The sequence below is a fragment of the Triturus cristatus genome, chromosome 8, assembly GCF_964204655.1.
Source record: "Triturus cristatus chromosome 8, aTriCri1.1, whole genome shotgun sequence".
Lineage (NCBI taxonomy): Eukaryota > Metazoa > Chordata > Amphibia > Caudata > Salamandridae > Triturus > Triturus cristatus.
In genome coordinates, this window is record NC_140591.1 from 1,493,399,708 (window position 1) to 1,494,553,140 (window position 1,153,433).

Sequence of the window (1,153,433 nt, forward strand, 5' to 3'; positions counted from 1 at the left end):
CTAAACTGCTAGAACACACCTGCACTGCCCTAAACCCTGAAACACCACCCCCTGCAAGACCCCCTACACTGTCTGAACACCACTGCACTGCCCTAAGCCTTGAAACTACCCCCAGCAATACCCCCTACACTGCCCGAACAACACTGCACTGCCCTAAACCCTTAAACACCACCCCCAGCAAGACACCCTACACTGCCCGAACACCACTGCCCTAAATCCTGAAACACCACCCCAAGCAAGACCCCCAACATGACTCGAACACCACTGCACTGCCCTAAACCCTGAAACACCAGCCCCAGCACGTCCGCCTACACTGCTCGAACACCACTGCACTGCCCTAATCCCTGAAACACCAGCCCCAGCATGACCCCTACACTGCCCGAACACCAGTGCACTGCCCTAAACCGTTAACCACAATCTCCACGACGAACCCCTACACTGCCCGAACACTGCTGCACTGCCCTAAAACCCCAGCCCCAGCACAAACCCCTACACTGCCCGAACACAACTGCACCGCCATAAACCCTGAAACACCACCCTCAGCATGACACCCCACACTGCCCAAACACCACTGCACTGCCCTAAACCCTGAAAAACCACACCCAGCATGACCCCCTACACTGCCCGAACATGACTGCATAGCCCTAAACTCTTAAAAACCAGCCCCAGCAAGACCCCCTATACTGCCCGAACACAACTGCCCTAAATCCTGAAACACCACCCCAAGCAAGACCCCCAACACTACCCGAACACCACTGCACTGCCCTAAACACTGAAGCACCATCCCCCAGCATGACCCCCTAAACTGCCCGAACGCCACTGCACTGCCCTAAACCCTGAAACACCAACCCCCTGAAAGACGTCCTACACTGTCCGAACATCACCGCACTGCCTTAAACCTTGAAACACTACCCCCAGCAAGGCCCCATACACTAACCGAACACCACTGCCCTAAACCCTGAAACACCACCCCCAGCAAGACCCCCTACTCTGCCCGAACACCACTGCCCTAAATCCTGAAACACCACCCCAAGCAAGACCCCCAAAACTACTCGAACACCACTGCACTGTCCTAAACCCTGAAACACCAGCCCCAGCATGAACCCCTACACTGCCCGAACACCACTGCACAGCCATAAACCCTGAAACACCACCCCCAGCATGACACCCCACTCTGCCCAAACACCACTGCACTGCCCTAAACCCTTGAACACCACCCCCAGCAAGACCCCCTACACTGCCTGAACACCGCTGCCCTAAACCCTGAAACACCAGCCCCAGCACGACCCCCTACACTGCCCGAACACCAATGCACTTCCCTAAACCTTGAAACACCAGCACCGCACGACCCCCTACACTGCCCGAACACCACTGCATTGCCCTAACCCTGAAACACCAGCCCCCGCACGACCCCCTACACTACCAGAACACCACTGCCATAAACCCTGAAACACCACCCCTAGCAAGACACCCTACACTGCCCGAACAAAACTGCACTGCCCTAAACCCTGAAACACCACCCCCAATCAAGACCCCCTACACTGCCTGAACACCACTGCCCTAAACCCTGAAACACCACCCCCAGCAAGACTCCCAACACTGCCCGAACACCACTGCACTGCCCAAGACCCTGAAACACCACCCCCAGCAAGACCGCCTACACTAGCCGAACACCACTGCAGTATCCTAAACCCTAAACCACCACCCCCAGCATGACCCCCTACACTGTTGAAACCTACTGCACTACCCTAAATCCTAAAACACCAGCCCCAGCACAACCCCCTAGACTGCCCGAACATCATTGTACTGCCCTAAACCCTAAAACACCGGCACCAGCACAACCCCATACATTGTCCAAACACCACTGCACTGCCCTAAACCCTGAAATACCAGCCCCAGCACGACCCCTCACACTGCCCGAACACCACTGCCCTAAACCCTGAAACACAACCCCAAGGAAGACCCCCTACAGTGCCTGAATAGCACTGCCATAAACTCTGAAACACCACCCCCTGCAAGACCCACTACACTGCCCGAAAACCACTGCACCACTGCCCTAATCCCTGAAACACTATCCCCAGCAAGACCCCCTATAGTGCCTGAACACCAATGCCCTAAACCCTGAAAAATCCCCCCTGCAAGACACCCTACACTGCCCAAACACCACTGCACTGCCCTAAACCCTGAAACACCACCCCCTACATGAACCCCTACACTGCCCAAACACACTGCACTGCCATAAACCCGGAAACACCAACCCAGCACGACCCCCTACACTGCCCGAACACCACTACCCTGCCCTAAATCCTGAAACACCATCCCCAGCACGACCCTCTACACTGCCCGAACACCACTGCACTGCCCTAAACCCTGCAACATCATCCCCAGCACGACCCCCTACAATGCAAGAACATCACTGCACTGCCCTAACCCTTAAAACACCTCCCCCAGCATGACCTCCTACACTTCCCGAACACCACTGCACTGCCCTAAACCCTAAAACACCACCCCCAGCAAGACCCCCTACAATGCCCGAACACCACTTCACTAACCTAAACCCTAAAACACCACGCCCAGCACGACCCCCTACACTTCCTGAACACCACTGCCCTGCCCTAAATCCTGAAACACCATCCCCAGCACGACCCCCTATACTGCCCTAACACCACTGCTCTGCCCTAAACCCTGCAACACCAGCCCCAACACGACCCCTACACTGCCTGAACACCACTGCTCTTCCCTAAACCCTGAAACACCAGCACGACCCCCAACACTGCCCCAACACCCCTGCTCAGCCCTAAATAATGAAACACCAAACCTAGCACGACCCCCTACACTGCCCGAACACCACTGCACTGCCCTAACCCTGAAACACCAGCCCCCGCACGACCCCCTACAGTGCCAGAACACCACTGCACTGCTCTGAACCCTGAAACACCAGCCCCAGCACGACCCCTAGACTGCCCGAACACCACTGAACTGCCCTAAACCCTGAAACAACAGCCCCAGCATGACCACCTACACTGCCCAAACACCACTGCCCTAAACCCTGAAACACAACACCAGGAATACCCCCAGAGTGCCTGAATAGCACTGCCATAAACCCTGAAACACCACCCTCTGCTAGACCCCCTACACTGCCCGAACACCACTGCCCTAATCCCTGAAACACCATCCCCAGCAAGACCCCCTATACCGTCTGAACACCACTGCCCTAAACCCTAAAACACCACCCTCTGCATGAGCCCCTACACTGCCAGAATACCACTGCACAGCCCTAAACCCTGAAACACCACCGACTGCACTACCCTCTACACTGCCCTAACACACTGCACTGCCCTTAACCCTGAAACACTACCCCCAGCACGACCCCCTACACTGCCAGGACACCACTGCACTGCCTTAAACCCTGAACCACCACTTCCAGGGCGAGCACCTATACTGCCCAAACTGCACTGCACTGCCCTAAACCCTGAAACACCACCCCCAGCATGACCCCCTACACTGCCCGAACACCGCTGCATTGACCTAAACCCTGAAACACCAGCCCCCGCTTGCCCCCCTACACTAGTAGAACACCATTACTCTGCTCTAAACCCTGAAACACCAGCCCCAGCATGACTCCCTACACTGCTCGAACACCAATGCACTGCCCTAATCCTTGAAACACCAGCACTGCACGACCCCCTACAATGCACGAACACCACTGCATTGACCTAAACCCTGAAACACCAGCCCCCGCATGCCCCCCTACACTAGCAGAACACCATTACTCTGCTCTAAACCCTGAAACACCAGCCCCAGCATGACTCCCTACACTGCTCGAACACCAATACACTGCCCTAATCCTTGAAACACCAGCACTGCACGACCCCCTACACTGACCGAACACCACTGCATTGCTCTAACCCTGAAACCCCAGCCCCTGCACGACCCCTACACTGCGAGAACACCACTGCACTGCCATGAACCCTGAAATACCAGCCCCAGCATAACCCCTAGACTGCCCAAACACCACTGAACTGCCCTAAACCCTGAAACAACACCCCCAGCATGACCACCTACACTGCCCGAACACCAATGCCCTAAACCCTGAAACACCACCCCTGCAAGACCCCCTACACTGCTCAAACACACTGCACTGCCCTAAACCCTAAAACACCCCCCCAGCACGACCCCCTACAATGCATGAACACCACTGCACTGCCCTAACCCCTAAAACACTACAACCAGCACGACCTCCTACACTGCCTGAACACCACTGCATTGCCCTAAACCCTAAAACACCACCCCCAGCAAGACCCCCTACAATGACCGAACACCAATTCACTACCCTAAACCCTAAAACACCACGCCCAGCACGACCCCCTAAACTGCCTGAACACCCCTGCACTGCCCTACACCCTAAACCACCACTTCCAGAGCGACCCCCTATACTGCCCAAACTGCACTGCACTGCCCTAAACCCTGAAACACCATCCCCAGCATGACCCCCTACACTGCTCGAACACCAATGCACTGCCCTAAACCTTGAAACACCAGCACCGCACGTCCCCCTACACTGCCCGAACACCACTGCATTGCTCTAGCCCTGAAACACCAGCCCCTGCACGACCCCCTACACTGCCAGAACACCACTGCACTGCCCTGAACCCTGAAACACCAGCCCCAGCACGACCCCTAGACTGCCCGAACACCACTGAACTGCCCTAAACCCTGACACACCATCCCCAGCAAGACCCCCTATACTGCCCGAAAACCAATGCCCTAAACCCTGAAACACTACCCCTGCAAGACCCCCTACACTGCTCAAAGACACTGCACTGCCATAAACCCTGAAACACCACCCACAGCACGACCCCCTACACTGCCCGAACACCACTGGACTGCCCTAAACCCTAAAACACCACCCCCAGCATGACCCCCTACAATGCATGAACACCACTGCACTGCCCTAACCCCTAAAACACCACGACCTCCTACACTGCCTGAACACCACTGCACTGCCCAAAACCCTAAAACTCCTCCCCCAGCAAGACCCCCTACAATGCCCGAACACCAATTGACTACCCTAAACCCTAAAACACCACACCCAGCACGACCCCCTACACTGCCTGAACACCACTGCCCTGTCCTAAATCATGAAACACCATCCCCAGCATGACCCCCTACACTGCCCGAACACCACTGCATTGACCTAAACCCTGACACACCAGCCCCAGCATGCCCCCTTACACTGCCCGAACACCACTGCTCTGCCCTAAACCCTGAAACACCAGCCCCAGCATGACACCCTACACTGCCCGAACACCACTGCACTGCCCTGAACCCTGAAACACCAGCCCCAGCACGACCCCTAGACTGCCCGAACACCACTGAACTGCCATAAACCCTGAAACAACACCCCCAGCATGACCACCTACACCGCTCGACCACCACTGCCCTAAACCCTGGAACACAACCCCCAGGAAGAACCCTACAATGCCTGAATAGCACTGCCATAACCCTGAAACACCACCCACTGCAAGACCCCCTAGACTGCCCGAACACTACTGCACAACTGCCCTAATCCCTGAAACACCATCCCCAGCAAGACCCCCTATACTGCCCGAACACCAATGCCCTAAACCCTGAAACACCACCCCTGCAAGACCCCCTACACTGCCCGAACACCACTGCACTGCCCTAAACCCTGAAACACCACCCCCTACACAAACCCCTACACTGCCCAAACACACTGCACTGCCATAAACCCTGAAACACCACCCCCAGCACGACCCCCTACCTACACTGCCTGAACACCACTGCACTGCCCTAAACCCTAAGGGCCCGATTCACAGAACTAACTTAAGACAAAATCCTAAACTTACTACTTTTGGTATTCACAGAATAGGATTTTGTCTTGTTTGTCTTAAGACAGACTTAAGACAGACTTAAGACAGACTTAAGTTAGGATTTTGTCTTAAGTCTGTCTTAAGTCTGTCTTAAGTCTGTCTTAAGTCTGTCTTAAGTCTGTCTTAAGTTTGTCTTAAAACAAACTTAGTTCTGTGAATCGGTCCCTAAAACACCACCCCCAGCACGACCCCCTACAATGCACGAACACCACTGCACTGCCCTAACCATTAAAACACCACCCCCAGCACGACCTCCTACACTGCCCGAACACCACTGCACTGCCCTAAACCCTAAAACACCACCCCCAGCAAGACCGCCTATAATGCCCGAACACCACTTCACTACCCTAAACCCTAAAACACCACACCCAGCATGACCCCCTACACTGCCTGAACACCAATGCCCTGCCCTAAATCCTGAAACACCATCGCCAGCATGACCCCCTACACTGCCCGAACACCACTGCACTGCCCTAAACCCTAATACACCAGCCCCAGCATGACCCTATACACTACCCAAACACTACTGCACTGCCATTAACCCTAAAACACCAGCCCCAGCACGACCCCTCAAACTGTCCATAAACACTGCACTGCCCTTAAACCTGAAACACCACCCCCAGCAAGACCGCCTACACTGCCCAAACAGCAGTGTACTGCCCTAAACCCGAAAACACCAGCCCCTGCACAAATCCTCACACTGCCCTAACACCACTGCACTGCCCTAAATCCTGAAACACCACCCCCAGCAAGAGTGTCTACACTGCCCGAACATCACTGCCCTAAACCCTGAAACACCATCCCCAGCAAGACCCACTACACTCCCCGAACACCCCTCCACTACCCTGAACCCTGAAACACCACCCTCAGCACAACCCCTACAGTGCCCGAGCACCACTGCTCTGCCCTAATTCCTAAACCACCACCCCCAGCACATTCCCCTACACTTCCCGAACACCACTGCTCTGCCCAAAAAAACTGAAACACCAGCAAAACGCCCTACACTACCCAAACACCACTGCTCTACTCTAAACCCTGAAACATGACCCCCAGCATGACTCCCTACACTACACGAGCACCACTGCCCTGCACTAAACCCTGAAACACCAGCCTCAGCATGACCCCCTATACTGCCCGAACACCTCTGCACTGCCCAAAACCCTGAAACACCAGCCCCAGCATGACCAACTACACTGCCTGAACACCACTGCACTGTCCTAAACCCTGAAAAACCAACCCCAGCACAACCCCCTACACTGCCCGAACACCACTGCACTGCCCTAAACCCTGAACCACAACCCCCAGGATGAACCCCTACACTGCCCGAACACCACTGCACTGCCCTAAACCCTGAAACAGCAACCCCAGCATGAACCACTATGCTGCCCGAACACCACTGCACTGCCCTAAACCCTGAACCACAACCCCCAAGACAACCCCCTACACTGCCTGAACACCACTGCACTGTGCTAAACCCAAAAATACCACCCCCAGCATGACCCCCTGCAATGCCAAACACCACTGCACTGAAATAAACCCTAAAACACCACCCTCAGCATCACCCCTCACGCGGCCCAAACACCACTGCACTGCCCTAAACCCTGAAACACCACCCCCCTGCACGACCCCCTACAATGCCTGAAGAACCACTGCACTGCAGTAAACCCTAAAACACCACCCCCAGCATGACCCCCTATACTGCTGAACACCACTGCACTGCCCTAAACCCTGAAACACCACCCCCAGCACGACCCCCTACAATGCCTGAAGAACCACTGCACTGCAGTAAACCCTAAAACACCACCCCCAGCATGACCCCTCACACTGCTCGAACACTACTGCACTGCCCTAAACCCGAAACATCAGCCCCAGCACGACTCTCACACTGCCCGAACACCACTGAACTGCCCTAAACCCTGAAACAGCAACCCCAGCATGAACCACTATGCTGCCTGAAAAACACTGCACTGCCCTAAACCCTGAACCACAACCCCCAAGACGACCCCCTACACTGCCTGAACACCACTGAACTGCCCTAAACCCTGAAACAGCAACCCCAGCATGAACCACTATGCTGCCCGAACACCACTGCACTGCCCTAAACCCTGAACCACAACCCCCAAGACGACCCCCTACACTGCCTGAACACCACTGCACTGTGCTAAACCCAAAAATACCACCCCCAGCATGACCCGCTGCAATGCCAAACACCACTGCACTGAAATAAACCCTAAAACACCACCCTCAGCATCACCCCTCACGCGGCCCAAACACCACTGCACTGCCCTAAACCCTGAAACACCACCCCCCTGCACGACCCCCTACACTGCCCCAATACCACTGCTCAGCCCTAAACCCTGAAACACTACCCCCAGCAATACCGCCTTCACTGCCCGAACACCACTGCCCTAAACCCTGAAACACAACCTCCAGTAAGACCCCCTACAAATCCCGAACACACAGGCACTGTCCTAAACCCTGAAACACTACCCCCAGCAAGACCACCGTCACTGCCCGAACACCATTCCCCTAAACCCTAAAACACCACCCCAGCACAACAACACCCTACACTGCCCGAACACAACTGCACTGCCCTAATCCCTGAAACACCAGCCCCAGCACGACCTCCAACACTGCCCGAACTCCACTATACTGCCCTATATCCTGAAACACCATCCCCAGCACGAACCCCCACACTGTCCAAAAACACCACTGCGCTGCCCTAAACCCTGAAACACCACCCCCAGCATGACCCCTACACTGCCCAAACACTACTGCACTGCGCTAAACTCTAAAGTACCACCCCCAGCACGACCGCCTACAATGCCCGAACACCACTTCACTGCAATAAACCCTAAAACATCACCCCCTGCGCAACCCCCTACACTGCCCGAATACCACTGCTCTGCCCTAAACCCTGATACACCACCCCTAGCAAGACCGCCTACACAGCCCGAACACCATTGCCCTAAAACCTGAAACACGACCCCCAGCAAGACCCCCTACACTGCCCGAACACCCCTGCACTGCCCTAAACCCTGAAACACCACCCCCAGCACGACACCCCACACTGCCCGACAACACTGCACTGCCCTAAACACTAAACACCAGCCCCAGCATGACCCCTCACACTGTCCTAACACCCCTGCACTACCCTAAACCGTGAAACAGCACCACCAGCACAAACCCCTTCATTGCCCGAACACCACTGCACTGCACTAAACCCTGAAACACCACCCCTCTGCGTGACCCCCTACACTGCCCGAATACCGCTGCTCTGCCCTAAACCCTGATACACCACCCCTAGCAAGACCGCCTACACAGCCCGAACACCATTGCCCTAAAGCCTGAAACACTACCCCCAGCACGACCCCTCACACTGCCCAAATACCACTGCTCTGCCCTAAACCCTGAAACACCACCTCTAGCAAGACCCCCTACACTGCCCGAACACCCCTACACTGCCCTAAACCCTGAAACACCACATCCAGCACGACCCCTCACACTGCCCGAACGCCACTGCACTGCCCTAAACCCTGAAACACCACCCCCAGCACGACCCCCTACACTGCCCGAACACCACTGCACTGCCCTAAACTCTGAAACACCAGCCCCAGCACGACCCCCTACAATGCCTGAAGAACCACTGCACTGCAGTAAACCCTAAAACACCACCCCCAGCATGACCCCTCACACTGCTCGAACACCACTGCACTGCCCTAAACCCGAAACATCAGCCCCAGCACGACTCTCACACTGCCCGAACACCACTGAACTGCCCTAAACCCTGAAACAGCAACCCCAGCATGAACCACTATGCTGCCCGAACAACACTGCACTGCCCTAAACCCTGAACCACAACCCCCAAGACGACACCCTACACTGCCTGAACACCACTGAACTGCCCTAAACCCTGAAACAGCAACCCCAGCATGAACCACTATGCTGCCCGAACACCACTGCACTGCCCTAAACCCTGAACCACAACCCCCAAGACGACCCCTACACTGCCTGAACACCACTGCACTGTGCTAAACCCAAAAATACCACCCCCAGTATGACCCCCTACAATGCCAAACAACACTGCACTGAAATAAACCCTTAAACACCACCCCCAGCATCACCCCTCACGCGGCCCAAACACCACTGCACTGCCCTAAACCCTGAAACACTACCCCCCTGCACGACCCATACACTACCCCAATACCACTGCTCTTCCCTAAACCCTGAAACACTACCCCCAGCAAGACCGCCTTCACTGCCTGAACACCACTGCCCTAAACCCTGAAACACAACCCCCAGTAAGACTCCCTACAAATCCCGAACACACAGGCACTGTCCTAAACCCTGAAACACTACCCCCAGCAAGACCACCTTCACTGCCCGAACACCATTCCCCTAAACCCTAAAACACCACCCCAGCACAACAACACCCTATACTGCCCGAACACAACTACACTGCCCTAATCCCTGAAACACCAGCCTCAGCACGACCTCCAACACTGCCCGAACTCCACTATACTGCCCTATATCCTGAAACACCATCCCCAGCACGAACCCCCACACTGCCCAAAAACACCACTGCGCTGCCCTAAACCCTGAAACACCACCCCCAGCATGACCCCTACACTGCCCTAACACTACTGCACTGCGCTAAACACTAAAGTACCACCCCCTGCGTGACCCCCTACACTGCCCGAATACCACTGCTCTGCCCTAAACCCTGATACACCACCCCTAGCAAGACTGCCTACACAGCCCAAACACCATTGCCCTAAAACCTGAAACACGACCCCCAGCAAGACCCCCTACACTGCCCGAACACCCCTGCACTGCCCTAAACCCTGAAACACCACCCCCAGCACGACCCCCCACACTGCCCGAACAACACTGCACTGCCCTAAACCCTAAACACCAGCCCCAGCATGACCCCTCACACTGTCCTAACACCCCTGCACTACCCTAAACCGTGAAACAGCACCCCCAGCAGAAACCCCTTCATTGCCCGAACACTACTGCACTGCACTAAACCCTGAAACACCACCCCTCTGCACGACCCCCTACACTGCCCGAATACCACTGCTCTGCCCTAAACCCTGATACACCACCCCTAGCAAGACCGCCTACACAGCCCGAACACCTTTGCCCTAAAGCCTGAAACACGACCCCCAGCAAGACTCTCTACACTGCCCGAACACCCCTGCACTGCCCTAAACCCTGAAACACCACCCCCAGCACGACCCCTCACACTGCCCGAACACCACTGCACTGCCCAAACCCTGAAACCCCACCCCCTGCATGACCCTCTACACTGCCCAAAAACACCGTTGCGCTGCCCTAAACCCTGAAACACCACCCCCAGCACGACCCCCTACACTGCCCGAACACCACTGCACTGTGCTAAACCCTAAAGTACCACCCCCAGCACGACCGCCTACAATGCCCGAACACCACTTCACTTCAATAAACCCTAAAACATCACCTCCAGCAGGACCCCTCACACTGCCTGAACACCACTGCACTGCCCTAAACCCTAAGCACCAGCCCCAGCTTTACCCCTCACACTGTCCAAACACCCCTGCACTGCCCTAAACCCTGAAACAGCACCCCCAGCACGAACCCCTTCACTGCCCGAATACCACTGTAGTGCCCTAAAGCCTGAAACACCACCCCAGCAAGACACCCTACACTGCCCGAACACCACTGCCCTGAACCGAGAGTAGCATAGTCTTACGCCCAGGGTTGATATTAAGTTGGATGATGTTATCAGTGATGGCATTTGAGATGTCATCAGTGATGCCCTAAACCCTGAAACACCACCCCCAGCATGACCCTCTACACTGCCCGAACTCCACTGCACTGCCCTAAACCTTGAAACACCGCCCCAGCATGACTCCCCATACTGCCCGAATACCACTGCACTGCCCTAAACCCTAAAAAACCAACCCCAGCACGATGCCCTACACGGCACGAACACCACTGCACTAAACCCTGAAACAACACAACCTGCACGACCCCCTACACTGCCCGAACACCGCTGCACTGCCCTAAACCCTGAAACAGCACCCCAGCACAAACCCCTACACTGCCCGAACACCACTGCACTGCCCTAAACCCTGAAACACAACTGCCAGGAAGACCCCCAACACTGCCCAAACACCACTGCACTGCCCTAAACCCTGAAACACCACCCCCAGCAAGACCCCCCACACTGCCCGAACACCACTGCACTGCTCTAAACCCTGAAAACCCACCCCCTGCATGACCCTCTACACTGCTCAAAAACACCACTGCGCTGCCCTAATCCCTGAAACACCACCCCCAGCATGACCCCCTACACTGCACTAAACACCACTGCACTGCGCTGAACCCTAAAGTCCCTCCCCCAGCACGACCACCTACAATGCCCGAACACCACTTCACTGTAATAAACCCTAAAACATCACCCCCAGCAGGACCCCTCACACTGCCTGAACACCTCTACACTGCCCTAAACTCTAAACACCAGCCCCAGCATGACCCCTCACACTGTCCAAACACCCCTGCACTGCCCTAAACTGTGAAACAGCACCCCCAGCACGAACCCCTTCACTGCCCGAACACCACTGCATTGCACTAAACCCTGAAACACCACCCCCCTGCACGACCCCCTACACTGCCCGAATACCGCTGCTCTGCCCTAAACCCTGACACACCACCCCCAGCAAGACCGCCTACACAGCCTGAACACCATTGCCCTAAAACCTGAAACACGACCCCCAGCACGACCCCTCACACTGCCCAAATACCACTGCTCTGCCCTAAACCCTGAAACACCACCTCTAGCAAGACCCCCTACACTGCCCGAACACCCCTACACTGCCCTAAACCCTGAAACACCACATCCAGCACGACCCCTCACACTGCCCGAACGCCACTGCACTGCCCTAAACCCTGAAATCCCACCCCCTGCATGACCCTCTACACTGTCCAACAACACCACTGCGCTGCCCTTAACCCTGAAACACCACCCCCAGCACGACCCCCTACACTGACCGAACACCACTGCACTGCGCTAAACCCTAAAGTACCACCCCCAGCACGACCGCCTACAATGCCTGAACACCACTTCACTGCAATAAACCCTAAAACATCACCCCCAGCAGGACCCCTAACACTGACCGAACATCACTGCACTGCCCTAAACCCTAAACACTAGCCCCAGCATGACCCCTCACACTGTCCAAACACCCCTGCCCTAAAGCCTGAAACAGCACCCCAGCACGATCCCCTTCACTGCCCGAATACCACTGTAGTGCACTGAACCCTGAAACACCACCCCAGCAAGACACCCTACACTGCCCGAACACCACTGCCCTGAACCGAGAGTAGCGTAGTCTTACGCCCAGGGTTAATATTAAGTTGGATGATGTCATCAGTGATGGCATTTGAGATGTCATCAGTGATGCCCTAAACCCTGAAACACCACCCCCAGCATGACCCTCTACACTGCCCGAACTCCACTGCACTGCCCTAAACCTTGAAACTCCCCCCCAGCATGACTCCCCATACTGCCCGAATACCACTGCACTGCCCTAAACCCTAAAAAACCAACCCCAGCACGATGCCCTACACTGCACGAACACCACTGCACTAAACCCTGAAACAACACAACCTGCACGACCCCCTACACTGCCCGAACACCACTGCACTGCGCTAAACCCCAAAACACCACCCCCAGCACGACCCCCTACAATGCCCGAACACCACTGCACTGCAATAAACCCTAAAACACCACCCCCAGCATGACCACTCACACTGCCCGAACACCACTGCACTGCCCTAAACCCTGAAACAGCACCCCAGCATGAACCCCTACACTGCCCGAACACCACTGCACTGCCCTAAACCCTGAAACAAAACTGCCAGGAAGCCCCTCAACACTGCCCAAACACCACTGCACTGCCCTAAACCCTGAAACTCCAGTCCCAGAACGACCCCCTACACTGCCTGAACACCACTGCACTGCGCTAACCCGTAAAACACCATCCCCATCATGACCCCAAGAAAGCCCGAACACCACTGCACTGCTATAAACCCTAAAACACCACCCCCAGCATGACCCCTCACACTGCCCGAACACCACTTCTCTGCCCTAATCCCTAAACCACCACCCCCAGCACATCCCCCTACACTTCCCGAACACCACTGCTCTGCCCAAAAAAACTGAAACACCAGCACAACACCCTACACTACCCGAACACCGCTGCTCTTCTCTAGACACTGAAACACCACCCCCAGCATGACTCCCTACACTGCACGAGCACCACTGCCCTGCCTTAAACCCTGAAACACCAGCCCCAGCACGACCAACTACACCGCCTGAACAACACTGCACTGTCCTAAACCCTGAAAAACCAGCCCCAGCACAACCCCCTACACTGCCCGAACACCACTGCACTGCCCTAAACCCTGAACCACAACCCCCGGGATGAACCCCTACACTGCCCGAACACCACTGCACTGCCCTAAACCCTGAAACACCAGCCCTAGCATGAACCCCTACACTGCTGAACACCACTGCACTGCCCTAAACCCAGAAACACCACCCCCAGCACGACTCCCTACAATGCCTGAAGAACCACTGCACTGCAATTAACCCTAAAATACCACCCCCAGCATGACCCCTCACACTGCCCGAACACCACTGCACTGCCCTAAACCCTAAACATCAGCCCCTGCACGACTCTCAAACTGCTCGAACACCACTGAACTGCCCTAAACCCTGAAACAGCACCCCATGCATGAACCACTATGCTGCCCAAACACCACTGCACTGCCCTAAACCCAGAACCACAACCCCCAAGACCACCCCCTACACTGCCCAAACACCAATGCACTGCCCTAAACCCTGAAACACCAGCCCCAGCTTGACACCCTACACTGCCTGAACACCACTACACTGTGCTAAATCCAAAAATACCACCCCCAGCATGACCCCCTACAATGCCAAACACCACTGCACTGAAATAAACCCTAAAACACCACCCCCAGCATCACCCCTCACGCGGCCCAAACACCACTGCACTGCCCTAAACCCTGAAACACCACCCCCCTGCACGACCCCCTACACTGCCGCAATACCACTGATCTGTCCTAAACCCTGAAACACTACCCCCAGAAAGACCGCCTTCACTGCCCGAACACCACTGCCCTAAACCCTGAAACACAACCCCCAGTAAGACCCCCTACACTTCCCGAACACACCTGCACTGTTCTAAGCCATGAAATACCACCCCCAGTAAAACCCACTAAACTGCCGGAACACCACTCCCCTAAACCCTAAAACACCACCCCAGCACAACACCCTACACTGCCCGAACACAACTGCACTGCCCTAATCCCTGAAACACCAGCCCCAGCACGACCTCCAACACTGCCCGAACTCCACTATACTGCCCTATATCCTGAAACAACATCCCCAGCACGAAACCCCACACTGCCCGAACACCACTGCACTGCCCTAAACCCTGAAACCCCACCCCCTGCATGACCCCCTACACTGCCCAAAAACACCATTGCGCTGCCCTAAACCCTGAAACACCACCCCCAGCATGAGCCCTACACTGCCCGAACACCACTGCACTGCTCTAAACACTAAAGTACCACCCCCAGCACGACCGCCTGCAATGCCCGAACACCACTTCAATGCAATAAACCCTAAAACATCACCCCCAGCAGGACCCCTCACACTGCCCGAACAACACTGCACTGCCCTAAACCCTAAATCCCAGCCCCAGCATGACCCTTCACACTGTCCAAACACCCCTGCACTACCCTAAACCCTGAAACAGCACCCCCAGCACAAACCCCTTCACTGCCCAAACACCACTGCACTGCACTAAACACTGAAACACTACCCCCTGTGCGACCCCCTACACTGCCCGAATACCACTGCTCGGCCCTAAACCCTGAGACACCACCCCCAGCAACACCGCCTACACTGCCCGAACACCATTGCCCTAAAGACGACCCCCAGCAAGACCCCCTACACTGCCCGAACACCCCTGCACTGCCTTAAACCCTGAAACACCACACCCAGCACGACCCCCCACACTGCCCGAACACCACTGCACTGCTCTAAACCCTGAAAACCCACCCCCTGCATGACCCTCTACACTGCCCAAAAACACCACTGCGCTGCCCTAATCCCTGAAACACCACCCCCAGCATGACCCCCTACACTGCATTAAACACCACTGCACTGCGCTGAACCCTAAAGTCCCTCCCCCAGCACGACCACCTACAATGCCCGAACACCACTTCACTGTAATAAACCCTAATACATCACCCCCAGCAGGACCCCTCACACTGCCTGAACACCTCTGCACTGCCCTAAACTCTAAACACCAGCCCCAGCATGACCCCTCACACTGTCCAAACACCCCTGCACTGCCCTAAACCGTGAAACAGCACCCCCAGCATGAACCCCTTCACTGCCCGAACACCACTGCACTGCACTAAACCCTGAAACACCACCCCCCTGCACGACCCCCTACACTGCCTGAATACCGCTGCTCTGCCCTAAACCCTGAAACACCACCCCCAGCAAGACCCCCTACACTGCCCGAACACCCCTGCACTGCCCTAAACCCTGTAACACCACCCCCAGCATGACCCCTACACTGCCCGAACACCACTGCACTACGCTAAACCCTAAAACACCACCCCCAGGTCAACCCTCTACATTGCCCGAACACCACTACACTACTATAAAACGTGAAACACTATCCCCGGCATGACCCCTCACACTGCCTGAAAACCACTGCACTGCCCTAAACCCTAACACCAGCCTCAGCATGACCCCTCACACTGGCCGAACACCACTGCACTGCCCTAAGCCCTGAAACAGCACCCCAGCACGAACCCCTACACTGCCCGAACACCACTGCACTGCCCTAAACCCTGAAACACCACCCCCCTGCATGACCCCCTATACTGCCCGAATACCACTGCTCTGCCCTAAACCCTGAAACACCACCCCCAGCAAGATCGCCTACACTGCCCGAACAACACTGCAGTACACTAAACCCAGAAACACCAGCCCCAGAACACCCCCTACACTGCCCGAACACCACTGCACTGCTCTAAACCCTGAAACCCCAGCCCCAGCACGACCCCCTAAACTGCCTGAACACCACTGCACTGCCCTAAACCCTGAAATACCAGCCCCAGCACGACCCCCAATACTGCCCGAACACCACTGCACTGCCCTATACCCTGAAATACCAGCCCCAGCACGACCCCCCACACTGCCCGAACACCACTGCGCTGACTAAAACTCTGAAACACCAGCCCCAGCATGTCCCTCCACACTGCCCGAACACCACTGCACTGCCCTAAACCGTGAAACTCCACCCCCAGCACGACCCCCATGCTGCCTGAATACCACTGCACTGCCCTAAACCCTAAAACACCAGCACGATGCCCTACACTGCCCGAACACCACTGCACAGCCCTAATCCTGAAACACCAACTCCAGCAATTCTCCCTACACTGCCCGATCACCACTCCGCTAAATCCAGAAACTCCAAAACCTGCATGACCCCCTACACTGCCCAAACAACATTGCACTCCCCTAAACCCTAAAACACCACCCACAGCAAGACCTGCTACACTGCCCGAATACCACTGCACTGCCATAAACCCTGAAACACCACCACCAGCAAGTAGTCTTACGCCCTGGATTAATATTAAGTTGGATGATGTCATCAGTGATGGCATTTGAGATGTCATCAGTGATGCCCTAAACCCTGAAACACCACCCCCAGCATGAACCTCTACACTGCCCGAACACCACTGCACTGCCCTAAACCTTGAAACACCCCCCCAGCACGACTCCCCATACTGCTCGAATACCACTGCACTGACCTAAACACCAAAAAAACCAGCCCCAGCACGATGCCCTACACTGCACGAACACCACCCCCCTGCACGACCCCTACACTGCCCCAATACCACTGCTCTGCCCTAAACCCTGAAACACTACCCCCAGCAAGACCGCCTTCACTGCCCGAACACCACTGCCCTAAACCCTGAAACACAACCCCCAGTAAGACCCCCTACACTTCCCAAACATACCTGCACTGTATTAAGCCATGAAACACCACCCCCAGTAAAACCCACTAAACTGCCGGAACACCGCTCCCCTAAACCCTAAAACACCACCCCAGCACAACACCCTACACTGCCCGAACACAACTGCACTGACCTAATCCCTGAAACACCAGCCCCAGCACGACCTCCAACACTGCCCGAACTCCACTATACTGCCCTATATCCTGAAAAACCATCCCCAGCACGAACCCCCACACTGTCTGAACACCACTGCACTGCCCTAAACCCTGAAACCCCACCCCCTGCATGACCCCTACACTGCCCGAACACCACTGCACTGCGCTAAACCCTAAAGTACCACCCCCAGCACGACCGCCTGCAATGCCCGAACACCACTTCACTGCAATAAACCCTAAAACATCACCCCCCAGCAGGACCCCTCACACTGCCCGAACAACACTGCACTGCCCTAAACCCTAAACACCAGCCCCAGCATGACCCTTCACACTGTCCAAACACCCCTGCACTACCCTAAACCCTGAAACAGCACCCCAGCACAAACCCCTTCACTGCCCGAACACCACTGCACTGCACTAAACCCTGAAACACCACCCCCCTGCGCAACCACCTACACTGCCCGAATACGACTGCACTGTGCTAAACCCTAAAGTACCACCCCCAGCACGACCACCTGCAATACCCGAACACCACTTCACTGCAATAAACCATAAAACCACACCCCCAGCAGGACCCCTCACACTGCTCGAACACCACTGCACTGCGCTAAACCCTAAATTACCACCCCCAGCACGACCACCTGCAATGCCCGAACACCCCTTCACTGCAATAAACCCTAAAACATCACCCCCAGCAGGACCCCTCACACTGCCCAAACACCCCTGCACTGCCCTAAACCCTGAAACAGCACCCCCAGCACGAACCCCATCACTGCCCGAACACCACTGCACTGCACTAAACCCTGAAACACCACCCCCCTGCACGTCCCCCTACACTGCCCGAATACCACTGCTCTGCCCTAAACCTTGAAACACCACCCCCAGCAAGACCGCCTACACAGCCCAAACACAATTGCCATAAACCCCGAAACACGACCCCAGCAAGACCCCTACACTGCCCTAACACCCCTGCACTACCCTAAACACTGAAACACCAGCCCCAGCACGACCCCTACACTGCCCGAACAACACTGCACTACGCTAAACCCTAAAACACCACCCCCAGGACGACCTCCTACAATGCCCGAACACCACTGCACTTCTATAAACTGTAAAACACTATCCCCAGCATGACCCCTCACACTGCCTGAAAACCACTGCACTGCCTTAAACCCTAACACCAGCCCCAGTACGATCCCTCACACTGGCCGAACACCACTGCACTCCCCTAAGCCCTGAAACAGCACCCCCAGCACGAACCCCAACACTGCCCGAACACCACTGCACTGCAGTAAACCCTGAAACACCACCCCCCTGCATGACCCCCTATACTGCCCGAATACCACTGCTCTGCCCTAAACCCTGAAACACCACCCCCAGCAAGACCGCCTACACTGCCCGAACCCCACTGCCCTAAACCCTGAAACACGACCCCAGCACGCCCCACTACACTGCCTGAACACCACTGCAGTACACTAAACCCTGAAACACAAGCCCCAGAACACCCCCTACACTGCCCGAACACCACTGCACTGCTCTAAACCCTGAAACACCAGCCCCAGCACGACCCCCTATACTGCATGAACACCACTGCACTGCCCTAAACCCTGAAACACCAGCCCTAGCATGACCCCCAATACTGCCCGAACACCACTGCACTGCCCTATACCCTGAAATACCAGTCCCTGCACGACCCCCCACACTGCCAGAACACCACTGCGCTGACTGAAACCCTGAAACACCAGCCCCAGCATGTCCCCCACACTGCCCGAACACCACTGCCTTAAACCGTGAAACTCCACCCCCAGCACGACCCCCCATACTGCCTGAATACGACTGCACTGCTGTAAACCCTAAAACACCAGCACCAGCACGATGCCCAACACTGCCCGAACACCACTGCACTGCCCTAAACCCTGAACCACAACCCCCAAGATGACCCCCTACACTGCCCGAACACCAATGCACTGCCCTAAACCCTGAAACACCAGCCCCAGCATGACACCTTACACTGCCTGAACACCACTGCGCTACGCTAAACCCAACAATACCACCCCCAGCATGACCCCCTACAATGCCAAACACCACTGCACTGAAATAAACCTTAAAACACCACCCCCAGCATCACCCCTCATGTGGCCCAAACACCACTGCACTGCCCAAACCCTGAAACACCACCCCCCTGCATGGCCCCCTACACTGCCCCAATACCACTGCTCTGCCCTAAACCCAGAAACACTACCCCCAGCAAGACCGCCTTCACTGCCCGATAACCACTGTCCTAAACCCTGAAACACAACCCCCAGTAAGACCCCCCACACTTCCCGAACACACCTGCACTGTCCTAAGCCATGAAACACCACCCCCAGTAAAACCCACTAAACTGCCGGAACACCACTCCCCTAAACCTAAAACACCACCTCAGCACAACACCCTACACTGCCCGAATACAACTGCACTGACCCAATCCCTGAAACACCAGCTCCAGCACGACCTCCAACAATGCCCGAACTCCACTATTCTGCCCTATATCCTGAAACACCATCCCCAGCACGAACCCCCACACTGCCCGAACACCACTGCACTGCCCTAAACCCTGAAACCCCACCCCCTGCATGACCCCCTACACTGCCCAAAAACACCACTGCGCTGCCCTAAACCCTGAAACACCACCCCCAGCATGACCCCTACACTGCCCGAACACCACTGCACTGCGCTAAACCCTAAAGTACCACCCCCAGCACGACCGCCTGCAATGCCCGAACACCACTTCACTGCAATAAACCCTAAAACATCACACCCAGCAGGACCCCTCACACTGCCCGAACAACACTGCACTGCCCTAAACCCTAAACACCAGCCCCAGCATGACCCTACACACTGTCCAAACACCCCTGCACTACCCTAAACCCTGAAACAGCACCCCAGCACAAACCCCTTCACTGCCCGAACACCACTGCACTGCACTAAACCCTGAAACACCACCACCCTGCGCAACCCCCTACACTGCCCGAATACCACTGCTCTGCCCTAAACCCTGAAACACCACCCCCAGCAAGACCGCCTACACTGCCCGAACACCATTGCCCTAAAACCTGAAACTCGACCCCCAGCAAGACCCCCTACACTGCCCGAACACCCCTGCACTGCCCTAAACCCTGAAACACCACCCCCAGCACAACTCCCCACACTGCCCGAACACCACTGCACTGCCCTAAACCCCACTCCCTGTATGACCCTTTACACTGCCCAAAAACAACACTGCGCTGCCATAATCCCTGAAACACCACCCCCAGCAAGACCCCCTACACTGCCTGAACACCACTGCACTGCGCTAAACCCTAAAGTACCACCCCCTGCACCACCGCCTACAATGCCCGAACACCACTTCACTGCAATAAACCCTAAAACATCAACCCCAGCAGGACCCCTCACACTGCCCGAACACCTCTGCACTGCCCTAAACTCTAAATACCAGCCCCAGCATGACACCTCACACTGTCCAAACGCCCCTGCACTGCCCTAAACCCTGAAACAGCACCCCCAGCACGAACCCCTTCACTGCCCGAACACCACTGCACTGCACTAAATCCTGAAACACCACCCCCCTGCACGACCCCTACACTGCCCGAATACCACTGCTCTGCCCTAAACCCTGAAACACCACCCCCAGCAAGACCGCCTGAACACCATTGCCCTAAAACCTGAAACACGACCCCCAGCACAACCCCTACACTGCCCGAACACCACTGCACTACGCTAAACCCCAAAATACCACCCCCAGGACGACCCCCTACAATGCCCGAACACCACTGCACTACTATAAAACGTAAAACACTATCCCCAGCATGAATCCTCTCACTGTCTGAAAACCACTGCACTGCCCTAAACCCTAACACCAGCCGCACCATGACCCCTCACACTGGCCGAACACCACTGCACTGCCCTAAGCCCTGAAACAGAAACCCCAGCACGAGCCCTACACTGCCCGAACACCACTGCACCACCCTAAACCCTGAAACACCACCCCCTGCATGACCCCCTATACTGCCCGAATACCAACCACTGCTCTGCCCTAAACCATGAAACACCACCCCCAGCAAGACCACCTACACTGCCCGAACACCACTGCCCTAAACCCTGAAACACGACCACCAGCACACCCCACTACACTGCCCGAACACCACTGCAGTACACTAAACCCTTAAACACCAGCCCCAGAACACCCCCTATATTGCCCGAACACCACTGCACTGCTCTAAACCCTGAAACACCAGCTCCAGCACGACCTCCTACACTGCCTGAACACCCCTGCACTGCCCTAAACCCTGAAACACCAGCCCCAGCACGACCCCCAATACTGCCGAACACCACTGCACTGCCCTATACCCTGAAATACCAGCCCCAGCACGACCCCCCACACTGCCCGAACACCACTGCGCTGACTGAAACCCTGAAACACCAGCCCCAGCATGTCCCCCCGCACTGCCCGAACACCACTGCACTGCCCTGAACTGTGAAAATCCACCCCTAGTATGACCACCATACTGCCTGATTACCACTGCACTACCCTAAACCCTAAAACACCAGCACCAGCACGATGCCCTACACTGCCCGATCACCCCTGCACAGCTCTAATCCTGAAACACCAACCCCAGCAATTCCCCCTACACTGCCCGATCACCACTCCGCTAAACCCAGAATCTCCACAACCTGCATGACCCCCTACACTGCCCAAACAACATTGCACTGCCCTGAACCCTAAAACACCACCCACAGCAAGACCTGCTACACTGCCCGAATACCATTGCACTGCCAAATACCCTAAAACACCACCACCAGCAAGACCCCCTAAAATGCCCGAACACCACTGCACTACCCTAAACCCTAAAACACCAGCACCAGCACGACCACCTACATTGCCCGAACACTACTGTAGTGCCCTGAACCCTGAAACACCACCCCAGCAAGACATCCTACACTGCCTGAACACCACTGCCCTGAACCGAGAGTAGCGTAGTCTTATGCCCAGGGTAAATATTAAGTTGGATGATGTCATCAGTGATGGCATTTGAGATGTCATCAGTGATGCCCTAAACCCTGATACACCACCCCCAGCATGAACCTCTAAACTGCCCGAACACCACTGCACTGCCCTAAACCTTGAAACACCCCCCCAGCATGACTCCCCATACTGCCCGAATACCACTGCACTGACCTAAACCCTAAAAACCAGCCCCAGCACGATGCCCTACACTGCACGAACACCACTGCACTAAACCCTGAAACAACACAACCTGCACGACCCCCTACACTGCCCGAACACCACTGCACTGCCCTAAACCCTAAAACACCACCCCAGCACGACCCCCTACAATGCCCGAACACTACTGCACTGCAATAAACCCTAAAACACACCCACCAGCATGACCACTCACACTGCCCGAACACCACTGCACTGCCCTAAACCCTGAAACAGCACCCCAGCACAAACCCCTTCACTGCCCGAACACCACTGCACTGCACTAAACCCTGAAACACCACCCCCCTGCGCTACCCCCTACACTGCCCGAATACCACTGCTCGGCCCTAAACCCTGAAACACCACCCCCAGCAAGACCGCATACACAGCCCGAACAACATTGCCCTAAAACCTGAAACACGACCCCCAGCAACACCCCCTACACTGCCCAAACACCCCTGCACTGCCCTAAACCCTGAAACACCACCCCCAGCACGACCCCTACACTGCCCGAACACCACTGCACTATGCTAAACCCTAAAACACCACTCCCAGGACGACCCCCTACAATGCCCGAACACCACTGCACTACTATAAACCGTAAAACACTATCCCCAGCATGACCCCTCACACTGCCTGAAAACCACTGCACTGCCCTAAACCCTAACACCAGCCCCAGCACAACCCCTCACACTGGCCGATCACCACTGCACTCCCTTAAGCCCTGAAACAGCACCCCCAGCACAAACCCCTACACTGCCAGAACACCACTGCACTGCCCTAAACCCTGAAACACCACCCCCCTGCATGACCCCCTATACTGACCTGGTACACTGCCCGAATACCACTGCACTGCCCTAAACCCTAAAACACCACCACCAGCAAGACCCCCTAAAATGCCCAAACACCACTTCACTACCGTAAACCCTAAAACACCACCCCCAGCACGACCCTCTACACTGGCCGAACACCACTGCTCTACCCTAAACCCTAAAACACCAGCCCCAGCATGACCACCTACATTGCCTGAACACCACTGTAGTGCCCTAAACCCTGAAACACCACCCCAGCAAGACACCCTACACTGGCCGAACCCCACTGCTCTGAACCGAGAGTAGCGTAGTCTTTTGCCCAGGGTTAATATTAAGTTGGATGATGTCATCAGTGATGGCATTTGAGATGTCATCAGTGATGTCACTTACCATGTCATGAATGATGTAATATGTGACTTCATCAGCAGTTCATTGCGAGGGTGCGAGTTATAGTTATCTCAACTAACTATAACACCGGAATTTCTATGTTTTTGCATAAGTGAAATGTCCAACTAACTATATAGTTCCTGAAACCTATGTTTTTTTTCAGTTAATTTCTATGGTTTTTTAAATGCTACATTCTAACTATAACGTGCCTGAAAGCTATGTTTTTCTCAGTGAATATTTATTTTTATATATATATACATATATATATATATATTTTTTTTTTACTAAAAAAACAGGTTTCATGGACGTTATAGCTAGAAATTTATAATAAGTGATGTCATTTGAGATGTCACCAGTGATGTAATCAGTGTTGTCACTGACCATGTCATGAGTGATGTAATATGTGACATCATCAGCAATGCATTGGGGGGCACCAGTTATAGTTAGCTCAGCTAACTATAACAGCTGAATTTCTCTGGTTTTGTATGAGTGAAATATCAGCCTAACTATAAAGTCCCTGAAACCTGTGTTTTTTTCAGTGAATTTCTTAGGTTTTATAAATGCTAATTACTAAATATAATGATCCGGAAACCTCTGTTTTTTTCAGTGAATTTCAAGAGTTTTCAAAATGCTAATTTTTAACTATGTCTACATAGGTAGGACATTTTCAGAAAGAGGAAGTAATTAAGTGCAGAAAGAAGCAAGAGAGGTGCAGAAAGAACCAACAGAGGTGCAGAAAGAGGCCTACTTTGACTGTCCCTTACAACAGAGTCATACAAAGTAGCCTAATCACTAATCCTTCTAATTCTTCACCCAAGTCTGACCAAGTTGGTGAAGGTATGCATGTGTGTCTCTGCTTTTACCTAGTGACATCTTACATTCAAATAACCATCAAATACTTGAAAACTTGTTTTTCAAACAGCATACTCTGTAAATATATGTACAAACAGGTGTATATATTTATTTCTGTTCATTATACAGGGCAGATGCGTATTCAATAATATATTTGAGGGGCTCTATAACACCTATATACATAAGACATGTCTGCCTGTGCAACTGAATGACAGAGCAGAACTGAGAACATTTCACCTCCCAATGAGAAGCCACCGACTTTTTAAGCTACCATCTTCAGATGCATAACACATGTGAGAATACATATACAATTAGACATATACCTCAGTCACAAGAGCATGCAGACTTTTAAACTTGACAGCATGCACTTCCCATTTGAGTACAGAAAGAGGCAAGAGAAGTACAGAAAGAAGCAAGAGAAGTACAGGAAAGAAGCATGAGAGGTGCAGAAAGAGTAACAAATGTGCGGAAAGAGGCAAGAGAAATGCAAAAGAGGCAAGAGGTGTGCAGAAAGAGGCAAGAGTAGAGAAGAAATAGGGACGATGAGTGGAAACAGAGGCAACAGGGGTGCAGAAAGAAGCAAGAGATGTGCAGAAAGAAGCAAGAGAAGTGCAGAAATAAGCAACAGAGGTACAGAAAGAAGCAACAGAGGTGCAGAAGGAGGCAAGAGAACTACAGAAAGAGGCAAGAGAGTTGCAGAAACAGGCAAAAGATGTGCAGAAAGAGGGAACATGAGTGCACAGAGATGCAAGAGAGGTGCAGAAAGAGTTAAGAGGGGTGAAGAAAGAGGCAAGAGGGGTATAGAAATTTGCAAGAGAGGTGCAGAAAGAAGCAAGAGCAGTGCAGATAAAAACAACAGAGTTGCAGAAAGAGGCAAGAGGGGTGCAGCAAGAGGCAAGAGAAATGCAGAAATAAGCAAAAGAGGTGCAGAAAGAGGCACGAGAACTGCAGAAAGAGGCAAGAAATGTGCAGAAATAGGCAAGAGAGGTGTACAAAGAAGGAAGAAGGGTGCAGAAAGAGGCAAGTGGGGTGGAGAAAGAAGCAAGTGAGTCACAGAAAGAAGCACAATAAGTACATAAATAAGCAATAAAGATGCAGAAAGAGGCAAGAGATTGCAGGCAGGAGAGGTGCAGAAAGAAGGAACAGGGATGCAAGAGGCAAGAGAGGTTCAGAAAGAGGGGAAAAGGGTACAGAAAGAGAAAAGAGGGGTGCAGAAAGAAACAAGTGAGGTGCAGAAAGAGGCAACATAGGTGCAGAAAGAGGCAAGAGAGCTACAGAAACAGGCACGAGAAGTACAGAAAGAGGCATAAGAAGTGCTGAAGGAAGTAACAGAGGTGTAGAAAGAAGCAAGATAAGTAATGAAAGAGACAAGAGAGTTGCATAAAAAAACAAGAGAGGTACAGAAAAAAGCCGGAGAAGTGCAGAAAGAGGCAAGTGAGATGCAGAAAGAGTCAAGAGAAGTGCAGAAACAGACAAGAGAGGTGCAAAAAGGGGCAAGTGTGGTACAGAAACAGGCAAGAGGGGTGCCGAAAGAAGCAAGAAAAATGCAGAAAGAAGCAACAGAAGTGAAGAAGGAGACAAGAGAACCACATAAAGAGGCAAGAGAGCTGCAGAAAGAAGAAAGAGGAGTGCAGAAAGAGGCAAGAGGGAAACAGAAAAAAAAACAAGGTAGGTGCTGAAAAAAGCAAGAGAAGTGCAGAAAGAACCAACCGAGGTGCAGAAAGAGGCAAGAGCGGTGTAAAAAGAAGAAAGATAAGTCCAGAAAGAAGCAACAGAGGTGCACAAAGAGGCAAGAGAAGTGCAGAAAGAGGCAAGAAAGTTGCAGAAACAGGCAAAATAGGTTCAGAAAGAGAGAACAGGGGTGCAGACCGAGGCTATAAAGGTGCAGCAAGAAGCAATAGAGGTGCAGAAAGAAGCAATCGAGGTGCAGAAAGAAGCAAGAGAAGTATAGAAAGAAGCAACAGAGGTGTAGAAAGAGGCAAGATAGGTACAGAAAGAAGGAAGTGGGTGCAGAAAGAAGCAATAGAGGTGCAGAAAGAAGCAAATGAGGTGCAGAAATAGTCAAGAGGGGTGCAGAAAAATGCAAGAGAAGTGCTGAAAGAAGCAAGAGAGGTATAGAAGGAGGCAAGAGAACTGCAGAAAGAGGCAAGAGAGGTGCAGAAAGAGGCAAGAGAGGTGCAGAAAGAGCAAGGGAGGTGCACAAAGAAGTAAGAGTGGTGCAGAAATAAGCAGAGAAGAGCAGAAAGCAGCAACATAGGTGCAGAACGGGGCATGAGGGGTGCAGAAAGAGGCAAGAGCTGTGCAGAAAGAAGCAACAGAGGTGCAGAATGAGGCAAGAGAAGTACTGAAAGAAGCAACAGAGGTATAGAAAGAAACAATAGAGGTGATGCAAGAGACAATAGAGTTGCAGAAAGAAACAAGAGAGGTGCAGAAAAATGCAAGAGAAATGCTGAAAGAAGCAAGAGAGGTGTAGAAGGAGGCAAGAGAACTGCAGAAAGAGGCAAGAGAGGTGCAGAAAGAGCAAGAGAGGTGCACAAAGAAGTAAGAGTGGTGCAGAAATAAGCAGAGAAGAGCAGAAAGCAGCAACATAGGTGCAGAACGGGGCATGAGGGGTGCAGAAAGAGGCAAGAGCTGTGCAGAAAGAAGCAACAGAGGTGCAGAATGAGGCAAGAGAAGTACTGAAAGAAGCAACAGAGGTATAGAAAGAAACAATAGAGGTGATGCAAGAGACAATAGAGTTGCAGAAAGAAACAAGAGAGGTGCAGAAAAATGCAAGAGAAATGCTGAAAGAAGCAAGAGAGGTGTAGAAGGAGGCAAGAGAACTGCAGAAAGAGGCAAGAGAGGTGCAGAAAGAGCAAGAGAGGTGCACAAAGAAGTAAGAGTGGTGCAGAAATAAGCAGAGAAGAGCAGAAAGCAGCAACATAGGTGCAGAACGGGGCATGAGGGGTGCAGAAAGAGGCAAGAGCTGTGCAGAAAGAAGCAACAGAGGTGCAGAATGAGGCAAGAGAAGTACTGAAAGAAGCAACAGAGGTATAGAAAGAAACAATAGAGGTGATGCAAGAGACAATAGAGTTGCAGAAAGAAACAAGAGAGGTGCAGAAAAATGCAAGAGAAATGCTGAAAGAAGCAAGAGAGGTGTAGAAGGAGGCAAGAGAACTGCAGAAAGAGGCAAGAGAGGTGCAGAAAGAGCAAGAGAGGTGCACAAAGAAGTAAGAGTGGTGCAGAAATAAGCAGAGAAGAGCAGAAAGCAGCAACATAGGTGCAGAACGGGGCATGAGGGGTGCAGAAAGAGGCAAGAGCTGTGCAGAAAGAAGCAACAGAGGTACAGAATGAGGCAAGAGAAGTGCAGAAAGAGGGAAGAGGGGTACAGAAAGAGGCAAGAGAAGTACTGAAAGAAGCAACAGAGGTATAGAAAGAAACAATAGAGGTGATGAAAGAGACAATAGAGAGTTGCAGAAAGAAACAAGAGAGGTGCAAAAAAAGCAAGAGAAGAGCAGAAAGAAGCAAGTGAGGGACATACAGAGAGAGTAGATGTGCAGAAAGAGGCAAGAGAGTTGTAGAAATAGGCGAGGGAGTGCAGAAAGAGGAAAGAACGGTACAGAAAGAGGCAAGAGAAGTGCTGAAAGAACCAACAGAGGTGCAGAAAGATGTTAAGAGGGGTACAAAAAGTGGCAACAGAAGTGAAGAAAGAAGCGATAGAGGTGCAGAAAGAGGCAAGAGAACTGCAGAAAGAAGCCAGAGAAGTGCAGAAACGAGCAACAGAGGTGCAGAAAGAGGCAAAAGTGGTGCAGAATGAAGCAAGAGGGGTGCAGAAATAAGCAAGGGAAATGTAGAAAGAAGCAAATGAGGTGTAGAAAGAGGCAAAAGAGGTGCAGAAAGAGGCAAGAGAGGTGCACAAAGAGGCAAGAGGGTGCAGAAAGGGGTAGGAGAAGTACAGAAAGAAGCAACGGAGGTACAGAAAGAGGCAAGGGTTGTGCAGAAGAAAAAAGCAAGAGGGGTGCAGTAAAAAGCAAGCGATGTGCAGAAAGAAGGGAGGTGCAGAAAGCGGTAGAGATGAGCAGAAAGATGCAAGAGTACTGCAGAAAAAAAGAAGAAAGGTGCACCAAGAAGCAAGAGAAATGCAAAAAGAGGAAAGTGAGGTGCAGAAAGAAGCAAGAGTTGTTTGCACACTATTAGTACCAATTTAACAGCCACATTTAGCAATATGTAACAGGTGACCATTCGAGGTTTGCAAAGGGACTTCTACCATGCTGTAACACTTGTTGTTGCATTTTTGGTAGCGTTTGAGCCGTTTGAGCTAGAAACAAGTTTTTTTTGGTTCAAATCTGCAGATTAAGCAGCAGATGATGGATTATGTGGCAAATGCGGAAAATGTCTGAATATGCGAAAATCGGTGCAGCCGAACAGTCGCATAATTCCAGTGGCCCTGCTCATACCTCCGACTAGGTCCGGAAGTGCTCCTCAGTGTTTTTTTCTTTTTTTGTCTCATTAAGTTTATCATTTAGCTTCTATGGAAATGAGGAAGACTAAATCTGAGGTTACCACTCCACAACACTGACTACCATACCACATAATTACTCTCCATAAAACATAATCCCACTCTACATAATTCCTATACACTAAATACCACATACATTCCATCCACATAATTTCACTGCACTACATATCACATAATTACACTACACATATTGTACATTCACTCCACTCCCAAACACTTTATTAAAAATCTTTTACATTTGCAACGTTAATAGCCCTACGTTTCGCAAATGCGAGGCCCATTACAATGCAAATACTAGTAGTCATGTTTGCAGAGAGGTGGAGAAAGGGGGCTGGGCCTCTGACCAGCTCTCATGAATTCTGCTGCATAGGGGACTTGCATGAGGAACCAGGAGGGCTTCTTGGCCCCAAAGTCCCTCAGGAGTAAATTGGACATCATCCCCCAACCACTAGTTTGCCAGGAGGCGTGTTTGCAGAGTGGTGGAGAAAGGGGGCATGGCCTCCAAAGACGTCTTAGCAATCCCACTGTGTGGGACTTACTAGAGGTAAAAAGAGGGGTAGTTGGCCCCGAAGGACATCCTTGGGGGCCAACTACCCCTCCTATTACCTCCAGTAAGCCCCACACAGCAGGATTGGTAAGTTCTCATAGCAGGCCACGCCCCCTTTGCCCACCACTCTGCAAACACGCTCCCTAGCATGCTCTTGGATAGGGATTAAAGTCCCCTTCACTGCTGGGGGCCCTTAGTGGCCAACTAGTCTACCTGTTTCCTCCAGTAAGCTCCACACAGTGGGATTGCTGAGAGGCAGACACAGGCCACACACCCTTTCTCCATCACACTGCAAATGCACCTCTTGGTGCGATCTTAGTTGGGGGATAAAGTCCCCTTGCCTCCTGAGGGTTCCTTGGGGCCAACAAGCCCTCCTTTTACCTCCAGTAAGCCCCACATGGCTGAATTGCTGAGAGTGGTCAGGTGCCATGCCCCCTGGTACACCACTCTGCAAACATGCCTCCTGGCGCACTGCTCCTTGGGGGATGAAGTCCAGTTTAGTCCTGAGGCCCTCAGGGCAAAAGAGAACCTCATCACCCCATCAGCAGTGTGCCAAGAGGTACGTTTGCAGAGTGGTATAAAAAGGGGCATGGCCTTGGACCACCTCTCAGAAATCCCACTGTGTGAGGCTCACTAGAGGTACCTAATGGGCTAGTTGACCCCTAAGGCAAACTGCAATGTCCCGGGGGTAGGCACCCGGGTTCTTAATGTAGCTGGCCCTGGGGGGTGGTGGTTCTGAGGGCCAAGGAGGGCTTCAGGAGGTGGCCTCCCTGTCCCCCTCCCAACAGCAATAAAGCCCTGGGGAGGTGGTGGTTCCCAGGGCTTGGGGAAGCCTAGGAGGACCCCACCCATAATAACTCAATACCACAGGGAGGTGGCAGTCACTCAGACAGTGTGGGGGGACAGAAGTCCCCCCACATCTTTTTTGTCCCCCCACATATTAAAAAAGCCTCAGGGAGGTGGCAGTCCCCAGGGCTGCGGGAGCCCTTGCGGGCCCCGCATAACAATTAACCCTTGCCCCCGGGACCTGGCCCACTCAGGGGCTTAAAAGAAACAAAGTGCGGGAGACAGCTTTTAAAATAATGCTTTTTTAGGCCCTCGGCGTCCATGTCGGACACCTTGAGCAGGCCTAGGGGGTCAGGGTGTTTCTACCCTCACCCCTTTCTTCTTTTTTCACCTTCTTTCTTGTGACTTGGTTCAACTGAGTCACTAGATGGCTGCCAACACTTCCTGGGTTAAAGTGTTGGCAGCCAAGCTGAAGTCAGCTCATTATTGGGATGGTTTGCATATCCACTGCGGTCACCAGATACTAATATATATATAATAAGAATGAGTTTTTTAAGTACAGCCTGAACTGCTGAACAGAGGTACACAATTTGAAGCTCAGAGTGCACTCTGAGCCAAGAGCTACATCTCTGCCAAATTTGGTGTAATTCCATTCAGCAGTTCGGGCTGTAGCTGCGACAAATGTTTCCTATGAAAATAAACATGGAGAAAACACGTTTTGGGACCCCCTTTTTTCTCAAACCCCTGCTTTATGAATCACCCCGAAACTTTAGAGACAGGAGCTGACCAGACCGCCCCATTAGTTTTGAGAATTTTGCGAATCTTCGTCAACCAGTGCCAAAGATATTAGCGAAAGAAAAAACGCTATTTATATATATGTATATATATATTATCTACTGGCGGTCGCCAGGAGATAGTTATAGTTAGGACCGTGTGTCCGTAGGAAATCTGCAACATTCTATTTGGAATAACTTTGGCGCCGATTGATGAATCCTCGTGAATTTTTCAAAATAGGTGGGGCGCTCTGCTCCGCTCCTACCCTGAAAGTCTCGGGGGGATTCGTCAAGCGGGGGCTGAGAAAAAAGGGGGGTCCCAAAACACGTTTTCCCATGCAATTTTCCATAGGGACCTTTAGTCAAAGGTACAGCCCAAACGGCTGAACAGAATTACTTGAAATTTGGCAGAGAGGTAGTCCTCAGGTCAGGGATGTGCCTTTTGCATATCTGGAGTCAATCTGTTCATTAGTTCCTGAGAAAATTGCAGTTAAAAGTACATATATATCTATAAGCGCGCACCGTATATATATATATGGTTTAGACCGATTTGAATGTTTACTAAGATCTAACAACCAATCAGAATCGCGCTCGCGCACAGCAGCGTGCGCGTACGGTAAGTTTTACTGTGCGCGCACGGTGCGCGCCTATAGATATATATATGCTTTAAATGCTATTTTCTCAGGAAATACTGAACAGATTTACACCAGACCTGCAAAAGGCACATCCCTGACCTGAGGACTACCTCTCTCCAAATTTCAAGTAATTCTGTTCAGTGGTTCAGGCTGTAGCTTGGACTAAAAGTCCTATGGAAAAATGCATGGGGAAAACGTGTTTTGGGACCCCCCCTTTTTCTCAGCCCCCGCTTGACGAATCCCCCCGAGACTTTCAGGGAAGGAGCGGAGCGCCCCACCTATTTTGAAAATTTCGCGACCGCCAGTAGATAATATATATATGGCCAAAGCCCCGCCAATAGGAACAACTGATGGGGGCTAAAAGCGAATCAACACTCAGCTCATTGCTTAATGATGTGACCGCACGGAAGAAGGCATACCGCCGAAACGCGTCTGCGAAATTGAAATCATTAAAATTATCCCGTGAGTGCTCCACAGTGTCCCGTGGTTGTTACTTACAGATACGGGTTCCACCCCCGTTCATGGAGCACCCGTCGAAGTGTTCGGCAGCCTTGGTGGGATTGTGTTGAGGAATCTTATGTTTGGCTTGCCTGAACCGCCGAAGTTGAACTACGCTGGCCATGAAGGTCATGGATTATTCAAATCTAGGATGCCCAGTCAATGTACGGACACCCGCGAGTTCTGCGGCTGACGAGGGATATGCGCTGAGTGTTTGACTTCCAAAGGTACAATCGGCAAAAAAAGATGGGGAAAATCCCGGAACATTGCTGAAATCTCTGCCGCTTGTCCATTGGCCAAAGCCCCGCCAATAGGAACAACTGATGGGGGCTAAAAGCGAATCAACACTCAGCTCATTGCTTAATGATGTGACCGCACGGAAGAAGGCATACCGCCGAAACGCGTCTGCGAAATTGAAATCATTAAAATTATCCCATGAGTGCTCTACAGTGTCCCCTGGTTGTTACTTACAGATACGGGTTCCACTCCCGTTCATGGAGCACCCGTCGAAGTGTTCGGCAGCCTTGGTGGGATTGTGTTGAGGAATCTTATGTTTGGCTTGCCTGAACCGCCGAAGTTGAACTACGCTGGCCATGAAGGCCATGGATTATTCAAATCTAGGATGCCCAGTCAATGTACGGACACCCGCGAGTTCTGCGGCTGACGAGGGATATGCGCTGAGTGTTTGACTTCCAAAGGTACAATCGGCAAAAAAAGATGGTGAAAATCCCGGAACATTGCTGAAATCTCTGCCGCTTGTCCATTGGCCAAAGCCCCGCCAATAGGAACAACTGATGGGGGCTAAAAGCGAATCAACACTCAGCTCATTGCTTAATGATGTGACCGCACGGAAGAAGGCATACCGCCGAAACGCGTCTGCGAAATTGAAATCATTAAAATTATCCCGTGAGTGCTCCACAGTGTCCCCTGGTTGTTACTTACAGATACGGGTTCCACCCCCGTTCATGGAGCACCCGTCGAAGTGTTCGGCAGCCTTGGTGGGATTGTGTTGAGGAATCTTATGTTTGGCTTGCCTGAACCGCCGAAGTTGAACTACGCTGGCCATGAAGGCCATGGATTATTCAAATCTAGGATGCCCAGTCAATGTACGGACACCCGCGAGTTCTGCGGCTGACGAGGGATATGCGCTGAGTGTTTGACTTCCAAAGGTACAATCGGCAAAAAAAGATGGTGAAAATCCCGGAACATTGCTGAAATCTCTGCCGCTTGTCCATTGGCCAAAGCCCCACCAATAGGAACAACTGATGGGGGCTAAAAGGGAATCAACACTCAGCTCATTGCTTAATGATGTGACCGCACGGAAGAAGGCATACCGCCGAAACGCGTGTGCGAAATTGAAATCATTAAAATTATCATGTGAGTGCTCCACAGTGTCCCCTGGTTGTTACTTACAGATACGGGTTCCACCCCCGTTCATGGAGCACCCGTCGAAGTGTTCGGCAGCCTTGGTGGGATTGTGTTGAGGAATCTTATGTTTGGCTTGCCTGAACCGCCGAAGTTGAACTACGCTGGCCATGAAGGCCATGGATTATTCAAATCTAGGATGCCCAGTCAATGTACGGACACCCGCGAGTTCTGCGGCTGACGAGGGATATGCGCTGAGTGTTTGACTTCCAAAGGTACAATCGGCAAAAAAAGATGGTGAAAATCCCGGAACATTGCTGAAATCTCTGCCGCTTGTCCATTGGCCAAAGCCCCGCCAATAGGAACAACTGATGGGGGCTAAAAGGGAATCAACACTCAGCTCATTGCTTAATGATGTGACCGCACGGAAGAAGGCATACCGCCGAAACGCGTCTGCGAAATTGAAATCATTAAAATTATCCCTTGAGTGCTCCACAGTGTCCCCTGGTTGTTACTTACAGATACGGGTTCCACCCCCGTTCATGGAGCACCCATCGAAGTGTTCGGCAGCCTTGGTGGGATTGTGTTGAGGAATCTTATGTTTGGCTTGCCTGAACCGCCGAAGTTGAACTACGCTGGCCATGAAGGCCATGGATTATTCAAATCTAGGATGCCCAGTCAATGTACGGACACCCCCGAGTTCTGCGGCTGACGAGGGATATGCGCTGAGTGTTTGACTTCCAAAGGTACAATCGGCAAAAAAATATGGTGAAAATCCCGGAACATTGCTGAAATCTCTGCCGCTTGTCCATTGGCCAAAGCCCCGCCAATAGGAACAACTGATGGGGGCTAAAAGTGAATCAACACTCAGCTCATTGCTTAATGATGTGACCGCACGGAAGAAGGCATACCGCCGAAACGCGTCTGCGAAATTGAAATCATTAAAATTATCCCGTGAGTGCTCCACAGTGTCCCCTGGTTGTTACTTACAGATACGGGTTCCACCCCCGTTCATGGAGCACCCGTCGAAGTGTTCGGCAGCCTTGGTGGGATTGTGTTGAGGAATATATATATATATATTCACAGAAAAAACCATAGGTTTCAGGCACGTTATAGTTAGGAATTAGCATTTAAAAAACCTCAGAAATTCACTGAAAAAACCATAGGTTTCAGGGGTGTTATAGTTAGCTGGACTTTTCACTTGTACAAAACCATTGAAATTCCCCCGTTATAGTTAGTTCAGCTAACTATAACTCGGGCGCCCGCAATGCACTGCTGATGACGTCACATATTACATCACTCATGACATGGTCAGTGACATCACTCATGACATCACTGATGACATCTCAAATGACATCACTGATGACATCACTCATGACATCATCCAGTGAATGTGTGTTTTTCTGAAAATTAAATGTTTTATATATGTATATCTCAAGGTCGATGGAAGAATAAATGGGTATATAAGTGTCTAAATGGATGATTTGTTTTTGAAAAATTGATTGTGTAACTGACTGATTAAGTGTATCATAGTGAATACATGGCTTAGTGAGTAATGTTTAAATATGTAAATATCTGTATCAGTCTCTCACTTTGTGTATAAGTGGCTGCATGGGTTGGTGAGTAGCTACATGGGTGTCTATATAGGTTATTAGTTGGTTTTTTGAGTATCAGTCTGAGTGTCTGCATGGTTCGGTGGGGGGTATTACGTAGTGCATAGGTGCATGAATGAGTGACTCACTGTTTGTATGTGTTGAACACAGCATGTGTGCAGGACTGTATGGGTGGATGAGTGTGTGTATGGGTGTGTTAGTGAGTGAATGACTGTCTCAATAGTGTCTTTATGAGTAACTACATATGTTTTAAACTAGTATATGTGACTATTGGTGTATATATGTGAGTATATGTGAGAGTGAGAGATTGAAAGAGTTCCTGTATGAATAAGTATGTGTTTCTATAAGTGATTGTTTAAAAGACTAAGTATGTGTAAGTTTCCGTAGAAGTAAGTATGGTGGTGTGTGTATAACTGTATATGCAAGTAAATGTATGTTTGATTCTTTATTAGCATGAGTGACTATGTGTGTGAGTAACTCTATGGATGAGTGGCATTGTGTAACAGGATGTATAGGTGTATGAGTACATATGATGAGTGAGTACATGTATGAGTGACTGTATAGGACTGTTGGTGAATGAGTGGATGTGTATGTGGATCTTAGAATTACTGAAGAGGTTGTTGTAACTGGTATTGGTATGTCCATTGTTTTGAAAATTTTAGTCTCTATTTTTGAATGTGTGTATCAAAGGTTATATTAGGGTGAGAGGAGGTCTGCCACTCTATCACAAGGATGATGTCATCAGTGATGTCATCAGTGATGTCATTTGAGATGTCATCAGTGATGTCATGAGTGATGTCACTGACCATGTCATGAGTGATGTAATATGTGACGTCATCAGCAGTGCATTGCGGGCGCCCGAGTTATAGTTAGCTGAACTAACTATAACGGGGGAATTTCAATGGTTTTGTACAAGTGAAAAGTCCAGCTAACTATAACACCCCTGAAACCTATGGTTTTTTCAGTGAATTTCTGAGGTTTTTTAAATGCTAATTCCTAACTATAACGTGCCTGAAACCTATGGTTTTTTCTGTGAATTTCAAAGGTTTTTTAAATGCTAATTTCTAACTATGCCTACAGAGATAGGACATGTGAAGAAAGAAGAAAAAATGCACAGAAAGAAACAAAAGAAGTGCAGAAAGAAGCAACAGAAGTCCTCAAATACGAAGATAAGTGCAGGAAGAAGGATAACGTGCAGAAAGAACAAAAAGAAGAGCAGAAAGAAGCCTTGTTGCAAAATCATCCTGTACCCTCAACTTTTTCAGACGGATACTGGTGGTAACTGAGCCTGACTAACCAGTCCTAGAGCCAGTGCTATGTTAAAAGACACTTAGAATACAGTGAAAACACCTACATACACTAGGGAACATTATGCGTTGGGGTCCCCCTGTGATTAGCATGACCTCCTCTGTAAGCCCCTAGTATATAAGAGGGCATGGGGATTAAAACTACCTCTTAAAACAGGCCACAGGGCGTTTTTGCACACGTTAACTCAGGCCCCGTCCCCTCCCTTCACCACTGTGTAAACACGCCCTGTGTCCATTTTTAGTTGGGAGATTAAGTTCATTTGAATCCTGAGGGTCCCTGGGGTCCAACTAGCCCACTAGGTACCTCCAGTAAGTGCCACAGAGCTGCGTTGCAGAGAGGTGTAAAAAGTGGCACGGCCTGGACCACCTCTCTGCAATGCAGCTCAGTGGCGCTTACTGGAAGCACTTGGTGGGCTAGTTAGCCCCCAGGGGCCCTCAGTATTGAAGGGAAAATATATCCCCAATTTAAAACGTGCCATAGTGCGTGTTTGCACACGTCACCTCAGGCCCCGTCCCCTCCCTTCACCACTGTGTAAACGCGCCCTGTGGCTGTTCTAAGTTGAGAGATTAAGTCCCCTTGAATCCTAAGGGTCCCTAGGGTCAAACTAGACCACTAGGTACCTCCAGTAAGCGCCACAGAGCTGCGTTGCAGAGAGGTGTAAAAAGGGGCTTGGCCTCAGAACACCTGGCTGCAGCGCAGCTCCCTGGCGCATACTGGAGATACCTGTTGGGGGCGCGTTTGCAGAGTGCTGCACGGAGGGTGCATGGCCTCCTGCACGATGCCAGTCTTTTATTTATTTTAGTTTTTTAAGAAGGGGGGCTGTTTGGTTCCCCTTCTTATTCTAATTTATTGGCCCTGATGACCCCATCCCCCAGGGCCAGTCTCCTAATTATATTTTTTTGACCCCAATCCCCAGGGCCGGCCACTGTTTTTTATTATTTTTAAAAAATATATATTTATAGACACACCTAGGACATGCTGGACAAACCGTACGTACCTATCACCATGACGATTTGCGTGATATTCATTAAAAGGCGACTATGCATGCAATGAATCCACGTGGAATGTATTTACACCACTAGTGAAGCTCTGACATGTCTGATGCCCTACCGTGCCTAATCCCGGTAGACACCCTTGTCGTTTATTTATACAAACTTGGGTAGCTATTGACGGGCACATTTAATACACATGCACACCAAGCCATTCAAAGGGGATTCGACAAAAATTCGACCAAAACTATGCAAGAAACCCCCCTCACGGTTAATAAAACACACATCCACTGCCGGATGTGTAATACTTTTTATTTTACTCTCTGGAAAGGGGACGAACATCACTTGAGAGTCACAGCGCGCTCCTGACAGAGCCCAATGCTGTGTTACACCCACCATTGCCTGCCGTGTGCCACACACCTCTGTGTTGTATTCCACTAGCTAGTGCATATGCTATGACACTCTCTAGCCCATGTGCACTGTAACACCACCCCGTGAATATGTCATGCCACACTTGTCTTCGCACGGGTTATATTGCCCCATCTAACGTGCCTTTCTCGATGCCTATGTTATAACGCACAGTGCTATGCCATACATATTACAATCTGGGATCCATATCTTTGTCACAGTGCATATGCAACCTTACACTCCCCAGCACATATTTTATATTACAACTTTAGAGACTAGTTAGGTTACACAACACTGCCCTGTGCATATTACACTCCAAGGCGCATATCGCATAGCACGCGCTAGTGCCTGTGCTATCTCGCGCTCTCCAATGAATCTGTCATTGCGCACAATGTATTGCATATTATATTTCACGCCCGGTTCATCTTATATCACACTTTTTGGTGCATAGTTTATACCATACACTATATCTAGTTTTCATTTTCAATCGTGCTCTCAGGACTATGTTCTATATAACACTGTGTTCACCTACCCTTTTCACGGGCATTACATTTTGCGATAGGGGGTGGAGGGTCAGGGGGTGTTTCTGCCAAGTAAGCCCGGAGTCACAGTCACAAACGTCGTCTTCTTCCTGAATAAAAGTGAGATTATGCTGCATACTTGTTCATATTTTAAGTAGTTCGCACAGACACAATGTTTTAAAAACAATAAAGTTCCTAATACCCGCCTTCTCTGAACAGTTAGCTTGCTGCCCCATCCCCTTCCTCCCTATCCTCTGTTGTGTGAATCCATGGACTAGCCTCCTCCCTCCTGCCATGCATGGTCTGATGTGCTGCCACTGCCCTCAGTATGATGCACCAGTCCACTCCTCCTGCCCTCCATTGCCCAATTCTATGCCCCATCATTGACCTCCTGCTTAAACTCTGTGCTTAGCTTGCTGCCCCTATTCTCCTTCCCCCTGCCCTCCGATGTCTTTGTGCATGCCCCTGCTCCATCCTTTTTGCCCACCATGTCCCATGGACCTGCCACTCCTATCTACTCTGAGTGTTCTGTTGAGCTGCCACTCCCCTCCCACCTGCCTAGCATTGTCAGATGACTGTAACCTGTCCCTGTCACCTCCACCCTGCCTGTCCACATGCCATGCCCCTATCCTCTTCCTCCTGTCCTACATGGTCCATTGTACTGCCACACCCTTCTGCCCTCCCTGGTCTGTTGTGCTGCAGCTGCTCCTCCTGCCTGCCCCGTGTGGTCTGTTGTGAGGTCCCTTCCCCTGAACTTTCTTGTCTGTGCACAGGTCCTGACCCTCCCTTCTATCCTCCATCGTCCTTTGTGCATGCCCCTCCACCCTCCTTCTTGCCCATCATAGCCATTGTGCTGTCACTAACCCTCCCACTTGCCATGCATGGTCTTCTGTGCTGCCATGGCCCCTCCCACCTTCCCTGTGTGGTCAGTTAGCTGCCCCTGACCCCCTCCCACCTTCCCTCCATGGTCTGTGTGTATGCCATCACAGTCTCACTGTTGCTCTTCATGGTGTGTCTTGCTTCTAGTGCCCCTCCTGCCTGACCTCCATGGCTATCTTGCTGCTCCTGCCCTGCCCCCTTGCCCCCAGCCCTACTCCCTCCCTCCTGGCTTGTCTGTTCCATTGTAATGCCCCTGATCCGTCCCTCCTGCCCTTTATGGTCTGTTATGCTGCAGCTTTCTCTCCTGTCTGTCCATTATGGTCAGCTAGCTACCATTGCCTCTTGCCCCTCTGTTCTCTGTTGTCCATGTGCATGGTCCTGTCCCCTCCCTCTTGCTTTCTATGGATTGTTGTGCTGCACTCCCGTGTGGTGTATTGTGCTGCTGCAAACCCTGATGCCTGCCCTGCAGGGTCAGTTTGGTGCACCTCTCCATGTCCCTCCTGTCCTCTGTTATCCAAGTCCATGTCCCTATCCCATTTCCTTCCATGATCCAATGTACCATACTTGCGAACATTTTGAACTTGGTAAGAGGGAGATTTTGAAAAAAAACTGGGGTATTGATTTTCCCCTTTGAGTTACATTGAAAAAGAGGATATTGTAGACAGGAGACAGATCAAATAAAGCCCATTTGAGCTTAAAAACATTGGACGTTTCCTGGCTGAATCGGGTCTGTTGGCATGTATGGTTGTACTACCATTGCCTCTTCCTTCTGCCCACAATGGTCTATTACATTGCCACAGGCTTGAAGGAGGGTAGATTTTGTATCACAGGGGGCCCCTGGCCCGTTCTGTCCCCATCTGAAGTATGAGACCCTTGTCCTTGCCCTGCCAGCTGCATTTGTAGGCCGTATTAAATTGACCAGCGGGTCCTGTGTTGCTATATAATTATCCTGAGACATCCTTACCACTCAGCCAGTATAAAACCCCTGTGTAGGCCCTTCTGTTCAATATGTAGGCCTCTTTGTTAAATTGACCATAGCTCTGCAATTTTAGTGTATAGCAGTCTGAAGGCAGGTCTGCGAGGCCTTCTGCTCCAAACCAGTAGCCCCCACCCTACCCGAGTGCTCCGTGCTCGGTATCAAAGTTCAACATCCCCCTGAAGCTGTCGACATACAGTAGGCTGCATCCTGGACTGGTACTTGCTTCCTGGGCAGGTTTCCCGCTTTTAAGGAAGTGGCAACCGCAGAGCGTCAAGTTAGGAGAACTGAGGAGATTTTATACATGAATATATTGAATTCCCGTACAATACCCATTATTTTCTGCTTGCTCTATGGAACTTACGATAAGCGATTGGCCTGAGAGACTGACCTTTTCACCCAGTCCATTGTCAGCATTAAGTGGGTAAATGACGAAATGTCTGGTAAAATCTGCAGACGAAGCTTTTGGGTAGCATACGTAGGTAGATGTAGCGTGCAAAGGAGCCCACAAAATGATATAAAAAGGGAGCACCCACAGATATCGACGGACTACCTCGCCGTCTGTATGTAGGTTAACAGGCAGTGCAGGTTTTCCCCAAGAGCTGGGAGCTCTTGTCTTCCTTTGCTTAAAATGTCTTGCTCTGCTTTGCTTGAAGTATCTTATTCTATTTTACCTATATGAAATGTCATGTTATGTTTAACCATTGTTCTCTTTACTTTTGCATTTAAAAGATTTTGTATTGTAATTGCAGGAATGCTTGCTCTAAGAGTAAACGTGAGTGTTCCTAGGTAACATTTTCCTTGGTGTAACTTGTTTCTCATGATGCATTTATAGATGTGTTTTCTCTCTCTCTCTGTCAGTACATTAATTGAGATACAGAGAATATCATGACAGCTGTATGATTATCTGGATTCTGTATTTTGTACTTTATGTCTCTATTCTGCGGTTTCTTTGAAGTTGCATCTTCTCATTAAACTGCCATTGTATTCTGCCTCCAATTCCATGTCTCATATGTCTGTTTTCTTCATTTTTGGAGCAAGCGTTCCTAGGCACCCCGGCTCAAATTAAGGTGCCCCTTTTGTTCCTGACTCACTCTCCTGCTCAGTTCTGTGGTGGCTCCCGGGGATCTGGGGACCGCCCCTAGCTTCCTTGACCCGTAATATATCTTGCCTCCAACAGCCTCTCTTGCAAGTCCTGTATTGTTGGTTTGTTGCCCCTGCCCCCCTTTCCACTGCCCCCCATAGTCTGTTGTGCTTCCACGGCCCTTCCTGCCTGCTCAGTGTGGTTAAATTGTTGCCTTTGCACCCTCCTACCTGCCTTCAATTTTCAGAGTCCGTGCCCCTGTCCTCTGCCTCTCAACAGTATCCTAATGAACAACTAGATTGCTAACATTCTATATTTATTACAAAAGTGTGGAACGCCTGACATCATCTTGATGTAATCAAAACTGTAATACCTAGAGCATTTCCTTTAGAAATTACATATATGAGAGGGTCTTATTGGCAGCAAAATTATGGTTAGTGCTCTAAAAGGGTAAAATAAGGACATATTTTCTGAGTTTTCAAATAGCGACAAAGCACTTTTAAATTATTTGTTATCTTTATGTTTTTTTATCCAGTTGACCACTTGATTAAATGTTGCACTTAGGGGAGATGATGTGGTGTTACTTCCAGAACTGCAGACTTTGCAACTGGGGAACCAGGTTGAAGTTTCTGCTTCAGCTCGACATTCTGTGATTCTGGTCAAATCACTTAGTCTCCCCATGTCTACAACCAAAATGAATGTGTTCTTGTGTGATGTAACCAATGCTCATGTAAAGCACTCCAATACCTGACAAGTCTGCACTATATAACACTGCAAAAACACAAAATAATAAGTGTTTTGCACACTTCTGTCATTGGGCTATATTTGGGCTACATCTGGGTGATTTTGGGCTACATTTGGGCTCTTTTGTCTCCGGTGGCCATCTTGGGAGATTTATTTGTTATGAAGTTTCCTAATTTCCTCATGTACTGCAGTCTCCTCAGTAGGAAATGCTTTCAGTTTTTTACTTTGATTCCATCATGAAGGTATTCAGATATGTCACACATTTGCCATAAATTCTGAATGTTAGCACTCTAGTTGCTCATTAGATCATTGTAGTAAAACTACTGCACCATGGAAGTCTGCTCCTGGTATTAAAAGTGCATGTTTCAGTCTGCATGTCAGAATTTTTTTAATGAAATAGAAGAGGATTTGAGAAGTCACTCAAAATGTGCCCTCATTTTCTTTCTTCAGCATTAATCATAATTTCTATGGCAAAATGAACCTCCTCATTGTGTTCCTTTTTAAATTAAATGTTTTAAGTGTTACCAGTTTATTCCAATCAAGATGGCTTCAGGTGTGCCATACTTTTGTCATAATGAAGACAGTAAGCGCTCTAGTTGTTTTTAAGAACATTCTGGGACATTCTGTCATTGGGCTATACTTGGGCTACATCTGGGTGATATTTGGGCTACATTTGGGCTCTTTTGTCTCTGGTGGCCATCTTGGGAGACTTATTTGTTATGAAGTTTCCTAATTTCCTCATTTACTGCAGTCTCCTCAGTAGGAAATACTTTCAGTTTTATACTTTGATTCCATCAAGAAGGCATTCAGATGTGTCACACATTTGCCATAAATTCAGAATGTTAGCACTCTTTTTGCTCATTAGATCACTGTAGTAAAGCTACTGCTCACCAGGGAAAACTGCTGCTGGTATTGAAAGTGCATGTTTCAGTCTGCATGTCAGAATTTTTTAATGAAATAGAAGAGGATTTGAGAAGTCACTCAAAATGTGCCCTAATTTTTCTTTCTGCAGCACTAATCATACTTTTTATTGAAAAATGAACCCCCTCATTGTGTTCCTTTTTAAATTAAATGTTTTAAGAGTTACCACTTTAATCCAAGCAAGATGGCTTCAGGTGTGCCATACGTTTATCATAAGTAGGACTGTTAGCGCTCTAGTAGTTCTTTGGAACACTCTGGGAAGCTGCAGTAGAACACAAAGGAATCAACTGACAGTCTCTGCCCTTGTTGGATGTACATGTTTTACTGAGAATGTCAGACTTCATTCTCACATGACTGAGAAAGATAATGTGAATTTACAGAAAATAAGCTCTCAGTTTAGCCTATAGATCACCTTCCAAACCTCTGTGGTAAAAGCATGAGAAAATATTTTTCTCTCAATCATGATATCCCAGCAGAAGGCTTTTTCACATGGTGAAATCACCTTAGAACATACCACAATTCCTAAAATGAGTATGGTACCATCAACAAATGATTTATAATGTAACTAAAGTCTTAAAACCTTCTATTAACTGCAATGCTTTTTAATGAGGTGCTATCATGTATATTGGTCCCAAGATGGCTGCCAACACTTCTTGGATGAAGTGCTGACAGCCAATCAGATCTCAGGATGAGATGTGTGGTTAGGCTCCGCCCACATATATATATGCTTTTAAATGCTATTTTCTCAGGATCTACTGAACAGATTTACACCAAACCTACAAAAGGCACTTCCTTGACCTGAGGACTACCTCTCTGCCAAATTTCAAGTAATTCTGTTCAGCCGTTCGGGCTGTAGCTGTGTCTAAAGGTCCTATGGAAAAATGCATGGGAAAAACGCGTTTTGGGACCCCCCTTTTATCTCAGCCCCCGCTTGACGAATCCCCCCGAGACTTTCAGGGTAGGAGCGGAGCGTAGCGCCCCACCTATTTTGAAAAATTCGCGAGGATTCGTCAACCGGCGCCAAAGTTATTCAAAATAGAATGTTGCGGATTTCCTATGGAAACGTGGTCCTAACTATAACTATCTACTGGCGACCGCCAGTAGATAATAGATATATATATATATATATATCTATATATATATATATATATTTAAATTCACTGAAAGAACCATAGGTTTCAGACATGTTATAGTTAGGAAATAGCATTTAAAACACCTTAGAAATTCACTGAAAAAAACCATAGGTTTTAGGGGTGTTATAGTTAGCTGGACATTTCACTCATACAAAACCATTGAAATTCCTCCATTATAGTTAGTTCAGCTAACTATAACTAGCGCGCTCACAATCCACTGCTGATGACATCACATATTCCATCTTCTAGATGATGTCATCAGTGATGTCATTTTAGATGTCATCAGTGATGTCATCAGTGATGTCACTGACCATGTCATGAATGATTTAATATGTGACAGGTGGTAGAATGAAATCTATCTAAAATGGTGGACAACATGCTGTTTTTAAGAAAGTAGAGATTTTATTAGCTGTTTAAGAACACTCTACATTCAAATATAGGGTGCATTTTACTTTGTTTAGAAAGTATGTTTCTCATTGGTTATTAAGAAATGTTTGAAAGGTACAGCAGAAAGGATAAGGGCATGCTTTGCAAAGCCAGCCACAACTGATGTTGTCATTTGCAACATTGTGTTGTGAACTTGTGACCTGGCTGCTAAGTTGAATGTTGCATGACCTGTTGCTATGGAAACTGACATTAAGGATAAGGGGTGATGTCAGTTGAAAAGTATTATTCTCTATGACCAATGGAAATTCATTTTACAATTTGAAAAACCCTGGGAAGCAATGTACTTTGTGGGTTATGTGTATATGTATAAAAAATTAGAGGGAAAGTTTGTCATTACTGGTTTTACATTGGAGAGTGTGTTCATCTACATTCTCTGTGAGTAAAAGAAAACCCTGACTGAGTGTGGGAGATTTTTCACTCAACAGATTTATTTAAAAGGTGAGTTATGTTTTTAAGAGATTTATGTAATATAGATTTGACATTTTTATGAAGCTCTGCTGGTTAAATTAATTTATTAAATGTACAGATATATATTGGGATAATTTCTATTGTATTTGAACTTTGTTTAAAAAATAGTATGTGCACTAATATATATATTATTATGTGTGTTGAAAGGTATAGTTGAATGATGCTTCTTATTTATTATTAATTGGTTAAATGTGCACGAAGAATGTGTATTTTCATATAAGGTGCAGTTTATTAGGCGTGCATATTTCTTCTTAGTAAAAAGGTATAGTTTAATAAAATAGCATTATTATAGATAGTTTGGTAAAAATGAGTTACAGCTGTTGCAAGAGGATCATATAAGGTGTTAACGATTACAATTCTGTTATTAGTTTGTACAGTGTGGTTTTTGAAATCCTCATAAAAAAGTGTTGTTGATTACTTTTCTTAATTAAGTCTGTTGAGAGGGTCAGTTTGATGATGTTGCATATTTCTAGATTTAATTGGCAATATGTAGTTCAAAGGAAAACCACTACACTTTACCCTTTCTGGCATGTATTAGTTGTCTCTTTAAGTAGATAGTATGTCATGAGTCATGTATTTCTTTAGATTGTATTTATATAGTTGTATCTATATTTACTGAATTAATGAGAGATTACAGGAATGAAAAGGTAGTGAATATGTGATTTTATAAGTTCATGAGAAGTATTGTTATGGTTCTATAATGTCTAACTTCGTAGTTAGTATGCAGGTAAAAGTGTACAATGTATACAGTCCCATAACCCCCTGCAGCCTACTGATTTAATCCTTAAAAAATCCAAGTAGTAGCCTTGATGCAGTTCAGTAATCACAGTGTCAGTCTCTGTCCACTCTTGCTATCATCTTGACAGAAGCATATCCTTATCTAATCTCTGTGCCAAAACACAAGCACTTATAAACTCACCCTGCTGTCAACTACCAGCACTCTACCTACCCAGTCACTGTCCATGCACTTGTACAATGACTCAGGCATGAAGAGATACCGTGCTACAGTCAAATGTGCACAATCTATGCAGGCCCCTAACCCCCTGTAGACTGCTGATTCACTCTTTTAATAATCTAGGTAGTACTCATGCAGGTCCCCAACCACACTGTCACTCTCTATCCACTCTTGCAATCATTCTGACAGAACCATGTTCTTATCTAATCTCTCTGCCGAAACACAAGCCCTTATAAACTCACCCTGCTGTCAACTTCCATCACTCTCCCTACCCAGTCACTGTCCATGCACTTGTACAATGACTCAGGCATTAACACACAAAGTGCTACAGTCAAATGGTACACAATCTATGCAATCCCCTAACCCTCAGCAGACTACTGATTCACTCCTGCAATAATCCAGATAGTACTCATGCAATGCCCCAATCACACTGTCACTCTCTGTCCACTCTTACAATGATCCTGACAGAAACATGCCCTTTTCTAATCACTGTGCTCAAACACAAGCACTTATGAACTTGCCTTACTGTCATGTATCATCACTCTAACTATCCAATCACTGTCCATGCACTTGTACAATGCCTTAGGCATTAAAAGACGCAGTGCTATAGTCACATGTGCACAATCTATGCGGTCCCCTAACCCCATACAGACCACTGATCCACTTCTGCAATAATCCAGATAGTACTCATGCAGTGCCCCAATCACACTGTCAATCTCTGTCCGCTCTTGCAATCATCCTGACAGAACCATGTCCTTTTCTAATCTCTGTGCTGAAACACAAGCACTTATAAACTCACCCTGCTTACAACTACCAGCACTCTACCTACCCAGTCACTGTCCATGTACTTGTACAATGAATCAGGCGTTAAAAGACACACTGGTACAGTCAAATGTGCACAATCTATGCGTTTCACTAACCTTGTGCAGGCTACTGATTCAGTCCTGCAATAATCCAGATAGTACTCATGCAGTGCCCCATTCACACTGTCACTCTCTGTCCACTATTGCAATCATCCTGACAGAACCATGTCTTTATCTAATCTCTGTGCCAAAATACAAGCACTTATAAACTCACCCTGCTGTCAACTACCAGTACTCTATTTACCCAGTCACTGTCCATGTACTTTTTTTTACAAAAGGACGGTGCACTCAAGGAAAAGTCTTTTCAAATATCCCAAAGGATGTTCCTTTATTCTTATTCAAATCCCAGAAAGGTCAAACTCAGCCAACGCGTTTCGTACTTTACGAACTTCGTCAGGGCTGTAAGATAATGCAAATAAAAACATACATATATATAAAAACACATCTTATACCACATGAAAAAACACATCTTATAGACATAAGAAACACAACAACCTACATTACTAATAACACATATAAATCATGACAATACCGTGTTTTACATATAAATGATCACACAGCAAAAAGTACAAACACAAAAAATCTCACATATAGATACATTACATACAAATTTTTTATATACAAAGAAAAGACATATTAATCAAGTATACGCACAAAACAAAGAATTAAAACTTTCACAAGAAACATATACATCCTGCCTCAACATATATGTTGTCTAATGTTCCAGGAGGGGAATTCCATTTAGAGTATATACATATGGAAACCCAACACATAAGTGAGTCCATAGGTATATGTTAGGGAGATGGGTCTGTATGTCTAATAAATCACGATGGTTTGTATGGCCACTACCATATTAATTGAAAAATCTATAGTTTATATACCAATTCTTACCATAGATTTTTTAGGAAACGGACTCCACAAACTTCACCAGTGTTGCCTTCCAAGAGGTACAAACGTTCATGCAAAAAAGGTATATAACCTAGTGAGGATTAATTTTTAAAAGATTATTAAAGCCTCTTATTGGCACGGGAGACCGAGATCAGATGAGAAGATACAAATTTCAAGGCTTTCCATACGAAAGCTACAACCGTCTTACCTTTCCAAGTTGCTGAAAGGTATGCGTGTAAGTACGATCGTGAGTGCGTCACCAGTATTGTAAATAACAATCGGATTCTTATTTCCGTCAACCCGTATCATAGGCAAAGTTAAATCAACATTGTTGTTGTATATTTATGCCAAATGTGTTGGCTCCGTATTTCTAAAAGGAACCAAACAAAATAGAAAATTATATAATTATCCATTCTTGGTTTTGCTTTATATCACAGACTCCAAATCCTAATCACATCTCCCAGTATTAACCTTATACGAATAAAAGCGGCAGTCTATATCTCCCATTACAACTTGCGTCCATGGACTAAAAACATATAGCTCCTATGTCTGTTGGGCACCATAAAAATCGAAATCAAAATTCCAAAACACATCTCACAACAATAGTAGACAGCAAGTTATGAGCCACAGATCTCTCTATGGTTCATTGCGTAATCGTGCTTGCGGTGACCGAGCCGTCACCTAGTTTCCACCATCCACAATCACACAACAGACAAACACGATGTCTTCGTGTACCAAAAAGTGGCGATTCATGTTCGCCTAAGATTGTTTATACTATAAACGTTATATTGATGCAAAGCCCACAACGATACTGTTACCAGCCACGCCACATCCCACCATGTGACATGGAAAAGTTAACTTAGATTAATATCCGAGGACTCGAAAATATCAAACCAATTCATCACTCTGAGTCCACTACATACCCCACTACATACATCTCATCTCACCTTTGCAGAGCGCGCTTCTTCTGGTTACCGGCGAAACCAAGTCCCATAGGTCGGGTGTCTTATATAGGCTCCTCCCTCATACCCCGTAATGAAACCCGGAAGTATAGAGTGGCTATCAGGGAAATTAGCACATCGTTTCCACCCTATGGGCGCCATATTAGAGTGGTATATGAACATAGTGTTCTCCAAGAGATTTAAAAGGGCCAAATAAATACACAAAACGGTACAGAAATAACCGCAAGGTCCGTTCGTATACATATTTATATATATTGTTTACCGAGATATAGATCTATCGGCAATAAGATGTAATAGTATTGGTATGTTCCAGCAATATTTATTCACCATTTCGGCGCCATATTGGAATGATACACGAGAGTGGCGATATGAAGAGATATCGGAAGACCAGACATGTCTTGAACTTAATTTGAACTGAACGCGCGCTCCGTTCATGTATAATATTAACAGACGGAAGATTCTAACGGTAAAAGTGTATGCTCATATGGCATTGGTGGGAAACCACGTTAAAAAAGAGATCAAACCAGGGGAGTCCCCGAATAGAAAAAGCGACATTACTACATGGTTTGTGTAACCAAAGGAAGTATTATTACGGTGGCAGTAACCAAGAGAGCATGGTATGTCGGCCAGGGCTGATGAAAGGTAGCCTATAGCTCTTCCACGATCTCTATAATGGAGCATCATATAACAGTCAATAGTATCTGTATGTCTCGGTACCCAGTATGTTTCTATGTTTAAAAGTACAGTTAGATCCATAGGGAGTGATTGTATATGTGATGTAATAGCTGTCCACTATGAATTCAGATTCAGATGGGATAAAAGAAATCGACTGCCCAAATGAACAAAAAATATCTATCAACATTACTACAACGCCCAGCAGGGTTCTGTATGTTGAATTTTAAGTATCCATAAAATTAAAGAAGTAAGTGAGCACTAATCACAACGGCAAGGGAAGAATCAAAACAGACATAAAAAACAGACACAAACAGGCCAAGCATCAGCCTAAAATTGTATACCAATACCACTAAGTATTTAGAAATAATTCATATTTGAAGAAAAGGGCGGCGGGGGGGGGGAAATAAGGAGACATTAAATAAACAGGGAGCAAATCGATCTAATAGTACCCCCGAATGTCTCATATTCACCCGCCTACATCATAATGTGATATCCAAAACCCTAGGTCATAAGGATCGCACAACCCTAACAATATGGGTAGTTGTCAGTAAGAATGTTAAAAACCTACGGTTAGTGGAACAGCCAACTAGCTCATAAACAAACCTAGTATATAGGAAGTCAAAACACCCCAATATCTTCACCTATAGGAAATAGTGCATTTCCCCATCCGTGTTATGTCCCAGACTGGTTGCTCTCAAGCGGCAAATCCATTTGGATTCATTTTGTCTCAGCAACAGATCCCTGTTGCCGCCTCTCTTGGGTTTGGGAACATCTTCAATGGCGTGAAACCAAAAACTCAAATCCTCCGGATGTTCCATGGCATAGTGGTTGGTAATCGGGTATCTAGTATCATTGGTTTTTATAGCCCTCCTATGTTCTTGAATTCTCAGTTTAAGACTCCGGATGGTACTCCCGACATAAATTATACCACATTTACAACCCAAGACATACACCACATAAGTTGTGTTACAGTTTATGAAGTTTTCAATCACAAACTGTCTTGAGCTGTTATAGCAGAAAACCGAAGTTTTGTTCTTACCCAACGGACAGATATTACATGTTCCGCAGGTAAAAAAACCTTTGGGTTTGTCTGGTAACCAAGTTTGTGTTCTTTGGGGAGTGGTTATGTAGCTCGGGCACAATGTTCTTTTTAAAGAAATACCCTTTCTGTACGTGATGGATGGTTGGTTATTAATCACATCTCTTAAACCAGGAACTTGCATCAAGAGGTGCCAATGTTTTCTGAAGATATTGAAAATGGTGTTGCTGTGAGAAGTATACTGAGTTATAAATCTGGCTTTGGTGTCGGTAACAGGCCTTTTTGGTTTATCCTGTAGTGTCATGTTCCTACTCATCTTATTGACCCTGAGTTCTGCTTTATCCAGGGTAGCCTGATCATATCCTCTCTTAAGGAATCTGTTCTTAGTGTCAGTGATGTGTGTGTGGAACATATCTTCCTCGCTACAATTTCGTCTGACCCTCACCATTTCACCGAAGGGGATGTTTTTCTTTACAGAGTGGGGATGTGCACTGGTCGCGTGTAACACCGCGTTACACGCGGTTTCCTTCCTGTACAGATTACTATGTATTTGTCCTTGCCTAATATAGAATTGAATATCAAGGAAATTGATGTGTTCTTTATGATGCATCATAGTAAACTTGACATTGTACACGTTGGTATTCAGAAAGGATACATATTGATCAAGTTGGTCGACAGATCCAGACCAAAGGCAGATCACGTCATCGATGTACCTCCCCCAGTACACGATGTAGTTGGTCCAGGGGGAGGCATCTCTGTTCCAGGCATGCTCCCTCTCAAACCAACCCATAAATAGGCAGGCGTACGAGGGAGCAAACCTGGAACCCATTGCAGTACCGTGTATCTGTTGGAACCATTCACCATCAAACAGGAAAAAATTATTGTCCAGGATGATGTTAATCATAGCGATAATCATCTCATTGTAGTCAAAAAATCTCGCATCCTCTCTATCCAGAAAGGATTGGACTGCCTTAATACCAAAGGTCTTATTGATACAGGTATAAAGGCTCTCTACATCTAGAGTAACAAACATCAGGTCTTCAGACCAGTCAAAATCTTTAAATTTCATTAGGATATCTTTGCTGTCCCTTACATATGAAGGTAGATTGGGGACATATTTCTGGAGCTTCAGGTCTACAAATTCTGACATTTTTTCCGTCGGTGAACCCACCCCGGAAATAATTGGTCTACCTGGAGGAAAGTTCCCACCCTTATGCACCTTTGGCAATATATAAATGCAAGGAAAATTAGGACAGTTCACCCACATAAATCGGCACTCATCTTCACTGAGAAGGCCAGATTCTCTCCATTCAAGTAATTTGGCATTAATCTTCATTGTACTACTAGGAATGGGATTTTCATTGATCCTTAGATAGTGTGCCTCATTATTCAGTTGTCTAGATACCTCCTGCATGTAGTCTTCACGGTTCATTACAACGATGTTCCCACCTTTATCGGCCTCCCTTATAACGATATTTGTATCTTTATTCAACCTCATCAAAGCTGACCTCTCAGACACTGTGATATTGTTGGTTGTTTTGGGAGTAAATCTTTGGGGAGTTTCAATGTTATAAAACTCCTCTGTGACCCTATCATGAAAATCATCGATGTTGTGATGATAGGAGTGTGTAGGTATAAACTTTGACTTGGGGCGTAATCCACTATCAATGCTTGCACTGTGGTTGATGTCAAGGTCTTCAAGGACAGTGGTCATATTAACCTCATCATCTGGGTTTAGAGAAAGGAGACAGTGTATGTCACGAACCTCTCGTATAGTGTGTGTACCACTATTTTGACAACCCTTCTCACCCCCAGGTTCACGAGGTCTAGTTGCAAAGAAATCCTTTAGTTTTAATGTCCTAGTGAATTTAAAAAGGTCAATGTGTAGATTTGCAAAATCACCACCTTGTGTGGGGCAGAAATTAAGACCCTTACTCAATAGATTTATTTTGTCATTATCCAAAATTTTATTTGAAAGATTTATGATTTTCAAATCAGTATTCACACTCTGACTGGTCATCGGGTATTCTATTCTTCCAAGCCCACCCATAGCTACTTCTTCACTTTGGGCACTGCACCTGACTTGTTCGGCAAGGAACCCTTTTTGATTATTCTTTGATCGCCTCCCTCCCCGCCTCTTTTTGTTTGATCTCTTTTTTGTTGGAGGCGGTTGCTTATCCTGAGGTTGGCTAGCTCTTTTTGAAAAGACGAGGTCCCCTCTTCTAAAGGGACATCAGGTAATACATTGCTTGATGTGGAACTACCCAAGGAGGAAAAAGATAGGTTGCTGTTAGAACCTGTTTCCTCACTTATGTCTCTATCATCTCTTGTTCTTTTCTTGGTCACATCCTCAGTTCCCTGTAGCCCATCAAACTTCTTGGCAAAGGTGTATATTCTGCCATTTTGGTAGTCCCTATCATCCCTTCTTATTTTACTCAATTTTTTGTTTTTCAAATACAATTGATGATCATCCATCACTTGTTTTAATATCAGGTAATTCTTCTCAATCAAATCCTTTTCATTCATACCATTGATTTCCTTTTCCAAGGTCTCAATCTCTATCTGTAGTTTCTCCCCCTTCTCTGCAGCATGTCTAACCAATATTTTCATCATCGTTGTTGATGCGCCCTCCAAATTACATTCCCATTCCTTAAGCAGATCCCCACTCAGATCTTCAAAAGTCGGGAAGATTAAGATACGGAGTCCCCTCGGAATTTTACCATTCTTTATGTACTGTTCCAAGGTGACTCCGTCCCACCACCTGCTTAACTCTTGTTTCCGCAATTTTTCTAGTTTGATAAACAAAGCTTTAAGGCTCGTAGTAGCTATATTAGTTACAGTTGTTGTGTTTTTAGAGACACTGGTCCCAAAGAGATCCATAGCCAATTCCTCACGTCCATGTACTTGTACAATGACTCAGGCATTAACACACACAGTGCTACAGTCACATGTGCACAATCTATACAGGCCCCTAACCCCCTGCAGACTACTGATTCACTCCTGTAATAATCTAGGCTTTACTCATGCAGTGCCCCAATCACACTGTCACTCTCTGTCCACTCTTACAATCATCCTGACAGAACCATGTCCTTAAATATTCTCTGTGCCGAAACACAAGCACTTATAAACGCACCCTGCTGTCAACTACCAGCACTCTATCTACCCAGTCACTGTCCATGCACTTGTACAATGACTCAGGCGTTAAAAGACTCACTGGTACAGTCAAATGTGCATAATCTATGCATTTCACTAAACTTGTGCAGGCTACTGATTCAGTCCTGCAAAAATACTGATAGTAACCATGTAGTTTACCAATCACACTGTCACTCTCTGTCCACTCTTGCAATTATCCTGACAGAACCATGTCCTTATCTAATCTCTGTGCTGAAACACAAGCACTTATAAATTCACCCTGCTGTCAACTACCAGCACTCTACCTACACAGTTACTGTCCATGCACTTGTATAATGACTCAGGCATTAACACACGCAGTGCTACAGTCAAATGTGAACAATCTAAGCAGACCCTAACCTTCTGCAGACTACTGATTCACTCCTGCAATAATCCAGATAGTTCTCATGCAGTGCCACAATCACACTGCCAGTCTCTGTTCACACTTGCAATCATCCTGACAGAACCATGTCCTTACCTAATCTCTGTGCCAAAACACAAGCACTTATACACTCGCCCTGCTGTCTTGTACCAGCACTCTAACTATCCAGTCACTGTCCATGCACTTGTACTATGCCTCAGACATTAAGAGACACACTGGTACAGTCAAATGGGCACAATCTCTGTGCTTCCTTAACCTACTGCAGGTTACTGATTCAGTCCTTCAAAAATACTGGTAGTAGCCATGTACTTCAGCAATCAAACTGTCACTCTGTCCACTCTTGCTATTATCCTGAAAGAACCATGTTGTTATCTAATCACTCTGTTGAAACACAAGCACTTATAAATTCATCATTCTCTTTTGTTGCACTACCCTAATGATCCAATCAGTACCCATGTACTTATGCAATGACCTAGTACTAATATATCTAATATTACAATCATCTAACCACTATTGATGCAGTCCTCTAAACAGATAAACACTACTTACTTAGTTCTATGATTATTCAGTTAGTATCTGTGTCTTGCAGTAAATGGATTGTGATTTTAAAACAAAGTGTTTAAATGGTTTTTATATTCAACGTGTTTCTTTTGTAATACAATAGTATATTTTAGAAAAAAATAGAATAATGTCATATATATATTTTTTTTTACAGTTATTGTTCATCATTAAACATTTTTTTACCATGACTAGAATAACAAAAAAGAAGAAGCAACAACAAAAGGAGTATTATTTGAAGAAAACAGAACAGCAAAAATTAGATGAACTACAACATGTGGGAAAAAAGAAAAAGTCTTCTGGTAAGAGAACATAATAATTTATTAAAAAACTTTCAAAGGCTAAAAACAGTGTGCACAATGTGGAACGTACAAAGAATGCCCCAACAACAAAGAACAATAAAAAGAAAAAAGGAGAAGTGAATGGAAAAATGCATTCTGAGGAATCACTGTATGGTAAAAGGATAAAGAATCAGTTTGAAGAAATTAGAAAGAGAATGTTTTACAATAAAGTTGTTTTTAATTTGTTGAAAAATGTGACGAAATATAAAAAAAGATCAGTATTTTATAAAAAGAAGAAACAGATTGAAACTATTGTTGAGAAGGCTTTTGAATTAAAAAGGAAATTATTCATTTTAGTTTTAAACAGAATTTGATCACTAAATAAGCCGATACATTTTATGAAAGCCAAAAGTAAAAAGAAGAGAGTAATTAACAAAAAAACTTTTGTGATATTTTTTTGGGTGAATGGAAACACAGTTCAAGTTCAGATCCTTTTTTTAATGAATAGAGTTATTTCTAAACCAATATATTATTGGTTGCAGTTGATACCAGTGGCCTGCTTATGAGGTTAGAAATGGTTGTCCAATTGAAAAAGAGAAGATGGTTCCCAGAAATGTAGAAGAAGTGATAGCTGATGAAGTTCTAGGGAGACATACTAAAGCCCCAGTTTATACTTGGAATTGTAGTAGTATTTGCAGTATACGACAGGAATCTATTGATATTTTATGGAGTTTCTTACGAGAATATAGTAAAAAAAAGTGTTAAAAAAAAGATTAAGATGTTGCAAGGACTAAATACTTGCAGAGTGAGAAAAAGTACTAGTTTGCAAGGTCATTCTCTGGCTTGTCTTTCTAGAAAAGTATGTGAAAGTGTTTTTTATCCGTTTATAATGTTAGCAGTACATCATTCTCAAATGCGGAAGTTAGTCAGAAGATTGTATTACGCAAAAAGTCCAGCAATAATTTAAATGAGTTAAATAGTGCTCTTTTGCCTAGGTCAGTATCAGATGTAAAAAAGGTTTGTGATGAAATAGAGTTTTGTTAAGAAGAGAGTGGACCAAGTGAGACATTGATAGAAGTAGGTGTTGAAGAAAATGTGGAAAATAGTAGTACAGAGAAGTTTGAAGAACAAATTACAAAGTCTATGGTAATTTCGTGTGAAAGGCCAAGTTATTCTTGTATTTGTTGTCGACGAACTCAGTATAAAAATCAAACTAGGACTGTTGATCTATATTTAAAAAGTGAAAGAGAAAATAAAGATAAGTGGAAGGAATTTGCAACTTATTTGTTGATAGAGGATTGCTTTGATTTGGGTACTGATCAGCGTATTTGTAAATATTGTTATAGCAAATTAGACAATAATAAAATGCCTGCTAGAGCTGTCCATAATAATCTAGAGTTGGTAACTATTCTTCCAGAACTGATAGATTTAAACACATATGGGCCCGATTCACAGAACTAACTTAAGACAAAATCCTAAACTTTCTACCATTTTGGTATTCACAGAAGGCACTTACTCATTTCGGTATTCACAGAAGGCACTTACTCATTTCGGTATTCACAGAAGTTAGGAGTCCTAACTTTAGGACTCCTAAATGCCTTCTGTGAATACCGAAAGTCTTAAAATTAGGATTTTTCTCAGTTTAGTAGTAGTATAGTTAGGACTCCTAACTTTAGGACTCCTAAATGCCTTCTGTGAATACCGAAAGTCTTAAAATAAGGATTTTTCTCAATTTAGTAGTAGTAAAGTTAAGACTCCTAACTTTAGGACTCCTAAATGCCTTCTGTGAATACCGAAAGCCTTAAAATTAGGATTTTTCTCAATTTAGTAGTAGTTAGGACTCCTAACTTTAGGACTCCTAAATGCCTTCTGTGAATACCGAAAGCCTTAAAATTAGGATTTGTCTTAGTTTAGTAGTAGTCAAGTTAGGAGTCCTAACTTCAGGACTCCTAAACTGTGAAAAATCCTAATTTTAAGACTTTCGGTATTCACAGAAGGCATTTAGGAGTCCTAAAGTTAGGACTCCTAACTTCTGTGAATACCGAAATGAGTAAGTGTCTTCTGTGAATACCAAAATGAGTAAGTGCCTTCTGTGAATACGAAAATGGTAGTAAGTTTAGGATTTTGTCTTAAGTTAGTTCTGTGAATCGGGCCCAGCTGAGTCTATTCTGATTCAATGGGTCACCCATTTCAGGCTATTATTTGTATGGAGCCTAAAACAGGTAAATTGCCTCCTACCGATTTACAGAGAGGATTAAAAGGTAGAGTTGAATATTTACCTCTAGATTTAAAGAAAAATATTGAAACTATTGGTGTAGAAAATGTAGAAAGTGAACCACTAGCTATTCTAGTTAATGGTGTTCCTACTAAGAGTAAAAAATCTGGCAGGAATTAGTGGATTTCAGGAAAGTGCAAAAGGCAACATTATATCTTACAAACAACAATGATTACTACAAAAATGTGTATGTGGAAGAAGAAGAAATATGTTTAGGAGATGATAGTGAAATGTCAAGTGGTCAAATTGAGAAAGTGGACATGTCCAAAAGTGAAAAAATGTATGAACATTATAGTGTACATCCACTTCATTCAAAAGAAGTGATGGGGAATACTATTGAATTATTCCAAATGAAGAAAGCGATGGGGACTCCCATGAGTGTTTGGGAAAAAAATTTGGAAGCTCGTTGTTTTCCACAGCTGTTCCCAACTGGAAAATGTGGACGATATGACGAACGATCTGTACAGATTCCTGCATCAGAATATCTGACAACAAGATTGTATACAGAAGATGCAAGATTTCGACAATGTATCCCATATATATTTAATCTTTTGTTTGAGAGTGACTTGTCTAGACTTTCATATACAGTCAACCACATAATAAAAACAGGAGTACATCTTCAAAATGTTTCTGCAAAGGAATTTATGGATAAAGTACATCAGAGAGACATTCATTTAGAATCTCAACTGATTAATTTGATGGCATGTGAGCGCGGTACTAATGAGTATTGGTATCATCTTAACTTAAATGCATGCTAAGGAACTTAGGAACTCCTACGTGGTTTGTTACCCTAAGCTGTGCTGAATACGCTTGGGATGATATACTTGAATATCTTCGAGAGGCAAATTCAAATATTAAAAATATTGAACACAGGACACCTGGAGATTTGTGTTCTTTGGATCCTGTAAATGTATGCAGATATTTCAATCATAGATTTGAAGCTATGGAGTCCTTTATCTACAATAAAAAGAAGCCTCCTCTTTGAGAAGTTATTGATTTATTTTGGAGAAGGGAGTATCAAGCTAGTGGTTCTCCTCATATACATATGCTTTTATGGATCAATGATGCACCCACATTTGGAACTGATTCCGATTACACTGTTTTATCTTTTATTGAAGATTATGTAACATGTGCTATACCAAAAAGAACAGAAGAAAACACCTTAAGGCAACAAGTGTTACGATTCCAAAGTCATCGATGTGACAAATATTGTTGACGGAAATACAAATTGTAGGAAAAGTTTTATACCAAATGTCGTTTGGATTTCCACGTCCAGAAATATCCAAAGGAAGAGTAAACAGTTTCATGTCAGCAGTGAGACATACCATCACTAGAAAATCACCCAAAAAAACTTACAATTTGAAAAGAAGTGAAGAATCAAAGTATATCAATGATTATAATCCAGTTATTCTGTCAATGTGGAATGCTAATATGGATATCCATTATGTTGCAGATAATTCCATTGCTGTTGCTCGGTATGTAACATCATTCACAACAAAATCAGAAAAGTCAGAGTTGAAAGAAATGTGGGAAGAAATTTCTCACGAGAGGAGTCTTAGTAAGAAATTGAACAGTTTTAGTTTTATCCCATCGGGAGATTGGAGCATATGAACGCTCGGATCGGTTGTCATCTGCAAGTTTATATTCAAAGTCAAGAGCAATCATTTGGGTGAGTCTAGGTCTTGCTGCAACGTGAAATCGAGTGCTGAAATCTATACAAGAAATCAAATATTTAACAGTAAATGAACCGGAAAGTACAGATATTATCAAAACAAACATGTTGGATACATACTATTCAAATAGAAGTCGTCATCATGGAAATATATGTCTCTATGAAGTGCTGCAACTTTACAGTTTTAAGAGAAATACTACAGAAAACATGAATGAAGGAAAATATGCAGTGATTGTTTTAGAAGGATGTTTTGTGAAACACAGTAAAGGAAATATGATTAATCATAGGAAACTGAGTTGTGACACTCCAGATAGAAGAGAATTTTACTATTTAGCTCTTCTGCAATTGTTCAAGCCTTGGTGAATGGAATTGGAATTACTTGTAGATTTTCAGTGCTATGAAGATTCTTTCAATGCATGTAAAGATAGCATTGAATGCACAGTTTTTGCAAATTATCTGTTAAAGGAAGAAGCTGATCAAGAAGCTACTATTGCAGCTGAGATTGCTAGAGACAGGTCTCAAGACAGTCAAAGTTCTGCTTCACTGAGTCAAGATCCACTAGGACAACCAATTCTTGAAAATGAAGAAGCAATCGCCATGAGTGAAGTGGAAACAGCAATAGATCAAGCTCAAGAAGATATTATGGACTTAGGAAACTTGGAAGAACAATTAAATATTGAACAGAAAGAAATATATCTGCATGTGAGACAACAGATAGACCATGGTTTTCTTCATGAAAATAAAGAATTCACTTGAACATCATTTCAACCTATCCGGATGTATGTCAGTGGTCAAGCTGGTACAGGCAAAAGTTTCTTAATTAAAGTTTTGACCAGATATCTACAACTGACTCACATTTGTCTTGTGCTGTACCTGCTCCAACTGGGTTGGCAGCAAACAACATTAAAGGAATTACCAAACATTGTTTTCTAATGCTACCTATAGGGCATGAAAATAAATTGGAATATCACAAGCTATCTGGAGAAGCTTGTTATGAAGTTTCAAGAGTGCGTAAGAAAATGAAACTTCTGATGATTGATGAGCATTGTCTCAAAATTAATGCTTGCCTTTGTGCATTTAAGAAAGCAGCACATTTTTAAAACAGAATACAATGTCTTATTTGGAGGAAAACATGTGATAGTGTTTGGTGATCTACTGCAACTTACTCCTGTAAAAGGGCAACCAGTATTTAAAACGCTTGTGCATGAAGACACCAGAAAGTCTTTGGGAAGTGTTGGAAATGTTAACATTTGGTCATATTTTGAATACAAAGAACTCATTAAAAATATGCGACAGGCAAGTGATGAAGATTCTGGAACCATTCTTCAAGATATAAGAATTGGAGTATTGACAGAACATGGCAAACAAGCTTTGCTAAATTGGCTACTTACAAACTTGTTTCCAAATGAAAATATAGTTCCTGCAAAAATATACAAAAAAATTGCAGAAAATAAATCTATAATCTGCTTAATGCCAACACTGAGAGAGTATTCTACATTCAATGAAGAACTTTTAAAGCTTGAAAATGAACAAATAATGAAAATGGAAGCCATTGATAAAATAAAGCATGAAGGAATTACTATTATTTTTACGGAAAAATGAAAAACAAAATTGGATTCTTTGGAAAAATCTATATCTAAAACTTCTTGTTTAGAAAAAAATTTATATGTATGTGTAAACTGTTGGGTTATTTTGCAGCGTAATTTGGATGTGGAAAAGTAAATGGAGCAATGGGAAAAGTTGTTGATTTTGTTAATTATCAAAAAAGAGATGGAATTGAATGTTTGAAAATCAAATTTGATCAAATTGAAGAAGTAAAACAAATTGCTTGTTGTTCTGTTCATTTTTTGCTTGTTAAAGATTTGCATGTTCGTAGAAAACAGTTTCCTGTTTCTGTGGCATATGCGCTGACTATTCACAAATCTCAAGGTTTAAGTGTAGACAGTGCTTTGGTAAACATTGGAAGTACAGTATTTAAAGAGGGTATGGCATATGTTGCTTTGTCCCGAGTCAGAACTTTATCTGGATTGCATTTGATTGAATTTGATGAGAGAAAGATTAGTGCAGATGTAAATTGTGGAAGAGTGTATATTCGGGTAAGAACACTGTATGCTCCCAATTTAGGTGAATATCCTGTATATGAAAAGCGTGTAGTAAGTCGAAAAAGAAGATATGAGAATATCTGTAGTGAAGTTAAAGAGAAGAAAAAAATTCAAGACAATGTTGAGATTCCAAGCAAAAAGAAAAAGTACACTATTGAAGAGATTAGCAGATATCGTTTAGAAAATAGTTCAGGTATCAACTGCTATGCTAATGTATTTGTAAGGTATTTTTTTCGAGAAAATCTGCAATAGCAAATTATGGAGAATCATGAAAAAAGGTTTTGTTCCTTGTTGTATTCTATTTTTGAAAAACTTAAGAACTGCTAAGTAAAATCCAAAGTGTTTCTGATATTCGGAATCTTCTGGATATATGTTCTGGTTCTACGCAATTTACACATATTTGTGCAACAAGATGCTCAGGAATTTCTAATGCATATGCTTGCAGTACTGGAAGATGAAGGAAGAGAAATAGAAAATCTGTTTGGACTTCGTTATAAATGGGAACATGAATGTGAAAATTGTAGATTAATTTCTACCACTAACATAGACAATGAAAGATTCATATATTTAACAATACCAGACTGTAAAACAGTGTTTTTCAAAAAATTTGTTAAATCAACAAATCAAAACATGGTGTGTAGCCAAAGCAAAACAGAAATGTTATCAACATTACTTATACAAAGATATGGACAATATAACATTTTAATGATACAACGTTGTACAGCTGATGGAAGAAAATTGGAAACTTTAATTAAAATTTTTGTAGCAAGTCAACTATCAATATCAGGAAGAATTTTTGTAGCAAGAGCAATTATTTTCCACGATTGTCCTTCTACAACATCTGGTTATTACACTGTCTATTTAAAATGTAATAAAGGATGGACATATTGTAATGATACTCATTTGGTTTTTAGATATCATTTTCCTAACTAACTATCAAATTCATACTTAACATTTTTAAAGCCAAAGTTTCTAGAACATAATTCGGCCTATTGGGAGTATGTCAATATGGATTAATACCAATACTTTGGACAATTTCAGTATGAATGAATTCAGGAACATCATTTGGCCGACAGGAAAGATATTAATATGAATTAAGCAGTTTTTCTAAGATATTCTGACAGCACATATTTTAAAGAACACCATTTAGAGTATATGGAAATTATAAAGAATTGTTGATTGAATTATTGTTTCTCTTCTATGATATTGTACTGACAAAATTCTCTTAGAAAGAAGTATTTTATATATGTGAGATTTGTATTATATTCTATGTTATTGAGGATGTTATGCTTATGCAATGTGCAAAGATAGTTGACTATGTTGAAAATATTTTTGACACAGATTTGTTTTTTAAACAATCTTATTGATTGTTTTTATTTTTTGCCCGCTGTTATGTGATGAGTAACATTGAAATCACTACTTATAGTGAAATTCAATATATTCTGAGAACAGCAAAAAAGGCAAACCAAATAATTTATATAATGGTAAAATTATGTTGTGTTGTAAAAAATATTATATTTTAACTGTATTTTTTCTTCTCTTTTACAGTTCCTAATTCCAAAGTTGAAAAGTTTTTAAACATTAAATTTAACAAACAACTGCAAAAAAAGTTAAAATATTTTGATATCTACTACTGTAAAGGTAACGTTAAGTAATCCAAAGACTATCTATCCACTACTACATTCATCCAGGCTTTATTCATACACACCTTTAAACACCTACTCACTGCTTATTAATGTCTAAAATACCTCAGGTACTAACCATACAGTCCAGCAATCACTATGTTACTGGTAATGCAGTTTTGCAGTCATTTACTACTAGCATGTACTAATTCAATACCACTGTCAATACCCAAGCAGTTATGCATTTCCTCAGGTGATCTCCTTGCAATACTCTAATCATTCAGCAGAACTATGTCCTTATCTAATCACTATACCAAAACACAAGCACTTATAAACTCACCCTGCTGTCAACTACCAGCACTCTAACTATGTAGTCTAGGTATCCTCCTGTCTATCCAATGCAGTTCTCCAATCACTTATCCACCACTATCTACTTATCCTATTACTCTGCCAATACCAGCACTATCTTCTTATCCTATCACTCCGCCAATACCTAAGCACTCATACATTGACCATGTACTCTATTTGGAGCACTGTAATCATTCCAATTACTAGTGATGTACTTATGGAGTGGTCTAGCCAGTAACACAGGTACACCTACAAGTTTCTCTTCACAATGCATGCAGACCTCTAACCAGATACATACTATATACCCAAGTAGTATCCATGCAGCCTTGGAATCCTCCTGTCAGTCCCATGCACTTCTCCAACCACCCATCCGGTATTATCTACTTATCCTATCACTCCGCCAATACCTAAACACTTATAAATTCACCAGGGACTCTGTTTACAGCACTGTAATCATACTAGTTACTAGTCATGTATTTATAGAATGGCCTAGCCAGTAACACAAGTACACCTACAAATTCTGTGCACTATGCATGCAGACCTTTAACCACATACATACTATTGGAAACACTCTTGTGAATACAAAGGTACTACCCATGCAGCCTAGGATTCCTCCTGTCACTCCCATGCACTTCCTCAATCACCCATCCAGCACTATCTTCTTATCCTATCACTCCACCAATACCTAAGCACTCATAAAACCATGTACTCTGTTTGCAGCACAGTAATCATTCCAATTACTAGTGATCTACTTATGGAGTGGCCTAGCCACTAACACAGGCACACCTACAATGTTTTGTGCACAATGCATGCAGACCTCTAACCAGATACATACTATTGGTACACTCCACTAAATACCCAAGTAGTACCCATGCAGCCTAGGAATCCTCCTGTCAGTCTCATGCACTTCTCCAATCACCCATCCAGTACTATCTACTTATCCTATCACTCCTCCAATACCTAAACACTTATAAATTCACCAGGGACTCTCTTTGCAGCACTGTAATCATTTCAATTACTAGTGATGTACTTATGGAGCGGCCTAGCCACTAACACAAGTAAACCTACAATATTCTCTGCACACTGCATGCAGACCTCTAACCACGTACATACTATTAGAACACTCTTCTAAATACGAGCATGCAGCGTGGGATAGGAGGTGAAGTTTCAGCTTCCTCACATCCGGTAGTAGAGCATGTATTGTTAATCTGAATGTAGCGCTGTTTTATGCCAATACTGTTTTTATTGTTACTTTTTTAAACTTTGCAAACAATTTTAAGTCCGAACTGCACTGTGTCAATGACCCGCAGTCCCTGTCTGTAAGAGCGGGGTCGCCTTGGTCTGCTGGGTCAGCGGTATAGTCTTTTTGTTCTGGGCTATAAAAATCATGCTGGCGCAGCAGGCGTGCCACCGGCGTGCCGAAGGCATGCCAAAGGCAAGCCCGTCTGGGTCCGGAGCGTGCCCAGCACGAGGGACCCTGCCCGTGTTGGGTCTCAGATAGCCAATTACTGGCGATGAGGCACGGTGAGTGTTCCTCTCCAGACATCCATAACATGAGGGGGGATGGCATAGAATTTAAGTGTGCCAGCTGTGAGTTCTGTTATACTATGGTACCTTACACCCACCACCTGAGTTGAGAGAACATTATTAGAAGCTGGGACTTTATGCAGGGGGGATGAGAGGCCATGCAGACATAATGGGTACAGATAACTCCAGTGCTGATCTCAGCCAGCCTAATGGTAGGGGGGGACACTGTGTGAGCGGACAATGCATTGTCTACTGCTCAATATGTGATCTTTGAGCAAACACAAGTATCAGTTGGAATGCCTGTTGCAGGATTATACTCCTGACCTAATATTCCTAACTGAGACCTGGACTAACCAATCATCTGCACCTGACTGGAATATTGCACTTCCATCTGGATATTCAGTTTCTAGATAGGACAGGACAGGGAATATAGGGCGGTAAGCAATCATTCATCGCAACCATCTAAAGGTGCATGTAGAGGCCATAACACAGCTACCTGCGGAGGCAATGAGTTTTGTGTTGAAAATTAACAATAGTTTCACCCTCCATGCTATACTTTTATATCGGCCACCTGGCCCCAGAGCACCATTCACTCTAGCTTTACAAACACTGCTGGAATCCTGTGTAGATTCTAAAACACTCATCATTTTGGGTGAATTTAATTTCCAGCCAGAACTCAATAATAACTCTGAAACCAACACACTACTGGATACTCTAGCTGGCTATGGCCTGTTCCAATTAGTGTGTGGCCCTACTCATTCTGCGGGCCATACACTTGATGGTGTCTTTACGAATAATTCTGATGTTATGGTGGCTAAAACCACTGCCCTTCCCTGGACTGACCATATGGTGATACATGTTAATATCAATGTCATTAAAAAAACTGATTTTACTATTAATAAACTAGCCAGTCTAAAAAACAGAGCCTGGAAGGAAGTCCAAGGGGCGCAATTTGGGCAGGCTCTAAACTGCCATCCTCCCACTCCAATCCTTGATAACAACTAGGCCTGGGCTAAATTTCCGTTCCGCTCACGGAAATTGCGATAATTTGACATTTTCGCGTTCCGCGGAGAGCACGAAAATGTCAAAATTTCTGCATTCCGCAGCTTAGCGATAATTTTTTCTTGCTCGCGCTGTAAAATAATACATTCTCGCGCGCACGCGATCGCCTTACCTGAATCCCCGCGTTCGCCAACAAGTTTTCCCAATCCGGTCACGTTCTCCACGAGATGTTGGATTGTTGGTAGCCATTTGCGCTGTCTCGCGACAGTTCGCGCCCGCAGTAACGTCATGCGTCGCGCGATCACGTCTTTCTTCTCGCGATCATGCACCGCGAGAAGAGTGAAAACAAGATGGCCGTGCCCGCGAGCAACCGTATGGGTAAGTTGGCGAGCCGCGACCACGCAGAAAATACCACAAACAGGCGGGAAAAAAACTTCCGTATCTTCGCGATATTTCCGCGTGTTTGCGGAGATTTGTAACATTTTCGCGATAATTTGCGAAAGTCGCTTTCGCAAATTCCACCCACCCCTAATAACAACGAGGCGGCCATTCAGTTTGATAACTGGATTGCCGCAGTGGTTGATCAGGTGGTACCTGAAATAATCATCAAAGTTAAGAGAGCCCAGGCGATGTCTCCTTGGTACAGCCCAGAGCTCAAAATTCTTATAGCATTCTGCCGAAGGGCTGAGCGCGTGTGGAGGGTGGATTACAGCACAGATCATAAAGCTGCATACAACATGGCTTTCCAATCTTATGAAGAATCCATTATAACAGCTAGAAATATATACTATACTACTAGAATTGAGTCAGCTAAGAACTCCCCTAAGGAACTTTTCAAAACTGTCCGTGTGCTATCTCAAGCCCAACAGGTCAGTCTATTTAAACCTGACCAAGATTTTTGCAAAAAAATGGCAAATTTCTTTCAGGCCAAGGTGCATTTCATCTATGATGATCTTCATAATACATTGCAGCCTATAGGAATTGACTCGAATTCAGCATTGGAGGAAATAACACCCCACTGCCAACTAGTAAGCTTTAACCGGCTCACATTAGTAGAAGTCAATAAAAAGTTACTTGCTACTAAATCAGGATCCCCACAAGACCCGTGTCCACCTGAAATCCTGCATTTGGCCTCTGAGCTGATTAGTACATACTTAACCCCTCTTCTAAACCAAGTGCTTGACTCTGGGATTTTTCCATCGGTCTGGAAAACAGCCTGCATAAGACCAATCTTGAAAAAACCTACTCTTGATCCTATGGAGGTGAAGAACTATCGATCCATCTCCTGTCTGCCAGTTGTAGCTAAAATCCTTGGAAGGGCAGTTAATCAGGAGCTTATGCAATATCTAGATAAAAATTACCTACTTGATTCTAGCCAGCATGGCTTCCGGTCATGTAATTCGACGAGACTGCCCTTGTTATGGCAACGGAGGAAATTCGCAGACAGGTGGATGGAGGGGGCAGAGCCATCCTCATCCTTCTAGACCTCTCGTGGCATTTGACACCGTGAATCACACAGTGCTAGTAAGCCATCTGAGGGCAGTGGGGATTGGGGAAATGGCTCTGTCCCTTCTTTCCTCATTCTTGGCCTCATGGCAGCAGAGTATACACTGGGACAATTTGCAGTCTGAACCATTTTGCACTCTGTGTGGAGTGCCCCAGGGTTCCGCATTGTCACCCACTCTGTTCAATGTGTATGTTGCTCCAATTGCTGCACCTATCAGGGAGTATGGTTTTGTGTTGGTTTCTTCTGCAGATGATTCACAAATTGTCATCTCCGTATCTAAACAGTGAGACCACTGCTGTCAGCTTTCATGCCTGCATGACTCATATCATGAGATGGATGATCTGTAACTACCTCAAGATTAATACCGACAAGACCAAGGTGATGGAATTCGGTAACGGGCCATCACTATGGAATTCCTATTGGTGGCTGGCAGAGGCTGGTCAATGTCCTGTTCCGTCTAATAAAGTCAAGAACCTTAGGGTTATTTTCGATAAACAGCTTAAATTCTCTGGCCAGATTGATAGCGTAACTTCTTCCTGCTTCTACATACTGAAGCTTCTTAAGAAGATATTCCCTTTAATTTCCCAGGATTTGAGGAAAGCAGTGGTCATGACCCTTGTTCTCTCGAGGTTCGACTACTGTAATACGCTTTACATAGGCATAGATAAAGCCCAGCGGTTAAAGCTACAGTCGATACAAAATGCTGCGGCTCGGCTACTCTTAAATATTCCTAAAGGTCATTCACCTTCAGCAGCCAGTAGATCACTGCACTTGCTCCCCATTCAGCAAAGGACTGAGTTTAAAACCTTATGCTTCATTCATAAGACACTATACGGTGGTGGGGCTGGTGATTTTCATAATCTTTTCTCCTGGTATTGGCCCTCTAGAAACGTTAGGTCCATCGATGCAGGTTTTATTTGTATTCCTATGATCCCTAGGGCCAGATGGGGAGGCAGGAGGCAGGCACACTGTGCAGCTAAACTATGGAACCAACTGCCTATGTCAATCATATTAATGTCCAACAGGCTTCTTTTCAGGAAAGCATTAAAAACACGATTGTTTCTATCTTCTTAGAATCAGTTACACTGCTACCATCTCTATCTCACTTTTAGTGCCAAGATGCCTAGGCAATCAAGCGCTCTATTAAACCATATCCTATCCTATCCTATCCTACTACTCATGCAGTCTAGGATTCTTCCTGTAGCTCCCATGCACTTACTCAATCACCCATCCAGCACTATCTTCTTATCCTATTACTCCGCCTATACCTAAGCACTTATAAATTCAGCATGCACTCTCTTTGCAGCACTGTAATCATTCCAATTACTAGTGATATACTTATGGAGTGGCCTAGCCACTAACACAAGTACACCTACAATATTCTCTTCACAATGCATGCAGAGCTCTAACCACATGCATACTATTAGAACACTCTTCTAAATACTAAGGTACTACCCATGAAGTCTAGGATTCCTCCTGTCACTCCCATGCACTTCCTCAATCACCCATCCAGCACTATCTACTTATCCTATCATTCCGCCAATACCTAAGCACTTATAAATTTACCAGGCGCTCTCTTTGCAGCACTGTAATCATTCCAATTACTAGTTATGTACTTATGGAGTTGCCTAGCCACTAACACAAGTCCAGCTACAATATTCTCTGTCACTCCCATGTACTTCCTCAATCACTCATTCACACTTTCCTAAGCACCTCCAATCTAATATCCTCCTCGTACATTAGAAATACTCTTGTGTAATAATGCAAGCACTAGTGATGCATTCATATAATCACCATTTACTACTAACGCATTCTTTCACTCAATCATACTCTACAGATATACTCAAGCAAACTTTCAAACATTATCATACAATTCTTCTTCTTTTTTTATCCAGATAAGGTAATTATGAGAAGAACTTTTTTTCTTCTTTTTTCTTTTATTTTTGTGTGTGTTTTTGGAACAATTTTTAAATTTTGGGGTGTTTTTATAAAAAGTAAACTATCAACTTTTGGAATTAATTATCATTCCAACAAGGAAAAAAAAATGACATTGGTGATTTCTCTGTGCAGCACATACAGCATCCACAGACTGTTCTCCATAACAGATCACCTTCTTGCTCTTAATGCAGTGCTGCTCCAAGAAAGCAAATTCAGGCCTAATATTGAGAGGAGCCATGGATGACGATGCTCCTGAGGTGCTTGCAACACCTGGTGGTGGATTTTCTGCTGCACGTTGCATTTCTTCCCGTACAAGATTGCAGGGATGAATAGTGCGAAGATGTTTGTACATACTAGCTGTACCGTACCCACGCCCCCCAGAGCGTGGGTACGGTCCGTACACGCGTACCCCTACATCACCACTGCAATGGTGGTACGGACCGTACCCACGCCCCCCAGAGCGTGGGTACGGTCCGTACACGCATACCCCTACATCACCACTACAATGGTGGTTCGGAACGTACCCATGCACCTCAGAACGTGGGTACGGGCCGTACCACCATTGTAGAGGTGACATAGGGGTATGCGTGTACGGACCGTACCCACGCTCTGGGGGGCGTGGGTACGGTCCGTACCACCATTGCAGTGGTGATGTAGGGGTACGCGTGTACGGACCGTACCCACGCTCTGGGGGGCGTGGGTACGGTACAGCTAGTATGTACAAACATCTTCGCACTATTCATACACACCCTATGAATGCAGGGGTACGGGCCGTACCACCCGTACCCCTACAAGGCGTACACACGCCAGCTGTAAATTGGAGGTGGTGTATGCCCAGGACAGCAGTGTACCACAGCAAGGAGGCAAGTGGGTGGGTGGGTGGGTGGGTGCAGAGGAATACCAGCAGTGGACACAGACATGGGGGTGGGTGCCTATCACTCCCAGCAGTGGACACAGACATGGGGGTGGGTGCAGAGGAATACCAGCAGTGGACACAGACATGGGGGTGGTTGCCTATCACTCCCAGCAGTGGACACAGACATGTGAGGGGTGGGTGCCTCTCACTCCCAGCAGTGGACACAGACATGTGAGGGGTGGGTGCCTATCACTCCCAGCAGTGGACACAGACATGTGAGGGGTGGGTGCCTATCACTCCCAGCAGTGGACACAGACATGTGAGGGGTGGGTGCCTATCACTCCCAGCAGTGGACACAGACGTGGGGGTGGGTGCCTATCACTCCCAGCAGTGGACACAGACATGGGGGTGGGTGCAGAGGAATACCAGCAGTGGACACAGACATGGGGGTGGGTGCCTATCACTCCCAGCAGTGGACACAGACATGGGGGTGGGTGCAGAGGAATACCAGCAGTGGACACAGACATGGGGGTGGGTGCCTATCACTCCCAGCAGTGGACACAGACATGTGAGGGGTGGGTGCCTATCACTCCCAGCAGTGGACACAGACATGTGAGGGGTGGGTGCCTATCCCTCCCAGCAGTGGACACAGACATGTGAGGGGTGGGTGCCTATCACTCGCAGCAGTAGACACAGATATGTGAGGGGTGGGTACCTATCACTCCCAGCAGTGGACACAGGCATGGGTTTGGGTGCCTATCACTCCCAGCAGTGGACACAGACATGTGAGGGGTGGGTGCAGAGGAATACCAGCAGTGGACACAGACATGGGAGTGGGTGCCTATCACTCCCAGCAGTGGCCACAGACATGGGGGTGGGTGCAGAGGAATACCAGCAGTGGACACAGACATGGGGGTGGGTGCCTATCACTCCCAGCAGTGGACACAGACATGTGAGGGGTGGGTGCCTATCACTCCAAGCAGTGGACACAGACATGGGGGTGGGTGCCTATCACTCCCAGCAGTGGACACAGACATGTGAGGGGTGGGTGCCTATCACTCCCAGCAATGGACACAGACATGTGAGGGGTGGGTGCCTATCACTCCCAGCAGTGAAAACAGACATGGGGGTGGGTGCCTATCACTCCCAGCAGTGGACACAGACATGGCGGTGGGTGCAGAGGAATACCAGCAGTGGACACAGACATGGGGGTGGGTGCCTATCACTCCCAGCAGTAACCACAGACATGGGGTGGGTGCAGAGGAATACCAGCAGTGGACACAGACATGGGGGTGGGTGCCTATCACTCCCAGCAGTGGACACAGACATGTGAGGGGTGGGTGCCTATCACTCCCAGCACTGGACACAGACATGGGGGTGGGTGCAGAGGAATACCAGCAGTGGACACAGACATGGGGGTGGGTGCCTGTCACTCCCAGCAGTGGACACAGACATGTGAGGGGTGGGTGCCTATCACTCCCAGCAGTGGACACAGACATGGGGGTAGGTGCCTATCACTCCCAGCAGTGGACACAGACATGTGAGGGGTGGGTGCCTATCACTCCCAGCAGTGGACACAGACATGTGAGGGGTGGGTGCCTATCTCTCCCAGTAGTGGACACAGACATGGGGGTGGGTGCCTATCACTCCCAGCAGTGGACACAGACATGTGAGGGGTGGGTGCCTATCACTCCCAGCAGTGGACACAGACATGGGGGTGGGTGCAGAGGAATACTAGCAGTGGACACAGACATGGGGGTGTGTACATCCTGATCAGATGATCCCAACTCCATGGGTGTATGTACGCATCCCGATATTTGGACTATGTTGATAGTGCCATAACAACACATCACTGACAGCAGTGTCCCACTCCCATGAGGATGGATGTCTTTCCCCACTGCATGACACACCACATGGCGGATGCAGCACAATACACACACAGAGATCATGCCACAAGACTGTATGGTCATGTCAATGCCTACTAAACTAAAAGAGACAAAGGGAACACACACTGTCACGCACATCCCAGGACTGATAGGAATGTACAGGTGCTGGGACAGCCACCAAGATGTTGTCTGTCATGGAAGGAATAGGGTGGAGTTCCCACAGATACAATGCCCACAATTGTGAGTCAGGTGTTCAAATACCCTGCAGAACAAGTACCATATGTGTGCTAGGCTGGGATTACACACATGCATTGTGCGGTAAAGAGACAATTTCTCCATGAAGGCATGGCAAAATACTCTATACACAAGTACAGTGAGTACCAAGGATGGCACAGACGATGCAGCCGGAGACATTGCTGAGCAGGCATGGCCAGAGTTGAAGGGATCCATCACCAACAAAGGAAATGTAGACACAGGGCAACAGAACAATTGTGCAACCCTCTGCAGGGGAGATGTCAGGTGCCACAGAGGAAGGAACACTCCTAGGGACAATGTCTCCAAACACAAAGAGCAGACACGACCAAAGATTCTTTGCAGAGACCTTGTGAGGGCACGCAGATACCAGGTTCCACCCCATGAGATGCAGACTACAACATTTCCATGAAACATAACACATTCCCGCAACCCAAACTCCTGGAGCATCAGCATCAACATCAATACATGAAATGCAAGACTTTTCAAAACGGAAGAGAAAATGCTTTATTCAGCATAAAAAAATAAGATGTAGTAAAGAACACTATGTACAAAGGCCAATGGCCAGTCCAGATATGAAGTCCTTGGGGGGGACACATGGCCACGCGTCTCCCCTAGCTTGCCTGCACATCAGAATCCTCTGGTTTGTCGACTGGGGGGGGGGCATCATGTATTGAAGGACCAGGCACCGCAGGGACAGGAGGGGGAAGGGTAGGTGTGGCGGGTGCAGGAACGGACTGCTCCACCACAGGGGGTGGGGCAGCGCCAAAGGTGGAGGCGAGCTTGGCGCTGCACACTTCTGCCAGATCTTCAAGTGTCTCCCCTGCACCCAGAGAAACAACAGGCCCCAAGGAGGGGGGGTTGGAGGGATGGGCTGCAGCTCTACTGGGGGAGGTGGTGGACAGGCTACGGGACTTAACTCCCCTACCCGTGGAGTGCCTTGACCGTTTGCGCCCAGGTGAACTAGTGGGGCTGAGGCCCAGCCCAGCGAAGTAGGCCTCCTTCTCTGATTCTGGGGCAGGGGAGACCAGGGGAGTGACATCGGAGGGACTGGGGAGTGAGTCATATGGACGAGGACTGTGGCTGCGTGCCTGCCTTTGTGCCCCAGATTTGCAATTATCAGGAAGCTAAAAATATTTTTACAATTGTTAACATCTGTGGGACCCATGTCAATGTACATCACAACATTTATTTGTCATTATGGTTATACAGTTAAAAAATGATGTTCATGTACGCCATGATACATGTACGCATTACAAGAATATTGATAATTACAACGTCAATGAACACCATGTTACATGTACATGTAAAGATGAAAATATTGGTCAAAGCAATATCATTGACCGCAATGTTATTGGCACATGTAAAATTTAAATATGAACTCATATCACTGCTGTCAAATCCACCCGAGCTGACACCACATCAACTCTCAATCAGAGATACATGGTCAGACAGGCCCTGTGACCCAAACTCAAGGCTACCAATTGACAGAATACATAAGGGGTCACACTTAACTTGTACACAAAAACAAAGCCAGAGAAAATCCTGATCAAGTTCACAGATAGTCAGCTGCACCACAAAGGATTCAGGGAGATTGTCAACAATAAAATTTGTTTGGTCGAAGGGGTGCACGTTTCCAAAATACCACAGAGTGAGATGTCACATGTAGCTAGGAACTCTCAGCCAATCAGAGCACACCATGCACACTTCTCATAGTGATCACGCGCTCGCCCTGCAGGACATCTGGGCACATACATCCTGGCCCAAACCATGTCCATGCAAAAATCGAGAACCATCTGTGTTATCTGATAGCAGAATGTATGATTCCATGACCAAACCCAGATGAATGTGCTTTACAAGAATGTTTTAAACAATTTATTGTACCTTGAAAACTGTATAAAATGACGGCCAACACTTCTGTACATAGAGAAAGTCTTCAAACACGACTCTAATGCTGCCTCATGGCACTCCTTTTAATTAAACCAACTTGCTCCTGTTTTGCCAGACACTTTTTGTGTTTTCATTTTTTAAGGTAAATTCACTTATGAGCAGCACGACGATTACCTTTTGAGTCCCAGAGAACAGAGGTTAATGCCTCAGTTATGTTGGATTATGCCAATGCACTTTATCTTGGCCTCCAAGACTAGCTTTGGAAAAGCTTACCTTTGGTTCAGAATACAGCTGCATGCCTATGATTTAAGCCACCTCACTGTGTCTCTATAGCTCCTGATTTAGAAGAGCTGCATTGGCTGCTGGAAGGGAAGAGTATTTTGTTTAAAGCTGTGCTACTATTCCATCTGTCTTTTTATGAGTCTGGCCCCGGTACCTAGCAGAGAGCTTTCAACCTTACTGCCCGGGAAGATATCTTTGCTCCACCAAGGCTCTTCTTGTGGCAGTTCTATGCTTTAAACACTTAAGGTGAGGTGGTTCCCCCTTTTCTTCTCTGGCCTCTAAAGTTTGGACCTGACTTCCTATCAAGGTCTGTGGCATCCAGAATGATGCAAAGTTGTAGAAAGCCTTGAAAATAGTTTTGCTTACCCTACATTATTTTGACTGTCGGTACTACCCTTTCTGGTTCGTGCCAGGATACACATTCAGCAGGTGTGCGCTACGTAATCTCATTTATTTATTTATTCATTCATAAGTCTCAAAAGACATTTGAAAGATTCAGACATGCTGTTAATGTTTTATATCAAATCACGCCTAGTAGATGGAACCATACCCAACAGCTGAGCCAGAGGAAGTCTCACAAGAATTCTATATTCAGTGCATTTCTCAAACTGACCTACACCTGATGCACACAAGGACAACGGTATGACAATCGGTGTTCCTATGATACAGTGTGATGGGAGATTGTATCCATGGTACAGAGAAGAGTTCCCTAGATACAGAGCAATGTAGGCTCCAAAGAAAAGAAAACAATTTGATTCAATTTGAACAATTAAAACAATTTGATAGTTCATCAAGGATGCTTCTTGTGGCTTATTTCTTCATGTGCTGACATTATAACAAATTTAAACAAAGAACAAGAGCAACCCATATGTCCCTGTAAATTGGGTATAGCTAGTCAGCCAAAATACAATGTTCACAAGGAACTCATTTGATCAATAATGTAATGAATAAGGTAAAGTGTGTTCCTTCCTTTTTATTTTATAAATGAATATCTTAGTTTGGAATGGAGAGTTATGTTATTCTCACTCTGCTACTATATTAGATCAATAGAAATCAAAACAAGTTTTAAAATTGACTCCCACATACAAATGAATTTATCTTAGATAAATAAATTCATTTTTATTCGATATTTATTTATAAAAAAATGAAGTGACACAGTAACTAATTCATTACATTTATTGATCAAATGCGTTCCTTGTGAACATTTACTTTTGGCTGACATTATAATAAGACACCTTCATTTATGTAAATATGTGGAGAAAGCTTACGTGTTTTAGGCAATGTTAGCTTAGCCTAAAAAGATAACAGTGTCTTGAAACCTGTTTTATTTTGAAAATAGGTGATAAAAACTTTGGGATGTGACCACTAATTGGGAGATGACTTTGTTCTCCCAGAAGGTTATCTGGGAAAAAATGCATATCGTTAAATACTTTTGGGAGATTTTGTTGCCAGAGATTATGGCCAGTGACCATTCCAGATTGACGATCCTGGTTCGCTCTTAACGAGAGAACTAACTGCAGAAGACGGAAGCTGTAATAGGACCCCTGTCATTCAACGAAGCACAAGTATTTTCTTCCGTGGCAGAACTCTGATGACAAGCAGCCAGTCATTCTGTCTAAAAGGTATGCACTGTGATCCATCTCAGAAACTCGGCAGGCAGGGATGCTATTTAATGTTTTAACTAACATAGGGGCATATCAGCAACAACCGGCGATAATTATCGCTAAGCGCACTTAGCGCTAGGATAAATATCGCCGGCTAGCGTGGATTTTTATCGCTGAGATAGCATGCTATTATCAACGATTATCTCAAAAGTGATAAAAATCCTGTTGCTAACTGCCTAACGTGAGATTATCGCTGGAAACCCAGCGATAATCTCACGCAATGTGGCGTTAGCTTGATGATAGGGACTCACAAACTGAGCCATGATATCCTCCTTTCATAGGATATCATGGCTAAGTCAGTCCTGAAGCAGGCGTAAATAAAGTAGCGATAACAGGGGTTATAGCTACTTTTCTTGCCGATATGCTTCATAGCGTGGGGCTTGATGATAGGAGAAATGTCGCTTAGCTACATTTCTCCTGTCATGTCAGGTCACGAACGCCCACTTTGCATCTCATTAGAGATGCAAAGCTGGGCGTTAGGAATTCCTATGCTAACGCAAGTTTTCACATGTTAGTGTGAGCTTGCTAATTAGGCGATAAAATAATCGCCGCTTTTCGGCTGAAAACGGCCGCAAAAGCGGCGATAATTCTATCGCCTCGCCTTGCTGATATTCTCCTAAATTAGTGTAGCACCTAGAAATAGCAGTAAGTGATGGGTTATAGCCTATTCAATAAATAGTCATACTGTTCTCACTGAGAGTTGCAATCTGAACTGCTGTTGTATTTTCTCTGTGTGTGGTTTCTGTTCATATTTTATGTACAAGATAAAGAATAATAAAAAAAAAGTTAAAAACTATGGGGCCTATTTATAAGCACCTAGCATCACCGAAGCATCGCATTTTTTGACGCTACAGTGACACTCTGTGATAGCCCATTTTTATAAGGACACGCTGAGCCACATAGCAAGGCTTTTTGACACTGTTTCAGATTTGCACGGATCTGTAAATCTGAGGCAGCGCCAAAAAAAAACATCTTTCAAAAGGAGACATTAGAGTGATGCAACAAGGAGAAATACTTTTATTTCTCCATGTTTTTTGCTCTTTCTATATGTGCCTATTATTATTATCATATTATTAATTAAATATGGGAGCCGTTACCATCTTACCATCTGCCCCAGAGTGACAAATTAAGTGAAGACCACCTAAAACAGTCACTGTTCGACTTTGTTATCAAAGGCTGCAGTTTGTCCTCTACCATGTACTACTGACCTCTATTCATGAGTATTCCCAAGTATTTCAAATTAGAATTATTCCACATGAAATTTCAACTGTTGGTCATATGTCTGGATCAATATTTCATTATGAGGAGAGCTTCACTCTTGCCCCGATTTATCTTGTATCCAGAAATGTTATGTATGTAGATTTTTATGGTGCAGCTTGTCATACGTAAGGGTATTGAATCCCCGAGGCAGGAGCGGAGGGCTGGAGGTGCTTCTAGTTGAACATCCAGGTCTTTAGCTTCTAGTGGAATTCGAGGAGTAGAGTGGTTGTCCTAATATGTAGAGGGAGTTATTTCCAACTTTGGGCTGCAATGAAGGGGAAAGTGCAACCACCTGTCTTTTTTTGTGGAAGCGGGGATTCATGCAATTCAGAGAGAAGAGGAGCATATGTGTCTGGACGGTTGGTAGAGTTTTAGTCAGTCTTTGAGGTAGGCTGGTCCTTCATTGTGCAGGGCTTTATTGATGTGGATGAGAAGCTTGAATTTTCAGAATTTCTGGATGGGTATTCAATACAGTGCAGCAAGATAGGGCATGATGTGTGTGCTTCTGGGGATGTGTAGAATGAGTCCAGCTGCGGATTTCTGGATTGTTTGGACTCTGTGAGTGAGTTGGCTGGAGATGCCAACATATTGTGCACTGCCGTAGTCAATGCTGCTGGCAATGAGGGCCTGGGTGAATGTGCGTCAAGTGTGCTTGAGGAGCCATTTGAAGATTTTGTGAAGCATTCTGAGGGTGTGGTAGCAGGATAAGTTGAGGATGTTGACTTTTTGATCGTTGAGAGCATGTTGTTAAGGATGATGCTGAGGTTTCTCTCATGGTCTGTTGGGGTGGGTGTAGGACACATGTCAGCCACCAGGAGGAGTCCCAGGGGGACTTCCTACTTTTGAAGATCAGGACCTCTGTTTTATCCGTGTTGACTTTAAGGCAGTTCTCTTGCATCCAGTTTGCTACATCAGACATGCAAGTGGTGAATTTGTTCCTGGTGGTTTTGTTCATGTCGGTGAGGGAGAGGAGGAGCTGAGTGTCATTGGCACAGGTGACAATGTTTCTGTCATGGGTTATTATGATGCAGGCGAGAGGTGCCATGTAAACTTTGAACTGGGTCTGGCTGAGAGGGGAGACCTGGGGGACTCCACAGATAAGCTTATTTAGTTTGGAGGTGAAAGTGCAGAGTCTGAGCCGCTGTTTCCTATTGGTGAGGAGACAGAAATCCAACTTAGGGCAAGTCCTTCGACTCTTGATTCCTGAAATCTGGAAATGAGGGTGCGGTGGGAGACAGTGGTGAATGCTGCTGAGTGGTTGAGCAGGATGGCTGCAATGAGTTCTCTTACATTCATGATTAAGCAAATGCCCGTTTCTGCTATGAGGGTGGTATCCTTGCTGTGGAATTCTGATTGGGTAAAGTCCAAGAGGTGGTGCTCTTGAAAGTGGGCGTAGAGCTGCTTGTTGATCTCTTGACACAGGAATTTGGATGGTAAGGGTAAGTTTGTGATAGGTCTGTAGTTGCTTATGTCTTTAGTATTGTCCAAGGATTTCTTCAACAGAGCGATGATGTCCGCATGTTTCCATCTGTCTGGAAAGTGCCTGCTGAGCTTGGAGGAGTTGAGGATGGTGGTGAGGTTAGTGCTGAAAATTGTGCTTCCCAGGTTGTACACATAGTGAAGGCAGATGTTTGAGGGGGACTCTGAGTGGATGGTCTGCATGATTCTAGTGATGTCCTCTGAGATGAGTGAGCTCCAGTTTGTCAGAAGGTGGGTGCTCCAGGTGGCGGTGGGAGGTTGTGTGGTGATGTCCTCAATGGTGGGTTTGGGTGTGAAGTTGGAGTAGATCTTCAGGAATTTGTTGTGAAAGAAGTCCAAAAGGTTGTCACCGAAGATCTGCGAGGGGTTGATGGTGTTAGTGGCAGGTGTCTGGTTGGTGAATTCCTTGACTATGTTGAAGATTTATTTGTCTGTGTTGGTGCAGAATTTGAGTCTTGTCACAAGAGCCACTGTCCTGGCTTCTTTGATCTGTACATGGTATCTTGTGAAGGCAGATTTGTAGGTGTCTCTGGAAGTGTTGTCTCAACTTGTCTTCCATCTTCTTTCTAGCTGCTTCCAGTTTCGCTTGGTTGCTCTGAGATCCTCGGTGTATCAGCATGCTTGAGCGCAAGTTCTTGTGTGTCTGATTTGTTTAGCGGGGGCCAGGTTGTTGCGCAGTCTGAGATCCAGTTGTCGAAGGTGGGTAGGTCTTTCTTTAGGTCGTCTGTGAGGGTTGGTTGGTTGAATCTAAGGGCATGGATCGAGTGTCATTCTACTATGGTATTTCAGTTGTGGCTGAGTTTGATAGTTGATTTGGGTATGTTGGGATGGGCGCGCTTATGTAGAAGTGTTTGATTGAATGTTATGTCCATGTGCGCGGGGAGATGTAGCCAAAGGTGATATTGTTGCTGGACATGAAGATCGGGTCAAGTGTGTGTCCTGCAGAGTGAGGCAGGACTTGTACAAGCTACCTGAGGTCAATGCTGCTTAGGATTTCTAGTAGGTCAGTAGCGTTCCCGTCTGTGGGCTCATTGAGATGAATGTTGAGGTCACCGAGTAGGAGGACGTTGTTGGATCTGATGGTGATGGGAGTGATGAAGTTTAGGGGAGGGTGCATGTGATGTCATGGAGTGCCTGATCTACATTTGGAAGTGGTTCAGGTGATGGTATCTTTGTGGATGATTGTGAGGCATTCTCCCAGTTTGTGGGGTCTGTCAGGATGGATGATCTGTAACCCAGAGTGGATGGATATGGTGATAACAGGGTGGAAGACGGGCAAAGCCAGGTCTCGATGAGGAAGATGATGTCCGGGGAGCGGGTGTCTATGAGGTCCCATACCTCAGTGGAGTGTTTGTAGAGGGATTTGGTGTTAGCATGGGGGATGCTGCAGGAGAAGCAGCAGTGAGAGAAAGGACCTACCATGTGATGCGGCGCAGGGTCAGTGATGTTGGTGATGTTCGGTTTTGAATGTTAGCAGCCTGGCGGAGCTTTAGCAGTAGTGGTCAGACAGACCACAGTGCATGGAGCTGGGTGTGGCCCATAGGCTGACAGATGCTGATGGGCTTGACTTTGGCACATCAGTGGTACGGTCATGCAAAGGTCGCCTTCAAGTAGGTCCTAGCATTAGAGGAGCACAGTGGATGGGGCTAGGGAGGGGCGGGAGAGCAATGGGAGAAGGCATCAGGAAAAGGCATGTGGGAGCAGCCATGTAGGGAAGCAGGTAAGGAGAGGGGGAGGAGGGAGGTGAGATTAGCCCAGAAGGGGAAGGAAGGGGAAACACAAAGACTGGGTAGAGCAAAATTGTCAAAACGAGCAAAAAAGGAAGAGGACGAACGAGAACAAAAGACAAAAGGCAAAACAGGCACAGAGGCAGAACGAGTAAAAAGCCAGAGGCAAAATGAGTACAAAAGACAAAACAGGCACAGAGGCAAAATGAGGCAAATTCGGATAGCATAGAGGGCAATCATGACAATGGGCACGGAAGGTCAAGCACAAGGACACAGACAGGTACAATGGAAGAGCACAGAGAGGCGGGGACTCAGGCAAGATGACCGGATCCAGAAGGGCCTTAGCTTGGTAGGAAGACCAGCCCAAGATAAGTGGGAGCTTGCACCTAAGCACCTGCTCAATGGGGTTGGGCATTGGCCAATATTAAGTAGGTCCTTGGTGGGGAGAATAGCGGGGCAGGCTAGGTAGGGATAGGAAATACAGAAAATATTTTGTTTAGGGAGATGAGATTAGGTAGTGAGATATTGGGGTCACTGATTGTTAGTAAAAAGTATTTTTCATAGAGCATAATTTTGGTATGCCACATTGCTGTCTCTATGTCCTGGATTTGGATGTTTTCCCTGAAGGTGGCCATAACAGCTGCAGAGTCAGGAGGAACAGAAGTGGGGACAGAGGATAGCCCTGCATCATTCCACTGTAGATGGTAAAGGACTGTAAGGCATGGTCACTGCAGGTTATTAGCAATGTGTGATTTTGGTAGTGCACTTTACAAGGTGAGTAATATGTATCCCCTTTCAACCCCATCAAATGCCTTTTCAGCACCTAGTGCAATATTTTTTCATCAAAATCTGTTTCCAGCTGCCACAACATGCTGGTGAGTGTTCTTGAATTGTTTCTTGATTATCTTCCTGATACAAAACCCATCTGTGGTTAATGGTCAACACATAAGATGACCCTCTTCAGTCGGGTAGCTATCACCTTGGCCAGTGTCTTAATATCCATGTTTATAAGTGAAATTGGATGATAACTGTCACATTATGTAGGCCCTTGTTTGCTTTTAAGAGTAGGCTTATTATTGTCTTATCGTATTCGGTGCATATCCATCCAGTCTGCTCACCTTACTTGAAGATACTGTAGAGATCATCAGTTGCTTACCAAGACCTGGAACACCCTCCCCACCAACCTATGGCAGACCCAAGACCTACTGGCCTTCAGAAGACTCCTCAAGACCTGGCTCTTCAATCAGTAGCAGCACCCCCCAGCGCCTTGAGACCCTCACGGGTATGTAGTGCACTTTACAAGTGTCTTGATTGATTGATTGATTGATTATTCTATTTGTAGAATGTGGTGATGTAATAGTCATCCTCTGGCACTTTATTATAAGGCATTTTAGAGATGCGTCCAAAGTCTCTTCCTTCATTATCAGTCACTCTAGTAACTGTCTACCTCCTCAGAGAGAGTGGGGAGTTGAACTGTTTCTAAAAATTTTAATTAACCCTGGGTATGCTTGGATGTCTCTGCAGTATAAAGTGCACTTAGGAATTGTGCAAAGGTCTGCACAATTTCCACAGGGTGAGTCACCAATTGATAATTGGTCTCTCTGATTCTTTACATTCAGATTAGGGGAGAGTACATCTCATTGGCTAAATTGTTCAGATGGTATTCCTCCCACCTTCTCCCGTTGTTTGTAGTGCCACTGTTTGAGGGAAATGTGAATTTAAGTTTTTAGAGTTGTCGAAATGTCAGTGAAGTCAGGTAATTATTTCATTGTTTGGACAGTTAAGCAATGTCTGTTTCAAACTGTCTTTGTTGTTAAGGAGTTCTTCTTATTTTTCAGACAGTGGGATGCCCCATTATTTATCCACTTATGGCCGCCTTTCCCAAGGCCCTTAGTAACTGGGGAGATAAGACATTATCCATCAAGTATTGAGATCTGTGAGGATCTGTTTGTCTGCTGATTGTTTGTAATGTGCCATGATCAGTCTCCAGCATTTTATGGCTGGGGGGCTGTGGCCAAGCTCCAGCTCCAGGAGTACTAGGTCATGGTAATATATTTCCTCCTCTGATATTTTGTAATTACTCATCATCTCCAACATCTGGTGATTCAATATAAAGAAGTTGATTCTGGAATATGTCTCATGCACGCATGAAAGGAAAGATGATTTCCTCTCTTTCAGGTGCAAAGGGCACCTGGGTCTGGCAGACCATTATCAGTAAGGACATTGTTAATAATTGTGTGGTCTTTGGCATTGTTTCTCATATGGTCTGGACCAGTTCATGTTTGGGTAAAGGGCCAAGTTCCGGTTACTTTTCACCAGTACCTTTCAATGCCACTATTCCATCTAGAGTCTGAAGAGGGTGGAAAAGAGTGGAAAAGCCCTGCCCTCATTGAGTGAGCAGACAGTTCCCACCACTTTTGTGGTGCCCATTATTTTGACCTTGCAAAAAAATTAGGTCTTTCATGTCAACCAAAGTTTTCTGAACTGTATACGGTAGGTTTTTTTTTAATAGAATTGTTACTCAACATTTTATGATGGAGGGTCATCACAGGATTTGTGTAACTGACTGCCCTGATGGCTCTAACAGCTGCTACTGATAACTCTCACTAGTCAATCTTTTTTTAGCTTTTCTGATTCTGTTTTGAATGATGCATTTCTTGCAGTAGCACAATATCTGGGGGTTTTGTGGATATGTATGTTAGTACCTTTTTCCATTTGATGTAATAGTTCATGCAATTTACATTTAGCAATATTTATGGAGGTTCTATAGATGATAGTGTGTCGCCAGGTATACAAACTGCTGGTCCTTGGGATTAAGTTTCCAGCATGTGTGGAAGATACTTGGTGGAAGGCTGATCTCTCTATTTGAAGTCAATCGTTTTTTTAGCGGCAAGTTCCACCCGCTTCCATTAGTCTTTTAATAACACACTCAAAAACAATCATTACAAATACACAGAGATGTCCGTTGTTAATATTGGTTATGTATTTCAGCAGAAATAGGGATCCCCAGTTTACTTTAGGTTTCATCAAGCTTCATATTACATTTTTTTATTTTTTCCATTCTTTTTTAATGAAAAAAGTTGGCTGCTGTTGCTATAGAAGTAAACTACAAAAATGCAGTTAGACTTCATCTCAGAAATCATGGAGTCGCTGATAGCAGGGTATTGTCACATTTGTAAAATACACACATGTTGGATATGCCTTTGAGGCTTTTTATTCATGAGTGGAGTTTGATCCTACCGATGGTGCAACAGGGCACTTTAACACATATAAAGCTGCAAACGTATCTCCAAAATAAAGCTTATTATCATTACCTTGATGTTCCTTTGACCTACCTTGAACATCAAAATTGATTTGGTGGGTTTTTAGCACACATACCAAAATGTCAGACTGGGTTCCCTCAGTAAACAAGGGGCCAGCTGGCTGGTATTGGCTGGGCATACGTCTTATTCAGATACTGAAAATGAAGTACTTAATGATGTAGTAAGGGTGCCAAATTATACATTAATGTCTATGAGTGACTTATACAGTATGTGTTACAGTTAACACAATGCACAGAAGCTCCCATAGGATCTGCAGGCCAGCAGTAGTTGCCATCAAAGACAATCAGTCCACAGAAACAAAGACTATCATGGGCAAAGTGCCTGTAAAACATGGCAAACTTGGCTGTTGGATTACTTGCAATGCCAACCAGTTGGGGCGGTCTCTTCTCATACCATACCCCAAAACAAGCACAGGATTCCAACCTTGTGTCTTCCCAACGGGATGGGGCCATCCATGGATGAGAGCAATACTTACAGAAGTATATTTGGGTGTATTTACACCACTAAGTAAGTAAGTAAGTAGGGGCTTCATATAGCGCTGGATTGCTGTGGTGTCTTGGTGCTGGAGAAAGAGGAGAGGAGGAACCCAAAGAGGTAAAGTGCACTGCTAAACTGGAAAATCCTTGTTTTTGGTAGGCCAAGGAATTTAGACCACATCGTTTGTGATCTAATCTCCAAAGGCAGCTTATTCCAGAGTGTGGGACCCAGGTAGGAGAGGCATCTAGCCTTCCTCCATTTCGGAACTTTCACCTAAGCATAGTACACCCTCGTTAGTGGTTCTTTCAGATGTATTAAGACAATTACAAAATGAGCACGGAGCTGCACAATCTCCGGACCTAGGTATGAAATGAATGGGGAATTTTTAAACAAATTTCCTCTATAGTTTTGAGCAACATCCACTGAAACCTATAAGCTTTACTGGTGTCATATAATTCACCTTGCCCTAGTGGGTAGGCCAATAGGGCAGGGTCCAGCCATAATTCAATCAAAATGTGGTCAGACACACTAGCCAGGATGAATGAGGTCAAAATAAGCCTCTGATTTGAGGTGTAGAGATTAGGAAATTATCATTCTACATATCCCACGGACATAAGAAGTACAAGTGTAGTCATCTCCGTTGGATTCAACAGTTGTCAGGGATCAATCATTGCATGGTTCGTTAAAACATCACCCATTATATATATTTCTTTCAGGTGTCTTACATTTTTAACTTCCAATCCCCACTCAAACATACCATTGTATTCTCCAAAGGATGTAAGATACATCTTTTGGGGAACACACTCAAGAATAAGTCTGTTCTATCCCTGACCGGTGATAGTTGAAATTTGTAACTAAAGTTTCACAAAAACAAAACTCTCTGTTGTAATTGAGTTCTTCCATTCGGTATACCAGGATTTTTTGCTTTTTGGATTGTCCAGTTGTGGACTTTTTATTTTATTATTTTTATTTATTTTAATAGTTTTACATAGTGCTTGCAAGACCCAAGGAGTATGAGAGCGCTTTACAGCAATGTTATGACAAATGTCAGTCAATCAGAGTATAATAAGAATACAGTTTTGGGAGTCTAGACTAGTCATTCTCATTCAGTAGTAATCTATAATGATTGTGGAGTTGAGCGTCAAGTCATTGTGTAGACCTTACCGAAGAGGTACATGTAACTAGGTGGAATTTCCATGGTGTGATTGGTTTGTTACTTCTCGGAGGGATAGAGGTGCCGGTTAAGAAGAAATTCTTTTTGTTGTCTCTCGAAGGTTGTGAAGCAGGGGTTAGTTCTGATATGTACTGGGAGAGAGCTCTATATTTTGGGGTGTTGCCTGAAAAAGAGTCAGAGAGGGTTTTTTGTTTATGCCTTTTGGGAGGATGAGAGGAAGCGAGTTGGAGCTTCTTAGGTTTCTCGATTGGCCTGCTTATGTGATTTTGGCTGCAAGGTTTCTGGCTTACCAGTGTGTAGGGCTTTGTAGGTGAGACAGGTAGTTTTGAAGCAGCAGAGTGCTTTGATTGGTATCTACTTTATATTTTGCAGTGGCAGGGAGATTTGACAATGTTTCTTTGCTCCGGTGACTATTGTTGCTGCTGCATTTAGGGTGCCACTAATGAAGGCTATGTGTGCTTTAGCTGCTCCTGTCAGTGTAAAAAGAACAATTGATGGACAGAATGTAGAACAATGTCTTACATTCACCCCAGTACAGAGATCTGGGTCCAAATCTATTGTTTTCTTTGCACCCCATGTCATTCCAGTTTGAACCCAGCCATATGCAAACAGTCTTGACCCTGTGCCCAATAGGAACTGCATTATATCCATCATCTGTGTGTCTTTTGCTTTCGTGCATTAACTGCACCGGGTATGCCAAGATGTTGGTCCCTGGCTCACGGTTTCACTAGATTCAAGCTAGCCTGGCTGATGAGGGATGATGCCCTGAAACTGGTCCCAGGATGCTTGTATCCAGTCCAGTGAGGACCTGGCTTGGCAGTTTAGTCTGGACAGCTCCCATGAGGCACAGGGTCAAGACTGATTTGCATAAGGCTGGGTCTAAACTGGGGTGGCATTGTGAGCAAAAAAGCAATGGATTTAACCCAGATCTATTGACTGGGTTTGAATGTTTGATTTGCTCTGCGTTCTGTCCATCATCTGTGTGTATTTTGCTCCTGTCAGGGTGGCATTTCCATAGTCTGGTCTGGACAGGACCAGTGCTTGCATTGCAGTTTTTAAGTCATTCGAATGGAGAAAGGGCTTGATTTACTTAAGGAGTAGGAAGCTATAAAACACATCCTTTGTAAACCAACTGCATGTGTTTACTGCCAGTGTCTGCCTTTTAAGCTACAGCCACTATGATGCAGCAAAGGTAGAGGACACTAGGCTGGTTACAAGTTAATACATGTGCACATGGATGTGCACACATGTACCCACTGAGGATGGTAGATTACTGTTGGGTGCAGGTGGTAATTGTGCACAGGTAGCCTGGGGCGGGGGGCTCTGCAGGATTAGATTTTGACTTGGGGTAGGCTTATTAATGTGATTTACTATGATTTACTGTTTTGTCTGTAGTGCCACTTTATTATACACATAGGGACAAAACTGCCTTTGTGCAAAGTTTCACTTCTCTTTGGCCTACAGAGATGAGTGAAATATCGAACTGGTGTATAACCTGTGTGAGAAAATCAATTCTGCAAGTTTATAAAAGATATCTTTACAATTTATGGGTAATCTAGACTTGTTATATTTCCCTGGTGCAGCTCAGCATCAGATTCCAGGCCTGTTGCCAACTTGCTGCGCCAGGTTGATTAGATTTCTCTCCAGCAGCCTCCTCACACTAAGGGAGCAATTAACTTTCAACTGGGTTAAGCAATTAGCTTCATCCAGCTCTTCTGGAGGGAGGGGGTGTGGCTGAATAATCTTCATCAATCAATTAACCGTCATACCGTAACAGAGGTGGGCCTGCCCAAGCCCACTGATCAAAGGAGGGAGCCCAGACCTCTGGAGCCAACACAGGAATAGGTTTCCCTTTGAAGAATTTGTGAGAGAGGCCCTAGAAGTGATATCAGTGAGGGTACAGCTAAATCATCGAGAGGATAAGTGACTACTGACTCCTGGGTAATGATATTTTGAACCGTCCCAGTATGCTGTGTAGGAGGGTTGGGATGGGGCGTACAGGTAACTTGGCACCTTAGGATTGGTCAGAGGTGCTTGGCATCTAGAACCTTCCTCTCCCTTTAAAAACCCTTGCATAAGTGGTAAACTCTCTCTTGATTTGTGATTTCTCTGCAGTTTGCTGCTGGACGATTGGGCTGCCTGGACAACTGGAATGAACAACCCCCTAATGCCCACAAAGATCTAATTCCCATTTGATACCAGGACCAGTGGGTGTCCCCAAGGGCCAGTAAGACTGGCATCGATTCCTTACACTCTTGAGGACCATTTGGGTGAAGCCCTGGACTACTGCACCCAGAAAAAGAGACCATGAGGCAGGCTGGCACAGTGAGCCAGGAGAACCAGGTCTCTGATGATTACACTGCTCTGGAGGTCAGGAGGTCTGTAGCTGCCCCAGTTGGCTAGAGTTCTCCACCAGGAGTAAAATGAGCCTAAGATTGTCAAAATCAGCCCAACAGGGACAGAGTTTTGGCATTCTACAGTTTGTTGACTTTTGACCTTTTATTTGACCAAGCATGTGGGGCTCTGCCACTGTCCCTTACCTTACCCCTGGGGTGGGCCAGGTCACGAGGGTTGACAGAAAATTTCGTTTTTTTATTTTTACTCAGGGAAGGGGAGTCCATGGGACCCCCTCCCTTCTCTCTCTAATAGCCTGGGAACCCCATTTCCTGGGCCATTTTATATTAAAACCCAGAGCCAGGACACAATCCCCAGCCCTCAAAACAGAGGAGAATGCACGAGTACCATCGGGCCCCCTCTCCCTGTGCCTGTCTCCTGGGTGAGAGAGGCAGTCACCTCAGAAGGTTGTACCCTACCCACTTACACTGTAGGTTCCTGAGCTGTACTGAGAGGTTCAGGCCATGCAGGAGCCGGTGGGGAATTAAGTGGTGGGGTCTCTCAGCTGACCAAAAGAAGAGGAGGCGTGGGGGTGCCAAGGTGGGACTGGGCACCCCCAAAAAAAGCCAAAAAAGCTAAAAGGAAGTGTACGCTGCATGGGGAAAGTGATGCACTGGCTCTCCCCAGCACAGTGGGAGAGTGGCCAATTAAGTATTCACTGCTCCCAGAGGAGCACCCTATGATTCCCTGTGGGGCTCTAGACATTTACATGTGATTCTCCCCTTGTGGTGGCCCCAGGTTGGCAGGGGCACCACCAACGCCACAAAGGAAGCATAGGGAGAATGCAGGAGCACTGCTGTTCCCACCTTCAGAATTTTTACAAAGTACTGACACCATGTCCATGGGGTCAAGAAATCCATGACTGTTAGGGATTCAAGGGAAGCCACCATTGTTGCAGCCAGGGAATCGTGCTGGCATGTCATTCACAACAAACATGAGACAGAGGGCTGAATACTGGTGAGTCATCAGCAGTTGCCGATCCATCGACAACAAAAGTGAGTCATCCTCAGCTGCCCAGCCATGCACAACAAAAAGTGAGTCATCCTCAGCTGCTGAGTCATCCACAACAACAACATTCGCAGAATCGTCCCATTTGCGAACACAAAAAAGACTTTTCACATGTATTAAACCCTATTTTGCAATTTGATAACCTGTTACCGAATCGCAAAATGGATTTGCAATTTGGTATTTAAAAGGGACCTCTCTGCACTTAAAAAATGAAAAGAAAACTTTTCATCCTCTTTTAAACGCAAACTGTTTTCCTTTAAGGAATACGAGCTGCTTTTAAAAAAAAGATTGCTTTATTCAAAAGCAGTTACGGACATGGTGGTCTGCTGACCCCAGCATGCCACCACTCACATAATTTCAGCCATTCGTAGGGGTTCGCAAATTACGATCTAAGTCATTAATATTAATGAGGTAGGCTGATTTGCAAACTACTAGGAACCGGTTTATGAAACTCATGGAGTTTCATGCATTGGAAATAGCGATTACCTAATTGTGATTCTTAGAAAATCGCAATTAGGTAATCACAATTTCCTAATTTGATACACATGGCCCTCAGGGACATATTTATGAGATTTGTCACCTAGTGCAGTGCTGCATTGTGTGACGGGGAAAGAGCAGGAATGTGCTGTGTTTTAAAAATATGGTACATTGCTGAATTTTCTCCTCCGTTGTTGCCTTTTTAGCTGCCTAGTGCCAATGCAGGCACCTTTGCACCATGGTGCAAGGGTGCCTGTGTTGCATGCAGGATTGTTTTTGTGCAGGAAGGGGCACTTTTCTGCACAGAAAACAATCCTGAGAGGTCAAATCCTCTATCTATGTCTATCACACATAGGAAAAGAAAGAGTAGGTAACAAGGAGAAATAATCTCTCCTGGAAAGGCATATCTCTTTCGCACATTCCTAAGTTTATCAATTTCTGGTAAACCGGGAAATGCATCAAAAACCATATTGGGTGTTATTATTGTGTGCCAGCAAACAGTGATTACTAACCCACACAACCTCTCCTGAGTAGGCCATGGACGGCTCTGCTTCTATACCTTGAGAAAGTCCACTGCTACAATGGGGTGCTTGTTTCCCAATGAGAGGAAATTGTGGACCTATTACTTGTGCAGGCAATACAACTGATACCTCAATTCCCTACACTCTCCAATATGCTGTAACAGGTATATAGATCTCTCATAGATAGGTATTTACAGTGCAATATCACAACACCTTTTTTCCAATGGTTAAATGAAGCTACTGGTTGTGACTGGTGTAATATGACCTACACACAAAAATCATGTTATCCACCAAATTCCATCTCAATTTTTCCTAAAATTCCGGGGATAAATGCATTCATGTATTAAGGCTATTTTTGGAACCTTGGAAAGGGAGGGACGTCTTTCTCATTAAATAGTTTGAATGGCCTTTAAGGAAAGAACATTACATCTTTTCAGACTGAAGTGGGGTGAAGGCGAATTATCCCACAATCCATACACTGCCCTACCACCAATCTGTATTTTCAGATATAGTAATGTATTCAACACTGAATTAGCCGCTCTCTGCAGCATTTTGCAGCTCGAATCTTCAATGTTTAAGTTATTCCAAATTAGTCCAGTTAGACATGACCACGGATGTATACATGTGTTGCAGGACTCTGTTACATTTTCAGCTGTTCCACTTATATTTGGGGGCTGTCACTTATTTTTCTGTATTAGACATTTACTGTAAACAAAAGATAGGAAAACATACAATACTGAATGAGGGAAAAATAGAAAGTTGGAAAAACCATCATAGAGACACCGACCAGAAACGTGCAAGAGTGAGATAAATGGGAGGGGAATGTCAGACAGTGGAATAAATATGCACAGGTTCGATTTAATACTATACGGCCTTGGAATTTGGCATACCAACATTTAATTGCACCAGCCAAAGGCTTTTGAGAAGATTTTTGGGCATCTCCACTTATGCTTTCATAAATTTGCCACTGACTGATGATTACGATTTGCAAGGGGTACCCTTTCATGAGGGCATCAAATCAGAATATTTTTTTGATTGGTGCTTATGGGCTTAGTCCCCTACTGCCCATAAAGTAAATACTCAATGACAAATTTCTATGACTTCAACCACTCTTTCATAGGCTGTGTGTACAGGTTTGTTTCTAGGCTCCAATCCTATAATGCAGTGTTTTTCCAATGTGCTTGCAGATTGATTGTGTGATTTATTGTTTGTGAAATAAGGCAGCATCAGAGCATCAGATTCTGAAATGTTAAATATTTGCATCACATAGATATAGTAGTAAGAAAAACTACATACATGCTCCTCCACTATAACATATGAAGGATTGGTGATGAGACAAAATATTGAGTTGTAAATATCGACTTCCACAAATATCGAGTCAAAAATATTGTGACAAGGAAATATCGTCAGCAAGAATATCATTGTCAAGAATATCTATTTTAAGGTAACTAATATCGATTTTAAAAATATCAAGGTTATTAATAACTATTGCAATAATATTGGTTGTTTATAATATTTTTAATTATTGGCATTGATTTTTGTGTATATTTAAAATGTATATGATGTCATTTTTTGTTTAATTATTGTTTATGTTTTTAATGTATTTGTAAAATTGTTAGTGGTTATTAAAGTAATTTGAAGTATTTATTTTTTATTTTTAGCACCGTAGCAGGTTGTGGGTTTATAGAGAGGGATGCAATTTAATTATGATAAATAAATGAGTATTTTTTATTAATATGAATTATTTAATGTATAATTCATTATGTGAATAGTGTAATTTTTTTTTAAAATGTCATGTGTGGGTTGTGGGGTTTATGGGGGCATAGCGTGGGAAGTAATTACATTTTAATTAATTAAAAATTATTTGTTAAATAATAATTATCTAATTGATAATTAATTATGTTGATAGTGTTAATCATTTTATTCTACTTAAATTGTTTATCTGGGTTGTGGGGTTTATAGGGGTACAGGTTGGGAAGTAATTTAATTTTAATTCAATGATAAATAATTGATAATAGTTATTTAATTGATAATTATTTATTTTATTATGTAAGTATTTGTATTAATAGTGTAAATAATTAACTTTTTAACCCCTTCTCTGCTAGGCGTTTCCCCCCCCCCCCCCATGCTAAGCCTTTTTTTGGCTATTTGGGGTAGTGCGCGCTTAGGCCCCTGTATTTTTTTGACCACATAAGGTATCCACGCCAGATTAGCGTCCTTTTCTTCCAACATCATGGGGATTCTAAAGGTACCCAGGGTTTGTAGATTTCCCTGGAGGGGTCCAAGAAATTAGCCAATATACAGCAACATTTTGCTTTTTTGGGGAAAAATGGGGAAAACGAGCTGCAAATAAAAGCGTCTGGGTTTTTCCCTACAAATGTTATCAAAAAAGGGTTTATGGACCTGAAATTTCCATTTTCTTAGCTTTTAGGGAATGACAGACTTTTGTCTGAAAACCAAAAATGTTCACAGAGTTTTGGCATGTTTCTGGGACTTAGCCTATTTTCGTTATTTTTTGTGCATTCAACCTCCTTCCAGTTAATGGTATAAATGGGTGTGAAAGTCTTAATGGATCCTGGGAAGCTATACATTTTGAAAAAGTAGACACAATTCTGAATTGAGCAAGGGGTCATTTGTGTAGATCCATCAAGATTTCCTTATAGAAACTAACAGTTAAATAAATCAGAGATTGAAAATTAGTTGGAGAAAAAAGCCTTTTGTGCCAACGTTTTCACCTGTAACTTCTTCTAATTATGACAGATTTTTTAAAGCAATATACCGTTACAGCCGCTGGACCTTCCTGATTGTGGGGATATATAGGACTTGTAGGTTCACCAAGAACCCGACGAATCCAGAGTCAAAAACTGAGCAGCAATTTGCAATGTTTTTTTATTATGTTCCGGGTATATAGCAATTATTGTGGAAAAATGTATACATGGAAAAATCAGTATGAAAGACACCTATGTATTTCTGAAATTATAGAGTTTAGAAACAGTACATATTTGCACATTTTTGAACCTGGGAATACTCATACTAGCATGAGAATTATCGGTCAATTTCAAAATGACTTCTTTTTTACACAATGTCTTCCATTTGGAAGGCAGAAATGCATCAAAAATCAATAGGTAATAACAGTTGCTTTACAAATCTGAATTACCCGAAGTCTCCTGACAAAAATGATACCTCACTTGTGTGGGTAGGCAAAGTGCCCACGACAGGAAATGGCTTAAAACCCAACGTGAACACACCACATTTTCACAATGAAAATATACCCTTTTTTGCAAAGTGTCTAGTTGTAGTTTTTTAACACTAGTTCTGCCGGCACCTAGGGAAACCTAGGAAACCTATACATTTTTGAAAACTAGACACGGGGGGGAATACAGGATGGGGTGACTTGACTTCCTTCCACCAGGTTCTGCTACCCAGAATCCCTTGCAAACCTAAAAAATGTAAAAAAAAAAAAAAGCATTTTCCCCAGATTTCTCTGGTGGAAAGTTCTGGAATCTGCGGGGATCCACAAATTTCCACCCACCCCGCATTGCCAAAACTCTTCAGAGGAAAATGGTACCTCACTTGTGTGGGTCGGCCTAGTGCCCGCGACAGGAAACAGTGCAAAACGCAATGTGGTGACACCTCAATTTCGCAGTGCAAAATTACCCTTTTTTGGCAAAGTGCCTAGCTGTAGTTTTTTAACCCTAGCTCTGCCGGCACCTAGGGAAACCTAGCAAACCTATACATTTTTTAAAACTAGACAGCCAGGGGAATCCAGGATGGGGAGACTTGACTGCCTCCCACCAGGTTATGTTTCCCAGAATCCCTTGCAAACCTAAAAAATTGTCAAAGAAAACACATTTCCCCCACATTTCTGTGGTGGAAAGTTCTGGAATCTGCGTGGATCCACAAATTTCCACCCACCCCGCATTCCACAAAGTCTTATGAGAAAAATGGTACCTCACTTATGAGGGTCACCCTAGTGCCTGAAACGGCGCAAAACGCAACATGCTCACACCTCAATTTCGCAGTGAAAAATGACCCTTTTTTGGCAAAGTGCCTAGCTGTAGTTTTTTAACCCTAGCTCTGCCGGCACCTAGGGAAACCTATCAAACCTATACATTTTTGAAAACTAGACACCCAGGGGAATCCAGGATGGGGTGACTTGACTGCCTCCCACCAGGTTCTGTTACCCAGAATCCCTTGCAAACCGAAAAAAAAATACATTTTCCTCACATTTCTGTTGTGAAAAGTTCTGGAATCTGCATGGATCCACAAATTTCCATCCACCCTGCGTTCCCCAAAGTTTTCCGAGAAAAATGGTACCTCACTTGTGTCGGTCGGCCTAGTGCCAGCGACAGGAAACGGCACAAAACGCAACGTGGTAACACCTCAATCTTGCAGTGAAAAATTATACTTTTTTGGCAAAGTGCCTAGCTGTAGTTTTTTAACCCTAGCTCTGTCGACACCTAGGGAAACCTACTAAACCTATACATTTTTTAAAACTATATATCCAGCGAAATCCAGGTTGGGGTGACTTGACTGCCTCCCACCAGGTTCTGTTACCCAGAATCCCTTGCAAATCTTAAAAATTGTCCAAAAAACCACATTTTCCACACATTTCTGTGTTGGAAAGTTCTGGAATCTGTGTGGATCCACAAATTTCCACCACCCCACGTTCCCGAAAGTCTTACGAGAAAAATGGTACCTCACTTGTGTGGGTCGGCCTAGTGCCTGCGACAGGAAACGGTGCAAAATGCAACATGGTAACACCTCAATTTCGCAGTGAAAAATGATCCTTTTTTAGCAAAGTGCCTAGCTGTAGTTTTTTAACCCTACGCTCTGCCAGCACCTGGGGAAACCTAGCAAACCTATACATTTTTTAAAACTAGATATCCAGTGGAATCCAGGTCGGGGTGACTTGACTGCCTCCCACCAGGTTTTGTTACCCAAAATCCCTTGCAAACCTAAACATTTTTAAAAAAAAACACATTTTTCCCACATTTCTGTGGTGGAAAGTTCTGGAATCTCTGTGGATCAACAAATTTCCACCCATCCCGCGTTCCCCAAAGTCTTACGAGAAAAATGGTACCTCACTTGTGTGGGTCGGCCTAGTGCCCACGACAGGAAACTGCGCAAAACGCAATGTGGTCACACCTCAATTTCGCAGTGCAAAATTACCCTTTTTTGGCAAAGTGCCTAGCTGTAGTTTTTGAACCCTAGCTCTGCCGGCACCTAGGGAAACCTAGCAAACCTATACATTTTTGCAAACTAGACAGCCAGGGGAATCCAGGATGGGGGGACTTGACTGCCTCCCACCAGGTTATGTTACCCAGAATCCCTTGCAAACCTAAAAAATTGTCAAAGAAAACACATTTCCCCCACATTTCTGTGGTGGAAAGTTCTGGAAGCTGCGTGGATCCACAAATTTCCACCCACCCCGCGTTCCACAAAGCCTTACGAGAAAAATGGTGCCTCACTTGTGAGGGTCACCCTAGTGCCTGCAACAGGAAACGGCGCAAAACGCAACATGGTCACACCTCAATTTCGCAGTGAAAAATGACCCTTTTTTGGCAAAGTGCCTAGCTGTAGTTTTTGTACCCTAGCTCTGGTGGCACCAAGGGAAACCCGCCCCAGAAGCCCCACCTCCGGGCCGGACGCTCCGCCTCCAGGCCGGAAGCTCCGCCTCCGGGCCAGAATTTCCGGCCAGAGTGCGGACGTAAAGTTAGTAGTCATAAATCCATTCTGTGAATACCAAAAGTAGTAAGTGCATTCTGTGAATACCAAAAGTAGTAAGTGCATTCTGTGAATACCAAAAGTAGTAAGTTTAGGATTTTGTCTTAAGTTAATTCTGTGAATCGGGCCCACACTTTTTGGCAATGTGCCTTGGCTGTAGTTTTTGAATGCTAGCTCTTCCGGCATCTAGGGAAACCTAGCAAACCTATACATTTTTAAAAACTAGACACCCAGGGAAATCCAGCATGGGGTGACTTGACTGCCTTCCACCAGGTTCTGTTACACAGAATCCCTTGCAAACCTAAAAAGTTGTCAAAAAATACACATTTTCCTCACATTTCTGTGGTGGAAAGTTCTGGAATCTGCATGGACCCACAAATTTCCACACACCCCGTGTTCCCCAAAGTCTTCCGAGAAAAATGGTACCACACTTGTGTGGGTCGGCCTAGTGCCTGCGACAGGAAACGGTGCAAAACGCAACGTGGTAACACCTCAGTCTCGCAGTGAAAAATGATCCTTTTTTGGCAGTAGTGTCTAGCTGTAGTTTTTTAATCCTAGCTCTGTCGGCACCTAGGGAAACCTACTAAACCTATACATTTTTTAAAACTATATATCCAGCGGAATCGAGGTTGGGGTGACTTGACTGCCTCCCACCAGGTTCTGTTATCCAGATAGCCTTGCAAATTTTAAAAATTGTCCAAAAAAACAAATTTTCCCCACATTTCTGTGGTGGAAAGTACTGAAATCCGTGTGGATCCACAAATTTCCACCACCCCGCGTTCCCGAGAGTCTTACGAGAAAAATGGTACCTCACTTGTGTGGGTGGGCCTAGTGCCCGCGACAGGAAACGGCGCAAAACGCATCGTGTCACACCTCAATTTCGCAGTGAAAAATGACACTTTTTTGGCAAAGTGCCTAGCTGTAGTTTTTGAACCCTTGCTCTGGTGGCACCTAGGGAAAGCTAGCAAACCTATACATTTTTGAAAACTAGACACCCAGGGGAATCCAGGATGGGGTGACTTGACTGCCTCCCATCAGGGTCTGTTACCCAGAATCCCTTGCAAACCTAAAATGCTGTAAAAAAAAAAAACATTTTCCTCACATTTCTGTTGTGAAAAGTTCTGGAATCTGCATGGACCCACAAATTTCCACACACCCCGCGTTCCCCAAAGTCTTCCGAGAAAAATGGTACCTCACTTGTGTGGATCGGCCTAGTGCCTGCCACAGGAAACGGCGCAAAACGCAACATGGTAACACCTCAATTTTGCAGTGAAAAAGGATCCTTTTTTGGCAAAGTGCCTAGCTGTAGTTTTTTAACCCTAGCTCTGCCAGTACCTAGGGAAACCTACCAAACCTATACATTTTTAAAACCTAGATATCCAGCGGAATTCAGGTTGGGGTGACTTGACTTCCTTCCACCAGGTTCTGTTACCCAGAATCCCTTGCAAACATAAAAAGTTGTCAAAAAATAAACATTTTCCTCACATTTCTGTGGTGGAAAGTTCTGGAATCTGCATGGACCCACAAATTTCCACCCACCCCGTATTCCCCAAAGTCTTCCGAGAAAAACGGTACCTCACTTGTGTGGGTCGGCCTAGTGCCTGCGACAAGAAACGGCGCAAAACGCAACGTGGTAACACCTCAATCTCGCAGTGAAAAATGATCCTTTTTTGGCAAAGTGCCTAGCTGTAGTTTTTTAACCCTAGCTCTCTCAGCGCCTAGGGAAACCTACCAAACCTATACATTTTTAAAAACTAGATATCCAGCGGATTTCAGTTTGGGGTGACCTGACTGCCTCCCACCAGGTTTTGTTACCCCGAATCCCTTGCAAAACTAAAAAATTGTCCAAAAAAACACATTTTCCCCACATTTCTGTGGTGGAAAGTTCTGGAATCTGTGTGGATCCACAAATTTCCACCCACCCCGCATTCCCCAAAGTCTTACGAGAAAAATGGTACCTCACTTGTGTGGGTCGGCCTAGTGCCCGCGACAGGAAATGGCGCAAAACACTACATGGTCACACCTCAATTTCATAGTGAAAAATGACACTTTTTGGCAAAGTGCCTGGCTGTAGATTTTGAACGCTAGCTCTGCCGGCACCTCGGGAAACCTAGCAAACCTATACATTTTTGAAAACTAGACACCCAGGGAAATCCAGGATGGGGTGACTTGACTGCCTCCCACCAGGTTCTGTTACCCAGAATCCCTCGCAAACCTAACCATTTTTAAAAAAAAACACATTTTTCCCATTATTCTGTGGTGGAAAGTTCTGGAATCTGCATGGATCAACAAATTTCCACCCACCCCGCGTTCCCCAAAGTCTTACGAGAAAAATGATATCTCACTTGTGTGGATCGGCCTAGTGCCCGCAACAGGAAATGGCGCAAATCGCAACACGGTCACACCTCAATTTCGCAGTTAAAAATGACCTTTTTTTGGCAAAGTACCTAGCTGTAGTTTTTGAACCCTAGCTCTGGTGGCACATAGGGAAACCTAACAAACCTATATATTTTTTTAAACTAGACACGCAGGGAAATCCAGCATGGGGTGACATGACAGCCTTCCACCAGGTTCTGTTACCCAGAATCCCTTGCAAACCTAAAAAGTTGTAAATAAAAAACACATTTTCCTAACATTTCTGTGGTGGAAAGTTCTGGAATCTGCATGGATCCACAAATGTCCATGCACCCCGCATTCCCCAAAGTCTTCCAAAAAAAAATGGTACCTCACTTGTGTGGGTCGGCCTAGTGCCCGTGACAGGAAACGGCGCAAAACGCAACGTGGTCACACCTCAATTTCGCAGTGAAAAATGACCCTTTTTTGGCAAAGTGCCTAGCTGTAGTATTTGAACACTAGCTCTGCCGGGACATAGGGAAACCTACCAAACCCACACATTTCTGAAAACTAGACACCCGGGGGCTTCCAGGGAGGTATGGCTTGCATGGATCCCCCAACTTTTCCTTACCCAGAATTCCCTGCAAACCTCAGTTTTAGCTGAATAAATCACTTCTTTCACACATTTTTGTGTGGGAAAGTGTGGCATCACCGGGCTCACACAAATTTCCTACCACTCAGCGTTCCCCCAGGTCTCCCAAAAAAAATGATGGGTCAAGTGCCTGCGACAGGCAAGGGCCCAAAACCTATTGAGGCGACATCAAAATTACCTATCACAAAACAACCTGGTTTTGCAAGGGGGGTCCCATGAGTTTTTGGCCCCGGGCTAGGCGACCATCTAGGGAAACCTACCAAACCCACACATTTCTGAAAACTAGACACACGGGGGAGTCCAGCGAGGTATGGGTTGCATGGGTCCCCTAAAGTTTTCCTACCCAGAATCCCCTGCAAACCTCAAATTTAGCTGAAAAAAACACTTTTTCTCTAATTTCTGCGTGGGAAAGTTCTAAAATCTACATGGATCCACAAATTTCCTCCCACCCAGCTTTCCCCCAGGTCTCCCAATAAAAATGATACCACACTTGTGTGGGTGGGTCAAGTACCCGCGACAGGCAAGGGCCCAAAACCTATTGAGGCAACACCAAAATTACCTATCACAAAACAACCTGGTTTTGCAAGGGGGTCACCTGGGTTTTTGTCGGCGGCCATCTTGGGAAATTACCAAACCCAAATATTTCTAAAAACTAGACACCCATGGGAGTCCAGCGATGTATGGCTTGCGAGGCTCCCCCAACGTTTTCCTACCCAGAATCCCCTGCAAACCTCAAATTTAGCTGAAAAAGTCACTTTTTCCAAACATTTTTTCGTGGAATCACAGTGCCGGCACAATTGTCCTACCACCCAGCATTCCCTTTGTTCTCCCGAGTAAAATGATACCACACTTCTGTGGGTGGGCCAAAGTCCTGTGACTAGGAAGAGCCCAAAACATAGAGATTTAGAGTATAGCACCGAGAATTCTAAGCGCTATATTTTATTTAAAATAAGTTTTTAGCCAGTTGTGCTTTGGACACCCACACAAGTGAAGTATAATTTTACTCGGGAGAACAAGGGGAATGCTGGGTGGTAGGACATTTGTGCCAGCATGGTGATTACACGCAAAAATATGTGGAAAATATGTTTCTTTCAGCTAAATTTGAGGTTTGCAGGAGATTCTGGGTAGGAAAATGTTGGGGGACCCACGCAAGGCATACCTCATTGGACTCCCCTGGGTGCCTGCTTTTCAGAAATGTGTAGGTTTGGAAGTTTCCCAAGATGGCCGCCGAGCCCGGGGCCACAAACCAAGGCGACTCCCTGTGCAAAACCAGGTTGTTGTGATAGGTTATTTTGATGTCCCCTCAATAGGATTTGGGCCCTTGCCTGTCGTGGACACTACGCGCTACCCACACAAGTGAGGCACAATTTTTCTCGGAAGGCTTTGGGGAACGTGGTTTGGCTGGAATTTTGTAGATCCACACAGATTCCCGAACTTTTCACCACAGAAATGTGGGGAAAATGTGTTTTTTTTGGACAAATGTATAGGTATGCAAGGGATTTAGGGTAACAGAACCTGGTGAGAGCCAGTCAAGTCACCCCATCCTGAATTCCCCTGGGTGTTTAGTTTCTAAAAAGGTATAGGTTTGCTAGATTTCCTTATGTGCCAGCTGCTCAAGGGCCCAAAATCCACAGGTAGGCATATTGCTAAAAAAGATCCATGCCTAGTAGGCTTTCTGCCTCCCTGGGGGGAAGGATATCGGGGGTGGGGTTGCCCCGATATGCCCCCAAGGGGGGCATAAACACTGTGGCTATTGTTTTGGTGAGTGGGGGCATTGGTATGTCCATTCTGGGCAGCCCACACCCCATGCATAAAAGAAGCCAGCGTAATCATTGGCATCTAGTGGGCTTTTTGCCCTCCCCGGGGGGGGGGGGCAGATTGAGGGCTACTGCACCCATCTTCCCCCCAGGGGGGTAGAAAGGCTGTAATTTTTGCGGGTGGGGGATGGGGGCATGCCCTATTGCAATTAAAATTTGCCCAAAAAAAACCCCGGCGTCTACTGGCCTTTTTGCCCCCCAGGGGGCAGAAAGGCTGTCTTTTTTGTGAGGGGGTGGGTTGAGATAGCCCCCTGAGCACATAGAAAGACGGGAGAGGTATCATTGGAAATGGGAGAATCTGCTTGGGGATCGCCCCAGGAGGGCAAATATCAAATATATTTCATTTTTATTAAATTCATATTGGTATTTAATATATTTTATTTTTAATATTTTCATTTGTATATATTGAAAAATCGATATTTAATATAGCTATATTATTGTAAACAATATTTCTTTAAATATTTTTGTACTTACCTTTTTAAGTGTAGGTAGTCGATATTTTTGTAGCCAATATTTTTGTCTCAATATTTTTGTAGGTCAATGTTTTTTAGTCGATATTTTGTCACTGGACCATGAAGGATTGTCTCAAAATATCACTGGAAAAATGTCATCCACATTGAAACATGATCCACACTAACAGACATGCTGCACTGTGAATAATCAACAGATTCCTCAGAGAAGATTTAAATCAGAATGATAATATTTGTAATTTATGAATGGGGGAGTAGGGTTTGGGTGTGGGAGCATGGCCATTTATTAGAATTTGAAGAGAAAATACTACTTTCTATCACTCAGGACTTTGAAGCCTGTCTGGCACAGTAATCCATTATTCACATAAAAGTGGTCTGAAGGAGGAGGTGTTGTTAGCATTTCTGTTGTGCTTCCAAACAAACAATACAAAGCACTGTTGATGGAGCACACTGATCTGTCAGGTGACTCTGCTAGGAGTGTGAGAAGCCAATTTCTTTATAATTATATAAGCTCTGCTAGTAAACAATCACTTTGAGTTTGAGCTGAGTATTGCAGCAACAGGATCAACCATCTCTCGCATCATGAAACTATTTGTTGTGCTCGTTTTTATGGTGCTTACCTGCAGCCTTGGTGAGTTGTGTTACCTTCTATACATGGGGTTGATCATCAGAGACCTTTTCATAGAGTTTGAAAGGAAGTTTATATTCATTTTCAGGTCTGGAAAATGGAGATCTGCAGGCTCAGTGCACATAAATATACAAAAGCAATGTCGAATTTGTTCTGGGTTCTGACTTTGTACATTTACCTAAAAATGCATCTTCAGCAAACATCTTTGGTACAGTAAGCTATAAAATTAAGCTGAACAATGACAGCCCTTTACCTCCACATTAAAGCACATTCTTCTGAATTGTGCCAATCCACTAAGCTATATCTTAAGTAAAAAAAAAAAAAACAATAAAAAATCATATTGTAATCTTTTGGGGAAAGCTACTTAAAAAGGCAAATAGCAGCTGGAAAATGAATTCTTTGAGCAAGTAAATATTTACTAATATCCAGGGCTTTGCCTTGTAGATATAAATCTTTGAATTCCACTTTTGCTTACTAGTCCAACAAATTGTCAGGTCTGACCCTTTCTCTAGTGCTATAGATAATGGCAGGTACATGTTCTATCGCTTTGACATATGGTGTGGCAGATTTTCATGGGAAATTTGGAAGTTGGATTGACTTTGCACAGATTGTTATTACTACTGCTAGACTGCACACCACAGGCGCAGGTGAGTCTGGAGTTTAATTTGTGGAGGCAACTTTACATTTTGCAGGCAGCATGTGTGACATATTGTACATCCTTAACATTAATTTTGCAGGGAATATTAAGGAAAATGTTGGTGAAGGTAAAGAACTCATGGAGTATATATCTAGATAATGTTGTAAAAACATTACAGTTTGAGGAGATCTGGGAAAATATTGCCTGTACTCCAAATAAAATATTGAGCAATGAAGCAGGACTAGCTGATATCGTATCATGAAGATCAGGTAAATTGTGAAGAAAAAATCATGCATGGATGGTTTTAAATGTATCCAAATATGACAGAAATCATCAATTTCTCAATCCTCCCTATACCTTAACACAAAAGGGAATAATACCAAATTTAGATTCCCTTCACGTATTTATTATATTGAACATTTGAAGGAAGGCTCTGACCACCTTTTCCCATATGTTTCTAGGCTGCTGAGTTTCTATTGTCGATAATTTATATATGTGAATTGCTGGGAACAGAAATAAGACTCTTGTCAAGAAAAAGGCTTCTGCAGCTGAATGCTCTGAGAGACATAGACACGGGGGTGAATGAGTTACTGGATCAGACCCCCAACTTACTGACAGATTTCTAATATTCTTAACAATTGCTTGTGCCAAATTCAGACAGCCTCTATCAGCATCCCTCCAATAAAGAAGAGTAGGACATGCGTGGTTAAACTATTTTAAGAGGCACACAAACAAAATCCTTTCTCCCAATTATTTTCTTATGGTGTTCATCTGCAATGTTTCTAATCAATTGTAATGATTTTAATTGATTGTATAATAAACACTTACTTTAATTGATCCATATATTCTTGAGTGTAAGAAAACAGGCCTTTTTTCAGTTTCCCCCCACTTTTTGCCCCCAGTTGGACTACTAGATGCTGGTTTTTGACTCTGGCACTGCACTGGAGCCTGTTAACCAGGCCCCGGTGCCAGTGTTCTTTTCCCAGAACTGATATATGTGAATTGGCAATCTGAATTGACAAGGACTTTACCCCCCTCATAAGCCCCTAGTGTATGGTAGTAGTGGTACACAGGGCAAGGGCAGTAACGGGGTCCCCAGTGCTTGCAGTACAGTTTGAGCCAACCCGAGAGACCCAGATAAACTACTGAGAGCAGGCCTGCCATTGCTGACTGCAGTACCTGTGTAAACCGCTGCATTTCGACTTTGTCATCACCATGTGTTGCAAAGTAAATGCACTGCTTTTAATAAATGTCAGTTGCCCCTAAAGAAGTCCTCCTGAGCCCAGGAGGCAGTATACTAAGGGTATAGGCTTGTAAGTGCAAGTTTATATGTCTCTCTTATGGAATTTACCATTTAAGTACACTATAAGTGATAGGAGGTTTATAGGTGAACATGGGCTTACGCGGCATCCCTGGGGCGATTAGCTCCATATGGTACCACCTAAATATGTTGAGTTTGGTATCTAACAATGTGCCTTCTCACTCCTGACACAAATCTCATGCCAGGAGCAATGTGGCATGTAGGCAGGTGGCTACTTTACATGTGGCCCACCTGTTAGCCTCAGCTTTCCAACGCTCTGGCTGCAGCCCGCGCTTGCTCCCACCAAGCCAGGATTCTGACCTCCTGCCAAGCAGTGTGAACAACTCCAGGAGTCAGGAAGAAAAGCATGGGCAGTAAGGAGGTCACACCTCCCCCCTCCCAGTCAGGCTAGTGAAGTGGCACATCAAGGCAGTGAGCTTCAAATGCTGCACTGCCTCTGATATACATCCAGGCTGTCCCCCAGAGAAGTAAACAGCCCACCATCGCCCCAGGCATACCTTCTCCAGGACATGTGGGACATCAACTATGCAGGAGGTCTACACTCCCAGAAGGGTAGCCACACCTCCAGGGTGGGTTTCCTAGTCTGTACAGCTAAGAAAGACTGCCATTTTTAAAAGTGGTAGAAATAGTGGCCTATGGGTAGAAAAAGTGATATACAACCCCAGATGGTGTCACCTCAAGGGCATATTAGCTGCAGGGACTAGCAGCCCATGGGTTACTTGATCCCACTCCCATAACTCTCCTAAATCTAAGATTTAAGGGACACAACTGAGACCAGACCCTCAGTTCTTATCCAACTTGAATCAAAGAGGAGACCTGAGAAGACAACAACAGGATTATGCACACACCAACAGAGGGAGACTCTGTACCTATTGCAACACTCTTGGAACTTCTCTAGCGAGGCTCGTCCTAGCCTAAAGGTTGGCTCCTGAAGATAGAGGGACCCCTGTTAGTGCCAGAAGCAACAAAAGACTCCCTAGGACTAGTGGGACTAGTCCCCTGCACACTGCATGCAAATCAATGTTCAGAATCCAAAGGATCGTTGGCCATCGGGCCCTCCGAGGAATCAATCCAAAACAGATGGTCTAATGCATTCTGGTAACTGTAGTTTTGCCTACCATAACATTTCAGGCTGCTATCGTGTTCCCCCAGACCTCTGGTTGTCGAAAAAGCTCCTTGCTGAACTTACCACTCCCAAGACTTATTGGTCGCAAGTCCGGCAACTGAAACCCTTCCCTCGATGTTAAAGCTAGAGGACACTCTGTAAGACTTTCATCTGACATCAGCAGCGATGTACTTGTTGACATTTTTCACCCTGTTCTCCCACAGCACTGTGTAAGTGGTAAAAGGAGCTCCCCCGTGGCTCCCATTCATAACCAGGGACAGCTAGGACTTCTCTTCACCCGGGCTCCATTGGCCAGGTAAAAATGTGTACTGACTGTTGTGTCTTGGTCCTGGGATCTGCATCACCTTTACCCTGCAAGAGTTCCACGCAACCAGACCTGCAAGTGACCGTTTGTCACTAGTGGTTTTTACCTTTGAGGGCATTTGAATATTTTTACTGTATTAGTTTGCACTGATTGTAAACTGCTTCTAAAAGTCCTAACTACAGTTATATATAGCTGATCAAATTTGCTTCTGTGTCTAAATTAAGAAAAAATATGCTTTTTTTAAATTGGTGTCATATTTCTTTTTAGTCATGTCAATTACTTATCGTCTATGTTGGTATCCTGCAGTGCTTAAACATGTTCCTCTTGTAAAGCCTGCCTGCTCTTTACCACACCAACAGACTGAGCTAAAGATTTATTACTGTGAATATGCAGACCATCTTTGGGGTTTGTGATAGTATTGCAGGGTGAAACCTAACCAGCATCACCCCATAATATTCCAACTTCTTACATTGGTGTTAAAGCAGTGGGATCCTGAACATGCATTTTGCAGTTCCACTTGTTCATAAGTGAGTTTTGCACGAGAAATCCACAAAACTGACTTTAGACTCTAAAATTCATATTTCAGAATGTTTTCTGATTTGTTAACGTTGGAATTCTAAGGCCCTGTGTTGACCCCAATTCCAATAAGTACATTTAAAAAGCTTAGGTGTGTTAGACAAAGGTTTAAACGTTTTTCAAAATGTTTTAACGGACCCAACTTCCAAGTAAAAAGTTAGTCACAAAGGGAGCTGGTCAGGATCTTGACTTTTCAGTCATCCCAGCCCTGAGGATCAGTGATCTGAGTGCTCTGTGCAAAACATGGAGCATTAGTCATAGGGTTACAGCAAAACATGAGCAACTTGAAAACCCCCTAAGCTCCTATCCGCAAAAAAGATTAGAGAGGGAGGGCCCTCCTCACACCCTGAAGAGGGGGAGAAGGATGCCCTAGACTATATTGAGGAGGATAGGGATGAAGGTGAGAAACAGGGCTCTCCACCCTTTCCCAGACCTCTTTCACCAGTGAAAAGTGACAGGAGTCACTCTAGGAGGCCCCCACATTGGTACAGTGGCAGGAACCCTTGAAGACTCAAGTATTGTTTTTAAATGACATGGTGCACCAAACCACTAGTTCTGGCCTGGCTACAGCCAAAAATGTAAATATTCCATCCATTCCTTCATTGGCTGAGTATGAAAATTGGCATGAACACACCAATCTTACGATCGATGTCCTGCAAGCCCTGTTTTGAAATGGCACTTTAAATATCTCTGACGTTGACTCCTCAGGATGGTTGTTGTGGCAAACCAGCTCTAATGCTTGTCAACTGTTTTTTCATAATGCAACAAAAGGTTTCACTCAAACTAAACTTGATCCACGTTTCCCGCATTCTCATTTGGTCACCACTGTCGTCAGTGAAACAATCCCTGTCTCTCTTGTCAAGCGATATCAATTTGGCTGATTTTATCTTGGGTCCTAAATCCCCACAATCAAAAGGGTTTATCAATGCGGCTTATAATGAATTATGGAAACATTCGCAGATAGAGGCAGCGTTCCGTCTGCGCCAAATTGACTAAGCAAATTTGGAAAAAGTTCTTGCAGTTGTCGACAATAGCATAAATACATTCTCTTCCCGCATTTACACATTAGATAATATTGTTTCATCTGTTATTGATATTGTTCAAAGTGATGTATCTGTGTGTTATACCATGGTCAGAATCAATTGTGATCTGTGATGCAATTTGGATGGATGTTGCAAATTCTCAAAATGGAAAAAGTACCATGGGATTATTTGAACGCTTCAGCACTATTTATGCCATTCACCTTAACTGATAAGCAATACTTCATGTCAATGAAAGACGCTATGTACACGCTATTACACATTGAACAAGTAGAACATTTACCATTTTCTGCGGTAGAGACTGATTCGTCTGTATGGTTAATTCATGGCGTTATTTCTCTGCCACCCGTGCTATTTCAGTTTAAATCTTGCATGAAACATTTCCCTATAGGCCGCTTTGAATGTCTAGGGAGTCCAATTATTCTTGAATTGTGGTCCTTGCCTTTTGCCTACAGATGTCAATGGAAGGATAAGGACGTATTCCTCAAAGGGCAGAAGTGCGATTCCACAGTTGGTCATTCCTTAGTTTACAAACAAGTTAAGTTGCATGGCGCTTGGAACTTGTCCGCTCCTAATCTGGCTTGTTTTTTGAAAGGTATGCCTGTCCCAGCAATAATTCCCTCACTCACATTGCTTTCGAATGGCATTCATCTTATTTTAAATACCCATGACTGTTGTGGCTTACGGGCAGGCATCCCGTATGTAGTAACAGTTTCACAGTGTGTTACTTTCTGTAGCAATGTGCTTTTTCCACCCCAGCATGGAATTGTAGATAGGTCTCTTTGGCCTTCCATTCCGACTTTGAAAACAGATTTCAATAAACTTAGAAGACTCAAAGCACTATTGTTTCAATAGGAAGTGGCTCTCACTTCAGCTCGAGAGACCTTCGAATTGCAGGTGGCGAGAATGTCAAGTGAGATTCAGTCACTCCTGAATACGAATCTCCCACTCCATTTTGGCGAACTGATACAACGAATATTGAATGCGTCTGACACAGAAGGCCTTGCTCAGTTTTTTTAAACTTGTGGGATCGGGCCGTGTAACCCTTTTTCAGACAGTTTTTGGAGTAATACTAGCCTTTATCCATTCTATTTTTTCCAGCGCCTTCGGAGGGTTACCCCTAATACTAGCGCTGGCAGCTGATGTGCTGATACTTCTGCTCCTATGACACAATGGCTGTCCATCTTGTGGTACTGCACAGACCCTGCCAATTGCAACTGTACCATGACCAGGTGCAACAACGTTTTGGATGATTGCCATTAGCGACGCTTGGCATAAGTTGTGGACTAACTTTTTGCTTTGCCTACTTCACTTGCGTGCAACCTGTGTTCTACTGCCAGCAGTGCCCTTTCTATTGTGCCTTCAATTTATGCCTCTCCAATACATTATACGCTGACCTGGATTTTGATCTGTTGGTGGGTCCATTATTGGCCCATGACCAGGGACTTTATCGACATCGCTAAGTTAGCATGAGCTCTGCTGCCATGAAGCTGCTTTTGCGCATGTTACTACATGACATTATTTTGCAAGACTCTGTTTATGCCTTTCACATAAGAACCAACTGCATTATGCATTCACTGCCTTTTCCTGGAGTTTAGTCTGAACACTGTGGGCAAGGTCGATAAACACCACCCCTTATTATTCTGTTCTGGTTAGTCCCTAGCACCTAGACAAAACATGCTAACACAGCTGCGGCTGCAGGAAACTTGTGCTTTGATATTATGGGGATGCATGTTTGGTTAACACACACTTGGAGATGGACCTTTCCAGGGAGAAGAGCCATGCAGTTCCTATGATATAGATATACCATCTAGGCACTAAGGTGTGGGGTCTGCTGACAAAGCCCAGAGATCTTCTATCATATAACAATACTGCTTCTTTCCATGGGGCGGGTGGTTAGGTCTTGTAGTCCCTTATCCACTGTCTTTATAAGATGACATGTCCCTTTATAATGTATGGACTTGCAATAATGCTATCTGTTTTCGGTTTATGCGTTTTGCTGCGGGTAGTGGCTGGTATACTGCGAGGATTCGGTGGTTGACGGTGTCAAACGCCGCTGACAAGTCTAACAGTATCAAGACTGCTGACTTTACCTCGTCAGTTCACCGGCTCAACTCTTCTGTTGGTATATTTAGTGCAGACTCCATGCCATGGGATGGTCGAAAACCTTCTGTTGTGGTTCAAGTAGGTGGTTGGATTCTAAAACAATTGCCAGTATTTTATTAGTGTGCCTTTCTACAATCTTAACCAAGTAAGAGAGCTGCGAGAAAGGTAAAAAGTTACTAGGATCTTGTGTGTTAGCTTGGGGTTTCCTCATTACATTGGGCAATATTAAATCTTCTACTCACATGAATACCTCTTGAGAAATATTTATGTACAATGCTTCCTCGACCATGCTAATGAGCAGTTCCTGAGACAAATTAATCTTTATTCCCTCAAATATACTGAACATATCCTTCATAGATTTTAAGTAGGAAAACTTTTTTTACTAATGGTCTGCAGAACCAATCTCAAAATGTTGAAAGAGGTTCTAAGGCAAACTCAATGCCTGAAATATTTGCATCCCTTTCTGTACTTTGAGGAGTATATAGAAATATGGTATACTATACATGGTTGTTTTTTAGCAGAAAGGGATAGTAACTCCTCCAAACTAGACTGAAGAGGGAATGACCAACCGAGACCCAGAACAAAATGGAGGGTTTATAAGAGAGCAACTCATCAGTATCAGCCAACTATTCACAAATCGAAATTACAAGTTCATGTGGTATTGTGCAAGCTGTAGGCTTGGAATGTTATGAGGTCACTGGAACTACGTGTTCTATCTCTCAGTTGCTCCAGTACCCCTTTCATTGAAGGATGTACTCTCACTTTATTAAACCACCACCGACTCCATTAAACCTGAATGGTGTCATATTTACATAACTTGCGACGATTTGGAATTTGACTGTCCGGCAGATCTTCATTGGATTTTCATGTATCCATCACGCAGACAATTAATCAGAATAAGGGTCTGAAGGGGCCAGAGAGCAGTCTACAACATTCAGAAGTGCCAAGTGTCGTTTTCACTTATAAGTGAACACACAAGGAGAGGTCTCTTTTCTTGCTATTTTCTGTCTGAGTTATTCAACTGACAACGGAAAGGTTTTGCACTATCTTTTGTCGCACTGGTTGCCTAGAAACAATTCAAACCTACTGTTTCTCTTGAATTACAAAACTTTACACAGATTGTCTATCGAGGAATGTCTTGAAGAAAATGGAAAAGCTTACAATAACTTTAATTACTAAATGATTTGATCATCGCAACTGTTGCTCGGCTACCGCTTCTTTGAAAAATGAATTACTTTGCGCTGTCTGTTCACTAGCTGTTTTTGGCACTACAATGCACAGTGGTTCCTAGCTCGAGTGTAGTTAAGCTCTCGCCACAACAAAGGACACAGCTTCCAGCTTGAGCGCAGTGAAGCTTCTGGCTCAACAAAGGCTGATATATCTTCCGAGAACTCACGTTGCATCAAACTTTAAGTTCAAGCGTACCTTACGTTGCGAGAAATATCTGCATCCTGCTGAGTACCCCGGAGTTTCTGTTCCTCATCCGGTTCCACTCTTCTTTATTTCATGATTGGGTAGCATTTCACTACACTGCTTCATTGTTGAATTATACCTGTGCAAATCTATACATCAGCGATTTGCACGCTTGCTTTCAAGATACATCCTGGTGACCTGAACACATTGTGCAAGTTTATCAGCACTTTGTTCACTTTGAACAAATCCATATATATCTTGCTATTCTAGATACTTTGCGTAAGTTATCAGCGATTTGCACGCTTTGAGCAGATCCATATTTCAGTGGTTTGCACTCTTTACAACCCTCTATGAACAATGGAGATTAACCAAGGATTATCGTTCAGCGACGACCTAGTCTCAGAAATACTGAGAATGCCCTCTCTGCTAAACACAGATGGGGGAGCCTCTTCCAGCAACTAAGGTAGCGACTGGAATACCATAACAACAATGAAGAGACAACTTATGAAAATTATAATGCATGGAGCTATTATGACTGAGTACCTTCGGGCTACTATAGCTCCCAACGGCCTCATTGTCTCCAATACACCGAGAATATTTCTGGATGATAAACAATGTAAAGAGGAATGATCCCTGGTTGCTTGAAAGTGCACCAGGGACCTCTGGGTGCTAATCATAAAAACGGCAAAATGCTTAGCAGACAACCTCATAATGAAAATCACAATAGCAGAAGGAGCATTAAAAGATAGTACCACCATTGCAGCCGTAAAATCCAAACTGGCCAAAATCAACATCAAAATTGCAGACAACAAAGATTTCCTGATGAGACGAAAGTTCGCAAAACTACAAAAGGATATTTCACGATTCAGCAAGGAGAAGATCTGTCCCTACCCGAAGGATGACAACACTCCAGGAACGGAAGACAACTCCTCAGATGATGATGATGCCCAACGTAGAAGGAATTACTCCTCTAGCAGTAACTCCAGTACTGACAGCCGAGGTAGCCAATGATCCCATCCGCATACTCAAACAAATATGGCATATGGATACGGCCCTCCACCCTACCAAGGCCCCCCAATGTGGCAATATTCCAACTTCAAACCAGGCCAACAATTTCCATTTGCCCCCTTTCAACTACCTTTTTTAGGCAGAGGCTAGGGCAGACGGAGAAGCAGAAAAAGAAGAGGCCCCAACAACCTGCAGAAACATGTACATTGGCAGGACCATGCACACCAACCACCCATGGAATTGAGGAGCCACCAACAGAAGAAAAACTGATAGTTAATTTATCAAAAAGACAGCTCACTGATGTAGAAAAATCAGTCCTGAAACATCGTCTTGGCTTTGTGCCCACCCCTTCCATTGACAATTTTTGCACTAACTGTGAACTCCAGAACTTCTTCAGGAAGGTCCGCCTCAAAGCCTACTTCGCCAATCAAACTGAGTCACAGCCTACTGACTCAGGTTTGCGAAAACCCTCTATGTTCACCCCAAACTCAAGCATGGTACCCCCTGAGGTGCTTACATTTGAAAAGGCAGTCTTAAAAGAGGTCGCAGGGACACGCACCGTAAGAGCATTTCGCAGCACTTCCAGTTTGGAAAACTGAGGCCATAAAAAACCTGGCTGACGACACCACCTTAACCATCACCTATAAAGGCGGGGCCATTGTCATAATGTCAACCGACGACTACAGGACAGAATACCTACTCCAACTACATGACAACAGACATTACACGCCCCTTTTGGAGGATCCCACTGCACGCTACCTGTTACGAATCAAATTCTTGATATTATCTGCCCTTAACCAATGATGGAGTTCCAAAAATGAGTCTGAATTTCTTATCAACGATAACCCACGACTACCCTACTTTTACACACTGCCTAAATTTCACAAGGGGATTATTCCTCGACCTGGAAGACCTATTGTGTCACTCTCCAAATGTTGCGACCATTTCACCAACCCTTGATAAAAACCAAACATACCTTTCTACAGGATACCAGGGATGTCCTGAGACTGATTGAGACTAACAACTTAGAGGGCCCTCCACCAGACGTACTAATCACCCTCGACGTCGATGCCCTTTATACCACTATCCCCAAAGTGGCCACCCTTGAGGCTGTGGAGGAAATTCCGAGAAACTCCACCGGGACTTCCAATACTCATCATGGAATGTGCCTACATTGCCCTGACTGCAAATTTTTTCCAGTATGAAGATTGCATCTACCACCAAATACAGGGGACCTCAATGGGTAGTACCTTCGCCCCTAGTCTGGCATGCCTATACATGTCGGACTTTGAGGAAAAACATGTACTCACCAATACCAATCCCTTTACCAACAACATCACAAAATGGTGCAGTTACATCAACGACATATTGGTATTCTGGAAGGGTGAGTCCAACCTGATCCCCGCTTTCCTTACTTGGGATAACAGTCTCCATACCTTCCTCAGGTTCATTGCCAATACATCTGACACCGAAATCCCTTTCTTGGACTTAATTATCATACAGAGGGACAGCAAGTTAGATACTGTTGCCTTAAAAAAACCAACCGACAGCCATTGCCCTCTACTATATAGTAGCTTCCACCCGAAAGCTCTAAGGGAGAACCTGCCATATGGACAGTTCTTGTGCATACGATGTAACTGCAGCAATTTGGAGGATTTTAAATTGCAGTTATCTGAACTAACCTCCCATCTGGCCAACTGCCAATATCTATTGAACAAGATAAAACAAGCTCAAAAGCGAGCTTGTAACACTAACAGAGATACACTACTGGAGAGACAACCCAAAGATAAGTCTGACCAAATGACTTGCGTCACAACTTTCACCTCTGAATTCAACAGGATTAGACGAGCAGTTATTAAACATTAGAATATCCTCCAAGGAGGTGGTAACACTCTCAGCAAACCAAGATTTGCTTTCAAATGTACTGCTAATTTAAAAGATCTGTTGGTCAATGCCTGACCAAAGACGAAAAGCACTTCACCACCCCAGAATACCCTGTGGAACCTTGAACCTGTCAAAGGCCATTTCCCTTGCAGTCAGTGTGTAGTATGCCCCCTGACTTAGGCAACCAAGACCATTAGACTCACCAACACCTGGCAATGGCATCAAACCAACACACAAACTACAACACCCGCAATTGCATCTACCTCATCCCCTGCCCCTGTCAACTGCAATACATAGGCATGACCACGCACCCTGTGAAAACCAGAATGACAAAGCATAGAAGTAACATCAGGTGCAAAAAAAAACAACTCCAAAATGTGCCCCCACGTCTTGGAAAATAACCACACTCAGAATGACTTCCAATGGACTATCCTGGAAGCTTTTCCAGCCAACCTTTAAAGATGCCCTCTTCAGAAAAGAACAGAGCTGGGTCTTCAGACTCTCATCCCACGGTGCTTAAATGACAACATCCCCTGGGCAGAACTCAACCACCCTTAAAACATCTTTTTGATTTCGGGCAATCATCTTATCCAATCCAGGAAAACCCTTAGTTCAGTCAGCTACGGATGCCCCAGGGCATCTCCACTGTCACTTCATTACATCAGACAGTAACTCCATACCCTCACCACCTGGTTTCGGTCCGGGGCACGACTCCTGGGGCATGACAACCTTCTTTTTCAAGACCCATTTCCACAGACATTGATCATTACCCAATAGTACACACCACACCGGTAATTTTTCTGCCACCTGAATCTGAGCAGTGTTACCTATGAGTCACCTTGGTCACCTCCAACCATCCTTTAATTTGTGACAGCTCCAAAACATCTTCTCATATCACCCACAATGCTTCACATTCCAAAAAACTGTCACTCTCCTAATCATTAAACTTCATCCCCAAGATGGCCGCCGCAGTCAGTGTTCTAGAGGTTTATGCTGCAACATGCCGCAAGGACGTTACTTAGTCTCCGGATCCACCAGCATTCAGTATGGGGCCCGAAGTAAGGGTACGATCAAAGCTATTTGATCTGCAGTCCTCCCGTAAGTGTGGAACCATGCCACACTGCTGCATTTCCCAGAGAAACCCCCTTCAAAAAATCTGGTAAGTTAAATGCAGCTTAAATATCTATGGGCTAACCTGTATTGCAGATCAGAGCGTCACTCTGCCACCCCCGTTGGCCATCAACCAGAATCGGTTGGGGTGAGTTTGCCTCAGTCATGACGGTGTTTCAACATCACCGGCGCACACCCGCACTGGTCCCGATACTGCTAATCTTCACGCCATTTTAAGCACTTACCTCAATTCGAGATGGCGCATAACCTTTTTAACTCATTCATGTAGCCCTCATGGTTATTGCAACTGCCATTATGTCAGCACGTATGACTGTTGGTCCATTAACATGCTAATTAGCCGCAGCATACCTAGTTTACCAAGTAACCGTGAACATCGCTCTTATGCAGTACCTGAGTCTCGATCATGCACACGAGCCTCAACTCCATGTCCAGAGGCACCTTTAAGCACGAATAAAGAACCTTAACTTCTGGCAACCTGGTCTTTACTAACTACCGGTAGGCATTGTGAGGAACCACATTAACCTGCTACCTCAAGCCTTTCTTTATGCTTGCACATGAATGATACTAATCTGCCAGCCTTATGTACCTAGGCACCATGTTTTTTAACAATAGAGCCTTCACGTTAATTGACACTGCTCAAGTACACTCAAACTCAGGTTAAATCCCCCCGTACTTGTAGTCAGTCTCACTGGTCATACTGCACCTACTGCTGATTACAGCCCTACGCAATTGCTTTGTCTAATTAGACTATGTTGCTTTTCTTGTTGTTTTTATCCCCTCCCCTTGTTTCCCCCTTCCTTTAAGTCTTCCACCTCGGGACTCGGTTACCATTGGCATTACCCGCATCTGGTTAGCAATAGGCCAAATGGCAAACTAGTAATGCTATAGTGCAAAGAGTACCCTTTTCTATTCACTTTGGTCCTGATGAAGTGCCAATTGACCCGTTAGGGGCTGCAAGGCACAAAACATGTTGACCTTAGACACGATACTGGCCCTTTAGGACCATAATTTTCCAGTCAGGGCTGACATTTTTTAGTTAGACTAGGGCCCTGTGACAATAAACTCATTAAGGGCCCCATTAGGATGGCGGTCAGAGTTCAGTCTGCCCGCCACCCTAGCGGTGTTGGGACCAGCCACCAGGGGTGCAGCGGTCCCACACCGGCAATTAGGATGCCACCCTGGCGATCGCAATCCACATCTTTAACATTGAGGGGGGTGCTGCTGTAAGCAGCAGCCACCGCAATGCCAAAGAGGCACTTTGTGTATTGCCATACACAGTGTGGCAGGTACCGCGTGGTGCCTGCCACCTTGAGCATGGCAATGTAGGGGGTACAATAGGTACCCCCCAAGTGCAGCCCCCCACTCCCTGTGGGTCCACAACGGGCCCCCAAAGCAGTTCCAGCCAGCTGCACCGCCACCATATTAGTGCCCCATTCCGCCCGGCCAGCAATCGTAACTATCGCCAACCGGCGGAAAAGCAGCGGACGCACTTTGCATCCGCTGCAAAACCACCTGACATTGTCATATGGCGGGGTTTCACTCGTTACGATGTCGTGATGGTCGCCACCGCCGGCTCTGCGATGGCGAAAGTCAGGACATCTTAATGAGCCCCTCAGTTAGGATTTCCTAGACCTATTTTACCCTTCACTCCCACTGCACTATCCAGACCACACATCCGCACTCATCCACCAGCTTCATCAACCAAAAGAACTCCGCTAAAGAGCTGCTTCGCTGGTGCCTGTCGGCCATTGCAGCGCCGGCCCAAAGAGGAGCTAGCCCGATGATGATTCATGACATCCTTCGTGGTGTCTGAGGGCACCATTGGAAAAGACCTCCCAGTCCTTAGGAACTGCACGCCTCTGTGAATAACCTAAGTGGAGGAGGCCATCCTCTTTTTGTATCTGATTAGTTTGGGAAACAATAATTTGTTCACTATCCTGAACTAAATGCATTTTTTGAGACTCCTTCAGAGGAAAAACACCTGAGGCCTATCTGCCTCAGTATTCCTAATGCCCTGACTCCACATTGAATAACAGTTCTGAAAGGTCTGGTGTTTATTGTTTATTGTTCATATCATTCTCACTTCATTTAAATAATTTCAACCTAAAATGCAGTATGCACTTTGATGAGTAAATGCTTGAATGTTGCTATTTGACTGTTAATCAAAGATTTATATTCTCTGAACTGTATCTCCAAATACAAGCTACTGCTGACATTTTATGTGCCTTTAATTTGCTCCACAATGAATTTTTTCTAGGTTATTGGGTCTCAACCTAAATGCAGCTTTTACACAAAGATGTTGCTGTTGGTTGCAAAGACCCACCATTAAATATACACAGAGTGTGCTTTGTGTTAGTCCCTTGCTCACGAGAGGATGCCCTTCTTTTCTAATGATTTTTCTGCTCCTTATTCGCTGGATTTTCTCCCTATTTTTGTACTTGTACTGCTCTTGGGCTACTTCTTCCTTATAGTGTGATTGGTTGTCTTGTATCCCCCCACTATTGACCTCCAAGGAATTCCTTTTTTTCTTTGCTTGTAGAACTTCACATGAGTTTATCACTTTTCTATCTCTTTTCCAAACTCCCACAGTCTTTATTTACTAACTGATTTTTGTATTTGAGCAAGAACCCATCAGCTACACACTGCTAATGGACTGCTCACTTTTAAGCCCCCTCTCTCTGAATCATTATCCACTGAAAGAAAATCACTTCCATGATGGCCACTGTGCATGAGAATGCATATGTGTTAGCCAACTGTGATTATTTTCTTTTATTCATTTTTATTTAATTTACCATTGCAAGATGGCATCTATCCATCTCATAATGGTAAAAGAACAAGCCTTGAGCAAGCTAATAAGTTTCAGCGGGGAGACCTATTTGCTTTACTGATGCATGTGTCATTTTCCCATTTCTTCACTCCATCTCTAGCCTACCTCCCTACCCTTGTTCCACTAGAGCATATAAATCAGTGCAGGCAGGGAACTAATGTGTGGACTTCCTTTTGCTGGAGGTCTCAAAACCACCTGTCCTTTCCCTTTCAACCCATCCTTCTAGGGCAATTAGGTAAAGATTGAAACATTACGGTTGTCTTCTTGTGGCATCGTCCCTGTTTGGGACTGTTAGGGCCTGAAAGGGGCGTTGGACCAGACCCTTTGTCTTTCACCCTCATTAAATCGTCCATGATCTCTCCCCATTTGATTCCTGGCAAACACCATTAGTGACTACTTTGGTAGTTTGCCAGTGCATCTGATAGTTACTGTTCTGTTGCTCCTCTGTCACTTCTGGCTAGAATCCACATAACACTAATAGGTGGTTTAACAATGCTTTAAATAATTAGGTCTCGCTGAGTCAGCGCGCATGCGCTGCTCGGAGAGACTTTAGTAAGGGCTTTAAAAAATGCTACCGCCGGCTACAGCTTGCAGTGCATGTGCGTGAGCGCACGCTTCAGCAGAGGCGCCATATGGCGTGATTACTGCTGGGCGCGCACCACTCGCGCACATGCACTGCAAGCTGTGGCCAGCGGTAGCATTTTTAGCTTGCTAATCGCGGCACTGGTGCTATACTTTTAACATTAAAAGTAAAGCGCCTGTGCCGTGATTATAGCAAAAGTAAAGAAATAGAAACAAACATATATTTCTTAACTTTTGCTATAATCGCGGCACCCGCGCTTTACTTTTAATGTTAACAGTAAAGCACCGGTGCCGCGATTAGAAAGAAAACAAGCATTGGCATAGTCAATAGGTCTCGCCTTTGGGACCTTATAAGTGTTTAGCCATGCAACAGTTGCATAACTAAATACTTATAAGGTCCCAAAAGCGAGACCTATTGGCTGTGCCAATGCTTGTTTTTTTTGGTGTTGTTGCTCCAATGCTCCAGGGCTGATTTTATATAATGCTCTTTGTAGGGTTAACTATACTTCCACTCGGTTGCACTTCTGTTTAATTTCCGCCAGTCCTAGACAGACTTCCATATAATATTATTTCTTGATGGTGTAAAAGTGACTTTAATGAGTTGCTTTTCTGTTGCTCCTGGAGAGACTCCAGATAAAACTCCCTAATGTTTTAACAGTGCCTCCAATGTGTTGCTCTTCTCTAGCTCCTGTGTAGCTGTGGGTAGTACTCTATATAACGATAATCTTTGCTGGTTTAAAAGTGCCTTCAAAGGTTTAACTCTTTGATGCTACTTCGTGACCCCATAAACCTCGATGGAACCAACCACTCCCAAAAGAAGTTAAATACCTGCATATATGGTTGCATTTATTATCTCTGTTTGTGCTTAAGGGGAGCAAAACATTTTTCACATAAGTCACACCACAAAGAACCAGGGCACCCATAACCCTGATAAATGTTAGATAACATTTTAAATTTGTGAGGGGTCTTAAGCGTTAAATATAGAAGACAAAAAAAAACTGAAAAATCAGAAAAGCACTTTAGGCCTTACTATAGGTATGGAAATAACTATATAAATGTCAGTACCATACAATACAATACAACACAGAAAGGTATGTAACACAACGTTTTACGTGATTGAAAAGACAGAAAGTGACATTAGTCAAATGATAAGAGCAAAAAATGTTAAATTAATAAAATGTCAAGCTAAAATATATTCTTATCTTGCAACACCGAATGGAAACTACATGGAGGTGCCTAGACTAAACACTAGACTTATATTAGCCCACTGAACTGGAGAAGCAATGAGATATATTCTAAGTAGCTTGTCTCTTTAAAGGGCTGCCCTTGTAATGAGTTGCAACATCATCAGCTCCCGGAAGCTGAACAACAGTAAAACTTTAAACGGCTGCTTGCTTGGTGTTGGGTTTTCTTAAACATCTGTTGGTGAGGAAGGGTTTGCTGACACTACATTGGCTCCCAGTGAGGAAGTGGCTGATTTTTAAGCCCTGTGTTAGGTTTTTAAGGCCCTCAATAGCAGGGCCCTTGCTGTGCGAGAAGTGCTTTCAACTGATACCTTCCAAACAGACAGTTGAGATCAGCTGCTCAGAGGAAAGTGACTGTTCCCAGGTTCTGGAAGGCAAGATGGGGTGAGCGTGCCTAATCTGTGGCAGAGGCCAGGCTCTGAAACACTCCCCCTCTGCATATTTTGAGCCTTAATTCTTATTCCGTGATCCACAGGCAAGTAAATACTTGGCCCTTTTTGCAACCATAATTGCTGCTGCTGGTCTCCCCTGTTTGCCCTTGCTGGTTATATCGCTTTGATGCCTTATTGGTTTTATGCCCTTTAAAAATTAAAATGTGAAATTCTAATTCAAACCATTCTCCCAATGAGTTTCACTAGTAATGAGTGGGACGTCACATCTCAAGACATACCTTCATTTTCTGAATACACTTCCAGGAAGACAAATTGGTTATCGGCCTACACATTATTTGTTGTATCAGTGGTCAATGATGGAGTATGGCGCAAGTGGTAAGTTTTTTAGGGCAGGATAGTCTTTTATGACATATTTTCAATTATCTGCTAAAATCCTAGCATAAGAAAAACTACGGAAACAGCGTTTGCATGGCATTCGCTACAATGCATGAGATTACAACGAGGTCCTTACAACGACCGTGTTGTTACAACGCAAGCCATTACATCGCAAGTAATTTCTATGACTTGCTGTAGCGGGCGCGCTAAACTAAGGAATAGTATAATTTACTATTCCAACACCTTCCCTACTGTTGCACACCGTAGAGTTGAGGAATAGTAAATTATACTGTTCCTAAGTCCAGCGCGCCTCCTACAGCAAGTTGTAGAAACAACTTGCGTTGTAATGGTTTACATTGTAAGAACATGGTCATTGTAATGACCGCATTGCAATCACATGCATTGTAGTGCATGCGATGTAACATCGCATATTCAAATAAACTAAAGCTGAAATTTGCACTCCCCTTTAAATATTGTCGCTCCTTGTGTAAGTTGTTTGGACATTTGGCAGTCTGTAGAGCCTTTAATACACGAATCCTTTGTTTCGCTAATCATTACCAAACTCTCTTCTGTAAACTCTATTCATAGGTTTTTCAATAAAAGTACAACAGTGGGTAGTTTTACATTAACTTTTGACGTTATGTATAAAGAAGCTATCAGTTAGACAGGAGATGCAAGAGATGTGATTACTATTGCTGATCAATTTATCAATAATGAGCAAATATATTAACTGCAATATTTCTTACCTTCTTTGTGTCTATTTCTATTTTATTTTTTTGTAGACTTTGTTGACTCCCGTCCACAGGTAAAAAGAAGTGACAAATGTACTGCTCATATATGCTGTTACTTTATGAAGTGGTCTCTGACTTGTTTTGTTGCATGTGAATTCCAATACCAGTGCTTTGGATGAACTAACTGTTATTTTAGAAGAGACAGACTCAGAAATGTCTGCACCAAGGCACCTGTCTCTAACATTAAATCAAATTCATTTAACAGATCTAAAATGTTATATTGATATTTCAGTGAACAGGAAGGAAGGCACATGAAGCAGAGGAACTAAATGGAGAGGGACGTTAAATTACAAAAAATCAACAAATCATTTGTATAATCAAACTGAGGGCCTCATTTACAAAAACTGACACAGCACTCCACGCAATCCATTTTACTGCACCGAGCTGCGCATTTTAAATTACAGGGATGCATCGTATTAACAAAAATGTCCGTGTGCTTTTCCCTGTGGTAGTGCACAGTTGGCTGCCATTCGCCAGAGCAGGCAACCTTGCGTCATGTTGCAAGGGTGCTGCATTGTGGTGATGACTGCTTTTGTGCAGAAAGGGACACCTTACTGCACAAAAAACAATAATTGGTTACATTTTCCTCTTTCACAGCATGGAAAGAAAGAAGAAAAATGAGGAAAGATCAACAATTTAAAATGAATACAAAATTGATGCATTATTATAAATATAACAAACTATAAACATAAAATATTTTTACAATAGTGAAAAAATATTTTAAAAATATATACAAATTATAACAAACAAATTAATTTGGAGGTGATCTAATTAAGGTGATCAGGTTGTTGATAGTAAATAGGTTATATCTAAAACATATCGATTTTAAAAAATTTATGCCGAGCTTTTACCAGGACTTTGTTGGGGCAGATATATAATACATGGGCTATATCTTGAACTCCTCCTCTACAGAGCTCGCATAATCCTGTCTTTTCAATTGTATCGCTCCAATATTTTGTGTAGACATTTATTGGTAAGATCCTTAAATAAAGCATAATGATACAGTCTTGGATGATGTGTTGTAGGCTGTATCTCAAATATTCTAGAGTAACTGTGAAAGATCTATAGTGCGCTAACTGGGAACATTGTGCACTGGCTAGGCCTAAACTTAGTCGCGGAGTCATGTTTTTAAAAAATAACTGCAAATGTGCAGGTGACAAAAACTGCAAGTGTTATAGAGCATTGAAAAAGCTCTAAACCTGTTGTGAGATTTTCTTGTTTTACCTTGAAAGTTTTGTGCTTTAAGAGGGCTCTCAAAGAGCTTTCTTCTGCATGCAATAGGTTATATGCCCATCTAATTGGTTGGTCAAGAGTCTTGAGTAGGCACTAGTTATCAAGAGTTCTAGACATAGTGCTTGAACTGGAGTAGCTTGAATCATTGCATTTATTTTGCAGAGTCATTTCCCTTCATTCATGTTCAAGATATGCCATTTGTTTATGTTCTAGTGCATATGACATGGTGGGGGGAATTTTAGCATGATGATTTTGGGATTGAAGTTATTTATTTTTAAAAAGCTGTGTGGTACATTGCTTTGGAATTAGGAAAACAAGAGAGGCAAGTAAACATCCCTGCTTCAGGCTTTTCAAAGTGGGTATCTTATGGATCAGTCCCTAGACCCCTCATCTGAACTCTACACCAAGTTGATGAAAATAGGGTGACAATTCGCCATTAGAGAGCTTCCGGAATCCCCATTTTCATTCATTTCTACCACACAACCAGATACATACACTCAGTCATGCAGATGCACAAATGGACACAGACATACATAACCTCAGACACATGCAATTACACTCCCACACACTATCACACTTGTCCTATCCCGAAAATACAACCACACACTTTCAGACACACATACACAGGCATGGACATGGTTGCATGTCTATAAACATTTATTTGCATTCATACACATACATACAAACAAATATTCACTACCACAAACAACATACTTAATTATTTTCTTTTACCAAAATATTGTGGTTCTAAAAAGGAAAGCTTTGTGTGGTGCAAACGTGACACAAGTCCCTGGTAAATTTGCCCACTGCGCGACTACGCAAATTCCGCCTATTCTGTAGCACACAATGAAAGAGAAAAAAGCCTCTTAGGATTCTTTTTGTGCAGGAAGATGTCCCTTCCTGCACAAAAACAATACTAACTACAACACAAGCATCCTTGCACCATGGCACAAGGTTGTCTGTGATGGTGCAAGGTTGCCTAAATAAAGCTAGTCAATGGAAAGACAGGGATGTGTTGTTTGGCCATAAATATGACACATCCCTGCTGTTTCCCTTTGGCATGGGGCAGCAAGGTGACTTTCTGCACTGCATTAGAATTTCGTAAATATGCCCCTAAGTACTTATTGTAAAATACATTAAGTAAAAAAAAAAAGTTTAAGAATACATTTAAGCAAATTGAATTCTAGAAAGTGAATGCAAAACCTACCACATGCATGACAGAGAGTTTGTAACACACAGGGGACTGCACACAGGGACTGCCCATCGGGCAGACTCTATGGCCAAACCCAGGTTGCATATAGTGAAGGTTGTGTGCAGCATGGGATTGGCATTACATACGGAAATAAAAGTAATGTAAAAAAAAGGCTACAAAATCTTAGAAAATAGCAATGGTTAAAGTGACGTTATAGTTAGGTATGGTAATAATATTTGACTTTGCATTAAAAAAAACTGAGAAATTCAGTGAAAAAAACCCAAAGGTTAAAGGGGCGTTATAGTTAGGAGTACATGTAAATTAGCTTTATATTTTAAGCTTATTTTAGAAACCAATGACATTCACTGAAAAACCTAAAGGTTAAAGAAACGTTATAGTTATCTGCACATGTAAAGTATAGTTAAACATTAAGGGGTCGATTCTGATGTTGTTTGTAAGGGCTACGCATCTGATTCATGTATGTCAAATCCAATCTGGAGCACTTGTTTCGGACCGATTTATACGCACTTCCCAATGACCGAGTACAATGCCTGGAAAACCATTTGGGCTGTCCAAATCGATTCTGAAAGGCATTTGTATAGGTCAAGCCTTTCAGATCCGATTCATATAGCTCAATGGGTTTGTTTCCGAGCGAGCGAGTATGGTAACCGATTTGGACAGCCGTTCCGAATCGTTTCTCCAGAACTAATCTTCTCCCCTTTTCACATGGGCCTCCAAATCAGGCCCATGGGGTACCCAAGGAACCCCCCTTTCAAGCCATGCACAGTGTGGCAGGCACCACAGGGTGCCTGTCACAGGGTGCAAGGATTTCCCCAACCTCCCCATTCTTCAATGGGAGCCTTTGTTCTCGTTCTGAACACAGGCTCCCATTGAGTTCCAAGGGAATCTGACAGAACCGAGTCTGTCACTATACGGACACACCGAAATCGGTCGCTCGGACTCATGGAGCATGATTTGTTTGTAAATCTCTCCAGATCTGAGTCATTTGGAGGGCATTACTAACAACATTGGAATTGGGCCCTTAATGTTGAAAAACCCAAAGAAATTCATTGAAAAATCCTAAAGTTAAAGAGACAATTAAGTGTCACATTTCTCCGAAATAATTATGTTGTAAACATGAAAAAATCTGAAATTTACCATTTATAGTTCTCTGTGATAACTATAAATTGTTCTCCCACCATGCACTGCCATAAAAAAATAGTGTTCAGTAAAAAGACCAAAAAAAGAAAATCGGGGTGAGAGAAAAGAAAAGGGCCGAAAAAAGGGCACATTTCCAGTGTTTGAGTGGGGTGTCCATCTAAAGTACAGGACATGAGGAGCCTCTCACTTTTAGGAGCCCTCAAGGTTCAAGATGAGGAGATCATTGGAGGGATTAGTAGGTACTGGGAGAGGAGAGACAACCCTGTGTTTGTATGGAGCATCCAGAATGCTTATTTGAGAAACCACTGGATAGAGTACGAACCATTGTGTGGAGGGATCTTTTAAACAGAATGTTCATATGGAGCACTCAATCCTGGGTGTCGAAGAACACTTCACTCTGGACATGAATAGACCACAGGATGAAGTGATAAGCCAAAACCCAATTGATATATATCTATTGATTAGGAGAAAGGCGTTTTTATGGTTTAGTGGTTGGTGAGCATATTGGGTGGCTAGGGTATGTTTAGGGTCAAGGATAGGTGGGACTTGTTGGGTGACAAGGGTTTATTTTAGGGTTTAGGGTAGGTAAGAGTATTTGGGTGGCAAGGATAGTCTTAGGGTTTAGGGAGGGTAGGTGGATTTAGGTTGCAAGGTATTTTTAAGGCTTAGGGTAAGTAAAGGTATTTGAGTGACAAGGGGATTTCTAGCATTTAGAGTGGGTAGCATGTTTGGGTAGTTAGGGTATTTTTAGGGTGGGTAAGGATATTTTGCATGGCAAAAACATTTAAAGTATTTATGGTGGGTAAGGGTGTTTGAGTGCCAAGGTTATTTTTTGGGTTTAGGGAGGGTGTGGGTATATGGGTGGCAAGAGTTTGTTTGGGGTTTAGGGTGCATGAGAGTATTTGAGTAGCAAAGGTATCCTTAGGGTTCTATGGTGAGGGTTTAGGGTGAGTAGGGTTAAGGGTTGAAGACGATAAGGTAATATATACATATATATATATGGAAAGAAGATTTCCCGATTTCACCAGCTCCACTCCTCTCGGGTTTGGTGCGAGTTCTGTGTATCGGGTCCCGGTATTAAATATTCAGAAAATCCACAGTAATTACACATAAAGGAAAACCTCGCACTCCAGGGTTCGTGTTTCAAAGTGATTTAGTTAATGGTGACGTGTTTCGAGCAGACGCTCTTCTTCACAACGAAATCCCAAAGTATCAGAGCCACAGCGGCCCAACACGAGTGCACAGACTCCAGTAACAAAGGTATAAATGGGTTCTTTATTCAAACATCAAGGTCCAAATGACGCATTTCAGCTGCCAGACTGCGGCCTTGATCACATGGCACGCTGATAACAAGTGGGTGACATATATATTGGTGCAGTAGTATTTTCACTATGTTCATACAATGAATGGGTATTTTGCATAATTTTGCCAACATTACATTATGCCCTGCTTTACTGCTTTACTGCATGCAGTAAGTCAAATGAATATGACTCAACTTACTCTACAGACATGATAGACAGACTCAATAACATCCATATCAGCCAATATTGCAAGAAGAAGGATAATAAAATAAACTAGATAGTGATTTATCAACCTCCTAAAAAGTGAGAGATACAAATATGCAAATCGGTATAGTAATGGCAATATCCAGTAAAAAGAAAGGCCACAGTGGTGAATAAAGGAAAACCATACTAAATACACCGGGCCCCAATAGACCATAGAGGGTAGAAAGACTGCAGTCCAAACCCCGTGGGATGCTGAGGTGGAAGGCACTAATGGCTATTGTGACTGTGACTCTTTGGTCTATGCCGAATTGCAAGGTCATGATGAGCTGGGATAGAACTCATGGAGAGCTGCGGACGGGGGAGTCAAGAAGCATCTGAGGGTAAGTTAAATAGATCAATGGCACAAATGCATGGGGATAAAATCCGCTGGCAGCCAAAGAAACAGAGTTCTTTGATATTTGTCAAGCCTGCGTGTGAAAAATTGGAAAAAGTGCTGTGGTGGGATAGCAAACAATACTGCTGAGTTAAAGTGCACTTATTTAAAAATGTGAAAGTTGCGGGAAGTGAAATAGAGAAAGTGATGCAATGTGTAAATATTGTTAAAATAGATCAGTATCCAGAATGCCATAATAAAGATGACTCCACTGAAGTACATTAAGTGTGCAGAATCATAAAAGTGAATACTGTATTAAGAACTACCAAACCAGTTTGGCGAAATGTGGCCAGACGAAAGATTGAAAAGACCAAGAAGAGTAGCACTTAGTCACACCTCTCGCCGGAAGGTGGAGAGTGTTCACGTGGGATTGAACTGCAGTGGTCACATGAAGTGTATCAGAAGCCAAGTGGTACCACTGGGCCTATACATACGCATAGAGAACAGCTTAGTTGTGAGATAACCCAATGCATAGAGAATCACAAGTGGTGTGATAGATACCACATGACGTACTCTGACCCTAGTGCGGGCACTAGGCCTACTCAGAGAATATACAGACTAAGTTACACAAATGCAGCATCTGAACGTATTGGGTCAAGGCCGGTCAATCTATTGACATAAACTACAATGTGACATAATTAAATGTAGTAGGAACAACGCAATTAGATGTACTGAGGTTACTAATGTTAAAATGAGACAGAAAATTGTGTAAATCATCACATGTATTGAGGTCAGCAGGTGCCTTGGTGTTGAATTCTAGGATATATCTGGTTTCAATTTGGCAGAGTAGTTTCTCACGGTTACCATCCCGTCTTAAGGTGAGTATGCAATCAATAACACAGTATTGGAGGTGGTCAAGGTTGCTATTGTGCACCTCCTTTAAAGGCCTAGCTAGTGGGTAGGCAGGATCATTGTTAACAACAGCCCTTGGATGTTGAAGGATGCAGAAATGTACTTCCAACTTAGTGCTGCCAATGTAACGTAAGCAACATTTGCATTCGAGTACGTAGACTGCATATTTGGTTGTCCTTGTGAGTCTGTGTTTGATAGTCAGTGGTTCTCTTCTGAAGGTGGAATCTAACTGAGTAATGCGTATTCCAAATATGCACGCCCTGTAGCTGTTGCATTTGAAGAAACCCTTTACATCAGACAGCCAATTGGATTTTGTGATGACTTCAGGGCTATTCCTCACCAAGGCGTCTTGAATGGAGAAAGCACACCTATAAGTGATGTCAGGATGTTGAGCAACCAGAGGGCCCAGCGTTGGGTCACATTTAATAATCCTCCAATGCTTGTTAATCATGGATTGAATGGGACGTTCCTCTGTGTTGTATGTGATTATGAGCCTAGTACTGACTGTGCTGGACTGCCTGTCTCATCACTTGAATCAGGGTTAATATCAAGTGTGTTCCTCCCTGTGAGGAATTCTTCACTGGGTATGGAGTTAGCCCTGTTGGTGGCTGTCATGAGATTATGTTTGGAGTACCCACATGCCCTGAATCTGTGATAAGCCTCATTCTGACAGACTGCTAAATCCTCAGCAGAGCTGCATATTCTGTGTAGACGAAGCATTTCACCATAAGGAATGCTCGCAATCAGATGTCTAGGATGAAAGTTGGATACATGCAAGGTAGAGTTGCCTGCAGTGGGTTTCCTGTGTAGCTTAGAGTGTAGTGTGCCATTAGAGATTTATTGCATAATGTCAAGGAACTCAACAGAGATGTTACTTATGTTGGCATTGAACTCTAGATTAAGATTGTTGGCATTAATCTCAGTGATGAAGGCCCTGGCACTATCCGCATCCCTCTCCAGATTAGAAAAACATCGTTGATGTATCTGAGCCAAGTGACAAAGTTGTTGTTCCCTAAATCAGAGTGACCATCCATGAGAGCCCGCTCCTCCAACCAACCCACATGAAAACATGCGTAGTGGGTGAAAAGCAGGCCCATATATATATATATGTATATATATATATATTCAATGAAAAAACCAAAGGTTTCACACATGTTATAGTTAGCTGGACATTTCACTCGTAAAAAACCAATGAAATTCCCCCGTTATAGTTAGTTCAGCTAACTATAACTCGCGCGCCCGCAATGCACTGCTGATGACGTCACATATTACATCACTCATGACATGGTCAGTGACATCACTCATGACATCACTGATGACATCTCAAATGACATCACTGATGACATCACTGATGACATCATCCAGAGAATGTGTGTTTTTCTGAAAATTACATATGTTTTATATATGTATATCTCAAGTTCGATGGAAGAATAAATGGGTATATAAGTGTCTAAATGGATGAATTGTTTTTGAAAAATTGATTCTATAACTGACGGATTAAGTGTATCTTAGTGAATACATGGCTTAGTGAGTAATGTTTAAATATGTAAATATCTGTATCAGTCTCTCACTTTGTGTATAAGTGGCTGCATGGGTTGGTGAGTAGCTACATGAGTGTCTATATAGGTTATTAGTTGGTTTTTTGAGTATCAGTGTCTGATGTCTGTATGGTTCGGTGGGGGGTATTACGTAGTGCATAGGTGCATGAATGAATGACTCACTCTTTGTATGTGTTGAAGACAGCATGTGTGCAGGACTGTATGGGTGGATGAGTGTGTGTATGGGTGTGTTAGTGAGTGAATGACTGTCTCAATAGTGTCTCTATGAGTAACTACATATGTTTTAAACTAGTATATGTCACTATTGGTGTATATAAGCGAGTATATGTGAGAGTAAGAGATTGGAAGAGTTCCTGTATGAATAAGTATGTGTTTCTATAAGTGATTGTTTAAAAGACTAAGTATGTGTAAGTTTCTGTAGAAGTAAGTGTGGCGGTGTGTGTATAACTGTATATGCAAGTAAATATATGTTTGATTCTTTATTAGCATGAGTGACTATGTGTGTGAGTACCTCTATGGATGAGTGGCATTGTGTAACAGGATGTATACGTGTATGAGTACATATGATGAGTGAGTACATGTATGAGTGACTGTATAGGACTGTTGGTGAATGAGTGGATGTGTATTTGGATCTTAGAATTACTGTATAGGTTGTTGTAACTGGTATTGGTATGTCCATTGTTTTTAAAATTTTAATTTCTATTTTTGAATGTGTGTATCAAAGGTTATATTAGGGGAAGAGGAGGTCTGCCACTCTATCACAAGGATGATGTCATCAGTGATGTCATCAGTGATGTCATTTGAGATGTCATCAGTGATGTAATGAGTGATGTCACTGACCATGTCATGAGTGATGTAATATGTGACGTCATCAGCAGTGCATTGCGGGCGCGCGAGTTATAGTTAGCTGAACTAACTATAACGGGGGAATTTCATTGTTTTTTTACGAGTGAAATGTCCAGCTAACTATAACATGTGTGAAACCTTTGGTTTTTTCATTGAATTTCTAAGGTTTTTTAAATGCTAATTCCTAACTATAACGTGTGTGAAACCCATGGTTTTTTCAGTGAATTTGCAAGGTTTTTTAAATGCTAATTCCTAACTATAACGTGTGTGAAACCCATGGTTTTTTTCAGTGAATTTGCAAGGTTTTTTAAATGCTATTTTTTTTTTTTTCTTCTATTTTTTTAAACATATTTTTATTTTAATTTTCTATCCTTTTATAAAGACTATGGTTACATTTTTAAAATTCTTTAATATGTTTTTTTTAATATATTTTTTAAATTAAACATGTAAAATTTATTTGCAGTACATTTTTTCCTTTTTTTAATTTTTTTTTTAGTACGCGTACCGTAAGCTTACGGTAAGCGTACGGTTTACGCAACGTCCGCAATTTATCTACGCTGTTTGCGTATATTTACGCAATTTGCGTAGCCGCGCGTACTCTGCGTGGGACGTGTACGCGTGTACGCTACACGCGCACGTTACGCGGAAGTGTCGGGGAGTGACTGTTAAGCGCATGCGCGCAAGCGCGTGTCTTTTTAACGCGCATGCGTACTTTTGCCGTAAGCGTACCGTAAGCGTACCGTAAGCATACGGTAGGTCATGTGAACATGAAACACAACTTTTGATTGGTTGAAACTACTTTCAGTTCTAGAACTCTCCTACACCACACCCATTCCCCTCATTTCTGCTTGTGATCCCTTAGGAGAAGGAGCTGGGTTGTCTTTGTGATACGATGGCAGAACAGCAGAGCCCTTCTGAGAGTGAGGCTAGCACTAGCAGCACTACCTTGAGGCAGAGAGCGAGGAAACAAAAGACCTCTTATGTATGGGATTATTTTACTTTTCCTGAAGGCCAGCAAAAGGTAAATGCACCCTTAGTAACTTGTAAGCTGTGTAAGCGTGTACTTTCAAGAGGTGTAAGCGTGTACTTTCAAGAGGTAATCCTGACAGGAAGTATTCCTTTGGGAATCATACCATGATGAGGCACCTCAAGGATGTACACAGAAGGACACATGCTCGACTTACTGGAGGTAACCCTTCAGTAAGTCAACCAAGCACATCCACAGCAGCTCAGCCTGGACCATCATCTGCAGTGCCGAGTCCTTCTTCTGCAGGTCAGGTGAGCCCTTCATCTGTGGGGGGAGCATCTCCTTTTTCTGGCCCTCTGGAAATTAACCCTCGGTTTGCGAGGGTTGAAGTACGGTGCGCCCATTGTCATGATCTAATTACTTATAGGGAGACCAGTGTTTCCCTGGTGAACAGTAAAATAGATCAGCACACTTGTCGTACCGTCTAATATTCCCAATCTTTCTTTCCTCTGTCCCTGGATGAACACAACGGCTCTTTTAAGAGCCAACCTTATCTTTCATCTTTTTTTTATATATGTTTTTAAAAACTTTTTTTATTTTTTTTTTTACCGTACGCGTACGGTGCGCGTAATTTTTTTTTTTTTTTTTAAAAACACTAAAAATCAATTTTCACATTACAAGGTCCTTGAGAGACTACAATTATTATTATTGACTTACCATACCCACTCAAAAAAATATTTATTCATTTGTTTTTTAAAAAAATTGCTTTAAAAATGGTTCTAGTTTTCGAAAATTTTCTATATCAATCTGAAAAAAAAGAAAAAAGTATTAATATTTTTAAAACATTTTAGAATAGAGTACACATATTTACATATTTATCAAAATATATTTTTGCCTTATTTTTGCTGTTGTCAGAATATATTGCATTTCACTATAAATTGTGAAAGCAATTGCATTCATCATTTAACAGCGGGCAAAAAAAAAATAACAATCTCAAAGATTGTATTAAAAAAGCCCAGAATCTCTTTTTACTTAAACTTAACATTATAGAAATGCATAATATTCTAAAAAAATATCATCTAATATCAATACTTATTTCTTTAAAATACCGTCTGATATTTTTGTTTCAGAAGTATAATCACAATATTATATCTCAAATAACTCCACAATACATCTGGTTCCATTTTCTTTAGGCCAAATAGTAATTTTAAAATTCTTTTTTGATTAAATTTCCAATGGTAATCCAATAAAATTCTAAAGTTTAATTTGTACAGATCTCACCGATTCTCTGTAACATATTGGTTCCCGAAAGATTTATTAATAATTTATTAAGTCCACAATAGAATTGGTTACCTTTCCACATGGCCAAATAGTAATTTAAAAAATCTTTTTTGTAAAAATTTCCAATGGCACTCCAATAACATTCCAAAATTTAAATTGTGCAGATGTTACCGATTTTCTCTAAATTTTTGGTTTTCAAAAGTTTCATTAAAAATTAAAAAAGTCCACATTACAATTGGTTATCTTTCCATTAGGCCAAATGATAATTTAAAAAATCTTTATTTTTGAAAATTCCAATGGTAATCCAATAAAATGGTAAAAATTTTTGTCCAGATCTTGCCAAGTCTCTCTAAAATTTAGGTTTCAGGAAGATTAGATAGGAATTTGCTAAATCAAAAGGCAAACGTTGCTTAAAAACCAATTGGGAATCATTACACAGTGTCCAGCCTTTTTCACATTTAAGATAAACTGTGTAATGTCCAGAAGTAACAGTAGGTCCTTCATGGAAAATTATTGCAACAGTTACAAAAGTTTTTCCTGAAATTGATAATTGCTGTCCTGTAAACTTCTTTATTAAAGTATCCAATTTTGAACCATCAGCTCTACATCGTTGCATCATTAAAATTACATACTGTCCGTATTCCTTTAAAATTAACGTTGAAAACATGTCAGATTGACACTCACCGCATTGCATGCTATGATTAGCATCTTTAACTAATTTAGCAAAAGTGACTGTTTTACTCTCTGGCAATGTCAAAAAAATAAACCTTTCATTATCAACATTAGAGCCACATATATTATAACAGTTTTCACAACTATGTTCCCATTTATAAGAGAGACCAAATAAATTATCAATTGCAACTTCTTCTTCTTCCAGAACCTGAAGAAAAAACATCAAAAATTCGTGTGCATCTTGCTGTTCATTTTGAGAAAACTGTGTTCGTCCTGAACATACATCTAAAAGTTTTCTAATTTCAGTAGCACTTTCTATTTGAGTTTTATCATTACTCAGCTTTTGAAAAAGGAGACTCAGCTCAGAACAGAATCTTTTTCCCTGATTTACTATTATCTGCTCTTGCAAACTTTCTAGATAAAATGCAACATTCAGCACTACATTAGCGTAGCAGTTGACACCAGAGCTATTTTCAAAATGACATCCTACAACCTGTTCTTCTTTTTCCTTACTCTTTTTGCTTGCAATTACATCACTCCTCTTTTTTTTCCTCCTCTCTACATCTTCATTACAGATATTCTCATTTCTCCTTTTACGAGAAACTACACGTTTCTCCAACACAGAATACTGACCTAAATGAGGAGCATAGCTTCTTCTTAATCTATTATACTCCTTTACACAATTTGTATCAGCACTAACTTTTGAGTCATCAAAGTCTATCATGAATAAACCTGATAATGTTTTCACTCGTGACAAAGCAACATATGCCATACCTTCTTTGAACACAGTTGAACCAATGTTCACAAATGCACAATCTACAGTCAATCCTTGAGACTTGTGAATAGTTACAGCATATGCTAGCGAAAACGGAAACTGCTTCCTACGTACATATAAGTCTTTCACAAGCATGAAACGAACTGTACAACGACAAATGTCTTTAACTTCTTCTATCTGATCAAATTTTATTTTTAAACATTCAATTCCATCTTTTTTTCTGATAATTAATAAAACCCACAACTCTTCCCATAGCTCCATTAACTAAACCTTTTTCAACATCCAAATTTCTCCTTAAAAATACTCTACAGTTCATGCAAACATATAGATTTTTTTCTAATCCAGCTGTTTTGGAAATGTTCTTCTCTAGTGAATCTAATTTATTTTTCAGTGTGCCTGTTACTGTGACAGTAATTCTTCCATCCTCAATTTTGTCCACTGCTTCCAATTTCCTGATCTCTTCCTTTTCCAATTTCAAAAGCTCCTCATTGAATATTGAGCATTCACGTAGAGTTGGCATTAAGCAGATGACACTTTTGTTTTCTGCAATGTTCTTGTATATCTTCTCTGCAACTATTTCTTCCTTTGGAAATAAATTATGTAGCAACCGACTCTGTAATGCTTTTTTGCCAACTTCTGTGAGTAGTCCAATTCTGATATCTTTCAGAATACTTCCATATTCTTCATCGCTTGCTTGCCTCATATTAGTAGTAAGTTCCTTGTACTCAAAGAAGGACCAAATATTTGTATTTCCGATGCTTCCCAATGACTTCTTCGTGTCTTCATGTGTGACAGTATGAAACACTGGTTGTCCTTTAACTGGAGTAAGTTGCAAAAGATCTCCAAAAACTATGACGTGTTTTCCACCAAATAACATGTCATAGTCTGTCTTCAAAATTTGCTGCATTCTTAAATGCACAAAGGCAAGCATTAAGTTTGAAACCATGCTCACCTCATCAATAATGAGAACTTGCATCTTCTTCAATACTCTTGAAACTTCCAAGGATGCTTCTCCAGTTAGCTTGTTGTATTGTATTTTGTTCTCATGCTCCACTGGTAACATTAGCAAACGATGTAAAGTGATTCCTTTTATGTTATATGCTGCTAACCCAGTTGGAGCAGTAACCACACAAGACAAAGTAGAATCCGTTTTTTGCTGTAGGTAGCTTCTGATGACTTTAATTAGGAAACTTTTTCCAGTTCCAGCTTGTCCGCTTACATACATCCTGATTGGATAAAATGATGTGCATGAGCACTCTTTTTTTCATGTAGAAATCCGTGATCAATTTTTTTTCTGATCTCTTCATAAATTTGTTGCTGCTCTTCATTCAGTTGTCTTTCCAAATTTTGTAAGTCTATAAATTCTTCTTGAGCTTGATTCATAGCCGTTTCCACTTCATTCATGGCTATTGATGCTTCATTTTCAACGATTGGTTGTCCTAGGGGATCTTGACTGAGTGTTTCTGAACTTTGGCTGTCCTGAGAACTGTCTCTAGCTATTTCTGCTGCAATTGTAGTATCCTGCTCAATTTCTTCATTTAACATTTGCTGTCTTTGCAAGCATTAAAAGAATCTTCATAGCTTTGAAATTCTCCCAGTAGTTCATCCTCTGTACGCCATGGTTTAAACAACTGTAAAAGAGCCAAGTAGTAAAATTCCTTCTTGTCAGTAGTGTCGCAACTCAGCTTCCTGTGATTTATCAAACTTCCTTTTGTTTGCTTCACCAAACATCCTTCCTCACCAATGACTTTATATTTTCCATTGTTGATGTCTTCTGCGGCTTTCCGTGAATAAATGTAGTTCTGCAGCACTTCATAGAGACACATGTTCTCCAGATGTTGACTTCTCTTGGGATAATATGTGTCCAACATGTTTGATTTCAAAATATCTGTACTTTCTGGGTCATTCTTGGCCAAATATTCAATTTCTCCAACAGATTTTAGTACCCGATTTCTCATTGCTGCAAGGCCTAAACTTGCCCAAATTATTCTTCTTGATTTCGAGTAGAGACTTGCAGAAGATAACCTATCTGAACATTCGTAGGATCCAATTTCTCGATGCGATAACATCTTCAAACTGAAACTGTACAGCTTCTTACTGACAGTCTTCTCGTGAGAAATCTCTTCCCACATTTCCTTCAATTCTGTTTTTTCTGATTTCGTAATGTAAGACGTTACATATCGAGCAACAGCAATGGAATTGTCAGCTACATACTGTATATCCATGTTAGCGTTCCACATGGATAAAATGACTAGGTTGTAGTCATTTATATTTTTTGATTCTTCTTTTCTTTTTAGGTTGTAGGTATTCTTAGGTGATTTTCTTGTGATAGTATGTCTCACAGCTGACATAAAACTGTTTACTCTTCCATTTGAAAGAACAGGTCTAGGAAATCCAAATCGACATTTAGTGTAGTATTTATCTTTGCTCTTGTATTTCCGTCGACAGTATTTTCCACACCGATGACTTTGGAAACGTAAAACTTGCTCCTTAAACTTTTTCTCTTCTGTGCTTTTTGGTATAGCACATGTTGCATATACTTCAATGTAAGATAACACTGCTTCATCAGTATCTGTTCCAAACTTTGGGGCATCCTTGATCCACAACAGCATATGAATATGAGGAGCACCTCTTGCCTGGTACTCTTTTCTCCAAAAGAAATCTACTACTTCTCCAAGAGGTGGATTTTTTTTATTGCAGATGAAGGACATCATAGCCTCAAATCTATGATTGAAATATCTGCAAACATTAACCGGATCCAATGAGCACAGTTCTCCTGCTGTCTTGTATTCGATGTTTTTAATGTTTGAATTTGCCTCTCGTAGAAAATCCAGTAAATCATCCCAAGCGTACTCAGCACAGCTTAGGGTAACGAACCATGTTGGTGTTCCTAAATTCCGTAACATGCATTTTAATTCACCATGGCGTCGGTACCAATATTCATTTGTCCCACGCTGACAAGCCATCAAATTGATCAGTTGTGTTTCCAAATGATCATCTCGGTGCTGCACTTTCTCCATAAAATCCTTAGCAGACACATTTTGTAAATGTACTCCACTTTTTAAAATGTGATTTACTGCATAAGACAGTGCAGACAAATCGCTTTCAAATAAAAGATGGAACAAATAAGGAATACTTTGTCGAAATCTGGGATCTTCAGCATATAGTCTTGTAGTCCGATACTCAGAAGCTGGAATCTGTTCCGGACGTTCATCGTATCGTCCTCCTTTTCCTTTAGGAAACAGCTGGGGAAAACATCGAGCTTCCAAGCTCTCCTCCCATACACTCACGGGAGTTCCTTTTGCTTTCTTCATCTGAAAGAGATCAATATTGTCTCCCATAACTTCTTTTGAATGAAGAGGATGTATGCTAAAATGTTCATAAATTTCTTCGTCCTTTGACTTGTCCACTTTTTCAATTTGTCCAGTTGGTGTTTCTGTGTCTTCTTGTAAATCTTCTTCTTCTTCTTCTTCTATATAAATTGATTCATACCATTTGTTATTCCTTTTCAAATACAAATTTGCTCTTTGTACTTTCCGCACATCTACCAGCTCCTGCCAAATCTTCTTATTCTTTGTAGGTACACCATTAACCAGAATAATTAATGGTTCAGTTTCCAAAGTATCCGCATCAATAGTTTCCATATTTTTTTTCAAATCCAAGGGCAAATACACCACTCTACCTTTTAAACCTCTCAGTAAATCTGAAGGAGGTAATTTACCAGTTTTGGGCTCCATACGTACTATGGCCTGGAACGGATGAACACATTGAATGAGTATAGACTCATATGTATTTAATTCAGAAAGTTCAGCAGGAATAGCATCCAATTCTAAATTATTATGTACAGCTCTGGTCGGCATTCTATTTTCCTCTAACTTGTTGTAACAGTATTTACAAATACGCTGATCTTCACCCAATTCAAAACAATTTTCAAGAAATATATATGTGGCAAAATCCTTCCACTTATAAGTATCTTCATTTTCACTCTTTCTGTAGAGATCAACATTCCTAGTTTATTTTCTATAATGAGTTCTGCGGCAACAAATACAAGTAAAATTTGGTCTTTCATTAGAGATTATTGCAAATTTTGTTATGTGATCATTAAATGTGTTACTTACAGAGGGTTCTACATTCTCTTCCACTTCTTCCTCATTTACTGTGTCCTTCTCTGCACTGTTTTGTTCAGGACCAAAGTAACAAAACTGAATTTCATCAACAACCTTCTCTACATCTGATACCGTTCCTCGGAACAGAGCCCTATTCAATTCATTTAACTTTATTGCTGGACTTTTGGCAAAATACAACCGTCTCACAAACTTTCTCATTTCAGTATGATGAACAGCCAGCATCCTAAAATGATGGAAAACACTATTACACACTTTTCTAGATAGACAAGCCAGAGAATGACCCTGCAAACCAGTATTCTCTCTCACTCTGCATGGATCCAGACTTTGAAGCACCTTAATCTTCTGTTTTATACTTTTTTTACTATATTCTCTTAGAAACTCACGAAATTTGTCAATAGATTCCTGACGCACAGTGCAAATACTACTACAATTCCAAGTGTACACTGGGGCTTTAGGACGTCTCCCCATAGCCTCATCCGCCATCACTTGTACCTCATCTCTTGGAACCATTATCTCCTTCTCCATTATGCAACCATTTTTCACTTCGTAAGCACGACCTCTGGTGTCAACTGCATGCAGCAAACTATTCCTTTGAAAATAGCTCTCTTCATTAAAAAAAAGGTTCACTACTTGAACTATGCATCCACTTTCCTAAAAACACTTTACAAAAGTTTGTTCTGTTTACTACTCTTTTCCTTTTGCTATGTGATTTCAGTACATTAACCATTTTGTCTAATGTACGCATCCTATTCAAAATTAAAATGAATAGTTTCCTTTTTAATTCTAATGCCTTTGCTGCAATGGCTTCAATTTCTTTTTTTCTTTTATAAAACTTAGTCTTTTGCTTATATTTCTTCACATCCTTTATCAAATTGGACATAACTCTTCTCTGAAACATTTTTCTACGTATCTCTTTAAATGCTGTTTTTCTATTTATGTAAATCTTTTCAGTTGCAGAAGGTATATTTGCATTAACTAAATTCTCAATTTTTTCCTGTCCTTTTCTTTTCAAAACATTCTTTCCAGTACAGACATTTTGTACATTTTTCCTTCTTTTGAATATATTTTTTAGAAATAGTTTTTTCTGCTTACCAGAAGATTTTTTCTTTTTCCCAACATGAGCATCTTCTACTAACTTTGGTCCTCCAGTTGTCTTCAAATATAGGTTGTTTTTGTGGGTTTTTTTAACTCTGGATTTTGTAGGCATCTTAAATTTTGTTCACTGCTCTTCAGCAATACCTGAAAAAAACTAAAAAAAAAATCCTTTATTTTATTTAAATATATTACTACATTTCTTTTCACAATAGTCACAAAACGTAATTTCTTTGCCAATTTGAAAACACACTTATTACTCTTTTTTTTGGCAAGTGATAATCACTTTTACAGACTGACACATTATAAATCCACTTTTCAGATTTTTTTAAAAGCACATGTCCAAACTGCTTTTTCAGACCACCACCATGTGTATCCTGGGTGACTGCCTACACTCCAGCAAGGGCAACCAGCCTTAGTGATGCTGAATGTATTTGCATTACAGACTGAAACCTCAAACCCCACTCGCTTGTAAATACTGTGCATGATTCTACATGGAAAGGAGCTGGGTGTGTGCTAAGAGTCTGCTTCTGCACCAAAAAATGGCTCCCCCTTTCCATCTAATGCAACTGTGAAATCACCAGAGCAATACGCAATAAATCTCTGCCTGTAATTCCTATTTGCACACAGAGTCATGTTTTCACATTAGTCACAAAACGAAATTTCTTTGCCAATTTGAAAGCACACTTACTGCTCTTTTTTTTTGGCAAGTGATAATCACTTTTACAGACTGACACATTATGAATCCACTTTTCAGATTTTTTAAAAAGCCCATGTCCAGACTGCTTTTTCAGACCACCACCATGTGTATCCTGGGTGACTGCCTACACTCCAGCAAGGGCAACCAGCCTTAGTGATGCTGAATGTATTTGCATTACAGACTGAAACCTCAAACCCCACTCACTTGTAAATACTGTGCATGATTCTACATGGAAAGCAGCTGGGTGTGTGCTAAGAGTCTGCTTCTGCACCAAAAAATCGCTCCCCCTTTTTCCTACTAATGCAACTGTGAAATCACCAGAGCAAAACGCAATAAATCTCTGGCTGTAATTCCTATTTGCACACAGAGTCATGTTTTCACATTAGTCACAAAACGAAATTTCTTTGCCAATTTGAAAGCACACTTACTGCTCTTTTTTTTTGGCAAGTGATAATCACTTTTACAGACTGACACATTATGAATCCACTTTTCAAATTTTTTAAAAAGCCCATGTCCAGACTGCTTTTTCAGACCACCACCATGTGTATCCTGGGTGACTGCCTACACTCCAGCAAGGGCAACCAGCCTTAGTGATGCTGAATGTATTTGCATTACAGACTGAAACCTCAAACCCCACTCGCTTGTAAATACTGTGCATGATTCTACATGGAAAGCAGCTGGGTGTGTGCTAAGAGTCTGCTTCTGCACCAAAAAATCGCTCCCCCTTTTTCCTACTAATGCAACTGTGAAATCACCAGAGCAAAACGCAATAAATCTCTGGCTGTAATTCCTATTTGCACACAGAGTCATGTTTTCACATTAGTCACAAAACGTAATTTCTTTGCCAATTTGAAAGCACACTTACTGCTCTTTTTTTTTGGCAAGTGATAATCACTTTTACAGACTGACACATTATGAATCCACTTTTCAGATTTTTTAAAAAGCCCATGTCCAGACTGCTTTTTCAGACCACCACCATGTGTATCCTGGGTGACTGCCTACACTCCAGCAAGGGCAACCAGCCTTAGTGATGCTGAATGTATTTGCATTACAGACTGAAACCTCAAACCCCACTCGCTTGTAAATACTGTGCATGATTATACATGGAAAGGAGCTGGGTGTGTGCTAAGAGTCTGCTTCTGCACCAAAAAATCGCTCCCCCTTTTTCCTACTAATGCAACTGTGAAATCACCAGAGCAAAACGCAATAAATCTCTGCCTGTAATTCCTATTTGCACACAGAGTCATGTTTTCACATTAGTCACAAAACGAAATTTCTTTGCCAATTTGAAAGCACACTTACTGCTCTTTTTTTTTGACAAGTGATAATCACTTTTACAGACTGACACATTATGAATCCACTTTTCAGATTTTTTAAAAATCCCATGTCCAGACTGCTTTTTCAGACCACCACCATGTGTATCCTGGGTGACTGCCTACACTCCAGCAAGGGCAACCAGCCTTAGTGATGCTGAATGTATTTGCATTACAGACTGAAACCTCAAACCCCACTCGCTTGTAAATACTGTGCATGATTATACATGGAAAGGAGCTGGGTGTGTGCTAAGAGTCTGCTTCTGCACCAAAAAATCGCTCCCCCTTTTTCCTACTAATGCAACTGTGAAATCACCAGAGCAAAACGCAATAAATCTCTGCCTGTAATTCCTATTTGCACACAGAGTCATGTTTTCACATTAGTCACAAAACGAAATTTCTTTGCCAATTTGAAAGCACACTTACTGCTCTTTTTTTTTGACAAGTGATAATCACTTTTACAGACTGACACATTATGAATCCACTTTTCAGATTTTTTAAAAAGCCCATGTCCAGACTGCTTTTTCAGACCACCACCATGTGTATCCTGGGTGACTGCCTACACTCCAGCAAGGGCAACCAGCCTTAGTGATGCTGAATGTATTTGCATTACAGACTGAAACCTTAAACCCCACTCGCTTGTAAATACTGTGCATGATTATACATGGAAAGGAGCTGGGTGTGTGCTAAGAGTCTGCTTCTGCACCAAAAAATCGCTCCCCCTTTTTCCTACTAATGCAACTGTGAAATCACCAGAGCAAAACGCAATAAATCTCTGGCTGTAATTCCTATTTGCACACAGAGTCATGTTTTCACATTAGTCACAAAACGAAATTTCTTTGCCAATTTGAAAGCACACTTACTGCTCTTTTTTTTTGACAAGTGATAATCACTTTTACAGACTGACAAATTATGAATCCACTTTTCAGATTTTTTTAAAAGCCCATGTTCAGACTGCTTTTTCAGACCACCACCATGTGTATCCTGGGTGACTGCCTACACTCCAGCAAGGGCAACCAGCCTTAGTGATGCTGAATGTATTTGCATTACAGACTGAAACCTCAAACCCCACTCGCTTGTAAATACTGTGCATGATTATACATGGAAAGGAGCTGGGTGTGTGCTAAGAGTCTGCTTCTGAACCAAAAAATCGCTCCCCCTTTTTCCTACTAATGCAAATATAAAATTACCAGAGTTGTACACAATAAATCTCTGCCTATATTTCCCAACATGTGTAACCTGGGTGACTGCCTACATTCCACCAAGGGCAACCAGCCTTAGTAATGCTGAATGTATTTGCATTACTGAGTCCAACCTCAAACCCTTAAACTATTCTTTTTTTATACCAATACACCTTAATTTATCGTGAAAACATAGTCCATATTATTTTACATGTTCCTCACATTTAAATTTCTCCCAAAACAGAAAATAATAAACACAACTTCAACAAAAAGAATTACATTTCTATTATTCATTTCTTAATTTACCATATACATCTCCTCTCAAACTCTAAACTCACCTTTAAAATTAGTTAGTTGTGAAAGAAATGTGGCACTCAAACAGCAGATTATCAGAGCCAGGATCTCTGTTCTCTACACCTCTCTCCTCTCAGCAGAACCAGATAATGGCAAAGTGTCCCTCTATTTTTCCACACATATACATGTAAGTTTCAAATCTCAGTGCTTCCCCCTTTTTTTCAAATGTAATCACACATTTCTATTGGTTGAAAACCAACCCTTTTCCAAAAGTACCCTTCCCCCAACTTGACTTCTGCCTAGTACCCTTCCCCCAACTTGACTTCTGCCTGCTACCATAGCAACAGCTCATGGAACACGGCTGTGTGGAGTTAGGTCAGAAGTTCGCCAAACAATGTTTCAATTCCACAGAGCAAGAGTGCTTGACTTTTCAAACCTTACAGCAAATCCATAGTACTGTTCTTTGGGAACACATTTTTCTGTACCAATACAAAACATGCTTCTATAAATTTACACATACAGCCTAGTTTTTAGTGTAGAATGGTATGAAACAGCCAATCAGTTCTTTTTTTTTATAAAAAAATATGTATGCCTCCATTTCCAAACTGTCTTTCATTTCTTTTTACCATTCTACTGAATTACACCTCCTGAGTGCATCCAGATCTCCTTGGAAGATGTTCACAGTGTGGATTGTAGGGCACAGCTATGTCTTCTGGAGTGAAAAGTTTGCAGAGAAAACAGGTATGGTGAGAGACCTTGCTTTGCCAAATGTAGACATTAAATGGATTGGTCAGAGAGGGTTAAAGTGGCACCAATTGATGCCATTGGTGAAATCCTTCATGCAAATCCAACACCCTGACCTCATAATAGTGCACTGTGGTGGCAATGACCTAGGCACTTTGACTGGGGTAGGTCTGGAAATGCTTATGAAGGACACCTTTGCACAACTGTTTTCACTTTTCCCTAAAACTGCCTTTGTGTTTTCCAACATATGCCAAAGGCAAAAATGGAACTGGTCCAATCATTTCTGTCCGCAGATTGACAAAGCAAGAAAGCACGTCAACAAATCTGTTTCTGCTTTCCTCCGTGACTATGGTATGGGTTCCATTTACCACAACAACTTGCGTTACGACATGCAAGACATTTAGAGAGGAGATGGTGTGCACTTCAATGATGAAGGGAACAGAGTCTTCCTCTTGAACCTTAGACTCTGCATCGGTACTTACTTGTAGGTACCACTAAAAAATAACTTTATAAACACAACGGCTCTTTTTAGAGCCCCCTAATAATTAAACACTTAAATCTGAATTTCATTTCTTTTTTTTTTTTTTTTGTTACCGTACGCTTACCGTACGCGTACCCCGTGATTTTTTTTAAAATCAATAAATGTTTTCTTTGTACTTTTCTGTCCTTCTTTGACCCCCTCACAAATGTAAGGGGGTCTGTAACTCTCCTCCTTGCCCCCTTTTCTTGTTATCACTCTTTTTTTTCTGAGTGAAACACACGAAATGGCGGCCGCCGCTTCCTGGTTTCGGCCGTTTCGAATGTTTACTAAGATCTAAGAGCCAATCAGAATCGCGCTCGCGCACGCCACCGTACGCGTTCGGTAAGCTTACGGTAAGCGTACCGTAAGCTGGCTCAGATATATATATTGATTTAAAGGCTATTTTCTCAGAATCTATTGAACAGATTTACACCAAACCTACAAAAGGCACTTCCTTGACCTGAGGACTACCTCTCTGCCAAATTTCTAGTAATTCTGTTCAGCCGTTCGGGCTGTAGCCCTGTCTAAAGGTCCTATGGAAAAATGCATGGGGAAAACGCGTTTTGGGACCCCCCTTTTATCTCAGCCCCCGCTTGACGAATCCCCCCGAGACTTTCAGGGTAGGAGCGGAGCGTAGTGCCCCACCTATTTTGAGAAATTCGTGAGGATTCGTCGACCGGCGCCAAAGTTATTCAAAATAGAATGTTGCGGATTTCCTATGGAAACAGGGTCCTAACTATAACTACCTACTGGCGACCGCCAGTAGGTAATATATATATATATATATATATATATATATATATATATATATATATATATATATATATATATATATATATATATATATATATTACCTACTGGCGGTCGCCAGTAGGTAGATATAGTTAGGACCTATTTTCCATAGGAAATCGGCAACATTCTATTTGGAATAACTTTGGCGCCGGTTGCCGAATCTTCGCAAAATTTTCAAAACTTTTTAGCCAGCGCCAGTCTGCTCCTATCCTTAAAGTTTTACGGTGATTCGTAAAGCGGGGGCTGAGAAAAAAGTGGGGTCCCAAAACGCATTTTCCCCATGCAATATCCCATAGGACCTTTAGCCGCAACTGCTGAACGGAATTACACCAAATTTGGCAAAGAGGTAGTCCTTAGTTCAGACTCGTGCCTTTTGCTTAAACGGTGTAAATCCGTTCAGTAGTTCCTGAGAAAATGATATTTAAAAGTGCAAATATATCTATGGCCTCGGAGGATCCGCGCACCCTATGCGCACCCAGCGTGCACCCTGCCGTGCATGAGCTGTATTCTAATTGGCTGTCAAAACTCCAAATCAGGAAGTGTTGGCAGCCATCTTGTGCCTCGGTAGAACCGAGGCACAAGAAACCTAAGAAACAAAGCAAAAAACACGAAAAGGGGACAGGGTAGAAACACCCTGACCCCCTAGGCCTGGGCCAAAAAATGCATTTTTTAAAGAAATAAATCGGCGAGATTCGCTCACCTAGTGCGAATTTTGGCAGAAATTGGTAATTTGCCGCCGGGGGGGCAAATCCCGGGGGCATGTTTTAAAAAAAGTGTGGGGGGTCCCAATCCCCCCCACACTGCCCCGGGGACCGCCACCCCCGGGGCTTCTTAATATTGAGTGGGGGGGCTCTCAGGCCCCCCCAGCCCCAGGGACTGTCACCCACTGGGGATAGAAAAAATTGGATGTGGGGGTCTCTGAACCCCCCCTGCCCCAGGGACCGTCACCCCCCCGGGCTTCTAACAGATGTGGAAGGGGGGCCACACAGCCCCCCTCCTGGAGCCTTGTTGTGGCCCTGGGGACTGCCACCACCCAGGGCCGACTCCTGCCCACCCCCGGGGCACTGCCTCGCGGCTCCCACCCTGTCATTGCAAACTGCTTTGCTTCATTGAAGCGAGAGCAGGGAAACCTGCTCTCGCTTCAATACAACCAAAGCAGATTGCTTTTCCACATGGGGAGCAGCATGTTAACTGCTCCCCATGTGGAAAAGCAATGCCGGCTCCCGCAGGACACCGGGAGCCGGCTGGGACCGTGGGGGGATTGGGGACCACCCCACGGCCCGCAATGAAGAGGGCCAGCCCCAGGGGATTGGGTCCCCGGGGCTAGTAGTAGCCCGGGAGGGGGGCCACGCGGCCTCCCTCCTAAAAACATTAAAAAAAAAGGCACACAAAAAACACGGCCCGGGGGATGGGGTCCCCGGGCCATAAGTGGCCACAGGAGTGGGGCAAGGCAGCCCCCCTCCGAAATAAAAATTGTAAAATATAAAGGCCATGCTCCGGGGGATGGGGTCCCTGGGCCAAATTTTGGCCTCGGGAGAGGGGCACGTGGCCCCCTTCCTGATTAAAAAAAAAAAAAAAAATTGGGGTCAGGCCCTGGGGGATGGGGTCCCCAGGGCCAATAAATTAGAAAAAGAAGGAGGGCTACACAGCCCCCCTTCTAAAAAAATAAATAAAAAATAGACGGGATCGGGCCGGAGGCCACGTACCCTCCTTACACCACTCTGCAAATGCGCCACCTGGCACGTTTGCAGAGGGGGAACTAATTCCCCATGAATACTGGGGTCCCTGGAGGCCGACTAGCCCACCAGGAACCGCCAGTATGCACCAGGGGGCTGTGTTGCAGGGAGGTGTAATGAAGCCATGCCCCTTTTTACAGAGTGTTGTAAAAAGGGGCGTGGCCTCTGAACACCTCTCTGCAACGCAGCTCCCTGGTGCATACTGGAGGTAACTGGTGGGTTAGTTGGCCCCCAGGGGACCGCAGGATTGTAGAGGAATTAATTCCCCAACTTAAAACGCGCCACAGGGTGTGTTTGCACCCGTCACCTCAGGCTCCGCCACCTACCTTCACCATTGTACAAATATTCCTCTAAAATCAACCGAACTACGAATTCCAATTTACTCACCTGTTATCAGGAGAGAACCCAGGGCTGCATCTTTTAGCCCAGCACTGACCCTGGAAAGTAATTCTAAGCATACTTACCAGTAACTTGTATTTCCTTCCATAGGAATCCATTGTGTGGTTTTCAGCAGAAAAGTTTCTAAGTGTCCATTTTTGAAACGTACAAATATTCCTCTAAAATCAGTCGAACTTCGAATTCTGATTTACTCACCTGTTATCAGGAGAGAACCCAGTGCTGCATCTTTTAGTCCAGCACTGAAACTGAAAAGTAATTCTAAGGGTACTTACCAGTAACTTGTATTTCCTTCTGTAGGAATCCATTTTGTGGTTTTCACCAGAAAAGTTTCTAAGTGTCGATTTTTGAAACGTAAAAATATTCCTCTAAAATCAGCCGAACTACGAATTCCGATTTACTCACCTGTTATAAGGAGAGAACCCAGGGGTGCATCTTTTATCTCAGCACTGACCCTGAAAAGTAATTCTAAGCGTACTTACCAGTAACTGGTATTTCCTTCCATAGGAATCCATTGAGTGGTTTTCAGCAGAAAAGATTCTAAGTGTCTATTTTCACACTAAAAATATTCCTAAAAAATTGTCTGTATGACTTAAACTCATTCTTTTAACTGTTTACAGGAGATTCACCAGAGCTGGATCCAGGATCCACCACTGAGTAAGAAAAAGTAACGATAACACTACTTACCTGCTAAGTGAATTTTCTGCCATAGGATAACATTGGTGAATCTATGTGAAAACATTTCTAAGTGTCAACTTTTAAAATACAATAATATTCCTTAAAAATCACTACTGTAAAGAAAACGCTTTTACTCAACTGTTTACAGGAGATGTCCAAGGACTGAATCTAGGATCCAGTCCTGTGGTTAGAAAAGTAATCAATAAAGTAACTAATTGCATTTGACTAGAAATTCACATTGAGCTCAATGTTGCATTGTGTTTGAAATTGTGTTGCCCATTGCAACAACTGTAACTACTGTACTTAAAAGTCTATTGCCTATTTGCAAAGTATTTAACCCCTTGAGTGCCCATGACGAGCTGGTCTCGTCATGGGCCGCGGTTGCGCTGTGCCCATGACTAGACCAGCTCGTCATAAACCCCGCCCGCTAATGAAACGCCCGGCACAGGGCGGGGAAAGGGGCGGGCACTCAAGGGGTTAAACTAAAGTATTTCATTCTGAGAAAGTATATTTTGCATTATAATATATAATGTAATTATAATGTAATTAAAAAAACATATCTAAAAATAAATAGTTTGAAAAATGTAGTAAATCAGTATCAAAAAAATCAGTATAACAATTAAAATATTAAAAATTGTCATTTACAAAACCTTTGAAATTCACTTAAAAAAACATAGGTTTCAGGCCTGATATAGTTAGGAATTAGCATTTAAAAAAACTTTGAAATTCACTGAAAAAACCATAGGTTTCAGGCATGATCTCGTTAGGAATTAGCATTTAAAAAACCTTAGAAATTCACTGAAAAAACAAGTGTGATTAATTTTTTATTAGGAAAACTATATTCTTTTCTTTATATTACACAATAGTCGCGCACCCTTCGCGCATCCTGCATGATGGCTACGCGCATTACGGTAGCCATTTTGAAAATTCGCACCGGGGTCGCGACTTTGCCGGAATTTGTTAATTATAAATAAAACTTTTCGTTTGCGTGTTTGTCTAAAATTAATTATAAATTATTTTTAAAGTATTCTTTGTAATATAATTTTGACGAAAGTAAAAATACGAAAAATCATGCAGTAGGCACGTACTGTGCGCAAACTCTTCACACACGTGTTTCCGAGGTCACGCTGCGATCGTGCCAACATTGCGACAAAGTCGCGAATTCGGCGTAATTTTAAAGGTGAAAAAATTACTAAAGAAAGTTAGAATATGATATTATACTGAACAGTTTTGCTAATATACTTATTCAAGGTTTATAGAAATTTCTGCGCACACTGTACACAACGTCATGTCAGCAAGAGAAGAAAGGAATCTGATTGTTTTAAATCAATTCAATTATGAGAGACGGAGAATCTATCCTTCTGATATTTCCCTTATTCTTTGAATTACATAGAGAGACCTGTTTGTTTATTCTCTGTATAATAATAGTTTTTCTGTGTGTTTCTTTATTTTGAATGCACTATGGCTTAACATTTTGTAGAAGTGGACACACTTGCAGTGCTGGAGGAGGAACAGAGACTGCAGCAGAACAGGAAGAGAAGAAAGAGTATTGTTTGGGCGTTTTTTAGTGTTCCAGAGGTACAGAAGAAAGTCAATGCTACTAAAGTAACATGCATAATTTGCCAAGGAGTGCTATAAAGAGGGTCTAATAAAAAGTACTCTTGAGGAACAAGTAGCATGAAGAAACACATGGAAACCATCCATCCAGTGCACCTCGCAAGAGAGGAAATGAGGAGAAAGTTGGATGATGATAGTCAACAGGACCCCAGTACACCCTCAACTTCTGCGACTCCACATGCAGCAAGGCCTCAGGACCCCAGTACACCTTCAACTTCTACGACTCCACCCGCAGCAAGGCCTCATAATATGCCAGAGGTTTTAAGTGCATCTGTCAGCTGTGTTATGTGCGCCACTGAGCTCTGCTTTGGTGAACAATGTATAGACGTGATCTTTGCTGATCTGAAAGCGCACAAATGTTAATTTTTTTTTATAACGCGCTTTTTTTCTTCAAGAAACCATTTTTTGTTGATCGTTTTTCAGAGTTGTTTTTAAAATAAAAAACTCACAAAAAAGGTTAAAAAGGTTAGAAAAATACAAAACAAAATTTAATTTGTTTGAAAAAAACAAAAAGCGGTTCTTACGGAACCACATCTACTGGTTAAAAAAAGAAAAATTATCAGAGTAATTGAATGAGAGTATGGACTGCATGGATAGTGCACATGTTATTGTAGCAGTGCATGTGTTAGGGCGTGAGGCATTGTATGAGTACATGGGTAGTGACTGAAAGATTAGAATACTGCAAGGAGAGTGTACGGTGAATTTGCAAGTGCTTGGGTTTTGGCAGAGTGATTGGATAGGTATAGGGTACACTACTGGCTGGGTGACTGAAGGTGTACATGGGGAGTGAAAGTGTGTTTGCTGGACTGCATGGGTAGTACCTGTGTAAATGAAGGTGTAAATGAGTAGCGTGTAGATGGTTAGAGGTCTGCATGGACAGTGCACATGTTATTGTAGCAGTGCATGTGTTAGGGCGTGAGGCATTGCATGAGTACATGGGTAGTGACTGGATGATTGGAGTACTGTAAGTAGAGTGTAGCATGTCTTAATGCCTGAGTAGTTGAGAGCAGGGAGAGTTATACATGCTTGTGTTTTGACACAGAGATTAGATAAGGAAATGGTTCTTTCAGGATGATTGCAGGAGTGGACAGAGAGTGACAGTCTGATTGGGGCACTGCATGAATACTACCTGGGTTATTGGTAGAGTGAATCAGCCATACTTTTGTCATAATGAAGACAGTAAGCGCTCTAGTTGTTTTTAAGAACACTCTGGGACATTCTGTCATTGGGCTATACTTGGGCTACATCTGTGTGATATTTGGGCTACATTTGGGCTCTTTTGTCTCTGGTGGCCATCTTGGGAGACTTATTTGTTATGATGTTTCCTAATTTCCTCATTTACTACAGTCTCCTCAGTAGGAAATACTTTCAGTTTTTTACTTTGATTCCATCAAAAAGGCGTTCAGATGTGTCACAAATTTGCCATAAATTCAGAATGTTAGCACTCTAGTTGCTCATTAGATCACTGTAGTAAAGCTACTGCTCACCAGGGAAGTCGGCTGCTGGTATTCAAAGTGCAGGTTTCAGTCTGCATGTCAGAATTTTTTAATGAAATAGAAGAGGATTTGAGAAGTCAAAATGTGCCCTAATTTTTCTTTCTGGAGCACTAATCATAATTTCTATGGCAAAATGAACCTCCTCATTTTGTTCCTTTGCAAATTAAATGTTTTAAGTGTTACCACTTTATTCCAATCAAGATGGCTTCAGGTGTGACATACTTTTGTCATAAGTAAGACTGTTAGCGCTCTAGTTGTTCTTTAGAATACTCTGGGACATTCTGTCATTGGGCTATACTTGGGCTACATGTGGGTGATATTTGTGCTACATTTGGGCTCTTTTGTCTCTGGTGGCCATCTTGGGAGACTTCTTTGTTATGAAGTTTCCTAATTTCCTCATTTACTACAGTCTCCTCAGTAGGAAAGACTTTCAGTTTTTTACTTTGATTCCATCAAGAAGGCATTCAGATGTGTCACACATTGCCATGAATTCTGAATGTTAGCACTCTAGTTGCTTATTAGATCACTGTAGTAAAGCTACTGCTCACCAGGGAAGTCTGATGCTGGTATTGAAAGTGCATGTTTCAGTCTGCATGTCAGAATTTTTTTATGAAATAGAAGAGGATTTGAGAAGTCACTCAAAATGTGCCCTAATTTTTTTTTCAGCACTTATAATTTCAACGGCAAAATGAACCCCCTCATTGTGTTCCTTTTAAATAGAACTACTCACTCTCTACTACTCACTCGCTATTACTCTCTACTACTCACTCTCTACTACTCACTCTCTACTACTCACTCTCTACTACTCTACTACTCTCTACTACTACTCTCTACTACTCACTCTCTACAAATCACTCTCTACTACTCTCTACTACTCACTCTACTACTCTCAACTACTCTCTACTACTCTACTACTCACTCTCTACTACTCTCTACTACTCTCTCTCTACTACTCCCTCTCTACTATTCACTCTACTACTCTCTACTACTCACTCTCTACTACTCTCTTTCTACTACTCACTCCCTACTAATAGCTCTCTACTACTCACTCTCTACTACTCTCTACTACTCACTCTCCACTACTCACTCTCTACTACTCGCTCTCTACTACTCTCTACTACTTACTCCACTAATCACTCTCTACCACTCTACTTCTCTCTACTACTTTCTCTACTACTCACTCCCTACTACTCTCTCTACTACTCACTCTCTACCACTCACTCTCTACTACTCTAGTACTCACTCTCTACTACTCTCTCTCTACTTCTCACTCTCTACTACTCACTCCCTACTACTCTCTACTACTCACTCTCCACTACTCACTCTCTACTACTCGCTCTCTACTACTCTCGACTACTCACTCTACTACTCACTCTCTTCCACTCTACTTCTCTCTACTACTCACTCTCTACTACTCTCTCTACTACTCACTCTCTACTACTCACTCTCTACTACACACTCTTTAGTACTTGCTCTCTACTACGCACTCTCTACTATTCTCTACCACTCACTCTACTACTCACTCTCTACTACTCCCTACTACACACTCTATTACTCACTCTCTACTACTCTCTACTACTCTCTCTCTGCTACTCACTCTCTACTACTCTCTAGTATTCACTCTCTACTACTCCACAACTCTCTACTACTCACTCTCTAATTCTCACTCTCTACTACTCTACTACTCTCTACTACTGTCTCTCTACTACTCACTCTCTACTACTCACTCTCTACTACTCTCTACTACTCACTCTCTACTACTCTCTACTACTCACTCTCTACTACTTTCTCTCTACTACTCTCTACTACTCACTTACTACACACTCTCTACTACTCTCTTCTACTTTCTCTCTGCTACTTACTATCTACTACTCTCCACTACTCTCTACTACTCACTCTCTACTACTCACTCTCTTCTACTCTCTACTACTCACTCTCTACTACTCTCTACTACTCACTCTACTACTCACTCTCTACTTCTCTCTACTACTCTCTACTACTCACTCGCTACTACTCTCAACTACTCACTCTCTATAACTCACTCTACTACTCTCTACTGCTCACTCTCTGCTACTCTCTCTACTACTCACTCTCTACTCTCTACTCTCTATTACTCATCCTCTACTCTCTATCTCTCTACCTCTCTCTACCGCTCTCTACCTTTCTACCTCTACATCTCTACCTCCACCTCTCTACCTCTACACCTCTACACCTCTACCTCTCTACCTCTCTCTACACGCACACATATGCACATATATAAATGCATATATATAAATATCCATGTATATATATGTATGTGTATATATATACATACATAAATATATAAACATATATATAATCTACAAACCTATATAAGTACATAAGTACAAATATAAATGAATGCATACATATACATATACATACATGCATGCATATGGATGTTATGTACATAAAGTTTGAAAAACACTCATAAAAGCCAAGATAAAAAGCCACCTAATTACAAACAGAATTGCTTTAACTTAAACGAGGGTGAGACCTATTGCATTTTCAATGCTTGTTTACTTTGGTTCCATCAAGAAGGCATTCAGATGTGTCACACATTTGCCATAAATTCTGAATGTTGGCACTCTAGTTGCTCATTAGATCACTGTAGTAAAGCTACTGCTCAGCAGGGAAGTCTGCTGCTGGTATTCAAAGTGCATGTTTCAGTCTGCATGTCAGAATTTTTTAATGAAAGAGAAGTGGATTTGAGAAGTCAAAATGTGGCCTAATTTTTCTTTCTGCAGCACTAATCATACTTTCTATGGCAAAATGAACCCCCTCATTTTGTTCCTTTTTAAATTAAATGTTTTAAGATTTACCACTTTATTCCAATCAAGATGGCTTCAGTTGTGCCATATGTTTATCATAATTAGGTCTGTTAGCGCTCTAGTTGTTCTTTAGAACACTCTGGGAAGCTGCAGTAGAACATAAAGGAATCAACTGACAGTCTCTGCCCTTGTTGGATGTACATGTTTTACTGAGAATGTCAGACTTCATTCTTACATGACTGAGAAAGATAATGTGAATTTACAGAAAATATGCTCTCAGTTTAGCTCATAGATCGCCTTCCAAACCTCTGTGGGAAAAGCATGAGAAAAATAGTTTTTTTTATTTTTTTTTTTTATCAGTTTTCTCTCAAACATGATTTATGATATCCCAGCAGAAGGCTTTTTCACACGGTAAAATCACCTTAGACACACCACAATTCCTAAAATGAGTATGGTACCATCAACCAATGATTTATAATGTAACTAAAGTCTTAAAACCTTCTCTTAACTGCAATGCTTTTTAATGAGGTGCTATCATGTATATTGGTCCCAAGATGGCTGCCAAAACTTCTTGAATGAAAAGCTGACAGCCAATCAGATCTCATGATGCGAAGTGTGGTTAGGCTCCGCCCAGATATATCTATGATTTTACTTTTGATTTTCTCTGCAACTACTGAACGGATTTACACCATTTAACCAAAAGGTATGAGTGTGAACGAATGGCTGCCTCCTTGACAAATTTCGTGTAATTCTGTTCAGCAGTTCGAGCTGCAGCTGCAATTAACGGTTCCTATGCAAAATTGCATGGGCAAAACTAGGCCTGGAAGGTAAATTCTGTTTCGCTCGTGGAATTTGCAGAATTTGGGTAATTTCGCGTTCCGCGGAGAACGCGGAATTGCCAAAAATTCTGCATTCCGTGGCTTCGCGGAATTGTTTGCTTGTTCGCGTTCTCAAAATGCATGTTCGCGAGATATTTCCCTGCAAGCACGCAAACAGCGTTCATGAACAGGAAAAAAGCATCGCGTGTTCGAGGAGAATTTTTACCGTTTCTCGGAGCTTTGCGTTGTGCGACTACACAAATTCCGTCCACCCCTAGGGAAAACAAATTTTGGGACCCCCCTTTGTTCTCGGCCCCTGCTTGATGAAACACCCCGAGACTTTCAGGATAGGAGCGCATAGGAGCAGACTGGAGCGCCCCACCAGTTTTGAAAATTTCATGAATATTTGTCAACTGGCGCCAGAGTTATTCCAAACAGAATGCTGTGAAATTCCTATCTGTAATAGGTCCTAACTATAACTACCTACTGGCGACCGCCAGTAGGTAATAAATTCAAATATATATATATATATATATATATATATTATCTACTGGCGGTCGCCAGTAGATAGTTATAGTTAGGACCGTGTTTCCATAGGAAATCTGAAAATTCTATTTTGAATAACTTTGGCGCCGGTTGACGAATCTTCGCGAAATTTTCAAAACTAATGGTGCGCTCCACTCAGCTTCTACCCTGAAAGACTCGGGGTGATTCAACAAGCGGGGGCCGAGAAAAAAGGGGGGTCCCACAACGCGTTTTCCCCATGCATTTTCCCATAGGACCTTTAGTCGAAGGTACAGCCCGAACGGCTGAACAGAATTACTTGAAATTTGGCACAGAGGTAGTCCTTAGGTCAAAGAAGTTCCTTTTGCATATCTGGTGTCAATCTGTTCAGTATTTCCTGAGAAAATTGCATTTTAAAAGTACATAAATATCTATATGCGCGCACGGTGCGAGCAAAATTCTGATTGGTTGTTAGATGTCAGTAAACATTCGAATCGGTCGAAATCAGGAAGTGTCGGCCGCCATTTTGTCTGTCGCACTCAAAAGGAAAGGTGGAGAACGTAAAAAGGGGGCAGGGTAGGGAGTTCCTGACCTCCTACCCTTTGTCAGGGGGTCACAGAAGGACCCCGAAGAGTAAAAAAAAACTTTTTTTTTTTTTAAATCGCGGGGTGCGCGCATGGTGAAAAACTCTTAAAACAAACAACGAATCGTTTAAACTGTTTAAGGGGGCAGGGTAGAGAGTGCCTGACCCCCTAGCCATTGTCAGGGGGTCCCTGAAGGACCCCGAAGGGTGAAAAAAACATTTTATTTTTTTTCAAGAAATCGCTGGGTGCGTGCACCGTGCACGCATGGTGCGTGCACGGCAGAAAAAAATCTTTAACAAATAGAATTAAAAAATAAGTATAAGTGTTTGGTGGCTCTAAAAAGAGCCGTTGAGTTTATTGAGTGTTTTTTGGTACCTACAAGTAAGTACCAATGCAGAGTCTAAAGTTCAAGAGGAAGACTCTGTTCCCTTCATCATTAAAATGTACACCATCTCCTCTATAAATGTCTTGAATGTTGTAACGCAAGTTGTTGTGGAATATAGAACCCATATCATAGTCTCTGAGGAAAGCAGAAACAGACTTATTGACGTGCTTCCTTGCTTTGTCAATCTCTGGACAATGTTGGTTGGACCAGTTCCACTTTTGCCTTTGGCATATATTAGAATATACAAAAGTAGTTTGTGGAAAAAGTGACATCAATTGCACAATGTTGTCCTTAATAAGCATTTCCATACCTACCCCAGTTAAAGTGCCTAGGTCATTTCCACCACAGTGCACAATTATAAGGTTAGGCTGTGGGAGATGTAGAAAGGAATTCACCAAAGGCATTAATTGGTGCCACTTTAACCCTCTCTGACCAATCCATTTAATGTCTACATTTGGCAAAGCAAGGTCTTTGACAATACCTCTTTTTTCTGCATACTTTTCACTCCAGAAGACATAGCTATGACCTACAATCCACACTGTGAACATCTTCCAAGGAGATCTGGATGCACTCAGAAGGTGTCTTTCAGTAGAATGGCAATATGAAAAGAAAGGTAGTTGTAAAATGGAGGCTTACATACTTTTTTTTTTTAAATAAAAAGAACTCATTGGCTGTTTCAAACCATGCTACACTAAAAACTAGGTTGTATGTTTACATTTTTAAAAGCATGTTTTGTATTGGTTCAGAAAAATGTGTTCCCAGAGAACATCAGTTTGGATTTGCTGTTAGGTTTGAAAAGTCAAGCACCCTTGCTCTTTGGATTAGAAACATTGTGTGCTGAACTTCTGACCTCTCTGCTCACACCAGTGTTCCATGACCTGTTGCTATGCTAGCAGGTAAAAGTCATGTTGGGGGTAGGGATCATTTGGAAAGGGTTGAAATTTGCAACCAATAGAAATGTGTGTTTCCATTTGAAAAAAATGTGCGAAGCAATGTGATTTGAAGTTAACATGTATATGTGTGAAAAAAGAGAGGGAAACTTTGCCATTTACTGGTTCTGGTGAGAGGAGTACAGCTCAGAGATTAAGGCTCTGATTATCTGCTGTGTGTAATCTGCTGTATGAGTGCCACATTTCTTTCTCAACTAACTACTTTTAAAGGTGAGCTATGAATTTGAGAGGGGATGTATGTAGTCCATTTTTATATAAATAATAAACATTTGTTTCTTCTTTTAAAGTTGTGTTTTACATTTTATGTTTTGGGAGATATTTAACTGCCTTGAACTTGTAAGATATTATGGAGTATGTCTTCACCATAAGTTAAGGTGTACTGGTATCACCCAGGAATACTGTTTTGTGCCTAGAATCACACCATGAGTCTGTGTGCACACATGAATTGTTGTCAGAGATGTAATTTGTGTTGCTGTTGATCTGTAAGAGTTGCACTCGCAGGAAAGGGGCAGCTTGTTTTCTTGAACTGTGATGGTTAGCATTCAGCAGAAATCACTATCTCACAAATGAGAGGCAAATGCTAACACATTTGAAAACAACATGGTTGATTTTCTTTCCACTCCTGCAATGGGTGAGGTAATTCCTACATGTTCAAAACTCTATGTAACCCTCACCACACATGTACTCTTACATACGTCTCGGCAGTGTTCATGCAGTTGTGCAAGTGTCCATGCAGATCTCTCTTGCACCTGACAATACACAGTCTCCAGAAACACACTCTAGCACACAGGCAAATGCTTCTCTTGCACTCCCATTCTTACTATTCAGCACTGTGTGGTATTTCAGATAGCAGTGTGTAACGCTAACACATTCAACGCCACCAAGGCTCATTTCCTTTGCTCTAGTCTAATCATTCACCAAGGTAACGCATGCTCATGGTCTCAAGTAGCTCTTATGACATGTGCCCTTTTCTGCCTGTGTAAACTATAAGGAAAATGTGTCAGGCTGTTACAGTAATTATCACTTACTGTACCACAGTAGTAAATGTGCTTTGAAATTGCCAATCAAATATCGTTTTGTGCCTAGAATCACACCATGAGTCTGTGTGCACACAGGAACTGTTGTCAGAGATTTAATTTGTGTTGCTCTTGTTCTGTAAGACTTGCACTTGTAGGAAAGGGGCAGCTGGTTTTCTTTAACTGTGATGGTGAGCATTCAGTACAAATCACTATCTCACAAATGAGAGGCAAATGCTAACACATTTGAAATCAACATGTTAAATTTCCATTCCACTTTTAAAGTTGTGTTTTACATTTTATGTTTTGGAAGATATTTAACTGCCTTGAACTTGTAAGATATTATGGAGTATGTCTTCACCATAAGTTAAGGTATACTGGTATCACCCAAGAATACTGTTTTGTGCCTAGAATCACACCATGAATCTGTGTGCACACAGGAATTGTTGTCAGAGATATAATGTGTGTTGCTGTTGATCTGTAAGACTTGCTCTCGCAGGAAAGGGGCAGCTTGTTTTCTTGAATTGTGATGGTTAGCATTCAGCAGAAATCACTATCTCACAAATGAGAGGCAAATGCTAACACATTTGAAATCAACATTGTAGATTTTCCTTCCATTCCTGCAATGGGTGAGGTAATTCATACATGTTCAAAACTCCAATTAACCCTTACCACACATGTACTCTTACATACGTCTCTGCAGTGTTCATGCAGTTGTGCAAGTGTCCATGCAAATCTCTCTTGCACCTGACAATACACAGCCTCCAGAAACATACTCTTAGCACACAGGCAGCTGCTACTCCTGCACTCCCATGCTAACTATTCAGCACTGTGTGGTATTTCAGATAGCAGTGTGGAACGCTAACACATTCAACGTCACCAAGGCTCATTTCCTTTGCTCTAGCCTAATCACTCACCCAGGTTCCACATGCTCATGGTCTCAAGTAGCTGTTAGGACATGTGCTCTTTTCTGCCTCTCTAAACTATAAGGTAAATGTGTCAGGCTGTTACAGTAATTATCACTTGCTCTACCACAGTAGTAAATGTGCTTTGAAATTGCCAACCAAATATTGTTTTCTGCCTAGAATCACACCATGAGTCTGTGTGCACACAGGAATTGATGTCAGAGATTTAATTCTTGTTGATGTTGTTCTGTAAGACTTGCACTTGTAGGAAAGGGGCAGCTTGTTTTCTTTAACTGTGATGGTTACCCTTCTGCAGAAATCACTATCTCACAAATGAGAGGCAAATGCTAACACATTTGAAATCAACATGGTAGATTTTCCTTCCACTTTTAAAGTTGTGTTTTACATTTTATGTTTTGGAAGATATTTAACTGCCTTGAAATTGTAAGATATTATGGAGTATGTCTTCACCATAAGTTAAGGTGTACTGGTATCACCCAGGAATACTGTTTTGTGCCTAGAATCACACCATGAGTCTGTGTGCACAAAGGAATTGTTGTCAGAGATTTAATTTGTGTTGCTGTTGATCTGTAAGACTTTCACTAGCAGGAAAGGGGCAGCTTGTTTCCTTGAACTGTGATGGTTAGCATTCAGCAGAAATCACTATCTCACAAATGAGAGGCAAATGCTAAAATATTTGAAATCAACATGGTTGATTTTCCTTCCACTCCTGCAATGGGTGAGGTAATTCCTACATGTTCAAAACTCCAATTAACCCTTACCACACATGTACTCTTACATACGTCTCTGCAGTGTTCATGCAGTTGTGCAAGTGTCCATGCAGATCTCTCTTGCATCTGACAATACACAGTCTCCAGAAACACACTCTTAGCACACAGGCAAATGCTTCTCTTGCACTCCCATGCTTACTATTCAGCACTGTGTGGTATTTCAGATAGCAGTGTGTAACGCTTACACATTCAACGTCACCAAGGCTCATTTCCTTTGCTCTAGTCTAATCACTCACCCAGGTAACACATGCTCATGGTCTCATGTAGCTGTTAGGACACATGCTCTTTACTGCCTGTGTAAAATATAAGGAAAATGTGTCAGGCTGTTACAGTGATTATCACTTACTGTACCACAGTAGTAAATGTGCTTTGAAATTGCCGATCAAATATCGATTTGTGCCTAGAATCACACCACACGTTGTACTCACCACACGTTGTACTCCTGAGGCGGAAGCCGGGAGGTATTTCTTTTAATCTCGCTTATATTTAAAATTGATTTGCTGACTGATTTTGTTGTCCTGCTCACCCTCTCTCCCAGTTACACTTACTTCATCAGCTCCACCGCCACTACCAGTGTCCGGATCCATACTCGTGTGGAGGACTTGGTTGCTGGTAGCGGGCCGACATCTTGGGTGGGGGCAGTGGTCAGCGCTCTAGGCGCCGCTAGGACGGTGACTTTAAAACCGGATGCCAGCGCTACCGCGCCGCACACGTTGTACTCCTGAGGCGGAAGCCGGGAGGTATTTCTTTTAATCTCGCTTATTTTTAAAATTGATTTGCTGACTGATTTTGTTGTCCTGCTCACCCTCTCTCCCAGTTACACTTACTTCATCCGCTCCGCCGCCACTACCAGTGTCCGGATCCATACTCGTGTGGAGGACTTGGTTGCTGGTAGCGGGCCGACATCTTGGGTGGGGGCAGTGGTCAGCGCTCTAGGCACCGCTAGGACGGTGACATTAAAACTGGATGCCACCGCTACTGCGCCGCACACGTTGTACTCCTGAGGCGGAAGCCGGGAGGTATTTCTTTTAATCTCGCTTATTTTTAAAATTGATTTGCTGACTGATTTTTTTGTCCTGCTCACCCTCTCTCCCAGTTACACTTACTTCATCAGCTCCGCCGCCACTACCAGTGTCCGGATCCATACTCGTGTGGAGGACTTGGTTGCTGGTAGTGGGCCGACATCTTGGGTGGGGGCAGTGGTCAGCGCTCTAGGCGCCGCTAGGACGGTGACTTTAAAACCGGATGCCAGCGCTACTGCGCAGCGGACGCGCCGACAGCACGCCGGAGGCGCGCTAAAGGCAAGCCCGTCTGCGCCCGTCCGCGGCTGGCCGGGGCCCGGGGCCCTCCACTCTGCCCATCTCCTTTCCAATTCACCTAGCGATCTACGCGCTCTCCGCGCTAACTGGCCCATCATCCTCCGCTTGAGAAATAAGCTTTCCTCATGTGGGATTCTTCTTACCTGGCATATCCTCCCTGAACTCGCTTGTCCTCTGTTTAGAGAGCGTTCCTCTGCCTCTCTCGCAGTAACTTCTAACTCCTCTTCTCTGTCAACTAAATTTGGCTTGAAGTGTTATTACATCAACACACGCTCACTACCCAAACATCAACTAGAAATGTTCAATCTTCTTGACTCTTACCAACCCGACATACTTTTTCTCTCTGAAACTTGGCTCACTGCTGACTCCCTACCTGACATCTTAGCCGCTATTCCTACAGGGTATTACATACTTCAGGCCAACAGACTCTCTGGGAAGCCTGGTGGGGGTGTGGCTGCCATCATTCATCAAAATTTACTATTCACCGCACTAACGGCCTCTAACATCCCCTCGGTTGAGAGTCTTATTCTCAAGCTGGAGTCCCCTTCTTCCTCTCTTATCTGTGCCCTCTTTTACCGGCCTCCCCAATCCATGCCTTCTTTTCCTCAGCTGGCCGGGGATCTGATATCCCAATTAGTTATTAACAACGCAAAACTAATTATAATAGGTGACTTTAACTATTGGCCCGCTGATTCCAAAGAATGCCCTAACTCCCGGGAATTCACGGAGCTTCTCTCTGGTCTTAACTGCACCCAGCATGTTCATACCGCCACCCATTCTAAGGGCCATATTCTGGACCAGAGTTGGACGACCAATCTGACCATTTCCTCCCTTTCCATATCTCCATGTCCCTGGTCGGATCACTATAGTATCCAATTCTCCCTGGATTTGTCTCTCGCTGTTAAACCTCTGACATTGGGTGGCCTCCAGGCCAGAAACTGGAACCGAGCGAACAAAGATGAGTTTCGCTCCTTACTTTCTACTTCCATCCCCATAGAAGCTGACTGCCTTAACAACCAAGCAGATGCCATTAAACACTGGCTCATCTCTGCTAGCAATATTGTTGCTCCCTACAAACTCTCTACCCTCAGACGACCTCACAACGCCCAGCGTTGGTTCTCCTATGATTTAAAACGAATGAAACTTTCCCTTAGACAAGCAGAACGTAGCTGGAGACGAAACTACTCCCACGAAAAGAAAGCCATATTCATGGGACTTTTACATGATTACAAAAAATCCATAATCGCGGCCAAATCCACGTATTTTTCTTCAAAAATCATGAATTCCACAACCAAAACCAAAGATATTTTTGCCATCGTGAATGAATTATCTCTACCTGATAGAGTAACAGTCAAACCCCTTCCCACTCAACAGTTATGTGATGCCCTCAATGAGCATTTTGTGCAGAAAATCGCCACCATCAAACGCAGTATCCCTCCGCCAACTACTTCTTTAGTCTCGGGGACCTCGCCTAAGAACACGCAAGTGCTGGATCAGATACCTCCGATCTCAAAGAGGATTTTCTTACACTCATAAAAAAGGTCGGCTCTGGTTCCCCTACGGATCCCTGTCCTCCCCCTTTCCTCCAAGAAGCATTTTCCTCCTGTCCCGACCCCCCTCTTACTCTCCTTAATAAATCTATACAATTAGGCTTAGTTCCGGAATCCTTTAAAGTTGCAGAGGTAGTTCCCATTTTAAAAAAGCCCAATGCTGACCCTTCTAACCTCATTAACTATCGTCCTATCTCCTTTCTTCCCTACCTCAGTAAGGTCCTTGAAGCCCATGTCACGCATTGCCTCAGCTCCTTCATTGAACTTTCGTCCTTTCTTGATCCCCAACAGGCTGGCTTTAGACCTGCCCACTCCACCGAGCTGGTCTTACTCGCAGCCATGAATGAGTTCAGAAAGATGGCCAATAACAACTCTCCTCAGGCCCTTGTCCTCTTGGATCTTTCTGCCGCGTTTGACACGGTCAATCTTAAACTCTTGATCGACCGTGTCAGGGAGGCTGGTATTCATGGCACTGCTTTAAAGTGGATCTCTTCCTTTCTTGATAACCGGTCGCAGGCAGTCCGTCTGGACACTTTCTCTGCTAGGAGGACTATCGTGACCTGCTGTGTACCTCAGGGGTCCTCTCTTTCCCCTCTTTTATTCAACCTGTACATGCTCCCTCTGATCCATTCCCTCCGTAATTTTGAGGTCACCTGCTTTAACTATGCGGATGACCTCCAATTAGTCTTTAAAATTGACTCTTCTCCTACTTCTGTGGCAAGTTTTCAGGCTACCTTATGTTTCATCAGCGATTGGATGAACGCCAGCCAACTCAAACTCAACCCTGATAAGACAGAGTTGGTCTTGAGTGGCTCCTCCAACCCATGGAATAACAACTTCTGGCCTCCAACATTAGGTAACCCCCCTCTACCCACTGAATCTGTGAAAAGCCTCAGCGTAATAGTCAGTAATGATCTGACTATGAAATACCAAATCAGCGCTGTGACATCCTCCTGCTTCTTCCATCTACGCAGAATCCGCAAGATTTCAAGATTTCTAACCACCGAGGCTCTCACTGTGGTTCTCATGGCTTTAGTCATCTCACGTATTGACTACGCCAACTCACTATATACTGGTATCCCAGCGTACCAACTTCACCGTCTCCAAATAGTTCAGAATCAGGCCGCCCGTCTCATTTTTCAGCAACCACGCAATCAACATGTTCGTCCCCTGTTGAAAAGCCTCCACTGGCTCCCAGTGGCCAAGCGCTGTATTTTCAAATTGGGCTGCACCATTTTCAAAGCCCTAGCCGGTCTCGGCCCGGCTTTCATCTCCTCTTCGGTCCTTCGTTACACTCCTTCCCGTGATCTTCGCTCTTCCCACTCTAACTTTCTTGTCGTTCCTCCTTACAAGCGGAAAAAACACGGTGGTCTAAGCTTCTCATTTCTTGCTTCCCAGATATGGAATTCCTTTCCTTTGGAACTCAGACTTGAAACTTCTCTTCCTCGCTTCAGAACTCTTCTCAAAACCCTTCTTTTCACTCAGGCCTACCAATAACACCTGGTCTAGTACACTGTTGTCCCCTTTCCTATAGCGCCATGAAACCGTTTGGTGTACGTGCGCTTTATAAAAAAATTTAACATAACATAACATGAGTCTGTGTGCACACAGGAATTGTTGTCAGAGATTTAATTCTTGTTGCTGTTTTTTTCTCTAAGACTTGCACTTGTAGGAAAGGGGCAGCTTGTTTTCTTTAACTGTGATGGTTAGCATTCAGCAGAAATCACTATCTTACAAATGAGAGGCAAATGCTAACACATTTGAAATCAACATGGTAGATTTTCCTTCCACTTTTAAAGTTGTGTTTTACATTTTATGTTTTGGAAGATATTTAACTGCCTTGAACTTGTAAGATATTATGGAGTATGTCTTCACCATAAGTTAAGGTGTACTGGTATCATCCAGGAATACTGTTTTGTGCCTAGAATCACACCATGAGTCTGTGTGCACACAGGAATTGTTGTCAGAGATTTAATTTGTGTTGCTGTTGATCTGTAAGACGTGCACTCACAGGAAAGGGGCAGCTTGTTTTCTTGAACTGTGATGGTTAGCATTCAGCAGAAATCACTATCTCACAAATGAGAGGCAAATGCTAACACATTTGAAATCAATATGGTTGATTTTCCTTCCACTCCTGCAATGGGTGAGGTAATTCCTACATGTTCAAAACTCAAATTAACCCTTACCACACATGTACTCTTACATACGTCTCTGCAGTTTATGCAGTTGTGCAAGTGTCCATGCAGATCTCTCTTGCACCTGACAATACACAGTCTCCAGAAAGACACTCTTAGCACACAGGCAAATGCTTCTCTTGCAGTCCCATGCTTACTATTCAGCACTGTATGATATTTCAGATAGCAGTGTGTAACAGTAACACATTCAACGTCACCAAGGCTCATTTCCTTTGCTCTAGTCTAATCACTCACCCAGGTAACACATGCTCATGGTCTCAAGTAGCTGTTAGGACATGTGCTCTTTTCTGCCTCTCTAAACTATAAGGAAAATGTGTCAGGCTGTTACAGTAATTATCACTTACTGTACCACAGTAGTAAATGTGTTTCGAAATTGCCAATCAAATATTGTTTTCTGCCTAGAATCACACCATGAGTCTGTGTGCACACAGGAATTGATGTCAGAGATTTAATTTGTGTTGCTGTTGTTCTGTAAGACTTGCAGTCGTAGGAAAGGGACAGCTCAAATGATAGGATTTGAAAAGCTCAAAAAAAATTGTTAAATATTTAAATTACATAAAGGTATTTTTTTTTTAGTTTTTTTCAGGTATTGCTGAACAACACTGAAATAAATTAAAGGTGCCTATAAAATCAAGAAAGAGAAAAGAACAGCAACAACATCTATATTTGAAGACAACTGGACAAAAAAAATTAGTTGAAGAACCTCATGTTGGAAAAAAGAAAAAGTCTTCTGGTAAGCAGACCTAGGATTTTTTAAAAAATATCCTCAAACAAAGAATTTTTTTTAAAATATATCCACTGCAAATAGTGTTTCAAGTACAAAACAACAACAGAATCGCCAGAAAATACTAAATGCTAATGTAGAATCAGAAGTAAGAAAGAATGACTTAAAACAAAAAATAGATTTTAAAGACATTCGTAGAAAAATGTTTCAGAGAAGAGTGATGTTAAATTTGCTAAAGGATGTGAAAAATATAAGAAGAAAGCCAAATTTTTAAAGAAAAAAAAACATATTGAATCAATTGTTGTAAAGGCTTTGGAATTAAAAAGAAAACTATTCATTTTAATTTTGAACAGGATGCGTACATTAGATAAATTAGTCAATGCAATGAAGTCAAAAAGGAAAAGAGTAGTGAAAAAAAAAACTTTTGCAAAGTGTTCTTAGGAGAATGGAAGCATAGTTCAAGTACTGAACCATTTTTTAATGAAGAGAGTTATCTTCAAAGTAATAGTTTGCTGCATGCAGTTGACACCAATGGTCGAGCATATGAAGTGAAAGATGGTTGTGTAATGGAAAAGGAGAAAATGGTTCCAAGAAATGAGGAAGAAGTGTTAGCTGATGAGGTTATGGGGAGACGTCCTAAAGCCCCAGTGTACACTTGGAATTGTAGTAGTATTTGTACTGTACGACAGGAATCTATTGATAAATTATGTGACTTTCTAAGAGAATATAGTAAAAAAAGTGTTAAACAGAAGATTAAGATGCTTCAAAGACTAGATCCATGCAGAGTGAGAAAGAATACTGGTTTGCAAGGACATTCTCTGGCTTGTATTTCTAGGAAAGTTTGTCAAAGTGTTTTTCACCATTTTAGGATGCTGGCAGTACATCATACTGAAATGAGAAAGTTTGTGAGAAGATTGTATTTGGCTAAAAGTCCAGCATTAAATGAGTTGAATACTTCTTTGATCCATGGATCTGCATCAGATGTACAGAAGGTTACTGAGGATATTCAGTTTTGTTACTTTGGTCCAGAACAAGAAAGTGCAGGAATTGACACAGTTATTGAGGAACATGTGGAAAAGAATGTAGAACTCACTGTTAGTAAAAATTTTGAAGATCAAATGACAAAATTTACTATCATCTCTAATGAAAGACCAAATATTACTTGTATTTGTTGCCGGAGAAGCCATTATAAAACTCAAACAAGGAATTTTGATCTCTATAAAAAAAGTGAAAAAGAAGATAATCATGTGTGGAAGGATTTTGCTACATATTTATTTCTGGAAAATTGTTTTGATTTGGGTGAAGATCAGCGTATTTGTAAATACTGTTATAACAAGTTAGAAGAAAACAAAATGCCAGCAGAGCTGTACATAATAATTTAGAATTGCTTGATATTCCTACAGAACTTTCTGATTTAAATATGCATGAGTCTATACTCATTCAATGTGTCCATCCATTTCAGACTATAGTTCGTATGGAGCCCAAAACTGGGAAATGACCTCCTTCAGATTTACAAAGAGGTTTAAAATGAAGAGTTGTCTATTTGCCATTGGATTTGAACAAAAATATTGAAACAATTGATGCAGATAGTTTGGAAACTGAACCATTAGTTATTCTGGTTAATGGTGTACCTACAAAGAATAAGAAAATTTGGCAGAAGCTGGTAGATGTACGAAAAGTACAAAGAGCAAATTTATATTTGAAAAGAAATAATAAATGGTATGAATCAATTTATATGAATGAAGATGAAGAAGTTTTACTAGAAGACACAGAAATACCAACTGGGCAAATTGAAAAAGTGGATAAGTCAAAAGAAGAAGAAATGTATGAACATTTCAGCATACATCCTCTTCATTCTAAAGAAGTTATGGGAAACGCTATTGATCTGTTTCAGATGGTAAAAGCAAAAGGAACTCCCGTGAGTGTATGGGAGGAGAGCTTGAAAGCTCGTTGTTTTCCCCAGCTGTTTCCTACAGGAAAAGGTGGACGATATGATGAACGTCCAGTACAGATTCCTGCATCTGAGTATCGGACTACAAGATTATATGCAGAAGATCCTAGATTTTGTCAAAGTATTCCTTATTTGTTCCATTTTTTATTTGAAAGTGACTTGTCTGCACTATCTTATGCAGTAAATCACATTTTAAAAACTGGAGTACATCTACATAATGTGTCTGCAAAGGATTTTATGAACAAAGTGCAACAGCAAGATGATCATTTGGAATCTCAATTGATTAATCTAATGGCTTGTCAGCGTGTGACTAATGAATATTGGTACCGACGCCATGGAGAATTAAAATGTATGTTACGGAATTTAGGAACTCCTACATGGTTCCTTACCCTAAGCTGTGCTGAGTACGCTTGGGATGATTTACTGGATTTTCTTCGAGAGGCAAATTCAAATATTGAAAACATCCAATACAAGACAGCAGGATAATTGTGCTCATTGGATCCTGTTAATGTTGCAGATATTTCAATCATCGATGTGAGGCTATGATGTTTTTCATCTGCAATAAAAAAAATACACCTCTTGGAGAAGTTGTGGATTTCTTTTGGAGAAAAGAGTACCAAGCAAGAGGTGCTCCTCATATTCATAGGCTGTTGTGGATCAAGGATGCCCCAAAATTTGGAACAGATCCTGATGATGCAGTTTTGTCCTTCATTGAAGAATATGCAACATGTGCTATACCTAAAAGCAGAGAAGAAAAAAACTTAAAAGAGCAAGTTTTACGTTTCCAAAGTAATCGGTGTGGAAAGTACTGTCGACGAAAGTACAAGAGTAAAGATAAATTCTACACAAAATGTCGATTTGGATTTCCATGACCTGTTCTTTCAAAAGGAAGAGTAAACAGTTTTATGTCAGCTGTGCGACATACTATTACAAGAAAATTGCCGAAAAATACCTATAACCTAAGAAGAAAAGAAGAGTCAAAATACATAAATGACTACAACCCAGTCATTTTATCCATGTGGAATGCTAACATGGATATTCAATATGTCGCAGACAATTCTATTGCTGTTGCTCGGTATGTCACATCTTACATCACTAAATCTGAGAAAACAGAATTGAAAGAAATGTGGGAAGAGATTTCTCACATGAAGACTGTCAGTAAAAAGCTATACAGTTTCAGTTTAAAGATGTTATCGCATCGAGAAATTGGGTCCTACGAATGCTCAGATAGGTTATCATCTGCAAGTCTGTACTCCAAATCCAGAAGAATAATTTGGGTAAGCTTAGGCCTTGCAGGAATGCGAAATCGGGTACTGAAATCTATTCAAGAAATTGAATATTTAGCAGAGAACGAACCTGAAATTACAGACATTTTAAGAACAAACATGTTGGACACATATTACCCACAAAGAACTTGTGTCTCTATGAAGTGCTTCAGAACTACATTTTTAAACGGAATGCCACAGAAGACATCAACAATGAAAATTTAAAGTCATTGGTGAGGAAGGATGTTTGGTAACACAAACAAAAGGAAGTTTGATTAATCACAGGAAGCTGAGTTGCGACACTACTGAGAAAAAGGAATTTTACTACTTAGCACTTTTACAGTTGTTTAGACCATGGCGTTCAGAGGATGAATTACTTGGAGATTTTCAGAGCTATGAAGATTCCTTTAATGCATGCAATGATAGCATAGAATGCACTACTTTCACAACTATGAAAGAAATTGAACAAGAAGCAACTATTGCAGCTGAAGTAGCGAGAGACAGTTCTCAAAACAGTCAAAGTTCTGGGACGTTCAGTCAAGACCCTCTAGGACAACCAATCGTACAAAATGAAGCTGCAATAGCCATGACTGAAGTGGAAACAGCTAGGAATCAAGCTCAGGAAGATTTAAAGAACTTACCAAAATTGGAACAACAACTGAATGATGAACAACAACATATTTATGAGGAAGTCAGAAAACAAATTAATCACAGATTACTACATGAAAATAAAGAGTGCTCATATACATCGTTTAAACCAACCATAATGTATGTGAGTGGACAAGCTGGAACTGGAAAAAGTTTCTTAATTAAAGTAATTAGAAGCTACCTACAGAAAAAAACTGATTCAACTTTGTCTTGTGTTGTTACTGCTCCAACTGGGTTAGCAGCGTATAACATAAAAGGAATTACCTTACATCGTTTGCTAATGTTACCAGTAGAGCATGAAAACAAAATACAATACCACAAGCTAACAGGAGAAGCATGTTTTGAAGTTTCAAGAGTGTTGAAGAAGATGAAGGTTCTCATTATTGATGAGGTAAGCATGGTATCAAACTTAATGCTTGCCTTTGTGCATTTAAGAATGCAGCAAATTCTAAAGACAGACTATGACGTGTTATTTGGAGGAAAACACGTCATAGTTTTTGGGGATCTTTTGCAGCTCACTCCAGTTAAAGGACAACCAGTATTTCATACTCTTACACATGAAGACACGAAAAAGTCGTTAGGAAGTATAGGTAATGTGAATGTTTGGACATACTTTGAGTATAAAGAACTCATTAACAATATGAGGCAAGCAAATGATGAGGATTATGCAAGTATTCTCAAAGATATCAGAATTGGACTACTCACAGAACATGGCAGAAAAGCTTTACAGAGTCGATTGCTATGTAATCTGTTTCCAACAGAACAAATAATTCCAGAGAAAATATACAAGAAAATTGCTGAAAAAATACTGTAATCTGCTTAATGCCAACACTACATGAATGCTCTATATTCAATCAAGAACTTTTGAAATTGGAAAATAAAGAGATTATAAAACTGGAAGCTGTGGATAAAATACAGCATGAAGGGATAACTATTATATTGACAAGCAAATTGACAACTAAATTGGATTCTCTAGAGAAAAATATATCAAAAACAGCTGGTTTAGAAAAAAATCTTTATGTCTGTCTGAACTGTCGAGTAATTTTAAGACGTAACTTGGATGTAGAAAAAGGTTTAGTGAATGGAGCTATGGGTAAAGTTGTGGGTTTGTTTAATTACCAGAAAAAAAGATGGAATTGAATTTTTAAAAATAAAATTTGATCAGATTGAAGAGGTTAAAGACATTCGCTTGTGAAAGACTTATATGTACGTAGGAAGCAGTTTCTGTTTTCTCTAGCATATGCTGTAAATATTCACAAATCTCAAGGATTAACTGTAGATAGTGCTTTTGTAAACATTGGACCTAGTGTGTTTAAAGAAGGTATGGCATATGTTGCTTTGTCACGAGTGAAAAAAATATCTGGTTTATTCATAATAGACTATGATGACTCAAAAGTTAGTGCTGATGCAAACTGTGTGAAGGAGTATAATAGATTAAGAAGAAGCTATGCTCCTCATTTAGGTCAGTATCCTGTGTTTGAAAAATGTGTTGTTTGTCAGAAAAGGAGAATTGAGAATATCTGTAATGAGGATGTACAGAAGAGAAAACAAAAAGAGAGTGATGTGATTGCAAGCAAAAAGAAAAAGCACAATGTTGAAGAGGTTGTTGGTTGTCATTTTGAAAATAGCTCTGGTGTCAACTGCTATGCTAATGTAATGCTGAATGTTGTATTTTATCTTGAAAGTTTGCAAGAGCAGATAATACTAAATCATGAAAAAAGATTCTGTTCTCTGCTGAGTTTCCTTTATGAGAAGCTGAGTAATGATAAAACTAAAATAGAAAGTGCTTCTGATGTTAGAAATCTTTTAGATGTATGTTCTGGATGTACACAGTTTACACAAAATGTCCAGAAAGATGCACAGGAATTCTTAATGTATATGTTTATGGTACTGGAAGATGAAGGGGTAGAAATAGAAAATATATTTGGTCTCTCTTATAAATGGGAACATTGTTGTGAAAACACATGCAGCACTAATGTTGATTCTGAAAGGTTCATACATTTAACATTACCAGAGAGTAAATCAGTGACTTTTAGTAAATTAGTTAAAGATGCAGATCACAACATGGAATGTTCTCAATGTAAATCAGAAATGTTGTCAACGTTATTGTTAAAGAAATATGGACAGTATGTCATTTTAATGATACAACATTGTAGAGCTGATGGAACAAAATTGGACACTTTAATAAAGAAGTTTGTAGGAAATCAATTATCAATATCAGGAAAAACTTTTGTTGCAGTTGCAATAATATTCCATGATGGACCTTGTATAACTTCTGGTCATTACACAGTTTATCTAAAATGTGAAAAAGGCTGGACACTGTGTAATGATTCTCAATTGATTTTCAAGCAACGTTTGCCTGCAGAATTACCAAATTGTTACTTAATTTTTCTGAAACCAAAATTTTAGATACAAATTGCAGCATCTGAATAAACCATTATTTCAGTTTTAGAGGATTAACATTGGATATTTCACTTAAAAAGGATATTAAAATTACCATTTGGCCTCATGGAAAGGTAAAAGTTTATATTGTGGACATCTTTGACAGATATTATTTTGGTGTATGTGCTTAAGCAAGAAGATTTACAGACGTTATTTATTGCAAAATGTTATTGTTCTTAGAAGATATTTTTAATATATATGTTACATTTCTACCAAGGTCTGTTTTAGTGAGGATACATTCAGGGCTTTTTTAAACAATCTTTCAGAATGTTTTTTTTTTGCCCGCTGTTAAATGATGAATACAATTGATATCACTATTTACAGTGAAATTCAATACATTCTGAAAACAGCAAAAAAAGGGCAAAAAATTACTTCATTAAATATGAAAATACATGTACTGTTTTCTAAAATGTATTGTTGAATATTAATAATTTTTTTTTTTTTTCAGAACCCGAAAGAGAATTTAGAAAATTGAATCCATTTTTCTTGCAATTAAAAAAACCCATTTATTTCTAATTAAGTTATTTTGTTGGACAGGTAAGTTTAAAATATCTGTATTTCTCACCCCTTCACTTTCATGCTCCCTTTTCTTCACTTCTCCTCACTCTGTTTTTCTCATTCCCCTTCCTTCTCTCTTCTTCCTTTACTGCTCTTTCATAACTCCCTCACTCCTTCTCTACTACTCCCCTAGGTTTACTGCCTCCATCACTATTTTTTCAACCATGTTTCTCTCCCTATCTTCATATGTCTCAGTCATTCTAACTGCCTTACTACTTCTCAGTTCCTTGCTCTCTCTCTCTGGTTATGTCTCTCTCTCTTTGTCTGTCTTATCCTTAATTTCCTTAACATCTCTGGGGCAGATTTACAAGCCCCATGCGCCACCACTACGTCACTTTTTATGACGTACCGGTGGCACAAGGGGCTCCTCTATATTTACAAGGAGAGGAAAAGCCACCCTGTGTGACTTTTTCTCTGCTTGTAAATACAGCCACTTCACATGCAGCAATGTGCGTTGAAGGGGCTTTTCATGGGTGTTGTTGTATGTGTTCCCACGCAACACTCATAGAACTACACACATCTCTAGATTTACGAGAAATCGTAACTCTGGAGTTGCATGTAAATGCTCCTCCACCCTAGAGGTGGCGTAGCAAGGCACAACAAGGAGAAATGTTTTCATTTCTCCTCATTTTTTCCTCTTTCAGTGCATGCTGCATGCTACAGCACGCATTGAAAGAGGAAAAAGCCTCCCCAACACGCAGGCATCCTTGCACCATGGTGCAAGGGAGCCTGCGCCGGTGCATGGCTGCAGTTTGTCTGCCAGCGCAGGGGAAACATAGATATGCAACATATTCTTGTAATTATGTCACATCTCTGTGCTTCGAAACTAATGCAGCACGGCACAGCAAAATTACTTGCTGCACCGTGCTGCGTTAGTTTGTTATAATTCTGCTCATCTGTTTCTACCACCCCTCCTCTCTCCATCACTCATTTTCCATCTATGTTAATTTTGTAACCTTCTCCGTCATTCTTCTTCCCTCACCTCCCCTAACTGTCACTATCCTTTACTCATAGTCACTCCTATTCTCCTACTTCACTTCCTCCTGTCTGTATTTCACACCCCTTCGCCTTTTTGGATTCTTTCCTTCAATCTCCCTCACTCTGCTTTGCTCATTGAAATCCTGACTCTCTTTCTCTCACTCCAGTTTCCTAAATCCCTCCATCCCCTCACTCTCCATCTCTCAGTTTCCCTTACCCCCTTTTCTAATCCTCATACCCATAAAAATGTAAGTGTTTAGATGTTGGTTGGCTCTAAAACGAGCCATTATGTGAATAGAGTGTTTTTGGGTATCTATAAGTAAGTACCGATGCAGAGTCTAAAGTTCAAGAGGAAGAATCTGTTCCCTTCATCTGTGAAATGTACACCGACTCCTCTATAAATGCCTTGCCACTCCCCTCACTATTTCTTCTTATTTCCTGGGACAAGGAGCTGAACAGGTATGAATTTTACTTGAAAATGGCAGAACAGCAGTCTACTTCAGGGAGTGAGGAGGAGACCTGGATGCACTCAAAAGCATTGGTTCATAGAAGTTTCTCTTCCAGAATCTTCTGTTCCCTTCATCTGTGAAATGTATACCGTCTCCTCTATAAATGCCTTGCCACTCCCCTCACAATTTCTTCTTATTTCCTGGGACAAGGAGCTGAACAGGTATGAATTTTACTTGAAAATGGCAGAACAGCAGACTACTTCAGGGAGTGAGGAGGATACGTGGATGCACTGAGAAGGTGTGTTTCAGTAGAATGTCAATATGAAATGAAAGATAGTTGTAAAATGGAGGCTTACATACTTTTTTTTTAAAATAAAATGAACTCATTGGCTGTTTCAGAGCATTCAACACTAAAAACTAGGCTGTATGTTTACATTTTTAAAAGCATGTTTTGTATTGGTTCAGAAAAATGTGTTCCCAGAGAACATTAGTTTGGATTTGCTGTTAGGTTTGAAAAGTCAAGCAATCTTGCTCTTTGGATTAGAAACATTGGGGCGGATTTACAAGCCCCTTGAGCCACTTTTGCGTCACTTTTTCCATGTTAAAAGTGACTCAAAAGAGGCGCAAGGGGCTTGTAAATCTGCCCCATTGTGTGCTGAAGTTCTGACCTCTCTGCTCACACCAGTTTTCCATGACCTGTTGCTATGCTAGCAGGCAGAAGTCATATTGGGGGTAGTAATCATTTGGAAAGGGATGAAATTTGCAACCAATAGAAATGTGTGTTTCCATTTAAAAGAAAAGTGGAGAACGTGAAAAGGGGGCAGGGTAGAGAGTTCCGGACCCCCTAGCCGTTGTCAGGGGGTCCCTGAAGGATCCCAAAGGGTGAAAAAAACGTTTTATTTTTTTTCAAAAAATTGCTGTGTGCGCGCACTGTGCGCGCACGGCGGCAAAAAAATTCGTAAAATAGACTTAAAACTCAAGTTTAAGTGTTTAAATATCAGGTGGCTCTAAAAAGAGCCCTTGTGTTAATGAAGTGACAGAGGAACAAAAAGACAAAAAAAAACTATGGCGAGGAGCAAGTGTGCTGCTCTATCTTCCTCTCTATCAGGTTAATGCTGGTGTCACCCTAAGAGAGGAGAGCATTGTACCTATTGCACCATATGTGCACCTTCAAAAAAAGAGGGTGCACATCCAAAGGACCAGAAGTAGGTGAAGCTGCCGCCGCAGATGAAGTGCTCGGCAGAGCTGCCAATGATGTGCTCGGCTGAGCTGCTGCGGATGTGCTCGGCTGAGCTGCTGGAGGGTTTGCTCTAGCAGCTCGAGCAAAAGCCACAGGATGGACTCCTTCTACGTTCCTTATCGTAGTGTAAATACTAAAAGAATATTTCTTATTAAGATTTCCTCTAGAAAAGGTCGTACCACAAATAGTGCAGGTGACTTTTGGCGCATTCACCTCCTTCTGCCCCTCAGGAAAAGTAAAAAATTGCCATATAAAAGAGTCCTTCTGTTTCCTCTGCCTCTGAGACACAAGAGTCTCCTGCTCACTCCCAGAAGATGGGTGCTGCTCTGCCATTCTCTCCAGAAAAGCTGCTCAGCTCCTTCTCCCAGGGAATCAGAAGAAAGAATGAGGGGAGTGGGTGTGGTGTTGGAAGATTCTGGAACTGAAACTACTATGAACCAATGAAAAGTGGTGTTTCTTCATCACATGACTCGCCGTGTGTGCACGGTGCACGCGCGCATGCGTGCATGGAGCACGCTCGCATGCGCGTACGGAGCACGCGCGTACGGAGCATGCGCGCATGCGCGTTCGGAGCACACGCGCATGCGCATAAGGAGTACCCGCGCGCGGAGCACGCACGACATACGCATGCGCACGTGGAGCACGTACACATGCGCACACGGAGCACGTACGCATACGCACACCGTATAAAAAAAAATAATAAAGTGTTTAGAAGTTTGTAGAAGATATTAACTATGCTGTTCAACTTTATCCAAATTAAAAAAAAAAAAAACAGCTGAGCCATTCCATATTACAGGATACAGCCAATCTATAACTATATACATAGGTAGCTTATTGTAAAATAAATATTTACAAAATATAATACATTCGTAAATTAGCATTTAAAAAACCTGTGAAATTTACTGAAAAACCATAGGTTTCACACACGTTATAGTTAGGAATTAGCATTTAAAAAACCTTGCAAATTCACTGAAAAAACCATAGGTTTCACACATGTTATAGTTAGGAATTAGCATTTAAAAAACCTTGCAAATTCACTGAAAAAACCATAGGTTTCACACATGTTATAGTTAGCTGGACATTTCACTCGTTCAAAACTATTGAAATTCCCCCGTTATAGTTAGTTCAGCTAACTATAACTCGCGCGCCCGCAATCCACTGCTGATGACGTCACATATTACATCACTCATGACATGGTCAGTGACATCACTGATGACATCACTGATGACATCTCAAATGACATCACTGATGACATCAATGATGACATCATCCTTGTGTAAGAGTGGCAGACCTCCTCTTATCCTAATATAAACTTTGATAAACACATTGAAAAATACAAACTAAAAGTTTTGAAAAATATAGAGATACCAATACCAGTTAGAACAACCTATTCAGTAATTCCAAAATCTACATACGCATCCACTCATTCATCAACACTTCTATATAGTCACTCATACATGCACTCAGTCATCATATCTACTCATACACCTATACATCCTGTTACACACCTACACTCATACATAGAGTTACTCACACACATACTCACACATGTAAATAAACATCCATTAACTTGCATATATAGCTATACATACACCACTACACTTACTTCTAAAGAAACGTACACATACTTACTCTAAAAAAATCACTTATAGAAACACATACTTATTTATACAGGAACTCTTCCAATCTATCACTCTCATATATCCTCACTTATATACATCAATACTCACATATACTAGTTTAAAACATATGGACTTACTCATAAAGACACTATTGAGACAGTCATTCACTCTCTTACTCACCCATCCACACACTCATCCACCCATACTGTCCTGCTCACATACTGTTTTCAAAACAAATACAAACAGTGAGTCACTCATTCATGCATCTATACGCTAAGTAATATCCCCCACTGAACCATACAGACACTCATACTGAAACTCTAAAAATGAACTAATAACCCGTATACACACTCATGTAGCTACTCACCAACCCATGCAGCCACTTATACACAAAGTGAGAGACTAAGCCATGTATTCACTAAGATACACTTAATCAGTCATTTATACAATCAATTTTTCAAAAACAAATCATCCATTTAGACATTTATATACACATTTATTCTTCCATCGACCTTGACATATACATATATAAAAAATATGTAATTTTCAGAAAAACACACATTCACTGGATGATGTCATCAGTGATGTCATCAGTGATGTCATTTGAGATGTCATCAGTGATGTCATGAGTGATGTCACTGACCATGTCATGAGTGATGTAATATGTGCCGTCATCAGCAGTGGATTGCGGGAGCGCAAGTTATAGTTAGCTGAACTAACTATAACGGGGGAATTTCAATGGTTTTGTACGAGTGAAATGTCCAGCTAACTGTAACATGTGTGAAACCTATGGTTTTTTCAGTGAATTTCCAAGGTTTTTTAAACGCTAATTCCTAACTATAACATGTGTGAAACCTATGGTTTTTTCAGTGAATATACATTCCTCCAGAATGCTACGGTGAGTTTATGGCAAAGTTCCGACTCGCAGCCTCTTCAAATGAAAGACGGTGCAGCTCTCCACGGCAGGGCTGCCGTGTCATTAATTTTGTTTTCCAAAATGCCCAAAAGCAATTGAGAGCGCACTCAAAATGGAGGAAACCGAAGGTTTATTCTTGGAAAGAAACGAGCAGCAGCATTCATCATTAATGTTCCTTCCGACGCGTTTCGAGGCTTCTGCCTCTTAGTCATGGATGATTGTGTAGTGCGCACAGCAGATAGCTCTGAAACGCGTCGGAAGGAACATTAATGATGAATGCTGCTGCTCGTTTCTTTCCAAGAATAAACCTTCGGTTTCCTCCATTATGAGTGCGCTCTCAATTGCTTTTGGGCATTTTGGAAAACAAAATTAATGACACGGCAGCCCTGCCGTGGAGAGCTGCACCGTCTTTCATTTGAAGAGGCTGCGAGTCGGAACTTTGCCATGACTCACCGTAGCATTCTGGAGGAGGATAAAAACGAAACTTGCCTCAGCTTCAGAGCCCACTGAAGGGCATAATTTGATTAAAGAAATGTGCTCGCAGCGGAGCCCACTGGAGGGTGTTACATTACTCTGACATGAACTATGTGTTCCAGCATGCATTGGGGAGGTAAAGAAAATCTATGCACGAAGCAAAACCCACTGAGGGTATTTAAGGAGCCATGCTGTGAATGATCAGAGCCATCTGCTGTGCGCACTACACAATCATCCATGACTAAGAGGCAGGAGCCTTGAAACGCGTCGGAAGGAACATTAATGATGAATGCTGCTGCTCGTTTCTTTCCAAGAATAAACCTTCAGTTTCCTCCATTTTGAGTGCGCTCTCAATTGCTTTTGGGCATTTTGGAAAACAAAAAAAAAATATATATATATATATATATATATATATATATATATATATATATATATATATATATATATATATATATATATATATTTACTGAAAAAAACATAGGTTTCAGGCACATTATAGTTAAAAATTAGCATTTAAAAAACCATTGAAATTCACAGAAAAAAACAATAGGTTTCAGGCACATTATAGTTGTAAATTAGCAATTAAAAAACCTTAGAAATTCACTGAAAATACCATAGGTTTCAGGGACGTTATATTTAGTTGGACATTTCACTTGTACAAAACCATAGAAATTCCCCCGTTATAGTTAGTTCAGCTACCTATAACTCGTGTGCCCGCAATGCACTGCTGATTACATCATTCATGACATGGTCAGTGACATCACTGATGACATCACTGATGACATCTCAACTGACATCACTGATGATATAATCCAGTGACTGTGCGTTTCTGTAAAGTTTATATATGTTTTATATATATTCCAAGGTGTACTGAAGCATAAGTGGGTGTATAAGTGTCTGGATGAAGGATTTAGTATGTGCGTGACTGACTTTATAAGTGAGTGATTAAATGTGTCTTACCTAATGTATGGGTTAGTGAATAAACTGTCTGTATGTGTGTATCAGTATGTCTGTTGTTGTGTAAGCTGCTGCATGTGTTGGTCAGTAGCTACATGAATGTTTATATGGGTTATTGATTGGTTGACTGAGTATTTGTATGGGAGACTGAGTGTGTGTGTGGGTGGGTGGGAGGTATGTGGCTCTGTGCATAGATGTGTGAGTGGCTGATTCACTGGGTGTATGGGTTCAAGAGTGAATGTGAAAACAGCTGTATGGGCGGGTAAGTGTGTGTATGGGTGTGTTGGTGAGAGATTGGATGTCTCAGTGGTACATGTCCAAGTAACTACATATGCAAAAGGCAGTGTATGTGAGAGTTGGAGTATATAAATGACTATACTTGAGAGTGGCTGTATGGATGAGTGTGTACTTGTATCAGTGATTGTATAAGAGAGTAAGTATGTGTTAGTATATGTTTGCATAAGTGAGTTGCTGTGTGTATAACTGTATAGGTGAGGAAATGGGAATGTGATTGATTCTTTCCATGACTGACTAGGTGTATGAGTAACTTCATGGATAAGTGGCGGTGTGTGAGTGTCTGTATAGGTGTATGAGTGCATATAATAGTGTTGTATTAATGACTGACTGTATGTATGAGTGATTGTAAGGGTGAATGAGTGGATGTGTGTTCAGACCAAGGAATCAGTAAGTGCGTATGTAGTAACTGGTATTGGTGTGTCGATGGTTTAAAAAATGGTAGCCTGTATTTTACAGTGGGTGTATCAAAGGTTATTTTAGAGTGTGAGGAGGTGCATCAGATTTTCATGTGGGTGATGTCATCAGTGATGTCATCAGTGATGTCCCTGACCATGTTATGAATGATGTAATATGTGACGTCATCAGCAGTGCATTGCGGGGGCGCGAGTTATAGTTAGCTGAACTAACTATGAAGTGGGAATTTCTATGGTTTTGTACGAGTGAAGTGTTCAACTAACTATAATGTCCCTGAGACCTATGATTTTTTCAGTGAATTTCTAAGATTTTTTAAATGCTAATTTCTAACTATAACGTGCCTGAAAACCTATCATTTTTTCAGTGAATTTCAATAGTTTTTCAAATGCTAATTTCTAACTATAACGTGCCTGAAACCTATGTTTTGTTTTCAGTGAATTTCAATGTTTTTTTAAATACTAATTTCTAACTTTGCCTACAAAGGTAGGACATGTGAAGAAAGAGGAAGAAAAGTGCATAACGAATCAAGACAAATACAGAAAGAGGAAACAGAAGTCCAGAAAGACAAAGAAAAGTGCAGGAAGAAGCAAGAGATGTGCAGAAAGAACCAACAGGGGAGTAGAAAGTCCTCCTGTTCCCTCAACTTTTTACTGATGGGTACTGGTGGTAAGTGACTGACTAACCAGGACCGAAGCCAGTGCTATGCTAAAAGACACTTAGTATACAGTGAAAACACCTACATACACTAGGGAACCCTATGCGTTGAGGTACCCCTGTGATTAGCATGACCTCCTTGTATATCCTATGAGTTAGTGCCTGGGTCATTGCATGAGTACATGGGTACTGAGTGGATGATTAGAGTACTGCAAGGAGAGTGCATGGTGACTTTATAAGTGATTGGGTTTTGGCAGAGTGATTGGATAAGTACGTGGGGCCATATTCACAAAACTAACTTAAGACAAAATCCTGAACTTAATACCATTTTGGTATTCACTGAAGGCACTTACTCATTTTGGTATTTACAGAAGTTAGGAGTCCTAACTATAAGACTCCTAAATGCCTTCTGTGAATACCGAAATTCTTAAAGTTAGGATTTTTCTCAGTTTAGGAGTAGCAAAGTTAGTACTCCTAACTTTAGGACTCCTAAATGCCTTCTGTGAATACCAAAAGTCTTATAGTTAGGATTTTTCTCAGTTTAGGAGTAGTAAATTTAGGACTTCTAACTTTAGGACTCCTAAACTGAAAAAAATCCTCACTTCAAGACTTTCGGTACTCACAGAAGGCATTTAGAATAACCCCTGTTATTAGCATGACCTCCTCTGTAAGCCCCTAGTATATAATAGGGCAGGGGTATTAAAACTACCTCTTAAAACGTGCCACCGGGCGCGTTTGCACACTGGTGAAGGGAGGAGGGGGCTGAGCTGGCGTGTTCAAACACGCCCTATGGCCCTTTTAATTATGGGGCTAAAGTCCCATTGAATCCTGAGTGACACTTGGGTACAACTAGCCCATCAGGTATCTCTAGGTAGCACCACAGAGCTGCCTTGCAGAGAAAATGGGCACGGCCTGGACCACCTCTCTGCAACGTAGCACAGTGGTGCTTACTGGAAGCACCTGGTGGACTAGTTGGCCCCCATGGGCCCTCAGGATTGAAGGGGAATTATTTCTCCAACTTAAAATGCGCCACCGGGCGTGTTTGCACACGTCACCTCAGGCCCCATCCCCTCCCTTCACCAGTGTGTAAACCCACCCTGTGGCCATTGTAAGTTGAGAGATTAAGTCCCCTTGAATCCTAAGGGTCCCTAGGATCAAACTACCCCACTAGGTACCTCCAGTAAGTGCAACAGAGCTGTGTTCCAGAGAGGTGTAAAAAGGGGCGAAGCCTCTGAACACCTGTCTGCAATGCAGCTCCCTGGCGCATACTGAAGACACCTGTTGGGCTAGTTGGCCCTCAGGGACCCTCAGTATTAAAAAAGAGTTAATCCCCCAACTTAACACGCGCCACGGGGCGCGTTTGCACAGTGGTGAAGGAAGGAGGCGTGGCCTGAAGTGACATGTCTGCAAACACACCCTGTGGCACGGTTTAAATTGGTGATTTAATTCCTCCTCAAACCTTGAGGATCCCTAGGGCCAACCAGCTCACCAGGTACCTCCTGTATGCGCCAGAGAGGTGTTCAGAAGCCACACCCCTTTTTACAAAACTCTGCAAAGCAGCTCCGTGGCGCTTACTGGAGGTACCTGTAGGGCTAGTTGGACCCAGGGACCCTCCGGATTGAAGAGGAATTAATTCCTGAACTTAAAACACGCCACAGGGCGTGTTTGCACACATATCACCTCAGGCCCCGCCCCCTCCCTTCACCACTGTGCATACGCACCCCGTGGCACGTTTTAAGTTGGGGGATTAACGCCCATGAATCCTGAGGGTCCCTGGGGTGCAACTACCCCACCAGCTACCTCCATTAAGCTCCACAGAGCTGCATTGCAGAGAGGTGTAAAAAGTGGCGTGGCCTCAGAACACCTCTCTGCAACGCAGCCCTCTGGCGCAAACTGGAGGTTCCTAGTGTGCTAGTTGGCTGCCAGGGACCCCCAGTATTCAAGGGGAATTCGTTCCCCATCCGCAAACAGGGAGTGGCCTCCGGCGCGATGCCGGTATTTTTTGTAATTTTTTTTTTAAAGGTGGACTGCGTAGCCCCCCTTCTTTTTCTTATTTTTTGGCCCTGGGGACCCCATTCTCCAGGGCCTGCCCCCTAATTTTTTTTTTTTAATTAAAATTTGGGATTGGGGCCGCGTGGCGCCGCCTCCTGACGTCTTAATCAGCCCCAGTCCCTGGGGCATGTGGGGGGCTTGAGCCCCCCACACAGGGTATTTCTTACTTTTTTTTTTTTTTTAACTAACTAAACCCCGGGGTGGCGGTCCCCGGGGCTTGGGGGGGCTGTGAGCCCCCCCACATATTTCCATGAAGCCCCATGTGATGGCGGTCCCCAGGGGTGGGGGGCCCCCTTTGGGCCCCCCAGCCCAATAGTACCATAGCCCCCGGGATTTGCCCCCCCGGGGGCAAATTAGCAACGAAGCGCTGGAGCCCAAGCCTCATTTTTTTTTATCGGCAGCATCCGAGCACCCATCACGGTTTTCGCCGATTTAAAAAAATAATAATTGGTGGGCCCTAAGGGTCCTTGTGGGACCCCCTAAGCAGGCCTAGGGGGTCAGGGTGTTTCTACCCTTCCCCCTTTTTGCGTTCTGCGTGTTTTTTCTTCTATTTTCTTGTGCCTCAGTTCTACCGAGGCACAATATGGCTGCCAACACTTCCTGGTTTGGAGTGTTGACAGCCAATTAGCATACAGCTCGTGCTCGGCAGGGTGCGCGGATTCACTGCGCCCATAAATATATCTATGATTTTACTTTTGATTTTCTCAGGAACTACTGAACGGATTTACACCAATTAAGCAAAAGGCACAAGTGTGAACCAAGGGCTACCTTTTTGCCAAATTTGGTGTAATTCCGTTCAGCAGTTCAGGCTGTAGCTGCGACTAACGGTCCCTATGGAAAATTTCACCCCCCTTTTTTCTCAGCCCCCATTTGACGAATCACCCCGAGACTTTCAGGATAGAGGCGGACCAGAGCGGGCCACGAGTTTTGAGAAGATTCATCAACCGGCGTCAAAGTTATTCCAAATAGAATGTTGCGGATTTCCTGTGGATAATAGGTCCTAACCATAACTACCTACTGGCAGTCGCCAGAATATATATATATATATATATATTCACTGAAAAAAAACATAGGTTTCAGGCACATTATAGTTAGAAATTAGCATTTAAAAAAATATTGAAATTCACTGAAAAAAACAGAGGTTTCAGGCACGTTATAGTTAGAAATTAGTATTTAAAAAACCTTAGAAATTCACTGAAAGAAACAGAGGTTTCAGGGACATTATTGTTAATTAAACATTTCACTCGTACAAAACCAGTGAAATTCGGCTGTTATAGTTAGTTCAGTTAACGATAACTCACACCCCTGCAATGCACTGCTGATGACGTAACATTAAATCATTCATGACATGTGACATCACTGATGACATCTCAAATGACAAATTTTAGTGAATTTCAAAGCTTTTTTAAATGCTAATTTTTTAAGTATGCCTGCAGAGGTAGGACAAGTGAAGAAAGAGGATCAAAGGCACAGAAAGAAGCAAGACAAATGCAGAAAGAGGCAACAGAAATACTAAGAAAAGTGCAAGAAGAAGCAAGAGATGTGTAGAAAGAATCAACAGAGGAACAAAGTGTCCTCCTGTGCACCCAACTTTTTGCTGACGGGTACTGGTGCTTACTGACTCTGACTAACCAGGCCTAGAGCCAGTGCTATGCTAAAAGACACCTAGAATACAGTAAAAACACCTACATACACTAGGAAACACTATGCATTGGGGTTCCCCTGTGATTAGCATGGCCTCCTCTGTAAGGCCCTAGTACATAATAGGGCAAGGGGATTAAAACTACCTCTAAGTCAGAGGTACAAAAAGATGCTTCTTTAAGTAGTAGTCACGTTTGCAGAGTGGTGGCGAAAGGGTGCTTGTCCTCTGACCAGAGTTTAAGGAACAAGGAGACCCTAGGAGTCAGAAGGGACCGAGGGTAGATACATTTTTGTAAGGAACAGTGGTCCCATTCAAGTAGAGTAAAATAACATGCCACAATTAGTACAATGAAAAATTGGGTTTTATGTTTGAAGACAGTGCAGAAATTACTAGTCAATTACAGTAAATAGTAAGGGAGAAAAATATACAACAGTGAGTGAGTTGGTGGCAGGGTAAGAGGAAATCAGCCGATTTCCGGTACCCAGGCAAGTGATTTAAAAGGTGACTTTTTTGTGCACGAAGGTAAGTGTTAACAAAAAGTCAGTAAGGCATTTCATACTTCGACATTTCAATTTGCGATACAATGGAGTTTAGAAATGGTTGTCGACGACGTTTCGATCCCTGTGCGAATGATGGGATCTCTTCAGGACAGGAGAATGACAAAATTTGCCTGGGGGTAGCCTAGTAGGGAGGGGGAGAAGAATAAAGGGTTGCAGAATTAGGAGAGAGGGTTAAAATGAAATAAAACAAGGGCGCAAGTAGGGTAGGTTGGAGAAGGGTGGAAGAGAAAAGGAGCGAATAGTGAATCTGAAATAATTGAAACAACCGAGGAGAGAGGTGTACCCCAGAGGTAGTGAATAACGAAAAAATTGACAGAGGGGAAAATAAGAATGAACTTACAGTGTCAAGAGTGGGGAAGGAATAATAGCCACACAGGGTGGGGAGGTCTGAGGCGCAAAACCGTCTCAAAACGTCCGGACAGGACGGTGACGTTGATAACAGGGACTCGTTCTGTGATGAGAGATCCGAGGAGGCGGGAAATTAACCCTGCGGGGAAACGGAGGGTAAATTGAGAGGTAAGAAAGATGCGCGAGCGTGAAGGGCATGAGGCAGGGAGTCCTGCAAGGGCTTACCAGTATGCTCGAGGTGAGCCAATTAATTCGTATGAGGGCCCGTCAGATACGGGTGATGGCGAGTTCCCAGACACGGACAATGTAATTGTTAAGGTCGAAGTTCCGAGGGAGCCGGCTCGTCCGTGGTCGTGGCGTATGATAACGCGAATAACCTGCGGGGAGGAGGGAGGGGTAATGAACAGGGTAGAGGGGGTGGGTGGCTGCAGGACACAGTAAAAGAAGAGCGGCGAGTACTCAGCAAGGGAGCATGCGATGATCCATGTAGAGAGTAGTGAAGGCTCGTGGTGTGCGAGGGGAGGGCCTAACTAGGACAGAGGTAGAAATAGAGACGCCCAGTGGTAGAGAGAGAAGAGGGACAGTCAGACCAGGCCATAGCGGCGGCCATGATGGAATGGTGGTTATTGCCCATAGTAATGTGTGTTAAAAAGAAGAATGGGACACAGGAGAGGAAAAGGAAGGAGAAGGGAGGGATAAGAAGCCGGAATAGTGGCGGCTCGGGATAAGGGTCAGGGCCCAATGTAGGAGAGGGGAGGGGGAAGTGAAGAGGATCAGAAAGGGGAAATAGTTAGTATAAAAAATAAATAAACAATACATTTTTATTTGTGTCTGTGCGAACTACTTAAAATATGAACAAGTATGCAGCATAATCTCACTTTTATTCAGGAAGAAGAGGACGTTTGTGACTGTGACTCCGGGCTCACTTGGCAGAAACACCCCCTGACCCTCCACCCCCTATCGCAAAATGTAATGCCCGTGAAAAGGGTAGGTGAACACAGTGTTATATAGAACATAGTCCTGAGAGCACGATTGAAAATGAAAACTAGATATAGTGTATGGTATAAACTATGCACCAAAAAGTGTGATATAAGATGAAGCGGGCGTTAAATATAATATGCAATACATTGTGCGCAATGACAGATTCATTGGAGAGCGCGAGATAGCACAGGCACTAGCGCGTGCTATGCGATATGCGCCTTGGAGTGTAATATGCACAGGGCAGTGTTGTGTAACCTAACTAGTCTCTAAAGTTGTAATATAAAATATGTGCTGGGGAGTGTAACGTTGCATATGCACTGTGACAAAGATATGGATCCCAGATTGTAATATGTATGGCATAGCACTGTGCGTTATAACATAGGCATTGAGGAAGGCACGTTAGATGGGGCAATATAACCTGTGCGAAGACAAGTGTGGCATGACATATTCACGGGGTGGTGTTACAGTGCACATGGGCTAACGAGTGTCATAGCATATGCACTAGCTAGTGGAATACAACACAGAGGTGTGTGGCACTCAGCAGGCAATGGTGGGTGTAACACAGCATTGGGCTCTGCCAAGAGCGCGCTGTGACTCTCAAGTGATGTTCGTCCCCTTTCCAGAGAGTAAAATAAAAAGTATTACACATCTGGCAGTGGATGTGTGTTTTACTAACCATGAGGGGGGTTTCTTGCATAGTTTTTGTCGAATTTTTGTCGAATCCCCTTTGAATGGCTTGGTGTGCATGTGTATTAAATGTGCCCGTCAATAGCTACCCATGTTTGTATAAATAAACGACAAGGGTGTCTACCGGGATTAGGCACGGTAGAGCATCAGACATGTCAGAGCTTCACTAGTGGTGTAAATACATTCCACGTGGATTCATTGTATGCATAGTCGCCTTTTAATGAATATCACGCAAATCGTCATGGTGATAGGTACGTACAGTTTGTCCAGCATGTCCTAGGTGTGTTTATAAATATATATTTTTTTAAAATAATAAAAAACAGTGGCCGGCCCTGGGGATTGGGGTCCAAAAAATATAATTAGGAGACAGGCCCTGGGGGATGGGGTCATCAGGGCCAATAAATTAGAATAAGAAGGGGAACCACACAGCCCCCCTTCTTAAAAAATTAAAATAAATAAAAGACTGGCATCGTGCCGGAGGCCACGCCCCTCCTTGCAGCACTCTGCAAACGCGCCCCCTGGCGAGTTGTAAGTTGGGGAATTAATTCCTCTTCAATACTGAGGGTCCCTGAGAGCCAACTAGCCCAACAGGCATCTCCAGTATGCACCAGGGAGCTGCGCTGCAGACAGGTGTTCTGAGGCCAAGCCCATTTTTACACCTCTCTGCAACGCAGCTCTATGGCGCTTACTGGAGGTACCTAGTGGTCTAGTTTGCCTCTAGGGACCCTTAGGATTCAAGGAGACTTAATCTCTCAACTTAGAACAGCCACAGGGCGCGTTTACACAGTGGTGAAGGAAGGTAACGGGGCCTGAGGTGACGTGTGCAAACATGCACTATGGCACGTTTTAAATTGGGGATATAATTTTCCTTCAATACTGAGGGCCCCTGGTTGCTAACTAGTCCACCAAGTGCTTCCAGTAAGCGCCACTGAGCTGCATTGCAGAGAGGTGGTCCAGGCCGTGCCACTTTTTACACCTCTCTGCAACGCAGCTCTGTGGCACTTACTGGAGGTACCTAGTGGGCTAGTTGGACCCTAGGGACCCTCAGGATTCAAATGAACTTAATCTCCCAACCATAAACGGACACAGGGCGTGTTTACACACTGGTGAAGGGAGGGGACGGGGCCTGAGTTAACGTGTGCAAAAAAGCCCTGTGGCCTGTTTTAAGAGGTAGTTTTAATCCCCCTGCCCTATTATATACTAGGGGCTTACAGAGGAGGTCATGCTAATCACAGGGGGACCCCAACGCATAATGTTCCCTAGTGTATGTAGGTGTTTTCACTGTATTCTAAGTGTCTTTTAACATAGCACTGGCTCTAGGACCGGTTAGTCAGACTCAGTTACCACCAGTATCCGTCTGAAAAAGTTGAGGGTACAGGATGATTTTGCAACAAGGCTTCTTTCTGCTCTTCTTTTTGTTCTTTCTGCACGTTATCCTTCTTCCTGCACTTTTCTTCGTCTTTAAGGACTTCTGTTGCTTCTTTCTGCACTTCTTTTTTTTCTTTCTGTGCATTTTTTATTCTTTCTTCACATGTCCTATCTCTGTAGGCATAGTTAGAAATTAGCATTTAAAAAAACCTTTGAAATTCACAGAAAAATACATAGGTTTCAGGCACGTTATAGTTAGGAATTAGCATTTAAAAAACCTCAGAAATTCACTTAAAAAACCATAGGTTTCAGGGGTGTTATAGTTAGCTGGACTTTTCACTTGTACAAAACCATTGAAATTCCCCCGTTATAGTTAGTTCTGCTAACTATAACTCGCTCGCCCGCAATGCACTGCTGATGACGTCACATATTACATCACTCATGACATGGTCAGTGACATCACTCATGACATCACTGATGACATCTCAAATGACATCACTGATGACATCACTGATGACATCATCCTTGTGATAGAGTGGCAGACCTCCTCTCACCCTAATATAACCTTTGATACACACATTCAAAAATAGAGACTAAACTTTTCAAAACAATGGACATACCAATACCAGTTACAACAACCTCTTCAGTAATTCTAAGATCCACATACACATCCACTCATTCACCAACAGTCCTATACAGTCACTCATACATGTATTCACTCATCATATGTACTCATACACCTATACATCCTGTTACACAATGCCACTCATCCATAGAGTTACTCACACACATAGTCACTCATGCTAATAAAGGATCAAACATACATTTATTTGCATATACAGTTATACACACACCACCACACTTACTTCTACGGAAACTTACACATACTTAGTCTTTTAAACAATCACTTATAGAAACACATACTTATTCATACAGGAACTCTTTCAATCTCTCACTCTCACATATACTCACTTATATACACCGATAGTCACATATACTAGTTTAAAACATATGTAGTTACTCATAAAGACACTATTGAGACAGTCATTCACTCACTAACACACCCATACACACACTCATCCACCCATACAGTCCTGCACACATGCTGTCTTCAACACATACAAAGAGTGAGTCACTCATTCATGCACTCAGACTGATACTCAAAAAACCAACTAATAACCTATATAGACACCCATGTAGCTACTCACCAACCCATGCAGCCACTTATACACAAAGTGAGAGACTGATACAGATATTTACATATTTAAACATTACTCACTAAGCCATGTATTCACTATGATACACTTAATCAGTCAGTTACACAATCAATTTTTCAAAAACAAATCATCCATTTAGACACTTATATACACAATTATTATTCCATCGACCTTGAGATATACATATATAAAACATATTTAATTTTCAGAAAAACACACATTCACTGGATGATGTCATCAGTGATGTCATTTGAGATGTCATCAGTGATGTCATGAGTGATGTCACTGACCATGTCATGAGTGATGTAATATGTGATGTCATCAGCAGTGCATTGCGGGCGCGCGAGTTATAGTTAGCTGAACTAACTATAACCGGGGAATTTCAATGGTTTTGTACAAGTGAAAAGTCCAGCTAGCTATAACACCCCTGAAACCTATGTTTTTTTCAGTGAATATATATATATATATATATATATATATATATATATATATATATATATATATATATATATTATCTACTGGCGGTCGCCAGTAGATAGTTATAGTTAGCACCGAGTTCCCATAGGAAATCTGAAAATTCTATTTTGAATAACTTTGGCGCCGGTTGACTTATCTTCGTGAAATTTTCAAAACTAATGGGGCGCTCCGCTCAGCTCCTACCCTGAAAGTCTCGGGGTGATTCATCAAGCGGGGGCTGAGAAAAAAGGGGGGTCCCAAAATGCGTTTTCCCCATGCATTTTCCCATAGGACCTTTAGTCGAAGGTACAGCCCGAAGTGCTGAACGGAATTACACCAAATTTGGCAAAGAGGTAGTCCTCAGTTCAGACTTGTGCCTTTTGCTTAAATGGTGTAAATTCGTTCAGTAGTTCATGAGAAAATCAAAAGTAAAATCATATATGTATCTGGGCGGAGCCTAACCACACATCTCATCGTGAGATCTGATTGGCTGTCAGCACTTCATCCAAGAAGTGTTGGCAGCCATCTTGGGACCAATATACATGATAGCACCTCATTAAAAAGCATTGCAGTTAATAGAAGGTTTTAAGACTTTAGTTACATTATAAATCATTTGTTGATGGTACCATACTCATTTTAGGAATTGTGGTGTGTTCTAAGGTGATTTTACCTTGTGAAAAAGCCTTCTGCTGTGATATCATGAATCATGTTTGAGAGAAAACTATTTTCTCATTATTTTCCCACAGAGGTTTGGAAGGTGATCTATAAGCTAAACTGAGAGCATATTTTCTGTAAATTCACATTATCTCTCTCAGTCATGTGAGAATGAAGTCTGACATTCTCATTAAAACATGTACATCCAACAAGGGCAGAGACTGTCAGTTGATTCCTTTGTGTTCTACTGCAGCTTCCCAGAGTGTTCTAAAGAACAACTAGAGCGCTAACAGTCCTACTTATGACTAGGGGTGGGCGGAATTTGCGAAATTAACTTTCGCAAACTATCGCGAAAATGCTGAAAATCTCCGCAAACACGCCGAAAATATCGCGAAGACGCAGAAGTTTTTTTCCCGCTTGTTTGCAGTAATTTTTGTGTGATCGCGGGTCGCCAACTTACCCCTGCGGTTGCTCACAGGCGCGGCCATCTTGTTTTCACTTGGCCCGCCCTCTCGCGATGCTTACTTCCTGTTCCGGGTCGCGCAATAAATGTTCGCGCCCGTTCGCGGTCGATATTTCCTGTTCGCGACCGCTTTTACTTGATCGCGTTGCTTTTTGCTTGATCGGGTGAAAATATTGCGCAAACTTGCGCACATGGTCGCAATGGGTGCGGCCATCTTGTTTTTCACTCTATTGCATGGTTCTGGGGCCTGATTTTGAATACTCCCAAACTCTTATCAATCCTTTGTTTATAGGACCTTTTTTTGGATTTTTATTACTTATTATTTCTCTAACTATTTTCCTGCCTCTATATTTTTGGTTTTTGTCTACTTTTTTTTTGTTTTTAGCTACTTTTTCTCTTTCTTTTGCCTGCTATTTATTTCCTTTACTCCTTTATTTATTTTACCTTTTCTTTCCCGCCCCGTCCCCAGAACCATGTCCAAGGGTAGGGCTGTTCGCCGGCGCAGCCAGAGCTGCGACCGCCTTCCTTGCGGAAGGCGGCGCCCACAAGGGGTGCAGGCACGGGCCTTATTTGGGGAGGTGGAGTTGGCTGCACTAATTTTCTTTGTGCAGCGCCACCTCCCCTCAACCCTGGCAGCAGGTGGCAGGCCTGGGTCCGGGTACGGCCTCTGGGAGCGTCGGCAGCGGTGGGGGAAGGTACGCCGGGCAGTGTCACGCTTCTCTGGTGTTCGGCGCACCCAGGCGCAGCTGACGCACTGGTGGTCCGACATCTTGGACCGTGAGCAGGACCTGCTGGACCTGCTGGGAGTGGAGGTTGTGGGGCTTGGTGAGTACCTATTTAATTATTACTACTTTGTGTCTGTTCTTCTGCTCTGTGTTATATATTGCGAATATCTTTTTTTTCTTCCAACCAGCTAGAATGTTGCTGCTTACATTCCAGGTTAATTACGTTTAAAAGTCTGTGATTTTTTTGACACAGGTGCTCTTCTGCGCTAATCTTACTTGTTTGCAGCTTTGCGTTTGCGCTTGCTTAGCGTGATTCTTTACGAGTTTATTTTAGAGAAATTAAGTTACCTAATGCTACAGTGACTCTAGTCCTCTCCTTACTTTGTCCTGTCACTAATAGATAGGGGCGGATTGATACTTCGGTTTAGGTACTTTGTATGAGCTTCTAATTTGTTAGTGGTATGCGTGATGCCCCCTCACTCAGTTACGTGACGTGCTGGTAGTACGGCTGTCTTTATTAGAACCTTCTCTAGTTTGTTCAATGAGTGGTGGTAGGCTTAGCAGTTACTTAGCACTAGCAGATCAGCATCAATCAATCAAACCCAAATTTGGTGTATACAAAACATGTAGTCATGTTCATGTGTCCTCCATGATTTGACCATATGCATTGTTGAGGAATACAGTGGAAATGTAAATGTAAAAAAAAAATGCATACTTAATGTACAATTGGCATGCCTGGAATAGGTGGGCTAGGTTGGGTGGTACATTGTACTTAGGCTTAGTTGTAACTTGGTATTCTGGAATCAGAATGGAAGACTGGATTACTGTTGATAAATAGTAACTTAAGTAGTCGAACTGTGAATCCCCCGATATTACTTGTTGACCAGATTAGATCGGTCAATTTAGTTATTGCAATTGTTGTTTACATAAGTGTTTTTTGAGCGTTGTTGAAAAATATTGTATTTGTTTGACACCATCCATCAATGTTTGTCTCTTTCTGATATCTTTCCTGTTCATCAGCACCCAGGGGCAGACCGACAGGGACTGGGCAGTCGGCGGGACACACAGAAGAACACCACCAGGAGGACACTGCTGAGGGCTCCTCTGCTGGCCCCAGTAAGTCTTCTTGTTTTTAATAATATTTCTTATTCCATAACTTGTACTGCCCCATATTTTTCCCGAACTATTGTTTGTTTCCAAATGCTATTTTTTTACCACCAATTATCCTTCGATCTGTACGGTTTCAAAAATCGTATCCCTGCCTCCGCTATGATGACTCTGAGTACTACTACATACTATCAGTCTGTCTGTACTGTAGTAGCTAGTCTTGCACAGTTGGCCAGTGCCACTGTTTGTGAAAGGTTGTAATATAAAACTCATATTCACCAGTAGCTCGAGCCATTGAGTCCAATCCGTTGGGTCGTTGTCTTGTACTACTTTTACTCTTATAGATCTTGAGGCTTTGAAAATTCACAGCAACAGCCCTTCCAGATTTATTCCTATTTTGATATGATACCCTATAGAACATACTACTGTTGTAGGGATCTTGCACATACACAGACATTTGCTCCAGAAAATAGGATGTTGGTGATGGTAGGTTGGACCTTCCTTGCACACCTCAATCAGAAATTCCGCACCCACCACAATTCCACTGCTTGACTATAGTACTGTCTTGTCATAACTATTAGGTCTTGGAACCCTCCCCCCAAGATACCCAACAAGTAGACAACCCAGAACATAACACACCTGTTAGAAATGGGATTTCTGGTTGGCTAGGGCTTGCGCCGAAGCCAGGCAGAAACCACCACTCTAGTCAGGGCTGGGGAGTTACACGCCAAAGATAACCCCTGCTCACCCCCTTGGTAGCTTGGCACGAGCAGTCAGGCTTATCCCGGAGGCAATGTGTAAAGCGTTTGCGCGCGCACCCAGCAACAACACCCAAGGCCCACCACAAAAGAAACTCCACACAAGGTATTATATAAAAATTGCCTTTGTATTATACCAAAACACATTAGATAATATTCACACAATTTACACTGTGCCAACTGGCACTGGGCAGAATTTTACAAGGGACTATTTACACGGGACAGGGCCACATGGGCCACTGTCATAATTAGCACAAATCACCAAGTGTATATGTAGAACATAACACAAATTAGCACTGTAGAACACAACCAGTAACTACTGGCGCAATAATGACCTCAGCGTCATCACACTAGCATCAGGTATAAAACCTATCCTGCATCCATCACAGGGGCATAAACACATTTATGCAATTTCTCATCAGTCTAACACATTAGACCTACCCACCTAAGTATAACTACTCTAGGGGCGTACATAACACAGGGAAGTACATTCTCCCTACCATCAACCTAAAAAGGTAAAACAACCTCCTAGGCAGAAAAGACCACATTTAGAGGTATAAGACACAGGGTGCGCAAAACATGCTATATACAGTACATTTCCTAGCACCAAAAGCATGAACACAGGGTGCGCAAAACATACTACACTGTACATTTCCTAGCACCAAAATCACATTAGAGTTCAGGTTGCGCCAGAACCTAAACGTAGCAGCTGCCCACTACTTGCTGGGCAGCTGGGGACAAGCACAGGGCCTAAACGCTGCAGCTGGCACTAAGTGCTGCGCAGCTGGGGAAGGCACATAGTAGGCAGGGGCTCTCACTAGCCCCTGAAACAATATCCAGAACGTTGGAGCCACCTAGGCTCGAAAATGACATGTCCCCATGGAGCGCACGGGGTCCTGAAATAATGGTGCGCCAATATAGAAAAGGGGCTTGCCCCAAAGTACTGTGGAGCGCACTGGCGCTCTCTGGGAAAACAATGCTGGGTTGGAGCCTCTCTGGCTCAAGACAATTCTGCCCCCGCATCGCTGGAGCCACCCGGGGCTCTAAAAATACAATACGGACCATGCCCGCCTCGTTGGAGCCTCGTGGCTCAAAACATCAATCGTTGGAGCGGCCCACTGCCATGCGGGGCCGCTCTGACCCTGCCTCCCCCATCCGGACTCACTCAGATCACTCACCGGCTGGGGGGGGCAGCTTCTTCTTCTCCGGTCTGCGGCGATCTCTGGCTCCGCCCGGTCCCTCTTCTGGGACCGGGACTTTCCTCCTCGGCGGCCGCTACCTCGGGGCTCTCCCTCGCTCAGGGAAGCCCCGCATCTCACCCCGGTACAGGAAAACTTTCTCGCGGGGCTTCCCTTCCGTCCTTGAAGCCCCGACCATGACGTCACAGCCCTGCCTGTCTTCCGGGTCGTGCTGGGCAGCGACCCGGAAGAGACTCGATGTGCAGCTCGGCCGCGGCGGTGATCCCTCCAAGGCGGAGAACGCGGGGTGGGCACCCGCTGTTAAATACCATCACAGTGCGGACCCGTAGATCCGCCCAAACATCAGAACAAAGCGGGGTAGGCTCCCGCCATCACAGGCAATACAATGCGGGGTGGGCACCCGCCACGTGAACAACAGAAGCGGGGTGGCACCCGCAAATCAAAGACATAAGCGGGGTGGGCACCCGAATTAATATAAACATAAGCGGGGTGGCACCCGCAATTAAGGCATCACGATGGGGATTCCCTCACCCAGGGTGGCAGCACAGCGCTGCGCAGCCCCCAGGCTCTCCTCCTTTGGGGGAAAGTAAGTTAAAGCGCTTCTAGTGCGCAGAAACGGCTGCATGAAGTCTCTGTAAAGTCCTCGAGGCACAAAGAAATGGAGCAAAAAGCTCCCAGCAAAGAGGTCTGTAGAAAGGAAGGGGCAATGGCAAAAAGAATGGTCCAAGAAGTCCTCCAGCGTCCAGGGCATCCAGGGGCTGGGCAGGGCCCAGGGAGGCAAGCCTTCCCCTGGGCCCCAGCAGCAGCACGCCCCTGGTAGATTCGAGTCAGAGCAAGAACATTTTTTAAGGGGACACAGCCCCTTTTTATACACAGGCTCCTTTGTTTCCAAAGGTGCAGGGGAGGGGCGAACCAGATACAACTGGTTCTTGAGCACTTTGTTTTGCTGAGCCCCTCTCCCTATTCACAGGACAGGCCAGGGTCATCAGTCGCACCACAGGGGGCGGAGCCAGCATTGTGTGGGGAAAGCCCAGCCCTATTCAGGACCCAGGTGTACTCCTCCCACCCATCTAGCTGCTGATCTCCCTATTCACCACTGGGTGACTCCTCCTGACTCTGGGGATTCCCTAGCCCGTAACCTGACCTCAACCAGCCAATCACCAGACAAGGCACTCATTTCACACTGCACACAGAAGTGCCCACTTCTAGAAGTGGCACTTCCACACTAGATACATGCACGCCGCACACATCATCGCGCAGCATTTTATCACACAAGTCCGTACATACCAAACTCGCACCTGCACTCCCCACGCATCAGGAACTAACATGGTCACTCAGATCCCCCATGCATTCCTATGGGAGGGCAGGTCAGTTTCACCAAACCATACATAGAGCGCACGCGCTTTCCACTGGGACACAGTGTGAAAGCGCCTAGAGGCCTAAATCCACTAATACACCATAGGGAAAAAGCTAATATACTGCAAAAAGTTCTGGGGGTGAACTTGCCAGAAGGGCCAAGTCCAACAACACCCAACCTCTCAGTCGTGGAAGCAATTCACATGCACACCCTTACTTTAATTTGCTCACTCGTGTAAGTTAGTCCACACCAAATACCACCAAGTCTATGTAAGTTCAAAATGTTTATTTCAATTTGAGAAGGTCTGTACACTGTTTTCTTATAAATGCATCACCAACCGGAAAATCAATAACATTAAAACAATATACATTGTTACACTTATACAGTTGGGAATTAAATCATGATAACTGAACAGTGGTGGAAGGCAGCACCACCATCCCATAGAAATTTAGTTTATTTAAATTCATAAATGAAGATGTGAGTGAAGGGACCCCTCACCTTAGAAGAACCTAGTACTGGTAGTTGTTGCATCATTCAGAAGCTCTGGTTCGTAGAAGGGAATCTCGCGTCTGTAATGCGAAAAATGAAATGGTGTGCGTTAGTATATTGCAACCTTCAAGCATTTCTCAGCCGTGCCAAAACGTGTAGCATTTATGGATAAGCAATATGGACTAACAGTAACAGTAGTACACCAGTACTTCCTAAAAAAGTGGCTTGTTAATGTTTGTTGACCGCTTGTACGCAGCGCGTAGACTAGACAGTAGCAGTGTGAGGCAGGTCATGTGGGCTTAAAGGTGTCTTATACAAGAAGCTGCAAGGTAACGTCACATGTGCAAAAATAAAAGACACAAAGGTAAAATGGTAGCATGGCTAGGGCTAATTAAGCAAAGGCTTCAATGATCATATATAACTATTAGTGTCTACTCTACTACTACCTGGTTTGTACTAGTGATGTATGTTAGTATTAACTCATTTTTCAACCTTGCTACTGATCAATAGGGGGGAGGTGTATATGACGCCTAATAAATGTGTAATGTTTTCTAGGCGCACTACCGACCACCATTGCCGGGGCCAGCGAACAAGGCGACTCGGAGGGCGAGGATGCGGCAGTTGCTGCCGATACCGACGATGGAGCGATAGGGGGAGTGGCAGCACCAGTGGCAGGTGGTGGTAAGTTAGATTCATAATCCTTAACTATTGTTGAACTTGACAGTACACTCACTGCAAAGGTGTACTGTATGTATATGTATACTGTACAGTTGTGACTTAGGGCCCTATTAGGATGGTGGACGTATTGCCCCCGCCGGGCTGGCTGGAATTCACTGCCGACACCACAGGGGCAAACCTCCCGCCATCCCTGTAGAAAATATTCAGACCCCCCACATGTCGACCAGGCGGAAAAGGGTTCAATATGGCGGTGGTGTCTCTCTGAACACACCGCCAGCCATATAATCTGCATTTTGGAATGCCTTTGCGTGGCGGCATTGCCGTCCTCCACGGAAAGGCATGCAGACATTGCAGAGTATGCTTGGGGGCCCCCATGGAGGGTACCTACCTATGCTATGGTACCCCCCCGCCTTTCAAAGCAAAACGTGACAGGCTCCGTGCGGGGCCCGTCATGTTGTGCTTGGAAAAGCAGCACAACATTTTAGCATTGCTTTCAGCAAAGCCAACCAGAATGTAAAAAAAAAAACAGGATGCGCCCGCCACTGTGCCGGGCGCATAATCCTAATTAATTGTCCCCACGGGACCCCCACCCTTTTTAGCATGAGGATGGCGGGCGGACAAAGTCCGCCCGTTATCCGATGTCATAAGTAAGTATGAGTTGTTGGGGACGTTTGAAGAGTGAACTAGAAGACTAGAATTCCCTTTAATTGGCATAGGACTAGGAGCCGGAGTATTGAGTAACCAATGGCCTCATCTATCTGATTTCAACTCCGCTTTGAAAGTTTTATGGAGAAGAGCACCTGGTGCACTGTTCAACTAAAAAGTGAAAGACGGGTGGAAGGAAGAAGGACGGGCGACATTTAAAATGTTATGTACTACTGTGCTTTATTTTATAGTGCTACTCTACGATGCCACTATGTGTATAAATAATTACCTTGTCCTACTGTTTTTCTAAGAGTATATTTTACAATTGTCTTTTTTTTTTCTTTTTGATACACAGCTACTCCGAAACTCAACCGGAAGGAGTTGGCCGCCAAGGCACGGTGCCGGAAGCTGGAGGCAATCCAGCGGGAATACCGGCGGCTGGTGGTCCTAGCCGAGGAGGAGGAGGAGACTGCGGCAGCAATTGTTCAAGCCTCCTCCAGTGCCCCGGGCCCCAGCCACCGCCCTCCAGCGGTACGGCGCCACCGTCTGGTTGCTGCCCGCTGCCACCGTGCCATCTCCGGTGCCCCCCCACTGTGGCTGCAACTGCCGCGGCCTTAGACGCTGCGTCGCCCGTTTAGAGGATGAGATGCGCCAGATGCGTGTCCTCCTTCAGTCCCGCCCCACCACTTAGTCCCTGTCATCCTGTTCTGCCCCTTTTTTAATTCTTGTTTGGGTGGATGGGTGGGAACTTGTTTGGGTGTTACGGACTTCTATGGACATTGGTTGGGGTTAGGGAGGGGGGTGGGTCAGCTTTTGTGGGCTTAGTTTATTTTTGTTAGGGTAAATTAAATATATTTTTCTATGTTACATGCAATGTTGTTAATGTTTTGTAGGTGGGGTAACTGTTTTACATCACACTGTTTCTTTGCTGGTGCATGGCCGCCCATAGCCTGTGTTTGATTTCAATAATTGGCTGACTGTATAAGACACAAACAGATAGATGCGACACACCTCACTCATTGACTGGTCCTTCTAGTATTTTCAGTCTGTCCTGTAGTCTATGCATTCTTTGTTGTGGTGTGTGAAAATGAAATCATTGACAACATGTCCATTATTAATTCTGCCTCCCCCAAACTTCTCTCTTACCAGTGCTTGATGTTTATGGCACAGCACTGGCTGCATGGTGAAGATGGTTTCCTTTTTCATACATGCCATGATTGGGGTGGTGGTGGTGCTGGTAGCAGCATAGTAGTAGTAGTAGACACCGGCAGGGCTGCAGCATTTGCAAAAAAAGAGAAGGAGACAGTCAATCGCCTTTGAGAGACTGTTAGGAGTAGTTGAATGAAGTACAGTACAGAACTTACCGAGCAACAATAATATGCTCAAATATTTGACAAAAAAACAGAATGGTGGTTAGGAGGATAACCTACTAGACAGAGTTACAAACTATAGTTGTGTCGAGTCACTTGACTAGGCCTACAGCCTAACAGTTAGTGCTGTATATGAGGAATGAAAAGAAACAAATCCAATCAATGGCGGCAATTCATGCTGAGGTATATGTTCCTTTGTTAAAAAAAATAACCTCTGAAATATCCTACTCATGGGTGGCCAAGCAGAAGAAGATCATCGCTCTGCCTTGAAATTGAAGTAGTGTTGCTTTCACCATATCCGCCCCAGCAAGTGTGTGATTAAGTATTGGTGTACATTTAATTTAGTTACACCTCGACAATAAGTCACACAGCCCGGGGGAAGAGGGTTAGGGTTTGTTGAATGGATGGGAAGGGGGTTTTTGGGAAAGGTTTGACATAGAAAAACAGTATGCATAGATAGACAAACAAACGACAATCATTGAAGACTACCATATCCATATGTTAAGGGAGAAAAAGGCAATGCATGCATGATGATGAAAGACCCGTATTACATACACTTCTAGTTCTTGTTCTGTTGTGCCGGCCTTAATACTTTAACAGATAGAAAATAGAAATTTTAAATATTGGTAGGGAAGAATCGTAATTACACAGAGCAAACCTAATGATGATTGATAATAACAACTCCAAGAACACACTGTTGTAGAGATTGTATACAAGATATTAATCAAATTATTTAAAAGAAGATAAAAGTGGATACTGTTATTGTCTTATCCTGGTCAAAAATGTGGACTGGATTTTTGCATCTCGGAATTTCCTCTTGCTTCTCTCGTCCATCAATCTTGGGTGTGTCGCCTCGCCACTCGCCACTGCCCGGCTGGAAAAAAAAAGGTGATTGATTGGTAAGGTAATTAATATGCATTGTAATGTTTTACAAAGTTTCAGGCAAGGCCTGGCCTGTAATTGTAGATTGAAAACCAAAGGGGATATTGAGAAAGAAAGTTAAAACAAATGCACAAGTGATGGTGTAGTGCAACAAGAACACTTTCCGAGGTGGCATCTATGCATGATCTCTACTCTAGTCTGTTTCCAGCATTGACCTTCAACAGTAACAGGAGAGAGCAGGCCCACAGTGCTTAGCATTTAGCACATCCTACGTTAACACTTAAAATTCTTTATTTTCTCTCAAAGAGTTGGACAAACGCAAAGCACATTATCCATTCCAAACATAGCATTTTACAGTTTAAGTTAGTAAAATCAATGCACTGCAGTCATCCCACCGCTACACTCTATTCAACTTCTACACAGACATTTGGGTCTGCTGTGGTTGTTGTTGTTGACGTGTTTACCTTTTGGCTTTTCCGTTTATGCCACTCATGAAACGTCCTCCTGAGTCCTGACTTAATCATCATCATCTCTGATACTTTTACTGACTGACTGTGAAGATCGGCCTGCAGTATAAGTAAAATTTTTATGACACAACAAGAGTAGAAATATAAATATTACTGACTTGAGTCATTCTTTATTGTGTACAGAAAGATAGATTACTAGTACACTTTGACATCACTTTGTGCACAACAAACAAACAACGCAAACACAAAGACCAATAGCTTAGAGTCAGGTGTCCAATGCATGCCATTAATTGTCATCATCACCTGTTCCTTCTCGTCTTAAGTTAACGGGCCGTCTATTTCGCCATCATCATGATGGACGGTGCTGTTGTGTCAATCATACTCATTGCGCAGATTGAGTGAGTCCCCTTCCTGTATTGAATTAAAAGCAATGTGTCACCAGGCTGCAGGAGAAGTACCAATTTCTTATTTGCAAGAAGGGGGAAATTAGTGTGTTCTGTAGAAAGTTGATTAGTGGCAGTGCACAATTACATAAATTCATGCACAACAAACACAACAAAATCTAAATCATTCAGTCTGCGACTCTGCGTCCAATGCATGGCATCAATCATTACCTGTTCCTTCTCATCTTAAGTTAACGGGACGTCTATTTCGCCATCATCATGATGGACGGTGCTGTTGTGTCAATCATACTCATTGCGCAGATTGAGTGAGTCCCCTTCCTGTATTGAATTAAAAGCAATGGGTCACCAAGCTGCAGGAGAAGTACCAATTTCTTATTTGCAAGAAGGGGGAAATTAGTGTGTTCTGTAGAAAATTGATTAGTGGCAGTGCACAATTACATAAATTCATGCACAACAAACACAACAAAATCTAAATCATACAGTCTGCGACTCTGCGTCCAATGCATGGCATCAATCATTACCTGTTCCATCTTATTTTCAGTTAATGGCCAGTCTCTCTCGGCTCTGAAAGGAGGATAGCTATAGTAGTCATCTGATTCATGGTCCTCTTCTTTTGGAAGGACTAGGAAAGTTTGAATTTGTTGTTACCATCATCCAATCATCATTCATGAGGGAAATGGAATTGAGCAGGAGATTCAGTATGATGGAGCGGAGGAGCTGGATTCGGAGGACTGTACTGTCAAATAGCAGACACCTGAAACTTGTATATTAAATTAGAAGAGTAGAAGACGGTGGTAATGGATTTGTAGTGATTCACAAGTTTATAACCGGAACAACAGACACATAAACAAAGGGGGAAAAAAGGGAGGAAGACAGTAAGTGCGAGTCTAATTGTCAGGGAAGTATAGCTCATCCTCAAACTCTGGGGGTTCAGCCAGTAGTAGGTAATCATCTGACACAATACTTCCGTCACCTGAGCCACTGTCCTCATCTTCCTCCGTTGATTCATGTATTGTCTAATTCGGTGGTTTGAAGTGCTGATTCATTTTGATCATTGCTAACCTCTCCACGTTTTTTGGAGATAGACTGGTCCTTCTCAATGTTACAATGGAACCAGCAGCACTGAAAACACGTTCGGAAGAGACACTTGCGACAGGGCAAGTCAGATAGCTTATCGCCAGCCTGCTGAGCTGTGGCCATTCAGACCTTTTCCTATACCAATACTGCAATGTGTTTTGATCAGCGTACACCTCTGTTGGGTCGTCCAGATAGGCCTGGACCATCCGCTCAATGTTCAGGGTTGCTGCTGGTAAGCTCTTGTGCTGTTTTTTCTGTGCATCAGCACTGTGCTTACAAAGGCCCATCTTTACATACCAATCCTGTAATGATAATGATTGTACTCGGCCTAATGATCCAGTTATTGTTTCTGTAGTCGATAGTGATGGTGAGTGTTGTGATTGTGAGCCAACCGCACTGCCCTCAGCCGACGAAGTTGCACTTGATTCTGCATGGCCTGCTTCAGTATCAGTACTTCTTGTGGGTTGATCTTGCGGGCTTTTAATTAGCAGCCATTCGTTTTCCAACTTACTGGCTGCTTCAGCTATACAACTTTTGTAGCGGGCAACATAATTGTCGGAAAAAGCAAGGAATGTCTTCAGTAGTCCCAATGTTGCACGTGGATCCAGAATTGTGGCACAAATGTAATGTTCTTGTGACAAAATTTTATTTTGTAACCTTACATTTTCAGTTAAGCGCCGGGATAAGCTCTCCACCAAGTCATGGGCTTGCCTTCTGTCCTCTACACCTTTGTATGATTCAGACACATTATTCAGCTCATACTCAAGCATTTGCAATAATGGGATAGCTTGGCCCATTGTACAGTCCTCCTTGCTGACTTCACGTATGAAGACCTCAAAAGGAGAAAGCATCTCAGTCAGGCATTTAATTAGGCTCCATTGCTCCATGTCAAGGATCATGCCTTTAACAGTAGCACTAGCATCCCCTCTTCTTTTCCAGACATATTCATGGAGTGACATGTGCTGTTCGTAAGGACGATCAAGCATGTAATACGTTGAGTTCCAACGTGTTGCCACCTCCTGGATGAGTGCCTTGACTGGCATCCTAAGTTCACGTTGGATGATCCTCAGCTGCTTCCGAACTTTAAAAGAATGGCTGAAATGAGTGCATATTCTTCGGCAGATGGCCAGTAAATTGCTGACTATGGGTTCTTTTTTCAGAAAGTCTTGAACTATAATGTTTATGCAGTGCACCAAACACGGAACCCTGAAATAGGAACCAAGTACATTACTGCCCTTGTCTGTAGCAACAAAACCAATATGAAGCCCTCTGGGCCGCAGCCATTCCAAAACCTTGGTGTGAAACTCGTGTAAAATGTTTTGAGCCGTATGAGATTTCTCCATGGCGAACATGGCTACAGTTGCACGTTTCCGAGTAGCTTCAAAAATCGCAGCTGTGTCAACAACACCTCGTGCAGATAGTTTATCTTTAACCCCCACAAAAGAGATCCAGTGTGCAGTGATGCACATGTAATCTGTGGCTTGGCAACTGCTCCACATGTCTGTTGTCAGGTGGATATTGTGCACAGCACTCTTCTGCAAAGCGTGTCCAACCAATTCCAGCACATCATGATGTAGTGCCGGAACAGCAATTCTTGCGAAATAGGACCGGCTGGGAACTTTCCATTTCGGGCAGATGGCAGACACAAATTCAAGGAAACCCACCCCTTCCACAAATGAAAAAGGAAGAAGGTCCAGCACTAACATTTTAGCCAGCTTCGCATTGTACAATCGTGCCGTTGGGTGGTTGCGTTGGAACTGCCCCTCCAACCTAAACATGCTCTCAATGGTAGGCTGGCTTACGTTCCTTAGTGGTGCTGTTTTCATTAACCCACTACGGCTCAACGACACAGATTGTCTCATTGAGGTACTCGCCGGTCGCCTTGGTGTCTCACCCAGACTCTGAGTATGGCTCTTACTGCGGTGCCACTCTGATGTTACTGAGGAGGATGTGGGCGTTACTGCACTACTGGGGACAGGGCTAGAAATGCCTCCCTCTTCTTCACCTGCCACCACAATTATATCGCTCTCTGATTCATCCCGACCAACTTCAATGGGTTGAGTTTTTCTACTTTCTTTTAACTTAAGTAGGTGATCCTCCCAGACGATAGTGTGGTGTATTTTTAGATGACTTGCTTGTCCTCCGGTACCATAGTTTGTACCAAGCTTACCACGCCGAACACCTTGCCGACAAATTGAGCATATAGCAACGTTCTCCTCCTTGGCGCTAATAGAAAAGAAGTCCCAAACTGGGGAGGAGAACTTTCTGGCACTTCTGGATGTGCCACTTTCAACACCAGATGAACTAGAGGGGGTGTTTGAAAATGTGTGCCCCTGTGCACCTACACTGTGACTTTTACTACCACTACCTACTGAGATGGTTGAGCTGGATGTAGGTCCTTGCCGTGCCTTGGAAAATATGGCAGCTGGAGGTAGTGGTGGTGTAACCTGTGTTGGTGAGATCCGTGCTACATCCCGCTCAGTAGCAGCCTTTCTGGATAGGGTGAGAATGTTGGTCTCCAATCCCTTTGGGGCGGGAGTAATGTACGTGATGACTGGCTCGTCTTCATCAACATCATCACCCCCCTCTTCTACATCTACCTCCATAACTCTAAGTTTTTCTGGGACCTTCCCTTTCAGAAGCATTGTCTTGTGGCGTATATCACTCTCAGACCGAGCTGGTGGGACCCAAGTGTCATCACGATCATCAGAAGCGGGGCTTGAAGAAGAAGATGATGGACTAAGCCTCCTTTTCCTTGCTGGTGGTCTGGAAGACAATAGATCTTCTGAAACAGTGGTTTGACTTTGCTGCACTTTGTCTGCAGGAAGCTCGATTTCCTGAAATGCCCCTACGTCAGGAGCAACAACTACTATGGTGGGCTGTTGCGGCAGCTGCTGCTGTTCTTGTTGCGGCAGCTGCTGCTGTTCTTGTTGCGGCGGCTGCTGCTGTTCTTGTTGCGGCGGCTGCTGCTGTTCTTGTTGCGGCGGCTGCACACTGATCTGCGGAGTTTGCGCCTGTGTTGAACTTGATTGTGTACTACTTTGCGGTAATGCCATTTCTTCAACATCGCTGCTCGTTAGTAGACTGGCTACCTCTGCGACACTAAAGCCCTTGGGCCTAGGTTGGTGGGGTTGGACCGCTGTGCTGCTCCCAGCTTGGTTCCCGGACAACGCTTTGGTGCCAAAAAAAAAATTGGCCGGCACACCACCAGTCGTGGTTAATGGCACTTCCTTTTTCTGTTCCTTCTTCTCACCGGCAACTTTCTTGGTACTGGACCTGGTACCTTTCTTTGGGGCCATCTTCTTCAGATGTCAGGCAGGATGCAGATGCACAACAAGTTCTGGTCACACGTGGACGTGATGCGCAGCAGGACTTCTGTCTGGCTGGCAGTACAACGGGTAGCCGGGTGATGCTGATGACACCTCCTACTCTGTCTTTTGTGCACCTAAAAGCAAATAAGACAGGAGAAGAACATCAGTGAAATGTTGCATTTGTTGTTGTGGTTCAGTTACTTAGTACTGTACTAGTGCAAACAAAAGATAGTCTAGCCATTTATGACTTTTTTTTTTAACTAGAGCTATGTTATACTACTGTGTACAGCCACACACTACACTCTCAGGAAGGATAGGAAAGTTAATATTAACCACCAAAATAAAAATTTAATGAAAGTGGGGTGGACCATTAAATTATTTGAGCATCTCAGCATCCATGGAGCTGCTGCTGGCAAAGGGGGTGGATGGATGGAAGCAGTAAGCCAAATAGCCAATAGGAAAACCATGCAGGCCTATGGCAAAAGCAGGACACTAATAACTCAAGTCAAAACACCAAAAAAGGCCACCACCCACATGGACACTCACAAATCACAAACAAGCCGGGGGCCTGGGAAACACCAGGAGCTGACAAAAGGCCTATAAAAGCCAGGTAAAGGATGCATGCTAAAGCACACTGCTCTGCCTTTTTAATGCAACAAAATAGAAATACGAACATTCACAGGCCCCAAAAAGGTCTGCAGGGTGCATGCATTGCAAACCAACACACCAGACACATACAACAAAAGCATGTCTTTAAGACAACCAACATCACAAAGGCCACCCCCAAAAACACACTTCCCCAACTCAATCCAATGCCATCCATGCCCTAAATGATGTCTAAATTCAACAGATCACATAGAAAACACTTGATTAATAAAGCTGTGGCTACCTGCTCTGATCCTAGTGGATGAAAAAGCAGGCCTGTTGGCAGACAAGGCCAGGCAAGCTTGCAGGCCTAGGCTTCAAAATGGCCACCAGCCACATGGCCAGACCCAACAACATCACAAAGGCCATCCCAAAAAACACACTTCCCCAACTCAATCCAATGCCATCCATGCCCTAAATGATGTCTAAATTCAACAGATCACACAGAAAACACTTGAATAATAAAGCTGTGGCTACCTGCTCTGATCCTAGTGGATGAAAAAGCAGGCCTGTTGGCAGACAAGGCCAGGCAAGCTTGCAGGCCTAGGCTTCAAAATAGCCACCAGCCACATGGCCAGGCCCAACAACATCACAAAGGCCACCCCCAAAAAACACACTTCCCCAACTCAATCCAATGCCATCCATGCCCTAAATGATGTCTAAATTCATCAGACCACACAAAAAACACTTGATTAATAAAACTGTGGCTACCTGCTCTGATCCTAGTGGATGAAAAAGCAGGCCTGTTGGCAGACAAGGCCAGGCAAGCTTGCAGGCCTAGGCTTCAAAATGGCCACCAGCCACATGGCCAGGCCCAGCAACATCACAAAGGCCACCCCAAAAAAACACACTTCCCCAACTCAATCCAATGCCATCCATGCCCTAAATGATGTCTAAATTCAACAGATCACACAGAAAACACTTGATTAATAAAGCTGTGGCTACCTGCTCTGATCCTAGTGGATGAAAAAGCAGGCCTGTTGGCAGACAAGGCCAGGCAAGCTTACAGGCCTAGGCTTCAAAATGGCCACCAGCCACATGGCCAGGCCCAACAACATCACAAAGGCCACCCCAAAAAACACACTTCCCCAACTCAATCCAATGCCATCCATGCCCTAAATGATGTCTAAATTCAGCAGATCACACAGAAAACACTTGATTAATAAAGCTGTGGCTACCTGCTCTGATCCTAGTGGATGAAAAAGCAGGCCTGTTGGCAGACAAGGCCAGGCAAGCTTGCAGGCCTAGGCTTCAAAATGGCCACCAGCCACATGGCCAGGCCCAACAACATCACAAAGGCCACCCCAAAAAACACACTTCCCCAACTCAATCCAATGCCATCCATGCCCTAAATGATGTCTAAATTCAACAGATCACACAGAAAACACTTGATTAATAAAGCTGTGGCTACCTGCTCTGATCCTAGTGGATGAAAAAGCAGGCCTGTTGGCAGACAAGGCCAGGCAAGCTTGCCGGCCTAGGCTTCAAAATGGCCACCAGCCACATGGCCAGGCCCAACAACATCACAAATGCCACCCCCAACAACACACTTCCCCAACTCAATCCAATGCCATCCATGCCCTAAATGATGTCTAAATTCAACAGATCACATAGAAAACACTTGATTAATAAAGCTGTGGCTACCTGCTCTGATCCTAGTGGATGAAAAAGCAGGCCTGTTGGCAGACAAGGCCAGGCAAGCTTGCAGGCCTAGACTTCAAAATGGCCACCAGCCACATGGCCAGGCCCAACAACATCACAAAGGCCACCCCAAAAAACACACTTCCCCAACTCAATCCAATGCCATCCATGCCCTAAATGATGTCTAAATTCAACAGACCACACAGAAAACACAAGATTAATAAAGCTGTGGCTACCTGCTCTGATCCTAGTGGATGAAAAAGCAGGCCTGTTGGCAGACAAGGCCAGGCAAGCTTGCAGCCCTAGGCTTCAAAATGGCCACCAGCCACATGGCCAGGCCCAACAACATCACAAAGGCCACCCCAAAAAACACACTTCCCCAACTCAATCCAATGCCATCCATGCCCTAAATGATGTCTAAATTCAACAGATCACTCAGAAAACACTTGATTATTAAAGCTGTGGCTACCTGCTCTGATCCTAGTGGATGAAAAAGCAGGCCTGTTGGCAGACAAGGCCAGGCAAGCTTGCAGGCCTAGGCTTCAAAATGGCCACAAGCCACATGGCCAGGCCCAACAACATCACAAAGGCCACCCCCAAAAAGCACACTTCCCCAACTCAATCCAATGACATCCATGCCCTAAATGTGCTTGAAAATGAAATACATTCAAAAAACAACAAAAGGAGCAGTTGATTCATCATGCACACACACACCCATGAGACCATGCCCATGGCTAGCGCGGGCCTACTACTACTACTACCCACAAAATTAACAAAAAAAAAAAAAGGAATGATGATAATTAATTATCAAAAATAAATTGTAGTTACAACAACTGCAATGCCCACAATCAAACAAACACAACAACCACTTACTTGTAAAATATCGTATTCCAAAAATCCTCAAATCCAATTGCAATGATGTAGCAGACAAAAAGAGTGATCTTTTCAGCTCCAAATCCAAAGGCAGAATGAGCAGGAGAGGGACAAAGCACTGGGAGGAGCCTGCTGGACAGGAACAGGAAGTTGGAGATTCTGTGTCACTTCCTCCCTCTCTCCACCTTTTAAAAAAAGGACTCCTTGCACAAAAAAGGACAGCCAAATGTCAATGTAAGGAGTTGTTTTCATCCAAAATCAGCATTTGCAGAAGGTTTCATGCTGCTAGAGCTGATATTCCTCTCCAAAATGAAAATTTTACATGTTGAGTTCTCGAGCTTCACATTACTCCGCCGGCGTGTCGAAAATGACATGATCGCGTTCTCTTTGTCCCTGTCGCGTTGGATATGACGTGTTCGGGGTCTCTTTCTCCTGTTCGCGTTCGATTAGACGTGCCCGCGTCCTCACCCTCTGGCTCGCGATGTAGAATGACGTGTTCGAGATCTCAATCTTCCCATACTCGCGCGGTGCATGATCGCGAGAAGAAAGACGTGATTGCGCGACAAATGACGTGATCGCGCGACAAATGACGTTAATGCGGCCACGAACTGTCGCGAGACAGCGCAAAATGGCTACCAACAATCCAACATCTCGTGGAGAACGCGACCGGGTCGGGAAAACTTGTCGGCGAACGCGGGGATTCAGGTAAGGCGATCGCGCGAACGCGAGAATGTATTTTTTTACAGTGCGAGCAAGAAACAAATTATCACTAAGCTGCGGAATGTGGAAATTTTGACATTTTCGCGCTTTCCGCGGAATGGGAAAATGCCAAAATATCGCAATTTCCGCGAACGGAACGGAATTTTGGCCCAGGCCTACTTATGACAAACGTATGGTTGGAATAAAGTGGTAACTCTTAAAACATTTCATTTAAAAAGGAACAAAATGATGGGGTTCATTTTGCAATAGAAAGTATGATCAGTGCTGCAGAAAGAAAAATTAGGGCACATTTTGAGTGACTTCTCAAGTCCTCTTCTATTTCATAAAAAAAATCTGACGTGCAGACTGAAACATGCACTTTCAATACCAGCAGCAGACTTCCCTGGTGAGCAGTAGCTTTACTACAGTGATCTAATAAGCAACTAAAGTGCTGCTAACATTCTGAATTTATGGCAAATGTGTGACACATCTGAATGCCTTCTTGATGGAATCAAAGTAAAAAACTGAAAGTATTTCCTACTGAGGAGACTGTAGTAAATGAGGGAAATTAGGAAACATCATAACAAATAAGTCTCCCAAAATGGCCACCAGAGACAAAAGAGCCCAAATGTAGCCCAAATATCACCCAGATGTAGCCCACGTATAGCCCAATGCCAGAATGTCCCAGATTGTTCTAACGAACAACTAGAGCGCTAACAGTCTTACTTATGACAAAAGTATGGCACAGCTGAAGCCATCTTGATTGGAATAAAGTGGTAACACTTAAAACATTTAATTTACAAAGGAACAAAATGAGGGGGTTCATTTTGCCATAGAAATTATGATTAGTTCTGCAGAAAGAAAAATTAGGGCACATTTTGACTTCTCAAATCATCTTCTATTTAATAAAAAAATTCTGACATGCAGACTGAAACATGCACTTTGAATACCAGCAGCAGACTTCCCTGGTGAGCAGTAGCTTTACTACAGTGATCTAATGAGCAACTAGAGTGCTAACATTCTGAATTTATGGCAAATGTGTGACACATCTGAATGCCTTCTTGATGGAATCAAAGTAAAAAACTGAAAGCATTTCCTACTGAGGAGACTGCAGTAAATGAGGAAATTAGGAAACTTCATTACAAATAAATCTCCCAAGATGGCCACCAGAGACAAAAGAGCCCAAATGTAGCCCAAATATCACCCAGATGTAGCCCAAGTATAGCCCAATGACAGAAGTGTGCAAAACACTTATTTTTTGTGTATTTGCAGTTTTATATAGTGCAGACTAGTCGGGTATTGGAGTGCTTTACATGAGCATCGGTTACATCACACAAGATCAAATTCATTTTGGTTGTAGCCATGGGGAGATTACGTGATTTGACCAGAATCACAGAATGTTGAGATGAAGCAGAAACTCCAATCTGGTTCCCCAGTTGCAAAGTCTGCAGCTCTGGAAGTAACACCACATCCTCTCCCCTAGGTGCAACATTTAATCAAGTGGTCAACTGGATAAAAAAAAACATAAAGATTACAAATAATTTAAAAGTTCTTTGTCGCTATTTGAAAACTCAGAAAATATGTCCTCATTTTAGTTTTTTAGAGCACTAACCATAATTTTCATGCAAATAAGACCCTCTCATATATGTCATTTCTAAAGGAAATACTCTAGGTATTACAGTTTTGATTACATCAAGATGACGTCAGGCGTTCCACACTTTTGTAATCAATATAGAATGTTAGCAATCTAGTTGTTCATTGGGATACTGTTGAGAGGCAGAGGCCAGGGGCACGGACTCTGAAAATTGAAGGCAGGTAGGAGAGTGCAGATGCAACAATTTGACCACACTGGGCAGGCAGGAAGGGCAGCACAACAGACTATGGAGGGCAGTGGAAATGGGGGCAGGGGCAACAAACCAACAATACAGGACTGGCAAGAGAGGCTGTGGCAATATAATAGTCCATTGTGGGCAGAAGGAAGAGGCAGTGGCAGTACAACCATACAAGCCAACAGACCCGTTTCAACCAGGAAACGTCCAATGTTTTTAAGCTCAAATGGGATTTATTTGATCTGTCTACTGTCTACAATCTCCTCTTTTTCAATGTAACTCAAAGGGGAAAATCAATACCCCAGTTTTTTTTCAACATCTCACTCTTACCATGTTCAAAATGTTCGCAAGTATGGTACATTGGATCATGGTAGGCAGGAGGAATTGGGGTAGGGACATGGACAGGGATAACAGAGGACAGGAGGGACATGGAGAGGTGCACCAAACTGACCCTACATGGCAGGCATCAGGGTATGCAGCAGCACAATACACCACACAGCGCATGCGGGACGGGAGTGCAGCACAACAATCCATAGAAAGTAATAGGGAGGGGACAGGACCATGCACATGGACAACAGAGAACAGTGGGGAAAGAGGCAATGATAGCTAGCTGACCATAATGGACAGACAGGAGAGAAAGCTGCAGCATAACAGACCATAAAGGGCAGGAGGGACGGATCAGGGGAATTACAATGGAACAGACAAGCCAGGAGGGAGGGAATAGGGGTCTGCACATGGAAACAGAGGGCTGGGGGCAAGGTGGCAGGGCAGGAGCAGCAAGATGACCATGGAGGTCAGGCAGGATGGGCACTAGAAACAAGACACACCATGGAGAGCAACAGTGAGACTATGATGGCATACACACAGACCATGGAGGGAAGGTGGGAAGGGGTCAGGGGCAGCTAGCTGACCACACAGGGAAGGTGGGAGGGGCCATGGTAGCACAGAAGACCATGCATGGCAAGTGGGAGGGTTAGTGGCAGCACAATGGCTATGATGGGCAAGAAGGAGGGTGCAGGGGCATGCACAAAGGACCATGGAGGATAGAAGGGAGGGTCATGACGTGGGCACAGACAAGAGAGTTCAGGGGAAGGGGCCTCACAACAGACCACGCGGGGCAGGCAGGAGGAGCAGTTGCAGCACAACAGACCCGGGAGGGCAGAAGGGTGTGGCAGTAAAATGGACCATGGAGGACAGGAGGAAAGGGATAGAGGCATGGCATGTGGACAGGCAGGGTGGAGGTGGCAGGGACAGGTTACAGTCATCTGACAATGCTAGGCAGGTGGGAGGGGAGTGGCAGCTCAACAGAACACTCAGAGTAGATAGGAGTGGCAGGTCCATGGAACATGGTGGGCAAAAAAGATGGAGCAGGGGCATGCACAAAGACATCGGAGGGCAGGGGGAAGGAGAATAGGCGCAGCAATCTAAGCACAGAGGCTAAGCAGGAGGTCAATGATGGGCCATAGAATTGGGCAATGGAGGACAGGAGGAGTGGACTGGTACATCATGCTAAATGGAGGGCAGTGGCAGCACATCAAACCATGCATGGCAGGAGGGAGGAGGCTAGTCCATGGATTCAGACAACAGAGGATAGGGAGGAGGTGGATGGGGCAGCAAGCTAACTGTTCAGAGAAGGTGGGTATTAGGAACTTTATTGTTTTTATGTGTGTCTTTGCGAACTACTTAAAATATGAACAAGTATGCAGCATAATCTCACTTTTATTCAGGAAGAAGAGGACGTTTGTGACTGTGACTCCGGGCTCACTTGGCAGAAACACCCCCTGACCCTCCACCCCCATCGCAAAATGTAATGCCCGTGAAAAGGGTAGGTGGATGCAGTGTTATATAGAACATATTCCTGAGAGCACGATTGAAAATGAAAATTAGATATGGTATATGGTATAAACTATGCACCAAAATGTGTGATATAAGATGAACCAGGGCATGAAATATTATGCAATACATTGTGCGCAATGACAGATTCATTGGAGAGCGCGAGATAGCACAGGCACTAGCTCGTGCTATGCGATATGCGCCTTGGAGTGTAATATGCACAGGGCAGTGTTGTGTAACCTAACTAGTCTCTAAAGTTGTAATAATATGTATGGCATAGCGCTGTGCATTATAACATAGGCATCGAGGAAGGCACGTTAGATGGGGCAATATAACCCGTGCGAAGGCAAGTGTGGCATGACATATTAACGGGGTGGTGTTACAGTGCACATGGGCTAGAGACTGTCATAGCATACGCACTAGCTGGTGGAATACAACACAGAGGTGTGAGGAACTCGGCGGGCACTGGTGAGTGTAACACAGCATTGGGCTCAGCCAGGAGCACGCTGTGACTCTCAAGTAAGATTTGTCTCCTTTCCAGAGAGTAAAATAAAAAGTATTAAACATCCGGCAGTGGATGTGTGTTTTATTAACCGTGAGGGGGTTTCTTGAATAGTTTGGTCGAATTTTTGTCGAGTCCCCTTTGAATGGCTTGGTGTGCGTGTATATTAAATGTGCTCGTCAATAGCTACCCATGTTTGTATAAATAAACGACAAGGGTTTCTACTTGGAGAGTACCCACCGGCGGGGGCGCCGGGATTAGGCACGGTAGGGCGTCAGACACGTCAGAGCTTCACTAGCGGTGTAAATACATTCCATGTGGAATCATTCTATGCATAGTCGCCTTTTAATGAATATCACACAAATCGTCATGGTGATAGGTACATATGGTTTGTCCAGCATGTCCCAGGTGTTTCTCTAAATATATATTTTTTTAAAATAATAAAAAATAAAGGCCGGCCCCGGGGGATGGGGTCCCCGGGGCCATAAGTGGCCTGAGGAGGGGGGAAACGCAGCCCCCTCCTAAAGAATTAAAAAACAAAAAAAGGCCATGACCCGAGGGTTGGGATCCCCGGGAACGATTAAGGCCTTGGGAGGGCCAAATGTATTTTTTTCGACAAAAAAAAATAGGGTGCAGGCCCTGGGGAATGGGGTCCGCAGGGCCAGTAAATTAGAAAAAGAAGGGGGGCCACACAGCCCTCCTTCTTAAAAAAAATAAATAAATAAAAGACCGGCATCGCGCCGGAGGCCATGCCCCCTCCTTGCAGCACTCTGCAAACGCACCCCCTGGCCAGTTGTAAGTTGGGGAATTAATTCCCCTTCAATACTGAGGGTCCCTGAGGGCCAACTAGCCCAACAGGTATCTCCAGTATGCGCCAGGGAGCTGCGTTGCAGACAGGTGTTCTGAGGCCACACCCCTTTTTACACCTCTATGCAACACAGCTCTGTGGTGCTTACTGGAGGTACCTAGAGGGCTAGTTTGACCCTAGGGACCCTTAGGATTCAAGGGGACTTAATCTCTCAACTTAGAACGGCCACAGGGCGCGTTTACACAGTGGTGAAGGGAGGGGACTGGGCCTGAGGTGACGTGTGCAAACATGCCCTGTGGCACGTTTTAAGTTGGGGAAATAATTCCCTTTCAATCCTGAGGGACCCTGGGGGCCGACTAGCCCACCAAGTGCTTCCAGGAAGTGCCACTGCTCTGCGTTGCAGAGAGGTGGTGCAGGCCGTGCCCCTTTTTACACCTCTCTGCAATGGCGCTTACTGGACGTACCTAGTGGGCTATTTTGCCCCTAGGGATCCTCAGGATTCAAGGGGACTTAATCTCCCAACTTAAAAAACGGCCACAGGGCGTGTTTACACAGTGGTGAACGGAGGGTACGGGGCCTGAGTTAAGATGTGCAAACAAGCCCTGTGGCACGTTTTAAGTTGGGGAATAATTCCCCTTCAATCCTGAGGGACCCTGGGGGCCAACTAGCCCACCAGGTGCTTCCAGTAAGCGCCACTGCGCTGCGTTGCAGAGAGGTGGTCTAGGCTGAGCCCCTTTTTACATCTCTCTGCAACGCAGCTCTGTGGCACTTACTGGAGGTACCTAGTGGTCTAGTTGGACCCTAGGGACCCTCAGGATTCAAGGGGACTTAATCTCCCAACTTAAAATGGCCACAGGGCGTGTTTACACAGTGAGGAAGTGAGGGGACAGGGCCTGAGGTGATGTGTGCAAACACGTCCTGTGGCGCGCTTTGAGAGGTAGTTTTAATCCCCTGCCCTATTATGTACTAGGGGCTTACAGAGGAGGTCATGCTGATCACAGGGGGATCCCAACTCATAGGGTCCATAGTGTATGTAGGCGTTTTCACTGTATTCTGAGTGTCTTTTAACATAGCACTGGCTCTAGGACTGGTTAGTCAGACTCAGTTACCACCAGTATCCTTCTGAAAAAGTTGAGGGTACAGGATGATTTTGCAACAAGGCTTCTTTCTGCTCTTCTGTTTGTTCTTTCTGCACGTTATCCTTCTTCCTGCACTTTTCTTCGTCTTTGAGGACTTCTGTTGCTTCTTTCTGCATTTCTTTTTTTTCTTTCTGTGCGTTTTTTCTTCTTTCTTCACATGTCCTATCTCTGTAGGCATAGTTAGAAATTAGCATTTAAAAAACCTTTGAAATTCACTGAAAAAAACATAGGTTTCTGGTACGTTATAGTTAGGAATTAGCATTTAAAAAACCTTAGAAATTCACTGAAAAAAACATAGGTTTCAGGGGCGTTATAGTTAGCTGGACTTTTCACTCATACAAAACCATTGAAATTTCCCCGTTATAGTTAGTTCAGCTAACTATAACTCGCGCGCCCGCAATGCACTGCTGATGACGTCACATATTACATCACTCATGACATGGTCAGTGACATCACTCATGACATCACTGATGACATCTCAAATGACATCATTGATGACATCATCCTTGAGATAGCGTGGCAGACCTCCTGTCCCCCTAATATAACCTATGATACACACATTCAAAAATAGAAACTAAAAGTTTCAAAACAATGGACATACCAATATCAGTTACAACAACCTATTGAGTAATTCTACGATCCACATACACATCCACTCATTCACCAACAGTCCTATACAGTCACTCATACATGTACTCACTCATCATATGTACTCATACACCTATACATCCTGTTACACAACACCACTCATCCATAGAGTTACTCACACACATAGTCACTCATGCTAATAAAGAATCAAACATCCATTTACTTGCATATACAGTTATAGACACACCACCACACTTACTTCTACAGAAACTTACACAAACTTAGGGCCATATGTAGGTAACATACCATTTACCGATTCATAAATACCGAATTTTACCGATTCGGTATTTATGAATCGATAAATAGTATGTAGGTAAATAATCGGTAATTATTACCGATTCGGTAAATATCGGTATTTATGAATCGGTATTTACCGAATCGGTAATAATGCATCCCTTCCCATTCATGAATGGGAAGCCAGTTACTATTACCGATTCGGTAAATACTGAATCGGTAATAGGGGAGGCATTATCATGGGTGGCAGGGTGTCACATTGACACCCTGTTGCACCCCTGATTCGTGCATGTGTGCACATGTGGCGCACATACATGCCCTAAGGGCATGTATGTCTGCCACATGGCACTTTACAAATAGCACAAAATGCTTTTTGAAAGGTATTCGTCATTTACCATCAACTTGTAGTTGGTGGTAAATACCGAATCCAGACACCAATAATGCACTAACTTGAGTGCCCCCTACATAGCATTTCTGGATTCGGTAATTTACCGAATCGGTATTTTACCGATTTCTTAAAATTCCGATTTGGTAAATACCGAAACCAGAAATCAGCCACCTACATCTCAAGTGCCGGTCGGTAACGGGATATTTACCGATTTTCGGCCGTTACCGACCGGTATTGAGGTACCTACATATGGCCCTTGGTCTTTTAAACAATCACTTATAGAAACACATACTTATTCATTCAGGAACTCTTTCAATCTCTCACTCTCACATATACTCACTTATATACACCAATAGTCACATATACTAGTTTAAAACATATGTAGTTACTCATAAAGACACTATTGAGACAGTCATTCACTCACTAACACACCCATTTACACACTCATCCACCCATACAGTCTTCAACACATACAAACAGTGAGTCACTCATTCATGCACCTATGCACTACGTAATACCCCCCACCGAACCATACAGACACTCAGACACTCATACTGATACTCAAAAAACCAACTAATAACCTATATAGACACTCATGTAGCCAACCCATGAAGCCACTTATACACAAAGTGAGAGATTGATACAGGTATTTACATATGTAAACATTACTCACTAAGCCATGTATTCCCTAAGATACACTTAATCAGTCAGTTATCCCCTTCGCTGCGGCGCGAATTCCGCCGCAGCGCTGGGGGGGTTTGGGGTGAGCGCGGTGCCGCCATGCTCATGACGGAACCACGCCGTCATGAGTCACGGGCGAGCTGTGCTCATGACGGCGTAGTTCCGTCATGACTCCACCCACTTGCGCTGATCTACCGCACAGGCGGGGAAACAGCGCCGCGTGGGCGGAGCGGCCGCCAACGGCCGCAGCATGACGGAACCACTCCGTCATGAGCACACGGCGCCCGTGGCTCATGACGGAGTGATTCCGTCATGAGCATGCAAGGGGTTATACAATCAATTTTTCAAATACAAGTCATCCATTTAGACACTTATATACCCATTTATTCTTCCATTGACCTTGAGATATACATATATAAAACATATGTAATTTTCAGAAAAACACACATTCACTGGATGATGTCATCAGTGATGTCATTTGAGATGTCATCAGTGATGTCATGAGTGATGTCACTGACCATGTCATGAGTGATGTAATATGTGACGTCATCAGCAGTGCATTGCGGGCGCGCAAGTTATAGTTAGCTGAACTAACTATAACGGGGGAATTTCAATGGTTTTGTACGAGTGAAAAGTCCAGCTAACTATAACGCCCCTGAAACCTATGGTTTTTCAGTGAATTTCTAAGGTTTTTTAAATGCTAATTCCTAACTATAACGTACCTGAAACCTATGTTTTTTTCAGTGAATATATATATATATATATATATATATATATATATATATATATATATTATCTACTGGCGGTCGCCAGTAGATAGTTATAGTTAGGACTACGTTTCCATAGGAAATCCGCAACATTCTATTTTGAATAACTTTGGCGCCGGTCGACGAATCCTCGCGAAATTTTCAAAATAGGTGGGGCGTTGAGCTCCGCTCCTACCCTGAAAGTCTCGGGGGGATTCGTCAAGCGGGGGCTGAGATAAAAGGGGGGTCCCAAAACGCGTTTTTCCCATGCATTTTTCCATAGGACCTTTAGACAGAGCTACAGCCCGAACGGCTGAACAGAATTTAATGAAATTTGGCAGAGAGGTAGTCCTCAGGTCAAGGAAGTGCCTTTTGTAGGTTCGGTGTAAATCTGTTCAGTAGATTCTGAGAAAATAGCCTTTAAATCAACATATATATCTGAGCCAGCTTACGGTGCGCTTACGGTGCGCTTACCGTACGCGTACGGTCGCGTGCGCGAGCGCGATTCTGATTGGCCCTTAGATCTTAGTAAACATTCGAATCGGTCAAAACCAGGAAGCGGCGGCCGCCATTTTCTCTCTCGCACTCTGACAGGGGGTTGAAAAACAAAGTGCAAAAACATGTAAAGGGGCTGTTTAGACAGCTCCCAAGCACCTAGCCATGTTGAGGGAATCCCCAATGATCCCCCAAGTGAAAAAACGCGTACGGTAATAAATATTTAAAAAAAATATCCACATTCTCCCCACCCCGTGTGCAAAAGGTGCCCGAAGGGCCCCATTTGTGCATGGCTTATTTGAGATAAACCAAACATATATTTTACCTGTCACAACGATGCTCATCATATGTCCTCCATGTGCGCACGGTGCGCGAAGCGCATCGTGCGTTCATGGCCCATCTAGCGTAACGTGGGCACACGGTGCGCGCACGGAACGAACTGCGTTAAGTGGGCGCACACGCCACAAATGGCGTAAAGTAACTTAGCATTTAAAAAACCGTACAAATTCACTGAAAAAACCATAGGTTTCACACACGTTATAGTTAGGAATTAGCATTTAAAAAACCTTGCAAATTCACTGAAAAAACCATAGGTTTCACACATGTTATTGTTAGCTGGACCTTTTACTGATAAAAAACCAATGAAATTCCCCCGTTATAGTTACTGTAGGCAACTATAACTCACGCGACCGTAATCCTCTGCTGATGACATATGTGTCTTTATGAAAAAAAAATATTTGTAATATATGTATAGCTAAAATTTAATGGAAGAAGACATGGGCAAATAAGTGTCTAAATACAGTATTAGCATCAGCAGAGGATTGCGGTCGCGTGAGTTATAGTTGCCTACAGTAACTATAACGGGGGAATTTCATTGGTTTTTTATCAGTAAAATGTCCAGCTAACTATAACATGTGTGAAACCTATGGTTTTTTCAGTGAATATATATATATATATATATATATTCACTTAAAAAACCATAGGTTTCACACATGTTATAGTTAGCTGGGCATTTCCCTCGTAAAAAACCAGTGAAATTCCCCCGTTATAGTTAGTGCAGGCAACTATAACTCACGCGACCGCAATCCGCTGCTGATGACGTCAGATATTACATCACTGTATTTAGACACTTATTTACCCATGTCTTCTTCCATTCATCTTTAGCTATACATATATTAAATTTTTTTTTATCTTCAGAAAGACACATATGTCATCAGTGATGTAATATCTGACGTCATCAGCAGCGGATTGCGGTCGCGTGAGTTATAGTTGCCTGCACTAACTATAACGGGGGAATTTCAATGGTTTTTTACGAGCGAAATGCCCAGCTAACTATAACATGTGTGAAACCTATGGTTTTTTAAGTGAATCTGCAAGGTTTTTTAAATGCTAATTCCTAACTATAACGTGTGTGAAACCTATGGTTTTTTAAGTGAATTTGTACGTTTTTTTAAATGCTAAGTTATGTATTTATTAATATATTTTTTTAAACAAAACTTTTTCACGGAGCGCACGGTGCGCTTCGCGCACCGTGCGCGCCCACTTTACGCAGTTCGTGCCGTGCGCGCACGGTGTGCCTCGCGCACCTTGCGCGCACAGTGGGCACGCGGTGCGCTTTGCGCACCGCGCGCCCACTTTACGCAGTTCGTGCCGTGCGCAAACGGAGCGCTTCGCCCCCAAGGGCCCAATAAATTTTTTTTTATTCGAAAAATCGCGGAGTGCGCGCACGCTGCGCGACGTTCGCTTAATTTTTTCCGTTTGGGTGGTGCGCGCAGGGTGCGCGCACTCGGCGATTTTTCAAAAAAAAAAATATATATGTTTTGGCCCTTGGGGGTCCTTCTGGGACCCCCTGACCACGGCTAGGGGGTCAGGAACTGTCTACCCTGCCCCCTTTTCACGTTCTCCACATTTGTTTTTCACCCCCTCAGAGTGCGAGAGGCAAAATGGCAGCCGACACTTCCTGGTTTCGACCAATTCGAATGTTTACTAAGATCTAACAACCAATCAGAATTGCGCTCGCACACGGCAAGGTGCGCGCACCCAGCGCGCACGCTGCGCACGTACAGATATATATATTGATTTAAATGCTATTTTCTCTGGAAATACTGAACAGATTTACACCAAACCTGCAAAAGGCACCTCATGGACCTTATGGCTACCTCTCTGCCAAAATTCACGTAATTCTGTTCAGCCGTTCGGGCTATAGCTGCGACTAAAGTCCCTATGGAAAAATCCATGGGGAAAACGTGTTTTGGGACCCCCCTTTTTCTCGGCCCCCACTTGACGAATCACCCCGAGACTTTCAGGGTAGGAGCGGAGCGGAGCGCCCCATTAGTTTTAAAAATTTCGCGAGGATTCGTCAATCGGCCCCAAAGTTATTCAAAATAGAATTTTGAGATTTCCCATGGAAACTCGGTCCTAACTATAACTATCTACTGGCGACCGCCAGTAGATAATATGTATATATATATATATATATATATATATATATATATATATATATATATATATATATATATATATATATATATATATATATATATTTGTATTTATATAGAGAGGGGCCCCGTGGCCCCCCTCCTCACACCAATTATGGCCCCTAGGACCCCATCCCCCAGGGTCGGCTTTTTTTTTATTAGAAGGGAGGGTGCCGCATGGCCCCCCTCCCAGGTCACTTTTGGCCCTGGGGATCCCATCACCCAGGGCCTGGCCAGGAGCCATGGGGGGAGCCACACGGCTCCTGCCCTGCCATAGCAAACAGCAATGTACCGGGGGTGGGCACCCTGGGACATTGCAGGCACCGGCCCTGGGGGGTAGCGGTCCCCAGGGCCATCAAGGGATCCAGGAGGAGGGCCGTGCGGCCCCCCTCCCAATGTTTGCAAAGCACCGGGGAGGTGGTGGTCCCCTGGGCCAGAGGTCCGTAACAAACCCCCAAATTTGAATATTTGGCGCACTGGGAGGTGGTGGTCCCCGGGGCATGTGGGGGGGCTTGAGGCCCCCCACATTTATTTATTTTTGAAAAGCAGTGGTGGTGGTCCCCAGGGGCTTGGGGGGCTGCGAGGCCCCCCTACACTTTTTGCACAATGCCCCGGGGAGGTGGTGGTCCCCAGAGCTGCGGGAGCCCCAGCGGGCCCCACCACATAATTAAATATGCCCCTGGGACCTGGCCCACTCAGGGGCTTAAATACTTCGAAGAGTGGGAGCCCCCATATTTTCTCAGCTGTATTTGCGATGCCAGTGCGAATTCAGCTGATTTTTTTTTAATGAGTTTTTGTTTGGCCCTGGGGGTCCTTGTGGGACCCCCTGAGCAAGCCTGGGAGGTCAGGGTGTTTGTAACCTATCCCCTTTTCATGTTTTTCATCTGTAGACTCTCTGCATTTATTTAACTAGGTCCAGCCCATATGGGCGTTTTCTTTGCCCCAGTGGGAGTATGCCGATAGGCATTCTGGTATTTGCAGTCTCTACACCCTTATTTCTCCACAGTGGGTGTTGCCCCGTGCCACCTTATTAAAAGCAAATAAAATCCTCTGTGGGTTAAGTGGAAAATTCAGTCTACTGCATCAATTCACTCAATTTTATGTTTGTTTCCGTCCTGTTCAATCGCGCCAGTTTCCACTTGACATTGCAGGTCCGCACATGTGCGGCGGTTAGTCCTCGTGGCGTAGGCATCGCCACTCAAAATCCGTCAAAAACAGTTGCCCATTGTGGGGACTCCTTCCCGGAACCTCTTAAGGTGAGTACTGTAGCCCTTTTGAAGATCCCACTCTCAAAATGCAGGCTTAACGAGTTTCAAAAAACTCCTTGCTCACAAGCCAGTGCAAATTATGCCAAAAAAAAAAGTAGAGAACTCTGGGTAGTTCTCAAGTTTAGGTGAAAAGACGCTCCTGTATAGAGCACTCACAACAACAGCGACACTCTAGATTTGCTCACCTCAAATTTCTGATTTTCTATCAAAGTCTTTAAGGATAGGATTAGCACAGTGCCATCCATGCCGAGATAGAAAAGGACAACGTCTTTTGCCATTTCTACAGCAAAGTCTTTAGGCATAGGACTAGCACAGTGCTGCTGTCCTTGCCAAGCTGCAAAATGACAAAAGCCATTTACCACTCCAGGCATAGTATTACAGCTTTGAATTGGTAAAACACCAACCAAGTCAACCTGAAATGAGTAAAAGCAATCCCTGACACAGTGGTTCACTCTAATTAGAGCTCTTCAGAGAGGTATAGCTTTGTCCAGACACAAGGGAGCACCCAGTATAAGTAAAAAACATAACCTTTCAGGCATAGAGTGACGAATAAATTATGCACAAAAAAAGCAGAGAACTCTGGCTAGTTCTCAAGTTTAGGTGGAAAGCAGCTCCTGTATAGAGCATTCTCAACACCAGCAACACTCTAGATCTGCTCACCTCAAATGTCTGCTTTTCTATCAGTCTTTAAGCATAGGATTAGCACAGTGCCATCCACACCGAGATAGAAAAGGACACAGTCTTTTGCCATTTCTACAGCAAAGTCTTTAAGTATAGGACTAGCACAGTGCTGTTGCCGAGCTGTAAAATGACAAAAGCCATTTACCAACCTAGGTTATATATATTGGGTGGCTCTAAAAAGAGCCCTTGTGTTTATTGGGAGACATTTGTAGCTACATGTAAGTGCCAATGCAGAGTTTTAACTTGTTGAGAAGGACTCTGTTTCCCTTATCTGTGAAATGTACACCAACAGTCCTGTAGATGCCATCCATATTAAAACACAGATTGTTATTGTATATGGACCCAATACTATGGTCGCTGAGATAAGCAGAAACAGCTTTATTGACATTTTTTCTAGCTTTCTCAATCTGTGGACAAAATTGATTGGACCTGTTCCATTTCTGTCTTTGGGATATGTTAGAGTACACAAAGGCAGTTTGGGGAAAATGCAACATCAATTCTGCAAAGGTGTCCTTCATTGGCATTTCCAGAGCTAACCCAGTCAATGTGCCAAGGTCATTACCACCACAGTGCACAATCATGAGGTCAGGTGGTTGGAGATGGAAAAAGGATTTAACCAATGGCATCAATTGGTGCCACTTTAATCATCTCTGTCCAATCCATTTAATGTCTACATTTTGCAAAGCTAGGTCTTTGTCAATACCTCTGCTTTCAGCATACCTTTTGCACCAGAAAATATAGCTGTGTCCAATTTTCCACACAGAAAGCATCTTGAAGGGATTTCTGTAGGTAATCAGAAAATGTCTGCAGCTGAGGTAGGCAGGTGGAAGAATAAAATCTATCTAAAATGGTGGAGAAGAAAGAAGAAAGTAGAGATTTGATTGGCTGTCTAAGAACACTCTACATTCAAAAATAGGGTGCATTTCACTTTGTTTAGAAATCATGTTTCTTATTGGTTATTAACAAATGTTGGAAAAGTACAGCAGAGAGGATAAGGGCAAGCATTGCAAAGCCAACCACACTTGCTGTTGTCATTTGTATCATTGTTTGGTGAACTTGTGACCTGGCAGCTAAGTTGAATGGTGCATGACCTGCTGCTATGGAAACTGACCTTAAGGACAAGGGGTGGAGATGTCAGTTGAAAAGTATTATTCTCTGTGACCAATGGAAAATCGTTTTTCAATTTGAAAAACACTGGGAAGCAATGCCATTTGTTGTTTATGTCAATATGTATGGAAAAATAGAGTGGAAATTTGCCAATACTGGTTCTCCCTTGCAGAGTCTGTTGAGCTACATTCTCTGTGTGAAAAAGAATGTCCTGAGTGAGTGTGTGAGATTTTTCAGTCAACAGATTTATTTAAAGGTGAGTTACATATTTTTTAGGTTAATTTAAAAAAGATTTGACATTTTTAAATCCACAGATGTGTATTGCGATTATTTTTATTGCATTTGAAGTTTGCTTAAAAAGCAGTATATACAGTAATATATTTATTTGTGTTAGAAGATATAGTTGAATGAAGGCGTTAATTTACTATTAATTGGTTAAAAATGTACTAAGAAGGTGTATTTTCTAAAAAATTCATATAAGGTGTTTATTAGCAATGATTATTTCTTCTGTGTAAAAAGGTATAGTTTAAAAATATTGCATTATTATAGATAGTGTGGTAAAATGAGGTACAATTGTGCTGTTTGTAAGATGATCATGTAAGGTATTAATAATTATGAATCTGTTATTAGTTGGTACAGATCTTCAGTTTTAAAAATCCTTATTAATAAAAAAGTGTTCTGTACTACTGTTCTTCATTAAGTCTGTTGAGAGATATAGTTTGATGAAGTTGCATATTTGTAGATGTAAAGGACGATATGTAGCTGCAAAGAAAGTCAGTACATTTTATTCTTTCAGGTATGTAGTAGTTAGTATGTCATGAGTCAGGTTTTTGTTTCCATTATATTTATATGTGTATGAATTAATGATAGGTATCTAATATATTAGAGGACTGCAAAGGTGGTGAAAATGTGATTTTATAAGTGTATGGGAAGTGATTTTGTGGTTCTATAATGTGTAATTTCGTAGTTAGTATATAAGTACATGTGCACAATCTATGCGGTGCTTCAACCCTCTGCAGACTACTGATTTACTTCTGCAAAAATTCATACAGTAGCCATGCAGATAAGCAATCACACTGTGATTCCCTGTCCAATCCTCCTATCATCCTGACAGCACCATGTATGTATCTACTCTATGTGCTGAAAGCACTTAAAACTCACCCTTCTGTAAACTACCAACACTTTTACTATCTAGTTACTGTGCCTACACCTATAGAATGCTTCAGGCATTACGACACAGTGTACAGTGAAATATGCTCATGTATGCAGGCTCGTAACCTGCAGCAGACTACTGATTTACCCTTGCAATAAGCCAGGTAGTATTCATGCTGTGTCCCAATCAGACTGTCACTGTCTGCCTACTCCTGCAATCATCTTGACAGAAGCATGTCCTTATCTAATTCCTGTACCAACACACAAGCACTTAAAAACTCACCCTCCTGTCAAATACCAGCACTCTTAATATCTAGTCACTGGGCATACACCTATAGAATGCCTCAGGCATTAAGACACAAAGTGCTACTGTAAAATGTGCGCGATGTATGCAGGCCTGTAACCTCCAGCAGACTACTGATTCACCCTTGCAATAAGCCTGGTAGTATTCATGTAGTGCCCCAATCAGCCTATCAGTCTCTGTCCACTCCTGCAATTATCCTGACAGAAGCATGTCCTTATCTAATCGCTGTGCCAACACACAAGCACTTACAAACTCTCCCTTCTGTCAACTACCACCACTTTAACTATCCTCTCTGTATTCATGCACTTGTATAATGACTCAGGCATTAAGACAAGCAGTAGTACAGTGAAACAGCACTCTCACTATCTAGTCACTGTGCATACACCTATAGAATGCCTCAGGCATTAAGACACACAGTGCTACTGTGAAATGTGCGCAATGTATGCAGGCCTGTAAACCCCAGCAGACTACTGATTCACTCTTGCAATACGCCTGGTAGTATTCATGTAGTGCCCCAATCAGCCTATCAGTCTCTGTCCACTCCTGCAATTATCCTGACAGAAGCATGTCCTTATCTAATCACTGTGCCAACACACAAGCACTTATAAACTCTCCCTGCTGTCAACTACCACCACTTTAACTATCCTCTCCGTATTGATGCACTTGTAGAATGACTCAGGCATTAAGACAATCAGTGGTACAGTGAAATGTGCACAATCTATGCAGGCCTCTAACCCCCAGCAGACAACTGATTCACCCTTGGAATAAGCCAGGTAGTATTCGTGCGGTGCCCCAATCAGTCTCTTTCAAATCCTGAAATCATCCTGACAGAAGCAGGATGATTTATGTAGTGCCCCAATCAGACTGTCAGTCTCTATCCCCTCCTGCAATCATACTGATAGAACCCTGTCCTTATATAATCTCTGTGCCAACACACAAGCACTTATAAACTTTCTCTGCAGTCTACTACCAGCAGTGTAAGTATGCAGTCACTATACATGCACTTGTAGAATGACTCAGGTATTAAGACACACAGTGTACAATCAAATGTGCTCAATCTATGCAGGCCTCTAACCCCTAGCAGAGTACTGATTCACCCTTGCCATAAGGCAGGTAGAATTCATTTGTTGCCCCAATCAGACTGTCAGTCTCTGTCTACTCCTGCAATCATACTGTCAGAAGGATGTCCTTATCTATTCTCTGTGCCAACACACAAGCACTTATAAAGTCTCTCTGCAGTGAAGTACCGGCAGTGTAAGTATCCAGTCACTATCCATGCACGTGTACAGTGATTCAAGCATTAATACAAGCAGTGCTACAGTTTAATGTGCACAATGTATAGAGGCCCTTAACCTCCAGCACAGTACCAATTCATCCTTGCAATAAGCCAGGTAGTATTCATGCAGTGCCACAATCAGCCTATCACTCTCTGTCCATTCCTGCAATCATCCTAACAGAATCATATCTTTCTCTAATCTCTGTGCCAACACACAAGCACTTATAGTTATAAACTTACCCTACTCTTAACTAACAGCACTCTAACTATACAGTCTAGGTATCCTCATGTCTATTCCATATACTTCTCCATCACTTATCAACTACTATACTTATCCTTTTACTCTGCCAATACCAGCAATATCTTCTTATCCTATCACTCCGCCAATACCATGTATTCTACTTGCAGCACTTGCAGCACTATAATCATTCCAATTGCTAGTAATGTATCTATAGAGTGGCTTAGCTACTAATACAAGTACACCTCATTTTTTCATCTTTGAATGCATGCTGCATTCCACAGCACACATTGAAGGACGAAAATGACTTTAGTGATTATTTTTGTGCAGGAAGGTGTCCCTTCCTGCTCAAAAACAATCTGCCCCACGACACAGACTTCCTTGCACCTTATCTAATCTTTGTGCCAAAACACAAGCACTTATACACTCACCCTCCTGTCAACTACCAGCACTCTCACTATACAGTCACAGTCCATACACCTGTACAATGCCTCAGGCATTAAGACACTCAGCCCTACAGTTAAATGTACAAAATATATGCAGTCCCCTAACCCCATGCAGACTACTTATTCACTCTTGCAAAAATTCAGGTAGTACCCATGCAGATCAGCAATCACAGTGTCACTGTCTGTCCACTCCTGCAATCATCCTGACAAAACCATGATCTAATCTCTGTGCCATAACACAAACACTTATAGTTTTTCCTCTGCTTGTAAATACGGCCCCCTCACACACAGCACTTTGTGTGGAAGGCGCGTTCCATGGGTGTTGCTGTGTATGTTCCCACACAACACCCATGGAACAAGACACATCTCAAGATTTACAAGAAATTGTAAAGCTGGAGATGCGTGTGAATGCTGCACCACCCTAGACATGGCATAGCAAGGCGCAACAAGGAGAAATGTTTTCATTTCTCCTCATTATATCCTCCTTCAATGCTTGCTGCATTCCACAGCACACATTGAAGGAGGAAAATGCCTTTAGTGATTGTTTTTGTACAGGAAGGTGTCCCTTCCTGCGCAAAAACAATCTCCCCACAAGGCAGGCATCCATGGTGCAAAGGTGCCTGCACCAGCACATGGCTACAGTTTGTGCGCTAATGCAGAGGGAAGCACAGAGATGCAACATATTCATATAAATATGTTGCATCCTTGTGCTTCGGAGGTGCCGCAGCGCGGTGCAGCCAAAGGGCTTGCGGTGCCACGCTGCAGCACTTCCTCATAGATCTGCCCCTATAAATTAACCATATACTACTAATGCATTCTTTCAGTCAATCATTCTCTACACATATATTCACTGAAACTTTCATACATTACCATGCAATAATAGTTATTTTTTTAACCAGATAAGGTAGTTCTAATAAGAAGTTTTTTTTTCTTCTTTTTTTGTTTTATATTTTTCTGGATTTTTTCAATGATTTTGTATTTTTTTGGTGTTTTTCTCAAAACTGAAGAAAATTAACATTGGTGGTTGCGTTGAGCAGCACAAATAGCATCCACTGACTGCTCGCCATAGCAAACTAGTTTTTTGCACTTGATGCAGCGCTGTTCTAAAAAGGCAAATTCAGACCTTATATCCATTAGAGCTTGAGATGTTGATGCTCCTGAAGTACTTGCTCCAGCTGCTGGTGGATTTAATGCAGCTCTCCTCATCTCTTCATGAGCAAAATTCAGAGGATGGATTGTCCGGAGGTGCTTGTACATGCTGGCAGTGCTGTATGAGTACTTTATTTCACTGCCTCTTGACAGCACTCTTTCGCAAATTTTACATGTCACCTTTGTGGCATTTACTTTTTTCTGTCCAGGTGGAAAGGTGAAGAACTTCCACACTACAGATTCTGGTCTCTGTTTTCTGGGTGCCTCCTGCAAGAATTCTTCATCCGAATATTCTTCCACTTCCTGGGGTTCTCCAGAAGCCATTTTTCTTCACAGTTGAAAGAAAAACACAAAAAAAACAAAGAGGTTGATGTTGGTGAAGAGATGCTTCTCTGAAGATGGTCCAAGAACAATGATGAAAATGGGTGGGGTTCTTCAATAGTTACAGTGGGACATTTTATAAACCAATCAAATCTTTTTTTGGGAGGTCACATGGAATCCGCGCACCCTGCTCTTATGAAGCACACACCCGATGCAACTTCTCGAAAATATATTTAAAAGTGATATAATTTTATTATAAGTAGAAATATATTATGTTTATGAATGCCTTAGATAATCTCTAGCCCTAATATGTATATTAAAGACACATACATATCATTTTAGAACATAAAAAACTTCACGGGAGTCGCGCACCCAGCGTGCCCCACATATGACATCATGTGGGGCCCGCCACTGCGCAAGCTTCGCATACTGTAATGCGCATGTGTCGCGAATTAGCGGGAGCAGGAGTCGCGCATCAGTCGCATACCTATTGTGCACAACATGTAATATTATACGTATATCACGTCACTGGAAAACACGCACCCGTCGCACACCATAGGCGGATCCTTCACAATTTTTCCAATATGGCGGCTGTAATACGCACACCCGTCGTGTTAGGTACGCTTAGGGTGCGCGACACCAAAATTTCTTTTCTTTGTTTTAAAAAAAATATAAATATATTGAAATAAAATAATAAAAAACAATAATTACAGTATGTTTCAGTTTTAATTTTTATTTATATTTTAAAACTATTTTCAAAAAAGTATATAATATTGTTTAATAAATAACATATGTACAAATTAACAGTTTACAAATATCTTCAAATTCTGTACAAAAAACATAGGTAAAACTACTTTTATAATTAAAAGTTAGCATTTAAAAAACCTTTGAAATTCACTGAAACAACCATAGGTTTCAGAAACGTTATAGTTAGATATTAGGATTTAAAAAACCTTAGAAATTCACTGAAAATACCATAGGTTTCAGACACATTATAGTTAGGAATTAGCATTTAAAACACCTTAGAAATTCACTGAAAAAACCTTAGGTTTCAGTAACGTTATAGTTAGCTGGACATTTCACTCGTACAAAACCATAGAAATTCCTCCGTTATAGTTAGTTCTTCTAACTATAACTTGCGCGCCCGCAATGCAATGCTGATGATGTCACATATTACATAATTCATTACATGGTCAGTGACATCACTGATGACATCACTGATGACATCTCAAATGACATGAACTACTGAACTAGACACAAGACCTAGAGCCTGTAGAATCGATGGGACCCCAAGAAACCACCCAAGGTAGTGACAGAGGGGACCCACGGGGACCGTGCTCAGTGTGAAAACACAACCGCGGGTTCCCGTTAGCCTCTATGGGCAATGTCGTGGTTGCAAATTTAAAGATTAGGGACACTTAGAAATGAGTCAGGACCAAACCCTTTTGGACTTAGGAAGATCTAGGGCTAGCACCCACAGGAGCACCGGAGTACTTGTGTTACCTCACCCAGGGAAGCCGGGTACATAGGGTCTTTTGGTGTTGGGTCGCGCTGTCGATTTCAATGGAAGCTGGCGAAGAATTGCTGCTGCCATTAAGAGGAGAAGTGTCCGAAGCGATCCAAGCCTGGATCTAGGATGGAAGGAACCTGAAAGCAGAGGGGACAGAGTCTGGGTCACTTGACAGTGACTGAGGACACAATAAACAAATGCCCACAGATGTTGGGTGCTTCAGGTGAGTTGACAGGTGTCTTGACTTTTCACCCACGAGGTCCAGGAGGTGCCGATGACAACCAGGTGCTGAAAAAGATCACGGTGTCCAGGGGTCATGGTTCCATGTCACCCACAATAGCCACGGGCCTCAGCTTTGCTGTGGGCTCAGGGTAGCCTCGGGGAAGTCTGAAAATCCACCTCTGGTGATGCAAAGACTTAGGCGTCCAGCACAAGCTTCAGTGATGCAGACCGGTCAGTTGCTTCTTTGGTGCCTGCCAAGCAGGGGAGTCACTCCTTGACTCCAAGGGAGATGTCTTCAGTCTTCTAAGCAAAGTAGAATGTCAAAGGTCCAAGATATATGTTGCAGAGTTTTGTCCAGGGTATTCTAAAGTCGCAAGGACTGGGTTCCTATACTTATACAAAGTTTGGGGATTGGACATACTTTAGGGACCCACCTATGGGAGGGTTTGGAAAGAGGGGTGGTTACACCCATTTCCTTTGTCCAGTGTCATGCCAGAGCAGGGGCAGGTAGCCCCTGCAACTGGTTTGAACTGGACTATGCGTAGGGACACCAAGTGTGCCCCCAGTGCACGACTGCAAAGCTCCAGAGAGTGCTCCCGCCCAGCCCCAATACACATCTGTCTGTCTGGGGAGGTGGTTACACCTCCCTGGGACAGGAAACCTATTGTCCAGGCCTCCCCTGCCAGAGTTTCAGTGAGCAGCAGGAGGCCAGACCCGTGTATGTGGCAGAGGCATCCATTTTGTGAGGTCAGGGCTGTAAAAAGACCCACCGGGTTAGACCAGAGTGAACATGTCTCTACCTCTAGAAGGGTGGAATGCTATCCCCGCTGCCAGAACTGGTGGGGGGTAGTATTCCATAGCATTTGACACCAAACACGACATGTTTCCGTGCAGCCATACTAAAGTTAGCATTTACCGCGAGGTTATAATGCACTTAAGAGTATATGGTCAGGCTGCACCACAAACAGCATCAGAGGAGGTACTCCGAACGCTGCAGAGGGGCTCTGCTCATGCAGGGGCACCCTCTCACATAAAATCCAAGCAGTCTGTCTTCAGGATTGTTAAGGCCTGCCATAGGAGTGACTTATAGGTTTTATATGTGTGTGCAATGGTAGTGATAAAGGTAGCCTATACCACTGTAAGGGGTGCAAGCACCACCTTACCCAGGCTGCAGTAGCAGACCTGTGGTGCCATTTTTGAGTGCTTCCCAGGGGTGGCATAATACATGCTTCATCCTCTGGTAGGCCTCTGAAGTACCTATGCCCTAGGTACATAGTATACCATATACTAGGGGCTTATAAGGCACTCCATATTCCAATTAGAAATGTACCTAATGTACATGGAAACCATTTTAGAGAGGAAGCAGCTAGGCTGGGGTCCTGATTAGCAGGGCCACAGCCAGACTAAGGTCGAAAAACAGTTAAAAACCAGCAAAAAGTGGGGGTACCCATGAGAAGCAGATTCTACTCCCCTACACATGGAATTACAATTGATATTGTCTACAAATGTCTTCGCCTGTACCTGTGTTCCCTTCCAAAATATGAATACGTCATCAATGTATCTCCACATTTGCACAACATGATTGTCCCAATCGGTCCTGTGTTGGACTAGTTGGACATGCTCCTCCCACCAGCCTACGTGGGGACAGGCATAGCTGCGGGAGAAGCATGTCCCCATAGCCACAACCTGCAACTGTTGAAATATCTTACCATCATATACAAACACATTGTTACAAAGACATCATTGAATCATCTTTAACAACATGATATTGTAATGCTACATGGACATGGGTCTCTTTTTCAAATAAAAGTCCACCGCATTAAATCCGTCCTCGTGTTGAATGCCAGTGTATAGGTTGGTTATATCAAGGTTTAAAAATAAATAATCCTCGGACCATGGTTGTGCATTTAATTTGGAAAGGAAGTCATTGGAGTCACGGATTTAAGTCGGGAGTATGATGACATGTTCTTGTAAATAATAATCAACATAACTGAAAGTGCATTCAAAGATACTGTTTTTAGAGGAAATAATAGGTCTTACTGTAATGGGGCTGATTCCTTTGTGTACTTTTGGGATGAAATAAATAGTTGGCATCACAGGAAAATCATTATTTAGATAACTAAATTCATCCTTTGATATTAATCCTTCCCTTTTTCAGACTGTAAGTTCATCTGTATAATTTTTACTTATTCTCTTGACCTCTACCGCTGTGATTTTTTTGTAACAGTCTTGGTTGTCCAGGTGCCGGTAAGCCTCTGCTTTGTAATCCTCTTTGTCCCACAGAACAATATTTCTGCCTTTGTCGGATTTGTTAATTACCACAGTAGAGTTGTTCTTTAGTTTAGCCATTAATTGAAAATACTGAGTGGTGTGATGGTTCGGAGTCCTGATATTGGATTTGGATTTGCGATAGAGATTTTTCAATTCCTCAGTTACTCTCTTGGGGAAAATGTTGACCGCATTGCGAGGCATAACTGGCACAAACGTAGAAGTTGCTTTGAATGGACTATGCCCTGGTGCCGAAATCTTGATTCTCTCATCTTGTGCCATACTTTGAGTACTGTTGCCTGTTCTATTGCTATCAAATGCCTCCTCTTGTAATGCGTGTAATGTTTTTAACAAAGGGATTTCACAGGCTGTAAGCCCTACATTGGGCACTTGTATGGTGTAGTCTTTAGCTTTAGTTCCGTGATTCTTGATGGTAAAGAACTTCATTAGTTTCAACTTGTGAATACATTTGTAGACATCTATTCAGGTTTCTACATAGTTAAAATTGGTCTCTGGGCAGTAGCTTAGACCTAATGCTAATAGTTGTTTCTCAGCTTCATTCAGTTGGATATTGGTAAGGTTGATTATAGTTTTATCAATGGGCGTTAGCGTGCCTGCCAGGTTTTCTTCTGCTGCCCCCTTCCTCTGGAGCTTGAGACAATTGTGCCTTTCACGCCTTCGGATGTTCCTTTTTTGTTTGACGGCACGTTTGTATTCCTCGGTCCGTAATAACTGCTTGCTTTGTTCCCGGATAAAATCCATCTCCTCCGCATACGATAAAGGGCCCATCTCAGATCTGAAATTTGATGCTGCTTCCTCACTGCGTTCTGATTCTGTATCGCTGGGAATTGTGCTGGCATCGGATTAGCCTTAGCGTTTGATGGGACTGCTGCACTACGCGCATTTTACTTCATTAAAGTCCTTGCTTGGAATTCCGGAGTGTGCTGTGCTTTTTCCTGAATTGGAGGAGGCGTTGGACTTACGTATTGTCAGCAGCAGGTCGCTGACTAACAGCACACCCTCTCGGTCTGGTGCACCGTGTTAAGACCAGCAACTCTTTTGGATTTATTGCACGAACTGCAAAAACACGGAGCCCCCCGAGTACTTTGGACTGCCTACATGGTGTGATATACTGCATTTGGGGAGAGAGGAGGAGATATTTTCGCCTGAGTAAGGAGTCGGATGTAAGGCTTTTTGTCATCCTGCAGGGCTCTTGATCTGGAGTGTGGCCCTGATCCAGTATTTTGGGACATCACTTGATGATGGAGGGATTCTGTTACTGAACGAACACCCCTCAGGACTGCATTTACCAGCATGCTTCAGCCAAGCAGGCTGAAAGCGCGAGTTACCCATTGGAGGAGAAGATAATGACATCACACAGGGGAGCGGTTTTCAACTCACCTGCACCTCGTTGACCATCACAGAGAGCGCGAAGACCCAGGAACAGGCACTGATGAGAGCCATTGGAGGCTTGAAACGCGTCTGCCTTAGCGTTTGATGGGACTGCTACACTACGCGCATTTTACTTCATTAAAATCTTTGCTTCGAATTCCGGAGTGTGATGTGCTTTTTCCTGATTTGGAGGAGGCGTTGGACTTACGTATTGTCAGCAGCAGGTCGCTGACTAACAGCACACCCTCTCGGTCTGGTGCACTGTGTTAAGACCAGCAACTCTTTTGGATTTATTGCACGAACTGCAAAAACACGGAGCCCCCCCGAGCAGTTTGGACTGCCTACATGGTGTGATATACTGCATTTGGGGAGAGAGGAGGAGATATTTTCGCCTGAGTAAGGAGTCGGATGTAAGGCTTTTTGTCATCCTGCAGGGCTCTTGATCTGGAGTGTGGCCCTGATCCAGTATTTTGGAACATCACTTGATGGTGGAGTGATTCTGTTACTGAACGAACACCCCTCAGGACTGCATATACCAGCATGCTTCAGCCAGGCAGGCTGAAAGCGCGAGTTACCCATTGGAGGAGAAGATAATGATATCACATAGGGGAGCGGTTTTCAACTCACCTGCACCTCGTTGACCATCACAGAGAGCGCGAAGACCCAGAAACAGGCACTGATGAGAGCCATTGGAGGCTTGAAACGTGTCTGCCTTAGCGTTTGATGAGACTGCTGCACTACGCGCATTTTACTTCATTAAAGTCCTTGCTTCGAATTCCGGAGTGTGCTGTGCTTTTTCCTGAATTGGAGGAGGCGTTGGACTTATGTATTGTCAGCAGCAGGTCGCTGACTAACAGCACAACCTCTCGGTCTGGTGCACCGTGTTAAGACCAGCAACTCTTTTGGATTTATTGCACGAACTGCAAAAACACGGAGCCCCCCCGAGCAGTTTGGACTGCCTACATGGTGTGATATACTGCATTTGGGGAGAGAGGAGGAGATATTTTCGCCTGAGTAAGGAGTCGGATGTAAGGCTTTTTGTCATCCTGCAGGGCTCTTGATCTGGAGTGTGGCCCTAATCCAGTATTTTGGGACATCACTTGATGGTGGAGTGATTCTGTTACTGAACGAACACCCCTCAGGACTGCATTTACCAGCATGCTTCAGCCAGGCAGGCTGAAAGCGCGAGTTACCCATTGGAGGAGAAGATAATGACATCACATAGGGGAGCGGTTTTCAACTCACCTGCACCTCGTTGACCATCACAGAGAGCGCGAAGATCCAGGAACAGGCACTGATGAGAGCCATTGGAGGCTTGAAACGCGTCTGCCTTAGCGTTTGATGGGACTGCTGCACTACGCGCATTTTACTTCATTAAAGTCCTTGCTTGGAATTCCGGAGTGTGCTGTGCTTTTTCCTGAATTGGAGGAGGCGTTGGACTTATGTATTGTCAGCAGCAGGTCGCTGACTAACAGCACACCCTCTCGGTCTGGTGCACCGTGTTAAGACCAGCAACTCTTTTGGATTTATTGCACCAACTGCAAAAACACGGAGCCCCCCCGAGCAGTTTGGACTGCCTACATGGTGTGATATACTGCATTTGGGGAGAGAGGAGGAGATATTTTCGCCTGAGTAAGGAGTTGGATGTAAGGCGTTTTGTCATCCTGCAGGGCTCTTGATCTGGAGTGTGGCCCTGATCTAGTATTTTGGGACATCACTTGATGGTGGAGTGATTCTGTTACTGAACGAACTCCCCTCAGGACTGCATTTACCAGCATGCTTCAGCCAGGCAGGCTGAAAGCGCGAGTTTCCCATTGGAGGAGAAGATAATGACATCACATAGGGGAGCGGTTTTCAACTCACCTGCACCTCGTTGACCATCACAGAGAGCGCGAAGACCCAGGAACAGGCACTGATGAGAGCCATTGGAGGCTTGAAACGCGTCTGCCTTAGCATTTGATGGGACTGCTACACTACGCGCATTTTACTTCATTAAAGTCCTTGCTTCGAATTCCGGAGTGTGCTCTGCTTTTTCCTGAATTGGAGGAGGCGTTGGACTTATGCATTGTCAGCAGCAGGTCGCTGACTAACAGCACACCCTCTCGGTCTGGTGCACCATGTTAAGACCAGCAACTCTTTTGGATTTATTGCACGAACTGCAAAAACACGGAGCCCCCCCAGCAGTTTGGACTACCTACATGGTGTGATATACTGCATTTGGGGAGAGAGGAGGAGATATTTTCTCCTGAGTAAGGAGTCGGATGTAAGGCTTTTTGTCATCCTGCAGGGCTCTTGATCTGGAGTGTGGCCCTGATCCAGTATTTTGGGACATCACTTGATGGTGGAGTGATTCTGTTACTGAACGAACACCCCTCAGGACTGCATTTACCAGCATGCTTCAGCCAGGCAGGCTGAAAGCGCGAGTTACCCATTGGAGGAGAAGATAATGACATCACATAGGGGAGCGGTTTTCAACTCACCTGCACCTCGTTGACCATCACAGAGAGCGCGAAGACCCAGAAACAGGCACTGATGAGAGCCATTGGAGGCTTGAAACGTGTCTGCCTTAGCGTTTGATGGGACTGCTGCACTACGCGCATTTTACTTCATTAAAGTCCTTGCTTCGAATTCCGGAGTGTGCTGTGCTTTTTCCTGAATTGGAGGAGGCGTTGGACTTATGTATTGTCAGCAGCAGGTCGCTGACTAACAGCACACCCTCTCGGTCTGGTGCACCGTGTTAAGACCAGCAACTCTTTTGGATTTATTGCACGAACTGCAAAAACACGGAGCCCCCCCGAGCAGTTTGGACTGCCTACATGGTGTGATATACTGCATTTGGGGAGAGAGGAGGAGATATTTTCGCCTGAGTAAGGAGTCGGATGTAAGGCTTTTTGTCATCCTGCAGGGCTCTTGATCTGGAGTGTGGCCCTAATCCAGTATTTTGGGACATCACTTGATGGTGGAGTGATTCTGTTACTGAACGAACACCCCTCAGGACTGCATTTACCAGCATGCTTCAGCCAGGCAGGCTGAAAGCGCGAGTTACCCATTGGAGGAGAAGATAATGACATCACATAGGGGAGCGGTTTTCAACTCACCTGCACATCGTTGACCATCACAGAGAGCGTGAAGACCCAGGAACAGGCACTGATGAGAGCCATTGGAGGCTTGAAACGCGTCTGCCTTAGCGTTTGATGGGACTGCTGCACTACGCGCATTTTACTTCATTAAAGTCCTTGCTTGGAATTCCGGAGTGTGCTGTGCTTTTTCCTGAATTGGAGGAGGCGTTGGACTTATGTATTGTCAGCAGCAGGTCGCTGACTAACAGCACACCCTCTCGGTCTGGTGCACCGTGTTAAGACCAGCAACTCTTTTGGATTTATTGCACCAACTGCAAAAACACGGAGCCCCCCCGAGCAGTTTGGACTGCCTACATGGTGTGATATACTGCATTTGGGGAGAGAGGAGGAGATATTTTCGCCTGAGTAAGGAGTCGGATGTAAGGCTTTTTGTCATCCTGCAGGGCTCTTGATCTGGAGTGTGGCCCTGATCCAGTATTTTGGGACATCACTTGATGGTGGAGTGATTCTGTTACTGAACGAACACCCCTCAGGACTGCATTTACCAGCATGCTTCAGCCAGGCAGGCTGAAAGCGCGAGTTACCCATTGGAGGAGAAGATAATGACATCACATAGGGGAGCGGTTTTCAACTCACCTGCACATCGTTGACCATCACAGAGAGCGCGAAGACCCAGGAACAGGCACTGATGAGAGCCATTGGAGGCTTGAAACGCGTCTGCCTTAGCGTTTGATGGGACTGCTGCACTACGCGCATTTTACTTCATTAAAGTCCTTGCTTGGAATTCCGGAGTGTGCTGTGCTTTTTCCTGAATTGGAGGAGGCGTTGGACTTACGTATTGTCAGCAGCAGGTCGCTGACTAACAGCACACCCACTCGGTCTGGTGCACCGTGTTAAGACCAGCAACTCTTTTGGATTTATTGCACCAACTGCAAAAACACGGAGCCCCCCCGAGCAGTTTGGACTGCCTACATGGTGTGATATACTGCATTTGGGGAGAGAGGAGGAGATATTTTCGCCTGAGTAAGGAGTCGGATGTAAGGCTTTTTGTCATCCTGCAGGGCTCTTGATCTGGAGTGTGGCCCTGATCCAGTATTTTGGGACATCACTTGATGGTGGAGTGATTCTGTTACTGAACGAACACCCCTCAGAACTGCATTTACCAGCATGCTTCAGCCAGGCAGGCTGAAAGCGCGAGTTACCCATTGGAGGAGAAGATAATGACATCACATAGGGGAGCGGTTTTCAACTCACCTGCACCTCGTTGACCATCACAGAGAGCGCGAAGACCCAGGAACAGGCACTGATGAGAGCCATTGGATGCTTGAAACGTGTCTGCCTTAGCGTTTGATGGGACTGCTACACTACGCGCATTTTACTTCATTAAAATCCTTGCTTCGAATTCCGGAGTGTGCTGTGCTTTTTCCTGATTTGGAGGAGGCGTTGGACTTACGTATTGTCAGCAGCAGGTCGCTGACTAACAGCACACCCACTCGGTCTGGTGCACCGTGTTAAGACCAGCGACTCTTTTGGATTTATTGCACGAACTGCAAAAACACGGAGCCCCCCCAAGCAGTTTGGACTGCCTACATGGTGTGATATACTGCATTTGGGGAGAGAGGAGGAGATATTTTCGCCTGAATAAGGAGTCGGATGTAAGGCTTTTTGTCATACTGCAGGGCTCTTGATCTGGAGTGTGGCCCTGATCCAGTATTTTGGGACATCACTTGATGGTGGAGTGATTCTGTTACTGAACGAACACCCCTCAGGACTGCATTTACCAGCATGCTTCAGCCAGGCAGGCTGAAAGCGCGAGTTACCCATTGGAGGAGAAGATAATGACATCACATAGGGGAGCGGTTTTCAACTCACCTGCACATCGTTGACCATCACAGAGAGCGCGAAGACCCAGGAACAGGCACTGATGAGAGCCATTGGATGCTTGAAACGTGTCTGCCTTAGCGTTTGATGGGACTGCTACACTACGCGCATTTTACTTCATTAAAATCCTTGCTTCGAATTCCGGAGTGTGCTGTGCTTTTTCCTGATTTGGAGGAGGCGTTGGACTTACGTATTGTCAGCAGCAGGTCGCTGACTAACAGCACACCCACTCGGTCTGGTGCACCGTGTTAAGACCAGCAACTCTTTTGGATTTATTGCACGAACTGCAAAAACACGGAGCCCCCCCGAGCAGTTTGGACTGCCTACATGGTGTGATATACTGCATTTGGGGAGAGAGGAGGAGATATTTTCGCCTGAGTAAGGAGTCGGATGTAAGGCTTTTTGTCATCCTGCAGGGCTCTTGATCTGGAGTGTGGCCCTGATCCAGTATTTTGGGACATCACTTGATGGTGGAGTGATTCTGTTACTGAACGAACACCCCTCAGGACTGCATTTACCAGCATGCTTCAGCCAGGCAGGCTGAAAGCGCGAGTTACCCATTGGAGGAGAAGATAATGACATCACATAGGGGAGCGGTTTTCAACTCACCTGCACATCGTTGACCATCACAGAGAGCGTGAAGACCCAGGAACAGGCACTGATGAGAGCCATTGGAGGCTTGAAACGCGTCTGCCTTAGCGTTTGATGGGACTGCTGCACTACGCGCATTTTACTTCATTAAAGTCCTTGCTTGGAATTCCGGAGTGTGCTGTGCTTTTTCCTGAATTGGAGGAGGCGTTGGACTTACGTATTGTCAGCAGCAGGTCGCTGACTAACAGCACACCCACTCGGTCTGGTGCACCGTGTTAAGACCAGCAACTCTTTTGGATTTATTGCACCAACTGCAAAAACACGGAGCCCCCCCGAGCAGTTTGGACTGCCTACATGGTGTGATATACTGCATTTGGGGAGAGAGGAGGAGATATTTTCGCCTGAGTAAGGAGTCGGATGTAAGGCTTTTTGTCATCCTGCAGGGCTTTTGATCTGGAGTGTGGCCCTGATCCAGTATTTTGGGACATCACTTGATGGTGGAGTGATTCTGTTACTGAACGAACACCCCTCAGGACTGCATTTACCAGCATGCTTCAGCCAGGCAGGCTGAAAGCGCGAGTTACCCATTGGAGGAGAAGATAATGACATCACATAGGGGAGCGGTTTTCAACTCACCTGCACCTCGTTGACCATCACAGAGAGCGCGAAGACCCAGGAACAGGCACTGATGAGAGCCATTGGATGCTTGAAACGTGTCTGCCTTAGCGTTTGATGGGACTGCTACACTACGCGCATTTTACTTCATTAAAATCCTTGCTTCGAATTCCGGAGTGTGCTGTGCTTTTTCCTGATTTGGAGGAGGCGTTGGACTTACGTATTGTCAGCAGCAGGTCGCTGACTAACAGCACACCCACTCGGTCTGGTGCACCGTGTTAAGACCAGCAACTCTTTTGGATTTATTGCACGAACTGCAAAAACACGGAGCCCCCCCAAGCAGTTTGGACTGCCTACATGGTGTGATATACTGCATTTGGGGAGAGAGGAGGAGATATTTTCGCCTGAATAAGGAGTCGGATGTAAGGCTTTTTGTCATACTGCAGGGCTCTTGATCTGGAGTGTGGCCCTGATCCAGTATTTTGGGACATCACTTGATGGTGGAGTGATTCTGTTACTGAACGAACACCCCTCAGGACTGCATTTACCAGCATGCTTCAGCCAGGCAGGCTGAAAGCGCGAGTTACCCATTGGAGGAGAAGATAATGACATCACATAGGGGAGCGGTTTTCAACTCACCTGCACCTCGTTGACCATCACAGAGAGCGCGAAGACCCAGAAACAGGCACTGATGAGAGCCATTGGAGGCTTGAAACGTGTCTGCCTTAGCGTTTGATGGGACTGCTGCACTACGCGCATTTTACTTCATTAAAGTCTTGCTTCGAATTCCGGAGTGTGCTGTGCTTTTTCCTGAATTGGAGGAGGCGTTGGACTTATGTATTGTCAGCAGCAGGTCGCTGACTAACAGCACACCCTCTCGGTCTGGTGCACCGTGTTAAGACCAGCAACTCTTTTGGATTTATTGCACGAACTGCAAAAACACGGAGCCCCCCCGAGCAGTTTGGACTGCCTACATGGTGTGATATACTGCATTTGGGGAGAGAGGAGGAGATATTTTCGCCTGAGTAAGGAGTCGGATGTAAGGCTTTTTGTCATCCTGCAGGGCTCTTGATCTGGAGTGTGGCCCTAATCCAGTATTTTGGGACATCACTTGATGGTGGAGTGATTCTGTTACTGAACGAACACCCCTCAGGACTGCATTTACCAGCATGCTTCAGCCAGGCAGGCTGAAAGCGCGAGTTACCCATTGGAGGAGAAGATAATGACATCACATAGGGGAGCGGTTTTCAACTCACCTGCACATCGTTGACCATCACAGAGAGAGCGAAGACCCAGGAACAGGCACTGATGAGAGCCATTGGAGGCTTGAAACGCGTCTGCCTTAGCGTTTGATGGGACTGCTGCACTACGCGCATTTTACTTCATTAAAGTCCTTGCTTGGAATTCCGGAGTGTGCTGTGCTTTTTCCTGAATTGGAGGAGGCGTTGGACTTATGTATTGTCAGCAGCAGGTCGCTGACTAACAGCACACCCTCTCGGTCTGGTGCACCGTGTTAAGACCAGCAACTCTTTTGGATTTATTGCACCAACTGCAAAAACACGGAGCCCCCCCGAGCAGTTTGGACTGCCTACATGGTGTGATATACTGCATTTGGGGAGAGAGGAGGAGATATTTTCGCCTGAGTAAGGAGTCGGATGTAAGGCTTTTTGTCATCCTGCAGGGCTCTTGATCTGGAGTGTGGCCCTGATCCAGTATTTTGGGACATCACTTGATGGTGGAGTGATTCTGTTACTGAACGAACACCCCTCAGGACTGCATTTACCAGCATGCTTCAGCCAGGCAGGCTGAAAGCGCGAGTTACCCATTGGAGGAGAAGATAATGACATCACATAGGGGAGCGGTTTTCAACTCACCTGCACCTCGTTGACCATCACAGAGAGCGCGAAGACCCAGGAACAGGCACTGATGAGAGCCATTGGATGCTTGAAACGCGTCTGCCTTAGCGTTTGATGGGACTGCTACACTACGCGCATTTTACTTCATTAAAATCCTTGCTTCGAATTCCGGAGTGTGCTGTGCTTTTTCCTGATTTGGAGGAGGCGTTGGACTTACGTATTGTCAGCAGCAGGTCGCTGACTAACAGCACACCCACTCGGTCTGGTGCACCGTGTTAAGACCAGCAACTCTTTTGGATTTATTGCACGAACTGCAAAAACACGGAGCCCCCCCAAGCAGTTTGGACTGCCTACATGGTGTGATATACTGCATTTGGGGAGAGAGGAGGAGATATTTTCGCCTGAATAAGGAGTCGGATGTAAGGCTTTTTGTCATACTGCAGGGCTCTTGATCTGGAGTGTGGCCCTGATCCAGTATTTTGGGACATCACTTGATGGTGGAGTGATTCTGTTACTGAACGAACACCCCTCAGGACTGCATTTACCAGCATGCTTCAGCCAGGCAGGCTGAAAGCGCGAGTTACCCATTGGAGGAGAAGATAATGACATCACATAGGGGAGCGGTTTTCAACTCACCTGCACCTCGTTGACCATCACAGAGAGCGCGAAGACCCAGGAACAGGCACTGATGAGAGCCATTGGAGGCTTGAAACGCGTCTGCCTTAGCGTTTGATGGGACTGCTGCACTACGCGCATTTTACTTCATTAAAGTCCTTGATTGGAATTCCGGAGTGTGCTGTGCTTTTTCCTGAATTGGAGGAGGCGTTGGACTTATGTATTGTCAGCAGCAGGTCGCTGACTAACAGCACACCCTCTCGGTCTGGTGCACCGTGTTAAGACCAGCAACTCTTTTGGATTTATTGCACCAACTGCAAAAACACGGAGCCCCCCCGAACAGTTTGGACTGCCTACATGGTGTGATATACTGCATTTGGGGAGAGAGGAGGAGATATTTTCGCCTGAGTAAGGAGTCGGATGTAAGGCGTTTTGTCATCCTGCAGGGCTCTTGATCTGGAGTGTGGCCCTGATCCAGTATTTTGGGACATCACTTGATGGTGGAGTGATTCTGTTACTGAACGAACACCCCTCAGGACTGCATTTACCAGCATGCTTCAGCCAGGCAGGCTGAAAGCGCGAGTTTCCCATTGGAGGAGAAGATAATGACATCACATAGGGGAGCGGTTTTCAACTCACCTGCACCTCGTTGACCATCACAGAGAGCGCGAAGACCCAGGAACAGGCACTGATGAGAGCCATTGGAGGCTTGAAACGCGTCTGCCTTTACATTTGATGGGACTGCTACACTACGCGCATTTTACTTCATTAAAGTCCTTGCTTCGAATTCCGGAGTGTGCTGTGCTTTTTCCTGAATTGGAGGAGGCGTTGGACTTATGTATTGTCAGCAGCAGGTCGCTGACTAACAGCACACCCTCTCGGTCTGGTGCACCATGTTAAGGCCAGCAACTCTTTTGGATTTATTGCACGAACTGCAAAAACACGGAGCCCCCCCCCGAGCAGTTTGGACTGCCTACATGGTGTGATATACTGCATTTGGGGAGAGAGGAGGAGATGTTTTCGCCTGAGTAAGGAGTCGGATGTAAGGCGTTTTGTCATCCTGCAGGGCTCTTGATCTGGAGTGTGGCCCTGATCCAGTATTTTGGGACATCACTTGATGGTGGAGTGATTCTGTTACTGAACGAACACCCCTCAGGACTGCATTTACCAGCATGCTTCAGCCAGGCAGGCTGAAAGCGCGAGTTTCCCATTGGAGGAGAAGATAATGACATCACATAGGGGAGCGGTTTTCAACTCACCTGCACCTCGTTGACCATCACAGAGAGCGCGAAGACCCAGGAACAGGCACTGATGAGAGCCATTGGAGGCTTGAAACGCGTCTGCCTTAGCATTTGATGGGACTGCTACACTACGCGCATTTTACTTCATTAAAGTCCTTGCTTCGAATTCCGGAGTGTGCTGTGCTTTTTCCTGAATTGGAGGAGGCGTTGGACTTATGTATTGTCAGCAGCAGGTCGCTGACTAACAGCACACCCTCTCGGTCTGGTGCACCATGTTAAGGCCAGCAACTCTTTTGGATTTATTGCACGAACTGCAAAAACACGGAGCCCCCCCCGAGCAGTTTGGACTGCCTACATGGTGTGATATACTGCATTTGGGGAGAGAGGAGGAGATATTTTCGCCTGAGTAAGGAGTCGGATGTAAGGCTTTTTGTCATCCTGCAGGGCTCTTGATCTGGAGTGTGGCCCTGATCCAGTATTTTGGGACATCACTTGATGGTGGAGTGATTCTGTTACTGAACGAACACCCCTCAGGACTGCATTTACCAGTATGCTTCAGCCAGGCAGGCTGAAAGCGCGAGTTACCCATTGGAGAGGAGAAGATAATGACATCACATAGGGGAGCGGTTTTCAACTCACCTGCACCTCGTTGACCATCACAGAGAGCGCGAAGACCCAGGAACAGGCACTGATGAGAGCCATTGGAGGCTTGAAACGCGTCTGCCTTAGCGTTTGATGGGACTGCTGCACTACGCGCATTTTACTTCATTAAAGTCCTTGCTTCGAATTCCGGAGTGTGCTGTGCTTTTTCCTGAATTAGAGGAGGCGTTGGACTTATGTATTGTCAGCAGCAGGTCGCTGACTAACAGCACACCCTCTCGGTCTGGTGCACCGTGTTAAGACCAGCAACTCTTTTGGATTTATTGCACCAACTGCAAAAACACGGAGCCCCCCCGAGCAGTTTGGACTGCCTACATGGTGTGATATACTGCATTTGGGGAGAGAGGAGGAGATATTTTCGCCTGAGTAAGGAGTCGGATGTAAGGCGTTTTGTCATCCTGCAGGGCTCTTGATCTGGAGTGTGGCCCTGATCCAGTATTTTGGGACATCACTTGATGGTGGAGTGATTCTGTTACTGAACAAACACCCCTCAGGACTGCATTTACCAGCATGCTTCAGCCAGGCAGGCTGAAAGCGCGAGTTTCCCATTGGAGGAGAAGATAATGACATCACATAGGGGAGCGGTTTTCAACTCACCTGCACCTCGTTGACCATCACAGAGAGCGCGAAGACCCAGGAACAGGCACTGATGAGAGCCATTGGAGGCTTGAAATGCGTCTGCCTTAGCATTTGATGGGACTGCTACACTACGCGCATTTCACTTCATTAAAGTCCTTGCTTCGAATTCCGGAGTGTGCTGTGCTTTTTCCTGAATTGGAGGAGGCGTTGGACTTATGTATTGTCAGCAGCAGGTCGCTGACTAACAGCACACCCTCTCGGTCTGGTGCACCATGTTAAGGCCAGCAACTCTTTTGGATTTATTGCACGAACTGCAAAAACACGGAGCCCCCCCCGAGCAGTTTGGACTGCCTACATGGTGTGATATACTGCATTTGGGGAGAGAGGAAGAGATATTTTCGCCTGAGTAAGGAGTCGGATGTAAGGCTTTTTGTCATCCTGCAGGGCTCTTGATCTGGAGTGTGGCCCTGATCCAGTATTTTGGGACATCACTTGATGGTGGAGTGATTCTGTTACTGAACGAACACCCCTCAGGACTGCATTTACCAGCATGCTTCAGCCAGGCAGGCTGAAAGCGCGAGTTACCCATTGGAGAGGAGAAGATAATGACATCACATAGGGGAGCGGTTTTCAACTCACCTGCACCTCGTTGACCATCACAGAGAGCGCGAAGACCCAGGAACAGGCACTGATGAGAGCCATTGGAGGCTTGAAACGCGTCTGCCTTAGCGTTTGATGGGACTGCTGCACTACGCGCATTTTACTTCATTAAAGTCCTTGCTTCGAATTCCGGAGTGTGCTGTGCTTTTTCCTGAATTAGAGGAGGCGTTGGACTTATGTATTGTCAGCAGCAGGTCGCTGACTAACAGCACACCCTCTCGGTCTGGTGCACCGTGTTAAGACCAGCAACTCTTTTGGATTTATTGCACCAACTGCAAAAACACGGAGCCCCCCCGAGCAGTTTGGACTGCCTACATGGTGTGATATACTGCATTTGGGGAGAGAGGAGGAGATATTTTCGCCTGAGTAAGGAGTCGGATGTAAGGCTTTTTGTCATCCTGCAGGGCTCTTGATCATGAGTGTGGCCCTGATCCAGTATTTTGGGACATCACTTGATGGTGGAGTGATTCTGTTACTGAACGAACACCCCTCAGGACTGCATTTACCAGCATGCTTCAGCCAGGCAGGCTGAAAGCGCGAGTTACCCATTGGAGGAGAAGATAATGACATCACATAGGGGAGCGGTTTTCAACTCACCTGCACCTCGTTGACCATCACAGAGAGCGCGAAGACCCAGAAACAGGCACTGATGAGAGCCATTGGAGGCTTGAAACGTGTCTGCCTTAGCGTTTGATGGGACTGCTGCACTACGCGCATTTTACTTCATTAAAGTCCTTGCTTCGAATTCCGGAGTGTGCTGTGCTTTTTCCTGAATTGGAGGAGGCGTTGGACTTATGTATTGTCTGCAGCATGTCGCTGACTAACAGCACACCCTCTCGGTCTGGTGCACCGTGCTAAGACCAGCAACTCTTTTGGATTTATTGCACGAACTGCAAAAACACGGAGCCCCCCCGAGCAGTTTGGACTGCCTATATGGTGTGATATACTGCATTTGGGGAGAGAGGAGGAGATATTTTTGCCTGAGTAAGGAGTCGGATGTAAGGCTTTTTGTCATCCTGCAGGGCTCTTGATCTGGAGTGTGGCCCTAATCCAGTATTTTGGGACATCACTTGATGGTGGAGTGATTCTGTTACTGAACGAACACCCCTCAGGACTGCATTTACCAGCATGCTTCAGCCAGGCAGGCTGAAAGCGCGAGTTACCCATTGGAGGAGAAGATAATGACATCACATAGGGGAGCGGTTTTCAACTCACCTGCACCTCGTTGACCATCACAGAGAGCGCGAAGACCCAGGAACAGGCACTGATGAGAGCCATTGGAGGCTTGAAACGCGTCTGCCTTAGCGTTTGATGGGACTGCTGCACTACGCGCATTTTACTTCATTAAAGTCCTTGCTTGGAATTCCGGAGTGTGCTGTGCTTTTTCCTGAATTGGAGGAGGCGTTGGACTTATGTATTGTCAGCAGCAGGTCGCTGACTAACAGCACACCCTCTCGGTCTGGTGCACCGTGTTAAGACCAGCAACTCTTTTGGATTTATTGCACCAACTGCAAAAACACGGAGCCCCCCCGAGCAGTTTGGACTGCCTACATGGTGTGATATACTGCATTTGGGGAGAGAGGAGGAGATATTTTCGCCTGAGTAAGGAGTCGGATGTAAGGCGTTTTGTCATCCTGCAGGGCTCTTGATCTGGAGTGTGGCCCTGATCCAGTATTTTGGGACATCACTTGATGGTGGAGTGATTCTGTTACTGAACGAACACCCCTCAGGACTGCATTTACCAGCATGCTTCAGCCAGGCAGGCTGAAAGCGCGAGTTTCCCATTGGAGGAGAAGATAATGACATCACATAGGGGAGCGGTTTTCAACTCACCTGCACCTCGTTGACCATCACAGAGAGCGCGAAGACCCAGGAACAGGCACTGATGAGAGCCATTGGAGGCTTGAAACGCGTCTGCCTTAGCATTTGATGGGACTGCTACACTACGCGCATTTTACTTCATTAAAGTCCTTGCTTCGAATTCCGGAGTGTGCTGTGCTTTTTCCTGAATTGGAGGAGGCGTTGGACTTATGTATTGTCAGCAGCAGGTCGCTGACTAACAGCACACCCTCTCGGTCTGGTGCACCGTGTTAAGACCAGCAACTCTTTTGGATTTATTGCACCAACTGCAAAAACACGGAGCCCCCCCGAGCAGTTTGGACTGCCTACATGGTGTGATATACTGCATTTGGGGAGAGAGGAGGAGATATTTTCGCCTGAGTAAGGAGTCGGATGTAAGGCTTTTTGTCATCCTGCAGGGCTCTTGATCATGAGTGTGGCCCTGATCCAGTATTTTGGGACATCACTTGATGGTGGAGTGATTCTGTTACTGAACGAACACCCCTCAGGACTGCATTTACCAGCATGCTTCAGCCAGGCAGGCTGAAAGCGCGAGTTACCCATTGGAGGAGAAGATAATGACATCACATAGGGGAGCGGTTTTCAACTCACCTGCACCTCGTTGACCATCACAGAGAGCGCGAAGACCCAGAAACAGGCACTGATGAGAGCCATTGGAGGCTTGAAACGTGTCTGCCTTAGCGTTTGATGGGACTGCTGCACTACGCGCATTTTACTTCATTAAAGTCCTTGCTTCGAATTCCGGAGTGTGCTGTGCTTTTTCCTGAATTGGAGGAGGCGTTGGACTTATGTATTGTCTGCAGCATGTCGCTGACTAACAGCACACCCTCTCGGTCTGGTGCACCGTGCTAAGACCAGCAACTCTTTTGGATTTATTGCACGAACTGCAAAAACACGGAGCCCCCCCGAGCAGTTTGGACTGCCTACATGGTGTGATATACTGCATTTGGGGAGAGAGGAGGAGATATTTTTGCCTGAGTAAGGAGTCGGATGTAAGGCTTTTTGTCATCCTGCAGGGCTCTTGATCTGGAGTGTGGCCCTAATCCAGTATTTTGGGACATCACTTGATGGTGGAGTGATTCTGTTACTGAACGAACACCCCTCAGGACTGCATTTACCAGCATGCTTCAGCCAGGCAGGCTGAAAGCGCGAGTTACCCATTGGAGGAGAAGATAATGACATCACATAGGGGAGCGGTTTTCAACTCACCTGCACCTCGTTGACCATCACAGAGAGCGCGAAGACCCAGGAACAGGCACTGATGAGAGCCATTGGAGGCTTGAAACGCGTCTGCCTTAGCGTTTGATGGGACTGCTGCACTACGCGCATTTTACTTCATTAAAGTCCTTGCTTGGAATTCCGGAGTGTGCTGTGCTTTTTCCTGAATTGGAGGAGGCGTTGGACTTATGTATTGTCAGCAGCAGGTCGCTGACTAACAGCACACCCTCTCGGTCTGGTGCACCGTGTTAAGACCAGCAACTCTTTTGGATTTATTGCACCAACTGCAAAAACACGGAGCCCCCCCGAGCAGTTTGGACTGCCTACATGGTGTGATATACTGCATTTGGGGAGAGAGGAGGAGATATTTTCGCCTGAGTAAGGAGTCGGATGTAAGGCGTTTTGTCATCCTGCAGGGCTCTTGATCTGGAGTGTGGCCCTGATCCAGTATTTTGGGACATCACTTGATGGTGGAGTGATTCTGTTACTGAACGAACACCCCTCAGGACTGCATTTACCAGCATGCTTCAGCCAGGCAGGCTGAAAGCGCGAGTTTCCCATTGGAGGAGAAGATAATGACATCACATAGGGGAGCGGTTTTCAACTCACCTGCACCTCGTTGACCATCACAGAGAGCGCGAAGACCCAGGAACAGGCACTGATGAGAGCCATTGGAGGCTTGAAACGCGTCTGCCTTAGCATTTGATGGGACTGCTACACTACGCGCATTTTACTTCATTAAAGTCCTTGCTTCGAATTCCGGAGTGTGCTGTGCTTTTTCCTGAATTGGAGGAGGCGTTGGACTTATGTATTGTCAGCAGCAGGTCGCTGACTAACAGCACACCCTCTCGGTCTGGTGCACCATGTTAAGGCCAGCAACTCTTTTGGATTTATTGAACGAACTGCAAAAACACGGAGCCCCCCCGAGCAGTTTGGACTGCCTACATGGTGTGATATACTGCATTTGGGGAGAGAGGAGGAGATATTTTCGCCTGAGTAAGGAGTCGGATGTAAGGCTTTTTGTCATCCTGCAGGGCTCTTGATCTGGAGTGTGGCCCTGATCCAGTATTTTGGGACATCACTTGATGGTGGAGTGATTCTGTTACTGAACGAACACCCCTCAGGACTGCATTTACCAGCATGCTTCAGCCAGGCAGGCTGAAAGCGCGAGTTACCCATTGGAGGAGAAGATAATGACATCACATAGGGGAGCGGTTTTCAACTCACCTGCACCTCGTTGACCATCACAGAGAGCGCGAAGACCCAGGAACAGGCACTGATGAGAGCCATTGGAGGCTTGAAATGCGTCTGCCTTAGCGTTTGATGGGACTGCTACACTACGCGCATTTTACTTCATTAAAATGCTTGCTTCGAATTCCGGAGTGTGCTGTGCTTTTTCCTGATTTGGAGGAGGCGTTGGACTTACGTATTGTCAGCAGCAGGTCGCTGACTAACAGCACACCCTCTCGGTCTGGTGCACCGTGTTAAGACAAGCAACTCTTTTGGATTTATTGCACGAACTGCAAAAACACGGAGCCCCCCGAGCAGTTTGGACTGCCTACATGGTGTGATATACTGCATTTGGGGAGAGAGGAGGAGATATTTTCGCCTGAGTAAGGAGTCGGATGTAAGGCTTTTTGTCATCCTGCAGGGCTCTTGATCTGGAGTGTGGCCCTGATCCAGTATTTTGGGACATCACTTGATGGTGGAGTGATTCTGTTACTGAACGAACACCCCTCAGGACTGCATTTACCAGCATGCTTCAGCCAGGCAGGCTGAAAGCGCGAGTTACCCATTGGAGGAGAAGATAATGACATCACATAGGGGAGCGGTTTTCAACTCACCTGCACCTCGTTGACCATCACAGAGAGCGCGAAGACCCAGAAACAGGCACTGATGAGAGCCATTGGAGGCTTGAAACGTGTCTGCCTTAGCGTTTGATGGGACTGCTGCACTACGCGCATTTTACTTCATTAAAGTCCTTGCTTCGAATTCCGGAGTGTGCTGTGCTTTTTCCTGAATTGGAGGAGGCGTTGGACTTATGTATTGTCAGCAGCAGGTCGCTGACTAACAGCACACCCTCTCGGTCTGGTGCACCGTGTTGAGACCAGCAACACTTTTGGATTTATTGCACGAACTGCAAAAACACGTAGCCCCCCCTAGCAGTTTGGACTGCCTACATGGTGTGATATACTGCATTTGGGGAGAGAGGAGGAGATATTTTCGCCTGAGTAAGGAGTCGGATGTAAGGCTTTTTGTCATCCTGCAGGGCTCTTGATCTGGAGTGTGGCCCTAATCCAGTATTTTGGGACATCACTTGATGGTGGAGTGATTCTGTTACTGAACGAACACCCCTCAGGACTGCATTTACCAGCATGCTTCAGCCAGGCAGGCTGAAAGCGCGAGTTACCCATTGGAGGAGAAGATAATGACATCACATAGGGGAGCGGTTTTCAACTCACCTGCACCTCGTTGACCATCACAGAGAGCGCGAAGACCCAGGAACAGGCACTGATGAGAGCCATTGGAGGCTTGAAACGCGTCTGCCTTAGCGTTTGATGGGACTGCTGCACTACGCGCATTTTACTTCATTAAAGTCCTTGCTTGGAATTCCGGAGTGTGCTGTGCTTTTTCCTGATTTGGAGGAGGCGTTGGACTTACGTATTGTCAGCAGCAGGTCGCTGACTAACAGCACACCCTCTCGGTCTGGTGCACCGTGTTAAGACAAGCAACTCTTTTGGATTTATTGCACGAACTGCAAAAACACGGAGCCCCCCGAGCAGTTTGGACTGCCTACATGGTGTGATATACTGCATTTGGGGAGAGAGGAGGAGATATTTTCGCCTGAGTAAGGAGTCGGATGTAAGGCTTTTTGTCATCCTGCAGGGCTCTTGATCTGGAGTGTGGCCCTGATCCAGTATTTTGGGACATCACTTGATGGTGGAGTGATTCTGTTACTGAACGAACACCCCTCAGGACTGCATTTACCAGCATGCTTCAGCCAGGCAGGCTGAAAGCGCGAGTTACCCATTGGAGGAGAAGATAATGACATCACATAGGGGAGCGGTTTTCAACTCACCTGCACCTCGTTGACCATCACAGAGAGCGCGAAGACCCAGAAACAGGCACTGATGAGAGCCATTGGAGGCTTGAAACGTGTCTGCCTTAGCGTTTGATGGGACTGCTGCACTACGCGCATTTTACTTCATTAAAGTCCTTGCTTCGAATTCCGGAGTGTGCTGTGCTTTTTCCTGAATTGGAGGAGGCGTTGGACTTATGTATTGTCAGCAGCAGGTCGCTGACTAACAGCACACCCTCTCGGTCTGGTGCACCGTGTTGAGACCAGCAACACTTTTGGATTTATTGCACGAACTGCAAAAACACGTAGCCCCCCCTAGCAGTTTGGACTGCCTACATGGTGTGATATACTGCATTTGGGGAGAGAGGAGGAGATATTTTCGCCTGAGTAAGGAGTCGGATGTAAGGCTTTTTGTCATCCTGCAGGGCTCTTGATCTGGAGTGTGGCCCTAATCCAGTATTTTGGGACATCACTTGATGGTGGAGTGATTCTGTTACTGAACGAACACCCCTCAGGACTGCATTTACCAGCATGCTTCAGCCAGGCAGGCTGAAAGCGCGAGTTTCCCATTGGAGGAGAAGATAATGACATCACATAGGGGAGCGGTTTTCAACTCACCTGCACCTCGTTGACCATCACAGAGAGCGCGAAGACCCAGGAACAGGCACTGATGAGAGCCATTGGAGGCTTGAAACGCGTCTGCCTTAGCGTTTGATGGGACTGCTGCACTACGCGCATTTTACTTCATTAAAGTCCTTGCTTGGAATTCCGGAGTGTGCTGTGCTTTTTCCTGAATTGGAGGAGGCGTTGGACTTATGTATTGTCAGCAGCAGGTCGCTGACTAACAGCACACCCTCTCGGTCTGGTGCACCGTGTTAAGACCAGCAACTCTTTTGGACTTATTGCACCAACTGCAAAAACACGGAGCCCCCCCGAGCAGTTTGGACTGCCTACATGGTGTGATATACTGCATTTGGGGAGAGAGGAGGAGATATTTTCGCCTGAGTAAGGAGTCGGATGTAAGGCGTTTTGTCATCCTGCAGGGCTCTTGATCTGGAGTGTGGCCCTGATCTAGTATTTTGGGACATCACTTGATGGTGGAGTGATTCTGTTACTGAACGAACACCCCTCAGGACTGCATTTACCAGCATGCTTCAGCCAGGCAGGCTGAAAGCGCGAGTTTCCCATTGGAGGAGAAGATAATGACATCACATAGGGGAGCGGTTTTCAACTCACCTGCACCTCGTTGACCATCACAGAGAGCGCGAAGACCCAGGAACAGGCACTGATGAGAGCCATTGGAGGCTTGAAATGCGTCTGCCTTAGCGTTTGATGGGACTGCTACACTACGCGCATTTTACTTCATTAAAATGCTTGCTTCGAATTCCGGAGTGTGCTGTGCTTTTTCCTGATTTGGAGGAGGCGTTGGACTTACGTATTGTCAGCAGCAGGTCGCTGACTAACAGCACACCCTCTCGGTCTGGTGCACCGTGTTAAGACAAGCAACTCTTTTGGATTTATTGCACGAACTGCAAAAACACGGAGCCCCCCGAGCAGTTTGGACTGCCTACATGGTGTGATATACTGCATTTGGGGAGAGAGGAGGAGATATTTTCGCCTGAGTAAGGAGTCGGATGTAAGGCTTTTTGTCATCCTGCAGGGCTCTTGATCTGGAGTGTGGCCCTGATCCAGTATTTTGGGACATCACTTGATGGTGGAGTGATTCTGTTACTGAACGAACACCCCTCAGGACTGCATTTACCAGCATGCTTCAGCCAGGCAGGCTGAAAGCGCGAGTTACCCATTGGAGGAGAAGATAATGACATCACATAGGGGAGCGGTTTTCAACTCACCTGCACCTCGTTGACCATCACAGAGAGCGCGAAGACCCAGAAACAGGCACTGATGAGAGCCATTGGAGGCTTGAAACGTGTCTGCCTTAGCGTTTGATGGGACTGCTGCACTACGCGCATTTTACTTCATTAAAGTCCTTGCTTCGAATTCCGGAGTGTGCTGTGCTTTTTCCTGAATTGGAGGAGGCGTTGGACTTATGTATTGTCAGCAGCAGGTCGCTGACTAACAGCACACCCTCTCGGTATGGTGCACCGTGTTGAGACCAGCAACACTTTTGGATTTATTGCACGAACTGCAAAAACACGTAGCCCCCCCTAGCAGTTTGGACTGCCTACATGGTGTGATATACTGCATTTGGGGAGAGAGGAGGAGATATTTTCGCCTGAGTAAGGAGTCGGATGTAAGGCTTTTTGTCATCCTGCAGGGCTCTTGATCTGGAGTGTGGCCCTAATCCAGTATTTTGGGACATCACTTGATGGTGGAGTGATTCTGTTACTGAACGAACACCCCTCAGGACTGCATTTACCAGCATGCTTCAGCCAGGCAGGCTGAAAGCGCGAGTTACCCATTGGAGGAGAAGATAATGACATCACATAGGGGAGCGGTTTTCAACTCACCTGCACCTCGTTGACCATCACAGAGAGCGCGAAGACCCAGGAACAGGCACTGATGAGAGCCATTGGAGGCTTGAAACGTGTCTGCCTTAGCATTTGATGGGACTGCTGCACTACGCGCATTTTACTTCATTAAAGTCCTTGCTTCGAATTCCGGAGTGTGCTGTGCTTTTTCCTGAATTGGAGGAGGCGTTGGACTTATGTATTGTCTGCAGCATGTCGCTGACTAACAGCACACCCTCTCGGTCTGGTGCACCGTGCTAAGACCAGCAACTCTTTTGGATTTATTGCACGAACTGCAAAAACACGGAGCCCCCCCGAGCAGTTTGGACTGCCTATATGGTGTGATATACTGCATTTGGGGAGAGAGGAGGAGATATTTTTGCCTGAGTAAGGAGTCGGATGTAAGGCTTTTTGTCATCCTGCAGGGCTCTTGATCTGGAGTGTGGCCCTAATCCAGTATTTTGGGACATCACTTGATGGTGGAGTGATTCTGTTACTGAACGAACACCCCTCAGGACTGCATTTACCAGCATGCTTCAGCCAGGCAGGCTGAAAGCGCGAGTTACCCATTGGAGGAGAAGATAATGACATCACATAGGGGAGCGGTTTTCAACTCACCTGCACCTCGTTGACCATCACAGAGAGCGCGAAGACCCAGGAACAGGCACTGATGAGAGCCATTGGAGGCTTGAAACGCGTCTGCCTTAGCGTTTGATGGGACTGCTGCACTACGCGCATTTTACTTCATTAAAGTCCTTGCTTGGAATTCCGGAGTGTGCTGTGCTTTTTCCTGAATTGGAGGAGGCGTTGGACTTATGTATTGTCAGCAGCAGGTCGCTGACTAACAGCACACCCTCTCGGTCTGGTGCACCGTGTTAAGACCAGCAACTCTTTTGGATTTATTGCACCAACTGCAAAAACACGGAGCCCCCCCGAGCAGTTTGGACTGCCTACATGGTGTGATATACTGCATTTGGGGAGAGAGGAGGAGATATTTTCGCCTGAGTAAGGAGTCGGATGTAAGGCGTTTTGTCATCCTGCAGGGCTCTTGATCTGGAGTGTGGCCCTGATCCAGTATTTTGGGACATCACTTGATGGTGGAGTGATTCTGTTACTGAACGAACACCCCTCAGGACTGCATTTACCAGCATGCTTCAGCCAGGCAGGCTGAAAGCGCGAGTTTCCCATTGGAGGAGAAGATAATGACATCACATAGGGGTGCGGTTTTCAACTCACCTGCACCTCGTTGACCATCACAGAGAGCGCGAAGACCCAGGAACAGGCACTGATGAGAGCCATTGGAGGCTTGAAACGCGTCTGCCTTAGCATTTGATGGGACTGCTACACTACGCGCATTTTACTTCATTAAAGTCCTTGCTTCGAATTCCGGAGTGTGCTGTGCTTTTTCCTGAATTGGAGGAGGCGTTGGACTTATGTATTGTCAGCAGCAGGTCGCTGACTAACAGCACACCCTCTCGGTCTGGTGCACCGTGTTAAGACCAGCAACTCTTTTGGATTTATTGCACCAACTGCAAAAACACGGAGCCCCCCCGAGCAGTTTGGACTGCCTACATGGTGTGATATACTGCATTTGGGGAGAGAGGAGGAGATATTTTCGCCTGAGTAAGGAGTCGGATGTAAGGCTTTTTGTCATCCTGCAGGGCTCTTGATCATGAGTGTGGCCCTGATCCAGTATTTTGGGACATCACTTGATGGTGGAGTGATTCTGTTACTGAACGAACACCCCTCAGGACTGCATTTACCAGCATGCTTCAGCCAGGCAGGCTGAAAGCGCGAGTTACCCATTGGAGGAGAAGATAATGACATCACATAGGGGAGCGGTTTTCAACTCACCTGCACCTCGTTGACCATCACAGAGAGCGCGAAGACCCAGAAACAGGCACTGATGAGAGCCATTGGAGGCTTGAAACGTGTCTGCCTTAGCGTTTGATGGGACTGCTGCACTACGCGCATTTTACTTCATTAAAGTCCTTGCTTCGAATTCCGGAGTGTGCTGTGCTTTTTCCTGAATTGGAGGAGGCGTTGGACTTATGTATTGTCTGCAGCATGTCGCTGACTAACAGCACACCCTCTCGGTCTGGTGCACCGTGCTAAGACCAGCAACTCTTTTGGATTTATTGCACGAACTGCAAAAACACGGAGCCCCCCCGAGCAGTTTGGACTGCCTACATGGTGTGATATACTGCATTTGGGGAGAGAGGAGGAGATATTTTTGCCTGAGTAAGGAGTCGGATGTAAGGCTTTTTGTCATCCTGCAGGGCTCTTGATCTGGAGTGTGGCCCTAATCCAGTATTTTGGGACATCACTTGATGGTGGAGTGATTCTGTTACTGAACGAACACCCCTCAGGACTGCATTTACCAGCATGCTTCAGCCAGGCAGGCTGAAAGCGCGAGTTACCCATTGGAGGAGAAGATAATGACATCACATAGGGGAGCGGTTTTCAACTCACCTGCACCTCGTTGACCATCACAGAGAGCGCGAAGACCCAGGAACAGGCACTGATGAGAGCCATTGGAGGCTTGAAACGCGTCTGCCTTAGCGTTTGATGGGACTGCTGCACTACGCGCATTTTACTTCATTAAAGTCCTTGCTTGGAATTCCGGAGTGTGCTGTGCTTTTTCCTGAATTGGAGGAGGCGTTGGACTTATGTATTGTCAGCAGCAGGTCGCTGACTAACAGCACACCCTCTCGGTCTGGTGCACCGTGTTAAGACCAGCAACTCTTTTGGATTTATTGCACCAACTGCAAAAACACGGAGCCCCCCCGAGCAGTTTGGACTGCCTACATGGTGTGATATACTGCATTTGGGGAGAGAGGAGGAGATATTTTCGCCTGAGTAAGGAGTCGGATGTAAGGCGTTTTGTCATCCTGCAGGGCTCTTGATCTGGAGTGTGGCCCTGATCCAGTATTTTGGGACATCACTTGATGGTGGAGTGATTCTGTTACTGAACGAACACCCCTCAGGACTGCATTTACCAGCATGCTTCAGCCAGGCAGGCTGAAAGCGCGAGTTTCCCATTGGAGGAGAAGATAATGACATCACATAGGGGAGCGGTTTTCAACTCACCTGCACCTCGTTGACCATCACAGAGAGCGCGAAGACCCAGGAACAGGCACTGATGAGAGCCATTGGAGGCTTGAAACGCGTCTGCCTTAGCATTTGATGGGACTGCTACACTACGCGCATTTTACTTCATTAAAGTCCTTGCTTCGAATTCCGGAGTGTGCTGTGCTTTTTCCTGAATTGGAGGAGGCGTTGGACTTATGTATTGTCAGCAGCAGGTCGCTGACTAACAGCACACCCTCTCGGTCTGGTGCACCATGTTAAGGCCAGCAACTCTTTTGGATTTATTGAACGAACTGCAAAAACACGGAGCCCCCCCGAGCAGTTTGGACTGCCTACATGGTGTGATATACTGCATTTGGGGAGAGAGGAGGAGATATTTTCGCCTGAGTAAGGAGTCGGATGTAAGGCTTTTTGTCATCCTGCAGGGCTCTTGATCTGGAGTGTGGCCCTGATCCAGTATTTTGGGACATCACTTGATGGTGGAGTGATTCTGTTACTGAACGAACACCCCTCAGGACTGCATTTACCAGCATGCTTCAGCCAGGCAGGCTGAAAGCGCGAGTTACCCATTGGAGGAGAAGATAATGACATCACATAGGGGAGCGGTTTTCAACTCACCTGCACCTCGTTGACCATCACAGAGAGCGCGAAGACCCAGGAACAGGCACTGATGAGAGCCATTGGAGGCTTGAAATGCGTCTGCCTTAGCGTTTGATGGGACTGCTACACTACGCGCATTTTACTTCATTAAAATGCTTGCTTCGAATTCCGGAGTGTGCTGTGCTTTTTCCTGATTTGGAGGAGGCGTTGGACTTACGTATTGTCAGCAGCAGGTCGCTGACTAACAGCACACCCTCTCGGTCTGGTGCACCGTGTTAAGACAAGCAACTCTTTTGGATTTATTGCACGAACTGCAAAAACACGGAGCCCCCCGAGCAGTTTGGACTGCCTACATGGTGTGATATACTGCATTTGGGGAGAGAGGAGGAGATATTTTCGCCTGAGTAAGGAGTCGGATGTAAGGCTTTTTGTCATCCTGCAGGGCTCTTGATCTGGAGTGTGGCCCTGATCCAGTATTTTGGGACATCACTTGATGGTGGAGTGATTCTGTTACTGAACGAACACCCCTCAGGACTGCATTTACCAGCATGCTTCAGCCAGGCAGGCTGAAAGCGCGAGTTACCCATTGGAGGAGAAGATAATGACATCACATAGGGGAGCGGTTTTCAACTCACCTGCACCTCGTTGACCATCACAGAGAGCGCGAAGACCCAGAAACAGGCACTGATGAGAGCCATTGGAGGCTTGAAACGTGTCTGCCTTAGCGTTTGATGGGACTGCTGCACTACGCGCATTTTACTTCATTAAAGTCCTTGCTTCGAATTCCGGAGTGTGCTGTGCTTTTTCCTGAATTGGAGGAGGCGTTGGACTTATGTATTGTCAGCAGCAGGTCGCTGACTAACAGCACACCCTCTCGGTCTGGTGCACCGTGTTGAGACCAGCAACACTTTTGGATTTATTGCACGAACTGCAAAAACACGTAGCCCCCCCTAGCAGTTTGGACTGCCTACATGGTGTGATATACTGCATTTGGGGAGAGAGGAGGAGATATTTTCGCCTGAGTAAGGAGTCGGATGTAAGGCTTTTTGTCATCCTGCAGGGCTCTTGATCTGGAGTGTGGCCCTAATCCAGTATTTTGGGACATCACTTGATGGTGGAGTGATTCTGTTACTGAACGAACACCCCTCAGGACTGCATTTACCAGCATGCTTCAGCCAGGCAGGCTGAAAGCGCGAGTTACCCATTGGAGGAGAAGATAATGACATCACATAGGGGAGCGGTTTTCAACTCACCTGCACCTCGTTGACCATCACAGAGAGCGCGAAGACCCAGGAACAGGCACTGATGAGAGCCATTGGAGGCTTGAAACGCGTCTGCCTTAGCGTTTGATGGGACTGCTGCACTACGCGCATTTTACTTCATTAAAGTCCTTGCTTGGAATTCCGGAGTGTGCTGTGCTTTTTCCTGATTTGGAGGAGGCGTTGGACTTACGTATTGTCAGCAGCAGGTCGCTGACTAACAGCACACCCTCTCGGTCTGGTGCACCGTGTTAAGACAAGCAACTCTTTTGGATTTATTGCACGAACTGCAAAAACACGGAGCCCCCCGAGCAGTTTGGACTGCCTACATGGTGTGATATACTGCATTTGGGGAGAGAGGAGGAGATATTTTCGCCTGAGTAAGGAGTCGGATGTAAGGCTTTTTGTCATCCTGCAGGGCTCTTGATCTGGAGTGTGGCCCTGATCCAGTATTTTGGGACATCACTTGATGGTGGAGTGATTCTGTTACTGAACGAACACCCCTCAGGACTGCATTTACCAGCATGCTTCAGCCAGGCAGGCTGAAAGCGCGAGTTACCCATTGGAGGAGAAGATAATGACATCACATAGGGGAGCGGTTTTCAACTCACCTGCACCTCGTTGACCATCACAGAGAGCGCGAAGACCCAGAAACAGGCACTGATGAGAGCCATTGGAGGCTTGAAACGTGTCTGCCTTAGCATTTGATGGGACTGCTGCACTACGCGCATTTTACTTCATTGAAGTCCTTGCTTCGAATTCCGGAGTGTGCTGTGCTTTTTCCTGAATTGGAGGAGGCGTTGGACTTATGTATTGTCAGCAGCAGGTCGCTGACTAACAGCACACCCTCTCGGTCTGGTGCACCGTGTTGAGACCAGCAACACTTTTGGATTTATTGCACGAACTGCAAAAACACGTAGCCCCCCCTAGCAGTTTGGACTGCCTACATGGTGTGATATACTGCATTTGGGGAGAGAGGAGGAGATATTTTCGCCTGAGTAAGGAGTCGGATGTAAGGCTTTTTGTCATCCTGCAGGGCTCTTGATCTGGAGTGTGGCCCTAATCCAGTATTTTGGGACATCACTTGATGGTGGAGTGATTCTGTTACTGAACGAACACCCCTCAGGACTGCATTTACCAGCATGCTTCAGCCAGGCAGGCTGAAAGCGCGAGTTTCCCATTGGAGGAGAAGATAATGACATCACATAGGGGAGCGGTTTTCAACTCACCTGCACCTCGTTGACCATCACAGAGAGCGCGAAGACCCAGGAACAGGCACTGATGAGAGCCATTGGAGGCTTGAAACGCGTCTGCCTTAGCGTTTGATGGGACTGCTGCACTACGCGCATTTTACTTCATTAAAGTCCTTGCTTGGAATTCCGGAGTGTGCTGTGCTTTTTCCTGAATTGGAGGAGGCGTTGGACTTATGTATTGTCAGCAGCAGGTCGCTGACTAACAGCACACCCTCTCGGTCTGGTGCACCGTGTTAAGACCAGCAACTCTTTTGGATTTATTGCACCAACTGCAAAAACACGGAGCCCCCCCGAGCAGTTTGGACTGCCTACATGGTGTGATATACTGCATTTGGGGAGAGAGGAGGAGATATTTTCGCCTGAGTAAGGAGTCGGATGTAAGGCGTTTTGTCATCCTGCAGGGCTCTTGATCTGGAGTGTGGCCCTGATCTAGTATTTTGGGACATCACTTGATGGTGGAGTGATTCTGTTACTGAACGAACACCCCTCAGGACTGCATTTACCAGCATGCTTCAGCCAGGCAGGCTGAAAGCGCGAGTTTCCCATTGGAGGAGAAGATAATGACATCACATAGGGGAGCGGTTTTCAACTCACCTGCACCTCGCTGACCATCACAGAGAGCGCGAAGACCCAGGAACAGGCACTGATGAGAGCCATTGGAGGCTTGAAACGCGTCTGCCTTAGCATTTGATGGGACTCCTACACTACGCGCATTTTACTTCATTAAAGTCCTTGCTTCGAATTCCGGAGTGTGCTGTGCTTTTTCCTGAATTAGAGGAGGCGTTGGACTTATGTATTGTCAGCAGCAGGTCGCTGACTAACAGCACACCCTCTCGGTCTGGTGCACCGTGTTAAGACCAGCAACTCTTTTGGATTTTTTGCACGAACTGCAAAAACACGGAGCCCCCCCGAGCAGTTTGGACTGCCTACATGGTGTGATATACTGCATTTGGGGAGAGAGGAGGAGATATTTTTGCCTGAGTAAGGAGTCGGATGTAAGTCTTTTTGTCATCCTGCAGGGCTCTTGGTCTGGAGTGTGGCCCTGATCCAGTATTTTGGGACATCACTTGATGGTGGAGTGATTCTGTTACTGAACGAACACCCCTCAGGACTGCATTTACCAGCATGCTTCAGCCAGGCAGGCTGAAAGCGCGAGTTACCCATTGGAGGAGAAGATAATGACATCACATAGGGGAGCGGTTTTCAACTCACCTCGTTGACCATCACAGAGAGCGCGAAGACCCAGGAACAGGCACTGATGAGAGCCATTGGAGGCTTGAAACGCGTCTGCCTTAGCGTTTGATGGGACTGCTGCACTACGCGCATTTTACTTCATTAAAATCCTTGCTTTGAATTCCGGAGTGTGCTGTGCTTTTTCCTGAATTGGAGGAGGCGTTGGACTTATGTATTGTCAGCAGCAGGTCGCTGACTAACAGCACACCCTCTCGGTCTGGTGCACCGTGTTAAGACCAGCAACTCTTTTGGATTTATTGCACAAACTGCAAAAACACGGAGCCCCCCCGAGCAGTTTGGACTGCCTACATTGTGTGATATACTGCATTTGGGGAGAGAGGAGGAGATATTTTCACCTGAGTAAGGAGTCGGATGTAAGGCTTTTTGTCATCCTGCAAGGCTCTTGATCTGGAGTGTGGCCCTGATCCAGTATTTTGGGACATCACTTGATGGTGGAGTGATTCTGTTACTGAACGAACACCCCTCAGGACTGCATTTACCAGCATGCTTCAGCCAGGCAGGCTGAAAGCGCGAGTTACCCATTGGAGGAGAAGATGATGACATCACATAGGGGAGCGGTTTTCCACTCACCTGCACCTCGTTGACCATCACAGAGAGCGCGAAGACCCAGGAACAGGCACTGATGAGAGCCATTGGAGGCTTGAAACGCGTCTGCCTTAGCGTTTGATGGGACTGCTGCACTACGCGCATTTTACTTCATTAAAGTCCTTGCTTCGAATTCCGGAGTGTGCTTTGCTTTTCCTGAATTGGAGGAGGCGTTGGACTTATGTATTGTCAGCAGCAGGTCGCTGACTAACAGCACACCCTCTCGGTCTGGTGCACCATGTTAAGGCCAGCAACTCTTTTGGATTTATTGCACAAACTGCAAAAACACGGAGCCCCCCCCCCGAGCAGTTTGGACTGCCTACATGGTGTGATATACTGCATTTGGGGAGAGAGGAGGAGATATTTTCGCCTGAGTAAGGAGTCGGATGTAAGGCTTTTTGTCATCCTGCAGGGCTCTTGATCTGGAGTGTGGCCCTGATCCAGTATTTTGGGACATCACTTGATGGTGGAGTGATTCTGTTACTGAACGAACACCCCTCAGGACTGCATTTACCAGCATGCTTCAGCCAGGCAGGCTGAAAGCGCGAGTTACCCATTGGAGAGGAGAAGATAATGACATCACATAGGGGAGCGGTTTTCAACTCACCTGCACCTCGTTGACCATCACAGAGAGCGCGAAGACCCAGGAACAGGCACTGATGAGAGCCATTGGAGGCTTGAAACGCGTCTGCCTTAGCGTTTGATGGGACTGCTGCACTACGCGCATTTTACTTCATTAAAGTCCTTGCTTCGAATTCCGGAGTGTGCTGTGCTTTTTCCTGAATTAGAGGAGGCGTTGGACTTATGTATTGTCAGCAGCAGGTCGCTGACTAACAGCACACCCTCTTGGTCTGGTGCACCGTGTTAAGACCAGCAACTCTTTTGGATTTATTGCACGAACTGCAAAAACACGGAGCCCCCCCGAGCAGTTTGGACTGCCTACATGGTGTGATATACTGCATTTGGGGAGAGAGGAGGAGATATTTTCGCCTGAGTAAGGAGTCGGATGTAAGGCTTTTTGTCATCCTGCAGGGCTCTTGATCTGGAGTGTGGCCCTGATCCAGTATTTTGGGACATCACTTGATGGTCGAGTGATTCTGTTACTGAACGAACACCCCTCAGGACGGTCCCTACCAGCATGCTTCAGCCAGGCAGGCTGAAAGCGCGAGTTACCCATTGGAGGAGAAGATAATGACATCACATAGGGGAGCGGTTTTCAACTCACCTGCACCTCGTTGACCAACACAGAGAGCGCGAAGACCCAGGAACAGGCACTGATGAGAGCCATTGGAGGCTTGAAACGCGTTTGCCTTAGCGTTTGATGGGACTGCTGCACTACGCGCATTTTACTTCATTAAAGTCCTTGCTTCGAATTCCGGAGTGTGCTGTGCTTTTTCCTGAATTGGAGGAGGCGTTGGACTGATATATATATATATATATATATATATATATATATATATGTATTACCTACTATCAGTAGGTAGTTATAGTTAGGACCTAGTTTTTATAGGACAAGCGTTTTTTTACTTCCCTGTAACTTTGGCGACGGTTGACAAATCTTTGCGAAATTTTCAAAACTAGTGGCCTGCTCCAGTCAGCTCCTGTCTTGAAAGCTTCGGGGTGATTTGACAAGAGGTAGCCGAGAAAAGAGGGTGGTCCCAAAACGCGTTTTCCCTATGTTAATTTACAGAGGAAACTTTAGACAAAGCTACAGCCCGAACTGCAAATTTGACAAAAAGGTAGGGCTTGGTTCAGAAAGAGCCCTTTATTTAAAATGTTGTAAATCCGTTCAGTAGTTCCTGAGAAATTAGAAAAAGAAAAAGTTTTGATATCTGGGCGGAGCCTAACCACACAGCTCCTTCAAACCAGGAAGTGTTGGCAGCCTTCTTGTGCTTCGGAGGAGGGAGAAAATAAAAGGTAAAAGAAATATAAAAAAAGAAGAAAAGGTGGCAGGGTAAAAACACCCTGACCCCCCAGGCCTGCTCAGGGGGGCCCTAAAATATCATTTTGAAAAAAAAATAATTCGTGCTGGAGGCCAAAAATGAAAAAAAACGAAGCACGGTCTCCCGCAATTCGTTTTTAAAGCCCCCGGATGGGCCAAGTCCCGGGGGAAATGCAGCCCTTTGGACTGCCACCTCCCTGGGGCTATGTAAATTATATGTGGGAGGGCACGTGGCTCTCCGGCAGCCCCAGGGACCGCCACCTCCTCTGGGCTTGTTTCATAATCTGTAGGGGGCCTCCAAGGCCCCCCCAAGCCCCGGGGACTGCCACCCCTGGGGATTTCCAAATATGCACATGGGCACATGACTTTCCCATTGCCCCGGGGACCGCCACCTCCCCAGGGCTTGTATTTTTTTTTTATTAGAGTGGGTCCTCACGGACCCCCCAAGCCCTGGGGACTGCCACCTCCCCGGGCTTTCTTACATTATTTGTGGGGGGTTCCTGTGGGCCCCCCTAAGCCCTGGGGACCACCACCTCCCGGGGCTATGTAAATAAAGGGAGGGGCACATGCGGCCGCCCTCCTGGAGCCCTTCATGGCCCTGGAGACTGCCACGCCAGGGCTGGCTCCTGCAGTGTCCCGGGGGGCTTACCCAGGGACACTGCTGTTTGCTATGGCAGGGCAGGGCTCCTGCCCTCTTATAGCCAACGCTGCTTTGCTTCATTGAAGCATGAGCAGGGAAACCTGCTCTCGCTTCAATGAAGCAAACAGGATGGCTTTTCCACAAGGAGAGCTGCATGTCAGCAGCTCCGCTTGTGGAAAAGCAATGCCAGCTCCCGCAGGAGGCGGGGAGCTGGCAGGGACCGTGGGAGCTCCCCCCACGGTTCCCAATGAAGAAGCCAGGCCCCGGGGGATGAGGTTCCTGGGCCAGAAGTGGCCTGGGAAGGGGGCCATGTGGCCACCCTCCACAATAAATTATTAATACTTTTTTAAACAAGGCACTGCCCTGTGGGATGGGGTCCCCGGGGCTTATAGAGGCCTCAGGAGGGGGGCCACACAACCCCCTCCCAAAAAAATGGTAAAATAAAAAAATATGTGGCCATGCCCTGGGGGGTGGGGTCCCCGGGGCAGAAATTGGCCTTGGGTGGGGGAGCCACACGGCCCCCTTCCTCTTTATTTTTTTAACAATAGGGGTCAGGCCCTGGGGGATGGGGTTCCCAGGGTCTCAAAGGTGGGAAAAGAAGGGGGGCCACACAGCCCGATATTGCGCCGGAGGCTCTGCCCCTCCCCTACAGCACTCTGCAAACGTGCCCTCTGGCGCATTGTAAATTGGGGAATTAATTCCCCTTGAATACTGAGGGTCCCTGTGGGCCAACTAGCCTACCACGTACCTCCAGTATGTGCCAGGGAGCTGCGTTGCAGAGAGGTGGTCCAAGGCCATGCCCCCTTTTTACACTACTCTGCAACACAGCTCTGTGGTGCTTACTAGAGGTTGCTGGTGGGCTAGTTGGCCCCCAGGGACCCTCAGCACTCAAGGGGACTTAATCCCCCATTTTATAACACACCAGGGGGCACGTTTGCACAGTGGTGCAGGTAGGTGGCAGGGCCTGATGTGACAAGTGTGCAAACACACCCTGAGGCACGTTTTAAGTTGGGGGATTAAGACCCCTTGAACCCTGAGCATCCCTGGGGGCCAACTAGACCACCAGGTACTTCCAGTAAGCACCACAGAGTTGCGTTGAAGAGAGGTGTAAAAAGGGACATGACCTCAGACCACCTCTCTGCAATGCAGCTCATTGGCGCTTACAAGAGGTACATGGTGGGCTGGTTGGCCCCCAGGGACCCTCAGGATTCAAGGGGACTTAATCCCCCAACTTAAAATGCACCACAGGGTGCGTTTGCCCACTTATCACATCAGGTTCCACCCCCTCCCTGCACAACAGTGCAAACGCGCCCCCCTGGCGGGTTTTAAGTTGGGGGATTAATTCCCCTTCAATCCTGAGGGTCCCTGGGGCCAACAAGCCCACCAGGTACCTCCACTAAGCACCACTGAGATGTGTTCCAGAGAATTGGTCCGAGGCCATGCCCCTTTTTACACCTCTCTCAACCTCTCTGCAATGCAGCTCTGTGGCGCTTACTGGAGGTACCTGGTGGGCTAGTTGAACCCCAGGGACCTCAGGATTCAAGGGGACTTAATCCCCCAACTTAAAATGCACCACAGGGTGCGTTTGCACACTTCTCACATCAGGCCCGCCCATCCCTTCACCACTGTGCAAACTGGCCCTCTGGTGCATTGTAAGTCGGGGGATTAAGTCCCCTTGAATCCTGAGGGTCCCTGGGGTCCAACTAGCTCACCAGGTACCTCCAGTAAGAGCCACAGAGCTGCTTTGCAGAGAGGTGTAAAAAGGGGGCGTCGCTTCAGACCACCTCTCTGCAACGCAGCTGTCTGGTGCTTACTTGAGGTACCTTGTGGGCTAGTTGACACCCAGGGACCCTCAGTATTCAAGGGGACTTAATCCCCCAACTTAGAACGTGCCAGGGGGCGTGTTTGCAGAGTGGTGGAGAAAGGGGGCGTGGCCTTTGTCTACCTCTCAGCAATCCCACTGTGTGGGGCTTACTGAAGGTAAGAGGTAGGCTAGTTGGTTCCTAAAGGACCCCCAGCAGCGAAGGGGACTTCAATCTCCATCCAAGAGTGCGCCAGGGAGCGCATTTGTAGAGTGCTGGGCAAAGAGGGCGTGGCCTGATCTTCGAGCTTAGCAATGCTCCTGTGTGGGACTTACTGGAGGCAATAGGAGGGGTAGTTGGCCAAATACCCCTCTTGTTACTTCCAGTAAGTCCCTCACAGTGGGATTGCTAAGACGTCTTCAGAGGCCATGCCCCGCTTTCTCCACCATTCTGCAAACGCACCTCCTGGCAGACTACGGAATGGGGGATGAAGTCCAATTTACTCCTGAAGGACTTTGGGGGCTAAAAAGAGCTACTCGGTCCTCCAGTAAGCCCTATGCACCGGAATTCCTGTGCGCTGGTCGGAGGCCCAGCACTCTTTCTCCACTGCGACTACTAGTTAAAGAAGTGTTTGCAATGTAATAGATTTTGCATTTGCAAGCATTAGAGCTATTGGCGTTGTAAATGCAAAAGTTTTTTGCTAATGTTTTTTGGAGTGGAGTGGATGTACGTTGTGTGGAGTGGAATAATGTGGTATGTTGTGCAGTGAAATTATGTGGATAGAAAGTATGTGGTATTTAGTGTATAGGAATTATGTAGAGTGGTATTATGTGGTATGGAGAGTAATTATGTGGTATGGTAGTCTGTGTTGTGGAGTGGTCACCTCAGGTTTAGTCTTCCTCATTTCCATAGAAGCTCAACTATGAACTCAGTGAGACAAAAAAAGATGGAATCACTGAGGAGCACTTGTGGACCTAGTCAGAGGTATGAGCAGGACCACTGGAATTATGTGACTGTTTGGCTGCACCGGCTTTCGCACAATTATACATTTTCTGCATTAGCCACATAATTCATCATCTGCACCCTAATCTGCAGATTTGAACAAAAAAAGCCTTATTTCTGGCTGAAACGGGTCAAACGTTACCAAAAATGTAGCAACAAGTGTTACAGCATGGTGGAAGGCCCTTTGCAAACCGAGAATTGTCACGTGTTACTTACTGCTAAATGGGGGTGTTAAATTGGTACTAATGGTGTGCAAGCCACTCTTGCTTCCCTCTGCACCTCTCTTGCCTCTTACTGCGTTTCTGTTGCTTCTTTCTGCACGTGTCTTTCTTTTTCTGCACTTCTCTTGACCTCATTCTGCAAATCTCATGTACTTTCTGCACCTCTGTTCCCTCTTTCTGCACATCAGTTGCCTCTTTTGGCACCTCATTTGCTTCTGTCTGCACCCCTGTTGTCTCTTTCTGCACTCATATTTCCTCTCTCTGTACCTTTCCAGCCTGTTTTTGCATCTCACTTGCTTCTTTCTGCACTTATCTTGCTTCTTTCTACACCTCTATTGCTTCTTTCAGCAATTCTCTTGCCGCTTTTTGCACTTCGCTTGCCTATTTCTGCACTTCTCTTGCCTCTTTCTACACCCCTGTTGCGTCATTCTGCACTTTCCATGCTTCTTTCTGCACCTGTCTTGCTTCTTTCTGCACCCCTGTTATGTCTTTATGAAGCTCTTTTGCATCTTTCTGCACTTTTCTTGCAATTTTCTGCACCTCTCTTCCCTCTGTCTGCACGTCTGTTGCCTCTTTCTGCATCTCATTTGCATCTTTTTGCAACCCTGTTGCCTCTCTCTATGCACACATATTCCCTTCCTGTACCCTTCCTGCCTGTTTTTGCATCTCACTTACCTCTTTCTGTACTTTTCATGCTACTTTCTACACCTCTGTTGCTTCTTTCAGCAATTTGCTTGCCTCTTTGTGCGCTTCCCTTGTCTGTTTCTGCACTCCTCTTGCCTCTTTCTGCACCCCTGTTGCTTCATTCTGCACTTTCCATGCGTCTTTCTGCACTTGTCTTGCTTATTTCTGTACCTCTTTTGTCTCTTTATGAAGCTCTTTTGCATCTTTCTGCACTTTTCTTGCCTTTTTCTGCACCTCTCTTCCCTCTTTCTGCATATCTGTTGCCTCTTTCTGCACCTCATGTGATTCTTTCTGCACCCCTGATGTCTCTTTCTGCACTCCTCTTCCCTCTTTGTGTACCTTTCCTGACTGTTTTTGCATGTCACTTACCTCTTTCTGCACTTTTCTTGCTTCTTTCTACACTTCTCTTGCCTATTTCTGCACCCCTGTTGCTTCATTCTGCACTTTCCATGCGTCTTTCTGCACCTGTCTTGCTTCTTTCTGCACCCCTGTTGTCCCTTTATGTACCTCTTTTGCATCTTTCTGCACTTTTCTTGCCTTTTTCAACACCTCTCTTCTATCTTTCTGCACCTCTGTTGCCTCTTTCTGCACCACATGTGCTTCTTTTTGCACATCTGTGGTCTCTTTCTGCACTTGTCTTCCCTCTTTCTGTACCTTTCCTGCCTGTTTTTTCATCTCACTTGCCTCTTTCTTCACTTTTCTTGCTTCTTTCTATACCTCTGTTCCTTCTTTCAGCAATTCTCTTACCTCTTTATGCACTTCTCTTTCCTGTTTCTGCACCTCTGTTGGCTCTTTCTGCACCTCACCGTCTTCTTTCTACACTTCTCATGCCTCTTTCTACACCCCTGTTGCTTCATTCTGCACTTGCCATGCTTCTTTCTGCAACTGTCTTGCTTCTTTCTGCACTCCTGTTGTCTCTTTATTTACTTCTTTTCCCTCTTTCTGCACTTTTCTTGCCTTTTTCTACTCCTCCCTTCCTCTTTCTACACGTCTGTTGCCTCTTTTTCTGCACCTCATTTGCTTCCTTCTGCAGCCCTGTTGTCTCTTTATGCACTTGTTTTTTCCTATTTCTGTACCTTTCCTGCCTGTTTTTGCATCTCACTTGCTTCTTTCTGCCATTTTCTTGTTTCTTTCTGCGCCTCTGTTGCCTCTTTCTGCAGTTCTCTTGTCTCCTTGTCCACTTGTCTTGCCTCTTTCCACACCCCTATTGCTTCACTCTGCACTTTCCATGCTTCTTTATGCACCTGTCTCGCTTCTTACTGCACCCCTGTTGTCTCTTTATGTTCCTCTATTTCCTATTTTTGCACTTTTCTTGCCTTTTTCAACACCTCCCTTCCCTTTTTCTGCATATTTGTTGCCTCTTTCAGCACCTCAATTGCTTCTTTTTGACCCCCTGTTGTCTCTTTCTGCACTCGTCTTCCCTCTTTCTGTACCTTTCCTTCCTGTTTTTGCATCTCACTTGCCTCTTTCTGCACTTTTCTTACTTCTTTATATACCTCGGTTGGTTCTTTCAGCAATTTTCTTGCCTCTTTCTGCACTTCTCTTGCCTGTTTCTGCACCTCTCTTGCCTCTTTTTGCACCTCTGTTTGCTCTTTTTACAACTCACTTGCTCCTTTCTACACTTCTCTTGCCTCTTACTGCACCCCTGTTGCACCAAACCCTTACGATGAAGGACCACATCACAACCACCATTAGATCCTGTTACTACAGTTTACTTCTTCTACGCAAGATACTCCCCTACTTGCCATTGAAACATCGAAGATCCGTGGTCCAGGCGATGGTGTTGAGTCATCTTGACTAAGGAAACGCACTTTTAGCGGAAGTGGGCGAGACACTGCTAGCCAAGCTGCAAGTGATCCAAAACACTGCGGCAAGGATGATATTAAACTGCCCTCCTGGCTCCCCTTCACTCCCTGTATTGAGAGAGATTCACTGGTTGCCAGTGAAAAAGGATCATTTTTCAAGATCTGTTGCCTTACCTTTAATGCGTTGAATGGTAAGGGTCCTCTCTACTTACAAAAGAAAGTTGCAAAACAGATTTCGGGTTGTAATCTCAGATCCAACTCACTAGCTCTACTAAAGGTCCCCCGTATACGACTCAGCCGTACAGGGGTAGAGCCTTTTCGTATATTGCCCCTAGGTACTGGAATCAGCTCCCAATGGCCCTACGTAAATGCACTTCCTACCTGTTTTTTAGGAAACAGTTAAAAACGTTTTTGTTCTAACTCATACCCATTAATCGATACCGACTTCTTTGTCTCTCTTTTCGCTAGGTAAGCGCCGAGATGCCCCCGGGTGAGTCGTGCGCTATAGAAGTGCAGCTAACAATGAAGCAACAGGGGTGCAGAAAGAGGCAAGAGAAGTGTAGAAAGGAGCAAGTGAGGTGCAGAAGAGCCAATAGAGGTGCAAAAAGAGGCAAGAGAGGTGCACAAAGAGGCAAGAGAATTGATGAAAGAAGCAACATAGGTGTGGAAAGAAGCAAGAAAAGTGCAGAAAGAGGCAAGTGAGATGCAAGACAGGTGCAGAATTAAGAATGGAAAGTGCAGAATGAAGCACGTCTGTTGCCTCTTTCTGCACCTCATTTGCTTCTTTCTGCACCCCTGTTGTCTCTTTATGCACTTGTCTTCCCTCTTTCGGTACCTTTCCTGCCTGTTTTTGCATCTCACTTGCCTCTTTCTGCACTTTTCTTGCTTCTTTATATACCTCTGTTGGTTCTTTCAGGAATTTTCGTGCCTCTTTCTGCACTTCTCTTGCCTGTTTCTGCACCTCTCTTGCCTCTTTTTGCACCTCTGTTTGCTCTTTTTACAACTCACTTGCTCCTTTCTACACTTCTCTTGCCTCTTACTGCACCCCTGTTGCTTCATTCTGCACTTTCCATTCTTAATTCTGCACCTGTCTTGCTTCTTTCTGCACCCCTGTTGTCTCTTTATGTACCTCTGTTGCCTCTTTCTGCACTTTTCTTTCATTTTTCTGCATCTCTCTTCCGTCTTTCTGCATGCCTGTTGGCTCTTTCTGCACCTCATATGTTTCTTTCTGTACCTCTGTTGTCTCTTTATGTACCTCTTTTGCCTCTTATTGCACTTTTCTTGGCTTTTTCTGCACCCCTCTTTCCTCTTTCTGCATTTCTGCTTCCTCTTTCTACCCGTCATTTGCTTATTTACGTACCCCTGATGTCTCTTTATGCACTCGTCTTCCCTCTTTCTGTACATTTCCCAACTGTTTTTGCATCTCACTTGCCTTTTGCTGCACTTTTCTCGCTTTTTCTGTACAGCTCTGTCGCTTCTTTCAGCAATTCTCTTGCCTCTTTTTGCACATCTCTTGCCTGCTTATGCACTTCTCTTGCATCTTTCTGCAACCTTGTTGCTTCATTCTGTACTTTCCATGCTTCTTTCTGCACCTGTCTTGCTTCTTTCTGCACCCCTGTTGTCTCTTTATGTACCTCTTGTGCCTCTTTCTGCACTTTTCTTGGCTTTTTCTGCACCTCTCTTTCCGCATTCTGCACGTCTGTTGCCTCTTTCTACACCTCATTTGCATCTTTCTGCTCTCATATTGTCTCTTTCTGCACTCGTCTTCCCTCTTTCTGTACATTTCCTGCCTGTTTTTGCATCTCACTGGCCTCTTTCTGCACTTTTCTTGCTTCTTTCTACAGCTCTTTTGCTTCTTTTAGCAATTCTCTTGCCTCTTTATTCACTTTTCTTGTCTGTTTATGCACCTCTCTTGCCTATTTTTGCACCTCTGTTGGCTCTTTCTGCACCTCACTTGCTCCTTTCTACACTTCTCTTGCCTCTTTCTGCACCCTTGTTTCTTCATTCTGCACTTTTCATGCTTCTTTCTGCACCTGTCTTGCTTCTTTCTGAACCCTTTTGTCTCTTTATGTACCTCTTTTGCCTCTTTCTGCACCTTTCATGCCTTTTTCTGCAATTCTCTTCCCTATCTCTGCACGTCTGTAGCCTCTTTCCGCACCTCATTTGCTTCTTTCTGCACCCTGTTGTCTTTTTATGCACTTGTCTTTCCTCTTTCTGTACCTTTCCTGCCTGTTTTTGCATCTCACTTGGCTCTTTCTCCACTTTTCTTACTTCTTTCCTCACCCCTGTTGCTTCTTTCCACTATTCTCTTGCCTGTTTGTGCACTTCTGTTGACTCTTTCTACACCACACTTGCTCCTTTCTACATTACTCTTGTCTCTTTCTACACCCCTGTTGTTTCATTCTGCACTTTCCGTGCTTCTTTCTGCACCTGTCTTTGTTTCTTTCTGCACCCTTGTTGTCTCTTTATGTACCTCTCTTGCCTCTTTCTGCAATTTTCTTGCCTTTTTCTGCATCTCTCTTCCGTCTTTCTGCATGCCTGTTGGCTCTTTCTGCACCTCATATGTTTCTTTCTGTACCTCTGTTGTCTCTTTATGTACCTCTTTTGCCTCTTATTGCACTTTTCTTGGCTTTTTCTGCACCCCTCTTTCCTCTTTCTGCATTTCTGCTTCCTCTTTCTACCCGTCATTTGCTTATTTACGTACCCCTGATGTCTCTTTATGCACTCGTCTTCCCTCTTTCTGTACATTTCCCAACTGTTTTTGCATCTCACTTGCCTTTTGCTGCACTTTTCTCGCTTTTTCTGTACAGCTCTGTCGCTTCTTTCAGCAATTCTCTTGCCTCTTTTTGCACATCTCTTGCCTGCTTATGCACTTCTCTTGCATCTTTCTGCAACCTTGTTGCTTCATTCTGTACTTTCCATGCTTCTTTCTGCACCTGTCTTGCTTCTTTCTGCACCCCTGTTGTCTCTTTATGTACCTCTTGTGCCTCTTTCTGCACTTTTCTTGGCTTTTTCTGCACCTCTCTTTCCGCATTCTGCACGTCTGTTGCCTCTTTCTACACCTCATTTGCATCTTTCTGCTCTCATATTGTCTCTTTCTGCACTCGTCTTCCCTCTTTCTGTACATTTCCTGCCTGTTTTTGCATCTCACTGGCCTCTTTCTGCACTTTTCTTGCTTCTTTCTACAGCTCTTTTGCTTCTTTTAGCAATTCTCTTGCCTCTTTATTCACTTTTCTTGTCTGTTTATGCACCTCTCTTGCCTATTTTTGCACCTCTGTTGGCTCTTTCTGCACCTCACTTGCTCCTTTCTACACTTCTCTTGCCTCTTTCTGCACCCTTGTTTCTTCATTCTGCACTTTTCATGCTTCTTTCTGCACCTGTCTTGCTTCTTTCTGAACCCTTTTGTCTCTTTATGTACCTCTTTTGCCTCTTTCTGCACCTTTCATGCCTTTTTCTGCAATTCTCTTCCCTATCTCTGCACGTCTGTAGCCTCTTTCCGCACCTCATTTGCTTCTTTCTGCACCCTGTTGTCTTTTTATGCACTTGTCTTTCCTCTTTCTGTACCTTTCCTGCCTGTTTTTGCATCTAACTTGGCTCTTTCTCCACTTTTCTTACTTCTTTCCTCACCCCTGTTGCTTCTTTCCACTATTCTCTTGCCTGTTTGTGCACTTCTGTTGACTCTTTCTACACCACACTTGCTCCTTTCTACATTACTCTTGTCTCTTTCTACACCCCTGTTGTTTCATTCTGCACTTTCCGTGCTTCTTTCTGCACCTGTCTTTGTTTCTTTCTGCACCCTTGTTGTCTCTTTATGTACCTCTCTTGCCTCTTTCTGCAATTTTCTTGCCTTTTTCTGCAGTTCTACCCTCTTTCTGCACGTCTGTTGTGCCTCTTTCTGCACTTCATTTGCTTCTTTCTGCACCCCTGTTGTCTCTTCATGCACTTGTCTTCCCTCTTTCTGTACCTATCCTGCCTGTTTTTGCATCTCACTTGCCTCTTTCTGCACTTTTCTTGCTTCTTTCTACAGCTCTTTTGCTTCTTTTAGCAATTCTCTTGCCTCTTTATTCACTTTTCTTGTCTGTTTATGCACCTCTCTTGCCTATTTTTGCACCTCTGTTGGCTCTTTCTGCACCTCACTTGCTCCTTTCTACACTTCTCTTGCCTCTTTCTGCACCCTTGTTTCTTCATTCTGCACTTTTCATGCTTCTTTCTGCACCTGTCTTGCTTCTTTCTGAACCCTTTTGTCTCTTTATGTACCTCTTTTGCCTCTTTCTGCACCTTTCATGCCTTTTTCTGCAATTCTCTTCCCTATCTCTGCACGTCTGTAGCCTCTTTCCGCACCTCATTTGCTTCTTTCTGCACCCTGTTGTCTTTTTATGCACTTGTCTTTCCTCTTTCTGTACCTTTCCTGCCTGTTTTTGCATCTCACTTGGCTCTTTCTCCACTTTTCTTACTTCTTTCCTCACCCCTGTTGCTTCTTTCCACTATTCTCTTGCCTGTTTGTGCACTTCTGTTGACTCTTTCTACACCACACTTGCTCCTTTCTACATTACTCTTGTCTCTTTCTACACCCCTGTTGTTTCATTCTGCACTTTCCGTGCTTCTTTCTGCACCTGTCTTTGTTTCTTTCTGCACCCTTGTTGTCTCTTTATGTACCTCTCTTGCCTCTTTCTGCAATTTTCTTGCCTTTTTCTGCAGTTCTACCCTCTTTCTGCACGTCTGTTGCCTCTTTCTGCACTTCATTTGCTTCTTTCTGCACCCCTGTTGTCTCTTCATGCACTTGTCTTCCCTCTTTCTGTACCTATCCTGCCTGTTTTTGCATCTCACTTGCCTCTTTCTGCACTTTTCTTGCTTCTTTATATACCTCTGTTGGTTCTTTCAGCAATTCTCTTGTCTCTTTGTGCACTTCTTCTGCCTGTTTTTGCACTTATCTTGCCTCTTTCTGTACCCATGTTGCTTCATTCTGCACTTTCCATGCTTATTCCTGCACCCCTGTTGTCTCCTTATGTACCTCTTTTGCCTCGTTCTGTACTTTTCTTGACATTTTCTGCACCTCTCTTCCCTCTTTCTGCATGTCTGTTGCCTCTTTCTGCACCTCATTTGTCTCTTTCTGCACTCATCTACCATCTTTCTGTACCTTTCCTGCCTGTTTTTGCATATCACTTGCTACGTTCTGCACTTTTCTTGCCTCTTTGTACACCTCTGTTGCTTCTTTCATCAATTATCTGTTGGCTCTTTCTGCACCTCACTTTCTCCTGTCTGCACCTGTCTTGCATCTTTCTGCACCCCTGTTGTCTCTTTATGTAACTCTTTCTGCACTTTTCTTGGCTTTTTCTGCACTTCTCTTCCTTCTTTCTGCACCCCTCCTGCCTTTTTCTGTCACTCTCTTGCCTCTTTCTGCACCCATCCTACCTTTTTCTACACCCCTCGTGCCTCTCTCTCTACCCCTCTTCCCTCCTTCCGCACCTCTGTTGCTTCTATCTGCACCTTACCTGCCTCTTTCTGTACTTCTCTTGCTACTGTCTACACCTCTGTTGCTTCTTTCAGCAATTCTCTTGCCGCGTTCTGCACTTCTCTTCCTTCTTTTTGCAGCCCTCCTACCTCTTTCTGTACCTCTCTTGCCTCTTTGTGCATATCTCCTACCCCTTTCTGCACCCCTTTTGCCTCTTCTTACACCTCTGTGGCTCTTTCTGCACTGCTCTTGCTTCTTTCTGCAACTCACTTGCTTCTTTCTGCACTTCACTTGCTTTTTTCTGCACCTCTCTTGCCTCTTTTGGCACCCATGTTGCTTCTCTCTGTACTTCTCTTGCCTCCTTCTGCACTACTTAGTTAGAGGTAGTTTTAATCCCCCTGCCCTATTATGTACTAGGGCCATACAGGGGAGGTCATGCCAATCACAGGGGTACCCCAGCCCATAGTGTACCCTTGTGTATGTAGGTGTTTTCACTGTATTCTTAGTGTCTTTCACCATAGTACTGCCTCCGAGCCTGGTTAGTCAGAGTCAGTTACCCCCAGTACCCGTCAGTAAAATGTTGGGGCACAGGATGACTTTGCAACAGACTTTTTCTGCTCGTCCATTGGTTCTTTGCGCACATCTCTTGCTTCTTTCTGCACCTTTCCTGGACTTTCTGGACTTCTGTTGCCTCTTTCTGCACTTCTCTTCTGTGCCATTATTCCTCTTTCTAAACAAGTCCTTCCTTTGTGAGCATAGTTAGAAATTAGCATTTAAAAAACTTTTGAAATTCACTGAAAAATCCACAGGTTTCAGGGACGTTATAGTGAGAAATTAGCATTTAAAAAACCTTAGAAATTCACTGAAAAAACCACAGGTTTCAGGGATGTTATAATTAGCTGGACATTTCACTCATACAAAACCATTGAAATTCCCCCGCTATAGTTAGTTCAGCTAACTATAACTTGCGCCCCGGCAATGCACTGTTGATAACGTCACATATTACATCATTCATGACATGGTCAGTAACATCACAGATGACATCACTGATGACATCTCAAATTACATCACTGATGACATCACTGATGACATCATCCACGTGATAATGTGATTCACCTCCTCATACCCTGATATAACCTTTGATACACCCACTCTAAAATACAGACTACCATTTTCGAAACCATAGACACACCAATACCAGTTACTACATACCCACTCACTAATTCCTAAGTCTACACAAACATCCACTCATTCACCCATACAGTCACTCACACATGCAGTCAACCATCAATACGGCACTATCATATGCACTCACATATCTATACAGACACTCACACATCACCACTCATCCATAGAGTTACTCACACACCTAGTCAGTCATGCAAATAATCAATCACACTCCCATTTACTCACCTATACAGTTATACACACACCACCTCACATATTCAAACATATACTAAAACATACTTACACTCTTATACAATAACTAATACAAGCACACACTCATCCATCCAGCAACTCTCACTATCACTCACTCTCACATATAGTCATTTATATACTCCAACACTTACATATACTGCCTTTCACATATGCAGTTACTCACACATGTATCACTGAGGCATCCATTCACTCACCAAACACCCATGCACACACTCACCCACCCATACAGCCCTTCACAGATGTACTCTTGAACCCACATACCCAGTGAATCACCCAATCACACATCTCTGCACAGTCACACACCCCCACCCACCCACACAGACACTCAGGCATCCATACAGATACTCAGCCAACCAAGAAATAACCCATATAGACCCTAATTTAGCTACTCACCAACCCATGGAACCGCTTATACACCAACTGACAAACTAAACTGTGTGAATGTCTGTATCAGTCACTAACCCATGCATTCAGTAAGACACATTTAGTCACTCACTTATACAGTCAGTCGCACACCTACTAAATCATCCATTCAGACAATTATACACCCACTCATTCTTCAATACACCTTGGCCTATATATATATATCAATCAGTCATTTGTAAAGCACACTACATACCCGCGAGGGTCTCAAGGCACTAAGGGGGGCGCTACTGATCGAACAGCCAGGTCTTGAGTATTCTCCTGAAGGTCAACTGGTCTTGGGTCTGTCGTAGGCTCAGTGGGAGGGTATTCCATGTTTTGGCAGCGAGGTGGGAGAAGGATCTCCCATCGGTGGTAGCTCTTCAGATGCGCAGGACGGTGGCCAGTGAGAGGTCGGCGGAGCTTAGCTGGCGGTTGGGAATGTAGAAGGAGAGACATCTGTTGAGGTATGCAGGGCCGGTTTTGTGGAGTGCCTTGTGTGCGTGGATGAGGAGCTTGAAGGATATCCTCTTGTTGATGGGGAGCCAGTGCAGGTTTCGCAGGAGGGAGGTGATGTGGCTGTGGCATGGTACGTCGAGGATCAGTCTCGCCGAGGCGTTTTGGATGCGTTGTTGTTGTTTGATGAGCTTGGTCGGGGCTCCCGCATAGGGGGTGTTTTTGTAGTCGAGTCTGCTGCTGACGAGGGCCTGGGTGACTATCTTTCTTGTATCTGCTGGGATCCATTTATATATCTTGCGGAGCATGCGGAGGGTATTGTAGCAGGAGGAGGAGACGGCGTTGAGTTGCTTGGTCTGAGTCTAGGATGATTCTCAGGTTGCGTGCATGGTCTGTGGGTGTCAGGGCTGTGTACCCAGTGCCGTCGGCCACTAGGAGTCGTCCCAGGCTGAAGAGTTGAAGCCGAGGATGAGGACCTCCGTCTTGTCTGAGTTCAGCTTCAGGCATCTGATCTTCATCCAGTTGGCGACGGCCTTCATTCCTTCGTGGAGGTTGGCTTTGGCGGTGAAGGGGTCCTTGGTGAGGGAGAGGATCAGTTGAGTGTCGTCGGTGTAGGAGATTATGTTGAGGTTGTGCTGTCGGGCAATGTGTGCAAGTGGGGTCATGTAGATGTTGAACAGTGTCAGGCTGAGGGAGGATCCCCGGGGTACGCCACAGATGATCTTGGAGGCTTCAGATCGGAAAGGGGGGGGCGGACGCTATGGGTTCTGCCTGAAAGGAAGGATGTGATCCATTCCAGGGCCTTGTCTTGGATCCCTGTGGCGTGGAGGCATGCGCGTAGTGTGCGGTGGCAGACAGTGTTGAAGGCGGCAGAGAGGTCTAGGAGGATGAGTGCCGCGGTCTCACTGTTGTCCAGCAGGGTCCTGATGTCGTTGGTGGCGGCGATGAGGGTGGTCTCAGTGCTGTGGTTGCTGCGGAACCCTGACTGGGAAGGGTCCAGGATTCTGTTTTCTTCGAGGTATCGGGTTAGCTGTCTGTTGAGGATCTTCTCGATGACCTTGGCTGGGAACAGGAGCATACAGATGGGCCGGAAGTTCTTGAGGTCTCTTGGGTGTGCCTTGGGTTTTTTGAGTAGAGCATTGATCTCGGCGTTTTTCCAGCTCTCTGGGAAGGTTGATGACTTTGCGCAGGTGGGGTGCGATGGAGCTACTTGCCTTGTTGAAGACGTGGTGCGGGAATGGGTCTGACGGAGAGCCGGAGTGGATTGTGCTCATGGTGTTGATGGTGTCATCGATGCTCACGTTGGCCCTGGCTAGCAGGGGTCGTAGTCGATGATGTGAGGAGAGTCTGTTGTGTTGCTGTCTGTTGGGGCTGTCTGGGTGTTGAAGCTGTCGTGGATGTCTGCTATCTTGCGGTGGAAGAAAGTGGCGATGGAGTCGCACAGGGCTTGCGACGGCGGGATGTCGTTGGTGTTGGAGCTGGGGGTGGGAGAGTTCCTTCATGATTTTGAAGAGCTCCTTGCTGTCGTGTGCATTGTTGTCGAGGTGGTCTTTGAAGGAGGTCCTCTTGGCAGCCTTGATGAGGTGGTGGTGGTTGCGGATGACGTCCTTGTGTGCTGTGAGGCTGTCCAGGGTCTGTTCACTGTGCCGTTTCTTCTATGGGTTTCAGCAAGCTTGCTTGGAGGCTAGGAGTTCTGGGGTGACCAGCTGGCCCTCTTGCTGGTGTCTCTGTAGTGGGGTCCTCGATCCAGCGTCTGAGGCTGTGGGCAGCATCTTTGGTGTTGGAGGGTACGGTGGGTGGGCTGAGAGCGAGGTTAGCATGGAGTTTGTCTTCATTGATTTTGCTCCAGCAGCGGCGGGGGATCTGTTGGGTGCAGTGGTGTGTGGTGGGTTTCTGGAAGGTGAAGTGAATGCAGCGGTGGTAAGTCCAGAGGAGTTCGGTGGTGTGATTGAAGGAGACGTGCGGGCTCGAGGAGAAGTATTACCTACTAGCGGTCGCTAGTAGGTAGTTATAGTTAGGACCTATTATCACCAGGAAATCCGCAAACTTCTATTTAGAATAGAAGGGGGATGGGAGCACACTGCTATCTCCCAGCACAGTTCGCCCCTTTGCATCCTGGTGCATGCAGTTCAATTTGAATGCTTACTTGAAATTTTGCAGAGTGTTTCACCAAAGTTGGTGCAGGTTAGTGCTGTTAATCTCTAGACACATGTGTTTCTGGATTTCATCCTTCTTCAGTAGAGATAAAACGAAATTAATCTGGGGTTTGCTGAGAAAGCTGCCACAATTCTCTCAGGTCTCTGTACCTCTCCCTGGCGCACAGGTGCATCCCATGAGCTCGACAGCTCAGTGGCTCAAGGGAGCCTTTTGAAACAGAAGGGGGATGGGAGCACACTGCTACCTCCCAGCACAGTTCGCCCCTTTGCATCTTGGTACATGCAGTTCAATTTGAATGCTTACTTGAAATTTTGCAGAGTGTTTCACCAAAGTTGGTGCAGGTTAGTGCTGTTAATGTCTAGACACATGTGTTTCTGGATTTCATCCTTCTTCAGTAGAGATAAAACGAAATTCATCTGGGGTTTGCTGAGAAAGCTTCCACAATTCTCTCAGGTCTCTGTACCTCTCCCTGGCGCACAGGTGCATCCCATGAGCTCGTCAGCTCAGTGGCTCAAGGGAGCCTTTTGAAACAGAAGGGGGATGGGAGCACACTGCTACCTCCCAGCACAGTTCGCCCCTTTGCATCTTGGTACATGCAGTTCAATTTGAATGCTTACTTGAAATTTTGCAGAGTGTTTCACCAAAGTTGGTGCAGGTTAGTGCTGTTAATTTCAAGACACATGTGTTTCTGGATTTCATCCTTCTTCAGTAGAGATAAAACTAAATTCATCTGGGGTTTGCTGAGAAAGCTGCCACAATTCTCTCAGGTCTCTGTACCTCTCCCTGGCGCACAGGTGCATCCCATGAGCTCGTCAGCTCAGTGGCTCAAGGGAGCCTTTTAAAACAGAAGGGGGATGGGAGCACACTGCTACCTCCCAGCACAGTTTTCCCCTTTGCATCCTGGTACATGCAGTTCAATTTGAATGCTTACTTGAAATTTTGCAGAGTGTTTCACCAAAGTTGGTGCAGGTTAGTGCTGTTAATCTCTAGACACATGTGTTTCTGGATTTCATTCTTCTTCAGTAGAGATAAAACGAAATTCATCTGGGGTTTGCTGAGAAAGCTGCCACAATTCTCTCAGGTCTCTGTACCTCTCCCTGGCGCACAGGTGCATCCCATGAGCACGTCAGCTCAGTGGCTCAAGGGAGCCTTTTGAAACAGAAGGGTATGGGAGCACAATGCTACCTCCCAGCACAGTTCGCCCCTTTGCATTCTGGTACATGTAGTTCAATTTGAATGCTTACTTGAAATTTTGCAGAGTGTTTCACCAAAGTTGGTGCAGGTTAGTGCTGTTAATGTCTAGACACATGTGTTTCTGGATTTCATCCTTCTTCAGTAGAGATAAAACGAAATTCATCTGGGGTTTGCTGAGAAAGCTGCCACAATTCTCTCAGGTCTCTGTACCTCTCCCTGGCGCACAGGTGCATCCCATGAGCTCGTCAGCTCAGTGGCTCAAGGGAGCCTTTTGAAACAGAAGGGGGATGGGAGCACACTGCTACCTCCCAGCACAGTTCGCCCCTTTGCATCCTGGTACATGCAGTTCAATTTGAATGCTTACTTGAAATTTTGCAGAGTGTTTCACCAAAGTTGGTGCAGGTTAGTGCTGTTAATCTCTAGACACATGTCTTTCTGGATTTCATCCTTCTTCAGTAGAGATAAAACGAAATTCATCTGGGGATTGCTGAGAAAGCTGCCACAATTCTCTCAGGTCTCTGTACCTCTCCCTGGCGCACAGGTGCATCCCATGAGCTCGTCAGCTCAGTGGCTCAAGGGAGCCTTTTGAAACAGAAGGGGGATGGGAGCACACTGCTACCTCCCAGCACAGTTCGCCCCTTTGCATCCTGGTACATGCAGTTCAATTTGAATGCTTACTTGAAATTTTGCAGAGTGTTTCACCAAAGTTGGTGCAGGTTAGTGCTGTTAATCTCTAGACACATGTGTTTCTGGATTTCATCCTTCTCCAGAAGATATAAAACGAAATTCATCTGGGGTTTGCTGAGAAAGCTGCCACAATTCTCTCAGGTCTCTGTACCTCTCCCTGGCGCACAGGTACATCCCATGAGCTCGTCAGCTCAGTGGCTCAAGGGAGCCTTTTGAAACAGAATACCTTTGGCGCCGGTTGACGAATCTTCGCAAAATTTTCAAAACTGGTGGGTCCGCTCCTATCCTGAAAGTCTCGGGGTGATTCGTCAAGCGGGGGCCGAGAAAAAAGGGGGGTCCCAAAATGCGTTTTCACCATGCAATTTCCAATAGGAACCTTTAATTGTAGCTACAGCCCGAACTGCAGAACGGAATTACACCAAATTTGGCAAAGAGGTAGCTCTTGGTTCAAATGGTGTAAATCCATTAAGTAGTTCCTGAGAAATTCAAAAGAAAAAACAAAGATATATCTAGGGCCGCTTATCCTCCCGTGCACGAGCTTTCTGCTAATTGACTGTCAACACTTCAAACCAGGTAGTGTTGGCAGCAATCTTGTGCCTCGGTAACCGAGGCACAAGAAAGCAGTGAAGAAAATGCAAAAAATGCAAAAAGGGGGCATGGCAAAAACACCCTGACCCCCTAGGCCTGCTCAGGGGGTCCCACAAGGACCCACAAGGCCTAAAAAATTATTCTTATTTTTTTAAAATCGTGGGATGCGCTTAGGATCCACGCATCCTGCTGCGGAAAAAAAAACAAAGCGCGGACTCCCGCGCTTCATTTTAATTAGCCCCTGGGGGGCCAAGACCCGGGGGCAATATGCATAGAGTAATGGGGGCCCAGAGGGGCCCCCCAGCCCTGGGAACCGCCACCCCCGGGGCTATTCTGATTTATGGGGGGCTCTAAACCCCCCAGCCCTGGGGACCGCCACCCCCGGGGCTTTGATATGTATGGGTGAGGGGGCTCAAAGCCCCCCCCAAGTTCCTGGGGACTGCCACCACCCGGGGCTTTGTGTGAATATATGAAGGGGGCTCACTGCCCCTCCGCAGCCCCAGGGACCACCAACCCCAGGTCTTCTTTTAAATAAAATAATCCTGTGTGGTAGGGCTTGAGCCTCCCCACATGCCCCCGGGACCACCACCTCCTTGGGGCACTAAATATTTAACATAGGGTGTCCGTCATTACAGACCCCCAAGCCCCGGGGACACTGGTAGTTTGCTATGGCCTTGCAGCTTCCGCCCTGTCATTGCAATCTGCTTTGCTTCATTGAAGCAAGAGCAGGGAAACCTGCTCTCGCTTCAGATGAAGCAAAGCAGATTGCTTTTCTACATGGAGAGCAGCATGTTAGCTGCTCCCCATGCGGAAAAGCAATGCCGGCTCCCGCAGGAGGCAGGGAGCCGGCTGGGACCGTGGGGGGATTGGGGACCCCCCACGGTCCCCAACGAGGTGGCCAGGTCCCGGGGGATGGGGTCCCCGGGGCCAGAAGTGGCCTGGGAGGGGGGCCATGAAGCTCCCCTCCCCCAAAAAGTAAAAAAAAATACGAGGCAGAGCCTCGAGGGATGGGGTCCCCAGGCCTAAAAGAAGCCTCAGGAGGGGGGCCATGCAGCTCCCCTCCTTGGTAAAAATTAAAAACTTAAAGTGGCCATGCCCCGGGGAAAGGGGTTCCCGGGGCCGAAAATGGCCTTGGGAGGGTGGCCCACGCAACCCCCTTCCTGATTTAAAAAAATAATAATAATTAGGAGGCAGGCCCCGGGGGAATGGGGTCCCCGGGGCCATAAAAGGCCAGAGGAGGGGGGCCGCGCAGCCCCCTCCAAAAATTAACATAAAAAGAGGCCATGCCCTGGGGTATGGGGTCCCGGGGCAATTATGACCTAGGGAGGCCCTCTTCCCAAATTTGATATTATAAAAAAAGGGGGTCAGGCCCTGGGGGATGGGGCCTCCAGGGCCTGTAAAAAAGGAAAGGAAGGGGGCCACACAGTCCCCCTTCTTAAAAAATAATAATAAAAAAAAGACTGGCATCGCGCTGGAGGCCACGCCCCCTCATTGCACCACTCTGCAAACGCGCCCCCTGGTGCGTTTGCAGATGGGGAACAAATTCGCCTTGAATACTGGGGTCCTTGGGGGCCAACTAGCCCACAAGGAACCTCCAGTATGCGCCAGGGGCCTGCTTTGCAGAGAGTTGTTCTGAAGCCATGCCCCTTTTTACACATATCTGCAACGCAGCTCTGTGGCACTTAATGGAGGTAGCTGGTGGGCTAGTTGCGCCCCAGAGACCCTCAGGATTCAAGGGGAGTTAATCTCCCAACTTAAAACTCAGTCAGCAAATGGTCTCACACACTCAAGAACTGAACTCTAGGCCAATTGTTTTGTATCAAAAGATATAGTTGTTTTATTTTAGAACCAACATGGTATCAACATATAGTTTCTCAGGATGAGTTACTTTAGTTAAATACTTTTCAAATAGGCAATAGACTTTTTTGAATGCAATAGTTACAGTTTTTTGCAATAGGCAACACAATTTAAACACAATGCAATATTGAGCTCAATGGGAATTTTTGGTTAAATGCAATTAGTTACTTTGTAGATTACTTTTCTAACCACAGGACTGGATCCTAGATTCAGTCCCGGGACATGAGCTGTAAACAGTTAAGTAAAAGTGTTTTGGTTACAGTAGTGATTTTTAAGGAATATTATTGTATTTTAAAAGCTGACAGAAACTTTTTCAGTTGGAATTACCAATGTTATCCTATGGAAGGAAATTCAATTTGCAGGTAAAGTATGTTCACGTTACTTTTGTAATCCAGTGCTGGACTCCTAGGTTCAGCCCTGGGAACTCTATCCATGCTAGGCAATGATATCCTATGGAAGGAATTTCAAGTTACTGGTAATTACGTTAGAATTACTTTTCTAGATCAGTACTGGGCTCAAAGATGCAGCACTGAGGTCTCTCCTGATAACAGGGGAGTAAATCGGAATTCGTAGTTCGGCTGACTTTAGAGGAATATTTGAAAGTTCCAAAACTCCACACTTGGAAGAATTTCCAAGTGAAACCAGTCAATATTAGCCTATAGAAGGAAATTCAAGTTACTGGTAAGTATGGTTAGAATTACTTCTCAGGATCAGTACTGGGCTCAAAGATGCAGCACTGAGGTCTCTCCTGATAACAGGTGAGTAAATTAGAATACGGAGTTTGGCTGATTTTAGAGGAATATTTGTAAGTTTCAAAAGTCAACACTTAGAAACTTTTTCAGCAAAAAGCAGGCAATGATATCCTATGGAAGGAAATTCAAGTTACTGGTAAGTACGGTTAAAATTACTTTTCAGGATCAGTACTGGGCTCAAAGATGCAGCACTGAGGTCTCACCTGATAACAGGTGAGTAAAACAGGATTCTTAGTTCGGCTGATTTTAGAGGAATATTTGTAAGTTTCAAAACTCCATGTGAAACCAGTCAATGTTAGCCTATGGAAGAAAAGTGAGTTATCAGCTTTTACGTAACTACTCGACTGGCAGAGTTAAGGTTCTGGGCATAGACTCAGGGGTCTCCCAGAGTCAGGTAGGTACAGTTGGTACACCCTCAGCAGCACAGGGGCAGCCGGGTGCAGAGGTAGTTAGGCCCAATGTTATCCAATGAGAGACAGGGGGCCTTCGGTTGGTGGCTGCTGGCTAGCAGGCCACACGGCTGTGAGAGCTGGGCTCTTGGTCACTTGCTCAGGGCAAATGGGTAAGTAGGATAGGACAAAGGTTGCACTGCCAGGGGCACTAGGGCGACTGGGTGCAGGGTGCTTTTGAGCCGTCGGGCGTTCAATGTTATTCAATGGAGATCTTTAAAAGGGAACAAAGGCTGCAGGGTCGGGACGGTGGATCTTCTGGAGCGACGAACACTTCGAGTGGTAGGTTGGGATCTTGGAGGGTAGGTAGGCACCCTGGAGTTGGGCACAGGAGGCCGGGGGGTGCCGGGTGCAGGGTTGTCTTTGGATGTTGGGAAATCTTACCCTCTGCTGGTCGCGGGTAGAGGGGTCCCTGGTTCTGAGTCTGCAGGCATTGTGTGGGTCATCAAGGAGGGTCCTTGGGCACTGGATTCCAGGTCAGAATCGCTGGGGGGACGTCCTCAGGGTCTTTGTCCACTCAGGCACAGGCCGGGCTCGGCGGGTGCAGAGTGGGCTGGAGTCGCAGTTCCTGGCTGGCACCAGGGGTGTTGCTGTTTGAGCATAGCCACTGCTCGTGGGAGTCCCAGTCTCAAAGAGGGTCAAGGCAGTCAGGTCCTCCGGGGTTCTTGAGGTTGCTGTCCGCAGGAGACGCCGGGATTTAGCAGGAGCAGGTTCAAGGATCAACAGGCCTGTAGGGCTGGGGCCAAGTCAGTTTGTGTCGTCCTCTTGTTAGCAGCTGTACGGCAGGTCTTCTTTCTTGTTTTGAAATTGGGATCTGAGGAAGGAAGGTTCAGGGTGCCCCTAAATACTCAATTTAGGGGCGTAACAAGTAGGGGCAGGGCAGGGACCAATAGGTCCCTGTCCTGGGGTGAGTGCACCCCCTATCCTGCTCCTCTCCTGTGGGAGGGGGGCAGGAGCCTATCTCTCATTGGGCAGGGCTCCCCATCCTCAAGATGGCAGGGGCCTGGAGTTATGCTTCACCTCACCTCTCACACCTGAGGGGTAAAGTTGGCACAGGCTGGCACACCTCCTTTCCTCACGTAGCTTTTCCCGCCAGTCTTCCTGCCAGAGTGGGGGTCAGAACTGGTGGGGGCCAGTTGCTAAGGACAACAAGTGGTCTGGAGAAGCTCACAAAGGCGGTATGCCTTTGAAGCTTCCCTCTGCTCATCCTGGGGAGGAGACTTAGCACCTCGCCAAGGATGTGCATTGTTGCAGGCCTGGGAGAGCGGGGGGCTCCCACCCAGGGGTCCAGCAACATGCCTGCTGTGTGGCAGCCTAGGCAGCCTCTCAGACAAGACGTGGATTGTAGGTTAGGTTTCAGGGGGGCATCTCTAAGATGCCCTCTGTAGTGCATGTTACATTAAATCCCACACTGGCATCAGTGTGGATTTAATGTGGTAAGAAGTTTGATATCAAACTTGTCAGTCTTCAGTGTAGCCATTATGTTGCTGTGGAGTTCGTAATGACAATCTCCCAGCACCATATACTCTTAATGGCATCACTGCACTTACAGTGCCCAGGAATGGCCCTGGGTACTGTAGGGGCACAGGGCTCATGCACCTGTGCCCACACCACTGGCATAGGGCACCCAGCTAGAGGGGTGATTGATTTATGCCAGGGCAGTGGGTTTGTGGGCATGACACACAGGGATGTGTGCCATGTCGACTCTTTATTTCGTTCTGCACCAGGACACTCAGTCTGCAAAGGCAGTGTGTGGGTGTCAGGGTGCAGGGCCCCTAAGGGTGGCACAATAAGTGCTGCAGCCCTTAGGGGTCTTCTCTGGTAACAATGCCCTGGGTACCTAGGGTACCATTTACCAGAGGCTCACATGTGGCCAGAGATGCCAAGTGCGTTTCAGCTTCAATACAGTTTTAGGGAAGGAACACAGGCACTGGGCACCTGATTGGTAGGAGCCAAGGGCACACTCAGTCAAAGCACATCAGCAATTCAGCAAAAAGTTGGGGCATACCTTGCAAGAAAGATGGCACTTTCTCACGGATGGGGCCTAAGGTGACGTGTGCAAACACGCCCTGTGGCGGGTTTAAGATGGGGAAATAGTTCCCCTTCAATCCTGAGGGACCCTGGGGGCTAACTAGTCCACCAGGTGCTTCCAGTAAGCGCCACTGCACTATATTTCAGAGAGGTGGCCCAGGCCGTGCCCCTTTTTACACCTCTCTGCAACGCTGCTCTGTGGCGGTTACTGGAGGTACCTAGTGGGCTACTTGGACTCTAGGGACACTCAGGATTCAAGGGGACTTAATCTTCCAAATTAAAATGGACACAGAGCGCGTTTACAGTGGTGAAGGGAGCAGGGACATTTTAAGGATTTTGGGGGCCCTGGGCCATACATATTTTGGGGGCCCCTGTTCACAATAACTTTGAATTCACTGTCCATTTTACGTTCATTCACACCCTTGCTATGTCACGCAATATTTAATGATACTTTCAAAATGTATGAAACAGTAAAAGAAAGAAGAAAAATGAGCTGTAATTACTTACAGTACAATTTATAGTGATTATGTTACTTGAATCCACATCCGAAGACAAATGAAGATCAGTGGGGCCGTCTGGTTGTGCTAGACCACTCTCTCAGTCACTCTAAGTATCACATGTAACATTATTGAAGTAGGCCAGAGTGATGTTGTCCCATTTTCTAGCAAAATTCTGTATCCACCTGTCTAGATTCAATCAATGTCTTGTTCCATGATATTATTTTTCATTCATTTCAGCCTGAGGTATATAACTTTCTATGCATTTACTATTTTCAGTGCTGTTCTTCTTACCTTCTTTCTATTGTTAACATTGGTTCTTTCTTTCCTCAGACATGCTCAGAACATCACCTTTAACATTTTACTGGTGAAATTCAAATTGTTTAAGGCCTTAACAATGTTGATTCTGGGACGAACTTTATTGCATGGGCTGACAGCAAACAGTAATAAATACAGAAAAGCAGTGGTGTTCAACCTTCTTCAACATGTTCTGTGCAATAGGTGTTTGTTTGGATGATATCATATACATCATGGTTCATAGGTTAAACAGAACATGATTGAGCAATTATCCTTGTTGGACCTCATCTTGTATCTCTGCAAATCTTGTTACCTACACCTGACCTGTGCAGTGATTGTGTTAAGGAGTTCTATTTTAATTTTGAGGAATTGAACATAAATGCTGCTGGGTTTGGAAGTTTTGTTGAAGGCAATGTTTGCTGCCTGTATCAAAGGCTTGAATTAAGTTTCAATGATAAGTAGAAAGTTATAGACCATAGAAAGTTATAGGCTTTTGTGAACTGCTGACAATACTTTTATGATGCTCAGATGGACCCTATTTATGATTTACCATTTTCCTGGTCTACTCAGTCTTGGAGATGCCTGCAAGGCATCCATGCTGTTTTCCTGAATGGTCAGGCCCTCTTTGATTGTTTCATAGTTGGAGAAGGACGAAATAGGCAAGATTGAGTACAAGAACGCTATGCTGTTGGCTTGAATTTTGACAATGCTGTTTGTCACATAGAATACGGTTTTGGCATTTTCTTGTGAACATTATTCAAAGTAATTTTGTTCTTGGGTCTTCTCCCCATTTGTCAGTTTTTCTTGTCATATAATGTCAAATGCTATAAGTGCACAATGTGCTGTGATTCCAGAGCATCTAGGGGTATTTTAAGTGCAGTTTAGGTTGTAGAAGTCAAACATCTTAATGCAGATGATTTTTAGAAAAAGGAAAGTAAATGTGTTTCTATGAATATTTACTTAGATTCAATGAATACCAAAAATGTAATTATGTGTTTCTGCAAAATAAAGCTTCTAAGTCAAACCTTGGAGCATCTCTGTACAATATTAGGCACCTGTAAGACACTACTTAAAGTATGCATCTCTTTCTGGATTTGCTAGCAGCAAACTCATTAACCAGATCAGCAAATTCTATTTCTTGGAGCATTTCTGACTCAATACTCAGCAGAGCCAGAGAATTGAGTATGGCTTGTAGCATTCGATTACGTAGCTCATTTTTTATGAGCTTCAACTTTGAAAAGGACCTTTCACCAGTACAGTTTGTGACCATCATCGACAATAATATTCGCAGTGCAATTTCAATGTTAGGGAAAGTGTTCTCTAGTTTATCAGTTTTTATTTTCCTGTAAAGACAAGTCATTGAAATTGTTTCATTTTTGTGTACAGGATAATGTTTGAACTGCTGGCATTCCTTGATGAGATCAGATTTGTTCAGGTCTTTATAGTACAAAGAGGCAAGTTTTTCACACCACCCTTCGATTTCTTTGGTGTTTATGTTTTTTAATTCTGTAAAGAAGCCAAACCGAATATTTAGGTCTCTATATGCTTCGCTTCGCCATGTTAAACCATCAATCAGAGCATCCATGATCGGTAAGTATGCTTCTACTTTAAATTTGTACCGCCCTTCAAGTACGGTGTCACTAGAGGGTCCTTCAAACCGAGTTTGTCTACTGCTTCGTTGTTTTGTACGCTTTCCAAAATCTCTGTAATGAGTATCTGGAGCTTTTGCCTTTGCCCTGCATTCATAGTCATCAAATTGGTCTCTCAACTCTTGGACATAAGACTTCAAAGATTGGATAATGTTGATTGCAACAGATAGGTTAACATCTTCTTTTTGTACAGTCTTGCTTGTTTCGTTGAAACGCATCAATATGTCATTCCAGAGAATGGTGAAGAAAATGGTTTCCAGCTTGTCCATTTTTTTAAGGAGACTAAGGTGCCGATTACGATCTGGTAGAAAAGATCCCCGTGCGACTCGTATCCGGTCTTTTTTCCGTACGAATCGTACAAGTTCCGTACGAACTGGCAATCACGATTCGCATGGTAAAAAGTCCATACGAAACGCATTCGGAATCATTCCCCACACGTCCTCGGGTCGGAAAATGTGTCCGACACGTCCTCGGACGATTTACCGTACAAACGTGAAAAGTCAAGTCCGACCGAGGAATCACGATCCCACCCGTGCGTCCGAACTCACAACCGTATGGTAAAAACACCGTCCGCACCGAACTCCCATTGCAACCATGGAGATATGTGCCCGCATACGTGCCAAACACTCCCCCCAGCATCCATACGTTCGAGTCGTACTCCCCGTTAATGTACACCCCCCCCTGTATGTACACCCGTGTACGTCTCGAACCCCCACCCGTGTATGTATACCCCAGTACGATCGATTCGTACCCCCACCCCTGTACGTGTCATACCCCCGTGTACCTACACCCCAGTACGTTCGAGTCATACCCCCACCCCTGTACGTGTCGTACCACCGTCTAAGTACGCCCCAGTACGTTCGAGTCGTATCCCCACCCCTGTACGTGTCGTACCACCGTCTAAGTACACCCCAGTACGTTCAAGTCGAACCCCCACCCCTGTACGTGCCGTACCACCGTGTACCTACACCCCAGTACGTTCGAGTCGAACCCCCACCCCTGTACGTGTCGTACCACCGTGTACCTACACCCCAGTATGTTCGAGTCGAACCCCCACCCCTGTACGTGTCGTACCACCGTGTACCTACACCCCAGTGCGTTCGAGTCGAACCCCCACCCCTGTACGTGTCGTACCACCGTGTACCTACACCCCAGTACGTTCGAGTCGAACCCCCACCCCTGTACGTGTCGTACCACCGTGTACCTACACCCCAGTACGTTGGAGTCGAACCCCCACCCCTGTACGTGTCGTACCACCGTGTACCTACACCCCAGTACGTTCGATTCGAACCCCCACCCCTGTACGTGTCGTACCACCGTGTACCTACACCCCAGTACGTTCGAGTCGAACCCCCACCCCTGTACGTGTCGTACCACCGTGTACCTACACCCCAGTACGTTCGAGTCGTACCCCCACCCCTGTACGTGTCGTACCACCGTGTACCTACACCCCAGTACGTTCGAGTCGACCCCCACCCCTGTACGTGTCGTACCACCGTGTACCTACACCCCAGTACGTTCGAGTCGTACCCCCACCCCTGTACATGTCGTACCACCGTGTACCCACACCCCAGTACGTTTGAGTCGAACCCCCACCCCTGTACGTGTCGTACTACCGTCTAAGTACACCCCAGTACGTTCGAGTCGAACCCCCACCCCTGTACGTGTCGTACCACCATCTAAGTACACCCCAGTACGTTCGAGTCATACCCCCACCCCTGTACGTGTCGTACCACCGTCTAAGTACACCCCAGTACGTTCTAGTCGAACCCCCACCCCTGTACGTGTCGTACCACCGTGTACCTACACCCCAGTACGTTCGAGTCGAACCCCCACCCCTGTACGTGTCGTACCACCGTGTACCTACACCCCAGTACGTTCGAGTCGAACCCCCACCCCTGTACGTGTCGTACCACCGTGTACCTACACCCCAGTACGTTCGAGTCGAACCCCCATCCCTGTACGTGTCGTACCACCGTGTACCTCCACCCCAGTACGTTGGAGTCGAACCCCCACCCCTGTACGTGTCGTACCACCGTGTACCTACACCCCAGTACGTTGGAGTCGAACCCCCACCCCTGTACGTGTCGTACCACCGTGTACCTACACCCCAGTACGTTCGAGTCGTACCCCCACCCCTGTACGTGTCGTACCACCGTGTACCCACACCCCAGTACGTTTGAGTTGAACCCCCACCCCTGCACGTGTCGTACCACCGTCTAAGTACACCCCAGTACGTTCGAGTCGAACCCCCACCCCTGTACGTGTCGTACCACCGTCTAAGTACACCCCAGTACGTTCGAGTCGAACCCCCATCCCTGTACGTGTCGTACCACCGTGTACCTACACCCCAGTACGTTCGAGTCGAACCCCCACCCCTGTACGTGTCGTACCACCGTGTACCCACACCCCAGTACGTTCGAGTCGAACCCCCACCCCTGTACGTGTCGTACCACCGTGTACCTACACCCCAGTACGTTCGAGTCGAACCCCCACCACAACCTCCTAAGTACGGAGCGCACCCCATGCCCCCACATCACAACCGCATGTACAAGTCGTGCTAAGCCACACACAAGGACAGCACCGTACAACCAAATGGCCCATCTACACACCGTACACACGCTCAAAACGCACGTACACAACCAGGACAAAACAAAACAACACAAGAATACACTATTCGAATGGCACAAAGCCACTAAACATGGCCAACAAACACTAAAAAAAACACATACACTGACCTGCAACTGCCAAAAACAAACAGAGGCCCAATACACCACCACTCCTTATAACACACCCACCCAAACTTCAAACACAGCCACACCCACCAATGGACCAATAAAAAGGGCCCACACACAAACCATGAGCCTTTGCAACAGACTCACTGCTGCCAGACACCACAGACAACTTACAGCACCTTACTACAAGCTTCACCACACCTTACACTTGCACATCTCCACACAACCACCTTCACAAACACCCCCTCATCACATTCACACACACACACACACCTGCACAACCACACCCACACACCCACAACCATCCACACACACCCCCCACCATCCACACCCACACCCCTCACCATGCCCACTACCAAGAATCCAAAGTTCAGTAACCGAGAGTTGGAGGTTCTTGTTGATGAAATCCTCCGAGTCGAGCCACAGCTCTTTGGAACATTGGTCAGAAACACCAGCATGGTAGCAAAAACAGCCATGTGGCAGACCATCATCGATGCTGTGAATGCTGTTGGGGACACCAGAAGGACCAGGCAGGAATGCCAAAACAGGTGGTACGATCTGCGGAGGAGGGTCCGAGCCAAGAGGCAGGAGGAACACGACCAGGCCAACGCCACCGGAGGAGGGTCCTCCCGCAGACCCGTACACTACCAGCCCTGGGAGGAGAGGGTGATGGCCATACTGCCGGTGGAGGCAGTCGAAGGATTAGAAGGACTCCGAGACCCGGGTGAGTACACAAACAACGCACCTCACATGGGGGGAACGGCATCCACAACCAAAATCAATAACAGGCACGCAACCACCCCAAGCCATCGCATGACTCAACCACACTCCATGAACACGCACATGCCACTGCTGCCACCATGCCCCATGCACCCAGCAGGACAATGTCAAGTCACAGGCCACAGAAGACACCAACACATGACACGGTAACCCGGATGGCGGGAGGCTGGGCCCCAAAAATAACATAGTGCAACTCCGAAGCAGACAACAATGCCCTCCGCCCATATGGCCCAGGTCACAGCCAGACAAACAGTGTGTCCCAACACAGGAATGACTTGCCAGCAAATGGCGGACGCCTTGCATCAACACATGGGGGTGAAGGCACTGTTTTGCACATGACAGCAGCTAATGAACAGCCAACATTGTGAAAGAGTGGCAGCACACACCACCACAGCAGCAGCGCAGAGACAGACACTACACCCAATGGGTGCCTGGAGATCAGAAACAAACTCACTTCAACAAGCCAAGGGCCATTCAAAGATCTGCTAACAGTGTGTGCCCAGGAAGCTGGCCTGAGGTGACAGAGGGTGACACACAGAGGGAGTGAAAGGGGGACAAAGAAGGAGGGAGAGGGGGACAGAGAGGGAGGGAGACACAGGAAGACGGACAGAGGGAGGAGGGTGACACACGGAGGGAGGGAGAGGGGGACAGAGAGGGAGGGAGACGGACAGAGGGAGGAGGCTGACACACGGAGGGAGGGAGAGGGGGACAGAGAGGGAGGGAGAGGGGGACAGAGAGGGAGGGAGAGGGGGACAGAGAGGGAGGGAGACACAGGGACACGGACAGAGGGAGGAGGGTGACACACGGAGGGAGGGAGAGGGGGACAGAGAGGGAGAGAGAGGGGGACAGAGAGGGAGGGAGAGGGGGACAGAGAGGGTGGGAGACGGACAGAGGGAGGAGGCTGACACACGGAGGGAGGGAGAGGGGGACAGAGAGGGAGGGAGAGGGGGACAGAGAGGGAGGGAGAGGGGGACAGAGAGGGAGGGAGACACAGGGACACGGACAGAGGGAGGAGGGTGACACACGGAGGGAGGGAGAGGGGGACAGAGAGGGAGGGAGACGGACAGAGGGAGGAGGCTGACACACGGAGGGAGGGAGAGGGGGACAGAGAGGGAGGGAGAGGGGGACAGAGAGGGAGGGAGAGGGGGACAGAGAGGGAGGGAGACACAGGGACACGGACAGAGGGAGGAGGGTGACACACGGAGGGAGGGAGAGGGGGACAGAGAGGGAGGGAGACGGACAGAGGGAGGAGGCTGACACACGGAGGGAGGGAGAGGGGGACAGAGAGGGAGCGAGACACAGGGAGAGCAAATCAGCCGTGTGGCGTGTGCGAATGTCTGCTCGTCAGCAGGTAGACTGCGTGCATGTAGACAAGGGTGGCCAGTCCCAGAACCCCCCTCTTCCCCATGGCAAAACACAGGGCCATGTCACAACCTGTTCACGAGCACAACAACAGCTACCTGGATCATATAAGTGTGTGGATCCACTCCATGTGCACATGTACAGTGCTACACGGAAGGCGCCAATGCATGGCTCGCCACACCTGCCCACTCCACTGCTGACTGCAGTCACACTTGACGCAGCAAGTAAGACTGTGCCACACATAGTTAAAGGGGCCAAAGTGGTGCCCAAGGGACACACCCATGAACAAGTGCACTGTGAGTGGAATGCAAGACAGATCCTAATTCCAAGAGGAAAAGTGCCAACTTTGAAACTGAAGAAACATGGATGTTGCATGGACCAAAATTAACATTGTCTCTCTCACACACAGGTCAACGTCGTGGTTCACCCCCCAACACTGGGGGGGACGGCTCACAGGACCCGGATCTGCAGGAGCCCGATCCCACCGGCAGCGACCACTCTCACCACTCTGTGTACGACCCCGACCGACCTGGCCCCTCTGGTGTCCAACCACCTGCAGCACCTGCGTCAGGTACAACTGTGCCAACCACCACCCCCACTCCTGCCACATCCCAGGAGACACCCAGGATCCCTGCCCCACCACCACAATGCAGCCAGGCTGGCCAGGAGGGACACGGTGTCCCGGGCACCCAGGAGGAGGCAGGCGACAACGCCAATGCCACCCCTCAGGGGTCCCGGAGACCCGATGTACCCACAAGGGCAGGCCAGGTGCAAGTGGGCAGGGGTGGTGGGAGTGGAGGACGGCGGAGGCGCGAGCCTGACCAGTTGGTACACCCCAGTACGTTCGAGTCGAACCCCCATCCCTGTACGTGTCGTACCACCGTGTAAATCACATAGTGCAACTCCGAAGCAGACAACAATGCCCTCCGCCCATATGGCCCAGGTCACAGCCAGACAAACAGTGTGTCCCAACACAGGAATGACTTGCCAGCAAATGGCGGACGCCTTGCATCAACACATGGGGGTGAAGGCACTGTTTTGCACATGACAGCAGCTAATGAACAGCCAACATGGATGTTGCATGGACCAAAATTAACATTGTCTCTCTCACACACAGGTCAACGTCGTGGTTCACCCCCCAACACTGGGGGGGACGACTCACAGGACCCGGATCTGCAGGAGCCCGATCCCACCGGCAGCGACCACTCTGTGGACGACCCCGACCGACCTGGCCCCTCTGGTGTCCAACCACCTGCAGCACCTGCGTCAGGTACAACTGTGCCAACCACCACCCCCACTCCTGCCACATCCCAGGAGACACCCAGGATCCCTGCCCCACCACCACAATGCAGCCAGGCTGGCCAGGAGGGACACGGTGTCCCGGGCACCCAGGAGGAGGCAGGCGACAACGCCAATGCCACCCCTCAGGGGTCCCGGAGACCCGATGTACCCACAAGGGCAGGCCAGGTGCAAGTGGGCAGGGGTGGTGGGAGTGGAGGACGGCGGAGGCGCGAGCCTGACCAGTTGGCTGGGGAACCGGTATTTTCCCATGTCCGTAACATCCTGGACACATACCGGCAGGACACCACGGGCCTGGCCCAGGTTGTGTCCGTCCTCGAGGGGATCAAGACCCAGCAGGCCCAGCAACATGCGGAGCTACATGCCTGTCTACTGCAACACCAACGGAGGATGGAGGACAGACAGGCTGAGCAAGTGACGGCGTTCCAGGGGATTCACGATACACTCCGTCGGATGGCCGACAACATGGCCGACCCTCCCTGTGCCAGAAGGCGGAGAACATCACCACCCACAGGGAGGGATCAGGAGGAGGAGGAGGAAACATCCGATGGAGCATCCCAGACGTCGTCACGGCCTGCTGCTGAGGGTCCCCGCAGGAGGCCGGGTCGTCCACGTAAAGGACCGTGAGGGTCGGCGCTACATCACCATGTCCCAGGACACCTGGCCTGGCACCTGGCCCACTGGAGCAACAGCATCACAGCATCAAGAGACATTCTCTGCCACATGGCCCTGCTGGCCACTGGCTGACCAATGTTGACAAAGACTGTGGCATGGACTCTGAGGATTTCAAATGGCAAGGACACCAACTCCCCTACTGAACTTTGGATTCCAAACTCCCGGAAAGCCCCTCAATTTGTCCCTCCCCCCCCCAATAATAAATCACACTATGAAGAGTAGATGCCTGCTGGTTGCATTATTACCTAACATGTGTCTTGTAAAGTCTAAACATGCCTGAGTCATCTTTTGTCTTCAACCATCCACACCCTGGGGCCTGAGTCTAGGACACATTGGTCACAGTGTATTAGGCAAGACAGACATGGAGCACCATACACACCCGTGATGGGCCAAACCAGCTGAGGGGGTGGCCGAACAACCGTGCTGACAGACACATTGAGTACAGCAACAGTCATGCGCAGAGGTCAGGGATCCAGTCCAGTGTCCTGGGGGGCACCCAGGTATGTGTAGACAGGTGGCAGAACCATGTCCTGCAAGCTTGAGTCCGGTGGATGCAGAGAATGGGGTCCTGGACAACGTTGGATGCATGGGGATGGCACATGTCACAATACCCACACAGTCATGGACATCATGCCCAATAAACAGTCTCAGCCCACACACACAGCTTGCATCTTGCTACTAGACACATTGACACATAGCCACAATCAGGGAATACCATGCCAGACATGCTGGATGCACCGTGGCAACACACCAGCATTGACTGAGAAGAGGCACCTTGGAGGCATAGGGACACCTTGTTAGACGGCGACCTCAGAGGAGCCGGAAAGGGGGTCCTGACTACCCTGAGACCCACCCTCGAAGTATCGTAGCCGGGCACTGGCGGGAGACTCCTCAGGGGGAGGAATCTCGTATCTAGGATCGTACCCCTGGCACCACACGACACAGAGACACCACACCGTGCGTTCTTAGGAATCAATCTTTATCAATCAGATTAGCACTGCAAATATGTACAAGGAGAGCGCGGGCTCAATGAGTCTCGGAAGGGATAGGGGGTAGCGGGACAGTCTCTGGCAAAGGTTCAAGGCAGGGGCGTACCCGGCGCACAGCTCACAATCCTCGAGCTGGGGGATACGCTTGTTGTAGTTGGGGTCCGGCGGGACCGTGAGAGTCTGTGGGAGCCGCGAGTCACTCAGCAGGGATCTGGGACAAGTTCGGAGGTCTTACGATCTTCAGGGAGCCGCGAGTCACTCAGCAGGGCTCAGGTACAAGTTCGGAGGTCTTACGATCTTCAGGGAGCCGCGAGTCACTCAGCAGGCTCAGGTACAAGTTCGGAGGTCTTCAATCTTCAGGGAGCCGCGAGTCACTCAGCAGGCTCAGGTACAAGTTCGGAGGTCTTACGATCTTCAGGGAGCCGCGAGTCACTCAGCAGGGCTCAGGTGGTTCCAAGGTCTAGGAGCCGCGACCACGTCAGCAGGGCTCTCGTTGTTCCAGCGTCGAATCTGCCGGACAGTCCCAGAGCACCCCTTGTTATAGGTCGACCCCTCTTTGATGTCCGGAGTCTGTGCAGGCAGGTGTCTTGTCACCTGGGGGTCGCTTGTCGGGGTTTCCTGCCATTGTCTTTTGATCTTTTCAGGGCCGGGTCGGGAGGAGTCCCAGACACCCAGCAGGCGTGGAGCCAGCCCTCAGGGAGGCCGGAGGGCCGATCAAAACCCATCGTCCCAGGGGAGTTCAGAGGTGCGATAGAAACTGCTACTCCCTCTCTCATCCCCTGGAAGCGTGATGTCCTCCAGCCGGAGTGGCGCCTCTTAGGCCCGGGTCGCGCTGGGGCCGGGCGGCCATCTTGGTGCATGAAGTGGGCACGCGGGCCCGGTGTGGCCGAAAGGAGAGAGGCCATGGACGAGGATGTCCGGGTCGGGTGCGTGTGTTCTGGTGGGAAGGATCGGCTAGGCCGTGTGCTTGGGGCTGCAGGTTCCAGGTTAGGGGGTGCGGGGACAAGTAGAGCCATGCTACGAGGCCGGGTCCAACACGCGTCCCCCCCAGCTGAAAGCCGGAGAGAACTGCCCATCATCGTGGGGGGTTCTCTTCGCTGAGGCGGAAGAACCGGGAGAGGCCGTCAGCGTTGGCGTGGTCCGTACCAGGGCGATGTTCTACGGTGAAATCCATCCCCTGGAGGGAGATTGACCACCGCAGTAGCTTGGGGTTTTCTCCTCGCATCTGCATGAGCCATCGCAAGGGCCGATGGTCGGTTTGGACTTTGAAATGGGTGCCGAACAGGTAGGGGCGCAGCTTCTTGAGTGCCCAGACCACGGCAAAGGCTTCGCGCTCAATGGTGCTCCACCTCTGTTCTCTGGGCAACAGCCGCCGGCTGAGGAAGGCGATGGGCTGGTCGAGGTCTTGGTCATTCATCTGGGACAGGACGGCCCCAATGCCATGCTCGGAGGCATCGGTTTGGACTACAAACTCCTTGGAGTAGTCGGGAGCCTGGAGGACGGGGGCAGTACACATGGCCTCCTTTAGGGCATCGAACGCCTCCTGGCAGGCAGTCGTCCACTGCACCTTCTTTGGCTGTTTTTTGGACGTGAGTTCTGTGAGGGGGCCGACAAGGCTGCCATACCCCCGGATGAATCTTGGGTAGTAGCCAGTGAGGCCCAGAAAGGCTCGGACCTCCGTTTGGGTGGTGGGTGGTTCCCAGGCTAAGATGGCGTCGATCTTTGGCTGTAGGGGGGCGACCTGGCCGCTCCCGACCTGGTGCCCCAGGTAGACTACTGATCCTTGCCCAATCTGGCACTTGCTGGCTTTGACCGTGAGGCCTGCCTGGCGCAGGGCGGTTAGCACCCTCCGGAGGTGCTGGAGGTGCTCACTCCATTCGGAACTGAAAACGGCGATGTCGTCTAGATAGGCCGCGCTGAACTGTTCCAGCCCGGCCAGGACTCTATTCACCAGTCGCTGGAAGGTGGCCGGGGCATTTTTCATTCCGAAGGGCATTACGCGGAAGCGGTAGTGCCCATCTGGGGTGGAGAAGGCGGACCGCTCCTTGGCTCCCTCGGTGAGCGCAATCTGCCAGTATCCGCAGGTGAGGTCGAATGTGCTGAGGAACCGGGCTGCCCCGAGTCGGTCAATGAGCTCGTCGGCTCGTGGAATGGGGTGGGCATCGGCTCGGGTGACGTCATTGAGCCCCCGGTAGTCCACGCAGAATCGGAGCTCGGGGGCGACACCGGGGTCGCTGCCTTCGGGACTAGGACCACGGGGCTGGCCCAGGGACTATCAGATGGCTCGATCACCCCCAGAGTCAACATCTTCGAGACTTCAGATTGAATGCAGGACCGGAACCGGTCAGGGACTCGGTATGCTCGGTGTCTCACCGGCGGGCTGTCCCCGGTGTCCACGTCATGGACACACCAGTCGGTGACTCGGGGGATCAGGGAGAAGAGGTCGGAAAATTGTCCTAGGAGCTGGCGGCAGTCCTCTTGTTGCTGGGCAGTGAGGGCTGGGGAGAGGTTCACTCCTTCCACGGAGCCATCCTGCTCCTTGACACACAGGAGGTCCGGGAGGGGATCGGACTCATCTTCGGCCCCGTCATCGGTGGCCAGCAGGAGCCTCGGTTCTGTCCGCACGAAGTGAGGCTTGAGGCGGTTCACGTGAAGGACCCGAAGGGGATCCCGAGGCGACTGGACGTCCACCAAGTATGTGACTTGACTCTTCCGCTCAATCACTTTGTAGGGCCCGGTCCACCTGTCCTGGAGGGCGCCAGGCTTCACGGGGGCCATGACCCATACCTGCTGGCCCGGCTGGAACTCGACCAGAGTGGCATTCTGGTCGTACCAGCGCTTCATCTCTTCTTGGCTTGCCTCCAGGTTGGCCTCGGCCAGTTCTCGGAACTTCCTGGTCTGGTTCCGGAGGGTCAGAACGTATTGGAACACATCTCGTGGGGTGGTCTGGGGTGCCGCCTCCCACCCTTCCTTAACCAAACTGAGGGGACCTCGGACGGGGTGTCCATAGAGTAACTCAAACGGGCTGAACCCTAGGGACTTCTGGGGGACTTCCCGGTAAGCGAACAAGAGGCAGGGGAGCAGGACGTCCCACTTACGCCGGAGGGGCTCTTCTAGGCCGGTGATCATCCCTTTCAGAGTCCTGTTAAACCTCTCTACTAGGCCGTTCCCTTGGGGATGGTACGGGGTGGTGAACTTATAGGACACTCCCCATTGTTGCCACAGGGACGTCATGTATTTCGAGATAAAATTAGTGCCGCGATCGCTCACGACCTCGCGGGGAAAACCCACCCGGGAAAAGATCCCCATCAGGGCCCGGCCCACCACGGGGGCCGTGACGGTGCGTAGGGGGATAGCCTCAGGGTATCGGGTGGCGTGATCCACTAGGACCAGGATGAAACGGTGACCTTGGGAGGTGGGGGGATCCAGGGGCCCCACGATGTCGACCCCGACTCGTTCGAATGGGGTACTGACGACCGGGAAGGGTTGGAGGGGAGCCTTGCGTTTCCCCCCACTCTTCCCACTAGCTTGGCACGTGGGACAGGACTTGCAGTGGGCTTCTACAGCTGCTCTCATTCTAGGCCAGTAAAAGTGGGTCACGAGACGGCTGTAGGTCTTGTCCTGACTCAGGTGGCCGGCGAGGGGGACGTCGTGGGCTAAGCCCAGGAGGAAGTCTCGGAAGCGTAGGGGTACCACCAGCACCCGGCCGGATCCCAGCTCCACCGACTTCTGCTCACTGTACAAAATGTTATTCTCACAAATAAACTCGGTGCGTTCCGGTTTGGTTGCCTGCGGCTTGGCCCTCGGCCTGGCGCCGCAGTCCGACCAGGGAAGGACAGGTGGCTTGCTCCCGGCAAAATTCCTCGGGAGGGCCCGCCCTCGTGGCGCCATTGGGCCAATTCGGGTAGATCGCCTAACTTGGGGACCGGGGCGGTGTCGGCCGGTGAGGGTTCGTCGCTGGCGACTGACCCTCCCGATGGGGGGACGGAAGGACCCTCGGCGGGGACTGTTCTGACTTCTTCGGTCGGGGCGTCTTCGACTTCTCCCAGGGGGGTGAGTCGGGCTGACATAGATCGGGTGGTGGCGCACACCCACTCGGGGAGTCCCATCATTCCTAGGTGGGCCTTGCGCTCGACGTGCTTCCAGGGAGAACTCTCCAGGTCGTTCCCTAAGAGGCAGTCGACCGGCTGGGAGGTTCTTACGGCAACCCTTAGTTTACCTATCACCCCTCCCCACTCAAACGGCACCAGGGCTACCTGACACATACTCTCTCTATTATCTGCGGAAATTACCGGGCAAAAGACGTTAGGGAGGATCTGCTCCTCGGGGACTAAGTGCCTGAGGACACCGGTGATGCTGGCCCCGGTGTCCCGCAGGGCCTCTATTTGGTGGCCATTGATCTTGACGAGCTGCCCGTATTTCTTCGTGTTGGAGGGTAGGAGGCTACCGGGGACCATCTCTCTATCTCCCAGGGATACTAGTGCCATAGCTGCGGGTTCCCACTCCCCGGTTTCCTCAACCTCCTCCCCCAGGGCTATGTTAGCTATCTGTCTCGCAGGGGTTGCCGCAGGGGGGACTTGGGTGGCCATGGGGCACTCCGGGTCATTGGCGTAGTGCCCGGGCTTCTGGCAACGGAAACAAGTGACGGTTACCCGGTGTCCCCGTCTCCCGGGGGGTCCGGATACTGGTGGGGGGGGCGCTGGGAAAGGTGGAGTTTGGGTCTTTGGGGGGCTAGGCTGGGACTCTCTCTGCCCTCCCTGGTTCCCTCCCCCTCTCTGGCGGGGTGGTCCCTGACTGGCTCGGGGGTATTCTCCTACCATGCCCCGGGGGACCCGGGTGTTGGTCCAGCGGTCTGCTTCCACAGCCAGCTTCCTAGGATCGGTGAGTTTGCTGTCGAGCAGATGCTGGCGTAGTTCCACAAAGCAGTTCGCAGCCAGGTGTTCCCACAACATGAGGTCGGTGAGTTCCTCAAGGGTGGTGACTTTGCTGCCCTTGATCCACCCATCGAAGGCCCGACTGAAAAAGTTTACATACTCCACCCAGGTGGTGCCCGGGATCTTCCTGCAGTCCCGGAATCGCTGACGGTACATCTCGGGGGTGAGGCCGTACCTTGTGAGTAGAGCCTCTTTCATGTGGCTGTAGGAGGTCTGCAGGGAGATGGGTAGGTCGAGCAGGGTGTCTCTTCCTTCGCTCAGAAACCGTCCCCACAATCCTGCCCCCCAGTCCTTCTGCGGGACCCGATGGGAGGTCATGGCGACCTCGTAGGCCCTGAACCATTGTTGAATGTCATCGTTTTTATAATATTCTTTGACCACGTCCTTGGGGATGTGGACCTTCTGCTTCGCTGGGGAGGCCGCCTCTCAGTTTCCCGGGGGCCTCCCTTCCTCGTTTCTGGCCTTGAGCTCAATTTCCTTCAAGCTGCGTTCGTGCTCTAGTTGGAGCTTCCTTCCTTCGTGCTCCCGTTGGAGCTTCTTCTCTTCTAGTTCGCCTTGTACGCGCATTTGCTCTACTGCTAGCTTTTTTTCCGCTAACTTCAATTCGCCTTCGATTTTGAGTTTGGCTAACTCGAGTTCGTGATTGCGACTTCTCTCTCTGTCCGCGAGTTCTTCCGGGGATAGGCCCCCGTCTGGTACGATGCCTCGCACCTGATTGCTGCTGCTTTCGCCTTGGGGGGGTTCAGCTTCGTCGGGGCGCTCCCCCGTGCCTTCTGGGCGGGAGGCCCCGGCATCCACCCAAGCTTTCAGTGCTTTCTGCAAATCTTCTTTGGTGTTGAGACCGGTGGTAGGGATTTTAAGTTCTTTGCAGAATTGCTTTAGTTCTTTGTGCGTGTATTCTTCTAGTTGTTCCACCTGGAACACCCTGTTGGCGTTGGTTTCTGCGGGGCTCATGGCGCTTCCTTCTGCCATCTTTGTCGGTAGTGCGTCCGTCGTTCACGGTACGATCTCTAGGTTATGGGCCCGAATCCCGTCGCTGCCACCAATGTTAGACGGCGACCTCAGAGGAGCCGGAAAGGGGGTCCTGACTACCCTGAGACCCACCCTCGAAGTATCGTAGCCGGGCACTGGCGGGAGACTCCTCAGGGGGAGGAATCTCGTATCTAGGATCGTACCCCTGGCACCACACGACACAGAGACACCACACCGTGCGTTCTTAGGAATCAATCTTTATCAATCAGATTAGCACTGCAAATATGTACAAGGAGAGAGCGGGCTCAATGAGTCTCGGAAGGGATAGGGGGTAGCGGGACAGTCTCTGGCAAAGGTTCAAGGCAGGGGCGTACCCGGCGCACAGCTCACAATCCTCGAGCTGGGGGATACGCTTGTTGTAGTTGGGGTCCGGCGGGACCGTGAGAGTCTGTGGGAGCCGCAAGTCACTCAGCAGGGCTCTGGGACAAGTTTGGAGGTCTTACGATCTTCAGGGAGCCGCGAGTCACTCAGCAGGGCTCAGGTACAAGTTCGGAGGTCTTACGATCTTCAGGGAGCCGCGAGTCACTCAGCAGGCTCAGGTACAAGTTCGGAGGTCTTACGATCTTCAGGGAGCCGCGAGTCACTCAGCAGGCTCAGGTACAAGTTCGGAGGTCTTACGATCTTCAGGGAGCCGCGAGTCACTCAGCAGGGCTCAGGTGGTTCCAAGGTCTAGGAGCCGCGACCACGTCAGCAGGGCTCTCATTGTTCCAGCGTCGAATCTGCCGGACAGTCCCAGAGCACCCCTTGTTATAGGTCGACCCCTCTTTGATGTCCGGAGTCTGTGCAGTCAGGTGTCTTGTCACCTGGGGGTCGCTTGTCGGGGTTTCCTGCCATTGTCTTTTGATCTTTTCAGGGCCGGGTCGGGAGGAGTCCCAGACACCCAGCAGGCGTGGAGCCAGCCCTCAGGGAGGCCGGAGGGCCGATCGAAACCCATCGTCCCAGGGGAGTTCAGAGGTGCGATAGAAAATGCTCCTCCCTCTCTCATCCCCTGGAAGCGTGATGTCCTCCAGCCGGAGTGGCGCCTCTTAGGCCCGGGTCGCGCTGGGGCCGGGCGGCCATCTTGGTGCATGAAGTGGGCACGCGGGCCCGGTGTGGCCGAAAGGAGAGAGGCCATGGACGAGGATGTCCGGGTCGGGTGCGTGTGTTCTGGTGGGAAGGATCGGCTAGGACGTGTGCTTGGGGCTGCAGGTACCAGGTTAGGGGGTGCGGGGACAAGTAGAGCCATGCTACGAGGCCGGGTCCAACACACCTTTATTAGTCATGTTTTCGGGATTGCAGAGGCAACTTGAAGTACACATGAACACATCATGTGGAGTAACATGTGGGTCCAACACTGGCACCCCCCTTCTGCAGCACAAATGCGTGTTCGCCATGGAACTGGCACACAAGCGTCGGCTAACAGCTAAACACCCACAGCTGCTCACGGAGAGCCTGCCATACACCATAGATCCGCTGATGTGGAAGTCCCACACCATGTCAAGCCAATGCTAACCGTATGTGTCTGAGGGCAGTGTCACACACATTGATGCCATCATCACAATCCCCTATCCCATCACTGATGACTGTCAACCAGGCAGACCATCTATTCAGGTGTACACAGCTGCATGTCGTGTCCCATGGTAATGCTACATGGCTGCAGAGGAACCAAACATTGACAGGGGCAGTGTGTATACATCGTGAACACCTGCCACACCCAATACACCCCAGATGCATCCCTTACCCTATGGAGACTTCCAAACGTGTCTGTGCCTGTAACGCTGAGTCAGCCCACGATGACGTGTCCATGAGGAATAGCAGTGCCACAACAATGCAACCAGCAGACGTCATGTGCAAGTATATTGGGTAGGTAAAGCTTTATTCGATAAAAAATATCATAAAAGCACAACATACAGAAGAATAAAAAAGATCAAGTTAGATAATAAAAGAAACAATCGTCATAAATATATCTAAAAAGACTGTAAGAGTGGATAAAAGCAATATGTGCAAAGTACAAAACGCTTCAGGACCCAAAATTCATTATAGCAGATAGATGGTGGGTAAAAGAACTGATCATGTGGGAAATTTAATACATTTATCGTGCCAGATTTTTCTTCCGCAGAATCCAAGCAGCACCCAGATACTTAGCAATACCACAAACAATGGTAAGGGACAAAGTATCTGTTTGTAGGATGCGTAACACAATACGGTAGTCACGACTACCGAGTAATCTACAAATCGGTCTCAGCCACTTGGCTCTTGCTCTTCTATATTGGAAACAGGCAAATAAAAAGTGGGGAATAGACTCCTTAGGTGCTGTACAGCTGGGGCAGCCAACAGAAATAGGAGGGAATCCCTTCCATCCAGCGGTAACACAGTTAAGAGGAAGGGACCCCAATCTGAAGCGTACATACAGTGATCTGTCTAGGGGAGTCTGAATAAAATCAAGATAGGGTTCGAGTTTGATGAGGGATTTGTGTTCAAAGAAGGCTTCGCTCAGTTTCCCCATCTTTACATTGGTGAGCTCTCTTGTGTTTACCCAACTCCAGTAAGCCTTCTTGAGGTCCTGTTTCGAAGGGGGTGTCTGTGATTCCCAGCAGTCTTCGTAGCCAATGGACCTCAGCGTTTGTTTGACATAGGAGATCCATTTTAACCTCTTCCCAGTATCTGCTGATATGAGTTCACTTAAGCCTGCAGCATAGTTGGCAAGTTCTGGTGTCCGTCGCAGTCTTGCCCAATAAAGTAGGGGTCGGAGGCGTGCAATATCCTGGATAGAGTGTCTGCCTAGGTCATAAAACAAGGGTTTCAGAGGAGATGAAGTGGGAACAAAAATGAGGTTCCTCATGAATTTGTTCTCGGACAAGACCAGGTCATGGATGTTTTCATAGCCCCAGATTTCTGCCCCATACAAGGAGCTAGATAATGCCTGTTCTTCATATACCACAAGGGCCGGTGCCACTGGACGACTGGTAGAGAGATGTTGTTCTCTAATAATGGCACCAGACACCCTCTTGTGGCATAGAAGCATCTTGGTCAGGTGCGAGCTCCACTTCATCCCCTTTGCAATGCGTATGCCTAAATAGTCAAAGGAATCCACGATGTCTAACGGTGTACCATCCAGACTAAAGGCATATCTGAAGCGTCGCGGAGGATTGATAACCATTAGTTTGGTTTTCTCTGTGTTTATGATGAGGCCATGGGATTTGCAAAATAAATCAAACCTATTTAGAATTTTCTGGAGGCCAGCCGGGGATTTGGAAATCAGGAGAGTGTCGTCGGCGAACAGGAGGCTAGGGACTTTTTCGCCCGCCAGGACTGGAGCGTCTGCTGGGACCTCCCTAAGGAGATCCACCACCCCGTTGATGTAAAGAGAAAACAGGGTGGGAGCTAAGACACAGCCCTGGCGTACCCCCCTGTTCACCGCGACACTTCCTGTAAGCTGGCCCTGGTCACCCCATCTAATGTTAGCATGATTATTCTCGTGGAGAAGCTTTAAAAAGGCAAGAATCTCTTGGGGGACACCTAAATGAGCTAAAACCTGCCACAGCCTATGATGGGGTATTAAGTCAAAAGCAGACTTTAGGTCTATAAAAGCTAAATATAAAGTGCCTTTGCCTAAAACTACCACTTTCCAGTGTATCATAAAAAATCTAAAAACTTGATCCATAGTGCCTACCTTTTGTCTAAAACCTGCTTGAAAGTGTGATAAAACATTCCCATTCTCAATCCAACACCTCAGCCTCATAAGGAGAACCTTGCCAACCACTTTCTGTATCACATCGATTAGACTAATAGGTCTGTAGTTGGCAGGGTCCTCCCTATTGCCCTTTTTGTAAATTGGAACCACTACTGCAGCTTTCCAAGACTCAGGTACTGTAGAGCCCTTGGCTATAGCGTTCATTACAACAGCGATAAAAGAAGCCCACGGGATTGGATCATGTAATAGAAGGTCACCAGGTAGGCCGTCAGGGCCTGCCGCCTTGCCCGGCGCAATGCTTTTAATAGCAAGGATCACTTCTTGGGTCCCAAAATTGGTCTCAACAGGGAAATTAGTGGCAAGGGGCAAGTCGTCCTCCACAGGAACCACATGGGCTGTCTCACCCGCATATATAGCAGAGAAATGGTTGAACCATTGCAGCTCCGCTATATGATTGGGGATACTAGTCGTTTTGGCCCGTTTGCCTCGATTTAATAGGTCCCAGAAAACCGTTGAATTTCGGTTTAATGCTGCCTCTTTGAGTTCCTGCCAGTGCGTTTCCTCCCAATTCCGTTTGGCGACTGTCAAAGATCTCGAGTAGTCTCGCCTCGCCTTCCTAATTAAGTTTCTATCTTGCTTTCTTAGGGCTTTTGACAGGGTCTCTCTATCCCTTCTGCAATCCTTAGAGTACCAAGGATTGGCACTAAACGTTGGGTCCACCTTACGGCGGGAATTCTCCCCCGGAATGAAGAATTCCCCTATCTTATTGATAGTCTCATGGTAAAGGGAGGATATGAGTTGGGGATCATTCGTTTCCTTGCTAGCATCACAAAGCTCAATATGTTTCCTAGCTAATATATCTTTAATGGATGCGAGCTTCCCCTCGTGTTGCGATATCCCATGCCATTTAAGGCGTCTGTTACATCCTGCCAATGATATTTCCTTGGTTACCATCAAAGGGAGTTGATTGTTCACATGGTGCGAGGTCACCCAAACATCTTTAAGTTGTAAACACAGTGGATTATGGTCGCTATCTATGGTATTTTTAACAACCATATCCAGAATGTTTCCCCAAAAACAGATGTCAACAAGGATATAGTCTATTCGAGATGGAGTAGATAGTCTATTAAAAGTGAAAGCACCGCCCTTGTCAGATATAGATCTGCCATTCACTGCTCGTAGATTAAACTCTTGCGTAAGGGCATTCAATTGAATAGCCCTTTGAGACCATTTCTTGATTGGGCTAAGCTCTAAGGGCGGGATTCCCCACTTACGGTCAGATTCACTGGACCCCAATAAATCTTCCGAGGCTAGGGGTTCGAAGGTACAATTGAAGTCGCCACAAACAATGGTACTAGAGTTAGGATCAATATGAGTTAGTTCATGGTCCAGGGCAGAGATTGTCTGGGATGTCTGTCCTCCTACAGTACCTCTAGCATAGATATTAAAAACTTCTAAAGTAGGACCGCCATGTGGACCATTTATAGTCAAGTGTAGTAAATCTGGGGAAACATTATTATGGGTCTGTACCGACCAATTGTGCTTAATATTTACCCACACAAGTAGTCCCCCCGATGGGCGGCCTTTCCCTGAGTTTATAGCCGATAAAAAATATGTAGTATACCCTGATTTATGTAAAGGGATTGTGCTCCAAGTTTCCTGGAATGCACAGACGTCAAAGGTGCTTATGAAATCGTGCCAATCGGGGATCAGGAGTTTTTTGGCAAGCCCTGCGATGTTCCATGAGACAAAGTTAAGAGATGGTTTAGAATTAGAGAGCTGTAGTTGCCTGATTGTGGGGGGACAGCTCACAAAACGGGTGCAGTAGTGTGTATATCAGCGGTAGTACCTGGGGAAGAGAGACACACAAGAAGTCAGCCACAAAAAGCACAGCCACTTGCATGTGCATGTACTCGACACATGTATGGATGACAACATGCTAGGTCACAATTATGACTGGGGAAATACAACCATCACTGCCACCATCACACCAGTGACACACCCACACACACCTCTGACTCACGTGCCATACATGCAGGTGGACACACACATCACAACACATGCCACACGTGGAGCAATGTGTGCACACTCAGACACTGGTACTCACCACTAAGCAAAGAAGTCGCGTATGAGCCGAGTCCGGATGTCCTCCTGCGGCTCCACATCCTCCACATCACTAGCCCCATTGCCAAGCCCTTCGTCCTCCACGGGTGGATGGTCCTCGTCATGTTGATTCAGGATGAGTGGCACAGCTCTTTCAACTGCCATGTTGTGCAGCATGCAGCAGACCATGAAGATCTTGCAGACCTTCGACGGGGCATATGGGAGTGCGCCGCCGGTCTTGTGTAGGCACCTGAATCGGCTCTTCAGCAGGCCAAATGTCCTCTCGATCACTCGCCTTGTCTGGCCATGGGCGGTGTTGTAGCGGAGCTGGGCCGGCGTGATGGGGTTGCGGAGAGGTGTGAGCAGCCAAGGCATGTTGGGATAGCCAGCGTCCCCTACATGGGAAGCACATGGACATCGTTAGAAGTGGTGAAGCGGTCGTGCTGGTAGGTCATGCAAAATACAGGACAGACAGACTGTACCCACCAACAACACATGCCCGTTCGTTGCGCAGCTGCATCATCATTTCAGGCATCCTGCTACGCCTCATGATGTAGGCATCGTGTGCTGATCCTGGAAAACGAGCACAGACATGTGAAATCACCATGTTGGCCTGACACACCACAAGGGCATTAATGGAGTGGTAGTGCTTTTGATTGCGGTACGCCACCTCCCGTGCGTGTGGTGGTACCAAAGCTACATGTGTCCCATCTATGGACCCAATGACATGGGGCATCCCTCCCAGGGCATAGAATCCACGCTTGACCGCAGTCATCTGTTCAGGGGTTGGGAACTTGATGAAGTCATCCAGGTGAATCAACATGGCCTCTAAGAAATCATGCAGCACATGGCAGAACATGCTCTGGGACATGCCACCAACATGAGCTATGGTATTTTGAAAGGTACCCGTGGCAAGAAAATGTAGGGCAGCCATTACCTTCAGCTGGGGTGTCAGTGCCGTAGGATACCTGTGCTGCGGTTGCAGGTGTGGTGCCAGTCTCGACGTCAACTCCAGAATCAACGGTTGGGTGAAGCGGTAGAGCCGGATGCTGTCATTCTCCTGCATGGCAGCCAAGTCCGGAATTGGTCGGGCAAGAGGCGGCGCTCTGCAGTAATTTGGAAATGACAAGGAAGAGTGAGTGCACTACGACAACAAATCATATGTACTGAGCACATGCTAATCTGTCAATACACATATGCTACATAGGGAGTCAGGTATGTGCTACATGCCCAGGACACGTATGGATGCAAGGTGACACTCCTACCAAGACCCAGCTACACACGGAGATTGAGAACCTCCCCATGCCACGCCATGGGAATAGCTGTGTCCCAGTGCAAGTGAACAGCCAGACGCAAGACAGGAGTGACATACGCCCACACATCAGCAGCAGTAGGATGCCGATTGCAGAGACTGGTAGCGGAACACTGGAGCCACAGGTCACATGACATTACACTAGGACAGCCCACACACCTTGCCATGAAGGTGCACATGTCATGACTCACCACACATTCCTTGTGAGGATGCTGACATGTCCTTGTCACGCTACTCCGTGTCCCATGCATACATGTGCACCTCACATCCGATACCACATGTGGCATGGTGTGCGGAACAGTGTGCCATGTCAATCTACACACAGACACATGTTGGTTGCTGCAACAGCTGCTGCTTTTGAGGGTGCTCCAACATCAACCTGATGGGAAGCCCCCACACATACCTGACATAGTCACATTGTGCACCGTGGGTAGTGACAAGGCAGGTGTGGTAACCCCTGTACCGGGCATCAGGGGACACTTCCGTGTGTTGGTGTCCGTGCCATGCCAGTGACGCTCACCCCAAGGGTGCTGTACGACATGCACACATGTCAAAGGAGTCTAGGGCATGCCTGGCACACATTGCACCGTCACACAGTACACCTGTACACATCTCATCATACATCTGGTGCATTCTCCACTCAGGAGTAATGTGCCACATCACAGCCTGTCACACCTGTGCCCCACACATGTAGTACTGCCCAGACAATGCCTTGATGTCCATCCATGGACAGGTATGTCTGCCCTATTCCTACCTGTGTGCCGCCTATCACCACTGTGATGTGTGAAAACCGCCGTACTGCTGCTAAGAGGGCCTGTGTACGTTCCCAAATCACTATGGGAGTGCTGCCGTATGTGTACCCATCGTGATGGCGAGCGTACAGGCATTTGTACGGTCCGTACCACTACGAGTACGCATACGCGACGACACCCATAGTGATAGGGCCGTACGCACGCATTTACGCTCACTATCACTTTGGGTGTCCACGCGTATGCGTACTCGTTGTGGTACGGGCCGTACACACGAATGTACGCTCACTATCACTAGGGGTGTCCTCGCGTATGCGTACTCGTTGTGGTACGGCCGTACACACGCATGTACGCTCACTATCACTTTGGGTGTCCACGCGTATGCGTACTCGTTGTGGTACGGGCCGTACACACGCATGTACGCTCACTATCACTTTGGGTGTCCACGCGTATGCGTACTCGTTGTGGTACGGGCCGTACACACGCATGTACGCTCACTATCACTACGAGTACGCATACGCGAGGACACCCCTAGTGATAGTGAGCGTACATGCGTGTGTACGGCCCGTACCACAACGAGTACGCATACGCGTGGACACCCAAAGTGATAGTGAGCGTACATGCGTGCGTACGGCCCTATCACTATGGGTGTCCTCGCGTATGCGTACTCGTAGTTGTACGGGCCGTACACACGCATGTACGCTCACTATCACTACGTGTACGCATACGCGAGGACACCCCTAGTGATATTGAACGTAGGCACGCGTGTACGGGCCGTTGCAATGCATTTGGGGTGCCCTAGGGCCCCGAAACGCACCGTACCTGTGTGTGAAGCTCCAAATTACATAGGGGACACATGAGGGACAAGTATGAAGGCCTACATGCATGCTGGTTGTCATGGAGACCAAGTTCAAATTTCGAATTTGTTCTGGAAGGTGCACAGCAGAAGTCAGTTGGAATTCTTCTACTTTGTTGCAATGTGTTTGTGGGGCTGACATCATGCAGGAGAATGAAACCGATAGAGAACCCACAGACTGCTAAGTTTGAAGGGATTGGAGGAAACATAGGATGCAAATGTGAGTGACCAATCACTTTGTACTCCTGTGCATGAGATGGGCCAGCAAGGCAGATATAAGGCAGCCAGGTCCCATGAGGGAGCACTTGCCTGCACATCTCTGTATTCCACGACCCAGCTGCTGCTACTGATTCCCTGGAACCATGTCAAGGGCTGTGGAGAGGTCACAGCCATTCACCCTGGAGGAGAACATGGCTTTGGTGGATGTGATACTCCCACGGTACCCCATGCTGTATGGGCGACCAGGTTATCAGGTGAGTTCAGTGTCCACTGGCACAGACTGTGTCCCTTTTTAGTGACTGTGACTTCTGCCATTGTGTCCAGGTGTGACACACATGCTTTGTACTGTAGGGGGGGTCCCAGGGGTGGGAATGCCTGAGGTCTCCCAGCAGTGCCCTGAGACAGGAGGGGTGGGTACCTATCACTCCCAGCAGTGCCCTGAGACAGGTGGGGTGGGTGTGATGCACAGTGTGAGCCTGGATCATTGATTGTGTAGTTGCCCGCATTCCACCTGTTCCTTTCAATGGCACGTACTGCTTTTGGCCTTCCCCCAGAGGATCATGTCCCTATGACAAAGGTGCAATGCGTTGGATGCATACTAGGCCTTGTTGTAAACAGCAAATGTGTTCTAATCTGTGTCCCTGTGACATGTGCCAGGTGTATTGATGTAGTGTCACTTGTCCATCCTCACAGGTAGACGCCTCTGCCAAGGAGCAGATATGGCTGGACGCCGTCAGCGCCGTGAGGAGTGCAGAAGGTCGGAGGCGGCGCATGTCCCAGGTGAGGAAACGCTGGCAGGATATCCGGTGCTGGACGCGGAGGATCGCACGGGTCCTGCTGGGGGACTCACCTGAGAGCCACAAGAACTGCGGGCGCCGCCGTCTCTCCCACATCCAGAAACGTGTGCTGGCGGTGGTCTTTCCTGACTTGGACAGGCGTCTACAGGAGATGCAGCAGCCGGAAGGGGGTAGGTACATGTGTGTGTTTGTTGTGTTTCACCAGCATTTGTAAGTGCAATGTTCCATGGATACACTCCCAGGGTTTATGGTGCTGTGCTGATCCTATCCCCCACAGACTTGCTGTGCTCTCCTGCCTCCCTTCCCCTCCTTGCAATGTGTTCCCTGGTCTGTGTGTAGTCGCTCCATCACAAGGTCATGTAGCCTGACACCTTCTACAAGTGTAAAATGCCTGCAGCATGATGTGTGGGGGTGGTGTGTAACAGGATTTGGGACCTTACCTGTGCCCTGTACAGTTCTGGACTTGTGGGTTCCATGTCAGTTGGCACTAATGCTGAGTCCAGACATGGGAGTTAGTCTCTCAAGTGTGAGGCCTTACAGTACGCATGTCCTATGTGGTGGCCTGTGACATGATGTGCATGAGTGTGCGTTACGCATAGTGCAGGGATGTTAGCGTGTGTTGCAGTCATTCCCATTCAGGAGCATGGAGTTGTGTGGCCACTACTGTCCCCAGGGGCATTTTTTCCTAGGTATCATGTGTGTAATCCGAATATGTTGACAATCTCTGTGTCTACAGCATAGGTTGTGCTCTGTGCCATTGTCCCCTGGCACCATGTATATTGACGTGCGATGTATTACAAGTGTCCACTGTACAGCCTGACCGGATTTTCCCAGTACATACTCACGGTGGCCATTGCCTGTGTGTCTTGTAGCAATCATCAGATGATGCCCATTTGTACATGATTCTTTGGACAGGCGCACCTTGGGTATTTGGTGTGCAACCTTGATTAGTTGCATCCCATGTGTAGTTCACCCAGACTAAGAGATGTACGTGCTTCATGTGTCTCCATAGATTTGTCTCATGTAGGGGGTGGGTGGTGCGGGCATGGCCTACATGTCAAGACCTGTCATCTCCTTGCTAGGACTGGCCAGTGTGTGATGTTTGTCTGGACATACACTCAAGGTGCAGTGTGCCAGTCAGGGTGGGCATGTTATCAGTATTACCTATGCTGCATGTGCCTCTAGTTCCTGGATGTGGTCCCTGCTCATCCCTATTGCCTGCCACGCTGTGTGGTGCTGATGCAGTGCTGGATTGTCCCCAGGGCCTTGCTCCTCAGTCAAAATTCCATATCATCTCATTTGCTAGTGTGTCATGCTCTCCATAGGTATTCCATGGCATGGTGGGTAGAGGAACTGTGTCGTGCATGCCCTTGTCTTGTAGATGTAACTCTTCCTTTGTTTCAGGCTATGCACTGTAACCTACGTAGATTTGACTCATGTGACATATGTATACAGGTGTATGATTACTTTCTGTCTCTTCACCCTGCCCACAGCATCGTCGGGGGACACGGAGGGAGACATGGACACAGACGGAGCGGAGCACCAGTGCCAGCGGTGACATCGGGGATGGCACTTCGAGTGGGACTGAGGCGGTGCAGAGTGAACCCGGGGACCTGTCGACTGGCACAACAGAGTATGAAGCCGACGGGTCCGAGGAGGATCACTCCGAGTGGGCGGTGGCTGCACCACCATCTGACAGCAGCCCTACATCTGGCACCGCCCCCTCCATTGGCATCAGCCGCCTCCCACGTGCTCGTGTCCCTTCCCAGCGTGCCCGGTCCCCACATGTCTCCTTCCTGCCAGGCACCGCACCCCCTGCCCCTGTCTCCACTGCTGCCGCCAATGCTGAATCTGTGGACATCCAGCGGCAGTTGCAGATTGGTCAGACTGCGATCCTTAATGTCCTCCATGGCCACAGCCAGGTCCTCAACAATATGGAGGCATACTTGGAGGGCATTCATTCATCGCAGGCTGACCAACGCAACTTGCTGAGGTCCATAGACTCCACACTGACTGCAGCAGTGGGACTCCTGCAGTGCTACGTCGCACCCCCTACCCCTGCTCCTTCCACAATTCCCACTCCCATGCCTGTCCCACATACACCCAGACGTAAGCATGCACCCACCACAACAGACACAGGCACCACACCAGCAGGGAAGGTCCGCCGCACACCTCCTGACACGCACACACAGGGTGCAGTAGGCACACCCACTGGGTCGGGGGGCAAACGTGTGACACGCAGCCAGAGTGGGAGTCCGCATTCCACCCAATCCACTCCCTCCAAATCCCCTCCCCTCAGCTCTCCTGGCCACATCTCCCCCAAAGACTCCTTCATGGCCGCTCTGTCCCTGAGCCCCACAGTGACGCCACCACGCAAGCGGTCAAGGAAGTCCTCGGTCAGGGTGCTTGATTCCCCCCCCCTGTCCACATCCTCCCCCAGTGGCGCTGCGACCCATCCCTCTGACCCCCCCCCTCCTTGGGGCCTGTGGTTCCTTCGGGTGCAGGGGAGTCCCTGGAGGACCTTGCCAAGGTGTGCAGTGAGATCCTAGAATCCACCTTTGGCCCTGCCCCACCCCCTGTGGTGGAGTCCTCCATCCCTGCACCCAATTCGCCTACCCTTTGCCCTCCTGTCCCTGCGGTGCCTGTTCCTTCCCCCCCACATGATGCCCTCACCCCTGTGGAAGACGACGACTCGTAACTGTGCAGGCAAGCTAGGGGACACGCATCCCACTGTGTCCCCCATCCAGCTCGGACTCCTGGACTGCCCTATGGCCTTTGTTATGATGGGACTTACGTCATACTAGTTTTTTGCTCATGCTGAATAAAGCTATTTTTTTCCCTTGGAACACTCCTGCATTGCTGGCATTGCTGTTGGTGGGGCTGCTACATGGTTGTGGGGGTTGGTCATGTGTTGGGTGTGTGGGAAATGTAGTGGTGTGCTGCTCATAGGGGGGACCCTGGGATCAGTGTGCCTCACACGGTGTTAGCGACCTTTCTCCATTCATGTAAGCAGTTGATGCATGTTGCAATTGTCCCAAGGTGTTTTCCTTCCTCTGTGTACTCTGACTTCTTCCCTGCAGGGTGTTCCCAATATTTAGTGCAGAGCTGTGAGTACATTAACTGGGTGTGTGACGGACTCCTTCACCTTTGCACATGCATGCTGAGCGATGTCTCCAGCTGCATCATTCGTGGCATCCTTGGTAGTCATTGTACTTGTGTATGTGGACTATTGACATGACTTCATGTGTAAATGTTTTCTTTTTGGCCCTATGCATGCGTATACTTCCATCCTCGCACACATGTGGTACATGTACTGCAGGGTCTTTGTGCACCTGACTGACATTTGTGGGCATGGTATCTGTGACTACTCCACCCTTTGCGTTCCATGGGCACTGCTGGGAGTGATGGGCCCCCACCCCTCTTGTCTCAGGGCACTGCTGGGAGGTCTCTGCACACACCCCTCCTGTGTCTGGGCACTGCTGGGAGTGATAGACACCCACCCCTCCTGTGTCTGGGCACTGCTGGGAGTGATAGGCACCCACCCCTCCTGTCTTAGGGCACTGCTGGGAGTGATAGGCACCCACCCCTCCTGTCTTAGGGCACTGCTAGGAGGACTCTGCACACACCCCTCCTGTCTCAGGGCACTGCTGGGAGGTCTCTGCACACACCCCTCCTGTGTCTGGGCACTGCTGGGAGTGATAGGCACCCACCCCTCCTGTCTCAGGGCACTGCTGGGAGGACTCTGCACACACCCCTCCTGTCTCAGGGCACTGCTGGGAGGTCTCTGCACACACCCCTCCTGTGTCTGGGCACTGCTGGGAGTGATAGGCACCCACCCCTCCTGTCTTAGGGCAATGCTGGGAGGACTCTGCACACACCCCTACTGTGTCTGGGCACTGCTGGGAGGACTCTGCACCCACCCCTCCTGTGTCTGGGCACTGCTGGGAGTGATAGGCACCCACCCCTCCTGTCTTAGGGCACTGCTGGGAGGACTCTGCACACACCCCTCCTGTCTCAGGGCACTGCTGGGAGGACTCTGCACCCACCCCTCCTGCATCTGAGCACTGCTGGGAGGACTCTGCACACACCCCTCCTGTCTCAGGGCACTGCTGGGAGGTCTCTGCACACACCCCTCCTGTGTCTGGGCACTGCTGGGAGTGATAGGCACCCACCCCTCCTGTCTTAGGGCACTGCTGGGAGGACTCTGCACACACCCCTCCTGTCTTAGGGCACTGCTGGGAGGACTCTGCACACACCCCTCCTGTGTCTGGGCACTGCTGGGAGTGATAGGCACCCACCCCTCCTGTCTTAGGGCACTGCTGGGAGGACTCTGCACACACCCCTCCTGTCTTAGGGCACTGCTGGGAGGACTCTGCACACACCCCTCCTGTCTCAGGACACTGCTGGGAGGTCTCTGCAAACACCCCTCCTGTGTCTGGGCTCTGCTGGGAGGACTCTGCACCCACCCCTCCTGTCTCAGGGCACTGCTGGGAGGACTCTGCACACACCCCTCCTGTCTCAGGGCACTGCTGGGAGGACTCTGCACCCACCTCTCCAATTTCACAATATGTACGCTCATGACATACACGGATGTGGATACGCTCCATGCATTCGAGGTGGTGGTACGTGTCTTACTTACACTGTTGGGGTGGGGCTACGCTCCATACGTACGCGGGTGGGTACGGGTCGTACTTACACTGTTGGGGTGGGGGTACGCTCCATGCATTCGAGGTGAGGGTATGTGTCTTACTTACACTGTTGGGGTGGGGCTACGCTCCATGCATTCGAGGTGGTGGTACGTGTCTTACTTACACTGTTGGGGTGGGGCTACGCTCCATACGTACGCGGGTGGGTAGGGGTCGTACTTACACTGTTGGGGTGGGGGTACGCTCCATACGTACGCAGGTGTGGGTACGGGTCGTACTTACACTGTTGGGGTGGGGGTACGCTCCATACGTACGCGGGTGTGGGTACGGGTCGTACTTACACTGTTGGGGTGGGGGTACGCTCCATATGTACGCGGGTGGGTACGGGTCGTACTTACACTGTTGTGGTGGGGGTGCGCTCCATACGTACGCGGGTGGGTACGTGTCTTACTTACACTGTTGGGGTGGGGGTATGCTCCATACGTACGCGGGTGGGTACGGGTCGTACTTACACTGTTGGGGTGGGGGTACGCTCCATACGTATGCGGGTGGGTATGGGTCGTACTTACACTGTTGGGGTGGGGGTACGCTCCATACGTACGCGGGTGGGTACGGGTCGTACTTACAATGTTGTGGTGGGGGTACGCTCCATGCATACGGGGTGGGGGTAGGGTCCGTACATATCCGTCCCCACGCTGTGTGATGCTTGTGCGGGCCGTACCCAGGCCTTTGCCACGTGGGTACGAGCCGTCCCGCCATTGTTGGGGTGACGTGGGTGTGGGCGTGGTTCGACTCGTACCCACGCTCTTCAGGCGTGGGTACGGGACGTACCTGTCTGGTTGTGTTGCCTGTTTGCGTCGTGACGGACTTCCGTTGTGGCGGTCGCTGGATTATCTGGACACGCCCCCACCCCCTCGTAGTGACCAGGGCCTGGGAGTCAGGTATGTCCAGGGCATGTGTGCTGTGTGACTTTGGTGGGGGGTTTGTGGCCTGCCCTGGTCCTGCCAGCCCCCCCCACCCCACTTTCCCCCCTCCCTTAGTTGTTCTGACCTTCTGCGGCGTCTGCGTCCAAACCTGTAGAGGAGGTCGATTGCTATGAGGGCCGGGATGACTCGTAGGTTCGGGTCCATGTCTGTCCGTCGCGTACTGGTCCTCCTTGTTCGCGTCGTCCTGTCTGTCCGTCGCGTACTGGTCCTCCTTGTTCGCGTCGTCCTGTCGCATACTGGTCCTCCTTGTTCGTGTCGTCCTGTCTGTCCGTCGCGTACTGGTAGTCCTTGTTCGCGTCGTCCTGATTTCCCGGCAGTTTTTGGCAGCCGGAAAATATTCACCGTGCGGGATGACGTCGGTGCGAATCGTAATTCCTGGTTCGTGAATGGTAGGCTGCGTGCGTCCCGACGTCAGGTCGGCGCTTTCCCGGTTCGCATTTGTATGTTTATTTTGTTCGGTCGGGGTTTTTTACGATTCGTACGGAATTGGTGTTTCCGTGCGAATCGTAATTCCATGTTGGTAGATTTTGACGACCGGGTACGCGTCGGACGGAGAATTTGCTCCGTCCGACGGTTCGTACCCGGTTTTTACTGGATCGTAATTGGCACCATAGTGCATCATGCATTGTATCTTTTGACTGAATGTGATCATTTGTCAGTGAATCAAGAGCAGCTTTAATTCTTTCATAGCCACCACACAATGCATTGAGGGCATCTGCATGAGCTGACCATCGAGTATCAGACAAGCGTTTTACAACCTTGTGATCTGGGCCTACAGAATGAAGTAGCACATCCCAACGATGAGTAAAAGCAGCAAAAAAAGTGTACAAATTTTGAACAAAGTCAAAAAAAGAAACAACCTGCATGCTGCACTCAGCCGCTTTTATACCCACCAGGTTCAAAGAATGGCCAGCACAAGGAACATAAACAGCAAATTCGTTGATCTCTTTCAATTTTGCCTGTAAGCCCGAATACTGACCAGACATATTGGATGCATTATCATATGACTGACCACGGCAATCTGATAATGGAATACCGGCCCGCTCTAGGAATTTCACTATAACATCGGCAAGATACTCTGCCCCATGACCATGAATGGAGATAAATTCCAAAAAACGCTCCTTTGGTACGTGACCCTTTACATACCTCACTGTGAATGTCAACTGATCGATGTGACACACATCTGGTGTGGAGTCTACACTGAGAGAATAATATTTTGCTTCCTTTATGTCTGATATTATTGCAGAGAAAACTTTCTTGCTCATTAATGTGATAAATTCTTCACAAATTGTTGCTGATAGGTATGAGGGATTGCCCTTTCCAGCATTTCCATATTTCCTGATGTGTTCTTCAAGAAACGGGTCAAATTGGCTTAGAAGTTCTAAAATCCCCAAATAATTTCCATTGTGCAGTGATCCTATCATCTGGATTTCTCCACTGAATGAAATACCTCTTGCTGCTAAAAATTTAATAACAGCTACAATTCTTTTCAGCACACCCTGCCAGTATATTTGTTCATGTTTTATCTGTTCCTCTAATTCAGAATCAATTTTACCAGTTTCTTTTTGACGGGTGGTGTATATTAACATGCATTTTTGATGCTCAGGGCAAGCTTCATGTTGAGAAATACAACGGGCTGCATGCTTCCAGTCATTAAAACCAGATCTACTGAAGGCAGAATCTGTGCTAGAAAACAAACGACAAGCAAAACAGTACACTGTTCCTTGTGAAGGAGAATATAACAGCCATGTACGACTTACAAATTCCCCATTTTGCAGTTGCTGCTTGAAAGCAGCATCGGATAAACTCCGCTTGTGTTTCTTTTCTCCAATTTGATAAACACGAGCAGAACTGGAAAAATCACTATTTCGATTTTGACAGGTTGAAGGCCCTCTTTGAACCCAATATGATCGTGTTTCGTTTGTGATAGGATTCCATAAGGCAGGATCTGTTGCGTAGCTCACTGCTGTTGGTTGTGGAATTTGTGAACATTGGCTGTCATCTGTTATACTCTGAGAAGCATTTCCGGCAATAGTTTGTAAATCTATAATGTTAGAGGAAGTGGAAGCAGATACATCCTCAGTATATTCTCTTACTGGCTCATTAGCAACAAGATCATCTCCTTCATACTGTGACTGCGCCGCATTATCAGTACAACATTTTGATTGTACCGGAAAAAATGAAGTTACTTTTTGAAGCTTTGCAAGCTTCTGTTTTACTTCAGATTTTTGTTTCCTTTTCGTAGCTCCACTCACATATGAACGCCTCATTTTGTGCAGTGAGCAACTTATCAGATTATATAAAGATTCAATAACGTATGTGCTCACGAGCTGAGGAAGTAAGAAAACGGTACATTATTGTTTATTTATATCGGTAACCATTTGTTCAACACACTATTGCAGACTATGATGTGGGGCATACAAATATGTTCAGGAAATCCAGAAGCATGATCAAACATTCTGGACCTACTAGGCCAAGGTATAAAATATGTACATTTCAAATTTACCATCCCTATCAGCAAGGTGGTGGGAGGTTGGGGCACACAGTAACTAGCATTCAGTTACACGTGTAATTGCATGAACAATACTGAACAATACTCACATTTCTTTTACTTAGGGAGCAATTGAAAGGTATCACTTTCCTTTGTGGGACTTAATTTGTTTTTGGGCAACTTTAATTTTTCACATGAAGACAGGGCAGGTTTATGATTCATTTAAAATTATATTTGCATACATATTAGTATGGATACATTTATTTTGGACACATCATCCAAATATTCACAACGAGTCAATTTCTAATAGGGGTGGAATTTCCAAATTAGCTATGTATTGAAACATAAAAGAAAAGAAAACTTAAATACAGGCAACTCAACTAGCTAATAAATTACGCAAAGTATGTCCTTTGGATTTCTAATTTAATGGTAAATAGTGTCTATCAATATTTCAATTATGTGCTTAGGAGGAATAAATTAGTACATTATTTGGGATCAATAATATGATTAGTACACCAGGGGCATCATTTTGGAGTCACCAGGGGACCAAGGAGCTACATTTCAAGTGGACTTGACACCTGCATCACTCTAGTTATACCTACAACAATCCAAGTCACATCTCCTGATCTGTCGTTATGCTCATAGTACTGTCCAGATGTACCTTTATGTGTATTTTCTGAGAGTTACATATATGCTTCTGTGTGTTCAGATGCCTGTATCTGTGTTGTCGACTGTTTATGGGTGACTGTGTGCGGGGAGTTTCCTGCAGACCTATTCTTTCTATGTGTTTGGAGTCTCTGTCTTTTTTCACCTGTGTGCATGGGTGCCAGTACGTGTGATGGTCTTTATTTATGAGTAATTGTAAGTCTGTGTGTATGTGTGACTGTGTATTTTGCTTTGTGTGCATGGGCAACCAGTTTGTGTGCATGGGTGGCTGTATGCGATGAATCCATGGAATTGTGTGCCTAAATGTAAGACGGCTTGTATTCATTGGCATTTGTATGTATATTGGGTTCTGTGCAGGAGGGCATTTGTGTCTCTTAGTCTATTTGCATTGGAAGCTGTTTGCCTTTACGTATGTGTGCATTGGGGCCTCTATGTTGATTGGTATGTCAACCAGTGTGCATGGCTGGCCATATGTGTTTTAGTCTGTGTAAATGACAGCTGCATGTCTGTTTGTTTATATGAAAGGGTGCCTGTATGAAGATATGCATGTATTTCTTCCTGTAGATGTGTTGCTCTGTGTGTGCATCAATGCCTATAGGTGGGACATCTCTCTGCCCATCAGTCCCCATGCCACTCTTCCCAGTGCCTTGAGACCCTCACGGGTGCCGAGGAGCAATCCTATTATCTCAGGAACTGCCTATTGCTAAAGAACAAAGAACAACCATGAAGGGTCTGACTTTATATTGATGGACAAAACTTGAAACTTTGAAAGTCTAACCTAAACCTGCAATTTCACAGACTCAACTGACAATATACATGAGTACACAAGCTATAAAACATTATCCTGCCAACTCCAAGAGAAATAAATGCAAATTATCTGCATGCCACACACTTGTGACTGTCAAACGTTGTGCATGATAATAACGTCAACTAAGGAAACAATTTCAATTTCTACCATCATGTCTTTATGAGTAAGTAGGACAAAAACAGGCAAGCAAGAGGCTGAAGATAAAAACTGCTTGGATGTTTCAGAACATTGATGTAATTGTTTCTCAGTTTGAAGTTATCATTTCTATTGTAAGCAATGCTAATTACAAGATTTAAGGCCAACGCATTACAAGCAAGTGCAATCAACACCATAAATAGCACAGAATGTAGAATAAAAACAAACCATATCAGCAAGTACCTAATTACATAATCTAAACAAACTGTAGTTGGTAAAGCAAAGGAAAAAGTGCAATTACTTTCAAAGTGCATAATAAAGCAATCACATTCCAGCAATATACAAAAAAATCAAGCATGTTTTGTAAAACAATCCCCCTTTCTTCTTGCATCAAGGTGACCCAGGGTCTTCCCTTGTCTGTATCTCCAGCGTTTTCCCATGTTATGTCAATCCATGAATCCTAGTGCAGGTGTCTCCCAGTGTCTGTTTATGTCTTCCAGTGTCTTCCCTTGTCTACATCTCCTAGTCTTCGTGTCTCCCAGTGTCTCTTCGAGCCTCCCAGTGTCTGTGTCTTCCAGACTCCAGTGCTTGTGTCTCCCAGTGTTTTCCCAGGTTTGTGTCTATCCAGGAATCCCAGTGTAGGTGTCTCCCAGACTAGTGGCTGTGTATTGCAGTAATCATGTCTCTAAGGGTCTTCCTCTTTCTATGTCTTCCAGTGTGTGTCTTTCAGTGTCTTCCTTTGTCTGTGTCTCTCAGTGTTCGTGTGTCCCAGTGTCTTCCTCTCTCTGTAAATCCCAGTCTTTGTGTCTCCCAGTGTCTCTCAGTATATGTGTCTTTCAGTGTTTGTGTCTCCCAGGGTCTTCCCTTCTCTGTGTCTCCCAGTGTTTTCCCATGTTTGTATCTATCCATGAATCCTAGTCTAGGTATCTCCCTGTGTCTTTCAGTATTCATGTCTCTTTCTCTTAGTGTCTTACCTTGTCTGTGTTTCCTAGTGCCTGTATCTCCCAGTCCCTCAGTGTTCATGTCTCCAAATGTCTTCCTTTGTCTGTGTCTCTCAGTGTTCATGTCTCCCAGTGTCTGTTTGTGACTCTCAGTCTCTGTGTCGCTCAGTGTTCTTGTCTCCCAGGGTCACATGTCTGTGTCGCCCAGTGTTTTCCCATGTTTGTGTCAATCCATGAATCCTAATGTAGGTGTCTTCCAGTGTCTGTTTGTGTGTCACAGTGTCTATGTCTTCCAGTGTTTGTGTCTCCTAAGGGTGGGCGTAGTTCACGAAGTAGTACTTCGCGAAGCTACGCAAAGTGAAGTACGCACTACGCGAGCTACGCGTAGCACTTCGCGAACTGCGTAGTAACATGTTCGCACTGTGCAAGATGTTGTTTTCAATGATTGCACAGTGTGGACAAGCAACCGGCACTGTGCAATCATTGAAAATGGCATCTTGCACAGTGCGAGCTGTAGTTTTCTGCTGCTCGAGTAGATTTTTACTCGAGCGGCAGTTTTCTCAACGCGAACTGGTAGTTTCTCATCGCGAGTGGTCGCGAGCATACGCGACCCCTCGCAATGAGAAACCTGACCTCCTCGCGTTGGGAATCTCGCCGAGAGGTTTATTTTCCATGCTCGCGATCGCCAACTTGATGTTGCTGATCGCGAACAAGGAAAAAGTCTCGCCGGGATGTCATTTTGCTTGCTCGCGGTCGCCAACTTGACGTTGAGGACCGCGAGCAAGCAAAAAATGACCGCAGCACTACGCAACACTACTCTACGCGTGTTCGCACTGTGCTACGTGCAGTTCGCGTAGTGCGAAGTAGCGCGAACTTCGCAAACTACGCGAGCGTAGCGTAGTGCTTCGCCCAGGCCTAGTGTCTCCCAATGTCTTCCAGTGTTTGTTTCTCCCAGTGTCTTCCTTTCTACGTGTCTCCCAGTGTCTGTGTCTCTCAGTTTGCGGGTCGCCCAAGGTCTTCCCTTGTCTGTATCTCCCAGTGTTTTCCCATGTTTGTGTCTCTCAGTGTTCGTGTATCCCAGTGTCTTCCATTGTCTGTGTTTTCCAGTGTTTGTGTCTCTCAGTGTCCGTGACTCCCAGTGTTTTCCTGTGTTTGTGTCTTTTAGTATTTGTGTTTACCAGTGTCTGTGTCTCTCAGTGTTCGTGTCTCCCAGGGTCTCCCCTTCTCTGTGTTTCCCAGTGTTTGTGTCCCCCAGTGTCTTCCCTTATCTGTGTCTCTCAGTGTTCATGTCTACCAGGGTCTTCCCTTGTAAGTGTCTTTAACCCCTTCCATGCGGCGCGAATTCCGCCGCGGTGCTGACCGTTTCTTGCGCGGGCGGGCTCATGACGGAACGGTTCCGTCATGAGCACAGCTCAACCGACGCTCATGACGGAACCGTTCCGTCATGAGCATGGAAGGGGTTAAGTGTTCGTGCCTCTCAGGGTCTTCCCTTGTCTGTGTCTCCCAGTGTTTTCCCATGTTTGTGTCTATCCATGAATCCTAGGGTAGGTGTCTCCCAGTATTTTCTCATGTTTTTGTCTATCCATGAATCCTAGTGCAGGTGTCTCTTAGTGTTTGTGTCTCCCAGTGTCTCCCAGTGTATGGGTCTTCCAGTGGTTGTGTCGCCCTAGGTCTTCCCCTGTCTGTGTCTCCAGTGTTTTCCCATGTTTGTGTCTATCCATGAATCCTAGTGCAGGCGTCTCACAGTGTCTGTTTGTGTCTCCCAGGGTCTTCCTTTCTCTGTGGCTCCCAGTGTCTGTTTGTGTCTCCCAGCGGCTGTGTATTCCAGTGTCTGTCTACCTCTGTCTTCCAGTGGTTGTGTCTCCCTAGGTCTTCCCTTGTGTGTGTCTCCCAGTATTTCCCTGTGTTTGTGTCTATCCAGGAATCCTAGTGCAGGTGTTTTACAGTGTCTGTTTGTGACTTCCAGGGTCTTCCCTTCTCTGTGTCTCCCAGTGTCTGTTTGTGTCTCCCAGAGTCTTCCCTTATCCATGTATCTCAATGTTTGTGTCTCTCAGGGTCATCCCTTGTCTGTCTCCCAGTGTTTGTGTCTCCCAGTATTTTCACATGTTAGTGTCTATCCATGAATCCTAGTATAGGTGTCTCCCAGTATCTTCCCCCAAACAGAATTCACAAATATTCGCTGGGAGTGCAGGGGCATAGCTTTCATCGGGCACAGCAGGTGCAGTGACACTGGGGCCCAAAGGTCTGAAGGGCCCACTGAGCCTGGATTGTCTACAACGAAGGGTGAAGGTCATGACCTCTAGGGGATATTGGCACTTCTCTTGATAGATACTGTTACAGGAAGGTATGTTTTTGAGTATTTGGATCCAAAGTCCCCTCTCCTCTCTCACTATTGCCTGATTTTCGACAGGAGTATTCTGAAAAGATGTGTGACGCTGCAGGTAGTTCAATCCAATTAGCAAACAGCGCGGGTAGTTTTGTGTTTCCTGTCACACACCTGGGCATTCCTCTCCCTACATGCAAAGTGTTGTCTTGCACTGATTGACGGTGTCTCAGATGAAGCGGGCGGCTTGGCAGTCATGACATTATATTTCTAAGAGGTGTCTGTCCCTATGTGAAGCCATGCCAAGTGTTTCCCATGTTATCTAGAGAGGTACTGGAGTGAGGACAGACAGTTACGAGCATTCACCCATTGTCGCACCAAAGAGTCCAAGGGACCTCTGAACTTTGTGTCTGCAGCTACTCCCGCCCCCCCACCCCGATGCCCCCCATGCAGAAGATAGCCTGGAAGAGCCTTGTAACTAGGAATGCAAATTTAATTATTGCCTCACTCGCCGTCTCCATAGCTGCCAAGGTTTCAGATTGCTATGTGTGACATTTTCATAATATCAGTGCAATTATGAGTGACATTTCAATGACCATGAGTGACACTTTCTTGTAATCAAAATCAAGCAATGACTACTAGGGAAACTCATCAATATCACAAATTACACCCCTATGAGCAACAAACTCGAAGAAGATCTTAAAACTGGTGCAAAGTGCCATAAATCGAATGGCACTTAAGTGTGAATGTGCGAGGTGCTCTGCTTCTAAACGCCTCGGATCACACTGCCCCATAGGACCTTCAGCCATCCATGGGTTCTGGGCACTCCGTTTGCCCTAGAATGACTCGCTCCATAGCTGCCAAGTTTTTAGTTTGCTTATGGGAGGCATTTTCATGATTTCAGTATACTTAGGAGTTACATTCTACAGCCAAATCATTAACACTTTAAGTGACCCTTATCTACTACTGTGCACATTACAATCAATGACTTGCATAATTAAAGTTCTTTCTGAGTCGCAGAAGCAGGGGATGTCATAGCACTATAAATACACAAGTCACTATGCCCTGCTGCGCCAACCAGGATTCAATTGTTTCTCTCTCCTTAAACACAGACAGACATCTGCAGGAAGACTAATCAAGTGAGGTTTCACAATGTAAAAGTTATTTCTCACTGATTACTTGAACTTGCATTCATCTTTCATTTAAGGAGCATGCTTTAGATTTAAAGGTGAAAGACCAATGAACATACATACAGAATAATGTCTTTTTTACCCACGTCTTTGCCCCACGCGCCAACACTGCCCCCATTGCTGCTTGGCTCACCTGTGCCAACCAGAAATGACTGACAGGGAAGACTGAGGCTGGGCCAGTAGATAATCACGTGCTGCAGTGCACTGAGATGCATAGTTTCTGTGTGCTGCCCTTGAGTGAGAAATTACACCCATCTAAGCAACGAGAAACTCCAAGAACATTTTTTAAACTACAGCAAAGCACCAGAAATGCAGAGGCACTGTGGGACCCGACTGTACCAAACAGGAGGTGGGAGGCCATACTGTTTGCAAATGACCTCATCTTCTAAAACGCCCCAGCCCCCACAAAAAACAGGGTAGATCTCCCAGGGGTGGACTTAAGCAGAACCACGTGCCTCATCCTCTCTCTGCAGGAACTGATCAAGCTGTACTGAGAAGCCCAGAGCGAACTGTCACAAACAGTGCACCCCCCACCCGTACCATGTTACACTCAAACACCAACTTCTAGCACAAATGTCACCTCATTAGGCAGGTTTTGCGTACTGTGTATATGTTAGTACAGAAGAGACAGCCTGGCCTTTCCTGTACCTCTGCAGAGTTACCCCTACAGAGAAAACAGAGTGCAGTCGTAAGGAGCCAAAGTAAAATACAGCTATTGAAATGTATGTTTCCAAAACATTAGGACCGAAAGCTATAGCTTTGAAAGAAAGGCTTTTAAATATTTATTTTTACCGAAAATATCACTTTTTTTGAACAAATAGTTCAAAACAACGTATATTCTAAATATATGTTTTGTCGAATGGTCGGTTGCATTTACTTTGTTTATCCTGGAAACGTGTCATTTTCTTTTTATTCTGATTCAGTTAGAAATTGTAATAGTTTTGTTGTTTACAGGAAAGTTGAGAACAGAGAAAGTGAAATAAGGAGTTATATTTTTAATGGGGTTAAGCATAAATGCCTGTGTGTAGCTGTAAAGCATTAACGGAAAACATTCAGACTGGTCGCTACTCGCTGGAGTCGCATTTCCTAATTACATGATGAAGGCGAAGCATGTAAAACATGAAAAGAGACCCCAGTCCAGACACCGACCTGCATACAGCTGATCGCGCTGCCACTAAAAAACGAATTTGTGGATTTGGACTCACCTGACTCCGAGACCGAGTAACACTTTCACTTACTTGTGAGGCTTGCACTGCAGTTCAGTTTGTGGGCCAGCCGCCCGCCTTTCTTCACAGACTCTTGGCCGCTGTAACACTAGTCTCTCCCTCGGGCCTCGGCAAACGTGCATGGTGCGTCACCAATCATCCCCGGCATCAGACTTGCTCAGTGCCCCCGGCCCGCCGGACCTGCAGTTACACTGCGCATGATTTCAGAGTGCTCTGTCCTACCCTGAGACTGAATACTAGGAAGCTGCACGCTGCGCAGCATTTAATTTATTTGATTAAACTGATCGGGGCGGGCGGCATAATGTTTAAACTATGTCTAAACTATGTCTACATACAATGATTACTGGTGGTAATCTAAACGTTCACGTTGCTGTTTTATTTAACAATTGCTGTTTGAGTGCTGCTGGCAAACCAATGCAGCGACTACTGTGTGCTGAGGGGGCCCCTCGACTCGAGCTTGGGGGCCCCCCCGCAACGCGGGGGCTGCGGGGCCTTTGTTACGCCCCTGGCCTAAAGAGGTTTGGAGAGTGTCTCCGTCTCTAAACTAGGTCACCGTCTGAGGGGGAACAGCAAAATTAAACAGACAGCACCACACTGCCCCTGCACTCACCTTTGCTTTGGGGGGGCTTCGCCCTGACTAAGCAGAGAATAATGACTTCTTATTGTGCACAGTGCACTCACTCTGCCTGCAGCAGCAGCCACCTGTCCTCCTCTTCGGTGACGATGTCACTTGAAGAGTTCTGGTCTGGTGCACGGGGCCTCACAAGGAAACACGTGACGCAGCAAAGAAATATCTTTTTCCCTGCAGTTACTTTTCGTAATGAAACAAAAAATGGCACGTGTGATTGAGCTGGGCATGCGCAGAATGAATTCAGAAGTTTAGTGCGCATGCTATGCCCATCTCAACCACAAAATGACAACATTTCAGCCAGAGATGATTTTTTTACCTGGAGGGAGTGGGGCCGAAGCAGGCAAGGACTGCTGAACTGGACAGGTTCTTTAAAAAAAAAAACAGTCTAGGTAAATCACAAAATGCATTGTGCTTTGATTAGTAGCTGGGAGTGGGACTTTGCAAGGGGGCCCCTTGTGAGGTGGGGGCCCTGGGCCCAAGCCCACTTTGCCCCTGCCTTAAAACGTCTCTGGAAGGGAGGGGATGGGGCCTGAGGTGACGTGTACAAACACACCCTGAGGCGGCTTTTAAGAATGTGAAATAATTCCCCTTCAATTCTGAGGGACCCTGGGGGCCAACTAGTCCACCATGTGCTTCCAGCAAGCGTACTGCACGGAGTTGCACAGAGGTGGTCCAGGCCGTGCCCGTTTTTACACGTCTCTGCAATGCAGCTCTGTGGCGCTTACTGGAGGTACCTAGTGGGCTACTTGGACCCTAGGGACCCTCAAGATTCAAGGGGACTTAATCATCCAAATTAAAATGGCCACAGGGTGCGTTTACACAGTGGTGAAGGGAGGGGATGGGGCCAGAGGTGACGAGTGCAAACATGCCCTGTGGCGCGTTTTAAGATGGGAAAATAATTTGCCTTCAATCCTGAGGGCCCCTGGGGGCCAACTAGTCCACCAGGTGCTTCCAGGAGTTACAACAGAAAGGTGGTCCAGGCCGTGCCACTTTTTATACCTCTCTGCAACGCAGCTCTGTGGTGCTAACTGGAGATACCTGGTGAGGTAGTTGGACCCAAGGGACACTCAGGATTCAAGGGGACTTTATCCCCCAAATTAAAACGACCACAGGGTGTGTTTGCACACGTCAGCTCAGCCCCCCCCTACCTTCACCATTGTGCAAACGCACCCTGTGGCACGTTTTAAGAGGTAGTTTTAATCCCCCTGCCCTATTATGTACAAGGGGCTTACAGAGGAGGTCATTCTAATCACAGGGGTACCCCAACGCATAGTGTTCCCTAGTGTATGTAGGTGTTTTAACTGTATTCTAAGTGTCTTTTAGCATAGGGCTGGCTCTAGGACTGGCTAGTTAGAGTCAGTTACCACCAGTACCCATCTGAAACAATTGTAAAAACTGGCCCAAAACCCAAACACTAAATTCACCCAGGTACTCTCCTTGCAGTACTCTAATCATTCAGTCCCTACTCAAGTACTCATGCACTGAGCCAGGCCTTAGCACATGGACTGCTTCAAACACCTATCCACTATGCATGCAGTCCTCTAACCACCTACACACTTGTCTTTCACACCTTCAATTCCCCAGTCAGTATCCATACACTTCCAGCAAACACCCTGTCACTCTCCTTGCACTCCTCTAGTGACCCATTCAGCACCATCTACTAATCCTTTCACTGCACCAAAACACAAACACTTATGAATTCACCCAGGCACTGTCCTTGCAGTACTCTAATCATTCAGTCAGTACCCAAGCACTCATGCACTGAGCCAGGCCTTAGCACATGGACTGCTTCAAATGCCTATCCACTATGCATGCAGTCCTCTAACCTTCTACATACTTGTCTTTCACACCTTCAATTTCCCAGTCAGTATCAATACACTTCCAGCAAACACCCTGTCACTCCCCTTGCACTCCTCTAGTGACCCATTCAGCACCATGTACTAATCCATTCACTGTGCCAAAAACCAAACACTTATAAATTCACCCAGGCACTCTCTTTGCAGTACTCTAATCATTCAGTCAGTACCCAAGTACTCATCCAGCGAGCCAGACCTTAGCACCTGGACTGCTTCAAATGCCTATCCACTATGCATGCAGTCCCCTAACTAACCAACACACTTATAGTTCTGCACTTATACATTCAACAACAACAAAATATTTCAGTTTCAATATTTTATTTTAAAAACATTTTTATTTCCATTTACAGTTAAAAACTGCAGAAAATCAGTATAAAAAAATACATATAACTATTATTACATTTAAAAATGATCATTTAAAAAACCTTTGAAATTCACTGAAAAAACCATAGGTTTCAGACATGATATAGTTAGGAATTAGCATTTAAAAAAACCTTAGAAATTCACTGAAAGACCATAGTTTTCAGGGCTGTTATAGTTAGCTGGACATTTCACTCATACAAAACCATTGAAATTCCTCCGTTATAGTTAGTTCTGCTAACTATAACTCGCGCGCCCGTAATCCACTGCTGATGATATATTATAATTCTGATAGAAAAGGTTATAAAGTGCGTGTACATCCAATTTATCATTCTTAGGCTATCTGTAATTTAGCTATAAATTTGATAAAAGATTTCTTACTAACATAATATTGTGTACAGATCACTCTGTTACATAATATGTCAGTATCGATTTAGCCAAAAAGAGGATTATCATGTTTGAAAGATGTTTATAAGCAAGTGTATAGGTCTTCTGATATATTCAAGCCATTGGGCTGCTTGGTGTCAAGGTCGATGATATAACGTGTTTAAAGTCTCAGGGCACTCTCCCTATTGCCGCCCCGTCTACTCGGTGGCACAGTGTCAATAACAAAATATTTAAATTCTTTGTTCTTAGAGAGGTGACTATCTTTAAAGTGGTGAGCCACTGGATATGTATTGTCCTGGTTGCTGATTGCCCTGAGATGTTGTAGTATACGTTTGTGGGATGCAAGCTTTGTGCTGCCCACGTATAACAGGTTACAAGGACAAGTAAGTACATATACTGTGTGGTCAGTTTTACATGTTAGTAACTTGTTGATGGCATGCTTTCTGTCACTGAATGGGGATTTGTACTCAGTCATATTTATTCCGTGTTGACATGCCTTGCATGTTTTGCAACGGAAAAAACATTTGCATATTTGGAGCCAGTTAGTCGAGTCAATAATTTCTGGATTGGTTGTTACTAATTGGTCTCTCATAGATGGACCCCGTCTATATGTCACAGACACCCTGGTTGGTAAATCAGGCCCAATGATAGGATCACTCAAAACCAATGGCCAATTTTTATGTAAAATTGATTTGATTTGGTTGTGTTGGTTACTACACTGTAATATGAGCCTCAAATTCTTTTGTTTTGTTTCCTCATTGTTAGGGCCTTTTACAATTGTTCTTACTGTCATGTCTTCCTTCTTGTCCTGTAATAGCTCAACTCTAGTTTTGACCATAGATTTGGTAATGGCTGATTGAATAATCTTTGGTGAGTAGCCTCTGGCTAAAAATGTTAGTTTACACTGATGTTGGGCAAGTTTGAGATCATTGTCATTGCTGTGTAATCGCCTCATCCGTAGCATTTCGCCATAGGGAATACTTTTGACGAGATGCTGCGGATGTGCACTGCCCACATGTAAAGTTGAATTGCCTGATGTTGGTTTTCTAAACAATTTAGTTTCAATGTTGTCATCAACAATATATACCTGTGTGTTCAGGAATGTAACAGAGTTATCACTTATGGTTGCAGTGAAATTTAAATTAATCTCATTGATGTTGATGTCTGTTACAAACCGAAGGGCTGAATCTTTAGTGCCATCCCATATGACAAACAAGTCATCTATATACCGTAGCCACGATATCGCCTTGTTTTTATTCTGCAGTAGCATTTTGAGGACCAGCTCCTCCCACCTCCCCATGTGTAGGCAGGTATAACTAGGTGAGAAGCTGGCCCCCACTGCTACTCCTCTAGTTTGCTGGTATAGAATATTGTTGAACATAAACACATTATTGATAAGGCAAAATAGAATCATGTCTAAGAGCATTCTCTTATGTTCCTCACAGTGGTCATTTTCTTTGTTTAGATAATGTTCAATCGCTGCAATACCATCTTCATGTCTAATACTTGTGTATAGCGATGATACATCTAAAGCCATCATTGTATATGTCTTTTTCCATTTGATTTCTCGCAATTTGTTAAGAAAGTCACTAGTATCACGTACGTAGGAAGGTAATGATTTTACATGTGGCTAGAGAAATTAATCCACGTACTGTGAGATGTGTTCAAGAAGGCTATTGCGGGCCGATATGATTGGTCGCCCTGGGGGTTTGGGTGGATCCTTATGTGTCTTTGGTATAAAATAAATTTTTGGAATAACTGGATATTCATTTTAAAAAAAATGTGTATTCCTGTGTGGTAACAGGGTCCTTCTTTTGCCATGCATGTTGCATATGTTGGTATTGTGCATAGATAGTGTTTAACCCCTTCGACGCGCTTGACGGAACGGTTCCGTCATGCACGTCGGTTGGGCTGTGCTTATGACGGAACCGTTCCGTCATGGCCCCGCCCGCGCACGGAATCTTCAGCGTGGCGCGGAAATCCGCGCCGCGCTGAAGGGGTTAAATGTGTGCTACTCATTCTCACATAGCAGTCCCTGTCATTTAGTTGTGCATATGCCTCCTTGTTGTATTCAACTTGACTCCAAATCACAATGTTGCCTCCCTTATCGTAATTTCGTATGACAATGGCTTTATTTTCTTTCAGTTTGACCATGAGCTCATTGTATTTGCGATCTTGCCAACGATATTTATTACTTTGGCCTTGTATCTTGAAATTCAGTTTTTTGATTTGTTCAGTTACCAGTTCATGAAACACATCAATAGAGTCCCTTAGGGTTACCAGATTAAAGGTAGACTTGAGTTTGAAATTGGGCCTGTGCTTATCTGCACTTCCTTGAGATGAAATTGTATTGGTTGCCCCAGTTTCCATCTGTGTACCTGACACTTCAGATATACTTTGTGGCAGCAGCCAAAGTTCTTGTAATGTCTCCATAAGTGGTACATCCATTTGTGTAAGGTTACCAGTTTTGTCTCCCGTAATTACCATGATCCTTACTTTTTTTTAGCAAGTTTATTAAATTTCAGTAACTTGAGTTTCCTCACTGTTTTGTAAATATCCATCTTCGTATTTGCTTAGTTGAAATTCATCCTGGGACAGACTGATAATCCTAGACCTAAAATACGTTTTTCTTCATCTCTTAGTCTTACGTAGGCCTGGGCGAAAGTTTTGTTCCGTTCGCGGAAATTGCGATAATTTGACATTTTCGCGTTCCGCGGAGAGCGCGAAAATGTAAACATTTCCGCTTTCCGCAGCTTGGCGATAATTTATTTCTTGCTCGCGCTGTAAAATAATACATTCTTGCGCGCGCGCGATCACCTTACCTGAATCCCTGCGTTCGCCGACAAGTTTTCTTGATCCGGTCGCGTTCTCCATGAGATGTTGGATTATTTTTAGCCATTTGCGCTGTCTCGCGACAGTTCGCGCCCGCAGTGACGTCATGCGTCGCGTGATCACGTCTTTCTTCTCGCGATCATGCACCGTGAGACAACTCAAAACAAGATGGCCGCGCCCGTGAGCAACCACATGGGTAAGTTGGCGACCCGCAACCATGCAGAAAATCTCGCGAACATGCGGGAAAAAAAATTCTGCATCTTCGCGATATTTCCGCTTGTTTGCGAACATTTTAAACATTTTCGCGATAATTTACGAAAGTGGATTTCGCAAATTCCGCCCACCCCTAGTCTTACGTTGGCCAAATTCATTATAGTTTTGTCATTTTCTTCCATATTGGTATTGGTTATCTGTTCTACCAATGCCCCCCTCTTTGTTTCTTTGTTCTTGATCTGTCTTCTGTTCGCTTGTCTCCTTTGTCGCCTCCTGTAGTTTTTAGGTTTCCTTCGTTGTTCCTTGGCTTTCTGGGGCGTAGTGTCTGTCTCCGATCGTAATATAAAAAAGACAATTCCTGGACCAAAGTGTTTGTTTTAATCTGTGTTGTTCCAGTTGCGCCATAAGTTTCATTGTCAGAGCTGCTTTCTGCAGTGGAGCTGAGGTCAGCTAACATTGAGTTAGATCCTGGGGTGCCCCTTTGCGTCACACCTATCTTTGGTGGTATTGTCTGTTTATCTTTTGATTATCGCATAGCTTCATATTTTTTTGCAAATGTAAAAATATGCCTGCGTTCTTAGCCTATTTTATCTCGACTGAATTTGTATTTCTTCCGCTCCTTTATCACTTCTTCCTCTTTCAAGAGTCGTGTCATCATTTCTTTGCGTAGTTTAGTCTGTTCTTCAATCATACCCATTTCCTCTATTTCCTCATTTAGTTTGTTAATCTCCTCTAATAGCGTAGCTCTGTCTATGTCAGAGTATTTGATTAAAATTAATACCAGACCATTATATATATATTCCTTTCCGCATGGTCCCATTTTTCTGGCTGCTAGGCGCTTCTTTGGTGGTGCGTGTCGAGTACGGCAGGACAAAGCCATTACATATATCACCACACTTTCCCTTTGAAGAAGTATTTGCTCACCGCAATCGCTGCTACTTAATAACAAACAATAATTCTTCTCATTCCTCCAAAGATAGTTCATGGGTGTTTATTTTCACAAATACTGCCAACACAATATCCCAACGGATTTCAGTCTCAGCCGAGACCTTGCTCACGGGGAACAATCATCAAACACAGAACGCCATTTCAATTCTGCATATTTAAACAATTCCAACACAACGTCCTGTTGTATTCATCTCTTGTCATTCATCTATTGCATTCTGGTATTGGAAGTTTTGTTTATCCTTTATGCTATATGTTTTTTTTTAAATCACAAAATGGCAACAAACCTGTGTATTAGCACTCTAATTATTTTGTTTTCTCTTACGCACAGCACAATTGCATTTTTAATTTATTTCTTATTGTATTTCTATTTTTGTTATATTTACAAAAAATTATAAAATAGAGAAGAAAGGATTAATGTGAGTAAATAAAACTTGTACGTGGATTCCTCTTTTAGCCTATTTAGGATTGACATAATTTTATTCTGTCAGTCCCGGGACGCGATCCTTGTTTGTCTGCTATACATGTATGTTGCCTTTGCATGCTGCGCTATTCTCTTATGTTAATTTCACTCTCAGTGTTTTGCTACTTTATCGGATATTTTCTAATTAATTTCCGGACGATTGCCACTCGATTTATAATGTATTTAAGATTGTTTGCTTCTCCACCGGTACGTGTGACCAGGTTTAAAGACTAAAGAGCAGTCATGAGGTGAAGCCTATCTGATTATCCTTGTGTGGTTTAATTTAAATGGTTTCGCGTTCCCATGCTCTATAGTTGTTAAGTTATTTATGCCCTCTAGTGGGCAAATATACTCAATGTGAGCTTTAGAAATTCTCACACTATGTTCCCATATTTCCTCCACTACATCCTTTCTTTTGTTTCTACCTTTTTGGCAGTATTTTGAATTCTTTTTTCTTCTCATTTAAATTCAATCCTATACCATAATTTTGTATTATATATCAATCCTCCAATCATTGTTGCCAAAGATACACAGAGGGTTTCATTACAAAATATATACAGGTTAAAAACAAAAAAAGGGAGGTCAATGTTCCAGTCAATGTTATCATCTCATACATTTGTGATGATACATAATCTCACATTTTAATGCTTCATTCTTCTTTTGGATGGATTTATTCCAAACATCTTCTGACCTAACGTGTTCTAGTATCCTTTTCTTCAGCTCACATATGATGCTACCCACATATTTGAGTGGGCAGGGGCACTCCACAATATAAATCACAAAGTGACTCTTGCAAGAAATCCTCTGTTTGATCATCCAAGTTTTTTTATTTACCATCTCAATTTATTTAGTCTTTTTGGCTATAGTGCACACTTTGCAACTCATGCATTTATAGAATCCCATGCCATGTAGCCACATTGTCTGTTTTGTTTCTGAAATGACTGTGTACCAACACATCTTTTAAATGTGTTGCTCTGCAGAATGTCATACTGGGATTATCTCCCACTATTTTTGCAGCTGTAGGATCCAGAGTTAAGATGTTTCAATTTTTTCGAAGTATGTTTCTGATTTTTTGATTTTCTGTGGAGTATGTTGTTATCAGCCTTATTTCCTGTTGGGCTAAATCTATGTTAGGAAGTTTTAATTTTTTAGTGATCAATTCTGACCGCTCCAATTCTGTAGTTTTTTGCTGACATGCAGCAACCAATTATTTGTTGTAATTGCGTCTTTTGAATCTGTCAGATATTAATCTGCTGTCTTTTTGCCATTCTGATTTCTGTGAGCATATCCTTCTTGCTCTCAAGAATTCGCCATATGGGATATTATTGATAAGACTCCTTTGGTGGTAGCTCTCTGTGTGAAGGACAGCATTAGTGGCAGTTGCCTTTTGATGTAATGTTGTATGAACCTGGTACACAGTCATTTCAGAAACAAAACACAACAGACAACGTGGCTACATAGCATGGGATTCCATAAATGCATGAGTTCCAAAGTGTGCACTTTAGCCAAAAACACTAAAGAAATTGAGATGGCAAATAAAAAAAACTTGGAAGATCATACAGAGGATTTCTTGCAAGAGTCAATTTGTGATTTATATTGTGGTGTGTTCCTGCCCGTTCAAATATGTGGGTAGCACCATATGTGAGCTGGAGAAAAGGATACTAGAACACGTTAGGGCAACAGTGAACACTGACATAAGCAATGCCATATCAAAGCATATGGAAAAAGAACACGGTGGGAACTGGAAATTACTAACTTTTTATGCCGTGGAACAGGTGAAGCTACATTTACAAGGTGGAGATAGAGAAAAAATTCTGTGGCAAAAGGAATCCAGACACATACTCAACTTTCCTGCATCTCCTCATTCATCTGAGGATGATTTTGTGCAAGAGCCACCACCCAAACCATGTTATTCATCTGTGGTGTGGAAATTTTTTACCTTTCCTGAGGGGCAGACTAAGACCAATGCCACCTTGGTGACATGCAAGATCTGCAAAAGAGTGCTGTCTCGAGGGGATCCTAACAAGAAATACTCTTGCGGGACAGCTAGTATGATGAAGCACCTGAGGACCCTTCATCCAGTTAATCTTTCAAGAGAGGAATGCCGTAGGATGAGAATTGCTCCTGCTCCTTCGACGCATCGCAGCCGAGCACTTCAAGAGTGCATCCATCAGGACAAAATTTGGACATCTGTCCACAATTTCAATTTTTGAAAGTGCTCTGCACTAAATGCAACGCGACTTTATGCTACGGAGAGCAGTCTAACGATCTGATCTGCCGTAGACAAGATAGTCACCGTTGCTGTTTTTTTTTTTTTTTGCCCTGAATTTCATTGTTTTTTTCCTCCTGTTCTGTTTTTTCCTTTTTTTTTTGCATAAAAACCAAAACAATATAAAAATTGTTCAGAAAACCCCCCAAAAAATATAAAAGAAGAAAGAAGAAAAAAAAAGTTCATTTTAAGAACTATCTTTCCTGGTTTAAAAAAAGAGCTATATTTGTTTGTTTGTGTGTGAAAGTTTAGATGAATGTATGTGTAGTACGTAATTGACTGAATGAATGCATTAGTAGCGTATGGTGAATGTATAAGTGCAGAACTATGAGGAAGTGCTGCAGCATCACACAGTAACCTCTTTAACTGCAGTGTGCTGTAGTACTTCCGAAGCACAGGGATGCAACATATGTACATAAATATGTTGCAAATCTATGCTTCTCTCTGCACGGCTTCTTAAACTGCAGCCATGTGGTGACACAGGCACCCTTGCACCATAGTGCAAGGATATCTGTGTCATGTGCTGTTTGTTTTTGTTCAGGAAGACACACCTTCCTGCACAAAAACAATCAGTAAAGGCATTTTTCTCATTCAATGTGTGCTAAGCATTGTAGCATGCATTGAAGATATAAAAATGTGGAGAAATGAAAACAAGTCTCCATAACGTTGACTGTCTTGAGAACTTTCTCTAGCAATCTCAGCTGCAATTGTAGCTTCTTGATCCATTTCATAATTCAACATTTTCACATAATTTGCAAAAGCACTGCATTTTATGCTATCTTTACAACCATTAAATGAATCTTCATAGCTCTGAAAATCTCCAAGTAATTCCAGTTCTGAACACCATGGTTTGAACATTTGCAAAAGGGCTAAATAGTAAACTTCCCATTTATCAACAGTGTCGCTTAAATTTCCTTTCCTCTGTTTCACCAGACATCCTTCAGAACCAATAACTGCATACTTTCCATCATTGATGTTCTCTGTAGTATTCCGTTTAAAAGTGTAGTTTTGCAGCACTTCATAGAGACACATGCTCTCAAGATGATGACTTCTGTTCGGGTAATAGGTGTCCAACATATTTGTTTTCAAAATATCTGTACTTTCTGGTTCTTTTTCTGCTAAATATTCAAGTTCTTGAACAGATTTCAGTACCCGATTTCCCATTCCTGCAGGACCTAGACTCACCCAAATGATTCTTCTACTTTTTTAATATAGGCTTGCAGATGATAACCGATATGAACATTCATATGCTCCAATTTCACGATGCGATAACATCTTCAAACTGAAACTGTATAATTTCTTACTTAGGGTCTTCTTGTGAGAAATCTCTTCCCACATTTCTTTCAATTCCATCTTTTCTGATTTAGTAATGTAGGACGTTACATACCGAGCGACAGTAATGGATTTGTCCGCAACATACTGAATATCCATGTTAGCATTCCACATGGATAAAATAACTGGATTGTAGTCATTTAAGTATTAAGATTCTTCACTTCTTTTTAAGTTGTAGGTATTTTACGGAGACTTTCTTGTGATAGTATGTCGCACAGCTGACATAAAACTGTTCACTCTTCCTTTGGATAATACAGGACGTGGAAATCCAAAACGACATTTGGTATAGAACTTATCATTTGACTTTCGTCGACAGTATTTTCCACATCGATGACTTTGGAATCGTAAGACTTGTTGTTTTAAGTTTTTATGTTCTTTGCTATTAGGTACAGCACATGTGGCATAATCTTCAATGAAAGACAAAACAGTTTCATCTGAATCTGTTCCAAATTTGGGGGTGTCCTTGATCCATAACAACATATGTATATGAGGAGCACCTCTTGCTTGATACTCCTTTCTCCAAAAGAAATCCAAAACTTCTCCAAGAGAAGGATTCTTTTTATTGCAGATGAAAGACATCATAGCTTCAAATCTATGATTGAAATATCGGCATACATTAACAGGATCCAATGAGCACAATTCTCCAGGTGTCTTGTATTCAATATTTTTTATATTGCAATTTGCCTCTTGAAGAAATTCAAGTAAATCATCCCAAGCATACTCAGCACAGCTTAGTGTAACAAACCATGTAGGAGTTCCCAAGTTCCGTAGCATGCATTTCAGTTCTCCATGTCGACGGTACCAATATTCATTAGTCCCACGCTGACATGCCATCAGATTAATCAACTGAGATTCTAAATGATCATCTCTCTGATGCACTTTATCTATAAAATCCTTTGCAGTAACATTTTGAAGATGCATTCCAGTTTTTAAAATGTGATTGACTGCATATGAAAGTACAGACAAGTCACTTTCAAACAGAAGATGAAACATATAAGGGATATATTGTCGAAATCTTGGATCTTTTGCATATAATCTTGTTGTCCGATATTCAGATGCAGGAATCTGCACAGGACGTTCATCATATCGTCCACCTTTTCCTGTTGGAAACAACTGCGTTAAACAACGAGCTTCCAAACTCTCTTCCCATACACTCATGGGACTTCCTGTTGCTTTTTTCATTTGGAACAACTCAATCGTATTCCCCATCACCTCTTTAGAATGAAGTGGATGTACACTGTAATGTTCATAGATTTCTTCACATCTGGACATGTCCACTTTTTCAATTTGTCCACTTAATGTTTCAGTATCTTCTGCTAAATCTATTTCTTCTTCTCCTACAAACACATTTTTATAGTACTCATTATTTTTTAGCAGCTACAATGATGCCTTTTGCACTTTCCTAACATCCACTAACTCTTGCCAGATTTTCTTATTCTTAGTAGGAACACCATTAACTAGAATGACTAGTGGCTCATTTTCTGCATGGTCTACACCAATAATGTCAATATTTTTCCTTAAGTCTAATGGTAAATACACAACTCTTCCTTTTAATCCTCTTTGCAACCCTGATGGAGGTAATTTACCTGTTTTAGGCTCCATACAAACAATAGCCTGAAACGGGTGAACACATTGAATGAGAATAGACTCATACGTATTTAAATCAATCAGCTCTGGAGTAATAGCAACCAACTCTAGATTATTATGAACTGCTCTAGCAGGCATTTTATTGTCATCTAATTTGTTATAACAATATTTGCAAATACGCTGCTCAGATCCCAAATCAAAACAATCCTCTACCAACAAATAAGTTGCAAATTCCATCCACTTATCATTATCTTCTATTTCACTTTTTAAATACAGATTGACACCCCTAGTCTGATTTTTATAGTGAGTTCGCCAACAACAAATACAAGAAACATTTGGTCTTTCACCTGAAATTACCTTAAACTTTGTGATTTCATCCTCAATTTTTTTTTAAATAACAGGTTCTACATTGTTTTCAACATTTTCTTCTACTAATGTCACAGTTTCTCCACTCTCTTGCTGAGGACCAAAGAACCAAAACTCAATATCCTCACAAACCTTCTTCACATCTGATACTGAGCCATGTAAAAGAGCACTGTTCAGCTCATTTAACTTTAGTGCTGGACTTTTTGCATAATACAATCTTCTCACTAACTTCCGCATTTGAGTATGATGTACTGCCAGCGTCCTGAAATGGTGAAAACACTTTCACAAACTTTCCTAGAAAGACAAGCCAGAGAATGACCTTGCAAACCAGTATTTTTTCTCACTCTGCAAGGGTCTAGTCCTTGCAACACCTTCATCTTTTGTTTAACACTTTTTTTAGTATATGCTCATAAAAAACTACATAATTTATCAATAGATTCCTGTCGTACAATACAAATACTACTGCAATCCCATGTATACACTGGGTGTTTAGGACGTCTCCCTAGAACTTCATCAGTTATCACTTCTTCTGCATTTCTTTCAACCATTTTCTCTTTCTCAATTGGACATCCATCTCTAACTTCGTAACCTCTACCAGTGGTGTCAACTGCAAACACACATTTTTTGCTCTGTAAATAAGTCTCTTCATTAAAGAAAGGCTCTGAACTAGAACTGTGTTTCCATTCTCCCCAAAAAATCAAAAACATTTTTTCTATGAATTACTCTTTTCCTCCTACATTTGGCCTTCATTAAATTAATTGGTTTATCTAGTGATCAAATTCTGTTTAATACTAAAATGAATAGTTTCCTTTTTACTTCAAAAGCCTTTTCAACAATGTTTTCAATATGCTTCTTCTTTTTATAAAACAGAGCTCTCTTTTTATGTTTCTTCACATCTTTTAGCAAATTATGTACTACTCTCTTGTAAAATATTTTTTTTCGTAATTCCTTATACTGATTTTGCCTTCTTTTAGCACACTTTGTCTCCTTTGACTGAATATTTGTTTTTTTGCTTTTCCTCTTATTTTGAATTTTTTTTCTAGTTGAAACATTCATAGTGGATTCAGCGTTCTGTACATTCTCTTTCCTCCTACAAACATTTTTAATAAATTGCTTTGTGATCTTACCAGAAGATTTCTTCTTTTTAGCCACATTATCTTGTACATTCAATACTTGTGGTTGACTTTTCTTCAAGTAATTATCCTGTCTCTGTTCTTTTCTTTTTTCTTTTTTTTTCAGGCATGAGTTCTCTATTTTAACATTGAAAAACAGTATCTGTAAAAAAGAATCACAAATAAAAGTATATTAATAACTTTCAAATTCATACTGATCTATTACTGTAAAAACACATTTTATATAAAAAACTGACTAAGAAACTATAGCCATGAAGCACAAGTGTGGCGATGGTTAAAACACTACAAGCATAGTGCATACTACTTTGAAACGGTTTATGCCCTAAAACCTACCTCACTAAAAGAGCACATGCTAACTCACTAAATGAGTAAAATACTATTAGGAAAGAAACTGGGTGTGTAACAGGGTGTTTCCTAGAAGTGTATCAATACTGACATGATTATTGATGGTGTGAAAAACAAGTGTGAAGGTGATTAGAGACCTACATGCATACTGGACACATGTTTCAATCCATTCATACATTAAGGCCTGTCTCACTCCAATACTATTTGGATACTGATTAAATGATTAGAGTACTGCAAGAAGAATGCCTGGGTGAGATTATAAGTGTTCGGGTTTTGGGACAGTGAATGGATTACTCCATGGTGCTGAATGGGTCACTAGAAAACTCCAAGAGGAGAGAGAGAGTATTTGCTAGAAATGTGTGAATACTGACTAGGGAATTGAAGGTGTAAAACACAAGTGTGTGGGTGGTTAGAAGACTGCATACATAGTGGATAGGCATTTGAAGCAATTTGTGTACTAAAGCCTGGCTCACTGCATGAGTACTTGGGTACTGACTGAAAGATTAGAGTACTGCAAAGAGAGTGCCTGGGTGAATTTTTAAGTGTTTGGTTTTTAGCGCACTGAACAGATTAGTACATGCCGCTGAATGGGTCACTGGAGGAGTACAAGGAGAGTGACAGAGTGTTTGCTGCACTATATATATACTGAGTGGGGAATTAAAGATGTGAAATACAAGTGTGTACATGGTTAGAAGACTACATGCATACTGGATAGACGTTTGAAGCAATTCATGTGCTAAGGGCTGGCTCACTGCATGAGTACTTGGATACTGACTGAATGATTAAAGCACTGCAAGGAGACGACCTGGGTGAATTTATAAGTGGTTGCCTTTCAGTGCAGTGAATGGATTAGTACATGGTGCTGAATGGGTCACTGGAGTAGTATAAGGAGAATGAGAGAGTATTTGCAGGAACTGTATGAATACTATCTGGGATATTGAAGGTGTGAAAGACAAGTATATAGGTGGCTAGAGACCTACATCCATAATGGATAGACGTTTGAAACAGTCCATAGAGTAACACTTGGATCACTGCAAAGCAACCTGACTACTGACTGAATCATTAGAGCACTACAAATGAGTCAGTGGAGGTGTGCAATTAAAGTGACAGAGTGTTTATTGGAGTTTATAGATACTGACAGAGAAATTGAAGGTCTGAAAGGCAATTGTGTTGGTAGTTACAGGCCTCCATGCATACTGGAAACATGTTTGAATCAATCCATGTGCTAAGGCCTGCCTCACTCCATTAGTACTTAGGTACTGACTGAATGATTAGACTATTGCAAGAAGCGTTCCTGGATGAATTTACAAGTGTTTCAGTTTTGGCGCAGTGAATGCTTTACTACATGGTGCTGAATAAGTCACTGGAACACTGCAAAGGGAGTGACAGGATGTTTGCTGAAAGTACATGGATACTCACTGGGGAATTGAAGCTATTAAAGACAAGTGTATAGAGTGTTACAAGACTGCATTCATACTGCATAGACATTTGTAGCCCTCTATGTGTTAATGCATGGTTCACTACATGAGTACCTGTAAACTGACTGAATCATTAGACTACTGCTAGGAGAGGGCCTGGGTAAAACTTTTAAGTTTTTCAGATTTGGCGCAGTAAAAAGATTAGTACATGGTACTGCATCAGTCACTGGATGAGTGCAAGATGAGTGACAGGATGTTTATTGAAGTATATAGATACTGACTAGTTAATTAAAGAAGTGAAAGACAAGTGTGTAGGTGACTAGAGGCCAGTATGCATACTGCATAGGGGTTTCAAGCAGTCCATGTTGTAAGGCCTGGCTCGCTGCATGAGTACGTGGATACTGACTGAATGATAAGAGTACTACAAAGAGAGTGCCTGAGTAAATTTATAAGTGTTTGCATTTTGGCAAAGTGAATGGTTTAGTATATGCTACTGAATGGGTCACTAGAGAAGTACATGGTGAGTGACAGAGTGTTTGCTTGAAGTATATGAATACTGACTGTGGAATTAAAGGTGTGAAAGAGAACTGTGTAGATGGTTAGAGGACTGCATGCATAGTAGATAAGCATTTGAATCAATACATGTGCTAAGGCCTGCCTCACTCAGTTACTACTTGAATATTAACTGAATGTTTACAGTATTGCAAGGACACTTCCTGGGTGATTACATAAGCAATGACTGCCTTCTAATTCTAACAAAACTTGAGAACAGGAACGTTTTTAAGCAGTTATGCATATTCAAACATATGAAGTACGCAAATGATTCTCTCACAGTGGTTCCCAAATGCACACAGACTCACAGTGTGATTCTAGACGAGCAACACTATCCCTAGGAAATTACCAAAACTAATTCACTACTCAGGAAGTCGTAAGGGGACTGCACACAATCTACATATTTAAGTACTGCACTTTAGTGTCAAAGCCTGACTCATTTTATCAATGCATAAGCAAAGACTGGCTTCTAATGCTACTAAAACTTGACAACATGACAGGTTTTAAAACAGTTATCTGTCAGCAAATACACGATGTTACCAAATCCTTCTCTCACAATTCTTACAAGCAACTCTATCCCTAGGAGTTTACCAAAACCCATTCACTACTATGGAAGAGGTAAGGGGACTGCACACAATCTACATATTTCAAGACTCCACTTTAGTGTCAGTGCCTGACTCATTTAATCAAAGCATAAGCAAAGACTGGCTTCTAATGCTACTAAAACTTGACAACAATGCAGGTTTTAAAACAGTTATCTGTCAGCAAATACACGATGTTACCAAATCAACGTCTCACAATCCTTACCCAAATGCACACAGACTCACAGTGTGATTTTAGACAAGCAACATTATTCCTAAGAGTTTACCAAAACACATTCACTACTGTGCAAGGGGTAAGGGGTCTACACACAATCTACATATTTAAGTACTGCACTTTAGTGTCAAACCTAACTCATTTTATCAAAGCATAAGCAAAGACTGGCTTCTAATGCTACTAAAACTTGACAACATGACAGGTTTTAAAACAGTTATCTGTCAGGAAATACATGATTTTCCCAAATGCTTCTCTCACAGTAGTTCCCAAATGCACAAAGACTCACAGTGTGATTCTATACAAACAACACTATCCCTAGGAGTTTACCAAAACTCATTCACTACTATGGAAGAGGTAAGGGGACTGCACACAATCTACATATTTCAAGATTCCACTTTAGTGTCACTGCCTGACTCATTTAATCAAAGCATAAGCAAAGACTGGCTTTTAATGCTACTAAAACTTGACAACAATACAGGTTTTAAAACAGTTATCTGTCAGCAAATACATGATGTTACCAAATCCTTGTCTCACAATCCTTACCCAAATGCACACAGACTCACAATGTGATTTTAGACAAGCAACACTATCCTAGTAGTTTACCAAAACTCATTCACTAGTCTGGAAGGGGTAAGGGTACTGCACACAATCTACATATTTAAGTACTGCACTTTAGTGTCAACGCCTGATTCATTTTATCAATGCATAAGCAAAGACTGGCTTCTAATGCTACTAAAACTTGACAACATGACAGGTTTCAAAAGAGTTATCAGTCAGCAAAGACATGATGTTACCAAATGCTTCTCTCACAATGGTTCCCAAATGCACACAGACTCACTGTGTGATTCTAGACAAACAACAGTGTCCCTTCCACTATACCAAAACACATTTCTTCATCTAGGAGTACTACATTTTAGTGTAGAAACATGACTCATTTTGCAAATTCATAAAGAATCACTAATTTCTAATTGTACCAACATATAAAAACAGCACAGTTATCTGTCTGCAAACACATGAAAAACACAAATGCTTATAACAGAATGGTTTCTACATGCACACACACTGTCCATAAGATTGTAGACAAAAAAAGGACTCCCTACACTTTAGCAGGAGAAATACATTAGTCTGATTAAAATCAAAATAGTCTACATACATCCCCTCACAATTAAATAACTCACCTTTCAAATTGTTTTGTAGATTAAGAAGTATACCAGTCACACACCAGATATCAGTCACACACCAGATTTTCTTATACAGAATCTCTGCACTGTGCACCTGTCAGCAAAACCAAAGAATGTCAAAGTTTCCCTCTCATTTTCCATACATATACATGTAAACATCAAATCACATTCCTTCCCACATAAATTCAAAAGCAAACACACATTTATATTGGTTAAACATTTCAACCCTTTCCAAATGGCATACATTTGAACCCTACCCCCATTCTGCCTTCTGCCTGTTACCATAGCAACAGGTCATTGAACACTGAACTGAACACACAGGTCACAAGTTCAGCACACAATGTTGCTAATCAAAACAGCAAGTGTGCTTGACTTGTCAACATATCAGCTTATCATATATAATGTTCCTTTCATGCACTTTTTCTTAACAAATAAGAATCATGCGTTTAAAAAACAGAAACATGCACCCTACCTTTCATTGTAGAAGGTTGTCAAACAACCAATGATTTATTGTCTTTTTTCAAAACTGCATCTTAGCCACCATTTTAGAAAAATCCCACTTTTCAAACTGCCATTTCATTTACAGAGACCATCTGAGTGCATCCAGACCTCCCTTCAAGATGCTTAGAGTGTGGATTGTGGGACACAGCTATATTTTCTGGAGCCAAAGGTATGCAGAAAACAAAGGTATTCACAAAGACCTAGGTTTGCCAAATGTAGACATTAAATGGATTGGACAGAGAGGGTTAAAGTGGCACCAATTGATGCCATTGGTAAAAACCTTTATGCATATCCAACACCCTGACCTCATAATAGTGCACTGTGGTGGCAATGACCTAGGCACTTTGACTGGGGTAGGTCTGGAAATGCTTATGAAGGACACCTTTGCAGAAATGTTTTCACTTTTTCCCAAAACTGCCTATGTGTATTCTAACATATGCCAAAGGCAGAAGTGGAACTGGTCCAATCTTTTTTGTCCACAGATTGAGAAAGGTAGGAAACATGTGAATAAATCTGTTTCTGCTTTTCTCCGAGACTATAGAATGGGGTCCATTTACAATAACAATCTGCGCTTTCATATGCAATAGATGTATAGGAGACATGGAGTACACTTTGCTGATCAAGTAAACAGAGTCTTCCTCAACAACTTTAGACTCGGTATAGGTACTTACTTATAAGTACCAAAAACTCTCAATGAACACAATGGCTCTTTTTAGAGCCACTCAAGAACAAAACCCTTAAGCTTGATGTTTATCTCCCAAAATTTTCAGTTTTTTTCCCTTGGATCTGCGCACCCAACGCGATAGGAACCGCGCACCCAACGCGAGAGGAACCGTGCACCCAACGCGTTAGGATGCGCGACTCCTAATTTTACCGTAAAAAACAAAAATAGCCCCTATCACTAGTTTTTATTATCCCCGGGGACCCCATCCTCGGGGGTTTTAAAAAAATGTTGGAGACCGTGGGGAGGAGCCCCAACGCCCCCACGGTCCCAGCTAGCTCCCCGCGTCCTTCGGGAGCCGGCATTGCTTTTCCACATGGGGAGCTGCTGACATTCAGCTCCCCGTGTGGAAAAGCAATATCGTTTGGATTTTGAAAGAGAGAGCAGGACCTGCTCTCTCTTTCAAAATCCTAACGAAGTTTGCTATGGGAGGGCGGGAGACTCCCACCCTCTCATAGCAAACAACAGTGTCCTGGGAGTGGGCACCCCAGTGACACTGTAGGAGCCGGCCCTAGGGGGTGGCGGTCCCCAGGGCCCTCGAGGGCTCCAGGAGGGGGGCCTCGCAGCCCCCCTCTTCTTTAAACATTTTGCTGCTGGGATTTGGCCGACCTGGGGGCTAATAATGAACGAAGCGTGGAAGCCCGCGCTTCGGTTTTTTTAAATTTTTTCGTCCGGATACGCGCATTCTGCGCGCATTTTGCCAATTTTTTTTAAAAAGGGGGCCTCAGCGGGTCCTTCTGGGACCCCCTGAGCAACACTAGAGGGTGAGAGTATTTCTACCCTGCCCCCTTTATATGTTTTAACAACTTATTCCCCTTACTTCTTCAGCCTCGCTTCTACCGAGGCACAAAATGGCTACCAACAGTTCCTGGTTTCGAATGTAGACAGACACTTGACAGCCAATTAGCATTCAGCGCATGATCGGGAGGGTGCGCACACGGTTCGGGGAGGGTGCCCTTAGGGTGCGGGGAGGGTGCGCGGATCCTCCGAGGCCATAGATATATATGTACTTTTAAGTCTAATTTTCTCAGGAACTACTGAACGGATTTACAACATTTTACGCAAAAGGCATGAGTCTGAACTGAGGACTACCTCTTTGCCAAATTTGGTGTAATTCCGTTCAGCAGTTCGGGCTGTAGTTGCGTCAACAGATCCTCTGGGAAAATATATGGTGAAAATGTGTTTTGGGACCCCCTTTTTTCTCGGCCCCTGCTTAACGAATCACCGTGAAATTTTCAGGATAGGAGCGGACCAGAGCTGGCCAAAAGTTTGGAAAATTTTGCGAAGATTCATCAACAGGCGCCAACGTTATTCCAAACAGAATGTTGTGGATTCCCTATGGAAAATAGGTCCTAACTATAACTACCTCCTGGTGACCGCCAGTAGGTAATATATATATATATATATATATATATATATATATATATATATATATATATATATATATATATATATATATATATATATATATATATATATATATATATAAACATATTTAAACTTTACAGAAAAACACAGTCACTGGATGATGTCATTGATGTCATCAATGATGTCATCAGTGTTGTCATTTGAGATGTCATCAGTGATGTCACTGACCATGTCATGAATGATGTAATATGTGATGTCATCAGCAGTGCACTGCGGGGGTGCGAGTTATAGTTAGCTGAACTAACTATAATGGCCGAATTTTTCTAGTTTTGTATGTCCCTGAAACCTGTGGCTTGTTTTGTGAATTTCTAAGGTTTTTTTAAATGCTAATTCCTAACTATAACATCCCTGAAACCTATGGCTTTTTCAGTGAATATATATATAAATATATATATTCACTGAAAAAACCATAGGTTTCAGGGGTGTTATAGTTAGCTGGAATTTTCACTTGTACAAAACCATTGAAATTCCCCCGTTATAGTTAGTTCAGCTAACTATAACTCGCCCGCCCGCAATGCACTGCTGATGACGTCACATATTACATCACTCATGACATGGTCAGTGACATCACTGATGACATCTCAAATGACATCACTGATGACATCATCCTTGTGATTGGCTGACAGACCTCCTCTCCCCCTAATATAACCTTTGATACACACATTCAAAAATAGAAACTAACATTTTTAAAACAATGGACATACCAATACCAGTTACAACAACCTATTCAGTAATTCTAAGATCCACATACACATCCACTCATTCACCAACAGTCCTATACAGTCACTCATACATGTACTCACTCATCATATGTACTCATACACCTATACATCCTGTTACACAACACCACTCATCCATAGAGTTACTCACACACATAGTCACTCATGCTAAAAAGAATCAAACATCCATTTACTTGCATATACAGTTATACACACACCACCACACTTACTTCTACAGAAACTTACACATACTTAGTCTTTTAAACAATCACTTATAGAAACACATACTTATTCACACAGGAACTCTTCCAATCTCTCACTCTCACATATACTCACTTATATACACCAATAGTCACATATACTAGTTTAAAACATATATAGTTACTCATAAAGACACTATTGAGACAGTCATTCACTCACTAACACACCCATGCACACACTCATCCACCCATACAGTCCTGCACACATGCTGTCTTCAATACATACAAACAGTGAGTAACTCATTCATGCACCTATGCACTACCTAATACCCCCCCACTGAACCATACAGACACTCAGACACTCATACTGATACTTGAAAAACCAACTAATAACCTATATAGACCTCATGTAGCTACTCACCAACCCATGCAGTCACTTATACACAAAGTGAGAGACTGATACAGATATTTACATATTTAAACATTACTCACTAAGCCATGTACTCACTAAGATACACTTAATCAGTCAGTTATACAATCAATTTTTCAAAAACAAATCATCCATTTAGACACTTATATACCCATTTATTCTTCCATCGACCTTGAGATATACATATATAAAACATATGTAATTTTCAGAAAAAACACACATTCACTGGATGATGTCATGAGTGATGTTATTTGAGATGTCATCAGTGATGTCATGAGTGATGTCACTGACCATGTCATGAGAGATGTAATATGTGACGTCATCAGCAGTGCATTGCGGGTGCGCGAGTTATAGTTAGCTGAACTAACTGTAACGGGGGAATTTCAATGGTTTTGTACGAGTGAACAGTCCAGCTAACTATAACGCCCCTGAAACCTATGTTTTTTTCATTGAATATAAATATATATATATATATATATATATATATACATATATATATATATATATATATATATATGTATACATATATATATGTAAAGACACATATACCTATTACCTTCTGGCACTCGCCAGTAGGCCAGTAGGTAATTATCGTTAGGATCATGTTTCCACACAAACGTTTACTAAATATATGCACCAGTGATTATTGTTGCGCATGGAATGTTTTGGGGTGATCCATCAACCAGGAACTGAGAAAATAGGGGGTCAAAAAGAGAGTTTTTCCAATGTTAACTTCCATAGGGAATTTTGAGCATGACTACAACTAGAACCACTGGACAGAATAAGCTAGCTCTTCATCCGCAAAGATTGTTGTTTGGTGTAAATATGTTCAGTAGTTTGGGTGATATTAAAGAAAATCCAAATGTGTATATCTAGAGATGCAAAGGCTTTGTGAACACTTCAGATCTCATGCTGAGATATGATTGGATGCCAACACTTTAAGCAGACGTCTTGGGACTTGGCTTCTGCTGAGCCTCACAAAAAACATTTAAAAAAGAGAATGGGGGAGGGTAGGAATACCATGAAATATTTTTTTTGAATTATTTTTACAGCGACAGGGTTGTAAATCTGTGATAAAATAAAAAAAATCAAGCATGGTCTCCCGTGCTTGTTTTTAATATGATCCCCATTGGACCAGGGCCGGGGACATAATATACAAATAGGAAGGGATGCACAGGCCCTTCCTCTTAGGGCTTATGGAAGCCCTGTGGCAAATCTGTATAAATGAAAGCAGAGCGCACATGTGGCCCCCACACAGCCCTGTGTACCACCATCTCACCATGGCAAATTACAAAATACATTTTGCAAGGAGGCAATTGTGACTCATCTGCATTTTGGGGGGCGCCACCTCCCCAGGGCACTTACACATATGTATGTGGGGTGCCTGCTGGGCTTCACCGTGTCCCAAGCACTGCCACCTCACTGGAGTAAATTGTTATAAAATAATGTGGGGGCCTGCAGGGACCCCACGCAGTCCTGGGGACTGCCATCTCTTTCAGTCTGAAGTCTGTCAATACAGGGGTTCCATCACAGACCCCAAGCTCCAGGGAACACCACCTCCCGGTGTAAAATACTACAATGGATGGTGGGGCTATGAGGCCCCCCCTCATAGAGACATGGATGGACCTGGGGACTGCCAGCCCCTCAGTGTCCCCAATGCATTGCCCAGGGTGATCTGGGTGGGGCCAGAGCACCTAAGACGAAATGGGGATCCTGGGGTCAAAATCGGCCAAGGGAGGAGGGGCACGTTCCCCCACTCTCATTTAAAAAATATTTATTTGGTCCTGGATAGGTGGCCCACCTCACTTTTTTAACTATGTTGCCCATGGGACTGGAGGGTCCGCTTGGCTTCCCCTAATATTTATTTAATCTAGCACCGGGGAGGTGGAGGTCCCAGGGGTACAGGGGGAATCCATGAAGCCCCCCATATATTTTGTTTACTGTTGTCCCAGGGAAGTGGTGGTTCCCAGGACCTCTGGGGGTCTGTGTGGCTCCCCTGTAACTTTTTTAATTATGTTACCCCAGGGAGGTGGTTGTCCAAAGAATGGGTTCTACCTGGCCACCCTCCATTTAAAAAACAAAAGCACTGGGGAGGTGGTGGTTCCTGGGGCAAAAACTGGCAAATGTGGGTTGCATGCACTCCCCTCCCTATCATTTCAAAATAAATAAGCCTTCAGGACCTGGCCCACCCAAGGGCTGAGTTTTAAAGAAGCGCGTGAAACTGTGCTTCCGTTTTTTTACTGTTTGCTGGGAATTTACAATTTATTTTTAGTAAATGGCAAAAAAAAATGTTAAATGCTATTTTGCTCTGGCAAGATCCTTACAGGTTTCCAGCAGGTCCCTACGGGACTTCAGCACCAGGGCTAGGCAGTCAGGAGATTTCTACCCTGGCCCCTTTTCCTTTTCCTTTTTTTTGGGGACTCGGCAGAAGCTGTACATTGCTCAGGGTTTGATACTTATAGTGGGTTGGTTGCAGGGCCTGGCTGCAGGTCAGTTCCTGAGACCAACAGCATGGTCGAAGGTCATGCATGGCAGCAGTTGTATTTATGTAAAGTAATATAAATTACTTACTGTGAAGAAAAACATAGAAATTCACTGAAAAAAACAAAGGTTACAGGGATGTTATAGTTAGGAAATAGAATTAAAAAACAGAAGTTTACTTAAAAAGACATAGGTTACAGGGTTGTTAAGGTTTGGTTCTGAATTTACTCACAAAAGCATAGAAATTGAGCAGCTATAGTTATGGTTAGCTGAAGTAACTATAACTTGTGCCCTAAGGTAACTATAATGTGCACCCTCACCATGCACTGCTAATCATACCATGTATTATATCAATGACGACATCTTCTAAGACATCCTGGATAATATCACTTGAACATTTGCTGTAAAACTATTATTGATAAGAACACTGTGCATGGCCGGGGGTGTGTTATAGTCATCAGGGAGGTCACTGACCATGTCATGCATGATGTAATTTGTGAGCACAAGGCTTAAGCTATAGTTAGCTCAGGTAACTATAAATGCTGAATTTCTATTGTTTTGTATGAGTGAAATCTAATCCAAACTATAACATCCCTGTAACCTTTGTTTTTTCTGTGAAATTCTAGTTTTTTAAAAATGTATTTCCTAACTATAACGTCCCAGTAACCTTTTTATTTTCAGTGAATTTCTAAAGCTTTGCAAATTCCATTTCTCGAGCGTTAGGTCCCGCAAATGTTTAGTTTTTTAATTTTGATAGTTAATTTGTAAGATTTTTTTAATAATAAAGAAATGTATTTTGATTTTTGATTTATTATTTTTTTAGCTGCATGCTTTTTGTTTATAAATGTACTTTATATACATTCAAATACATTAAAATCACATGTGTACTTAATGTGAAAAATGTGAAGTGTTTTTTAATGTAATTAAACAAATGTTATTTATTTTTTATTATTTTGGGTACCGTGGTACCTTTGCAAGTCTGTAAAGCTAGATGGAACTACTATTCTATGTTTCTGAATCGCAATCATGTGATCAGAATGAATCCACGAGTCCGAATCCACGGATTCATTGAAATTTGGATAAATTATTTCAAATATGTACAACCTTCCACATGAGTTTACCCCTTCATTTTCTTATAATGACATCAGTGTGAACTCATTACAGGTATATATAAACTCCCTTATATCTGTTTTCAACACATTTTTCCATTTTACACGTTTGTTATCTGCATCAACATCTTGACACAGACCACTCTGCTGTTTGGCGCTATACAAGGCAGATCACTCACTCACTGGACATCAAGATGTTTGAAGATTGCCAGTTTTATTTATTTTTCTTACACACTACATCTGTCACCCTGGTGTGTTTAGGTGCTTTGTGTGCTATGTGTGTGTCTGTCATGTTTTGCCACACACTGGTGTTTGCATGGTGTATAAAGGTCTCCCATGGTGGCAGGGCTGTTATCATCCTGGCCGTTTTGCTGTAATGCTGGTGTCCCAAAACAGTAGAGCAAGGAGAGCACGTGGTGATTGACTAAATCTCAGCTGAGGAACAGGAGATCATGAACCTCACTGTGTGATCCTGGACAACTCACATTACCTCCACAAACTTGATTCCTTCATTCACCAAAACTAGAGTTTACAAACAGGTGTTGCTCAAGTGAGGAGGGCTAAAAAAATCCATATAAACATTTAAAAGAGGGGCACGCCCCTCTCCATTCCATGAATCCAGCTGAACATACGTCCAGGTATGAGAGTGTGTTGTGGGGTGAGCCACTGCTGCTACAATTGCCTAATGAATTGTCCAATGATAGAATCCAGCCTTTCATCCTTCTTGAGATGACAATAGCCTAAATTATCCACAGTGTGGTATGTGTACTATACAAAATGTTGCTTACATTAATTTGGTCTATCTTTAAAGCACCCCTTCTTCCCACTTCAAAATATTCATAAAACAGAAAAGATAAATCACTGAGGCAACATCTGTATCGCTGTCCAAGTAGTTGGTCAAATAGGCAGAACTCTACGTTCTAATACCCATTTCCCTATTTCCAATGTGTGATTGTGGGTAAATCACATTCTTTTCTTTGCCTCAGGTTCCTTATCCTCACGAAAATGACTAAAAACAAGCCGACATGTTAAGCAATTTATAAAAAGTGAACTGTAAATGAAAAAGATCTACAGAAAAATCCAAAGGTGCTGAATAACCTAGTCCAAGGGGAAAGCTGTGCAGAGGAACAGATGGCTCATGGGTGCAAAGTAGTGTGGCGTTCTGGAACACTGAGATCTCTCAGTGGGTAAATGCGCAAGCAGCAGAGGTTTGAGTGCAGCATGCATGGCACTGGCCTAAATGATTGCAAAGACACTCTTTTAGGTTCATTGATCCTAGTTAATGGGATGAGTTAACCTCTCATTGAATTGATGCACCTGCTGCAGGAGTTTTAAGCTAAACTGCAGTTCAAGGGTTTCCAGCACTGTCAGAACAGCCTAGACTGCTAGTTTCCCAAATCAGCACTGTAACTTATCGGGTATGTCCTGCAAGTCACAGGTTTCTGTCTTAGCAAAGTCGCTAAGCGGGTGAATGCACAAACTGATCCGGTACTCTGAAGACTATCACAATGAAAATTCCATTATTTACCTCAGTGGGTAGCTCACCATTCAGCAGCCGTAGATCAGCCGCAATCCCAAACCTTATACCAGTAAAATAGATCAGTTGATTAGTGCACATGCTGCGTATATCTGTACAAAACCTGCAGGACACAGCCTCAGTTATCTGGGCAGATGACTCAGCCTTAAACTCTTTCGAGTTTTATGGAGTAGCATTCAACTGAATAAAAATCCTATAATCTCACGTACATTAACTAGAGCACGTAGTGACAGTTCGATGAGGGTTCATGTTTCACTGATGATTGATGCAAGAATGTCTGGAATTTCTTTTCTACTCTGCAATCCCTTACTCTTGCATGTCTTAATATAGAAACAGATCCTGCTGGAATATGACAGGCTTTCACATCATGTGTTTTGGGAGAATCTGAGATTTAAATCCCATGCCTTGAGGAGGTAGAAGGGGGAGAGCAAGTATCTTTTGGAGGCAATGGTGAGGGGTTCATACAATTATAAAATTACCAATAGCATTGTGTAAAATTCATAGTTTTAAAGAAATTGCCCTGAATCCCCATGAAACGCTAAAGACCCCCACCCCATCAGCTGCCCCCATCCACAGATAGCACGGAGACCAGCAGTTGCTCGAATATTGGCAGGGACCCAGTTAATGCATATTTTTTTCTGGTTTAAAAGAACAAATACTTAAAGATTTTGCACGCTCCACCTGTTTTCTCATCTGCCATTTTCCAGGAGGGCAAGCTAACAAAAATGTATTTCTTTCAGGTTTAAGGAGGAAGAAAGAGGGGGGCTGGGAGGTAATTAATTGTTTTCTGTGAGAACACTATTTTTAGCTTATATTATGAATGGCTGAGGAGATGTCTCCTACGGAAGTCTTTAACCAGCAATACTCCGCCCTGTGGCTCTGTGGCCTGATCTGCAGGTCCATGACCAATAAGTGGCTCATCATGTTGTTGAGCAGATTGCTGTGAGAACACATTATTAATATATGACATGACATACCCGGTGGATAAAATTAAACAAGCGGGGTAGACCACAATTTTTGTGTTTTGCTGCAAATTTGCAGATCCACCCATGATTTCACAGTAAAATTGAAAAAAACAATGGGGTACTTTTACAAGGCCCTTAGTGGCACATTTGCACTGCCAGAAAGTCACATTTTTGATGCTCCTGTGGCGCAATGTGCCGTAGCATATTAAGGCTTTTCATGGCCTAGTAAATATGTGCCCCTTTCAAGCAGAGCACTGCGTGAAAGGGGCATTCCATGGGTGTTGCTGTGGATGTTCACACACAACACCAATAGAATCTGAAGCATTCCCAGATTTCTGAAGGGAATTGTAAACCTGGAAATGCATCAGATTTTAACACAACCCCAGTGGTTGCTTTGGGAAGGTGAAACAAGGCAAAATATCATTATTTCCCATTGATTTTACCTCTTTTCATGTGTGCTGCATTATTGCGCACATATAGAAAGAGGAAAACACCTCTAATGATTATTTTTTGCACAAACCAATCACCCCTAAAATGCAGACACCCTTACACCATGGTGCAAGGGTACCTGCGTTGACACTTGGCAGCCATTTGTGCATCCACACAGGGAAAAAGGCCAGGAACGTGAGCTATCTCATAGATATAACACAACCCTACCCTTTTCTTTTGACGCAGGGCAGCATAGCAAGATTCCTTAATGCGCTGTCTTGCACCAAAACCCACACGTTTGTTAAGAAAAAGTATGCAGCTTCTTTCCTTTTCTGCTGCAAGGTTTATCATAATGACCACCTCTTGCTATTCTAGGCAGAAAAGGATGATTACACAGAAACACCACACACATATTCGGTGGCCATTTGTGTATGCATGTATGTATTTTCATTCTCTAATACTATAAAGCAAGACCTTTCAGTTTTGTTGATGCTTGTTTAATAATGGAAATAGATCATAACGTTGTATAATTGCATCAGTATATGTTCAAGGAAAGTCTAAGTGAAGATGTTAGATGTGATTCATCTGCAGCTTGTTCATTCATTTAACATTGTCCTCAGCACTTTCTGCATTTGGTGTATTCAAAGTCCACCGCAGACTCAGAAGTAAAGCAAGTTTCCCACCCTATATGTGATGCTTTCCACCAGCCCCGTGAGAATTCACTAGTATTTTCCGGCATCTTAGATGTCCATAGATACTATGGAGTTATGTTTGTTAAAATAATATTTCCACATTGGTCCATATTTTTTGTGCTTTGACCTCTAATGCATTTTACAATATAATGTTCATTATTTGCATTCATTTTCCATAATGCTAAAATCATTCCCACTTTAATTACTATTGCAACTCTTTCCTGTACTTCACCAAATTTTTAGCCCTGTATTCTGATTGTGCTTTTCTTAATGTACCATGATTTGGATACGTATTTTGGTCATTATTGTCAATATTACTTCAGCTCACCCTGTCAGTAAATTAGCATTGTTTTTTGGAAGAATCACACTGATTGCTTACATCTATTTAGGGTGAAGTTGAATCCTTTTTAAGAAAGTGTGCTTTATGGGAATTGATTTTGAGAATATTCCAAGGGCCCAGGACTGGGTTGGCACCACTTGGCAGGGCAATAAGTGCAGCAAGCAAAGTCCAGGTGCTGTAGCAGGATGAGTTCAAGTCTTTGAAGTCCATGAGACTTTGAACAAGAGGCAAGCCAGCAAGCCCTTGGAGTCACTCTGGGTTCAAGTGATGCAGGTTCAGTCCTTCTTCCGCAGCCAGGAGAACAGCAGGCCGCAAGACAGCTTAGCAATTCAGACACACAGCGAGGCAAGAGTCCAGTAAAGAAGCAGTCCAGCTGATTGGCTGTCCCCTTCCAGTAGCACAGCAGTTCTTCTTCTTGACAGAGTGATCACAGGTCCAGAAGGGTACTGATGTCATGGTGTCAGAGGTCCAGTACTTATACCCGTTTGTGTTTTTGAAGTGGGGGAGAATTTAACCCCTTCGATGCTCATGACTGAATGGTTCCGTCATGAGCATCGGTGCCCCTGTGCTCATGACGGAACCATTCCGTCATGAGGCCAGGGGCATGAAATCCCTCTGCTGCAGACAGCAGAGGGATTTATATTTAATCCCTTTGACCTTGGGAGCTGGGTAAGAGCTTCCCCAGCTCCTGAGGCCCCCTCCCTGGTTTCTGTGCAATGAAGATCAGCGCGCACGTCGCGCTGTCTTCATTGCACAGAAACCGAAACTGAAATCAGCCTTTAGGCTCATTTCAGTTTCACTTTGCATGTGCTCAGGGGGCTATCTCAGCCCCCCAGGCACGTAGAAAGATGGGAGAGGTATCATTGGAAAGGGGATAATCTCCCCTTTCCAATGGTACCCCTCCCCAGTGGATCCATGCTTGGGGATCGCCCCAGGAGGGGGGAGAGGCCCCTTAGGCAAGGGCTTTTGCTCCCCCCAAATATTTTTAGTGTCATTTAGTCTTTTTGCCCCCCCTGGGGGGCAGATGGGGGCAGTAGCCCTCAATCTGCCCCCCGGGGGGCACAAAAGCCCACTAGACACCGGGGATATTTACTTTGCGCACAAAATTTATTAGGGTGGGGGCTGCCCATGAAGGGCATGTCCATGCCCCCACCCCACATAATGTACAGCCTTTCTGCCCCCCCTGGGGGGCAATTGGGGGGGGCAGAAAGCCCACTATACGCCAGGGATTAATTTTTTTCTTACAATTTGTGGTGGGGGCTGCCCAATATGGGCATGCCCATGCCCCCACCAACCCTCCGCAAAAATGACAGCCTTTCTGCCCCCCTGGGGGGCAGATGGGGGCATTAGCCCCAAATCTGCCCCCCGGGGGGGGGGCAAAAAGCCCAGTAGACACCAGGGATTTTTTAGGCAAATTTTAATTAGGGTGGGGGCATTGGCATGCCCGTTTTGGGCAGACCCCACCCTAATTAAAATGTGCCCAAAAAAATCCCTGGCTTCTAGTGGACTTTCTGCCCCCCTGGGGGGGCAGATAGGGGCAGTAGCCCTCAATCTGCCCCCCTTGGGGGGCAAAAAGCCCACTGGACGCCAACGATTACGTGGGCTTTTTTAATGTGTGGGGGTGGGGGCTGCCCAGAATGGGCATACCAATGCACCCACCCCCAAAAAAATAGCCACAGTGTTTCTGCCCCCCTTGGGGTGTCTAGTTTTCAGAAATGTATGGGTTTGGTAGGTTTCCCTAGATGGCCGCCGAGCACCGGGCCAAAAACCCAAGTGACCCCCCTTGCAAAACCAGGTGGTTTTGCGACAGGCCATTTTGATGTCGCCTCACTACGTTTTGGGCCCTTGCCTGTCGCGGGTACTTGGGCCTCCCACACAACTGAGGCCCCATTTTTACCGGGAGACCTGGGGGAACGCTGGGTGGTGGTAAATTTGTGTGAGCCCGGTGATGCCACAACTTTCCCACACCAAAATGTGTGAAAAAAGTGATTTTTTTAAGTTAAAATTGAGGTTTGCAGGGGATTCTGGGTAAGGAAACGTTGGGGGATCCATGCAAGCCATACCTCCCTGGAAGCCGCCGGATGTCTAGTTTTCAGAAATGTGTGGGTTTGGTAGGTTTCCCTATGTGCCGGCAGAACTAGGGTTAAAAAACTACAGCTAGGTCATTTTTCACTGCAAAATTGAGGTGTGACCACGTTGCGTTTTGCGCCGTTTCCTGTCACGGGCACTAGGCCGACCCGCACAAGTGAGGTACCATTTTTCTCATAGGACTTTGGTTAACGCGGGGTGGGTGGAAATTTGTGGATCCACGCAGATTCCAGAACTTTCCATCATAGAAATGTGAGGAAAATGTGTTTTTTTGACAATTTTTTAGGTTTGCAAGGGATTCTGGGTAACAGACCCTGGTGGGAGGATCTCAAGTCACCCCATCCTGGATTCCCCTGGGTGTCTAGTTTTCAAAAATATATAGGTTTGCTAGGTTTCCCTAGGTGCCGGCAGAGCTAGGGTTAAAAAACTAAAGCTAGGCACTTTGCAAAAAAGGGGTCATTTTTCACTGCAAAATTGAGGTGTGACCACGTTGCGTTTTGCGCCATTTCCTGTCGCGGGCAGTATACCAACCTGCACGAGTGAGGTACCATTTTTCTCGTAAGACTTTGGGGAACACGGGGTGGGTGGAAATTTATGGATCCACGCAGATTCCAGAACTTTCCACCACAGAAATGTGGTGAAAATTTGTTTTTTTTGTCAATTTTTTAGGTTTGCAAGGGATTCTGGGTAACGGATCATGGTGGGAGGCAGTCAAATCACCCCATCCTGGATTCCCCTGGGTGTTTAGTTTTCAAAAATGTATAGGTTTGCTAGGTTTCCCTGGGTGCCGGCAGAGCTAGGGTTCAAAAACTACAGCTAGACTCTTCGCAAAAAATGTGTACATTTTCATTGTGAAAATGTGGTGTGTTCACGTTTTGAGCCACTTCCTGTCATGGGCACTATGCCTACCCACAGAAGTGAGATACCATTTTTATCGGGAGACTTAGGGTAGTTCAGATTTGTAAAGCAACTGTTATTACCTATTGATTTTTGATGCATTTCTCCCTTCCAAATGAAAGACATTGTGTAAAAAAAAAAGTCATTTTGAAAAATGACCAATAATTCTCATGCTAGTATGAGTATTCCCAATTTCGAAAATGTGCAAATATGCACTGTTTCTAAACTCTGTAATTTGTTCCCATTTCAGAAATACATATGTGTCTTTCATACCGAATTTTCCATGTATACATTTTCCCACAATAATTGCTATATACCCGGAACATAATAAAAAACCATTACAAAATGCTGCTCAGTTTTTTACTCCGGGTTCGTTGGGCTCTTAGTGAACCTACAAGTCCTATATATCCCCACAACCAGGAACGTCCAGCGGATGTAACGGTACATTGCTTTCAAAGAGGTGTCATAATTAGAAGAAGTTACAGGTGAAAACGTTGACACAAAAGGCTGCTTTTTTCAACTAATTTTCAATTTTTCCTATATTTAACTGGTAGTTTCTATAAAGAAACCTTGATGGATCTACACAAAGGACCCCTTGCTGAATTCATAATTTTGTCTACTTTTCAAAAATTTATAGCTTTCTAGGATCCATTATTGCTTTTGTACCCATTTCTACCATTAACTGGAAGGAGGTTGAAAGCACAAAAAATAGCAAAAATAGGGTATGTCACAGAAAAATGCCAAAACTGTGTAAAAAATGTTAGTTTTCTGACAAAATTCTGTCATTCACTAAAAGCTGGAGAAATGGTGATTTCAGCCCCACAAACCCTTTTTTGATACCATTTGCAGAGAAAAACCCAGACACTTTCATTTGCAGCCCGTTTTTCCCATTTTTCACAAAAAAAAAGACATTTTGCTGTATTTTGACTAATTTCTGGGAACCCTCTAGGAGAATCCACATTCCCTGGATACCTTTAGAATCCCCATGATGTTGGAAGAAAAGGACGCAAATTTGGCAGGGATACCTAATGTGGTCAAAAAATTTACAGGGGCCTTAGCACGCACTACCCCAAATAGCCCAAAAAAGGCTTAGCAATGGAGGGGAAAAGGCCTAGCAGCGAAGGGGTTAAAGAAAACTTTGAATTTCAAAAGGGTCCTACCTTCCTGCTCTGGCTCGGGACTCACTACAGGGGTGTATGCAGCCCTTTGTGGGGGGACAGGACACATACTATTCAGGTGTGTCAGCCCCTCCCTCCCATCCTGCCAGGGAAGGCCCATCAGGATGTTGATGGCCCATTGGTCATGCCAAAACTCCTCTTGGTCTGTGGCTTTCTGTAGGAACTGTACAAAGTTCAGCTGTCACCCTCTCCAAATGTGTATTTAGTAGGGGTGGGCGGAATTTGCGAAATTCGCTTTCGCAAACTATCGCGAAATGTTGAAAATCTCCACAAACACGCCGGAAATATCGCGAAGAAGCGGAAGTTTTTTTCCCGCCTGTTCGCGGTATTTGGGCATTGGGTTTTTGCTTTTTGGACTTGTATTTTCTGGACTTTCCTACGGACATTGGTTGGGGTTAGGGAGGGGGGTGGGTGAGCTTTTGTGGGTTTTTAGTTTATTTTTGTTAGGGTCAATTAAATATATTTTTCGACATTACATGCAATGTTGTTAATGTTTTGTAGGTGTTTGACATCACACTGTTTCCTTGCTGGTGCAGGGCCGCCCATAGCCATTGTTTGATTTAAATAATTGGCTGACTGTGTAAGACACAAACAGATAGATGCAACGCCCCTCACTGATTGACTTGTCCTATTAGCACTTTCAGTCTCTCCTCTAGTCTATGCATTCTTTATCTGGACTCAAAGGGGTGTGTGAAATTTAATTCATTGGAAACATGTCCATTATTAATTCTGCCTCCCCCAAACTTCTCTTACCTGTGCCTCCTCCAGTGCCACGGGCCCCAGCCACCGCCAACCAGCGGTATGGTGCCACCGTCTGGCGGCTGCCCTCTGCCACCGCAATGCCATCTTTGGTGCCCCCCCACTGTGGCTAAAACTGCCACGCCCTCAGACGCTGCGTCGCCCATCTAGAGGAGCAGATGCGTGTCCTCCTTCAATCCCGCCCCACACCTTAGTCCCTGTCTTCTGCCCCTTTTTTAATTCTTGTTTGGGTGGGTGGGAACTGGTTTGGGCATTGGGTTTTTGCTTTTTGGACTAGTATTTTCTGGACTTTCCTACGGACATTGGTTGGGGTTAGGGAGGGGGGTGGGTGAGCTTTTGTGGGTTTTTAGTTTATTTTTGTTAGGGTCAATTAAATATATTTTTCTACATTACATGCAATGTCGTTAATGTTTTGTAGGTGGGGTTACTGTTTGACATCACACTGTTTCCTTGCTGGTGCAGGGCCGCCCATAGCCATTGTTTGATTTAAATAATTGGCTGACTGTGTAAGACATAAACAGATAGATGCAACGCCCCTCACTGATTGACTTGTCCTACTAGTACTTTCAGTCTCTCCTCTAGTCTATGCATTCTTTATCTGGACTCATAGGGGTGTGTGAAATTGAATTAATTGGAAACATGTCCATTATTAATTCTGCCTCCCCCAAACTTCTCTTACCTGTGCTTGATGTTTAACTTAGGCACAGCAATGGCTGCATGGTGAAGATGGTTTCCTTTTTCTAACATGCCATGATTGGGGTGGTGGTGGTAGTATAGTAGTAGTAGTAGACACTGGCAGGGCAGCAGCATTTGCAAAAAAAGAAAATGAGACAGTCAATCGCCTTTGAGAGACTGTTCAAGGAGTAGTAGAATAAAGTACAGTACAGAACTTACCGAGCAACAATAATATGCTAACATATTTTACAACAAAACATAATGGTGGTTGGGATAGCGTACTAGACAGAGTTACAAACTTTAGTTGTGTCGAGTCACTTGACTAGGCCTACAGCCTAACAGTTAGTGCTGTGTATGAGGAATGACAACAAACAAATCCAATCAATGCCAGCAATTAATGCTGAGGTATGTGTTCCTTTGTTAAATAAAATCACCTCTAAAATATACTGCTCATGGATGGGCAAGCAGAAGAAGATCATCGCTCTGCCTTGAAATTGAAGTACTGTTGCTTTCGCCACAGCCGCCCCAGCAAGCGTGTGATTAAGTATTGGTGTACATTTAATTTAGTCACACCTCGACAATAGCCCGAGGGAAGAGGGTTAGGGCTTGTTGAATGGATGGGAAGGGGGTTTGGGGAAAGGTTTGACATTGAAAAACAGTATGCATGGACAAACAAATGAAGACTACCATATCCATATGTTAAGGGAGAAAAAGGAAATGCATGCATGATGATGAGAGACCCGGATTTCATACACTTCTTGTTCTGTTGTTCCGGCGTTAATACTTTTACAGATAGCAAATAGAAATTTTAAATATTGGTAGGGAAGAATCGTAAACAGAGAGCAAACCTAATGATGATAATAACAACAACAAGAACACACTGTTGTAAAGATTGTAGACAAAAAAATGATTCAAATTATTTAAAAGAAGATGAAAGTTGATACTGTTACTGTGTTATTCTGGTCAAAAATGTGGACTGGATTTGCATCTCGGCATACCTGTTGGTCCTCTCGTCCATCAATCTTGGGTGTCGCCACTTGCCACTGCCCGGCTGGAATTTTTTTTTTGATTTATTGGTAAGGTAAGTGTGCATTGTAATGTTTTCCCAAGTATAGGGCAAGGCCCGGCATGTAATTGTAGATAGAAAAAATACTGAGAAACAAAGTTGAAACAAATGCACAAGTTAGGGGGTAGTGCAACAAGAACACTTTCCGAGGTGGCATGTATGCATCATCTCTACTCTAGTCTGTTTCCAGAATTGACCTTCAACAATAACAGGAGAGAGCAGGCCCACAGTGACAGGCCTGACAGCACGTTGCTTAGCAGTAGCGCATCCTATGTTTAGACTTTAGAGTACTTTTTTTTTTAAAACAGTTGGACAAAGGCAAAGCTCATTATCCATTCCAAACATAGCATTTTACAGTTTAAGTTAGTAAATCAATGCACCGCAGTCATCCCACCGTTACACTCGACTCCACTTCTACACAGACATTTGGGTCTGCTGTGGTTGTTGTTGATGTGTTTACCTTTAGGCTTTTAAGTTTTATGCCACTCATAAAACGTCCTCCTGACTTGTTATTATTCCATCAATCATCATCTCCGATACTTGTACTGACTGACTGTGAAGATCGGCCTGCAGTAGAAGTAAAATTGTTATTACACAACAAGAGTAGAAATATTATTGACTTGAGTCACTCTTTAATGTGTACAGAAAGATAGATTACTAGTACACGTTGACTTCACTTCGTGCACAACAAACAAACAACGAAAACACAAACACAAATTACTCAGAGTCAGGTGTCCAATGCATGCCATTAATTGTCATTACCTGTTCCTTCTCATCTTAAGTTAACGGGCCGTCTATTTCGCCATCATCATCATGGACGGTGCTGTTATCAATCATACTCAGTGCGCAGATTGAGTCCCCTTCCTGTAATGAATTAAAAGCAATGTATCAAGCTACAGGAGAAGTACAAATTTCTTATTTGCAAGAAGGGGAAAATTCACCTTGAGTTAAGTTTAGTGTGTACTGTAGAAAGATGATTAGTGCACAATGACATAACTTCATGCACAACAAGCACAACAAAATCGCTCAGTCTGCGACTCTGCGTCCAATGCATGGCATCAATCATTACCTGTTCCATCTCATTTTCAGTTAATGGGCAGTCTCTCTCGGCTCTGAAAGGAGGATAGCTATAGTAGTCATCTGATTCATGCTCCACTTCTTTTTGCGCAACTTGGAAACTTTTAATTTTTTCTTCTATTTACCATCATCCAATCATCATTCATGAGGGCAATGGATTTGGGCGGGAGATTCAGTATGATGGAGCGGAGGAGCTGGATTCGGAGGAATGTACTGTCAAATTGCAGACACCTGAAACTTGTATATTAAATAAGAAGAGTAGAAGATGGTGGTAATAGATTTGTTGTGATTCACAAGTTTGTAACCGGAACGACAGACACACAAATTAAGGGGGAAAAAAGGGAGGAAGACAGTAAGTGCAAGCCTAATTGTCAGGGAAGTATAGCTCATCCTCAAACTCTGGGGGTTCAGTCAGTAGTAGGTAATCATGTGACACACTACTTCCGTCACCTGAGCCGCTGTCCTCATCTTCCTCCATTGCTTCATGTATTGTGTTATTCGGTGGTATGAAGTGCTGATTCATTTTGATCATTGTTAACCTCTCCACGTTTTTGGCCGAGAGACTGGTCCTTCTCAATGTTACAATGGAACCAGCAGCACTGAAAACACGTTCGGAAGAGACACTTGCGACAGGGCAAGCCAGATAGCTTATTGCCAGCCTGCTGAGCAGTGGCCATTCAGACCTTTTCCTATACCAATACTGCAATGGGTTTTGATCAATGTACACCTCTGTTGGGTCGTCCAGATAGGCCTGGACCATCCGCTCAATGTTCAGAGGTGCTGCTGGTAAGCTTTCGGGCTCTTTTCTCTGTGCATCAGCACTGTGCTTATTAATGCCTAACTGTACATACCAATCGTCTAACGATTCTACTGGGCCTAATGATCCAGTTATTGTTGCTGTTGTCGATAGTGATGGTCAGTGTTGTGATCCAAACGCCCTGCCCTCAGCCGACGAAGTTGCACTTTATCCTGCATGCCCTGCTGCAGTACTTCTTGTGGGTTGATCTTGCTTGATTTTAATTAGCATCCGTTCGTTTTTCAACTTACTGGCTGCCTCAGCATACAGGTTTTGTAGCGGGCAACATCAATCTCTGAAAAAGCAAAGAATGTCTTCAGTCAAAATTTTGCATGTGGATCTAGAATTGTGGCACAAATGTAATGTTCTTGTGACAAAAATTTATTTTCTATCCTTGTATTTTCAGCTAGGCGATGGGCTAAGCTCTCCACCAAGTCATAGGCTTCCCTTTTGTCCTCTACACCTTTGTATGATTCAGACACCTTCTTCAGCTGATGCTCTAGCATTTGCAATAATGGGATAGCTTGGCCCATTGTACAGTCCTCCTTGCTGACTTCATGTGTGAAGACCTCAAAAGGACGAAGCATCTCAGTCAGGCATTTAATTAGGCTCCATTGAACCATCTCAAGGTTCATGCCTTTAACAGTAGCATCCCCTCTTTTCCAGACATATTCATGGAGTGACCTGTACTGCTCATACAGACAATCAAGCATGTAATACGTTGAGTTCCAATGTGTTGCCACCTCCTGGATGAGTGCCTTGACTGGCATCCTATTTTCACGTTGGATGTTCCTTAGCTGTTTCCGAGCTTTAAAAGAATGGCTGAAATGAGTGCATATTCTTCGGCAGATGGCCAGTAAGTTGCTGACTATGGGTTCTTTTTTCAGAAAGTCTTGAACTATAATGTTTATGCAGTGCGCCAAACACGGAACCCTGAAATCGGAACCACGTTCCATGGCCTTAAGTACATTACTGCCATTGTCTGTGGCAACAAAACCAATACTAAGCCCTCTTGGGCGCAGCCATTCCAAAACCTTGCTGCGAAACTCTAGCAAAATGTTTACAACCGTATGAGATTTCGCCATGGTGAACATGGCTACAGTTGCATGTTTCCGAGTACCTTTAAAAATCGCAGCTGTGTCAACAGCACCTCGTGTAGATAGCTTATCTCTAACCCCCACAAAAGAGACCCAGTGTGCAGTGATGCACATGTAATCTGTGGCTTGGCAACTGGTCCACATGTCTGTTGTCAGGTGGATATTGTGAACAGCACTCTGCTGCAAAGCTTGTCCAACCAATTCCAGCACATCATGATGTAGTGCCGGAACAGCAATTATTGCGAAATAGGACCGGCTGGGAACCTTCCATTTAGGGCAGATGGCTGACACAAATTCAAGGAAACCCACCCCTTCCACAAATAAAAAAGGAAGAAGATCCAGCGCTAACATTTTAGCCAGCTTCGCATTGTACAACCGTGCCGTTGGGTGGTTGCGTTGGAACTGCCCCTCCAACCTAAGCATGCTCTCAATGGTAGGCTGGATTACTTTCCTTTGTGGTGCTGTTTTCATTAACCCACTTAGGCCCAAAGACACAGTTTGTCTCATTGCGGTACTCGGACGCCTTGGTGTCTCAGCCTGACTCTGAGTATGGCTCTTACTACGGTGCCACTCAGATCTTACTGAGGAGGATGTGGGCGGTACGACTGCACTACTGTGGACATGGCTAGAAATGCCTCCCTCTTCTTCACCTTCCACCGCAATAATATCGCTCCCTGATTCTTCCTGACCAACTTCAATGGGTTAAGTTTTTCTACTTTCTTTTAACTGAAGTAGGTGATTCTCCCACACGATAGTGTGATGTATTCTGAAATGACTTGCTTGGCCTCCGGTACCATAGTTTGTACCAAGCTTACCCCGCCGAACACCTTGTCGACAGATTGAGCATATAGCAATGTTCTCCTCCTTGGTGCTAACAGAAAAGAAGTCCAAAACTGGGGAGGAGAACTTTCTGGCACTGCTGGATGTGCCACTTTCAATACCAGATGAACTGGAGGGTGTGCTTGGAATGTGACCCTGTGCACCTAGACTGTGACTTTTGCTACCACTACCTACTGAGATGGTTGAGCTGGATGTAGGTCCCTGCCGGGCCTTGGAAAATATGGCAGCTGGAGGTAGTGGTGGTGTAACCTGTGTTGGTGATATCCATGCTACATCCTGCTCAGTAGCAGCCTTTCTGGATAGGGTGAGAATGTTGGTCTCCAATCCCTTTGGGGCGGGAGTGATGTGCATGATGACTGGCTCGTCTTCATCAACATCACCCCCCTCTTCTACATCTACCTCCATAACTCTAAGTTTTTCTGGGACCTCCTTTTCAGAAGCATTGTCTTGTGGCGTATATCATTCTCAGACTGAGCTGGTGGATGCCAAGTGGCATCACGATCATCAGAAGCGGGGCTTGAAGAAGAAGATGATGGACTAAGCCTCCTTTTCCTTGCTGGTGGTCTGGAAGACAATAGATCTTCTGAAACAGTGGTTTGACTTTGCTCCACTTTGTCTGCAGGAAGCTCGATTTCCTGAAATGCCCCTACGCCAGGAGCTACAACTACTATGGTGGACTGTTGTTGCGGCTGCTGCTGTTCTTGTTGCGGCTGCTGCTGTTCTTGTGGTGGCTGCTGCTGTTCTTGTTGCGGCCGCTGCTCTTCTTGTTGCGGCTGCTGCTGTTCTTGTTGCGGCTGCTGCTGTTCTTGTTGTGGCTGCACACTTATCTGCTGAGTTTGCGCCTGCGTTGATTGTGTACTACTTTGCGATAATGACATTTTAACATCGCTGCTCGTTAGTAGACTAGCTACCTCTGCGACACTAAAGCCCTTGGGCCTAGGTTGGTGGGGTTGGACCGCTGGTGCTGAGGTGCTGCTCCCAGCTTGGTTCCCGGACAACGCTGCTGCAGGCGTAACTTTTTTGGTGCCAAAAAAAACATTGGCCGGCACACCACCAGTCGTGGTTAATGGCACTTCCTTTTTCTGTTCCTTCTTCTCACCGGCAACTTTCTTGGTACTGGACCTGGTACCTTTCTTTGGGGCCATCTTCTTCAGATGTCAGGCAGGATGCAGATGCACAACACGTTCTGGTCACACGTGGATGTGATGTGCAGCAGGACATCTGTCTGGCTGGCACTACAACGGGTAGCCGGGTGATGCTGATGACACCTCCTCCTCTGGCTTTTTGTGCACCTAAAAGCAAATAAGCCAGGAGAAGAACATCAGTGAAATGTTGCATTTGTTGTTGTGGTTCAGTTACTTAGTACTGTACTAGTGCAAACAAAAGATATAGTCTAGCCATTTAGGATAAGGTCTATGTTATACTACTGTGTACAGTCACACACTACACTCTCAGGAAGGATAGGAAAGTTAATAAGAACCACCAAAATAAAAATGTAATGGAAGTGGGGTGGACACTATTTGCCATTAAATTATTTGTGCATCTCGGCATCCATGGAGCTGCTGCTGGCAAAGGGGGTGGATGGATGGAAGCAGTAAGCCAACAGGAAAACTGTGCAGGCCTATATGGCAAAAGCAGGACAGTAATAACTCCCAACACAAAATAGGCCACCAGTCACATGGACACTCACAAATCACAAACAAGCAGGGGGCCTGGGAAACACCAGGAGCTGACAAAAGGCCTATAAAAGCCAGGTAAAGGATGCATGTGAAAGCACACTGCTCTGCCTTTTTAAATGCAACAAAATGCCAATACGAACATTCACAGGCCCCAAAAAGGTCTGCAGGGTGCATGCATTGCACACCAACACACACCAGACACACACAACAAAAGCACGTCTTTAAGACAACCAACATCAGAAAGCCCACCCCAAAAAAACACACTTCCCCAATTCAATCCAATGCCATCTATGCCCTAAATGATGTCTAAATTAAACAGACCACACAAAACAAAACACTTGATTAATAAAGCTGTGGCTACCTGCTCTGATCCTACTGGATGAAAGCAGGCCCGTTGGCAGACAAGGCCAGGCAAACTTGCAGGCCTAGGCTTCAAAATGGCCACCAGCCACATGGCCAGGTCCAACATCAGAAAGCCCACCCCAAAAAAACACACTTCCCCAACTCAATCCAATGCCATCCATGCCCTAAATGATGTCTAAGTTCAAAAGACCACACAGAAAACACTTGATTAATAGAGCTGTGGCTACCTGCTCTGATCCTACTGGATGAAAGCAGGCCTGTTGGCAGACAAGGCCAGGCAAGCTTGCAGGACTAGGCTTCAAAATGGCCACCAGCCACATGGCCAGGCCCAACAACATCCGAAAGCCCACCACAAAAAAACACACTTCCTCAACTCAATCCAATGACATCCATGCCCTAAATGATGTCTAAATTCAACAGACCACACAAAACAAAACACTTGATAAATAAAGGTGTGACTACCTGCTCTCTGATCCTACTGGATGAAAGCAGGCCTGTTGGCAGACAAGGCCAGGCAAATTTGCAGGCCGAGGCTTCAAAATGGCCACCAGACACATGGCCAGGACCCCACCATAGAGAAAAAACAGTATGGAGGAACCAATAAAGCGAAGGTATTTGCAGAAGGACACTTTTAATTATCCTTTCATGTGTATATAAATTCACATCTCATTTTTTTCATTTTTTGCTGAGCGTATGCACCAAACATATATTTACACAACACAACCTATGTACATAAAATGAAAATACGCTACTGTCCAACAACAGATTTTTTGTTAAGGGTTCCACCTTTCAATAGTGTGGACATCCAGAGGGTATATACATTGCATAGGAAAAAACATATCTTCCACAAATTCAAAAGCAATGCCAAGTTCAAAAGTTTCAGAAATTAGTGGCGATAGCACGATCCGGGACGCCAAAGCATTGTTAGAGTCAATAGAAAAAACACTTATTGATTTTAAAAATCACACTATCAGTGCGAAAACCTCAAAAGTCACTAGAGACATCAAGGGGTTTGACAATCTAACAGTCTACCCGTACCTTAAGGAAGACTTCTACAAAAATAATAACCCTAGTACGTTGAATCTTCAATACAGAACGCGATCACGCACCAAATTCATCACATTCTCAGATTTTTCATCTGATTCAGACCAGGGGTCAGGTCCTTATTTTCCACCATACCCCCATTATCCCCAATACTATCAATATCCTCGTGCCCCCCCTCCTTTTTTAGTCAGAGGCAGGGGAAGAGGATTCAGAGGCAACTGGCGAGGCCAGCAGGGATGGCAACCTCCTGTTCCCCAACAAACTCAAGAACAAAATTACTTCCGTACCAGACAACGAGCATACCGGAGATAGATCCTCTGATACCTGCAATGTCATTGACACCCCATGAGGAGATACCAATTTATAATTTGTCTAAACATCCGTTAACTGCAATTGAATCTCAAGTGTTAAATAAAGGGTTGTCATTTGTTCCACATGTCATACAGAACCCAATAGACACTAAAAAAGAGGTTCTACAATTCCTACGGAAGGTTAGACTGCGAGTCTTCTTTTCAGAATACAATGAGACATCAGACAACAACATTAGTGGATTAAAAAACAAATCCACTTTCTGTCCAGAAAGTGCAGCAATGCCTGATGTCATTCTTCTCTTTGAAAATCAGATACTGAGGGAGGTAGACAATCTGCACTCAAAAAAGATTTTCAATAAACCTAATTTCTCGAGAGATGAACAAAAGGCTCTTCAAAACTTAGCAAGTAACCCATTAGTGATAGTGAAACCCGCCGATAAAGGTGGAGGGATCGTGCTATGGGATGTAGAGGAATACGATGAGGAAATCAGTCACACTATCGACCCCTTGAATGTAATCCTACAGCTCGTTTGAAAGCTGAAATTCTACATCTGACCAATAAAGCCTTGGAAAGTGGCTTTCTGTGTAAGAAAGAATTTGATTTTCTAAACATCACTACGCAGAAAGTTCCCACTTTGTATGTCCTGCCTAAAATCCACAAAAATGCCACTAAACCACCAGGGAGGCAAATCATCTCAGCCTGTGGTTCTATTCTAGAGCCCTTGGCAAAATATGTGGATTGCTTTCTGAAACCGTTTGTTCCTGACACTAAAGCGTACATCCGAGACACCATGGACTTCATTTCCAAAGTTGAGGGATCGATGTTCGATGATAACCAAAATATTTTGGTTACGTTTGACATCGAAAGCCTCTATACAAATATTCCTCAAGATGAGGCACTCTTGATTATGACATTGGTACTAAACAAAAGACCTAGACCACATCAGGTTCCAACCGAGTTTTTGATCTCTCTGGCTAAAATATGCTTAAAAAATAATTTCTTTAATTTTAAAAATGACCTGTTCCTCCAAGTAAAAGGCGTAGCCATGGGTTGCAGCTTTGCACCGGAAATAGCCAATTTGGTCATGGATCAATTCGAGACCTTATTAATGTTCAATGAGACTGGCCCATTCTCTGCTCATATTGCGAGATGGGTCAGATTCATTAACGACATTTTTTTGATATGGAATGGCAATAAAGAAGATCTTGATGCCTTCCATATCTGGCTTAATACACGCACACAAGATTTGAAATTTACAAAAAATGCAAGCAAAATCCAAATCAATTTCCTTGATGTCTGGGTTAAAAATAACGAAGGGCTACTAGAAGTTAGTCTATTCACAAAACCTACGGATAGAAATACTCTTCTAGCATATAGTTCAGGTCACCCACGACATCTCAAGGACAATCTGCCCTTTGGGCAATTCCTTAGAATACGCCGGAATTGTTCGAATAAAAATGACTACTTTGACAATGCAGCTACCTTGCGGACAAAGCTATGCAATAGAGGGTATCCAAATAAACTGGTCAGGAATGCACTCAAATGTGCATGGTTTACACCTCGGGAAACTTTGTTAACACCAAGGAACAAGGAAAAGAAGGATCAGCTTACTTGTGTGTTAACTTACAATCCCAAAGCAAACAAAGTGAGGCAGATCATCCAAAGAAATTGGCGGTTGATCGATCAGTTGGGGTTGGCTTCACCGCGTTTTTCCTTCCATAAAGGAAAAAACTTGAGAGAACATCTGGTTAAGGCCTCTAGATCAGCAGCACCTAAAAATGATGTAAGAACCATGATGGGCCTGTCACCAGTACAGGGACATTTTAGATGTCAGAATTGTGTGGTATGTGCCCAAACAAGTAACTCCAAATTCACAACTATTGGTGATCAAAAACATATTCAATTAGGTTTTTCGAATTGTAATTCGAAAAATGTAATATACTCAATTGAATGTCCGTGTAAAAAAACATACATTGGTCAAACTACCCAAGCTGTGAAACTCCGTATTCAGCAACATAAATCACGGATTCGGTGTAAAACCCTAGGTGCGCCATTGGTCCAACACTTTGTCGAAAATGGTCATAATGAGGACGGATTGAAATGGACTGTCCTGACAGTTATGCGTCCTATGAACAGAATTATCTTGCAAAGTACCCTGAATCGTCAAGAGGCGAGGTTCATTGAAAAATATCGGACAGCAATAGATGGCCTAAACGATAAAGACGAAATTTGGGCATTGATACAATAAGAGTTTCATTAACAAATTAAGACCCTGAATGCAGGATTCGATAAATGCCTTGATTTATTTTTTGTCATAAGAGTGCTCTACAGGTACAGTCACAGTGTATGTATATATGTATATATGTGTATATAAAAATATATTTTTAGAATGTGAGCCTTGAAGTTTACAGGTCCCTTTACTATGTCTGTTTCCACATTGAAACTCTTTATGTTTTTCTTTTTTCCCCTTCACGTTGGTTAACCATGCGTTTTCTTCTTGAATTCTCACTACAAGATATAGTGATATGTAATTTTGCCCGTTTATTAGTTATTTTAGTAAGTTTGGCACATTAGATTTAATTTGGAAAAGCACCATTAGTATTAGATACATTGCGGATTCCACTTTGGAGACATGAGAGGAGCACGTTAATACTTCGTTCTCTTCAAAGCTCCCTTCCAATATGGCCGATTCGTTGCCTCGTATTATCTGGAGGTTTTTAGTCCTCCGTCTCTGTCCACACCAGGAAATTAGACCCTGACAGCCCTTCCCCGCATCTTCACTCGCGCTGTGTGTAACTTCACACGGATGCACGCGATGTATTGCCTCGGGAGATGGTAGAATAAATAGGTAAGCTTATTTCACCATGAGACGCTTTCTTTAAAGAATTGCTTGTAGTAAGTAGTCCCCCTGGACTCTTATATCGTCTCCGCTTGTTAATTTCCTTTGTAACAGATAGTTACTACGTTGGACGGCTCCCTGCATAATTCAGAACTCGGACAGGGGGCTCCATTGCCATCTAAGTAAGGTATTCAGAAACAAATTAAAGGCACTGTTTGAGTTACGGGAGAAATGGGATTAGCCATTGTTCTATTGTTTCCACATAATTGGCGGTTGGACTATTGGCTCTACAGAATTGGCAGAGAATGGGTTGGATTCCCTTTACCCTCTCCCCCCAAGTATACTTAATTCGATGAGCGGATTGTTCGATTTAAGGTCAGTCCATTTGACTGGTCTTTCCCTATGAGAGGTCACCCCCATAGAGAGGCTCCCCCATATTCCAATTTTTCCCTGAGCAAGTGTATTTGGAGTATTTAAATGTACATCAGTTCGGTGGAGGTATCTAAAATCACCCTCTCCAATGATGGCGACAGTAGCCTTGGGACCTTCAATCACACTTATACATTTAATAAGCTGCAGGTAGTACTGTATTAGCAAAGATATTCCTTGTCACGATTATTGGTGTTCTCTTTTCTTCTACATCTGTGGTGGGAGTCTGCATTTCACGTTGGAGGTGAAGGACCTGTATAGTGTAAGGCGGGCGTAGAGGTTTTTTGTAATGTATATGTCATTTGAGTGTGCTTCTTTTTAGGTACACTGCCGCTGCTTTCCTTGTCCTGAAGAGGTCAAAAGGATTTTTTTGGCTGAAACGCGACCGCGTCGACAGTTTGGTTTCATAGAGGGCCCCTAAAAAATTGGAATGTGTTGGGACTTTTTGAACTTGGCATTGCTTTTGAATTTGTGGAAGATATGTTTTTTTCCTATGCAATGTATATACCCTCTGGATGTCCACACTATTGAAAGGTGGAACCCTTAACAAAAAATCTGTTGTTGGACAGTAGCGTATTTTCATTTTATGTACATAGGTTGTGTTGTGTAAATATATGTTTGGTGCATACGCTCAGCAAAAAATGAAAAAAATGAGATGTGAATTTATATACACATGAAAGGATAATTAAAAGTGTCCTTCTGCAAATAACTTCGCTGTATTGGTTCCTCCATACTGTTTTTTCTCTATTGTGTTTTCCTTACCCAGGTATGGGAGGGTGATTGATGGGTATACCCTCAATTTTTGGAAACATGGCCAGGACCAACAACATCAGAAAGCCCACCCCAAAAAAACACACTTCCCCAACTCAATCCAATGCTATCAATGCCCTAAATGATGTCTAAATTCAACAGACCACACAAAATAAAACACTTGATCAATATAGATGTGGCTACCTGCTTTGATCCTACTGGATGAAAGCAGGCCTGTTGGCAGACAAGGCCAGGCAAACTTGCAGGCCTAGGCTTCAAAATGGCCACCAGCCACATGGCCAGGCCCAACAATATCAGAAAGCCCACCCCAAAAAAACACTTCCCCAACTCAATCCAATGCCATCTATGCCCTAAATGATGTCTAAATTCAACAGACCACACAAAACAAAACACTTGATAAATAAAGCTGTGGCTACCGGCTCTGATCCTACTGGATGAAAGCAGGCCTGTTGGCAGACAAGGCCAGGCAAACTTGCAGGCCTAGGCTTAAAAATGGCCACCAGCCACATGGCCAGGCCCAACAACATCAGAAAGCCCACCCCAAAAAAACACATTTCCCAACTAATTCCAATGCCATCCAGGCCCTAAATGATACTTGAAAATGAAATACATTCAAAAAACACCAAAGGAACAGTTGCTTCATCATGCACACACCCATGAGGCCATGACTAGCTCGGGCTTACTACTGACTACTACTACCCACAACATTTTTAAAAAAAGGAATGATGATAGTTACCAAAAATAAATTGTAGTTACAACTGCAATACCCCCAATCAAACAGACACAACAACCACTTACTTGTAAAATATCCAATTAAAAAATCCTCAAATCCAATTGCAATGATGCAGCAGACAAAAAGAGTGATCTTTCCAGCTCCAAATCCAAAGGCAGAATGAGCAGGAGATGGAAAAAGCACTAGGAGGAGCCTGCTGGACAGGAACAGGAAGTTGGAGATTCTGTGGCACTTCCTCCCTCTCCCCACCTTTTTAAAAAAGGACTCCTTGCACAAAAAAGGAAAGCCAAATGTCAATCTGAGGAGTTGTTTTCATCCAAAATCATCATTTGCAGAAGGTTTCATGCTGCTAGAGCGGATATTCTTCTCCAAATTGAAAATTTTACATGTTCGAGTTCTCATTACTTCCGCCGGATGTCGATGGCCTGTCCAAAATGACTTGATCGCGTTCTCTCACTCCCTGTCGCGTTGGATATGACGTGTTTGGGGTCTCTTTCTCCTTTTCGCGTTCGATTAGACGTGCCTGCGTCCTCGCGCTCTCGCTCGCAGTGGAGAATGACGTGTTCGAGATCTCAATCTTCTCATACTCTCGCGGTGCAAGATCGCGAGAAGAAAGACTTGATCGCGCTACAAATTACGTGATCGCGTGACAAATGACATTAATGCGGGCGCAAACTGTCGCGAGACAGCGCAAAATGGCTACCAGTACCAACAATCCAACATCTCGTGGAGAACGCGACCGGGTCGGGAAAACTTGTCGGCGAAAGCGGGGATTCAGGTAAGGCGATCGCGCGCACGCGAGAATGTATTTTTTTACAGCGCGAGCAAGAAAAAAATTACTGGTAAGATGCGGGTTGCGAAAGTTTTGATATTTTCGCGCTTTCCGCGGAACGCGAAAATGCCAAATTATCGCAATTTCCGCAAGCGGAACGGAATTTTGGCCCAGGCCTAGTATTTAGAGATAAGCAGCAGGCACCAAATGGCAAGTGTAAATAAATGCAAACTTTTTAACAGTGGCATTTGCCAAACTGTAACATAAAATCCAACTTCACCATAAGTTGTGATATGAAATTGCTCAGTGTTCAGTTACACTAATCTTGAAAAGTCTATCTGTTCACAATTGGGAATTACACTTAAAATATGTAATAAGAAGTCCCCAATGTTATCCTGTGGGATATGTAGACCTCGCAGTAGTCAAAAATTAATTTAGGAGTTTTTCAATACCAAGACATGTAAAACTTAAAAGTATGTAATTCCTTTTAAATACATTGCACTCTGACTTGTGGGACATACAGGGCCTAACTTAGGAGTGACTTAAATGTATAAAAAGGGAAGGTTTATGCCTGGCAAGACGTTTACCATGTGTGGCTGGTCCAAGTACCCATGATAGAAATGGATCAAACCAGGAAAATGACAGCCATTCACAGAAATAAGTCAAAAACTATTGTTTGAAAGCAAAACAAAATTTCAAATTCACCAGTCATAGTTTACTGTGCTAACTATAACTTGCTCTCCCACTATGCACTGTGTATGACCACACATACTACATCACTCATAACATGTCAAATTACATCATTGATTACATCACTGATGAGATCTCAAATGTCACCGTTTATGTGATGTGCATCAAAATTAAAAAAGTGTTTCAGTCTCATCTCTAGTTTCACCTACCTGATGGGAATCAATTGTGCTGTTGTTTTAAAATTATTTGAAAATGTTATTGCCTTAAATGTAAACATTTTCTGCAAAATGTATGCATGTTTTCTTTTTATTTCTGTGGCGCATGAAATAATATTCCGAAAAAACATAGCAGCTTGCCTAGGCCAGACCCTATTGGCTTTGAAATTGTTTGTGCAACCCAGCCATACCAATTTAAATACACAGAACATGCTATGTAAAATGTTATGCTCACCTATATATTATTCCTTCAGGCCGGTGAAGGTCACCATTATACATAGCATAACAGATAATGAGTTGTAACTGTAGCAGTGTTCCTCGCTCCCACTAACCCCTTCCCCCATTCCCAACTGTGCTAGTATTATGAAATAAAAGGTAGAGATACTCTGTGCAGATTTATGCATATTTGTGGTGTTGAAGTGATGTGTGAAGGCACTCAGGGAGTCGCGAGGTGGTGTCTGATAGCAAGTCAGGGCACATGTTTAAGAATAGGTTGCAGGGCTCTAAGATACTTGGGCTCATCAGTCAAAATTCATATGATAAAAGCTGTATGAATGGATGCCAAGTGGTATCATAGGAGTTGAGATCATTGTCTATAGTGAGAGTCATTTTTTCCATAGTGTAGGAATCCTACAGACACCGACTGCACTCTAAAAGTGGGCGGGTTGTTACCCTGTCCCAGAGCACCAAAATAAACAGTGCTGCTGCCACCATTGCCAGAGTCAGGTGTTTGCCTTTGATGGATGCCTGTGACCTTGTAGACGTGAATGTATTGCCCAGTAGGACCACTCCAGCATCTCTCTGTATCTTTAAGTCTCCATAAAGCTCTGATAGTATGTCTTCTCAATATCCCTCCAGCTTAGGACAGTAATGCAAGAGATGCCAAAAGAGGTGTAATAGGGACCTCCTAGGTCCACATCCCCTCTAACAGAGTGTCCTTTAACCAGCACCCTACATGGATGAATGCCATGGAGGTTCCCTCTTTCATTGCTGGGTCAATGATGTACCTGTATGTAGGCAAACATCTCCTATTGTGGAAGACCAAATGTTTGTCGAAAAGATTCAAACAGGAGAAACTGTGTGCTTTTAAAAAGCGAGCCTACTATCAGACACCCCATTTCCTTCCACAATTGTTTTCTTTGGTGGATTCAGGTGAACTATCAAGCTCCTTGCCCTCGGATTAGGGTAAATTAGAGAACCTTAAACAATTTCAATAAAGAGGGGAACGAGACAAGAGTGTCCTGTATCTCATCTCTTGCTTGCCCTCACCCTGTAATGGTTCACAAACACTGTTTGACATAATAAAGACATTGAAGGGGTTACTATAGGGAAAGGCATGTATGAACTTATCATGCACGCAGATGATATGCTTTTATCTTCAAAACTGGAACGCTCGCTACTCCGATACTTCAAAAACTGCAGGCAATCCAAAGGGTCTTTGAATATCAAATTAACATAGGTAAGTCAGAGTCCCTGCTAAACCCAACCCCACAACAGCTATAACACTAACAGCCCTGCCCAACACAGTCAAGAAACTCTAGCAAGAGATTAACTCCTATGTGTTGCATGGGAAAACCCCCCACATTGCGGCAAAAATACTTTATAGGCTCCCGTAGCTTGCAGGACTGGTGGTCCCGCATATAAATTCCTACAACCAAGCAGCACAGTTCCATTTTCTGAAAGAATGGAGAAGAAGGAAACCTCAAAACAATGGTGTTTTATTTCAATCAATAGCTGGAACTCCATGCGTTGCATAGGAGGAGACCTTTAGGAATCGATTCACTTTTTGGGCCAAAAAACGTGCACACTTTGCATTGCTTTCAATGCAGGAGCGAGCTTTGAAACCATCTGTTTCTAATTAACTTGCAAACAGATGGTGCCCCTTGCTCGCTTCTGCAAGGGAAACAGGCACAGGCCCCCTGCTCTCTCCCCTCCTCCTGCTGCCTCCTCCTCTCCTTGTCAAACTTGTTTCCCAGGTAGTGTACACAAAACACGACAAAAACCGTTTTCCGGAAAATAAGTACACTTTTTTTCCTATTTATATACTTCAGGGTATTGTTACACAAACATTATGCAATTTTGGCACGAACATCAGCCGCCATCATTGATTGCAGGCCTCCAAATTGGGTAAGAGGCAGGCAAGCCAATGAAATACAAGTACCCATGGAAACACCCCCTCGTTAACCAGGCGCAGGCCCCCTCCTCTCTCCCCTCCCCCTGCTGCCTCCTCCTCTCCTTGTCAAACTTGTTTCTGAGGTAGTGTACACAAAACACGACACAAACCGTGTTCCGGGAAAGAAGGAAACTTTTTTTTTCCTGTTTATATACTTCAGGGTATTGTTACACAAACATTACGAAAATTTGGCACAAACATAATCCGCCGTCATTCATCGCAGGTCTGCGGGCTTCCTAATTACGTAAGACACAGGCAAGCTATTGAAATACAAGTACCCATGGAAACATCCTCTCGTTAATTCGGAACATTTACTCGCACAGACATTCTGCAAATATTGTTTACTTTCTTTCACCTTTACCTGTCCCACGAGACTGCCACTCTTATTCCTGCAGAATTATTAACACGTTGTCAAACCCCTCACCCCTAGGAAGATCAAACACTAAACATTACTGGTTAAAAAATAGGGGCCTTTTCCATCATCCTCACACCAAGAACCCCCAACAGGATAAAAATCTGTCAGTGATAATTGGACATGTTTGAAAGAAGTCTGACTTTGGCAGGCATTAATTAGTATGAGGTTAGTTGGGAATCAAATATTTGCATACTCGGAGCATCAGCTGGTACCTTGAGAGATTGTGTGCAGAGAAAAAAACTTCTCTTTACCCAGTCCAGCTTTTCTAATACTCCCCAACGATTGGCATTCTAGAATGTTGCTTTGCTGATGGCTGCCTGGTTTTTAGACTCATGGTCCCCTGATGGCTTATTTGAGGCTGCTGGGAACAGCACTGTGCATGGATTGCCTTGACAAATGTGCCTCTTTAGCTGCACGATACAGTGGGATTTTTCCATTTGTCAACATTCCGTATTTATTTATTTCAATGTTTTATAGAAGTACCTAAAAGGCCAAATCGGGCACATGAGCGTTTTACACAGGTCTGTGCCAGAAAAAGCTTACCTGCTTCCTCGCTGAGTCACCTGGTGTGTTTTGCATTAGATGGTTATATACTGTTTCGGGCACCACTGACCCTTGTCCTGAGGCAATAACACCGGAGTAATGTAATCAAAGCCACGAGAGATGAGAATTTCCCTTCCTGTGCATGTAACAGCACCCACAAAGCTGCCAGGGTCAACTCTTTCACCACATTCCCTTAAATGGGCCATTCAGTGAATGATGTCACAATAGATCTAAAAACCCTAACAGACCACATCAAACAAAACAAGCATTGGCATAGCCAATAGATCTCGCCTTTGGGATCTTATATGTGTTTAGCCATGCAACAGTTGATGTTGTTGCACCAAGGATATTGTGCTGCATAACTAAATACCTATAAGGTCCCAAAAGCAAGAACTATTGGCTATGCCAATGCTTGTTAACCTGTGTTATGGGAGTGAGGCATACAGGCTCACTCATTTTAAAATTCTGCTGCTGTGTGGATGACTCACCCATCGGTTTGGTGTGTAGTGCTACACAGTGCATGAGTTGTGTTGCTGCACTGGGTGTACGTATGCTTGGGAATTGCACAATACAAGGACAACTCAGTTCAGTTCAGTGTGTGTAGGAAGAGTGCATGTGCTGTATGTATATGTGGCCGCAAGTGGTACAGTACATGAAGGATGTAGTGCTGTGCAGTGTGTGCATGTTAGATGCATATACTGGATGTATGTGTGCCTATGAGTAGTACAGAATGTGAAGGATAATGGAGTACTGTGTAGTACATGCATGTTGAATGCATGTGCTGGGTGTATGTGTACCTGTAAGTGGACCATGAGCAAAGGATAAATTGCTAGGCAGGTCGTGTATAGTAATTGTGTACTTATGAGGGGCACAATACATAAAGGAAACAGTACTGAGCAGTGCATGCACATTACATGTATGTGTTGTTCAGTACAGGAAGGATAGAGTGCTGTGCAGTGCATATATGATGTATACCTACACTCAGTATGTGTGTATGTGCATGGTACAAAACACGGAAGGCCCTTGAGTTCCATTTTGGGAGAGCTAAGCCTGCATGGTGAAACATAAGGAGCGGGAGTAGAGCAATGCCCCCAGACAGATGTGTTTATTGCTGCTTTCTAGTAAGATGGGCATTTCATACAATGAAGAGGGGGTAGCTCCATTTTTCAAACCTGGAGTGGGATCGTTTTGGGTTGTGTTTTCACTGTGTTACTGTTTAAAGTGTTGCACAAATACTTTGCACATTGCTTTTAAGTTAAGCCTGACTGCTCTGTGTCAAGCTACCAGGGAGTTTAGCGCAGGTTAATTTGGGGTTTGCTTAAGCCTTTCCCTGGCTAGTATTGTGGCTGCTGCTTGGCCAGGGCTCACACTCCATTCAATAAGTAACTCAATTTGGAACAACCTCATGGTGATGAAAGGCTACTGCCTTCATCAGGGGTTAAGCAGCATGAGTGCAGTGGGGACAGCACACCATGTATTATTCAATAAGAGTGACAGGTCATTTTAAACCTATATCACAGGGATGGGGACTACCGGCTCACTCACGTTAAAGTCCAGCTGCTGTGTGCTTGACTCATCCCTTTGCCTACACTGGTTTGATGTGTAGTGCTGTGCAGCACATGATTGGTGTCTCTGTGCTGGGTGTATGTATGCCTTGGAAGGATACAATACAAGGACAATGATGTGCTGTGCAGTGTGTGCAGGTTGAGTGCATATGCTGGGTGTATGTGTGCCTGCAAGTGGTACACAACATGAAGGATGTAGCCTTGTCTAGTGCATGATGTTAGATATATGTACTGGATGAATGTGTGCCTATGAGTGGTACCATACACAAAGGATAAAGCACTAGGCAGTGTGTGCATGGTAAATTTAGGCACTGGGTATAAATGTGCCTATGAAGGGTACAATACATAAAGGAAAACAGTGCTAAGCAGTGCATGCATGTTAAATGTTTGTGTGCCTATGAGCACTACAGTGCAGGGACGATACTGTGCTGTGCAGTGTATGTATGCTGAATACGTGAACTAGGCATATGTGTGCCTGTGAATGGTACAATACATGAAGGACCCTGGGTTCCATTCTGGGAGACTCATGTCTGCAAGGAAATAAGAGAAGAGGCAGTAGAGCAATTGCCCCAGACAGATTTGTGTATTGCTGCATTTCTGTAAGATTGTTGTGACAAACACTGTACACTTCATAGAGTGCTTTTTGATTCTGTGAGTGATCATAAGGAAGGAGCCAGGACACATATCAGGAGGTAGATGAGGTTAACAAGAGAATCATGAAGAGATCTGCTGGGGCCCAGGGCTAACGTTTTGAATCACATATCACTGTGGCCGACATTCAGGTATAAACTCTAATCACTCCTATGGCCTGTGTTGTGGGGTATTAGCTTTGGTGTTGCTCCTCCTGTGACAGACTGTTTTTCAGAGGAAGAAAGAGCAGAGGTGTGGGCACCGCAAAAGAAGCAGACCCGATCGAGTCAATGCTGGAGGTGGGCGGAACTCACAGAATTTCACTCTGCAGAATTCAGTGGAGTTATCTAAAACTGTAGCATTCCGCAGAGATACGTGAGTGGCGGACTTCACTATGCCACACTGCTTTCACAGATTTTTTGCACTGGGAGCTGGTCCTGTACCGTAAAATCATTATGAGTAGGACCACATAGCGTGTCAGAGGGCGCTGATTCTTTCTGCCACTCAAGTAGATTTTCTATTCAAGCTGCAGCTTTCTCGACGTGAGCATCAGCTTTCTCAACATAAGTGGGTGCGACCTCATGTGATCACCTGCATGGAGAAATCTCACCGGGAGGTGGCCTAGCTCTCAATTTTCATGCTTGCACTTGCCAACTTACCGTAAGTGAGCCACGTTTGAGAAAAAACTCCACCACGCTCCAAGCGGAGCGTGAAGTTGGCGAAAATCCATGGACTCCGCTAGACAATTGGACAATTGGAGATTACCTCTACACCCCTAGTCATTGCCTGTGTGCAGGATGAATTTGGTGACTCCCGTGTACCAGAGGAGAGCTGCTGTGAATTAAGCCATGCATAGTACAGTGATGATCGGCCGGGAACCTGTCAACTGTGAGGATACAGTAACCCCATATGCCAAAGGGGGTATGCAGGAACATCAACAAGTATGACCTGATCTGCAACCTTCCACCAGAAAAGTGAGACACAATTACAAAGGATAAAGACTTGCAACAGGATCATCAGAGCAAACCCTCACTGGGAGATGAATCAGTTTGTTACCCTATAGTAGGACTCACAAAGAACCTCTGGTTATTTCGGGAGCTCGACTGTATGTGAGGAACTCTGTACCCTGTGAGTGCAGCCCACCTGGTATGCATGCAGCGAACTCACCTGAACTCACCTGCTGCCTTTCAAATCGACCTTGGATTGAATGCGCTCAAGAACTCCAGATGCTTCACACTTGCTGGTGCAGGTAAGCTTGATTTTAAATAAATGTCCTTTAATCAATAATTCACTGTTGCAACTATCAGTCTCTTAAATGCCTTACTGATGCTCAACAAAGCCTCGTTTCATCCACAAATATTTTAAACAATACACCTATTCCATAATTGTTCAAGCCTTTTCATGACCATTGAACACCTCCCTTTATCTCTGAACTGCGCATTCTTCCCATCAATCAGACATTAATAGAGTGCAACAAATCACCTCTGAGGGTCTCGGGTCTCGGGTCTCAAGGCCAATGGCTTACAAAACTGTCCCTACCCCGCCACTAACTAAATTGTAAGTCTATCTCACAATGGTTAGATTTTTTTGTTTATTATAAAATGCACTAATCCCTACAAGCAGAGCAGCATTATAAAAACGTGTCAATGAACATTCGTACACCAAACTTTTTGTCTAGAAAAAAGTATGCAGCATCTTTCCTTTCATACTGTGAGATGTATCATAATCTCCCACTACTGATATGCCAGACAAAAAAGGCTGATTAGTCAGAGACATCACACACATACTCTGTGGGCATCTGTGTGTGCCTTTATTTTCATGGGCGGGAACTTTAAAGCCAGATCTTTTGGTTTTGTCACTGCTTGTTAAATAGTTTAACCAGAACATAGCATTGTACAATGCCATCATAATCAGATGAAGGTATTCCTGAGTAAAGAAGTTAGATGCCACAGAGCGGGTCACACCCTAGACCCCATCTTCGCAGGAGGAGCAAACATCCGCTTAAGCCACACCACCCAGCCCCTCTGGACGGACCACCACTTTGTCCATTTCATCTTCAACACCACCACCGCAAACAAGCGCACCCTACCCTGCCACATTGGAACTGGAGAAAGGTCATTGAGGACGTCCTCAACACCACCCTCCTTTATAACCCACCCAGCACCACAGCCGACACCAACTCCACAGCCAGGGAATTTTACCACTGGGTCTCTTGCTGCGCCGACAAGCTTCCACCCCTCCGCCACCTCGCCAAACAACGACCTCGGACGCCGCCTGGTCACCACAGAACTTCAAGAAGCCAGACGCACCTACATACGCCTAAAGAAAACCTGGCGAAAATAGAAAACCACAGAACATGTACAGGAGCTCCCTGAAGGAATACCACCAGCGCATACGAGACACCAAACGGACCTTCATAAGAGACAAAGTCCAGAACAACGTGACCAACGCCAAAAAGCTGTTCAATGTTATACAGCAGTTTGCGAGACTCTCCTGCGAAGCCGCAGACATCACACCTTCCCAGGAACTCTGCGACAAGCTCAGATCCTACTTCCATCTGAAGATCAAGGTCCTCTATGACAACTTCAGCGAACCAGCGTCAGACACCACCAGCCCGCCCACCTCCGCCGCCAAGCCTACCATCACCTCCTTGGGATCCCGCTACCGCTGAACTCATCACCGCAACCATGATTAAAAGACACTCAGGAGCCCCAATGGACCTCTGCCCACCACACAAATTCCACAGGGCCGCCGCCGTCATCGCCCCCAACCTAGGACATACCATCAACATCTCCCTCAGATCTGGCATCTGCCCAGATGACTGGAAACGGACAGAGGTGAAACCCTTCCTCAAGAAACCAACGGCTGACCCAACAGACCTGAAAAACTCCTGGCCCATCTCTCTCCTCCCCTTTGCAGCCAAGGTCACCAAGATACTCATAAACACCCAGCTGACCACCTTCATTGAAGAGAATTCTAACCTAGATGCCTCTCAGTCTGGATTCCGCAGCAACCACAACACTGAGACCGCCCTCCTTGCCACCACGGACGACATCCACATGCTACTAGTCCAGGGACTCACGGCGGCATTCATCCTTTTAGACATCTCTGCAGCCTTCAACACCGTCTCACATCGCACGCTCGCAGCCAGACTGCATGACGCAAGGATACAAAGAGTCGCCCTCAACTGGATCCAATCCTTCCTCTCTGGCCGAACGTAGAGGATTCGACTCCCTCCTTCCTCTCCAAAACCACGGAAATCAACTGCAGAGTACACCAGGGATCATCACTCAGCCCCACGCTCTTCAACATCTTCATGGCCCCCCTCACCACCATTGTCAGACAGCACGGGCTCAGCATAATTTCCTACGCTGACGACACCCAGCTCATCCTCTCGAACAAGAAGAATCCCGAAGACACCAGACTCTGCTTCCAGGAAGGAAAGGAATGAAGAATGTGGCAGCCTGGATGAAAGACAGCTGCCTGAAGTTCAACTAAGAGAAGACCGAGATCCTCATCCTCGGACCCTGCACTTCCGCCTGGAACAACACCTGGTGGCCTTCCGCCCTCGGAAGCCCACCCACCCCTACAGACCACGCTTGGAACCATGGTATCATCCTTGACTCCTCCCTCTCCATGAACTGCCAGATCAACACCGTCACCTCCACAAGGTTCAACTGCCTACGCATCCTCCGGAAGACCTTCAAATGGATCCCCCCCGACTGCAGAAGAACCATCACCCACGCACTCATAACCAGCAAACTGGACTATGGCAACACCCTCTACGCCGGAATCAACAGAACCCTTCTGCACAAACTCCAAACCATCCAGAATGCCATAGCCAGACTCGTCCTCGGAACACCGCGTCACAAGCACATGACACAACACCTACGAGGCCTCCACTGTGCCCCGTCAAGAAGAGGGTCACCAACTCCTCACCTACAAATCCCTCAACAACTCAGACCTAAATACCTCAACGAGAGAGTATCCTTCCATGTACCCAAGAGGATCCTCCACGCCGCCGATCTTGCCCTGGCAGAGGTCCCCCGCATCCGCAGGAACAGAACCGGCGGGAGAGCTTTCTCCTACATCGCAGCCAAGGCCTGAAACGAGCTCCATGTGAACATTAGACGCTCCTCGACCCTGCACACATTCAGGAAGGACCTCAAGACCTGGCTCTTCGACTGACCCAGAGCCGTCTCCCCCCGCATCTTGAGACCCTCACGGGTGAGTAGCGAGCTATATAAACCCCTGATTGATTGATTGATTGAGATGTGATTTACCTGCTGCTCATTCATTCACTTAAATTGTCTCTAGCACTTTCTGCATTTAGTGTATTCACAGTCCACCTCAGAATCAGTAGCAAATCAGGTTTCACACACTATGTACAAAGGAATGACACAGTGCAGCGCTGCATGCAAATTGGCAGCGCAGTGCTGCATCATTTAAAAAATGCAGAGATGCGCTGTATTCAAAATATTACGATGCACCCCTGTATTTTCCCTTGCAACGGCACTAAAAATCAATGCAGACATTATGCCATGGTGCCTGTGTTGCAGGGGTGATTGTTTATATGGCACCTTCCTGCACATAATGATTCATTAAAGGCGATTTGCTCCTTTTATATGTGCTGTGAAAAGCAGCATACATAGAAATAGCAAAATAAGTGGAAAAATAAAAGTATTTCTTCTTGTTGTGCCACTCTAACGCCTGCTTTTCAATAGCTTTAGTTTTTGGCACTCTCCCAGATTTAAAGTTAATTGTAAATTTGGAGCAATATCAAAAAGCAATGGCTTTTGAGGTCGAATGCCCAGAGCAACACTTATTGCACGCCCCTTTCACGCAAAGGGAAGTGTGAAAAGGGGCCATATTTACAAGGCCAATAACAGTCGCTCAGGATGGCTTTGCTTGGCCTTGTAAATATGGGCCAGCACACAGCGCCACCAGAGCATCAGAAAAAGTGACACTCCAGTAGAGCTAGGGGCTCATATATGTTCCATATGGCGCATTCTTGCATTTTGTAAATACAGCATGGCACTGCTAAATTGCTTGCAGCCCTGAGTCATTTCTTTGTAAATATACCAATATGTATGATGCTTACCACCATTCAAGTGAGAGTTCACTAGTATTTTACTGCATCTCAGATGTCCACAGAGACCATGGAGTTCTGTTTGTTGAAATAGCATTTCCACTAGGTCGCTAATAGCAACTGTACCTCTATTACCTTTACATATAAATATATAAATTTAATTATTTGCATTCATTTTCCAAATTCTAAAACCATTCACCCTTGAATTACCATTGCAACCCTTGTTTCACCACATCTGTTTTTGTTTTTATATGATCAGGATTAAAGACCAGTATTCCGATGGCGGTTTTTAAAGTGTAGCATTATTTGGAAATATATTTCAATCATGATTGCCTATATCTCTTCAGTATACCGATACTGAATTACCATTTTTTTAAGGATCACACTGCTTGTTCATATCTATTTAAGTTAATTCTCACAATTGCACATTTTATGATTGTAAGTTGAAGTGGAATCCTTTTCAATAAAATGTGTTTTGGATGGCAATTCCTTATGAAAATATGGTTTACTTAATAACTCCATGTTCTTATATCTGTTTCAGGGCACAAGCGAGGTAAGAGAAACTGTTATTATCTTACCTTGCTGATGTATATGCCAATTTCACATGTGCATTATTTTTCTCCCATTAACCCCTTCAGGGGGAATTCCGCCGCGGCGCTGGGGGGGGGGGGGTTTGGGGGCAGCGTGGTGGCGCGGTGCTCGTGACGGAACTGCTCCGTCACGAGCTACGGTTGAGCTGTGCTCATGACGAAGTGGTTCCGTCATGTCTCCGCCCACTGCGCTAATCGCCCGCACAGACGGGGAATTAGCGCCGCGTGGGCGGAGCGGCCGCCAACGGCCGTAGCATGACGGAACCACTCCGTCATGAGCACAGCGCAACCGTGGCTCATGACGGAGTAGTTCCGTCATGAGCGGGGAAGGGGTTAAGTAGAGTACTTAATTTTGCATTCTATCTAAGATCCTAATAAGTGTTTCTGTGTTCAGCTGACATAAATCTGACTCAATGACTTCCAAAATGAGGTGCTGGTAATTATGTTGTAGAGGCCAAAATGCTAGGATTCTCTCACTCATCGAACATTTCACCCAAAAGGTGGAAAAAGAGTTTCCAGATAGAAAAACAGGACCTCAGATTCAGGAGTAAAGGAAGTTTTTCACCCTATGTGTGATGGTTACCACCATCTCAGTGAGAGTTCACTTGTATTTTACTTCATCACAGGTGTCCACAGAGACCATGGAGTTCTGTTTGTTTAAATAATATTTCCAGATCCAGGTCAATAATAGTAAATCTATCTCCAATGCATTTATTTATAAAATATAAAGTTAATTATTTGCATTCATTGTCGATAATGCTCAAACCATTCACCCTTTACTTACCATTATAACCCTTTGTTGAACTTCAACCCATTTTTTAATATATGACCAGAATTCAGCCATGTATTCTGATTGTGCTTTTTAAAATGTGCTATGATTTGGAAATATATTTCGGTCATTATTGTCTATAACTCTGCAGCTCACCCTGTCAGTGAATTAACATTTTTTGTCTGAAGGATCCTACTAATTCTTCACAAATATTTAAGTCAAAGCTGAATCATTTTCAATAAAGTGTGATTTCTTTGGCAATTGCTTTTAAGAATTTTGTTTAGTTAATCATTAAGACTCAATTCTTATCTCTCCTTAAGGAGCCCACTGAGGTAAAAGGAGATGCAAATAATCTTAACTTGCTGATTTATATGCCAAATTCACATGCACATTAATTTTTGCCCAACATTTTTTTTAACTGTATCTAGCATTCTATGTAAGATTCGAGTTTGTGTTTGAGGGTTATGCTGACAGAAATCTGACTCAATGCCTTACAAAATGATGTACTGGTAATTATGATCTGGAGCAGTAGTTAGCGAGCCCTAATTAGGGGATCTGTGATTGTTTTACAAAAGTATATTAAAATGAATCCATCTAAATTCATAAAGTATATAAAAATAAATAAGCAACATTGAAAATTTGAAATCCATTTCTATATTTGACGGTGAATTAAAAAAAATCTCTATTTGAACGTTTGTTGCATGTATACATGTTTATTTTTATTTTTTTATGCTATGATTTGAGGTTCAAAACTGTTATTAATTAGGCAGGGGATTTCAGGCTTTCAATAATGACTCAGTTGGGTCCCCGGATTCCAGTAATGATTCAGCGGGGTCCACACAAGTCAAAAGTTAAGAACTGCTGCCCTAGAGGCCAGATTTATCAAACTTTCACACAGTTCAATGCAGCAAGACACCTTTTGTGAAAGGGAATTGGCAGGAATGCGCCTTATTTGCCATTATACGGTGCATTCATGTCAGTTTGTTGCACTGACACACCTTTTTATGGCTAGTACCAATGCAAGCACCATTACGTCATATTGTAAGGGTGCCTGTGTTCCAAACAGGATAGTTTTTGTGTAGGAAGGTACACTTTCCTGCCCTATACAGTCCTCAGAGACATTTTAATTTTTCAAAGTGTGATCAGAATGTAGCACACTTAGAAACAGGAAACAACAAGGAGAAATAAAAATATTGCTAACTTCTTGCGTCTCTGGTAGGGAGGCATACAATTGTGACACATTCCCTATGCTACCAATTTTGAACATCTGAGAATATGTCATAATCCAGGGGTGGATGCATGGAAACATAAACAGTCCACCCATGGAACACCTCCATGCAGTAGAGCAAGGCAGTGATTTTCGCTGTCTTTCATAATTCTAGATTAATCAAGCCACTCAGGGTCAATCAATGTGGCCTTGCGTGGCTTGATACATTTCATTGAGGTTGAGCATTGCCCTTGTGTCCCGTTGCATGGCACAAGGAAGACTCAAAACCTTCATAAATTTGCCCCTAAGATTATCTCATGGTGAGACCATTTCACAGAAAATGTGGAAAAGGAGTTTCCAATGACTCCCCCTACTTTCTAGCAAAACATACAGGGCTAACATTAACCCCTTCTGTGCCACGCCCTTTCCCCCTCCTGTGCCGGGCGTTTTATTAGTGGGTGGGGTTCATGACGAGATAGTCTCGTCATGTGCACAGCGCGACCGTGCTCCATGACGAGACTATCTCGTCATGGGCACTGAAGAGGTTAAGGTTTACCCACCACATTAAATTAGACCATAGATTGACAACATTGGAGACTCCTACTTTGTCTCCACTGTGGTCAAACCCCTCTGATGGATTTGGCATACTGTTTCTTCCTATTCCAGGTGAGTGCTGTGCATTTGTTGGACAACATAAACTTTGGGATGCTGCCAGACTGATTCTGTGCATGCCCTCAGGATATGTCTTTCCAAGGTTGTTCCTAGCTCACAGTGCCACAGCCAGTTCGCCTAGACTTTGAAGGGTAACCAGCGATCTGGGCCAACTTAGAACATGACAACCGTGACTTACCAAGGAAATCATGGCAACAGATCTAAAATCACTTATGCGTTCTCAGGCAGATGTACCAAAACTACACAAAAGGGGCATTTTAAATATTTATTGAACCTTTGCTATTCTTGTACAGAATATATGTGCTGAAATATTTATTAGAAGGAAGCAAACCTATGAAATTAACAAGATACAAACACTGAACTGTATGAACCGTTCTGGCATTGTGCTGAAGCAGTGCAGATGTTCACTTGTCATGATCCCGATGAGAATTATGATTATCGAGAAAGAAAAAACGTCCTTCTTTTGTAATGCTCTAGACAACGCAAAAAACAGGCCCAAAGCACTCTTCAATCTCATTAGGCAACACACTTCCAAGCTCCCTTCATCATCAGTTCAGGCCTCCAAAGACCTGTGTGATAACTTTGCCAATTTCTTTAACGATAAAATCACCAAGATTGAACTCTCCCTGGATGATCACTGCAGTCTCCCCTACAGTAATGAGCCCCCAAGGACAGAAGATATCGCACCCTAACACCCCCAAACTACTGGAAATCTTTCAATCCCATCTCTGAAGCAGAGGTCATCAAAATTATTTCCAGCTCCAAAACCTCATCAAACATCTTGGATCCCATACCTACCCAACTGGCCATAATGCTCAAACTCACCATAGCCCTGCTCTGGACCAGCTCCTTGAGAACTGGAGTCATGCCTGATTGTCTCAAAATCGGGCAAGTCACGCCTTTACTAAAAAATACGGACTCTGACACAAATGATCTGAATAACTTCAGACCCGTCTCCAACCTCCCTCTCCTAGCTAAAATCCTGGAAAGATGTGTTCTCCTCTAACTTACTCAACATTTGGACAGCACCAACCTTCTAGACCCTCACCAGTCGGGTTTCAGAAAAGGCTGCAGCACAGAGACGGCGATCCTAAATGTCATAGACGATATACACAAGTCACTCGATATGGACCAATGCAGCCTACTCATACTCCTGTACCTATCAGCAGCCTTCAATGTGGTTGACTTCAAACTACTCATTAAGGTACTTCAAGAAAGGGTAGGAGCGGAAGAGGTGGTCTTACAAATGTTCACCTCTTTTCTACAGAACGGCACCCAAAGAATAAAAATCAAAAACTTCTCTTCTGACCTACTCCCCGTTAACAGGGGTGTCCCTCAAGGATCAGTTCTCTCCCCGCAACTTTTCAACATCTGTATGGAAGCCCTCACGACCATACTTAAAAAATCCAACATTCCTTTCCACCTCTATGTGGACGATACCCAGATCTATCTCAAAACCTCCTCCATTGATGACATCCAGAGACTGAACAACACTCTAAGAGAAGTCCAACACTGGCTATCACTCAACCACCTGAAACTTAACCAGGACAAGACGGAAATCCTCCTCATTTCCAACAAGGTGGAAAAACCACAAATCACACAATGCCTAAAAGCTATAGATGCTCTCAACTACAATCTCCCGCTGGACGAGTCCATAAAATCGCTGGGAATCACGAAGGACCCAAAATTAGACATGGTCAAACACATCAAGAACACCACAAAGAGCACCTCCCTCAACCTTGAACTACTCAACAAAATAAAACCCTTCATCCCTACTAACGACCTCAAAGAAGCCACTCAATCCCTGGTGTTGTCCAGACTGAACTACCGGAATGCAACCCTCACAGGATCAGCAAAATCTCACCTAGCTTCCCTCAGATTAACTCTGAACGCAGCAGCTAGAATGGTCACCGCAGTAAAGAAATATGACCACATCTGGCCTGCACTCAAAGAGCTAAAATGGCTCCCAATCGAAATGCGTGCCAACTTCAGAACTGCCTACCTCACTCACTAAGCTCTGCACACAGGGAAACCCACCTACCTGGCCTCCAAACTTAAGAAGGCCGATCAGACAAGGAGCCTCAGGAGTACGAACACTCTTCTCCTCATCCCTCCGAAAACTTGCAAATAAAAAACTGCATCTCGATCCTTCTCAGGAAACGCGCCCAAAATCTGGAACTCCATCCCAGTACACATCAGGACTACCCCCTCATTTTTAAAATTCAAAAGGCAGCTCAAAGACCTATTCCTTAACCAATCTCCCCCAAATGGATAGCTACTGCCCAACCGCAGAAACTTGCCCACAGCAGCTCACAGACACGCTGACTTTAAGACTTCTACCTCAGCCTCCTCCCGACTCCCTCCACTATTTCCCCCTCCTTGAACTAGTCTCGCCATAAGGCTATGTGCTCATTACAATGATATTATGTGATGCGCCATGAATCATTGTGTATACCACTGTTATAATGTGTGATTTACTCGATACTAATGCTGTAAAGCACTCCGATATCTTCGGGTCTGGCCAGCGCTATATAAAACTCTTAAATAAATGAATAAAAAACACGAGGGTTGTAGCCCTGCTGCGTGGATGTACTTTGGATGGCAGTAGAGGGTGCCTGGAATAGACTGTGGGAGTGTGTTTCTGTATTTGGTGTACTCAGAGTCCACATCAGTATCAGTGGAAAAGCATGTTTCCAACCCCATGTATAATGCTGGATAGATTGATCCAGTACTTATTTCCGGATTAACTGAGCTGTGTCTCTTTTGAAATCGTATTTTACCTAACTTTGTTTTAACTGCTATTTGCACATGTTTTGCCAATTTACACCTACCTGAGCCTTGATAACGCTTGTCCCCGCTCGCTCCCCATTCCAACACAGTTTTCCGTTTGATTGGAGGGAGCATAGGCGGACCGTAGGCGGAGCCTACAACTAGATTCCGGGTCTCCCACTTCATAAGCCGCATGGCAGCATGTACTGGAAGCGGCTAGACAGATTGATCAGTACTTATTTCCGTATTAATTGAGCAGTGTCTCTTTTAAAATTTTATTTTACCTAACTTTGTTTTAACTGCTATTTGCACATGTTTTGCCAATTTGCACCTACCTGGAGCCTTCATTACCCATGTCCCCGCTCGTTCCACGTTCCACCATGGTTTTCTGTTTGATTGGAGGGAGCATAGGCGGGCCGTAGGCGGAGCCCAGAACTAGCTTCCGGGTCTCCCACTTCATAAGCCGCATGGTAGCACAGACTCGCAGAGGCTAGACAGATTGATCGGTACTTATTTCTGTATTAATTGAGCAGTGTCCCTTTTAAAATTGTATTTTACCTAACTTTGTTTTAACTGCTATTTGCACATGTTTTGCCAATTTGCACCTACCTGGAGCCTGAATAACGCTTGTCCCCGCTCGTTCCCCGTTCCACCACGGTTTTCCTTTTGACTGGAGGCAGTATAGGCGGGCCGGAGGTGGAGCCCAGAATGAGTTTCCGGGTCTCCCACCTCATAAGCTACATGGTAGAGCGGACACACAGCGGACGTGCTCAGCAGGTGCGCCACTGGTGCGCTGAAGGCACGCCTAAGGCAAGCCCGTCTGCGTGCGTCCGTGCCCAGCTGGTACCAGGGGCCAGAACCCATGCCTCTTCATACATCGGTAGAACTGCCTACTCACGCCAACAATTTTTAAGGCTACAGAAACCTAATAAGGAGATCTGTCACCATACGATGTCCCCACTTAGCGAGGAGCCCGGGTGCACTCAGGTCCAACACCACCACACATCTAAAATGTTCCTCCTCAACTGCAGATCCCTACCAAAACACTCCCTGGAGACTAAAATGCTCCTGGAAGATGAGGATCCCGACGCACTATTTTTGACGGACACTTGGTGACATGATGAATCTGAACCAATCTGGTTCAAACTCTGCCCAAAGGCTTCACTATTCAGCGGAATGACCACGATAAGAAGAAAGGCGGAGGCTTTGCCATAATAAATAAAGACTTGATGCAGGGTTGAATCTAATATCATTATGGACTGCGAAAGTCTTGCTTTTAACATCTCACTATCTACCAATCACTCCTTTGCTGGAGTTCTCATCTACTGCAGCCCAGGAGGGTGCGGTTAATTTCTTAAATCCCTTCCTGAGGTGGCAGCTACTTTAGTGGGCAGGTCCCCCAATATCATACTCATGAGCGATTTCAACCTACATTTTGATGATCTCAGCTGGGCGGATGCATCGAAGCTCACGCAGGACCTTCTAGCTATTCAATTTACCCAAAAAGTCACAGGTCCCACACACAAGAAAGGCCATACACTAGACCCTATCTTTAGTAACAACACCGAACTGTTGGGCGGCGATCCTGTTTGCATTCCCTGGTCGAATCATTTCCTGATCCCCTTCTACATAAGCCCTTTATTGCCACCCCGGGGCATCAAAGCCACTAACAGGAAAGTACGCCCTTGGGCTAAACTTCCAGTAGAATCCTTGATCGTAGCTCTTGGCAACCTCAATCCTAAAGCCAACTTAAATCTCACCCCTGCTTCAGAGAATTGTACTCGCTGGATTGAGGCCTCATTTGATACGGTCGCCCCAGTTAAATTCTGGCATAAAACTAGAGAGAAAAAGACACCATGGTACTCCCCCAAGCTGAGAGCACTTAAACAGACATGCAAAAGGCTGGAGAGGGAATGGATTAAGACAATCTTGACCTGAGCAAACTAAAATAAAGAGAATCCATAAAACGCTACCAAAAGGAAATAAAAGTAGCGCAGGCCAGCTACTACGAAGGTATCATTACCCCAGCCGCTAACACTCCCAGGGAAATGTTTTTCACCGCGAAGGACCTCTTAGAGCTTCCAAATCTGATCTAGTCCCCAGAACGTCGTGACGCACCGGCAGATTTCTTGCAGGGAAAAAATTGAAAGCTTTATACTGCATTCCCTAGCTCTCCCCGCCCTAGTGACCTTCTTTCAATGTACAAGCCCACATTCCATCCAGAATACGTGCTTAAGGAATTCCCATTTCTGAATCTGAATATTTTGTCAGAGATTTTCTCCCAAATAAAATCAGGATCCCTTCTAGATCCAGCCCCCCACACATCCTACATGAAGCAGAAAATGTGATCCTCCCTACCATTTTTGAAATTGTAAATCTGTCCATTTCCATGGGATCAGTCCCCTGTCCATGGAAGCACGCCGTGGTCAGGGCCTTACTGAAAAAACCCAACCTAGACCCACATATTTTAGGTAATTATCACCCAATCTCGCTGCTGCCGGCGATCGTAAAAATCCTAGAAAAACATGTGAACGCTACTCTCTCTGACTTCCTAGAAACCCATGACCTCCTGCATTCCAGCCAGAACGGGTTCCGTCATAAAGACGGACCGAAACGGCTCTCCTTGCTGTGGTCGAATACTCTAAGCGAATCCTGGATCAAGGACGAGCAGTTGCCATTATCCTCCTTGACTTAAGCTCAGCCTTTGACACAGTCAACTTTACCATCTTAGCAGAGAGACTGAGGAGGCTAGGGATCGAAGGTGAGGCGATCACCTGGATACAATCATACCTGGACAACAAAATCTTTCAGGTCTTTTCAGGGGACTCAACGTCTAGGAGACTAGCGCTCAGCTGTGGAGTCCTGCAGGGTTCCTCGTTGAGCCCCACATTATTTAATGTGTATATGAGGCCACTCGCTGATATCATCCTGCCTCAGGGGATCCAAATTGTCACCTATGCGGATGACACGCAGCAGGTCATTACTCCCAATGGTCCCCGTAACTTCCCCTCCAACTTCGAATCATGTCTAGAGAAAGTGGCCTCTTGGATGGAGCACTCCTGTCTCAAACTTAACGGAGGAAAAACAGAACTCATGCTCCTAGGGAACCACTCCAGCAAGGATCTTAAACAGATGTGGCCCAAGTTCTCTCAAGTTTGACCACCAAGCAGTGAGGGTGACTGGGGCCTGCTTCGACACACTCAGACTACTTTGAAAAGTCCTCCATCTCCTTCCAATGGCAGCAAAAAGAATCATGATTCAGGCCTTGGTCCTATCGCGACTGAACTATGGCAATTCCATCTACTTAGGGCCTCCCAAAGCAACATTAAGGAAGCTCCAAGTTGCTCAGAATTGTGTCGCTAGGATGCTGATCGGGATTCCAAATACCCCGTCAGCCAAGCCAGCCCTAAAGACCCTACACTAGCTGCCAATCCCCGACAGAGTAAACTTTAAGGCTCTTTGCATTGCACATGAGATCATGTGGGGAACTGGCCCAGCCACCAACAGATTCCTCATCACCCCCTATCGCCCTAAGAAGGACCTGCAATCGGCTAATCTCAACCTTGCAGTTGTCTCCAAAATCAGGAGGATAAAATGTGGAGGAAGATCCATTTCCTATAATGTGGCAAAACTCTGGAACACACTATCCCCACACCTTCGCGTCGAACCCCATATCTTGCCATTTCACAAACTTCTTACAAACCTGGTTATTTCAACAATCAGCCCAATAACTCCACCCGTTTCTATGTTCAGTCGCTAGCGCTGGGATGCCCGAGGGTAGCTCTGCGCTCTACAAATGCTGATTAATTATAATAATGCTTACCACCAGGGCTCTCCAACTGCTGCTGGTCCAGAGGCCTTGAAGCGCTGAAGAAAGAGGCCCGATTCGGGTCACTCGGGTCACCCACGACCTTCTCTCTGCCTTCTACAAAATGAAGAGTCCGTCAGACAGTAGAGAATACAAACCAATATTATTTTATTCAAAGTTCGCTCAGAGCGGAGCCCTGTCTGCCCAGTCATTAAGAGTGCTGCAGAGAGAGTCTGACTTCAACAAGTATAACGATACATTATATACATTTCAGAATCAATGAAAACACGCCCACCATGGAATTTTCCAGAAAACCGCAGCTGGACAGTAAATGACAAAGGAGTAAGTTTCAGTTCTGAAGCCGAGCACACATTATCTATCAGTCAAGGCCATCGTGCCTGTGCCTGCCACTAGACAAGCAGGAGAGGAAAGGAAAGGTATGCCCTAATAAGATCAAGGCATTCATTAGTGTGGCAGAACTCAGCACCGAAAAAACATAACCTAGAGAAGGCTGTTTCTTGGAAATGGCAGAGAATTCGTTTTGATCATAGATACAAAATGGAGCCTGTACACAAAATGGCGCCGCAAATGCTAACTTATGTAAAAACAATATGAAAGCATAATTTTTATTCTAACAGATCCTCCTTTTACCATGAGCTAAGCAATTCTATGTAATTACAAAAGATATATCATTCAATAAATCATGATAAATTGATTTAGGAGCATTCCATATCTTCAGCTTCAGGGAGAGATCAGTAAGAAGGGAAGGATTTTCAAAAATACCCTTGTCTATCTGCTTAAGATCATTCACTGCTTTTTGGATCATAATTGTTGCATTGGTATCATGGATCTATGTTCTCTTAGAGGCGAGAAGGGTGGTGCAATAAGAGCAACATAAGGGGAGACACTGCACCAGAATGCAGCAAGCAATCAGAATTACAATAAAATAGATCACCCTTTCAAGGATCCAACCCCGTCCACCAAAGAGGGACCAACTCCAATTTCCGCTCTCCATTCCTTTAACATTTTCCAAGATGTCTAAAATATGTTGTGTAATATTCTTTTCCATATTAATGATGCCGACTACACACTTGTCTCCCACTACCAAGCACATACCACATCTCTTAGCTACAGCATATCTGGTTTCCTCGGAATATATCTGCATGCTTTCTAATTGGGTGGTGATGTCACGCAGAGCTGCCACTGTGGAATTATATAGTATCTGCAGCTTACATCCAAAATATCCTGTAACCCTTTCACCCCTGGCCATAGCGGTGTCACCAAAGGTAATAATGGAGGAACGAATATACCCAAAGGGAATACCATTGCTATAGTTATTAACCTCAAGGTCTGTTACCACATCGCTAAATTCCTTGGTCAGTGTTCTTTTAACCCATCTTATATTTGGCTTACTATACTTACGGGGCACACCAAGAGGAAGCACCATTCCTAAAGCAACATCCTGTGTACCATTATAGACATTTGTTTGAGTACCATTGGACAGGAAATAAAACCCTGGGTGTGCATAAAGTGGACCTTGATATTCTACAGGAGCATATCTGGTGTTCATTCTCACTGTACTCTGATCCTTCTTTTTAACTAAAGACATTGTATCCATAAACTTGTAACAGATTCAGTAAGGTACAAGCTGTACCTTCATCAAAGAATTTCTAATGTGTATCTAGAAATACGTTGCTCTGGACTGGCCTTTTTCTATAAATTTGAGAGACAATCTTGTGTTTAGTACATGATGGTGAATTCTGATCACATTTCAAAACCCAAGACACCCCACCTAAAATCAACAACAGCAGCAACACAACAACAGCACGGAGCACCTTTTGCTTAGTAGACCAACATTTTCATACATAAACAGGGGGAATTACTGGCTGCTCTTTATCGGCAACCATTCTGCCAAAGGGGTGCATGGCGAATGATAAATCAAGGGGGTAAATTGCCAGCAAGAGAAGTGTTCAAGGTCCCAGCGTCCGTCAGAGCCTCAATGGTACAAGCTTCTATTTTTCGTCAAACGTTGGCGCTCTTGAGCACCGGCTCTGGAGCTTGCTCTGTCCTAAACTCTTGATGTATCCCACACCAATCAGGATAATGTACACCCAAGGGAGTACGTTTGTTCTATCCTGTCCAATGTTCAAACAGTGCGCAAATCTCACATCACCCTATATTAACTCGGTTGGTATTAAAGCAATGTACAACCTAACTTGCACAGTCCATCCCTGTCCAATCTGACTTCTCCTTTTGTGTAATATTCCACAGCCGAGGTTACAGATTGTACCTGGTGACTTCAGGCACAAAGGGATCAGGAAAAAGGGGGTCCTGAATAGCTCTTATCTCTGGTGGGACAGCTTCGTTCAGGATGTCATCATTCTCCTTGTCAGTTTGCGTCCATGTGAGGATAGAGTCGCTGAATGGAACAAAACAAGGAATCTGCTCAAACTCCTGGTCAACTACCCCCTCCTTTACCCACTGATCATAGGGTAACGGCAGGGGAAGCCTCCTACAATGAGAAGCATGAATCCAGTTCTTACGGTCAGAAACTTTAACGGCGGTGCAGGTTGCCAACAAGACCTGAAGTGGCACCTTCAAACACAGCTCCAAACTCTTCGTCCCCTGAAAACTTTGGACTAAGATATATTCACAGGGTTGGATATTGTGTCCGGGCCCCTCTGGCATAGCTGGTATGGTCTTCCCTGCAATCTCATCACCCTAAGAAGGGAGGGGCAGTAACGTGGCTGGGTTCAGAGTGGCACATCTTTTAATCGTAATGTGTTTTGCAAACAACGTCAATTCATAACTTGTCAGACGTGCACTGCTGAGGTGTTGTGTCTTGGTCTTATTCAAAAGTGTATCCACAGCTCGGGGTACCATAACTGTGAGGTCAGTATCAACTTTGAGTCCAGCCGATTGTCTTATTGAGACGGCCACAGCCGATATCGCTCTTAGACAGCTCGGGAGGGCTTGTGAGACAGGGTCAAGTACAGCAGAGAAATAAGCACACAGCCATTACTTATCTCCAAACGTTTGTGTTAAAACAGAAAATGTACAACCAGCTATCTCATGGATGTACAACACAAACGGTTCAGTGTAGTCTGGGATGCCAAGTACTGAAGCCGAACAAAGAGCAGTTTTCAATTCCTCAAAAGACTGCTGACATTCATGCATCCAAGGCAGGGGCTCATGTACGTTTTTTAATAATAGAGCAAGCAGGGGTTTGATTATTAGCAAGTAGCTAGGTTTCCACTGCCGTCATTAAGAAGTGATACCTATAATGTCACGCACATCCTTCTGGTTTTGTGGAACGAGCATTTTAACAATGGTACTGATGCGCTCCGGGGTCAAACTCCTACCCTCCTTCGACAGTAGGTAGTGTAGGTAGGTGACCTCCTGTCGACAATATTGGAATTTAGAAAGAGACACCTTATGGACATGTTGGGCCAAATGCAACAACAATTTAACCGTACTGTTTTTGCAATCTTGTTCTGTGTCAGAAGCGATGAGCAAGTCATCAACATACTGCACCAATACAGTACCTGCAGGAAGCGAAAGGGAATCCAATTGGCTCTTTAATGTTTAACTATAAATACTCAGACTTTCTGCATAGCCCTGAGGAGCTCGACAGAATCGAAAACTTCTACCAGCTGGGGTAAAACCAAGCAAGTACCTGCTATCTGGATGAACAGGAATACTGAAGAATGTGTTTTTCAAATCAATGACAGGAACCACTGGAAACTGAGGGACCACTATTTTATTAACTTCACGCAAATCAATCACAACGCGATAAACATCTTCATGGTCATTAGAAGAACCTGAGGGCGCCCTTTTAAGAATCAGAAGAATAGGGCTATTACAAATATTAGCAGTTCTCTCCTCAACCACTCCCTTCCTAATCAAATCCTGTAAAATCTGCGGTAAAGCTCGCTCTCCTGCCTGCGGTATTTTGTACTGAGTGATAAAAGGCAAAATAGCACCATCCGTAAACTGTATCGAAATCGACGATATCTGCAACAATCCCACGTCTGTGTTACCTGTCGCACACAGAAAGGGTGGCACATCTTTAAATTCAACAGAAAGGGGTGCATCTTTGGACACGTACTGCTTAGCATGTGCTACATCTGGACCCATTGTCATATAGACACCTGCCGGAGAACAATACATTGTGGCATGCAATATTTCAACAAATCCAAACCCATCAAATTCTCACCACCATTAGATGTCAGCAAAAATGGCGAATCCTCAGTGAAAGGACTAAAAGACAATGCAAGAGTTTTTGAACTGGGAGTTACAACCGGTACACAAGAGAATCCAACCAACACATTATGGCCAGACAGAGCTGCCCAGGGACCATATTTTGAGAAACAGAACTCTTTGTAGCACCTGTGTCCACAAAAAAACTCCCTAGTTGAACCTTGCAATTCTGCTGTTACATGAGGACCATGCTGGTCTCCAGGTATCGGAAATGGTCTCTCACTCTGCCCCTGGCTGTCCTAGCTATACGAAATTCCTGTCACTTCATCCACATCATAATCATCATGATAGTACTGTCCATCTTGAGCGTCATCAAAATAATTACTATCACAATGACCCTGTGAGGCTGCAGCACTCTGTGTCCTATCAGCCCCACCAGCTCCATGGCCCTGACCACGGGAACCTCATCCTCTAGGGCCTGCCACCTTCTGCAAAAGCACAGGACACTCGCTATGCCAATGTCCCTCCTCCTTACAATACACACACTGATGTGGACCCAAGGGTGTAGTTGTTGGCTGCCTACTAGTGCATGGAAGCAGTCGAGCAGCACCACCGTGTCCTCTCCCATTCCCTCTGAAAGCCTGCTGCAACAACACCTTTGTCTTTAAATCCTTATGCCTCTTCTTTGGCCTCTCCTTTTCCTCATTATCCCAATGCTCATAATATTGTGCCATATTCAAAATAACAGAGGGAGAGGAGGTGGACCCGGTACTCTCAGAAGCTTGAAATCGAGTTGCAATTTCAGGAAGCAAGTTGGAAACAAATCTGTTAACAAACAACCGAACACCTCCCTCAATAGACAAATCCTGTCCACTACAATCTAAAAATCTACCTTCAAATCGAGTTAAAATATCGGACACACTCTTCTCTTTCTTCTGTCGACAAGCTGACAATTTATCCCAGTTCACTTTTCTCAGTGGAATAAAAGAATGCATGCATGTAATGATGCGGACTGGCAACACAAGCATCTCTGCCCAAGGCTTTTGACCTGGCTTTCTTTCCTGGTCCCATGCCTTAATTTTATCCCAAGTACCACCCAGCTCTGGAACATGATCTTGAGTATGGACCTGCCTCCAAATATTAACCGGAACAAGAAGACCAAAAAACATTCCAATATCAGCAAGAGCAATTACCGTCGAAGAAGCAGCTTCAGTCTACTCTTTATAATAAGCAGTAGGATTTTTTCTACGGTCAGGCAAATGAGTTTTAAGAGATAAAACCTCACTACTTTTCCACAGAGTATAAACTCATTGTTCTTGAAATCGGGCAGCCACTGCCACTCGAGTAACACTCTCTCATCAGAAACTGGGATACCGGCTTGGGGCTTTTCTCATGCAGTCTCGCCCTGTAGGCTATGGTTGTCATAACATCAGCAAAAACTTGTTCTGGCCCCAATTTTTTAATATACACTCGGTCTCTAATATCTTATAAAATCTGTGGCACCTCAACTCCAAAGTACTGCTGCCAAAGGCCAATCAACGTAGCTGACATATGTTTAAGGGCATGCTGCTGTATAAAAGGCTCAAAATTTCTCATAGTCGCCCAGACATCCTCCACATTATAAACAGGATTACGGGCCCACTGCACAGCCTGATTGGCTATTACCTGTTTCTCTTCATCTTCCACATCAGACCTCACTAACAGTCCCATTCATTCCCTAAACTTTGTCCAATCCCTAACCTCAAATCCACACATTGTCGCCCCACTACTTACTAATGTTGGAGGATGGAAAACCACAGTGGGAGAGGCAACAGTAGTAACAGGCATTATTGTTGCTGGTGGTTGTGTCTCAGGGGAAAGAGTTGGCAAAAGGGATGCTGAAACAATAGGTGCAACAGGAGTACTTACACTCACAGTTGCCACAGACAGCAAAGAAACAGAAGAAAGAGGAGGAGCCAAAGCCACAGCCATTGACATAACAACAGTGGACACAGTGACAGCGACAGTAGATGCAACTGTGAAAGGCAGCTGTGAGGGCAACAGATCAGTAGGATATGTTCACTGCGGGGCATATGGAGGCGGGGGTGGAACATCCAACAATTCTTCCACAAAAGTATCATCTTCCTCCTGATCAACATATGATTTGTCAATATGTAATCAAAACCTTCTATTTTCATATCCTTTTTCCTGCTTTTTCCAGTCATATGCTACAGCCTTCTGAGTCAACGCATGTATTCTCCCTTTCTGGGCCTCTTTCTCTGCTTTCATTTGTCTCTGCTTAGCTGCCTTTTGTTACATTCTGAGGGAATCAAACATAGACTTCCTACTTCTTTTCTTAAACAACTGTTCTTGTATATACTCAATCTTTTGTTCATCGAAAGTGCCCATCAACGGCCACTGCAATTTGGCATTGTTCCTCGTATATTTGTGCCATAATGTACTAAGCATTATAGGCCAAGACCATGCTTCACATACATATCAAAATTCTGAGTGCCTTCTGGAGGCGCCTGCTGACTTTCTTCCAATCGAGCATCAGTAGAGCGACAACGACAGCACAAGGCAAACAATTTTCTTAAACTAGGCATTCTCAAAAGAAAACAAATTCACTATTCTATGTCTAGCAAAATAATTGCAATTGATTTTGTCCCCAAAACTGTCCTTAGACCTTACCAAATACAAACCAAAAAGGTACTATATCCACAAAGAACCAAAAAAACTCACCAGACATATGCAGGTCAAAACAAATCTATTTTCCACTGCTGACACTTCAGACCAAACAGTCAGGATTTTGCCATTCAGGACTCTAGTCAGGATGACCACTGGGCGAGGCACCGGCTGGGCAGTAGAAGGGGCAGCTGCGAGTATCAGAAACTCCTCGTGTAGAGATCCCTGATTGGTCCGTCCGACCCAACGATAGCCTCAATCTCCCTCCCGTCCGTGGAAGGGCCACTAAGCCAAAGGTGTCCCTATTCGGGCCTCAACTGAAGGAAGTGGCCTGATTCGGGTCACTCACGACCACCTCGCTGCCTTTTATGAAATGAAGAGTCGGTCAGACAGTAGAGAATACAAACCAATATTAGTTTATTCAAAGTTCGTTCAGAGCGGAGCCCTGTTTTCCCAGTCCCTAAGAGTTCTGCAGAGAAAGTCTGACTTCAGCAAGTATAACGATACATTATGTACATTTCAGAATCAATGTAAACACACCCACCATGGAATTTTCCAGAATACTGCAGTTGGACAGTAAATTACAAAGGAGTACGTTTTGGATCTGAAGCCGGGCACACATTATCTATCAGTCAAGGCCATCCTGCCTGTGCCTGCCACTAGACACGTGGGAGTGGCCTTACATCTAAAGGAAAGGTATGACCTAATAAGAACAAGGTATTCATTAGTGTGGCAGAACTCATCTCCGAAAAAACACAACCTAGAGAAGGCCATTTCTCAGAAATGGCAGAGAATTAGTTTTGATCATGTTACAAAATGGTGCCCGTACACAAAATGGTGCCACAATTGCTAACTTATGTAAAAATAACACAAAAGCATAATTTTTACTTTTACAGTGCCGATGCGTGCTATAGCTCCTCCCCCCAACCTGGCCCTGCTTTCTGACATCAGGATGGAGTTAGCTGACTCCTTAGAATACCTGTCTGCTATCAGCTCCCATCAGGGAAATCCACTTACTACCAACAGTGAACGGCAGGACCGACACTCCCACAGTCCATTCCAGGCCACCTCTGCTGCTCTCCAAAGTACATCCACACAGCAGGGCTTCAACCCTCATCGGGATCATGACAAGTGGACATTTAGGCCCACATTGAGCAGCACCTTACACTCCGACAACCTCCCCAAAAACTGCTGGTCCCCAAGTCTTTAAAGCGCCGGAGTGCACTGTAAACCTTCCCACGCCTGACCATGTTTTATGACACTGAAAGAGTTGTCTCCTGAGATTTCCACTCATTTCCAGCACCCGCATAGAACCTCATCTACCGTAGACTGTAACTGCCAGGCCAACACGTCTACAGCCCACTAAGGACACCCGGCATTGCCCTGCAAGACGCACGCACGCAGAGGGACTACGCCCATAGACACCACTGACTACTAGAAGTGAGCCACCTGTGGCAGTTTTAGATGGGGCCCTGGGGATTTGACTTCACCCTCCCACTGAGCTGCCCTGCTATCAGGACCTTGCTACAAATCAGATATCTCAGCATTATGTCACAGAAAGAGCACTTCCCCCACCATTTGCATGGTCACTGTCTGGGCCCTGGCCTAAAGCTGTGCCCTCGCCCCTTTCAGGGACTGTGAGATTTTGGGCACGCTCTCTAATATTCAGTTCCACTGCCCGGGGTTGACACTCAGTCCAGTCCATTGCTGCTCTCCTCATATCTTGAAGGCCATCACACTAGAGAACATGGTCATGGTATGATTTAATTCTAGTGGTGGACACCTTGCTTCCAGAGCTGGAGCAAGTCACCCTCTCCTCTAATGGCAGCCTGACATGGAGTTGCACTGGCTACTTCCTTCTTGGCATGGACAGGCCTCACTGTTTTCTTATTATCTGTACAGTTGTTTTCTTCTGTCTCTGTTCATACTGCTGAGCCTGGCACCTGCCATGATATCTTTGTATAAATCCTCTCACAGAGGTAGATGGGGGCAAGACAATGGCCTCTGTATCAACACCACCAAATACACCCCTAGATGCCATCATCAAGGAACGTGCAGCCGTAGGATTCCGTCCTGCCATGGACTTGAAAATAAAGGATCTCATATCAGGCGCCAAGACCATAAAGGTTGACATAGGTCCCTTCCAGGTCTGAGAGCGAACAGTAGTACTATGGCTAGGCATCGTGGGAGGGCGATTGGGGCACCTGGAATCACTGGAATTGGGCATCCAGTTCCTCAACCGTAAATTGACTGATCTCAAATACTGGTTCTGTCGCAACAACATCTGTTTTTCACGTACCTGAGACTCTAGAAAGTGATGATGCTAAGATGATCCTCTTAAACCTTATGCCCCACATCACTTTCCTGTCTTTCATACCACCACTGGAGATCGAGAGGACACGTATGATACGGTCTTACTGATTTTGCTCCTTTGCTGTATACTCCAACAGACCTTGTCCTCTGATCATCTGCTTTCTACGAAAAGCCCTTATTTGCCTTATCTCATGGAAGCATGCAAACATGGCCCCTAAGAAGTTGATGGCTAGAAGATGCATATTAAGGCAGGCTTTTCAACAAAGACCAAGCCAAGAAGAAGGTGTTTGTTGCCTTAAATCTGCAGCTAAAAAAATGACACATTAAATATGGCCTTCTTGAACTGACCAAAAAGTGGATCACTATGGGTAGTTTATTTGCTGGCCATGCCCTAATTATAATAATTCTTCATAGTGGCAATGCTATTATGGCTGGCCACCCTGATCACCTCTGATTCTATTCAAAGCTATCCTCTATTCCACTATGCCTTTTGCAGACATAATGAGGAAATTCAGTCACATATTATCAGTTCTGAAAGACGTTTAATGGCTCCCAATCGAGGATCGGACTAAATTTAAAATCAATGGCCTTTAATCAATACTTCACTGTTGCAGCTAGCAGTCTCTTAAATGCTTTAATGATTGCTCAACAAAGCCACGTTTTATGCACAAAATTTTTAAACAATACACCTATTCCATAATTATTTAAACTTGTTCATGACCATTGAACATCTCCCATCATCTCTGAACTGAACATTCTTTCCATCAATCAGACATTTAGAGAGGGCAACAAATCACTTCTGAGGGTCTCGGGTCGTCCATGGCCTCCAAAACTGCCCCTACCCGGCCACTAGCTGAATTGAAAGTTTATCTCACAATTATTAGATTTGTTTGTTTATTGTAAAATGCACAAATCCCTACAAGTAGAACACATTTAAAAACAATGTTAATAAATATTTGTACACCAAATATTTTGTTAAGAGAAAAATACTCAACATCTTTCCTTTCATGCTGTAAGGTGTAACATAATCTTCCACTTCCATTAGGCGAGACAAAAAAGGCTCATTAATCAGAGACATAACACAAACAATCTGTGGGCATTTATGTGTGCCTTCATTTTCATGGATGAGCACTTTAAAGCCAGACCTTTTAGTTTTGTGACTGCTTGTTTAATAATGTAACCAGATCATAGCATTGTACAATCCCAACATAGGTTGATCAAGGTATTCCTGAATAAAGATGTTAGATGTGATTTATATGCTGCTCATTCATTCATTTAACATTTCCTTTACCACTTTCCGCATTTGGTGTATTCAGAGTCCACCTCAGAATCAGTAGTAAAGCTGGCTTCCCACACTATTTACAAAGGAATGACGCAGTGCAGCGCTGCAAGGAATTTAGCTTCAAAGCGCTGCATCATTTTAAAAAATACAGGGATGCGCCATATTCACAAGAATAGAGCACACCCCTGTGTCATCCCTTGCACCATCACAAAAAAATTGCGCAGACACCCTCACCTCAAGGTGCCTGCTTTGCAGGGGTGATTGTTTATGTTCAGGAAGACACACCTTCCTGCACATAATGAATTATTAAAGGTGGTTTGCTCCTTTTATGTGTGCTGTGGAATGGAGCATACACATAAAGAGCAAAAAAAGTGAAGAAATAAAAGTATTTCTCCTCGTTGTGCCACTCTAATGCCTGCTTTTCAATGGCTTTATTTTTTGGCAGTGTCTCAGGTTTACACGTCCTTGCAAATCTGGGGCAATGTCAAAAAACAAAGGATTTTGCAATAAAATGCCCACAGCAACACCTATTGCACGCTCCTTTCACGCAAAGTGAAGTGCGAAAAGGGGCCGTATTTACAAGGCCATTAATAGCGGGTCAGGGTGGCTTTGCGTGTCCTTGTAAATATGGGCCAGCACACAGCACCACCGGAGCATCACAAAAGTGACACTCCAGTAGAGCTAGGGGCTTATATATATGTCCCATGTGGCGCATCCCTGTGTTGTATAAATGACACAGCACGGCACTGCTAAATTGCTTGCAGTGTTGTGTCATTTCTTTGTAAATATACCCCTATGTGTGATGCTAACCACCATCCCATCCATTTACTGCATCTCAAATGTCCACAGAGACCATGGAATTCTGTTTGTTGAAATTGCATTTTCACATAGGTTGATAATAGCAACTGTACCTCTATTAAATTTACATATAAAAATATGAATTTAAATATTTGCATTAATGTTCCAAATGCTAACCCTTGAATTACCATTGCAAACCTTGTTTGTATTTCACCACATTTGTTTTTGTCTTTATATGATCAGAATTAAAGGCCAGTATTTAAAGTGTACCATGATTTGGAAATATATTTCAATCTTTATTGTCTACATCTCAGTACACCCTGTCACTGAATTACCAATTTTTTAAGGATCACATTGCTTCTTCACATCTATTTAAATGTATTCCGACAATTGCACATTTTATGATTCTAAGGTGAAGTGGAATCCTTTAGCCTTAATAGACTATCCTGCAGTAGGGCGAGTGACAGAATCTGTTCCACCAACGACTGAAACTCTAACTGTAGCTGTGGGTGAGGGAAATGCTATTTGGAGCATCCAACCAGTCCCAGGTGGCCCAAAACTTCTATCCTGGAATATTGCAGGCCTTGTGTCCAAACTAGATAAACCAGATTGGGGGGATTATATCGATTCACACTAAATCTGTTTATTCCAGGAGACATGGGCCGTAAATCCCCAATATAGGGTAGGGTTTGTGGCGTATTGTGAGGCAGCCGCAAAGGGACCAAAAGGGAGACCATCGGGGGGACTATGTATATGGGTAGCTTCCCATCTAGGCAATCAGATCAAACATGTGGATACCTACTCTCCCAATATAACATGCATAATTTTGTCACATTGCAAATTACCTCATTTAATGATTATAAATGTCTACTCCCACCCTGTGAATTACGGTGGGACTTCACGTACCCCAGATCTCCTCTCTAATCTCTTGAATTCATTAGAAGGAACCACAAACTTTTTAATTGGCGAAGATTTTAACTGCCATTTTAAACCCCTCGAGGACAATATCCAATCTATAACTAGCGAGGAAGACGACACCTGGTCGATACCGGCTCCTAGCATGTATTCGACAAAGCGTTGGACCCCTCTGGCTCTCCAGTTGACTTCTCTAACCCTGACTTTTTCATTAAGGCCTGTAATGGACGGTTTCCGGGAGATAATCCCGGCCGACCAACTTTCAAGAGGCCAGATCGGGTAATAGTGATTGATTATATCTTGATCAGCGTAGAACTCTGACATAGTGTGCTGAATTTTAATATTAAAATACGCAATGAGAGTGACCATGACCCCCTTGTTCTAACATTAAAATTTCAGATGAGGTTCCATGATCAAAATCCCGAAATGTTTAACTCAAATAAATTTGCGGTGGTTAATGGAGGGAGGCGAATCAGATGGACAAAAATTATCCACTCGAGGAATGCACTGCCCAAATTGTACGCAACTATTATACCCCTTCTAGATCAGGCCAGCCTTGAAGCGCAACATTTTCCTATTCCAAATAGTGCCAGCAATGCCGGGAGAATCCATCAAGAGATGGTACAGGCTCTCTCTGGTTTTTTTTCTAGTAATGTTTTTATTAATAATAAACCTAAACTTCTAAGGGATAGAGAATCATGGTTTAATAAGAGTTGTAGAGAGGCAAAACAACTTTTGTTGAACTCTCTAAAAGAGGCCGATAGCAAGAATATTCGGGATGCCAGGTTTAAAAAAAAAAAAATTACAGCAGGTGCAAAGGCAGAGTGGGAAACCGAGAGATGGTCAAACATTAAGATGGCTTTGGAGCTAAAAGACAGTAGAAGTTTTTGGAATTTGGTCCATCATGGCCAAGCCGAAGGTAGGACTGTCATTGATCCTAACATCGATGAGGATATATGGCACCAGCACTTTAAGGAACTTTACTCCAGTCCCCTTAACGATGTAAGTGCGGTGAAGCTGTTACCCTGCCCTTCCACTCCTGTGATATTCCCCTATGCACTACGAGCGAGGTTACCGCTGCCCTCGCGAAACTCCAGCCAAATAAAGCCCCCGGACTGGATAGAATTCCCGGGGAGTTATATAAAAGTGAACAAGTAGTTTGGGCCCCATATTTATTAGCACTATTTAATGCAATTTTGTATGGCCTACCTGCACCAGCAACATGGGCTGGCGCTGAGATTGTTCCAATTTTTAAAAAGGGCTCGCCGATCGAACCAGCGAACTATAGGCCTATCAGCCTTATAGATGTGTCCCAAAAAATCTTTGGGAGGGTTTTGCTGGTGAGATTGCAGGATTGGATTGAAGGTTCGGATGTCCTGACCCCGCTGCAAGCAGGCTTTAGAGCCAAGATCTCAACAATTGACCAGTTATTTAGACTGCAGCTAATATACTGGAAACATGTGGTCTTGGAAAAAGGGAGTCTATACCATACCTTGTGGACTTAAAATCTGTGTTTGACCTGGTTGACTGTGACCAGCTTTTGAAGATCCTGCTGGACATGGGAGTTCCACCCTACTTATGTCTCCAATTCAAACGCCTCCACGAGGGCACATATGCCAGAGTTAGATTTGGCAAGAATGGTCAACTGACAGCCCCCTTCCCTGTTGGTAAGGGGGTGAGGCAAGGCTGCGTTCTTGCTCCTACTCTTTTCTCCCTCTTCCTAAACAGCCTAGTTAATGACCTCTTGGCCGCAAAGGATCTGGATTCGCCCAAATTGTCGTCCCGCAAGTTTCCTGCACTAATGTTTGCGGACAATACCCTGCTCCTCTCGAAGTCCCCGATGGGGATGCTACGACTATTAAATGAATTTAGCGAGTTCTGCAAAAAAAGGAATCTTGTGGTTAATATAAACAAAGCTAAATATATGGCTTTTAATTCAGCTCATACTAACTTCCCTGTTCCCAATTTTAATAATATACCGCTAGAGCGGGTTCAGACCTTTGAATACCTGGGTGTCTCCCAAAACGACAAAATAGGTTGGGGTACCCAAATCGACAGGGCGAACCTGAAACTAACCCAAGCAATAGGTGGTATATTGAAAGTTCAGAATAGTTGTACCCAAAAGATCATAAGTCCCCCGCTTGAAATATATAGAGTGCAAGCTCGGTCGGCTTCATTTTATGGGGCAGAACTCTGGGAACATTGCCCAAAGCATGCATTGACCCTAACTGAAAATAAGTTCATTAGGCAAATGATGGCGCTTCCAGTAAGTACCCCGCTAGTTCCTTTGAGAATGCACTTGGGTATCCGCGCAGTGGTGGATCTGATTTCGAGTCGCCCATTGCTTTACTGGCGTCGACTATGGAGCACGCCTGAGTTGAGACACTACAGGGAGGAACTCAAAGTGGTAATGCTTATACTGGGCACTGTTAGAGGTATACCCTGGTTGTCTTTTGTGAGGGACTCTTTGCGTGACATGGGAAGGGGGCATCTATGGGATGCACCGGAAGAATCGTGTCTAACTACTTCCAAAAACTGTTTGGCAAGATCATTTGAAGAGTACCAGCTGAATAAACTAATTGGGGCTACCAGAGCAAATAGTCTAACCTATGCCTTCCTGGATCCGAAGTTAGATTACCAGTTTGAGCAGGTGTTAGACATAATACAGCCAGTGTTAGCCAAGAAGTTGCTCCTCCAATTTAGGTATGGAACCCTTCCACTTCTGGTAAAAACAAATAAGTGGGTAGGGGACCTGCCTAGTCTTTGTCCTGGATGTCGCAGGGAGGAGGAATCAGAGATTCATGTATTATTTTTTTGTCCGGCATACAAACAGTCTAGGTCTAAATGGATCCTACAACTCTGCAAACATTTGGAAATAAGGGAATTTCGCCAATTTTATAGAATTCTCAAATATGGTATTCATCCACTTTTTGTTGTTGCAATTTCGAAATTCTTTTTGGCCATGTAGATTAAAAGAAAGTATCTGTTAAAAGTACAAAATAGTTAACATCGATATTTTATTTTGCCGCAATTATAGAGCGCAATGCTACTGTTGTAACTATTACACGTGAAATAGATCAAGCTCTTCCCACTGGCCACACTGGCAATCGAAGATGCTTCCAACGAGGAATGGCTTAACGATATTTTGAAGTTTTTATATTAATTTATAGTATTAAATTCCTATTTGTAACTATTAGTAACAACGATAAAGTACCTTTTATTCTGCTCTCCTGAAGCCCTGGCATCTATAACTATGTATATATCACCTTTTTTATTTGATCGGAGTATGTTTTTTTAATGCTGTAAAAACATTTTCTGTACTTTTATGGCTGGAATAGCCGCAATAAAATAATATTGAATTGAATTGAATCCTTTTCAATAAAATGTGCTTTGTATGGCAATTCCTTATGAGAATATGGATTAGTTAATATTCAACACCACATACTTATCTCTCTTTCAGGGTACAACTGAGGTAAGATAAGCTGTTAATATCTTACCTTGTTGACGTAAATGCCAATTTCATATGACCACTAATTTTCTTCCATCAAGTAGAGTACTGTCACTTGTGTTCTATCTAGGACCCTAATAAGGGTATCTGTGTTCTGCTGACATAAATCTGACTCAATGTCTTCCAAAATGAGGTACTGATAATTATGTTGTAGAGTCCAAAATTCTGTCACTGATGGAACATTTCACCCAAAAGGTGGAAAAAGAGTTTCTAGATAGAAAAATAGGGTAGACCTACGTCTGAGTAAAGTCCACCTCAGATTCAGAAGTAAAGCAAGTTTTCCACCCTATGTATGATGCTTACCACCATCCCGGTTACAGTTCACTTGTGTTTTAGTGCATCTCAGGTGTCCATAGAGACTATGGAGTTCCGTTCATTGAAATAATATTTCCAGATAGGTCGATAATAGCAAATCTATCTCTAATGCATTTAATTACAAAATATAAAGTTAATTATTTGCATTCATTTTCCATAATGCTAAAACCATTCACCCTTTACAACCCTTTTTCGAACTTCACCACATTTCTTAATATATGACCAGAATTCAGCCCAGTATTCTGATTGTGCTTTTTTAAATATGCTATGATTTGGAAATATATTTCGGTCATTATTGTCTATATCTCTGCAGCTCACTCTGTCAGTGAATTAGCATTTTTTGTCTGAAGGGTCACACTGATTTTTCACATATATTTAAGGTAAAGCTGAATCCTTTTCAATAAATTGTCCTTTATATGGCAATTGCTTTTGAGAATATTGTTTAGTTAATCTTTAACTTTCCATTCTTATCTCTCCTTCAGGATCCCACTGAAGTAAAAGAAGTAGTAAATAATCTTACCTTGCTGATTTATATGCCGAATTCACATGCACATTGATTTTTGCCCAAAGAATTGTGAACTGTATTTAGCATTCTATTTAAGATACTAGTATGTGCTTGAGGGTTATGCTGACAGAAATCGGACACAATGACTTCCAAAATGATGTACTGGTAATTATGCTCTGGAGCAGTAGTTAGTGTGGCCTAATCAGGGGATCTGTGATTGTTTTACAAAACTGTATTAAAATGAATCAATTTAAGTTCAAAAAGTATATAAAAATAAATAAGTAACATTGAAAATTCGAAATACATTTCTATATTTGATAGTGAATAAAAATATCTATATTTGAGCGTTTGTTGCATGTATGCTTGTTTTTGTATTTTTATGCTATGTTTTGAGGTAAAAAAACAAATATTGCTTAGGCAGGGGATTTCAGGCTTCCAATAATGACTCAGTTTGGGTATCCAGATTCCTTTAATGATTCAGTGGGGTCCACACAAGTCAAAAGTTAAGAACTGCTGCTCTAGAGGCCAGATTTATCAAACTTTCACACACTTCAATGTAGCAAGAAAACTTGTGTGAAAGGGAAGGGAAGGAATATGCCATATTTACCATTATACGGTGAATTCCTGTCATTTCGTATTACTGGCACACTTTCTTATGGCTGGTGCCAATGCACGCACCATTGCATCATGTTGGAAGTGTGTCTGTGTTCCAGACAGGATAGGGTTTGTGCAGGAAGAGACACTTTCTGGCCCTAAACAATCTTCAGAGGCATTTTAATCTTTCAAAGTGTGATTCAGTATGCAGCACACTAAGAAACAGCAAGGAGAAATAAAAATATTGCTTCTGGTTGCGTCTCTGGTAGGGAGGCATACAATTGTGACACATTCCCAGGTCTACCAATGTTGAACATCTGGGTATATGTCAGAATCCAGTGGTGGATGCAGGGACACATTCACGGTCCACCCCTGACACGCCTCCGTGCTGTAGAGTAAGGCAGTGCTTTGTGCTGCCATGCATAACTCTAGATTAATCAAGCCACTCAGGGCCACTCAATGTGGCCTTGCATGGCTTGAAAAATCTCATTTAGGTTGAGCATTGTCCCTGTGTCCCATTGCATGGCGCAAGGGCGACGCAGAATCTTGATAAATTTGCACTTAAGATTATCTCACTGTGAGACCATTTCACCCAAAATGTGGAAAAGGAGTTTCCAATGTCCCACCCTACTGTTTAGCAAAACATACAGGGCTAACATAAAGGTTTGCCCACCACAATAAATCAGACCATAGTTTGACAACAGTGGAGACTACTTTGTCTCCACCATGGGCAAACCCCTCCTATGAAGTTGTTGTACTTTTTCTCACTTTCCAGGTGAGAGCTGTGCATTTGTTGGACAACATACATTTTGGGATGGGGCCAGATTGATTCTGTGCATGCCCTCAAGATATGTCATTCTAAGGGCCTTCCTAGCTCACAGTGCCACAACCAGTTCCCCTAGACCTAGAAGGGTAACAAGCAATCTGGGCAACCTTAGAACATGACAACCCTGACCTTCCAAGTAAAATGTGGCAACAGATCTAAAATCTTTTAGCCTAGTCACTTGTGCGTTCTCAGGCATATATACAAGAAATACACAAAAGGGCGTTTTCAATATTTATTGAACCATTGATATTCTTGTATAGAATATATGTACTGCAATAGTTATTAGACCGAAGTAGACAAATGAAATTAGGAAGATGAGAACACTAAACAGTATTTAACAGTTCTGCTATATTGCTGAAGCAGTGCATATGTGTGCGTATAAGTACTGGGTATAACATACTCCTATTCTGCGCTCCCTATTCTAGTTGCCTAGGGCGGGTGTTTTTGCCAAAAATCCCTGAGCTGGATGATCTATCTCCCATTACCTGAATGTGAGTGAGTGCAGGTCCACTATTAGCCACGAGTTAGACATCCCTCTTTGCAGGGAGAAAACAGGAATCAAATGTGCTGAGGCTCCGAAGTTTAGCAACCTCGCAGAATGACAGCAGAGTGCTCCTCTAATTAGATCTTGGAAACACGTGTATTTATAACCATGTTCTCATGCTCATGTTTCATCCCTCAACAGCCCCCACAGAGCAAATTGGTATTTTCAAACATATTGAGAATGTGGGCTTGACCCTTTGCCTTGGGGCAGACCTTGCTCTAACAAAGAAAAGGTTCTTTAGTGTTCAGTGGGAATTTTTGTTTGGGAATCACAGGTATTTCACAAGTCCTAGCAGGAATCCATTTAGGAGCGACACAACTGAAAAGGGGTGACTCTTGTTTTTCAAGAAGTGTTGGGGTTGGAGAAATACCACCGGATGTTTGGTGCACTGCTTACCTGCTGCAGGTGGCTAGGTTGTCCAGTGGGTTAATGAAGTCCGCACTGTATACAATGTGTTTTTCGTCAGCCTCTCGTATTTAATTAGATGTGGGAAGCCTTCAAGGCAAGCATCTGGCATTCCACCAAGCAACCCATGGGGTTCAAGATAGTCAAGTCCTCCATATGGAGTTAATTTCAGGGGATATAAATACTCATCATATACTCCAGGGGACTTAACATTCCTTAGGCACACTTTCTCAATACTCACATTGGCCTTCATAACATAAAGTAAAATACTGGTGTGTTTGATACAGGAAATGGTTTAAAAAAACGGGTTAAAGAAAGCTGCAAACAAGTCAATTTTATTTGGAAAAGGCTATTTTTATAAAAGAAAATGAATTCACTTTTCATTTTTGCTGTCTCAATGTGAGATTCACAGTCTTATGTAAGGTGCATGTTTTATTATATTAATATTATGACATACAGTGGTTAACAGCCACCAACCTTGCTGCATACTAGAGTTCATTTGCTGAAGCAGTTGGGATAATCCTAGACTCAAACATAAATTGGAAAGAGTAATTAAGGGGCTAAAGGATGCACTACCATGAAATTAAGTTAGGACATTATTATTTAAAGAAGTTATTGAGAAAAGCTATTCACTGTACATCCAGTACATCAGGAATAAAACCAGTCTCAAAAAAACGTTGGCAGCATCAAACAAGAGCATGATACAAATTATTGATCTGCTCATGAGGTGGTATGAAGGAAGCAGGAAACAAATTAATATGATTAAAGAAGCATTGGCAAATCCTATAGGTCTCTCCTACACAAGAGCTATTGGCCTTGGCAATGTGTTTTTGCCATGTTGTACACCAGTGTAGCAGCTGTTCAGCATGGCTAATTGTTAGTTGTGGTGAGTGTCCTAGAGTGGATTGGGGGGGAGTAGAGTGTCGTAGACTAGATTTTCTGGATGAGCTGGACTGGGGCGAAGTGACGTGGGTTTAGTTGGATTGGATTAGGGTGGGGTGGATTGGAGTGGTGTATATTGGATTTGGCTGGGTTGAGCTAGATTGGATTGGTGTGCGGTGGATTAGAGTGGGGTGAGGTGGATTGGATTGGTCAGGACTGGAGTGAGGTGGTATGGAGTGGGGTGGAAAGAAGTGAAGTGGAAAAGAGTGGGGTGGAATGTAGTGGGGTGTTATTGAGTGGGGGTGAATTGGATTGGCGTGGGGTGGGGTAGGCAGATTGACATGTGGTTGGATAGATTGGAGTGGAGTAGATTGCATTGCAGGGGGTAGATTAGATTGGAGTGGGGCAGATTGTTGTGGGGCAGATTGTTTTGGATTGGAATGTGGTGGATTGTGGTGGATTGGATTGGAGTTGGGTAGATGGGGAGGCAGTGGGATGGTTTGGATTAGGGTGAGGTGGATTGGATTTGAGTGGGGTAGATTGGATTGGGCTGGATTAGGGTGGATTGGAGTTGGGTGGATTTGAGTGGGTGGACTAGGATGAGGAGGATTGGATTAGAGTGGGGTGATTTGGAGTAGGGCAAATTAGAGTGGGGCAGATTGGAGTGGGGATGGTTGTTTGGACTGGATTGGGGCAGACTGGAGTATGTCAGATTGTTTTGGATTGGAGTGGGGAAAATTGAAGTGGAATGGATTGGAGTGGGGCAGATTGTTTTGGATTGGAGTGGGGCAGATTGGCGGGGCGTATTGGAGTGGGCAGATTGTTTTGGATTGGATTGGGGAAGATTGGAGTGGAGCCGATTGTTTTGGATTGGAGTGGGACAGATTGGAATGGGGCAGATTCGAATGGGGCATACTATTTTGGTTTGGAGTGGGGCAAATTGGAGTGGGGCAGACTTGAGTGGGGCAGATTGGTTTGTATTGGAGTGGGATGGATTGGAGTGGGGCATATTGTTTTGGATTAGAGTGGAGCAGAATGGAGTGGGACAGACTGGAAAGGGGTAGATTGTTCTGAATTTGAGAAGGGGTGGATTGTAGTGGTGCAGATTTGAGTGGGGCAGATTGGATTCGGACAGATTGTTTTGGATTGGAGTGGGGTAGATTAAAGTGAGGCAAATTGTTTTGGATTATAGTGGGACAGATTGGAGTGGGGTAGCTTGTTTTGGAATGAGATTATTTTGGATTGGAGTTGGGAGGTTTAGAGTGGGATAGATTGGAGTGGGGAAGAATGGAGTGGTGCAGATTTTGTTGGTTTGAAGTGGTTCCCATTGGAGTGCGGCAGATTGTTTTAGGTTGGAGTGGGGAAGATGGTTTTAGACTGGAGTAGGACAGATTGTTTTGGTTTGGAGTCGGACAGAATTCAGTGGGGTAGATTGTTTTGTATTGGAGTGGGGAAGAATTTTTGGATTGGAGTAGGACAGATTTGAGTGGGATGGATTGGATGGATTGGAATGTGGTTAATTTGAGTGGATTGGATTGGGGTTAGTGGTTTGGATTGAAATGGGATGGATTGGAGTGGTCTGTGGTGGATTGGATTAGTGTGGTGGATTGGTGTGGGGTGAGGTGGGATGGATTAGAGTGGTATGGCTTGGGGTTTACTTCACAATTATGTGTTAAAGCATCATTTCAGAAACCATACATAAGAAAGAAACAATGTCGCTTTGCAAGAACATAATTCTCATCTTTTGATAACAGAGCCCATGAGCAAAAAGAAAAGAAAACATGAATGTAAAGTGAAAGAAAAAAGACTTTGCAAAATAGAAGAAAGGTAACTTAGAAAAAAAAACTTTGCAGTTTTGTTTGTCCTGCTGGGCACATTTATGCCAGTCACATGCCTTTTGTTTGCAGGGCACTAGTAGTAAGAACAAAAAAGTACCTCAATGACATCTGGAGCAGTGGACGGGCACTGATTAAGTTAATTTAAGCAGTGCTTGACTCCTGCTCCATAGAGAAAAGCGGAAATTATGTTAGGCCTGCCTTGCCGAATTACAAGGCTGTAAAGGAGAGTGCCACGCAAGCCAACAAATGGTAAGCAACAGTCGGGCTCCAAGCCCTTTTTGTTCACAACAGTGTCTCGCAAGTGACATGCAAGCATTAGTCTTTGAGGCCCAACCCTAAAATCAGGTCTAGAATGTTAGTGCAGTCACTGAAAAGGAAAGTTGCAGATATTTTCTCTGCAAATGCCTTTTGCCAATTGCCTGCCAACGCATGCTTCAAGGCACATGAGCACTAATCTCCTACAATCTTGCAATTGGTTGTTTGATAAAGAAGATCCATTCCTAGATGGGCGCCAATATTCATGTGCTCATTGTGACACCACTGTGTACATGCATCCTAAAATGAATTGAATGTTCTTCAATTGCGGGTGGCTGTTTTAGAATGAGAGATTAAAATGTTAATAAAGAGAAAAATAAATGCCCTCAAAGTGCAAAAATGTGAGAAAACAGTGCAGCAGTATTTTCTAGCTTCAGGGCCTGTAAAAAATAAAATGAAATATCAGGACTTGGGTGTTGGAAAGTGCCCATTAGTAGTGATAAGTAGTGACTTGCCACAATTAATAATAACAACAGTGGTCCTTAAACGCAACATATGAGTAAATAGGACAATTATAGACTTGAATCAGTACTATAATGCGAGTGTCCAGACAGACAATCAATTTAATAAATCAAAAATGTCAAAGAACAAAAATACAAACGTAGCAATTACGTGGGACATAATCCTGCATCCTACATGAACATATGACAAATACATTTAGAACAAAAACATATCAGGCAAGACGGGGCAGCTTGTGGAATATTTATCCCAATTTCTAACAAGCTTAGAGAAACAGTAACTGCACTTTTTTTATCATGTGCGATTAACGTGCAAACTGTTTACATTAGTCGACAACGTTTCGATCCTTTAAAAACAATAATAGGATCATCATCAGGACAGTTAAGGTCAAGCCTGAATCAATGAAAAAAGCCTGTGGAAAATGAGGAAAAGGGAAGGAGATTAGGGAACGTCTAATACAAAGCCATAAAACATTGTGCCAGCCGTGGGGCAGTCAAGGTGTGAAGCAGACGCAACATGCACGTGGTTGAGTTCACTCCGACCATGAAATGGCGAAAGGTTAGACTTAGGAAGGTGATGCACGGTGACAATTAATGAAGTGCCTATATAAAGGATAAAGGATAGAATCACCGGAATGCTTGCAGCAAAAGATATACAACAAGCACGTGGTACGTCTGCCAAGAAGGTACGAGTAGCTGATGGACAGAGGGCTTGGTTGTGAGCGAGTGAACACCGCCAAGCAGGAAACAGAGAACTACAGGCAGTGTGGACTGCGCAAGGGTACGATGGGTGATATCGTGCGTGTGGTACTTCTGCCAAGAAGGTACGAGTGGCTGATTGCCTGAGGGCTTGGTTATGAGTGTGAGAGTTACGCCAAGCGGGGCAAGGAGAACTTCAGGCAGTGTTGGATGCACTAGAGTACAAGAGAGAGATTAATGGTGTGAAGGCTGCGCAAATATGGGTTTTCCGGTGGTCTGAAGATAAGTCCAAGGCAGAAGGCGTAGAACGTAGCGAGCTAGTGATAGGGGTGAACAATAGTGGAATAAGGGTAAGGTTCACCTGGATAGTGCTTCTGGGAAAAGGATAGCCGTACGGGGACTCAGGAGGGGCCGGAGCCGCAGTAATGATGGTTTTAAGGGAATGGAGAGCCATGCGTTAGGTACCGTGATGGCTGGTCCAATATTGTGTTAAAAGGTGATTAGCTATGCAAAAGTCCACACCTGTGGATAAGGTGGTGAAGATATTCAGGCGTTTTTCAGCACGACGTGATAGTATAATCAATAAATTAGCATGTGGCGATGCACTGCAAGGTAAGGAAGGAAAAAAAGGTTTAGGACCCATATCATAAGGAGTAGCAGGGGGTCAGGTGACTGAACGGGACAGCGCAATTACCAGAATGATGTGAGATCCGATGCGCAATAGCTGGGAACCAGCCGACCAATAAGGTTGCATGTATTTATAGTGAACAGTGACTCAGCGAGTTGGTGGCCATGTTGGGTGAGGTTTTATGCAGAAAATAGAGGACAGACTTTCTACGGCAGAGATAAGACTAGAGAGACGATCGGTTGCATGGTTTGATAGAGGGTTAGTTAACCCAACTCAATGGTACTAATAAAATACTGCTGATAATCATAATAAAGGGAGCAAAATCTGCGTGGAGTGAATCGAGCCCTCGCTGCATTTGAGACGCTCAGGGCTGAGCCATAATAACGCGTGGGGTGTTAGTTGGAAGTGTTTTAGGGCAGATTCAATTGGAAGTATGAATTATTGAGCAGAGAACAGGGAAAGCCATAGATTTAAAGTGTTTAAAAAGCAATTTATGCCACTAGAAAAACCGCATTTGACAAGTGAATGTGCAGTAATGGCATGCAAGTGACATAGTGAGTGAACTATTAAAATCATAAACATGTTAATGAGATTGTATTAATGTGGCACGCTGGCAGAAAACCATTTTCAGAGTTAGAACCATACTATGGGTCCAAGGAGAGGTCTAGAGCAGGGTGGTCCAATATTCATTCCGGTTCAGTCCATTCCTGATGCTGTTCATGCGGCTGATCAGTCTAATCTCCTCTTTATTCAGGAGTTGCGCAATGTCTCCACATCTTGGAGGTTGTTTCACAACGTTAATGACTGTCCATTTGATGTCATCCTCATTATGGCCGGCCTCAGTGAAGTGATCCACTAAAGGCGCGTTGGGAGTACTGCTCCTATCAATAATGTTTCTATCAATGTCTAGCTTTCTTTTATCCCAATGCCTATCTTCAAGAAATCTTTCTGAATAATTGTCTGTAACAACATATCAATTTGAAAGCACTGTGTATGGAAGCAAAGCCACCACTAAATGTATGCATGTTTTTATTTTTCTCACCTCAATGTCTATTTTATCTCTATTTTATCTCTCTGAATATTTGTTTGTATAAGAATCTATTTATGTGCCCCCCTAAAAGAAATTTCTCAATAAAAATATTTAAATTTAAATAAAGGCTACTATAGAGAATGGAAGTACACCCAAGTGTCCCATGAACAGACCAGGTAAGCTCTGAATGGAGATAACTTTGACAACTCCTGAGCGTCCTACCAAAGTGACCAAGCTTCACATAGAAGAAAATCTGACACAGACAGAGCACTCAAAGGAAAGCACAAAGAAAATATGATGCAGACAGACCACTTTTAGGAAAGCACAAAGGAAATAGAAGGCATGCAGCATAGCAATTCAGTACTAGCTCAGACTGAAATATTTACATGAATTAACAAAGGAAATACTCTTAACAATAATGAAGAGATTGCGGGTCATCCTCAAATATATAAATCTTCTCTCTGGAAGTCAACAACTTGTGTAACTTCTGTAGTGACTGGAGATCAACCTCCCATGGAGTGTCCCACTAATGAGGAGGCAGAGAAAGTAGCAAGTTTGTGAATGCCCTAAGAGAAACAGGAAACACTACAGGGAGGAAAATGGGACCTAATAAAAACCTCCACAAAGCAAAGTGATATTTCAAAGAGGGCCAGGCCAGGTGCAGCCATGTGACTTATTAAAAAACAGCAAATCAATCAATCAATAATTATTTGTAGAGCGTGGGCTTGTCACCCCAGAGGGTATCCAGGCGCTTGCAGTAGGTCTGCTTCGAAGGTCTCATTCAAAGAGCCAGGTCTTGAGCCCCTTTGTGAAATTGGTCAGCGGGGGGAGGTGCGCAGATGGAGAGGGAGGGTGTTCCAGTCTTTGGTAACAAGAAAAGGAGATGGAGCGTCCTCCGGTACGCCAGCAGAGTATACAAAGGATCTGCATGAGGATCGGGTGTGCGGAGCAGAGGTTCCTGGGGAGACAGTGGAAGTGCAGACAGCGGTTTAAATAGGTGGGTCCTAGGTCATGAAGGGGTTTGAAGGCATGAGAAGGCATGAGAAATGCACACATCTCCCCAGTCTTAAAATCCCTAAACTGGTTCCATAAGAAGCAAGAATACAGCTAAAGATTGCCTGCCTATCTCACAAAGCCCTCCACTTCAAAACCCCCAACTATCTAGCGCAACAACTAGAACTATCCAGATGGCTTTGACCGTCTAGGAGTGCTAACTCTCTCCTCCTGAAACCTCAGATCTTTTGTAAAAAGAGAACATGCCAACGAGCTTTCTCCGGCTTTGCACCGAAAGTCGGGAATTCTCTTCCACCGGAAATTTTTATAATCTCCTCCAAGGTTGATTTCAAATTGAAAGTAAAAAGTAGGGTGCGCAATCATCTGCTCTAATGCATTGAACTTACTACTTTAAACCCAGAGCTTAATGCTAATCATGTATTTTTTTTTCTTTTCTCGTTGAATCATTTGCTCCCCTCCTATGTCGCTATGTATCAGTTACTAGCCCACTCTTTGCTGACCCCAAGGATTTGTAACTGGCCTTGTTATGTGAGCCCTATTTGATTCACTGTCTGTTTTATATTCCCATTTGACTCATGTACTGAACTGTTACCTTCCTTTCCCTCAAATTGTAAAGCGCTCTGATATCCCTCGGGATCAAGTTTGCGCTATATAAAACTTTATTAATAATTAAATAAATAAATGAGTCAGGAGCTTGAAATGGCATTGCTTCTGGACTGGGAGCCAGTGGAGTTCTTTCAGGTTCTGGCTGCTGTGGGTTTTCTTGGGTAGATTGAGGATCAGTCTGGCGGCTGCGTTCTGGATTGTCTGGAGTCTTTGCATGAGTCTGATGGTGGTACCTGCATGGACTGTGTTGCTGTAGTCCAGTCGGCTGGTGATGAAGGCATCCATATCTGTCTTTCTGGTGGTGATGGGGAGACACTAGAAGATTTTGCAGAGCGTGTGGAAGCATGCTGAGGAGACACCACTGATCTGACATTTCATGGAGTGTTCGCTGTCTAAGATGATGCCGAGGTTTCAGGCATGAACTTTCGGTGTAGGGGTGTGTCCGAGTTCCAATGGCCACAAGAGTTGTTCCAAAGGGTGATGTGTTTGCCGAAAATGAGAACTTCTGTTTTGTCCGTGTTGAGTTTTAGGCAGCTGTCCTTCATCAATGCTGATATGTTCTTCATGCATTTGTGGAAGTTAGACTTTGTAGAGGCGGGGTCGGCAGAGAGTGATAAGACGAGCTGTGTGTTGTTGATGCAGTAAATGATGTTGTACGGTCTGTGAGTGATGTCATGTAGCCATTGAAGAGTGTTGGGCTGAGGGATGAACCTTTGGGAATGCCTTAGAAGCTGAGCTTGGCTTCTGATGTGAAGGGGGGAAACTGACTTTCTGGGTGTGACCTGTGAGAAAGGATGCCATCCATCTGAGCTTGTCGTCTGTTATACCAATCTGGTTTAGGCGTTAAATAAGTGTGTGATAGGAGACCATGTTGAAGGTGGCACAGAGGTCAAGCAGGATCAGGGCGGCTGATTTTCCTCTGTCAGGTAAGGTGCAGATGTTGTCTGTTGCAGCAATCAGAGCTGACTCAGTACTGTGGTTGATTCTGAATACTGATTGGGAGGGGTCTAGTAGGCTGCTTCTCTCCAGGTGTTTGGGGAGCTGGAGGTTGATGGCCTACTCTAGGACTTTGGTGGCAAATGGGAGCGGGGAGATGGGACAGTAGTTTTCGAGATCATTGGGGTCTGCTGAGGTTTTCTTGAGGAGGGGTCTGACCTCAGTGTGTTTCGATGGTTAGAGAGGCATTGATGATGGTGGTGAGTTGACAGCTGATTTAATCTTTTTTGAGGTTGAAGAGTAGGTGGGGGTAGGGGTTGGTGGGTGCTCCAGAGTGAATGGAATACATAAGGGTGCTTGTGATTGGTGCATTGTGTTTCCTTACAGTGAGTAGGTGGTCAGCGATGTGTGTTGATTGGAGGCAGAAGAGGTTGGAAGGTTGGGGGTCGAAGTTCTTGAAAATGGTTGCTATTTTGTTGTGGAAGTGGTGGGTGACGGAGTTGCAGAGTTCCTGTAATGAGATCAAGTTTTCCATGTGTTGATGATGAAGTTTGTCAACTTGTTTTGTACCCCGACTGTCGATCTCAAGGAAAGCATGGTATATTAAATAGAGGCAATTTATTACAACTATTTTCTGCATTGCCTGACCAGGAGAAAATCACTACCCCAGATATTCTCACAGAGTTATTTATCAGTGGGAAGACAGAAGATATCAATGAAAGCTAGAGTCTGGTTTTGTCTACTGAGATAAAGGCAAAAATTTTATCTTACAAAGCTGCCCTTGAAGCATGGGGCATCCTGATCAGGACACCTCTGGTTATCCGATACCCAGAAGTGTTCTCTTGTTGGTCAAGAAAGAGAGAACGTCTGGGAAAATGGACTACAGAAACAGCCCAGATCACTAAAAAATTTAGAGCTTTCCTTCAGGATACAAAAGGCCCAGAATTACTTGGTAATCCCTTTTGAGGAATAACGATTTTGAGATGTGTGGGTAATCCAAAGTATACCTCTAACAATAATCCTATGTAATGTCCCTAACACAGAAATCTGTGCTGGACTATTCCCATGAGCAATGTTCCCTCTAATTCTTTTCCTCTATGTGCAGCAGTGTAGGGTCTCTGTGCGCTGCAGCCGTGGCTATGTGCGCCAGGAACCACACTGCGGGTGTGTGCAGCGCCAAATATCACTACAAACATTTGCTTAAAACCCTAGCAGCCCAGCTCTGTTAAGAAGAGACATTTTATTCCTCTGATGTAACATTTCCTATACATTGATTTACACACTATGATTCAGTGTCTCTATGTAATGTGTATGCGATGTAAAGTGCTTAACACCTTACACTGGTATGAGTGGCGCTATTAAACAAAATAAATATGAAAGAGAGAGGGGTTTTGGAGACTTGAAGGTCACTGTTAAAGGTTGGTAATGAGTGTATCCGTGGCTGAAGTGGTAATTGGGGCACCAACAAACATTGTTACAGCAGGCGCCACCAGCACTAAAGCCGGCTCTGTTCAAATGGCACTAATAATTACAGTGAAATTATGAAAACATCCCACATTTCAATTTGAAACCTTGGCAGGTTAATAGGGTTAATAGGGTTGGGCTGCGGGGTGATTGTGTGCATTTGTTAAGGTTTTCGGGTTAATTGCAGCTCATGATGGGTGCTGCGATTAACAAGAAAACTTTAACAAATGCACAGGGACATCTTGAGGATTTTGAGTGCCAGGGCCAAACTTTATTTCCGGCGCCCCTGATTAGAACAGCTTTGGATTTATGATCCAATCTCAGCTTTTTCATGTCCTTTTTGGCCAGGTCACTGACACTGCAGAGGCACACTGGTCCAAATTCTAAATGTGCTTCCATGTAATATTCAGGGATAGGGGTATGTGTTTTCAAAATTGTAATATAGCCTGAAGGAAAAGGAGAGGAGACTAGTGAGAAATAGGATTTAGTGGCTGTATGAGAGTAGGATCTGCTTCACATGGGTACCCCCACATTTTGCTGATGTCTCACTGTTTTTCAACCTTAGTCTGGCTGTGGCCCTGCTAATCAGGACCCCAGCCTAGCTACTTCCTCTCTAAAATGGTTTCCATGTACATTAGGAGCATCTCTAATTGGATTCTGTTGTGCCATTATAAGTCCCTAGTATATGGTATACTATGTACTCAGGGCATAGGTACTCCAGAGGCCTACCAGGGGCTGTAGTATGTATTATGCCACCCCTGGGAAGCCCTCAAAAATGATACCACACGTCTGCTACTGCAGCCTGGGTAAGGTGGTGCATGCACCCCTTACTGTGGTATAGGCTACCTATATCACTGCTAATGCACACACACATATACACCTATAAGTCACTCCTATGGCAGGCCTTATCTATCCTGAAGGCAGAGTGCATGGTTCTTATGTGAGAGGGTGCCCCTGCATGAGCAGAGCCCATCTGCAGCATTCGGAGTCAATCCTCTGATGCTGTTTGTGGTGCAACCTGACCATATCTACTTAAGTGCATTATAACCCCGCGGTAAATGCTAACTTTGGACTAGGTGCACGGAAACATGTTGTGCCAGTTCTGGCAGCAGGGGTAGCATTCCACCCTTCTAGAGGGAGAGACATGTACACACTGGTCTAACTGGTAAAGACTTTCTAAAGCCCTGGCATCACAAAATGGATGCCACTGCCACAGACACGGGTCTGGCCTCCTGCTGCTGAACGAAACTCCGGCAGGGGAGGCCTGGACAATAGGTTTCGTGTCAAAGAGAGGTGTAACAAACTCCCCAGACAGGCAAATGTGTATTGGGGCTGGGCGGGAGCACTCTCTGGTGCTTTGAAGTCCTGCACTGAGCGCGCATTTGGTTTCCCTGTGCATAGTCCAGTTCAAACCGGTTGCAGGGGCTACCCCCTGCTCTGGCGTGAAACTGGGCAAAAGAACTGGGTGTAGCCACCCCTCTTTCCAAACCCTCCAATAGGTGGGTCCCTAGAGTATGTCCAACCCTCAAACTTAGTATAAGTATAGGAACCCAGCCCTTGAGACTTTAGATTACCCTGCACGAAACTCTGTAACATATATCCTGGACCTTCGATGTTCTATCCTGACTAGAAGACTGAAGAAATCTTCCTTGGGGTCAAGGAGTGACTCCCCTGCTTGGCAGGCACCAAAAAAGCAACTGTCCGGTCTGCATCGCTGAAATTCCCACTGGACGCCGAAGTCTTTGCATCACCAGAGGTGGATTTCCAGACTTCCCCGAGGCTACCCTGAGTCCACAGCAAAGCTGAGGCCCGTGGCTATCATGGGTGACGTGGAACCGTGAACTCTGAACACTGAAAACTTTTGCAGGAAGTTCATCTTCCTGGTCCCCATTGAAATTGTGCTTTGGGCTCTGAGTAGCCCCCACCACGAGCACCGACAGCCCCAAAGATCATTGGCCTCTTCTCCACGAGTGACCCGTGGGCCAGCTCCAAGTACGTCCGCTCGAGGCTCCTTCGCGATTTCTAGTCCATTAGCTATTGGGTCTCCACGAAGGCAACTCCTTTTCTGCTTGGGCTTTCCTGGTTGCTCCAGACATGCCCTGACTTAGTCTCGCTGAGTGAGTCCCCCAAACCTTGCTGGTCTGCACCGACGTCTTTCTTCTATTTCCACTTGACTTGCCGTTGCCAAGGCTTGTTGGGCCCAATCTGGTCGCCGACACCGCATCACTCGACAGACATTGTGGAACAGCTTGAATCCAGCTCCTGGTCATCGTCGACGCCTCCTGGACCTCGTGGCTGAAGAGTCAAGACACCCATCAACTCACCTGAAGCACCTGACATATGTGAGCATTCAAGTATTGTGCCCCTGGTCACTGGCTAGTGACCCAGGCTCTGTCCCCTCTGCTTTCAGGTTCCTTCCATCTCCGATCCAGGCTTGGATCTCTCCGGACACTTCTCCACTTCGAGCAGCAGCACTTCTTTGTCAGCTCCCATTGAAAACGACGCAGCGACCCGACACCATTTGACACCTATGCACCCGGCTTCCCTGGGTGAGGTACTCCGTCTTTTTGTCCCACCTTTATGTCCTCATGTTCACGCCCTCGGCCTAATACTTGCGGTTACGCGCAGCAGCAGCATATGTTTCCAATTATCGTGCCCAGACGCGGGCACGATAATTGGAAACATATGTTGCTGCCAGCAACCGTGCGCTCACACCAGCCGCTCCCGCATCTCGTTTCGTTCCTCTGAAGAATGTCTCTGGGAAAGGCAATGACCCCCTCTTCTTCCGCCATTCAGATTGGCCGGTAAGGTCTCCTCTGTACTTCTGTTCTTTCCACCGTCTCCACACACGGGGTACGGGACAGACTTATCAAACGGGCAACGGACTACTCTTCACATCTGATGGCATACAGTGGTCTGGATCATCCTCCGCCATATTGGAGTGGCGTTTGTTTAATGTAAGGCAGTCGGGTGTTCTAGTTAAAAGAGTATGTGTAGTAAAAATGTGTAAGTAGATGTTTTTGTATGTATGCATGTTTATAAATTAGTAGTAAAATGCGTTTCGACAAATATTTGCTTAAAAGTAAAAAGTAGGCTTTACTATTCGCTAGCGCAAGTAAGCTATAACCCTGACTGTCTCATACTTTTGTGTATTAAGATTATAAAGAAAGATGCTGTTTTTCCCGCAGAATTTCTGCCGGTCTCGTGAAATGGCTATGGCCGCTGTGCTCTCACAATGGTGACCGGTCCTCCGTGGGTTCTTTCTATTTCTGCTTTTGTTAATGTTTGACATGTTGCAGATTGCAGAACTCTGCTTTGCGGATTTGAGTCATTGTCTTGCTGCAGTCACCGTTCAAAAAATAAATGGCCCCAGAGTGCATCAGAATTGATAAACCTGGCTGTGCCGGTTTTTTTTTTACATGTTCCAAAAGGGGAACGTGTGACTTGGCGTCAGAGAGGAAAGGCTGGTGCTGACAGAGATGGCCCTGCTCATACTGAACACATCACCTGCAGCAAAAGTCACTGTTTGTAAGAGGGAGAGGTATAATTGAGCATGATATGAATGGTACTTCCTATGATACTTCTCCCCCCAGCTCGCACGCCATGCTTCTGGTACCCTCTGCCTGCCCGGCTCTATGCCATAGCACCCTGCTTGCGTCCTATCTCTACTCTTTTCCCCACTCTCACCCCATGCTTCCAGTGCCCTCCAACTGTCCGGCTCTATGCCACAGCACCCTGCTTGCTCCCTGTCTCTACTCTCTGTCCTCTGCCCCTGCTCTCACCCTGTGCTTATGATGCCCTCTGCCTGTCGCCTGGCTGGCTCTATGCCACAGCACCCTGCTCCCTATCTCTATTCTCTGCTCCCCCATCCCCCACTCTCACCAACTGTTTCCAGTACCTTCTACCACAACCAGGTTAATACCAATTTAACTCTTAGCCCACCCTCCTTTGCTACCTAAAGGCTTCCTTTTTAGACCTACCCACAACCTTTTCAATGCAAACACTTCTGGTTTCTAAGCTCTACGTTAGAACCCAGCACTCTGATTGGCCAAAGTCCCAGAATTATGACATATCCCTTGGTAATGCGCGTTCAGTGATCACAGTGTATTTTTGAAATTAGGGGGCTCAGAAGTTAGCTATAAAGCAGGCAGAGACTCTTAAAAAGAGGCCCGAAGGGCGGCCTGCCTTCATCCCCCAGTAACTATTATAAATGCGGTTGTCCTCCCAGCTGAGCGCGCCTTCTGATCTTGTGCAAATCATACCGTCTGCAAGCAGAGCAAAGTCTGGACAGGGCTTTGTGAGCTGGGTCTGGGAACTTCTAGGGAATTACTAACAAGCATTGGCATAGCCAATAGGTCTCACCTTTGGGACCTTAAAAGTATTTAGTTATGCTGCATAATATCCTTGGTGCAACCACATCAACTGTTGCATGGCTAAACACTTATACGGTCCCAAAGGCAAGACCTATTGGCGATGCCAATGCTTGTTAGCTTATGTTTCTTAAGCCAGGGCCTTAATTACACTGGCCAAGCCCCTTTGCGAGACCACCCCGTTTTTTCATCCCACTTAAAGCCCTGGATATGATGTTACTTGTTGTATCATATATCTGGATGCAATGACAGAAACAGGAAAATACAAGTAGGGTGGCACACTATGCCAAGCATAGAAAAGTGTAAATCACCCCACAGCAGCGCTATTCAGTAGAGTAATTCAGCAAGTCTACAAACACGATGTGTGCTTTGCACGCCATGTTTGTAGAGTTGATGCATTTCTTTTATTTATTTATTTAAAAAATTTGTATAGCGCGAACAAGACCCCGAAGGGTATCAGAGAGCTTCACATAAAGTAAGGGAAGAACAAAGTAAAGGAGACATTGCAGAGTTGTTGTGAAGAGCATCTACATTTTTTAAATGAGTGTAGACAGGTTAGGGACATTTTTAACTGATTATTCTACGCTTTCACGCAGTGTTAATCTCTCCATCGATGCTGGCTAGTTTCTTGTCTATAAACAGAAGCACGCTGCTATTATAAAACATTTCTTTCATTTTAGCTTCTCCTTAATCCCCGATGCATCCCAACAGCTCATCTATAATCACATTGTAATGTGTCTCAACACCAGTTTGCTTCTTGATCCTCTTCAATCTGGCTTCCTTCCCCTTCATCTCATAGGAACAGTTCTAACATAGCCTTGTAGCATTGCTGAGAAATCTGAAGGCATTCTCACTTTATTAGACCTTTCAAAAATGTTGACAGCCCCCAGACCTATTCCCCACTACCCCTCATCATCTCCTCCCGATTCTTTAGCCCAACATTTCTGTACAAGAACAAGAAGTGCATATGAGGTTGCATAAAAAGATATTCAGTAATTTCTTAACAGAGCTAGGCTGCGGGGTGATTGTGGGGCTTTGTTAAAGATTTCAAGTTATTCACAGTGCCTGTCTGGAGCTGTAATTAACCTGAAAACTTTAACAAAGTCACACAATCACCCCGCAGCCCAGCTCTGTTAAGAAGAGAAATTTAGCAAGTCTACAAACACGACATGTGCTTTTCACGCCCTGTTTGTAGACTTGCTGAATTTCTTTTCATAATAGAGTGCAGCTGCAGGGTGATGGGCAGATTGTGTGCTTTTGTTAAAGTATTCATGTTAATTGCAGCTCCTGACTGCGCTGCAATTAACATGAATACTTTAACAAAAGCACATAGTATGGACTATAGCTGGGCTCTACATCAAAGAAACACCCGGTTTTCGCGCCGCTCGCTTTTTAAAAGCAGTGGCACAAATGTTCTTGTTTGATGTGCTGTGTTCCACACACAGCACTGCGCGCTTCATGTAACAGAGGTGTGCGCGCACCCAGGCGCGCACGTTATTAGGAACAGTGCCCATGAGGCACAATGTCAACACTGATTTGCATGTGTCTGGGTCTAAACTTGGGTGGCGTGATGAGCAAAAGAACGATGGATTAAACCCATATCTTTGTGACTGGGGAGAATGTTTGCATTGTTCAGCAATCCGCCCTTCATTTGTTCCTTTCACTTTTGTCACCCTAAGTGGGAAGGGTATGCCCTGACGTGGGTCATGGATCACTGCATCACTGGACTCAAGCTAGACTGGCTGATGAGGGGTGATGCCCCAAAACTGTTTTTTTTCGGTCCAGGGAGGATCTGGCTTAGCAGTTCCAGCCAGACTATTCCCATAAGGCACAGGGTCAAAACTGATTTGCATATGGCTGGGTCAAACTGGCGAGACATGGTGAGAAAAAGAACGATGGATGAAACCCAGATTTTTGTGACTGTGGAGAATGTTTGCATTGTTCAGCATTCTGTTCAACATTTGTTGCTTTTGCTGTTGTTGCCCGAAGTGGGAAGGGTATGCCCAGGCGTGGGTCCCCTGCTCACTGCGCAACTGGATTCAAGCTAGCCTGGCTGATGAGGGATGAGGCACCAAAACTGGTCCCATGATGCTTGTTTCCAGTCCAGGGAGGACCTGGCTTGGAAGTTTGGGCTACACTGTTCCCATGAGGCACAGGGTCAAGACTGATTTGCATATGGCTAGGTCCAAACTGGGTTAGCTTGGTGAGTAAAAGAACAATGGATTAAACCCAGATCTTTGTGACTGGGGGAGAATGTTTGCATTGTTCAGCATTCCGTCCATCAGTTGTTCCTTTTGCTGGATTATGAGAGGCTTGAATAATTATCTTAAAACATCTGACCTTTTAAAGGAACTGCAACCAAACAAAGACCTGGCAGCGATCATCATGCCCATGGCAAAATCATAATGAATATTACACTCCAGAAGTGCCTTCAGAAAAAAGAGGGCCCCCTTACGGAGTAGCGGCAATATATATACACAAGAACTTAGAGCAGGAGCCACAGTATTACACAGAGGAGAGGATGATCTTGTTATCATCAAACTACATTTGCAGACACTGATCTCCAATTGCCAGTAATAACAATCATTGGAAATGTTTATATAACCACCGCTCTAGCAAAGAATAAAGCACATCAAAAATCTCTTGTTAAAGTTTTACTAAGGATGTATCTGCTCTGTCCTGATGTGCTATGGCTCCCAACAGAGGATTTCAACTCAATCATCAATGTGGCAACAAGTTCAGGATTCTGAGAGAGCGATTCCACCCATAGTCAAGAACAAAACCAGAGAAGTTAGGCAAGCACACTGAACAGCTTAGGCCTCTGAGCTCTGAATGGCAGATTTCCAACTGACCATCCTGCTTCATTCACCTGCATCTCGTGTACAAAAAGATCAACATTGGATTACATTTGGGTTATAGTGGCTTACTTTAAGAGAATAACAAAATTCCATGTTGGTTATGTTGCTCTGAGTTTAATTAAACAACAGATAGTGTTTGAGGAAAGTCTCTCGGTGTACAAAGTTTTGGCAGGTTTTCTACAGCTGTTTATATTGGGGTCTACCAAATAATATGGCAGACACCTTTCTTCTACTTTCCCTTCTGTCAGTGCAGGGGCGGCACCCTGCTGTTTGACAGCAGCCTAATGGCTCAGGACTTCTTTGTGGTGAGGTGAAGCCTCACCAGTGCCAACTTTGTGTTTCTCCCTTACTGCAACAGAAGACACATGGCTCACTAGACCTCTCTTTAAGAGAAGCTTACATTTCCTCTTGCTTTACCCTTTCTTTTGGGACCCCTGTCTCCTAACTGGGGGGACTGGTTCCCCAGGAACGTTGGGTTGGGGGTGCGCCCTGGGCGACCAACCCACTTGGGTTCAAACCAACCTCTGGGAGGTCAGTGCTCAGGAGAAAATCTAAGGAGAGGTCTGCAATGACTACCACCTTATACCAGCTAAGGGTATCCTCCCATTCTAGGGGCACTATGGCTACAGGTTTGGTGCTGACCTGACCTGGGGCTACCCTTAGTCTCTCCTTTCACATACATCTCTTAGGACACCAACCTGTCACTCACTATAGTGTGTCAGGCACATGTGTCTCACAGGCCAATGGCAGGGATCCAATTAATCTGAATGGAGTCAAAGTGCCTAATCCCAACCTCAGGGATCACAAGTTTATCATCTGTAACTGTTTCCCAGCACAATGCTGTGAGGATTTCCTCACCTGAGGAGTCCTGTTCTATGGCTACAAAGGACAACTCAGTGCTAGCCAACAAGGGGGATCTCCACTGAAGTTACCTGACTGCTGACAGTCAAAAGACACCCTGCTGTCCAAGTACTTCTTCAGCCCTGGGATTCCCTGCCTCTCTGTCTCAGAGTTGGGGTGGGATGTACTTACCTCCGTTCTAGGGTTCTGGGTTCTGGGAAATGAGGGCTTGTCTGTGGTGGGCTTACCACCTCCCTTCTTGTTTTTTTGGGCCTAACCCCCCCTCCTTCTTGGAGTCTCCCCCCAGGTACTGCTTGGTTACACTGTTTCTCACACACTCATCATATGTCTCCCATAGTTCCCTGGGATTAGACAGCTTTGAGTCCACTAGATACTGGTGTAACTTTTCTTGTTCACAATGAGTCAGGATGTGCTCCTTATGAATTAAGTTATAGAGCCTCTCATACTTACTCACTTTGTTACCTTTCGTCCAGCCCTCTAGTGCCTTCATTAAAATATCCACAAAGTCCACCCATGACTGTGCATTTACCTTCTGGGTGTCCCTGAACTTTACAGTGTACTGTTCTGGGGTCAGACCAAACATATATAAGCATTCCCTTATGTGGGTATGTTGTTTTCAGGTGTAAAATATTAGTTATTGACTAACACACAAATGGTTTGTTAATGTAATGGTTGACCAGGGGCAAGGTACAATGTCAATTGTGTTATGAGTTAGGAGTACGTTATGCTAGCCAGTACTTCCTGCAGGGGGTATGACATCCTCAACTATCATCCATGTCAAGTCATTGTCTAGCTGTTTAAACTGCAAAAAGTGCTCTATCAAGGGGGCCTTTTGTATTCAACAGACGATTTTTCCCTCATGTTGACTAATTCTCAGCTTCGCCTTCTGTGCAGTTTGCCTAACTATGAGTAATTCAACTCAGTCAATCGATGGCACAAATTACATCCTTTCATTTCATTTATTCCACTTGTAACGCGCTCGGCTACTCAAGAGTGTCCCGGCGCGAACCGGAAGGGGGGAGAGAGACAGTCAGGCAAAAAGGAATGTTTTAAGCTTTTTCTTAAAAACTGCGAGATCCTGAGTAAGGCGAAGATCAAGAGGGAGGGCATTCCAGGCCCTGCTGGCTCTGACCACCAAAGAGCCACCCCCAATCCTCTGAAGTTTATAGCGAGGGACCAAAGCCAGACAGAGAGCCGACGAGCGCAATACCCTTGCAGGGGCATAAAAGGCGAAACGCCTTTGAAGGTAGAGCGGGCCCTGACCATGAAGAGCACGATGGGCCAGGACCAGAGATTTAAATTTGATCCTGGCCGCAATAGGTAACCAGTGTAGAGAGTACAAGTGAGCAGTGACGCTCGACCTAGATGAAATACCTAAGACTAGCCTGACCGGCGTGTTCTGGACCACCTGCAGTTTCTTAATCATATAACCAGGTGACCCAGCAAACAAGGAATTGGCATTGTCTAGCCGAGAAAAAATCAGCGCACAGGTCACTGTTACTCTGGCTGCATGCGGGATAAGCGGGAAAAAGTTCCTAAGGGTTTTAATAAGTCCAAAGCAACAGCCGTTTTCTTGATATGAGTAGAAAACGAGAGATTCTCCTCAAACCATACAGCCAAGTTCTTGGTGGGCTGTCCTTCCGAGAGGGAAGGAGGAAGCTCCTGAGGGCATAGCTGTTGACGAAAGTCAGTTGGAAAAGCGCCAAAGAGCAAGATCTCAGATTCCTGCTCATTACACTTGAGCTGAGCATCAGCCAGCCAAGCGAAGATGGAGCGTAGGCACTGTTGGGCGGCCAGGACAGAACTAGAGGCCTTATCCCACGTAAAGAGTAGCTGTGTGTCGTTGGCATAAGCCAGAACCTTGGCACCAAGATCTTCTGCTAGATGAATCAAAGGTGTGATATTAATATTAAAAAGCAAAGGGCTAAGGGCAGAGCCCTGCGGGACTCCCGTAGTGACCAAATGAGGGGAGGAATGAAAAGGAGGGAGCCAGATCTGTTCAGCCCTTTCCTCAAGAAAAGACCTAAGCCAGCCCCACACGGCCCCAGAAACACCAATCTCAGTGAGACGGGTCATCAAAAGGTCGTGTGGGACCATATAGAAGGCCGCCAAGAGGTCCAGTAGGATCAAGGCTGCTCTGCCCCCAGCATCCAAACATGTTCGTACAGCCTCAGCCACCTCAACTAAAACCGTCTCGGTGCAGTGGCCTGTCCGGAATCCCGATTGCGCTTGATGTAAAATACCCTCCGTCTCCACGAAAACCGACAGCTATTTATGCACCACCTTCTCACAGACCTTAGCAATAGCTGGCAGGAGGGAGATGGGGCGATAATTGGCCGGATTGAGCGGGTCCAAGGAAGGTTTCTTCAGCAAAGGAAGAATCTTAGCCTGCTTGCAGACCTGAGGAACCGCCATAGACTCTAGGGAGAGGTTAATAATCAGGTTAACCTCCAGGTAGATACTATCAGCTGCCTCTGCTAACAGTCTGGCCGGGCATGCATCAGCTGGGGATCCCGATTTAAGCCCTTTATGAATTTTCAGAGTTTCCAAAGGGGGGACAGGGGTGAAAGTAGACAATGAGGTGGAAGGAGTGACGAGGTCATTCCGTGCGCCAGCCCGCGCACTACTGTCAGGGGAAAAGGACGCCTGAATGGCCAAGATTTTATCTCTAAAAAACCCAGACAGGGTGTTGCACCAGTCAAAGGAAGAGGGTGTAGCACTTTTCTGGGCCAGTGGAGAGGTAAAGCTCTGGACTATGGCAAAGATTTCTTTGGAATTATTCCTAGCCGCATCAATGCGGGCCGCATTGAACTGGCTTTTACCCGCAAAAATGGCATCATAATAAGATCTTTGCAAAGCTCGAAGTCTTGTTTTTGCCACAGTGCAGTAATTGCTCTTCCGCTACGCCCGCTCCAAAATTTTGCATTCATGTTTAAAAGCTTTAAGAGCCGAAGTAAACCAAGGTTTAGAAGGGGATGCTCTGGCCGGTCTGATGGGTCGACGGGAGGTGATTGAGTTCACTGCTTTGGACATCCAATCCGTAAGTCCAGACATATACTCCTCCAAACCCCCGGACATTACCGGCCTGGTAGAATCTAAGGCCTGAACAAGATCCTGGGGGTCATTGAAGCAGATACAATTTGTGAGGGGTTTATAAGGTTTGTGTACTACCGAAACATCTTAGTTTTACTTGTTTTCGCACAACGTCCAATGCTAAGGTCAAACGTGGTTTTATGGGCTTAAACCACTTGATCTTCAATATTCTGATTTCTTTTAAAGCAATGAGGTTTTTTTCAAATTGTACATTAATTAGTACTAGTTACAAAAAGTATTCTTTAGATGAAATCTTTCAAAGGACTGAAAGCAGTGTCATGAATATTATGGGTTAATAATTTCTCTCTTAGACAAAACCAGGCATGCACATGTGCTCACCTACCAGCCAGGAAGGATAACTTCTCATGTTCAATCTTTGGCAGAGGGCTTCTGATTCCAAAAATAGTGACATTTTGTATTCACAATAATCATTTACGAGCAAGAATTGCCTAAAAAGAGGTTATTGCAAAGAGTATTAAAATGGTGGATGTCCTGTAGAAAGATGTTGGTTTTTTTTGTAGGTTTTTAAAACAGAGTAGAATGAGTGTTATCCACATCATGTTTAATTTCCTGGTCATGTTAGACTTGGTGACTTTCCGAGGCTTGGATCAAGACATTCTATGCAGTAGTCCATTGGTTTTGGCCTCTGCAAAGGTTCACCATAGCAGTAATGTTGTTTGACTGTATTAGAGAGTGTAAGATTAAAGATGCAAGATTTATGCATTGTCCATTCTTATTGTTTAGCCATTGTGCTAAGGTTCATTCTCACTACCTTTATTTTTCTCTTAGACATGGCACACATACTTATGTTTCTTTTTTGTCTTGCATGTTTTGCACTCTGATTCCGGAGGAGTCCCACCCACTTCTTCCATGGTTTACTGTTGTTCGAATAAAGTTACATTTCCATTTATTTGTGTTGTGTTAATAAAAGTTATTTTTTTACCAATAATTAACTGAGTGTATGGGTCTTCTTTTTCGGACAACACTTGTCTGTAGCTTATTGTGAATATCAGCGGTTGATGGTAGGTTATAAGGGAAATTTTGTTTAATCTTCCGGTGCACCTACCAAATCTAAACCAACAGACTATTACACAAATTAAGCCTGGGTAATTGTACAACGGCAAGAGTTATATGAGTATCAATTTATAACACCATGAGTACTGTCTGTGTGATTTCAGAACCAATAAGGCACTGCCTAGCGCCACCGAGGCTTCAAGGATTGGCGAGGCACACCCTGCATATTTAAATAAAGCCCTGGAGGTTGCCGATACCCGGTCTTGAGTTGGCCTTGAAGCCCCCGAACAGTTCGTAAACAATACCCGGGGAGGTGTCGATCCCCTAGTCTGGGAAACAACTCCATGCCTAATTTACATGTGAGATTAAGATCCCCAGTGCTGCAGAGACCGCGCTATATAATAATAGGATTGGCCCCAGAACATTACCCACCAGTGGGCTCATTTAAATGAATGGGTGAGACCCCGCTTCATTTTTCTTTCACCATTTTTACCATCCAGTTCTGTTTTTTGGAACGATACAATGTTTTCCTCCTCTTGCTTCAACGAGGCAAACAAGAATTTCCCTTCACAGGGTGCAAACAATGAACCCGCCCTGTAATAGCAAACATAAATGTCATGCGCTTGCACACCCCGGGACATTGTATGACCTGCGCCTGGGATTCAGCGCTCCATGGGACCATGATGCTTTGTTTAATGCATAACTACAGAATTAGTATAAACACATACTAACACTACTTGCACATGTCTGGTACAGCAGCCAGAGTGTAGTAAAGAGGGAGAGGAAGCCCAAAATCAAAAAAAATAAATCCTACCAGAGGTAGGATCACATAGTTCCATTAGTCGACGACCCTGGGATGAGTAGAAACAGATTCACCAAGAAAACGGGTCTGCAGCACAACGCAAGCAAGAGCAAAATCTTGGTGAGTGTTGCTTTCTTTTCACCTTCTCCCGCTCGTCGCCAAATTTATTTAGTGAACAGGAAAACAGCAGTGGATCCGATAAGTAGATTTATTGCAGGAAAAGTAGACAGTTTAAACAGCCACCAACAGCACCAGACACCAAGGCATCTGTCTTCTCCAGCACCGTGTACAAACTCCCCAAGATTCCCCTCATGGCAGCCCTACATTCTAACATTACATACTTACATTATAGTATCATTACATACTAACATTGTACTACGACTTACGTTGAAATAGTACACAAAGCACATCGCTTTACAGCAATGAGCATACAGTTTAAACCCGAGTCTTCAGACCAGTAAGGGTGAGTATTTCGCTTCCCACTCCCTGTATAGTATAAATGCATACTAACACTACTTACAGTTATACTACAGTGGCCAGTATGATACAGCGCCCAAAGCCCATCACTTTACAACAATCAGCTCGGTTTGATCCCCGAGTTTTCACACCAGTAGGCGTAGTACTTCTCTTCCCACTTCTGGTATAGTATAAACGTACAGTAGAGCTCAGTAGTTCGCTTCCCACTCCCTGTATGGTATAAACACCTACTAACACTACTTCCACAGGTATCCTACAAACACCACAGCACATCACTTTACAGCAATGACCTCCTGCTTTAGGCTCTAGGTTTAATACACAAATGTAGCAGCGTCTCATCTCTGCACCATGTCACTCTGAGCAATACTGCACTTTCAGACCGGTAGGTGTGACAACTTCGCTTCGCACTCCCCCACAGAGGCTACAGTGCTCCTATCCTCCTGTTTCCTACTCTTTTCGCCCTTTTTCCCCCTTACTCGCTTCAATGGAATCACAAAATGGCGGCCAACACTTGCTAGTTGCAACCGCTTGCAGCGCTCACAACCAATAAGCAGCAAGATCGTGTTCGTAATGCCTCAGCCAATCAGATGGCAGAATTACCAAATATCGATATCTGTAAATTTTGAATTCCTACAAAACTACTGAACGGATTTACACCAAATAGACAAAAGTGTGCTTTCCAGACCAAGACCCTTCTCCCTGCAAAATTTGGGGCAATTCCGTTTACCCGTTCGATCTGTAGCCTTGTCTAAAGTTTCCTATGGAAATTAACACGGAGAAAACACATTTTGGGACCCACTTTTTTCTTGGCCCCCCCTTGACGAATCATCCCTAAACTTCCCACATAGGAGCTGATATTCTCATCCCAGAACAAACAGAGAACACAGCGGGTCTGCGGCGATCACTTTATTTGTTCTTACGGCATGACGCGTTTTGGCTGGATTGCCTTTCTTGAATGCCGATTGCTCCGGTGCCAGCACTGCGATTTGTTAATGAACCTTCTGCTTCACTCCCATTGGATAAAACCTTATAGATGTTACACTGTGACTACATGTTCCAGAGTTACCTTTACTTGAAACGCTGATGCTTGTTTTTTCGCCACCAAAGTCAATCACAAAAACATTTAAAATTGTCCCCGCAGACACCTACTTCCTCCGCAATTTCCAATAACTTGTAGAAATGAAGGCGCAGTTTAATTAAATGGCGTCGTTCCATGTAGTCATTGCCTGAGCTTGTCAGCAAATTCCATCATTGCTTGGATTTGCGGTGGTCCAGGGTCTTCCAATATCTCAGAATTATCCAGACAGCCCTTTTGCCACTGTTACTCCTGGACACTGAGGGACGGGTTTCCCAGCATGCCTGTGGCTGCTCGGAAATATCACACCAGATTCATTCTCATCCTAGAACAAACCGGGAACACAGCGGGTCTGCGGAGAACACTTTACTTGTTCCTATGGCATGACACGTTTCGGCTGGACTGCCTTTTTTAATGCAGATTGCTCCGGTGCTCACACTGCGAGTTGGTAATGAGCCTGCAGCATCACTTTCATTGGATGAAACCTTATAGATTTCACACTGCGACTACATGTCCCAGAGTTCCCCTCACTGGAAACGCTGATGCTTGGTTTTTTTTCACCCAAGTCAATCACAAAAACATTTAAAATTGTCCCCGCAGGCACCTACATCCTCCGAAATTTCGAACAGCTTGTAAAAATGAAGGTGCAGTTTAAGTAAACAGTGTCTTTCCAAGTTGTTATGGCCTTACTTCGTCAGAAAATTCCATTATTGCTCGGATTTGTGTCAGTCCAGGTCCTTCCAATATCTCAGGTTTATCCAGACACCCCTTATGCCACTGTTACTCCTGGACACCAAGGGACGGGTTCCACAGCATGCCGGTGGCTGCATGCAAATATCACACCAGATTCATTCTCGTCCCAGAACAAACAGCGAACACAGCGGGTCTGCGGAGATCACTTTATTTGTTCTTATGGCATGCTGTGTTTCAACTGGACTGCCTTTTTTTAATGCCGATTGCTCCGGTGCTCGCACAGCACGTTGTTAATGAGCCTGCTGCTTCACTCCCATTGGATGAAACCTTATATAATTCACAATGTGACTACATGTCCCAGAATTCCCCTCATTGGAAACGCTGATTATTGTCAATCACAAAAACATTTAAAATTGTACCCACAGGCACCTACATCCTCCGCAATTTCCGATAGCTTGTAGAAATGAAGGTGCAGTTTAAGTAAACAGCGTCTTTCCATGTAGTCATGGCCTGACTTTGTCAGCAAATTCCATCATTGCTCGGATTTGCGGTGGTCCAGGGTCTTCCAATATCTCAGAATTATCCAGACACCACTTGTGCCACTGTTACTCCTGGACACCGAGGGAAAGGTTCCCCAGCATGCCTGTGGCTGCATGCGAATATCACACCAGATTCATTCTTGTCCCAGAACAAACAGGGAACACAGCGGGTCTGCGGAGATCACTTTATTTGTTCTCACGGCATGACGCGTTTCGGCTAGGCTGCCTTTTTCGAATGCCGATTGCTCCGGTGCCGCACCGCGATTTGTTAATGAGCCTGCTGCTTCACTCCCATTAGATGAAACCCTATTGATTTTACACTGCGACTACATGTCCCAGAATTCCCCTCACTGGAAACGCTGATGGTTGTTTTTTCGCCACCAAAGTCAATCACAAAAACATTTAAATTTGTTCCTTCAGGCACCTACATCCTCCGCAATTTCTGATAGCTTGTAGAAATGAATATATATAGGTTAAATGAAGCGATATATATATATATATATATATATATATATATGTATATTACCTACTGGCGGTCGCCAGTAGGTAGTTATAGTTAGGACCACGTTTCCATAGGAAATCCGCAACATTCTATTTTGAATAACTTTGGCGCCGGTCGATGAATCCTCGCGAATTTTTCAAAATAGGTGGGGCGCTACGCTCCGCTCCTACCCTGAAAGTCTCGGGGGGATTCGTCAAGCAGGGGCTGAGATAAAAGGGGGGTCCCAAAACGCGTTTTTCCCATGCATTTTTCCATAGGACCTTTAGACAGGGCTACAGCCCGAACGGCTGAACAGAATTACTAGAAATTTGGCAGAGAGGTAGTCCTCACGTCAAGGAAGTGCCTTTTGTAGGTTTGGTGTAAATCTGTTCAGTAGATTCTGAGAAAATAGCCTTTAAATCAATATATATATCTGCGCCAGCTTACGGAGCGCTTACGGTCCGCTTACCGTACGCGTACGGTGGCGTGCGCGAGCGCGATTCTGATTGGCTCTTAGATCTTAGTAAACATTCGAATCGGCCGAAACCAGGAAGCGGCGGCCGCCATTTTCTCTCTCGCACTGAGAGTGATTTTTAAAATATAAAGCCCAAAAACATGTAAAGGGGCTGTTTAGACAGCTCCCACACACATAGCCATGTTGAGGGAGTCCCCAAAGATCCCCCAAGGCTAAAAACCGAATTTTTATATTTTCAGTAATTTCGCCGATTACGCTTACCGTACGCGGACGGTAATAAATTAATTTTAAAAAAAAAGTATCCAAACTCTCTCTACCCCGTGTGCAATTGGTGCCCGAAGTGCACCAATTGTGCATGGCTTATTAGAGATTGAGATAAACTAAAATATTTTTTAAAAAAATAATAAAAAAAAAAGTATCCACACTCTCTCCACCCCATGTGCAAATGGTGCCCGAAGGGCACCATTTGTGCATAGCTTATAAAACATACGAAAAATTAAAATATTACCTTTCAAAACGAAGTGCATCATATGTCCTCCATGTGCGCACGGTGCGCGAAGCGCATCGTGCGTACATGGCCCATCTAGCGTAACCTGCACTAACTGCGCAAAGTGGGCGCGCGGTGCGCGAAGCGCAACGCGTGCTCATTGTGCGCGCACGGTGCGCAAAGCGCACCGTGCGCGCACGGAACGAACTGCGTTAAGTGGGCGCGCACGCCACGAATGGCGTAAAGTAACTTAGCATTTAAAAAAACGTACAAATTCACTGAAAAAACCATAGGTTTCACAGACATTATAGTTAGGAATTAGCATTTAAAAAACCTTGCAAATTCACTGAAAAAACCATAGGTTTCACACATGTTATAGTTAGCGGAAATTTTACTGATAAAAAACCAATGAAATTCCCCCGTTATAGTTAGTGCAGGCAACTATAACTCACGCGACCGCAATCTTCTGCTGATGACATATGTGTCTTTATGAAAAAAAAATATTTGTAATATATGTATAGCTAAAAATGTATGGAAGAAGACATGGGCAAATAATTGTCTAAATACAGTATTAGCATCAGCAGAGGATTGCGGTCGCGTGAGTTATAGTTGCCTGCACTAACTATAACGGAGGAATTTCATTGTTTTTTTATCAGTAAAATTTCCGCTAACTATAACATGTGTGAAACCTATGGTTTTTTCAGTGAATTTATATATATATATATATTATCTACTGGTGGTCGCCAGTAGATAGTTATAGTTACAACCTAGTTTCCATAGGAAATCTGAAAATTCTATTTTGAATAACTTTGGCGCCGGTTGACGAATCCTCGCTAAATATTCAAAACTAATGGGGCGCTCTGTTCAGCTCCTACCCTGAAAGTCTCGGGGTGATTCGGCAAGTGGGGGCCGAGAAAAAGGGGGGGTCCCAAAACGCGTTTTCCCCATGCATTTTTTCATAGGACCTTTAGTCGAAGGTACAGCCCGAACGGCTGAACAGAATTACGTGAAATTTGGCAAAGAGGTAGCCATAAGGTCAAGGAAGTGCCTTTTGAAGCTCTCGTGTGAATCTGTTCAGCATTTCCTGAGAAAATAGCACTTAAAACCATATCAATATCTATACGTGCGCACCGTGCGCGCACTGTGCGCGAACCCTGCCGTGCGCGAGCGCAATTCTGATTGGTTGTTAGATGTCGGTAAACATTCGAATCGGTCGAAACCAGGAAGTGTCGGCCGCCATTTTGTCTCTCGCAGTCTGAGGGGGTGAAAAACAAAGGTGGAGAATGTGAAAAGGGGGCAGGGTGAACGGTTCCTGACCCCCTAGCCTTTGTCAGAAGGACCCCCAAGGGCCAAAAAAAGATTTTTTTTTTTTAGAAAAATCGCGGAGTGCACGCACTGTGTGCGCACGCTGAAAAACACATGTAAAACATTTTTTTTTAATTTTTAACGGAAAAAACCCGCGAGGTTCGCGCACCGTGCGCGCACGCTAAAAATCCCATAAAAAAAATACATACATAAATTAGCATTTAAAAAACCTTTGAAATTCACTGAAAAAACCATAGGTTTCACACACGTTATAGTTACAAATTAGCATTTAAAGAACCTTGCAAATTCACTTAAAAAACCATAGGTTTCACACATGTTATAGTTAGCTGGACATTTCACTCGTAAAAAACCAATGAAATTCCCCCGTTATAGTTAGTGCAGGCAACTATAACTCACCCGACCGCAATCCTCTGCTGATGACGTCAGATATTACATCACTGATGACATATGTGTATTTCTGAAAAATAAATATTTGTAATATATGTATAGCTAAAGATTAATGGAAGAAGACATGGGTAAATAAGTGTCTAAATACAGTGATGTACTATCTGACGTCATCAGCAGAGGATTGCGGTCGCGTGAGTTATAGTTGCCTGCACTAACTATAACGGGGGAATTTCATTGGTTTTTTACGAGTGAAATGTCCAGCTAACTATAAAATGTGTGAAACCTATGGTTTTTTAAGTGAATATATATATACATATATATATATATATATATTATCTACTGGCGGTCGCCAGTAGATAGTTTGCAACATTCTATTGGGAATATCTTTTGCGCTGATTGACGAATCTTCGCGAAATTCTCCAAACTTTTGGTCAGCTCCGCTCCGCTCCTACCCTGAAAGTGTCGTGGTGATTCCTCAAGTGGGGGCTGAGAAAAAAGGGGGGTCCCAAAACGCGTTTTCCCCATGCAATTTCACATAGGGTCTGTTGTCGCAGCTACAGCCCAAACCGCTGAACGGAATGACACCAAATTTGGCAAAGAGGTAGTCCTCAGTTCGGACTCGTTCCTTTTGCATATTTGGTGTGAATCTGTTCAGTAGTTCCTGAGAAAATTAGGGTAAAAAAGATGGTGATATCTATGGGCGGGGTGGATCCGCGGACCCTACCTGCACCGTAAGCGCACCCTCCTCAAGTCAAAACCAGCGCGCACCCTACTGATCAGCGCGCTGAATGCTAATTGGCTGTCGAGTGTCTCTCTACATTCGAAGCCAGGAACTGTTGGCGGCCATTTTCTGCCTCTGTAGAAGTGAGGCTGAAGAAGGAAGGGGAATAAGTGTGTAAAAAATATAAAGGGGGCAGAGTGGATATACTCTGACCCGCTAGAGGTGCTTAGGGGTCCCAGAAGGACCCTCTGGGGCCCCCCTTTTTTTTTTTTAAACGGCGAAAAGCACGCACGGTGCGCGCATCCTAACGCTTTGGGTGCACGGATTCTCACGCGTTGGGTGCGCGGATCCACAGAATTTTTTTTTTGAAAAAAGACAATAAATCATTGGTTGTATGACTACTTTCTACACTGAAAGGTAGGGTGTATATTTCTGTTTTTTAAAGGTATGATTCTTATTGGTTGCCAAAACAGATTGTAAGGAACATTATATATGAAAAGCTGATATGTTGAAAAGTCAAGCACACTTCCTGTCTTGTTTAGCAACATTGTGTGCTCAGTGCAGTGTTCCATGACCTGTTTCTATGGTAATAGGCAGAAGGCAGATTGGGGGAAGGGTTGAAATTTATTTCAGTTGTAAAGGGTTCAAATGTTTAACAAATAGAAATGTGTGTTTGCTTTTGAGTTTATGTGTGAAGGATTGTGATTTGATGTTTACATGTATATGTGTGGAAAATGAAAGGGATACTTTTCCATTCTTTGTTTGTGCTGAGAGGTGCACAGTGCAGAGATTCTGTAAAAGAAAATATGGTGAGTGAGTGATATACTTCTTAATCTCCAAAATAACTTGAAAGATTAGTTATTTAATTGTGAGGGGATGTTTGTAGACTATTTTGATTTTAATCAGAGTAATGTATTTCTCCTTCTAAAGTGTAGGGAGTACTTTTTTTCTCTACAATCTTATTGACAGTGTGTGTGCATGTAGAAACCATTCTGTGATAAGCATTTGTGTTTTTCATGTGTTTGCAGACAGATAACTGTGCTGATTTTATATTTTGGTAGAATTAGAAACCAGTCATTGTTTATGAATTTGTGAAATGAGTTATGTTTTTGCACTAGAATGTAGTACTCCTTTTAGATGAAGAAATGTGTTTTGGTATAGTGCAAGGGATAGTGTTGTTTGTCTGGAATCACACAGTGAGTCTGTGTGCATTTGGGAGTCACTGTGAGAGAAGCATTTGGTAACATTGTGTATTTGCTGACAGATAACTGTTTTAAAACCGGTCATGTTGTCAAGTTTTAGTAGCATTAGAAGCCAGTCATTGCCTATGCGTTGATTAAATGAGTCAGGCAGTGACACTAAAGTGCTGTTATGAAATATGTAGATTGTGTGCAGTTCCCTTACCACTTCCACTGTAGTGAATGAGTTTTGGTAAGCTGCTAGGGATAGTGTTGTTTGTCTAGAATCACACTGCGAGTCTGTGTGCATTTGGGAAACACTGTGAGAGAAGTGTTTGGTAACATTGTGTATTTGCTGGCGGATAACTGTTTTAAAACATGTCATGTTGTCAAGTTTTAGTAGCATTAGAAGATAGTTATGGCTTATGCTTTCATTAAATGAGTCAGTCATTGACAGTAAATTGCAGTCGTGAAATATGTAGATTGTGTGCAGTTCCCTTACCACTTGCACTGTAGTGAATACGTTTTGATAAACTCCTAGGGATAGTGGTGCTTGTCTAGAATCACACTGTGAGTTAGTGTGCATTTGGGTAAGGATTGTGAGAGAAGCATTTGGTAACATCGTGTATTTGCTGACAGATAACTGTTTTGAAACCGGTCATGTTGTCAAGTTTTAGTTGCATTAGAAGCCAGTCTTTGCTTATGGTTTGATTAAATGAGTCAGGCTTTGACACAAAAGTGCAGTCAGGTAAAGTTGTTGTTGTCTAGAATCACACTGTGTGTCTATGTGCATTTGGGAAGCACTGTGAGAGAAGCATTTGGTAACATTGTGTATTTTTTAGCAGATAACTCTTTTAAAATCTGTCATGCTGTCAAGTTTTAGTAGCATTAGAAGCTAGTCTTTGCTTATGCATTGATAAAATGAGTCAGGGTTTGACACTAAGGTGTAGTACCATGTACTATTCTGTTCACTGTGGCAGAACTGAAAATGTAAAAGTGTTACCTAAGCACTGCCCTAGAAGTAGTCTGATTCTTTAGTTAGTTTCTAAGTACCAAATAGATTGCTTCAAATGTCTATGGAGTATGCATGTAGTGTTCTAACAAAGTATACCCTTGTCTTTTACATCTTCAACTCCCTAGTCAGTATCCATATACTTCCAGGAAACACACTGTCACTTCCTTTGCAGTCCTCTAGAGACCCATTCAACAGCATGTACTAATTCATTCACTGTGCCAAAACCCAAACACTTAGAAGTTCACCAAGACACTCTCTTTCCAGTACTGTAATGATTCAGTTACTGCCTAAGTATTCATGCACTGAGCCAGGTCTTAGCACATGGAGTTCTTCAAACCCCTATCCACTATTCATGCAGTCCTCTAACCACCTACACACTTGTCTTTCACACCTTCAATTCCCCAGTCAGCATCCATTCACTTCCAGCAAACACCCTGTCACTCCCGTTGCACTCTTCTAGTGATCCATTCAGCATCATGTACTAATCCATTCACTGCGCCAAACCCTAATAAATTCACCTAGGCACTCTCCTTGCAGTACTCTAATCATTCAGTCAGTACCAAATACTCATCGAGTGATCCAGGCCTTATTATATGGACTGCTTCAAACCCCTATCCACTATGCATGCAGTCCTCTAACCACCTACACAATTGTCTTTCACACCTTCAATTGCCTAGTCAGTATCCATACACTTCCAGGAAAAACCCTGTCACTCCCTTTGCAGTCTTCTAGTGACCTATTCAGCATCATGTACTAATCCATTCACTGTGCCAAAACCCAAACACTCATAAATTCACCAAGACACTCTCTTTGCAGTACTCTAATCATTCAGTCAGTGCTTAAGTATTTATGCACTGAGCTAGGCCTTGGCACATGGACTGCTTCAAACCCCTATCCACTATGTATGCAGTCTTCTAACCACCTAGACACTTGTCTTTCACACTTTCAATTTCCAAGTCAGTATGCATACAGTCCACCAAATATCGTGTCACTGCCTTTGCACTCATCTAGTGACCCATTTAGTACCAAGTAGTGATCCATTTCCTGTGTGAAAAGCCTAGCACTTATAAATTCATCTAGGCACTCTCTTTGCAGTACTCTAATCATTCAGTCAGTGCCTAAGTAGTCATGCAGTGAGCCAGGTCTTAGCACATGGACTGCTTTAAATGCCTATGCAGTATGGATGCAGTCTTCTAATCACCTACACAATTGTGTTTCACACCTTCAATTTCCTAGTTAGTATTCATACTCTTCTATGAAACACCCTGTCACTCACCCAGTGTGTCTCCTTATAGTACTGTAATCATTTAGTCAGTTAGCATGTAGTCTTTTAGGGCCTCATGTAGGAAGCCAAATACCGGTCGGTAATGGCCGAAATTCGGTAAATATATGGGGGGCTGATTTCTGGATTCGGTATTTACCGAACCGGAAATTAAGAAATCAGTAAAATACCGATTCGGTAAATACCGAATCCAGAAATCAGATGTAGGAAGCACTCTAAAGAGTGAAAATTAGTATTAGAAATTCGTTATTTACCACCAAATACAGGTTGGTGATAAATAACGAATACCTTGCAAAAAGCAATATTTTGCAGATTTAAGAGTGCCATGAGTCAGACATACATGCCCTTAGGGCATGTATGTGCGCCACATGTGCACACATGCAAGATTCAGGGGTGCAACAGGGTGTCAATGTGACACCCTGCCACCCTTGAATATGCTCCCCCCATTACCGAATCGGTATTTACCGAATCGGTAATGAGGCATACCTTCCCATTGATTCCTATGGGCCTCCAGGCCCATAGGAATCAATGGGATGGTATGCCTCATTACCGAATCGGTAAATACGATTCATAATTACCGATTTTTTCCGATTCGGTAAACTTTACCGAATCATTACCTACATCACGTTTACCGATTCATAAATACCGAATCGGTAAAATTCGGTATTTATGAATCGGTAAATGTGAGGCTACCTACATATGGCCCTTAGTGAGGTAGACTTTAGGGCATGAACTGTTCCAAAGTAGCATGCATTATGCATGTAGTGTTTTAACCATTGTCATACTTGTGGTTCAGGGACATAGTTTCGTAGTCAGTATTTATATAAAATGTGTTTGTACAGTAATGGAATAGTATAATTTTGAAAGTTATTAATATACATTTATTTGTGATTCTTTTTTACAGATACAGAATAGGAGTGTTTCTCATCTGATTGCACTCTTTTCGTGCATGATTGTTCGGATGAAGAGTCCTTGGTTGTTTCATCATACTTGCAGTGCCGTACGAGTATATTTTGTTAGGATCCCGTCTTGACAGAACTCTTTTGCAAATCTTGCACGTGATCAAGGTGGCATTGGTCTTTGTTTGCCCCATTGGGAAAAAAAAAATAATCCTCACCACTGATGAAAAACGTTGTGGGCGTGGAAAAAATTCCTCACATTCGGTAAAGATTTTAAAGCGGCAACATTTACAGTTTTTGTAAGTTAAACTTATAAAATTTTGTTAGCTGTATGCATTTTATATATCTGTGATTTGTTTCTTGTGGTATTTTGTTGAGAATAGCATGTTTTTTTTTAACAATCTTTCTAATTTTCCAGGTCTGTCGTCGACATCCATGGTCCCCACAGGAATGTTCTGCCTTGTTGTTTTGTGTTATTGTTGTCACATGTTGTTTATTAGTTTATCGTTTATATACTTGTTATTATAAAAAACTAAAGTTTGAATAAAAAATTAATAACGTTTTTGGTTGTTCTCTTAACTGCTGTGTGACTCTTTCTTGTTCTTATTCCTGTTATTTGATGGAGTCCACCATGGTGTTACATTTTGGGGCACTTATCGCTGGAATACTGGTGATATCTGCAGTTTGCACCAATTTCTGAATAGTGTGTTAGATTTATCTCAACTTTACTTCCGTTAAAGTGCTGATAATGAAATTGAGACTAGCCGTTCCCGTGCAAAAAGACACGAGGTGCACCTTTCCGATTTATTTTAAATACTAAAATCCTGTATTGAATTGCACTGAGGTATTGGCTAGGGGTGGGCGCAATTTGCGAAAGCGACTTTCGCAAATTATCACGAAAGTGTTAAAAATCTCCGCAAACAAGCGGAAATATCGCGAAGATGCGGAAGTTTTTTTCCGGCATGTTCGCGAGATTTTCTGCATGGTTGCGGGTCGCCAACTTACCCATGTGGTTGCTTGCGGGCGCGGCCATCTTGTTTTCAGTTGTCTCGCGGTGCATGATCGCGAGAAAAAAGACGTGATCGCGCGACGCATGACGTCACTGCGGACGCGAACTGTCACGAGACAGCGCAAATGGCTAAAACAATACAACATCTCATGGAGAACGCGACCGGATCGGGAAAACTTTTTGGCGAACGCGGGGATTCAGATAAGGCGATCGCGCGCGCGCGAGAATGTATTATTTTACAGCGCGAGCAAGAACCAAATTATCGCAAAGCTGCGGAATGCGGAAATTTTGACATTTCCGCGCTCTCCGCGGAACGCGGAAATGCCAAATTATCGCAAATTCCGCGAACGGAACGGAAATTTTGCCCAGGCCTAGTATTGGCTGCACTTACAGTGTACACACAAAATCTATTAAGAAATCTCATTTTATTTATATTGATTGGTAATAGTGCATCAGGTGCTGGATCTTGACGAGATACACTGCTCAGTTCGTATATTGTTCAGCACATGAAAAAAATCACATCACAACTTTCACACTAATTGCAATGTGAAACAAATTCCGGCAATAAGACACGTTAGCACCAGGGATTTTACACCTGCTTTCTGCTGGTGTTAAGTAGGACAACTACCTGCACCATGAAAGGGAACACAGCCAAGAGCCACACCAGAACACCCACAGGTAACATAGAGTCAATGAGCATGATACAGGGATACCCATGAGGGCCAGAAGACTCATCTCAACATTTCCAGGACCGCCAATGCCCCCCAAACCCACATCTTAGTAAGTGTGTCTCTGTGGTCATTGTCTTAGCATGATAGGCACGAGCCCTGGAACATCACAGTGTGCTGTCACCTCAGCGTTGGCAGTGAGCCTGAATGTGTAGCTATGCACACATCCTCCTGCATGCACAACTGGCGTGTGGTGGTCTGGGGTTCACAGGTCAGTGCAGGGGTGTGCCTATCCGGCAAGGGGAACGGGGTGTCTTGGACATGTCCGTGTACAGGAAGTGCGGTAAGTGTGTCTCTGTGTTCTGGTGTGGCCTGCTTCAAGAGCCGCAGCAGTTGATGTTGTAAAGTGGCATACACCACCTCCAAACAGCACTGTGATGTTGTAGTTGGAATGTAGCAGGATATGCACAAATAGGCATTACAATGGTGTGCCGTACGAGTGCACGAGATACAACAGCGCACCGTACAAAAGTGTGTGGTCTCGTGGGAGGGAGGAGCAGCCGTTTGGCAACATAACACACAGTGAACTCGACCATGTGCAACATGCTGAGCATCTCATCCATGATGAAAATGGTTGCAGACATCTCACAACACCAATGACTAGCCTTTGTACACATCCTGTATGAATGCAGCGTGGTTTTCACTTCTATGCTTGTTCAGTGGTATGATGTAAATAGAACCTCATCATGCAGACCACTTTGCGTTGAAAGGGTATTCTTTAAGTGTTGTTGTGCATGATTGCACTTAATACTCATAGAATAAGACACATGTCTAGATTTATCATAAATCATAAATCTCGATATGTGTGTGAATGGTGCGCCATTCTAAAATTGGTGTAGGAAAGCACAAGAAGGAGAATTGTTTTCATTTCTACACATTTTTATATCTTCAATGCATGCTGAAATGTTCAGCATACATTGAAGGTGAAAAATGTATTTTCTCTTTGTTTTTGTGGAGGAAGGTGTGTCTTCCTGCAGAAAAACAAAGAGTACATGATACAGATATCCTTGCACTATGGTGCAAGGGTGCCTGTGTCACCACATGGCTGCAGTTTAAGCAGCCGTGCAGAGAGAAGCATAGATTTGCAACATATTTATGTACATATGTTGCATCCCTGTGCTTCGGAAGTACTACAGCACACTACAATTAAAGAGGTTACTGTGTGATGCTGCAACACTTCATTATAGTTCTGCACTTATACATTCACCATACGCTACTAATGCATTCATTCAGTCAATTACATACTACACATACATTCATCTAAACTTTCACACACTAAAGAAATTTAGCTCTTTTTTTAAACCAGGAAAGTTAGTTCTTAAAAGACATTTTTTTTTTCTTCTTTCTTCTTTTATTATTTTTTTGGGGTTTTGTGAACAATCTTTTTTTTGTTTGTTTTTCTGAAAAAAAAAAAAAAACAGGAGAAACCAAACAATAAACTTCAGGAAACAGTAAAAAAAAAAAAAAACCTATCAAATATGACTTTCCTGCCGGCGGCAGATGAGGTCGATTGACTGCTCGCCATAGCACAAAGTCTTATTGAAGTTAGTGCAGAGTACTTTTAAAAATTTAAATTGAGGACGGATGTCCAAGGTTTGGTCGGATGGATGCACTCTTGACGTGCTCGGCTGCGATGAGGTGCATGGCGCAGGAGCAGGAGTGTCTCTCATCGTCGGCACTCTTCTTTTGCAAAATTGTTTGGATGAAGGGTCCTCATGTGCTTCATCATACTTGCCGTGCCGCAAGAGTATTTCTTGGTAGGATCCCCTCTCGATAAGACTCTTTTGCAAATCTTACATGTGACCAAGGTGGCATTGGTCTTATTCTGTCCATTGGGAAAAGTAAAAAACTTCCACACCACTGAAGCAAAATGTTTTTTGCGTGGTTCCTCCGGCAAAAATTCATCCTCAGAGGTTTGAGGTGATGCAGGTGATGCCTGCTGCCCTGAAGCCATTTTTGGTTGCAAAAAGTTAGAACTAAGTGTATACTTAGTCTAAAAAAATCTTCTTCTCTCCAAAGAGATGGTTCTCCAAAGAAGCTCAAAGAAGAATGATTGAAATGGGTGGGGTCTTTCAGTAGTTAGAACAGGAAGTGTAATGAACCAATCAAATCTCTTATTTTTCAGGTCACATGGGATCCGCGCACCCCGCGCACCCTGCGCATACGCAGCACGCACCCAGCGCGCATCCGCGAAATTCAATTTTAAAACATTATAGCATTAGATGTAAAAATGTATTCGTTTGAAGACTAGTTTACAGTTTGTCTTTAATTAATATGCACATAAAATACATATATATATATTTTTTAAATGTTAAATATTTCGCGGGATTCGCGCACCTACCGTGTCATGGACGCATATGACGCATCGCGGAAGCGCGTAAACGTCACGTTACGTACATCGAACGTATCGCGTATAGGCTGGGAGTCGCGTATCGGTCTCCTAGCGATCGCGCACTGAACACGTACCCAACGCATACCATGCGCGGATGCTATCGCGTATGGATCGTGAACGGTGCGCTTAGGGTGCGCGGATCCAAAAACATTGAAAAAAACATATATATCTAAAATAAAGTTTTGCACATATAGTTAAAAAAATATTTTGAAAAATATAAAAAAATATGTTTGAAAAACCCATTAAGTTCAAATAATATTTTTTAATTTTTAAAAGGATTAATTGGAAAAATATGTTTAAAAAATGGTGATAAAAAGTAGTTTTAAAAAAAATAAATAATGAAATTGACACACTGAATTTAAAAAATATAGAAAACCAATCAAAATCATTAAAAATGATATCTTTAGAGATACGTTATAGATAGGAATTAGCATTTAAAAAACCTTTGAAATTCACTGAAAAAACAATAGGTTTCAGGGGCGTTACAGTTAGGAATTGGCATTTAAAAAAACCTTTGAAATTCATTAAAAAAACATAGGTTTCATGCATGTTATAGTTAGGAATTGGCATTTAAAAAACCTTAGAAATTCACTGAAAAAACCATAGGTTTCAGGGGCGTTATAGTTAGCTGGACATTTCCCTCGTACAAAACCCTAGAAATTCCCCTGTTATAGTTAGTTCAGCTAACTATAACTCGCGGCCCCGCAATGCACTGCTGATGACGTCACATATTACATCACTCATGACATGGTCAGTGACATCACTGATGACATCACTGATGACGTCATTATTGTGATAAATTAGACGGCCATTTTGAAAACCATAGATACTCCAATACCAATAACTATATACCCACTCATTGACTCTTAGATCTACATGCACCTCCACTCACTCACCTGTACAGTCACTCATACTTACAGTCACTCTGTACAAGACTATCATATGCATTTATACACATATATAGACACTCACACACTACCAATCATCCATTGAGGTACTGACACACCTAGTCAGTTGTGCAAATAATTAAACACCGTCCAATTGACTCACCTATACAGTTAAACACACTCAAGTTCACTTACGAATAAAAATACTAACAATTTTTGACACTCTTATTCAATTTCTAGTACAAGCACACACTCATCCATACAGCCAGTCCCGCAATCACACAGTCTCACATATAGATAGTTATATACTCTTATACACATATACACTGTGTTTCATATATGTAGTTACTGTCACATGTACAACTGAGATATACATTCAATCACTAACACACCCTTACATACACTCACCCAACCATACAGTCCATCACAGTTGCACTCTTAAAACCATGCACCCATAGAATCACCCACTCACACATCTATGCACAGAGTCACACACATCCCACCCACACATACACTCAGACACCCATACAGATACTCAGACAACCAATCAATAACCCATATAGACACTCGTATAGCTATTCACAAAACCATGCAGCCACTTATACACCAACACACAGACACATACAGACATTCACACAGTTTAGTCACTAGTCTGCAGTAAGACACATTTAATGACTCACTTATAGAGTCAGTTACGCACCTAGAAAATCATCCATTCACACACTTGTACACCCACTTATTCTTCAACAGGCCTTTCCCTATATATATTAAACATATTAAAACTGTTCAGAAACACATGCTCAATGGATGATGTCATCAGTGATGTCATTTGAGATGTCATCAGTGATGTCACTGACCATGTCATGAGTGATGTAATATGTGACGTCATCAGCAGTGCATTGCGGGGCCGCGAGTTATAGTTAGCTGAACTAACTATAACAGGGGAATTTCTAGGGTTTTGTATGAGGGAAATGTCCAGAAAACTATAACGCCCCTGAAACCTATGGTTTTTTCAGTGAATTTCTAATGTGTTTTTTGTGTAACCAACTTTTTATTGATTGGTAGGGAGGGACAGTCAGGCAAATTACACAGCTGTACGCCTACAACCACTGAGGCCGGCAGCAAGAACCATAGCTGTATAGTACAAATACAAGAGGACAAAGCGGAGCTCCTGCACCGCGTATCATAGGGCCAGCAATATACGCTCCCTGTTAACCCCATATCCCTCTCAGAGTCCGGGGCTTCAGATAGGACACAGCTGCTCGATGCTATCTTGACAGTGGTATCCCGTTCCACCTCCCCAAACCCTAAAAAGAAACAAACCAATAACTGGGGGCAGGAAGGGCGGGGGGGGATGCCGGGGGAAGGAAGAATGGATCTGGCCAGTGGGCAGGGACTACAGGACCTCTCTACCCATATTCCGTTTCCCTCACCCAATCAATTTGTGCTGTCCCCTGGGGGCCCCTAGTACAGGTATAATGATGCGCGGGGCCGTAGCGGAGGGGTAGGACCATAGCGCTCACCTCCAGAGCCTGTGACCCCTTGTTGGGGAGGGCAATTGCTCTGTGGACCCCAAGTGTGCCCCCGGATTAGGCAGGCAGAGTTCATCATCAAACAGTTTAAGGGCCCTTAGTCGCGGCGGCTGCAGCCTAGCATGTTCTATCCTCCCTAGGTGATCTACCAGGGGCTTCCAAAGAGTCCTAAACTTAGTGTCTCTAAATTGAAGGCGTGCCGTGAGCAGCTCCATCGCCACCACCTGCCACAACCGGGCGAACCACACATTGACAGAAGGTGTTTCTGCCTTTTTCCAATATATCGCTACTGTTTGCCAAGCTGCGCCCAGCATGTGGAGGCTCAAGTGCCAGTCACGGCCCGTCATGGCTCGCCTAGACGTAGGTCGGAGGCCCAACACAACAGTGAGAGGGTCCTCCGGCAGGGGGTATCCCAGCACCCGTGTAATGTGGCTAAGGACTTCCTTCCAATATGTAGTCAAAAGTGGACACGTCCACCAAATGTGGATAAAGTCCCCCAGCTCTTGGGTACAGCGCCAACAGAGCGGGGAGACACTGGGGAACATCTTCTGAAGTCGCGCAGGGGTGTAGTACCACTGGGTCATCACCTTGTAGGCCGATTCCTGTTGGGGGATGCTACGGAACGTTCTGGGGATATCTCGCCAAAGCCTTGTCCACTGTGTAGGAGTGACCCCTGAGCCGGAGAGATTCTGCCACCACAACTGGTATGGGTGAGGGCCGAGATGCTGTGCGTGCTGGAGCACTTTGTATATGCGGGAGATTAACCCCTTGTAGGTGCCAAACGTGCGCGCTAAGTGCTCGAACGGAGTGGGCGGTCGTGTGGCTGCCCTCGTCAAGGCGGATCCCTGCACCCAATGTCGAAGTTGTATGTATTGGAATTTGTCCTTGTCCGCTAGTCCAAATTCCCGTTGGCATTGGGCAAATGTTTCGAACTCCCCCCCTGTAAACAGATCTCGGATTGTCCTGCAACCGTATTCGGTCCAGTTCTCGAAGTAGGGCGGACGGCATGCCGGCGGAAACTGTGGGTTGCGTGCAATAGGGGTGTCAGGGGAGGGAAAAGTAGTGAGTCCCCTACGGACCGCCACCCTGTCCCATATCTCCAGAACCGTCTTAGTGGGGATCGCCATGTACGCACTGCGGTGACGCGCCGCTCGAGGCAGCCAAGCGTGATCCCAAATCGGGCGACATGTAACTGCCCTGTCCATGTGGAACCAAACTTTCTCGCTTTCCCACGCTCCCCATTCAAGAATGAAGCGGAGGTGCGACGCCCAATAGTACTCCAGGAGGTTGGGGCAGGCAAGACCCCCCCTATCCCGGGGGAGCTTCAAAATTTTATTAGAAAATCTTGGCTTCTTACCCCCCCAAATAAATGAAACCAGGTCACGCTGCAGCCTCTGAATTTGGTGTTCCGGGATGGGCGTCGGCAAAGTTTGAAAAAGGTAGAGGATCTTTGGCAATATGGACATCTTGTTTGCGTTGAGGCGGTCGAGCCAGGAAAGCGGTAAGGCCTTCCAAGAGCGCAAGTCGTCTGAGACAGAGCGTTTGCACTCCTGCCAGTTTGCCTGCGTCCAGGTGGCCAAGTCCGGGGTCAGGTTGAGGCCGAGATATTTTACTGACCCGCTAGCCCATTGGTATGGGGCACAGGCCCGCAGCGCCGCGATCTCCTCCTCCGGAATCGTGAGATTAAGTGCCCAGGATTTAGAATGATTAATTTTAAGCCCGGATGCACGCTCATAAGTTTGAAGCAGCGAGTGCGCCGCCGGGAGTGAGCGTAAGGGGTCGGATAACGTGAGGAGGAGGTCGTCAGCGAAGAGCGCGATCTTGTGGTCACGGCCCCGCAAGGAGATGCCCGTGATGGCCGGGGACTGGCGAATTAGGATAGCGAGCGGCTCCACCACTAGGGCAAACAGAAGGGGCGACAAGGGGCACCCCTGTCGGGAGCCCCTGCAGATAGGGAAAGGCTGCGTTAGTTGACCGTTCACTCGCACTCTAGCTGCAGGAGAGAGGTAGGGGGCCATGATGCACGCCTCCATTTTAGGTCCGAGCCCTATCTTCTGTAGAACTGCGCGGAGGAACGCCCAGTCCACCCGATCAAACGCTTTTTCAGCGTCGAGCGACAGGAGGCAGGCCGGAATTCCCCAATGTCTGGCCTTCCCCACGATGTGGGCTATGCGACGTACGTTGTCTGCACCCTGACGTTGGTGGATAAACCCCACCTGGTCCGGTTCAATAAGGGTGGGCAAATGAACGCAGAGCCGTTTGGCCAGTACTTTAGTATACAGCTTAAGATCAGTATTTAGCAGGGCTATGGGCCGGTAAGAGGAGCAAAGAGTGTGGTCTTTCCCTGGCTTCAGGATAAGGGCTATCTCTGCCATCGCCATATCCGGAGACGGCCCCCCAGCCTCCGCAAAGGAGTTAAAGAGACGCAGGAGGTACGGTTGCAACTGCGGCAGGAAGGCTCGAAAGAACGCCACCGGGAGCCCGTCCGGCCCGGGCGTTTTGCCTAACGGGAGGTCTCTCAGTGCGCCCACTATTTCCTCCGGAGTGATAGACTCCTCCAGAAGCTCAGAGTGGTGTTTACTCAATGGCTCCCAGTCACACTCGCTCAAGGCCGCCGAAATCAGTGCGGGCTCCGGGGGCTCTCCCGCATACAGGGAAGAGTAATAGTCATGAAACGCCTGGAGCTTGGTAGCTTCGGTAGTCACCCAGGTTCCCCCAGCCCCCTTCAGCTTCGAAATATGGGCCTTGGCTGCCCGCGTGTGCAGGCGCCGCGCTAGGACAGCACCCACTTTGTCACCTCCATCATAAAATCGCTGTCGAAGAGCAAGAAGCGCCCGTTCCGCCTTGTTCGTCCTATGTACGCGGAGCTGTCCTCGGAGGACCGCCAGTCGCCTCCGATGTGCCGCCAGAGGTCTGTCCTGGTCCATCTTTTCCAACGTCTTAATTTCGCGTTCAAGCTTTATTTCGTATAGTCGGGCCTCCCGCGCACGAGCGGCGGCTATAGCAGTGAGAGTTCCCCGTATCGAGGCCTTGAAGGCATCCCATACCAGGGGGAGGGGGGTTTCCGGTATATCATTGTTATCGAAATACTCCTGAATGGCCTCCCGTATTTCTTCCCTTACGACCGGGTCCCGCAAGACGTGGTCTGGGAACCGCCAGCGACGCGTACAGGGTGAGCGCGTCAAGCGCTCATGGAGCAGTAGTTCCACGTGAGCATGGTCCGAGACCGAGATACTCGAGTGGGACGCCGATATCGTGTCCCTAAGCAGAGGATGGGAGACAAAGAGCATGTCGATGCGTGAGTAGGAGCGGTGTGCATGGGAGTAATACGTGTAATCCGTCAGCCCCGGGGAGTGGTAACGCCAGATATCTACCAGGTTTAAGGCGAAGAGGGATTTTGTCACTGCTGCGGACATAGCCCCCACCCCATGGAAGGCTCCTCCACAGCGATCGAGTGCCGCGTCCCACACCAGGTTGAAGTCACCGCCCACAATGAGGTCCGATCTCACCCCTGTGGGAAGCCCGCCCGACAAAAAATGGCCACCCCTGCTGTCTTGGTGAGTGCTGTAGACCAAAACCTATGGGGGAAACGCGGGTGGGCCATTCGAGCAACATCAGCCTTAAGGAGGTGTGTCTCCTGCAGGAAAATTATGTCCGGGCTGTGCAAGAGCAAATATCTCCAAATCTGGTGCCGTTTGCTAGGCGAGTTAAGCCCCTTCACATTCAGGGAGACAACCTTCCAGGAAGGTACAGTGGACATGGTTATTGATCAGCCAGCGCAAGCACGATCGCCGAAATCCCCCAGGCCCCCAGGAACCCCCCCCACCTGAAGGGTAGGAGAAGGGGGGGTAGGGAGGAAAGGTGAAGGGTAAGGTCGGGGGAAAGAACAGAAACAGCATAACAGCAATACAGCCAACATGGCCAACGAGGCCTATTCCAGTCAAGGGAGTTGCCAGGCACAGAGGCACAGGCTATCCCGGAGATGTCACTCTCCCAAGAATAGGAGCGGGGGTCCGTCGGCACCATCACTGTACATCAAGGACACCAGGGGTAACTCCGGGCCACCGCCCCTTAGGTGAAGTCGCCGTGTCAGAAAGAGGCAGGCATCACGCCTACCCCACCTGGGGTGGACATGTCGTTGAAGTGGGGGTCAAAGCAGATAACGGACTGGGCGAACAGGCAGCGAGCCCCCCCGTCTCGGGGGCCCGCCGTAAGAGCAGTCTCAGAGACATACAGAATCATTTGGGGGCAGACTCCTGCGATCCCACTGGCGATGAGCCCCCCTCCAGGGATCGAATGTGCTGTATGATGTCCTGCTTGTCCCGCGATGATCTACTAGCCGCAGGAGAAAGAGATTTCCCTGGGCGGCGCACCGTGGACCAGTTGGGCTTGAGCGGGACACGCGGCCCCACAGTGCGGCGTGAGGGGCTGACCGGCGGGGTGTCCGGGATCTGGAGCAACTGTGCCGCTTCTCGGTAGGATCGCAATACCCGGCGTCTGGACTCCCATTGGAATATGAGGGCGAAGGGGTGGCCCCACTGGTAGCGGATGTTAAGGTCCCTCAGCTTCTCGGTGATCGGTCTGAAGTCTCTCCTACGGCGGAGGGTTGTGGGGGCCAAATCTTGGAATAATTGGATTGAGGCACCGTTGTACCTGATGTCGGGTTTGTCCCGGGTCGCCTTCAGGATGGCCTCCTTTTCGACGAAGAAGTGGACCCGCGTCAGGATATCGGGTATTAGGCAAGGCCTCCCAGGCGGCCCAGAGACCCTATGCGCCCGATCCAGGGTCGGCGGCGAGGCGTCATTGTCCCCCCGAAGTTCATGGAGGAGGTCCGCCACGAAGGCCATGATATCATTACCCTCCGCTCCGATCGGGACGCCTCGTATGCGTATGTTGTTGCGCTTCCCCCTGTTTTCCAAATCCTCCTGTCGGATCTGGAGTTCCACATGCTGCTCCTCCAGGGTCGCAATCCGCTGCCACAGGCGCTCTTGATCCTCTGTGCGAGCGTCGAGGGTCTTTTCCATATCATCCACCCTGTCCCCAAGCTCACCCACATCTCTTCGGAGCTCCTTCAAACACGCCTGGACCTCCGAGCGCAGCGAGCCGATCTCAGACTTGAGGTCCTGCATGAAGAGTGCCATGAAGGACTGCGTCACCGGCTCAGCCGAGGCCCCGGCCCCCGTCGACGAGGGGCCCACCGGCGCCGCACCAGGCTTGGTCCAAAGGTCCTTCACCGTTGCGTCCTTGGGGGCCGCCGGCGGCTCTCTCCCCGGCTTAGTGCGTGTCATTCTGCGGCTCCACACCTCCTCGACAGGGGAACCGCCACCACAGCCCGTCCAGTCTGCTCAGGGCCCGGTCACTCCACCACAGCCACCGTACAGGCCAGCCAACCCCCAATGGCTCTGAGGGGAATCGGCTTGCGGTCCAACGTCCACCCTCTGCTCCGGGTCCGGTGACCAGCGGCCTAGATTGTAGCGCCGCAGTGCGTAGGCCCCAGGGCGGGCGGCACAGGAGACACCGGGGTCCGCACCCGCAGGGGCCGCCTCAGAAGCGTGGGCGTCGCCAGTCACTGCGCCAGAAGGCTCCGTCTCCGCCAGCCGCTGGCATAGAATCCCCGATGCCGTGGAACCCGCTGACCTCTCCGCAGCGTCCTCGCCGCGTCCTGGGGGCGTCCCAGTGTTCTTCAGCCGGAGGACAAGATCCCCACTGCCCACGCGGCGGAAAGCCCAGCGGCAAGCAGACCCCGTCCACCAGGGGCCCCGTTGGCTCCACACAGTCCAGTCCCTCTCCCCTCGGAGTCCTGCTGTGCCAGGTAAGGTTGGGGCGCGCAGGTGGGGAGGCGGGCCAATCGTCTGGGTGGCGGTCTCGGTCCGGGCCTGGGCAAGAGCGCTGCAACAACCCCAGCAAACAACGCGAGGTGTCTCAATTGAAGGGCCCAGTCCAGACGCTCCGCTCCCAGCCCCACCGCAGCTCTTTAGTCCTCACAGGAGACAACGCACCTCAGCAGGCAGCGCCCCCAAAGTCACCAGGGCAGGCCCCACCACAGTGGCAGTCACGGTTGTCCCCACCTCTGCTGACCTTCCGCCCCCTCAGTAAACCGCGGAAGGGTGATCTCGGGACGCAGGAATCCATCGTCCTCCTCACCTCAGTTTTGCAGCTCGCCCTGCAACTCTGGAGGCACCAGCTCCTGGCAGCCCAGGCCGCCTCCCCCACCGCTCAGCAGGCCCGGGGTCTCAAAATGGCAGGCTCGTTCTCATCAGTCAGGCCGTCCCACCAGCACTGCAGCCCCCGTTGGACTCCAAGGGCGCCTCACCGTCGCTTCTCGGCTCCCGCGTCGTCACCCAGGGCTTCAGGGCTTCTCCGCCAGCTGGTTCCGACACTCGGCCGCTCTGCTCCACTCTCCCCGGGCACTCAAAATGGCGGGCGCTCCCGCTGCAGCCGGGACCTCTCCGCGGCCACGGCCACGATCGCCGTCGGAACGCAGCCCGGGGCTCCTCGAGTCAACCGGAGGCAGCCCGCACCCCTCTGTCGCCTTCTCGCCCCCTCTGGAGGCGTCGCCCCTGTCGTTGAGATCCTTTCTGGTGCGATTTCTTTCGGCGGCGGCCCGGAGCCCCGGCAGCGCACGTCTCACGCCATTGCCAGCCTGGCCACGCCCCTCTAATGTGTTTTAAATATCAATTCCTAACTATAACATGCATGAAACCTATGGTTTTTTCAGTGAATATATATATATATATATATATATATATATATATATTCACTTAAAAAAAACATAGGTTTGACACATGTTATAGTTAGGTGGATATTTCACTCGTAAAAAAACAATGAAATTCCCCCGTTAGAGTTAGTTCAGATAACTATAACTCACGCGCCCGCAATCCACTGCTCATGACGTCACATATTACATCACTCATGACGTGGTCAGTGGCATCACTCATGACATCACTGATGACATCATCCTTGTGATAGAGTGGCGGTCGCGCGAGTTATAGTTATCACACTCCCATCTACTCACCTATACACCTTGGCATATATATATATTAGCCTGAAAGGGTATTTCTTTGACTTATACTGGGTGCTCCCTTGTGTCTGGACAAAGCTATACCTCTCTGAAGAGCTCTAATTAGAGCGAAACACTGTGTCAGGGGTTGCTTTTACTCATTTCAGGTTGGCTTGATTGGTATTTTACCAATTCAAAGCTGTAATACTGTGCCTGGAGTGGTAATTGGCTTTTGTCATTTTACAGCTCGGCAAGGACAGCACTGTGCTAGTCCTATGCTTAAAGACTTTGCTGTACAAATGGCAAAAGACTTTGTCCTTTTCTATCTCGGCGTGGATGGCACTGTGCTAATCCTATGCTTAAAGATTTTGATAGAAAAACAGACATTTGAGGTGAGCAGATCTAGAGTGTCGCTGGTGTTGAGAGTGCTCCATACAGGAGCTGCTTTCCACCTAAACTTGAGAACTACCCAGAGTTCTCTGCTTCTTTTTTGCATAATTTATTCGTCACTCTATGCCTGAAAGGGTATTTCTTTGACTTATACTGGGTGCTCCCTTGTGTCTGGACAAAGCTATACCTCTCTGAAGAGCTCTAATTAGAGCGAAACACTGTGTCAGGGGTTGCTTTTACTCATTTCAGGTTGGCTTGATTGGTATTTTACCAACTCAAAGCTGTAATACTGTGCCTGGAGTGGTAATTGGCTTTTGTCATTTTACAGCTCGGCAAGGACAGCACTGTGCTAGTCCTATGCTTAAAGACTTTGCTGTACAAATGGCAAAAGACTTTGTCCTTTTCTATCTCGGCGTGGATGGCACTGTGCTAATCCTATGCTTAAAGATTTTGATAGAAAAACAGACATTTGAGGTGAGCAGATCTAGAGTGTCGCTGGTGTTGAGAGTGCTCCATACAGGAGCTGCTTTCCACCTAAACTTGAGAACTACCCAGAGTTCTTTGCTTCTTTTTTGCATAATTTATTCGTCACTCTATGCCTGAAAGGGTATTTCTTTGACTTATACTAGGTGCTCCCTTGTGTCTGGACAAAGCTATACCTCTCTGAAGAGCTCTAATTAGAGCGAAACACTGTGTCAGGGGTTGCTTTTACTCATTTCAGGTTGGCTTGATTGGTATTTTACCAACTCAAAGCTGTAATACTGTGCCTGGAGTGGTAATTGGCTTTTGTCATTTTACAGCTCGGCAAGGACAGCACTGTGCTAGTCCTATGCTTAAAGACTTTGCTGTACAAATGGCAAAAGACTTTGTCCTTTTCTATCTCGCGTGGATGGCACTGTGCTAATCCTATGCTTAAAGATTTTGATAGAAAAACAGACATTTGAGGCGAGCAGATCTAGAGTGTCGCTGGTGTTGAGAGTGCTCCATACAGGAGCTGCTTTCCTCCTAAACTTGAGAACTACCCAGAGTTCTCTGCTTCTTTTTTGCATAATTTATTCGTCACTCTATGCCTGAAAGGGTATTTCTTTGACTGAGGATTTTCACCGTTCCGACCTATGAGGATCCAGACACTGACATGCTAGAGGAATGGACCAACAATTCGGCGGAATGTTCAATGACCATGATGCGCATATTAGTCAAATATGCTCTAAAGGATCGTGCTAAATTGCTATCGGAAATTGAGAAATTACTCACTGAAATCAGTAAAATCATGACCAAAGAAGCGCTAGACGACCACATGGAAAACTTACACAAAAAGATGGACAAATTAGAAGAAGAAATAACAGCTAAAAAACAGCGCAAATTTCTTCGGGACGACAAGGATTACCAGGCTGGAAGAACACTAACCTTCCAGAGGAAATACAACCATCTTTTTGAAAAGAAGACAGGCATGATGATAGTTCCTCCTAGGCCTGCAGGTACAACGGAGGAATTGGTGGAAAGTGATGTTTCTGATGGCAATGTCTCTGATGTATCCGCTTCTGGCATGAATCAAGAAGCCAACAATGACACACAGAGAAAAGGCAGCAATTTTTTATTACAGTTCCAGTTGTTAAATCAAAACAGGACGGAACATCAACAGGACAGTGGGTTGCAGAGGGGACGAGGACGAGGACGAGGAAACAGAGGAAGAACAAGAGGAACCAACTGGCAAAGAAGAGGAGGAAACAACGCAGAAAGAAGCCCGATGGGAATGGAAACAAGGGGCAAGAAACAGCAACAAATATGACAGTTGTGAACCTATCTCAGCGGTCTCTTTCCTGTGAGGAAATTGAGACTTTGTCACTTGGACTCACCTTCTGCCCCACTTCAAATATGAACTACACTCAGACTCGTATTGATCTATTCCTGTTTTCAAGAAAACTTAAACTCAAGAAATGGTTTAACACAAAACCCCAACAACAAGAAACTGTAAGTGTTAATAAAAAGAGAGAGCAATTTGAATGTTTTGGATGTTGAACTTATGCATGCATTATATGACATGACAGAGAACGTTGATGTTGGTCAGTCCATACCTGAATGGGACACATGGGGCGAGAATTTGGATAACAATCCGGGGAGTAAATTTAAACCCAAATCTGTATTTCTCCCTAATGCACAATGTGAAGCAATTGACATCTTTGAAAAGGGTGTGTTGTATGACCTACAGAAAATGAGATATAACAAGATATCTGGGAGACGGAAAAATCTGTCAGCTAGACAAATCACATCCATCGATGAGCTGAAAGCGGATCACAATATTGTGATCCGCCAATCAGATAAGGGTGGCAACGTGGTTGTCTTGGACAAGCACAAATATCTATCTGAAGGATTGAGACAGTTGGAGGATGTTAACTGTTATTGCAAAGCAGATATGGCTGAGGTACTCAAATCTAAGATCACATATAGAGAGATCCTGGTGGGATGGAAAGACGGGGGTTTGTTAGAACAGGAAGAATTCAGTTACCTGTATTGTGCACATCCTAGAATACCTATCTTGTATCTACTGCCAAAGATACACAAGGATTTGCAAAATCCTCCGGGTCGACCCATACTGTCTTCCATTGGGTCACTGTATGAGAATACCTCTAGGTTTATCGACTACTTCTTGAGGTCATATGTGGTTGCCCTACCCTCATATCTCAGGGATGCAACACATTTTCTAACCATCATTGAGGGCATACATTGGGAGGCAGAGTACACTCTGGTTTCTTTGGATGTTAGCAGCTTATACACTAGCATCCAACATGAACAAGGCTTATTGGCTATCCAACACTTCTTTAAAACCAGATCCATCTCTCTATTACATCACTCTCAGATGTTATTGGAAATGATTGAGATTTGTATCAAAAATAATTTTTTCATTTTCAATGATGTTATCTACAAGCAGTCACAGGGCACAGCGATGGGAACCTGCTTCGCCCCCAGCTATGCGAATTTGTTCATGGGCTGGTGGGAGGAGCAGGTGGTCGCCAATATGCTGGAATTTAACAACGTTGCCCTGTGGCTGCGTTACATTGACGACATTTTTTTCATCTGGTGTGGTGATGAAGATTCTGCTCGAATCTTTATTGACAAATTAAATCAGAACACTTGCAATCTACAGTTCACTGAAAACATCAGTAAAAACTCAATGGAATTTCTGGATGTCCGCCTGGAAGTCACTAACAATCAGTTGACTTCAAGATTATTCCGCAAGGATACGGCGGGTAACAGCATCTTAAATGCCAAGAGCAGCCATCCAGGCAATTTGATACGGAGCATCCCCTATGGGGAACTGCTCCGGGCTAAAAGAAATTGTAGTACGAAAGTGGCATATGAGAAAGAGAGGGACATTATGTGCCAGAGATTCAGGGAAAGAGGCTACAGTGCCAGAACTGTGAAAGATGCAATTTCTAGGGTAGAAACGAAAACACGTGATGAACTTATTTATCCCAAACAGAAAGAAACCAAAGAAGATAAAATTAGATTTATCACCACTTTCTCAGGCCAAGCTGCTGAAATACGCAGAGTTTTTAACAAACATTGGCATGTGCTACTCACGGATGAACATCTTAAACAAGATCTGAGTAGCAATCCACAGATCACATTCAGAAAGAGTCGTTGTCTGGCGGATGAATTAAGTTGCAGTTACATCACAAGCAATGAAAATGATCCCAGGAACAGGGAAGGGGGTTTCAAATGTTGTCAGAAATGCAAAGCGTGCAAAAACAGCACCGATTGTGCCAAGTTACAGATACCTAATTCTAAAAGAGAATTTATTATAAAAAAGAAACTCACATGCAATTCCAACCACTGCGTGTATGTGTTGATCTGCCCATGTGCCAAATGGTACATTGGCAGTACCAAACATGCAGCAAAGAAACGTGTGTTAGAGCACTTACGGGCTATACGAAATAACAACCGAGCATATCCGATAGCCAGACACTTTTTTGATCAACATTTCCAAGATGAGACCAGGTTACGCATGGTTGTTATTGATTCTGTGGATCTGGGTATGAGAGGCGGTAACCGAGAACTACTGTTGAGGAAATTAGAATCCCGTTATATTGTGGATTTTGAAAGTCTCGCTCCTAAAGGATTAAATATGAGCGAAGAATTATCTGTTCATCTGCATGAATAAGCATCAATGAAAGTTTATCCTAAGCTGTTGTAGACTCATTTTAATATTTTATATTCATATCTGTTTATTTTTCAGACGGTGTGTCAGGAACATTGAGGAAGGTGGTCAGATTTATTGTAATGTTGATATGCACTTAGTCGTACTTTTATTAGTCGCTATCAGGGACCTTATCATTTTGTATTCTTGGCGGACTACTCTTTGCCTTAACCCCACTTGGGGAAGAACAATGTATATAATTATATTGCATCCACACAGTGAGGTATGTGTACCATCTTATATTCATTGGCATAAAGATTGCATAGTTGGCTTGATCTCTATACCTTTTAAGATGACTTTCAGTCCTGCCCACTTGGGCGATTGGACGCTAATGATAATGTATTGTCACTGGACACAGTCTCAACATAGCCATTTACTATTTGGGGAGTGTTGTTTGCTTGGTGTACGACCTGATTGGGTACATTCAGCAACCCGTTCATTTACTTCTACTGATTGGCTGACTTTATTGGTTCCGCCCACTTGGGCGCTTGGTACGCGAGTGACATTGTTATTCACGCAATAGAATGTACCGGTTTGGGGGTTGTACATCATAATAGCATGCCCAAATCGCAGTAATATGGTATTGGTAGATATAACAATATCATTGTGGATATTCAATTACACATTATGTAACGAGTTTCAATTGCGTTATCATCACGCAATTACATCTATTTGAGTTATGTAATGTTTGCCTTTGTATTATTATCAAATACAATGAAGATTTTATTGGTGTTCATATGCACTTATCTGTATTTTGCAAATAATTATGTTAACAGTTATATGTATACAATGTATTATACACCGTTACAAGATGGCCGCCCAATTCACATCTTTTCTGATACCACGTGTAAACCCGTCATTCAATGAACCTGTGTATTTAAACATGGTGGTTGGTTTGCATTTTCGAGCGTGAACAAGCCGTATTGGTGAAACGCGTCGTTCTTGCACTTGGATATTAAATATTTGCATACAGCATCGGAGTCCGAGTCTATTTTCGTGATGACGAGAGTGGTGGTTCTCATATATATATATATATATATATATATATATATATATATATATATATATATATATATATATATATATATATATATATATATATATATATATATATGTATATATATATATTACCTACTGGCAGTCACCAGTAGGTAGTTATACTTAGGACCTATTTTCCATAGGAATTCTGCAACATTCTATTTGGAATAACGTTGGCGCCGATTGATGAATCTTCACGAAATTTTCCAAACTTTTGGCCAGCTCCGGTCCGCTCCTATACTGACAATTTCACTGTTGACGCAGCTACAGCCCGAACTGCTGAACGGAATTACACCAAATTTGGCAGAGGTAGTCCTCAGTTCAGACTCATGCCTTTTGCTTAAATGGTGTAAATACATTCAGTAGTTCTTGAGAAAATTAGAGTTAAAAAGATAGATATATCTGGGTGGAGCCTAACCACACATCTCATCGTGAAATCTGATTGGCTGTCAGTACTTCATCCAAGAAGTGTTGGCAGCCATCTTGGGACCAATATACATGATAGCACCTCATTAAAAAGCATTGCAGTTAATAGAAGGTTTTAAGACTTTAGTTACATTATAAATCATTTGTTGATGGTACCATACTCATTTTAGGAATTGTGGTGTGTTCTAAGGTGATTTTACCATGTGAAAAGGTCTTCTGCTGTGATATCTAGAATCATGTTTGAGAGAAAACTATTTTCTCATGCTTTTCCCACAGAGGTTTGGAAGGTGATCTATAAGCTAAACTGAGAGCATATTTTCTGTAAATTCACATTATCTTTCTCAGTCATGTGAGAATGTAGTCTGACATTCTCAGTAAAACATGCACATACAACAAGGGCAGAGACTGTCAGTTGATTCCTTTGTGTTCTACTGCAGCTTTCCAGAGTGTTCTAAAGAACAACTAGAGCGCTAACAGTCCTAATTATGACAAACGTATTGCACACCTGAAGCCATCTTGATTGGAATAAAGTGGTAACTCTTAAAATATTTAATTTAAAAAGGAACAACATGAGGGGGTTCATTTTGCCATAGAAAGTATGATTAGTGCTGCAGAAAGAAAAATGAGGGCACATTTTGAGTGACTTCTCAAATCCTCTTCTATTTCATTAAAACATTCTGACATGCAGACTGAAACATGCACTTTCAATACCAGCAGCAGACTTCCCTGGTGAGCAGTAGCTTTACTACAGTGATCTAATATGCAACTAGAGTGCTAACATTCAGAATGTATGGCAAATGTGTGACACATCTGAATGCCTTCTTGATGGAACCAAAGTAAAAAACTGAAAGTATTTCCTACTGAGGAGACTGCAGTAAATGAGGAAATTAGGAAACTTCATTACAAATAAATCTCCCAAGATGGCCACCAGAGACAAAAGAGCCCAAATGGAGCACAAATATCACCCAGATGTAGCCCAAGTAAAACCCAATGACAGAATGTCCCAGAGTGTTCTAACGAACAACTAGAGCGCTAACAGTCTTACTTATGACAAAAGTATAGCACACCTGAAGCCATCTTGATTGGAATAAAGTGGTAACACTTAAAACATTTAATTTACAAAGGAACAAAATGAGGGGGTTCATTTTGCCGTAGAAAATATGATTAGTGCTGCAGAAAGAAAAATTAGGGCACATTTTGACTTCTCAAATACTCTTCTATTTCATCAAAAAATTCTGACATGCAGACTGAAACATGCCCTTTGAATACCAGTAGTAGACTTCCGTGGTGAGCAGTAGCTTTACTACAGTGATCTAATGAGCAACTAGAGTGCTAACATTCAGAATTTATAGCAAATGTGTGACATATCTGAATACCTTCTTAATGGAATCAAATGAAAAAAACTGAAAGCATTTCCTACTGAGGAGACTGCAGTAAATGAGGAAATTAGGAAACTTCATTACAAATAAATCTCCCAAGATGGCCACCAGAGACAAAATATCCCAAATGGAGCACAGATATCACCCAGATGTAGCCCACATGTAGCCCAATGACAGAAGTGTGCAAAACACTTGTTTTTTGTGTATTTGCAGTTTTATATAGTGCAGACTTGTCAGGTATTGGAGTGCTTTACATGAGCATTGGTTACATCACACAAGATCAAATTCATTTTGGTTGTAGACATGGGGAGATTAAGTGATTTGACCAGAATCACAGAATGTTGAGCTGAAGCAGAAACTCCAACCTGGTTCCCCAGTTGCAAAGTCTGCAGCTCTGGAAGTAACACCAAATCCTCTCCCATAAGTGCAACATTTAATCAAGTGGTCAACTGGATAAAAAAACATAAAGATTGCAAATAATGTTAAAGTTCTTTGTCGCTATTTGAAAACACAGAACATATGTCGTCATTTTAGTTCTTTAGAGCACGAACCAAAATTTTGATGCAAATAAGACCCTCTCATATATGTAATTTCTAAAGGAAATGGTCTAGGTATTACAGTTTTGATTACATCAAGACGACATCAGTAGTTCCACACTTTTGTAATAAATATAGAATGTTGGCAATCTAGTTGTTCATTGGGATACTGTTGAGAGTCAGAGGCCAGGGGCACGGACTCTGAAAATTGAAGGCAGGTAGGAGAGTGCAGAGGCAACAATTTGACCACACTGGGCAGGCAGGAAGGGCAGTGGCAGCACAACAGACTATGAAGGGCAGTGGAAAGGGGGGCGGGGGCAACAAACCAACAATACAGGGCTGGCAAGAGAGGCTGTGGCAATATAATAGACCATTGTGGGGAGAAGGAAGAGGCAGTGGTAGTACAACCATACATGCCAACAGACCCGTTTCAGCCAGGAAAAGTCCACTGTTTTTAAGCTCAAATGGGCTTTATTTGACCTGTCTCCTGTCTACAATCTCCTCTTTTTCAATGTAACTCAAAGGGGAAAATCAATATCCCAGTTTTTTTTCAAAATCTCCCTCTTACCAAGTTCAAAATGTTCACAAGTATGGTACATTGGATCATGGTAGGCAGGAGGAATTGGGGTAGGGACATGGACTCGAATAACAGAGGACAGGAGGGACATGGAGAGGTGCACCAAACTGACCCTACAGGTCAGGCATCAGGGTTTGCAGCAGCACAATACACCACACAGGGCATGCGGGACGGGAGTGCAGCACAACAATCCATAGAAAGCAATAGGGAGGGGGCAGGACCAAGCACATGTACAACAGAGAACAGAGGGGAAAGAGGCAATGGGAGCTAGCTGACCATAAAGGACAGACAGGAGAGAAAGCTGCAGCATAACAGACCATAAAGGGCAGGAGGGACGGATCAGGGGCATTACAATGGAACAGGCAAGCCAAAAGGGAGGGAATAGGGTTCTGCACATGGAAACAGAGGGCTGGGGGCAAGGGGGCAGGGCAGGAGCAGCAAGATGACCATGGAGGTCAGGCAGTATGGGCACTAGAAACAAGACACACCATGGAGAGCAACAGTGAGACTATGATGGCATACACACAGACCATGGAGGGAAGGTGGGAGGGGTCAGGGGCAGCTAGCTGACCACACAGGGAAGGTGGGAGGGGCCATGGCAGCACAGAAGACCATGCATGGCAAGCGGGAGGGTTAGTGGCAGCACAATGGCTATGATGGGCAAGAAGGAGGGTGCAGGGGCATGCACAAAGGACCATGGAGGATAGAAGGGAGGGTCAGGACCTGGGCACAGACAAGAGAGTTCAGGGGAAGGGGCCTCACAACAGACCACGTGGAGCAGGCAGGAGGAGCAGTTGTAGCACAACAGACCAGGGAGGGCAGAAGGGTGTGGCAGTAAAATAGACCATGGAGGACAGGAGGAAGGGGATAGGGACATGGCATGTGGATAGGCAGGGTGGAAGTGGCAGGGACAGGTTACAGTCATCTGACAATGCTAGGCAGGTGGGAGGGGAGTGGCAGCTTAACAGAACACTCAGAGTAGATAGGAGTGGCAGGCCCATGGAACATGGTGGGCAAAAAGGATGGAGCAGGGGCATGCACAAACACATCGGAGGGCAGGGGGAAGGAGAATAGGGGCAGCAAGCTAAGCACAGAGGCTAAGCAGGTGGTCAATAATGGGCCATAGAATTGGACAATGGAGGGCAGAATGAGTGGACTGGTACATCGTCCTAAATGGAGGGCAGTGGCAGCACATCAGACCATGCATGGCAGGAGGGAGGAGGCTAGTCCATGGATTCAGACAACAGAGGATAGGGAGGAGCTGGATGGGGCAGCACGCTAACTGTTCAGAGAAGGTGGGTATTAGGAACTTTATTGTTTTTAAAATGTGTGTCTGTGTGAACTACTTAAAATATGAACAAGTATGCAACATAATCTCACTTTTATTCAGGAAGAAGAGGACATTTGTGACTGTGACTCCGGGCTCACTTGGCAGAAACACCCCCTGACCCTCCACCCCCATCGCAAAATGTACTGCCCGTGAAAAGGGTAGGTGTACGCAGTGTTATATAGAACATAGTCCTGAGAGCACGATTGAAAATGAAAACTAGATATAGTATATGGTATAAACTATGCACCAAAAAGTGTTATATAAGATGAACCGGGGCGTGAAATATAATATGCAATACATTGTGCGCAATGACAGATTCATTGGAGAGCGCGAGCTAGCACAAACACTAGCGCATGCTATGCGATATGCGCCTTGGAGTGTAATATGCCCAGGGCAGTGTTGTGTAACCTAACTAGTCTCTAAAGCTGTAATATAAAATATGTGCTGGGGAGTGTAACGTTCCATATGCACTGTGACGAAGATATGGATCCCAGATTGTAATATGAATGGCATAGCGCTGTGCGTTATAACATAGGCATCGAGGAAGGCACGTTAGATGGGGCAATATAACCTGTGCGAAGGCAAGTGTGGCATGACATATTCACGGGGAGGTGTTACAGTGCACATGGGCTATAAAGTGTCATAGCATATGCACTAGCTGGTGGAATACAACACAGAGGTGTGTGGCACTCGATGGGCACTGGTGGGTGTAACACAGCATTGGGCTCAGCCAGGAGCATGCTGTGACTCTCAAGTGAGGTTCGTCTCCTTTCCAGAGAGTATAATAAAAAGTATTACACATCCGGCGGTGGATGTGTGTTTTATTAACAGTGAGAGGGGTTTCTTGCATAGTTTGGTCGAATTTTTGTTGAATCCCCTTTAAATGGCTTCGTGTGCGTGTGTATTAAATATGCCGTCAATAGCTACCTATGTTTGTATAAATAAACGACAAGGGTGTCTACTTGGAGAGTACCCACTGGCGGGGGCGCCGGGATTAGGCACGGTAGGGCGTCAGACACGTCAGAGCTTCACTAGCGGTGTAAATACATTCCACGTGGATTCATTGTATGCATAGTCGCCTTTTAATGAATATCACGCAATTCGTCATGGTGATAAGTACATACGGTTTGTCCAGCATGTCCTAGGTGTTTCTATCAATATATTTTTTTTTTCAAAACAAAGGCATGCCCCGGGGGATGGGGTCCCCGGGGCTATAAGTGGCCTGAGGAGGGGGGCAATGCAGCTCCCCTCCTAAAGAATAAAAAAAAAAAGCCCATGACCCGGGGGTTGGGGTACCCGGGTCCGACTACTTAAAAAAATAAAAAAAATAAAAGACCGGCATCGCGCCGGAGGCCATGCCCCCTCCTTGCAGCACTCTGCAATTGCGCCCCTTGGCCAGTTGTAAGTTGGGGAATTAATTCCCATTCAATACTGAGGGTCCCTGAGGGCCAACTAGCCCAACAGGTATCTCCAGTATGTGCCAGGGAGCTGCGTTGCAGACAGGTGCTCTGAGGCCACGCCCCTTTTTACACCTCTATGCAACGCAGCTCTGTGGCGCTTACTGGAGGTACCTAGTAGGCTAGTTTCACCCTATGGACCCTTAGGATTCAAGGGGACTTAATCTCTCAACTTAGAACGGCCACAGGGCGCGTTTACACAGTGGTGAAGCGAGGGTCGGGGCCTGAGGTGACGTGTGCAAACACGCCCTGTGGATTGTTTTAAGTTGGGGAAATAATTCCCCTTCAATCCTGAGGGACCCTTGAGACCAACTAGCCCACCAGGTGCTTCCAGTAAGTGCCACTGTGCTGCGTTGCAGAGAGGTGGTCTAGGCCGTGCCCCTTTTTGCACCTCGTTGCAACGCAGCTCTGTGGCACTTACTGGAGGTACCTAGTGGTCTAGTTGGACCCTAGTTTTATTAACAGTGAGAGGGGTTTCTTGCATAGCATTGTCTTTGAGGACGTCTGTTGCTTCTTTCTGCATTTCTTTTTTCTTCTATCTTCACATGTCCTATCTCTGTAGGCATAGTTAGAAATTAGCATTTAAAAAACCTTTGAAATTCTCTGAAAAAACCATAGGTTTCAGGCACTTTATAGTTAGGAATTAGCATTTAAAAACCTTACAAATTCACTGAAAAAAACATAGGTTTCAGGAGCGTTATAGTTAGCTGGACTTTTCACTTGTACAAAAACATTGAAATTGCCCCGTTATAGTTAGCTCAGCTAACTATAACTCGCACGCCCGCAATGCACTGCTGATGACGTCACATATTACATCACTCATGACATGGTCAGTGACATCACTCATGACATCACTGATGACATCTCAAATGACATCAATGATGACATTAAAAAATAAATATTTGTAATATATGTATAGCTAAAGATTAATGGAAGAATAAATGGGTAAATAAGTGTCTAAATACAGTGATGTAATATCTGACGTCATCAGCAGTGGATTGCGGTCGCGTGAGTTATAGTTGCCTGACCTAACTATAACGGGGGAATTTCATTGTTTTTTTTCGAGTGAAATGTCCAGCTAACTATAACATTTGTGAAACCTATGTTTTTTTAAGTGAATATATATATATATATATATATATTCACTGAAAAAAAACATAGGTTTCAGGCACTTTATAGTTAGGAATTAGCATTTAAAAACCTTACAAATTCACTGAAAAAAACATAGGTTTCAGGAGCGTTATAGTTAGCTGGACTTTTCACTTGTACAAAAACATTGAAATTGCCCCGTTATAGTTAGTTCAGCTAACTATAACTCGCACGCCCGCAATGCACTGCTGATGACGTCACATATTACATCACTCATGACATGGTCAGTGACATCACTCATGACATCACTGATGACATCTGAAATGACATCACTGATGACATTAAAAAATAAATATTTGTAATATATGTATAGCTAAAGATTAATGGAAGAATAAATGGGTAAATAAGTGTCTAAATACAGTGATGTAATATCTGACGTCATCAGCAGTGGATTGCGGTCGCGTGAGTTATAGTTGCCTGACCTAACTATAACGGGGGAATTTCATTGTTTTTTTTCGAGTGAAATGTCCAGCTAACTATAACATTTGTGAAACCTATGTTTTTTTAAGTGAATATATATATATATATATATATTCACTGAAAAAAACATAGGTTTCAGAGACGTTATAGTTAGAAATTAGCATTTAAAAAACCTTAGAAATTCACAGAAAAAAACCATAGGTTTCAGGGGTGTTATAGTTAGCTGCCCATTTCACTCGTACAAAACCATAGAAATTCCTCCGTTACAGTTAGTTCTGCTAACTATAACTCACGTGCCCGCAATGCACTGCTGATGATGTCACATATTGCATCATTCATGACATGGTCAGTGACATCACTGATGACATCACTGAAGACATCTCAAATGACATCAATGATGACATCACTGATGACATCATCCACTGAATGTGGTTTATTTTGAAATTTAAATATGTATTATATATATACCAATCTGTATTGAAGATTGAGTGGATATATAACTGTCTGGATGGAGGATTTAGTAGCTGTCTGACTGTCTTTTTAAGTGAGTAATTAAAAGTGTCTCACTTAATACATGGATTAGTAACTAAACTATGTGAATGTGTGCAGCACTGTCTCTGTTGTTGTATAACATGCTGCCTCAGTTGGTCACTAACTACATGAGTGTGTATATTAGTTATTGATTAGTTGGGTGAGTATTTGTATGGGACACTGAGTTTGTGTGTGGTTGGATGGGGTGTGTGTAACTCTATGCATAGATGTGTGAATGGTTGATTGACTAGGTGTATGGGTTTAAGAGTGCATGTGGAAACAGTTGTTTGGGTGACTGAGTGTATTTATTTGTGTGTTGGTGAGCAAATATATGTTTAGTTGTACATCTTCAACAAAGTAAAAAAATAAAAGGCATTGTATGTGAGAGTTGGTGTATATAAATAAGTTTGTGTAAGAGTCAGTGATTGTGAGAGTAAATATATGAATGAGTGTATAATTGTAATGGTGCTTTTTTAACATATTAACAATGAGTTAATATGTGTTTGAATAAATGAGGTGTTGTTGGATAATTGTGTAAGTGAGTAAATTTAAGTGCGATACATTTTTTTCATGAGTGAGTAGGATGACTGCATAACCGACTAAAATGACTGCTGATGTGTCAATGTCTATATATGTGTATACGTGCATTTGATAGTGTTCTATTAATTAATGACTGCATGTATAGATGATTCTGTTGTTGAATGGGTAGTTGTGTGTGTAGACTTATGAATCAGTGAGTGGGTATGTAGTAACTGGTATTGGTGTGTCAATGGTTTCAAATATGGTACTCTGTATTTTACAGTGAGTGATGAAAGGTTATACTAGTGTATGATGTGGTGTATCGGATTGTCAAGTGGATGATGTCATCAGTGATGTCATTTGAGATGTCATCAGTGATGTCATCAGTGATGTCACTGACCATGTCATGAATGATGCAATATGTGACATCATCAACAGTGCATTGCGGGCGCGTGAGTTATAGTTAGCAGAACTAACTATAATGGAGGAATTTCTATGGTTTTTTAAGAGTGAAATGGGCAGCTAACTATAACACCCCTGAAACCTTTGGTTTTTTCTGTGAATTTCTAAGGTTTTTTAAATGCTAATTTCTAACTATAACGTCTCTGAAACCTGTTTTTTTTCAGTGAATTTCAAAGTTTTTTTAAATGCTAACTTTTAAGTGTGATAGTAGTTATATCTATTTTTTGTACAGATTTTCTACAGTTTTTTAACTGTTTATTTATAAATATTTTATTCATTAAATATCATTATATATTTTTCTGAAAATTGCAAAAAAACACTTTTTAATTAAAACTGAAATATTGATTAATTTTCTTGTTTTAATTTTTTATTTTGATATATTTATATCATTTTCTTTAAAAATAAATAAAAAAAAATTCGCAGTCGCGCATTCAAAGTGTACACATTACGGTGGGTGCGCGCATTCTAGCCGCCATTTTAGAAAAGTCATGAAGGATCCGTGTATGGTGTGCGACGGCTGCGTGTTTTTCAGTTACATCATATACATTTAATATCACGTGATATGCGCGATTGGTATGCGACCAGTCTGCGACTCCTGCTCCTGCGCATTCGCGACACATGCACATTACGGTACGAGATGTTTGCACGCTTGCGGGTCCCGCGTGACATCATATACGTGCTGGGGCACGCTGGGTGCGCGACTCCCGCAAAAAAAATGTATGTTCCAAAATTATATGTATGTGTCTTTAATATACATATTAAGGCAAGAGATTATGTAAGATATTCATCAAAATATTATATTTGTACTTATAAGAAACTTATATTATTTTTAAATATATTTTCGCGAAGTCGGGTGCGTGCATCGTGAGTGCAGAAAACCAGGTCAGCAGAGCTGCTGTAGAGCCAGAGAAACCAGGTCTGCAGAGCTGCTTTAGAGGGAGAGAACCAGGTCAGCAGAGCTGCTTTAGAGCCAGAGAACCAGGCCAGCAGAGCTGCTTTAGAGCCAGAGAACCAGGTTAGCAGAGCTGCTTTAGAGCCAGAGAACCAGGTCAGCAGAGCTACTCTAGAACCAGAGAACCAAATCAGCAGAGCTGCTTTAGAGCCATAGAACCAGGTCAGCAGAGCTGCTTTAGAGCCAGAGAACTAGGTCAGTAGAGCTGGTCTAGAGCCTAAGAACCAGGTCAACAGAGCTGCTCTAGAGCCAGAGAAACCAGGTCAGTAGAGCTGCTTTAGAGGGAGAGAACCAGGTCAGCAGAGCTTCTTTACAGCCAGTGAACCATGTCAGCAGAACTGCTTCAGAGCCATAGAACTGGGTCAGCAGAGCTGCTCTAGCTGACACTGACTGACTGACACTGACTGACTGACACTGACTCATTGACACTGACTGACACTGATTGACACTGACTGACACTGACTGACTGACACTGATTGACTGACACTGACTGACTGACACTGATTGACTGACACTGACTGACACTGATTGACTGACACTGACAGACTGACTGACACTGACTGACTGACATTGACTGACATTGACTGACACTGACTGACTACTCTCTACTACTCTACTACTCTCTCTCTACTACTCACTCTCTACTACTCACTCTCTACTACTCTCTACTACTCACTCTCTACTACTCTACTACTCTCTACTACTCACTCTCTACTACTCACTCTCAACTACTCACTCTCTACTACTCTACTACTCACTCTCTACTACTCACTCGCTACTACTCTCTACTACTCTCTGTCTACTACTCACTCTCTACTACTCACGCTCTACTATTCTCTACTACTCACTCTCTACTACTCTCTACTATTCACTCTCTACTACTCACTCGCTACTACTCTCTACTACTCACTCTCTACTACACTCTCTACTACTCTCTCTCTACTACTCATTCTCTACTATTCACTCTCTACTACTCACTCTCTACTACTCTCTACTACTCACTCTACAACTCTCTGCTGCTCTCTAGCACTCACTCTCTACTACTCTACTACTCTCTCTCTACTACTCACTCTCTACTACTCGCTCTCTACTACTCTCTACTACTCTCTACTACTCCTCACTCTACTACTCTCTACTACTCCTCACTCTACTACTCTCTACTGCTCACTCTCTACTACTCTCTCTCTACTACTCACTCTCTACTATTCACTCTCTACTACTCACTCTCTACTACTCACTCTCTACTACTCACTCTCTACTAATCTACTACTCTCTACTACTCGCTCTACTACTCACTCTCTACTATTCTCTACTACTCACTTTACTACTCTCTCCTACTCTCTACCACTCACTCTCTACTACTCTACTACTCACTCTCTACTACTCTCTCTCTACTACTCACTCTCTACTACTCACTCTACTACTCTATACTACTCACTCTGTACTACTCTCTACTACTCACTCTGTACTACTCACTTTCTACTACTCACTCTCTACTACTCTCTACTGCTCACTCTCCACTACTGATTCTCTACTAGTCACTCTCAACTACTCTCTACTACTCACTCTACTACTCACTCTCTACTACTCTGCTACTCTCTCTACTTCTCACTCTCTACTACTCTCTCTACTACTCACTCTCTACTACTCACTCTCTACTACACACTCTCTACTACTTGCTCTCTGCTTCTCGCTCTCTACTACTCTCTAGTACTCACTCTGCTACTCACTCTCTACTACTCTCTACTACTCAGTCTCTACTACTCACTCTCTACTACTCTCTACTACTCACTCTCTACTACTCTCTACTACTTTCTACTACTCACTCTACTACTAACTCTCTACTACTCTCAACTACTCACTCTCTAATACTCACTCTCTACTAATCACTCTCTACTACTCACTCTACTACTCTCTACTACTCACTCTCGGATACTTTCTCTACTACTCTCTACTACACTCTATTACTCTCTACTACTCACTCTCTGATACTTTCTCTACTACTCTCTACTACTCACTCTCTACTCTCTATTACTCGCTCTCTACTCTCTACCTCTCTACCTCTCTCTCCACTACTATCTACCTTTCTATCTCTACCTCTCTACCTCTTCACCTCTACCTATACACCTCTACCTCTCTACCTCTCTGTACATGCAGAGATATGCACATATATATATGCATATATATGCATATGCATTTATATATATGTATGTGTATATATATACATATATAAACATATAAATATAATCTGCATATCTATATAAATATAAATTCATGCAAACATATACATATACATATATGCATACGTATGCATGGTATGTATATGAAAGTTTGAAAAACTCTAATACAAGCAAAGCTAAAAAGCCACCTAATTACAAACAGTATTGCTTTAACTTAAACGAGGGCGAGACCTATTGCATTTCCAATGCTTGTTTACTTTGATTCCATCAAGAAGGCATTCAGATGTGTCACACATTTTCCATAAATTCTGAATGGTAGCACTCTAGTTGCTCATTAGATCACTGTAGTAAAGCTACTGCTCACCAGGGAAGTCTGCTGCTGGTATTGAAAGTGCATGTTTCAGTCTGCATGGCAGACTTTTGTAATGAAATAGAAGAGGATTTGAGAAGTCACTCAAAATGTGCCCTAATTTTTCTTTCTTCCTCACTAATCATAATTTCTATGGCAAAATGAACCTCCTCATTGTATTCCTTTTAAATTAAACTATTCACTCTCTACTACTCACTCGCTACTACTTTCTACTACTCACTCTCTACTACTCACTTTCTACTACTCTCTAGTACTCTACTACTCTCTACTACTACTCTCTACTACTCACTCTCTACTACTCACTCTCTACTACTCTCTACTACTCTCTACCACTCACTCTCTACTACTCTACTACTCACTCTCTACTACTCTCTACTACTCTCTCTCTACTACTCCCTCTCTACTACTCACACTACTACTCTCTACTACTCACTCTCTACTACTCACTCTCTACTGCTCTACCTCTCTCTACTACTCTCTACTACTCACTCTCTACTACTCACTCTCAACTACTCACTCTACTACTCTCTCTACTACTCACTCTCTACTACTCTCCACTACTCACTCTTCCACTCTCTACCACTCACTCTCTACTACTCTCTCTCTCTACTACTCACTCTTTACTACTCACTCTACTACTCTCTACTACTCTCTCTGCTACTCACTCTCTACTACTTTCTGTGAGAAGTTGGCCTGATGTATGATGTCACTAGTTCTAGTGTACACCTTATATCAGTCAAACAACCCTTATGGTGATTGGTTGTAAAGTCAACCTTATAGACCAGCTATCCTAGTGGTAGCATGGACAAGAGCAGTCTTAGGCTAAACTCTGAATGGCATGTGAAGCCAGCTGTGATACCATATATAATTACTTGAATACCAAATGAAAGGACACCACAACAGATATGTATATAAAATAAAGTGTATTTATTCTAGTCAAACCCTCAGCACTCTTTATGAGATTCGAGGTAAGTACAGCATAGTCTTATTTAAGCATACATTAAGTCACACAGGTAAGTAATACAGTTAGGCCCTAGGGGCCACGCAAACCATATACTAAAGAAGTGGTATAAGGACCACTGTCATGGAAATAGAATAGGCCTAGGCCTAGGGAATCGCTGGGGCTACACTACACTACCAACAGTTAGGAAGTGAGAGGCCCACGGGATTCAGGTGCAGAGTGGAAACAATCATGCGTAATGCGTATAATCGATAGAAATAGTACAGTTCTGAAATAAGCAGTGTTAGGACACTTCTGGAGTAGCTAGAAAGTCGAGACTCGGAAACTAGACCCTAGGATAGTCACTACCCTTGTGAGCACTGAAGTACCCAAGTTACCTAGCCCACAGGCTGCGGGTGCATAGGTGTGAACTTCCGTCGGGTTTCGTCGTGGACTTCTATGGATGCCTGAAGGAAAGTTGCTGACAGGCAGTCAGTGCAGAGTGTCCGGTGGATCCCAAGGCCGGGATCAAGAAGGAAGGGTACCTGCAAGCAGAAGGGACAGAGACAAGGTCACTAGCCAGTGACCACGTGGAACCAGGAGGGAACCAGGCGATGTCGTGAAGATTGCAGGTGAAGGGTGAAGCTTGTCGCAGCAGCCACGGGTACCAGGAGACGTCGAGGACGACCACGACCAGGAGGCGAGCTGTCCCACGAAGGCTCTTGCTGTCGGCAGCATCAAAGTTGAACTAGGACTCACCAAGCCTTGGCAAGCGGAACCCATGAAGAATGGAGGACTTGCTTCTGGTGCAGACCAGGAAGGTCTGGGGTGCTTCTCTTTTGCAGAGGAGCGGGAGCCAGTCTGGAGGAGCCAAACCAGCAGTAAAGATTTGAAGGTGTGTCGTCACAAAGGCCGCTAGCCAACGGGCAAGCAACCGGACAGACGCGGCAAGCAGGAAAATGCAGAAGGGCCCCACGCAGGACTCGTGGAGTGTGGGGGGCTGATCTTTGGTGCAGATGGTGCTTGGGGTTGGGGCTTCTTAATCCCCGGTGCACAACTTTGAGGGTACCTCAGAAGCTGCGCTGGAAGATACTCGCCACTTTTCCCAGGTAGCCGGTCGCACGTCTCTCGTCACCTCCACGGATCTCAGCTCAGCTGTGGATGTGGATCAGGGTCGGAGAAGTCTGGAAGTCAAGGCTCTGGTCGGGCTCTGCAGTCGGTCCCTCGTAGAACTTCAGCAAAGCAAAGGGTAGTCTCTTGATGGTGCCTGTTTGCACAGGGTAGCCACTCCTTGGCCACAAGGGAGATTCTTCAGTCTTCTTCTTTGGTCGAATGTCGAAGGTCCAGAGTTTCTGTTCAAGTTGCAGGTTCAGGATAATCTAATCTCCTGGGGCCCAGCTACCACTCTTATACTAATCTGGGGGGCTGGGTTGCCTGCTAGGTCACGCCTTATGGGTGGGACCTGGGAGGGGGGTGGTTACACCCCCTTCCCTTTGTCCAGTTTCGCGCCAGGACTGGGGCTGGTGTGCCCCAGCACCGGTTTGAACTGGACTATGCATGGGACACCTTGTGTGCCCCAGGCAGTGTCTCGTTTCATTCATCCCTCCCTGCCCCAATACACTAAGGCCTGTCTGGGGTGGTGCTCGCACCTCCCAAGGCAGGAAACCTATTGTCCAAGCCTCTCTTGCCGGGATCACTCCCAGCAGCCGGAGGTCAGACTTGTGTCGTGGCAGCAGCATCCATTTTGTGATGCTGGGGCTCTGGTTAACTTTAACCGGGTAAGTAGATTTCAACATGTCTTCTCCCTCTAGAAGGGAGGGATAATATCCTCATCCCCAGAAATGGGATGGGGGTATTATTCCAAAGTGTTAGACACCTTACACGACATGTTTTGATAAAGCCAAACCATAGTTACCATAACCGTTTAAGATTATAAGGCACTTTAAGAGTATATGGTAGGCTATATCATAGAACAGCTATAAGGACATGGTTCCGAAAGCTGCAGACAGGCTGAGCTCATGCTAGAGCACCATCTCACATGTTACCAAGCACTCTGCCTCCAGGATTGTTAAGGCCTGCCATAGGAGTGGCTGATAGGTACACATGTGTCTATATATAAGATAGGTATAGGAATACTACACCTAAGCAAGGAGTGATTACACAACCTTGCCCCAGCTGAGTGATCAGCCAGTTGTGTCATAATGGAAGGCCAGGCCAGGGGTGGCATAATACATGCTTCAGCCCCTGGTAGGCCTAGGATACACATATGCCCTGGGTACCTAATGTACACTGTACAGGGGCCAATATGGTGATCCTATCCAAATGGGTTATGCCCCTAAAGTACATAGTATCAATTTAGAGAGGGAACAGCAGGGCTGTGGGTCTGATTAGCAGGCCCACAGCCACATCTAAGTCGAAAACCAGTAAAGCAAAAGCAAAAAGTGGGGGTGAACATAGAAAGCAGACCCTACTCTCCTACACAACCCCCCACCCCAAACTTAGGGACATTAAACTAACCTTGACCAGTTGAGTCTTCATGTTCTAAGTGGAAATATCTGGAGAGTCCATCTGCATTGGCATGGTCAGTCCCAGGTCTATGTTCCACTGTGAAGTCCATCCCCTGTAGGGAAATGGACCACCTAAGAAGTTTGGGATTTTCACCCTTCATCTGATTTAGCCACAAGAGGGGCTTATGGTCTGTCTGAATCTTGAAGTGAGTGCCAAACAAGTATGGCCTCAGCTTCTTCAGGGCCCAAACCACAGCAAAGGCCTCCCTCTCAATAGCTGACCAATGTTTCTCTCTAGGGGTCAGCCTTCTACTTATAAAAGCAATGGGCTGGTCTTGACCATCTATATTAAGTTGTGAAAGAACAGCTCCCACACCTAACCCAGAAGCATCTGTCTGGACAATGAACTCTTTGGAGTAGTCTGGACTTTTCAGAATAGGTGCACTGCACATGGCCTGCTTCAGGTCATCAAATGCTTTTTGACAGCTTACTGTCCACTGAACTTTCTTTGGCATTTTCTTGGAGGTCAAGTCATTAAGTGGTGTCACAATGGACCCATAGTTCTTAACAAACTTTCTGTAGTACCCAGTCAGGCCCAAGAAAGCTCTGACCTGAGTCTGGGTAGTTGGAGGAGTCCAGTCCTTTATGGTCTGGATCTTGCTCTCCAGTGGTGGAACCTGACCCCCACCAACTAGGTGGCCCAGGTATACAACCTTGCTCTGCCCTATCTGGCACTTAGTGGCCTTGATAGTGAGGCCTGCCTTTTGCAGGGCCTCTAAAACATTCCTCAGGTGGACCAGGTGATCCTCCCAGGTGGAGCTAAAGACAGCAATATCATCAAGATAAGCTGCACAGTAATCATCGAACCCAGTAAGGACTTTATTCACCAACCTTTGGAAAGTGGCAGGTGCATTCTTCAAACCAAAGGGCATTACCACAAATTGATAATGTCCTCCTGGGGTCGAGAAAGCAGTGTTGGCCTTTGCATTCTCAGCTAGTCTGATTTGCCAGTAGCCTGCTGTCAGGTCAAATGTGCTCAAAAACTTAGCAGCTGCCAGTCTGTCAATGAGCTCATCTGCCCTAGGTATTGGGTGGGCATCTGTCCTAGTGACAGCATTGAGACCTCTGTAATCCATGCAAAACCTCATCTCTCTCTTACCATCTTGGGTGTGAGGTTTTGGCACAAGAACTACAGGACTAGCCCAAGGGCTCTCTGAAGGTTCAATGACTCCCAGCTCCAACATCTTTTGTACCTTAACTTTTATGCAGTCCCTGACATGGTCAGGTTGCCTGTAGATTTTACTCTTCACAGGCAGACTGTCACCAGTGTCCACCTCATGGGTGCACCAGTTTGTCTGACTTGGGGTCAGAGAGAACATATGTCTGTAGGATTGCAGAACTTGCCTGCAGTCCTGTTGCTGATGGACAGTGAGGCTGTCAGAGAAGACCACACCATCAACTGAGCCATCATCAGGGTTCTGAGTCAACAGGTTTGGGAGAGGGTCACTCTCTTCCTCCTGCCTCTCATCTGTAGCCATGAGTAAGCCCATGTCTGCCCTGTCAACATATGCCTTCAGTCTGATGACATGAAGCACCCTGTGGGGGCTTCTGGGAGTCCCAAGGTCCACCAAGTAGGTGACTTCTCCCTTTTTCTCAACAATAGTGTGGGGTCCAGACCATTTGTCTTGGAGTGCTGCTGGGGCCACTGGCTCCAACACCCACACTTTCTGCCCTGGCTGGTAAACAGTCAGTACAGCCTTTTGGTCATGCCAAGCTTTTTGGAGTTCTTGGCTTGCCTCAAGGTTTTTAGAAGCCTTCTTCATATACTCTGCCATCCTGGAGCGGAGACCAAGTACATAATCCACTATATCAAGTTTGGGTTTTCTGAGAGGTCTCTCCCATCCTTCCCTTACTAAACATAGGGGTCCTCTTACAGGATGCCAAAACAAAAGCTCAAAAGGGCTGTAGCCAACCCCCTTTTGTGGGACGTCTCTGTAAGCAAACACAAGGCAGGGTAAAAGGATGTCCCATCTTCGCCTAAGCTTGTCTGGTAACCCTTTTATCATTCCCTTTAGGGTCTTGTTGAATCTCTCAACAAGCCCATTGCACTGTGGGTGATAGGGTGTGGTGAACTTGCAGTTCACACCACTCTCCTTCCACATTGCAGTCAAATATCCTGACATGAAGTTGGCACCTCTGTCAGAAATGACCTCCTTTGGAAAGCCCACTCTGGAGAATACTCCAAGCAGGGCCCTTGCCACAACAGGAGCTGTTGTGGACCTCAGGGGAATAGCTTCTGGATACCTGGTGGCATGGTCCACTATCACCAGTATGAATCTGTGCCCAGATGCTGTTTGTGGGTCCATTTGTCCTACAATATCTATGCCCACTCTTTCAAAGGGAACCCCCACCACTGGTAGTGGTATGAGGGGGGCCTTTGTGGTGCCACCTGATTTGCCACTGGCTTGGCAGGTGACACAGGAGCGACAACACTCCTTGGTATCTTCTGACATATGGGGCCAGTGAAAGTGAGGGACAAGCCTGTCCCAAGTCTTGTTCTAGCCTAAGTGTCCTGCAAGGGGAATATCATGGGCCAAGGTAAGAAGGAAGCCTCTGAACTTCAGTGGTATGACGAACCTCCTGGATGCACCAGGCTTGGGGTCTCTAGCCTCTGAATACAGCAGCCGTTCATCCCAATACACTCTATGGGTACCTTGAGCATTCCCTGCAGCCTCAGCAGCAGCCTGCTGTCTGAGGGGTTCAAGAGAGGGGCAGTCTAATTGTGCCTGCCTCAGATCTGCCCTTGAAGGTCCCCCCGTCCCAAGAAACTCAACCTGATCAGGTTCAAGTTCTTCTAGGACAGTTCCTTCAGGGCTCTCAGAATCATCCTCCTGTGAGGGCTGATCCAGTGCCTGAGGCAGGGGGGAGGCACAGCCTTTACCCTACTGCTCTTTCTCTTGGTTTGTGACTGGTCCATAGTTTCAGGATCCAGCACTTGTTCAGTGGTGCACTTTTTGGCCTGTGACCTGGTCATAGCAAGGACATGTGCATCTATACCTAGCATTTCTGCATGGGTCCTATACTCCACTTCAGACCAAACTGAAGTTTCAAGATCATTGCCCAGTAAACACTCTACAGGAAGGTCTGAACTAACAACAACTTTCTTGAGGCCAGTTACCCCTCCCCAGGAGAAGTTAACAATAGCCACACTATGGGAGGTAGTGGCATTGCTAGCGTTGGTCACTAGGTAGTTCTCACCTAGTATGATCTGTCCAGGGTCCACAAAGGCAGGTGTCACCATTGTGACACTAGCCCCAGTGTCCCTGTAGGCCTGAGCCATTCTTTGGTTGATAAAAGGAGTCTGTCTGTACTTGCCCAGGTTACTGGGGCCTACAGTAGAGAACAAAGCTAAGTCCCCATCACAGATCAGAACAGCCTGAGTGGGTATTCTGACTAGGCCAGAATCCTCCTCAGTTCCCAGGGTTAACCCTACTACACCCTTTTGCTGAGAACCACCACTTACAGCTGAACTAGGGGGTACAGTTGCCTTAGGGGCAATGGTGGTTGGGGGCTTATCCTTTTTGGTGCACTCACTAAACCAATGTGAGTTGGACTTACAATAGTTGCACCATGGTTTCTTTTGGCCATCTTTCTTTTTATCCTTTTTGGGACCACCCTCCCCCTGAGCCTTTTGGAGGCCTGGTGAAGACTTCTGGTCTTTTTGTTTCTGATTATTACCCTTCTGGTCTGCCTTTTTCTGATCACCTCCCTGGTTCTGATTTTACTGCTTAACTCTAGTCCTGACCCATCTATCTGCCTTCTTTCCCAATTCTTGGGGAGAAGTCAGATCAGAATCAATCAGGTGTTGATGCAGTAGCTGGTTTTGACAGTTGTTAAGGATGTGTTCTCTCATGATCAAATTATACAATCCTGTATAGTCCTTAACCTTACTTCCCACTAGCCAGCCTTCCAGAGCCTTAGTGGCACAATCTACAAAGTCAGTCCAGTCCTGAGTCTTCTGGGTATCCCTGAACAACAACCTGTATTGTTCAGTGGTTAGGCCAAACCCATCAATTAGAGCACTCTTCAGGACAGTGTAATTGTCTGCATCCTCATCGCTAACTGTGAGGAGCTTGTCTCTACCTTTCTCAGAGAAGGAGAGCCACAAGATAGCTGCCCACTGAATTTGGGGTACCTGCTGTACTTTACAAGCTCTCTCCAAAGCAGTTATCCATTTGTGGATGTCATCCCCACACTTGTAGGGAGGGGCAATCTTGCTCAGGTTTCTATTATCATAGTGCCTGTCTCTATCCTTAGGGATATTGCTGCCACCAGTGGGTTCTAACCCACTTAACTTTTGTTCTCTAGCCAGAGCAAGCTTCTCCTTGGCAAGGGCAAGTTCTTCCCTCTCAATCCTCAGATTAGCTTCCCTCATTCTGGCTTCATGCTCTTTTCTCTGGGGGGAAGTCATTACCCTGTGAGAAGAGGCATTAGAGATGCTAGAGACATGGGAGTGGATGGATTCCCTCGAAGGGGATCTGTCTCTCCTGCTTCTATGGTTAAGCCCACTTGGGGGTCTGTATGGGGGAACCCCATGCAAACTCCCATGTAAGCTTAGGTTAGCCTGGCTAAATCTTCCTACTTGGCCCTGGCTGTCTACCTCTTCATCTGAAGTCCCATCTGACTCATCTGTAGTGGGTAGACCCTCCCTTGTACCTAGGGTACCAGCCTGTGAGGCCCTAAGAGCATCATATTCCTCTAGGATCTGCACTAGCTGAAGGAGGGTAGGGTTTGCACCCTGTTTTAACTTTCTGGAGGTACACAATTGTCTCATCTCCTGAAAAATTAGGGTATCATATCTAGAGGGGATCTTTCTCAGATCTGCCCCTCCTGAGAGAGAATCTCCTTGATCTCCTCCCAGTGACATGATCTAGTGAGGGTGTGGTGTGTGCACCTACCTACACTAGTTGTTTCTACTAAACCTCTCTAGTAGTTGTAGTCAGGGTGTGTTAATCCCTTCAACCTACAACAACTGAGTCCAGTAGGACTTAAGTATTATAATCTATGTTATATGTACCTAAACAATATCTGTGTGATCTTTCAATTTAGTATCTCAAGATTACAATGGTATTACAACAGCAAGCTCAGATCCCAACCGCTGCTCACCAATGTGAGAAGTTGGCCTGATGTATGATGTCACAAGTTCTAGTGTACACCTTATATCAGTCCAAACAACCCTTATGGTGATTGGTTGTAAAGTCAACCTTATAGACCAGCTATCCTAGTGGTAGCATGGACAAGAGCAGTCTTAGGCTAAACTCTGAATGGCATGTGAAGCCAGCTGTGATACCATATATAATCCCTTGAATACCAAATGAAAGGACACCACAACAGATATATATATAAAATAAAGTGTATTTATTCTAGTCAAACCCTCAGCACTCTTTATGAGATTCGAGTGAGTACAACACAGTCTTATTTAAGCATACATTAAGTCACACAGGTAAGTAATACAGTTAGGCCCTAGGGGCCACGCTAACCATATACGAAAGAAGTGGTATAAGGACCAGTGTCACGGAAATAGAATAGGCCTAGGCCTAGGGAATCAGTCAGTCAAAATTACTTTATTTGGTTTCATAACAAAAACCATAAAAGCATATAAATATAAAAACATACAATATAAATAACATTTAACAATAAACACTACAGATGAGTTAAAAAGGCATACAAGGTACTTGGTTTCAATTCATGAATTACCCGGATAATTATTATGTCCAAGAAATTTTTTTCCTTAGTCTCATTGAGATTGCTAAAAATTTGGCAATATTAAAAATCTCCCACGTAGATCCCAGTAATTGTAAATATAAAAGGGCAGGTTTAACTTGCCTAAAACCTTTCTCCTTAATAAGGGGGATGATATGTTTTTTGCGAATGGGAGACAGGTGTTTACAAAAGAAGATAAAGTGCACTGTATCTTTGAGGGAAAATCCGTCACAAGAACAGATTCCCAAGTCCTTCTCACTAGACCACCCTGGGGAATCGGTGAGCAAAAGATGAAATTTGTTCAGTCTAAACTTGGTCAGTAAAAAACGATGGTTCATGTTATTAACAATGAACAAGTAGGGTTGAATACTGTTGGAAGTAATTACTATCTGATGAGCCCTGACTGAAGGTTTAAGTAGCTCCTTATCTTCTCTTTCTAAAGTTATCCGCTGTTTGTATTCAGCTTTCACCCATTTTAGGTCCCCCTTAGTTAAGTTGCCAGGTACATCAAATAAATCTGGACGACCTAATTCTCTGGATAAGTTCTTGATATAATTTATCCAAGGAATGGAGCTGCCATACTCAAGAGATAAACAATCCTTTAAAATCGCATGATTTAATTCCAAATCAGGGTTTAACCAAATTCTGATCCATTTTAACAATGGAGCTAGAGCAATACGGTCCACTAAATAATCTATCCCGCATTCCTGATGAACAATAAAAGCAGGGGTTGACTGAGGTAAACATAAGATGGATTTTAGAAATTTGTCTTTAACTATTTGAAGAATTTTTACATCTTTGATTCCCCATAAATCGGCCCCATACATTGCTATAGAAAGACATTTAGCAACATAAATTTTCAAAATGGCCTGTATAGGCTTCACCCCCAATTTGCGGGCAAAGTCTAATACAGCTAAGGTGGACCTAACAAAAACATTATGCTTAGCTGCCAATTGCGGAGACCAATTGAGCTTATCATCAAAGATAACCCCCAAATAGGGAAATCTACTAACGCGGGATAGAACATGCCCTTCGCAATACAAGGTCTTAACTTTTTTTGCTTTACACCCCATAATCATGACATGTGATTTGGAAAAATTCACACTGAGATCGAGTGCTTTCATAAAATTTGCAAATGAGTCCAGCAAACGTTGCAAACCCACAGGTGTACGTGCTAACAAGGCGGCATCATCGGCATATAATAATGCCGGAATAGAAAATTTGCCAGCTCTTGGAATATCCTTGCACGACTTGGTCAAAAGAGCACCTAAATCATTAATGTATAAAGTAAAAAGCAAGGGGGCTAAAATACAGCCCTGTCTAACACCATTCGTGATTCCAATCCTACCGGTACAGTTACCCAGGCGGTCGTATCTGACGGTAGCGGTGAGGTCCCTATGTAAATCAGCCAGGAAAAATACAATATTTTCATCAATGCCGCATTTAAGGAGCAAATCCCACAGCTTTGACCGATTCACTCTGTCGAATGCCGAGGACAGGTCCATAAAGGCAAGATATAGTTTCCCTTTTTTGGCAATGGTGTATTTGCCTATTAATAAATATAGGTTCAGACTTTGGTCTATAGTACCTCGGCCTGCTCTGAACCCATATTGTAAGCAAGAAAGGGTCTCGTTCTCCTCCAACCACGCTGTTAATTTCCCGAAAACTACACGCCCTAGGACTTTGACTGCAGAATCAATAAGGGAGATAGGGCGGTAACAGCTGGGGTCCCCCCTGCAACCTTTTTTAAAAATGGGTATAATCACGGATTCGGGATGCCTGAAACACAAATCCTATTAAAAACATTCATTAAAACCACAGACCAAGTCTCAAGGTCAGATTTATAAAAGTCAACCGGAACACCATCCGGGCCCGGGGCTTTGTTACTTGTCATCTTTTCAATGGCCTCGACTACCTTGGTCTTAGTAACCGATAAAGTATATTGATTTACAAAGGGGGGCGACGGGGTCAACGCCCCGTTTTTATCCCTTTCATAGACTGAGTTAAAATGGGTACACCACAAGTCTTCTCCTATGCCACAATCTAATTGGCCATTACAAACATCGCAAAAATAGGGTTTATTCACCACAGACCAGAATTTTGCACTATTTCTGAGAACATCCACGGAGGCTAGTTCCTCCCATGCATCCTCTCTAATCTTTCGCTTTCTAGTTTTCAGGGCTTTGTCATATTCTTTCCTAAGCATAGCAATAATCGGCCTATTAATAAGTTTACAACGTAGAGCAGCCTTCAGCCTTCTATTTGCCAAAGAGCAGTTTCTATCAAACCAACCTAAGTCAATATTGTCATTACCCTTGGCTGGGCAACTAAGGTCTGCAGAAATTTGGGAACAAATTGCCGAATAAGCCTCTAGCACTTCCTTATTATCGGCATCCAAATTCAAACAAGTATTTATCTCGGGACCCACCTTCCTTTTTAGATTAGAATGAAAGTCCTCCGGAATTATTTTATTCCATCTAATCCTGCGATTCTGATCAGAGGGGCGGATATTAGATTTATCCGTCCTGCCCAGAGTTTTAGTAGGGATGATAAGAGTTTCCGAAATGCTAAGGACCACAGGGTTATGGTCACTGAAATGTGACCAAATCGCCTTGTAACCGTGGATCAGATTACCAAGTGCAAAGCTAATAAAGATGTAATCAATGACAGAATGTTTGCCATTCCCTTTAAAAGTGGGAATTTCCTCCGACGTCAAATAAGGAAGTATAAGGCCAAAATCTGCTAAGATTGACTCAAGACAGTCTCCCTGAGCAGAATGCTCAAAATGAGCATCACCTTGTGCAGATGAACCTAGAGGATCAAAAGACAGACAATTGTCAGGACAGCCGTGGATATTAAAGTCACCCAAAATTATAATAAAACAGTCATTTTGGATAGCGTCTTTGTAGGCCGCCAAAAAGCGTGTTAAAGCTAAGAGATGATCAATTGTGGTGACTCTTTCAAAAGAATTATAAAAATTTACGATTAAAAGAACGCCTCCTTCTAACAGGGAAATTTGTACAGCCAAACTGTTCCGTGAACCAGTGTCTATTTGGATCTGATGGCCCGATATACTAGCGGAGATTAAGGTAGCCAGCCCACCCTTTGCCCTCCCCGCATTTGAAGGTACGGCTGGAACAAAAAAGCTCCTGTAGCCATCAACGAACAGGGTATTCTCTGTGTCCCAGGTTTCTTGTAAACTAATGATATGTCCTGAACTTATAAGTGAACGCCAAGCTGGGTCATCAATTTTATTTTTCAGCCCAGCTATATTCCAGCTGACCAATCTAAATAGATTGCCCAATAAACCAAAAGTAGATGCGGCATGACTGTCATACAATGGCTGCAATATGTTCTCATCACAGCCAGTTACCCCGATATCTAGAGTATTACGCTCTGTCAATGTCCCTAGTCATTCATTATCATCTAGGTTTGAAAGAGCATCAAATCTATTAGAAATAGGGACAGCATAGTTGTTTAAGCTAATACCCCTAAAGGGGTCACACAATGACGGCCCAACTTGAGATGGAGGATAAAAGAAGCCCAAGGGAAGAACATTAACAAAATCCGTCTGGATTCTCACTGTCCCCGCCTGTTTCAGTATATCCTCAACCAACCTTGGAGATCTAAAACTTACAACAATGCAATCACCTGTCAGACTCTTGTTTGTACTGCCCACCCACGGGACCCTTCTAATCATCATAAAGTTGTTGGCAAGATGTTGTCCCAAGACAGTTTTTCTGGATAAGAAGTGGATGGCCTTGTTTTTCAGGGAGGTCCAGTGTTCTCTTTTATCCCCTTCCAGTTTTGGGACATTGGCTAAAATAATGGTGTATGGACAGGCCTCAACAGGTAAGTGCAGGGAGTCCCTCTTGTCATAATTAGCTAAAAAGCCGGGCCTCCCTTCAATATTCTGAGAGCCCGAAACCACCGCTTGAGTTGTACTCGTAGGATTTAAAGCTATGGGTGGTGGGTTTACACCAGAGGCCAAGGTAGAACCATGATGTACTGGTTGTTGGGGTACAGTGATTATGGTATCCAGCAGATTGTTAACCGAGGCAGTGACTGAACTGAAAGAGTTAATTGCTCGGGTACTGGGACCAGGGATAGGAACCTTAGGAGTAAGGTGTGACTCAATTATATCCAGCCGCTCCTCAATGCGCCTCAGGGTAACCAATAGCGGAGCAGTAAATGATTTAAGGTGCTCATCAAGAATGTTTATGAGCTCTGACATAGATTTTTCGCTATTTCTATCGGTAGAACTACCAGATGCTAATTTAGTGCCAGCATTCCCTGCCACTGCCAAAATCTCACTAGCTGAATGTGGGGCCTCAGTAGTGGTTTTGTTCAATCCAGGAGCGGGATTACTAGCTTTAGGTAGTTTTGCCGGTTTTCTACTACCCTGAGGGTTGTCCTTCGCCTTCCTTTTCCCCGTGGCAATTTTACCACCACCGCCAATCACATTAGACCGAATCCTTAATTGTCTGGTGCGAACTACAGGTGAGGGTTGTACAGAACTCTCTATGGTTGAGGGGGGTGACATAATTATAGGACTAACATTAATACAAGAGCCATTCATATTCTCAAGCAAATGCACATCATCCAAAGGAATGTTATCTGATGAACAGACCACAGCGGGTGATAAAGGAACAGATAATCTAATGGGGTCCAAAGATAGTCTTCGTTCGACCGAAGCGATCTCTTTCACAATGGCAGATTCTGCCTGTTTTAAATAACTGTCCAAAGTCCCCATACCCGCAACCCTGGTGCATGCTTTAGAAGACCCTTTCGACATGCTTCCACCGAGCAGTACAGAGCACAATCCAACCAACTAGTAATCACCTGTGCAGTCCCAGTGAAGTATGAACACTCCAACAGTCACTTTACAGGGGGCTGTCCCAACCCAACCTCTATCGGCCTCTGAGGGCCTAAGAGGGCCCGCCCTTTGCCCGGGCTTAGCCCGGCGACCGCCCGCGCGCGTCCCGCGACGCGGGAGATCAGCGTCCTTTTAAGCGCCTCCGAGCGCGCAGGTAGCGTCACGGGTCGCTAGGGCAGCTGGGAGCTGTAGTACGCTCCGCTTTCCAGGCCGCGAAATGGCGTTGCGGCGATGTCAGCGTGGCAGCCCAGGAAAGGAACAGCAGGATTCAGACGAGGTGAGGAGAGCACGGACAGCGACCTCCGACCAGCAGCAGGTCAGACACAATCAGCAGGGCTCCAAAATTCAAACATCGCTGGGGCTACACTACACTACCAACAGTTAGGAAGTGGGAGGCCCACGGGATTCAGGTGCAGAGTGGAAACACTCACGCGTAATGCGTATAATCGATAGAAATAGTACAGTTCTGAAATAAGCAGTTTTAGGACACTTCTGGAGTAGCTAGAAAGTCGAGACTCGGAAACTAGACCCTAGGATAGTCACTACCCTTGTGAGCACCGAAGTACCCAAGTTACCTAGCCCACAGGCTGCGGGTGCATAGGTGTGAACTTGCGTTGGGTTTCGTCATGGACTTCTATGGATGCCTGAAGGAAAGTTGCTGACAGGCAGTCAGTGCAGAATGTCCGGTGGATCCCAAGGCCGGGATCAAGCAGGAAGGGTACCTGCAAGCAGAAGGGACAGACTCAAGGTCACTAGCCAGTGACCACGTGGAACCAGGAGGGAACCAGGCGATGTCGTGAAGATTGCAGGTGAAGGGTGAATCTTGTTGCAGCAGCCACGGGTACCAGGAGATGTCGAGGATGACCAGGACCAGGAGGCGAGCTGTCCCATGAAGGCTCTTGCTGTCGGCGGCGTTGAAGTTGAACTAGGACTCACCAAGCCTTGGCAAGAGGAACTCACGAAGAATGGAGGAATTGGTTCTGGTGCAGACCAGGAAGGTCTGGGGTGTTTCTCTTTTGCAGAGGAGCGGGAGCCAGTCTGGAGGAGCCAAACCAGCAGTGAAGATTTGAAGGTGTGTCGTCACAAAGGCCGCTAGCCAACGGGCAAGCAACCCGACAGACGCGGCAAGCAGGAAAATGCAGAAGGGCCCCACGCAGGACTCGTGGAGTGTGGGGGGCTGATCTTTGGTGCAGATGGTGCTTGGGGTTGGGGCTTCTCAATCCCCGGTGCACAACTTCGAGGGTACCTCAGAAGCTGCGCTGGAAGATACTCGCCAATTTTCCCAGGTAGCCGGTCCCACGTCTCTCGTCACCTCCACGGATCTCAGCTCGGCTGTGGATGTGGACCAGGGTCGGAGAAGTCTGGAAGTCAAGGCTCTGGTCGGGCTCTGCAGTCGGTCCCTCGTAGAACTTCAGCAAAGCAAAGAGTAGTCTCTTGATGGTGCCTGTTTGCACAGGGTAGCCACTCCTTGGCCACAAGGGAGATTCTTCAGTCTTCTTCTTTCGTCGAATGTCGAAGGTCCAGAGTTTTTGTTCAAGTTGCAGGTTCAGGATAGTCTAATCTCCTGGGGCCCAGCTACCACTCTTATACTAATCTGGGGGGCTGGGTTGCCTGCTAGGTCACGCCTTATGGGTGGGACCTGGGAGAGGGGTGGTTACACCCCCTTCCCTTTGTCCAGTTTCGCACCAGGACTGGGGCTGGTGTGCCCCAGCACCGGTTTGAACTGGACTATGCATCGGACACCTTGTGTGCCCCAGGCAGTGTCTCGTTTCATTCATCCCTCCCTGCCCCAATACACTAAGGCCTGTCTGGGGTGGTGCTCGCACCTTCCAAGGCAGGAAACCTACTGTCCAAGCCTCCCTTGCCGGGATCACTCCCAGTAGCAGGAGGTCAGACTTGTGTCGTGACAGCAGCATCCATTTTGTGATGCTGGGGCTCTGGTTAACTTTAACCGGGTAAGTAGATTTCAACATGTCTTCTCCCTCTAGAAGGGAGGAATAATATCCTCATCCCCAGAAATGGGGTGGGGGTATTATTCCAAAGTGTTAAACACCTTACACGACATGTTTTGATAAAGCCAAACCATAGTTACCATAACCGTTTAAGATTATAAGGCACTTTAAGAGTATATGGTAGGCTATATCATAGAACAGCTATAAGGACATGGTTTCGAAAGCTGCAGACAGGCTCAGCTCATGCTAGAGCACCATCTCACATGTTACCAAGCACTCTGCCTCCAGGATTGTTAAGGCCTGCCATGGGAGTGACTGATAGGTACACATGTGTCTATATATAAGATAGGTATAGGAATACTACACCTAAGCAAGGAGTGATTACACAACCTTGCCCCAGCTGAGTGATCAGCCAGTTGTGTCATAATGGAAGGCCAGGCCAGGGGTGGCATAATACATGCTGCAGCCCCTGGTAGGCCTAGGATACACCTATGCCCTGGGTACCTAAGGTACACTGTACAGGGGCCAAAAAGGTGATCCTATCCAAATGGGTTATGCACCTAAAGTACATAGTATCAATTTAGAGAGGGAACAGCAGGGCTGTTGGTCTGATTAGCAGGCCCACAGCCACATCTAAGTCGAAAAACAGTAAAGCAAAAGCAAAAAGTGGGGGTGAACATAGAAAGCAGACCCTACTCTCCTACACTCTCTACTACTCACTCTCTACTGCTCACTCTCTACTAATCTACTACTCTCTACTACTCTCTCTACTACTCACTCTCTACTACTCACTCTCTACTACTCTCTACTACTCTCTCTCTACTACACACTCTCTACTACTTGCTCTCTACTACTCACTCTACTACTCATTCTACTACTCACTCTCTACTACTCCCTACTACTCACTCTAATACTCACTCTCTACTACTCTCTACTACTCACTCTCTACTACTCCACTACTCTCTACTAATCACTCTCTACTACTCACTCTGTACTACTTTCTACTACTCACTCTCTACTACTCTCTACTACTCACTCTCTACTACTCTCTCTACTACTCATTCTCTACTACTCACTCTCTACTACTCACTCTCTACTACTCTCTCTCTTCTACTCTCTACTACTCTATACTACTCACTCTCTACTACTCTCTATTACTCACTCTCTACTACTCTCCCTACTACTCTCTACTACTCACTCTACTACCCATTCTCTACTACACATTCTCTACTACTCTCTCTCTGCTACTCAGTCTCCACTACTCACTCTCTACTACTCTCTACTACTCACTCTCTAATACTCACTCTCTACTACTCTCTACTACTCACTCTCTACTACTCTCTACTACTCTCTACTTCTCACTCTCTACTACTCTCTACTACTCACTCTCTACTACTCACTCTACTACTCTCTCCTACTCACTCTCTGCTACTCTCTCTACTACTCTCTACTACTCTCTCTCTACTCTCTATTACTCATCCTCTACTCTCTACCTCTCTACCTTTCTCTACCTCTCTCTCTACTACTCTCTACCTCTCTACCTCTACCTCTCTACCTCTACCTCTCTACCTCTACGTCTCTACCTCTACACCTCTACCTCTCTATCTCTCTCTACCTCTCTCTACACGCACACATATGCACATATATGCATATGCATTTATATATGTATGTGTATATATATATATATACATACATATATAAACATATATATAATCTGCATATCTATATAAATACAAATATAAATGCATGCATACATATACATATATATGCATGTTATGTACATGAAATTTTGAAAAACACTAATAAAAGCAAAGCTAAAAAGCCACCTAATTACAAACAGAATTGCTTTAACTTAAACGAGGGCGAGACCTATTGCATTTTCAATGCTTGTTTACTTTGGTTCCATCAAGAAGGCATTCAGATGTGACACATTTGCCATACATTCTGAATGGTAGCACTCTAGTTCCTCATTAGATCACTGTAGCAAAGCTACTGCTCACCAGGGAAGTCTGCTGCTGGTATTCAAAGTGCATGTTTCAGTCTGCATGTCAGAACTTTTTAATGAAATAGAAGAGGATTTGAGAAGTCAAAATGTGCCCTAAGTTTTCTTTCTGCAGCACTAATCATAATTTCTATGGCAAAATGAACCCCCTCATTTTGTTCCTTTGTAAATTAAATGTTTTAAATGTTACCACTTTATTCCAATCAAGATGGCTTCAGGTGTGCCATACCTTTGTCATAAGTAAGACTGTTAGCGCTCTAGTTGTTCTTTAAAACATTCTGGGATTTCTGTCATTGGGCTATACTTGGGCTACATCTCGGTGATATTTGTGCTACATTTGGGCTCTTTTGTCTCTGGTGGCCATCTTGGGAGACTTGTTATGAAGTTTCCTAATTTCCTCATTTACTGCAGTCTCCTCAGTAGGCATACTGTCAGTTTTTTACTTTGATTCAATGAAGAAGGCATTCAGAAGTGTCACATATTTGCCATAAATTCAGAATGTTAGCACTCTAGTTGCTCATTAGATCACTGTAGTAAAGCTACTGCTCACCAGGGAAGTCTGCTGCTGGTATTGAAAGTGCATGTTTCAGTCTGCATGTCAGAATTCTTTAATGAAATAGAAGAGGATTTGAGAAGTGCTTCAAAATGTGCCCTCATTTTTCTTTCTGCAGCACTAATCATACATTCTATGGCAAAATGAACCCTCTCATTTTGTTCCTTTTTAAATTAAATGTTTTAAATGTTACCACTTTATTCCAATCAAGATGGCTTCAGGTGTGCCATACCTTTGTCATAAGTAAGACTGTTAGCGCTCTAGCTGTTTTTTGGAACACTCTGGGAAGCTGCAGTAGAACACAAAGGAATCAACTGACAGTCTCTGCCCTTGTTGGATGTACATATTTTACTGAGAATGTCAGACTTCATTCTCACATGACTGAGAAAGATAATGTGAATTTACAGAAAATATGCTCTCAGTTTAGCTTATAGACCACCTTCCAAACCTCTGTGGGAAAAGCATGTGAAAATAGTTTTCTCTCAAAGATGATTCATGATATCCCAGCAGAAGGCTTTTTCACATGGTAAAATCACCTTAGAACATACCACAATTCCTAAAATGAGTATGGTACCATCAACAAATGATTTATAATGTAACTAAAGTCTTAAAACCTTCTATTAACTGCAATGCTTTTTAATGAGGTGCTATCATGTATATTGGTCCCAAGATGGCTGCCAACATTTCTTGGATGAAGTGCTGACAGCCAATCAGATCTCACAATGAGATGTGTGCTTAGGCTCCACCCAGATATGTATATGATTTTACTTTTGATTTTCTCAGGAACTACTGAACGGATTTACACCATATATGCAAAAGGCACATGCTTGACCTGAGGACTACCTCTTTGCCAAATTTCAAGTAATTCTGTTCAGCCGTTCGGGCTGTACCTTCGACTAAAGGTCCTATGGGAAAATGCATGGGGAAAACGCGTTTTGGGACCCCCCTTTTTTCTCAGCCCCCGCTTGACGAATCACCCCGAGACTTTCAGGGTAGGAGCTGAGCGGAGCGCCCCATTAGTTTTAAAAATTTCACGAACATAAGTCAACCGGCGCCAAAGTTATTCAAAATAGAATTTTCAGATTTCCTATGGGAACTCGGTCCTAACTATAACTATCTACTGGCGACCGCCAGTAGATAATATATATATATATATATATATATATATATATATATATATATATATATATATAAACATATTTAAACTTTACAGAAACACATAGTCACTGGATGACGTCATCAGTGATGTCATTTGAGATGTCATCATGGACATCCTCAGTGATGTCACTGACCATGTCATGAATGATGTAATATGTGACGTCATCAGCAGTGCATTGCAAGGGCGCGAGTTATAGTTAGCTGGGCTAACTATAACAGCCGAATTTCTCTAGTTCTGTACAAGTGAAATGTCCGGCTAACTGTACTTTCCCTGAAATCTGTGTTTTTTTTAATGGATATATATGTATATATTCACTGAAAAAACCATAGGTTTCAGAGACGTTATAGTTTGAAATTAGCATTTAAAAAAACCTTAGAAATTCAAAGAAAAAAACATAGGTTTCAGGGGTGTTATAGTTAGCTGGCCATTTCACTCGTACAAAACCATAGAAATTCCTCCGTTATAGTGAGTTCTGCTAACTATAACTTTTGCGCCCGCAATGTACTGCTGATGATGTCACATATTGCATCATTCATGACATGGTCAGTGACATCACTGATGACATCATTGATGACATCTCAAATGACATCACTGATAACATCACTGATGGCGTTTCCGCACTGATGACGGCAAGAGCCAGAAAGGCGTCTGCGGATGTTTTATAGCCGACACATACCCCGTGAGTGCACCGGACCTTGGGAGTACCATGAACACCTTGTTTTTGCTGTGTAATCAGTGGTTTCCACCACCACTTCCCGGTTGCACCCGCCATGAGTTCGGCTGGCCCCAGGTGGAATACTGTGTTTTGGATTCAATTTGGGCTGCTGAACCGCCGCTTATGGACTCTGTTGACCTATTCAGGTTGTGGCTTATACAAAGCTGGAGTGCTTCACCATATGTGGGACACTCAGAGAGTTTTCGTTCTAACAGCGGCAGGCGAGGGGATGTTTTTGTTGACGGCTTTTCCGCACTGATGACGGCAAGAGCCAGAAACGCGTCTGCAGATGTTTTATAGCCGACACATACCCCGTGAGTGCACCGGACCTTGGGAGTACCATGAACTCCTTGTTTTTGCTGTGTAATCAGTGGTTTCCACCACCACTTCCCGGTTGCACCCGCCGCGAGTTCGGCTGGCCCCAGGTGGAATACTGTGTTTTGGATATATATATATATAGAGAGAGAGAGAGAGATATAAAACATATTTAAACTTAACAGAAACACATAGTCACTGGATGACGTCATCAGTGATGTCATTTGAGATGTCATCATGGACATCATCAGTGATGTCACTGACCATGTCATGAATGATGTAATATGTGACGTCATCAGCAGTGCATTGCAAGGGCGCGAGTTATAGTTAGCTGGACTAACTATAACAGCCGAATTTCTCTAGTTCTGTACAAGTGAAATGTCCGACTAACTGTACTTTCCCTGAAATCTGTGGTTTTTTAAATGTATATATATATATATATATTCACTGAAAAAACCATAGGTTTCAGAGACGTTATAGTTAGAAATTAGCATTTAAAAAAACCTTAGAAATTCACAGAAAAAAACATAGGTTTCAGGGGTGTTATAGTTAGCTGGCCATTTCACTCGTACAAAACCATAGAAATTCCTTTGTTATAGTTAGTTCTGCTAACTATAACTTGTGCGCCCGCAATGTACTGCTGATGATGTCACATATTGCATCATTCATGACATGGTCAGTGACATCACTGATGACATCATTGATGACATCTCAAATGACATCACTGATAACATCACTGATGACATCATCCAGTGAATGTGGTTTAGTTTGAAATTTAAATATGTATTATATATATATATATATACCAATCTGTATTGAAGATTGAGTGGATATATAACTGTCAGGATGGAGGATTTAGTAGCTGTCTGACTGTCTATTTAAGTGAGTAATTAAAAGTGTCTCACTTAATACATGGATTAGTAACTAAACTATGTGAATATGTGCATCACTGTCTATGTTGTTGTATAACATGCTGCATCAGTTGGTCACTAACTACATGAGTGTGTATATTAGTTATTGATTAGTTGGGTGAGTATTTGTATGGGACACTGAATTTGTGTGTGGTTGGATGGGGTGTGTGTAACTCTATGCATAGATGTGTGAATGGTTGATTGCCTAGGTGTATGGGTTTAAGAGTGCATGTGGAAACAGTTGTTTGGGTGACTGAGTGCATTTATTTGTGTGTTGGTGAATGAACATATGCTTTAGTTGTACATCTTCAACAATGTAAAAAAATAAAAGGCATTGCATGTGAGAGTTGGTGTATATAAATAAGTATGTGTAAGAGTCAGTGATTGTGAGAGTAACTATATGAATGAGTGTATAATTGTAATGGTGATTTCTTAACATATTAACTATGAGTTACTATGTGTTTGAATAAATGAGGTGTTGTTGGATAATTGTGTAAGTGAGTAAATGTAAGTGTGATTAATTTTTTTCATGAGTGAGTAGAATGACTGCATCACTGACTAAGATGACTGCTGATGTGTCAATGTCTATATATGTGTATAAGTGCATTTGACAGTGTTCTATTAATTAGTGACTGCATGTATAAATGATTATGTTGTTGAATGGGTAGTGGTGTGTGTAGATTTAGGAATTAGTGAGTGGGTATGTAGTAACTGGTATTGGTGTGTCAATGGTTTCAAATATGGTACTCCGTATTTTACAGTGAGTGATGAAAGGTTATACTGGTGTATGATGAGGTGTATCAGATTGTCACGTGGATGATGTCATCAGTGATGTCACCAGTGATGTCATTTGAGATGTCATCAGTGATGTCATCAGTGATGTCACTCCCATGTCATGAATGATGCAATATGTGACATCATCAGCAGTGCATAGCATGTGTGCGAGTTATCGTTAGCAGAACTAACTATAACGGAGGAATTTCTATAGTTTTGTATGAGTGAAATGGCCAGCTAACTATAACACCCCTGAAACCTATGTTTTTTTCTGTGAATTTCTAAGGTTTTTTAAATGCTAATTGCTAACTATAACGTCTCTGAAACCTATGGTTTTTTCAGTGAATTTCAAAGCTTTTTTAAATGCTAATTTCTAAGTGTGATAGTAGTTATACTTATTTTTTGTACTGATTTTCTACAGTTTTTAACTGTTTATTTATAAATATTTTATTCATTAAATAACATTATATATTTTTCTGAAAATTGCACAAAAAAGATAATTCAAACTGAAATATTGATTACATTTTTCGTTTTCATTTTTTATTTTAATATATTTATATTATTTTCTTTCTTTTTTTTTTTAAATTTCGGAGTCGGGCACTCAAAGCGCACACATCACAGTGAGTGCGTGGATTCTAGCCACCATTTTAGAAAAGTCGTGAAGGATCCGCGTACGGTGTGCGACGGCTGCGTGTTTTTCAGTTACATAATATGCATTTATTATTACGTGATGTGCGCGATTGGTATACGACCAGTCCGCGACTCCTGCTAACACGCATTTGTGACACATGCGCATTACGGTATGAGATGCTTGTGCGGTTGCGGGTCCCGCGTGATGTCATATACGTGTTGGGGCGCGCTGGGTGCGTGACTCCCGCCAAAAAAATGTATGTTCCAAAATGATATGTATGTGTCTTTAATATAATATTAGGGCAAGAGATTATCTAAGATATTCATAAAAATGATATATTTGTACTTATAATAAACTTATATTATTTTAAAATATATTTTCGCGAAGTCGGGTGCATGCATCGTGAGTGCAGAAAACCAGGTCACCAGAGCTGCTGTAGAGCCAGAGAAACCAGATCAGCAGAGCCGTTGTAGAGCCAGAGAACCAGGTCAGCAGAGCTGCTCTAGAGTCTAAGAAGCAGGTCAGCAGAGCTGCTCTAGAACCAGAGACCCAGGTCAGCAGAGCTGCTCTACAGCCAGAGACCCAGGTCAGCAGAGCTGCTCTAGAGGCAGAGAACCAGGTCAGCAGAGCTGCTTTAGAGGCTGAGACCCAGGTCAGCAGAGGTGCTCTCTAGGCCGAGAACCAGGTCAGCAGAGCTGCTGTAGAGCCAGAGACCAAGGTCAGCAGAGCTGCTCTAGAGGCCGAGAACCAGGTTAGCAGAGCTGCTGTAGAGCCAGAGAAACCAGGTCAGCAGAACTGCTTTAGAGCAGAGAACCAGGTCAGTATAGTTTCTTTAGAGGGAGAGATCCAGGTCAGCAGGCTCGCTCTAGAGGGAGAGAACCAGTTCAGCAGAGCTGCTCTAGAGCCAGAGAACCATGTCAGCAGAACTGCTTTAGAGTGATAGAACCGGGTCAGCAGAGCTGCTTTAGAGCCAGAGAACCAGGTCAACAGAGCTGTTGTAGAGCCAGAGAACCAGATCAGCAGAACTGCTCTGTAGCCTAAGAACTAGGTCAGTATAGCTGCTCTAGAGCCAGAGAACCAGGTCAGCAGACCTGCTGTAGAGCCAGAAAAATGAAGTCATCAGAGCTGCTTTAGAGGGAGAAAACCAGGTCAGCAGAGCTGCTTTAGAGCCAGAGAACCAAGTCAGCAGAGCTGCTCTAGCTGACACTGACTGACTGACACTGACTGAATGACACTGGCTGACTGACACTGACTGACACTGATTGACTGACACTGACACTGACTGACACTGATTGACAGACACTGTCTGACTGACAATGACTGACACTGATTGACTGACACTAACTGACTGACACTGACTGACTTACTGACACTGACTGACACTGATTGACTGACACTGACTGACACTGATTGACTGACACTGACTGACTGACACTGACTGACTGACTGACACTGACTGACACTGATTGACTGACACTGACTGACTGACACTGACTGACACTGATTGACTGACACTGAATGACACTGATTGACTGACACTGACTGACTTACACTGACACTGACTGACACTGACTGACTGACTGACACTCTCTGACTGACTATTCTCTACTACTCTACTACTCACTCTCTACTACTCTCTCTCTACTACTGACTCTCTACTACTCTCTTCTACTCACTCTCTACTACTCACTCTCTACTACTCTCTACTACTCACTCTATACTACTCAATCTCTACTACTCTCTACTACTCTCTACTAATCTCTACTCTTCACGCTCTACTACTCACTCTCTACTACTCTGTCTCTACTACTCGCTCTATACTACTCACTACTACTCTCTACTACTCACTATCTAGTACTCTCTACTACTCTCTACTACTCACTCTCTACTACTCACTCTATACTACTCTCTACTACTCACTCTACTACTCTCTACTACTCTCTACCACTCACTCTCTACTACTCTACTACTCACTCTCTACTGCTCTCTACTACTCTCTCTACTACTCACTCTCTGCTACTCTCTCTACTACTCTCTACTACTCACTCTACTACTCTCTACTACTCACTCTCTACTACTCTCTCTACTACTCACTCTCTACTACTCACTCTCTTCTACTCACTCTCTACTACTCTACTTCTCACTCTCTACTACTCTCTCTCTATTACTCACCCTCTACTACTCACTCTACTACTCTCTACTACTCACTCTCTACTACTCTATCTATTCTACTCACTCTCAACTACTCATTCTCTCACTCTCTACTACTCACACTCTATTACTCACTCTCTACTACTCCCTACTGCTCACTCTCCACTACTCACTCTCTACTACTCGCTCTCAAATACTCACTACTACTCACTCTACTACTCACTCCCTACTACTTTACTACTCTCTCTACTTCTCACCCTCTACTACTCTCTCTACTACTCACTCTCTACTACTCTCTACTACTCACTCTCTACTACACACTCTCTACTACTTGCTCTATACTACTCACTCTCTACTACTCTCTACTACTCACTCTCTACTACTCACTACTCTCTACTACTCACTCTCTACTACTCCACTACTCTCTACTACTCAATCTCTACTACTCTCTACTACACTCTCTCTGCCACTCACTCTCTAGTACTCTCTAATACTCATTCTCTACTACTCACTCCCTACTACTCTCTACTACTCACTCTCTACTATTCTCTACTGCTCTCTACTACTCACTCTCTACTGCTCAATCTACTACTCTCTATTACTCACTCTCTGCTACTCTCTCTACTACTCTCTACTACTCTCTACAACTCACTCTCTACTCTCTATTACTCACGCTCTACTCACTACCTCTCTACCTCTCTCTACCTCTCTCTCTACTACTCTCTACCTCTACCTCTCTACCTCTACACCTCTACCTATACACCTCTACCTTTCTACCTCTCTCTGCATGCACACATATGCACATATATATATGCATATATATGCATATGCATTTATATATATGTATGTGTATATATATATATACAACAAACAAATGATGGACGGAATGCTGACAATGCATACATTCTCCCCCAGTCAAGAGATCTGGGTTAAATCCATCGTTCTTTTGCCCACTACACCACCCCAGTTTAGACATGGCCATATGCAAATCAGTCTTGACCCTGTGCCTCATGGGAACAGTCCAGCCCGAACTGCCAAGCTATGTCTTCCCTGGACCGGAATCAAGCATCCTAGGACCGGTTTCTGGCTATCAGCCGTCATCAGCCAGGATAGCTTGACTCCAGTGGCGTAGTGAGCACGGGTCCCACGTCTGGGAATACCCATCCCACTTAGGGCGAAAAGCGTTACAACAAACAAATGATGGACGGAATGCTGACAATGCATACATTCTCCCCCAGTCAAGAGATCTGGGTTAAATCCATCGTTCTTTTGCCCACTACACCACCCCAGTTTAGACATGGCCATATGCAAATCAGTCTTGACCCTGTGCCTCATGGGAACAGTCCAGCCCGAACTGCCAAGCTATGTCTTCCCTGGACCGGAATCAAGCATCCTAGGACCGGTTTCTGGCTATCAGCCGTCATCAGCCAGGATAGCTTGACTCCAGTGGCGTAGTGAGCACGGGTCCCACGTCTGGGAATACCCATCCCACTAAGGGCGAAAAGCGTTACAACAAACAAATGATGGACGGAATGCTGACAATGCATACATTCTCCCCCAGTCAAGAGATCTGGGTTAAATCCATCGTTCTTTTGCCCACTACACCACCCCAGTTTAGACATGGCCATATGCAAATCAGTCTTGACCCTGTGCCTCATGGGAACAGTCCAGCCCGAACTGCCAAGCTATGTCTTCCCTGGACCGGAATCAAGCATCCTAGGACCGGTTTCTGGCTATCAGCCGTCATCAGCCAGGATAGCTTGACTCCAGTGGCGTAGTGAGCACGGGTCCCACGTCTGGGAATACCCATCCCACTCCATGCCACTGGAATCAGGCTATCCTGGCTGACGAGGGCTGAAAGCCCGAAACCGGTCCTAGGATGCTTGTTTCCAGTCCAGGGAGGACCTGGCTTGGCAGTTCGGGCTGGACTGTTCCCATGGGGCACAGGGTCAAGACTGATTTGCATATGGCTGGGTTCAAACTGGAATGGCATGGTGAGCAAAAAAACGATGGATTTAGGCCCAGATCTCTGTACTGGGGTGAATGTATGACATTGTTCTGCATTCTGTCCATCAATTGTAGTTTTTGCATTTGTCACCCCGAGTGGGAAGGGTATGCTCAGACGTGAGTCCCTTGCTCTCCATGCCACTGGAATCAGGCTATCCTGGCTGACGAGGGCTGAAAGCCCGAAACCGGTCCTAGGATGCTTGTTTCCAGTCCAGGGAGGACCTGGCTTGGCAGTTCGGGCTGGACTGTTCCCATGGGGCACAGGGTCAAGACTGATTTGCATATGGCTGGGTTCAAACTGGAATGGCATGGTGAGCAAAAAAACGATGGATTTAGGCCCAGATCTCTGTACTGGGGTGAATGTATGACATTGTTCTGCATTCTGTCCATCAATTGTAGTTTTTGCATTTGTCACCCCGAGTGGGAAGGGTATGCTCAGACGTGAGTCCCTTGCTCTCCATGCCACTGGAATCAGGCTATCCTGGCTGACGAGGGCTGAAAGCCCGAAACCGGTCCTAGGATGCTTGTTTCCAGTCCAGGGAGGACCTGGCTTGGCAGTTCGGGCTGGACTGTTCCCATGGGGCACAGGGTCAAGACTGATTTGCATATGGCTGGGTTCAAACTGGAATGGCATGGTGAGCAAAAAAACGATGGATTTAGGCCCAGATCTCTGTACTGGGGTGAATGTATGACATTGTTCTGCATTCTGTCCATCAATTGTAGTTTTTGCATTTGTCACCCCGAGTGGGAAGGGTATGCTCAGACGTGAGTCCCTTGCTCTCCATGCCACTGGAATCAGGCTATCCTGGCTGACGAGGGCTGAAAGCCCGAAACCGGTCCTAGGATGCTTGTTACCGGTCCTAGGATGCTTGTTTCCAGTCCAGGGAGGACCTGGCTTGGCAGTTCGGGCTGGACTGTTCCCATGGGGCACAGGGTCAAGACTGATTTGCATATGGCTGGGTTCAAACTGGAATGGCATGGTGAGCAAAAAAACGATGGATTTAGGCCCAGATCTCTGTACTGGGGTGAATGTATGACATTGTTCTGCATTCTGTCCATCAATTGTAGTTTTTGCATTTGTCACCCCGAGTGGGAAGGGTATGCTCAGACGTGAGTCCCTTGCTCTCCATGCCACTGGAATCAGGCTATCCTGGCTGACGAGGGCTGAAAGCCCGAAACCGGTCCTAGGATGCTTGTTTCCAGTCCAGGGAGGACCTGGCTTGGCAGTTCGGGCTGGACTGTTCCCATGGGGCACAGGGTCAAGACTGATTTGCATATGGCTGGGTTCAAACTGGAATGGCATGGTGAGCAAAAAAACGATGGATTTAGGCCCAGATCTCTGTACTGGGGTGAATGTATGACATTGTTCTGCATTCTGTCCATCAATTGTAGTTTTTGCATTTGTCACCCCGAGTGGGAAGGGTATGCTCAGACGTGAGTCCCTTGCTCTCCATGCCACTGGAATCAGGCTATCCTGGCTGACGAGGGCTGAAAGCCCGAAACCGGTCCTAGGATGCTTGTTTCCAGTCCAGGGAGGACCTGGCTTGGCAGTTCGGGCTGGACTGTTCCCATGGGGCACAGGGTCAAGACTGATTTGCATATGGCTGGGTTCAAACTGGAATGGCATGGTGAGCAAAAAACCGATGGATTTAGGCCCAGATCTCTGTACTGGGGTGAATGTATGACATTGTTCTGCATTCTGTCCATCAATTGTAGTTTTTGCATTTGTCACCCCGAGTGGGAAGGGTATGCTCAGACGTGAGTCCCTTGCTCTCCATGCCACTGGAATCAGGCTATCCTGGCTGACGAGGGCTGAAAGCCCGAAACCGGTCCTAGGATGCTTGTTTCCAGTCCAGGGAGGACCTGGCTTGGCAGTTCGGGCTGGACTGTTCCCATGGGGCACAGGGTCAAGACTGATTTGCATATGGCTGGGTTCAAACTGGAATGGCATGGTGAGCAAAAAAACGATGGATTTAGGCCCAGATCTCTGTACTGGGGTGAATGTATGACATTGTTCTGCATTCTGTCCATCAATTGTAGTTTTTGCATTTGTCACCCCCGAGTGGGAAGGGTATGCTTAGACGTGAGTCCCTTGCTCTCCATGCCACTGGAATCAGGCTATCCTGGCTGACGAGGGCTGAAAGCCCGAAACCGGTCCTAGGATGCTTGTTTCCAGTCCAGGGAGGACCTGGCTTGGCAGTTCGGGCTGGACTGTTCCCATGGGGCACAGGGTCAAGACTGATTTGCATATGGCTGGGTTCAAACTGGAATGGCATGGTGAGCAAAAAAACGATGGATTTAGGCCCAGATCTCTGTACTGGGGTGAATGTATGACATTGTTCTGCATTCTGTCCATCAATTGTAGGCCTGGGCGAAGCACTACGCTACGCTCGCGTAGTTTGCGAAGTTCGCGCTACTTCGCGCTACGCGAACTGCACGTAGCACAGTGCGAACACGCGTAGCGTAGTGTTGCGTAGTGCTGCGGTCATTTTTTGCTTGCTCGCGGTCCTCAACGTCAAGTTGGCGACCGCGAGCAAGCAAAATGACATCCTGGCGAGACTTTTTCCTTGTTCGCGATCGCGAGCATGGAAAATAAACCTCCCGGCGAGATTCCCAACGCGAGATGGTCAGGTTTCTCATTGCGAGGGGTCGCGTATGCTCGCGACCGCTCGCGATGAGAAACTACCAGTTCGCGTTGAGAAAGCTGCAGCTCGAGTAAAAATCTACTCGAGCAGCAGAAAACTACAGCTCGCACTGTGCAAGATGCCATTTTCAATGATTGCACAGTGCCGGTTGCTTGTCCGCACTGTGCAATCATTGAAAACAACATCTTGCACAGTGCGAACATGTTACTTCGCAGTTCGCGAAGTGCTACGCGTAGCTCGCGTAGTGCGAACTTCACTTTGCGTAGCTTCGCGAAGTGCTACTTCGCGAACTACGCCCACCCTTAATCAATTGTAGTTTTTGCATTTGTCACCCCGAGTGGGAAGGGTATGCTCAGACGTGAGTCCCTTGCTCTCCATGCCACTGGAATCAGGCTATCCTGGCTGACGAGGGCTGAAAGCCCGAAACCGGTCCTAGGATGCTTGTTTCCAGTCCAGGGAGGACCTGGCTTGGCAGTTCGGGCTGGACTGTTCCCATGGGGCACAGGGTCAAGACTGATTTGCATATGGCTGGGTTCAAACTGGAATGGCATGGTGAGCAAAAAAACGATGGATTTAGGCCCAGATCTCTGTACTGGGGTGAATGTATGACATTGTTCTGCATTCTGTCCATCAATTGTAGTTTTTGCATTTGTCACCCCGAGTGGGAAGGGTATGCTCAGACGTGAGTCCCTTGCTCTCCATGCCACTGGAATCAGGCTATCCTGGCTGACGAGGGCTGAAAGCCCGAAACCGGTCCTAGGATGCTTGTTTCCAGTCCAGGGAGGACCTGGCTTGGCAGTTCGGGCTGGACTGTTCCCATGGGGCACAGGGTCAAGACTGATTTGCATATGGCTGGGTTCAAACTGGAATGGCATGGTGAGCAAAAAAACGATGGATTTAGGCCCAGATCTCTGTACTGGGGTGAATGTATGACATTGTTCTGCATTCTGTCCATCAATTGTAGTTTTTGCATTTGTCACCCCGAGTGGGAAGGGTATGCTCAGACGTGAGTCCCTTGCTCTCCATGCCACTGGAATCAGGCTATCCTGGCTGACGAGGGCTGAAAGCCCGAAACCGGTCCTAGGATGCTTGTTTCCAGTCCAGGGAGGACCTGGCTTGGCAGTTCGGGCTGGACTGTTCCCATGGGGCACAGGGTCAAGACTGATTTGCATATGGCTGGGTTCAAACTGGAATGGCATGGTGAGCAAAAAAACGATGGATTTAGGCCCAGATCTCTGTACTGGGGTGAATGTATGACATTGTTCTGCATTCTGTCCATCAATTGTAGTTTTTGCATTTGTCACCCCGAGTGGGAAGGGTATGCTCAGACGTGAGTCCCTTGCTCTCCATGCCACTGGAATCAGGCTATCCTGGCTGACGAGGGCTGAAAGCCCGAAACCGGTCCTAGGATGCTTGTTTCCAGTCCAGGGAGGACCTGGCTTGGCAGTTCGGGCTGGACTGTTCCCATGGGGCACAGGGTCAAGACTGATTTGCATATGGCTGGGTTCAAACTGGAATGGCATGGTGAGCAAAAAAACGATGGATTTAGGCCCAGATCTCTGTACTGGGGTGAATGTATGACATTGTTCTGCATTCTGTCCATCAATTGTAGTTTTTGCATTTGTCACCCCGAGTGGGAAGGGTATGCTCAGACGTGAGTCCCTTGCTCTCCATGCCACTGGAATCAGGCTATCCTGGCTGACGAGGGCTGAAAGCCCGAAACCGGTCCTAGGATGCTTGTTTCCAGTCCAGGGAGGACCTGGCTTGGCAGTTCGGGCTGGACTGTTCCCATGGGGCACAGGGTCAAGACTGATTTGCATATGGCTGGGTTCAAACTGGAATGGCATGGTGAGCAAAAAAACGATGGATTTAGGCCCAGATCTCTGTACTGGGGTGAATGTATGACATTGTTCTGCATTCTGTCCATCAATTGTAGTTTTTGCATTTGTCACCCCGAGTGGGAAGGGTATGCTCAGACGTGAGTCCCTTGCTCTCCATGCCACTGGAATCAGGCTATCCTGGCTGACGAGGGCTGAAAGCCCGAAACCGGTCCTAGGATGCTTGTTTCCAGTCCAGGGAGGACCTGGCTTGGCAGTTCGGGCTGGACTGTTCCCATGGGGCACAGGGTCAAGACTGATTTGCATATGGCTGGGTTCAAACTGGAATGGCATGGTGAGCAAAAAAACGATGGATTTAGGCCCAGATCTCTGTACTGGGGTGAATGTATGACATTGTTCTGCATTCTGTCCATCAATTGTAGTTTTTGCATTTGTCACCCCGAGTGGGAAGGGTATGCTCAGACGTGAGTCCCTTGCTCTCCATGCCACTGGAATCAGGCTATCCTGGCTGACGAGGGCTGAAAGCCCGAAACCGGTCCTAGGATGCTTGTTTCCAGTCCAGGGAGGACCTGGCTTGGCAGTTCGGGCTGGACTGTTCCCATGGGGCACAGGGTCAAGACTGATTTGCATATGGCTGGGTTCAAACTGGAATGGCATGGTGAGCAAAAAAACGATGGATTTAGGCCCAGATCTCTGTACTGGGGTGAATGTATGACATTGTTCTGAATTCTGTCCATCAATTGTAGTTTTTGCATTTGTCACCCCGAGTGGGAAGGGTATGCTCAGACGTGAGTCCCTTGCTCTCCATGCCACTGGAATCAGGCTATCCTGGCTGACGAGGGCTGAAAGCCCGAAACCGGTCCTAGGATGCTTGTTTCCAGTCCAGGGAGGACCTGGCTTGGCAAGTCGGGCTGGACTGTTCCCATGGGGCACAGGGTCAAGACTGATTTGCATATGGCTGGGTTCAAACTGGAATGGCATGGTGAGCAAAAAAACGATGGATTTAGGCCCAGATCTCTGTACTGGGGTGAATGTATGACATTGTTCTGCATTCTGTCCATCAATTGTAGTTTTTGCATTTGTCACCCCGAGTGGGAAGGGTATGCTCAGACGTGAGTCCCTTGCTCTCCATGCCACTGGAATCAGGCTATCCTGGCTGACGAGGGCTGAAAGCCCGAAACCGGTCCTAGGATGCTTGTTTCCAGTCCAGGGAGGACCTGGCTTGGCAGTTCGGGCTGGACTGTTCCCATGGGGCACAGGGTCAAGACTGATTTGCATATGGCTGGGTTCAAACTGGAATGGCATGGTGAGCAAAAAAACGATGGATTTAGGCCCAGATCTCTGTACTGGGGTGAATGTATGACATTGTTCTGCATTCTGTCCATCAATTGTAGTTTTTGCATTTGTCACCCCGAGTGGGAAGGGTATGCTCAGACGTGAGTCCCTTGCTCTCCATGCCACTGGAATCAGGCTATCCTGGCTGACGAGGGCTGAAAGCCCGAAACCGGTCCTAGGATGCTTGTTTCCAGTCCAGGGAGGACCTGGCTTGGCAGTTCGGGCTGGACTGTTCCCATGGGGCACAGGGTCAAGACTGATTTGCATATGGCTGGGTTCAAACTGGAATGGCATGGTGAGCAAAAAAACGATGGATTTAGGCCCAGATCTCTGTACTGGGTTGAATGTATGACATTGTTCTGCATTCTGTCCATCAATTGTAGTTTTTGCATTTGTCACCCCGAGTGGGAAGGGTATGCTCAGACGTGAGTCCCTTGCTCTCCATGCCACTGGAATCAGGCTATCCTGGCTGACGAGGGCTGAAAGCCCGAAACCGGTCCTAGGATGCTTGTTTCCAGTCCAGGGAGGACCTGGCTTGGCAGTTCGGGCTGGACTGTTCCCATGGGGCACAGGGTCAAGACTGATTTGCATATGGCTGGGTTCAAACTGGAATGGCATGGTGAGCAAAAAAACGATGGATTTAGGCCCAGATCTCTGTACTGGGGTGAATGTATGACATTGTTCTGCATTCTGTCCATCAATTGTAGTTTTTGCATTTGTCACCCCGAGTGGGAAGGGTATGCTCAGACGTGAGTCCCTTGCTCTCCATGCCACTGGAATCAGGCTATCCTGGCTGACGAGGGCTGAAAGCCCGAAACCGGTCCTAGGATGCTTGTTTCCAGTCCAGGGAGGACCTGGCTTGGCAGTTCGGGCTGGACTGTTCCCATGGGGCACAGGGTCAAGACTGATTTGCATATGGCTGGGTTCAAACTGGAATGGCATGGTGAGCAAAAAAACGATGGATTTAGGCCCAGATCTCTGTACTGGGGTGAATGTATGACATTGTTCTGCATTCTGTCCATCAATTGTAGTTTTTGCATTTTTTTTATATATATATACATACATATATAAACATATATATAATCTGCATATCTATATAAATACAAATATAAATGTATGCATACAGATATCTATATACATATATTCATACATGTATGTACATGAAAGTTTGAAAAACACTAATACAAGCAAATCTAAAAAGCCACCTAATTACAAACAGAATTGCTTTAACTTAATCATGGGCGATACCTATTGCATTTTCAATGCTTGTTTACTTTGGTTCCATCAAGAAGGCATTCAGATGTGTCACACAAATTTCCATAAATTCTGAATGTTAGCACTCTAGTTGCTCATTAGATCACTGTAGTAAAGCTACTGCTCACCAGGGAAGTCTGCTGCTGGTATTCAAAGTGCATGTTTCAGTCTGCATGTCAGAATTTTTTAATGAAATAGAAGAGGATTTGAGAAGTGTTCCCTTATTTTTCTTTCTGCGGCACTAATCATACTTTCTATGGCAAAATGAACCCCCTCATTTTGTTCCTTTTTAAATGAAATGTTTTAAGAGTTACTACTTTATTCCAAGCAAGATGGCTTCAGGTGTGCCATACGTTTGTCATAATTAGGACTGTTAGTGCTCTAGTTGTTCTTTAGAACACTCTGGGAAGATGCAGTAGAACACAAAGGAATCAACTGACAGTCTCTGCCCTTGTTGGATGTGCATATTTTACTGAGAATGTCAGACTTCATTCTCACATGACTGAGAAAGATAATGTAAATGTACAGAAAGTATGCTCTCACTTTATCTTATAGATCACCTTCCAAACCTCTGTGGGAAAAGCATGAGAAAATAGTTTTCTCTCAAACATGATTCATGATATCCCAGCAGAAGGCTTTTTCACATGGTAAAATCACCTTAGAACACACCACAATTCCTAAAATGAGTATGGTACCATCAACAAATGATTTATAATGTAACTAAAGTCTTAAAACCTTCTATTAACTGCAATGCTTTTTAATGAGGTGCTATCATGTATATTGGTCCCAAGATGGCTGCCAACACTTCTTGGATGAAGTGCTGACAGCCCATCAGGTCTCACGATGAGATGTGTGGTTAGGCTCTGCCCAAATATATATGTGATTTTGATTTTCCCAGGAACTACTGAACGGAGTTACACCATTTAAGCAAAAGGTACAACTCTGAAACAAGGTCTACCTTTCTGCCTAATTTGGTGTAATTCCGTTCAGCAGTTCGGGCTGTAGCTGTGACTAAAGGTCCCTATGGTAAAATGGATGGGGAAAACACATTTTGGGACCCCCTTTTTTCTTGGCCCCCGCTTCATGAATCACCCCAAAACTTTCAGGATCGGAGCGGACCGGAGCAGGCCACGAGTTTTGATTTGTCAACCGGCGCCAAAGTTATTCCAGATAGAATTTTGCCGATTTCCTATGGATAATAGGTCCTAACTATAACTACCTACTGGCAACCGCTCACTATAACTTGGCGCCCACAATACACTGCTGATGATGTCACATATTACGTTGTTCATGACATGGTCAGTGGCATCACTGATGACATCACTGATGGCATCACTGATGACATCATTCAGTGAATGTGGTTTTGTTTGTAATTTAAAAATGCATTATACATATACCAATCTGTATTGAAGATTGAGAATATATATAACTGTCTGGATGGAGGATTTAGTAGCTGTCTGACTGTCTTTTTAAGTGAGTAATTAAAAGTGTTTCTCTAAATACATGGGTTAGTAACTAAAGTATGTGAATATGTGCATCACTGTCTCTGTTGTTGTATAACCTGCTGTATCATTTGGTCACTAACTACATTAGTTATTGATTAGTTGGCTGAGTATTTGTATGGGAGACTGAGCGTGTATGTGGTTGGGTGGGTGGTGTGTAACTGTATGCCTAGATGTGTGAGTGGTTGATTAACTAGGTGTATGGGTTTAAGAGTGCATGTGGAAACAGTTGTTTGGGTGACTGAGTGTGTTTATTTGTGTGTTGGTGACAGAATATATGTCTCAGTGGTACCTCTACAACAAAGTACAAAAATAAAATAAAAATAAAATAAAGGCATTCTATGTCAGAGTTGGTGTATATAAATACATAAACGTAAGAGTCAGTGATTGTGAGAGTAACTGCATGGATGAGTGTATAAGTGTAATAGTGATTTTTTAACATAGTAACTGGGAGTTAGTATGTGTATGAATAAATGAGGTGTTGTGTGTATAACTGTGTAAATGTAGGCATGATTGATTTTTTTTTCATGAGTGAGTAGGATGACTGCATAATTGACTAGGATGATTGCTGATGTGTCAATGTCTATATCGGTGTATAAGTGCCTTTGATAGTGTTCTATTGATAAGTGATTGCATATATAAGTGATTTTGTGGTTAAATGGGTAGTTGTGTGTTTAGACTTAGAAATTATTGAGTGGGTATGTAGTAAGTAGTATTGGTGTGTCAATGGTTTAAATAGGGTACTCTATATTTTACAGTGAGTGATGAAAGGTTATAGTAGTGTGTGATGAGGTGTATCAGATTTTCATGCAGATGATGTCATCAGTGATGTCATCATTGATGTCATTTGAGATGTCATCAGTGATGTCATCTGTGATGTCACTGAACATGTCATGAATTATGTAATATGATGTACTATGTGACATCATCAGCAGTGCATTGCAGGTGCGCTAGTTATAGTTAGCAGAACTAACTATAACGGAGGAATTTCTATGGTTTTGTACGAGTGAAATGTCCAGCTAACCATAACGTTCCTGAAACCTATGGTTTTTTTCAGTGAATTTCTAAGGTTTTTTAAATGCTAATTCCTAACTATAACGTATCTGAAACCTATGTTTTTTTCAGTGAATTTCTACGTTTTTTTAAATGCTAATTCCTAACTATAACGTCACTGAAACCTATGGTTTTTTTCAGTGAATTTCAAAGGTTTTTTAAATGCTAATTTTTAATTATAAAAGTAGTTTTACCTATGTTTTTTGTACAGAATTTGAAGATTTGTTTAAACTGTTAATTTGTAAATATATTATTTATTATACAATATTATATACTTTTCTGAAAATTGTTTAAAAAAATTATTTAAAAAAAATGTTAAACTGAAATATACTGTAATTTTTATTTTTTTATTTTTTCATTTAAATATATATATATATATTGTTTTCTTTTTTTTATAAAAACGATACCTAACGCGATGGGTGTGCATATTACAGCCGCGATATTGGAAAAGTTGTGAAGGATCCACGTATGGTGTGTGACGGGTGCGTGTTTTCCAGTGAGGTGATATACGTATAATATTACGTGTTGTGCGCGATAGGTATGCGACTGATGCGCGACTCCTGCTCACGCTAATTCGCTACACATGCACATTACGGTACGCTATGCTTGCGTGGTGGCGGACATCATATGTGGTGCGCGCTGGGTGCGCGACTCCCGTGAAATTTGTTATGTTCTAAAATGATATGTATGTGTCTTTAATATACATATTAGGGCTAGAGATTATCTAAGATATTCATAAAAATAATATATTTCTACTTATAATAAAGCTATATCACTTAAATATATTTTCGCAAACTCGCGTCGGTGCATGCTTCGTAAGCACAGGGTGCGCGGATCCCATGTGACCTCCAAAAAAAAGATTTGATTTGTTTATAAAATTTCCCACTGTAACTATTGAAGGACCCCACCCATTTTCATCATTCTTCTTGGACCATCTTCAGAGAAGCATCTTTTCACCAACTTCAACCTCTTTGTTTTTTGTGGATGTTTTTCTTTCAACTATGAAGAAAAATGGCATCTGGAGAACACCAGGAAGTGGAAGAATCTTCGGATGAAGAATTCTTGCAAGAGGCACCCAGAAAACAGAGACCAGAATCTGTAGTTTGGAAGTTCTTCACCTTTCCACCTGGACAGAAAAAAGTAAATGCCACAAAGGTGACATGTAAAATTTGTGAAAGAGTGTTGTCAAGAGGCAGTGAAAAAATTTACTCATGCGGCACTGCCAGCATCTACAAGCACCTCCAGACAATCCATCCTCTGAATCTTGCTCCGGAGGAGATGAGGAGAGCTGCATTAAATCCACCAGCAGCTGGAGCAAGTACTTCAGGAGCATCAACATCTCAAGCTCCAATGGATATAAGGTCTGAATTTGCCTTTTTAGAACAGCGCTGCATCAAGTGCAAAAAACTAGTTTGCTATGGAGAGCAGTCGGTGGATGCTATTTGTGCCGCTCAACGCAACCACCAATGTTGATTATTATTTTTTTTTTTTTTGGAATAATCTTTAATTCCAAAAGTTACCTGTTTATTTTTTTTTTTGTTTTATTGTTCAGTTTTGAGAAAAACACCAAAAAAATAAAAAATCGTTGAAAAAAATACAAAAAATATATATAACAAAAAAAGAAGAAAAAAAAGTTCTTATCAGAACTACATTATCTGGTTAAAAAAAAAACTAATTTTGCATGGTAATGTATGAAAGTTTGATTGAATATATGTGTAGAGCATGATTGACTGAAAGAATGCATTAGTAGTGTATGGTTAATTTATAGGGGCAGATCTATGAGGAAGTGCTGCAGCATGGCACCGCAAACCCTTTGGCTGCACCATGCTACGGCACTTCCAAAGCACAGAGATGCAACATATGTATATGAATATGTTGCATCTCTGTGCTTCCCTCTGCATTAGCGCACAAACTGTAGCCATGTGCTGGCACAGGCACCCTTGCACCATGGTGCAAAGATGCCTGCGTAGTGGGGAGATTGTTTTTGTGCAGGAAGGGACACCTTCCGGTACAAAAACAATCACTAAATGCATTTTCCTCCTTCAATGCGTGCTGTGGAATGCAGCAATCATTGAAGAAGGATAAAATGAGGAGAAATGAAAAGATTTCTCCTCGTTGCGCCTTGCTACGCCACGTCTAGGGTGGTGCAGCATTCACACGCATCTCCAGATTCACGATTTCTTGTAAATCTTGAGATGTGTCTTGTTCCAGGGGTGTTGTGTGGGAACATACACAGCAGCGCCCATGGAACGCCCCTTCAACACAAAGTGCTGCGTGTGAAGGGGCTGTATTTACAAGGAGAGGAAAAGCTATAAGTATTTGTGTTATGGCACAGAGATTAGATAAGATCATGGTTTTGTCAGGATGATTGCAGGAGTGGACAGACAGTGACACTGTGATTGCTGATCTGCATGGGTGGATCTTTGCAAGAGTGAATAAATAGTCTGCATGGGGTAGGGGACTGCATATATTTTGTACATTTAACTGTAGCGCTGCGTGTCTTAATGCCTGAGGCATTGTACAGGTGTATGGACTGTGACTGGATAGTGAGAGTGCTGGTAGTTGACAGGAGGGTGAGTTTATAAGTGCTTGTGTTTTGGCACAGAGATTAGATAAGGTGCAAGGATGTCTGTGTCGTGGGGAGATTGTTTTTGTGCAGGAAAGGACACCTTCCTGCACAATCACTAAAGGCAATTTTTTTCCTTCAATGTGTGCTGTGGAATGCAGCATCCATTGAAAGACGAAAACACGAGGTGTAGGTATTAGTAGCTAAGCCACTCTATAAATACATTACTAGTAATTGGAATGATTACAGTGCTGCAAGTAGAATACATGGTCAATTTATGAGTACTGAGGTATTGGCGGAGTGATAGGATAAGAAGATACTGCTGGTATTGGCAGAGTAAAAGGATACGTATAGTGGTTGATAAGTGATGGAGAAGTTTATGGAATAGACATGAGGATACCTAGACTGTATAGTTAGAGTGCTGTTAGTTAACAGTAGGGTAAGTGTATAAGTGCGTGTGTTTTGGCACAGAGATTAGAGAAAGATATGATTCTGTTAGGATGATTGCAGGAGTGGACAGAGAGTGATAGGCTGATTGTGGCACTGCATGAATACTACCTGGCTTATTGCAAGGATGAATTTGTACTGTGCTGGAGGTTAAGGGCCTCTATACATTGAGCACATTAGACTGTAGTAATGCTTGTCTTAATGCTTACATCGCTGTACAAGTGCATGGATAGTGACTGGATACTTACACTGCTGGTACTTCACTGCAGAGAGACTTTATAAGTGCTTGGGTGTTGGCACAGAGATTAGATAAGGACTTCCTTCTGACAGTATGCTTGCAGAAGTGGACAGAGACTGACAGTCTGATTGGGGCACCAAATGAATTCATTCAGGAAGCTACTCAAGACCTGGCTTTTCAAGCAGTAGCAGCACCCCTCCTCCCCAGCGCCTTGAGACCCTAACGGGTGAGTAGCGCGCTCTATAAATCTCAATGATTGATTGATTGATTGACAGTCTGATTGGGGCACTAAATATATACTACCTGCCTTATACAAGGATGAATCATTACTCTGCAAGGGGTTAGAGGCGCACATTTGATTGTTCACTGCTTGTCATTCTACAAGTGCATGTATAGTGACTGCATACTTACACTGCTGGTAGTTGACTGCAGAGAAAGTGTATAAGTGCTTGTGTGTTGGCACAGAGATTAGATAAGGACAGGGTTCTGTCAGTATGATTGTAGGAGTGGATAGAGACTGACAGTCTGATTGGAGTACTACTTGAATACTAACTGGCTTATTCTAAGGGTGAATCAGTACTCTGCTGGGGGTTAGGAGCCTGCATACATTGCGCACATTTCACTGTAGCATTATGTATCTTAATGTGTGATGCATTCTACAGGTGTATGGACACTGCCTACTTAGTGAGGGTGCTGGTAGTTGGCAGGAGGGTGAGTTTTTAAGTGCTTGTGTGTTTGTAGAACAATTAGATAAAGACATGCTTCTGTCAGGATAATTTCAGGATTTGAAAGAGACTGATAGGCTGATTGGGGCACTGCATGAATACTACCTGCATTATTGCAAGGGTGAATCAGTACTCTTCTGGGAGTTACGGGCCTACATAGATTGTGCACATTTGACTGAAGCACCACTTGTCTTAATGCCAGAGTCATTCTATAAGTGCATGAATACTGAGGGAATAGTTAGAGTGGTGGTAGTTGACAGCAGGGAGACTTTATAAGTGCTTGTGTGTTGCCACAGAAATTAGATAAGTACATACTTGTATTAGGATGTTTGGAGGAGTGGACAGAGAATGACAGGTTGATTTGGGCACTACATGAATACTATCTGGCTTATTGAAAGAGTGATTCAGTAGTCTGCTGGAGGTTACGAGCCTGCATAGATTGCGCACATTTGACTGTAGCACTGCTTGTCTTAATACCTGAGTCGCTGTACAAGTGCATGGAGAGTGACTGAATACTTACACTGCTGGTAGTTGACTGCAGGGAGAGTTTATAATTGCATCTGTGTTGGCACAGAGATTCAATAAGGAGATGCTTTTGTCAGGAGGATTGCAGCAGTGAACAGAGAGTGACAGTCTGATTAGGGCACCAAATGAATACTACCTGCCTTATTGCAAGGGTGAATCACTACTGTGCTGGGTGTTAGGGATCTGCATACATTGCGCACATTTGACTGAAGCACTTCATGTCTTAATAACTCAGTCATTGTGTAAATTTAGAATTAGGATCTGTAAAAGAGAAGAAAAAATACAGTTATAAAATATAATGTTATAATTTTTACAGCAAAATATAATTTTACCATTATATAAATTATTTAGTTTTCCTTTTTTGCTGTTGTCAAAATATATTGAATTTCACTATTAATAGTGATTTCAATGTTACTCATCACATAACAGCGTGCAAAAAAAACAACAATCAATAAGATTGTTTAAAAAAAAAACAAATCTGTGTCAAAAATATTTTAATACCATCCTCAATAATATAGTATATAATGCAACTCTCTTATATGTAAAATGCTTCTTTCTAAGAGAATTTTGTCAATATAATCTCAAAGAAGATAAACAATAATTTAATCAACAATTCTTTATAATTTTCATATACTCTAAATGATGTCATTTAAAATATTTGCTGACAGATTATCTCTGAAAAACTGCTTAATATATAGTAATATCTTTCCTGTAGGCCAAATGATATTCCTGAAATCCTTCATACTGAAATTGTCCAAAGTATTGGTATTAATACATATTAACATATTCCCAATAGGCCGAATTATGTTCTTAGAACTTTGGCTTTAAAAATATTAGGTATGAAATTGGTAATTCCTTAGGCAAACAATATTTAAAAACCAAATGAGCATAATTGCAATATGTCTATCCTTTATTGCATTTTAAATAGACTATGTAATGTCCAGATGTTGTAGAAGGTCCATCGTGGAAAATAATTGCTACTGCTACAAAAGTTCTTCCTGATATTGATAGTTGACTTGCTACAATTTTTTTTATTAAAGTTTCCAATTTTCTTCCATCAGCTGTACAACGTTGTATCATTAAAATTATATATTCTCCAAATCTTTCTATAAATAATGTTGATAACATTTCTGATTTGCATTGGCTACACTCCATGTTTTGATTTGTTGCTTCAACTAATTGGTTGAAAGACACTGTTTTACAGTCTGGTATTGTCAAATATATGAATCTCTCAGTGTCTATGTTACTGGTAGAAGTAAATCAACAATTTTCACATTCATGTTGCCATTTATAACGAAGTCCAAATAGATTTTCAATTTCTATTCCTTCATCTTCCAATACTGCAAGCATATACATTATAAATTCCTGAGCATCTTGTTGGACATTCTGTAAAAATTGTGTAGAACCACTACATATATCAGAAGATTCCGAATATCAGAAACACTTTGGATTTTACTTTTATCAGTTTTCAATTTTTCAAATATAGAATGCAACAAAGAACAACACCGTTTTTCTCGATGCTCCATATTTTGCTGTTGCAGATATTCTAAAGAAAATACAACATTTGCCACTACATTTGCATAGCAGTTGATACCTGAACTATTTTGTAATTGATATCCAACAATCTCTTCAATTGTCTCCTTGTGCTTTTTGCTTGGAATCTCAACATTATCTTGATTTTTTTTCTTCTCTTTAACTTCACTACAAATATTCTCATATCTCCATTTTCGACCAACTACATGCTTTTCATATACAGGATATTCCCCTAAATTGGGAGCATATAGTCTTCTTAACCGATTATACTCGCTTACACAATTTGAATCTGCACTAATCTTTCTCTCATCAAAATCTATCAAATACAATCCAGATAAAGTTCTGACTCGGGACAAAGCAACATATGCCATACCCTCTTTAAATACGGTACTCCTAATGTTTACCAAAGCACTGTCTACACTTAAACCTTGAGATTTATGAATAGTTGCTGCATATGCCAAAGAAAGAGGAAAGAGTTTCCTACGAACATACAAATCTTTAACTAGCAAAAAACGAGCCAAACTACGACTAATTTGCTTTACTTCTTCAATCTGATCAAATTTGATTTTCAAAGATTCAATCCCATCTCTTTTTTGATAATTGACAAATTCAACCACTTTTCCCATTGCTCCATTTACTAAACCTTTTTCCACATTCAAATGACGCCGTAAAATGACCCGACAGTTTACACAAACATATAATTTTTTTCCTAAACCAGCAGTTTTAGATATCGATTTTTCCAAATTATCCAATTTTGTTTGTTGCTTTTTTTGTTAAAATTATAGTAACTCCTTCATGCTCTATTTTATCATACACTTCCATTTTTAATATTGGTTCATTTTCAAGCTCTAAAAGTTCTCCATTGAATGTAGAAAACTCTTGCAGTGTTGGCATTAGGCAGATTACAGATTTTATTTCTGCAATTTTCTTTTATATTTTTCAGGAACTATGGGGCGGATTTACAAGGACTGGCGCATCCCTGCTGTTGAGCAGGGATGTGCCAGGTGATATGTGTCACGCAAGTTTACCTTTGCGCCACCACAGATGCGCCGCATTTCGAATGCGGCGCATCGTGGCGCAAGGATAAACAGATGCGTGATGCATCTGATGGCGTAAGGGTGGCGCATTGCTGGAGTCATGTCGCAAGAGCGATGCAACTCCAGCAATGCTCAGGGGCTGCCCATATCTAACATGCTGCGTCACGCCTTATGCCTGCTTCAAGCAGGCGCAGGGTTTTGACGCAGCGGCATCAGAAAAGTGACTCCGTGAAATCTTGTAGATTTCACTGCATCACTTTTCCGAGGCTTTATCCGAAGGAACGCCCACCCTGCATACATTAAACCTGACGCAGGTATAATGTGGCACAGGGCTTTACAATGTGACGCATCTCCCTAGATGGGTCACATTGTAAATAAGGTGCAACATGGTGCATGGTTTACACCGCAGCTGCGTCACAGAAGTGACACAATGGCGGCATAAATGTGTCGCTTGTAAATCTGCCCCTATATCTTCATTTGCAAACAAGGTAGTAAGTAGCCGACTTTCCAAAGCTTGTTTGCCATGTTCTGTCAATACTCCAATTCTTATATCTGGAAGAATAGTTCCATAATCCATATCATTTGCCTGTCGCATATTTTTAATAATTTCTTTGTATTCAAAATATGACCAAATGTTAACGTTTCCAATGCTTCCCAAAGACTTTCTTTTGTCTTCATGCAGAAGTGCCCTAAATACTGGTTGTCCTTTTACAGGAGTAAGTTGAAGTAGATCACCAAAAGCTATGACATGTTTTCCTCCAAATAACACATCATATTCTGTTTTTAATATTTGCTGCATTCTTAAATGCACAACAGCAGGAATTAAGTTTGAGACCGTGCTCACCTTATCAATAATTAGAAGTTTCATTTTCTTAAGCACTCTTGAAACTTAATAACAGGCTTCTCCAGATAGCTTGTGATATTCCAATTTATTTTCATGCTCTACAGGTAGCATTAGTAAACGATGCAATGTAATTCCTTTAATGTTGTGTGCTGCCAACCCAGTTGGAGCAGTTACAACACAAGACAAATCTAAGTCCTTTGTTTTCTGTAGATAACCGGTCAAAACTTTAATTTTAAACTTTTTCCTGTACCAGCTTGACCACTGACATACATTCGGATAGGTTGAAATGATGTGCATGTGCATTCTTTCTTTTCATGAAGAAAACCATGGTCAATCTGCTGTTTCACTTGCTGGTATATTTATTTCTGTTCAATATTTAGTTTTTCTTCCAAGATTCCCAAGTCCATCATATCTTCTTGATGCATTGTTGTTTCCACTTCACTCATGGCGATGGCTGCTTAATTTTCAAGAATTGGTTCTCCTAGAGGATCCTGACTCAGTGGAGCAGAACTTTGACTATCGTGAGAACTGTCTCTTGCAATCTCACCTGCAATAGTAACTTCTTGATCGTTTTCTTCATTCAACATTTTGAGATAATTTGTAAAAATGTTGCATTCAATGCTATTTTTACATGCATTGAAAGAATCTTCATAGCACTCAAAATCTCCAAGTAATTCCAGTTCCGTACGCCAGGGTTTGAAGCGTTGTAAAAGTGCTAAATAGTAATATTCTCTTTTATCAGGAGTATCACAGCTCAGTTTTCTATGATTAATGAGATTTCCTTTAGTCTGTTTCACCAACCATCCTTCTAAACCAATCACTGCATATTTTCCTTCATTTATATTCTCTGTAGTATTTCTCTTAAAACTGTAATATTGCAGTACTTCGTAGAGACATATGTTCTCAAGATGAGGACTTCTATTTGGATAGTATGTATCCAACATGTTTGTTTAGACTATATCTGTGTTTTCGGTTCATTTAATGCTAATTATTCAATTTCCTGTATAGCTTTAAGTACTCGATTTCGCGTTGCAGCAAGACCTAGACTGACCCAAATATTTCCTCTTGACTTTGGATATAAACTTGCAAACGATAACCGATCTGAACATTCGTACGATCCAATTTCTCGATGTGACAGCATCTTCAAACTAAAGCTGTATAATTTCTTACTGAGAGTCTTCGCGTGGGAAATTTCTTCCCACATGTTTTTTTAACTCCGTCTTTTCTGATGTTGTTATGTATGATGTGACATACCGAGCCACAGCAATGGAATTATCCACACCATACTGGATATCCATATTAGCATTCCACATTGACAGAATAACTGGAGTATAATCATTTATATACTTCAATTCTTCACTTCTTCTCAAATTATTTTTTAGAGATTTTCTAGTGATGGTATGTTTCACCGCTGACATGAAACTGTTCACTCTTCCTTTGGATATTACTGGATGTGGAAATCCAAAACAACATTTGGTATAAAACTTTTCCTTCGACTTGTATTGTCGTCAACAGTATTTCCCACATCGATGACTTTGGAATCGTAACACTTGTTTCCTTAAGGTATTTTCTTCTGTTCTTTTAGGTATAGCACATGTAACATAATCTTCAATAAAAGATAAAACAGTGTCATCCGAATCAGTTCCAAATTGGGTGCATCCTTGATCCATAGAATCATATGTATATGAGGAGCACCTCTAGCTTGATACTCCTTTCTCCAAAAGAAATCAATAACTTCTCCAAGAGGAGGATTCTTTTGTTGTAGAAAAAAGACATCATAGCTTTAAACCTATGATTGAAATATCTGCATACATTTGAAGGATCCAAAGAACACAATTCTCCAGGAGTCTTAAATTCAATGTTTTTGTTTGAATTTGCTTCTCGAAGAAATTGAAGTAAATCATCCCATGAGTATTCAGCACAGCTTAGTGTAACAAACCACGTTGGAGTTCCTAAATTCCTTAGCATGCATTTAAGTTCTCAATGATGACAATACCAATACTCATTAGTATCGCGCTGACATGCCATTAAATTTGTCAGTTGATATTCCAAATGATCATCTCTCTGATGTACTTTTTCCATAAATTCCTTTGCAGAAACATTTCGAAGATGTACTCCTGTTTTTAATATATGGTTGACTGCATATGAAAGTCCAGACAAGTCACTCTCAAACAAAAGATGAAATATATATGGGATACATTGTCGAAATCTAGGATCTTCTGCATACAATCTTGTTGTCCGATATTCTGATCTGTATTGATCGTTCGTCATATCGTCCACCTTTTCCAGTGGGAACAGCTGGGGAAAACAACGACCTTCCAAACTCTTTTCCCAAACACCCAAGGGATTCCCCTTCACTTTCTTCATTTGGAATAATTCAATATTATTCCCCAACCCTTCTTTAGAATGTAAAGGATGTACACTATAATGTTCATACATTTCTTCACGTTTGGATGTGTCCACTTCCTCAATTTGACCACTTGATATTTCACTATCATCCCCTAAAAGTATTTCTTCTTCTTCCACAGATACATTTTTGTATTATTCATTATTATTTATAAGATACAATGTTGCCTTTTGCACTTTCCTGCCATCCACTAATTGCTGGCATATTTCCTTACTCTTAGGTGTCAATTCCGATCCGTTAAAAATATTCCCCGTACGAATCGTATCCGTATTTTTTTACGTACGAATCGTACAAGTCCCGTACAAACGGGCAAGTACGATTCGTATGTGAAAAACTACATACGAATCGCATTGGGAAAATTCCCCGACACGTCCTCGGATCGGAAAAAGTCCCTGACACGTCCCCGTACATTTTTATGTACAATTCATAAAAATGAAGTCCGAGCGCGCAAGTACGATCCGTCCCGTCCGTCCGATTGTACAACCGTATGGAAAAAACACCGTACGGCGCGAACGCTATTGCACTCGTGTACACGTCTAAACATGTGCCTGCATACGAGTCGCACAGCCCCCCCAGCCCCCCGTATGTACGCGTCGTACCCACAGCCCCCGTATGTACGCACTGTACCCCCAGCCCCCGTATGTACATGCCGTACCCCCAGCGTACCCCCAGCCCCCCGTATGTACGGCACGTACATACGGGGGGCTGGGGGTACGGTGCATACATATGGGGGGCTGGGGGTACGATGCGTACATACGGGGGGCTGGGGGTACGACACGTACATATGGGGGCTGGGGGTACGCTGGGGGTACGGCGCGTACATATTGGGGGCTGGGGGTACGGCGCGTACATACGGGGGCTGGGGGTACGGCACGTACATACGGGGTGCTGGGGGTATGCTGGGGGTACGGCGCGTACATACGGAGGGCTGGGGGTATGGCGCGTACATACGGGGGGCTGGGGGTATGGTGTGTACATACGGGGGGTGTTCGGCGTGTACCGGGCCCCCTTTTCCTCGTGCATCGCGGCGTACTTAGCTTTTTAGGCACTTTTTGGCTCCCGTAGAAATATTGCCGTCCGGAGTGTTGTGGTTACGAATCGTACTTGCTGTTCCGTAAAAATCTGCCTGACTCCGTGCGGACGTCGCGTACGTGCTGTCCTGGATGGACTTGTATGTATATTTTAGCCGCACGTTTTTTTTTTACGATTCGTACGGAAAAGGTATTTCTGTACGAATCGTACTTGCATGTTTGTAAGGTGTTTTTCCCGGGTACGAGTCGTACGGAGAAAACGCTCCGTCCGACGATTCGTACCCGGGTTTTACAGGATCGGAATCGACACCCAAGTAGGAACACCATTCACAAGAATAATTAAGGGTTCACTTTCTTCTTCATCTACACCAATAGTGTCAATATTTTTCATTAAATCTAGAGGTAAACATATAACTCTTCCTTTAAATCCTCTCTGTAAATCTGTGGGAGGCAATTTACCTGTTTTAGGCTCCATATGAACAATAGCCTGAAACGGGTGCACAGATTGAATTAGAATACACTCATACGTGTTTAAATCCATCAGTTCTTGAGGAATAGGTACCAATCCAGATCATTATGAACAGCTCTTCCTGGCATTTTATTATCCTCTAATTTATTATAACAATATATACAAATACGTTGATTAGTACCCAAATCAAAGCAATCCTCTACTAACAAATAAGTTGCAAATTCCTTCCACTTATCATTATTTTCTTTTTCACTTTTTAAATACAGATCATTATTCCTAGTCTGATTCTTATAGTGAGTTCGTAGACAGCAAATACAAGTATAATTTGGCCTTTCACATGAATGTACCTTAAACGTTGTCATTTCTTCTTCAGATTTCTCTGTACTAATCTTTTCCACGTTTTCTTCAATGTCTACTTCTATCAATGTCTCACTTTGTCTACTCTCTTCTTCAGGACCAAAGTAACAAAACTCTATTTCATCACAAACTTTTTTTACATCAGATCCTGACCCATGCACAAGCGCACTGTTTAATTCATTTAAAAATATTGCTGGACTTTTTGCGTAATACAATCTTCTGGCTAACTTCCGCATTTGAGAATGATGTACTGTAACATTCTAAAATGATGAAAAACACTTTGACATACTTTTCTAGAAAGACAAGCTAGAGAATGACCTTGCATACCAGTATTTTTTCTCACTCTAGGATCTAGTCCTTGCAACATCTTAATCTTTTGTTTAAGACTTTTTTAAGTATACTCTCGTAAGAAATTCCCAAAAATATAAATAGATTCCTGATGTATACTGCATATACTACTACAATTCAAGTATACATTGGGGCTTTAGCACGTCTCCCTAGAACTTCATCAGCTACCACTTCTTCTACATTTCTAGGAACCATTTTTCTTTTTCAATTGGACAACCATTTTTAACCTCATAAGTATGACCAGTGGCATCAACTGCATGCATTAAACTATTGGTTTGAAAATAGCTCTCTTCATTAAAAAAAGGCTTTGAACTTGAACTGTGTTTCCATTCAGCCCAAAAAACATCAGTTAGTTCTGTTAATTACTCTCTTCCTTTTACTTTTGACCTTCATAAAACGTATTGGCTTATCTAATGATCAAATTCTGTTTAATACTAAAATGAATAATATCGTTTTTAATTCAAATGCCTTTTCAACAATAGTTTCAAATCAGTTTTTACTTTTTATAAAATGTGTTTTTTCTTTTATATTTCTTTACATCTTTCAACAAATTAAAGACAACTCTACTATAAAACATTCTTTTCATTATTTCAGTAAATTGATTCTTTCTCCTTTTACCATATATTTTTTCTTGAAAACTTAATTTACCATTCATTTCTCCTTTTTTCTTGTTATTGTTCTTTCTTCTTGAGGCGTTGTTTCTACTCTTCACATTATGCACACAGTTTCCTGCCTTGAACGTTTTTTAATAAATTCTTTGGTTCCCTTACCAGAAGACTTTTTTTCCACATGTTGTAGTTCCTCAAATTTTTTCTGTTGGGTTCCCTTCAAATAATATTCCTTTCTTCTTTTGTGTTATTCTAGTCCTAGTCATTTTTGTAAAATTGAAGATGAGCAATATCTTTTTTTTGTAAATTGTATAATTTTATTAAAACAAAATAATAAAATATACTATTGTATTACTAAACAAAGTCATTGTATCTAAACATCCTTGTTTTCTTTTAAAATCACTATCCATTTATTGCAAGACACAGGTACTAACTGGGTAATTGCAGAACTGAATAACTAGTATTTACGTGTTTAGAGGAGTGGGTCAATACTGTATAGATGATTGTAACACTACATGTATTAGTTTCTGGGTTATTACATGAGTACATATGTACTGACTGGATCATGTGAGTTCTGCAATGAAAGAGAATGGTGAATTTTTAAAGCTTTGTGTTTCTGCACAGTAATTAGTTAAGGACATGATTCTGTGTGGATGATTGCAGGAGTGGACAGAGAGTGACAGTCTGATTGGGGCACTGCATGAATACTACCTGGCTTATTCCAAGGGTGAATCAGTAGTCTGCTGGTGGTTAGAGGCCTACATAGATTGCACACATTTGACTGTAGCACTGCTTGTCTTAATGCCTGAGTCGCTCTACAAGTGCATGGATAGTGACTGAAAAGTTACACTGCTTGTCATTGACTGCAGGGAGAGTTTATATGTGCTTGTATGTTGGCACATACATTAGATAAGGATATGATTCTGTAAGCATGATTGCAGGAGTGGACAAAGAGTGACAGCCTGATTGGGGCACTACATAATACTACCTGGCTTATTACAAGGGTGAATCTGTAGTCTGCAGGGGGTAAAGAGCCTGCATACATTGCACCCATTTCACTGTAGCACGATGTGTCTTAATGCCTGAGGCATTCTATAGGTATATGGACAGTGACTAGATAGTGTGAGTGCTGGTAGTTGTCAGGAGGGTGAGTTTTTAAGTGCTTGTGTGTTGGCACAGCGATTAGATAAGGACATGCTTCTGTCAGGATAATTGCAGGAGTGGACAGAGACTGATAGGCTGGTTGGGGCACTACATAAATACTACCTGGCTTATTGCAAGGGTGAATCAGTAGTCTGCTGGGCTTTACAGGCCTGCATACATTGCACACATTTCACAGTAGCACTATGTGTCTTAATGCCTTAGATATTCTATAGGTGTATGCACAGTGACTAGAGTGCTGGTAGTTGACAGGAGGGTGAGTTTTTAAGTTCTTGTGTTTCAGCACAGAGAGTAGATACAGACATGGTGCTGTCAGGATGATAGGAGGATTGGACAGGGAATGACAGTGTGATTGCTTATCCGTATGGCTACTGTATGGATTTTTGCAGGAGTAAATCAGTAGTCTGCAGGGGGTTAAAGCACCGAATAGATTGTGCACATTTACTTATGTACTAACTACGAAATTACACATTATAGAAGCACAAAATCACTTCTCATACACTTATAAAATTAAATTTTCACCACCCTTGCAGTCCTCTAATATATTAGATACCTATCATTAATTCATACAAATATAATATAATATAAACAAAAACCTGACTCATGACTAAGCCTGGGCAAAGCACTACGCTACACTCGTGTAGTTTGCGAAGTTTGCGCTACTTCGCACGCCGCAAATTGCACGTAGCACAGTGCGAACACACGTAGCGTAGTGTTGTGTAGTGCAGCGGTCATTTTTTGCTTGCTCGTGGTCCTCAATGTCAAGTTGGCGGCCGCGAGCAAGCAAAATGACATCCCGGCGAGACTTTTTCCTCGTTCGCGATTGCCACCTTGATGTTGCTGATCGCGAGCGTGGAAAACAAACCTCCCAGCGAGATTCTCAACGTGAGGAGGTCAGGTTTTTCATTGCGAGTGGTCACGTATGCTCGCGACCGCTCGCGATGTGAAACTACCAGTCCGCGTTGAGAAAGCTGCCGCTCGAGTAAAAATCTACTCGAGCGGCAGAAAACTACAGCTGGCACTGTGCAAGATGCAGTTTTCAATGATTGCACAGTGCCGGTTGTTTGTCCGCACTGTGCAATCATTGAAAACGACATCTTGCACAGTGCGAACAGGGTACTACGCAGTTCACGAAGTGCTACTCGTAGCTCGCGTAGTGCGAAGTGCACTTTGCGTAGCTTCGCGTAGTGCTACTTCGCGAACTACGCCCAGGGATACTCATGACATACTAACTTCTACATACCAGAAAGAATAAAATGTACTGACTTCCTTTGCAGCTTCATTTGGTCCTTTAAATCTACAAATATGCAACTTCATCAAACTATACCTCTCAACAGACTTAATGAAGAACAGTAGTAAAGAACACTTTTTTTTATAAGGATTTTTAAAACTGCAGAAACTGTACCAATTAATAAAAGATACATAATTCATAATTATTAATACCTGTGATCATCTTGCAAACAGCACAATTGTACCTCATTTTACCACACTATCTATAATAATGCAATATTTTTAAACTATAACTTTTGCACAGAAGAAATAATCATGCCTAATAAACTACACCTAATATGAATTTTTTAGAAAATACTCCTTCTTAGTAAATATTTAAACAATTAATAGTAAATAAAGGCCTTCATTCAACTATATCTTCTAACACACTTAAATAAATATATCACTGTACATACTGCTTTTCAAGCAAACTTCAAATACAATAAACATAAACCCAATATATATCTGTGGATTTTATAATATATTTCAAACAACACAGTTTTCATAAAATGTCAAATCTTTTTTAAATTAACCTCAAAAATATGTAACTCACCTTTAAATAAATCTGTTGAATGAAAAATCTCACACACTCACTCAGGATGTTCTTTTTCACACAGAGAATGTAGATGAACACACTCTGCAAGGGTGAATCAGTGTTGGCAAATGTTCCCTCTATTTTCCATACATATAGACATAAACAACAAATGACAATGCTTCCCAGTGTTTTTCAAATTGAAAAACGATTTTCCATTGGTCACAGAGAATAATACTTTTCAACTGACATCTTCACCCCTTGTCCTTTAGGTCAGTTTCCATAGCAACAGGTCAAGCAACATTCAACTTAGCTGCCAGGTCACAAGTTCACCACACAATGTTACAAATGACAACAGCAGGTGTGGTTGGCTTTGTAATGCTTGCCCTTATCCTCTCTGCTGTACTTTTCCAACATTTGTTAATAACCAATAGGAAACATGCTTTCTAAACCAAGTGAAATGCACCCTATTTTTGAATGTAGAGTGTTGTTAAACAGCCAATCAAATCTCAACTTTCTTAAAAACAGCATCTTCTCCACCATTTTAGAATTTATTCTTCCACCTGCCTACCTCAGCTGCAGACATTTTCTGATTACCTACAGAAATCCTTTCAAGATGCTTTATGTGTGGATTATTGGACACAGCTATATTTTCTGGTGCAAAAGGTATGCTGAAAGCAGAGGTATTGACAAAGACCTAGCTTTGCAAAATGTAGACAATAAATGGATTGGACAGAGAGGATTAAAGTGGCACAAATTGATGACATTGGTTAAATCCTTTTTGCATCTCCAACCACCTGACCTCATGATTGTGCACTGTGGTGGCAATGACCTAGGCACATTTACTGGGTTAGCTCTGGAAATGCTAATGAATTACAACTTTGCAGAATTGATGTTGCATTTTTCCCAAACTGACTTTGTGTACTCTAACATATGCCAAAGACAGAAATGGAACAGGTCCAATCAATGTTGTCAGCAGATTGAGAAAGCTAGAAAAAATGTCAATAAAGCTGTTTCTGCTCATCTCAACAACAATCTGTGTGTTAATATGGATGGCATCTACAGGACTGATGATGTACATTTCACAGATAAGGGAAACAGAGTCCTTCTCAACAACTTAAGACTCTGCATTGGCACTTACATTTAGCTACAAAAATCTCCCAATAAACACAATGGCTCTTTTTAGAACCACCCAATATCCTAACATATAAACAAGGTTTTTAAAAACAAATTAAATATTTTTGCTTGCAGTCGCGCACCCAGCGCGAATTGGAGTCGCGTACGAGGGGTACACTAGGGGGCCCTGCTGAGCGCCACTCTAGATCGGCGACTCCTTATTTTTCTGTAAAAAAAAAACTGGCTCCTACTATTATGTTCTATTCGCCCTGGGGACCCCATCCCCAGGGGCCAATCTCAGACGTTGGGGACCATGGGGGGAGCCCCAATGCCCCCACAGTCTCACTGGCTCGCCGTGACCTTCGGGAGCCAGCATAGCTTTTTGCGCTGGGAGTCGCGTACCCCTCACGTGCACACTAGGGGCTGCGCTGAGCGCCGTGCTAGGTACGCAACTCCTTATTTTTCCGTAAAATAAAACCGGCTCCTACTATTACTTTCTATTCGTCCCAGAGACCCCATCCCTGGGGCCTATATCATATGTTGGGGACCGTGGGGAGAGCCCCAATGTCTCCACGGTCCCGCCGGCTCCCCACGACCCCTGTGTGCACACTAGATATGTGACTCCTTATTTTTCCGTTAAAATTAAAAATCCTGGCTCCTACCATTAATTACTATTCGCCCCAGGGACACCATCTCCCGGGGCCTATCTCATACGTTGGGGACCGTGGGGGGAGCCCCAATGCCCCCACGGTTTCGCTGGCTCCCCGCGACCTTTGGGAGCTGGCACAGCTTTTTGCGCTAGGAGTTGTGTACCCCGCGCGTGCACACTAGGGGCGCGCTGAGCACCGCACTAGGTATGCGACTTCTTATTTTTCCGAAAAAAAACAACAGCTCCTAACATTAATTACTATTCGCCCCGGGGACCCCATCCCCCGGGGCCCATATGATACGTTGGGGACCGTGGGGAGGAGCCCCAATGCCCCCACGGTCCCACCGGCTCCTCGCATCCTGCGGGAGCCGGCATTGCTTTTCCACATGGGGAGCTGCTAACATGCAGCTCCCCATGAGGAAAAGCAATCTGCTTTGCTTCATTGAAGCCATTGCACGTTTCCCTGCTCTCGCTTCAATAAAGCAAAGCAGTTTGCAATGACAGGGTGGGAGCCGTGAGGTTCCTACCCTGTCATTGCAAACAGCAGTGTCTCGGGGGTGGGCCCTCCTCCCATCAATTGCAATGCCCCAGGGAGGTGGTGGTCCCCGGGGCCGGGGGTCCATTACGGAACCCCGCATTTAAATCTTAGTGCCCCGGGGAGGTGGGCGTCCCCGGGACGTCTGGGGGGACTCGACCACCCCACACAGGTCTTTTTTTTGTACAAAAAGCCCCTGGGGTGGTGGTCCCCGGGGCTGCAGGGTTCCCCCCGGGCCCCGGCAAATTTTTTTTTGCAAGGCCCCCGGGACTTGGCCCACCGGGGGCTAATTATTAACGAAGTGCAGGAGCCCGCGCTTTATTTTATTACATTTTTCGTCCGGAACCGCGGATCCTCCGCGCATCCAGCGATTTAAAAAAAAAAGAAGAAATTTGGGGGGGCCCTGGGAGTTCTTGTGGGACCCCTGAACAGGCCTAGGAGGTCAGGATGTTTCTATCCTGCCCCCCTTTTCCTGTTTTGCGCATTTGTTTTTCTGTCTTCTTGTGCCTCGGTTCTACCGAGGTACAAGATGGCTGCCAACACTTCCTAGTTTGGAGTGTTGACAGCCAATTAGCATGAAGCTTGTGATCGGGTGGGTGCACAGATCCTTCGCGGCCATAGATATCACTATCTTTATTTCTTAATTTTTTCAAAAACGGATTTACACCATTTACCTTTTTGCCAAATTTGGTGTAATTCCGTTCAGCAGTTCGGGCTGTAGCCTGTTCCAAAATTTCATATAGTAAATAACATGAAGAAAACGCGTTTCAGGATATGAGCTGACTGGAGCGCCCCACCAGTTTTTAACCTCTTCTGTGCCCATGACGAGATAGTCTCGACATGGAGCACGGTCGCGCTGTGCCCATGACGAGACTATCTCGTCATGAACCCCACCCACTAATGAAACGCTCGGCACAGGAGGGGGAAAGGGCGTGGCACAGAAGGGGTTAACATTTCACAAAGATTCTTCATCCGGCGCCAAAGTTATTAGGAAAAGAATGTTACGATTTTCCTATGGCAACTAGGTCTTGACTGTAACTACCTACTGGCGACTGCCGGTAGGTAATATAAATATATAATATATATGTGTATATATATATATATATATATATATATATATATATATATATATAAAAATATATATATGTATATATATATCAGGCTCACGCTTGTACCAACAGGCAGGAGGAACTCGAGCATGGTCACGGGCCTCAAGCTGCAACCCAATCTTTGATCTAGAAGCTGCCTGCTTGCCAAATCCTTAAGCAGTCCCAGTCACCACTGCCTAACGCGTTTCAAATCATCTTCATCAGAGGCTTGGGCGAAAGAGAAAACACGCATACGCCAGACCTGCGGTATTTACACTTTATTAATAGCGCGCCGTAAATCAGCTGCTCATATGAGTCTGCGCATTGCTTTGTGGTACCTGCAGTCCGGAGGGATATAGATATCCCCTTTTCCATTATGCATGTAAAATATTCTGCTGGCAATTTAGGCCCCCCATGGGCCCCAGCAAACAGGTAGGTTCTGTATTCAGTGTCCATAAACCCACATGCTGTGGCATGCCGGATGCACCCCCGTGGCCCCCAGGTTCTCGGGGTGGTTCTCTCCCAGCTTCTAGATCGAAGATTGGGCTGCAGCTTGAGGCCCGTGACCATGCTCGAGTTCCTCCTGCCTGTTGGTACCGTTATTAATTTTACGCTTCAACAAATGGTTCAATTCAAATAAGCATTTTTGCCTATATTCAATGTAAAGATGAATCTGTGTTCTATGTCCATGAACATATCAATTGTTTTTTTATGCACTGGCACTGTAAATAACTGTGTAAGAATCTGAGCATTGTCATGTTTTCAAGGCCGCTTGGACGGCCGAAACGCATAATGGCAGGCGAGGACGAATAAATTACTCACCAAACGCTAAAGAGGTCTACGTTTGTTCTTTCTATGAGAAATTGTGGACGAAGTGCTTGGATATTGTGCCGGTTATTGACTGCCTCCGGCTCGTGGACCCCCTCCCGAGGAGAAGGCTCCGTGGCTGACAGTCGTTTGCTCCAAGAGGATTCCTACCTCCAGTGATGCGGGCTCGTGTTGCGCTTTGGCAGGGACCCCCGGGGCACTGCTTCAAGGTTCGAAAACGAAACGAACGGAGCCCCCCGATTTGGTGTGACACAGAGGTATTGGAACAAACCGCAGGAACATTTTTGTAAGCAGTACGAGGCTGCAGTAAGCATCACAGCCTGAGGCCGCCGATAATTCCGTTGGAAGTAAACTTCGCTCGGCTGAGTGGGAACTAGACGGATACACAACGGAGATACCGGGCTGTTGGAGCTTATTGCCAAAGAACCTCAAGGTACGCAATCTAACACCACACGGGTCAGGTGGTACTTGTCTCTCTTCACAGCCCAGGACTTTATTCTATGTCAGGAGGGCTTAGACAGAGGGATTGTAAAGTTTTTTTTAAATAGTCAGGATGTCTGCCTACATGCTCAGAAATCGAGAAGTTGCCGCAGAGGAGATATTCTCAGATGCCATTGGGGACAATGCAAGTGCTAACAACGGGAGAAATGAGGAGCTAAATGGTAATGCCAGTGTTAATGGACTAAAGGAAAACTTTAAACTGCTGGAGAAATTAAAACACCAGGAGCAATCTAAATGGTGGGAGGCACGTTCGCTCAAAATATATCTAGATGTAGGGAGAATACCAAGAGGACTTCGCATCATGATTGCTCCAAGTTGTGAGGCGCCAAACCCATTAATGATGGCTGAATGGGGGGAATGCAACCTCGAATCATCGCGGCGCCTGGTAGAAATTTTGGTAAAATACGCCGAGATTGATAGAGGGGATATACAAAAAAGAATTGAAACCCTCAAGGATGATATTAAACAGCAAGAAGGTGATTCCCGTTCAGGACACAAAATGAGGGAAGACATGAATACCAGACTGGCAAAAGAGGAAGAAAAAATTAAAACGCGCAAAACATGCAAGTTTAAAAGAGATTGTGACGATTCTGCCAATGGCCAAATCTTTATGTTCGCGCGGCGCTACGATTCACTCAGGGCAGCAACAGCTAACGAGCGCAAACAAAATGATGATCCAACAAAGAAAGGGCAACAAAGTACTGAAGTATCTTCAATGTCTGATTTAAGCTCAGTCCTGGAAAGTGTATCGGACAATGAAAGTGTAAGGAGAAATGTCCAGCACACAGGAATCAAGTTCACTTTGGGGGAAGAGTTGGACATTTTAAAACAGAGCAGGTGAGACACATTGTGACCACGCAACAAGGGGCCAGCTGCAAAACAAAATCAAAAAGGCGAAGAGAGCGACGCCAGGCCAGCCGCAAACGGAGAGTTCAAGAAACGTGGCCGCGGCAAGGGCAGGCGACAGTAGGGGACTCGAATAATTGCAATAACAGCTCCGATAGACTAACCAACATGCATGATGCCAATACTATCATCAACTTGGCTAATGTCAACCCATCAGCAGCTGAAGTCCAGATCCTATCCTTAGGTATGTCTCACTGCTTGGAATCGAATTTTCAATACACCAAAACCCAAGTAGATATCTATCAGTATGTTCGAAAACTCAAGCTCCTTAAATTCCATCAGATGAGATCTATAACGGATCAGACCAAAATGAACATGCAAACCACAGTGGTTGACAACTACTCTGGCCTCACTGTTTCTGATTTAGGTATATATCAGGACTTGTGTGAGTTGGAGGAGGGAGAACAAGTTAACAGCCACAACTTGTCCCCTCTTGGAGCATGTGCCAGACCAACCACACCATTCAAAAAGAAATCCAAATTTGTACCTATTATGGCTAGGGATGGTTTGGGTGCTTTCAGTAAGCATGTTGTGGGCCAAATTAAAAAATTAAACTATGCTATCAACAGATCAAGCAAAACATATACCAATAAAGAAAGAAAGTATAACCAATTGATTTCTAAATTGCAAAAAGAGAATGTGGTTATAAGGAACTCTGACAAGGGCGGTAATATCGTCCTTTGGCCAATGGATGAATACATGAAAGAAGCACACACCCAACTCAATGACTGACAATGTAACAAAAAAAGCACTCCGCTCAAATACAAGAATATACAGGAACTGCTATTTAAACATCTTTTGGCATGGAAGAGTCGAGGGCTCCTCAGCGGGGATGAATACAAATTTATCAAAAAAGAACATCCTTCGGTTCCTGTTATTTACTTCATACCTAAGGTACATAAAAATATCAACAGACCCCCAGGCAGACCTACCATTGCGGCCTGTGATGGGCCACTGGAAAATCTTTCTAGGTATATTGATTATTTTTTACAGCCTTACATGAAGAATCTCAAGTCATATGTCCAAGACACATGAGACTTTTTGAACAAAATAAAAAATTTGAATTGGAGCTCAGATTGTCTTTTGATAACATTGGATGTTTGCTCATTGTATACTTGTATTCGTAACAAAGATGGATTAAGAGCGGTCGAATATTTTTTATGTACTAGACCCATTATATATGCTCAACATACCAAAATTTTACTAGACATGCTATTATTCTATCTGGAAAATAATATTTTCCTCTTTAATGGCCAAATGTACCAACAAGTTCAGGGAGTAGATATGGGGGCCAGTTTTTCTCCCAGCTGTGCCTGTATTTTGATGGGCTGGTGGGAGGAACTGGTCCTCATGCACCAATATGAAGAATCTTATAACAGCAATGTGATCTGTTGTTTACGTTTTATTGATGATCTGTTCATTGTGTGGAAAGGAAGTGAAGATAGTGCCATAAAATTCATTGAAGAGATTAATCAGAATGATATCAATTTAAAGTTCACCTCCACCATCAGTAAACATACAGTGACTTTTCTTGATGTGCAGGTTTCAGTAGAAAATGACATTTTAACTACAACTCTTTTTAGAAAGTCTACTGCTGGAAATACTGTTTTACATGCATCCAGCGCCCATCCTCCCCATTAAATTAAAAGCATACCATACGGGGAGATGCTCCGCATCCGAAGAATTTGCAGCAATAATGATGATGCAGAAGTAAAACAGGCAGAAAGCCGTGCTAGATTTTTAGCTAGAGGGTACAAAACAGAGATTGTAGATGCGTCCATTAGAAGGTCACGTACAAAAGCAAGAGAAGATCTTTTAACATACAAGGCTAATACATTACAACGAGATGCTACTGAAACTGAACAACCTGTGAGACTTATTTTATCATATTCTAGGCATGAAAAGCAAATAAGGAGTATAGTAAGGCATTTTATTCAGGATGAACCAGTAATAGGGAATCAGATGCTTACTAATCCCTCCATTACGTTCAGAAAAACTAGGAGCATGGGAAACAAGCTAGTAAAGATATGTGGTTTACAGCAAGAAAAGGTTTTTTCAAATGCTCTACTTGCAAGGCCTGCCAATTCGGCATCAATGTCAAAACATACACATCAGCTTTCTCGACCAAGGTTAGAGAAATTCAACAACATCTTACATGTAAAACAGAGTTTTCAGTGTATGTTCTTGAATGCAGCTGTCACTTAAAGTATATTGGGAGTACTAAATTGGCTGCCCACAACAGAATAATACAATACATACGGGCTATAACCAATAAAGATCAAAATTACCCAGTTGCTAGACATTTTCAAGCAACCCATGACAGCAATCCCAGGCACCTTAAATATTATGTAATTGAGGCGATCCCGGTTACAAAAAGAGGAGGTGATAGGGAAGTAAAGTTAAGATGGCTTGAAACTAACTATATATTGGAGTTTGACTCCAAATACCCTGGCGGTCTTAACACAACTGAAGATCTTCATACATTTTTATAATTATGATTATACTGTCTCCTCCAGGACCTTATTACATCAGTCACTTTTAATACTCTGTTGATTAATGAACTTTAACATCATGACTTACTATGCCTTTTTAAACAGCTAGCTGCCTTTTAGAATGTTCATGGATCTTATAAATATGTATTCTTGCTCTGTTTTTAAGGCCTGATTTTGGACATATGGTTTTTTAATTGTGTGTCTTTATCATTGTACTGATGGAATGGAGTTTTAGGATATTTATATATAGCGGCTGTATAAATAGTCTTGTGTATATATATTGTCAGCTCAATTAATTAAATATTCTCTTCTGGTTTCTTAGATTCCTCTTTTAGCATTAGCTCTCTTAGTACTTGTCAGCAATTTTGCAAAGGCCCGTTCATTGTTTGCACTAAAATGGTCCTCAATTGACCTTTAGGCACATTTGTACTTTTATGCATTCAAGCATGTTAACAGTATACATTGTAGCATATGGTCACTATAGGCTAACAGTATCAGGAGAGAAGAATAAATTATTTTTACGCTGGGAAAATGGTATTATCTCACCCATGCGTTATAGGCAGCATACCAGTACTAGATTAGGATTATTTATAATCCATGTGGTTTGCATTCCTCCTGATATTAGAGAATAAACAAAAGTATAAGAAGGGTGGAGGGTGAAAAATTAGGAAAAAAACACCAAATTAGATATAAAGGGCAATTCAAATTCATCCCCATCCCAGTGACATAATGCACATTAATATTAGGATGCAATAATATTAATCTTTGTATTTATTGTGTTTCTTTTAAGGTAGTGGGCATTATTTATATTATAGCACTGGTTTATATATTTATCTATGTTGTCATGGGCTAGATATTAGGCAGTTGCTCAGTCACTCAAGCATTATGCTTGTATACTTTTTTTGTTTTGAACATTTTGTGGTAACATCTTAAAATTAAAAGACGCCACAGCAATATTAGAAGTCAGGTATTTTACCGTTATTAATTTTACGCTTCAACAAATGGTTCAATTCAAAAAAGCATTTTTGCCTATATTCAATGTAAAGATGAATCTGTTTTCTATGTCCATGAACATATCAATTGTCTTTTAATGCACTGGCACTTTAAATAACTGTGTAAGAATCTGAGAATTGTCATGTGATCAAGGCCTCTTGGACGGCCGAAACGCGTAATGGCAGGCGAGGATGAATAAATTACTCACCAAACGCTAAAGAGGTCTACGTTCGTTCTTTCTCTGAGAAACTGTGGACGAAGTGCTTGGATATATATATATATATATATATATTCACAGAAAAAACAATGGGTTTCAGGGGTGGTATAGTTAGTTGGACATTTCATTCGTACAAAACCATAGAAATTCCCCTGTTAAAGTTAGTTCAGCTGACTATAACTCGCGCGCTCGAAATACACTGCTGATGACGTCACATATGACATCACTGATGACATCACTGATGACATCATCCAGTAAATGTGGGTTTTTCTGAAAATTAAATATGTTTTATATATGTATATCTCAAGGTCAATGGAAGAATAAATGGGTATATATGTGTCTAAATGGATGATTTTTTTTGTAAAATTGATTGTATAACTGACTGATTAAGTGTATCTTAGTGAATACATGGGTTAGTGAGTAAGATTTAAAAATGTAAATATCTGACAGCATCGCAATTTTCTCCAGACTCCTCCTCCTCCCGGCAGGGTGCATGGTTTAGCATTTGCGCATTCTTGAGGAAGGTCTCCATAAGTTTATCAAATCCTTCCAAGTGCACCGCATTATGCTTAATGGCCCTTTTATTCCCCATTTGGGAGATACTGGGACCCGCCACCACCAGATCTGGGTCACTGAACACCCCAGGGATGCTTTATGCCAGCTTATCAATCTGATCCCTAAGAGGAGCCAGCGCCCTAGAAATAGCCAGATAGAGGGATTGGTCCACTGCTGGAGGGAGAAGTTGGAGTGCCACTCCTCCTCCACTTCCTGGTAGGAGGAGTAAAAATGGTCTTCTGGAGAATACATGATAGCAGAGGGTGTGAGCACAGAACAAATGCCCTTAAATTCCTTAAGGCAGCCCCCTCGCCGGTGCTCCAACAGCTGGGCTTTCCCCGAAGCTGTTATAAGAATAGACTGAGGTGCAATACCAATTACCACCACCAGGTGGCACGGGTCACTAACGTGGCCATGTGGGGAAATTCCCACGTAGTGGTGTCAAAATTAGGTGAGGGTTGGTCGGGAATAAAGTGGACACTAAAGGAGTGACCAGATTCCCAAACGCACGTAAAGACCGGCAGGAGTGCTCGACGGAGCTGCCTTGCTCGGATCAGACGTGCCTGACAGGATCTCACCGCGCGCAGAGCACACAGCGGGAGAAACTGCGAGGGGCAAGAGCCTGCTGCGCAGGGAATTTGTAACAATACCAAGGCAATAATGCTAATAAAGTGCACAAGAAACCGCTATACAAACAACAACAATGTCAGATTAAGCCAATAATGTAAGGAATGCACTTAACTGACGAGCAGTGAAGAAAGAGGAAGCGGAAGGGACGTCATAATATTATATACGATGGACTGTGATATGATTGGACTATAGTTGCCTTGGAGACTACCACCCTAATGGTTCATGAGTTGTGTAGTCTTTTGATTGAACTGCTATGCAAATATAGTGAGGAAAGATATGCATAATCCTCGCCTCCGTCCTGCCATAGAATTCATTAAACTTTATTCGATCTGATTTAGAAACATAGATCATAAAAGTGTGGATAAAAACAGTAAATCCTCTTTCCTAATACAATACAGTGAGAATGAATTACAACCAGTAGGTAAAAACGGGCGTTACAAAGCCCGGTTCAGAGCCACTTCAGGTTAACAGAATCGTAAGGTTCAATGTTTTGCAAGATCAATCTCATGTACTTTGTGCAAAATACGCAATAAGTGGTCCAAGTAAGATTTAACGCTCTAATACCTGACTGGTCTGCACTATATAAAACTGCAGAAAAACTAAAAATAAAAAGTGTGTTGCACACTTATGTCATTGGACTATATGTGGGCTACATCTGGGTGATATGTGTGCTACATTTGGGCTTTTTCCCTCTGGTGGCCATCTTGGGAGACTTATTTGTTATGAAGTTTCCTAATTTCCTCATTTACTGCAGTCTCCTCAGTAGGAAATGCTTTCAGTTTTTTACGTTGATTCCAGCAAGAAGGCATTCAGATGTGTCACACATTTGCCATAAATTCAGAATGTTAGCACTCTAGCTGTTCATTAGATCACCGTAGTAAAGCTACTGCTCACCAGGGAGTTAACTGGAAGTCTACTGCTGGTATTGAAAGTGATTGTTTCAGTCTGCATGTCAGAATTTTCTAATGAAATAGCAGAGGATTTGAGATCTCACTTAAAACATGCCCTACATTTTCTTTCTGCAGCACTAACCATAATTTCTATGGCAAAATGAACTCCCTCATTGTGTTCCTTTTTAAATTAAATATTTTAAGTGTTACCAGTCTATTCCAATCAAGATGGCTTCAGGTGTGCCATAATTCTGTCATAAGTAAGACTGTTAGCTCTCTAGTTGTTCTTTAGAACACTCTGGGGAACTGCAGTAAAACACAAAGGCATCAACTGACAGGCTGCTCCTGTTGAAATATAACAGGAAGATATTTGAGATCTCACTTAAAACATGTCTTAATTGTTCTTTCTACAACACTAACCATAATTTCTATGACAAAATGAACCCCCTCATTTTGTTCCTTTTTAAATTAAATGTTTTAAGAGTTACCATTTTATTCCAATCAAGATTGCTTCAGGTGTGCCATCATTTTGTCATAAGTAAGACTGTTAGCGCTCTAGTTGTTATTTAGAACACTCTGGGAAGCTGCAGTAGAACACAAAGGCATCAACTGACAGGCTGCTTCTGTTGAAATATAACAGAAAGATATTTGAGATCTCACTTAAAACATGTCCTAATTTTTCTTTCTACAGCACTAACCATAATTTCTATGACAAAATGGACCCCATCATTTTGTTCCTTTTTACATTAAATGTTTTAAGCGTTACCAGTTTATTCCAATCAAGATGGCTTCAGGTGTGCCATACTTTTGTCATAAGTAAGGCTGTTAGCGCTCTAGTTGTTCTTTAGAACAGTCTGGGAAGCTGCAGTAGAAAACAAAGGAAGCAACTGACAGTCTCTGCCCTTGTTGGATGTACATGATTTACTGAGAATGACACACTTCATTCTCACATGAATGAGAAAGATAATGTGAATTTACAGAAAATATGCTCTCATTTTAACTTCAGTTTTCTCTCAAACATGATTCATGATATCCCAGCAGAAGGTTTATCACAGGGTAAAATCACCTTAGAATACACAACAATTCCTGAAATTAGTATGGTACCATCACCAAATGAATTCTAATGTAACTAAAGTCTGTTATCACCCTTTATAGTTCTCCTTTTGGTAACCCTCAAAATCTTCAATTCACTGCAATGCATTTCAATGGGTTACTATCATGTATATTGGTCTCAAGATGGCTGCCAGCAATTCCAGGATGAAGTGCTGACAGCCAATCAGATCTCACGATGAGATGTGTTGTTAGGCTCTGCCCAGATATTGAAACTTTTTCTTTTTCTAATTTCTCATGAAGTTCTGAACGGATTTACACCATTTAGCAAAAGAAGATCTTTCTGAACCAAGGGCTACCTTTTCACCAAATTTGGTGTAATTCCGTTCAGAAGTTCGGGCTGTAGACGTGTCTAAAGTTTCCTATGGGAATTAACATGGAGAAAACATGTTTTAAGACCCCCCCTTTTTTCTCAGCCCCGTGTGCTGAATCACCCCAAAACTTTTAAGATAGGAGCTGACCGGAGCACCCCACAAGTTTTGAAAATTTCGTGAAGATTCGTCAACCGATGACAAAGTTATAGGGAAAAGAATGTTACTATTTTCCTATGAATAATAGGTCCTAACTATAGCTACCTGCTGGCGACCACCAGCAGGTAACATATATATATATATGTATATATATATATATATATATATATATCAACGCTCCAAATTGCCCTCTGGACAAGGACGCACTCGAGCCTCAGTGCTTAGCTCAAAGCCTTTGATTAGGTATGGGTGCCGCCAACAAGCAGAATCCGTTAACAGCCATCCCGCCGTCAATGCCTGACGCGTTTCAAAGTCTCTTGACTTCTTCCTCAGAGGCTCCGGCGATAAGGTAAGCGCACCCTGGTCACGCTTTCTCTTTAAATGTCCTTTGATTGCACGCCCATCATGGACTGCTCGATTGAGACTATGCATGGATTATGGGAGTTGTAGTGCAAGGAGTTCTCAAATCCATAGATGGATGCGCTATGATCTGCTGGAAGTTTCAAGCCCTCAGATGGGCCTCTGCTGGTAGGCACGCCCTCAATCCTTCACTGTGGCTCCACGTAAAGGGATAGGTAAATACCGACCCCCGTGGCCCCCTATCACCGGGGTGGTGCATCCTTAGCGGCTGGGCTGCCGCTCATCTATCAACGCTCCAAATTGCCCTCCGGACAAGGACGCACTCGAGCCTCAGTGCTTAGCTCAAAGCCTTTTATTAGGTATGGGCGCCGCCAACAAGCAGAATCCATTAACAGCCATCCCGCCGTCAATGCCTGACGCGTTTCAAAGTCTCTTGACTTCTTCCTCAGAGGCTCCGGCGATAAGGTAAGCGCACCCTGGTCACGCCTTCTCTTTAAATGTCCTTTGATTGCACGCCCATCATGGACTGCTCGATTGAGACTATGCATGGATTATGGGAGTTGTAGTGCCAGGAGTTCTCAAATCCATAGATGGATGCGCTATAATCTGCTGGAAGTTTCAAGCCCTCAGATGGGCCTCCGCTGGTAGGCACGCCCTCAATCCTTCACTGTGGCTCCACGTAAACAGATAGGTAAATACCGACCCCCGTGGCCCCCTATTACTGGGGTGGTGCACCCTTAGCGGCTGGGCTGCCGCTCAACTATCAACGCTCCAAATTGCCCTCCGGACAAGGACGCACTCGAGCCTCAGTGCTTAGCTCAAAGCCTTTTATTAGGTATGGGCGCCGCCAACAAGCAGAATCCGTTAACAGCCATCCCGCCGTCAATGCCTGACGCGTTTCAAAGTCTCTAGACTTCTTTATCAGAGGCTCCGGCGATAAGGTAAGTGCACCCTGGTCATGCCTTCTCTTTAAATGTCCTTTGATTGCACGCCCATCATGGACTGCTCGATTGAGACTATGCATGGATTATGGGAGTTGTAGTGCCAGGAGTTCTCAAATCCATAGATGGATGCGCTATGATCTGCTGGAAGTTTCAAGCCCTCAGATGGGCCTCCGCTGGTAGGCAAGCCCTCAATCCTTCACTGTGGCTCCACGTAAAGGGATAGGTAAATACCGACCCCCGTGGCCCCCTATTACCGGGGTGGTGCATCCTTAGCGGCTGGGCTGCCGCTCAACTATCAACGCTCCAAATTGCCCTCCGGACAAGGACGCACTCGAGCCTCAGTGCTTAGCTCAAAGCCTTTTATTAGGTATGGGCGCCGCCAACAAGCAGAATCCGTTAACAGCCATCCCGCCTTCAATGCCTGACGCGTTTCAAAGTCTCTTGACTTCTTCCTCAGAGGCTCCGGCGATAGGGTAAGCGCGCCCTGGTCACGCCTTCTCTATAAATTTCCTTTGATTGCACGCCCATCATGTACTGCTCGATTGAGACTATGCATGGATTATGGGAGTTGTAGTGCCAGGAGTTCTCAAATCCATAGATGGATGCGCTATGATCTGCTGGAAATTTCAAGCCCTCAGATGGGCCTCCGCTGGTAGGCACGCCCTCAATCCTTCACTGTGGCTCCACGTAAAGGGATAGGTAAATACCGACCCCCGTGGCCCCCTATTACCGGGGTGGTGCATCCTTAGCGGCTGGGCTGCCGCTCAACTATCAACGCTCCAAATTGCCCTCCGGACAAGGACGCACTCGAGCCTCAGTGCTTAGCTCAAAGCCTTTTATTAGGTATGGGCGCCGCCAACAAGCAGAATCCGTTAACAGCCATCCCGCCATCAATGCCTGACGCGTTTCAAAGTCTCTTGACTTCTTCCTCAGAGGCTCCGGCGATAAGGTAAGCGCACCCTGGTCACGCCTTCTCTTTAAATGTCCTTTGATTGCACGCCCATCATGGACTGCTCGATTGAGACTATGCATGGATTATGGGAGTTGTAGTGCCAGGAGTTCTCAAATCCATAGATGGATGCGCTATGATCTGCTGGAAATTTCAAGCCCTCAGATGGGCCTCCGCTGGTAGGCACGCCCTCAATCCTTCACTGTGGCTCCACGTAAAGGGATAGGTAAATACCGACCCCCGTGGCCCCCTATTACCGGGGTGGTGCATCCTTAGCGGCTGGGCTGCCGCTCAACTATCAACGCTCCAAATTGCCCTCCGGACAAGGACGCACTCGAGCCTCAGTGCTTAGCTCAAAGCCTTTTATTAGGTATGGGCGCCGCCAACAAGCAGAATCCGTTAACAGCCATCCCGCCGTCAATGCCTGACGCGTTTCAAAGTCACTTGACTTCTTCCTCAGAGGCTCCGGCGATAAGGTAAGTGCACCCTGGTCACGCCTTCTCTTTAAATGTCCTTTGATTGCACGCCCATCATGGACTGCTCGATTGAGACTATGCATGGATTATGGGAGTTGTAGTGCCAGGAGTTCTCAAATCCATAGATGGATGCGCTATGATCTGCTGGAAGTTTCAAGCCCTCAGATGGGCCTCCGCTGGTAGGCACGCCCTCAATCCTTCACTGTGGCTCCACGTAAAGGGATAGGTAAATACCGACCCCCGTGGCCCCCTATTACCGGGGTGGTGCATCCTTAGCGGCTGGGCTGCCGCTCAACTATCAACGCTCCAAATTGCCCTCCGGACAAGTACGCACTCGAGCCTCAGTGCTTAGCTCAAAGCCTTTTATTAGGTATGGGCGCCGCCAACAAGCAGAATCCGTTAACAGCCATCCCGCCGTCAATGCCTGATGCGTTTCAAAGTCTCTTGACTTCTTCCTCAGAGGCTCCGGCGATAAGGTAAGCGCACCCTGGTCACGCCTTCTCTTTAAATGTCCTTTGATTGCACGCCCATCATGGACTGTTCGATTGAGACTATGCATGGATTATGGGAGTTGTAGTGCCAGGAGTTCTCAAATCCATAGATGGATGCGCTATGATCTGCTGGAAGTTTCAAGCCCTCAGATGGGCCTCCGCTGGTAGGCGCGCCCTCAATCCTTCACTGTGGCTCCACGTAAAGGGATAGGTAAATACCGACCCCCGTGGCCCCCTATTACCGGGGTGGTGGAAACTGCTGCAGATCGGCGCATATAAAATCTCCCTGCTTCCACGGACAGAGTAAATCCACAGTCGCACACACATACACTCATCATACGCTAGGGCCCATCACACAGAAATTCACACGATTACTCTATCCACACTGAATATAAGAGAGAAAACCTAAACCAATCTGCATCTACAATGAGGTCAATGCGACCATAATGACATTGTCCTGAGTCATAATTGAAAACATAGGAAATACATTTGGAAACTCAATAAATGACAAAGAAATAACCACCCGACACTGGAATTCAAACAAATGCCTATTTATCTAAATTAGTTCAAATTGTAAGTCAATCAATAGCCAGATCATTATTCTCATAGTTACCTATTCTAGCTAAAAAAGGTCAGGACAGGTCTCTCAGTAAAGTCTCTCGAGCTGCCGTCCTCAGCATAGGTTCAGGAAGAAGTCCAAAACGCGATGACCACAAGGAACGCAATGAGCGCGAAGAACAGCAAATGAACACGGACCCTCTCAAGTCTAACATATTTATAGCAAAAATAACAAAAATAAAAGTTACAAACAAACTTTGAATATCCGTTGAGCCACTGAGCAGAGCGAGCAGGAAAGGATGTTGCAATATTTAGAAAACCTCCGCTCAGGAAAAATCACAAAAATAAAAACACGGAAGAAGGAAACTCGAGTTTGCAAATGTTACTTTCATAAATGCTCTTCCTTGGTATCATAGCAGAGCCACTGCAGACTGATCATTGTTCATTGTGGCTTTATCCTTCTCCAAGGACAATTGGAATCATGCCCAGAGCTGCTGTCCTCACGGAAACTTTTATTCAGGCAGAGGCTGTGGTCAGGTGACTTTCAACCATGTTCAGCAAGGCCTCTCGTCAAAAATTCAATCACTCGAGTGCAGGCTGTAAATGGCAGCCATCTTGTTTTAGGCCAAAACGGACCATCTTAATTAAAAGAAACACAAAACAACGTTACCACATCATAATGATTGTACAGTGTTAATCCCTACTAATACCCTTATGTGTATGTAATTATCTAGCCTTCTGCAACGCAATAAAGCTTTAGCACATGTTATTTTAAAAGCATAAACACAAAACAAATAGCACTTTTACGACACTCATTTAATAAAATTGCACATTAGTATTAAGCAACATGTATGCATCCCACGTGTAGTTGTTCCTTCTCATTAGTAATGTTGGTTAGTCAAAACTTTTAACAAAACTAATAATTAGTAATTATAAATCAGTAATTTTAATCGTAACATATAAACAAAACTGGAGCTTAAAACTCGATAAATTTTCAACAGAAAACTCTGCTCCAGCAGTGCATCCTTAGCAGCTGGGCTGCCGCTCAACTATCAACGCTCCAAATTGCCCTCCGGACAAGGACGCACTCGAGCCTCAGTGCTTAGCTCAAAGCAGTCCATGATGGGCGTGCAATCAAAGGACATTTAAAGAGAAGGCGTGACCAGGGTGCGCTTACCTTATCGCCGGAGCCTCTGAGGAAGAAGTCAAGAGACTTTGAAACGCGTCAGGCATTGACGGCGGGATGGCTGTTAACGGATTCTGCTTGTTAGCGGCGCCCATACCTAATAAAAGGCTTTGAGCTAAGCACTGAGGCTCGAGTGCGTCCTTGTCCGGAGGGCAATTTGCAGCGTTGATATATATTTATATATGTGATTAAAGAAGATTATCGGAAACTGGATTCGTGTGGCTCCTTTCTTGCATCAGAGAAGGATTTGCGAGTTGTTTTGGAAATATATATATATATATATATATATATATATATATATATATATATCATCTACTGGCGGTCGCCAGTAGATAGTTATAGTAAGGACCTATTTTCCATGGAAATCCGCAACATTCTATTTGGAATAACGTTGGCGCCGGTTGACGAATCCTCGCAAAATTCTCCAAACTTTTGGCCAGCTCCGCTCCGCTCCTACCCTGAAAGTTTTGCGGTGATCCGTCAAGCAGCGGCCTAGAAAAAAGGGGTGTCCCAAAACGCGTTTTCCCCATGCAATTTCCCATAGGATCTGTTGTCGCAGCTACAGCCTGAACCGCTGAACAGAATGACACCAAATTTGGCAAAGAGGTAGTCCTCAGTTCGGACTCGTGCCTTTTGCATATATGGTGTGAATCTGTTTAGTAGTTCCTGAGAAAATTAGGGTAAAATAGTTAGTGATATCTATGGCCGGGGAGGATCCGCGGACCGTACCCGCACCGGAAGCGCACCCTCCCCGAACCGAGCGCGCACCTTCCCGATCGCGCATTGAATGCTAATTGGCTGTTGAGTGTCTCTCTACATTCGAAACCAGGAACCGTTGGCGGCCATTTTCTGCCTCGGTAGAAGTGAGGCTGAAGATGCAAGGGGAATAAGTGTGTAAAACATATAAAGGGGACAGAGTGGAAATACTCTGACCCTCTGGAGGTGCTTAGGGGGTCCCAGAAGTACCCCCTGGGACCCCCCTTTTTTAAAAAAAAAAACGGCAAAATGCGCGCACGGTGCGCGCATCCTATCGCGTTGGATGCACGGATTCTCTCGTGGTGGGTTCGCGTATCCAAGGGGAAAAAAATGAAATTGTTGGGAGATAAAGATTAAGCTTAAGTGTTTTGTTCTTGAGTGGCTCTAAAATGAGCCGTAGTGTTCATTGGGATTTTTTGGTACTTATAAGTAAGTACCTATACAGAGTCTAGAGTTGTTGAGCAAGACTCTGTTTCCTTCATCAGTAAAGTGTACTCCATCTCTCTATACATCTCTTGCATATGAAAGCGCAGATTGTTATTGTAAATGGACCCCATTCTGTAGTCTCGGAGAAAAGCAGAAACAGATTTATTCACATGTTTCCTAGCTTTCTCAATCTGTGGAGAAAAATGATCGGACCAGTTCCTTTTCTGCCTTTGGCATATGTTAGAGTACACAAAGGCAGTTTTAGGGAAAACTGAAATCAGTTGTGCAAATGTGTCCTTCATAAGCATTTCCAGACCTACCCCAGTCAAAGTGCCTAGGTCATTGCCACCACAGTGCACTATTATGAGGTCAGGGTGATGGATTTGCATAAAGGATTTGACCAATGGCATCAATTGGTGCCACTTTAACCCTCTCTGTCCAATCCATTTAATGTCTACATTTGGCAAACCTAGGTCTTTGTGAATGCCTTTGTTTTCTGCATACCTTTGGCTCCAGAAAATGTAGCTGTGTCCCACAATCCACACTGTAAGCATCTTGTAAGGAGGTCTGGATGCACTCAGATGGTCTCTGTAAATGAAATGGTAGTTTGGATAGTAAGATGTTTCTAAAATGGTGGCTAAGATGTAATTTTGAAAAAAGACAAGAAATCATTGGTTGTTTAACAACCTTCTACACTGAAAGGTAGGGTGCATGTTTCTGTTTTTTAAACGCATGATTCTTATTGGTTAACAAAAAGTGCGTGATAAGCTGATATGTTGAGAAGTCAAGCACACTTGCTGTTTTGATTAGCAACATTGTGTGTGCTGAACTTGTGACCTGTGTGCTCAGTACAGTGTTCCATGACCTGTTTCTATGGTAACGGGCAGAAGGCAGATTGGGGGAAGGGTTGAAGTTTATGTCATTTGGAAAGGGTTGAAATGTTTAACCAATAGAAATGTGGGTTTGCTTTTGAATTTATGTGGGAAGGAATGTGATTTGATGTTTACATGTATATGTGTGGAAAATGAGAGGGAAACTTTACCATTCTTTGGTTCTGGTGACAGGTGCACAGTGCAGAGATTCTGTATAAGAAAATCTGGTGTGTGACTGATATCTGGTGTGTGACTGATATACTTCTTAATCTACAAAACATCTTGAAAGGTGAGTTATTTAATTGTGAGGGGATATATGTAGACTATTTTTATTTTAATCAGACTAATGTATTTCCTCTGCTAAAGTGTAGGGAGTACTTTTTTTTCTCTACAATCTTATTGACAGTGTGTGTGCATGTAGAAACCATTTTGTGATAAGGATTAGTTTTGTTCATGTGTTTGTAGACAGATAACTATAGAGTTTGTATATTTTGGTAGAATTAGAAACCAGTCATTGTTTATGAATTTGTGAAATGAGTTATGTTTCTGCAGTAAAATGTAGTACTCCTTGTAGATGAAGAAATGTGTTTTGGAATAGTGCAAGGGATAGTGGTTGTTGTCTAGAATCACACTGTGAGTCTGTTTGCATTTGGGAACCAATGTGAGAGAAGCATATGGAAACATTGTTTATTTGCTGACAGATAACTATTTTAAATCCTGTCATGTTGTCAAGTTTTAGTAGCATTAGAAACCAGTCATTGCTTATGCGTTGATTAAATGAGTCAGGCATTGACACTAAAGTGTAGTCGTGAAATATGTAGATTGTGTGCAGTTCCCTTACCACTTGCACTGTAGTGAATGAGTTTTGGTAAACTCCTAGGGATAGTGGTGCTTGTGTAGAATCACACTGTGAGTCTGTGTGCATTTGGAAACCACTGTGAGAGAAGCGTTTGGTAACATCGTGTATTTGCTGATAGATAACTGTTTTAAAACATGTTATGTTGTCAAGTTTTAGTAGCATTAGAAGACAGTTATGGCCTATGCTTTCATTAAATGAGTTAGGTATTGACAGTAAAGTGTAGTCGTGAAATATGTAGATTGTGTGCAGTTCCCTTATCACTTCCAGTGTAGTGAATGAGTTTTGGTAAACTCCTAGGGATAGTGGTGCTTGTCTAGAATCACACTGTGAGTGTGTGTGCATTTGGGAACCACTGTGAGAGAAGCGTTTGGTAACATTGTGTATTTGCTGACAGATAACTGTTTTAAAACATGTCATGTTGTCAAGTTTTAGCAGCATTAGAAGCCAGTCTTTGATTATGCGTTGATTAAATTAGTCAGGCATTGACATTAAAGTGCAGTCGTGAAATGTGTAGATTGTGTGCAGTTCCTTTACCACTTCCACTGTAGTGAATGAGTTTTGGTAAAGTCCTAGGGATAGTGGTGCTTGTCTAGAATCACACTGTGAGTCTGTTTGGATTTGGGAATCACTTTGAGAGAAGCGTTTGGTAACATCGTGTATTTGCTGACAGATAACTGTTTTAAAACCTGTCATGTTGTCAAGTTTTAGTAGCATTAGAAGCCTGTCTTTGCTTATGTGTTGATTAAATGAGTCAGGCATTGACACTAAAGTGCAGTCGTGAAATATGTAGATTGTGTGCAGTTCCCTTACCTCTTCCACTGTAGTGAATGAGTTTTGGTAAACTCCTAGGGATAGTGGTGCTTGTCTAGAATCACACTTTGAGCCTGTGAACATTTAGGAACCACTGTGAGAGAAGCGTTTGGTAACATCGTGTATTTACTGACAGATAACTGTTTTAAAACATGTCATGTTCTCAAGTTTTAGTAGCATTAGAAGACAGTTATGGCTTATGCTTTCATTAAATGAGTTTGGTATTGACAGTAAAGTGTAGTCGTGAAATATGTAGATTGTGTGCAGTTCCCTTACCACTTCCAGTGTAGTGAATGAGATTTGGTAAACTCCTAGGGATAGTGGTGCTTGTCTAGAATCACACTGTGAGTCTGTGTACATTTGGGAACCACTGTGAGAGAAGCATTTGGTAACATTGTGTATTTGCTGACAGATAACTGTTTTAAAACATGTCATGTTCTCAAGTTTTAGTAGCATTAGAAGCCAGTCTTTGCTTATGTGTTGATTAAATGAGTCAGGCATTGACACTAAAGTGTAGTCGTGAAATATGTAGATTGTGTGTAGTTCCCTTACCACTTCCAGTGTAGTGAATGAGTTTTGGTAAACTCCTAGGGATAGTGGTGCTTGTCTAGAATCACACTGTGAGTCTATGTGCATTTGGGAACCCCTGTGAGAGAAGCGTTTGGTAACATCGTGTATTTGCTGACAGATAACTGTTTTAAAACCTGTCATATTGTCAACTTTTAGTAGCATTAGAAGCCATTCTTTGCGTATGTGTTGATTAAATGAGTCAGGCATTGACACTAAAGTGCAGTCGTGAAATATGTAGATTGTGTGCAGTTCCCTTACCTCTTCCACTGTAGTGAATGAGTTTTTTAAATTCCTAGGGATAGTGGTACTTGTCTAGAATCACACTGTGAGTCTGTGTACATTTGGGAACCACTGTGAGAGAAGCGTTTGGTAACATTGTGTATTTGCTGACAGATAACTGTTATAAAACCTGTCATGTTGTCAAGTTTTAGTACCATTAGAAGCCAGTGTTTGCTTATGCATTGATAAAATGAGTCATGATTTGACACTAAAGTGCAGTACCATGTAGTATTGTCTTCACTGCACCAGAGCTGAAAATTTAAAAATTTTACCCAGGCACTGTCCTAGAAGTAGTCTGATGATTTAGTCAGTTTCTAAGTACTTATGTTGTGAACCATTCATTACCAAATAGACTGCTTCAAATGTCTATCCAGAATGCATGTAGTTCTCTAACCACCTACACAGTTGTTTTCACACCTTCAATTCCCTAGTCAGTATCCATACACTTCTAGGAAACACCCTGTCAGTCCCTTTGCAGTCTTCTAGTGACCCATTCAGCACCATGTAGTAATCCATTCACTGTGCCAAAACCCAAACACTTATACATTCACTAAGACACTCTCTTTACAGTACTCTAATGATTCAGTCACTGTCTAAGTATTCATGCACTGAGCCAGCCCTTAGCACATGGACTGCTTCAAACCCCTATGCACTATGCATGCAGTTTTCTAACCACTTACAGACTAGTCTTTTACACTTTCAATTTCCTAGTCAGTATCCATATAGTCCAGCAAACATCCTGTCACTCCCTTTGCACTCTTCTAGTGACCCATTCAGTACCAAGTACTAATCCATTCCCTGTGCGAAAAGCGTACCACTTATAAATTCACCCAGGCACTCTCCTTGCTGTAGTCTAATCATTCAGTCAGTACCCAAGTACTCATGCAGTGAGCCGGGCCTTAGCACATGGACTGCTTTAAATGCTTATCCAGTATGCATTCAGTTCTCTAATCAGCTACACAGTTGTCTTTCGCACCTTCAATTCCCCAGTTAGTATTCATATACTTCTAGCAAACACCCTGGTACTCATCCAGTGTGTCTCCTTTTAGTAGTGTAATCGTTCAGTCACTTAGCATGTAGTCTTTTAGTGAGGTAAGCTTTAGGGAATGAACTGCTTCAAAGTAGTATGCACTATGTATGTAGTGTTTTAATCATCGTCACACTTGTGGTTCAGGGCTATAGTTTCATAGTCTGTTTTTATATAAAATGTGTTTGTACAGTAATGCAATACTGTAAATTTGAAAGTTATTAATATGTTTTTATTTGTGATTCTTTTTTGCAGATACTGTTTTTCAACGTTAAAATCGAGAAATTATGCCAGAAAAAAAAGAAAAAGAAAAGAACAGAGACAGGAGGATTATTTGAAGAAACATCAACCACAAGTATTGAATGAACAAGATAATGTGGCTAAAAGGAAAAAAAATTCTGGTAAGATCACGAAGCAATTTATTAAAAGTGTTTGTAGGAGTAAACAGAATGTAGAGAATGCTGCAACTTCAGAAAAAATTTTAAGTAAAAAAAAAAATCAAAATAAGAGTAAAAGTAGAAAAGCAAATGTTTAGTCAAAGGAGATAAAGTATGGTAAAAGAAGACAAAATCAGTATAAGGAATTATGCAAAAAAATATTTTACAAGAGAGTAGCGCATAATTTGCTGAAAGATGTGAAGAAATGTAAAAAGAGAGCTTTATTTTATAAAAAGAAGAAGCATATTGAAAGCATTGTGGAAAAGGCTTTTGAAGTAAAAAGGAAACTGTTTATTACAATATATGTAATGAAGGCCAAAAGTAGGAGGAAAAGAGTTATTAATAAAAAAAATAACGTTGTGATGTTTTTTGGGGGGAATGGAAACACAGTTCTAGTTCAGAGCCTTTTTTTAATGAAGAGAGTTGTTCACTAAGTGAAAAATTATTGTACGCAGTTGACACCAGTGGTAGAGGTTATGAGGTTAGTGATGGTTGTCCAATGGAGAAAGAGAAAATGGTTGAAAGAAATGCAGAAGAAGTGATAGCTGATGAAGTTTTAGGGAGACGTGCTAAAAACCCTGTCGACACTTGGGATTGCAGTAGTGTTTGTAGTGTACGACAGGAATCTATTGAAAAATTATGTCGTTTTTTACGAGTCTATACTAAAAAAAGTTTAAAACAAAAGATTAAGCTGTTGCAAGGACTAGACCCTTGCAGAGTGAGAAAACATACTGGTTTGCAAGGTCATTCTCTGGCTTGTCTTTCTAGGAAAGTTTGTGAAAGTGTTTTTCACCATTTCAGAATGCTGGCAGTACATCATACTCAAATGCGGAAGTTAGTGAGAAGGATGTATTATGCAAAAAGTCCAGCACTAAAGTTAAGTGAGTTGAACAGTGCTCTTTTGAGTGGGTCAGTTTCAGATGTGAAACAAGTCTTTGAGGATATTGAGTTTTGTTACTTTGGGCCTCAGCAGAGAAGAGAAAACTTAAAACTTAAAACAACAAGTCTTACGATTACAAAGCCAAAGGTGTAGAAAATGCTGTCGACGAAAGTACAAGTCAAAGGATAAGTTCTATACCAAATGTCGTTTTGGATTTCCACGCCCTGTATTAGCCAAAGGAAGAGTGAACAGTTTTATATCAGCTGTACAACATACCATCACAAGAAAGTCTCCGAAAAACACCTACAACTTAAGAAGAAGCGAAGAATCAAAATACATAAATGACTACAATCCAGTTATTTTATCCATGTGGAACGCTAACATGGATATTCAGTATGTTGCGGACAATTCCATTGCTGTTGCTAGATATATAAGATCTTACATTACTAAATCAGAAAAGACTGAATTGAAAGAAATGTGGAAAGAGATTTCTCACGAGAAGACTCTAAGTAAGAAATTATACAGTTTCAGTTTGAAGATGTTATTGCATCGTGAAATTGGAGCATATGAATGTTCAGATCGGTTATCATCTGCAGGTGTGTATTCCAAAAGTAGAAGAATCATTTGGGTGAGTCTAGGTCTTGCAGGAATGCAAAATCGGGTACTGAAATATGTTCAAGAAATTGAATAATTAGCAGAAAATGACCCTGAAAGTACAGATATTTTGAAAACCAATATGTTGGACACATACTATCCAAAGAGAAGTCATCATCTTGAGAGCATGTGTCTCTATGAAGTGGTGCAAAACTACAGAGAACATCAACGATGGAAAATATGGAGTGTTTGGTTCTGAAGGATGTCTGGTGAAACAAAGGAATAGAAATTTAATTAATCACAGAAAACTGAGTTGCGACACTGCTGACAAAAGGGAATTTTACTATTTAGCCCTTTTGCAAATGTTCAAACCGTGCCGATCTGAACTGGAATTACTTGGAGATTTTCCCAGCTATGAAGATTCATTTAATGCTTGTAAAGATAGCATACAATGCAGTGCTTTCGCAAATTATGGGAAAATGTTGAATGATGAAATTGACCAAGAAGCTCCAATTGCAGCTGAGATTGCTAGAGACAGTTCTCCAGACAGTCAAAGTTCTGCTGCAATGAGTCAAGATCCACTGGACAACCAATTGTTGAAAATGAAGCAGCTATTGCAATGAATGAGGTGGAAACAGCAATGTATCAAGCACAAGAAGATGCAATACAGTTAGGAAACTTGGAAAAGCAACTAAATGTTGAAGAGAAACAAATATATCAGCAAGTGAAAGAGCAGATTGACCATGGATTACTTCATGAAAAGAAAGACTGCTCATGTACATCATTTCAACCTATCCGAATGTATGTGAGTGGTCAAGGAAAGAGTTTCTTAATTAAAGTAATTACAAGTTATCTGCAGAAAACAACTGAGTCACATTTGTCTTGTGTTGTCACTGCTCCAACTGGGTTGGCAGCACATAACATTAAGGGAATTACTTTACATCGTTTACTAATGCTGCCAGTAGAGCTTGAGAACAAATTGGAATACCACAAGCTATCTGGAGAAGCTTGTTGTGAAGTTTCAAGAGTGCTGAAGAAAATGAAACTTCTTATTATTGATGAGGTGAGCATGGTTTCAAACTTGATGCTTGCCTTTGTGCATTTAGGAATGCAGCAAATTCTTAAAACAGAGTATGACGTGTTATTTGGAGGAAAACACGTCATCGTTTTTGGACATCTACTGCAACTGACACCGGTAAAAGGACAACCGGTATTTAAAACACTTGCCCATGAAGATACCAGAAAGTCTCTTGGTAGTATTGGTAATGTAAACATTTGGAGTAATTTTGAATACAAAGAACTGACAACAAATATGTGACAGGCAAATGATGCTGAATATGGAAGTATTCTTCAAGATATAAGAATTGAAATTCTTTCAAAAAAAGGGAAAGAAGCTTTGGAGAGTCGATTACTTTGCAATGTCTTTCCAAATGAAAATGCAGTTGCTGCAAAAGTGTACGTGGAAATTGCTAAAAATAAGACAGTGATTTGCTTAATGCCGACACTGCGTGAGTGTTCAATATTCAACGAAGAATTATTAAAATTGGAAAATGAAGAAATTGTTAAAATAAAAGCCATCGATAAAATACTGCATGAAGGAATCACTATTCTTTTGACGGGTAAGTTGAGATCAAAACTAGATTGTTTAGAAAAAAAAATATCTAAAACTGCTGGTTTGGAAAAGACAATGTATGTGTGTGTAAACTGTCGGGTAATTTTAAGGCGTAATTTGGATGTAGAGAAAGGTTTAGTTAATGGTGCTATCGGTAAAGTGGTGGATTTTGTGAATTATCAGAAAAAAGAAGGAATTGAAGTTTTAAAAATTAAATTTGATCAGATTGATGAAGTTAAAGAAATTGGTCATTGTTCAGTTTGTTTTTTGCTTGCTAAAGATGTATATGTCCGTAGGAAACAATTTCCATTTTCTCTGGCATATGCAGTGACTATTCATAAATCTCAAAGATTAAGTGTAGACAGTGCATTGGTGAACATTGGATCTACTGTATTTAAAGAGGGTATGGCATATGTTGCTTTGTCGCGAGTCAGAACATTATCTGGTTTGTTTTTGATTGATTTTGATGAGACAAAGGTTACTGCAGACGCAAACTGTGCAAAAGAGTATAATAGGTTAAGAAGGGTGTATGCTCCAAATTTAGGTCAATATCCTGTATTTAAAAAGCGTGTGGTTTGTCGAAAAAGAAGGTTAGAGAATATCTGTACTGAAGATGTCAAGAAGGGAAAAGAACAAGATAATGTTGCGATTGCAGGTAAAAAGAAATTGGACACTGTTGAAGAGATTGTTGGTTATCAGTTTGAAAATAGTTCTGGTGTCAACTGCTATGCTAATGTAGTGGTCAATGTTGTTTTATATCTGGAAGATTTGCAAGCACAAATTATGCAGAATCGGGAAAATTGATTTTGTTCTCTGTTGCATTCTGTTTGTGAAATAGATAGAAGTAAAATACAATCTGTTTCAGAAGTTTGTAATCTTTTGGATGTGTGTTCTGGTTCTACCCAATTTAAAAAAAATATCCAATAAGATGCTCAGGAATTTTTAATGTATATGCTTATAATTTTTGAAAATGAAGGTGTAGAAATAGAAAATATTTTTGGCCTTTCTTACAAATGGGAACATTATTGTGAAAATTGCATGTATACATATAGCACCAATGTAGACACAGAGAGATTTCTGTATTTAACATTACCAGACTGTAAATCAGTGTCTTTCAATAAATTAGTGAAAGGTGCAATTCAAAACATGGAGTGTGGCCAATGTAAATCAGAAATGTTATCCACATTATTCTTAACAAAATATGGAAAATACATAATTTTAATGATGCAACGTTGTACAGCTGATGGAAGAAAATTGGATACTTTAATAAAGCAGTTTGTAGCAACACAAGTATCAATATCAGGAAGGACTTTTGTAGCAATTGCAATAATTTTCCATGATGGTCCTTCCACCACATCTGGACATTACACTGCCTATCTAAAATGTGACAAAGGTGTAGCTGTTTTTTCTTTGGTGGGACCGTTGAGCTGCATCCTGCGTCGGTCTGCTGATCCTGACTACAAGCCCCAGGATACCCAGGGGCAGGACGCATCATCTCCACGCGCCAGGAGGCGCTTAAAGCCCCTCTGGGGCCGAGTCCCTGGCGTTGCTGTTTTTTCTTTGGTGGGACCGTTGAGCTGCATCCTGCGCCGGTCTGCAGATCCTGACTACAAGCCCCAGGATACCCAGGGGCAGGATGCATCATCTCCACGCACCAGGAGACGCTTAAAGCCCATCTGGGGCCGAGTCCCTGGTGTTGCTGTGTTTTTTCTTTGGTGGGACCGTTGAGCTGCATCCTGCGCCAGTCTGCTGATCCTGACTACAAGCCCCAGGATACCCAGGGGCAGGACGCATCATCTCCACGCGCCAGGAGGCGCTTAAAGCCCGTCTGGGGCCGAGTCCCTGGTGTTGCTGTGTTTTTTCTTTGGTGGGACCGTTGAGCTGCATCCTGCGCCGGTCTGCTGATCCTGACTACAAGCCCCAGGATACCCAGGGGCAGGACGCATCATCTCCACGTTCCAGGAGGCGCTTAAAGCCCGTCTGGGGCCGAGTCCCTGGTGTTGCTGTTTTTTCTTTGGTGGGACCGTTGAGCTGCATCCTGCGCTGGTCTGCTGATCCTGACTACAAGCCCCAGGATACCCAGGGGCAGGACGCATCATCTCCACGTGCCAGGAGGTGCTTAAAGCCCGTCTGGGGCCGAGTCCCTGGTGTTGCAGTTTTTTCTTTGGTGGGACCGTTGAGCTGCATCCTTCGCCGGTCTGCTGATCCTGACTGCAAGCCCCAGGATACCCAGGGGCAGGACGCATCATCTCCACGCGCCAGGAGGCGCTTAAAGCCCGTCTGGTCCCTCGTCCCGCGAGGTCGCGTGCGAGACACGCTGGGCTAAGCCCGGGCAAACGGCGGGCCATCTGTGGCCATCAGGGGCCAGAAGAGGCCAGGCTGGGCCAGCCCTTTGACATTTCCAGCAGGACTCAGTACTTAAATTATTGCTAAGTAATCTGCAAGGTATTGACTGACTCGACTAGTTGTCTAGTGTTCATAATTTGCTGACTATAGTGTGGCAGGATTCTTTCCTTAACAATAGTAACCTTCTTCCTGCTACATGGCCAAATGTATTGTTAATTCTAAAGGGGGAGGGTGGGGCAGGGGGTGTAGGGACATTCGATGCTTTTCTTAAATGGGCAGCAACAGTTGTGGCCAAGGAGATAGAACTAGTAGAAAGGAGGTTATCACTTGATCCACTTGGCCACAACCCAAATCAGATACCAACTATAGAATTAATAGGAGGTATCCAGATTCCCCGCGAACCCCCACAAGTCCCAATTACACCCTCTAGTGATGTCGTGACATCTGTGTTACATATAACAAACATTTCCTGTCCACTTATATCCAGTCCCCCGCTTCACCTCCCAATACACGCACTAGGCAGTCACGGGCTGTAGTCGACATTAGAGCTAAAGATCTGCTGGGGAAGCGGAAGGCGAATAGTGCTTCAAAGGGAAGTAGGCAAAATGCGAAACAAGCTAGGAAAAAAAATTCTACACTTGAGCTGGGTAGTCAAACAGAAAGTTTAATGAATCAGGAAAACCACCCCAAGACTCAAGGAGGGGGTAATTTAATTACACCTGTAACAAATAATTCTACGGAGGGTAATAAATTGTCAGAATTCATAGGGAATATGGAGGAGCGCCTAAAGGCACTTATCAACCCAGTGATGGACAAACTCGACTCAATCGATTGTAGACTAAAAGTCCTAGAAATACACGTATTAAGCCAACAGGGGCCCATGATTGGGACTAAACTGACAGAAGCATGCTCCGCCAGTGCCCCCACGCCCATACCTACAGCCTCTAGCTCAGCCACTAGTTCGAGTGAACCCATAGAACCTATAGTCGCTCAGGCGACACAACCACCAGACATCCCAATTTCAGTTAGTGGAGTAAAGCTTGGTTGTGGGGGTCCTAGGGGTAGTTCACATCATATAGATTACATTCCCCTGAAAGAAACAATTCTCCATCTCCCCCCAGAGGCGTGCCTGTATTCCATCATTTTGGCAAATGTCCCCAAAACTTTTGATGGCAAAGAGGAACATTGGTCTACACTTAAAAATAAAGTACTCCATTTTTTGAACAACAGAACAGTGTTAGGTGAACATCTTTTTAACAACTTTAAGATGGTAAGAAGGGTGGACTGGGTGGGAGGGAGATTGTGTTGTTGTGAGTTTTGGTTCCCCCTAATTGTTAGATCATATTCTGAGGCAGGCAGGATCATTAAGTATACATCAAGATCGAATCAACATACTACCATTGGGGTATTTTTACCCACCTAGTAATACTGCCACCATTAGCAGGAGAGACCATGTCATTCGGGTTGACCCTTATATTAGTTTTACACCAGTGAGTAATAGATTTGAGGTTCTTAGCTCACTGGACACTAATGACTGACTCTTACACGGACAAGATCAGGACCTACGAGGAATCAACAGAGTTAACCCCCATAGAGTGAGTCTAGCTTCTGGAACAGGTCCACATGAAACAATTCCCCCTGCATTGACAGATATAGCTCTGATAACTGGACTAACCAATATCAATAGTCCAATGCAAGAGGTTTTCCAATTAGGGGGAAAAGTAAGTGGAGGCCCACAGGATGTTGAATTAAATGGGACCCAAAATAGGGATGTTGATTCTGCTTTCTCATTATTGGTCCCCTGGAATGTGGCAGGGTTTAGAAATAAGGCAGCGTCACCAGACTGGTTAAACTTTCTTGATAGCAAGGACCTAATACTATTCCAGGAAACCTGGTTGAATGCATTAGAATTTAGAGTAGACCAGGATACCTTATTTTTAATGTTCCTGCTATTCCTAGCCTCCGTGGTAGAGCAAAGGGGGGACTCTTAACATGGGTCAGACAAGATAGCAGGTATAATGTTAATCAATTGGATTCAAAAAGCAGCGACATATTATTCATTCAAGTTCAGTGTCCTGGATCGAAGAACCTTTTCGTTTTTTAATGTTTATGCAAGAGGGATGCTGGGCGGCAAGTCTTCAAGCACTGTTGAAGAATTAAATGTACTCCTCGAGATATATTGCAAAAAAGGTAATATTATAGTTGTGGGCGATTTCAATTGCTGTTTCGAACCTCTAGACAGTAATGATGTTGATCTTACCCTAGAAGAAGATCGTAGATGGAATATTCCCCACCTGACACTTCTGCCTATTAAAAAATGGACAGAGGCCACACTCCAGTTAAAGGTCCTAAGTGTCGGACAGGGGTTACTAGCAATCAATGGTAGATCTGCATCTGATAAACATGAGGCTTTTACGTTTAATAATGGTCTATGAAAAAGCCGCATTGACTACATACTTACCAATAAAGAGAACTGGCCCAGTATCAAGGACATGATGGTAGTGGAAAGGGTTGAAAGTGACCATGACCCCTTACTTCTATCATTTAAGTTATTTAAATCTCACTGTCAGGAGGATTCTCCTGTAAAGGCTGACATTGTCCTATCAAATGATACAAGACGTATTAAATGGGCAAACTGTTTAAGGAATGAGAGTCAGGTAATAACCATGAGGGATTTGACAATCACGGCTACAATTGCCCTACAAAATTGTATTACTCAAGAGGAGGTTATTGAAAATGTAAACCCGATTCGTACAATTTTTTTTAATCAACTTAGGGTCTTTTTTATGAAAAAGGCTTATACTAAACCTAAAAGGCCACTTAGAAAGGAGGATCAATGGTACAGGAAGTCGTGTAGGGCTGCGTACCGGCCTTGATTGAGGCAGTGAAAACTAAAGATAGAGATTGTGTTAAGAGTGCCCGTGTTGCTTACAAAATAGCCCAATACGATGCTAAACATGCTTGGGACAAGGATTATTGGAGAGACCTTCACTCTGCTTGAGGAAATATGAATTTTATGATCGGTTATGTCCCCTATCTTAGACCCCAACGGCTCCATGTATATGCTACAAGTACATGTATGTTCCCTCCAGTTCCAGTTATGAAGACGCAAATACATGTGCGTCCACCGTTAACATGTCCTCTTTCAGACCCGCCATGAATGGGCCGGATATTCCGCTCCTAAGTATGAAAGGCCACCGACTTTATGTGGTTCACTTACTCCATTTTACAGTTCAGGCGAGTAGGCCCTGAATTCTGCCTTCAAGCCTTTTTCTGCCTTCTACCTTTGACAGCTCCAGTCTGAGCTCGCATCTGTATTCATGAACTTTGTCCTACTCCTTGCGCGGCTAACGGTGCCTGACTCGGCCTGTTTGCCTGCCAAAAACTGTATTTCACCTTCAAGATTATCTGCTCCGCTCCTCATCCAATGCATTCCTGTCTAGTAGTTTAGGTAAACATTCTTCCAGCTACCGAGCGAAGGGCCCGGCCTTGCTGTCTTCGTGCAAGTAATTCATAGCCCCTGTTACCATGGAAGATTCCTGCCCCCTCGCATCTCACGTAGACACTTAGACGCTTGTACACGCACTAACAGTCAGTATAGAATAGATTCTGCCCGAGAGACCTTTTCTTTTGGATAACACAGTTCTTTAAACATAAGATATTAGATATGATTTAGGATTTAGGTTGACTTGACCCCCCAGACTTCTGTCTCCACATGTAGAGCTAAATGTCAAGTCCCCTTCACCCTCTAGTTGCACGTCAATCACACGTCATGCGGCTGCGCGCGCATCTCTGCCAAGTATTTCTGCTGACATTGCAGGATTCTCTTATGGATCCACCCACTTGTGACATCATGTATAAATGATGTTTCTAGTTTACGCTTGTATGTCCGCCTTTTTCCATTACGTATGTATCTTTTTATCTGTCTTATCAACTGTTACGCCTCCTGAATCTGTCTCACTGTAATGCATTTCTTATAAAAATGATTACCTGTCAATAATGTATTGCCTTCCCTTCCTGAACCCTCAAGGTGATGGAATATGATGCCTACAGTTCGAACTGTAATTCCTTTGTAGAGGAATAAAGCCCTTTCAGAACCTCTAATACCACGGATTCTGCCTCTTATTTTACTGAGTTATTCTTACTAGATTTTACCGCATCAAAAATAGTATAGGTAATTAAATATTTACCACATAAATTGGCGCCCGAACAGGGACACTTTTTCATCTCACGTGCCGGAGGTGCGTTGCAGACCCGGTCTCCTGCCACAGCTGGACGGACAACTACGCGTACCCGCAGGATTTCCTGTATCTCCCTCCGGCCAAGCGGGGGTGACTGAGGCTGCGATCAACACCCAGACGAGGCGGTGAGAAGTGCGAAGTATCCCGACCAGAGCCTAGCTGAGAGAGCAAGATCCGAGGTATACAGAGGCCCACCAGGTTCCGAAGTTCCAAGTCGAGTCGAGTCCAGTCTGGTCCAGTCCAGTTCAGTTCCGAGGCCTTCCGTTCCGTGCTACCCGGTGAGTACCGTTGCTGGGGAGGCATTTAAACGTGCACATAGTCTGTGCCGGTCAAGACGGGTTTGGGTACACAAATCCGGTCTGCACTGTTTCAGCAGTGTATCTGTACTGTTTAGCAGTATATCTAGTATGTCTTGCATATAATTCAGTATCATCTAGTGTTAAGTATTATGCCAGTAACTAGTTTTCTATTAGTTATCATTGTTCGTTAAATGTTAAATGTTAAATGTTTTATAACGTTCTACATATTGTGGGGTGAATGATTGTTCATTATTGTGGTTATTGTATTAAGTGTGTTCAAGATTAAGTAACCAGATCTAAAAATGCCGCTCTTTTCGAAATTAAGACAGATCAAAACTAGAAAAAGGGTACTCGAAGAAGCTGTTCCCATTCCACCTAGGGACACTCCAGGGTACTTCATGTATCATAAACATGGCCTAGACGCCGTATTATTTCTTGATTTATGGGTGGACTACACCAAGGATTTACCAGAAAGTCAGAAGTGGCCCGCAGCTGGGACCTGGGATGCAGATTGCATCATGAGAGTAGAAGAAGAATTATGGAAAAAGAAAGCTAGACAGTCACAGAAAGATGCCATCGAATTATGGCGTAAAGAATCATATAGACGTACAGAAAAAGCACTCAGACAGGAAGAGAAAAGTAAAGAGAATTCAAATAAAGCTCGAGAAAATATATTAATTGAGGAAGGTACCAGAGTAAAAGCAGAACAAGTAGACAGACAAAGAAGCACCCTTAGGAATGGTATGTATCCTCTACTGGCCGAAGGGTTACCTAAGGCTACCCCGGAAATACCGAAAGACTTGCCACCTCCATTGCTCCGGATAAACGCACATCCTAAAGTACATCCCAAAACAGCAAAAGATGTTTTCCTTTCTTCCTATTTAGACGACGTAGCTCCCGAGTATGCTAATACCATACCACACACACCGCTTGACGATGGTGTTCAACGCCAAGATCATCCGTCTGTATCCCCGCAACAACAAACTCCTACGCACATTCCCACAGGTCCGTCCGTTTCAACCGCTTTTCCCGCATCTACAATTTCTATTTTACGTCCAACAAATCCTTTCGTGCCCAGCACCTCAGGCGGTGCTACAGGAGGTACGACAGACATTTTTGCCACGCCACCGCGAGGAAATAAATTGACCCTTAGAGAGTTAGCACTCCAACGTACACCCCAACTAGCAACTTCCGACATGTTTAAAGAACATCTTGTGGATTGTAGATATGATCCAGTGCCAGGTAAGCAGGACAGACTGCTACTGTCATCACTACGTATACGACGAGCTACGTTGTATTTAATGATGATACCGGGAATGGTTGAACACCTAGACAATATATATCTCTTTGTCCAATCAGGACGAGGCCCTGAAAGTATTAACGAAGCTATGGAATACCAGAAAGTGGATGTACAAAGACAACTACTACGATTTTTCATAAACTGCGTGATCAGGAACCAGGACAGGCCTGGGGCAGATCATGATACCATGCAAAAACTTGCCAAATGGGGTCAGAATATATCGGAAGAGAAACATGATAGACAGGCGTGTATAGTCGCCATGTACCGAAAGATCCGCAAGGAAGTAGAACGAATACATAAAGAAAGACGAGAAGCAGACAGAATTGAATCAGAGGGAGAGGAGGAGCAAGAATCAGAAATAGCCGCAGGACAATTAGAAACGATTGCTTACGTAGGTAGAGGAAGACCTCATAATAATACCAGATGCTTTAATGACCCGATACGTCCGATACGTCCAGAAAGTAACAGAAATTTCCAAACCCCTATATTAAATATAAGGTCTCCTGAACACTTATTCCAAGCCGCTGATAAATTACTCCGAGACCGAAGGGGGTATCATATGCTCGATTCTATGGATGAACAAGAATTAGCCAGGTCAGCAGTACTATGGGCTGACAGTCCCGGAAAATATAGTGATGATGCACTAGCACACACGTTTTTGAACCTTACCCCAGACGAACAGCGTTTAGCTGGCATATACATGATTCAACAACTCCTTATATTATACAAAAGCCAACACTCCGATCCTGGTCCCCTACCTGACATATTGACAGAATTACTCACGAATAAATGGAGAGGTTCAGGTACTGATTTAATTAAAGAAATTCTAGAATTACGAAACCAGTATATTGTTTTCGTATGCCTAGAACATGTCTCAGTTCCCATCAAGGAAAGAACAACATATTACATGGACAGACAGAATCCCTTACGTGAAGTACACCCTATTAGAATTGATGACGATAATTTCAAACGCGTGTTTGTATACACGCCCATAACTAAAATCGAATTGTTAGAAATGAAGAAAGTATTACCTAGCCATGACAAAGACCCAGCGGGTTTCCACCGTGAGATCAAAGACATGTTACTCATGGGAGAGTATACCTACCCTGACATTATGAAAATATTAAAAGTACTAATGCCTGCTGGTATTTACGAAAAACTCAAAGAAAAAGATTGGGAGGTGGGAGACCAAAAGATAGATTGGACAGCATTAGAAACAGAAGAAAAATCCCGAGCTCCAGGTTCAGGGCTTGGGGAAAAGACTACAGCACTACCAGGATTACTAGTGCAGGTACTGCCACGTTTATTAACAACGAAAAAGGAGGACTGGGGTGCAATCTCAGCCTGTAAACAAAAGCAAGATGAAGACACTAGTGATTTCTATTCCCGATTTGAAAAATGTTTTGGTATAAATAGTGGCATAAAAGCAAGTAGCGAGTCATATCCACATCTGTTTGTGACAAAATTAGTTGAAAATTCTCTGCCCCAAGTCAAGAATAGAGTATTGAAATTCGAGAGTACCTGGCAAGGTAACACCCCGTCACAGATGTTACAAATGTTACAATATCACCACAATAGAATTAGAGAGGAACAAGAACATGAACACAGACGTATGAAAGACACGAAAATGAAAATGCTTGTGGCTCAGTCAGTTCCAGCTGATGGTCATAAAAAGGGTGATTCCGCAGGTCCTGTGAAAGGGACATGCAACTATTGTAAACAGTCAGGTCATTATATACACGATTGTGCAGTTCTGAAACATAATATCGCCACGGGTAAAACCCAGGAGAGACCACGTCCACCTAGACAGGATCAGAACCAAACGCAACTCCCTCAGCATGCACAATCTAGGCCAGCTCCGCAACAGGCAGCTCCACAACAGACCGTAGCAACATCACAGCAGCAGCCTATTGCTGCCGCACAAGCAACAACGCAACAGATGTACCAGTATGCACAAGCAGATTATCCCGATTATCAACGATACACATGAAATAGCCTAGAGAGGGAAATTGGCTTACCCCTTATAGAGGTTCCTGTAGACCAAGAGGGACCTTATGTACATAGTGAACTATTAGGGGAAGACAGAAAGTTTTTACGCGATACAGGGGCAAGCAGAACAACTATACGACGAAGTGAAGTTCCAGGGGCACCCCTCTCAGGCTCACAGAATATTTCCCTTGTATTCTCAGGAAAGCCTATCATTAATGAAGTATCGCAACCCCTTCCACTTACGGTTGGTCCATTGACACGAACTACAGATCTATTGCTTACTAAATCATGTCCAGAAAACCTGTTAGGTATAAAAACTTTGAAAGCTCTAGGAGCTATAATATGTTGTTCTCCGGAAGGAGTAAGATTATTTTTACGTGACTTCAAAGGTCACTACGTGTCCAGAGACATAGATCACCGGCTGCAGAATTTACCTACACATTTATGGGCACAAGGCCCCACTGATGTTGGTTGCATGAACATTACACCATATCGAGTCACACTCAAAACAGGAGTGGTACTACCACGAATGCGACAATACAAGTTACCACCAGATGCTGTAGTGGCTTTACTGCAAATCATTGACGAGCTCATTGCACAAGGAGTGGTTGTGGAAACCGACTCAAATGTATGTAATTCCCCGATAATTCCGATTCTTAAAAGAACGGATCCAAAATCTCCGCCAGTATATCGATTAGTTATTGATCTGCGCGAATTAAATAAATGCATTGTACCACAATACCCTGTGGTCCCAGATATCTCTTCATTGCTAACAGCTATTGATTCAGGAGCAACATTCTTTACTGTAATTGACCTCAAGAATGCTTTCTTTAGCGTCCCAATCGATCCGGAAAGCCAATACTTGTTCGGATTCAGTTTAAATGGACGAAGTTTTAAATTTACACGCGCACCTCAAGGATTCACAGAAAGCCCCAGCATCTATAGCCAAGCACTAAAACGAGAACTTGACAGTATCCACATGCCAGTTAACACTGCCTTGCTTCAATATGTCGATGATCTGCTGATCACCGCTCGAAGCGAGCCTGAATGTGAAAAAGCATCACTGACGGTTTTACAGTTTCTGGCCGAAAAGGGGCACAAGGTGTCCCCTTCTAAGCTGCAATTTTGTGTCCAGCAAGTTGTTTATCTTGGGCACTTGCTGTCCAAGGAGGGAAGACAGCTTACACCCGACCGCATCCAGTTAATTGCTAACATGCCACCACCCAAGACACAAAAGGAGGTGCAGGCTTTTATAGGCCTCACTTCATACTGTAGGCAGTGGATCCCTCAATATGCATATCTCGCAAAACCACTCATTCAGTTGACAACACAGGAGGCAGCCACATCGACTGTCCTCCCTTGGACTCAAGAACATACACATGCCTTTGAAAGCTTAAAGAAAGCTTTATGTCAAGCACCGGTTTTAGCAACACCATGTTACAGTAAACATTTTACACTCTTTGTTACAGAACGCGAAGGTACTGCCTTGTCAGTACTCACTCAGGAACAAGCAGGATCACACAAACCATGTGCTTATTTTTCTAGTACATTAGATCCCGTAGCTCAAGCTCTTCCTGCGTGCCTGAAATCAGTGGCAGCAACAGCTTTAGCGATCAGACAAAGCGATACCATAGTATTAGGACATCAATTGACAGTACAAGTACCACATGCAGTGGAGGTTCTTCTGAACCGAACGCAAACACAACACTTGACTATAGCAAAACTTACTGGTTACGAATTGACATTGTTCCAGCCACACATAGAGATCAGACGTTGTAATACATTAAATCCTGCCACACTTTTGCCAGTAAACGGAACAGATCCATTAGCACATGATTGTATTGAAGTCATTACTATCACGACGAAACCCACACAAGACTTAACAGACGTCCCATTGTCAGATCCAGACCTGACGTTGTATGTAGATGGTTCATGCATGAGAACAAGTACAGGAGAGTTAGTGGCCGCGTATGCAGTCACAACAGACACTGAAGTCATCGAAACAAATTGTATTAACACTTTGTCAGCTCAAGCAGCAGAGCTCATCGCTCTGACACAAGCCTGTATTCCAGCCACAAATAAGAAAGTCAACATATACACAGATTCATGTTATGCATTCGGAGTCGTCCATGACTTCGGCGTGCTGTGGCGAGAGAGAGGTTATTTAACTTCTCACGGTGCCCACATCCAGCATGGACCCCTTATTCAAGCTTTATTAGATGCAATTCATCTACCCACTGCAATATCGATTATGAAATGCAAAGCCCATACGAAAGTTACCGATATCATTTCTCAAGGTAATGATCTAGCTGACAGAACAGCTAAACAGACTGCTCAGAATCAGACTCATACAACTGACACGACAAAGACAATAGTTCCGATAGTAACACATTGCATGACAGTTAAGGATCCCGCACTTGATGTAATTGATATACAGACACATGCTACATCAGAAGAAATAAAGAAATGGACTGAATTAGGAGGGATCCAAACGGATCAAGGATGGATGACGAAGGAAAAATCTATATGGTTTCTTCCCGACTCCATGGTTCAAGTCATCATTAACACAATACATAGTCCAGCGCATCTAGGAGAGAAAGCTATGCTAGATAGCATTCAACACATTTGGTTCAACAAACACTTGCGAGCAGCAGCTAAACAAAAAGTTCGTACCTGTATGATATGTTGTCAGTTTAATCCAGGTAAAAGCATTCCCGTAGAACAGGGTGGATTTCAACCTCCTGACCACCCTTTTGAAGTCCTCCAGATGGATTATATCCAGATGGAACGATGTCGAGGATTCAAATATGTTCTCGTAGTTGTCTGTGCTCTTTCTCGTTGGACAGAAGCCTACCCGGTTTCAGATTACACGGCCCCGACTACTGCCAAACAGTTAGTTCGAGAATTTTTCCCACGGTACGGTTTACCACGTGTTGTCTACTCAGATAACGGCCAGCCATTCTCATCCGAATTAATGAAACACGTTTCACTTTTGTTAGGTTACCAATGGAAATTCCACTGTGTCCGACATCCCGAGGCAGCAGGTCTCGTGGAACGCCATAATCAAACTCTGAAAATTAGATTGTCCAAAATATGTAGAGAAAAAGGTGTCGATTGGATAGTAGCCTTACCAGTTGCACTCTTTTACATGAGAATGGTAGCACATTCTCGAACAGGGCTATCCCCGTATGAGGTGATCTTCGGTAGACCACCAAATATGTGGGGGACGCCTATACCTCGTAAAATAACTGATGTTGACTGTAATATGCTGACAGATTACCTGGCTTCCTTGATGTCTGCACTACAATCTTGTCGTTCACAGGTAGCTGCAGCTTTTCCAGATAACACTGAGGTGAAGCCCCATGACGTGGTTCCAGGTGACCTGGTTCTTGTAAGGAACTTTGACAGAAGGAGCCAGCTGGAGCCTAGGTGGCAGTCGCCTAAACTCGTTTTGCTAACAACAAGGACAGCCGTGAAGATCGAGGGACGTAAAGGGTGGTTGCACTCGAGTCATATCAAGAAATTTTATGGACTACCGCCCGATGTGAACACTCAGCCCTGCATTCCTTCACAGATTGACTCAAAGCTCCCCTTGGTTGAACCAAGGGAAAACGAACTCTATAAACTGAAACTAAGGTCTAGCAAGTCAGAAAATTTGATTGTTTAAGTCCTCTCCAAGGTGAATCGGTTGAATTTGTCTCTGACATGTATCCTCTAGACCGAGATAGAGAAAGAAATAGACAGATACAGTGGAAAAAACATGCGTACTGTAAATCTCTTCGTAGTCACTGCACAGTAACATTATTAATTTTGTTTTTTCTAAGTCTTCTGATCATCATAACCAGTGTATTGTTACATATGTATTACCCTATTTCTAAACGTGCTTACAATGTTACTGCTGAACATTCTTTTAGTGAATTACCCCCGCATGAGTTGTCCTATAGATTTGCGCTGCGCAACAACACTTACATTAGTATGTTACATCATTCCCATCAGACCAGCAATGCTACCAATTGTTGGATATGTGGCCGACTCCCTCCCTATCAGAACTATAAGGGAGTTCTGCCTCTCTTTCCATATCCGTTCACACACAATGGCTCCTGTGGAGCATGGTTTAGTTTGATTAATTCCTTAGATTCAAATTCAGTAGTTTATCAAGACAACTGGGTATGGGGAAACTTGAACTTAGTTTTGCTTAAAGTCTGCTACCCTAACAAGGAGGGACTTCCCAAAAGAACAGGAACTGATCTAGAAAATGAAGTATATGGATTAGGTAATTTTACACTTAACCTCATGATTCTGAATGTTGAATCCGAAGCAACACCAATCTTGCCCGCTATGTCAGTATTTCCAGTTAAAGGCGAATTATGTGTAAGAAAGAATGGTTCAATACATATGGGCCATAGTAAATGTACCGCTGTAATAGAATTCAGTGATCAAGGCAAGTCTACATTTAGAGCTTCCCGTCATTCCTACTTCGTGTGTGGTCAGACTGCATATATACGTTTACCTCTAGATTGGGATGGTACCTGTTACATCGCATTCCTTCTGCCACCAGTTTTTCTAGCCCCTCCTGATTATCACAGAAATACCCATTTAGTACACAATAGACAACGGAGAGATCTCCCAATTGTCGATTACACTGAAACGGCATGGGAAAAATATACAGACTTCAATAAAGGTTTCTTTCCCTATATAGGTACAGTCACTAATAGTAAGCTGATACGTAGATTAACTAGAACCCTTGAAGCAGTAGTAAATGAAACTACTTCCGCCTTAGGCAACTTAACAGAGGAGCAGTCTGCGATGCGGATTGTTGTTCTTCAAAATCGTCTTGTCCTTGACGTCATCCTGGCCTATAGGGGCGGAGCTTGTAGGGTCATCGGATCAAGTTGCTGTGTTTTCATACCAGAAAACGCGCCGTCAGTATATAGAGCCATAACTCGCCTTCATAAAATTGTAAGCCAGATACACCAGAGTTCAGGCACCTGGACTTGGTCCGGTTGGTTCTGGAGCGTGTTGTCAGCCTGGGGATGGAGGATCCTATCCTTTCTAGGTATTGGTTTTGTCATAATATTCAGTTGCTGCTTATGTCTACAATGTGGGCCAGCGATTTGTGGTCTGTGTGCCACATCGTGCATTCCACATCCAAGTTTTCGTTCAAGATCCCGGAAGAAGAAAGAAGAACAAATGATGCTATATGAACAGATTGATGGATTGATGAAGATCGATATCTCCTGAGGGTCCGTAGGGGACAAGGAGGGAATGAGGAAATATGAATTTTATGATCGGTTATGTCCCCTATTTTAGACCCCAACGGCTCCATGTATATGCTACAAGTACATGTATGTTCCCTCCAGTTCCAGTTATGAAGACGCAAATACATGTGCGTCCACCGTTAACATGTCCTCTTTCAGACCCGCCATGAATGGGCCGGATATTCCGCTCCTAAGTATGAAAGGCCACCGACTTTATGTGGTTCACTTACTCCATTTTACAGTTCAGGCGAGTAGGCCCTGAATTCTGCCATCAAGCCTTTTTCTGCCTTCTACCTTTGACAGCTCCAGTCTGAGCTCGCATCTGTATTCATGAACTTTGTCCTACTCCTTGCGCGGCTAACGGTGCCTGACTCGGCCTGTTTGACTGCCAAAAACTGTATTTCACCTTCAAGATTATCTGCTCCGCTCCTCATCCAATGCATTCCTGTCTAGTAGTTTAGGTAAACATTCTTCCAGCTACCGAGCGAAGGGCCCGGCCTTGCTGTCTTCGTGCAAGTAATTCATAGCCCCTGTTACCATGGAAGATTCCTGCCCCCTCGCATCTCACGTAGACACTTAGACGCTTGTACACGCACTAACAGTCAGTATAGAATAGATTCTGCCCGAGAGACCTTTTCTTTTGGATAACACAGTTCTTTAAACATAAGATATTAGATATGATTTAGGATTTAGGTTGACTTGACCCCCCAGACTTCTGTCTCCACATGTAGAGCTAAATGTCAAGTCCCCTTCACCCTCTAGTTGCACGTCAATCACACGTCATGCGGCTGCGCGCGCATCTCTGCCAAGTATTTCTGCTGACATTGCAGGATTCTCTTATGGATCCACCCACTTGTGACATCATGTATAAATGACGTTTCTAGTTTACGCTTGTATGTCCGCCTTTTTCCATTACGTATGTATCTTTTTATCTGTCTTATCAACTGTTACGCCTCCTGCATCTGTCTCACTGTAATGCATTTCTTATAAAAATGATTACCTGTCAATAATGTATTGCCTTCCCTTCCTGAACCCTCGAGGTGATGGAATATGATGCCTACAGTTCGAACTGTAATTCCTTTGTAGAGGAATAAAGCCCTTTCAGAACCTCTAATACCACGGATTCTACCTCTTATTTTACTGAGTTATTCTTACTAGATTTTACCGCATCAAAAATAGTATAGGTAATTAAATATTTACCACATGCTAGAAAAGAACGAACAATGTGCACCTTTTGGGATATGGTTAAGTGGGGCAGGGTGATACAAAGGGAAGAACTAATAAACTATGTCTCGCCTAACCTCTGGGTTTCGCATTACGCGTCCCAATTTGCAAACGGTTGGCGAGATTAGTAAAGATCCCACCCCCTTTAATAAGGATATAATCCCCTTAAGCTTCGAGATAATCGAGGTGATAAAGGCACTGAATACCATCCCCAGGGGTAGAGCACCAGGACTGGACTCTGTCCCAGCTGAATTGTTTATGCACGATAAGGAGCTTTGGGCACCATACATTCAATGTCTGCTAACGGTATCGCCAATGGATCACCCATACTGAATACCTGGAAGGGTGCTCAGATCATACCGATCTATAAAAAGGGGGAGCGCTCAGATCCAGGAAACTATAGTCCCATAAGTTTGATAGACTGCATACAGAAGGTGGTCGCAAGGCTTGTCCTGCAGAGAATCATAGGGTGGATTGAGGAGGAGGAAGTATTGTCTCCACTTCAGGCAGGATTCCGCAGTCACACAAGCACTATAGATCAAGTGTTTAGGTTTCTTTTAATCTATTGGCGGGTGGTTTTGTTGGTGGAGGGTATGTTATTTGCTGCTTTCGTTGACTTCAAATCAGCGTTTGATTTGGTCCTACAAGCAAAAATGTGGGCAGTTTTCGAAGATCAAGGCATGCCACCTGACATCTTGACCTTTTTAATGAAGCTCCACGAGGACAACTTTGCCCAAGTTAGATGGAACCAATTAGGCAGGGTAGCAGATAAGTTTCCCATCGCTAGGGGAGTACGCCAAGGGTGCGTATAAGCCCGACCCTTTTCTCATTATACATCAACAGGGTGATCAACTACTTCGAGCAACATCCCACCGATGCTCCCAAGCTGAATGGTAAGTTGATCCCACTGTTGATGTTTGCAGATGACACTCTATTAATCTCAAAGACACAACAGGGTTTACAAAAAGCCATTGATGTATTTGAGGTTTTCTGCAAAGACCATGGGCTTATAGTAAATGTAAATAAGACCAAGTTCATGGTCCTTCACAAGTCTAAACATATAAGAGGAAATGTGCAAATGAACGGGGTCAAATTAGAACAGACTAAGGTTTTTTCGTTCCTGGGTATAACCCTTGCATCAAAGTTAGATTGGAAACCGCACACTACCCAGCTGGTTACAAAGCACGCACAGCTAATTGTAGCACTAATAAAAGAGCTTCACAAATCATATACCAGGCCAATAATACCAGCACTCAAAATTTACGATGCAAAGATAGGAGCAGCAATTCTTTACTGGGGGGAATTGTGGGGATTTAGCAACCTCACCCTGCTGACTAGGGCCCAAAATAAGTTTTTACGAGTAATCACAGGTCTTCCTGTATCAACCCCGCTGATCCCCCTTTTCTATGACCTAGGTGTCCAACGTCTGGAGGATATGGCCCGATACAGACCAGTGGCATACTGGAGGAGACTGTGGGTTACCCCAGATATCTCACAGTATGCTCGGGCATTTATGGATGTCAGAGTAGTAGATAAGGCGCAAAAAATTCCTTGGATGCGGGAGGTTAAGGTAATTTACTCCGCCATGGGCCTAGCCAGTCTATGGGAAGACCCGACAGCACATACCTTCCCCCCTAGGAAAACCTTAAAAGATCTATACTGGAGTATGGTCTCAGTGAAAAGATTTGGTTCATGTATTGGTCTGTCATTAAATGCGGATTTTCTGGAACTTAAAGACTCGCCTGTGTTTGAAAGCTATTGGGACTGTATTAATGTTGTGGAGGGCAGAAAGAGATACCATCAATTTAGGGTGGGCACACTACCTATTAATTCCTTTGTTGCTAAATGGAGAGAAGGCCTTGACCCTAGTTGTCCTTTCTGTCCTACACAACGGGAAAGTATTGGGCATATTTTATTTTATTTGTCCAGAGTATAAAGATCCTAGGCGGTCCTGGCTTAAACCTATTTGTTTACAGCTGGGCCTTCGGGCAGGTGGTGAGGCTTTACGGTTTCTTAAAACTAACACCTCCCAACCTGTGACTAAATTCCTTCACTGGATGTGGATAATCCGTGCACGTAAATCACGCTTTTTGTGAATATTTCAGATTCCATTTGTATAGCCCCTTTTTATATCATAAGCCTTTTAAACATTTTAAACGTTTTACTTATAATGAGATGTGTACTTATAATTGAAGTTAATAAGCATGTTACACTCCATGATGGATTCAAATTGTTTTTTTTTTCTTTTACAATGTTATGAAACCTTTTACATTATATCCCTCCTGTAAGAACCCCTTTTTCTCTTTTAAAATTGTCAAATATTTTAATGATGTCTTTTATGATTGAACATCGAAATAAAGACTTTGAATTGACAAAGGCTGGACACTTTGTAATGATGCCCAGTTGGTTTTCAAACAACGTTTGCTAGGCAATTACAAAATTGCTACCTAATATTTTTAAAGCCAACATTTTAGGAAGATAATTCACTCTCTGAGGAATTTATTATTATAATTTAATAGGACTACCATTGGACAATTTACATAAAGAAGAAGTGCAAAAATACCATTTGGCCTCAAGGAAAGGTATAATTTTGAATTATAGACTTTTTGGTGGTAATTTATTAGGTGATTATTTTAATGCGGCAACATTTACAGTTTTTATAAGTTAAAGTTATAAAATGTTGTAATCTGTAAGCATTTCATATAAGTAATATTTTGTATTTTCTGGTATTTTACTGAGAATAGTATGTTGGTTTTTTTTAACAATCTTTCTGATTGTTTTTTTTTTGCCCGCTGTTAAGTGATGAGTACCATTGAAATCACTATTTCTAGTGAAATTCAATATATTCTGAGAACAGCAAAAAGGCAAACAAATTACTTTGTGGAAATTATGTTTTGTTGTAAAAAATGTATTATTATATGTTATATATATTTTTTTCTTTCACAGATCAAAATTTCAAAATAAGCAATTGTTAACAATTTATATTTGAATGAAAAATAGCAAAAAATGAATACCATTTTTTATTCCTATTACTGTGAAGGTAAGTTTAACTAAGTCTCAATATGTAGAATGAAGAGGCCTGCAAGAAGCTACAAAGTTGAAACACGTTTCTAAAAACACTCAGTTTATGTAGTTTTGAAATCTGACCTAATCAGATATCATGTGACCTGCAAAAAAAGAGATTTGAAGGGTTCATAATATTTCAGGTTTTTAGCTGTTGAAGGACCGCAATCATTTCAATCATTCTTCTTTGAACATCTTTGCAGACAAAACTTTTATCATTCGCAAGGAAATTTAAAAACGGAAATATATCACTTTTTGGAACATAGTTATTGTGCAAGATACTCTTTTATATTTACAAAGAGAGGAAAAGGCACTCTGGTCACTTTTTATACTCCATGTAAATACAACCTCGTCATTTAGACCACTTTGTGTTGAAAGGGTGTTCTATAAGTGTTGTTGTGCATGATTGTACTTAATACTCATAGAACAAGACACATGTCTAGATTTATCAGAAATCATAAATCTCGATATGTGTGTGAATGGTGCACCATTCTACAATTGGTGTAGGAAAGCACAACAAAGAGAATTGTTTTAATTTCTCCACATTTTTATGTCTTCAATGAATGCTGAAATGTTCAGCATACATTGAAGGAGAAAAATGCATTTTCTCATTGTTTTTGTACAGGAAGGTGTGTCTTCCTGTAGAAAAACAAACAGCACATGACACAGATATCCTTGCACTATGGTGCAAGGGTGCCTGTGTCACCACATGGCTGCAGTTTAAGCAGCCGTGCAGACAGAAGCATAGATTTGAAGCATATTTATGTACATATGTTGCATTCCTGTGCTTCGGAAGTACTAAAGCACGCTGCAGTTAAAGAGGTTACTGTGTGATGCTGCAGCACTTCCTTATAGTTCTGCACTTATACATTCACCATACGCTACTAATGCATTCATTCAGTCAATTACATACTACACATACATTCATCTAAACTTTCACACATTAACAAAGAAATGTAGCTTTTTTTTAAACCAGGAAAGTTAGTTCTTACAAGAACTTTGTTTTGTCTTCTTTCTTCTTTTATATTTTTTCTTTGGTTTTTCGAACAATTTTGTTATTTTTTGGTTTTTTCTGAAAAAACAACAACAAAAAAACAGAAGAAACCAAAGAATGACCTTCAGGGAACAATAAAAAAAATAAAAAAAACCTAGCAAATATGACTTTCTTGGCGGCCGCAGATCAGCTCGATCGACTGCTCAGCATAGCATAGCACAAAGTCTTATTGCACTTAGTGCAGAGCACTTTTAAAAATTGAAATTGAGGATGGATGTCCAAGGTTTGGTCTGATGGATGCACTCCTGATGTGCTCGGCTGCGATGAGGTGGATGGCGCAGGAGCAGGAGCGTTTCTCATCCATTGGCACTCTTCTTTTGCAAGATTGTTTGGATGAAGGGTCCTCATGTGCTTCATCATACTTGCAGTGCCGCAAGAGTATTTCTTGTTAAGATCCCCTCTCGATAGGACTCTTTTGCAAATCTTGCATGTGACCAAGGTGGCATTGGTTTTATTCTGCCCGTCGGGAAAAGTAAAAAATTTCCATACCACTGAAGAGAAACGTTCTTTGAGTGGTAACTCCGGCAAAAATTCATCCTCAGAAGTATGAGGTGATGCAGTTGATGCCTGCTGCCCTGAAGCCATTTCTGGTTGAAAAAAGTTAGAGCTAAGTGTAAACTTAGTGTACAAAATCTCTCCAAAGAGGTGGTTCTCCAAAGAAGCTCAAAGAAGAATGATTGAAATGGGTGGGGTATTTCAGTAGTTAGAACAGGAAGTGTAATGAACCAATCCAATCTGTTTTGCAGGTCACATGGGATCCGCGCACCGTGCGCTTACACAGCACGCACCCAGCACGCATCCGCGAAATTGAATTAAAAAGAAATATAGGATTAGATGTAAATATATATTACTTTTAAGACTAGTTTAAAGTTTGTCTTCAATTAATATTCACATGAAATACATAAATATGCTTTTTTAAATGTTAAATACCCACCGCATCATAGACGCAGATGACGCATCGCGGAAGCGCGTAAACGTCGCGTTACGGTTGAACGTGTCGCATATAGGCTGGGAGTCGCGTACCGGTCGCATTGAAATCGCGCACTAAACACGTACCCAACTCATAGCATGCGCAGATGCTAACGCGGAAGGATCGAGAACGGTGTGCTTAGGGTGCGTGGATCCAAAAACATGGAAAAAAATATATATAAAATAAAGTTTTGCACATATAGTTAAAAAAATATTTTGAAAAATATAAAAAAATATGTTTGAAAAACCCTTTAAGTTCAAATAATATTTTTTAATTTTTAAAAGAATTAATTGAAAAAATACATTTAAAAAAGATGATAAAAAAGTATTTAAAAAAAATGTAATTAATGAAATGACACACTGAATTTGAAAAATATAGAAATCCAATCAAAATCATTAAACATGATATCTTCAGAGATAAGTTATAGATAGGAATTAACATTTAAAAAACCTTTGAAATCAACTGAAAAACCATAGGTTTCAGGCCTGATATAGCTAGGAATTAGCATTTAAAAAACCTTTGAAATTCACTGAAAAAACCATAGGTTTCATGCACGTTATAGTTAGGAATTGGCAGTTAAAAAACCTTTGAAATTCACTGAAAAAACCATAGGTTTCAGGCACGCTATATTTAGGAATTGGCATTTAAAAAACCATAGAAATTCACTGAAAAAACCATAGGTTTCAGGGGTGTTATAGTTAGCTGGACATTTCCCTCGTACAAAACGCTAGAAATTCCCCTGTTATAGTTAGTTCAGCTAACTATAACTCGTAGCCCCGCAATGCACTGCTGATGACGTCACATATTACATCACTCATGACATGGTCAGTGACATCACTGATGACATCATTAGTCATCAATGACATCACTGATGACATCACTGATGACGTCATCCATGTGATAAATTAGTGCATCTTCTCACACCCTAATATAACCTTTGACACACCGACTCAAAATTTCAGACGGCCATTTTGACAACCATAGATACTCCAATACCAATAACTACTCACCCACTCATTGACTTTTAGGTCTACATACATCTCCACTCACTCACCTGTACAGTCACTCGTACTTACATTCACTCTGTGCATTTATACACCTATATAGACACTCACACACCGCCAGTCATCCATTGAGGTACTGACACATCTAGTCAGTCATGCATATAATTAATCACTTTAAAATGTACTCACCTATACAGTTAAAAACACTCAAGTTCCCTTACTCATAAAAATACTAACAAAGTCTGTGTCTTCCTGCAGAAAAACAAACAGCACATGACACAGATATCCTTGCACTATGGCACATACAGCCGCTCCCAAAATCAAACACTCTAACAGATAGATAGTTATATACTCTTACACACATATACAGTGCGTTTCACATATGTAGTTACTGACACATGTACAACTGAGATATACATTCAATCACTAACACACCCATAAATACACTCACCCAACCATACAGTCCATCACAGTTGCACTCTTAAAAACATGCACCCACTGAATCACCCACTCACACATCTAGTCACAGAGTCACACACACCCTACCCACACAAACACTCAGACACCCATACAGATACTCAGACAACCAATCAATAACCCATATAGACACTCATATAGCTATTCACAAAACCATGCAGCCACTTATACACCAAAACACAGACACATACAGACATTCACCCAGTTTAGTCACTAGTCTGCAGTAAGATACATTTAATGACTCACTTATAGACTCAATTACGCACCTAGAAAATCATCTAGTCACACACTTGTACACCCACTTATTTTTCAACAGGCCTTTCCCTATATATATTAAACATAATAAAACTGTTCAGAAACACATACTCAATGGATGATGTCATCACTGATGTCATCAGTAATGTCAATTGAGATTTCATCAGTGATGTCATCAGTGATGTCACTGACCATGTCATGAGTGATGTAATATGTGACGTCATCAGTAGTGCATTGCGGGGGCGCGAGTTATAGTTAGCTGAACTAACTATAACAGGGGAATTTCTAGGGTTTTGTACGAGGGAAATGTCCAGCTAACTATAGCACCCCTGAAACCTATGTTTTTTTCAGTGAATTTCTAAGGTTTTTTAAATGCCAATTCCTAACTATAACGTGCCTGAAACCTATGAGGCTTGTTTGCGCAGTGGCGGGCAGTCACCTCTGGGCAGTAGGAGTGGATCGGGTACAGCGGCCTGGGTACGCAGCAGAGGGCAGATACCTCTGGGCAGTGGGAGTGGATGGGGTACAGCAGCCTGGGTGCACAGAGGCAGGCAGGCACCTCTGGGCATCAGGAGTCGATGGTGTGCAACAGCCTGAGTGTGCAGGCCGGACAGACACCTCTGGGCGACGGGAGTCGATGGGGTACAGCAGCCTGAGCGTGCAGGGGCAAAACAGAGAATTACGCAAGTGCAGTAGTATGTACTCTGCCATCACTGTTTCTATACTATGTTTCAGATGACTAAACTTGAGGGCTGCATTATATCTCAGCACGTGGTTGGAAACACAGAAAGGTGAGCTGTGAAGATTTTCTCCACAGTGTCAACACTTACTCTCCCTCTCCATCTCTTCCTTTCTGTCACTCACACTCTTTCGCTCTGTTATTCTCTATCTCTTCTTTTCCCTCTCTCACACTTTCTCTGTCTCTTCCTCTCTCTGTCATTCTTTCTTTCTGTCGCTTCCTCTCTCTCACTCTTTCTCTCTCTATCTCTCTCTCTCTCTCTCACACTGTTTCTCTCTTTCTCTATTCCTTGTATCTCACTGTTTCTCTTTTTTTCTCTCACTTTCTCTCTTTCTCTCTCTCTTCCTCTCTCTCACTCTTTCTCTCTCTCTCTCCTTTGTTGGACGCATGACGCACCATCTTATCTTTCTTTTTGTCTTGCAGGCTGTGATTCACAAATTGTCGAGGGATGACATGCCATACCTGTACCTACTTTTATTTTGTTCTTTTGTTTAAATAAAATGTTTTATATGTAAATCCATACATGACTAAGATTCTTATTTGTCCAACCTCACAAACATCTTCTCATTAATAATTGTATGACATTATCCAATTTTTTATGTTCCAGATTCTCTAATGTGACTGCCACATTTGTTTGTGGGGGTGAGGGGGTATGGGGGACAAGGAGCTGCTGCTGGGGAGTGTCGGAGCAGTGTTGGGTGTCCGACCTGCATGATCATTGGTTCCATTGCATCTGTTCTCAGAGACTTGCGAGCCGGCGGGCTGGCTCGTAGATGAAGAGCTGTGAGCCGACTGGCTGGCTTGTAGAGGGAGAGCCGTGGCCCATCAGTTCGCAGAGGGAGAGCAGCGGGCTAGCTCGCAGAGGAACAGCTGCAGGTCCACAGGTATAGGGAAAGGTGTAGGCCGTCGGCTTCCAAAGGGATAGCTAAGGAACAGTGATGTGGGAGAGGGAGCATGAAGGGGGTATCTCGCAGAGAGACCTGCGATATATTTCCAGTCTTGGCTTCACAGATACAACTGCAGGCCCGAGAAGTCGCACCCGAAGAGCTGCGAGCCGACCGGTGGTTCGCAGAGGGAGACTTGTGGGCCCAAGAAGGTTATTAGGGGTATGCTGGTGATGTGGGAAGAGGGTGCGTTACCTGCTGATGTGGGGAGAGGCAGCGTGAAAGGAGTATCTTGCACAGACAGAGCTTCGGTATGTTTTCAGAGTTGCATCTGACAGATGCGAGCTAACCGACTGAATCACAAAATGGCTTTTCAATGCTCATATAGTGTGACTTATCAACAGTTTGCACCCAGGCTCGCAGAGGGACAGCTGCGGCCCGTGGGCTCGACTCGCAGAGGAACAACTTCGGGCCATCCACTCTCAAAGGAACAGCAGCGTACTAGCTCACAGAGGTAGAGGCACAGCAGCGTCCTAGCTCGCAAAGGTAGAGAGCTGCGAGCCGACGGACTGGCTTCTAAAGGCATAGCTGCGAAGTGGTGATGTGGGGAGAGGGAGCGTGAAACGGGAATCTCGCACAGACAGAGCTCCGTTATATTTTCAGTAATGCCTCCCAGAGGTAGAACTACGGAGAGATACCAGCTGACGGACTGAATCACAAAATGGCTGCCAACACTTCCTACACTTCCTAGTCTCAACAGTTCGCATCCAATGAGCCGCAAGCTCATGCTCGTAATGCCTCAACCAATCAAATGTCAAAATTCTCAAATATCGATATCTGTACAATATGATATTTCTCAAAAACTACTGAACGGATTTACCCCATTTAAACAAAAGTGTGCTTTCTGAATCACAACCTTTCTCCCTGCCAAAATGTGGCACGCCCGCTCGCAAAGAGGCATAGCAGCATACTAGCTCGCAAAGGAAGAGAGCTGTGAGTCGACGGACCGGACTGACATCTAAAGGCATAGCTGCAAGCTGGTGATGTGGGCGGAGGGAGCGTGAAAGGGGTATGTCGCACAGACAGAGCTCTGGTATATTAAATTGCCCCCGGCACCTTTTTTTATATTTTCACTCGATGCGAGGCACAAGATGGCTGCTAACAGTTCCTGGTTTGAAGTGTTAGCAGCCAACCAGAGGACATTTCCTGGTTTGAAGAGTTAGCAGCCAATCAGAGGCAAGCTCGTGCTCGGGAGTTAGGCTCCACCCAGATATATTTTTTTCCTTTAATATATCAAAAACTGCTGAACGGATTTACAACATTTCAACAAAAGCGTTCCTTCTGGACCAAGACCTTTCTTCCTCCCAAATTTGGCATAATTCCGTTCAGCAGTTTAACCTGTAGCCTTGTCTAAGGTTTCCTATTGAAAATGCATCGAGACAACACATTTTAAAACCCCCCTTTCTTCTCAGCCCCCCTTGACCAATCACCCCCAAACTTTCAAGATAGTAGCTGATCAAAAAAGAGAAACTTGTTGGAAAATTCGTCAAAATGCTTTTCCTATGGAAACGTGGTCCTAACTATAACTATCTACTGATAATATATATATATATATATATATATATATATATATATATATATATATATATATATATGTATATATATATATATATATATATATATATATATATATATCTGCTCTGAAAGATAATACTACACTTGCTTTGTAAGCAAAAACATATTTGCGCGATGAGGTCTTCAACTCCCTTACATGGCATAAGGATTCTTCAAGAATGAACTGCTGAGGGAATATACTCCATTCTATTTCTGTCCGAATTGCCAATTGAAATATCCTCACACCAACTAGCATTCCGTTTGCAATTTATGCCGGATTATCAAGAGGAAAACTGTAGGCCTGCAGATCTTTGGCTCAAAAGTGCTCAGATTTGGACAGAAAACTCCACCAAAACCAATCCTTGATGTTATGCAGTAAAGACTTGAACCAAAACAAACATCACTTCAGATTGAACCCAGAACCAAAAAGATAATTCTTCAACCATTAAAGCCTCAATCCTCTAAAAGACAATTTAGTTTTGAAGATGCTATACACATTCCTACAAAACCTTCTAAGAAGAAGAAAAAGGACATTGCTACTAGCCCTTTGAATGTTCCCATTCCTACCTGACCAAACCCACCAATACCACCACCCACCACCTGATTCACTACAACATTCTGAGGGTGGCCACATGTCACCTCATTCACCTATAATTAATGAGGATGATATCATACGAGAGGACACACATCATGGGATGCTTAGGACATATAAACACAAGGGGATACATTTCCAGACCTTTATCCAACACATCCATCACAACCAGATGATGCCTCTGCCGATAAGGATTGAAGAGCTAGAGCTGCAGCTCATTTTAATGTGCCTTTACATAAAAACCCCATGGAAGATGACTTCATTTTTTAAGCATTATCCACTGTTCAAAGAGGGTCACAATATTTACCATTCCTTAAAGGAATGTTACATCATATAGACAACATTTTTAAAGACTGTCAAGACATGAATGATTACACCAAGAGTGGACAAAAAGTACAAGTCTGCACCAAAATACCCTATATACATCAGGGGACAATTACCACCAGACTCACTAGCAATGACTAATGCTCGCAAAAGAGCAAACTCTCCCAGATAAAGAATTAAACCTCATTGATGCATCTGCAAAAAGAATAGCAGCACAATCTGCTAATCAATGGTGTGTTGCCATCATCCAAGCTCTTTAAGCTAGATATGACAAGGCCCATTGTGATGAGATGGAGGAGCTTACCCAGTATCTCCCAGAACAATATAAAAAGAGGGGTTTGGAAATTGTTTATGAGGTAAAACTCATCACTAACAATTAAATTAAATGAGCATTAGACTCTGTGGATAATGCAGCCAGAGGTATAAATACTAGTGTTCTTTTACGTAGACATGCTTGGCTGAGTGTCTCAGGTTTCAAACCTGAAGTGCAACAAACCATTCTCAATATACCCTTTGACAAGAGCACCTCTTTGGTCTTCAGTTGGATTCAATGCCTGAGAAATTGAAAAAGGACACCGAGGATGCCAAATCAGTGGGGGCTTTACAAACTTCCAGATATAGGGGATCCTTTCACATGCTCAATTACAAACCGGGTGGTAAATCTGTCATTACATCGCAAACCATTACAACGCGGTAGTTTACATCGCGTTCGTTAAATGCAAGTCGTTACAATGACTTGCGCTGGAGGGGTGCTTGACTTAGGAAACTGCAATGACAGCAATGTAAAGGCATTGCGATACAATGCCTGCATTGTAATGGATGTTTCCCCCTCAGGCTCTGCCTATAAAACTCAAGCTTAATCCTCCAACTGTAAAACCTTTTATAGAGGATCTTATAGGGGAAATATCTTTAAAGGTTGTGGTCGCAGAAATAATACCCAAACCGCAAATGCAAACACCAAGCACTGACTTTCTTACCATTCCCCCTGACTATTTCAGACCTGTCAGGGTATGTCTTCAAAACTTTTTACCAACATGGACAAATATTAGCTCAGACCAATGGGTGTTGGAAATGATCAAATATGTATGCACAATCGGGTGATGATTTCCCGGGTCCCTTGGTTTACGCTCTATTCATGAGTGTGTTTGCATTATCTTCTATCTATACCAGTAGTGCTCCAAAGGAAGGAAGAATCACCCAACCTCCTTAGTTGAGACCAATTTGATCTTTTAAATTAGTACAATTCGAGTCCCGAGCACACACTTCATTCAATTATATACAAAAGTTCTTAACAACATATGTGGAATTCTTTGTCTTTTGTTATTTATTTTCTTTCTTTAATGCCCAGGGAACACACATTTCAATGCATAGGGTGTTCCCCATGACTTCTTCAGGGCTAGAATACTATAAGGTTTGCGTTGGGTTGTAGTGTGTGGCAAACACACCACATACCATACATTTGTGATACTAGTGGAAACCAGAAAAGGTTATCCCAAGTGTAAGAGTGTATTACCAAGTTAGACCATCATTAATTATTCTATAACATACTAACAGTTCTATTTAAGTGCTAGTCATCACCGTTGATATTGCCTATAACCCTATTCAAGACTGTGCAGGAGGAGGTCTTACATTGTCTAGAGGGCTTTACCAAGTATGGCAAGAACTATGTTTTGGTCAGCTTGGGGATTTTTATAACCAAAAGACATTAATTACTTGAGAAACGATGAGATTGGAATCTTGCACATTGACTACCGCCCTCTCTTTGAGTTTTCTTCAGTTAGTTAATTTTCTCCAAAACAATTATACTATGAGGGTGAGGCTGCACCTCAATTCACTATGCAGATGGCAAATAAAATGGTGGGGATAGGGCTGCGATATCGGCTATCACACCAAAAGGCCCATACAGAAGAGATTTTGACAAAAGAGCTCCAGAAAATGTGTGTGGAGAAGGGTTGCAAGTTTAATGCGAAAGAATGGCAGCAGCTCAGTGAGTTATCGAATAAAGCACTCAGAGGCGCTAATTTTAAGAAAATTAACTTCTTATCTAGATGGTTAGCATATTATACCCCCCTGAGATAGCATAAGATGTATTCAACAAATCCGAACCAATGTTTTAGATGCAATAAACAGGGTGATGGAGGATGGGTGCACATATTTTACCGATGTAACAACTTACAGCAATTTTGGGAAGATATTTTTACCAGGATTTCTCTATTCATGTCTTTGACAATTGATCCATCATCTATGTTGGTTTTATTTGGTTCATCTGGGGTGGTGAAATGGTTAACAAAATAGTAGTAGTATTTTGAACTAATTTCCATAGAGGTCGCTAGGTCACTTATCCTGCAAAATTGGAGAACCGATGAGCAACCTATTATTGATCACTGGATTAATAAAATGGGCAGGACTTTCAGATTTGAGGATGCCGATGCAAAACTTGTAGGGGCTACTGTAAGATTCAGAGCTATCTGGCAGAATTTCTGTACCTATTTAATAGCTGCTGTTAGCCATATTTGCACTCTGAATAGATCTTGATATTGATTTGCAAAATTTGATGTAGGTATTGTTCATATAATTTAAAAATAGCCACTGCTTCAGCACAATGCACTTTGAATAGTTTATGATTTTCTTTTTTTTTTGCTAGGATATTCGCACAATGCACTTCCAATAGGTTGTGATTTATATGCCAGGTTGTTGTAGCCATCTCATAGCTGTTAGCTTATCATAGTATTCAATTAAAATATTTTGCTGCTAGTCTTATATGCACTTTAAATAGATTGTACGGCAGTTTGTTGTATCTATTGTAGAACGTGGTTGTCGATTATACAGTAACAATCAGTAGCAGACATATGTATTCGTGGGGAATTACTGGGAGTAAGTTAGAGCATCAACCATAGTTTAATACAGGTTACTGAGAAATATGTTATATATTCTCCACATTATTTTTTATTGAGTGCTTTATAGTTGCTAATAATCAAGATCTCTTAATGTATCTCCATGTAATCTAGTGCTGCTAACTATTGGATAACTGCTATTTCCGCCTCTTCTTATTTATTATGTGATGCCATGTATTATATCTGCTTGTTTTAGTTTTTTTTCTCCTGTTCTAATAAAAGAACACTTGATATTGAGCATACATAAGTTTATGTCAATTTACTTCCAGTGTTGGTAATACACAAACATGGTCAAGTGGGACGTGGTGCAATTCATTGTCTACATTACTGATATCAGTTGTCACATAAAAGACACCTACTAGTGGGCCTTCATGCCATGACCCCAAAATTGTCCTCTGGTCAAAAAGTATGCTTCCCAATCATAACCCAATATCTGGCATGGCACATACCTGTCTTCCTCTTTAATGTCATGTTATCAATTTGTATGGTAATCAATGATTTAAAAAAGAGTATCTCATCACCAATAGATTCAAATGTATATATTATATATCCATATAGATGTCCTAACTTAATGCCGGTTATACTTCCATCCCGGCATTGCTGTATATAAATATCATTCACGCGTTAATTTCTATATTCCGACTTTGTAACTCCAAATATCTTCCCTCAATTAATGTTCACCATCATTATTTCCAAAGTAATTAGTTTCTTCTTTCGGCTGTATTGTATGCTCCCATAATCTTGAATCACATATGCTAAAACATCAGAACTTGTTTTCCATTTCGTATTCCAATCTTTACCAATAAAGTGCATTATCTATCCTTTGACCTCCAAACTTATCGTACCTGTTGATCGGACCCCTAGTCCGTGTCCTCCCAGTGTTTGTATCTCCCGCTGTACTTGCGTGGTTATGCCGGAAGTGATACTTAACCATGGGATAAATGGAAGCTACTGCGTTGAGATGCACACCAACTGGACCAGGTATGGGTGCCATCTTGGGTGTGTTTATACGTGTACGGACTCAGCATCTTATCTAAAGAGTATCTACCCCAGCCAGTGTATGCACCATATCTAAGAATGCCCACAGTCAACCCAGTTTGGGCAACAATCACATGTGACTCCATTGAATTCCATAAGTTCAACACTGGCCACCTGTTACTGTTAGCATAACGTGTAAAACAGACCAATAAACCATCTTGCAGTTTTTGTATTTGTCTATTAATCCACCATTTACATCAATCGTAAGAATAATTTTGTCCCTATATTTTATGTTATGTAGAAAACAGGTAGCTATGGTATATTAAAATTCATATACCGTAGCATTTAAAGTGTAATATGAATCGTATATGAATCACATACTTTACCCCACTCTGATCCTCATGACCATACCATTGCTCTAGAATTGCATTACGTCCCAGTCTAAAAATTGTCCATAATCTATTGCATACCAATATGATATAATTCTTAATTCCAGCTTATGGTCACTTAAGACAGAATTTTTTTGATTACAAATTGTATCCCTATTTGTTCAATATACATTTAATTGTTTACAAACAGGACCAGAGCAAATTCCTCATTGTCAATGTTTTCTTATGTAATCTCCAAGAAAATATTGCAATTCATGGTCCGTATTTAGACCATGTTCAACTGTTCCGAGACGCATTATCCAAGTTTCTTCCTTCCATCTTAGAGTCAGTCCTCCGGGGTCTAGCTCAGTATGATCCATGCCAAAAAATACAAACTTTTTATGTGGTCCCTGTGCCTGCACTCTATAATATGTGTCACCATTGAGTATCTCAAATCCTGATATTTTACTGCCCTGATGTGTTTATTTATGCACTCTTTGAGTTTCCTTATGGTGCTGCCCACATAGATTTGTTTGCACATACATTCCAAAATGTAAACTACATAGTTCGTACATGTATATACTGCAATATCACCGCAACATTTCCAATAATATTATTGATTAGAAAAGCGTGCATAGCAGGAGCACAAGTTACCTTTTCTTCAGAAAACTCCAACTATAATTGCTCAATTTCTATGGTTTCGTGTGTGTAAAACCTAACTATAATGTCTCTGTAACATTTGTGTTTTTCAGTGAAAAAAAGAAATATACATATATATATATATATATATATATTACCACAGGACACACACGCCTCTCCGCAGCGTGAAACAGCCCACACCAACCATGCTTGTTGCAGTCATTTATTTGAGGCAGAAAAGGCATAACGCGTTTCAACTCCAATGAGTCTTAATCATATGCAGGCATTCGAACGGTGGGATCGTCAGCTTTAAAAAGACGTAACTATAAACATTGAAAAGGGACTAATGCCCACAATTTGAATTTAAAGTGGCAGTTGGCATTCAAAATAAAACAGGTTTCTGTAGCTCAGAGATGAACAAAGTACACAGTTTTCATTATTCAGTTCAGGTTGAAAGCCTCGAAAATAAAGTATTCTTCAATCCATGTCTTTCATCTTTGCTTCATTCATTTTGCTTCTCCATTCTTTTATTTTGTAGTCACTCCTCCTACATCATCCATAATGCACTTTTTCTGCCGCTTTTCACCCACTCTGTAATTCAATGTTGGTTTTGGCAAAATTTAAACTCGTTTTCTCCGTGTACTCAATATATCTATCATGCCTTTATTGGAATAGTTCCATTTTATGGCCATATCACAGGGTCACAATGTCAAAACGAGTCAAATCTGCTACCACCGATTTAAATCCAGTTCGATACTTGCCTTAAAAAACACGCGCTTAATAGGACAAAGTGCAAAGGGAACTCCCTGATGCAAACCCAAGCTGCTACAGTGTTCATCTTCCCAAGTAGAAGCGGGCCTCACACGCGGCCCTTCCATCCATCTTTGGTCAATGCTCAGTATTACAGCCGGCGGGCTCTCCTATTTTGGATCCAATCCATCAACAAAAGATTCTGACAAAAGGAGAGCCTCATCCTCTCGGGTTGGGGCCTGTTAACAGGTGTGTCAGACATGTTACAATTGGATGTATGACGTTACAACGCACACTTTTACAACGCATGCACTTACAATGCATTTTTTACAACGCATAATCCATTACAACGCATGACATTACAACGCATGACACTACAACGCATTTTTAAAAAATACCTTTACAACGCATTGCCATTACAACGCATACTACCTTTACAACGCATACCATTACAACGCATTATATTAAATTACATTTAAGGTAAGTATTAGATAGTATAGGGGTAAAAATTACTATTCTAACTCCAAGGGGTGCAACAGTAGGGTAAGTGTTGGATAGTATAGGGGTAAAAATTACTATTCTAACTCCAGGGGGTGCAACAGTAGGGTAAGTGTTGGATAGTATAGGGGTAAAAATTACTATTCTAACTCCAGGGGGTGCAACAGTAGGGTAAGTGTTGGATAGTATAGGGGTAAAAATTACTATTCTAACTCCAGGGGGTGCATCAGTAGGGTAAGTGTTGGATAGTATAGGGGTAAAAATTACTATTCTAACTCCAGGGGGTGCACCAGTAGGGTAAGTGTTGGATAGTATAGGGGTAAAAATTACTATTCTAACTCCAGGGGGTGCATCAGTAGGGTAAGTGTTGGATAGTATAGGGGTAAAAATTACTATTCTAACTCCAGGGGGTGCAACAGTAGGGTAAGTGTTGGATAGTATAGGGGTAAAAATTACTATTCTAACTCCAGGGGGTGCATCAGTAGGGTAAGTGTTGGATAGTATAGGGGTAAAAATTACTATTCTAACTCCAGGGGGTGCATCAGTAGGGTAAGTGTTGGATAGTATAGGGGTAAAAATTACTATTCTAACTCCAGGGGGTGCATCAGTAGGGTAAGTGTTGGATAGTATAGGGGTAAAAATTACTATTCTAACTCCAGGGGGTGCATCAGTAGGGTAAGTGTTGGATAGTATAGGGGTAAAAATTACTATTCTAACTCCAGGGGGTGCAACAGTAGGGTAAGTGTTGGATAGTGTAGTGTAATATTATGCGTTGTAATGGTATGCGTTGTAATGGTAGTATGCGTTGTAATGGAATGCGTTGTAAAGGTAGTTTTTAAAAATGCGTTGTAGTGTCATGCGTTGTAATGTCATGCGTTGTAATGGATTATGCGTTGTAAAAAATGCGTTGTAAAGGTAGTGCGTTGTAAAAGTTGCGTTGTAAAGGTTGTTCCCCGTTACAATTACCACAGGACACACGCGCCTCTCCGCAGCGTGAAACAGCCCACACCAACCGTGCTTGTTGCAGTCATTCATTTAAGGCAGAAAAGGCATAACGCGTTTCAACTCCAATGAGTCTTAATCATATGCAGGCATTCGAACGGTGGGATCGTCAGCTTTAAAAAGACGTAACTATAAACATTGAAAAGGGACTAATGCCCACAATTTGAATTTAAAGTGGCAGTTGGCATTCAAAATAAAACAGGTTTCTGTAGCTCAGAGATGGACAAAGTACACAGTTTTCATTATTCAGTTCAGGTTGAAAGCCCCGAAAATAAAGTATTCTTCAATCCATGTCTTTCATCTCTGCTTCATTCATTTTGCTTCTCCATTCTTTTATTTTGTAGTCACTCCTCCTACATCATCCATAATGCACTTTTTCTGCCACTTTTCACCCACTCTGTAATTCAATGTTGGTTTTGGCAAAATTTAAACTCGTTTTCTCCGTGTACTCAATATATCTATCATGCCTTTATTGGAATAGTTCCATTTTATGGCCATATCACAGGGTCACAATGTCAAAACGAGTCAAATCTGCTACCACCGATTTAAATCCAGTTCGATACTTGCCTTAAAAAACAGATGCTTAATAGCACGAAGTGCAAAGGGAACTCCCTGATGCAAACCCAAGCTGCTACAGTGTTCATCTTCCCAAGTAGAAGCGGGCCTCACACGCGGCCCTTCCATCCATCTTTGGTCAATGCTCAGTATTACAGCCGGCGGGCTCTCCTATTTTGGATCCAATCCATCAACAAAAGATTCTGACAAAAGGAGAGCCTCATCCTCTCGGGTCGGGGCCTGTTAACAGGTGTGTCAGACACCTTACAATTACCACAGGACACATGCGCCTCTCTGCAGCGTGAAACAGCCCACACCAACCGTGCTTGTTGCAGTCATTTATTTGAGGCAGAAAAGGCATAACGCGTTTCAACTCCAATGAGTCTTAATCATATGCAGGCATTCGAACGGTGGGATTGTCAGCTTTAAAAAGACGTAACTATAAACATTGAAAAGGGACTAATGCCTATATAATATATAATTTAGTGTTACATATACATTTAATAAAAAATATTTGTTCAGAGACATGTATAGACAGAAACATATAGGCATATATATGAATATGCGTTCTCAGCAAATATCGTAGTCGAGAAGCCAACAACTATGACCTAGACAGACCACACCCTCGTCACTTTACGTATACCCATCCTGCACCATCACAGACCTACCACCACTGGAACTGTCCACCAGAGCCGGCTGGTACTCGAAAGAACTGGTGAAAAATCACATCACGCAACTGGAGTCCACATGAAGATCAAGCCAAGACACCACAGATAGATACATCTTCAAATCTGCCCTAAGCCGCTACCACTAGCTGATAAAGAACACTATGTTGTGTAGTTCCTATAAATCTATATAGGATCTGCGTGTTTAGACAACATAAACTAAGGAATTGGTGTCCAGACTGATTCCAGACTCCCCTGGAGGACATGTTAGTCTGTAGACCAGCTAGCTCACAGTGCCACTGTAAGACCCCAACCTTACCAAGGAGCGAATAGTTTCTGACAACTATCGAACATGACTACCCTGACCCCTCAGGGATTGTGGAAACAGTACAGAACGTTTCGTTCAATCATTTGGGCGTACTTTTGTCTCAGAGAGATGCACAGAATAAACGATGGGGACATTTTCAATAAGGATTTATTGAACCTGCATCATTCTAGTATAAAATACTAAAAAAAGCTAAAATTCTACCATGGTGCTAAAACAATGAATATATGCAGGCATATAGATACATGAACGTAATAATGCGTACTCCTACGTTGCAAACCCTAGCTAAATGTACCAAAGTGTACCTAGCATGTATGCAGGTGTAAAGCCAAGAATCCCCTTAGGATAAAGCCATCAGCATTACCTGATGTGGTAGAGCGAAGGACCCTGTCTTGTTCTCAAGAAGGACACCCCGCAGGTATGTCAGGCCACTGAGTGCTGGAGTGTCTGCGTGCAGGAACCTCAGAGTCTCGCATCAGCATGGATGTCTTTTTCGCCTCTGGTTTGTCCAGAGAAGATGTAGTGCTTGTATACCCAAAAGGTACCCTCAGGGGTTCTCCCTAGAAGTGTACCAAGGGAATATTGGGCAAGGATGATGGTAAAGGTGACCCTTATACAGAGTTATTATGCAGAAGATGGTAATCCTGCAGTGATGCTGAGAATCCTCATGCATAATATATGAGGCTTTTTTCGAGGAAAACCACAACAAAGTCATGTACCACCTAACTAGGTAAAAGATCAGCGTCAGACCCGTATGTAGAACAATGGTAGGGCAGATATAGGTAAAAGGTTGTGTAGGGTACATTGGGGTTCATAACAACTAAGCACACAGCTTTTGCAGATTGCATTGCTGACAGCACTTACAGAAGCAGGGACATCTTCACCATCATCAAATATGTTACCATGCCTCCTTCCACCTCCAGCAACATCAGCTCGTCACAAGAGATTGGCAGCAAGCTCTTGGAATTCTTCTGTATCAAACTCATCTCCATATACAGCAACTTTGATCCTCAAAAAGCCCTCCTAACAACCAGTGAAGCACTAACACCAAACCTCAATGCCTCGATTGATTCAACAACATTCCCAGACATTAGAAACATGTCACTATCATGCCCTTGCTCAAGAAACCCACCCATTGACACTGCCTGCTTTGCAACTACAGCTCCTCGATGCCATGCAGTCTGGATTCAGGCCCAACCACAGTACAGAAACAGCACTCATTGCTGCCACAGGCAACATCCACATGATCCTTGACAGAGGAGACATGGCAGCCCTCATTCGTCTGGACCTACCTGCAGCATGTGACACAGTCGCACATCACATACTCATCAGGCACCTGAACAAGTATGGCATCCTAGGGTTGGCTCTCTGTTGGATCCGCTCCTTCTTAATGAATAGAACAAATGCTGTCACGCAAACACCTTACTCATCGGAAGCCTTCAAACTCACAGTACATTGCTCAGCTCCAAACTCTTCAACACAAACATGGTCCATCTGGGCAATGTCATCCGCACACACAACATCAACATCCTTTCCTAAGCAGATGACACACAATTCATACTCTCCCTCTCTCAAAAGACCCCAACACAAGAAACAAGTTCACTGCCTACATGACCAAAGTTGCTAACTGAATGAATGCCAACTGTCTTAAGCTTAGCCCTGACTAGACAGAAGTAGTGACGTTCAGCAAGAACACCTTACCATGGGACTTCAACTGTTGGCTGGCCAAACTGAGACCCACACCCAAACCCAGAACTCATTCCAGGAACTGCAAAATAATAATTGACATCAGACTGGACATGACTGCACAAGCCAATGCCATCATTGCATCCTCCTTCCACACCCTGAAGATGCTGATAAAGATCTTCACATGGCTCTCAAGCAACATTAGAAAAACTGTGAATCACACCCTAGTCACCAGCAAGTTGGACTATGAAAACACCTTCTACGATTGGATCACCAAGCAACTGACTAGAAGAGCACAGACGTTCCAGAACACGGCAACCAGACCCTTCCTCAACCTCCCATACAGAACTCACATTGCGCCACACCTCGGGGAACTACCCTGGCTTTGAAACACACATGCACTCAATTCAAACTCCTCACTCACACATTCAAGGCACTACACAACTCAGGCCCCAACTATCGGAACAGTCACATCTTCCCCCAACAATCAAACCATTGCTGCTCCACAGGATTGCTACTCACCAATATCCCACTCATACACAGACCCAGATCAGGAGGATGCGTATTCTCCTACATCGCTCATAAAGAATAGAATAACCTCACACTCCACATTAGAGCTTCTTCCTCCCTTCTTGAACTCCACAAGAAGCTGAAGCACCGCACCTGCTCAGAATCAGTGTACCCTCACAGGTGGTAGTGCATGTTTATAAATATAGATAACATAACAATATATTAAAAACAGTGCAATCATAAAACAATGTATAGACAATATATCTCCAAATATGTGCATATCCATCATAATGTTTGAATGCCTAGACATATGTGTGAGTGTGTGTGTGTATAGAGTTGTAAGTATATATATGCATAGAATATTTACATACACAGAAGGTATGGAATTTACAAATAGTGCATTTTCCACAGAAACTGAAATCTGCAGACTCATGTTAAATAAATATATATAAATATTATTAGCTTTTTGAAAGAGTGATTGAGCAAGATCTTATACAGTCTTCTCACTAATTCCTAATGTGGACGAGCAACCTTCAGCTTTATACTGGAGTCCTTCCCAGCATACTCTTTCAAGCTGCATGTATAACCAGCGGAAATCCTGCACAATATGTACAGCTTGATGTCAGAGAGCTTGGTATGTACTACTTAAACAGTTGCCAACAACTGTTTAGGGTCAGCAATGTGTGAAACACTATGGGGCATATTTACAAAAATTGCTGCTAAGCAGTTTTCACACTGTTTAGGGGAAATTCTTTTACTGCTGCTGATCACCAAATGCTAACACTATGTTTGTGACGTATTTACAATACGTCACAATGTAGCATTAGGATCAGCTTGTGGGCCTGAAAAATGACACTAACTCTAGCATCAAGGTGATAAAAATGTTTTATGTTAGCATGTAAAAAGTTTGGGCCGGCCAAATACCGGTAAAAACGCTAATCAGCCCAGCATCACTTTTCCGCGTCTAGCAGCAAAAAGAGCTTACAAATACGCCGCTAAGGAAAAAATAAAACATAATTCCTGAATGCAGAATGGAGCAGCCAGGACCAAGTTCAGCACAGATTCAGTCAAGAGGAGAATGAGATCCTGATTGCGGAGGTGACGGAGCATCAACACTAGCCCTTCCTAACCTCCTAGGTGGCATTGGGAACCAAAAACGCTATATGGCAAATCATTGTCAACAAATTGAACTCCATTGCAGAAGTCAAGAGGAAAGTGATGAACTGCAAGAAGTATTGGCATTATGCCAAGTGCACAAATAAGCAGAAACTGGTGAGCAATCGACAACCAGCATTGCAGACCGGAGGTGGCAGTCCAGTGCAGTTTGTTTTAATTTGTGTGCCGCAAATGGTTAAGAGTAGAATTTCCATTGACAACTTATGTACTTTGTGAGTTTTTTTATTTCGGTTTGTATTTGTGCCATTTTTTTAGCTGTTCCATGTCTGGCAACAATCTATGGCTATGGAATATGATATATGTTGTGTATATGGCTTTCATTGGTCAGATGTTTTCCATATGTTGTATGTGTGACTACATATGTGGCCCATTCCAGTAAGGTGTCTACCACTGTCATGGGGTTGCGACACACATATGTGTCACCAAGCATGTTATACTTGTGTCAAGGCACAAATGACATTGGGACATCACTTTTGTGTATGTTCTTGTGGTGTTACCTTTATTTATGCCACCTTGTTCATAATTTCCTTACTACAGCAGTCCGCTACAGCAAAGGGCTGGGCAATCGGTGTCGGGTTGGACTTTCCACCACAACATCCATAGCTTTTGATGACATATCACAGATTCACATATCAGGGGCTGTGTCAAATTGTACAGCTCTGAAAATGCCACATTAGACATGCAACACTAGGAAACGTTGTTAGTTCTTGAGCATGCTGCAGCACACATGGATGAGGCAAATATCCTTTCTAGATAATTTTTGTGCTGTAAGGTGTCCCTTCATGCACAGAATAAATAACTATGCAGTGCAGTCACTCTTGCTACAAGGCACAAGTGTGCTGACACTGCCGAGATTTGTTGGCACCATCCCAAGGCCTCGCACAGGAATGCACCATAAATATGATATGTATGTCTCATCCCTGTGTGTTGAGACAAGTCAAAATGCCATGCTACTAATGTTTGCACCACACCAGCCTCAGATATTTCATCATATATTACCCCTAACATTTCTGATTGGGAATGTGGTGTTTCAATATGTGAGTCATGGACATGAAAGTGGATGTGTGTGACCCTGTGAGATGTTTTACAACACATGGTGGTGCACGGTGTCCACTATAGGGACACTATACAGAAGTTAGTAAATTTGTGAGGTACACAGACCACTGAACAAGACTCCTGCATGCACTGCAATGCACGACAACTTGGGGCCAGTGTAGGCCACAGCTTTGACAGTATTTGATATCCATTCATTGTGTTTCTGCATTGGCAATAGCAGTGCAGAATTCCTCTAGGACATTCACAATATGTCCTTGGAGACGCCATTGTTAACTGTTAGGCTTATGTTGCCACCCAGGACACTGGGGATGCACCTGGAAAAGGATGCCTGTGATGCTCCTGCCACTCTGACTGCGGTTGGTTGAAAAATTGCTGATGCCAGCATGTGGAGGACAGCGAGTAGTTTGGTCTGTGGAGGGATGTTGCTGCAGCTCTGGGATGTGGGCTACAGGCCTGGCACTATCTGGTTCAGGAGGCAGACAATGGATTCCTTCTTAAGCATGTAATGGGCTATGAGCTCCTCTTGCCAGAAGTGAAGGAGGGTGATCCTCTAGCAGTAGATCTGCTCCCTTCGACAACACTGCTGTGGTTGTGGTGGTGGTTGTCATTACCCTGCTTTACCCTGTTCTTGCACAGTGCGCACACTCACATTTGTCTAACCTAAAGTGTAAATAGAGCTAGTATTATGGAACTGTTGGTAGTTTAATTGTCCCAATGTATCATGTGGGCTATGATCTGAGTAATCCCTGGTGGCAGTGGTTGTTCCATCATTTACATGTTTGTGCACTCTGGATATGTCCAACAATGATTGTATACACAACGAACATTAGTTACGCAAAAAGACATTAAGCATGTTGCATTCACAACCATGACACGTGTCAACACAATCATAGACATGTACAGATAGCCTATTTGATTGTGACACATTGTCAGCACACCTCCACGTTCAGCAGCTCGACAGCTAGGCTACAAAAGATGCTCAAAGTATCTGCATGCACTTGCCCTTGTCAACGCCACCTTACCTGAGTGCCTCCTTTCTTCATTGACGAATATACGGGCTGGGCATCTCTGCTCCCCCAACGGTTTCTGGTTGTGCAACCCTCCTTCTTCCATGGTTACCAATGGCTCCGGGGAGTTTATGGCTTTCCACGGTTCCCTGTCTCCAGCTTTCTGTTGCTGATGGTCCAGTGGCGCAATCTGCCATGGCATACTTACAAGGCCACATAAAGCCACTTTATGTGGCTTTTAATGGCCTTGTAACTATGTGCCTCTTTTACGCAGAACACTGCATGAAAGGGGCATTCCATGGGTGTTCCCATGTAACACCCTTGGAATCTGAAGAATTCCCAGATTTACGAGAAATCGCAAACCTGAGAATGCATCAGAATCTAATGCCCCCGCCCCAGGGGAGGCATTAGGGAAGTGCATTTCTGCCCTTTTCTTTTTATGCAGGGTAGAGCAGCAAGATTCCTTGCACCAATAGCTCATGAATGAGGCCCCTATTATACAAGTGTGTTAGCATCATTTTTAAGATGAGGTAATTCCTAGTGGTAGGAAACTGACACTAATGTGACTTAGTGGCAGCTTTTCTTTTTTAACGATGTACAAGGAAATTCTTGTCAATATAGCATTGTGTGCTTTGTGGATTCTTTACATGGGAACGCCTAGCCAGCATTCTCATTTTTGGTAAGTCATGCAAAACCGAATTGGTGCTGTGACAAGATGCCGCTAAATCTGTAAAACTGTTGCTAACTGGGCTTTGCTGCAACTTGTAAATATGGCGATAAAAAAGCCACCGTAGCATCAAAAAATTGAATAAAATGCTTGTAAATATGACCCTATATTCTTTCCTGGAATATAAATCTCGGGGACTTTGGCAGACTATTTTTGCATGGCAGTCTAAATTTAGAACAACCAGTCATAGTCTGTATGGCCCAAGGTAATTTTGAAGAGTTTTTGATCTCTGCTCTCAACAGATGGAAATCTGGGTGTTGTCCAAAGTGCATGAGTAGTCCAACTAGACTGTGATGTTGATGTGTGCAATTTTAATATGAGCAGTGTAAAGCCCAAATATGTTTCAACTCCCCAAGTGAAATGTGAGTTCACAGATGATTCCTGGAATGAGGCCCCGAGTACGTCCATTCTCCATCAGAAATGTTTAGGCATGCAAATTTGTTCGGGGCACAATTTCCTCAAAGATCACATCATACACAAAAACCTGGAATCATTCAATGGGGAACAAGTGGTGCTAAAAGCACATATTGCCACACTAGTTCCAGACACTGATGGGAACTACTTTATGTGAATATGTGTCCATTGTGAGAAGCCAGAATGCCATCATCCACAGTAAAGTTAGCCTATGGCTGAATGGGCTGGCCCGTTGCTCCATGCTGTGTGCTGTAGTGGGCCACAAACAGTAGACTAATAGATGAAGAGGGCTGGCTGAAAGGCTCTGTAATTCCTACAGAATGGCATTACTTACAGTGAAGGAAATGGCTGTGGTAGGCTGATTGAATTCGTCCTCAGCGATCAGCAGGAATCCGTGGCAGAGTGGCCTCATTAGAAAGTAGAGGTTCCCTCCTTTCAAATGATGCCCTTCATATAACTCCTGCTACCTCGGAGGTAATAGAAAACACCCGGGCAGGAGCGATCATAAACAAAATTACCACCTCAATTTTCCCTTTGTTGAAGAGCATTGAAGCCTTCAGGGTGACAACAACCCACCTGCCCCAACACCTGTACAGGGAAAAAGTCATTTTTGAACATATGCCCATGTGGGCTTGACCCTTTGCCTGGGGGCTGACCCTGCTATAACAAAAAAGCGTCCCTAGTGTTTAATGGGGATTCTTGTTCAGGGACAATAGTTTGGCCACATTTGCTAGCATGAATCCATTTAGGAGAGGCACCACCGAAAGGAGGAGACGTTCATCTTTCTAGAAGTGCCTTTCCCATGTATGTAGGTGCTGTAGTGGTTAGAGAAATATCTCTGGATGTTCGCCGCACTGCTAACCTCCTGCTTGTTAAACAGGTTGTCCGGTCGGTTAATGAAGTCAGCAGAGTGTATGGCATGCTCTGCGTCAGCCACTCATATTTAATTAGATATGGGAAGCATTCAAGGCAAACATCACACATTCCAGCAAACAACCCATGGAGTTCAAGATATTCACCTCCTCCATATCATAAAGTTAATGCTGAGGATCTAAACATCTCATCCTCCACTCCAGAGGAGTTAACATTCCTAAGGCGCACTTTATCAACGATGCACAATGGCCTTCATAACATAAAATAAAATGTTGTTCGTTAATCAAGGAAATGTTTTTAGAAAAAGGCGAAAGAAGGCTGCAAAAATAGCACATTTGGTTTGTAAAAGGTTATTTTTATAAAAGAAAAGGAATTTGTTTTTAATATTGGCTCCTTCAATATGAGATTCACAGTAATAAGTAAGGAGCATGTTGTTTTATTACATTTACATTGTGACATATACTGGTTAACAGTCACCAAACGGGGTACATACTAGAGTCGGGTTGCTAAAGCCATTGCTGAAAACCCAGGTCCAAACAGAAATTGAAAAGAGTAATTGAGTGGACTCAAGGTACACCACTATGAAATTAGGTTAAGAAAATGTTACTTAAAGAAGTTCTTGAGAAAAGATATTCACTACATATCTAGTATATCAAGAATAAAATCAGTCCCAAAAATACTCTGGAGGTAACAAAAATGCTACATTATGCTAGCCAGTACCACCTGCAGGGGTATGACATCCCCAAATATCATCCATGGCAAGTTATTGTCTAGCTGTTTCAACTGCAAAAAGTGTTTGCCTTCTCTGTAGTGTGCCCAACAAAGAGTAACTCAACTCAGTCAATCAATGGCACAAATTACATTTATGCTGTTACAATTAGTGCAGGCTTATAAGGTGTTGTGTAATACTGAAACATCTTAGTGTTACCTATGTGTGCACATACAACCCAGTTGGCACATGTGAAATCACTTGCAACTCCTGGGAGGTCCAATGCTGCTGTCAAATAACTAGGCATGGTTGTATGGGCTTAGACTATTTTATTTTCAATATGCTGATTTCTTTTAAAAGGAATTAGTTTATTTTTTTCAAATTGCACATTAAATTGTTACAATTACATAAAAGTATTCTTTTGATGACATTTTTCAAGGAGTTAAAAGTAATGTCATGAATCTTATGGTTTAATAATTTCTCTCTTAGATAAAACCAAGCATGTTTCTTTGTTCACTTAACTAGCCAGCAAGAATAGCCTCTCTTGGTCAATCTTTGGCAGAGAGCCTCTGATTCCAAAAAATGTGAACTTTGATATTCACAATTATCTTGTAAGAGCAAGATTTGCCTTAAAAGGAGTCTATTGCAAATGATATGAAGATGGTGGATTTCATGCTTTAGAAGGAAATTGCTTTTTGCAGGTTTTCAAAATACGTAGAATGAGTATTATCCACATCATGTTTAATTTCCTGGTAAAGTTAGACTTGGTAACTTTTTAGGGCTTAGATCAAGACATTCTAAGCAGCAGTCCATTGTTATTATTGGCCTCTGCAAAGGTTCAACATAAGAGTAATGTACTCAGACTGTATTAGAGAATGTAAGATTAAAGATGCAAGATTTACGGATTGTACATTTTTATTTTTAAGCTATTGTGCTTAGAAGTGCAGCACTTCATCAGTGCCTTCCCAAATACTAATATGTACATTTGCTATAGTTTTATACTAGCATTGCAAGGTTTAGTGGTTTTACACAAGTTACTCAAAATGCTCTGAGCGCCTTGTATGGGAAAACCCAGTAGTGCCATTCAGCACGTGGCATCACGCCGTCAATATTTCATTACATATTTGTCTGAAGCAACAGCCGTCTTAGGTGGTTTTAACTGATGCCGAGCTAGAGCGAGCATGCATTGGTATTTGGAATTTGAATAGGCTTCAAGTGAAAAAGAGCTTCTGCAATTACGCATGTTAAGGAGACCTGATATTTGCCTGAGGTATGGGCTGCCTGAAGTAGTGCATTAGATATTTAGTTACTTTTTAGCAGTAGAGACATAGTGTCATTTTGAAATAAGTAGTGTTTCAGCCGATCAATTGCAGTATGGGATAAGGGCCATTTCTCAATCTTGTACACCCAGAGACAGTGCTCTGTTCACACAACTTGCTGTCTGTCGCTTGTTGTGACACTAGGTACTGCTACAAGGATTTGCAATATTCTATTTAATTAGACAATCACAAAACATATTAATATTTCAGAAGTACACATCCGACACTTAGGTCAAGTTTCTAAAAGTCCACTCTTTTCCGTACCTGGGCATAGTTTCTACTGACCATATGTTGTACAGCAATTAATCACTCTACGACTTAGCAATCAATATTATATCCATAGTTTCAAGGAACATATTAAAAGAGGACTGCATAAGGTTTGCATCAGGCATTTGTGGAAGTCAATCCATTTCTTTTAAATTCTATGTACTTCCATGTTTTAGTTTTGTTAGCTAAAAGACTTCTAGAAAAAAGAACTATAAGGTAAGGTGTACTTCAAGAAAAAATAACTTGCTTTTTGTTACACCTGTCAGCCTTAGAGTGGTCTTCCCCAACTTTTTTGCCACTCATGGTCACCCTTTTTGCTGCACTTATTTTTGTTTGCTTTAGGACTATGTGCACTTTACCACTGCCCCCCAGTGGTAAACAGCTTGTGCTCACTCTCCTAAACCATACTTACATTGGCTCATACCCAATTCCATATTTAATTTACTTAGACGTTTTTTGTATACCATATTCCCAGGGCCTGTAAATTAATTTTTACCAGTGGGATTGCAGAATGTATTGTGTCACCCACTTAAACAGCACTTTACAACATATGCCAGGTCTGATGCCTGAATGCAGTCTCAACCTGCAATGTCAACTTGGCATTAAGGCCCCTTTATTAATATATGAATCACCCCAATAGGCATGGTGCTGTGTAATTGAAAGGTGTGACATGTACTAATAAATTTTACGTGTCCTGGAAGTGAAAAATCCCAAATTTGTTTTTCACTACTGTGAGGCCTACCCCTCCCATAGGTTAACATTGGAGATTCATTATTGCATTTCATAAGCAGTAATTTCCAAATGGGAGCAGGTAGCTATGCCATATTTGGAGCCTTTGGAATTGTGGTGAAATGCCAGCTGCTGTGACCTGCTGTGCACTCTGCAAAACCTGTGCCTGAAGGGAATGCTTTGCTGCCTGGTGCCTGCCTTGAACCCTCAGAGACCTGCCCTGCTGTTGAGCACTTCACCTTCACCTGAACCCAGGGCTACCAGAGTAACTCCAAGGGATAGTTTGCTGGTCTCCTGTTTAGAACCACAGGAACTCAAAAGGTACCCACCATCTTGACACCGCACCTGGACCCAGCCTGAGTGAGCTCTGAACCTCCTAGAGGTGTCCCACTGGCCCTGGACCCTTGGTAGTGGTGTTAAAGGTGCCTAGATTACCAAATCCCAAAACTGACGAAAGATACATTTTGATCGGAAACCCTGAGAGCCAGGAGCAGACCATCTTCTCCTGCTACATTATTATTAGCAGCAAATCCTTTTTGGCGGTCCTTCGACAAAGGGTATCCAGCCTTGTGGAACTGTCTTTGCTATAGCCCACTGCCTCTTTCAACTGGAGATGTTTGACTTCCATTTAAGAGATTAGGACCAAAAGCAGAAATCTTCACAGTGGGTTTGACCCAAGGTTATCTGACGATGACGCTCCCTCCTCGGAAATCTCCTGCAGCCTTGCTCTGCTCAACATTCCCTTCTCAGGCACTTTTTCTCAGAATTTCTTCTACGTCCGAAGGCAAGCACTGACTGGGCCCATCCATTGTGTGTATCTGAACCGTGCTCCATCGCAGTCTGTCATATTTTTTTACTTTGACCTGATTTCGCACTACTAGATATTCAAGGTTGGTGCTTTGACATTTTACGTGGTAGTTTTTACAAAAACAAATTAAAATTCATAAAACCATTTAAATTTATTGAATTTTTGTTTGTTTTGGTGTCAAATAATTGATTAACATTTACTTTGTGTTTCTAAATTTATTTGGGATTTTTCTTGTATTATGTTTTTGCTTTAAAACTATTTATGTGCTGCATAAATGCCTTACACATAGCCTCTAAGTTAAGCTTGACTGTTTTTTGTGCCTAGTTATTTAAGGCTAAGCACTGGTAAATTTAGTGACTCTTTGTGGTCCATCCTGCAAGTGATTGTGGCTGTTGCTTGACCAGAGCTCACACCCCAGTCAACCAACGACCCGATTTCTCATACCTTCCTATTTAAATCTGGGGGCTTTAAAACCTGGGAAAGATCAAGGGAATAAATAATCAAATCAAAGCTAGCCATCAGACAGTTATAAATATGCCTATGTCTTAAGTGAAGCACCAGGGTCATGAGTTACACAATACTGTGGGAATGTAAGTACAGCACCATGCAGTATCACCACTTCATTAATATGCAATTAACATTTAAAGTCCAGGGAATGGGGATCAACTGGTTGGAGATGGTTTTACTAGACTTTAATGCTCATATTTAACACGAGACAAAACTGTGGTGGGTTTATATGCTGACAATGTATTACTAAATGTTATTAAGTAACCTTAGACCTCACTTTCTTCTCTTTATTTAAGATTGCTGGAGTGGTAAGAAAATATTTTTTTATTTACTGTCTTTGCTTTACATTATAGCATTGGTGGCTGACATTAGCGGCCTATTGGCCGTTTGCCAGTGCCATAGAAAATCATCTGGTAGCATTGTCTGCCATAGAACTGTAATCTGAATACTATTAGGACTCCAAGGGTCCTCTTAGAAATGAGTAATTCCATATTTCCATGTGTTTACACTAATCGAGATTGTGCCTGCTTTGAGCAAATAAAATCTCCATAAAGAAAGAAGTAGTTTCTCATTAAATCCATGGACCTTGCCATTTCTATGGCACCAGTAACAGGAATTACTAGCTACATCAGCATTAAAGAGCAACTCACAATGAGGCTCCTAAAATGACCTTCTCAAAATGCATTTTAACATGTTTGGTTTGAGTTAGTATTTGTGTTTGAATTCGTGGATCCACCTGCAGCTTGGAGGGGTATCTGCCTGAAGAACTGAATGCAACTTGTGAAACACAATCACATCTAATGCACTGCTCTCTGGAAATGAATAGGAGAGACCGTGATACATTGGACCAGTGATGTCCAGCACTGACAGCCCCTCCAAGTGCCATTATTCTCTGGTTGAACTAACATATTTAGTGCCTGTTCCCTGCATCACCACATTCAAATGTAATGTCAAGTCAATAGTCCCTTACCTCTCTGCAACTCCATTCATCGCTGATGGAATTTGAGACATCCGAAGCAGATGTCTATGCCTCAGGCCATGAAAAGCTGGAATCAGAGAGAGTTTTCTTTCCAGGAAGTCATGTGACAGGATCTTCACCATGATTATTACAATAATTGACATTAAGGAAGTTCCATTATAACTGCATGATTATTATAACAAAAGGGCATAGACAGAGGTGCATTTGAGATACCACCTAAATTATGATGCTGACTTTGAAAGGTTTGAAATGTGATACTTGCCTCAATTGTAGTGAGTTTACAAAGAAATAAATCAGGCTTCTCCTATGGGGTTATCTCCCCCTGAAAACATTTTTTAAGGTTAGTGGGCAAATAGTGCATTTTAAACCACAATCTTTGCAAAGAATTGCTAAAAAGCGAAAGGCTCTGAAAGGGCACGTATTACATTTTTAAATCCTCTCCTGATGTGCCAAGATATCTAAACCTAACACTCTGCAGGAGTTGACCGCATTTTCCCAAAGTGCACTATGGATGTCACTACATTTGAAAATCTAGCATCATTGTGCCAGGGCTAGCATTTTCCTATAGAAGCCCCCAATATTCCAGTGCCAGAATGTTTCAATTTATGCCAATCATATACCACAAACGATCATCCCACAGCCGGCCATGGGCTTGGCCTGTCTCATTACATGGCCAAAAAGAACAGCCTCCTTGTATATGGGCCCTCTGTTGTGCAGGAGAGCTGAATAGCAGCAAGCAAGTAGTCACAGGTTTCCTTTTGACGGATTGTTGCCTGAAGAGGCTGGCATCATATTGCTTGTGAATCATCAAAGGGGTCATGTCTGTAGCTGGATGACTGTGTTTATTTACAAGCAACTTTATAGACATATGTTGCCTGCTACCCGTGACACTGGCAAGGCCCATCCTGACCAGTGCAACCGTGTAATTCTAAGGTCTCCTGTCGAAGTTCCCTGAGCAAGTCTAGACAAGGTGAGCTAAGCTCTCTAAGTGCAGCACTGTAGTCTCTGTCCTCAATAAGCAGAGGCTGCCACTATTAAACTTGGCCTCATGTAAGATAAAAAAAATAGTGGTCACTTTAGCTGATGCTGATTCAAACACTGCCTATGCCAAAATGAATATATATGCTGAGTGTGAAACATTGAGAGTTGATTTTCAATGTGCATACAGAGCATACATTTTAATTTAGATTCAGTCAGATCAGTGTTGACTAGACACAAGTCAAGATTGGCACTTCCAGGATGAAGAGTGGCTTGGAATGGGTAAATGTGCTTGTGTATCCTGTGACAGTGGCACTTAAGTGACCAAGTGCTAGCAGGAGGGGTCTGATGAAGCAAAGCACAGTGTGTTTATGGCAAAATGCAGCAATGTGCATGAGACAACCAAAGTGCTGTTTGGTGATGCACTTGCAAGGCTAGCCATATGATATACAGTCTGGCATGTGACAGCTTCTTGCAGCACTTAAGTGTAGTTAATTGACAGCCACTTGAAGCACTGCTTAGCAGAATGTGTTTTGTTGGTTTATCCTTGCTGTATCCTTAAACATTGTACAGTTGAGGTACAGTTTTAGCTCTTAGATCTCCTTGCAACAGGAGCCATAAAGAGTACAATACAATTTGTCGGCAATCATGAAATGTCACACATAAACAAACTGGCAGCCAGGCACTGGCTCTGCATAGCTGTTGATTGAGAAGACCTTTACTCTTGAGTATCATCATCACAATGGACTTCATAACATAATGCACCTGAGAGGACTGGTGATAATAAGCAACTTCAATCCCACCCCCTATATGTTTACATTCTGTGTAAATGGGCGGTTGGCATGGTACCTGGCAGGAATTGCAGGGAGTGGGGTGGGGAGGCTCAGAGCAATATATTAGTATCCACCTATTGTGTAATATGCCTGAAGTGATCCCAGCTCTGTAACTATTTTAGTCTGAGCTCTAAAAACTGAAATTGAAGAAATAGTATGTTTCCAATAAGTGTGTAGGTAAATGGGAGCATGGGCCAGTGGGTGGCAGGGGTTGGAGAAAGGGATGTGGGGAGGTTGTCGGAGGACAGCTCTGAACAATATATTTGTGCCCTACTCTATACAGGGTAGAGCTGGAACATAAACTATATGTACGCTTTGACTCTCTCAATCATATTTTTGGATAAGTGTTGTTTTTTTTTTAACCAAAAAAATATTCAAACAGGAGTAAAACCACCAGGCCTACCACCCAAGCTTTGGTTAGTTTATTCCTAACAAAGCTAGAACTTGAGAAATTGTATATTCCGTGTCTGAAATGGCAAGGTCATTTCTATTGGATCTAAAACAGAACTTACCTGTTTGATATTCAGCAAATTCCATTATAATAATCGAAGGACTTTTTATTTTAGCAAGTCATTTTGCTGCGCTGCCGAACGCCAATTCCAAATGGTAGGAATGCACTGCATTTACAAGATACCGTGCATTCCTTTCTACCGGTCCACAATTTGCTTCCAAGCACCAACACAGGTGTCTTTGTTGTTGGCTTTTGCCACTTTTCGTGGCTTCGTAAATATGATGGTCTAATTTGTGCCTTCGAGCGTCACAAAAGTGAAGTTCCAGAGGAGCAAATTTGGTGCAAGGGGATTGCACATAATCCCCTATATTTTTTTTCTCTTAGGACTGGAAGAAGTTTTGTTTTGTAGGCAGCCAATCAGAATCAATGTGGGTAGCCCACACATCTCTGGGCTGCTGTTTTACAATCCAAGGAAGGGGAGGGGGAGCCCAAATCAGCTGCATTGTCTATATGGATATGAAATCTCTTCATGTCCCTATATCATCTGTGCAACACATTTCTAAAGAGCTCTGTCTGCTATCATTTGCTGGCAGATGTGCAATGTGTTTCTCTGTGCTTTTATGACCCATTGTATGACAGCCGATGCATTGGTTGCCCAAAGTACCTCTGCCCATTTACCTCCATCAATGATAGTACCGTGTTCTCCCTGCTATCAGGATAATCACAGGGACTTACACTTTTATCTGTCACCTTATCCCTTTCGTTATTGCTCTGTCTTCTGCTTATGGTCTGATAGTGCCAAGATGCTCCTTGGAGTGGACGTAGCGCTTTATAAATAAATTCCTTTATTCATTCATTCATGCAAACAAAATTCTTCAATGTAGCGACTAAAAATCAGGAATTTTGTGACTCAGTTGCTCACTTCTTTCAAGAGAAGGTCATTATTATTCATAATCAGTTAGCTACCTTTTCTAATGTTCCCATAGATACAATGCAATGCCCCAATCTGGAGCTGGAAAGCATGTTTCAGATTCTGTACCTGACCCATTGTACTTTCTTATGGTCAAACAGATCTTCCTGCCTCTGAAGTATCAACAAGAAGCGTATGCCTGATTCACATAGATGTAATGTTATGTTATGTGATCGTATTTGTAGAGCACATGGCTGCCCCATCGACGGGGCGTCCCAGCGCTAGATCCGCAGGTACAAACCGAGGAGCGGGGGCAAGACAGAAGAATAATCAGGGGAAGAGCCAAGTCTTAACTGCCCTCCTGAAATCCTCATGGTCCGTAGATTCCTGATAGTGCTAGGAACAGCATTTGAGAGAGAGAAAGCTAAAACGTGGAACGACCGGCCTCCCGCCCGGGTTCTTGTAACAGGGGGTGTACATAGCAGATGTTGGTTTGAGGAGTGGAGGGCGTGTTCCGGTACATAGGGGACAAGAAGATTGGCTAGAATGAAAGGGGCTTGGGCTTAAAAAATTCTGTGAGCGATGCACAGAGACTTGAATAGAATTCTCTTTTCTATTGGAAGCCAGCGTAGCGTATGTATGTATTTGGAAGTAGGGCAAGATTTAGGGAGGGCGACAATTGTACGGGCGGCGGAGTTTTGCACCCTCTGCAGACGATTAATGATAGGTGTATGACCAGATGTGACTTCCTCATTTAGTGCTCCCTGGCTTAAACATTAACCTCTGGAGTATGGTAGGAATTACTCCTTGTGTACTCCTGTCTTATTGCTGAAATTCAGAAGGACTTTAAGCATAAGTCGAAGCAAAGTGTTTGTGAATATTGCCATATGTATTGTAGGTTCTTGCTGTGACAACAGAAGTATAAACAGATTCCAGCGACCATTAATGCACACAGCCTTTGCCCCTTAAGCCTGCTGGGTGGAAAGCTTAGTATAAGCCATATTTTTGTGACCTTTGGTCAAATGTTAAAACTACCACCCATGTTATAAATGTATGTCTTATTTCCCTGTACTTTCTCAGCTTCATCAGATTCTTTGTTGACATAACCAGACTATAACCCTGTACTCTAAATGCAGTCTCTCTAATTGAGTATAAAGTGGATTTTTTTACCTGTGTATCTCTACTTGCTTCTTCCGAATTTGCATTTCTGATTTTTTGCTGCTGAATCACATAGGCTGCTCATATGTTTGGGAAAAATGTTGTTTTGTTGTGTAATGGTTTTAGATGGTGACAATGTATAATTAAGTGTTAGTAACTAATTCTATACATCCTTTTCTGCTCTTCAAGTGGCTCAATCTGGTAAGAACATATTATTATTACATACTCTCTTCGCTTATACATTGTTGCATTGGTGGTTGACTTTAGTGGCCCATTGCCTTTGTCCTGTGAAATCATCCGGCAACTCCCTCTGCCACAAAGTCATAAGCTGATTATGATGGGGACCCTAAGGGTCCTCTTAGAAAACAGGAATTACATGAGCCAGGGATTCCTAAGATCCACTCATTTTCTCTACTCAAGACCTCGTCTGCTTGGAGCACATCCAACGTCCAGAAGAAGCAACTAGGTCCGCAATAAATCTATGGACCTTGTCATTTTTATGACACATGTAGCACGATTTTCTAATTTCAAAGGGCAAATCGTAATGAGTCTCTTAACATGGCCATTTCAAAATGCATTTTTCATATGTTTGCTTTGAATTTACATTTTAGTTTTTCTTGAAATATTGCTTCCAAGCAGGCCTCTTTGGTGGTCATTTTCATTGTCAGTATTATTTGTGCAAACATTAACACATATAGCGTTTGTACTTAGTGTTTGTGGACTTTGCGCCTGTGTTTCACAGGTTTTAGCCTAATTTTATTGATTTGCACCATCAGTAAACAATGTGCTGTAATGGAAATACCTATGAAACAGGTGGCCAGGGATGTTCAGCACTGGCTGTGTAAATATCTGATGGAGAACCACTTTACATGTCAATACCATCACCACAGTGAACTCCAAAACCCAATGCACTTGGGAGGACAGGTGATAATGTGCCAGCTGTGCTTCCACCTCTGTAAATGTTGGAGTCTGGGCTCTGAAAACTGAAGGTGAAGAGACAGTAGGTTTCCAATATAGAGTGCAGGTAAATGGGAGCAGTGGGCCTGTGTGTGTCAGGGTTTGGAGCAAGTGGGTGGGGTAGAAAGGTTGTCTGAGGGCAGATCACAGAAATATATTTGTATTCAATATGGGAACTGCTCAACACAACAATTAAATACAGTGCTTAATTTGAAAAACAATAAGTGCCAGGTCCCTAATCAGTGGGCCACTGCAGCTTGCAACACTTATTGCCCCTGCCTACACTGCCAGTGACAATTCTAACACAACTTACTAAAGATTTTCACACCTACACGTGTGGCAATTCAGACTATTCCGTGTCCCCAATGCTATAAGAATGGATTGGGCAGCAGGTATTAGTCATTTTTACTGTATATTGAGTGAATAAACAACTGTTGTTGTCCTCATCTCTAATTTTTGCTATAGAGCTCCACCATATGGCAGACTGCCAAAAGTCCCAGTTTGGACAATTAGGTAGCAGTGCCGAGCACTGGAAACCACCGGCTCAAATTTAGCACAGATTAAACGGGGTGAAGACGGAATACAATCTATATAATTTTTTGACTATAGTAGTCATATTTTTTAGACAAGTGTTTGATTTTTCGGGCCATCAAAATATTCAAGCAGCAGTTAAACCACTGAGCATACCAGTCAATCTGTGGATAGTTTATTCCTAATAAAACTAGAACTTAATCAATTTATGAAATGGAAACGTTATTTCCATTGGAGCTAAAACAGTATTGGCCCGTTTGATATCCTGCAAATTCCAATCTGGAATTGTTATTTTTATTTTATGCCTGGGTGCAGTTTATGTTTGTGGGAAGCCAATTAGAATCAATGTGGGTAACTGCACCTCTGTGGACTGGCGTTTTGAAGTACAGGGAAGTGATGGGCAGGCCAAACCGACTGTTTTCTTTGTATGGATAAGAAATCTCTCCATGTCCTTAGATCATCTGCAGAGCACATTTTTTAAAGCAATTAAGATCTGCAAGCATAAAAAAATGAGTAGCTTTTATTAATTATTCTGAGGAAATATGGCACCCAGAAGTACATGTAATTTTAAAGGTTAATGTTAGAATCCTATTTTGAAATTCTGGGAACACTTACATTAAATGTCATGTTGTATATTAACTTTAGTGGGTAGCCATTTTAAACTGAATGTTTTATTGTCTACCCAGCACATATTTTGTAACTTGTAATTTCATCATGCAAATGTTTCACACTTTAGTGATGAAAGATTCTGTGAGACAACCTGTATTTAAAGGAGTGTGAGGCTTTCACGGGTTACAAAATAATAAACACAATACACATTTTTCACGTTGGCAGGTTGCAACTTGCCACAAGTCTAATTGCTGTTTTGAATCTCCGCTCACAGATTTTTTGCAAAAGACATTTTTATTGTATTTATTGGTCGTCCAGAATCACAATACAATTATGGCAGTAGGTATACTTCACAGGAGAATATGGCAAAAATGCCAATACATTCCGTTTAAAAGTGGAAAACATTCACAGCATAAACTTTGTATTTATGATACATATTACTATGTCCGGACATAACATCAGCTACTCATGGATATAAATCACAACACACAACTCTTAAAAAGCCCCACTCCTCCCCCCCAGGCTCGTCTAGAGTAAAATCCCCCACACACCATGTGCCGTATGTTGGGCTACATCTTCCTGTTGTTGCAGGTCTACTACATTCTCGGATTGTATTCCCAAGCGATACCAGCACCTCAGACTCAGAATTGTCAGCCTGCGTTCCCTACACCTCCTGTGAGGTAAGGACCCCTCTAGCGGGGTGTAGGAGAGTAGGATCTGCACTTATGTTGCCTCCACTTTTTTTTTCTGATGTTAACACTGGTTTCTGGCTATAGTCTAGCTGGGTCCCTGCTAATCAGGGCCCCTGTCTCTCTGTTCTCTCTAAACAATGTGGAGTGCATATTAGATGCACTAGTGATTGGATACTGTGGTACCTTATGAGCACCTAGTATATGGTACCTTAGGTACCAAGGGCATAGGTACTTCACAGGCCTACCAGGGGCTGAAGCATGTATTATGCCACCCCTGGGAAGCAGACTAGATCTGACACCACAGGCCTGCTACTGCAGCCTGGGTGAGGTAGTGTTAGCACTCCTCACTGAGATATAGGTTCCCTATATCTCACCATACACACACATATAAACCTATCAGTCACCCCTAAGGCAGGCCCTATCAATCCTGAGGGCAGGGTGCTTGGTTTACAATGTGAGGGGGTGCCTCTGCATGAGCAGGGCCCCTCTGCAGCTGGCAGCGTCTATTCTCTGTGGCTGTTTGTGGATGCGGTTAAACCATATACTCTTAAGTGCATTATAACCCACCGGTAAATGCTAACTTTGGAATGACTGCATCAAAACATGTTGTGTTTGGTGTCAAACAACTTGGAATCATACCCCCACACCAGTAACTGGTGTGGGAGTATGATCCCACCCTTCTAGAGGGGAAGACATGTACCTACTGTGGAAACACGGTAGAATTCTGAAAGAGCCCTGGCATCACAAAATGGATGCCACCAGCACATACACTGGGCTGCCCTCCTGCTGCTGACCGAAACTCGCAGGGGAGGAGGCCCAACAATAGGCATCCTGTCACAGGGAGGTGTAACCACCTTCCAGACAGGATTTAGTGTATTGGAGCTGGGTGGGTGCACTCCTAGAGTGCTTTGAAGTCCTGCACTGGGAGAGCAGTAGGCTCCTCTGTGCATATGCCAGCTCAAACCGGTTCAGGGGCTACCTGCCCTTACTCTGGTGTGAAACTGGACAAAGGGAAGTCGGTGTAGCCACCCACTCCCCTGACCCTCCCATAGGAGGGGTCATAGAGATAGTCCCTCCCGTTCCTTTAGTATAAGATAGGGAAACCTTGCCATTGCAAATTAGATAACCCTGGATGATGCTCTACAAGAAGAATCCTTGCCCTTCGACATTCCACTACCTTTGGAAGACTGAAGAATCTCCCTTTGAGTCAAGGAGTGACTCACCTGCTTGGCAGGCACCAAATACTTGAATCAACGGTCGCAAACTTTCCCACTCCCGCTGGAGTCCAGTCCCTGCAGCCCCAAAAGTGGATTTCCTGACTTCTCGACGGCCATCGTAAGTCCCCAGCAAAGCTGAGGAGAGTGGACCCCATGAGTGACGAGGAACAGCAATACCCGGGTACCGTGCACTATTGTTGAGTGCAACACCCTGACAATGGTCTATGAACTTGTGCATTGGACCCCGTGTGGCCCAAGCCTCCAGCAGGATTTCCTCCAAAAATCAGAGGCCTACCTCATCCCGAGTGACCGCGGTCTCCTGTGAAGTGAATCCTCACAAGGCATCTTTGCGATCCCTTGCCCATTGGCTTGTGGGTCCTCTGAAGACTTTCTCATCAAACCAAAGGATTCCTCTGGTTGCTCCAGGTCTGCCCTCACTTACCCTTGCAGGGTGAGTCCCTCAGATCTTGCTGGTCTGCATCGCTGACTTTCTTCACTTTCCACGAGACTTGCTGTTGCCAAGGCTTGTTGACACCAATCTGGTTGCCAACACCTCAGTAAGCTGCAGACCTTGTGGGACACTCTGAATCCAGCTCCTGGTCATCATCGATGCCTCCTGGACCTCGTGGCTGAAGTGTCAAAACACCCTTGATCACCTGAAATCACCCGACGACTGTGGGCATCCATCTTCCTGGCCCCGGGTCACTGGCAAGTGACTTTGAACACTGTCTCCTCTGCTTTCAGGTCTTCTTTTTTCTGAATCCCGCCTTGGATTCCACCGGACACTTCTCCAGTCTTCACAAGCAGCAAATCTTCTTCAGCTTCCATTGAAAACGAAGACACGACCCAACACCAAAAGACACCTATGCACCCGACTTCCCTGGGTGAGGTAACTCGTGCACTCTGGTGCGCCTGTGTATGTTGGTCCTCGAATTACTTACCTTGTAAGTGGCTTGCTTGTAGACTCTCCCGAAGTACCCTAAAACTTTAAAAATCCAACCGCGACTTGCTCCATTGAAATCAATAGGGAACCCGCGGCTGTGTTCTCACACTGCACGCATCTCCCGTGGGTCCTTTACTTACCTGCCTTGGGTGGATTAGTGAAGCCCCAGCGATTCTACAGGCCCTAGGCCTCGTCCCCTTGCAAGTCGACATTCCTAAACCTCTTTTTTAGTAAATGGTCTGGTACGCCCCTAGGGCCCCAGCCATATTTGTGCTTAACTTATTGTGAAACGTTGATATTTGCATATGTTCTTGACTTCTAATCTCATAAAAAGATTAGTAGTGTGTGTCTAGTAATAAATACATATATATTTTATATATATACCTGTGTGGTGTCCTTTCATTTGGTAATTCAAGAGATTATAAGGTAAAACAAGCTGCTCTGAGACTTAGCCTGAAGGCTGCTCGCCACAGCTACCACTAGGATAGCTTTCTTTAAAAGGTTGTCTTAAACCTACCTACCATAAGAGTCGAATTGGACTGGTGCAAGGTGGCCACTTTAACTAGTGACCAGCATACGCCAGGCCAACTTCTCACATGGGGACTTATTTAATCATGGCATACCAGGACCTCGCATCATCTTCCAATTTGTCATCCTTCCTAACTCATTTCATGCAGATTAGCTCAGCCATCGCCGATTCCCATAAGTCTTTGGCCCGACTCTCCACCGTGGGGGGCGTCAAGCTCATCCACCTAATTGTTATTCGCCGTTTAACCAGTACCAGCCTCAGCTGGAGAAATTTCCTTGTAAGTTTTTTCCCCTTAGGGCTAGGAAGGAGCCCCAGCAGTAACTCCTTGATCAAGTGGGGCAGCGTCCATCCAGTAACCCTGTGTAGGTGTTCTAACAACGAACCTCAGAAGGACACCAATTCTGGACAGTCCCAAGTCATATGCAGGGAGTGGGCATCTGCGTAACTACATTTGGGGCACTGGGCAGAGTATATTTTGTGCAGTACTCAGGGAGTCAAGTAGGTTTGATGAACAATGTTAAATTGAGTGAGCTTAAATCTGATGTTGGAGCTAATTTTCTTAACCCCCTCATGTACCCTCTTCCACTCAGAGTCTGTGAAAGGTTCATCCACTATCGCATCCCATTTAGCTTGTACTAGGAGGGGTTCAACAGCGATGTCCTCCCTGAGTGCCCTGTAAACATGGGAAGCTAGTCTACGTCTCCCAACCAAGGTCAAGATAGCCTGTAGGGTAGCTGATATGGGTGACTCCTGTCGCAAGTGACCGCCAAAATGTTTACGTACTGAAGGTACTGCCCCCTGCCCAACTCAAACTTTCACTCTGCCTCCTCCCTGGTAAGGAACTGCTGGGCAGAGTACAGGTCCCCCATCATGCGGCAGCCTCCCTCCGTCCACTTAGTGATGGACATGTTATAACGTATACGTTTGAATGGGATCACTGCCCATTGCTGGACATCCAAGGCATAAGGCGCCCATTTCACCCCAGTTTTAATTGCAGCTTTCCAGGTTGTGGCCACATGCCGAACAATGTACGGGAGACATTGTGGCACCCTGGACCCCAGCATGAGGAGGTCCTAGAGAGGAGTCCCCCGGTGAGTACCTTCCAGTAACTGCTTCTCCCAATTGTTGTGTTCATTCAGCCAGTGCACTGCGTGCTGGAGTTGTGTCGCCATATAGTAAAGGCCCAGCCGAGGGACCTTGAACCCCCCTTGTTCCCATGTCCACTGTAATCTATCTCAATTTACCCTTTTCCTTTTGGAACCCCATAACGGTTCCAGCAGGAGACGGTCCAACTGCCGTAAATACACCTGTGGTATACGGTAGAGGGAGTTCTGCATGACATACAGACAGCGCGGAAGGATCACCATTTTTATCAAGGTGACCCGACCCATGAAAGATAACGGTCGATCTAGACAGAATGCGATCGATTTGTAGATGCCCTCCACACACCTCCCCATATTTTGCTCCAAATAGGCTGCCTGTGTATGCACCAAACTGATCCCTAGATATCGTGTTTCATCTCTGACCCAGCGCATTCCCACTGGGGATAACACTAAGGGTGGGCGTAGTGGGCGTAGTGGGGCTACGTGAAGCAGCACGTAGTGTGCCCAAATCTACGCACACTACGTGCTTCACGTAGCCCCACTACGCGCCACCCGCCTCCCGCCCGCCCTCCTTTTAAATCAAACCCCCGGATTTACAATAAATACTAAATTAAAGAAACTTACCTGAAACGCGGCGTCTCCGGGGCTCCCTCTTCCATTTCAAACTTCTTCTGACAAATGCGCATGCGCGGAAGCCCGCGCATGCGCATTTCTTGCGAGAAATGCGCATGCGCGGGCGTCCGCGCATGCGCATTAGTCAGAAGAAGTTTGAAATGGAAGAGGGAGCCCCGGAGACGCCGCGTTTCAGGTAAGTTTCTTTAATTTAGTATTTATTGTAAATCCGGGGGTTTGATTTAAAAGGAGGGCGGGCGGGAGGCGGGTGGCAGCGGCAGGCAGCTACGCTTCGCCCTGGGTGTGCGTAGCGCTTGCCTGCTTCGCCTACTTCGAAAACTGCGAAGCATGCAGCGCTACGTGCACTACGTGGGCGAAGCGTAGTGTCTCGCCCAGGCTTAGATAACACACCTTCTTCCCTGTCCACCAGTGTTCCAATGGGAAAGAGCTTAGACTTTCCCAGATTAAGGCACAGTCCTGATATTTCCCAAATTCGGCCAGCTTCCTAAGGAGCACAGGTATTGCCTCTTCAGGATACCGAAGATACACCAACGTGTTATCTGCATACATCAATCAATTAATCAGTACATTTGTAGAGCACACAACTCACCCGTGAAGGTCTCAAGGCGCTCGGGGGGGTGCTGCTACTGATCCAACAGCCAGGTCTTGAGGAGTCTCCTGAAGGCTAGTAGGTCTTGGGTCTGTCGTTGGCGGATGGGGAGGGTGTTCCAGGTCTTTGCGGCGAGGTGAGAGAATAATCTGCCACCAGCGGTCGCTTGACGGATGCGGGGGACGGTGGCAAGGGTGAGGTCAGAGGAGTGAAGCTGACGGTTCGGGGTGTAGAAGGTGAGTCGTTCATTGAGGTACGCTGGTCCGGTGTTGTGAAGAGCTTTGTGAGCATGGGTGAGGAGCTTGAAGGTGATCCTCTTGTTGATGGGGAGCCAGTGTAGGTCTTTCAAATGGGCTGTGATGTAGCTGTGGCGGGGAATGGCAAGGTTGAGGCGTGCTGAGGCGTTCTGTATGCGTTGTAGTCATTTCTGGAGTTTGGCTGATGTTCCTGCGTAGAGAGCGTTGCCTTAGAGCAGTCTGCTGCTGCTTCTGGTACCGGTGGAGATTCATCTGTAGATCTTGCGGAGCATGCAGAGGGTGTTGAAGGAGGAGGTGGAGATGGCGTTCACTTGCTGGGTCATTGACAGTGCGGAGTCCAGGATGACTCCATGGTTGCGTGCATGGTTAGTAGGTGTCAGAGCAGTTCCCAGTGCGGTCGGTCACCATGAGCTGTCCCAGGCGGAGCGAGTGGAACCGATGATGAGGACCTCCGTCTTGTCCAAGTTCAGTTTCAGGTGGCTGGTCATCATTCATTCGGTGATGGCCTTCATTCCTTTGTGGAGGTTGGATTTGTAAGTGGTGGGGGCCTTGGTGAGGGAGAGGATCACCTGGGTGTTGTCGGCGTATGAGACGATGTTTAGGTGGTACGATCTGGTGATGTTGGAGAGCAGTGCCATGTAGATTTTGAAGAGTGTCGTGCTCAGGGGTACGCCGCAGATGATCTTTGTTTCTTTAGAGCGGAAAGGGGGGAGGCAGACACTCTGGGTTCTGCTGGTGAGGAAGGAGGTGGTCCAGTCCAATGCTCTGTCATGGATCCCTGCATTGTGGAGGCGTGTGAGGAGGGTGTGGTGGCAGACAGTGTCGAAGGCGGCCGAGAGATCCAGGAGGCAGAGGGCCGCGGTTACTCCGTTGTCCATTATCACCCTGATGTCGTCGGTTGCGGCGATGAGGGCTGTTTTGGTGCTGTGGTTGCTGCAGAATCCGGATTGGGACGGGTCCAGGATGTTGTTGTCTTCGAGGAAGGAGGTCAGTTGCTTGTTGATGATCTTCTCGATGACTTTCGCCGGGAACGGTAGGAGGGAGATGGGCTGGAAGTTCATGAGGTCCTTGGGGTCAGCTTTGGGTTTCTTGAGTAGGGCGTTGATTTCGGCATACTTCCAGCTCTCCGGGAAGGTGGCGGTCTGGAAAGAAGGAGCTTTTGATGATCTTGCAGAGATGGGGTACGATGGTGGAGCTTGCTTTGTTGAAGATGTGGTGCGGGCAGGGGTCAGATGGTGAACCGGAGTGGATGGTGTTCATGATTTTGATGGTGTCTTCATCATAGACATGGGTCCAGGACAGCAGGGGGTCGATGTTGATGATGCTGGGGAGCAGTGAGTCTGAGGTGTCTGTGTCTGTCGGGGGGGCCTGGTTGCTGAAGCTGTCGTGGATGTCTGCAATCTTGCGTTGGAAGAAGGTGGCTAGGGACTCGCAGAGGTCTTGTGATGGCGGGATGTCATTGGAGTTTGAGCTCGGGTTGGGGTTGGAGAGCTCCTTCACGATGTTGAAGAGATCTTTGCTGTTGCATGCGTTGTTGTCAAGGTGCTCTTTGAAGGAGGTCCTTTTGGCGGTTCAGATGAGTTGGTGGTGTCTGCGGATAGCACTCTTGCAGGGTGTGTTGCTGTCTGGTGTTAGTTCATGGTGCCACTTCATCTCGAGCCTACGGCAGTCCTGCTTGGATGCCTGGAGGTCGGCGATGAACCAGATGACTTTTCTGTCTGTGCGTCTGTTCGAGGGTTTCTTGATCGGGGTGAGAGTGTTGGTGCAGTCCTAGATCCATTGCCTGAGGTTGAGGGAGGTGGAGTCGGTGTCAGTAGGGTCTGTTGGTGGGTTTCAGGCAAGGGTGGTGACTAGCTGGTCTTCGGTGACTTTGCTCCAGCTGCACTGGGGGGCTCGTTGTCTGCGGTGGTGCGTGGTGGGTTTCTTGAAGGTGAAGTGGACGCAGCGGTGGTCTGTCCAGTGGAGTTCGGTGGTGTGGCTGAAGGTGACGTGGTTGCTGGCTGAGAAGCTGGGGTCGAGCGTCTGTCTGGCGGAGTGGGTGGGGGTCGTGACTAGCTGTTTGAGTCTGAGGTTGGCAAGGTTGGCAAGCAGGGTGGTGGAGTTGCTGGCATTGGTGTTCTCGAGGTGGAAGTTCAGGTCTCTGAGGAGGATGTAGTCCGTGGACACGAGGGCGTGCATGCTGACGAGGTTGGCGATGGAGTCACTGAACTCCAGCCAGGGGCCGGGTGGTCTGTAGATGAGGGTGCCTCTGAGGGTGGTGTTGGGGTCGGTGTGGATCTGGAAGTGCAGATGTTTGGCAGTGATAAGCGTGTCGTCAGTGCTAGTCAAGATTCTGAGGGTGTTTCTGTGGACGATGGCGATTCCTCCTCCTGTGCCATTGGTGTGGTCCCTGCGGGTGATCTTGTAGCCGTCAGGGATAGCTATGGCGATGTTGGGTGCCGAGGAGGGGTTCATCCATGTCTCTGTCAGGAAGGCAACGTCAGGGGCGGTGGAGTCGAGTAGGTCCCAGAGTTCGATGGCATGTTTGCGGGCAGAACGGGTGTTGAGAAGAAGGCATCAGAGGCTGTTGCGACCTACCCTGGTGGGCGTGGTTGTGGTTTGGAGGCTGGTGTAGTGGCATTTCCGGCAGGAGAAGGGTCCATGGGTCTGCTTTGTGTTGGCCCGGATGCAGGTGTGGGATCAGCTGGTGTTTAGTGCATGGTGGGTGCTGGTGTCATAGCAGCATCGGGTGTCGTGGCATACACGGGGGGTCTGGTGCTGGGCGTGATCCAGGCACGGACAGGCGCAGACGGACTTGCCTTAGGTGCGCCTGCTGCACGTGGCTGTGCAGCGGCCGCACAGCGGCTGCTATAAGAAGTGGAGGTGGGAGGGAGGAGCAGCTGGGAGGCAGGACCTGGACGAATGAGTGAGTGGGGGGGGCAGGGCCGCAGGAGACGCAGCGGCAGAAAACAGGAGATCAGAGCTGGTGGGGGTAAACAAGGCACGACAATCAAGGAAATACAGGGAAAGAAAACAAAAACAGAATACAAGCAAGAACTAACTGAAGACAAAGGGAAAGAGTGCAGAGTTAAAGATTGCAAACAGGAAACAGGGGCAGAGCGAATAACCTGATACCTACAGTCCACGACTGGGCCACCAGGGATGAGGCGCAGGTGGTAGCCTGCAGGTGGAGGAGGGCCTCAAACTCACGGTAGCAGCAGGGAGCGTGACAAGGGCACACAGGTGGTGCTGTGTGCGCCACATGGGTACCGGTTCCCAACAGTATTCCCCATCGTGCCATCTTGTTTCTCAGATTGATAGCCAGGTGCTCCATCACAAGGGCGAACAATATTGTCAATAAGGGGCAGACCTATCGGGTACCCCTCTGGAGCTTGAAACTATCTGACACCTGATTTCTAAGGCACACCTGGGCCATCGGCCCAGTGGAGAGCAGTTTTAACCATCTTAAACATTTATCCCCTAACCCCATTCCACTAAGCACCCTCTACATGTAGCCCCATTCAACAGAATCAAAGGTATGCCGGATATCTAGGAGACACAGAGCCAAACTCTCTTCCCATAGGCATGGGGCGTGCCAAATTTGAGTGAGTCTATGCAGATTATGTGTGGTGTTGCGTCCGGGAATAAACCCTGCTTGGTCCGAGTGGACCAATCAGGTCACGCATGGCAGAAGACGTGCCGCCAGCATGCCAGTTAGTAATTTCTCGTCAATGTTCAGGACGGAAATTGACCTATGAGAGCCCGGGTAAAGGGGAGTCCTATCCGGTTTTATGATCATGGACACCAGTGCTTCCATCATGGTATTAGGAAGTGCCCCCGGGCCAAGGATTCATTAAACACCTCCAAGAGGTGGTCGACCAGCTGCAGAGCAAATGTTTTATAAAACTCCGCTGGGAGTACTTCGTTCCCGGGGCACTTCTCTGATTTCAGCACCTTTATCGATGCCAATACCTCCTTCCTGGTAAGTGGCGCCCCAAGTGCCCTGGCTTTGTCCTCTCCCATAGTGGGAAGCTTTATCCCATCAAGGAAGCTCTGTAGAGCGAGTGGCCTAACCTGGGCGGTAATCAAGCATGTTTGTCGCAAGTGAGTCGCAAATTCTTTCAGAATTGGGTCTTGTGTGTGCACCACATTCCCCCCACTGTTGCGAAGTTGTAGAATAGGTGTGTGGTCTATCTCCGTCCTGATTAATCTAGCTAAGAGCGCACCTAATCTGTCCCCCTCAATATGCAACCTCTGTCTATAAGTGGTATACCTGTGTTTCTCCAATCGGACCAAGCCTCTATCAACTCCCCTCGGACCCCTGTCCTTTTGGCATTGTTGGCCGGTGACCTATGAAGAGTGTCATACAGGTCCTTTAGCCGTTTTTCTAAAGTGTCTATGTCGGCACTGAGCTGGTGTTGGACGCTATACTTGGTTCTGATGCAAACCACCCTAATGACAACCATCATGGTCTCCCGCTCTGTGTACCTATTGGCTGTTGACACCAGTTCTCCCCAAAGTAATGTCTTAAAGCCTCCCCTACTGTCTGTGCATATGAGGGATCTGTGAGGGCCTCTGCCCGAAGATGCCATATTGGAATGTCCGGTCGACCCTGCCCACTGGTCAGGGTCAGTAACAGAGGTGCATGGTGAGATAATTAACGGGGTACGTATGAAATGCCCTGTGTTGCGGCAGAGAGGCCTGCTGAAACGCAGCAGTGGTCAATTCAGGAAAACATATTGGCAGCAGGAGTGAAACAGGAAAGCTCTCTTTTTGAGGGATTGCGTGTCCTCCACTCGTTCCAGAGCTGCATGCTCTGCAGGATAGCAGCAAGGGATCTAGACATGCGGGGTTTGGTATGCTCTCTAGGGGGTTCTCTATTTAGTTCTGCATCAAAGATACAGTTAACATTTCCGAAGAGGAAAAGCTCTGTGTCGCTGCCTTCAGGACTGCTGGGAGAAAATTGGAGCAGTCAGAGTTAGGAGCATAGACATTCACAATACATATTTCCTTACCTTCCCACCTCCCCAAAAATATGATGTATCGCCCCTCGGGGTCCAGGACGTGGTGGAGGTGTTGAAATGGGACCCCCGGTGCCACCCACACCAGCGCCCCCACGCAAAACCAGAATACGAGCTAGCATATATCTGTCCCCGCCATCTTTTGCTGAAGCTCGATATTGTGTTCCACCATATGTGCGTTTCTTGGAGCCCCGCAAAAGCTATTCTGTACATTTTTAGGAAGGTTTGTATTCTGAGACGTTTATTAATGCCAACCATACCCCGAACATTCCAATTAGGAACCTTCAACATTTGTACTGTCAGGGTGGAGTGGTATTAAGTGTCCAGAAACGTATCCCATCTCCCCCAATGAGTCTGATCTGTCGACCCGGAAGACGGCGTGTGTTAGTGTAATCCTGTGCGACCCCCAAATTTCCCCAACAAATTAACAAACTCTCAAAAGGTAAACAATGCCAACCCCCTCCCCCCAATGGGCAGCAGTCTGAATTTCAAAGTACATCTTGTGAGCCATATAAGAAACAGTATACTCCGCCGCATACCTCCCCTCCTCTACCTGAGTTCTCTTAAAGCACTGCGCAAGTCTCCCAGGGCCGCGGTCCGGTCGGGTTATACCGAAAGCCCAAATGGCACAGTCTATTGGGCACTGTGCAAGAGAACTGGGTACGCCAGGGCACAAGATCTCTCCCAAGCTTCCCTGGTGGACCTGGACTCTGGTGGGGGCATCACCACTCCAGCAGCTGCCCATGCCCGTAATATGGGTATCAAACTGCATGGCCCCTGCCCCATACATGCTGAGTGAGTATAAGGACCGAAAAAAGAAACCAAGGTTCATACATATATCCTCAAATTACATGTCTCCTAGGAACCCAGCATCAAATCTATGAAACAGTCTCTCATGAACCCCCTTATTGGACATACACATAACAGACTTATCTGTACAGAGCTTATTCTTGGCCGCTGCCAGGTTCTCCAGCTCCAGCTTCAATGTCGGTGTTGGTTCCATCGAGTCTGGCACAATCTCAGAGTCTGAAGCCTGCATCATGCCATCATGTAGGACAGTGATGTGGCCTGAGCTCATCGTCCACTTGTGTTGTGCCTGTCACATAGATTGTCTGCGGCCCCTCAGGGATGATGTCGCTGAAGCTGTCCCGATGGAGGCCGCAGAAGGCACCAGATGTCTCTCCACCAGGACCCTGGTGTTTAGCCAGTCCCCTGCCTCCTCCGCTGAGAAAAAGAACAAAGCATGGACTTCACTCTCCACCCCTGTTTTAGCAGGGAACATAAGGCTGTATGTTAGGTTTAGGTCTCACAGCCTCCGTTTGACTGCAACAATAGTCTGAGTGTAGTCGGGATACACCGATATGGAATGCCCCTCAAAGAAGAAACGCCATCTGCTTTGAGAGAGCTGAAGGAGATGGTCCCGGTCCCTCAAGTTGAATACGTTTTCAATGGTAGCTCAGGGAGGTGCTTCGGGTCTGGGGGGGCCACCAGGGCTCTATGTGCTTGTTCGATACTGAAAGATTTTGACAACTGTTTGGAATCCATTCCTCACACGATCCAGTCCTCGAGGAACAGATCCACTGAGGGGCCCTCTGCTTTCTCAGGGAAACCAACAAACCTCAGGTTCCCTCTCCTAGACCTCCCTTCAGAGTCTTCTGCCCGGTCATCCAGCTTTATCACTTGTCGCTTTAGCTCCACCACTGTGGCCCTAAGGTTTTTTACCTCCTCCTTTAAGACATATGTGTCTTTCTCTGTCGGAAACTTTGCGGAGATCACACCTCAATAAAATAACATCTTTGGCCATGGCATCTATCTTCCAGACCATGTCGTCTTTGGTCAACTGAATGGCTTGGATAACATCCAACAATGTGGGTGGGTCCTCGACAGCTCCCTCTGTTGTCCCCTTTCCCTGCATGGGGTCCTCTTCTCTAGCATCTGGGCTGTGAAATATAGACTGTGCATAGTTTGAAATTTTATTGGATTGTGCCTTCGTCACTTTGTCTTTCCCCCATGATGACCAATGTGCGGTGTCAGTCGGTGTCCTGTGGGCCCTCCTCCTTCTGAGGAACCCCCCGGGGTCCCTTATCCGGTACCTTCAACCCCACCAATGCTCGGCGCTGCCGTGCACCAACCACGCTGTCTTCCCCTCAGGTTGTCTGGGGCATCCCGCCTACATGATGTCCGAAAGGGCACCGGTACCCCAGGACTCCCCAGCAAAGCGCACCCAGGCACCTCCTCTCAGCGGCCCACCACAGCACCAGCTCCACTCCCCTCCACTGGTGTCCCACTTGGTGGCTCCCATGCATAGAAATCCCATATTGTGGTTCCTATCTTTGGCCACCAGCCGCTCACCGCTCCCTCAACCCCCTGGATGTAGGCGCTTCTCACACTAGGGTCCTCCCTTTCCTCCATTCAGGCAGGTCAGGCCGATCTTTTTTTATCCTCCCGGGCCGGGCGTCTGGGGAGGGATCTCCTTCAAAATCCCCAGCTCTCCGAACCTCCACAGATCTCTGGCCCTAGTTCACCTCCCAGTTCTCAATGACTCACAGGTCCTCCAAATCACCACCACCGGCCGGGCGGGGGTTAGTTTCATCTCAGCAGGTCTGCAGCAGACCGCTCCGAAAGCTCGTCAGTTCCCCTGCTTTTTCAGTCATTTTTTTATTTTTAGTAGAACCCCGGTGTTGCCCTATGCAACAGGCACTCCCTGATGGTCGAGGGAGGGTGCCAAACATCCCCGCAACACCTCAGGGCACCTCCGGTTCTGGGGTTGACTTCCTCGCGTGGACAGGGCTGTCTGCTCCAGCCTGACAGTTGCTCTCACCTTTGAGGGCCTCTCCGTGCCGCGCTTTGCCGCTCCTCACATGACGGTCCCCACCCTCCCTCCGGCCACTGTTCGGCTCAGTTCAGATCTCCGCTGGGACCGCAGAGTTTGTGCACCATCCCAGCGGGGTCCGATGGGTCCAGTGCCCAGTAACGTAGCTCAGCTGCAGCATCGATCCCAAAATGGCGTCAGACCCTCGCCAAGGTCGGAGTTCAATGTCCACGCTCTCAGGGGTCCTGGGCTGACAGAGTCGCTCGAGCAGCCTCAGGAAGTCTCACAATGCCCAGTAGACCAGCCTCCACTTCATCATGGGCCAGGATAATGCAGGATGAATATTTATTCAGGTCGCAGCACGGAGGTCTTTCAGAGCACACCTACGCGGACATGATTACAAGCCACACCCCAATCTCCACTCACAGCTTAACGCAAACTTAAGATGTTGCATGGGACAAAACCCTTATTAGCTCTGCCTGCTCTCATTTGCTGGCAGATGTGCCATGTGTTTCTCAGTGCTTTTAAGACTCATCTTATGATAACACTTAATACTTTTCCCCAACAAGTGCCTGCTAACTGTCCTCCCAGGCATCTTCTCTTGTGACCTTTTTACTCAGGAAATCTCCTGCAGGTCGGCTTTGCAAGGTCCATGTGACAGGGATAACACAACTGCTATCTCTGAATATCTTTTGACTGGTGATGCATACACAGCTCACACTTTATGGTGGGATGTGTTAAATACAGCACTGTACTATTATCTTCAACAAACGGTACATTTTAGGTAATGTTCAGTGGCAATGTTTCTTCTATCTGAATGTATAAATCATTTACATACTTTCCAAATTAGTTCATGATATCTCACTTAAAACAAGTCAGTTTTAATGACCCTTATGAAAGCTGATTTAAGTTTCATTCAAAGACTATTCCTGACTTACTACTGACATTTTGGAATACTCCAAACGTACCTCACAACAAAATGTTTGTAAATTGGATATTATGTGTAATACCTTCCGGAGGAAACATTGCAGAACCAGATTCCAAAGACAATTAATACCCAGTCTTGAAACTTTAATACAGCTTTGTCAGAAATTGGATCTCCAGTTGGCAGAGTTATGCACTATATCCAAGTAGAGACCACAACTCTAGTCAGGGTAGTCAGGGTAAGTCAGATGCACACCCTAAATTAGCCTGTGCTCATCCTCTGGTAGCTTGGCACTTAGCAGGCAGGCTTAACCTAGGAGGCAATGTATAAAGTATTTGTGCAACACTTATTGCAGTGAAACAGTGACAAAACTACAATAAAATATTCCACACCTAGTTAGAAAAATAGAACTTAATTTACTGAAGGTTCTGGCGCTGCTAAGTTCGATAAAGTCGGGTGCAGTCTCTGATCCTTGTCCTCCGTATATTATGCACTTGGTGGCAGATAGGATAACACCTACCCTCACGTCCCTGATCAACCAGGTACTAGCTGCAGGGCCCTACCCAACCACCTGGAAAATGGTGAGTGTCAAGCCCCTTCTTAAAAAATCCTCCCTGGAACCATCAGAGTTTAAAAACTATCGTCCTATTTCTGGCCTACCTCTGATGAAAAAGGTCATTGAGAAGGCTATAAATCGGAGTTTGAATGATTACCTGGATAAGAATGCCCTGCTGGATAGGTCTCAGCACGGCGTTCGGCCTAAACATTCCACGAAATCGGCCCTTATAACAGCAGCTGAGGGTATTCGAGCAGCAGTTGATGGAGGAGGGAGGGTGATTCTCATCCTCCTGGATCTATCTGCTGCTTTTGATACTGTAAATCATGCGGTATTGCTACAGCGGCTACGGGATGTTGGGATTGCAGAACGAGCATTGGCTTTATTATCCTCATTCTTGGATAATCGAAGTCAAAGCCTAAATTTGGCGGGCTTACACTCGGCTACATTTGCCTTGCCCTGTGGTGTCCCTCAAGGCTCTGCTCTTTCCCCAACTCTTTTTAGTATCTATGTCAGGCCTTTGGCTAGATTGGTCAGGAAACATGGTTTTATATTAGTATACTATGCTGACGACTCACAATTGGTGATATCAGTTGCGGATAATCCTAACCTAATAGCTGCCAAATTTCATGCCTGCCTCACGGATGTGATGAATGGATGCGTGCGAGTTTTTTAAAAATCAACACCGAAAAAAACGAAGTCATGGAATTTGGCAGAGGCCCTTCAGCTTGAAATACCGTATGGTGGCCACCTGAGGCAGGGTAATGTCCCATTCCGGTCTATAAGGTGAGGAACCTGGGGGTTATCTTTGATGACAAGCTGAATATGTCAGCCCAGGTCAACAGCTTAACCTCCTCCTGTTTCCTTTTGCTAAAAACACTGTGAAAAATCTTCCCATACATCCCCCGGACGTTACAGAAAATGGTGATGGCCATTTATTTATTTCCAGACTGGACTATTGCAATGACATGTTTTTGGGTATTGACAAATTCCAGATGGGTAAGATTCAGTCCTTACAGAACGCTGCGGTCCGTGTTATTCTGAACCTACCTAGGGGCCACCCCACCTCCAGGGGTAGAAAATCGCTACATTGGCTCCCGGTTCAGCGGAGGATCGAGTTCAAGGCGCTCTGTCTGGTTCACCGGGCCCGCTTTGGTGGGGGTGCGAATGATGGTACAGACAGGTTTAAGCACTATATCCCTCCCCGTGCGCTGCGGTCGGCTAATCTTGGCCTCATCTGCACCTCTAGATTCAGATTAGCTAGATGGGGCGGGCGCTCTTTTTCCACTTGTGCAGCTAGGTTATGGAATCAGCTACCAGTGGAGATGCAACTTCAACCGAGCCATGTACTTTTTATAAAGACTTTGAAGTATCTTCTATTTCAGTTTCACCAGTAATCCACTGGCCTACCAGTAACCTGCTGCTGATTATGCACACTCTAGCACCAAGGCGCCGTTTTTGGCATTCGAGCGCTTTATAAGCTTTTTTAATACTTATACTTCTACTGAACAAAACAAGACCAAGATCTAATAAATAGAACCAAATTCATGAAATTCTCTTGAAAACCAGTGCTGTAAAGTCAATAGAGCTAAGGGGTTACTTGAGGTCAAAGTTGATCAGGTTGAATCTGAATAGTCAAGCCGACCGTATTGGAGCGAGGGATGGATACAGAATTTACACAGGCCCCACTGAAACAGTACCTTCTCAGGCTGCGAGGTACGAAGGAGACGATGCGTCTGCACTGAACCGCGCAATTGGGTCCCTGTGTGGACATCGAGCTTCAGCGATGAAGGTAATGCATTGGCGTCGAGACGTGCTGAAGGTCCCATGTCATTGTCGAGCCTCAGCGATGTAGGTGCTGTGTCGACGTCTATGACAAATATGTTGGTTCCGATCTGTGCAAAGCCGGGATTGTGTGGATTTTCATCAGAACAGCACATAAACCCACTTCTGAGGCCCTGGACAGGAGGGGACCCCACAGGCAAGGGTAGGGCTCACAGATGACAGAGTCCAGGGACTGGATGGAGTGTTGCAGGCAGTCTTTGATATCCCTTAGCCTCCAGAGCAGGATGCAATCAGTTGAGCCCTTGAATCACTCTGGGTTCAAGTGGTGAAAGTCCAGTCATTGTCATCCAGGCAAATAGAGCAGTGGACAGGGCAGCACAGCAGAAAAGCAGTTCCTTCAGGGCAGCAGTCCACAAAGTAGCAGTCCTTCAGCAGCAGAGCAGTTCTTTATCCTGGTCCCAAAGTGTACTAAAACGGTGGTGTCTGTGGTGCAGTATTTATAATTTGGTGCTCTGGTTCTAGAAGGTGGGAGAGGCCTCTGGAAGCCTCCTTTAAAGTACACACAGGTTCACTCTTTCCAGCCCAGGCTCTTGACACACTAAAGTGGGGTATGCAGCTCTTTGTGTGGGGAAAGGCACAGCCCTATTCAGGTTGAAGTGTCAGCTCTTCCCACCCATCTATCTCAGGAATACTCATCAGCCTGGTTTACAAGAGGTGATTGGACCTAAATCTATTATCACCCATGAGAGAGGCAGAACACTCAGAAAACACTTGTGTCACAGGTTCATACCACAAACAGTAAGCACTACATGGTTGCCGTCTCCGCCAAATGTTTTTTTTAAATGTGGATTATGCAATGTCTGTAGTTTTGGAATGAACAAAACCGCAAATTTCAAATACAACACAGAGAAACGGTGTACTGTGCGCAGCTTTAGAAACTGCAACACGAAGTTTGCAATTTATTGTATCAAATGCATCTGTGGTAAAATCTACATAGGCAGCACAGTAAAGCCATTAAAAGAGAGAATCCAAGAGCTTATGGGGGCTATCCGCAATAACAATGAACAATATCTTCTGGCCATACATTTCAATACAACACACAAATCAAACGAGCTGTTGAAGTTGGGTTTCCATGGTATTGATGTAATGCACCCTGGGATGAGCGGTGGGAACAGACTAAATAAAGTTTGAAAAACAGAAAGCAAATGGATAATTAAACTTAGAGCTGTAGAAAATTGGATCAACATTGACAAAGAGATGTTTGAGTTTCTTTCCCCAAATGTCCATAACAGCCTTGGAATCACTGTATCATGTAATGTTAAACATTCCCTATACTTTCTGAACACATCAAATTGGAAACTAATGATCATCTATTTTCCATTTTTCTGCACAAATTAACTCTCATACTAATCAATGCTCATGATATAATCAACAAAACCATCCCTATACATCATATTTGATGCATTGATAAAGCATGGCAAATACAGAATCTTTTATATATGTCTGTCCCCTCTTGTATATTAACAGTTCAATGCCCTCGATAATTTCACCACTGCTCTGTTACCATTGACTTCAAATGAGGGACATAAATGGATGTGAACAGTGAAATATGGCCATCATAGCAATGCTGGCTATGCCCTACTTTTTATCTTTGGTTTGGTGTCTGTAAACAACTCCAAATTTGGTTGAATTTGTGACCTATTATGAATAACTGAGTAAAAGAGCTGATTCCATGCACCAGTATTATCGCACATTGATTGCGAGTAATACTAGAATGTTTGTTTATCTTATATATCTACATTGTTGTTTGCCTTGTTACTCTTAGGCGCCTAAGAGTATTAACTATTCTGGCACAATAATCAAAGCAATTTAAATACATAAAAAGAACCGCAAGACTGCCAGGATTTTCGGAAATCTGCAGTAAATTATTTTATATAAAAATAAAAGTGTATACCTAGAAACCAGAACAACGTGTTCACTACATTAAGCTATACGCAGCAGTGCATTTTTTGAGAGTCCATTTTTGACCTTGTTGAAAGCTGCAAATCCTGTTCATATTGGAGTGGCGGTGAACGTGAACACACATGCGGTGATTTGAAGCTTCCGGCGAGAATGTGTCCATAACTACGGTGAGTTTTACTCTGAATCTCTAGCTCACCTATATTTGCCTCTCTTGTCTCGCTGTAAATGAGGTTTTATTGGATTTTAATTTAAAAAACTTATGGATAAACTATGTTCCAATATGTCTGTTCCCTTCCTGATACTTAGTGTACTTATCATGGTGCAACCGTTTCCCTGATGAGAAGACACGCAAAAAGGATATTATATTACCTGAACCATAGGAATTTTATATCGACTACTATTGTTCTGGAAACTAATGGCTCCAGAGACCGAAAGAGCCGCTTGCTAGCGGTAAGCTGTGCTTGTGTAAATATGGGAAGCTGTGGTAATTCACTCTTTCTCTAACGAAACATGAGAGCAGAGCTGTTGTCTTCACAAATAAAGAGGCACACTTATCTTTCTTTACTCCCACTTATGTTGCGGTACCTTATATAGAAACAACAAAGGCAGACAGGATCACTCCTCGTCAGAATCTTAACTATCAACGAGTCGAGATAAACTTTATGGAAAGAACTGCCCTTTAAAAACTCAAATGAAGGTGAGACACTTTCTTGTGTGTCAGACACCTTCATGACAACACTATTTCTTTTTAATGTATGGGTAAAATGCCATAGTTTGGTTACACAACATTTCCCTTCTCACGATTCGTATGCCTAATTGCATGGAGGACATACATGACTACCATGTTTCATTTTATATATGGGTTGTCACATGCATCAATGTTTTATAGGGCATTATACACAATTAGAGGTGTTCTTTCTACAGCACTTTTCTTTTCTTTTAACTATATCAAAATCTAGTTGATTCTGTGCACCGGTTCCTCTTTTTCATGAGTGAGGCACAGTTTTTAATGATAAAGAAACAAGAAGAATTTGTGTTTTTCTCTGTTTTAAAATTGTGTGTTTACTACAAATTGTTTGTATATATAATTTTGCAGCCTTTAGAAAGTCCAGGAGGACGAAACGCGCATTGGCTGCTGTGTCTGTTTTTCTGAATAGAATAAAACGGAGTGACTAGATTTATCAACCATTGTTGACTATTGTTTGGAAACCAGTTAATGCTGTCTCCAGATTCAATGCTTTTTCCTGCAAGCACTGTTTATTGAGGATAAGAGTAACATTGGCTTGGTGGGCTCTGGTGCATTTGTTGATATTATGCTCTGAGGACCTAGTATGTGAAAACCCGGTAGTGCCACTGAGCACATGGCATTAGGTCCTCTTTATTCCCTTACTGATTTGTCAGAAGCAACAGCCCTCTCATGTGGTCTGAACTGATGCAGAGCTAGAGCAAGCATGCATTGTTATTTGGAATTTGAATAGACTTACAGTGAAAGAGAGCTTCTGCAGGGACCCTTGCCAAGGAGACCTGATATTTGCCTGAGGTGTGGGCTGCCTGAAGTAGTGCATTAGATATTTAATCAATTTTTAGCCTTTGAGACATGATGTCATTTTGAAATACATAGTGTTCGAGTCGATCAGTTGCCGCATTTTTCAACGGAGAGTGTGGGATAAGGGCCATGAGAACAGAAATATTGGCAACAAACTGCTCTGAGGAGACATGCTTCTCCTGCTACATTCTTTTCAGAAGTCCTCCAACAAAGGGTATCCGGCCTCGTGGAACTTTCTTCGCTACCGCCCATTATCTCTCCCCACTGGAGATCTTTGACTTCCATTTCAGAGACTACGACCAAAGATAGAAATCTTCGCCGTGGGTTTGACCCAAGGCTATCCGACGGCGATGCTCCCTCCTCGGAAATCTCATGCAGCCTTTCCCAACTGAACTTTACCTTCTCAGCCAATTTTCTGAGAATTTCTTCTAAGTCCGAAGGTAAGCGCTGACCGGGCCCAATCCAAACCGCGCTCCATCTTGGTCAGTCATATTTTTTTACGTTGACCCGGTCTCATGCTACTAGATCTCCACGGTTGGTGCTTTGAAAATTTCAATGGTAGTTTTCAATGAAACGTTAAAAATTGGGGCAAGATGGTGACAGAGTAACCGGTCGTAGGTGGCTCCCCAAGGTGACAGCAGTACTCATGCCGACAGCTATGGATAACTGAACATGGAGGTCACCCCAGCGACAATGACAATCAGAGACACAAATTGAACTATTAAAGCAAGAGCCTTGCCAACATTCGTACCGGTGATAGAGAGCGACTCGCTTCGAGGCTGGGTTACTGCGCTGGTAGCACTGGTAGAGCAGTTGATCCACGGCTGCCGAGGATTTGAGATGGAGTTGGTCTGTGTTTCGGTGCGACCCAGCCCCCCCCAGGAATCTCCACAACTGATAGCGCTGGAATCAGAGACAGTCCCCAGCACAATTAAGAGCAGGAGACTGAGGAATCGACCGGAGGCGGCCACGGATGAGAAGGGGAGGGGCGTAGGTGCACAACTCCAGCCCCAGCCACCACGCACTGCCGTCTCTGTGATTGACATGCTGAGGGAAGCTGGAAGCAGCTCCAGTGAGCAACGAAAGGAATCAACGCAGACTGGGTCAGAGACTGAAAGGGAAGGTGGGCAGCAACAGAACTGGAATCCGTCCAGTAAGATAATAGCGGAGCAAGAAGAGCTGGGGTGGCTGGAAGAGATATTAAATCAGAAGCCTGAAATCATCATACAGGAAAAATGTGCGGTTGGATCAGATGGACTAGCAGCAAATGGGGGAGAAGGTCAAAATCAGGCTGAGGAACTCGCAGCAACTAATACTGAAATAATGGGAGAGGCAGACAGGGGAGGGAGAAAGACGGTGATACCTGAGGATAATGAGTGCGATGAAGTTAGCCTTTCTGCATGCCACCAAGGGGGGGCAAATGAATCCAAGGAGCAGGGAAAAAGAGATGCAAGAAAAGATACTATAGGTTAGAAAAGAGTGAACACAGGGGTAAAGAAAGGCCCACCCAACGGTCATGGTTTGAACCCCCCGTCCCAGAAGTAGCAGGAAGATTAAAACCTGGAAACCCCTTGAGACTGTAGAACCCCACAGGATCCAAGGGAAAGGGAAAGGGAAATAGACTCTTAGACAAATGACTATTTCTCACTGTCCGATGTTACATGGTCAGAGGAGGAGTCAGATATCGGATCTAAAAGTGGCTTCAGCGAGGCGGAAAGTGTAGCTGGAAGTGGTACCGGTAGTGGATTGGGTGGTAAGGGTACTGATAACTTCTCTACAACACGAAAAGCACACCATAAAGCAGCCAGAACCGGTAACCAGAAACAGAAGGATCTGAGGTGGAAGTACTCAGCGGGGGATCTACTGGTTGGGGGTAATAATATAACTCCTACAGAGATGACACCGGTTGTGATACCCCCTACACCCCACCCCACTGGACTCTATTCTGCAGTGTGTAGTGGCCCACCGGGAAGAAGCACGTCTTGAGAGCAAGCGGGCACAGAATACCAATCATAAACTTCAAGGGGCAGTTAGGAAAGTTGCCAAAACTTGCGGAACCATATGTGATCAAATGACAGAGCTTGAATTAAGAACAGCCTCATTGGAGATGGATGTTGCTGGTTCAAAGGGACAAGTGGAAGCTCATGAATCACAACTAGTGGATATCCAATGGAAACTGGAAGAGAGTGAAAATTGACAGAGGAGCAACAGCCTTTGTTTTCTGGGTATTCCGGAGGGGAAGGAGGGGTCGGACGCACGAGAATATATGGTACAACTATTTCAGAACTCTTTCCTGGATCTGGAAGGCTGGAACTGGTCACAGGAAGTCCAGAGGGTGCACTGAGTTCTGTTCACCCTCAGGTAGCCAATCCGCCCAGACGCTAAACCACAAGCGCTCCTGGTCTACTTTGGGAACTATCTGCTGAGACAAAGTGTGTTTGAAAAAGCTAGACCAGTGGTGCAGCGATCGCTGGATGGTTTCTCATTTTTTTCCAGGCCAGACTTTTGCCATGTCATCGTGGAGCGCCACTGGTGTTTGCACCAGTTAATTCACCCCTTTCAGGAAAAAGGGGCGCAGGCATTTCTGCTAAATCCAGCCCATCTGAAAATAATATGGAGAGACCAGACGAGATTTTTTACGTCAGAGATCAAGGCAAAGGAGTATCTGAACGCAGGGGGGAAATAACTTTAAAACTTTAAAAGTAACCACGAACTGGCTATAAAATCAAAATAGGGTGGGAAGATCAGAGGGCTAAAGGCTTAGTGGATGGGATTAAGGGAAAAGCTGGGTTTTACAGTCCAAGGAAGGGGAGGGGGTGCCAAAATCCGCTGCATTCTCTATATGGATAAGAAATCTCTTCATGTCCCTATATCATCTGTGCAACACAGTTCTAAAGAGCTCTGTCTGCTATCATTTGCTGGCAGATGTGCAATTTGTTTCTCTGTGCTTTTATGACCCATTGTATGACAGCCGATGCATTGGTTTTCCAAAGTACCTCTGCCCATTTACCTCCCAAGCACCCTCTCATTTTGCCTTTTCAGGTTGTGCGTAAGCGTACAACCTCATGTATACTTTATCATACTTCTTTGTGGGCTCAAAGCCATGCCCCTGCTATTCATTTTTTTTGTTTGAGTTTCCTTTAGAAATCCTTGCTTGCTAGTGGTTAGTCTTGCCTCTTTGTCCCTCCTTTTTCTCCTTGTTCCTCCCAGGCAGCAGGGACTGTATCAGTATGCTTGGTTATGTTCATCTTTGAGTGGGGGGACTATTTTATAACTTTTTTTCCTGGCCTGCCCGTGTTAAACTGTGGGTGCTTCAGGCACGTGACTGCTTGCATTTTAGCGCAGCATTCATCCCTCCCACCTCATCCCAAGCTGGAAATGACCAGCTGTTATGCTCCAATCCGAGTTGCGACAAGGATGTTCTGCTAATTGTTTAGGCTGTGCTGTCGCCGAGGAATATGGTTAATGAGAGTCCGAGGCAGGAATCTTCTAAAGGTGTAGGCAGCCTGCAACTGTTTACATTAATATTTTCCAAGCACTGCTGGACATTTTTGGGACATTTTTGCTCCTCTATAAGCACCAGCCCCTAGAGGCAGGCATTTCAGGCTCGCAGTTAAATCCCAGCAGCCTGCGCTTCCACCTCCCCAGTTTTGCGTCCCGCCCAGCTCTCATCCTCTTCCTTGGAGAGGCTCTGCTTGGCTCAGAACTGAGCTCCCACTCATTCTAAACATATACATAGTTCTGAGAAGCACTCCCAGCCCTGGTATGGGGAGTCACTAAAACAATTGAGACAGGAATGTCGCAAACTGGAGCGAAAAGGGCAAAAGAATATTGAGGATAACGTAAAGAAGGAGTATAAAATTAAATTAGCAGAAAACAAACAGCTTATTCTGAATACCAAATCAGGTTACTACTGTGAACAAATTAGAGTGGCCTGTGATGCAAACAAAATGCTTTTTGATGTTATAAACAACCTCACCGCACCCGTTAGCATCAATGTAGCGACTAAAAATCAGGAATTTTGTGACTCAGTTGCTCACTTCTTTTAAGAGAATGTCATTATTATTCATAGTCAGTTAGCTACCTTTTCTAATGTAATGTCCCCATAGATACAATGCAATGCCCCAATCTGGAGCTGGAAAGCACAATGTTTAATAGCTTTAATCCACCTGCTGCAGTACAGATAAGGAAATTGATTCCCATTATTAAATCAGGTTCCCCTAATGATCCATGCCCACCCAAGATATTTCATATGGCACCAGAACCCCTCGCACATCGACCGGCCGATATTATGGCAGCCATGTGCAAGCAGGGAATTTTCCTTAATGGCTGGAAATTAGCCTCAGTGCTTCTGCTTTTAAAGAAGACTAATCTCGACACAAAAGAGTTGGGTAACGATAGAACCATTTCTAGGCTACCCTTCCAGGCTAAACTGGCAGTCAAAGTCCCCAATCAACAATTAATGGACTACATTGATAGTAACCGCTTATTGGATGATACCCAGTTTGGTTTTTCAGAGAAAACATAGTACTGAATCTGCATTGGTAACGGCAACAGAAGAAATAAGAGCTACTCTTGATCTTGGAGGAAATGCAGCTCTGGTATTATTGGACCTCTCAGCATCGTTTTACACATAGTAAACCACTGGGTGCTGGTTGGTTGACCATCTGCGGAGCATGGGAATAGGGGTACATCACTGAGCTTTTTTAAAGTCGTTTTTGACAAACAGGCAGCAAAATATCTCGGTGGGGAATTTTACTTCTCAATCTGCCCTGAGGGGTATCGCAAGGCTAATCCCCACGTTGTTTAGTTTGTATGTCACTCCACTAGTTAAGCTTATTAAGTCATTTTCCTTTTCCATGGAATCCTATGCAGATCACACGCAGATTATAGCATCTCTTGCTAAAAACGCAATTGACTCCGGGGACTCTTTTAGGGTCTGTATGCAGGAAGTAAATAAATGGATGAATAATAACTCATTGATGTTGAATTCCTCCAAAACTGAGCTTATTCTATTTGGAAATAACCCTTCTTTTTGGTCACAGTCTTGGTGGCCATTAGAACTAGGAGCACATTCTATCCCGGTCCCAAAGGTTAAAAACCTGGGGATCCAAATAAATAAAGATCTGAAGTTTCAGCAGCAAATTTCTAAAGTCATCACAGCCTCCTACTACTCGCTGAGACTTATAAAACAAATTGAGAAATATCTGCCCTTTGAACTCCTAAAAACGGTGGTAATTTAATTAGTTGTGACAAGTATAGACTTTTCTAATCGCCTTTACCTTAACATCTCAGTCAGACTCCAAAAGAGGGGGGCAGGGGAGTTTCTTTAGATCAACTGCTTTGCCATGGACTGTAAGCGTAAGTCGAAGCAAAGTGTTTGTGAATCGGGCCATATGTATTGTAGGTTGTTGCTGTAACAACAGAAGTGTAAACAGATTCCAGCGACCATTAATGCACACAGCCTTTACACTTTAATCCTGATGGGTGGAAGGCTCTGTATAAGGCATATTTTTTGTGACCTTTGGTCAAATAGTAAAACTACCACCCTTGTTGTAAATGTATGTCTTATTTCCCTGTACTTTCTCAGCTTCATCAGATTCTTTGTTGCCATAACCAAACTATAACCCTGTACTCTAAATGCAGTCTCTCTAATTGAGTATAACGTGGATTTTTTTACCTGCGTATCTCTACTTGCTTCTTCCGAATTTGCATTTCTTATTTTTTTGCTGCTGAATCACATAGGCTGCTCATTTGTATGGGAAAAATGTTGTTTTGTTGTGTGGTGGTGTTATATGGTGACAACGTATAATTAAGTGTTACTAACTAATTCTATACAACCTTTTCTGCTTTTCAAGTATCTCAATCCGGTAGGAACATATTTTTATTACATACTCTCTTTGCTTACACATTGTTGCATTGGTGGTTGACTTTAGTGGCCCATTGCCTTTGTCCTGTGAAATCATCCGGCAACTCCCTCTGCCAAAAAGTCATAAGCTGATTAAGATGGGGACCCTAAGGGTCCTCTTAGAAAACAGGAAATACATGAGCCAGGGATTCCTAAGATCCACTCATTTTCTATACTCTAGAGCTTGTCTGCTTGGAGCACATCAAATTTCCAGAAGAAGCAACTAGGTCCGCAATAAATCTATGGACCTTGTCATTTTTATGGCACATGTAGAACGATTTTCTAATTTCAAAGGGTAAATTGTAATGAGTCTCTTAGCATGGCCATTTGTAAATGCATTTTTCATATGTTTGCTTTGAATTAACATTTTAGTTTTTCATGAAATATTGCTTCCAAGCAGGCCTCTTTGGTGGTCATTTTCATTGTCAGTATTATTAGTGCAAACATTAACACATATAGCGTTTGTACTTAGTGTGTGTGGACTTTGCGCCTGTGTTTCACAGGTTTTAGCCTAATTTTATTTAATTTGCCCAATCAGTAAACAATATGCTGTAATGGAAATACCTATGAACCATGTGGCCAGGCATGTTCAGCAGTGGCTGTGTAAATACCTGATGGAGAACCACTTTACATGTCAATACCATCACCACAGTGAACTCCAAAACCCAATGCACTTAGGAGGACAGGTGATAATGTGCCAGCAGTGCTTCCACCTCGGTAAATGTTGGAGTCTGGGCTCTGAAAACTGAAGGTGAAGAGACAGTAGGTTTCCAATATAGAGTGCAGGTAAATGGGAGCAGTGGCCCTGTGTGTGACAGGGTTTGGAGTAAGTGGGTGGGGTAGAAAGGTTGTCTGAGGGAAGATCAGAGAAATATATTTGTATTCAATATGGGTACTGTTCCACGCAACAATTAAATACAGTGCTTAATTTGTAAAACAATAAGTGCCATGTGCCTAATCAGTTGGCAACTGCAGCTTGCAGCACTTAATGCCCCTGCCTGCACTGCCAGTGACAATTCTAACACAACTTACTAAAGATTTTCACAATTCAGACTATTCCATGTCCCCAATGCTATAAGAATGGATTGGGCAGCAGGTATTAGTCATTTTTACTGTATATTGAGCGAATAAACAACTGTTGTTGCCCTCATCTCTAATTTTTGCTATAGAGCTCCACCAGATGGCAGACTACCAAAAGTCCCAGTTTGGACAATTAGGTAGCAGTGCCGAGCACTGGAAACCACCGGCTCAAATTTAGCAGAGATTAAACGGGGTGAAGACGGAATACAATCTATATCGTTTTTGAGTATAGCAGTCATATTTTTAGACAACTGTTTGATTTTTTGGGCCATCAAAATATTCAAGCAGCAGTTAAACCACTGAGCATACCAGCCAATCTGTGGATAGTTTATTCCTAATAAAACTAGAACTTAATCAATATATGAAATGGAAACGTTATTTCCATTGGAGCTAGAACAGTGTTGGCCCGTTTGATATCCTGCAAATTCCATTCTGGAATTGTTATTTTTATTTTATGCCTGGGTGCAGTTTATGTTTGTGGGAAGCCAATTAGAATCAATGTGGGTAGCTGCACCTCTGTCGACTGGCGTTTTGAAGTACAGGGAAGTGATGGGCAGCCCAAACCGGCTGTTTTCTTTATATGGATAAAAAATCTCTCCATGTCCCTGGATCATCTGCAGAGCACATTTTTTTAAAGCAATTAAGATCTGCAAGCAAAAAAAAATGAGTAGCTTTTACTAATTATTTTGATGAAATATGGCACCCAGAAGAACATGTATTTTTAAAGGTTAATGTTAGAATCCTATTTTGATATTCTGGGAACACTTACATTAAATATCATGTTGTAAAATAACTTTAGTAGGTAGCCATTTTAAAACTGAATGTTTTATTGTCTACCCAGCGCATATTTTGTAACTTTTAATTTCATCTTGCAAATGTTTCACACTTTAGTGATGAAAGATGCTGTGAGACAACCTGTATTTAAAGAATTGTGAGGCTTTCACTGGTTACAAAATAATAAACACAATACACATTTTTCATGTTGGCAGGTTGCAACTTGCTGCAAGTCTAATTGCTGTTTTGCCTGAATCTCCACTCACAGATTTTTTGTAAAATACATTTTTATTGTATTTATTGGTCATCCAGAATCACAATAAAATTATGGCAGTAGTATACTTCACAGGAGAATTTGGCAAAAATACTAATACATTCCGTTTAAAGGTGGAAAACATTCATAGCATAAACTTTGTATTTATGATACATATTACCATGTCCGGACAGAACATCAGCTACTCATGGATATAAATCACAACACAAAACTCTTAAAAAGCCCCACTCCTCTTCCCCAGGGTCGTCTAGAGGAAAATCCCCCCCACACCATGTGCCGTATGTTGGGCTACATCTTCCTGTTGTTGCAGGTCTACTACATTCTTGGACTGTATATTCCCAAGCGATACCAGCACCTCAGACTCAGTATTGTCAGCCTGCGTCCCCTCCACCTCCTGTGAGGTGAGGACCCCTCTAGTGGGGACTTATGTAATCATGGCATACCAGGACCTCGTATCATCTTCCAATTTGTCATCCTTCCTAACTCATTTCATGTGGATTAGCTCCGCCGTCGCCGATTCCCATAAGTCTTTGGCCTGACTCTCCACCGTGGAGGTGTCAAGCTCATCCACCTAATTCCTATTCTCCGTTTAACCAGTACCAACCTCAGCTGGAGAAATTTCCTTGTAAGTTTTTTCCCTTTAGGGCTAGGAAGGAGCCACAGCAGTATCTCCTTGATCAAGTGGGGCAGCGTCCATCCAGTAACCCTGTGTAGGTGTTCTAACAACGAACCCCAGAAGGACACCAATTCTGGACAGTCCCAAGTCATATGCAGGAAGTGGGCATCTGCGTAACCACATTTGGGGCACTGGGCAGGGTATATTTTGTGCAGTACTCGGGGAGTCAGGTAGGTTTGATGAACAATGTTAAATTGAGTGAGCTTAAATCTTATGTTGGAGCTAATTTTCTTAACCTCCTCATGTACCCTCTTCCACTCAGAGTCTGTTATTGCATCCCATTTAGCGTGTACTAAGAGGGGTTCAACAGTGATGTCCTCTCTGAGTGCCCTGTAAACATGGGACACTAGTCTACGTCTCCCAACCAAGGTCGAGATAGCCTGTAGGTAAGCTGATATGGGTGGCTCCTGCTGCAAGCGACCGCCAACATTTTTGCTTACTGAAGGTACTGCCCCCTGCCCAACTCAAACGTTGACTCCGCCTCTTCCCTGGTAAGGAACTGCTGGGCAGAGTACAGGTCCCCCATCACGCGACAGCCCCCCTCCGTCCACTTAGTGATGGACATGTTTTAACGTATACGTTTGAATGGGATCACTGCCCATAGCTGGACATCCAAGGCATAAGGTGCCCGTTTCACCACAGTTTTAATTGCAGCTTTCCAGGTTGCGGCCACATGCCGAACAATGTACGGGAGATGTTGTGGCACCCTGGATCCCAGCATGAGGAGGTCCTAGAGAGGAGTCCCCCGGTGAGTACCTTCCAGTAACTACTTCTCCCAATTGTTGTGATCATCCAGCCAGTGCACTGCGTGCTGGAGTTGTGTCGCCATACAGTAAAGGCCCAGCCAAGGGACCTTGAACCCCCTTGTTCCCTTGTCCACTGTAATCTATCTCATTTTACTCTTTTCATTTTGGAACCCCATAACAGTTCCAGCAGGAGACAGTCCAGCTGCCGGAAATGCACCTGTGGTATACGTTAGAGGGAGTTCTGCATCACATACAGACAGCGCAGAAGGATCACCATTTTCATCAAGGCGACCCACCCATGAAAGATAACGGTAGATCTAGACAGAATGTGATTGATTTGTGGATGCCCTCCACACACCTCCCCATATTTTGCTCCAAATAGGCTGCCTGTGTAAACACCAACCTGATCCCTAGATATCGTGTTTCACCTCTGACACAGCGCATTCCCACTGGGGGAAACATGCCTTCCTCCTTGTTCACCAGGGTTCCCATGGGAAAGAGCTTAGACTTTCCCAGATTAAGGCACAGTCCTGATATTTCCCCAAATTCGGCCAGCTCCCTAAGGAGCACAGGTATTGCCTCTTCAGTGTACTGAACATACGCCAACGTGTTATCTGCATACATCAATCAATCAATCAGTACATTTGTAGAGCACACAACTCACCCGTGAAGGTCTCAAGGCGCTGGGAGGGTGCTGCTACTGCTCGAACAGCCGGGTCTTGAGGAGTCTCCTGAAGTCCAGCAGGTCCTGGGTCTGTCGTAGGCTGATGGGGAGGGTGTTCCAGGTCTTTGCGGCGAGGTGAGAGAATGATATGCCACCAGTGGTTGCTTGACAGATGCAGGGGACGGTGGCAAGGGTGAGGTCAGCGGAGTGAAGCTGACGGTTCGGGGTGTAGAAGGTGAGTCGTTGAGTCGCTGGTCCAGTTTTGTGAAGAGCTTTGAGCATGGGTGAGGAGCTTGAAGGTGATTCTCTTGTTGACGGGGAGCCAGTGTAGGTCTTTCAAGTGGGATGTGATGTGGCTGTGGTGGGGGATGTTGAGGATGAGTTTGGCTGATGTTCCTGCGTAGAGAGCGTTGCTGTAGTGCAGTCTGCTGCTGACGAGGGCCTGGGTGACCATCCTTCTGGTACCGTGGGAATTCATCTGTAGATCTTGCGGAGCATGCAGAGGGTGTTGAAGGAGGAGGAGGAGATGGCGTTCACTTGCTGGGTCATTGACAGTGCGGAGTCCAGGATGACTCTCAGGTTGCGTGCTTGGTTAGTGGGTGTCAGTGCAGTTCCCAGTGCGGTCGGTCACCATGAGTCGTCCCAGGCAGAGGGAGTGGAACCGATGTTGAGGACCTCCGTCTTGTCCGAGTTCAGTTTCAGGTGGCTTGTCGTCATTCATTCGGTGATGGCTTTCATTCCTTCATGGAGGTTGGATTTGGCGGTGGTGGGGGCCTTGGTGAGGGAGAGGATCAGCTGGGTGTCGTCGGCATATGAGACGATGTTGAGGTGGTACGATCTGGTGATGTCGGCGAGCGGTGCCATGTAGATGTTGAAGAGAGTAGGGCTGAGGGACGATCCTTGGGGTACGCCGCAGATGATCTTTGTTTCTTTAGAGCAGAAAGGGGGAGGCAGACACTCTGGGATCTGCCGGTGAGGAAGGAGGTGGTCCAGTCCAATGCTCTGTCAAGGATCCCTGCATTGTGGAGGCATGTGCGGAGGGTGTGGTGGCAGACAGTGTCGAAGGAGGCCGAGAGATCCAGGAGGAAGAGGGCCGCGGTTTCTCCGTTGTCCATCATTGCCCTGATGTCGTTGGCTGCGGTGATGAGGGCTGTTTCAGTGCTGTGGTTGCTGCATAATCTGGATTGGGATGGGTCCAGAATGTTGTTGTCTTTGAGGAAGGAGGTCAGTTGCTTGTTGACGATCTTCTCTATGACTTTCGCTGGGAACGGTAGGAGGGAGAAGGGCCGGACGTTCATGAGGTCCTTGGGGTCAGCTTTGGGTTTCTTGAGTAGGGCGTTGATTTTGGCATGCTTCCAGCTCTCCGGGAAGGTGGCGGTCTGGAAAGAAGGAGCTTTTGATGATGTTGCAGAGATGGGGTGCGATGGTGGGGCTTGCTTTGTTGAAGATGTGGTGCGGGCAGGGGTCGGATGGTGAACCAGAGTGGATGGTGTTCATGATTGTTATGGTGTCTTCATCGTTGACATGGGTCCAGGACAGCAGGGGATCGATGTTGATGAGGCTGGGGGGCAGTGAGTCTGAGGTGTCTGTTTCTGTCGGGGGGGCCTGGTTGCTGAAGCTGTTGTGGATGTCTGCAATCTTGCGGTGGAAAAAGGTGGCTTGGGAGTCACAGAGGTCTTGTGATGGCGGGATGTCATTGGAGTTTGAGCTCGGGTTGGGGTTGGAGAGCTCCTTCACGATGTTGAAGAGATCTTTGCTGTTGCATGCGTTGTTGTGAAGTTGCTCTTTGAAGGAGGTCCTTTTGGCGGTTCAGATGAGTTGGTGGTGTCTGCGGATAGCACTCTTGCAGGGTGTGTTGCTGTCTGGTGTTAGTTCATGGTGCCACTTCATCTCGAGCCTACGGCAGTCCTGCTTGGATGCCTGGAGGTCGGCGGTGAACCAGATGACTTTTCTGTCTGTGCGTCTGTTCGAGGGTTTCTTGATCGGGGTGAGAGTGTTGGCGCAGTCCTCGATCCATTGCCTGAGGTTGAGGGTGGTGGAGTTGTGTCGGTAGGGTCCGTTGGTGGGTTTCAGGCGAGGATGGTGGCTAGCAGGTCTTCGGTGACTTTGCTCCAGCTGCGATGGGGGGCTCGTTGTCTGCGGAGGTGCGTGGTGGGTTTCTTGAAGGTTAAGTGGATGCAGCGGTGGTCGTTCCAGTGGAGTTCGGTGGTGTGGCTGAAAGTGACGTGGTTGCTGGCTGAGAAGATGAGGCCGAGCGTCTGTCCAGTGGAGTGGGTGGGGGTCGTGACTAGCTGTTTGAGTCTGAGGTTGGCAAGGTTGTCAAGCAGGGTGGTGGAGTTGCTGTCGTTGGTGTTCTTGAGGTGGAAGTTCAGGTCTCCGAGGAGGATGTAGTCCATGGACGCAAGGGCGTGCGTGCTAACCAGGTCGGCGAGGGAGTCCCTGAACTCCAGCCAGGGGCCGGGTGGTCTGTAGATGAGGGTTCCTCTAAGGGTGGTGTTGGGGTCGATGTGGATCTGGAAGTGCAGATGTTTGGCAGTGATAAGCATGTCATCAGTGCTAGTCAAAATTCTGAGGGTGTTTCTGTGGACGATGGCGATTCCTCCTCCTGTGCCGTTGGTGCAGTCCCTGTGGGTGATCTTGTAGCCATCACTGATCGCTATGGCAAAGTTGGATCCCGAGGAGGGGTTCATCCAGGTCTCTGTCAGGAAGGCGTCGTCAGGGGAGGTGAAGTCGAGTAGGTCCCAGAGTTAGATGGCATGTTTGCGGGTGTTGAGAAGAAGGCATTGGAGGCTGTTGCAACCTACCCTGGTGGGCGTGGTGGTGGTTTGTAGGCAGGTGTAGTGGCGGTTTGGAGGCAGGTGTAGTGGCAGTTCTGGCAGGAGAAGGGTCCATGAGCCCGCTTCGTGTTGGACCGGATGCAGATATGGGATCAGCTGGCGTTGAGTGGGTGGAGGGTGCTAGTGTCATAGCAGCATCGGGTGTCGTGGCATACGCGGGTGGCAGGGGGTCTGGCGCTGGGTGTGGTCCAGGCGCAGACAGGCACAGACGGGCTTACCTTAGGTATGCCTGGTGCACGTGGCTGCACAGCGGCCGCACAGCTGCCGCTATAAGAAGTGGAGGTGGGAGGGAGGAGCAGCTGGGAGGCAGGACCTGGACGAATGGGTGAGCGGGGGAGCAGGGCTGCAGGGGATGCAGTGGCAGAAAACAGGAGATCAGAGTGGGTGGGGGTAAACAAGGCACGACAATCAAGGAAATACAGGGAAAGAAAACAGAATACAAGCAAAACCTAACTGAAGACAAAGGGACAGAGTGCAGAGTTAAAGATTGCAAACAGGAAACAGGGGCAGCGCGAATATCCTGATACCTACAGCCCACCACTGGGCCACCAGGGATGAGGCGCAGGTGGTAGCCTGCATGTGGAGGAGGGCCTCGAATGCACGGTAGCAGCAGTGAGCGGGACAAGGGCACACAGGTGGTGCTGTGCGGCATGGGGAGCGACCTGCTTGAGAACAGGGTCAAGGGTCGCCACATGGGTAACGGTTCCAACGGTATTCCCCATCGTGCCATCTTGTTTCTCAGATTGATCGCCAGGGGCTCCATCGCAAGGGCGAACAATATTGGCAATAAGGGGCAGACCTATTGGGTACCCCTCTGGAGCTTGAAACTATCTGACAACTGATTACGAAGGCGCACCTGGGCCATCGGCCCAGTGGAGAGCAGTTTTAACCACCTTAAACATTTATCCCCTAACCCCATTCCACTAAGCACCCTCCACATGTAGCCCCATTCAACAGAATCAAAGGTATGCTGGATATTTAGGAGACAGTGAGCCCAACTCTCTTCCCATAGGCATGGGGCATGCCAAATATGTGCAAGTCTATGCAGATTATGTGTGGTGTTGCGAAAATGGGCCTATAAGAGCCCGAATAAAGGGGAGTCCTATCCGGTTTTAGGATCATGGACACCAGTGCTTCCATCATGGTATTAGGAATTCCCCCCGGGCCAAGGCATCATTAAACACCTCCAAGAGGTGGTCAACAAGCTGCAGAGCAAATGTTTTATAAAACTCTGCTGGGAGTCCGTCGTTCCCGGGTCACTTCTCTGATTTCAGCGCCTTCATCGATGTCAGTACCTCCTCCCTGGTGAGTGGCGCCCCAAGTGCTGGCTTTGTCCTCTCCCGGAGTGGGAAGCTTTATCCCATCAAGGAAGCTCTGCAGTGCGAGCGGCCTAACCTGGGCGGTAATCAAGCATGTTTGTCGCAAGTGAGTCGCAAATTCTTTCAGAATTGGGTCTTGTGTGTGCACCACATTCCCCCCACTGTTGCGAAGTTATAGAATAGGTGTGTGGTCTATCTCCGTCCTGATTAGTCTAGCTAAGAGCGCACCTAATCTGTCCCCCTCAATATGCAATCTCTGTCTATAAGTGGTATACCTGTATTTCTCCAATCGGACCAAGCCTCTATCAACTCCCCTCGGACCTCTGTCCTTTCGTTATTGTTGGCCGGTGACCTATGAAGAGTGCCATACAGGTCCTTTTGCTATTTTTCTAAAGTGTCTATGTCGGCACTGAACTGGTGTTGGACCCTATACTTGGTTCTGATGCAAACCACCCTAATGACAACCATCATGGTCTCCCACTCTGTGTACCTTTGGCTGTTGACACCAGTTCTCCCCAAAGTAATGGCTTAAAGCCTCCCCTACTGTCTGTGCATATGAGGGACCCATAAGGGCCTCCGCCCGAAGACACTATAGTGGAAAGTTCGGTCAACCCAGCCCACTGGTCAGGGTCAGTAACAGAGGTGCATGGTCAGATAAATAACGGGGTAAGTAGAAAATGCCGTCTGTTGCGGCGGAGAGGCCTGCTGAAAAACAGCAGTGGTCAATTCGGGAAAACGTATTGGCAGCAGGAGTGCAACAGGAAAGCTCTCTTTTTGAGGGATTATGTACCCTCCACTCGTCCCGGAGCTGCATGCCCTGCAGGATGGCAGCAAGGGATCTAGACATACAGGTTTGGTATGCTCTCTAGGGGGTTCTCTATTTAGTTCTGCATCAAAGATACAGTTAACATTTCCAAAGAGGAGAAGCTCTACGTCCATATACTGTGTCGCTGCCTTCAGGACTGCTGGGAAAATTTTGGGGCTGTCAGAGTTAGGAGCATAGACATTCACAATACATATTACCTTACCTTCCTACCTCCCCAAAAATATGATGTATCGCCCCTCGGGGTCCAGGACGTGGTGGAGGTGTTGAAATGGGACCCCCGGTACCTCCCAACACCAGCGCTCCCATGCAAAACCACAATACAAGCTAGCATATATCTGTCCCCACCATCTTTTGCTTAAGCTCGATATTGTGTTCCCCCATATGTGCGTTTCTTGTAGCCCTGCAATAGGTATTGTGTACCTTTTTAGGAAGGCGTCTATTCTGAGACGTTTATCAAGGCCAGCAATACCCCGAACATTTCAATTAAGAACCTTGAACATTTGTACTGTCATGGTGGTGTGGTATTAAGTGTCCAGAAACGTATCCCATCTCCCCCAAAGAGTCTGTCGACCCGGTAGACGGCGTTTGTTAGTGTTATCCTGTGTGACCCCCAAATTTCCCCAACAAACCGACAAACTCTCAAAAGTTAAACAATGCCAACTCCCTCCCCCCATTGGGCAGCAGTCTGAATTCCAAAGTACATCTTGTGAGCCATATAAAAAACAGTATACTCCGCCGCATACCTCCCCTCCTCTACCTGAGATCTCTTAAACCACTGCGCAAGCGTGCCAGGGCCGCGGCCCGGTCGGGTTATACCGAAAGCCCAAATGGCACAGTCTATTGGGCACTGTGCTAGAGAACTGGCTACGCCAGGGCGCATGATCTCTCCCAAGCTTCCCTGGTGGGCCTGGACTCTGGTGGGGGCGTCACCACTCCAGCAGCTGCCCATGCCCGTAATATGGGTAACAAACTGCATGGCCCTGACCCATACATGCTGAGTGAGTATAAGGACCGAAAAAAGAAACCAAGGGTCATACATATATCCTCAAATTACATGTCTCCTAGGAACCCAGCATTAAATCTATGAAACAGTCTCTCATGAACCCCCTTATGCGACATACACATAACAGACTTATCTGTACAGAGCTTATTCTTGGCCACTGCCAGGTTCTCCAGCTTCAGCTTCAATGTCGGTGTTGGTTCCATCGAGTCCGGCACGATCTCAGAGTCTGAAGCCTGCAGCATGCCATCCTGTAGGACAGTGATGCGGCCTGAGCTCATCGTCCACTTGTGTAGTGCCTGTCACATAGATTGTCTGCGGCCCCTCAGGGATGATGTAGCTGAAGCTGTCCCGATGTAGGCCGTAGAAGGTACCAGACGTCTCTCCACCAGGGCCCTGGTGTTTAGCCAGTCCCCTGCCTCCTCCGCTTAGAAAATAAACAAAGCATGGCCTTCACTCTCCACCCCTGTTTTAGCAGGGAACATAAGGCTGTATTTTAGGTTTAGGTCTCACAGCCTTCCTTTGACTGCAACAATGGTCTGAGTGTATTCGGGATACACATATATGGAGTGCCCCTCAAAGAAGAAATGCCATCTGCTTTGAGAGAGCTGAAGGAGATGGTCCTGGTCCCTCAAGTTGAATACATTTTCAATGATAGCTCAGGGAGGTGCTTCGGGTCTGGGGGGGCCACCAGGGCTCTACGTGCTCGTTCGATACTGAAAAATGTTGACAACTGTTTAGGAGCCATTTCTCACACGATCCAGTCCTCGAGGAACAGGTCCACTGAGGGGCCCTCTGCTTTCTCGGGGAAACCAACAAACCTCAGGTTCCCTCTCCTAGACCTCCCTTCAGAGTCCTCTGCCCGGTCATCCAGCTTTATCACTTGTTGCTTCAGTTCCACCACTGTGGCCGTAAGGTTGTTTTCCTCCTCCTTTAAGACATCTGTGTCTTTCTCTGTGACAGTCACTCTGTCGGAAACTTTGCGGAGATCACACCTCAGTAAATTAACATCCATGGCCATGACATCTACCTTCCAGACCATGTCGTCTCTGGTCAACTGAATGGCTTGGATAACATCCAACAATGTGGGTGGGTCCTCGGCAGCTTCCTCTGTTATCCCCTTTCTCTTCATGGGGTCCTCTTCTCTAGTATCTGGGCTGTGAAATATAGGCTGTGCATAGTTTGAAATTTTATTGGATTGTGCCTTTGACACTTTGTCTTTTCCCATGATGACCAATGTGTCGGTGTCCTGTGGGCCCTTCTCCTTCTGAGGAACCCCCCGGGGTCCCTTATCTGGAACCTTCAACCCCGCCGATGCTCGCCGCTGCCGTGCGCCAACCACGCCATCTTCCCCTCAGGTTGTCAGGGGCATCCTGCCTACAGGATGTCCGAAAGGGCACCGGTACGCCAGGACCCCCCAGCGAAGCGCACCCAGGCACCTCCTCTCAGCGGCCCACCACAGCACCAGCTCCACTCCCCTCCACTGGTGTCCCACTTTGTGGCTCCCATGCATAGAAATCCCCTATTGTGGTTCCTATCTTTGGCCACCAGCCACTCACCCCTCCCTCAATCCCCTGGATGTAGGTGCTTCTCACACCAGGGTCCTCCCTTTCCTCCATTCAGGCAGGTCAAGCCAATCTTTTTTTATCCTCCTGGGCCAGGTGTCCGGGGAGGGATCTCCTTCCAAATCCCCAGCTCTCCAAACATCCACAGATCTCTGGCCCTTGTTCACCCCCCGGTCCTCAATGACTCACAGGTCCTCCAGCCGGGCTGGTGTTAGTTTCACCTCAGCAGGTCTGCAGGTGGCCGCTCAGGGAGGTCGTCAGTTCCCCTGCTTTTTCTGTCTTTTTTTTTGTTTTTAGTAGAGCCCCGGTGTTGCACTGTGCAAAAGGCACTCCCTGATGGTCGGGGGAGGGGGCCTCCAGTGCCGAACATCCCCACAACACCTAAGGGCACCTCCGGTTCTGGGGTTGACTTCCTCGCATGGACAGGCCTGTCCGCTCCCACCCTGATAGTTGCTCTCACCTTTGAGGGCCGCTCCGCGCCGCAGGACGAACGCTTTGCAGCTCCTCACATGAAGGTCCCCACCACCCTCCATCCACTGTTCGGCTCAGTTCAGATCTCCACTGGGACCGCAGAGTGTGTGCACCCTCCCAGTGGGGTCCGACGGGTCCAGTGCCGAGTAACGTAGCTCAACTGCAGCTTCGATCCCAAAATGGCGTCGGCCCCTCGCCAAGGTCGGAGTTCCGTGTCCACGCTCTCGGGGGTCCCGGGCCGACAGAGTTGCTCGAGCGGCCTCAGGAAGTCTTGCGATGCCCAGTAGACCAGTCTTCACTTCCTCATGGGCCAGGATAATGCAGGATTATTATTTATTCAGGTCGCAGCACGGAGGTCTTTCAGAGCACATCTACGCGGACATGATTACAAGCCACACCCCCATCTCCACTCACAGCTTAACGCATACCTAAGATGTTGCATGGGACAAAACCCTTATTAGCTCTGCCTGCTCTCATTTGCTGGCAGATGTGCCATGTGTTTCTCATTGCTTTTAAGACTCATCTTATGATAACTCTTACTACTTTTCCCCAACAAGTGCCTGCTAACTATCTTCCCAGGCATCTTCTCTTCTGACCTTTTAACTTAGGAAATCTCCTGCCGGTCCGGTTTGCAAGGTCCATGTTACTGGGATAACACAACTGCTATCTCTGAATATCTTTTGGCTGGTGATGCATACACAGCTCACACTTTGTGGTGGGATGTGTTAAATACAGCACTGTACTATTAGTTTCAACAAAGGGTACATTTTAGGTAATGTTGAGTGGCAATGTTTCTTCTATCTGAATGTATAAATCATTTACATGCTTGTCAAAATAATTCAGGATATCTCACTTAAAACAGGTCAGTTTTAATGACCCTTATGAAAGCTGATTTAAGTTTCATTCAAAGACTATTCCTGACTTTCTACTGACATTTTGGAATACTTCAAACGTACCTCACAACAAAATGTTTGTAAATTGGATCTTATGTGTAATAACTTCCGAAGGAAACATTGCAGAAACAGATTCCAAAGACAATTAATGCACCCAGTCTTGAAACTTTAATACAGCTTTGTTAGAAATGGGGTCTCCCGTTCGCAGAGTTATGCACCATGTCCAAGTAGAGACCCCAACTCTAGTCAGGGTAGTCAGGGTAAGTCAGATACACACCCTAAATTAGCCTGTGCTCATCCTCTGGTAACTTGGCACTTAGCAGGCAGGCTTAACCTAGGAGGCAATGTGGAAAGTATTTGTGCAACACTTATTGCAGTAAAACAGTGACACAACTACAATAAAATATTCCACACCTAGTTAGAAAAATAGAACTTAGTTTACTGAACAAAACCAGACCAAGATCTAATAAATAGAACCGGATTCATGAATTTCTCTTGAAAACCAGTGCTGTAAAGTCAATAGAGCTAAGGCGGTTAATTGAGGTCATGGTTGACCAGGTTGAATCTGAATAGTCAAGCCAACCGTATAGGAGCGAGGGTTGGATACAGAAGTCACACAGCCCCAACTGGAACAGTACCTTCTCAGAGAAGAATCTTCGATGTCGAGGAGAGGATGCGAGGTATGAAGGAGGCGATGCGTCTGCACTGAACCGCGCAATTGGGTCCCTGTGTGGACATCGAGCTTCAGCGATGAAGGTAATGCATTGGCGTCGAGCCATGCTGGAGGTCCCATGTCATTGTCGAGCCTCAGCGATGTAGGTGCTATGACAAATATGTTGGTTCCGATCTCTGCAAAGCCGGGATTGTGTGGATTTTCAGCAGAACAGCACAGAAACCCACTTCTGAGGCACTGGACAGGATGGGACACCACAGGCAAGGGTAGGGCTCACAGATGACAGAGTACAGGGACTGGATGGAGTGTTGCAGGCAGTCTTTGATATCCCTTAGCCTCCAGAGCAGGATGCAATCAGTTGAGCCCTTGAGTCACTTTGGGTTCAAGTGCTGAAAGTCCAGTCATTGTCCTCCAGGCAAATAGAGCAGCGGACAGGGCAGGACAGCAGAAAAGCAGTTCCTTCAGGGCAGCAGTCCCACAAAGTAGCAGTCCTTCAGCAGCAGAGCAGTTCTTTATCCTGGTCCCAAAGTGAACTAAAATGGTGGTGTCTGAGGTGCAGTATTTATAATTTGGTGCCCTGGTTCTAGAAGGTGGGAGAGGCCTCTGGAAGGCTCCTTTAAAGTACACACAGGTTCTCCCTTTCCAGCCAAGGCATCTGACACAGTACAGTGGGGTATACAGCTCTTTGGGAGGGGAAAGGCACAGCCCTATTCAGGTTGAAGTGTCAGCTCCTCCCACCCATCTCAGAAAGACTCATCAGCCTGGTCTACAAGAGGTGATTGTACCTAAACCGATTATCACCCATGAGAGAGGCAGAACACTCGGACAACACTAGTGTCCCAGCTTCATACCACAAACAATAAGCACTAAATGGTTGCCGTCTCCGCCAAATGTTTTTTTTTAAATGTGGATTGTGCATTGTCTGTAGTTTTGCAATGAACAAAACCACAACATTCAAATACAACACAGAGATACTGTTTGCGGTGCGCAGCTTTATAAACTGCAACACAAAGTTTGCAATTTATTGTATCAAATGCATCTGTGGTAAAATCTACATAGACAGCACAGTAAGACCATTAAAAGAGAGAATCCAAGAGCTTATGGGGGCCATCCGCAATAACAATGATCAATATCCCTTGGCCATACATTTCAATACAACACACAAATCAAACAAGCTGTTGAAGTTGGGTTTCCATGGTATTGATGTCATTCACTCTGGGATGAGGGGTGGGAACAGACTAAATAAACTTCGAAAAACAGAAAGCAAATGGATAATTAAACTTAGAGCTGTAGAAAATGGGATCAACATTGACAAAGAGATGTTTGAGTTTCTTTGACCAAATGTCCATAACAGCCTTGGAATCACTGTATCATGTAATGTTACACATTCCCTATACTTTCTGAACACATCAAATTGGAAACTAATGATCACCTATTTTCCAATATCTGCACAAATTAACTCTCATACTAATCAATGCTCGTGATATAATCAACTAAACCTTCCCTATACATCATATTTGATGCATTGATAAAGCGTGGCAAATACAAAATCTTTTATGTGTCTGTACCGTCTTGTATATTAACAGTTCAATGACATCGATAATTTCACCACTGCTCTGTTACCATTGACTTCAAATGAGGGACATAAATGGATGTGAACAGTGAAATATGGCCATCATAGCAATACTGGCTATGCCCTACTTTTTATCTTTGGTTTGGTGTCTGTAAACAACTCAAAATTTGGTTGATTTTGTGACCTATTATGAATAACTGAGTAAAAGAGCTGTTTCATGCACAAGTATTATCGCACATTAATTGCGAGTAATACTAGAATGTTTTTTTTATCTTATATAGCTACATTGTTGTTTGCCTTGTTACTCTTAGGCGCCTAAGAGTATTAATTATTCTGGCACAATAATCAAAGCAATTTAAATATATACAAGAACCGAAAGACTACCAGGATTTTGGGAAATCTGCAGTAAATCATTTTATATAAAAATAAAAGTGTATACCTAGAAACCAGAACAACATGGTCGCTACATTAAGCTATACGCAGCAGTGCATTTTTTGAGAGTCCATTTTTGACCTTGTTGAAAGCTGCAAATCCTGTTCATATTGGAGTGGCGGTGAACGTGAACACACATGCGGTGATTTGAAGCTTCCGGTGAGAATGTGAATGTGTCCATAACTACGGTGAGTTTTACTCTGAATCTCTAGCTCACCTATATTTGCCTCTCTTTTCTCGCTGTAAATGAGGTTTTATCGGATTTTAATTTAAAAAACTTACGGATAAACTATGTTCCAATATGTCTGTTTCCTTCCTGATACTTAGTGTACTTATCATGGTGCAACCGTTTCCCTGACGGGAAGACACGCGAAAAGGATATTACCTGATCCATAGGAATTTTATATCGACTACTATTGTTCTGGAAACTAATGGCTCCAGAGACCAAAAGAGCCGCTTGCTAGCGGTAAGCTGCGCTTGTGTAAATATGGGAAGCTGTGGTAATTCACTCTTTCTCTAACGAAACCTGAGAGCAGAGCTGTGGTCTTCACAAATAAAGAGGCACACTTTTCTTTCTTTTCTCCCACTTATGTTGCGGTACCTTATATAGAAACAACAAAGGCAGACAGGATCACTCCTCGTCAGAATCTTAACTATCAACGAGTCGAGATAAACTTTATGGAAAGAACTGCCCTTTAATAACTCAAATGAAGGTGAGACACTTTCTTGTGTGTCAGACACCTTTATGACAACACTATTTCTTTTTAATGGATGGGTAAAATGCCATAGTTTGGTTACACAACATTTCCCTTCTCACTATTCGTATGTCTAATTGCATGGAGGACATACATGACTCCCATGTTTCATTTTATTTATGGGTTGTCACATGCATCGATGTTTTATAGGGCATTATACACAATTAGAGGTGTTCTTTCTACAGCACTTTTCTTTTCTTTTAACTATATCAAAATCTAGTTGATTCTGTGCACCAGTTCCTCTTTTTCATGAGTGAGGCACAGTTTTTAATGATAAAGAAAGAAGAAAAATGTGTGTTTTTCTCTGTATTAAAATTGTGTGTTTACTACAAATTGTTTGTATATATAATTTTGCAGCCTTGAGAAAGTCCAGGAGGACAAAACGAGTGTTGGCTGCTGTCTTCTGTTTTTCTGAATGGAATAAAACGGAGTGACTAGATATATCAACCATTGTTGACTATTGTTTGGAAACCTGTTAATGCTGTCTCCAGATTCAATGCTTTTTCCTGCAAGCACTGTTTATTGAGGATAAGACTAACATTGGCTTGGTGCGCTCTGATGCATTTGTTAGATATTATGCTCTGAGGACCTAGTATGTGAAAACCCGGTAGTGCCACTGAGCACATGGCATCAGGTCCTCTTTATTCCCTTACTGATTTGTCAGAAGCAACAGCCCTCTCATGTGGTCTTAACTGATGCAGAGCTAGAGCAAGCATGCATTGTTATTTGGAATTTGAATAGACTTACAGTGAAAGAGAGCTTCTGCAGGGAACCTTGCAAAGGAGACCTGATAATTGCCTGAGATGTGGGCTGCCTGAAGTAGTGCATTAGATATTTAATCACTTTTTAGCCTTTGAGACATGATGTCAATTTGAAATACGTAGTGTTCGAGTCGATCAGTTGTCGCATTTTTCAACAGTGAGTGTGGTATAAGGGCCATTTCTGAATCGTGTACACCCAGAGACAGTGCTGTGTTTGCACTACTTGCTGTCTGTCATTTGTTGTGACACTAGGTATTGCTACAAGCATTTTCAAAATTCTCTTTAGTTAGACAATCCTGAAGGGAATGCTTTGCTGCTTGGAGCCAGCCTTGAATCCTCAGAGGCCATCCGTGCTGTTGAGATCTTCACCTGAACACAGGACTATTACAGTGGCTCCAAGTGCTAGTTTGTTGTCCTCCTGTTCAGAGCCAGAGGGACACAAAATGCACTCACCATCTTGGACCCTCACCAGGACTCAGCGTGAGTGAGTTCTGAACCTCCAAGAACTGTCCCAACAGCCCTGGACCCTTGGTTGTGGTGCTAAAGGTTTACAACAAACAAATGATGGACGGAATGCTGACAATGCATACATTCTCCCCCAGTCAAGAGATCTGGGTTAAATCCATCGTTCTTTTGCCCACTACACCACCCCAGTTTAGACATGGCCATATGCAAATCAGTCTTGACCCTGTGCCTCATGGGAACAGTCCAGCCCGAACTGCCAAGCCATGTCTTCCCTGGACCGGAATCAAGCATCCTAGGACCGGTTTCTGGCTATCAGCCATCATCAGCCAGGATAGCTTGACTCCAGTGGCGTAGTGAGCACGGGTCCCACGTCTGGGAATACCCATCCCATTCAGGGCGAAAAGCGTTACAACAAACAAATGATGGACGGAATGCTGACAATGCATACATTCTCCCCCAGTCAAGAGATCTGGGTTAAATCCATCGTTCTTTTGCCCACTACACCACCCCAGTTTAGACATGGCCATATGCAAATCAGTCTTGACCCTGTGCCTCATGGGAACAGTCCAGCCCGAACTGCCAAGTCATGTCTTCCCTGGACCGGAATCAAGCATCCTAGGACCGGTTTCTGGCTATCAGCCATCATCAGCCAGGATAGCTTGACTCCAGTGGCGTAGTGAGCACGGGTCCCACGTCTGAGAATACCCAGGGAAGACGTTTGTTTGTTGTAACGCTTTTCGCCCTAAGTGGGATGGGTATTCCCAGACGTGGGACCCGTGCTCACTACGCCACTGGAGTCAAGCTATCCTGGCTGATGACGGCTGATAGCCAGAAACCGGTCCTAGGATGCTTGATTCCGGTCCAGGGAAGACATGGCTTGGCAGTTCGGGCTGGACTGTTCCCATGAGGCACAGGGTCAAGACTGATTTTCATATTGCCATGTCTAAACTGGGGTGGTGTAGTGGGCAAAAGAACGATGGATTTAACCCAGATCTCTTGACTGGGGGAGAATGTCTGCATTGTCAGCATTCCGTCCATCATTTGTTTGTTGTAACGCTTTTCGCCCTAAGTGGGATGGGTATTCCCAGACGTGGGACCCGTGCTCACTACGCCACTGGAGTCAAGCTATCCTGGCTGATGACGGCTGATAGCCAGAAACCGATCCTAGGATGCTTGATTCCGGTCCAGGGAAGACATGGCTTGGCAGTTCGGGCTGGACTGTTCCCATGAGGCACAGGGTCAAGACTGATTTGCATATTGCCATGTCTAAACTGGGGTGGTGTAGTGGGCAAAAGAACGATGGATTTAACCCAGATCTCTTGACTGGGGGAGAATGTCTGCATTGTCAGCATTCCGTCCATCATTTGTTTGTTGTAACGCTTTTCGCCCTAAGTGGGATGGGTATTCCCAGACGTGGGACCCGTGCTCACTACGCCACTGGAGTCAAGCTATCCTGGCTGATGACTGCTGATAGCCAGAAACCGGTCCTAGGATGCTTGATTCCGGTCCAGGGAAGACATGGCTTAGCAGTTCGGGCTGGACTGTTCCCATGAGGCACAGGGTCAAGACTGATTTGCATATTGCCATGTCTAAACTGGGGTGGTGTAGTGGGCAAAAGAACGATGGATTTAACCCAGGTCTCTTGACTGGGGGAGAATGTCTGCATTGTCAGCATTCCGTCCATCATTTGTTTGTTGTGGTGCTAAAGGTGCCAGATGGACAAATCCCAAAAGTGAGAACAGAAATATTGGCAAAAAACTGCTCTGAGGAGACATGCTTCTCCTGCTACATTCTTCTCTGCAGAAGCACATCCTTTTCAGAAGTCCTCCAGCAAAAGGTATCCGGCCTCGTGGAACTTTCTTCGCTACCGCCCACTATCTCTTCCCACTGGAGATTTTTGACTTCCGTTTCAGAAACTACGATCAAAGATAGAAATCTTCACCGTGGGTTTGACCCAAGGCTATCCGACGGCGATGCTCCCTCCTCGGAAATCTCCTGCAGCCTTTTCCAACTGAACTTTACCTTCTCAGCCACTTTTCTGAGAATTTCTTCTAAGTCCGAAGGTAAGCGCTGACCGGGCCCCATCCACTTTGTGTATCCAAACGACGCTCCATCTTGGTCAGTCATATTTGTTGACGTTGACCCGGTCTTATGCTACTAGATGTCCACGGTTGGTGCTTTGAAACTTTCAATGGTAGTTTTCAATGAAAACTTTAAAAATTGGGGCAAGATGGCGACCGAGACCGGTCGTAGGTGGCTCCCCAAGGTGACAGCAGTACTCATGCCGACAGCTGTGGATAACTGAATATGGAGGTTACCCCAGCAACAGTGACAATCAGAGACACCAATTGCGCTATTAACGCTCAAGCCTCGCCAACATTCGTACCGGTGTTAGAGAGCGACTCGCTTCGAGGCTGGGTTACGGCATTGGTAGCACTGGCAGAGCAGTTGATTCACGGCTGCCGAGCATTTGAGAGGGAGTTGGTCTGTGTCTCGGCGTCCGGATCGGTCGATATGCATCCCAAGATCAGCACGGAAAGCAGAGGTGGAGCCCAGCCCCCCCAAGGAATCTCCACAACCGATAGCGCTATAATCAGAGACAGTCCCCAGCACAATTCAGAGCAGGAGACAGAGGAATCGACCGGAGGCTGCCACGGATTGGAAGGGGAGGGGCGCGGGTACACAACTCCAGCCCCAGCAACCTCGCACCGCAGTCTCTGTCATTGACATGCTGAGGGGAGCTGGAAGCAGCTCCAGTGAGCAACCAAAGGAATCAACGCAGACTGGGTCAGAGACTGAAAGGGAAGGTGGGCAGGTGGGCAGCAACAGAACCAGAACCAGAATCAGTCCAGTAAGATAATAGCGGGGCAATAAGAGCTGAGGGGGCTGGAAGAGATATTAAATCAGAAGCCTGAAATCATCATACAGGAAAAATGTGCAGTTGGATTAGATGGACTAGCAGCAAACGGGGGAGAAGGTCAAAAGCAGGCTGAGGAACTGGCAGCAACTAATACTGAAATAATGGGAGAGGCAGACAGGGAAGGGAGAAAGACGGATACCTGAGGATAATGAGTGGTATGAAGTTAGCCTTTCTGCATGCCACCAAGGGGGGGCAAATGAATCCAAGGAGCAGGGAAAAAGAGATGCAAAACAAGATACTATGGATAAGAAAGGACATGAACAGAGGTGGAAAGAAAGGCCCACCCAACGGTCATGGTTTGAACCCCCCTGTCCCAGAAGTAGCAGGAACATTGAAACCTGGAAACCCCTTGAGACTATTTAGAACCCCACAGGATCCAAGGGAAAGGGAAATAGACTCTGAGGCAAATGACTATTTCTCACTGTCCGATGTTACATGGTCAGAGGAGGAGACAGATATCTGATCTAAAAGTGGCTCCAGCGAGGCGGAAAGTGTACCTGGAAGTGGTACTGGTAGTGGATTGGGTGGTAAGGGTACTGATAACTTCTCTACAACAAGAAAAGCACACGATAAAGCAGCCAGACTTGGTAACCAGAAACAGAAGGATCTGAGGTGGAATTACTCGGCGGGGGATCTACTGGTTGGGGGTAATAATATAACTCATACAGAGATGACACCGGTTGTGATACCCCCTACACCCCCCACACTGGACTCTATTCTGCAGTGTGTAGTGGACCACCGGGAAGAAGCACGTCGTGAGAGCAAGTGGGCACAGAATGCCAATCATAAACTTCAAGGGGCAGTGAGGAAAGTTGCCAAAACTTGCAACACCATATGTGATCGAATGACAGAGCTTGAATTAAGAACTGCGTCATTGGAGATGGATGTTGCTGGTTCAAAGCGACAAGTGGAAGCTCATGAATCACAACTAGTGGATATCCAATGGAAGCTGGAAGAGAGTGAAAATCGGCAGAGGCGCAACAACCTTTGTTTTCTGGGTATTCCCGAGGGGACGGAGGGATCGGATGCACGAGAATATATGGTACAACTATTGCAGAACTCTTTCCCGGATCTGGAAGGCTGGAACTGGTCACAGGAAGTCCAGAGGGTGCACTGAGTTCCGTTCACCCTCAGGCAGCCAATCCGCCCGGATGCTAAACCACGAGCACTCCTGGTCTACTTTGGGAACTATCTGCTGAGACAAAGCGTGTTTGAAGAAGCTAGACCAGAGGCACAGCGATCGACGGATGGTTTCTCATTTTTTTCCAGGCAAGACTTTTGCCACATCACCGTGGAGCGCCACTGGCGTCTGCGCCAGTTAATTCACCCCTTTCAGGAAAAAAGGGCGCAGGCATTTCTGCTAAATCCAGCCCATCTGAAAATAATATGGAGGGACCAGATGAGATTTTTTACGTCAGAGATCAAGGCAAAGGAGTATCTGAACACAGGGGGGAAATAACTTTGAAACTTTAAAAATAACCACAAACTGGCTATAAAATCAAAATAGGGTGGGAAGATCAGAGGGCTAAAGGATTAGTGGATAGGATTAAGGGAAAAGCTGGGTTTCACCAGGGTGTTTATTTAATTGCTTCAATCTCCCCATGACAATGGTATAGTAGACTCAAGAATCTGAGGTTATCTGAGTCTGGAGATGTTTAGCTCTCCTTGTCTGCTTTTCAGTCTCTTTTTTCTGTCTGGTGTATGTTTTTTTTGCTTTTTTCTTCTTCTTCAAAAAAAGGTGTGGAAATGAAGGAAAAAATATAATAAAATAGGAGAGTTCTATAGCGACGCTAATATTTATATTTGTCACCTTGGGAGGAAGTCACCGTTCATCAACCACAGACCGACACATGTCTGTCGCTTCTCAGAGATGGGAGGGGAGAAATGGGTGTGGGGGTAGGGAGTGAAGGGGTGAAGGCGGAGGGGAGGGAGGAATTGGGCGAGAGGAAAAAAGAAAAAACTCAGGGAAGCATATTTGTGTTGGAACATTACGCGGTTAATGGATGTTAATCTGAACCTCGGGTGCAATATAGCTCTAGGGATAGAGGTGTAAGAGATATGGAGGCGGTGGCAGTACCTCCTATTATACAGGAGCTAGAAGTGAATCTAACCATAAATGAAGTAATAGAGGCACTTCAGGCAATGGCTTCTGGTAAAGCGGCTGGCCTGGACGGAATCCCCATGGAGATTTATAAAGCTTTACAAATAGAAATAGCTCTTTTGTTACTTGATCTGATTTTCGCAGTGCAACAAAATGGGGTCCCACCACCATCTTGGCAGGAGACTAATATAGTCGTCTTCCTGAAAAAGGGAAAGGATATTTGCACAATTCATATGGGGGTACAAGAAGATTATGTGGTCGATGAAATTCATGACTCTACCCCAGGACAGAGGCGGGTTGGCAGTCCCTAATTTGTTACATTATTAGTGGGCAAGGATGCTGCAGCAGATGTCTCTTTTGTTTAAATCTCCAATAGGGGCAGAATCTCCCATGGAGATCAGGATAGGACCAACCCTCCTTCCATATATGAACTAGCTTTAGGCAAGGCAGCGCTGGGGATATTACTAAGGCAGCTGGAAGGGAGCTAGTACAAGAAAACACAATTCAAGTATATAAGAGCAGCTTGGAACGTTTGGCGTAAGGTCAGTAAGTTTTGATAAAATTCCAAAGATCCAGAGACATCTACTTCTTTGGCGTCTTCGATATTTCCTGATACTATAGGGCAAAGCTGGGAGAGGGCCGGAATTAACAACATAGGAGATATTACAAATTTGAATGGTATTATACCATTTGATGAACTCCGGTTTCGATATGGGATATACTCTAGGTCAATCTTTAAATATATTCAAGTCAGGGAAATGATCAAGCCCATGGTATCACAGATTACAGGTACTGCTCATATGCCGATATTAGATTGTTTAGTATATGAGCAGCCACCCATAAAGGATTTATATTCAATTCTGCAGAGGTCTAGCAGTGACGACTAGAAAGTGTTTGGGCAGACAAACTTTTAAACCAGGTTGTCGATTTATTCATATCCCTAGAACTGTCAAAAAAACATCTTTCTATCAGCCAATCTTAAATGGTATTTAGATTGTATTTTACACCAGCAAAATTGTTTGCTTGGGGGAAAAGAGAAAACCACTTTTGTCCCAGGTGCGGTAAAGGTGACACAGTTCATATGTTTTTTGGCTGTGATAAATTGGATGTAATAAAACAAGGGATTAAAACCTTTATGTATCAAAACACCGGACAGTTGATCCAATTAACTGCTACATTGATGTTATTTCGCTGTGACGAGACTCTACAGCTGGAACAAACCCAAGTATACTTCTGCTTCATGATAACAGTGGTAACTCACATAATGATCGCCTCACAATGGAAGGATGTGAATCCTCCCACCTACCAGGCTTGGTACGCTAGATTATTTCATGTATATAACTTAGAGGTGGCATTATTCAAATGTAAAGGCCGAAGAGCGAAGACAAGGGGACTCCAGATTTGGGAACCCCTTATGGAGCAATAGGGGAAAAGAGGAATTATGTTGTATTGTGCCTGTCTCTATGGATAAGAAAGGACATGAACAGAGGTGGAAAGAAAGGCCCACCCAACGGTCATGGCCTGTCTGTTTTTGCTCTTATGTTCTGAGTAGGACCTATTTGTTCTTTGTTTACATCCTTAAGTCAGTGCTATGTCATATTTTGTTCTTTGTTTTGTACTAAATGAATTAATGCATACCTGAGAAATAAATAAACAAAAAAAAGTTAACTTTAAAAATGTGTAACTCAGATTAGACTTATAGAATTGTTGTTGTTTTGGAGTCAAATACATTATTAACATTCACCCTGTTTTTCTATCTTGGTTTGGGATTTTTCTTGTGTTGTGTGTTTGCTTTAAAACTGTTTATGTGCTACATAGATACCTTACACATTGCCTCTAAGTTAAGCCTGACTGCTTTTTGTGCCAAGTTATCTAGAGTTAAGCACTGGGTAATTTAGTGCCTCTTTGTGGTTCATCCTGCAAGTGATTGTGGCTGTTGATTGACCAGAGCTCACACCCCAGTCAACTAACAATGCAATTTCTCACACCTTCCTGTTTTAATCCTGACACATTAGGATCAGAGAAGGATCGAGGGAACAGATAAGCAAATCAAAGCTAGCCATCAGACAGTTATAAACATGCCTATGTCTGAAGTGAAGCACAAGGGTCTTGAGTTACACAGTACTGTATGAGTGCAAGTCCAATGCCCTGCAGTTTTAGCCCTTCATTAATATGCAATTAAAATGGGGATCAACTGGGTGGATCCGTTTTTTTTATGGTTTTAATGCTCATATTTAACACGTTGTGTGAGACAAAACTGTCCTGGGTTTATATGCTGACAATGTATTACTAAGTGTTATTAACTGACCTTAGACCTCACTTTCTTCTCTTTAATTAAGGACGTCAAACTGGTAAGAACAGTTTTTTTTACTTACTCTATTTAATTTACAATATAGGATTGGTGGTTGATGTTAGCAGCCCATTACCAGTTTGCTGGTGCCATGGAAAATCATCTGGTAATGTTGTCTGCCACAGAGGTATAGGATGATTACTATTGGGACACCAAGGGTCCTCTTAGAAAGGAGTAATTCCATGTTTCCATTTGTTTTCACTATTAGAGATGTTGCTTGCTTTGAGCAAATAAAATATCCATAAAGAATCCACTAGGTTCACTGGAAAACCATTTACCTTGCCATTTCTGTGACACCAGTAACAGGAATTTCTAGCTAAATCAGCATTCAAGGGCAACTCACAATGAGGCTCCTAAAATGTCCATTTCAAAATGCATTTTAACATGTTTGGTTTGAGTTGGCATTTGTGTTCGAATAAGTCCCAGTACATGTGCTGAACACAATGAGAAAAATAGGCGCTAGTGTAAAAGTTACAAATAACCTGTGTGTCTTATCTGAATTCGCGCAGGAGTGTAAATGACCCTGATCGTGTTTTGTTCCTTGTGGCTGATGAATTATGGGATCCGCCTCCAGCTTGAGGTGGCACTTGACATTAGAAACCAAATGCAGACTGTTAAACACCCTCAGACCTTTTGCACTGGTCTCTGGAGATTAATGGGAATGGCCATGAAGCATGACCCCAGTGATGTCCAGCACTGGTTCTGCTAATACTTGATGGAGGACAACTTTACATGTGAGTTCCATCACCACAATGAACTGCAAAACCCAATGTACGTGGTTAAAAGTTGTTATTTGGAATTTGAGTAAACTTACAGGCAAAGAGCACTTCTGCAGTGACCCTTGTTAAAGAGCCCTGATATATTCCTTAGATGTGGGCTGCCTGACGGAGTGCAGTAGATATTTAACCAAGTTTTAGCCTTCAAGATATAATGCCATTTTGAACTTAGTGTCAGTTGATCAGTTGCTGCATTTTTCTACTGTGAGCACGGGATAAGGGCCATTTCTCAATCTTGCACACCCTAAGGCAGTGATGTGTTTGCACAATGTAATTTGTTGTGACACCAGGTACTAGTACAAGCATAAGCAATATGCAATTTAGTTAGAAAATCATAAAATATATAAATATTTCAGCAGATTACCTCTGACATTTGGGTCAAGATTTTTAAAGTCCGCTCTTCCCCTACATGGGCATAGTTTCTACCAATCACACGTTCTACAGCAATCAATTTGCTTCTACTTGTCAATCAATATTCTATCCATAGTTTCAAGGAACATATTAAAAGAAGACTGCATAAAATTGGGATCATGAATTTGTGGAAATCATACCATTTCTTCTAGATTCTACATACTTCCATGTTTTAGTTTTGTGAACTTAAATACTTCCAGAACAAAGGAAGTAAATGTAAGGTGTGTTTCAGGAAAAATAACGTGCTCTGTTTTAGATCTGTGAGCCTTAGGGTAGTCTTAACCCAACCTTTTTGCCTCACCTTCACCCTTTATACTGCTCTTATTTTCGTTGTCCTTAGGACTCTGTGCACTTTACTACTAATTCCAAGTGGTAAAGAGCTTGTGCTCTCTCTCCAAAACCTTAGGTACATTGGCCTATTCCCAACTGCATACTTACTTTACTTAGACGTCCCTTGTAAAGTGGTATACCATATACCCAGGGCCTGGAAACTAAATTCTACCAGTGTGTTTACAGAACTTATTGTGTCACCCACTTAAGTAGCACCTTACATGTCCCAGGTCTGCCGTTGCAGCCTGAATGCAGTTCTAAACTGCCATGTTGACTTGGCATTAAATCCCATTGCCAAGTCTTATTCACCCTTTTATTATATAAAAGGCAGCCCTAAGGTAGGACCTAGGTAGCCCATAGAGCAGGGGGCTGTGGATTTGAAAGGTTTGAAATGAACCAGTGATGTCATGAGTGATGTCAGTGACCATGTCATGAGTGATGTAATATGTGACGTCATCAGTAGTGCATTGCGGGCGCGCGAGTTATAGTTAGCTGAACTAACTATAACGGGGACATTTCATTGGTTTTTTATGAGTGAAATGTCCAGCTAACTATAACATGTGTGAAACCTTTGGTTTTTTCATTGAATTTCTAAGGTTTTTTAAATGCTAATTCCTAACTATAACGTGTGTGAAACCCATGGTTTTTTCAGTGAATTTGCAAGGTTTTTTAAATGCTAATTCCTAACTATAACGTGTGTGAAACCCATGGTTTTTTCAGTGAATTTGCAACGTTTTTTAAATGCAAATTTTTTTTTTCTTTTTTTTTTTACATATTTTATTTTAATTTTCTATCCTTTTTTAAAGACTATGGTTAAATTTTAAAAATTCTACAATATGTTTTTTTTTACCATTTTTATAAAATAAACAGGTAAGATTTATTAGTATAACATATTTTTTTTTTTTTTCCTTATTTTTTATTTATTTTTTTTTTTTTAACGTGCGCGTACGGTAAGCGCACGTCTTGCTTTCATTACGTTAGATTTCTACGCTGTTTGCGTTCATTTACGCAATTTTCGTAGACGCACGTCACGCGCGCACAGCGCGTAACGCGTACGCTGCACGCGCACGTTACGCGGAAGTGAAGGGGCGTGCCTGTTTTGCGCATGCGCGCGTGCGCGTGTCTTTTTTACGCACATGCGTACTTTTGCCGTAAGCGCACCGTAAGCGCTCCGTAAGCGTAACGTACGCGCACGGTAGGTCATGTGATAAAGAAACAAGACTTTTGATTGGTTTTTACTACTTTCAGTTCTAGAACTCTCCTACACCACACCCATTCCCCTCATTTCTGCTTGTGATCCCTTAGGAGAAGGAGCTGGGTTGTCTTTGTGATACGATGGCAGAACAGCAGAGCTCTTCTGAGAGTGAGGCTAGCAGCACTACCTTGAGGCAGAGAAGGAGGAAACAAAAGACCTCTTTCATATGGGAGTATTTTACTTTTCCAGAGAACAAGAAAAAGGTAAATGCACCCTTAGTGACTTGTAAGCTGTGCAAGCGTGTACTTTCAAGAGGGAATCCCAACAAGAAGTATTCCTTCGGGAATCACACCATGTTGAGACACCTTAAAGATGTACACGGAAGGACACATGCTCGACATACTGAAGGTAACCCTTCAGTAAGTCAACCAAGCACATCCACAGCAGCTCAGCCTGGTCCATCATCTGCAGGGCCGAGTCCATCTTCGGCAGGTCAGGTGAGCCCTTCATCTGTGGGGGAGCATCTCCTTTTTCTCGTCCTCTGGAAATCAACCCTCGGTTTCTGAGGGTTGAAATATGGTGCGCCACTTGTCATGATCTAATTTGTCATAGGGAGACCAGTATTTCCCTAGTGAACAATAAAATAGATCAGCACATTTGTCATACCGACTAATATTCCCATTCTTTCTTTCCTCTGTCCCTGCATGAACACAACAGCTCTTTTAAGAGCCAACCTTACCTTTTAACTTTTTTTTATATATTTTTAAAAACTTTTTTAAATTTTTTTTTTACCGTACGCGTACGGTACGCGTAATTTTTTTTTTTTTTTTTTAAAAACACTAAAAATCAATTATCACATTACAAGGTCCTTGAGAGACTACAATGAAAAACTGAAAATGTGATTGTGGAGAAGTGGAAAAAAGGGACCATGACATTTTTGACTTACCATACCCACTCAAAAAAATATTTATTAATTTAAATTTAATTTTATTTGCTTTAAAAATGGTTCTAGTTTTCGAAAATTTTCTATCTCAATCTGAAAAAAAAAAAAAAGTATTAATATTTAATAAAACATTTTATAATACAGTACACATATTTACATATTTTTCCCCAAAAAATGTTGCCTTTTTTTGCTGTTTTCAGAATATATTGCATTTCACTATAAATTGTGAAAGCAATTGCATTCATCATTTAACAGCGGGCAAAAAAAAAATTAACAATCTCAAAGATTGTTTTAAAAAAGCCCACAATCTCTTTTTGCATAAACATAACTTTATAGAAATGCATAATATTCTTAAAAAATATCATCTAATATCAATACTTATTTCTTTAAAATACCGTCTGATATTTTTGTTTCAGAAGTATAATCAGAAAAATATATCTCAAATAACTCCACAATACATCTGGTTCCATTTCCTTTAGGCCAAATAGTAATTTTAAAATTCTTTTTTGATTACATTTCCAATGGTAATCCAATAAAAATCTAAAGTTTAAATTGTACAGATCTCACCGATTGTCTGTAACATTTTGGTTTCCAAAAGATTAATTAATAATTAAATAAGTCCACAATAGAATTGTTTACCTTTCCGCATGGCCAAATAGTAATTTTAAAAATCTTTTTGGAATAAATTTCCAATGGCAATCCAATAACATTCCAAAATTTAAATTGTGCAGATGTTACCGATTTTGTCTAAATTTTTGGTTTTCCAAAGTTTCATTAAAAATTGAAAAAATCCACATTACAATTGGTTACCTTTCCATTAGGCCAAATGATAATTTGTAAAATCATTTTTTTTTAAAATTCCAATGGTAATCCAATAAAATGGTAAAATTGTTTTGTACAGATGTTGCCAAATCTCTCTAAAATTTAGGTTTCAGGAAGATTAGATAGGAATTTGCTAAATCAAAAGGCAAACGTTGCTTAAAAATCAATTGGGAATCATTACACAGTGTCCAGCCTTTTTCACATTTAAGATAAACTGTGTAATGTCCAGAAGTTACAGTAGGTCCTTCATGGAAAATTATTGCAACTGTTACAAAAGTTTTTCCTGAAATTGATAATTGCTGTCCTGTAAACTTCTTTATTAAAGTATCTAATTTTGAACCATCAGCTTTACAGCGTTGCATCATTAAAATTACATATTGTCCGTATTCCTTTAAAATTAACGTTGAAAACATGTCAGATTGACACTCACTGCATTCCATGCTATGATTAGCATCTTTAACTAATTTAGCAAAAGTGACTGTTTTACTTTCTGGCGATGTTAAATAAATAAACCTTTCAGAATCAACATTAGAGCCACATATATTATAACAGTTTTCACAACTATGTTCCCATTTATAAGTGAGACCAAATAAATTTTCAATGGGAACCCCTTCTTCTTCCAGTACCTGAAGAAAAAACATCAAGAATTCCTGTGCGTCTTGCTGTACATTTTGAGAAAACTGTGTTCGTCCTGAACATACATCTAAAAGTTTTCTAATTTCAGTAGCACTTTCTATTTGAGTTTTATCATTACTCAGCTTTTGAAAAAGGAGACTCAACTCAGAACAGAATCTTTTTCCCTGATTTACTATTATCTGCTCTTGCACACTTTCCAGATAAAATGCAACATTCAGCACTACATTAGCGTAGCAGTTGACACCAGAGCTATTTTCAAAATGACATCCTACAACCTGTTCTTCATTTTCCTTTTTCTTTTTGCTTGCAATTACATCACTCCTCTTTTTTTTCCTCCTCTCTACATCTTCATTACAGATATTCTCATTTCTCCTTTTACGAGAAACTACACGTTTCTCCAACACAGGATACTGACCTAAATGAGGAGCATAGCTTCTTCTTAATCTATTATACTCCTTTACACAATTTGTATCAGCACTAACTTTTGAGTCATCAAAGTCTATCATGAATAAACCTGATAATGTTTTCACTCGTGACAAAGCAACATATGCCATACCTTCTTTGAACACAGTTGAACCAATGTTCACAAATGCACAATCTACAGTCAATCCTTGAGACTTGTGAATAGTTACAGCATATGCTAGAGAAAACGGAAACTGCTTCCTACGTACATATAAGTCTTTCACAAGCATGAAACGAACTGAACAACGACAAATGTCTTTAACTTCTTCTATCTGATCAAATTTTATTTTTAAACATTCAATTCCATCTTTTTTCTGATAATTAATAAAACCCACAACTCTTCCCATAGCTCCATTAACTAAACCTTTTTCAACATCCAAATTTCTCCTTAAAAATACTCTACAGTTCATGCAAACATATAGATTTTTTTCTAATCCAGCTGTTTTGTAAATGTTCTTCTCTAGTGAATCCAATTTATTTTTCAGTGTGCCTGTTAATGTGATAGTAATTCTTCCATCCTCAATTTTGTCCACTGCTTCCAATTTCCTGATATCTTCCTTTTCCAATTTCAAAAGCTCCTCATTGAATATTGAGCATTCACGTAGAGTTGGCATTAAGCAAATGACACTTTTCTTTTCTGCAATGTTCTTGTATATCTTCTCTGCAACTATTTCTTCCTTTGGAAATAAATTATGTAGCAACCGACTCTGTAATGCTTTTGTGCCAGCTTCAGTGAGTAGTCCAATTCTGATATCTTTCAGAATACTTCCATATTCTTAATCGTTTGCTTGCCTCATATTAGTAGTAAGTTCCTTGTACTCAAAGAAGGACCAAATATTTGCATTACCAATGCTTCCCAATGACTTCTTTGTGTCTTCATGTGTCACAGTATTAAACACTGGTTGTCCTTTAACTGGAGTAAGCTGTAGAAGATCCCCAAAAACTATGACATGTTTTCCACCAAATAACACGTCATAGTCTGTCCTTAGAATTTGCTGCATTCTTAAATGCACAAAGGCAAGCATTAAGTTTGATACCATGCTCACCTCATCAATAATGAGAACTTGCATCTTCTTCAATACTCTTGAAACTTCCAAGCATGCTTCTCCAGTTAGCTTATTGTATTGTATTTTGTTCTCATGCTCCACTGGTATCATTAGCAAACGATGTAAGGTGATTCCTTTTATGTTATAGGCTGCTAACCCAGTTGGAGCAGTAACCACACAAGACAAAGTAGAATCCGTTTTTTGCTGTAGGTAGCTTCTGATGACTTTTATTAAGAAACGTTTTCCAGTTCCAGCTTGTCCACTTACATACATCCTGATTGGTTGAAATGATGTGCATGAGCACTCTTTTTTTTCATGTAGAAATCCGTGATCAATTTTGTTTCTGATCTCTTCATAAATTTGTTGCTGCTCTTCGTTCAGTTGTCTTTCCAAATTTTGTAAGTCTATAAATTTTTCTTGAGCTTGATTCATAGCCATTTCCACTTCATTCATGGCTATTGATGCTTCATCTTCAACGATTGGTTGTCCTAGGGGATCTTGACTGAGTGTTCCTGAACTTTGGCTGTCCTGAGAACTGTCTCTAGCTACTTCTGCTGCAATTGTAGTTTCCTGTTCAATTTCTTCATTTAACATTTTCAGATAAGTTGAGAATGTACTGCATTGTATGCTGTCTTTGCAAGCATTAAAAGAATCTTCATAGCTTTGAAATTCTCCCAGTAGTTCATCCTCTGTACGCCATGGTTTAAACAGCTGTAAAAGAGCCAAGTAGTAAAATTCCTTTTTGTCAGTACTGTCGCAACTCAGCTTCCTGTGATTTATCAAACTTCCTTTTGTTTGCTTCACCAAACATCCTTCCTCACCAATGACTTTATATTTTCCATTGTTGATGTCTTCTGCGGCTTTCCGTGAATAAATGTAGTTCTGCAGCACTTCATAGAGACACATGTTCTCCAGATGATGACTTCTCTTGGGATAATATGTGTCCAACATGTTTGATTTCAAAATATCTGTACTTTCTGGGTCATTCTCGGCCAAATATTCAATTTCTCCAACAGATTTCAGTACCCGATTTCTCATTGCTGCAAGGCCTAAACTTGCCCAAATTATTCTTCTTGATTTCGAGTAGAGACTTGCAGAAGATAACCTATCTGAACATTCGTAGGATCCAATTTCTCGATGCGATAACATCTTTAAACTGAAACTGTACAGCTTCTTACTGACAGTCTTCTCGTGAGAAATCTCTTCCCACATTTCCATCAATTCTGTTTTTTCTGATTTCGTAATGTAAGACGTTACATATCGAGCAACAGCAATGGAATTGTCAGCTACATACTGTATATCCATGTTAGCATTCCACATGGATAAAATGACTGGGTTGTAGTCATTTCTATTTTTTGATTCTTCTTTTCTTTTAAGGTTGTAGGTATTCTTAGGTGATTTTCTTGTGATAGTATGTCTCACAGATGACATAAAACTGTTTACTCTTCCATTTGAAAGAACAGGTCTAGGAAATCCAAATCGACATTTAGTGTAGTATTTATCTTTGCTCTTGTATTTCCGTCGACAGTATTTTCCACACCGATGACTTTGGAAACGTAAAACTTGCTCCTTTAACTTTTTCTCTTCTGTGCTTTTTGGTATAGCACATGTTGCATATTCTTCAATGTAAGATAACACTGCTTCATCAGTATCTGTTCCAAACTTTGGGGCATCCTTGATCCACAACAGCATATGAATATGAGGAGCACCTCTTTCCTGGTACTCTTTTCTCCAAAAGAAATCCACTACTTCTCCTAGAGGTGGATTTTTTTTATTGCAGATGAAGGACATCATAGCCTCAAATCTATGATTGAAATATCTGCAAACATTAACCGGATCCAATGAGCACAGTTCTCCTGCTGTCTTGTATTCGATGTTTTTAATGTTTGAATTTGCCTCTCGTAGAAAATCCAGTAAATCATCCCAAGCGTACTCAGCACAGCTTAGGGTAAGGAACCATGTTGGTGTTCCTAAATTCCGTAACATGCATTTTAATTCACCATGGCGTCGGTACCAATATTCATTTGTCCCACGCTGACAAGTCATCAGATTGATCAGTTGTGTTTCCAAATGATCATCTCGGTGCTGCACTTTCTCCATAAAATCCTTAGCAGACACATTTTGTAAATGTACTCCACTTTTTAAAATGTGATTTACTGCATAAGACAGTGCAGACAATTCGCTTTCAAATAAAAGATGGAACAAATAAGGAATACTTTGACGAAATCTGGGATCTTCAGCATATAGTCTTGTAGTCCGATACTCAGAAGCTGGAATCTGTTCTGGACGTTCATCGTATCGTCCTCCTTTTCCTTTAGGAAACAGCTGGGGAAAACATCGAGCTTCCAAGCTCTCCTCCCATACACTCACGGGATTTCCTTTTGCTTTCTTCATCTGAAACAGATCAATATTGTCTCCCATAACTTCTTTTGAATGAAGAGGATGTATGCTAAAATGTTCATAAATTTCTTCTTCCTTTGACTTTTTGTCCAGTTGGTGTTTCTGTGTCTTCTTGTAAATCTTCTTCTTCTTCTTCTTCTTCTATATAAATTGATTCATACCATTTGTTATTCCTTTTCAAATACAAATTTGCTCTTTGTACTTTCCGTACATCTACCAGCTCCTGCCAAATCTTCTTATTCTTTGTAGGTACACCATTAACCAGAATAATTAATGGTTCAGTTTCCAAAGTATCCGCATCAATAGTTTCCATATTTTTTTTCAAATCCAAGGGCAAATACACCACTCTACCTTTTAAACCTCTCAGTAAATCTGAAGGAGGTAATTTACCAGTTTTGGGCTCCATACGTACTATGGTCTGGAACGGATGAACACATTGAATGAGTATAGACTCATATGTATTTAATTCAGAAAGTTCAGCAGGAATAGCATCCAATTCTAAATTATTATGTACAGCTCTGGTCGGCATTCTATTTTCCTCTAACTTGTTGTAACAGTATTTACAAATACGCTGATCTTCACCCAATTCAAAACAATTTTCAAGAAATATATATGTGGCAAAATCCTTCCACTTATAATTATCTTCATTTTCACTCTTTCTGTAGAGATCAACATTCCTAGTTTGTTTTCTATAATGAGTTCTGCGGCAACAAATACAAGTAATATTTGGTCTTTCATTAGAGATTATTGCAAATTTTGTTATGTGATCATTAAATGTCTTACTTACAGAGGTTTCTACATTCTCTTCCACTTCTTCCTCATTTACTGTGTCCTTTTCTGCACTGTTTTCTTCAGGACCAAAGTAACAAAACTGAATTTCATCAACAACCTTCTCTACATCTGATACCGATCCACGGAACAGAGTCCTATTCAATTCATCTAACTTTATTGCTGGACTTTTAGCAAAATACAACCGTCTCACAAACTTTCTCATTTCAGTATGATGAACAGCCAGCATCCTAAAATGATGGAAAACACTATTACACACTTTTCTAGATAGACAAGCCAGAGAATGACCCTGCAAACCAGTATTCTCTCTCACTCTGCATGAATCTAGACTTTGAAGCACCTTAATCTTCTGTTTTACACTTTTTTTTACTATATTCTCCTAGAAACTCACGAAATTTATCAATAGATTCCTGACGCACAGTGCAAATACTACTACAATTCCAAGTGTACACTGGGGCTTTAGGACGTCTCCCCATAGCCTCATCCGCCATCACTTGTACCTCATCTTTTTGAACCATTATCTCCTTCTCCATTATGCAACCATTTTTCACTTTGTAAGCACGACCTCAGGTGTCAACTGCATGCAGCAAACTATTACTTTGAAAATAGCTCTCTTCATTAAAAAAAGGTTCACTACTTGAACTATGCATCCATTTTCCTAAAAACACTTTACAAAAGTTTGTTCTGTTCACTACTCTTTTCCTTTTGCTTTGTGATTTCAGTACATTAACCATTTTATCTAATGTACGCATCCTATTCAAAATTAAAATGAATAGTTTCCTTTTTAATTCTAATGCCTTTGCTGCAATGGCTTCAATTTCTTTTTTTCTCTTGTAAAATTTTGCCTTTTGCTTATATTTCTTCACATCCTTTATCAAATTGGACATAACTCTTCTCTGAAACATTTTTCTACGTATCTCTTTAAACGCTGTTTTTCTGTTTAAGTTAATCTTTATAGTTACAGAAGGTATATTTGCATTAACTAAATTCTCAATTTTTTCCTGTCCTTTTCTATTGAAAACATTCTTTCCAGTACAGACATTTTGTACATTTTTCCTTTTTTTGAATATGTTCTTTAAAAAATCATTTGTTTGCTTACCAGAAGATTTTTTCTTTTTCTCAACATGAGCATCTCCAACTAACTTAGGTCCTCCAGTTGTCTTCAAATATAGGTTTTTTTATGGTCTTTCTTTAGTCTGGATTTTGTAGGCATCTTAAATTTTGTTCACTGCTCTTCAGCAATACCTGAAAAAAACAAAAAAAAAATTCCTTTATTTTATTTAAATATATTACTACATTTTTTATGTTCTTTAGAAATCTTAAAATACTATAAACCCCTTTCCTATAAATGAAAATCACAATAACACCTTCACAAATTAAATATCTAAAAATAATTCCTGTGTGCACACAAAGTCATGCTTTGAAATTAGACAGAAAACGAAATTTCTTTGCCAATTGCAAAGCATACTTTCTACTACTTTTTAGGCAAGTGAAAAGTACTCTTACAGACTGACACATTTTTAATCCACTTTTCAGATTCTTAAAAAAGCACATGTCCAAACTGCTTTTTCAGACCAGCACCATCTGTAACCTGGGTGACTGACTACACTCCAGCAAGGGCAACCAGCCTTAGTGATGCTGAATGTATTTGCATTACTGACTGAAACCTCAAACCCCACTCGGTTGTGAATACTGTGCATGATTCCACAGGATAAGCAGCTGGGTGTGTGCTAAGAGTCTGTTTCTGCACAAAAAAATGGCTCCCCCTTTCCATCTAATGCAACTGTGAAATCACCAGAGCAATACGCAATAAATCTCTGCCTGTAATTCCTCTTTGCACACAGAGTCATGTTTTCATATTAGTCACAAAACAAAATTTCTTTGCCAATTTGAAAGCACACTTACTACTCTTTTTCTTGGCAAGTGATAAACACTTTTACAGACTGACAGATGTTGAATCCACTTTTCAGATTCTTAAAAAAGCACATGTCCAAACTGCTTTTTCAGACCAGCACCATGTGTAACCTGGGTGACTGACTACACTCCAGCAAGGGCAACCAGCCTTAGTGATGCTGAATGTATTTGCATTACTGACTGAAACCTCAAACCCCACTCGGTTGTGAATACTGTGCATGATTCCACAGGATAAGCAGCTGGGTGTGTGCTAAGAGTCTGTTTCTGCACAAAAAAATGGCTCCCCCTTTCCATCTAATGCAACTGTGAAATCACCAGAGCAATACGCAATAAATCTCTGCCTGTAATTCCTCTTTGCACACAGAGTCATGTTTTCATATTAGTCACAAAACGAAATTCCTTTGCCAATTTGAAAGCACACTTACTACTCTTTTTTTTGGCAAGTGATAAACACTTTTACAGACTGACACATTTTGAATCCACTTTTTAGATTCTTAAAAAAGCACATGTCCAAACTGCTTTTTCAGACCAGCACCATGTGTAACCTGGGTGACTGACTACACTCCAGCAAGGGCAACCAGCCTTAGTGATGCTGAATGTATTTGCATTACTGACTGAAACCTCAAACCCCACTCGGTTGTGAATACTGTGCATGATTCCACAAGATAAGCAGCTGGGTGTGTGCTAAGAGTCTGCTTCTGCACAAAATAATGTCTCCCCCTTTCCATCTAATGCAACTGTGAAATCACCAGAGCAATACACAATAAATCTCTGCCTGTAATTCCTCTTTGCACACAGAGTCATGTTTTCACATTAGTCACAGAACGAAATTTCTTTGCCAATTTGAAAGCACACTTACTAGTCTTTTTTTTGGCAAGTGATAAACACTTTTACAGACTGACACATTTTGAATCCACTTTTTAGATTCTTAAAAAAGCACATGTCCAAACTGCTTTTTCAGACCAGCACCATGTGTAACCTGGGTGACTGACTACACTCCAGCAAGGGCAACCAGCCCTAGTGATGCTGAATGTATTTGCATTACTGACTGAAACCTCAAACCCCACTCGGTTGTGAATACTGTGCATGATTCCACAGGATAAGCAGCTGGGTGTGTGCTAAGAGTCTGCTTCTGCACAAAAAAATGGCTCCCCCTTTCCATCTAATGCAACTGTGAAATCACCAGAGCAATACGCAATAAATCTCTGCCTGTAATTCCTCTTTGCACACAGAGTAATGTTTTCATATTAGTCACAAAACGAAATTTCTTTGCCAATTTGAAAGCACACTTACTACTCTTTTTTTTGGCAAGTGATAAACACTTTTACAGACTGACACATTTTGAATCCACTTTTTAGATTCTTAAAAAAGCACATGTCCAAACTGCTTTTTCAGACCAGCACCATGTGTAACCTGGGTGACTGACTACACTCCAGCAAGGGCAACCAGCCCTAGTGATGCTGAATGTATTTGCATTACTGACTGAAACCTCAAACCCCACTCGGTTGTGAATACTGTGCATGATTCCACAGGATAAGCAGCTGGGTGTGTGCTAAGAGTCTGCTTCTGCACAAAAAAATGGCTCCCCCTTTCCATCTAATGCAACTGTGAAATCACCAGAGCAATACACAATAAATCTCTGCTTGTAATTCCTCTTTGCACACAGAGTCATGTTTTCATATTAGTCACAAAACGAAATTTCTTTGCCAATTTGAAAGCACACTTACTACTCTTTTTGTTGGCAAGTGATAAACACTTTTACAGACTGACACATTTTGAATCCACTTTTTAGATTCTTAAAAAAGCACATGTCCAAACTGCTTTTTCACACCAGCACCATGTGTAACCTGGGTGACTGACTACACTCCAGCAAGGGCAACCAGCCTTAGTGATGCTGAATGTATTTGCATTACTGACTGAAACCTCAAACCCCACTCGGTTGTGAATACTGTGCATGATTCCACAGGATAAGCAGCTGGGTGTGTGCTAAGAGTCTGCTTCTGCACAAAAAAATGGCTCCCCCTTTCCATCTAATGCAACTGTGAAATCACCAGAGCAATACGCAATAAATCTCTGCCTGTAATTCCTCTTTGCACACAGAGTCATGTTTTCACATTAGTCACAGAACGAAATTTCTTTGCCAATTTGAAAGCACACTTACTTTTCTCTTTTTTGGCAAGTGATAAACACTTTTACAGACTGACACATCTTGAATCCACTTTTCAGATTCTGAAAACAGCACATGTCCAAACTGCTTTTTCAAACCAGCACCATTTGTAACCTGGGTGACTGCCTACACTCCAGCAAGGGCAACCAGCCTTACTGATGCTGTATGTATTTGCATTACTGAGTGCAACCTCAAACCCTTAAAGTATTCCTTATTTTTACCAGTACACCTTAATTTATCGTGAAAACATAGTCCATATTATTTTACATGTTCCTCACATTTAAATTTCTCCCAAAACAGAAAATGATAAACACAACTTCAACAAAAGGAATTCCATTTCTATTATTCATTTCTTAATTTACCATATACATCCCCTCTCAAACTCTAAACTCACTTTTAAAATTAGTTAGCTGTGAAAGAAATGTGGCACTCAAACAGCAGATTATCAGAGCCAGGATCTCTGTTCTTTACACCTCTCTCCTCTCAGCAGAACCAGATAATGGCAAACTTTCCCTCTCTTTTTCCACACATATACATGTTAATTTCAAATCTCAGTGCTTCCCCCTTTTTTTCAAATGTAATCACACATTTCTATTGGTTGAAAACCAACCCTTTTCCAAAAGTACCCTTCCCCCAACTTGACTTCTGCCTAGTACCCTTCCCCCAACTTGACTTCTGCCTGCTACCATAGCAACAGCTCATGGAACACTGCTGTGTGGAGTTAGGTCAGAAGTTCACCAAACAATGTTTCAATTCCACAGAGTAAGAGTGCTTGACTTTTCAAACCTAACAGCAAATCCATAGTACTGTTCTTTGGTAACACATTTTTCTGTACCAATACAAAACATGCTTCTATTAATTTACACATACAGCCTAGTTTTTATTCTAGAATGGTATGAAACAGCCAATCAGTTCTTTTTTTTATAAAAAAAATATGTATGCCTCCATTTTCAAACTGTATTTCATTTCTTTTTACCATTCTACTGAATTACACCTCCTGAGTGCATCCAGTTCTCCTTTGAAGATGTTCACAGTGTGGATTGTAGGGCACAGCTATGTCTTCTGGAGTGAAAAGTATGCAGAGAAAACAGATATGGTGAGAGACCTTGCTTTGCCAAATGTAGACATTAAATGGATTGGTCAGAGAGGGTTAAAGTGGCACCAATTGATGCCATTGGTGAAATCCTTCATGCAAATCCAACACCCTGACCTCATAATAGTGCACTGTGGTGGCAATGACCTAGGCACTTTGACTGGGGTAGGTCTGGAAATGCTTATGAAGGACACCTTTGCACAACTGTTTTCACTTTTCCCTAAAACTGCCTTTGTGTTTTCTAACATATGCCAAAGGCAAAAATGGAACTGGTCCAATCATTTCTGTCCGCAGATTGACAAAGCAAGAAAGCACGTCAACAAATCTGTTTCTGCTTTCCTCCGTGACTATGGTATGGGTTCCATTTACCACAACAACTTGCGTTACGACATGCAAGACATTTATAGAGGAGATGGTGTGCACTTCAATGATGAAGGGAACAGAGTCTTCCTCTTGAACCTTAGACTCTGCATCGGTACTTACTTGTAGGTACCACTAAAAAATCACTTCATAAACACAACGGCTCTTTTTAGAGCCCCCTAATATCTAAACTCTTAAATCTGCATTTCATTTCTTTTATTTTATTTTTTTTCTACCGTACGCGTACGTTGAGCTTACCGTACGCGTACCCCGCGATTTTTTTTAAAATCAATAAATGTTTTCTTTGTACTTTTCTGTCCTTCTTTGACCCCCTTACAAATGTTAGGGGGTCTGTAACTCTCTCCCTTGCCCCCTTTTCAAGATATCACTCTTTTTTTTCTGAGTGAAACACATGAAATGGCGGCCGCCGCTTCCTGGTTTCGACCGATTCGAATGTTTACTAAGATCTAACAGCCAATCAGAATCGCGCTCGCGCACGCCACCGTACGCGTACGGTAAGCGCACCGTAAGCGCACCGTAAGCTGGCTCAGATATATATATTGATTTAAAGGCTATTTTCTCAGAATCTACTGAACAGATTTACACCAAACCTACAAAAGGCACTTCCTTGACCTGAGGACTACCTCTCTGCCAAATTTCAAGTAATTCTGTTCAGCCGTTCGGGCTGTAGCTGTGTCTAAAGGTCCCATGGAAAAATGCATGGGAAAAACGTGTTTTGGGACCCCCCTTTTATCTCAGCCCCCGCTTGACGAATCCCCCCGAGACTTTCAGGGTAGGAGCGGATCGTAGCGCCCCACCTATTTTGCAAGGATTCGTCAACCGATGCCAAAGTTATTCAAAATAGAATGTTGCGGATTTCCTATGGAAACGTGGTCCTAACTATAACTACCTACTGGCGTCCGCCAGTAGGTAATATATATATATATATATATATATATATATATATATATATATATATATATATATATATATATATATATATATATATATATATATATATATATATATATATATATATTCACTGAAAAAAACATAGGTTTCACACACGTTATAGTTAGGAATTAGCATTTAAAAAACCTTGCAAATTCACTTAAAAAACCATAGGTTTCACACATGTTATAGTTAGCTGGATATTTCACTCGTGAAAAACCATTGAAATTCCCCTGTTATAGTTAGTGCAGGCAACTATAACTCACGCGACCGCAATCCTCTGCTGATGACGTCAGATATTACATCACTGTATTTAGACACTTATTTACCCATGTCTTCTTCCATTAATTTTTAGCTATACATATATTACAAATATTTATTTTTCATAAAGACACATATGTCATCAGTGATGTAATATCTGACGTCATCAGCAGAGGATTGCAGTCGCGTGAGTCCAGCTAACTATAACATGTGTGAAACCTATGGTTTTTTAAGTGAATTTGCAAGGTTTTTTAAATGCTAATTCCTAACTATAACGTGTGTGAAACCTATGGTTTTTTCAGTGAATTTGTAGGGTTTTTTAAATGCTAAGTTCTGTATTTATTATTTTTTTTTTTAAGGTTTTTAACCGTGCGCGTACCGTACGCGCACGCCCACGTTACGCAGTTCGCGGAATTTTTCCGTTTCTACCATACGCGCACGCTAAGCACACTCCGCGATTTTTCAAAAAAAAATTTAAATACATTTTGGCCCTTGAGGGTCCTTCTGGGACACCCTGACAAAGGCTAGGGGGTCAGGAACTGTCCACCCTGCCCCCTTTTCACGTTCTTCACCTTTGTTTTTCACCCCCTCAGACTGCGAGAGACAAAATGGCGGCTGACACTTCCTGGTTTCGACCGATTCGAATGTTTACTAAGATCTAACAACCAATCAGAATTTCAAGTAATTCTTTTCAGCCGTTCGGGCTGTAGCTTGGACTAAAGGTCCTATGGAAAAATTCATGGGGAAAACGCGTTTTGGGACCCCCCTTTTTCTCAGCCCCCGCTTGACGAATCCCCCCGAGACTTTCAGGGAAGGAGCGGAGCGCCCCACCTATTTTGAAAATTTCGGCGCCAAAGTTATTCCAAATAGAATGTTGCGGATTTCCTATGGAAACACAGTCCTGACTATAACTATCTACTGGCGACCGCCAGTAGATAATATATATATATATTTATTCACTGAAAAAACCATAGGTTTCACACATGTTATAGTTAGCTGGACATTTCACTCATACAAAACCATTGAAATTCCCCCGTTATAGTTAGTTCAGCTAACTATAACTCGCGCGCCCGCAATCCACTGCTGATGATGTAACATATTAAATCACTCATGACATGGTCAGTGACATCACTCATGACATCCTGATGACATCACTGATGACATCATCCTTGTATAAGAGTGGCAGACCTCCTCTTATCCTAATATAAACTTTGAAACACACATTGAAAAATACAAACTAAAGTGTTGAAAACTACAGAGATACCAATACCAGTTAGAACAACCTATTCAGTAATTCCAAAATCTACATACGCATCCACTCATTCATCAATACTTCTATATAGTCACTCTTACATGTACTCAGTCATCATATCTGCTCATACACCTATACATCCTGTTACACACCTACACTCATACATAGAGTTACTCACACACATACTCACACATGGAAATAAACATCCATTTACTTGCATATACAGCTATACACACACCACTACACTTACTTCTAAAGAAACGTACACATACTTACTCTCTTAAACAATCACTTATAGAAACACATACTTATTTATACAGGAACTCTTCCAATCTCTCACTCTCATATATCCTCACTTATATACATCAATACTCACATATACTAGTTTAAAACATATGGACATACTCATAAAGACACTATTGAGACAGTCATGCATTCTCTTACTCATCCATACACACACTCATCCACCCATACTGTCCTGCTCACATACTGTCTTCAAAACACATACAAACAGTGAGTCACTCATTCATGCATCTATATGCTAAGTAGTATCCCCCACTGAACCATATAGACACTCATACTGATACTCTAAAAACAAACTAATAACCCATATACACACTCATGTAGCTACTCAACAACCCATGCAGCCACTTATACACAAAGTGAGACACTGATACAGATATTTAAATATTTAAACATTACTCACTAATACTTGTATTCACTAAGATACTGTTAATAAGTCAGTTATACAATTAATTTTACAAAAAAAAACACCCATTTAGACACTTATTTACCCATTTATTCTTCCATTAACTTTTAGATATACATATATAAAAAATATTTATTTTTCAGAAAGACACATTCACTGGATGATGTCATCAGTGATGTCATCAGTGATGTCATGAGTGATGTCACTGACCATGTCATGAGTGATGTAATATGTGACGTCATCAGCAGTGGATTGAGGGCGCGCAAGTTATAGTTAGCTGAACTAACTATAACGGGGGAATTTCAATGGTTTTGTATGAGTGAAATGTCCAGCTAACTATAACATGTGTGAAACCTATGGTTTTTTCAGTGAATTTGCAAGGTTTTTTAAATGCTAATTCCTAACTATAACGTGTGTGAAACCTATGGTTTTTTCAGTGAATTTCAAAGGTTTTTTAAATGCTAATTCCTAACTATAACATGTGTGAAACCTATGTTTTTTTTACTGAATTTGCAAGTTTTTTTAAATGCTAATTTATGTATGTATTATTATATTTTTTATATATTTATTTTACAATAAACTACCTATGTATATAGTTATAGATTGACTGTATCCTGTAATATGGAATGGCTCAGCTCTTTTTTTTTTTATTTGGATAAAGTTGAACAGCTTAGTTAATATCTTCTATAAACTTATAAACAGTTAAAAAAAATGTTTTAGGGTTTTTGACGGTGCGTGCACCCGCATATTTTTTTTTTTTTTTAAAACCATTTTTTTTGCTCTTGTGGGTCCTTTTGAGACCCTGTGACAAGGCCTAGGGCGTTAGTAAGTGTCTTCCGTTACTTGTTTTCACGTTCTTAACTTTTCTCTTTGGCTATCTTCTGACGCGGGGGTGCGCGCACCGTGCATGCTCCGTGTGCGCATGCGTGCGTGCTCCGTGTGTGCATGCGTGCGTGCTCCATGTGCGCATGCGTGCGTGCACCGTGTGTGCTCCGTGTGCGCATGTGTGCGTGCTCCGTATACGCATGCGTGCGTGCTTTGTGCGTGCACGGCAAATTAATGTGATTATGAAACAACACTTTTCATTGGTTCAAAGTAGTTTCTGTTTCATAATCTTCAAACACCACACCCATTCCCCTCACTAGTTATTCTTATTTCCTGGGAGAAGGAGCTGAACAGCTTTTCCAGTACTTGAAAATGGCAGAACAGCAGTCTTCTTCTGGGAGTGAGGAGGAGACCTTTGTGGTACCAAGGCAAAGCAAACAAAAGGACTCTTTCATATGGAAATTCTTAACTTTTCCAGAGGGCCAAAAGAAGGTGAATGCCCCAAAAGTCACATGCACTATTTGTGGAACTGTCTTATCTAGAGGAGATCCCACAAAAAAATACTCCTTTAGTATTTATTCTATGTTGAGGCACTTCAAAACAGTGCATCCTGTAGCTTATGCTCGTGAGTCTACAAGAGCCACAAGAGACAACCCTCCACCTGCTCAGCCGAGCAAATCATCTGCGGCCGCAGATACACCTTGTTCAAGACCACTGGACATCCGCCCACTGTTCCAGAAGGTGCATATACATTGCAATGTGTGCAATGCTGTTCTTTGTTATGGGGAGAGCAGCATTAACTTGATAGAGAACAAAATACATCAGCACACATGCTCCACCCCATCATTTTTTAAATTAATTGTTTTTGTTCCTGTTGAACAGTTTTTCATTACCTGTTTTTTTTGGTGCTATAAAAAAAATCAAAAAAAGTACAAAATTGTTAAAAAACAAAAAAATTACAAATCAAAAAAGACAAAAAAAACAGTTCTTTTCAGAGCTCACTTCACTTCTCCAAGAAGAGCTATATTCGTAATATACTGTGTTGTTATTTTATTGAATTAATGTGTAGTGTATACATGAATAATTGAAATGATTGAAATGACTGAGTGAAGAGGAGGAAAGACTGACAGAATGAGTGAGAAAAAGAAAGTATGATCAGTCATGAAAGGGAAGTGAAAGACTGACTGCAACAAAAGGACTAAGGGTAGAGGATACAGGTAAGAAGAGTGAATGAGTAAGGGAATGGCAGTGAGTAATGGAGAGTGAGGGAGGGGAGTGAGAAAAGGGGAGTAAGGGACGGAAATAGGAAAAGGGAGTAACAGATGAAGCAGATGAAGTACAGCAGGGTAAAGGGATTGAAAGTAAGAGAAGTAGAGTGATGGTGAGATAACGGGTATGAGGATTAGAAAAGGGGGTAAGGGAAAGTGAGAGATGGGGAGTGAGGGGATGGAGGGATTTAGGAAACTGGAGTGAGAGAAAGGGAGTCAGGATTTCAATGAGCAAAGCAGAGTGAGGGAGAGTGAAGGAAATAATGTGAAAAGGTGAAGGGGTGTGAGATACAGACAGGAGGAAGTGAAGTAGGAGAATAGGAGTGACTATGAGTAAAGGATAGTGACAGTTAGGGAAGGTGAGGGAAGGAGAATGACGGAGAAGGATAAAAAATTAACATAGATGGAAAATGAGTGATGGAGAGAGGAGGAGTGGTAGAAACAGAGGGGCTGATTTATAACAAACTAACGCAGCACGGTGCAGCAAGTAATTTTGCTGTGCCATGCTGCGTTAGTTTCGAAGCACAGAGATGCGACATATTTACAAGAATATGTTGCATCTCTGTGCTTCCCCTGCGATGGCACACAAACTGCAGCCATGCGCCGGCGCAGGCTCCCTTGTACCATGGTGCAAGGATGCCTGCGTGGTGGGGAGATTGTTGAAACAATCACAAGAGGCTTTTTCCTCTTTCAATGCGGGCTGTAGCATGCAGCACGCACTGAAAGAGGAAAAGACGAGGAGAAATGAAAACATTTCTCCTCGTTGTGCCTCACTACGCCAACTCTAGGGTGGCGTAGCATTCACACGCATCTCCAGAGTTAAGATTTCTCGTAAATCTGGAGATGTGTCTAGTTCTATGGGTATTGCGTGGGAACACCCACAACAACACCCATGGAATGCCCCTTCAACGCACAGTGCTGCGTGTGAAGTGGCTGTATTTACGAGGAGAGGAAAAGTCACGCAGGGTGGCTTTTCCTCTCCTTGTAAATATGGAGGAGCCCCCTGCGCCACCAGTACGTCATGAAAAGTGATGTAGTGGTGGCGCAGGGGGCTTGTAAATCTGCCCCAGAGATGTTAAGGAAATTAAGGGTAAGACAGACAAAGGGAGAGAGACAGAAACAGAGACAGAGAGCAAGGAACTCAGAAGGAGTAAGGCAGTTAGAATGACTGAGACATATGGAGACAGGGAGAGAAACATGGTTGAAAAAATAGTGATGAAGGCAGTAAACCTAGGGGAGTAGTAGAGAAGGAGTGAGGGAGTTATGAAAGAGCAGTAAAGAAAGAAGAGAGAGGGAAGGGGAATGAGAAAAGCAGAGTGAGGAGAATTGAAGAAAAGGGAGCATGGAAGTGAAGGGGTGAGAAATACAGATATTTTAAACTTACTTGACCAACAAAATAACTTAATTAGAAATAAATGGTTGTTTTTAATTGCAAGAAAAAAGGATTCAATTTCCTAAATTTTCTTTCTAGATCTGAAAAAAAAGAAAAAAAGTAGTAATATTTAACAATACATTTTAGAAAACAGTACACATATTTTCATATTTAACAAAGTCATTTTTTGCCCTTTTTTTTGCTGTTTTCAGAATATATTGAATTTCACTGAAAATAGTGATATCAATTGTATTCATCACTTAACAGCGGGCAAAAAAATAAACAATCTGATTGTTTAAAAAAACCCTAAATCTATCCTCAGTAAAACATACCTTGATAGAAATGTAACATATATATTAAAAATATATTCTAAGAACAATAACTATTTGCAATAAATAACGTCTGTAAATCTTGTTGCTTAAGCACATACACCAACATAATATCTGTCAAAGAAGTCCACAATAGAAACATTTACCTTTCCATGAGGCCAAATGGTAATTTTTAATCCTTTTTAGGTGAAATATCCAATGGTAATCCTATAAAATCGAAATAATGGTTTCTTCAGATGCTGCAATTTGTATCTAAAATTTTGGTTTTAGAAAAATTAAGTAGCAATTTGGTAACTCTGCAGGCAAACGTTGCTTGAAAATCAATTGAGAATCATTACACAGTGTCCAGCTTTTTTCACATTTTAGATAAACTGTGTAATGCCCAGAAGTTATAGAAGGTCCATCATAGGAAAATTATTGCAACTGCAACAAATGTCTTTCCTGATATTGATAAATGATTTCCTACAAACTTCTTTATTAAAGTGTCCAATTTTGTTCCATCAGCTCTACAACGTTGTATCATTAAAATTATATACTGTCCATATTTCTTTAAAAATAACGTTGACAAAATTTCTGATTTATATTGAGAACATTCCATGTTGTGATTTGCATCTTTAACTAATTTACTAAAACTCACTGATTTACTCTCTGGTAATGTTAAATGTATGAACCTTTCAGAATCAACATTAGTGCTGCATGTGTTCATACAGTTTTCACAACAATGTTCCCATTTATAAGAGAGACCAAACATATTTACTATTTCTACCCCTTCGTCTTCCAGTACCATAAGCATATACATTAAGAATTCCTGTGCATCTTGCTGGACATTTTGTGTGAACTGTGACCATCCAGAACATACATCTAAAAGATTTCTAACATCAGAAGCACTTTCTATTTTAGTTTTATCATTACTCAACTTCTCTTAAAGGAAACTCAGCAGAGAACAAAATCTTTTTTCATGATTTAGTATTATCTGCTCTTGCAAACTTTCAAGATAAAATACAACATTCAGCACTACATTAGCGTAGCAGTTGACACCAGAGCTATTTTCAAAATGACAACCAACAACCTCTTCAACATTGTCCTTTTTCTTTTTGCTTGCAATCACATCACTCTCTTTTTGTTTTCTCTTCTGTACATGCTCATTACAGATATTCTCAATTCTCCTTTTCCGACAAACAACACGTTTTTCAAACACAGGATACTGACCTAAATGAGGAGCATAGCTTCTTCTTAATCTATTATACTCCTTTACACAATTTGCATCAGCACTAACTTTTGAGTCATCAAAGTCTATCATGAATAAACCAGATAATATTTTCACTAGTGACAAAGCAACATATGCCATACCTTCTTTAAACACACTAGATCCAATGTTTACAAAAGCACTATCTACAGTTAATCCTTGAGATTTGTGAATAGTTACAGCATATGCTAGAGAAAACGGAAACTGCTTCCTACGTACAAATACGTTTTTCACAAGCAAAAAACTAACTGAACAACGACTAATGTCCTTAACCTCTTCAATCTGATCAAATTTTATTTTAAAAAATTCAATTCCATCTTTTTTCTGGTAATTAACAAAACCCATAACTTTACCCATAGCTCCATTCACTAAACCTTTTTCTACATTCAAATTACGTCTTAAAATTACTCGACAGTTCATACATACATAAAGATTCTTTTCTAAACCAGCTGTTTTCGATATGTTTTTCTCTAGAGAATCCAATTTAGTTTTCAATTTGCCTGTCAATATAATAGTTATTCTTTCATGCTGTATTTTATCCACGGCTTCCATTTTTATAATCTCTTCATTTTCAAATTTCAAAAGTTCTTCATTGAATATAGAGCATTCATGTAGTGTTGGCATTAAGCAGATTACAGTATTTTTTTCTGCAATTTTCTTGTATATTTTCTCTGGAACTATTTGTTCGGTTGGAAACAAATTACATAGCAATCAACTCTGTAAAGCTTTTCTGCCATGTTCTGTGAGTAGTCCAATTCTGATATCTTTGAGAATACTTGCATAATCATCATCATTTGCTTGCCGCATATTGGTAATGAGTTCTTTGTACTCAAAGTATGACCAAATATTCACATTACCTATACTTCCTAACGACTTTTTCGTGTCTTCATGCGTAAGAGAATTAAAAACTGGTTGTCCTTTAACTGCAGTGAGCTGCAGTAGAACCCCAAAAACTATAACATGTTTTCCTCCAAATAACACGTCATAGTCTGTCTTTAGAATTTGCTGCATTCTTAAATGCACAAAGGCAAGCATTAAGTTTGAAACCATGCTTACCTCATCAATATTGAGAACTTTCATTTTCTTCAACACTCTTGAAACTTCAAAACATGCTTCTCCTGTTAGCTTGTGGTATTGTATTTTGTTCTCATGATCTACTGGTAACATTAGCAAACGATGTAAGGTAATTCCTTTTATGTTATATGCTGCTAACCCAGTTGAAGCAGTAACAACACAAGACAAAGTTGAATCAAATTTTTTCTGTAAGTAGCTTCTAATTACTTTAATTAAGAAACGTTTTCCAGTTCCAGCTTGTCCATTCTGATTGGTTATAATGATGTGCAGGAGCACTCTTCATTTTCAAGTAGTAATCCATGATTGATTTGTTTTGTGACTTCTTCATAAATTTGTTGTTGTTCATCATTCAGTTGTTGTTCCAAATTTGGTAAGTTTATTAAATCCTCCTGAGCTTGATTCATAGCTGTTTCCACTTCAGTCATGGCTATTGCAGCTTCATTTTCTATGATTGGTTGTCCTAGAGGATCTTGACTGAGCGTACCAGAACTTTGACTGTCTTGAGAACTGTCTCTAGCTACTTCAGCTGCATTTGTAGCTTCTTGTTCAATTTCTTCATTTAACATTTGTACATAATTTGTGAAAGTACTGCATTCTATGCTATCTTTACATGCATTAAAGGAATCTTCAAAGCTCTGAAAATATCCAAGTAATTCATCCTCTGAACCCCATGGTTTAAACAGCTGTAAAAGTGCTAGGTAGTAACATTCCTTTTTGTCAGTAGTGTCGCAACTCAGCTTCCTGTGATTAATCAAACTTCCTTTTGTTTGTATCACCAAACATCCTTCCTCACCAATAACTTTATATTTTCCATTGTTGATGTCTTCTGTGGCATTACGTTTAAAAATGTAGTTCTGCAGCACTTCATACAGACACATGTTCTCAAGATGATGACTTCTGTTTGGGTAATATGTGTCCAACATGTTTGTTTTCTAAATGTCTGTACTTTCTGGTTCGTTCTCTGCTAAATATTCAATTTCTCGAATATATTTCAGTACCCGATTTTGCATTCCTGCAAGGCCTAAACTTACCCAAATTATTCTTCTGGATTTTGAGTACAGACTTGCAGATGATAACCTATCTGAGCATTCGTATGACCCAATTTCTTGATGTGATAAACTGAAACTGTATAGCTTTTTACTGACAGTCTTCTCGTGAGAAATCTCTTCCCACATTTCTTTCAATTCCGTTTTCTTAGATTTAGTGATGTAAGATGTGACATACCGAGCAACAGCAATAGAATTGTCAGCTACATACTGAATATCCATGTTAGCATTCCACATGGATAAAATTACTGGGTTGTAGTCATTTATATATTTTGACTCTTCTTTTCTTCTTAGGTTGTAGGTATTTTTCGGAGATTTTCTTGTAATGGTATGTCGCACAGCTGACATAAAACTGTTTACTCTTCTTTTTGAAAGAACAGGTCGTGGAAATCCAAATCGACATTTTGTGTAGAATTTATCTTTACTCTTTTACTTTCGTCGACAGTATTTTCCACACCGATGACTTTGGAAACGTAAAACTTGCTCTTTTAAGTTTTTTTCTTCTGTGCTTTTAGGTATAGCACATGTTGCATATTCTTCAATGAAAAATAAAACTGCATCATCAGAATCTGTTCCAAATTTTGGGGCATCCTTGATCCACAACAGCATATGAATATGAGGAGCACCTCTTGCTTGGTACTCTTTTCTCCAAAACAAATCCACAACTTCTCCAAGAGGTGGATTTTTTTTATTGCAGATAAAGGACATCATAGCCTCAAATCTATGATTGAAATATCTGCAAACATTAACCGGATCCAATGAGCACAATTCTCCTGCTGTCTTGTATTGGATGTTTTCAATATTTGAATTTGCCTCTCGAAGAAAATCCAGTAAATCATCCCAAGCGTACTCAGCACAGCTTAGGGTAAGGAACCATGTAGGAGTTCCTAAATTCTGTAACATACATTTCAATTCTCTATGGCGTCGGTACCAATATTCATTAGTCTCACGCTGACAAGCCATCAGATTAATCAATTGAGATTCCAAATGATCATCTCGCTGTTGCACTTTGTTGATAAAATCCATTGCAGACACATTATGTAGATGTACTCCAGTTTTTAAAAGGTGATTTACTGCATAAGATAGTGCAAACAAGTCACTTTCAAATAAAAGATGGAACAAATAAGGAATACTTTGACGAAATCTTGGATCTTCTGCATATAATCTTGTAGTCCGATACTCAGAATCTGTACTGGACATTCATCATATCGTCCACCTTTTACTGTAGGAAACAGCTGGGGAAAACAACGAGCTTCCAAGCTCTCCTCCCATACACTCACGGGAGTTCCTTTTGCTATATTCATCTGAAACAGATCAATAGTGTTTCCCATAACTTCTTTAGAAGGAAGAGGATGTATGCTGAAATGTTCATAAATTTCTTCTTCTTTTGACTTATCCACTTTTTCAATTTTCCCAGTTGGTATTCCTGTGTCTGCTAGTAAACCTTCTTCATCTTCATCCATATAAATTGATTCATAGTATTTATTATTTCTTTTCAAATGTAAATTTGCTCTTTGTACTTTTCGTACATCTACTAGCTCCTGCCAAATGTTCTTATTCTTTGTAGGTACACCATTAACCAGAATAACTAATGGTTCAGTTTCCAAACTATCTGCATCAATTGTTTCAATATTTTTTCAAATCTAATGGCAAATAGACAACTCTTCCTTTTAAACCTCTTTGTAAATCTGAAGGAGGTAATTTACCTGTTTTGGGCTCCATACGAACTATAGTCTGAAACGGATGGACACATTGAATGAGTATAGACTCATACGTATTTAAATCACAAAGTTCTGGAGGAATATCAACCAATTCTAAATTATTATGTATAGCTCTAGCTGGCATTTTATTTTCTTCTAACGTGTTATAACAGTATTTACAAATACGCTAATCTTCACCCAAATCAAAACAATTTTCCAGAAATAAATATGTAGCAAAATCCTTCCACTCATAATTATTTTCTTGTTCACTTTTTTTATAGAGATCAACATTCCTTGTTTGAGTTTTATAATGGCTTCTCCGGCAACAAATACAATTAATATTTGGTCTTTCATTTGAGATGATAGTAAATTTTGTCATTTGATCTTCAAATATTTTACGAATAGTGAGTTCTACATTCTCTTCCACATTTTCCTCAATAACTGTGTCAATTATTGCACTTTCTTGTTCTGGACCAAAGTAACAAAACTGAATATCATCAGTAACCTTCTCTACATCTGATACGGATCCACGGAACAGAGTACTATTCAACTCATTTAACTTTAGTGCTGGACTTTTAGCAAAATACAATCTTCTCACAAACTTTCTCATTTCAGTATGATGTACTGCCAGCATCCTAAAATGCTGAAAAACACTTTGACAAACTTTCCTAGAAAGACAAGCCAGAGAATGTCCTTGCAAACCTGTATTCTTTCTCACTCTGCATGGATCTAGTCTTTGAAGCACCTTAATCTTCTGTTCAACACTTTTTTTAGTACATTCTCTTAGAAAGTCACGTAATTTATCAATAGATTCTTGTCGTACAGTACACATACTACTACAATTCCAAGTGTACACTGGGGCTTTAGGACGTTTCCCCATAACTTCATCAGCTAACACTTCTTCCTCATTTCTTGGAACCATTTTCTCCTTTTCCATTACACAACCATCTTTAACTTCATAAGCTCGACCACTGGTGTCAACTGCATGCAGCAAACTATTACTTTGAAGATAACTCTCTTCTTTAAAAAATGGTTCACTACTTGAACTATGCTTCCATTCTCCTAAGAACACTTTACAAAAGTTATTTTTTTTCACTACTCTTTTCCTTTTGCTTTTTGACTTCATTACATTGACTATTTTATCTAATGTACGGATCCTGTTCAAAATTAAAATGACTAGTTTTCTTTTTAATTTCAAAGCCTTTGCAACAATTGATTCAATATGTTTCTTTTTCTCATAAAATTTTGCTTTCTTCCTATATTTTTTCACATCCTTTAGCAAATTGAACATCACTCTTCTCTGAAACATTTTTCTACGAATGTTTTGAAATTCTGTTTTTCTTTTTTAAGTCATTCTTTCTTGCTTCTGATTGTACATTAGCATTTAGTATTTTCTTTCTATTGTGTTGTTGTTTTCTACTTGAAACACTATTTGCAGTGGATACATTTTTTACATTTTTTCTATGTTTGAGGATATTTTTTTTAAAATCCTTAGTCTGCTTACCAGAAGACTTTTTCTTTTTTCAAACATGAGGTTCTTCAACTAATTTTTGTTGTCCAGTTGTCTTCAAATATAGATGTTTTTGCTGTTCTTTTCTCTTTCTCGATTTTATAGGCATGTTTAATTTATTTCAGTGTTGTTCAGCAATACCTAAAGGAAACTAAAAAAAAAATACCTTTATGTAATTTAAATATATTACTATATTTTTTTTGAGCTTTTCAAATCCTATCATATGAGCTGGCCCTTTCCTACGAGTGCAAGTCTTACAAAACAAGAGCAACACGAATTAAATCTCTGACAACAATTCCTGTGTGCAGACAGACTCAGGGTGTGATTCTAGGCAGAAAACAATATTTGATTGGCAATTTCAAAGCACATTTACTACTGTAGTAGAGCAAGTGATAATTACTGTAACAGCCTGACACATTTTCCTTATAGTTTAGAGAGGCAGAAAAGAGCACATGTCCTAACAGCTACTTGAGACCATGAGCATGTGGAACCTAGGTGAGTGATTAGACTAGAGCAAAGGAAATGAGCCTTGGTGACGTTGAATGTGTTAGCGTTACACACTGTTATCTGAAATACCACACAGTGCTGAATAGTAAGCATGGGAGTGCAGGAGAAGCAGCTGCCTGTGTGCTAAGAGTGTGTTTCTGGAGACTGTGTAATGTCAGGTGCAAAAGAGATCTGCATGGATGCTTGCACAACTGCATGAAGACTGCAGAGATGTATGTAAGATTACATGTGGTAAGGGTTAATTGGAGTTTTGAACATGTAGGAACTACCTCACCCATTGCAGGAGTGGAAGGAAAATCTACCCTGTTGTTTTCAAATGTGTTTGCATTTGCCTCTCATTTGTGAGATAGTGATTTTTGCAGAATGCTAACCATCACAGTTCAAGAAAAGAAGCTGCCCCTTTCCTACGAGTGCACGTCTTACAGAACAAGAGCAACACAAATTAAATCTCTGACAACAATTCCTTTGTGCACACAGACTCATGATGTGATTCTAGGCACAAAACAGTATTCCTGGTTGATACCAGTACACCTTAACTTATGTGAAGACATACTCCATAATATCTTACAAGTTCAAGGCAGTTAAATATCTTCCAAAACATAAAATGTAAAACACAACGTTAAAAGAAGAAACAAATTTCTATTATTTATATCAAAATGCACCACATACATCCCCTCTCAAATTCATAACTCACCTTTAAAAGTAGTTAGTTGAGAAAGAAATGTGCCACTCACACAGCAGATTATCAGAGCCAGAATCTCTGAGCTGTACTCCTGTCACCAGAACCAGTAAATGGCAAACTTTCCCTCTCTTTTTTCACACATATACATGTTAACTTCAAATCACATTGCTTCCCACATTTTTTTAAATGGAAACACACATTTCTATTGGTTGCAACTTTCAAGCCGTTCCAAATGATTCCTACCCCCAACATGACTTCTCCCTGCTAGCATAGCAACAGATCATGGAAAACTGGTGTGAGCAGAGAGGTCAGAAGTTCAGCACACAATGTTTCTAATCCAAAGAGCAAGAGTGCTTGACTTTTCAAACCTAACAGCATATCCAAAGTAATGTTCTGTGGGAACACATGTTTCTGAACCAATACAAAACATGCTTTTAAAAATGTAAACATACAGCCTAGTTTTTAGTGTTGAATGGTCTGAAACAGCCAATGAGTTATTTTTATGAAAAAAAGTATGTAAGCCTCCATTTTACAACTATCTTTCTTTTCATATTGCCATTCTACTGAAAGACACCTTCTGAGTGCATCCAGGTCTCCTCCTCACTCCCTGAAGTAGACTGCTGTTCTGCCATTTTCAAGTAAAATTGATAGCTGTTCAGCTCCTTGTCCCAGGAAATAAGAAGAAATAGTGAGGGGAGTGGGTGTGGTGTTTGAAGATTCTGGAACAGAAACTACTATGAACCAATGAAAAGTGTTGTTATATAATCACATGACTTTTTAGAGCCAACCAACATCTAAACACTTGAACACAACGGCTCTTTTTAGAGCCAACCAACATCTAAACACTTAAACTTGATTTTTATTTCTATTTTTTCGACGAATTTTCACCCTTCGGAATCCTTCAGGGACCCCCTGACAAAGGCTAGGGGGTCAGGAACTCTCTACCCCGCCCCCTTTTCACGTTCTCCTCCTTTCTTTTTCACTGTCACACACAAAATGGCATCCCACACTTCCTGATTTCGACCGATTCGAATGTTGACTGACATCTTACCACCAATCAGAATTAAGCTTGCGGACATTTAGTGCGCGCACCGTGCGCGCATATCTATATAATTATGTACTTTTAACTGCAATTTTCTGAGGAACTACTGAACAGATTGACACCATATATGCAAAAGGCACATGCCTGACCTGAGGACTACCTCTTTGCCAAATTTCAAGTAATTCTGTTCAGCCGTTCGGGCTGTACCTTCGACTAAAGGTCCTATGGGAAAATGCATGGGGAACACGCATTTTGGGACCCCCCTTTTTTCTCAGCCCCCGCTTCACTAATCACCCCGAGACTTTCAGGGTAGGAGCTGAGCGGAGCGCCCCATTAGTTTTGAAAATTTCACAAAGATAAGTCAACCGGCGCCAAAGTTATTCAAAATCGAATTTTCAGATTTCCTATGGGAACTCGGTCCTAACTATAACTATCTACTGGCGACCGCCAGTAGATAATATATATATATATGATTACCAAGAAGTGCCCTAGAGCATCGAGGGGTCACTCAACAGCATTCCAACATCACAATGCAGCCTGCTTGTCTGCTCCAAATGCATGATCTCATGCCGACGCGTTTCAGGGCCAGAAAGCCCCTTCTTCATGGGCTGCTACAAACAACACACTGAAGCTCGCAAAAAGATTTCCGGCCTCATTTATTTCCATGAATGCTCTTTGGCAGGTGTATGCTAAGTGCAATGCCATTTAATGCCTTATGGGACATTGAGTCCCGATTACAAGCGTAAGTAGTCTCTTTTAGTAAGTTCAATGTTCGTTTGTTTTTAAAGCAATGTAGTCCTTCAGTAGGTACCAGAGCTTCCAGGCAGGCAAATTAAGCATATTCAATGCTGTGTCCTTCCGACGTTGAACATTTCAACATCACGGCCTCTGCCAGCTGGAATAACACTCCTCTCCCAGCTGACGATGATGCTCCCCTCCGTGGCCGGGCCGCCGCGTGTATATTTGATCACCAAGAAGTGCCCTAGAGCATCGAGGGGTCACTCAACAGCATTCCAACATCACAATGCAGTCTGCTTGTCTGCTCCAAATGCATTATCTCATGCCGACGCGTTTCAGGGCCAGAAAGTCTGTTCTTCATGGGCTGCTACCAACAACACACTGAAGCTCGCAAAAAGATTTCCGGCCTATTTATTTCCATGAATGCTCTTTGGCAGGTGTATGCTAAGTGCAGTGCCATTTAATGCCTTATGGGACATTGAGTCCCGATTACAAGCGTAAGTAGTCTCTTTTAGTAAGTTCAATGTTTGTTTGTTTTTAAAGCAATGTATTCCTTCAGTAGGTATCAGAGCTTCCAGGCAGGCAAATTAAGCATATTCAATACTGTGTCCTTCCGACGTCGAACAATTCAACATCACGGCCTCTGCCAGCTGGAATAACACTCCTCTCCCAGCTGACGATGGTGCTCCCCTCCGCGGCCGGGCCGCCGCGTGTATATTTGATCACCAAGAAGTGCCCTAGAGCATCGCCACCTTTAGGGCTGGTGGCGCCTGGTGTGACAAACATTTATGGTGCCCCCATAGCATCCTCCTCAGATTCCCCCACTATCACCCAGCAAAAGAGCCCCTCATCTCTCCATGGCCCCTCTCTCGCATACATTTAATTTCTTTTAAAGCACTGGTAAAGGCTTGCTTTACTAATCCACGTAGCTATCCACACAAAAAACACATTTGTTCTTTGCAGCAGGCATATCAACCCTCTGCGCTACTTTATGTCAAGTCAAAACTATCACTAGACAAAACTCCAAACTCTCTCTGTAGCATGAACATTGATCACAAGAGCTAACTCAACATTTGTATTGCTGCCTGAAAGCTGGACGCACAAGCAACTCTGCAGTATGTGCTTACAGCGTGAGTTATTGATAAAGACGGCAACACCCCTGAGGTCAGTGCCCCCCTCCAGGTCAGCACCCAGTGAAGCCGCAGCATTTGCACCACCCTAAAGCAGGCGCTGCCGATAGTGGTACATATTGGGGTACTTGGTCCTGTGTAGGTAGATGTTGACATAGGACACATGCATTCCACTAACACATGCATATGCTCATGGTTAAACACGGATATGGATGTTGGCATACATTACATGCCTGATGAACCATGGACGGTGCCTGTAGACTCCCTCACATCCCCCACAGAAAACCTCTCTTACCCACATGGATGCTACACTGCATTTGGGCCAGTAATGCATTGCTCTGTACCCTTCCACCATTAAACAGAAGCCATAGTGGCTTTGTGTGTGAAAGGGCCAGGCCCATTAGTTCTAGTTCCTTTCTAGACACATACTCTGGTGGTTCTTTGTCACAGCATGAAAGTGTAAAGTGGAGGGAAATAGTTAATTCACAACCAATTGGCCATTAACACTCTAGAGAATAGTAACTCACGAACAACTAAATGAAGATAGTTAATTTGTTACAAAGCTAGGAAGAACTGAATGTAAAGACACCACTGCACGAGGGTGTAGAAATGCAAAGGAATTAGTATGAAGTTAAATCTACACATCCAATTCAGACAGTGCAGCATGAACAAAACTATCAATTCAAGAAGTAGTATACAGAGTATCAGGAAACATAAGTCAAAGTTGCCCTGAATCAAGAGTTGATGAGTATAAAGCATTAATCTATTCCTACTCTATCGCTAAAATGACTTTCCCACATAGCATTTTTAAGTGGAAAGATAATAAGGTGTCAGTGCGTGGTGTCTTCCTAAGAAGTCGCTGTAACATCAGATGGATCAAGTAGGATAAAGCCACTGTCTCAAAAGAAAGGGCTTGTTCTGAGATTCTCTCTCTCTGAAGGCAAAGAAGAAGTGGGCTACTTTCCCGAATTCATAACAACAATTATTTTCAGGTAGTTTTCCCATAATGCACAGTGCACATCTTGGTTCACAATAGACACAGTCATAGGAAACCATCCACGATGTTCTTCTCCTTCGATCTTTGCAACATTCTTCCTTGGTTCCCAGGCCTTCGCCCATGTGAAACTGTCTCGGCCTCTATAACCTTTGAGCCATGAAACTGTAACTTCTTCTCTCTTTTCCCAGCTCCTAAACAAAGACATTGCTTTTCCCTAATGAAATAACTTTAAAACCTGTAATGCAAATGTGTGAAAGTACAGATTCCTCCATGCACATAAAATTCAGACTGTTAATTCTAATGCAAGAGTTTTCAGGGACTTGCATACCAAGCCTATGATTTCTTTAGCCAACATAAGAACATACTACTTTAAACATTACAGATTGAAATAGCTCTATTGCATAGAAATGAATACATCTACCAAATTTAGAATATGAATGGTGTGAGTTGCACAATACAGGTTCCTCATGTTAATAAGTTGTGCCAATTACATTCATTCCCCTATGTTGATTTTCCATGTTACTTGGCAATGGCCAAAAATACACTCACGTTTCTACATTAGTACATTTTACAAGTGTAACAATTCACAATTTCTAACATAGAATTATAAGTGGGCACTCTACAAGTGATTATAATGCACCCCTACAATTTAAATGAGATTCCCGCTGCAACATGTGTCTTGACATGGTTATCTGGTGTGTTTGCCTGACACATGTACCATGATATATTGTGCATGTATGAGCCACACCCCTCTTAGTTGCTATCTGTGTCAACAGCCACTCTCATGGGTATTACGTTATCCATTTCTATCTGTTAGTGGGTGTGTTAGGTATTAGTGTTTAGCTTACCTACAAGTAGACCATTCCCATAGTGTCCATTCTGGAATCAGTCATTGATGATACAGTGCCTGAATATGTAAGCATCATGCAACTGTCAGAGTATTTGGCTAGCGTGTTGGTGAAGAGACCCACATGGTCCACAATGGACTTGACATTAATGAGGCGTGTGTGCTTCCGGTTCCTGTAGAGATGTGGTGGCAGCAGGATGTACCAGTTGCACATATGTGCAGTCCATGGCACCCAGTGATGGAATGAAATACTGCTTGGTCTCCACCTGCAATTCCTGGGTGTTGGGGGAAGAGAAGGTAGCAGGGTGTCAGCCAGATGATGGCATCCAGGATGGAGGGAAGGAGTAGAAAGATGGCTGGGAGACTCCAGCCCCTCTGATAGCTATTATGTAGAAGGCCCCCAATGCCAGCATATGTAGTACGGCCATGAACTTCACCTGTGGAGGGATGTTGGTAGCCCTGTCAACCATTGGCTGTAGACTTGGGACAATCAGGTGTAGGAAATCCATAATGGACTGCTTCCGCAGCCAGTAAAGAGTGATTACCTCGCCTCCCTGAGTCCTATCAGAGTGGTCCTCTAGGGGATAAATGCACTCCCTTCTACTTCAGTGCCCTGGTGGTGGTGTGGGGGGGTGGGTTGGGGTTAGGTAGATGTTGGTGGTCATCTCTGTGTGACTCCCAGCTGCAAAAAATCTGCCTCCATGGAGTAGTTCTGGCTGCAAAACTGTCCTAGTAAACTTCTCTTTAAATAGCAAAGTTGACATGTAATATCCATGCGCCACGTTTACGCTGGAACTTACCACAAAATGCCTAGCTTGCATACATTAATACATGTGTGACACAGGCAATTCCGACCCAGGCTAATTTTTTTGCACAAGTCCATAAATTGATGCATCCTTAAAGATGCGTCACCTTGTAAAAACGGAGCAGTGATTCCGCTGCCAATGTGTCTAAAAATTTAACGCATTGGTGCTGCAAGCTCCTAGTAAATAAGCCCCACAATATTTACTCAACTGCTGGCTGAATAGTCAAGATTCTGCACTGTTCAGCTGGCAGTCAAGCAAATAGCAGAAAAACATCACTATTTACCTGGCCGGTAGCTATAAACAGTAGAACTTCTGCACCGTTTGGGCTGGCCGCAGTACAAATAGCAGATAAACATCACTATTTAAGCAGTCACTGTCTAAATAGCAGAGATCCTGCACTGTTTGGCCAGCAGTTTTTGGAAACCTTCTCCCCACTGAGGCTGCAAACAACCTCTCCCAAGGGGACGACCCCTTCCCCTACACAAGTTAGTTACTACCCCAAATCGGGGGTCGTTGGCTCATCAATGGTTTGTGATGGCATTTGCAGTCACAAACTATCAATACATTTCTTTCTGAATTGGAAAGTTTAGGGAGGAGTCCCCTTTCATTAACCCTCCTATTTGCAATTCAGAAACCATAAGAAAAGTCCTTTTACTAGTCTAAATACATTTCCTACTCATAAAAAGGGTTTTGTACTTTTCTGGTCACACACCTTGTGATTTTGTGACATGAGGCTCTTGGTGCTAAAACTGACTTATATGAAGGCTCCAAATTTTAAGTCTAAAGATCCCAAATGATTGCAATTTATTTTGGCAGACATGGCACAGAATACCACTCCATTACACCATTGCAAGACTTAGCAACATGGTAGGCCCTTTATGGAGTTGTCTTGTGTTCCACAAATGCTCTTACTCCTTTATATTTACCTGCAGATGTGAATAACGATAAAGATGATTAGAACTTTTGCAAGACTATTCTTCTAAAGCTATATACTCAATCTTACTCACAAATCCATGGGAATGTACAAGGGCCAGATATAGGATTACAAAAAGGCTCCATGTTATGGGTACACCTCTTTTTCTGCATCAAATCAGAGCATTCTGAAATTATTAATTCTGGTTCAGTTCAATTGAACAAATCAAATTAAAACACCTGAAAATAATGATTTGCAATAGCAAAAAATAGAAATGCTAATACTGTACCCCAATAACATAGAGTCACCTGATATTTCGGATGACTTCCAACATGGAAACAATTGCATAGGGGCCCTTATGAAGTGACCAACACAGTATAATTGAGAGGCTTCTTTCCAATTTCATGACAGAAGTAGGAAATATCATGGGCCTGATTTAGAGTTTCAAGGAAGGAATTAACTCCACCAGGATGGTAGAGGACAATACATCCAACATCCTGAAGGACATCCGCACACCAAATTTAGAGTTGTCTGCTGGCCCTGCGGACATTGCACTACATTGTCAAGAACTGCTGTCATCACGGTTCCTATATATGCATGAAAAATTTGAAGGAAAGTACAGTCAGAGATGGTGGCCAACTAGCATACTTTTAAAGAAATATTTGTTTTTCAAAAACAAAGTTCCAAAGCAGGAATTTGTTTTAGAAAACAAAAAACATCCAGGTTTTACTCTAAATAGGGTGGATAGCATAATGTCCTACCTTTGACGCCCCATACATTATTAGGCCATCAGAGGATGTATTCTGTGGAGAAGCCATAAGCAAAGGAATGGGACTATCATTTATTGAACGTAATGTCATTGAAATATGAATGAATTGTCCTAGTAAATCAGGGAAAGACATATGCATCAATGACACAAAAGAAAATAAACTCACAGAGATTTTTATTCATTGATGTTATTACAAATATTGTAGAAAATAAGACACTGAATAAACAGACATTTTGTTACCTCCATGCTAGTGAACTACTGATCCATGATTTCACAGTTCCAGTTTAATACTTCCAGACAAGGAATGTGGATCCACTATGGATGCTTCTGTACTGATATGAGGTGATCTCTTTCAAATACAATTTTCTGGCTGTCGCTCAGACACATCCTTTGTGCTAGTTGATGGCTCTCACAAAAGTAGCATTAGTGTTGGCTCCAAGAGGAAGTATCCAAAACAAGGACACAATGAAGCATGAGATTTCAGCACCTGGCTGTCATCAGCCTTTCTGATTGGTCATCAGGCACAGACAAAAAGGCAGCTTTGCTTAGAAATGTTAACAACTTTAACAAGAGAAATCCATCTACCCTATGTCCTCACTCAGAAAGAACTAATATCAGCCCATTGCTAAAAGGGACCTCACAGAATGTATTTAGGGTAGCCTTTTCACCATTCGCTCTCATTCAGTTATGGGTCTCCACAGGAATGCAGTCAATACACTCCCACAATAGAGGGAAGCTGTACTCTACATCACTTATTTATTTACTTAAAGGTTTTCTATAGCGCCGGCTAGACCCAGGGGTATCAGAGTGCTCTACAAGAATGTGAGGAGGTACAGTATTAAAAAAAACATTTGAGCAAAATAGGAGCCAATATAACAAAGAAAGCAGATAAAATACGAAGGCTATTTACAGAACACTATATTAAGCTAACGTGGGTAGTGAGAACTTACGTTAGGGAGGGTGGGTGGGGGTGAGAGAGAAAAGAAAAAGGGAGGGGAAGAAGAGAAAAAGGAGGGGAAGATGTGAGTAGGAGTTAGGGGAGTAACAGGAGTAGTAAATCAGTGGGAGGTTGTGTGTAGGGCTAGGAGTCATAAGTAGATAAAGAGAGCAGGAGGGGAGGGGAGGGGTAGAAGAGTAGTGTAAGGGAGGGGGGGATTGGTAGGAGAAGGTGGAGGGGAAAGAATTGGAGGGCACTAAAGGGGGCCATGACTTGGTCGCAGCGCCTGAGATCAGTGTCAGAGGTAGGAACTAAGGACGCCAGTATTTGTTGAGGAGGAACAATTTGAGTTATTTTTTGAAGTTGAAGTAGGAGTGTTTACAGCGTAGGTCTTTAGGCAGGGAGTTCCAGATGGAGGGAGCGATACCAGAGAAGGAGCGAACTTGAGTGCCTTTCTTCTTAAACAGGGAGGGATAAGAGTGAGAGCATTTGTGTTCCTCGTCAGTCGTGCACAGCCTGCTCTGTAGAGTTTCTCTAGGAGGTAACTTGGGGTGTTTTGGTGAAGGGCTTTGTGCGTGATACATGCGATCTTATAGGTAGATCTGCCTTCGATGGGTAACCATTTGAGGGTTTTCAGGGTGGGGGAGATGTGATCGAAACTTTTGTAGTCGGAGATAAGTCTAGCTGCTAGGATGAGCACAGATTTGAGTGGTGCGAGGTGGACTTTAGGTGTTCCAGCGAGGATAGCGTTGCCATAGTCTATTCTCGACAGGACCAGCAATTGAACAACAGTTTTAAAGTCATCAGCCAGGATGAAGTGCTTAATTTTCTTGAGATGAGGGAGAGTGAAGAGTGCTCCTTTGGCTGCATTTTTTATGTGGGGGTGAGGGTAAGGGTATTGTCAATGGTGAGGCCTAGAGACTTAACTGAATTAGAAGTGGTGAGAGAGCAGTTGAGCGCATTCAGGTCAGAGACCCATTCTTGTATGGGAAGTGGGTTGTTTTTAGGCGCGAAGAGAATGATTCATGCAAAATGCATCCCACTGGTCCATGCACTAAAATTTTCATCACACAAGGAGTCTTACTACTGTGCAAATAGGGACAGATTTAGTAAGGGCCTGTAATGCCCTTGTATCAACAACTTGACTGAAGCTAATACAATCTTTAAATGGGATTTACTAAGACAGGCAATACCACCTTGTGTAGCTCTGCATGACTTAGTTACTCCAGGGTTACACAAGGCAGCAAAAATCACTGCTTTGTGTTAAGCTATGTTGTGAAAGCACATGGGTGGAGTATGGGTGTACCCATACATCCACAGATGGTTTCTGAAGCAGTCACAGATTTACTAAGGTGAGTAAACTTGGAATTACATTAAAATGGTGAATCTTCACAAGTGAGGCATAACTAAGAGAAATATCAGTATGGCTTCTGTTTAATTCCTCTTTCTATGCATGCTGCATCCTACAATACACGTGGAAAGAGCAAAATGCCTCAAAGGATTGTTCTTGAGCAGGAAGGTGCCCTTCCTGACACAACAACAATCCTGCTCATAATGCAGGCACCCTTGCACCATGACGCACGGGTGTCTAGGCAGTGCACAGTGTGACTGCACAGGGAGAGGGCATAAATGTGTCAATTAATCAATCAATCAATTCAACTTTATTCCGTTAAAAACACAACCATAAAAGCAATCTAACAAATTACATGCCGAGCAAATACAACAGTTTGTGAAGTCATTGGAAAGAGACAATCGAATCCAAAATCAATAAAATACAGGAAATAAATAAATAGAAGGGGATGAGAAACAATAATACTTATAGTAGCAGCATGTAGTATTTGTAAGTTAATCCTGTCCGTAGCGAACTCCGTACCACCCGTATCCCGGGTTAACCTGTGCCCGGGATACGAGCCGTACAGCCCCCACCCCTCCGCCCCGCGTATGTCCGCCCGTATGTCAGCACCGTACCCCCCTATGTCAGCACCTACCCCCCCATTCTCCACACCGTACCCCAGCCCCGTACTTTGATGCACCGTACCCCTGCACCGTACCCCAGGCCCGTACTTGTACGCACCGTACCCCAGCACCCTACTTATACGCACCGTCACTTGGACGCACCGTACCCCAGCACCGTCCCCCAGCCCCGTACTTGTATGCACTGTCCCCCAGCTCCTTACTTGGCCGCACCGTACCCCAGCATCGTTCCCCAGCCCCGTACTTGTACGCACCATCCCCCAGCCCCTTACTTATACGCACCGTACCCCAGCACCGTACCCCAGCCCCGTACTTGTACGCACCGTACCCCAGCCCCGTCCCCCAGCATCGCGTATGTACAGATCTTACAAAAACATAGCGTATGCGAGCACGGTACAACAACATCGCATATGTACGCACCTTACATACGCGAAAATGACTCGTACTGAACCAGGACACTGTAAAACAGCACAAGGAGGGTCAATTTGACTCGCACAACACCACAAAACACGTCTACAGTAGAAAAAACATAAAAATTACTGACCTGGCACATCCAAACAGGCAAACAGAGGCCCAAACTCACAACCACCTCTTATAACACACCCACCAACATTTCAAACTCAGACACACCCACAAATGGACCAATAAAAGGGCCCACACACAATAACCATGAGCCTTTGCGACAGACTCACTACAGACATAGCACACCACAACAACTGCACCCATACACCTTTACATATACACCTTCACACAAACTCCTTAACACATACTCCCTCTTCACATTCACACACACACCTTCACGTTCACACACACACTCACATTCACACACACCCCCCCACAACCAGCCACACCCTCACCCCACACCATGCCCACAGACAAGAATCCAAAGTTCACAAGGGAGGAGCTGGATATCCTTGTCAACGAAGTCATCAGAGTCGAGCCACAGCTCTTTGGAACATTGGTCAGACAGACCTGCATAGCAGAAAAATCAAGCCTGTGGCAGAGGATTGTCGATAGGGTGAATGCTGTTGCACCCATCAGAAGGACCAGGAACGAATGCCAAGCCAGGTGGTACGATCTGCGGAGGGCAGTCAAGAGGAAGATTAATGAAGCCTACGCCCAGAGTAACATCACGGGAGGTGGGCTGCCCCGCAGACCGGTACATTACCATCCCTGGGAGGAGAAGGTGATGGCCCTGCTCCCGCCGGTGGGAGTACATGGACTACAAGGACTTTCAGAGCCTGCTGAGTACACAAACAACTAGGGAACATGGGGGGATTGCCAGCCACCCCCAAATACACAAACTGCACGCAACTACCCCCAAGCCCTCACCGGACACAACCACACTCAAAAACAACGCTCATGCCACTAACATGTGTATGCCACATTCACAAAGCAAGGCCATGCCATGTCCCATGCTACATGAACCACCAACACAACAATGGATGTCCGCTATGTTGGGAGGGTGGGCCTCTGAAAACGCATTCTTCAACTCACAATCACACACCATTGCCAAGCCGAGGGCGGAAGGAGGGGTCAAAGAGACCCTTGATGCCTTCATCACAAGAGCCGAATCGCTCCTAGTACATGAGATACAACTGGCTGAGCATAGACTCTCCCTGGACTCCCAATTGGCAAAGAAACGATCTTCTTTGGGTAATATAGCCTCCTGCCTTACACCTGGCAGACGGGAAGACCCAATTGAACCCTCACCGGCCTGCCATATTCAAGCAGACACCATAGATACACTGCTAAATAGTGATCCTAGCCCGCAGGCGGATACTACGAGTGTAAGCCTGACAGGATCATCTAATGGTAACCAATGTGCCGTTTTGAGGTCTTCTGACACGGAGGGCATCCGGACTATTACACAACAAAGAGCTGCACAGGGAGAAGTCATAAGGGAGGGGCCTAGTAATCAGCTAGTAACAGGAGAATCTAGTTCCATGCAGAGTTCGGGTGGAGAGGTAATAACACGCTCTAAAAGACAACAAGCTTTATCGGGGCCTTCAGTGATGGGTGGTTCACAGTGTCCCACCCGAGCCAGCAAACCTAGTCGGAAGGGGACGATCATGCCCACTAAAGGCACTAGTAAGAACCCTGAGAATATAGCTTGTCCCAATTGTTGCCATGATAAAGGGTTGAATGGGACTAAAGAAATTATAGCAGCATTAGAAAATAAAATGGAACAACTTATCCATCAATTGTTGGGGCCAGTAATGGCGAAAATTTCTAACTTGGAGGGGCTTATAAGTAGCCTTGTGACCATAAACAGGGCACAACTCATTAAAGATCCATCCCAGGTGAGAGAGGAGGGCCCCATAGTGATTGACTGTAGTAACTCGGTAATAAATAACACAGAGTTAGAACAAAGCGAGCGTAGAGACATTCCCCCGAAAAAAGACAAACCTAGTGATAAGGACCCGAGTAGGGAGCAACTGGACTACCCAGTCACCCGACATATGGCCAGAGACCCCTTCACAGCACAAAGGGAGCGCAAGAGGTCCTCTAGGACAGACCGTATGGATTGTATCCAGGGCACCCCAGGACTTCAGACACTAGACCTACCCCCGGCCTCTTGTCCCTATTCGGTAGTGCTGGTAGGGGTACCAGGTGTTAATAAGGACACTGAGGAATCGGCCAGTACTTTGATCAATAAGGCTGCGCACTGGATTAATAATAACATACCAGTAAAGAGATTCCAGCACGAGCAAATACTTATGGCCAGGAGGGTAGCCTGGATTGGGGCCGGAGAGAAAACATTTGCAGGAGATTGCATTATTGTAAATTTTAGGCACCCGGGGTTAGTTAAAGAACTCCTAGACAATCGTCATGGGGAGAGTGAAAGAGGGTCATGCATAAGGATGCTTCCCCTTTATTACTTTTACAGGGACAGTACCCTAGACCCTGGGCAGACTTTGCAATGGCCAAGAATAGTCAAGAAAAGCAGAACTGATAATATGTGCTTGGCCCCAAATAGATTTGCAACCCTCTATAATTACTCCGCCCTGGATGAACAGGATTGACTGGGGAGTCTAGTGAGGAGGGAAGGTGAGAGATCAAGTGATACCCAAGGGAACCAGGGAACTGTACGTAACATAGGAGAAAATGCTCAGCACCCAAAAACTGGCACACCTAAAGGGCAAGCGAGTGTGGTGGAAGATATACCCCTAAAGGAAATTTGCCCGGAGATAAATACTTTACGAAGGAGGACTAGGGGAGGAAGCAGCGTCCGGGACCAGACAGGCTCAGAGTTGAGGCTGTTATCCTGGAACACCGCGGGACTTGCAACCAAAGTCATCAACCCTGAATGGCAAGTTTTTATCAAAGAGTATAAAATTATTTGCCTACAGGAAACGTGGGAAATAGATTGTAGTGGGCTGTCTCTGGAGGGATATAAGTTGTTTTTTGTACCTGCCCGTAAATCATCTATGGGGCGAGCAAAAGGTGGCCTCATTACGTATGCGGCACTGATGCTGCCAGGCAGTTGGCAAGACCTGGGGTGGGACTCCGACTGTCTCCAGAGCATAAGATACATTGCAAAGGGCCTTAAGGTAATTTTTATAAATTTTTATAATGTAGGACAATCGATGTCAAATTTGGTGGAGCTAGAAGATAGATTAACTGAGTTAAGTGACACAGGGGATTCAAGTACACAGCTAATCCTGAGGATTTTAATACCCACCCGTGCCCCTATCTAAAGTGGGAAGGAGGTAAATGGGACACCTGTCCCTCGATAAAAGGATGGCATACAGAGCACTCCAGAGAGGAAATGGCTTTAGGCACAATTTTGGGTAAATCGGCCTTATCACACACAATGGATCTAGTCGCGGATGGATCACCAAACGTAATGACCCCCTCATACAAGGGACGGGGCTGCGATTCCATTATCGACTACATCTTTGTTTCTAATGCCCTAATTGGTAGGGTCAACCATTTTGCGATAGTCCCTAGTGCATTCAGTGACCATAATCCCTTAGAATTATCAATAGGAATTTTAGACCTGTGTACTAAAGCAGGTAAAAGGATCACTGGGGGACAATACAACGCAATGGACCAGGGCCGGAGAATCAAATGGAGTAAGATTGATGGGTTAGCACTACATAGAGCGCTCCTTGCAGAAAATGATAGTCACACGTGGAAATGCTTGGATAGCACCATAGAGGGGAGCAACCTGATTACAGCCTTTGAGGGAACTGCCAAACACATTGACAGCCTCTTAAGGCGTAAGCTGAAAAAGCAGACCGATCTCTGCCAGAGATGGTTTGACAAGGAATGCTCTAAGGCACTTAGAAATCTGAAGCAGGCACTTAAATTAGCCCCAAGGGATAGAGGTGTGATTATGGAATGCAGGAAACAATATAAAAAGGCCATTAGCAGGCGGAAATATTGTCTTCAATCCCAGGCATGGGAGTCATTAAAAGAAGCAGCGGAGCGCCGAGACATGACAAGTTGCTGGAAAGTAATAAATGATCCATGCTTCCAAGCTCCGAATAAGCCGCAAGTGGCATCTCACATCCTCCCAGAAGCTTGGGTAGCGCACTTTACTAACCTATATAACCGGGGCAATTATGAGATGCAGCAAACTCAAATTAGAGAATCATTCGAGGGTGAGTGTACCCCATTCACGGTCGCAGAAGTTAAAACAGGAATAGATGGCCTGGTAGTAAGAAAAGCACCGGGACCGGATGGGATCCCCCCAGATCTATTTAAAAGCCAAGTGGATCTCTGGGCCCCAATATTGGCTAGGGTACTAAATGCAGCCAGAGAGGAGGGCATGCCGAGATCATGGTCTACTGCCGTTATCGTCCCAATATTTAAAAAGGGAAATAGAAATGACCCACAATGCTATCGCCCAATATCCCTTATAGATGTCACGGCGAAAGTAATGGGGAGAATCATTTTAAATCGTCTCTTGGATTGGGCCGAAGAACAAAACATTATCACTGACGTGCAGTATGGATTCTGAATAGGGCGCTCGACCACAGACCAATGCCTCAATCTTTATCTCCTGGTGGCTAAATATACTCTGGCCAGGGAAGGTACTGTGTATCTAGCATTTATGGATCTCTCAGCGGCTTTCGACTGTGTCAACAGAAGAAAGCTGTGGGAGATGCTGGCAGAGATGGGCGTTGAATTAGGACTGATACAACTCTTGCAGACACTTCACCTCGACACCACGGCACAGGTGAGATTCACCGACGACGGTGACCTCACAGACGATTTCCCATGCCGTGGAGGGGTGCGGCAAGGCTGCATTCTAGCGCCATTCCTGTTCACTCTCTATATAAACGGGCTAGATAAGGCGTTGGGAGTACTGGAGGCAGACTGCCCCTGCATAGGGAAGAGAAGAATACCAGTCCTCCTCTATGCAGATGATGCAGTCCTCCTGGCTTGTACAGGAAGGAGCCTGCAGGCACTTATTAATGGATTTGTTGGGTTCATGGCGGACTTAGACCTAGTGCCCAACTTATCCAAATCATATATTATGGAAGTGGGCAAAAAGCCAACCAAGAATTATAGTTTCTCTATAGGATCCCACATGCTGGAAAAAGTAAAAACTTTTAATTATTTGGGGACTGTTTTTGACCAAGATCTCAATTTTAAGCCCTTAGTAAACCTCAAATGTAGCCAACATCCTAGTGCTGCAGGGTCCCTCATGAATTACGCGACAAGATTGGGTCGCTGGTCTCCGCATGAAATCGCACAACTATATAGTTCGGTATGTTGCTCTAAGACACTATACGGGAGCGAAGTCTGGGGTTTCTCAGATATGGGGAGCATTCAACGGGAAGAGGATAAATTCTTTAAAATGCTTTTGCAAGTGCCAACATGCATCTCCTCGTTTATTGCACATGAGGAGTTGGGTATAGATTATCTTTCCGATAAAGCTGCCTCTAACCCAATCCTTTGTTGGATAAAAATTTGGACCAACCCCGAGGCAAGTTTGAGTAGATTGATCTTAGAGGACTGCTTGAAAGGGGACAAATGGTCTCGAATATTATGGCTAAAATATGTAAGGGATGTATTAACTAGTCTGGGCCATGAAATTTTTTTTAATGAACCAAGCACGTTGGCCAGAAGAGACAAGGGCATCATAAAGAAAGATTGCAGCCAGTATTGGGTCAAGATAAGAGAGGCAACAGAAGGGACTAAAAGCACAGTAAGGTCATACCAGCTTATTAAAGTCAACCCGGGCATGGAATACTACCTTGCTAACATGTATAACAGACATGATAGATTCCTTATGTCCAGATTTAGATTGGATTTGTTGCATCATATCCTGTCTGTTCCAGCTGGTTTTGTACATGACGTGAGTTTAAAGGGATGATGCGGCTGCGATCTCAGATCTCGGCAAGACACCCTCCATTTTGTTTTAATTTGTCCCGTCTTTTCTTATCCACGCTCACTGTTTCTAAAAACAATCCTCAAACGTGCTAATATAGGACAGGCTAAAGTGGCACTTTTATTCCTTAAGCTCGCATCTGACCCTTTTACATTATTCAGCATGGTGCATTTTTTGCGTCTGGCAGTTAAACTGAGAAAGACAAGGTTAGAGGATTAATTAGGCTCCTTAATTACAAGTAGAAGAAATGAAAGAACCGAAAACCAGAAATACATGGAGCACTACTGTCTAGGTTTTTTACTTAATTGTAGACATCGATGATTAGTTTTTAAAATGTTTGTATTATTATGAATTTGAACTATTTATTAATGTATGAAATACTCTGTATTACCTGAAGGCCCAATTGTATAATATGTATCTTTTACGGCTATTTTTTAATACCCGAATAAAGATTATTTGAATTTGAATTTGACTTATAGTAGCAGCATGTAGTATTTGTAAGTTAATCCAAGAATAGACACAAGTGTAGCAAAATGAAAATCATCATGTAAGTATGTACCATATTTTAGCTTTATCTAATAAAACCATGCGATAATATTTATCTTCCTTGTTTTATAATGTGATTATACAGAAGGAAGCACAGCATAATTATGTCTCAATTCCCAGATCTCATAATATTACAAGCGACTTTTAGACGAATATAGTACTCTACCACAGACTAGAAAATAAAGTGCATAAAGAATAACAGCTTAATGGTAATATAGTTTCTATACTAGAGTAAACGATAAGGTGCATATGAAATAGCAGTATGTGGTAAAATCGATCCTCAAATGGCAATAAACATTCAGTATTACGATCGTCCATTATATGTGTATGACCTATGTAATTTCATATTGTAGGGCCTCAAGGTACAAATTTTCTTTCTTTCTTTTGATTGATAATTGTACGTTCAAGGCCACAGAATAGCATACACCCTCATTCACTATAAAAGAGGGGACGTAAAACACTTTTTCTTATATCCTTATAAAAGTAGCAAAAGAGAATAAAATGTAGAGTTGACTGTTTTGACTTTCCATCACACGGGCAGAGTGGTAGTTTTGGTTTCAATTTGCCCCTGTCAGGGAAAGCTAATAAAAAGTGGAGAGTGCCCAGTCTTAGACTTGTAAGACAGAATCTGTGACGCACGTTTGGTACCCAGTACAGGTATTGTTGTATACCTATCTCTTGTTATCCCTCACTGTATTCCTTGATTGTCAATTTTAGGTTCTCCCTAGATTTCTTCATAAGTTCCCTAGCCCCGACAAGCCCCATTTTCAGTTCCTTTATGCTATAATATAAGATTTGTACAGGGTCATTGATATCAAGTTCCTTGTCAACCTATTTTATAAGCTTGGTAATATATGCCAGCCACAGGATTTTGTGACTATATTCAAGACCCAGGCAATCAATTATGATATCCTGGGTAAATACGGTTCCGGTTTTGCTCCATATCCCATGCCAGGCAATTAATGGGGATATGCTGATGTGATCATCGATCTAGGGAACTGCAAGATCGTTTTGTGCTATATAGGAGGGAGTGGAATTAGGGACTGGCAGTATTCTCCTTAAAAATATATTTTTCTGGGCTTGGAGTGGGACACAATTATCCATTCCCCATAGGGCTGCACCAGAGCAAGCCCCCGTAATACATTTACTCTTATAAAGGGTCAATATCTCTCTTACTGGTTTGTTCCCTATCGTAGAGGAGAATCTAAAAATGGCCTCTGTTGATCGTAACAATTTCAATTGACGTGATTCAATCTGTGGCCCCCAGTGGACATTAAGCTGCCTATTCCGATCCGTTAAATTTTTTTCCCGTACGACTCGTATCCGTATTTTTTTACGTACGAATCGTACAAGGACCGTCCATCCGGTGAAGTACGATTCGTACGTGAAAAATACATACGAATCGTATCGGAAAAAGTACCCAACAGGTCCCCGGAGATTTTTACGTACAATTCGTAAAACGGAAGTCCGAGCGCACAAGTACGATCCGTACCGCCATTCCCAATGCACAAACATATGTAAAAAGTCCTGTCCGTAGCGAACTCCTTACCACCCGTACATTACCATCCCTGGGAGGAGAAGGTGATGGCCCTGCTCCCGCCGTTGGGAGTACATGGACAACAAGGACTTCCAGTGCCTGGTGAGTACACAAACAACTTAGGGAACATGGGGGGATTGCCAGCCACCCCCAAATACACAAACTGCACGCAACTACCCCCAAGCCCTCACCGGACACAACCACACTCAAAAACAACGCTCATGCCACTAACATGTGTATGCCACATTCACAAAGCAAGGCCATGCCATGTCCCATGCTACACGAACCACCAACACAACAATGGATGTCCGCTATGCTGGGAGGGTGGGCCTCTGAAAACGCATTCTTCAACTCACAATCACACACCATTGGCCTCATCCCATATGGCACAGGTACATACCCATGCACCATGTTCAATGTACAGGGACTGCCAAAGTACTGACAAGATAGATGACACTTGGCCCTGCTGTAGGCAGCACAAGGCCCTCGTCTGTCCACTACAAACTCAAGCACCAACACAACACGCTCAGATATCAAGGACAGGAACTCACACTCACTGTCATTGCAGCATGCTCCATGTGGGGACAGCTACATCACCTGGGAGCCCACTGCCAAATCACACTACACCCACCAGCAGGCCCTGTCACACACACCCCTCACACAACCACACACCCCCGGGACAGGTAAAGTATTGACACATTCTCACAATGGACATGTCTCACAAAAAGACCAATACATCGCCCCAGAAGCACCCAAGACTAAAGCCAACAGGTCAAAGAGTCAGGAGCACATATCAATCTTGCACCCGCAACATACCCATCCACAAGTGAACATGCAGGAGAATGCTAGGAACATACAACTACCTGGAGGAACTGTGACAACTTGAATATGTATGAAATAAAGATGTTGCATGATACAGCATTAACATTGTCTTTCTCTCACACACAGGGCACCCTGATGGATCTCCCCCCAACAATGGGGGGGAAGAATCACAGTCCCAGGCTCGGGAGGAACCGGATCCCACCGGCAGTGATGCCTCTCAAGACTCCGCGGATAACCCCGATCAACCTGGCCCCTCTGGTGTCCAACCCCTTGCAGCACCTGCTTCAGGACCATCTCTGCCAACCACCACCCCCATTCCTGCCACATCCCAGTAGACACCCAGGAGCCCTGCCCGCACTGAACAACTGAGCCAGTCTGACCTGGAGGGACCAGGTTCGCCGGGCACCCAGGAGGAGGCAGAAAACACCGCAACTGCCATCCCTCAGGGGTCCCGATGACCCGATGTGCCCACAACGACAGGCCAGGCTCGTGTGGGTAGGGGTGGTGGGAGTGGAGGCAGGAGGAGGCAAGAACCTGATCAGTCAGCTGAAGGGACCGGTATGTCACACGTATGCACCATCATCGAGGCAGGGTCCTCAGCCAGGTAGCGGAGACCCTCACAGATATCAAAAATCAGCAGGCCGAGCAACACGCCAGTCAACAAGAACACCAAGGACGGATGGAGGCAAGACTGGCTGAGCTCCTGGCGGTGCAAACGGACATGAGCCGTTCACTCCGTCGGATCGCCAACAACATGGGCAACCCTCCCTGTGCCACCAGGCGAAGAACAACACCAGCCACAGGGAGGGAAGAGGAGGAGGATTCGTCCGACGGAGCGTCCCAAGCATCGCCAAGGCCTGCATCTGAGTGTCCCACGAGGAAGGTGGGTCGTCCATGGAAAAGACCCTGAGTGGCAGCAGGCCATCCACATCTCCCAGGTCACCTGGCATGGCACCTGGCCTTCATGTGCAAACGCATCACCTCATTCACTGACATTCTCTGCCACATGGACTTGCTGGTCAGAGTCTGACCAATGATGCCAAAGACTGTGGTCTGGACTATGATGACTTCAAATGGCAATGATACCATCTCCCCCTGTGAACTTTGGATTCTATTATCCCTGTACAGCACCTATTTCTTTCAACAAATCACACCCCAGACCTACAATAAAAGACATTCATTTGAATTTGATGTTGCTGTCATTTTGCATGAGTTCACAACATACGTGTGGGGAAATGTAAAACTACGCCTGAGTGTTGAACTAACGCCAGGTATACATACCCTTGGATCGTAGGCTGGTACAGGACACACATGGGTCTTAATGTATCATCCAATACAGACATGGAGCTCAACACTCAAACGTGATGTCCTCAATCTGAGGGTGGGGTTGCAATCTTGTGCAGACAGAAAAATGTAGAAGAGTATCATGAAGGCGTAGAGGACATGGGTCATGTGCAGGGGCCCGGGGAGGGAGTCCCTGGTCTGTTTGGGCTGGTGGGAGAACTATCGGCTACATGCTGTAGTCCTGTGGATGTGAAGAATGGGGGACAGGGCAAGTTTGGATGCAGGGTGTTGGACAATGGGGTCTTGGATGACAGACGTCCAAGGTTGGTTTGGGGTCCTGGGTTGGGGCCTGCCTCCTGAGTGTGGGTGAGGAGTCTGAAGGTCATCCTGCAGCAGACATTGAGCCATTGCAGCTATCTCAGGTGTACGGTGAAGTGTTTGGGGTGCGCGATGTCGAAGATGAGCTGTACAGATGCATCCGGGATGTGGACAAGTCAGCCAGGATTTTTGCTGTTCTTTCCCTGTAGAGGGTGGTGCTGTAGTTGACCCGGCTGGTGTTGGGGAGCTTGGGGATGGTCTGTCTTGCCTTGGAGTGGATCTATCTGTGGATCATGTGCATCATGCGGAGGGTGTTGCGGCATGAGGTACAGATGCTGTTCATTTGCATGGCAATTGTGAGCAACCAGTCCATGATGAACACCAACTTGTGTGCGTTGCCAATGGGTGCTGGTGCAGTGCCCCGGTAATTGGTACACAAGGAGTTGACACAGCTGTAAGGGGACAATCCTCAGATGAATACCAAATTCTTGCTCAAGTCCATCCTCAGGTGGCTGATGTTTAGCCATTTTGTAACACACCTCATGTCTCCTTTAAGTTAGGAACTGGAAACGGCATGTTCTTTTGTGAGTGTGATGAGCAGCTGGCTGTCAATGGCATACGAGATGATGATGAGGTTGTGTGCGCATGTGATGGAGGAGAGGGGGATCATGGACACATTGAAGATTGACATGCTGAGAGATGACCCCTGGGGCATGGGCCAGATGACCACAGTGTACTACATGCCAAAGGCTCCAGGCGGACTCCCCAGGACTTGCTTGTGAGCTAAGACTTGATTTTATTATGGTCCAGACTCTCGATACCAGTATTGGAGATGTGTGAGCTGACAGTGTGGTAGCACAATGTGTATAATGCTGTTCAGAGTTCCAGGGGGGTGGCCTCACCATTGTTGAGCGGTGCAAACTTGGTGGTGGTGGTGGCCATGCTGTCGGTTACAGTGGTGTGATTACTATGGAAGATGTTCTTGTGCAGGTTTCTGGGAGCTCTTAGTCTTTTCCTCAGTTTGTCTGTTGCTCATTGACTGTCTTCTTGACGACATTTCCTGGGTAGGGAAGCATGGTGATGTTCCTTGAGAGCCTGCAGGTCTGCCGTACATTGTCTAAGAAGGGCCTGGGTCACTGCATGCCTCCATCTACCATGGAATGTGCCTAACTCAAATGATACATACATGATGTGCTGGACGGGGGCTACAAGGATGGGGAATGATGTGTAACAGATGTTGTGTTGGAAGTGGCCTGATGGAGATCCCCAGTGGATGTTGCACATGAGCCGGGTCTTTTATTTCCTGCAGATGGAAGTCCAGAACATGAGGGGCTTTGTTCACACGGATAATAGTGCTGTCTGCCTCTGCGTGCCAAGCCTTGCATGTGTGTCCAGGAGCCTGCAGTGCTAGAAAGTTGCAAGGGATTGCCTCTGCCTTGCAAGGGGGGGCAGTCTTGTGGATTGGTAGCTAATGTCAGTGCACTCACAATGCTGATGAGCTACTTGATGTCCTGTATTTTGGTGCCTCAGCCCTATCAGAAGGATCTCTAATTGTCCTTGATGCTGATATGGTGATGTCTGTGTATACTGTTTTACAGGCTTTGAAGGCAAACAATGGTTCATTGTGTCGCAAACTTGGCACAAGTGTCCGGCCACACCTGTATGAGTTCAGTAGGTATGCCTTGTCACAGGTGGATTAACTGTTGTTGTGCTTCACAAGAAAGTCCGTCAATGTGGCAACATTTGTGGATCATTTGCTGATCCAGTGTGTGAGGTTGCAGGGTGTGGCGGTGGTCTTGGTTCCACTGTCCCACACGGCTTGTCTGGGGTGACTTCCATCAAGCATCTTCGGGGGATTGGTAGTGGGGTGTGTGTTAGTGTGTTGCCTGTCCGAGACGTGGATGTAAATGTTGATGGACCAATGATGGATGGTGGTGTTGCTCTCCACCAGCCAGAACTCACTGGCACACATCCACATGTAGCCTGTGGAGGTGAGGGCATGCGTGAAGATGGACGTGTTGATGGCTTTGCTAAATTGGGGATGTCGGCCTGGAGAGCTGTCATTGGGTGTTACCCTGAGGGTTTCCAGGGGGTTGGTGCCTAGCCAGATATCTAACTTTGAGGGTGGACTTGTGAATAAATTAAAAGTCATCCTATGGGATTCTGGTGGATGTCCCTGTGGGTGTTCTTGTATCCATCTGAGATGGCAATGAAGAAGATGTGTGCTTTGGGTGCATTTATCAATCTCACTGCAATGATGGTGATGTGTGGCCCTGTTGTGTTGAGGAGGTAACAGACTCAAATGGAGTTCTGTTGGACGGAGACGCTGTGGAGTAGGATGGACATGACCTGTTGGTGTGACAGGGCCTGGAAGGCGGGGCATCGTTGTGTAGGCAGCTGGAGTCGCACATCTCGCATGCAAAGGGTTTGTGTGTGCGCTTATGGGATGCCTGGGAGCATGCTGCATAATTTGGTGTGTACATTGCTTGGAGGATGTCTGCAACATGAGCCTCTTGTGTGATGTGGGTCAGGCAAGGACAAGAGGGCAGTTCACAGTGCACGTTGCATGTGCTGATGGTCATGCATTTGGCACAGCGTTGGTGCAACAGTGGCAAAGACAAGCTGATGACAGAATGATGAATGGTTGGAGGGAGGAAGTGAGCAGCATCTTGTAGGCGTGTGGCTTTCAGAAACATGGAATTGGGTGGGCCCCTGCGGCAGGGTCCACAGCAGCAGGCGGCAGGCTCTTGAAAATTAGCCTAAACTATCGCACAAAGCCAAGGATGCCATAAAGTGTCAGGTAACTCATGTGTCACTCAGAGAAAATGGAGGAACAATCATCAAAGATGACTGACACAGAATCTGTGAACAGAAGGATGAGCAGCGCACAGGAGACACATCCTCAGCATGCGTTGACAGCCCGTTGGGGGGAGCAACCTGCACAAATACATACACTACCATGGACTTCATGCACAATAGAGAGTAGTAGCCATTAAGAACTGCATGCACGTTGCCAAAGTACACATACACTCATATGCACAATCTGTGACAACTATGCCATAGATGACGCCTGCAAAGTGGCAAGAGGCGTGCAGTGACAGAGATGAGGTACTTTTGAGGCTGCGGAACATCTTTATTACACAAACTCAGCACCAAGGAAAATGTATCCATATGAACAGACTCACATGTCACTTGAATTAACATGTGGGCCATACGCTGGACACCCCCTTCACAACACGGAAGTTAGAAATCCAAATGAACTAACACACAAGTTAAGGGGATGAGACAAACACCTCCTGCTGCACACAGAGCAGCTGCAATTCACCATTGAACCTGTAATGAGGATGTCCAACACTATGTCCACCCGTATGTCTCTGAGGGAAGTGTCACCCACACTGATGCCTTAATCCGAATCCAAAAACGTATACAGGTGACTGTCACAAAGGGTGACTATCAATTCATGGGAGTGATGATACATGTAAAGTTCCCCATGGTGAGTACAAATGTATGCATGGTAACACAACATGCACAGAAGCAGTCACCACACACTCCAAACCCGTACCACCACCAAACAGCCTTGCAGCAAACCTTACCCAAAGTGACATTTCCACATGTCCGTGCATGGAACGCTGATTCAGCACACGTTGCAATACTCATGAGGGATAGTAGGTGGCCAACACTGACACGCGCAGACAACAGGTGCAACAACCTGGGAATGACAGACAGACAAGAAGTCAGCACTAATATTTGCCTCTGCACACATGGTCAGTCACTGAACATAAACAATGGTGTAGCCTTGCAAATTAGTAAGAAAGTCTCTCAGGAAAACGGTGTGGCATTAGATCATCACTCGAGTGACACATCAAAACACACATCTAAGTCACTTTGCCATAACTCAGCTGCACACAAACATTGCAACACATGCCACCCAAGCCTACAAGCGTGCACACTCAGACCCAGTGACTCACCATTATGAGAAGAAGTTGCGTATGAGCTGACTCCGGATATCCTCCTCCTCCTCCTCCTCTTCACTTGCCTCGTCGCCAAGCTCTTCATCCTCCACGGGTGGATGTTCCTGCTCATCCGGATCCAGGATGAGTGGCACTGCCTTCTCCACTGCCATGTTGTGCAGCATGCAGCACACAAGGAAGATTTTGCAGACCTTCTCCGGTGCATATGCGAGGGAGCCACCGGTTCTGTGAAGGCACCGGAATCGGCTCTTCAGGAGGCCAAACGTCCCCTCAATCACTCGCCTGTTCTGCCCGTGTGCATTGTTGTAGCGGTGATCTGCAGCTGATCTTGGGTTGCGGAGAGGTGTCATCAGCCATGGCATGTTGGGATATCCAGAGTCCCCTACATGGAAACATCATGGAAATAAGTGGAACAGGAGATGCCGTAAGATACCACAATACACAGGACAAACAGAGTATACCCACCAACAATACATGCTTGTACGTTGCGCAGCTGCAGCATCATTTGTGGCACCCTGCTACGCCTCATGATGTAGGCATTGTGTGCTGACCCTGGAAAATGTGCACAGACATGTGAAATCAGCATGTTAGCAAGACACACCACAAGGGCATTCATGGTGTGGTAATGTTTATGGTTGCGATAGGCTGCTTCCTGTGCCTGTGGTGGTACCAAAGACACATGTGTGCCATCTATGGACCCAATTACATGGGGCATCCCTCCCAGGGCATAGAATTCAGCTTTGACATCTCTCAACTGCCCAGGAGTAGGAAATTTGATGAATTCATTAAGGTGCGACAACATGGCTGCCAAAACATCACGCAGGACAGGGCTGAACATTGTCTGGGACATCCCCCAACATCAGCTATGGTAAATTGAAATGTACCTGTGGCAAAAAAATTTAAGGATGCCATCACCTTCATCTTGGGGGTCAGCGCAGTAGGATACCTGTGTTGCGGTTGGAGGTGTGGTGCCAGCTTGGCGGTCAAGTCCACAATCAACTGTTGTGTGAATCGGTACCGACGAATGCAGTCAAGTTCACTCATGGTAGCCAAGTCTGGCATTGGTCGGGGGACAGGCGGTGCCCTGCAGAAAATAGGATTGAATAACGAAGATTGAGAGCCTACAAACAGCTCCTAAACATCATGTAACTATGGAGTCTGGTGTGTGCAATACATTCAGGACACATATGGCAGATTGCTGGCACTCCTACGAAAAGCCAGGTACACCTGTTGATCGTCATGTGTACCTGAAATGCCATGAAACGAGCTGGGGGCCAGTCGGAGTGAACAGCCAGAAACATCACAGGAGTGACATCCATCCGACGAGCTGCAGTTACATCAGGGCATCTCATACAGACAGCTGATGGCAAGCGAGACGCCCAGGATACATGGAATGTCAAATGTACAGCTCACACACATTGCGATGAAGGGGTACACGTGTAAACAGAATACACAGACATTGAGACTACGGCGAAATGTCTTCCTGTGAAAATATGATGGCCGATGCACACATAGCCTGCCTCTGTGGAAGTATATGTGGGCATGGTGTGTGTAGATGTGTGCCAGGACCATCTCCACACAGACACATGCAGTAACTGCAGATGTAGTCGACGGAACACAAACAGCAAGCTCATGTGAACACAGGACACGCACAGGACATAGTTACATAGGGGCACGCTGGTCGTAACATGTCACTTGATAGAGTGTCCATGTCCCTGGTATCAGGGGACAGCTGAGGGTGGTGGTGACTGTGCCATACCAGTGAGGCTGTGCTTCACGCGTCTGTACTACAGGCCCACATGTGCAAAGTGAGAAGGGAAAGTGTGCCACATAGTGCCCCATCACACATGACATGTGAACACACCTCATCACACATCAATAGTGAACATAAATAAGGAGACTTGTGCATCATTTCCGCATGACACACCTAGGACCTGCACAGGTAATTCTGTAATGAGAATGAGTTGATGTTCAGCCTTGTGGGAGTCTGCGACATCCATTCCTGGCATGTGCACCTCTATCACCAGTGTAAACGTATGAAACGCACCGTACACACGCACTCTCCAAACATGTGTACGGTCCGTACCACTATAGTGTTGTTGGCGTAGGAGTACGCCTGGTAGGGACCGTACACACGCTCTCCGAGTGCGTGTATGGCCCGTATCACTATAGTGTTGTTGGTGAAAGAGCACACCTGGTACAGACCGTACACACGCACTCTCCGAGTGTGTGTACGGTCCGTACCACTATAGTGTTGTTGGCGTAGGAGTACGCCTGGTAGGGACCATACACATGCTCTCCGAGCGCGTGTACGGCCCAAATCACTATAGTGTTCTTGGCATAGGAGTACGCCTGGTACGGACCGTACACACGCACTCTCCGAGTGTGTGTACGATCCGTATCACTATAGTGTTGTTGGCGTAGGAGTACGCCTGGTACGCACAGTACACACGCACTCTCCGAGTGTGTGTATGGTCCGTACCACTATAGTGTTGTTGGTGTAGGAGTACGCCTGGTAGGGACCGTACACACGCTCTCCGAGCGTGTGTACAGTCCGTACCACAATTGTAGAGGTGCCGTACGTGTACGCGTGAAACGCACCGTACATGTGTGTGTATTTTCAAAAATCATATTGTAAAAGTCTTAGGCCCAAAATGCATGCTTGGTTTTGATGGATACTGAGCTTTCAGTTGCAATGTGGCCTTCAGGTGGGCAGGAAGAGTCAGTTGGGCAAAAATTACAATGTTGCAAAGTGGTGGTTGCCTTGCAATGATGCTCAAAATTTGAATCATGCAGATTCGTGTCATCGGTGTAGGTTTAAAGGGATTGGTGTAAACGTAGGATGCTAAGGAGTCTGACCAATCACCATGTATTCCTGTAAGTGAAAGCCCCTGATCAAGACAGATATAAGGCAGCCAGCATCCCTGAGAGGGCACTTGCCTGTGCAACTTTCCTGTCGACCACATCGCTGCAGCCTCGGAATCCTCTGTCACCATGTCACAGTCTGTGGAGAGGGCACAGCCATTCACCCTGGAGGAGAACGAGGCACTGCTGGATGTGGTCCTCCCACAGTACCCCAGCCTGTATGGGAGATCAGGGGAACAGGTGAATACTGACTCCACTACCTTTGACTGTGCACCTTTTTTGTTACTTACACTTATGGCATTGTGTCCAAGAGGGACAGACAGGCAATGTTGTTTAGAGTGTGTCCCGTGGGGGAGGGTTATGTCCCTCATGCAGAGCATGATGTAGTTCCTGTGTGCACTCCTGCCTTGCATTGTGCTTACTGTGACATTCACTGCATAGTGCATGACACATTCAGCATGGCAACTCCTTTGTAGTTTTTAGAAATACAGTCCTGAGGTGATTGTGTGGTCCCCCCGGTGTGACAGGTGACTGTACCCACAGATGTGTATGAGTTGAGTGGACCTGTGGTGAGAATGTCCAAGTGATGTGTATGCCCCCATGGACATAGATGTGTGTGAATGTTCTCTGTCATGTGGGTGAGTGTGTATGTGTAGTGTTGCACCACAGCTGCATGGAGGAGGCAAGAGCTCTACCCATCTGATGTGAGAAGTATGCTGCGTGTCTGATTTGCTTAGCTAGCACGACACCTGTGACACCCCACAGGCAAGTGGCACATGTGCAGAGTGAGGGTTGTATCCGCTGTTGTGAAGGGCAGGTGATTGCTCAGTGCCTGTGTGAGTCTGTGTACTCTGCTGGGGTTGCATCAGTGGACTACGGCATGTGTCTGCTTGGAGGTGCTGTCCATCAGCCAGCTGTTGCATGTGAAGCACAGTGTGTGCCATGATTAGGGAGTGTGTTGCACCCCTTCTGCCACCTTTGTACTTTCAATTCCATGTAGTGCATTGGGGCTTCCACAGAGGACAATGTGTATTTGAGATTACAGCAATTCCTTGGCAGCATCCTCTGCCCTGTTCAACATAGCAAAGATGTGAAAATGTGTGCCTATGGGACATGGAGCTGGTGTAGTGATGTTGTCTCACTTCTGACATCCTCACAGGTAACTGCCTACGAGAAGGGACAGATCTGGAAACGGATCGTCAGGGCCGTGAGATCGGCGGGGGATCGCAGTCGGCGCCTAGCCCAAGTGAGGAAAGGATGGCAAGACATCCGGTGCTGGACCCGGCGGATTGCCCGGGTCCAGCTGTGGCTATCACCACCTCGCCCCCACGGAGGGCGCCGACGCCTGACCCCCCACATGACGCGTGTCCTGGTGGTGTTCTTCCCAGACCTGGATAGGCAGTTACATGAGAGACTGCAGCAAGGAGGGGATAGGTACATGGCTGTTTGTTGTGTTGTGGGTCAGCAGCTTTTGGAAGTGCTTTGTACCATGGATACACTGCCGTAGTTAATATGTGCATTGCATTTACAGTTCCCCAATGTCAACTGGTGCTCAGATTCATCCCTTCCCCTCCTTCGCATGTGTCCCTTGTCTGTGTGTAATCAGATTGGCACATGGTCATCTAGGCTGCCAGTAAATCCATAGCACATTGCTTTCTGCATCATGTGGGTGGGTGGTGTGTGACATGTGTTGGTACCTTGCCTGTGCCCTGACCTGTTCACTATGTTGGGGGTCCATATTAGTTTTCACTGATGATGAGTCTCAACATAGGAGTGTGAGGTTTCAACCGAACACCCTTGCAGCATGCATGACCAATGTTTTGGGCTCAGACATGATGTGCAGGGGGAGGTATGCTTAGTGCCATGGCGGTTGCTCAGGTTACATTTAGCTAATACCATGCCCACGAATCTGTGTGCCCACCACAGTCCCCTGAGACACCCTGGCCTCACAATCATGTGGGTCACCTGACAGTTTGCCCATTCTATGTCTGTTCAGCATAGTTCTTCCTCTGTGGCATAGTTCCCTGGGCTCATTTGTAATTATCCAATGTGTGATACATGTGTCCCCTGTACAGGGAGACACCATTTGTCGTGTCCATACTCACACTGTGCATTGCCTGTGTTGCTATTCACAAGAATCTGTTGCTGGTTGTATGTCACAAAAATGTAATGCCAGCCTCAGGAGGTGATGTGTACATTTGGGAATTGTTGCTGCACGTTTTAGTTATCCCTGGTTAAGAGGTGTCACTTCTTGATCTGTCTCAATCACATTGTCTCAGGTATGGTGGGTTTGTGTGGTACAGGCCTACATGGACTACCCTGATTTCTCATTACCAGGTCTGACCTGTGTGCGCGAATTGGCACGTAGGACGCCCGCGGACGCCCGCGCCTGCGCATTTCTTGCGAGAAATGCGCATGCGTGGGCGTCCGCGCATGCGCATTTGTGAAAAGAAGTTGTGAACAAGGAAGAGGGAGCCCCAGAGACGCCGCGCTGCAGGTAAGTCATTCTATTTAATGTTTTTATCATACTTTATATTATTTTAAAAGGATGGCGGGTGGGAGGCGGTCGATGCGTAGTGGGGCTAGGCGGAGCGCCCGAGTGTGCATAGATTTGGACTGCTCCACGTAGCCCCACTACGCCCACTACACCCAGGCCTGCAAATTAGTTGGATTGGTTGATGGTGATCTAGAACCAGCTAAAACACATCAGAATCTTTCTCTAAATGTAACACCACAAACTCATGTTTTCTCGTTAATCAATAATTGTTTATCTAAATTTTCATAATGATTAATATTTGCATTTGTCTCGTCAAAGTTTAGAAGTTTTAAACAATTTAAGTAAATCACAGAACATTATATTTACCTAATCTGGCTATCTGGGGCTTCTCTATTTCATTGGCTCTGCATAACCGAGTTCTGTCATCAATCGCCCAAATATAGCAGACCAAAGCTCAGAGTCCAACGTTCTCTGCTCGGCACATTACAGTCACAAAATTCGACAAAGGACCAGAGACGTGCAAGCATCCATCATTGCCTCAACAAAATAATTATGTCTTTAATCTGAGCTGTTCGTCCTGCAGTGTTCAGATTTTCAATATCTTTTTCAGAAAAATCCACTCATTATGGTTTTTGTAAGGCTTTTACTCTCTCTTTGCCACTTCTTCTAGTCTCTCATGTAGATTCTTTGCTCTCCAAGATATACTTTTGCATAGAAATAATAATTCTTCATCCCGATAGGCGTTTAACTTCTCTGTGGGGATAGTCCCTACTATTAATTCTTCCAAAACCATCTTTAGCTTGGCCACATCTATAGATTGGGATTCTCTGTCTTTTCTCTGTAAAGTCCTCAACCATTCACTTAATTCTTCTGAAGTAGGCCCTACTGATTTTTCCTCATTACCTTGTTCTGAATCTTTTGGTGTTCCTGATACATATTCGGTAGTCATTATTAGCCTTTCCACTAAATTTTGATTTACTGTCGAGTTTTTAAGCGTACTTTGTTCTGATGTACTTGCTGTTTGTTTCCATGGGTTCTCGTCTGAATTCTTTCTTGGTCTCTCAGTCTGTTTATTGCTGTTATAAGGAACCGTCAAACAATGCTCTCTATCCTTCTGTTTATCAAAAATAGGCATTACAGTTCCTATAGTTACAGAATCAGTTACAGCTTCTAATTTTTTAGTTAATTCCCTAATCTTTTCAGTTAACTCCAAAGTGGTTTTCGCTAATTCTGCTGAATTTTCATTACTCATTTTACCATCCTGTCTTTTCTCTATCTCTCTGAAGGAATTATCTATTCCTATTTCTTGTGGTACTGATTTATCTTTTATGTTTCGCAGAGTCTCTCTCATTGGGGCACTTGGTGTCAGTATGTCAGAATCTGATTGATACGGGGGTGGGTTTTTATAAAACATGTCATCAAGAACATCATCCTCCGATTCATGCACTTCATACCCTCCTGACTCTGTATTATTTATTTTTTCCATACATTTTCTACTACTAACTTCTTTAGCATGTCTCACAGGAAATAAACCATCAGCCATATTTGCACTTCGCCATCTCCTCATTCTGTCATCATGATTCTCCTGTCCATATGATCTACAAAACATGTACCTATTCCTTCCGCCACTCCTCTGTCTTTCTCTGTCATGCATCTTGTCTTCCCATTCTGTCAATGCTTCAAACTGTGTTGGTCTAGGTCTCGGTTCTAGATTCATCATTCTCTCTCTCAAATTTCTCAAAACCGCTAAATAAAATGAATCGTGTTCTGGAAATGCCAAAACTCCATCACCTTTTGTATACTTCACCCAATTGTCTAACCAAATAAAAGTATGGTATCTGTATTTCGCAACCATAAAGAATGCGGGCGATTTTGGTGGGGGAAGCAATTGTCCCTCTCTAGTCACAATCGGTTTGTCCTATTTAAATAACCTCTTGATTTTTCCAAACCAGGACTTTTTCTCTTTTTCGGGTGGACCGTAATACATCATTTTGTCTTCCGTGTATTGCTAGATTTTCCCTACGAATATTCTGTTGTTTTAACAAATCGTAGCGCGACTCACACTAACGCACCAATCCAGAGAGTCTATGTCACTTCTGTATTTTCTCCAATCCCAGCGCGACTCACACTAACGCACCAATCCGGAGCATCGACGTCATCCTGTAATTTTTTCACTCCTACCACGTCGTACACTAACGCACTAATCAGGAGCGCCTACGTATCTTACTGTTAGCCAATCCCAGCGCGGTCTTTCTGACGTCAGCTTTTCTCGCTACGCGGCTCCTACTACTACTCCTGCTCCTGCTGACCCCTCCTTTACAAAATGTATGGGTAAACTTCCTTACGTTCTTCTGACTTACAAATCTGTTAGTAACGACATGAAAACTCCACCATTGTCTGTTTCGCTAACCAAGAATAGTTAATGACCTTCCTCACAAGGATTCCGTCTTTCCCGAGAGCAGCACTTACCTCTGCAATATTATGAAATCGTTACTTCCGTTGATAAAGTAGCACATCCCTCTACCTTACCCTTCTAGCAAGCATTAGCTAACTGTTTCTCTAGAATTAAGACACCTAGTTGGAGACGCTTTGCTCCTGAGAAATAAAACCAGAGTTTCGCAATTAACCGAATGCTATTTCATCCACACACTTTCATACGGAAAATGTTGTTCATTCACACAGAATTCTGTCTTTCCCGATAACAGCGTATAGTCTGTCATACTATAGAATTATGACACTGATTAACAAAGTAGCACTTCCCTCTACTTTATCCTTCTAGCAAGCTTAGGAAACACCTATTACCTTTCCAGTGATAAGCATAATCAGAGTGCCTTTTGGACTCCTGGTACCTAAGACCAAAATTCCACAGGTGTCCTTCGCTACCATACATTACTTTCATACAGAAAATGTCCCTAATGGCAACACACGACGATGTTACCGAATCAAACCCAGACAATGCGCCGTGCAACTCCAATCGTTACACGTTTTCCCCGTGTACCTACAGGGTAACAACAATTCGGTCTTCCCCGAAAGCAGGGCTTACCTCTGCTCTACTATGGAACCGTTACAAACTTCCGACTTCTTACATCCCACAAGCCGTAAAGCAACATAGAACTCGACGCGACTCAACATAGAGTGCTAATACATAAATCAATACTTTCCCACAATCAACAATCAATAAGTAATTTACAAGCAATAATCACCAAACCAAAACAATAAAACCATCCTCTTGCTACCAGAAAAACTGATCCAGCGCAAAACGGGGTAAGGGAGCAACCTGTATCAATATCCTACTCGCATCACAGACCCGTTGTCATGCACACTCATTCATACACACATTCATTGGTGGGGCCCATAACACCAACTTACATACGTCACCATTCTCGAGTTTACACACACAGGAGGGATGAATAATTTAAGCGCTGGACATGTGGGGGGAACACCTTATAACCTATAGGGAGAGAAAATCTTTTTACAAAATATACATTAATCTTTGTCGCCTATAGATCCCTATTCTTAAACATCAAGGCACTCCTTCCACTTGGTTGACGGACAAATTAGTTGGATTGGTTGATGGTGATCTAGAACCAGCTAAAACACATCTTAAGAATCAAAATCTTTCTCTAAATGAAACCCCACAAACTCATGTTTTATCGTTAATCAATAATTGTTTATCTAAATTTTCATATTGATTTTATATTTGCATTTGTCTCGTCAAAGTTTAGAAGTTTTATATCAATTTAAGTAAATCCCAGAACATTATATTTGGGACTTCTCTATTTCATTGGCTCTGCATAATCGAGTTCTGTCATCAATCGCCCAAATATAGCAGACCAAAGCTCAGCGTCCAAAGTTCTCTGCTCAGCACCTTACAGTCCCAAAGTTCGGCAAAGGACCAGAGACGTGCAAGCATCTATCATTGCCTGTGGAGTTGGTAGTAATCTGCAGTCATCAGACGATCAGGCAGCATCCAGACCCTCAAAGGTTTAGGGGTGATGAATCATCATGAAGAAGAAGAACGATTGGCTGGTTGAGATCGTCCGACTTATTATACCAAATTCTCAGTACAGTTTGAGGGGTGAGGTCATTGGTTAACGAAGAGTTGGCTTGTTCCGGTTTACTTCCGGTTCCGGTTGATTGTTCTTCTGTATTGGCAAACGTCCCGTTTCGTAGCCTTGTTCGGGGACACGCTGTGCAAAGGTCGCTACGAGATTTAGGAGATTTGTCGCACATGCGTAGCTCATTCCGCACCTCATGAGACAGTGGCCACTTCGATGTGTGGTGACAGTGATACCAAAGGGGATGATGGACGGAGCGTTAGAGCAAAACAAACACTCACCTCCAGTCAACTGATCGGTTTTGGGTTCATAACCCTCGTCAGCCAGTCTATCTGGAATCCAGTGGCAAAGTGAGCAAGGGACCCAAGTCTGGGCATACCCTGCCAACTAAGGGCGAACAAAGCGATACCAAAGGGGATGATGGACGGAACGTTAGAGCAAATCAAACACTCACCCCCAGTCAACTGATCTGGGTTTAATCCATCATCATTCTTTAGCTCACTCCACCACCCCAGTTCAGACATGGCCATATGCAAATCAGCCTGACCCTGTGCCTCATGGGAACAGTCCAGCCCGAACTGCCAAGCCATGTCTTCCCTGGACCGGAAACAAGCATCCTGGGACCGGTTTCGGGTTCATAACCCTCGTCAGCCAGGCTATCTTGAATCCAGTGGCAAAGTGAGCAAGGGACCCACGTCTGGGCATACCCTGCCAACTAAGGCGTGGTGACAGTGGCCATATTTGATTTAGACCCAAATGCCAACTTAAGCGAAACAAACACAAAAGAGTAATTAATACATAGAAACAGTGAATGTAATGTTAACCCCTTGCTACTCCCTCTATGTGCTTGTATTTATCTAGCATTTAGCGACATTTAAAGGAATTATATTAACCTTTTTCGATCCTCCTAGATGGTGCAACATCACAAAGCAACATATATCATGCAGTATTCTATTACCACATATACTATTACTAATAATCATACAGATTTTAGTTATAAAGGTTATTAAGCCATGCAAAATGCAAATCCCACGTGTAGTTCCAAATTAATAATATTGATTAATACGCATGCAAAATTCATTTAATAATATTATAGTTAATAGATTATATAATTAGTATTTTCATGCAAGAATAGAGGAGGTATACAAAATGTTGTGCTACCTGCTCCATCAATCTCATGCATGGATGTTGGTGCAGGAATATACAAGTCTTACGGTACAACCGTATTTAGAAATACCATGGTCAGTACAAACCAAGAATATATTTATGAAGGCAAGATTCGGTAACTTACCATGCTTAAAACATGCAATGCCTAGGCTGAGACCAGCTGTGCCGACTCCCTGCAGACTATGCAAGCTATGGGATAAAAGTATTATTCATTTGGTTTGTATATGTGCAGTAATGATGGCGGGAAGGAAATGATATCTGAAAAACTGCTTCATTGACAGAGGTGTTTGTACATGTAGGAACGCTATGGTAGTTTGTTTTAGACTAACGGATGTTAAAATGAATGCCAATTTTTGAAAATGTTTGATATTTGCAAAAAAGAAACTGGATGCTTGTGAGCTGAGCCTAGTAAATCTGGAAGTTCAAAATAATTAGGGATACAATTTTGTACCATATTAATGAATTTGCACATAAGCAATGAAATAATTGTCTCTATCCATATTAAGCCTTGGAAAAATGATGGACTGATGTAATGTTTCTAAATTATATTCCGGGACCTTGTGAGAAAATTACTTTGAGACTATTAGGAATTTTAGAATTATTTGTTTGTTAAATCGTAACTGGTGTGTTTTTTTAAAGATTGTTCCAATTGTAAGATTTTTATCAATCATGCAATAAAATGTATCATTATCAATAGGCAAGTACATAAGCGCCACTCTGGCTTTCCTAAACTTCATGGACTTTAAAAGGGGACGAAGAAACTGCCATCTTGGGTAGCTAAAATATTTACATAAAAGGACAAAATGTAACGTGTCCTATTGAGACCTAGAGTCGAGCCACTGGGTCCTCTAACATTTGGGGGATCAAAACCAGATGGGGATGCCAAGAGATGGTGAAGCAGAATGAACCTAAAATGGGTGACTAAAAATCGGTTGCGCTTGTAAGGGTGGGGAGATAGCTTTCCCTGCCCTGAACTGACTTTAACAAGGCGTGCATCTTCATTGTTGGTTTCAGAAGCTCAGTGTTTTCATGGTGGGCAGAGGCATGTTTAAAGAACAATTATTTTACCGTATTAAGATCCTGAGGCTTTACTGAATCTCATTAAAGAAAAATATCAGGCTAACTAGAGCAAAAAGAGACTCCTTGACGTGCCGTAACGAGAGGCTTTTAAAAGCATGCTCTAGTGACAGACAGTCTGATATGATCAGGTGATTTAAATCCTTATCCTCCCTGGACCATAACTTTACCCACTACAGCAGAGGCTTGACTACCGCCTGTCAGCTAAGAGGTTGACACCAAGCTCTTTGTGTACTGCAAAAGAGGGAATGCTTTGAGGAACCGTCAGAATCCATCACAAAACCTATTTTTGGCCACCTGTAGATTATGTTTTGACGAATACCCACAAACTTCATTACCATATACAACCTTTAACTTTTGTTTTTTTTATACATTTCTGACGTTTTGGCACAGCTACTGGTGAGCTACTGGCTATGTCAAAGGGTCAAATTCTTAGAAAAGCAAAATATACAGGACAGGTGTATTGGCTTTATCAGGGGGTCAGCACAACAACATACATAAAGCAGACCTATTGCCTTTGTCAAAAAAAAAACACTTTAGTTCATCAATAACCATAATCCAATGTGTTCTTTATAAATATACACATGGTAGTGCTTAATAATAACTGTAACAAAAATATTTTAAATAAAGCATTTTCAACCAAACAAATCATTAACATGTGTTTGGGTGTTTCTTTAACACTTTCAAGGGCATAAAATGAGGCCTTAGGGCCAACCATAAAGGGTCCCGCTCTCCAGCTGAAAAGCATACATTTCCAGCTCAGAGTGCTTTAATAAAATATGGAAGCTGTCCTGGGATCATGGATTCAATGACCCAAAAGACCTACTGTTAATTTGCTAATGATAGTAGGGGGGCTGCTGCATTCTATGCATATATATATATCTTTTTTTTCATTGAAAAAACATAGGTTTCAGGCACGTTATAGTTAGGAATTAGCATTTAAAAAACCTTAAACATTCACTGAAAAAACCATAGGTTTCAGGGGTGTTATTGTTAGCTGGACTTTTCACTCGTACAAAACCATTGAAATTCCCGCGGTATAGTTAGTTCAGCTAACTATAACTCGTGCGCCCTCAATGCACTGCTGATGATGTCACATATTACATCACTCATGACGTGGTCAGTGACATCACTCATGACATCACTGATGACATCTCAAATGACATCACTGATGACATCACTGATGACATCATCCAGTGAATGTGTGTTTTTCTGAAAATTACATATGTTTTATATATGTATATCTCAAGGTCGATGGAAGAATAAATGGGTATATAAGTGTCTAAATGGATGATTTGTTTTTGAAAAATTGATTGTATAACTGGATGATTAAGTGTATCTTAGTGAATACATGGCTTAGTGAGTAATGTTTAAATATGTAAATATCTGTATCAGTCTCTCACTTTGTGTATAAGTGGCTGCATGGGTTGTTGAGTAGCTACATGAGTGTCTATATAGGTTGTTAGTTGGTTTTTGGAGTATCAGTATGAGTGTCTGAGTGTCTGTATGGTTCGGTGGGGGTATTACGTAGTGCATAGGTGCATGAATGAGTGACTCACTGTTTGTATGTGTTGAAGACAGCATGTGTGTAGGACTGTATGGGTGGATGAGTGTGTGCATGGGTGTGTTAGTGAGTGAATGACTGTCTCAATAGTGTCTTTATGAGTAACTACATATGTTTTAAACAAGTATATGTGACTAGTGGTGTATATAAGTGAGTATATGTGAGAGTGAGAGATTGGAAGAGTTCCTGTATGAATAAGTATGTGTTTCTATAAGTGATTGTTTAAAAGACTAAGTGTGTGTAAGTTTCTGTAGAAGTAAGTGTGGTGATGTGTGTATAACTGTATATGCAAGCAAATGGATGTTTGATTCTTTATTAGCATGAGTGACTATGTGTGTGAGTAACTCTATGGATGAGTGGCATTGTGTAACAGGATGTATAGGTGTATGAGTACATATGATGAGTGAGTACATGTATGAGTGACTGTATAGGACTGTTGGTGAATGAGTGGATGTGTATGTGGATCTTAGAATTACTGAATAGGTTGTTGTAACTGGTATTGGTATGTCCATTGTTTTGAACATTTTAGTTTCTATTTTTGAATGTGTGTATCAAAGGTTTTATTAGGGGAGAGGAGATCTGCCACTCTATCACAAGGATGATGTCATCAGTGATGTCATCAGCGATGTCATTTGAGATGTCATCAGTGATGTCATGAGTGATGTCACTGACCATGTCATGAGTGATGTAATATGTGACGTCATCAGCAGTGCATTGAGGACGCGCAAGTTATAGTTAGCTGAACTAACTATAACGCGGGAATTTCAATGGTTTTGTACGAGTGAAAAGTCCAGCTAACTATAACACACCTGAAACCTATGGTTTTTTCAGTGAATTTTTAAGGTTTTTTAAATGCTAACTCCTAACTATAACGAGCCTGAAACCTATAGTTTTTTCAGTGAATTTCAAAGGTTTTTTAAATGCTAATTTCTAACTATGCCTACAGAGATAGGACATGTGAAGAAAGAAGAAAAAACGCACAGAAAGAAAAAAAAGAAATGCAGAAAGAAGCAACAGAAGTCCTCAAAGACGAGGAAAAGTGCAGGAAGAAGGATAACACGCAGAAAGAACAAACAGAAGAGCAGAAAGAAGCCTTGTTGCAAAATCATCCTGTACCCTCAACTTTTTCAGACGGATACTGGTGGTAACTGAGTCTGACAAACCAGACCTAGAGCCAGTGCTATGTCAAAAGACACTCAGAATAGAGTGAAAACACCTACATACACTAGGGAACACTATGCGTTGGGGTCCTCCTGTGATTAGCATGACCTCCCTGTAAGCCCCTAGTACATAATAGGGCAGGGGATTAAAACTACCTCTTAAAACGCGCCACAGGGCGTGTTTGCACACGTCACCTCAGGCCCCGTCCCCTCCCTTCACCACTGTGTAAACGCGCCCTGTGGCCGTTCTAAGTTGAGAGATTAAGTCCCTTTGAATCCTAAGGGTCCATAGGGTCAAACTAGCACACTAGGTAACTCCAGTAAGTGCCACAGAGCTGTGTGGCATAGAGGTGTAAAAAGGGGCGTGGCCTCAGAACACTTCTCTGCAACGCAGCTCCCTGGCGCATACTGGAGATACCTGTTGAGCTAGTTGGCCCTCAGGGACCCTCAGTATTGAAGGGGAATTAATTCCCCAACTTACAATTAGCCAGGGGGCGCGTTTGCAGAGTGCTGCAAGGAGGGGGCATGGCCTCCAACACGACACGATGCCGGTCTTTTATTTATTTTATTTTTTTAAGAAGGAGGGCTGTGTGGCCCCCTTTCTTTTTCTAATTTATTGGCCCTGGGGACCCCATCCCCCAGGGCCTGCACCCTAATTTTTTTTGTTGTAAAAATAAATTTGGAAGGGAGCCGCTTGACCAATGTTCCCTCTAATTTATTTCCTCTGTGTGTGGCAATGTAACATCTCTGTGTACTGCAGCCAAGGCTATGTGCACCAAGAAACTGACCATGCATACTAGAGTTACCTGGATTTCCACTTTAGGCCAAACAGGCATATACTCACATGTTTCTTTATTTGCATTTGTTACGCTAAACAGGTTTATAAACCTGCATTGTGTGTTAGTCCTTCTGTGGTGCAGCTTTTCCCTGGCATGAATGCTACATGAGAGGTAGAGCTATGCAAGACTGAAAATTCTTTGGGAGGGATGAGCCAGATCCTTTAGAATATCCCAAATAAAATGATACAGCAAGTGGCATGCAAAAAATATGACAAAGACTCTTTCCAATTATAAAGAGGTCATTTGGTTAAGAGTTGAATTTGAATGTATTCATATTACAATAGATGATAGCAAAGCAAAATGAGGATGACAAACTTTGACATCATAGGAATTGCGCAGCAGACTGCCACAACCCTAAAACCTGACACCTAACTGTTTTATTGCACTGAATATGCAGCATCAGATTGTAACCATAACAGCCATTCTTTAATATCACATCAGGTTCCGTATACCATAATGATGGGATTTTTCAGTTACTACATCAGGCATAACACAACAATGGGACCTAAGACTGAAACAAGTCAGACTATTGGCTTTGCTAATGTTTTTTAGCTGGATCAAACAAATGAGTAGCAATGATTTTATTAAGATAATGTGAACTGAAAATATCTGCCCTCCACGCATATATTTTTTGTCCCCACAGCTTTCTGAAATCTTCAGTATGCATATATCACACGTCATCTCTTCTTGTGCACCATTTTTTCACTCTCTCCTGAACATACTTCATTTCACTTCCTCTACTTCAACACCTCACACACACACCTCACACACACATCACACACCCACTCACCTGCTGCAAGTGCTGCATTTTGCTTCTCTTTGGTGAGGTCTTAGTTGGAAAGTTGTGTATCTCTTGCACCCATTTTTTCACGGTTAGGAATACCATGTATGTTATCTTAATACATTTCTTAAAGCACACGTATACCCAGGGGTGTCTTGGCATTGACTCAGCATAACAAACACGTAGTGAGAAGGATACTCAATACTAGTTGTTAAACAGCCAGGTTTACAGCACTTTTCTGAAGGTTACTAAGGAGGGAGCAGCTCTGAAGTTAAAAGGTAATGCATTCCAGCGGTTAGGGGTTTATAGGGCAAAGTAACTACCACCCCAATTAAGTCTTATGAATATGGTGCTGGTGACCTTCAGAGAGTGTTTGGATCACAGGTCCCTACTGGGTTCATACCACGCTAGGGATTATTTAAGATGATCAGGGCTGTAGTTGTGGAGAGCTTTGCAGGTAAGATGGAATGCTTTAAATGTAATTTGATTGCTTAAATATAACCAGTGGAGTCCTTTAATGGCTTGGGAGACTGACTGGAATTTCAGAAGGCCAATGAGGAGTCTAACAGCCGTATTCTGTACAGTTAATTCAGATGTTGCTTTTGGAGATTTAGGTACAGTCCATTGGAGTAATCCAGTTTTGTAAGAATTATCAAGGTGATTACTGTTTTCCTTGAGTTGGAGGGAATAAGGGGACTGATTTTCCTGGAGATTCTGAAGGTGTTGAAGCTTGAGGAAATGACTGAATTGATGTGTTCACTAAAATGTAACTTATTAAGATTCTAAGATTTTATGCTTTTTGGGCTGGGGATGGGGTTGTTCCTAGTTCTGTGGGCCAGCAAGTGGGATTCCAGAATTGTGGATCATTACCAAAGAGGATGACCTTAGTTTTGTCTGAGTTCAATTTAAGGCAATGTTTGCCCATCCAATTGGTGATAGCTCTCATGCAGTTGTGAAGTTGGAGGTTAGTGTGGTTAAGGTTGTTGGGGGCAGACAATACAAGTTGTGTGTCATCAGTGTAAGACATGGGTGAGAAGCAAAAGAAGCTGATAAGGGATGTTAATTCAGTTACGTAGATGTTAAAAAGTAAAGGGCTGAGTGAGGACCTTTGAGAGACCCCACAAGGAAGAGAGAATGGTCTGGATGTGACATTGTCCAACATCACTGAATATTCTCTGCCCGTCAGGAAGGACCATAGCAAGGCAAGAGCTTTGTTATTGATGCCAAGGTGTTTAAGGCGAAGGATCAAAGTGGAATGATCCGCTGTATCGAAGGCCCCCGCTAAGTAAAGAAGAATGAGGACTGCCTACCTCCCTCATCCAAGATGGTTCTTAACTCATCTGTGGTTTTGATTAATGCGGTCTCTGTGCTGTACTTTTTGAAGAGGCAGGACACATAAGGAGATTGAAAGATGGTTTAATGAGATGACAGAAACGACCCCTGGAAACACCAGCCACCTTCTTCTGCAACTGCTCTCCCTCTCTGCCCTCCACATTCCAATAGCAGGCTCAGAGACAACAGGTTGCTAGGGAGCAGCCAGTGTTCCAATGCATCTTATAAAATGTACAAGTACAATACTTTAATTAGATTGGAGAATATACCACATCTCCCTTTCCAAGAACATTTCAACAGAAAAAAAAACATATAATTAGGAACATACATAGTCATCATATTTTGTTGGCATAACGCGTATGCGTCCAGAACCAATTCTAACACTGGACGCAGGTACATCCTTTGGATCAGACATAGGCTTGCGTACGCCAGGGTCATGCTGGACATTGGATGATGCAGCAACTTCAGTGTCAGGGCATGGCAACACTTTTCTCGTGTTCCACCAATTACCGTCTGATAACTTTAAACTGTTTCCCTTAACTAGTACTAGCTTCTTGGGAAAGGACCATTTTGAACAACCCTTCCTAGATTTGTCACCCACATATACTCTTACAAACATTCCCTGCGTTTGTGTTTTACAATATTCTTGTTATGTCTATGACAATAAGCTTTTTGGTATTTGATTACCCTATGTTGTACTTTTTTTAAAATCAGTTTCATGTTTACCAGCTTTATTCATCCAAGCTGGTACAGCTACAGAACATGGTATTCTACCCTTGAGTAAGGAAAAAGGTGTCTCTTTGTTTACAGAATGAGGGGTAGTGCGATACGACCACAACATGTCCTTTACGTGTTGCTTCCAACACCCACCACTCATACAGGCTAGTTGAATGCACTCCACCAACACCCTGTTGAAGCGCTCCACAAGACCGTTGCCCCTAGGATGATAAACAGGTGTTGTTATATGTTTGATGCCCCACCTGACAAGAAATTTCTCGAAATCCTCTGAGATAAATTGAGGACCATTATCTGTAACTATCTCAGCAGGACAACCTTCCCTTCTGAATATGTCCTCACAAAACGAAATAATGCTATTAGACTTAACTTCTCTTACAAAGGCAACCTCTGGCCACTTAAAAAAATAATCCACCATCACTATGGCAAATCTTTCAGTCACATTTAAAACATCAAAAGGTCCATAGATGTCAATGGCCAACCTGTCCAAAGGACCTTTGGGTATAGATGATGGGACAATGGTGGTTTCCTGAGATGAATGGGTCTTGTCACTGCATGCACATGCTATACAGTCACAAATATATCGTTCGATTTGTATGTCCATCCCGGGCCACCAAAAATCCTCCCTAACTCTCCTTTTCATGGCGGACATTCCACCATGTCCTTCATGCATGGTGTTTAATAATTTTTCTCTTAATGTCACAGGTACCACCAACCTACTCCCTCTCCTAAGTAACTCATCTACAACATTTAATTCAGGCCAAATTAACCTGAATGGCTCCAATTCTTCATGCAATCTCCATCCCTGTTCTCGATTTAAAACACTCTTGATTTTGGTCAACACATTATCTTTATCAAGAGCCTCCTTCAATCAATGAATCAATCAATCACGGCATTTCTAAAGCACGCTACTCACCCGGGAGGGTCTCAAGGCGCTGGGGGGGGAATGTTACTGCTCGAACAGCCAGGTCTTGAGCTGTTTCCTGAAGGAGAGATGGTCCTGGGTTCGCCGAAGGTGGGTGGGGAGGGAGTTCCAGGTCTTCTTCACTGATGGAACTGCAAACATCTTTTACCTCTGCTACCATCCATTCATCATCTTCTTCGTCTTGTATATTATCTAATGGTAACCTTGATACACAATCCGCATATATGTTTTTAGCACCTGGAATATATTTGATCTCAAATGTATATTCCTGAAGATGATATAACCACTTAGCAATTCTAGATGTAGCTTTGCCCGCCCCCTTGGTGGAAAAAAGGTCCACTAAAGGTTTGTGGTCTGTGTGTAACTGAAATTTGGTTTCCCACACAAAAGTACGAAAGTATTGTATTCCACACCAGCACGCCAAAGCTTCCTTTTCAATGGTGGAGTATGTATGTTCTGCACCCTTTAAAGTACGGGAAGCGCAGGCCACTACTCTTTTGTTTCCTTTGTGCACTTGAATAAGCACAGCACCTAGACCATGATTGCTGGCATCAGTGGAAATTATGGTTTTATCATCTGGATCAAAAGGTTTTAAGGTGACAGCTTTGGAAATATCTGTTTTAATTTCTTCAAAATTTCGTTGACTTGCTTCAGACCATTCGAATTTGGCATTTTTTTCATCAATTTTCTTAATTCATGGACTTTTTCGGAGAAATGGTGTACGAATTTTGAGTAAAATTCAGCTAGACCTAAAAACGACCTGAGTTGGTCTTTGTCACTAGGAGCAGGTGCTCTCTCTATAGCTTCAACTAAGCTCCGTTTAGGTTTAACTCCATTGCATGTCAATGTGTGGCCCAAATACTCAACCTCGCTTACACCAAACTTACATTTTTCTACAGCAATGGTGAGCCCAGCCATCGAGAGTTTCTTGAGTACCTGTTCTAAAATGTTATCATGATTGATCTTATCGCACCCCCATACTAATACGTCATCTTGAAACACTAAAACATTCTTTAGGACTGCTAAAATAGATTGCATCACTCTTTGAAATACGGCCGAAGCCGATGCCAATACAAATGGCACGCGAATGAATTGAAAAGCACCCTCTGGTGTGATGAACGAAGTGACATGTCTTGAATCTTCATGTAATAACACTTGATGGTATGCAGTGGATAAATCTAACGTGCTGAAGTGTGTACCTCCTTTTACTCTTGTTAACATTTCATTAATATGAGGAAGAGGTTGACGATCTATCCAGATATTGTTATTCAAGTCTCTCAAATCAATGCACATTCTGATATTTCCGTTGGGTTTTCTGGCCAAAACTATGGGGCTTAACCATTCAGATGCCTCTATGGCTCAATTACTCCCTCGTTAATAGATCCAATAGATGATTAGATTGGATAAATTGCATCAGTTGAGTATCTATAATATGTTTATTAGCTTTGCTGGAAAGGGCAATCTGAAAATAGGACGGTAGCTGACTGGATTTTCTGGGTCCAGATTGGGCTTCTTAAGAAGTGGAAATGTAGAGGCCTTCTTCCACATGGTGGGAAAAATCCCTGTAGCAAACATCCCATTGAAGATGTTGATCAGGTAGGGAGCTATAGGCACAGGGATCTGTTTGAGGATGGAGGGGGGGCACGGGTCGTAGGGGGAACCGGATTTTATAGATTGGATGATCTTGAAAACTTTTGGAGGGGTAGTGGGGTGAATTCACTAAGATTGACTAGAGTGCTGCTACCCTAGTCATAGTGAGCTGTCGAAGAGTTCTTACTGGAGTCAGCAGGGCTTGATGAAATTAACAGATTATATATTTGACCTACTTTGTTGCAGACATGCTGGGCTATCTTTTAACACTCTGTGATTTGTACGTAGGCCAAAATTGGAGGTGAATGTAGTCTGAAAGGTTTTAGGACTCACTGACAGGTACTGTGAGAATTTGGCACTGCATTCTGCCTTAAGTACAAAGCTCTCAATCATGTACCATCATAATCACACACCCATTGTTTTTACTTAATAAGACACAGGGCTGCAACTCAGTCCACAGTATGTCATATAGTGCATACGAAACTGCAAATACACATTAGTAAAACCTCATCCTCTCAGGTAATGCACAATGAAATGATGCATGAAGCATTCATGCATCTCAGCATAATTTGGGAAAAAAGGACTGGTAATGGAGTGACTGTTGATGTAGGAATGTGTGTGGTGTACATTTGCGAAACATGTGTATTTATTATTGTCTGTACTGTACAGTGATTATTATTACTTCTACATTTATAAAAGCAAACTCTGTTTGTAAATTAAACTAACGGAAAGCTTTATTTCAGGTTGAAGGGAAGACTGCCTGAACCAAGAAGAGGTAGGGAAATGTTTCACACCTGCTCAGACAGGGGTGCTGCAGTTACACATAATGTTATTGTTATCTGTGCGTGGTCCTGAGGAAATCCACGTTCCTGTAAAAAATGCAGTCCTCCATCTTTGCTAGCAATGGCACATATCTAAGGTTTATGCATATTTTGGAAAGACCAGGTAATTGCCAGTAGCATATAAATTATGCCATGGCCTCTGGTGCAAGCAATAAAATGGCTCTTCTGACTGTTGTTGGGATAGGAAAATACAGAAATGTACATGATTTTATGGTCCCTGGTGCCACTACAACTGCTGCACCAATGGTAGCTACTTCCCTGGTACTAACATCAGTGCATGCGCACTACATGGAAACAGTGAGCTGGGGCCTCTAAAAAGAAAATTATACAATTTGTGCCGACATGTAGCTTCCATTGGTTCAGCAGGTGCAATGGCACTGGGGGCCAAGGTTATAGGGCCCACTGAATGCTGACTATTGCTGTATTTCATAGTTCAAATACCCATTTAGTGGCTGATTTGTACAAAGTGAAACTAGAAAAACGATTGATCCCGGCTTTCTCACATAACCACATTGTGTGACCTTAGGCAAATAGTTTATTTCAGCAATATGCCATTTTCTTCATTATCGTATATGAAAGCACCTTTAAATAGGTGAGTTCAGTATAAGAGGCATACAAACATATTGTTTTGATTTACTAGACTATAATGTCGCTTTCTATACAAGAATGTGGGCCACATACAAGGTGCACATAACAACTTACTTTCTTCAGTTCACAAACCACATTAGTATGGGGTAAGGGAAAGAATGGTTCTATTTTTAAAAACTTACTTTTAATCAGTGTTGTGCACTGATATAATATGACATGTTAATGACAACGTTCAGCGTGTGAAAGAAAGGTGGATTTTGGTATTTTGGAGAGGCTTTATCTTATTTTAGGTGATATTTGCTGCAAGATTAATGGCAAACATTTCAGGGCTCAGCTTGTAAAAGGGGCCTCTGCACTGATGCACTAAGAACTATCAGGCTGATCTTTATACACAAGCATCAGCTGTCCCTTCCTAAACACGAACAATGCACAGAGCACTTTAAACTTAACATTACTTTCAGGCAGTCGAATAATGCCAATTGATGCACGGCAGTAAAAAACATACATTAATCAGAGATGCCATTGCTGCCTGTATATGCCTGAAACCACCGCCAATTTGAGCAAAACTTATTAAACAAATGGCATGTGCGCAGCTTGAGACCAGCCCTTAATGTCCTGCAGAGTAATTCTTAACACCCCATCAACCCCTGCCCTCCTCCCATCTTCCTCACACCTCTCGCTGGCACATTGAAACTATCCCTGCCCCCACAACAAACATCAAAGTTTCTTTCAGCCCACGGCGAAGTCCCACTCAATCGATTACGGTCAGCCCTGCTTGTGACCCTCTGCAGCCATTCACCCCTCCCCGCACGGCCTCTTCCACAGTGAACTGCTTATCACTTCTCCACACGATATTGCCTCCGCTTCTCCCTGTGCTTTTCCATCGCGGAAGAGACCATTTTTTAATGCAGCTCACGTTATTTAAAGCAGCTGCAAAAGGTCCTGTGTGTAAATCGTGAAGTGTGCGCGCTTCACACTACAGACTGCGCGCTCGGGTAAGTTAGAATGCGCGCCAGTGCACAAGCGCACCTTGCAGGGAACACTGCGTGTGACCCCCCTCTCAAGTCCTTAATCGGCCCCGGGGACCCCAACCCCCGGGTGATGGCCTTTTTTTTGTATTCTTTAGGAGGGGGCTGCGTTACCCCCCTCCTCAGGCCACTTATGGCCCCAGGGACCCCGTCCCCCGGGGCCGACCTTTGTTTTTTAATATTTAAAAAAAATATATATTTATAGAAACACCTAGGATATGCTGGACAAACTGTATGTACCTATCACCATGACGATTTGCGTGATATTCATTAAAAGGCGACTATGCATACAATGAATCCACGTGGAATGTATTTACACCGCTAGTGAAGCTCTGACGTGTCTGACGCCCTACCGTGCCTAATCCCGGCTCCCCCGCTGGTGGTTACTCTCCAAGTAGACACCCTTGTCGTTTATTTATACAAACATGGGTAGCTATTGACGGGCACATTTAATACACACGCACACCAAGCCATTCAAAGGGGATTCAACAAAAATTAGACCAAACTATGCAAGAAACCCCCCTCACAGGGAATAAAACACACATCCACCGCCGGATGTGTAATACTTTTTATTTTACTCTCTAGAAAGGAGACGAACCTCACTTGAGAGTTACAGCGTGCTCCTGGTTGAGCCCAATGCAGTGTTACACCCACCAGTGCCCGCCGAGTGCCAGACACCTCTGTGTTGTATTCCACCAGCCAGTGCGTATGCTATGACACTCTCTAGCCCATGTGCACTGTAACACCACCCCGTGAATCTGTAATGCCACACTTGCCTTCGCGTGGGTTATATTGCCCCATCTAACGTGCCTTCCTCGATGGCTCCTGGTTGAGCCCAATGCAGTGTTACACCCACCAGTGCCCGCCGAGTGCCAGACACCTCTGTGTTGTTTTCCACCAGCTAGTGCGTATGCTATGACACTCTCTAGCCCATGTGCACTGTAACACCACCCCGTGAATATGTAATGCCACACTTGCCTTCGCGTGGGTTATATTGCCCCATCTAACGTGCCTTCCTCGATGCCTATGTTATAACGCACAGCGCTATGCCATACATATTACAATCTGGGATCCATATCTTGGTCACAGTGCATATGCAACGTTACACTCCCCAGCACATATTTTATATTACAACTTTAGAGACTAGATAGGTTACACAACACTGCCCTGTGCATATTACATTTCAAGGCGCATATCGCATAGCACGCGCTAGTGCCTGTGCTATCTCACGCTCTCCAATGAATCTGTCATTGCGCACAATGTATTGCATATTATATTTCACGCCCCGGTTCATCTTATATCACACTTTTTGGTGCATAGTTTATACCATACACTATATCTAGTTTTCATTTTCAATCGTGCTCTCAGGACTATGTCCTATATAACAATGCGTCCACCTACCCTTTTCACGGGCATTACATTTTGCCATGGGGGTAGAGGGTCAGGGGGTGTTTCTGTCAAGGGAGCCCGGAGTCACAGTCACAAACGTCCTCTTCTTCCTGAATAAAAGTGAGATTATGCTGCATACTTGTCATATTTTAAGTAGTTCGCACAGACACACATTTTAAAAACAATGAAGTTCCTAATACTCACCATCTCGGAACAGTTAGCTTTCTGCCCCATCCACCTCCTCCCTATCCTCTGTTGTCTGAATCCTTGGACTAGCCTCCTCCCTCCTGCCATGCATGGTCTGATGCGCTGCCACTGCCCTCCATTTAGCATGATGTACCAGTCCACTCTTCCTGCCCTCCATTGCCCAATTCTATGGCCCATCATTGACCTCCTGCTTAGCCCCTGTGCTTAGCTTGCTGCCCCTATTCTCCTTCTCCCTGCTCTGCGATGTCTTTGTGCATGCCCCTGCTCCATCCTTTTTGCCCACCATGTTCCATGGACCTGCCACTCCTATCTACTCTGAGTGTTCTGTTGAGCTGCCACTCCCCTCCCACCTGCCTAGCATTGTCAGATGACTGTAACCTGTCCCTGCCACCTCCACCCTGCCTGTCCACATGCCATGCCCCTATCCCCTTCCTCCTGTCCTCCATGGTCCATTTTACTGCCACACCCTTCTACCATCCCTGGTCTGTTGTGCTGCAACTGCTCCTCCTGCCTGCCCCGCGCGGTCTGTTGTGAGGCCCCTTCCCCTAAACTCTCTTGTCTGTGCCCAGGTCCTGACCCTCCCTTCTATCCTCCATGGTCCTTTGTGCATGCCCCTGCACCCTCCTTCTTGCCCATCATAGCCATTGTGCTGCCACTAACCCTCCCGCTTGCCATGCATGGTCTTCTGTGCTGCCATGGCCCCTCCCACCTTCCCTGTGTGGTCAGCTTGCTGCCCCTGACCCCCTCCCACCTTCCCTCCATGGTCTGTGTGTATGCCAACATAATCTCACTGTTGCTCTCTATGGTGTGTCTTGTTTCAAGTGCCCATCCTGCCTGACCTCCATGGTCATCTTGCTGCTCCTGCCCTGCCCCCTTGCCCCCAGCCCTCTGTTTCCATGTGCAAACCCCTATTCCCTCCCTCCTGACTTGTCTGTTCCATTGTAATGCCCCTGATCCGTCCCTCCTGCCCTTTATGGTCTGTTATTCTGCAGCTTTCTTTCCAGTCTGTCCATTATGGTCAGCTAGCTACCATTGCCTATTTCCCCTCTGTTCTCTGTTGTCCACGTGAATGGTCCTGTCCCCTCCCTATTGCTTTCTATGGATTGTTGTGCTGCACTCCCGTCCCACATGCCCTTTGTGGTGTATTGTGCTGCTGCAAACCCTGATGCCTGCCCTGTAGGGTCAGTTTGGTGCACCTCTCCATGTCCCTCCTGTCCTCTGTTAGCCGAGTCCATGTCCCTACCCCAATTCCTCCTGCCTACCATGATCCAATGTACCATACTTGCGAACATTTTAAACTTGGTAAGAGGGAGATTTTGAAAAAAAACTGGGGTATTGATTTTCCCCTTTGAGTTACATTGAAAAAGAGGAGATTGTAGAAAGAAGACAGATCAAATAAAGCCCATTTGAGCTTAAAAACATTGGACGTTTCCTGGCTGAAACGGGTCTGTTGGCATGTATGGTTGTACTACCACTGCCTCTTCCTTCTGACCACAATGGTCTATTATATTGCCACAGCCTCTCTTGCCAGTCCTGTATTGTTGGTTTGTTGCCCCTGCCCCCCTTTCCACTGCCCTCCATAGTCTGTTGTGCTGCCAATACCCTTCCTGCCTGCCCAGTGTGGTCAAATTGTTGCCTCTGCACTCTCCTACCTGCCTTCAATTTTCAGAGTCCGTGCCCGTGGCCTCTGCCTCTCAACAGTATCCTAATGAACAACTAGATTGCTAACATTCTATATTTATTACAAAAATGTGGAACGCCTGATGTCATCTTGATGTAATCAAAACTGTAAAACCTAGAGCATTTCCTTTAGAAATTACATATATGAGAGGGTCTTCTTTGCATCAAAATTATGGTTAGTGTTCTAAAAAACTAAAATGAGGACATGTTTTCTGAGTTTTCAAATAGCGACAAAGAACTTTTAAATTATTTGTAATCTTTATGTTTTTTTATCCAGTTGACCACTTGATTAAATGTTGCACTTAGGGGAGAGGATGTGGTGTTACTTCCAGAGCTGCAGACTTTGCAACTGGGGAACTAGGTTGGAGTTTCTGCTTCAGCTCAACATTCTGTGATTCTGGACAAATCACTTAATCTCCCCATGTCTACAACCAAAATGAATTTGATCTTATGTGATGTAACCAATGCTCATGTAAAGCACTCCAATACCTGACAAGTCTGCACTATATAAAACTGCAAATACACTAAAAATGAGTGTTTTGCACACTTCTGTCATTGGGCTACATGTGGGCTACATCTGGGTGATATGTGTGCTGCATTTGGGCTCTTTTGTCTCTGGTGGCCATATTGGGAGATTTATTTGTTATGAAGTTTCCTAATTTCCTCATTTACTGCAGTCTCCTCATTAGGAAATGCTTTCAGTTTTTTACTTTGATTCCATCAAGAAGGTATTCAGATATGTCACACATTTGCCATAAATTCTGAATGATAGCACTCTAGTTGCTCATTAGATCACTGTAGTAAAGCTACTGCTCACCAGGTAAGTCTGCAGCTGGTATTTAAAGTGTATGTTTCAGTCTGCATGTCAGAATTTTTTAATGAAATAGAAGAGGATTTGAGAAGTCAAAATGTGCCCTTATTTTTCTGTCTGCAGCACTAATCATAATTTCTATGGAAAAATGAACCCCCTAATTTTTTTCCTTTGTAAATTAAAAATTAAATGTTTTTAGTGTTACCACTTTATTCCAATCAAGATGGCTTCAGGTGTGCCATACTTTTGTCATAAGTAAGACTGTTAGCGCTCTAGTTGTTCGTTAGAACACTCTGGGACATTCTGTCATTGGGCTATACTTGGGCTACATCTGGGTGATATTTGGGCTACATTTGGGCTCTTTTGTCTCTGGTGGCCATCTTGGGAGATTTATTTGTTATGAAGTTTCCTAATTTCCTCATTTACTGCAGTCTCCTCAGTAGGAAATCCTTTCAGTTTTGTACTTTGGTTCCATCAAGAAGACATTCAGATGTGTCACACATTTGCCATAAATTCTGAATGTTAGCACTCTAGTTGCTCATTAGATCACTGTAGTAAAGCTACTGCTCACCAGGGAAGTCTGCTGCTGGTATTCAAAGTGCATGTTTCAGTCTGTATGTCAGAATTTTGTTTATGAAATAGAAGAGGATTTGAGAAGTCAAAATGTGCTCTTATTTTTCTTTCTGCAGCACTAATCATAATTTCTATGGAAAAATGAACCCCCTCATTTTCATCCTTTGTAAATTAAATGTTTTAAGTGTCACCACTGTATTCCAATCAAGATGGCTTCTGGTGTGCCATACTTTTGTCATAAGTAAGACTGTTAGCGCTCTAGTTGTTCGTTAGAACACTCTGGGAAATTCTGTCATTGGGCTATACTTGGGCTACATCTGGGTGATATTTGTGCTACATTTGGGCTCTTTTGTCTCTGGTGGCCATTTTGGGAGACTTATTTGTTATGAAGTTTCCTAATTTCCTCATTTACTACAGTCTCCTCAGTAGGAAGTACTTTCAGTTTTTTACTTTGATTCCATCAAGAAGGCATTCAGATGTGTCACACATTTGCCATGAATTCAGAATGTTAGCACTCTAGTTGCTTATTAGATCACTGTAGTAAAGATACTGCTCACCAGGGAATTCTGCTGCTGGTATTGAAAGTGCATGTTTCAGTCTGCATGTCAGAATTTTTTAATGAAATAGAAGGGGATTTGAGAAGTCACTCAAAATGTGCCCTAATTTTTCTTTCTGCAGCACTAATCCTACTTTCTATGGCAAAATGAACCCCCTCATTTTGTTCCTTTTTAAATTAAATATATTAAGAGTTACCACTTTATTCCAATCAAGATGGCTTCAGGTGTGCCATACGTTTGTCATCTGTAGGACTGTTAGCGCTCTAGTTGTTCTTTAGAACCCTCTGGGAAGCTGCAGTAGAACACAAAGGAATCAACTGACAGTCTCTGCCCTTGTTGGATGTACATGTTTTACTGAGAATGTCAGACTTCATTCTCACATGACTGAGAAAGATAATGTGAATTTACAGAAAATATGCTCTCAGTTTAGCTTATAGATCTCCTTCCAAACCTCTGTGGTAAAAGCATGAGAAAATAGTTTTCTCTCAAACATGATTCATGATATCCCAGCAGAAGGCTTTTTCACATGGTCAAATCACCTTAGAACACACCACAATTCCTAAAATGAGTATGGTACCATCAGCAAATGATTTATAATGTAACTAAAGTCTTAAAACCTTCTATTAACTGCAATGCTTTTTAATGAGGTGCTATCATGTATATTGGTCCCACGATGGCTGCCAACACTTCTTGGATGAAGTACTGACAGCCAATCAGATCTCACGATGAGATGTGTGGTTAGGCTCCGCCCAGATATCACTAACTTTTTTACCCTAATTTTCTCAGGAACTACTGAACGGATTTACACCATTTAAGCAAAAGGCACAATTCTGAACTGAGGACTATCTCTTTGCCAAATGTGGTGTAATTCCGTTCAGCAGTTCGGGCTGTAGCTGCGTCAACAAGTCCTAGGGAAAATGGATGGGGAAAATGCGTATTGGGACCCTCCTTTTTTCTCGGCCCCCGCTTGACGAATCACCGTGAAACTTTCAGGATAGGAGCGGAGCAGAGCTGGCCAAAAGTTCGGAACATTTCGTGAAGATTTGTCAACCGGCGCCAAAGATATTCCCAATAGAATGTTGTTGATTTCCTATGGAAAATAGGTCCTAACTATAACTATCTACTGGCGACTGCCAGTAGATTATATATATATATATATATATATATATATATATGTATATATATATATATATATATATATATATATATATATATATATATATATATATATATATATATATATATATAACTTTCAACAGTCCTGTCTTCTTCCTTGGTTAACAGGTACAGACCACAAAGTGCCAAGCAAAATTTGACGTGCTTAATTTATTTCTCCACAGTCAGCATAACGTTTCGGCTGTTAACACACAGCCTTGATCACATGACCCCCCAGTGACACACATGATTTAAATACAACTCATGATTGGATGTTGTCAGTTACAACTGCGTTTTGAATAAAGATAGAGCTAAACAAAATACTTCAAATGCAGAAATACGTGTTAAAATTCATAAATATATAAATAACTCTAAAAAATCGTCATGGTTAAATACATAGTCATAAGTGATATGATAAAATTCTTAATTTGTAAAATAATATCATTTGGTATGTAAGACTAAAAATAAAAAAAGCCTACAATGCCGGGTATCTTTGGTGCCATAGTGACCCGATATGATCCCTGTTGCATGAATTACGCTCTAATACAATATTATTCCCAAAAAAACACGTTGTAATTTGCCAATTTAAAGTGCAAATGCTCAGATTGTTGTCTCCAAAGTAGACATAGTGCAAAGGTAATATTGATCTCATACATATTGATGAAGTAATTCATATTACATCCTAAATCACGATAATGATAAAAATTAGTGCTAGAAAAGTGATAAAAAACTAAACAAATCACACATATTCTTGTGATGCTCAAAAACTAACAGTTCCTATTATGATATACATGATCTATTCATTGGACAAAAATGATAAAATTACATCCAATAAAAAATCCTCATGATTTCATATTCAAGTCAAAACCAATTTTCTATAGAGATAAGATCCCCCAGATCTAAAATTCTTAACAAAAATAGGATTAGGAGTTCTTAAAAGTATGACTCAGGTTATCACTACCTTAAGAACAAGAAAGTGGATACATAAAAACAGTCAAAGATCCCATAAAAATTTGTTTTATAAAAAATTAATAAAAATATTTTCATAAAAAATTGTGTAAATCTTCTCCTGTATTCAATCCCTTCGGTATTCTAGTATCTAAGAGAAGAATATGTTTAGATTCCAATTGTCTAAGTTGCTTTTCTCTATTGCCGCCTCTCATATTCTTTTTTACAGAGTCAATTACATAATAGCATAAGTCATTCAAATTTTTATTGTGGACTAATTTAAAATGACGAGCTACCGGATAAGTATCATCGGAATTGACTATTGCTCTTAAGTGTTGCAGGATACAATTGAATACTTGTAACTTAGTACTGCCTACATATTTCATTTTGCAAGTACATTCCAAAACGTATACTGCATTCTCTGTGCGGCAAGTAAAAAGACTTTGAATTTTAATAGGATTCTTCTCAAATACACTTGTATATTCAGTAGTATTGATGCCAAACTTACATGCCCTGCATGAAATACATTTGTGGAACCCAGATTTATTAGATAGCCAGTTGGTGGAGTTGATTACCTCAGGATTAGAATTGACTAGTGCATCTCTCATTGAGGGTGCTCTTCTAAACGTAATGAGAGGCTTAGTCGGAAGTAGGGGGGCTAAGGTTATGTCCGTTTTTAATAAAGGCCAATGCTTTGTTATAATACCCCTTATTTTCTTTTCTTCTACATTGTATGTAGTTATAAGTCTCACTCCACCTTGGCTATTAGATGGATCCTCATCCTCTTTTCTTTGGCTCTTTTTTTTGGATGTATCAGTAGTGTTTAAACATTCCTCTCTAGTGTGGCTATTAGCTTTGTTTTTAGCCTGTATTAACTCTTTTAAATGGTAGCCACGAGCCAAAAATCTCACTACAATTCCTAAAATGAGTATGGTACCATCAGCAAATGATTTATAATGTAACTAAAGTCTTAAAACCTTCTATTAACTGCAATGCTTTTTAATCAGGTGCTATCATGTATATTGGTCCCACAATGGCTGCCAACACTTCTTGGATGAAGTACTGACAGCCAATCAGATCTCACGATGAGATGTGTGGTTAGGCTCCGCCCAGATATCACTAACTTTTTTACCCTAATTTTCTCAGGAACTACTGAACGGATTTACACCATTCAAGCAAAAGGCACAAGTCTGAACTGAGGACTATCTCTTTGCCAAATTTGGTGTAATTCCGTTCAGCAGTTCGGGCTGTAGCTGCATCAACAGGTCCTAGGGAAAATGCATGGGGAAAATGCGTATTGAGACCCCCATTTTTTCTCGGCCCCCGCTTGACGAATCACCGTGAAATTTTCAGGATAGGAGCGGAGCGGAGCTGGCCAAAAGTTTGGAAAATTTCGCGAAGATTTGTCAACCGGCGCCAAAGATATTCCCAATAGAATGTTGTTGATTTCCTATGGAAAATAGGTCCTAACTATAACTATCTACTGGCGACTGCCAGTAGATTATATATATATATATATATATATATATATATATATATATATATATATATATATATATATTATAGATATATATATATATATATATATATATATATATATATATATATATATATATATATATATATAAATATATATATATATATTCACTGAAAAAACCATAGGTTTCACACATGTTATAGTTAGCGGAAATTTTAATGATAAAAAACCAATGAAATTCCCCCGTTATAGTTAGTGCAGGCAACTATAACTCACGCGACCGCAATCTTCTGCTGATGCTAATACTGTATTTAGACACTTATTTGCCCATGTCTTCTTCCATACATTTTTAGCTATACATATATTACAAATATTTTTTTTTCATAAAGACACATATGTCATCAGCAGAAGATTGCGGTCGCGTGAGTTATAGTTGCCTGCACTAACTATAATGGGGGAATTTCATTGGTTTTTTATCATAAAAATTTCCGCTAACTATAACATGTGTGAAACCTATGGTTTTTTCAGTGAATTTGCAAGGTTTTTTAAATGCTAATTCCTAACTATAACGTGTGTGAAACCTATGGTTTTTTCAGTGAATTCGTACGGTTTTTTAAATGCTAAGTTACTTTACGCCATTCGTGGCGTGCGCGCCCACTTAACGCAGTTTGTTCCGTGCGCACCGCGTGCCCACGTTACGCTAGATGGGCCATGTACGCACGATGCGCTTCGCGCACCGTGCGCACATGGAGGACATATGATGCACTTCATTTTGAAAGGTAATATTTTAATTTTTCGTATATGTTATAAGCCATGCACAAATGGTGCCCTTCGGGCACCATTTACACACGGGGTGGAGAGAGTGTGGATTATTTTTTTTTTTATTATTTTTTTTTAAATATTTTAGTTTAGCTCATATACATTAGGCCATGCACAATTGGTGCACTTCGGGCACCGATTGCACACGGGGTGGGGAGAGTGTGGATAATTTTTTTTTTTTTTTATTTTATCCCGTACGCGTACGGTAAGCGTAATCGGCGAATTTAGCAAAAAAATACAAATTCCGTTTTTGGCCTTGGGGGATCTTTGGGGACTCACTCAACATGGCTATGTGTGTAGGAGCTGTCTAAACAGCCCCTTTACATGTTTTTGTGCTTTATATTTTAAACATCACTCTCAGTGCGAGAGAGAAAATGGCGGCCGCCGCTTCCTGGTTTCGGCCGATTCAAATGATTACTAAGATCTAAGAGCCAAGCAGAATCGCGCTCGCGCACGCCACCGTACGCGTACGGTAAGCGTACGGTAAGCGCACCGTAAGCTGGCTCAGATATATATATTGATTTAAAGGCTATTTTCTCAGAATCTACTGAACAGATTTACACCAAACCTACAAAAGGCACTTCCTTGACCTGAGGACTACCTCTCTGCCAAATTTCTAGTAATTCTGTTCAGCCGTTCGGGCTGTAGCCCTGTCTAAAGGTCCTATGGAAAAATGCATGGGAAAAACGCGTTTTGGGACCCCCCTTTTATCTCAGCCCCCGCTCGACGAATCCCCCCGAGACTTTCAGGGTAGGAGCGGAGCGTAGCGCCCCACCTATTTTGAAAAATTCGCGAGGATTCGTCGACCGGCGCCAAAGTTATTCAAAATAGAATGTTGCGGATTTCCTATGGAAACGTGGTCCTAACTATAACTACCTACTGGCGACCGCCAGTAGGTAATATATATATTAGAGTCAATAAAATAGTTTTTCGCCAATTTGAATCCTGAGTGCGACTCATTTCTTATGCTGGAGCAGCGTAAGGCTTTTTTCATATATATATATATATATATATATATATATATATATATATATATATATATATATATATATATATATATATATTCACTGAAAAAACCATAGGTTTCACACACGTTATAGTTAGGAATTAGCATTTAAAAAACCTTGCAAATTCACTGAAAAAACCATAGGTTTCACACATGTTATAGTTAGCGGAAATTTTACTGATAAAAAACCAATGAAATTGCCCCGTTATAGTTAGTGCTGGCAACTATAACTCACGCGACCGCAATCCTCTGCTGATGCTAATACTGTATTTAGACACTTATTTGCCCATGTCTTCTTCCATACATTTTTAGCTATACATATATTACAAATATTTTTTTTTCATAAAGACACATATGTCATCAGCAGAAGATTGCGGTCGCGTGAGTTATAGTTGCCAGCACTAACTATAACGGGGCAATTTCATTGGTTTTTTATCAGTAAAATTTCCGCTAACTATAACATTTGTGAAACCTATGGTTTTTTCAGTGAATTTGCAAGGTTTTTTAAATGCTAATTCCTAACTATAACGTGTGTGAAACCTATGGTTTTTTCAGTGAATTTGTACGTTTTTTTAAATGCTAAGTTACTTTACGCCATTCGTGGCGTGCGCGCCCACTTAACGCAGTTCGTTCCGTGCGTGCACGGTGCGCTTCGCGCACCGTGCGCGCACAGTGAGCACGCGGTGCGCTTCGCGCACCGCGCACCCACTTTACGCAGTTAGTGCCGTGCCCACGTTACGCTAGATGGGCCATGTACGCACGATGCGCTTCGCGCACCGTGCGCACATGGAGGACATATTATGCGCTTCCTTGTGATAGGTAATCTGTTGAAATTTTTTTGGGAATTTCTGTGATCAAATAATCCATGCACAAATGGTGGCCTTCGGCCACCATTTGCACACGGGGTGGAGAAAGTGTGGATTTTTTTTTTTTTATAATTTTTGACCGTACGCGTACGGTAAGCGTACGGTAAGCGTAATCGGCGAAATTGCCGAAAAAAAAATAATACCGTTTTTGCTCTTGGGGGATGTTTGGGGACTCCCTCAACATGACTATGTGGGAGGGAGTTGTCAAAACAGCCCCGTAACATGTTTTTGGGCATCATGTTTGATAAATAACACTCAGTGCGAGAGACAAAATGGTGGACGCCGCTTCCTGGTTTCGGCCGATTCGAATGTTTACTAAGATCTAAGAGCCAATCAGAATCGCGCTCGCGCATGCCACCGTACGCTTACGGTAAGCGTACGGTAAGCGTACCGTAAGCGGGCTCAGATATATATATTGATTTAAAGGCTATTTACTCAGAATCTACTGAACAGATTTACACCAAACCTACAAAAGGCACTTCCTTCACCTAGGGACTACCTCTCTGCCAAATTTCTAGTAATTCTGTTCAGCCGTTCGGGCTGTAGCTCGTTCTAAAGGTCCTATGGAAAAATGCATGGGAAAAACGCGTTTTGGGACCCCCCTTTTATCTCAGCCCCCGCTTGACGAATCCCCCCGAGACTTTTAGGGTAGGAGCGGAGCGTAGCGCCCCACCTATTTTGAGAAATTCGCGAGGATTCGTCGACCGGCGCCAAAGTTATTCAAAATAGAATGTTGCGGATTTCCTATGGAAAAGGGGTCCTAACTATAACTACCTACTGGCGACCGCCAGTAGGTAATATATATATATATATATATTACCTACTGGCGGTCGCCAGTAGGTAGTTATAGTTAGGACCACGTTTCCATAGGAAATCCGCAACATTCTATTTGGAATAACTTTGGCGCCGGTCGACGAATCCTCGCGAATTTTTCAAAATAGGTGGGGCGCTACGCTCCGCTCCTTCCCTGAAAGTCTCGGGGGGATTCGTCAAGCGGGGGCTGAGATAAAAGGGGGGTCCCAAAACACGTTTTTCCCATGCATTTTTCCATAGGACCTTTAGACAGGGCTACAGCCCGAACGGCTGAACAGAATTTAATGAAATTTGGCAGAGAGGTAGTCCTCAGGTCAAGGAAGTGCCTTTTGTAGGTTTGGTGTAAATCTGTTCAGTAGAATCTGAGAAAATAGCCTTTAAATCAATATATATATCTGTGGCAGCTTACCGTGCGCTTACGGTGCGCTTACCGTACGCGTACGGTGACGTGCGCAAGCGCGATTCTGATTGGCTGATAGATCTTAGTAAACATTCGAATCGGTCGAAACCAGGAAGCGGCGGCCGCCATTTCGTGTGTTTCACTCAGAAAAAAAAGAGTGATATCTTGAAAAGGGGGCAAGGAGGAGAGTTACAGACCCCCTAACATTTGTAAAGGGGTCAAAGAAGGACAGAAAAGTTCAAAGAAAACATTTATTAATTTTTTTTAAAAAATCGCGGGGTACGCGTACGGTAAGCTTACGGTAAGCTTACCGTACGCGTACGGTAGAAAAAAAATAAAATAAAAGAAATGAAATGCAGATTTAAGAGTTTAGATATTAGGGGGCTCTAAAAAGAGCCGTTGTGTTTATGAAGTGATTTTTTAGTGGTACCTACAAGTAAGTACCGATGCAGAGTCTAAGGTTCAAGAGGAAGACTCTGTTCCCTTCATCATTGAAGTGCACACCATCTCCTCTATAAATGTCTTGCATGTCGTAACGCAAGTTGTTGTGGTAAATGGAACCCATACCATAGTCACGGAGGAAAGCAGAAACAGATTTGTTGACGTGCTTTCTTGCTTTGTCAATCTGCGGACAGAAATGATTGGACCAGTTCCATTTTTGCCTTTGGCATATGTTAGAAAACACAAAGGCAGTTTTAGGGAAAAGTGAAAACAGTTGTGCAAAGGTGTCCTTCATAAGCATTTCCAGACCTACCCCAGTCAAAGTGCCTAGGTCATTGCCACCACAGTGCACTATTATGAGGTCAGGGTGTTGGATTTGCATGAAGGATTTCACCAATGGCATCAATTGGTGCCACTTTAACCCTCTCTGACCAATCCATTTAATGTCTACATTTGGCAAAGCAAGGTCTCTCACCATACCTGTTTTCTCTGCAAACTTTTCACTCCAGAAGACATAGCTGTGCCCTACAATCCACACTGTGAACATCTTCCAAGGAGATCTGGATGCACTCAGGAGGTGTAATTCAGTAGAATGGGAAAATGAAATGAAAGACAGTTTGGAAATGGAGGCATACATATTTTTTTCTTAAAAAAAAGAACTGATTGGCTGTTTCATACCATTGTAGAATAAAAACTAGGCTGCATGTGTAAATTAATAGAAGCATGTTTTGTATTGGTACAGAAAAATGTGTTACCAAAGAACAGTATTTTGGATTTGCTGTTAGGTTTGAAAAGTCAAGCACTCTTGCTCTGTGGAATTGAAACATTGTTTGGCGAACTTCTGACCTAACTCCACACAGCAGTGTTCCATGAGCTGTTGCTATGGTAGCAGGCAGAAGTCAAGTTGGGGGAAGGGTACTAGGCAGAAGTCAAGTTGGGGGAAGGGTACTTTTGAAAAAGGGTTGGTTTTCAACCAATAGAAATGTGTGATTACATTTGACAAAAAAGGGGGAAGCACTGAGATTTGAAACTTACATGAATATGTGTGGAAAAAGAGAGGGGAAGTTTACCATTATCTGCTTCTGCTGAGAGGAGAGAGGTGTAAAGAACAGAGATCCTGGCTCTGATAATCTGCTGTTTGAGTGCCACATTTATTTCTGAACTAACTACTTTTAAAGGTGAGTTATGAGTTTGAGAGGGGATGTATATGGTAAATTAAGAAATGAATAATAGAAATGGAATTCCTTTTGTTGAAGTTGTGTTTATCATTTTCTGTTTTGGGAGAAATATAAATGTGAGGAACATGTAAAATAATATGGAGTATGTTTTCACGATAAATTAAGGTGTACTGGTAAAAAAAAAGAATAGTTTAAGGGTTTGAGGTTGGACTCAGTAATGCAAATACATTCAGCATCACTAAGGCTGGTTGCCCTTGCTGGAATGTAGGCAGCCACCCAGGTTACACATGGTGGTGGTCTGAAAAAGCAGTTTGGACATGTGCTTTTTTAAAAATCTGAAAAGTGGATTCATAATGTGTCAGTCTGCAAAAGTGATTATCACTTGTCAAAAAAAAAAACCAGTAAGTGTGCTTTCAAATTGGCAAAGAAATTTCGTTTTGTGACTAATGTGAAAACATGACTCTGTGTGCAAAGAGGAATTATAGACAGAGATTTATTGCGTACTACTCTGGTAATTTTACATTTGCATTAGAAGGAAATAGGGGGAGCCATTTTTTGGTGCAGAAGCAGACTCTTACCACACACACAGCTGCTTTCCATATGGAATCATGCACAGTATTTACAAGCGAGTGGGGTTTGAGGTTTCAGTCTGTAATGCAAATACATTCAGCATCATTAAGGCTGGTTGCCCTTGCTGGAGTGTAGGCAGTCACCCAGGTTACAAATGGTGCTGGTCTGAAAAAGCAGTTTGGACATGTGCTTTTTTAAGAATCTGAAAAGTGGATTCAAAATGTGTCAGACTGTAAAAGTACTTAACACTTGCCAAAAAAAAGAGTAGTAAGTGTGCTTTCCAATTGGCAAAGAAATTTCGTTTTCTGACTAATATCAAACCATGACTCTGTGTGCAAAGAAGAATTATAGGCAGAGATTTATTGCGTATTGCTCTGGTGATTTCACAGTTGCATTAGATGGAAAGGGGGAGCCGTTTTTTGGTGCAGAAGCAGACTCTTAGCACACACCCAGCTGCTTTCCATGTAGAATCATGCACAGTATTTACAAGCGAGTGGGGTTTGAGGTTTCAGTCTGTAATGCAAATACATTCAGCATCACAAAGGCTGGTTGCCCTTGCTGGAGTGTAGGCAGTCACCCAGGTTACAAATGGTGCTGGTCTGAAAAAGCAGTTTGGACATGTGCTTTTTTAAGAATCTGAAAAGTAGATTCAAAATGTGTCAGACTGTAAAAGTACTTAACACTTGCCAAAAAAAAGAGTAGTAAGTGTGCTTTCCAATTGGCAAAGAAATTTCGTTTTCTGACTAATATCAAACCATGACTCTGTGTGCAAAGAGGAATTATAGGCAGAGATTTATTGCGTACTGCTCTGGTGATTTCACAGTTGCATTAGATGGAAAGGGGGAGCCGTTTTTTGGTGCAGAAGCAGACTCTTAGCACACACCCAGCTGCTTTCCATGTAGAATCATGCACAGTATTTACAAGCGAGTGGGGTTTGAGGTTTCAGTCTGTAATGCAAATACATTCAGCATCACAAAGGCTGGTTGCCCTTGCTGGTATGTAGGCAGTCACCCAGGATACACATGGTGCTGGTCTGAAAAAGCAGTTTGGACATGTGCTTTTATCAGAATCTGAAAAGTGGATTCAAAATGTGTCAGTCTGTAAAAGTGATTGTCACTTGTCAAAAAAAAGAGCAGTAAGTGTGCTTTCAAATTGGCAAAGAAATTTCGTTTTGTGACTAATGTGAAAATATGACTCTGTGTGCATATAGGAATTACAGGCAGAGATTTATTGTGTACTGCTCTGGTGATTTCATAGTTGCATTAGTAGTAAAAAGGGGGAGCCATTTTTTGGTGCAGAAGCAGACTCTTAGCACACACCCAGCTGCTTACCATGTGGAATCATGCACAGTATTTACAAGCGAGTGGGGTTTGAGGTTTCAGCCAGTAATGCAAATACTTTCAGCATCACTAAGGCTGGTTGCCCTTGCTGGAATGTAGGCAGCCACCCAGGTTACACATGGTGGTGGTCTGAAAAAGCAGTTTGGACATGTGCTGTTTTCAGAATCTGAAAAGTGGATTCATAATATATTTTTCTTTTCCAGAGGGGGAGAAAAAGGTGAATGCTCAATTGGTCACTTGCATACTTTGTGGTCTGGTCCACTTTATCTCAAAAAGATTAAAAAAAATTAGTTATTAATTTCTCAAGGATCTTGAGATGTGGTAATTGATTTTTAGTGTTTTTTTTTAAAAAAAACAAAAAAATACGCGTACGGTAAAAAAAAATTAAAAAAAAGTTTCAAAGAAAAAATAAAAAAAAGTTGAGAGGTAAGGTTGGCTCTTATAAGAGCCGTTGGGTTCATACAGGGATGGAGGAAAGAAAGAATGGGAGTATTATGAGCGTCTACAAACATGCTGGTCTATCTTATTGTTAATAAGGGGAAGACTGATCTCCCCAAAAACAATAAGACCACCACATTTTGTACACCTCATTTCAACGCTCCCAAATCGAGGGTTGATGTCCACAGGAGAAGAAAAAGGTGATGCTCCCACATCAGAGGAAGGGCTCAGCTGAGCTGCCGATGATGTACTCGGCTGAGCATCTGAGGCTGGGCTCTGGTGACTTACTGAAGGGTTTTCTTCAGCATGTCGAGCAAAGGTCCTTGGGTGTCTGTCCTGGAGGTGTCTCTTCATAGAGTGATTTCCAAAGGAGTATTTCCTCCTTGGATTTCCTCTTGATAAAACACGACCACAAAGTTTGCAAGTGACCAGTGGAGCATTGACCTTTTTCTCCCCCTCTGGAAAAGAAAAATACTCCCATACAAAAGAAGTCTTCTGTTTCCTCCTTCTCTGGATCATGGTGGTGCTGCTGGCCTCACTCTCAGAAGAGGTCTGCTGTTCTGCCATTGTATCCCAATGTCAATCCAGCTCCTGCTCCTAGAGAATCACAAGCAGAAATGAGGGGAATGTGTGTGGTGTGGGAAGAATCTGGAACTGAAAGTAGTTTCAACCAATGAAAAGTGTTCTTTCAAGCAGTAATGAGGGGAATGGGTGTGGTGTGGGAAGTTTCTGGAAGTGAAAGTAATTTCAACCAATAAAAAGTGTTCTTTGTAAGTCACATGACCTGCCGTGCGCGCACGTGACGCTTACGGTGCGCTTACGCAGCGCGTATGTCACACTCGCGCATGCGCATTACACGCCCCTGCGTAACCGCGACGTTGCTTCCGGGTGTACGCGTACGTCACGCACGTATTGCGTATCGCGCATGCGCATTACACGCCCCTGCGTAACTGCGACGTTGCTTCCGGGTGTACGCGTACGTCACGCACGTATTGCGTATCGCGCATGCGCATTACACGCCCCTGCGTACCCGCGACATTGCTTCCGGGTGTACGCGTACGTCACTCACGTACGCGCACCGTACTTATGACGTACGAAGCGCGTACCGTCAGCTTACCGTACGCGCACGGGAAAAAATGCAGAAAAAAAAAAAAAAAACCTTTCCATTATGCAGGATATAGTACATATATTATTTTATACAAAGGCTTACAAAAAATGACAAAAAAAAATTTGCATTTAAAAAACCGTACAAATTCACTGAAAAAAACATGGGTATCACACATGTTAAAGTTAGAAATTAGCATTTTAAAAACCTTGCAAATTCACTGAAAAAAACATGGGTTTCACACATGTTATAGTTAGGGATTAGCATTTAAAAAACCTTGCAAATTCACTGAAAAAACCATAGGTTTCACACACGTTATAGTTAGGAATTAGCATTTAAAAAACCTTAGAAATTCAATGAAAAAACCAAAGGTTTCACACATGTTATAGTTAGCTGGACATTTCACTCGTAAAAAACCAATGAAATTTCCCCGTTATAGTTAGTTCAGCTAACTATAACTCGCGCGCCCGCAATGCACTACTGATGACGTCACATATTACATCACTCATGACATGGTCACTGACATCACTCATGACATCACTGATGACATCTCAAATGACATCACTGATGACATCACTGATGACATCATCCTTGTGAAATAGTAGCAGACCTCTTCTTCCCCTAATATAACCTTTAATACACACATTTAAAAAAATGAAACTAAAATGTTCGAAATAATGAACATATCAATATCAGTTACAACAACCTATTCAGTAATTCTAAGAACCACATACACATCCACTCATTCACCAACAGTCCTATACAGTCACTCATACATGTACTCACTCATCATATGTATTCATACACCTATACATCCTGTTACACAACGCCACTCATCCATAGAGTTACTCACACACATAGTCACTCATGCTAATAAAGAATCAAACATCCATTTACTTGCATATACAGTTATACACACACCACCACACCTACTTCTACAGAAACTTACACATACTTAGTCTTTTAAACAATCACTTATAGAAACACATACTTATTCATACAGGAACTCTTTTAATCTCTTACTCTCACATATACTCAGTTATATACACCAATAGACACATATAACAGTTAAAAACATATGTAGTTACTCATGGAGACACTATTGAGACAGTCTTTCACTCACTAACACACCCATACACACACTCATCCACCCATACAGTCCTGCACACATGCTGTCTTCAACACATACAGTGAGTCACTCATTCATGCACCTATGCACTACGTAATACCCCCACCGAACCATGCAGACACTCAGACTGATACTCAAAAAACCAACTAATAACCTATATTGACTCCCATGTAGCTACTCACCAACCCATGCAGCCACTTATGCACAAAGTGAGAGACTGATACAGATATTTACATATTTAAACATTACTCACTAAGCCATGTATTCACTATGATACATTTTAACAATCAGTTACACAATACATTTTTCCAAAAAAAATCATCCATTTAGACACTTATAAACCCATTTAATCTTCCATCGAGCTTGAGATATACTTATATAAAACCTATTTAATTTTCAGAAAAACACACATTCACTGGATGATGTCATCAGTGATGTCATCAGTGATGTCATTTGAGATGTCATCAGTGATGTCATGAGTGATGTCAGTGACCATGTCATGAGTGATGTAATATGTGACGTCATCAGTAGTGCATTGCGGACGCGCGAGTTATAGTTAGCTGAACTAACTATAACGGGGAAATTTCATTGGTTTTTTACGAGTGAAATGTCCAGCTAACTATAACATGTGTGAAACCTTTGGTTTTTTCATTGAATATATATATATATATATATATATATATATATATATATATATATATATATAAATAAATTCACAGAAAAAAACATAGGTTTCTGGGGTGTTATAGTTAGCTGGACTTTTCACTTGTACAAAACCATTGAAATTCCCCCGTTATAGTTGGTTCAGCTAACTATAACTCGCGCGCCCGCAATGCACTGCTGATGACGTCACATATTACATCACTCATGACATGGTCAGTGACATCACTCATGACATCACTGATGACATCTCAAATGACATCACTGATGACATCATCCAGTGAATGTGTGTTTTTCTGAAAATTAAATATGTTTTATATATGTATATTTCAAGGTCGATGGAAGAATACATGGGTATATAAGTGTCTAAATGGATGATTTGTTTTTGAAAAATTGATTGTGTAACTGACTGATTAAGTGTATCATAGTGAATACATGGCTTAGTGAGTAATGTTTAAATATGTAAATATCTGTATCAGTCTCTCACTTTGTGTATAAGTGGCTGCATGGGTTTGTGAGTAGCTACATGGGTGTCTATATAGGTTATTAGTTGGTTTTTTGAGTATCAGTCTGAGTGTCTGCATGGTTCGGTGGGGGGTATTACGTAGTGCATAGGTGCATGAATGAGTGACTCACTGTTTGTATGTGTTGAACACAGCATGTGTGCAGGACTGTATGGGTGGATGAGTGTGTGTATGGGTGTGTTAGTGAGTGAATGACTGTCTCAATAGTGTCTTTATGAGTAACTACATATGTTTTAAACTAGTATATGTGACTATTGGTGTATATATGTGAGTATATGTGAGAGTGAGAGATTGAAAGAGTTCCTGTATGAATAAGTATGTGTTTCTATAAGTGATTGTTTGAAAGACTAAGTATGTGTAAGTTTCCGTAGAAGTAAGTGTGGTGGTGTGTGTATAACTGTATATGCAAGTAAATTTATGTTTGATTCTTTATTAGCATGAGTGACTATGTGTGTGAGTAACTCTATGGATGAGTGGCATTGTGTATCAGGATGTATAGGTGTATGAGTACATATGATGAGTGAGTACATGTATGATTGACTGTATAGGACTGTTGGTGAATGAGTGGATGTGTATGTGGATCTTGGAATTACTGAAGAGGTTGTTGTAACTGGTATTGGTATGTCCATTGTTTTGAAAGTTTTAGTCTCTATTTTTGAATGTGTGTATCAAAGGTTATATTAGGGTGAGAGGAGGTCTGCCACTCTATCACAAGGAAGATGTCATCAGTGATGTCATCAGTGATGTCATTTGAGATGTCATCAGTGATGTCATCAGTGATGTCACTGACCATGTCATGAGTGATGTAATATGTGACGTCATCAGCAGTGCATTGCGGGCGCGCGAGTTATAGTTAGCTGAACCAACTATAACGGGGAATTTCAATGGTTTTGTACAAGTGAAAAGTCCAGCTAACTATAACACCCCAGAAACCTATGGTTTTTTCAGTGAATTTCTGAGGTTTTTTAAATGCTAATTCCTAACTATAACGTGCCTGAAACCTATGGTTTTTTCTGTGAATATATATATATACAGGAACTTTGTCACACCATCAATTCAGTGCAAACGTATTTTAATCCAAGAGTGTGTCGTGCACCGCCATGACGCGTTTCGGCCTCAGAAAGCCGGCCAATAGACATAAAAGACATGTTCCAAATAACAACTTAAAATACTAAAACTACAATACAAGGGTCTTGTTCAAGACTGGCAAATACATTTAAAATGAATTTTAACTGTAAGATGGACTAAGCTCATTAATGCCAAACAAAAGCAATAGTGCAAAATCTGAATTAGTGCAAAATTTAGCAAAAAGGCGATGTTCGCCGTAAATGGGTCAATGAGCATTAATGGTATGACAGGCATAAGACATATAATGCAAATACATACAGGGTATTACTTGATTGGCTACCCCCGTAATAGCGCAAAATTCATAGATGTGCAAATTGTACAAGTGCAAAATAAGCAAGGCCATTTTAAAAGTACCTCTGTCTGAACTATCAGACATAACGGAACCATATGGTATAAAGTATAATAGCTAAAAACTGTTTGGACTGAAATGTCTGTTTACTTGATTGGTTAAGTAAGGGTACAATAAAGGCATCAATAGCAAATTTCCAAATTGTTTGATCAAACTCATGTGAGCCGCATCTACACACAATCTGTCTAACCAATCTGCCAAACAAAATGTTAAATTGCAACCGCCTGCTTTAACTAAATGCCAAGTCTGTCCACTGAGAACCCAATGAATTGAACTGGTACCATGGAACCCCACATGTGGTTGCAGGACACAATAACCACCACATACAAGTATCACTGTTTAGGAAAGCGGAATAAGCACTACCTTAAAATTAATCCGATAATGAATAAATAGAAATACTCATTGCATCATAAATATTTAGGACAGAATCCTATTTTTATGTTGTGGGAACTCATAGTATTAACTTCATGTATGTGCATAAATGCACTCCTAAAGAAAAATATTGACCCTGCTAAAATAACCACATGTAGTTTTTACTGTATAATTGTTTAATCTACCCTAACTGGTCACCAACATAAAGTGCAATAAGGGAGGAGTGTGGTGAAAAATAAAAAAGTTTTTGAACCTACAAAGGTATTAAGACCACAGTGAGAGCTCAAATTCTCATATATGGTCTAATTATTAGGTACAGGGATATAATCTTTAAACCTGATACTACATAACATGCCAATATTGAACACTGTTGTGCTACTACTTAAAGATATGTAAAGAGATCTTCACTCGAGTTCAATCCGTTTGGGGCTTTGGTATCTAGCTCAAGAATATACCTAGTTTCAAGCTGTCTAAGCTGGGCCTCGCAGTCACCCCCGCGGTGCAATTGTGGGACCATGTCCACCACAAAATAGCTTAAAAACTCTAGACAGCTACCATGTGTCTCTTTAAAGTGCCTAGCGACTAGATAGGCAGCATCATTGTTATTGATGGCCCGCATGTGCCCGCATGTGGAGTATACATTTGAGAACCTGCAACTTGGTACTACCAACCTATTCGAGGCCACACGTACACTCCAGCACATATACCGCAAAGTCAGATTTGCATGTCAGTTTCTTAGATATGGGCACAGGAACATCACTGAAAGGGATTTTGTAGGATGTTTTATTTCTACCTAGTTTTCAGGCTTTGCATGAAGCACATTTAGTAAAGCCTTTGGTGGTTTGCAACTAGGTATTGTTGGTACAGATTTCAGGACTGCTTTTAACAAGCATATCATTCATAGACCATGCCCTACGAAATGTTATCTCGGGATTTTTCGTTAAGAGATGACCAATGGTAGAGTCATTCTGAACAACCGGACAGTTTTTATTAAAGATCATGCGCAGTTGTTTGTGTTGGCGACTATAGGTGGTTATCAATCTGGGCGATTCTGTGGTTACTGTAGGCACCACCGAAGGGCTAGCTTGATCATTAGCATAACCTAGTGTTACCAAGCGAGGAACCAAGCGAGGAACCTTTCCTTACTTGACAACTGTGCCTCCGTACATTCCGACTCTATGCTGCAAATGCGTCTGATGCGCAGCATCTCCCCATAGGGGATTCTGCGTATCAGATAGTCAGGATGGTAACTGGTAGCATGTAGAACCATATTACCCGCTGTTGTTTTGCGATGTAACCGGGACTCCAGACTGTTGTTGCTGATGTACACTTCTACGTCTAGAACATTTACAGATGTTCTGCTCACATGACCTGTACATTCGAGGTTGAGATTGTTTTCATTGATGTCCTCGATAAACAAGTTGGCTGATGACTCTGACCCATGCCAAATGAAAAATAAATCGTCAGTGTAGCGATGCCATGCTACAGTGCGATTTCTGAGGATGTGACCAAACTGGACTTTGAGGACTTGCTCCTCCCATAAACCCATATGCAAGCAAGCATAGCTAGGGGAGAAGCAAGCCCCCATAGCCACACCTCGCATCTGCTGAAACACCTGACTATGAAACAGAAAGTAATTATGATATAGACAGGTTTGAATCATATCTACTAACATTCTGTTATGTTGCAGCATGTTTACAGGTCTAGTTCGTAAGAAGTATTCCACTGCTCTGACACTGTCTAGATAATGTATGCTGGTGTACAGAGCAGTGACATCCAAGGTAACAAGTAAATAGTCATCCTACCAAGATACAGATTCAATCTTCCTGAAGAAATCACCCGTGTCCTTTAAATAGGATGGTAACTTTTTGACATGCTCCTGGAGAAAAAAATCGATGTAACGTCAAGTATTCTCCATAACACTGTTCTTTGCAGAAATAATTGGTCTTCCCGGAGGTTTTTTGGATTTTTATGCACCTTTGGGATCAAGTAGAAAACAGGAATAACTGGATGATTGGTTTTTAAGAACTTAAATTCATCACTACTTAATAATCCTGCACACTTCCAGGACAATAGTTTGATGTTAAAATTATTCCAGGCTGATTTAACAGTTTGCCAGTCACTGCGTCTGTAGCATTGTCGATCATTTAGATGTTGCAACTCTTCTTCCATATACTTGGACCTGGGCGACAGGACGATGTTACCACCTTTGTCCGATTGTCGTATTATCACATTATTGTTGCTCTGTAACTTCTTCATCGGGCTCCCATGACAGTTGTTTTGTTTACGGCATTTGTATTGGGCCTGCAGGGTTACAGTGTGTTATCTCTTAAGTTGAGTGGCATATATATATATATATATGCCCAAGCAATCCGTCGCAGTACTCCACCTCACAGACGTTGCAAAAAGACGGTACGGACCCAGATTTTCGTGCTAATTATTTTATTCCATTTAAACCGACACTGCCGCCATATATATATTTTACCTACTGGCGGTCGCCAGTAGGTAGTTATAGTTAGGACCTAGTTACCATCGGAAAATCGTAACTTTCTTTTCCCAATAACTTTCGCGCCAGGTGACGAATCTTCGTGAATATTTTAAAACTGGTGGGGCGCTCTGGTCAGCTCCTATCCTGAAAGTGCAAGCGGGGCCGAGAAAAAAGGGGGGGTCCCAAAACGCATTTTCTCCATATTATTTCCCATAGTAAATTTTGGAACAGGCTATTTTGCAAAAAGGTAGCCCTTGGTTCAGAAAGAGACCTTTTCTTTTAAATGGTGTAAATCCATTCAGTAGTTCCTGAGAAATTAAAAAAATAGAGGTCAAAAAATTAATTTCCCATAGGAAACTTTAGACACGGTTATAGCAAAAACTGCTGAACGGAATTACACCAAATTTGGCAAAAAGGTACAGCTTAGCTTAAAAAGTGACCTTTTAAAACACGGTGTAAATCCGTTCAGTAATTTTTGGGAAATTAAGAAATAAATATAGTGATATCTATGGCCGCGGAGGATCCGTGCACCCTCCCGATCATGAGCTTCATGCTAATTGGCTGTCAACACTTCAAACCAGGAAGTGTTGGCAGCCATCTTGTGCCGAGGGACAAGAAAACAGAAAAAGAAACGTGAAAAACAAGAAAAGGGGGCAGGGTAGAAACACCCTGAGCCCTTGGCCTGCTCAGTGGGTCCCACAAGGACCCCCACGGCCCAAAAAGACATTTTTTAAAAAAAAAAATCGGCGCGATTCACGCAGCGAGCGCAAATTTTGGCCAACATTTTTTTTTAAATGAAGCGCGGGCTTCTGCGCTTTGTTTATATTTAGCCCCCGGGTGGGCCAGGTCCCAGGAGCAGAGAAAAAAAAGTGTGGGGTGCCCCAATCCCCCCACACTTCCTCGGGGACTTGGTTAATGATTTGCGGTGAGGCACGTAGCCCCCCCGCAGCCCCGGGGACCACCACCCCCGGGGCAAATCCTGAGGGTGCCTGGCGGCCAACTAGCCCACCAGGTACGTCCAGTAAGTGCCACAGAGTTGCATTGCAGAGAGGTGTTAAATGGGGAATGGCCTTGGACCACCTCTCTGCAACGCAGCTCTGTTGTACTTACTGGAGGTACCTGGTGGGCTAGTTGGACCCAGAGACTCTCAGTATTCAAGGGGACTTAATCCCCCAACTTAAAACGTGCCACAGGGCAGGTTTGCAGACGCCCCCTCCCTGCACCACTGTGCAAACGCACCCCCTGGTGCGTTGTAAATTGGGAGATTAAGTCCCCTTGAGTCCTGAGGGTCCCTGGTGGCCAACTAGTCCACCACTTACCTTCAGTAAGCGCCATAGAGCTGTGTTGCAGAGTGGTGCAAAAAGGGGCATGGCCTGGGCCATCTCTCTGCAACGCAGCTCTGTGGTGCTTACTGGAGGTACATGGTGGGCTAGTTGGACCCAGGGACTCTCAGGATTCAATGGGACTTAATCCCCCAACTTAAAATGTGCCACAGGGCGCCTCTGCATAGTGGTAAAGGGAGGGGCGGGGCCAGAGGTGACGTGTGCAAACACGCCCTGTGGCGCGTTTAAAGTTGGGGAATTAAGTCCCCTTCAATCCTGAGGGCCCCTGGGGGCCAGCTAGGCCACCAGGTACCTGCAGTAAGCACCACAGGCCTGCGTTGCAGAGAGGTGGTCCAGGCCATGCCCCTTTTTACACCTCTGTGCAACGCAGCTCTGTCGCACTTACAGGAGGTACCTAGTGGGCTAGTTGGACCCCAGGGACCCGCAGGATTCAAGGGGACTTAATTTCTCAACTTTAAACGCGCCACAGGGCGTGTTTGCACACATGTTACCTCAGGATCCCCCCTTCACCACTGTGCAAAAGCACCCCCTGGTGTGTTTTAAGAGGTAGTTCTAATACCTTTGCCCTTTTATGTCCTAGTGACTTACAGAGGAGGTCATGCTAATCACAGGGGTACCCCAACGCTTAGTGTTCCCTAGTGTATGTAAGTGTTTTCACTGTATTCTAAGTGTCTTTTAGCATAGCACTGGCTCTAGGCCTGGTTAGTCAGTCAGTTACCACCAGTATCCATCTGAAAAAGCTGTGTGTACAGGATGATTTAGCAACAAGGCCTCTTTCTGCTCCTCTGTTGGTTCTTTCTGGACATGTTTAGCTTCTCCTGCAATTTTCTTTGTCTTTGTGGACTTCTGTGTCCTCTATCTGCATTTCTTTTGCTTCTTTCTGTGCTTTTTTTCTTCTTTCTTCAGATGTCCAACCTCTATATGCATAGTTAAAAAAACGTAGAAATGCACTTAAAAAGCCAAAGGTTTTAGGCACGTTATGGATAAAAATTAGCATTTAAAAAACCTTAAAAAGTCAGTGAAAAAAACATAGGTTTTAGGGAAAGTTATAGTTAGTTGGACATTTCACTCATACAAAACCATAGAAATTCCCCCGTTATAATTAGTTCAGCTAACTATAACTTGCGCCCCCGCAATGCACTGCTGATGACGTCACATATTACATCACTCATGACGTGGTCAGTAACATCACTGATGGCATCTCAAATGACATCACTGATGACATCATCCAGTGACTGTGTGTGTTTCTGTAAAGTTTAAATATGTTTCATATATATAGGGAAAGGCGTATTGAAGAAGGGGTGGGTGTATAAGTGTCTGAATGGATGATTTAGTAGGTTTTTGACTGAGTCTATAAATGAGTGATTAAACGTATCTTACTGAATGCATGGGTTGGTGAGTAAACTGTGTGAATGTCTGTATCCATCCGTCTGTTGGTGTGTAAGTGGCTGCATGGGATTGTGATTAGTGATTAGCTACATTAGTGTCTATATGAGTTATTGATTGGTTGTCTGAGTATCTGTATGGGTGCCTGAGAGTTTGTGTGGGTGGGGTGTGTGTGACTCTGAGCATAGATGTGTGAGTGGGTGATTCTCTGGGTGCATGGTTCCAAGAGAGCATCTGTGATGGACTGAATCGGTGGGTGAGTGTGTGTATGGGTGTGTTAGTGAGAGAATGTATATCTCAGTGGTACATGTGCGAGTAACTACATATGTAAAAGGCAGAATATATGTATGTTAGAGTATTTAAATGGCTATAAGTGAGAGTTTGTGATTGTGAGAGTGGCTGTATGGATGAGTGTGTGCTCGTAGCAGTGATTGTATAAGAGCGTAAGAATGTGCTAGTACTTGTATGTGTAATTGAGCTGGTGTGTATATAACTGTATAGGTGAGAAAATGGGTGTGTGATTATTTATTAGCATCACTGACTAGATGTGTGAGTACCTCTATGGATGAGTGGTGATGTGTGAGTGTCTATATAGGTGTATGAGTGCATATGATAGTCCTGTACTAAATGAATATAAGTATGAGTGACTGTACGGATGAGTGAGTGGATGTGTGTGTAGACCTAAGAATCAGCGAGTGGGTATGTAGTTATTAGTGTTGGAGTGTCAATGGTTTTGAGAATGGCCGTCTGTAATTTTGAGTGGGTGCAGCAAAGGTTATATTAGGTTGATAGAAGATGCATCAATTTATCACATTGATGATGACATCAGTGATGTCACTGACCATTTCATGAGTGATATAATATGTGACGTCGTCAGCAGTGCATTGCGGGGGCAAGAGTTTATAATTAGCTGAACTAACTATAAAGGGGGAATTTCTATGGTTTTGTACGAGTGAAATGTCCAACTAACTATAACTTTCCCTAAAACCTATGTTTTTTTCAGTGAAAAAAAATATATATATAACCTACTGGCGGTCACCAGTAGGTAGTTGTAGTTAGGACCTATTTTCCATAGGAAATCCGCAACATTCTATTCCCTATAACTTTGGCGCTGATTGACGAATCTTTGCGAAATTTTCGAAACTTTTGGCCAGCTCCGGTCCGCTCCTATCCTAAAAGTCTCGGGATGATTCGTGTAGTGGGGGCTGAGAAAAAAGGGGGGTCCCAAAACATGTTTTCCCCATGCAATGTCCAATAGGACCTTTAGTCGCAGCTACAGCCCGAACTGTTGAACGGAACTACACCAAATTTGGCAAAGAGGTAGTCCTCAGTTCAGACTCCTGCCTTTTGCTTAAATGGTGTCAATCTGTTCCGTAGTTCCTGAGAAAATCAAAATCAAAATCACATATATATCTGGGCGGAGCCTAACCACACATCTCATCGTGAGATCTGATTGGTATATATATATAACACATATTTAAATTACAAACAAAACCACATTCACTGAATGATGTCATCAGTCATGTCATTTGAGATGTCATCAGTGATGTCACTGACCATGTCATGAATGATGTAATATGTGACATCATCAGTAGTGTATTGCGGGCGCAGAGTTATAGTTAGCTGTCGCCAGTAGGTAGTTATAGTTAGGACCTATTATCCATAGGAAATCTGCAACATTCTATGTGGAATATCTTTGGCGCTGGTTGACGAATCTTTGCAAAATTTTCAAAACTCGTGGCCTGCTCCGGTCCGCTCCGATCCTGAAAAGTTTTGGGGTGATTCGTCAAGTGGGGGCCGAGAAAAAAGAGGGTCCCAAAACGTGTTTTCCCCATGCATTTTACCATAGGGACCTTTAGTCACAGCTACAGCCCGAACTGCTGAAAGGAATTACACCAAATTAGGCAGAAAGGTAGACCTTGGTTCAGAGTTGTGCCTTTTGCTTAAATGGTGTAACTCCGTTCAGTAGTTTCTGAGAAAATAAAAATCACATATATATTTGGGCGGAGTCTAACCACACATCTCATCGTGAGATCTGATTGGCTGTCAGCACTTAATCCAAGAAGTGTTGGCACCCATCTTGGGACCAATATACATGATAGCACCTCATTAAAAAGCATTGCAGTTAATAGAAGCTTTTAAGACTTTAGTTACATTATAAATCATTTGTTGATGGTACCATACTCATTTTAGGAATTGTGGTGTGTTCTAAGGTGATTTTACCATGTGAAAAAGCCTTCTGCTGGGATATCATGAATCATGTTGGAGAGAAAAATATTTTCTCATGCTTTTCCCACAGAGGTTTGGAAGGTGATCTATAAGCTAACCTGAGAGCATATTTTCTGTAAATTCACACTATCTTTCTCGGTCATGTGAGAATGAAGTCTGACATTCTCAGTCAAACATGCACATCCAACAAGGGCAGAGACTGTCAGTTGATTCCTTTGTGTTCTACTGCAGCTTCCCAGAGTGTTCCAAAGAACAACTAGAGCGCTAACAGTCCTACTTATGATAAACGTATGGCACACCTGAAGCCATCTTGGTTGGAATAAAGTGGTAACTCTTAAAACATTTCATTTAAAAAGGAACAAAATGAAGGGGGTCATTTTGCCATAGAAAGTATGATTAGTGCTGCAGAAAGAAAAATTAGGGCACATTTTGAGTGACTTCTCAAATCATCTTCAATTTCATTAAAACATTCTCACATGCAGACTGAAACATGCACTTTGAATACCAGCAGGAGACTTCCCTGGTGACCAATAGCTTTACTACAGTGATCTAATGAGCAACTAGAGTGCTATCATTCTGAATTAGTGACACATCTGAATGCCTTCTTGATGGAATCAAAGTAAAAAACTGAAAGTATTTCCTACTGAGGAGACTGTAGTAAATGAGGAAATTAGGAAACTTCCTAACAAATAAGTTTCCCAAGATGGCCACCAGAGACAAAAGAGCACAAATGTAGCACAAATATCACCCAGATGTAGCCCAAGTATATCCCAATGACAAAATGTCCCAGAGTGTTCTAAATAACAACTAGAGTGCTAACAGTCTTACTTATGACAAAAGTATGGCACACCTGAAGCTGTCTTGATTGGAATAAAGTGGTAACATTTCAAACATTTAATTTGCAAAGGAACAAAATGAGGGTGTTCATTTTGCCATAGAATTTGTGATTAATGCTGCAGAAAGAAAACTTAGGGCACCTTTTGACTTCTCAAATCCTATTCTATTTCATTTAAAAATTCTGACATGCAGACTGAAACATGCACTTTGAATACCAGCAGCATTCTTCCCTGGTGAGCAGTAGCTTTAGTACAGTGATCTAATGAGCAACTAGAGTGCTAACATTTAAAATGTATGGCACATGTGTGATACATCTGAAGGCCTTCTTGATGGAACCAAGTAAACAAGCATTGAAAATGCAATAGGTCTCTCCCTCATTTAAGTTAAAGCAATTCTGTTTGTAATTAGGGGGCTCTTTAGCTTTGCTTGTATTAGTGTTTTTCAAACTTTCATGTATATAACATGCATATGTTTGCATATATGTATATGTGTGCATGCATTTATATTTGTATGTATGTAGATATGCAAATTATATATATGTTTAAGCATCTCTGCTGACCTGGTTTCTCTGGCTCTACAGCAGCTCTTTTGATCTGGTTCTCGGCCTCTTGAGCAGCTCTGCTGACCTGGGTCTCTAGTTCTAGAGCAGCTCTGCTGACATGCTTCTTAGACTCTAGAGCAGCTCTGCTGACCTGGTTTCTCTGGCTCTACAGCACCTCTGCTGACCTGGTTCTCTGCACTCACAATGCACGCACCCGACTTCGCGAAAATATATTTAAAAATATTATACATTTATTATAAGTACAAATATGCTATTTTTATAAACTATCTTAGATAATCTCTTGCCCTAATATATATATTAAAACACATATATATCATTTTGGAAAATAACAGTTCTTTTGCGGGAGTTGCACACCCCAGCAAGTATATGACATCCCGCGGGACCCGCCACCACGCAAGCATCTTGTACCATAATGCGCTTGTGTCATGAATGCGTGGGAGCAGGAGTCGCGGACTGGTCGCATACCAATCACGCACATCACTTAATATTAAATGTATATGATGTAACTGAAAAACACGTAGCCGTCGCACATCGTACGTGGATCCTTCACGACTTTTCTAAAATAGCGGCTAGAATCGGCGCACCCACCGTGATGTGTACACTTTGAATGCGCGACTCCGAAAAAAAATTGGAAAAAACATTTTTTTTAACGAAAATATTATAAATATATTAAACTCATTTTTTTATTCTTTTATTGCAATTTTTGGAAGAACATATAATGTTATTTAATGAATACAATATTTATAAATGAACAGTTAAAAAACTGTAGAAAATCAGTACAAAAAAAAAAGCATAACTACTATCACACTTAAATATTAGCATTTGACAAACCTTTGAAATTCACTGAAAAAGAAACATAGGTTTCAGAGACGGTATAGATAGAAATGAGCATTTAAGAAAGCTTTGAAATTCACTAAAAAAACATAGGTTTCAGAGACGTTATAGTTAGAAATTAGCATTTAAAAAACTTTAGAAATTCACAGAAAAAAACATGTTTCAGGGGGTGTTATAGTTAGCTGGCCATTTCACTCGTACAAAACCATAGAAATTCCTCTGTTATGCTTAGTTCTGCTAACTATAACTCGCGAGCCCGCAATGCATTGCTGATGATGTCACATATTGCATCATTCACAACATGGTCAGTGACATCACTGATGTCATCACTGAAGACATCTCAAATGACATCACTGATGACATCATTCACGTGACAATCTGATACACCTCATCATACACTAGTATAACCTTTCATCACTCACTGTAAAATACCGTGTACCATATTTGAAACCATTGACACACCAATACCAGTTACTACATACCCACTCACTGATTCCTAAGTCTACACACACAACTACCCATTCAACAACAGAATCAATTATACATGCAGTCACTAATTAATAGAACACTATCAAATGCACTTATACACATATATAGACATTGACACATCAGCAGTCATCTTAATCAGTTATGCAATCATCATACACACTCATGAAAATAATTGATCACACGTACATTTACTCACGTACACAATTATCCAACAACACCTCATTTATTCAAAAACATAGTTACTCATAATTAATATGTTAAAAAATCACCATTACAATTATACACTCATTCATTTAGTTACTCTCACAATCACTGACTCTTACACATACTTATTTATATATACCAACTCTCACATTCAATGCCTTTTATTTTTTTACTTTGAGAAGATGTACAACTAAAACATATATTCGCTCACCAACACACAAATAAATACTCAGTCACCCAAACAACTGTTTCTACATGCACTCTTAAACCTATACACCTAGTCAATCAACCATTCACGCATCTATGCATAGAGTTACACACACCACATTAACCACATACAAACTCAGTGTACCATACAAATACTCACCCAACTAATAAATAACTAATATACACACTCATGTAGTTAGTGACCAACTGATGCAGCATGTTATACAACAACAGAGTTACTAATCCATGTATTAAGTGAGACACTTTTAATTATTCACTTAAACAGACAGTCAGAAAGCTACTAAATCCTCCATCCAGTTATATATCCACTCAATCTTCAATACAGATTGGTATATATATATACATATATATATATATTATATATATATATATATATATATATATATATATATATATATATATATATATATATATATATATGGAAAAATGCATGGGAAAAACGCATTTTGGGACCCCCTTTTATCTCAGCCCCCGCTTGACGAATCCCCCCCGAGACTTTTCCCATGCATTTTTCCATAGGACCTTTAGACAGGGCTACAGCCCGAACGGCTGAACAGATTTACTTGAAATTTGGCAGAGAGGTAGGCCTCAGGTCAAGGAGGTGCCTTTTGTAGGTTTGGTGTAAATCTGTTCGGTAGATTCTGAGAAAATAGCCTTTAAATCAATATATATATCTGAGCCAGCTTACGGTGCGCTTACGGTACGCTTACCGTACGCGTACCGTGGCGTGCGCGAGCGCGATTCTGATTGGCTCTTAGATCTTAGTAAACATTCGAATCGGCCGAAACCAGGAAGCGGCGTCCGCCATTTTGTCTCTCGCACTGAGAGTGATTTTTAAAATATAAAGCCAAAAAACATGTAAAGGGGCTTTGTAGACAACTCCCACACACATAGCCATGTTGAGGGAGTCCCCAAAGATCCCCCAAGGCCAAAAACTGAATTTTTATTTTTTCGGTAATTTCGCCGATTACGCTTACGGTACGCGTACGGTAAAAAAAATTTAAATAAAAAAAACACTATCCACACTCACCCCACCCCCTGTACTTTTGGTGGCTGCAGGCCACCAAATGTGCAGGACTTATTAGAGTTGACAAAAACTAAATATTGTAAAAAAAAAACAATAAAAGAAAAAATTATCCACACTCTCTCCACCCCGTGTGCAAATGGTGCCCGAAGGGCACCATTTGTGCATGGCTTATAAAAGTTAAGAAAAATTAAAATATTACCGTGCACGGAACGAACTGCGTTAAGTGGGCGCGCACGCCACGAATGGCGTAAAGTAACTTAGCATTTAAAAAACCGTACAAATTCACTGAAAAAACCATAGGTTTCACACACGTTATAGTTAGGAATTAGCATTTAAAAAACCTTGCAAATTCACTGAAAAAACCATAGGTTTCACACATGTTATAGTTAGCGGAAATTTTACTGATAAAAAACCAGTGAAATTGCCCCGTTGTAGTTAGTGCTGGCAACTATAACTCACGCGACCGCAATCTTCTGCTGATGACATATGTGTCTTTATGAAAAAAAATATTTGTAATATATGTATAGCTAAAAATGTATGGAAGAAGACATGGGCAAATAAGTGTCTAAATACAGTATTAGCATCAGCAGAGGATTGCGGTCGCGTGAGTTATAGTTGCCAGCACTAACTATAACGGGGCAATTTCACTGGTTTTTTATCAGTAAAATTTCCGCTAACTATAACATGTGTGAAACCTATGTTTTTTTCAGTGAATATATATATATATATATATATACATATACATATATAATGTATATATTTAAATTTCAAACTAAACTAACTTCACTGGATGATGTCATCAGCGATGTCATCAGTGATGTCATTTGAGATGTCATCAGTGATGTCATCAGTGATGTCACTGACCATGTCATGAATGATGCAATATGTGACATCATGAGCTGTGCATTGCGGGCCCGCGAGTTATAGTTATCAGAACTAACTGTAACGGAGGAATTTCTATGGTTTTGTTCGAGTGAAATGGCCAGCTAACTATAACACCCCTGAAACCTATGTTATTTTTCTGTGAAAATATATATATACACACACACACACACACTTATATATATTCCAACTGTAATGCTCCCAAATATGGAAGATGCCGCACGTGGCGTCTTTTCACTTATTTATTGACAGGCAGCATTCCAAAATAAGCAACGGCATCCACTAGAGGATTTATAAATTTATGAAAGACTCGAACAACCATAATTGACTGGAAAGCCACGCCCATTAGGCGGGATTAAAAAGAACATGAAGCTGTGATTACCTTTGGCAGCTGCAACTCCTCGTGAGCCATTTCCTGAGATCAAGGGAGAGAGGACGCCCAAAACGCTTATGGATATGATGACAGATTGAACTGTGCCGGCGAACCTATTTTGGAATACTGCCTTGACAATAAATAAGTGTAAACACGCCGCGTGTGGCATCTTCAATATTTAGGAGCTTTATGATTGGAATGAGTAGCGGCCCTCCTTGGTCGCGAAGATGCCCCACTGCGGAATAGCGGGTCGGGAGCACAAGGAAAGGCGTGTATATTGGCAAGGTAAAAATACAGCAGGACAATTAACCTTGCCAGTAATGCATTAACCCAATGTGGACATTTGATTTATTAGAAGGAGATTAAGCAACGGCACCCACTAGAGAATTTATAAACTTTGTTTGCAACTAGTAATCATCCACCTAAATTGAAACAAAGCATCCCCTATGGAGTGCTTTTAAGACTAAAAAGGAACAGTTCGAGAACATGTAACTTTGAAGCAGCTGCTAAGGAATGTGTAGCTAGATTTGAGGTCAGAGGTTATGAATTGGCCCTCTTAGAGGGTACACTCCATAAAGTGAGAGGGATCCCCAGAAAACACGTATTGAAAGACAGTAAAAGACAGAAGAGAGGGTCCAATGACAGGCATGAAGGCAAGTTCAGAATGATTACCACCTATTCAGCGGAAGCTAATTTCCTGAAACTTATGCTTAAAAAGAATTGGCATATTTTAAAAACGGATAATGTTATAAGTAAAGATATTCCAACATGTCCGTTAGTGACCTTTAAAAAGTCGAGATCACTAAAAGACAGGCTAGTACGCAAAGATTTTTTTCCGTGCGGAAAGTGTAAAGTTTTTCTGAACAGCAAAAGGGTTCTGACATACACAGTTCCAGACATAAATTTGAAAAGATCTATAACTACATTTGTGACCTGCAGCACCTCATATGCTGTCCATTGTTTTGTGTGTCCTTGTGGCTTATGCTACATCGGCAGCACCATCCACCCTTTGAAAATCAGCATACTAGAACATTTGAACATTTGGGGGCAGTTGCAAAAAACGACACAGCATACCCAGTAGCAAGGCATTATGCTGAAAAACACTCTAGCAATAGGAATGTGCTACAATATTATGGCCTGGACTATGTGGCAGATAATATAAGGGATGGTGACAGATTGCGTAGGTTAGAGTCACGCTACATAATTGATTTACAGACGAAATTTCCCAGAGGTCTGAACAGTAGTGAAGAATTAGCATCACATCTGGGTGTCTAAATCAATTAAGGACATACAGTTAATAATGTCCCATTCCCTTCGCGCAGGCATATCATCATGCTGGGGATTTGCCAATTCACGGCTAGATCCATTTCAATAGGCTATCTAGTATAGTATACTATAATATTGGGTTTTGCAATATGCATTGGAGAAGTGGAAAGCTTGACATTGTATAATACAAGCTATCAGTATTGTCCCCAGTTGATGGCTACCTGGAACATGTTTTGATAATTTGCGCAATGAGGGTATATTAGTTGCAATGGACATTTGCCAATCCACGGCTAGATTTTAATGAACAGGGTGTCACATCCATATTTGGCAGACACATGACAACAGTGTATGCAGATGGTATGAGGCATCTTTAAGCATTGGTATACATATGTAAATACAGCGATGGACCAACATTTATTATTTATATACAATGAATTGTGGTATTTACCAAGGCAAAGTGATTATGAATTATATTGTGACATCGGTTTATTTGCACGCATTAGCGTTTGAAAGATTTTAATGAAATGTATATATCATACATTACAAGATGGAGTCCATTCTTACGCTTTCTGTTTCGTCCATTGTCGAAGTTTACCCTTGTGCATACATGATTAAAAGACGGCTGCCTGTGGTGTGCCGGTAACACCGAAGAAGGCAGACCGCCGAAACACGTTTGTTCTGAAAGTAAAAGATCCGTGACAACGCCACCCGTGAGTGCTTACTTTTCCTGCAATACAAGGGAATTTTGAGCTCTATACACACACACACATATACATATACATATATGTTCAAGGAAAAATGAATGGTTACAGCAACGTTATAGTTAGGTTACCATTTCACTTGCACAAAACCCAAAAAATCAGCCGTTCTAGTTAGTAGAGCTAACTATAGCTCATGCCCCAGCAATGCACTGCTTATGACATCACATATTACATCACTCATGGCATGATCAGTGACATCACTAATGACATAACTGATGACATCTCAAATGACATCACTGATGACATCACTGTTGACATAATCCAGTGACTGATGGCCCGATTCTCAAAGGCAATCTGAGACAAAAGTTTAACTTTAAGACTTTTGGTATTCACAAAGATCATTTACCAGTCGTATCTTTATGTCTGCTGTCGGCTGGATTCTCCGCTTCCAGGCCATACTCTCCACACCCAGGCCATACTCTCCGCACTCGGGCTGTACTCTCCGCACTTGGGCCATACTCTCCGGCTCAGGCCATACTCTGTAGCTCGGGCCGGATGAAGTGTAATCAATGGGCCAGATTGTAATTTTTACAAAAGGGGACATTAGGAACATGTGATAAATGGTAAAGGAGGTCATGAAAATCAGTTTGGGCAGGGAAAAGGGTGTGGTTGAATGTTAGACTTGGCATCTCTTGGCGTGTTTTCCCTGAGTTTTTGCTTTCTGACCTCCCAGTTTTTGCTCTGTTTTTGTTGGCGTAGCGTTTCTGCACACTTTCCGCACTGCTGATCAGTGGGAAACTGCAGGTGCTCCCATGTTAAATTATGGTATTGATTCGTTTTTCCATGTTTGGACATTTGGTTTACCTGTTAGCCCCTAGTAAAGTGCACTGCTTGTGCCAGGGCTGGTGAATCAAATGTTACTCAGGGGCCTGCAGCACTGGTTGTGCCAACCCTGAGAGAAACCCTAAAAAAACGGTAACTCAGAGCTGCCATTGCAGAGTCTGCGCGCAGTTGGTAACTGCCCTGTCGACCTGGCGAGTGCACACACTTGCCGGTCCCTATCCTTCTCTTTTCATACCCGTCAGTCACCCCTACGGTTGGCCCAAGGCACCCCTGTGGGCAGGGTGAAGTGTACGCGAAAGATGGGACATGCCTGGGTGTGTATGGCATGTCCCGGTAGTGAACGACAACCCAACTCGTCCTTCACTATCAGACAAAATGGGAATTTCGGTTATAACACCTTATACACGTAACTCGCCCGGCGAATCAAGTTGAGAAATAAAGTTTAGTATGCCTGAACTCAGAATCTAAAGAAGCATCTTTTAGTAAAGGTGATTTTTATATTCTGTGTTTGAAAATACCACTTTTTCAAAGTAGGTATTTTCTTGCTCAGTCATCCCGTGTGCCTCTCCTGGAATGTGGATTGCCTGTCTGGGTTTTGGACGACAGATGGCTAGGAAGCCGGGTTGGCTCGCGATAGTATAGGTAGGTCAGGAAAGGTCTGAATAGACCTGGGCTGTGATGGGGGAAGAGGGAGGAGATTTCCTTGCCCCTCAAAGGGCCTGGTCGGCCTCTGACAATGTCGTCTCCACCTCCCATCAGGAAATCACACCAGAAGAGGCAGAACTGGTTTGGCTGGGCACAGACACCCTCTGCCTAGAGGATCAAAGGATTTTTGGAGAATAAATACTGGTACCAAAACCCCCGAACTTTAGAACTCATCTGAAACAAGAAGGCTGCCAAGAAGAAGAGCCGGGGATGCTGCGAAAAGGAACAACTGCTTTGCTGGGCTGACCTGCAGTGGCTGCTTCTGTCTTGGGCAGTGAAAGGCATAAACTGGACTTTCTGCAACCTAATTTGTGAGTCTCTCCAAGGGCTTGAGGTAGAGCTTGCCCCCTGTTCATGAAGTCTAAGGAACCACAAAGACTCAAAACTCTTCTGCCCGCAGCATGGGGGACTGTGTGTTTTGTGCTGTAACAGAGGAAGACCCAACCAATGAAGCCTACGATGCAGCTGCCGACTCTGTGTCCTGAAGGCACCACCGAGGGCACCGCACGCAAACTTGGTCTCACCAACGACACCTGTGGATGCCGCCACCGAGCTGCTACTTGCACCGTGACCTGCGGGCATCACACTCCACACCACCTTGCTTTACGCTGAACCTTTGGCACTGCAGAGAGCACTGCCGCACCACGACTTGGTCTCACCAACGATGCCTGTTGATGCCGTCACCAAGCCGTTGCTTGCACCCCGTCCTGTGGGCACCGCACTCTGTATCGCCCTGCTTCACCAGGACACCTTGGCCTCCCTGATGCAGCCGCTCCACACCAAAATCAACACCACTGCTTGCACCGTGGTTCGAGGGCACTGCTCGTAAGTCACACGAAGCACTGCCCCCATCCTGCAGCCTTGGCCTGCTGACGCCGGCACCATCGACTCCCGCTCATCAACGGACGACAGCGCTTCAGCTATGATGATGCCTCTGCTTGCACCGTGACCTGCTAGCATCGTGACAGGCACCACCTTCATCTCGCACCGCGACCCTGGTCTCATCGACGACGCTATCTGACGCCGCCACCGAGCCACTGCTCGCACTGCGAACTGGGGGCACTGCACACCACACCGCTGCACTTTGCACTGCAGCACCCGATGCCTGCCAACGCCAGTGCTCCTGACTCCATCAGAGAAGAGCTCGACCTGCAACTCGAGTGACCTCAAGGGCCCCATCGCCCTACACTTCTCACCAGTACTATTTGCGGGTCTTTTCGACACTGTAGCTGGCCCACGACCAGCCAGAACTGTTGGGTTTGTTGTTCACAATGCTGTGATTGCCCCGGACGGAGCTATCAACATCGGGGAAGTTTGTGTGAAACTTATTTTGATAACTTCAGAATTTTAAAAAGAGTATTGTGGATTTTTGTCGGATTTGGTCTTGTCTTAACGTATATAAAAATATTGACTATTTTTCTAAACTGGTGTGGTGTCCTTTTGTAGTGCTTACACTGTATTACTGTTGGTTAAGTGCAAATGCTTTACACACTGCCTCTAAGGTAAGCCTGACTGCTCATACCAAGCTACCAATGGGATGAGAAGGGGTTATTTTAGGAGTGTAACTCCCTTATCCTGACTAGGAAGAATGGTCCCTATCTGGACAAAGGTGCAAGCCCTAGCCAACTAGATACCCCCATTTCTAACATTGGACACTACCTTATATCCCAGAAAAGTATGCTCTTTTGCATCATGGTACATGCAGTGCATAATTTGTGCTCCCCTTAGTGTTGACTGTAGTGTCAACACTACAGTCAATACTAAGGGGAGCTCTCTAAGTGTTGACTGTAGTGTGAACACTACAGTCAACACTTAGGGGAGCGCAAATTGTACCATGATGCAAAGGAGCAAACCTTTCTGGGTTATGATGTGGTATCTGGCCACACCCTTTTCCCTGCGCAAACTGTATTTCATGACCTCCTCTACCATTTATCACACGTTCCTAATAAACCTTTTTGTAAAAATTGCATTCCAGCCCATTGATTATACTTCATCTGGCCCGAGCCAGCGAGTACGGCTCGAGCCGGAGAGTACGGCCCGAGCCGGACAGTATGGCCTGGGTGCGGAGATCCCCGCCTGAGTGCGGACGTAAAGATACAACTCGTAAATGACTTCTGTGAATACAAAAAGTCGTTCATGACTTCTGTGAATACGAAATGTCGTAAAGTTAGACATGTGTCTCAGATTACCTTTGTGAATCGACCCCTGAGTGTTTCTAAAAAGTTTATTAGGGTTAAATATATATACGCCAAGGTGTATTGAAGAATGAGTGGGCGTATGCATGCCAGTATGGATAATTTAGTGGGTGCGTGACTGACTGTATAAGTGAGTGATTGTACATCTCTCAGTGAATGTATGGTGAGTGACTAATCTGTGTGTATCCGTTTGTCAGTTGGTGTATACGTGGCTGCATTGGTTGGTGAGTAAGTATATGAGTGTCTATATGGGTTATTGATTGGTTGTCTCAGTTCCTGTATGGGTGCATGTGCGGGTGGGTGAGGGGTGTGTGACTCCCTGCATGGATGAGTGAGTGGGTAATTCACTACCTGTATGGGTTCAGGAGTGCATCTGAGAAGGGCTGTATGGTTGAGTGAATTTGTGTATAGCTATGTCAATGAGTGACTGGATGTCTCAGTGGTATATGGGTGAGTGAATACATATGTGAAAAGCAGTATATGTGAGTATTCGAGAATATAAAGGATTGTATATGTGAGTGAGGTATTGTGAGAGTGGCTGTATTGGGGAGTGTATGCCTGTTTCAGGGACTGTATAGGTGAGTATGTGTGTGTTAGTCAATCAATCAATAAATCATAACATTTGTAAAGCGCGCTTCATACCCGTGAGGGTCTCAAGGCGCTGGGGGAAGGGTGGGGCTGCTACTGTTCGAAGAACCAGGTCTTGAGAAATCTTCTGAAGGCAATCAGGTCCTGCGTCTGTCGTAGGTCGGTGGGGAGAGTGATCCAGGTCTTGGCGGCAAGGTGGGAGAAGGATCTGCCGCCAGTGGTGAATTTCCAGATGCGCGGGACTGTGGCGAGGGCGAGGTTGGCAGACCGGAGGCTGCGGGTGGGAGTGCAGAAGCTGAGTCAGTCGTTGAGGTATGCTGGTCCGGCGTTGTGTAGGGCTTTGTGCGCGTGGATGAGGAGTTTGAAGGTGATCCTCTTATTGATCGGGAGCCAGTGCAGGTCTCTCAGGTGGGGTGTGATGTGGCTGTGTCAGGGGATGTCGAGGATCAGTCGTGCTGAAGCGTTCTGGATGCGTTGCAGCCGTCTCACGAGCTTGGTTGTTGTTCCTGCATAGAGGGCGTTCCCGTAGTCCAGTCTGCTGGTGACGAGGGCCTGGGTGACAGTTCTTCTCGTGTCTGAGGGGATTCATTTGAAGATCCTGCGGAGCATTCGGAGGGTGTTGAAGCAGGATGTGGAGACTGCGTTGACTTGCTTGGCCATGGAGAGGGAGGAGTCAAGAATGACCCCCAGATTGCGTGCGTGGTCGCTGGGTTCTGGGGCTGTTCCCAGCGATGTTGGCCACCAGGATTCATCCCAGGCTGAGGGGGTGTGGCCGAGGATGAGGACTTCCGTCTTGTCAGAGTTCAACTTCAGTCGGCTGTGCTTCATCCATTCTGCGACGGCCTTCATTCTTTTGTGTAGGTTGGCTTTGGCGGTGTGGGGGTCTTCAGTGAGGGATATGATCAGCTGGGTGTCGTCGGCGTAGGAGATGATGTTGAGGCAGTGTTGTCGTGCGACGTGGGCGAGTGGTGCCATGTAGATATTTAACAGCGTCGGGCTGAGGGAAGATCCCTGAGGGACGAGACAGATGATCTCGTGGCCTTGGAGTGGAAGGGTGGGAGGCGGACGCTCTGGGTTCTGCCGGAGAGGAAAGATGTGATCCATGCCAGGGCCTTCTCTCGGATACCGGCGTCATGGAGGCGTGCTGTTAGGGTGCGGTGGCAGACCGTGTCGAAGGCTGCTGACAGGTCCAAGAGGATGAGGGCGGCAGTTTCTCCTTTGTCCATGAGGATTCGGATGTCGTCGGTGGCGGCGATGAGGGCCGTCTCTGTGCTGTGGTTGCTGCGGAAGCCGGACTGGGTTGGGTCCAGGATGTCGTTGTCTTCAAGGTAGCAGGTAAGCTGTTTGTTGACGATCTTCTTGATAACTTTTGCCGGAAAGGGGAGCAGGGAGATGGGTCGGAAGTTCTTGAGGTCCTTGGGGTCCGCCTTGGGTTTCTTCAGTAGGGCGTTGATCTCGGCGTGCTTCCAGTTCTCCGGGAAGGTTGCTGCCTCGAGGGAGATGTTGATGGTCTTCCGGAGGTGGGGTGCGATGGCTGTGCAGGCTTTGCTGAAGACGTGGTGGGGGCATGGGTCAGATGGGGATCCGGAATGGATGGAGTTCATGGTCTTGATGGTGTCTTCGTCACTGACGTTGGACCAAGTGGTCAGCCGGCTGGTGTTGGTGGTGTTCTCAGCGGTTGCGGTCTCGACGACGGGTGCGGGGGTGGCGGTGTTGAAGCTGTCGTGGATGTTGGTGATCTTGCGGTGAAAGAAGGTGGCCAGGGAGTGGCACAAGTCTTGTGAGGGTGGAATGTCGTTGGTGTTGGAGCTGGGGTTGGAGAGTTCTTTGACGATGTTGAAGAGCTCTTTGCTGTTGTGTGCGTTGCTGTCTAGGTGGTCCTTGAAGGTGGTCTTCTTGGCGGTTCTGATGAGTTGGTGGTGTCTGCGGATGGCGTTCTTGTGGGCTGAGTGGCTGTCTGGTGTTTGGTCGTGGAGCCAGTTCTTCTCCAGTTTCCGGCAGTTGCACTTGGAGGTCCGGAGGTCTTCGGTGAACCAAGTGGCCTTCTTGCTGGATTGGTTAGTGGTGGAGGTCTTGAGTGGGGCGAGACTGTTGGCGCAGTCGATGATCCATTGTCTGAGGTTGGTGGCGGCGGTGTCGGGGTTGGTGGGATCTGCGGGAGGTCCCAGGGTGAGGGTGGCGGTCAGTTGGTCCTCGGTGACCTTGCCCCAGCAGCGGCATGGCATCTGTTGGGTGCGGTGGTGTGTGGTGGGTTTCCTGAAGGTGAAGTGGATGCAGCTGTGATCTGTCCAGTGGGGTTCGGTGGTGTGGTCGAAGGAGACGTGGGGGCTTGCAGTGAAGATGAGGTCCAGTGTGTGACCAGCGGCGTGGGTGGGTGTTGTCACGAGCTGTTTGAGTCCGAGATTGGCGAGGTTGGCGATCAGGGCGGCGGAGTTGAAGTCGTTGTTGTTCTCGATGTGGAAGTTCAGGTCCCCGAGTAGGATGTAGTCCGTGGAGGTGATGGCGTGGGTGCTGATGAAGTCGGCGATGGTGTTGCAGAACTGTGGTCAGGGTCCGGGTGGTCTGTAGACGAGTGTTCCTCTGAGGGTGGTGTTGGGGTCGGTGTTGATCTGGAAGTGCATGTGCTCGGCGGTGGTGAGGGTGTCGTCCGTGTTGGTTGATACTCAGAGGGTGTCATTGTGGATGATGGCGATTAACCCTCCTACTCTGTTGATGCGGTCTCTGCGGGAGATTTAGTAGCCCTCTGGGATGGCAGGTGCGATGTCTGGTGCCGAGGTGGTGTCCAGCCAGGTCTCCGTCAGGAAGGCGACGTCGGGGGTGGTTGAGTCCAGGAGGTCCCAGAGTTCGACGGCGTGCCGGCGGGCGGAGCGGGTGTTGAGGAGGATGCATCGGAGGTGGTTGGGTTCTTTGGTTGGTGGTTTCTCGGGCCGGATGCTGGTGTAGTTGCAGTTCCGGCAGGTGAAGGGTCCTTGGGTGCACTTCGGGGTGGCATGGTAGCAGGCGTGATGTCATCCAGGGTTGGGTGCGTGGAGGCTGATGGAGTCGTAGTGTAGTCTGGTGTTGTGGTGGATTCGGGATCCAGGGGTTCTGGCGCTGGGCGCGGTCCAGGTGCGGACGGGCGCAGACGGGCTTGCCTTAGACGTGCCTTCGGTGCGGCCGCGCAGCGACTGCCATAAGAAGGGGAGGTGGGAGGGAGTAGCTGTGTGAATAAGTGAGATGGTGCGTGTATAACAGTATAGGTGAGTAAGTGGCAGTCTGATTGCCTTTATGCGTGAGTGAGTAGGTGTGTGAGTAGTTCTGAGTGTCTAACAGTGTGTGAGTGGCTATTTGGGTGAATGAGTGGATATGTCAGTGGCTGTATTAGTGAGTGAGTGAGTGAGTGAGTGCATGAGTGTCTGTATGCTTGAGTGAGTAGATGTGTGTGTAGACCTATAAATAAGGGAGTGGGTATGTAGATACTGGTATGGGCGTGTCAATGGTTTTGAGAAGGGTAGTGTGAAAGTTGGAGCGGGTGTATGAAAGATTGTATTGGGGTGTGAGTGGGTGCGTCAGAGATTCTGAGGATGATATCAACAATGATGTCATTTGAGATGTCATGAGTGATGTCACTGACCATGTCATGAGTGATGCAATATGTGAAGTCTTCAGCAGTTCATTGCGGGTACGCGAGTTAAAGTTAGTTGTATTTTAGTTACCCCAGAGGAAGGGAGTTAACCCGAAATGCAATGGGTGCTTGACACTGTGGTATTAGGAATATTGAACCCCCTTTGTGCTGCTTTGAAAAGCCTGGATGGGCATAAGTAAAACATGGAGATAAAAACATTTAGTTCTGAAAGAAATAGCTCCTAGGCAACACAACACCTGGCGAAAATCAGGTGATAAACATCGGAACAAGGACTCGATGTACTACCAGAATATGTTTAAAAACAATGCATTTTATTCTTTATCATAACTTAAAAAAGATTTATTTTTTAATTTGTTTAGAAACACTCCATCAAAAAACAAATGACAAAACAATGACATGATTATTAATAAGGTTATGCGTATATTATATTACAAAATCTTTTGTTGTAAGAAAGACCTACAAGCATTACATAAACAAACAATACATGGTGGCTAAATCTAAGTAGATGGAGATGTAAGTCTCACAAACAATACATGGTGGATGAATCTAAGTAGATGGAGATGTAAGTCTCTACGCGCGTTTCGGCGTAACAAAAAATGCCTTCTTCAGGAGAAGCCACTTGATTTTCAGCATGAGAAACATAGAAAACCATATAACATAACTGGATTACACACATAACATGACAAAACAGAGCCTGAATTGTATTCAAGTACACCGAGTCCAAAGATATAAAACAATACGCAAAGTACATCAAAATAATTGAAGATGCTAAACAGTTTCATTTGATCTAGAAAAATAGTCCACGGACCAAAGGGATAAAGAAAAGAAAGAGAAACGAAGAAAGATGATAAAGTGACTAAAAGGAAATTGAAAATATATAACTCAAATGTGAAGTGAATAATTAAACCGAAAAGATAGATGACCCAAAGTGTTAAGATTTAGCCAAGACAAAAGTGAAGGGTATAAAAACTAGGAACTAGGCGCTTACCTAGAAACAACAAATAGTGCAGACCTTGATAAATCTGGTCCACAGCGATAGAAGCGAACCAAGACACTGGAGGGGAATATGAGAATAAAGAGAATCTCTAAATTATATGTTCAAGATATTGTCACAACCTAACAACATTTTATGGTTGAGATATGAAGTAGTGATACCTTTCCTCAATTTTGTATGGCCCAAACAAGGATGTTTGTAAAGGTCCGACAAGGGTTATACAGCAGTGTCCCTTATATATATCTCTAGAAAGAATGATATATGATAAAATGTGATTAAGCTAGTTGGAGCGACAAATAAGAACACCAGGGGTAAGGACTTGGTTGGATGTAATTACTCATATACCTGGATAAAATCAATTCTACGAAATGAATATCATAATGCCAAACACGGAGACGCTTGAGCCCAAGACGTCTGCAAAACAAGAATCGTATGTGGAATGCTGAAGCCAACAGTAGATAAAATCAAACCAGTAGGTAGGCAGCAATAAATTCTAAACCTGAAAGAGACACGGACAATATGGCTATTAGAGTTAACTTCTCATGTGTACTAAAGAGATTATCAAAGTCATATGTAGATGTGAAAGTACCTGTTATATTGGGGTGTATCATTATAAAGATTGGTACATCAAGGACAATGGATGCTTAAAGATGGAGACATGCCCGTTAGAATGGTGTAAACTGCTGCTCGACACGATACCTGTTAAATGTAGCCAAAAATTATAACTAGTGGCTTGATAGACTCCTATGTAAATGACTAACTCTAGTATATATTCAATGAAGAAATGGCTATAGATTACAGCATGTCATTCGTGGAGGCAAATGAAGTGAAAGAAACAGGCCATTGATAAATGCAAAGCAAAAATAATCTAAACTTTAACCACAGCAAATGGGAATTCATGCTCAACGAGCTGCGTGATGCATGTCTAATGCGGGATCGTAAACCGCGTATTTAATAAATAGCTAATATACACAGCAAGCAGAAAAGCGACCCGACTAAGATAACGCGGATGGTACCATAGTGGTGCGCTAACTAGATTAGATCTGTGATGATTCCGGGTAGGTAGTAATCCAATACTCACGCGTCGTGAGATGAAAACGACTCCTGTGCTGCCTCCAAGAATGAGTGGAAAAGAGCAGGCGAATACAGCGTCTATATATTGGTGCTCCAACGCCGCCATGGCGGACTGGATGCGGATATCCTGGTCACGTGGTACGGCGTACCAGGAACGTAGACCGGAGCAAACAAAAAAGAAAAAAAAAACTAGTCTGCTAACTGGTCATATTTCATGCAGGAAGAGACCCGGGCCCGGGCCATGACACATCGAATAACGATAGCTACAATAACTGATGGAAAACACAAGGGAACCTGCCAGTTACAATAAGTCTAACCATATCTACGATGGAAGAGCACTGATCTAGAGGCTTAGAGTTCATGAAAACAAGATACCTATGGAGTGGGAAAGGGTATAGTAATCAGGGAAATGGATTAAATAGTACTGCTAGCTAAAATATGTATGATCAGTAGTGACCACAGGGGGAACATGAGCCATAAATAAAGGCAACGAAGCAAAGAGTGAGAAAATAATCGGCAATTCTATAGAAATACCAACGTGCCTCAGGTGCCATAATTATGGGAGATAATCGCAAATGCAACAATATTTAAGATCTAAGAGAACCTCATTTAGTGTTGTATTTTATGGTATTCTCCCAAGGGATATCGTTGTTTAGGACTTTTTTACGGGATGCTAGAGTAAAATAAAAACATTTAGTAAACATGGAAATTTTGGGATCAAAGCTGGAGAAAGTTTAGAATAAAAATATGATAACAGATTGAATATTCAGAATTCTTTCTTATATATGGATGTGCATCTTGTGAGGGGAACTGATGAGGCTTCAATTTGGGATACACACAGTTAATGCGCACGGGCGGAGCATGCACCAAGGTTGCACGCCTTCAACGCCGTTGAGCATTATAAATGTTGGTTCACCAACCTGGAGTGCATTCTGTCATTCTCAGTGTGCAGATCTAATAAGATTCCCAGATCCTTTTGGTGAGGCCGACTCAAGATGCTGTCCCTTTTGACAGGAACATACACATTGCTGCTAATTTTGCTGCTATGAAATTTTACTTCTGCTTAAAAAAAACTAAATTCTATGGTTTGTCTACCATAACCTCCAAGCACGACATCAGGATCTTTAAGAGGTACCTATCACACAACTCATTGTCAAACACTTCATTAGATATCAAAGTGAGCGATGTTCCTGAATCTACTAGAGCTTCTAGAAACAAACCCTTAATTGGAATAAAGTATTTCAGGTGCTTTATCTTCTCTCCTTCAGTAGACACAGATAAGAAACAATCATCCATAACTTAATTTAGTTCTGAATATATTCCATAAATTTTCCAAGACCCCCTTTGTGAATGTCAACATTTGGCAAAATGCCCTTTTTCAGAATATAGTTTACAGGCAACATTTTGACCCGGACATTTTTTGGAAGAGGCAATATGTCCAGTATTACAGCATCTGTAACATGCACCCCTAACTTTCTTTAGTCCAAGCTGGGTAGTTTTGCTCTTCACTTCCTCTTCTATCAACCACACTTTGTAGACATCAATCTTCCTGTTTTTCTGTACCCAAGCCAAAGAATGTTCCTCACATTATTCAATGGAAATAACCTTGTTCAATGTGGGATCATCCTTTAACCATAGCTCTTGTCTTACTTTGTCAAGTCAAGTCGAATTCAGATTTATTCGATTGGTAATCATAAAAGCATAGAAAGAATACAAAGTTAAATACATCTGCCAGGATTTTATTTTGTAGAGAATAAGAACCACTTTTAAAAAAACACATAAAAGCAAGAATGTTTACAAATATAAAATGTAAAGTGCTGGTGAAAAGAGGATAAAAACACAATGTATAGCAGCGTAACTAATCATATTCATACATCAAATTGTCATATGGAGTGAGTGTTCCGTACTCTTGTAGCACCACTAATATAAAGGGAGAAAGCATAGCAGGTATATTCAGACTGAAGGCTACATAAAAGCTTATAATCATCCTGGTGCATTGTGAAATTCTTTGACAGGGCACAGAATACATTTCCTAATTTCACTGTAAAAACCACAGACAAGTATAAAGTGCATTGAAGATTGTATTGACACTCCATCACTCTGGTATCTAGGGATTAGATTGGACCACATGTCTCTTTTTGGAATGGCTGCAATGCCTAATCGAAGTCTAGTAAGGTGGAATCTTTTCTGAACATCTATGACCATCACAAGGTAGCCCTGCAGTCCAGGTTGTAAGGGTTGTTCCAGGTAATTGATTACCAAGGTTTTCGGCTTTCTTTAAACTTCTGCTCTCCTCTTCATTTAGAGGTAAGCATAGCTTTTAGTTCTTTTTTGCTAAACTGTAGTATATTTGCTGGAATCTAAATTTGGAAATCTAGATCGATTTCAATTATTAACCTATTGACATGTGTCAGCCAGGGAATTATATTACAGTGCTCAAGTCATTGATCACTTCCCTTGAGAATTTCATAGCTGGTTTATTCCAGATGTTGTGCCAGCCGGTAATCCCACTCAAATCAATGATATCTTCCACATAAGTAACACTTAGTTCTCTGTGAGTAATTAAAGTGGATGTAGCACGTGGTACAGAAAGTAACCTGGCCAAAAATAGATTTTCCTGAGTTTGCAGGATATTTTGCCACCTTGCCCCCCAGAGGACTGCACCGTAGGTAGCTGAAGGTATAAATGTACTCCTATAGAGTTGCAACATTTCACAAATAGGTTTGTTGCCAACTTTTCTAGCAAACCTGAACAAAGCCTCAGTTGATCTAGCAAGTTGTAACTTTGCTAGTTCCAGATGGGGGTTCCAAAAACCGGAGTTTGAGAAAAGTACACCCAAAGTACCCCAAATAGGAAAAGTACTTTACTTTTATTAAATTTTGTTCCCTGACATGGAATGATTTCTTTTTGGGTCTACCTCTTCCGTATACCATGATAACAGTTTTTGCCAAATTTAGTTTGAGATCTTTGTACACCATATATCCTACAAAACCAGCGATCAGTTTTTGCAGACTGTTAGCGGTTCTAGACATCAGGGCCGGATCGTTGGCATAATAAAGGAGTACTGGAGTGAATCGGGGTCTGATTTTTGATGCATCAGCTTCTAGCTTCTGAAGCTCTTTATCAACTCCGTTCACATAGAGGGAGAAGAGATTGGGGACTAAAACACATCCTTGTCTTATCCCTCTTCTGACACTAAATCTAGAAGATTTAGTAAAAAAAAACAGTTAAACAGTAGCTCATCCACTCAATAAATCTGGTGAAGAATATAACAATATTTACTTCCTGTGTGTCTTGTAAGTCAAGTAGTTGTTTCTCAGCAGTTTTAGTTGCAGTACTTGTGATTACCAGAGTTATACAAAGGGTTGTTCGTGGTCTAGACTTTTAAGGAAGTCTTATGTAGACTATTGCATCAAGACTCTCTGCAGGTTCCAGAGGCTGTATGCAATGAGTTGTTTGCAGACTAGTCTCAATTGGGGTAGTCCCGTGACCAGGAGGAGTTTAAAAACCAATGTGTGTACTTCAGGTATTGTGACTGTTTCACACAAAGTCAAAAGTGAGAGCATGTAAGTTCTAATAAAGATGGGTTCATTATTATTTAATTTCTCCTTGCAATACCATGTAGAACCACAATTTGGGCAGTGGAAGAAATTTCCTGTGCCACATTTGACCTGCAATGCAGGTACAGTGTGCATATAGAGCAGTTGACACGTGCACACACCACAAACACAATCTTGAATGCGAGGCTGCACCTAAGTGTGTCATGAGCTATTACCGCCCACGCTGAAGATGAAAGTCTGTTCCTTAAAAACACATGGTGCATGGAGCAGCTGGCATGTGCACACACTTCCAACAGAATCATAACTATGAGTGCACACCAAGGAGTGTCATGAGCTATTAACACTCGCGTTGAACGAGAAAGTCAATTCTTTGAAAATACACTGCACAGGTGGAAGTGCACTGCAGAAATCAGCAGCAAATAGAGAAAGAAATCAAGTAATAGAAGTACAGGCATGATGCCATGCAGAAATGTTGCCAAGAGTTAAACAAGCCGGTTTCAGCTCGGTCTAGAAAACCAGTAATACAAGTCTGATGTGGAAGTGATGTGGAGGTGCTTCTGCCCAGTTGTCGCCACAGTAAAGACTATGCCTTCCACGAACAGATAGATCAGGTTTTTAATTAGGAGCATCTCACATGCAACAGCCCAGCTACAAGGTCCATGTACAACTGCCTAGAATAGAACCTTCCAGTCTCCTCATCCACCTGCAATCCAATATTCCACTACAATATTCCTGCATCGGAATACCACGCAATGCCCATTAGTATTACAGATGTTATGACAAATTGGGTCTATGTGTACCTTGCTGAATACCTTCCATTATAATAAGCTAATATCAAACTGACATATCTGTTTAGTGAGATGTGTGAAACAAAGCAATATACTATCTTCCAGTCCTAACTGTAGCTTGTATTGATACACTTGAATAATTGTGTTTACTTGCTATGTGTCACTTAATCAAACTTTTCAATATTTTAGAGGCCTGACACTTTAAGACCTAGATATATTACATCTGAAAGCAATAAGCTTTTTGTTAGTTCAAACAAACATTTTCCTGATGTGTAGGAGCCATCATAATTTGGGTACATGCATGTTTTGTAAGATAGCATTTTGCTGCAAATTAGATTTCAAAAACGATTTTGATTGTTATGGCAGAGATAATTTTAGTAAGAGACCACTAGTGTGTAGATCTTTCTCATGTCTCTACTAATTCACTTCTTTTATTGGAAGAGAAAATGTATTACTTAAGATTTATTGCTTATTTATATTAGTTAAGTTAGCATAATCAGGCCTCCATGTAAGTGTGCCTTAAACTCCCAATACTGGCACTTGTTTTGCAAACACAAAAAAATACTTTTTATTCTTCACATTTAAAAGGCCTGCTTAAATTCTTTCTCGGTAACAACAAATAGTCAAAATAGGATTCATTTTGTGCTTTTGTGCTCAACTCAAATTTCATTTCTTTTGTTTCACTTGTAGCGCTTTGGAGGAAGATGATCCCTAACTATATTCACTCCTGCAACAAATCATGGATTTTCCTGTTCTTGTGAATGACTCTGTTTAATATGTGCAAAGACACAGTTTAGTTCACCTGTTTGAGGTTAAGGTTTAGCATAAGTGATGCATTCTGAAGACATTTCTAACAATGTGGCAATTAATGCAATATGTATTTTTGAAAATGTATTGGTTGTTGTCTTTATTATCTCATTTGACACCATGTTGCAAGCGTGTCTTTCACTATTTGAAAACTATAAAGATGCCCTATTTCGGATGCATGACAGACCTTGAACTTATTTCTTCAAAAACAGTCTCCTTCACAGTCTATATATTTAAATTAAACTTACAGAACATTGTGATTATTGTCCTTAAGCAGACTTCATTTCTGTCCTCTCGCACAACGTATACTTAGAAAATTTCGCTTGACTTATGATATACATTGATGCTGATTTAAACTGCTTAACTTATCAATATTTTTGCTTTCTAAAATGTCTATTCAATTTTGAATAAACCTTTATAGTTTTGACTTTGAATATTGCCTGGTGAAAGTTCTCTTTATTTGCCATGGGACCCTGTCCTTTGGGATTCACATGGCCCCCAAACCTATGTATCGTCCCTTATATAATTTATTAGTGTAGTGTGCCAACAACAGAAATGTGTTTAACCCTCGAACAAATGCTATACTACCAGCTTGTGCTAAAGTGTTTCTCTGTCTCCTGTACTTTCTCAAATGTCTGTCTTTTTGTGATGAAAAACTGAAAACTTGTTTTCTACATGCAGTCTTTTATAATACACAATAAAGTGCAATTGTTACACTTTTATCACTACTGACTTCATCAAACTGTATTTTCATTGTGTGCTGCTGAATCACATTGGTCGCTTATATGCAATAAAATATACCTTGCAAAATGGTGCTTTCTGTATATCTGTACCATTCCTGTAGTATGAAGGTGCACATTTTGAAGTAGGGTGTGTTTTACTTGTTGAAAATGTTGCTAACTAGCCTTTCTTATCACAGCCTAGATGCTAGCATCAGAAATCACTATGGTAAAGACAGATTTATATTGATTACTCTTTACGCACAACTGTGTATTATTGATTGACTCTGGATATGGCTGTTTTAAATCGAATTTTTAATATGTGAGGCTTGAATGTTGATTGGTTTTTCATGAACAACTGCATTGTGGGGACTAATCTTAGTGGGTCATTGTCAGAAACATGCAGCCTCATTTATGCTTCCCTACTTTGCACAAAACGCACGATGATTAGGAATAATAACTCCGATAGAGCTGAGGGGCCGCTTTTTGTTAAAAAAAATAAAAATGTAGATATAAAGGGGAAAGTGGTCGTTTATAGGTCTGGCCTAACCAGCACGCATGCGCTGCATAGGATAAAGACCTTTTGTAATCGATTCACTTTTTGCCCGAAAAACATGCATGCGTTGCGTTGCTTTCAATGGCAACGCATGCACGTTTGGCGATTTCCTTGCAGGAGCGAGCTTTGACACCATATGTTTGTAATTAACTTGCAAACATATGGTGCCCCTGCTCACTCCCGCAAGGAAAACAGGCGCAGGCCCCCTCCTCTCTCCCTTCCCCCTGCTGCCTCTCGTCATACTGCGCATGCTTGTTATTTTATTTTACAGACCTTATATTCGTGGTCTGGATTCTGTCACCTCGTGTATTGAGGTTTGAGGCTGGTCAGTACTAAGGTTTTTCGTGGGCAAAGTTCTAACTTTAAGCGACAGTGCAACTCTTAATCACTTTAGGCCCGGATGTCTGTGAAAAAGTTTGCATTTCAGTTTATGTTTAATGCTGTCAGATGAAGCGGCCCCTTTAGTAAAAAGCAGCCACCGCAGGAAAGCGAGATTCAAGTGATGTTTACAATAGGTCTGGAGCAAAACTTTATGTGAAAGCAACAAAATCTGGCATTGTTTTGTGTGAACCACGTAAAAAGAACAAAGTGTCCCCTGTCGTAATAGAATATTTTCCAAGTCACATTTGTACACCAGTGCAATATACTAAATACCACACGCACTTGGGAGGCAGATCCACTAGAAGGAAGTGAGACGTTAGCCGGATATATATTGTGAGGCACGGGAACTTCAAACGTGCAAATTCTGTTTGTGTTTACTTTGTGCCAAACACGCAACAATGCAACATGGCGCTGTAATGTCTTCAGTATGGCGAGGGGGCTTCTCTGCACATTTTATGCATAACTTCTCAGGCATAACAAGTTGTAAAAGTGCCACCAAAGGTGATATATGCAAACACTTAAACACACACAACTCCAGCTTGGATGAAATATATGGCTCTTTGTAGAGTGGGCCCTTGTGAACTTGGTCTTGCTAAAATGCGTCATTAATGTAAAGCACAAACTTCTAGAACATTCCTTGGTTTTTTAGAAAGATTAGAAATGTCTGGCGCTTTTCCCCATCGCAGAAGGGCAATTACTTTGGATGGCGCGGAATGCCAATGCGGGTGTCCTGTCTTTTATCAACATGAAGAAGCCTGCCTCCTAACCTTCCAGTCTGATGCCATGTCCTTGAAACAGGAAGAAGGTGTTCTTACACACACGGAGCACCCTAAGTGGATACGTGGAAAAACACGGGAACTGTGTCTGTCGCTGCCTTTTTCAAAGGTCGGTCCATCTCGGGGGCGTGGCTTGCGCGCCGCGACGATATGGCGGTTTGTGCTTGGGCTCCGTGCTGAGCCGGAGCTAACTGAGGAATAGCTGCTGGTTTGGGCTGCCCCGGCCATCGCGGATTTCGGACAGATGGATAGGAACATGTTATGAGTGCTGTGGAGGAGGTTTCCTGCTTCCTGAGGCTGCTGGCATGCATATTCTGGTTCCTGTCTGACGGCGCTCGGTGTTTCGCGAGCGGCCGCCATTTTGTCTCCTCAGAAGCGGTGAGACGTTTCTCTTCAGCGCGAAGTCGATAATGCCACAGAAGACCCAGGAAGGTTGTTAGACAAGAATTGGTGACGTTTCTTCTATTTTTTCACTTGATATTGATTTTTTATTTTTTGCCTGCTGCCTTGCTGCCTATTTTGGTAATACTTTTTGTTTTTTCTGCTGATACTTTGTGCGTCAGAAGCATCGTCAAGGCCATTTTGGGGGGCCTCTTAGACTATTGTTAACCTGCCTTTGGGATATTTCTGACTGTTGAAAGGAGCCTTTTTTGATTCCGGCTAGGAGTGATATTTTCGTGAGGTGGCCCCCCTCTCTGTCCCTGGAATCTGCCTTTAGTATTTTTCTGTTCTCCTGCTAAGGGCGCGCTATCCATTTTTGCTCGCTCCCTTATGTGGTATTGAGGTTTCCTACCTCACCTGGCATTTTCTTCTCGGTATCTGTCTGGAGTGGTGTACTGTTCTCCTACTGAGGTGGTGTGCTCTATGGCTGCAAATATGGGCCCGTCTTCAAATACTAAAGACGCAAAGGAATCTAAAGCGTCGCTTAAAAGGGCCAAGCAGTTATCTCCTACACCTGAATCTCCGCAAAAGGACCCCAGTCCCACTCTTGAGACTATCCTGACCCGCCTTAATGAGGTCTATGAAATTGCGCAGTCTACCAAGACCAACACAGATTTATTGCAAGTGGAAGTGTTAGCTATCAGGAATGACTTCAAGGCCCTGTCGCTTCGTGTTTCAGACACGGAAGCACGTATTAGCGGCGCAGAGGATTCCATGCAAAAGCAGTCCAGATTTATTTCACAACTTGAGCGATCAATGGTAGCGTTGCGGAAGGACCTCACTGAGCAAGAAGATCGTAACCGCAGGTCTAACCTGCGCATTTTTGGTCTTCCTGAGGATGTTGAGAAAGATGCGCCTTCTATGATTGATTTCCTCTATCAATGGATTCCTTCCACACTGCAAATTTCCTTCCAAAGAGATTTTGAGCTGGAACGTGCACATCGTGTTCCCACTTTTCGTTCTAAGTCTGTTACGCAACCTAGGGCGATAATTTTTAAGCCACTGCGCCATCAGCATACAGAACAAATTCTGGCTCATATGCGGAAGGTTAGAGTTGTTTCGTGGAATGGTCATCGCATTTCAATCTCTCAAGATTTTGCCAGAGACACGGTCATACGGCGGAAGGGTTTTCTCAATCTTCGGAAGCGTCTCTCTGAGATGAATATCCCCTTTTCTTTTGCTGGCCCCTCAAAATTCCGCATTACTTTTAAAGGTCGCTCTAGAATCTTTGATGAACCTGCTGACTTGGTCTCGTTTTTGGACAATCAGATGGAGCTACAGATGGAACTTCAAATGGAGCCCTCGCTTGATCCTGGTTCTTCTGGCACCTGATGCGGTTATTTATACTGCAATGAATTTTCTTTTTTGGCAGTTCTATTGAGATTAGTCTCTTTTAGTTCTGCACGGTGGTCTTAGTGTCCATTGTTTTTGTTGTGCTTTTGTCGTCTGGTGGTGTTCCCTCCTTGTCGGTATGGTGTATTGGTCTTTTATTGTTGATAGTTCTATTGTATGAACCTTCCAAGATTTCGTGGTATTGTTTAGTGTTGTTTTGACGTCACTCTTCCGCGTTTGCCATCCTTTTTATCCTTCTCCTTCCCAAATTGTCTTTCCGCATTTTAGGTCCTGGTTCGTGTCTTATCCCAGTGTATGACTTCTTACTTTCTTTTATTGTGGTATGTGTATGACTTTCATCGTCTTTGGCTGTCTCATATCTGTGGAGTACGATAGTGTTTATAATATATTGGTGTATAGATTGATTACATATTTGACTCATTGATGAATATTTGTGGCTTATTAATTGCTATAGGTAGAGTTAGTGTTTAGTTCTATGTCACTGTTATAGCATTGATTGCTGTGTTTCGTATTATTAAGTGTCTTTTTCGACTAGGTCGGAATTCTATAGCTGTATTGTAATTGATAGGTTTATGTTTCTTTACTTCCATGTTCATATATTTAAGATATTTTCACTTCTCTCAGTTAAATCGAGTGCAACGAATGATATGTATTTTTGGACAGTTATCTATTAGATTATCTATAGACTTTACATTTTTCTTTTTTGTTGTATTGTTTCAGTTATCTTATGTATCTGCCATAAGACTTCATGGTTTATATATTGATCTATTACTATATGCCGCTCTCCTCTTTATTTCATTTACTTTCTTCACAATGTATTATATAATATCCTTTGGTATTTATTTTTTTTTCTCTTTATTCTTCTCTTACTCTTAATCTGTCTGCTTTGGTTTGGCTCGATATAATAGTGACGATAGCTTTTAGCTCTCTTTTGCATCAGTTACACTTTTTTATGATTCTGTTTCGGTATTACCTTCCTATCAATTTGGTTAACTTGTCGCCTGTATAGACTTATATGTTGTACTGTTTCTAGAACGGTTATTGATTCTTGTTCATATCCTTTAGATTGTTCTTCTTTTAAAATGACGTATAATCTGTTATGTTCTGTTTTGGGGCTATTTATGCTGATGGTTTCTATTCCTCATGTTGGGCTCTTTGCTCTTTTTCCATGTCCCCCCCTTGTATGAATTCGGTCTTTTTCAGACCTTCCTTGTTGACCCTTTTCCCTCTTTCTCTGTCTTTCTTCTTGCTCTTTTTTTTATCTCTCTTTTCCTTTTCTCTTTGGATTTCCTCCGGGGATTCTCCCGGTTGCGTGTGGAGGTCTAGTGTCTGGAGGCGAGGTCTCTTAGATGTTGTAGTTCATATATCAATTATGCAATATCTTTTTCTCCTGTTAATAGGTCTATGGCTGGTTTGAATGTACTCTCCCTTAATGTCAAAGGGCTAAGTCACCCTGTTAAAAGGTCAAAGATTCTAGACTATTGTAAATCTCTTTCTTCGGATCTCGTACTTTTTCAGGAGACAAAGGTCTCTGTTAGGGAAGCGTTATTTCTGAAGAAGGAGTGGGTTGCTGATGTTGCTTGCTCAGATGCGTGTGGTAAAAGAAATGGGGTAATTACTTTAGTCTCTAAACATTCGGGTTTGTCTATCGTTTCCTCTGAACAGGATACAGAGGGACGCTGGCTACTATCTAAGCTGTCCGATGGTAATGCTGTTCTCTTTGTCATGAATATCTATGCCCCTAACAAGGATGATCCGTCTTTTTGGAAAACGATCACCAAAAAGCTAAATGACACGCCTCATTCTGGCAATCTTGTTGTAGGTGGTGATTTTAACTTACCAATGGATCCTATTCTGGATAGGAATTCTGCCTTTAATTTTCGTCCCCCTCAAGCACATAAACAAATGATTAATATGTGTTCTCTGACCCATCTTCAGGATGTTTGGCGTCTTCACAATCCCACTGGCAGTGACTTCTCCTTTTTTTCTTCCCCTCACTCGTCCTTCTCACGTATTGATTATCTCCTGGTTCACTCCTCTCTTGTTCAAGCTTCCGCATCTCCGATTATTCACCCCATTTTAGTCTCAGATCATGCCGCGGTAACTTTCACACTTAGGTCTTTTGCTCCTAGGGCAAGGTCTCGATCTTGGAGGCTAAACACGGAAATTTTACATGATGTTTCCCAGGTCCAAGAGTTTTCCAATGATATTGAGACATTTTTCCTTGAGAATGTTGGCTCAGTAAGCTCCCCTGTTGTTCTCTGGGACTCTTTTAAATGCACGTTTCGAGGTCAGGTCATTAAGTGTATGTCCAGGAGAAACGCTGCCATCAAAAAAGAACTCACGGACTTAGCAGAGGATATTAAGCGTCAGGAATCTCTTTTTCGACATTCTAAGGATAAATCGTGCTTACAATCTATTAAGAATTTAAAATATGCATATAATACTATTGTCACTAAGAGGGCGCATATTGGTTTTCAGGCTCAGAAATCTAAGCGGCTACTGTTAAAAAATCGTGCGGGCAAGACTCTTGCAGCTACATTAAAGTTCCAGGAGTCTGCTAATAAGTCTTCCCAACTCTCCTCTATTACTGACCATCTTGGTAAGAGGAAATTTCAGACTGAAGAGATTCTTGAGGTCTTTCGCGATTTTTATAATAAGTTATATACCCCCTCTACTCAGGCGTCTTTTGAACAGTGCCAGGAGTTTTTGAAGACAGTGCCGTTGAAAACTATACCGGAGGATGCTAATAATTCATTAAATGCCCCGATTACCTCTGATGAAATTATTTCCGCGATTAAAGCCACTCGTTCCGGTAAGGCTCCGGGTCCAGATGGGTACCCTATTTTGTTTTATAAGACCTTCGTATCTGTGATTGTTCCGAAACTTCAATCGGTCTTTGATGCTTTTATCAAGGATGGCTCTGTGTCTGGCTCGGCTGCCGATGCTACTATTGTAGTAATCCCCAAAGAAGGAAAAGATCATTCAGACCCCAAGAATTTTCGTCCTATTTCCCTGCTTAATATGGAAGCTAAGATTTTTGCTAAAATCTTAGCTAAACGATTAGAATCCTTTATCCCTCAATTGGTTCATCCTTCCCAAACAGGTTTTGTAAAGGGTCGTCTTGCACGTGATAATATCCGTACTTTCTGTCATATTCTAGGTGCCGCTAAGCGATCCAATCTTCCGGCGGCGGCCTTGGCCCTTGATGCTGAAAAGGCCTTTGATAAGGTTTCCTGGCCTTTTTTACGAGCTGTTTTATGTGCACACAACCTTGGTGATTCTTTTATCAGTATGGTTATGTCTCTTTATTCCCGACCTAGGGCTAACATAAGAGTGAATGGGGCCACCTCGTCCTTTTTTAATCTTTGCCAGGGTACGAGACAAGGGTGTCCTTTGTCTCCTCTTTTATTTTTGTTGTCCATTGATCCTCTTCTTAGACTGATTGATGTACATCCAGACATTATGGGTTTTTCTTTTGGTTCCCATCAGCTAAAAGTAGCTGCCTATGCTGATGACGTTCTCATCTTTTCTGATGATATTGCACGTGCTATCCCGGCTATTTCTGAGATCATTTCCATTTTCTCAAAGGTTTCAGGGTATACACTGAACAGAGATAAGACAGAAATGTTCCCCTTAAATGCTTACTGCTTCTCCTCTCATATGGGTTCGGCGGGCTTTAAGTGGCAATCTAAGCAACTAAAATATCTGGGTATTTATTTTTGTTCCACCCTTTATGCCACGGTTACTTATAATGAATCTCAAACTATTCTTAAAGTGCGACATCTTTTAGATAATTGGTCTCCGAAGCATATCTCCTGGTGGGGTCGGTTCCAAACTCTTAAAATGATGATAACACCTATTATTAATTTTGTCTCTTCTATGATTCCAGTAAAGCTTTCTGACGCCTTCTTTCATGATCTTGATTTAATTACCTCCAAATTCTTATGGAATAATAAAAGGGCTAGAATTGCCTATAAATTTTTGAGGAAACCCTATGAGTCGGGGGGATGTAATCTCCCTGATTGGGAAAAATATCAATCTGCTTTTTTAGCCTCCCAGGGTGCGCTCTGGTTTTCCTCGCCCTTTATGCAGGTTCCAGCTTGGTTGCTAATAGAACAGGAATTGGCCTCTCCGCTTCCAACTGCCTCTTTTTTAACCACGCATACCCTTTTCATTCCATTTTCTAGATCTATTATTTTGGATACGGTTGCTGCGATTCGCAAAGTTGACATGAGAGTGGCGATTCCGCTGCATAAAACTAGATGGTCATCCATTTGGCGCAACTCCAAAATTAAAATTAATATTGATCCAGACTTGATGTTTTACTGGGCGGGGAAAGGTATCTCGCTTGTTAAGCACTTGTATGATTCCAATAATGATCCTCTTCCGTTCTCTACCCTGGCCCAGCAATTTTCTCTATCTAATTTAGATTTTTATACTTTTCTTAAGATAAAGGTAGCACTTGCTAGAATACAGTTTCAGCCTTCTTCCCCCATGATTATGCTTTTTCACCTATGGATTAAGTCTGGTCATGTAGCATCTAGGATTTATAAATTTTTGTCGTCCTCGACACTTCCTACTCAAACTGTTACGCAGCAAAAATGGCTACGTCATTTCGAGCATGAAGTCACTGATCATATTTCTTCGGACACTTGGCAAGATATTGGTAGGCTCTCGCTTCGTAATAAAATCGCCCCCTCATTAATGCAATCTAAGCTTTTTTCTATTAATCTTCTTCACTGGACTCCCACTCGTTTACACGCGTTAAGTCTCAAGGACGATAATCTCTGTTGGAGTTGTGGTCTTGCACCAGGTGACTTCCAACATATGTTCTTTAATTGTTCTCTTCTCCAACCCTTTTGGGGTTTAGTTCACAAACACCTCATGCTTATCTTTGATATTGAGTTTCAACTCTCTTTTCCACTAATTCTTCTAGGTCCGTTGGCGGCCTCGGTACCGTTGCCCTTAGATGCCATGGAATTACAACTATTGGATCTTTTACTAACTATTGCGGTCAAAGTAATTCTCATGGAGTGGAAATCTTTTTCCTCAGTCTCTTATCATACTTGGTGGGCATGGGTTTCTTTTTTGCGTAGTGCTCATACGTCAGTTGATCATGCTCACCTCTCTCCGTCTATATCTAATGAGGTGTGGCGGACTCTAGATACGTATGTGCAAAGGGCCTCAGAGGGATTGGTGGCTCAATACCCGTTTGATGTGCCTGGTTAATGCTGTCGTTGTTGCTGGGTGAATCCTTTGGAAATCCTCTTCTCTTCTTTCATTCTGTCTTGTCCTTCTTCCTCTTTTCTTCTATCTTTTTTCTGTCTTTGCTTTCTTTCCTTTCTTTCTTTCCCTTAATACCCAAGTTCATATAGGATGATGATACTTTTTGATAAGCACATCTCCTGACTATCTAGTGTCTCTTCCTTATTTAATGCATTCCTCGGATATTTCCAGATTAATGAACTTTGTAATGAAATTCTAGTGTCAATTCTCAGCTTTCCAGGTTGGATGTCTTTCAGCTGATATCATTTGTATCATCCGTGATTGTATACTATGCTTGTTCTTACTCCCTTAAAATAATAAATTTTTTTGAAATCAAAAAAAAGGTCGGTCCATCTCTCCACAGGGCTTAGTCTCTGCCTCTCTCTGTTTTCCAGGGCGTCTTTCTATCTTTACCGGTTTGTCTTTTCTGCTGTCTTTCTCTGTCTTTTCCACTGACTCTGCATCTCTAGCTTTTCCACAACTTGCCTCGGCCTCTCTCTCTGTGCCCCAGTTTCTCTGACTTTCACACTGTGCCTGTCTCTGCCTCTTTTCTGCTTTTCCTCTCTCTCTCTTCCACTGACCGTCCCTGCCTCTCTTTCAAGCGCCAGTCTCTGCCTCTCCCTTTATCTTTCATACATGGCCATGCCGCAGCACGCCAGAACCAAAAACAAACTGCAGAAATATTTCCGAGCAGTTGAACAGCTTCAAGTCGCACAAACAAAAAGCATTAGCATAGTCAATAGGTCTCGCTTTTGGGACCTTATAAGTATTTAGTTTTGCAACACAGTATCATTGGTGCAACAACATCAACTGTTGCATGGCTAAACACTTATAAGGTCCCAAAGGCGAGACCTATTGGCTATGCCAATGCTTGTTCATTTTTCTCATGCCCTTGTTTCATTAAATGTGATTCCAAATATAATAGCATCAGCAGTGACAGCTTCTGGTACTCACGAATGCTAGGTTCCAATAGAGGAAAGTAACTCGCATAAAAGAACGCATTTCAAGATGATTTGCAAAATAAAAAAAATAAACTGAATACTGCCGACAATCCAAGAGCAGAAATGGAAAAAAGAAGTGGTTTAAAAAAAGATGTGGTTTAGGAAGGTGAACTGTCTTCTCCTCAAAGAAGCAACTGCTAAACCTCAGGGGATATATATTTACAAAATGATTAAAGTAATGACTTGCTGAGCCTAAAGCAGACGTGGCAAGCCTTGCTTGTTGTCTAGACTATTTTTGTTTTGCTCTCAAATGGCTTTAGTGGAAAAAACGGGTGTAAATACCACGTGTGCGCGTTTTGAAGTAGAGTCTACGTGATCTCAGTGATGTTTGACCCTGGACTCAGTCCAGGGATGATTACAGGATTTAAGTTTGTCATGGTTGCTGGTTGTCTTTGGGCAGTCATCTGAAGAATAGGCTGAGAAAATGTGAGCAACATCTGTAAGCCCTTAAGCCATATGCTGTGTTTCTGAGTGCATAACTTCCTCAGCCAATTTTATACATCCCTCTGTTTTGTTTGCATGGCATAGAATTTAGGTGATTGGGTGTGCGCAAAATTTGCTTAACATGTTATTGCGTAACTACTTCAAATTTTAGCAAAATTGTTTGAAATTATGCTTAACGATGTAGAATTCAAATCCATCATTCACCCTTATATGTTAATTGAAAATGAGTCCTCACATCAATATTTGAAGTGAGGATGCACTTTGCTCTAAAGAATACTGCAAAAAAACAAAAGCATTGCTAACAGCAACCCCTCCTGTTGGATTGTGTGCTTGCATTTGTAGTAAATATTTTTCGCAAATGGCGCATGATTAGGCTAAGTGGCATATTGGCATAATTTTGTGAACTTCAACTAACAAGTGTAATGTGAAATGCTGAAACTACTTGAATTATATAGCAATTAAGATTTCAGCCAGGCCTGCATAAAATGTCCCTGAGATTCCCCTTGTCTTCAACATTTTGAAGATGGGTATGTTGATTATGCTTGTGCTCAAAATGTTAGGAGAATTGACTCATGCTGACATTTGGACTCTAATGAACTCAGCAGTGAAATTTTACTTACACCACCATTACACTTGACATGGAAAAGGGAGGGATCTCGCACCGAATATATTCTGACACTGCAGGGATCAGAGATTATCAGTTGCAATAAATAACACTAAACAACACATTTTGCCGGTAAAATAAGGCATGACATGTCCCATTATTTACCAAACAATATATATTTTCCCCAGGTTTTTGCTTGGCAACATTTTCAAACAGTAATAAAGGGGTGCAGTGCTTACCGCACAATCATGCCTGTGTTGCATAAATGTTGCACTACAACAATAATATGCCTGTATAAAATCCTATGCTTAGACAACTTTTTCACGCATTCCATGTGTGCTATACAGTGCAGCGCACTTGCACATGCAGCTTGAAATAAAATAATGTCTCCTATTTAACAACTGCTTTAAGAAGGTATTGTGTTTTTTGGTGCAAAACCTTAATTACCAATTTTAGAATATAGGGCTCTGAGTCAAAAATCCTGGGTGGTAACATGGGAATGGCCTTGTACCATCCATGGGACACACAGTAGTGCATGCTGGCGCAAATTATTTTTTTTGTCACCATTAGGGGTACTTTTGGAAAGTAAATAGTGTGTCAAGACTTTGAAGTGTTGTGTTATGTTGTGTGGCTTTTCACCAGCAAAAGGTGTTGATAAATCAGCCCTTTGGTGTTTTCTCCACATTTTCTGAAACAATAGTTCTCCTCACTGGCACATTTTGAAATAGACACACAGTCAGAATGAGCAATTTTGGAGAGTAATAGTATCACAGTCTCTAGAAGTGCCACTAGGCTAGACTGCAAGGAACGTCGAATCCAAATATTTTGAAACAAGCATTTGTGCTTGAGAGAATGGGTTAGTGAAGGAATGTTTTGGCTCACCTTTGTTTATCTATGTACCCATCTGCTTAGGCACTTGCTAACCTATTCATCCATCGATACATTCAGCTGTACACATACTTATTACTCAATCATAGGTCCGTTCTATATCTGATTCATTCTCATAGTTACCCAAAGAAGCTTGAGCATCTCACGAAGAAGCACTTTCACTTAAAACAGAGATATTGGCTTTGCCATTGCTTGTTGGCTTGTGATGCCAAAGTGCACAATAATAATGATGATCTGCAGGTAGGTATTGTTTAAAATATGCATGATTGCAATGAAGCAAAACTCACCCATTGTCTCAAAAAATAACTGTGCAATATTGTGCAGCTAATATACAATCGAATGAATGATGGGCATAAGTGCCTTTAGTGGGTCTTTGACATGTAATGATTGAAGGAGTGAACATTTCCATATTTCCAACCATGCATCATAGTTCTACTTTGATGTAGTGGAGGACATGTGACAGGTTTCGCCATCAGTCATGACTGCTTCCTCTGAATCCTAGCACCCTTGCTTGGTCTGTGTATAATGCAGAGGGAGGGGTTAAAGTCAGCTTTCTGTTGTCCTTTCCTATGAATACAGCAACGTCTCCTTCTGGGTTTAGGAAATCCGCAAGGTTTGATCCACAATTCTCTATCTGTATGGCATTGTTCCTTCCATTAAAACCCTAGGCCCCATTTCAATGTCCATCGGAGGGCAGAAGACCTTGTGTGCAGACTCAAAACGTCTTAACAGCAGTATTTCCTGCCTATACGTCACCAACTAAGTTCTGATATGTGGGAAGGAGGCTGGATGCACAGCTCGGGTGACATGACCATCCAGTGTGTGACCTCTCAGGTGCCAGCACAGTAGACTCATGTGAATCCTACGAGTGATCTGTGCTCCATCCCTTGGAGGTTCAGGTCATCCCTGATGTGCAAGCTTTGAGCATAAGAAGAGAAGCTGGCTTAGGCATTCAGCCTTAAAGTTAAACATGTGACCTGCTGATCCTGCAGGTGTGGGTGGACTGAGAACCCAAAGCAGCCCTGCCAAAAAAACTGAAACCAGCCACTGCTCTTTTCCTGTCTATCTGTCCCATCTTGCTCTCTCTCTATCTCTCTCTTTCTTGCCAAATGTCATTAAGTTGGGGAGCTGAAGACACAGGCCGCAGCCCCCTGTTTTCAAAAACTGTCCTCCTCTAGCTCCAGCACCCTGGGGAAATGCCTGATGGAATAAATGGCCAATACTGACCTGACAGTAGAGCGGATTGCAGCAAGATGGAAATAAATGGCACAGAATGGCTGAAGAAGACTAAGCAAAATCTTGCAGTCATAAGAAAGTTGGGGCCTTTATGCATCTCACAGTAGCAGGCACCTGAGTGCCAAGTCCTTCCATCTTGTGCAGCTCTTCCAATGTTACCATACCAGTCAAAAGGTTTGGGGAGCTTTTTCAATGGCAAATAGATAAAGCGTTAGTAAAGTTTTTTTTTTCAACTTTATTTGTGATTTTGGGTACATACAAAACTGTGACATACTGCCCCGAGGGGGGGACATCAAAGAATCACTGTAGGGACAAACCCCCCATCAACAACCGGCAATGACAGCAGCGGCAGACTGCAAACCCGGGAATTCAACCAAGGATTAGGAAGTCCATAAAAGTCCTTGTTCCTAGTTGCCTGGGGTGTCGCCCAGAGGGCAGCAGCCATCATTCAGCTAGAAAAGAGAAGGGGAGAAGATGAGAGGGGGAAGAGTGGGCAAAGAGGGAGGGATCAAGAGAAGAATGACGAGGGAGATAAGGTGAGCACTCTGGTCGGACGCGGGGGAAAAGGTATTCCAATCTAAGGGGCAAGCAGAATCGTGAGCAATCACACCACAGGTGTCAGGGTCGGTGCACGAACAGTGGGATGGAGCTGCAGGAAGTCCTGCAGGGGCTTCCAGATATCGTGAGGGTGTGATTGTGTCGGCGTAAGCTCCCAGAATTTAGACGGTTGGGAATGGCAGAAAGCAGTGTCCCTAAGCCAGTCATCTTTGCGTGGTCTACGCTTATGTCCCCAGCAGATAGCCACCCTCCTCTTGGCCAGTAGCAGCATCATGGCCGTCAATCTACGTACTTCTACCGGGAGGTCACTTACATAACCAAGCAGGGCAAGCAGTGGAGATCGTTCTAACCTGTGCTCCAACATTTCACTCAGCGCATCAAACACATTGATCCTGAAGTTGGCCACCTCCAAGGACTCCCAGGCCAAGTGCATAAAGGAGGCCTCAGGCATTCCCACCTCACACACCATGCATCCGCACCCAAACCCGCCCTGTGCAGCCAAACCAGGGTTCTATACACCTGATGCAGAAATTTAAAGTGAATTAACCGTAGTCGGTAATTGGGTGACAGAACCTTGGATTGTGCGCAGCAATAAGCCCACACCCCCTCCTCGAGCGGAGTGCCCAGGCACACTTCCTACTCGAGCCGAGCGGGGGCACACAGATTGGAGATTCGCGCTACATCCCAGAATAGATGCGCGAGGCATTAGTAAAGTTAACAGAACTTGCACTATCAATACAAAATCATGTGTTTTTCGAGTTATGAACTGCTTTAAAATCACCTAGTGCAGATCACACACCCAGCTCTGTCCCAGCAAAGAAGGAATACTCTGTATGCCAGGACTGGCAATTCCAAAACACAATAGAAATAATTTGGGTGGATTCAAATTATGAAGGGAATTTGCAGAAAGCAGTGACTTACGTACTGTATTGATTCTCTCTCTCTCGCAATGTAGTAATATGCATTTATTTCATAATATTAGCCACTGAAGTTGTCTCTACCACACCTAAGTAGGCAACCATGTTGCTGGTCAGTGTTTGATAGGATTAAGATGAACTCACAGGATAATGTATCTCAATGTTTGTGGAAAGTTGGGTAGTTGGTTGACTGTGGTGTGAGCCCTGGACAAGCAACAGCCAGAAAGTCTAGCAGGGTAAACCACAAAAAGCCAAAAAATAATCTGTGCTTAACCCTATGGAGCTTTGCACACAAGCAGCCAGGCTTAACTTAGAGGCAATGTCTAAAGTATTTATGCAGCACACAAATAGTAATAAAGTAAAACCACAACACAAGGAAAATCCCAAACCAATTTAGAAAAAAACTATTTTATTTTAATAAATAAGTTGACACCAAAATTACAAAAATCCAATGAGTATAACTGGACATATTGATTTTTAAAGTTTTAAGTGAAAATATTGCCAAAATGCACAAACTGCTAACAAGGGATATCTGGAAAAATTCAGGCAGACTGTGATGGACAGTGGGCCGGCTACATGGACCAGATTTGACCCAAGGGGCAAAAGTACATTAGTCTGGGTTGCATCAACTTTGAGGATTCTGTTGATGGCAAGGATGCGGAGTGCAGATGGGACAATGAGCCTGTGTCAATCCACATGATGATGCATTGCTCTGAGCCATGCAATATCAGCAAAGTGCCGATACTGATCCACCCAACAGGGCAATGCATTGGTACAGATCCGCCCAGTGGAGGCAATGCATCGGTGCTGTCCCACACTGTGGTGGTGATGCATCTGTTCTGATTTCCGCAGCGGCGCGAAGCTTCAGTGCAGAGCCACGCATCAATGATGGTGTGCCAGTTTTGATCTCTGCAGTGGCGGTGATGCATTGGTTCTGCTGGAGTGAGCACCTTAGGCCCACTTCCAAGGGTCCTGGACTAGGGTGGCACCACTTGGCATGGCAGACTCACTGTTGGCAAAGTCCAGGTGCAGAAGCAAGATGGTTGGAAGACTTTTATGTCCTTGAGAATTCATATCAAGAGGCTAACCATACTGCTTTTGGAGTCACTCTGGGTTCTGGTTTCATGTTTTGTAGGTCCAGTCCTTCAATTCCAGACAAGGAGGGCAGCATGTAGCAGGTCATCACAGCAAGGCAGCAGTTCTTCAACAGTAGCAGTCCAGCAGAGTAGAAGTCCTTCAGTAGTCCTTTTCCCTGGCAGAGAATCCACAGGTCTAGATGTGTATTGAGTTCGGGGTGTAACACATCCAGTACTTATATCCAGTGGTGCCTTTGAAGTGGGGGAGACGTTAAAGAAGGGCTTATGAAGTGCACAGAGGTCCTCTCTTCCTGCCCTGGCCACACACTCACTAAAGGGGGGTAAGCAGCCCCTTGTGTGGGTACAGGACACCTATTCAGGTGTAACTGTTAGGCTGTGCTCAACTGTTTCTTCCCATCCTGTCAGGATGGCCCATCAGGTCACACCTAAGCTCCCATTGTGTTTGGCTGTCTAGGGTAATACAAAAATCCCAACTGTCACCCTCCCCAGATGTGTATCAGAGACAGGATGCAGGCATATAGGGCTAGGAGCAGAAAAAAGCCAACTTTCTAAAAGTGGCATATTTAAAATTGTAATGGAAAATCTTGCTTTGCCATTAAGGATGATTTATCAGTGCCATTCAATAGGTACCAAACATGATAGATCCACCACCTCTCAATTAGGAATTACAGCCTATTGAATTTAATAAGGAACCCCCAATGTTATCCAATAAAAGGAGTAGGCCTCTCATTAGTGAAAAACAAATTTGGCAGTTTTTCACTACCAGGACATGTAAAACGTATAAGTACAAGTCCAGCCTTTTACTAACACAGCATCCTGCCCTATGGGCTATCTAGGGCCTACGTTAGCGATGACTTATATGTAATAAAAGGAGACTATATGGTTTGGCAAGGGGTTTCACATGCCAAGTCAACATGCCAGTGAAACACTGCCTTCAGGCTGCAATGGCAGGCCTGGGACAAGTTTTAGTCTGCTAATTAGGTGGCTGGCACAATAAGAGTTGCAGGTCAAGTACCATTTCATTTACAGGCCCTTGGTATAGGGTATACAACTTTACAATTAAATATGCCAATTAAGTATATGCCAATCAAACTATGTTTAGGGGAGTGAGCAAAAGCACTTTAGCACTGGTTTGCAGTGGTAAAGTTCACAGAGTCCTATGGGCAACAAAAACGACTTCAGCAAAATTGGAGGCAAGCAGGAAAAAGGTTTGGGGGAATACCACCCTCAGGCTGACTGGTTTAACACGTGTGTCCCTCTAGTTGAAAGTGGGGAGTACATCCCCCTAAGGTGGAAAAGCCTGGCGAGACCATAAGCATTCGCATAGTCTGATCCAGGTCTGTGTTCCATTACCTGTAGGGAGATGGAACACCTCAACAATTTTGGATTCTCAAGCCTCACTTGCATTAGCTAACTGAGGGGCCTGTGGTCTGCTCGAATCTGGATGTGAGTCCAAAACAAGTAAGGACTCAGCTTTTTAGTGCCCAGACCACAGCAAAGGCTTTCCTTTCAATACCACTCCACCTCTGTTCCCTGGGAAGGAACCTCCTAGAGATGAAAGCTACAGGTTGGTCTAGTCCTTCACCATTAAGCTGTTAAAGAATTGCCCCTGTTCCATGTTGTGAGTCATCTGTTTGTCCAATAAAGTTCCTGGAAACGTCAGGGGTCTTGAGCACAGGGGCTGTGCACATGGCCTGCCTCTGTCCATATCACCTTTCTGGACTGGTTCTTGGAAGTCAGCTCAGTCAAGGGAGCAACAATGGTGCCATGTCCCTTGACAAACCTCCTGCAGTAACCTGTGAGGTTCAGGAAGGCTCTCACCTCAGTTTGAGTTTTTATGGGCTCTCAGGCCATGATGGTCTTTATCATGGCCTGGGGGGCTGCACCTTACCCCCACCTACCAGGTAACCTATGTACACCACAGAACCCTGTCCTATCTTGCACCTACTGGTCTTGATAGTCAGGCCTGCATTTTGCAGAGCCTGAAGCACTCCCTGCTGGTGAAAAAGGTTGTCCTTCCAGCTGCTACTGAATACAGCTATGGCATCCAGGTAAGAAGCACTGAAGGCCTCCATACCAGCCAAAATCTGGTTTACCAGCCTATGGAAGGTGGCAGTGGCAGTATTTAATCCAAAGGTCATCACTATTAATTGATAGTGACCCTCTGGAGAGGCAAATGTTGACCTCTCCTTTGCTAATTCAATTAGGCCAATCTGCCAGTAACCTGGAGTCAGATCAAATGTGCTCAGGAACTGCACAACCCCTAACATATCAATGAGTTTATCAGCCAGGGGAAAGATGCGAGCATCAGTCTTGTGACTGAGTTGAGCCCCCTAAAATCGACACAGAACCAAAGTTCTGGGTTGGTGCCCTGCAGGGCAGCTTTTGGTACCAGAACCATAGGGCTAGACCTGGGGCTACTGGAGGGCTTAATCACCCCCAACTTGAACATCTTGGAGATTTTCTCCTTGATGTTTTCCCTCACTTTGTCAGACAGCTGGCATATTTTGTTTTGACTCCTCTGTCAACATCATAGGTGCACAAATGTATAATCCCAGTAGTGAGGGAAAACAGAAAGGAGAGCTGGACCACCAAGTGGTGACAGTCTTTCAGCTGCTCTGAAGTCAGCACAAGGGAGAGGTTTACACCTTCCACTGACCCATCCTTCTCTTTTAATGCTAGGAGGTCAGGGAGAGGTTCACTCTCTGTTTCCTCCCCACCATCTGCCACCAACAACATTGTGACCTGAGACCTCTCAAAGTGTGGTTTGAGACAGTTGATGTGGAAACCCTTAAGGGGTGTTTGAAGGTCTTGAGGTCCACCAAGTAGGTGACCTCGTGCTTCCTCCCAACAATTTCATAAGGTCTAGTCCAATGGTGTTGGAGGTCCCTGGGCTCCACCACCAACACGTTTTGTCCAGGATGGAATTCGACAGAGGTATCTGTCTGGTCATACCACTTCTGTGTTACCTCCTGGCTGACCTCTAGGTTTTCAGAAGCCTTCTTCCATCTGGCTCCAGAAGGCTAGTATGTGCCTAACCACATCTAGGGAGTCTTCTTGGGATCTTGCTCTCAACCCTCCATAACCACGCTAAGATGTCCCCTTACAGGGTATACATACAGAAGCTCAAGGGGGCTTATTCCAACCCCCTTCTGTGGAACCTTCGGGAAGCAAAGATTAGGCATCCCACTGATGCCTCATGAGCTCAGGCAGACTAAGGTCATGCCATTTAGGGTCTTGTTGAATCTCTCAACAAGCCCATTGATTTGGGTGTGAAAAATGTGTAAGTAACGCCACACTCCTTCCACATTGACAGCATATGCAGTCATGAAGCTGGTCGTCCTCTCAGATGCCACTTCCTTTGGGGAAACCCACCCATGTAAAAATGCCCATCAGGACCCTAGCCACTGCAGGTGCAGTTTCCGTGCTCAGAGGTATGGCCTCTGGGTATCTTGTGGCATGGTCCACCAAGATCAGGATAAACCTGTTGCCAGAGGATGCCTTGGGTTCAATGGGCCCTATAATGTTGATGAACACCCTTTTAAAGGGAGTGTCAATGATAGGCAAGGAGTCAGGGGAGCTTTCAGCTTCTGCCCTGTCTTCCCTCTGCTCTGGCAGGTCAAGAACGTCCCACTTAAAGTATCCGAGGAACTCCTCATCTGGGGCCAGTAAAAGTGGGGGACAAGCCTGGCAAAGGTCTTGTCCCGCCAGGGGGATTTCATGAGCCAGCTCCAGTAAGAAGTGCCTGTAGCACCGGGGAACCACCAGTGCCCTTGCTGCTACATTCACAGGTGCCTTAGGCACACTAACCAGGAGGTTTCCCTCCCAATAGATCAGGGGTACTCATAGTACGGCCCGCGGGCCGCCAGCGGCCCGGCAAGCCTTCCCTGGCGGCCCGCGGACCTCGCAGACATCGTATCTGTGCAAGCACCGCGGGTTGCAGCAGCGCGGAGCTATGGGGGCCGGGCGATTCTTTTAAAAGCCATTCACTTGTTAATAAGGCTTTGTTGTATTTCACCTCTTCTTAGCGCCCCTGCATCTCCACTCTGATTGAGTGGAGATGCAGGGGCGCTAAGAAGTACTGAAATACAACAAAGCCTCATTAACAAGTGAATGGTCTTTAAAAGACCTGTGAAGTACTTGGGTGCGGCGGCTGCGCGTTCCAGGGAAGCTGACTCAGCGCGGGGTGAGGTGACGGACAGGGGGGGGGGTGTCAGGTGTACAACTGAAACCTATTTTAACTTACCACTTTTGAGATCCGAGGGGTTCGAATCCGACGGGGACTACTTTGCCGTTTAGCCTTTTTATGTTGATGAATACGATACTCTTGCGTTTGGTAAAACGAAACTTAGTAAGTTATTCTGGAGCACCGACTAACCAGAACAGTGGCAGCGAACGCCATGTTAAAAAACATCTTATGATACGGTCACTCCCACGTGTATGCAGTTCTAAATGAAAAGGGTAAAATGTTCTCGCACGCAGTAGTTCTGTACTTTGTGCTCCTCACCCGGAAGCGCAGCCCATGTCTCCACCGTGGTGAAATGACTGCTCATATCTAAGAAGCTCAACCTGCTGCTCCTGGGGAAGAAGGGTGCACGCCGGGGCAGAAAGATCATGGGCAATTGATGGGGGGTTTGGGGGGAGGTATTGGCATGAGGTAGAATTTAAAACACTAGGCTTAACACGGTTGATTAGTGTAGGCTTATGAAACGCATCTTAGCAGGAAAAGGGATGCGATTCTACTCTGAGTCGTTCTGTTTTTGCATTGGCAGCGTGACACTGTTTCAAGGAGCAGAAAGGAAAACGTACCCATCCGGACCATGTGAACAGAGAGGGAGGGAGACAGAGAGGGAGGGAGGGAGACAGAGAGGGAGGGAGACAGAGAGGGAGGGAAATAGAGGGAGGGAGACAGAGGGAGATGGAGGGAGGGAGACAAGAGGGAGACAGACAGACAAGAGGGAGGGAGACAGACAGACAAGAGGGAGGGAGACAGACAGACAAGAAGGAAGGAGACAAGAGGGAGACAGAGAGGGAGGGAGACAGAGAGGGAGGGAGACAGAGAGGGAGGGAGACAGAGAGGGAGGGAGACAAAGAGGGAGGGAGACAGAGAGGGAGGGAGATACAGAGGGAGAGAGATACAGAGGGAGGGAGACAGAGTGAGTGAGCAGAGGTATACAGAGACTGAGGGAGGGAGAGAGAAAGGGAGACAGAGGGAGAGAGAGAGAAATAGAGAGAGAGGGAGAGTGATAGAGGGAGATTGATAGAGGGAGGGAGGTCGGGAGGGAGGGAGACAGAGATAGATAGATAGATAGATAGATAGATAGATAGATAGATAGATAGATAGATAGATAGATAGATAGATAGATAGATAGATAGATAGATAGATAGATAGATAGATAGATAGATAGATAGATAGATAGATAGATAGATAGATAGATAGATAGATAGATAGATAGATAGATAGATAGATAGATAGATAGATAGATAGATAGATAGATAGATAGATAGATAGATAGATAGATAGATAGATAGATAGATAGAGATGGGTGAATGCTGGGTCTGGTGGCTCAGTGGACGAAGGCGTCTGCTGCAGGGGCCTGTGTTCAACCTCATGGTCACAGTTTTTTTTTTGCTCTAGCCCCGCCCCCTCCCCCACTGCCCCCGCCCCCACCGGTGCGGCCCTCGGCCACAAACCACACTGTTAATTTGGCCCCCGAGAGAAAGTTTGTGAGTACCCCTGCAATAGATACAATGATTACCAGAGGTATCACCAGCTGCCTGGGCTTTAGTCTGTTGCCTCATTCCCTCTAGGGCTGGGTACTCTGTTTGTGCCTTAGAGAACTCCTCCCTGGTAGGTCCTCCTTCTGCTTGCCATCCAGCAACTTCAGCTAGATCAGCAAAAGAGGAAATGTCTTCTCCAGTGGTCTCCGGGATGACCTCCTCCGGTGCCCCATGCACCTCACCTGGGAGACATTCAGGAGCTGGGTTCCCATGCCCTTGCCCTTTCCCATTTTAGCAGCTGTATGGGCATTTTTCCAGACTCCAGACTTTATTGCCTCCCTTCTTGGGCAGCCATGAACCTGGTAGCTGCACAAATTCACTCAGGCAACCCATCCATTTCCAGGTGTGACCTGATCTCCCTTTCCTTCCAGGTATTGTGCTCAAGATCATTCCCTAGCAAACAATCCACAGGCATGGCAATGCTTGCAGCAACTTTCAAAAGACCTGAGACACCACTTAAATGGAACAAGAACCACAGGGTAGTGACCCTCCTGGTTGTCTGCTAGTACTTCCTGGCGGAATGTATTGTATGATCTGCTCTGGGGCTGCCAGATGCCTACTTGCCATAGTTATACTGGCTTCAGTGTCCCTCAAGCCACCACGCGTTGCCCATTGATATTTAACCACTGCCAACATTTGAAGTATTGGAAGGCATGTGGGCTTTGGGCAGCTTCTCTGTGTCACCCAGGGACACTAGGATAACCTCATTGACATCTCCCCACTAACTGGGACAATCTCCTCCCCAAGCACTACACTAGCCAACGCTGAGGTCTTTTCTCCAGTGGGAGACTGTGAATTTTGAGGGCACTTGGGATCACTCTTGTAATGACCATACACATAACACTGATAATACTTGGGAGTTTTGTTCTGATTTTTATCAGAGAAGCCTTTCTTCTGTGTTGAGATTTTTGCCAAGGACCCTCTCCCTTATTTTGGGGACCGTGAGAGAACTCTTTCTTTTTATCTCTCCATCCTTCTTCAGTGTGGAAACCCTGACCACCCTTTTGGGATTCCCTCCCAGATTACTTCCTGGACACTCTTGTGCTGACTTAGAGGTCTGCATCCTCAGCAAGCAACCAGGGATCAGTCAGCTTGATATTAGCCAGGTGTTGGAGCAGCTCTGTAAAGCAAATATCAAGCATGTGCACCCCTAAAATTAGGCTGTACAGCCTGGTATAATCCTCTGCCTCACTGCCCCTCACCCGGCCCTTCAGTGCCTTTCTGTAATAATCTAGAAAGTCCACCCAGGAATGGTTAGGAAGTTTGTGGCTACCCCTAAACTTCTCCCTGTATCGCTCAGGTGTCAACCCAAATTTAGGGACAAGTATGGCCTTCATCTGAGTATATTGTGTCTGGTCCTCTACCTCTAGTGTTAGCTGTGTGTCCCCCCAACCATGGGCATGTTCTTCCACAAGCTACCCCTCAAGTATGCCTCAGAAACCTTGTGCACCCTTAGAGCCACTTCATATGTTGAGAACTACTTGCCAATATCATCTCCCATCACTTTGTTGGGCACCAAAACCTTGGGTGTCCGGACCCTTCATGCTCCATTGGGCACTGTAGTTAGGCTGCGTTCATTACTGCTAGAATTCACCTGTTTTGCTTTGATGTCCATCTCTTTGAGTTTGAGTTCATGTGCCATCCTTTTCTCCTCCATTCTTAGCTTGGCCAGCTCTAGCTCCTGCTTGAGTTTCCTCTTCTTCCTCCTGTCCTCCAGCTCCTACGGGGACGGGCCTCTGGCAGACACACTACTCCCTACTCCATCCTGGGCATTCATGTCATCTGCTCTAAAGTTGAGTTGGGATGTCCTGGGTGCTCAGGGCCATGGTTGGGGTCCTACCTCCTCTGATTGTGCTCCCTACCTTCCTCATTGTCTTCCCCCTCATCCTCCTCTGAGGTGGCCTGCAATCCAAACACATCATGAAGACTACCTGGAGATCCAGTTTAGTAGCCTTATTGTCTGCTTTTAGTCCCTTTTGTTTGCAGAGTTTCACAAGCTTAGGCTTGCTAAGGGTGTCAAATTTGCAGGCATCCATTCCCATGGTACGAAAAGTAAGTTAGGGCACTCAACTTTAGAAGAAAGGGAAGAACAGCCAGTTGCTAAAATTAAAGAAAAATTTAAAAAGGGGTCTCATTGATGTCAGATTATTTATCTTGGATTTTTGTGTAACACAAATCATTATTTAGTACTGCTCAAACACAAGTCCTGACCCACATCTCTGAACACCAATGTGAGAAATTGGGTTGTTGGTTGACTGAGGTGTGAACACTGGTCAAACAACAGCCACAATCCCTGGCAAGGTGAACCACAAAAAGTCACTAAATTACCCTTTGCTTAACCATGGGTAGCTTGGCACACAAGCAGTCAGGTTTAACTTCGAGGCAATGTGTAAAATATTTATGCAGCACACAAACAGCAATAAAGTGAAACCACAACACAAGAGACATCCCAAACCAATTTAGACCAAAACAAATTTATTTTAATAAATTATTTGACACCAAACAATAAAAATCCAATGAGTAAAACCGGAGACATTGATATTTAAAGTTTTAAGTGATAATAGCACAAAAAAGTACATAGCCCCAACAAGGGACATCTACTCGTGGAGTACCAGGACAAAGTCAAAATTCAGGCCAACCTCGATGGATCGCAGGCCGGCTACAGGGACCCAGCTTGGCCCGCAGTACAAAAGTACCTTAGTCTGGATTGTGTCGATACAAGTCAGGTGCATTATGTCCCTGTGGCTCTGGACAGGAGGACAGCAAACTAGCTCTTGGAGTCACATCTGTTAGTCATGGATGTAGGTGAAGATACAGGGCTCACCTTTTAGGGTTCAAGGCAGGCTTCAGGCAGCAAAGCAGGCCTTCCTGGTACAGCAGCAGTCTGGCAGAGTACACAGCAGGTCACAGCAGCAGGCAGTCCTCCGAGGGTCCTTCCACAGGTCCAGTAATGAAATGAAGAGTGAGTCTGTAAGTTCAATTTTTATAACCCCTGTGCCCTTCTCCTGGAAGGTGGAAGAGGTTTCTGGAAAGGATTGTTGAATTTCTTGGAATTCCCTGGCTCCCCTGACCTGGCTCAAAGGTGGCTGCAGTTACAATGCAGGGTTGTTCTGTCTATTGTGAGGACATAAGGCAAGGCATATTCAGGCACAAATGGGGCTGTGCTCAGCCCCCCCCCCCATTGTTTCAGTGATGCTCCATTCAGGCACAGCTAATCCCACTATTTTGTGACTGTATGAGAGGAATTCACAAAGTCTAACTGTCAGCTACACCCAATCATGTGACCCAAGACAGGCTGAATGCACAAAGGGCTAAATGCCAACTTTCTAAAAGTGACATTTTCAAAACTGCTTTGAAAAATCCGAATTTACCATACAATAGGGTTCATCATTACAATTCCATAGGTACCAAACATAACATATTCACCTTCTCTCAATTAGGAATTATAGTTTATTAAATGTAAAAAGGATTCCCCAATGTTATCCAATGAGAGGGGTAGGCCTCAAAGTAGTGAAATATTAATTTGGGAGTTTATCAATACCAGACATGAACACCTTAAAAGTACATGCCCAGCCTTTTAATGATATAACACCCTGCCCTTTGGGCTACTTAGGGCCTAACTTAGGGATGACTTCTATGTAATAAAAGGGGAGTTTAAGGTTTGGAAAGGGAGTTTTAATGCCAAAGCAACATGGCATTGGGACACTAAAATCAGGCTGCATTGGAAGTGCAATGCGGGGGCGCGAGTTATAGTTAGCTGAACTAACTATAACGGCCGAATTTCTCTGTTTTTTTTACAAGTGAAATGTGCAACTAACTATAACGTCCCTGAAATCTGTGTTTTTTTGTGAATTTCAAAGGTTTTTTAAATGCTTATTTCTAACTATGCCTACAGAGGCAGGACATGTCCAGAAAGAGGAAGAAAGGCGCAGTAAGAAGCAAGAGAAATGCAGAAAGAGGCAACAGAGGTCCAGAAAGACAAAGAAAGGTGTAGAATGAAGCAAGAGATGTGCACAAAGAACAAACAGAGGGGCAGAAAGAGGCCTTGTTGCAAAATCATCCTGTGCCCCCAACTTTTTGCTGACGAGTACTGGTGGTAACTGACTTGGACTAACCAGGCCCGGAGCCAGTGCTATGCTGAAAGACACTTAGAATACTGTGAAAACACCTACATACACTAGGGTACACTATGCATTGGGGTACCCCAGTGATTGGCATGACCTCCCCTGTATGACCCTAGTACATAATAGGGCAGGGAGATTAAAACTACCTCTAACCAAGAGGTGCAGAAGAAGGCAAGAGAAGTGCAGAAAAAAGCTACAGAGGTGTCCGAAAGAGGCAAGAGAGGTGCAGAAAAAAGCAAGTGAAGTGCAGAAAGAGACAAGTGATGTGCAGAAAGAGACAGGAGGGGTGCAGAAAAAAAGAAGAGAAGTGTGGAAAGAAGGAGGAGAAGTGTATAAAGAGGAAAGAGATTTGAAGGAACAGGCAAAAGAGGTGCAGATAGAAGCAAGAGCTTTGCAGAAAGAACCAACAGAGGTGCAAAAACAGACAAGAGGGGTTCAGAAAGAGGCAAGAGAAGTATAGAAAGAAGCAACAGAGGAGCATAAAGAAGCAAGAACAGTGCAGAAAGAAGCAACAGAGGTGCAGAAAGAATCAAGAGCAGTGCAGAAAGAACCAACAGAGGTGCAGAAAGAGGGAAGAGGGGTGGAGAGAGAGGCAAGAGTAGTGGTGAGAGAGGCAAGAGGGGTGCAGAAAAATGTAGGAGGGGTACACAAAGAGACAAGAGAGGTACAGAAAGAGGCAGGAGGGGTGCAGAAAGAAGGAAGAGAAGTGCAGAAAGAAGTAACAGATGTGCTCAAAGAGGCGCAAAGGGTGCGGAAAGAGCACGAGAAGTTCAGAAAGAGGCAACAGAGGTACAGAAAGAGGCAAGAGAGGTGCAGAAACAGGCATGAAAAGTACAGAAAGAGGGAACACGGGTGCAGAAAGAAAAAGAGAGGTACAGAAAGAGAAAAGAGGGGTGCAGAAAGAGGCAAGAGATCTGCAGAAAAAAGCAACAGAGGTGCTGAAAGAGGCAAGTGAGGTAAAGAAAGAGGCAAGAGATCTGTAGAAAAATGCAACAGAGGTGCAAAAGGAGGCACAAGGAGTGCAGAAAGAAGGAAGAGAAGTGCAGAATGAAGCAACAGATGTGCTGAAAGAGGCATGAATGGTGCAGAAAGAGTGAAGAGAAGTGCAGAAAGAAGCAACAGAGGTACAAAAAGAGGCAAGAGTGGGGCAGAAAGAGGGAAGCGAGGTGTAGAAAGAGGCTAGAGAGTTGCACAAAGAGGGAAGACGGTTGCAGAAACAAGCAACAGAGGTGTAGAAAGAAGCAAAAAAAGTGAAGAAAAAGGCAAGTGAGATGCAGAAACTGGCAAGAAATGTACCGAAAGAGGGAACACGAGTGCAGAAAGAGACAACAGGGTTGCAAAAAGAAGCAAGACAGATGGAGAAAGAAGCATACAAAGTACAGAATGAAGCAACTGGGGTGCAGAAAGAGGCAAGAGAAAGGCAGAAAAAGGCATGAAAAATGCAGAAAGAGGCAAAAGAGGTACATAAAGAGACAACAGCGGTGCAGAAAGAAGCAATACAGGTGCAGAAAGAAGCATGGAAAGTACAGAATGAAGCAATAGGGGTGCAGAAAGAGGCAAGAGAATTGTAGAAAGGAGCAAGTGAGGTGCAGAACGAGCCAACAGATGTGCAAAAAGAGGCAAGAGAGGTGCAGAAAAAGGTAGGAGAAGTGCACAAACAGGCAAGAGAATTGCTGAAAGAAGCAACAGAGGTATAGAAAGAAGCAAGACAAGTGCAGAAAGAGGCAAGTGAGATGCAAAAACAGGCAGGAAAGGTACAGAAAGAGGAAAGACGAGTGCAGAAAGAGGCAACAGGGGTAAGGAAAGAAGCAAATGAGTTGCAGAAAGAGGCAACAGATGTTCAGAAAAAGGGAAGAAAACTGCAGAAAAAGGCAAGAAATGTACAGAAAGAGGCAAAAGAGGTACCTAAAGAGACAACAGGGGTGCAGAAAGATGCAAGACAGGTGTAGAAAGAAGCATGGAAAGTGTAGAAAGAGGCAAAAGAGGTACATACAGAGACAACATGGGTGCAGAAAGAAGCCAGACAGGTGCAGAAAGAGCCAACAGAGGTGCAAAAAGAGGCAAGAGAAGTGCACAAAGAGGCAAGAGAATTGCTGAAAGCAGCAACAGCGGTGTAGAAAAAAGCAAGAAAAGTACAGAAAGAGGCAAGTGAGATACAAAAACAGGCAGCAAAGGTACAGAAAGAGGAAAGCCGAGTGCAGAAAGAGACAACAGGGGTGCAGAAAAAAAGCAAATAAGGTACAGAAAGAGGCAACATATGTGCAGAAAGAGGGAATAGAGGTCCAGAAAGTACAAGAGATTTGCAGAATGAGGTCAAGAGAAGTGCAGAAAACGAATGAAACGTGCAGAAAGAAGCAACAGAAATTCAGAAAGAGGCAAGAGGGGCAGAGGGAAGCAAGAGTACCAATTTAACACCCACATTAAGCAATAAGTAACAGGTGACCATTCTAGGTTTGCAAAGGGTTTACCACCACTCTGTAACACTTGTTGCTGCATTTTTTGTAATGTTTGACCCGTTTCAGCTGGAAAGAAGGCTTTTTTTGTTCAAATCTGCGGATTAGGCTGCAGATGATGAATTGTGTGGCTAATGCAGAAAATGTATAATTGTGTGAAAGTCTCAGCAGCCAAACAGTCACATAATTCCAGTGGCCCTGCTCATACCTTTGACTAGGTCCATAAGTGCTCCTCAGTGATTCCATCGTTTTTTGTCTCACTGAGTTCATAGTTGAGCTTCTATGGGAATGAGAAAGACTAAACCTGAGGTTACCACTTCACAACACAGACTACCATACCACATAATTACTCTCCATGACACATAATCCCACTATACATAATTCCTATACACTAAATACCACATACTTTCTATCCACATTATTTCACTGCACAACATACCACATAATTCCACTACACACAACGTACATCCACTCCACTCCAAAAAAAACTTTTGCATTTACAACGCCAATAGCTCTAATTCGCGCAAATGCGAAGCCTATTACATTGCAAGCACTTCTTTAACTAGTATTCACGTTTGCAGAAAGGTGTAGAAAGGGTGCTGGGCCTCTGACCAGCGCTCAGGAATTCCAGTGCGTAGGGCTTACAGGAGGTACCAGTAGGGTTTCTTGGCCCCCAAAGTCCCTCAGGAGTAAATTGGTCTTAATCCCCCTTCACGTAGTCTGCCTGGTGGCGTGTTTGCAGAATAATGGAGAAAGGGGGGCATGGCCTCCGAAGAAGTCTTAGCAATCCCACTGTGCGGGACTTACTGGAGCTAACAAGAGGGGTAGTTGGCCTCCAAGGATATCCTTGGGGGCCAACTACCCTTCCTATTACCTCCAGTAAGTCCCACACAGCAGCATTGCTACGTTCAAAGAGCAGGCCACGCCCCCTTTGCCCACCACTCTCCAAACGTGCTCCCTGGTGTGCTCTACCATGGGGATTCAAGTCCCTTTTGCTGCTGGGGGTCCTTTAGGGGCCAACTAGCCTAACTCTTTCCCCTTAAGCCCCACACAGTGGGATTGCTGAGAGGTAGACAAAAACCATGGCCCCTTTCTCCACCAATCTGCAAATGAGCCCCCTGGGGCATTGTTAGTTGGGGAATTAATTCCCCTCAAATACTGAGGGTCCCTGGGGGCCAACTAGCCCACCAGGTGCCTCCAGTAAGCGCCACAGAGCTGGATTGCAGAGAGGTGGTCTGACAGGATGCAAGAGGACCTCATCGCCCCAACAGTGCGCCAAGAGGCGTGTTTGCAGAGTGGTATAAAAAGAGGCGTGGCCTCGGAACACCTCTCTGAAACGCAGCTCTGTTGCTCATATTGGAGGTACCTAGTGGGCTAGTTGGTCCCCAGGGACCCTCAGTATTCAAGGGGAATTAATTCTCCAACTAACAACGCGGCAAGGGTTGCGTTTGCAGAGTGGTGGAGAAAGGGGGTGTGGCATCCGGCGTGATGCCGGCTTTTTAAAAAAAAAATGTTTACAAGGGGAGCTGTGCGGCCACCCCTTTTTTAACTTTTTTTGGGCCCTGACGACCCCATCCCCCAGGGCCAGACCCCTTTTTCTAAAACAGTTTTTTAAAACAAAATCTGGAAGGGGGCCGCATGGCCCACCTCCCAAGGCCAATTTTGGCCCCGGGGACCCCAGCCCCCGGGGCAAGGCCAGTCTTTTTAAAAATTATTTATATAATACTTTGGAGCGTGGCCCCCCTCCTCAGGCCAATTATGGCCCTCGGGACCCTATCCCCGTGGCCGGCCTTTCCTTTTTTTAAAAGGAGAGGTGTGGCTCACTAGGTAGAGGCGGCAGACCCGTAAGCAGAGAATCGGCCATGGACCAGGGTTCAATTCCCGACGCGGCAGGGTCGTGGACCAGGGTCAAAATGGACTTGATAATTCTCGCCTCGGTACCTACTCTAACCAGGAACACACTCGGCAACTCTGGGCATTAAGCTTGCCTCATCTCTACAACGGCCCCCCACAGACGCCGGGGATGCCTGGTTTCACCTTGGAGATACCCAGAAAGGGACCATCTCACAGGGATAGCCAGGACGGGTTCCCCAGCGGTCCACAGCGCCGGGACGCCCCCGTTGGTGGGCAGCTGTGCGCTTTACAAGCTTACAACATAAATTAATGTTACTGCAGGGGGAGGGGGGCCGTGTGGCCCCCCTCCTGGGCCACCTCTGTCCCTGGGGACCCCATCCACAGGGACTGGCCTCTGTGATGGGGACTGTGGGGGGAGCCCTAATGCCCCCAAAGTCCTGCCAGCTCCCCACCTCCTGCTGGGGCCGGCATTGCTTTTGCACGAGGGGATATGCTGAAATGCAGTTTCCCTTGTGTAAAAGCAATCTGCTTTGTTTTTTAGAAGCGAGATCAGGCTTCCTGCTCTCGCTTCCAAACACCAAAGCAGTGTTTGCTATGGCAGGGCAGAAGGCATGCTCCCACCCTGCCATAGCAAAGAACAATGAACTGGAGTTGGGCACCCCGGGACATTGCAGGAGCCGGCCCTGGGGGGTGGTGGTTCCTAGGGTCATCAAGGGCTCCAGGAGGGAGGCTGCGTGGCCCCCCTCCCTTCATTTATTCGGGTGATCCCCGAGGCCATTGGTCCGTAACGGACCCCCATATTATTATAATCAATGTCCTGTGGAGGTGGTGGTCCCCGGGGCAGTGTGGGGGGGCTCGTGCCCCCCACACTAATTGCTTTCAAAGGAGGTGGTGATCCCGGGGCTTGGGGGGGCTGCGAGGCCCCCCTCCCTAATTTGAAGAAAGCCCCATGGAGATGGCGGTCCCCGGGGCTTGAGGGCCTGTGAGGCCCCCCAACCTTATTGCTTTATGCCCTGGGGATGTGGTGGTCCCCGGGGGCTACAGGGGTGCCACGTGCCCCCTTGCACATCAAAAATTAAACCCCAGGGTGGGTGGCTATATTTAGAGTGACTTTACCGTTTACTATGAATTGCGAGGCTAATTACAGAACTGCTGTTCCCATAATGCTTTTCTACCATACTTACGAGGCTCCACCTGTGGGCAATAAAAGGTACCTATTTTATTTAGCAGCATTCTGTGCCTTTCATTTGAGGTTGCTCTGCCTGTGAAAAAGGACGATTTATTTTTGAAACGCGTAAGGCAATCTATTTATCCAGGGAGCTGCAGATGGTGTTGTTGCCTTATTTTGACCGATGGAGAGTGTGTCCTAAAGCTTTGGCAATGTGGAACTACTTATAATGCACGGCAGACATGCCATGGGAATTGCACCACCACAGGAAAAGCGGGCCGGTGGCTCTAAATGTTTGGAGCCGGTCCAGTCCATTGTGTTGGCATATTATTGTTTGCAACGCTGTCTTTTGGATGCCCACTAATGGCTGACTTTATGAAAAAATATATTTAGAGTGAATTTACTGTTTACTATGAACTATGAGGCTAATTACAGAGCTGCTGTTCCCATAATGCTATTTTACCATACTCACAAGGCTCCACCCGTGGGCAATAAAAGGTACCTGTTTTATTTAGCAGCATTCTGTGCCTTTCATTTGAGGTTGCTCTGCCTGTGAAAAAGGACAATTTATGTTTGAAACGTGTAAGGCAATCTATTTATCCAGGGAGCTGCAGATGGTGTTGTTGCCTTATTTTGACTGATGGAGTGTGTGTCCTAAAGCTTTGGCAATGTGGAACTGGAAAGTTTTGACGTGATCTGCCAAGTGGGGGCCAAAAACAAAAAGCGGAGTCTCAAATCCAAATTCCTTGTGCATTTGCCATAGACTTTTTTGGATTGCGATACCAAAAAAACTGCCAAACCAAATTACATAACACTTCGCAGAAAGCTAGATCTTGGGCCAGGAAAGGGGCCTTTTGTGATCTGATGTAAATCCCTTCAGTAGTTTTTGAGAAATTAAGGGTAAACATATATGTATATCTGGACGTTTGGGTTCAAGGGACTCTCCTGAGAGTCCCACGAGCTCAACTTAAAAAATTAGAGTGCTCTGATTGGCCAAGGAAGCGATTTTTTCCTTGTGGCATCTCGCCCCCCCCCCCATGGAAGTAAGAGTCCCACGTGAGCGAGCGCTCTGACTGGCTGGCCGTTACATGAAGAAAAAAAATTGTCGCAGCCATTACAGTATTCGGGGACTTACTCCCCGGTCCTGAAAATGTTTAGGAAAAATAATAGAAGGGGGCAGGGTAGTGATAACCTTTCCCCCGGCCCTTGAATAGTCTGGGGGTCCCAGAGGGACCCCCAGGGATAAAATGTAAATATAAATCAATGTTTTTGCTGTGATTCTGTGGTAATCCCAATTATTATGACACTCAAGGTGGTTCAAAGACTGGGGTCAAGATAAATTGCAATTTGGGGCCCCACCCTAAGCTAATTTTCACCCCCCATTCCTTGGGCCCCACAATTTCATACAAAGGGGTGGGGGAATGTGCCCCCTCCCCGAGCCAGATCATGCCTGGCCGCTATTGCACTGAGCAGACAGACTTATCTTGAGAAAATGTGTAATGCATTTGGTAGAAACACAGTTAAACATTCAAAAACACAACACAATAAAAATCTGTTCCATTTTATAAAAACAAAGAATAATGTAATGAACAAAATGACACAAAAGCAACAGCATTCTAGTAAGGGAAACAAAAGTTATGATTTTTCAAACTATAAAGTAAAAAAAGAACCAAAAACTACTAAGTGCCAAAGATGGTCAACTGGTCGCAGTTGATCAGGAACTAGTAGTGGTTTAAAGCTGACTGCAATGAAGCATAGGCCAGTCACTTCACCGAATCAGAAATTTTACTGTTGGACAAAGTCAAGATCCGACAGAGGGGCAAAGCAGCAGGCTGTCTCCAAAAAAGACCTATACGACCATGATTAGGTATTGGATGAGGTCGCGATGAAGGTTTTGGTTTAGGCGGGAAAAGCCCAGAAAGGGAAAATTTTACTTTCACACCACAGAAAGTCCTCTTACTAGTCGAATGTGTTTGGTGCCTTCGCCCATTCAGATTTTCTAAATTCAGCTCCTTGTTCAGAGCTCAGAATCCTTCACTGGGGAAAGACAGCAGGCTCTTTCCAAAGAGGGCTCCAAGAGGCCAGATACCTCCTCAATGCATTCCTGCTAAACTAGATTTTCTCAGAGCGTGGGTATCTTATTTCGTCAGCCCAGTTGCAATGTACCGGCTTGGCAGGTTTGTTGTGGTTCTCTGGAGGTGTACAACGTTTCCAAGTCCCAGGTTTTTCAAGGATGATAGGAGTTCTATAACATCAGGAACAGCATTCACGGATCAAGACTGACTCCGGCAGAGGCCACGAGCAGGGTCCAGGGCAGGTTCAATTGGAAATGGTCAACTGGGCTCTTCAGCGAAAAGGCCTCTTGAAGTTTGAAGCCCTGTAGCTTACACATAAGATCAGCCAAATGACCCTTGGAGTCCACTTCATTGTCCTAGGTACAAGAGGAAGTCCAGACTCACAGGTCACAAACATGAAGTGCAGTCCTTCTTCTGTTCTTCTATTTATAGGGCTAAACATATAATGTTTTTGTGACTTTTGGGTCAAATGTAAAACTACCAGCATTAAACAAAATTGTTTTCTCTCTCCTGTACTTTGTCAAATTTATCAGCTATTTGTGATGACAAAATGTCTCCCACTCTGTGAAATATTCCCTTTCTAATGGACCATGAAAAGAAATAACTATATTTTTGTCATTACAGACTTCTTTTCTTGATGCATATACACACTGCATTTACAATTCTTACTACTAAATTGCATTGGTTGCTCATGTGTAATGGGCTAGATCTCACTAATAGTGCTTTCTGTATGGAAATCTCACACCTGCAATAATAAAGGTGCATGATATTGAAGCAGGTTGGGTTTTATATGTTGATACTTCATTAAATGTTGCTAGCTAGACATTCTTGTTACTTTTTCCTCTCTATTCTATATTCTCATCTCAGATAGAAGCGGGATTGTATTTTTTACTCTTTTTGCTCAACGGTGTATTATAGGTTGCCTCTGAATATGTCTGTTTTAAATTACATTTTTAACTCATGAGCTTTGATTTGAAATGTGTTTTTTTCATGAAACATTGCTTTCCAGGGAATAATGTTAGTGAATCAATGTCACCCACATAATATAATTATACAGAAACACCAGGGCATAATAACATTTCAAGTTGGTGATCGTAGTGTAGCTCAATTCAGCGAATGCAACTAGCTGGGAGGGCAAGCGCTACATTCCTAGCTTACAATAGGTTTATACATATTTTGGGGTCCTAGGGCCTAATGAGGCGTGTGGCCCCCTCACCTTTTAAAAAAATATGTCCCTGTGGGATGGAGTCCTCAGGGCCCAATGAGTCTCAGGGAAGAAGTTCCAACACAGCATTTATTTTTATGTTTTTACAAAACACTCAATACCAGTAGTAGAGAGAGTATGCAATGTGCCATTATCCATGAGTCACCAATTTAGGATTGTACTGGAAAAATTGTGCACTTTAGGGATCATTGAGGCCATCAAGAGTCCCCAACTCCATTCTAGGTAGACAAATCTGTAAGATTATGCGTTCACCTGTGAAATATTAACTCCAGCATATGGGTCGACCATCAACTTTTACCCAACATCATCACATGGCAATTAAAAAGGAATAAACCAATCTCATTGTTCTCTCTGTGCATAGAAACAACAAGGATAAATTGAATGTGTATATTTTCAATAAATGCAATCCAATGTTCAGAAACGTTCGATACATTCATCACAATTCAACCATATTAATGTAGAATAACAACAGTGTTGAAAATTAATATGAACAAAATTTTAAAAGATACTAGAATAAAACATTGAATCTAGAAATAAAGAAAAATGTTTTCCAATGCTTATAATCATATTGAGAGACAAAATTTGGTGGCCTTGATCATTGATGGATCTTCATGGAATCGTGTATACGCGCTTTTCAGCGACCCAAGCGCCTTCATCAGGAAAGCCACAAATACAACATGCCAAATCCTAAACTACAAGAGAAGTAAGAAATTATGCATGGAAAGGAGTCCAGAATGATGACGGATTCTATGAATGTCAATGATCTTAATAACTTCTGAGAAGATTGGAAAACCAAACCAAATGAGGTTGGTGCTGGAACCCGAGGTAAGGAAATGCAAGAAATTACATGCAGGGACTTGTGAGGTCGAAGATAAAGGGAAGAAGAAGGTCTCTAGCCCAGGTAAAATGCAAAACTGCGGGCTAGAATTGCGTCTTGATTTATAGCGCTTGCCCAGCATGTGGAGGAATTCATGAAGAACTCATGGGAAAGAAAAAACACTTTGTTGAAATATGCATACAATGATAGACTTCTGTCAAAAATGATCTGTGCTTGTCGTCTTCCACTCGCAAATTGCGAGAAAAAGTGAGAATTCATTTACTCTTGTTAATCTTCTGAAAGAGGTCTTCATCAGAGACAAATATACATATGAGATTTCTACTAATAGACATCGCAAAAGCAATTGTCTAGTCAAAACTTTCAAACAAGTAGTTAAGGATCAACTTCAGCTGGCCTTCATAAAAGGCATGCACATGAGATCTTTAACTATCCATGGTAGTGAGTCCACTTCCCAGTCCCAAGATGCACTAGAATGTGACCTGTACATTCACCAATTTATAAAAAGAAGTTTTAAAATGATATGCTAACAGATTAGCTGCTTTTCATTTTTCTTTTAATGATAATTGCATATCATGCTCCTCTATTAACATTGGAATGTCATCTCATATCTCCAAAAGATAACCATTTACAACTGTAGAATTCAGTTGTATCATCCAATGGTATCAAAGACCAAATGTATTTCGGGTCAAAAGACCCTTCTTCAGGGGTAAATACAACAAAGCAAAAAAATGTATGGCACTGTGTCAATCACATATCATCCAAACACAAAAGAAATATACAGTGAGCCTTGTGCCGCTTTCACTCACGACAAGCATAAACCATGTGTCATGTGACTGATATTTATCAGATAGATGGTGCCAATGACGCCCCTATAACCTTATGATGCAAAATACTCAAAATAACACCTCAGCTGTAATCTAATGAAACACAAAACCACCTTTAAAAAATCAATGTGTTCATGCAGAACCCTGATGTTTCATTTTGCACACCAAACAAAAATGCATGCAATAACCTTCCAAACTTTAGTGTGCACTTATCCGAGACTCAGTCATGTTCCGGCAATGCTTGTATGCACCACAACCAATAAAAAATATGACTACAAGAGTTAAACGTGGGTGAAAAAAAATAAACGGGTTCCAGTAAACAGTGTGCCCAAACGTAAGTGACAGCCTCTTCATAAATATAAAACTAAGCAAATTACAATTAAGGATGCCAGTGAGAGGTGTGTTCTTTCATTCATGGGTTAAGAGTTTGGGTTAAAATGCATGCCTCTGCAAATACAAACATGGCAGTCAACAATATAGCGGTGTTGGTTACAAAACATGTCTGTGACTGCACAAGTGAAAATGCCTGAAAAGTCTGATAAATTCTGATACTCACAAGCGAATTGTGAATGTAAGCAGTTATCAAACTAGTTCTTTCTTGATTGTACGATAAGGTTGCATGCAGTGCAATCTGTGCCCTCTCTTGCCGCGTATGTTCATCCTGATGTCAAAACCAGTTCCCCGGATTGGCCACCTATTTAAAGGACCAGTCCCTCCCTGAACCATGTAAAAAGACTAACCCTCAACCGAAAAAACACATGAATAATAAGAATATCATTTTAAAAAAAAAGTGAAACACGAAAATAGAAAATAAAAAATAAAAATGACAAATCTAATACTAAATGGTAAAACGGAAAACAAATAATGATCACTGAAATCAGCATTTAAATTAGTAAATTCATAGGAACACTTCATGAGCAGCGTCCATGTCACAATGGTTGCGAAGCGAATATTAGAGGATAATGTGCCATAATGTTTCACACTTAGCAAGTACACTAGCCTACCTTTAGTATAACATAAATAACTTCATGCCTCACAACATCAATTAAAACCTGAAACTGAAAAACCTGCAAAACAAGTGGAACAACATTCAAGAAATCAAAAAATAATGGTTGACTTCAAAAGCGCCTTCGTACAACGCATTCAATTCTTCATGACTGTGTGTGAAATGTACTTTTCATAAGAAACAGGAGTATTCCAACCTATCATTCTTGCCATTTGGTTGCTAGTGGTGGGCGGAGTTACATAAAAACTCCACGAGATTCCACGAAGTTCCGTGAGCGGGCGGAATTCGGCATGTCATGCTGCTTGCACTCATTTTTAGTGCATGGAGCTTGTTCCACGTTGTAAAATCAGCATGAACAGCACCAGGTGGTTTGCCAGAGGGCACTAATTGTATTTATATTTGAAGAGTGTAGCATTCATCCCGGAGGACATCACTGCACTAGGATAGCATGCAATGCGGCATAAAAGACAGGGTGTTTGATTGCGTTGTAGGTTGTTTTTAGCTAATGACTGATCGGCTCAGTATCTGTATCAGTATCCTGACTCTGGTGGTGCGTTTGACTTTTGCCAGTGCCTGATGAAGCAATCTCAGGTTACATGACGGGAAGTGGAATGCTATTTTGCCTCGCAGGATATACGGGCCTATATTATGCAAGGCTCTCTTTCTTCTACTCGAGTAGATTTTCTAGCAGCAGCTTTCTCAAAGCAAGCAGTCACGAATTCTAGTCCATGAAAAGTTTTCTAGGGAACGCAGTTCTCATCACCAAATTAATGCTGTAGAGCCGTGCGAAAGCAAAAACTCGCCACACAGTGGTTGGCGGGATTTTGCCAGATTCCCTGCTCCATGGTCTCCGCCGGCAGAGTGGAATATTTTGAATACCCTAGCGGTTGCAAGATATCCAATCTTTTAATCCCCAAAAAATCAGTTGGTAAAAATGATTGAGATCGTCAACCCCGATCTTAGGTGTTACTGCTTCCAATATCTGAAACAGCAAATGTGATATATTGTGTCCTGCATCAACTCAATGCATGGCTGTTGGAAAGTGGTTTATTAGTAGTGATAAGTGGTGACTTTCAATTAGTAATAAGGCCACAAACACAATAAATGGTTCTGTTAGGGTCTCAATAAATTATTCCCTTGCTCAACCCTTGGTTGCTGGCAATGTGCAGGCAGGTTTAACTTAGTAGACAGGCCCATGACGCATTTAAAAGCACAAATACAGTAAATACATAAGACATAACACACAATAAAAATCCAACACCAATTTATAAACATGGGTTATATTTGTATGAACAAATAGACACCAAAGCAACAACAATCCAATGTAGGGAACCAGAGATATTGATTTTCAAAGATTAAATGTAAAACTAGCACTTAGAAGCAAATAGCACTCAATTGGTTAAAAACAGGTCATGCTGTACCAGGACAAGTGAAGAGTTATTTACACTTACTTCCAGAAGTGTTTCTTAATGCAGGAAAGTGGGCCACAGCACCAGCCAAGGGTTCAAATGCTCTGGTTTCCCTCTTCGGTTCTGTGACTACAATTCCCACAATGCACCTGATCCGCTTATGGAGCTTTTTTCCAAAGTTGCTCCTAACTTCTACAAACTTCGGGATCTTCTTCCTGAAGGTCTCCTTGAGGGTTCAAAGAGTCCACAAAACCAATACAAAGGTACAGAATCTCTGCGATGGTGTTTGGGATGTTGAGACTGCAATGTCCACAGTGCACCTGGCCAAATCCTTAAAAATCCACTGGAGGCATTCCAGGATGGGGATTTCATGGGGCAGATGATGCCAGTGGGCTCTGTTATATGTAGCATACAGGGAGTCCACTCCTTAATACTTGTGAAGCCAGACAAATTTCTCAGGGCTGTAGTACCAGATTGTGCAGCAGTAGTAGTCCTTTGGGTGCAGATCGGGGTTCCACCAGGTCAGTCCTTCTTCGCCTTGTTGTTTCAGGCAGTAGATCTTAGGAGATGTGCAGCTCTTCCATATTCATTCAGTGCTCCTGGGCATCAAGCAAGGGGGGGCACCCCTGACTGATGGATGCAGGATGCCACTCAGGGATTTGTCCATTTCCGCCAATGTTTGGCATTTTTCTATCCCAGAAAGCACTATTCTCTCAAAGATTTACCAACACTCCCCTTTCAACCCCATCTAATTACAGAGGCTCCTGTGTGGCTGGGGGTGCAGGACATGGGGGTCAGTCTCTGCTTTTCCCATACTGTCATTCTCTCTTTGAAGGCCAGTTTGGTGACCCCCGCCCACTTCCTGCCTATTGCTCTTGCAGCTTTAGCCATCCACCCACAGGAAATTCATTTCCACTCTGAAAGGACATGTCACATCTCATTCAGAACAGCTCTGGCTCAGCCTGGGAGGTCTGGCCAATCAGGAGAGGGCAGCTGGAAATCTGGAATTTCGCTCACAGAAAATAAAGTTTCTGTAACAGGTATTATCAATATACCAGTGGCAAGTTGTTGGATGTATCATAACTATTAAGTTGATACCTTGAAGTATATTTTACATGGCTCCTGTCGATATTTATACTGAAATAAATTATCTCCATTTTAGTCTAGGAGCTATTCACGACAATGGGGGGAAATTAAATTGGCAGTTCTTCCCTCACCAGGGCTTATAAAACATACTTTTTTATAATGTCCCTGCTTACAGGTGTCTGTCAGTACCAATTCTAATTATACCTAATTACCATGTACCTTTTACACAGAGCACAGGCCATGGGTCTGGTTTGCAGACCCCAGGACACATTCAGAGTCAGAAAACCAGCACCAGGTAGTCAAAATGGGGGAATAAAGTGGGGAGACACTGCAAACAGGTCCTGATTTTCCACACTTGTGTGGCCACACTTCAATTCTTATTCTTATTGCAGATGTTGCTTTTATGCTCTGTGATCCAAGTCCTATTTTTTCTTTCTGTCTTTCCGACTTATACCATGCCACATAGGCACTTCAATGCATACACAAAAATCGTTTGTGTTGCAGACAGCAGAATGTTTTAATTTGATGATATTTTAATTCCTAGGATGTACAACACTGTTCCCCAAACTTACATATTTACAGTGGACACAAATGAAACATTTTTGTGTGCCCCGATGAGATCTACCATAGGAGAAGTTTTATGGCAATACTTACCACACTGCACATCTGGCTGGTGGTTTTGCCTTTTAAGTTGTTGAAGGACAGATTAATAGGTTTGGATATTTGAATAGACTGAAGGACCAAAAGCAGGTAGATGCCAAGGTGAGGCAAACTTTGCATGTGAAGAGGGATGTTCAGGAAGGTATCAGCTAGTCTGGATGCCTTCAAATTAAATTGATTGGGTAAGGTGGTGGTTGGATGTGAGTTAAGAAGCCTGTTCATGTGTGAAAGTGGTGTTTACCTTTTTCTACCCAAGGGAAGGTGAAGGAAGTGAGAGTGTAGTTGTGCTGGCATACTGCAGGGCGTGGAACAAGGATAATATTCCAAATATACAACTGAATAACTCTGCATTTGTGCCTGAATAGTAGGTGTGAGAATGCTGGTGGTGTGGGGAAGTTGGAGTGCACTGTAGCTTTATATGTGGAGTTATGTAAATGGCGAAGGAAGGATGCACAAGACCAGGAATCAGATTAGTTTCCTTGTCAAGCCGCTTGAAAGACTATGGGCCTGATTTTAAGTTCGATGGACATTACTCCATCCATCAGGATGAGGGAGGACACCCGACTATCCTGACGGACTCGGACTATCTTCCAACAGATTTAGAAATGTGCGCTGGCTAAGCATTCATCTCTGTACCGTGTAAAGAACCAAAGTCACAGAGCACAAAATGTTTGGTGGATGGCAGCCATGTGTTTTGTTGGCCCTTCACCAAACTTGTAACATTTGCTTTTCATAAACAAACTCCCAAAGTAATTAAACCCAGACGTTGGGAGTTTCTTCAAGGACGTGGAGGTCATTATTGTTTATTTGTTCCTCTCTGCCAGTTATTCCTGGAGGGGATAGATAGAAAAAAGCATATTACACTGTTGTCTCTAAATACGGTGGGCAATGCATTCTTCAGACAGTATATACTCCATGCGGACATCAGAGAAAGATTGCTCTTATTGAGGAAGGCATACTAAGAGATTAGCAGGCCCTCCAAGCTCTAAATCTAGCTCTATGTAAAAAAATGATGTGACTTCTGGATTGCTGTTTGTAGCCATGCTCCTCTCAAGCTCCTGTTCAGCTGTTTAATATTCTGTTATATTCTATTCTTTCAGATTATTATTGTATTTTTAAAATTTTAATGTTATTTTAATTTAATTTGCCTTTCATATTTTTACATATACTTTTTTTATTACGTTCTCATTTTGTTGTTTTTTTGTTTTATGTCAAGAAAGGGGTATGTGTCAAAGTTTTTTATCTCATCTCATGGAGGGCATTCTAAATCTGCAATGTAGCTCTGGTTATGTTATGAATGCAGCATTCCATGTAGGGCAGTTGTTGCTTGGAGTGATGGTTGTATCGGACTCAATAAAACTACTCAAAAGATTTACACTTCATTATGATCCATGCACACTTTCACCAAACACCGGTTTGTTTAGGTACAAGTATATTTTAAGAAATGTGCTAAGGGGCTTAGTAAAGTAGCAGGGGCTACACAAATACTTTCACTCTCTCAGACCAAGATATGAACATTCCGAATTAAGATAAAACAGTGAAGTGGAATTATTTTCTCTATCAATCAGACAATACGAAATTCAGTTTTCAGTGATAGAGAGAATGTACCTGGGGAATAGTGTAGTGATTCCTCTTTCCTTACTTAGTTAAAAATACAACTAGAAGACACTGATGCACCTTGTATGACAAACAGGCTTTACATAATTATAAACTATAGAAGAATGATTATATTTAGACATCGTGGTGTATAGATTACAAAATGAATAAAGAAAATGAAGACTTAATGAAATAATTAATGTCTAATGCATTATAGACTGAATCAATGAACAATTGGCAAATATTTTTTTGGTGAATTTGGGAAAACTGAACATGTTCACCCCAAGGAAAAATCTAGGAAAGGGGATTAAAGGAAGGAAAGACTGTTTATTATAGAACATTGTAAAATGTCAATGTCAAAATATATAAACACATATGGGGGAGATAGATTAGTTTTTTTGCAGGTTACATCCACTAAAACCAAGAATATAATAAATTTAGAGAGGGAAAACCTACCCATGGTTTTCTTCAAACCGCTGGATAATTGGTGTGCCACTGATAATGTGTAATTATTGAGCTTCTAATTATCCCTACCTCAGAAATGGCATTAAGATCTGGAGGGCAAGATTTATTATGTCAGTGCAATGGAGAAAATTACTCCATCGCACTGAAGTAGTACCCCGTCAAATTTAGAGATCTCCGCAAGCCCAGAACTTCCTGTCAATGCATTAAAGGTTTAAATGACTGCTCTATCAATATGACAGAGCATTACAGCAAACTTTTATTTTTTTTACATTCAAAATCAAAATACCAAAGCAGGCAGACAGATGGCAAAACCTCAGATGGCCATTACTCTGTGGGGATGTTGAAGGTGTGTCAGCAGTGAATATGGAAGAGTCTCTGCCTTCAACATACTGAAGGTCTGAGGAACTCTAAATGAAGCGGGATGACCTTCAGTTTGTGGCAGAAAGGTTACTTCATCACCTTTGCGACTGAGCAACCTCCCCACCAAACTCTAAATCAGGACCTAAGTCTCATAAAAGGATTCTCACCTATAATAACTCTTTGGCACTCTTCATCGTCTTGAATGTAGGTACATCCTGATTGGCTCAACCTCTGCTGTGGATGGAGCTCTTTGGATATTGCTCTTGGCAGGGAATTTATAAGCCTAGTTGAGTAACATTGCTTAAAGGAATACCCATTGTCTGAAATTTTCTTCAGGTAAGAAGAAAACAAGAAATACATTTCAGTGGAGTATAATAGTTCTCTCGCATCTATATCTATGGCATTGATGTTTCAACCGGTTACTTATATACATATTGGGGTCACCCTGCTTTCATCAGGATGAGAGTTTGATCCCTGTTGTGTTCATTTCAATATAAAACTCACTGTTTGTTAAATTAATAGTACTGTGGCATGCATTCATACTCATGCAACTTATTCAAACCATGCTGGGATTGCCAAGTATGTATATGTGGATACAGAAAACTCAGTAAACGTGATTTTGCTTCATCGGTTTGAACATTAGGTACTGGATTTCCTGTGTTCACACTGTGATTCACTACACACATCTGTTTCAGTGCATTTTGGGTCACAAACTAAAACACCATACGTAGAACAAGTATAGCCACTCATCTCCATTCTCATGGCTCAATTGGCTGGAGAACGAAATTCATTAGCTTGTTGTGGTTTTGTTTGACTGGTTGCTACTCAAACTCATGCATTGTGTGTTCTGTGAAAAGGCAGTGTAAAGTGTACACGTAGGTTTTGAACTTCTTTCTCTATGGAAATTTATAGCCACATAGAGGTCTAGAGATGGGCCGATCTTTTAATCAAACACTGCGGGGTGAAAATTGTAATGCTGAATATACCATGCTAATATTGGTAGAAATTCTACATTGAGAGTTTATTAGTGCAGGCTGTACTTAAATCAACAAAGGTCAGTATTGGCTGTTCACCTATTTGTGTCGCTAGCATAATAGGGGGAAGGGGTTGCTCGCTTCGTCATGTGATGTGACATCAATAATAGGATGACATCAGATGCTGAGTATGTGAACAATGCATAGCACTCCATATTTTTTTATCAAGTGTTCCTATTTTGTATCTATCCTTCCAAATCCTTTCTTGCTATATTTGTAAATAGCATCAGGTGTTCAGGCACCACAGGATTCCCTTACTACTATGAAAAATGTCATGGTTGCATGTAATGAAAAACATTTCATCATAGTGATGGGTATGATTATTTGCATTTCTACTATGTTATTGGCAACCCATATTTACATGTTTCTATTTGAATGTGATTAAACTTCAACTGAATGGTGGCTACTATTCTGTGTATTGCTAAGTTGTGTTGATACAGTAATTAAATGTTGATTGCTAATAACAGGATTCAACCAAATCATGGTCATTTGGTGATTTCAGCCATACCCATCAATGATCATTCAAAGCCTTGTGTCATATTGTCAGCAGAAGTAAAAGCTAGAGGGAGATTGGTCTTTACGTTGTCTGTTCTATCATAGATAGTGATATTAAGTTGATTGGAGAGGGGGGTTGGGTCATTTTCCTAGATATATCTCATTAATACTGTGTTCAAACTGATCCAAGGTATATCATTATTCAGGCCTGTCTTATGAGTAGACAGTCTGTAAATCCATTGTTGCTGTTTTCAAACAGGGTTCTGGATAGTTATATTACAGAACCTTGATGTTGGAAAACGAGGCAGCATCTGTGAGGCCTGCACAAATAACATGACTACATTTGTCCTTCACTGGGAACCAAACACCCAATTGTAGCGCCTGACTCTCAGAGGGTAGCGTTGCAGAGCAGTCTGAGGCTTACTCAAGGGAGGTGGTGTGGGCTAGTAATCGCCATTTGCAGGTGCACAAAAATAACACTCAATAATTGATTGTCCAGTCTGTACTTTGCTTTATAAAAGTAAGAGTACATTTATTAAACACACACACCACTCAATACTATGCACCAATTTACAAATATACATAAGCTGTTGGAATTACATTGTGACATTGCATAACATCTCCACCCCTCCCGCAGGGGCGGGGGTCTTGTACCACCACTCCCATGTATGCACATTAACTTGCCCCCAATGCAGTTAGTTGAACATAACCTGGAGCGAGGGCCCTGCGCACTGGCACCATCCCAGTGGCGACCCACCCCATTACCTCAACCAGCATTAAAAAGGGGTAAACCTGCCTTGGTGACACATGACCCTGACTGAGCATCTCCAACTGACCATAAAGTATGCACCTCTATATCTTAAGGGCTAGCAGTCTGGGGTCTTCACCTAAGCGCAGCAGCAAGAATCCATGTTTACGCACACTTTAGAATGACAGTACTCATCACCTTGGTTGATCATTTGAATGCATTGCAATTAGGGCATCACAGATGAAATCACAGGATTGCTCATATACAGCCAGACACCCTAGCCGGACTGTCTGGCCACATAGCCCCACTTGGCCTATGACATCTCCTTACACATGTGCCTTACAGTCCCTTCAAAAGAAGTACTCCTGTCAACTACACTCCTCCTGCAGTGTGCCTCTTCACTTTAAAAGGAATCACAAAAGCATGGGATTACGTAAATACAGCCAGACCCCCTAGCAGGAGGGTCCAGCAACATAACTCCATTTAGCTTAACATCACCTTACACAGGTACTTCACTTTACACATGTGACTTTCAGTCCACCTAAAAAGAAATAACCAATAGTAAATGCATTTCGGTGCAATCACACCACTTCACCTCCAGGGGATGCCCTTCTCCAGACATCCCCAACTCAGCCCTTCTGCTGAGCCCTTGAGGGGTTATTCTTTCAGATGCCCCGTGAAACTTAGGGGTGGACTGTTCTTCTTTATGCTGGGGGAGACTGTGGTGCTCCTGCCGCCCCCCTGCACCCATTTTCACAGATGAGGTTGACCCCCTCCTCTGGAGGCCACCAGGCACAAAAATGGCAGATTTCTTCGTGCTGGGGGGGCGAAAGACTGTGCTCCCCCAGCCGCTCCCCCAGCACCTTTTCACAAGTGAGGGTGGCCCCTCTCCTCTGGGGGCCACAAAGCACCAAAACAGCAGATTTCCAAATTCCTGGCGAGGCATTATGGGGCACTTCATGCTCCTCTTTACCAGCCCCCGCCACTGGGAACACTCTCCTCTTCCCTCAGGGTCTCTGATTCAGCAGGGTGCTGTCTTCACTGGCTCCCTGCGCCAGCCTCTTGCCAGGCTCTTTGTGGGTCCCTCTTGTCCCTGCGGAGAGGCCCCTGTTTCTGTGCACCAGTCCTGGGCTCTTCTTCTGGTGCTGATAGGGTCCTGGGGGCAGTCAGGGGGTCCCTCCTTCCAACTGCCCATTGCGCCAGGCTCCAGCACTTTCAGCCTCAGCCGAGCACACACCCCAGAGAGCCCTTCTCTTCCTGTGCAAGCACTTTTTAAAAGTTGAGTAGGGGGCTGGCAGAAAGTCTCTGTTGGTCCTATCAAACAGCGACACACGTCCCTGCCCCTGCTCCCTCCTTGTCCAGCCTCTGAGCTTGTTCAAAATGGTGTCCTCCAGGGTTTCTGGCCACATGTCTGAAGCCTCATCCCCCACGCTGCCTTCCCTCCTTGGTGCAGCCTGGTGCCTGGCACCCAGTGACAGCTGCTAATTGATGAGCCTGTATCCCCTCCCATCTTCTCTTCGTGGAGAGGAGGCCCTTGCTTGTGGAAGAAAGGTTATCAATCCATCCAGCTGAGGTCAGCCCTCAGCCTGGGTCTGGTCCTGGCTGGCTTACAGAAATATGACAGTTCTGGATGACCCAAAAGCAGTACAAATATGACTTTGGACTCTGCAGAATACTTCTTTTCACCTCCAATACAATGGACTTTAGGGCATGTCTGGAAACTGTAGGCCTTGTGGAAGTTAATTTAGCCATGGGCCCCACATTCCCTTAGGGAAATACTGAAGTGAAAACACAGTAAAACACACTGACTTTCCCTGGCATGTTTCTTTCCAGCGTATAAAGCCTATTCCATATCACCACCTAATACTGCATAAGTCCTGCCACACCATTCACTTTGTAGCTGCTCCTGGACTGCGCACGCTAGGAATCTCCCCTGCGCAGCCCGTAGACGTGTGCACACACATGTTCACATGTGTCTGCATGTAACCAGCCCAGTGTCCCTTACTCCAGCTGCTGCGCAGTGGCCTGGTCAAGCCAGGGGAACACCAGTAAAATCCCCATGCAGTCTCTTACATCCTGAGTTCACTGTGGGTGAGTCCCAACTTATGAGGCTCCCCCACAGTAAAAGCTAAACAATTAGGTGCTCAAAAAGCAAAACATCCGGGCGGCCCATAGTGTCAGAACCACCTTCTAACACTTGATTATCCACGTGTTCCATTTGCACCCATTTTAGATCCTGATCAATGTGGCCTAATGTAATGAAATGGTTGGACATGTTTGTGATGTTCTGCTTGCATCTAATTTAGTTTCAATGTTCACAAATGTGCTTCTTAAGCTTCCTACGCGTCATCCCTATATATACAGCATTTGTATATGCCTTAAATTACAACTACATGTTTTCTTGACTACAACATATAAAATAAAAGTGCATTTCTAAAATCAACCTCATTATAGGGGTCCACAATAATTAGCAAGAAGTATGCAAATCTTCGAAACTCATCACGTTTCTTCAAACTGATTCTGCTTCGGGTGGGGATAGAGTGTTGAGGGATTGTGGGGTCTGTGCGATGGGTGACCAAGGGGACTGGAAGTTAAATAGATTTGCCTAATATCACTTGGAAATCTTTGTGGGGAATACTTTTTCCTGGCATAGATGTGGGTTTGCCTAACAACCTGGTTTGGGTCAAGAGTTTCTTTTTACGTGAGAAATTATTCGGCAAGAGCGTCACGTTTTTTTTCAATTCTCCTAAGGGTCGTGCTTAGTAGGTAAGGGGGATTGTAGTGCCACAAGAGGTGGTACTTTTTATAGCAGCTTTGGAGAGATTGTTAGGATATGTAATGTTCCAGGAGTTAAGGCCATAACTCTCAAGGTCAGTACTGTGAGGGTTTGATTTGGGTCATGGCATTGTGGCTTTCATTGCAGTGGATCTACTTGCACAGATGGAGCAGAGTGCTGTGTAATTTTAGAGAAATGACCTGGCTTAATGTGCATGTCCCAAGATAACTGGACATGGATATGTCGCTTAAGAAGCAACCTGCGGCTGATTATCCAGGTGACAGGCTGTCTCCAGGAAATCCTATGTGTTTCCTATATCCTGTTCTCAGTTTTTTTCTGTTTTGTTTGGGGGATTAGGATTCTGTTGTATGGTTAGAGATGATTGCCAGGTCAGGTGTATTCCTTTGTGACATTGGGGGCCGATCGCTAAGTATGATGGATCTAAGTCAGTCTGGATGGAGCCGTATGAGATGACTCCCCCTTGATTTGTCCTCTATTGATTTCACTCCTCATCTTTGGAGCCTTCACACAGTCCTCTTTTTGCTTTCACTAAAGGTAAAGTCCTCTTTTGTTATCTATTACATGGATTGGTGTGGGGTGGAAGCATTCCTCTCCATCACACCATCATGTCCTCCCAGCCCCACGATCCTGCCTTTGAGTCATAAGTATGCACAAACATTCTACATCATCTAGCCTTCACCCTCCCTCTCCCTGGACAAATACGACTGTGAGTGTGGAGACCGGAACACTGCTGAGGTGGCACTTGAACTCACTCTCCTTGGGCCACGGACAGGGCTCCTACATTTTGGACCTCATGTCTTGCACAGTGCCTCCAACATGCTGGTTGTCAATGGTAGTGACTCGACTCCTCGCCCAGCGAACGGCCCAAACCAGTGACAGATCAGCAGATGGAGGCGGCAGCTGTCAGACAGTTACCCAAACCACACTGTGGTCTTTTCCTACAATCTGGCAGCTATCAGCAACAGCCAGGCAGTCGCTTGAGCCCACCCTCTTTGTTATGCGTGAGCGTGGCTCCTTACCTTCCAATCTACCACCAAATCAACACAATATGCCCATCTGGTATCTAACATCGGCAGGCAGCTCGTCCCTTCTCTTGCCCATGCAGGATGTCCCCAGAGCACTCGATAGTGACACTGGAAGTTTTTCTCCAATATTCTTGATGGTACCCATCCAGTTGCAAGCAGACTCATCTGGCTTTTCCTAGTCATTCCAGAAGTTTCTGGGATGGTGATGGATGGCAGGACTAAATAGGGGATTTGCAATTGATATTGATCCCTAGCCCGGAGCTTCCTAAGAGAGCTCCTCATCGTCGGCTGTCTTGTCTGCCATAATAACAATAGCATGTGTTATCTTTGTATAAGGCTGTACAACCATACGATGAATGCTAGTGGAGCCATGAAGACAATGAAGAGGGTGGGGCTGAAGAAGAAACCCTGTGAAACTCTTCAAATCAGTTTTGTGGCATCCAACTGGAAAGGGACGAGGCTGACCATTTGTTGAAGGAGTTGATGGAGGGGAGGGGAGAGGAGTGAAGGGGAGGGAACGGAAGGGGAGGGGACGAGAGGAGAGGAGAGGAGGGGAGGGGAAGGGAGGGGAGAGATGGGCCTTTAGTTAAATATTGTAAAGTCATCTGGTCAGCCAAAGGTTTCTTAAGGAGGGGTAGAATGGAGGCATGTTGCCTGGTGTCCAGGAAGGTGGCAATTACAAGCAAGAGGTTGAGTATTGATGAGAGCATAGAGCAGATGAGGTTTGCTCTTTTTTTAAATTGGTAGAATACTCAGAATTTCATTAATCTCATGCAGGTGGCTGTTGCCACAGTGAAGATTTCTGCCCAGAACAATAGCTGGAACCTTTGCATAGTTTTGGTGGTGGACTTGAGGAGGTTGGTGGTTGTGTAATACCCATGGGGGAGAAAATTGTTATAGATGGACCTGTTTTTCTTGCTGCAAAATGGATGGTGAGTTTCTTTGTAGGTCCTGGGAGGGGGTGATTGCTGTGGAGCTGGCGTGCGGTCATGTTAATTCTTTGACAATTCTTTGAGTCAGTGCTCATCTGTATGCGGGATGAGAGGGCTGCAGGTTTGGTGGCTTTGAGTCATTGATAATAGATCCTGAGGGCTGGCTTGAAAGAGTTTCTGTCCGTGGCATCATGGGTGAGGCTCTATTGTTGTTTCAGGTGCTTGCAATTTAATTTTGTAAGCTGGAGGTCTCCAGTGTACCTGCTTGTGTAGGGTGTGCTCTGAGGTGTGAGTTGGTTTGGATGTGGTCAGGGAGTTCACACAGTTGGGTATCCTGTTGTTGAAGTTGGAGGTGGTGTGAGTGAGGCTGGTGAGCTAGGAGATTCAGCGAGCTAGGAGTCCAGAATTTCAATAGATTTCTGTGATTTTCTTTTATTACTGTCAGCTGGTCTGGAATTTGGTGCTTTTAGCATGCTTGAGTAGTTGGATATTGAATGTAAAGAGGTAAAGGTTGGTCCAGGTCAGAAGGGTCAGGGTGTCTACCAAGATATTGGGAAAGTTGATCAAGATAGGGTTGAGGAGGTATCCCACTTTGTTGGTGGGGCCCTTAACTCATTGGGTGAGGCTCAGGATCCAAAGGTAGTTTATAAAGATGGCACAGTAGAGTCTGACTGGTCCTCTATGTGGAAATTTAGGTTTTTGAACAGGATAAAGAAATTAGATTATAGCATCTAGGGGTTGATGAAGTCGGAGAGGACTGGGCTGAAATTAGTTCTGGGTCCAGGTTGTTGGAAGAGGGGACTGCCTATGGTGGTGGCATTGGGAATGTTGATCTTGGAGGTCAGATGTTCCAGCCAGTTGTTGGTTCCAGCTGAGGGTGCAGTGCAGTTGATATTTTATCAGTTAATGATGGCTATGCCCACTCTGTTTTTTTCGGCTCTGTCATGTTGTATTGCAGCCGGGTGGATGATGGATTTGTCCAGGGAGGTAATAGGCTTTCTTTAGTAACAGCATGTTCGGTGAGAGATTATCCAGGAGGTCCCAAACTTCAAACTTGACCCATGAGCAGGTGCTGAGCAGGGTTGTTTTGGCTTCCTGAGTCTGACCTTTGTTTGGTTGGCCTGTGATGTGTGTTGATGGAGGAGATGATGAAGGAGGTGCAAGAGAAGTGGTAGGTGGAGCATATATCTAGGCGGGGAAGGCCATGGTACAACGATGTGAGGGGCGACCAGGATTAAGGAAGAAGAGCTTTTGGGCCGAGTAGAGACTAGTGGGACCAGGGTGGGTCAGCTGGAAACCAGGATTTCTGGCATTGGGTGGGGATGTAGTGTCGGCGGGGCATAGATCGGCAGAGACAGGCTTGCTTTTGACAGCCACCATTAGGAATGTCCTGAGGAGGCGGAGGATATCCAGCGGCGGTCGGCAAGTTTTAGAGATGGGGAATGGGCAAAGAAGGAACAGATGCTTAAAAATGAGCAAAACTGGTGAAAAGGAGGAAACACAAGTACAAGGCAAACAAAGCAAACATGGGAGTAAAGAGGCAGAAAAGGTAAAAGTAAAAAAGAGGCAACAGAAGCATTAGGCAAGCAAAGCTAGAGTGAGAGTAAAAGGGGCAATAAGATGCAATAGTGAAACAAGATGCAAAAGTGAGCGAGAAAAGAGAAAATGGGCAAAAACAGGAAGAAATGGAAGAAACTGTGTAAGAGTAACAAAAGGAGCAGAGCGAATAGGAGCAAGATTGAAAAACAGAGATAGAAAAGAACTGTGAGAGAGAGAGATTGAGAGAGTAGGGGCATGGCAAGATAAAACTATCAGAGAAAACAAAGAAAATTGTGCAATAAAGGAGTTATATGGTGCAAACAGGGGTCAAGAGGCAAATTAGAATGGGAGACTGGGGGGGCTCAGTTGAGCAATGCAGTGATCTGAATAGGCCGGGCTTGATCGGTGGACTGGGAATTCCCAGAAGTTGTCACCATTAAGAAGGTCCGGAGGAGGGGGAAGAGACCTGTGTGGCGACGGGAGAGCCTAGCACACGAGGAGCATGGTTTGGGAAAAGGCAGGCAAGAGCAAGTATAAGAGGTAGGAAACAGATGGAGAAGGAAAGCGTGAGTTGAAAAAATAGCATCAATGGTGAAAAAGGGACAAAACATGCACATGGAAAGTGTAGCAATAGTGGGAGAGAAAGATATAAATCAAATATCAGACAAGCAAAGCAAAATTATGAGCAAACCATGAGACAAAAAGAAGCAAAAGTGAAACAAGAGGCAAACAAGAGGTGGGAGAGAAACGAGAGAGAACAGGCAGCAAAAAACAGAGGCAGAAATATAGAAAAAGTGGGAGAATGACAACAAAGGCAGAATGAATGGCAGAAGAGTCAGAGACAGAAAACGAGTTTGAGCGAAAGTAAAAGAAAAGTGTCAAAACAAGGAAAAGCAAGCAGAGAAAACAAAGCAAAGGGTGCAAGAGTGCAATAAAGGAGTCAAACAGAGAAAAAAGGGGTTAAGAAGGAAAAGAGGGATGGAGGCTGGGGAGCCACAGAAGAGCAAAGCAGTAATCCGAAAGGGGTGTGCCTGGCCAGACGGACAGGCACTTCCAGATGCCATTCAGTCAGACAGGGCCAGGCAGCAACTTCTAGATATTGGCCCATGACTCTAGGTAATCCCCACATCGTCATGTTTGGAGTAACATTTGTTCTTTGAACTTCTCATGCATATACTAGTGGGTCATAAAGACTTCACCCCCCCATGTGAAAATATATATATTATTTTTAAAGAGAGGTTGCCAGTGTTCAGCAGGCTCCAGTTCTTATGAATTATTTTCTTCTCTTGATTAGATATGGTGCTATATGCAGTTAGATGCAGTTAGATATAAGAGCAGGTTGTTTGGTGGTTTCCTGTTATTGAGTTCTAGGAGTGCTTCACTGCTATTGTCTCTAGCTCACTTGCTGATTTTCAGTATGATGGCTTTCAGGGTAGTCACATTCACTCAGCTTATTACAAAGAACGCAGGCTTGCTTCTTGAAATCATATTACAACACCTTTGCAGCATTAGGAATTTTCCTTATGACAAATTCTCCTGTATTTGGCAGGGATGAGAACTATTGAATTTCAAATTATTGTCAAATGTCGGTAGGTGCGTGATGGGTTTCAGATTTAACCTGCCACTGTCAGGAAAGTTTCTCACATCCAGGAAAGTTAACTCCTTGTTACTTATGAGTGTGTGTGGATTTCTAGTATTGGTTTCAAGAGTGTATCCAAAGGACAAAATGTGAGGCAAATTTTTGGTTTCCCTGCCATATAAGTAGAACATCATCAATGTATTATTTTCACAGTTGTATCTGCATTTGTGTATGGATTGTTATATGACATAACCTTACCATTACACAAAATAGCTGGCACCATAAACTTGAGATTCAACCACATTCAACTAGAAACAAATAAAAACAGATTATCAATAACATAGTAGAACTGCAAATAGTCATGCCCATATTTATGATTTAATGTTTTTCACATGTCAGTTGCCTCCTCTCTGACTTGAAATCAGGATTCAGGCCTAAAAGAACCATGGAAACTGCTCTTTTAAACATCGGAGAGAAACTACTCTCAGATGGCAACCAAGGCATCCCGTGTGAATTGCTACATGATTTATCTGACACCTTGGGCATCATTGACCACAAGTTGTTAATTGAAAGACTGGCAACCTCAGTTGGTGTAGGAGGTACAACTTCTGTCTGGTTCTCCTGCTTCCTATATAACAATATGCATACAACTAAGCATCAATTGGGTCCTTTCCTATCAAGAATATTCAAAATCCACTGGGGTGTTCCTGAAGGATCTGCTTTGTCTACCATCTTATGTAGTCCCATTAGCAGCTATTACTGATTCATTAAGATTCCCATTGTCTGTCTCATATGCATAGGTGGATGAAGAATAACATATTTTGATTTAATGAGGAACAAAATAGCACTTTGGTTCGGTCAGCCTTTTGATCTCCATATCTTGGCCTGATGATTTGTGCCTCTTCCCCACACAGCCACAATAAATCAAGCATTCAACCTTGGATTGACATTCTAGAGTCATCTCTCATTTTCCCTGCAAATAAATGAGGTATGCAAAAATGCATTCTTCCATCTTTATCACATGAATAGCATCTAGGCGTTGCTACCTTGCTCACAGAAAATGTTGCTTGATCTCACGGTGACCATGTCTTGCCGACATGAACGCTACACTGGACTCCCTATTACTTCCCTCAATAAACTTTAAAACTGTGCTGCACAACTGGTATACAGTTTCAAATGCATGACCATGTCACCCCTGCTCCTCATAACTCTCCTTTGGCTCTCTCTGAAGGAAAAGGCAATATTTAAATCCCTCTGCATTGTCCACAAGGCAATAAAAACCAAACTTCAAAATTCTTCACTAGTTTTTTGATCAACCATACCAGAGCCTCAGGTCTGCTAATAAAAGGTTGTGTCGCCCATCAATTCAAATATAAAAGATAAGCGGCAGCATCCTTCTTCATGGAGAGCTTGTTACCTAATGACCTCAGACTGAATAAATGTATTCGGATAATACAATTTTCCTAGTGTCAACCTATCAAACACTGCACTGTGTTGATGGTTGGATTTTATCACCTTAATAACAAGGTGGTTAGGTACAATTGCAATACTTTGAAATGGGGCCTGTGAAAGTGATCATCAGGGTGTTCCACATGTCACAATAAATGACACCCTTCTCTTCTGCTATGGTTGCGACCAGCCCTGGCCACCAATCAGGGCCTGTGTCATTCTTCACATCTTTAGTGTTTTCATGGACTTCAACGTTTACAAATGAGAAGCCTATAGAACCCTAGCATTCATTGACACGTGTTTGGGTAGGCCTGGGAAAAATTTGAATTACGCCGGAGCAATCAGGGTAATTACGATAATTCTGCATTACTCTTGTGATGTGGATTTACTGAAAATTACACAGTTGCACCTGCTCGCATAATTAGGTTTCATTTGGGTAAAGAAAACTACTGCAAGAGCACAGGAACAACAAACTGAGCAGGCCGTTGCTAGCTCCTGCATTTTGCATTGCATTTAGTACTATTTTCTTAGCAAAAAAATGCATCCTTGGGTACATTTTGGGCGTGAGGGTGAATTTTGAGCTAAGAAATAGCACTCAACCCTGGTTTATGCTCCTCTTGTACTTCACGTACTTCAGCGTAATCTCACTAATTTAGCTGTAATTCCACATAATTATGCTAGGTCAAATTGCACAGTTGCACTCGCCCCTAGGTTGGGATCCTCTGTTTCATGTCAGGTGGTCAATGTCAGTGTCATTATCAATGACCTCAGCATCAGTAAGAGGGTCTACTTGGCATCTTTAAAGGTGAGAGATCAGAGACCACCTTTGGTTATGAAGGTCTGCCTTGGATTAATCATTCATGCATCTCCTTCATTTGAGGGACATAGATAATTTCCCTCTACAACATGAAACCCTCTGCAGAAGTGTCCTCTATTTTGCCAACACCAGGCAATAACCCTCAGAAACCCATAGACCAAAGATGTCCACGCCAATCGGAATCAGCATTGCCTCTCTTAATGCCCAGTTTTCCAAAATAAATGTCCGCTTGTGTGCCCATTCTCCCAGTGTCCTTGCCAGTGTCTGCAATACAAATTTATATTGCTGCTCTGGTGCCAAACCTGCCTCCTGCTCCGCATGAAATTGAGAAAGGCAAGAAAGCCTAACTGTCACCACAACAAGAAGAAAAGCTTAAAATGGAAAAAAGAAGCATCACCCGTGCCTTTTAAGAGAAAGAGGGATGGCGAGATCCCCTACACCTAGGTCTAATGAAGCCCACACTCCTCACAATATTCCTCCTAGGAGGAATACTTCTTATTTTTCAGACATATACCAGAGCATCAGCCTTGCCAGCCCTCCAGCCCAGTTAGGAGATTAGCAAACCTGCTAAATGTTTTCTGGAGGGAGGAAGAAACAGGAAAACACATACAACAAATGGTATTTGGTGTGCTAAACACATAGTTCACATGTCATGTCTCATAAACACACGAAAAACGTGAAATAGGATGTATTTACTGCACATGGTATTCACCTTTCTCCAGATAATGGCATTTACCCGGTGTAGTACAAACCTCAACTTTTTCTGACTTATTCTGAATCGGAGCTGTAGAGGGTCTTTGACAGGCGATGTGGTCACTTTTCTTGAGGTGAAACAGGGCAGACAGGAAGCTTAATATTAAAGCTTTGGTTCGTGTATCGGAAAAAATCATTATATTTGAGACTTTGTGGTTATTCAGAAATTGCCTTTGGTAGCATGTTTTGTACTTCTAAAACATTTAACATAAACATATTTGTAATAATTTCTTCTAGTTTAATCGTCTTTTTTTCTTTTTCATACATTTTATCATAATGACACTCTTTATGGTAATGTGTAGGGAAGAATATTAATGTAAATTATTTTTATATATTAATATTGAAGGTAGAACAAAATAAAACATTTCTACCTCACTATTACATTTATTTTGAACTCATTCTTTTATTACTTTAATTACATCACACTTGTTTTTCTGAAATTTAAATGAAATAACAAATTTATACCTAAAGAAAAAAAATTCTTCAGATTTAATAATTCTTAAAAGTGATGTAAAGAGTTAATTACATTTAAAATAGTTGTATTAAAAGTGTCCTAAAATATTTTATAATTAAATTACAAATATGTTCTATTTTCAGATATTTGTTACATTAAATTAAATATGTTTATATTTTTATATTTTTAACTAGGTAGAAGGCTTAATATAACGTTAGTTCCTATGGGGCTTTATTTAAAAGCCCAACCTCCATTATGTTCTATGGGAGGGTATTCCAGCACCAATGATTGGCCATGTGTGGTACTTTTTTTTGGGAAGCAGTACTTAGAAGTGAAATTTGTGAATGACATTTTCTAATACTTTCTGTAGTACTATTGTACTTTAGTCCCAATCTGGTTGGAATCCACAATGCACACTTTCGGGCATATTTACAAGCCCCTAGCTCCACCTAGCATTTTCCTGAAGAACACCTGTAGGTAGATTTTGTAGTGTCTTGATATTATGCACACTAGGACCTTTGCGGTTCTATGCGGAGTCTAAATAGGAAATTACGTAATCTGCTGGGAAGTGTTCAGGTGTAGTTATAATGGTTATGAATCAATGTGTGCAGTGTGTGTTTGTATGCTGAAAAATAAAGACATCTGTTACAGAGCTCCGTGTGTGATGTGTTCATTCGCATGCTCTAGGGCTGGGGAAGACTCTACAACTGGCGAAGAGTAGGGGCTACATGCCCTGAAACAAAAAGGCTGCTCTCCCTGAGAGTTTGCAATGGTACACCAAATTTCTCATGCGTGCCATGGGTGCACTATGTTCATCCGAAGCCATTTGCATTTGGCGCATGTGGAGTCAAAGTTCCGCTCCAGCCCATACATGGCCATTGAAGAAGTTGAAGGTGCTGCAGAGGAGCACATTCGAAACGCCCACCAGAACACTCTGGTAAGGCTAAGAGAACAGAAACTGTGCTGCATCCAAACACAGGGCAATTATCCACATGATGAGAAAAGCTAACGGTAGCGACCACCAGGTACGAGAAACAGAAAATTTACTCACCATGAAGGAAGAAAACTTTGCTTTATAACCTTTGATCAGGTGTGACAGCCCAAGCTAAAGCACAAGGCTGATGCCAGCTGAAGTTGCAGAGTCAGGTGCAAAGCAGCAGTCGTCTAAACTAGCTACCGAAGAGAGAGCAAAGTACGATGTTGCAGTGTTTTTTTAAACCACCACCACCATTCAACACAGCAAAGAAACAGAACATCTGTACCAGGTAGATTGCATGAATCAAGATGTTTGATGATTTCATAGTTGTACTAGAAGAAAAAGACAGCAAGAAAATCATGAAATATTTGAAAAATCTTGCTGGTGATTGAGTGAAAGAAGTGATATGTACTGGAAGAAAAAGACAGAAAGAAAATCATGAAATATTTGAAAAGTCTTGCCGGTGATTGAGTGAAAGAAGTGATAAAGAATGTCTCACAAACTGCCGCAATATCATGCCAACAGCTAAAGGAAGCGTTGGAAACCAAGTTCAATCGGATGCAGAACGTCGACTTTGAAATGTACATCTTCAACCAAATACGACAACAGTTTGGTGAAATGATGGATGAGTTTGTTGAAAGACTTGATGCTCTTATCAAACAGTGTAAGTTCTGTGACTTTATTGATGAAGGAGCCCTGCACCTCAGAATAATTGATGTCTGTCTTTCAGATTCCTTCTGGAAAAGCATGTTGAGAGAGACACTCAGGGGCATAGTTATGAGGGCATTGCACCAGTGGAGCATCGCTTTTTCTGACGCTCTGGTGGTGCAATGCCCTGCTCTATATTTGCAAGGCGGCGTTAAGCCAATTTGTGTGGCTTAACGCCACCTTGTAAATATGGTCCTTCTCAATGCAGTTTTCTGTGGCAAAGTTGCATGCATGGGTTGTTGCTGTGGGCATTCCCACACAACATCCATTGCTTTTTTACACTGTCCCAGATATACAAGGATCTGTAAATCTGAGGCTGCTCCAAAAATGAACGCCTTTAAAAAGGGGGTGTTAATGTGGCACAACAATGAGAAATACTTTTAATTCTCTTCCTTCTTGGCTCTTTCTATGTGTGTTGCATTCTATAGCACACATAGAAGGAGCAAAATGCCATTAAAGATTGTTTTTATGCAGGAAGGTGTTCTTTCCTGGACAACACTTATCCTTGCATCGCAGGCACTATTGCATCATGGTGTAAGGGTACCTGCGATAGTGATAGGCAGCTTTTTTAGCACAGGGAAGAGCACAGGAGTGTGCCGTATTATTGTAAATATGGCACATTCCTGCATTGTGAAAATGATGCCATTCAGCGCAGCACAATTGCTTGCAGCACAGCACTGAGACATTTTCATTGTAAATATGCCCTTCAGTTTAGAGAAAATGCTAATGGCTGCAAAAGCAGAAGAACGAGCAGATCGAGAAGCTGCTGAGATGGAAGCAGGGACACTGCATAACAAATCAATTTTGATGATTAAAAAACCACAAGCACAATGTGGAAACACATGTCTTTGAAGAAGAAAAAGTTATGCTTCTGATATGGGTTTTTAATTCTCCATGAAGGTAAATGTCCAGCCATAGGACAGACATGCAAAGGCTGTGGGAACAAAAACCCCTTCTCAGCAGTCTGCAGAGGAAAACAAAAAAGTAAATGCATCACAGCAATAAGAGAAAATGAACACCAGAAGGTTCGAGAATCATTCTCACCATGACCAAAAGGCCAAAAAGCAACTTTAGGTACAACAAGTATAAACCAAGCAAAGTTGAGTGTCGTCGAGTTCATCATACAAAGGTTTTTCTGCACCATTATCAAGCACTAGTGAAGAAAATGTATGCGAGTTGATGATATCAACTAAGGGATGACTTGCCCATGTAGGACAACCTACTTGTAAAGAAGATCAAAAGTCATCAAAGAAAAATCACCAAATGAAGTGACAGGATGAATTTGTACACTGTCCCAATATTACTCTTAAGGTGAACAGTTTCCACATACCGTTCGTTATAGACAGTGGTGCGTCAATTAATATCATGTCAGAAGAAACGTTTAACAGCTTATAACCTGTGCCATGCCTCACCCCATCAAGCACAAAGGTATACATGTGGGTTGCCTCTAAACTGTTACTGAGTCAAGGGTCGTTTATAGCCACTATGCAACACAAACCGAGGTCAATGCAAGCGCCAATTAATGTCCTTGACAGAACATCAATTGAGTGCATGCCTGCTGAACTTTCCCACTGCTGCTAACATAGGACTGATATCCCTCAACTCTCTGTGCTCAGTCTGAAATTGTGATTCAGTTTCTGTCATTATTTCATGGCCTTAAGATGAGAAAGCAAAAGACACACAGATGGTGGACGGAATGCAGAGCAAATCAAACATTCACCCCCAGTCAAAAGATCTGGGATAAATATGTCATTCTTTTGCACACCATGCCACGAGTTTAGACCCAGCCAAGTGCAAATCAGTCTTGACCCTGTTCTTCATGGGAACAGTCCAGATCGAACTGCCAAGCCAGATCCTCCCTGGACCGGAAACAAGAATCCTGGGACCAGTTCTGGGGCATCACCCTTCTTCAGCCAGGCTAGCTTGAATCCAGTGGCACAGTGAGCACGGGACCCATGTCTGGGCATACCCAGCTCACTTAGGACAGGAAGCAAAAGACACACAGATGATGGATGGAATGCAGAGTAAATAAAACATTCCCCCCAGTCAAAAGATGTTGGTTAAATCCATTGTTCTTTTGCTCACTATGCCACCCCTGTTTAGACCTAGCCACATGCAAATCAGTCTAGACCATGTTCCTCACGAGAACAGTCAAGCTAGAACTGCCAAGCCAGATCCTTCCTGGACTTGAAACAAGCATACTGGGACCGGTTTTGGGGCATCACCCATAATCATATTGAAAAAGAAAGAGTATGCAGTTCCTCAGTAAGATGAAGGGGGTTTTGTGGATGCAAAGAAGAGACCGTAAGAAAGAGGAATACCTCTATTCGGAACTAGGGTCCTCACACACCCAGCAAGCTAGGTGTCATGCTTCATCATATGGACCTGCTCCTCGTCGGGCCGGCGCTGCAATGCCCGACGGGCACCCTAAAAGGGGCTCTTTGGCGGAGATCTTTAGTTCCTGGCCGTATGATGCAGTGTGTGTGAGAGGGACCTAGTGGTGTAGACGTGACTGCAGGTAAGTGAGTTAAAACAAGTTGGAGAGTCCAAAAATCTAGTTTTATTAAGGGTGGCTCTCCACCTGAATAAAAAGAAAACAGAGTGGCAGCTAGCTGATGTTATGATTCAGCTTGGCTAAGCTCATCTGTACTGGTCGACATGTTTCTTGCCCGGTGGTCCTAGTGATCCGTGGCAATTCCTCAGGACCTATTTGAGCTGTCAATAATCTACACAATGCGGTAAGCACAACTGTTACCTACCACCTGTTATATGGGAACGATCTCGCCATATGCCTAGGGGAACCTATTCTGGTGTAGTACCCTGCTCCTATCCGTGGCCGTGGCGCCACCTGGACACCAAGATTCTGGTGTCTTGGAGGTTGTTGCCAGAATGGGCTGTCAACCTACCCTCGAGCCACTCGACCCGGGATCACCCATAATCAGCCAGGCTAGCTTGAATCCAGTGGCACAGTGTGCCCAGGACCCACGTCTAGACATACCCGGCGCATTTAGGACAATAAAGCAAAAAACACACAGATGATAGACGGAATGCAGAGCAAATAAAACATTCACCTCCAGTCGAAATATCTGGGTTAAATCCTTTGTTGTTTTTTGCTCACCATGCAACCCCAGTTTAGACCCAGACATATGCAAATCAGCCTTGACCCTGTTTCTCATGGGAATAGTTCAGCCCAAATTGTGAAGCCAGATTCTCCCTGGACTTGAAACAAGCACCCTGGGACGGGTTTTGGGCATCACCCCTCATCAGCCAGGCTAGCTTGAATCCAGTGGCACAGTGAGCCCGGGACCCACGTCTGGGCCTACCCGGCGCACTTAGGATGAGAAAGCAAAAGACACACAGATGATGGACGGAATGCAGATCAAATCAATCATTCAACCCCAGTCGGTTAGGAGACTTAATATAACGTTAGTGCCTATGGGGCTTTATTTTCTATGGGAGGGTATTCCAGTACCAATGATTGGCCATATGTGGTGCTGGATTTTCAACTGTTTTTTTTTGCGGAAGCAGTACATAGAAGTGCAATTTGTGAATCACATTTTCTAGTACCTTTTGTAGCACTACAAAATGTTTTTACAAAATACAGGTTCTGAATAGCTCCCATTGATCAAAAGTAGCTCCTCTAGTACCAGTGTGGTTTGAGACCAAAATGCATATTTTGGGGTATAATTAAAAGCCCCTAGTGCCACCGGAGCGTCACTTGTTTTGACGCCCGGTGTCGCACAATGCTTCACCATATTTACAAGACCACGCATAGCTTTTCTTTGCCTTGTGAATATGTTCCCCTTTCATGCATTACTCTGCGTGAAAGGGGCTTTCCATGGGTGTTGCTGTGGGTGTTCTAATGCAACACCCATGGATTCAGGCGCATTCCCAGATTTCATAAACCTGGGATTGCATCAGAATCCTATTCCTCCCCAGGAGAGGTGTAAAAGTGGTGCACTGAGGAGAAATACCATTTCTTCTCCTCCTTTTTTGCTCTTTCTATGGGTGCTGCAGCACAGATAGAAGGAGAAAAACACCACCAGTGATTGTTTTTGTGCAGGAAGGTGTTCTAGGCAGCCAATTGTGCGTCAGTGCTAAGGAAAGGACAGGGATGCATTGCTGTAAATACAACCCATCTCTGCACTTTCCTAATGATGCAGCTCGGCGCAGCAAGATGGCTTGCAGTGCAGCGCTGAGTCATTTTCTTGTAAATATGTTCCTATGTTGTTACGTGCCTCTGTGAAGCAAGTTGAGTACCACCAAGAGAAGAAGAAGAGGACTCCACAATCTGAACCCTTCTTCTTGCTTAATACACTGTCCCATGATTATCAGAACATCGGTACCAGGTGGGCTGCATGGATCAAGATGTTTGATGATATTATAAATGCACTAGAAACAAAAGACGACAAGAAAATAATGAAATATTTGAAAAATCTTGCTTGTGATAAAGAAAGTCTCGCAAACTGATACGATATTGTGCCAAAAGCTAAAGGAAGCATTGGAAACCAAGTTTAGTCTGATGCGGAATCTCGACCCTGAAAGTCACAGCTTCAACCAAGCATGACAACAGGATTTTGAAATGATGGATAAGTTTGTTGAAAGACTTGATGCACTTATCAAACACTTCTTTGTTGATATCATTACTCGAAAGCGCAGCGCCAACTCCAACAATTAGTAGTCAACAATCTCCTTGTGGATGTTTGGCGACATCAACATCCAACACAATCTGAAGGCACATTCCACTCAGTGGTACATAACTCTTGGTCTAGGTTGGACATGTGGTTAGTATCACGTGACATTGTGATTCGGGTCCTTTCCTCTGGTCACCTGGGGCAAACTTACTCAGATCACTTCCCGGTATTTATCACGGCATTACTAGATACTGTGTTTGTGTCAGAATTGGGGAACACCCTAGAAGAATACCTACGGCTCAAAGTGGACTCTGTCCCTTCCCTTGCTACGGTGTGGGAGGCACTAAAAGTCACTATGCGGGGACATTGCATGGCTAAGACAGGGGGTATCCTTAAAGACATACGAAAGAGGGTAACGAGACTGGAACATCAGATAAAACAACTAGAGTCGGACATGTGGGGGACAGAGTAGGGCCCCACGATGGCCAAGATACAGGAGACCGTAACGGAATATCAAGCGAAGCAGAACAAGAATGTCTGTTCCGTGGCAAATATCACAGGGTGCGGCAGTATGGTGAGGGGGAACACCCTGGCAAAGCACTTGCAGAGAAGATCCGACCACCCAGAACAGCGAATCATGTTGTGGCCATCCGAGAAAGAGATGGCACAATGCAGCATGACACAGTAACCAAGTATTCACTGCACATTACCAAGCGCTTATATATCCAAGTGAAGCTTCGGCAACGGACTTTAGCAAAAAAGCACCTCACAACTGTGCTGCAATCTTATTAGGTGAATAGTTTGTGCACTCTTCTCAGCACCTGTTGCCTTTTGGTGCCACTGTTCACAGATTCCAAAAATGCTTGACATATAGAGCGGTGCACTTGAACAAAAAGAACCTATTCAGTCTTTTAAATATTTCTTTCAGTCCTTCATTTTCAATTTCAAACGAAGTTTCATAAAAAGCAGCCAAAGCAGCCAAAACAGCCAATGAGTTTCGTTCAATTCGGCACATAGCCAAGAGAACTTCTTCAGGGCTGCGGACGAAGTAACAAGAAATATAAATAAGACAAACATATAATGTGACATAACTGAAAGACACAATCACAAATTACACACCTCATCCTGATTTCGAAGAGATGTCGGACGATGAATTACTCACTCAACTAAAGGAGTTAATAAAAATTTACAGACAGTTAGTACAATATGTCATGCAGACTTTAACAGTCCAACCACCAATAACCATTCCAAATCAAACCTCTCATCAGGGGAATACACTAAAAATTACTCCACAGACTTTACACGCAGTCATGGGTAAAATGCCCACAAAACGTGAACAAATTCAATTCTGGATAGCTCAAAAAATTACTCACATCGAAGCAGTATTCCCTAATACTAGCCCTTATGAGAAACACAGAATCTTAACAATCTGTCTACCAATGGGGATCATACCACATCTAGAGGACTGCACCACTTGGGACACAGTCTTTGCTGCCATCTCTACTAAAACACATGGTGTTCCGTCTATTGCGGTAATACCTGATGTCCTGAAAAAATTAAAAAATAATGTGGGGCAGAGCCTGGTCTGAATCTAGTTATGAAATGACTAAAGAACTTCGACTAGGTCTCAACAGTAATATTATCTAATATTAAAGAGGAGGCAGCAGCAGTGGCGATCCGCCCAAAAAATTAAGGGAATTTGATGTAACAGAACATCAACATGAAGTACCCAGAATAATAGAAAAATCCTATGAAGAAATAAGCAGAGACAGTTTGGGTGGAAAACCAGTTAAACCACAACCGTCTGAAGGTCCTGAAAATAACTCAATTAAACATAACCCTACATCTTCTGAAAAGAAGTGGGAAAACAACAAACAACATTCAAAAGAGAAACATTCTCAATCTCGAGGTAGGTCTCCTCAAAAGGAGCCCTCTGACAGGAGGTATAACCTCAGGAAAGGGATCATTTGAATAAACCTGACAGGGATCAAGATACTGATACACGTTCCTATCTTACCTTTCAGACATCTTCAAAGACATCCGAAAGAAGAGGACGGTCAGATAACAAAGAAGAACGCGTGAAGTCCAGAGACAATAAGCATGTTCAGAAAAAACAAACCAAAACCTCAATTCACTAAGAAAAAGGTAGCAGGTCTGAAGATCAGACATGCCGAGAATTCTGAGAACACAACTCAAGAACGGAGAATGGGCTCAGACAATGCTGGACAGTGCAGCAGAAGTAACAATAGCTCCCCAGAACCTGAAGGAACTTCTGGAGATAGTGAACTTGAATGAGTACATCACAGTTGAGACTGTAGACACCAGGGTTAGTTCGCCACAAAAGTTATATGAAATAACACTCCGGATGGAGGGAGACATACCAAGAAAAATGAAAGCACTCTTTTGGGAAAAACTTTCAAGGGGTTATGACATACTTCTAGCAGAAAAAGACTTGACACCAAAATTTGTCAGGGAGTGCCCACATGGTGTACTTAAGGACTTCAATAAAATAAAATCCAACTACAGATTTACTCCTTTCAATGTAAGTCTAGAAGAAAGGCATAGCCTTAACACCCTCAAGAAACTGGATGATGTGATTATAAAACCCTGCGACAAGGGAGGTGGTATTGTCCTACAGGATAAAACCGCCTATGATAGTGAAATTCACCGACAACTCAATAACATCTCGCACTACGAGCGCCTTATGCACAATCCTCTCCAAGACATCAGTGACTTTATTTTCACTATTACTAAGAAGGGTTTAGAAGAAGGCTACATCAGTAAACAAGAATTTACCTTTCTCAACAACAAGAGCCCCAGGACACCTGTCCTATATACCCTCCCCAAGATCCACAAAAGTTTGGAAACACCACCAGGGAGACCCATCCTCTCCGGTTGTGGTTCTATTTTAGAGCCTCTAGGGAGGTACATAGATTTTTTCATAAAGAATATGGTACAAGACACTACTACATATGTAAAAGACACCACACATCTGATCAATCTCATTGAATCTCAACCCTTCGATCCCCAAACATAACTCCTTGTCACTCTCGACAGTGAATCACTATATACCAACATCCCTCAAGACAAAGGATTAGAGGTAATCAAAAAACATCTTAACCTACGTCCAGCTCCACATCAGGTTCCCACAGAGTTTATAATTTCACTACTTGACATAGCCCTTACAAAAAACTATTTCATGTTCCAAGATCAGTATTACAGACAATGCAAAGGTACTTCTATGGGGGCCGTTTTTGCCCCCAATTTTGCCATTCTGTTTGTTGACGATATCGAGACCAATATCATTCTCAACAGGGCTGATCCATTCCTTCAGAAAATCCGCGTCTGGCGCAGGTACATTGACGATGTTTTTATGATTTGGTCTGGCACCAATACTGAACTCCAATCATTCTGCTCGTGGCTTAACAACATCCAAACTGATCTCAAGTTTACTTATAACTTTGATAACACCAAAATTGATTACCTAGATGTCACTATCAAAAGCTCCAATGGCGAGCTCTACACTATCCTATTCAGGAAACCAACAGAGCGCAACACCCTCCTGCAGTATGATAGTGCTCACCCTAGAGCACTGAGAGATGGTTTACCTTACGGACAATTCCTCAGAATCCGAAGGAATTGTAAATTTAAAGAGGATTTCTTCTTAGAGGCTGAAATCCTACGTAAAAAGCTTATTGACAGAGGCTATCCTAGACGGCTAGTTAAACGTTCGATGAAACGAGCTTGGTACTCGCAACACAAATTTTTACTACAGCCCAAAGAAAGAGCACCCCTCTCTAAGATCACATGTGTGACTACTTTCTGCCCAGTCAGCAACAAACTTACCAAAATGATAAAAAAACATTGGTCAGTACTAGGCCCACTAGAGCTCACCACAGGAACCCCGTTATTTGCTTTCAAAAGAGGCCGTAACATTAAGGACCATCTAGTGAGGGCCCAAAAACCTACACACAAGGACAATACTTTACACTCCTTTCTTGGCCTTCCTCCTTTACAAGGCCACTATAAGTGTAATAATTGCATGGCGTGTGATTCCACTGTCAATACCAAGTTGTTTGAATTTGATGGCACAAAACACACCTTACAGTTCTTTTCAAACTGCAACTCGCAAAATGTGATTTATTGTATTGAATGTCCATGTAAACTGCTCTATATCGGACAAACCACGCAGAAAATCAAGGCCAGAATTTCGCAACACAGAAGCAGGATCCACTGCAAAATACAAACGGCGCCACTAGTGGAACATTTTATGGCCAAAGGACATTCTGAAACTGACTTTACATGGCAAGTGATTGAAAGGTTACATCCCAATCAGAGAGGAGGGAATCAACAGCAAATCCTTAACCGCCTGGAATGTAAATGGATTTTCAAATGCCGTACTGTAGAAAATGGGTTGAACACTCTGGATGAATATAATACCATTCTATAAAAAATAGATATCTATGCTGTGCACCCTCGTGACCCTCTACATCCTAGATCATGTTTTTCAGCTTCTGTTGGCCGCTCCCAAAAAACTGATTGCTATGTACATGGTTAGCTGTTGATAACACTGTAAGATCTTTTGTTAATTAATGAGCGGCTCCTTGCTTTTATTTTATTTTATTTGGTAATAGCCATGATGCTTAGTTGTTGTTAACTCGGTACGTACCACTCCTCCATTGAGCACAGCCACTTCGCTACTTTTTGAGCGGTTTCATTGTTCTAATTTATAATTAACCATGATGGTTAGTTGTTGGTAACACACCTCCTTTAGCACAGCTGTGACGATAGAGTACTACCACCTGTTCCACTACTGACTCATCTCGAGCCAATCATCGCCCCCTGTTGAACGCGCATGCCTGCGCGTTCAGCTGTTCCCTATCGGTACTCAGCGTAGATTACCCCCAGCCACTTACAGGTATAAATACCGAGTTCACCTGGCCCTTGCCCCCATTCGCAGCGCGAAGCAGCACCCGAGCAGTACTCGCTCCACCCCGCCTTGAGGCTTTCATTGATTGCACTGTTACCGGCAATAATTCAGTAAGTAAAACTCGGAAATACTCCCTCCCCCCAGTACTCCTCTCCGCTGCTCCAGCTGTTGCCCTGACCCTAATCCTACCCCCTTTTTACAGATTAATTTCCCGGCGCATGTACACCATCGCTCCACGGACCAGTGATTCCTGTTCTCTCAGCGCGCTGTTCAAGTAAGTTCGCTACCCCTGGCATAATCCCGCATTTTTTCCTTAATTCCGCTTTAGTAGTTCCGTATACCGTTAAATACCCCTCTCTCCCCAGGCCTCCTCCCCAGGCCTGCAATTTGATTCAAAACTCCCTTAAAGTCCACAGATACGGATTATTTACACCGTGGCCACATTCAAAGTAAGTGCAGTTGATTTCTCGAGTGATCCTCCAGATTCCCATGATACAGATGGCGCTCAGATTATATATGTTATTATGTGTCAAAGTTCCTCATGCCTCGTCTGCCTTCTGTATAGAAATTATGCTATTTCCGATTAGTTTCGACGAATGTACATTGTGCTATATGTATAATTATTCACTGCACAGCCCTAATGTTCATTATCATAATCTTCCGCCACCAGTTTTGCTCTTTCTAAATTAGATATTTCAAATTGTCTATTTTGCATCACTTAATAGAGAGCACTATGAACTATACATTTAAATGATTGTGATGTTTTATTCAGGGACTAGTCTATGATTTGCTTATACCTACCTTCGAATCCTGTGTTTTATTTTAGATTCTAGCTGCTCACATTTTGTCCTGAAGATGAACTCGAATAACTGAGTTCGAAACGTCGTCGACCTCTCACAGCATGAACCCTTTATATTAAGCTAAAAAGAAAGTGGTTCAACAATTGTTGTTAATGCGATGTCCTTTTTAAGTTCACCCTCACCTTTCACGTCACACTTATTGTCACTGAATATGTGAGCACATGAACTCTATTTATGTATAATAAATACCTGTCATACTTTGACCTTCATGTCCCTTTCTCTATATTAATTATTGCTCTCTTCTAAGACTTAAGTTCTAAATACCTTTATTAAACTCATTGCCCACTCTAGGGTATTTTTCTGTCCTGGACCTTTTTAGGCCATCAAGAACCATTGTCTCTCTCCACATGGTGAAGACATCATTATGCCAGCCTTCTCCAACCATGTTCCGATAAACTTAAAATATGCTTATGCTAGGAAATGGGCAGTTGCCCAGGACCCAGCATTATACAAAAATCATGTAGGATGGGATGAGGACTCACCTCATCATAAAATCCAATTAAAATGTCAACCTACTGCACAAAGACAGTACCCAATTAAGCAAGAAGCTAAAAAACAGGTCAGGGAGATCTTAGATCAACTTGAATACCCAGGGGTGATTGAAACATGCACCTCATCAATGAACAATCCTTTGTTTCCTGTTTCCAAACCAGACAACACATATCGTATAGTTTTGGATTACAGACACCTGAACACTTGTTCTAGTACAGAACTAATGAATAACATTGTGCGTAAAAAATATAAAACCACATGGGATATTTCAAATGGTTTCTTTTGTCAAAACATAGCACCTGAAAGTAGGTACTTGACAGCTTTCTCAATAATGGGGACCCAGCGTCACTTTTGTCAACTCCCACAAGGTTTCAAGAAAAGCCCGGGGTTATTCTCAGCAAGAGTAACAGAGTTACTACAAATTTATGATGACGAGACATTGTCATATGTCGATGATATTTATCTGACAGACGATGACCTGGATAGGCACTTGAACAGGGTAAATACCATTATACTGGGCTTTGCCTCTGAGGGCTACAAATTAAATGTAAAAAAATCAAGAATTGCCCATGTCAATGTCCTTTTCCTAGGATATGAGCTTTCAAGTGAAGGCAAAAGCCTGGCAGCGAACTTTTTAGAAAAGTGTGATCTGCTCCAACCTCCAAAAATACTTAAAAATGTAGTTGATTCTAGGTTTCCTGAATTTTGGAAGAAATTACATTCTAAATTACGCAAAAAGTGTTAACCCTCTCTACAAATTAATCAAACCTGATTTCAAAAACATAGATTGGACACAGGAACACACAGAAATCCTGCGTTCACTTCAAACTGACATGTTAGCAACAAATCACTTACAAACACGTGTAAATACATGCAATTTAGTGATCCTAATAATTTCAGGTCAATGCGGATTCACATACTTAACTTTTAATGAAGGTGAAAAAGTACCAATTGCATACAAATCACATCTGTATACATAAGCGGAAATGCGCTTCACTTCGACAGAAAACATTCTGACAGCAGTTCAAACCGCTGTAGCAAAAGAAAGAGCTCTAGCTCAGGGGAAACGCATTATTGTCGTGACTTCAGTACCAGCCTTAGAGGCAGTTACAAAAGCAAGCATTCCGAATGCAAAAGCTTTACGTCCAAGATGGATACAATGGGTAGAATCTCTGTTATGTTTTTTATCCTAATTTAAAAACACAAGCATTCCAGCAATACGAACACGAATGTCCTCTGCCTATTGAGATTCTTCCTCTTGACCAGTATGAATTTATAATTTATACTGTTAGATCAGCACAACCCGCTACGCGGAGTAAGCAAGTTTACAGTGCAGCATGCGCGATCGTTCAAGGTCGTATGCGTAATAGTAAATTCTGACTGTTTGTCACTAAAACACAATCTCAAGGAGATTGTACAACTCAGCGAGCTGAACTACAAGCATTCAAATTGGTACTTAAAAATACGGATCGCGAATTCCCCACACTTATAGTGTCCAAATCTTTTTACTGTGTTCAATCATATAATCAATATTTACAGAATTGGCTTCAAAATGGTTTCAAAGATTCAAAAGGTGGCACAATCAAGCATAAAATGCTTTGGGAACAAGTAGTTCAGTTGCGAGATGGACTATAAAACAGTCACGTGATACACACGCTGAGTCATCAACGTGATGGCGTTCACGTCGCAGGTAATTCATTGGCTGACGAAACTGCAAAGGGGGCTGTGCAAACGGCTTCCGTAGCTGCGATCACTCGTTCAAAAATGAAAATAGACAGTGAGATATTGTTGGCTGTCAATGCTTCAAGCAAAGGCAGTGGTGCCATTCAAATACTCATACATAATTGATGCGAACAACGTTCCATTTTCTCGAATCACTTGAGTGCGGGATAGGGTAATTCCAAACATGTAACGTAGATTTGGACTAATCCTAGCAGAACATGAAGGGATAGCCTCTGCCCATGCAGGTGTATCTGCCACAGTATCATTATTAAAACAGAAATATTGGTGGCCCGGCATTAGGTAACAGATCAAAAACTATGTGCGGAATGTGAAATATGGCAAAAGATGAAAGTCTCTACAGTGAAATGTCCTCCGCCCCTGTTAATTTCAGACAAACCATCAGCTTGTGTTTACCTGGATCACTGCGGTCCCTTGCAAAGGGATGGTAACTATAAATATATCATGGTCACAGTGGATTCGTGCTCAAGGTTCCTAAGGATGTGGCCTCAGCGCTCGGCTGACGCTCGAACTGTTATAAAAGATTTGTGAGTCTTTATCGGCACATACACAATAGGCACGCTACACTCTGACCAGGGCCCTACGTTTAGCTCTTGGGCTTACAAAGAAGCCATGGCCAGTTTGGGTGTTGCATTGCGGTACTCCCCTCCATTCCATCCTGAGGGAAATTCTGTTGTGGAAAGAAAAAACTAGGACATAAAGCGGTCTATAACAACTAGGGTATTAGGTTCGGCTGATGGGTGGGTCAAACATCTTTATGGGGTCCAACGCTCATTAAACAATTTGCCAAGAAGTTTTCTAGGAGGGCCCACTCCATATGAGGTCCTATTTGAGACAAGAATGTGGGTTCCTGATCTCCAATGTAAACGCACAGCGGTGGAAAATAAACCATTTGATATCAAAGATCGTTTGGCTGTTTTAGAGGACTTAAATGAACTAAGATCTAAACAAAGCAACATGTTCCTGAAGCCAACCACCAATGGGGAAAATCCAGCCATCCCAGCAAGGCCTGTCTGGATCCCAAAGCTCGGGGATCTAGTCAGAGAAAAGATCGCGGAAAAAGAAGGAATTTGGGCCTTCTTACAGACAACAGGTACCTGTCCTAGCAATCCATGGATCAAGAACAGTACTTCTGCCACCCCTTGCTGGTTAAAGGAGAAAAGATTTGTGTCCATCGACCTCATCAAACCACACTATGTGGCCAATACTAAGCAGTAGGCCATGTGGACTCTGACCAAGTAACAGACACACTCCTCTCTCTACTATCCAAGAGGTTGAAACTGAAAGACTCATCACCATTGAGAATCCAACAGTAAGAAATGAAGGACTGGGCAACAATGCTATGGAACTCATTCCTCTTGAAACCCAAATAACAGTTCGTCCTGATACACCTGTCTACACCAAAGTAGCAAGTGATCCACTGCTTCCAGCGATTTCAACGAATCCTGATGCAATTTCAACCATTGACAGAACTGCCTCTGGCTATTTCATTATTTTTTATACGTTTTCTGAGGATCCCAGTGAACCTGAAACGACGCCAGCCACAAAAAATTTCAAAGAACAAGCACAAGACTTCTTCCATCACATGAAAAAGACTTATCTGATTTCACCATGGATTGAACTATGGATTATTTCTGGAATATTTTCTTTCTGCTTTGGCTAGCTTTAGTAATGACTCTGAGCATGCTGATAAATGGAAGATATATTCATTTGGACACAGAAAGTAAAAATGTGAACTTACTTTTGAAACCACACAAATCATCCCATCGTGAAGCAAGAGACTTGTCAGCAGTGAACATCGCAGCCGTTCCTATACAAGATGGTATAGTTTGGGACAAAACGGATTATGATATATTCGGTTCATTGGAACTTTTGAAGATTCCACACTTATTTAATATCATTAAGTGACGTTATTACCTCTAGTACCTATTCTGATGATTGGAGCTTTGATACTGTTAATAATATGATGTCTGATCTAGAAAGGTATGCTGCATTGTCTAAACATGAATTCTTAGAGGGTTCAAAAGACTATGAACAGCTTTTTTGTTACTGCCATTATGGTCATCATTTCTTGCATAAATATGCAACAACTAGAAATGTATTTATGTATAACCAATGGGAACATTGTCCTACACCACCAAGGGCTAGCTCAAAAATGTTTGCAATGAAGTTTCCATATTTTTCAGGGTACAATACATCCAAACCAGAAACGTTTTACTTTAAAAATGTGTACAAACCAGGAACGAAAAATATGTTAAAAAATACGAAACAGCTTCATTCTGCAACCTTTATTACCCAACTGTCCAGACAGGGTTTTGAGTTTTGGAAAAACAAAATCGACACAAAATCTGTCTGGGGTACAAAAGATTGGCAAGTACAGGGGATAGAAGCTTTGTTTAGAGCCTGCATCATCCCTCAGCAGATAATGTTTTTGAATGACACTGTCCAACAGACGTCTTGCCTTGGGTTAGCCAAGATCAAAGACATGAACACTCCGTCCATACCTAGACTTGCAAGTAATAGCCCTACACAGGGGGTGGTCGACGTACATACTATTTAACAAAACAACAGATCAGATTCCGAATGGAGAAAATGGTTGCTCTGGCCCACAGACACAAACATCTGTCACGAAAGAGTCCTGAACAAGATACAAGGTTTAACAATCAATATGCCAGATCCAAGCTATGTTTAAAGACAGCATCCAGGGGTAGTAACAACATACAGTATAGGAAAACTATGCCTTGATTGGATGCAGACATCTACACCAGAGGATGTGAAACAACACTTATCTTTACTTAAAGAAGGCGCAGACCTTAGGGAATTCCTGATAGGTCCAAGAAAAGTGCGTCAAAAATGTTTCAAATATGCCGGCATCTATGCTGCTTATAATGAAATATGGAAGGTTACCCAAGCAGACGCTGCAGAAAGAATATGAGAGATTGATCGTATTAATTTAGAGAAATCTCTCGCTGTGGTCGACAATGGGTTAACGACTCTGTCATCCAGAATAAATTCATTGGGCAACATTATATCCTCTGCTATAGACATTGTGGAACAAGATTTGGTCCTGCTGCGTCATGGCCAGTCTCAATTACGTTCTATTCTGTTATTAGGATGGACGCTACAAAATCTCCGTGCAGGCTATGTGCCTTGGCGTTTCATCAACACGTCTTCTCTGCTTTTCTGATTACAATCTCACTGATAAACAGATCGAACTGGCACAAAGGGGAGCAAAGTATACAATGCTGAGCATTGAAAAACTGGATAATTTGCCATTTACGGTGGCAGAAAAACCAGCTACAGAATGGATCATACATGGCAAAATAACTCTGTCTGTTACAACTTTCCATTTTCAGTATTGCCTTAAACACATGCCAGTAGGCAGATATGAAAGAATACATCAGGAAATCCTGGGATTTACCGTATACACACAGATGTTTTAGTAGGGGGCGTGAAGTGTTTATTAGCGGTACACACCTTGAAAATGCACTGAGCGGTTCACTCATATGTCGGGATATTAGTTTACACGGGGCCTGTAGCGGTTCAACTGCAAATTTATCCTGCCACCTGCAAGGTTCACCAGCCGCTGTGATTAATCCAACGTTTGGACAACTTTCAAATGGGATTTACCTCATGTTGAATGATCAGAGCTGTTGTGGCATGTTGTCAAGTATCCCATATCTAGTAACGGTTACTTCCAGGGTCACTAGCTGTATGCAAGTCTTGTTCCCCCAAATATCCACAGTCAGGGAGTCGCCTTTATGGCCTTCACTGAGCATCTCTTCTATACGAATTGATACTTTAAGCAGAATAAAAGCCATTCTTTTATAACAAACCGTGCCTTTGACCTCGGCCAAAGAAACCTATGATCTACAAGTCGCAAGGAATTCGGCTGAGATACAGGCTCTGTTAAGGACAAATTGCCCTGCACATTTCACAGAAATGTTGGGATGAATCTTAAACATGTCTGATACGAGCGGTATTGTGCATGTATTTAAGACCATATGTTCCGGACTGTTAACACCTTTGCAAGCAGTCCTCAGAATTATTCCAAACTTCATGCACTCGGTGTTTGGTGGTTTGCCGCTAATTCTAGCAATTGTCGCAGGAATCCTGTTTTTATTCCTACTGCTAAGCTATGGCAAGCCAATCCACCAGCGTCACTACCAGCACCTTGGAGAATGCTCTCCTGGAAAGGAAGTGTCGTGAGCGCCTAGTGCAACTATTGGATTTACCTCGTCTACGAAAACTAAATACCACATAGTTTCTGTTGTTCAGACCAATCTGGCAAGATTGCATCTTACTTGTTCTATGCTGCCTGCTTTGCGGTGAAGAATGCATGCTAGACATCTGTCTAACAATCCCATCGGTCATGCCAACGAATATCGATACTCTGCTGGACCCGATAACGGCCCATGCTCTGTGTTGTCCCCAGAGGCTACCGATCCTGATGATGGCATTCATTGAGATCTCACAGACGCAACATGCTACTGCTGAGGTACGAGATAGATCAACAGGCACACAGGTAACGTCGGCAACGAACACTGCTACTGACGATGCATCACATCTATGTGCAGTTAGTCTTCTAAACGAGGTAATCGACCTATCACGGACAACGGTAGACAAATTTTTTTCTACAGGATTAGAAGATATAGGTGCCAATTCCGATCCTGGAGAAACCGGGTACGAACCGTCGGTCGGAGCGTTTTCTCCGTCCGACTCGTACCCGGGAAAAAGACATTACAAATATGGAAGTACGATTCGCACGGACACACCATTTCCGTACGAATCGTACAAAACACCGACCGACGAAAATATACATACAAATGTGATCCGGGGAACGCGCCGACATGCGTCGGGACGCATTCAGGCTGCGTTTCACGAACGAGGAAGTACAAACTGCACCGACGTCACCCCGCACGGAGAAAATTCTCCGACTGCCAAAAAGTGCCGGGAAATCAGGAAGACACGCGCAAGGAGCAACAGGACGCGACGAACAGCCATGGACCCGAACCTACCTGTCATACCAGCCCTCATAGCAGTCCACCTGCTCTACAGGAACCGATGCAGACGCCGCAGAAGGTCAGAACAACACCCATGGGCAAAGGGGGGGGGCTAAGGGGGGGGCAGGGGCAGGACACAAAACTCCCACCCAAGTCACAAATCATACATGCCCTGGACATACCTGACCTTCAGGGCCTGGTCACTTCGAGGGGGTGGGGGCGTGTCCAGCAACGGAAGTGGATGTACACGCGAACCGGCAACACAACAAGTCCGGTACGTACCGTACCCACGCCTTAAGAGCGTGGGTACGAGTCGTACCATGCCCACCCCTATGTCACCCCAACAATGGCGGTACCGCCCGTACCCATGTTCCAAAGGCCCGGGTACAGACCGTACCCCCACCCGTGTATGCATGGAGCATACCCAGACCCGCGTATGTTCGGAGCGTACCCCCACCCGTGTATGTACGGACCCTACCCACACCCACGTACGTATGGAGTGTACCCCCACCCCAACAGTATATGCACGGACGTACCCCCACCCGTGTATGAATGGAGTGTACCAACACCCCACCCGTGTATGTACGGACCGTACCCCCACCCCAGCAGTGTATGTACGGACCGTACCCCCACCCCACCAGTGTATGTACGGACCATACCCACACCCCACCCGTGTATGTACGGACCAAACCCCCACCCATGTATGTACGGACCATACCCCCACCCCACCAGTGTATGTACGGATCGAACCTCCGCCCCAACAGTGTATGCACGGACCGTACCCCCACCCCAGCAGTGTATGTACGGACCGAACCCCCACCCCAACAGTGTATGCACGGACCGTATCCCCACCCGTGTATGAATGGAGCGTACCAACACCCCACCCGTGTATGTACGGACCGTACCCCCACCCCAGCAGTGTATGTACGGACCGTACCCCCACCCCAGCAGTGTATGTACGGACCGAACCCCCACCCCAACAGTGTATGTACGGACTGTACCCCCACCCCAGCAGTGTATGTATGGACCGAACCCCCACCCCAGCAGTGTATGTACGGAGCGTACCCCCACCCCACCAGTGTATGTACGGACCGAGCCCCCACCCCACCCATGTATGTACGGAGCGTACCCCCACCCCACCAGTGTATGTACGGACCAAACCCCCACCCCAACAATGTATGTTCGGAGCGTACCCCCACCCGTGTATGCATGGAGCGTACCCAGACCCGCGTATGTTCGGAGCGTACCCCCACCCGTGTATGTACGGACCCTACCCACACCCGCGTACTTATGGAGTGTACCCCCACCCCAACAGTGTATGCATGGAGCTTACCCCCACCCCAACAGTGTATGTACGGACCGTACCCCCACCCGTGTATGTATGGAGCGTACATGGCCAGACACAGGAGGGGTGTGTGCAGAGTCCTCCCAGCAGTGCCCAGACGCAGGAGGGGTGTGTGCAGAGTCCTCCCAGCAGTGCCCAGACACAGGAGGGGTGGGTGCAGAGTCCTCCCAGCAGTGCCCAGACGCAGGAGGGGTGGGTGTAGAGTCCTCCCAGCAGTGCCCAGACACAGGAGGGGTGGGTGTAGAGTCCTCCCAGCAGTACCCAGACACAGGAGGGGTGGGTGCCTATTACTCCCAGCAGTGCCCAGACGCAGGAGGGGTGGGTGTAGAGTCCTCCCAGCAGTGCCCAGACACAGGAGGGGTGGGTGTAGAGTCCTCCCAGCAGTGCCCAGACACAGGAGGGGTGTATGCAGAGTCCTCCCAGCAGTGCCCAGACACAGGAGGGGTGGGTGCAGAGGCCCCCAGCAGTGCCCATGGAAAAAAAGGGTGGAGTACCCACAGATCCAATAGCCACAATTGTCAGTCAGGTGCACAAAGACCCTGTAGTACATGTAACACATGTGTGCGAGGCTGGGAGTACCAACATGCATACTGCCTAAAAGGGAACATGTCCACATGAAGTCATGTCAACAGACTACATACACAAGTACAGTGATCACCAAGGATGCCACGAATGATGCAGGTGGAGACATCGCTCTGCATGCATGGCCAAAGTTGAAGGGGTCCGTCACTCACCCAGCTAATGTAGACACAGCTCAGCACAACATATTGGAAACACCCTGCAGGGAAGATGTCAGGGTACACAGAGGAAGGAACACACCTTGGGACAACTTCACCATGCAGTAACAGCCTACATGAACAAAGAAACTTAGCTAACACCTTGTGATGGCACACAGATACCAGGGTCCCCCCTATGACCAGCACACTACTACATTTCCCACACACCCAACACATGATCACCACCCAAAATCATGGAGCAGCCCCACCAACAGCAATACCAAAAAAGCAGTAGGGTTCTAAGAAAAAAAAAAGGCTTTATTCAGCATTAGCAAAAAATGTTTGTGTGGATAAAGTTCAATATTTACAAAGCCCATAGGGCAGTCCATTAGTCACAGCTGGATGGGGGACACAGTGGGACGCGTGTCCCCTAGCTTGCCTGCACAGTTCAGACCACCCTGTCTTCCACGGTGAGGCGGCATCATGTGGGGGGGAAGGACCAGGCACCGCAGGGACAGGAGGGGCAAGGGCAGGCGTTGTGGGTGCAGGGACGGAGGACTCCACCACAGGGGTTGGGGCAGCGCCAAAGGAGGTGGTGAGGATGGCGCTGCACACGTCAGCAAGGTCCCCCAGCGTATCCCCTGCACCCGAAGGAACCACAGGCCCCAAGGAGGGGGGGGCAGAGGAATGGGTCGCAGCGCCACTGGGGGAGGGTGTGGACAGGGGGGGGGCACTCAACTACCCTGACCGGGGATTCCTTTGCCCGCTTGCTGGGTGGTGTCACTGTTGGGCTCAGGGATAGAGCGTGCATGAAGGAATCTTTGCTGGATTCCTGGCCAGGAGAGCTGAGGGGAGTGGATTTGGAGGGAGTGGATTTGGCGGAATGCGGACTCCCACTCTGGCTGCGTGACTTACGTTTGCCCCCCGACCCAGTGGGTGTGCCTACCTCACCCTGTGTGTGTGTGACAGGAGGACAGGAGGTGTGCGCTTGCCCTGCCCTGCTGGTGTGGTGCCTGTGTCTGGTGTTGTGCGTGCATGCTGACGTCTGGGTGTACGTGGCACAGGCATGGGAGTGGGAAGTGTGGATGGGGCAGGGGTAGGGGGTGGGACGTAGCGCTGCAGGAGATCCACTGCTGCAGTCAGTGTTGAGTCTATGAACCTCAGCAAGTTGCGTTGGTCAGACTGCGCGGCTGAAATGCCCTCCAAGTATGCCTCCATCTGGTTCAGCACTTGGCTGTGGCCATGGAGGACATTAAGCATCGCAGTCTGACCAACCCGCAACTGCCGCAGGATGTCCACAGACTCGGCATTGGTGGCAGCAGTGGAGACAGGGGCAGGGGTGCGGTGCCTGGCAAGAAGGAGACACGTGGTGACCGAGCACGGCGGGAAGGGAAACGAGCAAGTGGGAGGCGGGTGATCGGAATGGAGGGGGCGGGTAGTGATGGAGTGCTGGTGTCAGCTGTGGGACCAGCCACCGCCCCCTCGGAGTGCTTAGCCTCGGACCCGTCTGCGTCATAGTCGGTGGTGGAGTGACTGGACAGGTCCTCCGCTGCACTCCCGTCCGCCTCCGTCCCACTCGATGTGCCAGACAACTCTGCGCTGCTGGCACTGGTGCCCGCTCCCTCCTCACGGTCCGTGCCAGTGTCTCCCTCGGTGTCCCCCGACGATGCTGTGGGCAAGGTGAAGAGACAGTAAATAATCAGACACCTGTATACATATGTCACATGACTCAAATCCACATAGGTCTCAGTGCATAGCCTGAAAAGCAACATGAGTAACATCTACAATACAAGGCACATATGTAGGCCCTGCAACACACAGTTGGTTGACCCACCATGCCACTGACCAACTATGGAGAGCATGACACAATAGCAAATAACATGATATGGATTTGGACAGATGAGCCAGGCACTGGGGACAATCCAGCACAGCATCTGCAGCACACAGCGTTGCCGTAAAAAGGGATGAGCAGGAACCATGTCTATTAACTGTAGGCACATGCAGCAAAGGCAATGCTTAAAAACATGCCCAACATTAATGGGTGACTGCACCTTGAGTGTATGTCCAGACAAACATCACACACTGGCCAGACCTAGCAAGGAGACTTCAGGTCTAGACATGTAGGCCTTGCCCGCACCAACCACCCCCTACATGAGACAATTTATTGAGACACAGGAAGCACTTATATCTCTTAGTCTGGAATACAAACACATGGCCTGCAAGTATTCCTGATTGGACACCAAATACCCCTGGTGCGCAGGTACAAATACATCATCTACAAATGGCCATCATCAGATCATTTTACCAAGACACACAGGCACTGGCCCCCGTGAGTATGAACAAGGGACATTTGGTCAGCCTGTACAGTGGACACATGTAGTAGAGTTTACGTAGACACAAATAGTGCCAGGGTACAATGGCACAGAGCACAACCTATGCTGTAGACACAGAGATTGTCGACATTTTTGGATTACACACATGATACCTAGGAAAAGATGCCCCAGGGGACAGTAGTGGCCACACTACTCCATGGTCCTGAATGGTAATGACTGCAACACAAGCCACCATCCCTGCACTCTGCATATCTCACACTCATGCACATCATGTCATAGGCCACAAAATAGGACATGCATGCTGTAAAGCAATACACTTTAGAGACACACTCCTATGTCTGGACTCAGCATCAGTGACAACTGACATGGACCCCACAAGTACTGAACTGGACAGGGCACAGGCAAGGTTCCAGAACCTGTTACACACCACCCCCACACATGAAGCTGCAAGCATTGGGCACATCGATAAACTGGCAGCCTAGATAACCTTGTGCAAGTGTGACTACACACAGACCAGGGTACACATGCCAAGGAGGGGAAGGGAGGAAGGACAGCACCGCTACACTTTGGGGACCAGGAACTGCACTGCACATGTAAACCCTGCCAGTGTATCCATGCAACTGTGCACTTACAAATGCTGGTGACACACAACAAACACACATGTACCTACCCCCTTCCTGCTGCTGCTTTTCCCGTAAGCGCCTGTCCATGTCAGGGAAGACGACCGCCAGCACACGCTTGTGGATGTGGGTCAGACGGCGGCGCCCATGGTTCTTTTGGCTCACAGGTGAGTCCCCCAGCAGGACCCGTGCGATCCTCCGCGTCCAGCACCGGATATCCTGCCAGCGTTTCCTCACCTGGGCTAGGCGCCGCTTCCGACCATCCATCTGTCTCACGGCACTGACGGCGTCCTTCCAGATCTGCTCCTTGGCACAGGTGCCTACCTGTGAGGATGAAAAAGTGAGACAACATCAATACACCTGCGACATGTCACAGAGACACACATTAGAACAATTGGCTGGTTTTAACAGGGCATAGAATGCATCAAACTCATTACACCTATGTCATAGGGACACTTTCCTCTGTGGAAGGCAAAAAGCACTAGGTGGCATTGTTGAGTACACAGGTGGCATGAGGGGTACGACACAATCAATCATCCAGGCTCACACTGTGCATCACAAGCGACACCAGGAGTATGTGCAGCACCTCAAAGCAGTCACATGCCACAGGCCACTGAGGCGCCCTCAGCAGAGTACACAGACACACACAGCCACAGGACAATCACCTGCCATTGCCAACTGCAGCTACACACCTCACTCTGCACATGTGCCACTAGACTGGGGGGTGTCACAGGTGTAGGGCTGGCCCATCACCGCAGACACACAGCACTGCTCCCTGCTCACATCAGATGGGCAGGGTATATCCATCCCTCATGCAGCTGGGGTGCTACACTCCACATATGCACTCACCCACATGACGGGACTTACACACACACACCAATGTCCAGGGGACAAACACATCATTTGGACACTCTCCGCACATGTACACTAAACAAACACACATCTGTGGGTACTGCCACCTGTCACACTGGGGGGACCACAGATTCACATGAGGACTGTAGTAACAACATTCCCAGGAGGATTAGACAGGCAGAATGTGTAATGCCACATGCAGTGATTGTCACAGTACACACAATGCAAGTGAGGTGAGCAGACATGCACCACAGCATGCTCTGGCTGGGAGACATTAGGCATTCCCCCACCCGGAAACCACCCTACAGTACATTGCATGTGTGTTACACAATGGCAGAAGTCACAGTCACTAAAAAGGGGCACAGTCTTTGCTAGTGGACTCAGCACTCACCTGAACCCCTGGTCGACCATACAGCATGGGGTACTGTGGGAGGATCACATCCAGCAGGGCTTGGTTCTCCTCCTGGGTGAAAGGCTGGGCCCTCTCCACAGACCTGGACATTGTGTCAGAGGATTCACGAGCAGCAGCAGTGTATTTGAATCAAAGGATGTGCAGGCAAGTGCTCTCTCATGGGGCCTGGCTGCCTTATATCTACCTTGCTGCCCTGTTTCATTCACAGGAGTACAGAGTGATTGGTCACTCACATGTGCATCCTATGTTTCCTCCAATCCCTTTAAACCTACCACAGTCAGTGGCTTTGCTCTTTTTTTTATTGAGCATGATGTCAACTCAACAACCACTTTGCAACACTGTAGATTCTTTCAAACCGACTTTTGCTGGGCACCTGATGAAAAAAATTCAAACTTCAAACTCGGTCTACATGACAACCAGCATGCATGTAGGGCTTTATACTTGTCCCTCATGTGTCCCCTATGTAAATTGGACATTCACACACAGGTACGGTGAGTTCCAGGGCCCTAGGGCCCCCCAAATGCATAGAAACGGCCCGTACATGCGCGTGTATGGGCCGTATCACTATGGGTACGCATACGCGAGCAAACCCATAGTGATAGGAGCGTACACGCGTGTGTACGGGCCGTTTCACTATGGGTACGCATACGCGAGCAAACCCATAGTGATAGGAGCGTACACGCGTGTGTACGGGCCGTTTCACTATGGGTACGCATACGCGAGCAAACCCATAGTGATAGGAGCTTTGATTTGGTGCTTCATGGTGAGTGCGGTGTCAAGAAATATGTTGAGGTTGGGGTTTTGTCTGTGAGTATGTGGGTGGGTCCGAGCTCAGTGGGCCAACAGCTGCTGTCCCACTGTGAGATGTTCTTCCCCAAGATCAACAATTCCTTTTTGTCAATGTTGAGTTTTAGGCTATTGGTCCTCATCTAGCTGGTGACGCTGGTCATGGTGTCACAGAAGTTTGTTCTGGTGGTGGAGGGGTCATCGGTAAAAGAGAGGATGAGTTGTGGGTTGTTTTTGTAGGATACGATGTTGAGCCTGTGGCATCTGACGATGTCTGCGAGGGGTGTCATGTAGGATGGGGTTGAGGTAGGATCCTTGAAGGACTCCGTCGGTGATTGTCTTGAGTTCAGAGATGAAGAGGGGCAGGTGGATTCTATGAGTTCATCCCATGAGAAACGATGGGACCCATTTGAGGGTGTTTCCTTGGATGCCTGTGTGGTTGAGTCTGTTGAGGACTCTTTAGTGTAAAAGACTGTAAAGGCTTCAGTTTGGCCACATTCCCAGTGCATCAGGGGATGAGGCTGTGCTTTGCCACTGTTCTTCCTGGTTGTACAAGGGATGTTGATGGTGAACCAGGTAAACAGACTTCATCAATATGGTTGACGTACGTGTCCATCCAAAATACTACTGTACATGAACAATATTCTACTAGCAGTCAAAAACATTGAGAAGTCCTTGTTTAACCTGACTGCTCATAGTGGCTCCTTTTCCTCTTCAACTGAAAAAAACCAAAGTACTGTCTGTTCCCAGAGAATCCAATGGACCCATTGCAGGGGTGTATGATTTTCAGTAGAATTTAGTGAACCTGAAAATCTTGGGGTCCTGGAGTAGGAAATGATCATCTTTTGTGTGGTATACCCCAAGAGTTTTGCCCTATCTAATTTTGCTAAATGTAGAGCCCGGTGCACTTTACCCTCCCTAATCAGTTGTTAAGTGTCTGTGCCCCCCTTCAAACATTGTTGGATTGGTATACTCCTAATTTTTATATTTAGCTTATCTACACGTAACACTGGGAAGCAGTATTACATATGGAATCAGCTTTATCTGGGGCAGGGACAAGCTAGAAGCATGATTAAACCTTTTTTTTTAAAAAATATTTCTAAAAGCCAACCTAAATGGTGAAGTCAGATTTTACATAAATATTAAGAAAAAGTTATTTTAAGGAAAGTTAAATTTTCCCTGTCTAAAGCTTTTGGGGGTTCATTTGCATTTGCTTCCAGCTTCAGTACTCTGAGTACTTATCCCTGATGAGGTATAAAAATAGCTCCTAAAGCAGGGACAAAGGACTGGGTATAGGGAGGTGTTGTTTTTCCCGTGGCAGGATGATCAGTTGAACTGGGACAAGGAACCTGATTAACATCAAAATGGCTACCCCTGTCAAAAACAGATATTTGGCAGCACCTGCTTAGGCCTCTTCTTATGTTACCCCCACACAAGGCAGTATGCATGGTATTCAAAAACAGGACATATAGAAATTTAACAATAACATGTTTTCCAGTCACTAACACCCAAAAGCTTTTTGTCCTGTAGGAAGGATGACTGGCACATGGAGAATATCAAATCAATATCAATATAAAATATACATGTTGTTATCTCAGGGTACGGACCAGCTCAACCTATGATTAAAACTATGTAAACAACTCTTTTAGTATTTATATAAAAAAGAGAGATTGGAGTTTTGATAGTTATCTTTTCCCTGCCTAAAGCATCTGAAGGCTCATTTGCATGAGCCTCCATTTGCAGCTCTCTGAGCACTCAAGCCCTCAATGAGGTGTGAAAACAGTTCACAGAGCAGAGAGAAAGACCTGGGAGTGGGCGGTGTCCTTGGTCATTTAGCAGGATAACCATCTGGGTTGGGCCTAGGAAATTAATTTACTTCAAATGTACCTTCCTGTCGCAGGCATATTCCAGATGACACCTGAACAGACCACGTCCTTTGTTCCCTCAGTCAGCAAGGCACCAAACCTATGGTAGATTGGTTTGGAGAACTGGTTTAGAGTGACCGCAGGGATGGGGTTGCTCATTTCCTTGATGACACTTCTGGGGTGGGCACACAGGCTCTACACAAGGTGGGAAGGGTTTCACCATATTGGATTTAGGTAGAGAAGGGCACTGTAGGATGGTTTGCAGTAGGGCAGACAGGAACAGTTACAAACATTAGTAGGGTTACCTCTGGGACTTTTTACCCCATTGGTTAGGAAGAGCCAGGACTCACCCCACTCACAAGCTAGAGCCAGACAAAAATGTGACAAACCCTGGCACCATCTACAGAACACTTTCTGGACCTGAGGAGGAACAGAGGATGACTGAACCGGCAGTCTGTGACCTGAGAGGAGCCATGAATTACTGAGCCTGCTCTCTCTTGTACCCAAGACAAATCAGTGTACTCCAATGAGCCTTAAGGCTGTCCTTCTCTTCAAGCTACAGGGATACAACAACTGGCCAGAAACTTCCCAGCTAACCAGTTCCAATGGGACCTGGCCCTTGACTTTCCTGTTGGTCTTTGCTAGAAGGCTTCTGACCCCCATTTGATGCTAAAGAGGTTCTAAATCCTTGGCTGTGTCGGACTGGAGTTCCTTAACTGCCTTTAAAACCTAGGTCATAGAAACATTTTTAAATTCAAGACTGGAGGACCAGGACAAACCTGCCAACCCGATCCGACCCGGGTGTGTTGCTTCTGGGCTAAAGATTCAGGTTTCTAAGACTCAGAGTTTCGCCACAGCAGCAAATGTGATTCAGCTGGACCTTATAGAGGAGATTTCCAGCTCTGTGGAGCTCTTTTCCACTAGAGCCTATAGCTTTGCCCCACTGAAGGATTCCAAGCTCCGAAAAAGGAAAAAGTAACTAAGAACAAATATAGAAATCTTGACAGAGCGAGGATGCCAAAAGTATCTAGCTGGAAAGGACCTTTCCTTGGGCACAACATTTGAATTTCTCCTGCCCTGAGCTTTCTTGCCAAAATTCAACAGCTTCACAAGGACTATGACCAACAGCAATACTGCTCCCTTGCCCAGCTGACGATTTTGGACTTCTATTTTTGAGACTAAGTCCTGTGGTAAGACTCCTGACCTGCATGAAACAGGTTTGTATATGTGACCCATACTCCAGCGCTTGCAGGCTCATGTCATATGTAGGTGCCAGTCTACTGCAAACCGTTTTTGGGCTATTTTTATTTAAAACTTCAAAAAATCCTATAAGTAGTTGTCCTTATTAGAATTTCTCATTTTGGTGTCATTTTATTCATTAAAATTTACTCTTTATATTCTAGTTCAGCTTAGGATTTTTATTGTGTTGTATTTTGATTTGGTACTGCATGAATGCTTTACATATTGCTATACGTTAAGATTGTCTGATCTGTGCCATAGCTACCAGGGGGTGAGCTCAGGTTAATTTAATGATTTTAAGGGTTCACTCTGGAAATGATTTTGATTATTACTCGAGCTGGCAAGTCATCACACCCAACTAACACCCACATTTCTTAGTGAAATATGTACTTCTTGCTTGGAACAACTGTTTAATCCATGTGGATTTGTCCCATTGTATCACCTGCATGTGGAAAACAGGCATTGGCATAGCCAATATGTCTCACCTTTGGGACCTTATCAGTGTTTAGCCACAGCTATTGGATTTGCCAAAGTCTTTAAGCAATGTTGTACAGCAGTGTGGCTGCCGTGCAGCAGTTTGAAAAGTTATTTTAAATAAGTGTTATAAGCATTTTTGTTATCTTAAATATAAGCAAGAAGACATTATGTACAACTAAACGACCCCATTAAAAAAAGATTTAACATAAAAAAATTCAAAACAGACCCTGACTTCCCTCTATTATTGCACTACAATTGCATTATACATCAATGGTCAATATGTGCCATGGTGATTGGATTTGATCTTGCGAGGACTCCTGGAAGGAAGTTGCAGGAGTTTCCCTCTGTGCTATGAATGTTTTCAGAAAACAAATCTGAATTAGTTCCTGGACATTCAGAAATACAGTAGCCTCCTGATGAGACTTAATCAAGTGTTCAATTACCAATTTCGTGATGTTGAGCAACTGTGGGATGTTAACTTCAAACCTCTTTATGCAAGTGGATATTAGTGATATTATACGAACAAATTAGTGTGCTACTTAACCTTGACTCGGCCACTATGGATATAGTTAATCTTCAAAATGACATTGAATTAAAAGGAAGGTAATCTGACATACATTTGGAGAATCTCGTTGATGCGGAAGAGTACAAGAACATTTGCACAGCTGTGATTAAACTTTTTTACCTGGGTGGCTACACTTGTCTTCTCTGATATGAAAATCCCAGTTTTGAACACATCTGACCAATGAACATTTGAATGACTGAATCACAGTTGCCGCCTCAGTATATACCCCAGATTACAGGGGATTGGCAAATGCCAGGTAGTGCCAAGTTTCTCACTGATATGGTAGACAAGTATGTTTTACACATCTTTCAAAGTTTTCTTTTTATTGGATGAACTAACAAGAACAAGGCAGTGTTTACTGAAACACAGACAAAAGTAGCTGTAGAGAAGAATCTTCTGCATCTTGCAAAATTTTGTATTTGTTGAAAAGGAACAAGGTAATGCTTACTGACACCAAGACTAAAGTAAAGGTAGTAATGAGAATACAATTTCCAATATAACTAGTGTCATTAAAACCTAAAGGTAAAAATGTAATGCAACCTTTTCAAATAAAGCAAAGTAGACACAGACACAGCATTTTCTTTCATACTCCAAGTAGCTGCAATTGACCTCATCTGGGTATTGAAAAACACAGGAATCTTGTCAGAGCTGCAATAGAAGAGTATTACTAGTCGAAATCCATGTGCTTGTGATTCAGCAAAGATTTGCTCTGGTCTAACTGCCTCACACTAATACTAATTACTTCTTGAGACCTGCCCCCTGAAACTACCGGATTACACAGTATTAGAGGAAATCATTCAGTACCACACTGAAAACAAGATTGGTTTTCTTATTTTCTTTTTATTTGAGCTGAAATATAATTATTATTTCAGTGACAGTTAATTGAAAGGTCTTCAAGCACAGTGCCAACAAGTCTGGAATAGGTCGTATTGTTTCTATCTATGGAACTGTAAGTATTTGGCACTAACGTAGTATCTGGCTCCATGGAAATTAGGGTTAAAGTCAATGAAGCTGGGCGTTGGGATCTCTGAGAATAAGGCACAAGTTGCTTGGCATTTAGTAGCTCATGATGATTTCACTGCTCAGAAGTAGCTCTCACAACAGAAAAAGTTGGCGACCCTTGGTCAAGACATTAACCTGATTGATAAATGTGTTTTGGGAATCACCAGAACCCATTTATACCATGTGATAACTCATCTAGAGCACATATTAAGGGCACATCAGGATTATGGTGGAGCTGATGATAAAGACTGATGCTAATTTGCTATGGTTTTTCATTTGTATGGGTTAACCATGGCAAATCTTTCATGTGTGTGTAAATAGAGATTGGAGCACAACATTTGGCAAATTCTATTGAACTGAAAGGTTTTCATTTCAAACTCCAATCAATTGGTGATGGTGTAGAACGTTATATGGGTGATCTAAAAAGTAGTCAACTACAGCAGATCTCGGTGACTTGCATTAAAACCAACCTGACAGTAACAGAATTTGCCCAGATTACGACTGTTTTTTTTTTAGATCGCCTCAGATTTGTTCACAAATTATTGTTATATACCTCCTCAAGGATGAAATATTAAACAATATTAAACAAAACTGAATCTGCATCAAGGGCAATTTTGCCTTGTGTCACTGTACTCAGAGATATGAAAAAATATCTGAGCGATCAGATTGTCTGGCAGTAACTGGAACATGTAGTTGGCACTGTTCATCACAGGGGATTCAGTAAAGCAGAACAAATGGGGCTGGGGGACATAGTCCCACACTAGGGATAGAATAACTCAACCTAGGGTAGAAAAAAACCCTCTTAATACATCATGAAATCCATTATTCCACAAAGAAGTCTTGTCATGCCTGCCAATTTACAAAGCAATGGATCTGAAAATGGACATGAATTGTGTGTTTCAGGAAGAAGAAAAATGAAGCAAGGAATCACATACGCAAATAATCATATATTTGCATAAAACAGCTAAACATATAAGATAGCACTTAAATTAACCTTGCTTTGAAAATGGCTTAAATGTTCACATAAGTTGTGTGCACGTAGTCCATTTGCGCAAATAGACTCAATGCATGTCTAGGAGCCATGAATGTGCCATTTATACATGCATATGTGACCTCTGGACTTTCTTAGGGGTTGTATGCATGTTCAGTTCCTAAGCTCAGATAGTGTGCAAAAGCTGTGCAGACAATTGGTTCAACATGACTAAGATAAATGTGCAGAATAAGTGAGGTGTCAAGTGAAGTATGCTATTCTACATGCATGCATGTTCATTTCAGTCCATATGGGTATTGCAATGTACCTAAGCACACATGACTAACTTGTATACATTTATATAGTTGCGGTGTTGTGAAGATCAAAAACATATGTGGTGGAACGAAGTATTCAATAAATGGAATTGTAGTGTGCACAGAATCCAAAACCTGTGTGGTGAAAGTGAGTAGTCAATACATGCACTGATAGTGTGCACAGAAGTACACCTCTTCACACACTTTGGTATTTTTTTTATATAGCACTAGTAAGTGGAGCACTTTACATGAGCACCAGTTACATCACACAAGGACACATTCATTTTTTCTTAGGTATTTGAGAGATGTGCACTGGCTGTGTACCACCACACAGCACATGCATATACCTTCATATGCACAACTAAATCTGGGCGCTCAATGCAAGTGCAAAAATGCAGTTGTGTGGAAGAACACATACAAGCAGATAAGAGCCCATGTGCAGGCATGGCATGTAGCCGTGGTCTTGTCAGAGTGTGTGGCTGTGCCTTTGAATATATGCACATGTATGACTTAAACATGCACATCTATGAGTTGTGCTTAAAAGCGCGTGTCTATAGAGGCCATACTGGGGCTCTATGGAGGGACGCCCCTGCTGCCACCAGATCCGTGCAGGATGGGATGCATTGGGCCACTCGCTGGGCTAGCCTGCTCATGCAGTGGCACGACTGGACTAGGTGGCGGCGAAGCCAAGATGTGGATGCAGGCAGCCAGGCTAAAGCTGGCGGTCAGCAATAATGGAGTGAGAGGGCAGTGATCTGGGCTCGCTAGCTGCTGTGCAGGGGTCCACAGTTGCATGCCCTTTCGCATCTCGCTGCGCTACCACTGGCTGTCCTCCATCAATCTGTAACCCTTTTTCTAGCAAAGGGGGGACTCCACAATTGGAAATGGGGGCAGCTAGTGTTGGTAGAAGATGATGGCAGCAGATTGCGGGCAAGTGTAGCAGACTCTGTTTAGCACTTTCTTGTAATTTTAAAACGTTTGTTTGTTCCCACTCACTGGTAAAATTTCATCTACGGGGACCATGCTGCTGAAACAGAAGGCACTCATATAGATCCAACAAAAGCAGTGTGGGAAACGACAACATTTTAAGAAGCAGAATACACGAACCAAAGGAAACAGAAAAAATAAGTGCAAAGAAACTTAATAAAATAGATAGAAAAGCAATAATTCATGTAACAGGTCCAGTCACCAGGGACAGGAACCAGCCACCCAAAGGGGGGACATATTTTAAAAAAGGGACAGAAAGGAAGGGAATTTTGAAAAGCACACAAAGGAACAACTGGGAAGCCAGGTCATGATCAAAGCCCACAAAGCAGATACAGCATGTCTTTAAGAAAAAGTGCATGTGCTGCCTATGCCAGACCTAAAAACATTTGGATTTGGACCCTATATTCCCAGGACCTTATGTTATCCTCCATATTGGGCTGAAAAACCTGTAAATGTGCCCGAAGTGCAGAAATTCTTCAGTCGTAAAGATACTACTCATAACTTACCTTTGTGGATATGGAAACGTAGTAATGTTATAATTTTGGCCTAACTTTACCATTGAGAATCAGGCCCGAAGTCCACGACTGAGCCCTCCCAGATTGGACTAATGTGGAAACATTGCCTCAGGTATTTTATAAGCGTTGAGCATGTATATTATTCACCCCTATCAGGGAAAGACATTGGTTGAAGTCACCCACAGTTAAAATGTGGGAGGACTCCGACAAACCCCCAAGATAATCCAAATCATTAACGAACAGCTGCCATTGCTTATCATTATAAGAATCCGATCCAAGGTTCACATCCATATTAACCACAATGAAAGTATCCATGGGCAGAAAGCCATCATACAGATTTAACAAACAGACCAGCTCCCAATCATAACTGGGCTGAAATTATGTTGCTTTTGTCACACGTTTCTCAGAAATTGGATAGGTGCCCAGATCCGAATTTAATTGAATTTTTAAATTACATAAACCACTTTGATTCAGATTTTCACCAACTAATCATGTTTCCAGGATGAAAATAATGTCATTATTCTTCCATAACTTAGTGAAATCAACTGACCTTTGTAATCGGTCTACATTCCAGGATAAAACACCCAAGTTAACTGGTGACCTAACTGCCTAGTACACTTGTCCCAGCCAGGAATCATCATTCTCCTGGAGAGACCTTTAACATGTAAGACGGTTGCTAGATGGTGAAATCTTTAATTTATCAGTTGTTCTACTAGCTACTGTTACATTTAGACTTTCTGGAATGTACCCCATTGACCAACACTGGGGCATTACATCTTCCTCTCTCAATACTAAACTAATTTGATGTTTCCTCAAGCTAGCATGATTATTTAAACATGATTTTTTACCAACAGTTTCTCAATCTCTTCTTTTAAGTTCTGTCTCAGCATTCTATATTAAATTTAATTAAATTTGCAAGCAATCGAGAGTAAAATCCAACTGTATTGAATTCTCTGCCATTTAGACTTTGCTAAAAGGCCCCTTGGTCAATATCTATTGATGTAATATCAGCAAGGGAGAGACAAATCTTGAAAGCCTTCAACAACCCTGATCTATTCAGGAGTTTCCATTTGCTTGTTTTTTCCCAACCCTTTAGACATCTAAGTACAAGTGGGTACTTTTCTCCGGAAAGATGTACAAAAATTCAGTAAAGAAACTGTTTACCCGTATGTCACAGATGAATACTATGACAAACCAGCCCCCCAACAATCAGGGAGAAAACAACGGTTCAGACCCACCCCCCAGAACTGGACGTTCAGCTCTGGAGAGGAAAGAAGTGACAGTAGCAGTGATGAAAGCCAAGGACCACAATTCCGAAAACCTATGGGCTATCACCATCCGATGATGCAAGTTCCACAACCTCAACCTCCACCCTTTGGCTTTTGGCCACAACCATTTTACCAACCAGGGTTCGGTTTTCCGCAAGGCCAACCGCCTTTTTTGTTCCAGGGCCGTGGCAGAGGGAGAGGCCGCCAAAAACGAAGAAATATGAGGGTCCAATGGGAAGATCAACCACAACCACCACATGGAGTAGTAACCAGGAGCAGAGGGAGAGGGGAGATGCCCTCGACGAGCAGGGAGTAACCAACATAGTGAATATCAGTAAATACACACTCTCGCATGATGAAACAACCGTCCTTTCTAAAGGGCTGTGATTTGTTCCCACACCCCGAAATGACCCCTTTGTCTTACATACGGAATTGGCTCAATTGTTCCGGAAAATCAAACTCCGTGACTACTTCGGAGACACAGAAGAGGGCACAGAAGAAAGAAGGAAAAAGTCTACGGGGTTGCGGAAAAAATCCACCTTCCAACCTCCTAATCAGAATATTTCTAGTAACATACTTGCTTTCGAACAGGCCGTACTAAAAGACATTGAAGAAATTGACTTCAAGAACACTCGTGGGTTTGACAACCTTACGGGAAAAGAGCGCACGGCCCTTGCGCATTTGAGTAGTTATAAAGACTTAACCATAAAACCAGCTGACAAAGGGGGCGCCATTGTCATCATGGACAGTGACATGTACCGAGAGGAATGCCTGAAACTTCTCTCTGACTCAAACAGCTACACCATACACAGGACTGACCCTACAGGTCCATTGATGGCCAAGATCAGAATCATGGTCACAGAAGCGCTCGGCAACGACTGGATAACCAAACAAGAGGCTGACTTCCTCTTGAATGAAGAACCAAGAATGCCTAAATTCTACACACTCCCGAAAATCCACAAAAACCGGACACCTCCTCCGGGGAGACCAATAGTGTCCGGGATAGGGTCTGCATTAGAACCATTGTCACAGTTCTGTGACTGGTTCCTTCGCCCTATTGTTCAGGAATCTACGTCCTACCTCAGGGATACGAAGGACATCCTTTGTCTCCTCAGAGACCTCACGGTGGACACGACCAACGATTGGCTGATAACCATGGATATAGAAGCTCTATATACGAGCATACCACAGAGGCGCACATTGGAAGTGGTAGAAAACATCATCCTGAATAGAGAGTGGGACTTTTTAACCCCACAGCATTTTGTGATGGAATGTGCGGGACTTGCATTAATGGAGAACTTCTTTTAATTCGAAAAAGTCATCTACCACCAGATCTCTGGCACTTCAATGGGGAACACTTTTGCCCCTAGTATGGCATGTCTGTACGTTCAACAGTTTGAGGACGACTTCATATACAACCCACACAATCCATTCCTACAAAATCTCAGACTTTGGAAGCGCTACATAGATGATGTGCTGATAATATGGAGTGGATCAGAGGAAGAAGCGACGAGTTTCGTCCAGTGGGTTAACACCAAAGATGTACACCTTAGGTTCACCCACACAATCAGCAAGAACCACGCTATCTTCCTCGATCTAGACATCACTATGAGTAACGAGGGGATTTCAACAAAAGTGCACAACAAGCCCACCGACAGGAATAGCCTTCTACTGTACGAGAGCTATCACCCCAAGGCCCTGAGACAGAACCTCCCGGTCGGACAATTCCTTCGAGTGAGGAGGAACTGCTCGCCACTACCCCAAAAAAATGATACGTAAGGCTAGGAAACGAGCAAGGAACAACCCAAGGGAAGCACTTCTGGAGGATATAGCAAAGGAGAACACCAAAAGAACAGTATGTGTTACAACATTCACCCCTGTTTCAAACACAGTACAAAAGATAATCAAGAAAAGATGGAATATTCTAAACAGCGCAGGAAAGCAGTGGGATCCCCCGCTTTTTGCTTTCAAACGGAACAAAAACCTGCGAGACCAACTTGTTCACGCCACCATGGCAACCACAGAGGCCACGGAACAACAGAGGCTTTGGAATCAACCACGAGTGGTGGGACATTTCACGTGCGGTGGGTGTGTTTCCTGCAAGCTCACTTCCAACACCAAAGAAGTCGACATAGGCACAGGTAGACCATGGCAACTCCGCAAATTTAGCAATTGCAATACTGAGAATGTGGTTTACCTTTTAACATGCCCCTGTAATCTCCAGTACGTTGGCATGACCACCAGAAAGGTCAGGGTACGCATCAATGAACACTGCAGCACCATAAGATGCAAAAAAACAAATACAAAGCTCACACGCCACTTCTTGGAGCAACACCATAAAGACACTGATCTCCGATGGACCGTCCTCGAAGTCATGAACAAAAGCAGAGCTGATCTCTCCAAAGCCCTTCATATCAGAGAACAACGTTGGGTGTTCCGCCTGTGGTCCCACGAAAAGGGCCTTAACGACGATATCCCATGGCTCCATCTGCATAGATGACCCATGCACATCTACCGTCCTTAAGTAGAACCTGGACAGCCTTCCTGCTCTATGCATTTCTCTATTGTCCAAAAAATATTGAACATCTTCTATTTCCACCACAACCCCCTGTTCGCGCCACCTACGTGCCCTTTGGGTTGTGTAAACATCGCCCCGAAGCCTCCCCCTGCTCTCTAGCACATGACCCAAGTTACAGGGGCGGCTCGACATGACATTTTGCTCCCGGTACATTATTTTGTGACCTCTTGGCCCCGCTTTGAGTCGCCTTTTTTCCTTTTATCCTAGTTGCATGCTAATTCAGCTCAGAGTGATGTAGAGGGTGTGTTGTTGATCCTCACTGTTGCCGTCAGCAACCGTCACATTATCTCGACTACCCCTCACGCACTCTCCGTGTCAACGAACACCATGGGCTTTGCATGCTAGCCCACGCCCACTCCCATACCCTCCTTCGGGGCTCCGTAGTACGTGTTTTTAGTATCCACCTTCACGTTGCCCTGACAACCCAAGACGCGCACGCCTACACGTGACTCCCGCCTTCCATACCCGCCTTCGGGGCTCCGTAGTACGTGTCTTTAGTATCCACCTCCGCGTTCCCCTGACAACCCAGGACGCGCACGCCTACACGTGACCTTCACCTTGGGCGGGTCCCTTGACTCGCTTCCCTTATTTGGGCCCAGGATACAGCCAGGACGCTCTGATTGGCCCTCACCATCGGCCATTGCACAACCAGGCACTGCACTGCATGCATCGCCTTCATGATAGGTCCAGACTCCGGATGCACCACACCAGGAACTGCTTCACAGCCGTAATCACCTCAGGCTGATTTCAATCTAATTGTTAAGCACACCATTTAAACCCGTCTTCGCGGCCTCACTCCCATATTCGGGCGGACGAGGAGCAACACCTTAGGCTGAATACGGGAAACTCTGCCTCAGACAGTAAGAGTATGAATGTTGGTTTTTCGTTATTTTAACCACTTCGGTGGTTCAATTTTGGAATGATTGTGGTCTCATCCTGCTCGCAGGCTTGCAAGGGTCCATTCTCTTGATACCTTTAGTTCATTGACTATTACATTCTCCTTCTCTCCCTTTAGACTGAACAGGAGTGTCTCCTCCCTTCCCCCCATGTGGCAAGTAGTTTGTCTAACTAGGGTAAGCCTTACGAGAGCACTTTTTGACTCTCAATATGTTTGTGTACTCACGTAGAGTGGCACATGTCACGTGATTAGTCACTCACCTTAAGGTATTTACGCATGTGTGTATCTTGACATTAATGTTATTTATGTTTTCACATTTGACCCTTCTCTCTACAGTTGTACATATTTGATTGTTTAATCTTCCCTATCGGCTTGACAGTTGGAAGCCATCTAGGTAGTGGAGTGTGGCCCCCGCCACACCCGCGCAGTGGTAATTTCTTGCTACCTGTTGGTAAGAACGGAGCCCTCTTTTTGTAACTCTAGGTCCTGATGAATGCTCTGGACCCGCTTGGGCCAACTAGGCAGAAACATGTCGACCTTATACTAGACGGCTAGGGGACACTTAAACACCCCACCCGCCGCCACTTTGTTTTTAGTATCATATAGTTACTGATCACATTAAAAATATCCTGGTAACTATAATGATTTTTAACTTCACGTTCCACCCCATGGGCCCCCACTCTTTAGCTTAGAAGTGCATCCCTGTCTCCAGGTGCATGCCCGCCCTCCATCAAACGAAGGTTTTGGAGGGCGAGGACTGGCCGATGATGAAGCATGACACCAGGTGGTGTGTGAGGCCAGTCCGTCACTTTTTGTGAGATGTCCCAACTCACAACAACTTTACAACTGTAGTAGGGTCACATCACTCTAGGAGCAGCTTCCTGTGGTCAATATTATTAATGGAGGCCGCTAGCTCCTAGCACCCCGTGCCTCCCGTTCCCCCCTCCACACCCTGTGGAGTTCTTCTAGTGATTGCTACTTTTCTGATCAACCTTCAGAAACTTGAGCGATCCGCTTAGGGGATCTTTGAGAAATTTTCTAATGATAGTGTCATGTCTGGGAGATGATTGTTGGATTCTCATTGCCCTCGGGCCCCTTTCCCCAAATATTTATCCAGGCCTAATGCACTCCCTCAGAGCTCTATTGTTTTTTTTTACATTTTTAGACCCATTAGGTTAAGCCTTCTTACATCGCAGACTCTTCCTAGAAAATGACAATTTCCCCCCTGGCAATTACACCGTTCCCTTGTTGCCACTCAGCACTGAAGTGTTACCAAATGCATGAGAATTCCAAGGTACTCAATAATTCTTTAAACCCTGTACCAAACTTTTCACCCCATTTGACCTGTTTACTGGCTTGCTGTCCCTAAGGCGTAGCAGATTCCATATCCCCAAATACGAAATATACCTTCTTTGTACTCACATTGGCCACTTTGCGACATATGCTTGTTTACATTCCTATCCTCCCTCTTTTTCTCATTTACCTCCAGCGTAACTCTGCCTTCTGGCATCAATACCGGCCTTATTAGGATTAGCATACATGAGTTAATTGATTTAAATTCATATGCAATCTTCTTTAGTATGTCTGTCCAGGATTTTAGATAGTCATTTGTCAAAGCCATAGATTCCAGGTTGCCATACAAGGTTTTGGTATTAGGAGAAGAACATCCAAAATTGGCAAAGGCCCAGTGATTGGAGATGTAGAATCAGGAGCCAAAAGTTTTGTTTCATGTTGAATCATTTTTGTTAATTTGCCCTCTCTGAATTTATCAAATATTCACCTGCGGCCTACTGAAGTTACCAATTAGTTTAAGGAGCGAATCACTTCTAGACGCCCCCCCCCGAACTTGACCACATAAACCGATATATTCTTGCCCTCCAAGTCAGCTGGGATTATTTGAGGCATTCTAAGGAGACATGGCAAGGAGATTAAACGTGGCTATGTAATCAAAATGCCATCTGAAAATTCCAGGATCAACAGCTCCTGTTTAAATGCTCCTTGCCATAGGTAATTTAATGAGGAGGCAATGTGCCTGAAGCATCATCTGAACTAACAACTCATGTAACCTTTTGTTTTTAAAATGTTTCCTCACAAAATCCTTTATTAAAGAATCTAAGGACCTTGCTAGATTGTGCTCCTGGAAGGATTGAGTAAGAAGGATGTCATCTAATTGAGAAATTGCACTGGTGTTACTTTTGAAGCCTTGTATGCTCTTGTCCCCATTAGCTTCTCAGCAACTGCCCCTTTGAGACTGGCTCCTGATTTCCCTTTTCTCAGAGCTACTTACAGCTTACCAAGCCTTTTCCTTTGCATTGGCATCTGTTGCTCAAGTTACCCCTACTAACAGGGGACATCTTTTTCCTTAAGCCTTCTAACCCTATTTAGCTTTTAGCTCAGGCCAGTAAATGACAAAAGAGGACCAACAAACTTCACGTAGCCTTTTAACTCGAGCCAGTTAGTGTCAGAAAAGTGCCTGCACCCTCAATGAAGGGGTAGCATTTTTGGCAATTGGGGAAATCACTCTCACATAACTACACTTATGCACACTGAAGCACTTACCTCCTCCTGGACCGCTGATATTGCCACTAGTGGTATTGCCACCACCATCCTTTGAGCCTTTCACCTTTTCCACTTGACCAAGGCAACCACAGCAACGTTAAAATTTTAACAGATGTCGGGTCAGGTCAAATTACAAAGAAGTATCTTATACTGTCAGGCCACATGTCTATAAAGTTTTCTATCACCATGGTTTTCACTGACAATATGAAAGGGGCCACTTCCACCTAGCTCTTTGCTCCCCTGCCCTTCACCTTTGAACACTAATCTTTTGGGATTCTGCTCTGATAGTAGACATGGAGGATATCCGAGAGACGCCGGATAATGGAAGAACAGCAGCTCTGATCTTGCTGGATATCTCCGCTTCATTTGATACGGTCAACCATGAAATTCTGGTTGACCGTATACGGAGCCTGGGGATTGAGGCTACGGTATTAGAGCTCCTTCAATCTTTTCTGATCAATAGACAACAAGAGGTGTTATTGGTTAATTTTACATCGAGGCCGCTCTCCCTGCCCTGCGGAGTCCCTCAGGGTTTGGACCGAAGCCCAACACTTTTAATCTTTTCTAAACCATTAGCGACTCTAATCAAAAATTCTGGCTTCTCCCTGGCATCATACGCCAACAACACTCAAATAAAGATGTTACTAACAAAAGCCGAAGTGAAGACAAGCACTGCCTTTAGGACCTGCTTGAGCAATGTGAGCAAGTGGATGGACAGTAACTGTCTTAAGCTGAATGCCACAAAGACTGAGGTCATCATTTTCGGTAATAATCCCTCATTTTGGACAACAGCCTGGTAGCTACCCGAGCTGGGCCCACTTCCCGAACCCACAAAAAAAGTGAAGAATCTCGGTTTCCTCCTAGATAATGAGTCTAAACTTAAAGATCAGGTGAACAGAATCAATTCAACCTCATTCTGCTCCCTGAGAATGGTAAGAAAGATTGAAACATTATTACCTCCTGACCTCCTAAAAAATGTGATCATCGCCCTGGTACTATCTAGGATTGATTACTGCAATAGTCTCTATCTGCACCTTGCAGAAGGTCCCATGAAGAGGCTTCAGACTCTGCATAATGCAGCTGCACGTTTCCTTTTCAAAATACCAAAATATCATTCTGCTAAAGAAGCCATCAGGAAACTTTATTGGCCACAAGTCAGAAAATGGTGTAAGTTCAAGGCCCTCTGCTTGGCTTACAAATATCTATATGGATCGATACCAGGTTGCTTCAAGGACAAGCTCACATGGTATGCCCCAGGGATAACTCTCCGTTCAGGTTTTTCTAAGAACCTAACTGTATCCCTTTTTAGGAAGGCCACCTGGGGTACAAAGAGCTTTTTCATGATCACCGTGGTGCTCTGAAATAGTCTTCCACTGACACTAAAAACTGCCTCTTCCTTACTGGTTTTTAGAATGTCTCTGAAGAACTGGCTTTTCTTGCAAGACTAAGAGGGACCCGATTCCCTGCAAGAAAGCTCTTCATTCCAACAGATCTGCGCTCATACCCTGTTCTTATAGTGCCAAGATGCCCTCAGGCATGAGTTTCACGCTTTATAAATTACTTTCAAATTCAAAATTCAAATTCTATTTGTTACTGGGTGAGTATGGATGCCATGCCATCTTCTTCTGTCATGTAACTGGAGGTCCAAGACAAATATCCAGCAGCCATCATCTAAACTAATCACTATGCAAATTACTGCTAATATTAGTGTGGTAGTACTTGATTTTCATGGTGCTCTAGTCTAAGTTGTACATATATGCTCTTATTCACTGGCATATGTTCTTCGATATGCCTTTCTGGAAGACTATTTGCTTTTTCCCCAGAAAAGAAACTGCACAAGAGGATACATCATATGTGCCAGGATCAGTATTTTATATTTGATTAAGTTAGGCAAATGTACTAGCAGCAAAGGGCAACACCTTTGAGTGCCAGTACTGCTCACCATCCTAAGAAGTTCTGAGAAGTGGTTTCTGAATGACTTTGAGCAACAGGTACACCCAATTCCATTCTTAAGCTTTCATTTAACAGCCGTAGATTTCTGTGAGTCTTGGACATAATAGCGTGATTTTCAATCTCACTCAAAGTTCAAAGTTTCAAAGTTTATTGATAGATCGAAAATTCAATTTCATCATCAAAAATGTGCAAAACAGGAAAAGAAATATATCATAAAACAACAATTAATTACAATTAACTTACAAAAATGCACATTTAACAACGACTGTAAAACCATTGCATAGTCAGCTAAGATCTGGCATCTGGGCATTTATATGATTTGTCAGAGATAAGCGCCTGCTGAGACTAACAATCCACCTAGGTCTGGGGATGGCATATTTGGGGCAAAAAAAAAACAGATGTTGCTCTGTTTCCTCAAGAGAAGTGCAAGAACTACAATTTATCTGCCCGGGATTAGAGGAATCCCATAGTGCAGTGTAGGCAACAATTAGCAAAGTGCCACATCTAAACTGTAGAAATAGAGTATGTGCACACACTGGGTGAATGTAATCAAGGAACTCCTCTGCTTTGAGCACAGATTTGCACAGTAAAATACATATTGGAAGTCTCCTATGGCTAGACAATTTGTGATGGGCAGCATCCTTGCTCATTTTACATAATTTACATAATAACTTGATCTTGATGGAAGATTGTAGTGTGATTATATCAGATCAGTAAGAACACTCAATAATCTTGTAAATATCTGATGGCCCAAATTCGAGCCCAATATAACAGTGGTCTAATAGCCACCAAATCGGTAACAGCATCAATGCCAAGATTCAATGATAATGGTACCAAGAGGGTTATTCTTCCTAGCCCCTTAAAGGCTCTAATGAAATATTTTTCTTCAATACCCAGATTGCCAATTTTGCAGTTGCCCATAACTCAGCCCCATACAATGCTGCCCCTCGTGCCTGCATCTTATACACATGTATATTCCAAGTTTGTGTACACCATTCAAATCATCTGGGTCATCAGGTAGCTTTGTACTTTACAGATGAGCATTGAGTTATGCTGCCTATAGCCCATCTCAAAGAGCATCAAAAAGAGTGAGAACATTTTCAGAAACAATTGAAATCACCAAGTGCATTGGTCATTTTGATTGAACAGCCAATTACAGAACCTGATATTAGTGTTGAGCATTCTAATAGACCATCCCTTGACAGAAGGGAGTATGGGACCTTTGGTCAGGATATTTTAGGAGCAGATGGGAAACTGACAAGTATGACATTGAAATAGACCCGGTCTTGTAAGAAAAGAGATGTCTGAACAAGGACCCTACACGAGTATTTACTCTCCAGGCACTTACTTTGGCTTCAGACACATCCAAGCCTCAATTTACAGTGTCATTTTGAATCATAGTCAATGTTCCTAGATGGTAGAGGCACTCTATCAGGAACTGCCACCTGCCCTGAGATTCCCAGGTATCCTCGGTTTTAGGAGAAGGTAAGGGTGCTCTGCCTTTAAATGTCAGCTCACACTCACTTGCATACAAAATAACACATCTGCAAACAGGCCAACACCAACCTCTACACAGAACAGATCCATCATCAAATAGATACAAAAATGTAAGACCATACAAATTACAAAATTTACCTACACAAATGTTAACAACATATCAGCAAAGACAGACCAAACCATCCCTTAAATCTGCCATACCTAGTTTCCAGCTTTACTGTTGATTTACTGTTGATTTCACAGCATAAATCAATCAATCTAGGTTTATAGAGTGAGGCTAATCACCTATAGGGTATCCAGGCACTTGAAGGTCCTTGAGGCGTATTCGATCAGCCAGTCTTGAGGGCCATTCAAATTCCAGAAGTGAGGTGATGGTCTGGAGGTGCTTGGGGAGGCTGTTTCAGGTTTTTACTGTGATGTGTGAGAACAAACTTCCTTCACTTCTGCTTCGGTAGATGCAGGGAGTATGGGCCATTGAAAGGGAGGCAAATCATAGTCTTCTCAATGGTTGGTCAAATTTCAGGTGGTAGTTAATGTATGTGGGTCCTTGGATGTGTGGAGCTTTGTGTGTGTGGGTCAGCAGCTTGAATTGGCATCTCTTTTGTACAGGAAGCCAGAAGAGTATCCTGAGGTGGGGTGTGATGTGGGTTCGACGGGGAAGGGTGAGGATGAACCTGACTGCAGCGTTCTGTATGGTCTGAAGTCTCTGTATAAGATGTATGGCAGTTCCTATGCAGAGGCCATTGTCATAGTTCATGCTGGTGATGAGGGCTTGTGTCACAGTGCGTCTTGTGTGTAAGGGTAGCCACTTGAAGATCTTATGAAGGATGCACAGAGTGAGGTAGCAGGCAGAAGAGACAATGTTGATCTGTTATTTCATGGTGAGCTTCTTGTCAATGAGGATTCAGAGGTTTCTGGCATGGTTAGAGGGAGTGGGTGTGGGTCTTGGGTTTGATAGCCACCAGTTGTCATTCCATGTGTTGCTGCTGTTGCTAAAGATCAGTACTTCTGTCTTGTCTATGTTCAGCTGCAGGCAGTTGTTCTTCATCCAATCGGCAATGATTTTCATGCATTTGTGGAAGTTGGATCTGGTGGTGGGGTCTTTCTTGAGTAAGAGAATGAGTTGGGTGTCGACTATATAGGAAATTATGTTGAGACCGTGGGATCTGACGATGTTGGCCAGTGGGGCCATATATGCACTGAAAAGTGTGGGGCTGAGGGATGAGCCCTGTGGGATATCACAGGTGATCTCCTTGGGTTCAGAGGTGAAAAGTGAGAGGTGGATTCGCTGGGTTCTTCTGGTGAGGAAGCAGGTGATCCATCTGAGCGTGTCCCCTTGGATGCTGATGTGGTGGAGTCTTTAAATCAGTGTGTCGTGTGATACGGTGTCGAAGGTTGCAGAGAAGTCAAGGAGGATAAACGCTTCTGTTTCACCTCAGTGGAGGAGGGTTCAGATGTCATTGGTGGCTGCGATTAGGGGGGTTTAGGGGCTACTGATTTTGATGATCTTTTCCAGAGACTGGCCGGATGTTTTTGAGCATTTTGGAGTTTGCGAAGGGTTTTTTGAGTAGTAGGCTGTTTTAAGGCTTTGGGAAATGCTGCAGTGGTTATAGAGGTGTTGAGTACTGGGCTGAGTTCTTGGCCTATCCTTTGGTTTCCAAGGATGAAGATGTGCTGCAGGCATGGGTCTGTGGGGGCTCCCGAGTAGATGGATTTCAAGGTGGCTTCCTGGATGGAGATTTTGTTCCAGGTGGTCAGTGTGTGGATCATGTCGCTTATGGTGGTGGTGTATCTGTCAAGGAAATCCGTGGGTGTGGGTTGGGGTTTGAAGTTTTAGTATATGGTTGTGCTCTTGTCATAGAAGAATTAGGCGAGGTTGTTGCACAGCTCCTGTGAGGGTGTAATTTTGTTTTCTTTGGCAGAGCGGTTGGAAAATTCCTTAATGATGGTGAAAAGTACTTGGCTTTGATTCATGCAGCAGGGGCTGTTTTCTTAGTTGCCCTCAGCAGGCAGTGGTAGAGGTTGAGGGAGGTCTTGAAGGCTGCCCTTTCGGAGGCATCTACTCTCCAACTGTTTGCTGTCTAATTTCACTGTTATGAGTTTTTGTGTGTGCTAGCTGGCCTTTTTGAACTATTTTCTCTGGATGTTGCTCTTGATTGGGACAATACTTTCTGCACAATTGGTGATCCAGGCATTGAAGATTTTCACTTCCTGTTCAAGTTTGGTGGCAGTAGTAGGGTTGGAGGTGCTGAGGATGTTCACACAGCTGGTCTCTGAGATTTTGTTTCACCTCTGGTGGGGTGCGTTTGCTCTCTTGGGGGTGGTGGTGTGAGGGCTGGAGATGCTGAAGTGGATGATGGAGTGACCGGTCCATGTGAGTTCCGTGACATGGCTGTATTTGATGCGGTTGCTAGAGGTGAAAATTGGGTTCAGCGTATGTCTTGCGTTTTTTAGGGTCATGGACGATCTGGGTCAATACGAGGAGGCTCATACTGTCGAGGAGGTGCGCAGTGTTGTTGTCATTGGGGTCATCGATGTGGAAATGTATGCTTGTTCTAGGTATACATTTCTACCCATGTGTTTCCTAATCTTCAGGTTGAAGTATTGCTTTGACATCGTCAGCACTCTCATGTGGGTTAGTTGCATATAATTTGGTATTTACATTTCTAGACCCCACTTAGACCCCCGGAATAACCATTTGTTTCACAGTATAGTTGGCATATATATAAAACTACACGTCCGTCCAATCTTCCTACCCACTCTGAGAGTATACTATGGAGTTAAGAGGAATGATACAAATTGGGTACATGTTTCTTCATGTGCTTTTAGTCCTACCAGTTTAAGAGTTGAGTATAAATTGCTCTCAAGTGATAACGCACGTAGAAGGTTTTAGAAGTGTTCATGTGTGTTAGTGTCTATTCTCAGAGCCTATCAGTTAATCAGTCTCTAAAACTTAGAGGACACACAGCAGACATACTATGTGCACTGGAGAGTGTGTGCCCAAATGTAACACTGGGCTATTGCCTGCTACAACAACTAATGTATATCCAGTTTTATCATAAGTTTCATTGTGCTATAGTCCCACAATGTCTGCCACAATCCTAGTCAGTCTGTTATACATTATCTCAGACCTCATGATGTTCAGTACCTCTCAGATTTACCTGAACCATACTCCTCACTCTCACTCCAGTAATATCTCAGGCCACAAGTTTGGTTTTGTATTCAATAGACAAAAGACCACAGATAGCTTCTCAAAATCTTACACTGTGGGGATAAAAAGACATTTAAACCAGAAATATCAGGAAAGGTGAACATCATGATCCCGTCTCTGTTTAAGGACCATGGCGCATTATTCACATAGTAAAGGCTAGAGCATTGGTGCCTGAAACTTACGCATGCTAAGTATTCATCACAGAGTAAAGCAGTGGCAAATATATCATGGGTAGCCCTGTGTTTGGCTCCAGTGCTTCATATCAGAGGAATACATGAGAATCAAGAGGTATGAGGAGAATGTAGAAAAATAGTTCAGTGTTTCATGAGAGGAAGTGGAGAGGGGTGTATGTTAGATACAAACTGATGCAGCTGTAAAAGGGAAGGGACATGGGCTGGGGAGAGAGATCAGAAAAGAATCATGTATTGAAAGGAAGGTTCATTACAGTCAAGAAACGTTATTCTGTCGATTTGACCATCCAAGTATAATGGGTACAGAATAGTAGGTTCACCAACACTTACAATGATTACTGATGTTACTACATACAACATTAGCTGACAATAAACACATCTTCATAAGGTTAAAAATGGATAAGACATTGTGAATTAAAAGAGAAAAGAGAAATTAGAACTTATCGATAAAAAACATACTTTAGCAATAAACAATTATTAAAAACATGCATCTGATGTCTAATAGGCGCACTACAGATGGGGGTTAACCAATTGAGCCTCAGGGATTTGTACAGTGGGCATGGAAAGAAAACATGGTTAATGAGCATTGGGAACAGCAGCGTAATGTGTCATCAGATCCCGCTGCCAGTCAGCTGTAAATGAATTCAGTGGGAGAGTACCACATCTGAACTGTATGTATAGCTTTCTATCATTTGGGATGGTGATTACCTCATATACTGCTCATACATACTAAATAGCTTGAATTCAAGAAATTCTGTTGTAAGGCGGCCGGTGTACACCCGAAATATCGATTCCAAAATATCAACTGATCAGAATATCGAAGTTTAAATATAGAGTGGACAGAATATCGAATTACCAAAATATAGATAGGTCAGAATATCGAAATTGGGGTACAAAATATCGATTTCCATAATATAGAATTTTAAAATATAGAATTCCATAATAACGAATTTTAAAATATAGATTACCATAATATCGATTTTTTTTTGTGTTATGTATTGTAGTATATGTGTTAAAATTATGTATTATTTTTGTAATGTATGTTTAATTTATTTAAACTAATGAATGTTATGTAATTTAATTTTTGCGTAATTTAATTCCGTAGCGGGTTGTGGGTTTATAGGGGAATAGGGTGGGAAGTAATTTAATTATGGTTAATTAAATATTAATTTTATTTATATGTTTTGATAATTAATTCATTGTTAATTAATTATTAATTGGTAATTAATTTTTATTAATTGGTAATTAATTTATATTCATTGATTAATTGATAATTATGTTAATTGTATTTTTTATTATTAGGAGCGGGTTGTGGGTTTGTAGGGGAATTGGGTGGGAAGTAATTTAATTGTAATAAAGTAAATAATTATTTTTTTATTTATGTGTATTGGTCATTAATTGCTAATTAATTATTAAATGGTAATTATTTGTATTAATGGGTAAATAATTTTTAGGAATTGCTAATTAATTTTTATTAATTGCAATATTATTTTTATTAATTGATTAATTGATAATAATGTTAATTGTATTTTTTATTATTGGGAGTGGGTTGTGGGTTTATAGGGGAATTGGGTGGGAAGTAAATTAATTGTAATAAAGTAAATAATATTTTTTTTATTTATGTGTATTGATAATTGATAAATAATTATTAATTGGTAATTAATTTGAATTAATTGGTAATTAATTTTCATTAATTGCTAATTATTTTTTTTTAATGGTAATTAATTGTTATTCATTGGTAATTATTTTTAATTAACTTTTTATTGGTATTGATAATTAATATAATCTTATTTTAAAAATCAATCATTACTTTTGCATTCTCTGGAGTGGGAATAGTAGTTTTTTACCCCTACGCTATCCAGCGTTTTCCCTACTGTTTTCACTGGAGTGGGAATAGTAATTTTAACCCCTACGCTATCCAACGCTTTCCCTACTGTTGCACTCACTGGAGTGGGAATAGTAATTTTTACCCCTACGCTATCCAGCATTTTCCCTACTGTTACACTCTTTGGAGTGGGAATAGTAATTTTTACCCCTACGCTATCCAGCATTTTCCCTATTGTTGCATTCACTGGAGTGGGAATAGTAATTTGTACCCCTACGCTATCCAACGCTTTCCCTACTGTTGCACTCACTGGAGTGTAAATAGTAGTTTTTCCCTTCTTGCTATCCAACGTTTTCCCTACTGTTGCACTCACTGGAGTGGGAATAGAAATTTTTACCCCTACGCTATCCAACGCTTTCCCTACTGTTGCACTCACTGGAATGGGAATAGTAATTTTTACCCCTACGCTATCCAATGTTTTCTCTACTGTTGCACTCACTGGAGTGGGAATAGTAATTTTTACCCCTACGCTATCCAACGCTTTCCCTACTCTTGCACTCACTGGAGTGGGAATAGTAATTTTTACCCCTACGCTATCCAACATTTTCCCTACTGTTGCACTCACTGGAGTGGGAATAGTAATTTTTACGCTCTCACTATCCAACAAAATCTCTACTTTTTTTACATTACTTTTCTCACGCTTACATTTTAAGCTTTTATATATTATATTATGTATGTTTCATTTAATTGTTTTTAATATTTAATTACTTTTATATTATTTTTAATACATTTAAAAAAATCGATATTTTAGCTAACTATATTTTAACATTCTATATTTTGGAATCAATATTTTGGTACTTACCTGTTTGTAGATAGGGAGTCTATATTTTGTCTTTCTATATTTTGGCGTCGATATTTTGTGTAGTCGATATTTTTTCTCTCGATATTAAGTCACTGATCCAAGGCGGCCACCTGTTAGTGATACATTTCTCTGGTCTACCCAATTCCAATTACAGGTCTTGATGCAGTCCCTACTAGGTAGCAAACTAATATCAGATTCAGCCCACAGATTCCCCAGACCAACCGCAGAGAGGGATTTTTGAATGTTACTAATCCACACAATATTTTTCGAACGGTCCAGGCTACAAACTTCTTTAAGGGCAGCCACAAATTGGATAAGCTCAGGTGTTTTTTTCAGACGTAGCTAAAAAAGAATGGGGCGTAAACTGGCTTTGTCCACTATTGTGGATCTACCCATGTTGTGTCTTAGAGGAAGCAGTGGAGTACTCTGCGGGAGGGAGCAAAGGGACCTCAGGAATTTATTTTCAGTGCAGAGAAGATCCTCAAGGTTATCAAACCCCAAAAGTTCAGCTCCGTAAAGGGCAGAGCTTACAACTTTCTGATCGTAGATTTGGAGCAATGCCGCTATTGGCCTAGTTTGTGAAGCCACGTGTTCCTTCAATAATGCCCCTGTAGTTTTCCTCTGCTGGAGGGACCGTTTCAAGATGTGATGTTTCCAGGACATTTTCTCCTCAAGCGTTACTCCCAAGTAATCGAAAGTGTCCACTCTCTCTAGGGGCGTCTCATCCAGCAATAGTTTGCCCTTGAATGATTTCTGTGGATTTAACTGCATGAGCTTGGTTTTAGAGCAGTTAATCTCTAATCCTCTAGATTTACAGAAGGACATATAGCGATCAAATAGCAATTGAAGGCCACTGGGGGTTTTTGAGACCATGAGGGTATCATCCACGAACAGTAAGGTTGTGATTTTCACTGCTCCGATTTTGGGGGCATCCGCGTAAACCTCAGTTAGGTACTTCACCACTCAATTTATGAACAGTGAAAAAAGAGTGGTCACCAGGACGCAGCCCTGCCATACCCCTCTAGTAACTTTGATTGGATCTGACAACTGCCCTTGGTCTCCCCACCTCACCGTTGCTTAGTTTCCCTCGTGTAGCCATATAAGAAGAGTTAAAATGTCATGTGGGAGCCCCTGGTTATGTAAGACCTGCCATAGTTTAGGCCTGGGTATAAGATCAAAAGCTGACTTTAGATCAATAAAGGCAGTATACAGACTACCCTGTTCTAGTAGTACTGTCTTACAGGCCAGCATGGAAAAACAAAAAACTTGATCAGCGGAGCTCACTTTCTTCCTGAACCCCGCTTGGTAGGGGGATAGTATGTTGTTTTCCTCCTTCCAATCTGTGATTTTGTTTAATAGATCATGGGAAAAATCCTTCTGAGCGGCATCAATTGGGCTGATTGGCCTATAGATGGAGGGTAGTGAATGATCCCCCTTCTTGAATACTGGGATAAATTCGGCGCCACTGCGGGCGTATCGGAGCCCCTGCGGCAATTCCATTTGCTAAAGTCAGAATACAGTTAGTTCAGTTCGGGATGTCGCTCAGGAAAACATCTCCAGGTATGCCACCAGGGCCAGATGCTTTGTTTTTGATTATAGTGCAAATACTTCGCGTTATCTCCGCTGAAGAGAACAGATTGATACTAAGTTGGTTACTTCTATGATCCATGAGGTGACCTTCTGAATCTACCACTTCTGATCGTGTATAAACGGCTGAGAAATGTTCGTACCATGCAGCTTCGGAGATATTACTTGTCGGTGGTTTGGATTTTTCAGCATCGCCCCTCATACAAGCAGCCAGAACAGATGGGAATCTTTCCTTTGACAGGCTTCACAAATTTAACCCAGCGGTTTTCAGTCCACTCCTTTGTTGCTTCGGCCTGCGCTACTTTGTATTGTTTCCTCACCAGTCGTATCGCCTCTACTTGGTTTGCTCGTATCGCGGCTGCCAGCTCAAGCTGCAGCTTTTTACACTTCCGGGTGAACCAGGAGAAGTGATAATTGTCTGGTGGCTTCTTGCAATGAGATATTGGAAGAATGAAATGAGAAGCTAGCTCACAAAACAAGGACGTGTGGGTGGTTGTTATTGCTGAAAGCTCATCCCGTTTCAGTAGTAAATAAATAAGAATGTTGGTACTGTTCAGAAGTGCTTGATTAATAGCTTCCAGCCTACGTTCACCAATGGCTACTCGTGCACACTTAAGATGCCTATTGTTGTTCATAGAGCATACGTCCTTAGTTGCAAGCTTCGCAGCAATAGAACATGAATTCTCCATCCAACTACTGTTCATTGTAAGGTCAAGGGGGTTGTGATCCCTATCTGTGGTTTCTCCAACATTCATATCCAAAACTTCATGCCACAGTCTCAGATCAAGTAGTACGTAATCAATTCGGCTCACATTGTCCGTTCTTTTGAATGTATTTGTGAGGGCTTGAAGCTATAGGGCAGTTTGGGTCCATTTTTTAATAGGTTGGAGATCAAGTAGAGGAACATGCCACATCTCATCTACCTTGTTGGTGTCTGTAGAATCATCTGTACCCAGCGGTTCAAACATAGTATTAAAATCTCTTAATATTAGTAAAGGGGATAAGGACTCTCTTTCTTCAAGGCAATCTTCCAAGGCTTGTATGGTTGGTGATCTTGAACCCACTTTGGCGCCATGGACATAGACATAATAAATGTTCAACCCCTGCTGTTCTTGCCCCCCAGGTTGATCGCAAGTATATCTGGGCTATTGGTCTTGATCACCCTGATGGCTCATTGCAATTCAATCTTTATCCAGATCAGCAGTCCCCCAAGCGGCTGCCCCAGTCTACTTTTCAAAGCTGGGCAGCTTACCGTAACATAACCGGGGGATAAAGATTGGTGCAGTTGCCCACGTTTCTTGCAGGATGCAGATATGGAAGTGCTCTATGTACTGGACCCAGTGGGGGAGTTCCACCTTAGATCCTAAACCTGCCACATTCCATGTAAGTATACGGAGTTTGAACGTCAACTCTACTAGGCCGTTTCGGGTTGCCTGGAAATCCTCTATTGTATTGCACGTCTGTGGTGTAGTAGAGCATACTTTCTGTCTAAACCTAGCAGTGGAGTAATGCCGATATTAGCTGATATAGAATTTGGCAGCTCCCTGGTGGTAAGCTTGAACTTCAGTTGCAAGACACTATGTGGGGACCCGGCCTGGTTGCACTCAATGGAAGATGGCAATACCTTGGTTGAGTGGCATAAAGTTGGGGGTGTTTCAAAGACCTGCTCCACCTGTCAATCAATTAAGGCCAAAGGTGAATCCATCTCCAACCGGGTATCGTGCCTTCTATTTCATTGAGTCTGGAATATGTTGGGGGGGTTATACTTCATCTGTATGTTAGTGGAAGTGGGTGAGCATGATCTTGCCTCCAACTATATAAGATTATGTACCAGGTTCTCGTCTTTCAGATGTAATTCAATTGAATCGGTTGGCGAGGTGTTCTGGTTTACCCGTCTTGCCCAGGCAATGTCTTTTCTAATTACCGACCTACACCCTTTTGTTTTCCGGATCCAATGAATTGCTTTGTTAACCAAAGAATTTTTGTCTTCGTATTTAGCTAGGGATGGTGGAACTTTTGGTACATTTATCAAGAAAATTCTTTTAAAGAGAGGTCGGTCGTGATCAAACCTTGGGCTGTGAGGATACTCTAACTCAGCTGACTGAGTATCGTTTGATCCTGCTGGCTTCCAAACCTTTGCCTCTACTTGTCTTGAGTGCCACGTTTTTAAGGACATAAGAGGGACAAGAGGTGCTGAGTTATTAGCAGGTATAGGTGCAACACTGGTACATTGCATAATATCCTGTCTGCATTGAGGGCTCGGTGGCTCGGTGTAAGTGGCCTCTCTAAGTTGTTCGTTGGTCATCAATATCTTAACTTGTTTGATAAGTACTGCAATTAACAAGTTAGGTAGGGTCACTTCATCCCTGAGATCGGAGATGATCCTATGTGTTTCCAGCCCTACTGATGGATCCTCAGTTAAAAATCCCTCTCCTCTCTTATCTTGGGCCTCTACCACAGGGACCTGGTGTACTGTAACGTGGGTTACCAGTGAAGGTATTCTACCTTCTTCCTGACCTCTTGTTGGGATTCCAGATAAACCATGTAGAAGAAAATAATGATTAGTAGTAGAAACATTGAAGATGGTGTTGCTTGAACCACTATTAGCCATCTCTGCTACATCTATAAGGTCTTCACTTGAGCTCTTATCTGTCACCTCAGCGGGTCAAAAAGCTAATCCTTTATCACTAATGGCTTTTACTGAATCAAGTAGGGGGCAATCATCTAGCACCGATGCCATAGATGTTGCGCTACGCGTAATGCGCTTAGAAAAAATGGACGGCATTCTTTTAATCGGGTTAGAAGTAAGGCTGGGGAGAGGGATGGGTTAGATAGGCTGGGTGAATGCTGAGTTTCTGAGACAGCTGGAATCAAAACTGAGTCTGATATGCCATGGCATTCTACCAGAAGATCATCAATACGGTTAAGAACACAATTGGTAGCACTGAGTTTTCGGGTCGCCTTGATTTTGTTAACTTTCCTGAGCAGCCCTTCACTCTTCCCACCCCCCTCTTTATCAACAGACTTCCTTTTTCCCATAATAGTAGATCAATAGGTGGCGGTTCTTTGATGTGCAAATCATAAAACAATCTAGTAAACCCAGACAAATAATCTATATAGCCTCGATTGTACCAATAGGAAAAGAGAACAGAATCCAAGAGACCCTGAGTCGACAGCTCGAGGAGAGGCTCACTAGTAAATATTAAGACTTGAGACGTAAACAGAATAACAGAAAGAGCACGATAAATCCTATATTATGTTAGTAGCTCACAGTTTTTTGGGAGTATAACAGTTTTCAAAGTTCCAGACAGTTCCAGCTGAAATCGGACCCCAAGGACCAGAAGCCAAGGTGGTGGCCCTGCCCTGCCTCTTCCTCTCGATGACGGGTGCAGGACTGGCTCGCCCTTGGCCCGGGCTTCGCCGGGCGCGGCCTGCATGCGTCCCGTGCCAAGGGATGACTTCAGCGCTTTTAAGCGCAATGGTGAATCCTTCCTCCTGGGAAGCAGATGGCTTGTGGGGTTTGGAATCCCCTCAGGAGCAACACGGCAGCAGCAACACGCCCAACAGCGTCCCGCACCGCAGGATGACTTCAGCGCTTTTAAGCACAATGGTGACTCCTCCCCCCTGGGAGGCAGATGGCTTTTTGGGCTTGGAGTCCCCTCAGGAGCAACACGGCAGCAGCAACACGCCCAACAGCGTCCGAAGGTTCATAACAAAGGAGCCGTCGGTATGTAAGAAGAGAGGCCTGTTGAACTAAAGGAAAGAGCTATTTAAAGGGATGAGATGGAATGATGCAGAAACAAACTGAATTTTGAGTCCTGGAATGGACGGTGTCTGCAAAGGAAGATAGGCTATGGGGAAAAGGGGCTGTCGTGATAGAGAGGCATGAGCTGAGATTCAAAGTTTGGGCCAACAATAGAACATAAAAATGTAGCAATAGTCAGATATGCTGTAGGGAGTACGCAAAGCCACGGCTGCGATGGGAGTTCCAAAAACCTCCCCTTGGTTCCAAAAAATAGCCCTCTCTTGGCTGAAGATTTGCCCTGTTCCTTATTTCCTTTCTGTCAGTTCTGTGCAGCTGCTATTGGTCTCGTTCCATTGCTACTAATTCATTACCCAAGAGGCAGCATGAGAGGTTGAAGGAGAGCAAAGACAGAAGACGGGAAAATAGGACAAGCATGACAGACCCAAGGAGAAATCAGGCACATAAGCATGATGATGCAACTTTGGCAGTATGAGAAGCCCTGAGGACGAGAGAGCTAAGAGAGGGGGCAGGCCAAGGGTAACCATAAGAGGCCCAGCAGAGGAAAGAGTTTAACATCGGAGAAGGGCCAAATGGCATCACAAGTGGCACAAAGAACCAAAACATTTATGCCAGGGGATTCAAAGGCCTGCATGGAAGTCTCGGGGAGCAAAGACCTATGGACAGGATATAAAGGGGCAAGAATAAGAGGGCATTAAACCTCCTGTCCTCCAGCCTCTTACCTGAAAGGGCTGAAGGTACACTGTAGAGAGATGCTTTGCTGTGCCCCATTCGGTGCAGCTTGTTCAGATTTCAATTTTTCTCTGGCTCTTGTAGGTTGCTTTTTCTACAGCCACACTCCCATTCAAGAGCAAGGCAGAGCCAGTTCCTCTGCCATCTCCTGTGCAAAGTTCACTAATGTGATTTCATGTTTTAACTGGAGGTGGGATCAGGTGTCCTCCATGTGATCCCAATTTGCGACATCAGTCTCAAGGGCTTCTGTCCCATATTGGGCCATATAATCCTCCCCCCTGAAAGACCATTATTTTAGGATAGCGACCTTAAAGTGCAGTGTGATGTAGTGAGTTAGAATCACTAGGAATTTGTGCAGAGTGGTTTATTATTGTTTGTGTGACTTTCCTTCCTCATGGATACAGTAAAATATGCTGTGCCACTGCCCCAGAAGGCAGTAAGAGCAGTGGGCTAGTGTCATGAGTATACAGTGTGAGGTTGTGTGTTATTGCCTGTTGGACACAGGGTGCACAAACCAGTAACTGGAGCCGGACGCACAAACATCAGACTTCAGCACTAATGACTTGCACTTCATTCAGAGTACAAAACTGGATCTAACTATGTCAGTAACAAAGTTTATAAGTCAAGAGAAATAAATCAATCAATCAAATCAATTTTATAAAGTGCATGGCTGCACTAGCTAGTGAGTCCCCGCGCTGCGACAAGGAACCGTTTCAAAAAAAGGACAGCACAGAGAGACGTCAGACAGTAGAGTAGCCCAAAGGAAAAAGTCACGTCTTGAGCTTTTTCCGAAAAACAGTCTCCGACGATTCCAGCCGTAGCTTTATCGGGAGCTTATTCCAATGGGAGGCTGCTAAAAAGCTATAAGAGCGTCCGCCCATCCTGGCTCTTCTGATCCTCGGGATGCTAACCTGACCCACTAGATCTTAAGCCCCGCGGGGTAAGGAGGTCATGCAGATAGGAAGGGCCCTTCTTCTGTATAATACGATGACTGACACACATGGCTTTAAACAAAACACGTTCCCTCATCGGAAGCCAATGCAGGGAAGCCAGGGCCTTACTAGATGAGGCTCTCCTCAGAAGCATTAATACAAGACGTGCAGCCGCATTCTGGATGCGCTGGAGTCACTGAACACATTTAATGTTGGCTCCTAGATACAGAGAATTTCCGTAGTCCAAACGAAATGTCACAAGGGCGTGGACCATCGTTTTTCTTGCTGACACTGGGAGTATATCTAAGGTCTTCCGGAGAGTGCACAGGACCCCAACACAATTTCCTGTCATTCACCTGGTATGAATCTCAAAAGACAATTTGGTGTCGAACCACATCGAACCACATCCCCAGGATCTTTACCTGGTCCTTAGGAGATGGAGTCGGGCCCAAATACCTAGCAAAAGCCCAAAATAACCTGTTTCCAATACCATTTGCATGTAAGTCCCATTTGTTGCACATTTGTCATGCAGGCAGACAGAGCTTAAGGAGTCCTCAGCTAATGGCTCAATCTCCCAAATTTAAAAAAAATGTAAAGTATTAGATGCTCATTGCGTGCTAAAAAGAGATTATTCTCATGCCCCCATACTTATGACTTCTTCTGGTATTAGACCTTCTCCAGACATGAAATGGACACAGCAAGCAATGGTGAAGCATTATAGGCTAGTATTCACACACAACAAGTTGATTTTATGGTGAGTCTGCATTTCAAAAAATATGCTTATTGTTAGAAATGGGCGTCTCTGGTTGGCACAGGTATGCACTTGTGACAATCAGGGACTCTCAATTCTAAGTCAGGATAAGGGGATCACCCTTTCAAATAACCCCTGCTCACCCTTCAGGTAGTGTGGCGCAAGCAGTCAAGACTATTCTCAGGGCGCTATAGGTTAAGCATTTGTGAACACATACAGTAATGCAATGACACACCACAAATGGACACCAGTCAAGGTTATATCAAAAATAGTTCTCTTTATATAAGGCTTAGCACAAGACCAGAATAACATTTAGAAATGACCACAGTATTATTGCAAAGTTCAATGTTCTTGCAAAAAGGCTTAAAATGCAAAAATAGGCTTCTTTTACTCAATTCTGCTTCTTTTCAGGCTTTGTACGGTTCGTACCTGGGTGTACGACTCGTCCGCATTAAAAACAAATCGGTGCGGACTCCGGGGTCTGGGATGTGTACACTGCGGTGCGAACAGAACAAAGTACCTTTAGTTCGTCGGGTCCGCGACGGACAGTGCGGGACAAGTTGATGGGTCCGGGTCGTAGTTCGGCAGCGTACTCGGTCTGGTCCGGTCGCGGCGTCGGGACGCGGCGTTGGTACGGGACTTTCAGGGGTACGGGCGGATGATCCGGATCAGCTTGCAGAGTCCGTGACGTCGGCGTTCGGGCCGTACCTTCGGTGCGGATCAGCGGCGACACTTCTCGGCGCCGTACAGCGTATGGGGAGGATCAGCGTAATGCGGCTTCTCGGCTCTGAGTACGGCACGGTGCAGTACGTTGGCAGCGTACGGACCGTACCTGCGGGACAGCGAAGCTTGAGTCCAGCGCACAGGGTTCGGCAGCCAGGGATGTACGTCTCGAATCGGCGGGGAAGGTTAGGTGCAATGCAGCCGGGAGGGATACGGTGCGTACTAACGCTTTTGGTTCAGCGTAGACACACGGTGCCGGGCGGCAAAGACATGGCTTCGCGGCGGATGTAGTACGAGGCGTACTGGGGCCAAATCCAGCGGGAAACAAGCGAGAATTGTCCAGGCAACTCAGTTTTTGAAGGCAGATGAGTCCAATGGTCCTGGGACTCAGTTCAGGGGGCAAGCTCTTCTTCCAAGCCCTTGGAGATAGTTGAAAAACAAAGTGCAAAGTCTCTTTCAGTCTTTTCCTCTCCTTTCTCAGCAAGGCACCAACTGCAGGCCAATCCCCCAGGTCAGGGAAAGTTACTCCTCCTTCAGCTTCTTCCAGGTCCTTCTAGTCAGGCAGAGTTTCTTCGTGGTTCAATCAGGATCTGATTTCTTAGGAGCAGGGCTCCTACATTTATACTCAGTTTCTTTTGTCTTTACAGGCCAGGGGGGCCTTTGCATAATCCCAGTCCAGTTCTTTTCAGTGAGGAGCACTTTGTTGTTGAGACTCTGGCTTCTTCTTTCAGCAGGCAGGGCAGAGACATCAGACGCTCCCCAGGAGGTGGAGCTGGCATTGTGGAGGCAGAGCACTGTCCTATTCAGAGTCAAGGTGCACTCCTCCCACCCATCATGGTGTAATCTTTCTATTCACCACCTGGCAGCCCCAGCCTGTCTCCTGGAACTTCCCAGCCCTGTCACTCAAGCTACACACAAAGAAGATAGCCCTCCCCTCCAGAGGCGGACTGAAATGGTTAAGCAAGCAAATGCTAACTTTCTAAAAGTAGCATTTGCAAACACAGGATATTAAAATAAACTTTGCTAAAAGATGTATTTTATTATTCTGAGTTCAGGCATACTAAACACAAATTTCTACCATGCTTCCTGAGCCTGCTAGGATTATAGAGTGTTATAATCTAGCAGCCCATTCTGGCCTATGGAGAGCAGGTAGCCTTCAATAGTGAAAAACGAAAATGGCTGTAATTCACTATTAGGACATGCCACACACCTCAGGGCATGTCTTACCTTATCCGTATAATGCACCCTGCCCTAGGGCCTACCATAGGGGTGACTAATATGAAGGTAAGGGAAGGTTTAGGGACTGGCAAGTGGGGACACTTGCCCAGTCAGCATGACAGTACCAGACTGCATGCAGGTTCTGCAATGGCTGACCTTAGACACATTTTACCCTGCTGCTTCTGTGGGTGGCACAACCAGTGCTGCAAGCCCACTGGCAGCCTTTGGATATACAAGCCCTTGGCACCCCTGGTGCACTCTACTAGGGACTGATAGTAAACCAAATAAGCCAAACATGGAAGTCAAGTCACATAATACATTTTACCATAGGGAGAGCATATGCACCTTAGCACTGATCAGCAGTGGTAAGGTGCCCAGAGTCATAAAGCAGCCAACACCAGGTCAGAAAAAATACAGGAGGAAGGCAAAATGTTTAGGGATGACCCGGCAACAAGGGCCAAGTCCAACACTAATCTTTCTCAAAGCAGCATCAGAGGAATTATCAACTGATTAACTGTGGAAAATGGAAAATATTCCCTATAAAAATGTCAATGGAAATGTTCATTTTAGTTACAGGGACAGTTAAGAACCATAACATGGAATTGTTTGAGCAGTGGATGTAGGGGGCTCATTAGATTATGGTCGAAATAGCAAACTGCAACAATGTTTAATTGACAATATTGACTACTGTTTTATCAATAAGGTAAGTAGACAAGGAGTTAGGAATGGTAAATCTGTACTTTACAAAATATACTTACTTTGACAATATAGCGGTAGTAGATATTGTGGAGTAGATATTGTTTCAGATCAGTATTGATGGCCAAAATATTGTGACATATAGCTGTTTGGCCATGGAGCAGAACTGAGCAAGAGTGTGAAGCCCAGATCCATGGATATTCCTAGCCCACCAACCAGAGAGTATCCCTGGATGTTAGTTCCTTTAATATAACAACTATGTGGGATTTACAAAGTTCTTTGTATTTTAACGTTATTTCTTTTGTGTATTACACACCTGATCCTTCTCACTGAGGTTTCGTATGCTCTCCTTTCAGGAAATCCCCAGCTCTGATCTTCGTGACAAATGAATCATTCCACACAGATGAGGATTGTTGATCTGTGGATCTTTTGTTTTTCCCTATCTCGACACACAGGACTATTTTCGTTTTCTGACCAAGAGACAGCAGATTCCTATGTAGAATACTCTCAAGATTAATCTGTCCTTTGTGTTACTTTCGAAGTAGCAAAGCATCACTTTTCTTGCCTTTTGCTTATTGAAATCCTAGATATGTTACAAAGATATTCAGCAATTGGCTAGATTATGATTGTTTTGTTCTTTTTGATCTTTCTTGTACAGATAATGATATATCATGATTGAAACCAATTCATCCAGGAAGAACATAGTGAATTGAGAAAAATATAATTCACAGATGCCCGCTAAATGACAACCGCCTGCAGACAGCTTTTAACAGCAATAGCAATTCAATCTCTTGCTCCTCACTAGTTTAAAGATTATTTTCTATCTGTTTTTAAAACAGTGATATCCGAAATGGATATGCATGGAAAATAGAGACTTAAGTAAAACAATATGTTCTGGATCTTCAACGTCCCCCAGATCATGTACATCCAATCTACATATGCCATTGGTGTAGCTAATCCATGGCATCTACAAGCAATGTTTTAGGCTGCCTTCTTTATTTTGTAGTGAACACCTGCGCTTTATAGTTTAATAATAAACGCAATAACATCCACTGAATGGTTTGTAAAATACATATTAACACCTCCATTGAACCTATAAAAGGGAATTTTCATTAATAAGTATTGATTCTACTAAATTGTGTAAATGAAAGGTATACCTTTTATTTAACACATTTATATTTCTACCACTCAGGCAGCAGACACCCTTGACAGCACATCTGCATTTCTCATACACTCTATTAACCTTCACTTACACACAATGTCCTAATGAAACACATATCTGTTTGTGAGTAGACTGCTGGGTTTAGGTCTACATAAGTGTCTAAAGAATGTTGGGTGTTATTGATCCCTTTATTGCTATAGCCAACAAAAGGAGATGATGGACGGAGTGCTGAAACTTATCAGACAAACACCCCGATTAACAGATCTGGGTTGAATCCATCATCGTTCTTTAGCTCACTTCGCCACACCAGTTCAGACCCAGCCATATGCAAATCAGTCTTGACCATGTGCCTCATTGGAACAGTCCAGCCAAGTTAAGTCTATCCTGGACCAGAAACAAGCCTCCTGGGAACGGTTTCGGGGTAACACCCCTTATCAGCCAGGCTAGCTTGAGTCCAGTGGCTAAGTAAGCAAGGGACCCACATCTGAGAATACCCTGCCAACTTAGGGCTAACATAGCAAACTCAATGAGTTGATGGACGGAGCGCTGAAATGTTTCAGACACTCCCCTCCAGTCACAGATCTGGGTTGAATCCATCATAATTCTTTATCTAACATCGCCACCCCAGTTCAGACCCAGCAACATGCAAATCTGTCTTGACCCTGTGCCTCATGGGAACAGTCCAACCCGAACTGCCAAGCCAGGTCTTCCCTGGACCACAAACAAGCCTCCTGGCACTGGTTTTGGGGTAACACCCCTCATCAGCCAAGCTAGTTTGAACCCAGTGGGTAAGTGATTAGGGGACCCATGTCAGGGCATACCCTGCCAACTTAGGGCAATCAAAGAAAACACAAGGAGATGGTGGATGGAGCGCCATAACTTTTAAGACACTCACTCCCAGTCACAGATCTGGGTTGAATCCATCATCGGTGAGTCTGAACTGAGATGGCAAAGTAAGCTAAAGAACAATGATAAATACAACCCAGACTGGGGAAGAGTGTCTGAAAAGTTTCATCTCCTTGTGTTTGCCCCCTTTATTTTTTTGTTTCAAGACATTTTTATTAGCATTTATATGAAAACATAACACAGTATTTAGTACAACAATATGCAGATTCCTCAAGGCAAAACTGAGGGAATTAAATCAAGACTCTATGGTCCATATATCATCTCAGACAATGTTTGCACAGAAGGCCTAGTAAATCAGATGGAACATCATTACTCATTGCAGTCAATCGCATCATTAGTAAAGGGCAGTGTCGGATATAGAAGTCTCTAGTACTGGCATCATAGAGTTCCAGTTATCTAGAGCTAGAAGCGAAGTCTCTGAGGCGCAAGGCCATGTGTTATCTTTTTAGAACTCTGTCTCCATTAAGCATGCTCTTACTGCGTTACGGTATTATTATTGTATCTGTTAGCTATATATCATGAACAAAGAGAAAGAAAAAAAAAGAGGAAACAACCAATAGGGAGGAATGGAGGATGAGAAGAGGATAGTAGGGGAGGGAGGATTGATGCGGCGGGGGGGAAGTTGTGGTGTCTTACTACTATTTCCGAGACATTTCACATCACTGGGAGGCGCTGCTATGGCTACACTAGGTACTGTCTCGAGTGACATGTGGGGCAAGGTCGAGGGTGGCAGTAATGGTCAGATCATCGGGGAGTCGAATGTCTAGGTCATGAAGAGTGTATAGGGGTGCTGCGTGATGTGGTCAATCAGTGGGATTCCAAAAGCCCTCTGGGTCTGTGGGATGAACTGCATCGTCAAAGAGCCGTAGAGCTCGGAGTCTTGGTGGCTGTAGTCTAACATTTTCCAGTCATCCCAGGTGGTCCACCAACGGTTTTCACAGCTTCGTGAATTTGGTGTCTCTAAACTGTAGGCACGCCATGAGCAACTCCATTGCCACTGTGTGTCACAGGCGGGTGAACCACACATTTATGGAAGGTGTTTCTGCTTTTTTCAATAGAGGGCAGTGGTCTGTTTTGCAGCACCTAGCATATGGAGACTGAGATGCCGATCTCGGCGGGTCATAGCTCGCAGGTTCACTGGCCTGAGGCCCAGAAGGATTGTGAGCGGACTTTCAGACCGCGGATATCCGAGCACCCGTTTATTGTGGCTGAGGACTTCTTTCCAATAGGTAGTCAAAAGAGGGCACAACCACCAAATGTCTATAAAATCCCCCAATGCTTGAGTGCAGCGCCAACATAGGGGAGATGTGTTGGGGAACATCTTTTGAAGCAGAGAGGGAGTATAGTACCATTGAGTCATTACCTTGTAAGCAGATTCTTGCTTGGGGATGCTATGGAAAGTTTTTGGGATGTCGCGCCACAGGCGAGTCCACTGAGAAGGGGCAATGTCGGCTTCAGAAAGAGACTGCCACTGCTGCTGATATGGGTGAGGGTCAGAGCATTGTGAGTGCTGGAAAACTTGGTATATGCAAGAGATTAATCCCTTGGAGGTGCCAAATGTACGTGCCAGCCGTTCAAACGGTGTGAATGGTTGCGTGGCCACCTCTGATAAGGAGGACCCCTGTAGCCAGTGTCGGAGCCGTACATATTGGATTCTGTCTTTCTCTGTTAGCCTGAATTCTTGTTTGCATTGGGCAAATGTTTTGATATCTTCACCCAAGAATAAGTCACGTATCATTCTACAATCCTTGTCTGTCCAGTTTGCAAAATAAGGTGGACGACACGCAGGGGGAAATTGCGAGTTGCGAGCAAATGGGGTATGTGGGGACAGGAAAGAGGTGAGGCCCCTGCAGATCGCCACTTTGTCCCATATCTCTAGTACCGTTTTAGTAGGAACCGCCATGTAGGCGCTGCGGTGGCTCGCCTCCTGAGGCAACCATGCATGATCCCAGATAGGGTGACAGGTGACCGCCCGGTCCATGTGGAACCACACCTTCTCACTCTCCCATGCTGTTCACTCTGGTATAAAGTGAAGATGAGACACCCAATAATATTCCATCAGATTAGGGCAGGCGAGACCATCCTTGTCTCGCGGGAGCATTACAATTTTACTAGAGAATCATGGTCTCTTTCCTCCGCATATGAATGCGGTCAATTCACGTTGTAGCTAAAGAACAATGATGAATTCAACCCAGATCTGTGACTGGGGGTGAGTGTCTGAAAAGTTTCATCTCCTTGTGTTTGCCCCCTTTATTTTTGTGCCGCTGTGAGTTAGCAATACTAGGAAAGCAAGAATAACAACCTCTGTTTTTTAACAAACCCATGATTTACTTCATTATTATTCATCTTCTTTGCACAGAGATTAGGTATTGTGGGTTGCAGATTTGTGGCTTTGGCTTCCATGGTCTTTGATATGAGTTGTGGGTTGTTTTCAGAAATACAGTCATGAAGATTTTGGCAAGCATGCATGTGCTCTTGAGAAGGTTGTGCTCAGAGATAGCCGAGGCATTCAGAGGATGAAAGGGAAGGAAAGGGCCATTTGAAAGAAAAAAGGAGAGGCAAGAATCAGAAGTTAGGTCAGTTTTCAATCCAGATTTAGAAATCGAGAGGCTGCTTTTTTCAGTTAGCATGTAATTTAAGGAGAAAAGGACGTGGAAAGAAACAGCATAATTTGTATGTAAAGATAGTGAACTATTAGGTATGTTTGGCACTAGAATCAGGCAAAATTGTGTCTAGTGTAAGGTACCACTAGACCACTGCTCCAGCAAAGTCAGCTGGTCAGTGCAGGAAGTAAAAAGTAATGTCTGGATGCGTATACTAGCAAACATCAAGCCCCAGATTTATAAAGCACTTGCATTGTCCTTGTGTCACACAAGTCAAAGCAAAGCAATGAAAATTCATCAATGTCATTTAGAACGCATGCTACTTGATAGTTGCTTGGCCTTACATAATTTTTCAGCAGCAAATTAATGCAAAGCAGCCTCTTGCGCTAACTTGCTTTACCCTGTGTTGGAGAGGAATTACATGGGTGGAGCATTGGTGGAACTTGTCTTGGTGAAGTTGATGCAGATGATGACTTAAAGCTATTTTCTACCTGCTGCTTTCAGGGAGTCCACACCTTAATCATTTGATGCAAGACAAAGTTCTAGTTTGTGAAGCCCAGGATGTGCCGCAGGTGCAGTACTTCGAAGTGCTGGGCTCTCTTAGTGCAGACCAGGGGTTCAGCAGGGCAGTCCTTCTTCTCTTGATGTTTTCAGGCAGGGATCTCAGTTGCTTAGAATCTCTCCCTAATTTTTACCAGTTTCTGGGCTGCAAGAGGGGGCACCCCTGAGCAATAGAATGCTGAATGCCAACGTCCATGATGAAAATGTCCTTAAAAGTGTGGCATATGTTTGTCCCAGAAAAAAATTCTTACAAAAATGCAAAATGGAAAGAATCACTCCTGAAGGTTCAAGTCTGGCTAACCCAACACAGAGGTGTGGCTAACCTTTCCCTACACTCCCCTTCCAGTCCCTCTGAAAATTGAATTACAGGTATTCCCATCTGACTGGGGCTGCAGGAAGGGAGGAATGGCCTGATTCCTGTCCTTATAAACTTTCTCTCTTTGAAGGCCAATTTGCCTTCCCAGTCCCCTTCCTGGCATTTGCAGCTGCAGATCTCTGCCCACGAGATTGTCTCTTTGTCTCAGCCCAGGCCACGTCACACCTCATTAAGGAAGCATGGCTCAGACTGTCAAAGGTTGGTCAATCAGAAGAGGCTGCTACGGGGATGATTTTAGATAACTTCAGGAAAGCAGTTCTATAACCTCTTTCCTGCAATATTTATAAGACATTAAACCTTGGCAAATTGCTGGATATAGTGTAACTATTGTTTCTATACCTTGAATTGTTTTTCTAGCTCATTCCTTTCAAAAGATAGGCTTCATTAAAGTATAATAGAGCCTTACTATGCTAGCCTATGGAGCTAGAAATCGACGTAGGGGAAAACAAATATGGCAGATTTTCCCTCACCAGCGCATTTAAAACGTCTTTTGGAATGTCCCGGCTTATTTCAAAATGCACCTTTCCCTTGGGGTACCTTGGGAAGACCTTCGGGGTGACATATAATAAGTACGTTTAATTCCAAAGTCAAATTTGGACATAGTTTTATTTTGAAAGCAGCCTGCAAAGCTGGGCTGTCTTTAAAATGATAACAGGCACTACAGTAGTGCACACTTAAGTGCATTAAATCCACTATGCCTCTACATCTACATGCCCTACCATTTATTAGGGATTTATAGGTAGGTTGTCAGTACTAATTGTAATTACACCTAATTACCATATACCCTTTGAACAGAGCACTGACCATGGGCCTGGTTAGCAGAAGCCCAAGGCAGAGTCGGATTAAAAAAACAGCATCTAGTAGTCCAAACGGAGGCATCTACAAAAACCTTGTTTTCTCACAGTGACCTTTCCTTACATAATTCTTTTGAAGATACACAGGTTCAAAGGGGCTAACCCTTTATGCATAGGTCCTTTGATAACAAACAAATGTTCAGACTTTCTTAGATCTTTTGGTTCACCTTGATATAATGTGAACATTCTCCTAATGTCTATCACGTGAATCTCTCAGCTGGAGATGCAGGGTTCTAAAAAATGTTGGTAATGAAAATGACTTGTTGCCATGAAAGGGATTAGGAACCCCAGATGTGTCCACATTACTGATATATGCAATAGTGTATAAGGTTTAAGCATGTGTAAGACCTAGGGTCTTGTCTAGAGTTTGGTAGATATGGACAGATAATCAAAAAACATATGTTCAACCGCCTGCCACCAGGGAGGTCTATCCGCCTGCTTAAAATTCTGGTAGTTTAATGGAAAAAATCCTTCCTCCAGCCGCCACCTTCACCATATTTTCCATACTGGGGATATACCATTAAATTGGTGGGCAGACCAAAGAAAAAACAATGCTTTGTCTGCTGTATTTAGAGTATAAATTCCTTTGATGTAAGCATAGTGGCTACTGGCTACCCTCTACATCTGTGTTGGAGGAAATAATTATTATTAACCAAACCCTGCCCACAGCCCCTATCTACTCCAAAACTATCTCCTTACTACTACATTTCTTGGGACTCTATGTGGCAGTGGTAGATGAACAACAACAAAATGCACAATGAAATAGAATGTATATACCACTTTTTTAAAGAGCACTGTGTTAATTTACCTATGTCACAAAACTTAACTTTCTCTACACTGAAGCATATCTAAGAATAATATCTGCTATCTCTCTGTCTGTGACAGGAAAGTGGGAAACCCAATATACCCTTGGAGGCTTGGGCAGATACACTTATAATAGGTAAAAGATGCCTACAAGGGATTTTATTAGCTACTCTTAGTCAAACAATTATATGAAGGGAATCACTTATGCATTCAGCCCCAATTGGTGGCGAACCATTGAACAATCAATTGAAAAATTAAGTAATTCAAAACATGAATATTAAACAACAAAAAAATTTTTTTTTATAAACACGGGGCTGTCTTTTTTTAAAAGTACACCATTTTTAATGTGAACAGAATAAAAAAGGGTACATTCAAATACAACCAAACACCATGATAGAGGGTACACAAAACAACTTACAAATCATGGATATAAACATTTATTCCAAGTAACAACAGAAAAGGAAACAGATCTGACAAAACAAGAAACAGTTCCTAAAAATCAACAAATGCTGGGGAAATAGAAGTACAAGTCACCGTTTCGGTCTCTGGTGGCAAGTTTGTCAGTCAGACCATCTTCAGGACGTGAAGTTGATTGTTAAAAAGTCTCTTCAAGGAGGGTCCAATATTCAAATGGGACCAGACGAATCAAAAATTTTAAAAACGCCAAACAGGCCTTGTGGGTGGGCTCCTATGGATATATCAACTCTAACAGAAGACTCAATCCGATATAAGTGTTAGGAAAAGGCGTCAATCAATGCATACTGTAGACTATACAGACAGGACATTTGTCTCCTACCCAGTTAAATAGTTAGAGGACACCGCACTCTGAAATCAAGTAGGTGCTAGGTGTATCGCGGTCTCACACTTGTCTCGCTTTCCGGAACAGAACAGGCTGGATTGAGCTGCTGTGTTGAAAGAATTGGGGTGATCCATCAAGTGGGGGGCGACAGAAAGGGAGGACCCAAATCACATTTCCCCCATATGTTTTCTAAAGGGATTTCGAATATGGCACCAGACTGAAGCACTGAACGGAATTACACCAAATTTGGCAGATGCTAGATGTTGGGCCAGAAAGCGTGCTTTTTGGGATTTGGTGTGAATCCGTTCACTAGTTTAAAAGATATTTAAGTTTTAAAAATCCAGGTATCTGGAGAAGCAAGTCCTTGCAATGAACTCATGGATCCTACTGAAATTTGATTGGCTGCCAACATTTCAACCAGAAAGTGTTGGCAGCCATTTTGGGTCTTGGTTTGTAGCCAAAACAAATAAAAAAAGTAAAAAATAAAGAAAAGGGGGCAGGGTAGGATTATCCTGACCCCGCAGATATGGTGGGGGGGGGGGTCCACACAGGGACCTCGCTGAGCATTAAAATGAAAAAACAGTGCAGGCTTCTGCGCTTCTTTTAAAGGATGTCCTTGGGTGGGCCAAATACTAGGGGGTATATGAAAAATAAAGGAGGGGGTGCATAAACCACCTCCCGGATGTATGTTTTAAAATACACAGAGGTGCCCGCACGGCACCCCCATGCCATGGGGACCACCACCTCCCCAGGGCTTCTTTACTTATTAAATTGGGAGGCCTCTTGAACCCACATCCCTGGGGAGCACCACCACCCAGGGACTAAAGAAGAAAAATGCGGAGGGCCACACGGACCCCTCACAGCCCTGGGGGCTGCTGCCTCCCTGGGGCTTTAAGTTTATTTAATGAGGGGGAGCATCGACTCCCCTGCCCTGGTGGTCGCCACCTCTCTGGGACTTTTGTGACATTGAATACAGGTGCTGTGTGGATACCCCCTCTGCAGCCACCTCCCTTGGAAGGAGGGGAGCTGTGCGGCTCTCTTCCTGGAGCCAAAGATGACCCTGGGGACTGCCACCCCCAGGGCTGGCTCTGCTATGTCCTGTGGTGCCCACCCCAGGACAGACCTGTTAGCTCTGGCTTGGAGGGAGCTTTACAACCTCAGATAAGCCATCGTAAACTGCACTCTGCTTTGAGCAAACAAGAGCATTTTGCTCTTGCTTTCTCAAATCAGAGAACAATTTCTTTAACAGAGATGGAGCTGCATGTTCAGCATCCCCCTCTCTGTTAAAGCAATGCTGACTCCTGCAGGAGGCGGGGAGCTGGCAGGGACTTGGGTGACCTTAAGGCTCCTCCCACCACAGTCCCCAACACTTCTAAGTGGGTGCCATGGATGTGTGACACCCACACTAGAGACAGAGCCACAGGGGATAGGGTCCCTGTGGCTGAAATTGGCTGAGGGAATGGGGGCCATGCAGGCCCTTCCCCTACAAAGCACCCCTTGGCACACAGTTGGTCAGGGGATGATGTACCCTTGGCTGCAGAGGGTCTTTGGGGGCCAACAAGCCCTCCTGTTACTCCTAGTAAATCTCACACGCGGGATTGCCAAGAGGTCTTCAGAGGCCAAGGCCACTTTCTCTACTACTCTGCAAACATGCCTCCTAGTGCACTGCTGGTGGGGGGTGTTGAAGTCCCCTTGGCTGCTGAGTGTCTTTGGGGGCCAACTACCCCTCCTGTTACATCCAGTAAGTCTCACCCAGCGGGATTGCTGAGAGGTTGTTGGAGGCCATGCCCCCTTTCTCCACCACTCTTCAAACGTGAATCCTGGTACACTGCTGGTTGGATGGTGAAGTTTCCTTTACTCCAGGGTTCCTTAGCAGGCACCTACCCCTCCTGTTACCTCCAGTAAGTTCCACAGAGTGCAATTACTGTGAGGAATTCAGAGGCCACAACCCCTTTCTCCATCACTTTGCAAACACGCCTCCTGGCGCAATACTGGTTTGGGCATGATGTCCTCTTGGATGCTGAGGGAACTTGGGGGCCAAGTAAACCCTCTAGTAAGTCCCCTACAGTGGGATTCCTGAGTGTTGGTTGGAAGCCTGCCCCCTTTCTCCACCACTCTGCTAACACGACTACCAGTTCAACAAGCATTTGCAATGAAAATTGATCTTGCATTTGTGAGACTTAGATTGGTTATGTAAATATAATGTCTTTTATCCGTGTTTTGGATTACACTGGAGTGGACGTATGTGGCGCGGAGTGGAATTATGTGGGTTGGATTGGAATTGTTATTTGTGGAATTGCGTGTGGTGGAATTTTGTGTTGTGGGGCGGAATTATGTAGCATGGTATGCAGTGGAAATATGTGGATAATAATTATGTGGTTTGAGTGTACTGGATGTATGTGGAGTAGAATTGTGTGTTAGTGTGCAATTATTTGGAATTGGATTTTGTGTTGTGGAGTTTAATTATGCGGTGTGCTGTTGAATTTTGTAGCATGATGTGGAATTCTGTGGTGTGAATTGGATGTATGTGGTGTATTGTGTAATTGTGTTGTTGAGTTGAAATATGTGGTTTGCTGTTGAATTATGTTGTGTGGGATTGAGTGAAACTATGCTGATTGGAATTATGTGGCATGGTGTGGAGTGTATTTGTGTGGATTGTGTTACTAAGTATAAAAATGATGAAACATAATTACAAAGTAAGACAGCCTTTCATTGCACACACATTTGCACAACCATATAATAATATTTAAAGACTTGTTGAAATATCAAAATAAAAACATGCAGAGTCAACCCCCAGTGACATCTGTGTTATTGAATTGTGTGGGGGGCTTGAACAATGTGGGGTGCTGCTTTGGTTGCTAATGGTCCTAGGGCTCTGCACATCTCTGCTTCTAAATACATTTTGCAATTGGAATCTCACAAACCACAGCATATGTGCAGTACCTGCTGAGCTCCCTCCAGGCATTGGCATAGCCAATAAGTCCTGGCAAAGCGAGATCTATTAGCTTTGTCAATGTTAATGTTTTTCAGCATTGCATGGCTATATGGTGCGTGTTCCCCAGGCAGATGCAGCACCCACAGCGGATACACTGTTACTCCTTAGTGTAATCACAGGCATAAACACTTGCATTGATACCACCCCTAATAGTGGAAGTGGGAGACAGTGCACATGAATTTCAAATGGAGGTGGACAATGGGTGGCGCTGCAGGGAAGAACAATTCCAGGACTGCTATAGATAAGAGAGTCATGGTACAAACTGTCAAAGAGAAGAAATGACACAGAAAGAAAATTGCCATAGAGGAGAGTCGAAGGAACAGCAACGAGGAACATGTTAGACGGATGTCATATTTGTTGTTCTGCCAATCAAAGTACTATGAATAATCTTGCTTCTTTCCATCTGAGATTACCATCAAGTGATCACAAAATCTAAGCATGGCTTGGAAAAACAGTGTAAGTTTATTAATGGTGTTAGTCAAGACCTCCAGAGCGTACAGCATGGGGCAATGTATCTGCCCATTTCAGTTGTAGCCAAGGCCTTTTTGATGTTACTAAAATGTTATGTATTATGTACTTTGTCTAGTGCTGTCAGACAGACCTCTTCATTCAAACTTTCACACTGGCAAAAGCTAGTTCCTTTATGTGCCATGAAGTAGGCAATAGGTAATTTTTGAGACCCAAAAATATTTTTGCTTTCAGACATGTTTTTACATTAGAGGTTTAAAAATGTCAGTGAACTCAACAAACAATAGTGCCCTGTGGAGGATTCATCTTTTTTACCCTCATATAAGTCATCAGAGCAACAGTCTGCAACTTTACCTATGCATACACACACATATAAATAGATGTACATGATGTCATTTATGCTACATTACGGAAAGTGCAACATTGGGTGCTTGAGTTCAGTGGTCATGCATGCTTTTATAATAGCAAAAAGAAGTGTGAAACCAGTATATGGAAATAATTTTACATAAATCACCAAGGAAATGTAAACATGTAAAGGGGGTTGAACTTGATGTGTTTCCTGAGACGATCAAAAGGATGTTAGCAAACGCCGAGATAAGAGCTAGCAGGCTTTAACTAGGCCTGGCCAGGGAACTTCGCTCCATTCAAAGAGTTTTCTGCACTCGGCAGAGCTCATGGACTGTGGAAAATTCCACTCTGTGTAGCGCAGAAGAGTTTTTTTCTCGCTCCCGAACAGACACGAGTGAGCTGCCGTTTGGATAGAATTTCTACCTGAGCGGTAGGAAGATCACCGCGAACAACAGTGTTATCGGAATTAACCAGACAAATCGCTCCACCAACTAAGAACAGTCATTGACCTCCACCCTAATTCCGATAACGAATGAGACTCCTCCATGTTAACTAGTCAGCGACCCCCAGCATCCACTAGCCAATTTTGCCACCATATAGGCTATTATAAACAGGCATGTTAATTTAAATGTCCTGAAGATGACCCCAGCACCTACTTAAGGGATTGAAACACCGTCGACAATTTGTACAGCATATGTACTCTTCAAATTTTTATGTTAAATGTGTAATGGTGTCTCAAGTATATTTTGTTTGTTCCATTTGAAATGCGCTCTAAACAAACAAACATTTTTTGCCTGAACCCTTTACTTTATGTTCTACTTCCCTTCTTGCTAAGTTGGATGCAGGCTTGTGTCCCACTTATATTGTTTTCCGTGTATTACTTGTAAAACATTCTTTGATTGCATATTAAATCCCTGTCCGGCTGTACAGAGGTATATGGTACTGACTGAGTCTATATTTATTAACTCAAATCTGATTATTGTCTGAGGGTCATTGTCGGGAGACAAGGAACATGGCAGCAGGTGCTTTTAAAAGCAAAAGCAACTTACAAAGACTGTGCCTCCTGAAGTCAGTACCTAGTGCGGTGGCACAGGTAGCACCAACCTTGTGCTGGCCCTGCATTCTTGTGCTGCATTTCTTTAATGTAGAAAATTAAAATGCACATCTATGGGGGAGATTCATTCAGTAGATGGAATATTTTGGCCTAGGTCCTAAACCAACAAGGGAAGACTTCGAACTCCTCAAGGGATCATGCTGATTCAAACATCGTACCTGCAGTCACCAAGCAGCAGAGCACCCCTGTCCAGCAGCTCCAATTGGATCTGAGCACAGCTGATGGTCTCTTCCAGCTATGGTGGATGCAAGGAAGAAATTAAATGGGGCAGACTTAAACTACAATATTTAATTTCTCACATTCAAAGCCAAGCCACAGAGCTGCCTTTGGGAAGAATACAAAAGAATGTCATACACAGAGAAAGAACTGGGAGGGATAAATAATATAATAAAATATAAGCAGCTACATGACTATGCACCCACAGTGTAACATGAGGTGGAAAAAATCATAAAATAGTCCCCCACAAACAGATAAACACAAGAAAGTGTGATGAGTAATGAGCGAATCAGTCACTGCTCCTTGGAGGAAAAAGGAGGTTCAAAGAGGCAAGGCTGGCCATTAGTAAGCAAGGATTTTTAAAGGACATTGAAACAAACAAATGAGAAGCCGGGGAATGGCTTTAGGCCCACAGAGATGTATTCTAAAGTATATAAGAGGTCATATGCTAACACTAGACCTAAAAACCATAGACATTCACTTAAAAAAACAAAGGTTACAGGGACTTTATAGTTAGGAAGTAACATTTCAAAGACTTGAAAATTACCTGAAAAATGCAAAGGTTATAAGAAAATTATAGTTAGGCTCAGATTTCCCTTGTACAGAACCAGTGAAATTCAGCAGTTATGGTTACCTAAGCTAACTATATCTTACGCCCTGCAATGCACTCCTTAGGACCTCAAATATTATCATTACAATCTGTGTGGGTGAGTGACTGGTTGTGTGAGTGCCTGCATGAGGAAGTGAGTGGGTATGAGAGTGGCTAAATGCATGAGTGAGTAGGGGCATGAGCATTTGAATGGATTTGTGAATGAGAATGTGAGGGGTTGTGTGGGTGAGTGAGTGGGTGTATGAGATCCATGGTAGAGTACTCATTTGAGATAAAGCTTATGTTAGAAACAAACAGCTGGGATATCCTGTCCATTAATGAAATGAGGGTTCCAGAGGATTCAGAAGTGGGCCTGTGGAATACTTGCCCCTTGGGTTTCAAAATACCCCACCAACCCAGAGTATGGAAAAGAGGGAGAGGAGTGGCAGTTTTCTCAAAGAAACATGGAAACTGATGCTTTTACATAAATTAAAAGGAGCAGAGATAATGAGGTTTAACATCAAGAGAAGAAAAGGAACAGCTGCCACAGGTCTGTTATGTTAGAAGCCACCAGGACCTTTGAATACCTTTCTATCAGCCTTTTTAAAATTAAACACAAATCTGGCAATTTTGCACTCCAAATTTCTTTGTATTTGGACATTGTAATATCTGGGTGGACGATGCCTCTCAGATGCAAGATAGAGATTTGATATAATCTTGAGAAATTCTAGCACTTAAACAGCTGGTGACAGTCCACACACATTCAAGAGGACATACTTTAGATCTGATATTTGCCCAAATAACATACTTAATTAAGATAAAATAATTAACTCCTTTCAGTTGGTCGGATCATTCTCTAATCTCCTTTGATCTGAGTGGGTCTATGAGCGGGTATGTGAGTGGATGTCTGAGTGGGTGCATAAGTGTCTAAGTGAGTGTCTGAGTAGTCTGTGAGTAGGTCTGAGTGTATCTGAAAGGGTTTGTGTGTGCCTCCATGAGTGTGCGAGTCAGTCTGTTACTGAGTGCATCAGTGTCTGAGTGGGCCTTTGAGTGGGTGTGTGAGTCTGAGTGGATCTGTGAGTGAGAACAATAGTGTCTGAGTAGCAGTTTGAGTGATTATGTGAGCGTTTCGGGGGCAAACTGTAGCCCCATCCTTTACCTGGTCCCTGGAGTGAGGCAGCCAACATCTACGCTTCGCCGTGACCGCGACCGCGGCAGGAAGGAGGGACCACAATCCCCAGACTCCCCAGCGGTGGCAGCAGCCGGAAGGTGCAATCTTCGCGCCAGGAGGTGCATAAAGCTGCAGTGAGACCCGGCAGAGCGGGTGTGGTGAGCGTTTCGGGGGCAAGCTGTAGCCCCATCCTTTACCTGGTCCCTGGAGTGAGGCAGCCAACATCTACGCTTCGCCGTGACCGCGACCGCGGCAGGAAGGAGGGACCACAATCCCCAGACTCCCCAGCGGTGGCAGCAGCCGGAAGGTGCAATCTTCGCGCCAGGAGGTGCATAAAGCTGCAGTGAGACCCGGCAGAGCGGGTGTGGTGAGCGTTTCGGGGGCAAACTGTAGCCCCATCCTTTACCTGGTCCCTGGAGTGAGGCAGCCAACATCTATGCTTCGCCGTGACCGTGACCGCGGCAGGAAGGAGGGACCACAATCCCCAGACTCCCCAGCGGTGGCAGCAGCCGGAAGGTGCAATCTTCGCGCCAGGAGGTGCATAAAGCTGCAGTGAGACCCGGCAGAGCGGGTGTGGTGAGCGTTTCGGGGGCAAACTGTAGCCCCATCCTTTACCTGGTCCCTGGAGTGAGGCAGCCAACATCTACGCTTCGCCGTGACCGCGACCGGGCTAGGATGGCGTCGATTTTGGGCTGTAGAGGGGCGACCTGCCCGCTTCCGACCTGGTGCCCCAGGTAGGTTACCGAACCTTGCCCAATCTGGCACTTGCTGGCTTTCACGGTGAGGCCTGCCTGGCGCAGGGCGGTCAGCACCCTCCGAAGGTGCTGGAGGTGCTCACTCCACTCAGAGCTAAAAACTGCGATATCGTTGAGATATGCGGCACTGAATTTTTCCAGCCCGGCCAGGACTCTATTTACCAGTCGCTGAAAGGTGGCCGGGGCATTTTTCATCCCGAAGGGCATCACGCGAAAGCGATAGTGCCCATCAGGGGTGGAGAAGGCGGACCGCTCCTTGGCTCCTTCTGTGAGCGCAATTTGCCAGTAGCCGCAGGTGAGATCGAAGGTGCTGAGGAACCGAGCAGCCCCGAGCCGGTCAATGAGCTCGTCGGCTCGGGGAATGGGGTGGGCATCGGCTCGGGTGACTTCATTGAGTCCCCGGTAGTCCACGCAGAAGCGGAGTTCTGGTGCGACCCCGGGGGCAGCTGCTTTTGGGACCAGGACCACGGGGCTGGCCCAGGGGCTGTCCGAGGGTTCGATCACGCCGAGGGTCAACATTTTCGAGACTTCGGCTTGGATACAGGACCGGACCCGATCAGGGACTCGGTAGGCTCGGTGTCTCACTGGTGGGCTGTCCCCGGTATCCACATCATGGACACACCTTGGGGACCAGGGAGAAAAGGTCTGGAAACTGCCCTAGGAGCTGGCGGCAATCCTCACGCTGCTGGGGAGTGAGAGACGGGGAGAGGTTCACTCCCTCTACGGAGCCGTCCTTCTCTTTGGTGCACAGGAGATCGGGGAGAGGATCTGACTCCTCCTCGGACCCATCATCAGTGGCCAGCAGGAGGCTCAGCTCTGTTTGCACAAAGTGGGGCTTGAGGCGGTTCACGTGGAGGACCCGGAGGGGGTCCCGGGGGGACTGGACGTCCACCAAGTACGTGACCTGGCTCTTCCGCTCAACCACTTTGAAGGGCCCGGTCCATTTATCCTGGAGGGCGCAGGGTTTCACGGGGGCCATGACCCATACCTGCTGGCCCGGCTGAAACTCGACCAGAGTGGCGTTCTGGTCGTACCAGTGCTTCATCTCCTCCTGACTCGCCTCCAGGTTGGCCTAGGCCATCTCTGGGAACCTTCTAGTCTGATTTCGGAGGGTCAGGACGTAACTGAACACATCTCAGGGGGGGCCTCGAGGCGCCGCCTCCCAGCCTTCCTTGACCAGGCTGAGGGGCCCCTGACGGGGTGCCCGTAGAGTAACTCAAAGGGGCTGAACCCCAAGGATTTCTGGGGAACTTCGCGGTATGCGAATAGGAGGCAGGGGAGCAGGATGTCCCACTTACGCCGGAGGGGCTCTTCCAGGCCCGCGATCATCCCCTTCAGAGTATGGTTAAACCGCTCTACCAGGCCGTTTCCTTGGGGGTGGTGCGGGGTGGTGAACTTATAGGACACCCCGCATTGTTGCCATAAGGACTTCATGTACCAGGAGATAAAGTTGGTACCGCGATCGCTCACGACCTCGCGGGGGAAACCCATGCGGGAGAAGATTCCCATCAACGCCCGGCCCACCACGGGGGCTGTGACGGTGCGCAGGGGGATGGCCTCAGGGTAACGGGTGGCATGGTCCACCAGGACGAGGATGAACCGGTGCCCTTGGGAAGTTGGGGGGTCCAGGGGCCCTACAATGTCGATCCCGACCCGCTCAAAAGGGGTACTGGCGACAGGGAAGGGTTGGAGGGGAGCCTTGCTCTTCCCTCCGCTTTTTCCACTGGCACATGGGACAGGACTTGCAGTGGGCTCCTACATCTGCTCTCATTCTGGGCCAGTAGAAGTGGGTCACGAGGCGACTGTACGTTTTGTCCTGGCCCAAGTGGCCTGCGAGGGGGACATCGTGGGCCAAGCCCAGGAGGAGGTTTCGGAAGCGTAGGGGCACCACCAGCACCCGGCCGGACCCTAGCTCCACCGACTTCTGTTCGCTGTACAGGAGGTCATTCTCCCAATACACCCGGTGCGTCCCCGTCTGGTCGCCTGCGGCCTGGGCCTCTGCCTGTTGCCGGGGCCCGTCCAGGGAGGGACAGGTAGCCTGCTCTTGGCAGAACTCTTCTCGGGAGGGGCCCCCCTCGTGGCGCCACTGGGCTAATTCGGGCAGATCGCCGAACTCGGTGACTGGGGTGGAGTCGGAAGGCGGGGGTTCGTCACTGGCGATCGACTCTTCTGGTGGGGACATGGGGGGACCCTCGGCTGGGACCATCCTATCTTCAGGGGTCGGGGCGTCGTCGACTTCCCTCAGGGGGGTCAGTAGAGCCGCCATGGATCGAGTGGTGGCGCACACCCACTCAGGGAGGCCCATCATCCCTAGATGGGTCTTGCGCTCAACTTGTCCCCAGGGGGAACTTTCCAGGTCGTTCCCCAGGAGACAGTCGACGGGTTGGGAGGTTCTCACTGCAACCTTCAGTTTACCGACCACCCCTCCCCACTCAAAGGGCACCAGGGCTACCTTACATAGGCTTTCTGTGTTGTCGGCTGAAATGACAGGACAAAAGACGTTGGGGAGGACCTGGTCTTCGTGTACTAAATGGCTCAGGACACGGTGATGCTGGCCCCGGTGTCACGGAGGGCTTCTACTTGGTGGCCATTGATCGTGACTAGCTGCCCATATTTCTTTGTGTTAGAGGGCAGGAGGCTCCCAGGGACCATCTCTCTATCTCCTAAGGACACTAGGGCCATAGCGGCGGGTTCCCACTCCTCGGCCTCCTCAACCTCCTCCCCCAGGGCTACATTGGCTATCTGTCTAGCAGGGGGTGCTGCCTGGGTGGTGCGTGGGGCCATGGGGCATTCAGGGTCGTTGGCGTAATGCCCGGGCTTCTGGCAACGGAAACAAGTGATGGTTACCCGGTGCCCCCGTCTAAGGGGGGGGGCCTGATACAGCTGGTGGGGGTGCCGGGAAAGGTGGAGGTTGGGACTTCGGGGGACTAGCCTGGGACTCTCTCTGCCCTCCCTGGTTTCCCCCCCCTCTCTGGCGGGGTGGTCCCTGACTGGCTCGGGGGTACTCTCCTACAGGGCCCCGGGAGACCCGGGTGTTGGTCCAGCGATCCGCCTCGACAGCCAGCTTTCTTGGGTCCGTGAGCTTGCTATCAAGCAGATGCTGGCGGAGTTCCACAAAGCAGTTGGCCGCCAGGTGTTCCCACAGCATAAGGTCTGTTAGTTCTTCCAGGGTGGTTACCTTGCTGCCCTTGATCCATCCATCGAAGGCGCAGCTGAAGAAATTCACATATTCCACCCAGGTGGTACCCGGGATCTTCCTGCAGTCCCGGAACCGCTGGCGGTACATCTCCGGGGTGAGGCCGTACCTTGTGAGGAGGGCCGCTTTCATGTGTTCATAGGATATTTGCATGGAGGTGGGTAGGTCGAGCAGGGTGTCTCTCCCCTCGCTCAGGAATCGTCCCCACAACCCAGCCCCCCAATCCTTCTGTGGGACCCGATGGGAGGTCATGGCGACCTCGTAGGCCCGGAACCACTGCTGAATGTCATCATTTTTGTAATATTCTTTGACCACATCCTTGGGGATGTGGACCTTCTGTTCCGTTGGGGCGGCCGCCTCCCGGTTCCCCTGGGGCCGCGTTTCTTCGTTTCTCGCTTTCAGTTCTATTTCCTTCAGGCTGCGTTCATGTTCCAGTTGAAGTCTCTTTCCCTCGTGTTCTCGTTGGAGTTTCTTCTCTTCTAGTTCTCCTTGTACTCGCAATTGTTCTACTGCTAGCTTTTTCTCGGCTAATTTCAGCTCGCCCTCGATTTTGAGTTTGGCTAATTCGAGCTCGTGATGGCGACTTTTTTCTCTGTCTGCGAGTTCCTCCGGGGATAGGCCCCCGTCTGGTACGAAGCCTCGCACCTGGTTGCTGCTGCGTTCTCCTTGGGAGGGTCCAGCTTCGTCGTGGGGCTCCCCCGCTCCTTCTGGCCGGGAGGCTCCAGAATCCACCCAAGCTTTCAGTGCCTTTTGCATATCTTCTTTGGTGTTGAGACCAGTGGTAGCGATTCTGAGTTCCTTACAGAATTGTTTTAGTTCTTTGTGAGTGTACTCTTCCAGCTGTTCCACCTGGAACACGGTACTGGCGTCGTCTTCTATGAGAACCCCGGTGTTTCCTTCTGCCATCTTTGTCGGTAGTGCGTCAGCCGTTCACGGTACGATCTCTAGATTATGGACCCGAATCCCGTCGCTTGCCACCAATGTTAGAAGGCGACCTCAGAGGGGCCCGGAGGGGGCCCTGACTGCCCTGAGACCCACCCTCGAGGTATCGTAGCCGGGCACTGGCGGGAGACTCCTCAGGGGAGGAACCTCGTATCTAGGATCGCACACTCGGCACCACACGACAGAGAGACACCACACGAGGAGTTCTTATGAGCAAATCTTTATCAGATTGGAGTAGTAGGATCTTTATGATCAGCACAGCAAATATATACAAGCAGAGCGTGGGCTCTCAAAGTCTTGGAGGGGAGTAGGAGGTAGCGGGACAGTCTTTGGGGATGTGGATCAAATGCAGGAGCGTACCCGTCGCACAGCTCACAATCCTCGAGCTGGGGGATACGGTTGTCGTCGTGGGGTCCGGCAGGACCAAGAGAGTCTGTGGGAGCCGCGAGTCACTCAGCAGGGCTCGGTTACAAGTTCGGTGGTCTTACGATCTTCGAGGAGCCGCGAGTCACTCAGCAAGGCTCAAGCACAAGTTCGGAGGTCTTACGATCTTCAGGGAGCCGCGAGTCACTTAGCAGGGCTCAAGCACAAGTTCGGAGGTCTTACGATCTTCAGGGAGCCGCGAGTCACTCAGCAGGGCTCAAGCACAAGTTCGGAGGTCTTACGATCTTCAGGGAGCCGCGAGTCACTCAGCAGGGCTCAGGTGTTCCAAGGTGAATCTGCCGGACAGTCCCAGAGCACTCCTTGTTATAGGGCGACCCCACTTTGATGTCCGGAGCCTGTGCAGGCAGGGGTCTTGTCACCTGGGGGTCGCTTGTTGGGGGTTTCCTGCCATTGTCTTTTGATCCGTTCAGGGCCGGGACGAAAGGAGTCCCAGACACCCAGCAGGCGTGGAGCCAGCCCTCGGGGAGGCCGGCAGGTCGATCGAAACCCACCGTCCCAGGGAAGCGCAGAGGTGTGATAGAAACTGCTCCTCCCTCTCTCATCCAAAGGGGAGCGTGATGTCCTCCAGCCGGAGTGGCGCCTCTAGGCCAGGGTCGCGCTGGGGCCGGGCGGCCATCTTGTTGCATGAAGTGGGCACGCGGGCCTGGTGTGGCCGAAGGGCAGAAGGCCACGGACGGGGAAGTCCGGGTTGGGTGCGTGCGAGTTCTGGTGGGAAGGATCGGCTAGGCCGTGGGTTTGGGGGCTGGTGTGAGGTGCAGGGGTCAGGTCTAGCTATGTTACGAGGGCCGGGTCTAACACTCAAGACATATATTAGTGTGACTATTACTGTTAGTGATGCTAAACTGCATATGGTGTGTCTGAATATATTGATTGTCAGTGGTATGATGATATATGTGAAGTGTGTACAGGATTTGATAAAAACAGGTTTTTCAAAATACATCCAAAGGAGAAGTAACAAATGAACAACATTTCAATTTGATAATTTGATTCAGAAAATATTTATAATACATTCTGCACATTATATTCCATGTACAATTGGCAGCAGAAATGGTGATTTGAATGTTAGATGCAAAAGTTAATATTGGCCAATAGTTGAATAAAGTACTTTTCCAAACAACAGTTCATGAGCAGATGAGAAATGTGTCATTATCAGGTATATCAGGAGAACAGTCTAGATGCTCATGCTAAGATATCACTTTTTGTGTGCCTTGGTGGTAGGTTCTTTGGTGTTGTTCTCAACCTTCTCAGCCATGCCTGATGTATGACCCTTCCTAGGAACCACTAGAGTGGTGTCAGTGGACAGGTGCCTTCATGGGCAGCAGTGTCCCACTTTGCATGGGCCCGCCAGCTGGAGATGTCCCACGGGCAGAGCTGGCAGCATCTGGCGCTTGACCACAGTAATCAGTGCCTAAATTGGACACTGCTGCAGTCACTGAAGGCATCCTGTAGGACATCAGATTGAAGACACAAAAGGTGACGGGGGTGCCTGCAATCCATCTAACCACTGGCAATCAGTCAGGATAGCATTCCAACCCATTGCTCTTTTGCCCAACATGCCACTTTAGATTAGAACCAAATGTATGCAAATCAGTCTTGTCCCCTCCTTGGCCACTGTGCGGATCCATGGTGTTCCCAGCGCTTGGACGCCTCCGGGCAGCAATTCGTGCTCTACAAATGCACATCCAATCCAATCCAACCCTTTTCCAGTCGGAGCAGTCCAGCCCAAAATGCTAAGTTAGGTCATTTCTGAACTGGAACACAAGCAAGCCAAAACTTGCTTTAATCTGATTGGTACTCTTCAGTCTGGTGTAGCTTTGTTACAGTGGCACAATGAGCAAGGGACACACATCTGGGAACACCTTTGGTGACTTAGGATGTTACATCAAACACACAAAACATGAAGGAAGGATGCTTGCAGTACATCTAACCATTTGCAATTGCTCGGTTAGCATTCCAAACCATCGTTTTTTTGCCCACCATGCCACCTCAGATTCGAAATAGCCATGTGCAAATCCGTTTTCACCCTTCTGCACTAGGAAATATTCAGCGCAACATGCTAAGCAAAGTCCTCTCCAAATGGGAACACTAGCAACCAAAAATCAGCTTCACGATGATTGAGGCTCGAATATGCGATGATACATCGCATGCGATACATCGCATGCTATTACAACACGGTTGTTACAACGACCGCATTGTTACATCGCATACCATTACAACGCAAGTCGTTATATCGACTTACTGTAGAGGGCGCTGGATGTTGGAATAGTATAATTTAGTATTCCAACTCTAGTCTGTGCAACAGTAGGAAAGGTGTTGGATTTTAAATCCAACACCTTCTGCACCCTACAGCAAGTCGTGGTAACAACTTGCGTTGTAATGGTTTGCGATGTAACAACGTGGTCGTTGTATTGACCATATTGTAATGAAAGGCGTTGTATCACATACAATGTGAAGGATGTCTCCCTTGAGGCTCTAAAGTTGGGTGTAGCTTGGTTACATTGACACGATGAGCAAGGGACAAATGTGGGCATACCCTTGGCCACTTAGTATGTTACATCAAACACATAAAATGTGATGGGAGAATGCTCAATGGGATAATAATAACAAAACCATATTTATATCTCTCTAGCTGCTGGATGTGGAGATACTTTGAATGCAACAACTACAAGGACCCTGGTTCAGTAGCTGACCTCTCTAAATGTTAAATTCCTGTAGCTGGAGCTGGTGAAATCACAACGCTCAACTATTATAATACTATTCCTGATTCAACTTTTATTTTAGTTTAAGTTGTAGGCTAATATGGTACCTAGGTCCAGATGTACAACCATTGTGCGTGCACAAAATCGGTTGCAAAATGATTTGCGCATGCAAAAGTACTTGTACAAAATGTATGAAAGGCTCTTGCAAAATACTAAATTGTGATGTGCACGAATACCAACTCACAAAAAATGCGACAAGCTTTTATATTCCCAAAATTGCGAGTTGCAATTTGCGAGTCACTAATTACAATGTACAGAGCAGTCGCAAATAGTGAAAATGCACAATTAGGCCCATTTGCGCCTGCAGTTTACCACTAACCAGAACCAGGTGGTGACTAGGCCTAACCTATAAAAACAGGCTCAGAATGCATCAGAAATCTTTCCACAATGGCTGCCCTGTACGTGATAGTGAGGAGTTTGCGGGTACTGGCTACCCAGCAAAGGAGGCGGAGACAGGAGAGAATATTCAGAGTCAGGCTATCATTGCTTGAGAAGACAGAGGAAGAGATTTATGACCAGTACAGGATGAGTATCACTCTCAACATAGTTCTCATTGACACCTTGAAGCCACAACTGGAAAGCAGAATCCTGTGCAGCAATGCAATCCCCACACATGTGCAGGTGTTGTGCTCCCTTCATCTATTGGCCACTGGTAGCTACCAGGATCCCATTGCAGTGGCCGGAGGTGTGTCGCAGAGTCCACTTTCGTGTTTCTTTCACAATTTCCTAGATGCCATCAACTCATCTACTAGCTCATGGATGATGAGAAACTTGAACAAACAAAACTGGTATGTTACAGAATAGAAAGGTTTCCACAGGTTATAGGGTGCATAGATGGGATCCATGTGCCCATATGTCCCCCATCCTACATGGAAAACATATACTGTAATAGGAAAAGCTCACATTACCTCAACATCCAAGTTTGTCTGTAACGCAAAAAACATCAGCACAGATCTGGTTGCCAAACATCCTGGAAGCACCCAAGACTCATACATCTTTAAACACAGTGGTATAAACCAGAAATTAGAAACAGATTACTTTGATGAAGGATACCTACTAGGTACAGATCGTTCAGGTCCCCAGAGTAATGTATATAGAATTTTATGTCTGTCTGCATGTTGTCTCACCATCATATATCGTTCATCAGGTGACAGCGCATATTGCCTGTGGCCACGGATCCTAACACGGTACCTCTCTCCTCACAGTGCACATGAAAGGCGGTACAACAGGGCACACAGGCGCAGCAGGACCATGATCTATTTTGATTCTAAACTTTCATTTGAACATCATTTCAATCAGGTTACCTCCCTTTCTTTTTATACATTACAAATCCTTCGAAAAATCCTCCCATTCATGTCAGCTGAGCTTCGTAAGTTGGTGGTTTCAGCAATTGTTCTTTCGAGAGCCGATTATTGCAATGGGCTCTTTATTAACCTTCGTAAAAAATGCTTAGCCAAATTGCAGGTTGTCCAAAATGCCGCGGCCAGGCTTTTACTGAATATCCCGAGATATAAATCAGTTTCTTCGGCATTAAAGGACCTTCATTGGCTGCCAATAAAAAAACGTATAGTGTTTAAGCTCTATGTATTGTTTTTAAGACCAATCAGGATATAGGACCAGGTTTTTTAAAACTGAATCTGTCATTCTACATTCCAGCACGCAACCTTTGCTCATCCTCGTCCAACGATCTGATTGTCCCCAGGGTGAAAAGATGCTCTTGGGGAGGGAGAAGTTTTTTGTTGTGTGCTACTGGGCTGTGGAATTCCCTCCCATCATACCTGAACTATGAGAACAATCTGTTAGCATTCAGGAAGGGGCTAAAGACTTGGCTGTTTACTCGTTAAAATCTGTCGAATCTCAGCATCAATGAGTAAGTGCCTTGACACCTTCGGGTGAATGTTTTGCACTCTACAAGTCACCATTTCATTCATTTCATTTCATTTCATCGAGCGCACATTTGGCATCCTAAAATCACGCTTCAGGTGCCTCCAAAAGAGTGGCTTAGCCCTGCAGCATTTAACTGAGACTGTCTGCAAAATAGGGGCAAACACAAGAATATTATGGATGGAGTGCTGAAACTTTTCAGATGCTCACCCCCAGTCACAGTTCTGGGTTGAATCCTTCATCGTTCTTTAGCTCACTTTGCCACCCCACTGCAGACACAGCTATATGCAAATTAGTCTTGACCATGTGCCTCATGTGAACAGTCTAGACCAAACTGCCAAGCCATGTTTTCCCTGGACCGGAAATAAGCATCCTGGGATCGTGTTTGGGCTAACAGCCCTCATCAGCCATTCTATCTTGAATCCAGTGCAAAGTGAGCAAGGGACCCATGTCTGGGCATACCCTGCCAACTTAGGGCGAACAAAGCAAACACAAGGAGATGATGGATTTAGTGCTGAATCTTTTCAGACACTCACCCAAAGTCACTGATCTGGGTTGGATCCATCATCGTTCTTTAGCTCACTTTGCCACCCCAGTTCAGACACAGCTACATGCAAATCAGTCTTGACCCTGTGCCTCATGAAAACAGTCCAGACCGAACTGCCAAGCCATGTCTTCTCTGGCCCGGAAACAAGTATCCTGGGATCGGGTTTGGGCTAACAGCCCTCGTCGGCAAGGCTATCTTGAATCCAGTGGCAAAGTGAGCAAGGGACCCACATCTGGGCATACCCTGCCAACTTAGGGCGAACAAAGCAAACACAAGGAGATGATGGACGGAGTGCTGAAACATTTCAGACACTCACCCGACATCACAGTTCTGGGTTGAATCCATCATCGTTCTTTAGCTCACTTTGCCACCCCAGTTCAGACACAGCTACATCCAAATCAGTCTTGACCCCGTGCCTCATGGGAACAGTCCAGACCGAACTACCAAGCCATGTCTTCCCTGGACCGGAAACAAGCATCCTGGGACCAGTTTTGGGCTAACAGCCCTCATCGGCAAGGCTATCTTGAATCCAGTGGCAAAGTGAGCAAGGGACCCACATCTGGGCATACCCTGCCAACTTAGGGCGAACAAAGCAAACACAAGGAGATGATGGACGGAGTGCTGAAACTTTTCAGACACTCACCCCCAGTCACAGATCTGGGTTGATTGCATCATCGTTCTTTAGCTCACTTTGCCACCCCAGTTCGGACACAGCTATATGCAAATCAGCCTTGACCCTGTGCCTCATGGGAAGAGTCCAAATCAAACTGCCAAGCCATGTCTTCCCTGGACAAGAAACAAGCATCCTGGGACCGATTTTGGGCTAACAGGTCTCATCAGCCAGGCTACCTTGAATCCAGTGGCAAAGTGAGCAAGGGACTTATGTCTGGGCACACCCTGCCAACTTAGGGCGAACAAAGCAAACACAAGGAGATGATGGATTTAGTGCAGACACTTTTCTGACTCTCACCAGAAGTCACAGATCTGGGTTTAATCCATCATTGTTCTTTAGCTCACTTAGCCACCTCAGTTGAGACACAGCTACATGCAAATCATTCTTGACCCTGTGCCTCATGAACACAGTCCAGACTGAACTGCTAAGCCAGATCTTCCCTGGACCGGAAACAAACATCCTGGGACCGGTTTTGGGCTAACAGCCCTCATCAGCCAGGCTATTTTGAATCCAGTGGCAAAGTGAGCAAGGGACCCAAGTCTGGGCATACCCTGCCAAATTAGGCCAAACAAAGTAAACACTAGGAGATGATGGACGAAGTGTTGAAACTTTTCAGACACTCTCCCCCAGTCACTGATCTGGGTTGAATCCATCATCGTTCTTTAGCACACTTTGCCACCCCAGTTCAGACACAGCTACATGCAAATCAGTTTTGACCCTCTGCCTCATGGGAACAGTCCAGACCGAACTGCCAAGCCATGTCTTCCCTGGACCAGAAACAAGCATCCTGGGACCATTTTCGGGCTAACAGCCCTCATCAGCCAGACTATCTTGAATCCAGTGGCATAGTGAGCAAGGGACAATGTCTGGGCATACCCTGCTAACTTAGGGTGAACAAAGCAAACAGAAGGAGATGATGGACGGAGTGCTGAAACTTTTCAGACACTCACCCTCAGTCAAAGATCTGGGTTGAATCTATCATTGTTCTTTAGCTCACTTTGCCACCCCAGTTCAGACACAGCTACATCCAAATCAGTCTTGACCCCGTGCCTCATGGGAACAGTCCAGACCGAACTACCAAGCCATGTCTTCCCTGGACCGGAAACAAGCATCCTGGGACCAGTTTTGGGCTAAGAGCCCCCATCAGCCAGGCTATTTTGAATCCAGAGGCAAAGTGAGCAAGTGACCTACTTCTGGGCATACCCTGCCAACTTGGTGTGAACAAAGCAAACACAAGGAGATGATGTACGGAGTGCTGAAACTTTTCAGACACTCACCCCCAGTCACAGATCTGGGTTGATTGCATCATCGTTCTTTAGCTCACTTTGCCACCCCAGTTCGGACACAGCTATATGCAAATCAGCCTTGATCCTGTGCCTCATGGGAAGAGTCCAAATCAAACTGCCAAGCCATGTCTTCCCTGGACAAGAAACAAGCATCCTGGGACCGATTTTGGGCTAACAGGTCTCATCAGCCAGGCTACCTTGAATCCAGTGGCAAAGTGAGCAAGGGACTTATGTCTGGGCACACCCTGCCAACTTAGGGCGAACAAAGCAAACACAAGGAGATGATGGATTTAGTGCAGACACTTTTCTGACTCTCACCAGAAGTCACAGATCTGGGTTTAATCCATCATTGTTCTTTAGCTCACTTAGCCACCTCAGTTGAGACACAGCTACATGCAAATCATTCTTGACCCTGTGCCTCATGAACACAGTCCAGACTGAACTGCTAAGCCAGATCTTCCCTGGACCGGAAACAAACATCCTGGGACCGGTTTTGGGCTAACAGCCCTCATCAGCCAGGCTATTTTGAATCCAGTGGCAAAGTGAGCAAGGGACCCAAGTCTGGGCATACCCTGCCAAATTAGGCCGAACAAAGTAAACACTAGGAGATGATGGACGAAGTGTTGAAACTTTTCAGACACTCTCCCCCAGTCACTGATCTGGGTTGAATCCATCATCGTTCTTTAGCACACTTTGCCACCCCAGTTCAGACACAGCTACATGCAAATCAGTCTTGACCCTCTGCCTCATGGGAACAGTCCAGACCGAACTGCCAAGCCATGTCTTCCCTGGACCAGAAACAAGCATCCTGGGACCATTTTCGGGCTAACAGCCCTCATCAGCCAGACTATCTTGAATCCAGTGGCATAGTGAGCAAGGGACAATGTCTGGGCATACCCTGCTAACTTAGGGTGAACAAAGCAAACAGAAGGAGATGATGGACGGAGTGCTGAAACTTTTCAGACACTCACCCTCAGTCAAAGATCTGGGTTGAATCTATCATCGTTCTTTAGCTAACTTTGCCACCCCAGTTCAGACATAGCTATATGCAAATCAGTCTTGTCCCTGAGCCTCATGGGAACAGTCCAGACCGAACTGCCTAGCAATGTCTTCCCTGGATCGGAAACAAGCATCCTGGTACCGGTTTTGGGCTAAAAACCCTCATCAGCCAGGCTATCTTGAATCCAGTGGCAAAATGAGCAAGGGACCCACATCTGGGCATACCCTGCCAACTTAGGGCGAACAAGGCAATCACAAGGAGATGAGGTACGGAGTGCTGAAACTTCTCAGACACTCACCCTCAGTCACAGATCTGGGTTGAATCCATCATCGTTCTTTAGCTCACTTTGACACCCCAGTTCAGACACAGCTATATGCAAATCAGTCTTGACCCTGTGCCTCATGGGAACAGTCCAGACCAAACTGCCAAGCCATGTCTTCCCTGGACTGGCAACAAGCATCCTTGGACCGGTTTCAGGCTAACAGCCCTCATCAGCCAGGCTATCTTGAATTCAGTGGCAAAGTGAGCAAGGGACCCACGGCGGGACACACCCTGCAACTTAGGGCGAACAAAGCTAACACAAGGAGATGACATGTGCAATGCTTCCCAACATGGCCTGCAGGGGTGGATTGCCCATTGATGTGTCTGATTCTGAATCAGAGGATGAAGACCCAGGGCCACCTGCCCAGCAGCAAAGGGATGGTAGCTCTGCAGCAAAATGGAGAAAGTGCATGGACCAGCTAGCTCACAATTATTTTTGAAGGTGCGTCCAAAGTATTACACACTACCCTCTACATAAGACTGGACAAATTGTGACTTTGAATTGCTGCTTTATTGTGCAAGCTTGTACAAACAAAATCAGGACAACCTGTCCATCACAAAATGTATGCTTGAACAAATGTGTAACTGCATTGTGGTTACATCACCACAATTTTAAACTAATATGTTTCCCAATAATTGTGCAGTTTCCCTACACAATTCACTTTCTGCGTTTCTGTGTTTCCACTGCTTCAGTAATTTTTTGCAGGCCCAAGCACCATCCCCAGTATAGTGGCCCATCTCCACCTGGATCCCCAAGGGTGTGCTTTGTGTATTGTATCATCGCATGTGCAATCCTCTCAATTGCCCTGGTCAAAGGGTTCATTTTGTGGCCCATGCTGTGCTCCATGCGTCTGTGCTGCACCCTTTCTTCTCCCACTTCTTTGCATAGATCGGCAATGGTACCTGTGAGGGCATCAAATTTGGCTTCCAGGTGTCACTGGTTATCAATTATTTTTTTGTTGGTGTTCCTTAATCCCTGTGTCAGCTTTAGATTCATTTGCTTCTGTTGTTTTTGTTGCAGGCACTGTATTCTCAACATCACCTGTTCCAGGCTTCCACACAACACCTGACTGGGTGCTCCAGCAGAGGGCTGACTTTGCCGACTGGCTTGCATACGCCATATGGACTGCTGGGTTGGTTGCACTAGCCACACCCTGGTGGCCGGAGAGCATCTTGATGGTGAGAACTGCCATGAGGCTGGTGTCACATTGGCTGTAACCTGAGATGTGGTTTCTGCAGCTGTGTCTGGTTCTTCTGGGCAACTTGGCCCTCTAGATGCTCCCCTATTCTGCCCTTCCTCCATATGGGCCTGATCCGGTCTTCCCTTCTAGTCCTCTGCACTGTGCTCACCTCCCAGTGGTGTATCTATGTGGCAAAATATGTAAAGAGAAAATAATATATGTGAGTCACTATCTCAGTGGTGTTGCAATGTTTATTAAGCTCATGTAATTCTGTAACTATACTGAATATGTCTCCGACTACATTTCCCACGATGCACCATTTGTTTTTTCTGTGGCAATGTATTTTTGGGTGTGGATGAGTAGTATGCCTGAGCAGAACATGCTTTAGTGGTGAATCAAAAAATTCAAACACATTTCACACTTACAAGGGTTTGGTGGTGGCTGTGATGTGTCAAGGGTCCCAAAATCAACAACAGCCTCCCTCTCCAGGGTATTCTCTACCATGGCCTCTGGTGCACAAGGTTCAGATGCAGTAGATGGCCCTCCTCCTGTCCTTTGTACCTCTCACAGACATGCTGCCACCCTCTCCTTGGCCCTAGAGCGCAGGTCATATCATGGTTTCTTGAAGTCATCCAGATACTTGTGCGCCACACCCAGGGCATTTATGCACTGCTGCATTCCTCACCATATCTTTCTTTTGTCCTCCTCATGAACATTGTGCGAGACAATCCAAAAAATCTCATCATGATTGTTGCAGCATTCTTCAATACTTATGTCTATCTCCTTATTTGAGCTTCCTCAGCCGCTCCTTTCCACTCTTTTCACTGGCCTTGCTGCTCATGGTTTCTCTGATAGCCAAGCAGCAGTGTTGAACTGTGCTGCTGCAACTAACCATGTGCTAGTGATTCTGCTCAGGATTATCCTTGGACACCACTTCCTGTTATGGGATCCTTCAGTTCAACCAGGAACTGTTTTCTCATGTTTTTCTTGCAATTGCAATTTGCATACGCAGTTTGGCCATGTTTAGGTCACCCTCACAATATGCAAATGCAAAAATGCCTTTTTTGAGGAGTATGCTATTTGCGAGCATTTACCGACTAGCAAATAGCCGCAACCCAAAATAGCGATGCGAGTCATTAGCGACTCGCAATCATGGTGTCTCTTTTGCAAGTAGGTATCATTTAGCGACTCGCAAATTGCAAGTCGCAATGTGACGCAATTTGCGAGTCGCTATTTTTACTGGTCATACATCTGGCCCCTAAATGCATTATTTATTTGCAAAACAATGTTTATTAAAGTACTGTGTTGAAATATACCATAACATACCATACCATACCATAGAACTTTATTTCGATCTCTGTGGATCATAAAAGTACAGAAAAACAAGTCAGCCACAATACACATATACATAAAAGTGAAAATATAAATATGAATAGATCAAATATATAAATTAAAAACACATTATAAAAACCACAGAAATTCATGGCACAAACCACTATCTAAAGGTATAATAGGACAAAAATCACAGATAAAATCTGCAGCGCAAAAATGTCCCACCATGAAATCCCACAAACATCAAGCAATTCTTATTACAGGTCAGTAGCAGACTGTAGGAATTTAGCACGTTTAATCCAAAACACCTTTAAAAACATAGCCAGACAAAAAACTACAATCTGACTAGTATCACACTGCAATATTCTGAACGTTTCCTGAAGCTCCCTACAACCCATATTTTTGCACAGCGGAACAATCCATAAAAGGGGCAAAAAAACTGAACATGGATAGGCGATTCAGAACATCTTTCACAGCCTGCACACAGATCATCGCATGGACCATTTTCCTGTTGCCATCCACAAGTAAATGATTTTATAGGTAAATTACCAAACCTCAATTGAAGATAGTTTCCTTGCTCATGGAGGGACAATTTCATCAATAGTACTTACGTAAAAGGCCATTGGTTCGCGTTCAGTGAAAGACACAGACAAGGAGCACTTGAACTGTCTAACGTTATCAATTGCCACACTTTCCCAAAAACTTGCCTTTCCAATCAAACAAATGATCTCTGGTGAGGTCCAATATTTGTCCAATTTCAATCTGTGAAGTATGGCCTTAATGGCACAGAGCCATGGTATTTTCCGTGCGTACTGTAGGACCAAAAGATCTTCAATTTCCTCCCGATAGGAATCAATGGTAGGTGTTGTCCATAACCTTTACCAATAAGTCAAAATTCTGCATTCAGTCTTGTGAGCAATTTTTATTTGGGTCATGCGTAAATATAGGGGGATCAATGGTGTACTTACAGGGAGATACAGTAGGGTTCTTAAAAACCTTTGCTCGACAGTAGAAAGGCACTCTGTATGTGAATATACCCACAGCTCTGCACCATATAGAATTGCCTCTGGGGCCTTCACAATATATATTTCCATTGCCTGACCCACCCTTCTCGATTATATTTTTCTGTGGATTTTCTCTATATACACAGTATACTGGATCAAGGATAAATGAGCTTTTTACACCTGTGGTGATCAGCATAAATTCTTGGTCACTTTAATACCCAAATACTTAAAGCTGGCCAATTCATCTAGAGTTGTATCACCCACTAGCATTCTCCTCTTACAGAAAGTCGATGTTTGTCTGGTGAAAATCATACACTTGGTCTTGGAACTGTTAAGCTCCAAGCGTCACTCCACACAAAATAGTTGAAAGGAGTTGTTGCAAACCCTGCAGAAACATAGAAATTAACAAAGTGCCCGATTATGATGGTGGGCGGACTTACATCTGCCCGCCACCCTATTGGGTATTGGGACCACCCGACAGGCTGTCGGCTGTCAAAACATAGATATTTTGATGCGACCGCCACCACATCGGTTGCAATACCTATTTTATTGCCTTGTGGCGTTTGATGCTGGCTAAAGCACCGCCGCAATACAAAAAGGGACAATTTATATATCCCTGTATTACGTGGCAGGCATCATGCGGTGTGTACGACATGGTGCAGGGATCTGTAGGGGGCACCCTAGGTGCCCCCAGGTCCCATGTCTGGGGACCCGGGGCCCACTATGGGCCCCCAAAGTCCCTTTCTGTCAGCCTTTTCATGGTGGGTTAACCACCATGAAAAGGCCGGTGGAAAGGGACATTGTAATCCCTACCTCAGTGCCTGGCTGGCACCGCCAAAAAGGTAGGGACTGCAAGCCCCTTCACCTCACTGGCGGGCTCAAGGAGCCTCTCGGAGGCATGATGGTCGGACTTTCGGACCGCCATCACCTCGCCCGCCATTGTAATATGGTGGACAGAAAACATGTCTCTGATGGTGTGGAGACTGCCACCGATAGCCTGTCGGTGGTGGTCTCCTTGCCATCATAATCAGCCCCATAGTGTCATCCGCAAAAAGGAAGTGTGGGAAACCACTGCCTTCTTATCTTGGGTGCATCACACCCATCTCTATCCAAAAAGCCAATTACAATGTTTATATATAATGTAAAGAGAGTGGGCTCCAGAAGACACCCCTGCATGACCCACGATCAATATGGATGGGTCGGTCAAGGCCCCATCCTGACCCCACCTCACCTGAGCACGTGTATCAACATGAAGCCTCACAATGATGTCCAACAGGGGAGTTGGTAGCCCCAACTCCTCAAGGACCCTCCATAGCTTGGCACGGAGAACTAAGTCAAATAATGCTGAAAGATCGATGAAGGCAACATATAGTTTGCCCTTGCCAATAATCACCCCTCTTCAGTACATGCAGGCAAAACAAAAAATCTGATCCACAGAACTCACACTTGGCCTAAAACCCGGTTAACAATATGAGAGTATACACTCGTCCCTATTCCACTCATGTATATGAGACAAGACCTGTATACAAAAGTTTTTTTGCAGGGAGTCAATCAGGCTTACAGGTCTATAATCGTCCGGGTTTGCCCAGTCCCCTTTTTTAGTAATTGAAATAATTTCTGCTAATTTCCAGGAGGGTAGGATCTCCATACCAGCTAAGATTGCATTTGAAAGCAGATTGATGTATGGCCCCCAAGTTTCTGGATTTCCCTGTATAGATCGTTGGGCAGTCTGTCTGGCCCTGTAGCGCAACTGGAATCCAGAAATTAATATAAACAAATGAGAATGGGTGTGCACGAATGAGATAGTCCAATGAGCCAAAGCTTTGTAACTAAATGTCTTCTTTAATTTCAATTAAATTTCAGTAGATAAAAGGAATGGTCAGCCAACGCGTTTCATTCCCTCAAGGGGAACTTCATCAGGGCTGAAACATGATAAAACAACATAGATATTACAAATAAATCATAAAGCACAGGACTAGCAACACAAAGAAATAACCATATAGTATGAAAAGTATAAAGACAAAACAGATTTTTGAAAACATTTAAAAGTACCCATAACATCACATAGATTGACATATAAAACATTTATATCTCAATATATACATATATACAAAACAAATATCTGAGTAACGGCAGCTTAATTCTTTAAAACTGTCCACCTGTTAGGTATTTGTAAACAGATGTTAAGTAAACCGTGAACAACCTAAAGTTAGTGTCCATCTGATCAGTTAGGCTACAGTGATAAAATGCAAGCAACAAGTATTTTGAAAACCCAAGCGACAGGAGACCCGATGGCAGTAATGTTATTGGATGCTGAAAAGGCATTTGATCGGGTCTCCTGGGAGTATCTCTGGTCAACACTGAGATGGACAGGCTGTGGTGAGGAATTTATAAAAGCCATTCAGGCCTTATACCTAGCTCCCTCAGCTCGAATTCGGGTGAATGCTGGCCATACAAGACCCCTACAGATTAAACGGGGTACAAGACAGGGCTGCCCATGCTCGCCACTCCTGTTTGCATTATATATAGACCCCTTTTTACGCAAATTAGAGGCGAACAATAGGATCCCTCCTATAAAAAGTAAGGGTGCAGACTGTAAAATCCTGGCTTATGCCGATGATGTGGCAATCCTCACTCCGGCACCCACTGAGGCTATAAGAGAGGTGGAGAGAGAAGCCCTATGTTTTGGAGAGGTCTCTGGATACGCTCTGAATGGGCCTAAGACGCAAATAATTAAAAATGACAGAACAGATTGCCTGGATTCTGGAGTAGTGGAGTCCGGAGTCTACCTAGGGGTTAGTATTTCGGCAGACCTGAATAAGGTAGTGGAAAGGAATATAGAACCAATAATAAATAAAGCAAAAAAGGACATGGACAGATTGCATAATCTTCATCTCTCTATAGTAGGACGTACAAATATAATCAAAATGATATTCTTGCCAAAATTTCTTTATCTTTTCAGATCAATTCCACTTATGTTTGAAGTAAAATGGTTCAATATAATAGGGCAGCTGCTAAACAGGTTCCTATGGGCACAAGGTAAGACAAGAAGGGCCTTAGAATACATGGTGCTCCCCAGAGATAGGGGAGGATGGGCTGTCCCTGATCAAAAAATGTATTATTGGGCAGCAGCCTTGCAGTATATGTCCGGACTTTTAGGTGGCAGCGGCATGGAGGCAGACGATGCCTTTGGCTCTGTATCCATTTATTCGATACTACTGGGAGAAGAGGCGGAGAATGCATTTTTGAAATATACGGAGCCTAGTTACTACAAGAGAACAAAATTTAAAACACTGATAGCTGCTCATAAGATATGGATATCTTTTAAGAAAAGATATGGTCTAGGGAGGTTCAACGCATATACCCAATTGCACAAGAATTATACGCTCCCACGGGACATCTTTTCAGATTCAGTTTTTGTAGATTGGGGGGGTCGAGGTATTACGAAGATAGGGGATCTAATGGGCATAAATGGAATTCGCCAGTTCTCTGATATACAAACGGCCTACGGGGTGGACACTAGAAGCTTTTTTAAATACTTACAAGTTAGGAGCTTTCTAAAAACTAAGAAGGGTGGAACTGCTGGGTTCGGGAACAATGCGATTCTGGAAATTATCCGGGGCAGGGGGAGTTGTATGATTAAAAGACTCTATGCTGAATTAATGACGAATAAAGAAGACGATCTTCTGAAACATCAAAATAGGTAAGCAGAAAAACTCAGAGTGGACCAGGAGTGCTTCTTATTGTCACTTGAACTAGCACAGAAAGTACTATGCTCAGCGACACTTCAGGCTCAGCATTACAAAACGATCTACTCACTATACTATACACCATCTAGGATAGCGCAGTGGGGAGGGACGATCGGAATCACTTGTCCCAGGTGTGATAGCTCCGAGGCAGACATAATACATGTCTTTGCTACCTGTTCACATCTATCCCCGCTCCATAAGGCCATAGAAATATTCTTAGGGAGATTACTGGGTAGCACGATTAATCTCACACCATCGATAATACTGCTGGGGATAGAGACTGATTGTGTAGGGGACTCAACATCCTTCTTTTTGTTCGTGGCTATGGCTGTTCTGCGAATTTGCATTGCCTCGGCCTGGCTGGAACGGTATCCACCTACGTTCTATCAATGGCTGGCCAGACTACTTTCAGTCTACAATCTGGAGAAGGAGATATATGCAAGGAAGGGCAAAAGGGGAAGAAAGTTAGGATTACTAATTTGGGACCCTATTATTAGGTGGAAGGAAAATTAGAAATTGCTGGTATAATACTATTTGAATTCTTGTCTTACTTTGTCTGGTTTCCTCTTTGCTCATCTTCTAATGATGTTAATGCAAAAACTCGGATGGAATAACTGTTTGTTTAGTTCAAATTACTATATAATTGCTTTAGCTTGTCAAATTGAATTTATGTAGTACTCTGCTTTATGTATTTTATGCTGACTATGCCCTGTAAAAAAGGGGGAAAAAGGGTAATAACAATATTTAAAAAAAAAAAAAAGAAAACCCAAGCGACATCAGAAACTATACGTTAGAATAGTGTAATTAGAAGAGTCCATAGGTGTGAACAGAAAAAGTGAAAGTGAAAAAGAAAATATACAAAATGGAGTAAATGTATTGTGAAAAACAGTCCAATCCAAAAGACAAGCGTTCCTTGAATCAATGTATATGTTCTTGAAAATAGAACAAATCTTGCGATTTCCATGAAGTATAGTGTATTTCACAAGTACTTCAGATTTCTGTAAAAAAAGCACAATGACCAAATTCATGATAAATGGCAGTCTGTGCCCAACTTTTGCTACTGTAACCATAAATAATCTAGAGTAAATCTCTCTAATAGCGCTCACTATTTGGTAGATATATAGCATGATTGTCACATGTCAAACAATAACTCACTAATAGAAAAAGTAAGACCAAGCTAAAAAACGCCTAGACCGGTAGAAACTAGGGCAAATGAAGTGCACACGACAAAGTTAAAAAACGTCTTAACCGGTAGAAACTGAGGCAGATGAAGTGCGCACGACCCAACCCGGTACGCACAAGAGACAAGCAGAACGCCCCAAGTCTCGAACAACATCAGGGCTTAATCTGAGCATGCCATGTCGCAAGCGGAAATGCACAGAACCACACGAGTTAAGGGCATGTCTCAAAAGCAAAGTGCAAATTGGCATCCTAATAGTGGTTGTCCCGCAACTGGAAATTCCAAGGCAGAATGTAGGAAAACCCACAACCACGGGAATTAAATACAGATCGCCCCCACGGGCATACACGTAGTGCCTCACATCCAATCTTACCGGCAGTCGCCTGAACTGGCTTCCAAATATGACGGCGTGTTCCTCGTTACAAAGTAAGAGACCCGCCATGACATATAAATATACGGGACTCCGCCCCCTCGTCAAAGTATAACCAATCGGTGTGAATGTAGACCACAGATCATGGTCTACATTACCTATAACTAAATCAGTCTCCATTTGTAAACAGTCTAAATGGTCAAGAATCGATTGTATTAAAGGTATTTTATACGAAGTAAAAAACAGCGGAACATGCAGAATTAATGTCTTAATACTGCTCCCAAAATTGTAAGAACCTGTAAGTTGAGATGGAAACGTGCAGTATTTACGATTCGCAACAACGTCTAATTAAATTAAAACTCAAAATACCGAAGGTGGTATCATATGTAACGTATGTAGACTAGAGCAAGGTAACTGAATACACTAATATCCAATATGAAAAAAATATATATATTAAACAAGAAGTAATGTTCATCTACGCGATTTTGAGACGGGCAATATAACACGAAAAAAAAAGTGGATAAATAAGTATCAATTGCGATAGTGCATTAAGCAATTGAAAAGTTGTGATAACACAGCCTGGACAAAACAAATATGCATAACGTGTGTATACTAGAACAAAGTCACTGAATACACTAATATCCAATATGAAAATAAAAAACAACAACAAGAAGTAATATTCATCAACGCTGCAAAAATGGAACGCCATTTTGAAACGAGCAATATAACACGGAAAGGTGGATAAATATGTATCAATTACAATAGTACATTAAGCAAATGAAAAGTTGTGATAGCAAAGCCTATAAGTATGTAAATTTATCAATCCGGACAAGAGAATATACATAACATAATACATACAAATTGAGACTGAAATGCAACCCATGCAAGCTATAACTCAATGTGTTTGAGATATGGGAGAGAGTAATCAATTGAAACTAATCAATTGTCATGGTTAAACAGGCCGTTGAGAATCGATATGAAATGAATATCAATCTGATTGTTGTGAGCAAAAAAATATATATAAAATTGGAGTGTTTTGCTCAACAAGATAATTAACTGGTAAATTATTAGCGAAAGGCAATAAATAAAGCATAAACCGTTCCCGAAAAGAAAAATCTGAACAAGGTAATTTAGATCCACCCCAGTAGTACGTGGCATCTTATATCCAAATAAAAGTCATTCCAGATGGCCATAAGGGGGATTCAAATGTATAGGCGCATGGGTAATATATCATATCCCATCAACCAAAAATGACGAGAGTAAAATCTCCCACCTTCTTGTAAGCTGTTTAGTCAGAAAAAACCAAGATACACCATAATAAGAGCAAAAAAGATCCAGACTCTTGTCACATCCAATAAGACAAAACAAAATGTGAAAAGCGCAAGGGGCTTTGGTACGGAACAAGTATTGGAATATGTATCCCCACCCAAATATCATAGTCCTTCACCAAGTGTTTTTGAAAAAGAACAGAGATAGAAGGTATAAAGGGAAAGGAATCATTGGGGATGATTATAGCCACCAATTTCTTTCACATCCATTTGCAATTTAGCCAAAATATAATGAGCATATATTGTGTGTCCCGCCATTGCTAAAAATTGCAAAAGCTCATGACTGATAGAACATGGATTTACATACATTAATCATTTTCAAGGAAGTAATGCATTTTATTATCACTGTTAAATCCTTGAATGGCACTACGTAATCTGCAAATCCATTTCGCCTCACACTGCCTAAGCTGAAGTTCACGATCACCTCCTCTTTCTGCATTTTCCACATGTTCAATAGCATGAAACCAGAAATTAGCATGACCCTCATGTTCATTGATGAAATGTTCCGTCATGGGATATCTGGAGTCACGTTTGAGTATATCCCTCCTGTGCTCCTGAATCCTGATTTTTAAGCTGCGTTTAGTGCTCCCTACGTAAATGGTTCCACAAGGGCATCCAATCACGTAGATTACGAACATAGTATTACAATTAATGAAATTATAGATGTTATAATTTCTAGAGCCATTATATGAAAAATACTTAGTTCTGTTAATCCCTAGTTCACAAATATTACACATTGTGCAAGTAAAAAAGCCTTTTGGTTTGGATGGTAGCCATGTTAATTGCTTATTGTTACATTTTCTAATGTAACTAGGGCATAGGTCATTTCTTAGAGTTTTCCCGTGCCTATATGTGATTAATGGATTCGTGTAAATTACTTTTTTTAGACCGGGTATCTCGCGCAGGAGATTCCAATGTCTCTTCAGCAGTTTAAAAATAGCGCTGCTATGTGAGGTATACTGGGTCACGAACCTGATGTTATTATCACTGTTCTTAGTTCTAGCTTTGCTCTGTTTTTTTTATTAAGGTGGTCTCCCTGGTTAGTGCATGTGCTCTATTTTCTGCCCTGTCCACAATCTCTTTTTTGTATCCCCTGGCCAAAAACCTTTTCTTAACTTGTTGGAGATTCTTGTCAAAATTAGATTCCTCACTGCAGTTGCGTCTGACACGTACCATCTTCCCATATGGAATGTTCTTGATGGTAGAGCTGGCATGTGCACTTTCTGGATGCAAAACTGCATTACACTCGGTGTCTTTGCGATATAGAGTGCTCTGGATGTGCCCATCTCGTATGTAAAATTGAAGGTCCAAGAAGTACATTTTCTCATTGCTAAATTCCATTGTGAGTTTGACATTAAATGGATTAGAGTTGAGGTATTCAAAGTAGTCTTGGAGTTGTGAAACAGTACCCGACCAAAGGCAGATGATATCATCGATGTACCTCACCTAGAACATGATGAAATCAGTCCAGGGGGAGGCACATCTTCCCCATGCATGCCCCCTCTCATACCATCCCATAAAGAGACAGGCATAAGAGGGGGCAAACCTGGATCCCATGGCCGTGCCTCTCCTCTGATGGTACCAGACGTCATCATATAGGAAGTAGTTCCTATTGAGGACCAATTTCAACATTTCCATGATCATTTGATCCTGGTCAAACTGATCAGCATTCTCTCTGTCCAAATAGAATTCAGCAGCCTTGAGGCCATACTCGTGTTGGATACAAGTATATAAACTGGTGACATCAAAGGTGACAAATAGAAGTTCATCGGACCACTCAAAATCTTGGAATTTGTTTAAAATATCCTTACTGTCCTGAATATAGGAAGGGAGATCTAGGACATGTTTGTTGATTCTGAGGTTAATAAATTCAGACATTTTCTCGGTAACTGACCCAATACCTGAGATGATGGGTCTTCCTGGAGAGAAGTTTCCTTTTTTGTGCACTTTGGGAAGAATGTAAATACAGGGAAATCTGGGATTCTCTGTTTTAAGGTACCTGAATTCTTGTTCACTGATCAGACCCGTGTCCCTCCATTCCCTTAGCTTCAAATTGATTTCAATAATCAGTTCTCGTGTGGGATTGTGGTCCAATCTACCAGAACAGTCATTATCCCTAAGTTGCCGTTCAATTTCACCTTTATAGTCTTTTATATCCATGACCACGACGTTCCCGCCCTTATCAGACTCCCTAATGACGATGTTATTGTCATTTTTTAGCCTTTTTAGTGCTAGTCTCTCTCCAAATGTGAGGTTGTGTTGTTGATTGTTCAAACCCCTACTTCCAGTTGGTATAAACCCTCACTCACCCGCTCAGTAAAGATATCAATGTTACCGTGGTATGTCATTGGGGTAAATTTGGACCTGGGACGTAATCCACTTTCTTTCGTAACGTTCTCACTGATATCAAAGTCATCTAGAATGGTGTGCATCCTCACCTCTTCCCCATCACTTAGTGATAGTAAGCATTGAATGTTTTTAACTTCCGCTATTGTGAGGTCAGTTTGTTTCATCTCATCAAAGAGTTTATTCGGAGGCAGTTTGTCTTTGAAAAAATCTTTTAATTTTAACATTCTACTGAACTTGAAAAGATCTACATGTACATTTGTGAAATCACCACCCTGTGTGGGGCAAAATCCCAGCCCCCTACACAACAAGTTTGTCTCATCAGTATCCAATATTTTACTGGATAAGTTCACCACTCTTAGATCGGAGTACTCCCCATCCCCCTCACTTGTTGTCACCCCAATTTTTACTGCTTCTGTTTGACTTTTCCCCTCTCTGACCTTCTTAGTGGATCCTCTGATGCACCTTCCTTGTCCCCGTCTTTTTTGCTTGATTGCCACTTATCTTTAATCTGGCCATTTCTTTCTGGAAAGTTGTGGCTCCCGCCCCTAAAGGGTGTGCATTGGGATTAGTATTCGATGATGTGCTCCCAACAGATGATAGGGAGGTGCTACTTACTGATCTTGTTTCTTCACTAGCTTCTCTGGATCGTTTTTTATCATCTGCCACCAAAGTTGTATCATATTTTTTGGCAAATGTATAGATCCTCCCCTCCCTGTAGTCCCTATCGTCCCGACTGATCTTACGTAGTTACGTAGAATACAGAAATGAATAGATCATAGTATTTCGCTAAGTGAAAATTTCAGGTTTGCAGACTTAGGGGTGGAACTGATTTGTATAGCCTCTACATCGCTCTCGGTAGTGACAAATTTATTAGAATAAAGCTGATCAAAATGTGCTTTCCAGACTTGAGGCTGGATACAGAAAGCGAGGGTTTATTTACAAACATTGAGACAACCAGCAACTATTTTCCAAAATGACTTGTCTTTGTTGGAAAGTGCTACATGCAACTTAGTCCATAGGGAATTCTCCCATTCTCTTTTAGCTTTGTTTATCACTTGCTGATACAACTTCCTTTTCTTCAATATATCTGGCTGTATTTTGTCTCAATAGCCACAATGAGCTTGTTCTTAGCTTTCCTGCATTCACCCTAGTACCAATTATCAGAGTCAGGCACAGTATTCCTTCTGCACCTTTGTTTCCCTAATACCACTCTGATGTGGGTCGTTAATTTTTCCTCATTAATAGCAAAATTCTCAATTCTAGAAGTGAAAGAGAGCTTCAGTAGGGACTCATGGTTGACAATCACACTATTGCTAGTCCCTTCCAGTGCTTCTGGCTTTTTCATCACCCGGTCCCATCTAGTTGTTCTAAGATTGTTGGTGTACAAGAGAGAACCCCTGTCTCTATTACCATAAGAAGCCTAGGCAGGGGGTACTCCATCGCGTAGCAGCATACAAAAGGGCAATATGCTCACTATCTGAGTGCTCAACCATATCCATTTCCAAAATTGCTGGCCAGAACTTTATGTCGACCAAAAAATAGTCAATTCAGCGAATTTCTACTTTAAAAAAAGTTATTTCCTTATCCAAAGTGTGTGCACAGAAAATGGAACACTTTTGCAACAACTTTCAGCCAGAAGCGCTTGTCTACACTGTCCCAGGAGGGTCTCACTGTGCATGTCTAGCATTATTACACATCATTAATTTGCCATAATTGTATTGCATCAGATGGAACATGGGCGCAGCTTCCCAGACAGTTGAAGTGTATTACCTGCATTTCAGTGACTGGAGAGCATGAGATGCAAACACTGGTATGAGTGAGGGGTTTGTGAAAGGGCTGCCTTTACAAATTCAATCGTTACAACAAACAAATGATGGACGGAATGCTGACAATGCAGACATTCTCCCCCAGTCAAGAGATCTGGGTTAAATCCATCGTTCTTTTGCCCACTACACCACCCCAGTTTAGACATGGCCATATGCAAATCAGTCTTGACCCTGTGCCTCATGGGAACAGTCCAGCCCGAGCTGCCAAGCCATGTCTTCCCTGGACCGGAATCAAGCATCCTAGGACCGGTTTCTGGCTATCAGCCGTCATCAGCCAGGATAGCTTGACTCCAGTGGCGTAGTGAGCACGGGTCCCACGTCTGGGAATACCCATCCCACTTAGGGCGAAAAGCGTTACAACAAACAAATGATGGACGGAATGCTGACAATGCAGACATTCTCCCCCAGTCAAGAGATCTGGGTTAAATCCATCGTTCGTTTGCCCACTACACCACCCCAGTTTAGACATGGCCATATGCAAATCAGTCTTGACCCTGTGCCTCATGGGAACAGTCCAGCCCGAACTGCCAAGCCAATGACACTTTTTTTAGAAAACTGCTGCTGATTAAACTTCTGCTATTGGTGAGTAGGAGTGGAGAAACAGGTTGAAGAGGGCCCTTTAGGTGAGGCCAAGCATTTGTTTACGTTAATCACACTTAAGAGCAGATCCCTCACACCTCTATATACCTTTGTTATGGATGCTCCAGGCTGGAGAGAACACTGCTCTGAGGGCCATCAATGCAAAAAGGCTGTGTCCGGAGCGCAGCATGGAGGACATTTGAAATACAAACATATTTGTATCTGCCACAGTCCTTTTGTTTTTTTCAGATAATGTGGAAGTTAACTTAAATCGCGCAACAAAACTCAAACTACACAGGCTCCAAAATTATTTGCATGTCAAACATAGCTACTTCGCCCATACAGCTGCAGAAGAATGTCGGCTGTATTAAATGGAGGTAGAAGTTTGCAAAGTAAACTTTTTCTTCATATGTAATTACTCCCAAAGCTGGACTATTACTTGACAGGCAGGGTCCACCCTCTTGCTGCTGGAACAAAGCTTCGGCATTTCACACATTAAACAATCACAAGCAATATGTCTAAAATGCAGCACTGTGGACGGATAGGCTGTCACATACTGGTGCTTGCACATCTCCAGTTTAAAAGGAGATTGAGAGCACTTCTTAGCAGGGATGCATTACCTTTAACGGGAGAGTGCTTAGTAGCAGAGAGGCACTTACTCAGTGATAGATCCCTGAATACACCTCATGGCACACATGAATCTAGGTTGCTTTACCTAGCTTACCTTGGAATCTACCCCACACATTTAGCCACTGCACCCCAAATAGTGGAAGAACCCACCCACACATACGTTACCACTGGCATGTATTAGGGGTCAGTTTTGACAACACAGAAAATGCGTTTTATTTTTTATTTTTGCTGAAAATATGTGATTATTCGCAATGTCACTGCTAAAGTTTTTTTTAAATGCTTTTATGCCATGGTGAGGACCCAGAGAGAACCCAAGACCAAGGCTTGGGGGTCGATGTATCTCTACCCTGAATCCTTTTCTTTGTTTTTTTTTGTGGGACTGACGTGAAGTGAGTCCCAAAATAGCTGCCAATACTTCCTAACTGAAGTGATGGCAGCCTATCAGAGCTCTGCAAATCCCTACATGAGCACATCATTCTTTGTGAATTTGTCGCGGCCACAGACATCCTTAAGTTTATTTTCTTAAATTCAGCAACAACTATTCAATAACAAAAAGAACAATCTGCGGAAAGAAATTAGCTTTCTGTCAAATTTGGTGTAATCCCGTCCAGCTGTTCAGGTTGTAGTCATGTTCAAAACTTTTTTGGGAACTGCAATGGGATCACATTTTTTATCCCCCTTTTTCGGGCACCCACTTCACGGATCACCACGGAACAGGATCACTTAAGACACCTGAAGGAAGGGTTTCAGGCCATGCAGCAGTCAGGCCTGACTATTAAGGCTAGTAAGTATCAAATAGAGCACAGTTCAGTTGTGTACATGGGTCACCTTGTAGGTGGAGGCCATGTACAACCTCTCCAGGTGAAAATCTAAGGCATTTTGGGTTGGACAGCTTCTACAACCCAGACCAAGGTCAGGGCCTTCCTTGGTCTGGCTCGGTATTATAGAATATTTGTTCAAAACTATGAAACCATTTTGGCTCCCCTGACAGAATTTACTTCTAGAAAGTGTCTAAAGAAATTTATGTGGACCCCAGTGTCAGAAGACTTTTGACACTGAACAATGCTATGTGTTCAGCACCAGTGTAAGTGGCCCCTGACTACACAAAATAATTTGTGGTTCAGACAGATGCTTTAGGACAAGGGACTGGGACAGTGCTGACACTTAAATAAGGAGGGCCCTGATCAGCCAGGTGCCTTCATTAGCAGGCGATTTGACCCGAGATAACAAAGGTGGAGTGCCACTGAGAGAGAAGTCTTTGCCGAGGTTTGAGCCCTGAAAAAGCTGAGACCATGCATGTTTGGTGCTCACTTCAGTGTTCAAACTGATCACAGACCTCTCAGATGGCTCATGATGAGGGGGGAGAATCAAAAGCTATTGAGGTGGTCCATTTCTCCACAGGGAATGGACTTCATAGTGGAACACAGACCTGCGATTGCTCGTGCAAATGCAGATGGACATTTTACAATTGTTTCCACATAGCTGATGAGGACTACCAGGGCGTAGGTTAGTTAAGTATCAACTTTCATTTGGAGGGGCATATGAAAAAGTCATCCTTTTTGGCCTGCTCACTGCCATTGTTTTGGACTGGTACTGTTGGCAACTGACTGACTGAGCCCCGGGCTCTGCTAACCAGGCCATGGGCCAGTGCTCTGATTAAAAAGGTATATGGTACTTAGGTAAAGTTACTATTGGCCATGGCAGACCGTTGTGAGTCTCTAGTATGTGGTAGGGCATGAAGGTCTAAAAGCCCAGCAGAGTTGCTGCACTTATGTGTGCACTGCTGGGATGCCTGTTGTCATTTTGAAGTCAAACCTGCTTTACAAGATGCTTTTAAACTGAAATTATAAGCACATTTGGCTTTGGTGGAACAGGTACTTACAAAGTATTAATCTACCTTATTCTTACATACAAGTCATCCCTAATGTCTTCCCTAGGGGCTCCTGGGGTGGCATGCCATGTTACTCTATGCGTTATATGCCCTCTTATGTGTTATATGCCCTTGTGAGGGAAAGATTGCCATTTCTGATTTTGCCCATTGTAGATATTTACCTCTATAGGCTAACATGGAAACCTTGTTATTTAATTATAAATATGGCTAAGCAGGGGCTCCAAATATCATTAAAGACTTAAAAGATTGGCAATGATAAATCCAACAGCTTGCCGCTGTTGATATTATCATGCATGACTCGTACAGTAAAGAAGTCATAGAACTTTCTCTTCTGTGAGCCAAAATATAGACTACTAGTGGTCTTGCTTGATTGGTCAGCTTTATCAGGCTTAGTCAGGCTGCTTTAATGAGGTGATAAATGGCAGCATAAAGCAGAGTCTATCTGAAAAAGAGAGCTATGCAGCTGCGGAGGATGGGTCAGGAAGGGGGCTGGATAAATCAAACTGGACTTCAAAGAGATAACAGGACTGCAAGGAATGCCAATTCTGCCATCCCCTCTTCCCGTAACACAATCCAGATGGCAAGCCCTGGAAGGTCTGGAGGGGGAGTGTCATTGAAAATGAGCCACATTAGTAGGTTGGTTTAGCCAGCTCTTACTCCAATGGAGAGAAACTCTCAATGTTGAATTTTAAAGTACAGTGCTTTGTGGGACAACATATGTCACACTTCACAAACAGCTGACATATTAAACAGTGGTGCCCCCTGCTTCTTGCCCAGATCATTGAAAAAATATGTAAAAGCTGCATAGCAACTCAGATGTGCTGCCTAAGACTACAAGAAGAATGGCTGCCCTACTGGAACCCTGAATGTGAGAAGGTGCCTGATATATGCTGTCCACTAGTTCTAGTGGGCACCTTGTATCAGTCCAAACAACCCCTTATGGTGATAGGTTAAAGACAACCTTTATTGAAAGCTATCATAGTGGTAGCTATGGAGAGCAGCCTTCAGGCTAAGTCTTGAAGAAATGTAAAGCAGCTTGTTTTACCAGTCTATAATCTCTTGAATGATCAAATGAAAAGACAACCACACCAGCTATATATTCAAAATATATGCATTTAAGATAAAACACACCTCTCTAGTCTCTTTATGAGACTGGAGTTCGAACTACTTAGTTTACAAGTCAGCAATTATCAGTAATAGCACAAATACACGTTTGGGCCCTAGGGGCGTACCAAACCATATGCCAAAAAAATGGAATAAGAACCACGACTGGAATAGACACTAGGCCTATAGCCTGTAGAATTGCTGGGACCCCAAGGAACCACCCAAGGTAGTGACACAGGGGACCCACGGGGACTGTATGCAGTGTGTAAACTCAACCGCGGGTTCCCGTTATCTTCTATGGGCAATATTGCGGTTGGAAATTTAAAGATTAGGGACACTTCTAATCAAGTCAGGACCAAACCCTTTTGGATTTAAGAAGTTCTAGGGCTAGCACCCATGAGAGCACCGGAGTACTCGAGTTACCTCACCCAGGGAAGCCAGGTGCATATGTGTCTTTTGGTGTCGGGTCGCGTCGTCGATTTCAATGGGAGCCTGCAAAGAACTGCTGCTGCCATGAAGAGGAGAAGGGTCCGAAGAGATCCAAGCCTGGATCTAGGATGGAAGGAACCTGAAAGCAGAGGAGACAGAGTCTGGGTCACTACCCAGTGACCAAGGGCAGGCTGGACCAATGCCCACAGATGTTGGGTGCTTCAGGTAAGTTGATGGGTGTCTTGACTCTTCAGCCACGAGGTCCAGGAGCCATCAACGAAGTCCATGAGCCGGATTCGAGCTGTCCCACAATGTCAGTCGAGTGCTGCGGTGTCGGCGACCAGATTGGACCCAACAAGCCTTGGCAACGGCAAGTCACTGGAATTCAGAGAAAGGACTGCGGTGTAGACCAGCAAGGTCTGATGGACTCACCCAGTGAGGGTAAGTCAGGGTACATCTGGAGCAACCAGGAGAACCCAATCAGAAAAGGAGTTGCCTTCATGGAGACCTGCTAGCCAACAGGCTAGTGATCACGAAGGAGCCTCAAGCGGTTGCACTTGAAGCTGGCCCACGGGTCACTCGTTGAGTGGAGGCCATCAAACTTCGGGGCAGGAGGTGCTCAAGGCTGGGGCTACTGAGAGCCCAAAGCACAACTTCAAGGAAGACCTGGAAGATAGGGTCACAGTTCCACGTCACCCACAATAGCCATGGGCCTCAGCTTTGCTGTGGACTCAGGGAAGATTCAAGGAAGAATGGAAATCAACCTCTGGTGATGCTAAGACTCCAGCGCCAGGCGGGAGCTGCTGGAGCAGGGTTTTTACTTTAAAACCAAATACCTGTTTCATTTTCGTATGTCATTATTAAAAGTACTACTGATTAATTAGTAATTACTAAAGATTTGTCGAGTCTTGTCTAACCAACCTTATTAACAGAAGAATTACACGTGGGAAGGCAATTGCATGGCTAAAATAATAAGTGAACTAAGTTGGTGAGCAAATTGACAGTATAGATGTTGCTTATGTGATGTTAATGTTTTTTGCGCTTTTAATTAATATGCATTAATGGCTTTTGATGTCGCAAATGGCTAGATAAATACATACACATAAGGGTATTAGCAGGGGAATAACACTGTATAATCATTTCCATGTAGTAATTATGATTTTGTGTTTTCTTCACTTAAGTTGACCATTGTGGCCTGCTGTAAAATGGCCACCACCCGCAGCCTGCATTCGAGTAGATGAAAATATGAAAAGAGGCTCTGCGCTGACTGCGACCCTGTCCTCTGATTGAACTGAAAAGCCATGAACATGACGACAAATCTGGGAGTATTGCCAGATGTCCCTGAACGTGAAGAATTGTTACAACTTTAAATCCGACCTGATGAACTTATAATGGTCCCATGGATGAGATACATTTTATCCTAAAGAGACATCCGTAGAAGTAACGAATTAGCTATGGACTTCTAAATTCTATTCAGAATTTGAAACTATCAATACATGAGAAAATAACCAAATGTACCAAGACATTATTTCCGCCAATCGACTGTTTTGAAAGATATGTTTGCAACATTTGGAATGGAAATTTGGTATAAATATTAGTAGACTAGAGAGGTCTAGCGCCACTTCTTCCCGAACCAATGATCAGAGGTCCCGATGCTGACGGAGAGGACGGTGACTCTACATTACGGCTAGAGAACTTTAACTATTTGCTGAGGACCATTTCTGACTTAGAAAACGACTTTTAGCCAGAATAGGTAAATATGGAGAAAATTATCTTGCATTTAATTGGCTTTTCTTACAATTTTTAGATAAACAATATTCTGTTTGAATTACTGTGTCGGGTGGTTATTTTATTGTCATTTTTATTGAATATTTAGAGTGTTAAGATGTTTCACCAAATCTATAGCAACTAGTTGATGCCATTGACCTCAGGGTACATGCAGATTGGTTAGGTATTGAAAAGTGTTTCCCTTATACCTGGCACGGATAGAGTGGTAGGATGAATGTTGGTGTTATGGGCCCCACCAGCGTGTGATGTGTGTGTGCGCGTGTGACTGTGAAATCACTCCGTCCGTGGAAGTAGAGGGGATTCGGAAGCTCCGATCTGCACCAGAACTTCAGCGATGCAGACGGGTCAGTTGCTTCTCTGTTGCCTGCTAAACAACCCCTTATGGTGATAGGTTAAAGACAACCTTTATTGAAAGCTATCATAGTGGTAGCTATGGAGAGCAGCCTTCAGGCTAAGTCTTGAAGAAATGTAAAGCAGCTTGTTTTACCAGTCTATAATCTCTTGAATGATCAAATGAAAAGACAACCACACCAGGTATATATTCAAAATATATGCATTTAAGATAAAACACACCTCTCTAGTCTCTTTATGAGACTGGAGTTCGAACTACTTAGTTTACAAGTCAGCAATTATCAGTAATAGCACAAATACACGTTTGGGCCCTAGGGGCGTACCAAACCATATGCCAAAAAAATGGAATAAGAACCACGACTGGAATAGACACTAGGCCTATAGCCTGTAGAATCGCTGGGACCCCAAGGAACCACCCAAGGTAGTGACACAGGGGACCCACGGGGACTGTATGCAGTGTGTAAACTCAACCGCGGGTTCCCGTTATCTTCTATGGGCAATATTGCGGTTGGAAATTTAAAGATTAGGGACACTTCTAATCAAGTCAGGACCAAACCCTTTTGGATTTAAGAAGTTCTAGGGCTAGCACCCATGAGAGCACCGGAGTACTCGAGTTACCTCACCCAGGGAAGCCAGGTGCATATGTGTCTTTTGGTGTCGGGTCGCGTCGTCGATTTCAATGGGAGCCTGCAAAGAACTGCTGCTGCCATGAAGAGGAGAAGGGTCCGAAGAGATCCAAGCCTGGATCTAGGATGGAAGGAACCTGAAAGCAGAGGAGACAGAGTCTGGGTCACTACCCAGTGACCAAGGGCAGGCTGGACCAATGCCCACAGATGTTGGGTGCTTCAGGTAAGTTGATGGGTGTCTTGACTCTTCAGCCACGAGGTCCAGGAGGCATCAACGAAGTCCATGAGCCGGATTCGAGCTGTTCCACAATGTCAGTCGAGTGCTGCGGTGTCGGCGACCAGATTGGACCCAACAAGCCTTGGCAACGGCAAGTCACTGGAATTCAGAGAAAGGACTGCGGTGTAGACCAGCAAGGTCTGATGGACTCACCCAGTGAGGGTAAGTCAGGGTACATCTGGAGCAACCAGGAGAACCCAATCAGAAAAGGAGTTGCCTTCATGGAGACCTGCTAGCCAACAGGCTAGTGATCACGAAGGAGCCTCAAGCGGTTGCACTTGAAGCTGGCCCACGGGTCACTCGTTGAGTGGAGGCCATCAAACTTCGGGTCAGGAGGTGCTCAAGGCTGGGGCTACTGAGAGCCCAAAGCACAACTTCAAGGAAGACCAGGAAGATAGGGGTCACAGTTCCACGTCACCCACAATAGCCATGGGCCTCAGCTTTGCTGTGGACTCAGGGAAGATTCAAGGAAGAATGGAAATCAACCTCTGGTGATGCTAAGACTCCAGCGCCAGGCGGGAGCTGCTGGAGCAGGGTTTTTACTTTAAAACCAAATACCTGTTTCATTTTCGTATGTCATTATTAAAAGTACTACTGATTAATTAGTAATTACTAAAGATTTGTCGAGTCTTGTCTAACCAACCTTATTAACAGAAGAATTACACGTGGGAAGGCAATTGCATGGCTAAAATAATAAGTGAACTAAGTTGGTGAGCAAATTGACAGTATAGATGTTGCTTATGTGATGTTATTGTATTTTGCGCTTTTAATTAATATGCATTAATGGCTTTTGATGTCGCAAATGGCTAGATAAATACATACACATAAGGGTATTAGCAGGGGAATAACACTGTATAATCATTTCCATGTAGTAATTATGATTTTGTGTTTTCTTCACTTAAGTTGACCATTGTGGCCTGCTGTAAAATGGCCACCACCCGCAGCCTGCATTCGAGTAGATGAAAATATGAAAAGAGGCTCTGCGCTGACTGCGACCCTGTCCTCTGATTGAACTGAAAAGCCATGAACATGACGACAAATCTGGGAGTATTGCCAGATGTCCCTGAACGTGAAGAATTGTTACAACTTTAAATCCGACCTGATGAACTTATAATGGTCCCATGGATGAGATACATTTTATCCTAAAGAGACATCCGCAGAAGTAACAAATTAGCTATGGACTTCTAATTTCTATTCAGAATTTGAAACTATCAATACATGAGAAAATAACCAAATGTACCAAGACATTATTTCCGCCAATCGACTGTTTTGAAAGATATGTTTGCAACATTTGGAATGGAAATTTGGTATAAATATTAGTAGACTAGAGAGGTCTAGCGCCACTTCTTCCCGAACCAATGATCAGAGGTCCCGATGCTGACGGAGAGGACGGTGACTCTACATTACGGCTAGAGAACTTTAACTATTTGCTGAGGACCATTTCTGACTTAGAAAACGACTTTTAGCCAGAATAGGTAAATATGGAGAAAATTATCTTGCATTTAGTTGGCTTTTCTTACAATTTTTAGATAAACAATATTCTGTTTGAATTACTGTGTCGGGTGGTTATTTTATTGTCATTTTTATTGAATATTTAGAGTGTTAAGATGTTTCACCAAATCTATAGCAACTAGTTGATGCCATTGACCTCAGGGTACATGCAGATTGGTTAGGTATTGAAAAGTGTTTCCCTTATACCTGGCACGGATAGAGTGGTAGGATGAATGTTGGTGTTATGGGCCCCACCAGCGTGTGATGTGTGTGTGCGCGTGTGACTGTGAAATCACTCCGTCCGTGGAAGTAGAGGGGATTCAGAAGCTCCGATCTGCACCAGAACTTCAGCGATGCAGACGGGTCAGTTGCTTCTCTGGTGCCTGCTAAGCAGGGGAGTCACTCCTTGGCCCCAAGTGAGATTTCTTCAGTCTTCTAGTCAGGATAGAATGTCGAAGGACCAAGATATATGTAGCAGAGTTTCATCCAGGGTAATCTAAAGTCCTAGGGACTGGATTCCTACACTCATGGTAAGTGTAGGGGATGGACTAACTCTAATGCCCCACCCATGGGTGGGCTTGGAAAGAGGGGTGGTTACACCCATTTCCTTTGTCCAGTTTCATGCCAGAGCAGGGGCAGGTAACCCCTGCAACCGGTTTGAACTGGGCTATGCACAGGGACAGCAAACGTGCCCCCAGTGCAGGACTTCAAAGCACCAGAGAGTGCTCCCGCCCAGCCCCAATACACATCTGCCTGTCTGGGAAGGTGGCCACACCTCCCTGGGAAAGGAAACCTATTGTACAAGCCTCTGCTGCCGGAGTTTCGGTCAGCAGCAGAAGGCCAGACCTGTGTCTGTGGCAGAGGCCTCCATTTTATGATGCCAGGGCTCAGGAAAGTCCTACCGGCTTTAGCCAGTGTGAACATGTCTTTCCCTCTAGAAGAGTGAAATGCTACCCCCAATGCCAGGACTGGCGGGGTTAGTATTCCAAAGCATTTGACACCAAACACGGCATGTTTTGATGCAGCCATTCCAAAGTTAGCATTTACCGCAAGGATATAATGCACTTAAGAGTATATGGTATGGCTGGATCACAGGATAGCCATAAGGAATTATTTCCGAAAGCTGCAGAGAGACTCTGCTCAGGCTTGGGCACCCTCTCACATAAAACCAAGCACCCTGCCTTCAGGATTGTCAAGGCCTGCCATAGGAGTGGCTTATAGGTTTAAATGTGTCTGTATATATGTGTGGATATAGGTAGCCTATACCACTGTAAGGGGTGCAAGCACATCCTTACCCAGGCTGCAGTAGCAGACCTGTGGTACCATTTTGGAGTGCTTCCCAGGGGTGGCATAATATATGCTGCAGCCCCTGGTAGGCCTCTGAGGTACCTATGCCCTAGGTACATAGTATACCATATACTAGGGGCTTATAAGGCACTCCAGAATCCAATTAGATATGTACCTAATGTACATGGAAACCATTTTAGAGAGGAAGCAGCTAGGCTGTGGTCCTGATTAGCAGGATCCCAGTCCAACTAAGTCATAAATCAGCAAAACACCAGGAAAAATGTTGGGGCAACCATATAGTCAGATTCCACCTTCCTACACTGATCTCCACCACACAGGATTGCTCGTTGAAGGACTACTCCTGTTGGACACTTGGAACTACTACCCTGAGGATATTGTCTTGCTTTAAAAAGAATTTAGGAGTGGACTCCCAGAGAGCAGCAGGTACAAAAGTGCTACAAGACTCCCCTGCCAGAAACTACACGGAGAAAGATTGCCTGGTTGTAGCCCTGATCTGCACCCAAAGGATTGCACTCTTAATAAGTGCACTGTACAATCTGGAACAACAGCCCTAAATGACTTTACCTTGCTCCACAAAATAAAGGAGTGGATTCCCTCAATGTGACAGGTCAACAGAGCTTCACCTGCACCATCCCCCTGAAGTAGTCCCCATCCTGGAGTGTGTCTAGTGGACTTTTAGAGATTTGTCCAGGTGCATTGTGGGAAATGTAGTCCTGACATCCCAAAGACCATCTCAAAGCTTTTAGACCGTTGGATTGGTGTTGTGGACCCTTTTTTGCATTAAGCAAGCACTTCTGGAAGTAAGCGAAACCATGCTATATTGTGGAGAGCCTGTGCTCATGACTTTGCCCCAATCCAGAACAGCCTCTTTTAACCCTTTGAGCACTATTTGCTCCTAAGCGCTAGATTTACATTTAGTCTTTAAAAAATCATATCTCTGGTTCCCTACATTAGAGTTTTGTGTCTGTTTGTTCATTAAATATTTCCTATTTTATAAATTGGTGTGAGATTTTTATTGTCTGTTCTGTCCTACTTATTTAATGATTAGGTGTTTTTCAATGCTTTACATATCCGTCTACTGAGTTAAGCCTGCCTGCTCGCAGCCAGCTACCAAGGGTTGAGCTAGAAGCTAAAGTATTGAGACCTTATGTGGACCTAAATTGCATTGGTGGCCTTATTTCTAGTGGTAGGTGCATAATAAGGGTGTGCTACTTCGCGAAGCTACGCAAAGTGAAGTTCGCACTACGCGAGCTACGCGTAGCATTTCGTGAACTGCGTAGTAACATGTTCGCACTGTGCAAGATGTTGTTTTCAATGATTGCACAGTGCGGACAAGAAACCGGCACTGTGCAATCATTGAAAATGGCATCTTGCACAGTGCGAGCTGTAGTTTTCTGCTGCTCGAGTAGATTTTTACTCGAGCGGCAGCTTTCTCAACGCGAACTGGTAGTTTCTCATCGTGAGCGGTCGCGAGCATACGCGCCCCCTCGCAATGAGAAACCTGACCTCCTCGCGTTGGGAATCTCGCCGGGAGGTTTATTTTCCATGCTCGCGATCGCCAACTTGATGTTGCTGATCGCGAACAAGGAAAAAGTCTCGCAGGGATGTCATTTTGATTGCTCGCGGTCGCCAACTTGACGTTGAGGACCGCAAGCAAGCAAGAAATGACCGCAGCACTACGCAACACTACGCTACGCGTGTTAGCACTGTGCTACGTGCAGTTCGCGTAGTGCGAAGTAGCGCGATTTTCCCACACCCACTTGATTATGATCCTTCCCCACACAGATTTGTCGTCCAAAGTTCATTAATAAAGGGGCCATGTTAGAGCCCAAAGGTTAACCTCAAATAGAAGGGAGGTAACAAACAAAAGTCACAATGTTGGGAATGGTGCTACATAACCAGATCATTTCATAGAGGGCTTTTCCTGTGGCATGCCATTTACTTTGGCAAGCTGTTGACAATCTTTTAATATGTGTTGTATTTATTTGTCTTAATATATTCTAGGGCAGCACTAAATAGTTTTTAAAAGATTTGCAGACATCTTGCAAGGGAAATCTGTCCTGTAGTAAGATGTCTGTTGGACAGTATTGTCCATCACAATGTTCACAGGTGTACCTTCTTCCATAAAGGTTTCTCTTAAAATATTGGTCACCCTAGTGGTGATGTTGATCATTTTCCTCACACCAAACCATTAAATGTGGTAATCCACTTTATCTAGAAGGAAGCATCCTTCAAAGAATAGTGTATATAGCCATATCAAACCCAGTGCCTAAAAAGTCTCATCTTTGACTTTATTAAATGTCAATGGACACCTTTTTCTAAACTACATATGAGAAGATTAATGACATTAATTGATATATTAATAAAAATATTTTATTTATTATATTTATTTTAATACGTTAAATAATTTTTACATAGATAAAAAAAATAGGTATTCTTTTTGAGTATTTTATTCTAATGTTTTACTAATTTTTAAAGTAATGTGTAATGTTAAATAAATAGTTAGGGCATTTATTGGTATTTTTTTAGTTGTTATGTTTGTTTGGGTCTTTTATTTTGTAACCGCTCGCTGTTGTTTTGGGTTATTTTGGTCGAATCCAGGTCGCGGTCGGGAGCTGTTTCGCGTTTGAGAAGGTAAGAGTTATTTTCTTTATTATTAAATAGTTTTAAGTGTTTTGTGGAAGTAGTAATGTTGTAATAAGTGTGTATGGATTGATGTTTTAGAAGTTAGGGTGTTAGTAATAGTTTGTATACGGTTTTATAATTTACGTTGTGTTCCGTGTTTGTGGCTTTGTTAGTGTTTTGTTATTTCGGTGTGTTAAAGTTTTATAGTGTTTGAATAACGTTTGTAGTGATGTTTTTAGGTGCCTTATGTGTGTTTGTGTGTGGGTGGGAATGTTTGTTTCTCTTTTGTAGGTTTTACGGAGAAGATATTTTCGTCGGTTTCAAACACCTTATTTTTTTTAAAGGAAGTGTGTATTAGTTGTGTTTACTAATCTTTACTTTACACTTCCTTTATTGTTCGGGTTTCCAGGAGCGGTTATTTACCTTTTTAATATTTTTCGGGATTTTTATGGTTAATGGATAGTCGTTTTTTTTGCATAGATGTTGTTTTCGATAAACAGTTGTATTTTTACATTTTATTTGGATTTTTTTTTGATACCTATGGATTTTGAACTACCTGGATTTATTTGGAAGGAATGTTATTATCCCATTGGAGCAACTACACAGGTAAGTTCATTTAAATATTTTAATTGTTGGTGGCCAAACCTTATATATTTAATATTGTTGTTGTGACTTGGTTTGTTTAATTATGTTGTCTAAATATATGTCGATGTAAATGATTTATATATTTTAGACCACATAATTAAATATGTGATATAATAAAGTGGTTTATTTATGTTGTGATAGTTGTTTTAGTAGAATTGTGGGTTAATATTTAGGAAAGGGTTTAGAAGAGAGTTTGAGCTCTTATATTTAAGTACTCAAGTCCTCTTGTGGATGGGTATAGCTATACCTGTTGTTGTAGGTAATTATACATTTGAGTAGTTTGTCTAGATTGTTTTGGTTTTAATTGTAGGACAGATTGTTGCATTCTTAATTCTTGGAAACTTTGTTCCTTTTGTATGGCAATTAGTAGTTTTTGTAGTGTTGGAGTTGTTCTCCCAGTAGAAGTTAGGACTGCATTATGCCAGCCCTCGACGGCGTTGTTAGTTTTGGCTTGTTGGTTGAGTGTACTTACATATACATTCCACCAAGGTATTTGGAACTTGGGCTGACGTCTATGGCCTGATCTGTGTAGTCTCCCCACCCAGGTATCCTCAAAATATTCTAAGAGGGGAGATAACTTTACTTCATTTTGTTTGTAGAATGGACTTTCTAATAAAAGATTGTAGTGTTCTGCAACATCTGTGGTTGGTACATAAGCTAGGGCTGTTAGAAGTTTTATTTGATGTGCAAAACTTATGTTAGTGGCATATTCTACACTTAGTGAAGATTTTTGTAAATGTCTCCATATACATTGGTTTAGATGGAAGTAACATCCTTGGATAGCTGTATGGGGGTACAGTTTTAGAATGCAATTTATCATGGCTTGCTCAAAGTCTATGATAATTCTTTGAGGGTAAAAATCATTTGATTCTTGTTTTAGTTTTCCTAGCATTTCATTATATGTTGTGTTTTGTTTGTTAGGTAATAGTGCATAAATTAAAGGTATGGAAGTGTTGTGATATTGACCGTGTATTGTGTAAAGCTGGTAGAATAGTTTTGGGCATATTGTAAAGGTGCCATCCATCATCCATGTTTGGCATTGTTGCAGTTTAGTTATATTGTTTGCAGTAGCAAACATTATGATTCTTTTTTCTGTGCTTTTGTTATCAAAAAAAATAAAAGGTTCATTATTGTGGGTGATAGTTAATTCTGGTGGAATGATGATCTCTTGAAAAGTTTTAGGGGATGGTATAGTTGTCGTGGTTGCTTTTTTGGTCCTAGCAATAGTTCTTTTTATAGAAGCAATTGATGGTAATTGGCCTCTTGCTTCTTTGGGCACTCTAGGTAATAGTTCTTTTAGGATTACACTTGTAGCAGTTTGTGAACCAGTGCTTAATTCTTTGATATTTTCAAGGGTTGATCTGACTTCTATTTCAGAGAGATTGGGTGGATGGTTATGCTCTCTTGTATATAGTACAGTTGTTTCTCTTGTTGTTGCTCGTCCGTAGCATTTGTTAGAATAATATTTAGAACACTTCCAGTTCACTTTTCGGTCCGTCTGCTTTTCTTGGTTGTATGTGTAACCCATGTAACACAATAGGAATTTTCCTTTCTGCGAAGTTATAAATTGGGCTTCTTCTGTCATCGTGATGTGTTAGAAATCTGGAAAAAATGTATATGAAAATATATGTAATAGTACTTTATATATTTAAATGAAAATAGCAAAAAAGCATTTTTTTTATATATACTTACCAAGGTGCCAATTACGATCCGGTAAAAAAAATTCCCGTACGACTCGTATCCGGTCTTTTTACCGTACGAATCATACAAGTGCCGTACAAACTGGCAATCACGATTCGCATGGTAAAAAGCCCATACGAGTCGCATTGGGAATAATTCCCCACACGTCCTCGGGTCGGAAAAAGTGTCTGACACGTCCTCGGACGATTTACCGTACAAACGTGAAAAGCGAAGTCCGACCGGGGAATCACGATCCGTCCCGGGCGTCCGAATGTACAACCGTATGGTTAAAAGACCGTCCGCACCGAACTCCAATAGCAACCATGGAGACGTCCAAACAGATGCCCGGTAAGCGCCGTACCCCCCCCCCCAGGCCCCGCATGTATGCGCCGTACCCCCCCAGCCCCCGCATGTACGCGCTGTACCCCCCCAGCCCCCGCATGTACGTGCCGTACCCCCGTGTATGTACACCCGAGTACGTGTCGAACCCACCCGTGTATGTACACCCGAGTACGTGTCGAACCCCCCCGTGTATGTACACCCATGTACGTTCGAGTCGTACCCCGTAGCGCTGGGGGTACGCACCGTACATACACGGGTGGGGGTACGACTCGAACGTACACGGGTGTACATACATGGGGGGGTTCGACACGTACTCAGGTGTACATACACGGGGGTTCGACACATACTCGGGTGTACATACACGGGTGGGGGTATGACTCGAATGTACACGGGTGTACATACACGGGGGGGCTCGACACGTACTCGGGTGTACATACGGGGGGGTTTGACACGTACTCGGGTGTACATACACGGGGGGGTACGGCGCGTACATGCGGGGGCTGGGGGAGTATGGCGCGTACATGCGGGGGCTGGGGGGGGTACAGTGCGTACATGCGGGGGCTGGGGGGGGTACGGCGCTTACTGGGCCACCTACTCTGGTCGTTTCACGCCGTACTTCGCTTTTCCGGCACTTTTTGGGTGCCGTAAAAATATTGCCGTCCGGACTGCTGTCGGTTCGAATCATACTTCCTGGGTCGTGAAACGCGGCCTGAGAGCGTCCCGACGTCACGTCGGCTCTTTCCCCGGATCCCATTTGTATGTATCTTTTCGTCTGTCGGTGTTTTGTACGACTCGTACGGAAATGGTGTTTCCGTGCGAATCGTACTTGCATGTTTGTAAAGTTTTACGACTGGGTACGAGTCGGACGTAAAAAAGCCTCCGTCCGACGGTTCGTAACCGGTTTTTGCCGGATCGTAATTGGCACCCAAGTGTTTTTGGTTGTATTTGAATGAAGATGTTGTTTGTAGACAAAATGCTGTTTAGTTGATGTAGTCTCTGAAAGTTAAAGAACATATATTGTTTTGGTTGGTTTAGTTTTTTAAGTGGGGTGGTATTGCTGTTTGGTATAGACTATATTTTTTTTGTTGAAACTTATTTTATTGTTTTACAAATCAACAACTCAAAAAACATTCCCCCGCCTTCACCTGTCCCGGAAGTACCACACATTTATCATCAAGACCAATCATTCAGGAGAAGGAACAACCTTCCCACCCAGTTCTCTACCCCCCTCCCCCACCACATGTCAATGTACCCCCGTCCCCTACCCCTCTTACTATGTGCCCCTCCTCCCTAATAAATAAGATGCAGTAGCCCAACCTCTCCCTAAGCAAACAGAGCCTTCCCTCATGCCCAGTGGTATAGACTATAGGTGTTAATTTATACAGGTTTTTTAAAACTTAAAAAAGATAACATGGATTTGTTTAGGGGTTTAGGATGTTTTGGGGTTTGAGTAGGATTTAATTAATATTTAATAAAGTATTTTGATAGTATACTTACTACTTTTTAGTGAGTCTTTTCTGGCAATCTTCAATATTTTCTTTAGCTGTTTGGAGTAATATCTGTAGTGGAAACATAAAGAGATGGAATAGATAAGTTAGTTATTTATTTGAGTAAAGATAAATTAGTGTTTTAGTTTAATTTGGCAGTTTAGTTAGAAAAGAATATTTACTTACGTTTTTAGAATAGTAGTAGGATGTAGGTTTCTTCTGTTTAGCAGAGTTTCTTCTTCGTTCAATGCTTTGGTTTAAGGCACAGTAGAAGACTTGTTTTAATTGGTTTATATAGTGGTTTTAAATTGTTTCTTGAATGTTATTGGTTGTTTTCTGTATGTGGCCTTTGTATTGGATGGTTTAAATTTTTTTTAGTTAATTGGTTTCCTTTTATGGAAAATGCTAAGTAAGAGTATATTTAGTTTTAAAGGAGGAGAGTTTTATATCATTATATATAAAAAGATTGTTTATAATGTGTAGTAATTTTTTTTAAATGTGTTCGAAATGCTAATGTGATAATTATTTCAGTGTTTTTTTATTATGTTGTTAAATATTGAGATCGCTATAAATGTTATGTTTATGTTTAAGTAGAATCTCATTTGAAAATGTATGTTTTGGGAAAATATTGTCTTTATGTTGTTTAAAGTATTGTTTTTATTAGTTTTAGAATTGTCGATATATTTTAAAAAAAAGATATTATTGATGTCTATATTTTGGTTATCGATATTTGTGACATGTGTCATATTTATTTACTCATGTCGATATTTAGTATTGCGATATTTATGTGTGCGATTTTTGTGTGATCGATATAATTGTATTACGATATTGTAGTGTCGATATTAGTGTTGTTTTTTAAATAAGTATACAATGTCGATATTTTTGATGTCGATATATTTAATGCGATATTTGTGTAGTTCGATAATGTGTCTGTCGATAATATGTCAGAGATCCTCAAAAAATATATATATTTTTTTTTTTAAAGTGGGCTTTTGGTCAGCCTCATGTTCATCATTGGATGACTTTGTTGTCCATCTCTGGTGTCTGCTCTTAACCCCTTCGCTGCAAGGCCTTTTCCCCCACTGTGATAAGCCTTTGTTTGGCTATTTGGGGTAGTTTGCGCTTAGGCCTCTGTAACTTTTCGATCACATAAGGTATCCATGCCAAATTTGCTTCCTTTTTTTCCAACATCATGGGTAAATTCAAATTTCAAATTTATTTATTATGATTTGGCTCTCAAGGAGGGCCACATAAGCATGTACAAACAAAACAACACAATCATCAGAAATACAAAAATTATAAAAAACATAGTATTCAAACCATAATAGGTACACTACAAACCAACAATCCCACATGGCCGAGCCGGCACAATTTTCCAGAGAATTTAATAAATAGCTAAAAATCCTTTAAAAAAGTTAAAAACATAAGCACAAAACATTTCATTTGGTGGGCAATAAAGTGCATGAAGAAAATCTTGTAAAGTGACAATGCTGAGGCGAAGACAAATTACTTTAAGCCATCGCTTGCGCAAGCTTCGTAACATAGGACAAATCAAAAGTACATGCATACAGTCCTGATTATTTAATTTACATAGATTGCACAACGGTGAAGTGCCATGCCATTTAGACAACAACACGTTAAGAGGGATTAAGTCATAACGTAATAAAAACCAAAACCTACGAATCCCATGTGGCAGGTTCCACTGGGCATATGGTTGGGGCTGTTTCAACCTATAGGAGGAGACCAGCAGCTCCACATTCCTTTTATCTCCAACTGTTTTTTTGTCGGATTGAAAACAATACTCCCACGAGGCCTCCCTGAGGACCTGCTTTAACTGCGTGGGAGAATAGGAGAAAAGAGCGCTTTCATCCAGTCTAAGGATTTTCACAGCCCTTCTAAAATTGGTAACAAGTTTAGAGAACTCCTTAAAATTGCCCAAAAGTTCATTTTTGAGTAAAACTCGCAGGGTTCCTTCTCTCGCTCTGGCTAAGTTGGCTACCCACCTTATCAAGGCGCACAGCCCCTGAACCCAGGCACTCCTGAGTCCGAAATCCAGCCTGCAAGCAGCCAGTGAACAGGCGTTATTAAAATTCGAGAGGGATCTTAGGAGTTTTCCCTCAGTCTTATGGCAAAAGTCCCAATATTTTATCTCAATTATTTCTATACCGTACAAGATGGTTGCGGGGATTTTAGCTCTAAATACTTCTAGAAGACTAGAAAAATGTCTTTTCCCCGTTGCCAGGTATAGGGACTTTAACCCATTGCCTTGGGCAAGAGCTTTGCAGGAGCAATGCTCTATATGAGAATTCTCGCTCATATTGGCTGAGAATATTTTCCCTAAAAACGTATAACAAGTTACGACCTCCAATCTAAGCCCTCCGATGGCCCAACCAAAATTTGTAGAGCGACATTTCTTCCTACCAGCAATACACATCACTTTACTTTTATTAATATTGATCTTCATATGATGCTCCCCAGCAAAGTCCTGAAGAGCCTGAAGCCTATTAGCCAGACCCACGGGAGTTAAATCGAGCAATAACACATCATCGGCATACATCAGACAGGCTATTGGCACCCCTCCTATCAACGGTGCAATCCCCTCACTACGGGACACAGCTGCAGGGAGGTCAGTTGTGTATAGGGAAAACAACAGGGGCGCCAATAAGCAGCCCTGTTTAAGGCCATTCTGAGCTGGTATTTTAGCCGACAGCCCCCTTTCACCCCCCATTAAGACCCTGCACCAGGTCTCAGTGTGCAGAGCCCGTACCAATTCCAGTAGGGGAGTAGGGACACCCATCCTCATCAATTTTCTCCACAGCGTACCCCGATCCACTTTATCGAACGCTGTGGAGAAGTCAATGAAGGCGGCGTATACAACACCCCCTCTAACCTGGACATATTTATCAGTAATAACCTGAAGGGCAGTCAGGTTGTCCAGAGTGCCATGTTCCCTTCGGAAGCCAGTCTGTTCCAACGGCAAAATGTTGTGCTCCTCGACCCAATCAGAAAGAGATCTCAGGAGGCATTTCGCAAAGACCTTTCCGATGGAGTCGAGGAGCGCAATCATGCGATAGTTACTGGGACTGTCCCTTACTCCCTTTTTGAAGATAGGGACCAGAATGCTTCCCCTCCACGATGCAGGGACACATTTAGTAAGATGGCATGCCCTAAACAGGGGGTACAAGATTTTACTCCAGGTTGAAGGGTCTTGTTTTAGGACCGTCATCGGAAGCTCATCCGGTCCCATAGCCCCAGAGGATCTCATATTTTTTATAGCCAACTCGATTTCCTTCTCAGAAGGAGAGAAGACCGAGTCATCAGGGGCAACATGCATGAAGTTATCCACACCTATGGTCCCAATCCCTGCATATAATTCTCGGATGTGAGAGGACCATAGATCTTCTGATATAGCTATGGGAGTAGGGGAGTGGCGAGTACCACATCCTTTCCCGATTATTGCCCAAAAATCTTTAATGTTGCCATAAGCAGCAGATTCCCTTAATTTAATCCATACTTCATCCTCCCTATCCCTTTTAATTTTTAGCTTAAGTCTGCTTCTCTTTCTTTTTAACCTAGCGATATCTTTCCCACGTTCCAATACCCTTTCGACGTACTGTGCACGGATTAGTTTGTTTAATTCCCTATTCAGATTACGGAGAGTTAGAGGAACTACCTCTCCTTTTTTCCTAGGGGGAACAGTTTTTTTAGCATTCAATAAAATCTTTGCCATGAATTCCTCAAAACAAACTATTTCATTTCCGTTCCACTCTTCTAATTCCTTAAGGGTATCGGTCAGTAACTCCTGGACCCCATTAATGGCAGCATTATTCCAGAAGCATCTTCCAGATGTCGAGTGGAAGGTAGCCTCCCTGCCAGTTAGCGACCAAGATGCCATATTCATAGAATTTGATGAAATTAATAGTGACAATATACTATGGTCGCTCAGAGTCGTGGGTATAATCTTTAAGTCAAGAATCTGGGGAAACAGACTATAGCTGGCGATAGCATAGTCCAAAATGGATGACCCAAAGGGGGATTTATGGGTATGACTTGCAGGGGCGTCGGATGGAAATCTACCATTTAAGATAATGCCATCCCCGATCAGTAATTCTTTTAACAAAATCTTCCCCCTTTTATTTGTCTTTAAGTTTTCAGGGAAGAGCGTCTGGGGGATGCAATATGCTTCCTCCTTAGCTTTATCCCTGAAGAGTTTTAGACTAGCATTTGAAATTTTACAATTCAAATCACCGATAAGCAAAATTACAGGAAAAGGAGGCGAATTTTTTATCTTATCCATATACTGGAGAACCCGCTGCAATTTATCATTAAAACATTCCTCAGGCGGAATGTACACATTAAAAATTACCATGGAATATTTTACATTGTCATGGAACATATTTTCTAATGTTATTGTGTGGAAGAGTCTACTGGAATCAATATAATGGGAAAATCTCCATTGGAACTTATTTGACAGTAAACAGGCGAGCCCCCCCCTAGCATGCCCTTTCTTAGAGGACGCAGCCGGAACTTCCAAAACATAGAAATCTTTTAAAGGCGTTAACCTATCTATGCACCATGTTTCCTGGATGCACAATATATCCGCCTCCAGAGTGGATAAAAAAGTCATTTTCTCCGGGCTACTATGGAATCCGGCCGCATTCCAGGAAATTATATTTAAGGCTGGGTTAAAGATTTTGGAACAATTTGGGGTTATCCTTATTTTTTGTTGAAAGTGCACTATGTAGCCAATTCCACCGGTTATTATCATCATTGAGTATAGAATTCTCAGCTAGTGGAAGAGGCTTCGCGTGCGATACTATGCGTTTTCCCCTGGATACCCAAATTTTCAGGTCACTCAGAGGAGAGGTTACCCCGTTTTGTTCACCACCCCTCAACCCCTGTTTATCGAAAAAATTTGGCTTGCCTGGGGTAGAGATAGGTAGTATATCAATACCTAAGCGTTGAAAATTTTCAGCCTGTTCTAGTATCAGATTTGTTATAATGGGGGAATAAAATTTCACCCGAGTACTCACAACCCGACTACTACCCAACAAAGTTACCAATTCAATGTCTCTAGACTGAATGTGATAGAGACATTCAATCTCACTAAAACACTTGAGAAGCCAGGCTCTATTTAATAAGAGGTCAGTATCAAATAATGGGACAAAATCTAATACACGCACATCCACAGGAGCCTTTGACGTAATTACAGGCCGGGCCGGAGGGCGAGTAATTTCAGAGCCAATTGTTACCACAAAGGGGGGGGCCAAAGGGTTTAAAAACCCCGATGAATTAGGAGTTGGACCTCCAAAAGCACTCCGAAAAGGAGAGCCTGGGAGAGAGCCCCCAATTAGTGGTAAGTCCTCCGGGGGAGGCAGGCTGCCTTGTTCAATTTCCTCCTCGACCAAAGCTGAAGAGGATAAATTCACACCAATGTCCACTTTTAAAGCAGTAGAAAAGGATTCCCCATTCCTTATTTCATTCTCCCTTGTCTCTATGCTTTTTTGGAAAATGATCCTCCGTTGCTTCTTCTTTCTATACTTTCGAGTGGGTTTCCTCTTACTAGCTTTGGTACTTTTTTGTTTACCATATGTTCTCTTTTCTTTATTGACCTCAGACTTATCAGCCAAGAGGTCTTTTCCGCCATCCGAGACAAAGATTGGAAATAGTTCCTGAACCGGTTTGGGTCCTGGCAAAACTTCATCCTCCTCCTCTATCTCCAGGACTAAATTCTTGATACAGTTAGAGGCTGCAGTATAAGGCAACTCCTTATGAGGGACCATAGAAGACTCTTCATTTTTCCTAGATTGTTCGCTTCTAATGGCTTTAAATTTCCTCTCAGATGCAGCTTGTTCAGACTTAGGGGGAGAGACCTTACTCGCATCCGGCACTTTCTGCAGCAATACCTTTAAGATCTGGGTAACTGATTCAAGGATACAGTCCGAGCTGCCTACAAATTTCCCTAGAAGCAACAAGATTGAAGCAAGGAGTTGTTCCAGCGCGATCATGGACTCAGAGATCGGCTTTTCTCGTGCTTCTGCAGAACAGATATTATCCAGGAGATTGAGGTCGGGGCTCTTGGAAGAGTTTAACAAGTCAGAGATCTCATGACTATTTAGCAACGGGGTGCTACTATACAGCATTAACCCTGATGGGGTGGCTCCCCCCTGAACTTTAAATTGCTCCAGGGATTCCACTTTAGCAGGGCTTACGTAGCGTCCCCAAAGTTCTAAATGTACCCAGGGTTTGTGGATTCCCCTGGAAGGGACCTAGAAATTTCCCAAAATACAGCTACATTTGTTTTTTTTGTTGAAAAATTGGAAAAAAAGGGCTGCAGATGAAAGCGTCAGTTTTTTTCCCTGCAAACGCTACAAAAAACCAACATTTTTTACACAGTTCTGGCATTTTTCTGGGACATAGCCTATGTTTCTGTGCTTTCAACCTCTTTACAGTTAATGGTAGAAATGGGTATGAGTGCAATAATGGATCCTGGAGAGCTATATATTTTAGAAAAGTAGACAACATTTTGAATTCAGCAAGGGGTCAGTTGTGTAGATCCTTGAAGGTTTCTTTATAGAATTTAAACATTGAATATGGGAAAAATTTTAAATTAGTTGAAAAAAAACTGCCATTTGTGTCAACGTTTTCACCTGTAAATTCTTCCAATTATGACAGATGTTTGGAAGCAATATACCATTACATCCGCTGGACCTCTCTGGTTGTGGGGATATATAGGACTTGTAGGTTCACCAAGAACCTGACGAACCCAGAGTCAATAACTGAGCAGCGTCTTACAATGTTTTTTTATTTATGTACCGGGTATATAGCAATTCATGTGGGAAAATAGATACTTGGAAAAATCGGTATGAAAGACACCTATATAATTCTGAAATTGGAACAAAATATAGAGTTTAGAAACAGTAGATATTTGCACATTTCCGAAAATGGAAATACCCATATTAGGATGAGAATTATAGGTCATTTTTCAAAATTACTTCTTTTTTACACATTGCCTTTTATTTGGAAGGCAGAAATACATCCACATTTAATAGGTAATAACAGTTGCTCTACAATCCTGTGTTACCCAAAGTCTCCCGATAAAAATGGTACCTCACTTGTGTGGGTAGGCCTAGTGCCCGCAACAGTAAACGGATCAAAACGCAACGTGGATACACTTTGTTTTTTCAGTGAAAACCGACCCTTTTTTTGTGGAGTGCTGTAGATTTTGAACCCTGGCTCTGCCAGCACCTAGGGAAACCTAACAAACCTATATTTGTTTTAAAACTAGCCACCCAGGGAAATCCAGGATGGGTGACTTGACTGGCTCTCACCAAGTTGTATCACCCAGAATCCCTTGCAAACATAAACATTTGTAAAACAAAACTCACATTTCTCACATTTCTCTGTTGGAAAGTTCTGGAATTTGCGTGGATCCACCAAATTCCTCCCACCCCACATTTCCCAAAGTCTTCTGAGAAAAACGGTACCTCACTTGTGTGGGTAAGCCTAGTGCCCGCGACATGAAACGTCTCAAAACGCAACATGGACACACCACATTTTCACAGTGAAAACGGATCCTTTTTTTGCAAAGTGCCTAGCAGTAGATTTTGGACCCTAGCTCTGCCGGATCTGGGAAACCTAGCAAACCTATACATTTTTTGAAAACTAGATACCCATGGAAATCCAGGATGGGGTGAGTTGACTAGCTCTCACCAGATTATGTTACCCAGAAACCCTTGCAAACCTAAACATTTTGTAAAAAAAAACACACATTTCCCTCACATTTCTGTGGTGGAAAGTTCGAAAATCTGCATGAATCCACATATTTCCACCCAATCCGCGTTCCCCAAAGTCTTCCAAGAAAAATGGTACCTCACTTGTGTGGGTAGGCCTAGGACCCGCAACAGGAAACGGCCCAAAACGCAACGTGAGCACACCACATTCTCACAGGGAAAACTGACCATTTTTTTTGCAAAGTCCCTAGCTTTAGAGTTTGAACCCTAACTCTGCCAGCACCTAAGGAAACCCAGCAAACCTATACATTTTTGAAAACTAGACATCCAAGGGAACCCAGGATTGGGTGACTTGACTGGCTCTCACCAGGTTCTGTCACCCAGAATCCCTTGCAAACCTAAAACTATGTCCAAAAAAACACATCTTCCTCACATTTCTGTGGTGGAAAGTTCTGGAATCTGCATGGATCCACAAAATTACACCCACTCTGCATTCCCCCAAGTCTTCTGAGAAAAATGGTACATCACTTGTGTAGGTAGACCTAGTGCCAGCAACAGCAAATGGCCCAAAACGCAACGTGGAAACAAAACATTTTCATGGTGAAAACAGACCATTTTTTTCGAAAGTGCCAAGCTGTAGATTTTGAACCCCAGCTCCGCAGGCACCTAGAGGACTGTTAGAAGGCGACCTCAGAGGAGCCCGGAGGGGGCCCTGATTATCCTGAGACCAACCCTGGCGGGAGACTCCTCAGGGAGGAATCTCGTATCTAGGATCGTACACTCGGTACCACACGACAAAGAGACACCACACCGGGAGTTCTTAAGAACAAATCTTTATCAGATCGGATTTGTTGGATCTTTATGATCAGCAAGGCAAATATATACAAGTGGAGCGCGGGCTCACAGAGTTTTGGAGGGGGGGTAGGAGGTAGCGGGACAGTCTTTGGGGATATGGATCAAATGCAGGAGCGTACCCGGCGCACAGCTCACAATCCTCGAGCTGGGGGATGCGCTTGTCGTCGTGGGGTCCGGCGGGTCCAAGAGAGTCTGTGGGAACCGCGAGTCACTCAGCAGGGCTCAGGTACAAGTTCGGAGGTCTTACGTTCTTCAGGGAGCCGCGAGTCACTCAGCAGGGCTCAAGCACGAGTTTGGAGGTCTTACGATCTTCAGGGAGCCGCGAGTCACTCAGCAGGGCTCAAGCACAAGTCCGGAGGTCTTACGAGTTGCAGAGAGCCGCGAGTCACTCAGCAGGGCTCAGGTGTTTCCAAAGGCGAATCTGGCGGACAGTCCCAGAGCACCCCTTGTTATAGGACGACTCCTCTTTGATGTCCGGAGTCTGTGCAGGCAGGGGTCTTGTCACCTGGGGACCGCTTGTCGGGGTTTCCTGCCATTGTCTTTTGATCCTTTCAGGGCCAAGTCGGGAGGAGTCCCAGACACCCAGCAGGCGTGGAGCCAGCCCTTGGGGAGGCCGGCGGGCCGATCGAAACCCACCTTCCCAGGGAAGCTCAGAGGTGTGATGGAAACTGCTCCTCCCTCTCTCATCCCAATGGGAGCGCGATGTCCCACAGCCGGAGTGGCGCCTCTAGGCCAGGGTCGCGCTGGGGCCGGGCGGCCATCTTGGTGCATGAAGTGGACATGCGGGCCCGGTGTGGCCGAAAGGAGGAAGGCCGTGGACGGGGAAGTCCGGGTCGGGTGTGTGTGTTCTGGTGGGAAGGATCGGCTAGGCCGTGGGCTCGGGGGCTTGTGTGAGGTGCAGGGGTCAGGTATGGCTATGTTACGAGGACCGGGTCTAACACGCGTCCCCCCCCAGCTGAAAGCCGGAGAGAACTACCCATCCTCTTGGGGGTTCTCTTCGCTGAGGCGGAAGAACCGGGAGAGGCCATCGGCGTTGGCGTGGTCAGCACCAGGGCGATGCTCCACGGTGAAATCCATCCCCTGGAGGGAGATTGACCACCGCAGTTGTTTGGGGTTTTCTCCTCGCATCTGCATGAGCCATCGCAAGGGGCGATGGTCGGTTTGGACTTTGAAATGGGTGCCGAACAGGTAAGGGCGTAACTTCTTGAGGGCCCAGACTACGGCGAACGCCTCGCGCTCGATGGTGCTCCATCTCTGTTCTCTGGGCAACAGCCTTCGGCTGAGGAAGGCTACGGGCTGGTCTAGGTCTTGGTCATTCACCTGGGACAGGACTGCCCCAATTCCATGCTCGGAGACGTCCGTTTGGACCACAAATTCCTTGGAGTAGTCGGGGGGCTGGAGGATGGGGGCAGTGCACATGGCCGCTTTCAGGGCAACCTCTTGGCAGGCAGGGGTCCACTGCACTTTCTTGGGCTGTTTCTTGGACGTGAGCCCCGTGAGGGGACCGACGAGGCTGCCATAATTCCGGATGAATCTCCGGTAGTAGCCCGTGAGGCCCAGAAAGGCTCGGGCCTCCGTTTGGGTAGTGGGGGGTTCCCAGGCTAGGATGGCGTCGATTTTGGGCTGTAGAGGGGCGACCTGGCCGCTTCCGACCTGGTGCCCCAGGTAGGTTACCGAACCTTGCCCAATCTGGCACTTGCTGGCTTTCACGGTGAGGCCTGCCTGGCGCAGGGCGGTTAGCACCCTCCGGAGGTGCTGGAGGTGCTCACTCCATTCAGAACTAAAAACTGCGATATCGTCTAGATAGGCAGCGCTGAATTTTTCCAGCCCGGCCAGGACTCTATTTACCAGTCGCTGGAAGGTGGCCGGGGCATTTTTCATCCCGAAGGGCATCACGCGAAAGCGATAGTGCCCATCCGGGGTGGAGAAGGCGGACCGCTCCTTGGCTCCTTCTGTGAGCGCATTTTGCCAGTAGCCGCAGGTGAGGTCGAAGGTGCTGAGGAACCGAGCAGCCCCGAGTCGGTCAATGAGCTCGTCGGCTCGGGGAATGGGGTGGGCATCGGCTCGGGTGACTTCATTGAGTCCCCGGTAGTCCACGCAGAAGCGGAGTTCTGGGGCGACACCGGGGGCAGCTGCTTTCGGGACCAGGACCACGGGGCTGGCCCAGGGACTGTCTGAGGGTTCAATCACTCCTAATGTCAACATCTTCGAGACCTCGGCTTGAATGCAGGACCGGACCCGATCAGGGACTCGGTAGGCTCGGTGTCTCACCGGCGGGCTGTCTCCGGTATCCACGTCATGGACACACCAGTCGGTGACTTTGGGGACCAGGGAGAAGAGGTCGGAAAACTGCCCTAGGAGCTGGCGGCATCCTCACGTTGCTGGGAAGTGAGGGATGGGGAGAGGTTCACCCCCTCTACGGAGCCGTCCTTCTCTTTGGTGCACAGGAGATCAGGGAGAGGATCCGACTCCTCCTCGGACCCGTCATCAGTGGCCAGCAGGAGGCTCAGCTCCGTCCGCACAAAGTGGGGCTTGAGGCGGTTCACGTGGAGGACCCGGAGGGGGTCCTGTGGTGACTGGACGTCCACCAAGTACATGACCTGGCTCTTCCGCTCAACCACTTTGAAGGGCCCGGTCCATTTATCCTGGAGGGCGCAGGGTTTCATGGGGGCCATGACCCATATCTGCTGGCCCGGCTGAAACTCGACCAGAGTGGCATTCTGGTCGTACCAGCGCTTCATCTCTTCCTGGCTCTCCTCCAGGTTGGCCTCGGCCATCTCTCTGAACTTCCTAGTCTGGTTTCGGAGGGTCAGGATGTATCGGAACACATCTCGGGGGTGGCCTCGGGGCGCCGCCTCCCACCCTTCCTTGACCAGGCTGAGGGGCCCCCGGACGGGGTGCCCGTACAGTAACTCAAAGGGGCTGAACCCCAAGGATTTCTGGGGAACTTCTCGGTAGGCGAACAGGAGGCAGGGGAGCAGGACGTCCCGCTTACGCCGGAGGGGCTCTTCCAGGCCCGCGATCATCCCCTTTAGAGTCCGGTTAAACCGCTCTACCAGGCCGTTTCCTTGGGGGTGGTACGGGGTGGTGAATTTATAGGACACTCCGCATTGTTGCCACAAGGACGTCATGTATCTGGAGATGAAGTTTGTACCGCGATCGCTCACGACCTCGCGGGGGAATCCCATACGGGAGAAGATTCCCATCAGCGCCCGGCCCACCACGGGGGCTGTGACGGTGCGCAGGGGGATGGCTTCAGGGTATCGGGTGGCATGATCCACCAGGACGAGGATAAAGCGGTGCCCTTGGGGGTCCAGAGGCCCCACGATGTCGATCCCGACCCGCTCAAAAGGGGTACTGACGACAGGGAAGGGTTGGAGGGGAGCCTTGCACTTTCCTCCGCTCTTCCCACTGGCCTGGCACGTGGGATAAGACTTGCAGTGGGCTTCTACATCTGCTTTCATTCTGGGCCAGTAGAAGTGAGTCACGAGGCGACTGTAGGTTTTGTCCTGGCCCAAGTGGCCTGCGAGGGGAACGTCGTGGGCCAAGCCCAGGAGGAGGTCTTGGAAGCGTAGGGGTACCACCAGCACCCGGGCGGATCCTAGCTCCAACGACTTCTGTTCGCTGTACAAAAGGTCATTCTCCCAATACACCCGGTGCATTCCAGTTTGGTCGCCCGCGGCCTGGGCCTCTGCCTGTTGCCGGGGCCCGACCAGGGAAGGACAGGTAGCCTGCTCTCGGCAGAACTCCTCTCGGGAGGGGCCCCCCTCGTGGCGCCACTGGGCCAATTCGGGCAGAGCGCCTAACTCGGTGACCTGTGCGGAGTCGGAAGGTGGGAGTTCGTCACTGGCGACCGACCCTTCTTGTGGGGGGATGTGGGGACCCTCGGCGGGGACCATCCTATCTTCCGTGGTCGGGGCGTCGTCGACTTCCCCCAGGGGGGTCAGTCGGGCCGCCATGGATCGGGTGGTGGCGCACACCCACTCAGGGAGACCCATCATCCCTAGGTGGGCCTTGCGCTCGACTTGTTTCCAGGGGGAACTTTCCAGGTCGTTTCCCAGGAGACAGTCGACTGGCTGCGATGTTCTCACTGCGACTTTCAGTTTACCGACCACCCCCCCCATTCAAAAGGCACCATGGCTACTTTACACAGACTTTCCGTGTTGTCAGCGGAAATGACCGGGCAAAAGACGTTGGGGAGGACCTGGTCTTCGTTGACCAAATGACTGAGGACACCTGTGATGCTGGCCCCGGTGTCACGGAGGGCTTCTACTTGGTGGCCATTGATCGTCACAAGCTGCCCATATTTCTGCGTGTTGGAGGGTAGGAGGCTTCCAGGGACCATTTCTCTATCTCCTAATGATACTAGGGCCATGGCTGCGGGTTCCCACTCTACGGTCTCCTCAACCTCCTCCCCCAGTGCTACATTGGCTATCTGCCTAGCGGGGGGTGCTGCCTGGGTGGTGTGTGGGGCCATGGGGCATTCAGCGTCGTTGGCGTAATGCCCGGGCTTCTGACAACGGAAACAAGTGATGGTCACCCGGTGCCCCCCTCTCAGGGAGGGGCCGGATACAGCTGGTGGGGGTGCCGGGAAAGGTGGAGGTTGGGTCTTCGGGGGACTGGACTGGGACTCTCTCTGCCCTCCCTGGTTTCCCCCCCCCTCTCTGGCGGGGTGGTCCCTGACTGGCTCGGGGGTACTCTCCTACAGGGCCCCGGGAGACCCGTGTGTTGGTCCAGCGATCCACTTCGACAGCCAGCTTTCTCGGATCCGTGAGCTTGCTGTCGAGCAGATGCTGGCGCAGTTCCACAAAGCAGTTTGCAGCCAGGTGTTCCCACAACATAAGGTCTGTTAGTTCTTCCAGGGTGGTTACCTTGCTGCCCTTGATCCACCCATCGAATGCGCGGCTGAAGAAGTTCACATACTCCACCCAGGTGGTGCCCGGGATCTTCCTGCAGTCCCGGAACCGCTGGCAGTACATCTCCGGGGTGAGGCCGTACCTTGTGAGGAGGGCCTCTTTCATGTGGTCGTAGGAGGTCTGCATGGAGGTTGGTAGGTCGAGCAGGGTGTCTCTCCCTTCGCTCAGGAATCGTCCCCACAACCCGGCCCCCCAATCCTTTTGCGGGACCCGATGGGAGGTCATGGTGACCTCGTAGGCCCTGAACCACTGCTGAATGTCATCGTTTTTGTAATATTCTTTGACCACATCCTTGGGGATGTGGACCTTCTGCTCCACCGGGGAGGCCGCCTCTCGGTTCCCCGGGGGTCGCGTTTCTTCGCTTTTCGCTTTTAGCTCCATTTCCTTCAAGCTGCGTTCGTGCTCCAGTTGAAGTCTCCTTCCTTCGTGTTCCCGTTGGAGTTTCTTCTCTTCTAGTTCTCCTTGCACCCGCATCTGTTCCACTGCTAGCTTTTTCTCGGCTAATTTCAACTCGCCCTCAATTTTGAGTTTGGCTAATTCGAGTTCGTGATGGCGACTTCTTTCTCTGTCTGCGAGTTCCTCCGGGGATAGGCCCCCGTCTGGTACGAAGCTTTGCACCTGGTTGCTGCTGCGTTCTCCTTGGGAGGGTTCCGCTTCGTCGTGGGGCTCCACCGCTCCTTCTGGGCGGGGGGCTCCAGAATCCACCCAAGCTTTTAGTGCCTTCTGCATATCTTCTTTGGTGTTGAGATCAGTGGTAGCGATTTTGAGTTATTTGCAGAATTGCTTCAATTCTCTGTGTGTGTACTCCTCCAGTTGTTCCGCCTGGAACACGGTACTGGTGTCGTTTTCTGTGATAACCACGGCGTTTCCTTCTGCCATCTTTGTCGGTAGTGCGTCAGCCGTTCACGGTACGATCTCTAGATTATGGGCCCGAATCCCGTCGCTTGCCACCAATGTTAGAAGTCGACCTCAGAGGAGCCCGGAGGGGGCCCTGATTATCCTGAGACCAACCCTCGTGGTATCATAGCCGGGCACTGGCGGGAGACTCCTCAGGGGAGGAATCTCGTATCTAGGATCGTACACTCGGTACCACACGACAAAGAGACACCACACCGGGAGTTCTTAAGAACAAATCTTTATCAGATCGGAGTTGTTGGATCTTTATGATCAGCAAGGCAAATATATACAAGTGGAGCGCGGGCTCACAGAGTCTTGGAGGGGGGGTAGGAGGTAGCGGGACAGTCTTTGGGGATATGGATCAAATGCAGGAGCGTACCCGGCGCACAGCTCACAATCCTCGAGCTGGGGGATACGCTTGTCGTCGTGGGGTCCGGCGGGACCAAGAGAGTCTGTGGGAGCCGCGAGTCACTCAGCAGGGCTCAGGTACAAGTTCGGAGGTCTTACGATCTTCAGGGAGCCGCGAGTCACTCAGCAGGGCTCAAGCACGAGTTAGGAGGTCTTACGATCTTCAGGGAGCCGCGAGTCACTCAGCAGGGCTCAAGCACAAGTCCTGAGGTCTTACGAGTTGCAGGGAGCCGCGAGTCACTCAGCAGGGCTCAGGTGTTTCCAAAGACGAATCTGCCGGACAGTCCCAGAGCACCCCTTGTTATAGGACGACTCCTCTTTGATGTCCGGAGTCTGTGCAGGCAGGGGTCTTGTCACCTGGGGGCCGCTTGTCGGGGTTTCCTGCCATTGTCTTTTGATCCTTTCAGGGCCGGGTCGGGAGGAGTACCAGACACCCAGCAGACGTGGAGCCAGCCCTCGGGGAGGCCGGCGGGCCGATCGAAACCCACCTTCCCAGGGAAGCTCAGAGGTGTGATGGAAACTGCTCCTCCCTCACTCATCCCAATGGGAGCACGATGTCCCCCAGCCAGAGTGGCGCCTCTAGGCCAGGGTCGCGCTGGGGCCGGGCGGCCATCTTGGTGCATGAAGTGGGCACGCGGGCCCGGTGTGGCCGAAAGGAGGAAGGCCGTGGACGGGGAAGTCCGGGTCGGGTGTGTGTGTTCTGGTGGGAAGGATCGGCTAGGCCGTGGGCTCGGGGGCTTGTGTGAGGTGCAGGGGTCAGGTATGGCTATGTTACGAGGGCCGGGTCTAACAAGGACCCTTGCAAAACTATACATTTTTTAAAACTAGACACCCGGGGGATTCCAGGGAGGTATGGCTTGCGTGAATCCCCCAACATTTTCATACCCAGAATTCACTGCAAACCTCTAATTTAGCTGAAAAATCACTTTTTCCACACATTTTCGTGTGGGAAAGTTGTGGCATCACCGGGCTGACGCACATTTCCTACCACGCAGCATTCCCCCAGGTGTCCCGATAAAAATGGTGCCTGACTCGTGTGGGAGGCCCAAGTACCCGTGACAGACAAGGGCCCAAAACATATTGAGGTGACATCAAAATTGCCTATCACAAAACAACCTGGTTTTGCAAGGGGGGGGTCACTTGGGTTTTTGGCCCGTGCTCGGCAGCCAGCTAGGGAAACCTACCAAACCCACACATTTCTGAAAACTAGACACCCGGGGTATTTCTTACCGAGAATCTCCCGCAAACTTCAAATTTAGCTGAAAAAAATCATTTTTTCCACACATTTTTGTGTGGGAAAGTTGTGGCATCACCGGGCTGACACAAATTTCCTACAACCCAGCGTTCCCCCAGGTCTCCCAATAAAAATGGTGCCTCACTCGCATGGGAGGCCCAAGTACCCGTGACAGGCAAGGGCCCAAAATGTATTGAGGCGACATCAAAATTGCCTATCACAACACAACCTGGTTTTGCAAGGGGGGTAACCTGGGTTTTTGGCCCTGTGCTCGGTGGCCAGTTCGGGAAACCTACCAAACCCACATGTTTCTGAAAACTAGACACACAGGGGATTCCAGGGAGTTATGTCTTGCGTGGATTCCCCAATGTTTTCTTACCCAGAATCCCCTGCAAACTTGAAATTTAGCTGAAAAAACACTTTTTCCACACATTATTGTTTGGGAAAGTTGTGGCATCACCGGGCTGACACAAATTTCCTACCAGCCAGTGTTCCCCCAGGTCTCCCGATAAAAATGGTGCCTCAGTCGTGCAGGAAGCCCAATTATCCGTGACAGGCAAGGGCCCAAAACGTATTGAGGCGACATCAAAATTGCATATCACAAAACAACCTGGTTTTGCATGGGAGGTCACCTGGGTTTTTGGCTCCTTGCTCGGCGGCCAGCTAGGGAAACCTACATAACCCACACATTGCTAAAAACTAGACACCGGGGGGATTCCAGGGAGGTATGGCTTGCGTGGATCCCCCACCGTTTTCTTACCCAGAATTCCCTGCAAACCTACGCAAGCCATACCTCCCTGGAGTCCCCCGGGTGTATAGTTCTCAGAAATGTGTGGGCTTGGTAGGTTTCCTTCGGTGTTAGCTGCGCTAGGATCCAAAATCCAGAAGTAGGCACACTCCGCAAAAGAGTCAGTGCCTGGTGGGCTTTCTGTAGGGGGAAATCGGGGGCTATTGTCCCGATACACCCTCAATAGGGGTAGAAATACTGGCTATTTTGTTTGGGTTGGTGTGGACATTGGGATGCCCATTCAGGGCAGCCCCACCCCTACATATAAAAAAACCCAGCATAATCGCTGCCGCCTCATTGGCTCTTTACCCCAGGGGCTGTTTTCCCTATCTGCCTCCTGAGGGGGGGGGGGCAGAAAGACTGTTGCATTTTCTGTGGGGGTCGGGGCATTGGCATATCCATTCTGGGATGCCCCCGCCCCGGACTTTGGAAAAATAAAAATCCCTGGTGCCTAGTGAGCTTTCTGCTCCCCGGGGGGGGCACATAAGGGGCTATTGCCACATCTGCCTTACAGGAGGGGTAGAAAGACTGTAGCATTTTTCTTTTGGTTGGGGGTATTTGAATGCCCATTGTGGGCAGCTCCCATACCTACGTATATATAAAAAAAAATCCCTGGGGCCTAGTGGGCTTTCTGCCCCACGGGGGCAGATCAGATGCTATTGCCCCAATCTGCCTTCTGGGGAGGGCAGAAAGTCCTATTCTTACTTTGGGGGAAAAGGGTGAGAGAATTCTGGGCAGACCCCTCCCCTGGCACATAAAAAAAACTCCAAGGCATCTAGGGTGCTTTTTGCCCTCTCTGGGGGCAGATTGGGAGATAATGGCCTCATCTGCCCCCCATGGGGGGCAGAAAGTCTGTAGAATTTTTTATTTTGGGTGGGGGTATTTGCGTGCCCATTCTGGGCAGCTCCAACCCCTACGTATACATATAAAAAAAAATCCCTGGGACCTGGTGGGCTTTCTGCCCCCCCGCGATGGCAGATCAGGGGCTATTGCCCCCATCTGCCTCCTGGGGGGCAGGAAGTCTTATTCCTACTTTGGGGGTAGAGAAGGGGCTTTGGCATGCCCATTCTGGGCAGCCCCCACCCCTGGCACATAAAAAGAAAATCCCTGGCATCTAGGGTTCTCTCTGCCCCCCCCGGGGGGGCAGATTGGGGGCTACAGGCCCATCTGCCCCAAGGGGATGGGCAGATTTGGGGCTGTAGCTGGGCAGAAAGACTGACTTTAGCCCCAAAAATATGGGGGGGAGCAAAGGCCCTTGCCCCCCCTCCCTGGTGCCTAGTGGGTGGATCCCTGGTTGGTGATCGCCCCCCTGGGGTGATCCCCAAGCAGGGATACACTAGGGAGGGGTACCATTGGAAAGGGGAGATTCTCCCCTTTCCAACTATACCTCTCCCAAGTGTTTCAGTGCTCAGGGGGCTGAGATAGCCCCACGAGCACTGAAACACTGTTTTGTTTTCAATCTAATGACGACAGCACGCCATGCGTGCGATCGTCATTAGATTGAAAACATGTTAGGGGCCTCTGGAGGTTGGGCAAGCTCTTCCCCACCTCCCGAGACACAAAATAAAAAATGCAAATCCCTCTGCTGTTTACAGCAGAGGGATTTCCTCCCCCTGTCCTCATGACGGAACCATTGCGTCATGAGCACCAAAAGGGTTAATCCAATGGCTTTCCTTCCTGTTCTTGTGTTTGCCCCACTAATGAGCATTTCGGTCTACCAGTGTTTTGACTGAATGAGTTGTATCCTTACATTGCTGACTTGAGGGGACTTATTTTTTGTACGTATAAACTTTGCTTGGCAGTGCATGTGTATCCCTGATCTCTCCACACTTTTTTCTTTTTTTTACGATTGCCCAGCCCTTCCATCCTACCATTTAGTTTTCTTTCCTTTTTTTAGTTTTAATTTATTTACCATTCTAACATGACCATCCCCGATTTTGAAATGGTAAATAAATAATGAGGGCACAAACATGCATCATGAAACATTCATGCAAATGCATCATAACATAAACCTGCACATGCATCACAGTGCTTGCAGGCTGCAGCATCATGAAACATGCATATTTATTGGCGGCCATCTTGGAATAGGTTCTTATTAATAGAAATCATGTTTCTGCCAATATATGTGCCTACAAATGACAAAAATCTTTGGCAAAGTCAAAATCTTGGTCTTTTAGCTACAAGACTTATTGGCTTTGGCAATGCTTGTTTTAAATGGGTGTTAAGAAAGAACAATAAAATATTCAAGGAAATCTCTCTGCTGGCTCTGCATTTTCTTACCCATTAATGAACGTGAGTAATTTAAGGCAGTTCAAAGAGTTAAATGATGTACGGCGGCCACAGTACTTTGTAACTAGACACAAATAATCAGCTCATTTACATGCAGCTAGTTGCTCTTGTTTTCAATGACCCTGCTGGAATTCAGACATAAATACGGCCACATGCAGATAACAAGAGTCAGCTGAAAAACATTCACTAATGCTTAACTATTCCCCCTTTCTGTCATGATGCAAAGAGTAGACAGATGTAGATTAGAGAAGCACCAGATGTAAAACATGGCAAGCATGATATACGCTGACATAGCAGAAGTAAACATACATTGGGAATGTCAGTCCTTGGATCATGTTTAATGCATGTGTGTACCATCCAGTTATACTCAACATAGCTTGGAGCCTTTAGTCATGTCCCAACTTTGGGGAAAGTCTCTCCTGAAAAAACGTGAACTGTGGAAGTATTCAACTTAGATACACTTAATTATGGCTGCGAGTCTTTGCTGCACGTTTAGTGTGTGTTGAGACACACAGCACATTACTCATACTTTTCTTGCATAAGGTACAACCTTCAATTGCAGATGATGTTTTGTAGAATACAAGGATGTACCTCCATATTATGATATGCCTAAGGACCCCATTGTATGACTAATTAATGAGCTATAAGTGCAGGCCTAACCTCCTGTGGTTCCATCTTGTGCCCAGGTGGTGGCACCAAATTACTGTCAACAAATGCCCATGTGTTTTCTTGATATGGTTAAGTACATGAACCACATACACATATGTCACGTTATACTATATGCTGAAGTGCAGACAAAACGTGCCCAAAAGTGATAATCATTTGCCTCAAAGCCATGATGTCCATCAAGACTAGCATAGACTGGGTCACCATATGCATACAAACCAGCACTAAAGGAATGGGCACCCAATGGCTCCAAGGCCCCAGACTTCCTAATTTTCTAGTTTGAAGCTTCCTGTTAAAATGTTCATGTATTCTAGTCTAAGTTTACCACTTTTGAAGCAAAATCACAAAAAAACTTAAAACAATGATTTGCAAAAGCAAATACCAGATCATGAAACATGGTTCTCAGAGTGCCTTATTCGGTCACCACAACTGTATATCCAGCTACTGCTATCTTGTGCCCCTGAAGGGCCATCAAATGCCAAAGATTGTCCATAACATTTCCAAAAAACAATCTTGATATGCCCAAGGCCTACTGTAACATGTCAAAAACACAATACTCTCTACTTTGTCTTTTGACCTCTGATATCAGTCCGACACAAAGTACATCTGGAAAAGCACACCCCCTGTGGAATCTAGAATAATTCAGTGATGTTGTACTGTTTTATGTACACAATAAGTTTCACTGATGTTACTTCAAGTGTCCTGAGTGGGTATTCCCATCACTGTTGATTGCTGTAAAGGATCTTGTTGTTCGGCTTACAGACATAGGCTTTGGAATTATAAGTGTGGGGTGTTGCAGTTCCCCCAAAAAGCACAAATTAGCACATTGTTTTTGTAATTATGAAGTATGATCAAAACAAACATTTTAACAGATTAAGACACTTTATAATATAGATAGATACATATTTGTTGAAACCTGATTTTCACAAACATCATTGTATGTGCACTGTTTTATCAGTAAAAGTGAATGTATTAGCACATTTAGTTGATGAGAAATATACTGTCTGTAAATGCCAGTGTATTACCACACCATGCTTTAGTAACATATTTGCTTGACAGTGCTCTAAATGCACCCATACCTCTCTCCTGCTGAAAGGGTGTGGCTCACTTGTTACATATGTTATTTGTGCGATGCTTGGATTTATCTCAGTCTCTATAACTTCAGTGATGTAACATTAATGGCAGCACCTCCACTCTGAAAATGTATCCAGCACCAATACTTACAAACACAATCTTACTTCATCACATAGAAGACACAAGCGCAAAACTAATGAGGGTAAAAGTGGCTTCTTTAAATAAATGAGCAATGTTTGTTATTGACATATTATTTCCCACAGTATTGGTGCACTCTGACTCTACTGTCAATTTTAAAATTAATAGTCAGGTCCATATCTTTTTAAAACGTACCTAGGTGGTTGCATCAATTGGATTATTGTCTTCTAAGTGAAAAAAATAATTAATGACGTTTTAATGATAATCCATTAGAGACTGGATTCAAACACTTTAACATAGACATATATTCTTGTGTGAAGGAAGTCACAGGTGTGATCAATTTCATACTTCACATGACCACTTTATGGGTATTTCAAACAATTCTCTTAAGCAAAAATATTAGTTTCCTTAATGCAACGTCTTGGTTGTGACTAACAATCAAAGTTAGCCTTTCTTTCGAAACAGGCCTGCCCTTTTGTGAAGTCAACATAGGTGAACAGTGTATTCACATAAGAAATTCAAACATATATTTTTTGTGTGCTGGCTCCTGAATACAATCCCATGTCCCACATTTCTTTCATTGCACAACTTTGTGGGAACAGTAAACAGTTGAAGTGCATGTGTTTGTCTTCTTATCCTGCCAAATAAAATATTAAGCAGGATGTTCCTGTTCATTCGCAATGCCTGCAGTAAGCTTTATGTAGGTCAACCTTCAGAGGCATGGCCTCAATAACCATGATGTGAAAGCTATAGCAGTATACCCACCATCCTGCACACAGAGACTGATTTTACATTTGTTTTTAAGTCTCACCTGTTATGCTGTGGTGCAGATGATGGCAAGGTGTCAACTCACAGCACTCTGCTTCTTGGGATGGGTGCACTGGCGAGGCTTGCAGTAGTTGACAGCTGCCATTTCCACACCACCCGTTCTTGTGTACCACCTATCAGCCAGGCCTTGATTCATCCAGGTTAATTCACTTTAGCTCCTTCCTCTCCAATCTGCAAAAGAAGACTGAGGCGCCGATCACGATCCGGTAAAAACCGGGTACGAACCGTCTGACGGAGCATATTCTCCGTCCGACGCGTACCCGGTCGTCAAAATATACAAACATGGAATTACGATTCGCACGGAAACACCATTTCCGTACGAATCGTACAAAACCCCGACCGACGAAAATAAACGTACAAATGCGATCCGGGAAAGCGCCGACATGACGTCGGGACGCACGCAGCCTGCCATTCATGAACCAGGAATTACGATTCGCACCGACGTCATCCCGCACGGTGAATATTTTCCGGCTGCCAAAAACTGCCGAGAAATCAGGACGACGCGAACAAGGAGTACCGGTACGCGACGGACAGACAGGACGACGCGAACAAGGAGTACCTGTAACCGACGGACAGACATGGACCCGAACCTACGTGTCATAGCAGTCGACCTCCTCTACAGGTTCCGACGCAGACGCCGCAGAAGGTCAGAACAACAAAGGGAGGGGGGAAAGGGGGGGGGTGGCAGGACCAGGGCAGGCCACAAACCCCCCACCAAAGTCACACAGCACACATGCCCTGGACATACCTGACCCTCAGGCCCTGGTCACTACGAGGGGGTGGGGGCATGTCCAGCTAAGCCAGTGACCACCACAACGGAAGTTCTTGACGACGCAAACCGGCAACACAACCAGACAGGTACGTCCCGTACCCACGCCTTAAGAGCGTGGGTACGAGTCGTACCACGCCCACACCTACGTCACCCCAACAATGGCGGGACGGCTCGTACCCACGTGGCAAAGGCCTGGGTACGGCCCGCACAAGCATCACATAGCGTGGGGACGGATATGTACGGACCGAACCCCCACCCCGTATGCATGGAGCATACCCCCAACCCCAACAGTGTAAGTACGACACGTACCCCCACCCGCGTATGCAAGGAGCGTACCCCCATGCCAACAGTGTAAGTACGACACGTACCCCCACCTCGTATGCATGGAGCGAACCCACACACGTGTATGTTCTAAGCGTACATATTGTGAAACAGGAGGGGTGTGTGCAGAGTCCTCCCAGCAGTGCCCAGTCACAAGAGTGGTGGGTGCAGAGTCCTCCCACCAGTGCCCAGACACAGGAGGGGTGTGTGCAGAATCCTCCCAGCAGTGCCCAGAGACAGGAGGGGTGGGTGCCTATCACTCCCAGCAGTGCCCAGAGACAGGAGGGGTGGGTGCCCATCACTCCCAGCAGTGCCCAGACACAGGAGGGGTGTGTGCAGAGTCCTCCCAGCAGTGCCCAGACACAGGAGGGGTGTGTGCAGAGTCCTCCCAGCAGTGCCCAGAGACAGGAGGGGTGGGTGACTATCCTCCCAGCAGTGCCCAGAGACAGGAGGGGTGGGTGCCTATCACTCCCAGCAGTGCCCAGACACAGGAGGGGTGGGTGCAGAGTCCTCCCAGCAGTGCCCAGAGACAGGAGGGGTGGGTGCCTATCACTCCCAGCAGTGCCCAGACACAGGAGGGGTGTGTGCAGAGTCCTCCCAGCAGTGCCCAGAGACAGGAGGGGTGGGTGCCTATCACTCCCAGCAGTGCCCAGAGACAGGAGGGGTGGGTGCAGAGTCCTCCCAGCAGTGCCCAGAGACAGGAGGGGTGGGTGCCTATCACTCCCAGCAGTGCCCAGACACAGGAGGGGTGTGTGCAGAGTCCTCCCAGCAGTGCCCAGACACAGGAGGGGTGTGTGCAGAGTCCTCCCAGCAGTGCCCAGAGACAGGAGGGGTGGGTGCCTATCACTCCCAGCAGTGCCCAGAGACAGGAGGGGTGGGTGCCTATCACTCCCAGCAGTGCCCAGTCACAAGATTGGTGGGTGCAGAGTCCTCCCAGCAGTGCCCAGAGACAGGAGGGGTGAGTGCCTATCATTCCCAGCAGTGCCCAGTCACAAGAGTGGTGTGTGCAGAGTCCTCCCAGCAGTGCCCAGAGACAGGAGGGGTGGGTGCCTATCACTCCCAGCAGTGCCCAGAGACAGGAGGGGTGGGTGCAGAGTCCTCCCAGCAGTACCCAGAGACAGGAGGGGTGGGTGCCTATCACTCCCAGCAGTGCCCAGACACAGGAGGGGTGTGTGCAGAGTCCTCCCAGCAGTGCCCAGACACAGGAGGGGTGTGTGCAGAGTCCTCCCAGCAGAGCCCAGAGACAGGAGGGGTGTGTGCCTATCACTCCCAGCAGTGCCCAGAGACAGGAGGGGTGGGTGCAGAGTCCTCCCAGCAGTGCCCAGAGACAGGAGGGGTGGGTGCAGAGTCCTCCCAGCAGTGCCCAGAGACAGGAGGGGTGGGTGCAGAGTCCTCCCAGCAGTGCCCAGAGACAGGAGGGGTGGGTGCCTAACACTCCCAGCAGTGCCCAGAGACAGGAGGGGTGGATGCAGAGTCCTCCCAGCAGTGCCCAGAGACAGGAGGGGTGGGTGCCTAACACTCCCAGCAGTGCCCAGAGACAGGAGGGGTGGGTGCAGAGTCCTCCCAGCAGTGCCCAGAGACAGGAGGGGTGGGTGCAGAGTCCTCCCAGCAGTGCCCAGAGACAGGAGGGGTGGGTGCAGAGTCCTCCCAGCAGTGCCCAGAGACAGGAGGGGTGTGTGCCTATCACTCCCAGCAGTGCCCAGAGACAGGAGGGGTGGGTGCCTATCACTCCCAGCAGTGACCAGACACAGGAGGGGTGTGTGCAGAGTCCTCCCAGCAGTGCCCAGAGACAGGAGGGGTGGGTGCCTATCACTCCCAGCAGTGCCCAGAGACAGGAGGGGTGGGTGCCTATCACTCCCAGCAGTGCCCAGTCACAAGAGTGGTGGGTGCAGAGTCCTCCCAGCAGTGCCCAGAGACAGGAGGGGTGGGTGCCTATCACTCCCAGCAGTGCCCAGTCACAAGAGTGGTGTGTGCAGAGTCCTCCCAGCAGTGCCCAGAGACAGGAGGGGTGTGTGCCTATCACTCCCAGCAGTGCCCAGAGACAGGAGGGGTGGGTGCAGGGTCCTCCCAGCAGTGCCCAGAGATAGGAGGGGTGGGTGCAGAGTCCTCCCAGCAGTGCCCAGAGACAGGAGGGGTGGGTGCAGAGTCCTCCCAGCAGTGCCCAGAGACAGGAGGGGTGGGTGCCTATCACTCCCAGCAGTGCCCAGAGACAGGAGGGGTGGGTGCCTATCACTCCCAGCAGTGCCCAGACACAGGAGGGGTGTGTGCAGAGTCCTCCCACCAGTGCCCAGACACAGGAGGGGTGTGTGCAGAGTCCTCCCAGCAGTGCCCAGACACAGGAGGGGTGGGTGACTATCACTCCCAGCAGTGCCCAGAGACAGGAGGGGTGGGTGCCTATCACTCCCAGCAGTGCCCAGTCACAAGAGTGGTGGGTGCAGAGTCCTCCCAGCAGTGCCCAGAGACAGGAGGGGTGGGTGCCTATCACTCCCAGCAGTGCCCAGACACAGGAGGGGTGTGTGCAGAGTCCTCCCAGCAGTGCCCAGAGACTGGAGGGGTGGGTGCCTATCACTCACAGCAGTGCCCAGAGACAGGAGGGGTGGGTGCCTATCACTCCCAGCAGTGCCCAGTAACAAGAGTGGTGGGTGCAGAGTCCTCCCAGCAGTGCCCAGAGACAGGAGGGGTGGGTGCCTATCACTCCCAGCAGTGCCCAGTCACAAGAGTGGTGGGTGCAGAGTCCTCCCAGCAGTGCCCAGACATAAGAGGGGTGTGTGCAGAGTCCTCCCAGCAGTGCCCATGGAACGCAAAGGGTGGAGTAGCCACAGATACCATGCTCACAAATGTCAGTCAGGTGCACAAAGACCCTGCAGTACATGTACCACATGTGTGCGAGGCTGGGAGTATACGCATGCATAGCGCCGAAAAGAAAACATGTCCACATGAAGTCATGTCAATAGTCCACATACACAAGTACAATGACTACCAAGGATGCCACGAATGATGCAGGTGGAGACACCGCTCAGCATGCATGTGCAAAGTTGAAGGAGTCCGTCACACACCCAGCTAATGTACACACAGCTCAGCGCTAAATATTGGGAACACCCTGCAGGGAAGATGGCAGGGTACACAGAGGCAGGAATACACCTTGGGACAATTTCACCATGCAGCAACTGCATACATGAACAGAGAAACATAGCTAACACCGTGTGATGGCAAACAGATACCAGGGTCCCCCCTATCACCAGCACACTACTACATTTCCCACACACCCAACACATGAACACCACCCACAACCATGTAGCAGCCCCACCAACAGCAATACCAGCAAAGCAGTAGTGTTCCAAGGGAACAAAATAAATTGCTTTATTCAGCATGATCCAAAAAATCTTGTTTGTAGGAAGTTCAATATTTACAAAGCCCATAGGGCAGTCCAGAAGTCACAGCTGGATGGGGGACACAGTGGGATGCGTGTCCCCTAGCTTGCCTGCACAGTTACATTCCGTCGTCTTCCACAGGGGTGAGGGCATCATGTGGGGGGGAAGGAACAGGCACCGCAGGGACAGGATAGCGAAGGGTAGGCGTTGTGGGTGCAGGGATGGAGGGCTCCACCACAGGGGGTGGGGCAGGGCCAAAGGTGGACTCTAGGAGCTCGCTGCACACCTTAGCAAGGTCCTCCAGGGAATCCCCTGCACCCGAAGGAACCACAGGCCCCAAGGAGGGGGAGGGGTCAGAGGGATGGGTCGCAGCGCCACTGGGGGAGGGTGTGGACGGGGGGGGGAATCAACCACCCTGACCGGGGACTTCCTTGACCGCTTGCATGGTGGTGTCACTGTGGGGCTCAGGGACAGAGCGGCCATGAATGAGTCTTTGGGGGAGATGTGGCCAGGAGAGCTGAGGGGAGGGGATTTGGAGGGAGTTGATTTGGTGGAATGCGGACTCCCACTCTGGCTGCGTGTCACACGTTTGCCCCCCGACCCAGTGGGTGTGCCTACTTCACCCTGTGTGTGCGTGTCAGGAGGTGTGCGGTGGACCTTCCCTGATGGTGTGGTGCCTGTGTGTGTTGTGGTGGGTGCATGCTGACGTCTGGGTGTACGTGGGACAGGCATGGGAGTGGGAAGTGTGGATGGGGCAGGGGTAGGGGGTGGGACGTAGCGCTGCAGGAGACCCACTGCTGCAGTCAGTGTCGAGTCTATCGGCCTCAGCAAGCTGCATTGCTCAGCCTGCGATGAGTGAATACCCTCCAAGTATGCCTCCATGTTGTTGAGGACCTGGCTGTGGCCATGGAGGACATTAAGGATCGCAGCCTGACCAATCTGCAACTGCCGCTGGATGTCCACAGACTCGGCATTGGCGGCAGCAGTGGAGACAGGGGCAGGGGGTGCGGTGCCTGGCATGAAGGAGACATGCGGTGACTGGGCACGCTGGGAAGGGACACGAGAAAGTGGGAGGCGGCTGATGGCAATGGAGGGGGCGGGGTGAGATGTAGTGCTGCTGTCAGATAGTGGTGCAGCCTCCGCCCACTCGGAGAGATCATCCTCGGACCCGTCAGCTTCATACTCTGTTGTGCCAGTCGACAGGTCCCCGGCTTCACTCTCCTCCGCCTCAGTCCCACTCAATGTGCCAGCCACGATGTCACCGCTTGCACTGGTGCTCGGCCCCTCTGCTCCGTCTGTGCCCATGTCTCCCTCCGTGTCCCCCGACGATGCTGTGGGCAGGGTGAAGAGACAGAAATTAATCATACACCTGTATACATATGTCACATGAGTCCAATCTACAAAGGTTACAGTGCATAGCCTGAAACAAAAGAAGAGTTACATCTACAAAACAAGGTACATATGTAGGGCATGCAAGACACAGTTGTTTGACCCACCATGCCACTGAAAAACTATGGAGAGCATGACACAATAGCAAATGAGATGAAATGGAATTTTGACTGAGGAGCAAGGCCCTGGGGACAATCCAGCACTGCATCTGCACCACACAGCATGGCAGGAAATAGGGATGAGCAGGGACCATAGCCAGGAACTAGAGGCACATGCAGCATAGGTTATACTGAAAACATGCCCACCCTGACTGGCACAATGCACCTTGAGTGTATGTCCAGACAAACATCACACACTGGCCAGTCCTAGCAAGGAGATTTCTGGTTTTGACATGTAGGCCATGGCCACACCACCCACCCCCTACATGAGACAATTCTTTGGAGACACAGGAAGCACTTACATCTCTTAGTCTGGGTGAAATACACATGGGATGCAAAAATTCAATATTGCACACAAAATACCCAAGGTGCGCCTCTCCAAATAATCATGTACAAATGGGCATCATCAGATGATTGTAACAAGACACACAGGCAATGGCCACCGTGAGTATGAACAAGGAAAATCAGGTCAGGCTGTACAGTGGACACTTGTACTACATTTCACGTCAATATACATTGGGCCAGGGGACAATGGCACTGAGCACAACCTATGCTGTAGACACAGAGATTGTCGACATTTTAGATTTACACACATGATACCTAGGAAAATATGCCCCTGGGGACAGTAGTGAACACACAACTCCATGCTCCTGAATGGGAATGACTGCAACACACGCTACTATCCCTGCACTATGCGTACCGCACACTCATGCACATCATGTCACAGGCCACCACATAGGACATGCGTGCTGTAAGGCCTCACACTTGAGAGACTAACTCCCATGTCTGCACTCAGCATTAGTGCCAACTGACATGGAACCCACAAGTCCAGAACTGGACAGGGCACAGGCAAGGTCCCAAAACCTGTTACACACCACCCCCACACATGATGCTGCAGGCATAGTACACGTGGAGAAGGTGCCAGGCTACATAACCTTGTGACGGAGTGACTACACACAGACCAGGGAACACATAGCAAGGAGGGGAAGGGAAGCAGGAGAGCACTGCAATACTGTGGGTAACAGGATTTGCACAGCACCATTAAACCCTGGCAGTGTATCCATGGAACAGTGCACTTACAAATGCTGGTGAAACACAACAAACACACATGTACCTACCCCCTTCCTGCTGCTGCATCTCCTGTAAGCGCCTGTCCAAGTCTGGAAAGACCACCGCCAGCACACGCTTGTGGATGTGGGAGAGGCGGCGGCGCCCGCGGATCTTATGGCTCTCAGGTGAGTCCCCCAGCAGGACCAGTGCGATCCTCTGCGTCCAGCACCGGATATCCTGCCAGCGTTTCCTCACCTGGGACAGGCGCCGCTTCCGACCATCCGCACTCCTCACGGCGCTGACGGCGGTCAGCCATATCTGCTCCTTGGCAGAGGCGCCTACCTGTGAGGATGAACAAGTGACACTACATCAATACACCTGCAACATGTCACAGAGACAGATATGAGAAGAAATTAGCTGGTTACAACAAGGCATGTCATGCAGCCAACGCATTGCACCTTTGCCATAGGGACATTCTCCTCTGGGGAAGGGCAAAAGCAGTACATGCCAGTGAAAGTACACAGGTGGAATGAGGGCAAAGACACAATCAATGATCAAGGCTCACACTGTGCATCACACCCACCCCTCCTGTCTCTGGGCACTGCTGGGAGGACTCTGCACCCACCCCTCCTGTCTCTGGGCACTGCTGGGAGTGTTAGGCACCCACCCCTCCTGTCTCTGGGCACTGCTGGGAGGACTCTGCACCCACCCCTCCTGTCTCTGGGCACTGCTGGGAGTGTTAGGCACCCACCCCTCCTGTCTCTGAGCACTGCTGGGAGGACTCTTCACCCACCCCTCCTGTCTCTGGGCACTGCTGGTAGGACTCTGCACCCACCCCTCCTGTCTCTGGGCACTGCTGGGAGGACTCTGCACCCACCCCTCCTGTCTCTGGGCACTGCTGGGAGGACTCTGCACCCACCCCTCCTGTCTCTGGGCACTGCTGGGAGTGTTAGGCACCCACCCCTCCTGTCTCTGGGCACTGCTGGGAGGACTCTGCACCCACCCCTCCTGTCTCTGGGCACTGCTGGGAGTGATAGGCACCCACCCCTCCTGTCTCTGGGCACTGCTGGTAGTGATAGGCACACACCCCTCCTGTCTCTGGGCACTGCTGGGAGTGATAGGCACACACCCCTCCTGTCTCTGGGCACTGCTGGGAGGACTCTGCACCCACCCCTCCTGTCTCTGGGCACTGCTGGGAGTTTTAGGCACCCACCCCTCCTGTCTCTGGGCACTGCTGGGAGGACTCTGCACCCACCCCTCCTGTCTCTGGGCACTGCTGGGAGGGATAGGCACACACCCCTCCTGTCTCTGGGCACTGCTGGGAGTGTTAGGCACCCACCCCTCCTGTCTCTGGGCACTGCTGGGAGGACTCTGCACCCACCCCTCCTGTCTCTGGGCACTGCTGGGAGGACTCTGCACCCACCCCTCCTGTCTCTGGGCACTGCTGGGAGGGATAGGCACACACCCCTCCTGTCTCTGGGCACTGCTGGGAGTGGCAGGCACCCACCCCTCCTGTCTCTGGGCACTGCTGGGAGGACTCTGCACCCACCCCTCCTGTCTCTGGGCACTGCTGGGAGGACTCTGCACCCACCCCTCCTGTCTCTGGGCACTGCTGGGAGGGATAGGCACACACCCCTCCTGTCTCTGGGCACTGCTGGGAGTGTTAGGCACCCACCCCTCCTGTCTCTGGGCACTGCTGGGAGGACTCTGCACCCACCCCTCCTGTCTCTGGGCACTGCTGGGAGGACTCTGCACCCACCCCTCCTGTCTCTGGGCACTGCTGGGAGGGATAGGCACACACCCCTCCTGTCTCTGGGCACTGCTGGGAGTGCTAGGCACCCACCCCTCCTATCTCTGGGCACTGCTGGGAGGACTCTGCACCCACCCCTCCTGTCTCTGGGCACTGCTGGGAGGACTCTGCACCCACCCCTCCTGTCTCTGGGCACTGCTGGGACACATCAGGCATTCCCCCCCTGGGACCCCCTCTACAGTACATAGCATGTGTGTTACACCTGGACACAATGGCAGAAGTCACAGTCACAAAAAAGGGACACAGTCTGTGCTAGTGGACTCTGCACTCACCTGATAACCTGTTCGCCCATACAGCATGGGGTACTGTGGGAGGATCACATCCAGCAAAGCCAGGTTCTCCTCCAGGGTGAATGGCTGTGACCTCTCCACAGCCCTTGACATGGTTGCAGGGAATCAGTAGCAGCAGCTGGGTCGTGGAATACAAATATGTGCAGGCAAGTGCTCGTTCATGGGACCTGGCTGCCTTATATCTGCCTTGCTGGCCTATTTCATGCACAGGAGTACAGAGTGATTGGTCACTCACATTTGCATCCTATGTTTCCTCCAATCCCTTCAAACCTAGCACAGTCAGTGGGTTCTTATTCTGTTTTTTCTTCAGCATGATGTCAACCCCACAAACACATTGCAACAAAGTAGATTCATTCCAACTGACTACTGCTGTGCACCTTCCAGAACACATTCAACATTTAAACTTGGTCTCCATGACAACCAGCATGCATGTAGGCCTTAATACTTGTCCCTCATGTGTCCCCTATGTAATTTGGAGCTTCACACACAGGTACGGTGCGTTCCGGGGCCCTAGGGCACCCCAAATGCATAGCAACGGCCCGTACACGCGTGCGTACGTTCACTATCACTATGGGTATCCTCGCGTATGCGTACTCGTAGTGGTACTGCCCGTACACACGCCTGTACGCTCCCTATCACTATGGGTGTCCTCGCGTATGCGTACTCGTAGTGATAGTGAGCGTACAGGCGTGTGTACGGGCCGTACCACTACGAGTACGCATACGCGAGGACACCCATAGTGATAGTGAGCGTACAGGCATGTGTACGGGCCGTACCGCTAAGAGTACGCATACGCAAGGACACCCATAGTGATAGGGAGCGTACAGGCGTGTGTACGGGCCGTACCACTACGAGTACGCATACGCGAGGACACCCATAGTGATAGTGAGCGTACAGGTTCGTGTACGGGCCGTACCACTACGAGTACGCATACGCGAGGACACCCATAGTGATAGGGAGCGTACAGGCGTGTGTATGGGCCGTACCACTACGAGTACGCATACGCAAGGACACCCATAGTGATAGGGAGCGTACAGGTGTGTGTACGGGCCGTACCACTATGAGTACGCATACGCGAGGACACCCATAGTGATAGGGAGCGTACAGGCGTGTGTACGGGCCGTACCACTACGAGTACGCATACGCAAGGACACCCATAGTGATAGTGAACGTACGCACGCTTGTACGGCCCGTACCACTATGGGTGTTCTTGCGTATGCGTACTCGTAGTGGTACGGCCCGTACACACGCCTGTACGCTCCCTATCACTATGAATGTCCTCGCGTATGCGTACTCGTAGTGGTACGGCCCGTACACACGCCTGTACGCTCCCTATCACTATGGGTACACATACGGCAGCACTCCCATAGTTATACGGGAACGTACACAGGCCCTCTTAGCAGAAGTACGGTGGTTTTCACACATCACAGTGGCGACAGGCAGCACACAGGAAGGAATAGGGCTGACATACTTGTCCATGGATGGACATCAAGGCATTGTCTGGGCAGTACTACATGTGTGGGGCACAGGTGTGAAAGGCTGTGATGTGGCACATTACTCCTGACTCCAGAAGGCACCAGATGTATGATGAGATGTGTACATATGTAATGTGTGACGGTGCAATGTGTGCCAGGCATGCCCTTGACTCCTTTGACATGTGTGCATGTCGTACTGCACACTTGGGATGAGCGTCACTGGCATGGCACAGACACCAACACACGGAAGTGTCCCCTGAGGCCCGGTACAGGGGTTACCACACCTGACATGTCACTACACACGGTGTACGATGTGACTATGTCATGTATGTGTGGTTGGTTCCCATTAGGTTGATGTTGGAGCTCCCTCAAAGCTGCAGCCGTTGCAGCAACCAACATGTGTCTGTGTGTAGATTGACATGGCACACTGTTCCGCACACCATGCCACATGTGGTATCGGATGTGAGGTGCGTATGTATGCATGGGACACAGAGTAGCCTAACAAGGACATGTCTGCATCCTCTCTATGAATGTGTGGTGAGTCATGACATGTACACCTTCATGGCAAGGTATGTGGGCTGTCCTAGTGTAATGTCATGTGACCTGTGGCTCTAGTGTTCCGCTACCAGTCTCTGCAATCGACATCCTACTTCTGCTGATGTGTGGATGTATGTCACTCCTGTCTTGCGTCTGGCTGTTCACTTGCACTGGGACACAGCTAATCCCATGCCATGGCATGTGGAGGTTCACAATCTCCGTGTGTAGCTGGGTCTTGGTAGGAGTGTCACCTGGCAGCCATACGTGTCCAGGGCATGTAGCACATACCTGACTCCGTATGTAGCATATGTGTATTGACAGATTAACATGTGCTTTGTCCAAATAAATTGTTGTTGTGGTGCACTCACTCTTCCTTGTCACTTCCAAATTACTGCAGAGCGCCGCCTCTTCACCGACCAATTCCGGACTTGGCTGCCATGCAGGAGAATGACTGTATCCGGTGCTACCGCTTCCCCCAACGGTTGATTCTGGAGTTGACGGCGAGACTGGCACCACACCTGCAACCGCAGCACAGGTATCCTACGGCACTGACACCCAAGCTGAAGGTAATGGCAGCCCTACATTTTCTAGTCACGGGTACCTTTCAAAATACCATAGCTCATGTTGGTGGCATGTCCCAGAGCATGTTCTGCCGTGTGCTGCATGATTTCTTAGAGGCCATGTTGATTCACCTGGATGACTTCATCCATTTTCCTACCCCAGAAATGTTGACTGGGGTCAAGCGTGGATTCTATGCCCTGGGAGGGATGCCCCATGTCATTGGGTCCATAGATGGGACACATGTGGCTTTGGTACCACCACACGCACAGGAGGTAGCGTACCGGAATCGCAAGCACTACCACTCCATCAATGCCCTTGTGGTGTGTCTGTCCAACATGGTGATTTCCCATGTCTGTGCTCGTTTTCCAGGATCAGCACACGATGCCTACATCATGAGGCGTAGCAGGATGCCTGAAATGATGATGCAGCTGCGCAACGAACGAGCATGTGTTGTTGGTGGGTACACACTGTCTGTCCTGTATTTTGCGTAGTCTTCCAGCACGACCGCTTCTCCTGTCCTACTTATGTCCATGTGCTTTCCATGTAGGGGACGCTGGCTATCCCAACATGCCATGGCTGATCACACCTCTCCGCAACCCCATCACGCCGGCACAGCTCCGCTACAACACCGCCCATGGCCGGACAAGGCGAGTGATAGAGAGGACGTTTGGCCTCCTGAAGAGCCGATTCCGATGCCTCCACAAGACCGGCGGCGCCCTCCCATATGCCCCGGCGAAGGTCTGCAAAATCTTCATGGTCTGCTGCATGCTGCACAACATGGCAGTTGAGAAAGCTGTGCCACTCATCCTGGATCAAGATGACCAGGACCATCCACCCGTGGAGGACGAAGGGCTTGGCAATGGGGCTAGTGATGTGGAGGATGTGGAGCCGCAAGAGGACATCCGGACTCGGCTCATACGCGACTTCTTTGCTTAGTGGTGAGTACCAGTGTCTGATTGTGCACGCATTGGTCCCCGTGTGGCATGTGTTGCGATGTGTGTCTCCACCAGCATGTATGGCACGTGAGTCAGAGGTGTGTGTGGGTGTGTCACTGGAGTGATGATGCCAGTGATGGTTGTATTTCCCCAGTCATAATTGTGACCTAGCATGTTGTCATCCATACATGTGTCGAGTACATGCATATGCAAGTGGCTGTGCTTTTTGTGGCTGACTTCTTGTGTGTCTCTCTTCCCCAGGTACTTGCGCATGCCGTCTGCTGTTTGCATTGTTGTGGCACTGCTATTCCTCATGGACACGTCATCGTGTGCTGACTCAGCGTTACAGGCACGGACACGTTTGGAAGTCACCTTAGGGTAAGGGATGCATCAGGGGTGTATTGGGTGTGGCAGTTGTTGATGATGTATGCACACTGCCCCTGTCGATGTTTGGTTCCTCTGCAGACATGTAGCATCACCATGGTACACATTACATGCAGCTGGGTACACCTGAATAGATGGTCAGACTTGTTGACAGTCATCAGTGATGGGATTGTGGAATGTGATGATGGCATCAATGTGTGTAACACTGCCCTCGGACACATACGGTTTGCATTGGCTTGACATGCTGTGGGACTTCCACATCAGCGGATCAATGGTGTATGGCAGGCTCTCCGTGAGCAGCTGGGGGTGTTTAGCTGTTAGCCGACACTTGTGTGCCAGTTCCATGGCTATCACGCATTTGTGCTGCAGAAGGGGGGTGCCAGTGTTGGACCCACATGTTACTCCACATGAACTGTTCATGTGTACTTCGAGTTGCCTCTGCAATCCCGAATACATGACTAATAAAGGTGTCCCTATGCCTCCAAGGTGCCTCTTCTCAGTCAATGCTGGTGTGTTGCCACGGTGCATCCGGCATGTCTGGCATGGTTTTCCGTGATAGTGGCTATGTGTCTATGTGTCGAGTAGCAAGATGCAAGCTGTTTGTGTGGGATTAGACTGTGTATTGTGCATGATGTCCATGACTGTGTGGGTATTGTGACATGTGCCATCCCCATGCATCCAACGTTGGCCAGGCCACCATTCTCTGCATCCACCGGACTCAAGCTTGCAGGACATGGTTCTGCCACCTGTCTACACATACCTGGGTGCCCCCCAAGACACTCCACATGATCCCTGACCTCTGGGCATGACTGCTGCTGTACTCAATATGTCTGTCGGCACGGTTGTGCGGCCACCCCCTCAGCTGGTTGGGCCCATCACGGGTGTGTATGGTGCTCCATGTCTGTCTTGCCTAATACACTGTGACCCATGTGTGTCCTGTGCCAGACTCAGGCCCCAGGATGTGGATGGTTTAAGTCAAAAGAGAACTCAGGCATGGTTAGACTTTACAAGACACATGTAAGGTAATAATGCAACCAGCAGGCATCTTCTCTTCACGGTGTGACTTTTTATTTTAGTGGGGGGGGGGGTTTGACATGAGGGGCTCTCCGGGTGTGTGGAATCCAAAGTTCACTAGGGGAGTTGGTGTCCTTGCCATTTAAAATCCTCAGAGTCCATGCCACAGTCTTTGTCAACATTGGTCAGACAGTGACCAGCAAGGCAATGTGGCAGGGAATGTCTTTTGATGCTGTGATGCTGTTGCTCCAGAGGGCCAGGTGCCAGGCCAGGTGTCCTGGGAGATGGTGCTGTAGCGCCGACCCTCACGGTTGTTTCCGTGGACGACCCGGCCTCCTGCAGGGACCCTCAGAAGCAGGCCGTGACGATGTTTGGGATGCTCCATCGGATGTTTCCTCCTCCTCCTCCTGATCCCTCCCTGTGGGTGGTGATGTTCTACGCCTTCTGGCACAGGGAGGGTTGCCCATGTTGTCGGCCATCCGACGGAGTGTACTGTGAATTCCCGTGAACACCGTCACGAGCTCAGCCTGTCTGTCCTCCATCCTCCGTTGGTGTTGCAGTAGACAGGCATGTAGCTCCGCATGTTGCTGGGCCTGCTGGGTCTTGATCCCCTCGAGGACGGTCACAACCTGGGCCATGCCCGTGGTGTCCTGCCGGTATGTGTCCAGGATGTTTGGGACATGGGCATATACCGGTTCCCCAGCCAACTGGTCAGGCTGGCGCCTCCGCCGTCCTCTACTCCCACCACCCCTGCCCACTTGCGCCTGGCCTGCCGTTGTGGGCACATCGGGTCTCCGGGACCCCTGAGGGATGGCATTTGCGGTGTTGCCTGCCTCCTCCTGGGTGCCCGGAGAACCTTGTCCCTCCTGGACAGACTGGCTGCTTTGTGGTGGTGGGGCAGGGATCCTGGGTGTCTCCTGGGATGTGGCAGGAGTGGGGGTGGTGGTTGGCCCCGTTGTACCTGACGCAGGTGCTGCAGGTCGTTGGACACCAGAGGGGCCAGGTTGGTCGGGGTCGTCCACAGAGTGGTGAGAGTCGTCGCTGCCGGTGGGATCGGCCTCCCGCAGAGCCGGGTCCTGTGAGTCTTCCCCCCCAGTGTTGGGGGGTGAACCACGACGTTGACCTGTGTGTGAGAGAGACAATGTTAATTTTGTTCCATGCAACATCCATGTTTCATTAGTTTCAAAGTTGGAACATTTCCTCTGGGAATTTGGATCTGTCTAGCATTCCACTCACAGTGCACATGTGCATGGGTATGTCCCTTGGGCACAGCTTTGGTGACTTTAACTATGTGTGGCACAGTCTTACTTGCTGCGTCAAGTGTGACTGCAGTCAGCAGTGGAGTGGGCAGGTGTGGCGAGCCGTGCATTGGCGCCTTCCGTGTAGCACTGTACGTGGGCACATGAAGTTGTTCCACACACTTCAATGATGCAGGTAGCTGTCGTTGTGCTCGTGCACAGGTTGTGACATGGCCCTGTGTTTTGCCATGGAGGAGAGGGGGGGGGGTGCTGGCACTGGCCACCCTTGTCTACATGCACGCAGTCCACCTGCTGACGAGCAGACATTCCCACACACCACAAGGCTGATTTGCTCTCCCTGTGTCTCCCTCCCTCTCTGTCTCCCTCTCCCTCCCTCTGTGTGTCGGCCTCCTCCCTCTGTCCGTCTCCCTGTGTCTCCCTCCCTCTCTGTCCCCCTCTCCCTCCCTCTGTGTGTCGGCCTCCTCCCTCTGTCCGTCTCCCTGTGTCTCCCTCCCTCTCTGTCCCCCTCTCCCTCCCTCTGTGTGTCGGCCTCCTCCCTCTGTCCGTCTCCCTGTGTCTCCCTCCCTCTCTGTCCCCCTCTCCCTCCCTCTGTGTGTCGGCCTCCTCCCTCTGTCCGTCTCCCTGTGTCTCCCTCCCTCTCTGTCCCCCTCTCCCTCCCTCTGTGTGTCGGCCTCCTCCCTCTGTCCGTCTCCCTGTGTCTCCCTCCCTCTCTGTCCCCTTCTCCCTACCTCTGTGTGTCAGCCTCCTCCCTCTGTCCGTCTCCCTGTGTCTCCCTCCCTCTCTGTCCCCCTCTCCCTCCCTCTGTGTGTCGGCCTCCTCCCTCTGTCCGTCTCCCTGTGTCTCCCTCCCTCTCTGTCCCCCTCTCCCTCCCTCTGTGTGTCGGCCTCCTCCCTCTGTCCGTCTCCCTGTGTCTCCCTCCCTCTCTGTCCCCCTCTCCCTCCCTCTGTGTGTCACCCTCTGTCACCTCAGCCCAGCTTCCTGGGCACACACTGTTAGCAGTTCTTTGAATGGCCCTTGGCTTGTTCATGTGAGTTTGTTTCTGATCTCCAGGCACCCATTGGGTGTAGTGTCTGTGTCTGCGCTGCTGCTGTGGTGGTGTGTGCTGCCACTCTTTCACAGTGTTGGCTGTTCATTAGCTGCTGTCATGTGCAAAAACGTGCCTTCACCCCCATGTGTTAATGCAAGGCGTCCACCATTTGCTGGCAAGTCTTTCCTGTGTGGGGACACACTGTTTGTCTGGCTGTGACCTAGGCCATATGGGCAGACGGCATTGCTGTCTGCTTCTGAGTTGCACTATGTGATTTTTGGGGCCCACCCTCCCGTCATCCGGGTTACCGTGTCATGTGTTGGTGTCTTCTGTGGCCTGTGACTTGACATTGTCCAGCCTGGTGCATGGGGCATGGTGGCGCCAGTGGCATGTGCGTGTTCATGGAGTGTGGTTGAGTCATGCGATAGCTTGGGGTGGTTGCGTGCCTGTTTGTGAATTTGGTTGTGGATGACGTTCCCCCCATGTGAGGTGCGTTGTTTGTGTACTCACCCGGGTCTCGGAGTCCTCCTAATCCTTCGACTGCCTCCACCGGCAGTATGGCCATCACCCTCTCCTCCCAGGGATGGTAGTGTACGGGTCTGCGGGACGGCCCTCCTCCAGTGACGTTGGCCTGGTTGTGTTCATCCGTCATCTTGGCTCGGACCCTCCTCCGCAGATCGTACCACCTGGCTTGGCATTCCTGCTTGTTCCTTCTGGTGTCCGCAACACCATTCACAGCATCGACGATGGTCTGCCACATGGCTGTTTTTGCTGATATGCTGGTCTGTCTGACCAATGTTCCAAAGAGCTGTGGCTCGACTCTGAGGATTTCATCGACAAGGACCTCCAACTCTCGGTTAGTGAACTTTGGATTCTAGTTAGTGGGCATGGTGAGGGGTGTGGGTGTGGATGGTGGGGGGGGTGTGTGGATGGTTGTGGGTGTGTGGGTGTGGTTGTGCAGGTGTGTGTGTGAATGTGATGAGGGGGTGTTTGTGAAGGTGTGTGTGTGAAGGTGTGCAAGTGTAAGGTGTGGTATAGCTTCTAGTATGGTGCTGTAGGTTGTCTGTGGGGTCTGGCAGCATTGAGTCTGTTGCAAAGGCTGATGGTTTGTGTGTGTTGGCCCTTTTTATTGGTCCATTGGTGGGTGTGGCTGTGTTTGAACTTTGGGTGGGTGTGTTATAAGGAGTGGTGGTGTTTTGGGCCTCTGTTTGTTTTTGGCAGTTGCAGGTCAGTGAATGTGTTGTTTTAGTGGTTGTTGGACATGTTTAGTGGCTTTGTGCCATTCGAATGGTGTATTCTTGTGTCGTTTTGGTTTGTCCTGGTTGTGTACGTGCGTTTTTAGCGTGTGTACGGTGTGTACATGGGCCATTTTGTTGTACAGTGCTGTCCTTGTGTGTGGCTTGGTACGACTCGTACATGCGGTTGTGATGTTGGGGCCTGGGGTGCGCTCCGTACTTAGAATGTTGTGGTGGGGGTACGCTCCATGCATATGCGGGTGGGGGTACGACTCTAACGTACACGGATGTAGATACACGGGGGTATGACACGTACGTACAGGGGGGGGTAGGACACGTACAGGGGTGTACATACACGGGGGTACGACACGTACAGGGGTGTACATACAGGGGGGGTACGACACGTACATGGGTGTACATACACGGGGGTACGACACGTACAGGGGTGTACACACACGGGGGTACGACACGTACACGGCTGTACATACACGGGTGGGGGTTTGACACGTACACGGGTGTACATACACGGGTGGGGGTACGACACGTACAGGGGTGTACACACACGGGGGTACGACACGTACACGGGTGTACATACACGGGGGGGTACGACACGTACAGGGGTGTACACACACGGGGGTACGACACGTACACGGGGGGTACGACACATACAGGGGTGTACACACATGGGGGTACGACACGTACATGGCTGTACATACACGGGTGGGGGTACGACACGTTCACGGGTGTACATACACGGGTGGGGGTACGACACGTACAGGGGTGTACACACACGGGGGTACGACACGTACATGGGTGTACATACACGGGGGGTACGACACATACAGGGGTGTACACACACGGGGGGTACGACACGTACACGGGTGTACATATACGGGGGGTACGACACGTACAGGGGTGTACATACACGGGGGTACGACACGTACACTGGTGTACATACACGGGGGTACGACATGTACATGGGTGTACACACACGGGGGTATGACACGTACATGGGTGTACATACACGAGGGGGGTACGACACGTACAGGGGTGTACACACACGGGGGTATGACACGTACACGGCTGTACATACACGGGTGGGGGTACGACACATACACGGGTGTACATACACTGGTGGGGGTACGACACGTACAGGGGTGTACACACACGGGGGGTACGACAGGTACACGGGTGTACATACACGGGGGGGGTACGACACGAACAGGGGTGTACACACACGGGGGGTACGACACGTACACGGGTGTACATACACGGGGGGTACGACACGTACAGGTGTGTACATACACGGGGGTACGACACGTACACGGGTGTACATACACGGGGGGTACGACACGTACAGGGGTGTACACACACGGGGGGTATGACACGTACAGGGGTGTACACACACGGGGGGTACGACACGTACACGGGTGTACATACACGGGTGGGGGTACGACAAGTACACGGGTGTACATACACGGGTGGGGGTACGACACGTACAGGGGTGTACACACATGGGGGTACGACACGTACACGGGTGTACATACATGGGGGGTACGACACGTACAGGGGTGTACACACACGGGGGGTATGACACGTACACGGGTGTACATACACGGGGGGTACGACACGTACAGGGGTGTACACACACGGGGGGTACGACACGTACACGGGTGTACATACACGGGGGTACGACACGTACAGGGGTGTACACACACGGGGGGTACGACACGTACACGGGTGTACATACACGGGGGTACGGCACGTACACGGGTGTACATACATGGGGGTACGACACGTACAAGGGTGTACATACAGGGGGGCGGTGTACATACATGGGGGTGTACATACACGGGGGTACGACACATACAGGGGTGTACACACACGGGGGGTACGACACATACACGGGTGTACATACACGGGGGTACGACACATACAGGGGTGTACATGCAGTGGGGGGTGTACATACACGGGGGTGTACATACACGGGGGGTACAACTCGAACGTACGGGGGCTGGGGGGAGTGTTGGGCACGTATGCGGGCACATGTCTCCATGGTTGCTATGGGAGTTCAGTGCGGACGGTGTTTTTTCCATGCGGTTGTAACATCGGATGCACGGGATGGATCGTGATTCCCCGGTCGGACTTCACTTTTCACATTTGTACGGTGAATCGTCCGTGGACGTGTCGGACACTTTTTCCGACCCGAGGACGTGTGGGGAATACTTCCCAATGTGATTTGTATGGACTTTTTCCCATGCGAATCGTAATTGGCAGTTTGTACGGCCCTTGTACGATTCGTACGGTAAAAAGACCGGATACGAGTCGTACGGGCTATTTTTTTACCGGATCGTGATCGGCACCTGAGTAGGGAATATAAAGGGGTAAATCTTGAGTTATTATGTCATTTCATGTTTTCTATGATACAGAATACTTTGTTGTATAACTAAGATGACTAATCCAAGATGGTGATTGCTATAATTGAAATAAATTATGGTCCCAAGCCTGACAGCAGAGCATGGGTAAAAAACCTCCAATAAGTATGAGTACTCCAATAAACTTTTCTCACAGTATTTCTGTTATAAATAACTATTTGTTACATTCCATTTCCCCTCCCGTCCTATCCCATTTGGCATGTGTCATGCCTTTGTGGTGTGAATATTCCACAGCTGACTCCAGCTGACTGGAGCCTGTGGTGGTAGAGAGATGAAATAAATACTCCTCTTTTACTTACCAGTGTCATCTCACTTTGCAACACTGGCAATGAATTATCATGTGGGGATGGTTCACCACCACCCCCAACTTCTTCTCCAGTGGCAGCTGTACTCTACTTGTCATCGTCACATTGGTGTCTGACTCATACATCCTTCCCCCACTCCAATGGAAATGCTCATGAGTAATAACTCTTTCTCCTGCCTTCTGATGGTGTGCCTTCCACACGCCTCAAGGTATTAGGGTAGGCCGGCATTACCTTACCTCCTGCCATACCCTCCTTTTTCTGCCATGTTTCTGCCTTCCTGGGGTCCTTCTCCCTTTGATACAGCTGTGTTGAGGAAGCTCTGTGTCAAGCTGTGCCTCCCTGTACGCACACAGCTGTTTCATGCTCTCAGCGTGATCGCACGTGTCAAGATCAGCACTAGAATTTCTGCCCTTCAGCAGTAATGCACTCGGTTCCCAGTGGGAGCACGCTTGGCGTGTTGACCTGACACAGACAGTAGTTCCTGCTGACAATGCTCTAAGCCTGAGCGCGGTGTGCTTTGTCCAGTGCCTGCTCTTTTCGACGTCACCTTTCAGTCGTCTGCCTCCACAACTCCAGCCATCCTCCTTGGGCATGGCTGCAGCATTGGAGTTCTTCTCCGCTGTGGTGCCATCCTCTCCTCGGTTCTTCACTGGCCCAGCACTGGATCATCGAGGCACCTCTGCACCATTTACACCTTTCTTCCTCCTCGGAAGCAAGTCTGTCTGTCCTCATGGGCATGGCAGCAGCGTAGGAGGTCATATCCGCTGTGGTGTCACCCTCTCCTCAGCTCTTCACTGGCCCAGCACCAGATTGTCAAGGCACCTCTGCACCATTCCCACTTGGCTTCCTCATTGGCTTAGTCCATTCTCCTGGGGCATGGCTGCAGCATGGGAGGTCCTCTCCGCTGTGGTGCTGCCCTCTCCTCAGCTCTTCACGACAGCATGTAGGAGAGTTCCTGGGCAAACGCTTACAGTCACCATCAAGGAGCTTCCTGGTTGTGTGGGATTTCCTTTCCGCCTGTCTGCTAAATGTTTCATGCTGATGGGCACAGCTGTTAGCCTGGTTGCATTGTTCTCTTTTGCTGTACCAACTGTCTAGTCCTCCACCCTGTCAGGATCTGTTCCTCATTAAACATATAACATTTCAGTGTCTTTGCATGAAGAAGATGATAGAGATGGCAATGAAAATGTTTATCAAGTGGCTGTAAGCAAGTTAGAGAAACATTTTGGAAAGAAAATAAATGTGCTGGAAAGGCACAAGTTTTTCCCTAGGGTACAGAGTAAAAATGATAAAGTTAAACTGTTTATTGCTGCATTAAAAGGCCTATCTAACACATGTGAATTTGAGAAGACTTTAATAGATTCTCAAATAAGAGATCAATTAGACAGGTGCACCAACAACCCAAAGTTCCAAGAAAGACTCTTGGTGGCAAACCCTGATCTTAAAGAAGTCATTGACGTTACTGTCAGCATTGAACATACTGCAGACTGCATGACTGCAAAGAAAGAAGGGGGTGTCAAGCAGACAGAAGTCAATGTCATTAGTAAACATGACACAGAGAAGGATAATAAGAACATACATTCTAACCTGTGCTGATAGGCACTAAACACAAGTGTTAAAGATGTGGTAGTCCTAGTCATTTAGCCAATAATGTTGTTTGACAAGCCAGGACAGTTGTATGCCACAGGTCTGGTAAGTGACGTCACTTGGCAATGGTTTTGTGGGAACAACATTCCAAACCTGTGTTAGCTATTGAACAAGACAATCCTCGATATACCAAACTAGTTTTCGAACTACAAAGTGTCAAGAAAGTAACAGGCTTCCCATCCTGTAGCATCACATTAGACAATAAACCTGTTAAAGTGATGGCCAATTCATGCTCTCCATACACCTTGATGGATGTAAATCTCTTTTTGGAGTTATTCCCTGCATTGCATAAGGTGCTACAAACACCAGACATTAAACCAGGTAGTTACAATGGAGACCCCATACCTTTTTTAGGTATGACTACCAGGGAAATTGGATTCAAGGGAAGGAGTACCGTGGATAAAATCTATGTCACACAGAAAGCATTTAACATATTGGGTTGGAGGCATCAAAAGGAACTAGGCATTCAGATGGATCCCAACAGTCCTGATCAAGTTCTTCTAGTTGATCCTTCGGTTGGGGGTATGGAGGTCTGCAGCGATTTTCCAAATGTTTTCTCTGACAAGCTTGGGTTTCAAAAAAATTCCAACATTGCATTAAACTCAAATCTAATGCTAAACCTAGTGCACTTATTATAAGGTTAGGCCCATCCCTCACATGATTGTTTGCTTTGGGTGTTATTGAAACTATTGAGAACTCACAGTGGTTGTTTCCAATCATCCTTACAACTAAAGCACCCAGCAAGGATGTTAAACTTTGAGTTGACCTAAGGGAGCTCGACAAGAACATACGGGTGGACAGACATCCTGTGCCACGCATCCATGAGGTCCTTTCTTTAATTAAGGGAGCAAGTTGTTTCAGTGTTCTCGATCTCTCCTCTGCTTACCACCAGTTTGAGCTACATCCCAATTCTCGCCATCTCGCTTCCTTTGTGATCCCTTTAAGGCATTCCAGTTCTTACGTATGCCCTTTGGGTTGGCGTCTGCAGACGCTGCCTTTCAGAGGATCATGCAGCATATGTTAAGAGACATCCCAAGGAGGGGCGGGGTCTGGCCACGAGCGAAGATGGCAGCCTGAACCGAGAGCTCCACAGTGAGATGGGCTCTGGGCGGAGGCGGTGGCTTTCCATGCGAGGTTGGATACATGGAATTGATGTCCCCCACGATGCTAAGAACACTGGAGGTCGATAGACCAAGCCCTAATGCCACTGAGGGGCACTCCAGGGAGAGTGTGGAGTGAAGTGTATGGGAGGATGCCAGGCCTAGAGGCACGCCTACAGCCTTGGCCCTAGAGTAACCAGAAAACCTTGCCTCCGGCACCCACTGATGGCACTCCTGGCACAGCTGTGGAGACAGTGAAGGCAGCAGAGGAGTCCCCCCTGGTTGTGTTGACTGCCTCAAGAACCCCAAAAGACAGAAGCAGACGGGGACAACTCCTGGGCCTCTTGCTCCCACGGAGGTGCATAGGAGGGTGCTGGTACTAGAGACGGCAGCCTCGACCCATGCATACCTGAGTGGCCCCACCTTCAGCGCCTTCTGGCCAATATTTATTGCCCCAGTTCTGCTGTTATCAGCAGGCCTGCCATCACGTCAAGTCGTGGCTGGGGAAACTGAGGAGCTGAGAACCTTGGATGAAGGAGGCAGCCTGAGATGTGGGTGAGAGTCAAGGCCCCCTCGCAATCAGGCACCCCAGCCCCTGGGCCCACTGCTCAAAACCCAACACCCTGGCCTCTCAGAAGCGGCAGGGCACCACCAGATTCACTAGCACAAACGTGGCAAGAGGCAGCATGAGGAGGGCAGGAAAAAATCTGAGCCAATAAGTCCTTCCAGCACAAGGCACATGCTTAAGGAAGGGGGAGTCCTGATCACAACACCCATGCCTCCCCTTCACCAGAAAGAAGGAGCGCTAAAGGAGCAGTTGAGGGCACTGGGCCTAGAGGCATGCTCACAGCTTTGGCCCTCACACTGCCAGATGCCCCACCTCCTAGGCCTATCGTCCAACACCCAGCTCCTCCGGAACCAGCAGGGCTGTGACGCAGCAAGCTCAACACTGAAAGCCATTGAGGAGGGGAAGGCATGAGCATGGTCCTCCCCACACCACACCAGCAAGAGGGAGCATTCATGGCAGAGGGTGCCAAAGTAGGGACTGGGGGCATCTTCTGCAGGCCCACGAAGTGACCCCGGCAGAGCAGGATGCCGGAGGGAAGGTGCACCAATACAATGTCCCCCCAAGCATCAACAGGACTGTGACGTGGCAAGGGCGACAGGGGGCATTAAGGTGGCAGCTCACACACAGTGGGAGGAGCCCAGACCCACAAAAATGAGATCCGGAGGGCCCGCTACACCCGGATCCCAGGATCTGATTCCCTGAACGCGGATGATAGAGATCAGGCAGACCTCTACAATGGCCCCGCATGCGAGAACTGGGCCCCTGTCGTATGCCCTTCTCAGGGCCTAATGGAGGGCACGCTGACATGGTGGGAGAACCCTAAAGAAGACCCGCATGGACTCCTGGCTAGCATCTTGCGCCTCACATCGATAATTTGTCAGAAGACAGGACCACGCAGGGGCCCGCTACCCATGCCTGGACTGTTGACAGAGCGCAGACACAGTTGGTCCATAACAGGAACACTAGAGCACTGACCCCACAGACCTCACTACACCTCTGTGCCTCCTCACTGACACAGCGCACTGCCATTGGACTAAAGAGATAAACATCCAGCACCAAGCACGGGAGCAAGTCCTCCAGGCAACTCCTTTTTGCGGTAACACTCAAACAGCCACGCAATATGTACACGAAAGGCGCCATCCCCCATAAGCAGGCTATCCCAGGCTACTTAAGCCTCCACACAAGGGGAGACCATGGACTGCATCTTGCAGGATATCTCACTCATCAGCTGGCAACTGGAAGGGATGGACACTAATATATCCTCATTGGTGGCAGAAGCAAAATCGACAAGAGCAGACATTGTGGGGTTCCACGCAAGAGCAGAGGGGCTGGACCAAAGGCTGACAACGGTAGAGGATCACCTGGAATTAGTGCAAGGCAGAGATGCAGAACTGCTATTCCTCCACAGAAAACTGATTGACTTGGAAGAGCGCAGCAGGAGGGATAACGTTTGCTTCTTTGGGCGCCCAGAGAAAATTGAAGGCCCAAACACCAAAGCGTTCCTCCGAGACACTCTCCTGAACCTGGTTGGCATCGCCTTTGACCCACCACTGGAAATACATCATGCATATTGCATTGGCCCTCCATGCAAGGACTTTGCAACACTTCCACGACCCCTCATTGCTTGATTCTTAAGGCTGTTAGCAGCTGCACGCACCCAAGTCCCCTTCACATACGATGGGCACGATATCCATATGCCAGACGACTTCTTTAGGGAGACCAACGATCGCTGCAAATCATTCCTCTCCATGAGACACTAACTTTGCCAAATAAGGCCTCTTTGAGCCTGCCCGCTTTCGTATCACCAAAGATGGTGACTCCAAGGACTACTACGACCCTAAGGACCTGCGCCATTTCTTTGACCGCATGAGGCCACAGAACATGGAAACGCACCATTCTACTCCGGAGCAAGCAAAGCCCGGTCTTTCTCTGCAGACACCGGGCAACAGACGACAGAACACCAGTGGCTCACTGCACCCCAGTAGGGAACATGAGAGGTCTGCCTGCACCCATGAAGACAAGGCCTCGGCCCTTCAAACTGTCACTGTCTTTACCCAGGATCAACACAGAGACAAGTCTTGCTTCCCCATAAAACCCACTTCAGATGCAGAATGAGGCCGAGGGGGAGCCTAGCCATAGCCTAGCCATAGACATAATCATAGGCAGACACAGAGCTGGGTGTGGTCGGCAGGCCAAGAAGAAAGAAAACGTCCAGACACCTGAGTATCGCTCCCATTGTACTCATTGTGTTAACTGTGTTAATTGTGTTAAGTGTTTGAATAGTGATATACATTACCTGCAGACATGACCCATAAGACCTGTGCTACATGTAATGTAATTGGCGTCACCGCCTCCATGCCAACTCCACCATGCTGCACCAGGATGCTCCCCCCTCTCACCAACACTAACCTTCATGTGTAGTTACTCTTCCGTTCAGCCATAGCCATTGCCTCGCCCTCCTGATGGAGTCCCCTCCTCACAGCAGTGCTCCAGCAAGATTAGAACCGCGGTTTAAAGCTTAGGATCCCCAATGCTGCACGGCAGCCAATGACCCCTTTCCCCAAGTTTTTATCCCTCATTCCCCCTCCCTTTGCACTCCCCCTATCATGGCGCACCACCTCCCCCACAACATACATCCAGGCCCACATCGTCACTGCCGTCGACCTTGGCCGCCCTAACAGACTGTAACACCCCTGCTGCGGGCCAGGGCCCTCCCCTCCTCTGTCACCCACACTCCCTTTCTCACCCTTCTCTCCTCCTTCCCCTTCTCCCCTCACAGTGCCAGAGAGACCTCACACGCTCTCCACACTACTGAGGGCACTCAACATATCTTTAGTGATCACTTGCCACTGCCTGTCCCTCCCTGTTTCCTCAGCATAGACACCACTCACCCACTCCATGCAGTAACATGGAATGTTCATGGACTTACGCACTACATCAAAAGGAAAAAAGTCCACTCTTATCTCAAATCACAGCGGGTGGACGTAGCACTACTCCAGGAAACGCACATATGTGATCTAGAGTCTGGCAAGCTGCACAGGGACTGGGTGGGAAAGGTGATCCACAGCAGTGAGCAGGGGTAGCGATTAGGCTTGGGCGTAGTTCATGGAATTTTGCTACCTGGAACTCCGTGAAGTTATAAAAAAAAACTCTTGTGAAGTTCCGCGAGTGGCGGAGTGCAGTGTAAGCTGCAGCTTGTGCTGGTATTCCTGCACTCAGGTAGAAATTCTACCCAAGTGGCAGCTCGCTCTCGCAAACTTACCGTTCACAATCGGGGATAAACCTCCACTGCACATCACAAATCAGAGTTTTCTGCACTCAGCCAGCTCCGCAGAGTGCGGAGTGCTGAAAACTCCGCAAACTCCACGAACGGAGCGAAGTTCACCACCCAGGCCTAGTAGCAACTCTCATCTGCAATTCTTTCCTGGCCACAGTGTCATGGATGGACCCAGGCGCATGATACACCTTTGCCAAACTGTGAATAGGGGATGCCCATGTCTGCGTTAGATCAGTCTATGCCCCGACTGGAGTGAAAAAATCGCTCTTTCTTCAACTGAACCACCTACTGGCGAAAATAGGCGCATTGCAGTACTTTATAGGCATGGACTGGAACCTGGTGATAGAGCCAGTTATGGATTGAACATGCCCCCTTGACAGGAGCAGTGCCACAGACAGGGCTCTGATGAGTGAAATACTGGAGGATAACGGATTGGTGGATCACTGACGCCTTTGTCACACAGCTGATGTATAATAAACCTTTGCCTCCCCCACTCACGGCACTCTTTCCAGCTCGGACTACTTCCTGGTCTCCCAGAGAATGGTGCAGTTGGTCGGGGAATCCCACATCCTAGAGGCCGCACTTTCTGACCACTCTCCAGTCCTCCTGTTGCTGGAGGTAGGACTTGTCAGGTCGGAACGCAAGCCCTGGTGCATGAATATACAGTTCCACCTAACCCCTAAGGGTAAATCTCAATTGCAAGCGCACCTCCAAGGCTACCTCTCCACCAATCAAGGGTCAGTGGACTCAGTCAGGATCCTCTGGGCTGTAGCAAAAGCTGCCATTCGGGGCCAGCTTATGCAGGATGCAGTGTAGGCCAATAGGCAAACAGCTGCCCGACTAAAGGAGCTGAGAAGGGACATTGTGTCCTATACCCACTTAAATATAGCAAAGCCAACCCTACATCACTGCAGGTACTTAGAGCAGGCCTGCATGGTGCTGGACTGCCTTTTTACTTCCAAGGCAGGATACGCCCTAGAAAGGATGAAAGGGAGACACTTCGAGCAGGGGAAAAAGGCAAGGAGACTACTGGCGGCACAGTTACATCAAAGGGAAGCTGCCATGGGTATACCTGATATTCATTCAGTGGGAGGGGCCACACTCACCTACCCCAGGATAATGTGAATGAATTAGCTCTGTTCTACAAGTCTCTCTATGCCCTGGGGAGGCAAGTTGATGAGGACAAACTAGCTACCTTCCTCACAGAGGCGGCCTCTCGGACAGGAGCAGAGAACTCCTTGACCGGGAGATCAGCAAGGAGGAGATTTTGTGTGTGCCAGATGACTTACGCTACCACAAGGCCCCGGGCGAAGATGGCTTTCCCGCTCAGTTTTACCGATGGGCAGGAGAGGGGGTTGCTGACACGCTGCATGCTGCATTCCAAGAGGCGGAACACAAGTCCTCTCCAGGTCCCCTCTCTAATAAACAGTGATTGCTGTCCTACCCAAGCCTGGGAAGGACCCCCTACTGTGCAGCAGTTATCGTCCCATCTTGTTGCTGAACTGCGATATCAAAATTCTGGCCAGTGTCCTGACCTCCCACCTACGTAAAGTCCTACCCTCCCTGGTTCACAACACGCAAGTAAGTTTCGTACCCAGTCGCTCCACTAAGAACCACCTGCATACCCTAGCCCAAATGTTATGGTCTGCCAAATGAATTCAAACTGATGACCTGGCATTATCACTCGACTTGGAGAAGCTGTTGACAGCATTGAGTGGGGCTACCTTTTTAAAGTAATTGAACGATTCGGACTGGGGGATCAGTTCATTGCAAAAGTGCGACTGCTATACGATAATCCCACTGCACACAGATAAAAACGTCAAGGGTGCTCCCTCTCCCCGCTCCTTTTTCTCTTGGCTATGGAACCCCTAGCAGCCACAATACACCAATCGACCAGCTTCACGGGCATATGCCTTCAGATAGGAGACTCCTAACTCTACCGGTATGTAAACGACATCCTGCTCAGTCTAGCGGATCTACCCCGCTCACTGCCATCTCTGCTTCAAATTATAAATGACTTCTTCTGCTCATTTCAGACTGCACCACAAAAGCGGCCTTCAACTGGCAATCCTCGCGTCTCAAATACTTGGGTGTTTTGGGAACAAAGGAATGGAGGGAATGGTTGCAGGTGACCTAAACCCTCAACTACAGAGGTCTTCAAACCTTTTGATGCCGAGACCCCCTTCCCAAACCTTTTTAGGCGTAAGGACCACCTTCTGACAAAATGTTCTAGAAACTGGTACTCCTCTTTATCAACATCTATCGACAGCCATAAATACCCGTTAGACCTGACATCTTTTGGCATATTTCCCCTGTTTTGTTCCTTTCTGAGCTCCTAGTTTTGACTCTTTTTTCTGGTTTAGAGTCTCTGCGCACTATCTCACTGCTGTTCAGTGTTAAAATACAAGTTCTCCTATTGTAAATTGTATTATGGATTGGTGTTTCCATAATTGGCATGTTTGACTTACTAGTAAGTCCCTAGTAAAGTGCACTGAGGGTGCCAGGGCCTGTAAATCAAATGCTGCTGGCGGGCCTCCAGTACTGAATGTGCCACTCACCCAAGCAGCCCTAAAAAGGGTTATCAGACCTGCCACTGCAGTGTCTGTGTGCGGTTTGCAACTGCCATGTCGACCTGGCAAGTGCACCCACTTGCCAGGCCCTAATCTTTCTTTTCCTACATGTAAGTCACCTCTAAGGTAGGTCAAAGGTACCTCTGTGGGCAGGGTTCTGTGTATATTAAAGGTAGGACATCCCCTGGTGTGTGTGACATGTCCTGGTATTGAATTACAGTGTGTTTCATTTATCACTATGGAAAGGCTATCTGTCCCATAGGATAGCATGGACTTTTTCTTATAACTTCTTTTAAGTATATCTTTCTATTGGGTCGAGGTGTGCCCTGCCTTTCCTGGATGAGTTAGGGATGAGCTGAATAGACCTGGGCTGCGTTTAGAGTAATGGGAGAAGATTTCCTTGGGCCTGAATGGGCTGGTTTGCCTTGGACAATGCTGTCTCCATCTCCTGACAGGAAGCTGGGCCAGAGAGGATGGAACTGATTTGGACTGGGTACAGGCACTCTCTGCCCAAAAGCAAAAAGAGAAACTGAGTATAAATATTGGGGCCCGAACCCCAAAACATTAGAACTTGGTGGAATCAAGGAACCTGCCAAGAAGAAGAGCTGGAAGACCTGCCAAGAGGAGTGCTGCCCCTTTGCTGTGCTTTGTTGGGTTGGTCTGCAGTTGCTGCTTCTGCCTTGGGAAGTGAAATGATTGGACAGAACTTTTGTTACTTGTGCTGAGTATATTCAAGGGCTTGAAGTAGAGCTTGCCTCCTATTCTGAAGTCTCAGGGACCGCAAAGACTTCACCTACATCTGATACCGCCTCTGGAACTGTGGTTTCAATTGCCACAGAGGGGGGAAAGCAACCAACTATGACTCAGTCGCTGGCTCCCTGTCCTGATGGCACCGCAGAGGGCACCATTGCATTTCGCACCGCAACCCTGGTCTCACTAACGACTACCGCCGCCGCCGAGCTGCTGCTTGCACTGTGATCTGTGGGCATCGTACTCCACATTGCCTCGCTTCGCCTCCCCACCCTGGTCTTACCGACACTGTAGCTGACTTCGACAACGTAACCGCACCGTGGCTTAGGGGCACTGCTCGTAAGTCTTGCAGCACACCGCCCCATCCCACACCGCAGTCCGGACCGACCGATGCCAGCTCCCCGCAACCGGCACCGTGATATGTCAGCACTGAAAAGAGCACCGCAGCCCTGGTCTCACCGATGCTGGATGACCATCACTGAGCCACTGCCTGCACCGTGACTTGAGGTCACTGCACGTCGCAACGCTCCGCTTCACACCAGAACTATGATAGTGGCCATGAACAGCTCGAACCGACGTCAATGGCCGCAACAAAAAGGTACTGTTTACGAGTCTGCGGACACCCCACCGACGCGGTCAGGTGGAACTGTTGAATTCTGTTGTTCTCAACACCACAGTAGCACCGCACGGAGCTACCAACGTTAAGAAACTGCATTTTTAACATTATTCTTGTATAATGCATATTTTTAAGTACTGTATGTTGGATTTTTATCATTTTGGTCTTGTTTTGAATAGATAAAGTATTGGATATTTTTCTAAACTGATGTGGTGTCCTTTTGTAGTGTTTTCAATGTATTACTGTTGGTTATGTGCAAATCATTTACACATTGCCTCTGAAATAAGCCTGAGTGCTCATGCCAAGCTACCAAAGGGGTGAGCAGGGGTTATTACAGTAGTGTATCCCTCTTACCCTAACTAGAAGGAAGGGTCCCTACTTGGACAAAGGTGCAAACCATTGCAAACTAGAGACCTCCATTTCTAACAGTTCACAATTACCGCAGCAAATAATTTTGATGGTGGGCAAATGACATTAAACAGTGTTTAGCAAACCAAAGGTCATTGAGCGTAGAGGTGTAGCCAAAGGTGTAGTTAAAAACGAAAGGCCTCATTTATGAGGAATTGGCATAGGGCAGCGCAGCAAGTCTTCTTGTGGCGCTGCCCTATGCCAATGTGAAAGGGCAGGAATGCACTGTATTTATGAAATATGGTGCATTCAAGTCCTTTTCCCTTGCATAGGTGCACAAACTGCTGCCTAGCACGAACATAGGCAGGATTGTTTTTGTACGAGAAGGGACACCTTCCTCCACCAACATGGAAAGAGGAAAAAACGAGGAGAAATCAAAACATTTCTCCCCAGTTAAACCTCCACTGCGGTTGCATCCGTTTTAGGAGCTGCCCCAGGTTTATGTGATTTTGTAAATTTGGGGCAGCATCAAAATCCATGAGCTTTGAGTGGGAACCCCACGCAAAGCCCATGGAACACCTCCTTGACGCAGAGTAAGGCAGAGCAGTGACTTGCGCTGCTATGTCTTACTCCATATCTATGAGGCCATGCAAAGCCATGCAGGGTGACTTTGCGTCACCTCATAGTATGGTTGAGATGCTTGCACAGACGGAGCATCAAAAAAAGTGATGCTCTGGCGGCTCAAGCTCTCATATATAAGCCCAAAATATTCTGTACGTTATTAGGTCTTTCACCATCAGGTATCTACATATAAAATAATGGGCAGCGTAAAAAATGTATTGCTCAGTGAGAAATACACTGTAGTACATTATGAAACCTCTATTAGTTAATGCACTGCAGAAGTTTATGTGTAACCAGAGAACCATAGAATTAAATCTTGATTGGTGCAGTGAAGAATAGTGATGTGTATTTTAGCGCTACGAAGTCACCGCATGTGATAGAAAGCAATGAGCATATGTAAGTCAATTTTTTATACTTGCATTACACACAGGGTAAAATAGAATGCTGCAAAATGTGCAAATAGTTTTACCATAAAATGGTGCTTTTCAAAATATAGATTTGAATAATACCAGAGCGCATGTAATGCAATTTTATTTTTTACATAACTGTCCCTTCAACACCTCTTTAGGGACACTAAGGGCTGTGGAAATGCAGTTAAAAGCAAGAACTTTCCAGCCCTGTTGATAACTCTTTGCACTTCCACTCAAAAAAACAAATCTTTGTCATCACAAAGAGCCAGAACTACTCCCACACATCTTTTACACTTGCAGATGAACTGAAAGGTAGATTTGCCTTTCATTCAGGCAAGCAGCTGATAACGATCTCAATTAGCTTATTGCAGGGACAAGTGAAGCTGGGGAATCTGCGACCCCCTTCCCAGGACTCCACGACCCCCCTGGGGGTCGCGCCCCACAGATTGAAGACCTCTGCTCTACTAACTCAGATGCAGTGCGACTTTGAAAAATGGAAAGCACTGGGGCTATCCATTTGGGGAAAAGTACAAGCTGTACGCATGGTCACCCTTGCGCAATTTGTATATACCCTTAGCATGCTCCCCCTCCAGGTAACTCTTGCCACGCTACGCTTAATCGACTCCAGGATCAAATCCTTCATGTGGGGCTCTGCGAAACCCCATTTGGCCATGCTGAAACTAAAAGCCTGCTGCTCCTGTTGAGGCATGAGCCTCCAGTCAGTAGAACACTTTGCCCTTACACTGCAGCTCTCCCAAATGGCTTACATGCTATCAAGAATCCCTGATGTGCCGCAATGGGTACATATTGAAAGACAACTACTGTCTAATGAGGTAGGCCTCTCTGCCCTATATGGGCCAGGGACAAGCTCTCAAGACCCCGCCAATCCGGTAGTATCCACCATTCACAGGACCTGGCAATGAACGCACCGGTTGCTGGGCTCGAATCCATGATTCCATGAGAAAGCCCCCTTGTGGGGGAATGCAGGCATATGCATTGATGGGCAGACACTGTCCTGGCCCCTGTGGAAGGCAGTGGGCATCCCCACCCTGTACCAGCTCCTCCACGATGGTGACCTCAAGACATTTATGCAATTAAGGGAGGAATTTGGCCTCACTGTGCAGCAATCCTGGAAATACGTGCAACTTCAGCACTGTCTGAGGAAAAGTTTTGGACCGTGTCCTTGGTCACTACAAGCTCCGCCAATGGTATTGTATCTGTACATATGGGGGAAACACAAAGGGCTGACGTACGGCCTGTACGAGGTACTCACATCCCACATATTCTTGCAACCCCTATGGCGAGATCTTCGCACCAGATGGCAAACCCGATTATCGCTCTTCTATGAGGACGACAAGTGGGCAGAGATCCCAGACGACTTGGATAGGGGTACCCGGGAGGCAGGGTTGAAATTCTGTTTATTTAAGACCCTACATGACTGGCATTGGTCACCGAAGAAATTGCACAGGGCAGGCCAACACCCGCATGCCAACTGCTGGAGATGTGCTGACACAGGTTGCGACATGACCCACATCATATGCGAATGCCCAATGGTCCAACCCTTCTGGGCCTACGTGGGTTAGATCATGAGCTCCACAATGCCCATGCACCTACCACTTATACCTGCCACTATCCTCTTGCATGATCTGCGGCATTCCCCAGAGCTCCAAAACCTCAACGCCACCTCTTCCATACAGCATTAGCCACAGCCAAAATATGTATACTGTGACAATGGAGGTCGTCAACCCCACCATCGCAGGAAGCCTGGCTAGTGGCCATGATACACACAGCCTCCCGCAAGCTAGTCATTTACAATCTTCAGGACCAAGCTGACCTGTTCCTTCAGGGTAGGGCACCATTCCTATGCACGGAGAGCCATAATGAAGAGAACCCCACAGCAGACAACCCAACTCAGGCAACAGCAATGACGTCAGGTAAATTACAACAGGCGCGACTGCCCCATGCATTAGAGGTCACCTACCCATCATTGGTGCTCCTGCAGCTTAACATAACCTTCAACCCCCCTCCCTCCCTCACTCTCTCATACAGATTCACAAAGACTGCCCTGCCCAACCCACTCTTTCTCTTCACCGTCAGCTACCCTGCACCCCCACTATGACTTTTCTCACATCCCGCATGCATATGCTCCCTCCCTCACTGCCTCCCCATCTATCTCCCATCCCCTCTACCCTCACTCTACCCCTGGCACCGCAGCAACATGGATGCACTACACCCAAGCTCCATCCAGGCCCTGAGGAAAGAACACTCAGAAGGTGACATACAGTACCCCCAGTGCCCTAGCCCCACCTTCCCCCAGATATAGTAACACCACCCAAGAGCAGGGCGAGTCCCCCCAGTGATATAAGCCGACTTGGGTCGGGGGATTACTCCCCCACCAGCTGCCTCACCCCTGATTAATAGTCAGATACAGGCACACTCTCGGGACCCAGCCTGATGAAAGAAATCGCCACCCCTTGGGATTCAGGCACCCGGACACTACCGGGTCTGCTACCGCTGGCACACCTCTCAGGTCACAGGATCATCTCCCTCCCCCTCTTCCCCCCAACTCGCATCAATAGACAGTTCTCTCAGCCCCAAACAGGCATACGTCACATCTTTGTTAAATTGTTTCCTCAGCCATTGTATTTGTGTAGCCGATGCTATTGCTTTCAAGATGTAATTTCTTGAAAAATGTTAATAAAGAATTACAACTCAAAAAAAGAGACATCTGTTTTCAAGATGACATCCTCATCTATGACAAGGATGTGGAGGAGCACAATGTCATGCTTAGAAGGGTGCTATTTAATCTAGAGAAGGCGGGGCTCACCTTCAAGAAGGAGAAATGTTGCATAGGGGTGGGATCCGTAGAGTATCTTGGACACTGGACAGCATATATCCCAAGTTAAAGTTGGTAGAAGCTATCCAAAATACGGCAGCCCCAGGCAGTGTCGAAGATCTGAAATCATTTCTGGGTCTGTCGTAATATTACTCTGATGTTACTTAAATCCAAGGTCCCTTATGTGTGGAGTAAAGTGTTTCATGAGGCCTTTATGTCTGTGAAGGATGGTATCGTAGGAGCCCCTTCCCTGGGTAGATTTGACCTCAGACAACACACAGTATTGATCTGTGAGGCTAGCAACAAGGGTTTTGGGGCTAGTCTAACACAGTATGTGGATGGTAAGGAGCAAAGTGTTGCATTTCACCATGAAAGGGTCTGCCAGGACCACTCCCAGGATTGCAAGATGGATTTTGGGACTATAAGGGTACAATTTTAAGGTTAAATACTTATCTGGATCACAAAATGTGGTTGCCACCTTTCTGACCCGTTCTCCTACAAAAGTTGATAAAGATTGACATTGTGGAGAATAAACATGTCACACTTAAAATAACCAGCTTGAATAAGGAAGATTGGGATGATTGTGTAAAAACTGAATGAGGTCATAATGATTGGATGGCCTTCCACTAAAAGCGATATTTCAGCGTTGACATCCAAGTACTCGGATGTGAGGTTGGAGTTAAACATACATGAGGGTACAGTGTGCAGGGGGGAAAAAAGTGTTCCCCCGAGAAGTTAAGGGAGAAAATTGTGGAGTTTGCTCATGTAGGTCATTTAGGGCGTAGCCTCACCAAGAACAAAATACGCCTAGATTATAGGTGGCCAGGCATGTATGCCATGGTTGAGATCAAGGTGAGAGATTGCATGGAGTGCAGAATAAGTTACAAAACCCTTCAAGCCAGGTCCCAGATAGCAATTTGTTCAAATCAGTTCTCAACATAATTGGCCCTCTTAATCGTTAAGCGTTTTATTCTGGTGTTGGTGTATTATCACACTCGGGTGATTTTCAAGTGTGTACACCAAATCAATACAGATGCCCTCATCCAGTTTTTGAAAGGGGCATTCTTTGAAGAAGGCATTCCTGACATCTTAGTGACCGACAATGGGGTACAATTCACATCAGAATGTATGAAAGAGTTTTTATCTGATCTAAATATTACTCACCAAAAGACCACCTTGTATTGCCCTCGTGCAAATGGTTTGGTGGAACGCATGATCTGCATGTTCAAAGAATGTCTACAAAGAGTGGAATCACAAGGTACCCCTGCTGTTTCTGCCTTGCAGGGCACTATATGGGAATATCACTCCACACCCAATTGTGCCACAGGGGTTTGTCCATTCATGTAATTGAAGGGCAGGACTCCTAAGACCAACCTGTCTGATTCATGGTTGATGGAAAAGGGAGTGTGTATGGTGGACCATAGCGAAATAGCTAGGAGAGTTTCTGAACACCAGCACAAATACAGAAGCAGGTATGATCGATCCGAGCATGCTGAACCCTGGGTGTTTCAAGAAGAAGAATGGGTCTGAGTCAACCCACGCAGGAATAATGCCTCCAGGTTTTGCTAACCCATCAGGATAGCCAGGGTAGGCAGAAATGTTGTCCATCTTGAAAACGGTCAAACCTGAGGTATGGAGAGAATTATTTCACACAGGCCCGCAGACGTTCATAGGGCGGATCCCATTTCGGAAAGAGTGGTAGGGAATACTGTGCCTTACGTTCCAAGGAGATATCAGAGAATCGAATAATCTCCTGTGTGGTATAAGGTTTACAGTATAAAGTGAGATTATCTTTAATGTGTTAACCTTTGGTGTAACTTATTTCTCTTGCCTTATGTTTCCTTGGATTGTTGTTTCTCCTCCACTCCTTTCCCCCCTTCCCTTCCATGACATATTGCCTTTCCTCACCTCTTATTGGTCACCCTATGTAAAGGAGGTGAATTATCATTAAATATTTGGTACATTCTGTTTCACTCGTCCTATCCCATTTAGTATGTGCCATGCCTTTGTAGTGTGAACATTCCACAGCTGACTCCAGCTGACTGGATTCTGTGAATGATAAAAAAGATATTCATTGGTGCTTATTAGTTTTAAAAAAACAAATAAACCATATACCTTGACCAGAGGATATCTTACATGGAATGCTAACTCGGAACATACATACATGATTCAGTTGTGTGTTTACATATACTTTTAACCCACTTGGAAACTTAGAGTTTCTTTGCTTCTTCCCTCTTGGATGTTTTTCATGACATAAGCCTCTTTCCTCTATTTTTTGGGACAATTTCTTGCAGTCGCTCACTTTTCACATATTGTTTCCTATTGTTTGAGGGTAAGCTGGGTATTGGAAGGAGTGACCCTTAATTCGAGCAAGCTAGAGACATGCCCTCAAAAACATCTCAACGACTAGCCCTTGACATCATCTAAGATTACATCAGGGCATCTACCTAAATGCATTGTCAACTTTGAACTTTTCTCCAGTAATAAACTATCTCAATGAACCATAACATGTGCCACACATGCAGCTGAGCTCATCAAATGAAAATAACTGCCCTGTTTATTTAACACATAGTGTTGACTGTCAGGAGATTGACCCTCCCATTCTGCATGCCCCTGCTCATTATGATTTCATTAAATGCAAGCAAAAAACATGGTGGAGACGTAGCCCTGGTTTATAGGCACTATGTGAGAGTGACTGTCAGCCCCATTTTCCATTCTATACCAAGAGTGAAATTCTCCTGATGACAATGCAAAGATCAAGTGCTTTCCCTGCCACTATCACCCTGGATTTGCATTACATAAAGGGCACATTGCTCCATTCTGCACTACCTGGGTCCACCAGCCAGAGACCTGATCAGAGAACCTTATTACTTCGAATGCTCTGTTTTGAGTGAGTACACAAACTCACATCCGCACTATGAACAGCAGATTAGTTTAAGGCAGCTGTCAGTTGGCCTTTGACAACAGGTGGAGAGCCAGCTACAGTTTCAAAGGGGATGCAGAAATCCCACTGCAGACAGGTACAGTAAGGAAAATGTCTCAGTGTCCCTGAGACCCCATTGCCCCCTCACAAGTGGTATTATCTGTCAACCTTGTTGCCTCTTTCCCTCTGCACCTGTGTTTAATACATCACTGGCACAGAGATACAACATTCCCTCATTTGCATGTGGACATGCCGATATATGATGAATGATGGATCACATCCTTGAAATTGCCCCACCACACAGCCACACATTTAGCATTGGCCAATTATATATTATTGAAGAGGCCACACAAGCTTCTGACGAACCTTCTATAATACCAAAGTGTTGCTGAGAGAAAGAAGACACAAATTCATTTTCTGCCCCCAGAGCACTGTGTGTAATACAACCCTTGGTCTTTGCTCACCTTTTCTGTACTCAACATAATAGTTGGGGTGTTTTATACGTGCTACAAATCTTTGTACTATATTGCTGGCCAACCTGGATATTGAACATTGTAGCTCTGATTTACAGTTTAGTGGAAAGGTTACTGAATCACAAAAATGACGGCTATCCAGTCCCCCTTATTACAGGTTCATTATATCCTAATGTAGTGGTAATAATAGCTGACAGCATATCCATGGCTTTTGTAATGGAATACCCATCTACCAAACTCTAATCCAGGCTAATGATGTCTTTATTCCAGTGAACGGTTTGTCTCTCCAGGTTTCTGTGGGCTGGCAGTTCAATATGCCACCTTGCCCAGTGTAGATATAGATGCTAAGTGCTTATCAAAAGGCTTCACTAAACTACTGTTTCATTTAAAATGATATGCTTATCATTTCACTGATGATAAAAGATTTACCTAGCTGAGTAGAGGAAAGTGTGATATGCCCTCCTGTAACAGACTATCTCCTAGACACTATCTTCAACCAAAACCATCCTATAGACTTGAGTAAGCCTTTGAAGAGTGTTAATAAATGCAGGCAGCATTATATTTTGTTCTTAGAGTACAGTTATTTTTTTTTATGTTTCCAGCAAGAGTGCATGTGTGGCTAAACATTCAGCAAACAACAGTCTTTGGCTTACTGGCAACATTCCTTCAAGAAGTTCATTGGTCAGAGTACAAACCGGGACATGCAGTGTCTGCACTTGTAAAGTGTGAGTATACAGTGTCTGTTGTTTCATCAGTGGTGTGTGAATTTGAGCGCAAGGGCTACTTGTGGAGTAGCCTCAATAAAAGGGAAAGTAACTGCTGCTTGCCTTGTCATTTTTAAGACTGGATTTTCCTGCCAGTAAAATTGAGTCCAGTCAGGAGTGAAATCAGACAGAAACAGCTAATTTTTCGAGCTGGGGTGTGTGGATACCACTTCACGTGAAATGGAGGTGATATCCCCAGAGCCAGCATCTGAATACACACTGGAAAAGCCCTAAGTTCTGGTAATAATGCATTATGCATGCAAACAACATGGATGCATACCTCTGTTTGCACAATAATGTAAGGTCTACTGGCTTTGTCAATGATTTTCCCTGAGTCACTGAGTACCACTGGAGCTCATAGAGCATCCACTTGATCAATAAACATAGCATATCTGATGTCTGCAAATGGTTGGTACCGATGAAGCCCTGTGCCTGATGTGCTTGTTTGACTCACAGAAAAGAGAGTCCTGTAGCTTTATTGGAAGCAAAACAAGCATATAAACAAATGCTTCTGGGGAATAAAGTGTGTATGAGGGTATATACCAATTGTAGGAAGGTGACCCTTTTTAACATGGTCACCCCCACATTTTGCCCGGTATTTGATGCAATGTTGACAGAAGTGCACTGTGTTCATGTTATCCAGATCCCCAGTACCGGAACGTTTTCCATAAAACTGTACAATTTTTCCATCAATTGGCAATACCATTGGCATCTTCTGTCTATCCCTGGTAAATGGTACCTAGGGCAGGGAAGTTAAAGAGGGTTTTGAAGGGCTGCAGCATGTATAGTGCCACCCTAAGAAACACCTCAGCACACTCATGCAAACTGCCAATGCATGCTGTGTGACATGGTGAAAAAAAAAGTGAAGACGATACAAGCTCCTGAGTGCCATGCCTGCAGACACTGTATGTAATATAAGTAAGTCACCCTCATGCAAGCCTTACAACCCTAAGGCAGGATGCATTATATTACAGGTGAGTAGATATGCCGCTGTAATGTACATGTCGATTTATGGGCATTGCAAACACAAGGAGTGGATGGATGGAGTGATGAAACTTCTCAGACACTCACCCGAAGTCACAGATCTGGGTTGAATCCATCATCATTCTTTAGCTCACTTCACCACCCCAGTTCAGACTCTGCCATAAGCAAATCAGTCTATACCCTGTTCCTTATAGGAATAGTCCTGCCTGAACTGCTGAGACAGGTCTTCCTGTATCAGAAACAAGCATCATGGAACCAGTTTCAGGGCAAAATCCCTCATAAGCCAGGCTAGCTTGAATCCAGTGGCAAAGTGAGCAAGGGACCCTGGGCCTACCCTGGCAACTAAGGGTGATCAAAGCAAACACAACTAGATGATGGACGGAGCGCTGAAACTTTTCAGACACTCACAGATCTGGGTTGAATCCATCATCGTTCTTTAGCTCACTTCGCCACCCCAATTCAGACCCAGCCATATCCAAATCGGTCTTGACCCTAGTCCAGTCCGAACTGCCAAGCCAGGTCATCCCTGGACAGAAAACAGGCATCCTGGAACCGATTTCGGGTTAGCACCCCTCATCAGCCAGGCTAGCTTGAATCCAGTGGCAAAGTGAAGAAGGGACCTACGTCTGGGCATTTCATTCAAACTTAGGGTGAACAAGTCAAACACAAGGAGATGATGGATGGAGTGCTGAAACTTTTCAGAAATTCACCCCAGTCACAGATCTGGGTGAAATCATCAGCATTCTTTACCTCATTTCGCCACCCCGCTTCAGACTCAGCCAAATGCAAATCAGTCTTGACCCTGTTTCTTATGTGAACAGTCCAGCCCGAACTGCCAAGCCAGGTCTTTCACAGGACCGGAAACATGCATGCTGTCTTTGATTGTATGGAGACTGAGAGCAGCCAGCTCATATGCACCACAGAGAAGATAGAGATGATCTCTTGTGGGTCACATGAGTCCCACTGGTGGGATGATGTTTGTCCCCCTGCATTGCCAGTCCCTCCTCCTCCTCCTTAGTGATTAAAAACTTAGGAGTGAAGCTAGATAATACCCTCTCTATGAAGTCTCAGATCACTGCAGTGGTAGGCCAAAACTTTGAGCTGCTTCAGACTAGTAAGAAATGTCTCCCCCTCCAGCTTTTGGAGGCGAGAAGAGTAGTGATTCATGCCTTGATTACTTCACATCTGGATGTCAATTCATTGTATTTAGGGGCTGCGGAAACTCAGGCGAAGCGCCTGCAGGTGGTTCAAAATGCTGCAGCGAGGTTACTTTTTGGTCTGCCTAGGAGCTCTTTGATGGCTGCTGCACTCTTGACCCTGCATTGGATGCCCATTAAGAAATGGAATACATTTAAAGCACAATTGCGATCAATAGGGCAGTGTTTCTTTCCAGCCTTGATTATCTGGTGGAGATATTCACTCAGTATATTCCCTCCATAGAGCTGCCCTGAGCTCTGCTTCTGCTTCCGTTTTTGTTATCCTGCACTTTAAGCATGTCTGAAGGGGCGGCAAAGTCTTCTCTTTTCTGGCTGCTAAGGCTTGGAATGAGCTCCCCCGAGAACTGTGCATTACTGTATTTGAGCTTATATTGTTGTGGGCAGTAAATATCCTCCTGTAGGGTTGTGCATCTGGGCCATGCCTGCTACCGCAGGGACACTCCTTGGCCTAGCTGCATGCTTTATAAGCCCTCATTAATTTTTCCTTCATTCACTGGCTGGCTGGTCCTGACCAGCCTACCACCGCAGATGAGCCTCTGAACCACTAGAGGTTTTAGCCCATGCTCTCTGAGGTCAGAAACAATACCTGCTCTGGCGGAGGTGTTGTCACCTCCTCCAGAACAGGATGGCTAGGTAATTAGCATATTAGGGCAAGAGGCTTCAAAAGCCTCTGCTACCTTTGACATGTGACCCTAGCTTCCCCATACAGGAAAAATGCCATCCTCCTGCTCTGGGCCAATTTGGCACCAGGACAGGCAGGTTAATTAGTTTGTCAGGAGGCAAGTTCACTATCAGGCCAGTTCCACTTCCAAGGAGGGCTACCTGAGGCGAACACAAAAACTATATTGTTCGTGTTTTCTGGTGGAAATAGGCTCGCTGAGTCAGGGTTATGCCCACTTACCACAGGAAGTGTCGTATAGAGGGTGTAGTCACACTTAAGGTAAGTAACCCACTGGCTATTACCTGTTACTCCCCTTAAATCCCTAAATTGAGTATTCAGGGGCACCCCTGATGCTGTGAACTTAGACTTTGATGGATCCAGTAGAAGAGGACAAAGAAGAACAGTAACAGACCAAGAACTGAAGACTGCTGTGGACTTTTGGGGCCAAATCCTGCCTGCCTGCACCAGTCTCCACAATCGTGACCAAGTGGCTTGTCCTGCAGCTGAGAAACTGCCAAGAATCTCAGTAGACTTTGCAAATTGCCAGCAATCTCCCTTGGAGTAGAGGAACTACCCCCTTGCAGTCCATCAGCACCAAAGTCTAGTCCACTGTGCTGGCACTCCCCAGCCAGTCTGACACAGCAGCCACCCAGGAAGAGGTACTTGTGCCCCTGTCAGATGTGTCTACTGACTGAGTGAGAGAACACCCAGACCTACCGGATTCACACATCACCAATACCCTGAGTACCGGACTCCTTGAAGCAAACAAAATCGAAGTAAGATCAATCCGGACTCCCACTACACTAAGACCGACAACCGTGAAGATCTTTGATGCACATAGCTCGGCCAAATCTATCTTCTCTACATCCAAGCACCCCAGCTCGGATGAACTAGCTCTACCCCCTTGCTCCCAGGACCCTTGTGATCTTAGACACCCATTTGGAGCTCCCGGACTTGTCCTCAAGTCCCCCTCTGCAGCCTTTGGATGAGGTATGGCGCAGCGGCCAGGGCGACTGACGCTGGAACCCGGGACGCTCGGTTCTTTCCCCGTGCCAGTGGCAGATCAGCCCAGCACCATGTGACTCTCGGCAATAGCTTGCCTAATCTTCCCGACGGCCCCCAGCACCTTGACATCTTTGGGTAATTGTTTGCGCTTTTTAAATACTGAACATTTACATTTAGGTGCCCCCCTTTTTTGCCTGGAGTTACGAGCAACTGATGGTGGTACTTTGGACCTTGACCAACAAAAGCCCTAAATCCGAAAGGAGACCCCAGAAACTGACCATAAATTACTGTACGCAACATGTGCCTTTTTCGCCCATAGGAAAGCACTGCTGGGTAAAGCCACAATTAAGTGAACTTTTTACTAACTTGTGAAATTAAATATTTAAAATAGTACTTACTTGATAATAAAGTTCTTGGTATCCAAATTTACATACCAATATGACTTATTTTTCTAAATTGGTCTTGGTCTTATTTTTGAGTGTGCATCTTATTTATTGCCTCTGTGAGGACAAGAAATGCTTAGCACTACCCTTTGCTAAGCCTAAACAGCTCACCAACACTACCACAAAATAGAACATTTAGTGCTATCCTTTTTGCCTCTGTACACCAATAAGGGTTACCTGCTCATTATACTGTATACCTCATTTTGGTCCACTATATAAAGAGTCAGCTTGCTACATCAATTAGCACAAGAAAGTCTCCCAGACATTGAGAGATAGACCTATGTGACCCCATTAAACTGATGGTACATGCACTAGGATATAGAAACTTGTGGGGGCTCTCAGAAAATGATGAGGGTTCATCAAGAGCCCAAATGGTAAGAGCATTAAGCCTGGGTGGTAATCTCTGGTCTGCACGCGGAGTTTGCAAAATTCAGGCATTCCCTGCTAAGTTTAGGAATGTGGAATTTCTGAAATCTGCCATTCAGGTGCGAAGCAGAGTTTTTCACCATTTGCACGCTGGAGTCCCTTTTTGTCTTTCAACCGTGAGCACAAAGACTCTTGGCCGCTTGCGAGTGCACGCAAGACTTCTTGCACCACTAGCGAGCTCCAGCGAGACTTCACGCTCGCAGACAGAGCAGTTGAGCAGCATTTCTGCTTGAGAATGCAGCTGAGAGGCATTTGGAGCAGATTTTATTCTCAAACTGGCCTTTGGAGTAGTCTTTTTGGGCGAGAAGCCTTTTTTTTAAAATTGTTTTTTCAAACCAGAAGGAAGTGTCTCAGAGACTCCAACTTCCTCTTCCTGTCCAACAGGCTTGTCCCAATTCTTTGTCCCTCTCCTGGTCACTTTCCATTGGGATTTGGAGCTAGAAGGATCACTCTCCTTGTAAGTTGAAAAACTGGTTATAGGGGTGTTGTTTGTTTGATTGGGGGCATGCACCTGGATTTATTTGTACTTTTAGTCAATGTATTGTGGTGGGTAGCCTGCAGTTTTAGTAGCAGTCTAGTTATTTTTCTGCATTTAATTTTTCTTCTTTTGTGAAGAAAAAACTGTTGCACAGTTTACTACATTTCCTCCTCGCTTTTTATTAAATTTGCAATATTGATTTATTTCACTTTGTGTCCCACCTGCCAATAGGCCTTCCAGGCCGTAGACCCTCTACTATTCATTAGGCCTGGGTGGCAAATTCCGTTCCGCTCGCGGAATTTGCGGAATTTGCGTAATTTCGCGTTCCGCGGAGAACGCGAAATTGCTCAAAAGTCTGCTTTCCGCGATTTCGCGAAATTTTTGCTTGTTCGCGTTTTTAAAATGCATGTTCGCGAGATATTTCTCCTCGAGCACGCAAACAGCAATTGCCAACAGGAAAAAAGCATCGCGAACAAGCAATTCCGCGTGTTCACGGAATTTCTGCGTGTTCGCGGAGATTTTTTACCGTTTCGCGGAGATTTGCGTAACGCAATTGCGCATATTCCGCCCACCCCTACTATTCATGGGTGCAAACAACTCTTTCTGCGCTGTCTGTTGAATTGGAACATCATTTAGGTCATTGATGGCATTGGATTAAAATGCTAAATGTGTTTTTTTTTTGTGGTACTTCACGTTTTTCCCCTGCAAACAATGAATAGGTGGGATAATGTCTTTGGAGGATGTGTGTTATTGTAAGCATGTTTAGCCCTGTTAATTTTCATTTATTATATTCCTGAATTAATGCTGTGCTCTCTGTGTTACCATGCTTCTTTTGACTGGCCAGTGTATGTCTATGTGTGTTTAGGCCACCATTTGCCTTTGTTGTTCATTATGCCATGTGGCCAGGGGCCATTTTGCATAGTGTCCACCCTAGGCCTGCATGTGTTCTTTGTTTTCTAGGCATCATGCTTCTTGTTGTGACTGTGTGGCTGGCAGCAATTTTATGTTGCCAGCCAGTGTGCTTTTGCCATAGGCCTGCATTTCTTCTGTGTTTGTGGCCATGCCTTCTTGCTGGTTGTTGTTGCGACCATGTGGCTGGCAGCCATTTTGTGTTGCCAGCCACTTTGGTCATGCCATATACCTGCATGTCTTCTATGAAATTGTGACCATTACTCCGTGCTCAGTGTTAGTTTTGGTTGATGACCATGTTACACTGGCTGGCAGCCATTTTGTGCATCCAGCCAGTGTGGCTCTTTGCCATAGCATTGCATGGATGGCTGACAATGATAGCAGTTAAATAAATTAATATGCATGTGGATATTTTCACTTATCTTTAATTTATTTGTTAGATTTTTTGAATTTCATTGTTTTAATTATACGTTATGCTATTTTTTTGTTTTTATTATATATATATATTATTTCAAACTCTGTTTATTATAATTTTCTTTGAGAGTGAGACAGAAAGCATTACATATGCAACATCGGTCAACAAATCAGCCCAGATTTACAGATCTCAGATGTAGGTTATAGCTTCTTCACAAGGTCTGTGGCAAATCAACTGTAAGAAAAAACAGCGCGTTCATAACATGTTGCAATCCGTCCGCCAGCTAGGAGCATCACTCTACCCTCCCAAGAGAGGGATCTGAGAAGAAAACTCAAATATGTAAAAATAAAACTAAAAAAAAAGGACTATGATACTATGTTGCAAAATTTAAAAAAGATGATCATTGGGGAGGGGTCACTGGGGGCATCCACACAGGTGTCTCTTGGACTGCGCGGTGTCCCCATAAGTATGGAGTGTTTAAATGTGGAACAGGTTGAGGGCCCGAAGCCGTGGGGTGCAGGCCACCAATAGAAGCCCCTCCGAAAGGTAGCTCACCAGCGGAGTCCAAATATAGTCGAAGCTTTTTCTGGCATCGTCCACTATGTCAGCCATGCACTCTATCACCAACACCCTCCACAATATTGCATGCCATTGGGTTAGAGGTGGTGCCTCTTGTTTCTTCCACGCAGCAGCAATTGCCATTTTGACTGCTCCCAGCCATAACCACATTACTGACCTATCACGCTGTGTTTGGCGTTTCAAGAAAGGATCTCGAATTCCCAGTAACGTATGAATAGGATAGCCCAGGATAAGTTTGATTTGGGACAGAATTTCTTTCCAGAAAGGCAGTATGGAGGGACAATCCCACCAGATGTGTCTAAAGTTGACTAATAGACCACAGCCCCTCCAGCATCTGTCCGACGAGCTGGGGAAAATCTTATAGATTTTCTGAGGGTATAAGTACCAGTCATACATGATCTTATAATGCGCCTCCCTTAAGAAAATGGAGTGATTTTATTTTACTATGACCTACTGACGTGTTCCCATTGCTTATTTTCCAAGGGAGTATCCAATAGGCCATCCCAGAAGCGTTTAAAATGCAGTGTCAGTCTGGGGCATAGGGCTTGTAACAGGGCATATAAGAATGAGATACATCCCTTGGAGATGGACCCAGACTGAGCAAATTTCTCAATGGGGAGTATGGCCCTGGTGGTGGCCAGCTGCACCAGGGGCTGCTGTACCCAAAGTTTCAGCTGCAAATAGTGATATTCTTCTTTAGCAGTCAGTGCGAATTGTGCTTTGCATGCTTCAAATGTGAGGAACTCCCCATTGTCAAATAGATGAGAGATCATATGGCACCCTCCCACCCGCCAAGCCTCAAAGGGTCCCTCTAGTAGTGCAGGGGGAACGCAGCGTTAAAGTGTATAGGTGTGTAGGGGGAAGGGAAGGTCGTAAGTTGGAGCTTCTTAGTGAGGATGTCCCAAACCCTCAAGGTGGTGTAAGTGGGTGTACTAAAGTAGGCATTGAGTGGCCTGTCCTGCTTTGGCTTCCATAGAAGATCCTAGATGGTGCGCCCCATTATTTGTCTGTCTGTGTGAAGCCAATGCTTCTCCGAGGCTCCAGCGACCACTCCGTGATCACCCACAATTAAGCCGCTCAGTAATATGCTTGAAAGTCCGGTAACACCAGGCCACCCTCCTTACGCGGTCTCGTGAGCAGGCCATTGGGCAGGTGCGCCCTCTTCCCCTGCCATATAAATTTGGTAATCATGTGTCGCAATTCCCTAAAGTTACCTCTCTCCGCCGGAATAGACGGTCCTTGAAAGAGGTAAAGCAAGCACGGGAGAACATTCATTTTGATGGCATTAATCCTGCCCAGCCAGGTGATATAGGCTCTGCTCTACTTCCCTAGATCAGTTTTCAATTGGAGGAGAAGGTGGGGGAAATTAGCTTTATAAAGATTTCGTATACGTGAACTCTTTAGTTGTGCAGCAAAAAGAGGACACAGCCACCACCAGCCCCCACTCTTCTTTGAGTAGGGTTAGATTCAATAAGAAGGATTTAGCCAGGTTAATCTTAAAACCCGCAACCTGCTCGAACAGCGCAAGTTCTTCCTGAATAGCTGGCAGAGAGATTAGAGGTTCTGTGACTGCAAGGAGCACGTCATTGGCAAAAAGCGAAATCTTATGATTGTGGGTGCCGAAGCGAATCCCCCGTATGGTCGGGTTTCCTCTGATTCTGTGAGCCAGGGGTTCTATGCTCAAGGCGAAAAGAAGAGGGGACAAAAGGCAACCCTGTCTCGTCTCGCGAGCCAGTCCAAAAGGACGGGAAGTAACTCCATTGACCAGGACCCAGGAGTTAGGAGAGAGATAGTTGGCTTGAATCATCCATATAAAAGTCTAGTTGAAGCCAAAGCGCTGATACACTCTAAACAATAAAATCCATTCCACGCAGTCAAATGCTTTCTCCGCATATAGCGAGAGAAGCGCAGTTGGAATGTTTTTCTTCTGAGCCTTTTCAATTAAGTGGATGATGCGACGCAGGTTATCATGGGTCTGGCGACCCTTAATGAATCCTGATTTGTCTGGGTCTATGAGACCGGGAAATATTGTTTCGAGACGGGTGGCCAGTATTTTGGAGTACATTTTAGCATCTAGGTTCAGCAGAGCTATCGTCCGGTAAGAAGAGCAGGCTGTGGAGTCCTTACCTGGCTTAGGGAGCACTGCCACAATCGCCTCACCCAAGGAGGAGTTGACTTGCTGCGTAGAGGCAATGACGTTAAATATAAGAGTTAAGAAGGGAACCAGCTCCGGGGCAAAGGTGCGATAGAAATGTGCAGAAATAGCATCCAGCCCTGGCGCTTTCTGAAGTTTAAGTGAGTCAATCGCTTTCTGCACTTCTTCAGTGGTTATGGGTTTCATTGGAACTATCCGCGACTTGAGGGAGGTCCAAGGAATCTAAGTACCCCATTTGGTCCAGCGAACGTGGGGATTCCAAGGTGTATAGATTTCGGTAGTATTCCTCAAAGGCCTGCACCTTACCCACCTCTGTTTTATGAGAGATGCCCTCCGCATCTACAATGAGTTTGATATATTATTTTCCTGTTTAGCCTGTAGTTGTCGAGCTAGTAGAGACCCTACTTTGTTCCCTCCCTCATATCCCCTGGTCCGTAGGTGTAGGATGTTTTTTCCGCTCTATTAGTATAAATAGCCTGAAGTTTCCCCTTAAGGGCTGTGACTTTCCGCAATGTCGGGATCGAGGGGCTGGCCTTATGGGCCTGCTCTGCGACCACTAAATCATGTTCTAACTTGAGGCGCTCTGCGCATTGCTGTGATCTCAAGGTAGTGGCCAATTCAATGCATTTACCTCGGACTACTGAATTGAGGACATCCCAGGTGATTGCATGGGATGTAGCCTTTGTGTCTTTCTGTTCAAGGTATTCCTTAATAGTTTTCCTGAGGTAATCATGGAGGAGTCTATCCCTGCAGAGGAAGTTGGGGAAATAAAAGCATGCATGTTTTGGACGCGGGTTCGGCCAAGTTATGTTATGTTATGTTATGTTAAGGTGGCTTATATAGCGCATGGCTACCCCAGCAACTGGGCGTCCCAGTGCTTTGCAGACGGACTAGATACTCAGCAACCAGACCAATGGTAGGATGAGCCACAGAGTTGGGCTAAAGAGTGGCAAATAGCCAGGTCTTAATTCTCTTCCTGAAAAACAAATTATTCGTGATAACACAAGCTTCGAGCGGGATTGTGTTCCATAGTTTCGGGGCCAAATATCTGAAAGATCGACATCCTGCTCTACTCCTCCGGATCTTAGGAGTGTGGGCCAGGAGCAGATCTGCAGAACGGAGAGCCCGGGTAGGGACATATAAAGAACTTAGATTTTGCAGAATTTTAGGGCCCGAGGAGTAGAGAATTTTATGGATGAGGCAGAGTGCATTAAATTGAATGCGCTGCTTTGCAGGCAACCAATGCAGACGATGAAGGATGGGGGAGATGTGACCGTATTTAGGCAGACCGAACAGACTGCGAGCGGCCGCATTCTGCGCTCTTTGAAGTCTGTAAATGGTGGATTGATTGGCGCCCAGCATGAGGACATTGCAGTAGTCAATGTTAGACAGCACCGTGGCCTGGATGATCATCTGACGGACTTTGGGTTCGAAAAAACCCAAGATGGGTCTCAGAGACCGTAGGCGGCCATAGCACGTGCCTGCCACCTTTTTGGCGTGGGAGTCAAGGTCAAGACGGTTATCGACCATAATACCCAAGTTGTTGACTTCCTTCTTAGGGGTGGGTGCAGGGCCCAATGCAGCCGGCCACCACTGAGCGTTCCATTTTTGAAGCTCCTTTCCGACCATTAATACTTCCATCTTGGATGAATTAAGCTGGAGGCAATTTTCAGTCATCCAGTTTGCAATGGCCGATAGATCTTCCTGAAATTTAGTTTTGTCTGCCTCGGTATCACTGGAGAAGGAGAAAATGAACTGTGTATCGTCCGCATAAGATGTTAATTTGATGTTCCGAGCTCTGGCCAGTACGGCCAGGGGGCGGACGTATACATTAAATAACGTGTGGCTAAGTGCGGACCCCTGGGGAACGCCACAGCACAGCGGGAACCTTCCTGATTTATACGGTGGAGCATGGACCTGAAAAGAGCGGTCCGTCAAAAAAAGAAGCAAACCATTCTAGTGCTCCGTCTCAGACTCCGATCTCCCACAGTCTTCTTAAGAGGATCTCATGGGAGACCGTGTCGAACGCTGCACTTAGGTCCAACAGGACCAGTGCCGCTGTACCATCTTGGTCCTGTACCTCCCTCAGTTGCTCTGTAACGGCTAATAGGGCCGATTCAGTACTATGATTCGCCCAAAAACCGTTTTGGGAGTCATCTAAAATGCTATTGACCTCTAGATAGTTAATCAGAGTGGAATTTACATGGGATTCCACTATCTTGGATAAATAAGGCAGCAAGGATATCGGTCGGAAATTTTCCGGCTTAGAGGGATCCAAGGTGGGTTTTTTTAATAGAGGGACGACCTTGGCATGCTTCCAGGATTTAGGTATTGTAGTTAATTCTAAGCTTTTATTGATCAGATTCAGACCTTCTGACAAAATGGGATCCTTATGAAGTCGCGCCGTTTCGGGTTTTACAGGATCCTCAGGGGATCCAGATTTAATTTTTGCAGTCAGCCTATCCATCTGGTCTGCCGAAATAGGTGGAAGAGTACAGAGGGAATGTGAAAGATCTTGTAAAGTCTCGGCTTTGGTAGACTCGGGGCTTACAACATTCAAGGGAAAGGACTTATAAATACCTTGTACTTTATTTATAAAGAAGGTGGCAATCTCATTACAATGAGCATTGGAAGTGATCGTATTGTTGGGGCCTTCTGGTAACTTAGTCATGTCTTTCACCATAGCGAATATTGTTTTAGATTGATTTGCACTTGACAGAATCCTGTCAGTGTAATAGCTGGCCTTAGCTTTTTTTATTGATTTATGGTACATTTTAGTTGCAGACCTGAATGTAATTTTGGCCTGGGGGTCATAGGATTTTCTCCAGGCGCGTTCGAGCAGCTTACATTGCTTTTTTTGTTCAGCAAGTGTCTCTGAATACCAGAGATGAGGTTGCCCGCGTTTGGACTTGGACAGTGTTGCGGGAATCAGCTGGTCTAGCGATTTATTAATCCACTCTCTATATGCGACATCTGCTTCCTCCAGATTCACCGGCCAAACAGGGCACGTGGTTTTCAGGTTGTCTATGAGCAGACTACTGTCTAGTTTGTGCCATGGGCGTCTTGGGATAGGAGGGGGAAGCTTTCTTTGAAAGTTATCAGCTATCTGGATGGAAATATGAACCAAGTAATGGTCTGTCAAGCTGAGGGGGCTTGGAGGAAAGGCAATAATGTCCGGAATATTTGAGAACACTGGGTCCAATAAGTGGCCTGCTGCGTGGGAGGGCCCTTTAATAAATTGTGTGAGTTGATATGCTTCTAGATCATCTAGGAGATCTTTCACCGTCGAGGTCTCACTGCAGTCAAAGTGAAGGTTTAAGTCTCCCAATAGGTTGAAATTAGCGGAGTTCAAAGTCATAGTGGAGACAGTGGCCACCAGGGATTTCTGAAATGAAGTGAGCGTCATCTCTAGGAGGCATGGTCTGACAGGCAAATCGGGTGGAAGTGTGTTTGTAGTATCGAGGAGAGATGGGATTGGCTCATGAAAATGTAGTCAATGCGGGAGTAGGTTCTGTGAGAGTGGGAGAAAAAGGGATATTCACGGACCGTGGTTTGGCATCTTTCCACACATCTACCAATCCCAAGAGTGGGAGCTGTGAACTGAGTGCCGAACCGAAAACCCCCTGATGCTCTCTGCGAGTGTGTCGAGTCCATCTCCTGATCCCAAACAAAATTAAAGTCTCCCAATAGTAGTATATCCCCCTGCGCAAAATCCTCCAAAGTCATAAGGAAGGAGAGAATAAAATCCTGCTGGCCCGTATTTGGTGCATAAATGACTGCACATGTCCATTGTAGAACCCTTAGGTCCCCCCGTACCATAATGAACCTCTCATGTTTGTCCATTTTGGTGTCCTGTGCTTGGAACGGGACTCCAGCATGAAAAATCAGTGCCACCCCGTTTTGCATTGAGGAGTGTGAAGATCTAAATATAAGGGGATTCGCTTTATGGTGTAATCGGTGTTCCTCGGATTTTTTTAAGGTGCGTCACCAGAAGAGCCGCCACTTGGACATTGTCAAGCAGGTATTTCCAGAAGCGTTGGCGTTTGTTAGGGGAATTCAAGCCCTGAGCGTTCCAGGTTATACTCCTGACCGCTAATGTTATCTGGTTTTGGTAATTTATATTTTTTTGTTTTATTTTTTATTTTCAATTTCTATCTTCAAAAATGTTTATTTTACTTTTTTAAGTTATATTTTTTAATATTTGTATTTTTTATTTTGATTTTAAAAAAACATTTCCATTTGCCTAACATCTGGCATTAACCCCATTACTGAAATAGATGCACTGCACAGCAGCATACATTGTCTAAGGAATATTCCATTGTCTCCTCCAACTCCCTGAGTACCACATCTGTATGTTGTTGTCTCTCTTTCTGATACTTACGGAGTGTACTGCACACAATGAAAGTTTATTTTTCTGAATGGATAGTCAGACTGTATTATTGCTAAGTCATCACACTGAATGATATTGTTTCGTGGTACTACTACTTGAACTGCAACAATGCCATGTTTCACTGATGTTTTCCTTGTTTGTTTGCTTCAGGTGCTCTAGAGAAGAGACATCACCCAGACTACTGCCATATAGATGGCCTCTGCACAACGTGACACATGACTGACTCCGCAACATGGTCATCTCTTCAGCTTGTTGTTAAGTTAAGTGCCACTGCCAACTGACAGCTTCAAGCCACAAAGAAAGATGCTGCCAAGAAAGTGGCTAGTGGGGAGCAGAAGAAGCACATTTCCACCACTGGCATGCCGACCACAACCTTTTTCAGGAACGTTGTGTCTGCTGCACCGGCCTCCGGCATGTAAGCTGAGAGCTGCACTCCTGCATCAACAGCACCACCCCCCAACCTAAGCCCAGGACCAAGTCTTACAGTGAGGCAGCCAGTGCAATCATCTCGATGCCGACGAGTTGTGATGTTGAATTGGATTTGTCCCTTTCGCAAAGTAGTACACAATTGTTTCAGGACGTAAGCAAAGTGGATAGCAGCTGCAGCCAGCAATAATACATTTGTATGATGTTGGAGCAGAACAGGAGGTTGAGCTTCCCTTCGAGCAAGAAGTTGAACCTCCTCTTTTAGAATCATTAGCTCCCAGATCTCCAGGTAGGAAAATAAAGGAAACTACTACATCATCTTTTCCAAGCACCCCTTCAGATGATGATAATGATGATGATAGGTACTTGGAGTGGACTCTGACAGAGACCAGGAGACAACAGGAGACACAAGGGAAAATAAATGTTCCAGAATGACTTAGACTTGTGGAAGGGGTTGAAGAGGAGGATGATGATGATGAGGTAGTCATGGTGGAAGGTGACACAGAAGGATCTGACATTGCTATTCAACCAGCTCTGAGGGATATGCAAAGCCCCTGCTGAGACCTGCACCTACCCCTGCCTCAGGAGAAGCAGAGTGGAATTGGACGACATGCCCACCTACCTCCAGTTATTCTTCAGGCTGTGGCAGTGGCCCTGTATAAAGTACTCCTCCCCAGTTTGGAACCTTTTTACAGTTAGGAGAGAGGGTGAGCACATTGCAGTATGCACCATTTGCCACACAAATGTTTGTCAAGGTAAGCCTGGTACACATTATGGTACTGGAGGCCAGACGACCCATATGAAAAAACACAACACAATCAAGTGGGAGGAGCATCTTAAAAACAATTGCTGAATGTGGTCTTGGTGGTGGGGAGAGCCGGAGAACATCAGCTACAAGTACAATCATGTTGGAAGGTGATGATAAGAAAGAAGTCCTGTCCCAAGCAGTGTGCCAGCAGATTCGCCGATCTCGGCAACTTCACAATGGCACAAGAACAATCAGAGTGAGATGATGGAGACACCACAGCATACAGTAACTGTCCCACCACCAAAACGCACATTGAGTCTACCACTAGCACCTACTTCTCCATAGATGTATGTGTCAGTGCCCCAATAAAGGAAGAACATCCAAGCTACTATTATGGGCATGTTTAGGCAGGAGGGCCCCTACGAGCGAATCCACTCCAATGCACATTTGTACAATGGAAGCTGGCAAACATTTTAGTGCTATACCTCCTCACTTTTTCTTTTGTGGAAGGAATGGGATTCTTAGAATTTGTGGCAGCCATCTGCCCAAAATAGAAGGTACCAAATAGGAACAATGTTCCAGAGTGGCTGTTCCAGCACTGCATCACGATGTGCTGCAGTCAGTTTGACAAGCTTTTAGCAAAGTGTTGTTCACACCATCCACCTAACGACAGACATATAGACCAGTTGTCAGGCGACTGATTACAAGTGCATCACTGCCAACTGGATCTATTTTGCAGTGGTAAAGCAAAAGATATCTTCAGGTCTTGGCCTTGTTGGCGGCATGTAACAGTGGCCATGTTCCTTCTAGATGAATCACATACATCTGTAAATATCTTGGGGGAATTTATCAGCAAGGATCATGAATGGCTGCAACCCAGATGTTTTAGAATTGGATTTGTTTCCACAGACAATTGTAGTAACATAGCCAATGCCATGTCAGACTGAGGCTATTACAGGGTCTCGTGCTTGGCCCATTGTATCAACATGGTGGTGCAAGACTTCCTCAAAAAGGAAGACATAGTCAGCAACATACTGACCACCTGCAGAAGAATCTGCACTCATTTCAGCCATTCTTTTAAAGCCAGGAAGTAGCTGTGGATTATTCAGCATAATAACAGAGCACCAGTTAAAGCCCTGATACAGGAGGTGCCAACACATTGGAACTCCACTTTAACATGCTGCAACATCTGTTTGAGAATTACAAACAGATCAATGACTATGTCATTCAAAGAGGAGGGGATGCAGTTAGGAAAGCTATAACCATGGATGAAGACAAATGGGACCCAGTCAAATGCCTGACACAGATGCTACTCTCTTTTGAGGTCTTCACACCGGACGTTAGCATGGAAGACAGTACGATGGGCCAAGCTAGCCCGTTGTTGCATCTCCTATAAGACCAGGTAAAGAAGGTGTCTGAACCAGGTGTGAATGAAAATACAGAAGTGCATGCCTTGGTTGAGACCATAGAAATAGAAATACCAACATTTGTAAAGTGCACAGCTGCCTCCGGAGAGGTGTCCCGTGGCTGGGGGCCATCGAGCAGATGAAGCAAACTATTGCCCAGAGTCACATGGTGCTGGGCTAACCTGATGCTGGGGATCGATCAGTGAACCCCATGGTCTGTAGTCATGAACCCTGGCCGCTGCGCCACAACTCTTTGATCGCTTCTAATATAAGGTCACACTCTGCAGTTCTGGGGTGCCGCCTTCAACTTCGATAGAGGACAGTCTTGTCTCACAGCAGCCACCAACACCATCAACCAGAACACCAGCAACAACAGCAACAGACGGACTGGACCCAACCTCTGCATAGTATTCGTTTCAACTGGCAGGGCTCAAGTCCAGTGCAGAGGGAATGGCAAAACAGGATGAGAAAGTGGCAGCACCAATGACCATCCACAGGATGTTCAAGGAGTATCTGGATGATCCAAGAGAGGTTATTTTTGGAACTTGGGACCTAACACACCCAAATCAATCAATCAATCACTGCATTTGTAAAGCACGCTACGTACCCGAGAGGGTCTCAAGGCGCTGGGGGGGGTGCCACTGGTCGAAGAGCCAGGTCTTGAGGAGTCTTCTGAAGGCCAGCAGGTCCTGGGTCTGTCGTAGGATGGTGGGGAGAGTGTTCCAGGTCTTGGCGGCGAGGTAGGAAAAGGATTTGGCGTCGGCGGTGGTTTTTCGGATGGGGGGACTGGCGAGGGCGAGGTTGGATGAGCGGAGGCTTCGGGTAGGGGTGTGGAAGCTGAGTCGGTTGTTGAGGTAGGTGGGTCCGGTGTTGTGCAGTGCTTTGTGTGTGTGGATCAGGAGCTTGAAGGTGATCCTTTTGTTGACGGGGAGCCAGTGCAGGCCCCTCAGGTGGAGTGTGATGTGGCTGCGGCGGGGGATGTCGAGGATGATCCGGCCGAGGCGTTCTGGATGCGTTGGAGTCGTCTCAGGAGCTTGTTTGTAGTTCCTGAGTAGAGGGCATTCCCGTAGTCGGGTCTGTTGGTGATTTGGGCCTGGGTAACGGTTTTTCTCGTGTAGAGGGGGATCCATTTGAAGATCCTGCGGAGCATCCGGAGGGTGTTGAAGCAGGACGCGGAGACGGCGTTGACTTGACTGGTCATGGAGAGAGTGGAATCGAGGATGACCCCCAGGTTGCGTGCGTGGTCCGTGGGTTCCGGGGCTGTGCCTAGTGACATGGGCCACCAAGAGTCGTCCCAGGCTGATGGGGTGGGTCCGAGAATAAGGACCTCCGTCTTGTCTGAGTTCAGCTTCAGTCTGCTGTCCTTCATCCAGTCGGCTACGGCCTTCATTCCTCTGTGAACGTTAGCTTTGGCGGTTTGGGGATCTTCGGTGAGGGATATGATCAGCTGGGTGTCTTTGGTGTAGGAGATTATGTTGAGGTTGTGTTGTCGTGCGACGAGGCGAGGGGGGCCATGTAGATATTGAACAGCGTCAGGCTGAGGGAGGATCCCTGTGGGATGCCGCAGATGATTTCAGTGGTTTTGGAGTGGAAGGGTGGGAGGCGGACGCTCTGGGTTCTGCCGGAGAGGAAGGATGTGGTCCAGGCCAGGGCCTTCTCTTGGATACCAGCGTCATGGAGGCGTGCTGATAGGGAGCGGTGGCAGACCGCGTCAAAGGCTGCTGATAGGTCCAGGAGGATGAGAGCGGCTGTTTCTCCTTTGTCCATCAGGGTCCAGATGTCGTCAGTGGCGGCGATGAGGGCGGTCTCGGTGCAGTGGTTGCTGCGAAAACCGGATTGGGAAGGGTCCAGGATGTTGTTAACTTCGAGGTAGCGGGTCAGCTGTTTGTTGACAATCTTCTCGGTCACTTTTGCCGGGAAAGGAGAGCAGGGAGATGGGCTGGAAGTTCTTGAGGTCCTTGGGGTCCACCTTGGGCTTCTTCAGAAGGGCGTTGATATCGGCGTGCTTCCAGCTTTCTGGGAAGGTTGCTGTCTCGAAGGAACAGTTGATTGTTTTCCGGAGGTGGGGCGCGATGGTTGTGCTGGCTTTGTTGAAGACGTGGTGAGGGCAGGGGTTCGATGGGGATCCGGAGTGGATGGAGTTCATGGTTTTGATGGTGTCTTCGTCGCTGACGCTGGACCAGACGGTCAGGCGACTGGTGCGAGTGGTAGTCGCAGGGGTGGTGCACTCGGTGGTGGGTGCGGGGGGGTCAGAGTTGAAGCTTTCGTGGATGTTGGTGATCTTGCGGTGGAAGAAGGTGGCCAAGGAGTCGCACAGGTCTTGAGATGGCGGGATGTCGTTGGTGTTGGAGCTGGGGTTGGAGAGTTCTTTTACAATGCTGAAGAGCTCTTTGGAGTTGTGTGTGTTGTTGTCTAGGCGGTCCTTGAAGGCGGTCTTCTTGGCTGTCCTGATGAGTTGGTGGTGTCTGCAGGTGGTGCTCTTGAGGGCTGTGTGGTTGTCTGGTGTTCGGTCGTGGAGCCATTTCTTCTCCAGCTTCCGACAGGTGTGCTTGGAGATCCGGAGGTCCTCGGTGCACCAGGCAGCTTTCTTGTTGGTGTGGTTGGTTGTAGAGGTCTTGAGAGGGGTGAGGGTGTTGGCGCAGTCGTTGATCCACTGTGTGAGGTTGGTCGCGGCGGTGTCTGGGTTGGTGGGGTCGGTGGGTGGTCTCAGGGCGAGGGCAGTAGTCAGTTGGTCCTCGGTGACCTTGCCCCAGCAGCGGCGTGGTAGCTGTTGGGTGCGGTGGTGTGTGGTGGGTTTTCTGAAGGTGAAGTGGACGCATCTGTGGTCGGTCCAGTATGGTTCGGTGGTGTGATTGAAGGAGACGTGGGGGCTTGCGGAGAAGATGGGGTCGAGCGTGTGTCCAGCGGCATGGGTAGGTGTCGTTACGAGCTGTTTGAGTCCGAGGTTGGCGAGGTTGTCGATCAGGGTGATGGAGTTGGTGTCGTTGTTGTTCTCGAGGTGGAAGTTCAGGTCCCCGAGGAGGATGTAGTCCATGGAATCGAGGGCGTGGGTGCTGATGAGGTCGGCGATGGTGTCACTGAACTCTGGGCGGGGTCCGGGAAGTCTGTAGATGAGAGTTCCTCAGAGGGTTGTGTTGGGGTCGGTGTGGATCTGGAAGTGCATGTGCTCGGCGGTGGTGAGGGTGTCATCGATGTTCGTTGAGATTTTGATGGAGTCTTTGTGGATGATGGCAATTCCTCCTCCCACTCCATTGGTGCGGTCTCTGCGGGAGATCTTGTAGCCCTGTGGGATGGCTATGGCAATGTCTGGTGCTGAGGTGGCGTTCAGCCAGGTCTCTGTCAGGAAGGCGACGTCGGGGGCGGTGGAGTCTAGGAGGTCCCAGAGTTCGATGGCGTGCTTGCGAGCGGAGTGGGTATTGAGGAGGATTCAGCGGGGGTGGTTGGGTTCTCTGGCTGGTGGTGTGGAGGGTTAGATGCTGGTGAATCTGCAGTTCCGGTAGGTGAAAGGCCCCTGGGTGCTTTTCGGGGTGGCCCGGTAGCAGGGGTGGTCTCGTCTGGTGTTGCATGGAGGGTGCTTGCGTCGTAGTGCAGTCTGGCATTGCGGGGGGTGCGGGGTCCAGGGCTTCTGGCGATGGATGTCATGTTTCATCATTGGGCTTGCTCCTCGTCGGACCGGCTCTGCAATGCCCAACATAAACTCACTTGGGGGTTGCTCATAGGAGATTTTTTGTCCCAATGCCATCTGTGAAGTGCAGATGTAGGGGCCCGGCTGTGGATTGAAGGAAATGTAGATATGAGTGGATAGTGAATAGTGACTTAAAAAAAGACTAAGAAATTCTCTAAGAAGGGGTTTATTCTGTGAGTTTTATTGTCCAATAAAACATGTGGTAGCCACCAGTGGAGACAATGATCCCTGGTAGCAAAGGAATTTTAAAGGTTGACATGTTTCTTGCCATCATAAAATCAGTAAAGATCAAAGGGTAATATGTCAGGACCAAGTGAACCAAATCTACACACTGTATGGGACCAGAGTATGGACTGTATGGGATCCGAACACTAAGTACCTGATCATGATGTACCTTAAGAATTGTGCATGCTTTTGATTGTAGCGCTCATTTTAGTTAAGGGAGTAAAATCTATCATCATATACTCACACTGATCTCTTGATCTAAAGGCTTTGGAATAATAAGAAACATGTTTAGTAGCCCACATATACATATGTGCATCTATCACAATTGGTACATTTTCTAAATGTTTGCTGTAATCAGAATAAAATAGTTTAATGGCATCTTCTACCTGCATAACTTTAACCGCTTCGCTGAAAGGCCTTCCCCCCCCCCCCCCCTGAGCTAAACCTTTTTTTGGCTATTTGGGGTAGTTTGCACTTAGGCCCCTGTAACCTTTTGACCACATAAGGGAAAAATGGGAAACAAGTGCTGCAAATGAAAACGTCTGGGTTTTTCCCTGCAAATGGTATCAAAAAAGGGTTTGTGAGGCTGAAATCACCATTTCCCCGCTTTTAGAGAATGACAGACTTCTGTCAGAAAACCAAAATCTTTCACACAGTTTTGGCATTTTTCTGGGACATAGCCTATTTTTGCTATTTTTTGTGCTTTAAACCTCCTTCCAGTTAATGGTAGAAATGGGTATGAAAGCAATAATGGATCCTAGAAAGCTATACATTTTTGAGAAGTAGACAAAATTCTGAATTCAGCAAGGAGTCATTTGTGTAGATCCTTCAAGGTTTCTTTATAGAAACTAACAGTTAAATATAGGAAAAATTTAAAATTAGTTGAAAAAAACAGCTTTTTGTGTCAACGTTTTCACCTGTAACTTCTTCTAATTATGACAGATCTTTAAAAGCAATATACAGTTACATCCGCAGGACCTTACTGGTTGTGGAGATATATAGGACTTGTAGGTTCACCAAGAACCCGACGAACCGAGAGCCAAAAACTGAGCAGCGACTTGCAATGGTTTTTTATTATGTAGCGGGTATATAGCAATTACTCTGGGAAAATGGGAAAATGTATACATGGAAAAATTGGTATGAAAGACACCTATGTATTTCTGAAATGAGAAAAAAATATAGAGTTTAGAAACAGCAGATTTTTGCACCTTTCCAAAATTGGGATCACTCATACTAGCATGAGAATTATCGGTCATTTTTCAAAATGACTTCTTTTTTACACATTGTCTTTCATTTGGAAGGCAGGCATGCATTGACAGTCAATAGGTAATAACAGTTGCTTTACAAATCTGAATTACCCTTAGTCTCCCAAAGAAAATGGTACCTCACTTTTGTGGGTAGACATAGTGCCCATGACAGGAAACGGCTCAAAACGCAACGTAAACACACCATATTTTCACAATGAAAAATTACCCTTTTTTTGCAAAGTGCCTAGCTGTAGTTTTTGAACCCTAGCTCTGCCGGCACCTAGGGAAACCTAGCAAACCTATACATTTTCCTAAAAACCACATTTTAATCACATTTCTGTTGTGGAAAGTTCTGGAGTCTGTGTCGATACACAAATTTCCACCCCCCCGCGTTCCCCAAAGTCTTCCAAGAAAAATGGTGCCTCACTTGTGTGGGTAGGCCTAGTTCCCGCAACATAAAACGGCACAAACGCAACGTGGACACATCACAATTTCACAATAAAAAAATGACCCTTTTTTTGGCAAACTGCCTAGCTGTCGGTTTTTAACCCTAGCGCTGCCGGCACCTAGGGAAACCTAGCAAACCTATACATTGTTGAAAACTAGACACCCAGGGGAATCCAAGATGGGGTGACTCGACAGCCTCTCACCAGGTTCTGTTACCCAGAATCCCTTGCAAACCTACATTTTTTTCCCAAAAAATGCATTTTCCTCACTTTTCTGTGGTGGAAAGTTTGAGAATCTGTGTGGATCCACAAATTTCCACACACCCCACGTTCCCAAAGTCTTCAGAGAAAATGGTACCTCACTTGCATGGGTAAGCCTAATGCCCATGACAGGAAACAACGCAAACCGCAACGTGGACACAATACAATTTCACAGTGAAAAGTAACCCTTTTTTGGCAAAGTGCCTAGCTGTAGTTTTTGAACGCTAGCTCTGCTGGCACCTAGGGAAACCTAGAAAACCTATACATTTTTTAAACATAGACACCCAGGGGAATCTAGGATGGGGTGACTCGACTGCCTCTCCAGGTTCTGTTACCCAGAATCCCTTGCAAATCTAAAAATTGCCAATAAATACACATTTTCCTCACATTTCTGTGGTGGAAAGTTCTGGAATTTGTGTGGATCCACAAATTTCCAACCACCCCGCGTTCCCTAAAGTCTTCCGAGAAAAATGGTAGCTCACTTGTGTGGGTAGGTCTAGTGCCCACGACAGGAAAATGGCGTAAAACGCAACGTGGGCACACCACAATTTCACAGTGAAAAATGATCCTTTTTTGGCAAAGTGCCTAGCTGTAGTTTATTAACCCTAGCTCTGGCGGCACCTAAGGAAACCTAGCAAACCCACACATTTCTGAAAACTAGACACGCGTAGGATTCCAGGAAGGTATGGCTTGCGTCGATACCCCAATGTTTCCTTACCCAGAATCCCCTGCAAACCTCAATTGTCGCTGAAAAAATAACTTTTTTCACACATTTTTTGTGGGAAAGTTGTGGCATCACCGGGCTGATAAAAATTTCCTACCACCCAGCGTTCCCCAGGGTCTCCCGATAAAAATTGTGCCTCACTCGTTTGGGAGGCCCAAGTACCCGCGACAGGCAAGGGCCCAAAACGTTTTGAGGCAACATCTAAATTGTCTATCACCAAACAACCTGGTTTTGCAAGGGCTGTCACCTGGGTTTTTGGCCCCGTGCTCGGCCGCCATCTAGGGAAACCTAACATTTCTGAAAACAAGACACCCTGGGGATTCCAAGGAGGTATGGCTTGCAGGGATCCCTCAACGTTTCCTTACACAGAATCCCCTGCAAACCTAAATTGTAGCTGAAAGAATCACTTTTTTCACTCATTTTTGTGTGGGAAAGTTGTGACATCTCCGGGCTGGCACAAATTTCAAAGTGCCTAGCTGTAGTTTTTGAACCCTAGCTCTGCCGGCACCTAGAGAAACCTAGCAAACCTACACATTTCTGAAAACTAGATACCAGGGGAATTCCAGGGAGGTATGGCTTGCATCGATACCCAAACGTTTCCTTACCCAGAATCCCCTGCAAACCTCAATTTTAGCTGAAAAAATCACTTTTTTCTCACTTTTTTGTGAGGAAAAGTTGCGGCATCACCAGGCTGACACATATTTCCCACCACCCAGCATTCCCCCTGGTCTCCCGATAAAAATGGTGCCTCACCCATGTGGGAGGCCCAAGTACCCGCGACAGGCAAGGGCCCAAAACATATTGAGGAAACATTAAAATTGCCTATCACCAAACAACCTGGTTTTGCAATAAGGGTCACCTGTGTTTTTGGCCCCGTGCTTGGCGGCCATCTAGGGAAACCTACAAAACCCACACATTTCTAGAAACTAGACATCTGGGGGATTCCAGGGAGGTATGGCTTGTGTTGATCCCCCATCGTTTCCTTACCCAGAATCCCCTGCAAACCTCAAGTTTAGCTGAAAAAATCTATGTTTTCATACATTTTTGTGTGGGATAGTTGAGGCATCACCGGGCTGATACAAATTTCCTACCACCCAGCGTTCCCCTGGGTCTCCCAATAAAAATGGTGCCTCACTCATGTGGGTGGCCCAAGTACCTGCGACAGGCAAGGGCCCGAAACATATTGAGGCAACATCAAAATTGCCTTTCACCAAACAACCTGGTTTTGCAAGCGAAGTCACCTGGGTTTTTGGCCCCGTGCTCGGCAGCCATCTAGGGAAAACTACCAAACCCACACATTTCTGAAAACTAGACGCCTGGGGGAATCCAGGGAGATATGGCTTGCATGGATCCCCCAACGTTTCCTTACCCAGAGCCCCCTGCAAACCTCAATTTTAGCTGAAAAAAACCCACTTTTTTCACATAGTTTCATGTGGGAAAGTTGTGGCATCACCAGGCTGACACAAATCCCCTACCACCCAGCATTCCCCCCAGGTCTCCCGATAAAAATGGTGCCTCACTCGTGTGGGAGGCCCAAGTACCCGCGACAGGCAGGGGCCCAAAAAGTTATTGAGGTGACATCAAAATTGCCTATCACCAAACAACCTGGTTGTGCAAGGGGTGTCACCTGGCTTTATGTCCCATGCTCGGCGCCATCTAGGGAAACCCCACCAAACCCACACATTTCTGGCCCTGTGCTCGGCAGCCATCTAGGGAAAACTACCAAACCAACACATTTCTGAAAACTAGACACCGAGGGGATTCCAGAGAGGTATAGTTTGCGTGGATCCTCCAACGTGGTTGTATGACATAATTTCGAAAGACAAAAATTCGACCTACAAAAATATCGCAACAAAAATATTGTGGTCAAGAATATCGACATCCTATCTACAACATGGTAAGTACAAAAATATCGATAATTTAATATCGATGTCTAAAATATCGTAATTCAAAAATATCGGTTTTTTTTTCTTAAAAAATATATGTAAAATAAACCAAATAATACTTATAAATCAAAGAAACATAATTAAATATATTTTATAATATGTAAAATGTATAATAAATATATATAATTAAATAAAACTTTAATTAAACATATATATATAATATATAATATATACACTTACTTAATAATTACTTTTAATATTAATTTCTGTAACATATAAATTATTAAATATTTATTTAAATTACCAATACATCTATACACATAAAACAATAACAATAATAAATATTAAATAATTACATATAGCAAATAATAATCAAGATTTTTAAGTTGAATAATTTGTATTATTAATTATATATTACAATAGCTAAAATATTACAAAACATATTAAATATCAGACACAATAAAACTACTAGTCCAACTTCAACAAAAACAACAGTAAGGAAAATGTTGGATAGCGTAGGGATAAAAATAACTATTCCAACTCCCGAGAGTGCAACAGTAGGGAAAACATTGGATAGCGTAGGGGTAAAAATTACTATTCCAACTCCAAAGAGTGCAACAGTAGGGAAAGCGTTGGATAGCGTAGGGGTAAACATTACTATTCCAACTCCAGAGAGTGCAATAGTAGGGAAAGTGTTGGATAGCGTAATGGTAAAAATTACTATTCCCACTCCAGAGAGTGCAATAGTAGGGAAAGTGTTAGATAGCGTAAGGGTAAAAATTACTATTCCCACTCCAGACAGTGCAACAGTAGGGAAAACGTTGGATAGCGTAGGGGCACAAATAACTATTCCAACTCCAAAGAGTGCAACAGTAGGGAAAACGTTGGATAGCGTAGGGGTAAAAATTACTATTCCAACTCCAAAGAGTGCAATAGTAGGGAAAGTGTTGGATAGCGTAAGGGTAAAATTTACTATTTCCACTCCAGAGAGTGCAATAGTAGGGAAAGTGTTGGATAGCGTAAGGGTAAAAATTACTATTCCCACTCCAGAGAATGCAATAGTAGGGAAAGTGTTGGGTAGCGTAAGGGTAAAAATTACTCTTCCCACTCCTGACAGTGCAACAGTAGAGAAAAGGTTGGATAGCGTAGGGGTAAAAATTACTATTCCAACTCCAAAGAGTGCAACAGTAGGGAAAGCGCTGGATAGCGTAGGGGTAAAAATTACTATTCCAACTCCAGAGAGTGCAACAGTAGGGAAAGCGCTGGATAGCGTAGGAGTAAAAATTACTATTCCCACTCCAGATAGTAAAACAGTTGGGAAAGCACTAGATAGCATAGTGATTCTATGAACATTATAACCAATTCAATAATTTGTTATAAAAAAATTGCATGTTAACAATGTTTTTAAAATGTTTTTATTATTAAATACCAATTATGTAAAATAAATATTTACATAAATAAATTTAAATTACATCCCACACTATTCCCCCACACACAACACACTACACATACAAAATACTATAGATTTAAATATCAATTTATCTCTTATTTACAATTAATAATACATTCTTTATAATTAATATAGTTATTAATTGACTAATTAATACATATTAACTACGAAATTACAAATATTCACCTATTAATTATTAATTAACAATACATTAATTAGCAATAACAACAAATAAAATACAATAATAAATTATTTATATTTACTATATTTGACTACCTAATAACAATTAATTAATAATAATTACAAATAAATAAAAAATATCATTATTTATTTTATTTTTATTACATCCCACTCTATTCCCCTATAAACCCACAACCCACTACACATAAAAATTCACATAATTAATTTAATTATCAATTAATCACTTAATAAAATTAAATCACCAATTAATTACTAATTAACAATTAATTAATTAACTATAACAATAAAGAAATATTAATAAACTAATTATAATGTATATAATTAACCAAATAATAAAATAATTGTACAATTAATAATTAATTAACAATCAATTAATCTATTAATATAATTAATTAACAATTATTAATTAATTACCAATTAATTAATCATAAATACCAATTAAACAATACATAATAATTCATTAATTATACTTAAATTACTTGCCACCCTATTCCCCTATAAACCCACAACCCACTACACATAAAAATTCACATAATTAATTTAATTATCAATTAATCACTTAATAAAATTAAATCACCAATTAATTACTAATCAACAATTAATTAATTAACAATAACAATAAATAAATATTAATAATAAACTAATTATAATGTATATAATTAACCAATTAATAAAATAATTGTACAATTAATAATTAATTAACGAATAATTAATCAATTAATTACCAATTATTAATTAATTACCAATTAATTATTCATTAATACCAATTAAACAATACATAATAATTCATTAATTATAATTAAATTACTTCCCACCCTATTCCCCTATAAACCCACAACCCGCTCTGATACTAAAACGCTAAATTAAATTTAAAATAATTATTAATCTCTAAACATTTATTTTTAAATGTATTAAAATACATTACAATAATCTTTAGCATACAAATAAAATACATATTAAATTACATTACACTAAATAAATATCGATATTATTGACATCGAAATTTTTGCTTACGATATTACTTACATCGATATTAATTACTTCGATATTATTAACTTCGATATTACTTACCTTGGGATCGATATTCTGTCCGTCGATATTCTTGACTACGATATTCTGTACCTACGATATTAAAAACACAATATTATTGTAGGTCGAAATTTAAAACTCGATATTTTGGCTAAACACCCTCCAACGTCTCCTTACCCGGAATCCCCTGCAAACCTCAATTTTAGCTGAAAAAAATCACTTTTTTCACGCATTTTTTGTGGGAAAGTTGTGGCATCACCGGGCTGACACAAATTTCCTACCACCCAGCGTTCCCCTGGGTCTCCCAATAAAAATGGTGCCTCACTGGGGAGGCCCAAGTACCCGCGACAGGCAAGGACCCAAAATGTATTGAGGCACCATCAAAATTGCTTAGCACAAAATGTTCACACACCTTTCATACATGATACACCCAAGACACATTACAACATTCACAAAAAGAGACAAGGTATACCCTGCTTGACAAAAACAGAAAAGACACATTTTTCTGCACAACCATCTATTCCTCAAACATACATACATACTGGTTGGATTTGGCACGAGGGTGAGTGATGGTTCAGTATATACAGTTGTATAAACCAGAGATTTCACAAAAATGAAATGCACTGTTAATAATTGAGAGGATTGAAACTGAACCATTGGCTCACAGCTCATGAGCTGTAAAGCCACGACAAGGCACCAACCTCTTTATAAGCCATTCATACACCTTTCATACGTGTGACACATACAAAAGAATTCATACCGCCAGCTGCGGGCCCAGCACTTTACAACACTCACATCAGCAGACAGCGCCATTCAAGGGCCCGTCACTTTCACACACCCACATTCCTGACACAGCAACGACACCAGCTCATGGATTGCGTGGAGTGGCGTTTGGCTAGCAGTGTGTGTAGTGACCAGAAGCTAGTCACTTCTCACACACCGCCAGCCAAGCACCATTCCACATACACTGCCAGCCGAGCACCAGTCCACGCACACTGCCAGCCAAGCGCCAGTCCACACACACCACCAGCCAAGTGCCAGTCCACACACACCGCCAGCCAAGCGCCAGTCCACACATACCGCCAACCAATCGCCAGTCCACGCACACAGCCAGTCAAGTGCCAGTCCATGCACACCGCCAGCCAAGCACCAGCCCACGCACACCACCAGCCAAGCACCAGTCCAAACACACCGCCAGCCAAGCACCAGTCCAAACACACCGCCAGCCAAGCGCCAGTCCACAACACCGCCAGCCAAGCGCCAATCCATACACACACCCAGCCAAGCACCAGTCCAAGCACACCGCCAGCCAAGTGCCAGTCCATGTACACCACCAGCCAAGCGCCAGTCCATGCACACCACCAGACAAGCACCACTCCACGCACACCGCCATCGCATTTAGGATATTTTTATACAAATAATAAAACACAAACAAATTGCAAATATACTAACACAAAATCTGAAACTAAATACACTACACAAATGCCAACCTTGAAACTGAACACAAAATATTAAATAATAGAGGCCAAGCAGTTCACTTTACCACTCATGGATGCTCCCAAAAATTATTTTGCGTGTGGTACACTCTAAAACAAGCAGGCACACGCAGCCCAGGGTTAGATGGACACTCGGGACAGTACATACGAGTCTCCTTCCGCATACCTCTTTGCCAACAGACTCTACATCTCCTACTGGGAAAGTCTTTTGAGGGTGTGGGAGGAATGTGATCAGGAAAGTGGCAATCTTTCAATATAGCAACATCCTCTACCACTCCAACTCTAGGAACACTTGCCTGTTCCACTAAAACAAGGCTGCCTATTACAGACTCCTGAAACTTAGCAAAAGTCATCTTTGACTCAGGACATGAATCCTGGAATACAACAAAAGCATTAAAGGTTGCCAAGTGGAAAAGATTGATAGCCAACTTCTTATATCAAATGCAAGCCTTACCAAGAGCAGCATACGTTTCCAACCTCTGATCTACTCTGTCAACAGCACACATGTGGCTATTATAGTCTAAAATGCACACAGGTTTGCGCACTTCAACAGCCTGACCCCAAACAGTCACAAGTGAAATGCTTTCATCATGGACGGTAGTCAGCATGTAGACATCTCTCCTGTCTGAAAACTTCACAGATAGAAGCTCCTCGCAACACAACGCACTGCACTGACCCCGCACAAGCTTTTGACAAACAAGTTCTTTTGGGAAACCTTTGCGGTTAGAGCGGATTGTGCCAAAAGCAACAGTGTCCACTTTGGCCAATTACCTGAACAACCGCACACCAGTGTAGAAGTTATCTACATATAATGGTGGCCTTTGTTAAAGTCACTCCAAAAGTGGATGGACAACAAGTGGGGTTAATCCTGGATTCCTTACCGGTGTACACCTAGAAATTAGAGACATATCCAGTCCGACTGTCACACAGCATATACAGCTTAATTCCATAACGTGCCCTCTCACTAGGAATGTATTATTTTTTTTGTCCTCATGTGCTGCTTTCCACCCATTCTATCTGTGTAACGCCCAAGGGTGTAAAATTATCTTATATTCAAGGAGGTCTGCTGAACAGAAAGACGGAAGAGCGACGATACAAGATCCTCACTCCAACTTCCTACCGCAAAATTCTCCAAAAGATAAGAAGCAACTTAATCATAGGACTGGAAGTCTCCATCAACACAATATTTCAATATTGAAACCAACCCATCACCCATAATGATCAAAAAATAACAGCCAAAATCTATGTTTCTTTTTCAGGGGAACTACCATGTCCAATTTACCAATGTCTCTCATAGCTCTAATCCACGTGAGATCTGTAGGGGAGTCAGAAGAAACCCAAAGTTTACAAATTTCCCTTCGGGCCAACAGTATGGCATAAAACACCAACTTTGCTCTATCGTCCAAGCCCTTACCTTGTAGATCCATTCTACCAGTAATAATATTCTCAGGGCTTACCTCGATCTTTTGCTTGAGGATGACTGACAAACATTTACTTACAGCGTCCCAAAAGATCTTGATCGCCGGGCATGTTACAAACATGTGAATATCATCTTCATTTGGGCTGTTACATTTGGGGCATCTTACATTACCACCTTCTTTAAATTTTGCCAGCCGCTTTGGGGTCCAATATGCCCTGTGGAGAGTGAACAAGTGGTTTCTTCTTAAATTCGCAGGTTTAACCAATTTATATAATATCGACATAGTTACTTGCCATTGGTCTTCTGTCGCGATCTTTGGCAAGCTCTCTCCCCAGAGTTCCTCCGGCAGCAGAAAAGGGCCATCTTCCAGATCAATTATAGCCCAGTACCATGTTGCCACTTCTTTTTTAAAACAAACTTCCAAAGCCAATTTTGCCTCAAAGTCATTATATCGACCTATAAGATGGTTTTTCCCAGTAGCCCAACTTTGAATTTGAAGATATTTGAATTTAGAAAACTTGGGACCCCAGCTTGAGTCACATTCAAACCATGGCAGCAAACCACCGTCAACAAATAACTCCCCCCATTTCTGAGGGCCCTCTAACTTTAGAGTCGTTGCCAGGGCATCATTAGTCCAGCTTGGAGCTCCCGGAGTTTCCCAGATTGGTGCATTCACACTAAAGTATGGAATTTTTGTGGCCCTTCTAACGCGATACCAGACCGTAGCAAGGTCTCTCAGGACCTTCAGTCTTACTTTCTTGAAAAATTTTGGGTCTTAAAACTTATACATGAAACCAGACGGCTTGACCCCCTCAATTCTTAACAAAATTACTAGTAGTTCCCCAATCGCTGAATTTCCTGGCATTCTCAAAAGCATTCTGTAGTTTTTGAGCAAAAAGGCCCAGGAATATATTTGAAAGTCCGGAGCTGCCAATCCCCCCTTAACATGTTTCCTCCTTACCTTTTTCCACGATAACCTAGACCCCCTGGAAGACCAAATAAATGACCCGATCTCACTTTGCAGCTTCATTAATCCCTTCTTTTCGAACATCAAAGGAATGGAGTAAAATAAAAATGTTAACTTAGGAAGCACTGTCATTTTAATCAAGTTTACTCAGCCAAAAATAGTGAGAGGGAGATGCCTCCAACCCTTCATTAGACTCAAAATATCCTTCACGATTTTGGCCAGATTAGTTGTCGCAATTTGTGAGATATCCTGTGTTATCTGCACCCCCAGATATCTTATCTGTTTTTTCGGAATTATAAGGTCAGTCTCAATGTTCCACGACATAATTTCCGTTTTGTCAGCATTCAAACGGTAGCCTGAAACTAATCCGAACTTAGTTGTAATTAATTCTAACTTAGGTAGAGTTTGATTTAAATCTGAAGTTAAAATGATGATATCATCGGCATAGAGTCCAATCTTCTTAACCCAACTTTGAAATCTAAAAGGGAGGATGTCATCAGTCTCCCTAATTCTGCATGCCAATTGTTCAATGTATAAATCAAACAAAAGTGGGGATAGAGGACACCCTTGCCTCGTCCCTCTCATTACCTTAATACTTTTGGTTAAAACTCCGTTGACTAGTACCCTTGAAGTAGGGGATTGATAAAGGGACAGTAAAGAAGAACTGAACTTTTTCCCCATTTTAAGGTGGGTGATTACCGCTTTCAGGAATAACCAATTTACACGATCAAACGCCTTCGCGGCGTCCAAGGCAACAATCGCTAGAGGAAGTTTTCGGTCAGTGGCGACATCAATGCTTGTTATAAGAGAAAAGGTTAGATCTTTAAGAAACCTGCCCTTAATGAACCCCTTTTGATCCTCATGTACTATTCCTGGGATCACCTTCGCCAACCTATCTGCTAAAATCTTAGCATATAGTTTATAGTCCGAGTTCAATAGTGAAATTGGTCTATATGAATCCAAATACCTCGGAGACTTCCCAGGTTTGGGAATTACAATAATATTGGCCTGATTCCAGGAGGCTGGGAGCTCTACATTACCTAGAAAGACCTCATTAAATACCTTTAGTAATAACTGTATCAAGCTACCAGACATCGTTTTATACACCTCAACCGGGAGGCCATCTGGGCCCGGTGCTTTGCCCTTCTTAGCTGATCTAATAACCAAGTCTAATTCCCCTTGTGTAATCTCCTGATCTAACATATTTTGTAGGTCATCAGTCACAGGTCGTAAACAATTTAACCATTCATCTATCTCATTCCTATCTGGAACCATATCCTCCCTATAAACCTCTGCACAATAATTAAAGAAAGCATCCACTATGTCCTTAGTTTCTGTAACCATGACACCTAATGATTCCACTTTCACTTCCTTAATTATGTTCCTTGTCCTGTCTGTCCTGGCTTTCCAGGCAAGTAGTTTGCCTGACCCCTCCCCATACTGAAAGTTAGCTAATCTAGAAGTAGACCATTTCTCTTTTACCCGATTGTTAACCACTAGAGTTAATTTCTCTTTTAAATCCAACAGTTTCTGAATATTCCCCTCCTGTTGTAAACTGTCCCTATAGCTATTAACTATATCTGCCTCTTCTTGCCTAATTTCTTGTTCTAAACTTTCAACCTCAAAGAAATATTTCCTTCTTTTGCTGGCCCCAATAGCACCTAATCTCCCTCGCAAAAAAAGCCTTAGTTGTTTCCCAAACAATGTCTAGTCTGGCCGTACCTAGATTTTGCTCGATAAAAATTTCAAGTTCATATTGAAGAGACTGCATTGCCTCCTCATCATATAAAACTGTACGGTCCAACCTCCATACTGACTCTGATTCACAAGCTCCAGTAGCAAGCTCTAAAATAACCGCCGAGTGATCGGAAAGATGTATCCCAACATGCATACTTTCTTTTACTTTACCCAGTAATCTCGCATCAATTAGAAAATAATCGATTCTCGATCTATGGCGGTATTTTTTATTAAAGAAAGTAAATCCCAGCTTCTGACCTGCCCTAAGTCGCCAAATATCACACAGACCAAATTGCTCCATCAAACCTTTTAAATTGGAAGCCATTTTGCTATTTACATGAGCTCTGCTACTCGCCGACCGATCTAATCTGGGGTTTAATACCGTATTAAAGTCTCCGGCGAAAACTATAAAACCCGTGAGAGACAGCATCTCCTTAGCTAACTCTTCTAATGAAGTCACATCATCTTGGTTTGGACCATAATACCCAATTACATTATATAATAACCCGGCAATCTTAATATTCACTATCAACCACCTACCCTTGATGTCTGCTTTTTTCCCTTCAATCTGACACATTAATCCCTTCCTAACCAACACTAAAATGCCCCTTGTTACAAATGTCTGTGGTGTGTAAAACATACAGTCTAGCCAGCAAAGTACGCCAATAAATTTTATACTCTCTGCCTCTGTCAAATGAGATTCTTGAAGAATAATAATAGGAATGTATTGCCTAAAAACCAAGTGGCCCTTGAACAAAACCAAAGACTCATCCACTGCTATTTCTTTTCCTGGAGCATAGATCTCAGAAAATCGATCAACAAAGTGATCAATGACAGGCCGAATCTTAAAAAGACTATCACAATTAGGGTGATCTCTTGGCAATGCTAAACCATTAGCAGTTGCCATCAAGGGACTAGTAGACCAATATGAAGACATTGATGGCTACCTTAGCAAGCCCATCAAAAAAGTTAAACCTAAGAACTTCTTCATCTCTTTCAGATTTGTGGGAGTCCACCGGGTAGCTCTAGAGTGGGGCTTAAGGCTGGCACTGTTGTCCCTCAAAAACTGTTCGGCATACAAATTAGTCTACTCAACAATCTCTGCCAAAATACATCGTCCATAAACAACTGAAAAAAATGTATCGGCAAAAAGTTATCAGTATTCACTCTACACCCTGAAACACCAGTAAAGTCTGGCAATGCCGGTTGAACCATGCCTGAGGCAACCCAGAGGTCAGCACTTTCAACGGGAAGCCTTGCAGCCCCGGCTGCAGCCCAGATGCCTCTTGCCGCACTATTGGCATATCAATGTCCTCATCTAACACAGGCACTTCATCCGCACTGAGAGTAGCTTCATCCACACCGAGAGTAGCTTCATCCACACTGAGAGTAACTTCATCATCCGATGATTCCATGTGGAGAGCAAACTCTCTGCCTGAATCTTCCCCTGCCTCCTCTGCCTCAGATGCAAAGTCAGTCTCTGAACCATGGTCAGAGAAGACTCAAAAAGCATACCAACAACCTGCTGAGCAGTAATCCTGATGCTAGCCATTATCCTTAAAAAGAAAGGATACTGCACAAACAAGTCAACAACAACCAACACTGTGCAAAATAAGAAAGTAAAAAATGTGTGCCTTCTATCACAAAGATCTATATACTCAAAAACTATACGATTCACTTACAAGAGACAGCTACACTCACCAGCACCTACTCTACAGAGACACAGCAAAAACCAACAATATCCCACTAGAAATAAAAAAAAAAACAATTACTCACAAGAGAACAAAATACACATGAAGCACAAATGCAAAAACTTTTTGACACTCAAAACACAGAAGCCAAACATACTGGTATTATTACACAATTTTCCAAAAACACATTCATGCAGAGAAATGAAACTCATTTACATTGAATAAAAAAGTCTCTTACCAAACACATGCAACTACACAAACAGCAGAACCAACAGTAACAAAACCGCAACCTGCAACAGTCTAAAGAGCAAAAGCCTTGAACTAGAACAAAAAGGGAGAAATAAAGCATTACAAAAGAAATAAAAAAAATCACATTATAACACGCTATGTCACTACCCAAATGGGGGCAGAAAGGCCAAATAAATGGGCAGATATGTCCCCAGGGGGGCAGAATTAACATACAAAAAATATGTCCCCTGGAAGCAACCAATTTATTTATTTTTAAATCCCGGGTACTAATGGGATTTTCTGCCCCCCCCGGGCCAGAGACGCCAAAAAGTGCAGCTGATCTCCCAGGGGGGGGGGGGGGGGGCAGAAAAGTCTTAAAAATGATTTAGGACAATAAGGAAGCGGCCATTTAAAATTTAAAACACTCCCTGGTGTCTAGTGGGGTTTTGAAGGAAAAATAAACAAACCGATCTGCCACGGGGTACAGATTATACTTTTTTTTTTTTAATGGCCCCTGGAAGCGACCCTTGCCCAAGCGGTCGCTTCCATTTTAAAAAAAAAAAAATGAATTCCCTGGTGTCTAGTGGGGTTTTCTGAAAGGCCAAATAAAAAACGATCTGGCCCCAGAGGGGGCAGAATATACTTTAAAAATAAATTGGGGCCCTGGAAGCGACCCTTGCCCAAGGGGTCGCTTCCGAATTCAAAAACAAACAATTCCCTGGTTCTAGTGGTCTTTTCTGACCCCCCCCCCCCCTCCGGGTCCAGAAATGGCCAAAAATCGGCCGATCTGTCCCCGGGGGGGCTGAAAAGCCTAAAATTAAATGTCCCTTTAGGAAACGCCCTTGCCCAAGGGGTCACTTCCTTTGCACAGGAAAACATATCCCTGGTGTCTAGTGGGGCATTACTGGTGCACAATCGTGATGCTGTGCGCGATCGTGCACCAGGAATGCCCTGCATTGAGAAATCAGGGGAGAGGAAACACTGTTTCCTCTCCCCCGATGCCTCAATGTCCGCATTGTGCCCCCCCGGTCCACCGGAGCAGCAAACACTTAGCCTCCTCCTGGACGCGCTGGAAACAAATGGTTTCCAGCGTGTCCAGAACTTCCTGATGACGTCGGCGCCTGCTGTGCATGCTGATGTCATGGGAATGCGTGGGGGGGTTGGGTGTGGCCGCTGTCATCCCCCTCTATGGGGAAAAGATCCATAACCCAGGGAGGGAGCGCCAGCACTTCCCCCAGGGGCTGTGCTCATGACGAAGTGGTTCCGTCATAAGCACAGCCCAACCGAGCATCGAAGGGGTTAATGAACTCAGCTAATAATTGGAAATAAACGTTATTATTAAGAGTCTCATGCTGTGGGAGGTGTAAAACTTTGTTATCTTGAGTGAAATTACTGACAACAGGTTTGATTGTGGTGTTTACTGGGGTGCAAGGAATCTCTCGAATTAGCAGATGGATGTCCAAGAGCCATCCGGCCATAGAAACAGAAATGGCAACTGCCAGAGCTATGAGTAAGAATGTGTTGCATTGCTGTGCCATATTAACTTAAAGCAAATCTAGGAAATAGTTTGAAACTTCAAAAACCTAGGGTGACTCAAGGAATCAGTGCATGTTAACTCTCCTTTATCCTCTTCCCGTCTTACCCTCTTGGTATGGCAGGGTTTATCCAGCTCATTAGAACAGCACATTTCATGGCAGTGTTGGTGACTATGATCACCTGATAAGGGCTTTTCCAAGACTCCTCCAGGCACGACAGGCTTGTTTATGTGAACCCAATATCTGGAGTTCAAATCATGTCCTGGAGGCTTTCAAACAGACTGGAGTAGCAGCATCAACTTGATGTGAAAAGAACACACCACATCAGCCAAACCCTTGCAGTACTTGAGAACCAGATCAATTGTGATATTTATAAGAGCAGCTACTGGAACAGAGGGAATTTGCATGGCTCTTCCTATCAACACCTCATGAGGAGATAACCCTCTAGAGGGGTTTGAATACTAATCGATACCAACAGAAGGGTGCTTGGCCATTTAAGAGTAGTAGATGCAAAAGCTTTGGCCAACTTAGCTTGATCATTCCATTCAGTCTCTCTGCCATGCCTGATGCCTCAGGTCTCTAACTACAAAGGAATCTCTGACCAGTCCCTAGCCAGTGCACAATAACTGCATCACCTCATTCTTGAAGTCGCTTCCTTAATCTGATTCAAGATGAACCTACATCCTGAATCATTGATCCTGTTTCTAATAGCAGGAATCCTGATTGTAATTTTTCTGCTATGCACTGGATGTTCCAGTCACCAATGAGATGGAAAAAATGCTCCTGGACTACTGAGCGAGTCTTCGTTCCTATCATTTCGACCATTCTGGATTGACTGTGTTCTGCCTGTCTTCTGATGCCTATTCTGTGGACAAGAATACGTGTTGGATCTCTGTCTAACACTTCACTCGGTTGGGCCACCGGATGTGGATACTTTCCTGGACCTGTTAAAGGCTCATGTATTGCTGTGTCCTCAGCGTATTCCCATTTTAATGTTGGCATTCTTCGAGCCACCAAGGGAAGCTTCAGCTCCTGTTGGAATGGAGACCGGCACCTCTACAGGCACACAAGTCATGGATACCTAGGCTGTCCGGTTTTAGGTTTAAACCTATAATAACTGATAAAACCTCCATCGAGAGGGTAATAGCCCTCACCAGTGTAAATATATAAACACTGAAAAAATATCTGCACAACAACAAACTAAATGTCATTCAAAGAAAGGAAAAGGAGAGTGAAAGAGTCATTTTTTCTTCCTTGAGGGCCCAATATATTGTAACTTTGTTATACAAGGTAGCAGCAAGAAAGACTGGGCTGACATTATTCTGCTTGAGTGTTGTTGTTTAAGATGTCACTAAAATATTTTTTCTTCCTTTTGATTTTTTCAGTTTTGTGGTCTTTAGTCTAAAGTTGCAGGGTTTAGAAGCATGTATTAGGTATGGTTTAATTATTTCATAAACTGTATAGAATCAGGAAATATCAAAATCAAGTTTGATATTTTGGCTGCATTTGATTCTTTCACTGATAGGTAAAATGGCTTGTTTCATAAGAATCTTTCCCAATATGTGCCATCACATTTACCCACAGAGAATGGGTAAAAACCCTTGATACATCAACCCCCAGTTTGTAGTGAGTCTGTATTGAGTAGGTGAATTGCCAACACCTCAGGCTTTAAACATTCAATGCAAAGGGATAGTGACAAGTATATGTGAAAGGAGTGCTATCACCAAGCATCTGGGATAGTGGTGAAAACATGACACCAGACCTTTGGAAAACATGGAAAACAGTGTCACTTGAAATGCTGCTGCAAAAAGGTTCTTTCCAAGTTCAACAAAGATTGGAGTGATATTGTTTTTATTTTCAGTGATTTAGCTAAGGATATAAAAAAAGTTGTTTGATGATGTGTCAAAACTGATACCTGAGGTGAGGGCTTCCCTGTAAGAGATCCATTCCACTTGTTTGATGGTATGCTGAAACCATCCTTACAATCTTCAGCGTTATCGAAGGATGATTTGACCTTTTAGTCCATTTTGATGCACTGTTTTGTTATGCACGGGAACTAAAACGCAAATATTTCTCATTTTATGCTTTGTGTGGCATCAAATAAAGAGTCATCCAAACTGTATCACTTACACTTATCTGATGGTTCTCAGTCCAAGGGACGAGGCTGTGAATGTTATATTATCCATGTGGCAACCGTTTACAGATTTTTGATGAGTAATGATGCCAAAGGCAAGAAAAGTGAGGATATTTGGTCAGATATTGATAGTGATGTGAAAAGAAAACTCTACTGCATACTTAGATTTAGGAAAACATAACTGCTCTAGTGGACATAACACAAAAATTTGAGTCTGAAAACACTCTTGTCTGCCAAGTGTTCAGCATAATTGGTGTAGATGTGAAAGATCTCCATGAGAGTAGGCTGGGCGACACATTTAGTGAATTTGGCACTGTAACATGTTCCATGTTAGAGTGCTTGCCACTTGGTGAGCAAAGCAATGTTGAAGAGAACTTCAGAAGGTTTTATTTCACAATGTATGAGAAATGGCTGGCAATGATGCAATGATGCATAGAAATGCCCCATCACCAACCATGGTTTTTGAAGTCAATGAAATCTCACTGTGGTACTTTGTACAAGTTCTAGATCCCTTCCGTAAAGGGAATCTTCTCTGTAGTTTCAAATGTGCTGCTTCATTTGTGTCTGCTTCAATAACTCTCAGGGGATAAGCACCCAGTTTAACGCAAATGTTGCAGAACCTGCTCAGAGAATCACAATATTCAAGTTCACCAGTACTGGCATGGAAAGCTATGTCAGTGGCCAGAGTTAGCAAATTGTGTACTGGCTGTTTTTGCATTGCCTGTCTCAAGTGGCAATCTTGAGAGGGCCTTTTCACAGAAAAACGTTTACATGAGAAGGAAAGAGCGAGCGCACATGACCAAAGACTCACTGAAGAACTATTGTATGGTGTACTACAATAAGTTTGATATGCAAAAATTATTTTGAACCTTGTACACACTGTACATACACTGTCTATACAGCATGCACTATTAGTGCAGAAAGCAAGCAACAAAAAAGCAAAATGTTCCATAAACACAGGAAAAACATTGTTTCTGTTGTTTTTAATGCCGTAATAATGTGTAATCACTGATAATCACTGTTATTTTAAAGTATTGAAATCACTTGAAAACACTGGAAAAAACCCACCAGAATTTACAAAAATAGAAACTGAAAACAGGAAAGCCTATGGATACCATACAGGCTTCCCCAGCATCGTCTGTGGGCACTGCAGAAGATCCGCTGTGCTCGAGTGACCAGACTTGGGAGGTGTTGCAGGGATCGTCATCTGCGTTGGCAAGCAACAGTGATGTTGTGTCTCCTAGCCAGGACACATAAACATTTGGCTCATCGTGTGCTGGGAAAAATTGGGCCTTTTTCAAAACAACCGAAATTTAGAATATAAAAAAATAGACACTTTTGCTGAACTGCATGGCTTTCAGGCATTCATAGTTCTTCGGACCTAATATACCAACATATTTTAACAAGCTTCTACAGCTTATAATAGAATTTTAGCATTTGTTATGCATTTTTTCCTTTTTTATGGATTTATTAGTAGTCTGGGGGCATATGTATCAACATCACCATTTGCGATTCTCAAATAGCGATTTTTGAGGAATCGCTATTTGAGAATTGCAAAACGGGATGTATTTAAAAAATTGCAAACTTTTTGCGATTTCTTAAAATTCCTTAATTGCGATTAGCAAATTGCGAAATCGCAATTAAGGAATACCTGCCCATTCATTTCTATGGGCCAGGAGACCCATAGGAATGAATGGGAAGTAATTCTCAAATAGCGAATCGCAATTTGCTAATCGCTATTTGAGAATAATTTCAAAGGTGCAAGGGTGTCAAGATGACACCCTGATACACCCCTGAAATTAGCATGTGTGGTCATATGGCGCACACACATGCCCTAAGGGCATGTATGTGCGTCACGTGGCACTTTGTAAAATTACAAAACATGCATTTTTAAAAGAAATCGCAAATTAACACCAACTAGTAGTTGGTGGTAATTTGCGATTTCTTAAGGATTAATCGCAATCCTTTGGTGAGTGTTACATTTCATTTAAGAAATCGCAATTTGCGATTTCTTAAATGCCTACGCAAACTTAAGAAATCGCTAAATTAGCGATTCCTTAAATTTGCGTTGGGATGTGGCTCATACATCCCGTTTTGCGAATTTTTAATCGCAAACGCTGTATTTTGCGAATCGCAGCGTTTGCGACTAAAAATTTGCTTGATACATATTCCCCCTGGTATTTTTAAAACATACATTTATAAACCTTTTTTGTATGTCATCCAGTCCGATGAGGAGTTGGTGTCATGTTTCATACAGGTACCCCAAAATAGGCTCAGGTACTGAATGCACCTTTCACCTATATTCCCATGACATTACATTACATAACGGCTCTCAATACTGACCTATTACCTAGTTACGGTAATGCCTAAATGACATGGGGTTTCTCTGAAAACTAGCCTCATTGATTACGCATGAGGATTCTTGGAATCTACCATCTCCTGCATAATAACTATGTATAAGGGTCATTCCTTCTGTCATCCTAGTCCGACATGACACAGCAAGGTATATCCCCTGAGGATACCACTTTGGGTATATAAACACAATATCTTTACTGAGAGAGGAAGAGGAGAAATGAAGTTCTATGCTGAAACACTGACGCAAGAAGCTAAGGTTCCTGCATGCAGACACTCCAGCACGCAGTGGTCTGACATCCCTCGCGGGGTGTACATCTTGAGACCAAGATGGGGTCCAGCAGTCTCTCACTTCAGGTAATGGGGTTGACTTTATCCTAGAGGGATTCTTGGCTCCACACTTACATACATGCTAGGTACAATTAGGAACATCCAGTTAGGGCCGCATCGTAGGAGTCCGCATTTAATTGTCATGTAGTTTTATACCTCCCTGTATCCATTGTTTTTAGCACTATGGTACAAATCTACCATCCTTTTATTCTGTTGGCACTTGTAATCATTTATCTCTGTCTAATGGTTGTTTCAGCACACCTAGTTTACACAAGAATGTCGCTGCTTCAATAAATGCTTATTGAAAAACATCGGGAGAACAAAAGAAAGAGCTAGGACAATGTGTGGGCCGTCCTTGTCCCTTGGTAATTATAGAATAAACAACTTAGACGGACCACAGTGAAATAGCTATTCAACACTGTAGTGTCTGACACCACAAGGGTTTGTAAGAAGAACCCTCACATAGCAACCCAATTGGTGCCATGCTTCATCATCGGGTTCCCAGCTGAGTAGCCGAATCCTTCTCAGCTGTGCTGCGACACCTGTATACAGTGGAGCTGTTTTTTTTGGTGAACGTGATGAAGTGGTGTGGTTTAAACATACCTCTGAGAAGCTTACTGAAGTGATAATTGCTTTATTCCCAGTGACTCAGGGTATATTTAAAAACAATGAGTGAATAATATAAAAGACTAGTGATTGCATCTTACTTATCCCTTATCTACATATATCAGCCCTTTTAAAAAAAAAAATAATGGGGTTTTCTTCAGGACCTCTCTACTAAAAATATCGGAGAAAGTGAAAAAGTGAGTGGTAAAAAGTTTAAACCACGTGTTTCTGCATTTTTAGCACACACACTAAGGTGTGCTATATATGTTTTGTGGACTGACCGACTGGGCATTAGTGACAATAAGCCCTCTAGGTACTGTGTTACTCCTGAGGTATTCCATTAGGATAACTCCTTGTTGTATTGCCCTGTGGTCAATATTTAAGGATGTGCAGAAATTGTAGCAATCTGCAAGAGTTCAAGGACCAGGCACTAATGTTATCTTCAAAACTGAAACAACGAGGCTACCCAGACAGGATCACGGAAAAGGCAAAGAAAAGGGCACGCAATCAAAACAGAGATGGTTTACTGGAACAGAAACCACGCACAAAACCAACTATCCCGAACACTTGCGTGACCACTTACAATCCAGTATCGAACCTAGTATCCCACATTATCAAAAAACACTGGAGGATACTCAACACTGGTAACCAACAGTGGGAAAAACCCTTATGTTCTTACCGTAAGGGGAAAAGTCTCAAGGACTGCTTGGTGTGCACTAGACCACAACAAAACACCAAACAAATCAATACCATACACAATGCTTGGGGACTCCCAAAAGTAACCAGACACTTTCCATGCAGTGATTGCAGTGTGTGTCAACTGGCAAAGACCACCAAACCTTAAATCTAGAACCAGGGAAGGGTTGGGAGATCCGCAAATACACAAATTGTAACACTACCAATGCCATATACATCATCACAAGTCCCTGTGGGCTAAGGTATATAGGCATGACTAGCCGCAGAGTAAAGGCACGCATCTGTGAACACAGAAGCAACATCCGGTGCAAACGTAACACAACTCGCATGATAAACCATTTTTTGGAAAAGGGTGATACAACGAATGACATGGAGTGGTCCTTTGTGGAACAGCTGAAACCAGCCAGCAACAATGCGCGACAACAACTGCTGGAAAAAGAGCAGTGGTGTATATGCCGCTTGTCCACTCACATCCATGGTTTGAATGACAATATACCTTGGAACAGTCTGATCAGATAAATAGCTCAATTAGTCATTCATCAACCTAAGTTAGTTATTACCTCTCTGCCAGAGTGCCCTGCCTTGAGAGAGCTCCCCAGATATATAGCTCTATTCATGACCACTATATAATTTTATAGTCATTCTAACTGGGAACAAACATTTCTTTTGGTTTAGGGAGTTACTTTTTATAAAGTGTTGTTTCCATTGACGAGGCTGCTAGTCAGCATTCGCCTTTCCATGAGAATGTCCCACACATAAGAAACTTTACAGACTGGGAGATCTTGGCAAGCACCTAGCAGTTAGCTTTCACCACTACTTTAATATAGGCTCCTCTTTTAATCTGGCTGCCTCTAAAGACATTCATACTTATGCTAATTGATTTTTGCAACATTCTAAAAATCAACTGCGTTGTTCCAATACATTTGTACCTATGCTAATTAGCATTTAAAATAAGTTGTTCAACAGTCTAAAAATCAATTGCGTTTTTCCAAAACATTCCTACTTATGCTAATCAGCATTACAATAATTCTTCCAACATTCTAAAAACAATTGTGTTCCCCTAAAACATACTGTTAGGTGACAAACATTAATATCATGAGTTTCGATTTACTTATTAAACATCGTGCACACAATTTTCGTGCACTCCCAGTGTGCTTTCAGAATTAAGGTCAAACAGTATAGCATTCCTAGATCACAACGCTACCCAACGCGTTGCTCTGTTCCTTCGTGCAGCAGTCTAGTCTTTTTGACACATGCGGGATAGATGTCCTGACGTATCATGTTGACACCAGGAAGCCTTCCCGCGTTAGAACAACATAAAGGATGACCCCGGTCCCTGCCTTGGAACACATCCTGTTCCTGAGGAGACCGGAGTGGGTGGCAATGTGGGCGAGCACCTTGATGAAGTAAGATCTTTTGTATTCCATTTACACACTGAGTTGACTCCAGCACGTCGCTCTGTTGTTGTACGCTACCAGTAACCAGGATCTAGTAACTTACCTCTTCCATTTTACTTTTCCCCAGTGAGTGACAATAGGGGCTTACCCCTCCCAGAAACAGATCGGCATTGACTTTTCATAAATAATGTAATTACCAAATCTGTGATTTATTTACGGGCAACTTAAACTAATGATATTTAAAATCTCACAGTTTTAGAATATCACCAAATATTACAGATAATTCTGTATTTGCACGGCGTGTCTCAAACCTGCTCCATGCTGTTTTTTGACCGCCGTTAAGAGTGACTACCACTTAACTGTATTGATAATCCACGCACTTTACTGCGCCGCAACTACAAACAGCCCAGTATTTATCCTAAGAATCTTCTACTAAGCGGCTCATCATGTCATGTACACCAAATCGGGCATGAGCATGCCAGTCTTGAATGTATGACATATGTATGAATGGCGTTACACGTATGTATGACACTGAATGTTTCTGTAACCACACAAATGGCTAAAGTATTAACATGGTTAAATCACAGAATGAATAGCAGTTTGCATTTTTTGTGTTATGTGTTGTACTGTATCGCTGTGGCTCAATTTTTCTACACAGGTACATGTACACCAGTGGAGCCAAATAACGGTCAGTCCACAAAGCGTATATAGCACACCTTATCGTGTGTGCTAAAAATGCAGAAACACGTGGTTTAAACTTTTTACCACTCACTTTTTCACTTTCACCGATATTTATAATAGAGAGGTCATGAAGAAAGCCCCATTAATTTGTTTTAAAAAGGGCTGAAACATGTAGGCAAGGGATATGTAAGAAGCAATCACTAGTCTTATATATCATCCACTCATTGTTTTTAAATATACCCTGAGTCACTGGTAATAAAGTATTTATCACTAAGCTTCTCAGAGGTATTTTTAAACCACACCACTTCATCATGTTCACCCAAAAAAACAGCTCCACTGTAACCAGGTGTCGCAGCACAGCTGAGTAGCATTCAGCTACTCAGCTGGGAACCCGATGATAAAGCATGACACCAACTAGGTTGGTGTGTGAGGGCTCTCCTTACAAACCCTTGTGGTGTCAGACACTACAGTGTTGAAGTTGTTTATTTCATTGAAAAACGTCCCCACCGTTTATTCTTTTTATCTCTCTGAGACAAAGTGAGCACGAGTGACTGAGTACACAGTATTGCACTGTTTCCACGATCCCTGATTGTACAGGGTTGTCATGTTCAAATATTTGCCTATAACTATTCTCTCCTTTGTAAGAGGGGTTTTAGTGGCACTGTGATCTGGCTAGTATACAGGCTAACATTCCCAGTGAGGGTGTCTGGAATCAGTCTGGACACCAATCCCGCACTCTATATTGTCTAAATGAGCAGATACTGTATAGGTTTATAGGAACTATACACCATGGTGCTGTATTTATTCCTGCAACAACAATTTGGCGACTAATAGGCTTTGTAATCACAGGAGAAACTCCACAGTGTATGGAGGGGGGAACGGGAGGCGTGGGGTTCTAGGAGCTAGCGGCCTCCATTACTAGATATTAACCACAGAAAGCTGCTCCTAGTGAAGTGTGACCCTACCACAGTTATAGAACTGTTGTGAGTTGGGACATCTCACAAAAAGTGACGGACTGGTCTCACACACCACCTGGTGTCATGCTTCATCATCGGCCAGTCCTCGCCCTCCAAAACCTTCGTTTGATGGAGGGCGGGCATACACCTGGAGACAGGGATGCACTTCTAAACTAAAGAGTGGGGGCCCGTGGGGTGAAACGTGAAGTTAAAAATCATTATAGTTATCAGAAAAGAATTTTTAATGTGGCCAATAACTATATGATGCTAAAAGCAAAAGGACGGTGGATGGGGTGTTTAGTGTCCCCTAACCGTCTTGTGGAAGGTCGACATGTTTCTGCCTAGTTGGCCCGAGCGGGTCCAGGGCATTCATCAGGACCTAACTTTGAATTGGGGCTCCGTTCTTACCAACAGGTAGCAAGAAAGTACCACTGCGCTGATGAATACAGGCCCCAGCTAGGCCCGCAGGACACAAGGGTTCGCTCTCCTGTAATGGAATCTATAAGGAAGTTGGCACGGAAACTGCAAAGTACAAAGACAGCATTTATTAACCCTTAAGGGTGGTCCTACAATCCACACAACACTCTTCAGTATTGCATAGAGTAGCACAAAGAACTTGCGTACATGGTCCCCTTTTATACACAACAGAGGGGCTCATAAGTGGGTGGATACAACATGAGGCCGAAGAACATTACCATTTATGGTCATTTTCGATACTGAATCAATATGTGGGCGGAGCTAACACACTCCTTGAGCCTGCGAAAACATGGTCAAGCAAGGCTAACTGATAACAGATGCGGTCAAGTCTGGACATGCGCCAGATGGACAGAGGAGCTATTTATAGACTGTTACTAGGCAGATTACAAGAGCAACTAACACAGAGGTTGGACTCTTCTCGTGGGGAACACGTGGAAGCATGACAATACAAAATGGAGTCCGAACTTCAGTCAACATAACAGAGGAAACATGCTCAAAAGGGAAGAGAATTAATGTCTTTAGTAAATGCTTAATCACATTGCTGTTTCAATTTACAACAGACGACCCTTTCAGCATTTACTGAAGACATCCGGTTTGACAGGATAATCATCATATATGTCAATTGTCATCATTTCTTCGACTTCTTTAGCTAGACGTTTCTGATGAGCAACATCGGCAATAGCTTTCTTATCAGGGATACAGAATGATACGCATAAAGAACAGAGCAAGGGGCCACATTGGACACAGATACAGCAAGAAAACAGGACTGCTACAATAATACAGAGACCAGTTAAAACCTTCCATCCCCAGGCAGTAATCAATGCCCAAAACCATCCAGAAAAGGTCCAAGTGCCGTTTTCTGTATGGATTTCAGCTGCAATTTTGTGCAATTTGTTTATAGCGTTATAAACTGATGGCGTATGATCAGGGATAAACACACAACAGCTACTTCCAATAATTTTACATGCTCCTCCTCTGTCAGCTAGCATAACGTCTAATACCATACGATTCTGTAATGCAACAATTCTAGTAATTTGCAGTTCCTCCGTAAGATTCCCAAGAGCAGCAGCGGTCTGGTTTGTCACAGCTTCCACCACTCTTGTTAATCTTCGGATCTTCCTACTATTCAGAGCAGCTCCAACAAAGAAAAACAGTCCTAAGTTAAAATCAATATACTGTTGTAGACTGGTATCAGTCTGATCTACATCATCAATTGATAAAGTACGTTTATACCTATTTACAGTCACATTATTCAATAATTTCAGATCTTTATGATAAGATGCGGGTGCTAGGAATACAGGGGGTAATAAGAATGATACATAGCATACCCCAGACCACCCAACCGGCAAACGGTAATAACCTTTATTTCCACACACAAAGTAGGTATTATGGGACGCTAGGAAGGTACTGTTGTTCAACCCATCAATATTCAGGACGGTGATACAATCGCTGACACCGACAGGAATAGAACCCACACTCTGGACACACAGGTCCGCTTGAGCTTGTGCTACTTGAATCACAAACTTGTCCTTTCCCACAGTGTCTCTTGTGTTCGTGAAAATGTAGGGAATGGATTCATTGTCTGGTCGGTACTCTTCCCATTCCCAAATTGTCCCATTCGCTTGTGGATACCCATTTTTATCCTGATGACATTCTTTATTGAGTCTGAAGAGCAATCGTCCCACTGTCGGTTTCCGAGTGGCAAACAGCAAAGTATACCATGCTCTACAAGAGCCATTATGAGAGAAAGGAAGCGGTATGAATGGCGTATCTCCTTTCTTCTGATGGGCTGGCATCATCCCACATATCCAACAGTTCGTAGTGTTCGTAGCAACGTGGGTATGATGCAGCATCTGGATGAAAGTGTTATTCAAGTAAGACTGTCGATGCTTCAACTCTTGATACGGTAATGTATAAAAGTAGTGCTCCTCAGGCACCGGAGTTGTCAACACAAGTATTTTCCGAGCGGGGGTTACATCCTCCACAAACCATGTGGTTATCCCAACAATAGCTACTGTCAACATGAACCCTGATGCACAAACGATTTTCTTTTTCTCCATATCAAAATAAAAACCCGATATCTTCCTGAAACTAAAAATCTGTCAGAACTCTTCCCCTTGGGCAGCGGTCGATTTCTTCACCAGCGGGCCAAGACGGGTGTCGCTACACTAATGCAGGGCTGATCCCCCCCCCTTGCCTCATCGGCTCTCCGTTTCACTAACCCAAGGGCCGTTCTGACAGCAAGTCCCAGCACTGGAGAACTCACTTCCTTGGTTGAAGATGATATCGCCTTCCTCCAGGAGCCACGTGGTCCGGAAAGAGCTCCTCAGTGACGTTCGGCTCCGCAGCACGGCCTGTCTCTGCAGCCAGAATTTCTCGTTGATCGGTCAGCACGGCAGGTTCCACCAATCCGGGCGGCACCTTCCTGCAGTGCAGGGAATGGATCCAATTCTTTCTGTTGGAGACTCGCACAGCCGTCCTCGTTGCGAGGAGGACCTGCTCAGGGCCCACCCATCTCGGTTCCAAGCTGTTTGTTCTGTCAAATATTTTCACCATCACGTGGTCCCCAGGTCGGAGACCATGTCCTTCACCGGTAGACCGATCAGGGAGCGCCTCTCGGACCTGTTGATGAATAGAAACCAAGTTATCCGTTAACTGTGCCAGATAATCGCTCATCATTACACAAGGTACATCATACACAGCCTTAGGCTTTGGTGGACCCCAAATATTCATTGGGCGTCCGAAGACAATCTTGTACGGTGTAAGGCCAGTTCGAGAGTGCGGTACCGATCTAATTGACAATAATGCCAGCGGTAGAGCGTCTGGCCAAGTCAAAGACGTCGAAGCTTGAATTTTAGCGATCTTGAGCTTCAGTGTACCATTATATTTCTCGACTAGTCCTGCAGACTGAGGGTGAAACACGGCGTGAAACTTCTGAGTGATGCCTAGGCCCTTCAAGACATACTTTATAACATCCGCTACAAAGTGAGGGCCATTATCACTCCACAGAAGTCTACAAACGCCATATCGAGGTAAGAACTCTTTCAGCAGCAGCTTCGCAGTAGTCATTGCAGTATTGTCTTTCGTAGGGTACGCTTCAACCCATTTACTGAAGGGGCAAACCACTACTAGAACATACTTTAAATTGTTACAGCGTTCAAGCTGGATGTAATCCATCTGCAAAACCTCGAAGGGTGCAGTGGGTGTCACAAATCCTCCTGCTGGAGTTCGAGTACCCTTTCCTGGGTTATACCTCAGGCAGATCATACAGGTCTGCACCACCCTCTTTGCTGTGCTAGCAATCTCTGGATGCTCCCAGACTTGGGTAAGCAATTTCACAATTGCGGAAGCTCCAACATGTGCTAGCCCATGTGCCATCTGAACCATAGGCTGTACAAAAGCCGTAGGTAATTTCCATCTATCCATCTGCTTATTTCTCCAGCAGCCTTCATCATCCAATTCTCCCTCGCTAGCCCATTGCTCCCGCTCTTTATCAGAAGCTGTCCTTTGCATTTCTCGCACTTCCTCCTTCGCATCATGCCATCTTTCCACCTGTGACTTCACTACATACATAGCAGTAGCACCGGGCTGCATCGCAGTCTCCCGTGCTACTCGGTCTGCTAACGCATTCCCTTCTCCAACTTTATCAACTACTTTCCTATGGGCGCTACACTTAACGATGGCAATTTTCTTTGGGTATGTCAATGCAGTTAAAAGATTATGAACTAACTCTCCATGCATTATCTGTACCCCATGTGACGTTAAAAACCCTCTCTCCTTCCAGAGTAGGCCAAAGTCGTGCGCTACTCCGAAGGCATAGCGGCTATCTGTATAAACATTCACACACAATCCTGTACTGAGCTCACATGCTCGTGTTAATGCTATCAGTTCCGCTGCTTGAGCTGATTTCTGTGGTATGCGTGCTGTCTCCACTATCGTTTGTAATGTGGTAATTGCATACGCTGCTGAAGTCGTACCATCTGGTAGCTTCAGGCATGATCCGTCCACCCACAGTTCTCCATCTACATCTGGAAAGGGCGTATCCTGGAGATCAATACGACCCTTTGTTTGTTCCTCAGTCACGAGAATACAATCATGTGCTTCCCGCGCCTCTGGCCGGGTTTCGGGGTATGGCAACAATGTTGCCGGGTTTAACGTTACGCACCTTTTTAACGTAATATGAGGAGCCAAAAGCGTCAACTCATATCCCGTTAAACGGGCACTGGTCAAATGCTGCGTCTTCGTTTGATTAAGCAGGGCATCGACAGCATGGGGGACTAATACCAACAGCTTATGAGATAACACAATTCCCTCACTTTGGCGTATTGACACAGCTGTCGCCGCAACCGAGCGAAAACACCCTGGTAATGCTCGGGCGACAGGATCAAGTACAGCCGAAAAATATGCACAAGGGCGCTGCTTATCGCCGTGCATCTGCACTAAAACTGATAATGCACATCCATCTTTCTCATGCACATACAACGAAAAGGGTTTTGCATAATCAGGGGTCCCTAACACTGGTGCTGAACAGAGGGCTTGTCGCAATTGCTGAAAAGCAGCATCACACTCATCTGACCAAGGGATTGGGATAGGCGTGTCCTTTGTCAAGAGGGCTAACAATGGCTTAGCTATATGTGAAAACCCCAATATCCACTGTCTACAAAAGGAGACAAGACCCAAAAATGCACGCACATCCTTCTGCGTGGACGGCCTCGGTGTGTCCAAAATTACTTGGATACGATCTGGTGTGAGTGCACGCCCCTCCTTAGACAAAAGGTGACCCAAATAAGTCACCTTTGGTCTACAGAATTGCAATTTCTTCCTAGATACCTTATGATTGTGGGAAGCTAAAAAGGAAAGCAAGGATAACGTACTTTTTTCACACAACTCCAGGGTATCAGCCGCCAGCAAGATGTCATCGACATATTGAATGAGGGCGACCCCTTCGAGCAGAACAAAGGAATCCAATTGTCGTTTCAAAGCCTGACTGTAAATACTAGGGCTTTCTGTGTAGCCATGGGGGATCCTACAAAAACGATAAGATCTATTATTCAATGTAAACCCAAAGAGATATCGGCTATCGGGGTGAATGGGTATGGAAAAGAAGGCATTCTTCAAATCGATCACTGAGAACATAGTCGCCGTAGGCGGGACCAAGGTAAGCAACGTCGTGATATCGGAAACCACTGGGTACTGAGGTATCACGATCTTGTTTACTTCTCTCAAATCAATTATAAACCGATAGACTTTGGCATCCGTATCCTTCTTCAGTATAGGAAGAATCGGACTATTACAGATGTTGTAGGGAACTTCCTCCACTACTCCTACCGCAATCAAATCCTGCACTATCTGTATGAGAGCCTCCTCGCCCTCCTGGGAAATACGGTACTGTGGGAGGCGCGGTAACACCGCCCCCTCCTGGACACTAACGTGGACCGGTGGAATCACCATTCGTCCCACATCAGTATCCGAAGTTGCCCACAAAGCACGAGGGAGGGTAGCTAACAGCGCATCCTCTGACATCGCACACATCCGCTCAGACCGGGGGTAGTTGTCATTCAATATCACCCGCACACCAGCAGGGGAGCAGCGGATCGTAGCCCTAAAATGCTTTAACATATCAAGGCCCATAATGTTGTCTGGTGTGAACGGGGCAAGCAGAAACGGACAAGGTGCGGAAAAAGAATCAACCTTGAACATGAGGGGCTGTGAAAGAGGGCTTCGGGAGAGTGCACCGTCAAACCCTACCGATGTAACCATTAAGCCGGATGGGGGAGCCCCCGGAACCAATTGCTTAGACAGCGCACTACGTGTCGCTCCGGTATCCACTAGGAACTGATCAGTAGAGCCCAGAACCTCAGCCGATACGTAAGGACCCTTCTGATCGACCGGCACCTCAACTGATTCCAACCCCCATCCAACGCATTCCTATGCATGCTGAGAATCATGGTACCCCGATCGGTCAATCCCCGACACTTGATACTGATGCTGGCGATCGAAAACATTTGATCTATCTCGTTGCTGCCCAGCAGAGTCGGAACGAGCCCGTTCGTTAGAATTCCCTCTAAAGTTCGAGAAACCCCCTCTACCTCGCGGGCCACCCTGAATATGCCCTTGACGCGAAGCATGCAACACCGGGCAATCCCTAGCCCAATGACCCGATTGCTTACAATACGCACACTGGTTCCTGTTCAAATCAGATCGGCCCGAGGGAGGACCATAAGATCCTCCCCTACCTCTATTACTACCCCGTCGGGGCGGGCCATATACTTGTGCCAACATCACCTTTGTTTTTAGATCTTTCGATTTCTTTTCCTCCTGGCCCTTTGCTTCTTGCTCCTGACGCTCATAATACTGAGCGATAGTCAGGAGGGCCGTCGGGGTTGTGGAAGACCAGGAACTCTCGCTCGCTTTTAAACGGGCCGCAACTGCCGGCAGCAGATTAGCCACATATTTATCCGCAAAAAGGTGGCGACCCGTATCGTCAGTAAGCGACTGGCCGCTAAAATCATGAAACGTCTCCTCAAAGCGTGTAAAGAAATCCGCAACTGACTCGTCAACTTTCTGTTTACATGCAGCTAACATATTCCAGTCAATCTTTTTAGGGGGGATAATCGTCTTTAACTTAGCCACAATAGCAGCAGGGAGATCTAAAATACTCTGGGGTGGTTTCTGCGCGGGCTTCCGCTCTCTATCCTCATCCTCAAGCTCAGACCACCGGGCCTTGAAGGCAACTGTATCATCTACCTTTCGGACAGATCGCCACATATCCGGTGGTAGAATAAGGCCAAAGAACAGGTCTATATCTGCTAAAGTCATAACGCAAGAATTCAAGGCCCCCTCGACTTCTTCGTAGAAGGCCGCTGGATTCTTGCGGGGGTCAGGCAACGCATTCTTTAATGCCATAACATCAGCTCTATGCCACGGAGTATAAACCCAATTATACACAAAATATCCCTTAGCATCGGCGGAGGTAATGTCCGAGCTAGTCCCCGCTCCTTTAGGAGGAACATACAAAGGCGCCGCCTCTCGCATTGGTTTAACATGCGCTATGACATCCTTATCTGACTGGGAGGTTGATGGGTGGCCTTCTGCGGTACACGAATCCGACTGCTTCTCTTCCCCTGCTCGTCGGCGCGCTTTTTCTTTATGGGCCAGCACCGCGTCCCGCAAGGCGAACAGCCGCCGAGCCGCATCAGGAGCCTTAAGGGGAGAGAAAGCACCATCATGCAATGCTTTAGCGTCCGATGTCACTTCTTCAGGCTCAAAGACACTAGAATATTTCCGGAAAGCAGCAATCACTTCCTCAGCGAAATGACTCAGAAAATTCAATCTCTCTCTATCCTGCCACGACCCCCAAGCATGGAACAAGTCATCCACGGACACCTTGCCCTTGAGTGCGCTGAAGGAAAATTGCCGAAGCTCAGCCATATGCTCAGCCGATAACATGGACCGCGTATCCACCTTACCCGGACCCGGGACAGAATCTTGTGGCCTCGGAGCAGATGCGCCGACATAAGGGGGCGGAGAGCGATCTAGTAAATAAAAATCATCATCAAGATTATTAAGGACAGGATAAAGTGGCTGCCGAACAGCATATTGACCCGAGACTTGCAGCCTACGCTCTTTCTCTTGTCTCTCTGTCTGTTCTTTGTCTTCCCGACGCTTCGCTTCCTGGGCTCGCACATGATCATTCTTCCGCTGTTCTTTATCAAACAGCGCTTTCTCACGCTTCTCTCGCTCACGCACCTCCTTCACCCACAACCGCACACACTCAAACATATCCTGACGAGCACGCCGTTTACACATACACTGTTCCACATACTCAATCTTACGTATATCAAACGATCCATACAAAGGCCATCGCAACTCAGGATCTTTTTTTAGTATATTTCCTCCATACTGTGCTGTACATTATGGAAGAAAGACCATGCTTCACATACATATCCCTATTAGGAGTCCCCTCCGGGGGAGCTGGAACAGATTCCTCGAGGTTCAACCGGTTTCCAAAGCAGCAACACCACTTACGGAGTGCGCTAAAAGCAGGCATGCTCAGAAATAATGCAAAATATGCAATATTATAAAGAAAATGGCACTTAATCGTTGCGCCGTTCAAAGTTACACAGCTCCGGAGAAATCTCTCCACATTACCTGCCTATATGTGTTGCAACGCATATATGTTCACAAAGACAAATACAGAATATGACTAGTCATCACAAATCAAACTCAAACAGCCAGATCAGGCTTCAAAACTCGGAGCAAGTACCGTACACCGGTTCTTACCAATCAAGAGTCCAGATTCCAACTGCCAAGCTCCAAAATCGCCCAAACGGCTTTCACGGCAGAACCGACAGAAGAGGTCTCAGTCGATGACCGGCGCCACCCAGACGGTCAGCTCGGAAGGGAAGGAAGAAAAACCTCGGGATGCCAGGGCTAAGACGCCGCTGGCAGTGATCACGTCCCCGGCCAAATTCCTCACCTTCGTCACGACCAGTCCTTCGAGCATCCGAGTCGCCGATGAGCCCCACGTGACGGGCGCCAATTGATGAATACAGGCCCCAGCTAGGCCCGCAGGACACAAGGGTTCGCTCTCCTGTAATGGAATCTATAAGGAAGTTGGCACGGAAACTGCAAAGTACAAAGACAGCATTTATTAACCCTTAAGGGTGGTCCTACAATCCACACAACACTCTTCAGTATTGCATAGAGTAGCACAAAGAACTTGCGTACATGGTCCCCTTTTATACACAACAGAGGGGCTCATAAGTGGGTGGATACAACATGAGGCCGAAGAACATTACCATTTATGGTCATTTTCGATACTGAATCAATATGTGGGCGGAGCTAACACACTCCTTGAGCCCGCGAAAACATGGTCAAGCAAGGCTAACTGATAACAGATGCGGTCAAGTCTGGACATGCGCCAGATGGACAGAGGAGCTATTTATAGACTGTTACTAGGCAGATTACAAGAGCAACTAACACAGAGGTTGGACTCTTCTCGTGGGGAACACGTGGAAGCATGACAATACAAAATGGAGTCCGAACTTCAGTCAACATAACAGAGGAAACATGCTCAAAAGGGAAGAGAATTAATGTCTTTAGTAAATGCTTAATCACATTGCTGTTTCAATTTACAACAGCGCGGGTGTAGCGGGGGCCACACTTTGCTTCCTAATTGGCTTCCAACTGTCAAGCCTATAGGGAGGAGTGAACAAACAATAGTGTAATAACTGTAGAAATGGGTCAAGACACAAAAACATAAAAATGAAAAGAAACAGCGCATGCGTAAGTTCCTTAAGGTGAGTGACTAATCATGTGACTTGTGCCACTCTATGTGTGTACACAAACAGATAGAGAGTCAAGATGCTCTCGTAGGCCTTACCCTAGTTGAGACAGCTACTTGCCACATGGGGGGAAAGGAGGGGACACTCCTGTTCATTCTGGAGGGAGAGAGGGTAAATCATAGTATTCGTCAGAAAATAATCATCTGGTGTATGGATCCTTGAAATTCCACATGTAAGTAAAAACACAGTCATTCACACAGTAACCGACCAGAGGGGTTCAGTTACGGTAAATAATGTATTCATACTCTTACTGTCTCAGGCAAAGTGTCCCACGTTCAGCTTATGGTGTTGCTCCTGGTCCTCCCGGATGTGGGAGTGAGACCGCGCAGTCAGGTTTAAATAGTGTGCTAGAAGGATTTAATTGGAATCAGCGTTGGGTAGTTACGGCTGAGAAGGGGTTCCTGGTGTGTTATTTCCGGTGTCCCGAGCGGACGTGAGGAAGATGCATGCAGCGCGGTGCCTGGTTAAGTGATGGCCGCTGCAATTGGCCAATGGAATCGTCCCGGCAGCGGCGTGTGCCCAAAAAAGGAGAGCGAGTCATCGGACCCGCCATCGGTCGGAGTCACGTGTGAATAAGCGCGTCCTGGATCGTCTAGGTAACGCAGGGGTACGAGGTGAAAATGAGTGCTGATACATGCTCCTAGGACCAATACGAGGTGTTGAAATGGGCGTGGGCAACCATGCAGAGCCAGTAGTGCTTGTGTGAAAAAAAGGGGAATGGTGAAAGCGTCGGGGGTTGCCAAGGTGATGCGGGGATTACGTAGAGCAACGGTAACGATCCACAGCAGTCACCCGTCGTTTTTCCAAGCAGCTGTCGCCTGAACCGTGATTGGGCATGATAAGGCGAGCACGAGAACAAAGTGTCAAGGGAGCGCCCATGGTGTTAGTATGTTCGAAAGGATCCTGTCTCACATTTTGTGTGCAGGATGGGGGAGGTGGGGGACAGTCTCACAGTACCATAGGGGCACGAAAGATACCCAGTCCAAAGGGGGGGGGGGGGGGGGGTTGGTTGCCCATTTGAGGGTGTTGGTGTAGAGACAGTAGTTAATGGCACGGGAGGCATGATTGACTAAGTTCAGGCCATAACGGTAGAAGAACATAGGGAGAGGGATTATCTACTCAGTTTGAGCCATGGGATGTCATCGTTAAGGCCCCTCTCATGGGATCGCAGACGGAAGACCCAACGTTGTTCCCTTACGTGAAGGGCTTTTGAAAGGTCAAATTTACTTTTGTTCTTGACTTCAAGGATAGTCCATCGAAGGTCGGTGTCCTTGTGATGTTTTTCCAAGAAGTGACGTGTGAGTTTGGTATTCGTTTTTTTGCATCTTATGGTGCTGCAATGTTCGTTAATGCGTATCCTGATTTTTCGGGTTGTCATGCCAACATACTGGAGACCACACGGGCATGTCAGGAGGTAAACAACATTCTCGGTGTTGCAGTTGCTGAATTTGTGGAGTTCCCACGGTTTACCTGTGCCTATGTTGACTTCTTTGGTGTTGTTAGTAAGCTTCCAGGAAGTGCATCCACCGCATGTAAAATGTCCCATCACTCGCGGTTGATCCCAGAGCCGCTGTTGTTCGGTGCCATCAGTAGTTGGCATGCTGGCGTGAACAAGATGGTCTCGCAGGTTTTTGTTGCGTTTAAATGCAAATAGTGGGGGATCCCACTGTTTTCCTGCGCTGTTCAGAATGTTCCATCTTTTCCTAATTATCTTCTGCACTGTGTTTGAAACAGGGCTGAATGTGGTAACGCATACTGTTCTTTCGGTATTCTCTTTCACCACATCCTCCAAAAGTGCTTCCCTTGGGTTGTTTCTTGCCCGTTTCTTAGCCTTGCATACCATCTTTTTAGGGTTGTGGCGATCAACAAGTTTTGTTTCAAGATGGGATGCTTGTTTTTCGAATGTATCGATATCAGAGCAGTTCCTCCTTACGCGAAGGAATTGTCCAACCGGGAGGTTTTGTCTCAGGGCCTTGGGATGGTAGCTCTCATATAATAGAAGGCTGTTCCTGTCGGTGGGCTTGTTGTGCACTTTGGTGGTAATCCCTTCATTAGTCATAGTGATGTCTAGATCGAGGAAGATAGCATGGTTCTTATTGATTGTGTGGGTGAATCTGAGATGTGCATCTTTGGTGTTAACCCACTGGACAAATCTTATTGCTTCTTCCTCGGTCCCATTCCATATTATAATGACATCATCTATGTAACGTTTCCAGATCCTGAGATGTTGTAGGAATGGATTGTGTGGATTGTAGATGAAGTCGTCCTCGAATTGTAGAAAGTACAGGCAGGCCATACTGGGGGCAAAGGTGCTCCCCATTGAAGTACCAGCGATCTGGTGGTAGATGACTTTCTCGAATTCAAAGTAGTTCTCAGTGAGCGCAAGTTCCGCACATTCCATCACGAAATGTTGTGGGGTTAAAAAATCCCACTCTCTATTGAGGATGATATTTTCCACCACTTCCAAGGTGCGTCTCTGTGGTATGCTCGTATATAGAGCTTCTATGTCCATAGTTATCAGCCAATCATTGGTTGTATCCACCGTGAGGTCTCTGAGGAGGCAGAGGACATCCTTCGTGTCCTTAAGGTAAGACGTAGATTCTTTAACAATGCGGCGAAGAAACCAGTCACAAAACTGTGACAGTGGCTCTAAAGCTGATCCTATACCAGACACAATAGGTCTGCCTGGTGGAGGCATCTGGTTTTTATGGATCTTCGGGAGTGTGTAGAATTTGGGCATTCTGGGTTCCTCCTTTATGAGGAAGTCGGCCTCTTGTTTAGTGATCCAGTTGTTGCCGAGTGCTTCTGTAACCATGCTTCTGATCCTGGTCATTAATGGGCCTGTGGGGTCAGTTCTATGTAGGGTGTAGCTTTTGGAGTCAGAGAGTAGTCTCAAGCATTCCTCTCGGTACATATCACTGTCCATAATGACTATGGCACCCCCTTTGTCAGCTGGTTTTATAATTAAATCTTTGTTGTTACTTAGATTTTTAAGGGCAGTACGTTCATTCCCAGTGAGGTTGTCGAACCCACGAGTGTTCCGGAAGTCGATGTCTTCAATGTCTTTCAGCACAGCCTGTTCAAATGCAAGTATGTGACATGAAATATTCTGGTTAGGTGGTTGGAAAGTGGACTTTGTTCTCAGCCCAGTTGACTTCTTTTCCTCCACACCCTCTTCCGTGTCTCCGAAGAAATCGCAAAGTTTGATTTTCTGGAAAAATTGGGCCAATTCCGTATGCACGACAAAAGGGTCATTTTTGGGTGTGGGAACAAATCCCAGACCCTTGGAGAGAATGGTCGTCTCATCATGCTAGAGTATGTGTTTGCTGATATTTACTATGTTGGTTGGTCCCTGCTCGTCGAGGGCATTTCCACTCTCCCTCTGCTCCTGGTTACTACTCCATGGGGTGGCTGTGGTTGATCTTCCCATTGGACCCTCGTGTTTCTTCGTTTTTGACGGCCTCTCCCTCTGCCACGGCCCTGGAATAAAAAAGGCGGTTGGCCTTGAGGAAAGCCAAACCCTGGTTGTGGCCAGAAACCGAACGGAGGGGGTTGAGGTTGTGGACCTTGCATCATCGGATGGTGGTAACCCATTGGTTTTCGAAATTGTGGTCCTGAGCCCTCATCACTGCTACTGTCACTTCTTTCCTCTCCAGAGCTGAATGTCCAGTTCTGGGGGGTGGGTCTGAACCGTTGTCTTCTCCCTGGCTGTTGGGGGGCTGGTTTGTCATAGTGTTCGTCCGTGACATATGGGTAAACCGTTTCTTTACTGAATTTTTGTACATCCTCCTGGAGTTTCGTAAGTTTTGACTGTGTAAGATACTCCTTGTAATCAGAGTGGTATTTGTTGATTTCCTCAAGCTTCTTCTTAAAGGCTGAAAGCTGGACCGTTGTCTTGAGTCTGCCCTCACTCTGTTGTATCTCGATAAGGAGTGCATCTGCCAGTTGTCTGGCGGTGTTAATAATAAGAATGAACCAGTCTTTTGTGCACTTCCAGGCGATGCTTGACCAATTAATTCTGAACTCCTTATTGTTGAGGAACAATCTTGGTTCGTTGGTAACAATAAAGCCTCTCGGGGCCGTGTTCTTCCGGAGGTACTCCGTCATAAATGCCCCATGAAGTGCTGTGCGTATTTGTTCCTTTTTCTTAGAAGAGAGAGCTTCCCATTCATCCGAGTTTTTTACCGTATTGGTGACTATGGTTTCTGCTAGTAGAAATGGTGTGTTGAGGATCTCTGCTAGAATCTCATCCCCGAACGAGAGTTCGGTGTCCATGATGCAAGTTGGGTAAGAAGAGTGTGATAATTTATCACACTTGGAATTAGCTATTTTAGTTCGGGGCAGACACCGATCGGTCTGTCCTCTTGTTCTGGTCAGGGATATATGCGACTCAGAACAACACCCTATCCTTAGGGAATGGTACCCCTAATTATGTTCCCACAGCCAGCAGCTGTACGTAAATTGTAATCACAGGAGAAACTCCACAGTGTATGGAGGGGGAACGGGAGGCGTGGGGTTCTAGGAGCTAGCGGCCTCCATTACTAGATATTAACCACAGAAAGCTGCTCCTAGTGAAGTGTGACCCTACCACAGTTATAGAACTGTTGTGAGTTGGGACATCTCACAAAAAGTGACGGACTGGTCTCACACACCACCTGGTGTCATGCTTCATCATCGGCCAGTCCTCTCCCTCGAAAACCTTCATTTGATGGAGGGCGGGCATACACCTGGAGACAGGGATGCACTTCTAAACTAAAGAGTGGGGGCCCGTGGGGTGAAACGTGAAGTTAAAAATCATTATAGTTATCAGAAAAGAATTTTTAATGTGGCCAATAACTATATGATGCTAAAAGCAAAAGGACGGTGGATGGGGTGTTTAGTGTCCCCTAACCGTCTTGTGGAAGGTCGACATGTTTCTGCCTAGTTGGCCCGAGCGGGTCCAGGGCATTCATCAGGACCTAAGTTTGAATTGGGGCTCCGTTCTTACCAACAGGTAGCAAGAAAGTACCACTGCGCGGGTGTAGCGGGGGCCACACTCCGCTTCCTAATTGGCTTTCAACCGTCAAGCCTATAGGGAGGAGTGAACAAACAATAGTGTAATAACTGTAGAAATGGGTCAAGACACAAAAACATAACAATGAAAAGAAACAGCGCATGCGTAAGTTCCTTAAGGTGAGTGACTAATCACGTGACTTGTGCCACTCTATGTGTGTACACAAACAGATCGAGAGTCAAGATGCTCTCGTAGGTCTTACCCTAGTTGAGACAACTACTTGCCACATGGGGGGAAGGGAGGGGACACTCCTGTTCATTCTGGAGGGAGAGAGGGTAAATCATAGTATTCGTCAGAAAATAATCATCCGGTATATGGAACCTTGAAATTCCACATGTAAGTAAAAACACGGTCATTCACACAGTAACCGACCAGAGGGGTTCAGTTACGGTAAATAATGCATTCATACTCTTACTGTCTCAGGCAAAGTGTCCCGCGTTCAGCCTATGATGTTGCTCCTGGTCCTCCCGGATGTGGGAGTGAGACCGCGCGGTCAGGTTTAAATAGTGTGCTTGAAGGATTTAATTCGAATCAGCGTTGGGTAGTTACGGCTGAGAAGGGGTTCCTGGTGTGTTATTTCCGGTGTCCCGAGCGGACGTGAGGAGGATGCATGCAGCGCGGTGCCTGGTTAAGTGATGGCCGCTGCAATTGGCCAATGGAATCGTCCCGGCAGCGGTGTGTGCCCAAAAAAGGAGAGCGAGTCATCGGACCCGCCCGCGGTCGGAGTCACGTGTGAATAAGCGCGTCCTGGATCGTCTAGGTAACGCAGGGGTACGAGGTGAAAATGAGTGCTGATACGTGCTCCTAGGACCAATACGAGGTGTTGAAATGGGCGTGGGCAACCATGCCGAGCCAGTAGTGCTTGTGTGAAAAAAAGGGGAATGGTGAAAGCGTCGGGGGTTGCCAAGGTGATGCGGGGATTACGTAGAGCAACGGTAACGATCCACAGCAGAAACATTTCGACCTTCCACAAGACGGTTTGGGGACACTAAACACCCCATGCACCGTCCTTTTGCTTTTAGCATCATATAGTTATTGGCCACATTAAAAATTATTTTCTGATAACTCTAATGATTTTTAACTTCACGTTTCACCCCACGGGCCCCCACTCTTTAGTTTAGAAGTGCATCCCTGTCTCCAGGTGTATGCCCGCCCTCCATCAAACGAAGGTTTTGGAGGGCGAGGACAGGCCGATGATGAAGCATGACACCAGGTGGTGTGTGAGACCAGTCCGTCACTTTTTGTGAGATGTCCCAACTCACAACAGTTCTATAACTGTGGTAGGGTCACACTTCACTAGGAGCAGCTTTCTGTGGTTAATATCTAGTAATGGAGGCCGCTAGCTCCTAGAACCCCACGCCTCCCGTTCCCCCCTCCATACACTGTGGAGTTTCTCCTGTGATTACAATTTACGTACAGCTGCTGGCTGTGGGAACATAATTAGGGGTACCATTCCCTAAGGATAGGGTGTTGTTCTGAGTCGCATATATCCCTGACCAGAAAAAGAGGACAGACCGATCGGTGTCTGCCCCCCGAACTAATTCCAAGTGTGATAAGTTATCACACTCTTATTACCCAACTTGCATCATGGACACCGAACTCTCCTTCGGGGATGAGATTCTAGCAGAGATCCTCAACACACCATCTCTACTAGCAGAAACCAGTCACCAATACAGTAAAAAACTCGGATGAATGGGAAGCTCTTTCTTCTAAGAAAAAGGAACAAATACGCACAGCACTTCATGGGGCATTTATGACGGAGTACCTCCGGAAGAACACGGCCCCGAGAGGCCTTATTGTTACCAACGAACCAAGATTGTTCCTCAACAATAAGGAGTTCCGAATTAATTGGTCAAGTATCGCCTGGAAGTGCACAAAAGACTGGCTCATTCTTATTATTAACACCGCCAGACAACTGGCAGATGCACTCCTTATCAAGATACAACAGAGTGAGGGCAGACTCAAGACAACGGTCCAGCTTTCAGCCTTTAAGAAGAAGCTTGAGGAAATCAACAAAGACCACTCTGATTACAAGGAGTATCTTACACAGTCAAAACTTACGAAACTCCGGAAGGATGTACAAAAATTCAGTAAAGAAACGGTTTACCCATATGTCACGGACGAACACTATGACAAACCAGCCCCCCAACAGCCAGGGAGAAGACAACGGTTCAGACCCACCCCCCAGAACTGGACATTCAGCTCTGGAGAGGAAAAAAGTGACAATAGCAGTGATGAGGGCTCAGGACTACAATTTCGAAAACCAATGGGTTAACACCATCCGATGATGCAAGGTCCACAACCTCAACCCCCTCCGTTCGGTTTCTGGCCACAACCATATTACCAACCAGGGTTTGGCTTTCCTCAAGGCCAACCGCCTTTTTTATTCCAGGGCCGTGGCAGAGGGAGAGGCCGTCAAAAACGAAGAAACACGAGGGTCCAATGGGAAGATCAACCACAACCACCCCATGTAGTAATAACCAGGAGCAGAGGGAGAGTGGAAATGCCCTCGACGAGCAGGGACCAACCAACATAGTAAATATCAGCAAACACATACTCTAGCACGATGAGACGACCGTTCTCTCCAAAGGTCTGGGATTTGTTCCCACACCCAAAAATGACCCCTTTGTCCTGCATACGTAATTGGCCCAATTTTTCTGGAAAATCAAACTTTGCGATTTCTTCGGAGACACGGAAGAGGGTGCGGAGGAAAAGAAGTCAACTGGGCTGAGAACTAAGTCCACTTTCCAACCACCTAACCAGAATATTTCATGTCACATACTTGCATTTGAACAGGCCGTGCTGAAAGACATTGAAGACATCGACTTCCGGAACACTCGTGGGTTCGACAACCTCACTGGGAATGAACTTACTGCCCTTAAAAATCTAAGTAACAACAAAGATTTAATTATAAAACCAGCTGACAAAGGGGGTGCCATAGTCATTATGGACAGTGATATGTACCGAGAGGAATGCTTGAGACTACTCTCTGACTCCAAAAGCTACACCGTACATAGAACTGACCCCACAGGCCCATTAATGACCAGGATCAGAAGCATGGTTACAGAAGCACTCGGCAACAACTGGATCACTAAACAAGAGGCCGACTTCCTCATAAATGAGGAACCCAGAATGCCCAAATTCTACACACTCCCGAAGATCCATAAAAACCAGATGCCTCCACCAGGCAGACCTATTGTGTCTGGTATAGGATCAGCTTTAGAGCCACTGTCACAGTTTTGTGACTGGTTTCTTCGCCGCATTGTTAAAGAATCTACGTCTTACCTTAAGGACACGAAGGATGTCCTCTGCCTCCTCAGAGACCTCACGGTGGATACAACCAATGATTGGCTGATAACTATGGACATAGAAGCTCTATATACGAGCATACCACAGAGACGCACCTTGGAAGTGGTGGAAAATATCATCCTCAATAGAGAGTGGGATTTTTTAACCCCACAACATTTCGCGATGGAATGTGCGGAACTTGCGCTCACTGAGAACTACTTTGAATTCGAGAAAGTCATCTACCACCAGATCGCTGGTACTTCAATGGGGAGCACCTTTGCCCCCAGTATGGCCTGCCTGTACGTTCAACAATTCGAGGACGACTTCATCTACAATCCACACAATCCATACCTACAACATCTCAGGATCTGGAAACGTTACATAGATGATGTCCTTATAATATGGAATGGGACCGAGGAAGAAGCAATAAGATTTGTCCAGTGGGTTAACACCAAAGATGCACATCTCAGATTCACCCACACAATCAATAAGAACCATGCTATCTTCCTCGATCTAGACATCACTATGACTAACGAAGGGATTACCACCAAAGTGCACAACAAGCCCACAGCCAGGAACAGCCTTCTATTATATGAGAGCTACCATCCCAAGGCCCTGAGACAAAACCTCCCGGTTGGACAATTCCTTCGCGTAAGGAGGAACTGCTCTGATATCGATACATTCGAAAAACAAGCATCCCATCTTGAAACAAAACTTTTTGATCGCCACCACCCTAAAAAGATGGTACGCAAGGCTAAGAAACGGGCAAGAAACAACCCAAGGGAAGCACTTTTGGAGGATGTGGTGAAAGAGAATACCGAAAGAACAGTATGCGTTACCACATTCAGACCTGTTTCAAACACAGTGCAGAAGATAATTAGGAAAAGATGGAACATTCTGAACAGCGCAGGAAAACAGTGGGATCCCCCACTATTTGCATTTAAACGCAACAAAAACCTGCGAGACCAACTTGTTCACGCCAGCATGCCAACTACTGATGGCACCGAACAACAGCGGCTCTGGGATCAACCGCGAGTGATGGGACATTTTTCATGCGGTGGATGCACTTCCTGTAAGCTTACTACCAACACCAAAGAAGTCAACATAGGCACAGGTAAACTGTGGGAACTCCGCAAATTCAGCAACTGCAACACTGAGAATGTTGTTTACCTCCTGACATGCCCGTGTGGTCTCCAGTATGTTGGCATGACAACCCGAAAAATCAGGATACGCATTAACGAACATCGCAGCACCATAAGATGCAAAAAAACGAATACCAAACTCACACGTCACTTCTTGGAAAAACATCACAAGGACACCGACCTTCGATGGACTATCCTTGAAGTCATGAACAAAAGTAAATTTGACCTTTCAAAAGCCCTTCACGTAAGGGAACAACGTTGGGTCTTCCGTCTGCGATCCCATGAGAGGGGCCTTAACGATGACATCCCATGGCTCCAACTGAGTAGATAATCCCTCTCCCTATGTTCTTCTACCGTTATGTCCTGAACTTAGTCAATCATGCCTCCCGTGCCATTAACTACTGTCTCTACACCAACACCCTCAAATGGGCAACTGAACCCCCCCCCCCCTTTTGGACTGGGTATCTTTCGTGCCCCTATGGTACTGTGAGACTGTCCCCCACCTCCCCCATCCTGCACACAAAATGTGAGACAGGATCCTTTCGAACATACTAACACCACGGGCGCTCCCTTGACACTTTGTTCTCGTGCTCGCCTTATCATGCCCAATCACGGTTCAGGCGACAGCTGCTTGGAAAAACGACGGGTGACTGCTGTGGATCGTTACCGTTGCTCTACGTAATCCCCGCATCACCTTGGCAACCCCCGACGCTTGCACCATTCCCCTTTTTTTCACACAAGCACTACTGGCTCTGCATGGTTGCCCACGCCCATTTCAACACCTCGTATTGGTCCTAGGAGCACGTATCAGCACTCATTTTCACCTCGTACCCCTGCGTTACCTAGATGATCCAGGACGCGCTTATTCACACGAGACTCCGACCGCGGGCGGGTCCAATGACTCGCTCTCCTTTTTTGGGCACACGCCGCTGCCGGGACGATTCCATTGGCCAATTGCAGCGGCCATCACTTAACCAGACACCGCGCTGCATGCATCTTCCTCACGTCCGCTCGGGACACCGGATATAACACACCAGGAACCCCTTCTCAGCCGTAACTACCCAACGCTGATTCCAATTAAATCCTTCAAGCACACTATTTAAACCTGACCGCGCGGTCTCACTCCCACATCCGGGAGGACCAGGAGCAACACCATAGGCTGAACGCGGGACACTTTGCCTGAGACAGTAAGAGTATGAATGCATTATTTACCGTAACTGAACCCCTCTGGTCGGTTACTGTGTGAATGACCGTGTTTTTACTTACATGTGGAATTTCAAGATTCCATACACCGGATGATTATTTTCTGACGAATACTATGATTTACCCTCTCTCCCTCCAGAATGAACAGGAGTGTCCCCTCCCTTCCCCTCATGTGGCAAGTAGTTGTCTCAACTAGGGTAAGACCTACGAGAGCATCTTGACTCTCGATCTGTTTGTGTACACACATAGAGTGGCACAAGTCACGTGATTAGTCACTCACCTTAAGGAACTTACGCATGCGCTGTTTCTTTTCATTTTTATATTTTTGTGTCTTGACCCATTTCTACAGTTATTACACTATTTTTTGTTCACTCCTCCCTATAGGCTTGACTGTTGGAAGCCAATTAGGAAGCGGAATGTGGCCCCCGCTACACCCGCGCAGTGGTACTTTCTTGCTACCTGTTGGTAAGAACGGAGCCCCAATTCAAACTTAGGTCCTGATGAATGCCCTGGACCCGCTCGGGCCAACTAGGCAGAAACATGTCGACCTTCCACAAGACGGTTAGGGGACACTAAACACCCCATCCACCGTCCTTTTAGCATCATATAGTTATTGGCCACATTAAAAACTTCTTTTCTGATAACTATAATGATTTTTAACTTCACGTTTCACCCCACGGGCCCCCACTCTTTAGTTTCGAAGTGCATCCCTGTCTCCAGGTGTATGCCCGCCCTCCATCAAACGAAGGTTTTGGAGGGCGAGGACTGGCCGATGATGAAGCATGACACCAGGTGGTGTGTGAGACCAGTCCGTCACTTTTTGTGAGATGTCCCAACTCACAACAATGACTATTAGGCTTTCACAACTCTGGTTGGGATATGCCTTGACTCATCTGAAAAACAAACACAATGCAGAGAACATACCTCTATTGACTACTTCGGAGCATCTCCACAAAATCAATCTGAAGTTGTTTGAGGGGACTATCAGACTTCTCAAATGTGACTCATGGTAACTACAATCTTTTTGCCCACATTCTGTTTTTGACTAGTGAAACAGTGATGGCACAGGTGTTTTGCCATTGGTCCAAAATTTGGATTTTAACTGTAAAGGCATAAGGTAGACACCATCCCATCTCTGCCTACATTTGTTGGACCATGCATGTGCTGGACTGCAGCAGGTAGCATTGAATAACATCCCTAGAAATCCAAATGTCACTGGAGTCCTTCTTTTCCCATTTGGCTTTCTCTCTTTTGGAGCAGGTTGCTATAATTCTTTCAGCTCATTGAAAGTGTGTGCAGTGCTCAACAACGTGTTTGTCAAAGTTTCTCCTTCCACATTACAGGGCTCATCAATGTGAAAGGTGCTGGACTCCAAAGCACAATATCAAGCGATTTCATCCTCAGAGCAGTTGCCTTGGGTTATAAAAATGTTGCCTCTCTTTTCTCCATTGCAATTTCTTTTGACAATTGCAGAGATTCTAATAGATTTGAGAGATATAACTCATTCTGGATAGGGGACCCAGCATAGGCCATGAAACCTCGCTCTGACTATAACTGACCCACATCATGACCAAGTCCGAATCCATACTGGCTGTCGTAAAAATCATAACTCTTGAACCCTCTGATGTACATCAGGCTGTAGTACGGGAAATCAATTTGGCTACTTGTGCAGACATTACATGGCACAGGTAGGACACTTCCACAGCCCTACTTAATGTGCACACAGCATAAGCAACTCTTAAAATGCCATGTTATTCTCTCAGACAAGGCCCATCAACAAAAAGGGTGTGAACAGATTCAGGAAGAGGTACATCCAAAAGATCAGGCCTTGGTTTTCAGCATAAATCAGTAACATCGACCCAGTCAAGGTCAAAGTCATCCTTCTCATCTCCTTCTGGAGTTGGGAACAGAGAAGCAGGGTAAAGGACTTTGCATCTCCTGATAGAAACTTGTTCAGCAGCTAGAATGATTCTCTCACAGCTGGATAAGGGGCTGTCTGTCAAATGAATGCATGTGTGTCGTCATGAGGATTTCAATTGAATGAAGGACCATTACAATTAGTGGGTAGCCCATCGCTATCACATCTGTTTGCTGAATGCTGAGGTTCACCTCTGCAACTGTTTTGAGACGACCAGGCAATGCTGCGGCTACAGTATCTAGAGTTGCTGAGAAATACCCGATGGGACACTTGGTGGCCATGTGGGCCTGCATTAGCACTGATAAAGCACAACCATTTATGTCATGGCAAAAAGCACAAATTATTTTGTATTGTCTGGCGTCCAAAGAGCCAGTGCACTACAAAGAAAATGTCTGAGCTCCTAGAAGGCTTCCATACCATAATCATCTCTTGGTACCAGGTCATTGACATCAGTGTGCATCAGCCTCAGTAAAGGCTTTGCAACAAAGAACACGTTCAGGATCCATTGTTGGTAATAGCCAACAAAGTCCAAGAACATTTGCACTTCTCTGTTTGTGGTTGAGAACTTCATTTTAAGTACTGTTTCAATATGTTTGTGGAACACTCATCTGACTCCCTTTTCTATCATATGTCCTAAATATTTGACTTCTTTTTGGTAGTACTGCAATTTCTCTGGAGACACCTTGGGCCCGATTCACAGAACTAACTTAAGACAAAATCCTAAACTTACTACCATTTTGGTATTCACAGAAGGCACTTACTCATTTTGGTATTCACAGAAGACACTTACTCACTTCGGTATTCACAGAAGTTAGGAGTCCTAACTTTAGGACTCCTAAATGTCTTCTGTGAATACCGAAAGTCTTAAAATTAGGATTTTTCTCAGTTTAGGAGTCCTAAGGTTAGGACTCCTAACTTTACAACTACTAAACTGAGAAAAAACCTAATTTTAAGGCTTTCGGTATTCACAGAAGGCATTTAGGAGTCCTAAAGTTAGGAGTCCTAAACTTAGGACTACTAAATTGAGAAAAATCCTAATTTTAAGACTTTCGGTATTCCCAGAAGGCATTTAGGAGTCCTAAAGTTAGGAGTCCTAACTATACTACTACTAAACTGAGAAAAATCCTAATTTTAAGACTTTCGGTATTCACAGAAGGCATTTAGGAGTCCTAAAGTTAGGACTCCTAACTTCTGTGAATACCGAAATGAGTAAGTGCCTTCTGTGAATACCAAAATGAGTAAGTCCCTTCTGTGAATACCAAAATGGTAGTAAGTTTAGGATTTTGTCTTAAATTAGATCTGTGAATCGGGCCCATAATGTCTATTTTAAGCTAAATGTTTGAGAATTGCAATGGTGGCTTGTCTACAAGCTTCCTTGGCCATCGATGCAATCAGGAGATTGTCGATGTGCTGAATTAGGGTTGAGCTACTTGATAACTTCAGCGATTTTTCCTAAGTATCTGACTGAAATATGATGGACTTTCGGTGTACCCGGGGGGGGGGGGGCAAAACACCACATGAAAGTCTTCTACTGGAACTGTAATGCAACAGAAATTGGCTCTATTTTTGAAGGGTAACTGAGAAGAAAACCTGTCAGAAGACAATGATCATGAACCATTCAGTTTTGGGATGAACAAGATCACAGCAGTATTCCATACCAGAGGATAGTATGGATTGACAATTTCGTCAATTTGCCAGAGATCCTGAACTAGCTTCTGCTTTTTGTTTGCCATTTGTAAGGACATACTCAGAGAGTTACATGGACTCCTGAGTCCTGATGACTTGTTTCAGGATGTCCTACTTTATCATGCTCTCAGTTAGGGGAGTGATTCCTCTAATGGCTTCTGGAGTCATTTTGTAAGGGCACGTTTGAGGAAAACCTGTGTTAGGTAAATGGTTATCGTTACAGGCTTTGCTCCTTTGATCAATCCAATCACACTATACTTCTCAAACATCCTCTTTGACTGTCTCTCTTAAAATTATGGGTAAGTCCTCATTGGTAATAACCAGACAGAGTTTGCCAATGAGATCCCATCATAGCATGTTTATAGGCTTGAATCACACTCCAGAAACTGATGTCATTCTTTGGTGTCCCCTATCTTCAATGGGACAGGGGCTATAATCTGATGGGTAAGTTATTGATTAGTAATGCCCACAACTTGGACTTGATTTCACGAGAGTGGTAGGTTCTGGGCCTCAATTGTTCTAACAGGCAAGAAGGAAGCTCCTGTTTCTATCAGGAAAGATACGGGATGTCCGTTAACCACTCCTTCTTTATACGGTCCACTCTGGTGTACTTCTAGGAATGAGACAAGTTGACACTCCTCCACCCCCTCAGGCACCATCATTGGGCTTGATAAAAGACCGTGGAACCTTCAAACACCTTGGGAACTGGGCCACTCTAAGACCGAAATAGGTTTTAGGGAATTCTGATACTTTGTTGGAAGTAGGGATTCCAGCAAGCAATTGCATAGGGTCAGAGGAACTCTGTGGTATGCCATGTTTTGGGATCTTTTGGATTGACATGGGAGTCTGGGAATCAGAGGAAGCTCCCCCTGCACTGTGAGATTCACAGCTTGAGCATCGATCATAACTCGACTAGGACTATAATGACACTCCCTCTTCCAATGCCCTTGTTGCAAATTTGGCAAGGGGTAACCTTCTTTAGGACACATATGCTTGTCCCTGGCACAGCATAGCAGCTCAACCTCATCCTATTCCTGAAGCAGTTCCTCCAAATGGATTGAAAACTCCTTGCATGTTCATCCCAATACTGGGGTTAATTTTATTTCCAGTGAGGGTACATTTAGTCTCTTCAGTCCTCTATTTTGTGCAAATTGTGTCTATCATCACTACATTTTGTATTCTGCAGGATCTCATTGAGTGGGTTACTCTGGCAAGCGAACACCTTATATTATCTGATTATTTATAATTTCTGGGCTCAGTTGTTGCACAAAGGTACATATGCTCTAAGTACATCTACATCAACTGCTCAAAATAAACTTGCAAAGATTCTTTAGTATGTTGAAAGGTTCAGAATACCAAGTTATTTCTCTCTGAGGAACTGTAGTATTTAAATGTTTTATGACTTCTTCAAATTTGGTTTTAACCAGGAGCGAGGGTATGTTTATTCTTTGTCCCCTAGGAGGCTCCTGAGTCAGCCAGTCAACAACCCCCTTGCATTCTACCCATAATCCGTTGGGACTGCTGAATGAACAAATGCATCCAGATCCTCCCACAAGACTTTGAAAATAGTCACAATCTGCGTGTACCAATTATCAGGATTTTCACTTAACTTAGGCAGTAAATTTGTAAAGTGGAAAATATGTCTGGAAACATGGGACTCCGCATTCATCCACTACTTTCTCCTTTCCCGCATGCTCCTTTTGTGCCACTTTCGCAGGTTCATTACTCATATAGAGCAATTCAACCTTATAGTGTCCTCTAAAATCCATCCCTATGTTCCTTTTCACAATTTCTTTAAATGCAGCTTTCATCTGAGTGACAATGAGTTTTTGTGGGGTGTTTTTTATACGTGAAGGATTAATTGGTAGGGTTGCAAGACCAATTGGCTTTTTTTCATGAAGGTAGTCAAAACCTCTGCTTGCTTAGGGAATAATGATATTATGCTGGGTGCAGGTACTGGGTCCTAAGAGATGCTTGGAAGGGTCTGACTCAGGGGAGTACTAGCAACTGCCTCAGCTGAGGTGGTTTTTGGGGTACCCAATAAAAGCAATGTGCTTGTTGAGGGCTGAGCAGGGGCATAAATTGCAGTTTCTGTGTAGCATGGGGGTGCACAGGCTCTAGTAGGGGTTCTGGTATCTGCACTCGTCTCAGTTACTTTTGAAGAGGTTTCTGCTTCTGATTTGTTTTTTAATTTCTCCTTCTTCCCAAGTTTTTTCTTTACTCTTATCTCATTGTCTATGAATGGATAAACTCCAAAGGTCTCTATCACTAATTTCCTCAATTCTATCTGCCGTTCATCATCCTGTGCATGTATCCAAGATTAAGCACTATTGTGTTTATTTAATGCAAACATCTTCTTTTTCTTTTCATTTGTCATCTGTTCCCAAATATTTAAGGTCTCAAACCACATAAATCTCGAGGTTTAAAAACATACATTATCAGTCTCAAATTTTCTACTCAGGGAATATTGAAAGCTATGCTCAGTGGGAAATGTAGCTCTTCATCTTTGGACTTCTGTTTCTGTCATTGGCTAAGTCCCATGCACATGTGCAACCCTTTTTTTGCTGCCATTTCCCTAGCTGGTGTGCCTTCAGGTGGAAATTTCTCTTCCTTATTCACATAAGTCTCATTTTTTGAAAAGGCATACCCCAGGCTGAGAGACTCACAATCACGCTTCGTTCCAATTTAAATGCTCCTAGTTTGGGTTCCTGATATGCCAACCAATACCAGTGCATCTCTGTCAAAGGTCACCCCATTGCAGAGCAGCTACATTGTACGCCAGCCAAACCCTGTCCAGCACCAAATGAACAAACACCTGAATACAGGCAGGACTTCCTGAACTATTTTCTCTGACAATTCTTCATTTGTCTTCTTTGTCTAAACAGAAATCTCTACAATAGTAAGAAGACTACCTACTCTCAGACATCAGTAGAACCTCGACCTGCAGGAATCACCATACCCAGTGCTCTCACTCATGTACACCAAGGAATAAACTGCCACTAAACTTGATTTAAAAATTTGTAGAAAGATAAATGTTCATCCCTACCTTGGTGTGACTGATAGCGCTTCGCAGTACATCTCACCTTAGCTGACAAGCTCAACAATTCAGTAATCTAACTTAAGGTACCTCTCTCCACTTTATACTGTACATGTAACAATCCACATTGATCAAATTAAAAAGTCAAAGAAAATTATAAATAACATAATAAATAACATCCCCATCAATCTGCGAGCTAAAGCCACTTAATAATTGTTCTCAAAATGTGCCCAGCACATTTCACCACGGTAGGCCTACATATACTGCCTTGCAGCATACTTGTCATTTATCATTTGCATGCATGAAAATCCCTATTAATACTCACATTGTCCTTTTTCTGCTACCTCATTTTCTGGCTCCAAGATCAGGTTGGGACTGGGCCAATTTGAATCTTAAAGAATAAACAGCCAAACCATGAAGATACAGTAATAGGCTCTATAGCCAATTAGATTTTACTAGAACTAATTGGATCTAGTTGAAACCATCAGCTCTGCTACCAGATATGTCTGTGGCAAACCAGTCTTCTCATATCCTTACCAAGGGCATGCCAATGGTTCGGACTGGGAGCGATGCAGTCTCTATATGAACCTCGGTACTTCCCGACTGGAACCGTCTCGAATTCTATACAGCCTAGAACCAGAAATGTAGCTTTCTCTGTAAGACTGACAGACATGGGGCAAGAGTCAATGAGTTTTATAAAAGGTAGTGTTATGCAGAATTCATGAAGTATCTCACAAGCATGATTAGCAATAAAGAGTAAAAATCATGAATACAAAGAACTCTGTAAAGTTCAATGCAAAATCCAGCATAGATGCACCTTACTAAGTTGGGAATGGTGTATCATAGTTAAATGAAAAGTATGTCCTTTTAAAGGTCTTTAGGCAAAGGATGTCATACGTTACTAATCATGTCCATGGTTCTCAGGATATGCACCAATAAAGAACAATCAAAAAGAAACATTTTAGTACAGAATACATTTGATGATCTCATAACACTACCACATTAAATATAGTTACTTTCACATTTTATTCAAACACATGAATTGAGACATTTTGTAAAAAATAGCCGGTAGCACTCATTATTTTCAGTTTGAAGACTGCAATTATTTATTTAGCTGAGAAATAACTACAGCAACAATCAAGTGGTGTGGTACAGTGACACTTCAAAATAGAAGACAGTATATCTTAGGATATGTTAGCGCAAGTTTAATTTCAAGCTTTTTAAAACACAAAAGTTGAGAGAATGTTCACACTGATGACTGCTAATACAGAGTGGGAATCAACCCCATCAACTGTATGGGAAATTAACATATTTTAAGAGCCAAACAAATGAAATCCCAGTTGATAAAGACAAAAGATTTCACAGCAGCTGTAGGAAGCTGGCTCTCTATATAGTGTACATGAAGTACGCTGTGCAGAGAGTCCAGTGCATCCCTTATTGGTTGACAGAGGCAAAAGTAGATAATACTAACGCTGTATTTGTGGTAGTGTGGGCGAGCAGTTAGGCTTATCAGAGGGTAGTTCTAAGCATTTGTTCCACTCACAGAGGCACAAAATGATGCACACACTCAGGAATAAATCCGAGAACCAAGTTATCGATTTCTAAGTAATTTTGAAGACCAAGAACTTTGATCTACAGTAAGAGTTCAGAAAATATATCACTTTTATGCACTATTACACCAATTGCAGTCCATGGAGAAAAGCAAAATATGAATATATAAACCTTTAAGTAGTTCACCTTCTCCTTTCGGTTGATAGCAGGACCAGGTCCAAAGTTCCTGCATCAAAAGATAGGAAGCGTCCCAGATTCATCCGGGAGCAGGGTGCTGAGGGTGATGGTAGCTGGAGCGCTATGAAGAAGGGGGCCACCTGGAAAGACACTGCACAGGAGGACTTAAAGGTAAGTCTGGTGGGTCCCACTGAAGGGAGGTGGTTGCAAGGGTCTCAGGACTATGGGAGTACAGCTTGGATGTCTTTACTTGGGATGATCGGGCCAGGCGCAGAACAGTTAGGTCAACCGGGTGTCATGCGTCAAGATGGCCTTGTGGTCAGGAGCATGCAACTTGGAGAGGCAATGTGAGGACAGGTGGGCCACTCATGACAAGGGTCTCAGGGGTCTTAATGTCCCTTCATAGATGTTCGCTCCTGGGGCAGTTAGAGTACGAAACAGACCTGTTATCTCGCTGTTTGCTGATGGGGGTCCGGTACCCCCAACATTGGTATGGTGCACCTCCAGTAGGTCCTGGTGTCTCCAAACCTGGTGTGGGGACAGATCTGACCCTCCAGAGCTGATGTACCTCTGATGTACCTCTTTTGGTGCAGGTGCTGCAACAGAGTCATCAGTAAGCAGTATGTCAACAAACCAAACCTACTGGGATCTGTGCCTGGGGTGTGCAGGGGAGTGATACCTTCACTCCAAGGGAGGATCTTGGTGATTTCTCGAGGGCTGGAGGAGCTCTGGGGTTCTTGGAGTCTTCATAGATGTTAGAATTGGGGATCTCTGGTTGGGACAAGTAGGTACATGTGGCAAGCAGGGACCCTCTCTTCCAGTCAGGGCAAGGGGTCACACTCCTAGAACAACCCCTGCTCACCCTCTAGGTAGCTTGGCGCGAGCAGACAAGACTTATTCTCAGAGACGTTTACAGGTTAATCATTTGTGAACTCATACAGTACTCAGGCGACCCACCACAAATGGACTCCACACTGGGATTATAAAAATAAGTATTTTTTATATATCAGGCTTAGCTCAAGACCAAATAACGATGAAAAGGCCCACAATACTATTGGCAATAAGCAGTTCTTGGTTAACGCGTAATTTCAAAGGTCTGTGCGGTTCGTTCCTCTCTGTACTGTTCGTACGGGGATAAGAGATGCTTAAGAACGGGTCTCACAAACGCTGCAGATGCTCCGGTGCGGAGCGTACACCCTGCGGTGCGAAAAGTACACAGTACCTTGTCTTGGAGAGTTTGTCACGGACGATGCCGTGAAAACAAATGCGTTGTACGTTGCGATGTCATCCTGTTATGGTGCGAGCTACGGCTCTTTGGGGGCCTTAGTCGCGTTGTTCGAGGGGACGGTGCATAGGTACGGTGCTCTGCTGTTCATTGCGTTACAACAAACAAATGATGGACGGAATGCTGACAATGCAGACATTCTCCCCCAGTCAAGAGATCTGGGTTAAATCCATCGTTCTTTTGCCCACTACGCCACCCCAGTTTAGACATGGCCATATGCAAATAAGTCTTGACTCTGTGCCTCATGGGAACAGTCCAGCCCGAACTGCCAAGCCATGTCTTCCCTGGACCGGAATCAAGCATCCTAGGACCGGTTTCTGGCTATCAGCCGTCATCAGCCAGGATAGCTTGACTCCAGTGGCGTAGTGAGCACGGGTCCCACGTCTGGGAATACCCATCCCACTTAGGGCGAAAAGCGTTACAACAAACAAATGATGGACGGAATGCTGACAATGCAGACATTCTCCCCCAGTCAAGAGATCTGGGTTAAATCCATCGTTCTTTTGCCCACTACGCCACCCCAGTTTAGACATGGCCATATGCAAATCAGTCTTGACCCTGTGCCTCATGGGAACAGTCCAGCCCGAACTGCCAAGCCATGTCTTCCCTGGACCGGAATCAAGCATCCTAGGACCGGTTTCTGGCTATCAGCCGTCATCAGCCAGGATAGCTTGACTCCAGTGGCGTAGTGAGCACGGGTCCCACGTCTGGGAATACCCATCCCACTTAGGGCGAAAAGCGTTACAACAAACAAATGATGGACGGAATGCTGACAATGCAGACATTCTCCCCCAGTCAAGAGATCTGGGTTAAATCCATCGTTCTTTTGCCCACTACGCCACCCCAGTTTAGACATGGCCATATGCAAATCAGTCTTGACCCTGTGCCTCATGGGAACAGTCCAGCCCGAACTGCCAAGCCATGTCTTCCCTGGACCGGAATCAAGCATCCTAGGACCGGTTTCTGGCTATCAGCCGTCATCAGCCAGGATAGCTTGACTCCAGTGGCGTAGTGAGCACGGGTCCCACGTCTGGGAATACCCATCCCACTTAGGGCGAAAAGCGTTACAAACAAACGAATGTCTGCATTGTCAGCATTCCGTCCATCATTTGTTTGTTGAAACGCTTTTCGCCCTAAGTGGGATGGGTATTCCCAGACGTGGGACCCGTGCTCACTACGCCACTGGAGTCAAGCTATCCTGGCTGATGACGGCTGATAGCCAGAAACCGGTCCTAGGATGCTTGATTCCGGTCCAGGGAAGACATGGCTTGGCAGTTCGGGCTGGACTGTTCCCATGAGGCACAGGGTCAAGACTGATTTGCATATGGCCATGTCTGAACTGGGGTGGCGTAGTGGGCAAAAGAACGATGGATTTAACCCAGATCTCTTGACTGGGGGAGAATGTCTGCATTGTAAGCATTCCGTCCATCATTTGTTTGTTGAAACGCTTTTCGCCCTAAGTGGGATGGGTATTCCCAGACGTGGGACCCGTGCTCACTACGCCACTGGAGTCAAGCTATCCTGGCTGATGACGGCTGATAGCCAGAAACCGGTCCTAGGATGCTTGATTCCGGTCCAGGGAAGACATGGCTTGGCAGTTCGGGCTGGACTGTTCCCATGAGGCACAGGGTCAAGACTGATTTGCATATGGCCATGTCTGAACTGGGGTGGCGTAGTGGGCAAAAGAACGATGGATTTAACCCAGATCTCTTGACTGGGGGAGAATGTCTGCATTGTCAGCATTCCGTCCATCATTTGTTTGTTGAAACGCTTTTTGCCCTAAGTGGGATGGGTATTCCCAGACGTGGGACCCGTGCTCACTACGCCACTGGAGTCAAGCTATCCTGGCTGATGACGGCTGATAGCCAGAAACCGGTCCTAGGATGCTTGATTCCGGTCCAGGGAAGACATGGCTTGGCAGTTCGGGCTGGACTGTTCCCATGAGGCACAGGGTCAAGACTGATTTGCATATGGCCATGTCTGAACTGGGGTGGCGAAGTGGGCAAAAGAACGATGGATTTAACCCAGATCTCTTGACTGGGGGAGAATGTCTGCATTGTCAGCATTCCGTCCATCATTTGTTTGTTGAAACGCTTTTCGCCCTAAGTGGGATGGGTATTCCCAGACGTGGGACCCGTGCTCACTACGCCACTGGAGTCAAGCTATCCTGGCTGATGACGGCTGATAGCCAGAAACCGGTCCTAGGATGCTTGATTCCGGTCCAGGGAAGACATGGCTTGGCAGTTCGGGCTGGACTGTTCCCATGAGGCACAGAGTCAAGACTTATTTGCATATGGCCATGTCTAAACTGGGGTGGCGTAGTGGGCAAAAGAACGATGGATTTAACCCAGATCTCTTGACTGGGGGAGAATGTCTGCATTGTCAGCATTCCGTCCATCATTTGTTTGTTGTAACGCAATGAACAGCAGAGCACCGTACCTATGCACCGTCCCCTCGAACAACGCGACTAAGGCCCCCAAAGAGCCGTAGCTCGCACCATAACAGGAGGACATCGCAACGTACAACGCATTTGTTTTCACGGCATCGTCCGTGACAAACTCTCCAAGACAAGGTACTGTGTACTTTTCGCACCGCAGGGTGTACGCTCCGCACCGGAGCATCTGCAGCGTTTGTGAGACCCGTTCTTAAGCATCTCTTATCCCCGTACGAACAGTACAGAGAGGAACGAACCGCACAGACCTTTGAAATTACGCGTTAACCAAGAACTGCTTATTGCCAATAGTATTGTGGGCCTTTTCATCGTTATTTGGTCTTGAGCTAAGCCTGATATATAAAAAATACTTATTTTTATAATCCCAGTGTGGAGTCCATTTGTGGTGGGTCGCCTGAGTACTGTATGAGTTCACAAATGATTAACCTGTAAACGTCTCTGAGAATAAGTCTTGTCTGCTCGCGCCAAGCTACCTAGAGGGTGAGCAGGGGTTGTTCTAGGAGTGTGACCCCTTGCCCTGACTGGAAGAGAGGGTCCCTGCTTGCCACATGTACCTACTTGTCCCTACCAGAGATCCCCAATTCTAACATCTATGAAGACTCCAAGAACCCCAGAGCTCCTCCAGCCCTCGAGAAATCACCAAGATCCTCCCTTGGAGTGAAGGTATCACTCCCCTGCACACCCCAGGCACAGATCCCAGTAGGTTTGGTTTGTTGACATACTGCTTACTGATGACTCTGTTGCAGCACCTGCACCAAAAGAGGTACATCAGAGGTACATCAGCTCTGGAGGGTCAGATCTGTCCCCACACCAGGTTTGGAGACACCAGGACCTACTGGAGGTGCACCATACCAATGTTGGGGGTACCGGACCCCCATCATCATTTGTTTGTTGAAACTGCTGTTCATTGCGGCTTACAAGCCGTACCTTGAGAGTGGCGCCTTTTGCGTAAGTGCGGTGCGAAGCAGGCAGTACGCTCCGATTGTGAGCGACGTACCCAGCCACTCTACGCGCTGCAGCCTGCCCACAACAGGGGTAGGGGGGCACGCTTGAGTAGTACGGTTCGAAGAGGGGAAAACAAAGTGCGGCGCGAGGTCCTTCCTCCACGGTGCGAGCTACGGCTCGTAGGGGGCCACAACGTCGCGTTGTTCGGGCCGGACAGCTTGGCACAGGCTTTCCAGTGTAAACGTCGATCTAGGAGACGCACACTTCTCTCGGCGAGAACAGCGGTTCTCAGCAGCGTTTCTCAAGGTGGTGAAGTCCACTGGTCCTGGGACTTCGTTCAGGGGGCAAGCTCAGTCACAAGCCCTTGGAGATCTTAAAGCACAAGTTGAAATAAAGTTTCTTTGTAGTCTTTCTCCTCTCCTTCAGCAGCAAGGCAACCACTGCAGGCCAGTCCCCCAGGTCAGGGACAGTACTCCTCCTTACAGCTTTCCCAGTTCCTTCTCCTCAGGCAGAGGTTCTTCTTGTCAAGCAGGATCTAAATTCTTGGGAACAGGGTCCTAATACTTATAGTGTGATTCTTTTGTTCTTGCAGGCCAGGGGGCCTTTGCCTAGTTCGGTCCGGTTTCTGAGCACTTTGTTGACATGATGCAGGCTTCTGCTTTCAGTTTGCAGGGCAGAGACATCAGACGCTCCACAGGAGGTGGAGCCAGCATTGTGGTGGCAGAGCACAGCCCTATTCAGAGTCCAGTTGTACTCCTCCCACCCATCCTGGTGTAATCTTCCTATTCACCACCTGGCTGCCCAAACTGTCTCCTGGAATTCCCCAGCCCTGTCACTCACACAAACCAGACAGCAGATACACATCAGCGCAGAGGCGGGCTGAAAGGGTTAGGCAAGCAAATACCAACTTTCTAAAAGTGGCATTTGCAAACACAGAACATTAAAATAAACTTTGCTAAAAGATGTATTTCATTATTCTGAGTTCAGGCATACTAAACTCGAATTTCTACCATGTTCCCTGGGTCTGTTAGGATCATAGAATGTAACAATTCTAACAGCCCATTCTGAACAGGTAGCCTTACAATAGTGAAAAACGAAAATGGCTGTAATTCACTATTAGGACATGCCACACACATCAGGGCTTGTCCTACCTTATGCTTACAATGCACCCTGCCCTTGGGCCTACCATAGGGGTGACTCATATGAAGTAAAGGGAAGGTTTAGGGACTGGCAAGTGGGTGCACTTGCCCAGTCAGCATGACAGTACCAGACTGCACGCAGGTTCTGCAATGGCAGACCTCAGACACATTTTACCAGGCCGCTTCTGTAGGTGGCACAACCAGTGCTGCAAGCCCACCAGCAGCATTTGTATTTACAAGCCCTGGGCACTCCTGGTGCACTTTACTGGGGTCTGACAGTAAACCAAATAAGCCAATCATGGAACCCGACATGAAAATGAAAATGTTAAACAGGATGAACGGAATTAATATGGCAACATCTTCACGATCAAAGCTGTCGCAATTCATGGAAAAATAAAAGGGACTCATGAACTTTTTTTCATTAAGTTTATCGATTGAAATACAATGCACTTATTATACAGACATTTTGCAGGTTCCATATTTATATGAAAATGCATTATTTATGATTAGTTGTTCACGTATGACTGGTGTTGATAAACAGTGACGAAAAAGTGGTTATTGTTCAGAGGATATTACTTTATTAGGTAGGGTTCACTTGAGTTTTTCGTTTTAGGTAGTTTCTATCGCAAGGGGTTATGGGACATGTAGGATGGGTAGGAGAAGTATGGACTAGAACAGAAGGGTAAATTGAGTGGTAGTCTTCAATAGGATGCAGGTGAGGTTGAGCAAACCGACGTGATTGGGAGAATCTGGCGTGAGGGGAATAGTTGAAATAGCGCGTGTAGTAACACGTGGGTTGTTGGAGTATCTGGCTGAAATGGCAGTTTAGAATGGATTCGAACATCGTATGAAAAGGAACAGGTAAATTGAAGATTACGGAATAGTGGAAGGCTATACAGTTAAGTTTTAAGGGCACAAGGTTTGGTTTTTTTAAACGGTGGTCTGTAGAGAATAGAGATTTGGTTCAGTATTCAGTTTATGTTAAGAGCAGTAGGGATGTGCAGTGTTTATTTAGAAACGCGGGCATATTGGCAGGTGTACGATGGAGGATGGAGTGGGGGAGGTTAGTGCATTTAGTAGGTTCTAAACAGTGGTAGAATTGTATTTAGAGTGTGAGGTTTGGGTAATTGTTTAATCTGTAAGGGTAGGACTGTCATAACATTACTGCAAAGTTATTGTCAAAATGTGCATCGGTGTTAAAATACTTCATTTAAGTCAGTATGAAAGATTAACATGGGTTTTCATTTTAATATTTTAACAGCTACCCCTGACGAAGGGCAAATGAATGCCTGAAATGCATTGGGACTAAGATTATTAGCTGTAACACATGAATGAATGTTCCGACGTGACATAGTACGAGGCCTGGATTTGCACAACTATCTTATGTGAAACAAAGTGGCGTTTGGACAGTTTGATTGTGCATAAAAAAGTCAAGCTGGATGAAACATGAAAACTATGGAATAAAACAGAATAAAATGAACTTGAACTTGAAAATTTTAGAACGTATTCTTGCAGAAGCTGTGCGACAGGTTTGCAGCAACGTGTAGCTGCAATTCCTGCTTCATCCAACCAACATATACATTTTATATGGAGCACTTGCATTGTGGCACTGGTTGGCAGTGGCACAGTGCTCTGAGCAGCTAACACCACCAAAAACACATGAGGCACAGCATTAAAAATTGGAAGGGTGACTCACACCAAGGTGCCAGGTCTAACAATAGATTCAGGATAAGACTGCACAATCACGATTGTTGTGCTCTTTCAGCAGCAGGCTGGGTTTTGCACTAACTTTCTCTGCTGCAGGGCTTTAGTTCTCTTCCTGCAGCTCTTTTTGTCCTTGTCTTCTTCTTGTCCATTGAATTTAGAATTCTAGGTCCAGGGACGCCACCTAAAAACTAAATTTAGGGCTGTTAAATGGGGAAACACGTAGTAGCCAATGGGCTACCTACATCTAGTGTATCTACGCCCTCTAAGTGACTACTTCCTGTGCACTACCCTAGCCATGGTAGGTTGGTTTTCCACCATCACAAGATTGTGAATTTTCAGGAGAACGGTTTACATTGCCTGCCACACCTTAGGGGTGGTGCTGGCTGAATGTGGGCACTCCTCCTCATCTAAATAACTTTCCAGCCTGTCCTCCCACCAAATGTAAAGCAGGACAAGGGGGATGGCATCCCCCAATACCTGGGGAAGCCTGAGCAGCACTTCAAAGGTGGCATTGCCTTTGAAGCTTCCCGCTTTGGAAGGCCATTCTGGCCAGGAGGAGGTATGAAGCACCTCCACCCAGCTTAGGCTTTGTTTCTGGCCTCTAAAGAGTGCAAGCTCTCACCCCATGATGTCAGAAACAAGTCTGGTGTTGGCAGGCAGGACAGGACTACTCAGAGACCACACCAGTGCTTGGTAGGTTTTCAGGGGACCATCTAAAGTGTCTCCTGTGTGCAAGTAATCCAACACTGGCATCAGTGATGAATCATTAAGATGAGAGGTTGGGTACCAAACATCTTAGGGTACAATGAAGCCATCATGGTGCTAGGAAACTCATAATGACAAGTTCCCAGCCAATGTGCTCATCTTGGCTTCCCTGTGTACCTACAATGTTTAAGAAATAACCACATATTGCAGGGTCATATCTCCTCATGCAGATATGTTCACACATGGGATACAGTGCACCCTGACTTAGGGCTGCAAGGCCTGCATCAGGGATGACTTATCTACATCTCATGCAGTGCATGAGGGCAAGGCACACAAGGCTGTGAGGCATGTTGACTATTTGTTTTTTTCTGCACCAAGACACACAACCTGCAATGGCAGTTTGAATGGTCTTTTTGGGGGGTCTCTTAGGTGGCACAATTCATGCTGCAGCCCCAATGGACCCTCTTCTGTACCCACGCCCTACGTACCAGGGGTACCATTAACTAGGGATTTACAAGGGCGGTTAACGTTGTGCCAATCATGGTACAGTTTTTAGAAATAGATCTATCTGGCACACAGACCCTGGTTAGCAGGGACTCAGTGCACTTACAGTTAGAAAACACATCTGGCATCAAGCAAAAAGTGGGGGTTAACCATGCCAAAAGAGGTACTTTCCTACAGCAGCAAACAGAAAATGAGAATGTAGAAGAAAAGTAAAAAATGCTGCTGCACTATTAGCTTTATTTCAAATGTATCCTTTTAATTAATTTAAAAATATTAAATTAAAATTATTTTTCTGATGTTTAATTTAAATAATACATTCCCACCTAAAGAAATACATCTACATATTTGAATTATTCTTGAATAAATAGTAAAAGTGATGTACTGAATTTGTTAAAGGCAATTTAATTATGTTTTGACAAAAAACAATGGCATATTGATGTTGAAATAATAAAAAGATTGATAAAATATTTCATGATAAATAGTAAATATGTATTATTTATAGATTTTCTTTTAAAATTACATTAAGCATATTTATATTTGTAACTATTTAAACCGATTTATTTTAATTGAAAATTATCCGCTGTGGAGTTTTATTTAAAATCCCTACCTCCATTAATTTCTTTGGGAGGGTGTTGCAGTACTAGATGTTGGCCATGTGTAGTACTGGATTTAGTAATGTTTTGCAGTAGTGCTTTAGAAGCATAATTTGTAAATAGCATTTCACAGTTCATTTGTAGTACAAGTGTAGTACTACAAATGTGCCACAAAATGTATTTTGTTAATCAGTCCCTATGTCTTTATATTTGTGTCTTTTACTTTGCAGTCATAGCTGACATTTAATGAAGATACTTTTATGCTCAACTTGTTCAGTGGCTTTGAGAAATGTCCTCTCCATTTAATTCTTAAGAATAATAGTGGTCTGATCATTCGGTTTGCAACATTTAGAGGTTTTGATGAGGTTATAATGCCTATGATCCCAACCATGAACTTCAGCAATTGGATGGGTGGACACATTGATATCCTGCTTTCATGAGATGTTTGCAAGGCGTAGGTTACTCCCAGGCCATTGATAAAGAGTTGATACTCTTCAGTCCTCTGTCCCACAGTTTAGACCTTTCAGTTTTGTCTGTGGCTACTACTTTAGGGAAGTGATATGAGAATGGGACGAGGAAATGATCAGACCAATCCACTGGGACTGGAGCATTGGACTCAATCAATCCTTGTTTTGCTGTTAGGAAGTCAAAGATTAAGGCTTTTGTATGCATAGGAGCTTCACATAATAGATTGAGTGTATTATTGAGAATTACGGAGTGAGCTTCTGCATACCAGGTATTGTTAATATGTGCTATAAAGTAGTCCAAAACCTGCACTCTCTTTAACCATTCTCAACAAAAGCTGTATGTAATTAACCAGCCGCGGCCCATGCAGGTAAGAGCGGTGGGAGTGGGTTAGGGGGATTTGACAGACAACCACAAGGGGAAATTAGAAAAAATATAAATTTTCCCTCGTTGTCCTCTGTCAAAATACCCTTCACATTGCCTCACCGCCTCACCACTCTCACCTGCATGGACCGCAGCTAAAGTAAACATCGTCTGTTGAAGAGTAAACCTTTAAGCTACCTTCAAAATCTCTGTTTCAAAGATCAGTCACCAGGAGATGGATGCTAGGAGATGAGAAGAAACAACTAGAATGTGAGGTTAGCTAATATGTATGTACTTTTGGAGGTACTCATTTAAATAGACAGGCATGCTTCATGCCAATAAATGGAATCCTTTGAAATGGCAACATTACTCCGGGACAATGATCACAAAGGATGACATTTCATTAGAATTCACATTCTCCTGCCCCTTATAATAATCTTAAAAATGAGACATTGTCTGATGTGGTGCCATCTTGAGGCAAACCTTGATGTGTGTCTGTCCTCTTGCCATGAGTTTTAAGTATATTTTCTATTTCACCCTGTGGGAAGAATAAACAATCTTTCAAACAGTGCCAGAACCAAGGCATGCACATACACAAGGGACCGAAGACATGTGCTTAATTATGGTCTAAGCAAATATGAAGTTGCTCTCAGTACCGATCGTGCAGACGACTGCTTCTCCTGGAATAACATCAATGATAGGTAGTTTGGCACCAGCAACAGTGTACAGAGGCCTCCAAAAGAAGGCCAGAAAACATACCGCTTATTTATCTGGTTAAGTAATAAAAATAGATCAAAACTTTGATCAAGCAAATATTTTAGAGCTGAAATCGATTCATATCTTTGTTCTTGTTTAGCTTTCGATTTTAGCATTACAGTTCTCAGTAGTTTTAATGAAGATTGGAAAAAGTGGGATGGAAGAGAGAACAAAAAAAGAAAATAAACAGTGCAAAAGCCACTCATCTTGTTTTTTTATGTTATGTTGAAAGCTAGGGAATTACACAAAATACATATAATGAGAGTATTACCATATTAAATGTATAGCTGTCACACTGAGTAGTGTCAGTTTCTGTCCTATCCAGAGAATGGAACCTTTACCTAGTCACTGTAAACAGGTGTGCGGGGGGCTACAGCAACCCCAAAATAACCATGCTGGATTTCGGGGGGAACTGATGCCTTTACATTTAGTTTTATGTTTGGTGTGCCTTCAATGACATAGGCAAATGTCATGCTGTGTCTTCTGTCAAGCTGCTACTTATTGTTTGAATATGGAGTTTGGCATTTACTTACTATGTGCAATTTTGCTGAAGAACTGGAAGTGTGGAAGGAAATGCTGCTGGATGTCGTTTTTTCTAACACACAATATTTAAATACCTGTATATGAGCTGTATAATTTATTCAAAATACATCAACAGATAGGAATGCACAAATGGAGCACATTTCTTCTGCAATTCTGAAGTGTGATGGAAGCAAAGATTTTAATTTGATGAAAACAAATCAAGACACTTTACTCACTGAAGCACAAATGATAAGAACTCAGGAAACCCAATTCCATGCATTAGCATTTGTGTGCTGCATAGTTTAACTGGTAAAACTATGTGTCTGTGCAAATTAGTCACTATTTCAATGAAACATATGCTCTCTATAAATGACAGTGTCATATCAAACCATGCTTTAGATATGTAGGTGTGACAGGTTGTTTAAAAATTTACCATTGGATAAACACTAAACCCCTCCTCTCTCCTGCTAAATGGGTGTGCTCATTTGCTACACTTGTTCTGTGTGTTAAGTTTCAACAATCACTATTACTCCATTGATGCCAGCACCAACACTCTGAAAATTGTTCCAGCATCACTACAACCTCACTAAGTAGCGTTCATGCAACCACATTAGGAGTGCTTCAGTCTTTATGAATAGTGTTGATGCTACCCATTAAATGTACTGTGTTACAGCAAACAAATGATGGACGGAATGCTGACAGTTCAAACATTCTCCCCCAGTCAAAAGATCTGGGTTAAATCCATCATTCTTTTGCCCACTATGCCACCTCAGTTTGGACCCAGCCATATGCAAATCAGTCTTGACCCTGTGCCCCATGGAAACAGTCCAGACCAAACTGCCAGACCAGGTCCTCCCTGGACCGGAAACAAGCATCCTGGGACCAGTCTCAGGGTATGTCACCCTTTTTCAGACATGCTAGCTTGAATCCAGTGGCACAGTGAGCAAGGGACCCACTTCTGGGCATACCCATCCCACTTAAGGCAAAAAGTGTTACAGCAAAAATATGATGGATGGAATGCTGACAATGCAAACATTCTCCCCCAGTCAAAACATCTGGGTTAAATCCATTGTTCTTTTTCCCACTACGCCACCACAGTTTGGACCTAGCCATATGCAAATCAGTCTTGACCCTGTGCCCCATGGGAACAGTAACCACCAAACTGCCAGACCAGGTCATCCCTGGACCGGAAACATGCATCCAGGGACTGGTTTCAGGGTATGTCACCCTTCTTCATCTAGGCTAGCTTGAATCCAGTGGCACAGTGAGCAAGGGACTCACGTCTGGGCATACCCATCCCACTTAGAGCGAAAAGTGTTACAGCAAACAAATGATGGACAGAATGCTGACAATGCAAACATTCTCCATCAGTCAAAAGATCTGGGTTAAATCCATCATTCTTTTGCACACTACGCCACCCCAGTTTGAATGCAGCCATATGCAAAATAGTCTGGACCTTGTGCCCCATGGGAACAGTCCAGACCGAACTGCCAAACCAGGTCCTCCCTGGACCGGAAACAAGCATCCTGGAACCGGTTTTGGGGTATGCCACCCTTCTTCAGCCAGGCTAGCTTGAATTCAGTGGCACAGTGAGCAAGGGACCCACGTTTGAGCATACCCATTCCACTTAGAGCAAAAAGTGTTACAGCAAACATGCTGACAATGCAAACATTCTCCCCCAGTGTGTGTGTGTGTGTGTGGGTGGGTTTGTGTTACTATCCTTGTGGGGACTTGGGTGTGATAACACACTCACGCTGTGGGGACTTGATTGCACTGTGGGGACCTGAACCCAGGTCCCCACAAGGCAATGTCTTCTAAATGATAAAAAATGACTTCAGGAACATCTGTGCCAATTTTTACAACTTTTTAAAAAATTACCTTGTGGGGACCTGTGTTTCATCAAGTGTGTTTATATTTCTGCTCAGCTCTGCCCCCGTAGACAGGAGGCGGTACTGCAGTCATAAACACACTTTGCATTTAAACACACTTTGCTGACCAGAAACACCCAGTAGCAGCAGAAAGGACAGATATTTCAAAGGAAAGGCTCCATAAGTTGTGTTTATCCAAATATTTTTCATCCATATTAAACTTTTCTCTATTTATTTAAAATAAAACTTTATTTATATGAAGCTATTTATGTTAGATTTTTTTGTATCTAAAAATTATTAGTGGTTTTATGAACATTGCTAAAAGCAATTTGGGCGAGTTTCAAATCCCAACATTCTTTGCTCTTGTCATTTGATCCTTATTTGTAACTAAACAATGATGGTGCACTACACTGTGATTCAGTATAAACTGAATTGATCATTTTTGTGCACATAACCTACAGGCATCAATGCCTATTGTTACATTTTAATGTCTGTACCAGGAATTCAGAATTGTATGTTGCTTTTCCTCAGTTTACATATTTATATGAACACTGTAATATGTTTTTTTAGATGATGGCTAGATAAGCGAGTGACTAAGCTTCCACTTTGCTATGGGTTACGTTCTTGCAGACAGTGAACTGATATATATTCTATTATTATCATATTATGCAATTACATTTAAATTGTTTGAATTGCTTAATTAAAAAAATTATTCCTAAAGCTTTACAAATAAGCATTGGCAAATCCAATAAGTCTCACCTATGCGATTGCTATTGGCTTTGGCAATGTGTTTTAGCCATGTTGTACACCACTGCGGCTGCTGTTCAGCAAGGTTAAAAGTTCATGGGGTGGGGTAGGATAGACTGGAGAAGGGTAGATTGGGGTATAGTGGAATAGGCCAGATTGGGGTAGAGTGGAGCATGGTAGACTGCCATACATTGGAGTGGGGTAGATTGGGGTAGAATGGAGTGGGGTGGATTAGGGTAGATTGGAGTGGGGTGATTGTAGTGGGGTAATTTAGAGTGGTGTAGTTGGGTAGATTAGCGTGGTAGATTGGAGTGGGGGCAAATTGAAGTGGGGTGGGTTGGGGTGGAGTGGGATAGATTGGGGTGGAGTGTGGTGGATTGGGTGGAATATTGGAGACTGGGGTGGAGTGGGGTTGATTGGAGTGGGGTAGATTGGAGTTGAGTAGATTGGAGTGGGGCAGATAGGAGTAGGGTAGATGGGGTAGATAGGGTGAATTGGAGTGGGTAGATTGGACTGGAGTGGGGTAGATTTGAGTGGCATGTGGTAGTATGGAGTGAAGTAGAGTGGGGTAGATTGGCTAGAGTAGAATATAATGTGGTATATTGGGGTAGACTGGTGTCAAGTAAATTGGGTCGATTGGAGTGGATAGATTGGACTGAAATGGGGTAGATTACAGTGGCATTTGGTAATCTGGAGTGAAGTGGAGTATGGTAGATTGGGTAGAGTAGAATTGAGTTTGGTGGTTAGGGTAGAGTGGACTGCAGTGGGGCAGATTGTATTGGACTACATTGGACTGGTGTGGGGTAGATTTGAGTGGCATGTGGTGGTATGGAGTGAGGTTGAGTGGGGTAGATTAAACTTGAGTGTGGTTATTGGAGAAGAGAAGAGTGGGGTGGATTGAGGTAGATTGGAGTGGAGTTGGCATGTGGTAATATGGAGTGTGGTAGATTGGTGTATAGTTGAGTGGGATAGATTGGGTGGATTGGGGTGAGTAGATAGGATTGGAGTGGGGTAGATTTGAGTGGCATGTGGCATTATGGAGTGGAGTGGAGTAGATTGGGTGGATTGGAGTGGGTTACATTGGACTAAAATTCAGTAGATTTGAGTGGCATGTGGTAGTATGGAGTGAAGTGGAGTGGGGTAGCCTGAGTAGAGTGGACTGGAGTAAATGTAAATGTAAATGTTGTAGACTTGTAAAGCGCACAGCTGCCCCAGCAACGGGGCGTCCCGGCGCTGTAGACTGCTGGGGAACCCATCCTGGCTATCCCTGTGAGATGGTCCCTTTCTGGGTATCTCCAAGGTGAAATCAGGCATCCCCGGCGTCTGTGGGGGGCTGTTGTAGAGATGAGGCAAGCTTAATGCCCAGAGTTGCCGAGTGTGTCCCTGGTTAGAGTAGGTACCGAGGCGAGAATTATCGAGTCCGTTTTGACCCTGGTCCACGACCCCGCCCTGTCTGGAATTGAACCCTTGTCCCTGGCCGATTCTCTGCTTACGGGTCTGCCGCCTCTAACCAGTGAGCCACACCTCTCCACACCACCTCTCCAGTGTGGTAGATCGTAGTAGAGTGGAGTGAGGCAAATTGGATGGATTGGAGTGGGGAAGACTGGACTGGGGTAGAGTGGAGTGGGATCGATTACAGTGGGGTGGAGTGGAGTTGGATAGATTACAGTGGAGTGAGCTAGGTTGGGGAAGAGAGGAGTAGAGTAGAGTAGGATAGACTGGAGTGGAGTGAAATGGGATAGATTAACATGGAGTGGAGTGGGGCAGATTGGGTGGATCAGAGTAGGACAAATTGGAATGGAGTAGGGTAGATTGGAGATTGCCAGACCTTTACTTGACCAAGACTGGTCCTACCCATGCAGTGGGACACACACTGGACCTCATTTTCTCTACTCTCCACTCTCTTCAAGCTAACACCCCAATTTCCCTAATCTGGACCGACCATTTCCTGATACGTTTTCAGATTCCTACCAGGATCAGATCTGCCAAACCTACAGTTCAGAAGGGCATTAGTTTGAGACAATGGAAGCAGATTACTATGGAAACTTCCCAATCTGTTTTTACTGCTCCCAACTTAAACAACTCACAGGACATAAACTCAGCTTTAGCCCAATTCCATGACACCTTTTCAGGAGGCACTTGATATCGCTGCCACTTATAAGTAACTTCCCGCAATAATGTCTAGGCCTAACGCTTCGTGGTACACAGCTGATCTGAAAAATGACAAAAAAATGCACGGAAATGGAGAGCTACTAAAACAAATACAGACAAACAAACATATAAATCTGCCCTTCGAACCTACCACTGTTAAAGATCAGCCTGAAGGCATTTCCTTGTCAACCAAATAGAACAAGCAGGCAATTCCTCCAAAGAATCATTTAAAATCTTAAACAACTTTGCTAAACCTCAAGCCTGCTTAGCGGCCATCCCTGCTTCTCAACTACTCTGTGACATCTTGCAAGACATTTTCACACTAAAATGGGCAATATTCACAATAGTTTTAATTTACTGACTAATGCACCAGACCTTTCTATAACCAATGGGTCACCTCAAACGACTGCATCAGTAATACTGGAAAGATTTAACCCTACCTCTAGTACACAGACGCATGACCTGCTGCATAATGCAAAATGTGATTCTCGTTCTGACCTCTGTCCCCCTTATATATTTGCCACTCTCTCTTCTCTTCTTGCTCCAGTTATCACAGTTCTATGCAACCAGTCCCTGACTCAAGCCTCTATTCTGCAACATTGGGAAGAAGCCCAGGTTACATAAATACTGATAAGAATAAATGCAGACCCGAGCAATCCAGCTAACTATTGCCCGAAATTCTTCCTCCCTCTATTGGGTAAAGTTCTGGAGACCCACATCAACAACCAATTGTCCTCGTATTTGGAGACTTATGGGCTGTTGGATGCTTCTCAAACAGGTCACAGACCTTCCCACAGCAGGGAGACGACCCTTCTTGCCTCAGCAGATACTATCAGGCTATCCCTTAATGCTGGAAATCCAGCCATGTTGGTTTTGCTTGATCTATTGGTGGCATCCAATACCATCTCACATTCCATGCTAACAAAAGGTTTTGAACAGATTGGCATCAAGGGCGCCACACTCAACTGGCTGAAGAACTTTCTTATGACAGGGTCTAGACTGTCTCTATTGGCCCTTATCACTCTAAACCACCTGTTGGACAAGAGGTCCCTCAGGACTCCTCCTTGAGCCCCTCACTTCCTTCCCCCGTCCCCTATTTAATATAGATATTTGCCCTTGCTGTGCCTCCCTTGGAAAGGCATAATGTTTTGGTGCATTCCCAGGTTTACCAGTTTTGGTAAATCTGGTGATGCATCAAAAACCATAGGAGTTGCATGGGAACATACAGGCAACTCCTTCCCAGGGCAGAGTAATGCAACGCAGCTATTCGCAATTTCCGTTGTGTACTCCAGATTTTTGGAACCACTCAGAGCCATGCAAAGTGGCTTTGCATGGCTACAAAAATCTGACTTGCCATCCAAAAACCCACACAAACACTAAACCCTAAAAAATTATTACCACCCAAAGACCCATACCCACACTAAACCCTAAAAGTTCACTTGCCACCCAAAACCTATGCCTACCCTAAACCCTAAAAAAGCTCTTACTACCCAAAAACCTATACCCACCCTAAACCTTAAAAAATCCCTCTCCACCCAAATACCCATAACCACCCTAAATCTAAAAAATTCAGTTGTCACCCAAAAATCCATACCCACCCTGAACGGTAAAAATTATTTGGCCACCCATAAACCCATACCCACCCTAAACCCTAAAAATTACCTTGCCACCCATACACCCATGCCCACCCTAAACCCTAATAAGCCCTTCTCACCCAAAAACCTATAATCACCCTAAAAAATACCTTACCAGCCAAAAACCCATACCCACCCTAAAACATAGAAATTCCCTTGCCACCCAAAACCCCATACACACACTAAACCCTACAAAAGCCCATATCACTTATAAAAATCATACCCATACTCCAACCTAAAAAGTCCCTTGCCACCCAAAAACCCACACTCACCCTAAACCCTGAAATTCCCTGGCCACCCAATAACCCATACCCACAATCAACCCTAAAAAGGCCTATGGCTCCCCAAAAACCTACACACACCAAACCCTAAAAAGCTCCTATCACCTAAAAACCTATATTCACACTAAAACCTAAAAAATACCTTACCACCAATAACCCATACCCACCCTAAACCATAGAAATCCCCTTGCTACCCAAAAAACCATACCCACCCAAAACCATAAAATTTCCCTTGTCCCCAAAAACCCACACCCACTCTAAACCCTAAAAATTATCTTGCCAACCAAAAACCCATACCCGCCCTAAACCCTAAAAATCCCCTTGCCACCCAAAAATCCATACCCATCCAAAACCCTGGAATTTCCCTTGCCCCCCAAAAACCCATACCCACCCTAAACCCTAAAAAATCCCATGTCACCTAAAAACCCATACCCACTTAAACCTAAAAAATCCCTTACCGCTCAAAAACCCATACCCACCCTAAACCATAAAAATTGCCTTGCCACCCAAAAAACCCATACCCACCCTAAACCCTAAAAAATCCCTTAAGACTCAAAACCCTATACCCATCCTAAACCCTAAAAATTTGATTGCTACCTAAAAACTCATACCCACACTAAACCCTAAAATATCCCTTACCATTCAAAAACCCATACTCAGCCTAAACCCTAAAAATTCCCTTGCCCCTCAAAAACCCATACTGACCCTAAAAAAATCATTGCCACCCAAAAACCCACACAAACACTAAACCCTAAAAGATTATTACCACCCAAAGACCCATACCCACACTAAACCCTAAAAGTTCCCTTGCCACCCAAAACCTATGCCTACACTAAACTCTAAAAAATCCCTTACCACCCAAATACCCATACACACCATAAACCCTAAAAAATCCCTTACCACCCAAAAACCTATATTCACCCTAAACCCTAAAAATTCCCTTGTCACCTAAAAACCCATACCCATCCAAATCCTTAAGAATTCCCTTGCCACCCAGAAACCCATACCAACCCTAAACCCTAAAAAAATCCCTTACCACCCAAAAACCCATACCCATCCGAAACCCTATAGAATTCTCTTGCCATACAAATGCTAAACCCTAATAAAATCATTATCGCCAAAAACCCATACCCGCCTTAAACCGTAAAGGCTCCCTTCCCACCCAAAACCCATACCCACCCTAAAACCTATAAAATTCCATACCACCAAAAAACCCATACCCACCCTAAGACATAGCTTACCAACCAAAATCCGATTACTACCCTAAACAAAAAAAATTCCTTATCACCCAAAAACCCACACCCACCCTAGACCTTAAAAATTCTCTTGCCACCCAATAACCCAAACACACTGTAAACCCTACAAAATTCCTTCCCACTAAAAATCTCACACCCACCCTAAACCCTAGAAATTCCCTTGCCACCCAAAAACCCATACGTGCCCTAAAACGTAAAAATGTCCATATCACGTAAAAACCCATACCTACCCTAAAACCTAAAAAATCCCTTACCACCCAAAAACCATACCCACCCTAAACATTCCCTTGCCACTCAAAAACCCACCGTAAACCCTAAGAAATCCCATATAACCTAAAAACCCATACCCACCCTAAAACCTAAAAAAATCCCCTACCACATGAAAACCAATACCCACCTTAAACCCTAAAAATTCCCATGCCACCCAAAAACCCATACCCACCTTTAACCCTAAAAAATACCTTACAACTAAACACCCATACCCACCCTAAACCCTAGGTGTACCTTCCTGCACAAAAGCAATCCTGCTTTCAACGCAGGCACCCTTGCACCATTAAGCAAAGGTGACTGCATTTGTGTTAGGCAGCACATTGTGCGCCAGCACAAGGAAAAGAGAGGAATGCATCATATAATGTTAAATACAGTGCATTCCTGCCCTTTCCCTATCGCGCAGAGCAGCAAGGTGGCATGCTGCAAGGGAAAATGACATTGCAGTCTGTTCCGTGTCTTTGCCTTCCCCCGTCCCTATGACTAAGATGCAGGGGCATTGAAACGCGTTAGGGGAGATGAAATAATTGGGAAAGTGAGCCGGTTTTACTTAATAAAGGTGTTACCTGTTCCTCTGTGGAGTGGCGTCTTTAAGCTCAGGGGCAACTTTGGGACATGCTGTTACACGGCGGCCTCGGCCGTGGAAGATTGCACCGCCTGGCAAACTGGAAATCAGGTCTGTCTGGTTGCTTGAAAAACGGCAGCCAGCTTTCAGCACAGAGGAATTATCGAACGAAACCGGAGCCTTTTCCTGAGGCCCACTGGAGGGCTGCAAACATTGCTGAATACATTTGGGGAGTTTTGAATATTGACAATCACACGGACCCCACCGAGGGGGGTGATTTTGGACTACAATACCCAACATACCACGCACTGGAGTATGGTTGTATTTAAAAGGGAAAATGACATTGCAGTCTGTTCCGTGTCTTTGCCTTCCCCCGTCCCTATGACTAAGATGCAGGAGCATTGAAACGCGTTAGGGGAGATGAAATATTTGGGAAAGTGAGCCGGTTTTACTTAATAAAGGTGTTACCTGTTCCTCTGTGGAGTGGCGTCTTTAAGCTCAGGGGCAACTTTGGGACATATATATATATATATATATATATTACCTACTGGCGGTCGCCAGTAGGTAGTTATAGTTAGGACCGAGTTTCCATAGGAAATCTCAAAATTCTATTTTAAATAACTTTGGCGTCGGTTGACGAATCCTTGCGAAATTTTCAAAACGAATGGGGCGCTCCGCTCAGCTCCTACCCTGAAAGTCTCGGGGTGATTCCTCAAGCGGGGGCCGAGAAAAAAGGGGGGTCCCAAAACGCGTTTTCCCCATGCATTTTTCCATAGGGACTTTAGTCGCAGCTACAGCCCGAACGGCTGAACAGAATTATGTGAAATTTGGCAGAGAGGTAGCCATAAGGTCCATGAAGTGCCTTTTGCAGGTTTGGTGTAAATCTGTTCAGTATTTGGAGAGGAAATAGCATTTAAATCAATATATATATCTGTACGCGCGCAGCGTGCGTGCACTCAGCAAGCCCTGTGCGCACAACCTGCCGTGCGCCAGCGCACTTCTGATTGGTTGTTCGAATCGGTGGAAATCAGGAAGCGGCGGCCGCCAGTTTGTCTCTCGCATAAAGAGGGGGTGATAAACAAAGGGGGAGAACTCGAAAAGGGGGCAGAGTGGGGAGATATTGACCCACTAGGCATTGTAAGGGGGTCACAGTAGGACCTTGTAGGGCAAAAAAAAAGATTTATATCTTCGCACCCGAAAAAAAACGTTTAAAAAAAAAATAATAAAAAATCGCATTTAAGTGTTTAGATATAAGGTGGCTCTAAAAAGAGCCCTTGTGTTTATTGTTTGTTTTTTGGTACCTACAAGTAAGTACCGATGCAGAGTCTAAAGTTCAAGAGGAAGACTCTGTTGCCTTCATCAGTGAAGTGTACACCATCTCCTCTATAAATGTCTTGCATGTTGTAACGCAAGTTGTTGTGGTATATAGAACCCATACCATAGTCTCTGAGGAAAGCAGAAATAGATTTGTTGACGTGCTTCCTTGCTTTGTCAATCTGCGGACAAAATTGGTTGGACCAGTTCCACTTTTGCCTTTGGCATATGTTAGAATATACGAAGGCAGTTTGTGGAAAAAGCGACATCAATTGCACAAAGGTGCCCTTAATAAGCATTTCCAGACCTACCCCAGTTAAAGTGCCTAGGTCATTTCCACCACAGTGCACAATAATAAGGTTAGGCTGTGGGAGATGTAGAAAGGTTTTCACCAAAGGCATTAATTGGTGCCACTTTAACCCTCTCTGACCAATCCATTTAATGTGTACATTTGGCAAAGCAAGGTCTCTCACCATACCTCTTTTTTCTGCAAAATGTTCACTCCAGAAGACATAGCTGTGACCTACAATCCACACTGTGAACATCTTCAAAGGAGATCTGGATTCACTCAGGAGGTGTCTTTCAGTAGAAAGGCAAAAAGAAATGAAAGACAGTTGAAAAATGGGGGCACACATACTTTTTTTTATAAAAAGAAAGCATTGGCTGTTTCAAAGCATTCTACACTAAAAACTAGGCTTTATGTTTAAATTTAAAAAAGCAAGTTTTGTATTGGTTCAGAAAAATGTGTGAACAAAGAACATTAGTTTGGATTTGCTGTTAGGTTTGAAAAGTCAAGCACTCTTGCTCTTTGGAAATGAAACATTGTTTGCTGAACTTCTGACCTCTCTGCTCACACCTGTGTTCCATGACCTGTTGCTATGGTAGCAGGCAGAAGTCAAGTTGGGGGAAGGGTACATTTGGAAAGGGGTTGAAGTTTTCAACCAATAGAAATGTGTGATTTCATTTGAAAAAAAGTGGGAAGCACTGAGATTTGTAATTAACATGTATATGTGTGAAAAAAGAGAGGGAAACTGTGCCATTAACTGGTTCTGCTGAGAGGAGAGAGGTGTTGAGCTCAGAGATTCTGGTCTGATAAACTGCTGTGTGACTGCCATATTTCTTTCCCAAATAACTAATTTTAAGGGTGAGTTATGAGTTTGATAGGGGGTGTTTGTGGTTAATTTAGATATAAAAAAAAGAATTGTGATTATTTGTTTAAAGTTGTGATTTACATTTTCTGTTTTGGCAGATATTTAACTGTCTTGAATATGTAAAATATTATGGAGTATGTTTTCACCATAAGTTAATGTGTACTGGTAACAATGAGGAATACTGTTTTGTGCCTACCATGAAACCATGAGTCTGTGTGCAGAGAAGAATTTTTGACAGAGATTTAATTTGTGTTGCTGTTGAAAAGTAAGACTTGCAGTTGAAAGAAAAGGACAGCTTCTTTTTAAATGTGATGGTTAGCATTTAGCAGAAATCACTTTGAAAGAAAAGAGAGGAAAACGGCAGCACATTTGAAAAATGCATTAGTTCTGTAAGAATTGATGACCCAGGAAAGGGGCAGCCTGTGTTTTGTGCCTACCAACACAGCATGAGTCTGTGTGCATATAGGAATTGTTGTCTGAGATTTAATTTGTGAAGTTGTTGTTCAGTAAGAAATGCAGTCCCAGGAAAGGGGCAGCCTGTGTTATGTGCCTAAAATGATGGCATGACTCTGTGTGCACACAGGAATTGTGGGCAGAGATTTAATTTATGAAGTTGTTGTTCAGTAAGAAATGCAGTCCCAGGAAAGGTGCAGCCTGTGTTATGTGTGTAAAATGATAGCATGAGTCTGTGTGTATACAGGAATTGTGGGCAGAGATTTAATTTGTGAAGATGTTGTTCAGTAAGAAATGCAGTCCCAGGAAAGGGGCAGCCTGTGTTATGTGCGTAAAATGATGGCATGAGTCTGTGTGCGCACAGGAATTGTGGGCAGAGATTTAATTTGTGAAGATGTTGTTCAGTACGAAATGCAGTCCCAGGAAAGGGGCAGCCTGTTGTGTTTACACAAATTAACCCTTAGCACACATGCACTGTTACATACATCCCTGCAGTCTTCATGCAGTTCTGGAAGTCTCTTTGCTCATCTGTCTTGCACCAGATAATACACAGTCTTCAGAAACACACTCTTGGCACACACGCAGCAGCTTCTCCAACACTCTCATGTGTAGTACTCAGCTCTGTGTGCTGTTTCAGATAGCAATGTGTAATGCAAACACATTTAACGTCACCAAGGCCTCATTTTAATTGATCTAGTCTAATCACTCACCCTGTAACACATGGTCATGGTGTTAAGGAGCTGTTAGGACATGTGCTGTTTTCTGCTTCTGTAAATGATATGGGAAATGCGTCAGGCAGTAACAGTAATTTGGTACTATTCAGGGACACTGTTTTGTTCCAAAAAACATAGCATGAGTCTGTGTGCGCACAGGAATTGTGGGCAGAGATTTAGTTTGTGAAGTTGTTGTTCAGTAAGAATTGCAGTCTCAGGAAAGGGGCAGCCTGTTGTGTTTACACAAATTATCCCTTAGCACACATGCACTGTTACATACATCCCTGCAGTCTTCATGCAGTTCTGGAAATCTTGCTCATGTCTCTTGCAGCTGACAATACATAGTCTGCAGAAACACACTCTTGGGACACACGCAGCAGCTTCTCCAACACTCCCATGCGTACTACTCAGGACTGTGTGTAATGCAAACACATTCAACGTCACCAAGGCCTCATTTTCTTTGCTCTACTCTAAACACTCACCCAGGTTGCAGATACTTATGGTATGAAGTAGCTGTTAGGAAATGTGCTATTTTCTGCCTCTGTGATCTACAAGGAAAATGTGTAAGGTTGTAACAGCAATTATCACTTGATCTACCAGAGTAGTAAATGTGCTTTGAATTTGCAAATCAAATTCTGTTTTCTGCTTAGAAGCATAGCATGAGGCTGTGTGCACACAGGAATTGTGGCCACAGATATAATTTGTGTTGCAGTTGTTCTGTAAAACATGCACTTGCAGGAAAGGGGCAGCTTGTTTATTTTCAACTGTGGTGGTTAGCATTGTGCACAAATTAGTAAATCACAAATGAGAGACAAATGGAAAAACATTTGAAATTAATGAAAAGTAAAAAAAAATATTTTAAGAAATTATAATTACAAAAAGGATTTTTTTTTAAGTTCCTTGCAGGTATTGCTGAGCAACAGTGAAAAAAAAAAATGCCTTTAAGGACAAGAAAGAGGAAAGAAAAGCAACAACAAGTATATCTGGACAAAACTGGGGAAAAAAAAAATAGGAGGAGAAGCTGGTGATGGCAAAAAGAAAAACTCTACTGGTAAGCAGAGCAGAGATTTCTTTAAAAAGATTTTCAAAAAACAAAAAAATGGCAAAAACAACTGTAAAACAAACAGAGTTTTATGTACAAATCAACAACACAGTCAACAGCAAAAAAAAAAAAGCTAATGTACAATCAGAAGTATGTCAAACTGATTTAACACGAAAATTAGATTTTAAAAACATTCGTCGAAAAAATGTTTCATAGAAGAGTGATGTTAAATTTGCTAAAGGATGTGAAAAAATATAAGAAAAAAACTAAATTTATTAAGAAAAATTTTTTTATAGAAAATATTGTCAGTAAGGCTTTAGAAATAAAAAGAAAACTTTTTATTCTAATTTTGAATAGGATGCGTAGATTAGATAAATTAGTGAATGCAATGAAGTCACAATGCTAAAGGAAAAGAGAAGTGAAAAAAAGTAACTTTTGTAAAGTGTTCTTGGGAGAATGGAAACACAGTTCAAGTACTGAACCATTTTTTAATGAAGAGAGTTATCTTCAAAGTCATAGTTTGTTGCATGCAGTTGACACCAATGGTAGAGCATATGAAGTTAAGGATAGTTGTGTGATGGAAAAAGAGAAAATGGTCCCAAGAAATGAGGAAGAAGTAATGGCTGCTGAGGCTATGGGGAGACGTCCAAAAGCCCCAGTGTACACTTGGAACTGTAGTAGTATTTGTACTGTGCGTCAGGAATCTATTGATAAATTACGTGACTTTCTAAGAGAATATAGTAAAAAGAGTGTAAAACAGAAGATGAAGGTGCTTCAAACACTAGATCCATGCAGAGTGAGAGAAAATACTGGTTTGCAGGGACATTCTCTGGCTTGTCTATCTAGAAAAGTGTATAAAAGTGTTTTTCATCATTTTAGGATGCTGGCTGTTCATCATACTGAAATGAGAAAGTTTGTGAGAACATTGTATTTTGCTAAAAGTCCAGCAGTAAAGTTGAATGAGTTGAATAATGCTCTGTTCCGTGGATCTCTATCAGATGTAGTGAAGGTTACTGATGAGATTCAGTTTTGTTACTTTGGTCCAGAACAAGAAAGTGCAGAAAAGGACACAGTAAATGAGGAAAATGAGCAACAGAATGTAGAACTCATTATTACTAAAAATTTTGAGGATGAAATGACAAAATTTACTATCACCTCTAATGAAAGACCAAATATTACTTGTATTTGTTGCCGCAGAAGCCATTATAAAAATCAAACAAGGAATGTTGATCTGTATAAAAAAAGTGAAAATGAAGATAATTATAAGTGGAAGGATTTTGCAACATATATATTTCTTGAAAATTGTTTTGAATTGGGTGAAGATCAGCGTATTTGTAAATACTGTTATAATAAGTTAGAAGAAAATAGAATGCCGACCAGAGCTGTACATAATAATTTAGAATTAGATGCTATTCCTGCCGAACTTTCTGAATTAAATACATATGAGTCTATACTCATTCAATGTGTTCATCCGTTCCAGACCATAGTATGTATGGAGCCCAAAACTGGTAAATTACCTCCTTCTGATTTACTGAGAGGTTTAAAAGGAAGAGTGGTGTATTTGCCCTTGGATTTGAAAAAAAATATGGAAACTATTGATGCAGATACTTTGGAAACTGAACCATTAGTAATTCTGGTTAATGGTGTACCTACAAAGAATAAGAAGATTTGGCAGGAGCTGGTGGATGTACGAAAAGTACAAAGAGCAAATTTGTATTTGAAAAAAAATAATAAATGGTATGAATCAATTTATGTAGATGAAGAAGAAGAAGATTTACAAGAAGACACAGACACCAACTGGTCAAATTGAAAAAGTGGACAAGTCAAAGGAAGAAGAAATTTATGAACATTTTAGCATACATCCTCTTCATTCAAAAGAAGTTATGGGAGACACTATTGATCTGTTTCAGATGAAGAAAGCAAAATGAACTCCCGTGAGTGTATGGGAGGAGAGCTTGGAAGCTCGATGTTTTCCCCAGCTGTTTCCTACAGGAAAAGGAGGACGATACGATGATCGTCCAGAACAGATTCCAGCTTCTGAGTATCGGACTACAAGACTATATGCAGAAGATCCAAGATTTCGTCAAAGTATTCCTTATTTGTTCCATCTTTTATATGAAAGCGACTTGTCTGCATTATCTTATGCAGTAAATCACATTTTAAAAAGTGGAGTACATTTACAAAATGTGTCTGCTAAGGATTTTATGGAGAAAGTGCAGCACCGAGATGATCATTTGGAAACACAACTGATCAATCTGATGGCTTGTCAGCGTGGGACAAATGAATATTGGTACCGACGCCATGGTGAATTAAAATGCATGTTACGGAATTTAGGAACTCCAACATGGTTTCTAACCCTAAGCTGTGCCGAGTACGCTTGGGATGATTTACTGGATTTTCTACGAGAGGCAAATTCAAACATTAAAAACATTGAATACAAGACAGCTGGAGAACTGTGCTCATTGGATCCAGGTAATGTTTGCAGATATTTCAATCATAGATTTGAGGCTATAATGTCCTTCATCTGCAATAAAAAAAATCCACCTCTTGGAGAAGTAGTGGATTTCTTTTGGAGAAAAGAGTACCAGGCAAGAGGTGCTCCTCATATTCATATGCTGTTGTGGATCAAGGATGCCCCAAAGTTTGGAACAGATACTGATGAAGCAGTGTTATCTTTCATTGAAGAATATGCAACATGTGCTATACCTAAAAGCACAGAAGAGAAAAAGTTAAAAGAACAAGTTTTACGTTTCCAAAGTCATCGGTGTGGAAAATACTGTCGACGGAAGTACAAGACCAAAGATAAATTCTACACAAAGTGTCGATTTGGATTTCCTAGACTTGTTCTTTCAAAAGGAAGAGTCAACAGTTTTATGTCAGCTGTGCGACATACTATAACCAGAAAATCTCCCAAAAATACCTACAACCTAAAAAGAAATGAAGAGTCAAAATATATAAATGACTACAACCCAGTCATTTTATCCATGTGGAATGCTAACATGGATATTCAGTATGTGGCAGACAATTCTATTGCTGTTGCTCGGTATGTCACATCTTACATCACTAAATCTGAGAAAACAGAATTGAAGGAAATGTGGGAAGAGATTTCTCACGAGAAGACTGTCAGTAAGAAGCTGTACAGTTTCAGTTTAAAGATGTTATCGCATCGAGAAATTGGATCCTACGAATGCTCAGATAGGTTATCATCTTCAAGTCTTTACTCGAAATCTAGAAGAATAATTTGGGTAAGCTTAGGCCTTGCAGGAATGAGAAATCGGGTACTGAAATCTGTTGGAGAAATTGAATATTTGGCCGAGAATGACCCAGAAAGTACAGATATTTTGAAATCAAACATGTTGGACACATATTACCCAAAGAGAAGTCGTCATCTTGAGAACATGTGTCTCTATGAAGTGCTGCAGAACTACATTTTTTCACGGAAAGCCACAGAAGACATCAACAATGGAAAATATAAAGTCATTGGTGAGGAAGGATGTTTGGTGAAGCAAACAAAAGGAAGTTTGATAAATCACAGGAAGCTGAGTTGCGACACTACTGACAAAAAGGAATTTTACTACTTGGCTCTTTTACAGCTGTTTAAACCATGGCGTTCAGAGGACGAACTACTGGGAGAATTTCAAAGCTATGAAGATTCTTTTAATGCTAGCAAAGACAGCATAGAATGCAGTGCTTTCACAACTTATGTCCAAATGTTAAATGAAGAAAATGAACAGGAAGCAACAATTGCAGCTGAAGTAGCTAGAGACAGTTCTCAAGACAGCCAAAGTTCTGAAACGCTCAGTCAAGATCCCCTAGGACAACCTGTTGTAGAAAATGAAGCAGCAGTAGCCATGACTGAAGTAGAAACGGCTATGAATCAAGCACAGGAATATTCAATCGACTTACTAAATCTGGAACAACAACTGAATGAAGAACAAAAAGAAATTTATGAAGAAGTCATCAAAAAAATTGATCATGGATTACTACATGAAAAGAAAGAGTGCTCATGCACATCATTTGAACCAATCAGGATGTATGTGAGTGGACAAGCTGGAACTGGTAAAAGTTTCTTAATAAAAGTCATCGGAAGCTACCTACAGCAAAAAACAGCTTCAAATTTGTCTTGTGTGGTAACTGCTCCAACTGGGTTAGCAGCCTATAACATAAAAGGAATTACCTTACATCGCTTGTTAATGTTACCAGTGGAGCATGAGAACAAAATAGAATACCACAAGCTAACTGGAGAAGCATGCCTCGAAGTTTCAAGAGTGTTGAAGAAGATGCAAGTTCTCATTATTGATGAGGTGAGCATGGTTTCAAATTTAATGCTTGCCTTTGTGCATTTAAGAATGCAACAAATTCTTAAGAGAGACTATGATGTGTTATTTGGAGGTAAACATGTCATAGTTTTTGGAGATCTTTTACAGCTCACTCCAGTTAAAGGACAACCAGTGTTTAATACTGTGGCACATGAAGACACGAAGAAGTCATTAGGAAGCATTGGTAATGCGAATATTTGGTAATTCTTTGAGTACAAAGAACTCACTACCAATATGAGACAAGCAAACGACGAAGATTATGCAAATATTCTGAAAGATATCAGAATTGGACTACTCACAGAAGTTGGCAAAAAAGCATTACAGAGTCGGTTGCTACATAACTTATTTCCAAATGAAGAAATAGTTGCAGAGAAAATATACCAGAACATTGCAGAAAAAAAAACTGTAATCTGCTTAATGCCAACACTACGTGAGTGCTCAATATTCAATGAGGAACTTTTGAATTTGGAAAAGGAAGAGATTAAGAAAATGGAAGCAGAGGACAAAATTCAGCATGAAAGAATAACTTTTACATTAACAGGCAAACTGAAAAATAAATTGGATTCACTAGAGAAGAACATTTCCAAAACAGCTGGATTAGAAAAAAATCTATATGTTTGCATGAATTGTCGAGTGATTTTAAGGAGAAATTTGGATGTAGAAAAAGGTTTAGTGAATGGAGCTATGGGAAGAGTTGTGGGTTTTATTAATTATCAGAAAAAAGAAGGAATTGAATGTTTAAAAATAAAATTTGATCAGATAGAAGAAGTTAAAGACATTTGTCGTTGTTCAGTTCGTTTCATGCTTGTGAAAGACTTATATGTACGTAGGAAGCAGTTTCCATTTTCTCTAGCATATGCTGTAACTATTCACAAGTCACAAGGATTGACTGTAGATAGTGCTTTTGTAAACATTGGTTCTACTGTGTTCAAAGAAGGTATGGCATATGTTGCTTTGTCACGAGTGAAAACATTATCTGGTTTATTTATGATAGACTTTGATGACTCAAAAGTTAGTGCTGATACAAACTGTGTAAAGGAGTACAATAGATTAAGAAGAACCTATGCTCCTCATTTAGGTCAGTATCCTGTGATTGAAAAACATGTCGTTTCTCGGAAAAGGAGATTTGAAAATATCTGTAATGTGGATGAACAGAACAAACAAAAAAAAGGACAGTGATGTGATAGCAAGGAAAAAGAACAAGCATTTTCAATGCAATAGGTCTCGCATTTACAGGAGTTTAATCTACTGGCATTGTAAATGACAATGCCTTTTATTTATGTTTTAAAAAACAATACATAGATAAAAGGCATTGTCATTTACAATGCCAATAGCTCAAAGTCACGTAAATGCGATACCTATTGCATTGTAAATGGTTGTTTTACATGAGCACCAGTTCCGTTACACAAGGAAACATTAATATTTTTGGTAGTCACAGGGAGATTAAGAGAGTTGCCCAGAATCACGGGATGTGGAGTCGATCCTGAGGCTCGAACCTCATTTCCCACCTCCAAAGTCAGCAGTCTAGCCGTGAGACCACATCCTCTCCCCTATTGGGCAACTGAACAAAGTTTGTGCTTGACACATTGTTTTTACAAAAGAAGCATTGACATGAAGTAAGATGGTTTCCTACCTTGGGGTCCGCGGCGGCCTCTGTTTGAGGCTTGAGAGCGTTGTGTAGGATGCTGCACACAGGGCAGGGGGGTTTCAGGTCCTCCTTCCGGGCGCCTTTCAGCAGCTCCCGGTGTCCCTTGCACAGAGGCTGCCGACTGGGTCTCTCTGGCCGCACAGGGCGCTGTCTCGCCAGCATCACCATGTTCTGCAGCTCCCGCTGCTCCTCACGCAGAGGCTGCCCCCTGGGGCTCTCTGGCTGCTGAAAGAGCAGTCTCACCAGCTCTACCATCCTCAGCAGCTGCATGTTGGGTCTGGTGTCCCCCAGGGCACAAATCGCATTGCAATCTGGGCAGCAGGCGTGGGATCCCACTCCCTTCCGCTGCTCAGTGATGCAGGAGCGGCAGAACTCGTGTCCACAGTTCATGGTCACCGGATCTTCATAAAACTCACGGCAGAGGGAGCAGGTGGCTTCCTCCTTCAGACTCTGCAAAATGCTTGCAGCCGCCATCTCGCCAGCAGGTGCACAAGAGTGAAGTGAGGCTCACTATGAGCACAAGAGTGACGTGAGGCTGACTTTCTTGAAACACTTTTCAGGATGTAAGTGTGAACTCTCTTTTCACTAGAGCTGGTCGTGCTGCATTCCCGGCGCTGCACGTGGAGGGCCCTGCCAGGGCCAGACTGATAATGCCGGGCACCGAGCAATCCCCCGGTAGGCTGGATGGGGTGGGGACCGGTTTTGAGACAGGGGGCTGGTTTTCTTGTGCTGGGGCCGATTTGGACCTTGAACGTGACCGTCCGACCGACCGACGTGAGAGTCAGTAGTAGTCTAACTGTGTTGACAGACAGGCAGACTAGTACTCCACCGCGACTCTCCTCGCTTCGTTCAAGGCAGCAACATTTAAGTACAACTATGGTGCTGCACACCGTTACCCAATTTTATTTTATTAAAAGAAATCCACCTGGCTGCACCTACATGCCGCGCGCAGCGCTCAGATGTCTCCTGCTGCTTCCGCCGCGTCTGTGCGCCCCGGTCTTACAGTTTACCCTTAGCAGAGGTGGGTCTGGTGATGATCATGCGCATTGGGGCTCGCGCAATAAAATGCTTATTGCGCGAGCCCCAATGTGCATGATCATCATCACAAAAAGTGTGCGTGACTTGCAGAGGAACAGGCGAGGCCGAGGAGGCAGGCATCTCATGATCTCAGAGGCCAGAGAGACGACACTGAAGAGAGGCTCTCCATAATTTAATTACCTCTAGACCCCCTGTCTGCCACCCGCAGGCGAGTCCAGTCATTTGCATACAAATATGCAATCCTTGATTATGGCACTGAGGGCCCGGCCGGACCGGAATTAAAAGGAAAACGTTAGGCCCCAAAATAAACAACATTACACAACTACAGGGAAGTGTCCTCTTTGTCCGATCCATGTGGTTGTGAAACTAAACAAGATAAACGAGGTAATAAAATAAAAAAGACATTAAGTCGAAATTTCTGTTACTTGCAAAAAATAAAGCACCTGATGACATTTTTACTTTGAACATTTTGACTCTAGTTTTCTGGACTCTACCTTTGCAAAAACAACATTATTGCTTACAATCTTGTACTCCCCCCACATTATGGAAGTTCACTGTTTAGCGTATATAAGCTTGCGCTAATACATTCCGGTATGAAACGCACTGGCAGCTTACATTAACAAGATAGAGAAGAGACTGAGCTTCTGAAGCGCTGCAATATCTTCACCCCTCTTTTCCACGTTTTTGACCAGAAATCCTGGCGAGTGAATCTCGGACTAAAGCCGGGCTTCAATCGGGACAATGAGTGGCGCTAGTAGCGCGGAGGAGCCCCCTGAAGAGACAGCAAATGCGTTAGGCAGCCGGGGATGCGGTGAGGGGTGTCGGCAGCGGTGGAGTGTATGCGCGCGCGTGTGTCTGTCTGTGCGTGTGCGCGTCTCAGAAACGCGTCCACAGACCCCGATGGCTGCGCGTGCCCTGGTCTGTCTCCTTTGGGAGCAAACACGGCAACAATAAGTCTCGTTGACGGCAGCGCTTCGCGCTGCAACGCCAGCGAGACCTAATAAATGCGGTTACCTCTTAAAACCAGCAGCCAAATCTTTACTTTTTTTTTTCCTAAATCAAGACTTAGAACTTTTAAAAAACAGTAGGTTATCTTCTTAACAGACAGGTATACATAAAACAGGTACAAAAACCATCTGCTTAATGCACACCACAGGAACACACAATTCTTATTAGCTCAAAGAAATATACCATTGGCTTCGAGATACCATTACCAGAAGACGAAAAAAAAAATAAGGTCAAAGAAAGGAAAATAAAAGTACTGGTAAAATAAAGTGCTTTACCGGCCCTGCCAGAGAGGTACACCTTCTAATGGAAATGTGCACATCAGAACAGGAAAAACTGTTACTCATAGTGCCATATAGCCAATGGCTTAAGTGGGCTTCACCCGACTTCCCCCCTCAGAGCGCTCAACTCCTAGACGTAACCACGTGGACAAATATTTACATCCCCTGTTCCTATCCTTTTTGAAATACCCCAAACAGAGCTGCACAAGTGTGCATCCTGTCTGCACCACTGCTCTTATCCATACCCCACATCCTGCCTTCTGAGACCCACACTCTACCCTTCTCAGACCCACATGCCCTGGCTACCCACCTACACAAAACTAGGTGTTATTCTAGTCAATTAAATAACCCTGTCAATGATCCAATCACATTTCTTGAAAAACAGGCCTTTCCAATGCGGACAAGTGTCTTGGTAGGTTTTGCTCCCACATCCATGTGTACTTTACGGATCAGGATATATAACCTTATTGAAATCAGGCTCTGGCAAAGCTCAACCAGCAGAGGAACTCCCCAATACCGGCAGTGGAGGTATTATGTTAAAGAAGAGTCAGGGAATGGGGTGGAGAATAGTCTTCAAGTTACATTAGCCAAAGCTCCCTTATCTTGCAAAAAGTATCTTCCGGCAAACTTCAGCTGCTGCTTTTTGCCATGCTCAGAAAAATCAATAGGTAACAGGACAGCTCAAAGTAATGCTTCCTAGAATCACCACACCAGACCACAAACCAGTAAATATCACATGAGCAACAACTAAAGACAGAAATTCGTAAATATGTTTGGACGGGGAACCCAAGATAAACGCACAATGGAACTTATGGATCCACAACAAGGGTGAATACAAAGAACAAGCTCTGTATACAAGATACATTTGATTGACTAATGGAGATGTGAACGTTAATCTTTTATTAAGTATTTTGGATGTTGGACGTTGTACTCTTGGAACCTACACTAATTGAGATAAATAGGGTGTGAAATACATTGCTAGTGAGCCTTGAGGAAGCCCTGATAGGGCAAAACGCGCTTCGGCTGTGGAATACCATATCATAAAGGAATAAAATTTGATTGATCTACACTACATGATTTTTATTGACTGGGGACTCAGTAACACAAGAACATTCAGTGAAGAAGAGTGCTAATTGCACAAAGGATGAGAGTAACTTACATTTGATGTGCTCTGGTGACTTTGTTTAAACTATATATGTTCCACTTATTGTGGATACGGAACTTGGCGCTCTAGGTGGATGAGCGTTGGACACCAAAGTTGCACTCAAAATTTGATTCATCTTTATTGCTGTTTGAATTATATGCTTAGGAGACACTTTGATGTGCAGGTAGTTAAAAGCATATCCACTTTGTTTATATGTCATAAAGACAGAACTCAGTTAGACTCAGCAATAAACACACAGGATAAGAGTGTCGGGGTATGTCAGTTAGCTGCAGCACTAGTGTCTTTGAAACGGACTGGCCACTTATTCCCAGAAGTAGATTTTAGGAAAGTTTGGGGGTGGAGGGAGGGTCGGGGAGAAAATTACTAGAAGACTCCTAGCTCTTAGTTACTTTCACGGTCTATCCATGCAAAAGCATCAACTAAGGATCTAGAAGGACATAGCCCCTTCATCAACTCCAATCCCACGCCTCTGGGTATAATATCTGGGGTTACACAAACCCTTTCCGTGTCCACTCCCCCCTCGATTTATACCAAACCCATCCAAACTGAACAGGCAATGGCTGCTACCCCACCCCCCCAACCCACCCACAGCCTTGCTACATTTACACCCCTTCTTGATCTCTCAAGTATCAAAGCTCCTGGATTTCATGGGAAGGCGCCACAGAGGAGCAATTCAATAAATGTATTTAAATCACACCACTCAGCTTAACCGCAGTTCAATAACTTTAATTATACCTTTCTGGGGAAAAGGTACAGTTGATGCAACTGCCTAAACCTGGCCTATGGACATAAGCAGTAGGAACAAGCTTTCCAAGAAGGGCGTTTCTTTAAGCACTTAATGACCCAGTTTAAAAATTAATTAACTGCTGTGGGCCATCTCCCTCCTTTATCTCGAACAGGGCTCCATCGCAGTCGGCCTCAATTCATGTCTAGGTCCCGGTCTACCGCTACTATAGACTATCATTGGCACTCTATGCTTCATGGCATTATTTTCACTTAAATCTTTGTAAATTCATGTTGCCTATTCCCCTTACTTGATTTATTGGCGTTTTTCGGTCTTATTTTTGTCAAAAAATTATTCTTTATGTGAAAATTGGTTGTGGAGTTTTATTTTTTGTGTGACTTTCTACAGTGTACACTGCTTAAGTGCTTGCCTTCGATTTAAGCCCAACAGATGTGTGTTACTTTACCAGGGACAGAGTACAGGTTTATTTAATTGGTGAAACATCTAGCAGGTGAACACTTGTCCATCCAGATAATCGACTTTCCTACACAAACTCCAATCATGGCAGCTTCCTCGGCTCATACGTTCACTAGCACAGCTCAAAATTGAAAACTATTACCGATATGTCAGAAAGATATGTGTTTCGAATGTGAAAATAATAAACACAGTTTCAACATAAAAAATAAAAATAAATAAAAAAATTGAAAACTATGAGGAGCATTAGAGTGGCTCCCTAGTATTCCACTCTAGTTTGAAAAGCGGATTTTGTGCAGTTGTCTGCAGGATTTCCAAATCATGTCATGATTTGGGTAACTTGTTACCCCACACAAGCTCCTGAACATTGCTTGGTCAGATATGAAGCTCTAGTTTGTTGTACATAGATGGTAGAACGTGCTTTATAATGTGGTAGGAATCTTTTGGTGTCATTCTTGCGGTTTAATCATCCTGGCAATTGGTTATGTGGCTGGTTAGTAGGTTGTGTGCTCGCAGTGTAGTCTGTATGGGAAGAGTTGATGTCCCAGGTAACGGGCACCCCAAGAATATAAAGGCGTGGGTACTCGTACAAAGCCACTTAACTAAGGCGCCCTGATGTCTACGGCAAACTTTGTTTATCCTCCAGTAACCACCCACGTTTTGGAGGATTCAGAAAACAATGGTGTAACGCAGCTCATTTCTCTCCTACGATTCGGTTCAAAATGTGACATCCCAGGAAAATCCTTTGGCCTATCCCTTCAACAAGTGGCAAGCCCTCCTGAACAGAGCTTTTTTTCCTAGGAAGGAGGGCTAATCAAACAAACCTGCCTGACCCCTATATCTGTCCATGCATTAGCAAATAAAAGCAAAGCCACGCCACATGCATATCCACGCTCCCCGCCTCACCCCTTTCAGCCAAACTGATAAATTACACATCTTCCCAATATCCACATAGGTATATGTACATACAAAGAACCCCTGCGAAGCTCGAATTTCAGGAGGTATGCTGAAAAACGTGGCCTGAATCAAGCCCTCCTGGAGTGCTGTTCGGCATGCATAAATAACTAAGACACTATTCGGTCGGTGCAAGTGCACCGCACAGATAACAAACCTTCCCGTTGAACAGCATCCAGAAGGCATGTGCCCTGATCAGCACAGAGATGGTAGATTACCTTCCAAGCAAGGAAATATATGCCACGCACTAGGCTGCTTTTTAGTGGACCAGGAAAGGAAGTTATTTGAAGCGTTTGGTGGGATAAACATAAGAAATAGGATGAAAAGTCCTGTATTTTCAATTACAGCTGTAGATGTGTTAAATATTAATATTTGTGCAGGTTAAAGATCTATTGTTTGCATGCAAATGTACTCATAAAATCGCAATTAGATGCATTTCCCACAATTAGAAGATTTCGCTTTTTTTTGCTTCAGATAGGTCACTTAAGGCAATGTGAGAGCTTGGAGAGACAAGTGGGAAGAATGGTAAAAGCAAAGAAAGGGAGCAAAAGAGAAGGACCCATCAGCATGTAAGGACAAACCTTGAATGACCTACCACCACACTTGTAAAGCTTTCCAATAGAAAATTGAGACAGAGTGAAAATTGGGCATATGATAAAATCAGAAAGTGCATTATCTGGCACCTAGTTTCTACTCTGGCCAGGGATCCATGTAGAGCCCAAACAAAGCAGGATTTCCCTGACCTGGTTATCTGACCAATATGCACCAACAAGACCTTCTGCCCAGTGGCTTCAAGAAACCTTACAGCACCTGGGACGAGATTTGAGGGAGGGGCAAAAGCATGCCTGTGTACTTTAACGTAGCAAGGCCAACATGCATCAAATTGGGGCACTTTCCACATCTATGATCTGCCGGTTGTAAAGAAACATTCTATTCATCTACAGATGCCAAGTACATTGCTGCTGAATGGCTGTTAAACATCATGTATCAAACCCAAAGATAAGAAAGCTTATTTACAGCGGACACAAGTCAAAGTCTTTGCTGTGAAAAGATGTGACTTTCTCTTTCAGTGCTCTGGAATTCGTGAGTACGCCATGAGGGTCACATGAGTGAGTCACTATGCAATCGTGATGAATCGGGCCCCATAGGTTCTTTGTAGACATTTTAATTCTACCTACTTCCATTTGACTATAAATAGGTCTGTGTGAATAAGCTTGCAGCTTACACATGTGACTGCATCTCTATGGCTATTACTAGGTAATGTTCAACTACAGGTACGTCTGACTGAACCAGTGATAAAAGCGGGGTAGATCTTGTGCATGCATTTACCATACAGGTGTCCTGCACTTGCAATGACCGAGAAAAAGGACACAGAGTGGGGGTCACGTCCTTCCCAGTGGTTAAAGGATAGTACAAGCATGTTTTGAGACAGAATACATGTGCAACTCTATTAAAAAAACGTGGTTACTCTGCATAGGGTTTATCTTACAACATACAGTAAAACAACAACTATACTGATAATTTGCACTGGTTACACATACAGTACAAAAGAACTAGAATGCTTAGCTACAGCAACTAAAAAGCTAAAACAGATACAACAGGATATATTAGGAAGAGTAACAAATTGGCGCTGCGACCCAAGGGGAAGTAGTAACCTAGACCACACAAGCTAAAATTATACCAGCAGTGGAATGGTTAGCTAATGTCAGCCAGTGCAGCACACATGATTGGCAATTGTTAAAGTCATAATCT

General features: G+C 44.4%; 1 long non-coding RNA gene across 1 annotated transcript; it reads left to right on the forward strand.

Annotated features, from left to right (window-relative positions):
• Window positions 1-101,922: 101,922 nt before the first annotated feature.
• Window positions 101,923-801,357, forward strand: LOC146806005 (uncharacterized). Its single transcript, XR_014967535.1, has 4 exons — window positions 101,923-102,120; window positions 120,866-120,952; window positions 747,246-747,277; window positions 800,807-801,357. It is a non-coding gene; the product is annotated as an uncharacterized LOC146806005 (long non-coding RNA).
• Window positions 801,358-1,153,433: the final 352,076 nt, after the last annotated feature.